Source organism: Ambystoma mexicanum, chromosome 6p (assembly GCF_040938575.1).
Source record: "Ambystoma mexicanum isolate Mex_15411 chromosome 6p, UKY_AmexF1_1, whole genome shotgun sequence".
NCBI lineage: Eukaryota > Metazoa > Chordata > Amphibia > Caudata > Ambystomatidae > Ambystoma > Ambystoma mexicanum.
Window position 1 is genome coordinate 576,930,919 of NC_090935.1, and position 1,153,433 is coordinate 578,084,351.

The following is a 1,153,433-nucleotide window of genomic DNA, read 5'->3' on the forward strand; positions in this document are numbered from 1 at the left end:
AGCTGCCAGCGACAGGTTTTTTGTCCCTTTTTCACACCAAATTGAATAACTTGAGTCTTTGTGATGTTAATACGAATGCAATTTTTACTGGCATAATTATCTAAAGCATTCAACGTGGTGCGTAGTCCAGCTGGTGTTTTGGATATAAGCACCATGTCATCGGCATAGAGTAACCAATTAATTTCTGTCCCATGTAATTTCGGAGGGTCGGTGATCATACCCCTGAAACTGGACCCAATGTCTAAGATAAATAAATTAAACAGGGGGGGGCTAGCAGACATCCCTGTTTCAGGCCCCGGGTGGTTTCTATAGGTTCAGACAGTAGGCCATCATTACTTAGTCGTATCTGGATCGAAGTATTTGAAATGTAATTCTAGGATCCATTTTAAAATATACCAAGGACATGCTAGATCCATTAATTTCCTGAACAATAGTTCTTTGGGAACAAGGTCAAAGGCTGACCTAAAGTCGACGAAGGCTGCATATATGTGCTGTTTACACCGTTTTCCTTGTTGAAGAATGCCATTCAGAGTGATGAGGTTGATGGCTGTACCTAATCCAGGTAAAAACCCTGTTTGAAAAGGATCTCTGTGGTTCAATTTTTCTAGCCATTTATTAAATTCACCCAGTATCATACAGGCGAAAATTTTCCCCGGACAATCTAAAGGTGCAATTGGTCTATAGGAGGTTGGATTTGTACAGTCTCTTTTCTTAAAGATTGGGAGAATTATAGAGGTTTTCCAGGTTAAAGGAATGTTCCCTGTCACCATAATGTTCTTAAATATAAGGTATAATATGTCAGCCCATAGATCTATGTTTTGTTTTAACATTACATTATGAAGCCCATCAGGCTTGGATATATAAAAATGAATATCATCCAAGTCGAATTCCACATCATGATCAGCAGCTGTTCTGTCCCAGTCCAAGTAAACATTCGAAAAAGGTGTAGCATACACATTGTCAAAAAAGATTCTCCATTGCTCTTCTCGAATGGGATTTATTTGCATTGTAGTCTGGTTTTTAGAACAACTATTATTTAGAAGAGCTCATATACCCCCAGACGACTTCATGACGATCTGTTTCATCATGATTTCTCCGTCATGTTGATATTGCAAGGCACGACGGCCTCTTTGCCATCTTTTATAGGCACTTTTTAGTTGCCTTATCTGTTCAAGACTATCCACAAGGGAAGTCTCAGATACATTAGACAGCATCTTTATATGTTTCCTTAATACACTTTTTTACATTTGACCTCTGCGTCAAAGGCATGGAGATGGCCATGGTTACCCTGTTTGGTATTCACCCCCACTGATGAAAATAGTTGCATAGCATGGACATAACATGCACTGACACAATCACTACCATCGCAATATAAATCACCCAAAACTTGTTTATAAGGACATACTTTCAATCTGGACCATTTTAATGCGATTGCCTGCATTATTGACCTGTAAATCAGACATGCTACAATTAACGGCCTTTATCTGTTTCATAGGCCATTCATATGTGAGACATAGTTGACTATGGTCATTCAAAATTGCTGGCTTTACAGTAAATGATGATATTTTTCTCAGAAATTGATTAACAAAGATATAATCCAGAGTTGCTTGACAACCATCAATATGCCATGTAGCATGTGGGGGAACATCTCCTTGTATGGAGCCATTCACCATAGTATAATTTCTATCAGCCATTATTGTAAACCAACGATATTCATCCAACATACAACCAGAAGTTTCCATAGACAGTAGATGTAAATTTAAATCGCCCATAATAAATGTATTGGTGATGGATTCATCTAATAAAAGCTGGTCCAGGATTGTGGTAAATTGTTCAAAAAATTCCTCAGAGGAGAGATGTTTCTTGCCCCAATAGATGTTAACAATGGCACTAAAACTGTCTCCATGCTGGATCTTTACAATTTGGAAACGGGGAGATGGAGATTTGTGCCATTTAATTTCCAGATTTTTATCTTTTCGAAGTGCCATCAATAGGCCTACCATTGGCCGCCCCTCAACGGCTCAATTGCAGGTACCACATAAATGTCATACTGATCCCAAACAGGCGACGTACGGAGCCACGTCTCCTGGAATGCTATAATATCATATTGGAGGAGCTCCTTTACTTTTGTTGTTAATAAAATGTTTATGTCCTCTCGTATGCCAGGAGAGTAGGCTAATGGATTCAGACAGCTAGAGTTGTTATGATCTCACATTACGGGTTTGGTTCATCCATGCATTTTGTGCACCTCTTACCACACTTGGAAGCAAAGCTGTCTTATCACCTTATATTCTTACCTTGGGGAGATCAGGTTTTATAATCTTTTTATCATGAGCAGTCAAATCTTGGCTCAATATAAAGCCGAGATTGTAGAGGGCAGTCCGAGCTAACCACAAGGTGTTTAAAACAACCCCTGACTGAATAATCAGTAGTGCTTCCGTCAGGTCTGCTTTATTAACAAACTCAACTAAACTAATATCAGCTGATGTCAGGACTTCTAGTGCAGTAATTTCCGTGCAGATATTCAATAGACTAGCATGGTTCAGATCATAAGTTGCAAACGGATAACCACGACATTCAATCAGTAGTCGATGATGGTTTTTGTATTGGACTCCCCCCATCTGTCTAGATGATTTCAACCTATTCTCATTCTGACATGTTGTAACTGATCTGCCACTTGCAAGCTCTGAGGTAACCAACACTGAGCCCCCACTAGCTGAGAGCTCATGCTTTACAGTTGATTGTAACAACCTTGGGCCTTTCAATAGTAAATCAGTATCGGGCATAACACTGTGGGATACTTGACTATTATTTGGCAACTCCTGATTAGATCTCCTTATGGTCTGCATAATAGCTTCATTTTCCTTGTTATCTTTTTCAAATGAAGCCTATATCTCGTCGCATAGATCCTGTATTATACCAACTGTATTTCTTGTATCACTTCCAAACACAGCTTTCACTTCAGGGAACACAACTACGCAAGTTACAATGGGGGTCTCACTAAAAGATGTTAACGATTGTGAATTGACAGGGGCCTTTGAATGCAAGTTCTTTGCTGATTTTAATGCCATTGTTTCCACAGAGTTTTCACTTCCACTTAGTAATGCAACTTGAATGGGGGGTGCCACAATAGCAACAAAATCATCAAGAGGTTTATATTTGAGAGAATCTATCGATTGTTGGTGAATTTCTAACTTGGAATTCAGTTTTCTTTTTTTGTTGGCTGAGATAACAAGCTTTGCTGCTTTTTTACCTTTATTCACGGTACTCCCAATATTGGTTGCTTTGCGTATCTGGCTGTGTTTATCTTGTTCATTAACTTGCGATATAGCTAAAGAGTGGGTTTTTGGATTAGTGAACATGGATGCAAAAGGGGTGCCTTGGGCCTTCGGGGTTATATCTACCAATAGGGAGGTACCCGGCCCAGAACTTCCGTTTATATATTTTTGTGTACCTTCTATAATAACTACTTTTGCAGATGTTATGTTATTTAAAATCTCTTTGGACACATCTTGGGATACATGCGGTCATGTACTAAGTTTGTCTGGGTGCACTTACTTACGAGGTTGGATGTGGAATTACTGTTGACTAAACCATATGTAGATCGATCTTTGTTAATGATAGAATGTAGCAAGTGAATTTGATCAGTCTGCTTTGTTATTTTGTCACCGAGCATTTCATACAACTTAGCTAGAGATAGGAGTGCCGTGTTTATGGCACTCAAGGTATTATTTAAGGCCAGAGCTCCAGGAAAGGAAACCTGTTATCTTTATAGGGTACCTGGCAATCACTATAAAATACGGGTGATTGCTATTGGGTTCATTAAATCTTGTTCACCTGGGGGTGAGGGCTACAAATGAAAGAGATCGATTTGAGGCACTAGATGGTGATTTGTCAAACAATATTGGTGACTTATATAAATCCTGTTTACCTTTCTCCACCGATGGATTGTTCTCAAATATCTGTCTGCTCACTCTGTTAGCTGAAGTATGCCTGTCTGATCCATCATCGAATTGAATCAAGTCACCTGAATTGGAACAAATATACAACACCTCCGGCATATCCAATTCATGATGACTTGATGTATTCATGAAGGCCAATGTTTCTTCATCAATTTCGCCAGCTACTGTTAACTTTTCATACTCTTCTCTCAGTGGGTACTGTGCCTGAACTGTGCACTGCGGGATATTTTTGGGCGATATGTTAGTCTGGGCAAGAGGCAATTTCTCGTCAACATCACATACTTGGGTAGTACATATTTTCCCCATTTTGCAGGCTAAGGCGATAGAGGCATCCGCCACTTCTCTCCCAGCTTGTTCTATTTGCACAGTATTCACGGTTTCAGCTGACGTATTAGTAACAGCCATCTTCAGCACAATGCCAGTAGGTGTAGTGCATGGCGGTTGTATATTTGAGTCCCCTTTCAAAGAAGCGGGATTTTATTTTTCATTATCACAGAGTCTGTTTTACAGAAAGTGTGAATATCAATATTGAGAGAGGTTGCAAGCTTTATTTCTTTGTTATCTTCAAGCCTTTTCGCTATGAAGGCTTTCTTAGATTGCAGGGGCAAAAGATTGTATATTTCAGCCCCGTTTTTTGGCATGCCCGATTTCAGCGATAAGATTTGTCTTGACATGACGTGTTTGTAATGTAAAGCCTAAAAGGACTTGCAACAGAGTAAAGTCCTACTGAAGGTATTTATAAATCAACAAACGGACAGGGAACCAAAGCCTGAAAATAAAAAATGATAAATTAGGTTCCACTCACACATAAAATCCGACGCCCTCGCTCCCGCTGTCCAGCGAGACAGCCAATACACTTAAGCCAAGCACTTCCGCCAACCCGCTCGCACGCACGCTCGTGCAAGAGTATTTTGTAATGCAGAAGGCGGGCTTGGGGGCGGGATTACACTCTAGGCAGAAACAAAAACAGGAATGGGAGTTAGCACCAGTCCTTAAAGTACAATTGACTTTGCAAAAAGTCCAGTTCCAGTCCTTATCCCAAGAGGCAGCCTACCAATGTAGCCAATTGCAGAATGTTTCTCAACATCCACATTCGTATCGCGGCAGGGAAGGAGGCTCTGACTCAGCAGGAGAAGGAAACAGGTCCCGAACAGCGAGACAGCCAATACACTTAAACCAAGCACTTCCGCCAAGGCTCATGCGCGTGCAAGAGTATTTTGTAATGCGGAAGGCGGGCTTGGGGGTGGGATTCCACTCAATGTAGCCAATTGCAGAATGTTTCTCAACATCCACATTCGTATCGCGGCAGGGAAGGAGGCTCCAAGTCAGCAGGAGAGGGAAACAGGTCCCGGACAGCGAGACAGCCAATACACTTAAGCCAAGCACTTCCGCCAACGCGGGAACTGTTTTTAATTGACTTACACATACGGGTCTTTGCCAAAGAGGATACAGTTAGCTTAATAAAAGTACCATCCCGATTACTTCTGGTTTTCAATTGTTTGAAAAAGAAGCCAAATATTGGCTTGCACTCCCACACATGCCCTTGGCACTTTAGAGTGAAGGAGATTATTACTATTGCACTCAATCTCCATTTAAACTTGCAGAGGGTGGCTAGAGCCTTGAGAGCCAAAGAGGAATTCAGTGTGAGCAGTGATTTCATAAAAGCTAACTTTGCTACACAAGTGTCCATTTAATTAGCAAACCTACAGAATTGCATAGCAAATTGCTATGCGACACTGCTTATTTTATGCCTTGCACGGGGTGTCTGACAAGTGGGCAAACACAGGCAGGGACAAGAGATGGAAAGGGGGAGGGGAGGACGTTCTCAGGAAGAGATGAAAGGGCCAGCCAGAGGCTGCAGATTACACACATTAAAGCGGGCAGCTGTTGCCTGGGCTGGGAACAGGTTTAGTTCTCAGGGGGTTGGCCCGGCCTTGGAGGGAATGGAGTCCCATTGTCTGAGGAGAAGCATGGTTGGAGTACCACCCTCCTTACACATACCCATACTTATAAACACAGTACAGGGGACACAGAGTGGAAGAACATAAGAACTCAACACAGGTACACACCCCAGGCTTCAATTTTGGTCAACTACTCATCTTCTCACCTAATTAGAGGAACCAGAAAAGGATGCCCTCTATAATCCGTCCTCTATATCCTAGCACTTGAACCCCTGTTGGAGTCCATTAAGAGTGACAAGAGTAACCCTGTGATCCAAATTCAAAACCGTCAGTTGAATTTAGTGGCCTATGCCGACAATGTCTTTTTTTTCTCTTATCCTAGCAACACAGTGCGTTGTGTGATGGTCCATCTCAAGAACTTTGCGACAGTCTCTGGATATAAACTGAATAAAGAAAAAACTGAACTCATACCGCTATCAATGACAGGTATCAAGGGCGGCATTGCTGACTTGAACCTATGCTGGAAAAGAGAACACATTAAATAATTGACAGGCGACTATGACACGGACTCTGCTACCCTCAACAACATCTACAACACAATTCAAATGTGGATGGCTATCAACGGCCTCTGCCTTAACTCCGACAAAACTGAGCTCCTACTCGTAGGCTCCCCTGACACCATCAAGAAACTTGACGCTCAGTTCAGCCATTTCACCATTGACTCAATCACGATCCCAGTACTTGACACGGTAAAAACACTAGGCGTCTACTTAGACTCCAATCTATCCATGACCAGACAAGTAAACGCCATTGCCTCCTCGGCCGCTTACCATGCAAAACTCCTTAACGCAATCAGACCTTATCTGTCAAAAGACACCTGCACTAACATAGCCAGGGCCATAACCGGCTCGCGACTTGATTACTGCAATATTCTTTTCCTTGGGACCTCCAAAAAAAATCTTGAGAAGCTCCAAGTAATACAGAACAGTGCCCTACGCGCTGCACAAGGCATTGCCAAGAGAGAGCACATCACCGCTGCCAGAAAAGCTTCCCACTGGCTCCCCATAAAGGAGAGGATCCTATTCAAGTCTCTAAGCATCACCCACAAATGTGTCCATCTTGCCGCCCCAATGTACCTTTCGCAGAGGATCCACCTGGTCTCCTCCACAAGACCCACTAGATCACCCTATGCCAGCATGCTCTCAGTACCCAGGGTAAAAAGGACCAGAGCAGGGGGCTCCAGTTTCCCATACCTCGCTGCCGTACACTGGAACACCCTCCCTAGCTCCCTGCGCTCTGAACCTTCACTGACCGCCTTTCGGAAAACCCTGAAAACGACCCTGTTCATCGAACAATTACATGGCCTAGCCCTCATAATTGTATTGTATGATGTATTATGCGATATATCTGATCACAGGTCACTGCCTTACTGTAACCCAAGGCACAACCTGCTCACATTGTAACTAAGTCTTCCTTGCAAGTAACAGTGCCACAATGCCCCTGGGCTGCCTGCGCGCTATATAAATTTAATAAATAAAAAAAAAAAAAAATTGGGAATTTAATGTACTCCAAACATTGACTCAACCATTTTGAAAACTCAATCTTCCATAATGCAGAAAATAAAAGGAAAAGAGAAATCCACCCGTCCCTTCATCTGACCTGGTGGGGCAGACTTTATACAATCAAAGTGATGATTTCACCAATAATAATAATACCCCCCAGCAATGACCCTATACCCTTTAACAACACATTCTACAAGGAAATAGCATTTGTTCCCATGAAATTTCTAAGGAAAGGGGAACCCTCAAAAATCTCATTTACTAAACTCCACGTGGACAAAGCTCAAGGAGGGGTCAAATTCTCCATCTTCCTAGCATATCACCACACCATTATTCTAGCCCAAATCAATCAAGTCACATATCAACCCTCATTAGATCATGGAGAAAGAACAAGATGAGTAGAGCTGGAGAAGCCCTTTCACCCCGGTTTCCATTAGACTGCAGACTCTATGAGAAACCAGCAGAATTACACTGGTCATGCGACACTTGTGGCCTCCTCCAAAATATTCAACCAGTTCATAAAATGTCCTGGTCAAAATATACTCTATAATACTCAATCTGGCTCACCCACAGGATAACTATCAAAAAGGAAAAACATTACAATGTACTCCTTGGATAGGGAGGAAAATGTTCTATATACACCGACATTTGAAACAGAATATCCCCTTACTTTTGTTGAATTACAACTCATATTTGGACTACCTTCCTATGAGTTTGGGAACTACCTGAAATTAGCTAATGTAATTACAGATTGAGGTTAAATAAATAACATACATAAAAGAATCAAGAGATACCATCTTGAAAAGAAAACTGTACAAGGCCTGCACACTCTACAAAAAAGGATCTTCAAGGATAAACCACAAAAAAACTTCTCAACAACAAAGTTGAAATGGGAGCAAAATCTATTCATCAACTTAAACCCCCTCTGATGGGAACAGATATACGAAAAAGCATGCTGGCGGAGGAGCAAAGATCCTAGGTTGGTAGACTCATTAGAGCATATGCTGTTGTTCTGCCCAGCCTTGTCAGGATTCTGGACGAAGGTTGCACATTCTATCACGGACACAACCTATCACCTTCCAATGGAAAAACCAAGACACTCTATCCCATAGGGATTAGTGGAATTCTGTCAGACCCACAAATTGGAAAAAACAGTGTGCCAGGAACCACTCTCGTTTGTCAAATGTAACTATATATGGAGTTCTGTGGAAACGTATTTAACCACACACACAGCCGAACAACCCAAACAAATGTCACAATTTTGAGGTTCGTAAACCAACTTAAGCACTAACGTTACGTTATTACTTCATTACCCTTATGCCGCTTGACTGTTCCAAGCAATGGACACAAGTATAACATGATATATAAAAATACAGATGGACTGGGCAGTTATTGGACAACCCCCTGCCCCGCCACTCCGAAGGGGACTGTCATTGTTTGTCCTTCTGGGCAGGCAAACATTGAAAATGCTGTGGTATTTATTCCTATGTAAAGAATTGCTGGTGCAATTCACCTGCCTACGTTAAAAGCTATATCTATTGGCATAGGCGTCGAGTACATAGGGGCAAATTGGGAACTTGCCCCCCGTTCTTCTTGTACAACATGCGCAAGAGTGCCGTTTTGCCCCCCTTCGCTCCCCGGTGTAGATTCTGAACCAATAGAAAAAAATCTGGTTTCAGTGACATGCTCTTTTAAATGACGCCAGGCTTGCGGGACTTCGGGCTCCTCTTCTTGCAATTAAGTGTTAGCATGCATCTTGCAAAATTAACAAGTGGTGCTAATTTCAAAGTAGGAAGGCCGCCTCATTGCCACCTCAACCTTGACTGGAAGGCGGGTGGGGGACAGGCCAAAGCTGGGCGAGCGTGAGAAGTGGGGCATCCTAAAGCAGAATGCTGCAAAGACAGCTCAGCAGATTAGGCGAATATTGCTGCAATGTTATGTTTAGACCTGCCTGTAAATGCTGTGGCTTTTTTCCAGTGTCTGCTGCTAAATGTGCTGTCAAACGTGCTATTTAGTCCTGTGGATGTACACGGCAGCCTCACGTCTCTCCTTGTGGAAATGTCTGCACCGGTAGAGGAAAAGAAATGTGGTTTTGCCCGCAGCCAAAATCAAAAGTTGGCACCCAAATTCGTGTTTCTTTAATGCTTTGTTTGTGCTGGATTGCTTCTGGTATCTGCTTCCTTGTTATTCAAGCTTCAATTAGTATCATCTATCGTCTAATGCTGCGTATTCTGCCAACATGGACAAGAATGCGGCCAGTAAGCGAGGCCCCTTGATACTAAGAGAGGGGGACCTCTCGGCAACGATGTAACTGAGGCAGTCTGGCTGAAACAGCATCTGCGTTGCCAACGAAACGGCAGGATGCAGCTGTTGCCATAGAAAGGAACGCGTGGAGCTTTTAACTGAAGTCAGCCTACGCTTGCGCATTAGGCAGCCTCGTTAAAGACAAAGAAAACAGACTAGGATAACCGACCCGTCTTTTGCGGCGTCCCACGGAGTTTCTTGCTCGGGCCTTATTCGCTTTGAGTATTCGAATTTTGAATTGCTGCGCAGAATGTGCGGCAGCAGTCCCGTGCCCCTACACACCCACGTTTTCCTTTTTCCTATGACCCGGAAGCAACAGTAATCGTGTGTGGACGCCGGGCAGGAAGTTGCTGTGCGCGTGCTGTTGCTACACTGTCTGCGAGCAGCTGATTTGAAGGTGGAGATCTGTGGGCTATGGATGCTAGATCGCGAGCCCGGCGTTATGAAAAGTTGGACTTCCTTGGAGAGGGTCAGGTGAGACCAGGGATTTTAACTTTGCAGAGCCGATGGGGGGCACAGGCGTCTCGGCAAATAGAAGCTTGTGTAGTTATCGAGGGTGGTGGTGGTCATATCACAAACATTACTGATTATTGCACGTACAGGGGAGGGAGGCGATTGGTTTGCAATGAAGTAGGTGGCAATTCAGTATTTTAATTTTTTTTGCGTGGGAGCCCAGGATGAACATTTTTTAAATGTCAATATTTATTTGCAAATAATACGTTTTTCACCCTAGTGGGGATGTTGGCGTTCATGCATCAGTAGAACTTTGTGATCTGTGCACACGGCATTTTATCATATCAGCACATTCACTTAAAGTTGTATGATAATGTCGATTTTCTTAGCAAGCTGTGTAGGAAAATCATAATTTTAACAAAGACAACGGAGGCATAGATTGTGCATTAAGCCCCTTTACTGTCCTGCCAGCAAAAAAGAATACGTATTAATGAAAACGAGAAAAAAACACAAGTTAGACAAACTGTAACGTCACCCAGGGGAATCTGCTCCACATTAGCAGTCTATAAATAAGAGCATGTGCAGAAAGTCCACTAATTTGCCAGAATACATGCTCTGAATAAACCGCAAGACGTAAAAACAGTGGTTTCATGTAGTCCTCATTAATCTTGGACTGTGAAACATGCAGGACAGGCTCAAAATAAAACGCTGTGAAAGTGGAATCGCTCGACCAATCAATCAATCAACCGACCGTAAAATCTCACGAAGGCAACTCCCTGCCAGGTTAGTCTTTGATGCCAGGGCCCCTATGAAGGAATGGGCCCTAAATATAGAAACATCAATTCTGGCTAAAGATCTGACCAGTCTGCCAAGGGTAGGAGAGGACACTGGTGCAAGCGGTTTCTTAAAAGATATGAATAATTTGTGTGCGACCTTAAGACCGACTGTTGCTCGTTCATGCTATTTTAAATGCAAGTTCATCTTGATTAGGAAAAGCAGGGTATGTAATAATATAAGAACCACACTTGATGTGTGTGTAATAACATGAAGAAATACTGTAAATGTCGTGAAAGACCTATTATTAATATCTACAGCTTTAACATCAGAAACCCTCTTAAAGAGAGAAAGCAAAGCAACATTGTCAGTTTTGCAGATAGCTGTTTTAGTGACAGGAATTGGTTAGACAAAAAGAAGCTAAAAATAAGATTAACATCCTGCAAAACTCTGTATTTGGGCCGCAGGCTTCAGTAATTTTGCACCTTTTAGAAAGCAACCTGCAAGAGGATGAATACCTACTGGTAACTTGTCGGTGTATGACCTGCTGAGATGGTTGACCTATATAAATTGATGGTTCGGAAAGCTTTGTCCTGATCAAACAATCCAGACAAAAAGTTTACTATCTCTACTGAAGGTGCCGTAAGGGGATCCAAGTCCCTCCCCACACACCAGTGAACCCAAGAACCCCAAGCTGTTCGATAACCCTTGAAAGTTCTGGGAGCCCAGGAAGTCCAGAGAAGCATCCACTGGTACCCTGTTCTCAAGCTACAGTTCCCAACGGACTCCCTGGAATCACAGCAGTTTTACATAATAACATTCTACACAGCCAACACTCCATACTCAACACTCTAAGCTCAGACACACATATCAGATACAACCAGATAAGGTAAAACCCAACACATCTTTTCCCCTCCTTAAATAACAATATAAACACTACGAAAGAGACAGAAGGAACAGTTACCACTAAAAGACCACAGACTATCCTTCTAAATTCACCTATCCAGCAAACCGCTCCGAACAATACAGCTATTCCCCTCCAGAGACCCTTAAAGTAGCTACCAAATAGCCATACCATTTCCAGAACTATCAAGAGTACCATACCAGGCCTATTATGGAACCTGCACAAGGGAACCAGCCCACCATCCAGCGCAAAACCAACACCAACTAAACATCATACCTATATCCTTACTTCATAGTCTGCCAACAGCTAGTTGTGCCCATAATACAAAACAGAGTTCCAAACCCCACTGACCGCCTGAAGCAAACCACAACTCGCACCACCCAAACTGTCGGCATCCACGTACCACCAATAAGCACACAACACCAGGAATCCACATCCCACAACAATTTGCACCACTAATTCGGGCATCTGAATCCCACTCACTATGTGGCACCACAATAGCCGGGCATAGAGCTCCCGCACGCCATTGCACCACCAGAGTCGGGCAAACAGAACCCACACACCAATTGTCACAACAAAAAACCAGGCATCCAAACCCGCACCACAATTGGCACCTGACCTGAGCAACCTACCACATGCTCCACACTCGCTTGCGCCACCAGGCATCCAAACTCGCACCACAATTGGCACCAGACCTGAGCAATCGCATGCTCCACACACACTTGCACCATCACCCACCCACATTCCCCCACCACAAACCAAATTGAGCATTAAAACATGGTAAACGAAAATTAAGCAGCACCACACTAGAGTCCCAAAATGTTAAGCTTGCAGAGTCCATCCTGGTATGTACCTGTGGAAGAAATGTAAGGTTGAGTTCAAGGTTGAACATAACTGAAAATGTTCTTCAAATCCAGTAGGTCATAACAAAAATCATCAGACCATCCACAAAATACAATTTTGGCACCACACAACTCACCACACTCTTTTGGCACATCACATGCCTTTTAAATTGCCACCACACATGGCATCACTAACACTAAGACATACCACATGTCTCAAACACATGCCAACTCTTTTTGCCACCACCAATACTGGAAACATACTTCATTAGGAAAGCCAGCACAATTCCTAACTTAGCCTTAACATGCTGACTGAGGCCACGGGATGTATGCACCCTCTCAATAAGGACACCCTGACATCCTAAATACCAAGCATCCTGTCACAGGATCACCCATGTCCCACACTCTGCCACCAGAGACATCCATAGCCCACACACATGGTTCATCAAAAATTCACAGGCCTCACATGATGCCTAAAACTAAACAGCGCACCACCACTTCAACCACATGAAATAGGTGACACATCTTTAACCACACAAAATAAGCGAGATGAACATTGCTGTCAAATTACTTTTACAGTTGGTACCAGAACCAACCACCCTTTGATATTGCGCCGCCACAAACTCCTGGCGCACCAGGCAAACAGCAACAGTACCTGAAAAAATCCTAGCACAGGCGGCGGAGCCATTAACTTAAACACAAACATGACAGACGTTTCCCACTCTGCAAACCAAGCCTAACGGCAGCCGCTGATCACGGTAAAGCTGCAGCACCTTGGAGGAAGCCGCAGTCCAAAGCGCCAGCACACCAGATATACTCCACGTCGCATTCTTCCTGCGCTGGATGTACGCTCATGTAACGGTGTTCCCCCAGCTAGAGACAATAAAAAAGTGGACGCATGGGGTAGCAAGGTTTTTACCTCGGGCAGAGTATGGCCCTGAAGTCCACTTACGTTACCTGTACCCTTGCTAGGTTTACTTACACCCTGTGGGACTGCTAGTTTGGCGTCTGATCATATTCCAGAAGGCGAGGAAAGGGATGGCTTTCTGAACTTAGTTAAGGATTGCTAGGAGGCGATGGAAAGTGTCTCTGATCGGAACTGGATACTGCTGACCGCATTGGCAGATCAATTGCTGCAAGCACTGTACTTTGCAGATTTGCGTGGTTGAGAAAGTCAGAGTTTGCACCGTGTAGGCCAGGCTGCTCAACTTGCCCTTCGACGGCTCGAGGTTGTTCAGCAGCAAGGCAGATGAGTATGGAGAAGCTGCAGACCACCAAGGCGGTGGCTAAGTCAATTAGCGCCTCCATTCGGCAACCTCAGCAACCTTATTCAGGCTCATCTTCCTGGAGAGGTCGTTCTTTTTGCTTCTATTCCTCAGTTGGTAGAGCAAGAGGACATGCTGTACAAAGGGGGCAAAGAAGATTCCCTCGCGGTGGACGAGCAAGGGGTGCTAAATCAGCAGCTGCATCTTTACTCTCAGCTGCTGCTGCAGCCGCGTCTAAGCCACTCTTGAGGCCTTGAGCCACAAGACCCCGGTGGGAGGCAGAATCTCTCAGCATCTGAACGAATGGCAGGGCATTACTTCAGATGCTTGGGCACTGGAAACAGTAGCTCAAGGTTACTGCTTTCTTTTCCTAAAACCTCGGGATCATCCACCGGGAACCAGCTCTGTCAAAATTCCAGATCTGCTCCTTGTGCAGGAAATTTTAACCCTGCTAAAGAGGGGTGCAATAGAACAGGTACCTGTAGCGGAAAGGAACAATGGTTGGTATTCCCCTTATTTTCTGATTCCCAAGAAGGACCCATCTTGGACTTAAGAAACTTGAACAAGTCCCTCAGGAAGGACAAGTTCAAGATGGTCACCCTTTCTGAAATCCTTCAGGCTCTCCAACTGGATTGGTTGGTATCATTGGACTGTCAGGATGCTTACTTTCATGTGCCAATCCATCTCAAGCACAGAAAGTACCTGAGGTTTGCGGTTGGCAGTTTTCATTATCAGTTTCGAGTTCTGCCATTCAGGCTGACATCCGCCCAAGGGTTTACACCAAGTTGATGGGGGTAGTGGCAGAAAGTCTCAGGAGAGGGGGGATTAACGTCTACCCCTACCTGGTTGAATGGTTGATCAGGGCTTGTTCATCCGAGCAAGCTCCGGAACATCTCAGTACGACCTGCCACTCCCTCCACAGACTGGGCTTCTCCCTCAATTTCAAGAAGTCCCATATGATAACATTCCAGAGACTCCAGTTCATCGGAGCAGTCTTGGATGCTTCCTCGGGGAACGCCTTGCCTCCCGAGGTGAGTGCTCACACATTCAGCAGATGGTAGTAAAATTCCAGAATGCCCAACATCCTCCGGCCTTCAATTATATATATTTTTTTGAGGTTGCTCGGGTCTCATGGCGTCCTGCATTTTCCTGGTGCCACAGGCCCGATTAGAATGAGATCCCTTCAATGGGCTCTCAGAACTCAGAGGTCCCAATTTTCAGGGAACATGTTGGATGTTCTGCAAGTTCGAGCAGAGTTGCTCAAGACCTAATTTGGTGGGCTTGCGAGAACATCATTCTCAAGGGACGATCTTTTTGGCAACCATGGCCGGATATAACTGTAGTGACGGATGCCTCACTCTCAGCGTGGGGAGCCCACCCCAACAAACTGACAATCGGCGGTCATTGGTCTCCATCGGAGTCCAAACTACACATCAACCTTTTAGAGCTGAGGGCGATCAGACTAGCACTGAACGCCTTTCTGCCCTCTGTACGGGGAAAGAATGTCCTGATAATGACGGACAACACAGTGACCATGTACTACTTCAACAAGAGAGGAGGCGTAGGGTCCACTACCACTGTGCGGAGAAGCAATGCAGCTCTGGTTCTGGGCAATACAAGAAGGAATCTCTCTGTCAGGAGTTCACCTAGCCGTAGAGCAAAACACAACGGCGGACGCTCTGAGCAGGCAGAGCACAGTCTCCCATGAGTGAAAACTAGCTCAGGAAGTCCTTCAAGAGATCTTCACCATTTGGGAAACCCTGCAAGTGGATTTGTTCACGACCAGTGTCAACCAGAAGTGCGAACTATACTGCTCCATGGAATTTTCTGCAAGAGAAGCTCTAGGAGATGCGTTTGTGGTGGACTGGGAATATCTAAGCGTTTCCTGCAGTCCTCGTCGTTCCTCGTGTGATCAGGAGGTTGAGAAAGTTTGGGAAACACATAATCCTAATTGCCCCGGATAGAGCCAGGAGGACGTGGTACCCAGACCATCGGCACATGTTCATCTGCCCTCCAATGCGTCCACAAAGAGATGACCTTCTCTCGCGTGAGGAGAGTTGGGCTCTCCATCCAGAGGTCAAGACACTCGGCCTTCACACACGGTTTATGAGAGGCTGAGATACAAGTATTGTGACCTCCTGGATGACGTAATGTAGATTTTGCTTTTGGCCAGAAGACCAGCAACAAAGTCCTTGTACCGTTGCCGTTGGAACAAATTCTGCAGCTGGTGCAAGGACAAGCATATAGACCCTTTACTATGCAAAACACCAGAAGTGTTACCTTTTCTACTATACCTAGCCAATCTGGGGCTCCAGGTTGGAACAATTCAGGGCTATTTGGCCGCAATAGCCCTTATCTGTCTTTAAGCGCTCATCAGAGCAATCTTCATATTTCAAGATCCCACTGGTAACACAATTTCTAAAGGGACTCGCCAATGTGTTCCCCCATCTCCTTTTCAGGTTCCAGGTTGGCCCTTAATCTGCTATTAAAAAGTCTTATGTGTGCACCCTTTGAACCTCTGCATTCATATAGGTTAAGTTTGCCAATATTTAAAACCATTCTCTTGGTAGCATTAATTTACGCCCGTGGAGTGAGTGAATTGTAGACACTATCATCCAAGCCACCCTTTACTATTTTCCATGAGGATAGGCTGGTTCTGAGGATTAAACCTTCATCATTTAATATTTTATTTAGGACAGAAAATTGTATTGCCCACTTTCTGTCCTCCACCGCATCCTGGCAAAGAGGAGGAGAGATTACACAGATTGGATCCACGTAGAGCTCCAAGCGTCTAGATTATCCAAACTTCGTATTGATGATCAGCTTTTTATAGGTTATACAGGTCACAAACTGGGTCAGGCTATGACAAAGCAGACCTTATCTAGATGGATCATTCTGGCAATTTCAGAATGCTACAAGCTGGCGGGCAAGGATCCCCAAGAAGGCTTGAGGGCCCATTCCACCAGGGGCCTGACTACTTCTGCGGCTCTGCAAAGGGGTGTCCCAATCAAAAATATTTGTGAGGCATCTACGTGGTCTACCATACACACGTTCATGAAGCATAACTGCTTTGAGTCTTCCCTTGGTCAGGATGGAAGCTTTGGAAAGGATGTCCTCCATTCGGTTAATGGAAACCATTAATAGCTAAATTCTTACACCCCCCCCACCTCACCTATACAAACACTGCTTTGGGAGTCTATCAAAGATGAGGAATATGTGGGAGGACACAATCCATTCGAAGAACAAGTTACTTACCCCATGTAATGTTCTTTCTACTGGATAATCCTCCCACATATTCCTCATCGCCCTCCCAGCCTACCTCGCAGTAGAAATTCCCATGCGATTACAGCTTTTGCTCATTCAAAGCTTATTACAGTCAAACCTGTGGTTATGCGGTAGTTTCTACTGTAAGAAAAACAGAACTGATGCCAACGGGCTTTGCGAGTGCTATTTATGCTTTCGATGACATCATCCTTGAGACGTAGGCCCTCTGGGGACATTGAGTCGACTGCATCGATGCATGGCGCCCTCTGACGAAAAATAGTTTCCGAAGCAGCTGACGCTGGAACATATTGCATCAAAGATGAGGAATGCGTGGGAGGAACATCCAGTCGAAAGAACGTTACCAGGGGTAAGTAACTTGTTCTTCTGTTTAATATTCTTCACATATGACCATTTGCTAGTCGTCAACTCTAATCAGAACAGTAACTCTAGGTGGAGAAGAAGTACAATTCCTTGCCCTATCCGTCTTGGTTCTGTCATTCAACGAACATAACCCCACCAATATTATATCTATTTGTGCTTGGCATTCAGTCATCTACAAATTAAGGTCTCTGAGGTACCTAACCATGGGTTTTAACTCATTTATTTGAATTCAGGTAATGTTCAATTTTTATCTATATCTTGTAATGCAAGGTTAAAAGTCCTATGGCGAGAGGCTCCTACATGTTTGCATTTTGTCCTCATTGGTTAGCTGGCATTACCCTAGTGATTCCTCATTCAAGCCCGCATCAGGGATGGGAATCCTGTATGCACCCCTGAACGACCCACTATTCTCATGGTTTCGGATGCACCAAAGATACCCTGTTTGAGGTTTGATAGCTAAATGGTGTCTGAATTAATTCCTGTTATTCAAATCGGAGTGGAAGCTTGTGAAGATACCTGGGTGTGCTTGAATGTGGAGCCTCCCCAGTGATTGGTAGTCAGCTAACAAGATTGCTATTTATTCCGGAGGTCTGCAACCATATACTCTGTCAATTGGAGTGAAAATTGGGGACGATCCCATAGCAGGCAAAGAACCCAAAACTAACTGTGAGGAAGCTCTTTCATCTGCCAAAGACTTCCTTTTCAGGCAAAGCATTGCCAGTGTGCGTGAAGGGCATACCATAGTTGCCAGCGGGATGCTCTTTTCCCTTGAACTGGTAGTATCAGCCATGTCACAAGCTCTCCATATGCTTTGACCCGAGCTTCTTGGCTGTGACCCCTTCGCCGATCCAGACAACTGAACCCTGACAGAAAATGCCAGATGGCATTGTCTGTGACATATGAATGATCAGTATCGTTAGATTGACTGCCAGGATAGTGTTTGCCCTGGAGGGTGCAGTTTCCTGCCCTCCGATATCCATTTGGCCCATGGCAGCATCCAGTCAAGTCTACCTGCGGGTCTGAGAACCACTACACCAGCCCCAGAGACATCCAGTGAATGCTTCAAACTGTGAAAACTGAAGCAACACAGTGATCAATAAAGCAAACATGTTTGGTTTGATTGAACACTCAGGTTTGCTGAATAGAACTGAGGTTTTCTATGCTTTCTGTGAGACTGGTATGGTATCAAGAGAGACAGAGACTGAAAGATTTAAGTTTCAAAACCTTTTTTTTACTAAAGTTCCTGGGTTGGTGTAATGCCTAACTGGCCCTAACACTAATAAAATGATGGTTCCCTTAAATGATGTTTGGCAGGGCTGTCAAATTCTTGAAGTCCAAAGTAAAAATTGTGTCTAAACCTATGCTTGCCCTCACTATTTGACAAAATGTGTTAGGAAGTCTCTTTAAAGAAAAAGATAGTGTTTCAACAGAAAATGGGAAACCAAGGTTGGCTTCAGGTGGTCATCTCACAAGGTGTAGGTTGGTCAGTTTCGCAAAAATGTGTTCATTCAAAACAGAGCTGTTCATAAAACCTTCTCCACAAAGCCCTTGCCGTACACTCAAATACCTTGATTGTCTTTGGGTTTCTTGAGGTTCCCTTCCCCCAACCTTCAACGTGTTCAAGTTCCAACACCACAAAATAAATATAACACAATTCCAGGGCTCGACATTAGGATTGGATAAGCTGGAGATTCAAGCAGCTCCTGGGTATCCAACGGGAACCAGCCACCAGGAGCTACCACTAGAGAACAAGGGCTAGTACATAGTGTTATGCAAATCTAACTTCCACATAAAATGCAAATGCATAATTGTATCCATTAATTGTGACCCCTTATGCTTTAAATGTCGTACAGATGTGTCCTAAAGTTTCATTTTAGATTGTCCCAAATGCAGAGAGTTATATTCAAATAGTTGTTTGCTCGGTATCAGTTGGCCTGGGGAGCCAAAGGTAGCTCCTGGTAATTGTTAGTTTAAAGCAAACCAGGCTCTTCTAGGCTATAGGCAGGAGCTAAATAGCTCCCAGCTCCCCTCAATTTCAAACCTTGCAGTTTGTTTTGAAGTTCCTCTCGGTTCCCTTCTCCAAGCTTCAATCCTTTCAATGCTACAAAACATACATCTCCAACTTGGTTAGGCCTCTCGGGGTTCCCTTCCCAAGCTCTGGCCCCTTTCTTTTTTAAATTGTTTTTATTATTGTGACATAGTCAAAATTTGACTTTTCCACAAACGACAAAACGCACATTACAAATTAATACCATAAACCATTAATCTCAATTGTGGGATATTTTGACCCACTCAGCTTTGCTATACTGCATCACATTGCTGCATTGGCGCAAGAAACAGCACAAATGGCCGCGCTGACACCTGTGCGTGACAAGACCCCTAAAGCTGCGTCTTTTCAACAAACACAAAATGGCTGCACCGCCCTGCCCCACACATTTCAGGTGGGGTGGAACAGAGTACTCGCTGCAGGAGTATGCCAGTGTGCTCTGCAACATGTAACATGGAGTGAAAGGAAAGAGGCAGCATTACATTTCTGAAAACCCAAAATGATGTTTGAAATGTCACTTTTTCAACCTTCAAAGTGCTATTTGGCGCTAACTCCATTCATTTCTTATGAACCACTGTGATTAAAATGGACCCTTCAATGCCCAGGATCATCAATGTGTCTCAGAGCAACCAGGTCTTGTTTGAATGACAGCTCCTGTCAAAAGTATCTTTGGAAAAGCAACAGGGACTGTGTTTTCATTTTACATGGGGAAACGCGGCTCTTTCTTTGCAACAGTATCAAGCATCCGCTGTCCAGAGAAAGACTCTAACAGAGGCCTGATACATGTATCCATGCTGCAAAGAACTCCAGCACTCAAGGAAAGAGCTAGAGCTGCACAAAGTGTATGTTTATTGCAGATGAAAACCGAATTTAAAGAACTAAGTTAAATGTGCTTTTTCCTGACTGAAACGGGAAAATCGCCTATTTGAAAGTATATTGTTTTGTAAAGGCTTGATTACTTAGAAATGTAAAAGGATTTGTTACTGTTAGAAATACACCTATAAACTGTTTTAATTCTATAGTTTTAAAGTCAAGATTTAAAAGGTGAAAATCCAAGCTAAAACCCAAGCTGAGTTGCTAAACTATATTAAAAAAAACGTGCTCTGCCAGTGCTAGCCCTGAGAAAGGGTTACACCTCATAAAACTGCTGGCACAGGAAAGGCTAATTGCTAGCTTGGAGGCTTTGAATACTCAGGACAAAGGGACTTCCCAAGTCGCATCAGACATTCGTCTTTGCTCCAGACTCTAGAGTTGATCCACGGAACCAACCCCAGCACCTCTGTGCCCGCCCTGGCGGACTTAGTCCGGTTACCGAGGGAGGATTAAGGGTTTATCTGTTATTGTCACCACATTGGTTATTGCTGCTCCCTATTAAAAAATGTTTGATTTGAATTTTAAATAAATACATATTACCTTTTACTAACCAGACCGATTCCTGGTCCATTGTGACCCAGTGTCATGAGTAACCGGATTCGACCCTTCTGGACTTCGTGGTCCATGATGCACCGCGGCATAAACACTGCAACTCATCCAAGATGGCCGACAAGTCTGAACTGTTGCAGTCTAGCCTTTGCGTGCAGTCGCCAGCTTCCTAGAAAACTGGCACGCCACCGCGGCTCCGCGCGTCTCAACTCTACCCCTATGAGTTACTAGACGTTGTTCGAGTTCGCTCTCTGCGTTGTCGTATATTCTATCTTCCTTCTTTGTTCCTGGAACCCTCACCCTTCCAATCCTTACCTTCCTTCCTGGATTCATTGACACTTGTTCCTGGAAATCAAACGATACCGGCTTGGCAGCCGGCTTCCACGCTGGAACCCGAGGACTTGCGTTCCAGCCTGTACAAGTCACGGTCGACGAAAAAGAAAGAAACCTCATCCCGGAAGAACACAAGCAAGGAGAAAAAGGTGAGAAAGAAAGAGGCTTTTGACACCCGGGGTATTTGCATGAGGGATGTGATATGAGTGGTATATCACTCAGAATATTGAACCTATAATCATAATAAAATAAGCATTTCAGCTGTGTGCTGCATACTTGGCTGAGACCAGGGTGTATCCCCTGATTGAAATACTTAACGCAGTACATCCATAAAAAATGAAATGGATAAAAGCAAAGAGATAAAGAAAAGAGAAAAAAAGAATCGCCCAAGTTGCTTTTCTCATTCTATCAACCGCTCCAAAACAAATTTGTTCAGTTACCGTTATAAGAGTCTCTGTATCTCATAATCAAAACCCCCACCAAGCATTGAGACTCAATGACCATTCAGGTTTTATTCAGCAATTGCATCTCTTTTAAAAGTCTCAGCACTTCCAGTGACAAAAGTCTCATTCCCAAAGACGTAACCAGAATTTGTCAGATGACAACCAAAGGGTATTATGGACAAAATGAGAGAAGTACTTGATTTTCAAATCGATGGTGCCAAGGCAGATCATCAACAGGTTTCTGACGTTTTATTTTAACCAAAGATCGCACTGATCACAGAAGCCGTCACTTTTCGTGCCTTTGTTTCTAATCCTAAGCGTATCTTTGGTCACCACCAAGTTCATTCTGAATCTCAAAAAGTTAGTCCGCCAGCGGTTGTTCGGAAGCCTTACCAAGTACAGAGGAAGATGACCCAAAGGTCTATCAAGAGGCAACATACAGTCAAAACATTTCTTGTCCACAAACAACGGTCTTGTGGCAACCCAGTTTTGCTCAACCACCTTTTTACTAACTTTTACAGGATTATTGATTAGTTCCCTTTCTGATGAATTACAAATTGTGAGTTGGGTCAAAACCTTGTGTTTTAATTCATATAGGAAGGAGTTAATATTTGATTCCAACTGACTCTTTACATCTTCATATAAAGATTTTATTTTTTGGGACTGAGATAAGCCTGTATAAAGCAAATATTTTCCATTCAGCCGGAGAGCCTAGGGATTGGATGCCCAATTCCTAACGTAACCTTGACATGTAGGTTAAGAACTTGTTTCCACAATCCACCCTCAAGTCGAGTCCAATTGAATTTTTTTTTTTTTTATTTTTTTTTTTTTTTTACAATTTATGGATACCAATTCAATCCCGTACATTAGAACTGGGACAACCTTACCTTGATAAAATTTTAGCAACGGAGCAAGAGAGAATTTACAATATTTATGCATTATTTCATTTGACTTGCCAATTGTCTAATTTTTTCACTAAGATAGATCCCGGTCGCTAGGATTGATGGTTTAGATCTAATTTGGAAACCCAGATATTTTGTTTCCTTCACTATTGGCAGTTTGTCATCGAGGCTCCCCCTGAATTATTTTCGAGACACCTCCCTTGGCTGATTTTAGAGCCATAACAACCGATTAATCCCACTAAAACAGGTCATTTTCTGTGGCATAATTGGCAAATGTGATAATCTCTGCAAGCCGGTTCCGTACAATCCAACAGTACAACGTCATCCGCATAGCCCAATCCACAGATCTGTTGATCACCCATCAGTGGAGGTACAAATGCTATGCTGATCAGATAATTCCACAGGTCGCGCATAAACGTGCTGAAAAGACATGGAGCAACTATGAACCCCTGTCTTACACCTTTCTTTGTCAGAATTTTAGTGCAAAGATCTCCCTCTAAATTCAACCGCACTTGAATATAGGTTGATTCGTGTAGATGTATAGGTATGGCTAATAGTCCCTCTAGGGTATGCTCCAGTTTCTCAGTTTACACCATAACCTGTCCCTATTGATGGTATCAAATGCACAAGCGGGATCCATCCACGCCCCATACAGACATTTATGTTTAGAATTGCTACTTGGTAGAATCTTCAGTACTGTGCCATTTAAGAATGTGGAAAGACCCTTGCGGGAGCCTGTGTGATAATTTGGTATTATATTGGCTTGATCCACCCAATACTCTAGATCTTTAAGGACCAGCCTAGTAAATATTTTGCTTTCCACATCCATCAATGCTATTGGTCTGTAATTGGCGGGGCTGGACCTCTCGCCCTTTTTAAAAAAATTGGGATAATCAATTCTGTGCTACAAGATGGAGGAATCTTACGAGTACTTAAGATATTATTGAAAAGAGAAAACCGAATTGAAGACCATAGACCACCTGATTTACGTAGGATTTAATTTGTCAGACCATTTGGTCCAGGTGCTCTTGATTTAGAAGAGCTACAAATGAAGTCCTCGATCTGCTGTTTGTCCATCGTTCGCTCCCACCTCTGACTTCTTTCCAATTGAAGGATGATTGGATTTGTTTCTTAAAATGTAGTTTCAAAATGTTGAATCCAAACCGATTCATTGATGCAATTGGATTGAGAGCTTGTTATAGTACGTGTAGATCTATTAATTAAATTCCAGAAATTTCTAGAATTGGACTCGGTGACTGCCCTCAGCATGCCTTGGGCATCTACATCGAGTCTCTCAGCCCTTTCGAAATTTAGACCAATTTCGATACTTGTTTTTCAGAGTGAATTTTTATTTCTCCAACTATCACCTCATACGCGCCACATTCTCATTGTAATTTGCGTATCTCTTGAATACATTTTTCTTTTTCGTATCTATGCTGATGTTTAGGAGGTTCCCAAACCTGTTTGTTCATGAGTTTATCAATGTCCCAAAGAGATTTCACAAATGAGCTTGGAGAAATTGATGATTGGGTCAGATTATTCTCAAAAGCTTTTCATTTGAATATCCAGTTTGTTATTTAGGGGAACAACTTGTTGCCTAAATCTGAGAACCTGATTTCTACTATGATTTACTAATAATGAGGTCTCGTATGTCCCTTGCTCATGATGTGTTTATTTTTTTTAATCTCAAATGTTAACGAGAGAGGGATATGGTCACTAGACCCTCTGTCCACAATTTTAAGATCTTTACAATTAGCATATAGCATTATAAAGTAGTCGGTAGTGGACGATTTCCCACTACTCCTCCAGGTTTTGGCAGTCGGGATATCTCCCTCAATTGAACGTTTGCTATCTTAAGAATCCAATCATCCAAAACATTTGACCACCGCCGACCATTTCTAGGGGAAATGCCCCTCAGGATTTCACAGGGACCCATCCTCAAACAATGGGACCCATCCTCAATCAGCATTTAAGTCACCCGCCAACAAAATATTATCTTCAGGATGATTTATGGAGAGGTATAACAAGAGATCGGACAAGTCGTCTAGAAAATCAGGCAAGTTGGAATGGGCGGGGCTCCAGTTTAAACTTACTATGACCCATGGGGTCTTCAAAAAAGAGTTGAACTCTGGTAGAAGGGTCCCCCTTGTTGCAAGAATCCCCTGCCTACTTGTTGGCAGTTGTTATATGAGAAATGTGCATGAGTTCCGTATCATTGTCCACATTCCACCTGACGGTCTTCCCATGGACAGTTTCTGTGGCCCCTTTTAGAATGATGTAAAGCCTCTAGTTGCAACGGTGTCGGGAGCCATGTCTCTTGTAAGAGAATGACGTCATGTTCCCCAAAGATGTAAGTCATCATATTTTTCCCCCCTGAATGAACTCGAGCCATGTGTATTCCAACTGACCACCCCTAAGTCATTAGCCACAGACAGCTTCTGAAAAACCTCTGTGATAATGCCTGGAAGAAGATCCCTTATTTTTTGGGTCCTTCACCGCCTTCTTTCATTCACAGATATTCTGCCCCTCTGTGAGACTCCTGCTTGAATAGGGCCCACCACCCCAGGTGAAATGAAACCCTGATCTAACGCCAGCTCGCCGTCCATCGTCAGCATTGTGGGGCAGACGTCGAGGCCAACTTTAGTTAGTTCCGCTGCTGCATTCATTAGGGCTTTAACTTCCCAATTGAGACTTCATAACCACCTCCACCACCCGTGCAGCTTGATTATAAGGGAGACTAATTTCATCGATGTCCTGTGTTGGGATAAGCTATAGATCAGGTATTTGTTTAGTTGAGGACAAAATAGATCTGAACTTAAATAGGGAGTGCTCTTTTGAGCCAGAGTCTTGGGATTGCGAATGGATTCAGAGATGTTTCCACAGAGACTTGGGCCACTTGTTGTGCTTCAGTCCCTTCCTTTGTATCTCCCTTGGGATTAGTAGGTTTGAGATTAGTAGGTATGGATTGAGGAACAAGTGAGGAGTGGGAATTCCCTGGGTTATTGTTGGGAACCTGAATTTGACCATTCTGGTTGGGTATAGGGGCAGTTTCTTTGTTTAGTAGCCCTCATTGGTTAACCTTCTCTCCTTTAGGGGCACCAGACAGTTTTGGTTGTTTTAAAAAAAAAAAAAAAAAAAAAAATATAGGAGAAGCTCTGAGTGGTTTCTTGGGCTGTTCTTTAAAATCGTCTGTTTGTAATCCCACACTAACCTTGTTGGTTCTTTGGGTCATGGACAGAGACCGGAGTTCCTGTAGCATCTTCTGTTTCTCTAATGGAATTCTTTGCTTTTCCATTTCCCTGGTTCTGATTATTGTTCTCGGTGGTTGCATTATCCACAATTTTATCCAAAGCCTTAAAGAATTGTTTTTTCCCAACTGCCTTTGATTTCCTTGTTTCATGTTCTTGGTTTCTTGGGGCTGAGTCATCGACATCGATATGTCCAAATCTGGGACATTCTTTTGCGTTGCTTTTTCTGTTTTATCCTTTTTTTCCTGCTGTTTCTTCATGTTGCCACTCTTAACCGGTACCTCGTTTTATGGTATTGAATGGGGAATTGATTTGTCAAAGGATTCTCCCTCCTCAATCAATTGGGCCTCTTCTTCTGTGTACTTTTCTTTGACATTTATTGGCTCATTGGCCTCTCCTTGAATCTGCCCTTGGTTCATTCATAGATTTATGCTTGGGATTTGGTCGGAACAACATCACCCAATTGCACCAATCTAATTCTTCCAATGTTGATTGAGAGAGTGGAGTGTCATCTAATGGAATGAATTCAGTAGACCACTCCCGATTTGGCTTCTATCAATTCCGTCAGTGCATTCCCCATACAGTTGGCTTCCGATTTTAATGAGACCAGGTCCAAGTCAAATTTAACTAAATGTGCCTTAATATCCTTCCCCATTGATATATATTGCTTAGACTCATCCCTCAAATGCAATATATTTTTCACGACGCAGGCGTCTATAAGACCATTTAGACTTATGATTGCTGACTGCCACCTCCTTGGTTAATTCCAGTAGCGTCACAGAATGGGATTGAACCTCTGACTTGAGTTCAAACACACGCACTAGAGCATTTAATACAAAACTCAGTGCCGAAAGTGTGGATTCTGAAGGAGTCTCGGGCCGTTCCGTTGATGTTTAGTTGCTCATTTATTGCTTCTTTCTCATTCAGTTCACAGATAGGAGAAATGAATTCCTGGGCTACAGATCGAATAATTGCGGCCTCTGGAACGTCCCTTTCATTCCTCTTCTCCAGGGAGGATGCCATTGTCTCCCCGTCCTCAGCCCCACTCGCTATCTCAGTGTTCATGGGCTCCCAACCAAGCCTGTCACATATTGCACTGTCACTGTCTCTTTTAGTTATTATACCTTTCAATATCATTTTTTTTGATGGAAGAGGTTGAAAGGGTCTAATCAAGGCTATACCACACTATATTACTCATTAAGGTAGTCGAGGGACGAGGACTGGATGTTACCAGATGCGATGCATGATTTGTCTCCCAGTCTACTGACCCCTCATTCTGAGCATGAGTTTGTGGATAACATGTAGACATACTGGGATCCTGGGCCCCTTGGCCTTGCGTATTGTGGATCTCTGGCGCCCTCAAATCGCGCTTCTAAATGGCACTGGGTCCCCCACTACCACTCCTTAGGTTATAGGACATTTACAGCTGACCCAAATGTGGGCTTTTTGGGATATATTGACCCACTCAATGCATTGCCCCACAGCACTGAGCTGCATTTGCGCAAGAAAAATGCAACCTGGCTGCGCAGGCTCCTGTGCGCGCCATGACCTCAAAATTGCGTTTTTACCAAAACAAAATGGCTGGATCACCCTGCCACACAAATTTCAGGTGGGGTGAAACAAGGGGACACACTGCAGGAGCGTGCCAGTGTGCCTCTGAAACGTATACATGGAATTAAGTAAATGGGCAGCATTGCTTTGCTGAAAACCCCAAAATTTCCTTTCAAAATGAAACCCTTTACACTCTTTGTAAAAGCTGCTTTGATGCTAAATCCATCCATTTACTATGAAACTGCTATGATTGAAAAGGTCCTGCCAGGCCCAGGAGAAGTCATTGTGTTTTAGCAAAACCGGGTCTAATTCTGAATGACGGCCCCTGTCAAAAGTAACTTTGGAAAAAATAACCAAGAACTTTTTACTCGCATGGGAAAGCGCGTGTATTTCTCTACAATGTATCAAACACCAGCTGTCTTCAAAAGAACTTCAATTATCTGAGACAGGTCAGTTTCATGTATCAGTGTTCAGATAAAACTCATGCTTCCAGGAAAATGACTTTGGCTGCAAGGAAGTATTGCAAAGGCAGATGGGGCTGCCAAACCGAATTTCAAGAAAGAATGCTAGCAGTTTTTAACACATGTGGAAAAATGGGCTGTGCTGACTGACGAGAAAAAAATGGCCTGTTTAAAACTCAATTGTTAATGAAAGCCTGTTTACTTAGCAATATAAAGAGATTATGTTAATGGTGATAATACACACATACATAGGCTATCTTCTGTCACAGGTTTGTTTAATTCCAGACTGAAAGTAAGAAATTAAACCGTTTAAAACACATAGGCTGGAGTTGCAAGATCGCAGAAAAACCTGTGATTCCAGTTGCCAGCCATGTAACTTCCCAAAGGAAGGGAGATACACCCTAAATCCAGGACACGTAGGTGCAAAGTGCCAGCTTGAAAAACTTTGTATGGGACAGGACAATGAGAGTTCACAAGCTCGTCCGACATTCGTCTGTGCTCCAGGCTGGGACAATAGCAGTCCTAGGACACTCGCCTGTCAAGTGTGAACGGGCAATAAAACCTTCAATTAAGACTGGAAACCACCTTTTCCTAGAAGGAAATGACAACTGCTTGCAGTTGAAGGAAGAAAAAACACCCAGGATCAAGTAACAAAGGGACTGCCTTTTGGTGCCAGAGACTGTTATAAAGAAACTTTTAAAGACAAGAATGAGCAAACATTTTTAAAGTGCGCAGTTTTGAATCTAATTTTGTGGGCCATCTTTCAAAACTTGGTACAACTCGTTGCCGCATGGGGAAGAGAAGTTATGAAATGTGGCAGATTCCCAGGAAAGTATTAATGTGGCAAACATAAGATTTTGTACATACATCCCTGGGGACAATTCGCATTTGTGTATAAAATTGTGTTATTTTAGGCCAAATCTTTAATGTGTAAAATTACCAAAATGTGTCAAAGGCGAAACGAGGTCGCACAGACTGGAGGTTTGGACTAATCTGTGCTGCACATCATATGTAACCTGTGTGTATAATTTGCCAAGAGATTGCAAGTAAAGAAACGTAGGTTTTAGGCAAAATCGCATTTTAAGTAAAGTAAATGTGGGAGTGTTGGGACATTGTAAACTTCCCCTCATAAACCTGACATCATCCCCTTAGAAATCCAACCAGCAGAGAGCAATGCAGAGATGACTACCCTTGCCCAATCGTATTGTTAGGGGCGTGTGTAGTAAAGCCTTCCCCTGTCATATACTGAGATGTCACCTGGCATCATAAATCGGAGCCCCTGACAACACACAGGGACACACTGATTCCTGACCGATTCCTGATTTCCTGCCCGGCGTCCTGTCTTCATCTTACATTTATTCATCTAAACTCCAGATCCCAACCACAAGGCCAAGCATTGCTGATTCTGCTTCAGCTAGGCCTCAAATTCTAAAAATCCCAATAACCAAGGGAAGCTGTGGTGTTTTGGGAAGCATCCTGAATTAACCTGGCTTGCTGCTCACTAATAATAATAATTTTTAATGTGACATAGTTTAAATAATAAACTTTACACACATTAATCTATACAATAAAACCATACATTGAATAAAGTTCCAATACAATATATATACATTAAAAAAAACAAATTCAAACAATGCAGAGTTATGATTCGTTCACTGTCTCTATAATTCATCATCGACCATATAAACCAAAGGTAGTAATCATTTTTTGCCTCATAGTCATGGGCATAATCACCTACATTATGATTCACTTAGCAATATCACAATTTCATATAGGAGCACAACCTGGCCGACTCCCAGCAAGCATTATATAGATATACCCAACTTAACTTCTACCCTTAACCAGATAGAATAGAGTGCTTTTAACAAGCTTATGCTATTGGTGTTGATACAATGATTCCAGAAAAGCATGTCCCCTATGGTTTCCCTATTATGTAATGCTTTCCCAGATGAGTAGTTCTATCATCTATCATTGCCAAACATTCCGTGAGTACATGCTTAGCTGTCTCAAGATATTCCAGATTCTTACAGAGACGGCAATAGCGTTGATCTTTGGGTAGCTTATCTATCGCCCCTGTAGTCATCTTTATGGGAAGATATTCAATTCCTAGTAGCAGTATAAATCTCCTGAGCCTAAGGGATGGGCATAGCGACAGATATGTCTGCGGCTTCTTAAATGTGCATAATCTATTTTGCACAAAGCTATATCTTTTTATCTTGCGTAGATGGTCAACATTTTCAAGCCAGTCCCACAACTCTAACCGTCTCCCCATGAGAGATTGCATCGCTTCAGTATATAGCCCTTCACGATGTCTCCAACAGATGTCTTTGAGTAATTGTTCCATTTGATCTTTAAATTCTCTAATGGGACCCTCATTGTTACTTTTCAGAGAGAATGACATTAGTAGGGCATTGCCCTTGCCGTTCACCATTTTTAGGTAAAATCCCATCCTCTTTTTCAATACCTGCGCTTTTAACGATATAAGCCCCAGCTCCAATCTTAGTAGCGACATGGGTATACAAGCCGGAAGTCCCAGGATCCTTCGCCAAAATTTTCCCTCCACAATTTGTAGCCAATCCAGATCCATTTTAATCAAGGATTCAAGGCCATAGACTATCATGGGGGAAAAAACCTGGATATAAAGAGGACGGGTTCCCCATAGAGTAAAGCCTCCCTGTTTAGTTGTAAAGCTTTTGAAAAGGGCAGTAATTTGTGCTGCTCTTGTTTTTCGGTGGCGTTTACATGTAGAATAGTCTCCTTTGGGTTCTAGCTCTATCCCTATTTATTTTTATACCGGGGCATATGAGATTACAACACTATCAATGCGAAGTAGTACACGTGAAGATCTTTTACTTGTGTATCTCATCACTTGTGTCTTCTCCGCATTAATAGTGAGCCCGTTATGTGCAGAATATTCCCAGAGGGCTATTGCCGAACGTCGTAATCCACTGATAGTATGATCAAATATAACTATATCATCCGCATATGCGAGAACCAAACAAGGGGTTTTACCTATGCTGGGAGGGCAATTTTTTGCAGTAGCTATTTTCAAAGGGATGTCGTGAACATATAGATTATATACAAGTGGAGCAGTCACGCATCCCTGTTTAACCCCTCTATTCTGTAGTACTTCCTCCTACACATGACCGTCCTGGTCTAATTTTAATTTCACCTTAGTGTTCTGATGTAGCAGCCTAAGGTAATACAAAAGATCAATTGGACATCCTAATTTTCGTAGCTTCGTCCAGAGTTTTTCTCGTGGGATAGAGTCGAATGTGGCTTTGAAATCTACAAAGAGAGCGTAGAGGGGGGGGTTGCCCACCTTGTAGGGCCCTGCTACGCATATAATCCACAACCAAAAGGTTGTGGGTAGTGGAATACCCCGTTCTAAAGCCGCATTGGAATTTACACAATATATTGGCCTGATCAACCCATTGCTGGAGTTTTCCCAATAGAAGTGAGGCGAATATTTTGCTTGTACTGTCTAACATAGAAAGTAATCTATAGTTGTTGGGATCCAATCTGTTTCCTTTTTTAAATATAGGAATTAGAATGGCCGATTGCCAAGAGCTTGGAATTTTTCCTGTGCTCAGAATTTTTGTGAACAGAATGTTCATTAATACAGACCAAAACTCCGGGTTGCTCTTTATTACAATATTGGCCAGTCCATTTGGGCCAGGTGCTCTGGAGGATTTCAGTGATTTAATCCTAGACAAGATGGATTCATAGGAGATGTCTATAGAAGGGTCAGATGGAATTTTACCTATCTCAGTCACCTCATCATATTTGGATTCTACACGCTTTTCCAGAAACCTGGTCCACTCTGCACTAGATATTGGGATTGCTAACTGCCGAGCCTTGTTCCCCCTGGCTTCATTAAGGAGTGACCATATGCTACTGGTTTTCCGAGAGCAAATAGTCTGCACCGGACTTTGCCAGGACCTGTTTCTATCAAGGCTTCTCTTTGCCTTAATGGCTGCCCTATATTTATTCCTTAATTTCTTAGATATTAAAGTATATATCTCCCAAGTTAAACTGGTTTTCTGCTCACTAAATGCATGCCTGGTGGAAACATGCCATCCAGCTGATTCTTAGTATCCAGTGACCAGAGGTGCCAGTCCAGTGCCCTCCGTTGACCGAACTGCCCACGTGTTTTGCCAGGCACTTTGTCGCGTAGTGACCAGAACCCTTGACGGTCCAATATCCTAAAATAAAGTGGACTGTATGTATCATCCCTACCCCATAGAAATCCATAGTCTACATATCCTGCTTTGTCTCTATCCCATCTCTAAGTCCTCCTATATTTATCCTGATAACTTGTAATATCGTCAATCATTCTTGCCACCCTGTCATTGATTTATTGTGATAGCGCCAACATCTTTGATAATTTTGTCTTGTAAAATCCTAAGCTAGTCATCCTGTTTTGAGTGATAGGACTGGGACTGGGTCCGCCAGGTCTGGCACCGGGGAACTAGGGTTGATTTCGCGGATCAACCCTGGAACTTACTGTCTCTCAATCTGGTAGTCTAGCCTGAATGCTCTCGCGTAGAATAAAACTATCCTTGTCAAAATTTCTTGGCCTTTTACGCACCTTCATTTTCTCAAAAACGCACCTCACTAGATCTTGCATAACTCGCTCAATTTACCAGCTAGAGACCTAATTTCAATTCCATATTGTACCTAGGATCCATAACTACCGTTTTGGCCAACCCGTTTTGGTAAATTCAGGCGAGAATTGCAAAAGTGTGTTAAATTTCCAACATGTCATTTTGATTATAAACAGTTTTAAATATTCCATTGAACTTCAAATTGTATGCTTTTGATCAATCCATTGTTTGTGATTGGTAGTATCTTTCCAGTGTTGCTCCAGTGAAGAATTGTTTTTGTTTCAAGCGTTTTAGACTCATTCATTCATTTATTCATCCATTTCCGAGTGTCATTTTAGCATTGCCAGGGAATAAAATCTGTTTTTCTCTCTTGTTTGGGGAGGGAAATTCTGTTTTCCATTTGTCATTTTTGGATACCTGCTGCTTCTGTTTATCCACTTAGAATTGATTATTTGTGGGTTGAGGGAACCTTGCAGGGGGAAATTCTAATTCAAGTGCTATCTTACCTAAAATCAAAAAAAGTGCCCCTATTCCCTGGTGTTTTGTAGATGGGTTAATAGAAGGTTAAACTAAGTGCATTGCTTAGATTCCTGTTGTTCTTATCACCCCATTGGTGATTGCTGCCCCATATTAAACATTTTATGATTTTCTTTGAATTTTAAAATAAATAAAATCAGCCTGGTTTATCAGTGTGACCCGGGGTATTTGAAAAGGGTGTGTGATATGAGTGGTACATCATCTCAATATTGAATCTAATTTATACCATAAGCATTTCAATTGCACGCTGCATTCTGGGCCGAGACTAAGGTGTGCGTCGCCTGATTGAAATCCTTAACAGCTTGTTTCCACTTATTTGCGCTCCCGTATTTTCTTCAATTCGATTCACTCAAAGAATTTCACTACCTGTTGGTATGAGCTTTGCTGTGTATCACAATTGGAAGGGAGCCTGGCAATGGGCGTACAATTGAGTACTATGCCGTGTGTACTGCACTGCACTGTACTGTGCCACAGCTGCTTCAGTCACTTCAAAAAATATTGCCAAGAATGCTCATAGGTAATAAGGCGTACTCAGTATCTACGGCATACAATACACTCGCAATTTCACCTATTTCAGACAATACGACCCGATTGGGGCCTGAGTGGATGGAGTCCACTAGAGATATTCAGGGCTCAGATTTACCAAAGGGTGATCCGATCTAAATTGACACTGAGCCTAGCAACTTCATAGACTGTATTGCTGCCGGGATCAAATGGCGAAGCCCCAGAGTCTCCCAGAGGCTTGCAGCTTTAGCAAAGCACAAGGCCACAAGTGTTTATGGCTGAAACAACCAAGTGCCCCCTCGAGGGGCTGAGCCGATAGGGTCTCTCCGCCCCACACAATACTTACAGATGACTTTTGATGAGTAGAACTTCCGATAATTTCCCCAGTGGTCAGTGTTTGTTGCCTACGGGGAGCGGTCGATACCTGCCGTTGCCACTGCCGCTCCCGGCTAACGGCTAACTGCCACTGCCACTTAACACCACTTCCTGCCACTTTGCACGTGAAGGTGGATTTTAACTGTTTAGAGGAGGGGGGTGGAGCACTTCCGCCTGCCCAGTGTCCTTATTACACTTCCCACAAGCTGTAGTACAATGAAATCCAATAACGTTCAGGCACAAACAGGAAACAAAACGAGCAGCAAGGCAGAGCAGAGTGGATTGCTGCCAACTGCCGCTTATCACCACTTCGCCCTTTTCAGTTTCCAACACAAATTCAGTTTTTTCAGGATGCACTTTGCTTTCTTTGTTAGGCCTCTTGGAGTTCCCTTCCCCAAGCTTAGGCCCCTTTTTGGTTTCAAATATAAGATCAACCTATTAGGCTGCACCTTTCCTTTTAAACAGTTCTTTCATACACTTTTCACTATGGGACGCTATTGGAGACTTTCGAAACCGCCTGGTTCTTCACTCCTCCTTGGGGTGACCACAACAATCTGTAACCCCAATCTTTATTCCTTGCTCTTCCTTTTAAGCCTTTCACCTTCAGGTACTTCCCACACCACTTGTTCTCCATTTTGTTTCTTTTGCTTTTTCTTGTGTACACTTGAACCTTCCTTACTTTCTTGTACATGCTTGTACCCTTCTTGATTTCTCATGCGCACTCTTGCTTGCTTTCACCTTTTCCGTGCCCCTGCCACTTTCGTTTACCTTTTTGTGCCTCTTGCATGCTTCTCTTGTCCTTTCGGTGTTCACTTGCATCCTCCTTTTCATTGCAATATTACTTGCACCCCTTTCCCACACCTTTCTGTCCGCCTGGTGCTCATTTTCTTTCCACATGCTCAGCACTTCTTTATACACTTTCCACTTTTCAAATTCATGTCTTTTTTCACTGTTTCAATCACTTTCAACTTCAAAACCTTTTTACCTTCTGTTGCTTGCTTTTTGCTCTGTGCCACTTTATATTTTGTGTCTTTCTCCCGCTGCGCTAGTCACACACGCGCTCCCGAGTTTCTTTCTCACTGCTTTCACAAAACTCACCGGGCAGCGTCGCGTGGATCGGTGGTCCCTTCAGAATACACTGGGTTGAGGTCGGGGTCTTGCCACCTGCCCTTGAGACACCCTTTGTGCTGGCACAGGTAACAAAGGAACACGCACTTTCCTGGATGCCACCAGCAGGGTGCGGGCAGCCTCGCTGCGGTTGCTTGGAGACACAGCTCCCTTGCAATGCTTCAGCCCCTCACAGACACCGGCCAGTGTATCGGCACACCATTCTCCTCCAGCCCTCGGCTCCTCTTAGTCTCTGGTCCAGACAGGATCCCGCTCACTCTTGAAAAAGACCACACCTTGTTATAGTTGTGAAAACAGTCAAGTGGAGTCAGGTGTGAGTGATAATTAGGAAATGCCTGACTCTGACAGTGGGGCAGTTTTGTGTTGTTTCTATAGTCCTTCTTTCTCTGTTGTTTCTATGGGTAATCTTTACTGCTCTTAGTTGCCCCTCTTCGTCTCAGTATTTGTTGGGAATGGGTAGATGGGGTGAGATTGAAAATACCCCATGAAGGCCGAGGGAGAGTGAGTTGGGGTGTTACTGGGACTGGGGGAATACCATGTCTCACCCTTGGGCATTCTCCACCCAATCTCTCGTGGCCCTCCACTGAGGTCATCCTCCCTCACTTGTCCAACCCTAGGATCGGGATTCAAAAGAGATGGCCCTTCCCTGGCCACCTAAATGGGAGCTCCTGAGGGAGTAGGTGGGAGAATACCATCAGGATTCTCACATTTCCTTGGCATTGTGTTGCTGGTTAACCTGTGTTAGCAAGTTTTGTTGGAAGGACTGTTTCAACATGTATGTTTATTCATCATTGATTTGTTTTATCATAATTTATATCTGTTTTACAAAATAAATCTTTGGCCATTGATAGTCGCGTGAATGGGTGAAATACCTAAATACTTTTGGAACCTAATGCACTGGATAATATCATTTTATATTACAATGTGTTGTTACAGTTGATTTATCTGTGGATATTGGCAATTTTTCACCTTTCTTTTGAATCATGAATTGAGATTTGAATCATGAATTGAGATTTGAAGGCAATTACATATAAAGGGGTACATTAACTTTCCCACCATCGTTTTTTTTTTTAACATATCTTCATTTTGCACAAGGAGATGGCATACAAAAGAAAAAGATTATTCAGTTGATCAGTTAACGCATAGTTGCAGGTAAAATATATGGCATAGTACAAGGACACATGGTCCCTCCAACCTTCCCCCCCCCACACTTCTACCTCTCATTCCACCCCACAAGTGGTTTCAAGAGCTTTGCAGAAACAGTCTTGCCGATTTAGGTGTGTATGTCACTGCTAGAAAATCCTGATCGTAGTCCAAGATGGGAGCCAAATGTCCATAAATTGGTGTAGACGACCTACTTTGGCCGCCTTGACTTTCTCTCCGACCAAAATATCCCACACCGTCACCTGCAAAGGGGCAATGCTGGTCCTTCAGGAGATTTCCAACATTGAGCTCTTGTAATCCTGGCTGCCAACAAAAGCTGGAATATAAGTTTAACCATTCTACCAGTCTTTGGATAGACCACAACCACTGTTGCTACCAAGAGGAGAACCTCCGGGCTCATAGGGATTTTGGAGTGGGTGATTGCTTCTATTATGGCCAGTATTTCTTCACGAAAGGAGCGACCAGCGCCACCCCCATATGCAGATATGAGCCTTGAGCTCTGCATTTCCGCTAGCATAAGGGCTCCTGAGCTGCTTAAAAGTGGTGTAACTGGACTGGTGAGTAATACCAATGGAGCATGAGTTTCAGGGCACATTCGTTATTGGTGACACATCTGGAGGACGTATAATTCCTAGCCTTAAATCTTCCTTCCTCTCACATGTGTGTATATATGGGGGTCGATTCGCCAGCATGTCCCCCAGAAGGAGTTTATATATCCTTGAGACCCCTTTTACTTTGGGAGCCCTCCTGGACCGTTGGCTCAATGGCACTTAGGTTGTGAATGGCTCCCTGCCTCACTGAAGGCTATGTTATCCAGTGCTGCCCGTAAGAAAACCTATCCAATTCTTAAAGGCCTCTTTGTGCTTTTCAAAGGTGTGTGGTTGACCCTCTAAGAGTTGAGAAAGTATGTAAGCCCCCACTGCTCCACCTCTTAAATCCCCCAGGATGCATCCCTGTTGCAGAAGGCTGGGTTATAAAGGATCGGGGAATTGGGATTTAAACCTCTAGGGACCTTTTTTAACCCGAGTGCCCACTCCTATGCCTTCGCTATCACTCTGGTAGAGGTTAGGAGCTCCGGGAACTAATGTATCAGCGTTGGGTGGAAATAAATGGGAGGTATTGAAGAGGGAGTGGGAGTCTAATCTGATCGATGGTAGCCCATTTAGGGAGGGGGCGGGGTATGAGCCACAAGATAATGTTTATGGCGATCCAGCAGCCCTAGCCCACCCCATTGAGAGCCCCCCAGCATCAACCTTCTAGGGATTCTAGCTCTCTTGCCCCGCCAAACAAACCCCAGCACCTTGCGCTGCAGGTATTTCGAGGGACGTCAATTGGTAGAGCGGTACACATACATAGGAACTGAGGGAGCAAGTTCATCTTAACTGTCGTAATTCGTCCCAATAACGAGATTCCCTGTTTTGCCCATCTTTCCAGATCCACCGCCAACCTTTAAAAAGTGGCGAGAAGTTAACGCCAAACAAGTCGGGTGGAGAGGCGGTAATCTGAACTCCCAAGTAGCCTTGGAACGTAAGTTCATCTTGTGTGTGCGCCCTGCCACCATGATCTGCTGTTTGGTGGTGAAGAAGTGCACCCGAGTTATGACGTCTGGTGGGGCATTCGATGACGGGCCACCTTGGGAGCGTAATCTGTATGTTCGGTCCAGGAGGAGTAGGGATTTGTCAAGATCGGGCAGGCGCGTCTGAAAAAAGTTACCAATGTACTTCGAGGGCCTGGTCAGGAATTGAGGGGGGCACACCCCTGATGCACAGGTTATTGCTACGTGCCCCTTTCTCTAAATCCTATTGCTTCGCCTCCACCGTCTCACTTTTCCTCTCCAGCGACAGGACTCTGTTGTAGCTCGGTCATTACAGATGAGTGATCCAGGACCCGATCTTCTGTTTCCCGCAAGGCTCTGTTCCGCTTCCACGACCCTCTGGTCGAGCCTGTCCAGTTTAGATGAGATTTCGGACATGAAATGGGGAAATTCATTTTTAATGTCCACAATGAAGCCTTGGATGTCTTCCTTGGTGGCCAGCTGCTCACTGGGGCGATCCGGCAATTGGGGTGAAGACGTCGTAACCCCTGCTTTCTTCCCCTTGTCTGCTGGAAGCAGCATGGTGGCAATGTCTGTGGTTTTATGGGCCTTGAAGAGTCTGGACATGGTGACAGGAGAACAGGGAATCTGGTTATGCGCTCCTTCCTGTATGGCTGATTCAAGCCCCACTCAGTTGTTGTCCTGGGGCACGGGGGACCATCCATGTTGTGTGGCATGCATATCTAGCTTTGGGCCCTAGCGTGATGAAGCCCTGCCCCTGTCAAGCTATGTGGGCCCTCCGGAAAAGGGGGGTATCTTTCACGGGCTCGCTCCGATTATATCTACTGCTTGCAGCCCCTTTCCACTGGACCTCCACTCCAGGTACCCCAACACCAATCTAAGCTTTGTGCCGCTTCCAGGCGCACTCTGTTCTCCCTCTCACTTTCCTTTTCCGTTCTCTGGACTGGCTCGGCTGCACGAATGCCTTCCCCTCCCTCACTGGCATGCTGCTTCAGGCGGGATGCCTTTGCAGAGAAGCATAGGCTCGCTTGGGATGCTGCCTCACTTCCAGTGCTTCGCTTGCGGCACCTGGGTGACTGTTATTCAGCTTGTACTGGTTCCAGGAGGGGCGATATGAACCCTGACCTCCACATTGCCAGTGCTTCCTAGTTTCGGGGGAGTTGCGCCCACCATATTGAAAGCGCTTTTTCGTCCTCGGGCGATACAGGTCCCCAGCAGTTAAACTATTTCATAGAGGTTACAGGCTCCATAACTTCAGCCGCTTCTTCACTGTCGCCTGCCACATATGTCTCCTTCTCCGATCCCGGATTAAAGCATGGAAGCAATATAACATGCTTCGAAAGTGCACCTCATGCAGAGGCCATTAGCAATGTATCCGCATCGTCGGCGCTGCCGGCCACGCCTCCACCTTTGTTTTAAGGTCATCTAATGATGACCATAGCCATCTAGAGAGCTTCTCTGGTTTGCTAGAAACACTCTGGTATCTAATGGAGGAGTAGTTCTGTACCTTGAGACCACAAATGTCTCCAGGCATCTCCTGATATGGGGGATGCACGGTTTTGTCTAAACAGACAGGCTTAGGGATCAACTGCATAGGGAGAGATGTGAGAATTGTCAGCCTATCAATAAGTAGTTGTAAACTACAGTGGACCACTGCTGCAACTCTCAAAGGGCTTCTCTGCCTAGAAGGCTGTGAGGACTACAGGGACTTTGTTCTCGTTCCTACATAACATCGTTCCCAATCTATGTGAACTTTTCTGGGTTAGTCAACCCTGGACTAATTCAACTTGCTTTTTAACTTTTGAGGGATATCCTGAAGGAGAGAAGGTGGGTTTGCAAAGAGTCTCCCTATAATCTTATTGTCTAGCAGGATGTAAAATGTGCACTCACCAGTAGCTATTGGCTAGTGATGATTGACTCTTGGCGAGTAAGAAATGGTGTTCTGTTTGTATTTATAAAATTTAGGTGATAATTAACTTAGTCTAGTAGGTTTTTACCCGTGGTGGGGAACTGAGGGTGGTATGATGCAGTGTTGCAGATGTTCATGGGGTTTGAGGAGAACTGGGAATTTAACGCCTCTCGTAGGCAGGAAGTGTCCATGAATTTAACAATGCTTTATGCTTTGCAAGGAGTTCAGCATATTCCTTGAAAATTTGACAGTCGGGCTCTTTAGCCTGGACCTTACTGTTGACAGTGCTATTTATGTTGGCAATAATTGTGTCCACTGTTGGTGCCAACAGAGGTTCAACATGACTGTATCAATCCACAAAGAAAACTGGTCTACGTAACTGCAGACAAGGACTAGAGCAGTTCAATAATAGTTGTTCTTACTTCACGAAACAGTACCTTATGTATCAACCTCTGAAGGATAAAATGCTGAGTAAGCCCTGCCATGGTATTCAAACTTGCAAAGTACAGAATTGCTGAATATCGGCTGCAAACACTTTGCTCGTAAGCTATCTACTGAAGCAACAGACCATTAGATTTAATGGTGCAGATTACCCATTTCAAAAGTCGGCATGGGCTGTTGCCATTTGCCTTAACTCCAAGCAGTATCCTCTTAACCAAGAATCTTAGTTTCCTCATTGGCATTGACCCAAAATTATTTTAGTTCGATTCCAGTTGGCTCAAGCTCTTTGTCACCTCTCCACCTTGTCAAAGTCATGTTAAGTGTGCCAGTTTTCCCCCAAGAGATGCACTTTGCTTTAAAAAATTAATTGACTCGCACAATACTGTCACCCCCTGTCTAATGACCCCGGTTCTCTACTTCCCCCTCCAAATCCAACATTTTTGAGACGTTATCCGAGGGGTTCAGAAGTCTATATCTGTCGATGTCTGTAAAGGAATACTTGTTTAAACCCCCTGTAACCATTAATTCAGTGCCCATCATACAGTCTAGAGACTTGCCTTAGAAAGTATGGTAAAGAAATAAGGGAGATGACACCAGTCCACTTAGGTGAGAGTTAAGCAGGATAGTATCTCTTTCTTGAGAAGGCATTGTGGACAGACGAGTGAATCAAATCTCGGGGGAGTAAGAGTTTGTTGGAAAAATGTATCTTAATGGTTTGGATTTCACTCACCACGAGAAAGGAGCGTTCTTTCCATTGCTGATCAACTTGTGTTGCTTGAACTGGATGCTTGTGGGTGCGATTTCTCGCCGTCGCCATAACCAGTACAAGAGGGACCCTATAAAAACTCAAACAGAAAAGAGTTGAGTAAACATTGCTTTATTAACACACAAGCATTCGCGAATGGGCCACAAGTTCAACCGTCTCGCAAAGCAAGTCGTCAAAGTGCCGCCCTTTCCCCTGCACATCGTGGTCCTTTTATACCCATCTGTTTTACATTGTCATACATTGCTGCACATAGATTATGTCCACCACAAGGCGGTTCCTCCCAGTCATGACTTTGCATCAACGGTCAACATCTGCTATTGTGGTTTCCTGTTATCTGTTATTCGCTCTCTCTCGTGCCCCTCTGTGTCCTTATCTCTGTGCACGAGGCTGTGCTTACTCATTCCTTCCCCCACCCACATCCTGCAGACAGTTTCAGTTAGACTCAGCTCATTTCGACACACATGGACCAAGCACAATCCTTCTGCAAAACAAGCTCTTGTCAGGTTAAACAGGCCTCTGTCTAATTTACAATTACTATCCCTATATGGACATTCTCAACAACTCATGCTAGTCTCGGCATCTGCAAGTATCGCCATCAAAAGGAAAGCCTCTTTTCTTTTATAAACGCACATTCATTTAGCGCACATAGTGAAAAATACAAAACTCCAAGTGTGAGCACAATATTACACATGCGGGCTCACCTTCAATCCACCCTTTTGCTCACACTTGAGCATCAATGTAGGCATTTCTAATCATCACATAATGCGTATACCATAATCTTCTCCAGGCCTCCCATGTCCAGGCATTCCTGTTGTACATGGCTTTTGTTTGTTGCATTTAGGCGTGTTACGGTGGAGGAACACATGGAAACACAGCACGACACACATACCGGGAAACATTGGATGCAGAGACAAATTCCTACAACTATTGCCGCTAGAACCAGTATAGGCGTAAGAAGTTGCCATCCAATTTCTTTCAGGAGCTTCATCCACCAGCTATCTCCTGACCCTTCCTCCTGGTGGATGCTATCCGCCACTTTATGCAGTTTGTTTACTCCATCCAGGATTCCTGTACTCCCTTCTGGTATGTAAACACAGCATTGGGATCCCACCAAAAAACAGACTACGCCCCTTTCTGCAGTGAGTATGTCTAAGACATACCTATTTTGGAGAGCCACTAGCCGAATTGCTTTCATTTCATAAGTGATGTTTTCCATTAGGTTTGCAGATTCTTCGATTACGAACTCAAGGGCCCTGTTTAGCTTTTGGATTTCTTGACTGTTCATAAAGATGCCCGCTGGAGGAACCAGGACCCCCATCAGATCTATAAACGTTTCCCATCCTGTAGGTTGATACGTAGGAATTTTTGGGTTTACTGCTTGTTTATTTCTGCTGTGTATTTCTTTATGCAGAGTAGACGGGGCATATACCATCACAGCCGGCATTATTCTGGCTATGTAACATACCCCAACAAAATCTTTGGCTAACCACAAATAAGCCCTCTTGTTACAGACGTAGGCATGTCCTTCAATCTGTAACAATCCCTTCGTGTAGTTATTTAGATTCACCATTTGACTGCACCCCGAGATCATTCTTTGATTACCTCTTGCGCTCCTCTTAAAACATATATTCTTTGGCCTAAACTCTTGTGTGATGGTGATAGGGGGAGGAGGTTCTCTTACTATCTGTACCATAGCAGGTGCAAGCCCGATTCCCTCAGTTTTGATTTTATAGCGTATCTTTTCCTTTAGAAGGGTTTTGTTCTCTCCTCTAACATAACAAGCGGTATTCGGTATCATGTATTGCTGTGCTGACACTATTCTCATGTAAATTAATGTACACCCGGCATCCTCAGTAACTGGCGATGCGTACACTGGGATGCCTTCACTGCTATGTCGGGGCATGTGGGTGCAGATCCAGCAATCAGTTTTATTCACTACCCCATATGTTGTGTTTATTATCTTCACGTATTCATTTTTAGCATAGTCTTCCGGGTCGTGTTGGTCATAGGCATCTCGATTCCTGCTCTTGACCCAATCTGTTCTCCCTGTTTCATTTGACTCGGGCAACAGGTTCTTTAATTCATATCTAGATGGATGTTCCAGATACCAGAATATTATGGCAAATGCTATTAGTACTACTATCGTGCATACAGAAAACAAAATTTTGCCTCTTGTGGTACAAACTGGTATTTTCCTCTTACCTTCTGTGTTTGAGGAGCATACACTTATCCGTTCAGGGACTAAACCAGCATACACGGGTGTAGACATAGTTCAGTATGTGGCTCAATTATAGGTACCTATGCGTATCAGATGCAACCTAGCGATATAGCTGTATCCCCTATTTAAAGCACCAGTGTCCTTATTACTCTAATAGTGGTAGGTCTCACTGAAAACCTTCATCCGATCTGTCCCACGTCTCGTAGTGCCTGTCCCAGGAGGGGAATGCCGAAGGCCCTTCAGGCTACAAGCCCGTCGTCTTCAGTAAGGCACAATTCTGCTAAAACCAACAAGAGAGTCCAAATGTTCATCTCCCTAATGATCAAAGTTCAAAACAGTGTCCTTACACGTTGCTTGGCACATACACGTCACGGGATCGGAGGCGATGGGCACACCTGTCACTGGCATCTGGCAGTACACTTGCAACCTGCGGTTTGTCGGTTCCTTTTTCTGGAGGAATCAATAGTGGCAGCGTCTTCTTAATATGATTTGCGTGGTACCAGTGCGGTTTGCCATCAACTTTTACCGCAGTTTGTGTCGTGAGGAGCACCTGAAACGGGCCCCTCCATCTGGGTTGCAGTCCACTGGTGCGATCGAAGGCTTTTATAACAACCCAGTCACCGGGCTGCACGTCGTGACCTTCTCCTATCAGAGGAGATGGAGCGACTGCGTTCACCTGTGCATTAATAGAAATCAGTCTATTAGTTAACCCAATACAGTACTGTTGTAATGCAGGCCATGCTTGCTCAGACAATCTCTTAGGTGATATGGGGGTCCCAATACTTGGTGGGCGCCCCATAACAATTTCGAAAGGAGATAAACCATGTGTACGCTTAGGCATAGTACGCATACTCAATAATGCAATAGGCAATGCATCCGGCCATTTCAGTCACATTGTTTTGCCCATTGACGACAATACATTCCCAATCTTTTGTTGTACCACACAGCACTCAAAACCTCTTCCATAGTCCTTGCGTTAACGTGAGTTTGACCATGAGCCACACTCACTATCACAGGTAAGTATGCATCAGGTAGTACCCAAGTATTCGTATTGGTATGTGCCCATAGCCCATCTACCGTCTCCTCGTATTGATCATCCTTGTGCCAAGATAGTCTTTCTTCAATGGTTGCATCTGCTTGGATTTCCTTTACGCGCTCCTTCGTCCCTTCCATAGTCACATCCCTCCCCACTATGAGCCGTCGGGCTTCCCACCGAGTGTCCCTTGTGGCAGCTAGTTTAGCCATCTGGTCAGCCAAAGAATTTCCCTGCGTGACATAATCCAGTGTTTTTTTATGCGCTGAGCACTTCACTACGGCCACCATTTTGGGCAGCGTAAAGGCTTGCAATAATTCAGCAATCAATCGGGCATGTTTAATAGTATCACCTTGGGAGGTTAAAAACCCACGCTCTCCCCAGAGTTTACCAAAACTGGAAACCACCCCGTGCGCGTAGGCTGAATCAGTATAAATTGTCACTTTCATACCGCTGCTTAACACTAATGCTCTCGTTAGCGCAATCAATTCTGCTGCCTGGGCCGATTTTTCACACACTTTCCCACTCTCAATCAACCGTTCCCCTGTAGTTACTGCATACCCTGCTGTTGTTTCCCCATTTGGCAGTTTGAAACAGGAACCATCACAGAATAATATACCCTCATTATCAACCAGCGGGGTGTCTTGCAGGTCTGCTCTACCCTTAGTGTGTTCTTCCATTTGGATCACACAATCATGCCTAATGTCATTAGGTGAGGTGGGCAAAGGAAGCAGTGTCGCTGGATTCAAAGTGTTACACCGTTCAATTTTTACATTACTGGCAAACAGGACCATCTCATACTTTGTGAGTCTAGCTGTAGTCAAATGCTGTGTATGCACTCTATTCAGAAGAACATCTACCGTATGTGGAACCTTTACTGTTACTTCACTCCCTAGGATGATACCTGCACTTTGTTTTAAGGCTGTCGCTGCTGCAGCTACTGCTCTCATGCATGGGGGTAGGCCTCGAGCTACTGAGTCCAGAGTGCTAGAAAAATATGCACATGGTCTCTGTTTACCCCCTTGTTCCTGTGTCAAGACTGACACAGCGCAACCTTCCTGTTCATCAACATAAAGGCAAAATCTCTTAGTATAATCAGGTGTGCCTAAGGCCGGTGCGTGGCATAGAACATCTTTCATAGCTGTCAGGGCTTTTTCCATCTCCGGTGTCCATTCTAATGTGCCGTTTTCTTGTACTTCTTTTAAGGCTTTTAGCATGGGCTGGATCAATACAGAGAATTCAGGAATCCAGTGCCTACAGTAGGATAAAACACCAATTATCCTTCGGAGACCCTTTGCCGTGTCTGGACCTTTTATGGACTGTATCAAAGCAATGCGATCAGTAGACAGGGTTCGCCCCTCTTCGGACAGCTCAAAGCCTAAATAATGGACCTTTTGTTTTACATACTGCATTTTGGCTAGGGCTACCTTGTGCTTATTCTCTGCTAAGTGCATTAGCACCAATCTGGTCACATAATGGCATTCCTCTTCGGTGGCTGCACATAATAGCAAATCATCAACATATTGTATCAGAGCAGTGTTAGCGGGTAGGGCTAGGTTATCCATCTGTGTTTTTAGTGCTTGGCTGAATATGGCGGGACTTTCTGTATATCCCTGCGGGGCTCTAGTAAATCGATACTGTCTATCTCGAAGAGTGAAACTAAACAGGTACCTGCTTTCTTCGGCAATAGGAATGCTGAAGAAGGCATTTTTCAAATCAATTACCGTAAACCATTTAGCTGTTTTGGGAATTAAAGTGAGTACACTTGAAATATTAGGGACAACTGGATATCTGGGTTCTACTATTTTGTTTATTTCTCTCAAATCAATAATAAAACGATAGGGTACGGCTTCATCACCTTTCTTGTGTACTGGAAGGATCGGAGAGTTACAAGGGCTATCATTTGTTGGCTCTACCACCCCTAACCGTATCATGTCCTGTACTATTTGATATAGTGCCTGCTCTCCCTCGTGTGATATGCGATATTGTTTTATCCTGGGCAACCTGGCACCGGGCTTTAGTTTGATTACTACTGGGGAAACATCCAACACTCCTACATCATTCCCATGAGTGGCCCATAGTTCATTCGGGATGTCTTGGAGTTCCGGGGGCAGGGTTTGCGTTACTCCTATCATACCCATAGGTTTGCTTATAGTCATTCTCACTCCCTGGGGGGAGCAATATATTGTGGCCCCTAGCGTTTTTAATGCATCAATACCTAAAAAGTGTTCTGGGCAGTGATTGGTCAATAGCCACCCATTCTCCCATTTTACCCCATGAAGTTCCGCTTCTACTATTTCACTTACAGGAGTCTTTATTGGATTTCCCCCAAATCCAACTGATACCTTGCTTTTATCCGATAATGGGACAGCGGGGACGGCTCTGATATTCACGGAACTGTTTCCAGCTCCCGTGTCTACCAGACATCTCAAGTTTCGGTGGGGGCCGATCCTAATAGAGGCATAAGGCCCCCTTTGGTCTATAGGAACCTGCACCACTCCCGCTATCTCATTCCGGCATCCTCAGGACATATCGCTTGTGTTATCCTGAAAGTCGTCATTATAGTATACCCCTTCCCCACATCCTTCGCCCTGGCATACACCGTGTACTTGTCTTGTTTGTCGTGGCTGATACAGTAGATTGGGGGGAGGCGGGGCCGGCCAGGGAACATCCCCTCTTGCTTGTCCGTCAAAGGCATTGGGTTGAGGGGGTTTAAACATTCTATTGTCCTGATTGCCGTACCCACTAGTCCTATTTCCTGGGGCAAATGTTGTCTGTAAAGGGGGCCGTACGCCCCTTCCTCTCCCACCACTCTGGGGACACTGGGATTTCCAGTGTCCGGGTCTCTTGCAGAAGGCACATACATCTTGGGGTAGCCCATCCCTCCTCCCATATAGCGCACCTCCTTGCACTGTACCTCTTCCTGTCCCTTGGCCCCCTATCATGTTGCTACTATAGCCCTGTGATGGGCCGTTATAATTGTAGTTATACCTGCCTTGGGGCCCTTGATGCAACTGTTGCATCAACACTTTGGTTTTTAAATCCTTCTCTTGTCGTGCCTTTTGTTGTCCCTTCACTCTTTCCCCTCTTTCGTAATACCTAGCCATTTCAAGGAGATCCCGGGGGTTTCTAGTCATCCATGTACTTTCTGCCCTCCTAATGTTCTCCTGAATTGGCCCGTGGAGCCCCTCTACAAAGTTTGTGGCAAAGTACCGTTGGCCCGTTTCAGACCCTATCGCTAGCCCACTGTGCACTTTGAATGCTGCTTCATAACGCAGAAAGTACTGTGCTACTTCCTCACTTGCACCCTGTATCACAGCGGACAGTTTCTCCACATTCACATCAAATGGGGGTAACACCTTTTCTAGAGCCCTCAGGACTGCCATGCCATGCCCCCTTAGGGGTTCAGGATATTCCTCATGCAGTTTTCTATTTTTGCTTGCATCCATTACATCTTTTCATTTTATTGTTTCATTGTCTTTGGCACGAAAGGGGGTCCATATTTCTTCTGGGACAATGGCTAACAATATGTTATCTACATCCTCTACGGTAAATAACCCTGGTCTGAATAACTTTCCTACTTCTTTGTAGAATCCTGCCGGGTCTATACGGGGGTCGGGGATGGACTTGGTGATATGCATTAATTCAATTCGGGATAAAGGGACATACACATAGGTGCGCATCATGTTACCAGTGGTTGCCTCTATGGTAGGTTGGCACTCTCTCATTGGCGTTAATAGTAACTTTTCCGTATTTGTTTGTTCACTCACAGGGGCCTGCGCTGGTGGCGAAACAGAGGATTGATGACTAAGAGCTTTCTCTTTTATTTTTTTATAATCTTTTAATAGTTTCTCCACCTTAGCCATCCTCCATTCTTCCGCCCCTGAATCATCCACTCTTATATTAGATAGCAGTTTCTTATCCAATTCCGTCCTAATCCTATTCCACTGGGACACATATCTAGGCTTCTTTTCCTCTTCTATATCATCCACCCTAATAAGAAGATATTTAATTACGTTTACTTGTATAGGCCAGCCAAGGCCCTTCTTCAGACTCACCAGGGTGGACATGGACTGCGAGTGTATGGATGCTATCATACGATTAGCTACGTTTTGGCCCGCCTGGTCTGCATCTTTGAGTTTAGCCTCTCTTTCCCTCACCTCTCTTTCCCATGCCCTCTTTTCCTTCTCCCATTCAACACCGCCCCTTATGACTTCCGCTATTATGCCGGACATACATCCCCATAACTGAACACTGGACGCAGTCACTGGTAGTAACGCGACAGCGTCCTGATATGCTGAGGGCAGATCCGCAGTACTCTGTCCTCTCAATTTACAGTTACCCTCATGAAAGGTATATAGTTTAGTGGCCACTGTCCTAAATTCCAAAGGTGTCAAACGCCCCAATTGGTCCCGTAGGCTGTCATTGAGGGGTATGCCATACAGCCCGGTCATAAGGATTTGCAAGTCTCCATCTCTATCCTTTTCTACAGTAGTCGTTCTCCTATGGTCTATCAACCTATCTGGGTCTCCATACTTCATTGGGAATTCCACCCTTTCACCCTCACTGTCTGCCGGTGGAGCTGTAGCTCCTGGAAACAATAATTCAGTCGTTGTTTGTTCTGCTTCTAGCCCTATCACATCTTCATATCGAGGCACCGGCACGGCAGGATACATACCCCCACTGTTCTTAATCATCATATGTCTATCCAACTGATCTAGCCTCTCACCCTTCTCTTTTATCTCTAGATCATGTAATTTTTGATTTACCGTTCTCTTCTGCTCCTTTGCTTTTTGTTTATTCTGAGCATTGCGCTTGCGCATTGCTTCTACCCTCCATAGTCGTATAGCCTCAAACTGTGCGGGTCTAACCCGTCTTTTTACTAACTCTATTTCTATTTTGGATATGCGGTCTATGTCAAAGGACCCGGTATCTGGCCAATTATGTTCAATCGAATCTTTTGTATATTCAGACCACTCCCTTAAAAACAATGTCGAGTTCAATCCATGTTTAATCAACATATCAAATGCAGGGGTTCCTTCAAGGGGGGCATAGTGTCTCTTGCCTATACCTCCCTTGTGGGAAGCCGTTTGACCCATCTTGGCGGTATACCGCAATTGCCTAAAACACTCACCTTTCCCAAATATGCACCTATTGGCTAACAATAATAATACATCCTCCTGGCGTATCTAACATATCATATCATCATTTCAACATTACTTCTTCATAGACGGACTTACCACCGTCCTCTTCACAAACCCTGAATCATTATTTCCTTATTCCATCATGCATCCGTCCATACCACTTATCTTAAGGGTCCCGCCAGAGTGTTCCGGACCCGAAGGGCGACAGCCTGCTGTTCCACCGCCGACGGAGCCGGAAAAACAAGGATGACGCGTTGGTTGCAATCAAAGGTGCGGATTCAGTTGTTGGGGCCCCGTGATCAATTCCTTCTCCGGTTCCGCCGCGGCGTTCCTCACCCAGTGACGGACTGTCGCTCCTTTGCGTCCCACTTCTGACACCAAAATTGTGGGTGCGATTTCTCGCCGTCACCATAACCAGTACAAGAGGGACCCTATAAAAACTCAAACAGAAAAGAGTTGAGTAAACATTGCTTTATTAACACACAAGCATTCGCGAATGGGCCACAAGTTCAACCGTCTCACAAAGCAAGTCGACAAAGTGCCGCCCTTTCCCCTGCACATCGTGGTCCTTTTATACCCATCTGTTTTACATTGTCATACATTGCTGCACATAGATTATGTCCACCACAAGGCGGTTCCTCCCAGTCATGACTTTGCATCAACGGTCAACATCTGCTATTGTGGTTTCCTGTTATCTGTTATTCGCTCTCTCTCGTGCCCCTCTGTGTCCTTATCTCTGTGCACGAGGCTGTGCTTACTCATTCCTTCCCCCCACCCGCGTCCTGCAGACAGTTTCAGTTAGACTCAGCTCATTTCGACACACATGGACCAAGCACAATCCTTCTGCAAAACAAGCTCTTGTCAGGTTAAACAGGCCTCTGTCTAATTTACAATTACTATCCCTATATGGACATTCTCAACAACTCATGCTAGTCTCGGCATCTGCAAGTATCGCCATCAAAAGGAAAGCCTCTTTTCTTTTATAAACGCACATTCATTTAGCGCCCATAGTGAAAAATACAAAACTCCAAGTGTGAGCACAATATTACACATGCGGGCTCACCTTCATGCTTTTATGGAGCAATAGTGCAATATCACTGGAAATGTGTTTCTTTGAACAGACCTACTGCGAAAGACCCATGATAAATAATTGTACTTGACTCCCAATTTTCCTACACCGTTCCAGAAAAAAAAGGATCAGTCCATTCCCCATAAGACCCACTCCATCAATACCTATACCCCACTCGCAGTTAATTTGGAAGTCAAAACGTGTAGAGCCAGGCAGGTTAAAACTCTGATATGTGGTAATGGCTGCAGGAAAATATAACTTAAACAACAACCAACCATAAACCATATGTACTACATGCGCTTGGTGAAACGGAGTAGAAAAACATAGCGCTGAGCAGAAGATATGGTCGATAATAGTCATTGAGGGCATAGCATGGTGCGCTATATAAAATATGCTGTTGGCCTTTGCAATTGTTTCAATTTTGTAAGTGTGTGGAGCCAGAATAAGTAATTTAAACCACAAGATGACAGATCCTCATTGAATTTGAAGGATCTTGTGACTGGGTTTTAAACTAGTATGACAAGTATTGTTTACAAAGTCAAGTTCTCCCGGCTCAGCAAGTTTTTAGAGAATATTGTTTTTTTTAAAACCCTTTTTCTTTTGGGTATGATTTTTGGTTTACTGGGAAAAGTAAAGTTAGTAATCTCTGTCCTTCACAAGCTTCCTGACCTCTAATAAAGGACAAGCCCTGATTGGCTGTAGTTGGATGTTTTAACCTATTGGTATTGATGGTCTTTAATGGTTCTCTATCGCTGAAGTAACAAGCCCCTGTTCGCGATAGTTAAAGATTTGGACTATAACTGGTCTGGGAGGGCAGAGGGAAGTGTCAAGGTGATTGTCGAGGATGCAAAGATCTGTGCACAGTCTACCTGAAAGTACTGTGAGAAAGTAGCCAAGTAAATTGATATATTTGGGCCCTAATAAAAATCTTCATGACCAAATATGCAGAACCCAAATATACTAATCATATGACTTTCTATGACGCATCTTGTCAACTAGGAAACATTTGAGTCTCGACTATCATTGGCACACCGCCATCAGTAGGTAAAACTGGATCTCATAGACAGTTATTTGTTTACAACATGTTAGTCCGTAAATCCCTAGTGTACTTGGGGCAGTTTGTCCAGGCATTCAAAAAGAACAGTTAAGGAAACCTGTTGGGGGAAGTGGAGAATGCTACTATACAATGCTTCGTCCAAAATGACCAAAAGGATAGTGCCGGAAAGGAGTACTGTTTTCCATCAGATATATTGTGTATGTTGAATAGAACTCCTGAAAACCTCTGCATTATGAGTTGTAAGTTTCCTATACCCCTCAATACACTCTCTATTGCTCCACGCTTAAAGAGTAGGTCCGTGACCTTGATTGTACAGGGGGGAAAACATAATTCCCAAACCATTTGGAACCAACCAAACCACTGGAACGCTACACAATGAAGTGGATATGGTTTTGAAATTCTTTCCAGAAATAAAAAGCAAATAGCCTAGCTCCATGACGTTAAAGCACTCTGCCTAGTTGCATGTTACAGGGTTCGGAATTGAGGTTGGTATATTTAAGCATTGCATTCAGCCAAAACCGGCTCCTGGGTGTCGGCATCACCATGTAGGCAGGAGCTACCACAGGAGCAGCAGGAACTACCATAGATGCTCCTTTAACCTTTTGCCCATTATGTATGAACCATTTTGTTTAAATGTGTATTAGATGTGTTCTGATTCTTCTTTATTGACATTCTCAAATACTCCAAGTTAATGTCATATTTACATGTTTGTAAGGCCCCAGTTGGCCCTAGGAGCCAAAAGTAGCTCCTGGTAGCTGTTGGTTTAGAGCTCACCAGGCTCTACTATGCTAGAGGCAGGAGCTAAATAGCTCGCAGCAATTTCCCTGCAGCAATGCCCTACAGTACCTCATCAGATTATGCATGTCCAAGTATTGCCTCCACGAATGTGCAGTGGTACAAATCACACTGACTTTACACGTATGCTGCAAGAACAAAGATACAAATAAGCTTGGAACACAATGGCACATTTTGAACAATGTAACTTTCATAGGTGCAGAATATTAGCAATAGGCAATGCAATTTTCCATTTGGGCATGAGCCTGTCTGAATGGTACAGCTGTGGGAGGTTGGAATGGAATGAGTTTTGGATGGATGGATGTTTGTTTGTGGAAAGAATGCTACTGGGGTTTGAAGAGGACAGCTGCTCTATGGTGATAATATATATTTTGTAAACACACATATACTTGCAGAACTCAAAACATTTTATTTTTGCATTTTTAGTTTGCTACCGTTTACAAAGCAAGAGATAAGAACACCAATCAAATTGTCGCAATTAAAAAGGTAAGTTGTCTGTCTAATGTTGTTTAATTCGCTGCTTGAAATGGCTTATTCACTTGACTGGTCTGTACATTCTTCTGTGGTACTTATTTAAGTTGTGGAAGATGTTATTTTTAAGTTTATGCAAATAAAATGTGTATTACCCAATAGCCATCCTCACTTTGTTACTATCACGCTGACATTCAGCGGAGTAAAGAAACTGACACCCTTCTTACACACCATAAACCCTCTCTGGCTGTGATACATTGATTGCTTCCTCCTTAATCATTGACTGACCTGACATTAATTGATGAGTGGCATGCTGCACTTAATGCAATGCAGTAAACAGCTGGGAATGTGCGTAGTGTGACTTGAGGGTTTGTTTAAATCTCTCCACACAACTGCAAATGACAGATGATGAAAGGCATGTAATTGCCTCAGTCAGGTAGAACCAACTCACTTTGTGTTGACTGCTCATGGACTAAATGGTCAAGACAATGTGAAAAAATGGTTGTGATTCCCAAAGCCCCTGCTTATTCTTGTCTGGTTTACTTCTCTTCTCTATCTACACATCCCCCTCCTGCCTACACATCCACCACCCCTCCTGCCTACACGCCCCCACCCCTCTACCCACACACACACCCCTCTACCTACCTAATCACACACACACACACACACCCCCCTCTACCTACCTACCCACACACTCCTCTACCTACCTACACACACCCCTACACACACCCACAGCCCTACAAACACACACACCCCTACAAACACACACACCCCTACACACACACACACACGCACACCCCTACCTACACACACACACTATCTACTGTGGTGGATTGGAAGGAGACGTCGGACACATTAAGGACATTCTAACTTGCGTTCAATGAACTTCTAGGAAGAAGGCCCATCTCTCCCTATTGCTCAAGGGGTTTTCCTGCCTAGCTAAAGGTGGTAGCCTGTCATCAGGAAGTCGCAGATGAAGGCATTTCCTCAGTCCAAACCTAATTGCACCTGACCCTACCACTAATATCAACTTAAATGAGGCCAGGAGAATGGCTTAATTCACCTGGGATTCTGTTATCTTTTGATAGTCTCTTTATCTCATTGTCTATCTTTTTTGTTTGGTTCCTAACACAATCTTCAATAATAGTCTCTGGATATCACCTTGATTAATTTTTGTAGCTCTTCCACAATATCCTTGGGTATTGTACTCTTTAGTGATCGATCTAACAACTTTCCTGTGATACTTCTCACATTCTTGTCTAAACGTGTAGACCTCTCATAGTCTGTAAATCCAGACTTTCTAGGCTTGTATGTGGTTTAATCCAATTTGGTATTTTCCCCTCTCCTGGGTTCTCTCTCTTGAACTGTCTTGTTTACTTGATAGTCTTATCTCCTATCTGTTATTACAGGATTTAACTTGAACTTGTGGGGTAATTTATTTTCTTTCACTGGCCTTTTTTTCACAGTCTATACCTCCCACTCAGGGTTAATCTGTTTCTTTTCCCACTCCCCTTTTTCAACTTGTACAGCTGAAGTGCTCGGATCTCTCACCATACAGCTTTTGTTTAGCATTGGCTTTTTGCCCAAATAATTTAGCCTGGGTAGGTTGTACGTCGGATGAAGGACGCAGACTTTGATAATGCATTTAACTGAATTATTTATTTAAAGGAAACGGGTAATCCCCCCCTATGTTTCCTTATGCTATGAGACATCCCTACCTAACAAAACTAACAAAGGTGCTTGTCCATCCGTCGTCGGTGAATGACTTAACAGAATCAGTCCACCGTCCAAACGTACACTTTCTGACCCTACCATAACTAAAGACATGAGAATGACTCCCTTCTCCTGGTGTAGTTGCTTCTTGCAAACTTCAGTTCAATAATTTAGCTTCAAATTGTCTCTGGTTACTGTTTCCTTCAACACTTTGTTGTACTTTGAATATTGCTTTCTTTGGTAATGCATTTCTGTTTTTGTTTTTTTTCCATTTGGCTTTCTTTCTTATTTATCATTATTCTCTTTTTACCATGGTAAAATGATCCAATATTTATGATTCTCTACTTTGCGACTGTTTTTCCTCTTTATACAGTTCAGTCTCTGGTCTCTCTTTCAGACTTGTCCTTGGACCGATTCTCTGTTCCAAGCTTATCGTCAGACTTTTATATCTGGGCTTTCTTCTTTAACTAGACTTCCTTTTCTTGACTTATATTAATATTATCCTTCCAACAATGATTCTCATTAATTCTTCTGTGAATTGCTTTGATATGCTTTTCTCCTTGACTGGGATGAGTGAGGACTTCCTGTTAGTTTGAGATTGTCTCTTCGTTCGTCAGCTTGGCTTCTTGTGATCGTTCAATCTCTCTCTCAATTTGTGCCGTTGTATAAAATGGCTCTTCTGTACTTTGGATAGCAACTCGTTCCGCTTTGGCAGTTGCAGAGTGGTATCAGTGTTGTTTCCGGGACATGGGGTCCACCACAGCATATTGTGGTTGCACCACCACTCTCTCTTCAGGTGTTGGGGATGCTGCACCTCCAGCTTTGTTTCTTTCCTCTGTGTTACCAGATGCAGTGCATCTGTCAGCTTCTTACTTTCTTGCACCAGCAGGACACTGCATGTCCAGTCTCTCCTCTTTAATCAGCGTGTGAGCCAATTCGTAAATCGCAGGCTTCTCGATCATCTCCAGTCTCCCCTTTCATATATTTCGTGGCCGTGGAACTTCCCAAGCACAATGCTGTGTTCCATTTTTCTATGTTCTCTGCGGCTTTTCTTCGTCTCTGCATGTCATCCTCCTCATCTCAGTTAAGGGGGAGCTTTCATTTAAAGGAATATTCAGTCTCCTGCTGACAATAACATATGCTGGTATTTTCGTCATACACATCTTTGAGAGAGTTTTACAGAGGTACTGTTGTAATGTTCTCTAGGGAGTTCCTCCAAGGAACGGGAGTCCTTTCCCCAAAGGCGAAGTTTCTCCTGGTGAGGTCCCACTTGCCTCGACCCCTAGGCAGGGTGTTGCAGAACGGACTCAGCTCCCTAACCTCAAGGTGGGCTGGCTCCCCCTTGGGGACAAGGGACGAATTGTTTTATGTATATACAGGAGGAACAATGCACTTTTGATTGCAAAAGAACGTACAATAGATAAGAAATTAGATTTGACGGCAAGCAGTGAGCTTCTTAAAATCGGGTGAGTTTAAGGGACATTCTGACCAGGTTGCAGGGAGGAGTAAATGGAACAGTCATCTGGGACAATACATACAACCAACATTGGACATTTTTAAGTACAGGTAGGCGGTACGGTCAGCAGTGTTCAGGATGTGACCATGATGGGTGAAGTGCTAGAATGGAGGCCGAGAAAGTGAGGGACAGAGGCAGTTGGAGGCAAGAATTATTTTTTTAGCTATTAGGCAGATGAGAGGTAGGTTAAGAGGGTAACTCGGAGGTGAGCAGGTAGGCTTTTTGGTTTTGAACAAATCCGTGTGGACTGTTTCTCGGCTGTCCAGTGGAAGAGAATTCTATGCAAGAAGAGAAAAAGAGTGGAAGCACAGGGAGGGCAAGGAACAACAAGGGTAGTCGAGGAGGCAGAATGGAGATTATTAGAAGGCTTAAAGAGTTGGATAGAGGAGGATAGATACAATGGTGCCTTAACGTGGATAGATTTGTGAGAAGACATTTAAATCTGACCCTCTTTTGCATCTTCAGCCATCCAGCCTGGTGACAGTACGAGGAAGCAGGTGTGAAATGAGGGAGTTCATGCGATTTAGTCACAGTGATGACCGTTCAATCACAGTAGGGCTAAACATGTATTTAGCTTATTTAATGTTCATTATTTGGAATCTCTGAAACTATTCAAATTAATAGCATTGGCTGAATTTACAGTTTCCATGTTGTCAGGGTGTATTCCTTGAGAAACCTATGACAATGTGGTCATTGTTTTGTATGTCGCTGTACTCCCTTATGGGTTTCTTTTAAACAGGAACTGTGATACAGTGCAACATTCTTTTAACATCATTTGAAACACTCTAAAACATAATTTTGTCTTTAATGACCCAAGGATACCAGCCACTATGGACTACTTGCCCGAGTAATTCTCGTCATTGGCACCCTGCAAAATATCTGGTTTGCAAACATCTTTTTTTTGTGGCTTTCTTTGATAAAAAGGCGAGTGTTTTCCCATTAAAGAAAACAAGACAAAAATAAGTTAACTGCTGCCACCGTGATCAAAAGAAAAGTCCCTCAAGAAATGTCCTCCGCCTTTCTCTAAATGTTGAAGGGGCCACAGTGTATGAAATGAGGAAGAGGGAGAATGAACAGGGGTGAATTTATTTAAAACTGACCACCTTAGAATTAGGTAAAGGACAGTGAGAGGCGAGGGGAAAGTGCAAGCCCTAAGATTTCTCTGAATGCTGACAACACCGATGGATGGATTGAACTGCGATATGGCAAGCACACCTTAATTCTAAAAGATTCTTTTGTGACACAAAGTTAGATAATAGTCAAGAAAAATGTTGTCAGTTAAGGGTGCATGGGAGAACGTGACTCTGGCATAGAAAGTCATACAACAATAGCAACAAGTGCCCAAGACTCTGGGACACGCCCGTCCCATTTACACCTTTCAAACTGCAGACAACCTCAGGCAAGTTTTTTGGATAAGATAATCTGGTTACAAGTTGCAATGATTAGGGTAAGTACAGATAATGTTTCTTGATTATACTGAGCTAGGCCACTATTATATTTAATGACAATATATTCATGACAGAATACATTATTCAACAATTAGTGAACAAATAAATGAAAAAGGTAACTCAAAGGGTGAGCTCTACGCGTTTCGAGATATCTGTTTTGCTGTGCCAGAGTGCTTGGGGACGTTCAAACGATAAGAGATGGGTGAAAAACTGTATTTGTTCAGGCGGTAGGTGTTAATGATGTATTCCCTATGCCCGCCTTGTTCGGGATGTTTGTAAGTACAGAAAGTGAGGGGTCTCATAAGGGTAGTATTTCAGTCCGTGCTGTGCGCAGGCAACTTGAAACTGTTCTAAGGACATGTGGTGTTAGCGAACATTGAAATTGAGTACATGCCGTAATAAAATAATTGTTTTCCTATGGGTGTGCTATTGATTTGTACGCCGCCGTGGGTGTGACATGCTGCGATGGTTGTGGGGAGGGCCTGCACTTTTGGGTGCATGGCCAAAGGCCATGCACCCAAGAACAAAGTTATAACCTCTGAAGTTATAAGCCAACATGGGTTTTATATAGTGTGGTGGTTGTGGGAAGGACATAGACTTTTGGGTGCATGGCTGCAGGCTGTATGACATACACCCAAGCGTGTAGACCCTGCCCACAACCCTTGCAGCATATCACATTCATACTTCAAACCCATACAATCGATTATGTATCTGGTAGGTGTGGGCAGGGCCTGGAGTCCTGGGTACAAATTGAGTACATGCTACAGTTATAATGTTTCATGCTATGGGTGTGCTACTGATTTATAAGCGACCATGGGTGTAATATGCTGCAGTGGTTGTGGCCAGGGCCTAGAAGCGACCATGGGTGTAATATGCTGCAGTGGTTGTGGCCAGGGCCTAGAGTCTTGGGTGCATGGCGGTAGGCCGTAGGCCATACTTCCAAGACTGTAGGCCCTAGCCACAACCACCGCAGCATGTCGCAGCAATGGATACACCTGTAGTATTCATTATCGATAAGATGGCTGTGGGGAGTGTGTAGAATCTTGGGTGCATGCACCCAAGAACAAAGTTATAAGCACTGGAGTTATAAGCCCCTTCACACCCATACATTGAAATATGTATGGACATACACCTAAGACTTTAGGCCCTGGCCACAACCACTGCAGCATATCACAGCTATAGATACACCTGTAGTATTGAACATCTCTCAGGTGGCTGTGGGGAGGGCCTGCAGTGGAAGGCCATGCACCCAACAGCACATTTATACGTAGTGTAGTTACAAGCCACAATGGGTGTGATATGGTGTGGTAGTTGTGGGCAGGACGTAGGGTCTTTGGTGCATGGCCAAAGGCCATGCACCCAAGAACAAAGTTATAAGCACTGCAGTTATAAGCCACTATGGATTTTATATACTACATACCCATACATTGAAAAATCTATGGCCTTACACCCAAAACTGTAGCCTGTGGCCACAACTATTGCAGCGTATTACAGGTATAGGTACACTCGTACTATCAAACATCATTCAGGTGGTTGTGGGGAGGGCGTAGCGTTTTGGGTGCATGGCCAAAGGCCATGCGCCAAACCCAACTTTATACGTAGTGAAGTTAGAAGCCTCAATGGGTGCAATATGCTGTGGTGGTTCTTGGCAGGACCCAGAGTCTTGGGTGCATGGGCAAAGGCCATGCACCCAAGACTGAAGGCATAAGCAGTGAGGTTATAAGTGAACATGGGTGTGCTGTGGTCCGGTGGTTGTGTGCACGACCTAGCGTCTTGGGTGCATGGCTGCAGAACATGCACCCAAGAGTAAACTTAGAAGTAGTGAAATTACAAGCACCATGGTTTTGATATGCTGGGATGGTTGTGGGTAGGACATCTAGTCTTGGTTGCTTGGCCGTAGGGTGTAGGTGGTAGGTTATACATCCAAGACGCTAGGCCCAGCCTACAGCCACTGCACCATATTACTGCCATAGATTAGACGTGTAGATTCGAATATGTATGACATGACTGTAATTATACTTACTGTTTACTTTGTTGAGAATCCATATATGTCTTGCATGACTTTAGTACTTGGCGGAAATATCCTTTTTTAATTTCTGTGATAAAAGAAAAAAGCATGTTAGTGTTTGTATTTTGTGAAGACAGTTTAGCTTTTTTTTGGACCCTCATATTTGATTTACAAACCAGTGTACTGTGCATTTTGCTCAGTTTCTGTGTTTGTTTTTCAAATCCTTGGGTCTGGGGGAAAATATCCTTTTCGGATTAAAAAAACACCCTTTTATTTGCTATGCTGCAAACTATTTCTTTCTTTAATGTTATGTCTGTTGCCTTGTTGCAGATTTTTAACAACAGTTAGATACCTGTTGGCGTATTCTAACTGTGCATTTGTTATGGATCTGTGGTATTCATTTATCTGTGCGGTTGTTATACACTCTTGGGCAGTTGGATACCTGTTGGCGTATTCTGTTCATAGTGTTTTACTTCATTTTTTGGTAATGTTGAAGTACACATTAGTTATTAAATTTTGGCTTTAAGAAGATTAAATATGCATTTGTAAGATTAGCTGGCAATCTCTGCTTTAGAGTAATGGTGCTATCATTGCATTCAAACCATCCACATTTCTTTTTAATGTATGCAGTGTAGCGACCTGCATTGGTTGTAGCTCCTGCGTTGTAGATTATACCTATTGTTGTAAATGTTTTCTTTCGAAGTGACACTTGACCGTGTGTGAATCCAGTCAGCTTGCAGTTGTTTTTGGTACCATCTGCATTATAACGTAGAAGCATAAGTATTATGTAGTTACTATGTGTTTGTATCAGTAAGGTGGAGCGATTGTCTGAATTGCACATGGTACATAATCTGCCATGGTTTGCATTCTGTACAAGTTGCTGAAATGGAATGGATTCACAATTAGGTATGGATACATACACAAATCACTCATTTAGGGTTTGTTCCTGTATCACATTGTTACAGAGAGTGCATGTATGTTTCCACATGTATGAAATATGGAAGAATTCATTTATAGGTATGTTTTTGTTTTCCAGTATTTGTAGTAAGTAAATTAGACGTTCTTGTGGATCTTCTTGTGAGTTTAAAGTGAATCTCACCATTCCAGCGCAGTAGTCCAATTCTTGTCTTATTCCGTGAACACTGTACGTGTTGTCAGGATTGTTTGTTGCGTTTCTATGAAGGACTAACATTTGCAAACACAATTGGTCTGTACTATGTAAGTAAATATTGTTAACAATTGGTGGCAATTGAAATAGAATATTCATTGCCACATTTGCATAGCAACTTACACCAGTTTCATTTGAAAATTTGAATGGACCAGCTAGTTCTGTCTGAGGGCTTTTTTCGGAGTTTCTGTTCCTTCTTTGAAGAAGTACCTGATTTACTTTCCCTAATAGGTTCTTCTTTGCTTGTGGTAATTGATGAAGTTTTAGCTTTTTTTGTTTTCTTTGAAGGATTTGCTGTCAGATTCTGTTACATTTCTGCTTGAATTAGTTTTCTTTTACCATGTTTTCCTTTTTCTGGAACAGGATATTGTTCAAGATGGGGGGGGGGTGTACAGTGAACGCAGTCTATTGTATTCTAAAATTCAAGGAATATCAAGAATATTTGCTTGCATCAAAGTTGATTAGAAATAGGCCGTCAAGTGTACGTAACCGTGATAATGCTACGTAGCTCATGCCTTCGTTAAAGACCGTATTTCCTATATCTATCAATGCTTTGTCTCGGTAAGACCTTGGATTTATGAATGGTGACTGCATATGCAAGAGTTAGAGAAAATTGTTCTCTACGTACATAAATGTCTTTGAAGAGAAGGAATCGAGCAGTTGAGCGCCCTATCCTTTTCACTTCTGAAAGTTTGTCAAAGCGAATAACAAACTGAATGTTGTTGTCACGTGGGTATTTTTGAAAGCCAACAACTGTACCCAGTGCCCCATTAACTAGCCCTTGCTCCACATCAAGGTTACATTTAAGCATTACTCTACAATTTAAGGATCATTTTAATATTTTTTTCCAACCCAGCTGTGTTGGAGATTGAATTTTCTATGGTATTTAGTCTTGTTGTGGCTTGCTCACACATGGATAGTGTCATACCATGTACGTCTAATTTGTCTGTGGCGCAAATTTCCATTATTGGTTTCATTTCTTTATTTAACATTATTTCATTGAATTTGAAACACCTTGCAAGAGTTGGCATTAAGGCCATACAATTTGACATTGGTGTGCGCTAATTGTTCTATAACATCAGTAGCACATGCATTATCGCCATAAAGTGCATGAATGTGCTGGTTTTTCAATATTGCTTGTGCTTCTTGAGATAGTACACCAACTCTAATACTTTTTAAGATGTTGGCATAAGTGAGATCTGCAGATTGCCGCATGTTTTCTGTTAATTCTCTGTATTGGAAATGTTGCCAAAGGTTGACGTTTCCTATGCTGCCAACAGTTTTACGGCAGAGTTTGTGTCTTAAGTTTTTAAAAATAGGTTCACCTTTCACTGGTGTCAATTGTAGAAGATCTCCGAAAACGATAATGTGTTTCCCTGCAAAGAGTTCTTCGTAGTTTGTTTTAAGTACTTCTTGCATTCTGAGGTGAATCAAAGCCAACATTAGGTTGAAGACCATACTCCCTTCATCTATTAGTAGCATTTTCATTTGTTTTAATACTCTGCGTAGTTCCATTGCAGCTTCTGCAGAAAGTTTGTGAGTCTAATTTGTTTTGGGTTTCTACTGGAAGGAGTAGTAATCTGTGTAAAGTGACACCGCCTATGTTGTAGGCAGCTAAGCCTGTGGGGGCAGTTACAACAGCTGACAGTTTGTTTGTCAATTGTTGAAGGAACTTGCTGATGATTTTGTTTAAGAAGGTTTTTCCTGACCCAGCTTCACCACTGACGTACAGCAGTATAGGTTTGTAATTTTGGCAGGTAAATTCTTTATTTCCGTGTTGTACACCATGTGCAATTTGTTTTGTTACGTCTTCAAAAATGGTGCGCTGATCTTTAAGTTTTGCTTGTTGTACAGTTAAGTCTTCTATATCTTCTTGATAGTGACACATGGGGGCTGATTCATGGAACAAATGTGCGCCGAAAATCTCAGCGCAAGCTGGCGCAAGCGTGAAAAAGCACGCGCACGCATGCGATTCAAGGACGGGCCTGTGCGTGTTTCCCCCTGGATGTACACCAAATCTGTGCCTGGCAGACATGGGCGCACACGTCATTGCAACATCCCGTGCGCGACGAGCACAGGGAAAGCGCACAACATTGGCGCGCACACCAATAAGGGGGCGGGGCATGGGGCATAACCAGCGGAATGGGGGAACAACACGTGAAAAATTAGGCGTAACTGGGGAAGTAGTGCTGGGGAAATAGACGGAACGCCCACACGCACGTGAACACCACGTATTTATGGAATCGAATACAGGAAACACACACATGCTAAAATACGTGCATCGGCGTTAACACTTCCGCCACAGGAAGGCAGGCGCAAGCGTCCCCGCGCACAGTATAAAAGTGCATGCAAACAACAAACACGTATATACAGCTACGATGAATGCCCCATTTGTCGCAGCACTGATCGTGGGACACCGCAGGAGGAGGAGAATAGCCAGGGCCCGCATTTTTCCCCACGTACTAGCCTTTTTGGGATGCCTGACGACCAGGTCTATGGCAGGCATAGGTTTCCACCTCGTATCATCCTAGACCTGGTCGGGGAGTGGGAAGATGACCTTACATCCCCCACCCTGTGCTCCCAAGCATTGAGCCCCTTGGAGAAGGTGCTCAATGTCCTGCAGTTTTTGGCCGCTGGGTCACTTCAGCGGACTACTGCCATAGTGGGCGGGGGGTCTCGCAGGCCACGCAATCACGCTGCCTACACCAGGTGTTGGCAATCATGCCTGCGCGCCCCTCAGTCCGCAGGCACATATACATGCCCAGAACACCCGCAGAAAGGCAGGCCGTGGTCCAGGACCTTTACAGGGTGGCACACTTCCCGAAAGTGCTTGGTGCCATAGATCGCACCCATGTGGCCCTACGTCCACCTAGGGCCACTATGCACATCTATCGAAACCGCAAGCACTGGCATTCCATGAATGTGCAGGTCGTATGCGATGCAAAGGGAATCATCACCTCTGTCTACGCAAACTACCCTGGCTCCACCCATGACAGTTTCATATACAGAATGTCCGCCCTGAGCCTGCCACTGGAAGCTGGGCATCATGGCGACACATTGCTCCTAGGTGAGTACAAATGCCCGTGCACATGCATGGATGTCACACACAGACAAATACACAAACCCTAATAATCACAACCCTCATCACCTCCCTAGGGGACAGTGCCTACCCTCTGAGCAACCACATGATGACGCCAATCCGGAACCCCACCACACCACCCCAGGTAAGATACAGCGCTGCCCATATTGCAACCAGGGGCATAGTGGAGCGCACATTCGGAGTGCTCAAGTCACGCTTCCGCTCCCTTGACCGCTCTGGCGGACAGCTACTATATGCCCCTCTTCCCCCAGTAGTGTGCAGGATCATTGTGGCAGCATGTGTCCTGCACAATGTTGCAACACGGCAGGGCGTACCGGTGGACATGGTGGTGCCCCCACATCCCCAACCACAGGCGCTGCCCATGGGAGGGGATCCGGTACGTGGCGAGGCAGCCCGGACCCAGCTTGTGGCCACATTTTTCACCTAAACTCCCACCCCTGCAGAGTGCACACAGGCCTGGCACATACCAGGTGACAATAGATGATGACAAAGAGACAGTCAACTGTCTCAACCTTACCACCCTGAGAATGTTGCCATGGAAGTGCTACATTGTGTGCATCCCTAGCTACTTAAACCTAACCAATCCTGTGTGACCAAAAGGAACACATGCAAGGTGTGTATCACACATGTCTGCAAAACGGCCCATGACAATCCCTGGTATGTCACCCAAACCCTCCCAACCCCCATCACCGCCACACCATGACATGGCAAGCAATACCAAAAGACCAACACATGACCAATAAGATCCGAAGTGACGTGATAAATGGAAAGTGGCTCCAGACAATGACGCCTAACATGGAATCACATGAAATGACTGACCAACAACCTCCCACACATACCAAGTCATACACAAATGCATTCCACCAGTCGTAGCATGAACATAACACTGAGTGCCTGTTCACATGCACATTGGGCAAAATCCCTACTCCGGAACCCGTGTGCTGTGTCTCCTGCAACACACTGCTCAGCACACAGCAAGTGAGCAGCCATTGTGTTGGAGATACACCTTGAGCATCACATGAAAAGGACTAATTAAAAAAAATAACCAATTGACACATGTACAGGATCCCCAAATGGTCATAGATCATGTGCTGTAGGGACACAGTGGGCCCCAGAAAGCAATCTGTGTGCACCTGTGGCCATGGAAGGGTGGTGGTAAATGTGGTGGATTGTGCAACTGTGTGTGTCAGTAGGTACATGCACTCAATACACGCATGTGAAATCAAGTGACCCTCAGTGTCCTGTACACATCACATGTGAACATTGCCCATGTGTACACCCCAGTATGTCAAACCACACAAATCCCTTCACACCTGCAAAGTAAAGACAACACAGGAACAGGCATTGACCAGCAGAACACATCATGTACATAGTACCCCACAATTACAATTTCAGAGTGCTCAAAACACTGTAGCCGAAGCCAACTGTCCCAACAATAAAAGGCCCTCCCTCCTTCACACATCACCATGACCTACTGAACAACTGCGTCTGGGGTATGTAGCCTTCTTCCTAAGTATACCTGGCCACAGCATCACCCTACCCCTTAGTCTCCATGTTCCACCTTGTGTGTAAATAAGGTCCAGCACCCTCAGAGGCCACCTTGACTGGCAAAATAAAACAAATCGCAGAGAACTCCCAAGGAGCCAAACCATGGAAAAATCCTGTAGGCAACCAAAAACCCTGGAAGATTCTCCAGTAGATGACTTGAAGTAGCAGAAAATGTCCAAGCACAATGATACAACAACCAAGGTAGCACAGTTCATCAATGCCACAACAGGATGGGAACCATGTTCGGTACAAAATATACCATGATGATGCACCAACTGATGGGTAGCGTGTCAGCTCTGGTGTCCAGGCGCAGGAGTGGCTTGAACCAACCACCCCCTCCGTGGTCTTGGCGCCTGCAAGGTCAAACTTACACAGGCCACTGAGACCCCGGTGGGGAAGGAGGGTCAGGGATATGTAGTTTGGACAGGCATTGGTATTCAGGATAACCGGAAAGAGGGGCAGGAGAGGGGAGTAGGATTGTCAAGGGAAAGTGGGGAAAATACAAAAAACAACTATTCACAATAACACATACTCAATCAGACGAAACATGTTCATCATGCACATTGTACCAAATGAGTCAAATGCAAGCCAAAGAGAGACTTATCTCTGGGGTGAGTACTGGCCTCCTGCCTGCACACTCTCAGGTCTGGTAACGGGAGCAGTTCAGTGCTGCAAAGAGTGTGAGTTTCTAATCTGTGTGTTCCTACAACACACACGCAACACCATAAATGCCCCAAAGTAAGTGACTCCTCCACAAACAAGCACTCTTGTCTGCTGCTTTGTACCCATACGTTAGCTTGCCCCTGTGATGGTTCATACACTGTCAATGCAGTAAAGCAGGTGCACGTGGGAGCGCGGCAAATGGAAGACCAATGCATCAACAATCACACAATGGCCCCTGGGTGAGCATCTAGACGCGTATAGTGGGGTGCGACTTCAGTACAAGTTGTGTTCTGGCATCCGCAGATTAAAATAGGTAGTGCACGTGTCAATTTGCTCATGTAAATGATATGCACTGCACACAAGTCTGTGCCTCTCTGGGTGTCCCTGTGCGCTGCTTCATTTTCTGGGTAGGAACGCTACTGTGCTAATGACTCTGCTTCTATGGAGCAGGGTGGACCGGAGGATATGTGCGACAGCCCCTGCGTGTGCCTCTGACAACTTGGTAAGCAACTTGCCATTTGTCTCCCAGCGTATCTTGGCTATACTTTGCGCTTCATCAACCATACCTGTCCAAGCTCCCCATCCGTGGCGCCACTTAGCATGCATGTGCAAGTGGCCTGGTGGAAGCTTGGCTGCGGTGTGGCCCCCTTGTGCTGCTCACCTTGCCTGGAGCTCCTGGTAACATGTCTGCTTCTCTTGGACGTCTGAGCACAAGCGCTGTGGCACTGCTTGCGCACACCTGTGCATGTCGGAACGTGGCCAGCTGTATGTCCTACAGGGGCCCATATCTGCTGGCAAAGGTGGTCTGAAGGCTCATTCTCCTGCAGAAAGGGCACAAAACATAATTAACGCAGGAAAGTTCCCTGTGTGTGTCTCTTCATGCTGGTTGTGACTGGGCCATGTCAGACCCCTACATAAAAATTCCTTTCACCATCAGTGTGACTTTGGCAGGCAAAGGGTGCCGGCCACTGTCTACAGCATGAAGTGCATCAAGCACATGTACAGGAAAGAAAATAAACATACAGCACAGTGTATATCAATTGATGGACACATCAATCATGAGCCCACCCAAATCTAATGTAGACATGCCGTGGATAAAAACCCCACAATCCCCACTAGGGGTGTTAACACAAGTAGTACAGCAGCAGACAGGCCACAGATATGACAGTCCAAAGCCCTTGTGTAAATGACTCACACCGAACCATCCTTGTGAGCCCATGGATAAGGGAAGCAGGAGTGGCCTATGTGAGTCAGGACCCCAAGCTGCAAACACCTACACGAGACAAGCTTGAAGGGCCCAGCTGGAACAGACAGTGGATGCTTTCAAAAGCCACAAAGCACCGTCGCATGAATGCACAACAGACAAGCAATTTTAAACTATATTAACCAATTAAATGAACTATAAAAGACCTACATTACCTAATTAAACTAACTATCAAAAATAATGTTAACTAACTAAACTAAAATGAAAAATAAAAAATGGCCACATACGACCCCGGGGTGGGGGTGGGGAAGTACCCAGGAGGGGGGAGGTACAGGGTGCAGCTCAACACCCACATGCGATGATGAGTTAAAAAAAAAAAACCTCATGGGCTCACGCCTGCGCAACCCGACCTGTGTGGGAGATATCTCGTCGTCCAAGTCAGCCTCTTCCTGAAAAGGTAGACGTGGTACAGGAGCATGACCACGCCTAGGCGCAGCTTGCCCCTCGTCGGCAGTAAGTCTGCTGGATGGGTGAGCCTGGTTCTGTACGGCAATGACACGTAGGTCAGCATGCAGAACCTCTCGTGATACGCGTGCTTCCTCTTGCGAGATAGCACGTGTAACACAGAGTTCTTCCTGCGTGGCCTGGCTGGACAACTGATGTACTTCCCGGAAAGCACATAGCTCAGCCGAGATGGTACGCTCAAGCTGCGCAAACCTCTCCTGTGACTGCTCCCTCTGGGACATCAAGAGGACACCCAGAGTGGATCTGAGGGATTCATACTCAGCCCTCAGGCCTCCATGTGTGCCTCTGCATGAGCAGCAATTGCTTGACGCAAAGACAACAGTTTAGCCTGGCGTGCCCTGTCTGAGGCCACCATTCCCAGCCTGAGCGAGCGGGCCGTGGACTGTGCCGCCCACTGCTGGAGAAGCATCTGCCTAGCAGGGGGGAGCACGGATTGGGCCACACGCTCCATGCTCACAGCGATGTTTTCAATTGTTGCACCCTGGCGTTCTGAATTGGCAGTCATGTTTTGCTCCCACTCAGTATACCTCGGTGGCACACGGCTACCGCTTTGCTGGGCTTGACACCTGCGGGTCCAAAGGATCGGAAGTCCTTGTCGGGTTTCCACCGCCCGTGGCTGCAGGACTACATTCCCCCGTCGACATGATGTCCCAGGCACATCAGCGACTAGTGTGGAGGGTGACCCTGCGTCCCGATCCACCACAGCCTCAGTGCAGGTGTCGCGGACAGAGGAGCGTCCACATCAGAATCACTCACCCCAGACGAATGGACCCGATGCACATCCAACTTGACATTGCCGTCTGAGTGATCGTCCGGTTTTGACTCATTGCCAGCCACAGACAAGATGGTCTGTAACACATGTGGGTTTTCCTGGTCTATCACCCCACAACCCCCATTTGTGCCAGGTTGCTGGTGTGATAGCAAACCTGTGTCTGACATGACAGCACCATCCTCTGGCTCCATTGCGTCATCATCTGGAAAGTGGAGAAAATTTACATTGGTACACATGTCAGAAGCACATAACACACACACACACACACATAGACATCACACAGACTGACCACACATGAAGCACACATGTCACACACAAATGTGAACCTGGCATGCATGCAAGGTCACGTTGACATAGCATCAAGGACTAGGCATGTAGAATGGTGTAACCTGGCTCAGAAGTGGGTTGATTCAGTGCAGGACATGTGTACGTTATCCACTATCTACATGAACAAGTACATCATGATGTGTATCAATTGACCTGAAGGCAGTGCAAGGGCAAGTCCAGGCATCACATGCAATGTGCATGCAATGTGTTGCATGGCTACAAGCAACCCCCCCCCTCGTCCCCTAAGTGAAAATTTAGGGATGCATTGCATGGCAGCGAATGGGCCACCAGAGACCTGTGCATTGGCAGACAGTGCTGGCTAGCATCAATTGCATCATCTGAGTCAACTGACAACACAGCAGATGATGATGGGACAGAAAGCAGGACATATGATGACCCCTCAGTAGTACAGCCATGTGTGCAGAAGCCCCTACACCAGTTGAACAGAGTCAGTGGGCCTGAAACCGGGGGAGGCCTGTGCCCTGCACCAACTGTGACACCCTAAACATGTGTGTGGTGCAGGACTGAGCCAGAGTGGCCATGGAATGGATGATCAAAAGCAAATAAATGTAGGTCATCCTGGAAATGTACTACAATGATGATCCAGTCAAGGACACATAAGGGCATGCATGGAATACACATGGAGAATGAATGGGAACTCATGTCCCAGCGGAGCATCTGCCATCTGCACAGTCCAAGTGAGACACCCTGCATTAAGTGCAGAGGATGTACACCACTGCATGTGTCTGGCAGGAAGTTTGGTGGAAGTCTGGCTGGTGGAAGTTTGCATGTACACAGGAGTCTTGAACAGGCCATTGCAGTACGCCAACGTGATGCACACCTGTGCAATGTTGAAATTGGGGCGCAGGGTTGGTGGAGGAACAAGGGAGCATGCCTACATGGAGTACCTGCATGCATGCAGAGGACACATGCACGTCAGTCATGCAATGACACCGTCCCAGTGCTGAGAGGAAACGCATCCCAGGCTACATGCAGAAGGGCCATTGATCTGGAACATGACCTGTAGGGGAGCTGGTTGACTAGCATGTGATTTAGGGTGCAAGTGTGGTGGTGAGGACAGTCCCCGTCTGCTCTACATGTCCACTATCCTGCACAGCAGGCACGTATCATAGAATCATTGCATTACTTGCACATGAGAAACATTTACACATGACATGCTGTGGCAGTCCAGCACAACACATCACACAAGCAAAACACATGTCGTCGACCAACAGGCAACAACACTCACTGGACGGGGCATCAAAGTCCGTCATCTCTCCCACTTCTTGGACCGATTCTGTTGGTATGAACTCCGCAACGAGTGCCTCGTGCGGAGTGAGGTCTTCCTCCTCAGGTGCTGGCCCACTAGCCAGTCACCAGAGTCATGTTGTAATTAGAGGCATGTTTGCCTTAGTGCTGCGTTTGAGGTCATTCCAGCACTTTTTGCACTCTAGTGCTGTGCGCACCTCATGGCCGAATGCACTCACATGATCCGCAACTTGCGTCCAGTGGGTATTACGATGGGCAGCCGTAGTTTGACAATTTGGCCCCACTAGCATGTCACGGTTGTGTTCCCTCACGTAGTCCACGAGGAAGTCCAGTTCCTGCTTGCAGAAAGGCTTCTTCCTCGATGTGCCGAAGGCCGTAGCTGTGTCTGGGGTCCTAGCCTCTACTGCTGGTGCAACCATCCTCGTCTTGGACGCTGGTCCGGACCCTGGCTGGCAAATGCCGGCCTGATCAGTTTGGGCAGTGGCACTGGTGGAATGAGCCGAGGGAGTGGCAGGTGGAACATGGAGTGAACCCCTGACTTGCGTCAGTAGCTGCTGGGTGCCCTGGAATGGATCCTTAGCAGCAACATCCGCTGTGCCAGGGTCATTGACCGGGACTGTCCTGGTTGGTAGACTCACAACCGGGGTGGTGTCGGCTGCATCTGCCCCTGCACTTGCACTTGCCAACACCCGGCTGGTCGGGGCAGCAGATGACATTACTGCCCCAGGGACACGTGCCTCGGTCAGGGCAGCCCTGCGTGCACCTACGGTGTGGCTCCTGACCACCTGGAAATCTTCCATGGACTCTTCAATTGCCAAAGCAGCCTGCGCCGGCAGACGCAGGTCATGCAACGCTCAGGCACCCCAAAACTTCTGTAAAACCGTGCATGCAACCCCTGGTAGCCCACGTGTGTGGAATTCACCTCCCGCAGTACGCGGTGGCACCCAGGGACACGAAAAACACGTATGTGTGGGACACGCAGGCTACTATGACCTCAAACGGGTACGCGATACACAGGGGCACCCGTAGTGGGAAAAATAGTGTGCGCGACTCACCGTCAGACTAGCGTGATAATGAACGCGTAGCCAATACCCCAGCCAAAAGAAGAGATCCGTCCTTGATCCGCTGTGAAGTTGTGATGGCGCGCGAAACACGAAGTAGCAACACACACGTCGGTCTCCACGAAAGGCACGTACCGCGAACTGCCGGGACCAGCTCACCTTTAACCCGTGCTGAGAGATACGCACGCGCGTCACTTCTCTTGCGCGCTTAGACCCTTTCCTCAGATTACACACATTCACGCGCGGACTTGTATTTTTTTCACGTGCTGATTCACTACGCACCTGTCATGAGGGGAACGTCCGCGCGCGTAACGTCACAGACCTGCTTACGCGCTAAGGGCCTGTCCTCGAATTACACGCTGATGTGCAGTTTTTTCACAAGCCAAATCACTCTGTATCAAGCTGGCCACGCGACAACACACGGAAGACCACACTCCTGCCCAGAAAGCCATTTTCCTGCCCCCCAGATCCCCGAGCAGCCTCCCACGAGCCATCTGCTACTGCTACCGTGCCCTGCCATTTGGTGCCTGCACATCTGCCATCTGCAGGGATCCAGTTGCAGTGACCACCCCTGCTGGAACAGAAGACTCCCGACTGGTGTTCCATCACTCCACAGCCCAGCCCCAGGACCCAGTTGCCCACCCACACCTGCCTCGGGGGGGGGGGGGGGGGGTTGCCGTGTCCGACACAACAACTTCCGGCACCAGTGGCCACCCCCAGCCAGAGAGGCAGAGGGCTGCCAGCTTCACTTCCGAAGAAGTTGGCATCCTGGTGGAGCAAGTCCTGAGGCAGTATGATGCCCTCTTTACACCTTCGGGCGCCGACAAGGAAGGACGGAGGAGGGTCTGAACAGACATAGTGGGTGCCATCAACGCGGAGGGGGTGGCACGCTGCAACATGAAACATGTCCAGAAGCGCTGGGAAGACTACAAGTCCAGGACCCTCAAGAAGGCCCAGCGCCTCTTAGAGGCAGAGGATGCAGTGGGGCGCCGGGGCCAGCTTACCAGCCAGCAGATGAGGGTCCTGGAGCGCATTCACCCAGTGCTTTGCCACCAGATCCTCAGGATGCAGGCCCGTCTGGAGTCGAGCGGTAAGTGGCCATGCATTGCTGTGTGAAACAGGGCATGTTGCAGTGTGCTGGTAGTCAGCTACTTGCCTGTATGTGTGACATTGGCCATGTATGGATGTGTGTGTTGCAGGGACATCATGGTGCTGCATATGAGACCAGTCATGCCTTAACCACATGGATGGTGCATGTGTTACAATGCAACATGCGGAATGCACTTATGAATGCATGCCTGTCTCTGTTGTTGGACATGGATGGGGTGTGAGGGATGGGTGCTGCTGTCAAGGACATGTATGGTGTACATATCTATGTGTCTGAGTATCGTGTGTGTGACTTGTAAACGCCATGGTTGCATGACACATGTCCGTGACAATGGTCCGATTCACTGATGCAGCCTAGTCATCCTTGTCTCCACTGTGTCTGCGGCGTGCGAGGGCAGATGGATGAGACTATGGTGATGTGTGTGCATGTGATCAGTATGAGCCATGATGCATGTGAGTTTCGAACCACCATCGTATGTTTCAACAGTTACTTGGACATGTATGCAAATGTTCTTTGCCTGCGCCATGGCTGTTTCTGCATGTGTGTTGCCTGCACTGACCCATGTGTTGTGCAGGTACATGAAGGAAGTGACGTTTGCCACTCATGTGCTATTTCTTTCTGTCTAGGGGACTATTGTACAGTACCCTGATGCTTGTGTTCTATGTCTCCCTCTACACAGCGGCGAGTGAAGAAGAGGGCGGAGATGGCGCTGTGAAGCAAAGCGGCGGGGATGCCCCCACCAGCCGGCGACGCAAGGCCGAGTCACCCTCCCAGGAATTACCATCATCCGGGAGCGAGGGGACTGGTGCCGCATCTGCCACTACGGCTGCAGCGGAAGGGGTGGGTGAGCCACCACAGGGGCTTGCGAAGGCGGAAGACGGTGTGGAGCCATCCCGGTTGGTGGTTTCCACAGAGGAGGAGGAGGCCGCTACTGAGCTGCACATGGGGCCTGGTGGGGGTGGTACCACTGGTGCAGTCCAGGGGCAGGGGCAGGAGGCAGCACAGGTTGCCGTGTAGGGGCCTGTGCTTGTCACTGTCCCTAACACTGTGACTGCACCACCATGCACCAGCAGGGATGCCCCATCCCAGGGCCGTCCGCAGGTAGGGGGGAGGTCCACATCATCTGACACTCCTCTACCTGCGGACGAGGGGACCTTTGACCGTATGGGGACCGTCCTGATTGGTGTCGCGTTTCACACGCCTGACATTCGTGATGAAGTGCGTGCTTCCTGGGGGGAGCACGCACGTCATCACGAAGAGCTGCGTGCTAACGTGGCCCAGTTGGGAGGGGCCTTGGTCGGGGGTTTCGTACATGTGTCGGGCACTCTGGCAGCCCTCTCCTCCTCTGTGGAGACTATGCGCCAGTCGTTCTCCATGCCGTCATCCGGCCCAGATGCCACCAGGGCCCCCTGTGGACCTGCCCTGACCAATGCAGCCAGCTCGGCGGAGATCACATCCCTGCCACAGTCGGGAGTCGGAGGTCCAGCAGGGGTGGACACTCCAGCAACTGGACCCCAACAGTTGGAGGATGTGCCGGCAGCATCGGGCAGGGCACATGCACCACGGCGCAGGTGGATTCCATCAGCCTGGATGCCGTCATGCTGGCAGAGGCAGTTGCGTCGGAGGCAGCGGCAGGCTCAACGTGGGAGGCATCATGGCTCGGGGCCATCAACATCAGAGGGGCAGGCATCGGCAGGAGGACCCTGGAATGGGAGTGTCTTCCATGTGGCAGCGGTTGGGCCAGCGGCTCACAATGGTCAGGGTGGAGAACTCTATGCGCAGGGCGCTGAGGCGGGCTCTGTACCTTGAGGGAATTCGCAGGGAGTTGGAGGTGGACATGGCGTTATCCCTGCAAGACTTCAGGCCAGGGAACAGGCCCGCCTCCAGGACGTTGAACAGGAGTTCGATGATGCCCTGGCTGGGAAATCAACTAGTGAGTCGTAGCACTTGCCCGCCGCCATTGTATATAGTTAGTTATTGTTAGGTTTCATTTATGTTTTCTTTCATTTGGGGCGCTTGGATTATGCCCCACCTTTTTGAAGATAGTTTTTCTTAGATAGGGTTTTTTGTAGGTTTCCTTTCGAGGGGATTGGGTCCTCCGACGTATTCCATATCTATGACAGGTAATCACCACAGCTGTGCTGCTTCGGAAACTTTTCCGGCGTCTGCGTCGATGTCGTTGATGCGCCGACGTCGAGGACCTCCTCCGACGTCATCCGATGTGATAAGTAGGACGCACGACGCCTGTAGCCTCAGTTCCGTTTTTTCCGCGAACGTGTTGCTTCGTGTTTCTCGGTTCTAAGCCTCAACTCTTTGGAGTTCTGTTCTTTCTGGTTCTTCGAACCTGTTTGTTTGTGTATTTCTTCGACGATGTCTTCCACTTCGTCGTCAACCCCGCGTCCGGGCTTTAAGAAGTGCGGGGAGTGCGGGTCCAAGATGTCGGTGACTGACTCGCACGACGCCTGTCTCTGGTGCCTCAGGGAGGCCCACGACACGGATGACTGTATCGACTGCCAGTCGCTCACGTCCAAGGCCTTACGCGAGCGTAAGAAGAAATTGTCGGTAGGTCGGGTGTCCAAGCCCCGGAAGTCGAAGTCGGCGGGGCTTTCGACGGATGATTCGAGGGGTGACTCTCCGCGTCATCGTCGGAAGTCTCGTCGGTCTTCTTCTAGGAGTCGGTCTCGCCACTCCTCCGCCTCTTCGAGGCATTCTCGGAAGCGCCGACACCGGTCGCCTTCCAGGTCCTCTTCGGAGGACTTTGCCCGGCCCGTCGGTTACCCCTCTAGCCGTGCGTCGCCGGAGGAATAGGCTTCCTTCGGGAAGAAGATGTTGGCGATTCTTGAGTCGCAGGGTGCTCAACCGTCCGCGCCCCCGAGTGGGGTCGGCCGTGTGAGGTCGAGAGCCACCGCTCGCAAGAGTGGTCGGCGCGAGTCACGGGAGAGGTCCCGTTCGGACAAGGAGGCTCGTTCTCGCCGTACCCGTTCCAGGTCCCGGTCCTCAACGCGATCGAGACCGTGTGCACCTGTGATGTCTTCGAGGAAGACATCGACGCCTGTGGCGTCAAGGGCGTCGACAGGCTTTCTCGAGGCTCCGGCTCCGAGGAAGTCGTCGAAGCCGTCGACGATCAGGCCGTCGAGGGACACGCTCGGGGCTCCGGCTTCGAGGGCTGTGTCGACGCCACCGATACTGGAGGCGCTGCATCTGACGTCGACGCCGATTTCCTCGACGTCGACGCCGATCCTCTCGGCGCCGTTGCCGGTTTTCTCGACGGCGGCGCCGATTTCCTCGACGTCGACGCCGATTTCCTCGACGTCGACGCCGATCCTCTCGGCGCCGTTGCCGGTTTTCTCGACGGCGGCGCCGATTCGCTCGACGCCATCGACGCCTTTTGTGTCGGAGGTGCCCCGTGTCTCGGGTGTACCCCCTGGGAAGGCTCTGGCTAAGAGCAAGCACTCTCGGGTGCCTTCTTTTCGCCACCTGGAATATATTTCAGAGGCGGATGAGGATTCTGATGGCCTGGTTCCTCGTCAGGTGCCAGATGACATTGTCTTGGGCCATAGTCAGTTTGACGATTTGAGGCAGTCTCTGCATGATGCCAGTGGACTGGACACCTCTCCGGAGGTGGAATTTTGTCGGCCTGAGCCTGGCTCCTATGCCGATTCCTCTTACCGGCGCCTTATGGCTAGGGTTTCTGAGTATCTGGGATGGTCTGCTCCCCCAGGGGAGTTTGTGCAGGATGACCTGACGGACATCCTTGATGTTGGTCCCCCAACTGACCCGGTACTGCCGTTCCATATGGCTTTACAGAGAAGGGTGGCGGCGGCTTGGACTGCTCTGGAGAGTCTCCCGGCGGTGGGCAAGTCCTTGTCGCGTAAATACCGTCCAGCCAGTAGCGACCCCTGCTACTTGACCAGGCACCCCACTCCTGAAAGTTTGGTGGTGCAGGCGGCCACGGCCCCGGCAAAGCAGGCGTCGTACCCTACCATCCCTCCTGATAGGGACGACAAGCGTTTTGATGGCTGGGCGAAGAAAGTGTTTTCTTCAGGTGGTATGGCGCTTCAGGCGGCCAACTCCATTTGTGCCTTGTCACGTTTCGCGCACACTCTGTGGAACTGTGTTGCGTTGGCGGCTGAACATGTTCCCGAAGGGGATGAATGGGATGGTTTCCTTGCTATGGTCCAGGATGGTAAGGATGCCATGTGTGAGTCCGTTCAGTCGGGTCTGGACTTGGCTGATTGCGTCAGTAGGTCCATGGCGGCGAGCACCGTGATACGCAGGTTTGCGTGGTTGCGGAAGTCGGGGTTTGCTCCTGATGTGCAATCCCGGCTCCTCAACATGCCCTTTGACGGCGAACACCTTTTTGGCAGCAAGGCTGACGAGAGCCTTGAGAGGTTGCAGACCTCAAAAGCTGCAGCGAAGTCGTTGGGCGCTGCAGTTCGCCAACCTCCGCCGTTTCGTCCTAGGGGACAGCAGTGGAGGGGTGGTTCCTTTCGCTATTACTCGTCCTTCAGTAAAGCGAGAGGGGCTGGCAGTCAAAGAGGCCAGCGCAGGGGTACCAGAGGTGGACGACAGGGTACCCGTGGTGCCAAGGCCGCTCGGCCAGTTGCCTCTTTGCCCTCAGGTAACGCCGCAGCCGCTCCTACTCAGTCATGAGGCCATGTCCCATGGTTCGCCGGTTGGGGGAAGGCTGGCGCAGCATCTTGTAGAGTGGCAAGCCATTACTTCAGATGTGTGGGTTCTGGAGATCATAGCCCACGGCTACTGTCTTCCCTTTCGGCACAGGCCTCGCGACAATCCACCGGGGAACCTCTCTTTGAAGTGTCCGGATCCGCTCCTTGCGCAGGAAATTCAAGCCCTGCTGGTGAAAGGCGCTATAGAACTGGTGCCTGTAGCGGAGAGGAACAAGGGATGGTATTCCCCTTATTTTTTGAGTTCCAAGAAAGACTGGGGATTGAGACCCATCATGGACTTGCGCGGTTTGAACAAACTCCTCAGGAAGGACAAGTTCAAGATGGTTACTATCTCTCAAGTCCTCCAGGCCCTTCAGCTTCAGGACTGGTTGGTGTCACTCGACCTCAAGGATGCTTACTTCCATGTGCCGATCCATCCCAAGCACAAGAAGTACCTGAGGTTCGCGGTTGGCGACTCGCACTTTCAGTTTCGGGTCCTGCCGTTCGGATTGACCTCCGCCCGAGGGTTTTCACCAAGCTCATGGTGGTGGTGGCAGCGCATCTCGGGCAAGGGGGGATTCACGTCTACCCCTACCTGGACGATTGGTTGATCAGGGGGAGCTCTCCCGAGCAAGTCCTGGATCATCTGTCCGTCACCTGCCACTCCCTTCACAGGCTGGGCTTCTCCCTCAATTTAAAGAAGTCCCATTTGACGCCAACGCAGAGGCTCCAGTACATCGGAGCAGTGCTCAACACTTCCCTGGGGCAGTGTTTTCCTCCCCAGGTGAGGGCTCTTCACATTCAGCAGATGGTGCACAAGTTTCAGCATGCCCAGACGCTCCCAGCGTTCGAGTTCTTGAGGTTGCTCGGCCTCATGGCATCCTGCATTCTTCTGGTGCCAGAGGCTCGCCTGCGCATGAGATCTTTGCAGTGGGCACTCAAGCTGCAATGGTCGCAGTCCTCCGGCAGGATGTCGGACCCTATTCAGGTGCCGCCCTCGGTCGCCCAGGACCTTCTGTGGTGGGCCGTCGAAGGCAACTTGATGAAGGGGGCTCCGTTTTGGCTTCCCTGGCCGGAGGTGACGATCGTGACGGATGCATCCCTCACGGGATGGGGAGCTCATGCCAGCGGGCTGACAGTCAGCGGTCGTTGGTCTCCGTCGGAGTCCAGACTCCATATCAATATGTTGGAGCTGAGGGCCGTCAGGCTAGCCCTGAAGGCTTTTCTGCCGACTGTGCGAGGGAGGAATGTCCTGATCCTGACGGACAACACGGTGGCCATGCACTACCTCAACAAAAAAGGGGGGGCAGGGTCACTTCCTCTGTGCAGGGAGGCGATGCAGCTCGAGTTCTGGGCCATCCAGCAGGAAGTTTCGGTCTCGGCAGTTCATCTGGCCGGAGTCGAAAACGTGACGGCGGACGCTCTGAGCAGGCAGAGCACGATCTCTCACGAGTGGGAGTTGGCTCAGGAGATTCTCCTGGAGATCTTCGCCCTTTGGGGGTCCCCTCAAGTGGATCTCTTCGCCTCCAGTGTCAACCGGAAGTGCGAGAGGTTCTGCTCGCGGGAATTTCCTCCAAAAGGAGCCTTAGGAGACGCGTTCATGGTGGATTGGTCGTTCCCGCTGCTGTACGCGTTTCCTCCAGTCCCCGTCATCCCGCAACTGCTGCGGAGGTTACGGAAGTTCGGTTCCCGGATGATCCTCATTGCTCCGGCGTGGGCTCGGAGGACGTGGTACCCGGACCTTCTCGACTTGTCCATCTGCCCTCCACGTCGTCTTCCCTACCGAGACGGTCTGCTCTCACGGGAGGGGGGTCTGGTTCTCCATCCAGAGGTCAGATCCCTCAACCTTCACGCTTGGCTTCTGAAAGGTTGAGGTATAGGGATTGGGACCTCCCTGAAGACGTGATGGAGGTGTTGCTTTCGGCCCGAAGGCCAGCAACTAAGTCTCTGTACCGTTGCCGTTGGCGTAAGTTCTGCGACTGGTGCAGAGTTCGGAATGTGGATCCTTTTGCATGTGACATCCCCATGGTTCTGTCCTTTTTGCTTTCTTTGGCCCACAGGGGCTTGCAAGTGGGTACCATTAAAGGTTACCTGGCGGCGCTGTCCATCTTTAAGCGCTCGTCTGATGAGTGTTCTTACTTTAAGATCCCTTTAATTTCACAGTTTCTGAAAGGGCTCACTAATGTGTTCCCTCCGTCACCTTTCCTGGTGCCTGGTTGGGATTTAAACCTTGTTCTTAGGTTTCTTATGGGTGCTCCGTTTGAGCCTTTACATTCTTGCCCTTTGAGGCTGTTAACTCTGAAAACTGTGTTTTTAGTTGCGGTTACTTCCGCTCGCAGAGTGAGTGAGTTACAGGCACTTTCAGTTAAGCCACCCTTCACTGTTTTCCACAAGGACAGGGTTGTCCTTCGTGTTCGTCCTTCTTTTCTTCCGAAGGTAGTGACGGAATTTCATTTGGCCCAGAAGGTTGTTCTTCCGGCATTCTATCCTCCTCCCCATCCTGGTAAGGAAGAGGAGAGGCTCCATAGGCTTGATCCTAGGAGAGCTTTCAGCTTTTATGTTTCACGCATGTCCCGGGTCAGAGTGGACGATCAACTCTTTATTGGTTACGCTGGTAAGCGTTTGGGGCAAGCTGTGACGAAACAGACTTTGTCCCGCTGGATTATTTTGGCCATCTCGGAGTGTTACCGCTTGGCGGGTAAGGACCCACCGGCTGGCTTGCGGGCCCATTCTACCAGGGGTATGGCTGCGTCTACTGCCCTGCAGAGGGGTGTTCCTATTCGCAACATCTGTGATGCAGCCACCTGGGCTTCAGTACAAACATTTGTACGGCATTATTCCCTCGATTCCATCAGAGGGCAGGATCTGGCCTTTGGCAAGGCGGTCCTTTGCTCTGCTATTTGATTGGCTATTATAAATTTTGTTTATAAATTCTTTCCCTCCTCCTTGCTCTGGTACTGCTTTGGGAGTCTGTCAGATATGGAATACGTCAGAGGACCCAATGCCCTCGAAGAACAAGTTACTTTCTTACCTGGTAACGTTCTTTCGATGGGATGGTCCGACGACGTATTCCATATCGCTCCCGCCCTGCCTTCCCCGCTGCAGAATTTCTTTTGCGATTGCAGCTTCCGTTCCGCAAGGCTTTGTGTCTGACTGGCAGTTGACTTATGTCACACGTTCTGGGGGAAAAAACTACAACTGAGGCTACAGGCGTCGTGCGTCCTACTTATCACATCGGATGACGTCGGAGGAGGTCCTCGACGTCGGTGCATCGACGACATCGACGCAGGACGCAGACGCCGGAAAAGTTTCCGAAGCAGCACAGCTGTGGTGATTACTTGTCATAGATATGGAATACGTCGTCGGACCATCCCATCGAAAGAACGTTACCAGGTAAGAAAGTAACTTGTTCTTCTATAGTTTATGGACCCTGGATTTGATCTTTGTACATAGTTGGAGACTGCATTTCTCATCATTTTATTTATTTATTTTGGTTCACCATGGAGCAATGGATTATTCTTACATATATTTTTTTTTATTTGGTTTGCTGGACGGACACTTTGGACCCATTTTCATTTGGATTGTGTTTTTTTTTGGGACATGCTGCTTTTTCTTATTTCCATTGTTGTGATTTCATTTAATCTTCTTGCTTTTGTGTCCAATACATATTTTTTTCTTACTTCAATGCATGGTTTTCTGTCATTGGTTTCATGCATGTCACGATGTGTGTTTTCTCATTCACTTGCACCCATTGTGTGTGTGTGTGTGACGGACATGTGTTGCTGTGCATACTTGCCATTTGGGTTGTATCATGTAATTGGCATTTCTATGTGGGGTGGATGGAATACTTGGTTGGGTGTTTGGACAGGGGTGGCGTGGGGTATGATTTGGGTGGCCATAAGGCCCATGATTGTGGATCGTGACATGTTGGGGGGGGCATGAGTCTGGGCCTGCTGGCAGGTGCCTGTCAATGCTGGGGTGGTGGGCAGGGGTGCAGGGTAGTCCCCTGTGGTGTGGGCTGCCTGCAGGGCCTGGGGAGGGAGGAGAGGGCACACCTGGGAGGACCCACACTGCCAATTTGCGTGTGGTACTCCCCGTGCACCCCTTGGAATACATGTACCCCTCTTGCGCTAGCGGATTTGAGTGTAAAAATCCATGCGCACCCCTCGGAATACATGCATGCAGCCCATCCACCCTCAACATTCACCACAGGCAGCCCATCACCCCAGTGCATGGCCCACAGGCTGCCCACACCACAGGGTGATTTCGCTAGGGTGAGCGGGGTACATGTATTCCTGAGGTGCGCGGGGAGTTTTACACGCGTATTGGCTAGCACGAGAGGGGTACGTGTACTCGGAGGGGTGCGCGGGTGTCATGATGCCTACCTCCAAGGAGCCAGGTCCGACCCAGCAACCCCAGAGGCAGGCATCATTCCCCCAGGGAAGTGCCAGCAGGCCCAAGCTGGGGCCCTTTGGCCACAGCGCCTTAGGCGCCAGGCTCATGTTGGACCTCTGTCCTGGCGCCTTAGGCGCCAGGCTCATAAAGCTAGACATGTGTTCAAGTGTTTTAATGTGCACTTACCTGATGCAGACCATGCTGCTACATCCAGGCCCTCTTGAGGCCTGAATGGAACTACTTTACCTGTGGGACTACTTTCCACCTGGGTGTGGTCGGGGAAGGATACGTACTTGATCAGTGGAAGGATACATGCCTGGAACTTCTTCCAAAGCTATTTAAACCACGCCCGATCAGCAACTCGCGCTTCGCGTTGTTCTGCTTCTCGCAGCTGGACGCTCACTGTGTCAGCTCCTGCATCTGGACTTCAGCCACGCCTGTCAGCATCCTGGGTTGCCTGCAAAGGGAGATAAGAGAGAATTGGAGAGAAAGAAGACCTTACCTGCTAAAGCTGCATCACGGGGACATCACACCGACGATCCTGAAAGGGAAGACATCATTTTAAAAGCATTTCGCTTTGATCGCTGCAGCGCTGCATTTCACTCACCTTTCCTGGGCGCCTCCATCTTCAGCAGCGATCATCCGGATCCGCACCCACTTCCCAGAGCCTAGAGAGAAAAGACAAGAAAACAAGATGAGAGAAGGAAGGGAAATAGGAGAAGCTCAGTTTCCTTCTAAGACTTACCTGTTGGGTCATTCCCATTTCATTTCGGGTCCTGCCGCTTCCTGGCATTCCGGACCCCGGCCCCAATGGGGAAAAAAGACAGACATTGAATGAGCGAATGCAAAGACATTACCTGAATGCTCATCCAGAACTTACACTTCGGGTCGGCGCCATATCTCCGGCATTCCGAACCCCGGCCCCTAAGGGGAAAAAGACATAAGCATTAGCGCTTGCTGCAATAAGACAATGAACATTATTATTAAGCTTGAACTTTTGAACTTGCAACAGAACTCTTACAGCGTCTCACCTGAATAGTCAAGCTTATTTTGAACTCCCATCAAACCTCAATCCAGTGAAGTAACTGGGTTTCAACGCGCCCCTGCATCAGAAGCAGGATGGAGAACTCATCCTTCCAGACCCTAAGGTGAGACTTCACGGGGAATCGTGGAAGGGTATCGAGGAGGGTTGGAAGGGAGTGGGAGGCTTGAGCATTATTCCATCAGTAGGTAATACTCCCTTTTCATACACAGGGGAATATTCCTGCGAGCCAGAAAAGCCAGAGTAGAGGGGCCCTTCCTGTCCATCATCAGAGTCCTGCGCTTCACCATTGAAGAAGCATCAGCACTCGAAGCCAGACCTGTGCCTCCGTGGGAATCAGGTGAGCGTGACAGCAGGGAGTTTTACACACGTTTTCGTGGTTGGGGGGACGAGGGGGCTGTATGCTGGTCCACTGGCCAGTGTGCCATGTACGGGATGTGTGCTCTGTTCATGGCACACAGGGCGGAGTTGTGGACGTAACTGGCGCTACTGCAGGGTCGCAGCGCCATGGCTGGTTCTGGATGTTGAAATCCATGAATACGCTGTGCGCTGAAATGGGTTTTGGCGCACGCGGCTGGCGCAGACTGCTGCACGCGCTCAATGTGCGCCAGACGCGTGCGCCACTTGTGCGCTGATTTCTATGAATTACCCCCATGGTGTTTTCCACTTCTGTCATAGCTAATTCTGCCTCATTTGCTGTTAGTGGCTGTCCTAGTGGTTCTTGGCTTCTTGTTACAGAAGGTTGACTACTGTCGGAAGTGTCCTTATCTAGTTGGGCCTAAAGTTCTTCTTCGTGTTGCTGTTCATTGTGCAACATTGTTTTGTACTGCGTAAAGTTCACATCGGTGATAGCGCTTTCATTTGCTTTGAAAGCATCTTCATAGTAGTCATAGTTATCTAGTATCTCTCCCTCTTTTCTCCATGGTTTAAAAAGTTGTAGTAGAGACATGTAATATAGTTCTTTCTGTTGAGGAGTTTTTAATGACCATTTGACATGATTGATTAAGCTTCGTTTGGTAAGTTTCACTAAGCTGCCTTCACAATCTGTCACTCTATATCTACCTTTGCTTTCATCGGGTTTTATATTATTTTTGTATGCAAAGTTTTGAGCTATGTGGTATAGACGCATGCTTTCCAAAGTGCTACTCCTGTTCGGATAGTATGTGTCCAGTAAATTGTTTTTTAAAATGTCTTGGCTGTTGGGATAATTTCTGGCAATTGTTTCTATGTCCTCATATGATTTCAGAACTCTTTTTCTAGATTTAGCAGGACCAAGACTTAGCCATACTATATTGTCTGATTTTCCATGCAAAGCAGTACCGGTTAAACTATCTGCCGCTTCATAGGCGCCACATTCTCTGAGAGAGCATTTTTATGCCTAAGCTGTACAATTCCTGAGATAGTGTTTCATCTGATGATGGGTCATCCCAGAGGTCTTGAAGCTCTGTTATTTCTGCTTTTGTTAAGTAGGCTGTAACATATCGTGTAACAGCAGTGGAATCGTCTGCAATGTACTGCACATCTATGTTTGCATTCCATAAGAGGGCAATGATTGCATTGTAATCATTGATATATTTTGATTCTTCTGTTCTTTTTATGTGATACGTGTTCTTAGGTGATTTACCTTTTAACACTATGTCGAACTGAAGACATGAAGTTGTTCACTTCACCTGTTTCTGGAACTGGTCTAGAGAAACCAAAGCGGCATTTGGTGTAGTATTTCCCTTTGCTTTTGTATTTGCAATGACAATATTTGCCACATTTGTGTCTTTGAAATTGTAAAATCTGCCCATGCAGGTCACTGTGTGTTACGCTCACCTGGCTCCCACAGAGGCGTTGATCTGAACTGGACAGCTGCGGTCTCCTGGCAAGACACCGTAAGAATGTAGTTCGTAAGAGTTCAAATGCCTGACTTTCACGCTTGTCCGATTCCTTGCAGGTTGCAGCTTGACCCTAGTGAAGAGTTCCTCGTGGCAACCGGTAATATTCTGGTAAGGATTTGTATTATCCAACACAGTTCGATAAAATGTCAATATGTAACATGTTGCTTTCTCCCTTATTCAGTAGCTGAGAAAAAGTATGAAGTCTCGGGGAATAATGCCTCCGGCGGTAAAATCAGGTAAGTCTATTGTGGTGAGGAGGGTTCCCCTTGTTAGTCCCTTTGTTTCACCTTGCTGTCCTTTTGTTTCCCCTTAGGGGCCCGGGGTTCGGCGAAGATGCAGTGGAAGCTGCGCTGACCCGTGAAGAGGAATAGTACCCCCGGTGGTAAAATCAGGTAAGTCTATGGGGGGTAACTAATATTCCTCTTTGTATTCCCTTGGCTCACCTTGCTGTTCTTGTCTTCTCCTTAGGTGCCGGAGTGCGGCGGGAACATGCAGGAGGATGCGGTGGAATGTGAAGATGCTGCGAAGGCCGCTGAGTTCAGCGCGGCGCTGCAGCAGGCGAGGCAACGCGCATATATTAGCTTCTTTCTTCCAGCTCGGAGGCACAATGGATCGGGAATTCAGGTAAGGATCAGAGGTATTGCTCTTGTTCTAACCTTTTCTCCTTCTTTCTCCCTTTTTCTAGGAGCTCCAAACTCGAGGCGGGCGTGGTAGAAGACTGGATGCAGACTTGCAGGCACGGTGAGCGTTGCGCTCCTGGATGCAGAATAACGCGAAGTGTGTGCTGCTCTTCGGGCGTGGTTTAAATAGCCTCCAAAGTAGTCCCAGGTAAGTATTTCTCCCCAGCCCCACCCAAGTAAAAAAAATAGTCCCTAAGTAAAGTAGTCCCTTCTAAGCCTCTTTTGGCTTGGAGCTCTTGCAGCATGGTCTGCATCAGGTAAGTTTGCAGCATGGTCTGCATCAGGTAAGTTTTAATCTATGAGCCAGGACTGACTATCCATATGAGCCTGACGCCATAGGCTCCAGGACTGCACCCAAATAGCCCCTAGCAGGAGTTGTTGGGCTTGCTTGGGATAACTTGATGCCTGCTTCCGGGGTTTCTGGACTTGGTCTGGGTCCCCGGGGGTAGGCATCATGACACTGTGTCCATTGTGAAGGGATTTCACAAGTAACATATTTTTGGATGAACTGCAAAACAGTGGCATCACTGTCGTGACCAAATTTAGGTGCACCTTTTGATCCATAAAAGCATGTGAATATGTGGTGCTCCTCTCGCTTGGTATTCTTTTCTCCAAAAGAAGTGTTGCACTTCTCTGAGGGGAGGAACAGTTTTATTGCAAATAAAGTGTAGCATAGCAATGAAACGATGATGGAAATAGCTTGACACATTAACTGGATCTAGAGAGCAAAGTTCTCCAGGTGTTAATATATCTATGTTGGTTTTGTTGTTGTTTGATATAGGTAGGAACTCATGTAAATCTTCCCATGCATATTCTTCACAACTTGGTGTAACAAACCAAGTTGGTGGTCCAAGGTTTCTGATCATACAACGTACATCTCTGTGCCGTTGGAACCAGTATTCTTTTGTACCACGCATGTTAACAAACAGATTTGTTATACTTGATTGTAAAACCTCATCTTTTTCTTGTACTTTTTGTTTTAATTGTGTAGCTGACATATTTTGAAAGTGGGTTCCAGATTTCAAAATGTGTGCAACTCACTTTCAAAGAGTAGGGGGAATATATATTCCCAGATTTAGACAAAATGTGTATCTTCGTATGAGCCGTAATCTGAGTGGGTCTATCATTGGATCTTCCCCCTTTGCCAGTAGGAAATAGCAGTGGGAAAGCACGTGCTTCTATACTTTTTTCCCATATGCTCATTGGTGACCCTTTGGTTTGTCGCATTTGTTAAGTTTCTAGTGCAACATCTGTTTTCATTGGAATGCAATGGATGAATTGTGCAATGGTCTAAAGAGTGGATACTGCAGCAGGATCCAGAAGTTCAAATTGTCCAGTTTCTGATGACTCTTGAATTATTTCAGCTGTTTCCCTTAAGCTTTCTTCAATATTTATTTCCTTGTAGTATTCGTTATTGTCTTTTAGATATTGCAAGGCTTGTCTAACTTTATGTAAGTCCACCAGTTGTTGCCAAATTCTTTTGTCTTTTGTTGGTACACCATTTACCACGTTGCACGCCTAGAGTGTGTACGTTTTCTGTTAGATCTAATGGCAAACTACTTTGCCACAAATGCCTTTCACCAATTCGGAGGGAGGTAATTTTGCTGTTTTTGGTTGAAGGCGTATACTTGCTTGAAATGGGTGAACTGTTTGAATTATGATGCTCTCATACACATTGAGTTGTTGCAGGGGTTTTGGTAGTGGGAACAATTCCAAATTATTTGTGATAGCACGTGAAGGAGTTTGGTTGTTGTCCAGGTTTGTAGTGCAGTAACTGCAACACATTAGGGGTTCACTTATTTGGTATTATTTTCTGCTAAAAGGTAGAGGGCTAATTCAAACCATTTGGAATCTTCATTGTCCTCTATTTTGTATGCTATGTCTACATTTTTTTGTGTACCTTTTGTAAAACGTTCTGCGGCAACACACACGCACATGGTTTGGTACTTCAGCCGATGCACTTTTAAATTTTAGTATTTATTTTTTGTATGTGTGTAATAGAAGGTTGCTATGTGTAGAATTGTTACTAATCTGTTCTAAAACTATTGCATTTTGTAAGTGGCTTTCACTTCCAAAATAATTTCTCTGGATTCGGTCGATTTCTTCTTGTAGGTATTTGGGTGTACCATGCAGAAGAGTGTTATTTAAATTGGCTAATTCTAAAGCTGGACTTTTAGCATAGTTTATTTTATACACTAGATTTCTTACATTTGAATGATGTATTGATATCCTTTTGCTATCATGGGAGGTGCTTTTGCAAATAGGTTCTGAAATGCAGGCTAATGAATGTCCTTGTAGTCCTGTGTATTTGCGCACTGGACAGATATCCATATTTTGCAGCACTTTCATTTTAATTTTGTCTTTACCTTTCACATTCTGATTGAGGAACTGACTGTAAAGATTTGATAGATTTGTTAGGAATGGCACACATTGACGTGCACGGCCATTTGTATACTGGACGGTCTGGTTCAGTCGAATCCAGAGGTAATTCTGAGTTTTCAGGGGATACTTTTTGAAGCAGTGTTTCTTGTTCCATGATATTGATATTTTTCATACCCTCGTCCACTGCTATGGATGGCAATAGTGTTTGTTTGATTTTGTTTGTATGCTTCTTCATTAAAATATGGTTCTGTGGTTGTTGTGTGTCACCTCCACAAATATGTAAGAAGTTATTTTTGTTGACATTCCGTTTATTAAGTTTCTTTTGTAGTTTAGTACTTAGCTTTGTTAGCGGTTTCATCCTATTTAACACTAATATAAACAACTTCCTTTTGAGAAGTATTGCACTGTCCACGAGAGCTTGTAGGATTAATTTTCTACGGTTGGTTCTAAGGGTTGAGGATGATTTTGGTCCTCTTCTTATTAGATTCTGAAGGATTCTGTGGTGAAACATTTTTGCTAAAATACTTTTTTTACTATGGATTCTTGTTACTATATCAGGATTAATAGGAGAATTGTTATCAGTACTGGTAGACGATTTTTTTTTTTTTTTTGTGAAGCGTTTTGTGTTTCGTGCCACATTTTGATGGAGGAGGTAAAGTTTCGGTAGTTGAAGCTTCCTTTGTTTCGCTAAACGACTGTATTAGCTGTTTTGTTCCAACGTTTTCTACAAACTCTGCTACAGATGGATGCTTACTTTGGACACTTTTATTTTCATTGGCTCTATTTCTGCATTCCTTTCTACGGAATTGCTTTTTGGTAGGCATTCTTTGGGGTCTGTTGAAAAAAAGAAGGCATGGTTTGGTCTGTTGTACAATGTATGTGTGCTGTGTGCGTGCATGAGTTTGATGGGGAAGCTCTTTGTGGTGGTGTGTGAATGTGCATTGGGCTGTTACAATGATTTGGGAAGGCTATTTTTCTGTTTGTATACTACTACAATGTGCTTCAGATGAGAGTACAAAGTGAGCTAGTTGTGAGGAGAAGCATTAATAGTAAACGTAATGGTATAAAATTGAAACGGCGATTTGTTTTCTAGTACTAACATTCTAAGGCTTCTGTATGTTATTTGAGTTCCAAAACCACAAGGATTTGTGAGCCATTCTGCCTTTTTATTCTTTGTTTATTAAATGGGGATTTGTGGGTAGAATGGTTCAGAAATCATTGTTTGATTTGGTGCGCAAATTAAATCAATAACCCACACAGTCTCTTTGAGGAACAGTAAGAATATAAAGGTAGTACTTTACTTATTTTTTTGCGGAATGACCAGGTTTCTTCGGATATGTCGTTTGCAGTGTAGGTGCTGTTGATTTTAAGGAGAGTAGTCTTCACTGCGATTGTAAAAAGAAAAAGTTAGTAACTTTGTGTGTTTAAAGCAGTGATGTTACTGTACACGTTAATGTTGCATCTATCGTTGGAGTATTCTCCTTTGATATCTCAACACAGTGCATGTGTGCATTTCACTTCACTATGTGCTGCCTTTCTATGCTATTTGCAGTATGTTAGTTGCCCGTGATTCAGAAATGAGTACAATATTTAGGTTATGGAAATGCCTTGTTTTTTTTAAGCTGTGTTATCCATAGCAGAGAGGTCTGTAAGTGATAGGTCATTATAGTAGATGGGAAAAATTTCACTACTTTCATATTATAAGTAAGAATCTGAAAAATCGGGAGACCCTCAGAGGGAGATGTCACCACAGCAATCGGGAGCGTTTATTTTTCTCATACAATCGCATTGGAAGTAGCATTAATGTAGGCGTTATACAGTAAAAAATTGTGACATTTTCTAATGGAAAATCGAGTTTTGTGCTAAATAGGGTTGCAACGTATGTATAGGTTATGCGGGAGACAGTAAGAAGTAGTGCGGTTTGTCAATGAAAAATCGGACATCTTGTACTTAAAGGGCGTCCGTTGGTATGTATTTGCTATGCAGATTTAGTGGCATTAATTTGTTTAAATGAATTCATAAGGGTTGCACATGTTCTCTGATTAAAATATGCATACCTGTACTTTATACTCGTGCATGTGCGCATGCATGGAGCTGTACGTAGAAATCCGCAACACTTGCACAGTAGTTTTTGAAAGAGGTGCTTTGCAATGATATGCGACTTGCATTCAGAGTGATCAATAGTACATTTGAAGTGCGAAATTCTGATGACGGAGTTAGATGTAGAGATGTAGAGATGTAGAGATGTTGAATGTGATTGGTGGATGGTTGTGTGACTGCTTAGCTGTGTCCAATGATGGAATAGATTCGCGAGTGATGTGGAAGGGGTAGAAGGACTGGCTAAGAGTTACGTGCTGCACGTAGACAACGTTTGTCCGCGGGTAGGGCGTGTCACATACGGGGTTCTACAGCAAATCCAGCATGGAAAGGGGACTGTAGGCATCAGCCAATCAGATGCTCACATTGCTCTTTTGTGTCGAAAGACTGTGCGCATACTGAAGATGGCAGAGGCGGAGAGGGTCAGGGTTTTGGTGCTTGGAGATTTGTCCATGGTTTACAGCACTATGCCGAAAGTAGGCATGTGGCACACAATTTCGATGTGAGAGGAGTGGAGGTGGTGTGGAGCGCAGAGACTGATCGCAATGTTGCGGTAATTCTCCAAGTTTGCAGAGACATGCATAGGATGACCAACTCCCCATGTGGTACTTTTGCACTACAGTGCTTGCCATTTGGGCTGCGTGAGTTCATGTACTTTGTTGGAAGATTTGGAACAGTTGGTTCAAGCAGTCATGAACATCTTTCCAATTGCGAAAGTCATTTTTTCTGGGTTACTCGCTAGAGGAAAATGGGACAACAGTTCTGTTTTCTGTCCTGATCAAAGTATTGGGAGGTGTAACATCAATCGCGGCATGCGTGCTTTCATGTTACGAGCTGTTATGTTTTTCTGCAGCCACGAGAACATTGTTCCCAGTAATGTGGCTTATTCTGAAGCAGATGGTGTTGCGTTATCTTCTTTGGGAAATGCCATGTTCTTTTGGAATGTAAGGCTTGCTTTAGAGAAGGTTCTGTAATGGTTGTAGGAGTAAATAAGAAGAAAAAATATTTTTTTAAAAAACAAAAAATAACAGGTGTCGGTAAGGCATCTGCCCAAAAAAAACCAGCTCTTTTCAGAGCCCACCTTTAAAGGGGAAAAGGGGGAATAATATTTAAATGTACAGTCATCACGCTCTGATCCTCTACGTGTCTGCAGACATGGCGGTAGTTTGCAGGCAGCGTGTATTACCAGCGGGGATTCTGGGGTGGAGACGCATGCAAATGAGAATGTGCAAAGGTAGGGATTGGTCAGTAAATTTCAGTGGGTGTGTTCTGAACATAGAAATTTAGTGAGAAGGTATTTTCCCTGACGGGAGACCAGACAGCCATGGCTCTGTGTGCTCGAAAGCAGATTATCTGGATTTTGGGAGAATCATGGATACATTGGTTGGAGGTGCATGCAGAAAATTGCGGTTTATCTGCAGATCTTGGATTTCCTCATTTGGAAGTGCACTGGCATGGCGTGCGTGGAATGAGGTGGCTGGACTTGGTACCTCTCTGTGCTAATTTACAGACAGAGCGTCATCCTGATATACTTATCATTCATTGCGGAGGAAACAGTTTAGGCCATGACTCTGAATTTCTTTGCGATGTGCAATGAAGGAAGGACTTGCGAAGGTCATGGATTTGGATAGTTTTTTCCCGTATTGCACAAAAACAAATATGGCTGCGTTCTTCTGCATTTGGTCCACAAATGGAGAAAGCGAGGCGCAATGTCAATAAGACTGTTTGTGCCTTTCTAAGAGATGTTGGCATGTCATCATTCCACAATGAAAACATTTTGTTTCGCAAGCACTTTCATTTTTCGCAGAGATGGAGTCCATCTCACATATGCTGGTAATCAGATTTTTCTTCGCAATGTACAAAATGCATAGCAATCTTTTTTGGATTCATAGTCATCTATTTGACAATCCGTTTTTCCAATCTACAGTTTTTGAAACACAGAAAACACCACCGAAAGGCTCTTTTCAGAGCCACCACTTACTCCCAGCGAAAAGTGCAGTTTTGCACTGCTTGCACCCTCCATTTTTGTGCGTCCCACGACTGTCCGCTGACTTTTTGAAAAATGCGCAGGGGCCTACAACGGTCACTTGATAGTTCTATTGTTAAACTGAGAAAGGCGGCTCTGAAAAGAGCCTTTTTTGTAATTTTTGTTGTTTTCTAGTTTACTGCTTTTGAGCACACGACACACTAGGAGAGGAGGGCAAAGGAGGGTAAGGAAGGGACACCAACCACAGGGATAAGAAAGGGCAGGTGGAGAGAGAAAGATGTAGGGTGGGCTTTACTTAGGTAGGGGGCAGTTCTTCTGGTGCTCTGTGATCGTAGCCTCAAAAGCACTTCGAAGACTCTCCCCCCTGCAGTACTGCGTCGCAGTACATACATAATATTGTGACCCTCGAAAGGTAAGGGTCAACAGCATCGCGAATGGCTTGTGAGGCAGCTGGAGGGATGCTCTTCCCCCACAGGAGTGTCTCTTGTGGCGAGAGGATCAGACACAGAGGATGCTGTGGAGGAACTCAATCTACTAAGTTCTTCACATGGCACCACCTTGCGAATGTCCGCACTGTGGAACGAAGTTAGGTGTCGCTTCATGGTTGTCTTACCAAAGCTGTACACAACAGGTCTCCCGTGACCCAGCACCAACTGGCACTGGTTACCCCTGACCAGGTTCGCACGTGCTTTTGGTACGTTCCCAAAAACGGAAAACAACCGCCACACCCACGACTCCCGGCGAGTGCTTGTAGTGCAGAGTTCCTCCACCTCATTCTCTTCTTCCTCTTCTTCCTCGATCTCTACATCCTCACCCGTATTTCCCTCTGCAGGCCCTTTGGGAGGTGCTGGCGGTGGAGGGTTTGGGGGTGATGCTGAGGCTAATGAAGCAACAGTAGCCCTGGATGCCATAAGGATTAGTCGGCTAATCGTCGCTACAGCAGTAAAGGCAGCACAACTCGATCTGCTATAGCCAGAAGCACAATGAAGATGATCTCGGGGGGTGTGGCCATTTATAGGGATGGAGGGGTGCGGCTCGTGACCATATTGATCACTCAAAAGCGTTGCAAAAATTCTAAACAATACGTTCAAAGGTAGGGCCATTGTATGGGACATGTGAAATGGTGATTTTCTACTGTAAAATAATTTCCCATGTTTGTATAAGTTCTTTTGAAATGTTGCAGAAGCAGACAAACTGCGCAAATTAGTCCACGTGCTCAGCGTGGGTGCAGTCACATGATGACATCCTCAACACATCCACGAGGGAAATGGGTGCCCGCTGGACAGCAATTGCAGAGTAAAGGACTTGCGCATGCGCGCGGGTGTTCTACTGACAGTGTTCGGGTCCTGAAACTAATTAAAAGTGCGACACAGGTGACATGGACAGGCGCGATCTTCGCAGTACTTATGGGTGTAGTGCGCATGTGCGTACATGATCTGCTGACTGTACGGCCAGGTAAAGTGTCCTTAGGACCCCTCCATTTTGTTTGACTATGGTCATGCCGGCCACCGTGCCTGTTCTACGGACAGTTCCATCTTGGCTGCGGACGGTACGGACAGGTAGTGTCCTTCGACACTCCCATTTTGCTCATTTACAGACATCCCGGACAACTGGTGTGTTCTAAGAACATATTTTATCTCGTTTGTGAGCGGTACGGAGAGGTATAATGTCCTTAGGATGCCCAATTCTGTTCATTTACGCACAACTTGAACAGATGGTGCATTCTAAGATCAGTTCCATCTTGGTTGCCATTGGTACGGGTAGGTGTATTGCTGTTAGAAGATCCATATTCTATTGCTTACGGCTAGCAGGCACGCTGTCCACGGACATTTTAACTCTTTTAAAAATGTTTTTTTGCCTCAAACCCTTCCACTACCACACACACACTCTCTCACTCACTCACTCACTCACTCACTCACTCACTCACTCACTCACTCACTCACTCACTCACTCACTCACTCACTCACTCACTCACTCACTCACTCACTCCCTCCCTCCCTCCCTCCCTCCCTCCCTCCCTCACTCCCTCACTCCCTCACTCGGGAAGCAGATACTCAAACGAATATCGGGGAATTGGGTTTAATACAGGCTGGTTGTGAGGGGATGAAGGGATGGATGTTTCATCAAAACGTTTATTTTCTTCTTGAAGGTTTGGGGATGGTTCACTAGGAAATGGAGAAGGGGGGCAGGTACAGGTGGGACAGTGATATCGTATTTTTCCTGTCACATATTCCTCCACAAATTGCCTTAAACTGTTAAAATTGTCATTTAGTATGTCCATATACTTATATAAATGCAAATTTGCACAAACTTATTGCACTTTATTAAAATGCAATTTTGCACGGTTTCATGCATAGATAATTGAACATGCATGAACAAAGTGTTTAACTGTCAGAAATACATATACATATGTGTATTCCACTTAATGTTGGAATCAATTATTGCATAAGCATGAGCACTAGCATTCCAATTATGGCTAAAAGAACCAATTCGGAAGCAATTCAAGAACTTAGTATAATTTGGTAGTGCAGGATATTTACATATCAGTGCCACTAGGTGAATGATAGTATGTGGAAAGGTAACTTAGACTGCATTCCTTTGTTTCTGCATGTAACGGTAATCACCGGGGAGCAGTATAGGCGAGAGAGCGGAAATTGTAAATCTGTTCTCTCGAGCCTATCATAATGATAGATATCACACTAGTGGAATATTCCTGCGAAATTTTATCTATATCATAACTAAGTGGGTATTAACTGCGTGAGTGCGAGAGGTCCTTTCCAAATATATAGGCACCAGCCTTAATTATTGGGAGATCACGTAAACTTAGACCTTCAAGATGGCGGATATTATTCTGCGTGGAACTTCATGAGCTTTAGAGATATCTAGATCAAAGCTCATTTAGAGTCACATGACTATGATGTGGTTAGTCAGAAAGGCAGTAGTGGTCACATGATCAATTGTAGAGAGTGAGACGGAACACTTGCGTAACGCGTTAAGGCCCACTTGGTTACCTTTTTAAAAACAATAGCGGGAGTGCAAGCAAATGGATCACAAATAGCCTGACGAAGCTCTTGGAATAGAGCGGAACGCGTGGTGAACTCCACCCGGTGAGGTAGTCATCATGCTTTTTACCTGGTCTGCATAGAATTGAATAAGAATTTTTTAACACTGATGCTCATTATTGCAATGAAGAAATAAAATATATATGTTTTCACCAAAGTGGTCTCGAGTGCTTGGGCATTATTGCGCTATGATATTCTCAGCCTTAAACATCTCTCTGGCTGGAGTTTGTAGTTTGATACATTTTTGAAATGTCAGCTTAGCCAAGCTGTAGCCCGGTAGCACCAGCTATTTGTTGGCGGTAGAGCGCAGAGATCTTTGGCTAAACGTGGATTAAACTTTTAAAGGAACGTTATGGTTCAAAGTAAAACCGAAAAACCCTCGACATTCGCTAGTTATGGTAAGCTAAGCAACCATAGCTCGCTCGCTCCACCTACGTGCATTGCTAAGACTAACACCAGGACATCAAAGATGATATCACAAATGTCACTGATGACATCACATGTGCATGTACTTTTCATGAAAAGTCGGCAGACGGGAGTCTTATTATAATGTTGATTAAAAAAAAAACTGTCAAGGATCATTGGAATAGATGACATAAGCTATGTGGTGCATTAAGCAATGCATTGATATAAATAGCATTCTATTATGAAGTTCTTTACAGTATAAAAATGTACTCATGTATAAACATAAGCATTGTGTGCAGCATACATAATGGAGGTGCAATATTCATAATCTTCCCATGTTAAATAGTGAAATGGTACATGCTTGCTTCTTAGTTTTGTGTACTGTGTAACATGTTATAAGTAGCTAATGAAACCCACTTCCTATATAATTGTATTATTACACACAAAACACAAAGACATAACAAATAGAAATGAGTATATACAGTGAAAGTGAAGTATGCAAAAAAACAGCAGTAGAACCAGAAATTAATAACCTACTGATTATTTTTATGCACAGAAATGATTGTTCTGCTTCAAATCTACTACTACCCTATGAATAACTATCACATGATGTGCCTGCATCCTAAGGAGAGTAATGTCAATACAAATCTGAGCATATCCACAGAAAGTACAGTAAAAAAAAAGCTGACCAATAAGAAAGTGTTGATAACCTTACTGATTGTCCTCATATACAGAAAGCATTGGTATCTTTCAAGTGTGTATTCTCCCTATGTATATGTTTCGTATGCTATGAGTGAACCCCAAATGAATTAATGTAAAAACATATTTGAAGTGTAAGTCTACAAATATAGTACTTTTCAATTTTCTTTTTTTGTTCCCAAGTATTACTGGCTAAGATATATCACTAAAGGAAAAAAAGAGGGAGCCAGACATGTGATGTTATCAATGACATTTGTGATGTGATCTTTGATGTACTGGGTGTTAATCTTAGCAATGCACGTACGTGGCGCGAGTTATGGTTTCTTAGCTTACCATAATTGGCGAATGCCAAGTTTTCCGGTTTTACTGTGCACCATAACGTCCCTTTAACAAAGTTTTTGTTAATGTGTGTGACCATCATCTACATGACAGATGTATATGATTCACTAGATTATACTTGTGTATACATTCTAAGCACAAAGTCAAATAAATAAAATGGTCCCTTGCCGGGGAAATATAAAAACAATAAATTGTTATCTATAACTATGACTAATGGTATAGTCTAACATAAGACAATTTAGAGTGTGCCAGAGTACAGCGTGTTAATATGGTATACAATACAGTACATATTTGTTAGCAATCGATCAATCTTACAACACATTACATCAATAACGTACTTTGTCTTCAACTTTTTTTGAAAAAACAGTGATGCAAGTTGTTTCTCTATTTATACATCAAGGGTATACAGGATCAGTTCAAGGCAGATTCAGAAATTCGCTGATTTTGAATATTTACAAACAAATGAATGTTGTAATTGCAAGGTGGCAACTAATTTATCAACCATGGGGATTTTAATCTAGATCTAATTCATCACTTCTAAGATCTAGTTGTAGATGTTTGAAAACAATTGACAGGTGGAATCTCCATCTGTATAGGCATAAGGACGGTGGGTCACAGGAGATGCAAAAAAAGATTCATGTAATGTGTATTCTAATCAACAGGTGTGGATAAGTTCAGAGAAATGATGTTAGGAAGAATTCTTCATTCATAACAGACGGTTGTAGTGAATCAAGTTTGTGGATCCAGAACATTTCTCTACCTGTGATTAACTCAAGAATATTGCCTCCTCGCAGAGGTTTGGTGATAGTTTCTAACATTACAAATTTGAGTTGAGCTATAGTATGTTTGTGAAATTCATCTTGACAAATATACCATTGTGAATTCTAAAACTGTAACTTTTTTTAAATGCTAACTGATAAAGTTCTTGGTTATCACCGACAGTTGTGGATATTGCAATTCTTTTGAACTGTGGCAAATCATTGTGGGTGGGATTACCATTAGTGCTATTTGGTGGAAGTGGAAAGTGGATATTTCACCAAGGAGATGAGATTTGCTATCATTCATCAAACCTTACTTTGAAACATCAATAACTAATTTGAGACATTTCTATCTTTGGTTGAACTTTAGCAGAGTTGACCTTGAATCATGGGGAAGGTAATGAACCCAGGACATCAGGTTATTCAGAACTAAGTCGGGCCAACTACAGTCCGTTACATGAAACGGAAGGCTTTGATGCTTGTTTCTAAAAGTGATAGCTCTTTTGAAATAAGCAAATTCTACATGTCTGCTGTTTCACAGGCCTTGTGTTTCCTGGCTCTTGTGCCCCTGCATACTGATATAGCGCCCCTGCATACTGATATAGCACCCTATCTACAAGTTCTCCTTTATTTGAATTATCTGAGATGAAGCATGTCTTCTAGGCATCCAAGGTCGACCCTTCAGAGACCTTTTGGCATGTGTTGAGGCATGCTTACCTGCTCACAATATTATTCATATGCCAGAAGCCCATACCTGATTTAGTAAATCGCTGTTAAGGTGTGTAGACCACCCTGTAGGGTCTTTGTTGGAACATGACCTTTTCAGAGTTGAAATGGTGACCTCCCCATTACCAGCATCAGATGCCAAGAAATGCAGATCCAGAAGCTGGGCCTTATCGGTTCTGGCTTCCAGAATGTCAGGAGGCCACCGAAGTGTGGAAAGTAGCCCATGAATCTAATACAAACTGCACATAGCCTTTCAGGGCAAAGTGTGAGCATGGGATTACCAGTACACTCTGTGAAAGGGGGATATTTGTGTACAGATGCTTCACCTGCCACTCCTGCTGTCAAATTTGATTCCAATGAAATATTCCTCCAATGATTCTGCTTGCTTAGAAGGGATGGAGAGGTACGATGAATGGGGCAGTTTGACAGTCTTTGATATACCTGCTGTCTCAGTTTAGGATCTTAGAAAACAGTTTGTGAGGTTATATAATGGTATTTCAAGGGCACGCTTTTGCAATGCCATTTTCGGAGATACACTTGTGAAAATGCAGCGTTTTATCTGATAAACTTTGTTCTTCCCACCCTCTCACCATGTTTTTATTGTTTAAAGTGTGGGCCTAGCTCAAGAGTAGCCCAGCGCTGCACAGAGTGTTTGTAGCCGGTGTTTGGGCTGGTATCTTTTACAGTAGCGCTGTACTGTGAGGTCTGCATGTGCGTCCATTGGAATTCGTCGTTAGTCAAATATTGTTTAAAGAGCCATGTTTTGAGAAACTGTGCGAAAAAGGAGAATTGTGGGGGCATGCCGAGCTGAGACTGAGGTCGAGTTGCAGAGGATGGGTGCATGACGAGAAGGATTATTTGCGGGTCCTTTCTTTGCGGACAAGTTGTGATTCAAGCCAGTTGGTCAAATTGCTGCGCGAGGAGCGTGTGCCACCAGATATGTGGTGCTTAGCCGCCAGGTACGCTGGTTTGCTACTCGTGACTGCTATGCAGATGATGCATGCAGTCTTGAACAGTATACTGGCTAGGAGAGGAAGCCAATGTAGTTCGTGTAGGATGGAGGTAATTCGGTCATATTTCCGTGCTCACTTAATAAGATGTGCTGCAGCATGGTGGACCGCTTTTAGGAGAGCCAAGTCAGCAGCTAGGAGCCCTGTCAGGGGAGCATTTCACTGATTGATGTGCAAGACCACAAGGGCCTGTACTACAGTCCGGAAGTCCTGCGACTTAATCTGCCTCTTAACCCCAAACTCCCCACTCCATTTCTTCACCTTAGAAGTGTCTGCTTTATTGCTCCTGCCTTTCCTACTTCCTCTATTTTTCTTGCAGGTCCTCCCCCGCCACCCCTTAATCCCAGCTTCTCTGCCTTCCTGCTGCCCCCACTTACATCTTGGCCCCAGCCCCCCCCCCCCCCCCCCAACATTGCTCCTTAATGAGCCTCCAGGCTCCTCAATCATGCTAGCATGTCTTTCCTTCATACAACTTACTCTTTAAATAATTAAGGACACAGAGTTTTGTCTTGCAGGGCATTCACTAAAAATCTGTTGTAAGTCAGGGCCAAACAATGGGTGATTGCAACTTTAAAAACATTGAAGTAAGGAGAGCTTTTATTAGGTTATGAGCAAGTTTTTTTTCACTGAACCATCCAATTCTTGCAAGATTACATTGAGGTGATTGTTAACTAATATTTGTAGGACACATACAGAGTTTACAGATGTTGAGGGATCACCAAGTCAATCCTTGCCTATTGTGCCGTAATATATTTTCTGATGTTGGATGTAGTTAAGGTTGTGCTTCAACTTCTTTGTTCCCATACCGTGCCACAGTTGTGGGATAGCATGGTGCACCATTCTCCAGTGGAAATGGTAACCGATTCAGACTCTGACCAATCACCATGGTTTGCCTCTCCAGCAGTGGCATATATTGCATCTAGGCTCTGACAGGTAGGTTTTTGCCCTCGGCCCTACAGGTTTTCTGCAGCTTCCTCCTTTCTTCCCCAGAGTGGGCTGGTCTCCAAGTGTCGGGGGTTACTCGGCTCTGCTGCTTTCGGTGCCCCAAAGCACCTGGGCCTTTAGCGACTCTTCAAGGTCGTCTTCAAGTTCGTGCCGTGACCACGCTTCAGTGGAAGCTCCTTTTCCTCGCAGTTTCAGGACCTTATGCACGCCAGTCTTTGAGGCAATATTTTAAAAGCTTTAGGCGTGACATGCTCTTGCCAGTTACGTCCCAGCCCTCTGCTGCTACTGGGCCCTCTGGTGAGCTTCAAGCCTCTGTGTCTCTGGCATCAGGAGTGGCCCTGGTTGTCCGTCCTGCTTTCAGACTCTGTGGTGCCTTTAGCACTGCCTCCTCCAATGTTACATCCTATACCACCGCTTTTACCCCCAACCTCTCCATTAATGGCTTTATATCCTCCTCTGCTGAAGGATCCTCCTCCCTGTTGATGCCTGGACTGCCAGGAGATGAACAAGGAGACATTGATGTTTCCACTGATGATCTGGAGGAGGTGCCCATGTCTGAGAAGGCCTTTCATGATAGAATTCAATTATTTGGATATTCTGATGCCTGAAGTGCCTGAGACAGAGCTTGGTGCTTTTCTACATGCTGTCACTCAACTCTACAAAGAAATAATCTGGTATTTGAACCAGATGTGCTAACTGAAGCAATGAAACTATGTCAAAGCCAGGGTCAGTTCCGCTTGTAGCCAAGAAGGTGGAAATTTGCTGCTGTTCTCTCCCGGGATAGAAACTCGACTTCATGGGTCAGCCTCTATCACATTCCACAAATGTAGCTGTAGCCGCAGCCACAGTACTTTGAAAGGGCCAAGCTTCCTTATCCTCCCATTTTGCTCAAAGCATGCTAAGTAAGGACAATAGTAGTTAGATTCTGCAGGCAAGAAATTCTACCAAAACGTGTGCTTCAGTCTGTGGCAAGGGAACCCAGAAGCAGTTATGGTAGCTGCAAACTTAAAATTGTGGATAGAGTTGGATGATTTAGAATCTTTAATACCTGTAGAATATTAGGCTGTTTTCTATTTAGGATTGGTGGAGGCTCGCAAGTTGCTCGGGGCATCTTGCCATCACCTCAAAACTGCAGCTTGCGGTATGGCAGTTGGTGTTGCTCTGTGACTCCCGTTAGATGCAACTCAATTTCAGGCTGATGTACAGAATGCCATTCGGAACCTCCCTTTAACAGGGTCGACCTTTTCATCCTGATGGTGAGGTAAATAAAAAAAGAAAACAAGTGTGCAGACCGCAAAATCCTTAACATGCCCTTACAACAGCTTCAGCCAAGGGGCCACAGGGTCAACAGAAGAAGCCCTTTTCTCGTCCAAGTAGATATGTTTTAGAGGTTTTCATGACTGAAGGTATCATAGGGTGATCAAAGACTGATATGCAAATGGCTAATCCTTATGTGAAAAGTACAGTGAGCAAAAAGCGACGGCTGCGGACTCTGAACGTAGGTAAAAACCACTGAACAGGTTATCATGCCATATTCTTTCTAGAGAGGGGCGCCTGCTACCTTTTTTGTATTCTTGATTAATATAGTCTTGATATTTACCTCATGAAGGACTTCTTACAGACAGTCTAATCCTCTGATGTGATCTAGTGTCTATTGAGAGCGAGAGGCCACCATAGAGGCAGCAAATCTGTCGTCTACTAAAAATAATTGCCTCTAGAACTTCATGTTCTTCAGTCCTCAAGCTGTCTCTTAATGACAGTGTCCCTATTTTACTCCACGTGACAGACCTCTGTTTTGTGACTGGCATCAAGTGGGGGTGACCAGGGCATACATCCAATACCAACCTGAACCGATCGTCCTCTAGCTTGGGGAGGTACCCAGCCCTATTGATCACCTGGCTAGTTGACCCCTAGATAGGGGACTCTTATCACCCCACTCCCCCAATAGTACATGTATTTAACCTCAAGACGTTTATTCTGTCAGGATTGGTCTCTGCGTTCATATATGCCGCCATATACATACAAAGAGAAGATCAACAAAGAGGACCAGAACTCCTCAAATGTAAGTGCCCCTACCTATGTCTTCAACCTGAATGTAAGGCAAGCTTTGTCTCCCTTTTAGGCATACATCTTTTTCACAGGTACATCTTTTTCAAACTTTTAATATCTGGATGTTTGCTTTCTTCACCTGGAAAGGCATTTGAGCCCAATTACCAGGAAGAGACATATTTTTCTTGCATCCTCATCACACCTCCCAAATGCAAGGTACTTCCTTTTGAGGTTTGCACCAGATGGGTTTCTGTCCTGGGCCCAGCTGACATGGTATGCAGTCGATGGAAGGCCAGGGCTAGCCACTGGTGGTAGGCCCTATGGAAAAAAGACTACCCTTCTTCCTGACTCACTCATGGGTCCTTGTGTTTTCGCGGCTGCCCTAGAAATAAAAAAAATATGTTGGAAATACAGGGAGCTCCCCCTCCTCCCTTAGCCCTTGATCTGTCTATTTTACCTACGTTGTTTCAGGTAGGTTGTTTCCTATTTTACAGACTGTTTGCCTACAGAGCAAACCTACGGGTAGAGGCAGGGGTGGAGCTTATTGATCTGTCGTGTTTAACATATTTGTCTCTAATCGCATTGATTTTATCTGACAAGCTACTTTTCTGCAACCAATTGGTTTCATTTTTGTATAATTTTGTGTCTCGCTTTAAGGTCCTACCACTTCATAAGTACACAGCATTTAGACCAAGCAAAATAGCATTTTCACTGGAAAATAGACATGCGTAAAATATACCTTTTTTGTATGTGTTTCAGATTAAACTGGGGCACCGGTCGGAAGCTAAAGATGGTAAGTATGCTGCAGTCATTGACTACCTTTGCTGATAGTCGCTGTTTTAGAAATAACTGAAGTCTTGTATTCCAATTAAATCTATTCCCACTAATGACAATAACCATTCCTAATATTTATCTCTGCAAAGTAATGATCTTGACATGCCAATGCCCTTGACTGTTACATTTGTATGTAACATCCATTATATTTTTGCCTGCAAAACAATATTTGGTACGATTCTTAGTTGAAGTAGCATGTGTGCTTTGGTTAACATTGTTCACAGTTACTGACTGCTTCTGTGCTAAATATAAGTATTTGTCCGTTAGGAAGCCAAATCCATGTACCTATTACTTTTTACATATATGAAACCAATAATTCAGATTGGGCAGAGGACCTCCCAGGCTTTTCTTTTTACTGATGTTGCTTTAGTAAGAAACCTAAATGACCTATCCTTGATCTCAGCCTCTGACTTGAACCCCAGAGTGAAGTGACCAAATCATGCAGATGTAGAATTTTCCTTGGAGCTCTTTATTTATGCAGGACTGCTGTCTTTGTAGCATTGATGTCTTCTGAACATCTAGCACTCTGCCTAAAGACATCAATTCAGAGTTCTGTATGACTCTGGAAATTGCACACATTTCTGGATCAGACTCGAGCTGTGGTTTTCAATTCTTTTGAAGGGGCTTCAGGCAGAATGGTAAAGATGAATCACTATGAAGAACCCCCTGCACCCCATGATCTGCAAACATGTTCTGGAAAGTGGAATTACATACAAGAGTGCAGATTCTACCCATCATCCACCAGTTCCAAAGCATCAGTATTGGCTTTTATATCATTTCTTTCCTTTCAGGAACCTCCAAGGAGTCGGTCATGCCCACCAAACCCAGATTAGAATTTTTGCGGTGTCACAGCAGAAAAGAAAAGGCAGCAATCACACAAGGGACACAAGAACAGTACATAGAAGAGCCCTTTGTCAGCTGCCCTGCTCCGAACTCTAGTCTCGCCAACACTCCATGGTTGCCAGGACACACAAGTTACCTTCTACACCATTACTTTTAGAACGAGTCCTATAACACACAAAGCTATCTGAGATGGAAGCAGATACCACATCACCTTCCCCTTCACAGCATAACTCTGCTACATGCTCTCCTCCATTCTTTTCTTGTTCCAGCATATCTGCTTGAGCTGTTCTTCCAAGTATGCACAACTTGTCGGTATTTGGACCTTTCCAACATGCCTTGGTAGGCATAATTTCACAAGATCAGCAACTTCTACATCTCCATCTTTGCCACTTTTCATATTTTGAAACCGGGCCTTAGACTTTCATGATTGTAAAATCATTATTTCTCTTACTCAATAGTCCTTTATCTCGGGAAATTCTCACTCCTTTGAAGCCAACCAGGGTATAGACTGGAATTAGGCTTGAGTCACTGTCGAAGTTCAAAAGGGAACATCACGGTGGTACAGTGGGGTTTTAAGTGATATTGGGAATCTTGCTCCATGATTGCTCGAACCCAGTCACCTCTGGAGCCAAAGTCTTTCCTTATGGTATCCATGAATTTGCAATTAATGATGATCCCATAAGACTTGGGTTGGTACAAGGTGGAACACACATGATTTAAACAATTTTCCTTAAAGAACTCTCAATTCCTGAGAGGCAATTTGCTTTCTATATCGATAAGAAGACTTCCCTTCAAAACATGGGACTGTTGAAGTTGTATTATGGCCTTTGAGTTTACTTAGTTTACAATGCAAACGTCTGGCCGCTTGGAGTATAAGACTGCAAGTACTAGTAGAAATGATGCATGTCACCTTTCAACATTCATGGGCACAAGGATGTCAAAGGCAGCTTTTTTCCAAGGGAGTTTGGTTGGGTTAGGAACCATCATGGTGGGACATGCACGGCTTAAGTAGCTAGGCACTCTCACAGCACTAAAAGCAGCTCTGTATCATATGCTCAACTAAGTCATCTATGACTGGCCACTTGAAGTCTCAAATCTGAGCTGCTTTTGACATCGCAAGGTGTCCTTCATAAACCACATTTACTATTTTCTCTTGATTTCCCCCGTAGAGTTTGCTATTTGAGATTGGCCCCTTATCCTTGACTCTTCTGAAAGATTTTAATTCTGCTGTGACCCTGTCACCTGGCCATCTGTTGTCCATGTGCCTTTTCACTTTCATATAGGAAGCGTCCTCCTTTACCCCTTCTTTCCTGTTCACTGGTAGAGAAGGCTGCTGTCACTAGCAATACCTCTTCAACTTAACACTCAGTGGCACCATCATTCATAACCTGCACCCCAGAAGATCACCTTGACAGGGCGTCAGCAAAGGTGTTCAATTTCTCTGAGACGTGTTCCATTTTGAAGAGTCCCTGCAAACTAGTCACCCACCTAGTGATCTGCCTACGTACGTTGTCCAGACCCCCACATTTTTTGCGATTGCTACTACAATCCTTTGGTTAGTTCTTTACACTGAATTCTTCCCGATAATAGTCTTTTTGCCACTATAAAAGTATCTTTTCAAATGGATTGTGTCCTCCCGCGTATTCCTCATCTTTGATATACGTATTGTCAGCTTTACTGCTTCAGAATCAGAATTTGTTTTTCACCAGAGGGCGCTGTGCTCCATGTCCCTTGATGGTCGCCGTAGAATGTGGAGGTCCTCAGCAGTACAAATAGCTCGAGCCATTTCGTTGGTTTCAGTTCCGTTTTTCCAAAAGCTTTTGCTTTGAGTGTTGAACGGTGCGTTCAGTTTCGTCAGAGATGTCTTCATCTTCAAATCCTTCGACACCAAAGTCTGGGTTTAAAAAATGCCATGACTGGGACGAAGATGTCCATTACCGATCCCCACCGCGTCTGCTTGTGGTGCCTGGGTTCCAACACCTGGCCGACGATTTCGGCTCTTGTCAGGCAATGACAGGAAAATCTCTCAGGGATTGCCGAGGTAAATTGGCAGTGGGAAGGGAGGCTTTGAAGGCCTCTTCGAAAAAAGGATAGAACGTCTGGGGAGTCTAGAGACTCGTCCCGGCACAAAAAGTCGAAGTCTCAGTCGAAGAGTCGGTCGAGACAATCTTCATTGAAGAAGAGATGCTATAGGTAGTCTTCTTCCTCTGCAGAGGTTATCAGATGCCCAACCAAGAATGATTCCCACAGACAAAGGGAGGCTTTCAAAAGCTCTATGATGTGTATCTTTGAGAATGCGGCCCCAACCCCCCTCGAAGGAATCATGCAAAGACAATGCCTCTATCGATTCTTCAGATGACAGAGGGAGGTCAAATACTACCAAGGCAAAGCAGAGTGTAAAATCGGCCAGTCGATCCAAGTCGGGCGAAAAATCGTCGAGGGTATCATCTAGAGAACATAGTCCTTCTCCAATACCTCCAAAAAGTCGAGTTATCGGTGCATAAATCGAAGGCAACGCTGGGCAAACCTTCGACACCATTGTCGAAGGCCCCATCAACGCCTTTGTCGAAGCCAGTGTCTACGCCTTTTGAAGGTAACTTCGACCATTCCGAAATCTGTACCTAATCCGGAGAAGGTTTATAAACCCATGCCAAAGAGACTTTCAAGTCTATGGCCTCAATTTATGAGGAGCAAGACTCTGAGGAGGATTCTCCCACCTTTTGGTTTGCGTTATGGTACGCAAAATGCCCCTGAGGAGCTTATTGATCAGGAATCTAAGATAACTGTATAATTGCCTACAATCAGCTAGTGGCATAGACACTTCGCCAGAGTTAGAATTTGGTAGACCTGATCTGGCTGAGCATGTGTATTCAGCATACAGGAGTATCATGAATAGAGTCATTGAGTTAATGGACTGGAGCAGGAATTCTCCTACTTATGACAGATATGACAGATATCCTGAGTCGGGGCCCACAGAAGGACCCAGTATTACCATTTCATGCAGCCCTTCAAAGGAAGGTAGCAAGGCAGTTGAGAGTCTGGAGAAGTTGCAGACCTCCAAGGCGGCGGCTAAATCACTTAGCGCCTCCATATGTCAACCTCACCAACAACCCTATTCAGGCTCATCTTCCTGGAGGGATCGTCCTTTTCATTTCTATTCCTCATTTCGAAGGGGATGAGGACAGGCTGGACAAAAGGGACAAAAAGATTCCCCCATGGTGGACGAGGAAGGGGTGATCGAACACTCCCAGCAGCGGCAACTGTACCCTCGGCTGCTGCAGCCGCCTTTAAGCCACTCTGAGGCCTTGATCCACAAAACCCCGGTGGGTGGCAGAATCTCTCCGCATCTGAACGAATGGCGGGGCCTTACTTCAGATGCTTGGGCACTGGAAACAGTAGTCCAAGGTTACTGCCTTCCCTTTCAGAAAAGGCCTTGTGATCATCCACCGGGATATAACTCTACCAAAATTCCAGATCTGCTCCTTGTGCAGGAAATGTTGACCCTGCTAGAGAAAGGTGCAATATAACATGTACCTGTAGTGGAGAGGAACCAGGTTTGGTATTCCCCCCCTACTCTCATCCCAAAGAAGGATGGGGGAGTGAGATCCATCTTGGGCTTAAGAAATTTGAACAAATTCCTCAGGAAGGACAAGTTCAAGATGATAACCCTTTCTCAGATCCTTCAGGCTCTCCAACTCCAAGATTGGTTGGTATCATTGGACCTTCAGGATGCTTACTTTCATGTGCCAATCCATCTCGAGCACAAGAAATACCTGAGGTTCGCGGTTGGCGGTTCTCACTCTCAGTTTCGAGTTCTGTCATTTGGGCTGACCTCTGCCCGAGGGTTTTCACCAAACTGATGGCGGTAGTGGCAGCAAGTCTCAGGAGAGGGAGGGGGATTCATGTCTACCCCTACCTGGATGACTGGTTGAACAGGGCTTGTTCACCTGAGCAAGCCCAGGAACATCTCAGTATCACTGGCCACTTCCTACACAGACTGGGCTGCTCTCTCAATTACAGGAAGTCCCATATGATACCATTCCAAAGACTCCTGTTCATTGGAGCGGTCTTGGGTAATTCCTCGGGGAAAGCATTGCCTCCTGAGGTGAGAGCTCAACACATTCAGCAGATGGTAACAATATTCCAGAATGCCCAACATCTTCTGACCTTTGATTTTTTGAGGTTGCTCGGTCTCCTGCATTTTTCTGGTGCCAGAGGCCCGATTGAGAATGAGATCCCTTCAATGTGCTCTCAGAACTCAGTGGTCCCAATTTTCAGGAAATATGTTAGATCTTCTGCAAGTTCTGAGCAGAGTTGCTCAAGACCTAATTTGGTGGGCTTGCAAGAAGAACATTCTGAAGGGAGAATCTTTTTGGCAACCATGGTCGCAGAGAACAGTAGTGACGGACGCCTCACTCACTGTGTGGGGAGCCCACACCAATGAACTGACTGACAATCAGCAGTCTCCATTGGAGTCCAAACTACACATCTACCTTTTGGAGCTGAGGGCAATCAAACTAGCGCTGAAGGCTTTCCTCCCCTCTGTAGGTGGAAAGAATGTCCTGATAAGGATGGACAACACAGTGGCCATGTACTACTTCAACAAGAGAGGAGGCGTAGGGTCATTACCACTGTACAGAGATGCAATGCAGCTCTGGTTTTGGGCAATAAAAGAAGGAATCTCTCTGTCTGCAGTTCACCTAGCTGGAGAGCATAACACGGCGGTGGACGCTGTGAGCAAGCGGAGCACAGTCTCCCACGAGTGGGAGCTAGCTCAGGAAGTCCTTCAAGGAATCTTCACCCTTTGGGGAACCCCTCAACTAGATCTGTTCGAGGTCATTCGGAAGTGCGATCAGTATTGCTCCACGGAATTTCCTCCAAGAGGAGCTCTAGGAGACTCGTTCTTAGTGGACTCGGAATTAATTCCACTCCTGTATGCGTTTCCTCCAGTCCCTGTGATTCCTCACGTAATCAGTAGGTTGAGAATGTTCAGGAAAACCATGATCCTAATTGTTCTATATTGGGCCAGAAGGACGTGGTACCCGGACACTCAGGACATGTCCATCTGCCCTCCAATACGACTTCCACAAAGAGAGGATCTTCTCTCGCAAGAGGAAGGTCTGGTTCTCCATCCAGAGGTCAAGACACTCAGCCTTCACGCATGGTTTCTGAGAGGCTGAGATATAAGGATTGGGACTTCCTGGAAGACGTAATGGAGATTTAGCTTTCGGCCAGCAACCAAATCCTTGTACCAGTGTCGTTGGAATAAGTTCAGTGATTGGTGCAAGGATAAGAATGTGGATACATTCCTATGTGGCACACCTATGGTTCTTTCTTTTCTGTTGCATTTAGCCAATCTGGGGCTCCAGATTGGAACGATAAAAGGATACCTGGCTGCGCTTTCCATTTTTAAGCGTTCCTCCGAAGAGGTCTTTTATTTCAAGATACCATTGATTGTGAAATTTCTAAAGGGTCTCACTAAAGGGTCTCACTAACATGTACCCCCAGTCCCATTTCATGTGCTGGTCTGAGACTTCAATTGGCATTAACATTTCTCACATGTATTCTATTCGAGCCATTACATTCATGTCCTCTAAGGCTTCTTACATTGAAAACAGTCCTACTAGTGGCTCTAACATCAGTCCACAGGGTGAGTGAGTTACAGGCTCTCTTGTAAACCTCCTTACACTGTCTTTCATAAAGAGTCATCCTTAAAGTCAAACCATCATTCCTGCGTAAGGTAGTCTCTGATTTTGATTTCCATTTGTCTCAAAATATAACACTGCTAACGTTTTATCCTCCCCCTCATGCGGGTAAGGAGGAGGAAAGACTTCACAGGCTAGACCCAAAAAGGGCTCTAAGCTTTTATGTCAAGACTTGCTAAATTTCGACAACATGACCAACTCTTCGTTGGGTATAATGGCCACAAATTGGGCCTGGCAGTAACCAAACAGACTATATTCAGATGGATAATTTTAGCAATTGGAGAATGTTATAGACTGGCGGGTAAAGAACCTCCAGATGGGCTAAGGGCTCATTCCACTAGGGAAATAGCAACTTCTGCGGCTCTGCAAAGGGGTGTCACGGTAAATGATATCTGCAACAGCCACCTGGTCGTCTATGCGTACATTTGTAAAGCATTACGGTTTGGATTCAACCTCGTCTCAAGGAGGTCTTTTGGCAAAGGCTGTTCATATGGTCCATGACTAATTTAATTGGTACTCCATACTCCAAATTGTCACTGCTTTGCACGCCTATCAAAGATGAGGAATAACTGGGAGGACACAATCCATTTGAAGAACAAGTTACTTATCCCTGGTAATGTTCTTTTGACTGGATGTTCCTCCCACGTATTCCTCATCGCCCCTCCCAGCCTACCCGCTGTACAATTTACGTGCTTTACACTCCGTGCTTTCTGTGAGCTTGCTCATTCCCATCAATCCCTCGATTAATGGGAACAAAATACCAGAACTGAAGCCAACCGGCGTGGCTCGAGCTATTTGTACTGCTGATGACGTCGACACTCTACGGCGACCATCGAGGGACATGGACGCCACGACATCGAGCACAGCGCCGGCTGGTGAATTTCTTTTTCTCTGAAACTGCCAAGCTGACGATACGTATAATCAAAGGTGAGGAATAAGTGGTAGGAACATCCAGTCGAAAGAACGTTACTATGGGTAAAAGTAACTACTTCTTCTCCAGCATCTGAGAGGCGTAAAGCAAACACTATTGTATATTCCTGGTCTCCTTCTGCCTGTACCGGCCCCATATCTAGTATGGCTGGCATCGCTGTAGGCTCTGGTGGCACGCTCTTAGAAATTGTTGTGGACAGAACCAGGGTGTAGCCCCTTATTGTGAATGTCGACATTTGTAACTCTATCTGGGCGGGGTGGCTAGGGCAAGATTGGTATCAGGAGAAGATGGCTAATGGGAGAAGAAGGGAGAGGATAAGAAGGACAGAAACTGAAAGGTGTGGGTTATTCAGGTGAAATACAAGGAGGAGATGGAAGAACAGGAGAAAGGACTGTGCACTGGCATGTGGAGGCGTCTGGTAGAAGTTAGTTATTAATTGAGAGCAAGTGGTATTGTGTGCTGAGTGTGCATGCAAGGTGAAGGACTGAGAGTAGTAGATTAACTGTAGTGAGTAAGTGGAAGGTGATTGAGAGAGTGAAAGGAGGGTGACTGAGAAAAAGGTGGTGAGGAGTAGTAGCAGTTTTGAGATTAGAGAGTAGTAGTGTGGGTAGTGGTATGGGGAAGGGAGAGTAGTAGTACTAGCATATCAGACATGTGGGGGAGGAGGCGGAGGAGTAGTAGTACTGTTGGTAGGAGAGAGTAGCAGAAGTAAAATTGGAGGGTGGACGTGGGTGATGGAAGGAAAGAGACATCGGACGTACAGAGAAGGAAGACCCAGGAGAGAAGTTAGCTACAGTTGGAGAGAGGAGTGAAGCAGAAGGAAGCGAGAGAGCCAAAGAGATGCAGAGCAACATTATGAAGTGACTGGAAGGAGACAGAGTAGGGCATGAGTTTCTGAGAGGCACAATGTAAGGAAGGCATGGGATCAACTGTAAGACGAACACGAGTGACCACAGTTCAAGGGTGTTTATTTTATCTAATCCTAAATCTACAGATGGGAGCAAGCTACGACCATCAAATAATAATGCAGTCCTAGTAGTGTCTTGTCAAAATAAAAGGGCCTAAACTAATAAACCTATTGCCAATACTTACCTCTAAATACAAATAGTGTGGGAAACAATGCTATGAAAAAGAAAGAAGTGTTCACAAAATGATATGTCAGGGTGTTAGGCCGTTGGCCTCCCTTCCCCACGTATTCAGCACAGGACAAGGCAGTACACTGGAACTTTGCACAGGGCCTCATTACGAGTCAGCCGGTCCGGAAGGCGGTGATTCCGTGACGACGGTGATACAGTTTCTGCGTCCGCAAGGTTGCGGAAAGAGCGGCCGATTACGGCCTGTCGGTCGCGCGCAGCACACCAACGCGGAAACCGTGTCACTGTCACATAAACACCCACGGAAATGGACATGCCGCCCCCAAAAACAGTGCAAAAAACGTGTCCTCCACTGTCCTCACGAATACGGAAATACCATGACCGCGAAAACCGTAAAGAGAGGCGGCCATTATATAAACCACAATCCAGTGCCATCCAGAGTCAGCACAGGCCAAATCACCACTCTGAGGAGGCAAAATGGACCACCACCATGGCAGCCAGGATCCCTGCACAAAGACAGCGGAAACAGAGCTTCAGCGAGACAGAGGCGACTTTACTAGTGGACCACATTGTGCAGCATGCAGAAATGCTGTTCAGCGCTGACCAGCGCTGTGCAACTCAGCAGCGTAGAAAGGAGGTGTGGGCAGAAGCCTCACGCAAGTGCACAGCAGTCTGTGTCCCAACACGCAGTGTGAAGGACTGCCACAAGAGGTGGGAAAACCTCAGACTGAGGGTGCGAAACCTCATTGCTGCACACTGCAGCACAGCAGTGGCACAGCTGGAGAGCCTGCTTCATTGCTAAGACTGCAGACATGGGAGGAGCGCTGCAGCAGTGTCCTCCACCTTGAGGCAATACATGGCAGTCCGGGCAGTAGTGCCCCAAAGGACCCATTCAAACCCCCCCCCCATCCCCCTAGTCCACGCAGTAGTGCCCCAAAGGACCCATACACCCTCCCCCTTGCCCCCCCCCCAAAGTCAGGGCAGCAGTACTCTAAAGGACCCATTCACGACCCCCCTCCCCCCCATATCCCCCCAGTCAGGGCAGGAGTGCCCAAAGGACCCACTCATTAGCCAGATGAGAAACAACACCCCCACAATCCATGGCCATTGGACATGCTCACAGTGCGTGACTGGTTACAAGCAGAGACACATACACCTGAGTGCATCCACTGTCATATGCGTATAAATGCAAGTGCTCCCTGATCAACCTGTCTGTTGCATGTGATGGACCCATCAGGTGTGTCCCCACAGCCATTTCAAGTGACAGCGACAACGCCCAACCGGCGAGGCAACGTGCACCTGCACGTGGACAACGCAGCACCCCTGCCTAGGAGGACGATGCTATGCAACTCAGCCACCATCCCCCTGCTGCCACACAAGTGCCACACCCACCCATCTTGCCCCCAGATCCCAATTCTGAGAACCTCTGCACTGCGCAGGAGGCTGCAGGCAGTGATAACGGGGCCCCAGCCTTGCAGCCTGAAGTAGGGCCACAGGGGGAGGGGCCCAACTTTGATGACCTTTCATTCCTCCACGACCTCCAGTTCTGCACCCATCATTGCATAGTCCCATAAGGTCGCCAACCCCCTCCATGGCTGAGCTGAATGCCCGCATGCAGCGGATGGAGGAACAGCAGGCCACCCTTACGCAGCTTGTTGAAAGGCAGCTGGAGGAGGCCAGGCTGCAGAGGGACAGTTATTCAACATCTGTGCGTCAGATCTCCAGGGCCATTGGACGTTTTGCAACCACCATCGTGACCGTGGCACGCCATGTCCGGGAGGGCAACAATAACACATCCTCCATAGCAGAGTCCATGTTGCTTGCCCAGCAGGTCTATCTAGGACGTATGCCAACACTCGCACCAACCGTACCGTCCACCAGCACCACCCCATCTAGCTCCACCACTGCCAGCCCACGGAGGCGCTCAAGTCATCTGATACGGCCCTCTGGCAAGGACGCCCATGCGCAGAAGTGCACACGCAAATAATACCATGTGTGTTTGGCTGTGCAGGAGACAATCGGGGACACAATGGGTGTAAGAGGGTGGGTACGTTTGGGTGGTGGGGGAGGTACATTAGGGGGTTTGATTTTTGGGGACTGGTTGGGGGTGGGTACATTTGGGTGGTGGGTGGGCATGGGTGTACAGCTTCCCTACACAATGTACCTTCTTTCCTGTTTTGTTTAAATATATCACCTTTGAAAACTATGAGTGGACATCCATCATTTCATTTGCAGTAAATCCATTTATTAACTGGCCTCGTCATATCCAGGCAATGCTGTAATTGTGCAGTCTCTCAGAAGTAAATGTGTATGAGTGTATCCCATGTTTGTTGGCCATCTTGTGCACCCCTGGGAGGGAGTGGAGCCTCCCCATCTTCAACTCCATCATCATACTCTGTGTCTGGGGGCAGCGGAATGTTCCTGGGCATGCACAGATTGTGCAGCATGGCACACACAAGCACAATTTTACCCGTCTTCCACTGGGCTGTAGAGTAGTGATCCGCCGGATCTGCTCAAGCAGCGAACTTGACCTTCAGTAGGCCAAATGTCCTCTCAATCATGCCACATGTGCGGACGTGCCCTGTTGGCCTCCTCATGCCTGTTCCTTGGCCTCCGTACAGGTGTCATCAGCCATGGCATGGCGTAAGTGCATATCCAGCATCACCTACATGGGATGTAAATGTGGGGAATGTGTCAGTGTCTGTGCTATCATTTCTTCATCAGATGCTGTGCAATCTTGTGGCATCATTCATTCATCCAAATGGGCCAAGCAGTGCTGGGACCGGTGGGTGATTCCCCTTCCTGGGTCATTGTTGTTGGCATTTGCACATTGCCCAAAGACTTGCTGTGCATATGTAGTTCCCATTGCGGACAATAGTGGTTGGTAAGTATGGCATTGTGCAGTGATATTGACTCATGGAGGAGTCAATCAATGGACTGTGAAGATGTGGTCGATGCAGGATGACCCATGTGCAGGCATCATGTGCATTGGGGGGCAGTGGTGCATAGTGTGGGTGGATGTATGGAGTGGCTGGAGTTGTACAGGCTTGTGGCAGTATGGGTTGTGTCTCTCATTTGGCAGGGTGTGTACGGGCACACTGTGGCAATCTATCATGTGTAGCTTTGTGATGTGTGGGGTGTGCTGACTGTCCATTACATGGGCCGGGGTATGATGCATGTGCAGTTGTAGCAGGCCACTCGCACAGGTTATTGCCCTGGACACACCCCCCTTCCACTGGGCCTGTGCATTGGCAGTTGTACTCACCCAATAGCCATGTGCTTTGTCCTGCGTAGCGTTCCATGTAACGTGGCAATGTCGAATTACGCAGGACCATTGAGTCATGTGTTGACCCGGGGAAACGTGCGGAGCAATGTGTTATCACTTGTCCGGCATCACATCCCATCTGTACATTCAGTGAGTCGTACAGTTTCCTATTGCGGTACACCATCTTCATTGCACGTGGTACTGTCAGCTCTATGTGGGTGCAGTCCACTGCACCTATGCAATTTGGCATTGCCGCAATGGCATGGAAGGCCAACTTGATTGCAATGACCTGGTCAAGGGTACGGGGTAGGGCGATGTGTTCCGACACATGGCGCAGCAGGGCATCCAGTACCTGTCCCAATATTTTAGAAAAACAGGGTTGTGAGAGCCCGTGAAGTTCACCAACTGTGTGCTGATAAGTTCCCGTGCCAAGAAAATGCAGTACCGACACCACCTTCAGGAGGGGGTGGGGGATTGCGGTCGGAATGCCATTGTGGATGCTGATGTCGTGCTCAATCATGGTGGTGCTGTACATGATTTTTGGACGGTCCAGCCGGTATAATGTATGGATATGTCCTGGGGTCAGGTTCCAGGGTGAGGCCCTGATGCGGGGTATTGCAGACTGCCTGCGGGGTCGTGCCAGTTGCACAGTTGGGTTGGGCATGGGTGCATGTGCATGGTTTGCTAACTGCCACCTGCGCCGCCGCCTCCGCCGCCTCCTCCTCTGCACCATTACTGCCACCATGTGCAGTGCTGCCGGTAGGTTCAATAGCCCCAGTCCCAATGCTGCTACAGCAGCTGCCTGCATAGTTGTGTTTGGAGTTGGCCTGGGTGTGGGTGTGGCCCTTTTGTAGACTCCCAGTGGCCTGCTTGGTCCAGCTAGGCTCATTTAGTGCACCTGTGGCCTGATTGAGCTCACCAGGCACTGTTTAACGTCATGTTCGCGGTGGTGCCCATAGCGCCACCGTGTCCACGGTTTTTCCGCCATTTTCATGGCAGTGTTTCCATGTCCGTGATACTCTTAATGCACACGGTGTTAGGTGTTGCCGGTAACTGGGGGGGTTTCCATGGCAACGCAGTTTATGGGTGACTTAACTCCGTGGTGGCGGTTTGTGGTGGTGGTATTTCTGGGATTGTGGGTCGTAATTTTTCGATTGCGGAAATGGTGCCGGTATGGTTATACCGGTGGCGTTAACTCTGGACCGGCGGACTTGTAATGAGGCCTTTAGTCTCTGGCTTCTCATTTTTTTTATTTGAATTTATAAAGCGCACTGGCAGTCCAGGTTATGACAGTTACAGCATTGCTTACTGGTTACACGAGGTGTAGCAATGTTGGAGCTAGTTACATGGATGGCATCTTAGCATGACAATGTTACTTAAGTGGTGCATACATGCAAGTTACGTGCATAGAGTGCCCTATAGGAAAATCCTATGGGCTTTCAGATAAAGTTGTATTTTGATTTCTTTGCGCAAAGCTAAATGGGAAGAGATTCCCATTTAGCCTTCTGTAGCACGAGTATACCATTCAATCATTGGCATCGGGGTTCAATCATTAGCATCGGGGGCCTTCTGTGCCCAAGTCTCTTTGCCTTTCAAAGTTTCTTCATTCAGAGGGCCTGATGCAACAAACAAACGTTAAGTTCTTTTCCTCTTGCAGATTTTCAAATATCAATTTCTTAGGTGATTCACTATTCACCTGAGACCCCCCTCAGCCAGGCTCAGATCCTCTCAACGCAATGTTCATAAATTATTTATACATCCAATTTCTCGTAGGATATTATTTCTCAGGTGACTCAGGGTTCACCCCGGATCCCCCTCATTCGGGCTCAGATAACTTTTAATGCAATGTTAAATTAGTCTCACTCGGCAGGGCTCGGACTAATTCTAATTTCCAATACAACTTTACACAAACTTGCTTTAACCAAAAGCTTTTAGCTGATCTCCCTCTGCTGGGCTCGGACCAACTTCATACACTTTTTCTTCAACTATCAAAGACTTTCTAATGTGCACAGGGTTTGGCTTGACCCGTTGCAGGACCACCTCGATTTCACAATTCTTTATCACTCTTCACATTTGCCACCTTTCAGCTGGATACCCAAGACTTTCGAATGAGCACCCACATGGTGTCTGACCACTCCGTCTACGGTATTGTATCTTGGCTTCAAAGTTCAATCAGTCATCTGCTGTTGAATTGTGTTTGCGTCGCTTGCGACATAGGCTTCATACACTGTTCTCTTCAGTTTTCACTATACAATGTTGTTGCTTGCCACCTTGGCTTCAACACAGACTGGTCTAGTACCAGTCTCTGCAATTCACCAGCTGTGCTGACTTTACTGGCGCTGCTTTGTTGTAGGAGCCAAGGACAGTACCACAGCGGCAAACGTTTCTCCTGCCTTGACTATCGACATGGGAGAGCCCCGGGTACCTCCGACACACAATGCAGGATTCTTCAGCCTTGATTCCTGGTCTCATGTTTCCTATTCACAAAGGTTCATGAAAGTAACGGTCTTAGATTGAAAAGGTGAAGGGCACTTCCCTCCTTGCAATTCTCTTCAGTTTTGCCGTCTTTCGCCCTCTATTAAACTGCCATCTTGGAACTGCTGCTTCCTCGTGTGCTTTGCCTTGTTCAGAGTGTGTTTTCGTGCTCCACCTTGAATCTGTGTGCAGGAGTGTGATGGAAGTCAGGTGTGTGTAATGGGCAGTAATTGCCTGACCATTGTATTGGGACATCTCAGGTATACGGCTCAGGTGTTAGTCCGTTTTTTCTCACAGTGAGCTGTCCGTGAGAACGTGTTCATGTTGGGAAAGGGGGGGAGGGGGGTGGTAGAGTTCCTAAGTATCCTACCTGGTGGGATGGGGTAAAGGTAGTACAGGAAAGGGGATACCGCGTCTCGCCATCTGGTGTCCCACTTCCACTCCCTGAAGACCCCTCCCCCAGGTGATCCTCCCCCACTGGCCCACCCCCAGGAACTGGATCCAAAAGCGATGTCCGTGTCCTGGCCACCTGGATGACAGATCCCCAGGGACTAGCGGGTGTGACACCTTCAGCCTTCAGGTTTCTCACACACAACTCTACAAATGCTTAGAACTAACCTGCAAGGTAGAGCTTTGATAAGTGTCCGTAAGCTCTGCAGTCTAGCCTGGGAGTTAGGGTTAGGGTAGAAGCAGCTTTATTTCGATGACCGAGCAAGTGATGTCCCTTAGCGCCCTGACAACACTTGGATTTAAAAACAGTTAAACCATCTATTGGAATGTGTTCTTTAGGCCATCTGTAACAAAAAACACCCAAAACCAATTACCACTTTTTCCCTTCTACAAATACCCCATCTTGCACACTCCTTTAGCAATTCTCCTCCACAATCCTCGGCACCCTCCTTCCTCCCATTGGTCCTCCATCTCCTCCTTTGGGCTCGCCCAAATAACCCACAGTTCCTGTTTCCTATGTCCACTTTTATGCTCTCCCTTACCCTCTCCATTGGCTTTTTCCATCAAATGTTTCCAGTTGGGGATCGGTGATGCAGGTTTCTAACCTCTAAGGATCGCTCAATAGCAAACGCAAAAAAGTCCCTACTGAGGTTAAACCCCAAACTGTCCGGACGACACTTGTAATTGCAAAATCAAAACATGTGTTATGTCACCGATAGATACAAGTATCATTAATAATTAGCTTCGGACCTTGATTCCCATTAGCTTGAAATTGTTATGGGTCACTCTGCTTCTAAAGAAGCCTTCCTTAGATCATAACAACCTTTCTAACTATAGGCCCATTTCCACTGCTCCCTTTCTCCTGAAAATGTTAAACAAAGCTGCCAAACTGCACCTTCAGGAGCATTTGGGGAAACAGTACTGCTTTGAGTGAATAGGTTGTCTGGTTTTTGGCCTCAAAGGAAGCACCAAATTGGCTCTGATGGATGTCAAGGAGACTCTTTTGAAGATTTCGGATGAGGGCCACATTGGTGTGCTGATGGTTTTTGGTCTATCAGCAGTGTTCAGTACCCTTGATAATCTTCTTACCCAACATAGGGGTAATACTGTGGTTTGTTATGCAGTGGTTACTTGGTTTGAGTGGTTTATCACCAGTAGAATATGTAAGGTAAATGTCAAGGGTTCTATGTTGGTAACAGAGGTTTTGACATGTGTGACGCTTCATGGGATTTCGTCCCTTCTTCACAGAGGGGAACCTTTCCATGTGAGGCTAGGGAGGTGAGGTTACTACCCAATAGTCTCCTTAGTGGTGGTGGAATGTGGGACCTCACGGGGAGATGCACCTCTCCTGGGGATAAGGACTCCCGTCCTGTGAAGGACCTCCTTATACCAGTTTCCCCGGATGACATGACCCTGGTAACACCCAACCTGACAGTGCTACTATTTTCTGTTCTATAGTATCTTGTATCTCACTTACAAAATCTGCATTGACTGAGATGAGAAAGAGCCAAGGAAACGTGCAGAGAACCACAGACTGCATTACCAAGAGACGAGGTGGCCCCAAGGAGACATGAAGATTGCATCAAGAACACCAAAGAAAGATGTTGATGTAACGCGGGGGCGGGCCCAGCTTTATAACATAGAGAATGAGTAAGGACTAAGGTTGTGGTGAAGCAGGAATAGCAGCGAGGGAAGCCAGCATCTGTCCTGCGCAGCCTGGGAAGTTCCAACCCGGGGATCTGAAGTCCCGAAAGACAGTCTCTCTTCGTGCAAGAATCAGAGAGGAGCTACGCCAGCTGGTGAGAGACAGACTCGCTCCTGAAGCGGGAAGAATCTGGTGGTGGTGTGACCTCTAATAGGTGGACCGTGCAGTCCATTAATAATGCTGAGACTGATGTCGAAACTGTTCTCCGCAGCTACATCGACCGAAGAGAAACAGCAGAAGAACATGCAGGGGACGTGTGCAGAAGCAACACTGACCTGAGACCCTGGGAAGAAACGGTCACACTCCCCAGTCAAGGTAACGGGGGTTGTGGGCAAGCCAGTTGCGGTCCGGGGAGGTACAAGAATCGAGCATTCCTCGGGAGTGCACTCCCTCGTCACAGTAGTGATACCCAGATAAACAAGAGTCCAGTCTTCTTAAGGAGTAATTTCCCTTTTCACATTAGTGACACCCAGAGAACCAATAGTCAAGGAAGTCACAGGAGCAATCTCCCTTTTTACAATCTTAATCTAAAAATCAGCCAAACTGCAGAGTGCCTTGGGAGGGAACTCCCTTGTCACAGTGGAATAAACCTGGAAAATAATCTATTGAGTTAAGAACTGCCTGGGAGCAAACTCCCGAATGATCATGATTAGACAAGGGGCACAGGAAGCCCTGACCATAGAAGGGATATAAGAAGAATTTATAAAACCTTGTGATTTGTTATTCAAGAACCCCAGGGAGGAAGTCGAGAGACTTTTGAAGAATTGTGCAAAAGACTTTAATGGAACAGCCTTCAAGACTCCTCTGGATAGACCAGGAGAAGGGAGTCATTCTCCTGGTCAGATGGGTAAATCAGACCCTATTGCAAAAGACTGAATTCTTATACCAGGAGAAGGGAGTAATCCTCCTGGTATCCTTGCCAAGAGCTTACTGAATACTTTTGTATATTAGTGGCAGGGATAGAGTAGTTGGCTTGGACAGAGGACAATGTTTTGATTTTGACATGAATCCGGACGACGAGCACCCTAGCTATTTGTTTAGGTAGGGATAACCTTATAGAAATAGGGAAAGATAGGTTATTTTTCCTTTTGCTGATAAGTTAACAGCCAAAATGCAATCCCATTGTCCACCTTCTCACTCCACCACGACGCAGTGATGTTGTATCCCATCTTTGGTTTTTAACATTTATGTAAATTCTTTCCATAATCTCTTGGCTAATATTTGAGTTCGTTTCTGGAACTACGCAAACAACACTAAAATTATGTTTATTTGAAGTGCAATGTCGGTGATAATGTTGCCTTCATTCAGTCTGCTTTTCTGTAAAACTTGAAATGGATGCCATATAACTGTTGGGACTTAAATCGGGCCAAAACGGAAATGGTGTTTGTGCCTCCTTCTCGGACATGATGGAAAGAACTGCCCAGGATTCTAGATCTCCCCTTTCTAACCTTTCTCCCTGGTTGTTCAACCAATACGTGGCACCTCTCGCCCACTGCATTGCTGCTCTCTGCTCCAACTTCCAGTGCTATGCCTCGTTATTGCATCTGGGGGGGCGGGGAGGGGAGTCTGATTCCACCCGACGCCAAGGATGCAGCCTCTGGGTGTGGTCCAGGATGAGCTGAATTTTATCAAGATGCAGGAGCAATGACTGGAAAAAGGCACACACATATTCGGCCAGGATCGTGGAGGGGACTCCCCGAATCTGCAGATTGTTGCGTCGAGTCCGGTTTTCGAGATCCTCCTGTTTAAATTTGAGAATCTCGCTTCTATCAAGAAGAGTCTGGATTGAGCGTTGAACCTCTGAGGGCCACAGTGTGCTCATGGGTTAAGTATTCCATCTCTCCAAGTCTGTACTCCGCATCTGTGACCCTCTGGTCCGTCTGCTCCAGTTTAGTGGTGAGCTCTGACATGCACGGTCTGAATTCAGCCTTGATATCAGACTGAAAGTCTGGAGCTCCTCTTTAGTTGCGAGCACTACTGTCTTCCAAGGGCTTTTGAGGTGTGAGTTTTGGGGGGGGGGGGGGGGTCAGATTTTTTCCCCTTTTCTGCTGAAAATAGCATGGTGGCGATATTTGAGTTCTCAGTGGGCTTGAGGTGCTTAGCCATCTCTTCGGGCCACAGTCGGAGGGCTCCTGTGCAAAGGTAAAGCCTTAAGGGTGGGGGGGCACCCAGAGATGATTGTTGCTCCAGTCAGATGGGAGAGAACCACCAAGCCCTACCCTGCGCTCTCAAGGGGGAGAGCGACCAGGAGCGGGAGTTTGGAGTCAGGGCAGAGAATTGTGGGTGAGATGGAGCACTCACAAGGCTCCATGGCAACTCCTCCTCCCACTGTATGTGCGCCTTCTTGTTAGATGTTTGAGGGGCGGCAGAGGAGGGTGGTGGACGTTTCGGCCCAACCAGTCCTGTATGAGGCAATCAGAGTATCTGGAATGATGAGGCTTTTAGGTGCAGAACCTCTAATTGTGCTTTTCTGGGGTCCTTTTTTTATTTATATGGATGTCCTTAAAATATTCCATCTTTCAAGCTGGATGATATTTCTCAGGTCCCCTCTCTGTTTCTGGCACGTTACCCAACGCTCTCCCTCCAGGGCCCCCAGTGGCCGATGAACCCCTCCATGTTAGGGCTCCAGCAGTACCTTGCTGCTCCCAGCCGGTCCAGCTCCCTCCTTCGCCCACTACCTGCCTGATTTGGAGCCTGGTGGGCTCACCTTTGCGTGCAGTCTTCGCCTTGCTTAGAATCCGGCCTCGGCTGTCCTCTAACACATCCGGACCCCGCAGCAGAGCCGGCGTAGTGTGGTTGGCGGATCTCAGGTGCGTCAGGAATGATTGTATGGGCTCGCATCATCGGAGGCTCCTTCTGCCTCACAGCGGTCTGTGGGTCCTCTTCCGCACCTCTGTGCCACAGGCAGGTCGGGGCCAAAGCTGCGCTGGAGTGTCATGCGGGAACCTCTACCCCCACAGTGTGTGTGGTCGAATGGGCCCCCAGGGCGTCCCCCGCCACCACAGTCAGGCCGGGTGAGCCCTACTCTTCAATCCGAGGCAGAGCTCGACCGCACGTTGCCCGAACTCAGTCAGCTGGGTTCCATGCCACTGCAGCCCGAGCCTCTGGCTGGTCCGCCATCTTGGGTCACGTCCGTGACGAGATCGCAAACGGTTCTAAGTCATTTGGTCGAATCTAAATGGTCGACAGGGCAATTGGTCGACACCAAAAGGTCGACAGGTCAAATGGTCGAATTTTTTTTTTCTTCACATTTTCTCTGTTTTGGGGGGTCCCCCCAAACTCCCTTTTTGCTAAAAAAACCCCCTTTTTTTCCCTAAACGAAAACCTAAAAAAAAAAAAAAAAAAATATATATATATATTTAAAAAAAAAAATTCGACCTTTTGGTGTCGACCAATTGTCCTGTCGACTGTTTGACTAGATACCATCGCAAACTGTTAATTTGCTTTGCCCTCGGGCCAGAAAGAGTGTTAGGAGCTTATTTTACGTCCAAATGTAGCGCTGAGCTTCCGATTCCAGAGGCCACCAGTCTGAACGACGCCTGTAACTAATGTTTTGCACGCTTACAGTGCGGGCCTCATACAGAGGCTTTCAGAGGAGCCGCTGCATCGATGGCGCTCCAAGCCACGCCTCAATGTGAACCATTTAACGAGGACTAAGCATGAACTTTAACACTGTGAATACCAACCTCTCCAGGATCAGAGGATATTTCCTAGGAGAAGGGATACACCTAGGATTGTTTTGAACACTGCTCAGGACTTTGAGACAACCCTAAAAGGAAGACTGGGAGACATGTTTGTGTTTTTTGCATAAGGAGAACTTTGGTGGGGGTCAGAAAACCAGCCTACACTAAATTACTGAAGTTGGGGGAATACTCCTACCCTAAACACAAGCTTGGATCTGTCCTAACACTATAAAAGAGAGAAAAGTAAGAGTAGATTTGGACAGAAAACAGTGGTTATTTTGTGAGACGTCCACATGAGCACAGGTTGCTTTTCTAGAATAGGGACGCCTACACAGATCTCGGGCTTAGAGAAGGTTTTCTTTTCTTTATAATAAAGAGCATTGTTATCATGTTCTCTTGTCAGTCTCCTATGTCCTACTTACCACAGTTGTCTATTCACCAAGAGAAGCATCTGTGGGTGTCATGATTCCTGCCCCTCATGTCCCCAGCCCTCCAAGATGTCAGGCTGGAGCCAGGCCACGATCACCTAAATGGCCCTCAAGGGCCTCTCCATCCCTCCAAAGACCCACTTGGAGTCAGACTTGGCGCTTGTGGCACCAGACTCACTCACTCCCATAGGATAACATTGGGGATTGGACTTGTAGTGCATTTGATGGGGACAAGATGGATGCCCCCACATATTTCGGTTCCCAGAACTGCATGTGCAGTCTAGTCTTTTGGGTGTGGTTAAGCCCAGAGACACCTGGGATACCCAGAGACTATTTAAGCCACGCCCAGGCTGAGAAACATGCTTTGTTTTCTGCACCTGCAGCGTGACACTCGCCGTGTTCGGATCGGTCTCCAGTAGGCCTGCATCTTTCTTCTGCGCTCAGCTCCTGCAAAAACACCATTTGGAACAGCCTTAACTTGCGGCGCTTCTGCCCATCATTCATCGCTCCTTCTGTTCTGCGGGCATCTTCGGCGGTGTCATTCCCATCCCGGCACGCCGCTTCCTAAGGAAAAGTGAAAAGAACAGAAAAAAGGCATTAGTAAGCATTCAGCAAATCTTCGCTTATTTTTTAAAGACTGTACGAGCTTCAAACGCTTACCTGAATCCCGGCCGCTCTGGGGGAACTCTGTCTCCGGAACTTCTCATCCATCTGCAAGAGGGAAAAGACTCTCCAGGTTAGTGTGGAAACATCTAGAGGCGCCGCATGCCGCGCTTACTCACCGCATTTCTTCTTCATAACCGACATCCACGCTGAAAACGTCGCGGCACCTAAGACACAGAAAAAGAACTCGGTTCAATACAAATACCAAAGGGTCGCATCGCGCATCGCACTCTCACTCACCTTCAGCGCTACTCATCTCATCAGCACGTCGCCATCCCCGGACGCCGACCATCATCTAAGGAAGGAAAGGAACGAAGTTAGAGAACTGTTCAAAAGACTCATTATACTTACCTGTCGGACTCTTGCCAGTGAAGTAACTAGGCAGCAACGAGCCTGCATCAATCAATGTGCCCCTGCGCTGATAGCAGGACGGAGAGCACACTTTCCAAGAAAATAAGGTGAGCTGTGGATCAAAGGGAGGGGTTGGACCCCGGGGAAGAAGGGGTTCAAGCACACAGAGACAATAGGGAGTTAAACTCTACCAATCCTGTGTTTCAGGCCGATTCTCCAGTCGAGTAGACTCCAGGGAAGGGTTCAAGGTCGTAAGAGGTCAGAACAGGCTGAGTGACATCCCAGTGGATACCAGGTGAGCGTTACAGTGGGCGGTTGTCCTGGGAAGTGACCTCAGTACAAAATGTTTTTGTAGGCTATGGGATGCAACCTTTTTGAAATACTGGGTAGTCTCAGAAGAAAGGCAACTGGATTGACCTTATCAATTATTGAACTATCGTGGAGAAAGCTTGGATGGTGCTAAATGTGACAGCATGAATTTAGATGCTAGCTAAACCCAGTTTCTCCATAAAGAGGTTTGAGGTTGCATTGGCCTTTTCTTGGTTCGGGATGACTGAGTGCGAAACGGTCTAAAGGTGGCCATTCATTGAAGAGACTGGAGTAATTGTACAGGATATGGCTTAATGAAAGGTGTTATTGTAGGACAATTCAGCAGTGGTTAATAGATGCTACTAGAGTGACATAGGAAAAGCAGGACATATTTGTTAAGGGTCTGATTGAGAGGCCTAGGTCTGATTAAGAGGCCTGACTTGCTCTTTGGATTGGGGATGGTTTTCATGGGTGTTGCCAGAACTCCGAAAATATACTGTGGTCCTCCGTCAAAGATTATCTTAACTGGAAGCCCATGTATTTGGAATGTCTGTTTCAGCAACCCTGAAGCCAGTTCTTGGGCTGACAGTTGTTTGTATAATACTCTAAAATGTACCATTATTTTTCAGTCCACAGCTACTGTAGTGGTAGAAAAGTTTGATAGCTGTAACTCCTCTCTGAAGTCTGTCTTGGTGTAGTTGGTGTCTCTAGTTGGACAGGTTTTTCTTTTAAAGTTTTTGACTGGGCTCAAATAGAACATGAAGTGGCCTAGTTCTGAAAGGCTGTACCTGCAGCAAACGTGAACAGCTGGATCTGGGAGGAAACATTAGATATCTTCCTTGTTCCATCCATTGTAGTGCCAGTCTCTAGCACAATGACTTTGCCGAGCTGTCACTACCACACTGTTAAGGACAGCACAGGGATGGAGATATCTTCGTTTTGGGAGCTGGCGCTGAGTGGACTAGGAGGGGCGGGAAAGGGTTTTAAAGGGGTGCGGTGGTCGGTTGAAGTGACGAGAATGAATGAGTGGACCAGCACTACCAGCGAGAATAGGGGGCAGGGTGAGCGTACACTACAAATGAGTGTGGTGGGATGCAGCAGACAGAAGGTTGAGGGGGAGGGGGCGGTGATGCTTCGATCTGTGCGCGACCAGAGCCCCAATGAGGTAGACACAGTGCGCTAGGGAGGAGCTCTAAAGCCTGGTCTGCAAAGACCTGCTTAAAAGACATAGAACTCTATGCAGTCAATTGTACACACACAATGAGGTGATCTTTTTCTGTGTGTTCATAACAGAATAGATTGAATACTTAGGTATGGAAGCTACATTAAAGACTACAGACCCAGAAATTATTTGCTGTGGCAAAAAGCTGATGTTTGCCAATATTCGATGCATCTTCTGAAAGTCTGTGCTGTATGCAATATTCCTACCACAAGAACATGGTCTTGGCCTCCCAATTGGTGCAAGTTAGCGTTTCTGCAGCCAGGGGAGTCTTGGTAGGATGCGGACATGTGCAGACTTAATCTAATAAATTCAGAAAGTTTGGCCAGTCTTGATGAACGGATGGCGTTTGTTGCTACCATTCATGATTCGGTTTTCTATGTCCAAAATCTAATGCAGTAAGCACATGTTTAGACCAGCATGTGTCGCATCTCTTTTGCATGAGATTGCAAGCATCCGCAGACCAGTTTCAGCCTCATTGGGCATCTTCGGGATTAGCTTTGATCTCTAGGCCCAGCAGGCTCTAGACCCACGTCTAGGCATGCCAGTCCATCTCGTGGGCACTAAAGCAAAGCAAAAGAGGCCAAAACATGCCTTGGTTGCTTGTGGTCTTTTGCAGAAGGGATGTGACCTAGCAGTTCAGACTGTACAGCCTCTTTTGGGGTGGCGCCAAGCCTGATTTGCATGTGGTCTTTCCTCTTACTGTAATGGCTTGGCAAACGAAGAACAATGGTCTAGAGAGTTGCCCAGAGCCATGGCAGAAGTTCAGATTAATTCAAAACCTTCCAGACTTGTATCCTTTTTTTCTTTTGCTTTGGTTCGGCATGCAGACAAAGTTGAACATGATTTGATTTTCTATGTCCACATTCTAATGCAGTAAGCACATATTTACAGCAGGAGGTCACCATTCATCAAAACCCTATATAGGATTTACTTTTCTTGATCGATATTAAGTGTCTCTTAAATAGTTTTGTTATGTTGACTTGTACCATGCACCGCTGCCATTTGCATGGTCTCCGGGTGTTCACGTGCCTCTGTGAGAAAGTGGGTGGGGTTGTTAGTGAGGGAAGAGGTAGTAGTAAGTTGTGCTCTTCTGTTGATGCTTGCAGAACCAGGAGAAACTGTCAAATGTGCGTGTCTGCTTTCTGAGTGTGTTTTGTTGTGTGCACTGGACTTGTGTGCGGAAGGTTAACGTCCATTGTCTGGGCTGTTCCTTTGCTACTGTTTGTTCTTGTGGCGTTGTTCGCGGTGGTGTGTTGTTTGTGTGGTATAGCTGGCTCTCTTTGGGCATGTCTATGTACGTGGGAGGTATGCAGTAGAAGAGCAGCAGCAGAGGGTGTGGTTAGTAGGTTTTGGTTTTAGTTCAGGGTGTGTGACTGTTTTATTGTCGATTCTTCGATCTGTATTGTCCATTGTTTGCTTTGGGTCCAGAGTATGATTTTATGGGGTTTCCATTTATATGCTTGTATCAGTGAGTTGAATAGCCAGGTTTTCAGTTGCTTTCTAAAAGTTAGGTCATCTTCCGTCATTCTTAATTACATTGGTAGCAAGTTCCATAGTTTTGCTATCAAACGGGAGAATGCGGTTCCACTGTCCTTTTTTCGTGGCATTTCGATCTGGTCAACGTTGCTCGATTTTTATTCATTTATTTATTTTTCCTGGTTGGTAGGAGTTTATTTTGGCTTGGAGAAATGTGGCTTCTTGTCTGTGTAGTGATTTTTGGGCAGTGCAGAGGGATTTAAAGTGTTTTTTTTTTTCAAATTTTTTAACTAGTGGCCAGTGTAGGCTTCTCGGGGCTGGTGTGGTCTCAGGCGTAGTCTTGCAGCAGTATTTTGGATGTGTTGGAGTTTTTTCTGTGAGGTGTACTGGCATTCCAAGGTAGAGGCTGTTTGCATAGTCTAGTCTCGATAATTCCAAGTAGATGATTGTGATGGTGCTTTGTGGGAAGGTGAGGTAGGGGAGTATCTATCGAATTAGTCACAGGAGGTAGACTCATTTCTTTGCTATTGTGTTTTGTGGTCCTAGTGAGAGTCAGCTTATGTCTAGTAGTATGAGGGGCGATCGGGTGCTACTGTCAGTTTATTTTTAGGCTGTCCCATATGGATAGAAGTGCCGATTCTGTTCCTCTCATGGGTCTGAAGCCGACTTGGGCGTGGTTGAGTATTACGTTGCTTTCCACACGATTGTGTAGTATTTTGTAGATGTGGTTCTCAAATATTTTCCACGGATGGTGTATATTCGATATGGGTCTGTAGTTGGCGGGGTCTTCCGTATTTCCTGTTTGTTATTTGGGAGGTGCTTCATGTATGCTTATTTGAGCATTTTAGGTACTATTATTGCCGTGTTTAGGCATAGGTTAAGAAGTCGTAAGTATGAGGCTGGCTTTCTGTGGTTGAGCATTTTTTTGAAGATGCACGGTGGGCATGGGTCACTGGGGGATCCGCCGAGGTTGGTGTCTATTTGTTTGGTTTCTTTGCTTATAGGTTCAAAACGATCAAGTGTTGCAGTGGTTGGTGGCGTACTGGTTTTGGGAGTTTTGAGTGGTTTTATGCAGTGCTGCTTGTGTTGATGGTCTGAATTGCTTTTGTTTTTGTTCTTAGGTGGGTTGTGATGTCAAATAGGTATTTTGATGGTACGACGCATTTGTTGCACAAGGTTGGTTTTTGCTTTCCTGGATGATTTTGAATAGTTATTTTTGTGGGTTTGTTGCCGATTGGATTCTTGTAGTTTAGTAAGCTTTTATTTTTTTTATTTTCTTTTTGCTTTCTGGACTGCTGAGAGTCCGATCTCTCGTCGGTATTTGTTTTTGTCAGATATGTCGTAATGATTTCTCCATTCATTTTCCAGTTTGCGCTTTTTTTTTTTTGAGTCCCTTCAGTTCTTCTGTGAACCATCTTGCTGTAGTTTTCTTATTTTAATATTTGTAGTCGTGTGTGAAGCAGAGCAACTTTAATATAGTGAAGACCAAATGATACATTCGCCACATGGCACCTGAAAGTTGTGCTTACTTTTGGTGTGCAAAATGAAAAAAAAATAAAATGAAAGTAAAAATAAAGTAAATGGGAGTTTTAAGTGACTATACACTCTCCAAACTCTGTGTCTGTGTCCCTTCTGCTATCATCTTCACTAATTTGTGTTTATGTGCATCTCCTCCTTTTATTTATCCTATGGACATTTCAAAATGTCTTTATTGCGGTTTAAATCGCCATCAACCAATATTGGATCAAAATCTAATCGTACATTTATTTTTTATTTTATGTTCGGGTTTACATGTTGGCTGAATAGTTGCATGGTCATCACTTGCAGTTTCTCTCCTTTTTGCAAAATTCATCTTGTCCATTTTCAGTTCTCGCTCCATACTCCTTTTATTAGTAGATCCTTTGCTATCAAACTGCCCGGCCTCCCCTGTTAGCACCCCGCTCCCTTGTTTCTCTGTTTCCTTCACCATGTTTCTGTCCCTATGATTGTAAAGTGCTCTGTTGCTTCCTGAAGCTAGGTCCATGCTCAATAAATACCCTAATAATAATAGTTTAAAAGACCACCAAATAAACCCTGTACTGTTACAGGTACAGTAAACCTAGGAAAGGGTTTCACCCATTTGTAATTCCGGTGGCTAGGTTGCATGTTTGTACTTTTTAAATAGACTGCAACCTGCGGAGTAAACTGGAATCTGCCTTCACAACCACATCTGCATGTCCTTGACCATGCTCGTAGCAATTGTACTCCTGCTTAACATGACATGATTTGCGCATTTGTCATTTTGTACTCGCCACATCTCAGCTTCTGGGCCTCTATATTTTTCGCTATCTATGCTCGGAAATGTCTTAATTTTGAGTCTAAAACAAAAGGATACATGATGTTAAACTTAATTATAACTCTAATATCAATGGATCATGACACATCAAGGATCACCACATGGCATAAATCCACAATAAAATCAATTCACAAATATGATTGTTGAAGGCAACTACTGTGGCTAGATATTGCCTAGATCATTCATTATGGCAATCATTCTTAAACGCTGGTTTCAGATAAAATAATTCAAAGGGCCAAACACTCCAGCTGCAAAGTGTTACTCGGGTCACTGCATATAGTAGCACTTCACTAACCTTGGATCCCAATTCAGGCAAGCCAGTCATTCAGGGTCCAACCATGCCAGCTGCTCATAAAGACCTAGTTTGTAAGAGTGTAGACATCCAAAGTTGTTTCTTTCTGTGGCTTTGGACCATTTATAAGGATGTGTAACATCTCAAACCCATCACTTTATCTGGACATGGTCGTTTGCAAGAAAATACTAGATTAAAGGAGCCCCTGTTTTCTTATTTTTGATACGCACGCGATGTTCAAGTATTCTAATCCTCACCTTAATCCTCTGCACTGGCTCCCAGTGGCTGCGAGGATTAAGTTCAAAACCCTCTGCATCGTCCACAAGGCCTTCTGGAGCCTGGGGCCTCAATACCTTCAACTCTCTCTTCCTAAATATCTTCCCTCTCGAACTCTTCGCTCGTCCGCCTCCAACTCCCTCAGGGTAGGTCGCTTCTCGAAGCAACGAGTTGGTGGTAGATCGCTCTCTTCGGCTGGGGAACAGCCTCCCCACCTCCCTGAAACTTGAGGAGAACAGTCTTCAGTTCCGGAAGCACCTAAAAAACTTCCTCTTTGCTTCTGCTTTCTATCCCCCTCTCCCCTGCTGAAGTCCTGGCTGATACTGAGACTGCATTGGTTACCTGGCCACCCATCTGATCTCGGGCCCAAGCCCTGCCAGTTGCACGCTTGTGCTGCCTCCCTTGCAACCCATTGCACCTGGGGTCTGTTTTCTGTATCCCTCCATCCCCCAAACCAGCAATTATCTCTGCACTCACCCTGCACTTGCCACCAGTTGGCCTTTCTTTATTTATTTTATGTTTTATTATTCCATGTAGTGCAGTTTCCCCTCCCCCACCCCCGCACTTTTCTTTTTCCCCCCCTTCCCTTGCACTTGCTCGATCTGAATGACACCTGGCCTAGTAAGATCGTTGTCTGTCTTCCCTCTGTTTCCCCTCCCTTGCCTCGCCGTGCCTTGAAACACTTGTGTATAGGCGTGTTATAAATGTCATATCATATATACCAAAGGGACATTTTATACAGTAAATTATCGCTTTGGTGTAACTGTTCTAAGAAAAGAAAGTCTTATTTTCCATGTCCATCCTGGAGATTCCAAGTTGGATTTTTTTTTCTCTATTTGCACACCGAACCTTTAACCAGAGGGAGGTTCTGCAATTTGTTTTTTGTGCATTAGTCCTTTGGGTCCACAAATATTTAGCATGAAATAAAAAAAAATCTCACATCTTTTGCACTTTTACCATGTACTGTTGCCACCTACATGTGTGAAATGTGCCACACTACAGTTCCTTCTTTTGGCAGGGAACTGCCCATTGGAAGTTTCTTGCATAATGTTCTAGGATGATAACTTGTGTAGTGCATTAGGGTATTCCTATCTGTTTCCTTACAGTAAAGGATACAGGCCAGACATGCCAGATTACCTCCCTTGTCAAATATTAAAACTGTTAGTCGATATGATCATTAATGTGGCTCATTGTGAACTGTATATTAGAAATGCGTGTGTTTAACCAGTCACAGAACCGATTGATGTTCTTTACACCCCCCTACCATACCATTATGACATCAATATTTATTTGACAGTAATGTGTTGTAGAAATGGGTTGATTTCATTGAGTAGATGTTTGTTCTCGTAGTCTGCCATATAAAAGATGGCCGGACTAAAGCAAAGGTAACCTCTGTAGACGTGCCCTCAATCTGGAGAAAGAGCTCTTCCTAGGATCGGAATTAATTGTTTCATGGTAATCTTCATTAGATCTAAAATAAATTGGATAGGAACATCTTTACCCCATTCCTCTCAGTAAAGCCATTCTTTAATACACTTCAGGGATTTCTGCTGTGGTATGTGGTCTATAAGGGACACCTGTTTTAGTAACCAAATGCTGATCTTGCCTATCAAATGACACCTTTTCTAAACTCTTGTTTGTTTGTGAAGTCTTAGATCTGTTTCTTATTCTCCGACTGGTCGGTTTTAAGAACGTATCAGTGTTTTGACTCAAGTTGCAGAATCGAGTTGCAGCCTGAAATAATGAGCCTTCCTGCTGGGGTTTTCGCTATCTTTGTGATGTTTCTGGTAAGGCATAAAGTGCCAGTAAGTAGGTGCATACTGAGTAACAAACACACATTCCTGTTTCTTTATAGGCTGATGACAAAATACGATCTTGCATTTACTTAAAGTGGGCTTTTCCGAGTCTGCTGTAGTTCTCTTGCCATAGCCTCCTACTTTATTTGATGCAACACCTCAATGGAACCACCTTTTGTCCACAGGTCTAATAACTCATTTTGAATTGTGTTTTTAATTCCTGAAGGGCAAGGGTTTCTATTACTCTGTAGATGCTTGGATTTCCCAACTATTGTCTAAATCTTTAAGTGCTGCCTGTTGAAAAGTTAGTACCTCAGCTGAAGCCATTTCATCAGCGGGACAAAAGGTCTATATGAATTTCATACCAGAGACCGACACCTCTGCAATGAACAAATGATTAGAGAAATACTCCTTTTAATCTGTGTTTTTGAAAAAAATTCCTGAATGTCCTATTCTGTTTATAGCAAATCTGTATATGTTGTGGGGACAAACAAAAGACCGTTACCCAGAACTAAAATCTGATCTAATGTTAAGATGAGTTGATACATTTTAAAAATGTTCTTTTCATTTGCTAATTCCTCTTCTTTATTCGTGACTAGTGTTCATAGTGCCTCCTCTGTGTTGGTTCGGGAAATGTTGATGGTAATGATCCAGTCTTTACTCTTGTCCCGAACATCGACCGTAAAAAGGTCTCCTACATGATGGCCATTTCTATTGTTTTCTGGATGCTGTTCCTCTAGGGATGAATCTCGGCCTGAGAATTCTGAGAAGGTTACACATTTGTGGCCTGGATGACGTTCCTTGGTTCCAATTAGTCCAGCCATGGACGGACTGGTCCAACTGTGGGATTGGGTAATCTTCACATTAAAAGGGAAGTAATTTTATCAATTTTTAACTTAATTCCTGAATGTCTTCATATCGATTTTTAGTTTATTTGTGGTAGAAGATTTGAAATCATTTAACTGTTAAGTTCTAACTTGTCTTTGGTGTTACTCCAAGAGGGATTATCAAGGAATTTTCATTCATCTAGATAAAATTCTTTCTGCATTTTGATTCAGCAAGGGAATCGGGGGTTCTTGTCCACTTTTATTCAGTTGGTGAACAGTGTTTGTGCTCAGATCTGCTTATTCCTAGGTTCTTGGATGAGTATAAATAACCCAGTTTCGGAAGGTTGCCTTGATGGCATCCTACAGAAACAATTTATCAGATATTTCTATAATTTGTAGAATTAAACTCCAATTTCTTCGGTCACCTGTTTGCAGAATATCAGAGTTCAACAGTTCTTGACCAAAACTTCAATTATGTACTGGCCTGTGCTGCATTATTGTGATTAGACTTATGACGAATGGAGAGTATTCACCCCCTCTCCCAGGGGGAGCTGCATGCTTTGAGGCTAGGGAGGTGAGCCTGCCCTGCAAACTCTCCCTATGGGTCTGGCCAAGTGGGACCTCATTGGGAGTGACTCCCCGCTAGGGGACAAGGACTCTCATTCCCACAAGGAACTCCCTAAGCAAACCAACTCTACCTATATGGGATTGCCTTCAACAAAAAATAATGTATCCACCTTTTGTTTGGCTTCAGGTAATGCTGTATCAAATAAAACACCTGCAGGACAATGGAACACCCCTTTTGAATGCATATGTAACTGAGATGAGACGATCAAGAGAGGAGAGAGTGATACGCAGGGGACGCCCACTGACAGTGACGTTTTAGAGGGGCAGATCAGTGTGGCGCTGCAGGGCTAGCTGCAGCCCACAAAGGAGAGAATGCCACAGACAGACACTGGATGCCCGGCGCAACAGTCAGTGGGGAAACCACTGCCAGGACGGAAGAGTGGAGACCATTTTAAGCAGTGGCGTGACCATGGAGAAGCCGTGGCGGGAGTGGGGCACGATGAACAGTGCCAAAATCGGAGAAAGCAGGAGAAAACTAACCCTATGCCGACCACAGAGAGAGATGCAGAGAGCGGGTCCACACGGGAGAACAGAGAAAAGAGAACTAGAGGAACCACTGACCGATGTCTATGCCAAGCCCTGAGAATCTGCACCATAGAAGCAAAGGTACCGGGGTGGAATAGAGAAGTGGGTGACAATCAGGTCTACATTTATTAAGTGAAAAGAACTTCAAGGAGAACTATAGATAAACCATGGAAGCCATTAGTAAGACTTGCTCTTGAGTTCAAATATTAATCTCCATAATCAAAGCAAGGAAAAGGGGATCCCGTGGGGAGGCGCCAGGACTGGTGGTCCCACACCCTCGTCCCCAATGTGGACTATGAATCATTAAGAAAGCACGGATATGGGTATGGGGGAAATGACGCGAAAGTTACCAAGTAAACGACCAGAAAGTCACCAAATATTGTGGAGAAATCATGGTAGCCATTTATAAGAGACTTTAAATACTGCTCTGTATTAAGTAGAAGTAATACTCTCCAAAGACAAAGGGGGAGTCCAGTAAAGGCCCCGGGATCGCTCGTGCCACACTACCATGAAGGGTATAACAAACACCAAAGGACTAAAAATAAGCGAAAAGAATACATAAGATTATATTCAAGAGGATACCCAGAAGGACATTGATGGGTCTCGCGCACTCTGGGTGAGCCAACCTATGGACGTATCGTGGAAACTGTATAAACTCATGAAAAAGACACTGGGAATCAGAATCCATATTTGCTACCAACTTGTCAGCACGTGACAGTCAAACTTGTTGAAAATTGGAAAGCTTCAAGAGACGGCTAAGAGGAAGGTGCCAGAAGATGTATCTTTTGGACATATTTTTGTTATTAATGTGGTAGGGTCAGTTGGAGGTTTTGGACTGAGGGCATTTTGCTTGTTTTTTTTATTTGAAAGAATCTTCAGTTTGAACTCAAGATTCAAACTTTTGTTTCAAAAGCAAGACAAAACAAAGGAAAGGAAAAAAAGAAAACTCAACAAGCCCTCTAGAAAACCAGCATGAAAACTAATCAAAAGTATTAAGCATCTGCTTTCAAAATCACGTCAATATAATTCACAATTGTGCACACAAGTTTTATATTATTTCCAGAGATGATCCTAGCCCACCACCCATCCACATCTTCAGCCAAGGGGGCAAGCTTTACAAGGTGCAGTGAGCGTTGGCTAACTATCTGTTTGTATTCGATTATCAGATGTTTAGATGTTTCGGTAGCCAGTCCACAGAAGCGGCAAAGGTTATCTTTTATAGATTTATCGTTTCTTTGCCAAAGAATTTCTCTGGTTTTTAGGATATTCGCCCAAAACCTAAGAAATTACTCTTGATGATGACAAAATGGACACTGTAGTAAGTAGCGTGCTGGTTCATTTAGTTTCCTGTGATCGCCTCTCACGAGTTTTGTTGATTTCAGCTTTTGTCGTGATTCATTGTTGACAATCCAGGCCCAATTTTCGAATTTCTTTTTAGCAAGCTGCGGGCGATTTTAGAAGATCTTGATTATTTATGTCTGCAGCCGTTAAGAATGCCAGCAACTTGTGAAACCATGTATTCAGTAAGTTTTGGTTATTTGGAAAATATTCATTGGCAAAGATTTTATATGCCGGTGCCGGTGATTTTAGGGCCATTTTACGCATTGTGGCAATTGAATTCCACACCACTCTGGTGTGCAGTGAGTTTATGGCTAGATCATGTCTCGGGATAGTCATCGATGTTGATTGTGGCAACCTCAGTACTTTTCGCCAGAAGCAACCTTCCAGTACATGCCATGTTTGCTCACTTATATTCCACCCGGCCTCGGCCCCGAAGGTTATTATTGGTACCACGTTTTGTAGGTAGAATTTAAGGACAGGTTCCAGAGAAAACTTTCCATAGTTCCTGTTGATTTTTGCTCCTTGCAGAGCGAGCTTCATCATTTTTTATGTTAATTCGTAAACCCATTGCTGTTCACGGATGGAATTGTTGAATTGGATCCCTAGGTATCTTATGGAATCGACAGAAGAGATGTTGGAATCGGGGATTTTCCACCTAAACGCTTTCTTTCTTGCTTTTTACATTTCCAATTGACACAATTTTTGTTTTTGAAGTCTTTATTGTCAATTCGTTTAGGACCATGTACTTTTGTAGACCCATTAGAAGGCGCTGAAGCCCAATTTGGGGTCTGTCCATCAGCACCAAATCATCTGCATAGATGATACATTTAATTGGGATTTGGTTTATCGTGGGTGAAAGGCAAGGAACCTGATCGAGATAGTTTGGGAGATCAGCCAGAAATAGTTTGAATAGCTCCGCAGCAAGCGGGCATCCTTGTTTGACACCTTTATGTGTCAAGATGGTGTTGGATAGCAGACCACTGTTGTATAAGCAGACTTTTATTGATGTATGGTCGTGAAGTGCATTGATCGGTTGAAGGATGGATGCCGGACAACACCATTTTGACAGTTTAGCCCATAGTAGGCTGCAGTTCACAACATCGAAAGCCTGTTTCACGTCAATAAATGCAAAGTGGATTTTTCCATTTTTCTTTAGAGTTTCTAGTTTTAAGATCGTCAAGATTAACCGGTTTACATCGACTCCAACACCCTTCGTGAAGCCCGTTTGCCGTATGTCAGTAATCTGAGAAATTTCTACCCACTTTGCAAGTTTAGCACGCAAACTAGACCCAAAGATTTTTCCAGTCGTGTCCAAAAGGGCAATTGGGCGATAGTTATTCGGATCATCCCAACTGCCTCTTTTGTGAATTGGCACCACTATGGCGGTCCTCCACGATTCAGGCAATTTTTTAGACAGACTAATTTTCATGAACAAGTTTTCAATAAAATCTGCCCACTGACTTGGATGTTTTTTTAGATCTACATTTGAAATCAGATCTGGACCGGCTATGCGCGAGATCTTTAGAGCATTAATAGCTCGTATAGTATCATCGTGCGCCATCTGAACGTCTCGCTGAGTGTCAACGGCACTGACCGTTGACGGAGCCGTTGTTTCAGATTTCTGAAAAATCAAGGAAAAGTGCGTGTCCCATACGTCTCCTGGAATGGTGTTTATAATATTCGGAGTACATTTAAAGAGGTCTATATTCAAGATCTTCCAAATATCACATGTATTCCTTGTCATAAGTAGGCGTAACATATGCTCCGCACGATCTTGATCGATGATAATGGCATGAGACTTTGCACATCTTGCTTTTACGGCTTCATGAACTTCCACTCTTGGGAGGCGTTTTCTTATTTCTCTCAGGTCTTTACGCATGGCCTTTTTAGCTTCATATAACACTTTGCTGTATATGTGTCTGTGGGAACACCCAAGGTGCCTTGAGGAGTTTCCATCAGTGGTGAAGTCTGTCAACAGTGGAATATAATCGGTACCTTGAGAGGCTGGCGTGTACATTAGCTTGATCCCAAGGCCTTGGATCTGATTTCCATTTATACAAAGACGATTTCCTCTAGAGATTTCCTCTAGAGTTTGCTTCCAAAGCGACCTTAGTAGGGCTACTGGGAGGATTCATGACCATCATGAAACAAAGTTGTAAAAGACTGTGATTGCTGTATTTCATTTTCTTTATCTGTAAGTCAACAATTTTTGTTTCAAGGTTACTAGATACCCATATGTAGTCAAGAATACTATGTGTTATATCACGATGCCAAGTTGGCTTAGCGGGAACGTCTCCTTTTGTTGTACCGTTTAGCATGGATAAGTCACGCAAGCTCATGGCAGTCTGCCATCTTTGACCTCTTTCTTCGATCACGTCATTCGGCAGACGCTGATACGTTTGCAAGGAATGGTCAAACTGGAACCAGGTGCAATTCAGGTCTCCACAGCAAATAACTGACAAGTTATGAGCTAGCATGGCATTGTCTATTAGCTGTGCGATTGCAGTTATAAAGACATCTGTGCTGATCCTTGCTGGGTTCCAGTAGCTGTTTATTATCAGTAAGCGCTTCCTGGCTAATAGACTTTTTTCCATTGTGTGCATGAGGGTACCCTGCACATAAGGGTTAGGATTTATTAACACAGGAACTGACCATGTTTGTGTTATTCTCACCATTGTTATTAGGCCTGAGCTTGGACGACCTTTAGCATTGTTTTCCGCAGTATTTTTTATAGGATGGTAAATCCGTCACACGGAGGTGGTTTGCAAAGCCATGTTTCCTGTAGACATATGATGAATACACTTTTCAAAGGGATTTCAAAGACATTGAATAAGTGTTTTAAAACCGCGTGTGTTCCATGATAAGAATAGAAGTGGATATTCAGTATTGGTCAGTCATGGCTAATGCTGATTCCGAAGCTGATTTTTTGGCCAGTACGTTTTTTTTCAAAGTTTGTTCATATCTTGGGTTCTTGGTGACACTCATCGCCTGCCTTAATGCGGCATAATTGACAGGTTTCGTACGTCGCTTGTTTCCTTCTTTTGGTTTTTCTGTTTGAGAAGGTTCATCCTGCTCAGGTTCAGACGTGATTTCAAAACCAAAGAACAGCTCATTGCTGGCCCTTAAGAGAGTGCTACGTACACTAGCTCGAAGATTTTTCTGTAGCATATTCAACAATCCGTATGTCGTCCGATTCAATTTTTCGTAGCGATGGCACGCATTTGAATCATTTCATGATGTTGGCTCGGTTGAGCTTTACTTCAGCGTCATCACTTTGGATGTTTTGTAAACGTAGTTTGCGGTGACCAAGTACTCCTTTAATGAGTTTATTTTCATTCACCCTCGTTTTGAAGTGAATACGCTGATTTCGTTGATTTGTGGTAAGTTTCAGGTTCAACTGCGGTTCAACCTCAGACACTGCGTTTGCCTTTACAAAGTTTGCACTGGTGGTTTGGTGGTTCTCAGCCAAGGGTTTCATTGCATTTGCTGACCCTTTGTTTGGCTTCTGAGCATGGGCTTGAATAGGATCCACTAAATTGCGACTTGAGGCACTAGAGGTATCTTGATCGTCCTGGATCGAGTATGTGGATAGATCGCATAGGTTGATTGAAGTGGATGCAGTTGTGGTGATACTTGTCTCAGAATCAGAAATTCTTCTTCGTTTTCGGGTCGGTTTTTGTTTCTCTTGAATAGAGTGAACCTGAGTGGTCTTGTTTGATGCAGGATCTGGCTGTCTCTTTTTATGGCCGTCATTGCGTTTAAATAAACTTAGTTTTGGCGGAGTGGATAGATTTCTTATAAATGTCTTGGTCTTTGAAGGTCCAGCCAGTTTGGGTTTCTTTATCGATTTTACCACTTGCATTTTTTCCAGATGTTTTAATTGCATCTGTGTGTAAGGTGATTGAGGTTGTTTTTGCCGTACCAGTGAAGATGCCGAAGGATGAAAACTGGATTCCGGGTACAGCTATTTGTGGTTGGGTATCATCCTGAGAGCTTTCAGTACTAACCATGGTGATTCCATCATCATGAAAATGGTTTCTTGGTACAGTCTGGCATTTTGCCTTTTCGTTGGTGTGTTCCAGGTCCAAGGAGTTTTGCGATGGATTTGCTCCTGCTACTGTGGTGGTTTTTTTAGTTTTGTGTTGAGAGTCCACCATATCCACATTTGTCCCACTGGCAGTATCCGTCAAGGAAAGAGTCTGATCCGACGAGGTCCGAGCAGTCTGCTTGTTAGGAACTGTTGTGTCGATTTGCGCAGTGCATGTGCCGTCGCAACCACGGGAGATGGAACAGTGGCACTTTCTCATAAGCTTGAAAGCTTCTAGCAAGCCGACGACCAATTTATCGTGTTGGCAACTGTTTCGAGTGGCCACATCGCATTGCTTTAGTTGCCATGCTGCAGTGCGCTCGGCCTCTGCAAGTATTTTCTCTTTTAGGAACGTATTGGATCTTTCAGTTCGATCCATTTTCTGGGTTAAATTCAATAGCATTGCACCTTGGTCCTGAATCCGTTTACTTAGGGCTTCATAAAGTTTCACAAAAGGTATCATCGCCAAGGAAGAAGCCGCCAAAACATTGTTATGGATTTGCATGGCCGCTGCTGAGGAAAGACTGGACTTAGATGGTGTATGTCCGGTGTTTTCTGCACCACTTGCCAAGAGACTCGAAGAGTCATCAATTTGTGCGTGGGCTTCAACTGTATGGCCGTTTTTTCGTGCCGACAAGTCATTTAGCACTATTACTTTTCCTCGTGGGCGCCAGCGGCGTGCTTGTGTTTGACTTGGCGAGCTCGAGAATTTGGTGCGTCAGAGTAGTTTTAAAGAATGTGATGACAAGCACCCTTTGTTAGTTTGATTAGGTAGTGAACATTGCCATAGCAATAGGGCGAGATGGGCATTTTTTTTTTAATTTAAATAAAATAGTTTAAAATGTCCAATTTGAGTCTGACTCCTTCTCCCATTCGGCCACATACTCCACCTAATCCATGCTGGTGCATTGTCGCTTATGCAGTCCCATTGTAATGCGCTCCTGTGAGTTGTGGGGCTTCTGACGATACATAGCTAAAATATTTACAGGAAAATTGCTTAAGTGCTGATAAAGGGTCGGCAGTCTCTATTTTGTTAAATGTTTGTTGAACACTTAAAACGCTGGCACACTGACTGTTTTGAAAAATGAAACCTTGCTGTATTGCAAATAAACATCCAATGCGCAAATAGTTATCTTGTATTTAGCATGTATCAAACGGGAAAGGGAAAATAATAGAACATGAATTTTGTAGCACTGACCTCTTTCCTCCGTTTTTGTTGTGGAGCATGCACGTGTGCACAAGGCAGTGAATAGCTGGGTGAGCGTGCATGAGTGTCTGAAGGGAATTCGGAAATGGAGTCAACACAGATGTGTTTGGGTGCATTTCTGCGGTGCACATGTGAGGGGTATCGGAATGGGATCGGGATGTGCTAGGGACATTGCTGAGAGATCAGCACTGGTAGGGGAGAAACGTTGGGGGTGAAATGCTGTTCCATTCCCAGTGAGTACAGGTTGCCAAGGGGTTTCACTTGGTGGGGAGGGGCTATCCGGGCATCGAGGTTTGAAGATGGGAGGAGGAAAGGAGAGGTTATGAGTGGGGAGGGGTGTCCCTCAGAATGGTATTTCAGGGACACTAGTAGAATGATGAAGTGCAATGAAACAAAGTTACAATGTGTTTTTTTTCCAAAAAGCTTACAGTGCAATATCGGCAACCGGCATATTGGGTTCACATTGCGCATCCCTTGCTAACGTGACGATCTGTAATAGGCACTGTACAAAAACATTGTAAAAATGGATACGTTTTGAATGGAGCAGATGGGACTATTCTCAAGTGTTCCCTCCCTCACTTAAGGGGTTCTACGTGATTTCATCGCCGCACTCTTCATCGCGGGGTCTTTTGCCGCGATTTTTCTTTTCGAAGAAAACATCGAATTTTTTTTCTTTTTTTTTGGGGCGGGGGGTTACACCCCAAACCCCCCATTCTTTTTTTTTTTTTTTAACATCCCGAACACCCAAACGCATTTTTTAAAAAAATTTACCCCCCCAAAAAATTCGATGTTTTTTTTCGAGAAAAAAAATCGCGGCAAAAACCCCGCGATGAAAAGTGCGGCGATGAAATGACGGTATACCTCGGCCTGCTTTAAACAATAAATGTGAGGGCCCAGATGGTTTTGCCAGAATACCCTCTTGAAGCGAAGAGCCACAAGAGCATGGGTTAAGGTCGTCTCCCTTCCCTAACCACCCTGTCCCCAACCAGTTTGACATTAGGATTTTGCACAATATCAACAATGTCCCTTTTTGGCCTTACCAGGGGTGGTTGCAAAGCTGGAATTGCACATGGTCGACGGTGCTGGGTTCTTTTTACAACGGACCCAAAACAAGCAATGGCAACAATTATCCAGAGAACACACGACATCGGTGTCTAGTCAGGTGCACAATAAATGCTTGGAAAAACTAGGCTTTGGGGTAGAATATAACTAATTCTGCTGGACAGATGGTTAGACGTGCCATTGGAAGAGCCTCCTAGTATTGGAATAATATCAGAAGGCTAACTAGGGAAGATGGAAAACCCCCAAATTACTATGATTGGCAGACATGTTTCTTAGAGGGCTAATTCCTGTGTCGCTGTGCTCACTGTCCGTTCGCTTGTCAAAGAAACCGCCAAGAGGAGTAGGCACATGAGGCTCAAGGGACCTCTTTTGCAGACGTTCAGAAATAAAACGGAGCCACCGTGATGGCCAGAACGCTGTTGGTCCACTAAGTAAAGGATTGGCCCCATCCTCCAATAAGGTCATAAGGCTTTTTTCGCTTTTTTTTTTTATTAGCTCAACTACAGAACAAGTCGGTGCATACAGTCGAGTTGAGCTGCTCAGCCTCCACTAATATGCCCACGTGTGGTCAACGGTTTTAAAACTTCGAGATCCTTAAGACACATCTTATTAATATGTTGAATAAGGGTTCTCTCCTAAACATTTTTTCAGATCCTACACTGCTATGTAAATGCTAGGTGAGTAACATGCAAGTCATCCTCTGTGTGTTTTTGATTTCATCAGTTTGAAACGCCCCCATGCACCGTATTCTTTTAGGTTTTTCCAGCTCAAGAGTTTTTTCACCGAGGGATGTGTCCGATATCGTGAGGTCTTGGAAAGCCTTGAGCCGGTGATTTAGAAGTATGGGCACCATGGCCTTATACTACCAACAGTGTTTACATTTCAGGAACCCTTGTGGTCTTTTCTTTCCTTATCCACACCCTCCCGTTTTCTCGGCAATTCCGGCTGAAGCATTGTCATTGCAACTCACACATCATACATTTTTGCCAATCCTATCTTTCTAATAATGCATTGTATGTTTAAAAAAAGTACATCTGGATAGCTCTGCCTCTTGTGTAACATCACAGATGAAGCCTATAATGAAAGACAAAAGCCTTATGAAAGCAATCTTTGTACCTGTGTAGCCACGTTCGTTTTTAATGCTTACTTTAGAAACTCATTTTTATGTAGTATATATTGTCCTTTTCTGCTTTTAGGGTTTGTTTTTCTGAGAATAAACCTGTGGTTTTTCATTTTTCTTTAAACCTTTAGGAATACAAGTGATTTCAATGACTTGCAGACTAAAAGGGTCGCAACTTTGAGACGTTTGTTGTTTTCTTTAATCACTGACAATTCTGCTCTTGTGACAGGAATAAATCGAACGGCACTCCGAGAAATCAAATTGTTGCAGGAGCTAAGTCACCCGAATATTATTGGTGTAAGTATGCAAAACAATTCTACTTGACTGCTATGTATTCTGCTTGCTTTACAGTTTGAAACGGAAAGCCCTGTCGGAGTCCCCGCCCCCACCGCTCCCCTCTGCATGAAACACAAACAGCACAGTGAAGCGTCAGACTTCCACATTTGATACACTATCGCTCAGATTTTTTGGGGCTTTGTTTCTTGCCTCCCTAATGCATTTTGTATTTACGGGTCCATTGGCTTTTTTTTTAAAAAAAAATGAAACGCGTAAGATGAAAAGTAAGAAGTACATAGAAACGTGTTTTGGATAGCTTCTGGGAAGATTGACCTTTAAATTGCAAACCTCCGAATCTTGTGATGGAATCTTGAACGCCATGCCTATTTTGCAGGGCACCACATGTATTTGTAAGCATTTGTTGTGTGCATGCTCCCTATATCATTGCATCTGTTTGGCTGTAGACTGGTAGATAACTGAAACTGTACATTTATTGGTGAATAAATAGAGGGCCTAGCACAGATCTAACCAGAATGTTAGGCATTACATATTGTGATGGAATAGATGTTAGACTGCCATGCTCCTAAAAACACTAGGTAAATGTATCCAACTGCGTGGTATTCACCTTAATCACCTCATGTTTTTTAGATCTGTTTTTGAGCTGTGTTCCAAAGTGTCTGCATATATGCCCGCAAGCACTATGGCTGCAAGATATAATAATAATAATCACATTGTGTATGATTTCAATCGCTTATAGACACGCACGCATCAAGGATGTGTAGCCCATGTTTCTCCAGCATGGGGTCTGGCATGGATTCACATGCTCATGAGTATTCCCCGTCGTCAGGCCGGGAATCCTCGGTATAGAAAAAAATCAGTATCAGTTTCGTTTCTGATCTGTCTTTCTTGGTAGTAACCAATCACTGGTCTCTGGGTCATACTGCCCCCAGCCAATGACTGCCCTCTCCCTAAGCCCCGCCTCTGGCAGCCATCCTCAGATTTTTACTGCACGTTCAAGAGTTGGGAGTCCTCGTGCTGTAGCTCTCGAGCTTTTGCTGCGTTTTCGCGGGGGCCTCCAAGGGATCCGGCAGTGGCTCCTCCACGTACCGCCAAGCGGCAAGATCTTCGTCCCAGGAAAGGTCCTGTCACAAGTCGCCCTGTTTCTGGGAGCCAATCTCGACACAGTGGCGCGGCTGGCCTCACCGTCGGAGGAAAGGACCAGGACCATTCTGGGCAAGGTGCAGCGTCTGCTGGCCACGGATGGCCAGGGTAAGATCTATCAAGTCCCTCCTCGGGATGATGTCCTCCTGCATTTATCTGGTGCGCTTTTGCAGGCTTCGGATGCGCCCCTTACAGGAGTTCCTCGACGCCCGCTGGGTCCAGTCGACGGGCAGCTTCGAGGACAGGATTCCTCTCAAAGAGACGTTCCGTCAGGCGATCCGGTGGTGGGGTACCCGCTCATCTGTCGGCGGGCACAGACTTTCAGACCCCAGCTCACCAGGTGACTGTGATGACGGACGCCTCCCTGGAAGGTTGGGGAGCGCACTCCGGAGATCTTCACGCGAGAGGCCTTTGGCTCCCGGAGGAGAAGTCACTCCACATCAACATCTTGGAGCTCCGCGCAGTGTTCTGGGCCCTCAGGTCTTGTCTTCCGCCCCTCAAGGGCAAGGTGGTGAGGATCTTCACCGACATTACCACCACGATGTTCTACATCCGGAAGCAGGGTGGAACCAGATCCCCTGCCCTATCCAAGGAAGCCCAGGATCTGTGGCATTGGGCCTTCGCCCAAGGGATGTTTCTGGTGCCTCTTCATCTGGCAGGAATAAAAAACATGATCGCCGACTCCCTCAGCAGAGAGCTGCGCTCGTGCCACGAGTGGGAACTACGCCAGGATCAAGTGATCTACTCTTCCGACGATGGGGTGAACCCCAATCGATCTCTTTGTGACAGCGATGAATTCCAAGTGCTGGAGGTTCGCCAGCAGGTTCCCCCCAGCCGAGGAGCATGGGCGACGCTTTCTCGGTCCCCTGGGACGGCCTATTTCTTTATACGTTCCCTCCGCTGCCGTTGCTGCTCCGGTTCATCAACCAGCTCAAGAGGTCCCGGTGCAGGAAGATCCTTGTCGCACCGGCGTGGCCGAGACAGATCTGGTTCCCGGTCCTTCTGGACTTGTCAACATCCACACCAGTCAAGCTGCCGACGGACGCAGGTCTTCTCTCCAGAGAAGGAGGCGCCATTCTTCACCACAACCCGGAGTCGCTGAACTTGCAGGCCTGGCTCCTGCAGCACTAGAATTTGGAGGGTACGACATCCCGGCCGACTGCAGAGGGGTTCTTGCAAAGGCCAGGGCGTCCTCAACTCTCAAGTTCTAGGAACATAAATGGAAGAGGTTCTCTGTCTGGTGCCATGCACAGAAGATTAACCCTCTGCGGATTACGGCCCCACAAGTACTGCTGTACCTACTGTCATTGGCCAAGGCTGGACTAGCTCACGCTTCCATCAAGATACATCTGGCCGCCATCTCACGATACACCAGAACTACGGGACGGGCGTCCTTGTGGTCTCATCGGCTGGTGAATGAATTTATGAAAGGATTGTTCCGATCATTCCCGCCGGTGAAGGCCCCTGCCCCGGCGTGGGAGCTCAACGTGGTGCTGACCAGGCTCATGGGGCCCCCATTTGAGCCTATGCATTCGGCACCGTTGAAGTTTCTGTCGTGGAAGACAGCATTTCTCGTGGCCATCACCACCGCACGACGAGTGGGAGAGATCCAGGCCCTATCTTGCAAGCCGCCATATTTGACGTTTCACGACACGAGGGTGGTGCTGAGGACGCACCCCTCCTTCATGCCCAAGGTGCCGTCGGACTTCCACCTCAACGAACCCTTGGTGTTGCCAGTTTTCTTCCCGTCTCCTTCGTCGCCGGGTGAAAGGGCTCTGCACCCGCTGGACGTAGCTAGAGCGCTGAAGTTCTACGTGGACCGCACGAACAGTTTTCGGAAGACATCACAGCTGTTTGTGAACTTTGGGACTGTGAATCAAGGGAAGGCTCTCTCGAAGACTTCCATTTCCAGATGGCTCTCCGGCTGCATCTTGCACTGTCACCGGTTGGCAAACCGACCGCTGCCCGGCCGTCCGAGAGCCCATTCAACCAGAGCGATGCTGCTACCACGGCGTTCCTGTCTGGTGTGCCCCTGCTGGACATCTGCAGGGCTGCGACGTGGAGGTCGACGCACACCTTCGCAAGATTTTATTGTGTCGATCGGGACTCCAGGGAGGAGTCCAGGGTCGGCCAAGCAGTGCTGCGCAACCTGTTCGCTTAAGGTGAGCCTGGTGAGGAGGCAAGAGATGCTTAATGTTGAATTTTTGTATTGCTTAATGTTGAGCCTGTTGCCGCCTCCCGTGGTTGTGCATGTGTGTACTGCTATTTATTCTCTTATTCATGAGCTGTTGTTCTCCAGCATGGGTCTGGCATGGATTCACATGCGAACCCTCCCGCCTACCCCTCTGCGGCTCTTCACTTGGTCATACTGCCACTTTACGTGCTACCAAATCTGAGGATGGCTGCCAGAGGCGGGGCTTAGGGAGAGGGCAGTCATTGGCTGGGGGCAGTATGACCCAGAGACCAGTGATTGGTTACTACTAAGAAAGACGGATCAGAAACGAAACTGATACTGATTTTTTTTTTTCTATACCGGCCTGACGACGGGGAATATTCATGAGCATGTGAATCCATGCCAGACCCATGCTGGAGAACAACAGTTACAGGTAAGTAACTTGTTCCAACACTTATTTGAGCTATTTTACTGTAGAATGTCATAGCACCAAAATGAAAGCATGTCCTATTGAACCCCTATGCAACAGAACCCATTGCAGCTGTGACAGGAATCCACAGCACATAACTACTGCACATGGTGAGCTTCCTCAAGCCATTTACGACAGTAACCTCAATAAATCTGGACATTGACTGGGGAGGGGGGGGGGTCATGCATACTGAATATGCAAACGGATTCCAGTTGACAAAGGTTTGTTTACAATAGACCCACCTTACATATTTTGTGAGTCTCTATTTAAAACTTAAGAAACTATCAGATCAAAGGATTACAATGTTTGGCTTCCACTCTGCATTTTGCCAATGTCACATGCATCTCTTTGCCATATGAAGTCATGGTGGAGTAGTTTTCAACTTCATAATATTCACAGAATCCATCACCTTCTTAACCTTTCCACAGCTAAATTACTTTTGCAAAGTGTTTAATTATTACTTTCTCTTTGTTGAGTTACCCCATTATGGCAGTATGCACTTGCACTAGGCCATAGTCAGCTGTTTGTATCCTTTTTTGTCAATGCTTTTTATCTTCTATACTTCTTTATCTAGCTTATCCTTGGTTGGTTTTCTATTCCTGCTTGATATTAGTTTCAATTTGTATGTATGTTCTTTAAATGCATTAATGCTTTCACACCTCCTTATCTTTTTGCCCTTATCTTTATCAGCCTACTCATCCTCTTCATTCTGCTTCATAATGTCTTTTCTTCTCAGCATCCCCAAATAAGCTGGGGTTTAATATTCTTGGCTATGTTACAGTTTATGAATGCACTTGTGACCTCTTTTTCCAATGGTTATATGCTTATAGTTTTTAATTGTTTTCTATTATTATTGTACTGTCTTTTTGTATTTGGAAAGTGCTTTAGATGAAGTCTCTATAAAAGAAACCTTTAACGAATACTAATGACCTTTAGCCTTTTAATGTATGTGGCCCAATATGGGGTTGGGCAGATGCTTTCCTGGTCTGAACATGGCAAACCCTCTCCCATGTCTGTGTATTCTCACTTTCCACCCTCTACATCCTATCATGTCACTCTCCCTGTTCCAACTATAACCAGTTCCGTAGAGGGTTTTGATGCAATTAAATTGGGGCTTGTAACTATTCCTAAACTGGACCAGGAAAGTCCTAGACAGCCTGGGATGGTTGGATCAAACCTTTTTAAGATCTCTTGCCATATATGTACGGTGAGTTATAGTTGTTGATGGTGGCTTATGTGCGGAAGTCACAACTAAGAGGTTGGAGGATGAGGACTGGGAGACCCTGGGGATGGGGTCCGCCAGACGCTCTACCATTCTGGCACTGCAGGTGGTACATGTGGAAATGTGTAGTTTTCTCCAGTCACGGTTAATCAAAGTGCCTGCTCCCGAATAGTGCAATGTGGCATCAAGTTTCCGGATCATAAGCCACATTCCAACCCCAAGACTAGTATAAAAGGAGGGATACCCACAGGGGACTGTTGGAGTTGGAAGACTGTAGGGGAACACAGAGGAAGGTGGAGGATTGAGGGGGCAGAGTATGGAGGAAAATGCACGCAGGGGGAATAGAAAATGGAGAGGAAAGGAGGTAAGGTGGTGAACCATCAAAGGAGTGGGGGAGGTAAAAAATCAAAGGAAGGAAGGAGGGAGGGAGGGAGTGAGCGAGTGAGTGAGTGAGTGAGTGATGGAGGGAGAGAGGAGGAAAAGGAATTAAGTGGGGAGTGGGGAAGCCAGAAGAAGATGGAAAATGAAGAACGTTGATGGGAGGAGGGGGAGACTGTTGATGGGAGGAGGGGGAGCAAGTACTTTAAGGGAAGGAGACTTGTCCTTGGCCTCAAGCTCAGGGATCGTAGATCTCCAGGACTGAAATCTCTGCACTGGCTCCCAGTGGCTGCGAGGCTCAAGTTCAAAACCCTCTGCATTGTCCACAAGGCCTTCTAGGGCCTCAATACCTTCAACTCTCTTCCTAAATATTTTTCTTCTCAAGCTCTTCGCTCATCCGCCTCCAACTCTCTCAGGGTCAGTCGCTTCTCCAAGCAACGAGTTGGTGGTAGATCGCTTTCTTTGGCTGGGGCCTGCCTCTGGAACAGCCTCTCTGAAAATTGAGGAGAACCATGTCCGGTTCCGGAAGCACCTCAAGACCTTCCTCTTTGCTTCTGCTTTCTCTCCTACTCTCCCCTGCGGAACTCCTGGCTGAAATTGAAACTGCACTGGTCACCTGGCTAACCTCTGTTCTCGGGCCCAGGTCCCTCCCCACCAGTTGCACACCTGCACTGCCCCCCCTGGCAACGTATGCACTCTGGGACTGTTTCTGTATCCCTAGAGCCCCCTACCAGCACTTGACATCAGAAGTCTGAACTTCCCCCTGACACTAGCTGGCCGCACTTCTTATTTATATTTTCTTATTGTTTTATTTATTTTCTTATTTATTTTCTGTTATCCGATGTACTGTACTTCCGCTCCCCCTTTCTACTTCCCCCCTCGCCTGCACTTGTGCAATCTCAATGTCACCCGGCCTATTAAGATCGTTGTCTTCCCTCTGTTCGCCTCCCTTGTCTCGTTGCACCTTGAAACACTTGTGTATAGGCACGTTATTCCATATCATAACTCTTTCGGAGCTAGAACTCCATAGCCATGGCCACCACCCTTATACACCTTAAATAACTGCCACAGTGGATGAAACCCACCCAATGTTTTTCTCAAAGAAGGGGGTTGTGATGCTGGAAATGCATCAGAGGGACAGGGCCTCCATATCATTGTCCTTTATTGCTTTATCATGTATGTTCTGTCCTGTTTGTTGTTGAGGAGTTCATGTGGGACTCCTGGCAGTGCGGCTCTTCCTCTTTTTGGTTTGGTGAATAGACCCTTGGGCTACCCTTATGGCACCCATGGGTAGGAGTACGAACCTGTACTCCTGTTTGTTTTTGGGCACCTGTGTGTGTCCCACAGGGTAGGGTACGGGCTGGTGGCAGCTCTGTGCTTAATTGATAGGTGCCCTGCGCATCCGCAGTTTTGGGATGCCCAGGCACCGTCATTGGCATCCGTGATTTCCTGATGGGAAACCAGATGGCCCCTGTGGCCTCTTGCTTTCTATTGCCAGTTACCTTACCTTTCACGAAGTCCCGGGAAGCCCTGACTCTGTCTCTTCCCCCTGAGTGTCTGTTTGGTGGAAGTTCCATATATGGTGTTGTGGGGAAGTCCAGGCCAGACTGGCTGGAGCATTCCCAATGACTATATGTTGTGGGTACCCCCGTGGGGTGGGACCTGGGTGAATGGGGTGTGTGACGAATACGCATTCTGTGTTATGGGTGCCTAGTATCTGGTGTTTGACACAATGGGCCTCATTACAAGTCCACCGGTCCAGACTTAACGTTGCCGGTATATCCATACCGGCACCGTTTACCGGATCAGCGAATTCCGACCTTTGATCCCAGAAACAGCCACTGCGGAGTCAACACACCTGTTAACTGCGTTGGCAGAGAAACCCCCAGTTACCGGCCGTACGTAACACTGTGCGCATTAAGAGTATCACAGACCTGAAATGGCGGAAAAACCGTGGACATGGTGGCCACCGCAGAGATGACGTTAAACAGTGCCTGGTTAGCTGAAGCAGGCCACAGGTGCACCAAATGAGCCCAGCTGGACCCATCAGGCCGCTGGGAGCCTACAAAAGGGCCACACCCAGGCCAACTCCAAATACAACTATGCAGGCAGCTGCTGTAGCCGCATTGGGACTGGGGCTATTGAACCTACAGGCAGCAGTGCACATGGTGGCAGCAATGGTGCAGATGAGGAGGCGCAGGCGGCAGTTAACAAACCCTGCACCCATGCCAAACCCATTGTGCAGCCTGCACGACCCCGCAGGTGGCCTGCAATACCCCGCATCAGGGCCTCGCCCTGGAACCTGACCCCAGGACAGATCCACACATTATACCGGCTGGACCATCCAACAATCATGTACATCACCACCGTTATTGAGGATGACATCAGCAGCAGCATTGGCATTTTGACCGCAATCACCACCCCCTTCTGAAGGTGGTCTCGGTACTGCATTTTCTTGGCACTGGAACATATCAGCACACTGTTGGTGAGCTGCACAGGCTCTCGCAACCCTGTTTTTCAAGAATACTGGGCCAGGTACTGGATGCCCTGCTGTGCCATGTGTTGGAACACATCGCCCTACCCCGTACCCTTGCCCAGGTCATTGCCATCAATTTGGCCTTCTTTGCCATTGCTGCCATGCCAAATTGCATTGGTGCAGTAGACTGCACCCACATAGAGCTGACAGTACCACGTGTAATCGAGATGGTGTAACGCAATAGGAAACTATACCACTCACTGAATGTACAGATGGTATGTGACGCTGGACAAGTGATAACAAGTTGCTGCGCACGTTTCCCGGGGTCAGCGCATGACTCAATGGTCCTGCGGAATTCGACATTGACACGGTACATGGAACGCTATGCTGGACAAAGCACATGGCTATTGGATGAGTACAACTGCAAATGCACGGGCCCTGTGAAAGGGGGGGACTGTCCATGGCAATGACCTGTGTGACTGGCCTGTTCCAACTGCAAATGCATCACCCCCTGGCCCATGTAATGAACAGTCACCACAACCCACACATCACAAAGCTGCAAATCACAGGTGGGCACAGTGTGCTCGTACACACCCTGCCAAAGGAGATGCACAGCCAAGACATGTTCTGCTAGTACAAGCTCATACAACTTGAGCCACTTAATACAGCCACCCATACTATGCACCACTGCCCCCCAATGCACATGTGTGCACATGAGACCTTCTGCATTGACCACATCATCAGTGTCTATGGACTGACTCCTCTGTGTGTGCATCACTGCAGAATGCCATACTCGCCAACCACTACTGGCCGCAAGGGCACCTTCATATGCACAGCAAGTCGTTGGGCAATGTCCAAACGCCAATGTGGACAACAATGACCCAGGAATGGTAATCACCCACTGGACCACTGCATGCCCCATATGGATGATTGACTAATGACACATGATTGCACTGCATCTGATCAAGACATGCATACCACAAACAGACATGTCCCCTCCATTTACATCCCATGTAGGTGATACAGGATATGCACTCACGCCATGGCTGATGACGCCCGTACAAAGGCCAAGGAACAAGCATGAGGAGGCGTACAACAGGGCACACGTTCGCACACGTGGCATGATCAAGAGGACATTTGGCCTACTGAAGGCCAGGTCCCGCTGCTTGAGCAGATCTGGCGGATCACTGCTTTACAACCCAGTGAAGACTGGTAAAATAGTGCTCGTGTGTGCCATGCTGCACAATCTGTGCATGCGCAGGAACGTTTCACTGCCCCCAGACAGAGGATGATGATGATGGAGTTGATGATGATGAAGAAGATGGGGATGAGATGGCTCCACTCCCTCGTAGGGGGGCAAAAGATGGTCAACAAGCACGGGATACACTCATTTTCATTTGCTTTTGGGAGACTGCACATGAACAGCATTGCATGAATATGATGATGCACATTAATAAATGGATTGATTGCAAATGAAATTACGGATGTCCACTTGTGAAAGAGTTTTCAAAGGGGATTTATTGTAAACCAAGCAGGAAAGAAGGTGTATTGGATAGGAAAGCTGTACACCCGTGCCCACCCCCAACCAGGTCCCAAACCACTAACCCCATAATAGACCTGATGGGGTCGTAGCCTTATCTCTGCGCTACTATTGAATAAACACTGTTAAGGTCACTGTTTCTCTGCAAACCTTTTGGAATCATCCATTTACCTTTGTAAGTACCTAAGTACCAGAGTCGGCTGCAGAGTCTTCTGGAGTTTCCTGGAGAAGGTTCTCTTCGATTTTGCTGCGGATTTCTATTCATTTGAGAACTGTTACCAGTCCTATTTCTATTATCACTAGCAGCCACCTTAAAATAACCAGCATCCTGCGGAGTCGGCTGCAGTGTCATTTGGTATTTGGGCTGTGGGCTCCGCGGCACCGCTCCCCTATCCCTCTCGCTTGCTGATCCTCATCCTGCTAAGTGCGCTCTCAAGCGCCTCTGACTGCACCACCTCAGCGTCAACTACCTTCGACAACTTGACATCCCACCGAGCCTGAGACCAGCCAGTGCCGCGCACTCAACCACCTCCCCACCCGCGGCACACCCCAGCTGGATCATCGAGTGGCCTGCTTTTCTGCCGCCCACCTACCCTTTTTGACCACAGCCATAAAAGACCCCGCTCACTTGACCCCACCTCCTCTCTTCTCATACCTGCTCCCGCGGCGACACCGCCGAAGACCAAATTCCCGCTGGCCTCCTGCTGACCAGCAACGACCCAGCTCGCCTCTCCTTTCTGTCCATGCGCAGCGGGAATCCTTTGTGCTACAACAGCCGCTCCTCCCAGTGACGGTGGAGGATCCCCCGCCTGCATCCCGCCGATCCACACACTCGACACCCAAAGCGAGTCTGTAACTCCCGGAAGCCTGCACTGCACTCCTCTCTCGATCCATCACGAGACAGAAACGGAGACCGAAAGGCTGAAACACTGTGTTACGCTCAACTGGACAGCTGCAGTCTCCACCAATGTGACGCGTAGGGCCGAGATGACGGACTGGATTGGCCCATCTAGCTTTGTTTGCTTGGCCCGTAGGAATATTCTTCTGTAAATGGAGAAAGGGAATTAACCACCCGTGGGGTTGAGCGTAAAACCCCCCACCCCCGGTGTTCTCCCCACAGATCACCTTTGATGTCCCCTCTTATAGTCTCACCTAATGGTTTGAAAAGATGAGCTCTCCATCCTGCATAGAGCGCAGGGGCTCGTTGAAAACCAGTTGCTTCACTGGTTCAAAGGAATTGGTGAGTTCCAGAGCTCTGCAGCAAGGTCTGCATCAGGTAAGTTCAACTCTGAGCCTGGCGCCTATGGCGCCAATGGCGCCAGGACTGACTCTTCATATGAGCCTGGCACCATAGGCGCCAGGACCGCACCCAAACAGCCCCTAGCAGGGGTTTTTGGGCTTGCTCAAAATAACTTGATGCCTGCTTCCGGGGGTTGCTGGACCTGGTCTGGTTCCCCGGGGGTAGGCATCATGACACACCGGGCGCTCGCCAATAATTCCAACAAAGAGCATTGCCCCTCAAGCTTCCCCATCGGCCTGGGACCATCTAGCAGGGGACTGAAAGGACATTGCCTCGGATCCGCCCAATCATTCTTTCCCCGCCCCCTTGCTAGATGTGATACAATCCTCTACAAGACGGAAAAGGCTTCACTTCGGGCACTTGCCAGCTCCACCACCTAAAAGCAGCGCCCAACAAGAACCACTCCATTACCTTGGAACGATTGGCAGGAGACCGAAAGGGCACGCCCCTTGGATCCTCCTAGTCATCTTAATTCCATACAATCGTGCAGAACATTAGCAAAAGGCTGAAAGGGTACAACCCTCATGCTTACTCTAAATCTACATCAACGTAGACCTGCACAATACTCTCTGACTCTACCTTCGAAAGATTGGCAGGAGACCAAAAGGGCTCGACCCTTGGATCCTGCCAATCGCCTCATGTTGTGGAATCGCCACACATCTTGGCAGGAGACCGAAAGGGTTTTACCCTTGGATCCAGCCAACAACGGAGATCCCTCAATAGATACCGAAGCCGTACTCAAAGGACCGGCTGGAGACAAAGGGTCTGACCCTTGGATCCAGCCAACCCTCCGGCAGTGTACATACCTTCGCTCCAACCAAAGGAAAAACCCAAAGTACCCGAACCTCAGCACAGTGTACACTCAAATTAGAGCTTCCCTAAACCAAATCCAGGGCAAACCATTTCTTTGAACCTAGCCAAAAGCAACAAGTGACGTCTGCAATCTCACCACCATAAGAAAAGGTGACCAAACCGGAAATCAAGCAGAGGTCTCTGCGATTCCACCTTCGAACCATTGAGGGAAAACCCAGCCTACTATCCTCGCCCTATATTCCAAGAAGAGACCATGTCATATCAATCTACCCCAAACCCACCACAATGTCCACAAGTCGCCCCACCAAACACGCCACCCTTGGTGGCCCAAAGACAAGATTACGGTGCAAACTAGGCGCCACTGCCATATCACAAGTGGACTCCTCACAACTAAAATTGGAATAGTCCCTATTGAGACCCACCAAACCCAAAGGTGCTTCTGAAAATCTCCCAGACAAGCTGGAGTCTACCTTACCCAAATCCCAACCCCCCCCCCGACTCATCTTTCCCCCACCCCCAGCACAGATGACCCACCAACCAGAGTTTGACCAATCAATCTCCTCTGACCGTTATCGGTCCATTCCTGACGTGATATGCACCAAACGTATCCAAACGCATGCTCAGATTCATATCCCCGCAGATTTAAACCAACGCCTAGAGCCTTATCCACAGAGAACTAAACAAATTCTCAACAATGAACCATCACCTGCAACAAACGGCGCACAACCTGCTCCTAACCTGGACCCTCCGGAACTGGTCCAACAGATCTTCCGACCTGTAGAAAACACAGCCAAACCACAAGCACGCATCACCACGCAGGAACTGCCCCTACCCGTTTCAAGCGATTCCAACATGCAAACAGTGGAAGGAGCCTTTCCAAGATCGTCTTGAAATCAACAGAAAGAAACCAAATTTAACAACCGTTCCCACCAGACACCAGCTGCAGGAACCTCAACAGCAAAGAAAGAAAAGGCCAAGCTAGCAAAACTATCCTGGTTACAAACCCACAACTTCCCCAAAACCTCACAAACATTGGCAACTGAACCAACCGCAGAAGCAGTAAAGGTTGCAAGACGCTCTATGGACATCACTGAAATTGAATCAATAATGATAAATGTGGAAAAAAGTAAGGAACTATTTGGCACTTTAATTGGCAAGCAACAACCGAATTTATCCTCTACTCCATGCATAAAGTCATTAACCAAAAAAATTCTTTCAAACCCGCACGTCAAAACTGAGCCACGAAAGCCCACTCCTGCGACACATCCAACGATGACATAAGAGTCAGAGGAATCCGACCACACTCCGGATATAACCACGATAAACCAACTACTTCCACAGCCGACCAAAAAGACACAAACACAATACCGGAAGATTTCTGCAGCGACGACCACAATAATCCGAGGATACCCACAACAATGCAGGACCTGCAAAACATGCTAATCTCAGTACTGTCGCAATCAATGATACCCTTTCTTAAACTCCAAGAAAACATGAAAGACAATATCCGCGACCAAGCCACTCTATTAGCCATGATCCATGCCAAACAAACCTACACAGAAAATTTCATCACCACTATTGAAAAACACCTAAATATAGAAGCAGAACAATCAAACCGCTGGCAGCAAAGACTGTCTGAAATTCCAAGAAGTGACCGACAAGAAAAAGCTCAGCTAACATCAGAAGTACTCTCTCTCCTAAAGGCACATCAACAACAAACACTTTATGAGAATCCCTCAAAACTACTGACTAACTCATACCAACTCCCTTGATTCCACATCTCGCACAAGTACTGGCAACCCCGATGCTACCCATTTGACGCTGCCCACCAAAAGAAGCCATTGAAAACTTTTCCATTGTTCAACCTAAAACCTCTATTCCCTTCAGCAAGACCTCTACAGATTCGTCCCAGATCTTCTTGCAATCGAAGAAAACATCTGAAAGCAAACCGCAAACTTCGAAAAAAAAGAACAAAAAGCAAATGCGATCTAGAGCCTTTCTACGCACTGTGAAAAAGCCTGAGGGTCAAAAGGTTCCCCCAAAAGGAAACCCACAAAACTTGCCGGCCTCAGCCTGCGCCCAAAACCATCAAATGCAAGTGGAATCAATCCCTGGAAACAGAGAAGTGAATACCCTCCCTCATGATATTATTCCGATCGACGAAGATCTACTCAACTTAACCATCCATGAAGACCCACAAATGGCAGACATAATCATCCCCCAAAATCCCACAACCGCCTCAAGTTTCATAATCGTAGACTAATACTGCTCTGAACCTACTCCGCGCCACTAAACAGCTACAAAGATATCGCAGACGTATCCTTGAGCGACGAAACAACGGATCAAACATCATCCGTAACTTATGATCAAATTTCAAACACACTCGAGTCGTCAGCCTACAGTTACATGGAAGATACCTGTACCCTTCCGTCTTTCATTAATCCTCTACAACAAAAACAACTTCACACAATTTACATCAAAAACAACTTCAATAGACCAGTCCCACTTATTCGAAAAAGAACAAACGTTCTACGCTGTTTCCGAGTGATTCCACAATTAGCCCGGATCTCTACAGCAGACATCAAATTGGTAACCTTCAAAGACGACCTCCACCTAGACCAAATCTACATGGAGCTAGTGGATCCCACAAACCTAGAACTGATACTTGCAATGCGCACCCAACTCAGAAAGCTGTGCTTCAACTGCTGGTCAACTACTGAAAGCAACATAACCAATACACCATGAGGGGTCATCCAGATCCAACCCCAACAACTGGAACAGTCCACCAGATGCAACCGTCCTTTCAGAAGAACCTATGACACAGAAATGTCATATGCAGAAAATTCTCCTACCACTGGCTCATAACCATTAACCAACCCTGAACCCACATGGTCTCTGTGCTCGTGGAACACTAGAGGACATTCTCATCCCTTCAATAACCCCTCGCATGAATTTCACAACCACCAAATCCTATGTTTACAAGAAACGTGGCTCAGTGCAACACCCGCCTGTGAGGGATTTGTTACTTTCCTGAACCCAGCAATACTAAAAAACCAAGGGAGACCGGCATCTGGTCTTGTTACTCTGATCAAGATCAATCCACACTGGACTGTACTGAACACTGAAAATATCAACTCTTGGATACAAATCACAACAATAATAACCACAGGAATACATATAACGACTCAAGTGAACCTACCTCACAAAAGAGATGAAACCGTAACCACAATACTGAACCTTTACTGGAACCCAGTGGCCATCGCGAATGAAACTTTCATTGATGGGGGTATTCTTATCAATCGATGGACTCACCGCCACCCATCACTCAATTGAAGTCCTAATCTGCGGCGATCTAAACATCCACCTATACGATCAAGAAGGCATCTCCTTAAGTCAGAAGATGGATGAAAGAAATTACTACTTGCAATCTCATACTACTCGACCACGCCACTGATAATTCAAACTAATTGATTCCAACATGGACCAGAGGAAATTCAAGTGCGATAATTGACTACATATTCATGTCACAACACCTTCATGGTTTAGTATCAAAAGTGCAAATGGTGCTCTCTGACAAAAGTGATCACAATGGGATGACCTTAAAAACACAGCAGTCTCTGCAGGGTGCGCCGCACCAATCCTTCTTGACCTATCCGCCGCCTTAGACACAGTCACTCAATCCTCCTTGACCGCCTCCACTCCTTAGGAATTCGTGGAACCTCTCTCAAATGGATAGCATCCTTCCTCAAAAATAGGAACCAAATTACCCTACTCTCCACCTATTCCTCCCAAGTCCAACCATTCGACATGGGAGTTCCACAAGGAGCATGCCTATCAGCCCTCCTGTTCAATCTCTACATGTCCACCCTCCCACGAATAATTCGTTCACACAACATCCTGTGTTACCACTACGCTGATGACACTCAACTAATTTGAAAACTCGTGAACTCAAATCCCAACTGCACCTGATCTTGCTTCCTGCCTCCTCGACATAGAACTCTGGATGACCACAAACCACCTCTTGCTAAACCCCCCCAAAATCGAAATCATGGTATGTGGCAACTCCGAACTTCTTCCACACCCACTACCTTGGCCATCTGCCATGGGCAACTCACCGACTCCCTCTAATTCAGTAAAAAACCTTGGACACCCTTGACTCTGACCTAACACTCTCGCGCCAAGTCAACGTCTCAAAGTCCTGCCACTACCACCTTAAAACTCTTAGGTGCATTTTTCCATACCTCTCCTTTCCCAACAGACTCTCCGCGGTCCAATCAATTGTTATATCAAGACTGGACTACGCTAACCCCCTCTACCTCAGAGTCCACGCTTACCAACAGTCTGAACTACAAAGAGCACAAAACGCTGCAGCCAAACTTCTACTAGCGCTTGGCCCGAGAGACCACATCTCCACAGCCCTCAAAACTCTGCCCTGGCTTCCGGTTGCCCGAAGGGTGACCTTCAAAACCTTATGCATTTCTCACCGAGCACTGCATAAAACTGGACCTCAATATCTTCAAGAAAAATTAAAACCCTATCACCCTCCGCATACTCGAAGATCAAGCGCAGCCGGCCTCCTAGTCGTACCTAAAACAAACTCGGTCAGGTTAGGCGGATCATCATTCTCAGCCATGGCCCCCACGTTGTGGAATGCACTCCCACCCCACATCCGACTCACTGAAGACCTCATGTCTTTCCGTAAACTACTGAAAACTTGGCTCTTCTCCTAAAACCGACTCCAAACTCAATCGAATTCAAACTGGATAACAACATCTCAATGACTTTACCAACGGCTAGATCATATAATAGAAATGCAGCGTCATGATCCAAGCGAGAAATCGAAAACGAATACTCTTGGCTAGCTAAAAAAGGATTAACAAAATAGATTCAGTAAAAAGGATCAAACTTGCAAAGGAGATCAAATGAATACGTTGTGCAAGTGCAGTAAAGTCGCTGAAATTAAGGAAATGGAAAAAATAAATGTAATGGAAAGAGGATCAATGTGGACGTGAGAAATAAAATGGATACCAATTCAACTAACCCAAGCTACTAGACCTTAAACAACAATAAAACAAAAAGAGCACTACAACAGCAAGGCAGCAAGATCCAGGCGAGAAATCGACAACTAATAACCTCTAATGTAAACTAAAAGGTCAAACAGAATAGAATGAGTAAAGTGGATCCAAGCTGTGAAGTGGAAAAGGGGAAAAAAAAAGAAAAATATTTAAAATATTATAAAAAAATAATTTAAATAATTTTGTACGAAAGCTGTAAAACGGTTGAAATTAATGAAATTGATGTAATGATTGCAATGGACGAAAGGAACAAAATGGATGAAATGAATAAAGTGAAGAGGTTGGAAAGATGAATACAAGAGACGGATGAGTACACAGATGGCACGGAATGAATGAGTACATGGTATAAACGGAAAGTACAGAATATACGATTTGAGTACATGAGACGGATGTAGTGCATGGGACAGACGGAGAGCACGGAACGGATCAAGTGCGTATGACAAGTGCCATGGGCTGAATCCGATGAATAAACGGATGAAGACGGTGGAGTTGATGAAGCGCGTAGAGCGGCTGAGTGTGCAGAGCGGCTGAGTGCGAGAAACGGATGGAGGTTGTAGTGCGGTTGTAGGTTCTGTGAGTGGATAGTGGAGTGGAGCAGATGTGGTGTTGAGCAGATTGTAGAGCATAATGGTGTTGAGCGGATGTAGGGTGTTGAGCGGATGTAGGGTATGGTGCGGTTGCAGAGCAGTTGTAGAGTGCCGAGCGAGTGTAGAGTGCGGAGCCGATGTGGAATGTGAAGTGGCTGTAGAATGTGGAGCAAGCAGCGGGGGTAGAGTGCGGATCGGGGTAGTGTGCAGAGCGGGTTTAGAATGCAGATTTAGGGTGTTAAACGGATGTAGAGCGTGATGGTGTTGAGTGGATCTAGGGTGTTGAGCGGATGTAGGGTGTTGAGCGGATGTAGAGTATGGCGTCGAGTATAGAGCAAACGGGTGATGTAGATTGAAGGAACGGATGTAGTAAAGGGAAGAAGCGGGTGAAGTGGGTGGTTGGAACGGAGGATGGATCTGGAAGAATGGGTGATGTATATAAATGAGACGGGTAAAGTATGGGAAAGAACGGGCAAAGTATATGGACAAAATGGGTCAAATATTTTGAATAGAACGATTGAAGTATGTGGATGGAACGGGGAAGTGGATCGATCGAGTGAAAAATGTGGTGGAAAAGAGGAAGTATGGGGTTGGAATGGGTGAAGTATGTGTGGGGATTGGATGAACTGGGGTAGATTGGATGGATTGGATGAACTGGGGTGGAACGGGTGAACTGGGTGGACGGCAAGGGTGAATTATGTAGATGGAACGCGAGAAGTATGTGGATGGAGCGGGTGAAGTATGTGGATGGAGCGGGTGAAGTATGTGGATGGAGCGGGTGAAGTATGTGGATGGAGCGGGTGAAGTACGTGGATGGAACGGACTCAAGTGCAATGAAGGGACTCCAGTGCATGGAACTGATTGGAGTGCATGGAGCGGTGTGACTTACATGGAATGGTATGGAGCACATGGAACATTTGAAAGAGCAGAGAAAGGAACGCCTGATTGCCTGAAACGATCGTAATGCATGGAACAGGCACAGTACATGGAACTATTGGAGTGGGCCTGATCTCAAACACCCAAGGTAAACCACCATATCACATCTCCACGCTTACTCTCCTGCTTACACCACCACTCAACTAGAACTCAGCGATACTATGACACCATTCAGTATAGCATTTCCCATACCATCATTTACCGCATTCTCCCCATCAATCTATCTAAACGCTGCTGGCTACACACCCTCCAGCCTAGGTGTTCTCCTCGGGCTTAACGCAGCCAGAATCGGTCTGGATAAAATCTGCCAGAACAAACACATAAGCTTGATCTCCTAACCACCGCACCTACCACTAAGAAGCAGCTATCACACGAATGCCACATCAGCTGCACACACATTTGGTGCTCGCATGCACCTTTGACTCTCTCTACTCTCTCTACTGACTTGAACCTCGGTTCCCGAGGGCGTTCAACCTACCAGTGCCTTGAGACCATACCAGTGGTACATAAGGCGCTATATAAATGCAAAGGGCTGCGGCTTACTACGACAACCCAAACCCTTTCCACAACGTGCCCTTGAACTGACTAGTACATCAACGATACTACGCATTTCACACCAAGAGATGTCTACATTACCAACTACCTTTCAGAATGCTACTCTGGAAGCCGAGGACAAACTTAACTATCAATGGATATTATTACCCTTCCGACAACTGGGCCAGCCTCGACCCTTGAAACATCAGCATGCATATACCCAAAAAACAGCTGAAAGGAAAAAGCTCCTAACGAAATCACTCCGTCAACTGAACAAAAACAAAACCGAAGAGAACATAGCAAAAGAACTTAAGCAAAAATACTCGAACTGGAGAAAATCCCAAAAGAAAATCCAACAACTAGATGCAGAACTCATCCTGAAGACCTACAAGTCCCACAATACAAGAGAATTATGGAATATACTCAACTCTTAGAATCAACTTAAACTGACGGTCAATGTATCTCAGGAAACCTGGATTCTTCACTTCTCAAACATTTACAAAGCCCCACCAACACAAGAAACCTGCAGATCTACTTCCAACAAAATAAAATGGCAAGTAAACACACACTATGATGACTTCCTCCTGATGATGAAGAATCTAAACGCCTCGAGCACCAGGACCAGATGGCACTTCCAATGCCATCATCAAAGAAGATCCCCCCCACATCCACCGCATGGGCGAAGCTAATATGCAAACTCATAACCTTGATCAATGACCTTAACCAAATTCCAAACTCATGGAGGACTGCCACTATTGTTCCAATCCACAAGCAAGGATCACGGGATGACCCAGTGAATTTTCGCCCTAGCGCCCTCCTCGATCCTCTTGGAAAATTGTTTGCGTCCATCCTTCTAAAACAACTAACTACTTGGGCAACAGACAGAGGCAGATTCTGTGCCAGACAAACTGGCTTTACTAGAAACGTTGGAACCAACATCAACCTCATATTGATAAATCTAATCAAATATGAAGCCATAAAAAATCACACCACCGTACATACTGCCTTCATAGATATACACATGGCTTTTGATGCCATATCCAGAGACAAACTTTGGTCAAAATTGAAAGAATGGAAATGCCCAACAAACATTCTGGAGCCAATCAAACTCCTATACTCCAAAACATTATTCAAGATCAGCCTATCGAAAGAAGGTGCAACCACAAATTCCATTGCAACAAAAAATTGCCTAAAACAAGGATGCCCACTTGCCGCAACCTTATACAACCTGTTTACTGCCGACATTGAAAAGCACATAATGAGCAACCTAACGAATCCACCAAAGATAAATTCCATCCCAGTTCCGATTATGCCATATGCCGATGACATCATCCTCCTTGATAAGACCGCATCAGGACTGCAAATGGCTCTGACATCACTGAGCAGATACATGACCACAAATGAACTGGCTATTAACACCGCAAAAACCAAGACAATGACGCTAGCCAAGATTCCATTCAAGAAAGGAAAACGAGCCACATTTATCCTCGATGGGATCCAACTAGACAATGTTACCTCCTTCAAATACCTTGGTGTTCAGATAAACCAGTCCAAATCAGAAGAACAATGGCTAGACAAAATTGAACAGAAATCGCAATAGCACGTCAAGGTTGTGTGATATACCACAAATATGGACAATTTTCTTTTAAGCCAATCATAGCTTACTACAGGCAAACATTCAACCCCATTTTCACTTACGGCACAGAAGCTATGCTCAATGCAAAGTCAATAAATTGGATGAAGTACGAGGCAATTTTCTGGCGCAAAATTCTACATCTGCCACCATCATTCCCGATGCCAAGAATAAGATATGAGATGGCAACTCAATCACTCACCTCTATTGTACTGTGGAAGCAACTGGACATTTTTCGTAAATTGCTCACTGACAAGATAACGCCAGCCATAAAGATCCTGAGGCATCACCCAAACACCTTCAACAACACAGTCCTCCAAGAATGGAAACAGAATCTCCAACAAGAGATGGCCAATGAGGACATATCAGAGGAACTCTTAACGCTGCGTCCTCAACATGCCAAAATCAAACTCTTACGCAACAACTGTATAAAAACCACACAAATCAAAAACACTTACCAACAGAACCTCCAGTGTGCAATAGACAGTAGAAAAATGCTCAAACTACCCAAATACCTTGTACTGTTTCCAGACCCGTCCATCAGGACAACTTTCCTCAGAATACGTCTGAATACGTTACCTACAATATCAAATCTCTCCACTGCTAGACAGATATCCTTCGAGGAACAACATTGCCGATTTTGCAATGTTCAAACAACACCTGTAACCTTATTCCACCTTGTAATGGAATGCCCGCTACTCTCGGCTCAATGGAAACAATTTGGTGCCTTCTTCGAACTCTCAGTGCAGCAAATGGACACAGACGAAAGATGGTCTACCTTTCTTGGTGGACAAAACAACAAATACACTTATGCAATTACCTTATTTCTTCGAACCATCTTGGAACTCAACAAAAGAACTGATTGAGACTTTTTAGCTATAATTTCTCAAGTATCCTCTCATATAATGAAAAAGTTTATAAATAAGCTACATTTAAAATAAAAAAAAAGATGGGGTAGTGCTGGTGGACGGCACTGGTGGTGTGACTGGTGGCACACGTCCAAGAAACGCCTGTTGGGCAACCAACATGGACTCAGCAATGGTGGATGTCGCACTGTTGCGCTCCCGGACATGGCGGGCCAAGGTGACATGGTCGTGGCAAAACATCCAATGGCCCTGGAGAGCCGACGCACCGATGTGGCATTGCTCTCTTGCTGCAGCCTCGCCTCCTCCTGCTGCAGCCTAGCCTCCTCCAGCTGCCTTTCCACAAGCTGCGTTAGGGTGGCCTGCTGTTCCTCCATCCGCTGCATGCGGGCACTTAACTCTGCCATGGAGGGCATTGGTGACCTCATGGGGCTGTGCGTTGAGTGGGGGGGCTGAACTGTAAGTTGTGGAGGGATGACGGGTCATCCATGTTGTCCCACCTCCCCCTGTCCTCCGACTTCAGCCTGCATGGCTGGGGCACTGTCGTCACTGGATGTATGCATGCCTCCGCAGTGCGGATAGCCTGCAGGATGGAATCTGTGGCCATGGTGGGTGTGTGCCACTTGTGTGGCGGCAGCCTGCATGGGGGAGGGAGACGTCAGCTGGTGCATCCGTGCCAGATGCAGGTGGTGCTGGTGCCTGTGTCCCGGAGCAGCTTGCCTCGTCCTCCTGGGCAGGAGGGCTGCGTTGGCCACGTGCAGGTGGACGTTGCGTCGCCTGTTGGGCATTGTCGCTGTCACTTGACATGGCTGTGGGGATACAGGGGGCATGCTGTTAATTGTGTGGTGGTACTTGATGGGTCCATCACATGAATCAAACTGAATGATCTGTGACCACTTGTACACACATATGACTGTTGATGCACTCAGGTGTGTGTGTGTCTGCTTGTACTCAGTCACGCACTGTGTGCATGTCCAGGGGCCATGTATTGTGGGGGTGTTCCTTGTCATCTGGGTGTTTGGTGGGTCCATTGTGTCAATTCTGCCCTGGCTTTATCAGTGGGTCTTTGGGTCACTCCTGCCCTGGCTTTGGGGGGGGAGGGTTTATCAGTGGGTCCTTTGGGTCACTCCTGCCCTGGCCGGGGGGGGAGGGGTTATCAGTGGGTCTATTGGGTCACTCCTGGGGTCCATTCACACACATGGCTTTGTACTTTGTGCACTTACCGGCATCAACAGGTGGGCTCATTCCTGTCTCTGCCTCGCCAACGCCATGTATGCCCTCAAGGTGCAGGACACTGCTGCACCGCTCCTTCCACGACTGCAGTTTCAGTGGGGATGCAGGGCCTCCACCGGTTCCAGTGCTGTGCTGGTGGTGTGCAGCGATGGGGTTGCGCACTCTGAGCCTGAGGTCATCCCACCTCTTGTGGCAGTCATTTACGGTGCGTGTGGTCACCCCTACTGCTGTGCACTTGCCTGCTGCTTCACCACCTTACGGCGTTGCTGGGTGGAGCGCCGCTGGTCTGCGCCGAAAAGCATTTCCGCATGGTCCACTATATGCTCCATAAGCTCTGTCTCACGGAACCTCTGCTTGCGCTGTCTTCGTGCTGGAATCCTGGATGCCATAGTGGTTAATGGTTTTTGCAGCTCAGGGAGGTGATCTGGTCTGTGGTGTCTGAGGATGGCAGTGGATTGTGGTTTAAATAATGGTCGCCTCTCTATTTCCGATTTTCACAATCACAGTATTTCCGCTTCTGGTGATTCTGTGACGGCGGTGGCGGTCACAGGTTTTGCACTGCTTTTTGCAGTGGTATGTGTGTGTGCGTGGGAATTTGTATGCCGGCGGTGACACCATTTCCTTGTTGTGGTGCGCGTGACCGACAAGCCGTAATCGCCTGTTCACTCTGCAACCTTGCGGTCGCGGAAACTGTGTCACCATCGTCACAGAATCACTGCATTCCAGACCGGCGGACTCGTAATGAGGCCCAATGACTGAGACAGCCCTGCCCGAAACTGGTATGAATGAAGTGTGAGTGCTTGTCCGAATCCACATTCTGAGTTGAGTGTCTGGATGGAGAAGAATGGCCTGAATGCAATGTGAGCCGATTTGGCTGCCTGACAGCGTGAATGGCCATCTGAATGATTGGTTGCCTGAGTGTGACCCAACAGAGTGAATGGGAGATCAACAGTTTATCTGGGGGCTTGTCACTGCTAGAAATCGTTCAGAAGCTGAAGTCAAAATTGATGCTTGATCTCGACTGCCAAGCCCGAAGAAGGTTGACTGCTGTTACCTTCGCTGCAATCGGAAAGCCACTGTGACGTCGAGACTGATCTTCCAGAGCTGCAAGGGACTATCATGCACCTCTAACCTTTGCCGAAGCTCTCTGGAAGTCGGACCTTCAACAGGCTGCCGACCGAAGACTGGGACTGCCCAGGAGAATGAAGAGAAGCACCGGACATTCCGTCCACCGTTGTCGACCAGGGTTCGCAGGTTTGCTATAACCGCTAGAGGCCCGTCGAAGCCGTGTTGCCCAGAAGCAGGGACCATTTGACGCCGTGCCACCGATGACCGGAGCCGCAACGCTCCACCTGATTAAGACACTTTGAATCCAAGGATGCTATCGCCTGCACCGTCGACCGCTTTATCCCGCCAGAGAAAGTTGAGGCTGCCGCGCCGAGGAGCATCTGCATGTGGGTTTCCTGCCACCCGAAGACTGCAGAGGCACTGGACGACTCAACGTCCTTGCTGGGCCAAAGTTCTTCATAGACTCTTTGCGGTAACAAACTATTGTCGTAGAGGTGACGCGCATGCTGCATCTTCGCAGGACGTCCGCGACCAATCGTTGATGAGCACCGCCAGGACCGAAGCTGCTGCTTCGGCGCCGTTGTTCACCACTTCTCTGAGGGATCTCGACTATGCGTGGCTCCTGCCTTTTAAAGGAGGCCGCTCAAGAAGGATCCGTCAACGACCCGACGTCGAAACCTACTATTCCATGTACTTTGGAGTGCTAGAACTATTTTAGAAGGAAATAAGACTCATATTGAACAATATATGGACTGGGCTTGTTTTATATCTTTATTTACTTGTTGCCCAGCTGGTGGGGATCCTCGCACAGAACTGTCTAGGTAAACAGGGCCAGTATTCTGCCTATTTTTCTAACCAACTACTTTCCTCCTATGTCCATTGTTGGTTCTCTTTTATTAATTGATTTGTGTGACATTTGACCAAAGTACAGTTGATGCACTTTAATAAAATCTAATAGTAATTGTGGTACCACGTAGAACTATTTATGGATTTGCCATTGTAGATTAACTGGGCACAAAGTGAGTTATTGTGTATGTGTATAAAACCTTGAACCTTAATTATTTAAAGACTGTGTTTTCACAAATACAGTGTGTGTGCATTCCTTGTGGGTGCTTGGGGACTACACTGTACTTAAGAACCAGCCTGCATCACCCCGTGAGAGCTAGGCCTTGATTGCTGGCCCACGTTTTACCAAATAGAGAATCTTGGCTGGGGTCCTATGTGCCTCTCCTCTGCCACATAGAGAGCAGGAGTAAAGACACCCCCATCCAGCCTTTACGTGTGTCACATATGCATGCAGGTTTAATGAGAAGGCTGTGTCGAGTAAGGTGGAAGGTTAAACCTCCCAGAGGGCTGAGAGCCAACCACCTCGGACAGTCGCAGGGTAAGCAGCACTAGGGTGTGATCAGAGAGGGTGCATGCTATGATCGTGCAGTGTTCCACAGTGTTAATTTGTCAGATATTAGGCATGCATCGATTTGTGAATGCATATCATGAACTGACGTGTAGAACCTGTACCCCCTGCTCGTAGCATAGTGTTCTCCATACATCCAGCCGCCACAGTGTTGGTCAATGATCTAGTGGAGGAACCGGTGCGGTCTAGTGTAGTGTCTAATATGATATTTAGCTCCCCGACCACAACAAATGTCTGCCAGTTGGAATGAGGCACAGATCTGGAACACTTTGTTGTTTAAGGCCGGGTCATCCAAATTGGGCGCATACACATTGCCCAAGAGAACCTCCCTTCTATGTAATATGCTATGCACCAGTACAAATTGTTACTCAGCATTTGCCTTAGTCTCCAAGTGTGGAACCTGCAAGGACCGGTGTAATTATATGAAAACCCCCCTTGCTTTTGTAGAATAAGAGGTGTAATGGCCATGCGGCCCCCAACTCTACACAAGGCCAACTGCCTACTGTCCCTGGGTGTGAGTCTCCTGTAAAAACAATATCTTTCTCCCTGTCGGTTAGCATATGCCACAATTTTGCAGGCTTTCATCGGGTTAGCTAGCCCCTGGACATTTCAGCTAAGGAACGTGACCATCTGTTTCAACTGCACAGTCTGTGCCATACATGGATGAGTATGAAATACCTCCAAAAGTTGCCTGTTCCCCATTCCCCACTCCACCAAGTGTATTTTATTTATGCCCCACCCCTTACAAACTCCTCCTTACCCACCCTCACTGCTCCCTAGACACCAGCAGTGTTGCTTTCCACCCAACAAAACAACATCACAGCAAACTGTTGCTCTTGCATGGGGGACCACTGGTGCTGTACAGAGCATTCATCCCGCTAGTGTCATATCAGAACTCTATTTATCTATGCTGAACTTGTAAACAACATCATTGCAATGATCACATGCCAACTAGCACATGACAGAAAATAATTCAACGTTCAGGGAGGATGCCAGCCACGAGAGCGCAGCGTATTCAATGTAATCTGGGCTTCAATTAAGGATATAGCTTTGGACGGAACTGTAAAGAAATAGGCTGTTGTTATGCTGGATCTTAAGTCTGGCCGAGAACAGCATCAAGCACAGCACATTTCTTTCTCTCAGCAGTTTCTTAACTCCAGCAAAGGTGCACCTTTCTTGCTGTACTGTGACAGTAATTCTGGGTATATGTGGACACAGTGTGTGATTCGAATCGCAGCTCCTTCAGCTCTCTAGCTCAGCGCAGACTCCGGTCTCTGTCTCTGATTTAGGGTGCGTGCAATGATGGGTTGCGGGCAGTCTCCTGGTTTGGGCCTGGACGCCAGCACCCTATGGGCACGCTCCACCATAAAAGTGTGGTGACCGCTCCGGTAGTCCAATAATGTCCGCGGCAATACCACTACCGCCAGTTCCATGCTGCCTTGCAGCACATCCTCAGGAAACCTGATGATGCACAGGTTGTTTCTGCGGGACCTGGATTCTAGGTCCTCACTTTTGGCTTTCACGAATTTCATGTTTTTCGAGAGAGCAGTCAGTGTTCTGCAATGCCACTGTCATCCTCCACTGTGCTTATTCTGCTTTCCACCGCTGTGATTCTCTGGGTTTCCTTTTCTAACTGGGCTCGGATTGGCGCGACACTGGCCGTGAGATCATCAGGTTTGTCATTAACCAAATAAAAGCCTTTCTGCACCGTATCCATTAGTTGTTGGATGCTTAGGAGCTCCATGATGGGTGGGGATGAAGAACAACTCGATGCCAGCAGAGATGGCGCAGCCATGTCTGTGGGCCTGGGAGTAGCTTTGGCCAATCGGTCCATACTCCCACCTTCCTTACCACCACTGCCTTTCGTCATGTCAGGTCAGGTGTCTTCTCTATATGTGGCTGGCGGGATTTAGGTGGTAATCTACGCTGACTCCACAGCACGGCTGGGTCAGACCAACAGTGTCCAGCCAGATGTAGCTTTCTTCACAGGTTGCAGGAAATGTGGCAAATTAGCTTTACCCCCAGTGACTCCAAGCATGGGGCAGGGCTGGCACATGTGCCTCACCCACTAGTCCAGGGCCCAGGCCAGCACCGGGCCAGCAGCTCACCCCGTGGCCCCAGCCTCAGTGCACCAATCCTGTGAAATGCGGGGGCTAAGTCTGTGTCCAGGGGCAGCCCCGCTCAAACACCCCAGGGAGCCACAGCAGCCCAGCAAGTGTCACAAATGCCTCTTGTCTTCTCACTCCGTCTCGCAGGGAATCCCCCTTGCAGCGGTACAGCAGTCCCCAATCAGGCCATGTCCCCAGGAGAGCAGAGCACGACACGCTGCCTTAAGTGCTCAAGTGCCGCCAGATTCACTGCTGTGGGCCGGGCCAGTGTTATCATCAGACCGCTGTGCTCTCATGTGGCCTGTGGCTGCCGCTGCCTATGTGAGTATGCGAGCGGGCAACCCTCCAGGCCTCCCACTCTGCCAGTGGACGGAGCACTGCGCAAACTCACACAGAGAGGCACCAAGGCAGCAGCAGGACTGACGCTGAGGCGGGCAGCCGCCCAGCTTCATGGGCTCTGCCGGTCTTCCACACCATTATTCAGGCCATGCTTAATCATGCCATGGAGCTCTGCCTCTATCTAGGCTGCATCGCAGCAGCCGCCATTTTCACTGCCCTGATGTCTAGGCGCATATCACTGACCCCCTCTCCCCCTCCCCAGGCAGCTCAGGGACCCTAACTCTGCCCACGTGACCAGTTTTACTTCTGTCATTAGCTGGACGTGTAATTGCATTTCAGCACAGTGTCTGGTTAAGCTAAAGCTGCATTTTCTGCTCGCTCCGTACGGTGCTCAGGGAAGCTACCATCTTATCAGGCTGCTCCAGAGCTCCTCCTGGGAGTTCTCTTTCGCCTTTTTCAGAATTGCATCTCCCCAAATTCACAACCAAGTTAACCTGGACTGGAACCAGAGGAATGTAATCAAGACCAGAAATGGAATGGACTGGGGTGCTTGATCACTTTTGGCCAGGGGAAAATCATCCACCCAACCCACCAACTTTAGACGCACCCCAGGGGAATAATGGGACAACAGAAAATAAACTGCGAGTTAGGAGGGCTGCAGGTTACACGCACAAACTCACTAGCACGTGGGGTAAGCCACAAGGAAAACGAGCAGTGCGGGCACATAGCTGCTACCCTGCAAATGGAGATCGAAAGGGAGCAGGGCTAAAATCCTTCTTAAAGCCTTCTAGGGGGAATCCCAACCTCTAGTGGGATAACCTGGCCAGAGATTTGCCAATGGGAGCATGTGACCAGAGGCACCAATGGGAATGAGTAGGATTGTAGGAGGACGGCGATAGGCTGGCCTTTAAAAGACCAGCTAGCATAGATGAGATAGATAGGTGTTTGGGATGAGATCAGGTGGCGGAGTGGTGAGTCAAAAGACCGAGTGGAGTGGAGTGGAGTGGAGTGGAGTGCTGTTTGTGATGGAGTGGTACCAGTTGTGTGTAGTGCAGTGGGTGAAAGGTGAGTGTGAAAGATGGAGAGAGGGGGAGAAGTGTTGGGGGATTTTGAAAGGATACAAGAGTGAGAACACGTGACTGAAAGTGTGTGCAGGAGAATGGGGAAGAGAGTGAAACATGGTTGTAGTAGTAGTGGGGCATGTCTGAGAATGAAGAAGGTAAGTGATGGGTGGAGATGGTGTCAGATGAGGAGAGCGAGGCGCAGATATGTTACTGAGGGAAAAAGTGAAGTAGAGAGGGGTGCAGGTAGTGGGAGAGGGAAGGCAGAGAGAGATAGAAGTAATGCAAGGGTGTGGGAAGAGACGGCGAGGAGGGAGGGAGGGAGGGAAGGAGGGAGAGAATTGAAGTGAGAGGAGACAGAAAGGGGTTCAGGTAGAGTGAGAGGGACAAGGAAGATACCGGAGAGAAGCAATAGAGGCCGAGCTAGATGGAGAGATAGCAAGAGAGTGAGTGAGAAGGGTACAGACTGGTAGAGAAAACCTGGTGACATCATTGGACAGTCAAAACCTACCATAATTATCACTTAGAAAGTGCCGGATGGAAATAGATGGAAAAAGCCATGGCCTTTAGGTTTCCCAGTCAAGATTAGAAATAAGTAGGGGTTACTGTGCTTTGCAATATGGTTTGAAATTTTGTTAAACCTATTTTTATTAACATTTTTAATCCAAGCACATGGCAACATTCAACGGCTCCTCTTGCCATACTGTATACGTGTCGACAACTCAAGAACTAATAACCTATCTTGCCTCACTACCTACAGCCCATGTGACCATTTCCCCTGTACTCTGGGAGTTCCCATAATTGTCCACCTGACCGAATTCCATAGTGCCAGGACCCATTGAGCATAACTCCGCTACTCAGATCCCTGGGTGTACCCAATAACCAATGATATTCAACCTGCATTTTAGTGGTATTGTGAATCCCCAGTGAGGTACCCCCCACTTTCCACTACCCATCAGCCCCCCCCACATATCCTCTGCCAGCCAGCAAACCCAACCTCTGTACCATTGTCCCCATCCTGAAAATCAGCAATCCCCCAACCACCTGGCTTAGGAGGACAGAGGTCCGAGCAGGCCTGCAAAAAGTCCCACATCCATGGCAGGCGCTCTACCTGTAGGCGTCGTACTCCGCAATGCCGGAGGTCGTAATTAAATCCATTTCCCCCCTCACCCGCTTCCTCGTTTAGTCCATACATTTGGTCCCGTTCTGTTCTTTCCACGCCATTGCTATACCTTCCACGCCATTGCTATAGCACGCTTGGACAAAATCAGTCCCAGTAATACAGCCCTAATCAGCATCTTACTGCCCTACTGTTCCTACTCGGGAGGAGACCCAGCAAGCATTGTTCTACTGTCCAGTGCACTCTGATCCCAGTCAGATCAAGCAAATCCTCCATTACCTTAGCCAAAAGTTTCACTGATTCACAGCCCTACCCTACCACACATGCAGGTAGGGTCCAATCTCCTTCTTACACCTCCAACAGGATGGATCAGAGCCCGGCCCAGTGCCATCTTGGTCACTATCACTGGTGTAACATAAGCATGCATTTCCAGCTTATACTGAATCCATTGAAACCTCGCATTCCTGGACACTTGTGTTGCACGCAGCAGCACTCTACTCCACTTCCCGTCAGACATCTGCTCTCCCATGTCACCCACCCACTTTTGTTTCAAGTTCACTGTCGCCTCATTCCTCACTGATCTATCAGCTGTATAGATCTCAGAGATGCGTCTGACACCATCTGCCAACTGTATCAATGCTACAGTAAACCCGTGCGCCTGAACTCTCTCTGGGAAGCCTTCCCACACCTGTCATTGGCTAAAAGTTTCAAATTTATGATAGGATGCTCTGTATGAAATTCCTGGTAGGTAATGGCTCTGTCATCTCCATAGCCTTTACCCAGTGATTACCCCATGCACCACTCACCTTCCACTCCCCCTGCCTTTCCCTGCAAACGCATAAACCAGCCTGCCGCTAGTGAGGTGCATCTCCATCAGGAAGGGAAGCCGCTGCTCTGGGAGTCCTGTAGCCTGCCACTAGACACATATAATTGTGCTTACTGATGATGGCAGCGTCTTGGGTTCTCTCGCCTTACCCCCAATCAGTTCCAGCAACCTTTGAAGAGCACTCCACCGCTAGTCATTCAGTAATTGCCTCTTCATGTGGGTGGACAAACCAGTCCACCATGTGCTGAAGCATAGACGCCCAGTAATACAACCTGAAATCCGGCACCTCTATACCTCCACCACCTGCTGGTCTCTGCAAGGTGGCAAAGGCAACCTTCAGAGAAACCCCCTGGCACCTTCCAAAGCAACCTAGACAATATCATATATTCGCCGGTATGAGCATAGGCATCATCTGGAAGACCTACAGCAGCCTTGGTAAAGCGATCATCTTGTCCAGTGCCATCCGCCCCATCACCGATATCTGGAGCCTCTCCAGAATTCAATTTTGCCAAATATAATAGCCCGATTATATTCCTCTGGTGTACCTATTCCCAGTCAGCACTTAAACGCCCAGATACCAGAACCCTCCCCCTCAGGGAATTCCATCCGTAAATGCACCAGGTCAGCCCCCTCTTTCCGGAACAGTTTAGAACAATGATTTAGCATGATTCACGACCAGACCTGATATTGCCCCAAATTCTTCCACTGATGCAAAGACCTGCTCCAGGTTGATCACATGGTCCCGCACATACAGGAGCACATCATCTGGTTATAGGGATATGCAGTGCCTCACCCCACCCATCGTAATCCCAACCATCTCATGTTTCCTATGAATCACTTGTGCTAGGGGTTTTATAACCAACGCAAAATTCAACGGCTGACACCCGGTCTCAGCCCTCGATGCAACGCCAAGGCCTGGAAATGGCGCTGTTAATCTGCACACTAGAAGTCGAGCCCTCATACAGGAGTTTCACTCAGTCAATAAACTGTGATCGCATCCCATCGTTTCCAACACCATCCACTGGAACTCCCACATAACAGAGTCAAAGGTCTTGTAGGAATCAAGTCTAACCACTGCCAACACTTCCCCGGGGTTTCTATATTTGTCCAAAATGAAAAACAACCTCCTCAGTTTGTCCGTGACGCTTCTGCCAAGGATAAAGCCAGTCTGATCCGGGTGTACCAGTGTCCGCATCACCAGACTGAACAGGCCGGCTAATATGATAAACAGAATTGTGACATCCACATTGATCATGGACAGAGGCACAATCCTTGCTGTCCTTACCCTCTTTCAGGAGAGCTACCAATGCCTCCAACATGGAGCTTGGTAGTGCGCCCTGTTCCCTAGCCTCTAGAAATAACTCCAGTAGCTTAGGTGTAAGTATGTTTCTCCAGCATGGGGTCTGGCATGGACTCACATGCTCATGAATATTCCCCGTCGTCGGGCTGGGAATCCTCGGTAAGGAAAAATCAGTATCAGTTTCGTTTCTGATCTGTCTTTTGTAGTAGTAACCAATCACTGATCCCTGCGTCATACTGACCACAGCCGATGATGGGTGGCCTACCGCTCCTCCGCCCTATACCCAGGAGCAGCTGCGCATTGTCTGAAGGTTTTCTGTCCAGAAACTCTGCTGTCTCTATGAAGTGCAGCTCCTTCTCCCTCACAGTCATAGTCCATATGTGAATATGAGCCATGCACCAGAGAATAGTACGAGTAGCTATGTTTCTTCTTGTGTTTCAACTGCCACACATCACTCAGGCTCAAATTCATTGTTTTTCTATGTAGAGTCCTAGATGCATTTCCCCTTCACATACATTTGCACTCCAAGTATCATCTCCTTATTGAGCCCACAATTGAAATCCCCCACCCACATCATCCAATCAGACTGTTGAAATATCGTATCCTGCATTTTCTCCAAAAAATCAGCCTGCTCTACAGTGGGTGCAAACGTATCCAGCAACAGTATGGATCGCCCCAGCAAACGTCCTACGACAAACATACGTCCCCTCCACATCCACCAGTGTATGCTCAATTGTAAGCCTGGAAGAATCCCTAACCCATATCGAGAGCCCCCTGGCATAGGTGGAGAAGGAAGTGCCAATCACCCTTGCCCCTCGACCCCCAACTTCCCCAGCCCTTGAGCATCTAGGGTTTCCTGTAGGACCGGCAGGCCCACCCTATGCCTGACTAAATATGAATGTATTTTACTCCTCTTTGACACATTGTTGAGTCCCTGTACATTCCAGCTAAGTACCTTCAAGGACACCATGAGGTAAATACCACGTAACACAATCACTTTGCTCCCAGGGGGTGTCACCATACCCATGGGCCGGATACAAAAACAAAACACCCCCCCCCCCCCTATAGGCAAACCCATTTTGCCTGCATCCAAAACCCCAACCCATTTTGCCCCTTCCCAGAAGAGTTGTGTTCACCTTGGGACCCCCTCCAATGGAGATTCCCACCCCTGTATCCAAGAAGGAGCCCATGCGTGCCAGCAGACGGGGCCAGCAACGGATTACTAGGGTAAACGAGACTCTGCTGTTAGTCTAGAGGAATCCAGAACCACATGCTCCTACAACATTAACACCCCCGCCCCCGAGGCAGACTCAACATGCCCCTCCACCCCCATTACCAATAATCCATCCCCCATATATTCGGAATAGCATCCCCACTTCAGTTCGAGAGCCTTATACACAGTCACAGACCCACTCCCTTGCAAAACCCGTTAAAATTATTCCAGCCTCCCCATGTCCCTCCTGGTTCTGCTCCTATGGCCCATCAGCCGGATCGTTCTGCTTTCACCACTGTACATTCCCTCTTCCAGGATCAGAGAGGCATCTGCGTCCACACACATCTTTGCAGTCAACCCAACAGGGGGCATATGTAGTCCTGGTTGTGCTTTGTTGATTCCGGGCAGCCCTTCACCGTCCCTGCCACCATGTCCACCCACTGCTCTTCCAGTTGACCTAGCCAATTCAAAACCTCACTTGGGTTGTGAAAAAAGGACCATCAGCACTTTGAGTTTAGCTGAATAGAACATATCTATGGCAGAGCTCGCTCCGCTTCCTTCGCACAGCATTGTATATTTTACAGCTTCAGTGAAATCCGAGAAGACCATGATTCTCGAGCTTCCCACCCTGTAGGCCATGCACCGCCTGGCATCCTGCAGTATTGCATCCCTGTCCTGGAAGTTGAGTAACTTTGCAACAATGGCCTGCGGTGGTGCACACACCGGCATATTTCTACCAGGTACCCTTTGTGCCCTCTCAATCGCAAACCTTTGATCTTTATTGCGTCCAGAATAAATCTCTCTAAAAACAGCTCGACACAAGGGCCCTCCTCGTCCTCCGGCATACTGAGGATTCTCACATTACTTCCCGATCGACCCGCCACGTCCTCTGCCTTCTCTTCCATTGAACTGGTTGCTAGAGCACCCAGCCTGGCCTTCAACGCTGCAACCTTTTCCTCCACTTCCCCAACTCTCTTAACTTCCGTCGCTCTCACTTGCTTAAGGTCCGCCCTGACCAGGGGGACCTCAACACGCAAAATCTGCACCTTATGCTCTAGAGAAGACCCGAATTCCTAGATCGCCTCAAGGAGCTTCTCCATGGTAATGCCACCATCCACCGCCTCTGCTCACCCAATCTCCTGCGGGCTGCTGGGCCTGTTTGGCTGCCAGCCTTTACCTTCCATGCCCTGTTCGATCCCGTGTTGCTGCTGTTGTCCTTTAACCATTATGATGGCCATCCCAGGTCACAATTCCCGTATGAGCCCTCTGTATGTCTGGTCCAGTGTGATGAATAGAATTCCGGGGTACCAGTGGTCCAGTAGTGAATAACTGTTTCTAAACCATAAATTAGCCCCACACCTCACACCAGAATGGATCTGAACAGATTGGCATAAACAGGCATGCAATTAAAATGATAAACAGCCTTGTCCAGCTAAACAGCCTTTTGGTAACACGGATGGAACGGCAGGCTTATCTCCTCTAAAGGCTGTGGATGTTGGTTATTTGCAACACACTGAATATACTATTAATAGCCAATGATAAAAGAAGTGTCCAGTCAAGGTTGTATAAAAATGTCTACTTTATTATTACACAACAATCTAATAACACTACGAAATGCAACCCACCCTGTAAAGGAATGCAGAGGACAGACAGTTCTAAGAAGGAAAAGGGATGCACACTGGATACTGACTGGAAGGTGGTTGGTATGGTTAATAACCACAATAGTTGGTAAGGGTTTCTTGGCTTTAGCATAAAAGGGAAAGGACTTAACATGTCTCTAGGGGCCTTCTGGGAAGGACCAGGGGGACAGAACCACAATGTAACTTTTGCTGTTGCTGTTCTTCGTGCTTGACAGGGTCGAGTCTGCTTCAGGGCCCTTTGCAAGCTTCTTTGACAGCAGAGTTCTTTATGGGTCAGCTACAGGTATCGGGTGGCAAGACGGTTCTGCGAACGGAGTTGGACGAATGGCTGCAGACTGGCCTACACGGCGGCTCAGGGTCTGGTATCGTCTGTGCTGTTCAGTAGTTCTGAAGAACAGATCAAGACATCTCTGATGTTTTTAAGCGACTGCGGCTTGACAACTGTCAGCATTGCAGTCGGTTGCAGATCGAGGAACTAGACTAGCTCAAAAATGTCCTTTACAGCAAACTGCAGTAGATGCTCGTCTGGGCACTTCTCTCAGCTTCTTCAATGGGCTCATGTCGTCCTTTGAGGCGGACGGCCCAAAGCTTGGGAATGTGTTGCAGGCAGCTGCCTTGTCCTTGGTTGTAGGTTCAGAGACCTGCTGGTACTCCCTATCCAGGAAGCTTGCTGCAGAGCCTAACTGGGCACACTGGCTGGGTACGGGTTCTGGAGGGTCCTCGGAGTTCTTTTCTCCCTCTGTTCCCTCTTTGGATATCCTGGCCTTCCTTCACTGGCAGAAGATGTAAGGCAGACTGTACCTTGAGCCGGTGTCCAAGATTGAGTTCTTCTTTCTTAATTCTTGTGAAGTCTTCAGGTGATCTGCTTGAAGAGTGTCTCCAGCCCTCTTTTAAAGCCAAGTGGGAAACAGTTATCAGTGTAGGCTGAGCCTACCTTTGTGAACCAATCCTGGGATCCCTACCAACTATCTTCTGTATGCGTGAGGTTATAACTAGAGTGCTTTGCAACATGCAAGGTAAAGTGGTGAAAACAGGAACAAGGTGTGCCCCAGAACTAATATGGCGGAACCGATCTCTCAACAGAAAGCGCTCTAGGTTCACTCCCTCTGCTACTAAGTCCCACCCATCTTCCTGTCTGTTGTGTTCAAAGAGTCTCTCTGGTTAATGGTCTTCTCTGTGTGGTTCCTGTTAAATTGGTAAGTCTGCCTTGAAGATGCTGAGAGACCAGACTCTTTGGCTACTGCAAACCACATTCTCTCGCCTTTATAAATGGGGTGCCCCTAGCGGCGGTGGCCTACTGCAACAAAATACCCAGACATGACGCAAAGGGTTTCTCATAATCTTAAATATAACAGCATAGTGACCAGTGTTCAGGAGCCTTGCCTCTTGAGTTCCTCCGACTGAATTAACTCACCACCCTGTACTAAATCCCCCAGCGAATGGATCCCTAATTTCTCGAAATGTGTTGTAAAAATCTCCTCCTGAATGAGTGGGAGCCCATGAACCGCATACAGAGCATAGTCAACATGGAAAACTCTTCCTGTGTTGGTACCAGAGGTGGCCTAATCCCATGCCCAGCGGGTAACGTCAATAGGCTCAATCTCTACCCTCAGGATGCGTCTAGGGATTCCCCACAGCATGCCCTTCAAGACGTCTGGTTGGGTGGTAGCTCTCAAGTTTAATAGTAGATCCTCCGAAGGGTGCCACCACCATATAGCGTATTGTATCTGGGAGGCGAGATCGTAACCATATAGGTCCGGGTAGTCCAGACCTCCAGCAGCGTATGGTAGGGTCAGTGTATCTAGTGTGACCCTCGCCTGTCCCCCTGCCCATACTAATCCAGACTGCAATGACCGGGTGCGTTTCCAGAACTAGGTAGGTGGGACCAATGGGACATTATTAAAAATGTATTATATCTTGGGGACCACAATCATTTTGGTCATCGCTAGTCATGCGGTTTGTGATTGGGGGAGGGGGGTGGATCCAAATAGCGACCCTGTGCTCCCAATGTTTGAGGGCTGTGAGATAGTTGTGTTTAAAGAGTTTAGATGGGGAGGTGGAAACTCCTATGTCTAAGTATCTCATTCCCCCAGGGCACCACCGAAAATCTGTACCAACGTCTATCGGGAGTGCTGTAGATATTATGGATGGGATTGCTGATTTGGACCAATTGATTCGTAACCCTGAAAATCCGCCAAATAACTTCAAATTTTGTTTTGGGTTTTTGATATACAACAGGATGTCATCCGTATAGAGGAAGATAGTTGAAGTATGCGAGAAAATCTGAACCCCTCTATGTGAATGGAACTCCCTGATGGCGCATGCAAGGGGTTCGACCGTCAGTGCAAACAGGATGGAAGAGAACGGACAACCCTGTCTTGTACCTCGAGTTGGAAAAATGCTATCTGAAATCAACTGATTCGACAATATCACGGCTTGAGGGGCCGAATAAATCAGTCAAATCCATTGTATATACTGAAGCTCCTAACTGGTTCTAGTGGTGATTTCAAATGGAAAAGGCCACTCGACCAAGTCAAGACCTTTTTCTGCGTCCAGGGCTGTGATTACTATGGGTACGTTGTGCATAAGTGAGAACAACCGCCTCAGGTTTTGTGTAGAGCTGCCCGGGATAAACCCTGCCTGAACAGGGAGGACTAGGGCGCTCATGTGAGGGAGGAGTCTATCAGCTAGTAGTTTTGCCTGAATTTTATTATCAGTATTTATAAGTGACAGGGGCCCATAGGACGTGCAGTTAGTAGGATCTTTATGGTTTTAGCAGGAGAGTAACCCCTGCCGTCCTGGTGGATTCAGGGAGAAGGCCCGCAGACAGAGGCCTCATACATTCGGCTAAGGTGTGGGGCAAGGATGATGGCGTATTCTTTGTAGAATTCGGCAGAGATGCCGTCCTGGCCGGGGGCTTTACCACTAGGGAGATCACGGATGACCCTACAGATCTCAACCGTTTGGGGTTGTATTCATCAGGTCTGCATGTGCGGGATCTCACCAACGTAGGGCGTCCCGGTCCACATATTACCTAATTTGTTCTGGAGAAACCTTCAATTGTGATGAATATCGTTTATTATAATAATCCCGAAAACCTTATTGATCTCGCTGGTGTCACAAACTAAGCTTCTGTTAGCCTCAGAGACCTCCACTATTCCCTCCCGGTCTCCGTCTTTGCGGATCGCCCAAGCAAGGGTGTGACTGGTCCTACCTCCCTCCTTTATATTTTGTAGCCAGAATCAAGTCCCCCAGAATCCCATCCTCCCTGCTTGCCATCTCTAGGTTTTCAGGTCTCTTACAGGATAACAATTTCTCGGCCTGTGGATCCCTCCCCTGGCTCTGCCTATGTTCCAGGTCCTGAATATATTTCCCAAAGCTGCAGAGGGACCCTCTCAAGGATTTAAGAACCCCTCCTTGCCTGGAAATGCAGCAGCCCCTAATGAAGACCTTTGAGGACCCACACCATTCTGAAGTCTGGAACTGAGTCTGCGTTAATTTGGAAATATTCCAGGAAGTCTTCCCGGATCTCAGCCCGGAATACCTCGTCTTCCAGAGTTCGAGGGTGGAAGTGCCAATGCGGACGGTGTAACTCTGTATCAGGGATGGAAATGGAGGCAACTATCGGCGAATGGTCGGAGAGCATCCTTGGCTACTTCCTAGCAAATTGTATAGTCCAACCAAAGATGCAGTTAACATTATGTAGTTTATCCTAGATACACTTCCATGGGCCCCTGAATAGAACGAAAACTCCCTTGTGTTGGGGTGTAAGTGTTTCCGTTCATCCACCAGCCAAAATGGTTTGGCTTTATCTCCCCAAACAATGGCAGCTTTATATAAAGTAATTTGCGTTGTTGATCGGACTAGGTCCAGGGACATAGCAAAATTAAAATCACCCACCTATATTACTTCATATGCAGAAAATGCATGTATCATTGCAGCACAATTCTGAAGAAATTTGGGAGTGTCTAAATTAGGAGCATAAACATTAATGAAAAGAATTCTAAACCCTGCACATTTTCCCGGTCACATATTTTGTCATGAAATCAATACCTCAATGACTGGTGTATATATATTGCAACCCCTTTGGATTGTGAAGAGTATGAGGATCTGTATCTGTGTATCCCCCAACCCCTGGCAAGTGGGAGTGGGCCGTCGAAGGGAGGTGTCTCTTGTAAGAAGAGTCCATTAACCGCCTGCAATTTAGCATGGTTGATCGCCATTCAAAATGTTTTGTTGTTGGTGACCCCTCTAATGTTCCAGGACATTACTTTTAGTAATTCACCCACCATGGTCACTCGCATTAGGGATTGGCAATGAAGCAATGCGACATGACCTGTGTATCCCAGATAGATAACCCCCGCCCCCCCCCCCCAAGCAAAACGCATGTCTATAACACTTATGAATCTGCAAACAGTCTTCTATTGTGTAGGCACCGCAAACATGAAGCAACAACCCTTACCGCTTCACACCCACGCCAGCCCCACCAGCATACCGGCTTACCATCCCCCCAACCCCTTAATTTCCCCAACTCCCACACCCACCCACGCTAGAAACCACAGCAAACCAGCTTGAGTCCCATTAACAACACAGCTTAAACTACAGCTGAAACACAACATCTTCAGTGTCTGCGGGATCGGGGCGCTACAGGCAGCCAACAGACTCCTGTGGCGTTGGGCTCACCAAGTTCAAGTAGATTTATCCCTGGGGATCTAGGATCCTCCAGGTCAGAGATCATAACATGCAGGACTGCTATCCTCGGAGAGGCTGTCAGGATGGTCGAAAAAACGGAGAGCTGAATCTCGTGTCATCGGGGAGAGTGTCCAGGGGAGCCGTGGGTGCTGGGTTGTTCGGTTGCAAACCGCTCTGCTGCTTCAGTGGTGGTGAAGATGGTTTTCCCGTTGCGTACTACGCAAAGTTTGGCAGGAAACCGCATTGCATAGTGGACGCCTTTGCGTCTCAGGACATTCTTTGCAGTTTGAAAAGTCTTCCTTTTGATCCTGCACCTGTGGGCTAAAGTCAGGAAATAGGGTCGATTGCTGCTGATCCCCAACAAAGTTCACCCCGCTCCCAGGCTGCTTTGAGAAAGTCATCCCTATCCCTATGGTTGCCAAGGAGTGGTGTGCACGCTCCACTAAGAACATTTTCGAGATTGTGGGATCCCCCAGAATGTCCATTAGCAGCTTCTCCACAAATTGCTCCATTTGCTCTATGGGGATGGATTCTGGTACCCCTAGGATGCGCATATTGTTGCATCGAGAACGACCTTCAAGGTAATGATTTTTAGCCGCTATTTTCTTTGCGGTCTGTTGTAGGTGGGTAACTTCTCGTTGCAAGATGGATATTTTGTCCTCGTCACCAATTCTGGTCTCCGCCTCGGTCATGGGGCTACACAATGTATCTGTACCGCAGATATGACGACACTCCAGTTAATCGTGTCGATTGTCGTGCCTAGTGTATCAGTGCTGTTCTTCAGTGCCACCAGTGTCTGGTTCAGAGCAGCAACATCGAGTTGAAAGGGGACAGAGAAGGAGGCGGATTGAGGGTCAGACCTCGCAAAGTGGTCAATTTTAGCCTGTTTTTTATTTATTTTTTATTTGGTTTCACCATGGTGTTAGCTGCGAGTTGATCCTACTCCATCTCTGCGTGTTGTAGGATGTCTCAAAATGGTGCTAAGCCCAGATCAATCCGGAGCGGTAATCGCACCTGTGCCCTGCTGCATGGAGGGGGCGCTCTGCCTGTTGTACACCTGGTGGGGATGGAGCAGATGGGGTGTGGATATCTGGGTCGGTATCTTGACTTGCGTCCCTCCTAGGGGTTCCCAGCCAGTACTAATGTGCCTCGCTTGCTGGGTAACTTGTTCGTCCCTCCAGCTCCCGAGCCTAATCCCACGGGGTAATGTCACCAGGTCGTGTGCCCAGCAGGCCTAATGTTGCAGCCAGTGAGTGACCCCTGCCCAGGAGAGGGCGCAAGGGTCTGGGGCGGGATGGCGGGGTCCGCCTGCCGAGTTTCTCTGTGGGACTCGAGGGATTTAGGCCCATGCCGGTCCGCGATCAGGAGGTGACTAAGCAGGCTGTTGGTCTGGGTGGTCGGCAAAAAACGCAGCACTCACCGCCCCGCAGCTCCGTCACTTGTTCTCCCCGCCATTGTAGCCCAGGGCGCCCGCCCTCTGGTTTTGTGTAGTAGGGATTTCATCCCCAGGAAGCAGGATATATTTCAAGGATATGTGAACCGGTGATGGAGCTCTTTCAGGCTGCAGCCATTTCTGTTGTTGCGCTAGCTCTGTCGCATCTTTTGACACACTCCTGGCTACGAGATCCTTTCGGCCTAACCAGTCCGGAGGCGTAATGGCCTTGATCTTCCCTGACTGGATCCTTGCCACTATCATTCCCACTCAGTCCTATTCCTCCTTTAAATGCCTCGTCTGCAGGCATGGAATCTTTCCATCCCTTTCATTGACACTTGCCACCATCTACAGGTCCCCTGGCCCGGTCGCCCTCTTCCTCTGAGTGGTCTGACTTAAATTCTTCCCTTCTTGCCTCTACCTCCAAACGTCTCCTCCTTGGCAACTTCAAAATTCATCTGGACACCTCTGAGGTGGCCACTAGTCACTTTTGCAGCCTCTGCAATGTTCTCACCCTGACCATGCATCCCTTGGGTCCGGCTTATTCTGGCAGATATACCTTGGGTGCTCTAATCGCCTCTGACATTCCTGTCTCCAACCTTTGCACTACTCCTCTCTCCTGGTGTAACCACTTCCTCCTGTCTTCTCATCTGGATCTCTTGGGTCCCCCTACTATGCATTTTCCAGCCCTGCCTGTCTCCTCCGTCATTCGACCGATGAAGTGAGTGTCAGTTTCTGCCTCTAGCACCTTCATTCCCCCCTCCCTCTCCTGACTTGGATGCCCTCGCTGACTCAGTCCTTGCTAATATTCACCTTTCACTAACACCCTGGATATCCTTGCCCCTGTCATGAGGATCCGAATGAAACCTGCCTCTAAGCGTAACTATTGGTATGTCTATGAGCTAGCCGCCTTCACTTCTCCCATTCCATCCCTGACCATTTGTACTTCTCTGGTCTCCCACTTCCTATCCAAAACCCAGGACAGTCTGTCCTCTCTCCTCTACCCCCTCCGTCCCTATCCTGTGATTATGCCTTCCCTCTTATCTCCCCTACCTCTCTCCTCCTTCTCTCCCTTAGCACCGGTTTAGGTATCTAGAGTAGTCTTCTCTATGAAAGTCTCCTCCAAACAGGTGCCCCCCGTTCCTCTAGAACAATCAAGGACAACATTGCCTCCCTTGCGCTTTCCCAAACAGACTTCTGTTTCCACTCCTTTGACACTGGCTCTTTCCCTCAACACCTCCAGCACTCTGTTGTGCTTCCCCTCCTTAAAAAGCCCTCTTCTGACCCTTCCTGCTAACTATCGCCATATCGCCATCCCCTTCCAGGGCAAACTCCTTGAGAAGCTTGCCATCTCCCAACTGACTCAGCATTCCAACTCGGTTGGCTGTCTCCATGACCTTCAGTCTGGCTTCAGAGCTGCCGGAGGCACGGTAACTGCTCTACTGAACACCTGTGATGCACTGCTCTCTAATCTTGTCTCGATCTCTCCTTCTGTTCTTATCCTCCTTGATCTTTCCTCCACCTTTCACACCGTCAACCATGCCACCCTGATAAATTGGTTTTGTGACACCCTTGGTATCACAGGTCTGGCTCTGGATTGGCTTATCTCGTTCCTCTCCAACAGACCCTCCTAGGTTCAACTGGGCCCCTTTCTTTCCCCCATCTTGCACTCCACCTGCGGCGTACCTTAAGGATCAATCGTCTCACCATGGCTTTTCAATATCTACCTTGGCCCATCTGATCTCATTCTTTCCTCACTTCCAGTGTTATTCAGACGACACGCAGCTTTTTCAAGCTTCCCTTTCCTTCCTCCGCTCTCATCCCTGACTGCCATTCAGTCATGGTGCGTTGCCAATGATCTCTGCCTTAATGCCATTAATACAGAGATCCTTTCCGTTGGGACCCCAGCTCCTAGCTTCCCACCCTCCCTTTGGCTGCCCTCCATGGGCCTCATTCCCTCACCCTCTTGAGGCATCTTTGATTTCTCTCTCTTCTTCTCTCCTCACGTTGCAGACCTTGCAGACCTTGCAAAGAAGGCCCACTATCAACTGCACCTCCTCACCTTCCCCCAGAAACTCAGTCTCCGGAGCTCTGGTCCTTTCTAGGCTTGACAACAGCCTCTTCCTTAATCTTCCTTCGTCCCCTTTAACTAATTCAGAATAGGACTGCAAGCCTTATTCTTGGCCTCAAGCCCAGGGAATGCATCTCCCCAGCCGTAACATCTCTCCACTGGCTCCTGGTTGCTGCTGGGATCACATTTAAGGAAGCCCTTTGCAACATCTAAAGGGCTTTTTGGGGCCTGGGACCCCCGCTACATCCTTCTCCCGCTCCCCAAATACCTCCCTGCTAGAGCCCTTCGGTCTGCTAGCGCTAACTCCCTGCAAATACAATCCTTCTCTAAGCAAAGATTGGGGGGTGAGGGGTAGACATCTCTCCTCTCCAGGAGCCGCCCTCTGGAATGTTCTTCCTGCCCCTCTCAGGCTTGAGCCGGATCGCCTTAAGTTCTGGAAGCTCCTCAAGACCTTACTTTTCTCCGCCTCCTTCTCTCTCCCTCTCCCCTGCTGAAACTTTCCCTCTCCCTCTGACTGGCTTCCTGGTTCCCACTGATTATTACAGGGTCCCAGGCCCTCTTTCGCCAAGTCCTCCCATGCCCACTTCCCTCATTATTTCCCTGTGCTTACCTTCTCTCCATGGCACTGGCCCTTGGGCCTCCCCGTAACACCTGCACTTCCTCCTTCGCCTTCCCTCCCACCTTAGCTCTTACCGCTCAGACCTGCACTTCCCCTTCTTGTTCAGCAGTTGCACAATCCTAATGTCACAAGGTCTAGTAGGACCGTTATTGTATCTTTCTCCCTTGTCTCCCCCTCCCCATTTGTCTAGTGGCGCCTTGAAACACCTTGTTGTATAGGCACCTTACAAATGTCCAATACATAAAATAAAATCATCACTGTGCTACACAAGCTGACAGAGCTCCTACTGCTTATTTCAACTGTATGTTTTTAATTTTGTCATCTGGAAAAGATCGTTAAATTTCCTGCATTGAAAAGTGCTTGTGATATGTTAAGTTTTATTTTTATTTTTTAAAGTTGGTTGACACTTATGAAGTAACAACTTACAAATTTGTAAAGAGAAAATACGTACTTCTTAAAAAATATTAAGTAAAGATACTTTGAGCGAGTTTCCTGAAGGGTTGAAAAACTAGGAGGCACAATTGGTTTTCCAAAAACCTCTGGACAACGATGCCCATCATTTAAGGGTATGGTCCATCACCTTGAAGGTAGCCAGTTTTGTGCTGCTTCTGAAGCCAGATTGGTAGGACAGAAGGACTTTGTTGGCTTCAATGTGTTGAAGGAGTTGAGTGGCTACTGCTTTCTCAAGGATGTTACCTAGGAATGTAAGATGGGTGATTGGGCAGTAGTTGCTGAGGTAGTCGGTGACTAGTGTTGGCTTCTTCATAAACGGGAGGATTTGTCTGGTCTTGAGCGTGGTTTAAGGTGCCTTGAGTTGGAGAGCTATTGATGGTTGTCAGGTAAGTGGGGAGTGCTTCAGTCAGAAGGTTCTTGAGTACGGAGGTAGGATGCCATCCTCATACGATGTGGCCTTGAGGAATGCTAGTGGGGCAGTGAGGTCTTCCATAATGAGTATCTTGAAAGTTGTTCAGGTAGTTGTGGTTTTGCAAGATGGGATGTTTAATGTGCTGTCAGTTGTGGTGTTTGAGTTTATGGGTTGGAGGATCATGCTGATCTTGTTGATGAAGAAATAATTGATGACCGTGGATTCTCTGATGGAGTGCGGTACGTGTGGGTTGGGCAGAAGGTTGATACACTGCTTGATGGCTTTGAAAAGGGCTCTGCTTTCACTCTTGGGCTTGAATATGGTGTTTTGGTAGTAGTTGGATTTGGCAGTGATCAGTCATCTGCATGTTTCATATAGTTCTTTGGGCAGTTCATAGTCTGATGCACGGCACGATTTTAACCAAGTCTTTTCTTGTTTTCCGATGGTTCATTTGTTGAAGTTGTGTTCTTGAGTGTACCAGGGTGCGGAAGGTTTAGACTTGAGGGTGCGTTGTTTCACTGGGGCATGGCGGTTGAAGATGGTTGTGAGTGTTGCTGAGTTCTTGGAGAAAGAGAGTTGCACTCCTGGTTCATCTCTGGAAAACCGGCCCATCTGAGGTGGAGATTTGTGACGTTTTCTGTGTGACCCTCCACTGAGAAGATCTTGAATAATCTGAAGGCTTGTTTGATGGGTTATTCAATGATGTGCTTTATTGGGGTGTTGTGACTAATGTCAAAGAGGATTGCTAGGTGGAGGGTGGGCAGGGGAGTGATGAGGTTGAGGATATTACCTTTCATGTGCTGTGAGGTTGAGTGTTGAATATGAAGGGGAGCTCTTCCGTCTTTAGCTTGGTTGCTGGGTTGCCATGTATGTTGAATCCGCTGAGGAAGATGTTGGCGTGTGTGTGAGACCTGTTTCTGACCAAGTCCGTGAAGTCTTCGATGAAGGAGGTGTTGGGCTTGGGTAGTCTGTAGATGAGGTGGAAAGTGACTACTCCCATTGGGGAGAGTGGGAAGTGGCAGGAAAGGTTTTCAAAAGAGTCAATGTTGGCAACAACCAGTTAGGCGCATGATCGTGAGATTTTGTGAATGATGGCGAGGCCTCCACTCATCTTGTTTGAAAGGTCTCGTCGATTTCTATGGTTGTTGGGGTTGAAGATGGAGGTCTAGAATGTTGGTGGAGGTGGATTTCCGCTGGTGGAGGAAGAAAAGAACCAGTTGACAGCCTTCTGTTTCTGCATCCAGACTTTGGAACTGCCTACCTGTTAACACAACTCGCCCCCTTGCTTTGACATTTCAGGAATGAGCTCAAGACCCTCCTCTTCAAGGAATGGCTCATCCCTAACACTTAGGTCCACACTCTCCCCCCACAACCTGGGACTGGGTGATCAGTTCCCCCTGTTTCCTCCCCTGGTTTCTTGTACAATGCTTGCTGCCAAATTGCCCACCTACCCAGTTAGTTCCCCACCGCCTTGTACGTCTGCTTCCCTCGCGTGTGTCCCTGCCCCCACTATGACTTGTAAAGCGCTATGTTGCTTCCCAAAACTAGGTCCATGCAGGAGCCTCGTGCCAGCGTGGCTAGATACAATCTAGAACCTGCTATAACCAATACTCTTACAATTACCCTATTCAAGATTCGCACAGTGTAAAGGTGCCGGCTTATATGGTGTGTTGCATGTGGTGATAAAATCTTAATCTGCATTGAAACAAGTGTTTATTTATTTTTACATTTGTGTAGCGTGCTAAGCCCTGAAGCATCAAGGCTCCGTTTACATGACCAGTTACTCAGATGACCGTGCAGGCATTATAATACGTACATTTTCAAAGTTCAAACTGGATGCATGGCCTTCAGTAAAATAAGTATTTTTAAGGGTCTCTGGAATGTCCAATAGGAGTGTTCAGCACGTAGAGTGGGCAGGAGGAGGTTCCAATGTTTGGCTGCAATGGCTGGGAAGATAGAGCCTCAGGCTTTAGCCCGTTTTTAAATTTAGGCTGGGTGATGTGTGAGGATAGGCTGTTCTGGTAGGTCTGGCGGAGGATGCCATGGAGATTTATTGCGATAGGTAGGGTACATCATCCTTATATAGGCGTCTTATCGTGATGAAGACGTTTTTGAATAGAATCGGTTCACAAATAGGGAGACTTTGGATTGGGAATACATAGAATCCATTGAGTGGAACACAGCCTGTTAACATGTGTTTGCTTATGTTAAAGGCATACTTTTTATATTGTACTTGGCCCACCAAAGTCTCATAAATATCCCAAATCCAATATGTGGTGTAGGATGGTGGTGGCAAGGTGTGGCCGTCCAGATGTTTTGGTCTACAACTCCCATCAGCACGAGTCAGAATAGTGAATGGCAATTAGCGATCAGGTAAGTCAAAGGCCAAAACCAACTTGATGGATGCAGGTTGCTGTCTTGGGAAGATTTCTATACTTGTTAAGCAACACTGAGAACAAACTTGTAGAAAGCAACTGCAGTAACATGGTGGTTTTACATTTAATTGCAACATTTTTGTAAGGCTCGTTTTATCTTTAGTTTGTGTTTTACAGATGCTTGTTTTTACATTTTTTTTACAGCTCCTTGATGCATTTGGACATAAATCCAACATTAGTCTTGTGTTTGATTTCATGGAAACTGATCTAGAGGTAAGATTAACACTTGCGTTCAGACTCTAAACTGTCTCCTGAATCTAGTGACTGGTAAAGGCACATACACAGAGGGCTTCTTTTACCTTTTTATATAAAATACACTCCAGTATGTGCACAGTCAAAAATAGGATTGAAGGGCGAAAAACAATTGGCCCTCTGAAGCAGGGGCATTCTGTCATGAAGCTTTATTTAAATGGAGAGGAATAAATTATTTCAAATTTAAATGTGTGCTTTGTTTTAATTGATTGTCGGTATGGGATGGAAATGTATGTTTTATCTAAATGTTCTAAAAATGATTGTTCCCTTTTTGTTTTTTGTTTTGGGAAAGTTTTTTTTTTGTAAGTAGTCTAAAAGTGTGACTGGTAAGTGGTGCACCCCACCTAGCACTAAAACCTGCGTAGCCGCACAGCATTGAAATACCGATCAACTTCTGCGCAAATTCTAAACAACAAAGCTGAGCATCCCCCATTGTACCTCCCCTTTGTCTCCATAATATCTTATGTAGCCCCTATTCTAGCTATCACACACTACAGAAAGCCTAGAACAAAGAAAACTCAACCTTCTCCATTAGTTGTTACTTTATACAGAAACAGCTTTATATGGCACCAAATGCTATATCAACTGGCACTTCTATTGCTTGCAATAGTAACAGTTCTGGTTAAGGAAATGCTGGATAACAAAGTTTCAGAGCTGCATAACAGAGCAAACAAGCCAGAGAGCTTGGTTGTATGTCCTGTTTGCTTTATTCGATTTGGACAACAGACATTTGGCTAACCAGTATTTTAATTTATCCGGCACAATTGAGCTCTTACTGTATTTTGCAACTCTTATACAAATGAGTTGGAAGTATCCAGAATGTAGACCTGTTTTTCAGTGCAGGTTCTGAGTGAACATTGTGTACATATTTGCTAGCCCATGCGTAATGGGAGAAGGAACGGCTACTCTCTTGTATAGGGAGCAAAACGTTCAAGGACAACAACATGTGACCTTCTTATGCAGTCACTTATGTTTTGCTGGAAATATTTACGATTCATTTTGGTATGAACGTGAAAATGTCCTTCTCAGTACCCATTTCAGTTAGGAATGAAATAAACCAGTCCAGAATGTTCCCTGCTGTTACTAAACGGGACAGCGGTATGGAGTGGTCGACCGTGTCGAATGCAGCTGACAGATCCAACAGGATGAAGGATCCGACTCCACCGTGGTCCAACAACATGGTCAGATCGTCGACCACCGACACCAGGACACTCTGTGCCTCACCCCGGCCAAAAAACACACTGAAACGGGTCAAAGACTAGAGACATTTCCAAGAAAGAAGAGGAGCAACTAAGGATTCAAGAAGTTTCATGAAGAACGGAAAAAGTGAAATGGACTGGAAATTAGCCAACACCAAAGGATCTAGGGAGGGTTTTTTCAGGAGTGGGATAACAATTGCCTGCTTCAATTCGGCTGCAATCGAGCCCATCAGGCAAGACCCATTCACAGCTTTGGTGACCCAAGCGATAATGCTAGGCATAATTGCTTTAATGGTGGTCAGCGGAATAGGGTATGAGGGAGCCGCAGACTTTAGCCGGCCAAATGCCTGCAGGACCTTACATTCAGAAAATGCAGGAAATCCCATCAAGTAATTGTGGGGGGGAGTTCTATAGCTCCTGTGCAATAGAGGTAATGGAGTCTCTTGTACCTCCCATTACCTTCTGAGGTATTGCGGTATGCCACGGGGACTTTCTAGGACTGGTGTGCCTCTCTGATTCTTCGGACTCCTCTCTCTGGCTTCCACAGCACCGCGGTGGCTTCTGCCCACTGTTGTGCTGCTTGGCTCTTCTCTCCTGCTTCGTGTTCAGGTCTGCTCCATCTGGACCCCTGGAGAACTCACTCAGAGCTTCGCCGACATCCTTCGTTCTTCTGCAACTCCCGTCTGCCGACAGCGTTTAAAACTCTGGCTAGTTTCCATGCCTGTTGCCTCTCCCACCTGGGCTTAACAGGTTTGTTAGTCCATCGTCTCTTCTTATACAATGTTGCAAGTCCGGCCCTGGTGGATTCTCAAAGTCCTTTTGTTTCTGTTGATACCTTGGTCTGCATGCCTCCTCTTGGTCAACTCATACCAGTATTAGCACAGTCAGTGATCTTCATGTCTTCTGTGCTCTTCATCCTAGTACTTTCTGCTTTAGCTATAGTCCATGTGTTACAAGCCTACATGGGTTTACTCTCAATGAAATGGCTGTGAATGGAAGGGGGTCTAGGGAATGTTGCTAAGTGGCATTGGTCAATGGGCTGTATCTAGGTGTGTACCTTCCAACAAGCTCCTTGCGCATTAAACCACCCTTAGGGGGGGACTGCTGGGTAGTGGCCACACCTCCCTAGCCTCATGGAAAAGGGCTCCCCATTGGGGAGAAGTGACGACACCTTATGAATCATCACAACTGGCACCAAAAGTTTGGAAAGATCTTCCCTTTGCCCACTATCTTTATTTTCTCTTTCACTCTTTCCTATTCCATCAAGTTGATGATGTCCTTTTTTCTGATTGATTTGCACTGCGTTTTATTGATGTAAATTGCCTTGGCTTCAAGCCCTATATACATTCAATAAAATACAATTCACATTTCAAGATCAGTTAACACGGATGTTCCTAAACTGCTGCTTCTTTCCTTGACTGAACTCTAAACACTGAATTCTCAGCGAAAGAAGTGATAATTACTATGGGCACATTAAACTTGCTTGAGATGCAAAACTGAAAATCTTGCAGTGAGATGTGCTGATGAAACTTATGTCCTGGGAGATGACATCAACCTGGTTTCTGCAGCTGCTTATGCATTATTAATACTGGATCATAAATCAGGAAGTCATTGCTTATAAATCAATTGCTCAATTCATTAAGAGATTTCTATTACACCAAGAGCTGATTTTCAGCTGCAATTAAGCCATTACCTTTCAGAAGACTGCTTACAAATATCAATGGCACCCCCATGCCAGCCCATGGTTTGTTATATTGCTGCCTTATACAGCTAACTGAGAGATCTGAATTGGATGTTTTGGGTGGGTTGGTTGCTGTGGTGGGTGGGAGTGGCCAAAAAGATTAACCTTACCCTGTGCAGTCAAAGGGAAGTGTCAAGAAGCCGAGTGAGATCAAACAAAAGAAAATCAATAGTCTTCACACTTGGGTAATCAAAGCCAAATCAACTCCCTCAAGACCAAGAATATGCACAAAATAACGTAATGTGTGTCGGGCTAGTCCTTCATCAGGATGTGGTCAGATCGTGGAGTAAACTCAGAAGTATGTGTCTTGTAGAAGTTCAAAAGAGTTCAAAGGAAGCGCTCTTCAGTTCTTGTAAAGCCCCGCTGTTGCCCCCACACCCCGGCAGCTTAACATAACAAAACAATTGGGGTGAAGGATAATGAATTACAAATAACATGTCTAGAGGCTTCTCAGGGTCCCTAACCATCAGTCCCAGTCTATTAGCAAAGTTCCCGTTTTTATAATTCTTAGCGTCCTTGACATGATGTTCGTGTGCAGCTAGGGGACCGTGAAGAGGCCTTGTACTCCCGGGGTCTGAATTCTGCACTGGCCATAAATGCAGACCTGTAGCCGTATGAAGATGGGAGCACCCCTGGACACCTTATGGGGTTCCTTTTAGTGCTCTCGAACTCCCTCTCTCAGGGTCTTTGACTTCTGGCCCTCAAACTGCCTGTCCTCCTTGCTTTGTTTCTAGCTCATACCTAGGAATCTCTTACTCGCCTTTGAGTTGTTACATCTCCTGACGTGCCTTTTTATTGTTTTGTCACATGCTCGTTCCTCCAGCCAACACACCCCGTAAGCTTAGTTTCCCTATCCTTCGCTTCATCACCTCCTGCTCAAATATCTGTTGGGCACGCCCAATGCCTGCCTCTTTGCTGCCACCTCCTTCAATCCCATCACCACTACCTCTTAAGCTTCTATTGTACTCGCATGTCCTGTCCCCTTTCCTCCATCCTTGTGGGCGTCCCCCAACATGGGGACAGTACTGGAACCTTTGGCAGCAGAACATTGAGCTTCCCCTTTAAATTTAGTACAGACGCGAGGGCACCGCCACGGACGAGGGAACGCTGCGCTGAGGCCCCATCCTCCAGTGCCTTACCTAAAGCCCTTTTTCCGCACGGACGGTGTCAGACCTGGCAGCCATTGCGTAGAATATTTAAACTCCACTTGCTCCCCTTCTTTGCTTTTCAATCTTATTTAACCTTTCTTTGGTGCTACGCCTCACCAGCCGCATGTCGGCTGCAGGAGAATTCAGGATGTGCTTCGTGCGACTGCTCGTTCTCGGCCATGGACCCTCATGCTCTCGGTCTTGAGTGCCTTGGCCCCGACCACCACTAGGACGCATGCACGGCTTGCAGCGCTCTCGGTCATAGGGCATTGAAGAATCGCTTATTGATTTGGAGTGAAATATTCCACACTTCCCCTCCGGCACACCTTCAGGACTTTGGTTCCAGAACCTCTCGTCAAGACAAGGTAGGCCCTCTGTTCAGCACGGATCCTCAGCGCAGTGACTCATTCCCGCGGGTCCTCACAGGCAAAGGTTTCTTGTATTCAGGTTCTGGCAGGTCCGAGGCCTCTAAGGCTAACGGCTCTAAAGCGGAGGGGCTCAGGAGCCCTACTGGGCTGTCCTCTGAAGGGCGATCAAGTTTTTCCTCCTATTCGACCCCAAGTGGTAAAGCTTCATCGGGTGCCACCTCCAATCGTCGGTCCTCGTCACGATCCAGCAAAATGACCGACGCAGGTGCCAAGGGCGAGCAGCCTACTGGAGCTCGCTCTAAGGTTGTGAGTCGGGGTATTATGTCTACCGGCCGAGGGTTCAAGGCTCCCAGAGTGATCTCGTTGGTCGCTTCTGCTTTGGGTGCAAGACCCAAGCTGTATCCTGCCATGTCTAAGCCCTCTTGTGGCCTTCGCGCCCTCTCGCCCAGGGTGTGGCACAGGTTTCCAAGATGGTAGCTAGGCACATGGTGGAACCTGCTAGGCTGGCAGCCATTTTGGATTTGACTCGGGGCTAGCCCGTACTCTTGCCCATTGAATGGGCCTTGCAAGAAGATTTCAATCCCCTTTCCTCTGGAAGCATCAGAGGACTGTATGGTAGAGGCATCTGGTCTCACGGGTACATCTACCCCTCGTAGCCTTATGGCTACACGCCTCAAGCGCCTCAGCGATTTGACCAGTAACAGAGACCCAGTGCCTCGGAGGGCCGAGCCCCTAGGGATCCGGGCGACTAGTGAGGACTGCTTTTTCAAGTGCCTCCTCCTCATGTGTTAACCTCAGATGGGGCTCCTAAAGGATATAGTGAAGGTGATCCCGCAGGTGGTGCCTCCACCTGTCCCACCAGCAGTGCCGGTACCTCTGTGGTCCAGGCCCTACTGGTTAAGAATCCTCCACCTCCTCCTGTGCTCCAACGCCTCCCCCTCAACAGCTGTTTGACCTGTCTTCAGCTGTGGTCCTAGGGGATGACCCCGCTGGCACCTATCCCAGGGCCCGGACTCCCATCGCTCTGTAAAAGAGTGCAGGTGGGGACAACGATGATGCCCAGGGCTATTAACCCTCTGTATCCATTAAAGCATTTCATGACCACCTTCAGGACCTGGCAGAATTATTGGGGATCTCTCTGCCCGAGGAAGCCCCCCAGGAGTGTTAGCAAAGGTTTTGGGCAAGCGCACCACGATCTGGTTTGGCATCCCTCTGCAGAAGGATGACCTGCAGGTGGCGAGAAAGGTTTGGGAGAAGCCAAGGGCCAAAGCCCAGATGAACAAGCAGTTGGACAGCAGGTTCAGGCTGACTGATGTGGAGCCAATCTTCCTGGCCTCCCACCCGCAGCTGCATTACTCGGAGGTGGCTGCGGCCTCACTATATTGTAAACCATCACCTTCAACATCTCCCTCCACGGGAGCCACGTTTTGATTGTCTTTCCAAGGAGGATGAGGTCCTTCAGTATTTGGACAAACGCTGTTATGCCATTTCAGGACAGCATCTGCGGCATGCCAACGCTGACGCCCTTTTAGGCACAGCTAACCAGAAGCTGTAGCAGGAGCTCGGGGAGTCTTCGATCTCGCACATCGACACATCCAGCAAAGGCCTGTGTCTGGGTGTCAGTTCATCTGGCTTGCACAAGCTGATCCTAGATCTTCCCTTTGAGGGCATGGACCTCTTTCATTAGTCAACCAATGACGAGTTGACAAAGAAGGCGGCCTCCACTCAAACCACCAAGTCCTTGGCCATCCTGACAAAGCCAGGGCAGAAGTGCTTCTCTCAGGCTCAGGGCAGGACTGAATTCAAACCCTGCACTTTCACCGACTTCAAGGGCTTCCGGGGCCATGGTACGCGGAAGCCTGACTGGTCGCCCAGCGACATTAGGAGGAAGCAGCAGAGGACTTAGCGTGGGGTTTTTCTGCTCACACTTCTGACGTCAAGAAATAGTGACGTCAAGGTCAGGGGAACACAGCTCCCTAGTGGGGGGGCAGACTGGCTCTTTTCCAGGACAGCTGGTAGCATCTTTTTAAGAACCCTTTGAGCCTCTCCATAGTCTCCAGACTTCAGTCTTCCTCTGCCTTTTCCTCTACCATCCTCTCCTCCGCTTCATCAGATCGGATCCCCAGCTCTTGTACAGGAGGTCCTTTCACTCTTAGAGATGCAGGCGGTAGAACCGGTTTCTCAATCAGGCAGGGGCTCCAGTTTCTACTCCAGGATTTTTGCGATACTCAAGAACAACCAGGCTGACCTAAGGGTTGCCCTGGACCTGTCATTTCTCAATCCTTACTGCTAGAACGCTTCAAGATGATTACGTATGCACACATAATCTCTATGCGCAGGGGACTGGGTTTGTTCCCTAGACCTCAAGGATGCGGAACTCCATGTCCCCATCTACCAGCTACATCAGAGGTTTCTGCAGTTCACCATTATTTCCTACCACTTCCGGTACAAGGTGTTGCCTTTCGGCTGAAACTCAGCCCCTCGTTGCTTCACAAAGTTGGTAAATGCTGTGGCCGGTATCCTTCACTTGGAGGGCCATCACCCATACCCCTATCGGACGACTGGCTGGTGAGGATTGGGTCACCCAAAGGGATGATGCACTCTTGCCAGACATTGGCAGATATTCATCAGTTGTAACCATCCCACTATCTGGTCTTTCTATGTGTGTGTTGGAACACAGCTGTTCAGCAGGTGTTTCTCATGCCCAAGAGGCTCCTCGCTCTCTGCAACGCAGTGGGGCACTTTCTGGCCAACTCAATCACCTTGGCCTGCATGCTCACTGTGCAGCATGGGTGCCTCAAGATGAGGCACCTCTAGCTCCACCTGGCAGCCAATTTAGATCAGGAGACGGCGGAGGGGGTCTCAGTTGGAAAGGAACCCAATACCCCAGCTCCTCCTGCCCAATCTTCGCTGGTGGTTGATGGACGGCAATGTCTCAGTGGGAGCCCCATTCACCCGACCGGATCCTACCCTAGTGTTGACGACTCTCTTGGGCTAGGGGGCTACTCTGGAGGGCTTTGCGATTCATGGTGCATGGTCCAGGGCGGATGCCCTCCTGCCTACCAATCTGCTTGAGCTAAGGGCAGTGGGCCTGACCTTCAAGGCATTTCTGCCTCTCATCAGGGACAGGTCGGTTCTGGTCAGACAATTCTACTACAATGTTTTATCTGAGCAAGCATGGTGGCACCCATTTCCTACCTCCTCTGCATGGTGGTGGTATCGATCTGGGAATGGGCCTAGACGCAGGTGGTTTGGATTTCAGCAGTCCACCTCCCGGGACAACAATGCAGAAGCAGACCAGCTGAGCCGCTTGGGTTTCAACACCTACGAGTGGGAGTTGCACACGGACACCTTGTTACCCCAGTTTCATCATTGGGGGTTTGCAGACCTAAAGTTGTTTGCTTTGCTTCCAAATGCCCCCAGTTTGGTTTGTGGGCAGGACGGGAGTCTCTAGAAGACTCCTTCCATTTCTGTTGGCATGGTCGCAGGCTTTGTGTTCTGGCCCTCCCCCCACACCTCTCTGCTCCAGCAGACCCTCTGCAAGTTACAGGCATCAGTGGGCTACAGCCTCATCCTGATTGCCCCCCACTGGCCCTCGAGAGCCTGGTTTTCGGATCTGCTGCAGTTGTGCTCCCAGAGTCCCGTCCACCTTCCGATCTTCGGCAGGGGCTTCCTGACGCAGCATGGTGGGGATAGTGGAACATCCGGACCCGGCTGGCGCTGGAGGCCTGATTCCTGACCAGCTGAGGCTTCAGCATGCTCAATTTTCGAATGACAACTGGGACATCATTCAACCGGCCAGGAGGCCCTCTACTTGTTCCCAGTATAAGAGCAAATGGACTAGGTTCTGCCATTAGGCTTGTGACAAGGGTCTGGATCATGTCACCTGTCCCCTGGATGACGTACTGGCCTTTTCAGCACACCTGGCTCCTTCTGGAGTTCAGGTGGATACTTGCCGTCCTTATTTGGTGGCCATTGGTGCTTACAAGAATTCCCTGGAGCCCGTTTTGTTCTTCCAACCTAAGGCCCACCTCAAACGGTTGTCTAGGCTTTTCCTCCGGTGCATAGGCCGCATCAGGTCTGGGACATCAATGTGGTTCTTGCAGCTTTGCACCGCAAGCCTTTCGAGCCTATGGTCTCTGTAGACATCTGTTTGGTAACACTAAACTGTTTTACTGGTAGATCTCAACTCTGGGCGCAGTCAGTGAGCTGCGGGGGTTGTCATTGTGCAACAACAAGGTCATCTTGCGCACTCATCCAAACTTCTTACCCAAGGTGGTCTCTCCATTTATTATGAACCAAGAGATATGCCAGCGGTGTTCCTCCCGAAACCGCAGTCAGAGGCAGAGAGGGCCCTACATTCCTTGGACCTTAAGAGGGTCCTCAGGTTTTACCTTTCTCTGACGAAATCCGTCAGGAAGTCCAAAGCTTCGTTGGTCACTTTTGGGAGCTCCTCCCCCGGCTCTCAGGCTTGCAACGCTTCCATCGCCCATTAGATGGTGCAGGCCATTTCAGAGGCGTATATGGCCATGGGCAAGCCGGTCCTGGAGGGGATTCATGCCCTTGCGGTTGGGGCTAAGGCCACGTTTGTTGGATTTCAGAGACCCGCTTCTTGCGATTGTCATCAGCAAGGCAGCTACTTGGGGCCACTCCGTCTGCTTTCTGCAAGCACTGTTCGTGGGACACCAGCTCCAGGCGCGATCCTCTGCTTGGTCAAGCGATTTTAAAGAACCTTTTTGCTTCATCCTAGATATGAGGCAGGTTGTCAAGGCTCCACACTATGGTCTTGTTCAGTGGAATCACCCACAAGGATTGAGGAAAGGGGATGGGACGTATGACTCACCGTAGTGACTACAGTACTCTTAGTGCCTTTTCCTCCATACGTCCCACCCACCTTCCCCCGCTTGTATGGCAGGAGCTATTTTGTAAAAAGTGTAGCAAGGTATCTAAGTGTCCAATGTGTTCAAAGGGGTGAGGTGAGGTGCCGGAGGACAGGGCCTTGGCACGGCTTTCCCACACCTGATGCCGTGCACCCATGCGCTGTACTAAATTTAGAGGGGAAGCTCAATTTTCGTTGCCAAAGGCTCCGGTACCGTCCGCATGTTGGGGGACACCCACAAGGATGGAGGGAAAGGGGAGTAATGGCTGAGTACTTTAGAATCTATGGTGAGTAACTTCTTTCTTCTTAATCTCTATGCCTGCCCTCCTTCTGGACTCTCTTCCCCAGTTTATCTGTTGACCCCTCCTTCACTCCTCTTACCACCTCCCTTTATTCCTCTGTATTCCGCGTACCGCTACCTGATGAGGCACATATGCAGTGTCTCTGACTCCCCGCCTTCTGGATCTCTCTCCTTCTTTGTCTCCTGGGAATCTTTTCCAGGGATCTTTCTTCTCCTCTTCCCTCGCCTCTGGGGCTCTTTCCCCTCCCTTTGGGGCTCTCCCTACCTGCATCACTGCCTCTGGGGGAGGCTCTTTCCCTCTCCTATAGGGGCTCTCTCCCACCCCCTTGCCTCCGGAGCTTGCCCCCCTCTCCTAACTTTGAAGAAAGCACCGTAGAGGGAGGAAGTTTTTTCCAACGCTCCTCAGCTAACATTCTACGTTATTTCGTCGACCACTTTTTCATCGTGGGACTTTTCATCGCCGACCCTTTCATCGCCAACATTTTTCTTTTTTTTTATTTATGGGGGAGCTGTGCCCCCCCCCCCCAAACTCCCCTTACTTAAATAATCATACCCCAACCCGCACAAACACCCCCCCCCTACAAAATTATTAAAAGAAAAATGTCGATGAAAGGGTCGGCGATGAAAAGTCCGACGAAATGCGTGTATACCAAGGAGCCGTGGCCTCAAGTTAAAATCTCTGCAGAGAAACGCAAATATTTGATTTTGAGTCATTTATTATGCGCACCAGACGGAATAAACCGTATTCGGGCGCAGGTGGTAACTAGGGAATAGAGGATTTCATAAGAGAAGAGAAAGGAATAGGTACCATTCTGACTTGATTAACTGTTTACACTTAATTACACTTATCTAAACAAGAATGTTTTCAGTCTCTTTCTAAAAAGATCCAGACTTTCACACTTTGATTTCAAGTGGAAGTTGATTCCAAACTGTAGGGCCATAGACACCAAAGCTTCCATCTCTTGAAGTACATTTTGTTCGTGGAATGTAGAGTAAGAGTTTATCCTCTGAACGTAGACTCCTTTTCGTCTGATATAATACAATTCTATCAGCTAAATATGCGGGGGCAAGCCCTTTAATACATTTAAACACTAGGCATGCCATCTTAAATTTAATCCTATCTTACACCATCAACCAGTGGAGTGATCGCTGCATGGAGAGATCATTCAGGTTTCTAATTGCTCTCACTGCTGCATTTTGTGATTTTTGAAGTCTCATCATTTGTTTCTGGGGAATCCCTGCCAGCAAACTATTACAGTAATCCAGGTGGGGATTAGTCATTGCCCCCCCACAACTGTTCTATCTTCCATCGGAATATAGGGTAGTATTTTCCGTAGTGACCGAAGTGCAAAATGAACTGTTTTTACTTTAGCTTCTACTTGGGTCTCACTATTCAGATTCTCCTGCCACCAGCAGCCTAGGTTTTTTACTTTTTTTTGCATATAGCAGTTGTTCCCCTAGGATCAAAGGGGGAGAACTTTGAATTCCCGATGCTTTTTTATTCTTTGAGCTGAACAGTATGATTTCTGTTTTGCTGCATTTAATTGTAAATGGTTGTTGTTCATCCATTCATGAAGTTCTTTCATACATTGGTTGATTCTCTGAAAGTCCTCTTCCCTATTTTGTAACTCAATATATAGTTGTGTATCATCCGCATACAAGTGGAATAACAAACCATATTTCCTGAATATCCTGAAAACAGGACGAAAATAAAGATTAAAAATAAATGGGGACAGAGAGGAGCCCTGTGGCACCACGCAGTCAAGTTCCACCACTTACGAGGTAAAGCCATCGAGTGTGACCCTTTGGGTTCTATCTTTGAGAAATGACTCAAACCATTTCACATCTCGTTCAGAGGCTTTCCCCACCTGCTCGATCCTTTCTGCCATTACCTGGTGATTTACAGTATCGAAGGCCACAGAGAAATCCATCAATATGATTGAAAAAGAATAGAAATTGTAATGAAAAGCTTACATTTCAGAGAAAGTTACGAAAACCTATGCTGAAGACGCTTCTCAGCAGCTAAAGATATCCATCGGACATTCCACAAGCTGACTGCACTAGAACTTCTAAGCAAAATACAGACAAGCCTTACAAACAGGAAGCCAGATGCAAAGGAAAGCCTTTGTTTAAATTCTAGGATAAGAACTTCCAAAGATTGCAAACGAAACATATTGAAACTATGAAAACTGAAGCAAAGATTTAAATGAAAAAGGTGCCTTCTTCAACCAACAAAACAAAGGACGCCTAACTGACCCTACGAAGTTGTGAAAGGGCAACCGTTGAGAAAGCGGACACTGCAGAAACCAAAAGCAGCACACAAGTCCTCAAGCAAAACACTATCAAAAATAATCCAGAGATGCTGTTTGCATACTTTGCAACACCTGGAGAGTAACCGCAAAACCACTTTTTTCGTACTGAGCATCATGAGGCCTAGATGTAAGCATCCTGTGACATGTTCAATAATCGCAGAAAGGATGGAAATGAGGATCGGGTGATGGGGTACGATGACTGGGTGACAGAACAAACCATTTATATCATATCTGCAGACTGAACGACAGCGATATTCAGGAGATCAGGAAAGCTTTGACTGCTTTTGGAAACAAGTTTGCAACATTACAATCCAAAACAGCAGTAATAAGGCATTGGTGAAACACTCCATACCAACTTGCGAGGATGAAGCTACAAACCGAAGCGAAGGACACGTTATTGAATATAGACCACCAGAGAACCTGCATAATTGAGACTTGCAGCATCACCAACAGGAAATAATATCCGGTGATCAAGGACCACATGGCACTGCTGGGAAGTGCATTTGTGCAAGTGTTAACACAAAGCTGGAAAACCTTCAAGATCAACTGATAACATCAAAAAAATGAAAAATGGCTGCAATTGAGATGTGTGAACCTAGACCAATGACTCCTGACTAGAAAATAAACATAGATGAGGTAAATGGAACAAGAAAAAAATGGAAATACATCAACACGTTATGTAGTAGAATTACAGAAGGCAGCATGACCGTGGTAGATTTAATTTAAAATGTTTTTATTGGCATTTCAATAAACATGGGTGCAGTGATTGTTTTATTGGTAAATGCCAATTGTTAACTATGTTGCTATTTACATAACTTAAACAAACCGTGGTCTTCGTCGCTTCAGCCATCTTTCAATTCTTTGTAGGGCGTTGGTATCTTCCCGGGGGCGGGGTGGGAGTATGGGTCCTTGTTGAGGGGGTGATGGGGCTGCTAGTTAGGGGTAGGCAAGTTCAACGCTGAGGATTAGTTCCAATCGTATGTCAAGGTTCTGACAGCCAGTTTTCGTTTCTCGCAGGGGTTTGTCATCGGACGGGTGAAACATGTCCCATATCAGGGATTTCCAGGCCTCGTAAGTCATGCTCGTGTCGCCCCCAGTCTTGGCTACTCCCTCTCCCCAGATTCTCGTTTCCACCTCCGACCAGTGTTCATCTTGGCAGCATGACCGTGATGAGCATTAAATATTGCCTTGGTCAGAAACTATCAACATTCGTAACATCCCTATCCAAGAGAAAGGAGAGGCTCTGGAAATATGTCACATAAACAACAATTCGGAACCCGAATGAAGGCACACATAAACATTTGTTGCTACAACTGGGGCAAAAAAACTCCACAGCACATACAAGACTACCTTACCAAAGAATAGAGAAGTATCAGGGCCTGCACACAGGCAAGCCATCCACTATTCCTCGATTCATTCAGGTCAGAGGATATGAAAAGACAAGTTGGAGGCCGATGGGGGAGAAGAGGCAAGAATGCCATACACACCCTGGGATAGTGGTCTTCTGATGGTCTCAAACAGTGGAAAACATAATTAGAATGAGCTATTCTCAAGATATCATTAATCGCTCGAACATAAAAACCTAGGAATGTAGTGTATTTAATGGTTTAGAAGGAAAAGCCAACCTGTGTTTCGACCATCAGAGGTCTTCAGGGTCAGGTGACTAGTGTTTGTGGGCTTCCACACATGAGCGTATAGCATAGCCGACTGATTCTAATCTGCAGGTATACCTCGGTTGAATTGGAAAACCATCTGTAAGCAATTAACCAGTTTTTCAGTGTCTCTAGTGAATGGCACAATCACATTCATAAATAGAACTCTAAATCAGCCCAAAGTACACATGTGGATTAGGACCTGTGTTCCCAGGGGAAAAAGCAGCGTTCCGCACTGCAAAAAGGGTTATTTACATATTGATGGTGCCCTGAAGAAGACCTCTGACGGTCGAAACACGTGCTGACTTGTGGCTTTTACTTCACAACCATTAAATACACTGAAATCTGATGTTTTGCTGTTTGAGCGATGATTAATACTGAGATGTGTTGAGCCCTACTACGGATGTTATTCTTGGTGCCAGCTTATCTCAACCTCAGGGTTGCAGCGCAGATTAAGCAGGATCCCCTTCTTACCTTTGCTATCTGTTTGGTGACCCTGGCCCAGGTCCCCACAAGCCCTGATCCTTGCTGCTCACCCACTGCTGAACACACATCTGCTAGCTAAATGCTTGGAAGGGTCTCTCCACCCCCTGCTGTTTTTCTAGTGTTATTCTCAAGACAAAGCACCAAGAAAATCCAATGCCTGTCAATTGAATCCACAAAGCAGGCAGTAGAAAACCCAATTTTTATGTGACCTGCAGTATCTGGTGTTTTGCAAAGGAAGCAAAGATCTGCAAAAATAAGTGTGGGAGCAATGGAAAAACCTATTAAACTCGGTTTATAGTGATAGCCACGAATGCAAAAGCATTGAATGCAAAAGCCTCAAACAAATGCATTGGAAAAATGCATTTTTTTGTCTTTTTTTAATGGGGGGGTTCCCGGGGGGTCCCCTCCCCGAACCCATTATAATTTTAAAAAGAAATACGTTGCCTATGAAAAAAATGAATTTTTTTCAAGGCTTTTGCATTCAATGCTTTGTATTCGAGGGAATCCCTGGATACCATTAAACTCACTTTGGTGTGCTTTCCATCAACAAAGATACTTTCCAGTCTGCTTCCAAGATTGGATCAAGACCCTAACCAGATAAGCAATGTTAACCAAGAGATGGCAAAAGCTTGCTCAGGAAAAACAGTTGTGCACATCGCACACTATCATGAAATCAACGAGAGGCAGCATCTATAGGACTACATGTCTCTAAATGCAAGAGTAATGAAAGTATTTGCCAGGCTCCTGAAAGACAATCCTGTATCGAGATGCCTAGAGACAAAACTCCCCAACAAGGCACACCAACCAATTGGCAAGAGGACTGACCCCTGTACTGCAGCCCCAAAGGAACACAGTGGCACCCCCCCACTCTAGCAGCGTACATTTTCCGGACCACAAGACCATAAAAGGAACAACATGCAACAGAGTCCCACCTGAGCCCATCTACAGAGTGGAATCAACAAACCACATGGATCCATGCACCCGCAGCCACAGAAAAGTAATGACCTTCTACAAAGACTTGCACCAGGAGAGAGACCAAATGAAAATGGCACCTATTTGGGGGCCTGCCGCAGTCGATGCTATCAACTGAATGCAACTACAGTAACACTCTTGAAAACATACATGTGGGGAATTGAAAGGCATCCATGTGCATACTAAACATGGAACCGACTTCCTTGAGTGGAGGAGTATTGAGTACCACAATGAAACCAGCACTGAAAACCTAACTAGAGACAGCGGGAGTATTGATTTTTAAATTCCAAGGTACTAGCCAGCCATAACAACTCACTTGCCACCTGCATGCTATATAGACACTGCACAACCTTTTTTACTTGCTAAGAGTCAGTTATCATTAGCCAGTGTGGGTAGTGGGGAGTTTGTATTTTGAGAACTGATAGAAATTTGTGTGAAAGCAAACCATTACAGCTTCGTTGTGAAAATCTCCACCGCCTCCATGCATTGAACCTACAGACATGTGTAAGAGACAATAGCCACAATAATAAGCTATGCATATTTGGGAAGTGCAATTGTATGTGTGTATACATACGATATATATGCATCTTTTTCCGCTTTCCTTTGGCTTCCCCCTTCACATGGGATCAATTTGGGCAAAACACAAGTTGGAAGCAATTTTATAATCTCTATAGCTCTTTTTTTTTTAAATTTATTTAAAGGCCATGGGCAGGTCATTGGATAGGCCATGTTCATTGCTCATCTCTAGCAAACATGTCCCACTAATGAGTACAATACCTCTCTTTTGACATTGTTTGGGATGTTTTTCCACAGCTTCCTGTTGAGGTGTGGAGAGAACTATCCTCAGTGGGAAGACAGGGTGTCCACCTAGTTAGACCAAAACACTCTCAGTAGTTAACGTAGCAGTCCTGTCTGGCTTCACTTTTAGAAGGGCAGTGTGTGGTACCAAAGTTCAATTTAGTCCCATGCACAAGCACTATATGAATACATCACACATGATATACTGTGAAAAAAACCTATGTTTATTTAGCATGCAGAAGTAAAGGATGGGCTATGTGCCAAAAAGACACTGTTCACAATAAAATGGACTACTCTAACAGGGGAGTACAAGGCCTATATAAGTGCTATTAAGGAGAGAGGATGGGTTCTGAAGGAGCAACACGTAAGTAAAATTAGATTTGCAGTACTGGACCTGAAATGGGTTCCATTTCACTGCTAGAATCCGATGTAACCATCAGTGGTTACTAGAACACAATTTATTCCTATGGCATAGAGGGATTGTCCAGTGATTTTAATATACTAAAATCTATAATACATTACGTATATCTTCTACAATTGCAATGTTGTCCTAAAACCTTCAGGGCAACATGAGCAGTCTATTACAAATGTCTGTTAAAGCTAAGAACCTCAATTTTAATGTGTTTAAGAAGCTTCCAAAAGTCTGCTCTGCTACGGTTGTGGGGAGAAGTTGGGTAACTTCTCCTTTTAACCCACAGGTGTAGCAATGGAGGCAACCAGCCAGGAGGGAGAGCCCAAGGGACCCGGAAAGAAGAGTTTCAGCCCATTGTTTCAGAACCAGCATGCCAGGAAAAGCTGGCTGCATAGGGCTCAATGCCCCTTTCAGACAACGAACATCAACAATAGGGGGCAGCAGTCTTCAAGACACTACTCCTCTCGGACCTAGGTAAGCCCCTGCAAACCGAGTTAACTATTGTGACCCCAGGACCCGAGTAACAGGTATTCACAGAGCTGGTTGTTGTGAATTCAGCCCAGGAATGGCAGGTGCACAGATGAGTTTAGGTGTTTGGTTTAGGTAAGACTAGCAGCTGTTGGCTGCTCGGAGTGAAGTGACTCAAACCTATAACCCTTTAAGGACACCAGACGAAGGCCAAACGAAATCACCAGGAAAGATCCCCACACGGCAAGCCAGACGTCATCAACAAAGGCAGTCGCAGAATCTCGGAAGAACCCTGTAAGGGTCACAGGTCAGCCCAGTTGAGCAGCAGAGTGAAGCTAGCCATCGAATAAACAGTCTCATCACAGAGGCCATGGCTGGAGGCAACCCAGGATGTCCCATGACCACAAGCTGAGGCTAAGCAACAGCAAGTCTCTTCAGATTTGCAATACAGAAAGACTAAGGCAGATACCCTACCTTAGGCACTCGGGCCAGAAAAATGTAACCAGAGGTTCTAGCAACTGTATGTAAAGTAAAGTTCAGCAAGGATGGACATTCTATCCTGGTAGGGTAATAGCAAGAAGCAATGTTATGGTCCAAGATGGGATTCCACCATCTTCCCGCAATGTTCGTCTTAGAATCGGGACGGGATATGAGGAAGGTACACTGGTAAACCAGTCACTCTGGTGCTGGCCTAAGCCAGGCCATCCATGACACTCCATGCAGAAGACAATGGTTCTGGCATTATCCAGTCAGTCTGACCTTAGAAACTGCCAAACACTCAGAAATTCGAAGACTGGATGTATATTGGTAAGTTTTGAAAGTGCCTTTGTGGGCCTTTGCAAGCTTAATAAATGATCACCCCAAAAGCTACCATATAGGTTAATTGGACAACTAATGCGGTAAGTGTCAACAACCCTGGCATGCCTACTCCACTTACATAGTGATAGAATCACCCTGAGACTAAAATGGGGTGCTTAAAAAACACTACTGCCCTGGTAATCATATGGGGTAGTAAGAGCAGAACACCGGAGAAAGGGTTGCAGTAACAGTAAATAAAAGTAAAGAAACTCATGGAAGCCAGCTAAATATTTAGGGTACCCATTAAGCTCGGGAGCCGGAACCCCTCAAATGAAATTCTACCCTTAGCGAGAGAGCTACAAAACAGTACACAAAATGTAACTTCGTACTTCATTGACAAAAGCCTTTCAATACATGATAGCTAGGCTCATTGGCTTTGCTGGTTGTTGTTGCTGGTGTGCTGGTAGTTTTTCTGTACTCCTGCATCCCATAACCATTCCTTCATACTTGCTTATGTGCATCCCATGGGGTCGAGAGCACAGCCCTTTACAAATGGCCCTCAAATTTAAATCTCCAGACAGCCAGTGTGTGCGTGGGGCATGCACTCCCTGCACTGTCTCCTATTCCGGGCAACCCCCAACAGTCCCTTTTACGTACTGACAGAATTGGATACCTAGGCAAAATCGGCTGTTAATTTTATTTGTTATTCCTTCTGCTTGTCCTATGTTTATTGTACCTCTTATTCCGTTTCTTCAGGCATCTTCAGTTTTTCTGGCAAACTGGCTCCTCAGGATGTTGGACTGCATGATCAGTTCTCAGCATTATCCCCAATGGTTCTGTTTGGAGTGCTGTATGACCTGTAAATCACTTTCCTACCGGGACCCTGAGAAGTGACTCTAGAGGAGGGAAAGAGATCTTCACCACACCGCCATCCGATTGCTTGCTGTGGTTCATTATATCCAAAAAAGATAAGCAGCCCTCTTGCTCTTTTGCCCTTTGGCACGCCCCTGCATGGTGACTCCTTTTCTGGAGGGATGCTAGTAGTCCTTTTGTAGCTAACCGCTGTAGAATCGGGGATAACCCAGAGTCTCACTGCATGCATTTGCACTGGTGATGACACTGATGGTCCTGCAGGTTACCAGTAGAAAGAGGCACCTTTGGTGACTTGATCTAGGTCTTCACCTGAGGTAATGCTTGAGCCACTGTTACCAGAACTTTTCGTCCCGGGACCTCACTCATGATACAGAAGTTCACTCCAAGGATTCTGACAGATTACTGGACACGGGCCGAGAGTTTGCAAGGGGAAGGCAACAAAAATATCCTAATTGAGGCAAAATGGCAGGGTGTACTGAGTGATATGAGATTTGCTGCAGAGCCAGTTGAAACCTACTCTCAAGAGGGCAAGTGTTCTCTGGGGTCCAGAAGGGGTTCTTTCTCGGTCACGCTGCCTCCCACGTGTTAGTCACACATGACTTTTAATACTTTAGTAGATGTCAAATCCCCTGCCTGTGGGGTGCTTTGCATTTCTCTGATCCCTGGACCACTCTGCACAGTCAACCCACATGGTACCCTCTGCCTGAATGCCCTTTTCCATCTTGGGTTTGCAAGCAATGATGTTTTTCAAGCATTTCTAGTGGCTCATGCACTCCTTCCATGAACATGTACTTCAAGGGACTGATCAAGAATGTTTTACCTTATGCTTTTACACCACCACATCCTCATCCATCACACAACTCCACCGCCAGCTATGCTGACTGCTCCAGTATCTGGATCTTCACCTGCTCCCTCTGATCTCCAGCTGCACCTACAGAGCCAGCACCAGATCAGAATAGGGTGCAATCTTTTCAGCAACCAGATCAAGAATAATTTTCTGGTCCAGTTGAGTCTTTAACTACTCCTTGAGTCAATCCCTCCCACATCAGACATCACCACCTACTTGGCTGGTTACTGGCTACTCCTTCGTCTATGTGGAGCCTGAAACTGATAATGTCGATGAGGACCTGGCCTCCTCAAGGTCTTTTAATTATAGGATGGGAGGGGTAGCTGAATTTGTGGATGTTGCAACCCAGGATAATTCACATGATTCACAGGATTCCCATCTCTTTGATTACATAGCTCAGGAATGCCACCCATATTCCCATGAATTTCCCTTTCCTATTGTACCACATGGTTATTTTTTCCATGGCTTACAATATGCTAGACATCCATGCTGAGATGGCAGGTGCACCTTCTCCAGCATGCACATTCTCACGATTAATTGATATGTGCGAGCAGACTCAGTGTCAGGTAGCAGCAGTATATTATTTTAAGCGTGGTTTCAGCTAGGTCTGAACTGGGTGAGTGGTGATAGGCCCTCCTCCCCCATGTAGCTCCTGCCACCGTTCTTCCTCCAACTCCTGTCTCGGCTCCTTATGTCAGCTGTCTTTAAATCTCCAATCTCAGCCTGGTGTGGTTGCAAGGGTGGTGTACATTTTTTATATTAGCCCCTTACGGGAGTCTTTTCTTGCAGGAGTTTTCCATGGGAATTGGGGGCCTGGTGAGGAGTGGTTTGGTTGCGGGGTGGATTGGTCAGTGTCTTATTTGCCAGTCTTTAAACCTTTTCTCCTCTTTAATCTTGAAATCCTGTTTGAATTCTTCAAAGGTTTTTATCTATCTCCTTCCCCTCTGACCCCCCCAACAATCCCGACATGAAATCGCTCATTTGATTTTTGTAGCGACCTCCAGCATTACAGGTTTCATATGCTCCCTCCCGGAGACTGTATGAAATATGGATTCCCTTTGATTGATGAAAAGGACAGGAAATGGGTAAATCCCATCCACTACCTGCCCCACACCAGGTCCCACGGTTTTAATGTTGATCTTTTTTTATATTATTTACATAAAGATTCGGCACACAGTACTTTCCGGGAAGCCTGGCTTGGGAGCAGATGCACCTCCCTGGAACACTGATCTACTGAAAAGCCACTTTTTCTATAACACTTCCTGCCTCTATTCGAGCAAGATGCTCAATTGCTCAATTGCACCCCTGGCTTCATTTTGATTTGGAGGCTACCAAAAGTGTATTCATTTATTCTTGAGCCACCTTACCCTTCTAGATAAAACAGTATCTGCTCCTGTCGTCATTTTTTAAATTCTTGTTTTGGGTCTTCATGCAGTATTGGAAAGAGATATAGGATCCTTGGAAGGATATTCATTTTTTAAATTGCTATTCTTCACAGCTATGAGGACCACAACATATCTCCCCAGGTCTCCCTTGACCATACGAAAACGTTCTGGGGAGTTGGCCTTGGATGATTCTGAAAAATGGGTGGTTATGTTAATACCCAGGCATTGTATCGATTTTCTTTTTTACTTTTTTTTTTTAATCTTAAGGGAGTTCTTTCAGGGCCTCCAATGGGGCATCCTTCCTATTTAAATTTAGTATCTATGATTTTTTTCATTTAGTTTAAATCCTGACAATTTTCTGAAAGCTTTAAGTTCTTTGAGAAGGTGTGGGATAGAGGCAATGGGATCTTGTATTGAGAGAATCATAGCATCTGCGAATAGTGATTTTGTGTTTTACCAACATTTATTTGGATTTGTAAAGCGCATTACAGCCCGTGGGCATCGAGGTACTGTTGCAAGAAGTCTTAGTTACAGGCAATAGGCTTAGCTCATGGTTAGTGAGCGAAGGGCATCATGATTCCTTTTAATTTCCAGGTGTCATCTTATTTCTGCTAGGGACACCATCATCTGGGCAAAGAGCAGGGGGGAGTCTGGTCCATCTGCCCTCGGTTATTACCCCTGACAACCTCCAATTGACCATCACTTTTCCTCACATGGCTTTGTAGTATGCCAGAATAATCCCCAATGCATTAGGGCCAAAAGTATACTTCTTACAGTCTCTTCGAGGAAACCCCAATCCACCCTATCATACGCTTTCTCTGCGTCTAAAATTATCAGAATTGATGCGACTGGCGATCTCTGTGCTTTTTCCCTTAGATGTTGCATCTTTCTAATATTGTCAAAGGTGTTGCCTTGGGCTATGAATCTTGATTGGTCTACCTCTCTCAGGGTGGGCAGTAGCTATGCAAGAGCTCATGAATAATGAATACCAAAATCGAGAAGGGCCAATAAGAGTGACATAGTTTAGGACCATTTCCCCACTTGGCGATCAGGATGTTTCTGGCCTCCCTCATAGGGTGTGGAACTTGCTCTCCACTCCTAAATGCATTGAAGAGCTTGGTAAGTGGGCGTATTGGTTAAGGGGCCATAGTAAAATACTGTGAAGCAGTCTGGGCTCAAGCTCTTTTTTTTTTTTTCTCCTCTTCACTATTCACTTCCAATTCACTAATAAGCTTTATTAGTGAATTGGCATAGATAGAACTAAAAGAGTACATGTTCTCATACACATTACAAGATTCACCATACACATTTTTAATTTCCCCCCCTCCCCAACAGCAACATTTTCTTTTTTTTCTTTGACTTTTTAATTTAAATTCTACCCCAACTCCCCCCCCACTACTTCAACCCCTGAACCCCCGCCTCCTCCATTCTAAACCTGGCCCCAGGGTGACCACTGTGGCTGTGTCATTGGAGCCTGCTTTTACCAGATTCCTGCCATCGTTTTCCTCACTTACAAATTCGAGTCTTTCTTCCGCATTCACTGGTAGCTTATACCACATCTCTCTGGGGCCTGAGTTGAGGTCTGCCGGTTTTGTCTTTTTCCCCTTCCCCCTACCTCCAGCCGCTTCTCCTCTTCTTTCCACTCTGTTCTTGCTTCCTGCATTGGTTCATACTCCCCTCTCACACCCTCACCCCCCACCCCCACGGGGTCCTCCATAGGCTCTGGACTCCTGTTTCTAGCCACTAGCTGAGGCCTCTCTGGCTCTCTGGGTCATATTTCTCAAGGAAGCCTGCCGACTCCATTTCTCTTAATATGGTCTGGTCATGCAATTGTTTGGTGAGCTGTTCCATTCTATATATGTCCAGAGCTTTTGAGACCCATTGTCTTTCACTGGGGAGTTCCTCCCTCTTCTATCCCTGTGCCAGGCAAACCCTGGCTGCTAACAGCAAATAGTGTGGCATATGCGGGTGTGTGACCCAGTCCCCTTCCACTACCTCCACCCCAAACATCCTGTTTTTTAATCTCTTAATTGCTTTCCTCACATCCCCCTCTTGTATGGGAGCTTCTAATAGTTCTTTTGAGTTTCCGATAGTGGATCAGTGGGGATATTACTGATGGGTCCCCTTATCCTCCTGGAGCCCCTTCTTCACTTAACATAGGTGCTTACAAAATGTCTTCAATGGCTCCAATTTATGACTTTATTATCTTCCCTCCCCTGTTGGTCTGTAATAGTATCAATACACACTTTCCCATGATGGTTCTTTAATCTGAGGGGCAGCATTTTCCTTGCCCTGTTTCCATGTTCAAAGAATGACTGCTTTAAGTGCAGTAACTGTCATTCCGCCATATTAGTACAAAGAAGATTCCGTTGATTCCTTGCCGCTGTGATGAATCTGATGGTGTCATCAATGCTTACCCTGGAGCAGCTTCCTCCCATGTGGCCAGGGGACGGCAGCCGCTACCTGATCCAGACCCTCGGGTGGTTGTATGAGGGAGAGTCAAATTGGGGGAGTGTAACTCACAGGGTGATCTCATGACACTATCGGATGAGTTATTTATTTATTTATTTACCTGTATAAAGCGCACAACAGCCCTTAGGCATCGTGGCGCTGTTACAGGAAGACTTGCTGGTTACAGGAAAGAGGGGTACATAGCGGTTACAGGCAGCAGCTTTGCTTGGTGGTTACAAAGTAGCAGCTTAGCTTAGTGGTTGCCAGGATATAACCTGCATAGTGGTTACAGTGGATACAATAAAGTAAATTACATGCTTAGCGGTTACATGGGAAGCAGAGGGGGAGTGTTACAGATTCTGCTTGGTGAGACTGAGGATTTAGTTGAACAGAGTGGTTTTGAGGGTTATGCGAAAGATGAGAAGGGACGGTTCTGCTCGGAGCTCACTGGGGAGTGTGTTCCAGAGTTTGGGCGCTATGTGGGGGAAGCCAGACCCCCGTCATTAACTCTTTTGATGGGTGGGACTTGCAGTTGGTTTTCATGGTGACTTCTTATAGGACGGGTAGAGGTGACTCTGTTCATGGTATTAGCTAGATAGGGTGGTGCTGTGTGACTCAAGCATTTGTGCGTGATGGTTAGGATTTTGAAATTGACACGATCCTTGATGGGTAGCCAGTGAGTGTCTCGCCTGGCTTGAGTGATGTGTACTCTTTTGGGAATGCCGAGTGCTGCGTGGAGCACGTTGTCCTGCACGATTTGGAGCCTGTTGAGGTTTTTGGATGAGGTGCCTGCAAGGATGGCATTACAGTAGTCCAACTTGGCTCCGATCGTGGCGCGGGTTGATAGAGAGGCAGTTTTGGGGGGTTAATAAAGGTTTAATGGCATTTCTGAGTAGGGGTGGTGTGGGCTGAGGCTGAAGCAATGATGCTAACCTGTCGCGTCATTGAGAGGGTCGAGTCAAGGTAGACACCAAGGGTTTTTACAGAGGTGGAGACGGGAATGTTGGTGGTGTTAATAGTGAAGTTATCATATTTTTTGATGAGTTTAGGCAAAATTTCTCTGGGGCCAAGGAGTATGATCTCGGTTTTGTCCCTGTTCAGGCAGAGACCATTGATTGCCATCCAAGTTTGGATGGAGGTGTAGATTTGGTGGAGGGCTACTGCGTCTTGGTCGTAATCGCCAGAGAGGGGAAGTAGTACTTGTGCATCGTCGGCATAGTTTGTGTATGCTATGCTGAGTGAGTCCAGTAAGTCCAACAAAGGCTTAGTTGGGTTGTAGAGGGTGGGTGCCGTACAAGATCCTTGGGGCACTCCGCAGTGAATGGTGTTGGGAGCTGCATTGGCCAGGTCGGAATAGACCTTCATGGCTCTACCTTCTAAGAAGGTTATCCAGGATGTTGCTTCTTAAGAAAAGTGGACTGCGTTGGAGAGGTGGGAGGTCAGGATGTTGTGATCTACCAGAACAAACGCGGCTGAGAGATCAAGAAGAAGTAGGAGGGCTGGTTTGCCCTTATCCATGATGTTGGTGATTTGGGTTTTGAGATCAAGTAGGGCAGTTTCAGTGCTGTGACCTTTGCGGAAGCCTGATTGTCTAATACCCAGGATGGTGTTGGCTTCCAGGTAATTTGTGTGTGGGCAGCTTTATCAAGAATTTTGAGGAGGAATGAGACTGTTGTGATGGGGCGGTAGTTGTTGGGGCAAGTGGGATCGAGGGAGGGAGGGAGGGAGGGAGGGTTTCGTTATGAGGGGGCGGACCCATGCCTTTTTTAGGCTTGGAGGTACTCTAGACATGGTATTCTACTCCCTTCCTTTTGAGGATGTCCCTTCTATTCCTCATGCTCTGATGGCATGCTGTTAGTTTTCCTCACGCTCTCCTTAAATCTGTTGACGGCATCTCCTCAAACGCTGCCTGTAAAATAACACAAGTTGACTTTCCTATTTCTAATGCAGGAACTACTGCCATGGGGAAGATGCACCGAGTAATGATGATCACGAAAGGCAAGTAACGCACACTGCATTCTAGTTGTTGTGAACACCTGATTGCAAACAGGACAGTTAAACTGAGTAGGGGAAGAGAGAAGGCCAAGTTCGTCAAGCTGCGGGAACGCCGAAGTGAGAAGGATGGCGTCCGAGGTGCAGCTGTGCCGGAGAGCAATATGTGCACTGCTGGAGTCCAGGAAGGCGTACAGCAGGCGAACGAGAAACGTGAGAAGGGGGAACCGTGCAGCAGAAGCAGCAAGTCCCAGAGAGGAGACCGGGACACTTGCACGCCATTGGCAGTTTACCACGGGAGAAGTATCTCCATTGAAACAATCCGGTGAGTCTGCCCAAGGGAAGAGGGGACACCGGAGCATGCAAACGGTGGTCCCGAAAGTCAACTGAAGTGAATGTAATGAAAAAAAACGGACAGAGAGGTGCCGTATTTAAAGAAACCAAACTATATAAGAACAAGAGACTGTTCAAGTTTCAAATGTGTGTATTTATTTAAACACTGGTGCTGAAAAGAATCACAGCAAAGGAGCTGAATGAGACTGGACTCAAGGTGCTAAATGATTTGAAGAAACCGCGTAGTGACATAACAAGAGACTGTCAAACTTGCAAGTGCATGCAGTGCGAATATAGAAAGTCCTGGCAAAAAAGTATACCAGGCAGCCCTACGTTACAGAAATGTGCATTTGAGAGAAAGCTCTGGCAGGAGAGTTTATCAGGCATTACACGTTGCACGTGATGACGTACCCGGAAGGCTTAGTGAGGGTTGCCTTTCATCCGAATACCACGTTTTTTTCAAACCACACGTTATGCGGTTGTTGGATTGTCCAGTGGAAGCCTTTCAAATGGAGTTGTTTGGACATCACGGGAAAGGGGAAGCCTCGCAATTGGAATCACAACTGTTTGGATTTTGACTGCAGCACCTTTAGGTGAGGTGGCTAATGAAGCTCATGGAAGATATGAGGACAGCGCTGTTAGCGACAGGTGGTGCATTTATTACAGAGCGCAGTGCTGTTCTGCAGTGTTACTTCTGGATTAATACCGGCATCTAAAAGCATTTATATTTGTACTGTGGCACTACGTTTATGGAGCACGCTATGCTCAATGCCACTTTGATTGAATTTGCATCATACAAAGTGTATACGGCAGTTAGATGAAAGGAACACTTTGAAGTGATCTGCCGGTTTTTGGAGTTAGTCATTCTAGAGAATGACGAGCATTTATATTAACATGGTTGTGAGGACACATCGGTAGTTCTATTAGGTGGAGTGATTCCAAATATTGCAGAATTGTTTTTCGAATTATATTATGCTTACGTAAATAACAAGGGGGGGTCCTGGGAGTCTCTGTGCCAGACATTAGTCCTGGTTACAAGAGCCTTACCCAGAGTCTTAGCTCACCCTCTTTCACAGAGGAGAAATATCCAAAACATATCAGTCTTTGTCCTGCCCTGGGGCAGTCCAGCTCCAAAATGCTAGGCAATTCTCCTCTGAACAAGACTGTGAAAAATAGTGAGCTAAAGAATCTGGGTAAGGCTCTCGTAACCAGGACTAATGTCTGGCAGAGAGACTCCCAGGACCCCCTTGTTTTTTTGTGTGCATAATTTAAGTAACTCTGGGTCTCACCCTAAGTTACTACGGGAATCCAGGCGTCGACCTCTTGCTCACTATTCTTAGAAAGGGACAGCTCCACCCTACTGTTCTAATCAGCCCAGCTCAATTCTCTACTTAGTTCATCTTTTTCCTTATTTCTGGTTGTCCTGAGAAAGGAAGCCACATATATTAACTCTTCTCACTGTAGCTTTCAGAGCTTTCCCTTTTGTTCCTTCACCTAATCCCTGATCTTTGTTGATTTGGAGGTACTCTTTTATGGTCTCATCCAAAAAAGTAAACTCTCGTCCAAAGTCAAATCTTGCTGTTTTTGCTTTTGGTTTAAGGGTCAAATCTTGCTGTATTTTGCTAACTTGCTCTGCGCTTTGCTTGTAATTGTTGCTTCTCTGTAACTTGCTGGGCCAGTGACTTCACTGATCTTTTTATTTTTTTCCTGCCACTCTTACACCCCCAAACCCTTCCTTTCTCCCTCTTTCTCACACTACCACTCCTATGGCACTTTCCGTTTTTCCTACCTTTTTCAACTGCTTCTCCATGGACTATCCTTCCCATGTCACGAAGTCTGGTAGGAAGAAGTTCAAAAAGGATATCTTTGCCTCCAACCCTGGTCTCCCTATTGCTGACACTATTCCAGTATTCCAGCGCTTCCGCCAGATAGACACTCACCGACATTCTCTTTGTCATTCCTTCGCCAGATCTATGGACTCTTCATATGATCCCTGGGCGCTGTCCCGTTTCCTCCTCTCCCATTAATGGTGGGAGCTCTCATGGCTCCCTTTGACGACTCTGATCATTAATGTCTACCTTAATGGCACTGTCATGGTCTAAGGCCCTCAGGCCAATCTCCTCCTGTTTGACGGGCGTTTCCCTCGCCTCATCAATTTTCTTTCATCTCCTTTTGGTCCCCCACACCTCCCTGGGCTCCTTCCTCACCTTCGCAGGGCATACCTCTGATCTGTACCCCTCCCCAGAAGGTCTTGAGGCTAGCAACCGCCTTCATCTAGCCACTCTCAACTCTCGCTCTGCTGTTAAACACTCCTTTGACATCTGCCACCTCCTGGAAGAACTTGACCTTGATGTCCTCGGTCGCACCGAGACATGGCTCACAGACAGCTCTGTCACCAGCGTTGACACTCTCCTCCCTGATGGCTACAAGAGCCTCACTGCACCATATCCACCCGGTCCGGAGGGGGTGTAGCCCTGATCTTTCCTGAGTGGATTCCTGCCTCTATCATTCCCACGCAGACATACTCCTCTTTTCAATGCCTTGTCTGCAGGCTCTTTCTCTCTCTCTCCTAGCCACTCTTACCATGGCCACCATCTACCGACCACCTGGTCAGATCACCTCTTTTCACTCTGAGTGAGCAGACCTCTCCTCCTCCATCCTGGCCTCAACCACTCAACTCCTCCTTCTTGGTGACCTCAGTATCCATCTTGACACTCCTTGTTCCTCCTCTGTACTCTTCCGTGACCTCTGTGACTCCCTCTCCCTTTCTACCCTCCACTCTCGCCCGACTCACTCTGCAGGGCACACACTTGATCTCTGACCTCCCCCTCTCCATCCCTCTGACCACTCCTCTTTCCTGGAGCGATCACTCCCTCCTGTCCACTCATCTCTCCCTCTCTGCCCCCCAGGCCAGGTCTACCCCAAGACTGCAACCTACCTTCTCGGACATCCAGGCCATGAAGCATGTCTCATTGGAGGCTTTTGCCGCCACCTTCTCTCCCCCACCTCTGGCTGACTCGCATCTTGACACAACCCTGTTACTTCTCTACTCTTCTATTTCTGATAATCTTGCCCCTGTCATGAGGATCCGTCTGAAGCCCAAAGCCAACTGCAATTCTTGGTGTGACTCTAACCTAGCTACACTTAAACGTAAGTGTAGGGCGTCTGAGAGGAAATGGAGGGCTTCTTGTTCATCCTCTGACAAATTGGCCTGTCGCCTGCTCCAAAGGCAATGCCGACTCTGTTCACACTAAGAAGAGAGGCCACATCCAAGCCCGTGTCTCTTCGGTGTCTAACAACTCGGCTGAACTCTTTAAAATCTGCAAGGAGCTGGCCAACCCTGCTGCAGTCTGTACACCTACTGTCGCCTCTCGGGGCTCTTTGTCTTTCACTTCATCTAAAAAACCAAGGAGATCCTGCCGACCCTCTCCTCCCCACTTCTCTCCTCCCTCCTTCTGTGAAATCAGACCCTCCTTCAGCCACCCCCCAACCCTCTTTCTCCTCCTTTCCTCTTTTCTCCCCTGACGAGGTCGCTAGACAGGTCCGATTTATGAAAGTCTTGTCCAAACAGGTTCATCCCTGTTCTTCTAAAACCATAAAGGACCACATTGACACCCTCGCTCCTGCCCTGACCAACCTCTGCTTTGCCTCAGGAGCCTTCCCCTCCCCTCTAAAGCGCACTCTTGTGCATCCTCGTCTCATGAAACCCACAGCTGATCCTTCCTGCCCGGCTAAGTATCGGCCAATTTCCATTACTCCTTTTTCTGGGAAAACTCCTGGAAAAGCTGGCCATCTCTCAGGTTAACCTCCACTCTGATTCTGTTGGCTGTCTCCACGACCATCAGTCTGGCTTTAGAGCTGCCAGAAGCACGGAAACTGCTCTCCTGAACATCCGTGAAGATTTGCTCTCCAACCTTGACTCTAAAATTATCTCTGTCCTCCTCCTACTCGATCTCTCTTCTGCTTCGACATGGTCAACCATACCATCCTGCTGTAACGCTCACCTGCTATCAGCGGGATGTCACTCAGCCTGTTCTGACCTCTTACGGCCTCAAACCCTTCCCTGGAGGCTATTCGACTGGAGACTGGGCCTTGATTTTTTAGAAAGTGTGCTCTTCGTCCTGCCTTCAGCGCAGGGGTGCGTTGATTGATGCGGGCTTGTTGCTGCCTAGTTACTTCACTGGCAAGAGTCTGACAGGTAAGTATAATGAGTCTTTTGAACAGTTCTCTAACTTCGTTCCTTTCCTTCCTTAGATGATGGCCGGCGTCTGGGAATGGCGGCGTGCTGCTGAGATGAGTAGCGCTGAAGGTGAGTCAGAGCGCGATGCACCCCTTTCGTATTTGCATTGAACTGAGTTCTTTTTCTATGTCTTTTAGGTGCTGCAATGTTTTCAGCGTGGATGCCGGTTATGAAGAACAAATGCTGTGGGTAAGCGCGGTATGCGGCACCTCTAGATGTTTCCACGCTAACCTGGAGTCTTTTCCCTCTTGCAGATGGATGAGAAGTTCCAGAGACAGAGTTCCCCCAGAGCGTCTGGGATTCAGGTAAGCGTTTGAAGCTCGTACAGTATTTAAAAATGAGCGAAGATTTGCAGAATGCTTACTAATGCCTTTTTTCTGTTCTCTTCCCTTTTTCTTAGGAAGCGGCATGCCAACCATGAATCGGCCATTCATGATTGGTGGGCCGCAAACGATCTCTGCCTGAATGCTAGCAAGACGGAGACCTCCTCAGAGGTACTCTGCCTTTCCTCTCCTTCCCCGCAGAAGCTGTCTCACGAGCCCTGGTTCTCTAAAGGTTGAACTATTGCAACAGTGTCTTTCTAAATCTACCTGCTTCTACTCTCCGCCCATTGCAACTTATCCAGAACAGACTGCGAGACTTGTCCTTGGTCTCAAGCCTTGGGATCGTTGCTCTCCAGCCCTGAAATCTCTTCACTGGCTCCCAATGGATGCAAGGATTAATTACAAGACCCTTTGCATTGTCCACAAGGCTTTTTGGGGTCTGGGTCCAAGATACCTTCAGCTGTTCCTCCGTAAATACCTTCCCTCCCAAGCTCTTCGCTCCTCTACCTCCATCTCCCTCAGGGTCAGTTGTGTTCTAAGAAACATGCTGGGGCTAGATCTGTCTTCGGCTGGGGCCTCCCTCTGGAACAGCCTCCCTGCCACTCTGAAACTTGAGGAGAACCATCTCTGGTTCCTGATGCACCTCAAAACGTTCCTCTTTGCTCCTGCCTTCTCTCCTCCTCTCCCCTGTTGATCTGCTCTGCCTCGACATTGTGCAACTGGTCTCCCTCTGTCTTTAGGGCCCAAATACCTGTTCACCCTGCCACCCACCCGCTCTGCCGCTACCTTCAGGCAATGCCTTGCACTGGGGTCTGTTTCTGTAACCCAGCACTTATTCAGACACACCCTGTCTGTTGCCTTATTCTTAGCACTTGCCACTTGCTGGCTGCACTACCATCTTTTTGCTTTTTGTTATTTATATATTCATGTTTTATTTACTTACTCTTCTTACTCACTTTCCACCACTCCCCCCTGCCGTGCACTTGCCCCTCTCCCTCTCCCATGCACTTGCGCTTTCTCCATGTCGCTGAGCCTAGTAAGATCGTTTTTGATCTCCCTTGTTCCCCTCCCTTGCCTTGCCGTGCTCTGAAACACTTGTGTACGAGCGCGATACAAATAAAATATCAATATCCATTTGTTTTTTTACAGATGGGACTTTTAGAACTTCCTTCTTCAATATCAAGCCTTCTCTTTTCCTTAGCGTGGCATATGGATTAAGATTTTTTTTCCACTGCTCTGTGATCGTATTGTGTGCATAGAGCAAGGTCCCATTTATCTATCACCTCTAGGAATTCTCGACACCACGATGTGGCCAATTCTTGAATAGGAATGGTTAACGTGCAAATAGTGTGTGAAATCCTTCATGTTGCAATGGGTACTTCTCCAACTGTCTGCTAGTTCGAGTATTTTAAATTGTATTTTTAAGGAGTGCCGATGCTGTGCCTGTATTTGTTGTCCACCGTTCTGGTAGTTTATCATGGGATGGGCATATCGCCAGTACCCACAGACCGTCCCCAAATCTTTTAAGCTCTTTTAGAAGTTAGAGAATGAATTGGTTTTGATTAGAGTTGGGAGCTTAGATGGTAGTAAAGGTGCAAATCTGGGAGCCTATTTGATCTTGACCATTGTATGCTATCCCTTTTTAATTTGTCACACTGGAAGTGTGTTCTTGTGTGAAAATGTAGGGCCACCCAGCCCTTTTGGACGACTAATAGAACTGGTACTGTGTCTGAGCCTGCTCTTATCTTAGTTACTACATGTTTCTCCTGTAGTGCTAGGATTTCTACCTCCCAACTGTGGAGGGCGTTGGATCTTTTATCCAGGGTGCTGAGGCCCCTCACTTTCAATGATCACATTTTATGGCTCCTCCTTATTGGGGTATTGGCCATCATGGGATGCTTGTTCCCATCGCAGCATGGATTAAAACTCTTAATAGAACTCATAAAAGTAAACTCCCCGTCCCCTCCCTCTCACCCCCTCTTTCCCAGCTTTTCCCTCATTGTAATCTGGACAACCTCCTCCCTCCCTTCACAATACCTAACTTTATTTATCACTGTCTTCTGAGATGTCGCTCCCCTTCTCACCCTCCCCCACCCCACCCTTTCACCTGTTGCTGATTCTGCGTGCATGCATCCTTGACACACCTTTGGTCTGATATGGCCTGGTCCTTGGCTCTCTCTCAAGTGGAGCTTTTGGTAGCTCTTGGTCCGGGGTTCGGAACCACAAAAACCCCAGTCTTTATGCTGCTTTTCTGAATGAATGTTCTATCAGTTTGGAGATGACCTGTTCTTCTTTCCTCTCTTTCTCCTCCCTTTCACTTGCCAGGCATCTGCTCAGTTCCTTCTTTTTTCCCTTGAGTACTTGTTGGGTGGCTTCTGCCTGCTCTGGGAGTGTTATTCACAGAAGTTTAGTGCCTTCATCCAGATTAATGACTGTGTTGATAGTGCGATCGAGACGCAATTGCAAGCCAAAAGGATATGTCCATTTATATGGGATATATTTTATTCCCTTCTTGTTTGATTGGCCTCAATGTGTATTTCATCTCCAACATCCCTGGCGTAGGTCCTGGAAAACCTGTACTGAGCGAGTCAATTTTCTTGCTTTGTGAGCTGCTACCAGGCTTGCCTCCTTAGTTTGAAAGTTATGGAATTTCACCTGTCCTGCGGTGGATCATTTTTGATTTGCCTTAGGTTTTCCATTCTGTGTGCCATGTCTCTAGGCTCTTCGGGGAACAGAATCTGACCGAACAATGTTTTCGTATAGCGCATGATGTCTGATAGTTCTGATCCGTTTTACAGAAATCTCACCATGAGGTTCTCGCTCCTCATTCTGGTCTCAATGTCTTCCATTTTCAATTGCAAGGCGGTTGTTGTGTCTCGAAGTTCCTCCACTTCTCAGTCTTGAGCAGGAATTGTTGCATCAAGGGTAAGGGTTCAGTTTGATTCACACTCTCCCCTAGGGAGGATAACTCTGGTATTTTCAACTGCCGCAGCCTTCAGTGTTGTATGCAGAGAGGAAATCTCAGACTTCAACAGTTCCTTGATTTCTTCTTTGAAGGCACTGAACGTCGGAATCAGGATCTCAGTTAGTGGGGGACTGTTTATTTTTTTTTTTTAGTTACTGTGTGGTTATCTCGTCTTTTTGTGCCGTGTGGATTCTCTCCATGTTTCCTTTCCCTTGCTTCTGTTGCCTCAACATTTTAGTTGTCGTCTGCAAGCTTTGTTATATCTTGATAGTTCTCTCAGGGGTCCCAGCACTCTCTTCCAAGCCCCTTCTTGCCCCCACTGTAGTCCTGGCCTCTTCTGGGGATCAGATGATTCAACGATCCTTGTTTATATCCCCTATTCAGATTTCATCCCCGCCTTGTTACGTTACTATAGTTGGGGAGGTGCCCGTTCGTCAGGGCTTCTGCATGCCTTTACAATCCCCCTCTCCGCAATACCTCCGGGTGGTATATGCTGCTCGCTGTAGCACCTCCTGCCAACTCTCTGGTGTCCTACGAGAACAGGGTCTACTGTGAAGGCATCATGAGGAAGGACACAGACAACAGACTTAAAGTTTAAACAAAAGATATTTATTACCTGAAATGTCAGGATGGTTGAAGGCCTAACTTGCCCTATGCTAAGGTGGGATTTCCCTACCTGAATGAAACTAAGGAAAGTAAGAGTAAGAGTTCAACTTTTATAACTCTGTCCTTGTGAGGGCCAGGAAAGGTTTTGAAAAACTACAATTAACAAATGTGTAGGGATGTCAATGTTAAGGAAATGGTGTTCAACTTAGTTCTGAGCTTCTTCCGGCTCACAGCTTACTTTCAGCTCCCCCTTCACCAAGCACAAGAAAGCTCCATGAAAAAGTCTTAGGATCACCTTTCTTACATACAAGATGTTAGGGTTCAAAATCACTCCTCAGGGGTTCCCTTCCCCAAGTTTAAAACAAAAGGGGTCTCGAGTCTCTGGTCTTCCTCTCTCCCCTCCTCTGCCCCCTCTTACCCCCTCTCTCCCCCCTTCCTTTCTATACCCCTCTCTCCTTCCCCCCTTTTCTCCCCGCTCTCCTCCCCCCTTTATCTCACTCTGTCCCCCTCTCCTTCCCCCTTCCTCTCCTTCTCGCTCTCCCTCTCCCCCCTTTTCTCTCCCCCCCCCTTTCTCTCTGCCTCTCTCTCTGTCCTCCCCTCTCTCTCTGTCCTAGTCTAGCAGACGGCTTATGCCAGTTAGCATCTGCCTATTCAAGCTTTGATTTCTGCAAGGTAGTTCCGTTATCCATTGGGGTGTTTGCAAAAGAAATAAGGGTCTTCCTTGCATCGTAGGCCCTTCCACAAATCATTGTAAAGTGCACAAGTGCTATCTTTAGTTAAAATCTCCAAGATTAGGCTGGTCATTTATATCTTTGCTTTATGGCGACCAGCCAACAGAGCCTCATTAAATTGACTGTGGGGCTACCAGCACCAAGTGCATCCATGCGTGCACACTCCAAGATGGTGCCCTAGTAAACAGGGTCCTCGGACCTGCTGCACCTTACCATGCGCAGCCTTGCAAGTTTATTATTATAAACATGTGGCACAGCAAGCATGCTGTCTCCATGGTTACAGGCCTGCCGATACAATCGCTCAGCTCCGTGCACACACTCCGGGTAAGTTGGCTGCCAATTTTCACAGATGTTTTGGGAATATCGGTACAGGCCACTAGGGTTGAGTTTCTCAGATATTTCCGTTTTTTTGCAGTGGTGCGATTCGAAGCGTGAATTTGTTCCAGCTGCACACAAACACACGTAGCTAAATTGCCTTCACGCTGCTAACTGCCGAACGCTACAGTGACGAGACCTCTTGCAGGTAAGAGAAGGGGCTTGTCTTTGCCATCTTAGAGGCTTGAAGAATAAGCTTTCCTCTCCCTAAATCACGGCCCGCATTTCAGTTTTTTGTCTTGTGTGCATCAAATATCAGATATGCAGACAGTTTCCTTCAGTATTAACTCAGGCTGAGGTTCGGCAACAAGGGAACCCTGTTGCACTTCCACCATGCTGGTGACACCACACTGTAGGTGCTCAGAGGTAATTTTGCCCGCGCACATCCTTTTCTAAGATCCATTTTATTCAATCTGTTAGTCATGGGACCGAGACGATGTTTCCTTCTATTTTTTGGTCATCTCCGAGCTGGAGACTGCCCTGCTCCATGATCAACCACAGCACAGATCGACATTTTGAGAGAGGGGACCTCCCTCGATTCGTATACCTCTCGAGAGGTCCATGCACCTCACCTGAGAGGGTAAGTCTGCCCACATGACCCTCAGAGAAGTAAATCACACCAGTTTGCTTTAAGCTGTCCTATTTTAGTTGTCGGTGAAGGTAACACCAGGGTGTTCCTTTTTACTTTTAAATTGATTTTAATCGCATTCCATGGGGGTATATTGACTCGGGCTAGTCACATGTTGTAAGCTGGTGATGGTGAGCCCAATTTCTTCCCTTAGTGTTTTATTATTTTTTGTTCCAAAGGGGTCGCCCAAACATCCTGCTGGTCCTGAGTAAGGTGGCACTACTTGGTCATCTCCGCCAAAACGTATAGCCCCATGTGTTGTCAATAACAAAAATACACCGTAGAGTGGCTGTATAGTCCTAGTGAATAGTACTGAGCCTTACATATACCCCGGAGGCCATGACTTGGTCCCTGTGGCAGTTTTTTAAGTGATGTATATTCTGTGTCTAGCCAGGCATCTCTAAACCTAACCCAGGTTTTGGTGGCTGGGCTAATGAACAGGACTTTTTCCTGTGATTTCTAGCATTCAACTGTGGGATGTTAAGGCCTTTTTTCTCCAGCATGGGGTCTGGCATGGATTCACATGCTCATGAATATTCCCCGTCGTCAGGCTGGGAATCCTCGGTAAAGAAAAAATCAGTATCCGTTTCATTTCTGATCTGTCTTTCGTAGTAGTAACCAATCGCTGATCTCTGCGTCATACTGACCACAGCCAATGACTGCCATCTCCCTAAGCCCCGCCTCTGGCAGCCATCTTCAGATTTTTACCGCACGTTCAAGTGTTGGGAGTCCTCGTGCTTAGCTCTCAAGCTTTTGCTGCGTGTTTTGCGCTTTTCAGGTGAATTTTCACATTTTTCGGTTAAAATGAGCCTCAAGCTCCACCGTTTCTTCTTCCGTTAACGGTTACCCGTTGCAGGATTTTTCTACGCCCCTCAAGGGTGAAGATTTAGTCGAATCAACCTTTTGGAGGATTCCAGAAGATTTGCGGCCTACTTCGAGTTGGCCCAGGACGCGAGTTCGTCACCCGGACCCAAGCTGTTTCGCAGCTGCCCTGGATGCGGGCTGCAGAATGTGTTTAAGGAGGATGAACATTTGCGATGCCTCTGTCTTCATGGGGACAAGACTCATGTCGAGAAGGACTGCCAGTTCTGCAAGAACTTGTCGGAGCGGACCATGAGGGACCGTCGATCCCGTCTCGCCAGCTGGTTGGAGAAGGGCTCAACGGGTGAGAAGAAGAAAGGGTCCGAGCGGGCTTCTAAGTCCTGTGCGGGCGCCCCGGCGATGGGGGCCCAACACCAGGCCAAGCGCTGCGAGTCCCCTGGCTCCGGGAGCACCGAAAGGTCGGGCTCTTCGGTCGCCAGGCAGGGCGCACCTTCGCCAGCACTGTCAATCACGAGCCAGCGCTCCGGTTCGGGGAAGAGGAAGTCCGAGACCCCGGGTAAGCTTCGGGAGAAGCCCTGTCCGGTCTCGGGAGAGGGGGAGCGAGGCGTCGCCCCTCCCCCTAAGGAGAAGGCCCAGGACGCACCTAAGGTGGTGAAGGCCCATACCCAGCAGGCAAAGGCCTCTATCGAGGCGATCGCGGCGACTCTGGCCAAGCCGGCAGAGACCCTGCCAGCGGAGACTGCCTCCGGGACTAGAGTTTCCCTGCCGCCAAGGAGGGAATCCTCTTTTCAGCCCATCGTCATGGCCACCATGATGGAAGAAGCGAGGGGGGGGCACGGTAGCCTCCTCGAGCTCGAAGTCAGCCTAGGAGGAGGAACTGACCGAGGCCGTGAGGAATCTCAAAGTCCAATTCGAGAAGGTTCGATCCCGCAAGGAAGATCCTCGGGAGATAACCGAGGAAGACGACGATGGCGAGGAAGAGCAGCCTTCCCTTCCGGCGCAGCCAGAACCTAGGCCTCAAGATAGCTCGGCGGCCATTTTGTCTGCGATCCAGTCCTTATGCTCTGAGATAAGGACGAGATTACCACGGCCCAGGCCGGAGGACCCGCAACCTGGCCTGTCGGGAAGTCCTCAGAACAAACGACGGAGGACCCAACCCTCTCCTCCACTCGCCCCCGTAAGGCCTGCAGTTCCCTCCTCATCCTCCCACGAGTCGGGAGATGACGGTGCGGTGGGCTCGACGACGGGCGATTCAGCACGCCATGATCGCCAGGACGTCCGAATTGTTCCAGCTCTGCCCGGAGGAGCAGAAAAAGGAAGGTTTCCTCTATCAGCGCCGGGAGGCCAAGAGGAAGACTGTCATTGCGGTGCCTCTAATCGATGACATCTGGGAGGAGGGCCTGTCGGTACTCAAGAACCCCTCCACAGCACCAGCCAAACGGGACCGGTACGAGAAGAAGTACCGGATCCCCGAGACTGCTCCCCTGTGTCTCAGGGCCCAGCCAACGCCAGACTCGGTTGTCTCGGCGGCGGCGAAGAAGAAAGCGGCGGGGTCAGGAGCTTCGTCGAATTCCCCTCCGGACGGCGAGGGAAGGAAGTTGGACGCCATGGGGCGACGGGTCATTTCGTCGGCGGCGACGATGATCAAAGCGACCAAAGCCCTGGCGATCGTGGCCCGTTACGACAGAGAGCTTTGGTTTAAGCTGGCCCCCATATTGGACTTCCTACCGGACAAGAGGTCCGAGGCCCTGGAAATACTTCAAGAAGGCGAGGTGGCGTTGGACCACGCCATAACGGTGGCAACAGATATTGCCGATACCGGGTCCCGCCAGCTGGGCAACGGAGTTTGCCTACGACGACGGGGTTGGCTCCGGGCGACCGACTTCCATCAGGACGTCCAGACCAGGGTGTTGGACATGCCGTTCGACGGCAGCAACTTGTTCGGGAAGGCGGTGGACGAATCCCTCCAAGCCATAAAGACAGACACGGAGACGGCCGGCGCCCTAGGAGCCCTTCAGCAACGACGGCCCTTTCGGAGCTCCGGAGGCAGACAAGAGGCCTCCAAGGGATCCAGCGGTGGCTCATCGTCCTACCACCAGGCGGCACGCTCCTCGTCTCAGGAGGCCTACAGGGGTTGCGGCAAGCAGGGAGCGCCTCGTCGGCAAGGTGGCCAGGGCGGCAAGACCACCACCTCCAAGCAGGACTGAACCGGCCGTGGCCTCGGGCCCCACCGAAGCACCCCAGTGGGAGGCCGGCTGACGAATTTCGTCGGCGTGTGGAAGTCCATCTCCACCGACCGTTGGGTGCTGGATATCCTGGCAAGAGGACACTCTATCGAATTCCTGAAGAAGTGCCCTCACGTTCCACCTGTGGCCAGGAAGGAAAATCACGTCCCGCAACTGCTGTTGGAAGTACGGGCAATGCTCAGGAAAGGCGCCATCGTGCTCGTCGCGAAGAGGATCCGGGGCTCCGGGGTGTACTCAAGGTACTTCCTCATCAGGAAGAAGACGGGCGGCTGGCGCCCCATCCTGGACCTTCGTCGTTTGAACAAATACATCAGGTCACAAAAGTTCAGGATGGTCACCCTCCAGCACGTGCTGGGACAGCTGGAGGAAGGCGACTTTCTATCGTCGTTGGACCTGGAGGATGCATACTTCCACGTTCCCATCCTCAAAAGTCACCGAAAGTTCCTCAGGTTCGTCGTCCAGGGACGCCACTACCAATTCAGAGCACTGCCGTTCGGATTAAAGTCGGCCCCCAGGGTCTTTACCAAGTGCCTAGCACCTGTGGCGGCGCGGCTGCGCCTGCAGGGGATTCACGTCTACCCCTACCTGGACGACTGGCTCATCCGCGCAAGGACGAGGGAACCCGCCGTCGAACACACTGCGAGGACCGTCCAGCTACTCACAGACCTGGGATTCGCAATAAATTACCCAAGGTCCCACCTGGTGCCGTCGCAGGTGGCCCTGTTTCTGGGAGCGAAGCTCGATACAGTGAGGCGCCTGGCGGCACTGTCGGAAGAACTGACGAAGACCATTCTGGGCAAAGTGCAGCGCCTGCTAGCCACGGACGTGGCCAGGGTGAGGTCCATCAAGTCCCTTCTGGGGATGATGTCCTCTTGCATCTACCTGGTGCGCCTCTGCAGACTACGGATGCGCCCTCTTCAAAAATTTCTCGACGCTCGTTGGATTCAGGCGACGGGCACCTTCGAAGACAGGGTCCCCCTCAACGAGGTGTTTCGGCGGGCGATTCAGTGGTGGGGCGTTTGAACGCACCTCACGGCGGGAAAGGACTTTCAGACTCCGGCGTACCAGGAGACGGTGACGACGGACGCTTCCCTGGAAGGTTGGGGCGCCCACACCGGAGATCTCCACGTAAGAGGCCTCTGGCTCCCAGAGGAGAAGCTCCTGCACATCACATCCTGGAACTCCGAGCCGTGTTCTGGGCTCTCGAATCGTTCCTCCCGTCGCTCAAGGGCAAGGTGGTGCGGATCTTCACGGACAACACCACGACAATGTTTTACATAAGGAAGCAGGGAGGCTTCAGATCCCCAGCCCTATCCAAGGAGGCACAGGATCTGTGGCACTGGGCGGTCGCCCAGGGGATGTTCCTGGTTCCCTTCCACCTGGCAGGAGAAAGAAACACCATCGCCGACTCGCTCAGCAGGGAGCTGCGCGCGTGTCACGAGTGGGAGCTGCACCAGGATCAGGTGGATCAACTCTTCCGACGATGGAGCAAACCCCAAATCGACCTGTTCGCAACAGCGACGAACTCGAAGTGCCAGAGGTTCGCCAGGAGGTTTCCCCAGCCGAGAAGCATGGGCGATGCGTTCTCGTTCCCCTGGGCCTATACCTGTATGCGTTCCCTCCGTTGCCGTTGCTGCTTCGACTCATCAACCAGCTCAAGAGGTCCCAGTGCAGGATGATCCTCGTCGCACCGGCGTGGCTGAGGCAGATCTGGTTCCCGGACCTTCTGGACTTGTCAACGTCCCCATCCATCAAGCTGTCGGCGGACGCGGATCTTCTCTCCAGAGAAGGAGGCGCCATCTTCCACCACAACCCGGCGTCGCTGAACCTGCAGGCTTGGCTCCTGCAGCGCTAGAGTTTGGAGGGTACGATATACCGGCCGACTGCAGAGAGGTTCTTGCAAAGGCCAGGGCGTCCTCGACTCTCAAATGCTACGGTCACAAGTGGAAGAGGTTCTCTATCTGGTGCCGAGCACAGAAGATCAACCCCCTACGGATTACGGCCCCTCAAGTGCTGCCGTACCTGCTATCTCTGGCGAAGGCTGGGCTAGCCCATGCCTCCATTAAGATTCATCTGGCGGCGATCTCCAGATATACCAGAACCACAGGACGGACGTCCCTGTGGTCCCATCGACTGGTGAAAGAGTTTATGAAAGGACTGTTCCGCTCGTTCCCGCCGGTGAAGGCCCCGGCCCCAGCTTGGGAACTTAACGTGGTGCCGACTAGGCTCATGGGGCCCCCATTCGAGCCGATGCACTCCGCACCGATGAAGTTTGTGTCGTGGAAGACTGCATTCCTGGTGGCCATTACCTCCGCACGACGAGTGGGAGAGATCCAGGCCCTATCCTGCAAAGCACCATACTTGAATTTCTATTCCTCGAGGGTGGTGCTTAGGACGCACCCCTCCTTTATGCTCAAGGTGCCGTCGGACTTCCATCTTAACGAGCCCTTGGTGTTACCTATTTTCTTCCCGTCTCCTTCGTCGCCGGCCGAGAGGACTTTGCACTCGCTGGATGTGGCTAGAGCGCTGAAGTTCTACGTGGACCGCACAAAGGGTTTTCGGAGGATATCACACCTGTTTGTGAACTTTGGACCTGTGAATCAAGGGAAGACTCTCTGTCTTCTATTTCCAGATGGCTCTCCGGCTGCATCATGCACTGCCACCGGTTGGCTAACCGACCGCTGCCAGGCCGTCCGAGAGCCCATTCGACCAGAGCGATCGCTGCTACTACGGCGTTCCTATCTGATGTTCCCCTGCTGGACATCTGCAGGGCTGCTACGTGGAGGTCGACGCACACCTGCACGAGATTCTACTGCATTGATCGGGATTCCAGGGAGGAGTCCAGGGTCGGTCAAGCAGTGCTGCACAACCTGTTCGGTTAAGGTGAGCCTGGTGAGGAGGTAAGAGACGCTTAATGTTGAGTTGTTGTATTGCTTAATGTTGAGCCTTTGCCACCTCCCGTGGTTGTGCATGTGTGTAATGCTATGTATTCTTATATTCATGAGCATGTGAATCCATGCCAGACCCCATGCTGGAGAAGGAACACGTTACTTACCTGTAACTGTTGTTCTCCAGCATGGGTCTGGCATGGATTCACATGCGAACCCTCCCGCCTACCCCTCTGCGGCTCTTCACTTGGTCATACTGCCAATTCACGTGCTACCAAATCTGAAGATGGCTGCCAGAGGCGGGGCTTAGGGAGATGGCAGTCATTGGCTGTGGTCAGTATGACGCAGATATCAGTGATTGGTTACTACTACGAAAGACAGATCAGAAACGAAACTGATACTGATTTTTTCTTTACCGAGGATTCCCAGCCTGACGACGGGGAATATTCATGAGCATGTGAATCCATGCCAGACCCATGCTGGAGAACAACAGTTACAGGTAAGTAACTTGTTCCATATATGACTCTCGCTGGTTTCATGTACGTTAGTGAGAATTTTCTCTGCATATTGCTTTAAAAATTCTGTTGTGCATGGAGAGCAATCCATTTTTGTATGTCTTCATTTTATGAATACAGGTATCGACCTTACGAGAATAAAATGCAGATGAAATAATGTTTGCAATTTGCAAATTGACAAATATTAACACGTCTCTATATGTGGTTCTTTTTTCATGATTACATCTTCCCTAGACATTGATTCAAACTATTAGGAAGATTTGTATCCCGTAGAGCACGCTTAACTGCCAGAGTAAGCACAAGGAACTTGGCTCCTTTTAGAAGTTACTTCCCTGTCAGGACAATTTTCTATACTTTGCTTTCTGTCTAGAGCCATAATAGAATCATATTGGGGAGTATGTTCGCAGATATTGCTCTTCTTAAGCCTTCTATTCGCTTTAACAATGGCTTGTCAGTTTGCAGTTTACCGGCATGGACAATGCGTTCGCTGATACTGTTGCATTAAGGTATCGCGCTCGCGTGCAGAGCTGCTCAATGATTCCTGTGTCTCTGAAACTCAGACTCTTGAGCTCTTGGATGCACATGTGGCGCAACTGAAAGGATTCCTCTGCTTCCACTGCTACCACAATGGTTAGGGCTGTTCAGTCAAGAGACTCCGGTCTGGCTCTCAGTGCCCAGAGTCAACAAGCACCAGTCTTCAGGAATACGGGATCGGCCCACCTCTGCACTGCTTCCCGCTGCGCAGACTCTGCTTACATGGTTCAGAGTTTTAAAGCCAGTCTCCAGACACTTTGTTTCGGCATGCTCTTCTCCCCACAGTTCGCCACAGCTCCTGCTGGTCCTCTCGTTCTGCTGCACCTTAGACATGTCTCCCTGTTTACCCTTTACTGGCTGTGTTGCTCTCCTTTTTATACATCTTGGCGCCTTGACAGGCTGCCGGTGTGGATCACTAACCAGCATTGCCTGACTGCAATTAAAGGGACATGCCTGACCTTCATTGCTCTTGGCTGCCATCTTCCTCCTCCCAGTACCAGAGGGGTGAAAGTGTTTAGTCTTCATTACATTTGGTCACCATGTTATTTCGACTGTAATTTCGATATTGCTTCCTGCAATAATTAACAAAAATGTGAATAATCTCACCTTGACAGATTGAGTAGACCGCCAGAGAACAACCAAGTGCAGCCGTGAAAGTTACCCTAGGACAGCCCTGTCCTCTCCGACCCGGAGTGGGATTAACCAGGGGAAAGAACAGGGTCACCAGGGAAACCCTCGATGGGGAAGAAAACCCTGGTAGAATATGGAAGTGTCGTGGATCCGGATGGCTGATGAATGTCTTCTGAGTGGCTGTGGAAGGTAGGCAGGAAGGCTTTGTCTGGATGAATAAAGGAAAATGGTCAGAGTAGTTTCGTAAAGAAGGGAATGGGGAGTGGAAATTAAACGACACAGTAAAGGTGTCTCACCAGCAGAGGCAGGAGTGAAGGAGAGGATGATTGATTTAGGGCTTCGAGGGAGAAGAGATTGGGAGACGAGAGCTCTAAAAGAAATAATACTTGGATCAGAATCGGGAGAGACGGAACGGAATTCTGATATTATGGCACTTACAGCTATCGGGTGTCTCAGCAGAGATGAAATCAGGGTTGGCGTAATTGTGACGCCGATGGATATCTGGGCTCGGCGAGAAATCCCGAGAGAGTGGAAGACCGGAATGGAAGGGGGAGTCTGGAGACGAGAGCTTGAGAGACAAAAAGGTTACAGGGTTAGTCGGAGAAGTCAATTAGTAGAGGCAGAGATATTGAAATCCCTAGAAGCGAACTCACGGAGCGTCTGTTGAAACAGAAGCGACGCAAGGAGTTGTCGGCTTCCGTGTTTGATAAAGGATCACGTGAGCAGGCCAGAACGTCTCGGAGAAACGTGAAAAGACTAGACCGCTTCCTTCAGCACGCAAGTCATCTTGAGAAGGATTCTCGGGAGTCACGTAGAGAAGAGTACCACACAACCGATTGCGAGCCCATAGAGACCACCTCCCACAATGTCTAACACACCTCTTCTTTGTCCCAGTACTGTCAAGTGCCAATTATGGAGAAATTAAGAGAGCTGGCTCACAAAAGCCCATAAAGGTTGGGGAAGGGCTGGGTTGGTCATCCCTAGGGGATGGGGGATACCATGTCTCGCCCAAGGGCACCCCACTCATAGTTCCCAAGGACCCTTCACCCAGGTGATCCTCCCTCTCTTCTCCACCCCCAGGGTCAGGATCCAATAGGAATGGCCTTTCCCTGGCCACCTGCACAGACGATCCAAGGGGTCCAGGATTGAGAATACCTTCAGGTTTCTCACACTACCCAGTCTTTATTTAGAGCTCCTCCTGTCCTTTTGCTCATTTTTAAGATGGATTTCTAGAATATGGCCTGGTGGACAGATTTTAGGAGGCCACCCTAGTTCTAGTGTACAGGCAACTCCGAGATGTTGGCCAAAACCCAGTCATGATAAATGTGGAGAGCAGTCAAGGGTATCCTCCAGGAGAGTGTGAGTGGGGTCAGGGGCCTTCAACGAGTCCACACAATATAATACAATATCGACAGCTAAGTATAAAAATACATTTATTTATTCTAGGCCTTTTGCACACACTGGAAAATGAAACGAACAGGTGATATTATCGCACTATACTCCGTAATAAACATATACACATTCACCATAGGTTCATAAATGCATTAAAATACTTATTCAACAAGTAGATTAAATGCAGTAATGATGCAACCAAGTCACAAGAATTTCCCCAACTTCAGCAATCCAATCCTGAAGAAGAATGCAGCCTTGTGCCCAAATGTCACAGGAGCTCCAATGCTTTTCACCAGAATGAGCTTTTGCAGTTAAGTTCGAATTTACTTGTGTTGGTGAGTAATCAAAATACGTTTCAACAATTCTAGTAGTTAAGTGTTCCTTTGTATTACAGGAGTTACTACCCAGGTTCGATGACCAAAGGGCAGTGGAATGAAAGGTTTAGGAAACAAAGGGACTTATTCACAATGTTATCCCATCGAGTACATGGGGGGGGCGGGGTGATGCTTCACGTTTACTTACCCCCTGACTACGATCTCCCAGATGACTTGATGGGTCTGCTCGGGGATCTCTGGAGGTTGGATTTTCGGCAGTTTGTTTCCAGTGAGAGGTGCCCAGGAGCTGCAGGTGCATGGATTCTTCTGGTCAGGCCAAGATGCAGCCGTTGGCGAGGAAGAAATGCAAGATTCACCGATGCAGGCCTCTTCAGGACACATCCCAGGATGGGGCAAGGTGAGTTCCAGGGACGGTCTCTGCGCACAGGAGGTGACGGCGTCCTTCGTGTCGCGGTCACAGACGTTCCTGTAGGATCGTATTCCTTGATGTTGGGACCCTGAAATTTGGATGGTAGGGGACTTATACCACAAGCTGGTGACTACCAAAGTTCTGGGGGCAACCCCGGAACAGCGACGTCTGGGTGCAACAGCAGAACAGTGATGGTTTTGACAAGGCAGCCCACAAGAGAGCTGATTAGTACACAGGGTGGACACGTCCGAATGCTCAGGATGGCTACATCTTACATTGTTTTGGAAAGAATCCGTTTCCAATCCGTTGTGTATATTTCTTCCTGCTGCCACTGTAGCACTTGCAGTAAGAGCTGCAAAAGTGATTGAATCCATGGCAGTATTTTACATGAGTTGGACTGTTCTTTTCATAATGGTAAGTACTTTCACACAGTCGTCGTCCTTCAGGTTTGTGTAAATTGTTTGCAAGTCCTTTTAAAATTGACCGCTCTTGGTACACTGTCTATATACATCCCAGATCTCAAGTAGATATTGGAACCTGCTTAGATCTTCTTTCGGGTAGTATCTCTGACATGTGTGGCGGCCATATCCTCTGCAGCTATGTATTCTTTGCCCATCAGGTTGGGGATTATGGTGTCCTTCGTGACATTCTCTCCCAGGTACATGTCATCTTGCATATGATACCCCTTGAATATAAATGTAATCAACATGACCTTCTCAGGATCAGCCCATTCTCTTTCCAGTAATTTCTGACTAGTGTGTAATACTGAGACTGTTTTGCTTATTAGTAATTCATATTTGCTCAGGAAGTTGTGGCTGTCCTCTGCTTTAGATGATTGGATAGAGTCCCAAGCTACTCTTCACTGATCCAAAACATGTCTGGGGATGCTTGTGGTCCTGTGCAGAAGTGATGTGGCCTAGCAGTTTGGGCTGGACGGCCCCTTTTGGGCTTGGATCTAGCCTTATTTGCATATGATCTTTCCCCTTCTGTAATGGTTTGGCAGGCTGAAAAACTATGGTCTGGAGGGTTGCCCAGAGCTGTACCCGTGGTTGTGATGAATTCAAAACCGTACAGCTCCCATATTTTTGTTTTTCTTAGATGACTGGGTAGAGCAATTCCAAATGTTCATTGTACAGTCCATCTATTTTCTCCTGTGGGCCGAACCCTGCCTGTTCCCACTTTTGAGCAGACATCCTTTAGACAGCATGGAGCCCCATTGCAGACTCTTCATTTGGAGTATGTCTGGGGACAGCAGAAAACCAGGAGTTGTCCGTGCAATGTGCTGCAATATACTCCAAGGTAAGACTGGGAGGAGCCAGATCACCTGAGAAGAGGAAAAGATATAATTTGGCAAGCAGCAAGCCTCATGCAGTGAGGAATGCAGCGATGGAGGAGGTCCTGAGGTAATTGTGTTGCTGTAGTTGATTATTTTAAAGTGTGTTTGAGACCCCTTTGGTGGAGTTTTAATGTGTTGATAACCAATGCTTGTCTGATCAATCAGGACTTTGTGGCTTTAGCTCACCATACGGACACTGCTTCTATGAATGTGCTCTTGGGCGCCAATGAGTGTAGCATGGCTGACTTCATTCAACAAAGTTTACCCAAGTCGTGCACAACAAAATCTTGGATCTCCTTTTTGAGGGTGCCAAGTACTTCCTGAGCGGCACTAACAAGGTCTTGGTGAAGAAAAAGACCTTGACTTAAACTCTAAGGTCCCTCCCCCACCCCCCCATTTTTCTTCTTTTTCTGCACTTATCAGACTTACCCAGTCTGCTACCTTAAACACAGCACTTGCTGGCTGCGCTACCACTGTTTATTGCCCCCATTTTCTATTTAATTTGTATTTATTATTATTTATCTGCTCTCCTGCTCTGCACTTTCCACTCTCCCTTTCCCATTCCCATGCACTTGCCCGTTCTCAATGTCACTGGGTCTAGTAAGATCATCATCATCGTTGTTGTTGTGTTCTCCCCTGTTCCCCTCCATTGCCTAGTCGTGCTCTGACACACTTGTGTACGAGCGCGATACAAATAAAATATCAATTTCTGATGTTTGTTAATCTGCTTAGAATCACATGCTGTGCATAGGTCCAACATCCAGTGGTCACTGCGGAGTATTGCATTTTGTTTTTCGTAGTCGAAAAGGGACGTCGACAAGGCGTGTCTGAAATACTATCCCTATAGTGACGTGCGTTGTACCCACAATCCCTCACGCGTCGAGGTCCCTCAGATTGTTTTTTTCCGCCCAGCTACTGGGCGCCTTTACGCAGAGCTCCTCGAGAGACATTGCAGATTTCATCTCCTCGACCTTTGGTCGTTTTCCTATTTAATATATAACACATCGATCCCTCCCAGTTGTGAAGCTGTCTCCGCCGAGCAAGATCTTCGACGGAGGGGACGAGTGTTGCCGAACACGTGGCCTGGCATCGCAGGCCAAATACAGTAGGGAGAGTGGGTTCGTGGGACATCTCTGGTTCTTTTCTGAGAATGCCTTTCCTTTTCCCCTTCCTTTCCCTTGGGGTCGTTATCATGATTTATTGCCTCGGCTATGGAGAGGACACCCTTTAGGTTTTGCCCGCTTTGCAAGGGCAAGTTTACTTGGAAGGACAAGCATTCATGGTGTAACCGCTGCTTGCCCCTCGATCACAAAGAGGAGGGTTGCACGGCTTGTCGGCTTCTTAAGCCAAAGACTCTAAAAGACCGTAGGGTCAAGAGGTGGGCGGCCTATGCTATGTCGAAGGCCGATTCTTCACCCGCCGCTGCTACCACCGACAGTGACGAGGAACGTGATAACACGGCCTCCACTACGGAAGTCATAGACCCCTCTAAAGAGCGCTCGCGCTCTTCGTCGTCTGTCCCCGGTCCCGACGGGCTCGGCTCACGCCCTGCTTATGGGGATGAACACCCCGGCGACACTGACGCACACGATACCACACATTAGCACACAACCCATGGCTCTTCTTCGTCAAAGACGAAGAAAGCATCAGCGCCCAAGGAGACGCAGGTTCCACCGGCGGCCTCCTCGGACCGTTCAGGTTCGAAGCCCCTCTCGCAACTGCAGCCGCGACCAGCGACTGGGCTTTCGGCAAATAAGGGCGCCGCCCGCAAACCATCGGCCGGCGCGCACCAGCAGAGAGCGCACGTCACAGTAGAACGATCGACACCCGTAACGTCGAAACCACAGCCCTCCGCTGACAAACGAGTCACAGAGAGCTTGGCGAGGATCGTTGTAGCCGACGCCCAGAAGCGTACGCCGAAAGACATGTCGAGCGCTACGCAAAGGTCGAAAGACACGCCGAAAAAGCCCGAAGAAAGACAGGGACTACCCCCTTCAGTCGGGGGGACCCCCAGCACACCGGAAGGCTTTTCGGAAGGCGACGGGACACTTTCCTCGACGTTGTGGGAGAGGTCGAGCCGTTTTCAGCTAGATGACACTAATTTTCCCCCGCTAGACCGCTCAGGGTACCCCATGGAACCATGGAAAGGCTCCATCTCTGCATGGAGAGAATGGAGAGGTTTATGAAGACCCAGAACACTCCTACTCCCAAGAGAACAAGAGAAGGGCCTCAGGAGGACCCCAGGGCCAAATATCCGAGACTATTCAATCCCCAGCAGGACACAGCCTCAGATTTCCATAATGTGTATGCCATCACTGGTGAGGAACAATACTTGGAGGAGGAGGATGAATTTGTGGACGATGAAGAGGGACAGAACCAGGAGGAAGGTCTGGAAGACAGCCCAGACATGGTAGGAGAAGGCTTTGGAGAAAATCCAGAAGAAGGATCTTCTCATCCCTGGCAATCCCCATCAGTATATTCGGACACTGATGTCCTGAACCTAAATCCTCCTGACAATATACCTGTTAGAAACATGTCTCCCATTGACAATCAGCCAACATTCAATGCCCTGTTGCGCAGAGCAGCAGCACATTTCGAACTGGACACTGGGGAGATCTCTCCTGAAATAGACTTTGTGGAAAGAGTAATTAAGGAGAAACCCCCGGTCAGCCAGACCATTCCCCTCCTCGCTTCAGTGAAGAGAAGAATCACCCCTTCGCTATCCACACCCGTACTAATCAGAGGAGTTAATCCAAGAATTGAAAAACTTTTCACTCCTTCACCCTCAGACCCGCTGTACATCAGGGGACATTCCATTCCGGATTCCCTTGTAGTAACTAATACAAGGAAGAGGGCAGGGGTGCCGCTGTCCACCAGCGAGGCACCACCTGACAAGGAGGGCAAGAGGTTATATGCCCTTGCAAAGAGAGTCACATCCTCGGCTGCCTTTTCGGCAAGAATTGCGAACAACAATTCTTTGCTTGCTAGCTACGCGGACGCGCAGTGGGCCAAACTGCGCAAAGACGCCGAAGAAGCGCCGGAACCACTACGTACACGCCTGCTATCAACTATTGGCGAAGGAACCCAGGTCAACCAGAGTATTGTAAAGAACTCTCTGGATGCTGCAGAGACAGCGGGACGTTCCCTGGTTCAGGGAATACTCCTAAAACGCCATGTATGGCTGAGCAACTCAGGGTTCAAACCGGAGACACACGCGTCTTTAATAAATAAACCTGTTGAAGACTCAAACCTCTTCGGGAAAGCGGTGGATGAGGCTCTGGAGATGGCTAAAAAAGAGTTCGATACTATCAAAACTCTTGACCAGATCTCTAAGCCCACTACCAGACGCGGCTATGGCAACAAACGCTTTTTTCGTGGCCAACGCCAACAGCAGAATCAGCAGCAACAGTACCCTGCCACCAATTACCAGACCAATAGTGGGCAGTACAGCCAAAGAGGCCAGCGCCGTGGCAAAGGGAGAGGTCGGGGGTCCACCCCCAGAGGCTCCCAAGCCCCCAACAACACCAAGTGACGCGAAGATTCGCGTCCCCTCCCATGCAACACCGGTCGGGGGCCGGATAACATCCTTTCTTCCAGCATGGGAGGGAATAACGTCAGACCGCTGGGTACTTTCCACCGTAGCCCACGGATACTGCATCGAATTCAACGGTTCCCCAACATACAGACCCCCGAGGGGATGACGCATGACACCGGAACACCTTGCCATCCTTCTCCAAGAAGTACAACAACTGCTGGAAAAAGGAGCCATAGAGGTCGTGCCTCTATCTCAGGTAACGGAAGGTATTTATTCAGTGTACTTCCTTGTACCCAAAAAGGATCTAACCATGCGCCCTGTATTAGAACTGCGCCCAGCGAACAAGTTTATCAAACCCCAGAAGTTTCGTATGGTGACCTTACAGGAAGTGATCCCACTGCTATCGCAGGGAGATTACATGACAACATTGGACATGAAAGATGCATACTTTCATATTTTAATGTTGCCAGCGCACAGAAGATACCTCAGGTTCATGATAGAGGGCAAACACTACCAGTTCAGAGTGCTACCCTTCGGCATAGCATCGGCACCAAGGGTATTCACGAAGGTACTGACAGTGGCAGCGGCCCACCTGCGCATGTTGTCCATCCCAGTTTACCCTTACCTCGACGACTGGCTCATAACAGGGGATTCTTACGAAACATGCTTCTCCAATACCCAAAAGACTGTAGACCTTTTGTTCCAGTTGGGCTTCTCCATCAACGAAAAGAAGTCCAGCCTAGACCCCAGCCAAATCAAACAATTCCTAGGGGCTCTAATTCAAACAAAGGACGGCCTCGTCTTCCCCTCCAACGAGAGGGTCCAAAACATGCTGTTTCAGATCCCTCAATATGTGACAGGTCGAGAGGTGACGGTACGCCAAGCAATGCGCTTGCTAGGCATGATGGCGTTGTGTATTTATTTGGTACCCCACGCGCGCCTGCGCATGCGCCCTATGCAAGAGTGGCTCAACAGCCAGTGGTGTCAGGCCAGCGGACTATGGGACGATCTAGTGGTGGTCTCGCAGGCCTTGGTTCTCTCGCTACGGTGGTGGACAAAGGGAAACCCTTTGCCACACCCGCGGCGGAAGCCACTCTAACCACAGACGCATCCCTCACAGGATGGGGGGCTCACCTATCCCATCAGACTGCTCACGGAGTGTGGACTCCGAACGTAGCATCCAAACACATAAATCTACTGGAGCTACTAGCTGTGTTCAAGGCGCTAAAAGCCTTCCAGAAACACCTACAAGGCAAGACTGTGTTGGTCCTTACAGACAGCACCACAGCCATGTACTACATCAACAAGCAGGGGGGCACCCACTCTCCAGGACTGTCCAAACTGGCCCAAAATATATGGAAGTGGGCTCTCAAACAAAACATGTTCCTACTGTCACAACATGTACCAGGTGAACTCGATCTGCTGGCAGACAAACTCAGCAGAGATTTCCCCCTGCCCGAAGAGTACGAATGGCGACTGCACGAAGACATCGTCTTCACACAATGGGGATTCCCAGAAATAGACCTGTTTGCAACCCTGGAGAACTCACAATGCCAAAGTTACGCCTCCAGGTACCCCCAGAACCAATCCAAGGGGAACGGTCTGTTGATGCAATGGTCAGGGAAATTTGTTTACGCTTTTCCCCCCCGACTCCCCTTCTCAACAAGGTGGTGCACAAGATGCACCAGGAGCAAGTGACCATGATACTGGTGGCCCCAATGTGGGCCCGACAGCTATGGTTCGCTCACTTGATGGAGATGTCTCTATCTCCCCCAGTGAAACTCCCCAGCCCGTACAACATGCAGTCACAAGACAAGGGCAGGACTCTACATCCGTTCCCCCAGAACATGAACTTAGCAGCTTGGCTCCTGAGATCATAGAATTCGGACATCTACAGCTCCCGCAGAGATGCATGGACATCCTCAGGGAAGCCAGAAAACCTAACACTAGCCACTGCTATTCTAGCAAGTGGAAGAGATTTGTCATCTGGTGCAGAGGAAAAAGCATCAACCCGATTGACTGCTCTCCCACACATATTGTTCTATACCTGACCCACTTATTGGATTCAGGTCTAGTGTTCAATTCCATTATAGTCCACCTAGCGGCACTTTCTGCATACCCCACTTCCCAACTCAGTGTTGTGGTGGAAGATCCCTGTTATAAAGGCCTTCATGGAGGGAGTAAAGAGAATACACCCCCCGATAGCTGACCCAGCTCCAGGATGGGACCTTAACGTGGTACTTGCCGGACTCATGGGCTCACCATTCGAACCCATGCACAAAGCATCTCTTAAACACCTCACTCTTCAGACTGCTTTTCTAATAGCTATCACCTCCATCAGGAGAGTAAGTGAACTACAGGCTCTTTCTGTTCTAGACCCCTTCGTTACAGTTCAGAGATAAGGTGGTTTTACGCACGCACCCAAGGTTTGCTCCGAAATTCATCTCGAAATTCCACGTAAACCAGTCTATAGAACTGCCAACGTTCTTTCAAAATCCTTCCAACTTGGGAGAAAAAACTCTGCACACACTAGATGTGCGCAGAGCGGTCATGTTCTACATGGAAAGAACCAGACCACTGAGGAAGACTAATCAGTTCTTTGTCTCGGTGGCAGCAGGAAGAGAAGGGGATGCAGTTTCAAAGTCCACTATTTCTAGATGGATTGTTCAATGCATCACTCTCTGCTATACTCTTGCTAAGAGAGAACTGCCCTTTAAGCCAAGAGCAGACTCTACTCGAGGCACGGGGGCGTCCATAGCATTCATTGCAAATGTTCCCCTTGAGTCCATCTGCAAAGCGGCTACCTGGAGTTCTGTGCACACCTTTACAAAACACTACTGTCTAGATGCACACTCGAGATCTGACTCCCAGGTGGGACAGGCAGTATTAAGACATCTTTTCTCTACTGTTCCTTCTCATAACCCACTGCTAACTCCGGGCACTGCTCGCTAGTCTATGCACAGCATGTGATTCTAAGCAGATTAACAAACATCAGAATACAATGCATTACTTACCGTAAAAGCATTTCTGATGGTTGTATCTGCTTAGATTCACATGCGCCCACCCTTCCACCCCGCTCGGATTACATCTCTCTTTTCTGTACTCACTCACGTCTAGAAGGCTCCCTCAGGGCAGAAAAATACAAACAGAGGGACCTCGACGCGTGAGGGATTGTGGGTACAACGCACGTCACTATAGGGATAGTATTTCAGACACGCCTTGTCGACGTCCCTTTTCGACTACGAAAAACAAAATGCAATACTCCGCAGTGACCACTGGATGTCGGACCTATGCACAGCATGTGAATCTAAGCAGATACAACCATCAGAAATGCTTTTACGGTAAGTAATGCATTGTCATCTATATGGGGTTCTGATGGGACTTGCCTTCCAGGTCCTCTGGTTGCTTCTTGATTGCAGAAATGGACAGTCTGACCGCTCCCGGAGTATGGCAAGAAAAAGAACATCACTTGTGATTTTCTGCCATCCTCTCTCTTCCTCCATAATCAATGACAAAATGATGTGCGTCTCTGTCCCAGAGTCTCCTGTATGTGGGAGCAGGGTGGATGTCGGAGTTCCATGCTGGGCTGACCCTTGGTTTTTGTACGTTTTCTCGAGGGGCACAAGCTTTCCCTATCTTTGGCACTCCTTTCTCTGCCCCTCCTTTTCTGTGGGCTTCAGGCTCTCTGCTTCAGAAGGTGCAAGGCCTACTTCAGATGAGCGTTAAGGAGGTCTGTTTCTGGGAGGGAGGGAGGTCTAGGGTTTTATTCCAGCCTGTTCACTTTCTCAAAAAAGAACCAGGCATGCCAGAGTACAGTTTGGAGCCCAACACCCCCTTCACCTCCTCAAACATTTACTACCAGATGCCCACACTTCTCCAGATTCAGTCCGCACATGTGGAGGGGATTGGTTTTGTTCAGTGGAACTGAAGGATACTGACCTATGTGTTCTGTTTGGCCTTCTCACTAGAAATGTCTTTGTCTGTTGTTAAGCTGGATTTCAAAAATCAGCCTAGGGGGATTTTTTGAGGCTGCCCTATGATGGTGAACCGGGAAGATACTGAGTTCAGCCAAACCCAATCCAGGTAAGGTAGGAGAGCGGCATGGCTTAGCCTCAGTGGAACAGTGTGAGAGTGGTCTAGGGCTGCAATGAGTTCACACAGAGCAGCGCCAATAATTCTAGTTAGACAGGTACCTATAAAATATACTGTTTATTAAGCCTTTAAAATACAAGCAAGTAAAACATTTAGTCCAATATTGTCACACCAACACTAATAAAACAGTTCTCCAGCATGGGGTCTGGCATGGATTTACATGCTCATGAATATTCCCCATCGTCGAGGTGGGAATCCTCTGTAAAAGAAAAAACAGTTTCACTTTAAAAAGGGTATTTCTCCTCTAAACCAATCAATGTCCTCTCGGTGATATTGCCCCGATCCAATGACAGTCCTCTCCCTAAACTCCGCCTCTGGCAGCCATCTTCAGATTTGTAACGCATGCTTCAGTTTTGCAAGTTCTCTAGTTGCTCTTGGAGCTATTTTGTACTGTTTCCACTTTTTAGTGAAAAAGTTCTATTTTTGTTCCATTGGAGGCCTTGTGCTCCTATCTTTATCGGCCGGCAACGGGGATCCGTTATCAGTGAAGTTTCTGGAAGACCATTTTGGGCCTACTACGTGCCCTCTGACCATGACGGAGAAGAAAGTGGAGGGGAGGAACCTTTTTCAGGCCCTGCACCCACTGTGGGATAAGGAACGTCTTGGTGGATGAATAACATCAAAAGTGTCTGTACTGCCTGCACCCGGACCACAACGAGGATGGGAGCGAGATCTGCCTGGGCTTCTCGAAAAAACGAAGAATGACAGGTATAGCATGCTGGCAGCATGGCTCATGTCGAGCAACGCCCCTGACCCTTCCTCCGAGCAAGGTCATGCCTCAACCAGACCGGTTGGTCCGAGGAGCGGTCTGCCTCCGGGAGGAGGTTGGTGTTCTTTCAGGATGCCCCATCCGTGGGGGTCCAAGATCAGGCCAAGACCCGCAAGGCAGAGTCCCCCAGGTTCACTGATGATGCGGGTCTGTGGTCGGTGTTGGGGAGAATTCTCATTCTATGGCTAATTTCCCTTACCTATAGAGTCCCCCAGCAGCTTTGCTGGATTTGAAGGGTTTGTTTCTTTTTACCTGCTAAGAGTGAGACTCTTTTTCTCACTCTTAGGCATTGTTGCTATGTGTGTTCTAGGGTATTTTTGTGTTTAATGCCTATGGGATCTTTCTCAACCCCATAGGAACCATCTTTACTCCCATGTGTTACACAGCACCCTCAGTGCAGTGACACAGGGGTGTCGTAGCGACCCCCAAACATAGACTCCATACCCTGGGGCTGACTACTGTCTCCCAGGGCATGTAAAGTCCCCATTGACTTTACTAGTCAAATCCTATGAACTAAACCAGTACAACCCATCTTACTATGGAGGTACTGGAAGGGGTTAATAGTTTTTCCCCTATGTTCATTTTCGAGAGGGTACCGTACAGTCCCTCTCTCAAAAGTTTCTGGCTGGTGGCAGTGGTTACTACCATAAATATTCGACTGCGAATATACCCTATGGGATTTTCCCATTGTTCGAGGCTACCACTTTTTCTGACCGCTTCTAACATACCACCGGTGCATTTTAATATTAACTTGACTCCGGTAGGTTTTATTTGCCAGAACTTTAATATAACTTCTTTCGCGTGTCTTTCTCTAAACTCCTATCCCAGGTCGGGGATCCTTTGTTCGTCCTTTTGGCGGGCTTCTACCGAGAAGCCCTCCTTTCTGCGCCACTGAGTCTGGGGTGGGTCCATTGTGTGGGAGGGGGAGTAGGACCCCTGGACAGGGTTGCACTCTATCATGGTAGACTGGAGGGTCTCCCGCCAAGATGACCACTCCACTGTGTGAGTGACAGCTAGGCTGTATGAATTGGGATCTTTTTGCATAAAAGCAGGGTCCTGAGGACTGGAAGAGCAAGATGTCGCCCCTGGAACTAGGAAGCCGAAGAGGAGAGAAGCCAAAGACATCTGCAACGACTGAACCACCGGTGAATCCCTGCTGCAGCGTCTCACCACTTTTCTCCACACGACGAGAGAAGATCTTCACCTGCAAGAGCCTTCTTCTCTTGAGCTGGTGGGGCCAACCAATTTGCCAATCGCCTTCCCGGACTTGCCTTGGTCGAATCTCCCGTACCTAGTACTCGGGGGGGCCGGTTAGCCAGGCACTAGTCCACCCGGACTTCAATTTAAAGGAGCGTACCTTTTATTCGTCGGGCAGCACTGCGGCTGGTTTCATCCCTGGGTAGTGCAGTAACTCGAACCTTCCTCCACGCCGAGAGCCTCTCTTCCTCTGCTGGATCACCCGAACTGCAGGAACTACCAGGAACAACCTCCTCCGCAGGAGCCACTTCTTCAAGGTACATTGTTCCGCCAGGCCGCCCTTTCTCCACGGTTGCACTAAAGGTGTTTTAAATCCTTTACCTACCTGTTGGGTTGGTTGCCCCTCTCTCTTAACATTGTCTTTTCAACTTCTGCAGCCACCTTTTCAAAATCGTTAACCAAAGACTTGACTGCAGCTACAAGAACATTTTTCTCCTGGGCCCTTGCCCTGTACCACTGACTCTGGCACAGGCCTACTGACTCTGGCTACATTTGTTAAATCTCCCTTCTGTAGATTGATTCTAAACTAGAACTGTGTTGGTGCACCTACTTCTTATAACTACCCTTTTCTTCCCCTTTCTAAACCTTGTGAAATGGCATTTTGATCAGTTTTCATTTAAGTATTGCCTATACTCATGCACTGTCTTGCTTAAACTGGTTCACAAACATATGGGAAGTGTTGCTAGGGTGTGTAAGAAACTATTTCTATATAACTTGTGCTTTCCCTCCCTTGTGAGAAATTGATGGAGGATCCCTGGTGTGTGGTTTTCTCTGTGCCGTTTTGCTCAGTTTTCACTCTGGTTCACTCGGTCTGCAATTTAACTTAGGAGTGTGTATTTTTCCTTTTGACTTAATTTAACTTGCTTGATAACTGTGATACATGTGTTTTATTAGTGTATAAAATAAATATATAACTACTTTTTAATACAAAGCTTTGGTCAGTGTTTCTTTGTGCCATAGTACTGTAGGTCTATTGTGTAAACCCTGAATACTGCTCTTCTCCCTCTTGAGATAAGTCTGACTGCTCAGCCATGGCTACCAACTAAATCTTTGTGGTACAGACTGATAGCAAAGGGGATTTATCGCTCTCACCTGTAGTATTAATCTTCTGTAGTGCTCCCTAGGGAAACTGCACGGGATTCTGCCTAACAGTCGGATAGACCACCATCTGCCTCCTCAGCCAGCCTACCATTGAGTTCAACCTCAGAGAGGAAGTCCTCCACCCCAACCAAGTAATGGGGCAAATCAGAGAAACAAAGGCCAGTGGAAGAGAAGGCGGCCTCACAGTAAGTTTGTCTACATCTTCTGGGACGACCATTACGGCGGGTGGTACAGACCCGATGAGGGTGGTCTCTACAACAGAGTATCCCAGCCTCCCAGGCGTGACATGGCTTCCAAGGCCGTAGTGAAGGTTGCAGCCACCCCTCGGGTGGGCTGAGGGAGGGGCGGGGGTGCAGGCACTAGTTCACATCCTGGTACACGGCCATCAGGAGGGAAAAACAGTGGGGGTGAGTAGGTACCAAAGCAACCCTCCAATGGACCTCTACTCCACGGACGACGACCAAGGGTCCGTCCATACAGTCCATGAGGGCCTAGTGCTCCATAAGTCCCTCCGAGGGACATACCCATGGACATCTTGTCAACTCTCCACACCCTAGTGATGGAGATCCAGCAAAGGTTGCCTTCAACACAGGCACATGTTGTACCGCAGGCCGCTGACGAGCCTCCACGTAAAAAGAGGATTGTGGCATCTGACGACGTCAAATCAGCCTCCTCCACCACATCGGGACCCGACTCCACAAGTGGACCCAGATACACCCACAGACACAGGTACGGACATGGCCACGGGTACCAACTAAGAGGAGGACTTTGTCCTGGCGTGCAACAAATCACTGCACCTAGATGCCCCTTGTAGAGGCTCTCCACCAGATGAGGTGGGATCATTCTACTGGATCTCCAGGGCCTCCAAGCTCTTCCAGCTGGTGCCTGAGGAAACCAAAAAGGAGGACTTCCTATAGCAGCGACCGGAGCCCAAGAGGAATACAATCATGTTGGTACCCTTTTTGGATGACATTTGGGAGGAAGACCTGGCTCTCATGAAAAACAGGGTGCCGGACTCCGCACCCAAGTGCTTGAGGTCCCAACCATCGCCGGATTCGGGAGTGTCGACCGCCACAAGAAAACGTTCTGCCAACCTGGCCTTTGCATCATCAGTCCCCCGGACAATGAGGGGAAGAAGATGGACGCCATGGGGAAGAGAGTCATCTACATGGCGGGATCCATGATCAATGTGGCTAATGCTCTGGCTATCTTGTTCCGATACGACCGGGTTTTATTTGTACAAGCTGGACCCTATCTTGGAATTCCTTCCCGACGATAGGAAAACTGTAGCCCTCACCCTCTTCCAGGAAGGGGAGGTGGTGTCGGACAATGCATTATAGTGGCAGTGGACCTCACCGACACGGGCTTCCGACAGATGGGGAATGGTGTTTGCCTTCGTCGGCAGGGATGGTTGAAGGCCACCACCTTTCAGTTGGACGTCCATGCAAAGGTACTGAATATGCCTTTCGACGTTGAAAATGTGTTCGGGAAGGTGGTGGACGAATCCCTTCAAGCCATAAAGACAGACATGGAGACTGCACTTTCCCTTGGCACGCTGCAGCAGAATCGCTTGTCTTTTTGCTCCTCCAGGGGAAAATCAAGCAGATCATCCAAGGCATACTCCACATCATACAGGCATCTTCCCCAATCCTCCACGCAGGAAGCCTACAGGGGCAGTTCCCAGGCCTACGGTAGCAGAGGACAGCACCGCTCTTGCCCAAGCAAACCTGAACCAGCTAAGACGGCAGGCCCACACTCGTGCACCTCGGTGGGAGGCCGGCTGACTAGGTTTGTCAGCAAGTGAAAGAAGATCACCACTGGACGCTCTCGACAGGGACACACCTTGGCGTTCCAATGCATGAGTTTTTGTATTCCACTGGTTCCTCATCACGAGCAGCACATCCCTCAGCTCCTAGAAGTACGAGGCATGCTACGGAAAAGGGCGATGGAGCTCATTCCCCAATGGCTCTGCGGTTTATTCCAGATGCTTTCCGGTCAGAAAGAAGATTTGGGTGGGGGGGGTTTGGGGGCTTGGAGACCCATCCTAGACCTATGCCGTCTGGACAAGTACCTGAAGTCCCAGAAATTCAGGATGGTCCCGTTGCAACACGTGCTCTGCCAACTGGAGGAAGGTGATTTCTTCACGTCATTGGACCTAGAGGATGGCACAAGAGGATGATACAAGGCCAACACTACCAGTTCAAGGCCCTACCGTTCGGCTTAAAGTCGGCCCCAAGGGTGTTCACAAAATGCCTGGCCCTGGTGGCAACCCACCTGCGTCTGCAGAGCATACACGTATACTCATACCTGGAGGATTGCCGGCTACACGCCCGCTCCTCGGAACTGGCCGACGAGCACACAAAGGAGACCGTCTGGCTACTGACGGAGCTGGGGGTTTTCTGTAAACTATTCAAAGTCCTGCTTAACGCCATCGCAGAACGTGCTGCTCCTCGGCACCAGACTCAACACAGTGCTTTGTCTGGCATCCCCCTCGGAGGAGAGACTAGTGGCCATTCAATGGAAGGTGCAGTGACTGTGCTGCGACTGTCATCGGCGAACACTGCCATGGTTCGGGCCATCAAGTCGTTTATGGCCATGTCTTCCTGCATCTACCTTGTCCATCTCTGCAGGTTGCAAAAGCGACCCCTACAGAAATTCCTAAATGCACGTTCGATACAATTGTCTGATAGTTTTGTGGACAAGAACCCTTCAACGAGTTCCGGTGGCAATAGTGGAATGGGTCATGTTCCCAAATCGCCCAGGTGATGGGATTTCAAACCCTGCCATACCAGGAGACGGTCGCAACAGACGGCTCCCTGGAAGGTTGGGGAGCTCACACCGGACGTCTGCACACCAGAGGTCTGTGGCTTCCAGAGGAAAAGGATCAGCACATCAACATCCTGGAGTTAAGGGGAGTGTTCTGAGCCCTCCAGTCTTTTCTACCATCTCTGAGAGGCAAGGTGGTGAGGATCTACCATGTTCTACATCAGGAAACAAGGGGGCACTTGATCTCCAGCACTCTCTGAGGAAGCTCAGGGCTTGTGGCATTTTGCCATCGGACAGGGGATGTTACTCATCCTGTTCCACCTGGCAGGCGCCAAGAACACCATTGCTGACTCCCTCAGCAGGGAGCTGCACTCCTGCCTTGAGTGGGAACTTCGTCAGGATCAGATGGACTGTCTGTCAAATGGGGGATCTTTTTGCCACAGCGGCGAACTCAAAATGCCAGAAGTTTGTCAGATTCCACCAACCAAAGAGCATGGGGGACGTGCTTTCATTCCCTCGTGACGGTCTGTTTCTGTAGGATTTTCCTGTTTCCTCTCCTGCTACATGTGATCAACACACTCTGTGTCAGTGCAAGATGATACTCATCTCCCTGGTGTGGCCGAGACAGAGTTGGTATCCAGACCTTCGCAGCCTGTCAGTCTCGCCTCCTGTCAAGTTGCCGGTACTTCTGGATCCGCTCACCAGAGAGCGAGTGAGAGAGGCATAATCCTTGATCACGACCCAGGATCTCTGAACCTGAAGGCTTGGCTCCTGCAGCCTTTAGAGTTTGGCGGTCGTGAGCTGCCTGCGGACTGCAGCGAGGTCCTCGCCAAAGCCAGGGCCTCGTCGACACTCAAGTGCTATGGTCATAAACAAAAGCATTTTTCTACATGGTGCCGGTCGCTTAAGATTAACCCTCTGAGGGCCACAGCCCCACAGATTCTTCCATAATTTCTTTCTTTAGCAAATGCTGGTCTGGCTCACGTGTCCATCAAGGTACACCTGGCGGCCATCTCATGCTACACCAGATCTCCAGGAAGATCCTTGTGGTCCCACAGACTAGTCAAGGAGTTTCTCAAGGGGCTTTTTTCGATCTTTACCGTCGGTGAATTCACCTGCCCCCAGCATGGGAAATCAACATAGTCCTGACAACTCATGGGGACGTTCCTTGTGGCCATCACCTCAGCCAGACGAGTGGGTGAGATCCAGGCCTTGTACTGCAAGCAGCCATATCTGACTTTCCACTAATTGATGGTGGTGCTGCGTACGTACCCCACTTTCATGCCGAAGGTCCAGTTGGAATGCCAACTCAACGAGTCTTTGGTGTTGCCTGGTTTCTTCCCAAACCCTTTGTCGCCGGCGGAGAGGAACTTGCATTTGCTGGACGTTGCTCGTGCCTTGAAGTTCCATGTGGCACACACGAAGAGTTTTCGGAACATTTCTCAATTGTTTGTGAACTTTAAAGCTGTGAATCATGGGAATGCCTTGTCCGAGGCTTCCATCTCAAGATGGCTGTCTGGCTGCATCATGCACGGTCATCGGCTGGCTATCCGGCCTCTGTCGGGCCGTCCGATAGCCCACTCCACCAGCGCGATCGCTGCGACAAGGGAATTCCTCTCTGGTATGCCACTGCTCAACCACTGCAGGGCTGCAACGTGGAGGACCACGCATACCTTCACAAAGTTTTACTGCGTCGACAGGGATTCCAGGGAGGAGTCCAGAGTCGGGCAGGCAATGCTACACAACCTGTTCGCTTGAGGTGAGTCTGTTCCAGGGGTAAGCGTTGATTGCTTCTGTTGAGCCTTGCTACCTCCCGTGGTTGTGTAATGTGTACTATGTATTTGTTATGGGGGGTGCAGAAACAGCTATGTAAATGTACTCGCACTGACTCGGATTTCTCCAGAGACCAATGTTGGGGTTCAGGATTCCGTTGGGGACACTCCTCTGTGCTTGGTTGCATTGAGGAAGGCCCAGTGGTTGCAGGTACAGACCTCCCTTTCGGATGCAGGATTTAGTTTGTCAGTCGCTGTGCTTAGGAATCACTTGCAGACAGCTGCCAATAGAGCACCCAAACGAGGAAAGATTACCACCTCAGAACATCTTTAGGGATTGACAGTGTTGCAACGCGAGTCAAAACTGTCAGGCGGCGAATGGCGATCTTCAATGGATGAAAAAAGGAGCCGGACACTTCAAAGGCTCAGTAGGCGTAGATCCTCAAGCAGGGGTTGAGACTAGTTGTTCCCACCAGTCAAAACACCAGCAAGGGTCTTCTAGAGATCCGGCAGAGGAACAGGGCATCATCAGGACAGGACTGGCCCTTACCAGGACAGGACTGGAGTTTATGCGGGTCAGCTTCAGGGGTCATCCTCTGGTCATCAGCATGCTACGCTTCTTCATAGAGGTCTTGGCTTCAACAATGATCTGTTGAACAGCTGCAGAAGCCCTCCTTGTATACTTGATTTGGGCTGGGAGCATGCACACCATTGGAAAGGGTCTGCACCATTCACAACATGTGTCCAGCAAGGACAAGGCAGTCCGAGCCCGCTCCTCTGGCCACACAGACAAACCGCTCCTTAGCCTGCAAAAGCTTCCACTTTCCCCGGGAAAGGGCATTCCATATAAGGCATTTCCTTACCAGAGAAGGCCAAAGAACAAGCAAAATGCCTTGTGGCACGGCCCTCTGTGTGCTAGCCACCTTTTTGTAGCATTTCATGGTAAATGGAAACGTACACTAGCTGAAAATGGTACTAGTATCATTGCTACCACCAGTTTGTTTTAGACACATTGTAAATGTAACCAAAAAGCAATTTTTTTAAATGATCGAAGGATGCAAACTATCTTAACTGCACAGTAATGTGTGCAGTTGAAATAATACAAGAAATTCACAAAGAAAGAGATGGCCTCTAGTATTAAGACAAATCAGTTTTCCCATAAGAGTGGGCAACCAGGCAAGGGAAGTGAAGCAGAAAGCTTTACCTAACTCCAAAAAGTAAGGGCCGGGACCAAAACAAGCAAAAAGAAAGTCTCACAGAAGTCTGAGAGGAAAGCAGCAAAAATAAAATCTTTCCTAACACCTGTCCCTGGTGGAAAGGCACTACCATTCTCCAGCATGGTGTCTGGCATTGATTCACATGCTCATGAATATTCCCTGTCATCAGGCTGGGAATCCTCTGTAAAAGAAAGTTTCAGTTTTGTTTCTAAATTGTCTTTCTCCTGTAAACCAATCGCTAAGCTCTGTGTCACACTGCCCTCAGCCAATGACTGCCCTCTACCTAAGCCCCTCCCCAGGCAGCCATCTTCAGGTTTTTACTGCATGTTCAATTGTTAGGAGTCCTCGCGTTTCGCTCTTTGAGCTTTCTGGGTTTATTGGTAGGGAAACTGTTTTCGGTTCAATCGAGCCGGTGTGCTCCATCGCTTATCCTTTTAACGGGGACCTGTCTTTCGGCATCTTTCATCGCCCCCTCAAGGGCAGAAATTGTTGAGTCTTCTTTTTCGAAGCTTCCAGAAGTTCTTCAGGCCTACACCGCACCAGATCATGTTGGAGGAGGACGGAGCTTCCCTCTTCAAGCTGTGCACCAGCTGCAGTTTGCGGAATGTCTTCAAGAACGACCAGCATTCCTAGTTCATGTATTGTCTACACCCGATGCATAAAGAAGATTGCGAGATCTGTCATGGCTGCACCATGCGCATGATGAAGGATCGACATGTCTGGTTGGCGGCATGGATCAAAGCTAGGGCCTCTACCCCGGGTGATTCACAGGGGCATGCCTCTTCCGAATCCAGCCAACCTGAGCGGGATTCTAAGTCCTTTGAGGGTGCTCTATCCGTGGGGGCCCAACACAAGGCCAAGCACTGCAAGTCTGCTTCCGTCTGGGTTACTGCGTCAGCGGGTCTCGCGACGGTCAGGGCTTGTTAATTCTCAGTCTGCCTCGATCTCCAGCCACCGCTCTAGCTCTTAGTCCAAGAGAAAGTCAGCTAACCTGGGGAAGAGGCGGGAGAAACCGAAGGAGGCCAAGCAGGACAAGGTGTCCGTCCTTTCAACGAAGGCCCAGGCGGTCCTGACCAAGACATCTTCGATCAAGATGGTTGCTACCACCCTCTCGAAGGCAAGGGGGGGCTGACCTGGTCCAGAGTGGACCTTCCTCCCGGGCGGGAGGCTTCGGCCAAGTCGGTGGAGAAGACTCTGAAGAAGAGGATGCCGGGGCTTAGTCCAGGACCGACCCCTCAGAACCCCAAGAAGAAGGGGGGGGCGGGAGAAGAACTCCAAGGCACAGACATTTTTGTCTGACGAGGAGGAGATGTTGTCCGTCTGCACCATCCGGGGGTGGGGGTGACGATGGAAACATCGGGGGGGGGGCTCCCACCAGAGGGGGGGTATGACTTCAACGGGGACGACAACATGGGCACTGGGCCCAGTGACCCTATCCCCCAGGTCCCTCAGAGATTTCACAGGACATTCTCTAGACCCTCACACGCTGGTGTCGGAGATTCAAATGCTGAAGGCGCCACCAGCGGTGACCCCATTGACACCAGGCAACCACCGGCCAAGAAGAGGAGGAGGCATCCTACACTTCCATCCAACCGTCACCACCGGACGAAGTGGGATCCTTTCGTTCCATGATGCCCCTGCATCAGAGCTTTTCCAGCTCAAGTAGGGGGCGAAGAGAAAGACTATCCTGTCCATCCTGCTCCTGGACGACGTCTGGGGTGAAGGGCTGGCTCTGCTGAGGAACCCCGCCTCAGCCCCAGCGAAGAGAGAAGGCTTGAGAAGTACCGGGAGCCAGAGTCTGCACCCTAGTGTCCACGGTCTCACCCGTTGCCGGACTCGGTGGTCTCGGCAGCCGCCAGGAAGAAGTTGTTGAGTTAGTTGTCTTCATCTGCCCTTCCGGACAACGAGGGGAAGAAATTGGATTCCATGGGTAGAAAGGTCATCTACACGGCGGTGACGACGATCAAGGTGGCCAATGCCTTAGCAATCATGGCCAGATGCGACCAGGAGCTTTGGTACAAGATGGCTCCACTCCTGGATTTCCTCCCCGATGACAAACTGGTCGAGGCTTTGGAGATCCTCCAGGAAGGCGATGTGGCTATGGACATTGCAGAAACGGGCTTCTGCCAAATGGGAAATGGAGTTTGCCTTCACTGCCGTGGCTGGCTCAAGGCCACCAACTTTAGAAAGGATGTCCAAACGAGGGTTTTGGACATGCCGTTCGACAGAGACAACCTGTTCGGAAAGGCCATGATGAATCCCTCCATGCCATCAAGACCGACACAGATGGGTTTCGGCGGGGGCTCATCCTATTACCGCCAACCCTCAAGTTCCTCGACCCAGGAAGCCAACCCGGTTCGCTCCGAGGCCTTCAGATGGGGCCGCCGTCATCGTCGAGGCTCCCAGGGCGGCACGCCGACCGCCAAGCAGGACTGAACCGGCCAAGACGTCTGATCCCCAAGGTAAGAAAGACCACCGGGGGCTGGAGGCCCATTCTCGACCTACGACGACTGAAGTACATAAAGTGCCAGAAGTTCAGGATGGTCACGCTGTAGCACGTGCTCGGCCAGCTGGAGGAGGGAGACTTTGTCGTTGTTGGATCTAGAGGACGCCTATTTCCACGTCCCCATACACAAAGGACATTGCACGTTTCTGCGCTTCGTCGTTCAAGGGAAGCATTACCAGTTCAAGGCTCTCCCCTTTGGACTGAAGTCAGCGCCCAGTCTTCCCCAAGTGCCTGGCCCTGGTGGTGGCCCATCTACGACTGCAAGGGATCCATGTGTATCCTAACCTGGACGACTGGCTCATCCGGGCCAAGTCAAGGGACATCGCCGTCGAACACACGGCGATGACCGCCCGACTGCTGATGGACCTGGGGTTCTCGGGGAATTATGCAAAGTCCTGCTTGGCTTCATCACAGGACGCGCTGTTCATGGGTTCCAGGTTCGACACTGTGTCCTGCCTGGCATCACCGTCAGAGGAGAGGATAGTGGCCATCTTGAGCAAAGTGCAACAGCTGTTATCACTGAGGGTCGCCACAGTGAGGACCATCAAGTCGCTGCTCGGCGTGATGTAGTCATGCATATACCTGATTCGCCTCTGCAGATTGTGGATGCGCCCACTGCAGGAATTCCTCGACGCCTGTTGGGTCCAGGTGTCTGGAGGCTTCCAGGACAAAATAACGTTTGACAAGGAGTTCCGTCGAGCGATAAGGTGGTGGGGCGTGTGCTCCAACATTGCCGGAGACACAGACTTCCAGAGCCACCCGTACCAGGAGATTGTCACAACGGACGCTTCCCTTGAAGGATGGGGAGCCCATACCAGATTTCTACATGCCAGAGGTCTATGGCTGCCGGAAGAGAAGACGCTGCACATCAACGTCCTGGAGCTATGGGCGGTGTTTTGGGGCCTCGGGTCGTTCCTGCCATCCCTCTAGGGCAAGGTGGTGAGGGTCTTCACGGACAATACAACCACAATGTTTTACATCCGGAAGCAGTGGGGCATCAGATATCCAGCACTCAGAAGAGGCGAAGGACTTGTGGCACTGGGCCGTCACCCAGGGGATGTTCTTCATCCCGTTTCACCTGGCAGGAGTAAAGAACCATCGCTGATTCTCTCATCAGGGAACTGCTCTCTTGCCGCGAGTGGGAGCTTCGGCAGGATCAAGTGGACAGCCTTTCATCAAATGGGCCAGTCCCCAGAACGATCTGTTTGCAAAGGCGACAAACACCAAGTGCCGGAGGTTCGCCAGCAGGTTCCCCCAGCTGGGGAGCATGGGGACGGGTTCTCATTCCCTTGGGAAGGCCCGTGCCTGTATGCGTTTCCTCTGTTGCCGCTACTACTTGGAATCATCAGTCAACTCAGACGGTACCGTACCGGAGCAGGATGATCCTCGTCGCACCTGTGTGGCCGAGGCAGAACTGGTACCTGGACCATCTCTGCATGTCAGCTGCCAGTGGTCGCGGGTCTTCTGGCCGAGGAAGGAGGTGCAATTCTGCACCACGACCCAGGGTCTCTGAACCTTAAGGCCTGGCTCACGTAGCATTAGAGTTCGGTGGCTACGATCTTCCGGCGGACTGCAGGGAGGTACTAGTCAAGGCCAGGGCGTCTACTTTGAAGTACTACCGACACAAATGGAAGCATTTCTGTCAGCAGTTTGCAGAAGATCATCCCTCTGAGGGTCACGGCCCCTCAGGTACCTCTGTATTTACTGTCATTGGCTAAATCTGGGGCTGGTGCACGCTTCCATCAAGGTACATCTGGCAGATATCTCCCGCTACACCAGATCTCTGGGACGGTCTTCACTGTGGTTGCCCCGTCTGGTTAAAGAATTCATCAAGGCACTGTCGCGCTTGTTTCCGCCGGTGAAGGCTCTGGCCCTGTCCCTGGCGTGGGAACTCAACATGGTGCTGACGAGGCTCATGGGGTCCCCATTCGAACCTATGCCTTCAGCTCTGCTCAAGTGTCTTTTGTGGAAGACAGCTTTCCTCATGGCCGTCACCTCTGCAAGAAGAGTAGGTGAGAACCAGGCCCTGTACTGCAAGCCGCCTTACTTGACTTTACACGAGACGAGGGTGGTGCTGCGGACGCGCCCCTCCTTCATGCCCAAGGATCAGTCGGAATTTCATCTCAACAAGCCCTTGGTGTTATCTGTGTTTTTTCTGACACCTTCGTCGCTGGCTAAAAGGACATTGCACTTGCTGGAAGTGGCTTGAGCGCTGAAGTTTTATGTGGCCGGCATGAAGAGTTTACAGAAAACTGCTCAGCTTTTTGTGAACTTTGTGAACCATGGGAAGGCCCTGGTCAAGGCTTTCATTTACAAGGGGCTCTCCGCCTGCATCACTCATTGTCACCGGTTGGCAAACCGATCGCTGCCTGGCCGTCCGAGAGCCCATTCTACCGGAGCGTTTGCTGCCACAATGGCCAATCTGTCTGGTGTGCCCCTGCTGGCCTTTTGCAGCGATGCGATGTGGAGGTCGACGCACGTCGACAGGGATTCCAGTCCAGAGTCGGCCAAGCAGTGCCGCACAACCTGTTCGCTTGAAGGTGAGCCTGGTGAGGAGGCAAGATATTGCTTCTGTTGAGCCTTGCCACATCCCGTGGTTGTGCATTCATGTATGTACTGCTGTGTATTCTTTATTCATGAGCATGTGAATCCATGCCAGACCCCATGCAGGAAAAGGAACAATTTAGTAACTGTTGTTCTGGCTTGGATTCACATGCAAACCCTCCCACCTACCCGTCTGCGGCTCTTCTCTTCGCTCTACTGCCACTTTATGTGCTACCACATCTGAAGATGGCTGCCTAGGGAGGGGCCTAGGTAGAGGGCGGTCATTGGCTGGCGGCAGTGTAACCCAGAGCTCAGTGATTGGTTTATAGGAGAAAGACATTTTAGAAACGAAACTGAAACTGTTTTTTCTTTTACCGAGTATTCCCAGCCTGACGACAGGGAATATTCTTGAGCATGTGAATCCATGCCAGACCCATGCTGGAGAACAACAGTTACAGGTAAGTAACTTGCACCTTACAAGACACTTCTGTGCTGTCTTGGTGCAGCCTGAGGGTATTTCCCAAATTGATGGTGGCTGTTGCATCTCACTCATGTCTGAATGGGATCCACATTCATCAAAACTTAAACCATTGGTTGGCTATTGTTCTGTCTGTAGAAGCAGCTCATATTTCTACATGGACCTTCCTTTCTCTCCTCTACAACCGAGACATCGCCAGCCAGAAAGTCTGATCTCTCTCCCAAACTGAACATAGTTTATAGGTTTTGTGCGGTACACTCTGCATGCTACTGTGTTCTAAACTAAGGAGAGTGTAAATGATCTGAAGGCTGTACATTGCTTCCTCTTGAGACATCGGACTTTGACTTGGTGGTTTCAGAGGCTTCTCCCCCAAAAGTAGGATTCAGGAACACATGGCCTGATCTTGGAATACACTTCCAGAGCACCAGTTGACCGACATCCACATTTGTGCTTCCCTGTGAGGCAGTCTGTTGTCTATGGATTCCAGTCCTCTGCTGCGGACTTTGTTCTCTTAAGCTTTGCATGCAGTAGTGATCACTACAGTTTAGCCACTTTATGGTTTGGAGGAGACACTTCAGGATTTGTTTTAGTTTCTGTTTCCACAAGAAGGGGGCAATGCTTCTTCTTCCCTCCCCCCAATTGATTAGTTTGATTGCATCAATCCTCAGAGGTTGACCCTGGGTTACCTAGGGCTGTCATAGGAAAACATGGACATCACTCAAGTGGGCCAGCGAAAAGTATGAGAATACCAGTACAGGCATAAGCTGCTCGATTTGACTAATTGGTCCTTAGACATGGGTCTCATCTGTCTAGCTCCGATATCAAGGTTGATGTGTGTTGCACATGTTTGGTGGTTATAGACACCGAGGAACTCTGTCACACTTTTTACTTCCTCTATCATGTTTAAATGTTATTTTCATCTCTTGACAATGAGTTTTGCCCTTTTGTGATAGCAGCTAACCCAGTGTGATACTGTAGGATGGTTCGGTCCACTTTATTGCATTTACCATTTGAACACACGGCAACAATTGATATCAAACTGGTAGTTTTGTTGACTGCCTTTTTATGGCAGTGACTTTTAGCAGTTGCACCAACTAAATGCAAGCTCTCTGCACCTGAACCATACACAGTGTTCCATAGAGGCAAGCTTCTTCCCAGGGAGATGACTCCCCCCATTACCCAGGGATTCTCTCCCCACCGTCTTTCTTTCTCAGTTGGAAGCCAAGTGGATACCTCATAACATATTCAGGGCTAAGAGCTTTACAAAAAACGATTGTATATTTGTTACATTTGGCGGTTCCCAGTCAGGCACGAAGGCTTGGCAGATGGATCCTATCTGTTTTATCTGAATCCTGTTAGCACCTCCTAAGGGGCTTTAAGCTATTGTGTTAAAAGTAAAGTCCACAGATGTGGCCTTTTAAAGAAGCACTCTGCAAATCAACTATGTGGACCCTCTGCCTTTTCCTTTTGCAAACATTACTGCATAGACTCTAGCACTTGTTTGGATGCTTGATTTGTTCAGACCGGGGGTGGACTGGGAACCAAAAGAGGCCCTGGAAATAATTTTCAAAGTGGCCTCATTTTACACATTTTCACCAAGTCCAACCCTTTTCCTATGGGAGCATTGTAAATGCAACACATAAGAGGCCTAGGGTGCCGAGGCTTACCGGGAAATCTTCGGAGTTCCTTATAGGCCAGTCCAGCCTTGGTTCAGGTGGTCATTTTGAAACTCTATACCTAGAGCACTTCCACCTCCGAGAGGGAGTTCTGCTTGGTATTTTCTAACCAGTATGGTGGTAAGAGGCTGGGTCATAGCAGTAAGAAATGTACCCACTGTTGGGGGAAAAGGCACTGATGGGCATTGCCAAGAGGTGGATCCAGTAAGCACAGGAGCCTCGGTCCACATGTGTATGTTGGCTCGGTGCTGAACTGTATATTTGAGGGACATTTTCTGTGCAAAAGGCTCTGGTTCTATCCTCCTGTATTGGACAGCCTACAGTATGATACCCTCCAGTATGGAGGAAAGTAGAGTATAAGTACAGTCCAATCTATTCTTTTATAAAGTGCAGTTATAATGTATGGCATATACCATGTAGATTGACTTTTAATTCTTGGAAAATAGTGCAGATTCAGTATGTGAATGCACCAATGGCGCACATTTTGCGGATAGTGATGCTCTACAACAGACTGTTTGTTTCAACTACGTATTCTACACTTTTCAGCCAGTGCAGGGTTTAATCCCTTCGAGCTGGATTGTGCACGCACTCTGGCATTATACGACAATGTGAGGAGGAAGGTGAGGTGGCACTTCAGCAGGGCCATGTCAACAGGTTTCCATCACACGGACAAAGTGCGAAAGGCAAGATGGCATTGATGTCTTTGCAGCACTTAAGTGCAGACGCTCACTCAGACATGCATTTCCCGGTCCGTGTTCATCAAACAATACATACTACAGTGACCAAAGTGACACTGTGCATATCGTCACTAATCTAGAAATGGAAACTTATCTTTCTCCAATAAATACCATAAGAGGACTGCAGGTTACAGTATCTGATCAATTTCCACCACTACCTCCACCAAATTTAGCATCATTAGAAAATGAAATGGCGAGGACAGTGGAAGCAGTAGAAATCAGTATTGCATGATTTTTATTGGATTTCAATTAATTGAAAAATATTGCCACTCTGTTAGGAAATTGGCTAATTGTTTTTGGCTAGATGGGCGACACCCTCATTACCTTTTGCCCAAATTTAAATCACATAACTGACAATTGCACTGGAGTGCAATCTACTTTCCTCAAATGTTTTTTTAAATCTTAAATTGGGACATGTTTAGGATGCAGATGGAAGGTCTCTGTTGCTGCCACACTATGTCCTTTCATGATGGAGTACTTGTGTGGTAACCTCCCAGAGACTCCTCACATTACAAGCACCGCAAGTGCGTTGATCTACGTTGCATAGTTGCACCAGGAAAAGCAGTTTTAGGCTCACAGTTGTTCCTCTCCTTCCACAGTTCAGAGTCCCATTGGGAATAGGACCATAGGTGTCATTTCTTCCCCATTGTCTTCAGAAAGGGGGATACTAAAAATATTCCGAATATTCTCCACATGCCATTTTGATGCCCCGACATATTAATGTGTAAATGTTGTAGGTTATTATGGCCTATACAGTTCCAATATTGTCCGTCTGTGTGTTACGTCCTGTTGCTGAACAGGCTTTGTATGAAGAGGGAGAGCCAAGAATTTCCAATTCGATTTTTCTCTGTGCTATACATGCAGTTTACTATTCACTAGTGGATACACCTCCACAGTATACTACTTTTTGGTGCAGGTAGAATAGTTGCAATGCATAGTTTTACTGTCAATAATCTAGTTGACAGCAAGCCTGATCCTTTGATACTTTCTTTTACCTTGCCCTTTCACTCTTCAGAAATTCTTGGCAGAAAAAATTAAACAGGCAGCCATGGATGCCTGAAAAAGGACAAGGGCTAAAGTCTGAATAACTTCCTCATTAGATGATATCGAAGTTTGCCTGAAGGATAGTTCAACCTTTGAATCCACTTTAAGTGCTTATGAAAAACATTATGGAGACAGATGATTGTTCCTCGTGGCCCCAGGTTACTCGGAGGAGTAATACGCAAGCTCCACAGTGGTATTCTAAAGCAAGCAAGCCAAGGTAGCCCTTTGGCTTCTTTTCAACAGGTAGCCAGAAAGCTCCTGCCTTGTCTAAGGAAGGCATGGTATCAAACAGTAAAACAGACAGAAATGACCACATTACAAGGGTGTTTATTGAACTTCTATTGGGTTTGAAAAACACCTATCTAATCCTAAATCTAAAGATGGGAGAAAGGTACGACAATCAAATGATAACGCAGTCCTAGTGGTGCCTTGTCAAAATAAAAAGGCCTATACTAATAAACCTGTTGCTAATCCTTCTAAATACAAATAGCGTGGGAAACAATGTGATGCAAAAGAAGTGTTCAAGAAATGATATGTCAGGATATTCAAGCCGATGGCTTCCCTTACTCATGTTTTCAGCATGGGACAAGGCGGTGCACTCGAGCTTAGCACAGTCTCTGGCTTCTCTAGCATAAGGAAGCGGTTCAGATCTCAGTATCAGGGCCTTCTGTATGAAAGTCTCTGCCATTCAAAGTCTCTTACTACAGAGGGCCTGACGCAGCAAACAAACATTCAAAAGTTCCTTTCTCCTCAGGATTCTCATGTACAACTACTTGGGTGATCTTAGATTCACACCGGATCCCCATCTGCCGTGCTCAGACCCACTTTAACACAAAATCCTCAATTGGTCTCCCTCTTCTGGGTTTGGACCAGATCCGTGTATTTTCCCAAACTTTCGCTATTTATTTCAAAATCGAAGACTTTCGACTGTGCATGTGCTTTGCTTGACCTATCGCAGGACCACTTTAATTCACATTTATTCATTCACTTTTAAATGATCTCCCTCCGCTGGGCTCAGTCAAATGTATCTACTTTCGTTACTCCTCAGCTGGATACCTTACAGAGACCTTGGATTGAGCCGGACCACTCTGTCAAATGTACTGTAGCTTGCTTTAAAGTTCAATCATTCATCAGCAGTTTAACTTCACTCGCATCTTTTATCACACGCGTTTTAACAATGTTTGTTCCAGCACTCGCCATACAATGTTGCTGCTTGCAACCTTGGCTTCAACACAGACCGGTCTCGTATCCGTCTCCCCAACTCACTGGCTGTGTTGTTTTCACTGAAGTGACTTGTTGGAGCCAAGGACCGAACCACGGTGGAACCACAGTTGCTGGTTATTCTCCCCGCCTTGATTTTTGACGTGGGAGGGCGGCAGGTATCTGTTGACTGATTTTTATTTATTATTTTTTTATACTCTGGCCTGGTGGACAGATGTATAGAAGGCCAACTTATATTGTGACGGGGACAACTCTGGGGAGCTGTAGCCAAACCAGTTTGGGTAGCAGTGACAGGCGGTCTACGCTTAGATCTTCAGAGGTGGTGAGCTTGTAAAGGGTCCACAATGAGGTCGCACAATGGGTATCACAAATGATACTTAGACAGGATGTATAAAAATTCAATTATTTATTGACCAAAACACACTATAGAAAAAGGACTACTGGCAAGTGGAGTTATCACACAACACTTATAAAAAATAGATACATATATACATTCACTTCTTATAGGGCATACTACATATTACAACTCCTGCAAAGGAAAGGCAAGATTAGTATTATGCACTCAAGGTCCACAGAGAATTATGTCTAACTAAAATGGTCCAGCCCTAAGTTTCCTGAGGCCTTTTCCCCAATAGTTCAGATGGAAGGTTCCACAGAATCTTTGAAGCATGAAAAAATGCAGTTAGGGTCTCTCGAGTCCAGTGAAGGGTTCTTGGGGTTAGAGTACCAGTTCAACTAGCTAACAGAAGTAGCCCCAACCTTCAGAAGTCTTGAGCTAGCAAGCAATGGCAAAGTCAAAAATGTTAGAATAAAGGTTTATTATAAGCCTATTGACTTATAATGGGAGTATAGGGGTAGGCAAGAAGCTCAGTAACTTACCCCATACTCTGATTTTTCACAGACTTGACAGGACAAAGGAAGGGGGTCCAAGGTTGCTTTTCCTGCCGAAAGTCAAGTCCTTGATTTGTAGGGATGCAGGTTCTAGCTGATCTCCGGTTGGTGTCTTTCACTGTTGCAAGGTCTCTAGATTGAAGAATGCAGCAGAACTCTATGCAGGGACCCCCCCCCCCCACCTGCGAAGGACTGGACTCAGGTCAGGTAAGCGTTTTCATATGGCGGTCACCGCAGCACGGCGATACAAAGGGACTCAACAGCTGTGATAAGACTTTCCCTCCTATCTCGGGTCCTCTTGGTGCTCAGACGCTGACTTTTCACAGAGGTTAGTCTCATAGAGCCAATTGAGGACGCCCCCCCACCCCCAAGAGTTCCAAGTCGAAACTCGGAATGGTGACGCCAGCAGCACGGTAGCCCAAATTCAGAGCAGGTCAGCCACAGGACAATCCCGGGGCACTTCCGAAGGCTCTTCGTTGCAGGGTACCGAGCAGACGTCAGGAATGGATGGTCCCTCCACTACAAGGGTCGCGGTTTCTTCGCAGGACTTCTAAAGATCGTTAGCAATACAGAGCTCCTCCAGGACAGCAGCAGAGGTTGGCTGCCAGGCCTCTTTCAGTCGGGTCTCGGGTTTCTTTGCAGGTCTCGCAGGATACTTGGCTCCTTCCAGTTTCTCCAGGATCTCTGAAGAATGGGTGCATGGATCCTCTTCTTATCCTAAAAGCCAGGGAAGAGCAGCTGCCCTCACTAGCCAGTGACAGGACTAGCCCCCTCCACCCCCCCTCCCCCACACCCCTCAGCAGTGGTCCAATCAGGACCACTGGCGGGAATATTCATGCATAGCACTCAGACACACTGACACCAGTTAGTGAATTGGGACCAGCCAGTCCCAGCCCACAACCGGCCAGCAAAAAAACAAAACGCTCCAGTAGACTGTCAAAAGCTTCTGCTTTCCCGGTCATTGGAAGTCCTTATAAGGATGTTCCTGGCCTCTCAGGCCAGGAAGATGGCTAAAGAACAAGATGTCAAAAGGACAAGTGAAAGATCTAGTGGCACAGCCATGTTTGACCAGTAGCCACAATTAGTAGCCAAACGCGGTAAGGCTAAAACAATAAGCCCCCAAAAGTGGGAAAAAGTCACTGCTGCCAGCAGCTTATCCTTTTGGCACACCCAGAGTAACCAAACATCCTCTGAGTGTTAGTCAGGGCAAAACAAAAATTGACCCCATTGTACTGCAGTGTAAGCTGCATTGCGCAATGATAAAGTTACCACAAGTGATACAAAAGTAACCAAAAGAAGTAACATAGAACCACCACAAAGGGAAACAAGGTTTCCCAGTACTGACAGCCTGAAGGACATGTCAGTTTCCCAATGACATGTGAGCAAAAGTCAGTGTAGTGAAGCTTAAGGCTTTACTGCACTGCAAAAAGGGCAGGTCAGAATAAAAAATCAAAGCAACAAATTTGGGGGTTCCATAAAGATGGGAGTAAAGGTGCAGTCGAGAGAAATCTTTTCTAACAGTATCTCCGACACACAATGCAGGAGTCTTCAGCCCGTTTTCGTGGTTTTATATTTTCCAATCTCGAGCGTTAATGAAAGTAACGGTTCCTTGACAAACTGATTAAGGGAACTTCCTCCTTGCAATCCCCTTCTGTCTCTGTCTTTCTCCTCTTTTTAAACTGCCATCTTGTAACTGCTGTTTCCTTCTGTGCTTTACCTCGCTTAGTGGGCTCTCGTGCTCCACCTTTTATTTGTGTGAGGAAGTGTAATGGAAGTAGGGTGTGAGTGATTAATTGCCTGAGCTTGCCTGACCATTTTATTGGGACACGACAGGTATAATCTGTTTTCTCTTAGAGTTGGCTGTCAGTGAGAAAGTGTTTGTGTTGTAAAGGGGTGTGGGGAGGTTTTGAGTGCCTAAATATCCTACCAGGTAAGATGAGGGTAAAGGTGTCACAAGGAAGGGGATATCGCGTCTCGCCATCCGGAGTCCCACTCCCCGAAGACCTCTCACCCAGATGATCGTCCCGCACTGGTCCACCCCTACGAACTGGATCCAAAAGTGATGGCCGTGTCCTGGCCACCAGGATGTCCGATCCCCGCAGACTAGTGGCTGAGACGCCTTCTGGTTTCTTACACTTGGTTAACAGTGAGCAAGTAATCTAGGTTCCTGTGTCTACCAGAATATCCAATATAGGTTTATGGCATGTTGCTTCACAGTGGAAAAGAGCTACTATTGTTATGATTTTCAATAGGGACAGGCTGATCTTCATACTTGATTTTCCTGCAACATGCTTTTGGCAGAATGATATACAGTGGGGTTATAGAACGGCTTAACACCTTCCTTCTTCAAACCTTATTTTTTTTTTTTAACTCTTTATGCGTTTTAACATAAACATCCCTCATTAATTGGGATAAAACACGATAAGCAATTCGTAAGTCACCTTGCCAACATACAGAACTATAATTTCCCTCAACATGTTATAAATACCTTTCAATACACGCACACACACCCCTCCCCCAAACCAAGTTTCAACACAATGCAGAGTCTCATCATTAGCCATATAAATCGTTAAAGGGTGCCCACGTTTCTAGATAAGTCCTCTCGATTTTGTTTTAGAAACATAAACTTCTCATAACTTGATAAAACCTGTAATTCGGCCAGCCAGTCCTCCACTCGCAGCTTTTTCCTAGTCTTGCATACTTTTAATACTTTCTTGGTCATTACTAAGGTTTTGTCGATCCAATGTTCATATCTCCAGGCAATCGCACATCTCTTTCTATACGATAATACAATTACATGAGGTGGTGTGCTAGGGAATGTCATTGTTTAATATTGCAGCTAATCTGTCCTTATTCAAAAGTTTTATTGACATTTTGAATAAATACAAAATATATAGACATACAAAAATAGGTTTGAGGTTTGATTGTCTCTTAGACAGTAAAGCTAAAAATGTGTGAATCAATCATAGAACTAAATAGGACCCACGTCGCCCTTCCTGCCACACAATTTGGTTTTTGATAAGATATAGGCACAGTTCAGACAGAAAGCTACAGATTAATCCTTGACAAATAGGTACTGGGGTCATAGGAGCATAATTTGTCTGGGCCTCATGGACTTAACTGCTGACTTTTGATTGTGCCAATTAGCACAACTTATAGGCGGCAATATCAACTATGGGGATTCCCAGCTCACTGTTGTCTGTTTTGGTCAAGCTGCAGAGGTTTCTTTTGACCAGTTGACTGATCTTGCACCCGAGTTATCATAAACAGATGGTGTTGGTCATGGGTGCCCTTTTCCACCCACTGTTTTAACTTTAATTCTTTAGCCCTGGATTTAAGCTAAGTTCTTTGGATACATGAAAGAAAGGTGGTTGGAACATCTGTGCCCTAGCTTGCACAGATGAGTTTGGTGCATGCTTTGTTGCGTTTGCAGGCACACGTCAAAGGCTATGTGAATTATATTGTTATCAAGGACTTGAAATTGAATGCCAGAAAATTGCACGTTATGCAATGTTTTACACTAATAAATGTAGTTGGGCTAGACTGGAATGGATCAATCAATTATATTCCCTGGGAGTCTCTCAGGCAACTTAAGTAAACATTGTCTGCCAGTGTCTTCAGCCTCCAGTATGGCTCGGGTGGACAAAGCCTTTTTTAGATTTTGGAGGAAAATGGGTGCTTTACATTGGAATGCATGCTATCAATTTAAAACGCAAACTCTTTGTCAGTAGCCAAATAGGGCGCATAAGTTTGGAATTGTGTATGCTCAGACCATCCAGTTAAGAGAGCCAATTTTATGGTCATTTTCTGTTCTTTCACAAGGTGCCCTGGTGGGTCCTAAAATCTGGTTTGTGCTATTTTGTGGACACTAATTAAAGAGCATAATGTTTTGGATAGGGGTGTGAAAAGAGACTGTGGTCTCACACTTGCCATTCATTATAAAGGATGAACTGCTTTTGCACATTAGCATGCTTGATATCTGGTTGAGCTAGTGTATTTTATGTATAATCTGGGCATTTCACAAGTTTTCTTAGATATTTCTGCTGTCTGAGGTAAATATTAAAAACCCTGGTCCAGATTTGTATGTGCCCTAAGAATGAAATCTGAGAAAACAGAGCAAGGAAAGTACTTGGTTAGACATTATCTGTTTAACTTGGGGTTGCCTTGTGAAAACTACCTTAGATGGATTGTAGAACCCCTCCAATAGCCATCCCGCTCCATCTGAGGACTAAGCCTTTCCCTTTGGCTAGTGCAGCAAAATAAATGGTTGTCTTTCTGTCACTGAAAACTATTTGCGATAGTATATCCACAAAGGATCTGATGTAGTGTTTCTGCCCAGCATTTACATTCATTAGGAGGCAAGATATTATTATAATTCTAAGTAGCACAGATTCATGTTGCTCCACCTTATTTAAATAAAAGCTTTATTTAAAAACACTTGGCGAGTATCATGAAATTGTACATAATAATTTGTGTGTTCCTGCTCCATTGGAGTGAATTGTGCAACATCTGCATCCGAGTACTCGGCAAAGACCCTCCACACCCACTCATTCATGTTCTTGCTGACCCCTGAGGTATGGACGGAAGTAAGACCAAAGGTCCTTGGGTCTACTACTGGAATGCACCAATGTCATGTAAACCTTCTGTATCGTTCGCCCATACAACATCATTCAGCCATTCATTGACCGTCGGTGGGTGGTGCGATGTCCATTTCAACAGAATGCGTCTTCTTGCTAGCAATAGACCTAAGTTTAAAAAACCTTTGTTTCTCCTCAGTCATTTTACAAATGTATCCTAATGCACACACTTGCAGAGAGAATTCTATCCGTTGACTATTAACCTCAAGTAAAATATGGGTCACCCCCCCTTCCAATAATTGCACAGCTTGGGGCAAGAGTACAACATATGTAGCAAACTCTCTTCTTCTCCAGCACATGTAGGGCATTGGCCCTCACAATCTGCATTGAACAGTCGGATTTTAGACAGTGGGTAATCCAACCTATTAACGTTAAATTGTATAAACCGAAACCAAGAATTATACAAGATTTTCTTACTTAAATTGCAAATCCCTAAAGATTGTTTTTCCGTAAGCTGTATATGGAAATCTCGTTCCCATTTTCTTTTATGCTCCGGGCCTTTAAATCATCCATTATACGCTTATACAAAACCGATACACTTTTAGTCCTTGCTCCGGATACGGCCTCATGTATATACGACACCACTGGATTAATTTTAGGTTCTCCAGGAAAAGATGATCATCAGGCTTTGAAAGCGGACCTCATTTGGCAATACATTAATTGAAGAGGAATATCCCCTATGTTGACCTTAATCTCTTCCCAAGTGACCAACCTCTCCTGGGTATACATATATCCCAACATGTGTATGCCTACTGCCTTCCAGCTCTTTTCTATCGATAAGTCTAAGGTTGGCGCCAATGCTGGTATTTTCCAAAGTGGTGCACTCCTATCGTATGGTAACTCTACACCATGTACGCAGAGAAATCCTTTCCAAGGTATTCTCGCCTCCACTGGGTCTAACGGTCCCCCTAATGTGTATTTGCCCACATATAAGAGAGACCGCAACAGTCTCCCTCGCGGCACTATTTTCCAAATGTATATGTGGTTGAGCATCCACTTGCCCCTCCCAGTACATTGCATATAGACCCTGTGCCTCTAGACAATATACCTCAGCATGGAGCCATGATTCCACCTTCCTCCCAAGGGCGCGCTAAGGATGACCAACCTTTCCTGGCTGTTCAATTGCCCCCTTACGAAGGAAGTACTCATTGACAATAATTTTGAGCAAAGATAGCCTGCCCATCAATGACATTGTTATCTTAACCCATTTATTGATCTTGGACTGCAATTGTGTTTTGTATGTGGTGTAATTCAAATGTTCTGACTCTGCCAATGATCTTGTTATGATTATCCCCAAGTATTTCATGCAAGCCGCTGCCACTTTCAACCCATGTGAGTACCTAAACTCCTTGAATGTATGAAAAGCATTGATGGATTTAAGCGGTTATGATTTCATACTAACTACAATTGCCATTAATCCATTGGGGAAAAAACTTGTTCGACTTAAACTATAGATGTTTCTTTTTGAGCTTACAAAAACAGAGGACAACGGAATGAAATACATTTCCATAGCAGGTTAAACTGAAATATTTCAAGTACATGCTCACTAATGTAGACCAATTTGTAATCCTGTTTTGTTTTACAGGTTATAATAAAGGATACCAGTCTTGTGCTGACTCCCGCTCATATTAAAGCATACATGCTGATGACACTCCAAGGCTTAGAATATTTGCACCATCTTTGGATTTTGCACAGAGTAAGTGCGTCTTTGTAAAATAAATACACTATCTCAACTGAAATTGACGGTTCTTTTATAGATTAGTAAACTGGTTGTAACAAATCAGTATGTCCACCACTAGAAAATAAATCTGCAAAGCTCATGTGTGTTAACTGAGTAAATAGAACTTCAAAATCCAACTCAATATTAAAATGTAACTTGCCCATGTATTGAAATATAGATTTAATGAGCAAGGCGATAAAAGCAGCTCCTGGGTAGTGACCCACAACAGTGAATTGGGCTTCAGCATTTGTACTTGTATTTGTATTTATTTGAATAGCGGGCATCTCAATTTTGATCCGAAATTACTTACAGTAGCACATGTATAGATGGCCGTCACATTTCTTGGAAGGGTGCCTTCCTAAAGAACAAGTGACTTTCAGAGAGAACATTAACCTTGGCTGGAGGGAGTGCAGGTGTTGTAAATCGGAGTAGTACTGAACAAATATGCAAAATGACATTATTGTGCAGCATTGGAGGAGAGTGGTGGTGTCATATAGGGAGGAAAACGGAGGGCGTGAGGCAAGTTTAATTTTTTCGCCAATACCTGTAGCTTAAGCCGACCTTTAAAGAGATCCACAATTAGGGTGGATTTAATTGTGATGGGTTCCAATGGAGCAGGGCGAGTACGGAGCAAGATGGAAAGCAAGAGGCACAGAGAGCCGTGAGACGGTGAATTTTAGTGTAGAAGAGGCGCAAAGGATGAGTAGACCGTAATGCACCACATTCTGAGGAGTAAGACTGTTGCTATCTTTGTAGACTAGGAGAAGGAATCTGAAAAGGAGAGTAGTAGTGCATGGAGAGCCATACAATGTGGTGTTGATGGGTAGGATTGGTGGGAATATGGGTAGGTTGTAAAGTGTGGGTAGCAAAGTTCAGTACAAGGGTGGTGATTAGAGCTTTGATAGAGCTGTGAATAAGAAATGAGCAAATGCTCGGAATGTTGAAAAGGTTAATATAAATAGCAGAGGAGGTGATATGAGATATGATATGGCATTTATAATGCGCCTATAGACAAGTGTTTCAAGGCGCGATGAGGCAAGGGCGGGGGAACAGAGGGAAGACAGACAACGATCCTACTAGGCCAGGTGTCATTCAGATCGCGCAAGTGCATAGGAAGGGGAAAGTGCAGTACAAGGGAATAATAGAATAAATAACAATAACAAAAGTACAGACAGCAGCTGGCAAGTGCAGGGGTGAAGGGTAAGTGCAGGCATCAAATGTCAAGTTTTGGTAAGGGACTGTAGGGACACAGAAAAACAGTCCCGAAATGCGGGGCTGCAAGGATGGCAGTGCAGGTGTGCAACTGGCGGGGGAGGGGACATGGGCCCCGAGATCAGAGGGTGGCCAGGTAACCAGTGCAGTGTCAGTTTCAGCCAGGAAATCCACAGGGGAGAGGATGAGAGAAAGCGGAAGCAAAGAGAAAGGTTTTGAGGTGCTTCCCGAACCTGAGATGGTTCTCCTCCAGTTTCAGGAAGGCTGTTGCAGAGGGAGGCACCAGCCGAAGAAAGAGATCTACCACCGACTCGTTGCTTGGAGAAGCGACTGACCCTGAGGGAGTTGGAGGCGGAAGAGCGAAGAGCTCGAGAAGGAAGAAATTTAGGGAGAGAGAGTTGAAGGTATTGAGGCCCCAGACCCCAGAAGTCTTTGTGGACAATGCAAAGGGTTTTGAACTTAATCCTTGCAGCCACTGGGAGCCAGTGCAGAGATTTCAGTCCTGGAGTGATACGATCCCTGTGCTTGGGGCCAAACACAAGTCTCAAAGTCCCGGTCTGGATGAGTTGCAGAGGGCGGAGGGTGGGAGCAGGAAGATTTAGAAAAAGGCTGTTGCAATAGTCCAGCCTAGTGAGAACTAGGACTCTGGAGACAGTGAGTTTCTGGGGGAAGGAGAGGAAAGGAAGAATATCTCTGAGGAGGTGCAGCTGGTAGTGTGACTTCTTAGCGACGTCAGAGATGTGAGGAGAGGAGTGTGTGGAGTCGAAGATGACCCCAAGGTTTTTTGCCTCACAGGTGGGTGGAGGAAGAGGGCCAAGAGAGGCTGGCCAGAGAGTGACAGGAAAAGAGGGTGTGGGTGAGCCGATGAGGGTTTTACTGGCATTAAGGCAGCGATCATTGGCAGCACACCACTCCTGGATGGTGGACAGACAGTCGGAAATTAGAGAGTGAGAATAGGTGGCTGAGGGTAGCCTGAAAACGAGCTGAGTGTCATCCGCATAGCACTGGAAGTTGGGCAGAGCAGGGCAATGCAGTAGGCAAGAAGTGCCAGGTATTGGCTGAACAGCCAGGGAGAGAGGTTAGACCCCTGGGGACACCACAGGTAGAGATGGAGATAGAGGAGAGGAAGGACCCAAGTTGAACCTGGGAGGGTCGATCAGAGAGAATAGAAGTCAGCCATGCCAGTGAGGAACTGTTTCATTCTGAGGTTGCCATCAAAGAGGAGAACCCCAAGATTGCGAGGGAGCAAGAAGGTTGGGTAGGGAGGAAGTTAACTTACATTTTTCAGAATGAGGCAGGGGAGAGCCGTCCAGCTAGGGATAGCAGTGAGAAAGTTGGTAATTGGCCCCAAGATGGCTGTGGTAAAGGAGAAAAATAGGGAGTCAAAGAGCAGAGGTCCACTGACTGATCCTTGGCAGATGTAGACGTGGAGAGGGGTGGGGCCTTGTGTGTGAGTTCTAGGAGATTTTAAAGTATTACCCTTCCAGGTAGGTGACAATCAAAGTTTGACAAATGTACTACTGCTTTGGTTAAGTACAGGGATGAGAAGTGTCTAAAAGGCATACTTGGCCCATACTACTATTAAGCCAGTGTTAAAAGGTGAAAAACGCAGCCGAACAGGGATACCTCGACTCTTTTGGTAATGAAGGCCTATGGCAGGCTATAGTCCTCAAGAGGGATGTGAGCTGATAAGTTGCAACACGAAGAACAATAGTCTGATGGTACTGAAATAAAAGAACAAAATAGAAATTTAAATAAAAACTAAAATTACAGAAAACTAATTAAAAACACTGAAGACCTACCCCTGTAAAGTATATTGAGAATGCTGACATTGAGAATTAAGGGCTCTCTGGGTTGCTAGCAAGGATGCACAGTCAAAATATGTCAGCAGCAATGTCAATGTTGAAGGATATGTCATTAAAAAGCAAAGTAGGTGGGCTTAAGGGTGACTAAATTCCTTTAAGGGGGATCAGGGGAACAGGGCCTCTTCAAATACTCTGTTTCTTGTCTTTGGGGCTCAACAGTGCTGAGCCATGGTTTTAGGCATTGTACTGCAGTCTAATGCATGTTGAGACGGTCAAGTTGTTCTTTCCCTGGTGAATTGCAACAGCGTTTGAGACTGGCTGAATCAATGTTTTCCAGTGGTTTGAGGTTGAGATGATGCTTCTGGTGGTTCGAGTCAATGTTTGAGATGGGAGAGTCAGTGGCTTCCAGCAGGTTGAGTCAGTGTCGCAGTCTGTTGCTTCTACTGAGTTGAGCCAGTGATGATGTCAAGGTAACCTTCTTCAATGTGTTGTGCAGGCATCTGGACGGGTTGAAGAGCCAGTAAGTGGTTTGATGCTGTTAGAGCGTTGCAGGAGCTGCGATGCTGCCTTTGGCACTTGAGTGTGCACAGTCAAGCTGGCTCAAATATGTCCTGTGGCGGTTAACAGGGTTCTGAGTTGGAATTGCTGAAAGGAGTATTTTTTCCACACTTTCACTCCAGGAAGATTGTCTGGCACCTCCCTAGGGTCCTCCACCTCCGGTGAGCATGGTCCAGTTTCCAGTGCACAGGCAGCAAAGGTGTCTTGGTCCACAGCAGTGTCAAACCAAATGTGGCGGTAAGGTGGGTAGGGAGAGAAGTATTCCTCTTTCTTGGGAGTTTGTCCTCTGCTGTGACAGAATGCTACCTGGAGTGGTTAGGATAGTCTGAGCTTTTTTGTAATTAATTGAAATGATGTAGGTAATTCTGTTTCTGAAAGGATCTCTGCTAACCAGACCTCCCTTTTATCAAGCTCCCTGCTAAAAGCATAGTGCTTTCATGTGCTGTTGGTGAGCCAGTCTCCTGACACCTACAGCAACTGCTCTTTAATGGCAGCAGGGCAGGTTCATAGTCACATGTCTGTTCTTGACATTTGCTGGAGCTTCTGGTACACACCTGGTGGCACCTAAAATTGCTTTAATAAGCCATGCTTGGTTGTGGCATGGTGGCTACAAGGGGGTCACACAATTATGCAACAGCAGCAATTTGATATGATACTGGTTATCCGCTTGGTAAGCATTGCTCAGTTATAATGGCCTTTAAAATCTATATGTGGCAGACTTAAGCAATGCATTAGAAAAGTGTAACCACTATCCTCCCAAATTAGCAGGAGTGCCCCTCCAGACGACACTATTAATTGATCAAAGCCCAGTCGGATCAATTGATAGTTTAAATGCATATGCGAAAGAAAACGGGTTACGGATTAATGGAGATAAGACAAAGATTATGACCATAGGAACACATAAACATTGTTCTCTTTCCCTACTAATAGCAGATGGAAGAGGTTAGATTGGAGGTGGTAAAATCTTATGCCCATCTGGGAGAATAATTTGTACTCACCCGGTAACATCTCTGTATAAAGAGTCCACATATGGAAGAGCTATGGGGCGTTAGCAAGAAATTACATCAGACAGAAATGTGGTGATTCTGTGGAAGCCATGCGTGAAGTATACATTAAAGGTATGATTCCCTGCATAACGTATGCTTTATATTTACAGAAAGCTTCAGTTATCCATCCTATTGCGCTGCTTATAGGGCGTCCCTCTGGGATGTCGAGAACGTCCTTGTGGACCTTAGGCAAAAAGTAGATAGTGGGCATCTTGGGATGTTTGGGTTGGAGGTACTTATGTTCTTCATTGGTCAGGAGTCCTCGTGTGTGCTATTCCTTTAGTAGTTCATTTGCTTAAGGGAAATTTCATTAGTGGGGTTGTTGGTTAGAATTTTGTAGCATCCTGGTGTTGCCAGATGTGTCTTGGCCATGGTGATATAGTTTGTTCTGTCCCTAATCATGATGTTGCTGCCCTTGTCAGCTTCTTTGATTATAATCTCCTTGTCTCGCAGTGCATTGAGCACCTGGCGTTCCCGGCTCGTGATGTTGCCATATCTTGTCTGTTGTTTTGCTCTCGTGTTATCTTCCAGAAGGTGTAGATCTCGGGTTACGGCTTGCTGGAAGATATCAATGGCCTTGTTGCCTTGTAATTTCGGAGTGAACCTGGATTTGATCTTCATTTCTGGTATCTTCAGGTTGCTTTCCTCAATGTTGAGTTTGTTCATAATGTCTCGTTTTGTATGAATGGTTGTTCCTTCTTCATTTTCCAAGTTCACTAGAAGGTGGGTGAGGTCTAGATGTTTCATGTCTACCTGACTGATGGTCGCTCTGGGTGTTTGTTCTACGGTGCGTCAGTTGACATGCTTGGCAAACATTTTTTTCAGCTTTAGAATCTTGTGTATTTGTATAGATCTATGTGGGCTTCGATGGGGTAAGCTTAGGTTGTGGGGGCAAAGGAACGTCTTTTGATGAGCATGCGGATGTCCATGTTAGATGGTTTGGCTTGAAAGGTTCATGACTAAGTCTGGGGTCTCCATTCCATCTGCTGTAGCTGCTGCTGCGTCTGCGATCTTGTCAGTCTGATAGCGCTTTCGTGTTCTTCCATTGCGTTTCTTAGTCTCAGCGCTCGCACCTCTCTTATGTCCCTTCTTGGGGTGATGTTGTCTAATGGAGGTTGTTGGAAGCGCACACATTTGTGATTCGGAAACACGCGTTCCTTTTTTTTTCTAAAATATTATAACGCAAGCTTCTGTAGTGGGTTTGTTGGTTTCAACTAGACTTGATCTAAGTTCTGATGTCCCGGCCCTGTTTCAGCTGAGATGAGATCTGAGTCGCTTTCTGCATCGGAGCTAGCCGGGAAGCTATTATGTATACTCTCCTTTGAATTGCTGCTTGGTGGGTTGTCAAATCGCGGTTTGAATGTGAACACAGTTTTCCCGGTAGCCTTTATGATCCCTTGCAAATTTTCTGCATTTCCTAATCTTCACCTCACCTTGGTGTGATTTTAGGATCTGGTACATTATTTTGTAGTTCCTTTCTTTGGTGGCTGCAGGGGAATTAGTTGCTTCTATCTCTTGTTTGAGGTAGTCTATTACGATCAATCTTTTGTGCTCCCCGTCAGCATGTTTGATCAAGAGTTCCATCATAACCTTTGAGCCCATGATAAGGTTCTCTTCCCACCACGAACAATGTATATACTGTTGACTGATGTATGATCCAAACATGTTGCGCCGAAATGCACTATTCCTGTCACACACACACAATTCACTGCGCATGCACAGCGTTGACAAAGACTTCGGTCGAAACACGTGTTGGCTTTTCTCACATGCACCTAGCACTCTGTGCCAGGACAATGGTTACTCTTATCCACAAATAAAAATTGAAGGCGTTGAACATGAACAAGGTGTCCTTGGCATCCTTCAACTAGCAATTGCAACCATGGTCGTTGCTATATTCCAGAGACACTACTACCAAGGTTTGCCTACCCACCAGTGGACATTTGATACTCCTCAAGGAAGAGCAACACCTTCTTCCCAGGGCACATGAACCTTCTCAAGAAGGTCTCCAACAATCAGTGCCCCAAGCCAACATTGATTTGGCAAAGACATTCTCGTACAAGTGTGCTGACCACTGGGGTCCTTGGGAAGGGCACAGATTTAGAGTATCCAGAGAGGTAGCTCCCCATCCCTCCCATTTCCTGCAGGCCAAGCATACTTGATATGTCAGAAGGCAAGGGACACTTATTCCAACAGCCTGGATATGACCCCTTACAGCAGGCTTGCTTTGGACCAATCACAGTGACATTTTGTTTCATAATGGGAAGAAGTTCTCTCCATAGTTGATTCATCTTTGAACTCGCACAAGACAGATTCACTTGACCTCTGTTGGGAATACAGCCCATTCTTCTTACATAGAGGTGAAGATAGAAGGCTTCTAAGTCAGAGGCAAGCTCTGCTACCTAACCATCCCCAGGGAACAATGGGGGAGTCACACCGCTGTGGATATAAAGGTCTCTCTGCTATCTATGCACTAAAACCAGGATCCTGCTCACTGTTGATAAAGGAACCTTAGACAACTTCCTGGACCGGACATGCGAAACTAAGGAATCTCCTTGTACCAGGAGATCCTGGACTGAGCCACCAAGAAGTTCAGGCGCAGCTTGGAATTCGGTTTACGGCCTCAAGACATCACTGAGCCGGCTCAACCATGCTCTACTCACTTTAAGCTGCTACAGGACTGGTGGTGCTGCTTTTGGCACTCTTAAGAACTTCGGATTGCTTACATGCTTTTTTGAGCTGGCTTAACATCGGTTCGACCCTGTGACTTGCATCACTGCTTTCACTCAACCGCTGACTTGCCGCAATGGAAGCATTGCCTTACTGCATCCCGAGTTCCGACTTGAAGCAACACATTGACCGGACTCAAAAGCCAACTAGACTGCTGGGAGAAATCGACTCACCTGTCTAATATGCAGACTTGACCCAGCGGATGCATAGTTTTGATCCAACCGTACACGTGAGCTGTGTGGACCCATCGAGTCAAACAGTCTCACCCGAAAAGAGACCAGTTTTTTAAAGCCATGTTGTTGCAGTTTTACCACTGTATCAACGCTACTCGAGCGTCGCAACACTGGCTCGACTGCAGTAAAGTGCCCAAAAGCCTGTCTCAATGCTGCCAAACACCCAAGAAATAGACATAGGTATTTAAAGAGGCCCTGTCCCTCCTGGTCCATTTAAACAACTACAGTGACTTTTAAGCCCCCTTTCTATGCCTCTTAAAGAAAAGACATGTAAAAACTGACGTTGGTTCTGAAATCTTGTTAGCCGAACACCATTGATTATCAAGCCAGCGTGTCCTTTATCAACGGTCTGCTTTGCCTGTGTTCCTCCTACATGGGTGAGTCTTTTAGTTTATTGCATTGATCGTTTGTATTAAAGACCTTATTTTTGTAGAACCTTGGTAGGACATTTTTATTTTGGTACCACTGTGCTATTGTTTGTGCTGCAACTAGCACTGCTCAAACCCTACCTGAAGATAGTCTGCCCACGGCTTGTGCTTTCAAAAGAGGTGAAGGAGTTTTACCTTTATGATTGGGTTCACTGCTGGTGTATTAGTAGTGTGGGGCTGAGGAGGTGGTTTATCCACTACTCATCCCTGTACTCCTGCAGAGTAGTCATTTTGTCACATCCCCTCTATGGTAGAGGACAGACTGTATCCTCAACAGAGTTCTAGGCAAATTCAACTTTTCTTTAAGTCCAAAGATTAATCTACTAAGGGCAGAGTTCTACAGCTACCGTGGATTGGTTCAAAGAAAGCCTGCTGTCAGGGGTCTAATTTAGGCTGCTGTAACAAGTGTCCTTTGCCTTCTGATGTCATACTGAGTGATTGGTCTCCAGGAAGGCTGAGTGGCACGAGCTTTATGGAACGCTAGCAAATTCGAAATGGTAGAGCCACTTTCTTGGCCTAGATCTCCCCTCTGGCTTCTCTAACTTCACCACCTTCCTAGGTCTGTCTGCTTAGAAAGAACTTAAGCGATCAGCACCCAGGAAGCTATACACACACCGGCCCTGTCATAACTGGAGCACTGCTCACCAAGCTGAACACAAGGACTTCCAAATGCTGTGGCTGAATAAATGTGTGATCCCAATAACCAGACATTACTTATATTTACAGTTCTACGTGTCGCCAGTCCAGCTAGGGTACACATGTATTACCTTTTGGATAAGAGGTGCAGATGACTTAAAAGCCATACCTCCCTGTTGCAACTTTGTGTTCCACCAACTGACTATAATTCACATGTGACCTTTTGAACATGCCTTCCTGGCAGTTGCTGGAAATGCCAGGAAATGTTCCCAGCAGATGCACAATATTTTGGCATGGAGCATTATGAAAGAGGAGTGTGATTAACACTTTCAGAAACAAAATTACATGCAATGTATTTAAAAGTTCACACTATCCCGGATGCCATTCCCTATGGCCCGAAGTTGCTACTGTTGAGGTTTGGGGTAAAATCCCCTATAACTGATTCAAAGAAATATTCTTGTCCACCGCAATCATGCTGATAAAACAAACCATTGCCAAGATGTGGGGAAAACCCCAAATTTAACAAATGATCTTCAGATGAGAACATATGTATGCCACTCACTTGAAAAGAAAATATACAACACACACAGCTGCCTCTAGAAATTCCAGAAAATTTGGAACTAATGGATTGAGACCAGTTAAGAGATTACCTATATACTTTATGCTGACATGTTGAGGGCGATCAAATTGGTTTTAATATTTAACAAATCTGTTGCTTTGCTGGCTCATGTTTACTGATATTTGGTGTTAATCTGATCTGTTTTTAAAAGCAATAAAATGTGTTCTAAAAAGAACAAGGTTCACGCTATCCTACCCTCACCAGATAGCATTTCATTACACCAGGCTATGGGAGATTTGCAAAACCCATGATTCTGGAGAGTGAAGAGAACAGAGAAATGGTTGACATTGTTGAATGCAGCAGAGAGGACCATACGCATTAGTATATTTGGAATGGCGAGCTTCAGATAGAGAGCGAGAGATAATTGGTGACATGCATGTTTGAGTCTCTAGAGTGCTTACTAACGAAGCCCTATTTTTGTTGGATCTCCAAGGTCATTAGCCTCAAGGTACTAGGTGATCTGATTGAAGACCACCTGTTCAAGGACCATTGCATAATCAAGTAGGAAGGAAACCTGCTAATAGTTAGCCGGGAGGTTTGGATCAGCAAAGGGTTCCTTAGAAAGGAGTAGGACGGTTGCAGATTTGAAGGAAGCGGGGACGAGTCCAGAGAGAGGTTAATCCGCTCAGAAATATGATAGCTGAGGATTGTGATGAAGCATTTAACCTTTTGGACTGCAAATGGGTAGACTGAGCACAAGATGGTTCAGCCCTACAAAGGATTGGTTCTCGTTTGTCGGGAGAGATAGGGCAGAAGTAGTGGAGTCCAGAAGTAGTGCCAGACAGGAGGAGGGCAAGGGAGGGAGAAAGAGGGCTGTGAGAGTGCCATGAATTTTAGGGATTGTAGAGGAAAAGTAGTGAACAACGTCATTAGCAGAGATGGAGGAGGTAATAGATAGTGCAAGTCATAAAATAAGCAGTGTTGCATAGCAATGTGCTATACAATATTGTAGATTTGCTAATTAAATTGACACTTGATATTTAAATGACCTGTTCAATGAAAGCACAGCTCACCCTGCATTTCTCTCTTGCCCTCGGGGGTCTCCACCCTCTTTTCCTCTTCACTGTAAATTCAAAGGGGCTAATGGAGAGCGAGTGTTACAGTAATAATCTCCTCCACTCCAAGTTCTGAGTGGCTGCCGGGGTTCTGGGATGGCGAGGAGTAGTAACTTTGAGTGTCCCTCTCCACCCGTATGGGGCAATAAAGATCTCCATGAAATTCGCAAGTTGAGATTTGCTATGAGATGGACACTCGCACATTTGTTTGCTGACCGATGTGAGTTTTGAGAAACACTTAATGTTTTTTTATTTTTATTTATTTATACAGCCTGCCACACACTTGGAGTATCTGGGCGCTATGCAAGACAGCTTAAGATGTATACATACATAAATACATATGAGAAGACATTTATTTATTTATTTATTAATTAAATTTATATAGCGCGCAGGCAGCCCAGGGGCATTGTGGCACTGTTACTTGCAAGGAAGACTTGGCACAGAGTAGTATATAGACAGGTAATACAAGCAATATAAGCAACATAGCAGTACAATACAATGGCTACAGGAGCAAGAAAACTAAGCGTGCATAGATACATATGTCAGTGAGGGAGGTTGTACATAAAGGCCGGTAAGGGGCCTGGGACATCTGGTTTATAAACATCTGGTTTATAAACTCAAGCATTGTATGCATTGGCCTTGGTGAGGAGCCATTTTTTGGTATTAGACCTAAAGCTGTGTAGGTTGAGGTCAGTACATAGGTAAAGGGAGAGGGCATTCCATGCCAGGGCTGCTTGTACTGGGAAGCTGGGGCCTCTGGCTCTTTTTAGGTTGAAGCGCGATGAGATAATGCAGAAGGAGTTAGCTGATCTCATGGGTCTGGATGATGTCTTTAGAGCGATTTTGTCTAAAAGGTATTTAGGGGCAGCGTTGTGAAGACATTTATGGGAAATGGAGACAAGTTTAAAGTAGATTCAATCCTGAACAGAAAGTCACTTGTGACTACCTTTTTGTTTCGGAGATGTGGTCCTTACTTGGGATGCCCAATGCAGTTCTTGGTTCATTATTTTGCAGTTTTTGGAGTTTGTTTAGTACTTGTTTATTTGCACCTGCATAAAGAGCATTGCAGTAATCTAGTTTGGACAAGATTAGTGCTTGTGCCAAGATCATGCGGCTGTAACTAGAGAGTTTTTACATGCATGAATCAGTTTGCAGGTATAGGCGGTAGCTGTCGCAGTGGCGTTAGCTTGTTTCTTAAGGTTTAAGGCCGGGTTGAGATGGAAGCCTAATGTTTTAGTTTCCTTAGCAGTAATGATCAGGTTGCCGTCTATATTGAACGAGGTGTATTTGAGGATGTTTATTTAGGTAACTAGGGGCACCTAGTAAGAGAATTTCAGTCTTGTCATTCAGGCACAGGCTATGGGTGGCCACCCATGCCTGAATGACGAGGTAGATTTTATTTAGTAAGTCATTGTCTGAGTCGTAGTTGCCAGATAGTGGGATTAGTATCTCGGTGTCATCTGCATAGTAGGTGTAGATGACACCCAAACGGTCCAGGATGTCAAACGGGTTTGGTAAACACATTGTGTAGTGTAGGGGAGACACAGGAGCCTTGAGAAACTCCACAGGTGATAGGGATGGGGTTGGCTGCATCTGAAGGGAGAATACTCTCATCATTCTGTTATTTAGGAAGGATTTAATCCAGGTTGTAGCCTCAGAGGAGAAGTTCTCTGCCGATGATAAATGCTTGCAAAGTATGTTATGGTCGACCAGATCGAAGGCAGCGGAGAGGTCTAGTAGTAAAAGTAGTGTGCATTGTCTGTTATCTTTTATTAGGTCTATTTGCGTTTTTAGATCTAGTAACACTGTTTCCATCCCATGGAGGGGGTCTAAATCTGGATTGTTTTAGGACTAGGAGATTGTTGATCTCTAGGTAGGACTGGATTTGGGGGCAGTCGCCTTATCAATAATTTTGAGAAGGAAAGGGACTGTCGTTATGGGCCTGGAATTAGTTGGAATGGTAGGTCAAGGGAAGCTTTTTTTAACCTATGCTTCTTTCAGGTTGGTAGGAACCTGGCATGATTTAAAGGAGGCGTTTATTAGCCTAGTGATGAAAGGGGTGAGACCTCTAACTGCGTCTTTTATAATTTGGGCAGGGCAAATATCACCTTGGCAGCGTGAGGGTTTCTGAGAGTTAATGATTTTTGCGACCTCTGTGGTAGTGACTTGGTCAAATTTGAATTCAGGTATAGTATTAGTAGGGATAGTAGTGTCCTGGTTTTGGGCTGTGTAAGTGCCTTTTATGTTGAGTCTCTTTGAGGCGATTTTCTTTCGGAGGATGGTGATTTTATTCGTCTGGGCTTTTTGGATGCTGGTACACCAGTCTTTGTTTTTTGGGTGAGAGTCATCCGGAGCTACAGGTGACTCCAATTCCCTTAGGATTCCAAATAGTTCCTTGATGCTGGAGCTGGCATTTTGGATCATGTCATTGTAAGTTTCCTGTTTAGTTTTAATGATCTCTGCTTTGTAGCGAGCAGAGATTTCTGTGACTGTCTTTATTCTCCTTGGAAGGTGGGTTTTTCGATGTGGCCTCGCATTTCCTTTTTTCAGACCTCAAGGCTTTCAATTGTGGTGTATACCAGGTATTGAGGTGATCTTTAGGTTTGCTCTTATGGAGTTTCAGAGGAGTGATGGCATCTAGGGCCATGGTCATGGTATTGTTGAAGAGCTCTATTAATTCCTCAGGGTCTTCATAATTGTTAGCGTTTAGTATTGGGATCAGCAGGGGGGCTAGTTATTCAGCTGTAATGTTACGCTTGTTTCTAGTAAGAAGTGGCGTTGCCATGGCCTTAGTTTTTGGGGCTGGACAGTTAACATTGATGGTGAAAGAGATGAGGGAGTGGTCAGTCCAGGATTGTGGTTCGATGGCGGTAATTGCAGTATCACAGTTATGGTCTGCCAACCAATCCAGTGTTCGTCCTTTTGTGTGGGTAGGTTGGTTAATTCTCTGTGTGACGTTCAGTTCACTATGGGATTCTTGCAGGGATTTAGCAGACTTCGCGTTTGGGTCAGATAGGCCTAAGTTAAAATTGCCAAGTATTAAGATTCATGACTTTGGTTTGATATCAGAAAGCAGTGTGATAATGTCCTCCTCGAAGTCTCCTAGAGGTCCAGGAGGCCTGTATATGAGGTGGATGGTGAGGGTGCTGGTGTGGGTGTGAGAGGTTATTTTAGCTGTGAGCAGTTTGCATGATTTGAGAGACGAGGTGGTTGAAGGTCTAAGTGCCAAGTTGGATCGAGCTATGAAGGCAACCCCTCCGTCTTTACCGTTTTCTCTGTCTGCTCCGGTAATGGTGTAAGAGTCTGGGATGGCTAGCATGAGAGATGGGCCTGCGGCGGCATGTAGCCAGGTCTCTGATACTGCTAGGAAATCAAGGTTGTTGACCTTGATTAAGTCAGCTATGTCAGATGCGTGTGCGACTACAGATATTGCATTTATAAGCGCACCTTTGATCAGCACGGGTCTGGTCTGTGCTGGAGGGTAAGGTAGGTTCGATTGGGCCATAGGCGCCAATGTTTTGTTAAGCTTCGGTTTCGTTTTTTTGGTAGCGAACAGGTGGTAGTAGAGCATGGTAAGCGCTGTGAGGAGCTAGAGGGCATGTTCAGGATGGGTAGATTCACCTGGTAGATGTTGACTAGAGGTGCCACTATGGTGAACCTTGAGGCATGTCTTATATTTCTATGGATGCCACAGCAAGGTTGATTAGGAGTCGGCTTAGTAGCAAACCACTCAATCCATTACACAGGGGTGAGTGTGGATGGACTGTTATGGCTGTTTAGCTGTTTGGATGTTTGGTAATTTTCCAGGTTTGGAGTTAATTTAGGAAGGAATGGGGTAGGACTGATAGTCTGAGAACGTGGTTACTTGTAAAGGGGGGAGGAAGGGTGTGGGTTTGGCATTACAGTGGACAGACATTTTCTTAGTGAGTAGAGGAGCCGTAAGTACAGCTAGCAAATATTGTCCCAATAAGGGGAGGCTAAATAGTACATCAATGATAAGCTTAAGGAGAATCATAATGGGGTCACTTGCTGGTTGGTCTAGCGCAGGATATCTGTTGCCAAAGGTATCGCAGGTAGAGGCAGGCTCGGCTTAACAGGATGAGGCAGCTGATATTTGGGAAATGGCAATGGGGTGTTGAATATAATTTGTCAGCATAGGTTATACAAAAATAGTGTGAGCATCAGTAGCCTCTAGGGGCTGGTCCCTGCTGGAAGCATCATATATTAATGTCACAGTGCTAGTTAGGAGCGAGAGGTGCAGCCCAGTAGGCTTGGCACAGATTGTCCAATAAGGTTAAAGGCATGGCTAAGAGACACTTGTCAAATGGGGTACAATATATGCTGTCTGCAATACATCTAAAGTTTGTAGTGTAGATAAGGACAGTTATTAGTTCAATTCCAACATTGGGCGCTAATGTAGCGAAATTGTCTGCCCCAGAACGATACAATATGTAAACAATACATGCACTTTGAACTGTTCCAACAATGGTTTTCACATATCATTTTTTTTATACACAGTTCAAACATGCTATGGTCATGCAATTCTGGGGTGGGTATGATTTCCAGGCACAGTCCCCGATAGAGGCCAACATCAAAAATGAGCTGATCCCTAGACGGGCTATCTCATCACCATCAGGTTGTCCTCAACTTCAAGCCTCGTTCCTTCTTAAAACTGAAGCAAAAATGGGAAGATGATTTGGGTACACTGGAACTGAAAGATGATCAGGAAGCTTTGATGTCCCTGGATGAGCTAGCCATCCCAGCTTGACTTAGCTAGTCCAATTGAACATTCTTCATAGGGTTTACTATGCAAAATGATTTTATTTTTCTTGGAATGTGGTCGCGCTGTGACGCTGGACTGTTTACGCACTCGAGCCTCCAAGAATAGTTTTTATCATACACTTTTGCAGTGCCCGTTAATACATATCATCGTAAGTGCTGTTTTTAATCATTTGTCAATGATATTCAGGCAGGAACTGGACCTTGATCTGAAAAGGTCTCTGTAGGGTATTTGGAGAGATTCTGATCACTCTCGTTACGACAAACTAGTCCCATCTACTGCACTAGCCCTGGGAAAGTGCAGTATTGCAATTTTATGGGGAGCATGTACACCCCCATACTAACCAAATGGTAAAGAGATATGGGTAACTACATGCTAATGGAGGAGCAGGGATATAGATCCTGGGGTTGTCTCAAGAAATATGGGAGCGTATGGGACAAGTGGGTTGCTAACGGTTGAATAGTGAAAGCTTCTAGATTGGGTCTTGTGCCTCAGTTTATTCTTTAGGAATTGGGCGCAATTATGTTTAGGATGTAGGCTACTAATCGCTATTCTGTTTTGTATTGAAATTCAATACAATTTTTATAAAAGTGCCAAAGCCATAACAAAAGTATCAGTATCACAGATGGTGGCTCCGAGTACTAATGCTGATAAATATTGAGGGCTGTAGGTAGTGATGCGCTTTGTCCTGCCTTGCTTGGATAGTGGTATTTAATGCTACTTTTAAAATCATATCAATGACAGGCAAGGTCCATCTTGTCTACCTGAAATTGACAATTGCCCTGCCTGCCACAACACCATACTAAATACTTGGCCTCAGACTATGGCTTTCCTTTCAAATTGTGACCTTTTTGATTTATGAAACATCTGAACTTCTTCTTGCAGAGCAAATGATGGGTCAATCATACAATACATATGGGACACTGCCCTGTGGAACACTGATTGGACTCAGCTGCACAGTGCCTTGCACTGAAACCCTGTTTTCAGACCCTTTCCATCATATCTATTTATTTGGGTCCAATCATGCAGCTAATCTTTACATTTTACAGACACTCATCTCACTAATGTCTCACTTCAGCAGTCCACAAAAATGCTGTATTTTTGCTCTTTTTATGTCTTGTGCATCTAACAGAGTCTAAAGTACATAGAAAGTCAGAAAAAGCATGGTCTATGGAAGAGGCATGAGGAGAGACTGTAGAGCGGGCTTCACATCAAGGTAAGGGAGTTCTGCTTGAATTTCTTCTTGGTCATTAAAGAGTGGAGGAGTAGAGGGACTAAATGTTAAAATGAAAAATAGTGATCAAAGAGTGAGGAATTAATGAAGAGGTCTGAGGAGGAGAGCAGAGTAGAAATAAAGACTAGGTCAAACGTTTCCACCAGTGTGTGCATGCTAGGCATGGAGGGAGAAGAGACTGGTCAGATAGTGTTGAGTTTGAAGCAGGCGACTGCACAGAGCTTGGGAAGATGAAAATCGTCCAGCATGACAATAGGGATGTTTGTGGGATGTGACTCGAGGGATAGGTTTCATGTCAGGGGACACATCAGTGGAGGGTACCAGGAACTTGATAGCTACAACACCTAGAAGCCGGAGGAATGATTTGAATAGTGGCATATTCAAAAGGGAAGGAGGGGATGTCAAAAGGTGTCAGATGGGGCATTGTTAAGGATTGCCATTCCTCAGCTCTTCCCAACAGGTTGGGGTGAGCAGGGGAAGGTAGTGGAGTCAGTGTGGAGAGCCACCAGCATAGTCATGAGGAGAGATCCAGGTTTCCATGATGGCAAAAAGTGAGAGTTGAAGTGGTCAGTGATGCAGGAAGACTTGTTGCAGATGGGTTGTGCATTCTTGTGGCCAGGTGGCAGTCATAGAAATGTGAAAGAGGAACAGGCGTTGTCTAGTACGTGAGGGGGATATATCAGTTTGGAGATACTTGTCACGACCCTCGCCCAAAATCTCCTCTGGCAAACCCATTGGCCAGGTGGAGTCAGGACTCTGGCCTCTAGAGCCTGGCATCCTCTTCAAAAGCCCTCGGCGCCAGGCTCATGCACCATGAACAACAATCTGCTTGGGAACTACTTTATTGTATTGTCAGCCAACATGGAGGCATCCACATAGCTTGGTTTCTAGAAACCAAGCTATGCGGTCTAGTGTTTTGGGTGTGGCAGGCCTGGAACTACTTTCCCTGGTACTACTTTACCTAGGCTATATAAACCACACCCTGACTGCAGAACATGCTTCGTGTTACTTTGCAGCTTGCAACGTGATGCTCACTGTGTCCAGCTATTCCCTCGAACCTCGGAGAAGCAGAGCCTGCAAGTAGATAAAAGGAACATCATTAGCAGCAGCATTTTACCTGCAGTCTTCATCTTTAAACACTTGCAGCTACTGAGAACAGCTTCCTCGAATCTGTACGCCTCCTGGACAGAACGGCCTGAAAGAGGAAGATGGAGGTAACATTAAAGAAAGCTGTAGAGACATTTACAAATTACGAACTGCTAAAAAAGGCTTACCTGGCTGGTCGCCTCTCGGCTGGCACCAATCCGGATATTCCACTCGCGCTGAAGAACACTGCGGCCTACAAGGAAGGAAAACACAGGTTAGCAAAGGCAAGACTTCGCAGCGCTGCGCATAGCTCTTACTTACCGCATCATAGCGCTCTTAATGCTCCATCATTTACCAGCGCGGCTCAACCAAGCCAGTTCGCCGCGCTGAAGCTCCACATACCTAAGGGAGAAAAAAGAGACATTTTAAACAAAGAAAGGCATGCAAGATAGCAACAAAACTAAAGAACAGCAATAAGACCTACCTGAACAATATCAAACGGGCCGGCGTCAGTGAAGTAACTGGACCGCACTCGCCCATGAAAGACAACGTGCCCCTGCAAAGAAGGCAGGACGGAGAGCACGCCTAATTCTACCACAAGGTGAGGGGAGGGCGCCAGACGGACTGAAAGCATATGGGGGTGGAGGGAGGATACTTACTCCAGTCGGTCAGTCTTGAACACATTCCTCCTGTATTTTCAGGCAGAACCTTCCCCGCAGACCACATCAGGGCAAAGCTGAGAAGCTTACCAGCGAGTAACCCAGCTGGGTGGCGTCCCTGTGGATACCAGTTGAGCGTGACAATACTTGGGGTCCTCCCCCTCCTTAAAAAGCAAACCCTGGACTCCGCCTTCCCGTCTAACTACAGGCCAATCACTAGAGTCCCATTTCTGCTAAAAATCCTAGACAGAGTGGCCTACCTACAGATCCAAAAATATCTGGAGATGCACCAACTATTAGGTACCAGACAATCAGGCTTCAGGCCTCAACATGGTACCGAAACTGCACTTATCGATCTCAAAACACAACTCGATGAACTGAGAGATCTTGGAAAAACTGCCCTACTCTTCCTATTGGACTTCTCAGCGGCATTTGACTTGGTGGATCATGATGTACTCTGTACCCATTTGGAAACAGCAGCTCACTTCTCCACACATGCCATTGCATGGATCAGGTCATTCCTAAGCGGCAGAACCATGAGGGTTTTCTCCACCTCTGCAGCGGCTGACCCAGTAACCATCACATGTGGCGTCCCCCAGGGATCCTGTGTCTCTCCGACTATGCATAACATCTTCACGAAGCCCCTGTTCGATGATCTGGACCTTCTGGGTGTCACCTACACAAACTATGCAGATGACACTCACTCATCCGGGGGATTATGAACAGGATTTGGCCTTGGTGAACAGGATATACCTCATCATCCAGGCATGGATGGCCCATCATGGTCTATGCCTGAATGATGACAAAACGGAACTCATCATACTAGGGAACACACAAAATATCAAAAGACTGAACTATGACTACTCATCATTTGTCATAGATGGCAACACCATTAAAGTAGCGAAAGAAGTAAAAACACTAGGTTTTTACCTCGACTCTTGCCTCTCCCTAACAAAGCAGGTGAATGCGATGGCCTCTAGCACCGCTTACACCTGCAAGCTGATTAGAGCAGCTAAACCATGTCTATCCACCGCCAGCTGCCTCACCCTATCAAGAGCCCTGGTATTATCCAAATTGGACTATTCCAATGCACTATACATAGGGTCCAATAAACACACACTGCACAAAATCCAAACCCTGCATAACAATGCCCTTAGAGCTGCCCTAGGAATCCCAAGAAGAGAGCATATCTCGGACGTCAGAAGACAATCTAACTGGCTCTCTACAGTTGATAAAATTAAACTCAAAACAGCATCATTGACTTTCAAAAGTATTAATGACCTAGCCCCCAAATACCTAACAGAAGAATTCAAAAAAAGAACCTCTAACAGACCTACCAGAGAAGCATACACCAACCAACTAGCTGTGCCCCCATTCAAGCTGAGCACAGTCGGAGGCACCAGCTTCCCTGTCAAAGCGGCCCAGCTGTGGAACTCCCTCCCTTCTTCCTTAAGGTCTGAACAATCTTATCCACACTTCAGACTTAATTGCATTAAATGGCTCAAAGAAAATGACCTATAACTGACTACGCTAGGACTACTCACGCCTGACCCACCTGTTAATCTACAGCGAAACGCTTACTTCTTGCTCATCACCCCCGCTTAATCCACGTTTGCTCCTCGACTCTCAATGTATACTGTGTATACACCCCTGTGTACAATCACCTGTGTACAATCACCCGTGTATGTAAAAACAAACTGTAATACTCTGCAGCTTCCACTAGATGTCGGCCTATGCACAGCATGTGATCTAAGCAGATACAAGCATCAGAAATACGATTACGGTGAGTAATGTATCCCATATTGTCATCACTTACTGTCAAATGCACCCTGTAACTTTCCTGAAATGTGTAACCGTAATATGTAAGCTTAAAGTATTCTTGAACACGCGCCCGGATACCCTTGGGTCTGGCGCGCTCTATAAATAAACAAACAAACAAACAAACTTGCAGAACAGGAGCCTCTGATTGGAGGGCTGCAGGGGTAGAGGAGGGAGCTGAGAAAGGGGATAATGAGGTAGAAATTAGGCAGAGTTGTGACTGATGGCTAAAAGAGAAGGGGTGGAGAAGAACGGATGAGGAGGAAGGGAGCAAAGTCGAGGTGCAAGATGGGGAGGGTAATATGATATGATAGGTTATTTATAACACGCTTAATACCCAGGGTTATCTAAGTGCGGACCGGGTGTTCGAACCTGTGGTACTTTGTGTTGGCTTGCTTCCAAGGCGAGTACATTGCCCCTGAGCCATCCTCCTGAAGAGGAAAAGAGCAAGGTGCATGACGACGACGGAAGGGGTCAGTCCAAGAGGAAGAGGCTAAGTGTGACAGTGTGGTATAAAGGGGTGTGAAGTTATAGGGAGAGAGTGCGGAGCCATGGGGACATCCCCATAAATTAAAAGAAAATTAGCAAAATGTAACAATAAAATGTAATAAAATGTAATACTTTCAAATTTGTGTTGATGAAACAACATAGAGCCCACTGTGGCATACATTATCATTGTAGCAAATTCAATGGCATTTACAGGTATATATGACCGAGAGAAATGTGCGGGGGGGTTTTGCCTGGTTTCATTAAGCAGAAGACATAGGGACACAAGCTTAGGCTGCCATTCAGGAGTTTAAAGCCGAAAATAATCTACCTGTACCTAGTGGCAACCCTACTGGAAATACGAACTACAGTGAGGCTCCAGTATACACCCAATAGTCTGAGAGGGCCCAGGAGGTGGGTTACCTTCTCCAACACGAGTAGTGATTCACCCATGGAAGACCCATATTATTACAGTTATGAGCAATATCAGTGGACCAAGGCATAGCAGGAGGACATTCAACAGGTAGATAATAGGGACAGGACATTACATGAGAATGAGTACCCATATTCAATCTCTCTGGTATAGCTTTGACACCAGCAACTACAAGTTCTATCCAAGGCTTTGTCCTTTGTCCCAAGGAACCAAACAAACTGTTTGACGTCTAAAATAGAATTTACAATGATTTTTAGTAAACTTAGACTGAAATGTTTCTTCCAAGATCAGGAACCAAGGGACCAAGTGGAGGACACTGGTCTTACGCGTACCATCTTTTTACTCCCACGGACAAACAAATCCCTAAGGAGATAATTCTCTTTGAGAATGGTCTCTGGTAACCTAAAACGGTTGAGACTCAAAAGAACAACAAATCTGGCATCATTTATAGAATGGCAAAAGAGAAGCGCTTCAAACACTGGCAGACTAGAGACTAACTATACTAACAACCCAATTCGGTGTAGATGGGGGGGGGGGAGGGGCTAGATCCCGAAAGATGAATTTGAATTCTTGAACCATTCAGAACAAAGAACTCCCACATTCTATGTGTCATGACCACTGCTTCCAAAGAGTCAGGACCTACCCAACATCCTTGGAAGCAGGCTCATAACATATACTATCGGCACCAGCAAGTCCCAATAGAGACCTTTTGGACCTTGTCCTCGCACCGGTGGTGCCAGGCTCATAGCATGGACCCGTCCCGGCACAGGAAGCGCCGGGCTCATAACAAGTGTGAGAGTGCTTGGGTGGACCTACCTGCAGCAGACCATGCTGCTTACTTACCAGCAAGATGATGTTTCACTCTCTTCTGGCAGGGACTACTTTTCCTTCTGGTTGGGGCAGGCACCACTCCCTGGATCATTGATGCTGGACCCCATCTGGAAGCAGGAACTCTTTTGTCTGGGCGAGGCTGTGGAAGAAGACACCTAAGCACTCCTATGGACTATTTAAACCACACCCGATTGATGCAAGGTGCTTCGCGTTATTCTGCATCTGCAGCAGGACGCTCACCGTGTCGGCTCCAGTGAATCTTCAGTTCCGGATCCTGTGAATACGAAAATTACCTGCTGGGAACCAATCCTCAGTCTTCAGCAGCTCCTGCAAAACAAAAGGCACAGGTTAGGCAAAGGCAAAGTTAGCGGTTCAACTTACCCGATCCATCGGCAGCATTCAAGGCGTTTTTTCTGCATATCTCGTACGGCATCGGGCCTGCAAAGACAAAGAACATTGGTTAGTAACGCTTAGTTACAAAACTGCTTACCTGTGTTACGCTCGCTCCAACTCTGCTCGCGCTGCATTCCGGCACCTGTAGAGACAAAAGAGACATTAAGGTGCATTCTACAGCCCTAGAGCAGCCTTTCTACTTACGTGCCTTCGTATGCACCATCTTCTTGTTACTCTCTCTGGCACGAACCTGGGGGGGCATCTGCTTCGGCACCGACAGCATCTGAAAGGGAAAAGACAGACATTAAGGAGATAAGACATTTGAAGAGAGCAATCTAAAGGGAACTTTTATACTTACAAGTCACGCTCGTGCAGCACACGGCGGCATCGCTCTCAACTTACCCTCTGCAATTAAGAGGCTGAACTCATATCCAGTGAAGTAACTGGACCCAGCGCCCCTGCATGAGACGCAGGATGGAGAGCCCAGCATTCACCTATTTAAGGTGAGCACAACCATCGACCGAGTACCACTGGGAGAGAGGGGCTTGGAACTTCTCCCAATCTTCCAGGCACTAATACCTTGATTTTCCACTTGCAGACACCTCACCCTTCAGGTCAAACTTTTGGTGAGAAAGGGGCCAAATCCGGGAGCCCAACGAATCCTACGCCTGACATTGAAGACGGTTTCACCGCCCAGTGAAGACCCGCGCCTCCGAGGGAACCAGGTGAGCGTTACACTATGCCGTCCCCAAAACACATATGGATGCATCCAAACCACTGCGTAGAGCAATAGTGTCCAGCTGTTCCATTTTGTAGCCACTATGCACATTTGTGGACGTTTTCCTACAACCTGTTAGCAAGGAAACCCTGACTTACATCAAGGACACAATGACAACAATTAAACTTTTTGAGAGCCATGAATTTAATTTCAACTAGTTTTTTGGTCACCATGAACATTAAATCGCTTTATACAAATCTACGGTACCAAGCAATAGACAAAATTAGGAAGCACCTAGTCCATGAAGGCACACAACAAAGAGTGGCAGTTCATCATTTATCTTAGGAGCATAGCATTAAGAGAACTTTTTTAAATGTGTTGATCTGTTCTATCTTCAAGCAAGAGGGATGGCTATGGGCGCAGCCTTTGCGCCAAGCCTTGCAATACTAGTTAAGAGAATAATTTGAACAAGAATTCGTCCTCTCTGATAACCCGTTCATGTCCCAAATCATGAACTGGTTTCGTTATAGATGACACTATCTTCATTTGGGCAGGAAGTGAGGACTCCCACTCCAACTGGTTAAACGTATGCCATCAAACTATTAACTTTACAATGGAATTTTATCACCAAATACATTTTTTGGACTTGATCATAAAGACCGGAGGAGACCATCTGTCCTGCTTGTTGTACAAAAAACAGACCAGAATACCACGCTCCACTTCTCCAGCTTTCGTCCTAGGACTCTCAAGGAAAACCTTCCCTTAAGCCAGTTATTGTGTCTTAGATGCAATTGTACCTCACTACAGGCCTATTATGAATATGATATGCAAACAACCTTATCGCCAATGTAAAACAAAGGAGGTAACCCAAAAAAATGGACCTCCCACTCTATGAAAAGAGCACGTTTCGTACCTAGGGAAACCCTACTGGAAGCTAAAGATCGGAGAGACACCAAGAACAGATTGACTTGTAACTTGTGTAACATACAACACAAATTCCTTTCAGATAAAAAAGAAAATCACTAGGAAATACTGGCCAGTGGTAGGCAAATATGTCTAACATGCCGACACCCCTTTTCACCTTTCAGAGATCTCATAATCTGACAAATTGGTCCACTCAAGGGCCGAACAGGTAGGGCAACTAGCTCTAACTGGGAGCTACTTCTCAAAAGGGGGAACTACCGCAATGGCAATTGCAAGGTGTGCAGGTACACCAAGAAGATGGAATCTTTTAAAATTGAGGCACGCTAGTGTCTCACTTCTTGGAGTATCAGCATTCTGCAGATCTACTTTGGTGGGTGCAGGGCATTAAATATGTAACACATCTACAAAGAATCCTCTTGAATAAGGAAACAAGGTGGATAAACCGCCTTGACACCTTAGAATCGGGCCTCAGCGAAGAAATGCCAAACCATTGGTAGTCCTTAACCTTTGCAATACACAGACCAAATGTCTGCTCATATTTCCCTTCCAGATGTATGCAATGTAGTTTATGCATCTACATGTGTACCAGTAACCTGTTAATTGCTGTAATATGTTAATTCTGTATACTACCCAATTGGGCATCTTTGTCCTTCATTCATGATACAAACCCTCATTAAGCACCTGGTTCAGGCTGATGTTTGACGAGTGTGCACATTGGCATGTGTATGCATTCATTATCATCAATATTTGGTTTATTACTAATAATGCTGCTCCTGATGCTGCCTAAATCAGTTTGGTAACCGCTACTGCTGTAGACCCCGGAAAGTTCTACCTTCCAAGTTGCCTGCATTATCTGCCACACTATCCCTGTGTAGGTCGTAAACTCCCCCACGTGATTAGGACACTGCCATGTGAGAATATACGTGTCTTAGATTCTTCGCAGTCTCACCGTCACCCGGACACCACTGAAACTCGACGGAAAGCTGCTCAGTTACCCGAGAGGGTACTTCCTCTACTTGGTGGGTCGAACCTACATTCAGCGGCTGCTCGTAGCCACTAATAGGCTACTATTATCCGATTAAGACAACAATCTATTTTCTCTTCTCTCCTCTCTCTAATGTGAACATACAGGAAGCATTCCTTGGAGCGCGGATACATCTGACGCCAGAGGAACCAGCACAACTTTGGCTTGATTTGTCCCCCACTAGATATACCTCTAGCGTTAATAGGTCAGTATGTTCAAAACTCCACCTAACTCAGGATGTCTGTTTCGTACCTCCACAGTTGTCTGATTAATCAGTCCCTTTAATGAATCGGCTCACTCTGTAGGAATGCAGATATGGGATCCGCATCTGTTGTACCATAACAGTTGACTTGAGCCTTAGAAGAGTCTTCTGTTTCCCTCTTTGTAATGACTCTGAAAGAACTTTCCCTGAAAAATTAAGAGTGAGTTTACTGGCGAAGGTTGGCACCCCACTTCCCTGATAGAGAAACCCATCAGAAGACCTTGTTTTTACTTATAATGGTGTCCTACACTTTGATTGGTGGAGGTGTCACTTAGGGTGTTCCCGTGGTGTTACATTCAAGTTATGAAGTTGCAACCACCACAGTGTTTTTACTTAGCTAATCTTAGTATAGTGTTTTTTTTTTTTTTACATAGCAAGGCTGCACATTCATGATGTTTGGAACTTTATGTATGTAGACCCCTGAGCCTGTGATTGGGTCGATGTGGCTTCTTTCTGTTGTTGGTATGTTTAGTTAGACAGTGAAATCTCAAACTATTTGTTCCTTTTTCTGCCGCGTGACTGACGAATATATTTTTATTTATTGTATTATAGCCGCGAATTAAGATTACATACATGTATTAAAAATATTGATGACATAAGTGTGTGAATCAGTTCATTTTGTTCACTAAATCGTTAAACGATCAAATTTGTACTATTAAAATGCTTTTGTGGATTCAATTCTTTTTCTTCTTTTGTTGGACCAGATTTGGCTCCTTGAGGATTTTAGAAAATGTCCATTGTTAGTTCTGATTCGTTGCCAGAAACTAGTCTTTCCCAAATTGGTGTTGTAGATATCCACCAATCATTGTCTACAAATCTTGGCAGTTTTTTCACTCTTAAGTTTCTCTGTTCCTGCACACTCTAGCATTAGATGTTTTAGAGATTGTGTCAGTTTGTCAGGACATAAGTCACACTTGCTGTCTGGATGGGTCTCCTAGTATCCTGAGTGTAATTCTCCATTGTTGGTAATAGATTGAGGCGGAATCTTAGAAATTCTGTACTCCATTGTGAATTCAGGAAACATCTCGGATACCTAAGGCACCATCCTCTAAGCTTGTCACATGTTGAAAATGATTGAAACAGTCGTGATCCCCCGCATCGCAGAGATTGTATTCATTCAATCTGCCCTCTTTACAGATTCTTTGACCTTCATCGGATTATGTAGGAGATTTTGGTTTTTTTTGTCCCTCTCGCGTTTTAACAGAATTTCAGATACATGTGTTTTGAGATCTTCTAACGAGGGATTATCATTTTTCCCTAGCATGTCCTTTGTGTTCATATAATGAATTCTTGTGTGGATCTATGATCTTTCGATATGAGGAAAGCACCCTCCATTTGATCTGTGATTTTAAGGATTCTAATCCTAACTTGTACCTTAATGACGTTATCGGTAAGGACTGAGGCAATTGCAGAACATATTTCCTTAGTTTGCCTTCAATCTTATGCCTTTTGTCGTTGGGTTATGTCCAAACCATAGATAAGAGATGGGACTATCTTTCCTGTATAGAATTTTACCAACGGAAGCAGAGAAAACTTGCAGTAGGTGTGCAAGATTATTTTCATTTGTGTGCCCAATTGCCTTAATTTGCACCCTAAATCTTGCGGAAACACTTATTGTTGGATGGCTATGTAGGCAAAAACCAAGGTAAATATCCTTGTTCGCTACTGATATGGTCTGTCCCCTCATTTGACAAGGGAATTGTGGAACATGATTTTGTGACCGTCTGAATGTTCCAATTTTTGATTTGCTTGGATTGATGTTTAAAATCGTTTAATACTGAGTTTTCTCCCATGGGTTTTAATAGGCGTTGGAGTCCTATGGGAGTGTAGTCCAAGAGAACAATGTCATCTGCGTATGCGATCCATGTACATTTTGCCTTACTAACCCTAGGACTCGCCAACCCAGCATTTTCCAGACTTTTGGACAGATCTAACAAATAAAGATTGCACAGGTATGAGGCCAATCTGCATCCTTATTTGACCCCTCTTTCAGATGTTATTGGATCACTCAGGTTGCCTGTCCTGTCCAATCTGATCTTCAATTTTGTGTCTATGAAGTTCCACAATAATTACTAGCACTGGTTGTGGTAGTCCCCCTTTTTGCAACTTACTCCACAACAGGCTTCTGTTGACAGTATCAAAAGCCTGTGAGAGATCAATCCATGCCCCATATAATCTCTCTCTCTCTCTCTCTCTCTCTCTCTCTCTCTCTCTCTCTCTCTCTCTCTCTCTCTCTCTCTCTCTCTCTCTCTCTCTCTCTCTCTCTCTCTCTCGTAAACAAGTTATTTGTTTTTATGCATGTTCATTTACAGGGTAATTCATGGAAATTCGCACAAAAGTGTCGCACGCGGCTGGCGCAAAGCGTGCCCGTGCTAATGTCGGCGCCAGCCGCATGCGATAAAACCAATTTCCGCGCACAGCGTATTCATGGATTCTCGCCTCCAAAAGCAGATGTGGCGCAGCGACCCTGCAGCAGCGCCAGTTACGCCCCCAAGAATGCCCTCGTGCAAGGAAAAGCCATCAAGATCGCAAAACCATCGCAAAGGGCTGCGCCAACCCTGGACCAGTTTCCCGGACTGGCAAACAGCAAACGCAAAGCGGGGAACGTGTATTACGGGATTCGGGAACACGCGTGCGCGAGAAGTTTCACACGCAATCGTGCCTGGGGGAGCGTGTGCGTGTATTTCAGGGGTGTGTGAGAAGTTTTACACGCGATTGTGCTGGGTGCGTGTCTTTCAGGGGTGCGCGGGAAGTTTTACACGCGATTGTGCTGTGTGCGTGTATTTCAGGGGTGCGTGGGAAGTTTTACACGCGATTGTGCTGTGTGAGTGTATTTCAGGGGTGCGTGGGAAGTTTTACACGCGATTGGGCTGGGTGCGTGGGAAGTTTTACACACGATTGGGCTGGGTGCGTGTATTTCAGGGGTGCGCGAGAAGTTTTACATGCGATTGGGCTGGGTACGTGTATTCCAGGGGTGCCGGGGAGTCCTACATGTGATTTGGCTGTGTGGGTCCTCCCAGGTGTTCCCTGTACACCCTCCACGGCCCCTGCAGGCAGCCCACACCACAGGGGACTACCCTGCATCCCTGGTCATGTCCCGCAGGCAGCCCACCCAACATGGGCATGCCCCCCAGCAAAGGCACATGTCTCCTTGCACTACTGATCACCAACTCATGTCCCCTTGCACCCCCACCCCCCAGCATTGCGGGGCACCTGCCAGCAGGCCCTCACTCATGTCCCACTCATGTCCCCCTACACCCCCACCCCCCAGCATTGCGGGGCACCTACCAGCAGGCCCCCACTCATTTCCCACTCATGTCCCCCTGCACCCCCACCCCCCAGCATTGCGGGGCACCCTCCACCAAGCCCCCACACATGTCCCCCAGCCAACATGTCATCACAATCTAGATCCCTGGCCCTTATGGTCAGCCTCCAAATGCCAAACACCCACCCGAGTATTGCATCCACCCACTTAGAAATGGCAATAACATGATAGAACCTCAATTGCAAGTTTGGAAATGAACACATGTCCCTCACATACACCCAATGGGTGTCAGTGAATCTCAAAACCCATATCATGATATGCATGATACCAATGAGATGATACTACACATTGAAGTTTTTTTTAAAAAAATTATTAAAAGCAGCATACATGGAATTAAAAATAAACAAATGACAATAGGAACCAAAAACCAAAAGCAGCATGTCCGTAAAATAAAGAAAAACCACAAATCATAATCCAAAGGAAAGGTGTCCAAAGTCACAGTTCAAGAAAGTAAATCCAAGGTAAAAACAAAACCGAAAACCATTGCTCCATGGGTAAATCCAAAAAAACCCCTAAAATCCAACAGTCAACTATATACAGATAAACAATCCAGGGTCCATGATCCCAACTGAAGAAATGAAACCTATATAAAAATACTACCTAATAAAAAAACTATACAAAAATGTGGTCCATTGTCCAAAAGGTCCAAAATAAATAAAAAAGCAAAGGAAACCTAACACTAACTACATAACTATTTACAAGGGCAGCGGGCTAGTCCGACGGATCACTGGTTGTTGTCATGGGCCAGGGCATCATCGAACTCCTGTTCAATGGCTTGGAGGCGGGCATGTTCCCTGGCCCCGGGGTCTCGCAGGGATAATGCAGTGTCCAGCTCCAACTCCCTGCGAAGACCCTCGAGGCACTCAGCCCGCCTCAGCGCCCTCCGCATGGAGTTTTCCGCCCTGACCATTGTGAGCCGTTCCTCCTCTGCCCGCTGCCGCTCCGCACCTATCTGCTGGCCCAACCGCTCCCACATGGAAGCCACTCCCATTCCAGGGTTCACCTGCCCTCCGGCCGATGCCTGCACCCCTGATGTTGATGGCCCCGAGCCCTGATGCCTCCCACGTCGAGCCTGCCGCTGCCTCCGACGCAACTGCCTGTGCCAGCATGACGGCATCCAGGCTGATGGAATCCACCGACGCCGTCGTGCACGTGCCCTACCCGATGATGCAGTCACATCCTCCATCTGCTGGGGTCCAGTTGCTGGTGTGTCCACTCCTGCTGGACCTCCAACTCCCGACTGTGGCAGGGATGGGATCCCCACCGAGGTGGCTGCATTGGTCGGGGCAGGTCCACAGGGGGCCCTGGTGGCATATGGGCCGGAAGACGGCATGGAGTACGACTGGCGCATAGCCTCCACAGAGGAGGAGAGGGTCGCCAGAGTGCCCGACACATGTACAAGACCCCCGACCATGACAGCTCCCAACTGGGCCACGTTGTCACGGTGCTCTTCGTGATGACGTGCGTGCTCCCCCCGGGAAGCACGCACCTCATCACGAATGACAGCCGTGCGCAACGCGACACCAATCAGGACCTTCTCCATATGGCCAGGGGTCCCCTCGTCCTCAGGTGGAGGGGAGTCAGATGACATGGACATCCCCCCTACCTGCGGACGGGCCTGGGATGGGGCATCCCTGCTGGTGCATAGTGGTGCAGTCAAGGTGTCAGGGACAGCGACATGCACAGGCACCTCCACGGCGACCTGTGCTGCCTCCTGCCCCTGCCCCTGGACTGCACCACTTGCACCAGCAGGGATGCCCCCACCAGGCCCCACGTGCGGCTCAGTAGCGGCCTCCTCCTCCTCTGTGGAAACCACCAACCTGGATGGCTCCACACCGTCTTCCGCCATTGCAAGCCCCTGTGGGGGCTCACCCACCCCTTCCGCTGCAGCCGTGGGGGCATCCCCACCGCTTAGCCCCACAGCGCCGTCTCCGCCCTCTTCTTCACTTTGCGCTGTGTAGAGGGAGACATAGAACACACGCATCAGGGTACTGTATAATGGTCCCCTAGACAGGAAGCAATAGCAGATGAGTGGCACTGTCAAAGATCACTTCCATCATGTCCCTCCACAACACATGGGTCAGTGCAGGCAATACACATGCAGTAACAGGCATGGCGCATGCTATGGACATAAGCAAACATGTCCAAGGGACTCTTGAAGCATGCAATGTTGTTTTTGGACTCACATGCATCATGGGTCATGCCTATCACATGCACACACTTCAATGTACTTTCATCCATCTGGACTTGTACACCCCAGACACAGTGGATGCAAGGATAACTAGGCTGCATCAGTGATTCTGAACATTGTCACAGACATGTGTCATGCACCCATGGCATTCACAAGTCAGACACGCAGGTCAGAAACACAGACATGGACACCATATATGTACATGGCATCAGCACCCATCCCTCACCCCCACCCATGTCCAGGAACAGAGACTGGCATGCTCTCATGTGTCCATTCCGCAAAGGGCTCCCCATGTTGCATTTAAACACATACACCAACCGTGTGCTTCACACATTACTGGTCTCACATGCATGACCATGATGTCCCTGCACACACACACGTGTACATGGCCTATGTCACACATACAGGCAAGTATCAGACAACCAGCACACTGCAACATGCCCTGTCTCGCACAGCAATGCTTGGCCACTTACCGCTCGACTCCAGACGGGTCTGCTTCTCAAGGATCTGGGCATGGAGCGCTGGGAGTACGCGTTCCAGGACCCTCAGCTGGATGGTACTCATGCTGCCCCGGCCCCCCTCCAGGAGGCGCCGGGCCTTTATGAGGGTCCTGGACCTCAAGTCCTCCCTGCGCTTCTTGACTTGCTTGATGTTGCGGGTTGCCACCCCCTCCGCATTGATGGCAACCACAAAGTCGTCCCAGATCCTGTCCCGTCCTTCCTTGTCGGCGCGTGGTGATCCGAAGAGGGCATCATAATGCCCCAGGACAAGCTCCACCAGGACACCAACTTCCTTCTGACTGAAGCTGGTGGCCCTCTGCCCCTCTGGCTGGGGGTCGCCAGTGGTCTCGGATGGTGTTTGCCCCGACATGGCGACCCCCGAGGCAGGCGTGGGTGGGCAACTGGGTCCTGGGGCTGGGCTGTGGAGCGATGGTATCCCAGTCGGGAGTGTTCTGTTCCAGCAGGGGTGGACACAGCAACTGGACCCCTGCAGATGGCTGATGTGCAAGCACCAAATGGCAGGGCACGGTGGCAGCAGGCAGGCAGCAGCAGATGGCTCGTGGGAGGCTGCTCGGGGCACTGGGGGGCAGTAATTCGGCCTTTTGGGCAGGAGCGTGGTCTTTCGTGTGCTTACACGTGGCCAGCTTGATACGGAGTGATTTGGCACGTGAAAATTCTGCACGTCAGCGTGTAATTCGAGGAAAGGCCCTTAGCGCGTCAGCACGCATACGCGATTCCATTGGACCAAAGGCCCTTAGCGCGTATGCGCGTCTGAGACGTATCGCGCACAGGCGTTGCTTTTCGTGGGGTGGGGTGCGGTGCGTGTGTTTTGCAGGCATTGGGGTTCACACGCTGCTACTTCACAGCGGGTGGGTGTTGGCTACGCATTCTTCTACATGCAAGGCAGACGGTGAGTGGTACCCTGCTCCCCCAGGCCCGATCGCGTGTAAAACCACCCGCGAGCCCCTGAAATACACGTACCCCGCTCCCCCAGGCCCGATCGCGTGTAAAACCACCCGCGAGCCCCTTTAATACAAGTACCCCGCTCCCCCAGGCCCGATCGCATGTAAAACCACCCGCGAGCCCCTGAAATACACGTACCCCGCTCCCCCAGGCCCGATCGCGTGTGAAACTTCTCGCGCACCCCTGAAATACACGCGCCCAGGCCAATCGCGTGTGGAACTTCTCGCGCACCCCTGAAATACACGCACCCAGGCCATTCGCGTGTAAAACCACCCGCGAGCCCCTGAAATACACGTACCCCGCTCCCCCAGGCCCGATCGCGTGTAAAACCACATGTGAGCCCCTGAAATACACGTACCCCACTCCCCCAGGACAATCGCGTGTGAAACTTCTCGCGCACCTCTGAAATACACGCACACGCTCCCCCAGGCCCGATCGCGTGTGGAACTTCTCGCGCACCCTTGAAATACACACGCCCAGGCCTATCGCATGTGAAACTTCTCGCGCTCCTCTGAAATACACGCGCCCAGGCCTATCGCGTGTGGAACTTCTCGCGCACCCCTGAAATACACGCACCCAGGCCAATCGCGTGTGAAACTTCTCGCGCACCTCTGAAATACACGCGCCCAGGCCAATCGCGTGTGGAACTTCTCGCGCACCCCTGAAATACACGCACCCAGGCCATTCGTGTGTAAAACTTCGCGCACACCTCTGAAATACACGCACACGCTCCCCCAGGCCCGATCGCGTGTGGAACTTCTCGCGCACACCTGAAATACACACACCCAGCACAATCGCGTGTAGAACTTTGGCGCACATTTATTTCCTGTGCAGGGACGCTACCGCCTGCTTTCGTGTGGCGGACATGTATGGGCCAGTGCACGTCTTTGGCCGTGCGCTGTTTTTCCCTATTCCATTCCATGAATACGTGTTGTAGGCGAGCGTGTGGGCGTTCCGCGCACTTGCCTCCTGTACTTCCCCCGTGACGCCCACATTTTCACAAGTTGTTCCCCATTCTGCGTTTAACGCCCCGTGTTACGCCTACTTTTGTTATGTGCGCCGCGCTATGTGCGAATTCGCTGTGGCCTTATCGCACGGCGTTCGATGACCTGTGCGCCAGCGTGCGCCGCGCACTTTTTCAGCGCACATCCCACATTTTGCGCATGCACGGACTTCCATGAATAGATGTGCGCTGTTTTCTATGCGATAATCTCACTTGCAGTGCGATTTTCGCTATTTCACTGCGAATCGCACGTTTTCGCACGCGTGCGCCGTTTTTTCAGCGCACATTCATTCCATGAATCGGCCTGTTAATGTCTAGCATGTTCATTGTGTTACACCTAACACTTGATACTCCAGTGTTTCTTTTGTCTATTTGAAGATACAGTATATTAATTGAATACTTGTTAAATAAATAACTTGCAATTATGCAAGGCATAAAGCAATGAGCTGCCTTCTTGAATTCTGCAAGGTTGCCACGTTTCCTGTCTTTGATTCAGATTGCCAGGAATTGGTATAATTTACCAAGCACTTCACAACCATTTACACAATCATCCTTTGAGAATTTATTTCTATATATAAATTATTTCCTAGCGTGATGCCTTGCTGGTTTTGATTTGTATTTCCCTAATCCTGTCCAGAGTTGGGCAACGCCCTTAAGTTCATAACTATCCTATTCCAGCACAGCGTATTTGGCACTGGTGCATCAAGAGGACTATCTCAAGTGGGAACGGAACACAAGTACTCTGTGACGAATCCAAGGGTATCGTCACTACTTACATATTGGGAGTTCCTTCCCATGAGGCTAGGGAGGTTAGGCTGCTACCTGATAGTCCTTGTTGGGGTGGTACTCGGCGGGTGGACCTTATGGCAGGGGAAACCCCCTTTGGGACCAGTGGCGACCATATCGGGAGAACGCGGCATCCTAAATAACCCCCCCCCAACCTCTCCTTCACCACCCCTACCCCCCTATGCCATGTATCCCTGTGAAACAGAACTAAAGTACAGAGACTAGGAGGATCTCTAGTGAGTTAAAAGATCACAACCCGATCAGTACTGGGACGAGGAGGAGGAAATGCTGAGCAATACAGAGTACCTAAGAGAACCATGTTGCCCATTCTAGTGGTTCTCAACAGCCAATTAGAAGAAGCTGCGTTAAAAACAAAGAAGGACTTGGCTAAGTGTCAAGCCGGCCCTGCAGGAACTGTGAGACAGAGTTCGATTTGGGAAGAAGGAAGGTAGACAGAGGAGCCGAGCAAGGAGGAGGTTGCTGTCAAGCTGGTCCGGGTTGCAGGGACAGCGCGGTTAGGTACAGAAGATGCTCGCGTGTAGGAGTAGTGCCAGGCCGACAAGGAGGACGCAGGCATGGCAGAGTTGCCAGCTGACCGAAGGAAACCGAGGAAGCCCCACCACAGATGGCAGGCGCACGAACCATCCTGGGAACATTGCAGACCACAAAATAAGGTACACTGATGAGTGGGGTAGTGCTGTGGGCCCTGTAAAGTGCCAGAGACAGTGGGAACGGGCAGATAAGCCTAAAGAGCCACATTAATGGGCCTGGTACCCGGGGGGGAATACTGCTGGAAACCCGCAGTACGAGCCTGGAATCCGCACCATTGTAAAGCGAATACTACTTTGAAGATCTATGAACCAAGTTTGGGCGGATACTGCTGGAAACCCTCTGTGCGAGTCTGGGACCTGCATCCATATAAAGTGAACTGTGAGAAATGCAGTGCTTGGCAGGCAAATAAACCAATCTGATTGTGACACCACCGCTTGGGGAGTGCATCCCAAGCTATTCTTCCTCGTTGCAATACTTGGTGGGAGGTGCCAGGGTTGGGGACCCACCACAGCTTGGCGAGTGGATCCCAAGCTTATCCTTCTTCGTTGAAGAATCTGGTGGGAGGCATAAGGTCTGCCAACCAGGGTCATGGGCCCAGAGACATAAAGGAAGCCTGGGTAAGGCACAACAAGGGAACCGAGTTTTCCCCAACAATTGTTTGAACTTTGCAAAGAACCTGAACAAGGCTGGGGAAGGAAGATAATCCCCAATAATTCGGGATTAGAACTGTCTTTTGCCCAGGGGAAGGGAGCCATTGCCTTTGAGTTAGAAAGACCCTCTTTTCATTGTAGTTTAAACTTGGAATGTGAGGGACAGTGTTGGGGTTCTGACATTGGACATTGGGACATTTGCTTTGGTCATTCTGACAATAGTTATTTCAGTTGAGGCAGGGAAACCATTCTTAGAGTTGGGGCGATATAGGGTTTTCTTTTCCTTTTTGCACTTGAATAAACGTTTCTAATAATCACCATGACCCCTCTGCACCCTTACACCTCCCAAGAATTATTTGGAAGCAATACAAATGCAAAAGGTCAAACCAGAACAGAACTCCTGAGAACATGACTCTTGAGTAAAAGCCTTGTGTGTAGGACATGGCTACTGGCGATTGCATGGTGCAAAATCTGCAACACAATATCATGTCTCTAACCCCTTCTCGCACCAGCGTGGGCAAGAAAACTATGGTATCCCCATCTATTGTGCATGGCAGTGCAACCACGAATAAAGCTTGTTCCAATCCCAAACCTGCTAACACAGCAGCACCAACGGATTACACGGCCAAATCCACACTTGATGAATTTAGTGAGTTGGCACTTTCATAGAGTATCAATCTGGCCATTTAAGATTGCTCCAATGATGCAAGACCATCCCAAAGGACGCATGAAACGAAAACGCACACAGACATTCTATTTCAATGTGATCTGTTACAAAGAGCATACAATCCAACAATCCAATACAATGTACTGAGTCTGATGTCAATTATTTTGCGCATCTTGACAGTGGCCTAAAGGTCCACTTGAGTGTGTTGGCAGCATAGACCATATTGCAATGTAAAATTACCAGGTAGAGGGTTCCAGTGGTCGAAGCACTTATGGAAAGGGTAAAAGTAATGCACACACCAGTGACTATCCCATCACCGTCTTGGGATTGCAACATTATTCTTCTGACTTGCGCTACATTTTGAATCTCTTCACAAATGTTTACCCAAGTACCTCAACTACAATGTAAGCTTCTTAATTGCGATCACTACAAACACTGTCGGTAGATGTCTGCGATGGCTACGAAACAAAACCCTTCTTTCAAAATTAATGTAAACAATGCCAAGTAAATCAACACATTGAATTACATCCTTTTATTCTACATGGATCAGTCGCAAACTTCACAAAAGGCTTTTACTGCCTGGTAATTGTTGCCTTCTGGGGTTTGTGAATCTGTTTTAGATGAACATGCTATACATAGACGAGCAAGTAGCACTGGCCCCTGGTGGGGGTGTGGGATTGTTTCGGGTCGGTACAGTTGAAAATCAATGTTTTAGTACTGATTGGCGGACTTGCAAGCATTGTGTGAATGCACATACTGAACTCCAGGGTGCAGCTTTGCAAAATGTATCTAGGGGACCATTGCTAGGAATGTGAGCATTGCTCCGGTGGCGTCTATTGAGTTCGATCTTGGTATAGTGGGCAATTCCTTGTGTGCAAGAGCAGATCCATATCCATTGTGCAATACTTGCTTTGCTTATGGCATAGTTCTGGAGCATGAATTCGTTTGTCATATGTACCCACCACTCCTCCCCTTTATTGGGGGCTCAGGAATATATATAGAAATACACAAACTATGGTGGTAAATTAATAATTCTAGAGAAAAATAGATGAAAGCACATTTTATCTCATGGCTGCATGCAGTCAGAAAACAAAAACAAATGTAAGAGGGTGTCGACTGGGTGGGTGGGGGATAATTGTGGCTGCCTGTGCACATAAGATAGGACTAGCGCAACAGGAATGCCACAGTCGATGCCTGTACATTAACTTTGCAGTAAATAATTTGTAATGCTCCGGATCAACGACTAGATGGTGAACTATGCATAGTAGAAGACTAAAAAAATAAAAAATAAAAAAACAGAAGCTCCAGTAAGAGTATTACTGATTAGTGTTGTCCGATGTATGTGAATACCACACTTTTTTAATTTGTTCGGCTTCATGCATAAACCTTACACAAAAATAGAAAAAAGGACGCAATGAAAAAGATCATAAAATATCAAATAACTTTATTCCAATATACATTTTTTCCTAACTTTTTTTCGCTTACATTCTAATGCCTCCATACACCCCAACGAACAATACAAATAGCAATACAAAATAAATGTTTCATAAACGTACATACCATCTCTACTTAGCTTTTATAAGTTGTAAAGTGCAACTGGACTGTGCAGATGAATTGTCTTGTGTCCAGCCCATCTTTTGCATATCAGTTCCTTATCTTTCATAGCACCGTCCTCAAGATTATTCTCAGTACAGTCAAGTTTTCGTTCCATGGGCAATCGTATCATGCTGCATATTTCCCAGAGTAGTTAGAATTTCTTTAATAGACCCCACCGCTGCCATAGTCAAAGATAACTACACCCCAACCTTTTCCTAGCCCAAAAGGATGATGGGATGTATACATTCATATCCTGTACAAATATCTTATGTCTATGATGATATTCATAGGTTTTTGGACATTCAGTGAACAGATGTTTTAGGGATTCTATAGAGCTATTGGACTTAAACAGACAAGTACTCTCATCTCTTACTAAGTGTGCTCTAGCCCAGAGGCGAGGACGTTAAGTATTGATCTCAGAAAGGTATTCCTCCATTTATAGCAGGGGGATTTTTTTTACATAGGAATTTGTGTTGGAGCGTCCTTCTTCCCCCATAAAGATCATCAAAAAGGGCATATTTACTTAGCATTACGTGTGCACCAGTCAAAATTCCAAAAGCATTTTTTACCTATAGGGGCGGAGGGGTGTTCAATAATTATTTATCTGTGTTGATCCTAATCAATATACTTTTACACTCATTCACCCATATATTGAGGTGCGCACACCAGTTCCCTATCCTTTCCAAATTCAAATTGAGAAATAAGGCATTTATGGGGGGATTCAAGCTCTTTCTATTAAAAGATGGCGTTTTCCGTGTAATCCAGCTAGACAGGGACAGTAGTCCCCAGTTCATATCTCACTACCACTACTGGAACCAAATTAGGGAGGGGAGAGTACCTTTCTCCAGATCAACCACTCAAACTTTTGCCATGCTTCATCATTAGTCGTAAAATGTATTTCTGAATCATATAAAAAGGACAGGTGTCGCCATCGTGTTTATAGTATAGAAGTATGGGCAACAATGAGAAACGACCAAACCTACTAACTATTTTTTTCATTTGTGCAATTCATACCTGGAATTTAATTGTAAGTTCATCAAAGTGGGCACCCATCCCTGTTCTATTATACATCGTAAATCCAAGTTACGTGTGATAGCCAATAATGTTCCAATAAACCATGTTTATTGGAACACATTATTTCTGACTTGATTAAATTCACCTCTAGTTCATGTTTCTTCATATAAGACGCTATAGCGTCCAAACTATGCTGCAAGCCTATCGAAGTTGAGTACAGCACTACCAGATTGTCGGCATACGTTAGATATTGAAGTGTGAGCGTAACCATACGGGGCATCAATGCTCACGCTTTCCACAAATGTTTACCTATGTCCGACAAGTATACGTTAAGAGGCTGGCGCTAGGACACAGCCTTGTCAGAGTCCCCATTTGGTAATAATAGCCTTGAACATACAACCCTTTCCATCCAATCTTACTTTTACCTTAGGGTCGTGACGATTTCCAGCAGAGTGTCGGATAGCTTCCACTCTGCCAGTTTCCCCCACAATTTGACTCTGTTCATCTTGTCAAATGCAGAGGGCAGAACTTTAAAGGAAACGTACAAAGGCACTTTCTTTAGATGACTTCCCTTGGCATCAACATCAGAATAAACCCATTCAGTGGGGTGCCCTGCCCTTTAAGAAATCCAGACAGTTTTTTTTCTAGGTGATTGGCATCTGCAGCGAAAGCACCAAGATCCCTTAAGTTTGAGAGACGATCTTGCTCCCCATGTCCAGAAGGGCGATCAGTTAGTACTGGTAGTTAACAGGGTGAGACCATCTCCCTTCTTGAAAATGGGGATCAGATGAGAAATTTTCCATAACACAGGAATTAGCTTGGTATAAATCACATTTCTATATAACACAATTCGAATAGCGGCCCATAAGCAGGGATGCCCCTTTAGCACACAGTTGGATAGACCATGCAGGGCCACTCTTCGGGAAGGATTAGCTTTCATAATTAAATTCATCACACCCTCCATGTCAAAGGACATATTCCATATTTTATGTCCTTTCCCGCCCCCTGGTAGGATGTTCTCCTGCCTCGCCATGGTGATCATACAGGTTCTTTAAGTTTCCCAACTTCCTCCTGGGATCGGATTTATCTGCTTGCGTTCTTGATATGAAGGGTCCTTATATATCAGGGACCAAAAGCAGCGTGTTTAGTTCATGGCCAAGATCCTCTGCATATTCCCCACATCTGACTGCCACAATTCTGTGTATGCCTTGAGTCCGTTTTAAAACTGTTGCTTAAGGGCCTTTGCTTTAGGAGTATTTTCTGGATTTGATTTTAACTTAAGACTCCTCAGTTTACACCTTAATTTACTCTTTTCATCTTGAACCCTGTAATTGAATACATGCCTTTTCACGTCCCTTCTCGTGCACCCATGAGTTTTTTTGGCTTCCCATAGATTCGTTCAGAGGACTTCAAGTTGGAGAAAGAGGTGGCAGAAAACCGAGCCAATTTATCTTTCCCAGCTAGATTGATATGCAAATCGGAGACCTTGCTGTGAAACCTTTGAACAATGTTTGGATGCCAGATGATCCGATTCCCTGCGTTATTAATCAGCCGGTCACTCATGCATATCAGGGACAGTAGGACCCCGAAACAAAGTAACTGAATAGACATTGGTTGCTCCAATTAATATTTCTCACTGAAAAACTCATACATTTATCTGTCATGATCGGGAAATTAACATAGTCTATTGTAGAACGAGAGTTGCCTCTTTATTTTTATTTCTCCAGGATGGGGTCTGGCATGGATTCACATGCTCATGAATATTCCCCGTCGTCAGGCTGGGAATCCTCGGTATGGAAAAATCAGTATCAGTTTCGTTTCTGATCTGTCTTTCGTAGTAGTAACCAATCACTGATCTCTGCGTCATACTGACCACAGCCAATGACTGCCCTCTCCCTAAGCCCCGCCTCTGGCAGCCATCTTCAGATTTTTACCGCACGTTCAAGTGTTGGGAGTCCTTGTGCTTAGCTCTCGAGCTTTTACTGCGTGTTTCGCGCTTTTTCAGGTGAATTTTCACATTTTTTCAGTTAATCGAGCCTCAAGCTCCACCGTTTCTACTCCCGTTAACGGCTACCCGTTGCAGGATTTTCCTACGCCCCTCAAGGGTGAAGATTTCGTCGAATCAACTTCTTGGAGGATTCCAGAAGATTTGCGGCCTACTTCGAGATGGCCCAGGACGCGAGTTCGTCACCCGGACCCAAGCTGTTTCGCAGCTGCCCTGGATGCGGGCTGCAGAATGTGTTTAAGGAGGACGAACATTCGCGATGCCTCTACTGTCTTCATGGGGACAAGACTCATGTAGAGAAGGACTGCCAGTTCTGCAAGAACTTGTCGGAGTGGACCATGAGGGACCGTCGATCCCGTCTCGCCAGCTGGCTGGAGAAGGGCTCAACGGGTGAGAAGAAGAAGAAAGGGTCCGAGCGGGCTTCTAAGTCCTGTGCGGGCGCCCCAGCGACGGGTGCCCAACACCAGACCAAGCGCCGCGAGTCCGCTGGCTCCGGGAGCGCCGAAAGGTCGGGTTCTTCGGTCGCCAGGCAGGGTGCGCCTTCCCCGGCACCGTCAACCACGAGCCAGCGGTTCGGGGAAGAGGAAGTCCGAGACCCCGGGTAAGCTTCGGGAGAAGCCCCGTCCGATCTCAGAAGAGGGGGAGCAAGGCGTCGCCCCTCCCCCTAAGGAGAAGGGCCAGGACGCACCTAAGGTGGGGAAGGCCCCTACCCAGCAGGCAAAGGCCTCTATCGAGGTGATCGCGGCGACTCTGGCCAAGCCGGCAGAGACCCCGCCAGTGGAGACTGCCTCCGGGACTAGAGTTTCCCTGCCGCCAAGGAGGAAATCCTCTTTTCAGCCCATCGTCCTGGCCACCATGATGGAAGAAGCGAGGGGGGGGCACGGTAGCCTCCTCGAGCTCGGAGTCAGCCTCGGAGGAGGAACTTACCGAGGCCGTGAGGAATCTCGAAGTCCAATTCGAGAAGGTTCGATCCCGTAAGGAAGATCCTCGGGAGATAACCGAGGAAGACGACGATGGCAAGGAAGAGCAGCCTTCCCTTCTGGCGTAGCCGGAACCTAGACCTCAGGATAGCTCGGCGGCCATTTTGTCTGCGATCCAGTCCTTATGCTCTGAGATAAGGACGAGATTACCACGGCCCAGGCCGGAGGACCCGCAACTTGGCCCGTCGGGAAGTCCTCAGAACAAACGACGGAGGACCCAACCCTCTCCTCCACTCGCCCCCGTAAGGCCTACAGTTCCCTCCTCATCCTCCCACGAGTCGGGAGATGACGGTGCGATGGGCTTGACGACGGGTTCTGAGGGCGACGACAACGGAACGGGTCTGCCGTCTCCCGTCGCACGGGCCTCGCCGCCCGACGAGATATGCTCATTCCACACCATGATCGCCGTGTCGTCCAAATTGTTCCAGCTCTGCCCGGAGGAGCAGAAAAAGGAAGGTTTCCTCAATCGGCGCCGGGAGGCCAAGAGGAAGACTGTCATCGCAGTGCCTCTAATCGATGACATCTGGGAGGAGGGCCTGTCGGTTCTCAAGAACCCCTCCGCGGCACCAGCCAAACTGGATCGGTACGAGCAGAAGTACCGGGTCGCCGAAACCGCTTCCCTGTGCCCCAGGGCCCAGCCAACGCCAGACTCGGTCGTCTCGGCGGCGAAGAAGAAAGCGGCGGGGTCAGGAGCCTCGACATCGAATTCCCCGCCGGACGGCGAGGGAAAGAAGTTGGACGCCATGGGGTGGCGGGTCATTTCGTCGGCGGCGACGGCGATCAAAGCGGCCAACGCCCTGGCGATCGTGGCCCGTTATGACAGGGAGCTCTGGTTTAAGATGGCCCCCATATTGGACTTCCTACCGGACAACAAGAGGTCCGAGGAGGCCCTGGAAATACTTCAAGAAGGCGAGGTGGCGTCGGACCACGCCATAACGGTGGCAACCGATATTGCCGATACCGGGTTCCGCCAGCTGGGCAACAGAGTTTGCCTATGACGACGGGGTTGGCTCTGGGCGACCGACTTCCGTCAGGACGTCCAGACCAGGGTGTTGGATATGCCGTTCGACGGCAGCAACTTGTTTGGGAAGGCGGTGGACGAATCCCTCCAAGCCATAAAGACAGACAAGGAGACGGCTCGCGCCCTAGGAACCCTTCAGCAACGACGGCCCTTTCGGAGCTCCGGAGGCAGACAGGGTGCCTCCAAGGGATCCAGCTTTTGCTCGTCGTCCTACCGCCAGGTGGCACGCTCCTCGTCTCAGGAGGCCTACAGAGGTCGTGGCAAGCAGGGAGCGCCTCGCCGCCGTCGGAAAGGTGGCCAGGGCGGCAAGGCCACCACCTCCAAGCAGGACTGAACCGGCCGTGGCCTCGGGCCCCCACCGAAGCACCCCGGTGGGAGGCCGGCTGACGAAGTTCGTCAGCGTGTGGAAGTCCATCTCCACCGACCGTTGGGTGCTGGATACCGTGGCAAGAGGACACTCTATCGAATTCCTGAAGAAGTGCCCTCACGTTCCACCTGTGGCCAGGAAGGAAAATCACGTCCCGCAACTGCTGTTGGAAGTACGGGCGATGCTCAGGAAAGGCGCCATCGTGCTCGTCCCGAAGAGGCTCCGGGGCTCTGGGGGTGTACTCAAGGTACTTCCTCGTCAGGAAGAAGACGGGCGGCTGGCGCCACATCCTGGACCTTCGTTGTTTGAACAAATACATCAGGTCACAAAAGTTCAGGATGGTCACCCTCCAGCACGTGCTGGGACAGCTGGAGGAAGGCGACTTTCTATCGTCGTTGGACCTGGAGGATGCATACTTCCACGTTCCCATCCTCAAAAGTCACCGAAAGTTCCTCAGGTTCGTCATCCAGGGACGCCACTACCAATTCAGAGCACTACCGTTCGGATTGAAGTCGGCCCCCAGGGTCTTTACCAAGTGCCTAGCACCTGTGGCGGCGCGGCTGCGCCTGCAGGGGGATTCACGTCTACCCCTACCTGGACGACTGGCTCATCCGCTCAAGGACGAGGGAACTCGCCGTCGAACACACTGCAAGGACCGTCCAGCTACTCACAGACCTGGGATTCGCCATAAATTACCCAAAGTCCCACCTGGTGCCGTCGCAGGTGGCCCTGTTTCTGGGAGCGAAGCTCGATACAGTGAGGCGCCTGGCGGCACCGTCGGAAGAACGGACGAAGACCATTCTGGGCAAAGTGCAGCGCCTGCTAGCCACAGACGTGGCCAGGGTGAGGTCCATCAAGTCCCTCCTGGGGATGATGTCCTCTTGCATCTACCTGGTGCGCCTCTGCAGACTACGGATGCACCCTCTTCAAGAATTTCTCGACGCCCGTTGGATGCAGGCGACGGGCACCTTCGAAGACAGGGTCCCCTCAACGAGGTGTTCCGGCGGGCGATTCAGTGGTGGGGCGTTCGAGCGCACCTCACGGCGGGCAAGGACTTTCAGATGCCGGCGTACCAGGAGACTGTGACGACGGACGCCTCCCTGGAAGGTTGGGGCGCCCACACCGGAGATCTCCACGCAAGAGGCCTCTGGCTCCCAGAGGAGAGGCTCCTGCACATCAAAGTCCTGGAACTCCGAGCCGTGTTCTGGGCTCTCAAATCGTTCCTCCCGTCGCTCAAGGGCAAGGTGTGCAGATCTTCACGGACAACACCACGACAATGTTTTACATATGGAAGCAGGGAGGCACCAGATCCCCAGCCCTATCCAAGGAGGCACAGGATCTGTGGCACTGGGCGGTCGCCCAGGGGATGTTCATGGTTCCCTTCCACCTGGCGGGAGAAAAACACCATTGCCGACTCGCTCAGCAGGGAGCTGCGCGCGTGCCACGAGTGGGAACTGCGCCAGGATCAGGTGGATCAACTCTTCCGACGATGGGGCAAACCCCAAATCGACCTGTTCGCAACAGCGACGAACTCGAAGTGCAAGAGGTTCGCCAGCAGGTTTCCCCAGCCGAGAAGCATGGGCGATGCGTTCTCGTTCCCCTGGGACGGCCTATACCTGTATGCGTTCCCTCCGTTGCCATTGCTGCTTCGACTCATCAACCAGCTCAAGAGGTCCCGGTGCAGGATGATCCTCGTCGCACCGGCGTGGCCGAGGCAGATCTGGTTCCCGGAACTTCTGGACTTGTCAACGTCCCCTCCCATCAAGCTGTCGGCGGACGCGGACCTTCTCTCCAGAGAAGGAGGCACCATCTTCCACCACGACCCGGCGTCGCTGAACCTGCAGGCTTGGCTCCTGCAGCGCTAGAGTTTGGAGGCTACGATATACCGGCCGACTGCAGAGAGGTTCTTGCAAAGGCCAGGGCGTCCCCGACTCTCAAATGCTACGGTCATAAGTGGAAGAGGTTCTCTATCTGGTGCCGAGCACAGAAGATCAACCCCCTACGGATTACGGCCCCTCAAGTGCTGCCGTACCTGCTATCGCTGGCAAAGGCTGGGCTAGCCCATGCCTCCATTAAGATTCATCTGGCAGCGATCTCCAGATATACCAGAACCACAGGACGGACGTCCCTCTGGTCCCATCGACTGGTAAGAGTTTATGAAAGGACTGTTCCGGTCGTTCCCGCCGGTGAAGGCCCCGGCGTGGGAACTTAACGTGGTGCTGACCAGGCTCATGGGGCCCCCATTCGAGCCGATGCACTCCGCACCGATGAAGTTTGTGTCGTGGAAGACTGCATTCCTGGTGGCCATTACCTCCGCACGACGAGTGGGAGAGATCCAGGCCCTATCCTGCAAAGCACCGTACTTGACTTTCCATGCCTCGAGGGTGGTGCTTAGGACGCACCCCTCCTTTATGCCCAAGGTGCCGTCGGACTTCAATCTTAACAAGCCCCTGGTGTTACCTGTTTTCTTCCCGTCTCCTTCGTCGCCAGCCGAGAGGACTTTGCACTCGCTGGATGTGGCTAGAGCGCTGAAGTTCTACGTGGACCGCACAAAGAGTTTTCGGAGGGCATCACAGCTATTCGTGAACTTTGGACCTGTGAATCAAGGGAAGGCTCTCTCGAAGTCTTCTATTTCCAGATGGCTCTCCGGCTGCATCATGCACTGCCACCGGTTGGCTAACCGACTGCTGCCAGGCCGTCCGAGAGCCCATTCGACCAGAGCGATCGCTGCTACTACGGCATTCTTATCTGGTGTGCCCCTGCTGGACATCTGCAAGGCTGCTACGTGGAGGTCGACGCACACCTTCACGAGATTCTACTGCGTCGATCGGGATTCCAGGGAGGAGTCCAGGGTCGGCCAAGCAGTGCTGCGCAACCTGTTCGCTTAAGGTGAACCTGGTGAGGAGGTAAGAGATGCTTAATGTTGAGTTTTTTGTATTGCTTAATGTTGAGCCTTTTGCCACCCCCCGTGGTTGTGCATGTGTGTACTATGTATTCTTATATTCATGAGCATGTGAATCCATGCCAGACCCCATGCTGGAGAAGGAACAAGTTACTTACCTGTAACTGTTGTTCTCCTGCATGGGTCTGGCATGGATTCACATGCGAACCCTCCCGCCTACCCCTCTGCGGCTCTTCACTTGGTCATACTGCCACTTCACGTGCTACCAAATCTGAAGATGGCTGCCAGAGGCGGGGCTTAGGGAGAGGGCAGTCATTGGCTGTGGTCAGTATGACACAGAGATCAGTGATTGGTTACTACTACGAAAGACAGATCAGAAACGAAACTGATACTGATTTATCCTTACCGAGGATTCCCAGCCTGACGACGGGGAATATTCATGAGCATGTGAATCCATGCCAGACCCATGCTGGAGAACAACAGTTACAGGTAAGTAACTTGTTCCTTATTTGCATTAATAAAGTGCACAAGCAGCCCAGAGGCATCGTGCCGCTGTTCCATGGAATCGGCTTAGTTACAGATAGTTGAGCATACTTGGGTACATGATGTTACATGGGTAGCAATATGGTTACACAGGGGTTAGATAGTGTAGAGCATATTGCAGCATAGCATATTACATTATGCTGTTAGAATTGGGTTAGTTACATGAAGGTAAACATACTTGGGTAAATGAGTTGCATGGATAGTGATATGGTTACACAGGGTTACATAGTGTAGAACATATTGCGACATAGCACATTACATATAGCTGTTATTGCTTGTGTGCACATCAGGACGTAGCCTGGGACACTGCAGGCATTGCTAGAGAATTTAAGGGAATAGCCATGTTTTGATAACTTTGCGGAAGGCAAGTTGTGAGGTTCGGATCCAAGTGCGAGTGGGAGGGAGTTCCATTGCCTGACAGCAATGAAAGCAAAGCTTACCACCACCCCCTCTAGCACGCTTCACCATGGGTACAGGAAGCAGATTGCAGTAGGGTGTTCTGGTAGGTCTGGAGGAGAGGGGTATATGTTCTCTCTCTGTGATAGGTGAGGTGGGGCTTTGTGGTGGATGCACTTGTGGGTAAGGGCAAGTGTTTTAAAAAGGATACGTTCGCGGACGGGCAGCCAGTGGGCTTGTCTGGCTGAGGAGATGGGTTCCCGTTTAGGGATGCCAATGGCAACGCGAAGGACTTGAGGTGGCCAGGTAGTCTATTATCTTATCCTTGGCAAATTCATATTCAGGCAGCACAGGCCCCATTCATACCTCAGATATTCGTATAACGCCACGAATATTTGTCGCTATTTCAGGCCTCCTCCCTACCCAAGGAATTTGTATTTACTACCTTATTAAATCACAATTTAGGTCCCCCATTAGCAGGACTTCATCCGAGTACCCATGACAATGCCAATCCATCAAAATCCCTGCAACATATTTATTATTTAATTATCAGATGCAGATGAGCAGTTCCTGTGTAGATTTATAATCCGCCCATTCTTATCAGTTAGGAAACTTAGGTTTTTATCATAAGCTCCACCACCAGTATAGTAGAATGCTGTATATTCCAGCTTTTGCAATCTGCCCCAATATCATTACGAATGGGAGCAATGAGGCCTCCAAACATTCGCCCATGCGGAACCTGTTGGGCAGGTTGCAAGAAAGTGAAATATCCATCCAAAAAAGGGGGTACTTTTAACTAGACCTCCTGAAGGGAGATAATCTGGAATTCTAACAAATGAATGCAACCCCCGTCCCTTCTTAAATAGTTGGTCGTTACCTCTCATGTTCTATGATACTGCCTTGATTGTTATTCTATGCTTTATATTTAATCTCCTCTGACGCAAAATATTTGGTACCAACGACCAATCCTCGACTTCCCTTCTTTTACTTCTAGGCTTGTACCCATAGCAAACCTCTATTTTCTGCACAATCACATCACTTCTAGAGACACTTATAATTATTTGCTTTTTTGGATGGAATCCCTATTCCATTTTCTGTCAGACTTATTACTAGCAGCATACTCTCCATCCAAAGGTCTAAACAAATCATAGCCCATTGATAACATCACCACTTTTTCTGATCACAGCAAATCAAAAACAAATTTGGAACATACACGCAGTATAAATCTATCGTTTCTAGCCTGGTTGACGAATTCAATCTGATCAAAGTCTCACGAGTATATATTTCATAGACTTTGGATGTTTTGAAAGCTCGAGAATGTTGGACGGGTTTAATGGTGTTTTATTATCCATCCCTAGGACAAATTCCAACCCCAGACGGCCGAACAATCCTGCCCTCTCAGGACATTAACAGATCTAACATCAAGCATCTGATTATTTATTCTCATATGCTGCTGTAAACTGACCCCAGCTTGCTGGACAATATCAGCACAATTCTTTTTGTGCATTAACATTTCTGCCATCTTTAAGTTAAAAAAGACCATCCTAATTTGTGGCTTCTTCCACCACCAACAGGTTTCCGAAAATGTGGTACTTGTTCCATGTGCAGATATGCACTTACCAACACGATGATATTCAAATATTCATATGGCATAAGTGAAAGAATTCTAGACTCAACTGTAAAATGAAGTTTGTGGTCTATGCGATTGTTTGTGACTGTCAGAAAATCTATATAGGGAGTACAATTAGGGAACTCCAGACCAGAGTAAGAGAACATCTTTCAACTATAGGAAGTCAGGACATTAATTTACCATTGGCACAACACTGGTAAAGCAATCACCAATTAACAGACAAACAAAAATTAAAATTCCTAGGCCTTAAGAAAGTAACTTTGGGCCCAAGAGGAGGTGATCTTGAAGCATAACTCAGACAAGAGGAAGCAAAATTGATATGTAAATTTCGGACAGTAGACCATGAAATGGCCTCTTTCTTATGAAATTGACTGTTTCAAAAAACAGGACCTTTTGAAGGATTCTCTTAATGTAATTGATAATTTTTATACATTGGTGCTGTCACATATTTTGAAAGAACTTAAATGTTCTCTTTCCCTGTAAAGGCAAGACCAGCACGTTTCTAATTTTTTATTTATTTTGTCTCAGCTCTAATTAAAACAACAACACACTTCAGAGTGTCAATAAATAATGACCATTGTCACCAATTTGGCGTTTTTCTGTGCATTTTTGACCAAAAGATGGCCGCGACAAAGAAAACAAAAAAAGGACCAATTGTAAACAAGCAAGGAACACATATATGTTACTATGATTATAATTAGACACGTAATCATTTACCCGCATAGAATTCCATTATGGATAAGAACACATAAGGTCAGAAACAACTTCTTAGCAACACGTAGTATCTATTGGTGCGTAACTACGAGATTAACAAATATTTTCTTTTAATTAATCTCGCATTGTTTCAAATATACGTACATATAAAAGTTATTTTTTCATGCTAATATGTAAAAAGAACGTTGTTAAGTGGTCCTTAGCCTCCCGTAAGTGAGACAAGGAAACCAACATGGAGAGCACAGTAAACACAATGATAGGACTAGTTAACATCATGCTGAAAGTAAATAGGAAGACGACAAAGAACAGCGAGGACCGTTTGAAACAGTATTCGCGTCTAAAGGTAAGCGTCCAGGCGGGTCCCCTTAGGGGGCTGCATTAGGAACTAGCGCAAACATGTGATTCCATATGCAAATGGAAAAAAGGTTTTTTTAAAAAAAATTATCAGGACGTCAGCACAGCGTTGAGGCTTAAAGATTACCCCATTTGACATTTGCTATTTTAATCAACAGAACGTTAGAATGGTAAAACCAACACAAGCATTTGAATTAAGCCGAGGCCATTTTTTGAGGACCTAAAGTCCATAGACTAATACTAAAAATTAGCACCTTAATGTACCAGTAGTGTGTACAGGAACATTGACGCAATTAGAAAATAAGCAGAAGTATCTAAGTATTAAAGGGGAAATCAACCTGTAAAGCTTAACATTACCTTTTGTGTGAATTTACAGGGATTTAACCCATGACTTATTCGAGTCCACAGTAATGACCGTTTCAAGTATTATGAATATCCAAATTAAAACATTAGGTAAGAAATTTGATGAAACCAAATTTCAATGAAATTTAAATGAATATTTGAATTGCCTACAAATACAATGTACTTTAAAACTTTTTTGTTAATCTTTATTTTTTATAAATTTCTTTCTTTGTTGTTTTGTTTTTCATCCCTTACCAATCCGTCCTTTCACCCCTCCCCAATGGCCACCCAACCAAATGTTTTTATATTGTTTTGAACCATTTAATTATTGCATGAATATAACAAAAATGTTTTCATTTCTCATGTACTTTAATGTTTCAACAACCTGATCCATGATTGTCAATTTATGTTTTCAAAAAATCACTATCTATTTTGATTTACTAACTAGCCCTGATTTGAAAAAGGTGATGGTTTCGCCGAAACACGTGTTATCATAGAGGGCAATTCAACAAACATAACAATATGTTTGAATAAAAGATATCTATTTATTACAAAATCAAGTAATAAGTTTGGTATACATATTTTTTCTTTCTATAAGGGCGCAGACGAAAAACAGTAACCCAAAACACTTTATTATATTCCGAAATGCTTTGGCACTAGAACCCTCATATGTATCTTTATTTATGCTGAAGTCACCCCTAAGATAGTTCACTGGGTCGTATCCTTAAATAGGTCTCATAGATCCTGCAAAGAATTTGAGGTGTTGAGATCAGGTGCCATATTTTGCAGAGTTGTTTCTTGCAGGGTTGGAGATAAGCGTGCTACGGTACCGCCCCAGTTAAGAGAACTTGGTCTCCCATACTGCTAGCCTCCATACTGCTAGAGCAGAGAAGGTGGGTATGGTTTGGAGACATTTTCTCAACAACACCCTTAAATACTAAGGTGACTGGAGTCCGTGGAATCACTGGTTCAATTGACCTAGGTAAAATATTTGTAAATATTTGTCCCCTTAATGGTATCAATGGTTGAGCGGGACTGACTCAATTCAAACCTACCGAAAGACTGTGGTTGAGATGTGGAGACAACTTGCAGAGAGGGGATTTAGAGGATGCAGGAGTACTCATCACTTCCTGCCTACAGGAATTCTGCTCCAACAATCCCATCTTCTGACCATCTTCCTTCTAAGGCAGTAAATCTAGGTCACTATAGTGTCAATGAATAGGTTTACTCGCCGTATCGCTACTCCTCTGCATCAACTGCACTTTGCTGTGCACATCGTGCGCTCTGATGTTTATAGTTGCCTCCTTTTCTATAGTTTTCTCCTCTTCTTCCCAGGGCTGATGGTGTATGTAGAGATGAAAGACTGACATTGGGTAGTCCATTCCAACACAAGCTCCAGTACGAGATACCCGGGTGTTCTAGAAGGTTTACTAGCAGAGCCTTACACAGATCGCTGTTCACTGACCCAAAACTGTCGTAACTGCACTTTGCTCTGCACTTGTGTATAGCACAGAATCGAGGAGACTGCACTTATGGTAAAGTAAAACTCCCCATAGGAGGAACACTTTTTCATATGCTTATTACTTTGACAACATTCAAACTGCACAGTACCACCCCCAAAACAACATAGACAGATTGAATGTTTTGGGAAAGTGTAGTGAAGTTCCATTTGGGTGTAGTGACCCTAAGAAGGATGAGAGGCACACCCTAAATTTATATTGACCCCAAAAATAACTCACCCAAAACACTCATTTGGGGATTTCAGAGAGGAGCTCTACATTGGCAGCTGTAGAGATTGTGACTCCCTCCTGGATTGGCAAGATCCACAGCCAAAAAGAACAGAGCAAAGGCCCCAACTTGAGTCAAGGGACCACAAAGAAGAGATCCAGTTGATGGAAACACCCTACATTAGGGGCCCAGACTCAGAGATTGTAGTGTGGAGTGGTTGTGGTTATTTCCTGAATTATTTCCTGACTGGGCACAGGCATCAACAATCGGCCATGCCATATACTTCAGTTGGAAGGACCCCAATGGGGAAGACGAGCAGTAGTAAATGTGTTGGTACCACGCTGTTTGATAGACTGCCATGTTGTTTCCTAGCACAGGGGCTGGAGAGGTTGCAGTTGTCCCGTGGTTGGCTGAGGTCAGCAACTAAAGATCCAGCCTCCACAAAGCTGGTTGATGACCTCTGGTGAAGTCAGTGTGGTGTGGGTTAAAGACTGAGGAAGACGAGATGAGGAACTGGTGGCAAGATGTGTCCGGGGAGCACAAAATGCCTTAAGAGGAACAGATTCTGCTGGTCTCATTGGATCAAAGTGAAGGGTCATCTTAAGAGATGCTAGTGCTTGAGCTTCTGTCACAGTCGTTGGACAAAGTCGTCCTTCTTGGTGATCCAGGGTCAAATCCCTGCAGTTGACAAGGTACTGATGCAGAGTGTCCGCTTATAGCCCTAAACCGGAGGCAAGTCTGACGAACCTCGAATCAAGTACTTAAGTGCCATTCAAAGTTTTGTTAGCCAACTAACTGTGCTGGTCCCATGACATTGTGCCTAACAAACATGGGGGATTCCAAAAGAACCCCAGACACCCTTCTGCCCCCCACTCCCAGGAAAACCCAAGTAAGTCCTTTTCATAGCGCCTGGCTGGTGCATATATGTATGGAACGCATGTCAGACATTACCCCACGGTAATTCCCAGGAGCAGCCAATCGCTAAAGGGCAATGGTTAAATTGCCTGATTAATGGATTTCCAATCGTCTAGAGCAGTGGTATTCAATGATGGGGGCTCCCCGCAGAAGCCATATGTACTTCTATTGTCTATTAAAAGCAGTACTCCCTTTTGAAATAGCCTTGCATCCCCCGTGGAAAACCGTTGGGCCCCCTTAGGGGGGTTAGCCACATATGTCTGAAGGCCACTGCTCTAGAGACTCAATGTTCTGGGCACCACAAAGTAAAAAAGCATTTCTGTGGGACAAAATGGCCACGGCTCATGCAGCCACCAATTAAAGGTACACTGTAACCAACCAGAACATCTCCCTGTCACTTGCCCACACACTGGGCCACACATAGAGAAGATTTTTGTCCTTTGAGATGTGGATGAAACTCGCACTGGAAAAATGGGGAGGGCATCACAAAAATGAAGGACTGTTAATACTTCCCCCAGAAGTTCACTGTCTCCAGAGCTCTGGTCTTCTCTGGGCTTGACTATTGCAACAGCCTCTTTCTAAATCTTCCTGCCTCTACTCTTCGACCTTTACAACTTATACAGAACAGGACTGCAAGACTTGTCCTTGGCCTCAAGCCCAGGGATCATATCTCTCCAGCTTGGAAATTTCTTCACTGGCTCCTGGTGGCTGCAAGGATCAACTTCAAGATCCTTTGCATTGTCCACAAGGCTTTCAATTCCAAAACATCTTCCTTCTTGAGCTCTCCGCTGAGACGCTCTCCAAGCAGAGAGTTGGGGGCAGATCTATCTCCTCGCCTGGGACCTCCCTCAGGAACAGCCTCCCTGCCTCTCTCAAACTTGGGCAGAACCACCTCCGGTTCTGGAAGCAACTCAAGACCTTCCTCTTCGCTTCCGCTTTCTCTCTTCCTCTCCCCTGCTGATGCACCTGACTGCTCGGCACACTGGTCACCTGGTCACCCTCTGAACTCGTGCCCAGGCTCCTCTATGTCCAGTTGCCCTTGAACTGCCTCTGGGCTCCCCAGCACTTAAGGGTCTGTATCTGCAACACTACCGTCCCTTCTATCAGCACTTATGTGCCACCTCCTGGCTGCACTTAAGAGGTAAATGCACTTCCCCTGTTCCCTCCCCCCTGGCACTTCGCACCTTCGCTCTTCCCCGCACTTGCGCAATCTGAATCACGCAAGGCCTAGTAAGATCGTTATTTTGTCCTCCCTTGCTTCCCCCTCCTTGTCTTGTTGTGCCTAGAAACACTTGTGTAAAGGCGCATTATAAATGCCACATCATATCATATACTTTATACCTTTACATGGTGCAATCTAAACCCATCTGTCAGCTTACTCTCTACAGTAGTGGATTGCTTAAAAATCCTAAGAAGTTCTGTTGTGTCTCTGGGATAATCTAATGTTATGACGGGCATCTCCTTTCTGAGCTTATCTGCAAAGTGTTTAAGCGTCCTCAAAGGCTATGGCTTCACACATCAACCCTGTGAAATTCTGGTAACTGGACATGGTATTTTCAGTCCTTTGAGAAATTAGTGTGTGGTTATTCTGGCACAACAAAAAGAATTTACATCGAGAAAGAAAAGGGAGAGTAGTATATTTTGCTTTCTCACCAGATGCAGAGCAATTAGGAAATGGCCGGCTGCACAACATCTAATGGAAAAAGAAATTGCAAATAATTGTCTTGATCAGCAGCTGCATTCAAACCACCTGTTAACGGGAGCTTCACGAAACTGTTGTGGGCAACACATTTAATGTATTGGACCACTTGCACCGCTTTGTAGGTGTAAGTCTATTCAGGATACCCATAATGCAGGTATGGCATGGGTTTGGAATTAATGAACTTTTAGTACGTTATGAAAGAAAACCAATGATACTTTTAAAATGTTTTTATGACTTAAACATTTCTTATAGATTTATGGCCCTTGTGGACTAATTTGATTATTGAATTATCTGTGCTGAACCTAATTTGAACACTGAATTAATTATACCATTGCCATTAATTTCCTACGTTGTTGTCAAACGTATCTTTAGTTGTTAATTGTTTAATTTATACTAATGCCACTTCTCATATTATTTGTTACTATGTTATTGCTATGTTTTTGTTGTTTCCGTCTGTCTTGCTCTGTTTTGTTTTTATTGACTTGTATTGATCTTCCCTTCAATTGTGTAAGGTTCTAAATTAACTAAATCACACACAAAGTATGTAACTTTTCTGAACATTTTTACTAATCTACCAGCTGATTTAATAGTGCAGTTGATTGAGTGCCTAATGCAGCGAATTTTACATATTCTACAGGTCACTGGTTCATGTATTTTCATGACTTCTACTACTGCTCGGTGGGGTTACCAAATAACTTGTTCTTGTTTATCCCATTATAGGATTTGAAACCCAATAACCTGTTACTAGATGAGAATGGAGTGTTGAAATTGGCCGATTTTGGTTTGGCAAAGTCTTTTGGTAGTCCGAACAGAGCTTATACACATCAGGTAGTAACAAGGTAAAAAAGGTTTTTCATAATTGTTTGTGGCACTTGTATGTGTATATACGTAGAGTATATATTTGTTAGTCTGCAATAGTGACATTGAAGTTCTGGTTAATTAGTACACCCCTTAGGTAGAGCACTTTTTGAAAAGCAGAAAATGTAGTAGTGTTCAACGAAATTGCACAAATATATACACCCACATTTGAACTTTTTGAAGGTATTGTGTTATTAGTCTAGGCCATGGGTATGCAACCTTTGGCTTTCTACCTGTTTTGCACTATGACACCCATGATCTCTCCTTGACTGTTAGCTAAAGCTGATGTGAGTTGTGGTCCAAAATATCTGGAGAGCAAAGATTGCAAATGTTATAGATGGAGTCTCAAAATGTACATTTGCCTTTCTGAGTGCTTTTCCTTATAACAAATACTGCTGGACATCTTAACACCAAACCTCGATTAATACTGTGCATCCTCACATGTTTTGGTAAAAATCCATCCATTTTCTATTTTCGATTTTTTTCATTTTTTTTTTTTTTAAAGGATGGCCAAAACTATATAATATTTTGGGTTAACTAAAACAAATTGAAAACTGAATCATGGAATGTGGGCTCTTTTGATGCAGGACTCAAAGGTTGTGGTCCTGCTGCCATGTTGAATCTTTGGCTCGTGCACTGCAAACATTTTGAAGGGGGACATATAGCAGCCCCTATCACATGTCTTGACACTAGGGAGGCCTTTTTAGTGTTTGAAAAAGGCAGATATGTCTCCAGATACTGTTCCATTGACCAGAGGGGAGAGATGTGCAAATACATGCTTGTTCTGACAAACCGTGATTTTCAGAGGTTTACAACTCTAACTCAAAGATATCAACTGATGTTGGAAGTAAAGAAATCCATGTCTTCTGGCCAGCTTCTCCTCCACTCCCAACCCTGCTACTCACTCAATTATTTTTTTGCAGGAAGAATAAGCATACACAGCCATACAGTGCACCTAATTAAATATTAGAAAAAAAAAAGTTTAATGAAATGCCTCCTTTGGAGCCCCACACTGGGTGTCCTTCAAGCTCCTGTATTTCCTTTTCCGCACCCTGTGCTCTACTGCAGTCAGTTATGCACTACATTCAAACCAGTACATTCTGATGCTTGTTAATCTGCTTAGAATCACATGCTGTGCATATGGTCTGACATCCAGTGGTAACCGTGGAGTATTGCATCTTGTCTTTCGAGGATCGAAAGGGAACATCGACATGGGTGTATCTGTAACACTATCCCTAAGTGACGTGTAGTGTACCCAAAAAACGCCTGACACACCGAGGTCCCTCAGATTTTATTTTTCCGCCCAGATTACTGGCCGTCCTAATGCGGAGCTCTTACATAGAGATAGCGTTATTTTCATTATTGTCGACTTTGTCGTTATTCCCGTTAAGTCACTTCGACTGTTGAATCCTGTGAAACAACGTTGAAGACTGCTGCAGACTTTCGATGCCTGTTGATCCCGGCGACGCTGCTGTCCATGTGGCTGGGACTTCTGGCCGGCTAACACAGTAGGGAGAGTGGGGTTGGTGTGGACATATCCTTTACAAGTATGCCTTTCCTCTTTCACCCTCTCTGCTCCCTGGGTTTCGTCATCGCTCTAATTGTCTTTCGATATGGAAAAGACGCCATTTAGATTTTGCCCCTTGTGCAGGGCCAAATATCCTTGGAAGGACGAGCGCGCTCTGCAACAATTGTCTGCCCCTCGACCACAAAGAAGCGAGTTGTGTGGCCTATAGACTCCTGCGCCCTAAAATGCTTAAGGAGCGCCGTTTAAAGCAGTGGGTGGCCTACGGCATGTTGCAGGCTGAATTTTCTTCCCCCGCTGTTGCAACCGCCGAAAGTGACGGGGGAACTAGCATTGACCAGGCCTCCGTGTCAGAAGCCATTGACCTAACTGCGGACCGCTCTCTGTCCACGACGCCCATCCCCGACCCCACCAGGCCTGCATCGAGTCACGCTACGGGGAAAACACCCAGCGACAGGGGTGCACACGATCATAACACCAAACACACAGCCCAGGGTTCTGCTTCGGCGGCTATGTCAAAGCGTACCAAAGTACCAACAGAAACGTCTAAATCTTCGATGCAATCCTCTGATCGGCATCCTTCCCCGCAACCACAGTCGCAGCATGCGACTGGGCAATCCAAAGTAAAGGGCGCTAACACTAAGACACGTGGATGATGAGGTGCTCCAGGAGGACACGCAGATGCCGCTTAAGCCCCAGGTAGCGGCAAAATCCACCACTCAGCCCCCGGTTCACCCCCCGGTTAATCTGGTGGCGTCGAAATCCACCGCTTAGCCTCCGGTTATCCCGGTGGCGGCGAAATCCACTGCTCAGCCTTAGGTTCAGCCGGTCGACTGCCCGGATTCTCCTAACATTGCTGAGAGCATCGCAAGGATTACTTCAGAGTTAGACTGAAGGAGCGGTCGATTGAGGCGGCAAAGAACGGACAAGAGACATGTCGAAGGACACGCCACAGCGCCCTGAACCCCACCAGGTCTATGTTGAGTCCTGTGCCTTTGTAAGGCACATTAGGGGAAAAATCTCCACCACATGGAAGAAAATTAACCCTTCCCTCCCCTGGTCCCCTCTGTTTCATCCTCATGGACCAGGGAGAAATTTGAGGGATCTATGAACAGTCCCTTGCTCCCAAGAGACCTTGAGAAGACTTTCCTTCTACTCCTGTATCTAAGTTTCAAAGGCCCTTGGAGGATCCGCATAAGGAGTTTACTTGTGTCCTCACAGATGAGGATGTTATGGACACTTTGATCACGATGAAGATGGCACCTTTCTGGAAAACTACAATGTGAATGATCAGTCCGGTCTTATGGACAATTAGGAGGACAGCCGTTGGGTTGACGTCCCCTACTCCCACCCAGGACCCCGATGTCCTGTGATTAGACCCCCCCCCACCACTCCGGATCGGCAAGCCTCCCCAGTGGATGACCAGCTGGAGTTCAAAGCCATCTTGAAGAAGGCGGCTGACCATTTTCAGATAGCCACTCAAGAGACCTTACCAGATTCTGATTTCGTGGAGGATATACTCAAAGAAAAACCACCGGCCAGCCAGCTAGCCCATCCCCTTGTTGAACTCCATCAAGAGAAGGTTGGCACATTCTTTGACGCCGGTCCAGACCAGGGCGGTGAACCCTAGGGTGGAGAAACAGTTTCGTCCTTCTCCGACAGACCCTGTCTATATCAAGGGCCATGCCATTCTGGATTCGTTAGTGGTTACCACCACTAGAAAATGGGCTGGTGTTCCCATGTCTACAGGAGAGGCAGCACCCGATAAGGAATTCAAGAGACATTAAGCACTGGGCAAATGAATAACGGCTGCTGCGTTTACCATCCATATAACTAATAACACCACGCTATTGGCCAGCCATGCGGACGTCCAGTGAAACCTTCTACAAGAAGACCTTCAGGAAGTGCCAGAACCTACAAGGACTAAGTTGCTTGCCATAGTTTCAGAAGGCAAGCAGGTGAACCAGAATGTGCTCAAAAACACTCTGGACGATGCCGAGACAGCGGGAAGAACCCTGGAACAAGGTACTTGCTCAAGAGACCAGCATGGCTGAGGAACTCTGGTTTCATGCCAGAGACCCAAGCAGCACTGATTAACAAACCCGTTGAGGAGACCAACCTGTTTGGCAAGGCAGTAGACGATACTCATGAAACCGCCAAGAAAGAGCATGAGATACTCAAGTCCCTTCAACAGATTACCCAAAAGCCCTCTCCTCAGAGAGGGAGCAGCTCCCGCCAGTCCTTTCGTGGGCAATCTCGTTTTTCACAGACCCAGTATAATGCAGGAAACAAATGGAATTCGGGACAAGGGTCTAATACCTCTGCCACTTATCCACCCAGAAGACGGTAGCGTGGGAAAGGTAGAGGGCGAGTTTCCAACCTCAGAGGCGCCCCGGCCTCTGGTCAGAAATGACCTACAGATCCAGGTCCCCTACCATGCAACCCCGGTTGGGGGGGGGCGTATAACCTCTTTCCTCACTGCATGAGAGGGGATAACAGACCAGTGGGTACTGAAGACTGTCACCCACGGGTACTGTATATAATTTGCCCGACCACCCCAATTCAGAACACCAAGATCAAGACGCCTGGTGGCGGACCACATGCAAATCTTCTGCAAGAGGTGCAGACCCTTCTAGGAAAGGACGCCATAGAAGCCGTTCCTATTCTACAAGTAAAAGAGGGTATTTATTAATTGTACTTCCTTGTACGCAAAAAGGATCTCACCATGCGCCCTGTACTAGACTTGCGCCCGCGAACAAGTTTGTCAAACCTCAAAAGTTTTGTATGGTCACTTGAAACAGGGGGATTACATGGCAACACTAGACATGAAAGATGCATACTTTCATATTTCAATGTTGCCAGCGCACAGAAAATACCTAAGGTTCAGGATGGAGGACAAGCAATTTCAGTTCAAGGTACTCCCCTTCGGCATTGCCTCGGCACTGAGGGTGTTTACAAAGTTACTGGCAGTAGCGGCAGCACACCTGCGCAAACTATCCATCCCGGTTTACCCTTACCTTGACGACTAGCTCATAACAGGGGAGTCCTACGAAACATGCCTATTGAACACTCAGAAGACAAAAGACGCCTTATTCATTCTGGGATTCTTCAACAAGAAGAAATCCAACCTAGATCCCAGTCAACTCAAACAGTTTATAGGCCTCTAATTCGGACGAAAGACTGGACTCGTATTCCCCTCCGAGAGGGTTCAAAACCTGCTGTTTCAGATCCCTCAATATGTAGCCAGTGGGGAAGTGACGGTACGCAAAGCCATGTGACTGTTAGAGATGATGGCATCCTGCATTTATTAGTTCCCCACGCGTGTCTGCGCATGCGTCCCATGCAAGAGTGGCTCAACAGCCAGTGGTGTCAGGCCAGCGGACAATGGGAAGATCTGGTAGTTGTCTCGCCAGCCCTCGTTCTCCCTCCGCAGTGGTGGTCGAGGGAAAACTTCTTAAGGGGAAAACCTTCACCACCCCGCAGTAGAAGCCACTCTCACGACCGACGCATCGCTCGCGGGGTAGGGGGCTCATCTGCTTCAGCAGATGGCGCACGGCGTGTGGTCTCCACAAGTAGCATCCAACCACATAAATCTGTTGGCGCTATTAGCGGTATTCAAAGCACTGAAAGCCTTTTAGACTGTTACAGGGGAAGACGGTCTTGATCTTGACAACAGACAGCACCTTGAACAAACAAGGGGGCACACACTCTCCAGGGCTATCCAATCTGTCCCAAAACATTTTGAACTCTCAAACACAGGATGTTCCAGTTGTCCCAGCACGTTCCAGGGGAACTCAATCTTCTGCCAGACGTGCTCAGCAGAGATTTCCCACTGCCCGTAGAGTACGAATGGCGACTACACGAAGACATCGTCTCCAATGTTTTTGCAGAATGGGGTTTCCCAGAGATCGACTTGTTCGCCACTCTGCAGTATGCTCAATGCCAAGATTACGCCTCCAGGTACCCACAGAAATGCCCCAAGGGGAACGGGCTTTGGATAGCCTCCCCCACACGCCCACCGACTCCCTTACTCAAAGATTGTACACAAGATGCACGAGGACCCATTCACCATGATATTGGTGGTCCCCATGTGGGCCCGCCAACCCTGGTTCTCATCTGATGGAGGTGTCCCTCTCCCCTCCTATGAAACTGCCTTGCCTGTACAACAGGTTATCTCAGGACTGGGAAGAAACACTGCACCCATGTCCGCAAACTCTGAACTTAGCGGCTTGGCTCCCGAGATCATACAGTTTGGACACCTTCAACTCCCTCAAATGTATGGACATACTCGGGGAAGTGAGAAAACCCAACACCCGGTATTGCTATTCCAGTAAATGGAAACGCTTTATCTGGTGTAATGCCAGGGGCGTCAATCCCATTGACTGCTCTCCTACTCACATTGTATTGTACCTGACCTACTTACTGGATTCAGGACTGGTTTTTAATTCACTAAAGTTAACTTAGCTGCTCTCTCAGCCTCCACTATGTCACAACAAAAGGTGTCATGGTGGAAAATACCCGTTAAGGCTTTCATGGAAGGGGTTAAGAGGATTCATCCCCCCCATTTCTAATCCTGTTCTCGGATGGCACTTAAATGTGGTTCTGACTAGACTCTCATTGGGTTCCCCTTTGAGCCTATGCCCAAGGCAAGTCTAAAAGACCTTACCTATAAAACAGCCTTCCTAGTGGCTATCGCTTCTATTAGAATGGTTAGTGAACTACAGGCCCTTTCAGTACTAGACCCTTTCGTTACTGTCCAGAGATAAGGTGGTTCTGCGCACTCACCCTCGATTTGCGCCTACATTTATTTCCAAGTTCCACATGAACCAGTCAATAGAACTGCCCACTTTCTTCCAGAACCCCACTAACATGGCCGAAAGAAGTCTACACACGTTAGGTGTGCGCAGAGCAGTCATGTTTTACCTGGAAAGAACAATACCACTGATAAAAACAAACCAATTTTTCGTTTCAGTGGCAGCTGGCAGAGAAGGGGATCCTGTCTGTCAGCTATCTCAAGGTGGATAGTCGAATGCATCACACTTTGTTACTCTTGCTAAGAGAGAACTGCCCTTCAAGCCTAGAGCATATTCTACTCTAGGCACTGGGGCTTCCATAGCATTCATTGCAAATGTTCTCCTAGAGTCCATTTGCAAAGCGGTAATTTGGAGTTCTGTACACACCTTTACAAAACACTATTGCCTGGACACTCACTCATGGTCTGATTCTCAGGTGGAACAAGCAGTACTAAGACATATTTTTACTATTGTTCCTTCTCACAACCCCCCTCCAACTCCGGGTACTGTTCGATAGTCTATGCACAGTATGTGTTTCTAAGCAGATTAACAAGCATCAGAAGACATGCATTACTCACCGTAATAGCATTTCTGATGATTGTATCTGCTTAGATTCACATGCGCCCACCCTTCCTCCCTGCTTGGGTGGAAGGAACATAGACGTCTTTCTACTTTCTCTCTTTTATGTACTCACGATATGCCTTGGGCTCCCTCATGGCAGGGATAGTGTTACAGGCACGCCCATGTCGACGTCCCCTTCCGATTCGCGAAAGACAAGATGCAATACTCTGCAGTTACCACTGGATGCCGGACCATATGCACAGCATGTGAATCTAAGCAGATACAATAATCAGAAATGCTATTACGGTGAGTAATGCATGTCGCATTCATCCCTATGAATTTGTCTGTGTAATATTTCTCCAATTCTTCCAATGGCCACAGCTCTGAACTGGGCCCTTTCTATTTACTTTTCTGGAATAAACATCACTGCCTTTTGGATTTGACTGTGACCTCCAGTCTGACTAAACCTAAACCCAAATGTAAGTCAGTCCCTTACCTCACTTTTCACACCTCGACGCTTTTTAAGCAATCCTAAATGGTGCGAGTAACCAGGAATGAGACGCGGACACAGAGAATTGGCATACACTATCCCTAATCTAGGAGGTATTTCTCTACCTCAACCAAAACTAAGTGCCTGTCATGTGTCACAATCCAAAGCAAACATTTCCTGTGTCCGAAATCCTATCCTAGCCTTCTCATTCCAAAAACGAACTCCAAGGTGTTAAGGGTATTGTCTTTGGCTTTGAAAATGCGCAAATGTTCAAGTTTAAAAAAAAGTATAACTCCAGCAAAAGTTCCAAATGGAAAACGTTCACAGTTCCATGGGAACGACTCCCACCCCCAGGTTTCTCTCCAGCAAAAACTAAACTAAAGTTCAACAGAATAACCAAGTTCTTTATAGCCCAGGAGGATAACTCCTTCCTCTTGGTGTTGAAATCAGCTCCAGGGGAAATGATTCCCTTGCCCAGGCCTTTTTCCACATTCAATAGAATTCATATCCTAAGGGCATATGTCTTCCTTTGGATTCCCTTTCCAAGAAGACACAACTTGTGGATCCCCTACTCTCAAAACACCTGGTATACTCTCCTTCCAGGTTCTGTTGTACAGTTCCTTATGGGTGTGAATCCCAGAGCCGCAATTCGCCTGGTATACTCTCCTCCCAGGAATTTAAGTTTTAATCTTATTCATTGCAAGGGGGTGTGGGTCTTTCCCAAGCTACTTCACGGCAAAGTACTGTAGCTATGAAAATGAGTGATTCCAATGAGGATTACTCTCCCCCCACCCCCTTTCGGCAATCAATTGATTCTTTCAGGGTATTATCGCCTTAATTAACTAAGCTACTGTGTTCTACTTAATTTAAACCGACGAAAATAAATAATCTCCAAAATGGCCACAGCACATTTGTTTCTGCGAGCAGCCCTCCAGCTTCAAGCTGCCCCACATTGATTGGCTCCACATTGCTACATATAGCCAACCAGACTACCGGTAGGCAGAAGCTGGCCCCTCATACTGAGGCCTCACTCCTAAGGCTCCTGTCTGAGCCTGTCCGGGGCTGGTCAGGCATTGTTAGCCCCTCTACTTATCTCCACCATCATTATGCACCTGGAGACTGGGTACCTCATCCAGGCGCCCTTGGGCTACATGATAGCCCCCGCCCCGTCAGCTATCACGTAAGTGTGGGCTGTTGATATACTCGCCTGCATCATCTTCCTGGCTTTGTAACTCTCCTGACAATCTCCATTTACTATATCAGAAGGCACCTCTTTCCTTTTGTCCTCAAGCACCAGGCCATAACACCTCCTTCCTGGACTTAACTTCCACTGACTACACCCCTGTACTGTTGTGCTGCATACCTGTTGGAGCAGAAAAAAAAATATCTAATTTAGCTGTGTGCTCCCTCCTTGCTTACCTCCTCCCACGTACTCCAGTTGCTCTGCCTGGTTATTGTACCCCACATTGTGCTCTTCCCGATCTACTCTAACTGCTTCTCCATCTCCCATCTGTCACCCCTCACTAAATCTGGCAGGAAGCAACTCAAGAAGGACATACCGGCCTCCAACTCAGGCCTGCCTATCGCTGATGCCTACGTCAGTGCTTCCGCCAGATATCCTCTTTGTCGTTCCTTCTCCCGGCCTATGGACTCCCCCTATGGCTGGTCTGCTCTCTCCTTAATCTTCTTCACACATAAATGGTGACACCTGCTGGGAGGCCATTCTTGCCTCCAGGGCCATCATAAATGTGTATCGAAATGGTACCATCCTGGTAAAAGGGCATTAAGCCAACCTCTTACTTTTTGATAGGCTCCTTCCTCACCTTATCAACTTTCCTATTCCCACCCAATCCCCCCGCACCACCACTGGCTCCCTTGCCACCTACGTGTACAGCCGCCCTGGCTCCCTTTTCAACTATGTCCATCATGGCTTCCTTACTCCCTACCAACCTCACCACCTCCCTCACAACTCCCTCCGTCTTGCTTTCAACTGCACATGCTGCCTAATCTCACCACACTGACAACCTCGTCATGCCTCCACCACGTGCTGCCCTGGCCACCCACTGCCGCTGCATCAGGAGCTCCCTTGCCTCCTGCGGCCCCTTACAATCTTCCACTATCCTGGCTCCCTTGCCTGCATCCTCCTCACTGACACCCTTGTTATTCTGTCCTCCACTGCCGCCTTCTACCTCTCAGGCACTCCTACCACCTAAGGGGGGACCTGTGTCCCCTGCACACACACCCACTACTGTAAGACTTAGTGTCAAAAGTGGCAACTTGCTCCATGTTGCCACACTAAACTCTTGCTGTGCTGTCAAGCACTCCTCTGACATCTGCCACCTCCTTAAACGCCTGGACCTTGATGTTCTTGCTCTTACTGAGACATGGTTTAAGGACTGCTCTATCACGAGTTTTGACACGCTTCTCCCCGAAGGCTACAAGATCCTCGTCGTGCCCAGACCCAACAGGCCAGGGGCTGGAGTAGCCTTGATCTTTCCTGAGTGGATCCCTGTTTCCACTCAGGTCTACTCCCCTTTTGAATGCATGGTCTGCAGGTTCGCTCTCTCTCTCTCACTCCCCTGTCGCCTCTTACTCTGCCCAACTTCTATGGGCCACCATGCCAGTCCACCCTCTTCCTCTCGAAATGGGCTGACCTGCCCTCTTCTCTCCTCGCCTCCTCTTCCAAACTCCTCCTTCTGGGGGATCTTTCCATCCATCTTGACTTTCTGGGCTCTCATGGACTGATCATTCTCTTCTCTCTTCTCACTTGAAACTCTCTTCTCCTTTTAACAATGGCACACTCTACACCACCTCCCGCCTTCAAGGTCATCACATCCATGAAGAGTGTCATTGGTTGCCTTTTGCCTCCACCTACTCTCCGCCTTCTACTCCTGCGGCTGACACCCACCCTGACACATCCCTTGCTAATTTCTCCAACACTCTTGAGATTCTTGCCCCTCTCATGAGGGTCTGACTGAAGCCTGCCAAAAAGTGAAACTCCTGGTACGACTCCGATCTGGCTGCCGTTAAACGTAAAAGCAGAGCAGCGGAATGGAAATTAGGATCTTCAGGTATACCCTCTGACAAACTGGCCTGCCGCCTACTTCAAAGGCAATATAGACTCTGCATCTGCTCAAAAGAAAAGAGTCTACATTCAAACCTGCATCTCCAACAACACTGCCGAACTATCTGCAAGGAGCTGGCCAACCCTACTGCAGCCGCATCCTCTACTACACCCACACAGGCCCTTTGCTCGGCTCTGGCCACACATTTCACCACCAAAACACAGGACATCCTGTCCTCTCTCTACTGCTCTCTCATTTGCACCAATCACTCTTGAGCCCTCCTGGGCCTCTCTCACTCCTTCCCCTCTTCATCTTCTCCCCCCTCCCCTGTCACACCTGATGAGGTCTCTAGACTAGTCTGGTCTATGAAAGCATCCTCCAAACAGTTGTACCCCTGCCCCTCCAAAACCATCAAGGAAAATATTGACACTCTCGCTCCAGCCTTTGCCGACAACTGCAACCGCTTATTTGCTACTGGAGTTTTCCCCTCTCCTCTCAAGCACTCTTGTGTACCCTCTGCTCAAAAAACCTTCCACTGACCTGTCTATTCTGGCAAACTATCACCCGATCTCCATCATCCCTTTCCTGTGAAAACTCCTGGAGAAGCTGGCTATCACCCAACTTACCCTCCACACTGAATCTGTTGGTTGTCTTCATGACCATCAGTCTGGCTTTAGAGCATCCAGAGGCAATGGGAACTGCTCTTCTGAACACCTGTGAAGACCTGCTCTTGACTCTCTCTCCCTCTGCCCTCATTCTTCTTGACTTCTCTTCTGCCTTCGATACAGTAAACCACAACATCCTGATCACCCTTCTCTGTGATACCCTGGGCATCACAGATCAGGCATGGCTCTCCTCACTTCTCTCTGACAGGCCCTTACAGGAAGGAACCTGGGTCCTTTCTCTCCTCTATCACTCTCTACTTGTGGTGTCCCCCAGGGATCTAACCTGTCCCGCTGGTTCTACAATATCTACATGGCCCTGCCTGGCCCATGGGAGCCCTACCTTTACCTCTAACTTTCAGTGTTATACGGATGACGCAACGCTCTTTCAGGCTACCCTCAGCCTCCGCCTCCTCCTCCCTCATCCCTTACTCTATCCGCAATTCAATCCTGGTGTGCTGCAAACGATCTCTGCCTGAATGCCAGTAAGACGAGATCCTCCTCTTTGGGACCACTGCTCCCGCTTTCCCACTTTCAGAATGGTTGGCCTCCCTTGGCCCTGTGCCCTAACCTACCAATGTGGCAAAAAACTTAGGGTCGTCTTCGACTCTCCTCTTTCTCTTCTCACATCTCGGACCTCTCCAAAAAGTCCCACTACCAACTGCACTTCCTCAGAGGTATTCTACCTTTTCTCACTTTTTCCCAGAGGCTCACCACCTCAAGGGCCTGGTTCTCTCTATGCTGGACTATTGCAACAGCCTCTTTCTCAATCTTCCTACTTCTACTCTCCATCCTCTACAACGCAACCAGAACAGAACCGCAAGACATATCCTTGGCCTCAAGCCCAGGGACCCCATCTCTCTGGCGCTGAAATCCCCCCACTGGCTCCCCATGGTTGCAATGATCAAGTTTAAGACCCTCTGCATAATCCACAAGGCTTTTTTTCTGGGGCTGGATACACGCACTATCCACAACGCTTTCTTCCTAAAAACTCTCCCTCTAGAGTCCTCCGCTCGCCCTCCTCCAACTCTCTGTGGGTAAGCCGCTTTTTTATAAACAGAGATTTGGGGTAGATCTTTATCCTCTGCAAGTGCCCCCCTCTGGAACAGCCTCCCTGCCTCTCTCTTGAGCCGGAGCACCTTAAGTTCCGGGAACTCCTCAAGAACTTTATCTTCTCTTCCTCCTTCTCTCTCCCTCGCCCCTGCTAACCTCTGTTCTTTTTTCTCTCCACCCTCCTTCTACTCCCTAACTTTGTTCAGTTTTTTCCGACTGGTTGCCTGGTTCACCTCCAGAGCCTTACAGGTCCCAGGCCCCCCGCCAGTCTTTGCACTTGCATCCGGGCACCTGCACCAGGTTCAGCATTACTGTACTTTCAGCTCACGCTCCATGAGTGAGGCAACCTCTCTGCACTTAACCCAGGGCCCTGTTAAACTGGATGCGTTTGTTCCCCCTAACCCCCTCTTCTTCACACCTCCGTCGATACGCATGCATGACCTAAATGTACTAGGACTAGTAATGTTTGCCTGTCCTATTCCCCCCCCCTTTATTTTCTTCTGCCTCCCCCCTGTCCCTAGCTTGGTTGCAACTGTAACACTTCATGCACTTGCACTGGGAGAAATGCTGTCGGGTCTAGTGTGCTTTTTTTCTGTTTAGATTCATTTGGAGACTTCAAGGCATAAGAATTATTATTGTATTCCCTTGTTCCCCTCCCACTTTGAAGCACTCCACCTGTGTATACGCGCTATATAAATAAACAATTGCAATTCATTTCGGTGTCTCATACTAATCTCATGGTTCACTGGTAACACATACGTTCTTTCACTCCACTTGTACATATTCGGGTGCTCTCCTCAGTATTTGTTAGCCTCGAGCAGCTTTCCCCAGTCATCTGCATGGAGCGTTCTCGCTCCTTGCGTCGTAATGAAGCCGGTCCTGGCTTCTAGTTCCCTCTGCAACTTCCTTCTTCGGCTGCCGATTCTGGTGCCAACTGGCACTGTTTCTCTATGCTGCGGGCCTGGAGCTCACTTCTACACTTCTCCTTTCGCTGACAGTGCTCTGCAGCGACGCTCTTGGTCCCCTCTGCTTTCTGGTGTGCCCGACTGTCCAAGAGTGCTTGGGCCGGCTCCCTCTCTCGCCACCTCTACTTGACTGGCTTCAGGCTTCCCTTCCCGGATTGAGACGCCAATTGTTTCGCACTCCAGGCTGGGAAATGTCTTGGACCAATCACATTCTTCACCCTAGACTGCACATTATGGTTCACACTCTTTCTCATGGCAGTCCTATTCCTAGTCTCCGTACATGTTGTTTTACTAGGTGAAAAATGTTCATAAATTCTGTCCGTAGCTTTTGCAGGTTTTTGAAGGGGATTATCACAATATGCCATCAAGGCATGGGTAATGGAGCGGGTATCCTTAAAAGGAAAGGAGAATGCCATGTCTCATTTGATGCCCGTCCATCATTTTGTGGGTTGGCTCCCCTCACGTGATCCTCCCTCGCATAGCCAACCCTGGGTCGGGATCAGGTAGTGGCTGCTGTCTCCTGGCCACAAGAGGAGAGGCTACATCTGGGAAAGGAGTAATGACATCAGATTCATCACAGTGGCCACCCAAGCCTCCTGCTCAAACCAGCAAAGACGAACCCCACATATTTTCCCCCTTCAACTGTGCGGAGGTCCATCCTTTTCCCCCAACAGTTCTCTATAAGTGCTCCTTTCCCTGCAAACATTGACATCCTCTTTGACCTCAAACTCCAACTCCCTTCATTATCAAACTGCTACCCCGTTTTGGTGCAAACTACTTATATTCTCAAAGACACTTCTTCCTCTTCTGTGTATTCTGGTACTCAGTAAAATAGATTGTTATAACATCCGTTGCCTTGGACAGCCTCTCCACTTGTTCCGGTGTCTCAAAGTCCTCAATCATACCTTCTCGGATCAACTATCACCTCCCCTATACTGATATCAGACTGCTTGGCTAACTACCACCAATCCCTATCCCTAGTCTATTCCTATATTAAATAAATCTATACATTACTGATGACTATGACACCGCTTTCCTCCCCCCAGATACCTACTCTTGACGGTCAATCTCTTCACCCCAAATATGCACCAAGAAATTGTTCCAAATCTCTTGTGGCACCGCCTTGATTCAGCTCCTCATTGCATTAGCTCCACACCAACATTTTCACTTACACCAACTTGCAGTTGGATACTAAAAACCTTGGGTACAAACTTTGCTTTCCTATTGTAAATTATGACTAAGGTAAGTCTTAAGGTTCCCAGTCAAGTGATTGATCACAGATAGCAACATAGAGATCCTTCATGTGACTTGTTTGCTGCTATGCACCTTACACTTGTGTTTTAGTCTTCAAATGGTAACAGCAACCATTTCTTATGTGCCTTTTTGCCTCCAAGGTTATGGTGCCAATGAGCTGTAACATTTCTGAAGATCTTCTTCTGGAGAGGGGCACAAGAAAGATCTGCCCTGTGCCCCCATCCTTTGTAACCTTACCTTAGATCCTCTGCTTCCGAGTCTTCACCCAACTATTTCTGCGATACATGTGTAAGGGCAGGACTGTAACGCTCACCTGATTCTCGCAGAGGCGCCGGTCTTGACTGGGCGACTACCGTATCTTCAAAGGTGATGTGTAGCACCCGGTTGGCTCTTTGGGCTGGACCTCTGTGCACTGTATGCCTGACGTGTAGAGTAAGATGTCTGCAGATAGAAAATATGGGGTTAATGAACTGGGGTTATTGGGGTGTCCCTATCTCTTTCCTCTTCTCCTCTCCTGTAGACCCCCAAAGGTTAACGCTCTCACCTTAGGTAAGTGAATGCCGAGCTCTCCATCTGCCTCGGGGCAGGGTGCTGTAACCAGTTTCTTCACTGGATAGGTAGCGCAGGCCTCTTGACTTCAGAGGACTGCTGTCCGTCGTTTACTGCACGAACGGTAAGTTTCGAGTCATTCAAATGTCTTTAAAGTCTTTAGTAATGTCTCTTGTTTTGCAGGGTTCCGGCGATGGCGGATGACGGGCTGAAGTGAGTTGAAGATGGAGCCCGTGTGATGAATAGAAGCGCCTGGAAGCACGTAAGTAAGCGCTTGTTGCCTGCTTCACTATGCGCTCTAACTGTCTTTTTATTTTGCAGGTACGAGTTCGGAGCGGCTGCAGGGTGCCGGAATACCCACTGGATTAGATGTGGAAAGGAGTAATGGCACGTGAGTATTAAAGTTCCCCAATGTCTTTAAACGCACCTTGTTTTGTCTTTCAGATGCCGGAATGCAGTGTGAAGACCTCCGGAGCGCACGAAGAGTAGGTAAGCCTTTGCCTTTCAGATGCCGGAATGCTAGCCTGTTCTTTCTTGTCTTTATAGGTGTTGCTGAAGACTGGATTCAGGATGGTAAGCCTTTGCCTTTCAGATGCCGGAATGCTAACCTGTTCTTTCTTGTCTTTATAGGTGTTGCTGAAGACTGGATTCAGGATGGTAAGCCTTTTTCCTTAGGCCCAGGACCGGATGCAGAAGACACGATGAGCGTTCTGCTGCAGAGGTTGCAGAATAACGCAAAGCAAGATTCATCCACCGGGTGTGGTTTAAATAGCCTCCTGTAGTGCTTAGGTGTCTCCTTCCACAGCCACGCCTAAGTAAGAAAAGAGTTCCTGGTAAGAAAAGAGTTCCTGCCTTCCAGAAGAGTTCCAGTGTTCTGAATCTAGGGAGTGGCTCCAGCCCCACCCAACAGGAAAAGTAGTTCCAAACAGAAGAGGATCAGAGGCTCAACTGGCAGGCAAGTAAGCAGCATGGTCTGCTGAAGGTAAGTCCACCCAAGCATTATGAGCCCGGCGCTTCCAGCGCTGGGACTGGGCATATTTATGAGCCTGGTGCCACTGGCGCCAGGACTGGGTCCAAAAGGTCCCAATTGGGACTGGTTGGCACTCGGAACCTGGGTTATGGATCTGCTTCCAAGGGAGTTGGGAAAACCCTGACCTTTTGGAAGCAGAGATCATGACAGTCAGTAGGTACTGGCATACACAAACAGTCTCTCCCTTTTCATTTCTTTAGAGTTGACAGTTCCTGCATACCTGATTCAGAGTTACAGAGCAGTGTCTGGCTATAAGCTCAAGCTGACCAAAGCTATGCCCAGTGTAGTGATCTGCATCTAATGCTTTTGTGAGCAATAGCTTTTTGAATGTTGAGTGAGTGAGTGGAATGTGGAGCTGCCAGGGACCTTGGGGTTCCAGGAGGTGCAGTTACGGACAGCAGCATGGGGGCCTGACCTGAGAGGATGTGCCTGCCTATCTCTCTTGCTTCTATCGTCTTTCCTTGAACTGCAACTAATAAAGAAATTTCATTTTGCACCTGCTGGTGTCCTGAGCCTTTCCGAAGTCCTGCCTGCATTCCTACTGTCTCCCAAGACACATTTGCATACAACATACTCATCTGAAGTGCTCTCACCCACTCATTACTACACCTAATCTCACTCTCATCACTAACATTCATCAAAACACCAATAAATAATCGTACTACCATACTGCCTTCAAAATGCCATATGCATATGTTGAAGAGTACACTAAAATGCATTCTGAAGGTTATTACTGGCAGTGGTGATAAGACATGGTCACATACAGAATAATTTCTTTATGACATATGACATAAGCATTAAAGGCAAATGAAGGTGTAGTAACATGCTAAACTGTAAGTGCATATTTGCCTCAAACATATCCTGCATCGTTCTGCACTAAAGCACTTGCTACTCCCAAACATTGGAACACCCTCCAGTTCAACATCAAAAATGAAGACCCCTTGCAGTGCTTTAAAAAAACTACTAAAAACAGGTTATTTAACCAATATTAGTTCATGGATACCCATTTACCACCTCGGCTCTAGACAATGCTAATGACACAGTCTGCCACCAAATTAAGCAAATAGGTAAAGAGGATTATGTCACAATAACTAATGTACCATAACATATATGCAGTGTTTCTACTGTATGTAATTGCAACTATTGTGAATGATGTTTGAATTTTAATTAAGATGTCTAAATACACTGTGATACCTGAGAGTTTGGCCGTATAACAAATACAATAAATAAACATTTCAACCTGCAACCTGAATCTCTTTGAATAAAAGCAGCCCAGCCTGCTATTAAAGCAAAAGAAGTTCGAAGTTCAAAGTTCAATCAACTTCAGCAATCTCTCACTTGTAATGTGCTGCAGGGAAAAATAAAACTGAAACGGCTGATATTCAAGTTGGGCATCTTGCATCCTGACCGCTGAAAAGTCATGGAAGCGTCTGGATTTCACTCTGACTCGGCCGGATTACAAAACAGCACTTCTATCCTCCAAAGTTGCCTGAAATAAACAATAAAACAACACACATCAATATAGTTTACAATACATTCAAAAGGCCACTACTTAGTTGGTCGTTGCTGAACATGCACAGTTGTTGCAGGAGTTTGACAGGTAATAACGCACAACCACGAAGTAATACAGTAATTGCATTTAGTCAGCATACATATTTAAGATTGTGATTTTTAGGAAGGAAAACTGTTGGTTAATCTTATCCTAGCAGAGAATCACTTTCTAGAGGCAGTTTACCTGCACAGCAAGTCTTTAAAGGGCAAAACGCAATCGTATCTAAAAAACGGTTTGGAGAGGCTTAAAGTCTTGAAAAGCAGCAGAAGTCAGAATTTCCTGTAGATGCTTTCTAGTATCTAGGAAACAAGACTTAACCAATGTTGGAGACCTTATTAAAGGACTTGCTAAAGGGACACAAGCAGCGGCTTGAGTCGGAGGCAAGAGGGGGTTGCCCTGGACCCCTCTATGTTCAATCCAAGGCTCTGGAGCAACTTTCTGGAATAAGGTAAGCAAGACCATTTTCCCCACAGTACCTTAGGTTTTGAAAAAACAATTAGTGGGGGATGTCACCTGAGGTGACTCCAATTACTAGGACAGTCTTGGCATTTATAAAGCACTTTCTGCACTTAATACAGTTCTGAGGTTGTGGAAAAGGTTAGGGAAGGAAAGAGGTTAACAGGTTCTCAGAGCATTTGAATACTTTTCAATCTCCCAATGAAGCCTAGATTAGATCTCTCCCAGCAATACAAGTTAACCATATGCACCACCTATGAGGGACAGTTAGACTCAAAGTCAATGGGTCTGATGGGTCTACAGCGAGCCAGGACAGGCAAAGTCAACTTGAACAAAGTCTATGGAGCTGAGGCACTTCTTCAGATAGCACAAAGGTCTTGCACAAAGTTTAGAGCGTTTGTAATAAAATCACTGTTGGGCCACAGGCTGTGGGGCGTGTCGAGGGCAGAGCTGGAATCAACGCTGCAAAAAAGCAGCTACTGCAAGCCTCCAGTGAGAAAAAGCAAGCTAAAGATTAGAAGTAAGTACCCCTTAGTCAAGACAGTATGTTAGGTTTAAGAAGATGATCCAGCTGGCTTCTGTTCTGGTTGCAGTCTTGCAGATCCTGGGTTCCTGGTCCTCCGTCGTGGGGACAAGAGGGAGGGCATCTGGAGGACTCCTGCACTGGTTGGCGGCAGCTACAGGCTCTTTTCAGTTCAGCACTTCGCAGTTTCAGCTACCGGTAAATAGCACCACTGCGGATCTTGGACAGTTGATGTTCCCTTGCTTCTGGAGTCCAGCACTCTGGTGGTGACTCTGGCTTGGATCATCGGTTTTCGGGAGGGTCCTCTGGAGTTCTGGTCCGGCTTAAAGGCGATGCACTCGACTACAGATTTCTCGACCCCTGGCACTCGGTTCCAGCAGCAGCAAAGAAGTACAGCCAGTTGGGAAAGGTCCTCCAGCAAAGTTCGTCTTGGGGTTAGTTGGTCACACCAACCCAAGGGAAGAAGTTGTACATTCGGGGATTCTCTAGTCGATTCTGAGTTGGAGCTTCAGCACTGCAGCAGGGCTTCACCGGGCAGTTAACGGCCCAGTAGGGTGCAGAAAGCTTCTCTTCCAGTTTCCTTCGTCGGATGTTTCGTCCAGTGGTCGACTGTCTTCAGTTCAAGACGCCTCGCCTCATATGCAGGTTTCTCTTATTCATGCACAGCTTGGTATTGCTCACACAGCAAGGACAGCCGGCCAGCCGGCCAGCCAATCATCACTGGGTGCATTCAGGTAACCAAGGAGAAGTACAGGGAATTTTGGGCACCTCCCTTACTTCCTGCCCTGCCAGACCCCCTGAAGCCCACCAGAGGCAAAATGAACAAAAGGGTTAAACCTGGTTTGGGGCACAGAGTAAAACTCAAGAAAGACCTCACAAACGAGAAATGGCGCAAAAAGAAGACTGTGCCATTTTGACAAAATGGGCACCCAGGGGTGCACTACTGTAGCTGAGGATTCAGACTGCGGTACAAACACACAATGGTAAGAAAATTAAACCACTGCCACCAGCCATTTAAAGTAGTGAGGGTAACATCAAAAATGTTAGATCAGTAAGTAGGAAAAGGGGCTACTAAGTAACTCCCCAGCACTTACACGTAAAATGGGGTGTGCTGGACCTACATAAGGAAAAACAGGTAAATAGTCGATTTCACTTTACTACTCTTGAGAACAGTAGTTTACCCAAGCGAAGATATTTAAACCTTATGCGAAATCCAAGGGACTTCTCTGTGACACTGCACTGAAGGTGCTGTGTGTCACAATACAAAAGTAGATGCCTATGGAGTTTGTCAGACTCCATAAACGAAAACAGAGAGTCCAACTCAGATCAAAAATACATGAGGGAGTGAGAAAAAGCTCTCACTCCAGGATGAAATTAAAAGTCCTAAAGTCCAGCAAAAGAACTGCGGGTCTCTAAGGTTGAAGGGAATTGACGCAGAAATGAGAATTCTCCCCAACACTGAGCAGTTTACAGAAAGGGGTGTATGTATACCTGCCTAGTCTCCGGGTTTATCCTGGAGACTCAGGGTTTTTATGCTCTTCTCCGGGTCTCTGGTGAAGAGCATGAAGTCTCCGGGTTTTTTGTCAATCCGAAAAATTCCACCCATGCTGCCCTGTGATTGGATGCCATAGTTCTCTCTGTAGCCAATCACATGGAGGCATGGGCAGAGACTTGGCACTGAACGAATAATCTCAGACTTTCGTCCCCACGAAATAAAAGGAAAGACATCTTTTGGAGCTGCTTTTACAAATGGTTTTCAATTCAAAGGGACTGGACTTATTTCTGTACATTAAAGGGCAATGTATTTGACTGAAGTGTCTGTCAGGTAAAAGGAATTGATTTTTGAGACTGGAATTATTGGCTGCATGTCATTTTGCATTTGGTCAGGTAGCAATGTCAAAATGACTACTGCTCATCACACACGGGTGAGATAAATAAACTGCTTTACAGGTGCGTGTTTTATTTGCTGAAAAGGGCGATCGTACTATAAGCTGTAAGCCATATTCCCCATGCCATTAATTTGGCCTGGGTTTTTGGACCTTGGAATGTACATTTTCCCAAAGGTGAAATGGGTTGTAAAGCTCTGGGCTGTTGGACTGGCTAGTGGCCATGAGTTCATAGCGTGAACTGCTATTGTTAGTATACGTACCTTAACAGATCCTCTCCCCTTGTGTGTCTGATGTGTCTGAAAACTATAAATAGAGTGTTTCTTGATAGTCGTGTTTTTTTTTTAAAGTGGGCAGGGCTTGGGTGACATAATTCTCCAGGTTTTTTTGTTTCTTTAATGTAGACAGGTATGGGTGTATGGGTCTGGCTGTCCAAACAGGACAGCCAGACCCCCAGTGGGAGCTGGTCCCATTCAGGCACTCTGGCAGACAAAGGACAGGGGGGTGGAAAATTCCTCCCCCACTTCCTGCCTGCCCAGACACTCTGGAGCCTAGGCAGGGACACCCAAGGGTTCCCGCCAAAGGCAACACACGCAGGCCTTCTCCTCCCAGAATTGTAGAACGGCTTATAAAGATCAACCACGCTAGTAATGGCGAAAAAAGAAGGGAAGCCCCACCTTCGTACTTGGGTGCTCCTATTGTGCGCTACTAGGGCTATGGACACTATTTGGTAGAACACGTCCACTGCCACCCGCCATAACTAGGAGATTGTCTGTCACTAAAAAGTCACAGAAGCAGAGAGAAGGGGGGATACTAGGTATCCCTTTGGTACTCCACAGAAGGTGGTGTGTGCCAATCTCTGACTATACATTTTTAGGAGAGATACTATCCTTAAGAGCTGTAGTTACTCTAGCATAAAGAAAACAATCTCAAAGGAGGGCCCAAAAGGTCCCCAGTAACACTGTACACAAGCATCTGCATGCTGCAATAGTAAACTACCGATGCCTTTAAGAGTTAAGGAATAAAATAGACTCCATAGGACAGGTAAAATACAAAGAATAGAGTTCCAAAAGACAGAGCCCATAAGAATGAATGAGTGGAAAAAGGCCCCACTCATTCAGGATTAAAGACAAAAAAGGTCCATAAGTCTAGCAAAAGGTGCTGGGGGTCTCACTATGAAAGGGGATGAAGCATAAAAATAATCACCCTAACAATTTACACTTGCATAAAACTTTGAAATTCAGTGAAAAACGTTGTTAGAGATGTTCTGGTTAAGTAGCACTAACTAAAAACATGAAATTCAGTGGAAAAGCATACGTTAAAGGGATGTTATGGTTACAAAGTAAAATCTGAAACCCCAAGAAATACACCAGTTATGGTTTGCTATGCAAACACAACTAGCGCCACTGCCATGTGTTGCTAAGACTAACGACCATGACATCAAAGATGTCCACAAGGCGAACACGCAGACACTCCGACAAAGGATGTGCACAAACAATGCTCGACGGCTGAGGCGGACATGCTGAAACAGCTGCCAAAAAAGCAAAAATAACATTTTCACCCAGAAAAACAACACAAAGAGCATTCTGATCTGGACAAACGGATCTCTCGTTGTGAGGAGTCGTCCTCACCTCGGTCTTCTGCCCTCCACAAGAGGCGTCCTCGGGAGTTTGAGGACACCCCTGGAGCGGATTGTATTTTATTTGTTTTTATATAGCGCTTTAATCCAATGCGATTTACAGTTTAACAACAAGAATACATAGAACATGAAACAGTAGAAGCAATGACAATATATATGAATCAAACCAGTACAACAGCATGTATAACAATTTGCATATGAGGATGAAGAAGGGAGGAGACGGTGGGGAAGGAGAGGAAGAGGGTGAAGGGAGTAGAGTGAGTCAGTAGGAAAAGGGGAGGATTTAGGAGAGAAGGGGGAGGTAAAGAGAATTAAGACAGGTGTACAAGAGGGGAGAGAGAAAGGGGAAATGGTGTCAGGGTGGGCAATGAAGGAATGATTTTAAGGAGGAGCGGAAGGCGGAATGTTGATTAGACTGGAGGGTTGGATAATTGGGGGGTAGATGATAAGATGATGATGAGGAAGGGAAGACAACGAAGAGGGTATAAGTGGGAGGGGGTTGAGCAAGGGAATAGACATGAAGACTAATGGAAGGACAAGGAGAAGAGGTAGGGGGCAAAGGGGAGGACGGGGAGAGGGGGTGAGGAATAAGGTGGGAGAGAAGGGAGAAATCTGGCAATGCGCATGACGAGGAGGAGAGAGTGCAGTAGGTAAGAGTGTAGCTGCGAGGTGTGACACAGGTGGTGGTAGGTGGTCTGTGGGGGAGTAGACCGGGCAGTGGTTGTGGGTTGGGAGATGGGGACCTGGTTGAAGCAGGAGGAGTGCAGAACAGAGGGGGCCCCAGTGGTAAAAGGCGGCGGTGGCAAGGAGGAGGGCCACAATAGGATAGATGGGTCATGGATAGTAGCTGCCCAAATTAGGAAAATGGGAGGAAACCGCTGCAGGGTGTCCATGATATAGTCATCACTCTCCGGGGGCTTGGATGTTAGGAATCGGAGCAGACAAAGAGGGCCGGCGAGACAAGAATACACTGGAGGCGGGCCAGTCATCAAGGAGCGAGAAGCGATGAAAGGTGGGGTGGGAGCTGAAGCCACTCTCCGGGGCCGTCAAGAGCCGGAGCAACCGCGAACAAATGGTTCAAGGGGGCAAAGTAGGGCCAGCGAGCCAGGAAAGTCCACTGGAGGCGAGGCAGTCCAATAAGGAAGAGAGAAGTGGTGGACGCCCGAGATCCCCTCCAGAGCTGATAGGAGCCGGAGCAGTTGCAGCCACAGAGCCAGAAAGTAAAAGAAGCGGCCAATTAGTCAGAACAGTCCACCGGAGGCGGGCGATCAGCCAGAAGGAGAGAGAGCAGGCCAAGCAACCAAGAGCGCTTGGCGGAGGGGACAGAGCGCTCACCCAGCAGGAATAGGACTGTCTGATGCAGAGAAGATCTTGTAGCAACGGCGATAGATCCACAATGCTCCCGCAGCAGATGTCTAGGCAAGAGCAGTAGCAGCAGTCCCGTTGAAGTGGAGGAGGCGCGGAAGCCCCCCAATGAAGGGCCAAGATTCAGGCGTCTGGGCGGGAGCTGTCACGGTGGGCTCCCAGGCTGCAGAAGGGCTGGAACCCAGAGATCACTCTGGAGGAGGGGCAGCCAGCCAATGGGATAGAGGGAGGAAGCGGACGAGAGCAGAGCCCCGAGTAGACCTCACCAGCAAGAGGGCTGATAGCCTATGGGAGAGAGGCAGGGAGCAGACGAGAGCAGCAGGCAAAGGCCCTGCACACCCGCCCAGGATCAGAGCGGAAGGTCCCAACGATGACAACAGTCCGATAGCTGCAAGGGGCAGACGCGGTAGAGAGGTCCACAGTGCTCACGGAGCAGTGGCTCGAAGGAGGTGGCCACAGCGTCCAATGAGTATGAAGCGGACTTCGAGAGGAAAACACCATCAGGCAGTCCGATGAAGGAGCTCCGGAGCAGCCAGCAGAGGCCCAGGACGCCTGCCCTGGGATGGAAGCGGGAAGGCCTGACAACGAAGAGGTAGTCACAGAACTGGATGGGGGTCTGAATCGTGGCGAAACTTGATCTAGAGGTGCTCTGAAGGTAAATGTGCAGGATCGGTAAGTGAGACAGCAGGAAAATTGTTTTAAATACTGAATTATGAGGTTTGATTAGGGAGATGTTGGTTCAGGTAGCTGAGCTTCTGCGCCCCCTGGTGATTGTCTTGTAGAAGCAACTCCTGTGCTCCCGAAGATCACTCCAGTGCAACCTTCTAATAACCCACCTGCTTCTATTAGTACTGCTCGCTAATCTTTGCAAAGCATGTGATTCTAAGCAGATCCACAAGCCTCAGAAGGGATACATTACTCACCGTAATCATATTTCTGATGCTGGTATCAGAAATAGATTCACGTGTGACCACCCTTCCTCCCCTCTTGCAGTAGAAGGTGCTTGGGGGAGGGGGAGACACCTCATGGCCTCTTTCGCTTCACTCTTACAACTTACACTCTCACTTGTCAGAAACAAATAATCTGAGAGACCTTTACGCGTGAGGGATCATGGGTACAGGGTACGTCACACTAGGTATAGTATTAGTCGTGCCCTGTCAACCTCCCTTTCGAACTTTGAAAACATCATGTGCGATACTCTGCAACTTCCACTAGATGTTGGCCTATGCAAGCATGTGAATGTAAGCGGATACAAGCATCAGAAATAAGATTACGGTGAGTAATTTATCCCATATATATCTGTATCATAATCCTAATGAATGTAATAAATGAAAGAAGTTCTTGGTCAAGACCTGCAATTAAATATGTGCCTACTGCTAGGAGTTTCCTGCTTTACATTTTGGCTTTCTCCTGCTCTTTTTGAGTACTTGGTTTCCTCAAACCAACTTGCATTAGGGAGGGAATTTTACGCTACCACTGCATTGGTTTCATTCCCATGGCAGTCACTTTCGGTTGGGCTATGCTGTGGAGTCTTGTATCTGTAGTCAAGTCCATTTACTTTTGCTGGTGTATAAATGTTTTGGTAAATGGCTATTGCCTTGGCATAATGTTTCGCTTGCTTTTTAGGTGGTATCGTTCGCCTGAGCTACTGTTTGGAGCGAAAATGTATGGTGTGGGTGTGGACATGTGGGCAGTTGGTTGTATATTGGCAGAATTACTTCTAAGGGTAAGTCCTTAATAGAAATGTGTATTGTTTTAGATGTATAGTTTAACTTGCTGCCCCCACCAGTGGTTCAAGTTTTCTGTTTAGCTGCCAAATGTTCAAGTGGCCCATTGATTTTTGTAAAAGTAATACAAATGCAGCTTTTCTACTGCAAGATAAGATGACAATCCAACAAGCTGTGTGTCTTCTTTAGAAAATATTTACATTTTTTTCATTCTCGTTGAGCACGAATGAGAAACGCACATTTCTGATGCTTGTTAATCTGCTTAGAATTGCATGCTGTGCATATAGTCTGACATCCAGTGGTAACTGCAGAGTATTGCATCTCGTCTTTCGAGAATAGAAGGGGGACGTCGACATGGGCGTGCCTGTAACACTATCCCTAACTTGAGGTGTAGTGTACCCAAAATCCCTCACGCGTCGAGGTCCCTCAAATTGTTTTTTTCCGCACAGCTGTCTGGTCGCCCTAATGCAGTGCTTTTCATAAGACTTGCATTATTGTTCAATTTATTGACCTTTGGTCGTTTATTCTCATTGTCACTCCCTTCGACGGCTGATACCTGTGCCACCGCCGAAGACTGTTGACTACGTTGATCCGGTCGGCGCTGTCCACCACGTTGCCGGCCTTCTGGCCTACCTGTACAGTAGGGAGAGTGGGGTTGGGGTGGTCATTCTTTTCAAGAATGCCTTTCCTTTTCCCCTCTTTGTTCCCTTGGATTTGTCATCGCTATCTCAATCCTGCACTATGGACAGGACTCCATTTAGATTTTGTCCTTCTTGTAAGGCGAAATATCCGTGGAAAGACTAGCACAGTCGGTGCAATAATTGTCTTCCCCTCGACCACAACAAGGCATCCTGTAAACTCCTACAGCCTAAGACTATTAAGGAGCGCTGTTTGAAGCGGTGGGCGGCCTACAGTATGTCGCAGGCCGAAAGTAATTCTCCCGCCACCACAGCCGCAGAGTGTGATGAAGGGATTGGCGATGACCAAGGCTCCAGGAAGCCATTGACCTGACCGCAGAGAGTTCTCGATCTGCAGCGTCCGTCCCCGGCCCCGATGGGCACGGCGTGAGTCCTGCAATGGGGACGATATCCCGGCGACAACCCGATTCCCACACTAAGCACACAACCCATGGTTCTGCTTCTGCAGTACAGTCGAAGCGCTCCAAAGCGCCAGCGGGCATGTCACATATTTCGGCGTTGACCGGCAGCCCTCCCCGCAACTTCGACAGCGACATCCGGGCAGTCCAAAGTAAAGGTGCTAACACCAAATCACACGCGGCTGTCGAGAGGCTTCAGAAGAAGGCTTCGACACAGCTTAACGCCCCAGTGGCGCTGAGATCTACTGTGCAGCCACCAGCTCAACTGTCGCACCTCCCTCTAACCCCAAGCATCAGCGATAGTATTGCAAGAATCGCCTCAGCGGTTAAACAAAAGGAACAGTCGAAATAGACATTGAAACAAAGAATGGCCTAAAGACACGTCACAATGGCTGGAGCCTTGAAGAGTCCTCTGAGAGCCCTTTGTCTTTATCCAGGACTTTGGAAGAAAAATCTCGACGTTCTGCAGCGGAAAATCATCAAGAAGATCCCTTTCCTCCCCTAGACTCCTGGTTAATCATCATGGACCAGGGAGAAGTTTGAGGGGTGCATGAACAGACTGGAGAAGTTTGAGTTCTCAGAGGTTTGCTCCCAAGAGGCCTTGCAAGGAACTTCCTTATACGCCTATGGCTAAGTTTCAGAGGACTTTGAGGATCCTCATGAAGAGAATGTTTGTGACCTTATTGATGACAAGGTGTCTATCAATACCTACATACAGGATGATGATTCCTTTGGGCACCCTACTGATGATCCTGCTTATCCCATGGATAAATGGGAAGACAGCCATCCGGTTGATGATCAACCTTGGGCGTCCCCTACTTCTAATCCTACCCCGGACGCTCTGTGTATGGATTCCCCTCCTACCACTCCAGTCCATCAGGCCTCACCTGTGGATGATCAGATGGCGTTCAACGCAATCTTAAAGAAGGCTGCTGAACATTTTCAAATCGCCACACAGGAGGCTGTGCAGGATTCTGATTTTGTAGAGGACATGCTGAAGGAAAAGCCTCTTGCCAGTCAGGCCATTCCCTTACTGAACTCTAAGAGACGTCTGATGCCCTCATTGTTAACACCAGCCCAAACCAGGGCAGTTAATCCTAGGGTAGAGAAGTTGTTTCGCCCTCCTCATACCGACCCCCTTGTTAGGCAGAAACCTGTGCAGTTCCCTCTGGGACCACTGCAAAAGATTTAAGACTACAGGTGTTTGGCAGTAAACCCACTTGGTAGCAGTCTGTACCACACAGATTCACTTGGTAGCTGTGGCTGAGCAGTCAGACTTCCCTCAAGAAGAGTTAGGCAGTATACAGAGTATTCACAATAGGTCAAGAGCACACAATAGAACAAGTAAACACTGACCAGTGCTTGGTGTAAAAGAGATATAATTATTTATTTAAAACCACATCTAGAAAAACACACAGGCACTAATGGTAAGCAATTCAGAAACATGGTCACTAAAAGATATACACTCCCTTAAAAGAATATTAGACAAGTCTTAAGTAAAGCCCCACTTATTTTCAGACAGCGGTGAGCGCTTAACGTAGATGGCACTCTAATAGTTCGTTTTAAAAAGGGAGAGAAAAGCAGAGAACAAATTGAAACAGATCCCAACACTTTTACAAGAACAGAACAAGAGAGAAAGGCAAAGTAAAACCGTGAATTCAGAGTCAGTAGGCCGGATCCGCTTTAAGAGGATCGAAACGAAATGTGTCCAAGGTCACACGGTTGCAGTGCACAAAAGTCTTGTAAGGGTTCAAAAAGGAGTTGGATCGAAGAAAGGGACCAGTTAGAGGGTCAAGGCGGCCAGCCCAGTCCAGAAGGTTAAGGAGTTATTATTACCTTGTAGCAATCTTTAGAAAGGGAGGCCTGGCGGACACGGTACCTTAAAGTGGTGAGAACACTCCAGCGGCGGTAGTTGTTCCTGGCAGCGGATGCAAGTCGGTACTTCGTCCGGGGAAGAGAGGATCTCATCGTGGGGGAAGACAGGAGTCTGTTGCACTGCCAGGGAAGAAACCAGCTGCTGAGTTTCTCAGGTACAAGGAGCGGTCCGTTGATTCGCGGTTCAGTGGTGAGTGGCTATCCGGCCGCCGGGGTGCTTGGCACGGGCAGTTCGACCACAAACCGGTCTGAGGTGCGAAGAAAGAAAGGTAAACTGGTTGTGCCCACCAGTCAGGGGAAGAAGCCTCTCCAGCCGGGAGATCTTCTGTCATCGAGAAGTGGTGAGTCGGTTCCGCAGGGCTCCACCGGTGGTGTCGTCGTGGTAGGTCTGCTCAGCTTCTCCCTCATCGGATTCTCAGGTCCTGTGGCGACTTCTGAAGTTCCAGTCCCCAAAGCCCTGCTTTTATGCAGCACACCCCCATTCATTCAGCCTAGCTGTCAATCAAACATGCTAAGTGGTGAGCCGCCCGGCTCACCACTTGGGCCAATCACGCAAGAGTGCGACTTGAGTTACCAAGGTAACTCAGTCCAGGGTGCCTAAACCCCCTCCCACACCCCCTGTGGTACCCAGACAGAGTGGCACCACTTATGGAGGCTTCTGTGGAGAAGCCCGCCAAAAAGTGGAACAAAGGGCTCGACTTGGGTTGGAGTCACAGAAGAGAACACAAATGCCATTTTATAATCTGGTCTTGGCAAAAAATACCAACTGGCGAATAAATATTAAATAAATAAACCAGCGGTATGTTCGAGGCTATGAGAATTAAATAATTAAAGTTGGTAGCCTCGAACAATGGGAAAATCCCATAGGGAAATATTCGCGGTCGAATATAAAAAGTAGTTTCCACTGCCACCAGCCAAAATTCAATCAGGGGGGACGGAGACGTGCCCCCTCGGCTAACAGACCCCGGGGCAATCGAATTGCCCTGACCAGTACGTTCACAATATGATGGTTTGTACTGGTTTCTGTTAATAATTGGGACTAGTAAAGCCAATGGTGACTTTACATGCCCTGGGAGACTGTAGTCCGTCCCAGGGTATGGAGTCTATGGTGGGTTGTCACTATGACACCCCTGTGTTACTGCACGGAGGGTGCTGTGTAACACACATATTAAAAACACATGAGACCCTATGGAGTAAAGGACCCCATAGCCCATAAAACACATTACCAGTCAAAGGAATACCATAAATCATGTCCAACAGTGGGAGAAAAAGAGTCTCACTCTTGGCAGGAGGAAAAAAACAAACTCCAGAAATCCAGCAAAGCTGCTGGGGGACTCACTAGGTTAGGAAATTCAGCCTAAAGAGAGAATTCTCCCTAACACCCCTTTACATTAAGGGGCATGCCACGCCAGATTCCCTGGTAGTTAGGACTACGAGAAAGAGGGCTGGTGTCTCCCTGTCTACAGGTGAGGCACCACCTGATAAAGAAGGCAAAAAGTTGTATGCACTGGGGGGAAAAAGGGTTATGACTGCTGCTGCATTCTCAGCCCGAATAGCCAACAACACCACTCTGTTGGCTAGCTACTCAGATGCACAGTGTAACCTGCTGCAAGAGGGCCTTCAAGAGGTCCCTGAACCAATGCGGGTTAAACTGCTTGCGATTCTATCTGAAAGCAAGCAAGTCAACCACAACATTCTTAAGAACACCTTGGACGCTGCTGAAACAGTGGGAAGGACCTTGGCCCAGGGTACACTACTTAAACGGCACACCTGGTTGAGGAACTCTGGTTTTAAGCCTGAAACCCAAGCAGCCTTGATAAACAAGCCAGTTAAGGAAACCAACTTGTTTGGCAAAGCCGGGGTAGAAGCACTTGAGACAGCTAAGAATGAACATGAGACTCTCTACCTTTAAACCAGATTACCCAATGGCCTTCATAACAGAGAGGGGGCAGCTCTTTCCTTTCGTGGGCAATCTTGCTCCCCTCGGAACCAGTATGGTTCAGGAAACAACTGGTCATCAGGACAAGGATCCAACAACACCACCACCACGTAGCTACCTAGAGGACGGCGGCGTGGAAAGGGTAGAGGCCGGATTTCCACCCCCAGAGGCTCCCCGGCCTCAGGTCAGATCCCATGCCATGTTGGGGGGTGCTTAACATCATTCCTTCATGCATGGGAGGGGATAACAGACCAGTGGGTGCTCAAGACCGTCACCCACGGGTACTGCATAGAATTTTGCCGACCACCTCAAGTCAGACTGCCAAAATCAAGACGCCTGATGCCTGAACACCTACGCATCCTGCTACAAGAGGTCGAGATCCTGCAGGAAAAGGGCGCCATAGAGGTTGTCCCTCTTCTACAGGTAAACAAGGGTATTTATTCTGTGGACTTCCTTGTACCCAAAAAGGATCTCACCATGCGCCCCGTGCTAGTCTTGCACCAAGCGAACAAGTTCGTCAAACCTCAAAAGTTTTGTATGGGCACGTTGCAGGAAGTAATCCCTCTGCTGAAACGGGGATTACATGGCAACACTGGATATGAAAGATGCATACTTTCAAATTTCAATGTTTCCGGCACCCAGAAAATACCTAAGGTTCATGATAGATGACGAGCACTATCGATTCAAAGTACTCCCCTTTGACATTGCCTCAGCACCAAGGGTGTTTACGACGGTAGTGGCAGCAGCATACATGCGCAGAGAATCCTTTTCGGTTTACCTCGACGACTAGCTCATAACAGGGTATTCCTATGGAACATGCCTGTTGAACACCCAAAAGACGATGGACGTCTTATTTAGCCTGGGATTCAATGAGAGGAAATCCAGCCTAGACCCCAGTCAAGTTCCTAGGGGCTCTGATTCGAACAGCCTTGTCTTCCTCTCCAACGAGAGGATTCAAAACATGCTGGTTCAGATCCCTCAATATGTAGCCGGTCGAGAAGTGACGGTACGCAAAGCCATTTGACTGTTAGGAATGATGGCGTCCTGCATTTACTTAGTTCCTCACTCGCATCTGCGTACCATGCAAGAGTGGCTCAACAGCCAGTGGTGTCAGGCCAGCGGACAATGGGAAGATCTGGTAGTTGTCTTGCCAGCCCTCGTTCTCTCTCTGCAGTGGTGGTCGAGGGAAAACCTCTTGAAGGGAAAGACCTTCACCACCCCCTCAGTAGAAGCCACTCACCACAGACTCGTCTCTCACGGGGTGGGGGGGGCTCACCTGCTTCAGCAGACGGAGCACGGCATGTGGTCCCCAGAAGTAGCATCAAACCACATAAATTTGTTGGAACTGTTAGCTGTATTCAAAGCACTGAAAGCCTTTCAGACGCAGTTACAGGGGAAGACAGCCCTGATTCTCACAGATGGCCATGTACTACTTGAACAAGCAAGGGGGCGTACACTCTCCAGAGCTATCCAAGCTGTCCCAGAATATTTGGAAATGGGTTCTCAAACATAGGATGGTTGGAATGCAATATTTATTTATTTAAGAATTCACACAAACGTTTATATTGGGCAGCAATCACCAATGGGGTGATAATTACAATGAAAACCACTGAAATACACTTGGTTAACCTTCTAGAAGAACATAGGCAAGGCACTTTTTCAATTAGGATAGATGGCACGCGAGTTAAGGTTTCCGCCTGCAATGTTCCCTCAACCCAGAATTAATCGAATTCTGTGAATATAAAGAAGCAGCAGGTAGTCCGGGATATGAGGCAGCAAACCGAATCAAAACCCTTTGCAGTGGCCTAAAATGACACTTGGAAATTGACAAATAATTCATTAATGTGCGGTTGAATCAATGAGGCAAATATGATTTCTCACAACAGCAGGAATGCATAAACACTAGCAATCACAACGCAAGATGTCAACCAAAGGTATACAATTCAAAAGCAAGTTGAAAGTAGGAACACGATGCAGCCGGAATCACACGTTGGAAAGTTACATTTTTTTTCTCAATTGCAGTTTTAAATGTCAGGCGGTTTTTATGAAAAACGGGTGAAATACTCTGATTTGGAATGCGGTTTTTGGGCAGGTCACAGGGACAATATAGAGGTAATAGGATGGCTATAGCTAAAGAACTGGATGAGATTTGCAAGATAAAAGGAGGTTCGGTTTTGATAAAATGAAGCTGTGAAAGAGAAGAAATTGGTTTGGAAAGAAAGACGCGATTTACTTACAAACTAGATTATCAAGGCTGATTGTTGAAGAAAGACACGGTACGATCCAAGGTTCATTTGCGACGTCAACCTTGTCACCCCACGTTCAACTTTATGTGGGAATTAGTTTAAATTATTCCAAATATTGCTGAGGAGTTACAAGATGGGATGAATGAAAGAATTGCGCTAACACTAGAAAAACGAGGACAGGGTGCACAGGGAATTCTAACAGTTTTAAACAAGTTACCAGGGTATGCATAGGGTTACTGCGAGAGTGGAACAAGACAAAGGATCAAGATGGGTAGGCTGTGTTTCTATGGGATGGGGATATACTCACAGTCCAGCTTGAGCTTGGGATTTTTGAACAGTCAACCGAGTTCTGGTCACCGCACGACGGGCGCTGGATAGCGGCTGACTCTCCTGGCAGAACCACAGCTAGGCCTGTCTAGTCACTGGATGGCAAAGTGTTCAAGAGAATTCTCTCCCAAGTGCTAAATTCCCTCTACCTTGGAGCCCTCCAGCTTTTCATTTTTCAGTGTGTTTTACTTTTGTATCCTTTGGATATGGAGTTCTAAAACAACTCCATAGGTGGCATCTTTTTCTGTCACACCGCACCCTCGGTGCATTGGCACAGGGATGTCTTTCAGACTTCACAAGGTTTAAATACCTTCTCTGGGTCTGACTACTGTCTCCCAGAGCATGTAAAATTAAAATGACTTTACTGTCTCTTTAAAATTACAGACCCAGTACACCCTATCTTCCCACAGAGTGCTGGAGGGGTTGCCTAGCATCAAAACACTCATGTAACAGTCAAATGTTACCCTTTACTACTGGAAATGGCTGATGGCAGTGGTTAAGATCAAACTACAATGATTTTTCCCGATCGCGAACAACGGTAGCTAAAAATCTGGTCAGCCATGTTTTCCAATATGGCGCCCAGGACACATCTGTAAAAACAGGCTCCGGTCAACATTTTTGGCCATTTCTTTTCGGAAAGGTACTTCTTGTGTTTAACTCGGCACGCCAAACCAGGTTTGGTCCCTTTGTTCGTTGGCCTTTGGCGGGCTTCAGTGCTGAAGCCCTCTGGCACCTGAGTGTGTGGGGTGGACAGGATGTGAGGGAGGTGCCCGAAACTCCCTGTGCTTAGTCTCCTAGGAGACCTGAATGCACTCTAGCGTGATTGGCCGGCTGGCTGTCCGGCAAGGACAGCCACCCTGCTGTGTCAGTGACAGCCAGGCTGGAATTAATGGGGAAAACTGTTAAGACAGGTCTCTGGGACTTGGAAAGCAGAGTCGACCACTGGAATGAAAGAACCGAAGATGAGCTGAAGGAAGAGGACTGCTGCAACTCCTGTACGACCGGTGAAGCCCTGCTGCAGGTCAGAATTGCCTGAAACTCCATCGACAGAGAAGCCCTTCAAGGTTAACTTCTTCCCTTGAGTTTGGTAGGAACAACCAACTCGTAAGTTGCCTGGAAACCAACCCCTCCTAGTCGAATTTTCTGCAGAGTGCTGCGGAAAACCGGATAGCCAGTGGGAAGGATACCAGTTTGTGGTGTTTAAGGCACTTGCACCTTAAACCGACATTTTGCTACGCTTGTGGCCTCATCCCTGGGTAGTGCAGGAACCTCCCAACATCCTCCTTCTTGTCCCCATGACTGAAGCTCAGGCACAGCAAAATCTGCTCGAACTGTCAAGAACTGCCTCAGCTACAGCTCTTCTTCACTTACAAGATACTGTGCAAACGCGGTCTGGAAATCTTTTCGACCATCGCAAAAGTTTGTGGAACTTTCCCAACTTCGAAGGCTTGTCCTTCCCTAAACATTTGTCTAACTTTTCGCCTAGCCAAATTCTTCTGAACTCTGTGGCAAAGACTTAATCGTTTACTGTGCTATCTTATACAAAGACTCTGAACCATTGACTTTGGCCCAGGCCTATGAATTGAATCGCTGGTTGTAGTTCACTGAAACCCTTTGCTCTGCCTGTGCAAGTATTTGTGCCATTGACTCTTATAACCTTGTCTTTTTACCCCTTTTGAAAGTATCTGAAGTGCCAGTTTGCTCCCACTTCAGGGGAGCTGAACTTGTTCAGTAACTTATTGGTTGTGTATTTGTAGTATATTGGTGCGTGATATTGAGCTGCTCTTGCTAGTGTAATGTTTTCAAACTGACTGTGTAAATATATGTATATTATTTTACCAAGAAACCTTGAGTAAGTGTATATTTGAATCACTGTATTTGTTGGTCCTTTGTGTAACTTGTTCTACTGCTCACTCAACTCTTGCAAAGTCTGGCTGCTCAGCCACTGCTACCACATAACTGTGTAGTACAGGCTTGTACCAAAGGTCAAATTGTATTGACACTTGTAGTCTTAATTGCATGTAGTGTTCCCAAAAGGTTACTGCATGTGATTTTGCCTAACACAAAGGTACAGCTGGTTGCAGGTAGTGGTACAGCTGGATGGCAGAGGTTCAGCGGGCATGCAGCTAGCGGGCAAAAAGTTGGCTGGACTCAGGATGCTCCCCAAAAAGGGTACCACAGCTTTCCCTTTTTTTTCCTTTTTTTTTGTTGATTTTTAGTTCAAGCCCTTGCTGGGATAGTCAGCTATGCTTTGGCCTTGGAGTGGAATCTGGAATCTGGCAATGTAGAATATCAGGAATGTAGGCACTGGAAATTCAGGAGAGAGTCCCTGTGAGCTCCTACCCTTTATATAAAAAGCAGGTGACATCATAGAAATATATGGTAGGACAAGCTTAGGCTGGGTACGCCCCTAACAACTGGATTGGTCAGGGGTGATTGTTATTGCCTTTCCATAAACTGATTGGACTTTTAGAGACCTTAGATCAGCTTTATGATGTGGGTTTACTATGTCCAGAACCTCCCACAGTTAATTTTGCCACAACCCAGTTTTGACATAAATGGCACATTTATACCATTGTGGCGCCTTTGAAACGTACATAGGCAGATTACATATTTTACGCAGAGGGTGCCTGTCCAACTCTCCAGTTTGTAAGACTTTGTTTCCTCCGCTTAACAATTTTTAATCATTTTCAGTAAGACATATTCGGCCTAAAATGTTATAACTTTATACATGTGTATAGATTATTATTAGGCATATCAGTATTGAATTTCAAAGTAGCATCATGTACAATTTCCTTTAGAATATGCAATTCTCTGCCATTTTTGTTCCCAATATGGCAGTAAAGGCTAAAACGTCTTAAATTAAAAACCCCAAAATTACATTTACACTGTTAACTTTTCACGTTCCTGCGAAGTCCTGTTGCAAAGATAAGTCTTTAAAGTGTCTTAATCAAAATAGTCTTTTGAAGGAAATGGGGCTGGCCTTTGTACTTCACTTGGCCCATTTTTTTCAAGCTACACCCTCAAATATCATTTTAGCCCATGGTGACCATGGGGGGTTCCCTGTTTGATTGAATGTTTATTGCCACTTCCTCACTTCACAGGTTGGTGTCCCAGAATCTATTGATTCAGCCTGGAACACAGACTAAAGTCTGATTAGTATGTGATCTACAGCCTTATGGTCCTATTCAAAGTTTTCCAAGCTAGCAATTATCACTTGTGTCCCGGAAGTTTATGGTGGCTCCTTTTGGGGGAAGGCCTCAGTTTAGCCAGCAGAAAGACCTGTTCTGGGGCTTGCAAAATCCAGAAAATGCATTTTAATTCCTTTATTTTCTTTTATTTTGTTCTGAATCAAAAACAAGCCTGGTGAGTAAAACATCCCATATATGTTCCCCAGCAAAACCCCCTTTACATTGCTAGGCAGGGACAAGTTTTTATTCAACATTGTACTTTTAAAACAGGCATTTTCTTTTGGTTTGCAAAAGCCCATTTTGACACATGGTGAAAGCTGCTAGGATTTCTTTTAAATTCGGTTCTTACATCTGACTTCCCAATATTGTTTTACATCCCTATTCAGTTTTTATACAACAGTTTGTACAAGGTAAAGGTCTCCTGAAATTGACATGTGCACAGAGAACTAAGGCTTCTTTTTGCAGGGTTATTTTTGACACTTTGTAGCAAAAGTTAAGCGTTTCCCGCACGGCTGAAAGTGAAGTTTTTGATTTTCCTAGATTTGGCTTGACACCGTCTTGTCATGCAGGGATCATGCTTACTTCTGCTGAAGCACAATGTGGATATGGATGGGCATGGCAGGGCATTATTGATAAAAGCAATGTGATATGGAATAGACGAAAATAGTGTCAGGGCAGCAGCCTTTTAAATGTAAAATATTCCCTTTTCAATGGGAACTTTTGCAAACAGAGCAGCGCTGTTTTTTTCTTTTCAATTTTCTTCTTTTGGTGCACACAAAAACACCCACTGGCACGTTTCTCGGGCTACTCCCTGTTCAAACTCGCCCAATAGGTGTTTGGCAAGATGGTGCAGCCATCCTTTTGTCGCTGCAAAACGCAGTTTTGATGCAATGGTGCTCCAAGGAGCCAGCGCAGCCATTTTGCTGTTGACTGCAGAAGCGCAGCTTGGTTATGGATGGGAATTCTGCTGAGTGGGTCAATGTAGCCCACAGACTACACAAAGACATGGTCTCCAATGTTTTCGCACTATGGGGTTTCCCCAGAGATCGACTTGTTTTCAACTCTAGAGAATGCTCAATGCCAGGATTACGCCTCCAGGTACTCCCAGAACCGATCCAAGGGGGAACAGTCTCTGGATAACATGGTCAGGGAAATTTGTTTATGCTTTTCCACCGACTACTCTACTCAACAAGATTGTGCACAAGATGCACCAGGAACCAGTCAGCATGATATTGGTGGCCCCCCATGAAGGCCCGCCAACCTTGGTTCTCTCATCTGATGGCGATGTACCTATCTCCTCCAATGAAACTGCCTTGCCCGTACAACATGTTATCTGAGGACAAGGGGGAAGACTCTTCACCCATGCCTGAAAACCCTGAACTTGGCGGCTTGGCTCCTGAGGTCATAGAGTTCGGGCACCTAGAACTCCCTCAGAGATGCATGGACATACTTAGAGAGGCGAGAAAACCTAAAACCCGATACTGCTACTCCAGTAAATGAAAAAGCTTTATCTGGTGCAATTCCATGGGCATCAATCCTGTTGACTGCTCTCCTACTCATATTGTAGTGTACCTTACTCACCTACTGGACTCGGGCCTGGTTTTTAATTCCCTAAAGGTTCACTTAGCTGCTCTCTGACCTACACTACATCACAACAGAAGGTGTTGTGGTGGAAAATACCAGTTATTAAGGCTTTCATGGAATGGGTTAAAAGGATTCATTCCCCCCATTTCTAACTCGGCTCCCGGATGGGACCTAAATGTGGTTTTGACTAGACTTCTGGGGTATCCTTTTGAGCCTATGCGTAAGGCAAGTCTCAAAGATCTTACCTATAAAACAGCCTTCCTAGTGGTAAGGAGAGTTGGTGAACTACAGGCCCTTTCAGTTGTAGACCCTTTCGTTACAGTTCAGAGATAAGGTGGTTCTGCACACTCACCATCGATTTACGCCTACATTTATTTCCAGGTTCCACGTGATCCAATCAATAGAACTGCCTACTTTCTTCCGGAACCCCAGTAACGTGGCCGAAAGAAGCCTACACACATTAGATGTGCGCAGGGCGGTCATGTTTTACCTGGAAAGAACTAGACCACTGAGAAAAACGAACCAATTGTTTGTTTCAGTGCCAGCTGGTAGAGGAGGAGATCCTGTCTCTAAATCAACCATCTCAAGGTGGATTGTCAACTGCATCACACTGTTTCTCTCTTGCTAAAGAGGACTCCCCTTCAAGCCTAGAGCACATTCTACTCGAGGCACTGAGGTTTCCATAGCTTTCATTGCAAATGTTCTCCTAGAGTCCATTTGCAAAGTGGCAACCTGGAGTTCTGTACACACGTTTACAAAACCCTATTGCTTAGACACTCATTCTAGGTCTGATTCTCAGGTGTGACTAGCAGTATTAAGACATCTTTTCACTACTGTTCGTTCTCACGACTCACCTCCAACCCTGGGTACTGCTTGCTAGTCTGTGCACAGCATGTGATTCTAGGCTGACGAACAAGCATCAGAAACATGCATTTCTCACCGTAATAGCATTTCTGATGATTGTATCTGCTTAGATTCACATGCGCCCACCCTTCCTCCCCGCTCGGGTGGAAGGAACATAGACGTCTTACTACTTTCTCTCTTTTATGTACTCACTCGCGATAGTCATTGGGCTCCCTCATTGCAGAAAAAATACAATCGGAGGGACCTCGACGCGTGGGGAACTTTGGGTACACTACACGTCACGTTAGGGATAGTGTTACAGGCACGCCCATGATGACGTCCCCTTCCGATTCGCGAAAGACAAGATGCAATACTCTGCAGTTACCACTGGATGTCGGACTATATGCCGAGCATGTGAATCTAAGCAGATACAATCATCAGAAATGCTATTGCGGTGAGTAATGCATGTCATACTATTACCAGAAGTGGGGTGTGCAGGTGGCATAATGGTAGCCTCATGTGCAAAGATGATTTTCATCCCACTTAATTGTGGAAAAGTGCATTTTGTGGCAATCTACAGAAGCAAACGGTATGTAATTTCAAAGCCTTGCAATCTCATTGTTCCCTGAAACTTTTGGTTTAAAGTAGATTGTTTTTGAAAATGGAACGAACGATTGGGCATGTCTACCTTTGGATGTGTTCCAGTTGTTCGCCTCCTCTCCTCCATGCACCATATATGCTTTAGATGTCCTTACCTGTTAGGAATGATTTTCTATTTGTAAATTTCCCCTAATAGTTTCCTATGCAACCCCATTCTTTTTGCTCTACTTTTGATTCTCGCCTGACTTTTTGAAGGGAAGTCCCTTCCTTCACATGTTATGGGGAAACTGATCAGTCCTTCAGACTATCAGACTGGGAATCTTTGTTTCCCTTTTCAGTTACTGTATTTTTAACATTTCACTCAGCATCTTACAATGCAGTGCAAGGGGATAATTTTGTGTCATCCTAGCTTTTTATACAGAGCATTTTTGTTACTTTTTTTTTCAAATAAGTTTTTATTAAGTTTTAACAAGCTTACATGAACATAATGCCCACCCCCCATTGTCCGTCCCAAACGCCCCAACCCCCTTCCCTTATCCAAGAGCACACCATGCTTGTGACCATAGATTGTAGTACCGACGTAACTGATATATATATTTCTGAGGCTTGTGGAATCTGCTTAGATCACATGCTGTGCATAGGCCGACATCTAGTGGAAGCTGCGGAGTATTACAGTTTGTTTTTCGAAACTCGAAGCTGGGCGTCGACACAGGGCGTGCCAGTAATACTATCCCTAGTGTGACGTCCACTGTACCCAAGATCCCTCACGCGTCTAGGATCCTCAGATTGTTTTTTTCCGCCATACTGGTCGGAAGCATCTTGCAGAGTCCCCTGGCCTTAGCCATACTTTTGCTAAAATTCTAAAATATTTCTGATGCTTGTATCTGCTTAGATTCACATGCGACCCACCCTTCCTCCCCTCCGAGAGAAGGCGCATGATTGCTTGTAGTCTTACCTTTCTGTCTATCTGCTTGGATTATCTGTACTCACGCTACTCCTCATGCTACCTCATGTCAGAAAAAATACAATCTGAGGATCCTAGACGCGTGAGGGATCTTGGGTACAGTGGACGTCACACTAGGGATAGTATTAGTGGCACGCCCTGTGTCGACGCCCATTTTCGAGTTTCGAAAACCAAACTGTAATACTCCGCAGCTTCCACTAGATGTCGGCCTATGCACAGCATGTGAATCTAAGCAGATACAAGCATCAGAAATATGATCACCTTGAGGCAGCGGGCTGGTAAGTGTAGGAAATATATAAGTTGTACCTATACGGTGTACCTATATACCAAGAGTGAAGAGTATGTACCACCCCCCACTCTCCCTACTTGCAGGGCCGAGGCCAGCGGCCTACTAGGCCCGGGCCGAGGCCAGCGGCCTTCCGAGGCCCAGATCAGTCGTGCAGCAGCCGACGGTCGATGTCTTCTCCAGCCGTCGTCGAGTGTCGACGTTGGGGTGGGGAAGGATGTTAATAAATAATTTTAAACTTCAATAATAAGCAAAAGTACAGCATGTGATCTAAGCAGATTCCACAAGCCTCAGAAGGGATACATTACTCACCGTAATCGTATTTCTGATGCTTGTATCTGCTTAGATTCACATGCGACCCACCCTTTCTCCCCTCCGAGAGAAGGCGCATGATTGCTTGTAGTCTTACCTTTCTGTCTATCTGCTTGGATTATCTGTACTCACGCTACTCCTCATGCTTCCTCATGTCAGAAAAAATACAATCTGAGGATCCTAGACGCGTGAGGGATCTTGGGTACAGTGGACGTCACACTAGGGATAGTATTACTGACACCCCTGTGTCGACGCCCATTTTCGAGTTTCGAAAAACAAACTGTAATACTCCGCAGCTTCCACTAGATGTCGGCCTATGCACAGCATGTGAATCTAAGCAGATACAAGCATCAGAAATACGATTACGGTGAGTAATGTATCATATATATATATATATATTGACCTGCTCCCCCGGGCCGACTGCCCAGTAGGACCCACTATGTCCATCCTTCATAAATCGTACTAGTCTTGCGGCTGAATTACTCCGAGAAGTTCCATGGCCTTGGGGCACCAGGCTCTACGAGCTCCCGCTTTTAGATATGTCAACAAGTTGAACCGCAAGTGATCGCCTTGGATAGAGTAGGTGAGCCATTCCAAGGCTACAAATGACCAGATTTTAGCTATCCATTCATGCTCTTGTGGAGGTTCTTTCGATTTCCATTTACGAGCCAAAACCAAATCTGCTGACATCATCACGTACAACTTGCAGTCTGCCCTTGTTGCACCTGTTTCCAAGTCCCCATTTAGACCTATGAAGTCCAGGCATCTGTTCCGGCCTTCCCTGACCCCCAGGACATGGGTAACTGCCCGCTGTACTTGATCCCAGAACTGGTCAATTTTTGGACATTCCAACCAGATATGAGCCCAGGAGCCCACTCCCCTACAATCCCTCCAACATAGCCGTGAAGTATTAGGGAATATTTTATTAAGCCTGATCGGGGTTAGGTGCCACTGGAGCATCAGTTTCAACCACATCTCATGAATTTGGATCGAACTTGTAAGTTTGGGGATCAGTGCCCACAGCTTTTCCCAGACAGGTTCCCCCATCTCTGACCCGGTGTCCTCTTCCCATTTCTTCATATAGTTTCTGCTCAGCAGGACTTCACCCTGCTTGATATGTTTATAAATGAAGGCCAGAACGCCCCTGTCCCCCGAGTCTGTGTCTAGGTACTTCTCGAAAGTGGTGAGGGAATGGGACCCCGCCTGCTTAACCATCGGATGAGAAAGCCAGTGCCTCAACTGGAGATGGGAAAACCGCTGCCTCTCCCCTATACCAAATTCTATTTTACACTGCTCGAATTGTTTGACCTTATCTCCGACAAACATGTCTCGTACCATCCTGCAACCCCCTTGGTGCCAGGGGTTAAAAGCCGAAGCTTGAGTGTACGCTGGGGTAAACTGCGGGTTGCCAAGCAGGGGCGTGTAGGGGGAAGGCTAGGAAGTGATGTGCACCCTTTGTACTGCCTGGTCCCATGCATCTCCCGTTGTCGCAGTTATTGCCCTGCAGTACATTTGGATAGTTCTGTCCGGCACCGATAACCGCAACATCCCATCTAAGTTCCCTCCCACCACCGCTCTGTCCATCGACTTCCAAATTGTCCCCCTGTCATCCCTTTGCCAATCCATGATGACTCGAATTTGCGCCGCCATGTAATATACCCTGAAATCCGGCTCCCCCATGCCTCCCCGGGCTGGCAGTGTTCATTAGCTTTGCTGCTACTCTCAGGTGTTTCTGGTTCCAAACATAACGGTTGGTTATTTTCTGGATGGCTTTGAAGGACGCTGGTACGGGTGTGGGGAGGGCCGTAAAGCAGTAAAGCAGCTGAGGTAGAATCGCCATCTTTAGGGCATTGATGCGTCCCAACCAAGATACTGCCAGTGGCCCCCAATCAACCATTTTGGTTTTGAGATTCTGTAGGAGTGGGGGATAGTTTGCCATATATAGGTCCTTGACCGTTTTGGTTAGGTAAATTCCCAGGTACTTTAAGGATTTGTCAATCCATCTGTATTCATAAGCCCTTCTAAGGTCTTGTTCAACACAGTCTGACAGTGAGAGGGGGAGAACTTGGGATTTGTGCATGTTAATTTTTAGCACCGCCACTTGGCCAAACCGGTCTAGTTCCCTACGCACTGCACTCAAAACTAGCTTATAGAAGTCTATTGATTTCGGGGGCTATTTCCTGTTGGCCGATCCTCTCGTACATGCGTCTGGTGCCTTCGGAATTTTCAGCCAGTTGTGTACTTGTACGTTGCACCATGATACTCGTGTCCAATCCCTGAACAGACACCTCTTCATGCCCCAGATTAGCCTGATACTTGAAGGCTCCAGAAACGGAACCAAGGTTAGCAGGATCGTCAAAGGTATGTGCACCAGAGTATAAGTCTGTGGGTACAGGGGTGCAGGACTCACCCACAGATTTGAGACATTCATGCTACCACTCCAAGGCAACTCAATTTGAGGGTACTTGTTGGCAGAAGAACAAAAGTACTTCCTGGTAGAAAACCGTTGGCACCGCCTATTGGAAAATCCCTGGTTACTTTGGCACTGGATGAATTGTTCATACAGGACATTGTGACTTTGATACGCAAGAATCATTCTGCAACCTCAGTATCAATTTAAGTATGCACTCAAGACTCAAGGGGTCTATCAGGCAGCTGCCAAATCCTCTCCTAATGCATGGTTGGTACCATCCAATAAGTGCATCCTAGTGTCTCATCTTGTATTGCCAGTGACTGATGAGGATACCAAGAAACTGAAAATTCAACAGGATTAGACTCGGTTATTGAGCCTGGTACTGAGGACTTTGCAACATAAAAAGTCTGATCAGCAAAATAGAAGGTGGCGAACACCCACACCCCCGTCCCCTTCCTTTCCAAAGGAATAAGCGATTCATATATCGTTAACCTCTGCTTAATAGAGGTTTGATCCATCTTGAGATGTTTTGATGCTTCTGGACAACATATTTAGAACACCGGCAAGATCTATGACATCATTTTGTTTCTTGCTGGATTCTTATCCTGAGGCAACTAGGTTTGCATTCCACTCAGGAACCTTCCTCTCAGCCACCTCCTTGACGTTTCTTGTCTAATGTACAGGTGCCCAGGCCTGTAGTGCAAACGGAGAACTGATCAAGCAGCTCCAATGGATGTGCCTCAAAGCATGCACACATACACTTCACCTATGATTGTGGTTTCTCCAGCTCTGCATTTGGAACCCTTACAACATTGCTAAAGCAATAGTTAATTATACCGGAGACAGTGTTAGAAACTTTTCTAGAGGTTCTACTGCAGAAAATCAAGGTAATGTCCCCTTCATATGAGAGGTGCCTTCTATTCCCAAAGACGTTTAGGGTCGTTTTAGGGTGCAGAAGTACGAGACTGACGCACAGGTGGCATTCTTTTGGCTATAGACTTTATTTAAAAATGTGTTTCCAAAATAATGACAAAATCCTGAATGTCCCCATTTTCTAAGAGGTTTCCCTGCCTCAAACAAAACACTGAGGAGACTGTCAGTATGTTCAGGAAAATAAAAGTCCACCGTCATGTGTCAGAAATCCATTTCCTTCCCTAACACTCATAACTAAACTAAAGGATTGGTGAATCTTATTGGTGCAGATGAATGGTTCCCTTCTTGTGGAGAGAGGACTCCGATTCCAATAAAACACTGTTCCCAGCCGGAATGACTCCGTTCCATATGCCCCAATTCTTTTCCAAGGTGAAGACAAAGTTCTATGCAAAACTCTTAAAGGGGACTACAAGTTATTGTTTGACTCAAAGTTCCAAAACCTAAGCATCACTTTATTGACGATGATTACTGTCTTTACTGTTGGATCCCTGGAGAGTGTCTCCCCTCTCCAGGTGTTCTTCCTCCTGTCTGTTGTCTATTACATAACACCAGATGTGATGTATTTACAGCACTAGGCAGTATGCCCTTATTCTCCTGGTTCTTTTTCAGGCTGCTTACAATGGCAGAGGAAATGACTCCCTTTTCCATGGCTTTATTTCAGCTTTTTGTGATACCAGTGGGAATGACTCCCTTCCCCTGGTCTTTCTCCTGTATCTCAGTGTCGGAGGAAATTACTCCCTTTCCTCTGGCTCTACTCCAGCTGATTGTGTGACAGACCTGGTTTACTATCCTGCCAGGTATTGCTATTCTCCCTATACTACTTGTAACTCTTTTTCTGCACTTGGGGTTCCAGACCCTTACTTCAGGTGTAATTACGTATTTAATTTCTCTTTCCCAGGCAATCTTCTCAGCCCTGTTCTACCCTTCTTTGGGGCCCCAGGCCCTTCTTCTGTCCCCACCAACAAGCCCCGGCAAGCCCCTACCTTCAGGGAACTACTGTTTGGGATCCGGCCATTCAAGGACTCTACCTCTTCCGTCCTGCGCTTTCTGCGTGGTTCGCTGCAGCTACGGCATCTCTGTAGCTGCTGCTGTTCGCTGGTCTGCTTTTCCGACGTGGACCGCTTCACCTTCTCACCTCGGTATCCTGGGTTTCCCATTTGGCGCATGGCCGATCTACTTGCGGCTCCTCGAGGGAGGGCTGAAGGGCATCATCAGTCCTCCTTCCCTTTTTTTGTTCCAGTTACTCACTTATTGTCCATATTGACTAGACTGTTGTTGGTTCCGTGAAGCGTTCATTACTCTGCGCCTCTTAATCGTCTTGGTATTGATTTTATACCTCTGAACTCGGTTATTTGGATTTTTCTTTCTCCCAGTCTTTCTGCATGACTCACAGGTAGTCCCTACTCTTCCTCGTCTCAGTACTTTTTAAGGATGTTGCATGGTCTACCCTAGATAAGTACATGGACGTGTGTGGTACTAAAGGGGTATATACAGTATTGGAGAGTGAGAGGAAGTCTGTTGGAATTCGTGAATACCCTGTTCTCTCTGGATAGTCTTCACTGGTCCCATAGGGGTTTTCCCTCCCCATGAGATCCTCCCACTGAGTACCAACCCAGGGGGACTTTCAAGGTAGCGGCCTCACCTGCCTGACCTCATAGAAAGGGGTTTGGGGTGTCGCGCAATGGTTCATTGTTCAATCCACTGTGCCAGCTCTTGCTGCTAATAGCAGGTTTATTCATCGAGTTAGTCTAGCCAACGTGTTCAGCCAATCCAAGGCCCGCCAAGAATCTGTTTTGCTGTGAGACCAGTACTGTGTTTAAAACAATCCATCTGGCGTGGAGCGGCGAAAGCAGAGTGCAGTTGTTGGCAGTTGGTAGCAGGGGTTGGCAGTTGGTAGCAGGGGTGGGCGGGCGGCGCTTGAACCAGCTCTTTGAATTGAGGTAAGACTGGATCGATTGTTATATTACCTACTGCTCTGGTGATGTATAATTTGCATAGTAAGCTCCTCATTTGTCATAGTTTATTCTTGTCCGGACTGTCTCACGCACAAATGGAAAACTCAACAGTAGCTATGATGAGCAAACATCAGTCTAACCACTTGCTGCCTTTACCAATTTCCGAGCTTACAATCCCCACTGCAATTGCAAACACTCTGTTTCTGAATGGGAAAAATTACTAGATTTTCCCCACAAAAAACTCTATGGCTGGAGTTATTTCAAAATAATCAATGGTACAGCATCTCTTGGATGAAAGGGAGAAGCAGCTGTCAGGATTCCATGGTACATTTCTAGAGTTTCAAAGGTCCACAACCTCAAAAGACATACTGTTATCATTCCAAGATAATTTTCATTAAATTCAATTGCTCACATTAAATAAGAAATCATCATTTAGCTACAACACCTTTTGGATGTAGTTTTACTTAGAAGTGTTATGTTTGAATTAGAAAAAGAACTTGTACAAAAACTCCTTAATGTACATTCAGGAATCACTTGCTTCCCCAAGGCAAGATGGAGGTTCTTTCCTGCAGCAGTGATTGGTGTAAATGGATTGTGAGGTAGTTTGGAATGCTACTCTAGGTTCTAAACTGCCTTTCATTTTAGCTGTCTTTGTGGCAGGTCGCAGTCTACTTCGCTCTAGAGTATATTTTTAAAAATATTAATAGTTAGCTGATACTAGATAAGTTTTAAAAAGATTTCCAAAAGTTTCAGAAGAAAAAGTCATTGAACTCAAGACTTTACAAGGAGCAGAGAAAGCAGTGAAGATACAGATGAAGCAAGCTAAGTGATTCACTCCTTCAAAACTTATGAAATCGAGTGAAGTTTTTATTTGCCTTATTTTTTGAAGAAAGGCATTGTTTTTAAGAAATACTGAAAAGACTGAATTTTTCATTATCCGAATTGAATTCGTTTATTATCTGATATCTGTTTATTGCGTGTATATATTTTTGTATTCTTTAAGTTTTCACTTGTGCGACGTAACTACTAACCCTTGCGCGGTTATTTAAAAAGAAAATATATTTTTCTTTACTTGTACAGTTATTTTCGCGCTGTACTGGTATTTAAGCTATTTACTAGTTCCGTGCGCGAGCGTATCTCAATCTCGCTTTTTGCCGTTATTGGTAAGGTTAGAGTAAAGAACCTTACGTTCATTACGTGCGGTCGCTTGCACGTCTTTTCTTTCAGAAGCTGTGCGTGGTTCGTTTTTGTCTACAAGCAAGTGCCGGATGATGCGCGGTTCATCGATCAAGAAAATAGAGCGACGGTGAAAGCGCTGTTCACTGTAAACAAGCATGAATCGGATAAACGCGCGGTAGGTCATTTTTCTACGTCGGTAAGAAGCGCGGTTCGTGTGACTAGAAGAGGAGCATCAAACTCAAGCACAGATTTATACAGTACAACAGTTTTTCGTATTGAGTGCACACAAGTCTACAGATTTTCAGCAGAGTTGTTTTTTTTTAAAAGGAGAGTGCACAGACTTTTCAGCTTGAAGCATTGTAAGTTAGTTTTAGTCAAAGACAATTCAGTTCAGGATATTATTTAATTTTTTCTTAAAAAAAGAAAACATAGACATTTCAGCTGACCTTTTAGAAGTCATTCAAGTTCTATAAAAGTATCAGCTCAACATCATCTGTAAAGAAAGCCTATCAGCATAAAAGCATAGGCAACAGGTATTTTAGGAAAATAGAAAGTAAATTATAGTAAAAGTAAACATATTTATCAGATATACATCAACATATATGTTATTGTTTTTCCTAGATTTCAGACACTGAGGCGAGCAATCCATAATCCAGTACCAGAGGGCATCAGTGCAGTTCCGTGAAGATCTGTCTTTGTTTTGTTCTCCAATTCCCCTTTCCCCTTGGGTTTGCCAGCTTGTTAGTTTTATCTGCTGAGAGACTGTTAGGCGGGCAGACGTGGGGGGGGGGGATCTGGTGGGCCAGCATCACTCCTGCAGGAAGATTCAAGATTGGACCTGACAGCAGCTCATTGCAGTGTCAGACAGCAAAACTCTCGAAGGCTGCTTCACCATTTATTAAAAAGCCTCCTAGTGATGTGGATATAATGTCAGATATAAACAAGACTGATACTGATATTGTATCCCAAAATCACTGTTTGTCAGTTTCGCCCGTCACTTTCCATGATTCTGCTTTGATTCCTCCTGAGAGCCTGGTCATTGCGGATGTTGAGGATTCCTTATGTGAGATGCTAGAATCCATAAAAGAATCAATGAATCAGCACCTGTCCACACTCACAGCACTTCACTTTGTGTTGAATGCTGTGGTAAAGCTGCGTGAAAGCATTTTAGCTGGTCAAAAACGTCATGTTATTTTGGATGAAACGCGACTACGTTTTAGTAAGGATATTTCCAATCCGCCGATGGATACCAGCAAAGACCTTGTGATAAAAGTGAAACACATGGTCAATGTAGTGAGCCCTTCTATGGACTCTCCAGGAGGTCTGTGCGAAATATTGGAAAATAATGTTCAAACTGCAGCTATTGAATGGGATGGATCCCAAATAAAGAATAAAAAGCTAGTTGGGGGGGGGGGGGGGAGGGGGGGAAGCTAAAATCCCTACCAAAAGGATATGGGCGAGGGACCTGTTTTGCTCACCAGATAACTCCCTTCATGGACCTAGACAATTGTGTGACTAGGTGCTGTGAGGAACCAGGAATGAGACTGACACAGAAGACTCATGGTGATTGGCATACACTTTTATTAAATAATACAGGTGTTGGAAAATGCCTCACTGTCCAAAGCAAAAATGTCCTGTGTCCAAAATCCTATCCTAGACCTCACATTTTAAAAGTAACTGTTAAGATGGTAAGGGTATTGTATTTGGCTTGAAAAGTGCACAAATATTAAAGTTCAAAAAAAGGGTATAAATCCCACAAATGTTCCAAATGGACAATGTTCAATGTTCCAGGGAATGACTCCCTTCGCCAGGTTTATCTCCACCAAAACAAGAGTTCAACTCTCCTGCCAGGTCTTTCTTTTCTTCTGTTTAGCACAATTGGGTGCAAGTCCCAGACCCTCTTGCCTGGTATACTTTCCTGCCAGGACTTTCTCTTATTACTTGACTCAGATTTTCCCACGTACTGGGGCTATGAAGATTATAAGGAATGCACATAGTTTTCTCTCCGTTAATATTCTCTTATAAAGAATACCTGGTTCACTATCCGGTCAGATTATTTTTAAGGCTGCTTCCTTGGAGTTCCAGCCTTTTGGTAACTAAAAGGATTGTCTTCTGGTTTTAAAGCAACCTCAGTTCCTGGTTGTAATGGGTACTGCCTCTTTTAATGGTTTGTCTGCTTTTATTGTGCCCTTCCACGGCAGTGTGAATCCCTCGCTCTGGCTTCCCGACTCGCTACAGCAGCTTTGGGGCTCTCAGGGTGCCTGCCTTCGGCCCGGACACTGTCTCCTCTGTCTGCTCTCAGCCTTGCTCTGCACGGCAGCCACTGAACTCCTGATCGGCTCCAGGAGGAAGTCTCTCTCCAACAGTCTACCTTCGCTTCACCAGCTGTAGCCAATTTAAATGTCATAACATCATGCAGCTCTTCCCAACAACTAGAGCGGCATGCTGGTTTAAAGGGGGTTCAAATATGCCATGTAGGCACGGGATGTGACGGGGGTGGGGGTTTTATTGGTTCTTGGGTTAGAAGGGCAATACCATGTCTCATCTGATGATGCCTGTCCATCCCCCTCAGGGTCGCCTCACCTCATGTGTTCCTTCCTTACATAGTCACCCCCAGGGCCAGGATCCGGTAGCGGCTGCAGTCCCCTGGCCACATGAGAGGCTACCTCTAGGAAAGGAGTGATGACCTCAGATTCATCAGAGTGCACAGTCACCAAAGAATAAATGCATTACTGATTCTTTCTGCACTGACGCATTGCCCAGAAAACACCATGGTGAAGTGATAAATGCGAATACAGAAACTATATTTAATAACATTGTTGAAGAGGAAGTCTATTGGGAAGTGGCTTCAGTTATGGTTTTAGACACACATTGTCAATTATCCTTAACACAGGAGGAAAAAGGGGGGAAAGTAACCAATCAAAACGTTCTTGTTCACATTTTAGAGAAACTTTCCTCTATAGAATCAGCGATCAACAATTGGAGGAAAAGAAACCAAGAGGCTCTCACCGGGGAGCAAGGTGTAAGTATGAATTTCTGACAAATTAAGAGCACGAGTTTCCTCTTGATGACCAGGTTACAGGTGAACTATTAGTCTGGCTCCCAGACAAAATTAACAAGGCAATTAGGCCGATATATGTACAAAAGGAAAATGCAAAGTTTAAAGAAAACCAAAAATCAGAAGCATCCGATGGGACCTTGGAATTAGAGGCTCAAGGAGGTTCTTACAACAAATCTTGCAGCTAACTCAAACAAACGGTGTGAGTCAGACTCTTTGTACAAGGGGAATCCTGTGGCACTCCAGAATGAGCAGATTCCAGAGTCAGAAAAGAAGGTCAGAGAATTTAAGATTTAATCTAAAAAGCTGTCTTAACAATCTTTAATGGAGGGGTCTATTGTCCCCTTTTTCAAAACATCATCTAAAATAGGAAATCTGGACAAAGAAAGTGTAACTCAAGAGGAAAGTGAGACTTATCATGCTGCTGCTATAGACAAAATACAAGCACCCTTATTTCGGATGTTGAACTTCACATTAATCTGGGTGATTCTATATCGGATGAAGAGGTGGAATGTTCTCTTGTTCTGTGATGAATGCAATTTGAAGATTGTAAGTCTTGTGAAACCCTTGTGTCCGCTAGTAAGCCAAATAACCAAATGTTCCAAATTTTTAGTCCTTCAGTCTGTATTTAAGGACCATGATGCACAAGTTATCTTAAATCGTCTAAATATTCATAATGTTCCCGTATTAAGAACTAGTTAATCACAGGATAATAATTACTTGTTATTTATATAGCGCTTACGCCTAACCATCCTTGTCTGGATTCGAACCTGCGACCTGCAGATCACACACATCGCAGCTGAGCTATCTTATCGGATATTGATTTAGTCGAATGTATTGATGATTGTAGAACAGATGTGGTTCTTTAACATCTCGATTCGACTATAATATTTGACTTAATGATATTGGGAGCAGCCAAACTCTTGTGTAGGTTGTGAGTTCTCTGCAAAATTATATAACACAGATGCAAAAGAATCTGCATGTTTTCATAGCGAGTACAGACAAGATGCTGAATCCAAATTCAGGGATAAATATGGGCAGGTGGACCTCATTTCAGGTGTTCTAGATCAAAAAGGGGATAGAAAGGTAAATTATTCGGCATCCATTGAAACTAAGTTGGCAGTCGACTGGTCTTGGTTGGCGATGGGTGTTGGGGAGAGAATTCTCAAAAATGTGCCAATTCCTCCCACCTTAGAGCCCTCCAGCTCTTTTGCTAAACTTTGGGACTTTGAAATTTTCAATTCAATGTGTTTTCTGTTTCTTTTGGTTATGGAGTCTAACAAACTCCATAGTCGTCATCTTTTACAATTGTCACAAAGCACCTTTAGTGCAGTGCCACAGGGAAGTCTTCCAGATTTCCCAAGGTTTAAATACCTTCTCTGGGATAAACTACTGTTTCTCAGAGCAGTAGAGTGAAATTGACTCTACTTAGCATTGTACTTGCTAGACCCAGCACACCCTATCTTACATTTGAGTGCTGGAGGGGTTATTTGGTATCCCCTGTGTCTAAATGCACTGTAACATCTTAGGTTACCTTTTCCTCTCAGAATGGCTGTTGGCAGTGGTTTTGCAATGAACTACCATGATTTAACCTGACCCCGAACTGTTCGCAGCTCCGGTAACGTTAAATCGCGGGAGCCATGTTTTTCAAAATGGCGCTGAGCCTCATTTGTTAAAATGGTCTCCGGTCTTCTTCTTTTGCCATTTCTTTGTGGAAAGGTCCTTCTCGAGTTTTTCTCTGTGCGCCAAATTTGGTCTCTTTGTTCATTCGACTTTGGCTGGCTTCAGGAGTGAAACGCACTTCTGGTTCTAGAGTGTCTGGGGTAGGCAGGAAGTGAGGGAGGTGCCCGAAACTCCCTGTGCTTAGTCTACTAGGAGACCCAAATGCACTCTGTGACGATTGGCTGGCTGACTGTCCGGCAAGGACAGCCACCCTGCTGGGTGAGTGGCAGCTAAGCTGGAATGAATGAGGGAGAACTGAATAAAAGGCGAGTCTTTTGGCTTGGAAGGCAGTCGATCACTGAACGAAGGTACCGAAGAAGAGCTTGAAGAGGGCGGCTGCTGCAACTACTGGACTGTTTGTTTGCCCGTGAAGCCCTGCTGCAGGTCCAAATCACCAAGTTTGCATTGACAGAGAATACCTGCAAGGACGACTTCTCCCTGTTAGGGAGAATTCTCTAAAGGCTAATTTCCCAAACCTAGTGAGTCCCCCAGCGTTTTTGCTGGATTTATGGGGTTTATTTTTTCTCCTGCTAAGAGTAAGACTCTTACTCCCACTCTTAGACATGATTTGAGGTGTTCCTTTATCTTTCCATGTGTTTTATGGGCTATGGAGTCTTTTACTCCATAGGTTCTCATGTGTTTTTGATGTGGGTTACACAGCACCCTCCGTGCCGTAACCCAGGGATGTCGTAGCGACCCCCCAACATAGACTCCATACCGTGGGACTGACTACTGTCTCCCAGGGCATGTAAAGTCACCATTGGCTTTACTAGTCCCAAATTATGAACAGAACCAGTACAAACCATCATATTGTGGACGTACTGGTCGGGGCAATTCGATTGCCCCGGGGTCTTTTGTTCGAGGGGGCACGTCTCCGTCCCCCCTGATCAAGTTTTGGCTGGTGGTAGTGGATACTACTTTTTATATACGACCGCATATATATCTCTATGGGATTTTCCCATTGTTCGAGGCTACCAACTTTAATTATTTAATTCCTATAGCCTCGAACATACCGCCGGCTTGTTTATTTAATAATTCACCAGTTGGTATTTTTTGCCAGAACTCGATTCTAAAATGGCATTTGTGTTCTCTTCTGTGACTCCAACCCAAGTCGAGCCCTTTGTTCCACTTTTTGGCGGGCTTCTCCACCGAAGCCTCCAAAGTGGTGCCACTCTGTCTGGGTACCACAGGGGGTATGGGAGGGGGTTTAGGCACCCTGGACTGAGTTGCCTTGGCAACTCAAGTCGCACTCTTGTGTGATTGGCCCAAGTGGTGAGCCGGCCGGAGTTGCTGCAGGAAACCATAGTGCCAGGGAGAGGGACACCAAATTGTGTGCGTTGCTTGTCAGCTGGCCTCAAGCTTTTGGAAGATCCTCCGGACTCCCACGAAGCAGGACTGACCAAGCATTACCCCCCCTCAGTTGATTGTGGGACCTCAGATGTGAGGAAAGTCCACCTTTATCAGCCAGGAACAGCGCTCATTGCTATTTACTGTACCGCAAGGAGCTGAAACGCGAAACAGCCACTGAAAGTAAAGATTGCCGGTTGCCAGCTTTGATGGTGCCAATACAGGGCAGAAGTCCCCTGGCGTCCTCCCTCCTTGTCCCCACGGCTGAGGCCCAGGAACAGCGAGATCTGCAGAGCTGTACAGGAACAGAAGTCTTCAGCTGCATCTTTCTCTTCTTTACTAAGGTACTGTAAAACTAGTCTAAGAGAAGTTACCTCTTACTGTGGAAGTGCATGTAACTTCTGCAACTCACAAGTCTAATCATCATGTGGCCCTACATTTGATTCTTCTTTTCCTCAAAGACTTCTAAGAGCTTGTGCAAAGACTTTTCCATTTACTTATCTGAAGTGCTGCATCCTATACAAAGACTTTGGCCTATTGACCTTGGCTTAGCCTATTGAATTGATTTACTCTTCTAAGTGCTATATTAAAGTATTTGCCTTGCTTATGAATATTTGAAAATTCTTGTGTTCTAATGACCTTTGCCTTTTGCTTACTTTTTAAAGAGTATTCTGAATGGCAACAGTAAGGTATTAATGTCCCCAGCACCCTTGTTACTGAAGTCACCTGTGGGTGTAGGTTGTGTCTGTGGGCCATCCCAAAACGGCCTTGTCTGATTCAGAAACTCAGTGTACAGTATTGAAGTGTATTTGTGCGTTACTATTCGATTTCTCCCTTCTGAAGAAGGCTTTATAACTGACTGATAAATTAATAATTCATTGTTTATGCAAGAAACCTTGAGTGTAAAAGTTTTTTTTGAATACATGTAACTGTGAATCTTTGTGTAACTCCACTACAGCTCACATTTCCCCTCTTGAGATAAGCCTGGCTGCTCAACACGCTACCAAAACTGTGTAGTACAGGCTTATACCAAAGGTTGGGTTGCCTATACCTGTAGTCACAGTTGTTTGTAGTGTTCCCAGAGGGTACTGCATACAACCTTTGCCTAACAGGTATTGCTGGTAAACCTAAGTTGGAAAGAAAATGTGCACCCCAGTGTCATGATTGGAAAGTCATATCTTTAGAAATTAAACATTCACCTTGCTTTCATGGAATACTCAGGGTTTTACGCACGTATACCGCTTCAAATTTAGAGACCCTAACACCCAAAACCAAACATTCCTTTAAAATAAGTGTGGTTATGTGAAACTCCTTAATTGAAGGCTATGTAGTACGTTAGCAAAAAGTGGAAAAGGGCCTGCATGGTCGCACCTATGGTGGTTTGTTGATCGCAGTTGGAAACAATGAGGGTTTATGAACCTGTGGTTAGAGATTTTATGGGGAACTTTGGAGTTGTGCTGACAGGTTCACAAAACGAAATTGAGGGCATATCTGTAGTGTAACAAACAGATGTCCCACGTGAACTTAATCCTTTCTCCCCATGAACCAGCCCGAGAGACTAAACACACTCCCTGGCAGGCATATGAGGCAGAAGGTGAAACAGGAATAACTCCACCAGGCACTCAGCAGCTGTAGAAAGAATATTGAAGTTAAGGGCAATCAATACACAAACACAGAATCATTGCAGTAACCCCACCCTTAGTACAATGTGCATACCTTAAATGCAAATTAGCAAGAGGGGGTCCTGGGAGTCCCTCTGCCAGACATTAGTCCTGGTTACAAAAGACTTACCCAGAGTCTTTAGCTCACTATCTTTCACAGAGAAGAAATATCCCAAACGTATCAGTCTTTGTCCTGCCCTGGGGCAGTCCAGCACCGAAATGCTAGGCAATTCTCCTCTGAACAAGAGTACCAACAGAAACCACAGACACGTGTTTCGGTCTGGTTGGACCTCATCAGTAGGGTGGATCTGTGCCTCTCTAAGAATAGTGAGCAAGGGGTCCACGTCTGGATTCCCCTAGTAACTTAGGGTGAGACCCAAAGTTACTTAAATATGCAAATTAACAAGGGGGGTCCTGGGAGTCCCTCTGCCAGACATTAGTCCTGGTTACAAGAGACTTACCCAGAGTCTTTAGCCTTAAATGGGCATAGGCAAGAGAGGAAGGAAGGAACTATGTCCCAACAGCACTAGGATGCCAAAAGTGGCAGGCAGGTCTATCCCGAATGGCATGAGGATGCAAATTAAGACTGGTAGTGGTAGCATTGGAGGTGGGCTGGCGCTGTTCCACAAGAGTTCCAAGATGATGTAAGGTAAGGGTCCAGAGGTCCAAGTCGCCAACAAAAACAATGGGGTAATTCACAAGATTTCTAGGGGTAAACAGTCCAAGTCCTAGAGGCAGCAACCCAGAGAACTGGGTATAGAAGCGGTGCAGTGTTCAGGGGGCCGTCGAGTGTTGTCGCCGGGACGAGATATCCGGTAAGTGCGTAACATGAAGAGACACTGCCGATAAATGCATATTGAAATCCGGCCTCCCAGAATGCAGAGTGCTTTTTGATGACTTTAAACACAGTGCTTGAGATTTGGTTTGTAGCCATGCTTCAGTTATATTGGGTGGGAACTTGAATGCACATTGTATAAACCCTTGTGTTTCTTTGAGAAAATGCTTGACAAGTAGGAAAATAGCTGAATTCTAGTTCAAGAGCAAATCGAATAACCAACCTACTTCAGAGTTGGGGTCTACAAATGGTAAATGGAACATGATTGGCACCTCTACAGCAGTTCTACAATACATTTTTCTCTCCCAATCCTTGATGCAGCTTTGTCAGAACTTTAGTGTTGTACGCAATGATTTGAGTGACATTTGATGCTCATATGTACTTTTAGGAACATGTTCAAGGTGATTCCTAGAAAAAATAAAACAGATGTCCAGTTGGTCAGTAACAGTACCCGGATAAAATGGAATCCACACTTTGCGCCACCTTTTTAATAAAAACATGTTAACCTATGCAAGAATGTATCCGAAAGCCAAGTGAAACATTTAATTTCCCAGACCCTTCTTATACGAAAACACATGTTATGTTATTGGGCTAAGCAAAAACAAAGAGGTGATGGCTGGAAGGTTTAGAATGAATCTTAACCACTGGCATTGCTCTGGGCAGCCCTCCAGACGATGACGCCCAACAAGACTGAAACATGTCTGGGGATGCTTGTGGTCTCGTGCGGAAGGGATGTGACCTAGCAGTTTGGACTGGACTGCCCCTTTTGGGGTAGGACCAAGCCTGATTGGCATATGGTTTTTCCCTTCTGTAATGGCTCGCCAGGCTGAAAAACGATGGTCTGGAGGGTTGCCCAGAGCTGTGCCCGTGGTTATGATTAATTCAAAACCTTCCAACCATCACCTTTTCGTTTTACTCATGTTATTGGGCTAGCCAGTAATATTGGGGGTAACTGAATCCAGAATAGGTTTCACTTGTTTGAGAAATAAGTCCAATTAAAAAAAGGGCCGTAAGGAAAGCTTTATGCTCCATATCTCAGGCTACTGAACGAGGAGTATTTAATAATGAAACAGAAAGCCATCCACTATAATTTTTGGGATTAGAAAAACGAACTATCGCCTAGAGGAGGCAATAAGGAATTGCTCTTACGTCAAAAAGAGGCCAAATAGATGAGCATTATGGACTCTTGCCAACGTGGTCTAAATCAGGACAATACATTCTATACTTTTCTTTGACATGCAGGTGAGCTCGTTTTGGGTCCTGTTTGAAGCCCCCAGCGCCTCTGTGCAGCCCACCTTCTCCCCCTTCCCCGGCATCCATTTACCTTGCAAGCCTTCCTTCCCTCCCTCCCGCCTGCCTTGCCCGCCCACCAACCCTGATTGGTGCTTTCCAGGCCAGATTTACGTGTTTGTAAGGAGCTAGCACTGTGCTGGTGCCCCCACTGCATCCTTAGCAGGTGAGCTCAGCAGCCCCGTTGACCTCACCTGCTACAACTACGCTGACGATACACAATCTTCAAAATACAAGACAACCTAGAAATAAACTGAACGCTAGAAAACTGCCCCTGCAATGTATTCAACTGGATGAACTCCAACTACCTCAAAACCAACCCAGGCAAAACAGAAATAATGATTGTCACATAAAATGGAGGAGAAAACCACTTTATCCCTTGGCCAAGGGAACTCGGGACAACCCCAGCACCTTCACCAATTGTAAAAAACCTGGGGGTCCTGATGGACAATAATCTCACCCTAGACCCACAAGTAAACACTCTACTCATGAAATGCTTCTTTCTCCTGCGAGCAGCAAAAAGGTTCCTACAGTTCTGATAGTTCGCCAACGAAACAACCCCCATCACCGCTCTCGTCATGTCCAGAGTTGACTACGCCAACAGCCTATACTTAGGTATGCCGGAACGAATTCTAAATAAACTACACACATACAAAATGTGGCAGCCAGACTGCTTTTGAAACTACCCCGAAGAGAACACACCACACCTGCGCTAAAAACACTACATTGGCTACCAATAAAACAACAAATAAAATTCAAAACAGTACAGGTCACAATCAAGGTGCTGAGTTCCTGAGAGACAAACTCCGCCTACATCAACCAACAAGAACGCTGAGATCAAGCAACGACAGCCGCCTGGAACCGAAACCCTACAATAATATAAAACTTGGAGGATCTTCTTTCTCTCACCAGGCACCGAAAAACTGGAACGACCTTCCAAAGTACATACGTAACACAAGAAACCACCTACTACTCATGAAACTACTCAAAACCTGGCTCTTCGCGTCATAACTAGAAGACCGACCACAGGGACCCACACACAACTAAAACATCGACGAACGAAGAGACAGATCCTGATCCACACCAACCAATCAACTGGGAAAAGATTCTAAGGGAAATACTCCATGACATACTGAACAACTGACTGAGAGACAGCCATAATAGGACCCAAAAGACTGAATACATAGCAAGACCAAGACGCAAGCATCAGGACGACTCATCAATAGCACTGTGTCCCTAAAGCCATGCCCAACAGACCTAGTCATGACAATAGGGAATTCCCATCCCTCAGCTCCGAACCAGAGGGTGAGATACAGACATAACATTCACATTATACAATGCTCATTAAGATGCAACGGGGAGCATGCTGTGCCATCACACACAAGCAACAACCAAACAATAGCTCTTAAGGAAGACGCTCCACGAAAAAACCGAATGACTAAGAGATAGTCATGATAGGAGGAAACTAACGACTAAATACATAGGCTGACCAAGACGGAAGTACTAAAACGTCTCATTAACAGCACCCTGACACTAAACCATTCCAAGCTCCCACAGACCAATGTCACAATAGATAACAAGAGAATAGGTAGCACCTGCCTCAGTTCCCACACCCGAAGGAAAGGTTCAGACATACCTATCACACCATACAATGCTCACTAGGTGTTAGGCAGAAACCTGTGCAGTTCCCTTGGGGAACACTGCAAAAGATTTAAGACTACAGGTATAGCAGTAAACCCACTTGGTAGCAGTCTGCACCACCCAGATTTACTTGGTAGCTGTGGCTGAGCAGTCAGACTTCCCTCAAGAAGAGTTAGGCAGTATGTAAAGTATACACCATAGGTACTTAAATACAATAGCACAAGCAAACACTGACCAGAGCTTGGTTTCAAAAGTATATAGTTATTTATTTATTAAACACACATAAGTTGAAATCACTCTAGCAAAAATATAGTAAAAAAAACACTTCAAACACAGTTATAATGAAAGCAGTTTCAACCCTTACTCCTATCTAGACCACTCTAGGTTAACACCACATAATTCGAACAGAGGTGAGTGCTTAACGTTAGATGACACTCTAGTAGGTTCGAGAAAGGGGATAAAAGAAACAGAAATAGGTTAAACACACCACTCTAAGGTCCAGAACACTTGCAATAGGCTCAAAGAAGTACAAAGTCACAGGTGAGCAAAAGTCACTAGGCAGGGCCCACTCTTAGAGTAGCCGGAGCGAAAATGTGCCCAAGATCACACCGTTAGTAGGGATTCAAAGTCTTGCAAAGAGTTAGAAAGGGTTTAGAGTGGCTTAGAAAGTTTAGCCAGGGTGTCCCAGGCACTCCCAGGTTCGAAAGCCGGGGGCTAAATCTACCCCGTACAGTCGGTGGCAAGGGAAGCCAGGCGGAACACGGTACCTTAAGCGGAAAGGATCCTCCAGCGGTGGCAGTTGTTCCAGGCAGTGGCAGCAAGGCTCGACGTCGGTCAGGGGAGAAGAAGTTCTCGCTGAAGAGCAGAAGAAGAAGGTCGTTGCACTGCCCGGGAAGAAACCAGCCGCGGAGTCCTCCGGTTAAAGGGTTGTACCGACTTTCGCGGTTAGGGGTAAAAGTGTGGTATTCCGGTTGCCGGGGTGCTTGGCACGGGCAAGGCGGCCACGAGATACCTCGAGAAGCGGAAAGAAGGTGAAAACTGGTTGTCCCCACCAGTCAAGGGAAGGAGCCACTCCGTTAAGAGTTCTCCTCGGTCGTCGGAAAAAGTGGTGAGACGGTTCAGCAGGGCTCCACCGGGTGGTGTCGTCGAAGCAGGTCGGCTCAGCTCTTCCCTCGTCGGAATCTTGGTCCTGTGGCGACTTCTGAAGTTCCAGTCCCCAAAGCCCTGCTTTTATGCAGTAAACCCCCATTCACCCAGCCTAGCTGTCACTCAAACATGCTAAGTGGTGAGCCGGCCGGCTCACCACTTGGGCCAATCAGGACGGAGTGCGACTTGAGTTACCAAGGTAACTCAGTCCAGGGTGCCTAAATCCCCCTCCACCCCTTCTAAGTACCCCAGACAGAGTGGCACCACTTTGGAGGGCTTCTGTGGAGAAGCCCGCCAAAAGTGGAACAAAGGGCTCCACTTTGGGTCAGAGTTACAGAGGCGAACGCCAACGCCATTTTAGAATCAAGTTTTGGCAAAAAGTCCCAACCGGATTTATAATAATAAATATATAAACCGGCGGTATGTTTAAGGCTACCGTAAATAAATAATTAAATGTGTTAGCCTAAAACAATGGGAAATCCCATAGGGAAATATTCGCGGTCGAATATAAAAAGTAGTTTCCACTGCCACCAGCCAAAACTCGATCAGGGGGGACGGAGACGTGCCCCCTCGACTAACAGACCCTGGGGCAATCGAATTGCCCCAGCCAGTACGTCCACAATATGATGGTTTGTACTGGTTCTGTTCAGGATTCAAGACTAGCAAAGTCTTTGGTGACTTTACATGCCCTGGGAGACAGTAGTCAGTCCCAGGGTATGGAGTCTATGTTGGGGAGTCCCTAGGACACCCCTGGGTCACGGCACAGAGGGTGCTGTGTAACCCACATCACAAAAATACATGAGGCCCTATGGAGTAAAAGACCCCATAGCCCATTCAACACAAGGTTTAACCAAGAAAACACACTTCAACATGTCCAAGAGTGAGGGTAAAAGAGTCTCACTCTTGGCAGGAGAAAAAAAGAAACCCCAGAAATCCAGCAAAGCTGCTGGGGGACTCACTAGGTAGGGAAATTCAGCCTAAACAGAGAATTCTCCCTAACACTAGGCTACAGCTGGGTCCGTGCCGCACCATCACACACAAGAGTGAGACGACCTATAAGGAATTGGCAACCACTCCACCCACAGGAATACAGCTCAAATGGAACAAAGAGCATCAGAACCAGGATACAGACCCCACAATCCCAACTTTCAAATCTCAACCCACCTAAAATTCACACAAGCATCGCTCTCCCAGCAATTGTACGCACTTTACCACACTGCCCCAACAACACACAAACAAAACATTAGCAGCACCTACAGCACACGAGAGCTCGCCCGATCCGATACTTGCACCAAAGCTCAGCAGACCCTCCTTGTTTACAAATCCGCCTGGGGGCCAATTCCATTGGTGACGGTGCGCTATATAAGTACCTTTAACTTTACGTAACTGTATTGTCGAATATCTGATTCTTTCTTTCCATTTAACTTTATATTTTGGAGCATTACACAACCATATAATGTAAGAAGAGTCTGCTAATTGGTCACAAACACATCACCAAGTGATTACACCTTCTCCAGCATGGGGTCTGGCATGGATTCACATGCTCATGAATATTCCCCGTCGTCAGGCTGGGAATCCTCGGTAAAGAAAAAATCAGTATCAGTTTCGTTTCTGATCTGTCTTTCTTAGTAGTAACCAATCACTGGTCTCTGGGTCATACTGCCCCCAGCCAATGACTGCCCTCTCCCTAAGCCCCGCCCCTGGCAGCCATCCTCAGATTTTTACCGCACGTTCAAGTGTTGGGAGTCCTCGTGCTATAGCTCTAGAGCTTTTACTGCGTTTTGCGTTTTTTTCAAGGAGGTTTCTCTTTTTTTCAGTCAATCGAGCCTCAAGCTCCACCATTTCTGTTTCTGATCACCGGGGACCCGTTTCGGAATTTTCTGCACCCCTCAAGGGCGAAGTTTTTGTCGAGTTACGCTTCTTGGAAGATTCCAGAAGATCTGAGGCCTACCTCGTGGACATGGCCCACGACAAGGGAAGCTCGACACCTGGATCCAAGCTGTTCAGGAATTGCCCTGGATGCGGATTACAGAATGTTTTCAAGGAGGATGAGCATTCGAGATGGCTCTACTGCCTTCACGAAGACAAAACGCACGTGGAGAAGGACACTACGTTTTGCAAGAACTTGTCGGAACGGACTATGAGGGATTGTCGGATCCGCCTCGCCAGCTGGATGGAGAAGGGCCCAGCAGGTGAGAAGAAGTAGTCCGAGCGGTCTTCTAAGTCCTGTGAGGGCGCCCCAGCGACGGTGGCCCAACAGAAGGCAAAGGACTGTGAGTCCGTGGGCACCGGGAGCGCCGAAGATCAGGCTCTTCGGCTGCCAGGCAGGGCGCACTTTCACCGACGCCATCAACCACGAGCCAACGCTCTGGCTCGGGAAAGAGAAAATCTGAGAACCCGGCTAAGCTTCTGGAGAGGCCCCAGTCGATCTCAAAGGGATCAGCTGAGGGGGAGTGAGGCAGTGACCCCTCCCCCAAGGTGAAGGCCTCAAGCGCGCCCAAGGTGGTGAAGGTCTTGATTCACCAGGAGAAGGCCTCTATCGAGGGAGTTGCAGTGGCCCTGGCGAAGCCTGTGGAGGCCAACCCGGTGGAGGTGTCCTCGGGGCCCAGAGTTTCTCTGCCGCCATGGAGAGAATCCTCTTTTCAGCGCATCGATAAGACCCCCGTGAAGAAAAAGAGGGGGGGGGTCGTAACGGACACGGAAACAGCCTCTGAGGAGGAGCTGGTTGAAGTTGTGCAGGGCCTCAACAAGAGGTTCGAGGAGGTCCGGTCCCACGGGGGGAACCCAGAGGAGGTGGACGAAGAGAGCGACGGCGGCGCCGACGAGACTCCCGTGGAGGAGGAGCAACTATTGCGCCCGTCGCAGCCGGGGCCCGAGCTTCAGGTCAATTCGGTGGCCATTTTGATGGCAATCTAAACCTTATGCACGGAGATAAGGACGAGATTGCCCCTCACCCCAACGGATGACCCAACAGAGCCGGGCCCGTCGGGAAGCCCTCCGAACAAGCGGAGGAGAGTTCATCACCCCCCTAACCCCCTGCCTTTCCAGCCCTCGCGGCCCGCTCAGCCTTCATCTCCTTCCCCTGTCCCGGGGGATGACACGGGAACGGAGACGGCCACGATGGGGACGGATGACGACGGTGGTGACGACGGGACGGGCCTTCCATCACCACTCCCTCGGGCCTCCCCGCACCCCCCACCTGACAAAATTGACTCCTTCCACACCATGATTGCCAGGGCATCCGAGCTTTTTCAGCTCTGCGCTGAGGAACAGAAGAAGGAAGGTTTCCTCTATCAGCGGCTCGAGGCCAAGAGGAAGACGGTCCTCACGGTACCATTGATTGATTGATTGATGACATCTGGGAGGAGGGACTTGCTCTCCTAAAGAACCCGTCCAAGCCTGCCAAGAGGGATCGGTACGAGAAGAAGTACCGGATCCCGATTGTGCCCCTTTGTGCCTTAGGGCACAGCCGACCACGGATTTGGTCATCTCGGCGGCGGCCAAGAAGAAAGCGGCGGGGGCGTCATCCTCAACTTCGACCTCCCCACCTGACGGCGAGGGAAAGAAGCTAGACGCCATGGGACGACGTCATCTCGTCTGCGGCGACGACAATTAAGCGATTGTGGCCCGCTACGACAGGGAGCTGTGGTACAAGATCGCTCCCCTGCTGGACTTCCTACCGGATGACAAGAGGTCGGAGGCCCTCGAGATCCTGCAGGAAGGTGAGGTGGCGTCGGACCACACCATAACGGTGGCCACGGATATCGTTGACATCGGATTCCGCCAGTTAGGCAACAGTGTTTGCCTTCGACGGCGGGGATGGCTCAAGGCAACTGATTTCCGCCAGGACGTGCAAACCAGAGTTTTGGACATGCCCTTCGACGGGAACAACCTGTTTGGAAATACAGTGGATGAGTCACTTCAGGCCAACAAAACCGACACGGAGACGGCTCGGGCCTTGGCAGTGTTCAAGCAACGACAGCCGCCCTTTCGGAACGCCGGAGACGGACAGGGTGCCTCCAAGGGATCCGGCGGCGGCTCCTCGACGGACCACCAGGCGGCCCGCTCCTCGTCGCAGGAGGCCTACAGAGGACGCGGCAAGTTGGGAGGATCTTGTCGTCGCCACCAAGGTGACCAAGGTGGCAAGGCCGCCTTCAAGCAGGACTGAACCGGCCGTAGCGTCGGGCCCCCACCTGAGCACCCCAGTGGGAGGCCGGCTGGCGAAGTTCGTCAGCGTGTGGGAGTCCATCTCCACCAACCGTTGGGTGCTGGATGCCCTGGCCCACGGGCACACTCTCGAATTTCTAAAGAAGTGCCCTTGCATTCCTCCCGTGGCCAGGAAAGAAAATCACATTTCTCAACTGCTGTTGGAAGTAAGGGCAATGCTCAAGAAAGGTGACATCGAGCTCGTCCCCAAGAGGCTCCGGTCTCCGGAGTATACTCGAGGTACTTCCTCGTCAGAAAGAAGACAGGCGGTTGGCGCCCCATCCTGGACCTGCGGTGGTTAAACAAGTACATCAAGGCGCAAAAGTTCAGGATGGTCACCCTCCAGCATGTGCTGGTACAGCTGGAGGAGTGCGACTTCCTATCGTCGCTGGACTTGGAGGATGCTTACTTCCACATCCCCATTCTAAAAGGACACCGAAAGTTTCTGAGATTCATAGTCCAGGGGCGGCACTACCAATTCAAGGCCCTGCCGTTCGGACTGAAGTCGGCACCCAGGGTGTTTACTAAGTGCCTCGCACCAGTGGCGGTGTGGCTGCGTCTTCAGGGGATCCACATCTACCCCTACCTGGACGATTGGCTCATCCGTGCAAGGACAAGAGAACTCGACGTCGAACACACAGCGGAGACCGTCCAACTTCTCACGAACCTGGGATTCTCCAACTACTCGAAATCCCACCTGGTCCCGTTGCAGGTCGCACTGTTTCTGGGAGCCAAGCTTGAGTGGTGCGATTGGCCTCGCCGTCAGAGGAAAGGACGAAGGCCATCTTGGGCAAGGTGCAGCACCTGCTGGCCGCAGATGTGGCCAGGGTGAGATCAATCGAGTCCCTGCTCGGAATGATGTCCTCATGCATCAACCTGGAGCGCCTTTGCTGGCTACGGATGCGGCCTCTACAAGAGTTCCTCGACGTCCGTTGGATACAAGCGACAGGCAGCTTCGAAGACTAGGCTTTCCGCCAAGCGATCCGATTGTGGGGCACCTGCGCGCATCTCGCAGCAGGCAAAGACTTTCAGACCCCGGTACATCAGGAGACTGTGACGACGGACACCTCCCTGGAGGGATGGGGAGCGCACATCGGAGATCTGCACGCAAGAGGCCTTTGGCTCCCGGAGGAGAGGTCACTCCACATCAACATCCTGGAGTTCCGAGCAGTGTTCTGGGCCCTGAGGTCGTTTCTCCCGTCCCTCAAGGGGAAGGTGGTGAGGATCTCCACCGACAACACCACCACAATGTTCTACATCCGGAAGCAGGGAGGCACCAGATCCCCAGCCCTATCCAAGGAAGCCCAGGACCTGTGGCACTGGGGTGTCGCCCAGGGGATGTTTCTGGTACCCTTCCATCTGGCAGGAATAAAGAACGTCATCGCCGACTCACTCAGCAGGGAGCTGCGCTCGTGCCACGAGTGGGAGTTGTCAGGATCAGGTGGATCGACTCTTCCAACGATGGGCAAACCCCAGATCGACCTGTTTGCGACGGCAATGAACTCCAAGTGCCAGAGGTTCGCCAGCAGGTTTCCCCAGCCGAGGAGCATGGGCGATGCTTTCTCGTTCCCATGGGACAGCCTGTTCCTGTATGCATTCCCGCCGTTGCTGCTCCGACTCGTCAACCAACACAAGAGGTCCTGGTGCAGGATGATCCTCGTCGCACCGGCGTGGCCGAGACAGATCTGGTTCCCGGACATTCTGGACTTGTCAGCGTCCCCATCAGTCAAGCTGCCGACGGACGCAGATCTTCTCTCCAGAGAAGGAGGCGCCATCCTCCATCACTACCCGGAGTCGCTGAACTTGCAGGCCTGGCTCCTGCGGCACTAGAGTTTGGAGGGTACGATATCCCGGCGGACTGCAAGGAGGTGCTTGCAAAGGCCAGGGCGTCCTCAACTCTAAAGTGCTATGGATACAAGTGGAAGAGGTTCTCTGTCTGGTGCTGTGCACAGAAGATTAACCCTCTGCGAAATACGGCTCCTCAAGTGCTGCCGTACCTGTTGTCGCTGGTCAAGGCGGGGCTAGCTCACGCTTCTATCAAGATCCATCTTGCAGTGATTTCCCGTTACACCAGAACTACGGGACGGTCATCCCTGTGGTCTCATCGCCTGGTGAGGGAATTTATGAAGGGACTGTTCTGATCGTTCCCGCCGGTGAAGGCTCCGGCCCCGGCGTGGGAGCTCAACGTGGTGCTGACCAGGCTCATGGGGCTGCCATTCTAGCCTCTACATTCGGCACCGTTGAAATCCAGGCCCTATCCTGCAAGCCCCCATACTTGACTTTCCACGAGACGAGGGTGGTGCTGCCTTCGTCGCCGGCCGTGAGGACTTTGCACTCGCTGTATGTAGCTAGAGCGCTGAAGTTCTACGTGGACTGCACGAAGGGTTTTCGGAAGACATCACAGCTTTTTGTGAACTTTGGACCTGTGAATCAAGGGAAGGCCCTCTCGAAGGCTTCCATTTCCAGATGGCTCTCCGGCTGCATCATGCACTGTCATCGGTTAGCGAACCGACCGTTGCCCGGCCATCCGAGAGCCCATTGGACCATAGAGATTGCTGCTACTACAGCGTTCTTGTCTGGTGTACCCCTGCTGGACATCTGCAGGGATGCTTCATGGAGGTCGACTCACACCTTCAAGAAGTTCTACTTCGTCGACTGGTATTCCATGGAGGAGTCCAGAGTCGGCCAAGCAGTGCTGCGCAACCTGTTTGCCTGAAGGTGGGCCTGGTGAGGAGGTACGTTTTGCTTAATGTTGAGTTTATGTAATGCTTAATGTTGAGCCTTGCCACCTCCTGTGGTTGTGCATGTGTATACTGCTATGTATTCTTATATTCATGAGCATGTGAATCAATGCCAGACCCCATGCTGGAGAAGGAACAAGTTACTTACCTGTAACTGTTGTTCTCCAGCATGGGTCTGGCATGGATTCACATGCGAACCCTCCCTCCTACCCCTCTGCAGGTCTTCACTTGGTCATACTCCCACTTTATGTGCTACCAAATCTGAGGATGGCTGCCTGGGGCGGGGCTTAGGGAGAGGGCAGTCATTGGCTGGGGGCAGTATGACCCAGAGACCAGTGATTGGTTACTACTAAGAAAGACAGATCAGAAACAAAACTGATACTGATTTTTTCTTTACCGAGGATTCGCAGCCTGACTGGGAATATTCATGAGCATGTGATTCAATGAGCATGTGAATCCATGTCAGACCCATGCTGGAGAACAACAGTTACAGGTAAGTAACTTGTTCCATCTCTCTCATTAGGAATAAGGGACTTGAAATAAGCAACTTCAGAGATAGCGCCCCCTTAAAATAAATGCAACCGCACACCAAAATGTTGTCAATATATTTATTGAAGACATAGGGGCACTTAGTAACGGAACCACAATCTTTCCAAAATGGCTGCGATCGTGGATCAAGGTAGTGACATCACATTACAACATGCACGGGATGACATCACACAGATGATTAAATTGGATCTTTTAGTCACACAACATTGAGGCACTATATACGAATAGTCCAGAGTTGGCCAGTTTGAAAGAAGTCTAGACACATCTCAACTCTGATTGATTGCCATACCACTCCTACTGCTTTCATTGTGGCGTGTGCACGGCTTGCATTGACTGAAAACTCCATATTCAAGAAACCACTTTATAAACACATTCAGGGCACCAGCATGGGATCTTCTTTGGATCCTGACATAGGCAATTTATACATGGCCTATTATGAAGAGCAACACATTTGACACCAATGCAAATCCATTTGGATCTCTAGTGACATTACATTGATAACATTTTTTTGCTGTGGAAAGGGAATGAATTGGCAATAAAATCCTGTCTCAATGAGGGACTCTAACATTAGATTTACCATCAACATATGATCAAATCCAGGTGGCTTTCCTTGATCTATTGATTAAAAAAGAGGGACTAAATTAATCTCTGAGCTATACCGCAAATCAACGGATCGAAACGGCCTTCTGCATAAGTTTCCGTCCTATGAGTCTAAAAGAAAACTTGCCTTATGAATTTCTCCACATTCGACATAATTGCAATTGCACAGGATAGACGGATGTGTATACACATGCTGGTGATTTATGAGCTTGAATTAAAAAAAGACCATTAAACAGGCATATAAAAGAGCTGCAAACAGTGATGTATAGGTTGGCATTTCTAAACGAGTGAAGAAAACCAGTGCTAGGTTGGTTTGTGTTAGCCCGGTCAGCACCTTGATCAGGAAAAGGTTCCTGAAAAATTGGCATATAATCAAACAACCTGGAACTATCAAAAGCCTCTTTGCCTTGAAGTGTAGTGAACACCTATGACAGAAACTGGTTCATACATACAGACCAGTGGGTGGATCAATCACAATCCCCCAGTGCAGGGCCTCTACAGATGCAGTAACCGCAAATTCTGTCCACTCACTTATAACACCAAAACTTTTGAACACAATGATTTCAAATGGACACTTAACGGCTTAATTAATTACAACAATAGTCATGTGATCTATGCGACCTTATTATACATAGGAAATAGAAAGAGGCCGGTCAAACAGCGCATCTCTGAACATAGGTCATGTGTTCGGAATTGCGTATCTGATAAACCTCACAAGACATAGACACATAGATAAAGATCTCACATGGGTGGTGATGCAGCAGGTCATACTAAACCCAAGAGGGGTGGGCTGAACGGGTGACTCGCGCAGTTGAACGAACTGCTGGTACAAATGTATTTTCCATCATTCTCATTAATAAAACAGTGATTGCCACAGCATGTGAGGACCAAGGGGCACACTTCCCCCCTGGAGGGGAACGGGGGGGGGGGCCTTTGTGAGGCACTTAATGATGTGTAACTACATAGGTGAACAGAATGTCACTGTGCAAAACATTAAAAATGACCTCATTCAAATTTTTGTTTTTTGATATGGTCACCACTGAGCATTAGGACTAAGAAAGCATACCTGTCTAGATAGACCTATAGATGATGAAAATCACATTGGTGTTTACAAAATGCTGCTGTTATTTGTTATGTTTCCACCAATGTTATATGCAAACATATGATGAACTGAAGCTTACAATGGCTCTGGAACACAATTCGGATAAGTCATTTAATGACTATTCAAATATTGGATGGAGTGTATAAATTGTTTCCGGATGGCCCAGACACCGATTAATCTCATATGTCTGACGTATGTCCTTAAATGCCAAAATATCGATGGTAAAAATAAGCTGGGATTGAGGATGCACAGTTTTGGAATTGACTATACAAATGATATTTGTTGAAATATTTGACTCTTGGACCAGCCATGACTGCTATGCCCACTGATGGCTCTGAAATAATTGAGAAGATGAACTTACTGCTGTATAGCCGAAGTAGTGTACTAGTCGAGCATGTATGAGATTCAAGGGAGGTTCGAATCTGTGCTGTATTTTGGTGGGCATTAAGATCAATCTAGCTGCAACAGGCACCATGGGTTTTCTCCTACGAATACAATAGATGGGGCCTGCCAGTTTAAAAATGGTGCCCGTTTTTCGACGGTTTCCCGGCACCGAATTCAACAAGTCTAGTTGTTTATACCCCATAGTGCTAATTGGTCCGATGGGTATCGCGGTTGGAGACAAAACCACAATGGGAGCTTCACTTGGCCAGCATTCTGTACTTGTTCGTAGTTACGAGGTAAGCCCTGGTATATTGACTAAGGAATGTGGGATTGCGAACAGAGCACTGGGTGACTGACATTTACTGAGCTGTTCCACCAGATTTGATTACACTTTCCTGGTGGCCGGTTCAATTGATGTTTTCTCCACTCCCAGTTACTAGATTAGCCTCCATACGCACATTAAAGGACAAGGGATTCTGAACATGGCACAAGATGATTAACATTTACTGAGCTACTCCACCTACCCCGGTTCCTTTCAGCCTGTGTTTTTTCAAATGTTTTTTCACTTTTGGGGACATAACACAATCATACTGACTTGAGCTGCCTTTTGGACCAGCGGTCCATATAACTCAGTGATTGTATATACTTTTTTGTGGTATTTCTCTCACAGTATGAACTACTTCCCAAATACTTGCATCAAGGAAACATGGATATCGGTGATTTGGATTGCTGTTAACACAGCTTGCCTTGCCAAACGATGCACGATAGCACGTATGGCGAATTATATGCTAACTTTGAGAATTCCCCATAACAATATATAATAAAATGGAACCTTGAACAATTACATTTGCACAATTTCATTTTTTTAGGTATGGTCATGGAAACCCAAAGTACAGTTGATGGGTAGATCCACTGTGTCTTGGATCGAAACCAGGTGCTCACCAAGGTACGGCACTGAATCTGTATGTATTTGTTAAAATTATGACAGACTCTAAGGGAATATCATTTAAATACACCTAACAGTTTTCTGTTATTCTTTTGCGGGAATCTGTGGTACAATTCTTCCATGTGACCTTATGGGTGGATCCATTAAAAGGCCTTTATAATTGTTTGTCCTGATGAAGGCCATTATGGACACGAGAGCCGAATTGACTCTACAAGGGCTGAAAAACAATTTATCGATATTTCGCTTAGTTTAATGTGGTGTTGATGGTTTCCTTCACGTTCTAGATTGATGTATGTCTTGTGAATACACTGTCTAAAGGTGACAGTTGTTGATGTATATTTTGCACAATATGGAATTATGGAAAAGATGGGTCTCTGTGCTTGAATTATGCACACCCTTTGTGCTTTGTGACAAATGTGTATATAATAGTGGCAGTGTTTCCTGTCCTAACTTTTGTAAACATTAAAGATGTAATTTTGTGACCAGCAAATAGATCCCTGAAGAGTATTTCATTGTATAAGCTCTAAATTATTTTGACCTAAATCTTGAAGGCTTTTTGCCTCTTTTTGAATAATCCGGCCCCTAGCATTAGTTTGTGCTTTATAATATGAGTTCAAAAATAAGGATGTACATTCAATAGACATAGCTAAATGGTCACTGGACATCACCAGGGAGATTGTAATGGAACATATGAGTAAGCTTACTAAGTCTGTAGCAGAAGGTCCTGATGTATTTTCACATTTGACTATAAAAACATTCCTTTATGGAAGAATATAATGTTCAAATTGTTTACTGAAGTGTAAAGACAAAGGTAAATACTGTTGTCGTGCAAGTCATCCTACATCATACCCATATATAAAAAGGGCGATAGACTTGCCGTAAAATTATAGACCCATCGCGCTATTGGACATCACAGACAGCATTTTTGCTTCCATACCTTTAGAAAAGAAACCTGGGCCTACAGTGCAAAGAGGATAGTTAAGGTGCAATCACGCTTTCTCAAGAATGTAGGACAATCCTTCAAATGCTTAGTTATACAAATATTTCCACAAGAAGCCTGGGTGAAGAAACCCAAACTATATTTGGTTTTTATAGACTTCACTGCAGCGTTCGATAAGGCCAGTAGGGGAAAACTGTGGCCAAAACTGAAGACCTGAGGACTGCCGCTGTTGATTCTGGGCCCCATTAGGGACCGACATAAATATATGTCCCTGTATGTTCGGTTACATTTTGAGGGATCACTCTTGAGTAGAGTTCTTCCAATGGCTTGCGACAAGGCTGTATTTTGGCCCCATTATTATTTTGCCTGTATATTTCTGACACAGGTGACAACTTAAAACTATAAGAGCATTTCCTCCCAAGTTGGGTGATACCAGAGTTCACTGACTACTATATGCTGATGGAGGGATTCGATAAGGTCCATAGGGGAAAACTGCGGCTAAAACTGAAGACTGCCGCTGTCAATTCTGGGCCCCATTAGGGACAGACATATGAATATGCCTCTGTATGTTCGGTACAATTCTAAGGGATTGCTCTCGGGTATAGTTCTAACTTCCAATGGCCTGAGACAAGGCTGTATTTTGTCCCCATTATTTGTTTCCTGTATATTTCTGACATACGGGACAACTTAAAACTAGAAGCGCATTTCCTCCCAATTGGGGTAATACCCAAATTCACTGGCAACTGTATGCTGATGACTTAGTCTTGTTTGATTGCACTCTAATTTGGTCTGTCGTTCACCCAATGCCATAAAGGATTATATGATATAAAATGGTCTAGAAATCAATGAGGACAAATGCAAAATTGTTTTTCTCAAATAGGAGAAATGATGGTAAGCATTGTGTAGAAAGTGTATCAACATAATAGGCATAGGGTTAATTCATTCAAGTACTTGGGTTTCCCGGTTTTGGGGAAACCAATTTCTACCTCTATTCAGCGCACATTGAGTTTGAGGATAATTGTCAAAACCAAATTGTGGTTGAACACGCTTGAAGGTTTGCCATCGGGAGGGTATTGGGGCTACCTTCTATAACAATTTCTTTAATTTGATACGAACTTCGGCTATCTTTATTAGCAGCAATTATCAATTGGAAGATATTGATGACTTATTTAAAGGTTTATGAGACCCCCGACAGGTACTATTTATACAAGGACATAAATCGAGAACTAAATAATTAATCATCTAACGTTCTATTTATGTTGTCTAAACATATTGAGGGAAGCGGACATAACAATTGATTTATGTTTGTTATCCTAGTCTGGCAAAGACAAGGTTTTTCCTAGCAGGCTTGGTGAATGCACAAACTAACATTGCTGGACTCAGAATGATAGCTCAATATTATTATTAGGATTAGTACTTTACCAGGATATCTCAAACTTCCCAGATTGTAGTTGGAGAAGAAATGTTATGAAATTGTTTTTCAATCTATACCCATCTTTCAATATTTTGGGAGCTAGATTAGGGGTTCAGAGATTAAATAAAACATCCCTGTCCCAGAGCTAGCTGGCAGCACCCAAGGGCAAAGAATCTGGGCTGGGGGACCACCAAGCATGGGAGGATTTATTCCACATTTCCTAAGGGCAACCCTGCTCTAAATTGAATTCCTGGAGAACAGAGGCTATTACCTGTGGATACTTTTCCTGCAACACGCAGGCACTGGCGCATAAGGCATACTGCTTAATAGAAGAAGTGGTCTATTCAGGACCCCACTATTGGTCTGGCAACTAAATGCAGACAAACACATTTGGTTGCATCCAAGAATTGGTTACGTCCTGATGAAGGCCGCAATGGATAAGAGCAGCAGTTTGTTCTAGAGACGGCCGAAACACACTGTCGACTTTTCCAGCAGTAACTACTACACTACAAACAAAGGGCAGGTCATAACAAAAGGACTAGCAATTTTTGAAAGCTCGCTGAATAAGTCAGAGGCGTGCTTGTATCATACACATGTATATGTTAGATCTAGGTTTTGTTTGGGTCTTATGTTGAGAAAAGGGTGTTTTGTGCCTGAATATACTGAGAATGATGTTAGAGAAATATGTTGAAATGTCGAAGTGTTGTCTGTAAAATGTATACATAAGATTCTTTTACCTTTTGATATATGAATACAAATGATATTTTTGTAAGTTGATTTGTCCATCCAAACTAAATCTTGTGGGGACCTGCTAGAGTTCATACCTTGCCCTTAATTAGTGGGTGGGGGGCAGGCAGTAGACCCTAAACAATGTGATACAACAAAATCAATTAATTCCCATGTAGCCGAATTACAGAGAGTAAACTGTCTGAAGGTTGAAATCTACAATCTTGCTTCCATTGTGAATTTAAAAAAATATAGCCTTCTTTTTGCCAACCCCAAATTTCCCTAAAAGAAGGGGTGCATACAAATTAAATTCACGACTGCTCCTCATTCCACAGAACGTGCTTAAAGGTAGAGGGGTCCCAAATAATCAACTGAGTAACCGGTTTGTGTTGGGGCAGAACAGGGTCTTCCCAAAATTAAACGGAGGGAAGTCACTGATTTAAAAGTGTGAACGTGGGAAAGCAGAACGTGGGAATTGCTTCCTTAGAGAAGGGACATTTTGCATTGCAGTGTGGTGATTAAAAAGGTTCTCCAAAATAAAGGAAGTGTTTGCTTTGAAAAGTGTGTTGTGCGCCAACATTGCTAGATTTGTCAAGCACGCAGGGAGATAAAAATCAAAAGCGCTGCGTGTGGTTATTTTGAAAATCAAACAGTATTGCATTTTATTTAAATTCAACTTCATTTAAAGTCCCGTTTTAAATGCTGCATCCTTTTGGCATTCAGGGATTTGAAGTGCAAGTGTAGAACTGTGTTGTGAATTGTACTTTTCATATTTAACAGCCTTTTTGACAGCAAGTAAGTTACTGCCCCAGTCTCCCAATCACTGGTGTGCATGGTGTTAGGTGTTTGTTGAAGAGATAGGGGTGATTGCAGTAATGAGACACCCTGTTAGTGCAGCCTTGAATAACAGCTCAACTTATAAAGGAAGCATGACCGCAATGTCCAAGAGGGAAAGACAAAACACTTTGCAGCTCAAGAGCGTTGGCAAGGAGGAGCTGTTCTCTTTGCAGGAGAGGCAACCAATGTGAGGAGTAGCTAAAAGCTTGCTGCAGACCAAGACGAAGCAAGGTAAGGCTGGACCAGAAGAGGAAGAAATGGAGCATGAAGTGAGAATACATGGAGGTGAGAGAAGAAGGCTCAGAATAACCAGAAGCATCAACAGGAACAGTACCAGAATTGGCTCCAGTCGGCTGCATTTATCTACCGTGTTTGGGTGTGGTGCACAACGCCAACTTTGTGGAACTACTAGACCACATTATATAGAGTGGTCTAGGGCGTGTTGGACCCATGCTCTGTCGCAGACACAAGTGCTTCCAAAGGCACCAGGATTTCCCCTGCAAGATTCTAACAATTGTGAGGGACCAGGAATGAGACACGGACACAGAGAACTCATGATTGTGGTTGCAAACCTTTATTAAATGATAAAGAAGTTGGAGAATGCCTCTCTATTCCCTACTCTGAGGTATTCCCCTACCTCAACCAAAACTAAGGGTCTGTCCTGTGTCCTTAATACTATCCTTGCCATCACATTTTAAAAGTAACTCTAAGGGGCTAAGGGTAATGCCTCTGGCTTGAAAGTGCATACATTTTCAAGTTCAAAAGAAAGGTGTAACTTCAGTACAAAGGTTCCCAATGGATAGTGTTCACAGTTCCAGGGAATGGCTCCCTTCCCCAAGTTTCTCTTCACCAGTACAACAGATCAATAAGACAACAAATGTTCTTTATAGCCCAAGAGGATAACTCCAAGGGAATTGTCTCCCTTCCCAAGGCCTGTTCAAACAAATCAAAATCATAAGAGCAGGAGTTCAACAAAACAACTTGGATACAGGTCTCAGCCTCGCAGTACACCTGATATACTTGCCTGCAAGGTTCTTCTTCACATTCAATGCAATTTAACTCGTAAGCTTGCGTTTGCCTGGTATACTTTCTCATACAGTTCACTCTACAAACGTGTCTTCTGTTATTATTCCTATTAACATAATGTTTCAAATCCCTTTCATTCACTTCCCTGGCTCTTATCTGTCCTTGATGGCATTGTCGAAGCACCCTGCTTTCCCAGCTTGCCTTCTCAGGATCACCGACTTTCTGTGGCATTCTCCAGTTCTCTCATGGTAAACGCGAACAAGCGCTCCAGCTTCTCGTCTGCACTTTGTGGGCTCACTGGTTTCGCCAAGGGACTCTCGCGTCCTTTGCAGCTCCCGCTCTGTTGCGGAGTCCTTTTCCGTGTTTGGGCGGTGCTGGCACTGCTTCTCTGCTCCTGTGGCCGCCAGGAAGACTTTCGTTCTCTTCCTGCTACGGTCCCAGCATGGCAAACCCGCTCTAGTTGTCCTTTTCCTTCTGTCTACCCGAGCCTCAAGGCTCCACGGTCTTCTCTATGGCTCGGCAGTCCCTCCTTCATCACTAAGAGGATGAAGCTTCTCCAGACAATATCTCCCTCCCCCATGGTGGTCAGGGTTTTTAAATGTCCCGGCACCCATCATACGCTCGCAACCACTAGAGCACATCGTTGGCTTCACCGATCCTCATTGCTCCATTCAGTCTCCTTATCGCAGTGTTTCTATTTACATGGGAATGATAGGTAGTCCTTGGCATTCTATTCAGAGAATATTGAAAGATGCCATCAGTATGTTTTATGGGTGGTTGAATGTGACAGTTGCAGTATGCCATAAATGCATGAGAAACGGAGGAGATATTCCTTAAAGGAAAAGGGCATATGTGTTTTCATCTGATGATGCCGGGTCATCTCCCTGTGGGTCGCCTCCCCCAATGTGGGTCCTCCCTCATATAGTCGTCCCCAGGGTCAGGATCAGATAGCGGCCACCATCCCAGGGCCACATGGGAAGAGGCAACCTCTGGGAAAGGAGTGACATCGGATTCATCACACAGTATTTGTATGAATACATGTTGAAATCCTGAAGTCGGACAGCTTAGGTTGGTGTGTACTTGAAGTTAGTGTATGCTTTGAGTGGTGGTGCGAGGGTATATGGTGAGTATTGCTGGCTGTGTGCATTGTGTAATCTAGGCATCAGTCTTTACTTATTGGGTTGTTTAAATGTTTTGTACTTTTCGTAGAGATGGAGTAATGGGGCAAGTGAAGTGGAGGTGGTGCGATGTGGTAAATGACCAAACTTTGGAGAAAAAGTCTTGCAGGGGAGAAATGGGTAATGTAAATCGAATAAGTCGGCCAACATGCATTATAACTCTCCAGTGAGAAAAAGGAACCTTCCCCCCCTAATGGCCTCTTCTATATTTTGTTTTCCTCTATTGAACAGCAGCGTGGCCTTGTTGGCGCTGTACAAAATCAAATATTGTAGTTTGAATGCTAAACAAAATTGCTCTGCCAGAAGTATTTCTTTTTATTTTCAACCGGCTTCTGCAGAGCATTGATCCAGACAGAATTAGATTGTAGTAATCACGGGTGGGCTTGCTCTGTTTAAAGCACAGTTTGCACCATAAAAACGAGTACACACTATATTCTAAGCAAATACCCTTTTCTTTTGTTTACCACAGGTTCCATTTTTACCAGGAGATTCAGATCTGGATCAACTCACGCGAATATTTGAAACTTTGGGTACTCCAGTAGAAGAGCAGTGGCCTGTAAGTTTCCTTCAGTTTGCATTGTCCTTGGAACCATTTTGTTGTATATGCTGGTTTCCATTCATTCCCACTGACATGACTTCACCTGAGGTATTTATATTTTAAAAAACACTTTTCACCATTTCACCCTTTGACCGCCTTGACTTGTTCAAGGGCTGCAATGCAAGCAATGCATTTCCAGTGGTACCCTTTGCCTCAGGTTTTTCTTTAGGAAAGTAGCGAGGCATGAGGAAAGCAGGATTGCTTCCACAGCACAACTAGCATTGACTGCTCCCCCCACTAGCTCCTTTGAGTATTTGTGTTTGTGCTGACTGGAGTATAGCTAGGGAGTGAGTTTTGGATAAGGGACACAGAATGGGCCTTAACTTATTCCCCAATAAAATAGTAAGTAATACATGCATGATTTCGACTCATTAAATGGTTAAAAGAATGTCATGGCTACTCTGTTCACTATTCACCATGTGCACTCGTGAACGAGCAACCGTGCAGTTGGTTAAGGTATCCACAATTGTTTACCAACCTTACAAACCCTGGGCTGTGAGCCTCCCTGTATAGCAATGCAATGTTTAAATGTAGACCATGGTGGTCTGGGGCTGAGAGGGTGTAAGTTGTTTTCCTGCCAAGTTTCTTGCTCCATAGAACATGAAAAAGAGTTATGCTTTGCCATAGAATATGTTGTGGTTAATTACCACTAGGGCAAGAAGATCAGGTTCTACCTCCTCACTTTTTATTTTTTTTAATACCTTCATTGGGGTATGCAGGTTAGTTTGTATCTTGATTCCTGTGTGGCAGTGTACAGGTCTCTGCAGAATCCATGCGAAATCCACAATTTACTGGCCTCAGTTCTGGTCTTCCTGTACTCCTTGATTGATCGAATACCACGTGCTTCATTTTTACTTAGAGTTTATCAAGTATGCCCAAATCCAGAAATGGTTGCTAAACATGTGAAGGTCAACCGTTTCACGCCTCCACTTTTGCCAAGTGCAAAATCATTTGGCATGGCCATATGCTGTGACCTCTCATTTAAAACAAATCGCCACAATAGACCCAAACACCATGGTACCAGCTTGAAATCCTCTGCAAAGTGTGAACAGTTGTCCAAGCTAACCAGTCATCTCACACCTGGATGATGGCAACACCCTACTTGGATGAGTCACAGATCCCAGCTTGGCCCCTCTGAAAGACATCCAGAATGCTTAGTTTTGGACTAAACCAATTCTGCCACATCACCCTCCTCAAGGAGTTGCACTAGCTCTCCCTTCAAAGCGGCATCTTGTTCAGGACAGCCTGCATAATCTATAAAGTGGTCACAATCAAAGCATCACTCTACCTGTCCGAGAAACTCCAAGACCAAGGCGTTACGGGAAGCCATAACATTGCTAGACTGGAAACAAAGGACCCCAAGAGGAAAACGCACGGAAACTGGCCTTTTCCTGCTACACACCCTGTCTCATGAACAATTTGCCAATAAATATAATGTGGTGGTCCTCCAGCCTACACTTCAAGAAGAACCTTAAGACCCTATTATTCAAGGAACCAACTACTACTTACCCCTCCAGAGCTGCTTCCCCATCTCCTTTGGCACTACCCATCCTGGCTCCTCTGCGACTCTCTGCCCCCTTCCCACTCTACTCAGTGTAACCCCTTACATGCATTCCTTACATGGAGCACTCTTTTTCTTCTTGTCTAGGATTTCACCTTATAAATCCAATACATACAACATTCAGTTCTTAACATTCCTTATTGGGTGTTGGTTTTCATCTACATTTTCTGCATCGTTTTTGTCAAAACTCTATTTGAACCCGAGTGCCTGTTGGCATGGCATTGGTGGTATTACCACCTTTGAGTCTGCATATGTTTCTTGAAGACCTGCGAGGAAAAGGGCAAAACTCATGTAAAACCTGGAAATTGCATTTACATCAGAAAGCGGGGGCAGGGTTATTGGGGTGTGTATAGATGATCCAGGGCATTGTGTATAGTGGAAGTACATGGGGATCCCCCATAAAGGGCCAAAGAAGGGACAAGACAATAACAAAAGTGTAAATAATTGAAAATAATTGAATCAAGTTTCAGCATGCATGCTTATGGACTAAATAACGGATGTCTCATTTGGATGTATGTGGTACAGCCTGTGGAACACCAATTCACTTTATACTCTGGTCTTGTCTTGTTGGATTGCTCTGTTCATGCCCCCACACTCTGACAGCCTTGGTTCCTACACTGTAGTCTCTTTTGCAGCCAAATTTGTTTTGAAATATTTTTAAAACGTTGTGTGGGTTCCCCCCAGACTTCCTAGTTTCCCCCCACTTCCTCCCACACTAGCCATCATTAACCTCTCTCTACCTTGGTTTGGACCCAGACTACTACGATGCCAGCGTCTTCCTTCCTGCATGCTAACCCTGTATGCCCCCTGTTTTTATTAATCAGCAAGTCATATATTTTGTATCGATATTGTTTTTCCATACACTATGAAGGATTGGGATTTGGTAATAAAATATTACTTTGGAGCTTGCTTCTGCCGAACAATGCCGGAAGGGATAGCTCAGGGCAAAACGCGTTTGTCTTGGAAGCAAGACGGCACACAGCAGCACAGGTTTAAATCCTGGTCCCACGGTTAGACTCTTAAAGTGCAATATGAAAGCTTAATTATTTTTACTTTCGTAGATGGATATAATTGACCAAAAGATACAGGAGATATGTTTCAGTATGTATTTTTCAATGTACTGTTTTTTATAAAAAGTGTAATCCATCCTCTGCTCTGCCTTTTTTGAAAACATATGCACCCTGCTCCTGCAGCATACCTAGCTAGAAAACTGCTTGTTCCCCAGTAACAGCTGCATATTTAGAATCAAACCACCATCCGCAGGTGGTATCGATCTGTTTAGTTAATTTTAAATCTAGTCATTTTAGTTAATATTTATATGCTTTTTTTTGAGTCCATATTTCTTCAATATAGTTTAACCTTTTTAATGGGAGGCTGTTGAGAAAGATTTCTCTTTTGGCAACTTTCCCTCAATAGTTTCTACGGACCCCCGCCTGTTCTGACTCTTTGAGGTTAAGTAAAGCATTCAATAAGTCATTAAATCCCTTATAGGTTAATGCGCTTGCCCAGAAAAGCTGCTGCTTTTGCAGACTAGTGCTGCCTTTGTGTGTGCCTGTGGCCCAGGCAGTGGATGTGACTGTCTAGTCCCACTCCACTTCTGTGGTGCCAGAAAGTCTAGAGGTTCGGCAGATGTGAAACTATTAGTTGTCCCTGATTGGACACCTACCGGCTGTTTGACTAATCCAGATACTTACCATTGGTGGGCTTGGACTGTCTCCCAGCTTGGATCTTGGTTAAGAGGACCTCTGCAGCCATTTCTTCAGATTATAATTGCGCCCAGGAATCCCTCGAAGAAGAGCAGTCTGATGAAGATAGGAAGACTACTCCTGAAGTGGCCCAGCATCTCTTCCAATAGCCAGCTCGGTGAAGCCCTGCTCCTCTGCCTGATCTCCAAAGACCCAGAGCAGTGCTTCAGTCCTTGGACTAGTGGGACCAACTAGTCCCGACCTCTACTCAAGGATCCTGCCCTTCTGAGACTTTAGATTTTTCCCTGGACTGCACAGAGGACTGACCAGCTGTATCGTGGGCTACTTCGCCAGAAGCGTTGCTGTTCTGTCTTAGAGTATGGAAATTCAGTGGTCGCCAGCTTGGCCCATGAGTGGCATTCTCCCTGAATTTCAGCATCCCAGCAACAAGGGATCCTGTCCTGAAGCAGCTTCTGTGACCACGACTGGAAGGATGTCAGTCGTTGCCTGTGTGCAGAGACCGTCGCTGTAACGCTCCTTTCTTCAAGTTGTGATGTGTCCTGTGGGTGTCTGCATCAGTGTTTCCTGCATTTCTTCATCAACAGTGGTTGCATCTTGCACCTGCACCAGGCCGGAATAATATTCAAACCCACACTTCTTGGGCACCTCTTACCGAAACCAACGGCGGAAGATCAAGCCCCCAGCGACGGAACATCACGCCTCTAGTGATATGGGAAAATCTGAGTCAGGGGGTAAGTAAATGCAGTCTTTCTGTCCCGCCTGTACTCCATAGGATAACATTAGGAATAAATCCCTTTGCCTCTTAAATCCCATTTCACCCACCTTTTGGCCGTCCATTCTGGGTAGTGTGTCCTGAAATAGAGGGTAACATTTACTTAGTAAAATTTTTGAACAATCACCAACACAAGTAAATCTGTCCACCATGCCAGATTCTAGAAGTCCAACTCAACAGTCCCTACCACCGCTCTTTTGTGTATACATGTCACTGGAGTCTGGGGCTCGAGAGGGGCTGCACCCAGGTTACCTATTCCTGACTTTGGAGTGCCACACTGTTGGTAATCCTGCCCTCCCCACTGAGGGCAATCATTGAATAACAGAGTTGATCCTGGCTGGCTCTAAACTTCAAGAACCAGAATTCCTTGCTGTTACATCCTGGTACTTCCCAGTAGGATGCAACCTTGCACACCTGAATCAGATCTGCCTATATAAGGATTGCTGTTGTATGACAGTGCACTTGGATGAGAACATCACTGGACTGTGGAGCCGATTGCAGCTGGGACCCAGAGTTGCGCCCATAGCACACCTCATTGTCTAGCAAATCGCTGCATCCAACATTTATGAAGCTGTATTAACCATATCCTTTACTTTCTCTAAAAGTCCTTACAGGTTAAAACAATGAATACATAAAGATTTGTTCTGAGCTTCATTAAGTCTTTTATCTCAACCGAACTATAACAACATTTTATGCAAAATATCTCTTAACCATTTGTCTCTTTAATAATTTAGTACAGAGTACCTTGAGTTGCTGAATTCATACTAAGAGCTGCACAATCTTCACATTTGTGCAGAATGTATTATCCTGTTCCACGCACCCTACCTTATCTAACATGTTTGTTTGGATCCCAACATACAATAAGATTTAACTTTGGGATTTTCACAACTGTATAACAATATAACAGTACTGGTTACCGACTTCACTTGTGAATTTCTAGCAAGAACACAGTCATTTTCATCTGGTTTGATTGAAACTGAACTTTAAAGTGATTAATGAACTAATTTATGTTAATGCTCAGTTTTATTTCATATTTTTCTTTCATGCACCATTCTCTGTTTTTATTGTGTAAAGGACTCCACACTCAATATTTGTATGTGCCAATTATATTATTGATTATATATGTCTTCACGTGTCAGATTTGACCATGTGTACTACCTTTTTGATATAAAAGTTTCATTTCCATTCTAATAATTCTTCATGTTTAATTTGAAGGAGTGTCTGAACACACATTAACGCATGCAACATTTATACCTTGAATAGTTAAACAGGATTGGACCTTGTGAATGATTCTAATTCATTTACACTTCACATGGGCCAACCTTTGATGTACCAGGACCTTTGTTTTGTTGTGAATACAGGTTTCCTTGGCCCCCCTGGTACATCATCCCTGGGGCAGACCACTGCCGCTAGATTGTGTCCTTTCTTTTTTGTATATATAGTATTTGGCTGTTCCGACATCTGTGGATATACCAAAAGATATTGGGTGAATATTAAATTAATATTATTGTAATATCTCCTCCGTGTAAGATCATATTAATCCAACATTCCAGTTAGATACATTGGGCCTCATTACGACCCAGGCGGAAAACCATGGTGCTAATAGCACAATGGTCCATGGCGGTAATTCCCCCTTCCTCCATGGCCCTTCCCCATTCTTGCCCCATCGGGCATAATGGGAATGGGGAAGGCGGTAATTACGGTACCGCAAAATTCAGTACCGTAATTGGCACCAAGGTCCCTTTGCGGGTCCATTCCTTAACGGCTGTTAAAACCAGCCGTTAAGGTGGGAACCCGCAAAGGGACCTCGTAATCGGGCGCTTAGGGATTACGGGTACGGGTACCCTTACTGGTACCGATAATCCCTTAGCGCCAGGGTCGTAATGAGGCCCATTGATTTTAATGAACATTTTCAATCTGAATAATGGATTATCATTTTTCTTGGGAAATCCTTTCTTGCAATTTGTTTACAATGCACACTCTTTACCCTTTATTTTCCCTGTTTAACTTGTCTCATTGCCTCCTATAATGTTAATGCAGATTCAATTTCCTATTCCTTCAATAGAAACTGATTTACTCAGTTCGAGCATCTTTGGATTTCACTTTCAATCTGACTTACCACTGCATCCCTTCCCAACAGAAGGCCGCCATACCATAAATTAAGATTGAAAATATTTTAATTTCATATAATTTAATAAGCATGTTCCATTATTTAGAGCCATTGACCTTGTCATTATTTTATTTCAAATTATAGGGGTTTGGATTTAACTATGTGAGTTATGTGATAGCATAGTTCTGTGTTCCTTGACTTGGGAGAGTGACAGATTCTGAGAGATCCTCTGGCCAGTATGGCATCCCTACCCTCAAATTCCCCCTAACTTCTGCAAGTGGCACCTCCAATTTTACTCTGTAACAGGGTGCATGTAGGTGTTGAAAGGAGAGGGGTGATGCAAAGCACCAGGGCACCACACAGTCTCAAATGAGATGAAATCACCCAGTTTGGGTTGTTACAATCTTTGGCCCAGGAAGCAGCTGATCCAGTCAGTGTGATGATCAATGGTGTAGAATGCTGCAGAAGGCCAAGGATTGGGAGGCATCTAGTTATTCCAAGATGTGTTCCTGGCATCAAGCAGCTATGATTCTTTTCCAAGGGCTAGCCTGCAACCTGATTGATGGGAGTCATGAAGGGAGTTTTGCCTAAAGTCGTTTTCTTTTGCCAGGTGAGGCAAGTTGGAAATTGGCCAGTTGTTCTCGAAATGGACAGTTGCATAGTCTGAGCACTCGTTGCTGAGATCTGTGTGTGATCCGCAGGTCACAGGTTTGATTCGCGACAAAGCCTACTCAGCCTTTCATCCACCTGAAGGTCAGTTAATGAGTACCACTTCAGTTGGGTAATACTAATTCTATATAAAATGTTCGGTGTGCAGCGCCTTTGTGAATGCACTATATAAATTAAAACTTTTTTTTTTTAATTGCAATTGGACTTGTGTAAAATGATTTTGTCTTAGAATTGTTAAGTAGTTCTGCAGGAGATGTTGTTCCAGTTTGACGTTGATATGTGTATCATAGGTCATTGTGGGATCCAGGTGAGCCTGCATCTTTTTATAACTATAAGGGTATCGGAAACAGAAGAAGGGTTAAAATAGTTGAGATGGGTGAACAGGCAACATGGCAATGGGGAATGGGGTCATAGAGGAATTTGCTACAGATGTGCAACTGCACACTTGAATCCACATAATAGCTAACCACATAAAATCCTGCCATAGGCTTGCCAAGGATTGCTTTGTGTTCGTCCATCAGTGTGCTTTTTTTTGCAGTTACAAGGTACTTTGCGGTGGTTGGGGGAGTAGAGGATCCAAAGCAAGATGGCTGCACTTTTCTAAGGCTCTCTGACCTTTGCAGTACACAGGACCTATCCATCACCTTCCTGAGGGAAAATAACTGGCCTCATGACATCTAAAATGCTGCTACCAGTGGGGAGCATGATGGTGCAGTGTCTTGAGCAGGCATACTGTTCAATCTGTTCTGGTTGACTGTGCTGAGATGCTGCTGAAGCAAGCTGGTGACCAGGACTGTCGGTGGGCTTGGGGCAGCTTGGTCAGCACTGGTGCATGCCCATTAATCCCCTGCCCCTGTGTGGTGGAGAGGCTTTGGGTGAGCGGTCAAGGTCCTCAGCTCTGTGATTGTTCTGGCCACCCTTCTGGTCGTCTCCAGCATTGCTGGTTTCCAGTCCTGCTGCTGCCTCAAACTTGTGGGGAAGCACCACAGCTGTCCATGTACGGGTGACGTTGGGCTGGGTGCTGGCCCAATGGGGGTCATTTCATTTGGAGACGTATAGTGGTGAAGTTGGCGGGATTACAGGGGAAGATGAGCCTCTAGTCTGCCTCTGATAAAAGAAACCAAGCAGGCGAAAAGACCATCATAGCTTCTAAGTGGCAATGACTGCCCGTTGGATTCTGGCTAAATCATTCTCCTTGTTCGTTGGGCTGGCATTGCCTTCTAGAGCTATCTGTGCTGTTCGAGATGTCTGTGACTGTAGCAGTACTTTGATCATCTGGGTGCTGTGGGAAATAGATATTACGGCCTGCAGCTCTGCCACAGGCCGTAAGTGACCTCCCACTGATTTGATGTTCTGCTGCCGCTGATGGTCTTGGATATAATTTGTAAAGTGCTGTGTGTACCCTGATGGACATGGAACAAACCGTGCTGTCTTTCAATAGAGGGAACAGGAAGCAAGGAGAAAAACCCATTTGAATACCCAGATGTCCTCTGGAGGGAGCCCCACCCAACAGACTGGGGACGCATGCTGCCAAACTAATGAAGAGGTTGCTGGGCTTATCTGGGAGATGTTTGGCGACCTAAAGGCCTGCATTCATAATATTGATACACAGTTGGACCGATTGGCCTGCAAGGTGGACTTTTGCAGACTCATCTGGAGCACCATGGTAACTGAATTGAAGAAATGGAGAACAGGGTCTCCATGCTGTATAGAGCACCTCGAAGGATGATCTTAGGAGAATGGTTTATCTGTCAAAGGTTATTGAAGCAAAGAATGAAGACCTTGAAGGGGCATCTAAACTGAATAATATTTGCATCCTTGGTGTATCTGAGTTATCAAAGATCACATACGGAGTGATTTGTATAGGCAATTGACGAATTGCGGGATTCCGTCACTTCTCCCCAGGGGGGAACCTTTCCATGTGAAGCTAGGGAGGTGAGCCCACTACGCAATACCCTCTCTAGCGGTAGAGGCAAGCGGGACCTCTCCGGGAGAGACCCCACCTCTGGAGACGAGGACTCCCGTTCCTGTGAGGAACTCCCTAAACAAATTATCACTACCCTATCATCAACATCCTGCAAAGGAAGACATGAAGAACAAATAAACATTTGTTATTGTCAATCAAATACATCATTGGTAACTATGAAGGAAAACTTGAAGAAAACGGGGATGAAGATCATCATTGGGAACATATCGAGGATGAGTCCAAAAGAAAAGAACTCCAATACGGTACGGGGAAGCCCCATTAGAACATCATAAAACTGAGAGGCGGGGCCCTGGGACGGGAGAGAGCCCGGGAGTTTGAAATCAGCTGGCCGAGACCCGCTGAAGGAGGGACCTAGAGCATCTTATGTGAGAAAGACAGCTGAGTGAGGCCGCCAACATGACACATAATGCAGAATGCTGAGGTGAAGGGAGGACGCACTAAGAGGCATCCAGAGTCAGTGAAGGACAAGTGGTGGCGTGACCACTAGCAGTACGAGGTGGACCAGTAGGTCCATGATGACGCCCATGCCACATTTGCAGAGCAAAGCGAGCACAGTTAGAGCGGAGACGCAGTTCATACCAGTGCTGAAGAAGCAAGAAGTCATTCTGACACAAGGAAAAGATCCCAGTCTATTAAGGACCCCAGTGAAATAATCCAGACAGAATCCAGGTAACGAGGAAAACAGGAGACCTGGAGGAAGCCCGAAGTGAGCGAGTATCCTTACTGGAATGCTCATATTTATCAGTCAAGATAAAGCATTGAAGGTAGAAGAGAATAAAGAGTGAATAAAGAGCGAAAGAAGAGAAAGCAAGTGAAGGAAACCATTGAGACCTGGAAGAATCGAGTTTCTGAACTGTATGATTTGATGAGTGGTTGCTAAAAGCTACTTACGAATCCTACATTTTATTTATTAATTGTGCATTTGTTAGGCGCTTTTACAACAAGTAAATTGTTTCAAAGCTCCCACATGGCAACATGGAGGGAACATGGAAAACAATGTATACACTGAAAGAAAAAAGACTAACCTACTATGCCTTGTGGGTATTCAGAACGTGCAAGTGCAGAGAGAGAAGGGGGGGGGAAGAGGGAGTGCGGGGTAAGTGCTTGAGTGTCCGTGCTCGTGGGTGAGCAGCTGATGTAAGTGTGAGGGAGCGTTGAGCTGCAAAGTGGGTAAGTGCAGGCCTACGGAGGCGTAGGTCAGTGGGTGCCGAGGCAAGTGCTCTGTGTAAGCAGAAGCTGTGGTCGATTGGGTATGTGAGGCCAGTGGCCCAAGGACACCTAAGGGCCCTGGTCAGCATCACAGCGACTGAGGTTAGCAGTGAAGGGAAGGAGGAAGTGAAAAGGAAGGTCTTGAGGAGCTTCTGGAATTTGAGGAAGTCTGGCTGAAGAGGAAGGGGGAGGTTGTTCAGCAAGATTGCCAGCAAGACTGAGATTCTCCTCATCGTTACACCCACACCCTCCTTTCCTGTCACGCTCTGGCCGGCCTCTTGGCCCTCTCCCTGCTCCCAACTGTGAGGCTAAAATTCTCGGGGTAATCTTCGACTCCACACTCTCCTTCTCTCCTCATATCTGTCTCCAAGAGGTCACACTACCAGCTGCACCTCCTTCCTTTCCTCTCCTTCCCCCAGAAGCTCACTGTCTCCAGAGCTCTGGTTCTTTCTAGGCTGGACTATTGCAACAGCCTCTTTCTAAATCTGCCTGCTTCTACTCTCCACCCTCTGCAGCTCATCCAGAACCGGACTGCAAGACTTGTCCTTGGCCTCAAGCCCAGGGATCGTATCTCTCCAGGACTGAAATCTCTGCACTGGCTGCGAGAATCAAGTTCAAAACCCTCTGCATCGTCCAGAAGGCCTTCTGGGGCCAGGGGCCTCAATACCTTCAACTCTCTTCCTAAATATCTTCCTTTTCAAGCTCTTTGCTCATCCACCGCCAGCTCCCACAGGGTCAGTCGCTTCTCCAAGCAACGAGTTGGTGGTAGATCACTTTCTTCGGCTGGGGCCTCCCTCTGGAACAGCCTCCCTGCCCCCCTGAAACTTGAGAACCATCTCCGGTTCCGGAAGCACCTCAAAACCTTTCTCTTTGCTTCTGCTTTTTCTCCTCCTCTCCCTTGCTGATTTCCTGGCTTATACTGAAACTGCACTGGTTTACCTGGCCACCCTCTCATCTCGAGCCCAGGTCACCCTCTCCTCCAGTCACACACCTGTACTGCCCTCCTGGATACACCTGCACTTGGGGACTGTTCTCTGTATCCCTACAGTCCTACCACGAGCCCTTGACACCTGATGCCTGCACTTACCCTTTTCCCTTGCACTTGCCACCTGCTGGCCATACTTCTTTCTTATTTATTCTATTATCCCATGTATTGCACTGTCCCCTACCCACCCCCCTGCACTTTCACCTTTCCTCTTCCCCCTTCCCAAGCACTTGCGTGATCTGAATGATACCTGGCCTAGTAGGATCATTGTCTGTCTTCCCTCTGTTCCCCCTTCCTTGCCTCGTCGTGCCTTGAAACCCTTGTGTATAGGCGCGTCATAAATGCCATATCATATATATATTTTTTTTAAACACTATTGGTTTTTGTGATAACATTACAAAAACAAACAAAACATATAACATGACTGGCTGCTTGGCACTATGTGTGGGTATCCTTCCACATCTTCACCTCAGAGTGGGTAGGTGATCTTGTCGTATGAGCTGCCTCTGTCCTTGTAGCAGTTTCAAAGTTTTTCAGTTTTCACCTTCTTGTTCTGGGTGACACCTCAAGTGTCTTTCCTCTACTGTTCCTCCTCCCTTCTCGGATCGTCCTCTTCACTTTCCTCTTTGTTCAAATAAGTCCTGCATCAGGCAGTTCCATGCCATTATTTTTTGTCCGGTTTCCCCTACTCCTTTCTGCGCCGCCCTTATCCACATCGCCGTTTCTGTCATTGCCCACTTCTTGAAATCCGCCCACCATGAGTCTATTCTTGGGCCCTCCTTTGAGTTCCACGCCATTGCTATCCGCCGTTTAGCTAATATGCATAGTAGGTCTTTCATTTTTGCAAGATGCGACCTATGTCTACCTCCTCTTGGGAAGAGGCCTAGCAGGTACAGCTCAGGATTTTCTTCTTGTATTTGGTGTCCACTTCCGGCCACCTTGTCTGATTTCGTCCCAAAAGACCTGTACCACTGGGCAGGTCCAAAACATGTGTATCATGTCTGCTTGTTCCTCTGGGCAACGGGGGCATGTGCGGGGCTCTCCCAGCTTCATTGTATTCATCCTCTTGGGCGTGAGGTACGCCCTATGCGTGACATATAATAGTGCTTGCCTGAACCTTGCGTTCCTTGATACTTTTTTGGGATACCTCAACGCCCTGGTCCATTCCTGATCGCTAAGGGGTTTTCCGAGTTCTTCTTCCCAGCTTCCTCTTGCATGTAACACTTGCAAATTATTAGATCTTAACAATTGTTCATATAGCCTTGAGGTTGTGTGTCCCCCTTCTGCTATATCGTACCATGCATCTAGTTCGCCTTCTATGTCCTCTTGTTCTGGCCACCTCTTCTTAATTGTCAATATTATCCTGTTATATAGGATGAATTGGCCTTCATGTATGTCAAATCCTTCCACCATGTCTTGGAACTCTGCCCATTGTTCGTCTTTCCTTAAATCTCCTATTTGTGCTACTCCTTTGGCTTCCCATTGGGATCTGTATATTGCGCGTGTTTGAGTCTGTGCTTAGTAGTCCCGCTAATGGGATCTGTGTCGAACAAGGGCCTCTAGCCTTCTGGAGTCTCCACGCCCTCGCCCACAGTTCTGTCGCGAGCTTGAGCATGTTTGGTAGGGTCTTGAATAGGGATTTGTCAAGCCATGGGATTTCTCGTAGATAGTATGATTTCAGTGCTGGTTGGAAGTGTTTTATCTATTGATTCATCTTCCCCCCAGCCATTTGACCACAAATTACAGTTGCCCTGCTAAGTAGTATTTTTTAAAATCTGGCAGCCTAATGCCCCCTTCTTCGTACTCACCCCCTCCACAGGAACCTCTGCGTTATTGTGTTCAACTTTTTGAAGAAGGCTCTGGGTATGGCGTGCGGTATGTTTGTGAAATAATATAACAGTCTTGGGAGTACCACCATCTTCAAGATGGCTGCTCTTCCCTTCATCCCCAGTGGGAGTGTCTCCCAGAAACTCATGGCCTTTTGTATTTTGTCTAGGGCTGCTTGTGTGTTGCATTTGTGTGACTCTGCTGTGTTATGGTGTATCTCTAATCCCAAATATCGGAAGGAGCTTGGTGCCCATGCTAGACCCATGTCTGGGAGTTTGTCTCGGGGGACCTGTTTTAGGTCGGCCAGGGGGAAGAGGACAGACTTCTCTTTATTGATGGCTATCCCTGAGAGTCTAGTGTATGTGTCCGCTGCTTCTAGGAGACAGGGTAGGTTAGCGCGTGGGTTTTCTACGAAGAGGAGGATATCATCTGCATATAGCGAGATCTGATGTACTACTCCATCTATGTCTATTCCTGTGTCCCCATATTCTTCCCTGAGAAAGACCGCCCACGGCTCCAAAGCCATTATATATAACTTTGGTGACAGTGGGCAGCCCTGTTTGGTACCCCTGTATATTCTCCAGGCTTTTGAAATGTGTCTTCCTGTTTTCACTCTTGCTCTAGGGTCTTTGTATAGTAGCCTGATCCATCTAAGGAACCCTTCCCCTATGCCAAAGTGGGCCAAGACACTCAGCAGCCACTTCCAGCTAACCGAATCGAATGCTTTGACGGCGTCTAATGACACTACTGCGCATTCGTCCTGTCTCTGATTCGTCTAGTCTATAATGTGATGTCGTCTGCGGAGGTTCCATGACGTGTTGCGCCCTGGGACATAGCACGTTTGGTCTGGGTGGATCAGTGTGGGTATCACTAATTTCAGGCAGTTCGCTAAGACTGCTGTGAGTATTTTAGTGTCTTGGTTGATAAGGGAGATCGGTCTATACGAGGCACATTCCACTGGGGATTTCCCGGGTTTAAGGATCGGTACAATTGTCGTTTCCAACATGCGGTTTGGTAGTTGTGTTTTCTCATATGCCTCGTGGCATGTTTCTAGCAATTTCAGGGCAATGGTGTTCTTATTTGTCTTATAAAACTCTCCCGGGAGTCCATCAGGGCCCGGGGATTTACCTAGGGGGAGCTCAGAGTTCACTGTCTTGATTTCATCTAGTGTAATAGGGGCATCTAATAGTTGGGCCTGTTCCGCTGTTAGTTTCAGTAATCTTATCTCTGCTAGGGCGTCCAGAATGCCTTCCGGTTCCACCTCCGGATTAGGGGCATAAAGCCTCTCGTAAAAACCGCTGAATAAATTTATATTTTCTTGGTTCCTGACCTTTGTCCTTGTTTCATCTTTCAGTACCGCTATGGGGTCCCTCTTGTTTTCTTGTTTAGTGAGCCATGCTAAGAGTCTGCTAGGTTTATCCCCTTCTGCGTGCAGTCTCTGTAGGTATTTCCCATAATTTAGCTTCCCTAGTTTCTCCCAGAGTTCCATACATCTCGTTCTAAGCATTAGTAGTTCCCTGGGTTCCTCGCCTGCCTTTTCTGCCCTTATTTCCTCCGTTTTTATTTCTCTTTCTAGTTTGTCCAGTTCCTCCATGATTGCTCTTTTCAACCCTCCTGTTTTCCCAATCGCCGCCCCTCTTATCACTACCGTGAATGCGTCCCAGAGCGTGGCGTTACTTTCTACGCTCCTCTCGTTGTGTTCAAAATAATCTATCACCTCTTGCAAATGTTCTTCCAATTCGCTCTCCCCTAGCGCTTCCTCTCAGAGCCGCCATGTTGGTATTGGGGTTTTTCTATGGGTGTGTGCCCATGTGTCATGATGCCTACCTCCAAGGAGCCAGGCCCAGCCCAGCAATCCCAGAGGCAGACATCATTTTCCCCAAGGACGTCTCAGCAGGCCCAAGTTGGGGCCTTTTGGACGCAGTCCTGGCGCCTTTGGCGCCAGGCTCATTCTGGACCCCAGTACTGGCGCCTTAGGCGCCAGGCTCATAAGGCAAGACATGTGTGTAAGTGTTTTAATGTGCACTTACCTGAAGCAGACCGTGCTGCTACATCCAGGCCCTCTTGAGGACTGAATGGGACTACTTTATCTTTTGGACTACTTTATCACTCGGGTGTGGTCTGAGGAAGAATACATATCTGAGTGGAAGGATACATACCTGGAACTACTTTACAGGCTATTTAAACCACACCCGAAGAGCAGCACATGCTTCGCGTTGTTCTGCATCCAGCAGCTGGACGCTCACCGTGTTTGCTCCTGCATTCGGACTTCTGCCACGCCTGCCAGCATCCTGATCACCTACAAAGGAAGAGAAAGAGCGAATAGGAGAAGGAAAAGACTTTACCTGCAAGATCCGCATTGCGGAGTCAGCTCGCCGACGATCCTGCAAAGGAAGACACTTAATTTAAAAGCACATCGCATCGACCGCCGCAGCGCCGCATTCCACTCACCTTCACAGGGCGCCTCCATGTTCAGCAGCGATCACCCGGATTCGCAGCCACGCTTCCACGCCTAGGGAGAAAAAGACAAGAGCAAAGGTGAGAGAGAGAAGGGAATGAGGAAACCTAAACCTCCTCCATGTTAAGACTTACCTGTTGGGTCATTCCCTTTTCATTTCGGGTCCGCGCCGCATCCAGGCGTTTCCGGACCCCGGCCCCTATGGGGAAAAAGACATTAGCGTCAATGAGCGAATGAAAAGACATTACCCAAAAACGCTCATCAAGACTTACCTGATTTCTACAGGGATTGCACCTCGCATCTCGGGTCGGTGCCTTTTCCCCGGCATTCCGTACCCCGGCCCCTATGGGGAAAAAGACATTGACATTAGCATATTGATGCAAGGACAAAAGGGGAACCTTTCAAGGAACTTACCTGGAAGCCAAGCAAGTTTGGTTCTCATAAAACCAAGAATCCAGTGAAGTAACTGGATACCAACGCGCCCCTGCATCAGAAGCAGGAAGGAGAGCTCGCCCTTCAAGACCCTAAGGTGAGACGCCACGGGAAGCACAGAAGGGTTTCGAGGAGGGTGAGAGGGGAAAGGGGGAGGCTGGTAGCATTCCCCGCAGACAGTTAATCCCTTATTCTCGCCTACAGAAGGATACTTTTGCAAGCCGGACAAGCAGGAGTTGGGAGTCCGGTCCAGTCCATCTTCTGAGCCCCGCGCAACACCTTAGAAGAGGTCACAGCAGCACGATCCTGGCCAGCGCCTCCGTGGGAGTCAGGTGAGCGTAACAGAACGCGAAGCCTACCCACAATTTCCCACCCGGGCGCTATGGAGACTTCTGAGACAGACCAGCTGGCCCAGCTGTTGGGGGAATTAATGGCAGAGGTACACTCAGCTCGCCAAGAGACTAATGCCCTCAAAAGAGAACTCATTCTCTCCAAGGAACAAACTGATGACCTGGCCAAACGATTGCTACAGAGTCAGGCTGGACAAATTCCTTTACCTAGTCCCGGGGGAATTTCCACTTCGTTGGGTTTGAGTAACCCTGTTCAGATCAATCTGCCGGGATCCATGCCTTTAGCACCGCCTGAACGTTTTGCGGGGGACCCAAAGAAATATGCCATTTTTATGAACCAATGTCGCTTACATTTTATATGCAGACCAGGAGCCTTCCCTGATGATAGGACCAAAGTGGCCTTCGTGTTATCGTACCTAAGTGGCTGTGCTGCCGATTGGTCTGTTCCCTTGGTGAACCAGAACGATCCAATTCTCCAGGATTTTCAGGGCTTTCAGGCCAGCATGGAAAGTTTGTTCGCTCGACACTCGCAGGGACAGGCCCTTGACAACGAACTGCTATCTCTACGACAAGGTAGTCAAGATCTTTTGTCTTATATAGCCTCCTTTAACAGACTGGTGGTGGAAACCGGATGGCCTGAAAATAAAAGGATCACTTTATTTCACCGGGGTCTGCGCGGAGAGCTAAAAGACATTCTGGCCCAAGTAGTGAATCCACCCCAGGGCTGCGCAGAATATATTGACTTTGTGGTACAACTGGATCACAGACTTCAGAATAGGAAAGCAGATCGGTCCAAGTTTGAAACCCGAGTACCGATCAGAACCCTCGTAAACCCCAGGAATACCGAAGCTTCAGAACCTATGCAAATAGGGGGAGTTAAGGGGCCGTTAACTCAGAAGGAACGCGAGAGAAGGCGACAAAAGCAACTATGCCTCTATTGCGGCGCTTCCGGTCACTTTCTTCGTGATTGTCCGGTAAAACCACCTAGGAAGGTGGTTGGTGCTTCTGACAACTTAATGGAACCTGTTTCGGGAAACGACCTGGCTCGACAAGCGTAGAGGTCCGCTTGCCGAGCTTGAAAACGAACTCTCTGACCTCGCATTTTGTCTTGCCAATGGTGCTCGTGGATCCAAAAAAGCCCCAACGGTTGCAGGCCATCAAAGCATACGTCGACAGCGGAGCTATCGGAAACTACGTGGACCGCGAATTGGCCTCCAGGATGAACCTTCCTCTGCATCTAAAAATAAACCAGGATGTCATTACTACGGTTGATAGTACCGAAATAGCCTCTGGGCCGGTAACGCATTCCACCACAGAAGTGACACTTGTGAGTCAGGATGGACATCGGGAAGCAATAGTGTTTGATATAATCAAGGCTCCACAATTTCAAGTAATCCTCGGAATTCCTTGGTTGGAAACACACAATCCTCGAATAGACTGGCGAGCAAAGAGAATAACTTTTCCAGATTGTGGTCCCACTTGTTATCCTAGAAATCCAGCTATTAGTTTAGCCACAGTAACCCCCGCCACTGTTCAACTACCGGCAGAATACCAGGACGTTTTTCAGAAAGAACAGGCTAACACGCTACCCCCTCATCGTTCTTACGATTGCCAGATCGATCTAGTTCCCAATGCTCAACCGCCGTGTAGTAGGATTTATGCTCTCACTGAACCTGAAAACCAGCATTTGCGTCAGTATTTGGATCAGTACCTTGCAAATGGCTTTATTCGCCCATCAAAGTCCCCGGTCTCTTCCGCTTTGTTCTTCGTGCCTAAAAAAGGAGACCTTAGAACTTGTATTGACTACCGCGCTTTAAATCAGATAACGATAAAGAATCGTTATCCCCTGCCTCTGGTCCCTGAACTTCTTGATCAAGTAAAAGATGCTCGTATATACACCAAGTTAGATCTCCGGGGAGCTTATCACCTACTGCGAATAAAAGAAGGTGACGAGTGGAAGACAGCTTTCCGCACCAAATACTGGCTCTTCGAATATCAGGTTATGCCCTTTGGTCTGTGCAACGCGCCTGCAGCTTTTCAATTCTTCATGAACGATGTTCTGCGAGAACTTATCGATGTTTGTGTCATCGTATACATCAAAGACATCCTGGTGTACTCATCTTCTGAGTCAGATCATCGAAAACATGTTTGAGCAGTTCTAGAGAAATTGCGCCAGCACAAACTATTTGCCAAGCTGGAAAAGTGTGTCTTTGATACCACTGAGGTTGAATTCCTCGGATTTGTTCTGACTCCTAAAGGAATTCGAATGGATTCACGAAAGGTGGACGCCATCCTCAAATGGCCATCTCCCGGTTCAGTGAAAGGGGTTCAGAGTATGCTTGGCTTTGCCAACTTCTATCGAAGATTCATCCCGGAGTTTTCACGAATAGTCCAACCCATTACTGCTCTTTTACGTAAGAATAAACATTTTGAATGGACTCCAGAGGCCGAACAAGCCTTTCAAGACCTAAAGACCAAATTCACTTCTGCACCTGTGTTGAAGCACCCGCGTCCTGATCTCCCGTATATTGTTGAAACTGACGCATCCAGTTTAGCCATGGGAGCTGTCCTGTCGCAAAGGGATCCGAAAACTAACCAGCTACACCCTGTAGCCTTTTGGTCCAGGAAATTCTCAGCTCCTGAAATTAATAACGCAATTACCGACAAAGAGTTACTGGCCATTAAATCTGCTTTTAAGGCTTGGCGTCATTACCTCCTCGGTGCAAGACACACCATCACTGTAATTACGGATCACAGACATTTGCAGTATTTAAAGACGGCCAAAGCCCAATCTTCACGACAACTCCGATGGGCTTTATTCTTTGCAGAATTTGATTTTATAATTACCTATCGCCCTGGCTGCAAGAATGGCAAAGCGGACGCCTTATCCCGGATTGGCATGGAAGAACCCAATTCGTGTTTAGAACCTGTGCCGATAATACCTGAACAAAGAATCTTAGGTTTGACTTCATTGCAAACCATCGAGGACGTTGAAACTCAAGTCAAACTACTTTTTGACCCTTCAGCCTTACTGGAATGGACTCAAAAGGGTCCCCACTTCACCGTTAAGGATAACTTACCGTATTTCCAAGAGCGGTTATTTCTGCCAAGTAAGGAATTGCAAGAACCAGTTATTGCTCATTATCATGAATCGTTAATGGAAGGACACCCTGGTATCGCTAAAACGGAAGAAAAGATCAAACGCCAATTCTGGTGGCCTTCTTGGAGAAAAGACATTAAGTCTTTTGTGATGTCTTGCGGAGTTTGCGCCCCAAAATAAAGGTCAAAGGAACAGGCCAGCCGGCCTACTTCAACCTTTGGACATTCCACCGGCACCTTGGCACACCTTGTCTATGGACTTCATTATGGACCTGCCTCCGTGTGGTGGTTACAACACTATCCTAGTAATCGTGGATCTGTTCTCCAAAATGGCCCACTTTATCCCTCTAAAAGGATTGCCTTCAGCTTCCATCCTGGCCAAGGAATTCCTGGAGAATATAGTTCGAATACATGGTTTCCCTTCCGTACTAGTCTCAGATCGTGGAAGTCAATTCATTTCCCATTTTTGGAGGAAGTGTTGCCAACTAGCACAAATAGATGTGCGATTATCCACCAGCCACCACCCCCAGACCGACGGACAAACCGAGAGGACAAATCAGACTCTCGAGCAATATCTTCGGTGCATGTTGCACCAATCCGAGTACAATTGGAAAGACATTCTTTGGATCGCAGAATATGCATACAACAATTCTATGCATTCCGGAACTGGTCAAACTCCTTTTTATACTTTGTATGGTCACCATCCTCGAACCTCTGACCTCGATCCACCTCTGACCCTGGAAATGCCCACAGTAAATCATCTGCATTCCACAATAACCCGAGCCTTCAAAGAAGCTACAACTCATTTACAGCAAGCCAAGAAAAAGTACAAAGAAAACGCTGATTTGCACCGAAGTAAAACACCTCCTTACCAAGTAGACCAGGTTTGGCTAGCAACTAGACATTTATCTCTCAAGGGCCCACAGACTTTCAATCCCAGATTCATTGGGCCTTACCCCATCCAAGCCATAATCAACCCAGTGACCTTTAAACTGGATTTGCCTTCCAACATGCGTATTCATCCCGTTTTTCACGCATCACTTTTGAAACCGGTACAACCAGGAACCCGACTGTCCAAGCCTCCAGATCCTATTCAAATTGATGGGGAATTAGAATTCGAAGTGAAAGACATTTTAGACTCCAAAATCAAAACTCTTCTATCTTGTTGACTGGAAGGGTTATGGACCTCATGAGAGATCGTGGGAGCCTAGTAACCATATTCACGCACCTCGATTAATACGAAGGTTCCACCGTAGATTCCCGAACAAGCCAAAACCCCCGGAGGAAACAACCTTGGGAGGGGCCTTGTGGGGGGGTACTGTCATGATGCCTACCTCCAAGGATCCAGGCCCAGCCCAGCAACCCCAGAGGCAGACATCATTTTCCCCAAGGACGTCTCAGCAGGCCCAAGTTGGGGCCTTTTGGACGCAATCCTGGCGCCTTTGGCGCCAGGCTCATTTTGCACCCCAGTCCTGGCGCCTTAGGCGCCAGGCTCATAAAGCAAGACATGTGTGTAAGTGTTTTAATGTGCACTTACCTGAAGCAGACCGTGCTGCTACATCCAGGCCCTCTTGAGGACTGAATGGGACTACTTTATCTTTTGGACTACTTTATCACTCGGGTGTGGTCTGAGGAAGAATACATATCTGAGTGGAAGGATACATACCTGGAACTACTTTACATGCTATTTAAACCACACCCGAAGAGCAGCACATGCTTCGCGTTGTTCTGCATCTAGCAGCTGGACGCTCACCGTGTTTGCTCCTGCATTCGGACTTCTGCCACGCCTGCCAGCATCCTGATCACCTACAAAGGAAGAGAAAGAGAGAATAGGAAGGAGGAAAAGACTTAACCTGCAAGATCCGCATTCCGGAGTCAGCTCGCCGACGATCCTGCAAAGGAAGACACTTAATTTAAAAGCACATCGCATCGACCGCCGCAGCGCCGCATTCCACTTACCTTCACAGGGTGCCTCCATGTTCAGCAGCGATCACCCGGATTCGCAGCCACGCTTCCACGCCTAGGGAGAAAAAGACAAGAGCAAAGGTGGGAGAGAGAAGGGAATGAGGAAACCTAAACCTCCTCCATGTTAAGACTTACCTGTTGGGTCATTCCCTTTTCATTTCGGGTCCGCACCGCATCCAGGCGTTTCCGGACCCCGGCCCCTATGGGGAAAAAGACATTAGCGTCAATGAGCGAATGAAAAGACATTACCCAAAAACGCCCATCAAGACTTACCTGATTTCTACAGGGATTGCACCTTGCATCTCGGGTCGGTGCCTTTTCCCCGGCATTCCGTACCCCGGCCCCTATGGGGAAAAAGACATTGACATTAGCATATTGATGCAAGGACAAAAGGGGAACCTTTCAAATAACTTACCTGGAAGCCAAGCAAGTTTGGTTCTCATAAAACCAAGAATCCAGTGAAGTAACTGGATACCAACGCGCCCCTGCATCAGAAGCAGGAAGGAGAGCTCGCCCTTCAAGACCCTAAGGTGAGACGCCACGGGAAGCACAGAAGGGTTTCGAGGAGGGTGAGAGGGGAAGGGGGAGGCTGGTAGCATTCCCCGCAGACAGTTAATCCCTTATTCTCGCCTACAGAAGGATACTTTTGCAAGCCGGACAAGCAGGAGTTGGGAGTCCGGTCCAGTCCATCTTCTGAGCCCCGCGCAACACCTTAGAAGAGGTCACAGCAGCACGATCCTGGCCAGCGCCTCTGTGGGAGTCAGGTGAGCGTAACACCATGTTGCTAGTATCGGGGCGTGGTCTGATAGTGTGCATGCTTTGATGTTAATTCCCGTAAATTCTATTAGAGATTCATTGCCCGTAAATAAGTAATCTATTTGTGTGAATATTCCGTGGGGTGTGCTATAGTGTGTACCCTCTCCTGCTCCCGTGTACCTGCCTCCAGACATCCACCAGCTGCAGTCGTGCGAGAGTCCTTTGGAGCTCATTGGCAGGGGGTGCTGGTCTCCTGTGCTTGTCGTACAACCTGTCGAGTGGGTCCAAGGTACAATTAAAATCTCCTGCCCAGATGAGTGTAGCTTCCCTGTATTGAGCCAATTTGGGCGCTACGTTCCTGAAGAATTCTGTTGCATTGTGGTTTGGAGCGTAGGTGTTGATCAGGCATATTTCCTTGTTTTCTAGCATTCCATGCACTAACACTAGCCTTCCCTTTGGGTCGCTTTCTTGCTTTATTAGCTGGAACGGTACTCCCATTGCAATCCATATTAACGCTCCCCTTGTATAGTTCGAGTATGTAGTACTGTATACTTGTCCTCCCCATTTCTTGCTCACCTTGGCCTGTTTTTTTGATGTCAGGTGAGTCTCTTGAAGCATTGCTACTTTGACTTTCATTCTGTTTAGCCAGACATACACTCTGTCTTTCCCCGCACATTCCAGGTTGCTATTGTTATCTCATCAGGGTCCATGTATGTGTTGTTCACTTCGGCCCTGTTGTGCCATAGCCTTCTTTGTGTTTATCACCCTGCTTCTTCTCCTTTCTTCCAGTTCTCGGGGCCTTCCTCTTTCTTCCAGGTTTTCCCCGCCTTTGCGTCTGGGGTGAGTTCCCTTGATTTGTTGCTGTGTATCTTCCCGATCTCTGCCCACTCAGGCCATTCTGTGGTCGCATGAGTTGTCCTTTCCATCAATAGTGCCATGTGCCAGCCGGCCATACCTGTTGCTAACCAACACATAAACCATAACTTCATTAACCCAAACTTCAACGAATAAACTCCCAGCCACCCTCCCCCTGCTCGGGCCTCGCCGCTTTTCTTGTCGTGCTCCTTTGGGCGAAGCAGACTCGCCGCAGCATGATGCCTTAAAACTGGCATCCGAACTTGCATCGCGCTCTTCTTTGGGGGCTTGGTTCTTCCCGGCCGGCGCGTCTGAGTAGAGCTGGTCGCTCCTTTATATTGTCTTTATTCTTAGATGCTTGGTGTCATCGTTCCTAGCTAGCTATGGATCTTTTCACCAGGGCTGGTCCCCTCCGTTATTGGCGTTCCTCTGCCCCAGCTGGGGGATTCCTTGTGAATCCATCCATGTTTGGGCCTCCTCCGTGGATTCGAAAAAGCATGATTTCCCTTTGTGTATCACCTTCAGATTGGCCGGAAATAGGAGCATGTATCGTATCTCCGCTCTTCTAAGATGTTCTTTTGTGGGGCCAAACTGTGCTCTTTGTTTCTGGACCGTGGCTGTATAGTCCGGATACATGGTGATCCTGGAGGAGTTCCTAGTGATTTCTCCCCCTCCCTTTGGGAATGCCCGTATCCTCTATCTATCTTTAAAGTTCATAATCTTAGCGATCATTGCCCTTGGCGGGGCACCCGGCCGAGGTCTCCTAGGTAGAGCTCTGTGCGCTCGTTCCACCACAAAGCCCTGGGACAATGTCCCTGCTCCGATCTCCTGTAGAGGCATATTTTCAACGTATTCTGTGGGATCATTTCCCTCCTCACCTTCCGGAACTCAGATTATGCGGATGTTGTTCCGCCTTGCCCTGCCCACCGCGTCTTCTACTCTCCGCTCTAGGAACTTGACTTTCTGCAGCACTTCTGACATTTGTGTTCACGTAACCGTGAAAACTGTGGTGTTTTGCTGTACCTGCTGCTCCGTTGTTGTTACTCTGTCCGTCAGGTTCCTAGCATCCTGGCGAAGGAGGCCCACATCCACCATGACTGTGTCTAATTTTTGTTCTAAGGATGCTTTCAGGGCACCTATAGCAGTGTCCATTTTGTTTTCAAGACACGTCTTTAGGGAGGCAATCGCCTCTAGGATCTCTCTTTTCCGTTATCTGGTTGGCGTGGGGTGCTCGCCTCCGCCGTTGCCATGTCCGGTGGGTTTGGTTGCTTGTTCCCAGATGCCTTGGTGAAAGTGTCCATACTGGCTTGTTTGGTTTTCACTTATGCTTTCTTATGGGCATTGTTAGTATGTGGGCGTGAGGTACGACTCCGCTCCTGTTCCTTCCACGTGTGGCCTATTGTCAGGATCTGTGTGGGGTCTTGCTTGGATATGGGCTACTGGTGCCTGTACTACTTATGTTTTGCTGCAGTCTTTTAGGCTTATGTGTCAGGCACTCGCCCTTTTTTCCCCCCCATCTGAGAGGAGTCCCGCTTATTCAGCCGGGTTTTGGGTGGTTTCCGCTCCCAGTTCCGCTCCACCAGGCGGTGGTTCTCCCCTGGGGGTTCCTTTTTATTTCTCAATGTTTCTGTATGTGTTAGGGTGGAGCGGGCTCTTTCTAGCAATCTGTCCGCCTCCTTGCTGCTGAGTTGATCGCCCACCCAGGGCAGAGGGCCTCAGCTTGGTTTGCCGCTTTTCCTTTTTTATTTTTTCCCCCCTGTGGTGGGACTCTCCACTCATCCCAGTCCGCCGGTCACCGGTGCACCCCTGGGGACTTCTCTTGTTACTGGATCTGGTCTTAATGTGCTCCAAGGTGAAGCGGGGCCTCTCCCGGCGATCTCCTTGTATTGATGGTGTCCGCTCTCTGTATGCTTTTCTCCTCCGATCCTCGGTGCCCCCCCCTGGGGGTTTTTCTTGTATCTAAATATGTCTGTGTTCCTTGGGATGGGGTGGGCGCTTCTCAGCTTCCACTCCCCCTAGCGCTGCTGGTGTGGAGGGCCCTGGCCTGGTTTGCTACGTTGTAGTACTTCTCTTTCTGTTCGTTCTGCACCTCCGGGCCACAGAGTTCCCCCGGGATTCCCTTTGTCTCTGGACGGGTCTGCCTCAGGGTAGGGCGGTCACTCCCCAGCAGTCTCCTCAACTCCCGCACTGCCAGCAGCGATGTTCCTCTGGAGCGCTCCGCCTCCGCCACCTCCCTCCGTGTCTCGCCTTCTCCGCCTCTGTGGGCCCGCTTTGCCTGCCGGGCCGCGGCTCCTCGAGGGCAGTGAAAGAGCGCCGGGCACTCCAGCCCCCTCCCGCCGACTCCTGTCTTGACACGGAGGGGTGCCCGGGTCCTCCTTGGCAGTCCGCGATGCTGGTCAGGGGCGTCTTGCCTTTGTGCGAGCGGGCTCCACGCAGGGCTACCTGAATTCCACCTGTGCCGTGGATCCCACGGCGATCGTCCATGTCTCGGCCTCGCCGTCACGTTCCTTCCTCTGTGATCGCTCACCCGCAGCAGGTGTCCTCTGCTATTCTCTATGTGCTCGGTTCGTAGCACCTTCCGGCGGCTCCCTTATTCTCCCCTCATTTCAGCCACCGCACAGCAGGGTCGTATCAGCGGGCCGCCATCTTGGATTTCTCGATCTGCATATTCTAAGATCGTTTTCGCCTCGATCCATGGTCCGATTTCTCCCCAGAGTCAGGTCGAGTGGTCCGTGGATGTTCTGATGGCTTCATGCAAAAATTCAGTAAATTAGGTCAGGTTTTGAGGATCATATACAAGATCATGTAGGAGCTCCTTGTGAACACGTCCTAACGCATGACCGCCTAGCCACGCCCCCCCATATCATATATCATATCAAGGAGCCAGCTGAAGCAAGAGATCGGGCTCCGGCTCTCTCTTTAGTGAAACACTTCACACACAGAGAGCTGGTTCCAGAAGAACGTAGAGGTCTAGAGGGAAAATATTTGGTAATGGCAAGTTGCAGATAGCATGGTCCCCGGCCCCAGACAGCCTTGTGGATGATGCAGAGGGATTTGAATTTAATCCATGCAGCAACTGGGCGTCGGTGAAGAGTGTTTAGGGCAGGAGAGATGCAGTCCCTGGGGTTGAGGCCAAGGATAAGTCTTGCTGCCCTATTCTGGATTAGCTGGAGGGGTCGTAGGGAAGAGGCAGGAAGATTCAAGAGAAGGCTATTGCAGTAGTCGAGCCTAGAGAGCATTGAGCTACTGGGGTAAAGTGAGAAAAGGGAGAATTCCTTTGAGAAGGAAGAGTTGAAAGTGGACTTCTTGTCAATATCCTGGATGTGAGGTAGGAAGGAGAGGGTGGGGTCGAAGATGTAGCCAAGATTTCTGGCCTCAGATGGAGGAGAGACTACAGAGGATGGCCTGAGTGAAGGGGGGGGAAACGAGGCAGCAGGGGTCCCAATAGGAAGAATCTCAGCCCTGCTGGCATTGAGGCAGAGATCATTGGAAGTGCACCAGTACTGGATGGCAGATGATTAGTCCGAGATGATGGAAGAAGCAAGAGAGTCAGCAGGAAATTTGAAGAACAGTTGAGGGTCGCCTGCGTAGTGAAATGAACTGTAATGAACTTTGGGAACTCCCAGCATACAGGAGTAGGGAGTCATTCTAATCGTTCTGGTAGTGGTAGGGTCAGGATCGGTTAGTTTTGGACAGTGGACTGAATCTGTTTTGGGACTTTCACCAATGTCTGACCAGCCCCTTAGTTTGGTAGGTAGGGAACACCCATTGTATAGGGAAAGTTGAGTTTTCACCTTTCTTTTAATAAACCACTACTGTAAAATGGCAAATCAGAGTCTGTGTTCTTTAGGCCCACCACACAATGCTTACATAGGAAAACCTGTCTCAATTTCCTCACATATTTGTGATTGAGAGGGCACACCTGTCGATAACCCTGAAGCTTGCCTGCGGTAGGCCCCCGTACTCCATCATTGCTGGGATCGTCAATTATCAGGATATGGGATGCCATCCTGAGGCAAGCCTATGAGAAAGGTGTGCCCTGTAAAGGGCGGGGGAATAGCTCCTTTTTTCAGCTTCACTAACTTTGGACAAGTACACGTTGAAGGTGAAGAAATAATTGAGACACCAACAGATCCAAATGTCCATGTTTTTCCTGGCAAAACTCAGGGTGACGTGTAATGGGAAGACCCATTTCTTTTCCACATCAGAAGTAGCCAATGAATTTCTGGATGGGGGAACCCTACCCATGCAGTCCAGTGACTATTTGGTGGGGCTTAATGGTTTGTCACCGTGACACAGAAAATGAATATCTTTGAGTCTTAATATAATGATGTTTTGGGAGGAACCCTCTTGAATTGGGTAACATGTGTTTGAATATGCTGTGGTTGATGTTGGCACTGACTGGCATCTCGGGTTGAGGGCTGGTGGGGGAGGGTAAAGGAGATATAATCACAATGTTAATTAAGCTTGGGGGATGGTAGTGGCTCTCCTTATGTTCGTTCTGTGGTTTGAGGTGTGTCGGATGTCAGTTGGAATGTTATTTCTGAGTATTGGGTGCAGGTACATGTAATGTGAGATTGTCCTGCAACCTGCTGCGCTCAATTAGCATGCATCCTAACTGTGTTTGAACACCACCCCATCCGTGCCCCCTTGTGACTGTCTTTTTTTAATATAATGGTTTTGTAGCTGTGGAAGGTGTTGACATATATGGAGCGTCATAAGAATTATATCGCTGTGCTCCAGGAAACAAATTTGGGTCCTGGAGGCCACAACGTTGTGGCAAAGTAATGGGGATGTCATAGGTTCTTTCCCTATTTTTGTTGACCAATGCACAGGAAATGCCACCCCCATGTTGATTGATCTTAGTTCATGGTGCATAGTGAGTGGTCCAGAATGTACAGAAAGGGCTTTTTTGGTAGTGGTTGCTCTGACAAAATGTTACACTGCTTATTTTATACTCTCAACATGGATAGCTCAGATTATTTTGACTGGGCCGTTGCACAATTGTTGATTACTCTGAATCAACCATCATCTGGTGGGGGTGGGATTGATCTGAATAGATCTGGATGTAAATCTGGGACAGTGTATCCCGGTCAGCTAGTGATTTCTCAGATGCTGGAGCAGTGAGGCTTGATATACGTATCGAGAGTCCAACCTCCGGGAGAGGGAATTTACCTGCTACTCATCCTTGCATTATAGTGCTTCTAGGATTGACTATTTCCTGGTTTCTGCACGGGCCTCACACTAGGTGACTGAATGTACTTTGCTCCTCCAATGATTTTCCAGTCACTCACCGTTGCTTTTTGCTCTATTGATGCTGGAGTCTCCTTTTGAACAGAGGGGTTGGAGGTGTAAGGCAGACACACTGACCGATTTGGCATTCCTTACTATGCTCCAGAAAGAGATTGTTTTTTATATAGGAATCCTGGGTTTATATCACCCACGGCATACTATGTTATCCTGTATTTCCGTAGCGCAGCAGTCTGCAACAGTTGCCTCTCAAGATGTTTTGGATTACAGCCCCATGATCCCTACCCATTGATTATGCTGGCTAGTGCTGCTGGAAACTGTGGTAACACATGTGGAGAACCAAAGGTTCCAGATCCTTTCTAAAGCACCTACTGCCACACGGTATGACCTGGAAGCACTTTGGGTATTGTGGATGGGAAAGTTTCAAAATATACATTTTGTGTAGTGTGAATCTGCTGTGGGGCTTGTGGGGCTAAATCCCTAAGAAACCATTTCAGTGGCCTGGAGGATATTCTAGGGAATCCAAGGGTTGAATTCTAGATGACTGATGACAAGGCCATCTTTTGAGGCTACAGGCTACAGGCTTCATTGAAGGAAGGTTGCGGATACTGAGCATAAGTATCTTGGTAGAGGTGCATGTGCGTAGAGCTATGGGGAAGGTGAGTGCCCGGAGAGGAAATTGGCATGGTTGATCCGAGGTCAGACGGGTACACAAAATATATGGTTGCCCCTTAGTGTCAGTGTGGATTCGGGGCAATCTACAATTCTGAACAAGAGAGGGGAACCCACACTAAAAACAACACAATTCTTTGTCATTGTTCATTAGAAGATAGAGATCAAACAATACAAATGTAAATGCCAATACAAAAAAACAAATAAACAAGAAGATTTTTATGGTTTTGGAGGCATTGAAAACACAAACAAGAAGATCATCAGTGTTCATATATAGTAGACTTCCTTACTACTACATGTTTATAATCTGCCAACGTGCATGTTTGTGAATCTACACATTATAAATCAGTGCTCATATGCGTTTGTTCAAGAAAATGAGCAGTAAAGACACGTTTCGGCTTGCCAATTTTAGCGGCCTCTATGTTGAGCCTTCCTCAGGGCGAATGGACCTCATAGTCCTAGAAGGGAGGGAAGCAGAAGAAGAGTGGGGGGGTGGGTGGGGAGAGGGAAGGGGAAACTACTTGGTGTATATCACTATTTCATTGAAGACCCCATAAAAGGTTTCCTTACAAAGAACATTCTTGACAGAGAGATTGCTACTGAATTAAAAAAACAAGTGTCCACGCAATACTCTCCTTGTACCACTGACAGGGGTATGAGGAATGTGTAACCTTGTTTCCAGGGACGAAAACATCCTATGGAGTGGGTCGACTGACCCATGCCGTCAATAAAGATAAGTAAAATTAATGGTTCTGCCAATGTGAGGGCAAAAAAATGTGTTTAAAAGACAGGTCTATTATTTTTTTAGAGCAAGTTGTCTTGCTGGCATATGACAGTCTAATAAGTAGGAACGGAAGTACTGCCTGCGTTAATACCTTCACTCAAATTCCTAGTGGTTGTTGACAGAGCTACAACAAATCTCTTCTATTGGAATTTCTTCTTCATACTCTTAATCATTTATTTCTCTCCTATCTCGACCCTGGTATCTTAGGTGGGAAGGAGGACTAATTTCGAGTCCCAGGTTTCTAAAGATACAGATAAAAGTTAAGAAACAAAGGGCCTGGGTCAGGTGTATTTTGGAACAGACCCAGGAAGCGTTTTACTTCTAAAGCATGTCTGCGCAAGGTCAGGACACAAGAGTTATAGTAGTGTTAAGGTCACATAGTTTATTGCATTTGTGCGGGCATTTAAAAAGAACTAGTCTAGGTGCCCCTACAGCTGGAAGATGCATTTTATCTAGAAATTGCAAAGGTAAAAATTAAATTTTATAGATTTGGTGAGCGGCTATGGCTTGGTCTGATACTATGATAATAAATTAGAGAGGGTGGTGTATGAGCCACATACCTGTATTAGTGTTCCTGGGTCCCTGTGTTAGCAGTAGAAGACGTTTCTCAAAGTTGGTATGTTTTCAATGGCACCACCTCCAAGAATGAGGCGCTCAGGTTTCTCAGGTCCTCATATTATCACTTTGCCACAATGTGCACACAAAGCTGCGAATGCATATATGAAAGATATGCGTGAGTCAAATAACGTTGTCTGCATGTGTGCAAACATTTGAAATGGATTAGGCTAGAAGTCCCTATTGCTGGAAGACGCATATTGCTTTGTAATTGCTATGGGGAAATAGACATATTGTTGATACAGCCAGAGGCTGTGGCTTAGGCTGACACCGTTTATAGTCAAAATAAGAAAAATAGTGTATTCACTGCGTACCTGTATATGTATTCTTGGGTGCCTGCGTAGGCATTAAACAGACTTTTGCATGGGCGGACGGGGGCACTGATATTCATGAGGTAAGAATACCTGATGACACAAGTTTTCACATAAGGATATCAATGAGACATTCTGGCATTTGATATGCCTCCTTTAATCATCCAAGCTTCAGGTTGAAAAGAGTCTCTCAAGCAATTTAGATCAATTACACTGAAGAGGGTGGAGGGCAAATCCCGGAGGAAAATCATGAATGTACTGCTTTCAAAATTAGTTTAGTTTGTTTATTTGTATAGCACGGCCATACCCTAAGGTAACTGGGCGCTTTAATCTTAAGGAGCTACATGGGTTACAGATAGTTGCACATGCAAGAGACAGCAGAGAATGTTACAGTTCAATAAATAGCATGCAGGTTACAAAATGGTCTGTGATAAAAGGGCATATTGGAGTTTTAGAGGGACCAGGTTACAAATTGGTCCGTGGCAGTACATATTGGATGCAAGATTGCAAAGATGCAGGAATTGACTAATTGCAGTTAACAGTCTATTGCTTAGAGGTCACCCGTGCAGTTGGCGACCTTGGCTGGAGGTCAGGCTCCTGGGTTGGATTGTCTATCGATTGATTTTTGAGGCCTTTGCTAATGTGCTAATCCATTATTTCATGGCAATGCACATAGACTATCGGCTTGCTGCCTGATTCCGACCCCAAGACTGATCATATTTTGTATTTGTGATATGGCTTGTAAACCTAACCATTTGCATAAATATAGAGACTTGATAAACGAATAATTAAAAATAAAATAGTAAAATGTGTGTGCTGCTGGACGCGGATATCTGCGTTCTGCAGTGTCTGACCCCCGAGTTCCTATGGGTGGTCCCTGTAGTCCTCCCACAGAGGTTCACATTGTGACTCTCCTTACCATTTTGCTAATGTCGGAGACACCAACCACTGATGGACTAGGCAATCAGGTGACAAGAGCTTGTGTCATCCCTTCTGAACTTCCCAGGTGCTTCCAGCCCGGGGCATTCCAGCTAAGGACCATTGACTATCCTCTTTGCCTATGAGCCTTTAGTTTTTGCCTTTCTCCCTTTTGCACCTGTGAGTACCCCCAAGCTTCCTAATTACTGTACTGTCTCTCAACACTGCTCCTCGCCTATAATGCATTCACTCCTGCTACTCCTCACCTCTCCCTACACTTTCTCCAGTCACGCTACAACTTCCTCTTCCTCCTTTCCTATCCCTTGCACCTTCTTCCAACAAATGCAGCAACGAGCTAACCATACCTTCTCTAACAGCTATCCACCTTGCCTCCTCCGCAGACTCAACTTCTCTCCTCTTCCTTGCCTTATCAACTGAACATTGCACTCTGGAATGCTCAGTCTATATACAACAAAACATCCTTTATCACAGACTACTTTCACTCCAGCTCTCCTCCTCTAGACATTCTTGCTATCACTGAAACCTGGATTTCTCCATGTGCACATTTCCACTCTGACAGCCCTACACAGCTCCAAACTATCCTTCATTCACTATCCTCGATTGACTGGGGAAGGTGGAGGCGTTGGCCACCCGCTCTCTTCCCACTACAATGCCTCATAAATCTCTGTCACATCCTGTCCTACCTCTTTTGAATTCACCATCTACTATTGCTCTGCCTCACTCGGGTCACATTATCTCATCTATTGCCCTGCTTGTCCCATTGGACAGTTCCTTGATGATCTTGGCCAACTCCTTGATTCTCTTTCCACTAACCATCACCTCATTCTCTTATGTGACTTTAACCTTCCCTCTCCAACCACTTCTCGGAAATCTGAACTTCAGTCTTTTCTTAGTGACTCTATAACCTACCTACGCAGCAGGTAATCTCTGACCACTAATATCTCCACCTCTCTCTCTCTCTCAGCCACTAATACTACTGTCACACCATCCATATCTGATCACTCCATTCTTTCTACCACCATCTTCTTTCCACCCTCTGACCTTTCCTCACCACTCGCTTCACCTATTACTTAAGCGAAATGTAAACCTTTTGCCATCCTCCCTTTCTGTCCAACCTACAATTCTCAATCTCCTCCTTCATACCCAATGCCTCTTCCACCAACACTGCCTTCTCCATCTTCCAATCCCTATGCCTCATTCGTCTCACTTCTGAAAGGTTATGGAAGTAGGAAACTTGCATGAGAGTGGCCTTGTTTTGGCTATAGACTAATTTTCAGTGAAACAAAGAAAAAATTCTATCTTGACCTATTCCTAAGAGGGGGTTCTCTGCCTCAACTTAAACTACGAATGTGTCAGGATGTCCGAAATCAATGTCGTGCGTGAAACCTATTTCCTTACATTTCCTACCAAACGAAACGGTTCTGTTGAGTCTTCTTAATGCAGACGATTGGTTCCCTTCTTGAGTAGCGGAGTACTATGCCATTAGTCTCTCAGGACTATTTCTTGGAGGGACTCCTTTCCCCAGGTCCAGACCCTTCTTCGTGGCTTCGCTTGAGCCTTTAACTTGGGCTGCCGGGAATTATGATATTTTATTTATAGCGCGCCTATACACAAGTGCGTTACCCCCCTATATAGCCCATGGAACGGGTTACTAACACATTATTGTCCCTTCTTTCGTGATCAAAAGAGCAATTTTCTGCCTGTATATAAATCAATATTGGGGTAATCTCCCACAGAGATCGCGGTTTCCATTCAACCAAACCTCCCTTCCACCTGTTGTCTCTTTTAGAAAATGTTGCTAGCATATAGGCATCTTCTGTTCAGCATGGCTAAGAAGTTACATGTATGTAATATTAGTTTTAGGTTGACACCCTCGTGCTTCATACTTCATTTTTGTACATGATCTCTGTTTGCTTGACAATCTAGAAGACTTAAGTGCTCTCCTTAAAGGTACAGGATGTTCGTTTAGGTCTGTTTTCCCAGTATGCTCTTCTCAAACCAAGGGAAACCCATGACAACTCAAAATAAACTTAAAGGACAACAGGAAGTGTGTAAATAGTATCCAAATATATTTTGCCCACAGTAGATTGTTATAATGTACATACAGATGAGTATTTATGCAAATTAAAATTAGTTTAGAGTGAATTGATGATTAATTGTTTTGCACTCATCACTGCACTGAGCGCTATACATCAGTTAACCAAATACATGGGAGAGTTGCCCTTATTGCTCATAGTGGGCCCTTGTCCATTCTATGGGACAATTAAAGGCACTGGAGCACTTGCAATGCCATGTGATGTATTTATAATATGATCTGCACTTGGCTAGCGCACAAGGAGCAACCAGGTATGTTGGCTACTCAACCGGGCCTGAACAACCCTTCTTCACTTCCTTTACGCAGGTAGTGCCTGGTGTTGTCTTTAACAGGTATACATGTACACAATCTAAATCTTTGTAATTGGGTAGAAAATACTAGTCTGAATTTGAATCCTCTTTTTAGTGACTTTGTCTTCCGAACTTCAAAATGTATATTTTAGCAACTGTTGGTGCAGGGTATACCCATCTGCCTTGTTTATTCTCCAAGACCTCTCTGTGACCAGCATCACTTCTTTGAAAGGGCATTGGAATCCGATCTACCAGCTGCAAGCATCCAATCATAACTGGCGTTTACTGCTTCTGGTGCCATTGCGTCTGAAATACAAATAAGTTGCTCTATGATTTATATGACATTGACATTCACCAAATGATGAGTCCCCTCATCCCAGCACGCTATGGTCCGGACAGAAGTTAGTGGCCATTGGCCCAACCGGTGCTTCATTTTGCACAACTCTGTCTTATAGGAAGTCTTGTTACCTAGTGCATGGCAGCCGTGGCGGCAGTTGGCAGTAATTCTGGTGCTGAAACTTAAATGATAGAGAATCCTGGTTAGTTTTGAATCTTTAACCAGCGGCATGATTCTGTGGTGTCCATGATCTGAGTTGTGCATATTTAGGATTCTCCTACAGTTTGCCAACTCGTCCAACGGATAGTCACATCAGCAAACTTTAATTCACGTACAAAGGACAGGGGAGTAGCATTTAGCAGTACTACTACAGATGAGTTGTGCACATACATTTTACGACATTCTCAGAGGGAGGGGTCTGTGTTTTAGTTCTTTCAGGGTCAAGCCTGAAAAGATGTTAGTTGATGTACATCAGATACCCAAGTCTGACTAGAGTACCTTCATGCAAAGTACACAGCACACAGAGTTGCAGAGTTCTACTCTCGTACCAACCACTTTTTGTGGTGCTCGATGACTAGCCTTTCGTACACTACTCACAGGAGCTCACAAACTAGACTGTGTGTTCAGAGCAGACTATGGAGTCATTAGTTTGGGTGAAGTAAGCCAAGGCCAACGGGGAAGGTTGTTCTTCATAGGGCTTGCAAGAGAAGCAACTTGTAGCACAATTCACTAGCCAATTTGAAAAGCAATGCCTGGTCAATCAGGTTGCTTTTTGATACAGAAGAGCATATTATCACTACAATAAAAATGTTTGTATCGGATTTAAAACGGTGTACAAATGCTGGGAATAGGGGTCGAAGTTTACATAAATAATAAAAAGGAACAAGGTTCCCTCTGCCCCGCCCCCTTTCCAAGACACACCAACCAGACCTCATACTGGCTGTCACTCCTCCCTGCCACCCCAATTCAAACCCCATACCCTGTGTCCTTCCTTTCCTCCATAACGCTGTTTTACAATGGTAGCTTTTAAAAGAAATATATTAATATTACCGCTTACATTGGCACTTTTCACACTGATATAAAACACATATTAAAAAGACAATTCAATAGAGTTCAATATGAATACAGAGAATTCCATAGACGCGACAAGTTCATAAAATACCTCAATCTACAAGCACTCGACTCTGTCAATGAGACAAGAGAGAAAAAGAAGAAATAGTCTAAAATACACTGCATTACAATTACCAAACATAGGCCATCATTGTACTACTTATAAATCCCATACCAAGCTCCGGGCTGTTCACCCTGTTGCGCCACCTTACACAAAATATTTTTATCAGAGGTTTTGCCAAGGCTAAAATTGAGGGCAGGCAGAGTAGTTGATGTAAGTCTGCACTATAGGCTTTAGTCAGTACCTAAGCAGTAGAATGTATAAAAGGGACTAGGTTTCCAATCCTGTAATTAATCAGAGTGGGACATTATAATACCAAGTGGTGTAGAATCTCCATGGGCTCCATACCACACAACCGGCAACCACAAAGTTCCCTAGGAAGGTTTAACTTCGGTCCAATTACCTCTAATGTTGGTAAACATTTGAGCCGGAATTTTAAATACCAGTCCTGATAGATTTGCGATGGAAATTGAATGCGATACATTCTTTGTTTATCTGACGGGTGATACAATGCCTTTATCCTTATGAAGATGTAATCTCCCCAAATCCTGAATATCAATTATCTTGCCCCAACGTATAATTTTCTTTTTGATCACATCCAATTCAAAGCCATTCATATCTGTGATTGTGTAGAATGATTGATATCTCTTCCAAAATATTCATAAAAAAGGATTGGAATAGGATTTCTTTACTAAAAGATTTATTAGATAAAAACCCAAAATTAATTTGTCAGATTGTAATAGCTTTTTCAATAGATATAAGCTTTTCTTAATATATTGGGCCCACCAGGATGTCAATCCAAGTCTGATTACGCTGATTGGGACCGATATTGGAATACCAAGTGTCTGCTTACATATTTTCCCTTCCAGGGTCTCAAAAAATGTCCTGTTAAAATTCATCAATTCACATCCATATAAAACTATTGCAGTTACTTTTAATTGATAAAATTTCGATTAAAGGTGCAAAAGAGTAAGTACATAGTTTGCTTCTCACCGATTTCTTCAGAGAGATGCACGAGGAAACCTTTTCCTTCATATTTTTTATTTTCTTTCCTTTGATCATAATTACATAAGACATTTGTCTCACATCGATGAAAAGAATTGATCCTAAATGGGGAAAAGAGTTGAAAAAATAGATGAAGCAGATTGTGAGGTGGAGCCTAGGGCAAGATAGAGAGGAAAGTTGCAAACGGGGAGATTAAAAAGAAAAGTCGAAAAATAGGAATTTCCGTCAATTAGTCCATTCAGTGTTACTGATTCCTTTAGAGCCTGTGTTTAGCCATATAGCACGGGCCAGTGCAACAAGGAATGGTATCTGCTTTTGGGATGGCAAATATCGTCAATGATTCACGAGTTGGTACACTGTTCAAGCAGGATTTCAAAAGAATACTCTGGTGTTGCATGGTCTGGAATTTCATTCGTTATTTTGGGGGGGAGGTTAAATTGTCTTTGTTCAAGCCATAGATTGTGCTGCAGCTTATGCTTTCGTCTTGCTTTTTCTGTTTTGAATCCAGTCCTCTTGCATCAGCTTTCGTTTTGCTAGATTCGGCTTGGCAATCCGAGTGTCTTCCGTGATTCCTGCATTCTCCATAATATATATGCACCCCCTTTTCCAGGCCCTTAATGGGAAATCTTCGGAAGATGTTTGCTCCTTTTAGTATCAGGTTCGGGTCTGGGGTTTCAGGCATGATGCATTTTCTGTATAAGGCCAAAGTTTTCCATACTACCATTCCATTGATAGAATCAAAGCAATCTCATGCCTTATAGCTGCAATTGAAGTTCTTCTTGGGAGCTTTAAAGCCCATCTCCAGAATAAGCCTTCCAGAGTATTACACATTTTCCAAGGGAATGACAAAGTGCTTCTGTTCTTTATGTGAGTATTGGCACGACTTTCATCTTGAACAAATCCAGAATCATCCGGAACGTGAATTTGCCATACCTTTACTCTTATGTCTCGTCCCCTTTCCTCCATACTGTATGGGCGTCCCTTCCTAGGGACGGGAGAGGGAACCTTTTTCACCAGAAAAAACATTTTCCCCTTTAAATTTAGAGGTGCGACCCTGGGAGCATGCGCTCCCCTGAATCCTCCCACTGGTGCCACTCCTCAGTCCCCTTTTCTGCATCGATGGGAATGGGCCGATTTCACCAGCGCTCCTGGGTTTGGCCTTGCCATGTAATTCCACGCGCTCTTCCCCGGATTATTCTATTATTGTTTTGTCTTTCTTTCTCATCTAGGTACTTGGTCCTCCGGCGTCATGCTCCTCCCCGGCACATGTCGACTTCAGCGGGCTTCAGCAGGTGTCCAGCCTGAGAGGTGCTCTTTCCCACGTCTGACCCTCATGCTCTTTGCCTCCGCTGTCTTGGCCCGGACCACAGCTGGGAAGGTTACACAGCATGCAACGCTCTGACTCCGTGTGCACTGAAGAACAGGCTAGCTAGGTGGAGGGAGCTCTTCAAAGGATTGCCTTCAGAGGACTTTGTCAAGCAGAGATTGAGGCACAAGGGAGGCGCATTATTTTCCATCGCACCCTGTAAGGGCAATTCCTTCCTGATGAAACGCCCAAGTGGGAGGAACCTCTCGGGTTCTGCTACCAGCACACGTACCAAGGCTAACACAGCTACTGGCCTTATGGCCGAGGGGTCTTTGGACCCTACTGGTATCAGTGCTGAGGGACTGCAAGGTTCTTCTACAGGGGCTACGCCCTATAACCGGCTCCATGGCCGAGGGGGCACCTTCACGCAGCACTACCGAAGACAATGCCGAGGGCGGTTCGCCTTCAGGTCTAGAGCTGAGGTGCGCGATAGGCCTCATGATCCAACACCAAGAGTCTTGGGTGAGGCTGTACCCAGAGGGCCATGCACCACGACTTTGGCACACAGCCCGACAAAATGGCCACCACTCCAGACAACATGGCCGCTCGTCCGATGCCACTACGAGGAACAGAGCAGGCGGGTGAACGAGTTTCATGGTGGGACTGGTGTCAACCAGGTATGTGGCCTAAAGTGTATCCATCAGTAGGGCAGGCCGGTTCCCCTTGCAGCCCAGACTGAGTGTCACTGTCAATCAATCAACCAATATCTCCTGCCTCCTCTTCAGCCTCCGAAGACAGGTTCTTCGAGAGGTTCTTGGGACTGATGCGAACCCCCCGATGGGGGCCATCCTAACGGATGCAGTCAGGGACTTGTTCTTTCCGGTCCCTCCACCGGCGCCCATAGTCATTCCCCCCACATGGCTCCGGCACCACAGGCCCCAGCGCAGCCCCTGCTGCCCCTGCCGGCTCCTCCGATTCCGGCTCCAACAGTACACGCAGTTCCACACCAGCCTCTGGCGTCTGGTCTCCACACCGCAGCCCACAGCGCCCAGCCCTCCACCACCTGCTTCGGACCAGCCCAACACCCTGGTGGACACAGATGAGGACCACCAACCTGACACGCTGTCATCAGTGAAGGCCTTCCACGACAGACTTGCCTGTTTGTCAGAATATTTGAACCTTCCTCATTCTGAGGTCGAGCAGCCCGAGGAGGGGGTCCTGGCAGAAGTCCTCACCCTACGAACCCATACCAAGTCTGGTATCCCGATGCAGAAGGATGTCTGGCTCTGGCCAAGAAGGGGTGGCTCAAGCCTCACTCGGCCCAACCTGTCAATCGGTGCCTCAATGCCAAGTATAGATGGACAGAGGGGGATACACGCTTGTTATCAACGCACTCCCAGCCTCATTCTTCTGTGATAGCTGCAGCGTCACTCCACTCTAAGCCTCAGTCGTCCTCGGCCACTTCGTTTTCAGCACTGCTATGCAAGGAGCCTGTGTCAGGCCAACGCTGATGCCATGCTGGCAGCCGCTAACCAAAGGTTGTGACGGGAAATAGCAGACTTTCTTCTGGAACCTCTGGTGCAGAGCCACGCACGCTTCAAGGCGGGTCTAGGAGAATCCAGGCTGGTAGTGCAGGACATCATGGAGTCCACAGTGGCCCACATCGATACCTCGTGCCGGGCCATCTGCATCGTCACGGACATGAGAAGGACGGCCTGGCTTCGGGCTACCAAGTTTAACCCCGACGTCTAGGATTGCATATTGGACCTTCCATTCAAGGGTAGTGACCTCTTCCACTCTACCACCGACGAGGAATTAGATAAGAACAGCTTGCAAACTGCAAAGTCCTTCTCTATCCTGCCGAAGGCTACGTCCAAGGCGTGTATGCCCAGTCGCATCAATGCTCCAGGGGGCGGGCGTTTGGCGGGTTCCGGGGATTCCAGGAACAGAGGACGAGACAACCTGACTGTTCGCCGAGTCAGCACCGGCGCAATCAACAAAAATAGGGGGGGGGCAAAGGATGCTTCTAGTCCCCCCTCCTCAGCAGCACCCTCAGAGAATAAAGACATGATGCGTCCCTCCGGGTCCACGTGTCTCCAGTGGGGGGAAGTGGAGGGCAGGCTTACCTCTTGCATGCATTTCTTGCACCAGAACACTGCGGACCCTTGGATCCTCTGAGTAGTATCCACGGGGTACCGCCTGCCTATACCTCCCTCTCCTCCTTCCTCCCCTCCATTCTCACAGATTGGGACAGCAACTCTGTTGGCGGAAATCCGGTCGCTCGTCGAGAGCCAGGCATTGGAAGTACCACCAGCCTCCGAGAGGGGCTTAGGCTTCTATTCCAGGATTTTTGCCATACAAAAGAAGAACAAGGCTGCCTGAGAGTTGTCTTGGACCTATCCACCCTCAACCTCTCCTCCTTCAAAGGTTCAAGATGGTTATGCCAGCACTCATTGCAGAGACAATAGACAGTGGAGATTGGATGTGCTCCCTGGATCTGAAGGACGTTTGCCTATAGGTCCCGATTTTGGCAGCCCCACCGCTCCTTCCTACGCTTCAGGATCATGGGCTGTCATTTCTAGTACACAGTGCTACCCTTTGGCCTCAAATCAGCCACCAGGGTATTTACCAGACTCATGAATGCAGTGGCAACCTTAGTTGGGGCCCAGGGCCACCATATCTACCCATACCTGGACGACTAGCTCGGCAGGGCGAGATCCCCGGAGGGGGTGGTCCTCACTTCCTCTGCACTTATTAGTACACACTCCACAACCTGGGGTTTACCATCAACCTCAACAAGTCTCATCTGCAGCCCATGCAGTTCCTCACCTTCCTGGGCCTTATCTGAGATTCCAGTGCAGAGAGAGTTTTTCCCCTCGGAGGACAAGATTACAGCCATCAAGAGGGCCTCTACGCACTTCCTTACCAGACCAGTGATTTCGGCTTGGTGGTACCAGCACCTACTGGGTCTCATGGTGCTCCTCTTGGCCGCGCCGCACACCAGGCTCAGGATGAGGAGAGTGCAGCTGCACTTCGCAGCCACATGGAATCAGGAGAAGGGCTCCCAAGATGAAGTGGTCAGCATACCGCCTTCTCTCCACTCGGACCTCACGTGGTGGTCCAAGGACTGCAATCTGCGGACCGGAAGGCCATTCCAGCAGCCAGCTTCGCAGGTCACAATTACTATGGACTCCTCCCTAGACGGATGGGGAGCCACTCTGGACAGCCACAGTGTCCATGGAGTCTGGATGCGGCAGGTGTCGCTTATCAAATGGCTGGAGCTCAAAGCCACCTGACTAGCCCTCGGGGCCTTACTTCCACTCATCAGGGGCAGGACTGTCCTGATCCAGACCGACAACTCCACTAGCATGTACTATATCAACAAGCAGGGGCGTACCAGGTCCCCTCCACTGTGCGACCTAGCGGTCAGCATGTGGGAATGGGCCCTGGAAAAAATCTACCTCAGGGCCATCCAACTCCCGGGGGGGATGCCAACTTGGAAGCGGACAGGCTCAGCAGGCTGGGAGCGGACAATTACGAGTGGCAGAGGGGGGGGGGAGGCTCTGTTGAGCAGCCTGTAAAATGGCTGCATAGCCTTTGAGATCCGTGCCCAGCCGTTGACTATCCGCCACCATCAGCGGTTTACAGCACTATCCGGTACCTGTACCTTTCACCCTGTGTAGCTGACGCCTGGGGCTACAATCGTACAAAGTTTGGAGGAAAACCGGAGCCCCGCGGCCACACTGCGACCGGTTTCCTGTTCCTCCGTGTGTGACCTGTTCCTTGCCCGCTTCGCGCCGGGCCGCGTGGGGATGCCCGGCGCCCAACGGGGTGTCGCTGCCTGGAGCCGCACTTCGCTATCTGTGGCTGAGAGCTACCTGGGGCGATGTCCATCTGTGCTTGGCTGATACGCCCCGTGGGGCTTGCCCGCCTCTGCCCGCCCTTGACCGCACTGCTCTGTGGAGCCGGGCCCGCCTGTGCTGCGGCGGCCGCAGGGGCTGCCTGGCGTTGAGGGGGGGACCCGGCTTCGCGGGCCCACCAACTGACTGTCCTGCCGGACGTGTGGGCGGCCCGTGTCTAGCCTGCAACTCACGGCGGGACCCCAGCGGCCCTCCTCTCCACCCCGCATCAAAACCCGGACTGTCTGTGTCGCAGGTGAGTAGCTGGGGGGGCTTTCTGCTGTGCTCTCTACACCCCCCCCACCTCCGACGCCTGGCCTAACTGTCTCCTACCTCACGTGAGCTGGCCGCTCCTCTCCACTGCGCGCACCTCGCTCCCTGTACCTGGGGCCGGGACTGCACTGTGTGGCCCGGGGGGGGCGTTGATCTGCTGATCTTTTCTCTCGCTGGATTCCCATTCCCATCCGAGCCTGCATTGTAGCCCTTGCTCCCTTAAAGGCCTCCAGGATTTGCACGGCGGCTGTGGGGTGAGAGCGCCGGCGCTCAACTTTGGCCCTCCCTCTGGGTGCTATGGCCTCGGCCACCCAACACTTCCGCTATAACCACGATTTTGAGGGAGCAAACTGCCCGTGCACGCAAATGGACAGACATTGGCTGTGGGATTGAGTCAGGGGCTGCCTACACTTATGTTGATTATCTTTGTGGAGACCTGTGGTGAGCTTTGTACCTTCTCTTGGCTCTACACCCGGGGTCCCTGAGGTGGGGCACACCCCCTGTTCGCCCGGCTGGTCGGTGCTGCGCTGGCCCCCAATGGTCGGCATCACAAGAACCTCAACACCCCAACCTGGATTCGCCCTTGCATAAGTTCTACACCCATCTCATCCCTGTACCCTTTTCTTGCACCTGGTATTCAGCAGATCTCCCAAAGCTCCACATTGGATTATTGAGCCCGGGTGCTGCTCCCCGAATCCCAAACTGTGACCCAATTGGATCACCCCCTGCCCGGGCCCCAGTGCCTGACTCTATCACCCGGAGCACCACTACCCTTCAACGATACAACCCGCACCCACTTCTTCTTATCGCTCCATGACCTGCCTGTCTCCATGGCCTCACTCCCCCAGTGGGTGCCCCAGGTGTTGTGGAGGGGTTCTCTCCCCCCGTTGATTGTGCACGGGCGACGCCGTGAGAACTTGCTCCCTCCAACTACACGGCCAAATCTGCCTGCTCCAGTCTACACCATAAACCACCCATAACATGTCGAACAGATCACTTGTGGCCACCAAGACTGGTCATATGGACAAGTTCACCAAGTCGACACCCAGGCCCGAGCAGGGAGGCTCCTCCTCAAACCAGGACGACAGAGATCCACCGCCAGACCCCCCCTCCGCCCGACCTCACGTTGATGATAGAGTCCATGGCAAAGAACTTCGCCTCATTTCATGAGAAACTGGACGACATTAAGACCAATGTGGCCTCCCTGAGAACCAAGCTGGACCAGCACGGGACCAGGATAACTGAAGCGGAGACCAGGATTTGGGCCAATGAAGAATGGGTGCTCGCCCTACAGACCACAGTCACGGAACTAGTGCAGGATATGAAACAGGTTAAGGCCAAGTGTGACGGCTTAGAGTCTAGATCTCGCAGGAACAACATCCGCATCATGGGTGTTCAGGAGTCCGCCCTGAAGGGCAAGATGGAACTGGCTGTCGAAAATCTCCTCAAGGACCGCCTAGATACCCCTCAGCTCTCCCCATTCTTCACAGTTGAACGTGCACACCGGGTGCTGGCCCCCTTCCCTAAACCTGGCAACTTTCCCAGGCCAATAATTGCTAAAATCCTCAGCTACAGAGATAGGGATCACATACTTCGGTTAGCACGAGAGAAAGGAGAATTGAGATTAGATTCGCAAATCATCAGAATCTTCCCAGACTTCTCCGTGGGGGTCCAGATGGAGCGCAGGCAGTTCAATGATGTGAAAAAGATGCTTAAGGAGAGGAAAATCGCAATGCTCTTCCCGGGAAGCTCAAAGTTTACCTATCGTAATAAACTCTACCTTTTTACGGTTCCAGATGAAGCAGTGAAATTCATCGAATCACAGATCCCGCTTGGGGATCCGGTAGATGACCTAATGGACAACGACTAAGGCAATGGATACCTGGTACCAGTGATGGGACCAATCGGGCGAAACCATGATCACTGTCAAAAGGCCCTTCTACCCCCCCACCCCCGATCCGCCACCATGGTCAACCAACCGAGCCCAATGTACTATAGACTGGCGCCATCCCGGCCTGAGGCGGGTGTCACCCCACTCCTCATTGCAACAATTATGTTAACGTGTGGAGTGCCCGGGCCTTCCATCCCCCCTGCAGGCCCCTAACTACCATCCATGTTGTAATCATCATGGCTTCATCCTTCGCCTGTTACAATGCATTAAATGTTTCTATTGCAATCTAGATATAAATGGCCGTTTAATGTATTGTGGTGCTTTCTGCACCAAGTTATAAGCTAAGTTGGGTACACGGCAACGGCGACCCCCACTGCAGCTGCAATGCCTATTCTGGCGGTCTGTTATTTGTTGTGCCCCTGTTGGGCATGTGGGCACGCGTTGCCTAGTTAGGTCCGGCACGCTGTTGCTCGTTACTTGGGTGGGTGCCACTACACTGCTGGTTGGGGGAGGGCAGTTAAGGTGGGGGGGTGGTAAAGTTGGGGGTTGTAACATTGAAAATGGCTGTGGCTTTAATGTGGTGTCAAAGTGTGGTAGCGGTACGGGTGGCACTGAAAGGTGACGGATTCCTTTGTTGGGATGTTCCATAATGCTATACCATGACTGTTGAATTAATGACATGGAATGTCCGGGGGTTAAGCAACTTCAGAAAAGCCTGCAGGATAACTGCATACGCCAAGACACGGTATCAAAATACTTCTCCTTCAGGAAACACATGCCCTTGGGCACCTCGCAGCATGCCTGGCGGCGTCCTGGGGCTCCAACAGGTTCTACACAAAGTTTTCCACCCAGTCTAGAGGAGTGCTAACCCTGGTCCCCAAATCAGTTGAATTCTCACTGTGTACTAGCTACATAGACTCGGGAGGCAGATATATAATCCTGCATTGTCTCTTAGCCAATACAGAGTGTCTACTGGTGAATACATATGCCCCGAACATCGATGCTCCCGAATTCTTTGATGAAGTAACTCCCTTACTCATGAAATACATCGACATCCCAATTGTATGGGGGGAGGGGGGTTGGGACATAAACCTGATCCTAGATAACAACCTAGAAAGATCGGGCGCAACCTGCAGGGCTGCATCCCGGGCTTCCGACCGCTTATGCACACACATGGACACACTTGGTCTGTGTGATGTGTGGAGAGCACTCTACCTAAACACGAGACATTATACTTTTTACTCGTCTGTACACGCTAGTTCTTCTAAGATAGACTTGCTCATCATATCGACTGAGCTTGTGGGAAAGACTATAGACATACAGATACTGCCACGCACACTCTCAGACCACTCCCCAGTGACGCTGCGGATCAGATTGGGGCCTGTGCCGCCTACCCACTCCGCCTGGCGCTCCAAATCAGAGGCACTGCGGGACATAATTTTCAAGGCCGAGATCCTTTCCGACATTAACACCTTTTTCGACTGCAACAAACGTCGCAACACACCACATGGGATCCGATGGGAGGCATTCAAAGTATTTATCAGAGGTATGTGTATCTCCAGGGAATCCGGGGTACTCAAGGACATAGAAAATAGCCTACAACGTTCTGAAACCAAACTCAAAGAACTCGAGCAGGTATATACCTCCGCACCTACCCCAGCCAATCTAGCACAGATAAGATCGGAACTGGAAACCTTTGAATCCCACGCCCTTAGAGATGTCCAATACAATGCCCGACCTGCGTGGAGGTACAGCGAGGGGGACAGACCGGGGGCAAACCCTGGCCAGTTTGGCCCGCGTGGAGGAGGGTTAGAACCGTATTGACAACATCAAGGATGCAAATGGTGTCCAACATTGGTCAGACCAAAACATCCTGGAGACCTTTGCGGAATTCTACGCAGCCCTCTATGCCCCCCAGCGGGAGCACAACGCCCGCGACCTAGACCTCCTACTTGACCAGATTCCCATGACCTATATCTCCCGAGTCACTAGAGAGCAACTGGACGCCCCGATCTCCCTCGAGGAGATTACTGAGGCTATTTCCTGCCTCCCAAAGAGCAGGGCTTCTGGCCCGGATGGGCTCACCTTAGAATTTGATCAGGAACATGTTGCCCTCTTGGCCCCAAGATTACACGAAGTCTGGTCTGAATCGCTTCGTCTGGCTACCCTGCCCCAATCCCTGTGAGAATCCCTTATAACGATGCTCCCCAAGCCAGGTAAGCCCCTGGATGACTGTGGATCCTACAGGCCCCTATCGCTTATAAATACAGATACCAAAACTCCCTAACGTCATCACCCTTCTCACTCCATAGGGGCACACGCCAAGGCTGCCCAGTTCTCCCCTATTCTATTTGCGCTAGCTATTGAGCCCATGGCTGACAGCATCAGAGATAAACGCACCGCAACGACACTGCGCGACACACCGTAAATAATATCACTATATGCGGATGACGTACTCCTCTACATCAGGGACCCTTCTGTACACTTAGACCCAATCCTCTGCGATATAATAAAAATTGGCAAATTCTCGGGCTTTACCATAAATTACTCTAAATCTAAGATATTCCCACTCACTACCGCAACCCACTAACCAACATGCCCAGAGGGCATCGGATATCTCGGGGTTTAGGTATCCCTACTTCGATCCTTGCTACTAGCCGACAATCATACTTCTACTGCACAACTCGTGGAGGCCACTCTCCTGATCGGGCAAGCTCTCCCTAATCAAAATGATAGTAGTCCCCAAGCTTCTCTATATCTTTGCAACTGTTCCGATCTGGCCGGGGAAACAGTACTTCACGAACTTGCACTCTGTATGTGCCTAATTCCTATGGCACTCCGGTGCGGACCGCAAGAAGTGGCAACATATGACTCTACCTTATGAGAGAGGGGGCTTCAATGCTCTCGACCTCACCCGTTATTGGATTGCCGTACAAACCTAGCATGCCACACACTGGTATAAACACCTCGATTTCTCCCCCCCCCCCCCCCCCGAGTGAAACTTGAGAAACTTGCAAGTGAGGAGGTAAATGTCATGTCCCTAATCCTCTATCGCACATACCACACCGATGCCCCGGCGGATCCCGTTGCCACCACGATCATGGCATGGAGACTACTGCAATCCCACCCTGAACATCATCCATACTATAAGTGGCTACCCGTATGGGACTTTCCGGGCCTCACCCCCACACATGACAAACTCCTCATGTGACACTGGGTTGACCTGGGATATCTGGCACTATCTGACCTATACCCCGAAGGAAAATTCATCACTCCACAGACATGGCGCCCTGGTCACTCTGGATCGGCGCTGGAGCTGTTACAATATTTTAGACTTAGAGCGGCAGTTCGAGCCATGTGGCCCTCTTACACTGGTGAGCCTCCTGACTCACCCGAAATCTGCTACATATCCAATTCGGTCGGTGGTAGGGGTATAATGTCCTCCCTGCACAAAATGCTGATCGCAAAGTTGGCAGTTGCACCTCAGAAACAGTGATACATATGCAGCAATGAACTGGGATTGGAAATCACAGATGCCACGTGGGGGAAAATGTGCTTGCACACACGCATGGTCTCGCTTAATTCCAGATGCATGCATTACAAGCTCCTCAACCAACTATATGACACACCTCACAGGGTGGGGAAATTTGCACAGAACCATTCCCACGCTTGCCCGAGATGCAGATGTGCTGAGGCCGACCATACCCACATGTTTTGGTCCTGTAGTGCGATAGTCCCGTTTTGGGAAGCAGTGACTGAAGCCCTTTCAGAGATAGTGGGGATTCATATCGTCCCTGATCCACTTGCTATACTATTCGGGGTGTGGGACGGGGTTGGGGCAAAGAAAATGTCTAAGTTCCTGAATGTTGGGGCCATGGTTGCCAAACAATGTATACTACAGCGCTGAAAGCGCCGATTCCCCTCCCCCCCCACTCACCTCCCTCCTTTGAGATGTGGTTGAAGGCCCTTACTTGGACTCAAATATGTGAGGAAGACTATATTAACTCACTCCCCATGAGCTCCCTCCCGAAAAATGTGTGGACGGATTTTTGTAGCTACCTGAACAGTAAGGATAATATAGAACTGCTCTCTTCTCCCCTACCTGATGTATAGATTGAATTACGAACTCGATTGTGAAATGACCAACGTGCTGCAAACCCATCCCCCTGCGTAAACCCCCTATACATACTGCTTAACCTGAACGTGTAATACCTATTGCTGATGTACTGTGTTGTGTGCCTGCTGCTATTCCTTGCCAATAAAGAAAGTTTGAAAACATTTTTACGAGTGGCAACTGAACGACTAGGTCCTTCAGGCGATCTTCAACGCATGGGGCCATCCTCCAGTGGATCTATTCACCTCCTGGAAGAACAGGAAGTGCCAGCAGTTTGCGTCTTGGCAGGGACGAGGCCCCAGCTACCTGGGCGACGCCATGCAGATTCAACGAGAGGGCATGACCGCCTATGCCTTTCCTCCCACACCCCTCATCCCCAGGGTATTCCTCAGGATAAAGGAAGCTTGTCATCTCGGCATCATACTTATAGTGCCTTGGTGGCCAGCGAGGCCGTGGTTCTCTGAACTGCTCAGCCTCTCGGACAGACCACCCATTCACCTTCTGCTGGGCCCAGCAGCTCTCCTGTCCTAGCAGGGGGGCAACGTTCTCCACCCCGCTCCTCAGATGGTAGCCCTCGCTGCTTGGTTCCTGAGCAAGTCACCCTCAAGAAGCTCAGCCTGTCTCGGGCTAACCTGGAAATCGAGGGAGCTAGGAGAAAGGCCACTAGGAGCCAATACAAGAGTAAATGGAGCAGGTTCTGTCACTGCGCAGAGTCTTAAGGAGATCAACCCCCCTGACGTACACACTGGACGATGTGCTTTCGTTCTCGGCGCACCTTGCCCACTCAGGCGTACGGGTGGACACTGTCGCCCCTATCTAGCAGCCATAGGGGCCTACAGGAATTCTGAGGAGGAGGACTTCTCCTCTTCCCACCCAATAGTCAAACATCTGACAGGCTTGTCCAAGCTCTACCCTCCCATCAAGAGGCCAGACTGTGTTGGACCTCAATGTGGTGTTGGGAGCCTTGGTGCACAAACCCTTCAAGCCAATGGTGTCCGCCGACATCAGGCTGGTCACCATCAAGACAGCTCTGTTAGTAGGACTCGCCTCGGTTTGCAGAGTCCGCGAGATCTAGGCTTTTGTTGCTTTTGAGCCCTATACCACTTTCCACAGGGACAAGGTGGTCCTACGGATGCACCCAGCGTTCCTACCTAAGGTACCATCCGCTTTGCATCAGAACGAGGAAATAGTATTGCCTACTTTCTTCGCTGACCGCAAGGACGAGGCCCAGAGAGTCTTACACTGTTTGGATGTCAGACGCGCTCTGAAATTCTATCTGGCTAGGACCAAGGGCTTCCGCAAATTGGACGCACTCGGTCACCTTTGGGGGCTCCAGACCTGGTTATCAGGCATCCAAGTGGATGGTTGCGGCCATCAAGGAGGTCTATGAGGGGCAGCGCAAGCCGCAGCCAGCCAACATGCACGCTCACGCGGTCAGAGCCAAGGCCACTGCCATCGCCTTCCAGCGACAGGTTCCATGGCAGGTCATAAGCAGGGAAGCCACCTGGGCAACCCCTTCAGCTTTCTGTAAGCATTACTGTTCGGACGCCGGCCCGAAATCAGACGCGGCCTTCGGACAGGCGGTTCTAAGGAACCTGTTTGCTTAAGGAGGGTCTCCTCTCCACCCTGGGGCTACATTCAGTTGTAATCGCCCATACAGTATGGAGGAAAAGGGAGAGGATTTAAGAGTAATTACAAGTTACTCACCGTAGTGACTAGTCCCCTTTCCTCCATACGTCCCACCATCCTCCACCCTAATACAGGTCATTCGGCAATGGCAAATCTGTTGACGCATCAATGGGGACTGAGGAGTGGCGCTGGTGGGCGGAGTCAGGGGAGCTCATGCTCCCAGGGCTGCACCCCAGCACGCTTCTAAATTTAAAGGGGAAGAAGGTTTTTCTGGTGAAAAAGGTTCTGTCTCCCATCCCTAGGAAGGGACTCCCATACATGATGGAGGAAAGGGGACTAAAGAGTATGTTAGTCACTACGGTGAGTAACTTGTAATTATGAATGATAGCTGCCTGGGATGCCAAAACTTTGACACAAGTCCTTAATTCCAATTGCCTGGGCTTGGCTTCAGCACTCCAGCTTATAGATACACCCAGGTAAATCATTTATTTTACCGAGGGTAGTTCCGCTTAGTTCTGAGACCATCTAAATGTCTTCTTGATTCTGTCCTTCATTTTTCTCAGGACTATGATTTTTGTTTTTCGCTTGTTGATTTGCAGGCCATTTTTATGAACACATTTCTGCAAGCTGACAAATCTGCTCTGTAGATCTATCTGAGTCCTTTCCATGAGGACTAGGTCATCAGCATAGAGGGGCCATGCTAGGGGAAGTCTGTTAATTGTAGTTGGAAATGCCCTGGCTTTATCAAGGTTCTTGTGCAGATCCGAAAGGAAAAGGTTGAACAGTGATGGTACTAAAGGGCAACCCTGCTTTAGCCCTCTCTGGGTAGGGATTTCTGTTGATAACAGTCCGTCTGCGTTCAATCTTACCTGGACTCCAGTGTTTGTGTACAGGGTCTTGATTGCTCCTAATAAGTGAGGAGGGCAATTCCAGTTTGCTATCTTTTCCCATAGTAGTTTTCTCTCTACACTGTCAAATGCCTTTTTTGAATCTATGAAGGCCACATATATTTCGGTTCCATTTTTTAAGGCCTTTTGTGTTTAAAAGATTGATCAGGAAGAGGTTAAGATCTGTTCCTACTCACTTGCTGAAGCCAACATGTTGGGGAACTCTTTTTACCCCCTTGGTGATCCATGCATGCAGATGTTTCAGTAATATAGCTGCAGAATGTTTTCCCAGCACGTCCAATAAAGGGATCAGACGATAGTTGTTTGGATCTGTTCTGTTCCCTTTCTTGTAGATGGGTAAGATAATCGCTTTTTCCAGGATTTTGGCATCATTCCCCCCCCCCCTTTCAGACGTCTCTGAAAAGTCTAGTAATAAACGGCGACCATGTCACAGAATTAGACTTAATTGTTCTGTAGGTGAAACCGTCTGGGCCCAAAGCAGTTGCTCAGTTAGCTTTTTTTATTAATTCGTCAAGGTCATCCTCATCGAAGGGGATAGTCTTCTAACATATGCAGTCTTTTTTTCATTGGATCCTTGTGTCCAAATAAGTTCTGATAGAATGTTACCCAGTTTTCTTCTGTCACTGCATTTGACAGCATTGCATCTAGGGGTGCTGTTTTTTGTTAATTGCTGATGTTTTTTTGTCATTTCTTTTAACATTGTCTCTGCATCTGCCTTATTGTGTTCTTCTTTATGGCCAATCAGCCAATTGTTACACCTTTTTGTTTTCTTTTTTTCAAGGCTTCCGTGTTCAGGTCCAGATTTAAAGATCTGATTTTCCGCAAATCCGATCTTAGTGGCTTTTTTTTTTGTTGGTTTTATGGCATCATCCTGTACGTGTTTGTGGATGAATCTGGTTTTACCAGGGGAATTGGCTGATCACTTTAAATTCAAGTAAAAGTGGGAGGTAATTTACTCCTCCTACCCGATCGCTCTGAGACTTGTAGGCAGAGTTAATTCCATCGTCTAATGAGGATTCGATTTCTGCCTTCCGAAATCCTTATTTCTGGAGCTTGTGGCTCTGCTTAGATCACATGCTCTGCATAGTCCAACATCTAGTGGAAGTCATGGAATATGAAAAGATTTTTTTTGCGAAACTCAAACGTACGTAGACAGGGCGTGGTTAGTAATACTATCTCTAGTGTGACGTGTACTCTACCCATAGTCCTTCACGCGTCGAGGTCCCTCATAGTTTTTTTTCCGCCATTGAAGTCAGTCGCAAATGTGGAGTGCTCTTAGTTATATTGGTAGAATGTCTTTCTTTCCTTTGTTCGCCTCGCGACTGCTCATCCTCTGGATGGCTCCATAAATGAAATGATATTTTATTTATATCGTGTTCGCACACAAGTGTTTCAGAGTGCGACCAAGCAAAGGGAGAGGAACAGGGGAGAACAAAAACAAACGATCTTACTAGGCCAAGTGACATTGATAACGCGCATGTGCATGGGAAAGGGAAAAGGGGGAAAGTGCATGGAAGGGGTAGAAGTAGAAAGTGTGGAACAAAGGAGAGAACAGAATAAATAATAAGTTAAATAAACGTGATAAACCGTGGTAGTGCAGCCAACAAGTGATAGGTTAGTCAGAGAGGGTATATCTGATAAGTGCAGAAGGAAAGTGGGTGGGGGACTGTATGCGTACAGATACAGACCCCAGTCCAAGGGGTGGGCCGGAGGCAGTGCAGGAGGATGGCTGTATGAGCAGGTACCTGGGCCCGAAGGACAGAGGGTGTCCTCGTGCACGGTGCCGAGAGAGAAAAACAGATTTGCAGGGGAGAAGAGGGGCAAAGGCAGAAACAAAGAGGAAGGTATTGAGGTGCTTCCAGAACTGGAGATGGTTCTCCTCAAGTTTCAAGGTGACAGGGAGGCTGTTGCAAAGGGAGGCCCTAGCCGAAGACTGAGATCTACCCCCAGCATGTTTCTTTGAAAAACGACTGACCCTGAGGGAGTTAGAAATAGAGGAGCGAAGGGCTCGAGAGGGGAGGCACAGCGAACAACCACAGCCTCGATGACTGATGGATCGATGCCTGGACGTGGCCTAACAGGCCACTTCGGGCCTCGCCCCAGTACAGTGGGTAGAGAGGAGGGGAGGGGGGAGTCCTCTATACTGAGTCCTTTTAGAGAATATTTATCTTATTAGCCCCTTTCTTCTCTTTTCGCCCAACTGCCCTGTTTATACATAATGGACAAAACCTCATTTAAAGTTTGTCCCTCCTGCCGTCGTAAACTTCCGTGGAAGACACGAACCGTGTGTGCAACCACCGTCTCCCGAGAGATCATGCCAAAAAGCACTGTAAATCTTAGCAGCTTTTCTGGCTGAAAACCGTAAAAGATCGGCAGACAAAACGCTGGGCCACTCACGCTATGCAGGGTGAGGCTTCCATAGACGTGATGGAAGACTCCAGCGAGGGCAGTTACAGAGTCCTGAGTGACACCGAGGGTGACCGCAACAGCTCCCGAAAACCGAAAGAAAGTCGGTTTGGACACCGCATATAAAAAGTCCCTCCTTTCGTATGCTGAAAAACGGGCATCGAAAGGCCTCTCAGCATCTCTTAAGAAGGCGCCGAAAACACAAGCGCTAATTCAAAAACCTGTTGGCCCCACTCTTCTAAAGGCAAGGTAGCAGAAAAAATTCAAGATTTCCACGCCATTAAGACAGTTTTCCGAGGCCACCAGGGGGCGCGCAGGCAATGGCTGCCTGAGTGTGTCGCTCCCGCCGTAGCTGGGCCGTATCAGGGAATTGAGCCCCCCCCGGAGCCCCCTAGGCGGATGAGACAGGGCGGAAAGGTGTGGTGAACCCCCCGGGCGTCTAGCGAGCGAAAGAGCGACGCTCGGAGCCCCCGGGATCGAGGAGAACGAGACCCGTGGTTTCGGGCAGATACGGGGCGGTGCTAGGCCTCGGTGGCCTCACGCCGGACAAGCGCGGGGACCGGAGGAACCTCCAGGGTGGAGCCGCGTCCCCCCCCCCCCTCGGATTCCGCGCCCCCGTGGTCCGGGAACCAGCGGGATAGCCTGCCCTGCACCAAGACGGGCGGAGCTCGGACAAGGCTTGGTCCGGAGCAGGAGGACAAACGCTCCACACGTGCGGAACTCGGAACTACGCCACCCTCCCGTGAGCTACTTCGGCGACGACGGGCAGTCCCCGGGTGCGAGGCCCCCGCCGGTCCTCGGTGGGGCGAGTGCCCGCCCGGGAAGACAGAGTTACCCCCCCTCGTTGGGGGCCGCGGAGGCCCGAGGGGGGCGGCCCAGGCATTTTGGCCCACAAAGATCGACGGACGGACGGGGGGGAAGGCCCAACGGACTGGCGGCTGACCCTACAGGGATTTCGATTTAAGGAAATGGCGTCCAGCAGTAGAAGCCAGAGTCCCCTCCAGAGACCTGAACAGGCAGAACAGGCCTCAGGTCCCCCTGTAACTGCCATGGAGAGAGGCTTCGCCTCTGTATTACAGGAGATCAGGGATATGCGCTCGGACATCGCCCAAAAATTTGAAAAAATAGACCAGAGGGTGGACAAGGTCGAGGACAGATTATTGCAAGTGGAGGCCAACCAAACATCAGCGACGACCCTGGAGATGGACCTGGGAATGAGAATAACGGCCCTGGAAAAGAGAGAAGAGGAAAGGTCCAGGCAAATGGATGACTTTGAAAATAGGGAGAGGAGGAACAATCTTAGATTCTTCGGGATTCCAGAACAGGAAGGGGAAACGGAGAGAGACATCACGCACACGGTGAGGGACATTATCACCCTCCTCTTTGCCGGTGAGATGACCACGGAACCCACGTTCGATAGAGTGCACAGAGCGGGGGGCAGGGCGGGGGGCCCCCGCTCTGTATTGGTCCGGTTCCACTACTACACTGAAAAAACCAAGGTACTGGAAGAAGCCAGGAAGGCCCGGGAGATCACTTATAACAATGCCCAGATCACGATTTACCAGGATCTCTCGGCCTATACCCTGGCCAAACGCAGGATGTGTCGTCCACTAACGATCCTGCTGAAAGATAAGGGGGTACGCTACCGCTGGGGATACCCCTTCTCATTGTCCTTTGAATATATGGGCCAGCGGTCGACCCTGACCACGGAGGACGACATACGGATGGCCATACAGGACTATGTGGGGGACCCGGACCCCAGGAGGGCCCCTTCGGGGCCCGGGAGAGGAGCCTCCCATCCAGGGACAGGAGACGCAAAACCGGAGCGAGAAAATTCAGAAAAATGAATACCCCCTCGCCGTCCAAGGAGGGAGAGCGGAACGACCCTGAAAGCTGAGACCCAGGGGAGGCTTGCAAAGTCACGGGGGATGTTGGGAATAACCAGCGGATTCACCGCTACCAGCCCCCATACGAACAGCAAGTATGATGGAACCAGGGAGGGGGACAGCAAAGCGGGGGGGGGGGGCTCATAGGGACTAGCTTCAGAATGTATGCCCGGCTGCGGCGGGTAAGCTGGTGGTTCGGCCAGTAGCCAGGGATGGCGGATCTACTTGGCCGGACGCCGGGGAAGGGGGAGGGGGGTCACGTAGTTGGGGTTGTTCAGTTTGGGGAAGGGGGGCAGTTAGGGTTTTGTTTTGGGCTCGCCCGGGGGGAAGGGGAGGGGGGAGACGGGGGACAAAATACTGATTTAAGAGAGCACGCCAGGAAGAACGAGATAGGTGCGTTGGCCGAGAGTGAGGAGGTACTAGATCATGGCTGACAGTCTGCCCTCTCTGGGCGTGGGTTCCCTAAACGTACGGGGCTTAAACGCCCCCGCAAAGAGGTCCCTGGTCTGCAGGGAGTTCAGGAGGTCCAAACTTGACTTCCTCCTTGTGCAGGAGACGCACTGGCTGCGGGGTAAGGAGCCCAAAATGCGGGGGGGAGGTCTTCAGTGCCTCTCAGAGGCAAAAAGAGGGGAGTTGCCATCCTGGTATCGAGGAATATAGGGTTTGCGAATGAGGCCATGTTGAAAGACCCGGAGGGTCGCTACCTGATGTTACGGGGGTCCCTAGCGGTGATTTATGCTCCAAATGAAGGCCAGTCCCTATTCTGGGCAAAGGTAGGGGACAAACTCAAACAATTCTCCCATGGCTCTGTGGTGGTGGGCGGGGACTTTAATATGGTCTTAGACCCTAACCGGGATAGAAAACGAATAGGCCCGCAGCACGCTAGGGCGGCGGACGAGATCATGGCACGTAACTTCCAGGGGGTCAATCACGACCTGGGACTGTTGGATACGATCCCGACCCCCAGAACGGACATCCCCCACTTCACCTTCTATTCGGCCCCTCATGCATCGTTCTCTAGGATCGATTACATTTTGGTGGACGAGATCCTGCACCCTTTCAACTCGGGCCATAGGGTTGACCCTGTTCCCTGGTCTGACCATGACCTGGTCCGTATTACGATTGCGAGGGGAGGTCTAAACGAACGAAGGGGGAGGTGGAAATGTAACGACTCTTTGTTGAAAGACGAGGTACGTGCCCAGGAAATACTCGAGGCCATTAAAGATTTCTTTGACATGAACGACAACGGGGAGGTGGGGGTGCACACCCTGTGGGATGCCTTTAAAGCCACCTTACGAGGAGTCCTGATTAAAATGGGTGCCCAGAAAAAGAGGGAAAGGGAGGTTCACGAGAGACGACTGAGGGACAAAATAGCCCGGCTTCAACCGGGGGGGCTCCCCTCAGCCCCCTTGGAGCGTGGCCAGATAACCGCCTTGGAGGACTGTAGGCTCCAGCTGAGGGATCTCCTCCTCCACCAGACAGAGAGGAACCTCCAATTAGTAAAGCAAAAGTATTATGAGAAAGGGGATAAGGCAGACAGAATTTTAGCCTGGAAGCTGAGGGAGGAACAGAGGAGCAGACTGGTGAAAGCGGTTAGGAGTGAAGAGGGGGTGATAGGGTATGACTCAACCCACATTGGAGAGGCCTTCCGCCAATACTACGAGAAATTATACTCGTCCGAATTTAAGGGGAGGGAGGCGGAGATAGAGGGGTTCTTGGACTCAATGCGGGTTCCGGCCTTGTCAGAAGAAATGGCGGAAGGGTTGGCGGGCCCAGTCACGCAGGAGGAGGTGGAGCGGGCGATTAGGGGTATGAAAGGGGGCACATCACCCGGGGAGGATGGTTACACAACCTATTTCTATAAGAGGTTCTGCTCCGCTCTGTCCCCCTATTTGGCCAGGGTATTCAACGCAGTGCTGGGGGGAGGTACCCTCCCGGACTCCATGATGGAGGCGATAATAGTGGTGCTTCCCAAGGACGGTAGAGACCCCTTGGAGTGCTCCTCCTACCGCCCAATTTCCTTATTGAACACTGATGTAAAGATCTTGGCGAAGGTGATCGGGGGACGAGTGGAAGGGGTCCTCCCGAAGCTGGTTCACGGAGATCAGGTGGGGTTCATCAGGGGGAGACAGGGCTCGGACAACATCCGAAAAACCATAGACCTGTTCCATTACGCCCAGGAGTCAGATCTCGGCGCGTGCGTCTTATCACTGGATTCGGAAAAGGCGTTTGACAGAGTGGAGTGGAGGTTTATGGACCTCACCCTCAGGAAAATGGGCTTTGGGGCACACATAATGAGCTGGATATCGGCCCTGTATAGGGCCCCGAGGGCCAGGGTCCAAGTGAACGGCAGGCTGACGGAGTCCTTCCCCCTTACGCGGGGAACACGGCAGGGTTGCCCGCTCTCCCCCCTCATCTATGTCCTTGCAATGGAACCCCTGGCCATAGCGGTCAGAACACACCCGGATATCAGGGGGATCCAGAGAGGGGAGGTAGAATTTAAACTCTCCCTGTTCGCCGATGATATTCTGGCCTATCTGGTGGACCCGAGAACCTCGCTCCCCCCCCCTTATGTCCTTGATGGCGGTATATGGGCGCCTCTCGGGGCTTAAGATAAATGCCTCAAAATCAGTCCTGCTCCCCATGAGAACGGTAGACTCGGTTTTGGACCCTGTGTCCAGCTTGGAGGGGATTAGGGTGGGCAAATCCTCCATCCGGTACCTGGGCGTCCTCATCACTCGGAACCTGTCCAACCTCACCCCAGCGAACTACGATCCTGTCATGGCAAGGGTCACCGCGGACTTGAGGAGATGGGGGACGATGATCCTGTCCTGGTACGGCCGAATGACGGCCGTGAAGATGAACGTACTTCCACGCTTACTATACCTCTTCACCGCCCTCCCAACTAACGTACCCGAACACACTTTCAGGGTCCTCCAGAACGCAGTGAGGGAGTTCATATGGCAAGGTAGGACCCCGAGGACAGCAAGAGCGGTCCTGACACTTCCGAGGGAGGAGGGAGGGTTCGGGCTACCGGACTTTCGACTTTACTTTCGTGCGGCCCAGCTGCGAGTGTTTCTTGAACACATGAAGGAGGGGCTAGGCACGTACTGGACGTACCTGGAGGATATGGACGCTCACCCACTCAAAGTTAGGGACCTCCTATGGGCCCCTAGTAAATTCATTCCCAACAGACTAAGATCACACCCAACGCTGGATGTCCTCTGGGCGATCTGGCGGGAAGGCTCTCAGACAGCACACCTAACGACTTGGCCGTCCCCGTTATCATCACTATGGGGACATCCCTTCAGACTGGGAAGCAGGGGGTTCCGTAACGCACAGGCCTGGTCGGACTCGGGGATGGAATGGGCGGGACAAATGTTCAAGGAGGGGGAAATTCGCCCATACGAGGAAGTGAAAGAAGCCCTGGGTCGGAGATCCCTCTCCATCTTTGATTATCTCCGCTTGAAGGGGATCTTGTGTGACCAAGCCTGGGGACAGAACCTGAATAGGCAGCTGACTCCCTTTGAAAAATTTGTGGACGCAGCAACCTCTAGGAAGGGGGCGGTATCAGGGATGTATAAAATACTAAACACTGTCAACCTAGGGGAGAGGAGGAGGTTTCGTATTTTCTGGGACGATCTGGCGGGGGAGGAGATTTCGGAGGACGCTTGGGCAAGGATATTTAAGATTGCCTTCCATGGGAATTTGTTCACGGCGGACATGGAGCATAACTTTAAGATCCTGCAGGGATGGCATAGAGACCCTGCGAAATTAGCGAAAATGTTCACGGGAGTGTCCCCCGCGTGCCCGAGAGGGTGTGATCAGGTTGGCACGAGAGCTCACATGTGGTGGCACTGCCCGAAAGTCCAGGCATATTGGGCGGAGGTACGGGGCTGGATCGCTGAAATCACTGAAGACATGCTCCCCCAGAACCCTCTGACAATGCTGCTGGGCCTCCCCCCGGAGAATACTGAGATACTTAGATACCCAAGGATGTGGGAGACCATGCTGAGGGCGGGGAGGGTGACCCTGGCACAAAAGTGGAAGAGCCCAGAAACCCCAACGAAGGAGGTCTGGTTGAAAAAGGTCAAACACATGTTTCTAATGGACAAACTGACTGCAATGATGAACAATAAACTGGGTACTTTCCAGGCGAATTGGTTTGGTGTACAGCAGTCCTGGGGATGGGTTGTGCATTGAGCAAGGAGGAGAGAAAGGATGGGACCGGAAGCCCACGGCCCGGGAACAGGCGGATGAGTTGCAGCCACAAAGACAGCCAACGTACCACTTTTCTTGCGTGCTATAGACAAATAAAATGGCGTCAGAGTCCCCCCAACGAAGGGGATCTATCCGGGCGAAGCTACGGGGGGAGGGGGGTGGGGGGGGGGTGCGGGAGGGGGGTTGGGTCGTTGGGCCAGCAATCTGTATTTCCTTGTGATTCAGTTTTGTTTGAGCCTGTTTGTTGTATTATTAAAAATGCCAATAAAACAAAGTTTAAAAAAAAAAAAGACAGTTTTCCACTCCCTTGGACACCCCCTCTGGGGCTATGTGCCATAAAGACAGCCTTCCTTCAAAAACCACCCCTACTAAAGATGTCACCCCTTCCCAGGGCCCTGTCATCTTGGGCTTTCCACCAGAGTGTCGTTTTACACCAGAACAATTTAACAAGATTTTAGGGCTAATGATCTTAGAGCCAACCCCTGCCAAGAAATCCCACCTTGAGCCACAGCCCAGCACCTCTGCTCTAGGCACCCCGGCCTCGGCACCTCAAGACAGCTCTCAATATCGAGACCCATCCCAAGACCCATATTGTTCTGATCAAACCAGGTCTCGGGGGTGGGGGGGGATCTCTTTAGCCAGGATCAAGACCAGTACTATGACAGCAATTACAGTATAATGAATTGTTAATGAAGGTGGTGCAACATTTCAACATTGACACGGAAGAGACACAAGTAGATAAGGCTTTTGTAGAAAACATACTGTGGTACACAAAGGCAGCCACACAATTCATACCTCTTGCAATCAGAACAGAAACATATTCAACCATCTCTCTTAACACCCAGTCTTACAAGACCGGTCAACCCAAGAATAGAAAAGGTGTTCAGGCCTGCACCCACTGACCCTCTGTAGATTAGGGGCCAGCTCAAACTGGATTCTCTGGTACCACCAGAAAGAGGCAAGGCACTCTCCTGGCAGAGGCCCCGTCAGACAAGAGAGTAAAAAGATGTATACATTTGGGAGTAAGATAACTTTGTTTGCAGCATACCAAACAAGAATTGCTAACAATACAACCGAGCTTGAACAACTACAGGCTGTCCCAGAACCACTGAAGGCCCAGCTACTTAAAACTGTTTCAGAAGGCAAGCGAGTCTCAAGCTGCATCCTTGATGCGGCAGACAATGCAGTATGCATTATAGCCAAAGGGACCCTAATTAAACAGCATGCCTGGCTTAGGCAGTCGGGGTTTACTCTGGAGACCCAAGCGACCCTCCTGTACATGCCAGTAGAACCAAACGTCCTATTCGGTAAGCCGTAGTGGATGCCCTAAAGAGTGCCAAGAACGAGTACGACACTCTTAAGTCCTTTGGGCAACTGACCAACAGACATTATTCACAACAAGGTTCCCAAAATTCAAAAAGATTTCGGGAATAGAGCGGTCAACGTTCATCGGGCTACTCTGAGGGAAGAAGGTCATTGTCTTGGAACCAGTCTCAAGGCCCTGACCAGCTTTCAAAGAGGGAATTAAAGAGGCAGAGGCAGAGGCAGAACCTAACCTCCCAAACAATGACACGCTGTTTCAGGTCCCCTCCCATGCAACTCCATTAGGAGGCCGAATCTTTCAATTCACCCACACATGGGAAGAGATAACATCGGACAAATGGGTGTTGCCGATCGTAGCAGGCGGGTACTGCATCAAGTTGATTCAGAAACCACCTTACCGCCCGCCAAAAAAGAAGAAACTAACAGCAGACGAAACAGCCATACTGCTGGAGTAAAAGGACACAATAGAGATCGTCCCGGCGAACAAGGTAAACAAGGGTATCTGTGCAATGTACTTCCGTGTGCCAAAAAAAGACCTTACCATGCACCCACTACTAGACCTGCGCCCGGTAAACAAATTTCTGATGCTTGTTAATCTGCTTAGAATCACATGCTGTGCATATGGTCCGACATCCAGTGGTAACCGCGGAGTATTGCATCTCGTCTTTCGGGGACCGAAAGGGGACGTCGGCATAGGCATGTCGGTAACACTATCCTTCTCGTGACGTGTAGTGTACCCAAAATCCCTCACGCGCCAAGGTCCCTCAGATTGTTTTTTCCGCCCAGATAACTGGTCGCCCTATTGCAGAGCTCTTGCTAGAGACATTGCTTATCTCACCGAATTGTCGGTTATTCCCCGTTAAGTCACTTCATCTACAAGAACATCTTCGAAGTCTATGGGGGATTCATCTACGGCTGTCGATTTTGGCGCCTAAGATCCGGTGGCTGGATTTTCCACGTGGTTGGGCCTTCTGGCCGACCTATACAGTAGGGAGAGTGGGGTCGGGGTGGCCATATTGTCGATATGTCTTTCCTCCTTTTCCCTCTTTTCCCTCTTGGTCTGGTCATCCTTCCCTTTAGCTATGGAAAGGACTCCTTTTAGATTCTGCCCTAAGTGTAGGTTTAGATATTCTTGGAAGGACGAAAACAGGACGTGTAACGCCGGTCTCCCCCTAGAGCACGACGAAAAGCGGTGTGCGGCCTGCAAACTCCTTCGGCCTAAAACCCTTAAGGAGCGCCATGTAAAGTGGTGGGCTGCGTACGGTATGTCGCGTGTGGATCTCCCTTCCCCCACCACCACACCCGCTGAGAGTGACGGGAGTACTTCGGATGACCAAACATCCATTGCGGATGTTATATACCTTGAGGCGGACACTTCTAGGTCCGCCACGCCCGCCCCCGACTCTTTAAGGCCTGTCTCTGGTCTTGCTACAGGGACAACACCCGGCAACAGGGGCGTACAAGCGCATCGCACTAAGCACACAACCACTATACCGATTTTGACATCTTCATCGAAAAAGGTGAAGGCGCCAACAGGGCCGACGAAAACTTCGCCGGTTTCCTCGGATCGTTCTGATCCAAAGACTTCCCCGCATCCACAGCTGCGTCTTGCAACTGGGCAGTCCAAATCAAACAAGGGCGCTACGCCAAAAACTGCAAATGTTGAAGCGCGTAAGTCCGACGCTTCGACGGTCTCAAAGGCCGTGGTAGGCCCCAAAACTACGGCTAGGCCTCTACCTGAAAAACCCTCTAGCATGAATGTGGGATATGAATGTGGTTTTGACCCGGCTCATGGGAGCTCCCTTTGAGCCTATGCATAAAGCATGTCTAAAGCAAGTCTGAAAGACCTGACTTATAAAACAGCCTTCCTAGTGGCTATCACTTCTATCAGAAGGGTTAGCGAACTACAGGCTCTTTCTGTTCTAGACCCCTTTGTTACAGTCAACAACGATAAGGTAGTTCTGCGCACACATCCCAGATTTGCGCCTAAATTCATCTCAAAGTTCCAAGTGAACCAATCAATCGAACTACCCACTTTCTTCCAGAACCCTACTAACATTGCCGAAAGAAGCCTACACACACTGGATGTGCTCAGGGGGCAGTCCTGTTCTACCTGGAAAGAACTAAACCACTGAGGAAGACTAAACAGTTCTTCGTTTCAGTGGCAGCTGGTAGAGAAGGGGATCCTGTCTCTAAATCAGCTATCTCAAGGTGGATTGTCAAATGCATCACACTATGTTACACTCTTGGTAAGAGAGAACTGCCCTTCAAGTCTAGAGCACATTCTACTGGAAGCACTGGGGCAGCCATAGCATTCATTGCAAATGTTCCCCTCGAGTCCATTTGCAAAGCAGCAACCTGGTGTTCTGTACACACCTTTACAAAACACTATTGCCTAGACACTCATTCTAGGTATGATTCTCAGGTGGGACAAGCAGTACTAAGACATCTTTTCTCTACTGTTCCTTCTCACAACCCACCTCCAACTCTGGGTACTGCTTGCTGGTCTATGCACAGCATGTGATTCTAAGCAGATTAACAAGCATCAGAAGACATGCATTACTCACTGTAATAGCATTTCTGATGATTGTATCTGCTTGGATTCACATGCGCCCTCCCTACCGGTCCGCGCGGGGTGGAAGGAACATAGACGTTTTACTACTTTCTCTCTTTATGTACTCATTCACTATAGCCTTGGGCTCCCTCATGGCAGAAAAAATACAATCGGAGGGACCTCGGCACATGAGGGATTTTGGGTACACTACACGTCACGATAGGGATCGTGTTACGGACACGCCTATGCCGATGTCACCTTTCGGTCCCCGAAAGGCAAGATGTAATACTCCACGGTTACCTCTGGTTGTCAGACCATATGCACCGCATGTGACTCTAAGCAGATACAATCCTCAGAAATGCTATTACGGTGAGTAATGCATGTCATGTCAAACCGCAGACATTTTGCATGACCACATTTCAGGCGGTGATTCCACTCATGAAATGGGGGACCACATGGCGACATTGGACATGAAAGATGCATACTTTCATATTTCAATGCACCCTGCGCACAGAAAATACCTGCGTTTCTAGATGGTGGGATTACACTACCAGTTCAAAGTACTCCAATTCGACATTGCCTCAGCACCAAGAGGGTTCACCAAGTTGCTTGCAGTAGTGGCAGCACACCTGCGCAGAAAGTCCATTCCGGTATACCCTCATCTGGACGACTGGCTGATCACCGGGTAATATCCTCAAATTTGCAGGTTACATATGCAAAAAACTATAGACATTCTTTTCAATCTGGGTTTCTCCATCGAGAAAAAATGAAGTCTAGTCCCCAGCCAAACAAAACAATTTCTGGGGGATATCTTAGACTCAAAACCGGAGCTGGCATTCCCCTCAATCAAGCGAGAGAGTACGACATATGCTGCTGCAGGTACCTCAATACAAGGTTGGTAACGGTACGGAAAGCAATGCACTTGCTAGGGATGTTGGCCTCTTGCATTTATTTAGTTCCACATGTTGTGCGCCTGTGTATGCGTCCAATGCAGGAATGGTTAGCGAAACAGTGGTCTCAGGCAAGTGGACAGTGGGACGATCTAGTGGTTGTTTCGCCAACCCTGGTTCAGGCTCTTCGCTGGTGGTACAAGGTCAACCTGTTGAAAGGAAAACCTTTTTGCGCTCCACCATCCCAAGCGATCCTAACTATAGACGCCTCACTCACCGGTTGGGGGGCACACTACCTCCACCACATGGCTTACGGACAGTGTACAACCGCCACTGCCTAAAGATGAAACAACTTCTTGGAGCTCTTGGCAGACCTCAAATCACTTCAAGCTTTTCAGCAATATCTCCACTCCAGGGTCAGTGTAGTTCCTGACAAACAGCACCACGGCCATGTTCTATCTGAACAAGCAGGGCGGCACACATATATGGAGTTGGGCACTCAAGCGGAACATGTTTCTAACATCCCAACATATTCCAGTGGAACTCAATTCTCTGGCAGATACGTTAAGCAGACACCCTCTACCAGAAGAGCACGAGTGGCAACTCGACAGAGATATCCTAGACGGAATATTCTCATTATGGGGTCACCTCCCACTAGACTTGTTCGCCACAAGGCTAAATGCTCAATGCCCAGACTTCGGTCCAGGTTTCCCCAGCCAGGGTCCCAGAGGAACGCCTTGTGGATAAACTGGTCAGGGGAATTTGCTTACACTCCCTCCTCCCCCCCGCCCACCCCCAAACACCACTCCTGAGTAGGATAAGGGCACAAGATGCACCAGGAACAAGTAACCCTAATCCTGGTTGCTCCCATGTGGGCGAGACGGCCTTGGTTTCCACATCTGCCCAAACTGGCGATGTGCGACCCGATCAATGAACTTGGCAGCTTGGCTTCTGAAGTCATAGTGTTCGGCCCCTTAATCCTTCCACAAAGGTATACGGATAGCCTCAAGGAGGCACGACAACACAACACCAGGCACTGTTATTTTAATAAGTGGAAAAGATTTGTTATATGGTGCACATCACAATCACTAAACCCATTAGAATGTTCTCCAGCTAACATTATACACCACATGCTTAACTTACTAGACTCCGGCCAAGTATTCAATTCCTTAAAGGTACATCTGGCCGCCCTATCGGCTTACACCACTGCACAGAACAAGGTATCCTGGTGGAAAGTCCCTGTCATCAAGGCATTCATGGAAAGGGTAAAGAGTCTACACCCCTTGCCCCCCATTTTCAACCTTCCCCCGGGTTGGGATCTGAATGTTGTGCTCTCCAAGCTCATGGGGCCACCCTTCTGGCCTATGCACAAGGCCAGCCTAAAGCATCTTAGTTATAAAACTGCATTTCTGGTAGCTATCAACTACATTAGCCAAGTCAGTGAGCTACAGGCTTTATCAGTACAAGAACCCTCTTACATCATACACAAGGACACGGTTGTCCTCCGAATACATCCTAGGTTTTCACCCAAATTCATTTCGAAGTTCCATGTAAACCAGTCCATAGAACATCCCACTTTCTTTCAGAATCCTTCAAACTCAGCAGAAAGAAGCCTCCATACGCTTGATGTACGGAAGGCGGTCTTGTACTACGTGAACAAAACAAAACCCCTAAGGAAAACAGACCAACTCTTTGTTTCCATAGCGCCTGCTAGAGAAGGTGATCACATATCAAAGGGCGCCATCTCCAAATGCCTAGTCGGATGCATACAACTCTCCTATTCCTTATCCAAAAAGGTTCTACCTTTTACACCAAGGGCACACTATACCAGTGGTACAGGGGCTACCTTAGCTTTCATTGCAAACATCCCTCTAGACGCCATATGCAAAGCTGCTACTTGAAGTTCAATCCATACGTTACACAACATTTGTGCATTGACACACATTCTAAAGCAGATTCACAGGTTGGACAAGCGGTCCTAAAACATCTTTGCCACTGTACCTTCTAACTTCCCACCTCCTTCTCCAGATACTGCGTGCTAATCTATGCAGAGCATATGATCTAAGCAGATCCACAAGCTCCAGGAGGGATGTATTATTCACCGTAATCGTATTTCTGCTGCTTGTATCTGCTTAGATTCACATGCGCCCACCCTTCTTCCCCTACTGGACTAGAAGGTGCATAGATGTTTTCCTGGTTCTGTTTCTGCTTTACAACATCTGTACTCATGCTATACTTCATGCAACCGCATGTCAGAAACAAACAATCTGAGGAACCTCGACGTGTGAAGGACCATGAGTAAAGTGCACGTCACACTAGGCATATTCTTAGTAATCACGCCCTGTCGATGTCTGTTTTTGAGTTTCGAAAACAAATCTTGTAATACTCTGCGACTTCCTTATAAATATTGGACTATGCAGAGCATGTGAATCTAAGCAGATACAAGCACCAGAAATCGAATTTCGGTGAGTAATGTATCCCATCTCTTTGTTCGCAGTCTTTTATGGTCCTGGTCGAGTGTGTGTGCATTTAGTCTCAAAGAGGAGTGGTCACTTTTTTCTAGTTTTTATCCCTTCCAGATGTCTTGCCTGATTTCTAATATTCTGACAAGCAAAAATATAGTCTGGGGTCTTGAAGTGCATCCCGTTTGACCAAGTGGCTCTTCCTGGGTTATGTCCTTTTGTTCGGCTGTTTAACATTTCAAGATTTCAGGTTTCCATGGCCATTGTCCATATAGAAGCCCTGGCTTTGGCTTTATTGTACATGCTTTCAAAGCAAGTTTTAATATTACCCTTTTCGTCCAAACATGCAATGTTAAGATCTCCACAAATTAATACTTGTGGAGGGTTTGGAAGGGTCATGTACTTAACTCGAATATCAGTGATGGTTTCCTATGAAGGTCATTGTGTTGATGACATCCGGATTCCAGTACAAATTAAATATTAATGTGCTTTGCCCTGGCTTTTTGGAATTTACTGGACTTGATGATAGTCACTTGCGTAAAAGGATTTGGGTTCCAAGATTATTATTTATTATTATTATTATTATTATTACTATTATTATTATTATTAAGATAACATTTTCCCATTCCCTTTCCAGATTTAATGAGGGTAAGGAGACCTGATGATGATCGTCCTTTATCGCACCTGTATTGAGGATTTAAGTGGACGCTGTAGCCATCCACAATCGGGCGAGTTGTTAGCCAAGTCTCCTGGAAGCAAAGGATTTGGCACTTTTTAAAGTCCATATTGGGGCTATTCATATATAAGTGGCTGAATCCTCATGTATTCCATGAAGTTAGTATTAGATGGTTTCTCTCATTTAAGGTAGTAAGCTATTTATAACTTCCTTTAAGTTGCTTCACTAGTCGTCCACATCCATTCATCTAGGACTTGCCTGGTTACCTTTTCATATGCTTTTTCTTGAATAATCTCATCGGTGTAATTGAGCGTTATTGTTGACGGTTGATAAGGTCTCTTATCGTTGCTCCTTTCCTCTTTTGCCCAGCTGTATCCTAAGTGACTTGTTTCACTCAGGTTCTGGGTTCCCCACTCTTCTTTGGTGGAGTATAGCCCACTGTATTCCTTCCGGATTCCTTTCGTACTGTTATACTCACTTTCTGTCGGTGGGCTCAAAGCTGCTGAGCATGTTTGTATTTCCTCTGACTGCTCGAATCCCAAGGGAAGGAGGAGATTAGCCTTTTCCAGTAAATAGCTTTTAACTTCATTTGAGTTTAGATGTATAATTACAATGTCTGAGTACTGGAAACTCTTATTCTGATGTCTGTTTTCAAGAATGTGTACACCGGAATGTGGTGGAACCGTCGAAGTATGTTGTGACGATTTAGGATCAGGCCGTTGTCTGCTGGTAGAAGCCGATTTAGAATGAGACAATAGCTTCTTACTTCAACCACCTTTTTCCTGCCACCCTGCTTTGGGTTGTTATATCTAAGAAATAATGAATTTTTGATCTGTTTTTTGGGGTGCGGCTTTCCTGGATCTTGGCAATTTTTTAGACCCCTTTCTTTTATTTGTAAGTACATGTCATCTTTGGATGGATTGCACCCTTGATATTCCCTTTTTCCATTTAGGAGTTTGTTCAATCAGATTTGTATCCTTCATTTCGAGGGGATTGGGTCCTCCGACATATTCCATATCTATGACCGTAATCACCACAGCTGTGCTGCTTCGGAAAATCTTCAGCGTCTGCGTCCTGCGTCGATGACGTTGATACGCCGCCCTCGAGTACCTCCTCTGACGGCCGACGTCACTGGATGTTATAAGTAGAACGCACGACGCCCGTAGCCTCAGTTCCGTTTTTTCCGCAAACGTTTTCGCTTCGGGAATCTCAGCGAGCCTCGACTCTTTGGAGTTTCTGTTGCCTTCTCGGTTCTTCAAACCAGTTTGTGAAATATTTCTTCGTGAAGATGTCTACCTCGTCTTCCACACCGTGTCCAGGCTTTAAGAAGTGCGGGGACTGTGGGTCCAAGATGTCGGTCACTGACTCGCACAACGCCTGCCTCTGGTGCCTCGGGAGGCCCATGACACGGATGACTGTCGACTGCCAGTCGCTCACGTCGAAAGCCTTGCGGGAGCACAAGAAGAAGTTATCGGTAGGTAATGTGTCCAAGACCCGGAAGTCTGCAGAGCTTTCGACGGACGACTTGAGGGGCGACTCTCCTCGTCGGACGTCCAGTGGGTCTCGGTCCCGGAGTCGGTCTCGCCACTCCTCTGCCTCTTTGAGGCACTCCCGGAAGCACCGCCATCGGTCGCCTTCCCCGTCCTCATCCGAGGACTCCGCCTGTCGGCGGGTCGCTTACCCCACCAAGCATACGACACCGGAGGAATGGGCTTCCTTCGGGAAGAAAATGTTGGCGATTCTCAAATCGCAGGGCACTGGTCCGTCCACGCCTCCGAGTGGGGTCGGTCGTGATCAACCGAGAGACACTGCTCGCATGCCTTCGGGCTCGGGTGGTCGTCACGATTCGCGGGAAAGGTCCCGCTCGGACAAGGGAAATTGTTCTCGGCATGCCCAGTCCAGGTCCCGGTCCTCGACGCGCTCGAGACCGAGTGAGCCTGTGAAGTCTTCGAGGAAGACATCGACGCCTGTGGCGCCGAGGTCGTCGACAGACTCTCTTAAGGCTCTGCCTCTGAGGAAGTCGTCGACGCCATCGGCGCCCAGGATGTCGAGGGACACGCTCGGGGCTCCGCCCTCGAGGCCTGTGTCGACGCCGTCGGTGCTGTCGGCGCTGCGTCTGTCGTCGACGCCGATTCTCTCGGCGCCTTTCGGGGCTGTGTCGACGGGGGTACCCCGTGGCTCGGGGGAACCACCTAGAAAGGCTCTGGCCAAGGTCAAACATGGCTTTGGTTCCAGTTCTGTGCCTTCTTACCGCCATCTGGAATTAATTTGAGAGGTGGATGAGGGCTCTGATGATGGCATGGTGCCAGACACGGTGCCTGACGAGATTCTCTTGGGCCATAGCCAGTTTGAGGACCCGAGGCCATCCCTGCATGATGCTAGTGGGCTGGACACCTCTCCGGAGGTGGAGTTTTGTAGGCCTGAGCCTGGCTCTCATGCCGATTCTTCGTATCAGCGCCTTATGTCACGGGTCACCGAGTACTTAGGGTGGTCTGCTCCCCCAGGGGAGTTTGTTCAGGATGACCTTACGGATATCCTCGACATTGGTCCACCAACTGACCCGGTACTGCCGTTTCATATGGCGCCACAGGGGAGGGTGGCGGCGGCTTGGACTGCTCCGGAGAGTCTCCCGGCAGTGAGCAAGTCTTTGCCGTGAAAATACCGCCCAGCCAGTAGTGACCCCTGCTACTTGTCCAAGCACCCTACTCCGGAGAGTTTGGTGGTGCAGGCGGCTACGGCCCCGGCAAAGCAGGCATCGTACCCTACCATCCCTCCTGATGGGGACGACAAGCGTTTTGACGGCTGGGCGAAGAAAGTGTTTTCTGCAGGGGGTATGGCGCTTCAGGCGGCCAACTCCATTTGTGCCTTGTCTCGTTTCACGCACACTCTGTGGAACTGTATTTCCTTGGCGGCTGAACATATTCCCGAAGGGGATGAATGGGATGGTTTCCTTTCCATGGTTCAGGATGGCAAGGATGCTATGTGTGAGGCCGTTCAGTCGGGTTTGGACATGGCAGATTGTGTCAGCTGGTCCATGGCGGCGAGCACCGTGATACGCAGGTTTATGTGGTTATGGAAGTCGGGGGTTTGCTCCTGATTTGCAGGCCCGGCTCCTCAACATGCCCTTTGACGGGGAACATCTTTGTGGCAGCAAGGCTGACGAGAGCCTTGAGAGGTTGCAGACCTCAAAAGCTGCAGCGAAGTCATTGGGCGCTGCAGTTCGACAACCTCTGCCTTTTCGTCTTAGGGGACAGCAATGGAGGGGAGGTTCCTTTCATTATTACTCGTCCTTTGGTAAAGCGAGAGGAGCTGCCAGTCAAAGGGGCCACTGTAGGAGTGCCAGAGGTGGTAAACAAGGTACTGGAGGTGCCAAAGCCGCTCGGGCTGTTGCCTCTTTGCCCTCAGGCAACGCCGCAGCCACTTCAGCTCAGTCATGAGGCCATGTCCCATGGTTCGCCGGTTGGGGGAAGGCTGGCGCAGCATCTTGCAGAGTGGTGCGCCATTACTTCAGATGTGTGGGTTCTGGAGATCATAACCCACGGCTACTGTCTTCCTTTCCAGCAGAGGCCTCAAGACAATCCACCGGGGAATCTCTCTTTGAAGAGTCCGGATGCGCTCCTTGTTAGGCAGAAACCTGTGCAGTTCCCTCTTGGACCACTGCAAAAGATTTAAGACTACAGGTGTTTGGCAGTAAACCCACTTGGTAGCAGTCTGTACCACACAGATTCACTTGGTAGCTGTGGCTGAGCAGTCAGATGTCCCTCAAGAAGAGTTAGGCAGTATACAGAGTATTGCCAATAGGTCAGAAGAACACAGTAGAACAAGCAAACACTGACCAGAGCTTGGTGTAAAAGAGATATAAGTATTCAATTAAAACCACATCTAATAAAACACACAGGCACTAATATTAAGCAGTTCAAAAACACGGTCACTAAAAGATATACACTCCCTTAAAAGAATATTAGACCAGTCTTAAGTAAAGCCCCACTTATTTTCAGACAGCGGTGAGCGCTTAACGCAGATGGCACTCTAATAATTCGTTTTAAAAGAGAGAGAGAAGCAGAGTATAAATTGAAACAGATCCCAACACTTTCACAAGAACACAGCAAGAGAGGAAGGCAGAGTCAAACCGTGAAGTAGAGTTCAGAAGGCTGGATCCACTTTAAGAGGATCAGAATGAAATGTGTCCAAGGTCACATGGTTGAAAAGTGCACAAAAGTCTCGAAGGTTCAGAAAGAGTTGGACCAAAAGAAAGGGACCAGTTGGATGGTCAAGGCGGCCAGCCCAGTCCAGAAGGTTAAGGGGTTATTACCTTGTAGCAATCTTTAGAAAGGGAGGCCTGGCGGACACGGTACCTGAAAGTCGTGAGAATACTCCAGCGGGGGCAGTTGTTCCTGGCAGCAGATGCAAGTTGGTGCTTTGTCGGGGAGGAAGACAGGAGTCCGTTGCACTGCCAGGGAAGAAACCAGCCGCAGAGTTCTCAGTTAAAAGGAGCGGTCCTTTGGTTCGCAGTCCAGTGGTAAGTGGCTATCCGGTTGCCGGGGTGCTTGGCACGGGCAATTCGACCACAAGACGTCCTGGGATGCGAGGAAAAGAAGGTAAACTGGTTGTGCCCACCAGTCGGGGGAAGAAGACTCTCCAGCAGGGAGATCTTCTCTGTCGTCGGGAAGTGGTGAGTCGGTTCCGCAGGGCTCCACCGCTGGTGTCGTCGTTGCAGGTCGGCTCAGCTTCTCCCTCATCGGATTCTCAGGTCCAGTGGCGACTTCTGAAGTTCCAGTCCCCAAAGCCCTGCTTTTATGCAGCACACCCCCATTCACTCAGCCTAGCTGTCAATCAAACATGCTAAGTGGTGAGCGGGCTGGCTCACCACTTGGGCCAATCACACAAGAGTGCGACTTGAGTTACCAAGGTAACTCAGTCCAGGGTGCCTAAACCCCCTCCCACACCCCCTGCGGTAGCCAGACAGAGTGGCACCACTTTTGGAGGCTTCTGTGGAGAAGCCCACCAAAAGTGGAACAAAGGGCTTGACTTGGGTTGGAGTCACAGAAGAGAACACAAACGCCATTTTAGAATCGAGTCCTGGCAAAAAATACCAACCGGCGAATTAATATTAAATAAATAAACCGGCGGTATGGTCGAGGCTATGAGAATTAAATTAAAGTTGGTAGCCTCGAACAATGGGACAATCCCATAGGGATATATTTGCGGTCGAATATAAAAAGTAGTATCCACTGCCACCAGCCAAAACTCGATCAGGGGGGACGGAGACGTGCCCCCTCGACTAACAGACCCCGACCGAATTGCCCCGACCAGTACGTCCACAATATGATGGTTTGTACTGGTTTCTGTTCATAATTTGGGACTAGTAAAGCCAATGGTGACTTTACATGCCCTAGGAGACAGTAGTCAGTCCTAGGGTATGGAGTCTATGGTGGGGTGTCACTATGACACCCCTGTGTCACTGCACGGAGGGTGCTGTGTAACACACATAGTAAAAACACATGAGACCCTATGGAGTAAAGGACCCCATAGCCCATAAAACACATTAACAGTCAAAGGAACACCATAAATCATGTCCAAGAGTGGGAGAAAAAGAGTCTCACTCTTGGCAGGAGAAAAAAAACAAACTCCAGAAATCCAGCAAAGCTGCTGGGGGACTCACTAGGTTAGGAAATTCAGCCTAAACAGAGAATTCTCCCTAACACTCCTTGCGCAGGAAATTCAATCCCTGCTGGAGAAAGGCGCCATAGAACTGGTGCCTGTAGCGGAGAGGAACAAGGGATAGTATTCCCCTTATTTTTTGATTTCCAAGAAAGACGGGGGATTGAGACCCATCATGGACTTGCGGGGTTTGAATAAACTCCTCAGGAAGGACAAGTTCAAGATGGTTATTCTTTCTCAAGTCCTCCAGGCCCTTCAACTTCAGGACTGGCTGGTGTCTCTCAACCTCAAGGACGCTTATTTTCATGTGCCGATCCATCCGAAGCACAAGAAGTACCTGAGGTTTGCGGTTGGCGACTCGCACTTTCAGTTTCGGGTCCTGCCGTTCGGATTCACCTCCGCCCCGAGGGTCTTCACCAAGCTCATCGTGGTGGTGGCAGCGCACCTCAGGAAAGGGGGGATTTACATCTACCCCTACCTGGACGATTGGTTGATCAGTCACCTGCCACTGCCTTCACAAGCTGGGCTTCTCCCTCAACGTAAAAAAGTCCCATTTGACACCAACTCAGAGGCTTCAGTACATCGGAGCGGTGCTCGACACGTCCCTGGGGCAGTGTTTTCCTCCCCAGGTGCGGGCTCATCATTCAGCTGATGGTGCACAAGTTTCAGCTTGCCCGGACTCTCCCTGCATTCGAGTTCTTGAGACTGCTTGGCCTCATGGCATCCTGCATTCTTCTGGTGCCAGAGGCCAGGTTGTGGATGAGATCTTTGCAATGGGCACTCAAGCTCCAGTGGTCTCAGTCCTCCGGCAGGATGTCGGACCCTGTTCAGGTGCTGTCTTCGCCTGGGACCTTCTGTGGTGGGCTGACGAAGGCAATCTGATGAGGGGGGCTCCATTTTGGCTGCCCTGGCCGGAGGTGACGATCGTGACGGACGCATCCCTCACGGGATGGGGAGCTCATGCCAACAAGTTGACAGTCAGCGGTCGTTGGTCTCTGTCGGAGTCCAGACTCCATATCAATCTGTTGGAGCGGAGGGTCGTCAGGCTAGCCCCGAAGGCTTTTCTGCCGACTGTGCGAGGAAAGAATGTGCTGATCCTGACGGACAACACGGTGGCCATGCACTACCTCAACAAAAAGGGGGGGGGGCAGGGTCACTTCCTCTGTGCAGGGAGGGTGCAGCTCTGGTTCTGGGCAATCCAGCAGGAAGTTTCGATCTCGGCAGTTCATCTGGCAGGAGATGAAAACGAGACGGTGGACGCTCTGAGCAGGCAGAGCGCGATCTCTCACGAGTCTGAGTTGGCTCAGGAGATTCTCCTGGAGATCTTTGCCCTTTGGGGGACCCCTCAAGTGGATCCCTTTGCCTCCAGTGTCAATCGGAAGTGCGAGAGGTTCTGCTTGTGGGAATTTCCTCCAAACGGAGCCTTAGGAGACGCGTTCGTGGTGGAGTGGTCATTCCCACTGCTGTACGCGTTTCCTCCAGTCCCCGTCATCCCGCAAGTACTGCGGAGGTTACGGAGGTTCGGTTCCCGGATGATCCTCAATGCTCCGGTGTGGGCCCAGAGGACGTGGTACCCGGACCTTCTCGACTTGTCCATCTGCCCTCCACATCGTCTTCCCTACCGAGACGATCTGCTCTCACGGGAGGGGGGGGGGTCAGGTTCTCCATCCAGAGATCAGATCCCTCAACCTTCACGCTTGGTTTCTGAAAGGTTGAGGTATAAGGATTGGGACCTCACTGAAGACGTGATGGAGGTGTTGCTTTCGACCAGAAGGCCCGCAACAAAGTTCCTGTACCGTTGCCGTTGGAGGAAGTTCTGCGACTGGTGCAGGGTTAAGAATGTGGATCCTTTTGCATGTGAAAGTCCCATGGTTCTGTATTTTTTTCTTTCTTTGGCCCACAGGGGCCTTCAAGTGGGTACCATTAAAGGTTACCTGGCGGCGCTGTCCATCTTTAAGCGCTCGTCTGAAGAGTTTTCCTATTTTAAATTCCTTTAATTTCTCAGTTTGCTCATTAATGTGTTCCCTCCTTCACCTTTCCAGGTGCCCGGTTGGGATTTGAATCTTGTTCTCAAGTTTCTGATGGGTGCTCCGTTTGAGCCTTTGCATTCATGCCCTTTGAGACTGTTGACTCTGAAAACTGTATTTTCAGTTGCGGTCAATTCCGCTCGCAGAGTGAGTGAGTTAGAGGCACTTTCAGTTAAGCCACCCTTCACTGTGTTTCATAAGAACAGGGTTGTCTTTGGAGTTCGTCCTCCTTTTCTTCCGAAGGTGGTGTCGGAATTTCATTTAGGCCAGAAGGTTGTTCTTCCGGCATTTTATCCTCCTCCACATCCTGGTAAGGAAGAGGAGAGGCTCAATAGGCTTGATCCTAGGAGAGCGTTAAGCTTTTATATTTCACGCATGTCCCGGCTCAGAGTGGACGATCAGCTCTTTATTGGTTACGCTGGAAAGCATTTGGGACAGACTGTGACGAAACAGACTTTGTCTAGCTGGATTATTTTGGCTATCTCTCAGTGTTACCACGGGTAAGGACCCACCGGTCGGTTTACGGGCCCATTCTACCAGGGGAATGGCTGCCTCTACTGCCCTGCAGAGGGGTGTTCCTATTCGCAACATCTGTGATCCAGCCACCTGGGCTTTGGTACATACTTTTGTACGTCACTATTCCCTCGATTGCATCCGGTGGCAGGATCTGGCCTTTGGCAAGGCGGTCCTTTACTCCGCAATTTGATTGGGCATGCTAAATTTCTGTTTTCTAAAATTCTTTTTCCCACCTCCTTGCATTGGTACTGCTTTGGGAGTCTGTCATAGATATGGAATACGTTGGAAGACCCAATCCCCTCGAAGAACAAGTTACTCTCTTACCTGGTAACGTTCTTTCGATGGGATGATCCGACGACGTATTCCATATCAGCTGTTGTGATTACTGTCATAGATATGGAATACGTCGTCGGACCATCCCATCGAAAGAACGTTACCAGGTAAGAGAGTAACTTGTTCTTCTCCTTTCCTCCTCCACCTTCTTTTACTTTGTATTTTCAATGTTATCTTGAGGACATTTACATGATTCATCCAAATTCCACTTGTGTCTTTGTTCTGCCAAAATTCGTTTTTCATCCAGATTCAGAAAAGGTGTTGGTGGGTCCAATGACCCACCCCCCTCTTCATGACATTTTTTCCCTGTTTTCAGATATTTCTCCTCTAGGGCTGCTTTCCTCCAGGCTTTGGTCTTCTATCGAGTAGGTCGATAGGTTGGTCAAATCTACTTCACTATCGTGTGGGGTCTCCTGTGTTTCCCTTCTCGTTATATTCTCAATAATAGGGCAACCTGCTTCCAAAGGTTACTGAATTTCTGCTTTGTTGAAATTTATTTTATTTGCTGATCTTAGCTCAGACCTTAAATACTTTATTTGATATGAAATGTTCTGAAGAAAGTTTGTGCCCCATTGGATATAGGCTTCCCAGTAGGTGGAGGTTTGGCACTTTTCTTTTTCTCTTTGGTCTCCTTTTTGGGTTCATTAGGCTTCTTCTCGTTCTTTTGAAAGACTGGATAAGGAGTTTGTTTTTTAATTTCTGTTTTGTCACTATCTCAGATTGTTGTAATACTTTTTCGTATGTGTTTTGGTGTGCTGTCCGAGGTGTGTCTGGGTCAATGCAACTGTCGTAATTGTGTCTTCACAAGTGGGAGGGGCTTGTAAAAGTGGACTTCTTGATTGTGGTCAGTCCTTTTCATTATAACATGTTTTCTTTTGGTGTTTTGCAGTATTTTACGGTGTCTGCAATTGCTGAAATTGTCTGATGTTGATTTTCTTTGTTAATTTGCAGATCTGAATTTCGACAGTCTTAATATTTTCATCAAAGTTCCTATTTGGAGGCTTTTTCTGATCTCTCAACATTGCGAGAGTCTTAAAGGTTTTTTTGTAGTTTGGCTGCGCTGACTGCTTCTTGATCCACTCTTGATTGCAGTGATATGTATGTTTCCACAAATATCAGCTTTGTATTAATCATTGCCAAAAGAGTTGCCTGATGCTTGTAGTTCTCATTTATCACCTCGTATAACTTTAAAAAATGGGCCCAACGAAATGTTCAAGACCGCCATCATATTGCAGTGCGTTTGAAATGTTGAGTTCAATAGGTTTCGAGTATGATTGAAGTTTAGAGGAGTTCATGGGGAGAAGACTGAATCGTTCAGTGAAGTGGTCGACGAAATGAGCACTGCGTTTTTATTGTGCTTGTTTTTACATGTTTTGGAGCATTTGTATGTTGGCACTTGGGGCCGTTGTTTGTCCAAACTGGAAATTCGTTTTTCTTTTTTCTCTTTAGGTCCTTCGTTCCTAAGCTCTTGGTTTCATCACTTTGCCTTTGTTCTTCCATATGATTGTGGACTATTTTCCTATATAATTGTTCTTTGATACAGTTCTTGCTTGAGTTGAACTTGTATTGGCTGTTATTGCTGGTGGCACTTAAAGATTTTTTTCTGGAACTAGTCTTCTTTTCTGGTGCTGCCTTCAGGTTTTCAACTCTTTTCACAAATGCAAGTTTCTCTTTGTGTCTTGATGTACAGGTCGTGCATTGCTCTCCCCACTTGCAGGCTTCTCCTGCATAAAATCTTGTACGGCAGTCTTATTATTCTGAGATTGCGGTGGGTGCACCTGTGCTAAAGGGCGACCTTCAGTGTTGCACTCATTATTATTTTTTCCCCCCCATTGTGAGGTGAAAGTTTGTTAATCTGAATGTCCACAGCTTTCTGCAGGGTGATCGACGGGGCTTCTTTCTTGTTTGGATTTGCAGCCTTGTTTTGATCTCTTTTCTCTGTGCTCTCTAAGGTTTCGCATGCCAAGATCTCTGCATCCTTTAGATCATAAGGGTTATTAGTCGTTTCTTCCACGGGTGCACTCCTTCATTGAGGATTGATCAGAGGCCTGTCCGATCCCAATTTGTTTCGTTGCTTGAAAATATAAAGATATGAGTTGGGAGTCAGCGGATGAGATGTAATCGCTGGTGTATTAGTGGGATAGCTTTTTTGGCTTTGAGGATATTTAGTACATTTTCGTATTCCGTGCCTTTTCCAGTCACTCTGCCAGCTGGCTGCATCCTTTAGTAGTAGGTCTCTTTCTTGTGGGGGTGGGGGTGTTGTGTTAAACTGAAATGGGCTCATGTAGCATAGCTGCCATTAAGCAGGTTTGACTCCTCGTACAAGGATTAGTACACTTTAGTTCCATGTGCATATGTGAGCCGTGTATTGCTTACTAAAGTATTCCCTTCCCAGTTGCTTTGTTGCAAAAAGAAAAGATAATGGTTATTTGTCAATTGCAGTTCTACTAACTGTGGATTCCTCTTTTTCGTTTTGGAATCAATGGCATGTTCCTTTCCCTGATGGATGTACCCACAGTCGAGGGAATATCTTGTAGCCTTCGTTTCCGATGAGGCAGTTATCTGCCGGTCGTGTAAGGATGCAGCTGAAAAGTGAAGGGGCAGGGTGAGGGGCGGTAGAGGCCCCGAACCCCGAGCCACGGCTCACCCACTGACCACCACAGACCACTCTGCTGCTACTCCACGCGGCACTGCTGTGCTTATATAAATGCTTTATGGGCTGCAGGAGAGTTCATGCTGGGTCTCCTCCTCCTCAATAGACAAGGAAAAAACACTGTCATTCCACAGGCCACTCAGCTGCCGCGCCACGCCGCGCGGCACTACTGCGCTTGTATAGATGCTTTATGGGCTGCAGGAGAGTTCATGCTGGGTCTCCTCCTTCACGATAGACTAGGAATGTCAGTCCACAAACCACAGACCACTCTGCTGCCACTCCACGCCACAAACCTTTTCCTTTAACCTAAGTTTATATCTCTGAAACTGCATTTTAGCTGAAACGACAAATCCCAGCTAGCACAACGAGTCTACTTTTGTAATTACATAATCTTTCAGCTTCAAACTGTAAGATTTGATATTTTTCTGGTGCTACAAATCATAAGATATGATTTCACCTTATTAATGACTACGTGGTTTTTAGTAAAGTAAGACTCCATCCCTTTTAGAAGGCGTTGCAGAACGGCTGGAGTGTAATCGATCAATATAAGATTGTCTTCATAGGCAATGCAGTTCGCAGTTGGATCAGACCATTTAGTTGAGTAGCCGGTCCAGGTCATGCTCTCCTCCGACAGATCCACTAGATATAGATTAAATAGGGTGGGAGCAAGAATGCATGCCTGATTAACTCCTTTCTCTAGATGGATACTCCTTGACAGATCTCCTATTGAATTAAATCTCACCTTTGCTTGGTTACCGGTGTACAATAGATGTATCATACTTAAGAAGCCCAGATCGATCCACCAGCTGGTTAGTTTCCTCCATAATAATGCTATAATTACACTATCAAAGGCAGATAGTAAATCTATCGCTACTACATATGATCGTCCAAGGTTACCACCATTGTCGTAGATATAGGCGGAGGGCCAGGACAGAGGTAACTGTTCCCACACCTTTCCTAAAACCTGTTTGTAACGGGCTAAATCTTTGAGTATTCTCAGCCCAAATTGTAAGCTCCCTTAGGAGCATAGTTGCAAAGATTTTAGCTGATGAATCAGAGAGATGGGTTGATAGCTCTACGGGTCCTCTTGCCCTTTTGAAAATAGGGACCAAGATAGTTAATGTCCAGGATCTGGTGCAATACTCTCCAGCAGTGAAATGCAAGAACAATTTGTGAAGAATCTCAGCCCACCGCACTGGGTTATTCTTAAAGATTCCATTAACTAGCCCATCAGGGCAGTTGGCTTTGGATTTATTCAACTTTCTGATTACAGATTCAATATCCGCGCTCTCAAACGGAAAGGCCCAGGTGGAAGTGCTATTTTCTCTGAGACACAGATCAGTATTACCCTTACATTTATTTATAAAGTCCTCTACCCTGGCCTCTTCAGAGACACAGCACGATTGAGCTTTTGATTGATACTCACTTTTATTATTTAGTATCAACCAAATTGAGCGAGTATCTTTCCTGACAATCTTTTCGAACAAGTCTCGATTCTTAACAATATATTTTTGGATTCCATGATTCTTAATCCAATTTGAAATGTTTGTTTTGGAATCATCTTTGCTTTTCCCCTTTCTTCCAACACTAGGTCAGCAGATTTGTTTGGCATCTTAATAGCTTTGTGCAGTTCACATTTCCTTGCTTTAATTTCTTTGTCAAAATGATTTCTGGAGTTCTGACGAAAAAGCCCTTTTTGGGCCATCAACTTTTTTAATGCAAGACCCTCCCAATCTAGACAATAGAGCTAGAAACTCAGAGTACCAACTTTTACCCTTGAAAGAAGGCTTTTCCCACCTATTCTTCAATCTATGATTTAGCCCTTTTAAAACTCCACCCAAACTGGGAGAGCCTATTACTATTCTCTGTTAACACCAGAGACCGGGGGCCCGGATTTTCCCTACCTTTATTGCCACCCTTCCCATACAAGGTCTGTACCTCCTCGGTCCCCATATATTCTATAACAAAATATGTTCAATTGTTGATGAAGCTAGCATATTGGACCAAGTTGGTATAGTGTTTAAACTTTCATCAAACAGAAAATGTGTTTGTACTTACCCCCATTTAAATAGGAACTGTGACAATAGCCACCCATAATTATTATTCTTCACGCTTGGATTGTGGCTTTAAATCAATTGTGGCTTTGCAGACCTCGAATGCATCAACATTAGATTTCATCACACAACATCCACAGTTAAAATCACCACCAAAGATTATTAGACTACTGTAATATTCCCTCTGCCAGACAATATATTTTCAAGCTCATTTAGTAAACTGGCAATATCAAATTGGATTGGATTAAAGTAAATATTGAGTAATAGAATACTAGATGGGATGCTTTCACTGAGGTCATTAACCATTGTGGCAAGCACAGCGTCTGATGAACAATTCCAGTAAGTATGCGAGCATTGCTGTTTAATTTTTACTGCTGTTAGGATCCCTCCCATAGGTCTTCCCTCGTAGTCCTTTTTTTTCATTCTTATCATTCAGCATATAGCTGTCGATCACTGGGAGGTCTCTTAGCCAGGTTTCTTAGATAAAAATGTATTCAAAGTCATCGAATATTTTCTTAATTTCAATGTTCCAAAAATAATTGTGTCCTCACAAATTATATTAGCTCCTCTTAAATACTGGTCAGATGCCAGATGTTGGGAGGGCGGAACTCGATGACTCTGACTCTTGGATCCGACTCTTGAATAATTTGCCTCCGCTGGTCATTATCAAAATAGTCTTTACAGTGATATTCCCATAAACATGCCATTTTGGCTTATCTGAAACCTGAAGCTAGTAACTTTCAAAACCTTTCAATAAAATGTCTTCTTGTCAATCGTTCACCAATTTTTCAATTAACTTTGAATGGAAGTGCACAACACATTTCCCCATACGCAACATGAACACATTTTATGTCTGATTATGAAATTGACTGTAATTCTGATACGGAGGAAAGGATGGCCAATATTCTAGCTCTGAGTGGGGTATTGTGATCTTCCTCAAACACTTACTCAAAGATTATGGGTTATGGGTTGCAGTGGTCCCAATTGACTTTATCATCCAAGAACCCACTCCTGTGTCCATACCGTGAAGGGTTTTTTCCTTCCCCTTTACGGTCTCCTTGTAACTGGTCACTTTACCCATTATATTAGTTGCCATATTGTTCACTTGAGGACTTTTTATCTCTAGCATTCTCATGAATTACCTTGGTTTTTTTTCTACGCTTTTTCTGCTTCTTTCGGAACTAGTGCACAATCAATATTGATGGTACAAGATTTTCTCGGATGCACTACTTTTTCCCTCATTACAGTCGGGTTCCTCCATTTCTTTTTTTATTATTGTTCACGCCTCTCAAGGATTTGATAGTTATTTTTGTAGTAGAATTCCGTATAGCATTATTGCTTCCCTCATCTGCCCTAGGAGTAATCGTACCTCTCCATCATCACGTCCCATTAACTCTGTGGTTGGTTGCATGTTGTATTTTCCTTAGAAATGTATGCGAGCCTATGTTTTTAATCTTAGGAGCTCCTTTAATATTTTTAGGTTTCTTCTTACTTGTAGTGTCTGATAAATTCTTTTTTCGATTGTAGTATTCTTCTTTGTCATTATCGACAACTTTTCTGCCTTAGTAATATTTCACTTTCATTACTACTATCATGAAGGAGAGATTGATTCTGCACTCCACCTGCATTGAGTTTTCCTATAAGGTGAAACTTGATTTTATTTTTTGGCTAAAAAAACAAATTTTAACCTTAGAAATCCATCAAGCACAAGTTATCAAAGCTTACAGTACAGGAAAATGTCCTTTACACAGTATAAAAGAAGGATCATAATAATAATTCATGTTAACAAACAGTAAACATTAAGGTAAGATCTCCACCATTTCATTGGTGAGACCCAATGAGTTAAGAAATCCCAAAACAGCGATTGCTAACTATAAATCGAAGAGCCTGTCAGACAAGATTTCCAAAAGACTTAACTTATCAAAGTACTGGACTTTTTTCCTATATTTTGAGATACAAAAATCTCTTTTGCATCAATTGTGTACAGTTCTTCACCAGATGTTCCAAAATTTGCATCGTTTGTGTGTCCTGGCAAAATCGACAGGGGAAGCCCCTAGAGCTAGTCATTTTAGATTTCTCCAGTTTTAAACAAATTTCTGCGAAAGCTGATAAAATCTCACTGCTATCTTTGACAAGGGAAGAGTCAAGTGCTGTGCTATTTTCCCCTTGCACTTATGTTCATGAATCAAATGACTAAGACTCTTCTGCAGGTTAAATGTTTATCAGGTCACACCAATCGAATACGTTCAGAACTTTCTTCACCCTAGAGGGATTGCTCATACGTTCCAGACTTGTCAGATCCAAACCGTAAAGTATCCCTTCACATAAAATTCAGAAATCAGACGTGTGCTAATTTTTTTTGCATTACTAGCCCAAGTACTGAATATAGCGAGTTTTCACGAGACTCTAAAAGTTTACGATAAAAGGTCAGTTTTTTTCCATCTTGCTACAGATGTTATCCCATTCAAGCCCAAATCAAACAAAATAGCAGTCGTGGGGACAGAGTTTGGTATTCCCATAACCCTTCTCCAAATCCTGCATTCCACTTTGGCCACACGCATATGGGTATATTTCAATAACAAAAGCCAATTTCAATAGTGCTACTCCTATGTAAAATGTAACAAGCGGGATAACTGAAAATCTACAGAATCTGTTTTTTACAGTTAACATCTGGGAAATAATTAGATCGATTTTCTGTTTTAAGAACTCCATTACGTCGCTCTTATTAGGGAAACCTAAAATATAGAACCCCAAGTAAATAATTTTGGTAACATTTTCCAAGTGTACTCCTACGTTCCATCCCCTTTCCTCCATACTGTATGGGTGTCCCTCGCTAGGGACAGGAGACTGAACCTTTTTTACCAGAAATAATCTTCTTCCCCTTTAAATTTAGAGGCACGCGCCTCTCGGAGCATGCGCTCCCCTGACTCTGCCCACAGGCGCCACTCCTCAGTCCTCTTTTCCGCGTTGATGGGAGCGGATCGATTTCACCTGCACTCCTGGGTTTGGCTCCGACCTTGTAATTCCACGCACTCTTCCCCAGATACTATCTTCTGTCTTTTGTGTTCTGTTATTTTTTGTCTTAATCAGGTACTCGGCCCTCTGGCACTAGTCTCCTCCCCAGCGCATGTCGACGTCATCGAGCTTCAGCAGTTGTCCAGCCTGCGAAGGGCTCTTTACTATGTCCGAACCCCATGCTCTTTGCCTCTGCTGCCTTGCCCCAAACACGGCTGGGAGGGTTGTACCGCTTGCAACGCGCTTACAACGCGCGCTCTTAAGAACAGGTTAGCTCGTTGGAGGGAGCTCTTCGATAAGTCTCCTCCAGAGGACTTGAAGAACTTCATCAGACACAAGTCAAGGCCCAATGTAGGGCTGCTTTTTTCCATCGCATCCCGCAAGGGTAACTCCTTCCCAAGGAAACGTCTGAGCGGGAGGTTCTCACACCAGCACTTGTACCGAGCTTGCTACAGCTACTGGCAACCAGGCCGTGGGGTCACTAGATCCTTCCGGAGACAGTAGGTTCTTTTACCGGTTGTCCACACGAGGGGCTATGCCCTACCACCAGACAAATGTCAGAGGGGGCGCCTGTTTCCAGCACTACCGGCGACACAGCCGAGGGCACTACACCTACCAGGCCTCGTCCTGAGGTGCAGGGTAGACCTCAATCCCCACTGCACGCTACTCCGTCAATACACCTACCACCCCACCACCTGCGAGGACATGTTTTTAGAAGTTCCTCACGTTTGAGGTCCCCTCAGATGAGTGCCATCCTTTGAGGATGTGATCAGGGACATGCTGTCTCCAGTCCCGCCTACAGCACCTATAGTGATTCTTCCTATGGCTCCAGTGCCTCACGCCCCCGTGCAGCCCTAGCTGCCCACGCAGAGTCCTTAGACTCAGGCTTCCCTGCCTCCTACAGTTCAGGCGGTTCCACACCAGCCTCTGGCTACAGTCTCCACACCTCATCCTTCGGCTCCCAGCACTCCTCCACCTACTCCGGGTCAGCCGGACACCATAGTGGGCACGGATGAAGACGACGACCCTGACACTCCATCTTCAGCCAATGCCTTTCATGAACGTCTCACAGGCTTGGCTGAATACTTGTAGCTTCCACAACCCGAGGTTGAACAACTGGATGCGGGGGTCCTGGACGAGGTCCTCACTCTACGCCCTGCAGCAAGAACAGGGTTTCCGATGGAGAAGGACGTTGTTGCCTTGGCCAAAAAAGGGTTGCTTAAACCCCATTCGGTCCAGCCTACCAGTCGGCGCCTCAACGGCATCACTCTACTCCAAGCCTCAGTCATCCTCGGCCACCTAGTCTCTGGCTCTTCTAGGCAAGGAGAAGATCTTGGAGGCCTATGGAAAGAAGGTCTATTCCAACGCCTCGCTGCACCTTCGTCAGTCTAATACAGACTTCATGCTCGCAGCCGTTAATACGTGGCTTTGGCGGGAACTTCCGGTGCAGTCGGACGTGCTTCAAGGCGGGGCTGGCAGAAGCAAAAATGGTGGCCCAGGGCCTCATGTATTCCACTGTGGTACACATTGACCCCTCAGGCCGTGCCATCTGCATTGCCACAGACATGAGAAGGACGGCCTGGCTACGGGCTACGAAGTTCAACCTGGGCATCCAGGAACGCATATTGGACCTTCCATTCAAGGGTGGCGATCTTTTTCATTCCAGCACTGATGAGGAACTTGATAAGAAGAACAATTCCCAGACACAAAGGCCACGCCCAAAACGCACAGCCAGACACATGGTTCCGACAAGGGGCGTTCCTTCGGCTGGTTCGGGGTTTCCAGCACAGAGGGCAAGACAGCAAGACAGCTGGACCGTTCTCCAAGCCAGCACCGGCGCAAACAGCATAAGGCGGGGAGCAAGGGTTTCTTTCAGTCCACCTCCTCTGACCCAGCCTCAGAGGGAAAGAAGGCATGACATCCCCCTCCGGGTCCACGTGTCTCTGGTGGGGGGCAAGTTTGCCCTTCATGCACCTTATTGGTGCGTGAGGTTTGCAGACCCCTAGATACTCTCTGATCTAGACGGGCTGCCGCCTACCGGTTCCTCCCTCCCTACTCTCCTCCCCTCCACTCCCACTTGGCAGAGATTCGGTCGCTCGTAGATTCAAGCAGTGGAAGAAGTCCGGCCTCCCAGTGAGGTATGGGCTTCTACTCCAGGATTTTCGCCATACACAAGAACCAGGCTTGCCTGAGAGTTGTGTTGGACTTTTCCACCTTTGAACCTTTCCCTTCCTCTTCAGAAGTCCAAGATGGTTACACCAGCGCTTATTGCGGAGACACTGTACAGGGGAGACTGGATGTGCTCCCTGGATCTGAAGGACGCAAACACGTGCCGATTTGGCTGCCTCACCGGTCCTTTGAGGTTCAGGATCATGGACTTCGATTTCCAATGCAAGTTTCTACCCTTTGGCCTCCGTTCAGCCCCCAGGGTCTTTACCAGACACATGAATGTGGTGGCACCCTTTCTCAGGGCCTAGGGGCATCATGTTTATCCATACCTATACTGGCTCGTCAGGGCGAGATCCACGGAGGCGGTCCATCGCACCTCCTCCGCCCTCATGAATACACTACACGAGTTGAGATTTACCATCAATCTCAAGAAGTCACAGCTGGAGCCTACTCGGAATCTAACTTCCCTAGGCGTCATCTGGGATACTAGCTCAGAGGGAATTTTTCCCTCGGAGGACAAGATCGCAGCCATCAAGAGGGCCAGGAGTCATTTTCTCAGCAGAGCGGAGACATCAGCACGGTGGTATCAGCACCTCTTGGGTAACATGGCGGCTGTCTACTGGCAGTGCCATACACGAGGCTCAGAATGAAACAATTGCAGCTACACTTAAAAGCCTCATTGAGTCAGGAACGTGGTTCCCAGGCGGAATCGTCGGCATTCCTCCTTCTCCACCAGGACCTTGTCTGGTGGTGCACGGACTGCAACTTAAGGATAGGCAGACCCTTCAGGCAATCTGCACTGCAGGTTACCATCACCACAGACTCTTCCTTGGAGGGATGGAGAACCACCCTGCACAACCACAGTGTCCATGGAGTCTGGTCTCTTCAGGAGCAGGAGGCCCATATCAACTGTCTAGAGCTGAAGGCTATCTGGCTTGCCATCAAAGCCTTCCTGCCGATGATCAGTGGAAAGATGATACTCATCCAGACGGACAACTCCACCAGCATGTATTACATCAACAAGCAGGGTGGCACTAGGGCCTCTTCCCGATGCACCTTGACAGTCAGCATTTGGGAGTGGGCTCTGAAGAAGAACATAGACCTCCTGGCTATACACCTCCCGGGGAATCGAACCTGGAGGCAGACAGGCTCAGTAGGCTGGAATCGGACAACTACGAATGGCAGTTAAATGATCAGGTCCTTCAGAGGATCTTCGACAGATGGGGTCATCCCCATGTAGACCTCTTTGGTCCAACAGGAGGTGCCCCCAGTTTGCGCGCTGACAGGGACAGGGCTCAGGCTCTCTGAGGGGCGCGATGCAGATTGAGTGGAACAACATGAACGCGTATGCCTTCCCGCCCACTCCCCTGGTCCACAGGGTAATCTGCAAGATATGGGAAGCTCAGCACCTCTGTATCATCCTGATATCTCCATGGTGGCCCGCGAGGCCATAGTTCTCTGAGCTTCTCAGCCACAGTGCACCTTCTGCTGGGTCCAGCTCACCTACTCTCACAGCAGGAAGGCACGGCCATCCACCCCACCGCCCTTGCAGCGTGGTTCCTGAACAGGTCACCTTAACCTGCGTGTCGCCGGCTAACCTAGACATCATACAGGTCGCTAGAAGCAACGCTACTAGGAGCCAGTACAAGAGCAGGTGGACTAGGTTTTGTCACTGGGCAGAATCAAAGGAAGTTGATCCCTTGACTTGCACATTGGATGGCGTGCTGTCCTTCTCCGCACACTTAGTGGACACATGCTGCACATATCTGGCGGCCATCGGAGCCTACGGCAATACAGAGGAGGTCTATTCATCCTTCAACCCTATAGTTAAGAGATTTGGCGAACCTCGCCAGGCTCTACACACCTATCTAGAAGCCCCTCCTTGTGCGGGACCTCAATGTAGTATAGGGCGTAAAGGCACATAAACCATTTGAGCCAATGGCGTGCCCGGACATCAGGCTGGTCACCATTAAAACAGCCTTCTCGGTGGGTTTTATGTCTGCACGCAGGGTCAGTGAAATCCAGGCACTGGTGGCTTCATAGCCCTATGCTACCTTTCATAATGACAAGGCGGTCCTGGTCCTTAGAACTCATCCTGCATTCTTACCTAAGGTAGTCTCCTCGTTTCACCTCCATAAGGAGGTGGTGCTACCTAACTTTATTCACAGACACCATGGACGAAGCGCAGAGGGTACTGAACTGTATGTCAGGCAGGCTCTAAAATACTACCTGTACAGACCAAAGGGCTTCCGCAAATCGGAAGCGCAATTTGTTACCTTTGGTTGGTCAAGGCCAGGCTATCAAGCTTCCAAGGCCTCCATAGCAAGATGGATGGTTGCGGCCATCAAGGAGGCTTATATGGGGTAGCAGAAACCACTCCCGGCAAATATGCCCATGCTATCAGAGCCAAGGCCACGGCTGTGGCTTTCCAGAGACACGTTCTGTGGCAGGTCATCAGTAGGGCGGCTACATGGGCCATGCCTTCGGCCTTCTGCAAACACTACTGCTTGGATGGCAGCTCCAGGTCACAGGCAGCATTTGGTCTGGCAGTCTTAAGGAACTTGTTTGCTTAGGAGGGTCACCTCTCCACCCTGGGGCTAAATTCAGTCGTAATCACCAATACAGTGTGGAGGAAAGGGGGACGGGACGTAGGAGTAATTAGAAGTTACTCACCATAGTGACTAACATACTCCTAGTCCATAGTACCCTTTCCACCAAACCTCCCACCATCCTCCCCCCTTCATAAAACTGGTGTCATTAGGCAATGGTAATATTGTAGACTCATCAAAGGGGACTGAGTAGTGGCGCCGGTGGGCGGAGTCAGGGGAGTGCATGCTCCCAGGACCGTGACCCAGCGCATCTCGAAATCCAAAGGGAAAGAAGATTTTTTTCTGGTGAAAAGGTCTTCTCCCGTCCCTAGCGAGGGGCGCCCATACAGTATGGAGGAAAGGGCACTATGGACTAGGAGTAAGTTAGTCACTATGCTGAGTAACTTATAATTTCTCCACCCATCTCCCATTTCCCCTTGGACACCATTTTACTTTTCAAGGCATTCAACAAACTCTGCAAGCCCACTATGGTGGTATCAACAAGGAGAAAATAGTCAGCGTATGCTAATCATGAGACTCGAGTCTTCCCTATTTTAGGTGGAATAAAAGAAAAGGACTCCATGGTTTCCCATACGTCTGAAACAGAGAGGTTGAAAAGGCAGGAATCAAGATGCACCCCTGTCTTAAACCATTCCATGCTGGGATTTCTTTCGTCAAAGTCCCAGATTTGGTCAACTTGAACTGAAGAACTGTGTTATCATGAAGCCTAATGATTAGTTTTAATAATCCTTGCGGAACCCTCCATCTGGACAGTTTGGCCCAGAGCAAATTACGGTTAACTAAATTAAAAGCCGCACTAAGATCGATAGTAGCTACACAAATAGTTTTGTAACAGCCTTCAAGGACAGAGTCCTGACAGATTTTAATGATGAACCTGTTCAGCAAGGTCCCATAGGACTTTCTAAAGCCTGTTTGCCACTCGCTCAGACGACCAATACTTATTCGCCCAATGCTCCAGATGTTTAAGGAGAACAGCAGCAAAGATCTTACTATCTGCATCGAGAATTGAAATTGAGCGATAATTATTTGGGTCTGAGGGCAGGCCATGTTTGTATACCGGAATGATATAAGCTATCTTCCAGGTTACTGGAAAACTTTCCTTAACACAGGTGTCTGAGAAGAGAAGTCACAGAATAGTTGCCCAACAAAGCGGATCTTCCTTAAATAGCTTATTTGAAAGCTTGTTGGGCCCCGGTGCTGTAGAATCATTGGAATTTTTTGATATCCAGGATTCTACTGGTGAAAAGCCTATTCTAAACTGACGATCTTCCTTGGGCTTGTCAATTTCAATCATGGTTCCCATCTTATCGTTCGCATGTAATAGTTCAAAGTGGGAAACCGAAGCACTTTCCGGCACTGCGTTTACTTGGACCACTTTTTGAAAGTTAATGGATGAATTAACCCTAGACCAAAACTGGTTACCTTGTTTATTCCTCAGACAATCGAGCATCTGAGTCGTCCTGATGTTGAAGCCTCACTCTCTGACCTTTGGTCCAATTCCTATACTGAAGGGCAATGTTTTTAATGGTGTTGAGTTGCTCTGTCCGAGGGAGATTTGATTTTGTTACAAGCTTAATGGCTGCTCTCATTTTCCCCTTTTTCTAAGCTATTTGCTCATCGTAGGAATGGGAATTGGCTTTCTCACGTTTAATAGTAAAAGTCTTGCGCCCGCCTCCTCCCAGTGTATCTGCCAAATTAGACAGTCATTTCATCAATATTGTTGTCAACTGTGAACAAGCCCAACTTGTATTGGATATCAGTAGTTTCCATCATATGCTCCATTTTATTAAACTTTTTGATGGGTTTCTTAGTGCATACTACTCTATTGCCTCCCATGTTAACAAGTATTTGAGGTGTAGATATTACTAGGGGTAGCCACTTGAAAATTCAGGACACAACTCCAAGTGCAATGATCGCGCCAGAAAGTTTCTGAAATGCTCAAATCGGAGCAGTCATCAAATAGAAAGAGATCCATAAAAATGTGAACTAAAGTAGATCTAGAATTAGCCCTAAACCAAATATACTTTCCCACCTCATCGCCCTCTATTGACCCAGTAAGTTTCATTTGGCCAAGAGAGTGCACAAAAATTGACCACTTATTTCTGTTTCCTAACTTCTTTGTGGAGTGGTCAAAGGACTCTGAGAGGTTATTGCAATCAGCAATCGACATACAGGCGCAGTTCAGGTCTCCGAGGATAATTGCATTTACATTCTTGGAATAACCAAACATTTTTCCAAGGGCCTCACTCGTGTGTGCCAATAGATCAATACTTTTATAGTATCAACAGAACCCTTTGTTCATTCAAATGAAATTTGATTAATGGTGCTCCTGCAATTGACCCCACCTGTTGCCATGACCCATTTTCAATAAAGTAATGAGCCCCCCCCTTGGTATTCCCTGCTCCCTTTTTGTGGCTGCTTGAAAAAATAAACAATAACCGTCAATGTTCCCCTAGCCACACAATATGATTCCTCAAAATGGACATCAACTCAGGGTTTTTGACAAGCATTCCATGACCCTGAGAATTCCATTAAAGTAGGCCTATTACAGATTTTACCTCTATAGAGGGACATTTCTAGACTCTTAATTCCTGTTGATGTTAATAGGTTTAGAGGCCCAGGACCAGTCTCTCTCATCCCCTTCTCTATTCTTAAAACTCTGTGAGGTTCACTCTACTTTAGGGCCCCCGGCCTATTTTCCACTAAATCATTACATTTATGTGGCAAATTCTGAAATACAGAATCTCCCCCTTTCGTTGAAGTTTGGGTACTTGATTCCCTAATTTCAAAACCCAGTTTTCTTAACTGGATTGATTCTTGGAGGATAGCCTCTACCACCAAATTAGAAAAGGCATGCAGAGTCACGATATTCGTGCGAAGCGGATGGCAGAACTCCACTTTATCCATATCCCTTCTGCTGAAGCAATTTATACCATCAATATGGCTGATCTATTCAAAGTTAAACTGGGATCATTCTGAAAAATACATTCCATTTCAATTGTGCAGTTTCTCAGACGATTTACTTTGCTTATATCTGCCGGATTGCCCGTCGTCTGTGGGTAGAGTCCCAATCCGTCTTGGACTTAACACCACCACAAGCGCCCCCCAGGATACTAAATACTCATGGGGCTTGCCTAACTTCAGGATTATAGCATGCCTGTGTCAGTAGTTTGGGCTGAGCGCACCATTTATTATACAATGAGTCTGCAGCCCCGTAAAGTCCCTGATCTGCATTCTGGAAAGCATCCTTTATGTTCTCGCGCTCTAAAACACCTGTGTATAAAAGCGATATAAATAAAATATATCATAGCATGATAGTAGTCTGACATGGTGTGATGAGGTCCCATTTGTTGGAACCTCGGAACCCTCATCAAGACAGTTTGGTTGACCATAGGCGGGGAACTTCGCATTTCGCCCAAATTTGATTGAGGAACTCTTAGGAGGGTACCTTTCCTCAAGGTTTAAAGAAGCAACCTCTACTTAGGCTGCATTACTTTGGCTAAAGACTGGAACTGTCAAATCGCACTGTGTTCCAATAGTACTGAGTTTTAAATCTGGTAGCCCCCGAGCATTGTGAATATCCAAAACTTTTACATTATTTGTTTGAGGGGGTTGAAGGTACCACATTGGTACAACCCCATCTCTGCCTTGCTGACCGTGGTTGCCCTCCACCTCCTGCCCCGGCCTGCATGTTTCCGTTTGTTGTTGCATTCTGATGGACCTCATAGCCATATGTGAGGCCACCAAAGCCTTATTCATAGAGGGAGGTTCTTCTGACCATTGAGTATGACGACTTACCGCCATGGAGGTCTGGTTATTTCCTACACCTGATAAGTTTTGGGGATTACCCCCTGGTGCTTGGACAATCCGTGACCTGAGAATCCTCTATTTAGTAGGGAATAGTTTACCAAGTCATGCTTGTCCGTTTAAGCTGACGCGGGTTGTTAACCCTTTATGCGTAGCTATTAAAGCGGAGGGGGTTGAACCAAAGTTTAGCCAAACTACAATAATTTGGGTCCTCGCCCCACTGCTATTTTGAGCCAGATCTTTTCCTGCTTTGCTGTATGAGGCCCTTCAACTGGTTTTAATAAACCACCCTCTACAGGGTAATGTGACCACCTTTGCTGCTTGTCAAGGCGATCATAACTTGTCAGGTTGGCTGTTTGTCTGTACCGACATAGCAATTTTCTCTTTTCTCCGATCTCCAAAAGAGAAATTTTGATTTGGCATTTCCCCCTCACTCATGGACTTGGGTCTTTTTTTTCCTGCCATAGTTGTCCTGGTCAGAATCAGCTCCTGGTGAGGGCAAATTGGTGAGTCAAACTCTATAAGCCCTTCTTCCGAAAAACTATCTTAATGGTTTTAGGGGGGAGGGGTGGTTCCTTTAGTCCGACCCGGCCCTTGCTGAAGAGATTTTGCCTTTGCAAAGGCATCTTTGATCGTTATTGGGTGGTTCTTAGGCTTTTTTTACACCTGCGTCTCATGTGGTTTTGCTTACATGGAGCTTTCTTATGCTGCATCGGTACTGGAATGCTGGAGGGCATATAGCAATGGAAACTTTGCTCACTTCGCACGGCTCCCGAAGTACCCAAGTCCTGTTCTACTTGTAATATTACCTCCCAGGATTTGTAACATTTGTATGGCCTTAGACAAATACGACAATCCTTTTTTTTGCAGGAGGACTCTCGGCATGACAAAACAGAGTCAAGGGCAATTGTATGGATTTGTAACTCCTTTTGATACTTTCGTACAAGGTAACAAGAAGAAAGAAGTAATTTAAAGCGTATAACAATTTTTTTTTCTGCATCCGTGGCCGGTTCCTCTATTGGGTTGGTCAAGTTTGTTGCTACACACTCTGGTGTTTTACGCCGAGCGGGTATGCGCATAGGATGCGTCAGTGGTATCAGTCACATAGCCAATATCCTCCTGGTTGAATAAATAGGGGAATTCAAGTTTGAGGTATTGTGCACATCAGAAGGTGATTCCAAGTTAATGCGACCATCAATAATATTCACTAGTTCTTCCGTTAGCTCCAATGTATTTTAGGCTGCTTTAATAGTTTATAACGTTCCCCTATTCGACTACACATCAGAGGATAGAATCTCAGCCTCTACGGACAATGTGCCTCTTTTTTGATTCATGGCGTGTAAAGCATTCTAGGTCAAATAACCTTTTTAAGAAAACGGATTAAAAAAAAAACGATTTAGAAAGACCGCTCTGTGTGGCCTTTCTAAATCGCAACGGTCACGCCCCTGCTGCACACGAGATGGGCAGGGGAAGACGGGTTACAGGCAAGTGTAACCCCCGATTTCAAAGGGTGGACGAAGAGGTATTCAAGTGCTTAGAATATTAAGCCTTTCATATTGGAGATGGAAACTGTGGAAAGTCGCAGACTTCTTTGGGGGAGAGATCTGAGTATTCCTCGCCATCTCAAACATTAGTTTGGCGATGGTGGCATCTGAGTGTTTGGCAAGGCTTCTGAGCGAGTACATGCTAAGCATAATATGAAATTTTCCCGGTTCCAAGCTGGGCTGATTATTCAGAAGGGGAGATAGATCCCAGAACTTCACTCTTTCCAAATCCCGGCTCCCGACTCCTCCAGGCTGCTTGTCCAAATACACGAAACACACAGTGTGCGCTCTGCGTCGGAGATGGAGGTTTTGTTGATTTGGCTCCTCCTTACTCAATGGAGATGAAAACTAGACTGCTGGCTCCAACACCGTGTTTACGCAAAGATTGCTGCCACCAATGCCACGAAACACACCGCTTGCACACCGCCGTAGAGCAATTGTTCTGTGCCACTGGAGCTAAGTTCAAAACAGAAGTTGACTTTCGCCTCGTGGGCTACGGTATCGTATAGTCCAATGATGGATTGTAGAATGTTTAGTGCAGCCAGTTTACTCATTCCTGACTCCGAAATATCTTTGCAGATGGGTCGTCATTCCCATTTCAAGAAGATTATTCTATCTGCTATCACAGGGGTGTCGGAGCATATGTCTGGGCTAATTTTATCTGGAATTACTTCAAAATGTTGTGTTAAATAACTCGGGAGACCTACTAAGTCTTGCAGTAGATCTCTCAAAAGCATCAGTTTAATTCTCCAGACTGATGCATTCATTTAACAACGTGGCACTCACTCAATGTTCAACTTCTCTAAGAAAAGGACCAGATATTTCGCAGTCTGTATACATTAAACCAGTGTGGAATTGGAAATTAAGCAGCCTGCTTGAACAGCCTGATTGTAGGTTTTAACGTGCTGTTGGGCAAGAAGTTGTCATTTTCCCTTGCTCCAAACAGTGGGGTGGTTTCACATGCTGGGTCAAAGTGTTCACCATGTTCTCATCTAGTGGCGTTGAGTCAGCACTTCTGAGATTATAATGTTTATTTGTGCCTGTCATTTAGTCTAAGGGAGAGCTTTCACGCACTAGTGAGTCGCTCAAGGGTTAAACCCGACAGTCGCCATCCACACTTATAGAGCAATGATCGCTCACTCTTCCATTTGGGGTAAACAGCTGACCGTTTTAGTGTTCACAAAAAGAAACATATGGCGTTGATACCAAACTACCAGAGAGCCAGCCTGACTGGAACCTTCTTGAGGGTGTTTTCTGGAAGACTTTGCTACCAATTCCCAGATATTTTCTGATTCAAGTGGTTTATGAACTAGGTCTGATCTCATTGAAGGCAATCGTAGATTGGAACGCATTAATGCTATATACTAAATGCATATCAAAAGATAGCCAGCCTCCTTACTGCCAGCTATAGAGTCGGGCATGAGTCCAAACAAACCATTGGAGGCATGGAAAAGCGCATGCTGTGTGTTAATGAACAGAGCGGATATAGACCTAGATGTGTTAGTCTCTAACCCAGTTCAAGCCAAACTAAAACTATGGTACACGGAGTGGAACAAGTATAAGATATTTACAGCAGGAGTATTGACTAAAAAAATAAACTAAATACAATACCACGCTACCTGATGAAATTCCCTGACTAGCAGTACAGAGCTGACATCATGAGGCTCGGTTTGACCTGTGGCCAACAAAAGCACTCTTAGCTATAAAAGTGAAAACAACTATTAGACGCCACATCCCGTTTCTGTAAGATATCTGAACAATGAGACATCTTGTGATTCAATGAGTTTACTTAAAAGCACGGTTACTTTTTTTAAATTCTTTGGCGATTTTCGAATATTATCCCAGCAACATATGTGGAAATTGATTTTAAATGCGCATCAGATATCTTTAAATGTAGGAACAGTAAGGTTTTTTAAACAACCAGACATTGAAGTGTGACAGTAAAGGGAAAACAAAACTGTGAAAGGGTACGAACTAACACTTTTCTGTCTTTACGTTTTTATATAAGATGGTATTAGTTTTTTTTTTTTTTTTTCTTCTTTATGAAGAAACACATTATCAAGATTGCTTTTTGAACTTAGGGGTATGTATAATTCGAGGGGATTGGGTCCTCCAACGTATTCCATATCTATGACGGGTAATATCCACAGCTGTGCTGCTTCGGAAAATCTTCGGCTCCTGTGTCAATGACGTCGATGCGCCGTCCCCGAGGACCTCCTCCGATGGCCGACGTCACCCGATGTGGTAAGTAGGACGCACGACGCCCATAGCCTCAGTTCCATTTTTTCCGCGAACGTGCTCGCTTCGTGAATCTCGGTATGCCTCGACTCTTTGGAGTTTGCTGTTTTCTTCTCGGTTCATTGAACCTGTTCGGTTTTTTGTGAAGACCTGTTCGTGGCATGTCTACTTCGTCTTCAACCCCGCGTCCGGGCTTCAAGAAATGCGGGGACTGTGGGTCCAAGATGTCGGTCACAGACTCGCACGACGCCTGCCCTCTGGTGCCTCGGGGAGGCCCACGATACGGACGACTTTCTCGACTGCCAGTCGCTCACGGCAAAGGCCTTGCGGGAACGCAAGAAGAAGCTGTCAGTAGGTCGGGTGTCTAAGCCCCGGAAGTCGAGGTCTGCGGGGCTTTCGACGGATGACTCGAGAGGCGACTCTCCGCGTCATCGTCAGAAGTCCAGTGGGTCTCCTTCCAGGAGTTGGTCTCGCCACTCCTCTGCCTCTTCGAGGCATTCCCGGAAGCGCCGGCATCTGTCTCCTCCCCCGTCCTCTTCCGAGGACTCCGTCCGTCGGTGGGTCGTTTATCCCTCCATGCAAGCGACACCGGAGGAATGGGCTTCCTTCGGGAAGCAGATGATAGCGATTCTTGAATCGCATGGCACTGGTCCGTCCGCGCCTCCGAGTGGGGTCGGTCGGCACTGGTCGAGAAACGCCGCTTGTACGCCTTCGGGCTCGGGTGGTCGGCACGGCTTGCGGGAGAGGTCCCGCTCGGACAAGGGTAGCCATTCTCGCAATGCCCGTTCCAGGTCCCCGGTCCTCGACGCGCTCGAGACCGCGTGATCCTGTGCCGTCTTCGAAGAAGACGTCGACGCCTGTAGCGCCGAGGTTGTCAACGATTTCTCTCGAGGCTCTGCCTCCGAGGGTGTCGTCGGCACTGTCGGCACCTAGGTCGTCGAGAGGCACGCTCGGAGGTCCGGCTTCAAGGCCTGTGTCGACGCCGTCGATGCTGGCGGCGCTGCAGCTGACGTCGACGCCGATTCGCTCAACGCCGTTTCTGTCGATGCCGACTCCTTCGGCGCCCTCAACGCCTTTCGAGGCGGTGGTGTCAGAGGGGCCCCGTGGCACGGGGTTAGCCCCTAGAAAGGCTCTGGCTAAGGTCAAGCACAGCTTTGGTCCCCAGATTTCTTCCTCTCACCGCTTGGAGTACATTTCAGAGGGTGATGAAGGCTCTGATGAAGGCTTGGTTCCGGTTACGGTACCAGATGAGTTTATCTCGGGTCATAGCCAGTTTGATGACCTCTGCATGATGCCAGTGGACTGGACACCTCTCCGGAGGTGGAGTTTTGTAGGCCGGAGCCTGGCACTCATGCCGATTCTTTATATCGGCGGCTTATGTCTCGGGTCACCGAGTATTTGGGTTGGTCGGCTTCCCAGGGTAGTTAGTTCAGGATGATCTCACGGACATCCTTGATCTTGGTCCCCCCCACTGACCCGGTATTGCCGTTTCATATGGCTCTGCAGAGAAGGGTGGCGGCGGCTTGGACTGCTCCGGAGAGTCTCCCAGCAGTGGGCAAGTCTTTGTCGCGAAAATAACGTCCAGCCAGTAGCGACCCCTGCTACTTGTCCAGGCACCCCACTCCGGAGAGTTTGGTGGTGCAGGCGGCTACGGCCCCGGCAAAGCAGGCGTCGTATCCTACCATCCCTCCGGATAGCGACGACAAACGTTTTGACGGCTGGGTGAAGAAAGTGTTTTCTTCAGGGGGTATGGCGCTTCAGGCAGCCAACTCCATATTGCCTTGTCTCATTTCACACACACACTCTGTGGAACTGTGTTGCATTAGCGGCTGAACATTTTCCCGAAGGGGACCAACGGGATGGTTTCCTTGCAATGGTTCAGGATGGCAAGGATGCCATGTGTGAGGCCGTTCAGTCGGGTTTGGACATGGCAGATTGTGTCAGCCGGTCCATGGGGGCCCGCACCATAATATGCAGGTTTGCGTGGTTGCGGAAGTCTGGGTTCACTCCTGATGTGCAGTCCCGGCTCTTCAACATGCCCTTTGACGGCGAACATCTTTTTGGCAGCAAGGCTGACGAGAGCCTTGAGAGGTTGCAGACCTCCAAAGCTGCAGCAAAGTCGTTGGGTGCTGCAGTTCGACAACCTCCGCCTTTTCGTCCTAGGGGACAGCAATGGAGGGGAGGTTCCTTTCGCTATTACTCGTCCTTCAGTAAAGCAAGAGGAGCTAGCAGTCAAAGAGGCCACCGTAAGAGTGCCAGAGGCGGAAACAAGGGTACTCGAGGTGCCAAGGCCACTCGGGCAGTTGCCTCTTTGCCCTCAGGCAACGCCGCAGCCGCTACCACTCAGTCATTAGGCCAGGTCCCATGGTTTGCCGGTTGGGGGAAGGCTGGCGCAGCATCTTGTAGAGTGGCGAGCCATTACTTCAGATCTGTGGGTTCTGGAGATCATAACCCACGGCTACTGTCTTCCCTTTCGGCAGAGGCCTCACGACAATCCACCTGGGAACCTCTTTGAAGAGTCCGGATCGGCTCCTTGCGCAGGAAATTCCAGCCCTGCTGGAGAAAGGCGCCATAGAACTGGTGCCTGTAGCGGAGAGGAACAAAGGATGGTATTCCCCTTATTTTTTGATTTCAAAGAAAGGCTGGGGATTGAGACCCATCATGGACTTGCACGGTTTGAACAAACTCCTCAGGAAGGACAAGTTCAAGATGGTTACTCTTTCTCAAGTCCTCCAGGCCCTTCAACTTCAGGACTGGTTGGTGTCTCTCGACCTCAAGGACGCTTACTTCCATGTGCCGATCCATCCCAAGCACAAGAAGTATCTGAGGTTTGTGGTTGGCGACTCGCACTTTCAGTTTCGGGTCCTGCCGTTCGGATTGACCTCCGCCCCAAGGGTTTTCACCAAGCTCATGGTGCTGGTGGCAGCGCATCTCAGGAAAGGGGGGATTCACGTCTACCCCTACCTGGACGATTGGTTGATCAGGGGGAGCTCTCCCGAGCAAGTCCTGGATCATCTGTCTGTCACCTGCCACCCCCTTCACAAGCTGGGCTTCTCCCTCAATTTAAAGAAGTCCCATTTGACACCAACGCAGCGGCTCCAGTACATTGGAGCAGTGCTCGACACATCCCTGGGGCAGTGTTTTCCTCCCCAGGTGAGGGCAAATGGTGCACAAGTTTCAACTTGCCCAGAATCTCCCAGCGTCCGAGTTCTTGAGACTGCTCGGCCTCATGGCATCCTGCATTCTTCTGGTGCCAGAGGCTTGTCTGCAGATGAGATCTTTGCAGTGGGCATTCAAGCTCCAGGGGTCTCAGTCCTCCGGCAGGCTGTCGGACCCTGTTCAGGTGCCGCCCTCGGTCACGCAGGACCGTCGAAGGCAATATGATGAAGGGGGCCCCATTTTGGCTGCCCTGGCCGGAGGTGACGATCATGACGGACGCATCCCTCACGGGATGGGGAGCTCATGCCAACGAGTTGACAGTCAGCGGTCGTTGGTCTCCGTCGGAGTCCAGACTCCATATCAATCTGTTGGAGCTGAGGGCCGTCAGGCTTGCCTTGAAGGCTTTTCTGCCGACTGTGCGAGGAAAGAGTGTCCTGATTCTAAGGGACAACACGGTGGCCATGCACTACCTCACCATAAAGGAGGGGGCAGGGTCACTTCCTCTGTGCAGGGAGGCCATGCAGCTCGAGTTCTGGGCCATCCAGCAGGAGGTTTCGATCTCGGCTGTTCATCTGGCTGGAGACGACAACGAGACGGCGGACGCTCTTAGCAGGCAGAGCACGATCTCTCATGAGTGGGAGCTGTCTCAGGAGATTCTCCTGGAGATCTTTTCCCTTTGGGGGACCCCGCAAGTGGATCTCTTCGCCTCCAGTGTCAACCGGAAGTGCGAAAGGTTCTGCTCGCGGGAATTTCCTCCAAAAGGAGCCTTAGGAGACACGTTCGTGGTGGAGTGGTCATTCCCACTGCTGTACGCGTTTCCTCCAGACCCCGTCATCCCGCAAGTACTGCAGAGGTTACGGAGGTTCGGTTCCCGGATGATCCTCATTGCTCCGGCGTGGGCCCGTAGGACGTGGTACCCGGACCTTCTCGACTTGTCCATCTGCCCTCCACGTCGTCTTCCCTACCGAGACGATCTGCTCTCACGGGAGGGGGGGGGACAGGTTCTCCATCCAGAGGTCAGATCCCTCAACCTTCACGCTTGGCTTCTGAAAGGTTGAGGTATAAGGATTGGGACCTCCCTGAAGACGTGATGGAGGTGTTGCTCTCGGCCAGGGGGCCGGCAACAAAGTCTCTGTCCTGTTGCCGTTGGAGAAAGTTCTGCGATTGGTGCAGAGTTAAGAATGTGGATCCTTTTGAATGTGACATTCCCATGGTTCTGTCTTTTTTGCTTTCCTTGGCCCACAGGGGCTTGCAAGTGGGGACCATTAAAGGTTACCTATCGGCGCTGTCCATATTTAAGCGCTTGTCTGAAGAATGTTCCTATTTTAAGATTCCTTTAATTTCTCAGTTTTTGAAAGGGCTCACTAATGTGTTCCCTCCGTCACCTTTTCCGGTGCCCGGTTGGGATTTGAACCTTGTTCTTAAGTTTCTTATGGGTGCTCAGTTTGAGCCTTTGCATTCTTGCCCTTTGAGACTGTTGACTCTGAAAACTGTGTTTTTGCTTGCGGTTACTTCCGCTCGCAGAGTGAGTGAGTTACAGGCACTTTCAGTTAAGCCACCCTTCACTGTGTTTCATAAGGACAGGGTTGTCCTTAGAGTTCGTCCTTCTTTTCTTCCGAAGGTGGTTTCGGAATTTCATTTGAGCCAGAAGGTTGTTCTTCCGGCGTTCTATCCTCCTCCACATCCTGGTAAGGAAGAGGAGAGGCTCCATAGGCTTGATCCGAGGAGAGCGTTGAGCTTTTATATTTTGCGCATGTCCCGGGTCAGAGTGGACTATCAACTTTTCATTGTTTACGCTGGAAAGCGTTTAGGACAAGCTGTGACAAAACAGACTGTGTCTCGTTGGATTATTTTAGCTATCTCCGAGTGTTACCGCTTGGTGGGTAAGGACCCTCCGGCTGGCTTGCGGGCCCATTCTACCAGGGGAGTGGCTGTGTCTACTGCCCTGCAGAGGGGTGTTCCTATTCGTCACATCTGTGATGCAGCCACCTGGGCTTCGGTACATACTTTTGTACGTCACTACTCCCTCGATTCCATCAGAGGGCAGGATCTGGCCTTTGGCAAGGCAGTCCTTTATTCCGCAATTTGATTGGGAATGCTAAATTTGTGTTCTAAATTATTTTCCCACCTCCTTTCTTGGTACTGCTTTGGGAGTCAGTCATAGATATGGAATAAATAAATTGGGAAGGACCCAATCCCCTCGAAGAACAAGTTACTTTCTTACCTGGTAATGTTCTTTCGATGGGATGGTCCGACGACGTATTCCATATCGCTCCCGCCCTACCTTCCCCGCTGCAGAATTTCTTTTGCGAATGCAGCTTGCGTTCCGCAAGGCCTTGTGTGTCTGACTGGCAGAAAACTGGTGGCACACGTTCTGGGGGAAAAAACTACAACTGAGGCTATGGGCGTCGTGCGTCCTACTTATCACATTGGGTGACGGCGGCCGTCGGAGGAGGTCCTCGGGAACGGCTCATCGATGCAGGACGCAGATGCCGAAGATTTTCCAAAGCAGCACAGATGCGGACATTACCATTATAGATATGGAATACGTCGTCGGACCATTCCATCGAAAGAACGTTACCAGGTAAGAAAGTAACTTGTTCTTTTGTGCTAAACTAAAATGTGGTGCTTGTATTACAATGAATGAAGTAAAAATATTTGAAAAAGTTTCACAACTAAAACATTTTTTTAAAAAAGAAAAAACGTTTTGTGTTGTCGGAGGTACCAGAGGAGAGGATTCTGAAATAGGCCTGTAAGTGTTTTAGTGCGGGGAAGCGGAGCAGGTAAGTGACGGGATGAAATAATGAAGGTACTATAATCATGAGACACAGACGGCCAGGTAAGGTGGGAAAACTTTGGCCGCAAGCTTCTTTGTATAATGAGCTATGCGTAAAGAAAACCAACCTACAAAAACATAATGGTAAAACAACCAATTTTGGGCAACATGGGATCAGGTGAGCAGGGATCCTACTCCACCGTAGGGCCAACTTCCCTGCTGCCCTTTGTACTAAAGCTTGCTACTTTCTAATGACCCGGCGTTGAGCCGTGTCTGGTTTCCCCACTTCATTTCTCCTTTTTATGTGGCATATTTCCCTCTTTTCCATTGCCTCTTGCAAAGTGTTAGCTCTTCTCTGGGTTTATCCTTTTTCCATTCTGTGTTTAGTTACAAGTTGACTTCCTTAGCCACCGGCTTTCCTATTTTTGACCAGCTCGTTTTATTTTTATATTGCTTCTTTGTGAGTCGTACACTTTTTTAGGCATTTTATGCATTTCCCATATTTAAGCTTTATAAGGCCATCATAATTCACTTTTTTTTAGCCTCTTGCGAGGCGTTTTTAGTTTCCTTCCTTTTAATTTCAGTGATGTAGACTTTTTAGTGATGCTTGTTCTACCTCTTTCCCCTTACCCAAGCGGTAACTGTCGCCTTGTGTTAATTGCTGGTGCTACCTAAGCCTAGCATTACTTATGGGAGGGAGGGAGGTTTTTTATTCTGTTTTGCTTCCCGGTACCGGCCTTGGCTGCAAGAAGCTCCAGTGCCAGTGGCGAGGGAGGGAGTACTGAAGGGGCTGCCTTGCCCTCCTCAGATATAGGCCACAAAGGGCCTGGGGGCAGGTAGCCCCCTTTGTTACATCAAAGGTCCTGTATCCTCGCATCTGTCAGGATGGGAGAATGGGCCCTTTGATGTATCTGTCCAGGGCAGGGACCACCTTTTTGACAGGTGATTGTCACTTGTCACTGCCACCTTCCGGCCTGCTGGGGGCCCAGAAGTTTGGGTCCCTTTTTGCCTGGGAGGTCTGGTGACCTTCCCTGCGCACCTGGGTGCAACTAGACAGTCACCTGTTAGGTGTTGCCCATATCCCCTGGGGAGGGTCGCTTCCTCCTGCAATCCCACCTCATGCTCTGGGCCTTCCACCTGCGGGGGTGGGGAGGGCATGTGAAGTGGGTTCAGTCGAAGAAGAGGGGTGGGGAGCGTTCACAGGTAACAAGTTGCACTCAGCGGTATGACCCACAGTAGTCCGCTTACCCCTGTTAACCAGGACCAATCTCCTGAGCAGTCACTGTCGCAGCTCTTAGACTGCCGGCTGCCTTCACTCGGCCTCCACTTCGCGGGACCCGCTGGGTTTCAGCAATTTGGCGGCGGATCCTTCAGAGCTTTCCGCTTTCCTCCCAAAGCAGAACCCGACAGACTGCCAGCTGCCTGCACTTACCCCCCACTTCCACAATAGTGCTATGAAGGACTAAGAAAGTAAGAAAATGCATTTAAATGGCCACCTTTACCCACAGAACATGTGGCAGACTTTCTATTCACCCATCCATTCGCTCCTCTTACAGGACATGCCCATGACAATAGAGTTAGACATGGGCCGCCGGCCGGGCCCCTTTGCTTATAGTAATTGAAAGGCACATCGTTGCCGAGCTGGGCTTTTTATCGCCTTGAGAATGCCATTTCTTTTGGGGAAATGTCCTTGAGGTGTATGGGTAATGTATACCTAATTATTTGGTCTACTAGGTCTCAAGACAAAGAGTGAGCCATGTTGGTATAATAGCTCACAAGTTCAATTATCTGATGCTTTGTTAGCCATTAGCAATGCTTAAGTGTTTAATTATGTTTAGGCTCTTTGTTCTGTGTTCTATTTTTCTTTTTCTTTCTTCTCCTCCTTTATTTCTTATCCTTTGCAAATGACCTTGGTACTGGTTTGATTTGATATTTTACTGTGCGTGTTAACATGTTTCAGATGCTTGTAGGATTCTTGTTATTATCTATTCAATTGTTGTGGTATTTTGTTTATTTGAAAATAAAAACTTTGAATCCATGAAAAAAAAGAGAATGCCGTTTCTTTCAAATAAACAGAGCGAACCCAGCAGCTGCAAGATGGCGCAGTGCGATGCAACGCAACAGTCGCCCGTTGTCGCCTGGCGGTGGCTCAGGTTTGATTCCCCAGGAGGGGAATTGTTTTAAAAAAAAAAAAAAACCTACAAAGGTGGCCTGCTGCCCTGGAACGGTGCACCAGGTCACAAAGTTAGCGAACGATAAAGGATATCAAAGAAAAGTAAGGGAACGTCGTACCTTTGGTTACCACCCAATCTGACCTTTGGCTGGAAGTAACAGAGGACTGTACAGAGTGAATGGAGTGCGGGGGGGCGGCTTGGGGTTAAAATAACACTAGGCAGTGTCTGAGGTTAGAGTTACCAGATTGCACAGTTGTACACCAAATCCCATTATACTGCATTTCATACGCACACTACAAAAAACCATTGCAGCCATTCCAAGGATTAAATGTGAGAAAGTAGCAGTCCATTACACAGCATGTGATCAAAAATACACCGGAACAAAAATAATTCAATTAAATAAAATTTCGCAGACGAAAGAATTCCACTGTTGCAAAGATTCCGAATTCACATGCAACAGTCCATCACATAAAGTTAGGACAGAAAGTCTCACAAGAGAAAACTAACGTTTGCAACTTGACTCTGTTTCAGATGTAAATATTATCCACGCAGGCCATCTAGTGTTTCGGTGTGAATAGTAGATTTTCCTCAATAAGCGTAGTACGAGCTCCCACGACGCGCTTGCGAAATGTTAGTTAATTCATTTCCACCAGAGTTTGCTTGTGTGCTGGCAAGATCCAAGCAAGAACAGAACAATCATGACTTTGTAGATGGTAAGTAACTCCGAGGGCTGCACCCTGCTTCAAGCGTTCTCATGGCTAGGGAGAGGGAGGGGGGAGCGCAATCTCTGGAACAATCGTATATCTCATCATTAGGGATGTTCTCCTCGGCAAAGCAATTCACACTTTATAACTGCAATCACCACGGTTTCCGTTGCTGATATTATTAATACACTCGTGCCCCAAAGTGAGGATTTCTGGGGAACACCTTTGGAGCGGGAGTAGGACGAATGGGTGGGTTAAAACCTTCAAGTATTCAACCCTTGCTTTCCTGTACCCCATATGTCTATAGTGCTTTGGGGTGGACGTGGTATGCAGATGAAAAATTCCATTTACCCATAAAGATGTGTCAAACCAGTTCGATAATGCAACTGATCCTTTTATTTTCATATAGAAAGAAAATGATCTCCAGTATTGGTTCATTTATAAGTGAACAGAGCGTGGCATCCAGTTTACGTGACACACTGAGGATCTAGGGATATTATTATTCCACTTCAAAACGTGGTGACGTTTTCCTGGGGCCGCCTTAGGTTGCTCTCTTTGGAGGGCTGTTCACTCTGGAAGTCGACCAGAGTATGTTCAGGGAATATAGCATAATTGTTTACTCTTCTTGTTTTTTTTTCTTATTTGATGGGGTTTAAGGGGAGGTCATTCCAGTGTGCTATGGTTTGTCTGTTTAGCATGGCCAGCCATGATTCTCCTGTCTGAAGCTGACTCTAGCAGTCTGCTTGATTAATGGGGCCTGATATTGTTGATCAGATGTATGGGGCTTTTTTTTAGTATTTCTTATGAATCTGAGTGTTTTCAAGTGTGTCTTGTTGATGGGGAGCCAGTAGTGGTTTTTGAGTCCTCCTGAGACATGGACTTAGGAAAAACCCCTGGAGAGATGCAATGCAATGCAATAAACATGTTCTACAGGGACAACATTGACAACATTAATCGCAAGATTAATGACATCCTACCCAACTTTGACACCCCTGCCATTCCACCAGGGGAAGTCCCCAGATGGTCAGAATTCAAGACCCTCTCACTGGAAGAACAAAATTGCTACAAGGAATGTCATCCTAGCCACCATCCTGAAAAGCATCACAGAAAAAAGTTCTGACTCCTTTCCTCCACACTATCAGCACCACACTCATGCAAGGCATCTTCACTGATGCATGGAAAACTGGCCAGATCGTACCCCTGTTGAAGAAGCCTGCACTTGAACTCGACGACCTATCAAAGTGCAGTGCCATCACGCATCTACCCATCATTGGCAAGGTCAGGAAGTCTCTCATGCCCCAACTGTGCAAAAAGAGTGTACCACAAAAGCTATTTCAAGATAATCAGTCTGGCTCTCAACCAAGGTGCAGCCCCAAGACCACCCCCATCAAGGTCAACGACTAGCCACTCCTAATCATGGGCAAGGGCAACTATGCCTCCCAGTCTTGTTCACTCTCCCTGTAACATTTGACATAGTTGACCACTAAGTGCTACTTGGCACCCTGTCCACCGGCATAGGATTTGGTGCCACTGTCCTTGGATGGTTTGACTCCTCCATCACCAAGAGAGATCAGCTCGTCCAGGTGGGCACCTGCAGATCACAACTATGCCTACTGACCTTGTGGCGTCCCATACTCTCCCCTGTCTGTTTAAACCGCTAAATGAAGCCACCGTAGGCACCCTTGGCCATATTCAACATCATAATCCCTCAGTGTCCCAAGTTATCCCTGAAGTTAAACTGCCTCAACAACATTCACCAATTGAAACACTGCCTCTCCACCATTCAAGCCTGGATATCGGGCGCTTATCTGAAATTCAACCCTACCAAAACCGACCAACTCGGGAGGGTTGGGAGGGGGTTGCCACCAAATGCACCCAAGTTTAAAACTTGCTGACACTGATGGATCTCTATGGCTTCTCCCCTATCTCACCCTCTCTGCAAACTCTCCCGGCTTTACCATTGATTGTGACCTCTCCTTCAAAGCACACATTGCCAATAAAATACAAACAGCATGGTACCAGCTGTAACTTCTGCATCAAATCAAACCCTTCAGCCCCGCCCCAGACTTCAGATCCATTATCCAGGACTTGTATTCTCCCTCCTGGATGGCGGCAACACCCTCCTGGAAGATGGCCCAACCACTGCTCTACCCCGTCTACAAGCTGTACAATACGCAGCAGCAGCCTTTTTGCAGGATTGAAGAAATTAAACCACATTGCTCTAACTCTCAGAACTAAAGTAGTTATACCTCCAAGACCGCCTGCTTCGCCTTGAACGCTCTGTCAAAAATGCCATCATACATAGCGGAAAAGATAGTTCTCTCAGGAGGTCAACACAACACCAGGAGCAAAGGTATCACCAGACTGGCATCCAAGAAGTACAAGACAAGTATTCACCTACTATCCCACACTCTGGTACAACCTTTGTGGGAACATCAGGCTTGCTCCATGTATGCTGTGTTTCAGGGAAGATCTTAACACCCAGCTCTTCAAGGACTACTTCCCCGACAAATGAGGCGTCCTCTCCCCCTTCTGTGTTTTTCTCCCTTTTATTGTAGTGTGCCAATGCTTCTAGCTAGAATCCTGCTATAAAAATCGCCTGCATACATAGCAATATTTCATGATGCCAAATGTTAGTTGCACTTATAAATATAAAACAAGTTGATGTTTGTTTTGGAATGCTTACTTGGAGGCTATTGCAGTAGTCCATTTAGTTTAGCACTGTTTGGGGCACTTTCACGTTGTGTTTCCTGGTCAAATAAGGGGCGGGGGATTTCCTTTGAGGTGTAGTTTGAGGTGGGCCGTTTTGGTTGGTTGTTGATTTGTGGGTGAAAGATTTCCGAATCCAAAAGATACAGAACATTTTTCCCTTCTCAGGAGTGGGAGGTGCACCCACTCCTTTTCTCTCCACTCCTTTCCTTTCCTCTCCTTTTCTCAGAAGCTTACTGTCTCCCAAGCTCTGATTCTCTCTAGGTTGGACTACTGTAACAGCCTCTTTCTAAATCTACCTGCCTCCACTCTCCGCCCTTTACAACTAATCCAGAACAGAACTGCGAGACTTGTCCTTGGCCTCAAGCCCTGGGATCGTATCTCTCCAGCTCTGAAGTCCCTTCATTGGCTCCCAGTGGTTGTAAGGATCACATTTAAAACCTTTTGCATTGTCCACAAGGCTTACTGGGGCCTCAGTCCAAAATACCTTTAACTATCCCTCCGTGAGTACCGCCCCTCACGAGCCCTTCGCTCCTCTACTTCTAACTCCCTCAGGGTCAGTCGTTTTTCAAAGGAACTGGCTGGGGGTAGATCTTTTTTCGGCTGGTGCCTCCCTTTGGAACTGCCTCCCTGCCACCTTGAAACTTGAGGAGAACCATCTACGGTTCCGGAAGCTCCTCAAGACCTTCCTCTTCGCCTCTGCCCCTCTTCTCCCCCTGCTGATGCTGCTTTCTCTCTTGGCGCTGTTGAACCTGGCCACCCTCTGTCCTTCGGGCCCAGGTACCTGCTCATCATGCCACCCTCCTGCACTGCCTCCTGGCAACCCTTGCACTGGGGCCTTTATCTGCACCCATACAGCCCCCCCATTCTAATGCACTTATCAGCACTGGCGTCGCTAGGAGGAGGGTCTGGGGGGGGGCCAGGCCCCCCGTGAAGCCCTGTGTCCCCCATTGTGCCCCCCCTACCTAAGACGAGCAGTGACCATGTTCTCCCCCTACTTTTGTCTCTGTCCCCCTACTTTTGTCTTTGGCCCCCTCTGTGCCCCTCCGAAATTTGATTCCTGGCGACGCCACTGCTTATCAGATACACCCTATCTGACTAACCTTGCCCTTTGCACTCACAGGCTGCACTACCAATGTCCTTGATAACCCTATTTATTTATTAATTAATCTTGTTCTCTCCTATGCTCTGCACTTTCCAATTTCTCCCCCCTGCACTTCCCCCTTTTTCCCCTCCCCCATGCACTTGCGCGTTCTCAATGCCACTGGGCCTAGTAAGATCGCCGTTTTGTTCTCCCCTGTTCCCCTCCCTTTTGCTGGTCGCTCTCTGAAAGGCCTGTGTACGACCGTGATATAAATAAAATATCATATATCTGCCAGATTTGGCTAGCTACTGGAATGTAATATTTTGTCTAGACTTCTTTTTTTTTTGTAATAAACCTTTTTTTTTCTTTTTTGTTGTTGCTTCAACTCCAACATAAATAGCAGCCACCACAGCGTCAACAGCAGGACAAATAGATGAGTGCAATAAAGACTTTGGCATTCCTGTCCGGTACACATTCAATAATTTTGTATACATTTTATGCTATCATCATACATATATCTGCAATGACACATAATGTTTGTTTGCACTTTCCTAAGCTTTAACCAGGGCCAGTAACCCCAATTTACACTTCAAGGGCAGATGTGCTGTCCCCATTGTCCTCTGTTTCATTGCAAGTGCTTTCTCAATTCTTCCCATATTTCTTTAGGTTGACCTATTTTGGGCAGTAGCATGCTGTGGACTTCCTCTTGCGTATTATAATATGCCCACTAGCAACCAGTTTAGTGTGGGTGGTGGCTCTCTACTCTGACTGCAATCCTACGTCCTCCGAAGAGAGATGCAACCGATACAAATGCCCATTTCACCCTGGAGCTTTCTTTAAACAAGCCTACTAGCCATGGTTGAGGTTTCAGTGATATCACAGATGCCTGTCCCCGGAATCAATATATAGTAGCTCCAGGCTAAATGTAAAAAGTCAGCCTGTTTTTGACCATATTTTTGGCATTCATCTCAGACTTCTGGAAACAATTTGTGAGGACTTTGCATTGTGTGATCTAATTGGTGTAACAATTTAAAGTGAATCTACTTGTGTTTATAATTGGGAAAAACCGGTTTAGTTTGAGCACAAGCTCTATCACAGGGGTATGCAACCTGTAGCTTTCCAGAGGTTTTGGACTACGTCTCCCAGGATCCCTGGCTATTTACTATGCTGGCTGAAGCTGAGCAGAGTTGTAGATTTTAGGAGGATAGGGCAATCTGTGGCATCTACATGGGGCTTACACGATATGTATTGTTTTGAGGAGGCTGTGTAGGTGCTGCAGGTATGCACATTACAGGTAACGTGGAAGCATGAGTAGATGAGAGCAGATGACCTGTGCCTAATTCTGCCCATGCCGCAATGTTTTACTTGAAAACAGTCTTCCTTAATAACGTTTTATTTTAACTGTTAAACATTCAGACCGTTAATAATATATAAAATACTCTCTATATTGTATCCTCCACATAATAGATCTACTGAACAGTGTGCCCCGCCACTCTTGGCAATACTTTATTATTAACATGCAGCCTTTACTAGACAATGTCCCTGCCAACGTGGCATTCTCGGGCATTGTAACTAAAGCAATAATGCATCCCTATGGTGTATACATCACATTCGTACGCCTTAGATACGATCATTTGACTCTCCAAAAATCTCTGGCTGGTATTTTTGTCCTTATTGTTTTCTATTAAGCGTGCAGATCTATTATTGCCCGGAACCTGCCTGTATTCTTTGCTTACAGTCTTTGCTTACTCTAATGGACCCTTTTCCAAAGGATACATGCACTGAAATGTTCACCTTCTACGGCCGTCTTGATTGTTTGAATTTTGGTTACTCTTTTCTTTTGTGGTGTTCATGGCGCCTGTTTGTCAACTTCTGGTGAATCCGATAAAAAGACCTTCGCCGCTTAGGGAGATTATACTGATGACCAAGTTTTAAGAGGTCAGCGTGTTATGGGAAAGTGTCGCGTGGGAAAGAACCCTACAGCATTTTCCACTGCAGCATATGAACATTTTAAATCTGCTTGCAGGAAGGCCCTCTGAAATATAATGGTCTGTTTCTATGAGAAGTATTTTTAATTGTGGTAATAAAGCAGGGCGATATGTCCAAAGCCTTGCTTTCTTTGCTGTTCGAGTGCAGCTACACCAGCAGAGAAATCGTGCCAGCCCCTTCATTGTGGCTTCCAGTTATACATAGTTTGAGTGCCTTCAGAACACAACTTGCTGCTGATAAATTGTGAGGCAAATGTTCTCTTGATCTTGAGTCTTCCTTTTATGTTACAATGATATTAATAATATCTTTTCTCATTTTTACATGAGTCCATTATCCTTCTACCTAGAGCCTTACAAAGTTAACAATCTTTCCATTTACCAGCTTTCTTTCCCACACAGTAACTAGCATAGCCTATTTTTTACATGCTTGCCAACATAACACCAGATGCCATGGTTCCATATCACTTTCACTTCAATTTTTTGTTGTTGTTTTATTTGGCCCTCCCATACCCCTCGATCCCCTTCGCTACTATCCCCCTTTCAGTCCCTTTTTTTTACCCCTTATCCCACAACTACATGTATTTCCCGAAGTATTTTCAAAGTAATTACTTTGAAGTAATTACTGTTGTGGAAACAGGAGGCTGATTCCAGTAAGTGGGGAAACACATGAAAAGGAGGTGCGCCCACAAGGTGTCCGCAAATATCATGGCCTGGTTGAGGAGGAAAGGACCCAGATAGCCCCTGCCATTATTGAGGAACCTGGATACCCAAAAAAGTATAGAAGAAGGAAGAAGGCAGATCGTCTGTGTGTTGGGACAGTGTACTTGCTTGTGTTAACGGGGAAAGTATCTGAAGTAGACAAGAGCAGGGCCGAGTGGGTTAGCATAGACTCTGATAGAGATTAGACTTAAAGGAGAGATTTGCAGAAAGGGCCCTATAACCCAGACGCTGCCAAACAACGGAGACCACCAAGTAGGGGCAGCATGGGTAGCCTGCTCTGGGTTGTAGATGCGGATGTTGGATCTAAAACCACCATAGTTTAAAGAGAAGCACCACTAGCATGCTGGGCAAGGAGCCTGGCAGGCTCAAGCCTAAGAGGAGCAGCTTTTGAGTGGGAGTGTAATCATCACTGCAGTCTGAAAGCACCTAGCTAGGGTGAGTGGGGTTAATGTCTGCTTGTGCCTTCTGGAGGTGTTATCCCAGGTAAAGGATCCCCTGCTCTTGCAGCGGTAGGAGTGTGCTGTGACCACAGCTACAGTTCCCAGGGCTTGTCTTCCAGAGAAACAGTCAGGGCCAAGAATGAAATCTTCTGGGGTGCTTTATTTAACTTTTCCCGTATGGACAACTCTTAGATGACTGTGCCTAAAATTTGGAATGGAACATTTCACTGAGGCCATTGGGCCATTTTAGATTAGATGCTTGCACTAAGTGTATTTTGAATGGATTGTGTTCTCCCACGTATTCCTCATCTTATGATAAATCGTTATCCTGCCAGCTTCGAAATTATTTTTCGGCAGAGGATGCTGTGCACTAGGTTGTGACGTGGATGTCCATCGATGGGCTCCAAACCGTGTCGACGTCACCATCAGTATAAACGCTGCACCCGTTGGCTTCAGTTCTGTTTTCCCGATTGCTTTGCTCTCGAACGGCGTGCTTTGAAAACTTCTTCTGAAAATGTCGTCTTCAACTCCCAAGACGGGGTTGAAAAAGTGTATCGACTGCAGATCGAAGATGTCGATCACAGATCCTCACCGTGTTTGTCTCTGGTGCCTCGGTTCAAGCCATCGAACCGGCGACTGTGGCTCCTGTCCGTCAATGACGGAGAAGGCCCTTCATGAGAGGAAAGGTAAACTGGCGGTGGGGCGGGAAGCTTCTAAAGCCTTGAAGGCTTCGTCTAAAAGACATAAAAAAAAATCGAGCGATTCGAAAGAATTGGATCATCATAGACGCTCTAAGAGATCTCGATCTCGTAGTAGATTGAGGCGCTCTTCATCTTCCTCTTCTAAGAGAGTGAAAAGGAGACGTAGATCTCCTTTGTCATCTTCCGATTCATCGACCGAATTGGTATGATGCCCGACTAAGTCGAATTCCCCTAGAAAATGGGAAGAATTTCGAAGGAAGATGATGGAGGTCTTTGAGAATGTGGCCTCGACCCCCTCAATGAAACCTCAGAAGAGCTGGACCCCTGTCGCTCCTTCGGACGACATAGGGAAGTCAGGAACTACTGTGGTAAAACCCAGTAGTATGGACGAAACTCGAAAAACTCGAGTCGACGCCAAGTCGTCGAAGACTCATCGAGAGTCCAGTAATTCTCCGACACCACATAAAAGACAGAACTCGTCGAAAACATCCACGACTTCGTCGACGCCATCAGCGCTGGCAGCTTTGACATCGAAGCCAAAAGCGTCTTCGACCCCTGTGTCGAAGACTGCATCAGTGTCCTCGAAGATTCCTTCGATACCATTGAAGGTTACGTCGATTCCTTCGACGAAACCTCATGAACAAGACAGGCGATTTACTCCTTTACCAAAATCTGACTTTTTAAAATCTGTCTTCAATTTTTGAAGAAAGTGGCTCTGAAGGAGAGGATGTTTCTCCTTTTGGAGTACAATAGGGTACTAGAGAGGTCCCAGAAGAACTCATCGATTCCGAATCGAAATTGAGACCTGTGTGATACCCTTCACTCTGCTAATGGCATTGATGGGTCACCTGAGCTAGAGTTTGCAAAACCTGACCCTGCAGAACATGCAGATTCCGGGTACAGGAGTTCAATTAATAGAGTGGTGGAATACATGGGTTGGGGTAGAACCTCACCCACTTTTGAACAGGACGATATGACGGATATAAATGTTCGGGGCCCCAGAAGGATCCAGTTCTCCCCTTCCATAGGGCACTTCAGAGAACAGTGGAAAAGAACTGGGAAGCTCCTGCTAATATTGCTGCTGTAAACAGTAATTTTCCTAAAAAATATAGACCGTCTAGTTCTGATCCTGAACATTTAAACAGACATCCCACTCCAGAAAGTCTGGTTATTCAAGCTGCAACTACCTCAAGACAGACTGCATATCCTACTATCCCCCCGGATAGAGATAAGAAGGTGGATGCTTGGGCCCGTAAAGTTTTTACTTTGGGTAGTATGGCTCTTAAGCCAACCAATGTCACCTGTACCCTGGCCAGGTTCACCCATACCCTGTGGGACTGCATTTCGGCAGCGGCTGATCATATTCCGGAAGGCGAGGAAAGGGAAGGCTTCCTGAATATTGTCAAAGACGGAAAGGAGGCAATGGGGGAATGTCTCCAGTCTGGACTGGATACTGCTGATAGTATCAGCAGATCCATGGCTGCAAGCACTGTGCTACGCAGATTTGCGTGGTTGAGGAAGTCGGGATTTGAACCAGATGTGCAGGCCAGACTTCTCAACATGCCTTTTGATGGCTTCAGACTGTTTGGTAGTAAGGCTGATGAAAGCCTAGAAAATCTAGAGACCTCAAAAGCAGCAGCTAAATCTCTTAGCGCCTACATGCGACTGCTTCAGAAACCCTATTCGGGCTCATCTTCCTGGAGGGGTCGTTCTTTTTGATACTACTCCTCTTTTGGTAGAGGAAGAGGACAGGCTTTTCAAAGAGGCAAGAGAAATGGCACTCATGGTGCACGAGGGAAGACTGCAAAGCCAACCTCAGGAACGGTATCTTTGCCCTCAGCCGCTGCTGCAGCGGCCTCCAAATCACTCTGAGACCTTGTTACACAAAACCCCATTGGAAGGCAGGATCTCTCAGCATCTGAAGGAATGGCGGGGCATTACCTCAGATGCTTAGGCACTGGAAACAGAAGCTCAAGGTTACTGTCTCCCCTTCCTAAAAAGGCCTCGGAACCATCCACTGGGAATCATCTGTGTCAAAATTCCAGATCCGCTCCTGTTGCACGAAATTTTAACCCTGCTAGAGAAAGGTGCTGTAGAACAAGTACTTGTAGCGGAGAGGAACAAAGGTTGGTACTCACCTTACTTCATCCCAAAGAAGGACGGAGGATTGAGACCCATTTTGGACTTAAGAAACTTTAACCAGTTCCTCAGGAAGGACAAGTTCAAGATGGTAACCCTTTCTCAGATCCTTCAGGATCTCCAACTCCAAGACTGGTTGGTCTCATTGGACCTTCAGGATGCTTACTTTCATTTGCCAATCCATCTCAAGCACAGAAAGTACCTGAGGTTTGCGATTGGCAATTCTCACTATCCGTTTCGAGTTCTGCCATTCAGGTTGACCTCCGCCCCGAGGGTTTTCACCAAATTGATGGCAGTGGTGGCAGCGAGTCTCAGGAGAGGGGGGATTCTTGTCTACCCCTACCTGGATGATTGGTTGATCAGAGCACGTTCTGCCGAACAAGCTCAGGAACATCTTTCGATCACCTGTCACTTCCTCCACAAACTGGGCTTCACCCTCAATTTCAAGAAGTCCCACATGATACCATCCCAAAAGCTCCCGTTTATTGGAGCAGTCTTGGATACTTCCTCGGGCAAAGCCTCGCCTCCCGAGGTGAGAGCTCTCCACATTCTGCAGATGGTAACAAAGTTCCAAAATGCCCAGCATCTACCGGCCTTCGGTTTTCTGAGGTTGCTTGGCCTCATGGCATCCTGCATTTTCCTAGTGCCAGAGGCCAGATTGAGAATGAGATCCCTTCAATGGGCACTCAGAACTCAGTGGTCCCAGTTCTCAGGGAATATGTCGGATCTTCTGCAAGTCCCAAGCGCAGTCGCTCGGGATCTACTATGGTGGGCTTGCAAAGACAACATCCTCAAAGGAGAATCTTTTTGGCAACCATGGCCGGAGATAACAGTAGTAACGGATGCCTCACTCACAGGGTGGGGAGCCCACACCAACGATCTGACAATCAGTGGTCATTGGGCTCCATCAGAGTCTAAACTACACATCAACCTATTGGAGCTGAGGGCAATCGGACTAGCCCTGAAGGCCTTCCTACCATCTGTACAGGGAAATAATATCCTGATAATGATGGACAACACGGTGGCCATGTTCTACATCAACAAGAGAGGAGGCCTAGGGTCACTATCACTGTGCAGAGAGGCAATGCAGCTCTGGTTCACCTAGCCGGAGAGCAGAAAACTACAGTGGAAGCTCTGAGCAGGCAGAGCACAGTCTCTCATGAGTGGGAGCTAGCTCAGGAAGTCCTTCAGTAGATCTCCGCCCTTTGGGGGCAACCCCTCAAGTGGATCTGTTCGCAACCACGGTAAACCGGAAGTGCGAACAGTACTGCTCAAGGAAATTTCCTGCAAGAGGAGCTCTAGGAGATGCGTTCGTGGTGGACTGGAAGTTTCCTCTACTGTAAGTGTTTCCTCCAGTCCCCGTGATTCCTCGAGTAATCAGGAGGTTGAGAAAGTTCAGGAAAACCATGATCCTAATTGCCCCGGATTGGGCTAGGAGGACGTGGTACCCGGACCTTCTGGACATGTCCATCTGCCCTCCAATACGTCTTCTACAAAGAGAGGATCTTCTCTCGCAAGAGGAAGGTCTGGTTCTCCATCCAGAGGTCAAGATACTCAACCTTCACACATGGTTTCTGAGAGGTTGAGATACAAGGATTGGGATCTTACGGATGACGTAATGGAAATTTTGCTTTCGGCCAGAAGGCCAGCACCAAAATCCTTGTACCGGTGTCGTTGGAACAAGTTCAGTAACTGGTGCAGAGATAAGGATGTGGACCCTTTTCAATGTGGCTCTCCAATGGTGCTTTCTTTCCTATTAAATCTAGCCAATCTGGGGCTCCAAATTGGAACAATTAAAGGATATCTGGCTGCGCTATCCATTTTTAAGCGCTCCTCGGAAGAGGTTTCCTATTTCAAGATTCCATTGATGATTCAATTCCTGAAAGGGCTTACTAATGTATACCCTCCAGTCCCTTTTCATGTCCCAACTTGGGATTTAAATCTAGTACTTAAGTTTCTAACTTGTATACCTTTTGAGCCTCTGTACTCTTGTCCCTTGAGGCTTCTAACATTAAAAATTGTCTTTCTTGTGGCCTTGGCATCAGCCCACAGGGTTAGTGAATGCAGGCTCTCTCATGTAAACCTCCATATACTACTTTTTACAAGGACAAGGTAGTTCTTAAAGTTAAACCTTCCGTTTTACCAAAAGTAGTTTCTGACTTCCATTTGTCACAAAAAATCATATTACCAACATTCTATCCTCCTCCTCATTTGGGAAAAGAGGAGGAGAGACTGCATAGACTGGACCCCAAAAGGGCTCTCAGTTTTTACTTTTCAAGAATGTCAAAATTATGTCAAGATGACAAACTCTTTGTAGGTTATACAGGTCATAAATTGGGATTATCGGTGACAAAACCAACCATATCCCGCTGGATCATTCTGGCTATAATTGAATGCTACAGATTGGCGGGAAAGGACCCCCCAGATGGGCTTCGAGCCCATTCCACTAGGGGGATGGCTACTTCTACGGCTCTGAAGAGGGGAGTCCCTGCAGCAGATATTTGTTCAGCTGCAACATGGGCATCAATGCATACTTTCATCAAGCATTATTGCTTTGATGCTTCCTCCTCCAATGAGGGTTTATTTGCCAAGGCGGTACTTCATTCCGTCCATGAAAACAGTAACTAGTACTCCCACCTCCAAAATTGCCACTGCTATGGGAGTCCATCATAAGATGAGGAATACGTGGGAGGACACAATCCATTTCGAAGAACAAGTTACTTACCAACTGTAACGTTCTTTCGACTGGATGTTCCTCCCATGTATTCCTCATTGCCCCTCCCAATCCTACCCCACAGTACAGTTTGCGTTTCTTACACTTTCCTCAAACGAAGAGTTTATCAGTCATGAGGCACGCCTGAGTGTTCCTCCAATATTTCCTCAAAAAAAACAGAACTGAAGCCAACGGGCGCAGCACAAGCTATTTATACTGATGGGGGGGGCGTCAACGTGGTACGGAGCCCGTCGAGGGACATCGACGCCACGACCTCGTGCACAGCACCTTCTGCCGAATTTATTTTTCCGAAGCAGCTAAGCTGGTAGGATAACAATTTATCATAAAATGAGGAATACGTGGGAGGAACATCTAGTCGAAAGAACGCTACAGTTGGTAAGTAACTTGTTCTTCTCCATCCTGACCCTGAAACTCTACAGCCTCCCCTTTGGATTTCAGGTTGTATCCCCAAGATCCTGTAGGATTTTCTCCAACCCTCCCACAAGAAAATGCAAAGGTGTTGACCTGTTCCTTGTGCCAGCAATTGCATGCACATCATAAATGCACCTTTCTCAAGAGAGAAGCTAGTCATTCTGCAGACACTGCAGCTTGAATTTAGATTCTGGTTTACCTGCCAGTGGTCAAGCACTGTTGGGCAATCTGTTTAGATTCTTTCTTTACCTCTGTCCACCTTCTGTAAGGGATAGGCTCCTCAAGCCAAAGCTTCCAATTAATTAATGCAGTTTGGTATTTGTTCGAGATTAACGTGACTCTACCAAATTCTCAGTGAGACACAGGTTGCAGGACAAAAGTGTGTTGTTCTACAGCGATGGTTTTGCAAAAACATCTGACGGTTACTTATTAGGGAACACGCTGGGTTTCCTGGTATTAATCAGGCACTCGCTAAAGACGTTTCTCTGCGGACACCCACAATAATATTTTAAAAATCATTTCATATCAGAATGTGTATTCGCCATCATGGTTCACATGTGGCTCACCCAGCTTTCCAAAAATTGATAATTTGTTGTATTATTTATATAAGGTGCTACGCACCCTGAGACGTCACAGCGCCGAAGATGAGTATGTTATTTAGCTGTGGTCTGTGCAAATGGGGGAGGGGGAATCCTGCTTCTCCATTGGATAACCTCTCCCCTAAATCATTCCTGCTAGAGGGAGATGCAAAGGCTTGGCCCAGGGGAAGTGATTTGCAATTGAAGTCCATCTGAAATGTAAATCCGTGAGCATATCCCAGCAGTTGCATCCACTTCCACTTAGACTTCAATGAATCCCCCAACATTGTAATGTTTCTCGTAGCAGAATAGTTACTGTATCTGTACCATGTAACTGTACACAATCTTAAAATTGCTACCTATTTAATGTCTTTCTTAGGGCATGTCCAGTCTTCCAGACTATGTTACTTTTAAAACCTTCCCGGGAACTCCACTTCAAAATATTTTCAGTGCTGCTGGTGATGATTTGCTTGACCTTCTACAGGGTTTATTCACTTTCAACCCCTGCTCTCGACTTACTGCAGCACAGGTATCGTATGACGCTACTCGTTTTATAATTTACTGTGGTTTAAATAACATTTCAAACGTTTTAGTTGTTGACACTTGTTGCTATAGACTAGACTGGAGTAGGCCAACCCGTGGAGTCAGCGTACCTATTAGTGTGAGGATGAAGCACTCATCTAGCAAGCCCTGTCACCCCATCTGCTGCCCACCCCTTTTGAGCTAGGTGGCTGATGTCGTAGTTTCTCCTGAATATGGTCAACACCCACTGGAGTGTGACACACCACATCAGTATGAGTGTGGAGGCAATTGAAGTCCTGAGAGCCATGGGGCGAGGGGGGGGATTGTGATCTGCGCAGCAAGTCCTTGCTATTCTTGTTGAGGGTGGGCCCCAGTTAGAGGGACTTGTGAATAAAGAGCGAGAGATGGACATGCATTGCACCCTTGCCTCTGAATGAAGTCTGCACACCAAAGCCAGAATAAAGTGTTAATTGTAATGAGAAGTGCGGTTGGGTGAGTGTTATTTCCTTGAGGAAAATTAAGTGAATGTGGTGGCATCTAGATGACGACGAAACAAAATATCTGATCTAAAGTAATATCTCAAGTCTTAACTATATAGCCTGAAATGCCCTGCCGGTGATTGGCACTATGAATATTTCAAAACAAAATAAGTAAAGTTTTCTTCTGAGAAGTTTTCCATGATATCCTTTGCTTGGTGAAGGTTTGGGCATACCCTGAATGGGTGATTGAGGGCTTAGTTTTCAGCGGTGCCCCTTTGCACAACACTACCCAGCTTGTACTTTTATAACTTAAGAGGAGATTGCAGCCCAATGTTTGCAGTTGGCGTAGGTTCTGCTACTCTACTGCTTTGGATGCTGCCAGATCTAGCAACTATACTAAACCTACCTTACTCTGCTGTGCAGATCATGATGCCCTCCAGCCCCACCATGCCCCATCTCCTATCCTCTCTCTCTGCTGAAGGAGTTGCACTCTACCTTAACTATCCTGCTTGACATCTCTCCTCCGACATTCTCCTTCTGACCACCCCTTGTACCCTGCCTCATCCTCTTGACTTATTTTCCCCAACCACACTGGATGAGCTATGTGACAGATGGCCTTGATGAATCACAATCTTGTTCCTACTTCAAGGGTTTGTATCAAGATTAACAGTAAAGATATGGTTTGGTTCTTTAAAGCTTCAGTAGGATTGTGGAACAAAAAGGCATTGGTTGTAACACAAGAGGGGTACCTGCTGGAAAAGGGGTTTGGGAAGGTGGTGCTAGGACTGTCAATCTCTCAACTCCCCTAGCCCAGGCCTCTGCAACCCCGGTTAGTTTCTGCAGCATGTTAACTCCTACTTTCTGTTCGCTAACTTGCACTAAGGGGAAGTCCCTGAGATGCTGGATTTCCATCTGCCTCATGGACATTCTACCTACATCTATACTACCATACATGTTAGTTATAGAGGGTGGTATATGTGTGCCCCCTGATCTTATCACCCCCATTTGTCTTTATTGTACTCCTCCCCTCCTCAGTCCTACCTACTCCACCCACCTTCTCTTCTTTTCACAAATCTTAGATATTAGTACTCTTTCTCCCCATCACTCTCTCCTCTTCACTTTACCTTCTCCGGTATTACCCAAATTGACCTTTTACAATTGACCTTTTGCACAATTGACCTAATTATACTAGTCCTAATTGACCTTCTGCACAATTGACCTTTATATTATTTGTTATTTTATATATGTATTGGGTTGGTTTTGGATTATAAATAATATAAGGGGATTGGGTGGGGGGTTGCAGAGGGTTTTGGATTGGATGTGGGAGTTGCGGGGGGTTTCCCCCCGCATATATGTCCTAATTGACCTTCTAAATTAGGTCAATTCTCCCGAGGTCAATTGTGAAAAGGTCAATTAATTTACAACCCCTTCTCCACACTACTATGATTCTTCCTGCTCTACTCGTACTTCCTTTATTATTATTATTGCTACCACTGCTTCTCTACTACTATGCGCTATATACTACTATTGATGTCGCTCTTCTACTACTATGCTCTCTATTCTACTAGTAGTAGATGGGGAGCAGGTGCAAGTGGATCTAGGTCACCTGGCCTAAGCCCCGCCCACCTGTTGCCTTCCTGGTTGCCGCTCTTTTCCCAATTTAAGGAGCCTCCAGCCTATTTTCCTTTGCAGATAGGGAGCAGGTGCAAGTGGATCTAGGTCACCTGGCCTAAACACCACCCACCTTCTTAGCCCTGACACTTCCTTCCTGGTCTTCACTCTTAGATCAAGGGTGTCTTTCGCCCGAGCATCCGAAGTGAAGAGCAGATGAAGAAAAGGGCAATTCCTGTTTGAACCAGGAGGACCCACGTCCTGAGCCCCTGATCAGACAGCAGGTAAGCATGCACTAACATGTGTTTACTCCCTCTGTCTTCACAGGCCACCCCCTCTGATATTCCGTGTGCCCCCCCCTTTGCGCTCACAGGTGTTGCCTGTTTTGCTTGATTCTTCTACCCTGCTACCCTTCTATCCTACATCTGCAGGAGTCTGTCCTGATACATTCTGGTTTCACCATCACCGTCTTGTGGCCAATGCTGGATTTGACCTTTATGGACTTCATTGATTCACAGTGCGCTACCCTTTCTCAACTCTCGTGCTGAACTTCCTTTGTATCTTGTACTCATGTTGGCCCTGAATCATGTTGTTCCCATCTTCATATTCTATCCTGGCTTGCAACATTGTGTTGTTACTGATGTTTGCAATTGTATTTGCTCTCCCTTTTGCTTCTCCACTCTTTTTGACTGCTTACTCTCTGTTCTCTCCTCATCTCCCTTTCTCCCTTTTCCTATCTCCTCCCCTCATCCCCTTGCTTTCTTCTATGCACTTACTCTATCAGAATCGTCCCTGGACCTACTATGATAACCTAGTCTGTCTCCTCCCCACTCCCCTTACTTGTTTTTTTCCCCTCCCTCCGACAGCAGTATCTGAAATGTCGTCAGGCCTAGTATGATAGTAGCTTGTTTTGTTCCACCCCTCTCTCTCACCTTCTGTTTTTGTCCGGCTCTACCAGAAATGTCATCAGGCCTAGTACGGTAGTCGCCTGTCCGTTTCCATTTCCTTCCCACTCTCCCCTCTCCCTTCCTTATCCATGTCTTAGCTCTTGAACTATCTGAAATGTCATCAGGCCGAGTACAATAGTTAATTTCACATCCTTACTGTTCATGGCCTGTAAGAATGTCATTGTATTTTCCCTTGTTCCCTCCCTTGCCTTGAAGCGCTTTGAAACACTGTGTATAGGTGCTATAAAAATAAACTATCATAACATACCATCTCTACTAATTCTACATTTTCTTTACTATTAAAGTATTTTGTTCTACGCCCTCTACTACTACGCTCTCTACTGCCATTAGCCCACAAGACCCCGGTGGGAGGCAGAATCTCTCAGCATCTGAACGAATGGCAGGGCGTTACTTCAGATGCCTGGGTGCTGGAAACCGTATACCAAGGTTACTGACTTCTTTTCTAAAGAGGCCTCGGGATCATACAGCGGGAGCCATCTGTCAAAATTCCAGATCCGCTCCTTGTGCCGGAGATCTTAACCCTGCTAAAGAAAGGTGCAATATAACATGTACCTGTAGCGGAGAGGAACAAGGGTTGGTATTCCCCTTATTTTCTCATCCCCAAGAAGGACGGAGGATTGAGACCCATCTTGGACTTAAGAAACTTGAACAAGTTCCTCAGGAAGGACAAGTTCAAGATGGTCACACTGTCTCAGATCCGTCGGGCTCCCCAACTCCAAGACTGGTTGGTATCATTTGGACCTTCAGGATGCTTACCAATCCATCTCAAGCACAGAAAGTACCTGAAGTTCGCGGATGGCGGCTCTCATTATCAGTTTCGAGTTCTGCCATTTGTGCTGACCTCCGCCCGGAGGGTTTTCACCAAACTGATGGCGGTGGTTGCATCGAGTCTCAGGGTGGATTCATGTCTACCCCTACCTGGACAATTAGTTAATCAGGGCTCATTCACCCGAACATCTGAAGATCAATTGCCACTTCCTTCACCAACTGGGCTTCTCCCTCAATTACAAGAAGTCCATTATAATACCACTCCAAAAGCTACAGTTCATTGGAGCGGTCTTGGCTACTTCCTCGGGGAAAGCTTCGCCTCCTGAGGTGAGAGCTCAACACATTCTGCAGATGGTCGCAAAATTCCAAAATGCCTAGTGTCTACCGGCCTACGATTTTGAGGTTACTCAGCCTCATGACATCCTGCATTTATCTGGTGCCAGAGGCCAGATTGAGAATGAGATCCCTTCAATAGACCCTCAGGATTCCGTGGTCCCAGTTTTCAGGGAATATGTCAGATCTTCTGCAGGTTCCAAGCAGAGGTGCTCAAGACGTTCTATGGTGGGCTTGTAAGGACAATATTTTCAAGGAAGAATCTTTTTGGCAGCCACGGTCAGAGATAACTGGTGACGGACGCCTCAGTCACAGGATGGGGAGCCCACACGAACGATCTGACAGCCAGCGGTTGCGTGTCTCCATCGGAGTCCAAACTACACATCAACCATTTGGAGCGGAGGGTGATCAGATTAGCGCTGAAGGCCTTCCTGCATTCTGTATGAGGAACGAATGTCCTGATGATGGACAACACAGTGGCCATGTACTACCTCAACAAGAGAGGGTCACTACCACTGTGCAGAGAGGCAATGCAGCTCTGGTTCTGGGCAATACAAGAAGGAATCTCTGTTAGTGGTTCACCTAGCCGGAGAGCAGAACACAGCGGCGGACGCTCTGAGCAGGCAGAGCACAGTCTCCCACTAGCTCAGGAAGTCTTTCAAGAGATCTTCACCCTTTGGAGAACCCCTCAAGTGTATCTGATCGCGACCAAGGTGAATCAGAAGTGCGAACAGTATTGCTCAATTAAATTTCCTCATGTTTCACGCACACTCTGTGGAACTGTATTTCCTTAGCAGCTGAACATATTCCCGAAGGGGACGAACGGGATGGTTTTCTTGCTATTATTCGGGATGGCAAGGATGCTATGTGCGAGTCCGTTCAGTCGGGTTTGGACATGGCAGACTGTGTCAGCTGGTCCATGGCGGTGAGCACCATGATAGGCAGGTTTGCGTGGTTGAGGAAGTCGGGGTTTTCTCCTGATGTGCAAGCTAGGCTCTTCAACATGCCCTTTGATGGTGAACATCTTTTTGGCAGCAAGGCTGACGAGAGCCTTGAGGGGTTGCAGACCTCCAAAGCTGCAGCGAAGTCGTTGGGCGCTGCAGTCCTCCATCCCCTGCCTTTTCGTCCTAGGGAACAGCAGTGGAGGGGAGGTTCCTTTCGTTATTACTCATCCTTCAGTAAAGCGAGAGGAGCTGCAAGTTAGAGGGACAACCGTAGGAGTGCCAGAGGTGGAAAACAAGGTACTCGAGGTGCCAAGGCCGCGTGAGCAGTTGCCTCGTTGCCCTCCGGCAACGCCGCAGCCGCTTCTGCTCAGTCATGAGGCCCATGCTTCGCCGATTGTAGAATGGCGTGCCATTACTTCAGATCTGTGGGTTCTGGAGATCATAGCCCACGGCTACTGTCTTCCTTTCCGGCAGAGGCCTCACGACAATCCACCAGGGAATCTCTCTTTGAAGAGTCCGGATCCGCTCCTTGCGCAGGAAATTCAATCCCTGCTGGAGAAAGGCGCCATAGAACTGGTGCCTGTAGCAGAGAGGAACAAGGGATGGTATTCCCCTTATTTTTTGATTTAGGAGAAAGATGGGGGATTGAGACCCATCATGGACTTGCGAGGTTTGAACAAACTCCTCAGGAAGGACAAGTTCAACATGGTTACTCTCAAGTCCTCCAGGCCCTTCAACTTCAGGACATGTTGGTGTCTCTCGACCTCAAGGGCGCTTATTTCCATGTGCCGATCCATCCCAAGCACAAGAAGTACCTGAGGCTAGCGACTCGCACTTTCAGTTTCGGGTCCTGCCGTTTGGATTGACCTCCTCCCCAAGGGTTTTCACCAAGCTCATGGTGGTGGTGGCAGCGTATCTTAGGAAAGGGGGGATTCACGTCTACCCCTACCTGGACGATTGGTTGATCAGGGCGCGCTCTTCCGAGCAAGTCCTGGATCATCTGTCCATCACCTGCCACTCCCTTCACGGGCTGGGCTTCTCCCTCAACTTAAAGAAGTCCCACTTGACGCCAACTCGGCGGCTCCAGTACATCAGAGCAGTGCTTAACACGTCCCTGGGGCAGTGTTGTCCTCCCCAGGTGAGGGCTCATCACATTCAGCAGATGGTGCACAAGTTCCAACATGCTCTGAGTCTCCCTGCGTTCGAGTTCTTGAGATTGTTCGGCCTCATGGCATCCTGCATTCTTCTGGTGCCAGAGGCCAGGTTGCGGATGAGATCTTTGCAATGGGCACTCAAGCTCCAGTGGTCTCTGTCCTCCGGCAGGATGTCGGACCCTGTTCAGGTGCCGCCCTCGGCTGCCCAGGACCTTCTCTGGTGGGCCATCGAAGGCAATCTGATGAAGGGGGCTCCATTTTGGCTACCCTGGGCGGAGTTGACGATCGTGACGGACGCATCCTTCACGGAATGGGGAGCTTATGCCAATGAGTTGACAGTCAGCGGTCGTTGGTCTCGGTCAGAGTCCAGACTCCATATCAATCTGTTGGAGCTGAGGGCCGTCAGGCTTGCCCTGAAGGCTTTTCTGCCGACTGTGCAAGGAAAGAATGTCCTGATTCTGACGGACAACCCAGTGGCCATGCACTACCTCAACAAAAAGGGGGGGTCAGGGTCACTTCCTCTGTGCAGGGATGCAATGCAGCTCTGGTTCTGGGCCTTCCATCAGGAAATTTCGATCTCGGCAGTTCATCTGGCAGGAGACACGAGACGGCGGACGCTCTGAGCAGGCAAAGCACGATCTCTCACGAATGGGAGCTGGCTCAGGAGATTCTCCTGGAGATCATTGCCCTTTGTGGGACCCCTCAAGTGGATCTCTTCGTCTCGAGTGTCAACAGGAAGTGCGAAAGGTTCTACTCGCGGGAATTTCCTCCAAGAGGAGCCTTAGGAGACGCGTTTGTAGTGGAGTGGTCCTTCCCACTGCTGTACGTGTTTCCTCCAGTCCCCGTCATTTCGCAAGTGCTGCGGAGGTTACGGAGGTTCGGTTCCCGGATGATCCTCATTGCTCCGGCATGGGCCAGGAGGACGTGGTACCCGGACCTTCTCGACTTGTCCATCTGCCCTCCACGTCGTCTTCCCTAACGAGACGATCTGCTCTCACGGGAGGGGGGGGTCAGGTTCTCCATCTAGAGGTCAGATCCCTCAACCTTCATGCTTGGCTTCTGAAAGGTTTAGGTATAAGGATTGGGACCTCCCTGAAGACGTGATGGAGGTGTTCCTTTCGGCCAGACTTCCGGCAACAAAGTCCCTGTACCGATGCCGTTGGGGAAAGTTCTGAGACTGGTGCAGGGTTCAGAATGTGGATCCTTTTTCATGTAACATTCCTATCGTTCTGTCTTTTTTGCTTTCTTTGGCCCACAAAGGCCTGCAAGTGGGTCCTGTTAAAGGTTACCTGGCTGCGCTGGCTATATTTAAGCGCTCGTCTGAGGAGTGCTCTTATTTTAAAATCCCTTTAATTTCTCAGTTTCTGAAAGGGTTCACTAATGTGTTCCCTCCGTCACCTTTCCAGGTGCCCGGTTGGGATCTGAACCTTGTTCTCAAGTTTCTAATGGGTGCTCCCTTTGAGCCTTTGCGTTCTTGTCCTTTGAGACTGTTAACCCTTAAAACTGTGTTTTTAGTTGCGGTCACTTCCGCTCACAGAGTGAGTGAGTTACAGGCACTTTCAGTTAAGCCACCCTTCACTGTGTTTCATAAGGATAGGGTTGTCCTTAGAGTTCGTCCTTCCTTTCTTCCGAAGGTGGTGTCGGAATTCCATTTAAGCCAGAAGGTTATTCTTCCGGCATTTTATCCTCCTCCACATCTTGGTAAGGAAGAGGAGAGGCTCCATAGGCTGGATCCTAGGAAAGCTTTAAGCTTCTACATTTCACGCATGTCCCGGGTCAGAGTGGATGATCAACTCTTTATTGGTTACGCTGGAAGGCGTTTGGGACAAGCTGTTACTAAGCAGACTTTGTCTCGATGGATCATCTTGGCAATTGCCAAATGTTACCGCTTGACGGGTAAGGACCCTCCGGTAGGCTTACGGGCCCATTCTACCAGGGGTATGGCTGCCTCTACTGCCCTGCAGTGTTGCTATTATTAACATCTGTGATGCAGCCACCTGCGCTTCGGTCCATACTTTTGTACATCACTACTCCCTCGAATCTATCCGGGGGCAGGATCTGGCCTTTGGCAAGACGGTCCTTTACTCTGCAATTTGATTGGGCACTCTAAATTTGTATATTCTAAATTCCTTTCCCACCTCCTTACGTTGGTACTGCTTTGGGAGTCTGTCATAGATATGGAATACGTCGGAGGACCCAATCCCCTCGAAGAACAAGTTACTCTCTTACCTGGTAACGTTCTGTCGATGGGATGGTCCGACGACTTATTCCATATCGCTTCCTCCCTGCCTACCCCGCTACAGAGTTTCTTATGCGATTGCAGCTTACGTTTCCGCAAGGCTTTCTGTGGTCATACTGGCAGAAGATTGGTGCCACACGTTCTGGGAAAAAACTACAACTGAGCCTGCGGGCGTTGTGCGTCCTACTTATAACATCTGGTGACTTCGGCCGTCGGCGGAGGTCCTCGCGGACGGTGTATCGACATCATCGACGCAGGACGCAAACGCCGAAAGATTTTCCAAAGCAGCACAGCTGTGGTGATTACTGTCATAGATATGGAATACGTCGTCGGTCCATCCCATCGAAAGAACGTTACCAGGTAAGAGTAACTTGTTCTAGGTCAAAATCTTGTTTAGGATTACTTGAGCGTATTGTCGTTCCCATCAGTGATTTATCTAGTTCCAATATGAATTATTTGAAATGGTCTGGGTCGCAGCCACTACTTACCTGTACTTCAGTTAGCGGCCTGACTATTCTTTTTAGTATACTATTCAATTTTCGTCCACTCCCTTTAACCCTTACCAGTCTATTCCCATTCTGATTCACCTCTAAACTGCAGGAATATACAGGCCTGGACTCCTCCCCAGGGAACATTCGTTCTAGAGTTTCCATATTATGATCACTTTTATTTGTTGTTTTCACAACCATTTTGCCACATTTCTCAAAGACATCTCTAGATACAATTAATCAATAATCTAACATTGATCCCCATTCTTCCACATAACCACTGGTAATAAATCCCCCTTTACACTACCATTGCAAAGGAGAAGGTCCCAGTCTGTCATAAATTGTAACCACTTATTCCCATTCTCATGTGCAAGGGAGTTTTTAATTACCAACCTTGATGTAGGCAGACGGTTTGAATTTAGTTCTCCAGCTATTAATATATGTGCGGTTTCTTCATTAGTTAAACCTCCGTCAAGCACATGGAGATCTGTCTCAAAAACTCTTGCAGCTCATGGTGTTTGGGATTGTAATACACGTTTACCACCACCAGGCATCTGGGTACCCCTTCTGAATACAAAATAATGTAGCTGTTAAAATACCATACTGGTCACAATTTAGGCCAGTCGCTTTTTTTAATTTTAGCTTTTTTAGTGGCCATGATAAGGCCCCCAGAGGGCTGACCCATCACATTGCCACTTTCCAATTGTTCTAATATATTGAAACCAAACAGTCATATCTCTTGTACGAAAACTATATAAAAAGTGTCTAAGATGTCTGTCTTAGTGGTTTCATTTGTAAAACCGCTGAATCCTCTGGGGTTCCAACTAAGAACGTTTATATTATTATTTGCTAAAGTGACACATTATTGGTCTCTAACTTCTGAAAGATTTAATTCCGGATCTCTGGAAGCATTGACCATGCATTGCTACTAGTTTTCCCGGAGTTCTTTTGAGCTTTGTGCTCTCCAACTTCAAACCTTTCCAAATCTGTCTTTGCGGAAATAGCTCTGTTACTTTCTTTCACCACGCTGCCCCCACTTCTAATGTTATCAATTCGTCTGAACATTGTTTTTTTGCAGACACTTTATAACCTTTATCTAAAAGATATGTGCGGATCGGAATGCCATCACCCCTAGACTCAATTGTAAAGCTATTTCCACTATCTTTGTGCAACGTTCATTAGGTAAATAAATAAACTCTAGATTGTGAGAAGATAACAGATATGGCTATGGTATGTCTTTTACTAGCTTCAGGATGGGGTTTCTATTTAAAGTGCATGGTTTGATTTCTAGATCAATCTGTTCCAACCAGATGTGTGAAAAAAGAGTTGGAAAATTCGTCATCGACTGGAATCTCTCCTGATTGTTTTGGAACGCTAGCATCAGGGACTCTCTCAGTTGCTGAGACCTGCTCATTTCCAACATGATCTCCCTGTTGCGATGTCAATGTATTCACTGATAAGTGGACCGGGTCCTCGGATGCGCGTGATATTTGTAAAGGGTTAGTTATTTCTTGGGGAACTTTTTCTGTACACGGCTTACTTTTGTTTTTTCCCATTTGAAAGATTGGGGCCCATCTAACCACTGTTTTTATTTCATGTTGTTGAGTCTTCATATTCATAGAAGATTGTCCCGACTGGGTTTCAGCGTTGGCCCTCCCAATCTCTACTTGAGAGTGCATTATTTTGTGGTTCACTGTCCGTTTGTTGCCCTGCGTTCCTTGTCCTTCGCCATTTATCTGTTTTTATATTCTTATTTTCTGATTTTCTTTTGCACTCGATGGTGTATCTATATTTAGTCTCAGTGGAGGAGATGCTGTACAGGTATCCGCTTCCGCAATGTTTTCTTTCATAACTATGCCATTATTTTCCAGTAGATCTTCCACTTCATTTATGGCCGTTGAATGGTCCAAAAATCTCATATTTTCTGGAGCCTTTGCCATTTCTCAGATGCTTCTGTGTCTTTTTGTAGCTGAAGGCTTCACTTCCTTGTAAAACATCAGGACAGGTTCAAAAACAAATGATAAGTGTGGGGGGAAGTCGCCTTTCCTAACCGTGGGTGTGAAAAAGGCACGTGTAATGTGAAAGCGAGGAAACTGACATGGTTAAAAACGCATACAACCGCTTCTACCTTTAACCTTTTACCAATGAGTTCCCTGCTTGATTCAAAGTAGCTACTGTATTTCCCATTCTAAAAAAGCTCACTGCCAACCCCAGTACACTGCCAACTAGCTGCCTCTCTTCTCTCAAACAAACTACTCCCAGGTTCTCAAACCTATGGCATTCCAGTGGATCACCAACTTCTCCAGCATGGGGTCTGGCATGGATTCACATGCTCATGAATATTCCCCGTCGTCAGGCTGAGAATCCTCGGTAAAGAAAAATCTATCAGTTTCGTTTCTGATCTGTCTTTCGTAGTAGTAACCAATCACTGATCTCTGCGTCATACTGACCACAGCCAATGACTGCCCTCTCCCTAAGCCCCGCCTCTGGCAGCCATCTTCAGATTTTTACCGCACGTTCAAGTGTTGGGAGTCCTCGTGCTTAGCTCTCGAGCTTTTACTGCGTGTTTCGCGCTTTTTTTAGGTGAATTTTCACATTTTTTTTGGTTAATCGAGCCTCAAGCTCCACCGATTCTACTCCCGTTAACGGCTACCCGTTGCGGGATTTTTCTACGCCCCTCAAGGGTGAAGATTTCGTCGAATCAACTTCTTGGAGGATTCCAGAAGATTCGCGGCCTACTTCGAGATGGCCCAGGACGCGAGTTTGTCACCCGGACCCAAGCTGTTTCGCAGCTGCCCTGGATGCGGGCTGCAGAATGTGTTTGAGGACGAACATTCGCGATGCCTCTACTGTCTTCATGGGGACAAGACTAATGTAGAGAAGGACTGCCAGTTCTGCAAGAACTTGTCGGAGCGGACCATGAGGGACCGTCGATCCCGTCTCGCCAGCTGGCTGGAGAAGGGCTCAACGGGTGAGAAGAAGAAGAAAGGGTCCGAGCGGGCTTCTAAGTCCTGTGCGGGCGCCCCGGCGTTGGGGGCCCAACACCAGGCCAAGCGCCGCGAGTCCGCTGGCTCCGGGAGCGCCGAAAGGTCGGGCTCTTCGGTCGCCAGGCAGGGCGCGCCTTCCCCGGCACCGTCAACCACGAGCCAGCGCTCCGGTTCGGGGAAGAGGAAGTCTGAGACCCCGGGTAAGCTTCGGGAGAAGCCCCGTCTGATCTCGGAAGAGGGGGAGCGAGGCGTCGCCCCTCCCCCTAAGGAGAAGGCCCGGGACGCACCTAAGGTGGTGAAGGCCCCTACCCAGCAGGCAAAAGCCTCTATCGAGGCGATCGCGGTGACTCTGGCCAAGCCGTCAGAGACCCCGCCAGCAGAGACTGCCTCCGGGACTAGAATTTCCCTGCCGCCAAGGAGGGAATCCTCTTTTCAGCCCATCGTCATGGCCACCGTGATGGAAGAAGTGAGGGGGGGCACGGTAGCCTCCTCGAGCTCGGAGTCAGCCTCGGAGGAGGAACTGACCGAGGCTGTGAGGAATCTCGAAGTCCAATTCGAGAAGGTTTGATCCCGTAAGGAAGATCCTCGGGAGATAACCGAGGAAGATGACGATGGCGAGGAAGAGCAGCCTTCCCTTCCGGCGCAGCCGGAACCTAGGCCTCAAGATAGCTCGGCGGCCATTTTGTCTGCAATCCAGTCCTTATGCTCTGAGATAAGGACAAGATTACCACGGCCCAGGCCGGAGGACCCGCAACCTGGCCCGTCGGGAATCCTCATAACAAACGACGGAGGACCCAACCCTCTCCTCCACTCGCCCCCGTAAGGCCTACAGTTCCCCCCTCATCCTCCCACGAGTCGGGAGATGACGGTGCGATGGGCTCGACGACAGGTTCTGAGGGCGACGACGATGGAACGGGTCTCCCGTCGCACGGGCCTCGCCGCCCAACGAGATTGGCTCATTCCATGCCATGATCGCCAGGGCGTCCGAATTGTTCCAGCTCTGCCCGGAGGAGCAGAAAAAGGAAGGTTTCCTCTATCAGCGCCGGGAGGCCAAGAGGAAGACTGTCATCGCAGTGCCTCTAATCGATGACATCTGGGAGGAGGGCCTGTCGGTTCTCAAGAACCCCTCCACGGCACCAGCCAAACGGGACCGGTACGAGAAGAAGTACCGGGTCCCCGAAACCGCTCCCATGTGCCTCAGGGCCTAGCCAACGCCAGACTCGGTCGTCTCGGCGGCAGCGAAGAACTAAGCGGCGGGGTCAGGAGCCTCGACGCCGGACGGCGAGGGAAAGAAGTTGGACGCCATGGGGATGGAGATCATGGCCCGTTACGACAGTGAGCTCTGGTTTAAGCTGGCCCCCGTATTGGACTTCCTACCGGACGACAAGAGGTCCGAGGCCCTGGAAATACTTCAAGAAGGCGAGGTGGCGTCGGACCACGCCATAACGGTGGCAACCGATATTGCCGATACCGGGTTCCGCCAGCTGGGCAACGGAGTTTGCCTACGACGACGGGTTTGGCTCCGGGCGACCGACTTCCATCAGGACGTCCAGACCAGGGTGTTGGGCATGCCGTTCGACGGCAGCAACTTGTTCGGGACTTCCGTCAGGACGTCCAGACCAGGGTGTTGGGCATGCCGTTCGACGGCAGCAACTTGTTCGGGAAGGCGGTGGACGAATCCCTCCAAGCCATAAAGACGGACACGGAGACGGCCCGCGCCCTAGGAGCCCTTCAGCAACGACGACCCTTTCAGAGCTCCGGAGGCAGACAGGGTGCCTCCAAGGGATCCAGCGGTGGCTCGTCGTCCTACCGCCAGGCGGAACGCTCCTCGTCTCAGGAGGCCTACAGGGGTCGCGGCAAGCAGCGAGCGCCTCGCTGCCGTCAGCAAGGTGGCCAGGGCGGCAAGGCCACCATCTCCAAGCAGGACTGAACCGGCCGTGGCCTCGGGCCCCCACCGAAGCACCCCGGTGGGAGGCCGGCTGACGAAGTTCGTCGGCATGTGGAAGTCCATCTCCACCACCGTTGGGTGCTGGATACCCTGGCAAGAGGACACTCTATCGAATTCCTGAAGAAATGCCCTCACGTTCCACCTGTGGCCAGGAAGGAAAATCCCGTCCCGCAACTGCTGTTGCAAGTACGGGCGATGCTCAGGAAAGGCGCCATCAAGCTTGTCCCGAAGAGGCTCCGGGGTGTACTCAAGGTACTTCCTCGTCAGTAAGAAGACGGGCGGCTGGCGCCCCATCCTGGACCTTCGTCGTTTGAACAAATACATCAGGTCACAAAAGTTCAGGATGGTCACCCTCCAGCACGTGCTGGGACAGCTGGAGGAAGGCGACTTTCTATCGTCGTTGGACCTGGAGGATGCATACTTCCAGGTTCCCATCCTCAAAAGTCACTGAAAGTTCCTCAGGTTCGTCGTCCCGGGACGCCACTACCAATTCAGAGCACTGCCGTTCGGATTGAAGTCGGCCCCCAGGGGTCTTTACCAAGTGCCTAGCGCCTGTGGCGGCGCAGCTGCGCCTGCAGGGGATGCACGTCTACCCCTACCTGGACGACTGGCTCATCCGCTCAAGGACGAGGGAACTCGCTGTCGAACACACAGCGAGGACCGTCCATCTACTCACAGACCTGGGATTCGCCATAAATTACCCAAAGTCCCACCTGGTGCTGTCACTGGTGGCCCTGTTTCTGGGAGCGAAGCTCGATACAGTGAGGCGCCTGGCGGCACCGTCGGAAGAACGGACGAAGACCATTCTGGGCAAAGTGCAGCGCCTGCTAGCCACGGACGTGGCCAGGGTGAGGTCCATCAAGTCCCTCCTGGGGATGATGTCCTCTTGCATCTACCTGGTGCGCCTCTGCATACTACGGATGCGCCCTCTCCAAGAATTTCTCGACGCCTGTTTGATGCAGGTGACGGGCACCTTCGAAGACAGGGTCCCCCTCAACGAGGTGTTCCGGGGGCGATTCAGTGGTGGGGCGTTCGAGCGCACCTCACGGCGGGCAAGGACTTTCAGACGCCGGCGTACCAGGAGACGGTGACGACGGACACCTCCCTGGAAGGTTGGGGCGCCCACACCGGAGATCTCCACGCAAGAGGCCTCTGGCTCCCGGAGGAGAGGCTCCTGCACATCAACGTCCTGGAACTCCGAGCCGTGTTCTGGGCTCTCAAATCGTTCCTCCCGTCGCTCAAGGGCAAGGTGGTGCGGATCTTCACGGACAACACCACGACAATGTTTTACATACGGAAGCAGGGAGGCACCAGATCCCCAGCCCTATCCAAGGAGGCACAGGATCTGTGGCACTGGGCGGTCGCCCAGGGGATGTTCCTGGTTCCCTTCCACCTGGCAGGAGAAAGAAACACCATTGCCGACTCGCTCAGCAGGGAGCTGTGCGCCTGTCACGAGTGGGAACTGCGCCAGGATCAGGTGGATCAACTCTTCCGACGATGGGGCAGACCCCAAATCGACCTGTTCGCAACAGTGACGAACTCGAAGTGCAAGAGGTTCGCCAGCAGGTTTCCCCAGCTGAGAAGCATGGGCGATGCGTTCTCGTTCCCCTGGGACGGCCTATACCTGTATGCGTTCCCTCCGTTGCCGTTGCTGCTTCGACTCATCAACCAGCTCAAGAGGCCCCGGTGCAGGATGATCCTTGTCGCACCGGCGTGGCCGAGGCAGATCTGGTTCCCGGACCTTCTGGACTTGTCAATGTCCCCTCCCATCAAGCTGTCGGCGGACGCGGACCTTCTCTCCAGAGAAGGAGGCGCCATCTTCCACCACGACCCGGCGTCGCTGAACCTGCAGGCTTGGCTCCTGCAGCGCTAGAGTTTGGAGGCTACGATATACCGGCCAATTGCAGAGAGGTTCTTGCAAAGGCCAGGGCGTCCTCGACTCTCAAATGCTACGGTCATAAGTGGAAGAGGTTCTCTATCTGGTGCCGAGCACAGAAGATCAACCCCCTACGGATTACGGCCCCTCAAGTGCTGCCGTACCTGCTATCGCTGGCAAAGGCTGGTCTAGCCCATGCCTCCATTAAGATTCATCTGGCAACGATCTCCAGATATACCAGAACCACAGGACGGACGTCCCTGTGGTCCCATCGACTAGTAAAAGTTTATGAAAGGCTGTTCCGGTCGATCCCGCCAGTGAAGGCCCCGGCCCCGGCGTGGGAACTTAATGTGGTGCTGACCAGGCTCATGGGGGCCCCCATTCGAGCCAATGCACTCCGCACCGATGAAGTTTGTGTCGTGGAAGACTGCATTCCTGGTGGCCATTACCTCCGCACGACGAGTGGGAGAGATCCAGGCCCTATCCTGCAAAGCACCGTACTTGACTTTCCATGCCTCGAGGGTGGTGCTTAGGACGCACCCCTCCTTTATGCCCAAGGTGCTGTCTGACTTTCATCTTAACGAGCCGCTGGTGTTACCTGTTTTCTTCCCGTCTCCTTCGTCACCGGCCGAGAGGACTTTGCACTCGCTGGATGTGGCTAGAGCGCTGAAGTTCTACGTGGACCGCACGAAGAGTTTTCGGAGGACATCACAGCTATTCGTGAACTTTGGACCTGTGAATCAAGGGACGGCTCTCTCGAAGTCTTCTATTTCCAGATGGCTCTCCGGCTGCATCATGCACTGCCACCGGTTGGCTAACCGACCGCTGCCAGGCCGTCCGAGAGCCCATTCGACCAGAGCGATCGCTGCTACTACGGTGTTCTTATCTGGTGTGCCCCTGCTGGAAAATCGGAGCAGTCTTCTAAGACCTTTTGAGGGCGCTCTGGCGACGGGGGCCCAACATAAGGCAAAGCACTGCGAGTCCGCGGGCACCGGGAGCACCGTTGGTATGGGCTCCTCGGTTGCCAGGCCGGGCGCAACATCAGACGTCGTCAATCACGAGCCAACGCTCCAGCTCGATGAAAAGGAAATCGGACAACCCGGGTAAGTTTCTGGAGAAGGCCCGGTCGGTTCCGACGGAGAAAGCTAAGGGGCAGCAAGGAAGTGGCCCTCCCCCTCTCAGTGAAGGCCTCTGGCTCGCCGAAGGTCGCTAAGGCCTAGATTCACCAGGCTAAGGTTTCCATTGAGGGAGTGTTGGTGTCCCTGGCGAAGACGGCGGAGGCGGCCCCAGTGGAAACGACCCTCAAGCCTAGAGTTTCCCTGCTCAGCCGATGGGAATAGTCTTTCACGCCCATCAATGAGACTCCCTGTAAAGCCCCTGGGAGAGAAGGGGGGGGGCTCGGTAGTCCTATTGGACTCGGATATCTCCTCCGAGGATGAGCTTTCAGGACTCGAGATGGTTCTTGACAAGTGATTTGCCGAGGTCAGGGCCTATGGGAAGGACCCCGACGAGGCGGACGAGGAAAGCGACGGGGGAGGTGGCGAGGAACAGCAGATCAACGAAGAGCCTGAAGACATTACACCGCTACCGTCGCAACCGCTGCCTCCACCAGCGGACAGGTCGAAAGAGGTCTTGTTATCCTTGCACATGCTGTGCACAGAAATAAGGACAAGCAAAGGTGGATCCATCCTCCCCGCCCTTCCATCCTTCACCTCCATCCCCTCCGCCGAGGGATGAGACTGGGACAGACTGGGACGGACAACGGCGGTGATGACTGAACAGATCTCCCATCGCCCCCTCCCCGGGCTTCCCCTCCTGACGTAATTGTCTTGTTTCACGCAATGATCGCCAGGGCCTCGGAGGTCTTCCAGCTATGCCCCGAAGAGCAGAAGGAGGGATTCCTTTATCAAAGACGAGAGGCCAAGAGGAAGACCATACTCTCAGTCCCACTGTTGGATGACATCTGGAACGAGGGACTGTCCCTTCTGAAGAACCCGTCCACGGCCCCTGTGAAGAGAGACGGGTACCAGAAGTAGTACAGAGTCCCAGATTCCGCTCCTATGTGCCTCAGGGCCCAGCCGTCCCCAGACTCGTAGTCTCTGCGGCGGCCAAAAAGAAATCGGCAGGGGCGACGGCATCGACTTCCACTTCCCCGCCGGACGGCGAGGGGAAGAAGCTGCATGCCATGGGACATCGGGTCATCTCGTCGGCAGCAACGACCATTAAGGCAGCCAACGCTCTTGCTATCGTGGCCCGCTACGATAGGGAGCTGTGGTTTAAAATCACCCCGTTCCTGGACTTCCGGACGACAAGAGAGCAGAGGCCCTCAAAATCCTGCAGGAGGGCGAGGTGGCTTCTGACCACGCCATCACGGTAGCCACAGACTTTGCCGACACTGGTTTTCGCCAGATGGGCAACAGCGTTTGCCTTCGCCAGTGCGGTTGGCTCAGGGCCACCGATTTCCGTCAGGACGTACAGACCAGGGTACTGGACATGCCCTTCAACGGGAACAACCTGTTCGGCAAGGCAGTGGACGAGTCACTGGAGGCCATCAAGGTGGACACCGAGACGGCCTGTGCCTTGGGCACGCTCCATCAGCGACGGCCGTCCTTTCGGACCTCCGGAGGCAAGTCTCAAGGTGCCTCCAAGGATTTGGCGGCAGCTCTTCGTCGTACCGTCAGGCGGCCCATTCTTCTTCGCAGGAAGCCTACAGGGGCCGCAGCAAGGCTGGTGGACATTGTCTCATCGCCAGGGGGCCCAAGGTGGCAAGGCCTCGGCGGAGCAGGACTGAACCGGCTGTGATGTCGGGCCCCCACCCGAGCAACCTGGTGGGAGGCTGGCTGGCAAACTTCGTTGGCGTGTGGAAATCCATCTTCACCGACCGTTGGGTGCTGGATGCCCTTGCCCACGGGCACACTCTGGAGTTCCAAAGGAGGTGTTGCCACTTTCCACAGCTGGCCAGGAAAGAACCACATTCCACAGCTACTGCTGGAGGTACGAGTGATGCTGGAAAAGGGCGCAATAGAGCTTGTCCCGAAGAGGCTCTGGAGTATACTCACGGTACTTCCTCGTCCGAAAGAAGACCGGCGGCTGGCAGCCCTTCCTAGATCACCGCCGCCTCAACAAATATAAAATCCCAGAAATTCCAGATGGTCACCCTTCAGCACGTGCTAGGACAGCTGGAAGAAGGGGACTTCCTGTCATCACTGGACCTGAAGGATAGCTACTTCCACCCCCCTTACGCGAGGGACATCGAAAATGTCTGCGCTTCGTGGTCCAAGTGCGGCACTATCAGTTCAAGGCACTGCCCTTCGGTTTGAAGTCTGCGCCAAGGGTCTTCACCAAGTGCCGGGCGCCGGTGCGGCTGCAGGGGATCCACGACTACCATATCTGGACGATTGGCTTATCCGAGGGAAGTCCAGGGAACTCGCTGTCGACCACACAGCGAGGACCGTCCGCCTGCTCATGGAACTGGAGTTCTCGATAAACTATGCAAAGTCCTGCTTGGTGCCATCACAGGATGTGCTGTTCCTGCGAGCCAGGCTCAACATGGTGGCGCGACTGGCTTCACCGTCGGAGAGGATAAAGGCCGTCCTGGGCAAGGTACAGCGGCTGTTGACCACCGAAGTTGCCAGGGTGAGGTCATCCAGTCCCTGCTCGGCATGATGTTGTCATGCATCTACCTCGTGCGGCTGTGCAGGCTGCGGATGCGGCCGCTGCAGCAGTTCCTCGACGCCCGTTGGATACAAGTGGCGGCAAGCTTTGAGGACAAGATCGCCCTCAACAAGACTTTCCGACAAGCGATCCGGTGGTGGGGCACCCATGCGCATCTCGCGGCGGGCATGGACTTCCAGACCCCAGCGCATCAGGAAACGGTGATGACGGACGCATCCCTGGAGGGATGGGGCACGCACACCGGAGATCTCCATGCAAGAGGCCTTTGGCTCCCGGAGGAAAGGGAGCTGGACATCAATGCTCTGGAGCTCCGGGCCGTATTATGAGCTCTCAGGTCCTTCCTTCCATCCCTCAAGGGCAAGGTGGTACGGGTCTTCACTGACAACACCACCACGAAGTTCTACATCTGGAAGCAGGGGGGCACCAGATCCCGGGCTCTCTCCAAGGAAGCGCAAGCTCTGTGGCACTGGGCCGTCGCCCAAGGGATGGTCCTGGTGCCATTGCTTCTGTGACTCATCAGTCAACTCAGACGGTCCCGGTGCAGGATGATCCTCGTTGCACCGGCGTGGCCGAGACAGATATGGTTCCCGGACCTTCTGGACATGTCGGTGTCCCCTCCAGTCAAGCTGTCGACGGACGCGGATCTTCGCGCTAGGGAAGGAGGCGCGATCCTGCATCACGATCCAGGATCCCTGAACCTGCAGGCATGGCTCCTGCAGCACTAGAGTTTGGAGGCTACGATATCCCGGCGAACTGCAAGGAAGTACTTGCCAAGGCCACGGCGTCCTCGACTTTTAAGGGCTATGGACATAAATGGAAGAGGTTCTCGGTCTGGTGCCGTGCACAGAAGATCAACCCTCTACGGATTACAGCCCCGCAAGTGCTGCCGTACTTGCTGTCGCTGGCCAAGGCGCGGCTGGCACATGCCTCCATCAAAATTCATCTGGCGGCTATCTCCCGCTCCACCAGAACTCTGGGGCAGTCGCCGCTGTGGTCCCACCGCCTGGTGAAGGAGTTCATGAAAGGATTGTTGGGCTCGTTCCCGCCGGTGAGGGCTCTAACCCCGGTGTGGGAGCTCAACGTGGTGCTGACCAGGCTCATGGGTCTGCCATTCAAGCCTTTGCATTCAGCGCCGCTGAAATTTCCATCGTGGAAGACGACGTTTCTTGTGGCCATCACCTCTGCACGACGAGTGGGAGAGATCCAGGACCTCTCCTGTAAGCCCCTTTACCTGACATTCCACGAGACGAGGGTAGTGCTGAGGATGCACCCCTCCTTCATGCCCAAGGTGCCGTCGGACTGCCATCTCAACAAGCCCTTGGTGTTGCCTGTTTTCTTCCAGTCGCCTTCGTCGCTAGCTGAGAGGACTTTGCACTCGCTGGATGTGGCTAGAGCGCTGAAGTTCTACATGGACCGCACGAAGCGCTTTCGGAATACATCACAGCTGTTGTTGAACTTTGGCCCTGTGAACCAAGGGAAGGCCCTCTCCAAGGCCTCCATTTCCAGATGGCTCTCCGGCTGCATCATGCACTGTCACCGGTTGGCAAACCGACTGTTGCCTGGCCGCCCGAGAGCCCATTCGACCAGAGCATTCGCTGCTAATACGGCGTTCCTGTCTGGTGTGCCCCTGCTGGACATCTGCAGGGCTTCTACGTGGAGGTCGATGCACACCTTCACGAAATTCCACTGCGTCGACTGGGATTCCAGGGAGGAATTCAGAGTCGGCCTAGCAGTGCTGCGAGACCTGTACGATTGAAGGTGAGCCTGGTGAGGAGGTAAGAGATGCTTAATGTTGAGTTGTTGAAATGCTTAATGTTGAGCCTTGCCACCTCCCATGGTTGTGCATGTGTGTACTGCTATGTATTCTTGTATTCATGAGCATGTGAATCCATGCCAGACCCCATGCTGGAGAAGGAACAAGTTACTTACCTCTAACTGTTGTTCTCCAGCGAGGATCTGGCATGGATTCACATGCAAACCCTCCCGCCTACCCCTCTGCAGCTCTTCTCTTGGTCCTACTGCCACTTTACGTGCTACCGAATCTGAAGATGGCTGCCAGAGGAGGGGCTTGGGTAGAGGGCAGTCATTGGCTGGGGGCAGTATGACCCAGAGACAGTGATTGGTTATTAGTAGAAATACAGTTAAGAAACGAAACTGAAACTGATCTTTTTTCTTTACCGAGGATTCCCAGCCTGACGACAGGGAATATTCATGAGCATGTGACTCCATGCCAGACCCATGCTGGAGAACAACAGTTACAGGTAAGTAACTTGTTCCTTCCATCGCCTTTGGTGGGCTTCAGGACTGAAGACTGCCTCTGGCGCCCGAGTGTCTCGGGTGGGCAGGAAGTGAGGGAGGTGCCGAAACTCCCCGTGCTTAGTTTCCTAGGAGACCCAAATGCACTCTGCCGTGATTGGCTGGCTGACTGTCCGGCAAGGACAGCCACCCTGCTGGGTGAGTGGCAGCTAGGCTGGAATGAATGGGAGGAAACTGGATAAAAGGCGAGTCGACCACTGGAACGAAAGAACCTTAGACGAGCTTGAAGAGGACGGCTGCTGCAACTCCTGGAGCGTTGGTTTGTCTGGGATGCCCTGCTGCAGGTCTGAATCGCTAAGTTCATCTCGACAGAGAAGCCCTGCAAGGACGACTTCTCCCTTTGAGTTGGTGGTGTTAGGGAGAATTCTCTTTTTGGGCTGAATTTCCTAACCTAGTGAGTCCCCCAGCAGCTTTGCTGGATTTCTGGAGTTTGGTTTTTTTTTTCCAGCCAAGAGTGAGACTCTTTTTCTCCCACTCTTGGACATGATTTATGGTGTTCCTTTGACTGTTAATGTGTTTTATGGGCTATGGGGTCCTTTACTCCATAGGGTCTCATGTGTTTTTACTATGTGTGTTACACAGCACCCTCCGTGCAGTGACACAGGGGTGTCATAGTGACACCCCACCATAGACTCCATACCCTGGGACTGACTACTGTCTCCCAGGGCATGTAAAGTCACCATTGGCTTTACTAGTCCCAAATTATGAACAGAAACCAGTACAAACCATCATATTGTGGACGTACTGGTCGGGCAATTCGATTGCCCCGGGGTCTGTTAGTCGAGGGGCACGTCTCCGCCCCCCCTGATCGAGTTTTGGCTGGTGGCAGTGGATACTACTTTTTATATTCGACCGCGAATATATCCCTATGGGATTTTCCCATTGTTCGAGGCTACCAACTTTAATTATTTAATTCTCATAGCCTCGAACATACCGCTGGTTTATTTATTTAATATTAATTCGCCGGTTGGTATTTTTTTGCCAGGACTCGATTCTAAAATGGCGTTTGTGTTCTCTTCTGTGACTCCAACCCAAGTCGAGCCCTTTGTTCCACTTTTGGTGGGCTTCTCCACAGAAGCCTCCAAAAGTGGTGCCACTCTGTCTGGGTACCACAGGGGGTGTGGGAGGGGGTTTAGGCACCCTGGACGGAGTTACCTTGGTAACTCAAGTCGCACTCTTGTGTGATTGGCCCAAGTGGTGAGCCGGCCGGCTCACCACTTAGCATGTTTGAATTACAGCTAGGCTGAGTGAATGGGGGTGTGCTGTGAGTGGTGAGCCGACCTGCTACGACGACACCACCGGTGGAGCCCTGCGGAACCGACTTGCCACTTCCCGACGACAGAGAAGATCTCCCTGCTGGAGAGTCTTCTTCCCCTGACTGGTGGGCACAACCAGTTTACCTTCTTTTCCTCGCATCCCAGGACGTCTTGTGGTTGAATTGCCCGTGCCAAGCACCCCGGCAACCGGATAGCCGCTTACCACTGGACCGCGAACCAAAGGACCGCTTCTTTTAACTGAACTCCGCGGCTGGTTTCTTCCCTGGCAGTGCAACGGACTCCGGTCTTCCTCCCCGACGAGATCCTCTCTTCCACTTGCATCCGCTGCCAGGAACAACTGCCCCCGCTGGTGTATTCTCACCACTTTAGGGTACTGTGTCCGCTAGGCCTCCCTTTCTAAAGATTGCTACAAGGTAATAAAAATCCCTTAACCTTCTGGACTGGGCTGGCCGCCTTGACCATCTAACTGGTCCCCTTTCTTTTGGTCCAACTCTTTCTGAACCGTTTAGAGACTTTGGTGCACTTTTTAACAATGTGACCTTGGACACATTTCGTTCTGATCCTCTTAAAGTGGATCCGGCTTTCTGAACTCTAACTTCACGGTTTGACTCTGCCTTCCTCTCTCTTGCTGTGTACTTGTGAAAGTGTTGGATCTGTTTCAATTTATATCGTGCTTTTCTCTCCCTTTTAAAACAAATTATTAGAGTGACATCTGCATTAAGCGCTCACCGCTGTCTGAACATAAGTGGAGCTTTACTTAAGACTTGTCTAATATTCTTTTAACAGATTGTATATCTTTTAGTGACCGTGTTTTTGAACTGCTTAATATTAGTGCCTGTGTGTTTTATTAGATGTGGTTTTAAATAAATAATTATATCTCTTTTACACCAAGCTCTGGTCAGTGTTTGCTTGTTCTACTGTGTTCTTTTGACCTATTGTGAATACTTTGTATACTGCCTAACTCTTCTTGAGGGAAGTCTGACTGCTCAGCCACAGCTACCAAGTGAATCTGTGTGGCACAGACTGCTACCAAGTGGGTTTACTGCCAAACACATGTAGTCTTAAATCTTTTGCCGTGGTCCCAGAGGGAACTGCACAGGTTTCTGCCTAATAGGTGGGACTAATCAACTCGACCCGTAAGCCACCTGGATAGCATTCTCAGAGCTGGTTGGATTTTGCTGCAGGAAACCGAATAACCAGGGAGAGCGACACCAGTTTGTGTGCTTTACTACAGCTACCGGAATTGAAGATTTGCCAGGTGCCAGCATTTCAACCAGTCCCAGTGAAGTGCAGGTGTCCCCCGTCTTCCTCCCTCTTGTCCCCACGACTGGGACTCAGGAACAGGGAGATCTGCAGGAACTGCCAGGAACAGAGGTCTTCAGCTGCAGCTTTTTCTTCATTTGAAAGGTACTGTGAAACAAGACTGAGAGTACTTGACCTCTCGTGGTGAAAGTGCTTGAAACGTTTGCAACTAGCAGGCCTAATCAGCTTGTGACCCAACATATAATTCTTCTGCTTACAAACTACTTCTAAGAACTTCTACAGAGACTTTACCATTTACTTGCCAGAACCGTTTCTACCAATCCAACACTTTAGCCCACTGACTTTGGCCTATCCTATTGAATTGAATTGACTCTTCTGGTGAACTCCAAGTATCTGCACTGTCTAAGAAATTGTAATTCTTTTATGTTCTGAACCTATTCCTTTTTGATCCTTCTTCAAAGTATTCTGAATGCCATTTTGCTCCTCCTTCAAAGTAGTTTCAATGCCTCAGAAACTTAACGAGTATAGTATTGAAGTGTATTGATGTATATTTAACTGCCTCCTTCTAGTGAATGTTTTATAACTGACTGTTAGTGTTTAACCAAGAAATCTTGAGTTGTAAGAGTTTATTTGAATACCTGTGATTGTAGACCTCTGTGTAACATCCTTACAGCTCACATTCCCTCTTGAGATGAGCCTGGCTGCTCAGCTCTGCTAACAAAAACTGTGTAGTACAGACTTATACCAAAAGTTGGTTTTGCTTACACCTGTAGACATAGTTGTGTGTAGTGGTCCCAAAGGGTATTGCATACAAACTCTGCCTAACACAAGGTTATCCCTTTTGTATCATAAAACACACAGCCAAGTGTGGGACAACAGTTGAGACGCCTTAATCACACGAGCAAAGCTTTGTCTACTCAATCCCTCAGCGCATGCAACATAACCGAACGTGTATTTGTGAGTACACTTTCACCCCCCCCGAGGGTCAAGGATCGCGCCTTGAAACACATTTGTATAGGCACGTTATAAATGCTAGATCATATCATATTGGCGCTGTTGACAGATAATAGATGTTTGTTACATAACGTAATAGTACTAATTTTATAGACCTCGGAAGGATGAAAGACTGAGTGAACCTGCCAGGATTTTAACCTGTAACCATGCGGTCAAAGACGGGCCCCTTTAGTGGATGCATTAGGCTACTGAGTCACATATGTATAACTACATATTCCAGATTCATTCCAAAACTCTGAAAATTAATATGCCACTACTAAACCAGCTTATCTTTGGCCACATTCACAGGCGCTAAGCTTATTTTTGCCTTGAAACACGATTCTAGCAGCAAGGATAAACTGGTACATGCCGCAAACAAAAAACATCTTCTATTCAAAGACGATTGAACAGACTCGGAGTACACCATGGCCAACAGGACACTTTCCGTGAGGACACTGTGCCGCCTGTCGCTTTACTGTCAGGACCACGAAGTTTACCCATGACAGTCGAAAGGCCCTGCAATCATTTGACTAAGTGCCAAACTAAAAATGTCATTTACATCATCTCATGCAAGTTGCTTTATGTTGGCAAGTCCACTCGGACTGCTTCCACCAGAATTCTTGAACACTTGTCTCAGATTAAAACTGCCCGCTTACAGGCACCCCTTGTCAAACATTTCTGTGACTAACACCACAGGGAAGATGACATAGAGTGGTTTATTATTCATTGTCTCCAAACAGACATTAATGACTTCTGCATTTTTAATTGACTGTTAAAACTTGAACAAAATGGATTTACAGCCTCCATACACACTTGGACGGGCACAAGAATCATATTCAACAGACTGCTTTATTTTAATTAAGCCTGACTTCGCCCTCGGTTTCATCACCCGTGCTCCTTTTGAGTAGCATCTTGTTTTTTCCAAACAACGTTGCAAGCCTGGGAATGCTCTCATACATTAACTACCTCATCTCAGATCAATGCATATCAGACGGCTCTCTCGATATCTCTCTCTCAGTATGTGTGTGTATGTATTTCTGAGGCTTGTGGATCTGCTTAGATCCCATGCTATGCATAGGCCAACATCTAGTTGTAGTCAGAGTATTACATGATTTGTTTTCGAAAACGGACGCCGACTGGGCGTGTAAGTAATACTATCCCTAGTGACATCCATTTTATCCATGGTCCTTCACGAGTCGAGGTCCCTCAGATTGTTTTTCCACCATATTAGTCGGACGCTAGTTTTCTAAGTTCTTCCAGCTGCTGCCTTTTATTAGAAAAGGTTTATCTTAGACTTCATTACTATTCTTTCAATAACTGCCCAGTTGTGTGCTGCAAGATATTCAGCAGCGGAGCTCGACGGTCGGAGCCATCATCAACAACGACCGAACAATCACCTAGACACACTGACCACAGCCTACACATGCCTCACCGGGCCTCGCCCCTTCACAGTAGGGAGCGTGGGGGGAGCCCATACTACTTCTCTTAATTTCTAATTACTTCCCCTCATTCCCTTCTCTTCGCTGTGCTGCCATTTCCATTAACCATGGAAAAAAGCACCTTTTAAGTTTTGCCCGTTCTTAATAGGAAGTACCCCTGTTAGACACACACAGGGTGTGTGGCCATTGTCTCCCACGGGATCACCTGAAAAGAATATTGATTGAGTAATCTCACCCGCCTCCTGCTGCATGTAGCCTTCCAGTGTGGTTAAATCCACAACACCCCCACCAGGATTGTCTGGGTGCTGACACACTCTACGTCTAGACACTGGGTTAGCAGTAACAGTCTTCCCATTCTGTTTCAGCGTAGATTCTGCCTTCACTTCAGGACTGCAAACTGACTCACTTGAATCCCATATATTATCATTCCAGTCCCAATTTGCGCCAGCAGTGGCAATCACCGCTGCCACCTTATGTTTACCTTGCCCCTACGCTTCCTATACCTTTATTTGGGAACTCTGATATCTGCTTTCTCAGCAATCCCCTGATATGTAGAGGCCTTGTCATGCCACACTTTAACTGCAACTGTTGCATTAGTGAAATGTGTTTCTCAGCAGCCAATTCCTTCTCTAAACGTAATAACTCTGCTTCTAATTCTATATTACTCTGATGCATTCTCCTGTAAGTATGTAGTAAGACATAGTCCTGCCTGCCTAGCGCAGCAAATTCATTACCTTTCTGCACTGGAACTTGATGTTAACACGGCAGAACCTCTACGTGGCCCGCACTGTTCAAGGTTTCAATCCTCAGTGCATTTAAACCAGCAGCACAAGCCCATTGTCTAGCCAATATATCGTACAGACCCTTTTTCCAACCAGGAATTGTAATATCATAAGAATTTCTGCCAGCGGAAGAACCCTTATCTCGCTTCTTAAACAAGGAATGCATAAATACAGCAATTTACAATGATCAATGTACAATGTTTAATTCACTGCTGTCTCAATGAAGTCACTCAAAACAATTGCGCTTATCAACACAGCCTCCCTTCAAAGTAAGAGAAGAAAAACATGCAACATAAATCTTGCGTTTTCAAGGTACAAGCACAGATTTTTGGAAGCCTGGAATTTAACAGCACAAAGCACTCAAAGGTTTCTGAAGCCAACATGTTTTGCTTTTCCAAAAAGTTCAGATATATTACCTATTTTCTCCCCAGCACACTAAATGAAAAAACATTGTGCACTTGAAAAAAAAAAACACACACACACACACACACCCCCCCCCCCCCCACACAACCACACCCCCCCCCCCCCGACATACTTTGTATTTGCTACATTTGTAGAAGCCTCTGTCTGATTGGGCCGAGTAGCCAGGTTGTCGGGGTCTTGAAGTCAATTAGACACTGCTCTTCAAAAGTGATCCTAAATCTGGAACAGATTTCTATATTTGCCTATATGAGAGCAAAATGTTTCTTATGCCTGAGGATTGTTTGTTGTATGTGGTAATAAATCTTAGTTGCTTCTGTTATCCTTGTGAAGATTGTTTTTTCGTAAGAAGATCTTCTCTGGCTTTTCGATATGCTTTCTTGGAGACCCCGTTCTTGACGTCCCCATGCTGTGATATTGGCATGTTTGTTAAATTCAGTTGAGCAGTTGCTCGATTTCTTATCATATATATACATACATATATTTTTTAGGCTTGTGGTTCTGCTTAGAATTACATGTTTTGCATAGGCTGCCATCTAGTGTTCTGTGCAGAGTATTGCATTAATTGTTTTAAAAAGTTGAATAGGGACGTCGACTGGACGTGCTTGTAATGCTATCCCTAGTGTGACGTCCGTAGTACCAATGGTCCTTCATGCGTCTAAGTCCCTCAGATTGTTTTTTTCTGCCATGAAGGAGCATGGCGTTTGTATGAGTACAAGCAGATGAAGAAAGGTGCAAGATGTCCATATACCTTCAACACCAAAGCGGGGCGGAAGGGTGAGCGCATGTGAATGTACGCAGATACGAGCATCAGAAAGACTATTACAGGTATGTAATTTCTTATACTAACTGGTTTAGTTCATGAAGGGGGCTCTTCCACTCTTTTTGTGCCCAGATCCTACTGTTTAACAAGCTTCTGTAGAGGAGCGGAGAGACTCATATACCCTAACTCCCACCCCCTCACCACCGTCATACTGGAGCAGCAGGTGAAGAGCTGCATGTGGAACCCCTGTGTTGTCCCTATACCACATTGAGTGTATGAGAGACGTTATGCACTCAGACAAACATACTGAATGTGCCCTCACGTTGAGGGAGTGGATGGATGTCTGCACGCACCATTTGACATCATGAAGCGCTGAGTGACATCTGACCAGGGCAGAGTGATGTCAAGAAAAGGATATATGATAATATGCTGAGGCGTTATGAAAATACTTGAATGATGATCTAACTGAAGCGACAAGAGAAACCTGTACGAAATTGTAAAGTAATCTTGTATGTAAAAAGAAGATAAAGTAACTTGTGGGTCAATAAGTGTAAATACGCAGCAATGCAAGGTAGAGGAGACGTATAGAAGCTTGCTATTGAGGAATAATAATGTGGCTAGGACGGTCACGATTGGAAAATGGGTGCCGGCTTGTGCAAAGATTCATTCTAACTAACTCAGAAACAGATCAGGGCTGAAGAGTCGGGAGATGCCGGAAAACGGTTTCATGTGCAAACAAAGTGTCTATGTTGGCCTACGATCAAGGATGCTAGTTCAAGAAATAACTACAGAGTACAAGGGGAGGCAGACGGATAACGTTCTGAGCGTGAGACACGTTGCTCTTAGATTAACGAAGATGAAAGCACATGCAAGAGCCGAGTATTGGACAATTAACAGTGAATAATGCGCATACAAGATGGAGTGAGCAAGTCTCTAGGATCCAAGTGAGAAATAACACCCAGCTAAATTGAATCAAATAGCAGTAAAAAGGAGGTTGAAATGGGCAAATTTGCGGCCTCCTCACACATGATGCAGAAGATAAAAACAAGGGCTTTTCATTAGGTTGCGATTGAAGATAAATGATGTGCTCGTACTCCATTGAATGTCCTAGAACAGAGAGCGACGGCAAGGTCAACTACAGACTGGAAACTTTGGCTTATGGTCAAACCTATGGAAGAAAATGGCTTAGTTGGGAAAGTGGGGAGTAATCTAACGTGACTGAAGCACCTGGGTTTAGATTTCCTAACATGCTGCTAGCGAGCCGAAAGTCCAAGTTTGGGTGGGATGCCAACCAATCGGTGGGTCTATGGGGCAACCTGCTATACAATGTTGCATAGACCAATCTGTTAGGGAGAATTCTCTGTTAAGGCTAATTTTCCAAACCTAGTGAGTCCCCCAGCAGCTTTGCTGGATTTTTGGGGTTTATTTTTTTCTCCTGCTAAGAGTGAGACTCTTTTTCTCCCACTCTTAGACATGATGTGAGATATCCTTTGGCTTCGTAATGTGTTTAATGGGCTATGGGGTCTTTTACTCCATAGGGTTTCATGTATTTTTGGTAAGTGTGTTACACAGCACCTTCAGTGCAGTAACACAGGGGTGTCATAGTGACCCCCAAACACAGACTCCATACCCTGGGACGGACTACTGTCTCCCAGGGCATGTAAAGTCACTATTGACTTTACTAGTCTTAAATTGGGAACAGAACCAGTACAAACCATCATATTGTGGAAGTACTGGTAGGGGTTATTAGATTGCCCCTGGGTCTGTTTTTCGAGGGGGCACTGTGCAGTCCCCCTCATCGAGTTTCTGGCTAGTAGCAGTGGTTACCACACAACATATTCCACCGGAATATTTCCTATGGGATTTTCCCATTCATTTTAAACGCACCACTTTTTGGTGCAATGTTAAAGATACCGCCGGTTTATTTATTTAATATTTATTCCCCGGTTGGGTCTTTTTGCCAGGACTCTGTTTTAAAATGGCGTTTGTGTTCGCCTCTGTAACTCCAACCCAAGTCGAGCCCTTTGTTCCACTTTTTGGCGGGCTTCTCCACAGAAGCCTCCAAAAGTGGTGCCACTCTGTCTGGGTCTACAGGATGTGTGGGAGGGAGGGGTTTAGGCACCCTGGACTGAGTTGCCTCGGCAACTCAAGTCGCACTCTTGTGTGATTGGCCCAGTGGTGAGCCGTCCTGCTCACCACTTAGGATGTTTGAGTGACAGCTAGGACTGATGAATGGGGGTTTTCTGCATAAAAGCAGCGCTTTGGGGTCTGGAACTTCAGAAGTCGCCACAGGACCAAAGAATCCGAAGAGGGAGAAGCTGAGCCGACCTGCAACGACAACACCACCGGTGGAGCCCTGCTGAACCGTCTCACCACTTCCCAACGACAGGTAAGATCTTCATCCCGGAGAGTCTTCTTCCTCTGAGCTGGTGGGGATAACCAGTTCGCCCTCTTTTTCGCCTTCCTGGATCGTCTCGTGGTGGAATCGCCCGTGCAAAGCACCCCGGCGTCCGGATAGCCACGCTTCACCACTACTGCAAATAAAAGGGTAGTACCTTTTAACCGGAGAACTCCGCGGCTGGTTTCTTCCCTGGCAGTGCAATGACCTCCAGCATTCCTCCACGTCGAGATCTCCTCTTCCCCTGGACGAAGCACCAACTTGCACCCGCTGCCAGGAACTGCCGCCCCCGCTGGAGCTTCCTCACCATTTCAGGTACTGAGTCCCGCCTGGTCTCCCTTGCAACAGACTGTTCAAGGTGTCCCGTAAATCCTTGACTTTCTATCCTGGGGTGACTCGGGACCTACTAACTAACTTTTCTTGACTTAAGCCAACCCTTTTTGAACTCTTTGCAACGACTCTTTAAAAGCACTATTCAACTCTGTGATCTTGGACACATTCCACCTTGCTCTCATCAAGAGTGGGCCTGGCCTATGACTTTCTTGCTCCTCAGTAGATTCTGCCTTTTCTGACTTGTTCTGGTTCTCCTAAAGTGTTGGTATTGTGTATGTTCCTAATTCTGCCTTTTTCCCTCCCTTTTTAATTAACTTATTGGAGTGGCATTTTAGGTTAAGCGCTCACCTCTGTCTGAAAATAAGTGGTGTTTTAACTAAGACTTGTTCAATAAGTGATCAGGGATGTACATATATTAATAGTGACTGTGTTTGAACTTGGTTGCCATATTAGTGTTAGTGTATTTTACAAAGTGTGTTTTTAAATAAATAATTATATACTTTTATACCCAAGCTCTGGTCAGTGTTTGCTTGTGCTACTGTATTTTGGTACCTATCTTGTATACTCTGTATACATACTGTATAACTCTTCTTGAGAGAGGTCTGGCTGCTCAGCCACAGTTACCAGGTAAATCTGGGTGGTACAGACTGCTACCAATTGGGTTTACTGCCAACACATGTAGTCTTAAGCCTTTTGCAGTGGTCACTAAGGGAACTACACAGGTTTCTGCCTAACACAATCCACGGCCATTTTGGCCGCTATAATCAGTTTTACAAGTATTTAGAGTTAGTTTGAGGTGTGCTTACAACTAAGAGACCACCAATGAAGTACCAACCTGTGTCATTTCTATAGGGAGACATGTTCCCCTAACATGAAATAAAAAATAACCAATCCCTCCCGCCAGTAGGTTTCACAGTTTGCCACGTAGGATGTCATAAATGACACATACTTGGGGTATAAGACCTCTGTTTAATCGTCTGATGTTTGTCAGTGTACCCTGCATTATTAAAAAATGAATAAAGTAGTACTTGCCATATTCTTTGATTCTGTCCAGTTTTTGGTCTGAGATCTTTATTGGTAATTCCATTTAGCACAAGCTGTGGTAGCTGTGCAGATCGTTCAAGGTCTAATCGACCTAGGCCCAGATCCAGGCTCATGGACTGTTTATTGCTCACGCCATTAGCTAGAAGACTGCAGAGCTTCCTGTGGAGATCAGCACACAAAAATCATGTGAAAGAAGCTGCGCTTCACAGGTCCCCCTTTGATGAAATTCCTGTCTGGTTTCTAAATGTACCCCGTGGATGGAAAATGTATTGGTCGACTGGTGGAGAAACGATCCCGTGGGACTCGAGCTGAGACACGGAATCAAGTGGAACATCAAAGGTGGAAAAAATGTGTAGTGGGATTTTGGGGGATTATAAAGAAGAGAAGTAGATGCCACGATTCCTTGTTCCAAGGGGACTGGAAGGTGTGCACTAAAGACTCCATATAGGATGTTAAGGATACCTGAAGCAAAGCCAACAAGAAGAGTGCGCATCACTCCAAGATGGAGTAAAAGTGAGGTGAGATACATTTACTAAAGCTAGTAAAAGAAGGTGTACGGTGGGGAAATAATTGAAGTGGACATGTGTGGGGTTATAAATGTCAGTGTGAAGATTTTATTGTTTAAATCGCTAGATCTAAAACATAAGTATTTTTTTATCAAAAGATTGATGTCATTCAGGAGGATACAAATTAAAGGAAACTAATAAAAAGGTTGTTAAAATATCAATGATATACCAAAAATTGATAGAAAGTGTAAACTAAAGTAACAAAAAGAACATTGTTGCATAGAATTTTAAAAGCGAATAAAATATTTTGATTTTTGGATAATTAAGCAGCAATTGATGGTGCCTCTCAAATTGATCAGTGTGGTATATTTGACAAAATAACTAAACGAATAAAGGTCTGGTAAGTATATACAGTTTAAATAGACTTGTCACCACGGGAGACACTCCACTTCTACACCTATGCAGGACATTGCCGAGATACACAGAGAAGATAAGGAAATATCATTCTGAATGGGTTACACGACTAATAAAAGACTTATGCTGTGGCCTCAGGAGGGTTTGTTGTCAAAAGTAGTATTGCGACATTTGATGACATATTTGCATGCCACATATAAGGGAAAGAAGCTGCAGAAAAGGTTGGCTATTTTAGAGTTATGCAAAATGTATTGGAGCGAGAAAGAAGCAGCATCTGAGGAGGAGTGGATGCTTAATTAGCATAAAGGGGAGGATAAAATGCCTTTGGCTGCCCTTTGCCCTTCTAAAGACAGCGCAAAGACCGAGGAGAAGGGATTTGACCCCTTAAAGGAATTGAAAGCAGAGGTGGGGTACGTTCATCCGACATATGTGCCCCCCCGCCTATAGCAGTGAGGAAAATGTGGAAGAGAGCAAAGACAGAGAATGCAAGTATATATTGAAACGCGATGAAAGTAAACTGAGTGAGGAGAGGAAATACAGACAGGATGGATGGAAATAGAGGGAGAAGCGAGGGAAGAGGAGGAAATAAAGGACAAGGCTAAGGGAATAGCGATAGTACAGAATGAGTGGATGGGAGACAAATATTACTTAAACTGTACGATAAGAGCATTAATGAGGTTCGAGAAACGAGAGAGAAGAGCAGGAAAAGGAGGAAGGGAGCATATTATGAAGAGAAAGAAAGAATGCAAGCGAAGGGAATAAGATATGACGCAAAGAATGAAAAAAGGCTAGAAGAATGCGCAAATGAAGGTTGAAAAGAAGGCGAGAGGAAGATGAATTAAGGAAGATGAGGAAAATGGAAGAATAAATTAACAGATGTAGGGCACTAAAAGACAACGAGAAGATCTGTCATAAAAGCATAGTGCCAATCGAAACATAAAAGCGACTTGAGGAAGAGAGAGGGTCACAACAGCCCTGCAGGGAGCTGCAAGGACTACCGAGAGTACCAACATGGGCTGATGAACAGGATTCAGAGGGTATAGAGAAAAGACTTGGGGAATTTTTATAGGCAAATGAGGGATAAAAAAAGATGTAAAACCCAAAAGAACGTAGATGGGTCGAGGGAAACGGGAGAAGGATCAGAAGTCGTCATAACAGACGAGCACAGAGCACCGTCTTTAAGTAGACTAGATCTTCATGATTCAAGAAGGCTAACAGTCATACAAGCTGGAGCATAATGATGTCCGACAGAGAAAGGGAAGAAACAAGAGCACATGCAGATTTTCAAATGAATCAAGTATAGAGAAGGGGGTAAAATGGTCAGATTTACAGGAACCCAAAGAGAGCACAAGCATTGACACTGTATACTGAGTGACCACAAGAACAATTGCACAGTACAAGGGATGTATCCCTGCCTTGCGTGAGTATGGTAAGGGCATTACCAGGATGCAGACAAACAGGCGAGACTAGCCCTGCCTGGAAAACAAGGAGTGTAGGCAGGTATGATTATGGATCAGGATTTTCACAATTCCCATTATTAGAGAGAAAGGTGGGGGGACCACAATATGTACCATTGCCGCACATGGATAAAAATAATTTTTTTAAACCTTTATTTTTGCTGTCAAACACAATACATCTCACAAGCAAACAATGTTTACATTGGCAAATCTTAATGTATACAGTCAGGTGAAACGCAGTGTGATCTGAACCGGGTGTTTGGCCCTTTCTGCAGTTGTTGGTACTGTACATGGTTAATTCTGTATCTTCATCTGACTCCCCACCATTGGTGTTCAGATATCGTCTTAGGGGGCCTCATATGTCTTTTTGGTCTACAGGAGGTTACTATCCCTCTTATATAGGTTTCTTCGTAGTCCTGTATACATATAAGGTCCTTCAGCCATTAATGTACTGTAGGGGCTGTTCTAGCTTTCCATGCCCTACAAATGTTTCTCTTGGCCACTGCGTTGGATATCGCGAAGAATCTTCAGGATTTGATTGCTATTTTCCCAATATCTCCCAGCAAGTATTTCAGTGGGGTAGCCGGTAAATGTGTATCTAGTATCGCACCGACTGTTTCAGCTACCTTTTACTGGAAGCGTTTAACCGGTGGACACTCCCAGTACATGTGCATGGAGTAATCCCCAGGTGAATTGGATTTAGGGCAGAGCATTTGTCTGGACGTATCGAATTAGGCCATTTCGCTGGGAGTGATGTGGAGTTGATTTAGAATTTAGAATTGGATTAGCCTAAGATTTGAAGTTATTGAGATGGATTTGATGTATTGACAGTATTTGCGCCAATGTGATTCATCTATATTAATACCTAGGTCTCGTTCCCACTTCTCCTTCATCTTATTCGTGGATGGAGTGTGTGCTTGTACCGCTTTGTACAATGTGGAAATGCCTCCAGGAAAACCCTCCGGCAACATGATTGTGGTCAGGAACAGATGTGAGATCGGCTCAGCAGGGAACATTGGCCATCTCTTTTTCATTGCTGCTTTTAGTCGGTGGTATTGTAGTGAGGCCCGGGCCCACCTTTTCTTGGACCATTTCCAACAGCGCAAACTTCTTGTCTGGGTATAGGTCTTCCAATGTCATTTCGATGCCTGGATCCCACTTTTTTCGTATCGTTGTGGGTATACGGTCTAGATAATGCCACACGGATGCGTGTGGCCAGTATGGGTCTGTGCATCCTACTCTTCGGAACAGATATGCCTATGCCCTCACCGTGGAGTTTAATGGATCCACTTCCCTCATGTCTTTTTTGCCTTTGGCGAATATCATGGATTGGAGTTTGATCGGGCAGGCTGCGAATTTCTCCGCTTGTATGTGTGCATATCCTTCAGTGTTTTCGGACCAGTACTTCGCAAAGTGTGCCTGTGCGGAGTAGTAGTACAGCAGAAAATCTGGAGCCATAAGCCCCCCTGTTTCATACCTTTTGCACAACTTAGACCATCAGAGTCTCACGGCGCCCCCTCCCCATACGAATGTAGAGGCCAGTTTTTGTAGTAAATTAAAGAATTGTCTACCAGGCCAGATTGGTATATTGCTGAATAAGTACAGTGTTTTCGGCACTACCACCATTTTAAGAAGCGTGATCCGGCCATATGTATCGATATTTGGAGTTTGTCCCAGATTTTGAATTTCTGCTCCAGTGTAGTTGGGAAAGGTTCGTAGTCGTTTAAGTAGAGTGTGTGTCTGTCTGTGGAAATGATGATGCCCAGGTAGCGTGCTGTTTGGCGACCAGCGGAACTGAGCGGTGGCTGGGGATTGAACAGTGGCTCATGTGAGGGGGATCATTTCTGATTTTAATCTATCTATTTTGTATCCAGAGTATTCTGCGAATTGCGTTATTTCTTCAATTACTGGCGCTAGGTTTTGTTTTCGGGTTTATCAGATATAGCATCATAGCATCTGCATACAATGAAATAAATTGCTGGGGACCCCTAATGCGTATTCTTCGCCATGCATGGTTATGTCAGAGTTTCGCCGCCATACCCTCTATTGCGAGTGCAAATATGAGGGGCGGGGGAGTGGACAACCCTGCCTTGTGCCTCTTTGTAGTATACAATCTGTCGATGGATTATTAGTCCTGACCTTTGCTCTGGGGTCTTTGTATAGTGTTTGTATATATTTCCGGAAACCAGGGCCGAACCCCATTTTTCGGAGATGAAATACATGTATTTCCATGAGACAGAATCAAATGTTTTTTCAGCATCGAGGGCCACAGCCACTATTTTCGCTTCCGGATCCAATTTGGATGCTATTGCGAAGAACCTACCGAGGTTTAAAGAGGTGGAGCGGGTGGGGATGAAGCCGGACTGGTCCGGATGTATTAATTTATTCATATGGGGCAGCAGACGATTCGCTATTGTTTTGGCAAATATCTTAGTGTCCACGTTAATCAAGGACAGGGGGCGGTAGGGATGGAGTCTTGCAGGGATTTGTGTGGTTTCAGGAAGACCGTTATTATAGCTTCTTTCATTGTGGACGGCAGAGCTCCCCTTCCCAGGGCTTCCTCCCATACCTCCATTAGGTTGGGGGCGAGTTCTTCTCTGTAAATTTTATAAAAGTCTGCTGGGATCCCATCTGAACCCAGTGCTTTGCCCGATTGAAGCTCCTCGATAGCCTGAGTGATTTCTTCTATGGTTAGTGGAAGGTCCAGTGCCTCTCTGTCTATCAGGCTAAATTCTGGCAGGGGAAACTAATCCATATAGTTCTGAAGCTCTTCATCCAATACTTGATCAGTGTTCGAGTATAACTTGGTGTAGAAGTCAAGGAACACCTTGTTTACTTCTTGGGCGTCTCTGTGGACTATTCCCTCCGAGTCCACTATACTAAAGAGAGTCGAAGCTGATACAATACAAAAGTTGACAGAGTATCTGGGGAAGGGATTCATTCCGCCTGGCTGATGCTATTTTGTCAAGAGAACTCTGAGAACATTCTGAGTGTACTAGGAGAAGGGAGACATTCTCTTGGTTGAATATCTTTGTGTTGTGTACTGTGCCAGGAGAAGGGAAGCATTCTCTTTGTGGAAGACTTTACTTTATTTAGCATAGTTGGGTTTAAGTGTAAGGGATGGAATTAGGGTTTTTGACCAGGACAGTGGACATTTGACGGACATTCTGACACTTCCTTAGTTTTAGGTTGAGGCAGGGAAACCCCTCATAGAGATAAGGATAGTTTGGATTTTTTGTGATATACATAATGAAAGTTTATAACGAAAATTATGCCCTCTCTAGGTCTGTCTCATACTTCTACACCCTTACAACACATTCCTTCCAGTCTCATTCATTCCTCACGTCGGCAGAAGGTTGAGTAAGTTCGGGAAGTCCATGATTCTGATTGCTCGAGATTGGGCCAGGAGGGCGTGGTACCCAGATCTTCTAGACATGTCTATCTGCTCTCCCAAGAGGGAGGCTGTCTTCTTCACCCAGAAATCAGAACTCTGCACCTTCACGCCTGGTTTCTGAGAGGTTAAGATACAAAGATTGGGACCTTCCGGAAGACATTATGCAGGTGTTGTTTTCGGCAAGAAGACCAGCAACAAAACCACTATACGGCTGCCGTTGAAATAGGTTTTGCAGCAGGTGTAGAGCTAAATATATTGACCCTATGCTTGTGATGCTCCTATCATGTTTTTTCTGTTACCTGCAACCCCTGATGAGTCAGGTGTGTCCACTGCCAAGGGTTATCTGGCGGCGTTATTTTTTTTTTAAGCGCATGCCATAGCAAGGATTTTATTTTAAAATGCATATTGTTATACAGTTTCTTAAGGGGCTGGCTAATATCTTTCCAGCAGTCCCTTTTTATAGTCCTGCCTTGGGATCTAAATCTGGTGTTATGGGAGCTCCATTTGAACCTCTCCATTTCTGTCCACTCAGATTGTTGACTTAACTATTTTCCTGATAGCTATAACCTCTGCTCACAGAGTGAGTTTGCTGCAGGCCTTATGAAGTAAACCTTGTTTCACCACATTTTCCAGATAAAAGGTTGTTTTGAGGGTTCGTCCCTGCTTCCTTCCCAAAGTGGTGTCCGACTTTCATCTGACACAAAAGATTACCTTGCTAGCATTTTATCCCCCCACCTCATCTTTCTAAGGCGGAAGAGAGACTACATAGACTGCATCCCAAAAGGGCTCTAAGCTTTTATATTACCAGGTTAGACAAGACTATCAGCTCTTTGTTAGTTATGCCCGACACAGACTGGGTAAGGCTTTGGCTAAGCAGACCCTGTCGCGATGGATTATTGTGTGTTTCAGAATGCTACTCTTTGACTGCTAAGGATGGCCCTGAAAATATAAGCGCACATTCAATCAGAGGTGTGTCAACCACTTCAGCTCTCCAAAGAGGTGTACCAGTGCAGGACATCTGTAATGCTGCAACCTGGTCTTTGATACACACCTTCTTCTCAAAATACTACTCCCTAGATTCTTTGTCTGGTCAGGAAGCGAGGTTTGGGATAGCTGTCTTACAGTTTAAATCTGTAGAACAAAATTCAATCGTCCCAGCTCCATTTACAAAACTGCTATGGGAGTCTATCGAAGATTAGGAATCCGTGGGAGGACAAAATCCATTAGAAGAACAAATGAATTACCGCTGGTAATGTTCATTCTTTTGGATGTTCCTCCCACGCATTCCTCATTTCCCTCCAAGCCTTGCCCTTTGACTAGGGTCGCATTTTTATTAAATTAAACTGTTAGGAAAGATGCATCTTTTATCAACTTTCCCTCCATAGTTTCACTGGACCCTTAATCATTTTGCTTTGTTTTTGGACTTGTTCTGACTTTTTAAGAGGAAGTAAAGCCTTCAGCTTCATTTACCCTGCCTTTTGCTCATTTGTTTCCCTTTTAGCTTTTAAAGTTTTGTAACTTTGTAAAAATACACCCAGCGTCTTACATTGCAGTGCAATGGGGGGATAAGTTTGGTTATTTGTATGTGTGCCTACAGAAAAGCTTGTAGCAGCAGATACATTCTTAAAATTGCTTTATTTCTAGTGAGCACATTCGCGTTTACTGCTGCTGCTGACTGCTAAGCGTGACTAGTGCCTTAAAATGGCAGTGCCACGAGAGTTCATTTTTCTATATTGTACTTTGGCCTTCTTTTTTTATTTTTTTTATTTTATTTGAATTTAATTGCACTGCAATTTTTACAAAAAAGACAAACATTAAGATAAAGGTATTCCTTCTCCACTTTTCACGTTTCCCGGCACCTATTTCGTTCGAAAACTCACAGATCCAACCATGAGGTAGATTTCTAATCTGCGATTGAGTTGTTTGGGCTTCTTCCTGCCTTGCCATGCCAGGAGTCCCATATAAGATCATGCACTTAACTGGGAAAGCTGCTGCTTTCGCAGGCTAGTGCTGCCTTGTATGTGTGTGGCACAGGAAGTGGGTGGGATGTCTAGTCCCAGTACATGTCTATGGTGCCATTGAGCGTAGGTGTGGGGCATAAGTGACATCAATACTTGTTCCTGTTTAGTCAACTACTGGCTGTTTGAATGGTGCAGATCCTTACTATTGGTGGGTTTGGACTTGCTTCCAAGCTGGAATTTGGATAAGAGGACTTCTGCAGCCATTTCTTCAGATAAGCGTTGGAGCAAAGAATCCCTCGCAGACAAAACAGCTGACAGAAGATCCAAAGAAGACTTCTAAAGAAACCTGGCATCTCTTCCTGTGTCTGGCCCTGTGAAGCCCTGTTAAACTACCTGATCTCCAAAGACCCTGAGCGGTGCATCATCCCTTGGACTGGTGGGACCAACCAGTCTCAAAGTGTTCTCGAGGATCTAGCCCTCCTGAACTTTCGGAGGTGTCCTTGGACCACCTGGTGCTCTGACCAGCTCTCGTGGGCTACCTCGCCAGAAACACCACCAGTCCACGTTTACAACCAGAGCTTTGGTTTTCGCCAGCTTGTAGTTCAAGTCGTCTTCCCTCCTGAATTTCTTCCCTCTGAATTTCACTGTCCCACCATTAAGGCATCCTGTCCTAGAGATGCATCTTCAATGCTACTGAAAGGACACCTCCAGTCATCTGTGTGTGGAGACCATAGCTGGAACTTGCCTTCCACCATCCTGTGATGTGTCCTGAAGAGACCTGCATCAGTGACATTTGCATTTCTTCATGACCAGGGGTTGCATCTTGCATCTGGACCTGACTGGAGTAATCCTTGCACCTGCAGCTTCTGGGCATCTCTTACCGGAACCAACAGCAGGAAATCCAAACTCCAGTGACCCTCCCGCAACCCCCACTTTCTCCATCCCCTCACACACTGTCGACCCATCAAGTCACCTGGGAAAATCTGAGTGGGGGCTAGGGGGGAAGCAGAGTAAACACAAAACATTTGTCTCCCTCCGCTTTCCATGTGATAACATTGACAGCAAGTCTTTGTATCCTACCATTCCATCCCAATGCCTAGTTAGGGAAAATCACTTATGACTGCATTAATTTACTTCTTGTATTGTTTGTCATTTGAATGCATATGCACATGCGGTTAATGCATATATGTTTTATTATTGAGTATTGTGCGGTATCTCCTGCTAGTTCCATTTCTTAGTGTGTCCCCTAGAATATATATTGTATTATTATACTTAAATGAATGATTTTGTGCTTCACTGTGCTGTGTGGACCCCTGACCCCACACTTTCTCCTGAGAATAACCTTGACTGTTCTTCACGTTTACCTTGAATGGCTTTTGCCTAACCTCTCAGGGTTACCCTGTTCACTATAACTAGGCTGGCCTCCTAAAATCTGTCCACTAGGCTAGATTTTAGAAATATATCTTAACCTATTGCAGTGCCTCTGCCGTGGACGGAAGGGGGGGAAAGGGGTAAAACTGACATAATGGGACAGAGCAAGGGTTGTATAAACCACGCATAATTTTGTATCCTGGCAGTGGGTGCCAACAACGCTGAGCCGCAGTTTACCCCCCACGGCCCCTTCTGGCGGAATAAAAGCAAGGACTTTAACCCTTCATTAAGAACATGCATGTATCTATGGCACAAATTAAACTTTTCCTTACAGTAGTATCACAGCGGGGAATGATGTGAAGATTGCCAGAGCAATTGCTAGTGCAAGAGACTAGTTCAAAGTTTTTCATGTATCTCTCTTGTGGCACACACTAAAGGCTTATTTGTAGGTGTTAGAGGGTAGGTTCTCAATTCGTTATTTCGAAGCTGTGTAAGATTAGGTCTGGCACAGAATTCTTTACAATTGTTTGTAAAAAGTGAATTAAATCGCAGACCAGATAGTTCAGGACAATTGGAAGGGGGTGATAAGATTATTCTTACTATCCCAGTCCATCAAACATAGTATTAATATTATAACCCCATCCCAGACTGGAGACCAAACATATTATACTTTAATAAAAGTCAGACAAATAAGACCCGGACACAAATTAAATTTGGTTAAATTAGACATACTATAAGGAATCTGGGGTGGGGGCAAAGCAAAACTAAAAATACGCATCTCATTAGAAGGCATCATTACCTTCACGTCTTTCTCCATTCACAATGTATTTTCTCACGTTTTGATAGCACTCCTGAACTTTTTGAACACCTTTCTATTAAAGAGCACACACAATGAATCAGGCTTGTAATTGAAATGTGTTTTATAACAGTAGGAATTTGTTTTACACAACATGTTCATAGTTTGCACCATTTTTTAATCCATGAAAATGTTTAATGTTTTGGGTTTAATGTGTTTTTTTTTTCTTCAGTCTGTGAATTAGTCAGTATTATGAACATCATTCCATCAACTTGTATATTGCAATTGTCAAAACCATTGCAAGATGTACAGTAGCTTGCAGGTTTTGTCCGTGAGACCAATGCCTTTTTCCCTAATTGTAAAATTGGCAATATTTGCTTGAAACTGGTAATTAGATTTTGACATCTCTCATAATTTTTCCTGTATAGGCACTGAGGAAAAGGTATTTTAGTAACCGGCCAGCACCAACACCAGGAACGCTTCTGCCAAGGCCTAACTGTTCTGTGGAAGCATTGAAGGAGCAACAGAACATTGCCCTGGGGATCAAAAGGAAAGTGAATGAGGGATCAGAGCAAGGTACTTTGAAAGGAGCCCCATCCACGTGTGTTTACAGTTTTGCATTACTTGTGGTTTATAGTAGATCAACCAATATCTTAACTAGTTTATTTACTTTTAGGTTTCACAATGCATCAACTCGCATGTATGCAGCTTCAAAGGGCCTGGGATATATGGCTTTCCAGCCACTGTGCCTAATGGAAGGCACAGGGGCTGGAACGACAAATCCAAAAGTGGCCGGCTTCTAAATTGGCTGCACAGGGCCAAAGGACAGCAAAATGTGTACCCAATGCTGGGATCTTCAGCTCAGCTAAAGCTCCATCAGGGAGCGAGCAGGGGTTATTGCTGCTGGCTGCTGGATTCAAGAGAGTAATGGGCATCCCTCTCCTCCTTTGGGCAAGGCTAGTAAAAACCAGATCTGCAGTCCTAATCACATGATCTGGTGGTACCAATCGGGGAGTTGCCTGCTTCTAATATGGTCCCACGGACAAAGGGCAGTCAAAATGGTGGACCAAATGCAGGATGTTCTCCTTCAGGGAGTGAGCAGGGGTTGGTTGCTTCTGATTTCAAGGGAACAGAGTTGCAGTGAAAAATCTTTGTTTCAATGTAATGCTAGTATATTTATTGGGATTCTCCCTCTGCCATGTAATAGTTTGCTCTTTCGTGCTCCCTTCGAACTATAGCCCCCTTTCTGCAAAATAACCTTGTTGATGGTGAATGTCACTGTTTGTCTATTTCACAACCTTGCTTTTTGGGGCACACTTTCCCATTGGTCAGGCATATTTGGTTTTACATTTTGAAGATGAACTGGAGACCTCCAGCCCTTTAAGATGAGTAGCAATACCCTGGAGATGGATGGGAATGCAGATTTTAATCAAACATCAATAATTCAGACAACACAAATATCTTGGCAAAAGTTTCTGTTTTTAATGTAACTAACTAAAACGGGGAGTACAACGAACATCAGCAATCACTCGATACTGAACTCTCAATCAGTTCATAAAAAAGCTGGCTTCTTAAAGCCAAAATTAGTCACAGCTGATGTGTTGACCTGCGTCATTACCAATGTCATCCTACGTGGCAAACTTCTAAAACCTATCGGGAAGCGGGAAGTGAATAACTTGGCATAAGTGTTATATCTGTATAGAGTAATGAAGAAAAATAATTGGATACTTAACATCAGGTGGGGTAACTCAGCCCTCCCTTCAAAATGGCCACTGTGAACGTCACTAAATGTGCAACATCCCATTGGCTACACAAACTAGAAGACCCCCAACTACGTGGTCCTCTACAATTGGTTGGCTACTAACCCCCGTCAGTAACCTTCCACCTACGTTAGCAGCATACAGACTGAACAACCAGGTGCGGGTGAGCTTGTCTTGATAATAGCATACCACCAATTAAAAGTACACTCCCATCACCACCTCAATTGTTCAGTGTCAATTCGTTTTTGAAGTTGGCCTTGAGTCTGTAGTATTCTCTGGGATTTTCTAAGGAGTATGGGTACTATCTGGCTTCCGTGCGTAGGTGTTAACTCCTCCTGCGTCCAACTTTCTTCCATCACATGACTGGACACCACGATTTGAGCCTTTTCTTGTATTTGATTTTATTCCCCAATAGTCCTCTGACGTCTCTTGTTTTCACTTGACCTTCTTGAACAGGAGTTTGTTCTTTCACGTTAATTGTATCTAATGTCAGCCAATTCTATTTCTGATAAGACATTAGCTCTCTTGGCTCATCCAACTCCTTAGCTGAAATATATTCTTTATAATTCAATTGCTTTTGTAACTACAACACTGATTTGAGGCCTTGCTCGTTGCTGAAGACCGCTATATACGTAGTGGAAACATTCATTCTTTATTTAATCCATATGTATCTGAGGTATATATGTATATGTTGGTGCTTGCTGAAATCTATTCACTATAAGCATTTGGCTAGCTTCATGATTGCTTTGCTGCTTGCGTTTCATTGCATCTGTACACGTTTAAACTAAGTATCAACTCTTATGGCATAAATCTCTTCATTTTGATCCCAAGATGTCAATTATCCTTAGTACTTATTTGTTCTTCATAAATCGTCTGCCTCTCTGGTCTGCCTCTCTGGTCTGTTTATCTTCCATATGGAGTCGATTCAGTTTCGTATGACGTCACCATTCATCTTGATCATTCAGTTTTTTTTTCTTTCATCAGGAATCGCATTCAAATGGCCATCGTATTGTCTTGAATGTAGGTATGGTTTCCTTAATGGGTACTTCACTTCCCATATTCTCTTGGGTATAGATATTCTTATGGGTACTGCAGTGTCGTTGCTCTTGTTATGTTATTGTGCTTGTACCGCGCCAAAGCCCATAGGCATCCAGGTGCATAAGAGAACAAAATACAGTGAGCAAAAGATTACCGTAGAAGTTTACACTAACACTAATTGAAAAGATACGTTTTTAGTTGTTTTCGGAAGGCGAGAAGGTCTTCTGTCTTACGCAGGGATGCAGGCAGTGCATTCCATGCTTTGGCTCCCTGAGTGTGGAAAGCCCTTCCAGAACCTCGGGACCGTTTCACCCGGTGCTGTACCAGTAAATAGCCTTCAGCCGACCTAAGATTCCTTTTAGGCTGGTAGATGCCAATGACATCCTTTAGGTAAGCAGGAGCATTTCCAAAGATGCATTTATGACATATTGTTATCAGTTTAAATTGAATTCTGCTTTCCACGGGAAGCCAGCGCAATTTCTTTCTGGCTGCAGTAGTGGGTTCAGAACGCCTCATTTGAAAAATGATACAGATAGCTTTGTTTTGGATTTTTTGTAGATCCTGAATTTGGGCTTTAACTGCACCGCCTAGAAGTGCATTACAGTAGTCTACCCGTGGCAAGATGACGGCTCTCACGAGTTTAATACGGTTTTCGACCGAGACTAATGGTGCAAACTTCCTGAGCACTTTAAGATGATAGTTAGTGCTAATTGCTGCAACATGGGCTTCACAGTCTAAACTGGTTTCAATGAAGGTGCCCAAGGTTTTAACTTTCTGCGCAACGTTAATAAAACTACCATCAATCCTGAAGACGGTATACTCCTGGCTCAACTTGATTTATGCCTGACGTGGGCCAAAAATCATGAGCTCTGTCTTTGTGGCATTCAGGCACAGCCAATTGGTGGACATCCACTGTTTTATCAATTGATAAACTGCATTTACTGTGATTTGATCGGTATCATAATCGCCATTGATGTTGAGGACCAACTGGAAGTCGTCAGCATAGTTACAAACGAAGGTCTGAAAAAGATCTAATTTGTAGCAGAGTGGATAAATGTAGATATTGAATAACAATGGGGACAGGCATGCCCCCTGGGGCACTCCACACGTTATAATTAGTGACCCAGAGGCACTGTCCCCCCAATGCACCTGTGACCGACGCCCCTCCAAAAATGCTCTCAACCAGACTATAGCATGATCGGAGAGGCCCCCAACAGTCTGCATTCTTTCAAGTAGGATTTTATGATCTAGCAAGTCAAAGGCTGCTGATAAATCCAACAACATCAGCAGCCCTGACTTGCTATCTTCCAGCCTAGAGAACATAGAAGTCTATAGGTCCAGAAGAGCACTCTGTTCCATGATAACTTCTGGACCCCGACTGCTTGGCATGCAAAATGCCTGCCATCTGGACATGGACCTGAAGCTGGATAGTTGCTATCTTATCTATGAGCTTGAGGAAGAACAAGGTGTTGGTGATTGGTCTAAGGTTTGCTGCATCAGTGGGATCAAGGCCCACTTTTTTTAGTAGCGGTGAAACTGCTACATTCTTTATTGATTGAGGAATGGCACCTGTTCGAAAGGAAGCATTGGCAAATCTACAAAGAAAAGGCGCAAAGAGTTCCTTATGTTCCAAAATAAGTTTGGATGGAAGCAGTTCGCCCGGACAATTGGTAGGATGCATAGACTTGAGAATTTTCAAAATGTCTGATTGGTGTAGTATATGTCAGATACTTTGGTTCATGCTTTTCAGGTAATGAAGGCGGGGTAGGTGGCGTGGGGTTATGTGGCTCCTCCTCTACAAAGACCACCAGTTTACACACCCATTTACTATCCTCCAGTTTACACCCATGTGATAGTCACAGGTGAAATCACTGTACTTCAAGGGCATCAGTGTTCCATAACCAGCTGGGGCGCAATAAGTTGAAGTTCTTTTAACTAGACTCAAGAGATGCCCATTGTAATGAATAGGAGTCCTAAATCCTAGACTGCACTTTTTTTGCGTGAGGCCACTGTATTTTTTTATTTTTTCCTGACCTTTTCTCTGAGTTCTCATCAGGACGTGACCCCCGAATATGATCCTAAGAGACCCTAAACGTCCATTTCGAGGATAGGGTGCAACAAAGGCACCTGCTCCTCTGAGCCCCTTTGCACAGCTGGCTTTGTTGGATTCACGGGTTGGCAACAGTTCTTGTGAATCCATTCTGTAAATCTGGTAGTGTCCAACACATAGACATTTCAAGCTACCAAATAATGAGGGATAAAATGTTTTGCCATGTATGGCCATAGTCGCTTCCAGTCGCGGAAAAGCCTTAGCTACAGTTATCAAAACTATATATGATGTATTTTTTGATCGGTGTCTAGATTGAGACTTAAATCCGCTCCTTGAGAGAGCCTGGGAAGATGCCTGAGAATTGTGTTTGTCTGCAACCCATACCCCAGAATTGGGTGACCGCCAAATGTTTTGTATGGCAACTTAGTTTACAATTAACCACCAAAGTTCCTTAAAGAAAGGTTCTAATGGATTGCTTATCCTCATCTGATATTTGTATCCCAGTGTAGCTGGCCTTTGGAAACCTTTGCACCACCAGGGGGTGCAGCGCGGCTCCTCATTGCTCCCCCGGCATCTCTGTGCATCGCACAGTACATGACATCAGAGGCCAGTATATATATTGAGGCAGCACACCCTGTGAACTCAGTCGATATTTTCAGAGCACTCTGTTCGCTTCAGGAACACATCTGCTTTGTTTTTGCAGTAATAATGCCTAATCCCGCAAGTGCCTCAGGCTTCAAGCCCTGCATTGATTGCGGCCAGCAGATGTCGGTCTCGGACCCCCACAGGATTTGTCTCTACTACCTGAGGTAGCAACATGACCTCCCTGGCTGAGGCTCATGCCAATCCATGCACCTGAAGGCCCTCCGGCAGCAGGGCGCTAAACTCACAAGGGAAAGGGCCAAGAGAAGAGATCTCTGTGGAAGGGCTTGAAGCAGAGGTCAGAAGGCAGGTGTTTGGTAAGAATTAGTACAGTCCGACTGGTGTGGGACTACACAAGACTAATCTGCTTGGTATTAGGTAACCCACCTTTTCATATAGGCCTGTACTACACAAGTTGGTAGTGTGACTGACCAGCCAGGCTTCTCTTAAGAGGGGGTAATGTGAGGTGTAGAACTGTACAATTGAAATCAGTAAGTACTAGTATCCAAGTAGCACTTACACACTTGAAGTTAAAAATCATTTACAGTGGATTAGCCTTAGAAACTTTGCAATTTAACGTCACTAGTGTCTGCTAAGACATAGAAATTTTCCATTTGACATAATTTGTATATATGGCAGGTCTATTTGCACAGCATTATTTGCACAGCCTTTTTGCGCAGCAACATTTGCACAGCACATTTTCAAGAATTGGGTGACCCCCAAACTAGACAGAACTTTAGGCATGTGGCTTACCTTTCCATGTAATGGCCTACATAGTGCCATTATGTGACATTCCAAAATGGCCACACTATTGATGTCTCGCGCATCGGTAGTCTTTAGATTGAATTCCACATACTTTTTTTCGAGTTACATAGTCAAACTAAGAAACAGATATAGGACTATCTTTACCGCAGGTGTGCGCACACCTTTCTCTTAAGCTTTCTCAACCACGTAAATTATTTAATGGGTGGAAACAGACAGGCAGATCATGTGACAAAGCAACAAGTTGTTGCGAAACGTGTCATTTTTTGCTGCCGCCTCCTTCTGCGATTCTGAGGCGCTGCATTGATATTTTTAATACAAATTTTCCTCTTGGTGCCCACAAAGATTTGGCCGGATTCAGACTTCACAAGACGATGCACTCGTCAATGGTCACAGGACCCCTGGTATTGGGCTTCTCCAGCTCTGGTGTGGTACAGCAAGTTGGGGGGTGCACCAAATGGAAGCTTTTTTTGAGGCTTGTGCAGGTTTTCCCAGTCGATTTGAAAACGGGGTCAGTACAGCTGCAGGGCTTGACCAGGCACTTGGCGGTCCTGCAGGGTGCTGCTGGCATCTCTTCATGTCTTCTGGATGTTCCTCTCCAGTGGTCGACTCAGCCTCTAGTCCCAAAAACCTTGCCTTTTATGCAATTTTGCATTCATTCACAGCCTTGGCTGTCAATTACACAGCAGGGTGGCTGTCCTATCCGCCGGCCAATCAGGACTGTTTTCACTCAGGCACACCTAGAGACAAAGGACAGGGAAGTTTCGAGAGCCTTCCTCAGTTTCTGCATTTCCAGGCACATTGGAGTCTGGGCGGGCATCAGGGCTGAGGCTCGCAAAGGACTCAAACCTGTTTCAACTAACAGAGGAAAAGCCAAGAAGGAACTAACAAACAGAAAATTGAGAAAAAAGAAGACAGCAGCCATTGTGGGAAAATGGTCACCCATGGGTGCTATAGCTGAGGATTCAACCTGCATTTGGTAGTAAAAAGTAAACCATTGCCACCAGCCATTTAAAGTATGTAAGTGTAACAAAAATTGTCACATAAGAAGTGGGATAGGGAATTACTAAGTAAACCGCCAGCACTCCACATAGGGTGGTGTGTGCTGGCCCCACAAAGGAAAAGGTAAGTGCAACAGGGATCATCTTACTATTCTTGGGAATGGTAGTTCAACCAAAAAAATGTAATTTAAACATTAAGAGAAGTCCAAGGGACTTCTTAGTGGCACTGCACCGAAAGTTCTGTGTGTCACCATGCAAAAAGCAGATGCCTTTGGAGTTTGTCAGGCTCCATAAAACAGTGAAACACAAAAATCCTAGTCAGGAAAAATACATGAGGGAGTGAGAAAACTGTCCTACTCATTCAGGAGAAAAAAATCCCAAGTCCAGAAAAATTGATGCGGGTCTCTAAAGTTGAAAGGATTTGGCACAGAAATGAAAATTCTCCCTAACAGCAGGTCCCCGGCCTGAAATAAGCACTGCAAGTGCTCCCGCTCACTGAGCGGTTCCTTGTGCCACCACTCTTCTTCCTCTTCAAAAAGGATTTCTCACTCCAAGGACTACAAAGGGGCTCCAAAGGTAAAGGTTCCAACTCAATCCCCTACCTCAAAGGGATTGAGGAGCCTTTTGGTTAAAGATGCTCAACATCTTTCCACTGTGCCTGTGCCTGAGCATGCAGTCGCATTCCTATACTGTTTACGGAAGGGTTCGGTCCCAACTCCTCCTGATCGAAGATCCATTCTGGATCCGACACGCTCCGGCCTCTGCAGCATCGGCTTACTCTACTTTGACGGTGCCGATGATGCCGGAGCTCCTCTCAAATTTGTCCCACCTCCTATATGGACATTTGAGATGGAACTAATGCGCTTAGAGTACATTGTCACAGTAGTCTATATACTGTGCATAAAAAGCCTCGCTAAGAGGGATAATAGACCTACCTTAATCTCTGAACCTGTGGCGAGACAGGCAGATCAAGATGGTCAAGCTTATAAAGTAAGCAACCCTCCTAGTGACGTGACCACTAAAGAGAGAAAGGAATATAAAAAGGTGGTCGCTGAAAAGTCAGAAGTGGGAGTAGAGGTAAATGTTATGGCTCCTGATGGTTATTGGCAGTGGTTGTCCATGGCGTATAAAGCCCATTTCGCTGCTGCACGAGAATGACATGGTAATTTAGAGACAACGTACTCCTGGAACACGAGGTAATTCGCATTTTTTTGAAGAAGATGGGTTGATAGCATACTTTGATGGGATGACGATTGTAGCCTTACAAGAAACATGGCTAACTGCTGAAGTTTTCTTTGATGGCCGTTGTACTGTTCATCAATTGGCATCCAAGGGACTTAAAGGAAGACCAAAAGGTGGCCTGTTGGAACAAGCCCAGTGGAACATCTAGAAACGTCCCCAGTCAAATCAGAATGTCCTCATGACTAAGATCAAGTATCAAAGTATAGTAGTAATACTACTAAATGTCTATGATCCCTTGAAAATGGCTGAGACAAAAGCGAATGTGAAGGCGGTAGAACAGCTATTAAAAATGTACAATCACCGCTACCCGTTATGGTTAGTGGGGGATTTTAATGCGAAGATTAGAGCATTACCACAAAATGAAAATGTTATCAATGCATGTTCATCACTGGAGGATAGAAATACTAGAAATAATAGACAAGGGCAGGCATGGTACAATCTGTTAGCTGCTTATGAGATAATAAAATTAAATGGCCTTACTCAGTGATAAAAGTGCTGCCTTTACTAGAATTGAGGGCAAATCTGCGGCTACCCTCGATTTATTTTTTTCAAATATAAGTGGTTTGGAATTTATCAAAGATATGGGCATTGTGGGGCGAGAAGAAAGCGACCATCTTCTGCTATGCTCTCGTTTGGCATTTCACAACATATTGATTGATAAAGCCGAGTATGATAGCAATGGTGAACTATATTTAAATTAAGGAAATAATCTAATTCACTGGCACCCGCAGAACTTACAAACTGCAAATAGGGCTGCAAAGGAGCTATTACCAGGTTTTATATTAGAAGGCAGACCAGAGAGAATACTGATCCAATGATGAGTAATTTCACTTTGTTGTTGCTAAACATTCAATCAAGTTTAGCAGCAAAGCGTATATACAAATCGACTATTGAAAAAACAAACATAAATAGACCACCCCGTAAAGGTTATGACAAGAAAATTAATGCAGCCAAAAAGCACATGCGCAAAGAAATTGCAAGAATCGTCACAAATAAGGATAAACAAGAACCCACAGTGATAACAGTAGTAAAATCGATTAAAAAGGGTTACAGAAGTTGGTTGAAAGCATATAATCATGTGATGGAGGAAAGCAAATGGAAACAAATTGCGAATATGGCACTTAATAACAACTCATTAGGTATATGGTAGATACTACGGAATGGGGAAAAAACATGAACTAACGATCAATTGTATTACAGAAGCCAAATGGGGGGAGCACATATAGATTACTCTCGGTCGAACTGAACACATCAACAATATATTCCCACTTCCTGAGGAAACATGGGAGTGTAAGGCAACAATATTAGACATTATTCTAATAATCAAGCAATTAAACAATTCCCGGGTGGCGGGACCCGATGGTTCTTGTAATGCTCTATTAAAATTGAGTCCAGACCTATGGGCGGCAGCACTTCACATTTTATTTGTTCAGATAGGAAAACTAGGTCAAATACCCAAGACATGGAAAATAAGTCATATATTGACAGTATTTAAAAAAGGTTTGTGGGATATCCCTGCCAATTTCCGTATGCTGGCAATGTTGGACATTCCGTCCAAAATCTTTACACGCATATTGTTGCGGGAACTAAACACATGGATCGAGGAGGAAAATATCCTTCCCTGTAATCGGATAGGTTTTCGAGCAAAATCAAGTAGTGCACACAATCTAATCATGGTAAAATCAGCTATCGAACATGCATGGAGGCGGAGACATCTGAATGTATACTGTGCATTCATTGATTTCTCTGCCGCATTCGATACAGTGATGAGGAATCGGTTGTGGTGAAAACTGAATGCGTGGAATATTCCATGAGGGTTTGTTGATGTATTCCGATACATACGTTCGCCTGCGGTTAAATAAAAAAGGAAAATTATCGACTCTGTTCACCACGAGTAGTGGTGTTTAACAAGGTTGTATTGTGGCAGCCACACTTTAATTTATATTTGGCTGATTTGAAAGAGGAGTTCGCCAATACAGATGCCAATCCAGTACAAATTAGCACAGTGTTGCTTGGATGGCTAGCCTATGCAGATGATCTGTTAGTTTTGGATTACACTCCCATAGGACTACAGCGCATGTTAGATACATTGGTTGCGTATTCAACCATAAATGGCCTAACCATAAACATTGAAAAGAGTAAAATAATGCTGTTCCCAGAGACCACAAAACCCAAGAAATGTGTGTGGAAGTTACATAATCAACCATTAGAACAAGTCTCGTCATACAAATATCTGGCTTGGGTGATAGATGAAAAGTTAAACTGGGAATCACACTGGCTAGCATTAAAATCGAGATGTATGGTATCTGTCAATGCTCTGTGTGTACATTGGGAGAAATGGAGGTTATTCTGCGACTGGCATATTAACAATATATACAGCAAAGATTAGAACTATATTGTTATATGCTGTGGCTATATGGAGACATAAATATAGGCAGCGCTTGGTGGCATTCGAAGCAAAGATGTTGCAAAAACTTGATATTGCCACAGAATATATCTGTAAAATACCTATATCTCGAATTTGATTTACAAGCTGTAATATCTGTGTTTCGAGGGGATTGGGTCCTCGGACGTATTCCATATCTATGATATGTAATCACCACAGCTGTGCTGATTACATGTCATAGATATGGAATACGTCGTCGGACCATCCCATCGAAAGAACGTTACCAGGTAAGAAAGTAACTTGTTCTTATAAGCCAATGTGTTAAGTTATGGGAAAATCTATGTAAACAGCCTATTAATACAATCATAACCCCCTTTGTTCAGGTATATCTGAGTTTAGAAGGTGGCACTGTCATTGGCACAGTGGGAACATTGAAGGAATTGCATGCAAAATGGCTAGATGGTCTCACTAATGTGATGGGTAAGATGTGTTTGATAAGATGGTTAAATATCAAATTAAAAGAATACAGCAATGAGCAGCACATGAATGATTTAGCAACAAAAGCACATAGTGGCTCATATTGCCAAGTCAGGGCTGTAAGAACCACTATACCCACATATGTTATAGCTTATCCTAATGCAAATACATTCCGCACATATTTGTTGAAGTTCAACAACTCAGAGGCTCTGGAAACAAGGGGAGTTATATATGGATTGAAATATGATGAAAGGCAATGTAGACTGTGCGGATGTGAGGTAATTAAATCTCTTAGTCACCTAATAGTGGACTGTGAAAATTTGGGGAACCTTCGGGCAAAATATTTAAAGTCAGATAGTAACAGGATAGATCTGAATGCCATAACTGATATATGATGAAATTGTTTGTTAGGAGATGATACTAGTTTAATCCATTAAATTGTATCCTTTTATCATAAGATTGTGGAAATTTTAAGATGTCTTATATAGGCTTTTAACGTTTTAGTATAATGAGAGACTTTAGTCTGGGTTTTAATTGAGGAAAAGAATGTTTTTAATAAGTGTTTTTAATTGTCATGTATATACAGAGCCATTTGGCTATAAGTATATTATATATAAATAAATATATGGACATTTATGTCAATGATGGACCAAATCGTTCACTAGGAAGGTGACCCCATTCCCTTTGGGATGTAGCCACTATGCCCAAGATTGGGCACTTGCCTGAGGAGTTCTATGATGAAGGTGAGGACACGTTGGAACCGGCTTCAGGGCTACAAGAAGCAAGTGTCCTTGACACTTCCCATTAGTTGGATATTCTACCGGTGCACCTTCCATCACATTAGCTGGAAGGTGCATGAGCAATAAGGCACATGAGGCGCTGGAGAAGGACCCCAGGCCTCTTTACAACACCTCATGGCCAAAGGGGTTGACAGCCTAGGGTTAACAGCCCTCAAGTTCAATTTGAACTGATGGACATCATGAAAGATGGCCCCAAAAGGGGAAACCTTACTGCCCTTCAATATGCAATTGACGCCTCAGTGTTGGAGGCCTGACAGACAACAGCCTCTGTACCAACAGTGGATCAGGAATTGGTGAGCCTTCGGACCCGGCCTTCCTATCCACCCATGCCACCCCTCAGGGCTTGGCTGTGCAGGCTGGTACTGCCAACCAGTGGACATCCACTTTCCACACTCTACCTCTGGACAGGGAAAGCAAGAGATTGGACACATGAGGGAAGAAAGTTTTTGCTTCAGGCAGCCTGGCCCTCAGATCGATAAACGCCTCCTCTGCCCTTACAAAATCTTCTTTTGGGCACTGATCAGAAGTGTGTGGAGTAGCCAAATCCCTTCCCGTGGTGAGGTGAGAGGGCTTTGAAGCCATTTTACCCGATGGCAGGAAAGTGTCCTGGTGTATTTTGCAATCAGGACTGGATATGGGTGACTGATGTGCTGTTCTATGGCTACTGGCACAGTAGTCAGGTGACGTACTTGGATGAAGACTTTGGGATTTGCACAGGATGTACAGACAAAGCTCCTGGATATGCCCTTTGATGGACATATATAACCTCTTTGGTGCCAAAGCTGCTACTTGCAGAGGTTCCAATCCACTAAAGTGACTAACACATCTTCGGGTTGTCTACGCATTCTATGCAACAACCCTCCATTCTATCCAGCACCCCTCCACCCCATCTAGCAGATGTTGTGAATTCAATCCTCCACCCCCTTGCCCAGTGTGAGAGAGGTCCGCTCACCCTATGTAGGCAGCAAACTTGCCTTTTCCACAAAGGAGTTCAGAGGGGCAGAATTGCTGCATCCTCGGTGCCCCTCAGCCACCCCAGGTCCAAACCCCTTTGAGGGACTATGTCCCACAAGTCCGCAGTGGAAGGGAGAATTTCCCACTTCAGCACAGAATGGTCCTGCATCCAATCTAATTCTTAGGACATGCAGGCCGTTATTCAAGGATGTCGCCCTTTCATTTAACGTCCACCAGACCATCCTGCTGCCAACATTCCTGCTTCCAGAACCCCTCCTTTTTGGAGGAAGTCTGTCGGCTACTGACAAAGAGTGAGGTCTTGGGTGAGGTCTTTCTGATACCCTCTTGGAATGAGGTAAAAGATGGTACTCCATTTACTTTCTGGTTCCAAAGAAGGACCAGGGCTTTACTTCCCATCATTGAGTTGAGGCTACTGAATCTGTACTTAAGGAAGGACTAACTTAAGATGGAAATTCTGGCCCAAATGCTTACAGCCCTCCATCTGCAGGACTAGTTGATGTCACTGGACATTCAGGATGTCTACTTCCAGGTGCTTGTCCATGTGAAGCACAGGACGTACCTGAGATTTGTTGTGGGCCAACATCATTACCAGTTCAGAGTCTTGCCGTTCAGTGTTTCTTCTACACCCAGGGTTTTCACCGAGCTACTGGTGGTGGTGGTGGTAACTTGCCTCGGGAGGTAGGGCATGTAGTTACCAACCTGGACGACTGGCTTGTCGAAGCTTGCTCCACAGACCAGGTGTTGGATCAGTTTGTTACATATCGTGTGCTTTTCCCTGAACTTCAAAATGTTTAAGCTTTTGCCGTCCCAGTCACTCAGATTTCTCAGGGTGTTCTTGGACACACTCCTGGTCGGGAGGAAATATTCTGAAGACAGAGTGGTGAACATCACTGATGGTATGCAATCCCAGGGTCAAGCTTGCGCATTGGCCTTCCTGCGCTTGCTGGGTCTCAGGGCCTCCAGCATTCTGATGGTCCTGCAGGCCTGATTTCACATGAGGTCGCTTCAGTGGCTCCTCCGGTGCCAGTGGTCTCAATTTCAGGTGCACATACCTGACCTTCTGCAAGTCTGATGTTGAGGTTCTTGAGATCTTGCATGGTGGTCTATTGCGAGACAACTTTTTGACAGGTATGTTTTGGCAGCCATGGCCTCAAATAGCAGTGGTTACTGACGCATCCCTGAAAGTTTGGAGCATTCACCTGAAGTGAACGGACTGTCATCTCCTTCATAGTCTCAGGAACACGTTAATTTGCTGGAGTTGAGAGCAATTAGGCTGGCCCTGGTTGCTTTCCTTCTTTCTGTACAAGGCAAACTGTGTTGGTCCTGACGGACAAAACCATAGCATTGCACTACTTCGACAACCGAGGCGTTGTAAGGTCAATGCAGCTGTGATTCTGGGCCCTGGAGAACGATGTGAGACTGATGGTGGCTCACCTTGTTGGAAAGGAGAATGTCACAACGGATGCCTTGAGTAGACACTTTGGCCTCCCATGAGTGTGAGCTTTGCCAGGAAGTTCTGATGCGAGGATTAGGATGAATGGAGTTTTTAGCTATACACTGAAGGTCTGCACCCTCAGTGCTGTACTTTAAAGGTTTCAGGTGGCAGTTACTCCTGTGATATCTATTTAAGTTGATCACATTTATCCAATAAATGCGTAGTGAGTGCCAAGATCTCATCTTGAAAATTGGGACTATCACTGGATAATTCAGTAACCGCTTCCTCTGTGACATCCACCCTTTTACCTATTGAAATCATAGGTAGGCATATCACTGTACATAAACTAATATATACACATTCACTTCTGGGGTGCTCTGACGACCATGCATGAACACTTTACTTTTAAACACAGTAAGAGCAGTAATAAAACACTGTAGTGTAGCAAAGTAAGAGAAGAAAGACAAGTTATGTAATGAACCAATTTTTGAACGTATAGGTAGGAGTTTAAACTGAATACTCAGCCTTATAAGTATAATGCTCTACACTTAATTTATTCCCTTGCTAGACGAGAGGGGCCTAGTGCCCTAAAATGTACAAGTCATCACAAGTTCACAACCCATCTGTCCCCCCTTGCCTCAACTGACCACTCGCCTTCCTCCTTTTCCTCCCTCTGGAAGAAGTCACCACAGATGTTAACTCCATGAAGGTCTCTTCCAAACAGTTTGCCCCTTGCTCATCCAGAACCATCAAGGACAACATGTCCTCCCGCCCCTGCTCTCGCTGATCTTTGTAACCACTCCTTTGCTAATGGTTCTCGCCCATTCTCCCTCAAGGACTCCCTTGTGCGCCCTTTCATTAAAAAAACAGTCCGCAGACACTTCCCGCCCAGCCAACTATCGTCTCTTTGGAAACTGCTTGGGAAGTTGGCCCTCCCCAACTTCACTCCCACACTGAACTTTATTGCGATCTTCATGACTATCAGACTGGATTCCGAGCAGCCAGAGGCACAGAAACTGCTCTTCTGATCACCAGTGAAGAACTGCTTGCATCCCTTAATTCCAACTCCCCCGATGTACTCGTCCTCCTCGATCTCTCCTCTGCATTTCAAGTGAACCACTCCATCCTCATAAAAAGGCTCCATGACACCCTTGGTATCTCAGAGCGGGCACTCGACTGACTTACCTCCTTCTTAACTGAGCGCTCTTGCAAAGTCATACTGGGCACCTTCTCCTCCCCTACTTCCTCCTCCACCTGTGGCGTTCCCCCAGGGCTCCATTCTTTCCCCTTGGTTCTTTAACTTCTCCAGCATTGGATCTTTCATGGATTCACATGCTTAGAATATTCCCCGTCGTCAGACTGGGACCCCTCGGTACACATATATAGCCTTTTCCTATAGGAAAACTTCCGACACTTTTGTGTCCTATCTACGTCCTTTTAGGACCCGCCTACACATGCTCCGTAGGCCGTCCCAGTATAAGAGGCCCGCTCCCGCGGCTCCCCTTCAGATTTCAACCGTCTCCAAAGTAGTGGGATCTCCTCGCGTTGTCTTACTATTTTGTACAAGGTTGTATTCCTGGAGTTTGAGCGAAAATGTCCTCTGTCAGGAAAAGCGATATTCCGTCCATGCGCGACGTGTGGCTTGAAAAAAGTTTACGAGGGGGACGGACATATGGATTGTATATATTGCCTCCACCCTCATCATTCGGCGGATAACTGCAACATATGCAAAGGGTTTTCTCAAAAAACCCTCAAAGACCGGAGTCGACGACTGGTGGCATGGCTGAATGATGGAGCGGGGGCATACCCCCCTTCGGAGGTAGGCTCCACACAATCGGCGAAAACATCACGCCGCGCTACCTCGTCGGAACCACCGGCTAAGAAATCTCAACCGACGGAAAAAGAGTCGTCTGGAAGTCACTCAACTAGAGACTCCTCGTCAAAGAAATCATCTTCATCAAAAAAGTATGAAAAGGAAAGGAAATCCTCCTCGGGCGATCATCATAGATCGACCACGAGTCGAGAGTCGAGTAAAAGCAAGCCAAGTGTGGAAAAGGCGGGACCGCCTAAACCACCTGCTAAGTCACCGTCGTTGACGGCGGTCCAGTCATCGGCCTCCACCCTGCAACTTACGCAGGTGGCATCCACCGTCCCACCGACAACGGCGGCGACGATGGCCTCGTCGACGGGGGTTCTACAGGAGGCCTGGAGGCCTGAAGTTTTTGATCCGATCCCCCCGGATACTTTACTGCAAGAACAGGCTGTGTCACTGTCCTCGGAGGACGAGAACGAGAGAATAGCTGGCCCAGCAGACCTAGGGCTACGAGTGGCTGACAAGTCGTCGACGAGAGGATCCGTTATACCGGTATCTGCCCCTCTTCTCAATCCTCAATCTGTTTTGTCATTGGAAAATCTGTCCACGCTTCAGTCTTTGCTACAGTCGTTGGACCAGAGACTACCTCAGGCAAACCTGCCACAGTCACCCGTCGACGAGCCGGGCCGTCCCGTCCACCGACGCACCTACGCACGCCAATCTCAGCACTGGCACAAGAGGAAGGTGAGCTGCCAGATTCGGAGTCTGACAGGGGAGCCATGACGGATATCTCATCATCCCCCTCCAGGGATCCAACCTGGGAGTCAGAGGTGGAGTTGGAAACCCCTAGAAGCCCAGCTCACCCGTCCCCTCCGGACGACATTGCATCATTCCATTCTATGATGGAGAAGGCATGCTAAGAATTTGGTTTGTCCCAGGAAGAACAGAAAAAGGACTGTTTTTTGTTCGACCACATGGGTAAGAGAAGGAGGTCTGTGTTCTCTATACCAATACTAGACCACGTGTGGAAGGAGGGGTTGCAAACAATGCAGCACCCTTTTTCAGAGCCGGCAGTGAAAGGACGCCTCGAGAAAAAGTTTAAGGCTCCAGAGTCTACCCCCAAGTGTTTATCCTCCCAACCAACGCCAGACTCGGTGGTGTCGGCGGCAGCGGCGAGGAAGGCGAAGGCCCAGCACAAGTGCACGACTCCGCCTGAAAACGAAGCGAGACACCAGGATGCCTTTGGCAAAAAAGTGCTATCTGTGGGAGCGACCACAGAAAAGGCCGCAAACTCTCTGGCGATTGTAGCCAGATACGATAGGGAGATGTGGCACAGGCTAGCTCTGTTGCTTGATCATCTTCCGGAAGAGCATAGGAAGGCAGCGATGTTACTTGTCCGAGAGGGTGAGGAAGCCTCAAATCACGCAATAAACATTGCGGTGGACCTCGCTGAGTCAGGCTTCAAGCAAGTCAATAATGGGGTCGTATTACGACAACAGTCATGGCTTAAGTGTACCTACTTCAGGCCAGAAGTACAATACAAAGTTTTAGATATGCCCTTTGAGGGAGACCTTCTTTTCGGTGAGAAGGTGGACGAAGCCCTAAAGGGAATGAAAGAGGACTCGGACACGGCACGTTCATTAGGTGCCCTCCAGAGTGGCCAAAGCTACATGTCTTTTCGTCCCTTTAGAGGGGCTTCAGGTAATTGAAGATTCTCTGTGTCGGTAGACAGATCCTTTGGCAGATCGGCTTACCCCTCCCAGGGATACAGACGTGCTTCCCAAACGGCAAACTGTCGCCGGAACTTCCAGACTTCCAGGAAAAGACCATCATATCCGTCGTCGTCGAGAGACAAGCAAAATAAAGATCAGCAGTGACATACAACACACCGTTCTGGGGGGAAGAGTGTCAGCATATGTCGAGAATGGGAACGAATAAAGACGGATCAATGGGTGCTGGATACTATAAGAAACGGACACTCTCTACAATTCAAACACAGCCCTCCGCACATTCCACCTGCGTTCACCGCTCCTTCCCATCTGAAGATACTGCAACAAGAGGTAACACTAATGTTAGCAAAGGGCGTGATAGAATTAGTTCCAACATCACAGAGAGGTCAAGGAGTCTACTCAAGATATTTCGTCGTAAAAAAGCCGAATGGCAAATGGCGTCCCATTTCTCAACAAGTCTTTAAAGAGCCTAAAATTCAAGATGCTCACTCTGCAGGAAGTGATCCGCACCGTTCAAGAAGGGGATTTTCTAGCGTCCCTGGATTTACAGGACGCGTATTTCCATATTCCAATGTGTCTGAAACACAAGAAATTCCTGAGATTTGTAATAGGGCGGACTCACTACCAGTTAACGGTTCTTCCCTGTGGGCTCAAGACCTCCCCCAGAACGTTCACGAAATGCCTGGCTCCAGTAGCGGCCTGGCTAAGGAAGCAAGGCCACCATGTATACCCATACCTCGACAACTGGCTGGCAAGGGGATCCTCCCCAGCGTCGACCAACACAAGTTTACAAGCCACCATGCAGCTTCTACAACAGCTGGGATTCGCCGTAAACTTCAAAAAATCCTCTCTGCGGCCATCGAGAACGCTGGTATTCCTGGGGGCACAGTTCGAGACCCAGTTAGGGCTAGTGAAACCTTCTCTCGACAGAACCTCAAGACTCAATCAGCAAGCGTGCCGACTACGGCGAAACACCAGGCTCTCAGTGAGAAAATACGTTTCGGTCCTAGGGGCCATGGCATCCTGCATCCATCTGGTGGAAAACCTCCACCTATTCATGAGGCCAGTCCAGGATTTCCTCGCGGACCGATGGACGCAGGCTCAAGGATCGGGGTCAGACAAGATAACCTTCGACGACGACAAGCTGCTTCGGACCCTTCAGTGGTGGCAGAGTTTCCACAATCTGAACAACGGTGTACCCCTACAGGAGCCGGAGTTTCAGCGAACCATAGTCATGGATGCGTTCCAAACCGGATGGGGAGCTCACATGGGTGCTCTCCAAACGCAAGGTCGCTGGTCTCCAACGGAGTCACTCCTACACATAAACGTGTTAGAGCTCAGAGCAGTACGATGGGCCTTGAAGGCATTCCTACCACATATCAAGGGTTCGCGAGTACGAGTACTGACCGACAATACAACGGCCATGTTTTATCTGAGGAAACAAGGAGGGACGCGATCAAGAACTCTTTCCATAGAAGCCCAGAAAACATGGCATTGGGCATTAAAGCACGAAATTTCCATCGTGGCTCATCACCTCCCAGGAGTGAGGAACTCCCAGGCAGACTCCCTCAGCAGAAGCATGGCCCAGATACACGAGTGGGAAATGGACACAGTTCACCTGATGAAAGTGTTCGAGAAATGGGGTCACCCCCCTCTGGACGCCTTTGCGACCAAAGACAACAAGAAATGCGAGCAATTCGCAAGCAGATGGCCTCAAGAGGGTTCCAGGGGGGAGGCATTCTCCTTCCCATGGACGGACATGTTCCTTTATGCTTTTCCCCCGTTCCCCCTCATATGGAGGACAATACAGTGGATACGCAGATACAATTGCCGGGTAATTCTAGTGACACCATACTGGCCAAGGCAACCGTGGTTCTCCGACCTGCTTCACCTGTCGCTGGAACATCCCATAGCGTTTCCGAGAGTCCCGAACCTACTATCCCGGGACAAATGCACGGTGTGGCATCACGACCCGGACAGTCTCAGCCTTACAGCCTGGCTCCTGACTTTTCGGAGTTCGGTGCTTTAGACGAATCTTACTCCTATAAGTGGCGGAGGTTCTGTGAATGGTGTAGAGGACAACAAGGCCTACAACCGTTGTTGGTGACGCCGGAACAAGTTCTACCTTACCTGCTCCTCTTGGCAGAGAGGGGATTATCCTTCACATCGATAAAGGTGCACCTGGCGGCCATCTCGAGGTTCACAAGGAAGAGGCAGTCGTCTCCTCTATTTAGTGACAGACTTGTGAAACACTTCATGAGGGGTTTATTTCGAGTTTTTCCCCCGGTAAAACGTTTCCCCCCAACTTGGAGTCTAAACACAGTGTTGGCAGGCTTAATGAAACCACCTTTTGAGCCTATGGCCACGTCCGACATAACATTCATTTCGTGGAAGTTGGCATTCTTGATTGCCATCACATCAGCTAGGAGAATCTCGGAACTGCAAGCGCTGGTCGTAGACCCGCCATACCTAAGATTCTTTAAGGACAAAGTGGTCCTGGCAACTAATCCTACGTTCGTCCCAAAAGTTCCGACAGTGTATCACAAACACTCGTCCATTGTTCTCCCTACTTTCTTTGCCACACCATCATCGGCAGCAGAAAAAGCTCTTCATACCCTGGACGTTAAGAGGGCTCTGAAATTTTACCTACATCGTACACAGGAACTCGGGTCCACTCGACAACTGTTCATCGCATATGGTCCGTCGACGAGAGGAAAAGCAATCTCTAAACAAGGATTGGCTCGATGGGTCTCATCGACGATTGCGTTTTGTCACTCTAAGGCCGGAAGGCCACTGCAAGGACATCCTAGAGCCCATTCTACAAGATCGATGTCCTCCTCAACAGCTTTATGGGCAGGAATTCCGCTGACGGACATATGCCAAGCTGCGGCATGGTCAGTGCCCCACACGTTTACCCGCCATTACTGCCTTGCCAGACAGCGTGCGGACGAGGTGCAGATGGGAAGAGCTGTCCTGCGCCATCTGTTTCAGTAAGGTAAGCAAGCTCCACGCTGTGGAGAATCTGTTTTCTACCCTTTTGATAACCGTATACTTTATGTGGGTAAGGTTATATGAGTTAACTTATTCCTACTGTACATATGCATTGTGTAGTATGGTGAGGGCATATTGCATTACATTCTCACCGCCGTCTCAAGTGTTACTGCTATACAATCTATTCTAAGCATGTGATTCCATGAAAGATCCAATGCTGGAGAAGGGAATAGTTTCTTACCTGTTACTCCATTTCTCCAGCATTGGTATCTTTCATGTATTCACATGCGCCCGCCAACCTCCCCGGAATGCGATGTATTTGATTGATAAGTTTTAACCCTTCCTACTTTGGAGGGGCCGAAATCTGAAGGGGAGCCGCTGGGACGGCCTACGGAGCATGCGTAGGCGGATCCAAAAAGGACGTAGCTAGGACACAAAAGTGTCGGAAGTTTTCCTATACGAAAAGGCTATATATGTGTACCGAGGGGTCACAGTCTGACGACGGGGAATATTCTAAGCATGTGAATCCATGAAAGATACCAATGCTGGAGAAATGGAGTTACAGGTAAGAAACTATTCCCATCTACCTTATTCTGCTGGCACGCCTCCTTTCCTCCTTCTCCCCCAACTTCCAGTGGTATGCTGACGACACACAACTCTTCTTTAAAATTCCTACAGACGCCCTTGCACCCTCCTTCATTCCTGACTGCCTCGCTCAGCCATCCAGGCCTGGTGTACTTCCAGTTATCTTTGCCGCAATGCCAGTAAAACAGAGATCCTCCCTATTGGGACCCCCCAGCACCCGACTTCTTCCCTTCACTCTGGCCTTCTTCCATGGGCTCTCCCCCCTGCTCCCTCTTCGGAAGACAGAAACCTCAGCGTCATCTTCGATTCCTCTCTCCTTCCTCCCTCATACTCAGGACATTACCAAGAAGTCCTACTTTCAGCTTTTCCTTCTGAAAGGAATTCTACCTTTCCTCACCTTCCCCCAGAGACTCAATGTTACCCGGGCTCTGGTTCTCTCTAGGCTTGCCAATTACAATAGTCTCCTTCTTAATCTACCTTCATCCACTCTGGGACCTCTCCAGCTAATCCAGAATAGGGCAGCAAGACTTATCCTTGGCCTCAAGCCCAGGGACTTCATCTCTCCCGCCCTACGAAGTCTTCACTGGCCCCCGATCACAGCACAGATTAAATTCAAATCCCCCTGCATCATCCACAAGGCTGTCTCGGGCCGGGGACCACCCTATCTGCAACTCTTTCTGACCAAATACTCCCCCTCTAGACACCTGCGTTCCTCTGGCACGAACTCCTTGCATGTAAAGCGGTTTGCTAAACCGAGAGCAGGTGGTCAATCCATTTTCCTCAGAAGGCTCCCTTCTTTGGAACAGCCTCCCTCTTCGACTTGAGCAGGACCTCCTTAAGTTCTGGAAAAGCCTCAAGAGACTCCTCTTTACTTCTTCATTCACTCCTTCTCTCCCCTGCTAATCCCACAGTAGCTTGACTGGTGTGCAGGGCCCTTATGCATCCTCAGACCCCAGGCCTCCCACATCTTATCCCAGGTGGTGTCTATCCTCTGCACTTGCTTCGGCTCACCCTTCACCACTGGAGGTTGCACTTACCTTTCTTCATAGCACTTCACCTGCTGCTCTCAATGAGCACCACAGCACCTATCCCATACCCCTCTCCCCTCTGCATTTGCTCGTTCTGAACACTCGCAAGGCATAGTAGGTTCGTCCTCCCCTCCCCATTGTCTCTTCTTACTTTGTTGTATTTAGTGTTTAAAGCATACTCAACTAGTATTGGCAAAGTCAACAGGCAGTTTGTAAGTGTTTTTAAAAGTTAAGAATTGTAGATGTTAGCCAAATTGGTTTCCCTTTCTTAGTTCTTCTCGCCTTGCCATGACTTGATGTGTTTTTGCTGAGTTACGTAGCAGCTGTGACACTCCACCTTCTAGTTGGTTTCTTGTTCCCAAACATTCTCTGTATGGTAGGTTGTATGAGGTCCATGTCCTGGCCCGCTCTGTAATTATGTGCACTTTGTATATGCCTTCAATTTAAGGTCATGAGCATTATTGACCTGACTGAGATGTGAATCTGAAAACATTGTTTCAGGTACACTTTACAAATGCCAAACTCCTTTAAACAGTAGTGCTCCTGAAGAATTCTTTAGATTTGCAGAATGAAGAATGTATAAATACATGTAAAAACCTCTCTCTGTTCAGGTGCACATCCTGTGGAGCAAAGGGGGTGTCTAGTAAAATGCAAAGAGACTATGATTTTGGTTTTTATTAGACACCGCAGGCAAGTTTACCACCAAAGGCGGGTCTCTGTGATTGCCTCAAGACCTAAGAATTAGATGGGTACTAAGGTTCTCAAAGGGCACTGTTACTGGTGTAACATCCACACAAGTCAAATATGTTTTAGAAACTGGTTCTGATGAATCCCTACAGATTAGAGTGCTGAAGGGGAGACCGCTCCAAGGTGCCTGCTTGGTAGGATGTTTCTCTGCGACCTTCCACCCGGCCAGATAACAGAACACTGTATACTGCATCTTATTTCTCTCAAATTAAATGTGACTGAATTGATAGTCTCTAAGGGACGGCATGACTGTCCTGAAAGATAATAGCAGCACATTTACATCGAAGGCAGCATAGTTACCTCAGCTCCACCTGAGTAGGATTGTGCCCAGGAGAGATAGTCAATCGAACGGCCACTTTTGGTGTTGTACAAAGCCATGGACCGCCCATTATGCGCCTATGGGCTAATCAGTGAGTGTGGGACTCCACACTGTTTGGCAGCCCACTCCTGGGAAGGAGCTGTCGCTGGCGGGCTGAACCATAGCACTTTATGTGCTGGATAACTCGTTACCACAGACCCAGAGGCTTGAGTGTGGGCGATTGCGAGGCAGGAAGACTGGTAATGCTGGATGTTGTGGGGGTATTTAAGTGTCTTTATTATAAACAGCTTTCCTTTATGCAGTTATACAACAGAAACTACACATGGAAAAGAAAGAGTCGTTAAGACAAAGACCCTGGGCATTAAAGGTAATACAACCATTATTGCGTAAATGGGAGTCCTGTGCACTCCTGTCTCCATCCTAAATCAGTCCTCACCTGAGACCACAATCAACCTTCATAGAGAGCCCTGTTATCACCAGCAAATAAATCCCGGTCTACCTTGGACCATCAAGTATTGTACTTCTACACAGGGAAGACGCTTTCATTGTCAGTAATGATGTTCGAGTTGCCCCCAATCCATCATGAAACCCCCAGAGTCTGGCACCCTATGCCTCTGGAGAATGGCCACTTCTGCTAGCGCTCATCTTTTAACTTCCTGTACCTATTGTCATAAAAGTGGGCCTTTAGAGCAGTTCCATTGAATGGCCAATCTGCACTTAACCAGCCGTAGTAAAAAATCAAGACGGTTTAATACTATTTCTCACTTTCCTAGCCCCTGAAACGTTCCCCCAATGAGCATATACACAGATCACAATCATAAGAACAGCGTAGGAGGCCCTTCATTCTGTCCACTATCCCCCTCTACTATCCCTGTATCACTGGGCATTCCCATACCATGTACCAGAAGCCAGCCCCACTCTGATGACCTCTAGGACATTCATCTGACAATGCCGGATTAAGCACATGGAGCCTTGTCGCAGTCAGGTACAGCCAGTGCAAAGTTGAATCAACTTAAACCAAGCATTTCTGGAAATTGTTTTAGTAGGCTCACAAATATTCAGCCATTCAGGCTGGATGTTATGTTAATAGACTTTAATACTGCTTTTAATTTTGGTAAGTAGATGGACACTGCCGTGGGGAGATCACAAACTTCTGGCATCCACAGCCTAGAAGAATGCACTTTTTTTAACATCAGGGCAATATTCATTCTTTTCTTCAAGGAAAGTTGGTACTGTACTGTGCCCCGGTAGCCAGGGGACCAGGAAAGTTGTATACTTCTGTCAAACGTGGATAATTAGCTGTGAGCTGCCTCTAGCATTGCTTCCTCTGAAGCAAGGGCATCACTTAGCAGTGCAGTCACACCTAAGGTGGGATGGGGCTGCAAGAAGGTATATTAAGGAACAATTGAATGAGGGCAGCCACTCATTAACCCTACAATTCTAGCAGAGGAACTGATCCCATTCACCAGGGAGGGCTTTACAGCGTGCCTACAGGACCTAAGGGAAAACCTGGTGCTCAAAGAGGAGATTATGAAATAGGGGGTTTGCATAAGGAGACCCATTCGATGAATTAAAGGGTGGATGTCAGAGGAAGCGGTTACAGACTTATCCAATGAGATTCCCAATTTTCAAGGCGAGATCTCGGCACTACACACAATCACTAACCATTTATTGTATAAATGTGATGAACATGAAAATAGATCTCACAAGAGTAACTGCTGCCTGACATTTTTAAAGTAGGGTGCTGGGGGTGCAGAACGTCCTAGTATGCTGAGCTCTCTATTCATTCTAATATTCCCAGTGGATCAAGGTGTGATTAAGTCATTTGAATCGGCACACAAAGCCAGACCGAAGTCACACAATAAGACCAGCCTATGGATGTTCTGGTGAAACTGCACTTCTATATGGTGAACGAAAAAATACATCAGCGATAAGGGTCAAAGTGCACATCGGCTTTAAAGGCAGTTCGATCCAGCTTACTCAAATCTCGTCCTGAACCTTTTGAAAATAAAGGAATTTAAACAGTGGTTGAGTACCTGCAAAGTCATTATCTCTTGTTCCACTAATCATTTTCACAGGGACTTCGTTTTCTGTTCAATGGCATTCAAAATCAAATAACATTTGGCTGAAGTTTGTGATTTAATTGGATAGACATAAAAAGCCCTTACTTGTGCAGAATGGGAAGAGACAATCTAGTTTAGTATAAAATGGGCGAGAGAAACAGAGGCAATTGCTAATTGTGCACATCCTCATTGCCATTTCAACAATCTGATCAAAGCCTACATTATGTATGTAATGGAACATCCACCATCTCAAGCTGATCTACTTTTGTTAAACATAAAAATTATACACCTTCTTACTTTCATTGGGCTTGCTTCTTTCAAGAAGTCTGAATGTTGAATTTCCATAGGGTGGAGTTGATGGTGACTGAGTTTACCATGGGTTGTGTCCATTTCATGATGCTTTCTTTTGAAGCGGGAGAAGATTTAGGGTTGAAGTGAGGTGCGAGGAATGGCCTTAGGTGAAAGGCATACATTTTTGATCAGGCTGTTATCACAATATTAAGCTTGCTTGTTTATCAATGCTTAATTTTGTGTTTGTTACTGTAAGGGACCTAAGATCTGCGTTGTTTTAACATCTTAAGAGACAGAGGTTGTATTTATTCAGGAGACGCATTTAATCTGGTCATATCAAGGCAGACCATAGGAATATTCCAGGTTTTTGCACCAACTAAACGTGTGGGAATAGCTAGTCTCATCCCTTCCATTTACAGACACCCCATTTGCGATAGAGAAAGAAGGTTTGTAATATTCTTTGGATCACCATTAATGTTTGCCTCAGCCTATGCATCCAACCAAGGGCAAGAGCACATCCAATAGGATGTCAGTCTAACTTGCCCACCACAGCAGTATTAGGCGTTATAAGACTTAAATACGTTACACTCAGTCACTTTAGACCTCTCATGGGGGAATGGATTTGGAAGTAATGTGGCATCAGAAGATCTTTTAATGATGTTATATACATAGTTCTGTAAAATGTGTAGTTATAAGCATCAATGCACTAGACAATGTTTGTTTCCCACACAGTATTAAAAAAGTGTTTCTTTATGAGCGCCAAACTTGTTACGTTTGATCAAAAAAGCCAACTATAACACCACAGGCATTGTCTGACCACAGTTCACTGGGATTCTCATGGCGAGAGTCAAGGTCATGTAGTGATGGGGGTCTGTGGTCTATCCCACACTACATTCTAAAAGGTAAGGTTATGATGAAAGATTGCACGGCACATAATTTAATTCTTCATTTTAAAGTCCCCATTACAAAGATCTAATACTGTAACATGGGATTCCTTCAAATATCCATTAGGGGCTTAGTACTGGCTGCAGCCTCAACGTTGGCTGTGATTACAGATGAACCAGCGATACTTTAAATTCTGCTTATAGGGTATTTGAGGTTGAACAGATTGTGTTCTGCCTTTTGAATTTTCTGTAATCTATAGAAAGCTTCCCTGGAGTCTGATTCGTTAAATTCTCCTCAAATGCCTGTTCTATGAAAAAAGGAACAAGCCCAATAAATTATTAGCAAATATGATTAAAGCAAAGCAAAACAAATGAGCATTCATTGCTGTGATTGGAGATAGTAATGGTATTTGACATCTGGACCAGTCACACAAGATAAAGGAGTTTGTTAAATATTACTCAGATGAATACTATAAAAACGATTATTATGAATCGCTGTAAGTGGTGTATGTACAAAAAGAGACTGTACAATAAAGGCTAATGAAATTAATGCCCTAAGAAGACCATTAAGAGGATAGGGGTGAGTTTTAAAAGAACTGAAAGAGCCCAAGGCAGAAGACCGGCTAGGGAGAGGTAGAGCGTTCCGATTTTTGGTGAGCACAGGGAGAATGAGTGAAAACTGGAAGAGGTGAAAGGGATTTGGGGACTGCAAGAAGGAAATGAGATTAAGAATGAAGTGACTGAGCAGGAACATGAAAAGAGAAAATTAAAGGGGAACAAGACCATATGTGCATTTAAGAACAATGCACAAGAAGTGAAAGCAGATGCAAGTGATTGGGAAGCCAAGAAATGGCACTTGACATGAATGTGCAGGGGAGAGGGCAAGAAGAGGGTGCGAATGGCAGAGTTGAAGACCGAACGTAGCAGTGCCAGAAGGTAATGGGGAGACCAAACAATAGAGTAGAGCAGTAATCAAGACCAGGAAGGATCAGAAGAGTGATGCAGAGTTTAGTGGCTTGAAACAAGTTATGCAAGTTCATTTATTTCCATGTCCAAGGGTTTTCCAACATAATAATTGGAATCCATTTTACTGTAGGGGTGATATAGATCTGTAAGTGATCAAATGATGATCACAAGATAAACCTTCTGATAATGACACTGGAAGTCAAGTTATTTGCTTTCACAATATGACCATCTCCAAAGAGGGAATTGTATGGGTAGTTTGTTGTTGTGAATTAGTGTTAGTGAACTTCCAAGCTATCCCATGACAAAACTATCAGAAATTAACTAAGTAATGGGTTGTAATTTATTGGGTAAATGTGATCAACTTGAAAATAGATCTCAAAGGAGTAACTGCTGCTTGACATTTTTAAAGTAGGGTGCTGGGGGTGCAGAACGTCCTAGTATGCTGAGCTCTCTATTCATTCTTATCCTCCCAGAAGATCATGGTGCGATTTAAGCTATTTGAATCGGCACACAAAGCCAGACCGAAGTCGCACAATAAGACAAGCCTATGCATGTTCTGGTGAAACTGCACTCCTATATAGTGAAAGAAAAAATTACATCAGCGATAAGGGTCAAAGTGCACATCGGCATATTGCCTTTATGCCAACAGTTAGTAATTTTTAGGTCATAAATTGAGGTTTTTTTGCATTGGAAACTAGTTCATTTATGTCCATGTCTCAATGGTTTTGAATAGAGCTGAAAAAATATAGATTATATGAGTATGATCATAATTTACTATAACTGGGTGTGATGACTGTTCGACGTCGACAATTGTGGTGCAATTAAATGCTTTCATATCATGACCACCAACAAGGGCATTTTTCAGGCAGTTTTTTGTTGTGGATTAGTGTTTGTATCATTGGGATAGAATGAATGTCCTTCAGTAGAGCAGTCCTTAATCGGATGCCAGTTTAAATGGATATGACATCCAAGTCAAGAACAGGAGTTATATTTTTCATGATTTAAAGATTCATCCCAAAACAAGGAACCTATACAAATGAATCAAATGAAATATAAACACTGTTACGGAATGCCCTGTTATTTGCATTTTACCTTTGAACATTGAGAAATGAACGCGTTTAATCCGCGTTCATTGTTAATTTTTGGTAATATACTGCGTGACGTCACAGTGTATTTAAATGATATTTTACAAAATGGCAGCCGCTTTGACCTTGCGGAACGCCACAGGAGTCGAACGAGGTGCTGGGCTTAAACGACACACTCCATTGTAAGTATTTACTTCAGATGCACTTAGGGATAGAGCCCACTTTGCGTGTTAAAGGCTTTTTGTATTCTTCTTGATTTTTATTTATAAAGGGATCCATAGCTAGCATTGAACAACATAAAGGTATCGACCGCCTTTATGTCAGAGATCTTCTCGTTTGAGGAGAATTGAAGCATAATAGATACACCAGTTATGTGTGAATAATGATTCCATGAGCAATCTGGTCTGAGATTAACCGGAAATGGTTTGTAAAGATTATTAGGCAATTTAAGGGAACAATCTGTTGCGACTTAATGGCTTGGTACATTTATTGTCTTGAATACAGTGAACAATTTCATTAGGCTATTAACCATCAGGTTGTAATGATATCGACATTGATGCAAAAACAAATGAAGGAAGTCGTGAATTATTTTGCCTGCATAGTAGAGTACACCAAATATTTCACTTCTTACTAGTAATTACTAGGGACACATACTCCAAGTGAGGTGTTGTCATAAGTGGTTTGGTGGTGGTCACAAGGATTGCATTCTCGTTTAATGGATTTTGGGACAACGGGTGTTGCACACCTCCAAAAACAAATATAGGTAGTGGTAAATATAATTGGTTACATAGGTAATTACATTTAACCATTCAGCCCAAATTAGATAGTACGAAGGACACAGTCACCATATGAGTTGTTGCCATACATGGTTTGGTGGAGGCCATGATGATTGCATTTTAGTTTATTGGTTTTTGGGATAAGAGGTATTGCACACCCAAAAACACCAAATGTAAAATGTAAAACAATATGTATGAGATGAGGCATTGCAACTCACAATTTGCCCTTTTCTTTTCCTCCATTCCCCTTTTCTCCCCATTCTACCTTGGTTTCATGTACGTTTTCTGTTTATTCAATCAAATCACAGAAATTCATGTTTGTTGACTGTCCATTACATATAATGGCATATGTATGCGTTTGGCCTTTGTTTACATATACCAAAGCCCTCTGGAAGATCTTTCAAAAGTCAAAACTTGTGTTGGCTGTACAATAAAATATCAAGTGTTTAATTGGGAGCAGTAGTCTTGTGACTATCAGATTAAATAGAATGGTATTGAGTTGTGGGTCAGGGAGCCTGTTTTTTTCATTATACAATTAACTTTCTGTAAGGCTGTGGGTCGGAGAGTCTTAATTCAACCTAGCCCTTTGCTTGTCTGCCTTTTGTTTAGCAATTTAAACATGTGTCTTCAGAAATAGAAGAATCCTATGTACAAAACTACGCTCAACCAGGTTTCAGCCCCTTTTCAGTATAAGAGGGTTATATACATAGGTCTGTAATACGCATCAAAGTAATAAAAATCAAAGCACTGGAGAATATATATTAATTTAACAGAGTATTTACAAAAATGGTTCTTTATAAGCTCAAAACTTTTTAACTTTGATCAAAGAAGCAACTAGAACACCATGACCACAGTTCACCAAGGTCATGTAGTGATGGGAATCTGTGATCTATCCCACACCACATTTTCAAAGATAATGTTATGGTAAACGATTGCATGGCACCTTGTAAAAAGAAGTTGGATGAACTCATACAGCTAAGTCTGGCGCTCTCCGTTAGAGCTCTTTTGGAGCTCAGTAGTCGGATTATCTATGTTTCAATATGAAGCATAATTGGAGTTCTTCTCTTGTAAATGTCCAAGAAAGTATTTAAAGCAGCTTGTAAAAGATTTTCAAAAGAATGATTCTGAATCTCTGGAGCATCAACACCTAGGTATTATGTTAAACAAGAAACAGACTTGTTTAATTTTGTGTATGGTTATTTTAATGCCAATGCATTTCGGAGCGAATCTCCTTCTTCAGGGCGTTAACCACACTACTTATTGTAAATTCTTTCCTTGTTATAATACAAGAATAAATCAAAAATGTTTCAACACACACCATGTGTAAGTTTCAAGTCAAAACAAGATCACAATTCCAATCAACAGTTCGAGAGTAGATAACAAACATGACCATGGTTCACCATAATTAAATACATAAATCAACAAATATATAATATGTAAATGAAAAGCATACATACCCAATAAAGGTAATTCGTTAAAGGTGGAAGATTGGGTTGTGAGGGGGAAACAACAATGACATAGAACCCTTGTTAGGTAAATATAGGTATATGTTTGCACACATTTACTTGCAAATCCAAAATAAATCCCATACATGACTGAGATGTTTTCAAATTACCTTTGTGGTTTCCTGTGGTGCCTATCACCTTTCTGAAATGAACAACTCTCTACATACAACACTCCAGCCGTCTGTATTCTAAATCAAAAAAATATGATAATAGCAATGATGTATATTTTAACCATCGCTCTATGCGCTTTCAAATATTATGCCGAGTTCCTCTTAAATGTGGGGTCCGGACTCACCAGTTGTATTAGTTTAGCGTCTGGATTAACTCCTGACAAACGTTTTTCTCGTGCTCTGCCTGTGTAGCGTGTAAGCTGGTCCACGGTGAGCCGTGTTCGATTGCATGGTACCTTATTGAATTCTTCATTTTCAAGTCCCCATTACAAACATCTAACACCGTCACATGGGATGCCTTTCAAATTTCCATTAGGGGCTTGGTACTGGCTGCAGCCTCATCCGTGGCCGCGATTTGCAGATGAACCAGATATACTTCCAATTCTGCTTATAGGGTATTTGAGGTTTAACAGATTGTATTCTGCCTTGTTAATTTTCCTGTAATCTATAAAAAGCTTTCCTGGAGTTTGATTCGCTAAAATTCTCCTCAAATGTCTGTTCTATGAAAAGGAACAAGCCCAATAAATTATTAACAAATATGATTAAAGCAAAGCAAAACAAATGAGCATTCATCGCTGTGATTGGAGATAGCAATGGGATTTGACATCTGGACGAGGCACATAAGATAAAGCAATTTGTTCAATATTACTCAGATTAATACTCTTAAAACTATTATTAATCACTGCAAGTGGAGTATGTACAAAAAGAGACAGTACAATAAAGGCTAATGAAATTATTGCATTTACAAGACCATTAAGAGGATAGATGCTGAGTTTTTAGAAACGGAAAGAGGCCAAGGAAGTAGAAGAGCAGATAAGGGAGAGTTGAGTGCTCCAATGTTCTGTGAGAGTGAGTGAAAACTGGAAGAGGTGAAAGGGGTTTGGGGACTGCAAAAGGAAATGCGATAAAGAACAAAGTGGCCAAACAGGAACAAAAAGAATGGTAAAGGGGAGCAAGATCATGTGTGCATTTAAATATAATGCAAAAGAAGGGAAAGTAGACTCAAGGGAAAGGGATGCCAAGTAATGGCTAAAAAAAAAGTAATGAAAGAAAGGGAACTTGAAATGAATGTGTAAGGGGAGGGCAAGACGAGGGTGCGAATGACAGAGTTGAAGACTGAGCGTAGCAGTGCCACATGGTAAGTGGGGAGGCCAAACAAGAGAGCAGAGCAGTAATCAAGACCAGAAAAGATCAGAAGAGTGATGTAGAGTTTAGTGGCTTCAAAAGACAAGACTGGGGGGTTTGCAAATGTTAAAAAGCTGAAAAAGGCAAAAATTAGCAATATTGGAAATGTCATTGGGGATTAAGAGGGAAGAGTCAAAGATGGCGCCAAGGTTTTGAGCCTGATGTGAAAACAAAATAAGGGAAGGGGTAAGAGAGAGGGAGAAGAGTGGGAGGAGTGGAAGAAATGGAGGAAGAAGGAAGCAATAGGATTTCAGTTTTTTAGCAGTTAAGATGTAGAAAGTGGGAGTACAAGATTGAATGGAGAGTAAACAAGCAATGATCTTAGCGTAAATACCATCAGTATGAAGAGAAAGCTGAGCATCCTCAGCATAGAAATGACAGGACAGTTAAAAAGCGTTATAATGTCAGCAAGTGAGGAAGTATTTAGTGAGAAGAGGGTCAAGCACCAAGCCCTGAGTTAACCCCCTGGAGTAGTGGGAGGGAGAAATGGTAAAAGAGTGATTGGTGAGAAAGGATTGAAACTAGCCGAGAGCAAAACCAGTGATACCCAAGGAAGATGGAGATTATAGAAGAAGAGTAATCCTCTGTGTCAAAAGCAGCAGACGATCAAGGAGGATCCAAATGGAAGATTTCTTAGTTACGTTCCAATAGCAAGGAGTTGGGCACACTAATAAGAGCAGCTTCAGTGCAGTGGAAAGGCCGGAATCAAGATTGAAAGGGAGAAAAGAGGGAGTTATGATCCAGGTAGGTAGAAATCGGAGAGTAGACAGTACGTTCAAGAATTTTAAAGAGGTAGAGAAGGAGAGCGATATAATGGAAATTCGCAGAAGAGGAAGGATCAAGGGGAAGGCCTTTTACAAATAGGAAGACTTATTGCATGTTTAAAGGTCAAAGGGAAAAGCGAGGGGGATAGAGAAAGATTGAAGACGGTTGTTGAAAAGGGGAGAAGTGAGGGAAAATTTCGGTAATAAAAGGAGGAGGAATTGGGTCTAAAGGAAAGACTGAGGGTTGAGCACGAGCAATAAAAGAGCCAGTGTCAGAATCTGAGAGCAGTGTGGAGAGGAGAAGGTCGAGGGAGTAAGAGAAGGGGAAAGCAGCAGAGGGGAAAGTGATGCAAAGAGGATTGGATTCGCTCAGACCAGTCTGGTTTCATCGCTGGCTGCCATACATTTGACAATGTTCACAAAATGGCAAACTTGGTAGATAAAATAATCTGAGTCTCAGGAAGGTGGTCCATCCACTTCATTCCAGATGCTTCAAAGGCTTATGAGAGGATGATCTGGAACTTTTCTGGAAGATCGATTGTGAGATAATTGTATTAAGTGCATTTTAGCAGGCTGTGTTAACCCAGTGGCCTGGAAAAGGGTTCAATTGGAGTGTCTTTCTATCTTTGGAGAGGGGGAAGTCAAACATGGTGGCCCTTTGACCCCACCCTTGCCTATCTTGTCAATGGATCCCTTAGTCCGGATGGTAAGAGCCAGCCCTTCCATCAAGGAAATATGATTTGGGGACCGCAGGTATAAGCTTTCTCCCTTAGTTGGTGATTTCTTTGTTCACGCGCTGAGCTCCTGGTTCACTGCCAATATTTAAAAAAGAAATTGCCAACTTCCATGGCATCTCCGGATTTATAGATAATCTTTCCAAATCTGAATTGCTAAGGCTGGCAGTCACTAGGGTGGAGACGAGGCTAGGAAACTATAAATAAGGAAGTTAGAGGGAGAGCTTAGTCATCAGAGATGATTCCCCCTGTGGCCAGGGAAAAGCAGACGCTTCCTGATTATGACCCTGGGGGTGGTGGTCTGCGGGAGGATCAGATGTGGGGGGAGGGGAGCAGGTCAGGAAGAATGGGAAACCCCCTTGTATAACTTCTACCATCCTATTGGTTTATTGTACAATTGAAGCTGTGGGAAAAGATCATTTGAACATTGTCGACTTGAAGTCCCACAATGCCTAAAGTACTGAGACGAAGAAGGGGGCTGCAGAGGCACGAGACTGCAAGTTGAACCCTAAATGGGTTAATGACCCACACCTGAGGGAGATTGGGAGGCAGAAACGTCCCCCTTAGGTGCAGGCCATAGAAAGCAGTAGTAGGAGGTGGAGTGATCGGTGTGGCTCCACATTGCAGCAGAAGCTGGAGGAGATCAAAGACGCCGGGCCCACCGTCGTGTGTCGAAAGGATGCGGATCCTGAGGGTCGCTCCCTTCAGGGTCCTTGATTGCACAGGTTGCGCAGTGGTTAGCATTTGGATTTGGAAGCCTTCCTTCTGAAGAACATAGCTGCAGAGGTCACTTGGCGGGAAGCATAAAGATGAAAAGCTTCCCCCATAGTAAGTTGGACTCTGGTGGTAGGTGAGCACCAGAGTCTCTTTGGTGTGAGGAGCGCTCCTTTTCCGATGTGGGCGGGCTGCAGAGAACTGAGAGAGGCAGGTTGCCGAGGCACGCAGAGCAGCAGAAGACCCAGAAGCAGGGGAGCGAACGGACCCGCACGCCAGACCCAGTGAGTTCACTAGTGTGTTGTGACCCCAGAGCACTCCGTGATCGCCTGCGGGCCAAGTCTGGGTGCATGAAATGCAGAACTGATCTAACAAAAGTAAAGTGGCAAAACTTTGAATACTGAAGTAATGTAGACGGAAGAATAATCTTTTTGAAAACCAAGCTGATGCAAAGAGGAGAAAGTGGCAGAATAACAACTTGACAAACAGATCAGAAAGGTGTCATTGTATTTGTGTGGGTCAGAATAATTGTCAGCACCATGAAAGGGCAATATTACGAGTAGTCAATGCGAACAATTATTGCCAAAGCCAAAAGGGAGTAATATCAAGGCAAAAGAGAGAGAACCAAAATTGTCAAAGCCAAGAGGGAGTAATTAAGAATCAGAGTGTTTGTGAATCTCATTGCCAGAGTGTGGAAGACTCAGTAAGTGGAAGTATAAGAGTAAGAGAAAACCATTATCGGCATTTGGTTAATACAGTAGTGCGGAAGCAAGAGTGGCGAGTAAGCAGCCCTTTTGACAGAAGATATTCAGGAGGAGAGAAGCATAACCTGCATTGTATGTGACAATTCCAAGAGTCTAACAAACAGCACCAATGTGGTTCTTGTCTTCCCAAAAGAAGTAATCAAACTTGTGGAAAAGCAGAGTAAATTGCTAAATTGTTTTATTGCTGGATTGTTAGAAGTATACTTTTACCACAGAAGTACTTGTAGTAGTAGTTAGTAGTTTCATTAGTCCTGGCAGGAGAGTACACTAGGACAGTGGGACCTCGTAGCGGTAGGCCTGGCAATTGAGTGGACCAGGTGGAAATCATTGAAGTACTGTGGTGTAATTAAAAGTATTACAAAAATGTGGCAGAACCACTTAAGTATTTTTTTGGTGAACTGTTGCACAGTCGTCCTGACAAATTTGTGTTGATCCTAATGAACTATGGAAGTATTATTGGATTATGAATTGAACTCTATCCCAAGTGGCAAGGTCAAAACTTATTCAACATTTTGAACTGTTGGTTGAGTTGAAGTTGGAACAAAAAGAACTGTGTTGGGACTTTGTTGCAAGATGGGATTTCCTTATACCTTTGAAACTGTTTATTTGAGATCCTGTTTGAATCTTGAAAAGGGACCTCACCCAGGTTATAAGGAGAAAGTTACCAAGTTTTGAGCATAAGTTATTTTTGTTATAGTTGAACTGCCATATATTACCTTGTTAAGCTGTTGTATGTACAAGTGTGATAGAAACCTTTTGTTAGTGTTTCCTTTAGTTTATTTTGATAGGCAGGGAAGTCCTAATCAGGGTAGGGCTAGTGAGGCGTTTATCCAAACTTTTTAGTTAATAAAATGGCATCTTTTGAAATACCTTCACAAAGTTGTCCGACTCACATTTCTGACCCTCACACTAACCAAATGGATGAATCTTGCAATATCCTGGTTTGGAGGATTGAATATATTAAGATGTAATCTGCTTCCCAGTCTACTATACTTTTAACAGGCTCTACCAACACAATTCCTCAGGTAATAGCTAATCGCACCGGAAGGATCTGGGTTAATTTCATCTGGAAGGAGAGCAATCCTAGGGTTGATTGGAGAATCGATGCAGCTAGTTCGGGCCACAGTGGTATGGGCTGTCCTAGCATCATTCACTATTATATGGCGGCTCAACTAAGGATATTTTGTGTTTGAATGGGAGTGGTGAGACTGCTAAACAATGGTGGACCATAGACTGTGTGGTGTGCAGCATTGTTCTCTGAATCCTCATTTGGCTCCTTAAGCACCAGAGGCCACCATGTTTTACCAGTCATAAAGTCTTTCCTTAATATTTGGGACAGGATAGCAACTACGTTATCTATCAACATTAATCTTCCCTTTCACTCCTTTGTCTGGAACCCCAGTTTCTGAAGCTTGTGAATCTGCTGAATCGCATACTGTGTATATAGTCTGACAACTAGTGGCAATCGCGGAGTACTGCATCTTTTTCTCGAAGATCAAAAATGGGGACGTAGACATGGGCATGGCTGTAACAATATCCCTAACATGACGTGTAGTACCAAAGATCCTTCACGTGTCCCCCAAGATAGTTTATCTGCCGTTCTGTTCGCTCGCTTTATGCGAAGCTCGTGTTACAAGAAATGATTGCTGTTAGTGAGTCTTTGAGGCGTTCATTGACAGACCTCTTCGACAGTTCCTGTTTTGCCTTCCTGTAAACTTTGACTACTCGATGGCTGTTGTCAGCCTTTGCCTTCAGACTTTGCTTTATAGTAGGGAGAGTGGGGACCCGTTTTTTCTAGACACTTCTCTGAAGATGTTATTTTGGAGTCAGCTGACTCCTGCGTGCCCGTCCCCAGCTCTGGGGAAATCACACCCCGACGACCAGGGGCCACATTCTCTTCCAAAGGCCAAGCACACAACCAACCCCTCGGCCTCCATCAGATTCATCGAAAAAGCCGACTGCACCCGTAGGCCCCCCCATCAAACTTTTCGGCGGGGCCTACTGAACCCGAGGGTTCAGGGCCTGCTGCGCCTCCACCGCCATGGTTGGTGCATGGTACCAAGATACCTCTTTCGAAGGGTGCCACCTCTAAAATCTCAACGCATGTTTCGGATGCATTGAAAGACGCGTCGAAACATGCTTCTTTGGTGAAAACTCACCCCAAACTCAGGGCGAAGCATTCCACTGCCCCTCATGCTTCTGGGCTCCAATAAAACATTTGTTTACCTTCAGGGTATTCCCAGGCCTCCTCTCCTTTGTCCCAGGTCCTGCAACAGCCTGCAGACCTTTCTTCTAACTCAGCTTTCCCTCTTCCAGAACTGCCTCTTACTCTGCCTGGACTAGAGAAAGGTTTGAACTCTGTATGAATCGGGTATCTGAATGTATTGACTTCTCAAATAAATGTCCTTCTGAGATCTTGTCTGCTTGATGAAGGTGCTAGACCCCCACATTCTCCTACCCTTCACTCTCCTGGGACTAACCCTTTTCCTAGGCAGAGATTACCTGATCCCTCTGCAGACATTTTCCAAGATGATCAGTATGATCAGGACAATGAAGTCCACTACATCCCAGATCAGGACGATGGCTCCCAAGACCCGGTCTCTCACGACCCAGATGCTTGGGACCCCGCAGATGACCAGGAACATAGGGCCACTACACTGCTCATGAAGCTGAGCCAGATGATTTTTTTTGGATGCACCTCCTGTATCTCAACCCAAGGAGGCTTCCCCCATTGCTGATCAGATGTTGTTTAAGACTAGTTTTAAGAAATCAGCAGATCATTCTCAAATTGTCACCCAGGAGGTAGCACCTGATTCGCACTTCATAGAAGATATCCTCAAAGAAAAAAATCCTGTCAGCCAAGCTATCCTGCTTCTTAAGTCTATTAAAAAGCACATTGCCCCATCCTTGCTTGCACCCTTTTACTCGGGCGGTTTATCGGGGGGAGACAATGTTTCACCCCACCCCTACTGATCCACAATATTTATCCTGGTGGCTCCCAGACTCTGTAGTCATTACTACAACTAGATACTCATACATCCCTTCCCCTTTCGTCCATCCATGTGGGCGTGTCCCAACATGGGGACAGTACCGGAACCTTTGGCAGCGAAAACTTGAGCTTCCCCTATACATTTTGGATAGCGTGCGGGGGCGCTGCCACAGGCATGGGAACGCCCCATGAGGCCCTGCACTCCGGTGCCCCACCCCAGTCCCTTTTTCCACACAGACCGTGTCAGACCTGGCAGCTAGGAGCAGAGACTTTAACTTTCTGCTTACGCCCCGTTTTTTGTTTTTCCTTCCCTGGTGCATGTCTGCTGCAGGCGGCTTCACGAGACGTGTGGACGTGTGCGCAGTTTTCAGTGCTTTCGGTCACCGGGCCATGAAGAATTGCCTTTCTCGCTGGAAGGAGATCTTCACTGCTTCTCCTGCAGGTCATCTTAAAGAGTTTGTCTCCAGGACCCCACGCCAAGAAAAGGTAGGCCTTTGGCACCTCAGTGGGGAGACTCCTTCCCAGGGTTTTCCTCGGGAAAGGGTTCCTTTTGGTTCTGGTTCTGTTAGACCTGAGGCCTAGCAAGGCTACCTGCTCCCAAGCCGTGGGGCTCAGGAGCTCTTCCAGGCGGTCCACGAAGGGGTGATCAAGGTTGTGGTCCTCTTCGGCCCCAGTGGGCAAAGGATCGTTGTGTTGTACCCCCAAGAGTCAGGCCTTGGCACGAACAACCGCGATTACCAGCTCTGTAACTGAGGTCACGCTGCCGGTACGACGTCCTTTCATCACGGGATTTTTTTTTGCAGGGTTTTTGCCGCAAATTATTTTTCGTAAAAAACCCATCACATCTTTTAGGGGGGTTTAGTACATTATATATATGCGGTGTGGGTGTTTGGGAATAAATACAAATTAAATAAAATGGGGGCGTTGGGAGGAACCCCCCCCAAAATAATGTAAAAAAAAATTGATGGGTTTTTTCTTTAAAAAAAATTGCAGTAAAAAACCCCTGCGAAAAAACATCCCGCGATGAAATGCCATGGAGCCACCCAGACTACCAGAGCCATCCCCGAGGTCGCTGAGCGCAGGGCAATTCAGCTACCAGCCCTTAGGCCTGCGGGCTCTGAGCCTACTGGAGCCATCTCTGAGGTCGACGCTCCTGATTTGGGTTCCAGCACCAAGGAGTTCTCTTCCATGTCTGAGCCAGCACATGGTATGGGTCATAGCGCAAGGCCCCAAGATGGTGGACAAGCACGTGGCAGAGCGTGCCAGGCAGACGGCCATCTTGGATTTGGATTCAGGTCTCCCCGGCCCTTTGCCCATGTAGTGGGCCATGCAAGAAGGTTCCAGTTCCCTGGGAAGCAGCAGTGGACTTTATGGTACAGGTGGTTGGTCGCAGCAGGGTTACATCTGCCCCTCGCAGCCTTACGGCTACACGCCACAGGCTCCCTGGCATTTTTATCTAGAAAGGAGACCCAGCGCTACTGAGGGCCGTGACCCATGTGATCCGTCTGCTTGCAAGGACTGCTTCTTCGAGGGCTTCCTCCTTCTCATGCACTCCCTGCATATGACTGGAACCCATTGAGGAAACCATACCTGCATACAAAACAATATAATGGCCATTTGAACCAGATTCCTGAAGATGCAGAGAAACTAAATGGCAAAGATGAATGGTGACGTCCTACAAAGCTGAATCGACACCCATATAGAAAGATAACCGGACCAGAGAGGCACACGATTTAGAGGTACCAAGGATAAGTGACATCCTGGGATCAAGATGAAGACTTCTGCCACAAACCTGATGAAGATACTTAGTTTAAACGTGTACGGATGCAATGAAACTCAAGCAGCAAAGCAATCATGAAGCTAGCCATATGCTTTTAAATAGATTAGACATATATATATATGAGATCAAGCAGCAAGGAAGCTGTGAAACGCATTGTACCGTGTGGTTTCTACCTTGGCTAATGCCGTAATAAAACTGGATATTTTTTAAGGACAATATATTGCTTTTTGTCTTCAATAACGGATGAAGCATTTCTCTGTTGAGTATTTCAATGTTTGGAGTGCCATCCCCTCTGGGGGAAAAAGAAGAAATCATTTTTCTCTTCTTTTGGTATATATATATCTATCTATCTCACACACACCGTTGTCAAAGGGACGTTATTATTACAAGTAAAATCTAGAAAAAAAACTGAAATTCGCCAGTTATGGCAAGCTAAACAACCATAACTCGCACCCGCCTCCACCGTGCACTGCTAAGACTAACACCCAGGACATCAAAGATGACATCACAAATATCATTGATGACATAGCCCACACTTGACAAAATCCATTCAGTCTTTACACAAACATAGAAGGTTGGGACTATAATCTTTCTCAAAACATGTGTCCACATTCGTCAAATAGCAACAAAGTCATAAGCCATCTAAAAATGTTAAACCCCCCCCTCTAATTTCGGCCCCTTTTGAGAAAATCCCACCAAACTTTATAAAACCATTTATATCAAATGACACCACATTTATATGCCTTTACAATATTTTGGGACCCCCCTCTAATGTTGCCCCCTCTTGACAGAATCCCACAAAACTTTGCAAAACCAGTCAGGATTAGTTCTAGAATAAGATTGCAAAATTACATGCAGTTACATTGGATGGCGGAAAAGTTATAAGCCATCCAAAAACTGCTTTCCCCCAACCCTGTAATGCAGAAATAAGTACAGATGTCCTAGGACACCACAGCACTGCCCCAGGACATCTGGAGTGTTCGCAGACTTTCAGGGGGGTGGGAAAACATTTTTTGGCTTCTTATGGCCATATCCAATCCAATCCCCCCCCACATCCCCAGAGATTCTTTGTTGAGTTTGACAAGTGAAATGCTGCTTTTTTAAAAATGTTTTCACCGTGCTGTCTGCGGACTCCAAAAAAGTCTGTGAATCCAAGATGACGGGCGCTTTAGGCAAAGCAACACATTTCACGTTTTCTCACCAGCCAATCGGCAGCTGCGTCCCGATGTCAGCGGACCTTGGTTAAGGGGGTTGGGGGGGGACACCTAATGAAAACACCTACAGCCCAAACCGCTGGACGGATTTTCACGCAAAAAAGTTGGTCCCAAAAGCGTGCTTTTGTGAATTTGGTGTAAATCCGTCCAGTATTATTATTTTTTTTTTTTAAATGACCAAAACTTAAGGCAAAAAAATGTGTGATATCCTTGTCCACTGCGCGGACAGTTCCCTGTTGCTCCGCGGACAGCACACCGATTGGCTAACAGACTTTCCGTCATGTCCACGGACACACAACATGTTCGCTGATTGGTTGGAGTGAAGCGTGAGGTGCGTCAGATTTTTGGAAACGCAGTAAAAACATATTAAAAACACAACATTGCACTTATCAAATAATCTCTGGGGAGGTGAGGGGTGTTGAGGATGGGATGGAATATGGCTGCAAGAAGCAAAAAACAAGGGGTTTTGCTGCGAAAGTCCGCAAACAGTTCAGATGTTCGCGACCAGTCCGTGAAGTTCGTAGACGCCTCTGCATTACGGTTTTGGTGAAAAGCAGTTATTGGATGGCTTATAACTTTGGCGCCACTTAATGAAACTGCATGAGATTCTGCATTTATATTTCTGACCTGGTCCCGAATGAGTTTGTAAGGTTTGGTGGGATTTTGTCAAGGGGGCAAAATTAGAGGGGGGGGGGGATCCCAAAATAATGTAAAGGCTTATAAATGAGGTGCCATTTGATGAATCTACACTTAATTTGGCAAACTGATAATAGATCTAGATATAAATGTTTTTGGGAAGTGTGAATGGATTTCATCAAGTGGGGGCTAGGTTATATGACGATTGTATGAGCATACATTTAACATTTTTGAAAAAATAAAGCATGGGTGGATTTCCAGCAAACTTGTGTAATGAGCATTGAGAAGGACCTGAAAGCATGGTTTTGCAAATGTGCCCGTGTTTTATTTTTTGACAAGTGTTATAATGTAGGTACAAATAATAGTGATAAACCTTTTGGTGATGGAGGTGTAGCCTGTGGCCATGGGCACCTGGGACTGGATGATCACGAGGGACAAAACATGTGGTTAAAGTGGCCATGTCCACCTGGGACTGGATTTGTGGTAAAGTTATTTAAAATTGGGATAGATTTGAAAAGGAAGAAAAATTTGCTCGTGGTAATATGGTCATAGAGTTCTCTTTTTGCCTTCTGCAGTCTGCCATGGACAGTGAAGAGGGGCCATGTATGGAACCCCACCTTCCCTTTCCATGGTGGCCATCTTGGAAAGGGATTTTCCTTCCTACACGGCCTCCCGGTGTAGGAAGAAAAATCCTTTATTTTTTAGCACCCCGGTTTCCCGCTTTGACAACCTATGGTGCTAATGGCCTTCATCCCCCATTACAAGGGCTGGAATGGGGGGGGGGGTAATGGCCCAGAGACCTCGTTATCCACCCTCGCTTCGCTTGGGCTGCCAAGCCGGTATTCACTGTTCCAGTCCCTGGAACGGAGGATGAACGTCACAATATTCCCATTGGCATAACAGAAAATGCAAATGGAAATGTTGGAAAATCTTATTGAGTCTATGTACTTTACTGAGAAATATAAAGTAGATGGAGTCTATATGTTATTTTTTTTTGTTCGATTTTTTAAACGTGGAAGGTGGTTCCTAAAGGAACATTTCTTTTGTTGTTTTAAGATGTATTTTGTTTTTGGCAGGAGGGGAGGGAAAGGAGACACTTCAATGGAGGGGTAGATGGACAGGGGGAAATGTTGAGCGTGTGTTGGTAGGGGGCAGCGTTTTTCATGCTTCTTAATTACAGCAGCAGTGGTGGTGGCTCTTGGGGAGGAGGGATGGCATTAACTGATGCCATTTTAAGATAAATAACAGTGTTGTAAAAAAAAGTATGTACTGTATACTAAATTGTTAATGGATGATGAGTAGGAATAGGTGTTGGAGCTATGCAATGGAAATTGTGAAGTGGAAAGTTCCTAGATCAGTAGAAAATGCATTTCCGAACTGTCCGCGTAGTACGGCTCTTATCGTGAAGTGCGGACGGGTTCTCGCACACGTCATCATGCCGCGCGCCAGCGTATAGTCATGTGGCACTGTCCGGAAGGTCCGCAATGAAGTCAGATGTTCGTAGACGTCTACGGATGCAAAACTAGTTGAAATAGTTGCAAAAAGTGTATAGCAGTGTTAAAAATTATTCTAGAAGGTGAGAAATGGCAGAGTTTTAAGGTGACACTTTGTAAATTGGACACAAATATTGCTATATTGATTGCTATATTGGGTAAGTATGATATTAGTAAGTTGTAGGAAAATAGCATGCACTGGTAAAAACACATGAAATTCACTGAAGAAAGGGATATTATGGTTAAGTTGGACTAATAAAAACCTATGAAATTCAATGAAAAAACGTTAAGGGGACATTATGGTTACAAGTAAAACCAAAAAAACCTGAAATTCGCCAGTTCGGGTAAGCTAAGCAACCATAACTCGCGCCACCACCGTGTACTACGAAAACTAACACCAAGGACATCAAAGATGACATCACAAATATCATTGATGACATCACAAGTGAAATATATGTTTACGAAAAGTCCCTACAAGGAGTTGTTTATATTGTTGGTAACAAGATGTCAGGGGTGATCGGGAGACCTGTCATGAACTACTTAATCTATTAAAGAATGTGCTCATCTAAAATCATAGTATTGGAGCGTTGTTGTGAATACAGAAACCTAATCATATATAAACATAGACAATGACTGCAGCATGCACCATAGAAGTACACTATTTATAATCTTGTAATTTTGGATAGTAAAATAATGAATTCCACCTTATCAGAGTTTTGAGTAATGTTAAACATGTAAGAACTAGCTAACAATTCAAGACTTAAAACACTTGTGCTGGTACAAACAATACATATGAGGAACCACAATGCATATAAATAAGAGGCACATACAGGGAAACTAAAGTAAGGAAGAAAGAAACGGCATCATCAGAAAATGTTAATGACATTAAAGTTTATCTTCATGTATACAAATGAATTGTGTGTTTGAGGCCTGCTCTTTTCCCCATGTATGTGCACCATGAGCTGAGACTAAACCCTAAGGAAAGTACTTAAAGAACATATCACAAAGTTTACGTCTGGATACATAGCATCTTTTTCAATTTTAATATTCTGACTGTCCGTGAACAAAACCACCTGGCCTATATATGTCAGTGAACAAAAACAAGTGGCCAAGATATGTGATGTCATCAGTGATGTCATCAATGACATTTGTGATGTCATCTTTGATGTCCTGGGTGTTGGTCTTAGCAGTGCACGGTGGTGGCGCGAGTTATGGTTGTTTAGCTTACCACAACTGGCGAATTTCTGGGGTTTTTTGGTTTTACTTGTAACCATAACGTCCCTTTAACAAAGGTTTTTCATTGAATTTCATAGGTTTTTATCAGTGCAACTTAACCATAATGTCCCATTAACAAAGTTTTTTCATTGAATATACATATATCTTTATAGAAACATATGGACAAGTAAAGGATGGAAGTTTCCACTTCGTATATAAGCAGTACTGAACAAAGCAAGAAGGCCTAATTTCAGTGTTGCAGTTAAGAAAAGCAATTGAATTAAACCGAATAAAAGTTCAGCTAAGGAGTTCACTGAGCCAAGAAAGCCAAGGTCTCATCAAACTGGAATTGGCTGACATTGGATACAATTAACGTGAAAGAACAGAAGCTCCTGTTCAGAGAGGTCAAGCAAAAACAAAAGACGCCAGAGGACTATTGAAGAATAAAATCAATTTCATGGTGTCCAGTCATGTGATAGAAGGAATTAGGACGAACGAGATGATCACACCTACGCACGGAGGCCGGCTGGTGCCCATACGCCTTAGAAATTCTCATAGAACAGTACAACATTAAGGCCTATTACAAATCACTAATTGACACTGGACCATTGAGGTGATGATGGCTGATATGCTAATTGGTGGGAAGCTGGTGCTAAGACGAGCTCACCCACACCTGGTTGTTCAGTCTGCGTGCTGCTAACGTAAATGGAAAAGAACTGACAGGGGTTAGAAGCCAACCAATTGTAGGGGACCACGTAGTTGGGGTCGGGTTCTATAGCTTGTGTAGCCAATGGGACGTCATACATTTAGTGATGTTTATAGTGGCCATTTTGAAGAGGGCTTAGTTGCCACACCTGATAACTATCCAATTACCTCTCTCCGTTACCCTATACAGATATGGAACATATGCTTAGTTATTCACTTAGAACCAATCCTACCTCCCGTTAGGTGTTTGTAGTTTGCCAAGTAGGATGACGTTGGTAATGACACAGGTCAAAATGTCAGTGATAACCAATTTTGGATACAAATGTCCACATTTTTTATGTAGTAAGTAGTCAGAGTATCGAGCCATTGCTGATGTTCGTTCTACTCCCTGTTTTAGATACTTGACATTAAAACAGACAAACTTTGCCAAACTATTTGTGTCGTCTTGATTATTGATGTATGAATAAAATCTGCATCCCCATCCATCTCCATTGTATTGCTACTCATCTTAAAGGGCTGTTTGGGAACACCCAGCTCAAGAGGTTTTGGCCAGGCGTGCCACAAGCCGCCCGGCCATGCCACTCGAGAAGGATGTTCTACAGGTGGCGAGAACGGTCTGGGAGATGCCCAGGCACAATTACCAGATGAAAAAGACAGCCGGTTCAGACTTTTTGATGGGGAGCCAGTCCTCCTGGTCTCCCACCCCTACCCACATTCTTTGGTGGTGGCATAGTCTTAATCCTCCTCTGCAGGGGCTGCCTCCCATCCTCTTTCCAAAGAGGACAAAGCCCTCGAGTCTTTCAGAAAGTGCTGCTACCTCAACTCTGGGCTACATTTGCGGCAGGCCAATGCACTCCTAGCCGCAGCTAACCAGAAACTGTGGCGGGAGATCTGGGATTTTCTATCCGGCCTCTCTGGATAGGCAACCCTCCTTTAAAGCCGGCCTGGCAGAGGCACATGACCTCATGGAGTTTTCAGTCTCCCACAGCGATATAGCCAGCGGAGAGCTGTGCTTGGGGGTCGAGATGATGGCGTGGATGCATGCGACTAAATTCTCCTGAATCTTCCTTTTGAGTGGTCAGATCTTTTTCATTTGTCCACTGATGACGAGCTGACGGAAAAGACCTCTATGCAGACCGCCAAATCCCTGGTCATCCTGACTAAACCAAGGCTAAAGTCCTTTCCTCAATACCAGGGCAGAACCCAGCGACCACAGGAGGAAACGGCAGAGGAATGTGTGCTGTTTTTTTATCTCCACTCCGCCTCAGACTCTAAGAAGCAATGACGTAATGGTCTGGGAATACAGCTTGCAGGCTGGTTCTTTCAGGACAGCTGGAAGCATTATTTTGAGTCATTGGATCCTTTCTATAGTCTCCACAGGCTTCAGTCTTCCTCTTCCTTTCCCTCTACCTTCCTCTCCTCCTCTGATTCAGATCAGGTCCCTGGCCCTTTTACGGGAGATCCTCTCTTCTGGCGGTGATGCAGGCGGTGGAGCCGGTTCCTCAGACAGGAGCTCCGGCTACTACTCCAGGATTTGTGTGGTTCCCAAGAACAACCAGGCTGGCCTGAGGGTAGTCCTGGACCTGTCATTTTTTAACCTATCTTTGCCGCTAGAACGCTTCAAGATGATTACTCCCGCGCACATAGCTGAGTCGCTATGTGCAGGGGACTGGATGCATTCCCTAGACCTCAAGGATGTGTACCTGCATGTCCCCTTCTACCAGCTGCTTGCATCTTCACAAAGGTGATGAATGCGGTGGCGGGGTGTCCTCTGTCTGGAGGGCCATCACTTATAACCTTATCTGGATGACTGGCTGGTGAGGGCCAGCTCGCCCGAGGGGGCTTTGCACTCCGCCAAAGACTGATAGACATTCTTCACCAGCTGGGGTTCTCCCTCAACCAGAGGAAGTCGCAGTTGACTCCCTCCCAGGATCTGGTGTTCCTTGAAGTGCAATGGGACATGGCCGTTCAGTGGGTGATCCTCCCAGCCGCGAGGCTCCTCTCCCTCCACAAGGCGATTCAGCACTTTCTGGCCAACTCAACCACCTTGTCATGGTGGTTCCATCATCTTCTGGGACTCATGGCGTCTTGCTTACGGTGCGGCATGGCCGCCGAAAGATGAGGCGCATCCAGCTCTATCTGGTGGCCAATTGGGACCAGGAATCGGGCTCTCAGTCGGACAGGGTCTCAATTCCCCTCAATGTGGCAGTGGAAGCCCCCTATACCGTGCCGGAGCCCACTCTGGTGGTGACAATGGATTCCTCACTTTCGAGCTGGGGGGGCTACTCGATTCATGGCGCATGGTCCAGGGCGGAAGCCCTCCTTCATATCAATCTGCTCGAGCTCAGGGCTGTGGGCCTGGAGCTCAAGACTTTTTTTCCCCCTCCTCAGGGGCAAGGCGGTTCTGGTCAGGATAGACAGCTCCAAAACAATGTTTTACCTGAACAAGCAGCATGGCACCTGTCGCCGCCCCCTTCCAGTGCATGGAGGGCGTGTTGATCTGGGAATGGGCCATTAGGGAGGGGATATGGATTTCTTCGGTCCATATCCCAGGGGACAGCAAAGCAGAAGCAGACCAGCTGAGCCGCTTTGGGTTAAACATGTACGAGAAGGAGTTGCACATCAACACCTTGTTGCCCCTGTTCCAGCGCTGGGAGTTTCCGGATCTGGACTTATTTGCTTTTTTTCCGAATTCCAAGTGCCCCAGGTTTGCTTTGTGGGCAGGTCAGGGGTCTCTGGGAGACACCTTCCAGATCTTCTGGCACAGCCGCTTGTGTTATGTGAGGCCTCCTCCTCCGTTGCCCCAACAGACTCTCTGCAAATTCGGGGCTTCAGTGGGCTGCAGCCTCATCCTGATAGCACCCCACTGGCCATCAAGTGCTTGCAGGGGATCGGCTGCAGTTGTGCTCCCAGGGGCCTCTCGATTTTCCGGTTCACAGCAGGGGCTTCCTGACGCAGCAGGACGGGGCATTGGAGCACCCAGACCCAAATAGGCTGGCCCCAGGGGGCTGGTTCCTGATCCGCTGAGAATACAGCAAGCTCAATTTTTGGATGGCAACTGGGTCATTTTACAGGAGGCCAGGAGGCTGTCTTCTGCATCCCACTATAAGTGCAAGTAAACTAGGCTTAGCCACAGGGCTCGCAACAAGGGGCTAGATCCCATCACCTGTGCCCTGGATGACGTGCTGGTGTTGTCTGCGCATCTAGCTCATTCTAGTGTTCAGGTGGATACCTGCTGCACCTATTTGGCGGCCATTGAGACCCACAAGCAATTTCCCAAAGCATGTTTTTTCAGCAGCTAACCCGTTGGATAAGGTCCACCTCAACGGGTTGTCCAGGCTTTTTCCTCTGGTCTGGGACCTCAATGTGGTTCTGGCAGCCTTGAGCGCAAGCCTTTTGAGCCGATGGCCTCGGTGGACATCTGGCTGGTGACACTAAAGACAGTCTTTTGATGGCCCTTACTTCTGCATGCAGGGTCAGCGAGCTGCAGGCGTTATCATGCGAGCCTTTCACCACTTTTCATAACAAGGTCCTCTTGTGCACCCATTCAATTTTTTGCCCAAGGTGGTCTTTCCATTCCAATCATGAAGTCTGCCTGCCGGTGTTCTTCCCAAACCCACAGTCGGATGCAGAACGGGCTTTGCATTCCTTGGACCGCAAGAGAGTCCAAGTTCTCTCTCTTGGACAAAATCCTTCAGGCATTGTTATCTCTTTCGGTGGCACGTCTGGCGGCACCCAGGTTTCCAATGCTTCTATTGCCCGGTGGATGGTCCTGGCCATTTCAGAGGCGTATACGGCAAAGCATTTCCTGAGGGTATTCATGCCCATGCGTTCAGAGCTAAGGCCACGGCTGTCGCGTTTCAGAAGCATGCTTCTTGGGCCACTCCATCTGCCTTCTGTAAGCACTATTCCCAGGATACTAGCTCAAGGCACAATGCAGAGTCAGGCGGGTGGTTAACCTTTTAGCTTCATTCTAGATATGAGGCAGGTTGTCACAGCTCCACCCTATGGTCTTGTTCGGTGGAATCACCCTTAAGGATTGAGGAAAGGGGATGGGACATATGAGTAATTAAAGTTACTCACTGTAGTGACTGTAGTATGCTTAGTCCATCATCCTGTTTCCTCCATTGAGATGCTGGAGGGTGGGGCCTCAGGGGGGTAGGAGGGGTAGCTTCCACGGCTGGGGCAGAGTCCCACACGCAATACTAAATTTAAAGGGGAAGCTTAATTTTTCGCTGCAAAAGGTTCTGTTGCTGTCCCCATGTTGGAGGGGGTGCCCACAAGGATGGAGGAAAGGGGACTATGGACCATTGAGTACTCTAGTCACTACAGTGTGTAACTTTAATAAACCTGTGGAGGTTCCCCTGTCTTGGTCTGAATCGCCCTCCGACAAAGACTGCAAGAAACTTTACGCCCTGGGAAAACACAACTTCTGCTTCCTACAACACCTGCATCGCTAGCAATACTACTCTTCTTACTAGCTTTATCAATGTCAATGGTGACTGGTGCAAGAGGGTCTGCAGAATGTACCAGAGTCTATAAAGTCTCAGCTACTTGCATTGGTGCACGAGGGACGTCAATTTACACAGAATATATTTATCATGCTCGACTCCACGGAAACCTCAGTCAGTGTGTTGGCCGAAGGCACTATTATGAGGTGCCATGCATGGCTTAAGAATTCTGGGTTTAAGCCTGAAACCCAGGCCTCGCTCATTAATAAACCTATCGAGGACTGAGCCATTTTCGGCAAGGCAGTGGATGATGCCCTTGAGACCGTGAAGGAGCACGAGACGTTAGTCTCGTAATCAGATCTCAGCAAAGCCTTATGTACAGCACTGGGTCTTTAATACCCACCGGTCCTTTCGAGGGCAGTCTTTTACCCGCTCAGCTCAGGGTGCCTAGGGTAAAGGGGATCTTCCCGGTATTCCGGCCATGTAACATCCAGCACCTTCCAGGACACTCAACAAAAAGGGTATTTCGGTGTGGCAAAGGTAGGAAAAGCAATGCAACAGCCAGAGGCTCCCTCTGCCAACAGATTAATGAATAATTCTGGTCCCCTCTCATGCTTCTACAGTAGGAGGAGGTTTAACATGCTTCACCCACGCATTGGAGGGACTAACATCAGACAGTGGGTGCTCAAGACTGTAAGCAGCAGCTATTGTATTGAGTTTCTCTAATCCGCCAAAGAGCAGAAGACTGTCTACAGAACATCTTCACATCCTCCTGGAGGAAGTACAAGTACTGCTGCAAATGGGAGTAATCGGGCACGTCCCAGATCTTTAGGTAAACCAAGATATTTATTAAATCTACTTCTTTTTACTGTGAAAGCATCATGAAGGGGACACAGACAACAGGTTCAAGTTTGGTACACAAAATGGTTTATTAACTTAAAGGCAGGATGGGGATGGAGTAAGGCCAAATTGCTGTATGCTAAGGTGGATTACCCTACCTAAAGAAAACTACGTACAGTCTGTGTCAGGAAGTTCAAATAAAATGTCTGTCTGTATCCAAAACCTATACTTGCCCTCACATCCAACTGTATACAATGTGTAGGGATGTCAGCATCAAAATGAATAGTGTCAAAATAAAGTTCAGAGCTTCTTCCAGCTCTTGGCTTGTGATCAGCTTCCCCTCCCAAGTACAGAACAGTCCACAATGCGTCAGGGCTCCCTTCCCCCAGAGTTCAAATCTTGCAACAACAGAAAACACTTTCTTGGTACACTTTCCAGCTCTTTGGCACTGTTCATTAATTCACATATACAATTTTGAAGTCAAGAAAAAGAAATGCCTAAGAGATTTGTTGAAAACAACACAACCTCCTTTATGGCGACTTGTTGTGGCTTTTCAATACATGGCCCTTGGTCTAGGCGCCACCCATTACAGGTCACGCAACCGATATCCCTTCTTGACTGCTTTCCATCAACTATGTGCCACTGCTTCCATTTGTCAGTGATGCTTGCTTTATTCACCTGTTTCACCCTCTCTTGACACTGTACAGTGTACATGAGCAGTAAGAGGGACTGTACCGAGAGGAAGGGAAGAGAATCCTACAGGTGTCTCCAAGCGGAGATTGCTGAGCTGCTGCAGACCTGGCTGGGACTCTGAAGGCTGCTGGTGCCCTGCAGAAGGACAAAGCTGCCGGGAACTGCAGCAACCTGTTGGAAGGAAGGAAATTGTTGCGCAGGGTATCCGTGAGGTGCAAGAGGTCAGGTGAAGTGATATAAAGCTATAAAGCAGTTCTTCGCGGTACAGCCTTGGTTTACTCTCCTGCCAAGTGTACAACTCACTCAGGGTTCCAGAACCTCTTGTTTTAACTAGAGGTTCTGGAACCCCGAGTGAGTTGTACACTTGGCAGGAGAGTAAACCAAGGGTGTACACCGAAGAAGTGCGTTTCTGGGACCTGCACCCAAACAAGAGAATAAGAAGCAGATGGCCTGCTACCCTGAATGGGTTGCATACTTGGCAGGAGATTGAACCAAGTGAAGGCAATGCAGCTGTGCAAGTCTGGGACCCACACTCAAACCAGAGATTGAGAATAAGAGTCTGGGACCCTGAATACAAGTAAAGAGAAGCCGGAAAAGTTATATGTTTGGCAGGCGGGTGAACCAAGCGGATATAACGCACAAATACGAGTCTGGGACCCACACCCATATGCGAGAAAGGGGATTGGGGACCCTGTGCGAGAGAGACACAGTTCATGAGGAAACACTGGCTTGGCAGGATAGCGAGCCAAGCTGTATAAAGGTTTGCGAGTCTGGGAATCGCACCAATATGAGAGGTTGAAAGCAAGAGGGTAAAGAACCCTGGAGCTGACCAAAGTAATCCTGCGCTTGATAGCAAACTATACCAAGTGGATAGGCTAAAGAAATACAAAACTCCAGACGCATTGTTTATTTATTTATAGCACGCACCAGACCCAAAGGTATCCGGGCGCGAGGACAGGAATACTTTAAGCATTATCTTGTGAATTGCACAGTAACATTTTATCGAAGAGAAAAGGGCCCCAAGAGCCTAAAAGGAATGAACATTTGGCAAGTCCTCTAGGGAAAAGGAACATAACCCTAGCATTGAGGTCGTATATTTTTGGAAAATTGTTTTTGACAAGAAGTAGTCTAGGGAAAAGGAGCATAACCATAGCATTGGAATCCTACATTAATTTGCATCACTTTACTAACAGAGAGACTGGGAACTTTTCTGTTGGTTGAAAATACAAAGAACGTTTTTTACTTTGAGAAGAGATCCTCCTTTCACAGTTGTCTTAGATTATTGTTGGGGACAGGAGTAGGTTTTTGGGACACGACAGTGACAGGCTTTTTAGTTTCGGACGACCTGTCAATTTCACTGGTTTAATTTCAGGTAGCAAAACTCTTCTTAGCTTTAGTGATAGAGAGGCATTCTTCCACCCTTTTATTAATTGATACGCCTAAATCCAGAAACATATCAGCATTGTGTCTGAGCCTTACTTCTGCACCCTTACATGGCCCAGCCATTCTTACCATGTACTCCTTTATTCTGCATTCAAGGGTTTATTTCAGAATGATTTAAAGTTGTCCACTGGAGCCAATAACTGGACATACAAAGCTGTATTAATGTGGGAAGCCACAACTTGAGGATTGGATTCAAAGTATGTTACTATTGTCAGCCAGAGAAAGAGTGTCATAAGGATTTGCTTGAAGACTACCAATTGATTTGGTATACTTTCAACAATTTAAATGCTTGGGACCACTCATTTTGTTTTTCTTACAGCATGTTTCTCATCTGGAACGTGACAGTTTGGCTCTTCCCTATTTCTTATCCATACCCCACCCGCTTGGTAGGTTTTCCCTTGAAATCCGCTTCAGTGGGAGAGTGGGAAGATTTTAGGCTGAAAATGATGGCGGTTTTTTCAAAGTCACCACCCTCTGCTTCTAAAAGGATTGCTAAAGAAACCGAACCCACCTGTGCGCCCAAGTGCAAGAGTCTGAAGGCTACAGAAAAAGCTGCTTTAGCAGCTCTGGCTTTGTTGACTGCCAGTGCTTCTTCGATGCCCAAGCGGCATCGACTGCCTCCTCGAAAGAGGCTTCGAAGTCGAAAGGACCTTGAACTTCGTCCTCGAAAGAGGCTTTGATGTCGAAAGGACCTTGAACTTCGACGTCGAGGTATGCACCTCAATCACATTTGAACTTAACGTTTTTTGGGTCCATTTATGAGAACGATGATGGTGGGAATGCCCCCTTTGGTTTTGAGTGTTATAGGGCATCAGAAATCCCAGAGGAATTCATCTCGGAGGAGACTTGAATGGAAAACTTGGTTTCTAACCTTCCAGACACCAGTGGACTTGCTATCTCCTCAGAGGTAGAATTGAGAAACCCGATATTCATTCCCATCCGAATGCTGCCCTCAGGAAGTTAATGAACAAGGTCATTGGTTGCTTAGGGTGAGGTTGTCCTGCTAAGGGCAATGCCCAAGATGACCTTAATGACATTTTTGACAAAGTTCATCCAAAGGAACCTGTCTTACTCTTCCACACAGCTCTAAGCAATCCTCACCTATAGTTCATCAGCAGTCCACAAAGACCTGGTTATTATATACAGGCCATCCTCTATGGGTTCAAATTTTATGTTGAGATGGTTCACTCCAGAAAGTCTAGTGGTGCAGGCAGCCACTTTTACATCTAAGGCTTCAGCTTACCCGTCCTTGCCTTCGGATATGGACGATACAAAATATGATGCCTTAGTGAAGGTTGTTTTGGTTGGGAGCATGGCATCGAAAGCAATCAATGCCGCTTGCACTCATACACACTTTGGACCATTTAATTGTATTTCTTTTAGTTCGGCACATTATATTACATAATTCTTTTTTTAATAGATGCGGGAGTGAGGAGAGGGAGACTGGCTCTGGCAGCTCTCTGAGCTGCCAAGGGGTGCCTCGATCCACATGGGATTTTAAGTGAAATTTCAGATTGTGTGGGCGCTGTTGAGCAGCCAACAAGTATGGCCGCCTAGCTTTGAGCTCTGCGCCATGGTGGAACACTTGCCTAAACAGTGGCGTTGTTTGAAACATAATCTGCTAATATATGCATGCATCTGACCATGAAGTGCTGAGGAATACTCTGTCGGAGTTTCATCTGCAGGAGAGCCTGCTCTGCGAGACCCTGATTGCTCGTTTGGCAGATGTCCTCCACCAGGGGAGGAAGAATGCTAAAGCCTGCTCCAACTTTGCAGTGGCGCGCACACACGCCTGCCACCTTAGGAACCAACCCTGACCTGAAACAATACCACTCTCCAGCCTCCCCCCTCCTACAGGCCATCCGGTGTGGGGAGGCAGGCTGGGGGCTCACGGGGCGTCCCCCGGGCACCCTGTGGGCTGTAACCGAGGCGCTCTGGACTGCAGCCTCCACTGCAAGCCTCTCTCCTGCTCTGGAGCGCACTCCCTGCCATCGGAACCTATGATAAAAACCTAAGCCATGAGGGAAACCAACAACCAGCCCTTCGCTGAGCAACACCATCCAAGCTCTCCCGAGCTATCTTCACAGGCAACCAGGGTGAGTACACCACCCCCTCCACAACGAGACATAAGCGCCTGAGACAACTACCTATTGGCAGGCTCGCTGAGTGGTCAGCTGGCTGGGACCACTCCAGCGGCTCATCTCTCCCCCCGAGCACCGCTACACTAAACATTCCAGCTGTGCAGCGGCCGAATAATGGGAGGCCTCACACTGCCCCACGGGGCTCCATTAATGGCTTGGCCTCTGCATCCGAGATCCACTTTCTGGCCCTGCTCGGGGCGCTGGGGATACCGCTGCAGCTCCTCCCAGCCCCGGTTACCCAGGTGCTGCGCCTTGCATCACAACCTTCTGTCACCTGCCGAGGGGGAGGGGCTGAAGCACAACACAACACACCACGCCAAACCAAGCTGACTCTTAACACGGGGACATGAAGGCAGCATCCCCATCACGAGACGGACCGATCACTAAGCTCTATACTGAGCTTCAGCCCTCACATGAACCCCAGAAGGTGCAGACCCTCGCCGGCACACCGCTACCATCCCTGTGCAGCCCAACATATTGCTGGCCGCCCACCACTGAGCAGCCACACAAGGTAAGCCCATATTTCCTCAGCAAGTTGCACAAGCTACTCCCTTAGTTCCTGAGGCCACTCGCGCTGTATGGGCTTGTGCTCCTCGCACCTCTCAGGCAAGGGGTGGTGACACGCGCTACATTATTCAGCACCCCCCAGTGCCTGTCCACCCCCAACCATACTAACCTGCCTGTGCAACAAGGGAATACTAGATACCAACCCACATCCCAGCCCACGGGCACGCAACTGTAACACAGGCTTCACCGTCAGCCCCGACCCACGCTGCTACTCCCCGTGCTAACAAACCCACTTCACACAAAGCCTGCACAAGGAACAGACTGGCGCATCCCAAACGACCTATCCACTGGAGGGGGGGCCTTCCGCTCACCCCTGCGTCCGCTGCACTGCAACCAGCAGAATTAACATTCAGACACACTTCTTCCTGCTACAATCCCTTGTAAGGCTACCAAAACGGAAGCACCAATAAGGGAGCCGGAAGGGGAGAAGGCATGACCCTTCAACGGGGTTCCCCCGTGGTCCTCCCCTACACAAAGGAGGCTTTTGGACATCCCAGACTCAAACCAACCCCCTGAACCATCCCAGAATGCGCTCCATTCCTGGAGTAATATACCGTAGGCCCCTCTGTACTGCTTCGCCCTGTGCGACACTGGGCCTGCCCAAGACCACCACAAGAGATTATCGCACAACCCAATTTTGGGAGGCACGCTGAGAGCCTGAGACCGCCGCCACGTGGGGCACGGACTGGATACCAAATCCAACGACAAACCTTTCTTGGTTCTGAAACCTCAGTTGTTCACCTACGAGCTTCCACAGGTATCGGGTAATATTATCGCCACCAAAAATATCGCCGTACAAATGGTCGTCGGGAACGGCCATAGGTGATATTTTTGGTGGGGATAATTTATGGGGTAAATGGATGGGGGGGTTGCGGGGGTGTCCCCCGCTCCCTTTTAAAATATATGGGGGTTGCAGAGGTGTCCCCCGCAGGTTCCATGGGGTAATATTGCCGCAAAAATATGGCGAACTTTTTGTATGGCAATATTTTTGCGGCGATATTATCGCATGGAACCCTTCCACAGCGGTGACCCCACACCAAACACTCAGCTCTCATCTCCTTAAAGCTGATATGACAAAGGGGGCCAGAGCAGGGAAAAAGGCGGGCGCGATGGACAAAATCGCGATAGCAACCCCTCGTGATGACCTGCCACAACAACCGCAGCCCTTGACGAAACCCTCACCCACATCTGCTAACCCTTCACATGTGCCAGACCTTTTGGGCATGATGCAGGCAATGGCTAAGGGATTTGCAGCAGTACACGAAAAACTGGATGATATTACAGCTAGCGTAGCCTCTATACGCTCCCAACTGACCCACGAGGGTGCCCGGATAACCGAAGCGGAAGAAAGAATCGGAACCAACGAGGACAACATCCATACTCTACAAGACACAGTAGGCACTCTCTCCAAAGACATGAAATCAGTTAAAAGCAAGTGTGACGACCTTGAATCGTACTCCCTCACGGATAACATACGGACAGTGGGGGTCCCAGAGGACGCTCTAACTGGGAACATGGAGCGGGCTGTTGAAAATCTACTGAAAGACCTGCTGGATCAACCATCCCTTTCCCCATTTTTGGCTGTGGAGCAAGCACACTGTGCCCTTTCTCCCAGGCCAAAGCTAGGAGACTAGCCCAGGCCTATAATTACGAAGATTCTAAGCTACCGCGACAGAGACTCACTCCTTTGCCTGTACCCCGACAAGAAGGAACTAATGCTGGGATCCCAAATAATCTGAATATTCCCCGACATATCCATCCCTGTACAGTTGGAACGTTGCCAATTTATCTGAGTTAAAAAGATGCTTTGTCAGAGGACTATACAATATGATATGCTGTTCCTGGCTCGGCTGAACAACTTTGAGGCAAATCATATTTCTTCACGGTCCCTACCCAAGCTGTAAAATTCATTGAGACGCAAATTCCAATACCAGATCCCCTTGAGGACCCTGCTGAGTGAGCTAAACAACCCTATGTATATATTGTACTTGAAAATTATCCTAGGCCCTTCGCTGTGAAATGAGCAGATAGCAACTACTGTAAGTTAAAGCCACCTTGACATTCTTTACTACTGGATGAAATATCCCCTCTGGATATACGCTGTGCGGCAACAGCACTCCTATTTGCAGTTGCTTGTGTGTAACATATTGTGTTTTCCCTTTAAGCCCTGTTGGCATGAGGGGACGTTTTTGGGGATGAGAGGGCGGTATGTACACACTTCAGGGTTGGGGGTGGGGGTGGAAAAAAAGGTACTGGGTCCAAGTTTGGCCCAGGATACTACCACAGCGCCGGTTGCGCTAGTTTAATGGTAAACTGGGTAGAAACATTTGAAAACCTGCGACTGGGCTCAGAGGTACACAGGAAGCAGACTGCGAAAGCAGTGACACTGAAACTACACATGGGAGCAATCACGATCCATTAAAAAGGGAACGGCACAACCAGTGAAGATTTTAAGCTGGAATTTTCGGGGACTGGGGAACTTCACTAAATCATGTAAAATAACATCATATGCCCATAGGCAAAAGGCTAATCTACTATTCCCCCCAAGAAACTCATGCCAAAGAAAACACCACAATATAAAATTCAGGGGGTCATGATAATTGTCCACAAATCCCTGAAATTTGTTGCGAAGCATACCCACGTTGATCCAGAGGGGAGATTTATCGTAGTGCATGGCGTCCTGGAAGGCCTGGACCTTATACGCGTAAATACCTACTGCCCCAATACTGACTCACTGGAATTCTTCGAACGTTTAAATGACACCCTTGCCGGCTACTTCGGCCTACCTCTAATATGGGGGGGGGAGTGGATATGAACCTAATTCTTGATTGCACTCTGTAGACAGGTCCAACAAAGCCCCCCGTCCCCAAACTCGTGCAGCTCGCCAGCTATTATCAGTCATGCAAGCACTCACTCGGACGCATGGCGTACCACACACCCGTTATCAAGAGAATACCCTTTCTACTCTTCGGCACATGACATGTCGTCCTGGTCCCAGAATATCTCTTCCTTATCTCCGCCTCACTAATGGGGAAGGTGCTGGAGGTAGAGATCAGACCACGCACCCTATCTGACCACTCCTCGTTTCGCTAACCTGAAGCCAAAGGCGGGCCTGTCCAATTGCTCTTGGAGGTTGAAGTCCATGGTATTGCGGGATGTGGTGTTCAGAGCGGACATCAAATCCGACATTTACATGTCGAGAGAGGCGGGAGTACTTACCTTGACGTCTCCGAAAGGACACTCAAAAATCTCAAACAAGAACACTCTCGGACCTCCGACCCAGCGTTGCTGACTGAAATCCACTCAGAACTAGAGCGGTTTGAAGCCCACGCTTTGAGGGAAACCCAATACTACTCCCACCCTGTCGCGGCCAAGAAGTAAGGTGAAGACGATAGACCGGGGAGGACTCTGGTGAGGGTGATCCGCACCGAGCGTGGTAAAGACCAGGTGGACTGTATCCTAGATATGGATGGCAACAATTAGTGGTCCGATGCAGATGTAGCGCTATTCCGCAGCTTTTATCATATGCTGTACACTGCACCAAAATCAAGTGATAAACACGCCATTCACATACTCCTCCAGAACATCATAAGTGCTCAGACCAGGGATGACCTGGAATCTCCCGACTGCCTAGAGGAAATTGTAGCAGTTATCTCCTTCCTGCCCAAAAGCAAGGCCCAGGGCCCTGACGGCCGAGTTCTACCAGGAATACGCTGCTACAGTATGTCCGATTCTGCTGCTGGTTTGGGAGGAATCCCTCCACCTCTGCATCCTACCAGAGTTGCTGAGGGAGGCCCTAATTACAGTAATGCTAAAACCAGACAAACCCAGCAACGAATGTGGCTTGTACAGACTCCCGTCCCTCATTAACGGTGATACCAAAATCTACGCGAAAGATTTGGCTAACCGTCTCCTCCCGCTGATGCCTCACCTGGTACACCCCGATCAGGCCGTGTTCATCCCCGGCAGGTCTACCAGTCTCAACATCAGATGGCTATTTAATATAATGGGCCAAATAGACCCCAGAGCATAAGCAGTGGCGGTTACTGTAGATGCCCAAAAGGCATTCGACATGGTTGCCTGGGAATACCTTTTCGCAACACTGGTAAGGATGGGGTTTGGCCCCAACATGCTGAGCTATATTAAACTTTTATACGCACAACTACTAGCCATGGTCCTTGTTAATGCTTTCACGTCCACAACTTTTCAGCTTGAGCGGGGCACCAGACAGGGTTGCCCTTTCTCCCCCATCCTCTTTGCCCTGGCCTTCGAGGTAATGGCGGAATACATCAGAGAAATTGACACTGGGGAATCCGGGTGGCCGGCCCCCCTGAGATAATTTCCCTGTACGCTGATGATGTAATATTATAAGTCACAGACCCCTCGACCAACTTGACACCAATACTTGAAGGCATCACACGTATAGGGGAACTCTTGGGCTTCATGATCAACTTCACGAAATCCGGGATATTCCACCTCACAGATGCTACCTTGGACTGCAACGGAATTACCTCCCTACAGTGTTTCCCATGCCACATCAAATACCTTGGGGTGCTGGTGTCACGCTCCCACCCAGCCCTCCTAAAAGACAATTACGCCTCACTTAGAGTATATACAGAGACCAAAAAGAATAAATGTAAGACCCTCCCGCTCTCTCCAGCTGCAAAACTATTGCTAATCAAAACGACAATACTCCCCAAGATGCTAAATACCTTTTCTAATGTCCCAATTTGGCCTGTAAAACAATACTTCGCCAAAATGCATGGACTACTCGCGCAGTTCCTAAGGCATTCCGGAGCGGTCTGCGAAAAATGGGTTGAGATGACTTACCCCTTATGACAAGGGGGTTTCACTGCTCTGAACCTAGAACTATACTGGATAGCTGCCCAAGCGCAGTTCGCTACATTCTAGTACCCCATGACATCACCACCCCACACTCCCCTGCATGTAAAATTAGAGACACTGGCCACAGCAGACTCCGACCTAAAAACACTTGTACTAGACCAACACTACAAAGACGACTGCCCCTTTGACCCGGACTCTTCCACATTGCGCGCGTGGGGCTCCTTTTTCACTTATACAGGAACGGATAAGCCTTCCTATCGGTGGCTTCCCCTATGGAAATTCCCTGACCTACTTTCCACATGGGACAAGGCAATACAGACGAAGTGGGAACGACTGGGATACAGGACCATGGCAGATCTCTCTCCTGAGAGCAAATTCGTCACCCGCTCCACTTGGAAACCGGGTCACGAAAGTACGGGGGTGGACCACCTTCAATACTACAGGTTACGTGCAGCCATATCAGCCAAAAGGCCCTCGTACCCATCTGATCCCCCCCTGAAACCGCATGTCTGGCCTACATTGCAAATTCGGGACACATTCTCACCACACTGTATAAGACACTGCTGGACACTACCTCACCCCCCACATCGCGTCCCGTGAACTGGGCGCCGAAATCACGGATGACCAATGGGCCTGCATGTGTAGGCACACCAAGAAGGTCTCGCTAAACTTTCGATTCAAATTCATACAATTCAAATTACTGAATAGGCTCTATTACACACCTGCCAGGCTATCCAAAATGACCCACACCCCCAGGGCTGCCCTAGATACCACCACACTCCTTCTGCCCACCTAAACATGTTCTGGTCATGCCCTCAGTTGAGAGATTACTGGAACCAAATCACGGACACAGTATCCGTAGTATTGTCCATCCCACTTGAACGGAACCCCCTTGGAATACTCTTTGGCATCTGGCCGACTATTCATAGAAAAACTCACCATGCATTTGTGTAGATAGCATGCATTATTGCCAAGAGAGCTATCCTACTCAAATGAAATAACCCCATCCCCCCTGTGAAAGAATGGCTGGTCGCACTCACATTGGCCCAGGAATGCGAAGACCTATAGATCTCCACCCTCCTATCCAGACCCTGAGATGTATGGGTGGCCTTCCGATCTCATCTTTGTGAGTTTGGGGACCCGAACTGATCTGAAGAGTACCATCTCCACCAAATATGTCATGTAATATTTGTGTGTGGTTTATGCAATGTATCAACCCTTGTTGAAGGAACTATGTAAACTAAAATGTATACTACTGTTCGATATTCCCGTTGCTCTGTACCTGTTTTGCCAGCAATAAATAAAGATTTTTAAAAAGCAAGATACAGATTGCATTAATCGTTTTTTATGGACTTTCAGACTTTCTTTTACTTCAATTTGCTGTCACAAGAGAATTCGAGTTGTTAAAAGACAGAGTGACCACAGTCCATTAGCCCTGCAATTGTCATCCATATTTATGGGGGCCTCGAGGGAAATGGTGGATCCACCAGCTGTTGGGTTGGCTATTGGTGGGCATGCAAGGCGTCTAATAAAATGGCTCAAAAAATGGATTTGGAGGTGACCATCCCAGCGATATATAATTCCATAGTCCCGATTTTTACAAATGTATTTGCTTCCCAGGATGTGGATGGTGAAGATACCATCGATACCCACACCGATTTAATGAATATGGTGACAGAGTTCTTTTTCAAACCATCAAAGAGCAACGCTATCCGTAAAAATCTCTATGATGGCCATTCCCATAGTGCAAAAACCATTCTTATAAGGCATGCAAAATTGGTGAGCATAGAAGGGGTGTGACCCTTACGTGAAGCACATAAGAATTATGCCCGGGTCGTAAAATCTAGGAAATCCAATTTCCGGAATTAACTTTGGGACTCGTTTCTTATTGCAATAATAAATTGAGATACAAAAGCGTTCTGGGAGTTGGTGAGTAAGGGGCGCCCCGCAGAGCAGAACTTAATTCAGGGGGGGAGCAATACTCAGGGAGACCTGCCAGCTCACTTTGAAAGCCTGTACAAGGAGAATAGAGACTTGGAGGCAACCCACCAGGTTGCCTCAAGCCTTGATCAAGATGATCCCTACTTAACCCTCAGAGAGGCTTAGGTCAAACTGGCACTGGAGATTCAAAAGAAAGGAAAAGCACCAGGTACGGACATCACTCCAGTTGACTTTTTTGCCAACTAACCATTAATCTGAATACCATATTTGACCAGACTTTTTAATGCAGTCTTGCTGCTCAGGCGAGCCCCAACCTCATGGATCCAGGCTGTCATTGTGCACGTCTTCAAGAAGGGGGGATAGAACCCATCTGGCCAACTACAGGCCGATCTCCCTTCTTGATGCCTGGGGTAAGATCTTTGCTAAAGCCGTATTGGGCCACTTGGAAGCTTGGGTCGGTGAGGTCGGTCCCTCGAATCATCTCCAGGTAGGTTTCCAAAAGGGTATCGGAACAATGTACCAGTGCCTGAGGCTACGATTGTCTGATAATGTTTCCTTGGGTAAATATTCCTATTTATACCATCTGTATAAACCTTAAGACGGCATTTAACATGGTTCCTAGGGCAAGACTATGGTCAATTCTGTTGCCTCTGTGTATACCCATTAACTTATTAAACACCGTTATTTAGGTTTTATTTATTTCATTTATAAAGTGCACAATGAGCCCAGGGGCATTGTGGCGCTCTTAAAGTTATTCCTTACAGGCAGACAGTCAAATTGCAATACGTCGGTAGTGTGGGTGTAAAGCAATATACCTTGTGATACCCATCACTGTTGCTTAGATTGGTTACATACGTTTGTTCAATCGTATTGCGATGTTCAGCTAGTGCAAGAGTACAACATGAATGTTCATAAAGGCCTTCCGTAAAGATCATTGCGGTCCATTGTATTCGAACAGCCATGTTTTGGGGGCTTTGCAGAATATCCAGTAGGAACGTTCGGCTCTCAGGGTGAGTGGCAGGGAGTTCTACTGTTTGGCTGCATGGAAAGAGAAGCTGGCACCTCCTGCTTTGGCGCAACTGATTTTAGGTTGTTTGAGTCGGTTAATATGTAGGGTTCTTGTGAGTCTGGTGGAGCGGGCTCTTAAAATGTTCTGGGAGAGATAGGGGTGCTGTGTTGGAGAGGCATTTATGGGTAATGGCCAGGGTTTTAAATGGCACATGCTCCTTGATGGACAGCCAGTGAGCGGCTTTCTTGGCAGTCGAGATGTGATCCCTTTTTGGGATGTTTAGGGCTGCTTGTAGCACATTATTTTGAGTAATTCGCAGCTTCTGGGTGTTTTTATTGGAGCTGCCAGCGAAAAGGGCATTGCAGTAGTCTAACCTTGGGCCTATAACTGCTCTGGCGATGGTGAGGCAACTGTCAGTGGACAGGAAGGGTTTGGCCGCGTTCAGTAGCTTGGTCACACAGGCTGCGGAGGTAGCAATGGCGTTAACCTGACGAGACAATGAGAGGGTGGCATCCTGGTACATCCCTAGGGTCTTGACTGAGGGCGAGATGGGGATCCGGATGTCATCAAGCTCTTTTAGTACTGCGGGGGGGGCCCAACCAGTAGGATTTACTTTTTATCTCTGTTTAGACAGAGGCAGTTATTGGATGGCAGCTAAGCCGCTTTCAGGGTCTGAGTCTATTGCATAATTGCCTGTGAGTGGGTGTCATCGGCATAGTTGGTGTAGGCTATGCCAATTGAGTCCAAGATGTCAGAGAAGTTTAGTGAATATGTTGTGTAGAGTAGGGGAGATGCAGGAGCTTCCGGAACCCCAAAGGAGATGGGGGGGGGGTTGGGGAAGCACTTGCATGCTCTGAGAACAATCTCATGACCCTTTATTCTAGGAAGGAGACAATCCATTTGGTTGCTTTTTGCGAGAAGGAGGCAGCGGAGGTGAGGTGGTGACACAGAATTGTATGGTCTATCAAGTCAAAGGCGGCTGACGGGCCCAGAAGGAGCAGGGCCGGCTTTTCGTTCTCCCTGATCTCAACCATCTGGTTTTTCAAGTCCAGCAGGACGGATTTGGTGCAGGGGCGGAATCTGGATTGGCGAAGGCTCAGTATGTGGTAGGTTTCTAGGAATTGTTGAACCTGTAGGTAGGAGGTGGGGGCGGGGGCTATGGGGTCCAGTGAGGTTTTCTTTGTGGTGGGGGAAGTACCCATGCTTCCTTGAGGTGGGTACCAGGCCTGTGCTGAAGGAGGTGTTTGTATAGGCAGTGAAGAAAGGTATAAGGACTTCTGAGCAGTCCTTGATGATCGTGGCGGCACAGACCTCCCCTTTGCATTTATAGGGTTTTTTAGGTTTTTCACGATAGAGAGTACTTCTGATTCCGTGACCTCCTTGGAATGGAACCGTAGGTCATCAGAGGTTATAGGGTTAGTGGCATCGGCTGAGGTTGTATCATGAAGGGGCGAGATCAGTCTGCTTTGATTTGAGAGAATTTTTTCAGTTAGCATTTCTATTTTGTCCAGCATTGTGGTGTGGATGTTGGAGCACCAGCCTTCATCCTTAGTAATGAGGGGGGGTCACCGGGGTCTCAAGTTCTCTAAAGATGGAGAAGGTCTCCCTGGTGTCGGATTTCGCATTGGAAATACTCAGGTAGAAGGCGGAGGGTTTGGCCGCAATACTTGCCTGTTTGGACTTGTTGGATGTCTTAGTCAGTTCCAATCTCGGAGTGTCGGAGGGGGTTCTTTGCCAGGTAGATTTTGCCAACCGGTTTTTGTTCCGCAGTTCGAGTGGGTCTGTGGCATGTGTGACAGATTTGGCTTGTGATATTACATCAGGCAATGGGGCAAGGGTACGATGTGGCATGGGTGGGGCTTTGTCAGGAAGATTAAATATTGATATGGGGGTTCGCAAGTGCTGTGTCCTGGCCCCATACTTTTTAAAAAAAAAATGAATTTGTTTAACGGTATAATTGCCGATCTCCTGACTCCCCCATTGATGCCCCCGTACTGGCGCAAGATAGGACTCCAGTTTTGATGTTTGCTGATGACAGTGCCTTTATCGCTGACACCTGGGGGACTACGCTGCCAGCTGGAAATGTTTTCAGGATTTTGTACTAAAAATGGCCTGAAAATTAATATCCAAAAGACCGACGCCATGGTCCTTGGAGGAATTGAGGGGGTGGGGGAAGAAGCACTACAAACTTGACCTAACATCGGACATAGCACAAATTGTGCAGGTCAAGACCTATGATTATTTAGGCATAAGAGTAAGTAAATGAAAACTGTATGGGGGGAGCAGACTATTGAAGGAGGGATTGACTTTGACTAGATATAGTAGCGTAATAGCCAGCTTTGCTAAGGAATATGGGGGTGGGGCAGCTTGTGTGGCATTGTAGGCTTATAAGGGCCAGGCACAGCAAGCTGCTGTTTATGGTGCAGAGCTATGGGGGTGGTGTAATGTTACCCATGTCTATGTAATTGAAAACCGCTTTCTGAAAAACGTATTGGGTTTATTCACCAGCACTCAAAATATTCAGATCTTACTTGAGCTGGATTTGCAATCCATTGAAAAAGCCTGTAGGGTAAAACCGGTTTTATACTGGTTAAGGTTGTGGAACAGGGTGAACTTACCCAAATACTGGGAGACAGTGCAGGATGTAATGGCACAGGAAGGAGGATTGGGCCTCCCATGGCTATTATACTTAAGAAAGGAATTTCAATTTCTTGGCCTTTCTGTATCTCTGGGCTCACCCAGCAACCATTAATGTAAATTCAAAGGTTTGTGTACACCGTGCCCTTGGGGAAGAAAGAATATTAGAAATTGAAAGGAGGCTGTTTGTATCATCCCAAATCAGCACTTACTGTGCTATGAAGAAGAAGCGAAGAAGATTACTTGGACTCCATGTATCCCAAGGCGATCGGATCCCTTTTTCGTTAAGGTACGCATGGGTATACTACCTTTTGGCATTTGTGAAGTCGAGTTGGAACATCAAATTTAGCCCTCACAGCCCCTTATGCTCAGGGCTTGGGGAAGACATAGTTAATTTATTACCCCTCTGCCCTATTAATGCTGACATTAGAAAAATATCATTAAAACCTCTTTTCATACAAAACCAGGTCACTACCATTGCTGGTGCTATAATGTGTTGCCTTGCCACTTTTACCAGAGGGTAGTTCTTGATTAGGGCCCAGCGAAGCAATACAAAAGTGTGTGAGCTAGTTGCATAATGTAAGCAATGCCTCGCCCTTTTTATCATGTATCTATAAGAATCTAAATGTTTAATTTTGATCAAATTGGCTTTACTTATAGAATATTAATTTTAAAAAAATGTGTTGCTTAGAATTTTGGTTGGTCTGTGAATGAGCCTTACTAACTGTTAGGTGGATTCCTATAATAAGAATGGATAATCATCCCTTGATTCTCCTGGTTTTATTAGGGCTGTACAAAGGTTCTCTAGGAGAGGAGCAGTTGGCTCCTTCAGTTAAACGAAGTGTATCTTTTTTTTTTAAATTCATGTTTTAGCAACAAGGTTAAAATTACCAACTTAACATCTACCCAAACCCGCTCCCAAACCCACAACAACAGGTGCTGATACATGCGCAGGTGTTGTGCATTCGTAGACCGAATAACGGGTACATGAAACTTGGTTGTGCATGTGAAAGCTGGTTAGATCACATTTGCTATGCAGGTTACAATTCAATAAGAAACAGAGATGAGGTAAATAATGAGAAGGGGAAAGCATCGCCTCAGTGGGGTAGCAATACAATAACTGTGAACAGTGTCCCATGATCACCCAGTAGCTGGCCATTCATGGTAGCACCTCAGGGACCCCTCATGGTGCGGCTGGGTCGGGGTTACTGAGAGTGTATGCCCTAAATGGTCCCCAGTAATCGATTGGCCTAGTCCCGGGTATGAGATAAGCAGAATATGATAATTCCCAGCTTTCACAAACTTCCAACGTATGGAACCATTCCTTCACCACAGGGGGTCTTGCCCTCCAGGTTTTAGCTATTACCGCTCTGGCCACCACTGATGCCATAGCCAAATGTTTCCTTTCCATTTGAACAAGAATATCAAAAAGTGCAAGTAACAAAGCTACCGGGGAGTCCTGTGGACAATCTGGAACCATTTTGCCCATAGTTTCATACACTACCTCCCAGAAGGATTGTAGACACCTGCAGTTCCAAACCATATGCATATAATCTGCGGGGTCGTAGTTACAGCGTGGGCATGAAGCCAGTCTCTCAGGATAATAATTATGTAGTTGTGCAGGGGAGTGATAGGATTAAAGTAGGAACTTAAACTGTATAAGCCAAAACTTGGAGTTCAGAGATATCTTCTGTGTCATTCTACAAATCATCTACCATTGGGACTCCAACAGAGGTATAGACAACACTCTGTCCCATCGAGCCCTATACAATGTTTGGGGGGGTAGGGCTAAGTACTGTTTCGAGAGGATGCAAGGTCGTCCTCAAAGATTTAAGAACGCCACCCTCCCTGGAAATGCAACATCCCCTTATGAAGACTTTGAAGGCCTCCAAGACCGTTCTATAATCGGGGGCGAGCCAGTATTTATCCAAAAATATTCTAAAATATCGCACTGGATTCCTACTCGGAACACTGTCCTTGGGCAAAACTGCAACTGTGGGGTGTTTCTTATTTGGAATAGAGATAACTGCCCGTATCAGGGAGTGATCAGAGAGTGTATGTGGCAGAATACTAGTACACAGGGTAGTGCCGGCCAGGGGTACAGTCAACATAATGTAGTTTATCCTGGAGGCACTACCATGAACACCAGAATAAAACTCTAACTCCTTCATAGTAGGGTGCATGTGTCTCCATATATCTGCAAGCCCTAACGATACGGCTATATCACCCCAGCCAGTAACCACTCTAGGTAGTGTTTGTGTTTTTGATGACCGATTCAGGTCTAAGGACATCGCTAAATTAAAGTCCCCAGCCCACACAACTTTGTGTGCAGGGAATGTATGAATCATAGCTGCACAGTCCTGAACGAATTCAGGTGAGTCAACATTAGGAGCATATACGTTAATAAAAAGAATCATCACCCCAAAGCACTCACCAGCAAGGAAGATGTAATGGCCCTCCAAATCACATATTTTGTCATGCAACCGAAAGTTCAGGGACTGATGTATATATGTCGCAACTCCGCTAACTTGCGATGAGTAGGGGGACCCGTATCTTCACCCCCCAGCCCTTAGCCATAGGGAGTGGTCCGTCCCGGGAAGGTGTCTCTTGTAAACACTGAAAGTTAACGTCTTGTTTTACTGTTGGTGACCCCCTGGATGTTCCAGGACATTAACTTAAGGGATTTGCCTGCCATAGTCGTGTAGATATAGAAACATTAATAAGGTACACCGGCAGGGCCAGTGCATCCTGTGGTATTACCTTCTGAGAGAGGTGGCACGCCCATACGCCATATATTACTGCAGCACAAGACGATGTTTATGTAAGCACCTTAACCCCAAATCAACACCCTTCCCCACCATCCACCCACGCCAGAAACACCAACATACTGGCAAACTGCCCACCTCAAGTAAACTAAAACCCATAAAGAACTAGACGCAGTGACTGTGCCAATGGGGTACTAGCAGTGGCTGTTCAGCTTGGGGGGGCCAGCAACAGAACACAGTGGGCCTCATTACGAGGTAGGCGGCCACGGAATGAACGGTGCCTGTAAGGTACCGGCACCGTTCATTCCGGGCCGCCCTATTATGAGGTCTGCATTGGGTTCCGCTCTGGAACGCCTTGTCAGTCCAGGTGTCCTTAGCGGGACCCGCTAGCAGACCAGGATGCTAACAACGGGCCCGTCATTAACTGGCTCGTTGTTAGCATCCTCCCCATTCCCATTGAGCCCCATGGGGGCTCAAATGGGAATGGGGATGTACCGGGTCAGAGTCCCGTGAAAGGGATTTACCGGGCCCTCCAATGTCGGAATGGCCTGGTAAGTCCCCTTTTGCGGGACCCTGACCCTGTACACGGTATGGGGGTAGCCATGCCGCTAAAAGCTAAATGGCTACCTCCATACTCGTAATGAGGCCCAATGTGTCTCTCACGGATCAGAGGAACCCTTGTCAGGGTCTAAAGTGTAGGCAGAAGGCCTGGAGCACTGTGCAGGATAACGGCGCGGATCCGTAACCATCTGAAAACAGGGGAAACCATCAGACCTGAACATAGGTCTCGTACGGGGACACGTTTGAGTCAGCAGTTAGGGTCCATCTGTGGTTCGGCAGGCTCTGCCCAGTATATGCAGGGTTGGTGGAAAACCAAGTCTTGTCATTGTGGACCACACAGAGCTGAGCTTAGGGAATAGCATGGCATATCGCAATTTTATTTTTCCTGAGCTTGGTTTTAACGGCCTGGAACGACTTCCTGCACCTGTGGGCTGAAGTCCGGAACAATCTTACCTTCGAGCCAAACCGCAATTCACCCTTGCCCCTTGCAGCCCTGAGAAGGGTGTCCCTGTAATTGAGTATTCTTGCAATGATAGTTCCATCAGACGCACCAGGGGGCGGCCTTGGGGACGAGGGAGCAGTGTGCCCTCTCAACTAGAAACCTATTCGACATCAGAGGGTGCTCGAGTATGTCCAAGAGTTTTTCCACAAACACTTCCATGTTTTTGGTGTGCATGGTTTTAGGAGCCCCCACAATGCGGATGTTGTTTCTATGCGACTTCCTTTCCAGGTCGTAATTTCTGGCCTCGACTTGCCTCACAGATTGCTGTAGGGTCATCACCTCTCTCTGCAGGGATGCCACTCTGTCTTCGATATCACCAATGCGCTGCTCTCCCCCCGTCACGCGGCTACACAGCTGGTCTATTTGAATGTCTGAGGTTTCAACCTTTCACGTTAGCATATCAATCTTGGAGCCTAGACTGTCTGTGCTGTTTTTCAAGGTGAGCAAAGTTTAATTCAGGGTGGTCACCTCAATGGCGGTGGAAGTGGATGCTGGAGGGCATTTTGGGGGGGGGTGTGCTGATCTTGGCAGGCAAATTGGTCCATCTTTGCCTGACTTTTATTATTCCCCATCTCAGAGTAGGCGGTAGTCAGCAGGGGAAGCCTGGGAGCAGGGGGGTCAGCTAGGAGGACCCCCGCCTGGGTGTCAGTGATCTGGTCAGGCTGGGGGGAGCAGCCACTTCCCAGCACCACCCGCAACAGTACACAACACTGCCATCTCTGAAGCAGGCACAAGAATGAACAGGTGGGAGCCGGGGGCCTGGGCTGCTAAGGATGATGTAGATTAGGGAGAGTATACTGGGTACTGTCCCAGCACCTTACAGTATGTATCCAGGGCATAGCTAGATGGTGCAAAACACTATGGGCAAATGTCCACTTGTGCCCCCACACGGAGCATCACCGAGGGTCGCAGGCAGCCTAAAGGGAGTTACTCTCACACAAGGTCAGGGGGAAGCTGCGGAGTACAATGTGGGGGAGGCTGTGGTACAGGTAAGGACTTCTGGAGCACAGCTAGGACAGGAGCAGGCCCCGCAACAGTAAGCAGGCAGTGGGACGAGAGCGTCATATCCCTAACACCTCCACTAGGCCAGGCAGAGCAGCCGCAGGAAGCTGGGAACTTCCAATGGGCGGCCTGATGTGGGGGGAGGGGTGGACGACACCCCCAGGGCACTCGAGCCACAAAAAAATACTCATGCGCTTCGGGGGGTCGACAGATGATTCTCCCTCTGCTGGTGCGAGTCTCCATCCCCGTGGTGGATCAGATACCCCTATGGAGGCGCAGAGCCGAGGTGGGGGCTGCAGGCATTTAAATTGTTTCAACGTCACTGAAATAAGCTCTAAAAGGGTTCAGGCAGTGCAGCTCGTTTAAGCGGTCCCGATACTGTTGTTCCCTTTGATCACGGCTGTGATAGAGAAGGATGATGGAGGATATATATGGTTGCCGGTCCGAGCCTTCTCAGGCAGCAGCAATCTTACAGCTGTGCAACTGCGCCCCACTCTCGGCTCCTTCAGTTAAATTATTATTCACCTTAAGCACATTGGCTCTTTCTGAGGTTTGTTGTTTAATAATTCCCTTGCGGGGAATGGGAAATTGTGTTCATTTTTTTCTTATTTCTGTAAATCCATGTGACTGGTTTTGATTTGATTACTCCTTGTGTTTTTATGTTTGTTTTGAGATGTTATCCTGCTTTTATGTTGTGCTGGCTTTTATGGTAGATATATCAAAATAAAACGGAAATGATGATGATGGCTTTTGACCATTGTGATGGAGGCAGCAGATAACATCCCTGAGGGTGAGTTAAGTTAAGGTTTCTTTAACCTGATCAATGACGGGAAGGAAGCTTCATGTCAATCCCTACAATCGGGTATGGACACAGCTGACTGGGTGGGTAGATGCATGTAATCCAGCAAAGTGGCTAGGCGTTTTGCATGGCTAGGAAATTCAGGATTTGCACCGGATGTTCAGGCCAGGCTGCTAGACCTGCCTTTTGACGGGTCAAATTTATTTGGCCCTAAAGAGGATGACCGTATGGAAAAGCTACAAGCGTACAAGTCTGCAGCAAAATTGCTGGCTGCGGCAATACAGCAACAGTAGGCACCAGCCCTCTAAATAATGTGCGCATGGGGCCTTTTTACGAACAAACAACTTGGCAATCAAGCCCTTTAAATGATATCTTGCGTACAACTTACGCAGGCTATTTATGGCCGCACCATCATAAATCATGGAGTTCACTGGTGACAGCCTGACCAGCAGCTTGCAAATCCACTCTTAACTTTAGCAATACACACAGTTCCTTGAAAGAAGCAACTGGGATGAATCCCTGTCTGTTTATTTTAACACACTCCTCTGTTAATAATTCCAAAAAAGTACTTTGAGTAATCTAAAGGGGAATTTGTGTTTGGTTCACTTTGCTCAACTGCCTGCATTTTGTAGGTTACAGTGTTATCATGAACATGCTTTTCACACTGCTTTAGAACCCATGTAATATTGTGTAAAATGAAAATTGTCTTAAACTAGCGCCGCATTATTGGGTCATTTTCCTCTGCTTTAATCCACTTTATTGAGGCAGTGCAGTTGCAGCAGCATGGGCATTTCATACGTTGTTTTATTTTCATCACAGAAGCACATCAATTGCATTTAATGGCTTGGGGTTCTTGATGTCTTGAGAGCCTCCCAGCAAGTAGTTGTTTGGCATTTGTGAGAAGGAAAAGCTTTTGGTGTTCTATACCAAGATGGGTTTTATTTTTAGTCTTAAGATTGCATGTGTTCAGTTGTTGTCTTGGAGAGCACGGACTAGCTGGGCATGTGATCTGAACTTTACTTTGGAGGGGATTGGGTCCTCAGACGTATTCCATATCTATGACAGGCAATGTCCACAGCTGTGCTGCTTCGGAAAATCTTTGGCGTCTGCGTCCTGCGTCGATGACATCGATGCGCTGTCCCCGAGGACCTCCTCCAACGGCCGACGTCACCCGATGTGATAAGTAGGACGCACGACGCCCATAGCCTCAGTTCCGTTTTTTCCGCGAACGTGTTTGCTTCGTGAATCTCGGCACGCCTCGACTCGGAGTTTGCTGTTTTCAATTCTCGGTTCGTTGAAACTGTTCGGTTTTTTGTGAAGACCTGTTCATGGCGATGTCTACTTCATCTTCGACCCCGCGTCTGGGCTTCAAGAAATGCGGGGACTGTGGGTCCAAGATGTCGGTCACGGACTCGCACGACGCCTGCCTCTGGTGCCTCGGGGAGGCCCACGATACGGACGACTGTGTCGACTGCCAGTCGCTCACGGCAAAGGCCTTGCGGGAACGCAAGAAGAAGGTGTCGGTAGGCCGGGTGTCTAAGCCCCGGAAGTCGAGGTCTGCGGGGCTTTCGCCGGATGACTCGAGGGGCGACTCTCCGCGTCATCGACGGAAGTCCAGTGGGTCTCCTTCCAGGAGTCGGTCTCGCCACTCCTCTGCCTCTTCGAGGCATTCCCGGAAGCGCTGGCATCGGTCGCCTTCCCTGTCCTCTTCCGAGGACTCCGCCCGTCGGCGGGTCGCTTATCCCTCCATGCAAGCGACACCGGAGGAATGGGCTTCCTTCGGGAAGCAGATGCTAGTGATTCTTGAATCGCAGGGCACCGGTCTGTCCGCGCCTCCGAGTGGGGTCGGCCGGCACCGGTCGAGAGACACCGCTCGTACGCCTTCGGGCTCGGTGGTCGGCACGGCTCGCGGGATAGATCCTATTACGGTTCCAGGTGAGCTTATCTCGGGCCATAGCCAGTTTGATGACCTTAGGCAGTCACTGCATGATGCCAGTGGACTGGACACCTCTCCGGAGGTGGAGTTTTGTAGGCCGGAGCCTGGCACGCATGCCGATTCTTCGTATCGGCGCCTTATGTCTCGGGTCACCGAATACTTGGGTTGGTCAGCTCCCCCAGGGGAGTTCGTTCAGGATGATCTCACAGACATCCTTGATCTCGGTTCCCCCACTGACCTGGTTTTGCCGTTTCATATGGCTCTGCAGAGAAGGGTGGCGGCGGCTTGGACTGCTCCGGAGAGTCTCCCGGCAGTGGGCAAGTCTTTGTCGCGAAAATACTTTCCAGCCAGTAGCGACCCCTGCTACTTGTCCAGGCACCCCACTCCGGAGAGTTTGGTGGTGCAGGCGGCTACGGCCCCGGCAAAGCAGGCGTCGTATCCTACCATCCCTCCAGATAGGGACGACAAATGTTTTGACGGCTCAGCGAAGAAAGTGTTTTCTTCAGGGGGTATGGCGCTTCAGGCGGCCAACTCCATATGTGCCTTGTCCCGTTTCACACACACTCTGTGGAACTGTGTTGCATTAGCGGCTGAACATATTCCTGAAGGGGACGAACGGGATGGTTTCCTTGCTATGGTTCAGGATGGCAAGGATGCCATGTGTAAGGCCGTTCAGTCGGGTTTGGACATGGCAGATTGTGTCAGCCAGTCCATGGCGGTGAGCACCGTAATGCGCAGGTTTGCGTGGTTGCGGTAGTCTGAGTTCGCTCCTGATGTGCAGTCCCGGCTCCTCAACATGCCCTTTGACGGTGAACACCTTTTTGGCAGCAAGGCTGACGAGAGCCTTGAGAGGCTTCAGACCTCCAAAGCTGCAGCAAAGTCGTTGGGTGCTGCAGTTCGCCAACCTCCGCCTTTTCGTCCTAAGGGACAGCAATGGAGGGGAGGTTCCTTTCGCTATTACTCGTCCTTCAGTAAAGCGAGGGCAGCTAGCAGTCAAAGAGGCCATCGTAAGAGTGCCAGAGGTGGAAACAAACATACTCGAGGTGCCAAGGCCGCTCGGGCAGTTGCCTCTTTGCCCTCAGGCAACGCCGCAGCCGCTACCACTCAGTCATGAGGCCAGGTCCCATGGTTCGCCAGTTGGGGGAAGGCTGGCGCAGCATCTTGTAGAGCGGCAAGCCATTACTTTGGATGTGTGGGTTCTGGAGATCATAACCCACGGCTACTGTCTTCCTTTTCGACAGAGGCCTCACGACAATCCCCCAGGAACCTCTCTTTGAAGAGTCCGGATCCGCTCCTTGCACAGGAAATTCAAGCCCTGCTGGAGAAAGGCGCCATAGAACTGGTGCATGTAGCGGAGAGGAACAAGGGATGGTATTGCCCTTATTTTTTGATTTCAAAGAAAGGCTGGGGATTGAGACCCATCATGGACTTGCACGGTTTGAACAAACTCCTCAGGAAGGACAAGTTCAAGATGGTGACTCTTTCTCAAGTCCTCCAGGCCCTTCAACTTCAGGACTGGTTGGTGTCTCTCGACCTCAAAGATGCTTACTTCCATGTGCCCATCCATCCCAAGCACAAGAAGTACCTGAGGTTCGCGGTTGGCGACTCGCACTTTCAGTTTCGGGTCCTGCCGTTCGGATTGATCTCCGCCCCGAGGGTTTTCACCAAGCTCATGGTGGTGGTGGCAGCGCATCTCAGGAAAGGGGGGATTCACGTCTACCCCTACCTGGACGATTGGTTGATTAGGGGGAGCTCTCCCGAGCAAGTCCTGGATCATCTGTCCGTCACCTGCCACTCCCTTCACAGGCTGGGCTTCTCCCTCAATTTAAAGAAGTCCCATTTGACACCAATGCAGCGGCTCCAGTACATCGGAGCAGTGCTCGACATGTCCCTGGGGCAGTGTTTTCCTCCTCAGGTGAGGGCTCTAAACATTCAGCAGATGGTGAACAAGTTTCAATTTGCCCAGGATCTCCCAGCGTCCGAGTTCTTGAGACTGCTCGGCCTCATGGCATCCTGCATTCTTCTGGTGCCAGAGGCTCGTCTGCGGATGAGATCTTTGCAGTGGGCACTCAAGCTCCAGTGGTCTGTTCTCCGGCAGGCTGTCGGACCCTGTTCAGGTGCTGTCCTCGGTAGCTCGGGACCTTCTGTGGTGGGCCGTCGAAGGAAATCTGATGAAGGGGGCCCCATTTTGGCTGCCCTGGCCGGAGGTGACGATCGTGACGGACGCGTCCCTCACGGGATGGGGAGCTCATGCCAACGGGTTGAGAGTCAGCGGTCGTTGGTCTCCGTCGGAGTCCAGACTCCATATCCATCTGTTGGAGCTGAGGGCCGTCAGGCTAGCCCTGAAGGCTTTTCTACCGACTGTGCGTGGAAAGAGTGTCCTGATTCTAACGGACAACACGGTGGCCATGCACTACCTCAACAAAAAGGGGGGGCAGGGTCACTTCCGCTGTGCATGGAGGCGATGCAGCTCGAGTTCTGGGCCATCCAGCAGGAAGTTTCGATCTCGGCTGTACATCTGGCCGGAGACGACAACGAGACGGCGGATGCTCTGAGCAGGCAGAGCACGATCTCTCACGAGTGGGAGCTGGCTCAGGAGATTCTCCTGGAGATCTTCGCCCTTTGGGGGATCCCTCAAGTAGATCTCTTCACCTCCAGTGTCAACCGGAAGTGCGAGAGGTTTTGCTTGCGGGACTTTCCTCCAAGAGGAGCCTTAGGAGACGCGTTCGTGGTGGAGTGGTCATTCCCACTGCTGTACGCATTTCCTCCAGTCCCCGTCATCCCGCAAGTACTCCGGAGGTTATGGAGGTTCGGTTCCTGGATGATCCTCATTGCTCCGGCGTGGGCCCGGAGGACGTGGTATCCGGACCTTCTAGACTTGTCCATCTGCCCTCCACGTCGTCTTCCCTACCGAGACGATCTGCTCTCACGGGAGGGGGGGTCAGGTTCTCCATCCAGAGGTCAGATCCCTCAATCTTCACGCTTGGCTTCTGAAAGGTTGAGGTATAAGGATTGGGACCTCCCTGAAGACGTGATGGAGGTGTTGCTCTTGGCCAGGCAGCCGGCAACAAAGTCTCTGTACCGTTGCTGTTGGAGAAAGTTCTGCGACTGGTGCAGAGTTCAGAATGTGTGGATCCTTTTGAATGTGACATTCCAATGGTTCTGTCTTTTTTGCTTTCTTTGGCCCACATGGGCTTGCAAGTGGGGTCCATTAAAGGTTACCTGGCTGCGCTGTCCATATTTAAGCGCTCGTCTGAAGAGTGTTCCTATTTTAGGATTCCTTTAATTTCGCAGTTTTTGAAAGGGCTCACTAATGTGTTCCCTCCGTCACCTTTTCTGGTGCCAGGTTGGGATTTGAACCTTGTTAAGTTTCTTATGGGTGCTCCATTTGAGCCTTTACATTCTTGCCCTTTGAGGCTGTTGACTTTGAAAACTGTGTTTTTGGTTGCGGTTACCTCCGCTCGCAGAATGAGTGAGTTACAGGCACTTTCAGTTAAGCCACCCTTCACTGTGTTTAATAAGGACAGGGTTGTCCTTAGAGTTCGTCCTTCTTTTCTTCCGAAGGTGGTTTCGGAATTTAATTTGAGCCAGAAGGTGGTTGTTCCAGCGTTCTATCCTCCTCCACAGCCTGGTAAGGAAGAGGAGAGGCTCCATAGGCTTGATCCTAGGAGAGCGTTGAGCTTTTATATTTCGCGCATGTCCCGGGTCCGAGTGGACGATCAACTTTTCATTGGTTACGCTGGAAAGCGTTTGGGCCAAGCTGTGACGAAACGGACTTTGTCTCGTTGGATTATTTTAGCTATCTCCGAGTGTTACCGCTTGGCGGGTAAGGATCCTCCGGCTGGCTTACGGGCCCATTCTACCAGGGGAGTGGCTGCGTCTACTGCCCTGCAGAGAGGAGTTCCTATTCGTCACATCTGTGATGCAGCCACCTGGGCTTCAGTACATACTTTTGTATGTCACTACTCCCTCGATTCCTTCAGAGGGCAAGATCTGGCCTTTGGCAAGGCAGTTCTCTATTCCGCAATTTGATTGGGCATGGTAAATTTGTATTCTAAATTCTTTCCCACCTCCTTGCTTGGTACTGCTTTGGGAGTCTGTCATAGATATGGAATACATCGGAGGACCCAATCCCCTCGAAGAACAAGTTACTTTCTTACCTGGTAACGTTCTTTCGATGGGATGGTCAAATTCAATATGGCCACTCTTTTGCAGGTCCTCTAGCCCTTCAGATCCTTGATTGCATGGTGTCACTCGATCTTCAGGACATTTAATTTCACGTGCCTATACATCCAAGCACAGAAGGTACTGCGATTCATGATTGGCAGTACTCATTATGAGTTTTGATTGGTACCTTTTGGGCTTACCTCCGCACTGATGTTGTTCACCAAGTTGATTGATGGTGGTGGTGTCAGCAAGTCGGAGGAGAGAGGGGATTCCCTTACCTAGATGATTGGCAGATCAGGGCACATTCTATGGGACAGGCTCTGGAACATCTCAGCAGCACCTACCAGTTCTTCAAAAACTGGGATTCTCCCTCAACTTGAAGTCTCAAATGCCTCAGTTTATTGTGGCGGTCCTGGACTCCTCTTCGGGGTAGGGCTTTTCCTCCCGAGTTAATGGCTCAACATATCCCACCGATGGTTATGAGATTTCAGAATGCCCAATATCTGCCGACCTTCAACTTTCTAAGGTTTCTGGGTTTCATGGCATTCTACATTTCCTGGTGCCGGAGACCCAACAAAGGATGAGATCACTTCAGTGGGCTCTCAGACCCGAATGGTCTCAGTACTCAGGCAGGGTGATGGACCTTGTTCAAGTCTCAAGCAGGGTAGCACAGGACCTTCTTTGGTGGCCATAAAGAGAACTTGATGGCTGGAGAACCTTTTTGGCAACCATGACCATAGATCATTGTAGTCCCGGATACCCACCTCATGGGCTGGGCCACACACAAGAGAGATTGGACAATGAGCGGACTATGTTCCCCAGTGGAATGAAGACTGCATATAAACCTGTTACAGCTGAGGTCGATCAGACTGCCGCTGATGGACATCCTGCCTTCCATTCAAGGGAAGACCATCCTGATAATGACTGTGAACACAGTGGGCATGCGTTACTTCAACACGAGGTGGTGTAGGGTCACTACCACTGTGCAAGGAGGCAATACAGCTCTGGTTATGGGCGTTACAAAACGGGATCTCCTTGTCAGCAATTCATTTAGCCGGAGTGGAGAATAAGATGCGGACACTCCGAGCAGGCAGGGCTTGATCTCCCATGAGTGGGAGCTGGCTAAGGCGGATCGGTTTGTGTCCAGTTCCAACAGGAAATGCAATCTGTTCTGCTCCAGGGAATTTCCCCAGAGAGGAGCGCTGGAGGATGTGATCGCAGTGGGTTGGGATTTTGCTCTCCTATGTGCTTGCCCACCATTTCCCATCATCCCTCCAATCCTAAGGAGGTTGAGGACGTTTGGGAAATCCATTATCCTAATTGCACCAGATTGGGCCAGGAGAACATGGTACCCGGACCTCTGAACATGTCAATCTGCCCTATATTTCACCTTCCTCAGAGTGGATCTACTCTCACAAAAGGGTGGGGCGGTCTTCTCCACCCAGGCATCAGGAAACTGAACCTGCACACCTCATTTCTGAAAGGCTAAGGTACAGAGATTGGGATTTCCCAGGTGACGTTATGGGGGTGTTGCTTTCGGCTGGAAGATCAGCAACAAAGGCCCTATACCACTGCTGTAGAGCATAGGATATAGACCCTTGTACATGTCATACAACAATGGTCCTTTCTTTCATGCTCTACCTGGCCCACACAGGGTTTACAGGGTGGCTAATGTCAAAGGAGACTTACCTGCGCTCTCAATCTTCAGGCGCATGTCAGATCGAGGTCCATACTTAAATTTGCCATTTGTGATTCTGTTTTTGAAAGGTTTAAGTAACACTTTTGCACCCAGCTCTTTTCTGGTTCCAGCCTGGGACTTGCATCTAGTTCATATTCCTGTTGGGGTCTCCCTTTAATCCACTTCATTCCTGTCCACTAAGACTTCTGATTGGAAGACAATATTTTTTGTGTCACTTCCACTCGTAGGCTTAGCGAACTGCAAACCCTGTCCTGTAAACCACCATTTGCAGCCAGGAGAAGGTAGTCCTGAGGGTTCGCCCTTCCTTCTTCCCAAAGTGGTATCTGAATTGCACTTCTCTCGAAGGATTACATTACCAGAATACTACCCTGCAACCAACCCTTTGAAAGGAGAGGAGAGATTGCACATACTGGAGCCAAAAAGGGCGATCAGTTTTTACATTGAAAGAGCAAATAATTTCAGACAAGACGATAAATTGTTCATTGGTACACTGGCCACAAACATGGTAGAGCAGTAGCCAGACAAACATTATCAAGATGGATAATACTATGCATTTCAGAATGCTAGTCCTCCACGGTAAAGGAAGCCCCCTGAAAGATTAAGAGCCAATTCCACCAGGGGAGTGGCCACCACACCGGCACTGCAAAGAGGAATACCAGTGGAGGACATTGGCAAGCTGCAACTTGGTTGTCCCTTCATACATTTTCAAAGCATTACTGCCTAGTCACACTGTCGGTTCAGGGTGCTCATTTTGGAAGCGTGGTCCTTCAGAACATCACAGGATAGAAATTCATGAGTCTGCTTTCCTGACACCATCATAAGCACTCCTTTGGGAGTCTACATAATGAGGAATTTGTGGGAGGACACAATCAATTAGAAGAACAAATTACTTATCACAGATAATGATAATGTTCTTTCTGAAGGATGTCCTCCCTGTACCTCTCTGACTAGACCAATCTCATTTTTTCTCTTTCGATGTCTGCAAAACATTTGCGTTGCTTTCACCAAAGCAGCTGAGCACAGGGGAAAAAGAAAAACTAGAAACTGAGGCAATGTTTAGCGGTTCAAGCAGACGCAGCTATAGAGAGCATCGAGGGATCTCAGTGCTGAAGTCGCCCAACATCCCCTGCTGTCAACTTTATTTTCAGACATGCTAAAGCAGGAAGCAATATCTAAGATGAGGAATCTGTGGGAGGAACATCCCTCAGAAAGAACATTTAACAGGGATAAGTAATTTGTTCTTTTACCTTTACAATACTGCTTCAGATTATCATGTCCATTTCCTACTTTATGTTGGGAATATTTGGCTTTTTTAAGAGAGTAAATGTAGCTGTTGCCCTGCATATATGTAGAACTGCCCATTGGTGCACAAAGTTAGCCTTTTTCATTTAGATGGAATATGACCAAGTGCCCGTCGGGGTGTTGGGATACACTTAAAGAATAGCCTATTGTATCTTGGTGTCTCTTTTTGCTGCCCCTTGCACACATCCTCCAACTGTCGAGACAATTGTTGTACTTTACCTACACTGGTTGACTTTTGGTTCTCAATGGGTAATATTTAGTAAACCGTTATTATGTTTCCTAATTATGGGGATATTTAATGCAGTGTATGTGAAACTTTATCTGTGCCGGAGAGGTTATATTGCAACTGCCTCAAACTGTTTTTTCTCCTTAATTTACACTATACCCGAATACTAAATGGATAATTCTTTTCTCTTTTTAGGAGGACCATCCAAAAAATTAATATTTTGACCAGTTTGTTGACTCTAAGAACAATTTACCTTTGCTGCTGCTTGCTGGACTGTGTGACCAGGAAGAAACTATGATGTAATGCAATTATTTAATGTCAATTGAATTTTGATAACCCGAGTATCCTTGTAATATATTATGCATCATATATATTTATATATATATATGTAAAACTTAAATTAATCCTTGAGTTTTTGTATCAGATTCTTTTTAAATAAAAATACGTCTTTATTTCTTACATTTTTTATTTCAACATTTTGTCCTATTCATTAAAAGTAGTCTATTGTTTTGTACATCACAGGTATTTTTCTGCATAAACAAAACAAGCATTTAACATCTGTTTTTCCAAAGTCCTGGAAGGTAATGTACCTTGGTAGGGCATGAAGAGCCCCCATGTATTGCAACAAAGAGCTACATAAACGTGATACATGGAAAGCGTAAACGGAAGCCACCGTCGGGTAGGAATGGGCTCCAGGGTATTTGACAGAATTGAAACCTCTGCAACCTAATCCTCATCAGTCTGCCAATGGTATTTTTAGTGTTCATGGGGTTGTAAATATCAATTGACGATAGAAAAAAATTGCTTACGGTAGAACATTAACGTGGCTTGTACGGATGAGCATCCTTATGTCAGAATGTTCTCTTCAAAGCCACTCTGCACACGTATGCTTTCTTCCATTTGCGCCATAAACTCGTCTATTAATCGATTTTATGTGGTTTCATCCACCTCATTCACCTCGACTACCTTTAGTAGACTGCTGCAGGTTGTATAGGTTTTACACACTTTTTTAAAATCTATTTGGTTTCATACCCACCTCTCTATCGCACCCCGCCTCTAACCTCACGCGCTCCATAATCATGCACGGCCATGTATATTTTTTTGAGAGGATTGACATACTTTGAATAGACTGCCATCTAGTGGTTAGTACAGAGTATTGCATCTCGAAATGCAAAAAAGGGGCATCGACAGTGGCATACCTTAGCACTATCCTAATCTACGGGTACACATGATCGCTCACGCCACGGCTCATTTTCATTCATTTGTATGGCAGAGAGGAGAGGCAGAACACAACTTTAGTTTCCTCCCTTCCTTTCCGCCATACAAATGCGTCAGGATTTGCACCGGCATGTCGAACGCTTTCTGAGAATATCGGAAATATTCAAGACTTTGGATTTTATTTTTGCAAACTGCTGAACACCTATTTCTTTTCTTTGTATCTGTGTTCGATTGTTATTTTTGAAGTAATTCCGTCTTTAGGCACAGTCGCCACCATGGACTCTACATTAGAAGAGATGTACTTGCGCGATATCAATGTCACCTGGCCTAGTAGGACCGTTGTCTTTGTCTCCCTCCGTTTCCCCTCCCATGCCCCGTCACGCCTTGAAAACATATCATATCTTGCCTCTAAAAAAGAAAAAGGAAAAAAAGGCCCCAAGCATGTGCCAGAAAATAAAAAAATAAAGGCCTTCCATCTGGGGGCCTCTGATCGACCAACAAAATAAAATTAACTTGCACTACCCTTCAGAAGAGGATAATGGCGACCAAACCCTGGCATATACCTGTGCTGCTCTTTGGAACGACTCTACAACTCCCTCTTTAAAGTCAGAGAAATTATTGGAAAACCTGACTTTTAAAACCAGCTTACACTGAATTGGTGAGGGCCCCCTCCCTCCCCTGGCTTGATATGGCTGAACCCTTTACAGCCCTCTTCACCCTAGGCACTTACTGACTTCGCTGCCCAAGCGGGCACCCCCTGCCACCTCAGAGGGAAAGAAAACCTTAAGAACACTGTTCTCCCTTGAACCTATTGAGTCTTAAAAGCATTTCCATGCATCCTTAAAATACTGAATTCTTAATGATGTAATGTAACTAGAATGCTGTGATTTTCTCCCCTATAAATACCCTCAGCAATTGTCAGATCTAGCATGTGCCAAGGATCACAAACTATCTGCCTTGTTCCCTTATGCCCCCCCTCCCTCGTCACTTGTGGTGCCAAGAAGCAAACTGTTACAGTGGGCAACTGACAAATGAACAATCTATACATATATAAACAAATAAGGTCAAGCTCTTGCAACCTGGCCTAGAAAGGAGGCCAACTATCAAGTTTTCCTTACTTGACTACCAATGCATAAATAGGAATTTGACCATATCTCCAGGAATAGTTCTCCCCTGCCTTTCTTCATCATGGCTGCTCTTGTAATAATGGAGGACACAGATTGCTGATTTCCACTGCTGCAAAATAGTTTTTGCTGTTGCAAGACTGTTCAATAGCTACAACCGATCAGTGAGTGACAGTGTTCAGAGAGGAGTACTCCCCTAAAACTAGTAAGGAAGAAACTAAACAGGGTTTCTATCTAGCACCTCACAGTACACCGCATATGGTCCAAAGTCCCACTCATGTGCACCCTCAACACTCTTATCAGTCATTCCCATTTTGAGGTAACGTTTTGGTGTCCAGTATACTATACTTTTTGATTTGGCTGGGTGTCAACATCCAGTTAAATTTTAGTTAGCAACTCCTCTGACATGCCTTTTCAAGGTCAAGACATAGTGCACTTGACCAAGCTGACAATATTCTCCTGTTGGTGTTGGCTTCCAAGGAAGCTTCCAGGGAGTCCTTTATCCCAGATGCCTGGTGTCATGAAATGACCACTGCTCTGCAGGAGTACAGGGATAAGTAGTGGCTAAAGTGCATACTCCGCTCTACAGAGCTACTAAACCTGCAGGGATACCAATCGTAAATATGAACAGGCATAACGCGACGGGTATACTTGGCCTTTAGGGTAGCATAGGCGGAGGGCAGGCTATAATCTTCAGGGCTGGTGGGACCTGGTACAGAAGCAGTCCAAACATTAACACAGTGTTACCAAAATAAACGAATGTTCAATCAACTTTCTGTAATTATAGATCTAAAGTAAACTAACATAAATGCAGTCAGTTCACACTACTTGCCCACCCCGGAAGGAAAAACAAAGAGCATTGTAAGGGTGCAGAAGGAAGAGACTGACACACATGAAGAGAGGGTCCCTGGAATGGCCTTCATGTCTGCTATGCGAATGTCAGCCCGCAGAATAAAAGGTGTAACTCGTTCTTCGGCCAGCCACCAAGTGCACCAATGTATCAATGATATGACACGTGATATTCTCTCAGACAGCCATTTAAACCGTAACTAGTGGATGGGTTCGAGGAGACCGGAGTCTCATCAATGGACCAGATCAACTGACAGCAAAACCAAGCAGTTATGTCGTCACTAGAGACATAACGACATAGCAGCTTTAGTCATGAATCAAATCTGCATTCATGCATGAAGTAACACAGACATACACTAGTTTCTATTACACGTAGACTTCAAAAACATGCTCATGACTCCCGTAGGTAGGGGGCGGATACCCTTGCATAATGCTAACGACTGTTCTTTCGTTCGACAAAGCAGAAACGCAAGACAGCAAAGTATACGTAGACCAAGCTTGCATATGCTTTATTGCAACCAACCTTAGGGATCTATAGAAATGTATAGGGAGCCACCTGTATGGTGACTGAAGTGAATGAGGCTGGAAACACAGGCCTCAGATCCATGTAAAGCGAGAAACGGGTCCTGCAGCACAAGGCACAAAGCTAGTGTTTGCAGCCAAGGACAAGGGCGGGTGGAAAATTCCTGGTTCCCGAGGAAGCAAGCCACCTGCAAGAATTCAGAGCAGAAGCCTCATAATTGCAGACAGAAGAGCTTGGTTTTGCGGTCTTTTCACATGTGACCCAGCAGAGCAAAACAATACCCATTTACTCATGGTGAGAAGAGAAGCTGTTCCCCATGAAGCAGAGTGAAATGATACATGTGTTGCCCACCAAAACTGCAACCTGCAGACACTCTTAGGCTAGGTGATTAGATCATTAGCAATCTGGAACCCGCAGCGCTCCATAGCCATTCCCATTACCTTGAAAAGGTACACTGAGCTCTGTGAACAGAAAAGGGTCCCAGGCTCGGTGGACCCACTCTAGCCAATTCAGAAGCTCTAGGCCTGGAGGACCCGCTCTAGCCAATTCAGAAGCTCTATTTGTAAGATGGTACAACATTTTGCATGGGCCAATGGTCTTCCTGTGACCCTGCAACAATGTAGTGGCCACCTTTTGAGGGAATGCTCAGGCGGAGCCACCTGACATGGTGAACCAATGGGATAGATTACTATATGGCACCTCTATAGGTGATTAGTACAAACTAACCAATGGTGATACCTCCTAGTCGTTTTGGGTGGACCTGGGTTTTGTGACATCATTAGGACATAAAACCTTGTGACACAGGTCCGGGAGCTGAAATTTCTGGAGAATTGTTTTCCTGTTTAATCCCTGTCTATTGGAGAAATAAAGACAGTAAACCTTTCACTCCATTTTTGCATCAGGGAGTCTTGATGGGCCTATGTTACTCTGCTGATATTCAAATGTTTTATTGCGAACCCCCGAATCCTCTGGCATACTTCATTTGGTAGCAGAGGATGGTTCGCTATGATTCCTCGGAAAGAGGCCATCTCATCCCACAGCACTCCTGGAAGGCTGTGAGGTGACCCACAGAAGTCGAGAGTTACACAGAGAGCGCACACCCCGAAGAGGTCCTCAAGAACCGCCTTGCTGAAATTCCTGCCTGCTTTCCGTGGGACACCCAGCAGACCGGAAAGGCAGTATAGCAGGTTGGGGGAAGAGTTGGTGTCCGAACAACATCAGTGGATCACAGAGTGCAAGTATAGACTCAGCTATACGGAAAACTGGGGAGGGTTGGACTGGTGTTGATTGGTGTTCGTGTAGTATTGGGGGTGATAAGGACTGTTGTTGGCTGACTTTTGTTAGTGGTTAAGGGAATATTTGGTCTTGGGGCGATCGGTTTTGGCAGTCCGCTTAGACGATTGACTTGAGGGTACAAAAGACAGAAGTTATTTAAATATCGGATTTCCTGTGGATTGGGAGCTGTAGCTTGGGTCATGGATGAAGGTATCCCCATGTAATAAAGCTTAGCATGTGATGCTAGCTTGTATTGCGGAAGTAGTTCTCCTGGTTAAGTCTTGCTGAGGCGTTTTATCTACAAGGCGATGCTGTAGGTACAGGCACATCATGTGAATTATTGGTATTCCCTGTTAGGGAGGGCAGAGTGATGGCTGTGTGTGTTTTTTGTTCTGTGAAGTTTGTCGTTGTGGTTGTGGAGTGTTTAAGTGAACATATTGGAGGGTCAGACATTGGATATGTCTTTCACTTCCTTACTGTAGAGGTGATGTCACCAGGCAGGTCGTTGTATAGGACTTAAAGTGCATGAGAGGTGCGGAGCGTTTTTTGGTGGTCTGTGAACAATAATGGAGCTTTGAAACAGTGGTCGCGCCTTTGGGGTGGTGCGTGGACAGCGCATGAGCAGAGTTGTCAGTTGAGCCTTTGGGGCGGAGAGCTGCAGGAGGGCAGTGCGCAAAGCATACCCCTGGTACTGCTCGAGAGCTGGAGAGGCTGAGATTAATGTGGCGATTTTATGGTCAATAAAGAGATATTTGTTAACTGCATATTTGATCTGTGGATGTGTTGAAACTCTGATTTAGGGTCAAGTAAATATTGACATATAATGTACTCGGGTAAATTCATGAGGGACACCCCTGCAGCACATGTGCAAGTCCCTCTCGCGATATAAGGACAAGATCTATCCGTATAGCGCAGAATGGACTCGCGGCACAGAGGGCAAATTGCAAAAGCCCTGGCCAAAAGAAGGGAGCTTCTCCAAATGTGTGCAGCAACAATTACACGTTTATGTACTTGAGGCTTACAAGGGGAATGGCCATATTAGAGTTATGTAAGTTGTTTCAGGAGGAGGAAAGGGACCTGGCGCGGCAACAGTGGATGCTGAGCCAACAAGAGGCAGAGAGTGAATCGCCCTCGGCTCCCCCTCCTCCTCCTAAAATACAGAGTGAAGAAGCAGCAGCGGGGGCCCAGGAAATAAATGCAGCAAGGGAAAGTGCAGAGGCAGGTTACACCAATCCCACTTTTGCACCTCCGGGGTATATTAAGAGGGATGGGCAAAGTGAGGCGGAGCAGGCAACTAGGGGAACGCAAAGCGCAGGCGGCAGGGAGAAAGAGCACAGCGAGATCTAGGCGAGGTTAAAGGAAAATGACTTTGGGGTGAAGCCTTGAGGGGCAATAGTCCATAGTCCCCAACAAATGGGTAGGCCGTCGGATATTGCTTAAACTGGATGGGAAGGTTCCACGAGAAACAGGCGAAAGCAAAGAAGTTACAGGTAACAAAGACACAGAGGAGGTGAGAGAATGGGCAGTGATAATGGAAGAAGTAGCAAGATGGGGAAGAGAAGGAAAAGATCGAAAGGGTGGGCAGAGAGCGACAGAAGACTGAAGCACGAGCGGAGCGGGAGGTGAAAAAACAGAGTTTAAGGACATATCGAGGAGAAGGGTGGAAGAAGAGCGGGAATGGCACGTGCAGATAAAGAAGAGGAAGTTAGAAGTAGAGTAGCTCCTGCGACGTCGCAAGGAGGAGGAGGGACATGCTCGAAGGGAAGCGCAAGTAAAGATGGGTTTAGCATGTTTTAGTGACGATGAGGAAAGGGAGACACAAGGGAGACGGGAACGAGAAAGAAGCGGGAAGAGCCACAGGGTTACGTTGTGGATACACAAAGATGAGATCCATCTCCCCATAAGGGGGGGGGTTTGGAAGTATGGATCAATCGGGGGGGGCAGCAGGGAAGCACAATATTGAGGAGGCTTAGCTTCCAGGAATATATTGACGGTACCGATGGGGACACAGGTTTTGATGACTATTTATTGAGGAGCGAGGACGGCAAAGGGGAGAGGCTCTCACACTGCTCCTGAGAAATAAGTCCAGATAGGGGCACAGTGTGAGGAGACGATAAAACAATGGACGGATTACGGGGAGAGGAGGGGGACATTCTAAGGACACATCGATTAGCGCAGGCAATATTACCCCATATACGCAGAGGGGTGGGACTGACTTAGTGCCCATTATTGGAGAAAGGACGAGGGCGACCTCAGTACATACCAAAGCAGCAGATGGATAAAGACAACTTAAGGTGTAAGCTATCGTCATTGACTGGGAAGTGGATATATGAGCTAGAGAGACTGACCTCAGTGACGACATTAGCGGTGGGTGACATAAAGAGCTTGCCTTCAGCAATTTTTGGGGAGGTTCAAGACGATGTATGGGAAAGAGCAGGTTACCCCGGAGTAACCGTACAGAACACCACGCGCAATGGTTCGCCATTGAATCATTGTCAAACGGCCGTGTGGCACGCTCTGAGGGTACAATACTTAGATACCTCGGAAATTAGCATGATTATGGCACCCAAAATTGGGGAGGACGAGGATTCGATTCAAGTTATTCAAGAGAAATGAAGCCTGGCGACACGTGAACTATGGGACAAAACAGTACGATTATTTTATCATATATTATGTCAGCGGTTACCTGAACCAGTGCAAAGGCGTGAAAATGTCATGACTCCCCGCAGAGACCCTGAGTCCCAGACACTTAGCGCAGGCGCTGCCTGACCACAGAAAGTAGCTGGTTGGCGCAGGAACAGGCTGCAGCCTGTTTATGTACCCAAGTGCCACTTCCAAGATGGCCCTCGGGATAAGGCACCATGTAGAACCCAAAATGGCCCCCAGCTATTCTGCTCTCATATATCCTTGGTGGTCTAGTGGTGCGGCTAAAGCCCAGGGCTATACAAGCCCCACCCAGAGCTTAGCATTTCCTCCTGCTGTATGTCAGACAGCATTACGCTTGCTGTCCCAAGATTTCCACATGCCGTATTGCCTCAGCATTCCTACACTGTTCCGGGGTCCAGAGCAGCCACAACGTGCTCGCCGGTAAGCTCTTTCAGCAGTCCGGCAACTCGCATTCCGGCACCTGGCAACTACAGAAAAGACGCGCGATAACTCCACAAGTGTTCCAAGCCCCCGGCACCACCCCAAGCCCCCCACCCCCTGAATTCTGACTCACCTGACTGCGGAGATCCCCGTTCTTTCATTTACATCAGTTGTTTCTTCCTCCGTCCGGCCGCAGCTCTGGGAAAAGAAGGAGAGCATATGTTGTCACGGAACGGATTCACACAGCAATAAAGGACACAGCAATCAAAGGACACATGTGCTTACCTCCACAAAAGACACACATGCTAAACAGTTGAAACCCTCGCCTACTGGACACTTGAGCAACTGACACAGACATTGTTCTACGAACTGCAACCAGAATGTTATTTGGATATTGTGGAAGACGCAGCAGGTCTGGTTTTTCCCTAGTGAAGTAACTAGGATGTAGAAGTCCACCGGAAGTTCAACGTTCACTTAACTCATATAAAGGTGAGCTTCATCTCTACACAGTGTCACCAGTTACTCAGTTCGCTTTAGGGGAGAAGCGGGAGGTGGGAAGACAACTATTAGCCCAACACTGCTCTTCTTGTTTATCCATTGTAGATGCCAATACCAGAGGGGACCCGACCCGTATCCATACTTACCTGACTTCCAAGCCACTCCCCACTTACTTGCTCGCTGGGCAGTCTGCCTTGGCAGCCAACTTGTGGTTTAGGAGTGGTTTGGGCATTCAGCACGTCCCAGCTCTTCAGTAAACCACGCAGAGGGGAATCCGTATCAGGCACTCCTGCAGGGCACCAGAGGTACGCCTTGCAGAAAAGAATTAGTGGGGGTGGAGGCCAAACCGTGGTCAGAAATTCAGCTCAATATAGTACGCCGGTATAGTACACAGGTATAGTACACAGGAGGTGTCTGGAGATTTCGGGAAAGTCGGACGAGTTGGTGTTCACCGTGAGTAAAGGGATTCAACGCTCTTTCTTCTTGTACATTTGCAATGTTTGGTTCCCTTGTGTCCAGAGTGCATGGGACACAGAGCAGCACCAAAGTAATCCTGCTCATTTCCCACAGGCGGGCCATGCCTATGGTGCTGGAAACCATCCTTTGTTTGCTTTCTCCAGCATGGGGTCTGGCATGGATTCACATGCTCATGAATATTCCCCGTCGTCAGGCTGGGAATCTTCGGTAAAGAAAAAATCAATTTCAATTCAGTTTCTGAACTGTCTTTCTCCTAATAACCAATCACTGGTCTCTGGGTCATACTGCCCCCAGCCAAAGACTGCCCTCTACCTAAGCCCCTCCTCTGGCAGCCATCTGCAGATTTATACCTCACATTCAAGTGTTGGGAGTCCTCGTGCTATAGCTCTCAAGCTTTTACTGAGTTTTGCGATTTTTCAAAGAGTTAACACTCATTTTTTCAGTCAATCAAGCCTCAAGCTCCACCGTTTCTACTTCCAATCAACGTGGACCCGTTTCGGAATTTTCTGCACCCCTCAAGGGCGAGGTTTTCGTTGAGTTTCGCTTCTTGGAGGATTCTGGAAGATCTTTGAGGCCTACCCCGCGTGGACATGGCCCAGGACAAAGGAAACACAACGCCCGGATCCAAGCTGTTCAGGAGCGGCCCTTTGCAAGAACCTGTCAGAACAGACTATGAAGGATCGTCGTATCCGCCTCACCAACTGGCTGGAAGGGCAGAGCCCAGCAGCAGGCGAGAAGAAGTAGTCCGAGCGGTCTTCTAAGACCTTTGAGGATGCAACGGGGGCCCAACAAAAGGCAAAGCACCGCAAGTCTGCGGGCACTGGGAGCGTAGATTGGTCAGGTTCCTCGGCTGCCAGGCAGGGTGCATTATCACCGACGCCATCAACCACGAGCCAACGTTCTGGCTCGGTAAAGAGGAAGTCGGAGAACCCGGGTAAGCTTTGGGAGAAGCCCCGGTCGATCCTGACAGAGACAACCGAGGGGGAGCGAGGCGGTGACCCTCTCCCCAAGGTGAAGGCCTCAGGCGCGCCCAAGGTCACAAAGGCCCTGAATCACCCGGTTAAGGCCTCTATCGAGGGAGTCGTGGCGGCCCTGGTGAAGCCTGCGGAGGCTACCCCAGTATAGGTGACCTTGGGGCCTAGAGTTTCCCTGCCACTGTGGAGGGAATCCTCTTTTCAGCCCACTGATGAGACCCCCGTGAAACCCCTGGTGGAAAAAGAGGGGGAGCCTGGTGGCCATTACGGACTCAGATTCAGCCTCGGAAGAGGAGCTGGCTGGTGTTGCAAAGATCCTGAACAAGAAGTTCGAGGAGGTCCGGTCCTACAGGAGGAATCCCGACGAGGCGGACGAAGAAAGCGACAGCGGTGCCGACGAGGAACCACGAGCTGTGGAGGGGATGGAGGATCCTACTCCACAACCGTCACTCCTGTTGCAGCTGGTGCCGATGCCACAAGACAACTCAGGAGCAATCTTGATGGCGATTCAGGCCTTGTGTACGGAGATAAGGACAAGATTGCCCTTACCCCCATCAGACGATCCAGCGGAGCCTGGACCGTCGGGAAGTCCACCAAGCAAGAGGAGGAGAACTCATCCTCCCCTCCCTTCCAGCCTTCATGGCCTTCACTGCCCTCCTCTCCTTCCCCTGATCCGAGGGATGAGACGGGAACAGAGACAGCGATGACGGGGACGGATGACTGTGGTGACGACGGAATGGACCTTCCATCACCACCCGCTCGGGCCTCCCCGCCTGAAGAACTTGGCTCCTTCCACACCATGATCGCCAGGGCATCTGAGCTATTCCAGCTCTGCCCCGAAGAACAGAAGGAAGGTTTCCTCTACCAATGGTGTGAGGCCAAGAGGAAGACAGTCCTCTCAGTTCCACTACTGGAAGACATCTGGGACGAGGGGCTAACGCTCCTAAAGAACCCGTCCATGGCTCCTGCTAAGAGGGACTGGTATGAGAAGAAGTACCAGTCCCCATGTGCCTTAGGGCGCAGCCGTCGCCGGATTCGGTCGTCTCCGCGACGGCCAAGAAGAAAGCGGCGGGGGCGACTGCTTCAACTTCGACTTCCCCGCCGGGCGGCGAGGGGAAGAAACTGGACGCCATAGGACGGCGGGTCATCTTGTCTGCGGCGACACCGATTAAAGCGGCCAACGCCCTCGCAATTGTGGCACGCTACGACAGGGAGCTGTGGTTTAAGATCGCTCCCCTGCTGAACTTCCTCCTGGACAACAAGAGGGCTGAGGCCCTGGAGATCCTACAGAAGGCGAGGTGGCTTCAGACGACGCCATCACAGTGGCCACAGACATTGCTGGGTGACACTGGGTTTCGCCAGATGGGCAACAGCGTTTGCCTTCGTCGGCGTGGCTGGCTCAAGGCAACCGATTTCCACCAGGACGTTCAGACCAGGGTTCTGGACATGCCCTTCAACGGGAACAACCTGTTCGGCAAGACAGTGGACGAGTCACTGCAGGCCATCAAGGCAGACGCGGAGACGGCTCGGGCCTTGGGTGTTCAACAGCGACAGGTGTCCTTTCGGAACACCGGAGGCAAGCAAGGTGCCTCCAAAGGATTTGGTGGCGGCTCCTCGTCGTACTGCCAGGCGGCCCACTCCTCGTCGCAGGAGGCCTACAGAGGATGCGTCAAGACGGATCTGGTCACCAAGGAGGCCAAGGCGGTAAGGCCGTGGCCAAGCAGGACTAAACCGGCCGTAGCGTCGGGCCCCCACCTCAGCACCCCGGTGGGAGGCCGGCTGGCGAAATTTGTCAGCGTGTGGGAATCCATCTCCACCCACCGTTGGGTGCTGGATGCCCTGGCCCGCGGGCACACTCTGGAATTTCTAAAGAAGTGTCCCCGTATTCCACCTGTGGCCAGGAAGGAAAACCACGTCCCTCAACTGCTATTGGAGGTACGGGCGATGCTAAAGAAGGGAACCATCAAACTCGTCCCAGAAGAGGCTCTGGAGTGTACTTGCGATACTTCCTCGAAAGGAAAAAGACCGGCGGCTGGCGACCCATCCTGGACCTTTGTCGTCTAAACAAGTACATCAAGTCCCAGAAATTCTGTATGGTCACCCTCCAGCACGTGCTGGGACAGCTGGAGGAAGACGAACTTGGAGGATGTCTACTTTCACATCCCCATTCTAAAAGGACATCGAAAGTTCCTGCGATTCGTGGTCCAAGGGTGGCACTATCGGTTCAAGGCCCTTCCCTTTGGATTGAAGTCGGTGCCCAGGGTGTTCACCAAGTGCCTAGCACCAGTGGTGGCGTGGCTGCGCCTGCAGGGGATCCATGTCTACCCCTATCTGGACGATTGGCTCATCCGGGCAAAGTCAAGAGAACTCGCCGTCGATCACGCAGCAAAGACCGTTCAACTGCTCACGGATCTGGGATTCTCAATCAATTTCACGTGACCTCCTGGAGTTTCTGCCTGTAAGGCATCCCCTGCTCTGCTCTGGTGTGGTGTGTGTGGCCAGATTGTAAAACCATTGTAGGCACTCCATCCTACAAGACTACTGCTGTTATCAAAATGGTGACTAGTTTTGTGACCCACTCTTCACTTTGTTCCCAGTGAAACTGGTATTCAATGTGACATCAACATGCAGTCGGGCATGTTTCACGCTGTGCTATCCCTGTGCCCTCTTACTTATGTAATGCCTTTTGGAGGTATTTTAAAAGCAAGCCTCCAGTGATCTTTGTCTCATAAGCCCCTGGATGGCACATGTCTCAGCCAACATCCCGCTTTGTGTGTTTTCTTGTGGCAGCAGCACTGGTAATAATTTGGTTGTCCTTTAAACCCCCCTCCCTAGCAAGAGCTAGGATAGTTATGTCTACATGAGTTGGGTTAAGTTTTCCCACAAAAGGAGCCGTGTAGACCACGTCCATTGCGCCACAAATTGGCAACATATACTGCCCTTTCCCCAATCCCACTTCTTACATGAGTATGTACGACCATGCAGCAAGATGTCTTTTGAAAATGAGTGCTGGGACATGTTGTGATATGCTACATCTCTGGACTTCCTACTCACGGCCATGTGTGCCTGGTAGTAGTTACCACACAGGTTCTCTTTGGGTGGTGTTTGTAAGGCTATTGTCTCTGTCAATTAAACTTTCACTGTAAGTGCATCTGCATTCAAAGCAAATCTTTAAGCAGCAGCATGCCCCAAGATATTTCTGTATTTCTTGTCTAATTGCTGAGGTGTTGGGTAACTGTCTCCTTGCATTATCCCATAATAGCGTGCTCGCAGCTGTGGGAATTCCTGTTTCAGTTAAAATTGTTGATTTTTCCTAGTCTTTTTAATCTGGTCAGCTTTTTTTCTGCTCGCTTCAATTGGGCTTTCTAAATATATGCACGGATTTGTGAAACATCTGTCCTCCGCCAATGCTCCACGCAATGCTCCACGCTGCTGTACTGATTGTGTTCATTTGCAGAACCTATCTGACTACCTCGCCAACCAACCAGTTCCTCTAGTGGAGCGTAAAAGTACAAGGTGTGCTACAACAAAACTAAAATATCAAATTCGTGGTGTGCCTCAGTTAACTATTCATGCCAGTATTTATAATTGAGCTGTGGGTGTTGCTGCTGCTTCGAGAGTTGAAAATCACCAAATATGATCACCTCTCATGTTTAGGCTATATTTGTTGTGGGTGCCTGTGAAAGCTTGAGATGGACATTTAGGTGTGTGCATTTGAAATACTACCATACATATAATAAAGAAAAGGGAAGGTGTTTTTCTTCCTTCTTCCTAGGTGAAGAAATCTCAAAGAAATTGGATCAGATTTTGTTTTTAATGAAAAAAAATAAATAAAAATAAAATGGAAAACCTAGTGTATCTGGCCGTGGAAGACGGCTCAGGTTTTTTTTGTTGCAGCCGCTTTGAGTCCAACATTGATCTTGCAGTGAAGTAAATCAAGTGAGCATGCTTTTGCCCGTCTGCCCCCGGCATTCTTCCACCGGACGGCGCATTGTCACTGCTGAACTGTACCGGCTGTTTGACAGTGCAGCCTGTGTCGTGGGGATAAGCAGTTACTGGGCTTCACAAGCCAGATTTACGTCTCCTGTGTACCCCCTCCCACCTTTCCCCGTCCTTTAACTCACCAGTTGATGATTCGTTCGGCCTATAGGAGACCGACTCGCAAGACCAGCAGAGTCGAGCGATCTTCAGGTAAGGTATACTGTGTCTGGGATTTGAATGCATGTTGCTTGGAATCTCGGGGCTGTGATGGGGGAGGTCATCGCTTTGCATCAGCAGCTAGCTGTTGCTAATGCCATCTTTGTGTTAACACTTTTGCGTCACATTGCGGTAGCTTATTTTGAGTTGTTAACCTGGTGAATGATTGGGTTTCTTTCGTTTCCTAGCACTTGCAGACTTGTGTGGCTGGGGGATGCAAAAGAGTGCTTTTTTGATGGCCCTCATGGAATATCTCTTTTGTGGTGACGCAGATGGAGACATTTCAAAAGAAATGCAAATTGCTTGCCGTGGACCACCAATGTTAGCTTATAATAATAATAATAATTTAGTATTTATATAGCGCTACGAACCCTCAGGTATCTGAGTGCTGCTTATTACCCACGGTGTGTGGTGCTCATTTATCGACCTCGGAAGGATGACAGAGTTTTGCCCTGCCAGGTTATGCGTGCTGTTGAATGACTTCAACTTTTGCAAGGCAGAGTAGCAAACTGAGTACAAGCAGGCAAAATGTCCTCTACTCTTTACTTTTATTCTCAGTTTGGGGGGGTTGGGCGGGGAACTAAATATTGCCTGAGAATTTCATCTTGTAGATATTTCTCACCAGTAGCTTTCTGTGGACTGTATGGCAGGCGCTAAATGGAGGTCTAGTTCACTGGAATCTATTTGTTCTACACTTGCATGAAAATCTCATGTGGGTGCTCATTCGAAATGCACTTCAAAGATGGAAGAGGACAGCACTGTGGAGATTAAATCTGCTTGCCGTCCCATCTCCACCTTGGAAGCACATGCAGATAGGATTGGGCGGGAAATGGAGGCATACAAGTGTGGCTTTAACGTCTCACTTTTCCTGCATCACCACTGATCTGTAAGTGTGTGAAGTAGAAGCTTCTTAAAGCACATCCACATATGTGGACCTATCCGCCGCCTTCGACACAATCAACCACTCAATCCTCCTTGACCGCCTCCACTCCCGAGGAATTCGTGGAACCGCTCTCAAATGGATAGCATCCTTCCTCAATAATAGGAACCAAATAACCCTACTTTTCACCTATTCCTCCCAAGCCAGACCAGTCGACACTGTAGTTCCACAAGGAGCATGTCTATTAGCCCTCCTGTTTAACCTTTACATGGCCACCCTCCCACGAATAATTTGTTCACACAACATCCTATGCTGCAACTATGCCGATGACACTCAACTAATTCTAAAACTCCTGAACTCAAAACCCAACTGCCTACCTGACCTTGCTTCCTACCTCCTTGACATAGATCTCTAGATGACCACAAACCACCTCTTGCTTAACCCCTCCAAAACTGAAATCATTGTATGTGGCAACACCGAACTTCTTCCACACCCACTACCCTGGCCATCTGCCATGGGCAACTCACCAACACCCTCTAATTCAGTAAAAAAACCTTGGATGCACCCTAGACTCTGGCCTAACCCTCTCGCGCCAAGTCAACGTCTCAAAGTCCTGCCACTACCACCTTAAAAATTAAGCGCATTTTTACATACCTCTCCTTTCCCAACAGACTCTCTGCGGTCCAATCAATTGTTTTATCAAGACTTGACTACGCTAACCCCCTCTACCTCTGAGTCCACACATACCGCCTGACTAAACTACAAAAAGTACAAAACGCTGCAGCCAAACTGCTACTAGCGCTTGGCCCTAGAGACCACATCTCCCCAGCCCTCAAAACTCTGCACTGGCTTCCGGTTGCCCAAAGGGTGACCTTCAAAACCTTATGCATTTCTAACCGAGCACTGCATAAAACTAATATCTTCAAGACAAACTAAAACCCTATGACCTTGCACGTACTCTAAGATCAAGCTCAGCCGGCCTTCTAGTCATACCAAAAACAAACTCGGTCAGGTTAGGTGGATCATCATTCTCAGCCTTGGCCGCCATGCTGTGGAACGCACTCCCACTCCACATCCGACTCACCGAAGACCTCATCTCTTTCCGCAAATTACTGAAAACATGGCTCTTACCCTAAAACCGACCCCTAACTCAAACTGGATAACAGCAACTCAATGACATTTGCCCAAAATGCTAGATCATAAATAGCAATCCAGCATCATGATCTGAGCGAGAAATCGAAAACTATTAATCTCTGAGGTTAGTTAAAAAGGACAAACGAAATAGAATGAGTAAAAAGGATCAAAGCTGTGAAGTCGATAAAAAGAATACATTGTATGAAAGCAGTAAAGTGATTGAAATTAATGAAATGATTGCAATGGACGAGGGAATAAAATGGAAAGGATGAATACAGGTACGGATGAGTGCATGGAACAACTAGAGTGCATGAAACGGATAGATGGCATGGAATGTAAGAGTGCACGGTATAAAACGAATGAATAGAATAGACGATTCGAGTGCATGAGACGGGTGTAGTGTATGGGACAGATGGAGAACAAGGAACGGATCGAGTGCTTGCGACATGTGACTTGGGTTGAACCGATAATGCAGGGTGAGTGGAGCAGATGAAGTTGGTGGAGCGGATGAGGTTGGTGGAGTGGATAAAGTGCGTAGAGCGGATGAGAGCGCAGAATGAATGAGGGCATGGAGCGGATGAGAATGTGGAGCAGATGAGCATGGAGCGGATGTAGGGTGGGGTGCGGATTTAGGGTGTGGTGCAGATGTAGGGTGTGGAGGGAGTAGATGATATCGTGGTGTGGATGTAGGGCGTTGAGCAGATTTAGGGTGTTGAGCAGATGTAGGGTGTGGTGGAGTTGAACAGCTGTAGGGAGTGGGTGTAGAGTGTGGAGCGGGTGAAGTGGGTGAAGTTGGTGGTAGGAACGGGTGAAGTGGGTGGTAGGAACGGGTGAAGTGGGTGGTAGGAACGGGTGAAGTGGGTGGAAGGAACGGGTGAAGTATGTGGATGGAGCGGGTGAAGTATGTGAATGGAAGTGGGTGGAACGGGTGGAGTGGGTGAATGGGTAAAGTGGATAGAACGGGTAAAGTGGGTGGAACAGGTGAAGTGGGTAAAAAAAAAGTGTGTGGACAAAACGGGTGAAGTGCGTAGAACGGATGAAGTATGGACGGAACGGGTGATTTGGTTGGAACAGGTGGAACGGGTGAAGTGGGTGAAACTAAAGAATGGTGTGGACGAAACGAGTGAAGTAGGTAGAACGGATGAAGTATGTGGATGAACGGATGAAGTATGTGGATGGAACAGATGAAGTGGGTGGAACCAATGAAGTGGATGAAACGGGTGAAGTGGATCGAATTGATGAAGTAGGTAGATGAACGGATAATGTATGTGGATGAACGGATGACGTATGGATGGAACGGGTGAAACGGGGTGTATGGAACGTGGCAAGTATGTGGATGATGCATGGTGAACGGATAACGTGGGTAGAACGAATGAAATGAGCAGACCGGATGATGAAGGGATAACATGCATAGATCGGACGAAGTGCATTGATCAGATGAATCCATAGAACTGATCGAACTAATAGTGCGCTTAGAACTGAGCGAGTACATGCAACGGATGCAATGCACGGAATGGACACTACAAAAAAAAAAAAATATTAGAGTGCATGGAATGATATGAAGTACATATAAAACGGTTGAGTGCATAAAATGGTTGGAGTGCATAAAACGGAGTGAATAGAATGGTTCTGGAGTGCATGGAACGGTATGGAGTGCATGGAACTTTTGAGAGAACATGGAACGGTTTAGAGTACTTGAAACGGTCGTAATGCATGGAACAGTCGGAGTGCATAGAACTATTGGAGTGTGCTTGATCTCAAGCACCTAAGGTAAACACCCATATCACATCTCCACGCTTACTCTCTACTTTACACCACCACTCAACTAGAACACGGCGATACTATGACACCGTTCGGTATAGCTGTTCTCGTACCATCATTTGCCTCATACTCCCCATCATCATAAGTATACACAGCTGGTTACACACCCTCCAGCTTAGGCGTTCTCCTCAGGCCTAACACAGCCAGAATCGGACTGGATAATAACCTGCCACAATGAACACATACTCTTGATCTCTCAACCACCACACCTACCGCTAAGAAGCAGCTATCACTCGAATGCCACACCACGCATATCCGGTGCTCACTCGCACGTTATGACTCTCTTCTCTCTACTGACCTGAACTTCGGTTCCTGAGTGCGTTCAACCTACCAGCGCCTTGAGACCATACCAATGGTACATAAGACGCTATATAAATGCAAAGTAACGTAACATAACTATTCTAGGCTAATGCAAGATAATGCAAGAAAGAAGCATGAGGACAGAAAACAGGTGGAAGCAAAGCTAGTGCAGATGAAATTATCCAAGTATACAATGAAAGGGACACTGTTGACCAGAGCAGAAGGAGGAGGTACGCCGCATGCACAGTACAGTCCGTCAGCCGTGGGAATACGTTTTACTGGGTGGGGAGACAGGCACCAAGGATTTAGAGGGAGAGGAGGAGCACCAAGGGGATATAAAATGCAACAATGGCCAGAGGGGATACCAGAGGGCTATCCGAAACCAATTGGAGGTTACCACAGTGTTGGGTGTGTGGACAGATTGGGCACATCTCTCGAGTGTGCAGAAGCAGGCGGGATGCAACAGAATGGGGGAATGCCATACCAACCCACATACCAGCCAGAACAGACAGACTATTATGCCCAAGACCACACACCGCAACAAGCACAGACCTGATACGCGTATATACAAGCATATCAACCTATGACGCAGGCATCACACATGCAGGGACCCATACAGCCATACCCACGGGAACCATCCGCACAGCAGATGCAAAGACCCATATATACACCACAAACAGCACAGCAGGATGCTGGCACAGTGACACTTGCCTACTCAGAAGGATCGACTCCTATTCAGAAGCTGGGGGGGTGACTGTAGTGGGGGCAACCGTTCACAGGAATTGGGTTGTCATTATAGCCACAATAGGACAGCCCACAGATGGACCTGAAGTTTTCAATCCTATCGATTACACCCAACCCGGCAGAGGAACCATGTATTGGGGTGACAAGACTTTTTCCTTTCTCGTGGACACAGAAGCAACTAGATTCTGTATCGGGGAGTGAAGATACCCAATGTCGGGCAACGCCATGAATGCAGAGGAATTCTCTGGACTGACGGATTTGGTTCCTTTTACAGACAAACTCACTCTCTATAGGGGAGCATGACTTAGCCTTGCCACTGTTATTTTCCCGACTGACACCAGTGAACATAATGTGGAGAGATATCACGAGTAAGCTCAATATGACAATCTCATTCACAGACAAAGGCATAGTGTGTTCAACACCAGGAATGCATTACATGAACGTGCAAGAGATTATTCAGGCATATTGTGGGCACATGGTACAGAGGGGGGGTTGCCAGCAGACATTGACTTATATATAGAATAGAAGAATTGAGAGACCGCTTTGGCGATTAGCCAATGAGTATATATTTAGGCCAGGTGAGCCCTAGGGGAAAGTAGTTCCAATAGAACTCGAGGCAGTAATAGTGAGGGACGATAGGATAACATTACATGGGACAGATGAGACAGGACAATCCTGGAGGACAGTTATTGCAGTAGGGGAAGGGCACAGGGTGACTGACGAAGAGCTGTTCCAGGGCGATCGATCAGATCATGAGGTGGTGTTTGACATCAGCATCACGTATTGGGTGAGAATCCACTACAGGCAAGTACCACAGAGAATGGCAAAAAGCACCACCACCGTTTTTTGAGGAAGATTTGGCAGGGGTACCCAGTGTTTTATGGACCACAAGTCCCTATGACGTGGGGGTACTGAGAGGGATAGAGGCAGTGAAGATAAAGCTTAAACCAGGAGCAATTTTACCAAGTGCAAAACAATATCCCTTGTCGAGGGAAGTGAATGAGGGCATTTATGAGATGATTGCAGCATTCGTGAAATGGCATTCTAGTACCATCAGAATCACAATGCAATACTGCAGGGTACCCTGGGAAAAAGGCAACGGGGGGATTGTGGCATTTTAGACAAGATTTGCACCCTTTGCTGAGCTGATACACAAGGGAAAGGGTGGCCAGCGATTATAGCCTGGAGACAGAGAGCCGCCTGGCCCGGCACAGGAGGCCTGGCTAATGACCAAAGCACAGGGTGGCTTGATGAATCAATGGAAACCAAGGTGCCTGACTCTCTATACCCATGTCTAAGAATAGGGGGGCGAGTATAATCACCTGGAATGTGCGTGCCTTAACAATTATGTGAAAAGACTATGCATAGATACCTGGTGAGAAGGAGCATACAGGTGGCAATGCTGCAAGAAATGCATTTAACTGCTGCTAGTCAAGCTACCGTGGCCAGAAAATGGGGAGGCAGGCCATATGGATCACCTTTCTCTGCGTATGCCAGGGGTGTCCTCACCTGGATTGCTCCAGCTATCCCCTTCCAATTGCTTGAATTTAAGAGTGATGAGGGTAGATTAGTGGTGGTGCATGGGCTGTGGGGCAATAGCAAAGTCTGTTTTGTGAACACATGCCCCAAACCATGACACCAAAGTGTTATTTAGGTAATTGTATTTGTGACTATCTACATATAGAGAGGGATGCTTGGGCCTGGGGTGGAGACTTCAATTGTACCCTTAATCTTGGAATGAATAGGTCTGACATGAATTTTGCTTAACCTGCACCGCCGGCTTGAGCTCTCCCTTGCAGGATCTGACGCTTGTGGACGTATGGAGGGAGACATGGTGAAACACGAGGTTATTCATTCTTTTCAGTACCACATGACGTAAACACGAGGATCAAGTACATTTTTATGGGGAGGGAAAGCCTGGGAGAATGTGTGCACATACAATATAGGGCCAGGGTTCTTTCTGACCACTGACCACTTAGGGCAATATGGCAAAATGCCACCTTGAGACCTAGTATACCCATGTGGTGGCTGCGGTCGGAAACCCTACAAGATGAGGCCTTTAAAGAATACCTAAGGGAGAAGATAGGGGAGTACTTTGACAAGAACACAGATAGCGTGGAAAAGACAAATACACTATGGGATGCATTCAAGGTTGTCATCAGAGGGGTGGTGATGGGGAAAGCGGGGGGCCTTAAGAAGGAGATATTGAGGGCCCTTGAGGACATTGAAAACAAAATAGAATGCGTTGAAAGCATGGATAATCGAGAGAACTGCTGGGGTTGCAGCACAAATGCATGGCAGAATAGGATAGGCTGGGAAGGCTGGACTTTGCAACGTACACCAAAAGGTTGAATGATGAGGTTGATCAACCGCGTAGACTGCTAGCATGGCTGTGCAGGCGTGAGGAGCGAAGGGACACGATTAGTGTTGTTGCTGATTCAAATAGGGAGTTAGTCAGCATCAAACACAAGATCAATGAGGTTCTCAAGTTTGTATGAATCCCTATACTCTGCAGACATTGGTGAAGGGGATGACACAGTTGTAGACGTCATATCCCAAATTGATTTACCAAGGCTGACAGCGGAACAGGCGGACATGCTTAACGCACCACTGATGGTGGAGGAAATCAAAGGAGTGATAAGGGAACTTCCGACCGCTAAGGCCCCGTGACTGGGTGGGCTCCGAGGGGAGTTCTATAAAGCTTATGCTAAAATATTGGTCTTTGCAGAAGCATACCACCTGGGGAAATTGCCTGCTTGTGGGAAGCAGCCATAATATCCATTCTTGAGCCAGGTAAGCCTCCACAGAATTGCGGGTCGTACAGACCCCTCTCAATGGTAAACCAGGATTGCAAAATATTAACACCGGTGCTAGCCTGTAGGCTCAAGAGGATCATTGGAGAATTGGTCCACACAGACCATACTGACTATGTCCCGGGGCGCAACACTGACTGGAACCTACAGAGGCTGCATCACGTCATAGATAGCACCAACTTGTTAGAGGGAGACTGTGAGGTGGCCTCACTGGACGCAGTGAAGGCCTTCGACTCGGTCCGATGGGATGGGCTGCTTGTGACCCTTATTTCCGACCGGCAGACTTTTCAAGAGGCCCTTAGTGTCTGTGAAAGCTCATTTCTGTGCCGGGTAAATGGCCTAGCCAGTGCATGACTGGAATGTATGGAGTAGTTGTGAAAATGGGCTGCAATCAAGGCTGAACTCTAAAAAAAAAAAGAATACAAGAAAATAGCTTTTCAGGTCGAAATGGTGGTCCCCTTCAGATGACAGGATGCAAGATGTCTGCAGGGCCTTGTGACATCACAGGGCTTGAGTAGCTCATTATCTGCAGTGGGGGTATCTTTGTTAGCCGGTGCATCCCAAGTATTTACGACTTGCAGCCTACCAACTTTAAACAACAAGGAGGCTAATACAAAAATCTCTGGTCACAGGCTGGTCAAGAGGGGCAAATGGCCTGGGGACAGGAGAGCTCCAATTGTCAGAACCTGAAGATGTCCTATTAATTTTAAAGGACTATTATAACTTATACATTTTTCACAGCAAACCTAAGTTGTACTGCCTTCGTTTCTGTGTCCTTTTTTGATAATTTCCAGGGGATTTTGTTGAAATACAATTCATCCACCTGCGATTTAGAGGATTGTAATGGCTAGTTAGAAAGGGGGTCCTGGCTGCTCTGAACATTTTCCAAATTTACGAGTTGGCGGACAGGTGGAGGGGAAAATTAGGACGGTGGGGAGTAAATTGCATGGTTCGAACTGTTCTGCTTTTTGTGTAAATGGCAGGAAATTGCCATACACCCTTGCAACACAGTGTGGACCCGGCTGTCGTTTTATTAAATTCCCCATGATTAGCTGAAGGGTATTATGTATATATACACACATACATATATAATGGAAGTTACTAGTAACCGATGAAGTTATGCCATATAACTACTTTTTGCCAAAATGTTAACATGGAAACAAAAGGGGATTTCAAATGGCAGTTGCCATGTCTGTTTCAGACTCCTAAACCAATCCATAAAGAGAGGCTAGACTTGGGAGGAGAGAGAAGGGTAACTGTCCAATCCTGGTTTGCGAGACCTCTTGCATGGCACTGCCCAATATTGAGATCTTGATGGTGTCATCACTGGTTTATAAAGTGGATGTATTATGAGAGAAGGGAGAGCTGCTAAAAATGGCCACACAGGCCTTTAAGGGTAGGGGGGTCCGAAATGCAAAATTACTATAAAATAAGCCCAATCTTTCTGTCCAGCTTCCCCAACATGGGCCTTTAAATGGAGGGGGTCTGCAATACAAAATTCCCAAAAACCATCCCAATGTTTCTGTCCACCTTCCCCCACACCGGCCTTTAAGTGGAGGGGCGGCTGAAATCCCAAATTACTTAAAACCATCAGATTCTTTCTATCCAGCTTCCTCAACACAGAACATTAACTGAGGGGGGGGGTGGGTGGGGTGGATCTGAAAAACAAACTGCAAAATCACTGTGTATTTGAAAGCAAAAGTGTGGGTGAAATAATAATTGCCATATGTATTTGTACAGATCTGTAAACCAAACCGTTAGCCTTTTAAGCGTGCAGGAAAATCGTACATGAGTAAATTGATTTGATTCATTGACCAGTGTTGATTTTAATTTGAATTGAAACCAGGATAAAGTATGGTGATTTGTGTTTTTTGAAGCCAACTTGTGTGATTTATTTATGCACCAAGAAGTTTCATTGTGAGCCACAAAGAAGGAGGCATGTGTAGTTTTCGTGTGATCTCCATTCAAGGGGCATAAAATTAATCTGAAATATGGCAGAACAAAAAACTGACATTAAACAGTTTGTTGTGTGACACCCGGAATTTGGCTTACTATTTTTGGCTCGTGAGAAAGAAATGGTGACAGCCTATTCATTCAGATGTAATTGCATTAAGGTGGAGGGAAAATCATCTTTGTGGTGTTAAAGTGCTGTGAGCACTTGAACCCTGAGTTCCAGGCTGATGCATAGGTGAAAAATTAAGATTGAGTAAGAATTGATTTTCATCTGGCATTGTGAGCGAAAATTAAGCAGGAACAGGGTGATTATTGCCCCAGCGCAAAGGAAATTCTACAAAAATTGCAAAAAGGCAATTTTTAAAAACAAATACAATTAGATGATGCCAGGAGACACTTTCTTACTAAGCTGTTAATTCGAGGTGAGTTGACAAAGGCTGATGAAGGGAGCTGGAAAGCTAAACTGATGCAAGATGTTACATCGAAAGGAATTTACATTTGAAGTGAAGGTGTGATATGGCACAAAGCATTAAAGGCATTTTATATGACCGTAAATGCTCAAGAAGAACAGAGTCAAATGGCTCAGCTCACAGCTTATCTATACTTCCACTTGCAGTTGGTGGAAGAGCGAAGGCAGAAGAGTAAACCGTTAGAAGATAAAGCATTGCATAACCATATTTTCAAGTTAAAACCAGAAAGGCTCATGGAACAAAACATAACTGAGGTAACAACCAAGCAGCAAGAGTGCAGAGCATGAAAGTTTTCTGTACTGCAAGAGGCACACAGTGTGTGGAAAACTTGAGCACACTGCAACATAAGGTAAATGATCAGACTATTCAGAATAGAGGGCTGTTAGATGACATTATAGCCTTTCAATTACAAATAAAAAAAAGTCAGTTATAAAAGGGGTTGTTCCCAAAATGACTTTGCTTAGATATATCAGCAGGTGCATACTTTAAAACAGAAAATGCAACTGGTGAAGGAAAAAGACCTCTTGAACCAGGAGGTGCATCAGTTGAAAATGGAGTCAGTCAGGTTCTCTGGAACTTACTGGAAATAGGCAAGAAAATGTAGAACTCATGGAGCGTGTGAGGCAACCAGAAGCTGACCTGTTGCAGGCAGCGCAGTGTAGAAACGCGCAAGAGTAAGAGATTGGTCTTTTGAAAGCCAACCACTATGAATATGCACGCACAATGCAGGCCGCACAAAACGAAAATGAGTCTAGTTATAATGAAATGAGGGAATTGAAAGATCGATTAAGTGCCCAGAGTAAAGTGATCGAGACCAATCAGGCCCTGGTGTCAAAGTTTAAAAGCCAGTTCTCTGAACACCATTAGGAAACGACAGAGAGAAGCAGGTGTGAGTTTGACACATGAAACTGAAAATTAAGAAAAGGCATTGAGGCACTCTGACCAGGAAGGTCATAGGAAACTGGCCTGTGATCCACTAGCGATGCCCTCCCCATCAGGAACCTCATGGCAGTTAACCACAACTTCCTATGGACAGACTACGACTGACCTCATGCTTTCCACATACAATGCTCAAGGAAACATGAGGCACCTAGACATGCCCAGGCCTAGCCAAACTGATCCAGAAGGCCAGTCCTAATCTGAGATTGATGAGTGCTCGCCTCTACCACACAGAAGGAAAGGTGGCTGGACCATTGTGTCCTGGGAAGTCAAGAATTATCTTGTGAGTACTTCAGACCATGAAAACTCCCTTGATGAGAAAATGAGCGAGTTGGACTTAAAGAAAAGGAAATTGCAGAGAGACCACCTAGCCCGCTTCACTGGAGAAGACCATTCAAAGTTTCAGCCCAGGAGGTGCATTTTAAAAACCTCCTTACATTCAGGGGAATGGGTGAATTTCTGTAGAATTTCTGGAAGGAGGGAGTCTACAGAGTTGAGTCAGTCTGAGGAAGTGATTGAGTATTATCCTGTGTCATAAGGTGACTACAGGGGAAATTACCCTTAGAATTCACAGTGGCACAGGCAAGAGGAGTCCAGACCATGTGATTCCGGGCGGTATTCCCTGTCTCATAGAGATGGGGAGTACCCAGAAGAGAGGGAATGGAGTACCAATAGCAGCTGTGAGTCAGAAGGTGAATGGACTCGGGTGCAGAGAAAAAAGAAGACGCAGAAACAAAGCGTTTTGTCAAAGACCCAATTAGACAAATAAGGGCCATAAAGAGCTTCATGACCACATACCATAAAAACACTAAGCATTTGTTGCGGGAACATCTAGAATTGTATGAACAAATGATATCCTCATTTGGAATAAAAAATGATCTGAATTGTATGGAGTTGGTGAAATGGATGTTCTCTCCTGAGTACTTCAGTTTCTTATCGGGACTGGAGGACCAGAATCCTCAAATGGTCCACCTATAAGGCAGCCATTTGAAAAAAATTCCACACACAGGAACCCACAAGAGGCCCGTAAGGCTGCATATAATTTGCAATGTTGGGAGAATTGGGCGCCCAGGGAGGTTGTGCATGAGTTAAAACTGGCATTTGCTCAGACTTCCCAGCAGGTGAACACAAATAGTAGGGAGTTCATAACTACATATTTCCATGCGCTCCCCGAATACATAATGACTCAGATGGTTCGTGATTTTCACAAGCAAAAGACCTTGGATTGGGTGATTGAACAGGCCACCAGGATATACGAGGTCCAGAAGCCCACAGAGTAAAAACACCCCCAAAACCATCCAACACCCATGCTGCTGCGAAGGTGGAGGAGGTAAAAACGACCACCCGCATTTCATCTGGAGAACGCGGGCCTAAAAATAACACTCCTGCCAACAAGCAAGAAGGGACCCGCAACCCGGCTCAATCGAATGGTAGTCAGGCAGGATCTCAGACCTATGACCCCTCTTATCCTGCCACCTATGTAAGCCCTAAGAACAAGAGTACCAAACCAATCCTGGGGTATGTAAACACTCCTCCAGCCCAAGGGGAGAACCAATCTGGTAAGTACTGCCCCAGGAAACATCCCCCACAAACTTCCATCCGGTGAGAAGTATCACTCCACCTCCCAACCTGAACTTTTTCCCCAGATATCCCACGAACCAGAACTTCTCTCGGCCGGATTCCAGGACAACAGATCCCTGAACCTGGGAGAAGGGAGACTCAGGATGGGAAAATATGGACAGAATTTCCTCTACCCGAGCTACTCCGGAAGAAGGGACAGTTACCCTTTATGGGAGTGGGAGAGGTATGACCTCCCTACAACCCAGAAAAGTTCTTGCAGCTGGAGCGACAGGTCAAGCAACTGACCAATGACCTGAGGCGCATCCTGAGGGCCCAGTCCAACCCTCAACCTAATCCTGCTTCCCATATTTCCCAAACACCCAGGGCTGATGCCCTGGGGGGAAATGATTGGAGGAATCATCTGACCAACCACAGGTTCCTAAAGGATGGGACCCGGGTGATATGTCATTTATAACATGCCTCTACACAAGTGTTTCTATGTGCAACAAGACAAAGGAGGGAAGACAGAGGGAGGACAAGTCAAACGATCTTACTAGGCCTTCTGTCATTATGATCGTGCAAGTGTGAGAAATGCAAGGGGAAAGGGAGGAGCGGAGTGTATGGGAGGAGGGGAAGAGAAAACAGGCCAAAAATGCTCTGAGTAAGTGCAGCCAGGGCAGCATGGCTCTGGATGGTGCAAGGAGAACAAGGGACTAGGGTTACAGTGACAGCCCCTAAGTGTATGGTAGGCCCGGAGGCAGTGAAAGGGTTACTGATCAAGAAAGAGCCTGGTACCCAGTGAGACTGAGAGTAGCTAAGGAACCAGTCAGTACAGCAGACAGGTAGGTCATGTAGGTCAGCAGGGAAGGGAGAGAGAGCAAGCAGAGGAGAAGAGAAAAATGTTTTTAGCTGCTTCCGAAGCTTCAGGTGGTCCGGCTCAAGTTTGAGAGGGGCAGCGAGGCCATTCCAGAGGGATGCAGCTGCAGAGGAGAGAGATCTACCCCCCACTCTCTGCCTGGAGAAGCATCTTACCCATATAGAGTTGGAGATAGCTGAGAGAAGAGCTCAAGAAGGAAGGTATTTTGGAAGAGAGTGTTGGATGAAGTGCGGGCCCCGGCCCCAGAAAGCCTTGTGAACAATGCAAAGGGTCGGTCTTGATCTTGATCCTTGCAGCCACCGGGAGCCAGTGGAGAGATGTCAGGGATGGAGAGATGCGCTTCTTGCGCTTGAGGCCAAGGATAAGTCTTTTTTTTTAATTTTATTTTTTTGATCTTTATTTAAATTTTCAAACCATTAATAACCTCAACACATATTGGTGAGAGTCATAGAAATAACAGTATACATAACATTTTCTGCACCAAAATACAATTATCAGTAAACTATAACTTCCAATACAAAGACCCCTCACATATCAAGTAAACCATTACCACACAAACACAATCAAGACCAAAACACGACACACAAACCCCCCACACCCAAATCCCATATTTCACCAAATATATAATGTCTATACCTTAGTCAAACAAATCATCAAAAGAATCCCAATGATCACAATATTCAGTCTCTCGATGAAGTTGAGATGCCCCGCATCTCTCATACCTCGAAAGTGTGCGCATGTCCATCATCCAACTATCAGTGTGTGGTTTCTTACGCAATTTCCACACTCTCATAATATGCTTTATTGCCATTAATAACACCATATCAATCCAATCAGAAGCACCACAGATATCCAGACCCCTGCTTTCCTTTGAGAGAAAAATTGTAGACATGAAAGTTCGAGGAAACGGTTTACCAATCACTCGGTCAATTACCTCTTTCCAAAAAGTCAAAACCCTATCACATTCCCATAACATATGCAGATAAGACCCTTTTGAGTGAGAGCCCCCCAAACACAAATCTGATTCAATCAATCCCTGTTCAAACATCTTAACTGGTGTCCAATAAATACGGCCCAAAATACGCTGATGAATATATCTCAAATTCAAATCCATTTTAGCCCTCACTGTTGCCCTCCACGCATTATCCCATACAACCTCAGATGTATCGCTACCCAGCTCAATGACCCATTTAATCTGCAATTTCTCCCAAGAATCCTGCATACACACCTGTACAGGCATAAGTTTAGTAAACGTAGAGACTACATTTGGAGCAGTGTCATACAATATGAATACTTGGTTTATCACTTAACGGTTCACTCAACATTTGTTTGTTTGTTTGTTTGTTTATTTATTTGTATGGCGCACCTTACCCAAGGGCAACAGGGCGCAGGCAAAAAGATAATTCGAAGCTTACAATGTTACAGAAATATACAGTTGAAGTAAAGAATATTCAAGGATTACAGGAATAGGAAATATACAAATCTTCATACATAAAAAATCAATATCTATACAGGAGAGTACAGGGCTGTTAGAGGCGAGGGCAAGGCCGCAAACAAGGGTATCAATATCTATACATGGGTGTAGAAAGTGCAACTAAGTACAGGGGTTATTGGAATTCAGGTGACTGATGAGGTGCCTTCTAAAGTGCAAATATGGTTGATCAGCTCTTAGGTTGTGTGGCAAGGAGTTCCAGAATGTGGCAGCTTTCACCGGGAAACTGTTGCCACCAATGGTGGAGAGTTTGAATCTGGGAATTATCAGGCAGTTTGAATTGATAGATCTTGTTTGTCTGATGGACGACTTTCTCTTTACCGTGTCCATCAGATAACTGGGGGTGGCATTGTTGAGGGCTTTATGGGTTAGGGAGGCCAACTTTAGTTTGATTTTGTTGTCTGTGGAGAGCCATTTGTGTTGGCGTCTGGTGGTGGAGATATGATCTCTCTTATTAATGCCGAGGGCAGCTCTCAAAGCATTATTTTGTAGGATTTGTAACCTGTGGATAATGGCTTTGTTAGCACCGCTATAAAGGGCATTACAATAATCGAGCCTAGATAGTATGAGTGCTCTTGCCAGGATCATACAGCTGTCATTGGATAGGAATGGTCTGCCTGCTCTTATTAATTTGCACGTATATGCAGTGGTGGATGCTAGTGAGTTGACCTGTTTAGTGAATGACATAGTGGCATCCAAATAAAAGCCGAGGGTTTTTACTTCCCTGGATACTTTGATAGAATTACCATCTATGTTAAATTCGGCATAATCAAGGCCTAGTTTGTTGATATTAGCAGGGGTACCCAAAATGATGAGCTCTGTCTTGTCATCATTCAGGCATAGACCATGAGATGCCATCCATGCCTGAATGATGAGATATACCCTATTCACCAGCTCTCTGTCCTTACTGTGATCCCCTGAAAGTGGGAGGAGAATCTGGGTGTCATCTGCATAGTTAGTGTAGGTGACACCCAGATAGTCCAGATCGTCGAACAGGTGTTTGGTGAAGATGTTGTATAGTGTGGGGGAGACGCATGAGCCCTGCGGGACTCCGCAGGTGATAGGAGAGGGGTTTGCTGCTGCTGAAGGGGAGAAAACTCTCATTGTTCTCTCACTCAGAAAGGATTCAATCCATCTGATAGCTTCTGGGGAGAAATGAGCAGCTGAATCAAGGTGTCTGCAGAGGACCTTGTGGTCGACGAGGTCGAATGCCGCGGAGAGGTCGAGTAGGAGGAGAAGTGCTGTCTTACCCTTGTCCCTCAGATCATCAATTTGGGTTTTCAGATCAATGAGGGCTGTTTCCATGCCGTGTAATGGGCGGAAACCTGATTGTCTAGAGCCTAGTAATTTGTGTAGTTCTAGGTATTTTTGAATCTGGACATAGGCCACTTTGTCCAAGATTTTCAGTAGGAAGGGTACCGTGGTGATGGGTCGGTAGTTGGTGGGGATGAGAGGATCAAGCGTCTGCTTTTTGAGGAGGGGGAGCACCCAGGATTGTTTTAAGTTGGAAGGAATACTGCCTGAGGAAAAAGAGGCGTTTGAGTTTAGTGATAAAGGGCGACAGGTCTCTGGCTGCGTCCTTGATTATGTGTGCAGGGCAGATGTCGCCTTTACAGTTTGAGGGTTTGAGAGAGAATAATTTTCTCAACCTCCAGGGTGGTGGTTTTGGAGAAGGTGAATGAGTTAGTGTGTGTACTTGGTAAGGCGTTGGGCTGAGATGTGGGAGAGTTAGTGAGGTTTAAGGAGTCTTTTTTTAGTTGAATTTTGTTTTGTAGGGTGTTTATTTTATTTGCTAGTGCCTGTTGGATGTCTGTGCACCAAGTCTGGTCCTTGGTACAGGTGTCAGGTGTGGCAATGGGTGACTCAAGTTCCTTCAGTATGGAGAATAGCTCCTTCATACTTGAGTTGGAGTTGGCAATGCGGTTGTTATAGGAGTTCCGTTTAGCTAAGCAGATTTCAGCTTTGTAATGACGAGAAATCGTGTCAAGGATGGCTTTCTTTTCACTGGAGGGGCATAGTTTCCAATCAGCTTCACATTTTTGCTTTTTTAGGCGGAGGGCTTTGAGTTCAGGTGTGTACCATTTATTTAAATGGGTTTTTGGCTTGCTGGTGCGAAGTTTGAGTGGGGCAATTTTGTCCATGGTAGTTAACATGATTTTATTATATTCGTGAACTAGTGTGTTGGGATCTAGATTGTCTGACAATGCGTTTAGGGTTGGAAGGATGGCTGGGATGATTTTTTCTACTGAAATATTTTTCTTATTTCTTGTGAGGCAGGGTGGTGCCAGTGGCACGGTTGTGGTAGGTGGTCTAGAGGTCAGTAGATTAAATGAGACCAGCGAGTGGTCAGTCCAAGGTAGTGGTGTGGTGGAGGAGATGACCGCTGAGCAGTTAGCGTCAGAAACCCAGTCTAGGGTTCTTCCCTTCAGGTGGGTGGGTAGGTTAACTTTTTGTGAGAGTCCGAGTGATGAGATCGTGTTGGCTATGGTAGAGGCATGTATGTCTGCTGGGTCGTTAAACCCTAGGTTAAGGTCACCTAGTAGCAGTAGTTGTGAGGTGGTTTTCGCATTGTTGGAAATTAGGTTATGCAAATCTTCCTCGAAAGTCCCGAGTGGACCTGGTGGTCTGTAGATCAGGTGGATAGTGAGGGATTGGGTGTTGTTTATAGGGAGTTTGGCAGTGAGGGATTCGCACGATTGCAGAGTTTGGGTCGGGGCTAGTCTGAGAGCTAAACTTTCTTTGGATATGATGGCGATGCCACCGCCCCGGTTGCCCACCCGGTCCTTCCTGGATATGGTATAGCCATCTGGGATGGCCAGCATTAGAGACGGGCCTGCTGCATTGTGGAGCCAGGTTTCGGTTAGAGCAATAAAATCTAATTTATCTTTAATGATTAGGTCTGCTATATCAAGGGCATGTGCGACTAATGATCTAGTATTGAGGAGAGCTCCTTTGTAGGAGTGTACATCCGTTTTTATCGAGATGTTTGTATGAGCGATAGATTTGGACTTGGTTGTGGGGATAGCAGGGCCTTTGGTGGAGCTTTTGGCTTTGCATTTGGATTCAGACAGGAGTCTTCGGGGCGGCTCATATAGTTTAGAGAGTCTAGCACGAAGTTTGTTGTTTCTTTTGGTGGTAGGGCAGGGGTGGGAGGCAGGGGTTATAGGTCCTGACTTGCGATGATACCTTGGGCAGGAAGGGTCAGAATAGTAACTAGTTATGTAGGAATCGTTGGTGAGACTGGTGCCTGGCTGGGATGGGGGGGGCTCCTGAGTCGGTATCCTGAATGGGAATGTCTGAGGATGCAGGCGTGGCCATCGCACAGAAGATGACTAATATAGTCAGCATTTTCTGCAGTACTGCGCTGGCGTTGTGTGAGCAGAGTGGGAGTGGCAATGTGGGTGCTATCTAGGAGAAGGTGTATAGGCAGGAAAGATAGGGTAGGGTGACAGTCTGAAGGTCCGGCTACAGGTCAGTGGAATTCAGGGTAATGGCTAAGTTCAGTGTGCCGTAGCGTGGCGCAGTATAGTAATAGAGCAGGGGATAATGTGATTCGGTGGTATGGCAGTTAGGACACAGGGAATGTACAGTGGGGAGACAATTCAGACCAGGGGAAAATGCAATATAGTGATATGACGATTCAATGCCGTGGCTGTACAAAGCAGGGCGTGAAGCAATACAACACGTACAATTCAATTCAGGGCAGGGCAGTACAGATGCAGTATGCAGATAGGGCAGTGGTACCTAGGTTCAACATTGGGCATATGGCACTAATACAGTATGCGGGTCACTAGCATTAAGGAACAGCTCTGGTGCTCGCAGGTTGGTGGGTAGGTGAGTAAGTTCAACGATGAGGAGTCACATGAGCAATAAGGGTGCCATGGGAGTGCTGGAGAATTGCTTACCAGGTAGTGGCCTCGAAGCGAGGTCGCTTTGCGCTTTCACCGTGTGGCTTGCCTGCCTGTGAGGGCCAGGGGGACTGGCAGACGGCAGCTCCGGCAAGCAACAGGCAAGAAACAGGAAATGGCCTTGCAGTCGTGGGCCTTGGATGGAGTGGGCCGGCTCCGCCTGCCGGCTACCAATCAGGGGGTTAAGGGTATTGCCAGCCAATCAGCTGCAGCATGTGGCTGATGTGGGCCTGGTTAGGCTCTCTGGTGAGCAACAAAGGGACGGGCGGCCATCTTTGAATGTGGTGGGCCGTGATGTACCTGGGTGGGGGACAGGTGCAAAAATAGCGATTCCCGCTATTTCAGGCACGGCAGCCTGTTTCCATCTCTGAGCGTCGGTGCAGCTTCATTTATGGAGGCTCCGGCGCTCGTGGGATGGATTCGCCGTGTGTGGGCGCTCAGGCCAGAGCGTTGCTGTGGAAATTCGGCGCAGGTCGAGCGGCCTGCAGGAAAAGTGCCCCCTGCTCTCTCTATCCTCTCTATCATCAAGCATTTTAATGATCTATACCTCCCCATTTCCCTATTGTCCAAACCAAAATGATCCATTAGAACTTCAAATGAAACCATCTCACCATCTTTCCACACATTTCCAATCTTCAAAATACTCTTATTAACCCAGCTCCTCCAGTGCAATACTTTGTCCTCAATCTGTAAACCAGGATTCGTCCAGAGAGAGGCAGAACTGTAAAAAAAAGAAAATGTTTCCACACCTTTGAATCAATGAAACCAAAGCAGCCTTTGCAGCAGTCAGTCTCCATCTTAACCCTAGATTTTGGCAGTCTACCATAAGAGTATAAACAGTCCACCAAAAACGGACTCAATCTTCCCCTCTCCATCTGAAGCGAAAAAGGATCAAAGCCCTCATCATTCTTAAAATAATAAGCCTTTTTCAAAAGAAACCCTTTGTAATAATTTTCCAGCACTGGATAACTAAAACCCCCCTCTTTAACACTACATATTAATATAAATCACAGGATTCTTGGCTTCTTGCCCACTCCCCACAAGAAATCCATAAAATCCATCAATACGTTTCAATGCCTGCTTTGTGAATTTGAAGGGAAGGGATTGAATATAATACAAAACCTTCGGAAGCAATACCATTTTGATAGCATTCACTTTAGCCCAGAGCGTTAGTCAACCTGTCCCACCTACGTATGTCTCTCAATAAGATTTCTTTCAATTTATCTATATTAAAATCCACAGTCCTTCGAATATCTCGCACTAAATATACACCCGAGTGCTTCACTGAGATATCTGCCCACTGACAATCCCAATCTAATAGCCTCCTACTTAGTGGATTAATTTTCACCGGAAAGACCACTGTTTTTCCCCAGTTCACTTTATAGCCCGATAGCCGTCCCACTTCCTGCATCATCTCCCAAAGTAGAGTAACATCTTCAGCTGGATTCGTCAAGACCACTGTTAGATCATCAGCATATGCCAACACTTGTATTTCACTATCTTTCAATTTCCACCCACAAATCCTTCTTTCCTGTCTAATATATGCCAGTAATGGCTAAAGATCCAGATTAGCTTGAAAGAGCCAGACAGAACCTCATTTACCCATATTTTAGTCAAAATATCATATTGTAAAGCGCCAATCACATTCAAAAATTGTGGACCAAAACCCATTTTAATTAAAGTATAATTTAAAAAGGACCAACTAACACAAATGCTTTCTCATACAAAAAAAAAACAAACAAAACCATCCACTTCAGCATCTGACAAACCAATTATATTGGATAAGTCTTGCAGTCCTGTTCTGGATTAGTTGCAGCGGGCGGAGAGCACAGAAAGGCAGATTGAGAAAGAGGCTTTGGCAGTAGTCCAGCCTAGAGAGAACCAGGGTTCTGGAGACAGTGAGCTTCTGGGAGAACGTGCGAAAGGGAAGAGTCTTTGAGGCGGTGCAGCTGGTAGTGTGACTTCTTGGCGACGTGTAAGATGATCGGAAAGAAGAAAGTGGAGTCGAAGATGACATCAATGTTTTTTGCCTCGCAGGAAGGCAAAGGAAGAGGGCCCAAGGTGGGTGACCAAAGTGAGAGGGAAACCAGGGGCTGGGGTCCCAATGAGAAGGATCTCTATCTTACTGGCATTATGGCAGAGATCGTTGAAGGTGCACCAATCCTGAATCGCGGATAGGCAGTCAGGGATGAGCGAGAGAGGAGGCTGATGGGAGCCTGAAGGAAAGCGGAGTGTTATCCGCATAACACTGAAAGTTCGAGATGGTAGAGATCAGATGGGCCAAAGGGGCCAAGCAGAGGTTGAAAAACCAGGGTGAGCGGCTAGAGCCCTGGGGAACACTATAGGTAGAGAGAGAGGTGGCGGAGAGAAAGGGACCAAGTTGAACCTGGGAGGGGTGGTCCAAGAGGAAGGAGATCAGCCACTCCAGAGCCTGATCCGTGATGTCCAGGTTCTGAGTGTAAAGTGCTCAGTATGGCGTGGTTGACCATGTCGAAAGCAGAGGAAAGACCAAGGAGGATGAGGACCGAAGGAATGCTGGAATCAAGGTTAGAGAGCAGATTGCAACTCAGTGACCTATGGAGGGTACAGCATCCTGAGCAACATGATTATTCCTTCTACTCCCCACCTCACGCTGTACACACCAGGCTGGACTACATCTTTCTCAGCCTAACGCAACAGTCCATATTTGTTGATGCACGCTACCTGCCTAGGGTGCTGTCGGATCACTCTCCCTTCTGGTAACCTGGGAGGTGTTCCCGCCCACACCCCCTATACCCACATGGAGGCTGAGGCCCTACTTGACTCTGCATTCAAGGAACGCATAAAAGATAGCACTGAGGAATATTGGCAAAATAATCTGCATAGTGTTAGACACTTGAGCACAACCTGGGAAGCATATAAGGTGGTCATGAGAGGCGAGATGATTGCAGCAGTTGGGGGAGCTCAGAGATCTATTACATCCTTGCTTGAGCGTGCAGAAAGGGACCTGAGTACGCTCGAAGGTAGGGCTGACCCATCCCCTGACCACTTACAAAAAATGGCCGAACTTAGACAAACCTGCCTAACTCATTGGGAATCCCTTGGTAAACTGAGTTACGCCAAGCACACAGAGAGAAGCCATGCTCTGGGAGACAAGCCCGGGAAGCTCTTAGCTTGGCTCTATAAAAGGGAGACCCCCAGGCCACCCATCTGCCACATACTCCCGACGGCATGGCCGTACATACCCAACAAGAAATCAATTCGGTCTTTACCGACTTCTATCGTAACCTGTACTCCAAAGCCCAGCCCCCCTCTGACACCAGGATCGAAGACGCCATTGACGTCATCGGCCTACCTAAACTAGACTTGCAATTGGCTGAGACCCTTGACGAGCCTGTCACCCCCGACGAGGTCAGGGTGGTAATTAGATCGCTACCAGCTGGGAAAACCCCGGGTTCGGATGGGCTCCCGGGGAATTTTACAAGACCTACGAGGAAACTCTTGCCCCAATATTGGCCCAGGTCTTTAATGAGGCATTTGAGCGTGGTACCCTCCCGGACTCCATGAATGGGGCCGTGATTATACCCTTGCTTAAACCGGGGAGGGACGGAGCAGATTGTGGTTCATACAGGCCCCTCTCTATGCTTAATGTTGACTGTAAAATCCTTACTGCCCTGCTTGCAAATAGACTGCGCAGAGTTATCCCTCTGTTGATCCATCAAGACCAAACGGGATACGTCCCGGGGCGCACCATCACCGAGAACCTGCGCAGGCTACATCATGTCATCTATAGCACTGAGGGAAGGTCGCATAAACTTGCAGTGGCGTCACTTGACGCCACCAAAGCTTTTGATTCTGTGAGGTGGGACTGGCTGTATGCCACCATGGGCAAAATGGGGATAGGCCCTGTATTCCTAAAGTGGACCCAGCTAGTTTACGCCAGCCCCACTGCGAGAGTATGCACCAACAAAACCTATTCTGTTAAATGGTCCCTACACAGGGGCACCCGCCAGGAGTGCCCTCTGTCCCCCATGTTATACATCCTTGCCGCTGAACCAGTGACGGCCTACCTGAGACAGGAATATGGGGAGGGAGGCATTAAGATAGACTGGGTGACCAACCTCATCTTTATGTACGCTGACGACACCCTATTGTACCTACGGGACCCTGAGCACCTACATCCTGGAAACCCTGGACTGCTTCCACAAGCTCACCGGAATCCAGATCAATAGGAGCAAGTCTTGCCTTTATCACCTCGCATCACTTTACACCGATGAATACAGATCCCTCCCCCCTCTAGATCTCGAATGGCAGGCTACTTCTTTCAAATACTTGGGGATAACTATACACCGCAACCCAGCCACAGAACACATCCTTAATACCAAAAGGGCCAAAGACTCTCTCACGAAATCCATGGAGTTCGGGGGCCGGCTCGCTCCCGCTTTCGATGGCGGGGAGGGCTGGTCTCCTTAAAATGGTCGCCCTTCCCCGCCTACTACATAACTTCACTAACGTCCCCTTCAACATCCCCCCCTAATTTTTCAAAGAATTCAACAAACTCTGTAGGGGCTTCCTTTGGCAGGGAGGTATGCACAGGGTGGCGTTGGAGACTCTCCAAAGACCATACGAGAGGGGCGGACTTAAGATTCCCCAACTTTGAGCTGTACTTCCTCGCCAGCCAGCTGAGACATGTCACGCAATGGATGGCTGATGAGAGCACGACAGACACTCGCCTCCTTCAGCCGGCCCTCCACCGGTTGTTACTCAGAGACATACTGTGGGCTGGGGAGGGTGCTACGAGACACTGCCCTTACCTCGCCAAGCTCGGGATCCGACTTTGGAAAAGGGCCTGCAAACTGGTCGGGTCGGACGACCCGTTCTCCCCACAGATCCCTATCGCTGCACTCATGGTTAATCACTCTTGGGGGCATGTTGAAACACGTACACAATGGGAGCCCCTCGGGGTGGCCACGGTTGGGGACTTGATTCAAAAACAGGAAATCCTAACTTTTTCGGAACTCTGTGAGACCACTGGCTTCCCGGTAGGACAGTTCCTGTTGCACAGGGTGGTTGTACAGGCCTTGTGCAGGAGATGGCCGGTCGCTGCTGACCTGACTGAGGAGAATGAATGCATCAAAATGATACTGAACTCCGCTGAGGGGGGGCCACAAAACCTCACGAATCTACGAAGCCCTGTTGTGGGGTACGACCAGCAGAGACCTCAAATGCAGGAGTAAGTGGGAAATTGAACTGGGCCTTGTTTTTAAAGACAAAGATTGGGGTGATATAACCCACTATCATAAGAAGGTTTCCAGGAACGCCCCTTGCAGCTTATTCAACTGTATATCACCAATAGAGCGTACCTCACACCTGAAGCCATATCAAGATTCACAGGTGCTGGAACCCAATCATGCCCCAAATGCAGTGAACCCAGAGCGGGAATGACTCGCATGTTCTGGGGCTGCCCAGTAATCAGGGAGTTCTGGTCACAAGTGAAGGACAGAGTGGCTAGTGCAGACATTGTAGTTGAGGTGGATGAGCCTATGGCCTGCATCCTTGGCAGATATAGGCGAAACAGGAAGAACAAACCCCTATCCAAACTCACTGACATTATATACATTACAGCCAAAAGACGTATTGCCATGGGGTGAAAAAGCCCCAGAGGTCCACACATGCCCCTATGGTGGGGAGACCTCACGAAGTGGATCATAGCTGAAACCGTGGCATGGGAAACGGCTATCCATGTGCAAAGACTGCATTCCAGCGAGGAACTGCACCGTTTGGTGGCCCTGACGGTGCCCTTGCTCCACCCTGAGGCGGATGATACGGAGCGGAGTGGAGAGAGTTGCCCAGATACGGGCACGTACTAGAGAGGAACAGTGAACTAACCGTGGTCTTGGGGAAGAGGGTGAGGGAGAGGGGGGGGATTTGGGTTGTTTTCTTAATAAGCTTAACCATTCGCCAATGATGTTTTTCTTTACTCTTTGTATATCTCATGTTATTAAAACAATGAACACATTTTTTTAAAAAAAGGTTAGAGAGCAGATCTTCACAGGTGTTCGGGGACGTGGTTTCCGTACTTCTGGCAGCTCTGAAGCCAGACTTATGGTCATGGAGACAACCAACAGATTCAGTGTGTAGAGTAAGCTGGGAGTTGGCCTGCCTTTGCAAGAGTTTGCCCAGGAAAGGGGTGATACAGATTGTGTGATAGTTTGCCAGGCAGGTAGGATCGGCAGACGGGTTCGTGAGGAGGGGATGCACAAGGGAGAGGGGGAAGTTTCAGTGGTGAAAGAGTGATTACAGAAATCAGCCAAGCCTGGAGTGAAGGTGTCAATATGGTCCTTGATGGTTCGGGAGGAGCAGGGGAGCACCTGTTTGGACGACACTTTCATAGATCCGACTTATCTAGAAACCTTGTCAGGTGTTGTCAGAGAGAAAGATGGGAAAGGAGGAGAGGGAGAGATGGCCAAAGCGGGGCCGAGAGAGGGAGAGGAAGACGGAATAGAGGACAGGATGTCCTGTGTTTTAGCAGAGAAGTGAGAGGCCAGAGCCATACAGAGGGCCTGGGAGGGAACAGGAGAGGTAGAGACTGCAGGATTGGCCAGTTCCTTGCCGGTTTTAAAGAGTCCAGCCGTGCTGTTAGAGGCCGCAAAGACGCAGGCTTTAATGTGTGCTCTCTTCTTGAGAGGTGTAAGGAAGGCATGGTATCAAACAGACACAAGTGATCACAGTTCAAACGTGTTTATTGAACTTCAAATGGGTTGGTTGAACGCCTATCTAAAGATGGGAGCGAGCTACAACCATCAAATAATAACACAGTCCTAGTGCAGTCTGTCATAATGAAAGGGCCTATACTAATAAACCTATTGCCAATCACTACCTCTAAATACAGAATGGTGTGGGATAACAATGTATGCAAAAGAAAAGTGTTCAAGAAATTATATGTCAGAATAGTGGAGCAGTTGGCTTCCCTTCCCCACGTTTTCAGCACGGGGCAAGGTGGCACGTGTGGGCTTCACACACACTCGGGCTTCTTGGCCACGAGGTAACAGTTCAACACATAGGCATCAGGGCCTTCCGCCAAAGTCTCTCTTGCAATGAAAGTCTCTTATTGCAGAGGGCCTGAAGTAACAAACAAAACACAAAAGTAGCTTTCCTTTCTCAGGGTTTCGATATTCACAAGTACAAGACTGGTCTCCCTCCTTTGGGCTTGGACAATGGGTCCCCCTCGTCTGGGCTCAGACCCCTTTACTACAATGTTCGCAAGTCACAATTCGGTCTCCCTCATCTGGGATCGGACCACAGATCCCCCTCGTCTGGGCTCAGATCCTCTTGATACCAGAATCAAAAACTTTTCAATGTGCGATGGCATTTGCTTAGACTGTCGCAGGACCACTTCGGTTCACTTCACACAATTATGCTTCACATCAATCTTCTACTTTAGTTTCTTTTGTCAGGATACCACACAGAGACATACGATTAAACACATTCATGGTGCCAGGCCACTCTGTCAACAGTATCGTATCTTTCCTTCTTATGTTCAAACATTCACCAGCAATTTAGCTTTACTTGAGTCTCATCACATGCGTTTAACAATGGTCGTTCGGTTTACAGTGTTACGGCTTATCCTGATGAAAAGGACAAGGGTGTTGCCCTTCTCTTCGCACCAATCTCTCATGACTTGCCGTCTTTCTCCTCTCGTTCAGATGCCAACTCGAAACTGCTGTACCTTTGTGTGCTTTGCCTCGCTCGGTGTGCTCTCGTGCTCCGCCTTTTATCTGTGTGGGAAAGTGCAATGGAAGTAGTTGGTGATTGTCGATAATTGCCCGACCTCGCCTGATCATAGTATTGGGACATGTCAGGTGTACAGTTCGGGTGTGAGTCTTTCTCCCAGAGCGGACTGTCCATGTAAAAGTGTTTGTGTAGGAAAAGGGGGGGGAGTGGTGGATTGAGTTTCTAAATATCCTATCGGGTAGGATTGGGTAAAGGTGTTACAGGTAAGCGAGGGATACTGTGTCGCACCATCCAGTGTCACAATCCCCAAAGATCCCTCACCCAGGTGATCCTCCCACACTGGTCCATCCCCAGGGTCTGGATCCAAAGACGATGGCCTTGCCCTGGCGACCTGGGAGAGATCCACTGGGAATAGCAGGTGAGACACCCTTCTGGTTTCTCACAGAGGGGAGATGCCAAGCCCTAGAGGAAGCTTCCTTTCTCACCCAGACAGAACCCCTAGAAACCTCTCAGCCTGGAAATGACTTTTCTATCCCTGAATTGTTAGAACCCAGGTAACAAAGGGTAAGTAGGAGAGGCCAAAGAACCACCCACTTTGTGGAGGAGCTTAAGATCATCCCCTTTGAAAAGGAAGAGTGCTTGGAATACGCGGGTAAGAAGACCTTCTCTTTCAGAAACAGGGGGATCCCTCCCAAAGATAAATGGGTCCCAGAAGACCCTGAGTGGGAAAGCATACGTATGGAGACCAACCCAAAACAGAAAATGTTCAACCCCAGAAATGTGAGCCAGATAGAACAAAAACAGACGTGTCCTTCTCCCAAACAGGTTCTGAGAACTGCCCCCAGGGACAGGGGGACAGCAAAGAATCGGAGGAAAAAGTGGATTTCCAAAATCCGCCCATTGATAGTTATAAAATGTTCTTTATTTATTTTATTAATGTCTAGCGCTCAAAAGAGCTTTATCATAACTAAAAGAATTACATTTCAGACATATTTAATTACACATAATTAGGTAAATCGATAGGCACATATAATTATTCGACCAAATACTACAATATGTGCATATTCATTTCAATTAATTTCATTTGCATGTTAGAGTACAAATATATCTCAAGTGCCAATTAATCACATTAAAACTGGAGGATAGGCAGAGTCCCTGTTGGGATCTAGTGTATTGTGCAAAGGTGCAGTATTAAATGTGCAATTGTAAACATTTTAGACAGTGTTTAGACGTAGCAGCAGACATCACAAAAGCTACTTTGAGTTCTGGACATTATTCCCAACTTTCCCCATCCATAGGATGACCTTCCGGGTGTTAAATAAGGCTATGTGCATGGTTTTATGCCCAGAGTTTAGACATTAAAGCCATAATGAGTCGGTCTTTATGTTGTTGCAATCTAACACAAAGGGCCGAAGCATCTTTATATAGGGGCTGTGCTTCCTACATTCGGTAAGAATGTGTTGTGTAGTCTCAAATTTACCCATAACACCACATGATGGCAGATTCTCTTTTCTTTCAGTATGCCTAATTCTGGACCAACGGTGGTTAGTAGGGGAAGTTTGCTGATAGGCAGCAGGAGGACAAAAGTGCGCAGCTCAGGAGAGGGGGATAGTTTAATATAACCTTGAGCGGTCCTAAAACTATAAGACAGCAAGTTAATAACAGGATGGAAGCTGCTGAGTGCAGAGAGGTGAGTATAGCTGGCACACCAATCCCATTGGGCCATCTTGAGACATGATTTCCAGGTCAGAACCTGCAAATTATCTTCCCAGTGCGGAATTCATCCTATAGTGTAAAAACTTGCTAGGCTCAACGCTGTCATGGAGTCAGGAGACTTGCCAGATGGTAGTTGTCCCAATAAGGTAAGGAGAGGACAGGTTGGTGATGTATGAGCCTTTAGGAATAGGAAGTTTATTCTTTTCCGTGCCATAGATGCCAAGGACATAAAGCCTAGTTCTAGGCAGATGATTTCAACCGGTACTTTAGGGCCATGTCAAAGCATTTTACTCCAGAAACTACTCTCTAGAACATTAAGCCAGGAAAGGTCCTTCATGCCGATAGCATCCAGCCCATACAATAAAGATGTGGAAAAGCATTGCTTATATAGGGTTACTATCCCATGAAACATAAAGCCTGATGACGTCTTCACAAATCTATACAGCATGTTCAGTTTTGTTGTAGCCTTCCTTGTTCTGGCCTCCACCAATCCAGCCTAATCGGACTTGGTGGTAAATTCAACACCCAGGTATTTAAAACTGTCAACTTTCTCTATGACATTCCCGTTGATGACCAAAGTGGGTGCCTTAACACGATTGTAAGAGAAGAACATGACCTTGGTTCTCATAGTTAAGTTTTAGGTCATGTTCATTAGAGAAGCTTAACGATGCCTCCATGGATCTTTTGAGGCCAGCAAATGTATGGTCGAACAAGAATAGGTTGTCTGCATATGAAAGACAATTGACCTTTCACCCCAATATCGTTGGCAGGCAATTGAGCACCTTCTCAAGTGTGCATTGCAGTTCAGCTAGGTACATGTTGAAAAGTAGGGGAGCCAAAGAACACCCCTGTTTTACACCATGGTTCGTTTTTATTGGTGCCGTTACCATGCCCCTACTATCGAGCTTCACCTGAACCAAGGTGTTTTCATGTAAGCCTATTATAGTTGCCAACAAAAGATCCTGCGGGCTGCCCAAGTGATTAATTTTATCACATAACTTTCTCCTATTTACTGTATCAATGGCTGTCCGGAAATCTATCATAGCAACATATAGACCGGGCTGCCCCTTAGTCTTTGCCCTTCTGGTCAAGAAGTCAAGTAGCCATAGGCAATGGGATGTTCCCGAACCTGCTCTGAATCCCATTTGGAAATCACTCAGATGGCCTGTCATCTGCACCCCATGAGATGGTTTGTCAAGTAATAGAGGAGTCTGAAGTTCTTGGGACAAGTTCTAGGCCCTTTCTTATGTTTGGGGACTGTTAGGCAGAAACCTGTGCAGTTCCCTTGGGGAACACTGCAAAAGATTTAAGACTACAGGTAGAGCAGTAAACCCCTTTGGTAGCAGTCTGTACCACCCAGATTTACCTGGTAGCTGTGGCTGAGCAGTCAGACTTCTCTCAAGAAGAGTTAGGCAGTATGCAAAGTATACACAATATGTACCAAAACACAATAGCACAAGCAAACACTGACCAGAGCTTGGTTTCAAAAGAATATAGTTATTTATTTAAAAACACACATAAGTAAAAACACTCTAGCAACGAATATGGAAAAAACACTTCAACACAGTTATAATGAAAGTAGATTCAATCCTTTCTCCTATCTAGACAACTCTAGGTTAACACCACTTAATTAAAACAGAGGTGAGTGCTTAACGTTAGATGACACTCTAGTAGTTTCCAAGAAAGGGAGAGAAAAAACAGAAATAGGTTAGACACACCACTCTAAGGTCCAGAACACTTGCAATAGGCTTAAAGAAGACTAAAGTCACAGGTGAGCAAAAGTCACTAGGCAGGGCCCACTCTTAGAGTAGCCGGAGCGAAAATGTGCCCAAGATCACACTGTTAGTTAGAGATTCAAAGTCTTGCAAAGAGTCAAAAAGTGTTTAGAGTGGCTCAGAAAGTTTAGCCAAAGTGTCCCAGGCACTCCCAGGTTCGAAAGCCGGGGACTAAATCTACCCCGTACAGTCGGTAGCAAGGGAAGCCAGGCGGAACACAGTACCTTAAGCGGAAAGGATCCTCCAGCGGGGGCAGTTGTTCCAGGCAGCGACAGCAAGGCTCGACGTCGGTCAGGGGAGAAGAATATCTCGCTGAAGAGCAGAAGAGAAAGGTCGTAGCACTGCCCGGGAAGAAACCAGCCGCGGAGTCCTCCGGTTAAAGGGTTGGTACCGACTTTCGCGGTATGGGGGTAAAGTGTGGTATTCCGGATGCCGGGGTGCTTGGCACAGGCAAGGCGGCCACGAGATACCTCAAAAGAACGGAAAGAAGGCGAAAACTGGTTGTCCCCACCAGTCAAGGGAAGGAGCCACTCCGTTAAGAGTTCTCCTCGGTCGTCGGGAAAAAGTGGTGAGACGGTTCAGCAGGGCTCCACCGGGTGGTGTCGTCGAAGCAGGTCGGCTCAGCTCTTCCCTCGTCGGATTCTTGGTCCTGTGGCGACTTCTGAAGTCCCAGTCCCCAAAGCCCTGCTTTTATGCAGCAAACCCCCATTCACCCAGCCTAGCTGTCACTCAAACATGCTAAGTGGTGAGCCGGGCGGCTCACCACTTGGGCCAATCAGGACGGAGTGCGACTTGAGTTACCAAGGTAACTCAGTCCAGGGTGCCTAAATCCCCCTCCACCCCTCCTAAGTACCCCAGACAGAGTGGCACCACTTTGGAGGGCTTCTGTGGAGAAGCCCGCCAAAAGTGGAACAAAGGGCTCCACTTTGGGTCAGAGTTACAGAGGCGAACACCAACGCCATTTTAGAATCAAGTTTTGGCAAAAAGTCCCAACCGGAGTTATAAAAATAAATATATAAACCGGCGGTATGTTTAAGGCTACCGTAAATAAATAATTAAATGTGTTAGCCTAAAACAATGGGAAATCCCATAGGGAAATATTCGCGGTCGAATATAAAAAGTAGTTTCCACTGCCACCAGCCAAAACTCGATCAGGGGGGACGGAGACGTGCCCCCTCGACTAACAGACCCTGGGGCAATCGAATTGCCCCAGCCAGTACGTCCACAATATGATGGTTTGTACTGGTTCTGTTCAGGATTCAAGACTAGCAAAGTCTTTGGTGACTTTACATGCCCTGGGAGACAGTAGTCAGTCCCAGGGTATGGAGTCTATGTTGGGGAGTCCCTAGGACACCCCTGGGTCACGGCACAGAGGGTGCTGTGTAACCCACATCACAAAAATACATGAGGCCCTATGGAGTAAAAGACCCCATAGCCCATTCAACACAAGGTTTGACCAAGAAAACACACTTCAACATGTCCAAGAGTGAGGGTAAAAGAGTCTCACTCTTGGCAGGAGAAAAAAATTAAACCCCAGAAATCCAGCAAAGCTGCTGGGGGACTCACTAGGTAGGGAAATTCAGCCTAAACAGAGAATTCTCCCTAACACTCGCCCCCCCCAGACTAAGGGACAGGAGGATTTAATCCACTCCTGGATGAACCTCATACCTCTAGTCGATGATATACATCCTAGAGAGTCCATCAGCATTTTGATGGTGACACCCTGACCTGTGCTCAATGGTGAAATCAAACCCTTGCAGGCAGATTGACCATCTCAATAGTTTTGGATTTTCCCCCTTCATTTGCATTAACCATCTCAAGGGTTGGTGGTCAGTCTGAATAACAAAAGTAGAACCATACAAGTATGGCCTAAACTTCTTCAGTGCCCACACAATAGCAAAGCATTCTCTTTCGATAGTTGCCCACCTTGTCTCAGGATCCTTCAGTTTCCTACTGATGAAGCAAATGGGGTGCTCCCTACCCTTCTCATCCAGTTGGCTTAGAACTGCACCTATACCTACATTGGAAGCATCAGTTTGTACAATGAAAGGTTGGTGGTAGTCAGGAGCTCTCAATACTGGAGCCTGGCAAAGAGCTCTCTTCAGTTTTTCAAAGGCCTGATTGCACTCCTCATTCCATTTTACCTTCTTAGGGAATTTGGGAGAGGAGATTACATTCAGTGGAGAAGCTATGGTCCCATAGTTCTCAATGAAATTCCTGTAATACCCAGTGAGGCCTAGAAAAGCTCTCACTTGGGTTTGAGTAGTTGGTGTTGTCCAATTTTGCACAGCTTCAATCTTGCTGGGCAAAGGCCTTATTTCTCCACCTCCTACCTCATGTCCAAGGTAGACCACTTTACTTTGACCAATCTGGCACTTACTGGCTTTGATTGTCAAATGGGCCTGTTTCAGAGCCTGCAACACATGTCCTAGGTGGTTCACATGTTCTTCCCAGGAGTGGCTGAAGACTGCAATGTCATCCAAGTATGCCATGCAGAAATCTTCCATCCCAGCCAGAACCTGGTTCACCATCCTTTGGAATGTGGCAGGTGCATTTTTTAGTCCAAAAGGCATGACCTTAAACTGGTACAAGCCAACTGGGGTCGAAAATGCAGTTTTCTCCTTGGCATGGTCTGTCAGGGCTATTTGCCAATAGCCTGACGTCAGGTCAAATGTGCTGAGGTACTTGGCTGCACCAAGTTTATCCACCAACTCATCTGTCCTGGGCAAAGGGTGGGCATCAGTCTTGGTGACTGCATTTAGAGCTCTATAGTCCACACAGAATCTCAAGTCTTTGGATCCTGCCTTTGGTACTAACACAACTGGGCTAGACCATGGACTAGTAGAGGGCTCTATTACCCCGAGATCAAGCATCTTCTTGACCTCTCCTTTGATGTGGGCTCTGATATGTTCTGACATTCTGTATCCTCTGCTTTTGACTGGCAGACAGTCACCAGTGAGTATCTCGTGCTGGCCCCAAGGGGTCAAGCCTGGTGACAGTGAGAACAGGGAGGCAAACTGATTTAACATAGATTTGCACTCCTCTTGTTGCTCAGGTGTCAGGTCTGAAGAGAGATTGACTCCTTCAACTTTTTCATCTAAAGGTACACCTCTGAGGAGATCAGGGAGAGATTCACTCTCTTCCTCCTCTGCAGCTGAAGCTAGAAGCAAGGCTCCTACATCAGGTCTGGAGATGTATGCTTTTAGTCGGTTGGTGTGGAAGACTCTAGGAGCTTCCCTGGGTCTGCCCAGATCCACCAGATAGTTGACCTCTCCAAGTTTTCCCACAACCTTGAAGGGTCCCATCCATTTGTCTTGCAAGGCCCTCTGCCTTGTTGGGAGCATAACTAGAACTAGCTGGTCTTGAGTAAACTCAACCATGTTAGCCTTCTGGTCGTGCCAATGTTTGACCAGGGCTTGACCAGCTTTCAAGTTGTCACTTGCTTCTGCCATCATGTGTGACATTCTCCTCCGGAGACCTATCACATAGTCAGTCACTCTGACTGGCTTGAGGGGAGGAGCACCTTCCAACCCCTCCTTAATCAGGGCCAATGGACCTCTGACTGGATGGCCATAGAGAAGCTCAAAGGGAGAATAACCTACTCCCTCCTGAGGGACTTCTCTATAAGCAAAGAGAAGGCATGGCAGTAGAAGGTCCCACTTTTTCTTAAGGGGTTCTTCTAAAGCACCTATCATGCTCTTCATGGTTCTGTTAAACCTTTCAACCAACCCGTTTGTCTGAGGGTGGTAGGCGGTTGAGAACTTGTAGGTAACTCCACAGGTTTTCCACATGGCCTTCATGTAGTGGGACATAAAGTTTGACCCCCTGTCAGAGATTACCTCCTTAGGAAACCCAACCCTGGTAAAAATACCAAGGAGGGCCTTAGCCACAGCCGGAGCTGTAACAGTCCTCATAGGAATGGCCTCAGGGTATCTAGTAGCATGGTCTACTACAACAAGGATAAACCTGTTGCCTGAGGAGGTTGGAGGATCAAGGGGACCAACAATGTCAATCCCTACCCTCTCAAATGGGACTCCCACAACTGGGAGAGGCACTAAAGGTGCCACATTCTTGGAACCAACCTTACCAGAAGTCTGGCAGGTATGGCAGCTCTTACAATATCTATCTACTTCAGCCCCCATCTTTGGCCAATAAAAGTAGAGTGAGAGCCTTTCCTTGGTCTTCTTGAAACTCAAGTGGCCAGCCAAAGGTATCTCATGGGCTAGTTGTAAGAACTGTTGTCTGTTTTCTTGTGGGACTACAAGGCGTTTGTAGTCTCCAGGTTCAGACTCAGTGGGCTCACTGTAGAAGAGGCCATCTTCCCAGTGCAACCTATACTTCCCAGGCTCTTGCCCATCAGCTTGAGAAGCTGCCTGGTGGCGGAGACCTTCCAGAGTTGGACATTCTCTTTGCCCCTTACGAAAAGCTGCCCTGCTAGGCCCACCTTCTGCCAGTAAAGACTGCAGCTCAGGATGGTCCTCAGGGTCCAAATCTCCAATAAGGTTGGGGCCTCCTTCTAGCTCTTCCTCAGAGTCTAGCTCAACCACACAGGGTTGTACCTCCCTCTCAGCCTCAGCTGGAGGGGGAGTTACAGGTGTAACTTTGGACAACCTCGGGGAAGTCCTTGTTGGAAGCACTGGAGTGCTTGCTGCTGGCTTTTTCCTAGGAGTCTTGGGTTGCCCCTTTGCTCCTGATCTGGTAGTTACTGCAGTAAGTTGCTCCAGTGGTAGAGGAGTGATTTCTGTCATCATCTCCTGAGATAACCCTCTCAGGGTTTTCTCCCTTGCAGGTTTTGTGAGTTCCTGAAACCTTTTGCTAGGAGGTCTGGGGGTATGAGATACAACTCCAAGAGCTTTGAGGTCATTACCCAACAGAACCCTACCTGGCACTTCACATTGTACACTGACAGGTATTTTTACAGCCATATCATTACATTGGATGAGAACTGGTAACTGGGGACACATCTGCACAGGCCCACCAGCTAACTTGGTGAGGCATTTGGGTGCCTTAGCAACATCCTCTGCCTTGAAAAATGATTCATCCACCACAGTTATGCTGGCTCCAGTGTCCCTAATGGCAGGAGTCTCCTGACCATTCACCTGGACACTGTCCTTATAATACTCTTTAGTATTATCTGGGATAGAGTTATAGACATCTAAATTCTGTTGCTCCCACAACCCCAGAGAGACTAAAGAAACACTAGCTGAGACTCCAGTGGGTTCATCAGCTAGTAATAGAAAGTTTCCACTTGCCATATGTACTTCCTCTTCTGGAGCGAAGGCTAAGGAGGCAAGCTGGACCCCTGAAGGTTTACCCTTACATCTGGGATCTCCTTTCACATGGTCAGTAGCCTTACAAACAAAGCATGAGCCAAAGGCTCGCTGGAATGGAGGCTTGTTCTGACCTCCTTCTGGTCTGGGACCAGAAGGTACACTAGCCTGATTTGGTTTCCCTTGTGGCTTACCCTTATAGTTTTGTTTGGGGCCCTCTTTGGAATTTGTAGTATTAGAATTCTCTTTGGAGTCCTTCTTAGACTGTTTTTCCCCATCCTTCTTCTGAGTTACCCCAGAATCCTTGTGAGTGGCCCTGTTGGCAACCCACAAGTCAGCAGCCTTAGCTAGTTTCCGGGAATCTAATTCCCTGGAATCAGCCAAGTGTTGTCTGAGCTCAGGAGAGCAGGCATCATAAATAGTCTCCAACATAAACAAATTCTTCATACCTTCATAAGTGTTCACCTTGTAACCCTTAATCCATCCCTCTAAGTTTTTCAAACATTCATTCACCCAGGTAGCCCAAGGGGTACCATCATGCTTTTTGAGGCTCCTAAACCTCTTAAGATACTGGGAAGGGGTCTTCCCAAACCTAGCTATTAAAGCTAGTTTCACACATTCATAGTCCTTCCTATCCTCCTCCCCCATCTCCATTACCACATCAGTTGCAACAGGGGGAAGCCTAGAGAACAACCAGGTGAGTAAGTCATTTCCTGTGATGTTCTGGAGCCCATGATTATATTCAAACAGAGACAACCAATCCAACACATCCAACTTAGGCTCATACATACCAACCAATTCTTTAGGCATCCGGGGTCTTTTAGGACTGGAACTTCTAGAGGAGCCAGAGAGAGAAACATTCTCAACAGATAATTTCTTCATTTCTAAGTCATACTTGAGCTCCATTTCCCTTAGCCTTAGTTCTTTGTCAGTTTGAGCATTAAGTTTCTTATACTCCAATTCTAGCTTCATTTTCTCCAGTTCAAAGTACTGAGGACTAAATGTGGGACCTGGTAAAGGTCCAGTAGGTACAGCAGGTAGAGCAGGCAGAGGCCTAGGGGGGACAGTTACAACAGCCTCACCCTCCTCTTCTGACTCTTCCTCAGAAACATCAACATTTTGCTCCATGTTAACTTCAACACTGTCATCTACAGTTGCTGGAGTGGTAGGTTCCTCTGAACCATCACCCAGACTTTGGTTAGCTAACAATCTTTCAATCAGCTCCATTTTCTTGCCCTTAGTCAGGAGATCCTTATGTTTACAGAGCTCTCTTAAACAATCAGCAGTTTTGGCTGCAAGGGACTCTTGACTATAGCTTTCTATAACTGACATGTTAGAGGTTTTACTTTTTCAGTGCTAAGCTTTGTGGTTAGTTGCACTAAGGTATCTAAAGCACAATAAAATGTATACTCAATACAAATCCCACCGCTGTACACCAGTGTTAGGCAGAAACCTGTGCAGTTCCCTTGGGGAACACTGCAAAAGATTTAAGACTACAGGTAGAGCAGTAAACCCCTTTGGTAGCAGTCTGTACCACCCAGATTTACCTGGTAGCTGTGGCTGAGCAGTCAGACTTCTCTCAAGAAGAGTTAGGCAGTATGCAAAGTATACACAATATGTACCAAAACACAATAGCACAAGCAAACACTGACCAGAGCTTGGTTTCAAAAGAATATAGTTATTTATTTAAAAACACACATAAGTAAAAACACTCTAGCAACGAATATGGAAAAAACACTTCAACACAGTTATAATGAAAGTAGATTCAATCCTTTCTCCTATCTAGACAACTCTAGGTTAACACCACTTAATTAAAACAGAGGTGAGTGCTTAACGTTAGATGACACTCTAGTAGTTTCCAAGAAAGGGAGAGAAAAAACAGAAATAGGTTAGACACACCACTCTAAGGTCCAGAACACTTGCAATAGGCTTAAAGAAGACTAAAGTCACAGGTGAGCAAAAGTCACTAGGCAGGGCCCACTCTTAGAGTAGCCGGAGCGAAAATGTGCCCAAGATCACACTGTTAGTTAGAGATTCAAAGTCTTGCAAAGAGTCAAAAAGTGTTTAGAGTGGCTCAGAAAGTTTAGCCAAAGTGTCCCAGGCACTCCCAGGTTCGAAAGCCGGGGACTAAATCTACCCCGTACAGTCGGTAGCAAGGGAAGCCAGGCGGAACACAGTACCTTAAGCGGAAAGGATCCTCCAGCGGGGGCAGTTGTTCCAGGCAGCGACAGCAAGGCTCGACGTCGGTCAGGGGAGAAGAATATCTCGCTGAAGAGCAGAAGAGAAAGGTCGTAGCACTGCCCGGGAAGAAACCAGCCGCGGAGTCCTCCGGTTAAAGGGTTGGTACCGACTTTCGCGGTATGGGGGTAAAGTGTGGTATTCCGGATGCCGGGGTGCTTGGCACAGGCAAGGCGGCCACGAGATACCTCAAAAGAACGGAAAGAAGGCGAAAACTGGTTGTCCCCACCAGTCAAGGGAAGGAGCCACTCCGTTAAGAGTTCTCCTCGGTCGTCGGGAAAAAGTGGTGAGACGGTTCAGCAGGGCTCCACCGGGTGGTGTCGTCGAAGCAGGTCGGCTCAGCTCTTCCCTCGTCGGATTCTTGGTCCTGTGGCGACTTCTGAAGTCCCAGTCCCCAAAGCCCTGCTTTTATGCAGCAAACCCCCATTCACCCAGCCTAGCTGTCACTCAAACATGCTAAGTGGTGAGCCGGGCGGCTCACCACTTGGGCCAATCAGGACGGAGTGCGACTTGAGTTACCAAGGTAACTCAGTCCAGGGTGCCTAAATCCCCCTCCACCCCTCCTAAGTACCCCAGACAGAGTGGCACCACTTTGGAGGGCTTCTGTGGAGAAGCCCGCCAAAAGTGGAACAAAGGGCTCCACTTTGGGTCAGAGTTACAGAGGCGAACACCAACGCCATTTTAGAATCAAGTTTTGGCAAAAAGTCCCAACCGGAGTTATAAAAATAAATATATAAACCGGCGGTATGTTTAAGGCTACCGTAAATAAATAATTAAATGTGTTAGCCTAAAACAATGGGAAATCCGATAGGGAAATATTCGCGGTCGAATATAAAAAGTAGTTTCCACTGCCACCAGCCAAAACTCGATCAGGGGGGACGGAGACGTGCCCCCTCGACTAACAGACCCTGGGGCAATCGAATTGCCCCAGCCAGTACGTCCACAATATGATGGTTTGTACTGGTTCTGTTCAGGATTCAAGACTAGCAAAGTCTTTGGTGACTTTACATGCCCTGGGAGACAGTAGTCAGTCCCAGGGTATGGAGTCTATGTTGGGGAGTCCCTAGGACACCCCTGGGTCACGGCACAGAGGGTGCTGTGTAACCCACATCACAAAAATACATGAGGCCCTATGGAGTAAAAGACCCCATAGCCCATTCAACACAAGGTTTGACCAAGAAAACACACTTCAACATGTCCAAGAGTGAGGGTAAAAGAGTCTCACTCTTGGCAGGAGAAAAAAATTAAACCCCAGAAATCCAGCAAAGCTGCTGGGGGACTCACTAGGTAGGGAAATTCAGCCTAAACAGAGAATTCTCCCTAACAGGGACCAGGATCGATGGGCGCCAAGAGTCCGGGATCTATCCCTCCTCGGACACTCTCTTGAATAGGAGATATATAAGGTCTCCCCAGTATACCATGTTCTCTTTTATAATTACATTAGGGAGTCCATTTGGGCCGGGAGCTCTGGAATTTTTTTAATACAGATATTTTTAGCATTATCTTGGCATGTGTAAAGTTCAAAACTAACTTCTCCTTGGACCAAGGTGAACCTCCCACAGGGTGGCGTGGGTCATACAAAACCTCAAACATGTGTCTAGTCAATTCCTGCCAACCGATAGTGCAGATCTCACGGGTAGTAAAATGTGAGTTGAAGAAGCTCAGCCGTTTCCACAATTTTCTAGAGTCTTTGGTCTTAGATACGCTTACCAAATATTGCCATTGGGCGGTTTTACCTGAGGTAACCCACTTGCGGCTAACACCTCCTCTATGGTACTGCAAGTCTTGCCAATCATGCGCAGTTGCCTTCTGAGAACCCTCTTAGATTCACAAATGGTTTTGTCATACCAGTATTTTTTAATGGTTTGATTTACAAAGTTTTGGTGTCCTTTTTGGACTGCCATTTGTGAAGTGCAATCTTTAATCCACTGCTCAATCTCAGCTGCTGTGTCTCTATCTCCCATTAGTGGTAAATTATCTGCTTGTTTTGAGAAGAAGATAACAGCCTTATTTATACTCTCTCCATCCAGCGAATCATATTGCCCCCTTGGTTAATATCTAATTCTCCGACCCCCCGCATCCCTGAAATGGTGAGTTTCGATGGAGCACTGGGCCTTCAAGGTAAGGATGGTGTGGTCGCTGTAAATAGTTTCCATTAGTGGTAAATTATCTGCTTGTTTTGAGAAGAAGATAACAGCCTTATTTATACTCTCTCCATCCAGCGAATCATATTGCCCCCTTGGTTACTATCTAATTCTCCGACCCCCCGCATCCCTGAAATGGTGAGTTTCGATGGAGCACTGGGCCTTCAAGGTAAGGATGGTGTGGTCGCTGTAAATAGTTTCCAAAATTTCAAGCTTCCTAACCATCGGGACTGCCACAGAATTACAAAAGAAGTAATCAAGCAGTGAGCACTTTGTCCCGGATTTCCTAGTTGTTTGCCTGGGACATCCCCCTCTGTCCTTCCATTCAACAACAGTCCCTATCTAATAGAGTATCAACCCAGGCAGCTCCCTTTAAAGAGATGTTTTGCCAGTTAATCAAATAGAGACCTGCTCTTTACATTGTTGGTTTCCAATAATTCATTATGGCACCGGCATGGAGCATTGACATCCTTTCCCACATAAATCTGGTCATGTTCATTGGCATTGTTTGTCTACAATCAAGCTCCTTATACATTCGATAACAGTTTTTTAATTTTATTTATTTGTATTTGTAGAGCGCACTAACAGCCCACAGGCATCAAGGCACTTTTGCATGAAGATGTGAGAAGGCTTAATTGTTGTTACAGTAAAGTACAGTCTTGGTTACAGGCATGTTACAGAGAACAATGATTACATTAAACACAGGTTTGACAATTCAGAAAAATAGCCTGGTTTTTATGGTTTTGCGGCATGCCAAATGGGAGTCCATCATCCCGAGGTGCTCAGGAAGGGCATTCCAGAGTGAAGCGGCCATGGTGGGGAAGCTAGTGCCACCTGCCCACACCTTCCTGCTCTTGGTAGCAGAGATCAGGTTAGTGTAGGCTATCCTCGTAGGCCTTAGAGAGGAGAGTTTCTCAATTTGTATGGCAAGGTAGGGGGATGCTAGATCATGGAGGCAATTATGCACGAGGGAGAGAGTTTTGAAAATGATCCTTTCTTTAACGGGCAGCCAGTGCACCTGCCGCCTTGTTGAGGAGATATGATCCTTCCTGGAAATCCCAGTAGCAACCCTGAGGGCATTGTTCTGGACCACCTGTAGTCTGGCAATGTTTTTGATGGATGTCCCTACCAGGAGTGCATTGCAATAGTTCAGCTTGGAGAAGTAGGCTGATGAGGAGACAATGGCGCTGATTTGTCTATTCATAGTCGGGTCCGAGTCAAGGTAGACGCAGAGTGTTTTGATCATTTGGGAGACAGCGATGGGGATGTTATCGATGGTGAAGCAGCAATATTGATTGTCCAGTTCGCGGAGGATGGAGGTGGACCCAATCAACAGGAGTTCAGTTTTTTCACTGTTGAGGCATAACCAGTTTTCAACCATCTGTGATTGGATCTTGAAGTAAATTAAGTTGAGGGTGATTCTGTCGGCCTCATAGTCACCCGAGAGGGGGATAAGCATGTGTGTCATCTGCATAATTGGTATATGAGATGCCCAGGGCATCCAGTATATTGAACAGGGGCCTGGTGAACAGGTTGTACAGGGTTGGTGCAATGCAGGACCCCTGTGGGACTCCGTATTTAATGTGACTAGGGTTGGCACAGGCTGAGTCAGAGAAGACTTTCATGATATTAATAGCGTTGCCGAAGTTGGCTGTGCTTACTCTGACGGCTGTTACATATGGGAGGTCATTGATGATCTTAATTCTTACTGCATTCGGGTGATTTTTAATGCCAATTATGAGTCCTCCACAAGGGCGGCCTCTAGGCCCTTTTTCGGCTAGTGTTTGAATAATTTGGTAGCCATCAAATAGAATATCTGTGAGCAAACAGACTTCTGTAGCAAAAAGATGTCACTTTGAGTGATCAAATCCGCCGATCCCCCTGGCTCAGTCAAGTGAGAGAAACCCTGTGTATTCCAGAAAGAAATGGCTACATCTCAATTTCTGCTTTGCTGTGTAATATCATTATTTAGTGCCCGCCAGTTCAAAGTATCCAGAATATTGGTTTATAGGGCACAGTAGGGGTTTGCGCCCATATCCTTATTTCTTAGTGATTTGATTTCATCCTTTAGGTAATTGAGGTACTGGTTTTGTGGGGGGCGGGGGGAATAAGACAACACTCCTCAGCAGCATCAAGTTCGGAGCTGAAGTCAGTGTATCGATTTTTATGTGCCCTGATCAAATGCATAGTCTCGCTTGTACTGCAATGAATTCTGCTAAACTGAGACTTTGAATCCCTGATTGGTTCAATGAAGTAAATCTCTCGAGAATCTAAGATCCTAAATGGAAGAATTTTCCGGGTCAGCAATAAGAAATCAGATCGATTAATATGGGAATTGGCCTTAAATTTACCATGATTTTTGTTTTTGATGGTAATTGTTAAAATAGGAAGCGAGGTAAGGAGGGTGGGCGGGAGGGCTCCTGCGATGCAGCCTCTAGTGCGTCATCAGAGCCAATGTTGTGACCTTGTTCTCTTTCTAAGGGCCCATTCAAGACTACCAAGGGGCCCCTTATCTCACGCTGGGGTTCGCAGCTATTATCAACGATATTGGACAGCACTGGTGGTGTCACATTAGTGCCCTCAAACAGAGGGGAGGGGCTGGGGTATTTTGTTTAGAGCCCAGCTAGTAAGGGTACCTTTGGTGCCTTTTTTCAGTCCCCATTTGCTTTCCTGTTATTATTGCCACGGCACTCATGTGCCATGTTCTCTTCTTGGCATTTGGCACCCTTAGATCCCCCATTATTAGGGTCTGTATGCCTGTTCGTTCTCTTCTTCTTTCCTAGTAAGAAAAATAGTGAAGGTGTTGCTGATAGATTCAGCTGCTTTGTCTACCACCAGATCAGCATCAATGATGCTAGTCTCCTCAGGGACAGTGTTATCATTGTGCTGATCTAAGTAATCTGAAGTGAACGGGACAGCTGCCTCAATGGGCTTGTCAAGCTCTTCATCAGGTTTGGGAGTAATGTTGTTGGAGAGGGTAGAGACCTCCAAGATTTTGCCACACATTTTTAGTACTACCTTTATGGCAAACCGGAGGACTGACAGTTGTTTGGTAGTCGCTATGCTGAGCAGAATCCTCAATGCTAAGCTTATCAAGAGTTGTTACTTCCTCCAGGGGGTTCATATTGGGGGATGCAGAAAGCCTAGGGCCTAGATGATTTTCTTTGTTGGAATCAAGAGTGGCCCCTGGGGGCCTTCCTCCATCCAAGTTATTAGGTCTGCCAGATAGTATGTTGTTATCACCGTCCTGAGACCCCCCTGTACCTTTGCTATGGGCTCCGGCACCAATGAGTCTCTCAATGAGTAGCACAGGGCCAGGAGGGAATGGTTGTTGTCAATTGCAGAAAAGGATATATTGGAGTGCACCGTATTGTTACTAGGTTCTCAAGATACTGTGTCCCCTGTTGTGCAATTCACAATCCTGGCAGTTGGCGGTATCAGGCTAGGGGCAGATCCAGGGATGAAATAAGAATCTATGGTCCCCGTCCCATACACCTGATCTGGGAGGGTTGCCCAAGTTACCCTTTGCCCGTTCTGTTACCAGCCAGTATTTATGGGGCAGGTGCTTTTTTAAACTTATTTTTTGATTATTGGACCTCATACAATGTTTCCCAGGCATTGTAGGTTATGGTAGAAGAGGCTTTTCTTAGCACAGCGGTATTGAGCACAAAACCACAGTCTGTAGGAAATACTAGTGGGGTTGCAGCAAAAATCCAAAATGCAGCTGCATACTTGAGCGGCAATGTTATGCTCACAGTAGGTAGCAGCCTTGTAGTTGATTCCAAATGACACAATCAATATAGCACTCTACCTACAATCAATACTAGAGAGTTTGGGGGATATGTCTTTCACTTAAACGCAAATAAAATCTTAGTAATAAAAAGTAAAAACCTCAGAAGTTAAAGCATTCAAAATGTCATGAATAATTTTAACTCCAATACATAAAATCGGGAAAAGTAATTCCCCTGTGTGTAGTTGGTAAATTGTCAAGCATCAGGGGCCTTGCATATTCTCGTCAAACATAAACGCGGGCCCTCGGCATGGGGTACAGTGATAGTTAAAAAAAAAAGCGAGGGTACAAATACAAATAGCAACGATACACTTGAACTCCGAACAGAAAGAACAGGGGTCACGTGTTAAGAGTATCACAAGAGGATAGTAGAAGCGGGAACATCACACTCTTGCATGCACTCCCAGCCCGGTCAAAAGCAGGGGGCCACGAGTGCAGTCTACTGTAGTTTGTTGTTAATTCAGCACCGCTGATTAGGTCGGGGTACAGGGGAATCCGGGCAGGCTGTGGAAGACCCCGTAAGGACATGGGCACCACACTCCTGCACACCTTCCTAATACAGACACAAAAACAACTCCTGGCAGAAAGTCACAAAAGCTTACAGCACTCGTTTGATCCAAAAGGCAGACGTAAAAGGAGGAGCACTTTAAGTACGCAACTGTAGACATGCGGCTGCGGGCAAAGGCCGTGGATGCTGTCTGCAATAGGTTGTTGATAACTTCAATAGTGCTGACTAAGTCGGACTGTAGGGGGTCCAGGACAGGCTGCGCCAGGCTATGGAAGTCCATGTAAAGAGGGACACCACACTTCTGCATGCACTCCTAGTCTGGTCGCAAACTAAGCACACAAGAAAAGGCCACAGAATCTGGCAACCTTAGATTGTTCAGTGAAGGGTCAAACGCAGTGGAAAGAATTGAACACGTGCATACAATTGAAATATGGCTGTGTGCAAAGAAACAGCACACCTCCAAAAAGAACCTTAGGCCTTCACGGACCACAACTCACTTGTCCTCACTCCGCTCTGCAATAAACTGAGGAAAATATAGGAACTGCAGCTCCTGCAACAGTAGGTCTGCCTCGAGAACAATGAATATGGAAACAATAGTCAACCGCAGCAGACCACAACTCACTCGTCCTCAATCCAAATTTTATTTACAGATTCCAGAACTCTGACATGAAAAATTGCCCAAGACCACACAGTGTCGGAGTTCAATATTAAGAAAATGGCCACCGGCTGGCAAATAACTGACACTTTCTTTGCATCCTGGAGGAGAAAGAAGGCTTATTCTATGCACGAGTAAGGTTGCAGGGTCAGTGTGAATTATCAGCTCGGTAGATACTTGATGCCAAGCCACCCTCCTGTGCAAAAAGGTCTTTCAGCAACTAAACTCAGGACGTGGGAGGGCCACCGTATTCGCCTCACACCACTTGCTGGGCAACTCCAAAATTTCAACGGGAATGCCATTTCTGTTGAAGGGACTGCAGATCTGGAAAAAGAAATTGAGTGAAATCGACTGAAACATCCGGTGATAGTCGTGACTCCAGAGGGGACACCTTGTTTACTGGGGAATGATCTCCTGAGGAGGTTATCACCTCTGATCGACTGTGTAAACAAGGTCCTCTGGACCTAGACTAACAGGCCTATAAAATAAAAAATGAGTGCCATTTATGTAAGCATGAATGGTACCTGTCATTTAATTGATGGACTTTCTGAGAATATAGAATTTCCATTTCAAGAATAACCAAGTCCCAGACATCACTGTCATCTCTGTGGGAGAACAAACTGGTGATGGGAATCCTTCTCCATTCTTGAAAATCAACCTTTCCTCCAGTTTTAAGTGGCAATCCACACTGGAAGGGAACACCGGCCTAAACATTTACACCAGTCCAAAATCAGAAGAAACCTTGAATCCCGTGAAACCAGTCAAGGAAGAACCCGCTCAAAGTCTGACAGGCATTCAGTTAAATGAGGGGGAGGAGCCGGTGCTCACCAGAGTATGCCTGAATAATGGAAGGAGCTTCATCAGGAAAGGATTATTCAGGAAATTCCCAAATGAACAGACCATTCCTACATTTAAATTGATTGGAGTTTCCAGATCTACTTCCCATTTGTCAAACATCTCCTGCCTAGCAGGTGTATGCTAAATGTGTCCATTCCCAATAAAAGCATAATGCATCATTTTTGAGGTCGTGCAAGATGTCTCTTCCACCTTTTATCGAGGAAGTGACATTATCAACGGATTCGCAATCAATTTGGACCGAATTAATAAAGCATGGTCCCAACTGCAGGATACCCCCATGGACTTTGACAGCACTGAAAAAGCATTCCGGTCAGCTCAATTGCTGCCTTATGCGGTTGAGGTTTAAGTGCAAGAAGAGGTTACCATCCCGGGACAGGTGTGACAATTCACTATTCCCCCTCAAAATTAAGCAAGGACAGAACCTCAATTTAAATTCCCATCTCCAACAACAAGCTTTGTATTTAAATCTGACACCTGTAGTAGACCTAGAACACAACACTATTCGAATATTGGTGGATAACAGTGACCGTTGGAGTATCACTTTGGGCTCAGTCACCTGTATTGGAATGGCCGTTGATGCCCAACAATATTCTATTGATTTAGATAATGAAATCATGGGACCAATCCCAAACGACTGTTTCGACATCAGCTGTGGTATTCCGCCAGAAAAGTTTTTTACTAGGTATGGGGGGAATTTCTTAGTGTACTCTCCCTGCCCCCACAGGGGGGGAGAGATGACCTGTGACATCAGGAGGGAGGAGGTAGTGTTCTGTGTCAAGGACCACTTTGTCGAAACCCTGGAACCTGCTGTCCAGGTCCACACCATCAAAAGAGGTCTCTCCACCCATCTGGAGGACACTGCTGAAATTGCCACGCCTGAGGTCTTTCCAGGTTACAAGCAGATGTCTGAGGAAAGGCTCAATCTTGCTGATGTCTGTGAGACCGAAGAGCAAAGACAAAAGCTGAAACAAGTCTTCCTGGAATTCCAAGATATCTTTGCAGTGGACTCATATGATTGTGGACGCACAACGGATACTATGTGCAGACCTGAGGGAGAAGAACAAATGGGTCCACATGTCAAGATGACCACTTCCCTACATTGATCAGGGATTGGCACAGATCAAAGAGTCAAAAATGTACACTGCCATTGACCTGACCAATGGTTACTGGACAGTACCCGTGAGTAGAGAAGACCAGTACAAGCTTGTCATTAACTTTGGGGGGCAGCAGTACACGTGGACCTGAACCCCCTTTGGATACATTCAACATCTTCCTACATAACGACATGCCCGACGTGGGTGAAAGGGGAAACCTGGCCAATGTGGATGATCTGATCAAGAGCTCAACTTGGAGGAATGTATAGCAGAAATCCTCTATGTTCTGACCCAGTTGCAGAAACCCGGAGCAAAACTGTCCCTTCAGAAGGCACAGTGGTGGAAGACCCGAGTGAACATCTTAGGGCACGAGATCACCCCTGGGGGCTTTAATCTCCAGCCAAAGAAGGTGGAAGACTTCTTGAGATTAAAAGACCCTACTACTCTGCGAGAATTGAGAAGCCTTCTTGGACTCACTAATTATAGTTGGAAGTTCATTGAAGACTATGCAGAGGTCAATCAACCCTTGGCCCATTTATTAAAGGCCAGAGTAAAGTGGGAGTGTGGTCCTGAACAAGCCGAGGCAGTTAAACAACTGAAAAGAAGCCTTTCCTGGCTCCTTGTTTGGCATACCCCATAGAGAACAAGGAGTTCTTCTTGGAGACAGGGTTCTCAGATACTTGCCTAACAGCAGTGTTATATCAAAAGCATGACACGGTCAACAAAGTAATCTCGTACGCAAGCAAGAATTTGTTCTCTGTGGAGGAAAAATTCAATGGCTGCGAGAAGGCACTCCCGGCAATGTTGTAGGTGTTGAAAAATTACTGCCTATTCATCCAGGTGGAGCACATCATTGTCGAGACTCCTCGCCAACCCTTGCAATATTTACAAAGTAAGAGAATTCGGGCAGGGAATGTTAGGAATTCCAGAATTACTTTCTGGATTCTGTCCATGTAAGGCTTTCCTGTGGAGGGCAGATATGGCCAAAACAAGAAGAGTCCCCTAGGTTTGGCGGGCTTGCATGATTGTGCTCAAGAAAACAATTTGGAAGATGAAAGTCTAATGACAAATAATAAAATTGCGGTGTACTTAACTTCCCCATACAAGGTCTATGAAGAAGACACATGTTGAGGATACCTACAGTTTATGTGGATGAGTGCTCCTGCAATGTTGATAACAACGGGGAAAATTACTAGTCGCTGACATTGGGAATGCCTGGGTGATTGAAACCCTGGAACCCTCTACTGGTTGCAAAATAGGACCACAAAGTAGCCAGGTTGCAGAGTTGATGGCCGTTCATCAAGCCATTCTCACTGCAGTGCACCACTAACTCAAGGAACTGGTCATAATCACCGACCCTGATTATGTCAGGAATGGGTTCATGGAACACCTGATTAACTGGATAAATCGAGGCATGCTTTGTGCCAACCATAAACCATTAAATCATGTCAAACTGATCCAATCAATGATCGGGTCGCCTCCAATGAGATGAGAATCTATTTGAAGAAAATAAGTGGTCATTCCAAAATAGAAGGACCAGATAAGACTCTGAATGACCTGGCTGACCAGCTGGCTAAAACCAGAGCTTTACAGGGAGATTTCATATAAATGGAACCCCTGATGAGAGAAATCCAAGTTGCTGCTGTCACCAGGTCACAAACTCATGCAAATAGTGAACTCTCGACTGCCCAGTGGAGTAAAGATACCCCAGATGCAGATTTGATCACTTCACAGAAAGAGGACCGATCACTGAGAAATGTTATCGACACATTGAAGACCCCACGAGTTTTCCTATGACGGAGTCTGATTGTACTGGTAAAGAGGATCTCCAATTGTTGATGAAGTTTTCCAAGATGTTCCAGATCCAAGACGGTTTGTTGGTAAGGCGAGCTCTCTATAGCTGTGACCAGTGGGTGGTACAAACCTCATATTGAAGCCTGATGTTGAACAACGGTGCCGGTCATGGGAGGGGGTATCACATGACACTTTAAATACTGTGCGAGGTTGCCTAGTGGCCACATATGGGCCAGGACCTCGACACTTACCTAAAAGAGTGTCTTGTGTGTGCTCAATTTCAACACAGTTCACTCACACACAGTGCTCTCCTAGAGAAAAGGGGAATGAAACTGCATTGGTCAGGTTTGCACGTCGATTTCATCGGCCCAGTGATTCGCTCCTCTAGAGGAAACAAGTACATGTTGACTGTGACATGCTTGTTCACAAAGTGGGTAGAATGTCTTCCAGCCCTGAATTATAAGGTGGAGACAGCTGCTGTACTAATGATCAATCACATCTTCTCTCATTTCGGCCTCCCGCAAAGGATTGAGTCGACGGAGGAAGTCATTTTACCATTGAGGTGATAGCGAAGATGTGGGAAATTCTGGGGGTAAAAAGAAAACTGCACATTGTCTACCACCCTGCCTCAAGCATGGGGGTAGAGAGATACAACAAAACAATTTTGAGTATCTTAAAGAAGTTCGTGGCAGACCCTGGACCCATTTGCGGCATCCGATTAGTGCTTGTTCTGATGGCTATTAAGTCTACACCAACTTCTGCAACAAAGATGTCTTCATTTGAGCTCATGACCGGACGGAAAATGGTGTTACCTTAGCATCTGCTCTACAGGACTCGGGAGCAGACACTGATAAATACGTCCACCACTCATGAGTACATTGAAAATGTAAGGAAAACCTCCAACATGCGTTTGCTTCTGATCAGCATAATTTAGAAAAGTCAGCTGAAGGAATGAAGTCCATTTATGATCTAAAGACCACCAAGAACAAGTATGAAGTAGGTGACAAGGTTTACCTGTACAATTTTCAAAGGAATCAGGCCCAGGAGCGGAAATGTCTTCCGTCTTGGCGTGGTGCCTTTAAAATTGTAGACAAAATATCACCTGTTGCCTACAAGATCTACATCCCAAGAGGAGAACAGACAGAAGAAAAATGGGTCCACATCAATCTGCTGAAAAGCTATCATCGCAGACATGCTTTGCGACTGATTGAGGAGCCAAATGAAAGTTGAGCAGAGGAACCATGCGAAGAGTGAAAACTCTGGATGGTGAATTATAACAGGTGAGTAGTTTAATATTCTTTGGAAATGTAAATAAAATGCATTTAATTGATTTTCTCAAATGTTGTGTCTAGTTTAATGTAATGTCCTCTTTCGAATGGAGGTGTTGAAATGTTATGTCTATTTCTATATAAAAATGTTCTCTCAAATGCAATGTCCATCTTCAGGGGAAATATGTCGTATAAAAAGTACTGAACCTCTTTTCTATTGATAGACAATTAACTACATTCACTTCCAGCCTGAAGGCAAGAGGGGAGTCCGGGGAGGACCCCAGGACCCTGGAAAGAAGGATGAAAGTGGGTGATGTGCTACCCCCCCCCAACCAAGACACAGAAGGGGAGACTGGAGTGCCCATTCCCTAATAAAGGAAGTTTCGCCGGACGGGCTCCAACAGAATGAAAAATATAAGGAAAAAAAAAGGGAATACAGATAAAACCCCACTCGGACCCGCTCTACCCCATGAGAAAATCATGGAGGAACCAGGGGGGGGGTTATGTGGGGTTTAATCAAAGGCCCCAAGCCAACAGAACTAAAGGGCCCACTCGAAATATGACCTGCCAGCCTTCCTAAAAAAAGAACAAAACCTCCACACTGAAAATGGGCCTATTATGGCAGACTGTGGGCCTCTTTACGAGTGTAGCGGTCTGCAAACAAGGGTGCTGGTAAGGTTACCAGCACCCTTGTTTCTGGACCGCCACACTACGAGTCTGCCTGCCAGGGCTGCTGCACCCGACACGTCTGACCCTGCTGGGCGCAGCAGCCCCGATAGGCAGAATCTTCACACAAGCACTGGCACAGTTGGCAACGGTGCCAGCGCTTCCATCTCCCCACTCCCATAGAGTCTATTGGGACTCTATGGGAGTGGGGGGTTAAAGAATCGGGCACCTGACTTCCCCCACCGCCGGGACTTGTAATGTCCCAGTGGCACCGGGAAATCCGGTGCCGGTTTTGGTCTTCCAGGGTTGGCGGCAAATCGCTGGTCACAAACCGCCAACCTCGTAATGAGGCCTTGTGTGCTTTCTGCAATTAACGAAAGAAAGGGCCCTGTGAAAAAGGCCTACCTGTCAATTACAAAAGGAAAAGCAGCATTTTAATTCACAGAAGAAATTCAAAGGCCCCTTTCACATTGAAAGCTGTTTTTTCAAACACTGCAATCGCCCATGCAAAGTCATTTTGGTGCCAGTTTTAAAGCAAGACATGAGAAAAATGTTGCCCTGTTAACATAAAGATGTCAGGAAAAATACATGGGCTTCATTACAAATCTGGCGGTAATACTTAAAAGTGGCGGTAATGGAATTATCACCACCAATACTGCTCTGTCTGATCATGAGCTGGCGCAAACACCGCTGACTGGAAAATCTCCCGGTGCAATTACAGCCAGCGCTATTACAGCCATCCACATGAGGCGCAAACACAGCGGCATCACAAATCCATGTCCAGTGGTTTTAGTGCCGAAAACCACTGCTAATGCCGCCAAAAACCCAGGGCACTTACTAAACTGGAGGTAAATGAAAACGGATACCTGATATGAAGTCACAGGTGATCCCAATTCACCCAGGAGCGCTAGATAATGCACACCCCTACCCCAAACACTGTTTCCAACACCATGCTGCCACTAGCCACTGTTAGCTGGGACAAGCATCTGCTCATGTTGTGCATGGAAGTATAGAGGCAGGACAACCAGGCCAGGGTCCAGGAAGAACAGGGGTTTGGGGGTTGGGGAAGGAGGAGGAGAGCCCAGGCAAGGCGTGCACCGATAACTAACCCTTGCCTGAAGGCACCTTCCTGCTGCCACAAACGTACCGGTGGAGCCCTGATCTATGCTCCAGAGAAAGTGGCTAAAATTGTGCTTGTGTGTGACATGCTGCACAACAGTTGCCTGAAGAGGAATGTCCCGTTACCTCCTGACGTGGACATGCCACCCTGAGGGGATGAGGATGCAGTGCCTGTGGCAGAGGCAAATGCATGCATTGCCAGAGATGATGTGAGGGATGGGAGATTGGCCCGCCAGGGACGGATGGACAATTTATTCAGACACTTTTTTATTTTTTTAAACATGGTTTTATTGGATTTCTCTATACCACAATACAGGGACATGTTCTCCTGTCCATAGACTTGTCGGTGTCACGTTGGAGGCTATGTTAACATGTCCAAGATTCTTATTTTGTGCGGGCACCATTGTTCCATATAGTCACTCTGAAGGTATTCCAGGGCCGTTCACCAATCCGTTCTAAATTTCTGACGGTCTGCTTGGATGTTATACATGATGTGTTCCATCGCAATGTGGGACCAGACCCTTTGTAGCCATTCGAATATTGTGGGAGATGTTTTCTGTTTCCATTTTTTGAGCTATGGCTAGCCAGGCCACCGTTAATAGCCCCATGAAGTTCCTCTTCTGTGTCATTGTCCATGTTTTATCTCAGGGTTTCCACTGGCCGCACATCCAGACCTCCTCTCCTAGGTTTTCTGTTCCTTTGAACATTTGTTGCATTTGTTTATTTTTTTTATTCTGACACTTTAACATGTCACAAGCCATGCACAACTGTGTGACACTCGCCTCTATCAATAAATATGACAATGACACATTCAGGAATGTCCTTGCATTGATCAAGTTTAACGGTTTTAATGTGATGAAGTGCCCCAGCAATCCGCCCTCTTCCTTCCCCCACCAACTCCTCAGCACACTATTCCCCCTACTGCCACTCCCCAGCACACTATCCCACCTCCCACCTTCCCCCACCAACTCCCAGCATGGCCACTCATGGAAATGAGTATCTCGGAGTCCATTACAACCGTGTCCTCGTCACCACCCCACGTCAGCCCCCGGTGATCTTGCGTGCTGAAGGCGCTGTGACTGATGCCTTGGAGTGCCCTGCTGTGACTCCTCTGTGGGAGTGGTAGAAGAGGACGGGATGGAGCCTGGCCCCCAGACCTGTTGGCGTGTCAACTCATTGCTCTGGCAGATGGCCTCTGCCAGTGCAGAGACTCCATCAGCCATCTCCCTGACCCTCTGGGCGTATAGTGTCAGGGTGGCCATACTGGCAGTTGTTTCGGCCCAGTTCTTTGCGATGGCCCGCACAATCCTGTGGGTGGCCCCATGTATGCTGCCCCATATGGCCTGCAGGTGTTCTGAGTGCATGTGCCCTATCGCCTCCATCTCCCTCTATCTACGCTCCATCTCTTCCAGCCTCTGCAGCACATTGCTGCTTGGTGGTGTGTGGCGTATGGGAAAGGGGCTGTGCACTGGCCCTGGGCTGCAATCAGGGGAGCCATAAGTGTGTCAACAACCGGCTCAGAGGTCTGAGCAATGCCGGCGGCGTGGAGGGTTGCCTTGGATCTGTGGATGCCAGCTGCATGGAGGGCTCTCCGGGGTCTGTGGCCCTTCTGTAGGCAGTGACACTGTGCTGGTGTCCCCCCCTGTGACTTCTCAGTTGCCCTGCCAGTGGGTGTGGCCTCAGTGTTTGAGCATCCAGCTGCTGGAGCGGGTGCAGTGTGCCTTCCGCTGGTCCTGGTGCACTGTGGGCTGGATGTTGGCTTGGCACTGCTGTGTTGCAGTGTCTCAAAGCAGGTCATCTGCCCCGGCATAGCCTGACTGGGCCTTTGCAGGTTGGTGCTGGTGGCAGACCTTGAGGGCCTGGATGCGCCACTGACTATGCGCAAGTGCCTGTAGGGGACATAGGAAATGTTGTCAGGTATGGTTCCCCCACGTGTGTTGGCATGTGAAACACATTTGCTATGGTACAGAGTGGGACCCCACACATATTGGCAAATGGGCATGGTTGGTCAGGGGAGATTGCATGTGAGCCAGCAACATGGGGATGCTTGTAGCAGTGAGTGTGTGAAACATGGCCAGTTTCTCTTCGGCCTGTGTGTGGGGAGGGCAGGGTGACCATGCTGGGGCAGATGATAAATCGCATGCATGCTTGTGGTCCTTCATGCCCCCATTAGCTCCCTGAGTGAGGATGGGGGTGGTGGCTTACTCCATGGCCCTGGCATACCCTTATGGGGCACTCTAGGGGAACGAGTACTTCCCTGTGGCTTGTCTGCAACATGCTGGTGTGACTGCTGTACAGTGTTGTGGTCGCTCATGCACAACAATCCCTCTGGCACAGGGGGCACCAGCAGGGGTGTGGTGTGCATGGAATTTTGTGAGGTCACTTGCCACCTCTTCCCGCTGTTGTGACGCTCAGGGGTGCCCTTGGTGCCCTGCCCCATGGCTGCTGTGGAGGGTGGCTGATGTGCCACCCCATCACTCCACCCTGTTGGCATGCCCAGCGTCTGGGTCTGCTGACATGTGCCCCTGCCCACTGGGGCATCTTATGCTGGACTGTCATTTGTGCATGCACTTGTGTTTGGGGGGTTGACCTCTGCCTCCAGGCTGCCGGCACCCGCCTATGCACCGCCAACTCCCTCTATTCCTTCTGTGTCCAGCACTGTGCTGCACTTTTCCTCCCAGGCAGTGAGGAACAGTGGCTCCATGGTGCCTCCTCCAGTCGCCAGGGACTCTTGGCAGTGTTGGGACAGAAGTCGCAGCACCCTGACCCTCATGTTGTTCCACTGCTTGCGGCAGTCCTTTCCGTCACTGGGTACACTTGCTACTGCAGTCACATTGTGGCTGATGGGATGCCAGATGGCTGTCCTGCGCTGTCCAGTGGTCTTACTCTGCCGACTGCCATATAGTTTGTCACAGTGAGCAATTATCAAATCTTTGAGGACCACCAGCTCCCCCCCCCACTGAATTTGGGGTTCCCCAGATAATGTTCTGCCACCTTGCCTCTGATCCTCTCCTTAGACATTCTGGCTTCTTCACTGAAGAAATGGAACTAGAGAGAAATCTAGTCCGAAATATCCTCTCACTGTGCTCTTATAAGAAGCTGCTATTGATGTTCACATTTATTTGGCTCTTCTGCTTCAAATATCAAAACAAGAATTATAGAAAATGTTCAGTTTCTTAATTGCATGAAAAGGCAAAAGTGTATCCAGAGGTCAAGTGTCACTATTATTTTATGCCAATGCATTTCGGATCGAATCCGTCTTCCGGGCTAGGACACTGAGTTAAGTAACAGTCAATGGTAACAGTATAACAGTATGTGCATCAATCAAACAGTGAAACAGAAAAAAGTATATTTACATACCATGTTGGGATCGAACAAAAAAAAAACACAATACGACAAAAGATTAGTGCATGCGCGTTGGAAATCAATCATGATGCGAGTGTATTCCCTTGATTGGCGCATGATAATTACCTGGCTAGAAGGCTGTTTGGTCTAACTGAAATTAATAAGGCATAGCCTTCTATCTGTAATAAATGCATGAACACTGTTTAGATTACTGGCATTGTGAAGAGTGATGTGGAATCTTGGATCTTGACATTGTGAAGAGTGACGTGGAAGCTGGAATCCGGGAGACAGTGCCGTGACCTTGAGGAAGTGGACCAAGTGGTCCTGCAACTACGCCGATACCACCTGCCCGGAACTCCCAAAGAGTCACAGCGGGAGCGTGGAGAGAGAGAAGAGCGAAGCCGAATAAGTGTTGGCTGTGAACCCCAGGAAGAACACAGTGACATGCTCCAACCAAAGTAAAGTTAATGGGATCTAGGGAGATCTGGTAGGGGAGTTGGGCATGTGAAGAAAGCCTTGGGATTGATCTTTCTCGTCTCATTAATCACATTAAAAATAAGAATTGTGGAGAAAGCCTCAGGAGTGATCTCCCTCGTCTAAGTAATCACATTGAGAATAATAATTGTGAAGCATGCCTCAGGAGTAACCTCCCTCACACCAGTAATTGCATTAAGGATAAAAGCAGTTGGGAAGAAAGCCTCAGAAGGAATCTTTCATTTCAGTAACTGTCCCAACTGTAACCAAAGTGAACAGATCCTCTGGAGCAGTATCCCTCGTATCAGTAAGTGGGACAAGATTGTCAAAGTCTGAGATATAGAGAGTGGTACATTCAAAAGAGCCTTCAGAGAAGCCTGTGAGACGCTAGGAGGTCTCAGAAGAACTATGGGGAAAACCAGATAGAAGAGTACTTTGAGCCACAGAACCAGGAATAGGGATTCATTCTCCTGAATTTCCTTTGTTAAAACAGAAGCTAAAGCCAAAGGTTGTAAAAGACTGTCAAGAGAAGGTTGAACTTGTGGAGCCAAGAGAAGGGAGTCATTCTCCTGGCCTATTCTCGACTAGAATAATTGAATTCTAACAAGAACTCGTGAACATTGCCTCTAGGACTGACCCTGCAGAACCAGGAGATGGGAGTCATTCTCCTGGTACAATTTCAGTTTCTTTCTGTTGTTTTGTAGTATGGTTGGAGGAGATTTTTGGACAGAGGACGGATATTCATTTGGACTTCTACCCTGGCGATGAACACCCCAGTTATTCCTTTGTTAGGTAGCAATTACCTTTAGAACTAGGGAAAGGTAGGTGTTTTAGTCTTTCTTTTAATAAAATCACATTGAAATGCCACCTCTTTCTCCGCCTCACTCCGGCATGCCGCAATATGCAGAAAATGTACAGGAACAGAGAAGGGCAGCACAATTCATAGGGATCAGGCCCATCTTCAGGGATCCTGATCCCCCCGCATGGGCTTGGGTTTCCCTCCACAGAGCAGGAAACCCTATAGTGAAATTCTGTGTCGGATCTTCACCAAAAGGCTCTCCCACACTGCAGGGAATTGTTAGTAAATTGGATGTTTATGGATAAACCTGCAAAGGCAGTGTTTCTGTCACTATATAAAGGTGGGCACCTGCAGGATTCTTTATGGTATTTGCCTTCTTACGTTAATACCTTCACTTTCTGTCTTCACGCCACCCAATTCCTTGAAACCAGACACAGCGATGACAGTCATAACTTTTTCCTCCCATAGCTGCAACCCTAGTGGAGATGACAAGGTATCTCTTTTGGCTAGACAAGGCTTCTGATGCTCAGGGGCGAGGCTGTGGATCCACCCCTTCAGGTCTTCCCAGTGCTTCTTGAAATTGTCTAAGCTACGGAGGAAGGGTGGTCGACACCTTTGACCAAAAGGGGCTGTGATGCTCCCACATATTGCTGTCCCTCAGAACTCAAAGCTAGTCTTCAATGAATTTTTTTACTTCTAAACTTGGAAAGCACTGTCCTGGTAAATTTCCCGAGGAGGTGGGGTGGTAAAGGAGCACAACATGTATGGGAAAGTGTAGGCCACAGGTTTTTGCAGAACGAGTAGAGGGCTGGTTTGGGAGGGCAGCTGCACAGTAGGGATTACCGGATGCTATACTGCCTCGGAGCAGGCAGTGGGGAAGTGAAAACGTGGCACAGCATTCTGGTGATGTTTGGGGATCAAAAGCCCTCTTGGGCTGCAGTGCCCACTCAGATTATCTGCGTGCTACATCTTTCTGGGGTAAATTTTTTATTTTATCGCATCAATGGGCATTCTCCATGCAACATCTGGCTCATGCAGTGAACAGCAGAAGAATCCGCTAGAAATAGTTCATGCACCGCATCCAGAAATGTGTGCACTGTATGCTGCTCATCAGCACTCTTTGCACTTGTATGTCATGTTATGTGTTAGTATGACCCATTCCATTTGTAAAATGCTGGTCCAGTCCTGTTTTTATTTCTGTGCAGCCTAGGACTGATCTAATCTGCTTTGTGCTCCTTTCCACAGCCGTAATTCGCATGTTTGCAGATTACATTTGCTCAGCCTGTTTTCTTTCTTCTGGCCTGAAAGGCACACCACGTGAATCAATGGGCCATCACTGTTAAAAGCTGGCTTTCTACATGCTGGGCACACTATTGTTTTCCAAATGAGCGCCTTCCACTTTCATAGAAAAAAAGTAATTTCCAAACTCAAAAATGCTGGTTAATGTGAGAAATCTGAAGGTGTCTCCCTAGCTAGTCCCCGGGGATCTGTCATCCAGGTGGCCAGGACATAGCCATCGCTATTGGATCCAGTTCCTGGGGGTGGACTAGTGAGGGAGGATCTCCTGGATGGGAGTCCTCGGGGAGTGGAACACCGAAGGGTGAGATGCGATATCCCCCTTCCTTTTACACCCTTTCCCCAACCTCTCATAGAGCACATTCCAAACCACTACCCTGCCCCACCTTTCTATCTCTAAAACGTGTGCACAACACAAAGGACAACGGAATAACACCAGAGCTGTTTACCTGACAGGTCCCAATACAAGGGTCAGACCAAGTCAAGCAATTGATCAGAATCACACACACACCTGACAGCCCTTTCCCTTCCACACAGGGATAAAAGGTTCCATGTGATAATATCGCTGCAAAAATATCGCCATACAAAAATTTTGCCATATTTTTGCGGCAATATTACCCCATGGAACCTGCGGGGGATACCCCCGCAACCCCCATATATTTTAAAAGGGAGCGGGGGATACCCCCGCAAACCCCCCACCCATTTACCCCATAAATGATCCCCACCAAAAATATCGCCTATGGCCGTTCCCGACGACCCTATGTACGGCGATATTTCTGGTGGGGATAATATTACCTGATACCGGATAAAAGGTGGAGCCAAAGAGCACAGTAAGAGGAAGGCGAGCACAGAAGACAGCACAACGATACGGCTAACACGCGGCAGTTCAAGTGAAGGAGAAGGGCGGTAGGAATTGAGAGGGTGGCGAGGAGAGAAGTGACCTTGCCCTTTTTGTCCCAGACCCACATAGCCTTCGTGGAAGAGAGCCTAAAACCGTGAACAATAGCACAAGTGTCCTGCAGCAGATGTCAGCGGTACACGGGGCAAACCTATGCCGATAAGCAGGAGTGAGGGAAGCTCTGGCACCTGTGGTACCGGCCTTGACGCCAGAAAGGCAACAGCCAAGCGGTTCGACACAGCCGGTGAGTCGAGGGGAAAACCGATAAGAACCGGGCTGTGATGAGTGCATCGCAAAGTGAAATGTTTAAACACAAGCTGATGAACTTTTAATGAACTGATAAAAGTGTGAAGGAGAGACCAGCTACAGAGGGAAAGCGGCACCACATGGGTGCTAACTCAAGAGACTCTGGTCGAGCCCCATATGAGAGAAACTACTAGTACCAGAAGGCAGTAAGAGGGCCAGCGTAATAGGTGAAAGTGGTCATACAGAGGGTAATGTAAAATCCCTGTACATTCGAAAGACTTTGTTCTACAAGCGCTGTGAAAGAAAGAGAAGTCAATCCCACAAACAGTAAACTGTGTAAAAGAGAACATTTGAAGCAAGAGGGGTCCGGGTCCGACCGAGGGAGATCCAAGGGTGAAGCCATCACCGAAGAAGATAAAAAGGCAAGAGGGGTCTGTTAGGGAGAATTCCCATTTGATGGCTAATTTCCCTTACCTTTAGAGTCCCCCAGAAGCTTTGCTGGATTTGAAGGGTTTGTTTCTTTTTACCTGCTAAGAGTGAGACTCTTTTTCCCACTCTTAGGCATTTTTGCTATGTGTGTTCTAGGCTATTTTTTGTGATTAATGCCTATGGGATTTTCTCTCACCCATAGGAACCATCTTTATACACATGTGTTACACAGCACCCTCCGTGCAGTGACACAGGGGTGTCATAGCAACCCCCAAACATAGACTCCATACCCTGGGACTGACTACTGTCTCCCAGAGCATGTAAAGTCTCCATTGACTTTACTAGTCAAATCTTACGAACGTAACCAGTACAACCCATCTTACTATGGAGGTACTGGAAAGGGTTATAGTTTTTCCCTTGGGTTCATTTTCGAGGGGGTACCTTAAAGTCCCGCTCTCTAAAGTTTCTGGCTGGTGGCAGTGGTTACTACCAAAAATATTAAACCGCGAATATTTCCCTATGGGATTTTCCCATTGTTGGAGGCTAATACTTTTACTGACAGCCTCTAACATACCGCCGGTTTATTTTATTATTAACTTTACTCCAGTAGGTTTTATTTGCCAGAACTTTAATATAACTTCTTTCTCGAGTCTTACTCTATACACCTAGCCCAGGTCGGGGATCCTTTGTTCGCTCTTTTGGCGGGCTTCTGCCAAGAAGCCCTCCTTTCGGTGCCTCTGAGTCTGGGGTGGGTCTGTTGTTTGGGAGGGGGAGTAGAACCCCTGGACAGAGTTGCCAAAGCAACTCAGGTCTCACTCTAACCTGATAGGCTGGAGGGTCTCCCGCCAAGAAGACCACTCCACTCTGTGAGTGACAGCTAGGCTGTATGAATGGGTCTCTTTCTGCATAAAAGCAGGGTCCTGAGGACTGGAAGAGCAAGACGTTGCCACTGGAACTACAGAACCAAAGGGGAGAGAAGCCACAGAGATCTTCAGCATCTACACCACCGGTGAAGCCCTGCCGGATCGTCTCACCACTTTTCTTCCACACGACGAGAGGAGATCTTCATCGAAAGAGCCTTCTTCCCTTGAGCTGGTGGGAACAACCAGTTCACCCATCGCTTCTCCGGACCTGCCTTAGTCGAATCGACAGTGCCCAGCACTTGGAGACCGGATAGCCAGGCAGCTATCGTCCCAGACCAGGCGATTAAAAGGAGCGTACCTTTTAAACTTGGTTTGGCAGCACCGCGGCTGGTTTCATCCCTGAGTAGTGCAGTGACTCAAACCTTCCTCCATGATGAGAGCCTCTCTTCCTCTGCTGGACCCCTCGAACTGCAGGAACTACCAGGAACAACCACCACCGCAGGAGCCACTTGTCACGTTTAAGGTACATTGTTCCACCAGGCCTCCCTTTCCCCGTGGTAGCCCTAAAGGTGTTTTAAATCCTTTATCTACTTGTTGGGTTGGCCGCCCACTCTCTTAACATTGTCTTTCACCTCGCATCTACCTTTTCAATATTCGTTTACCAAATACTTGACTGCAGCTACAAGAACATTTTTGCTCCTAAGCTCTTGGTCCTGTACCACTGACTCTGGCTCAGGCCTATTGACTCTGGCTGATTTGTTAGATCTGCTCTCACTAGATTGATTTTTAATAAGAAATGTGTTGATGCTCCAAAATCTTCTAAACCCCCTTCCTACTGTTTTAACTTGTGGAGTGCCATTTTGCTCAGTTTTCATTCACTTATCTTACTGCTAAAGTGTCACTGTGCATTACTTGTTCACAAAACTTCAGGGAAGTGTTGCTAGGAGGTGTCTGAAGATATTTTGGTTTAACTTGTGCTTTCCCTTCCTTTCGGTTAATTGTTAGAGGGCCATTTGTACTTGGTTTTCACTGTGCCGTTTTGCTCAGTTTTCACTCTACCGCAAACTTGTCTACAATTGAATAGGGAGTTGTATATACTTTTCCTTGACTAAACTTAACTTACTTTATCAACTGTGATTAATGTGTTGAACTAGATGTGTATAGAATAACTATATTCTCTTTTTGATACAAAGCTTTGGTCAGTGTTTCCTTGTTCCATAGTACTGTGATACCTATTGTGTAAACCCTGAATACCGCTCATCTCCCTCTTGAGATAGGTCTGACTGCTCAGCCACCGCTACCAACTAAATTTTCATGGTACAGACTGATACCAAAGGGGATTTATTGCTCTCACCTATAGTCCTAATCTGGTGTAGTGCTCCCTAAGGGAACGTCACTGGATTCTGCCTAACAGGGTCCAAGCCCGACTGAGGGAGAACCCGGGGTGAAGCTATTAACCAAAGTTGTTTGATAAAGATACTGTGGAATAATTTGGAAGGGAGATACGAGAAGGGTCAGCACCCAGAAGAAGGGGACCCAGGAGTGAACCCATCACCCAGCGAACATTGGGACGAACTTTCATTTGTTAAAGGAACTTTCATTTTTTTGTTCTTTGAGCGCCACAGGCCGCAAAGGCAAGATACTTTCTAAAGAAAGGAGACTTGGCCATCAACGATCCTGAGCACTGCCATTGAAACTGTCGTCTCATGGTGGAACAGCCCTATACTGTACCGTGCTCCAAGCTCCCATCTTAACCTGTGTCCAAAACGTGGGGAAGGGAGATGTTACGCTCACCTGGTCTCTGGGGAGGCGTTGGGGCACGGTAGCAGCCCTCCCTGAACTTGAATCACCCCCTTCAGGCCTCTCCATCAGTAGAAAAGCTGTGAGCGGTGGTATGTGGTGATACTGCTCCTGTGTGGAGATAAGAGTGTGTGAATCCGCCAATCTGTGATTGTTGTACCACTCGAACCCTTCACCCCCAAAGTACAGTTTCTGTGAGCATACGCCAGCCCGTAAAGCTCACCTGTGAATTATGGAAGAAAAGCTCTCCGTCCTGCTACTTCTGGCCGGGGCGCATCGAATGGGATCTAGTTCCTTTACTGATCCCTGAAAAGGATTAGTCCAGTCCAGCTTCGACTACGTTTCTCCTTATGATTGGTACGTCTTTCTTGAGCTCTTGTGATACTGTTCATTCTTTTGTTTAATGTCTTTATATGTTGCTCCTATTTATGCCCGCAATAATGTCTCTCTTCTGTTTTCTTCCCTTAGATGGAAATGCGGCCTCAATGTAGCTGTGAGACACGAGACGCGGCCGGATGGAAGATGGATGCTACCACAATGTTCGACGGCAGGTAAGTGATGGTTTAAAGTGATGTCTTAGCATAGTTTTCTATTATTGTTCGGAGTGGAACTCTGGTGAGTGATGCTATGACATGATGCTATGACATGTAAGTTCTGGAGCATTTCTTACAGAATGTTATTGCTTGACTAACCAGTCAGTTGATGTTACACTGTGGAGATGGTTGGGGGTCTCTACTACCCAGTCTTCCTTATAAGCAATAAACCATTTGTCTAACTCATGTTGCTTGGTTCTTTGCTTCTACATTTGGCGACGAGGATGGGATGGCTGTGGTAATGTCCATCAACGGAGCGACGACTGCAGCAGATTTTTATTTGAGGATTTGAGACCCCCAACCGTGAGGCCTGCTGAGGAGAAGCTGCCCCACTCCTCGCACCACCCGTATGAAGAGAGTCGCTCCTGCACTCATTTGTGTCTACCTGGTGGTATTCGGAGTGTGGATTCGGGCTGGCGTCTCTCTTTTCTGGCAGTGGCTTGGCGAGATTCACTGATCGCCCCGAATCCCTTTCATCGCAGCATCCCCACACGCAATCCGCATGTGAGTGGGGTGAGTGCCAGTTCTTCTGCTTCATTGGAGTCATTTTCGGGAAGAAGCTGTGCGGCGAGCACGAAGGAAGGACCCCCTTGTTGAGTCTGTGAGGAATCACGTGCCACATCACGTGTGCGGAAGGAAGGCCAGGAAGTTGAATTACATCGCTTGTGTCCGCCCAGGGCCACTTGTGGAAGGCGACGACGTGGGATAGCCGTCGTGTATCAAATTATTGTTGTCCAAACTAATTCTGGACTTGCCTATGGAGTTATAACTGAGGTGAGCATCAAGTACAGAGACTTCATTGCTCTGTGGATTTGTGCGTGGCATTTGGAAGTTTTGCAGACAGGATGGCTTTGTCTGGAATTCCGGGACCCCAAATGTTCCTACCATCTCCTGGCCCTCCAAGAATTAAATGGGGGCCCTGGAAGAGAGGTTTCCTACATTATGTGAAAGCCACCTGTGGCAATGGTATGTCAGTAGAAAGGAAGGTATCTATGCTCATGCATCTTCTGGGTTATGAGGGGCAGCACATTTTTGAAACATTGCCTAATTTGAGTGAATTGGATGTTGAAGAAGGTATGAATGAGTTTGATGCAGCATTGGCAAAACTAGACAAACATTTCGAAGCAAAAATAAGTACTGTGTTTGAATGCTATCATTTCGGCATAAGAACGCAGCATGAGGGTGAGACGGTGGAAGAATACATTACTGCCCTGAGACATTTATCATTGAACTGCAAATTTGGTGAAAGTTTAGATGAACATATTAGAGATCAGTTCATGCTGCACTGTTCTAATGACAAGAATCGGGAAGAAGTGTGGCTAAAAGATGACCCTTGCCTTGATGAAGTTGTCGCTATTGCAAAAAGAATTGAACATACTTTGCAGTGTGTGGCGAAGTTAGCCACAAAAGAATCCAAAGTTGTTCAACAGGTTGAAGTTCTAAAAGTGGGTGACAAAAAGAGGGATGCTGCCAAAGACCAAAGAAAACAGAAACGCAAAATGTCCAAACATGATGACACGTACCTAGGGAAGGGTGGAAACGCAGCCCAGACAGCAAATAAGTTTACCCAAAGAGAAAATATTCCAGGGGGAAAAAGGAGAGAGGAACGACTGTGTTTTCGTTGTGGGAATGCCCGTCACCTATCTACCTCTCCGATCTGTCCTGCGAGAAGGGCGAACTGCAACATTTGTAAAAGATGGGGCATTTTGAGAATTGCTGTACTAATTACAATATTGGCGCTGGTAGGAGTATTATGTTTGTTGAGGAGGCTGATGATCCATCGTCAGAGGATTGTGAGTGTTCAGAAAACAAAATTGTTACTGTGAACATGGTTAAATGTTCTGAAGTTGATGAGTGTGATCACCCTTCTGCCTGGATTGAAGTGAATGGATGTCAGGTCAAAATGCTTGCAGACTCTTGCTCCAAAATCACTTTGATGTCTAAGGCTGTTTTTGAGAATGTTCTGGGTGGTAGGATGGATGATTTAAGCCCATCGGACAAGACACCTGGGGGCTATAATGGTGGGAAAATCGATGTATTAGGATGTTGTTTTGCAACTTTCAAATTTAAGGATAGAGTTACGTATGGAAAATTGTATATCACCAAGAAGGGTGAGACATTATTAGGATGGAAGGAGCAAAGGGGATTATGTATTAAGCTAGATCCAAATAGCAAGGAACAGGTGTTAAATGTGGAGAAAGTGACGGTGAGTAGCAGTTTAGATGACAGTTCCATGGGTTTAATTGCCAAATATCCTGATGTTTTCAACAAGGGTGTCGGTTGCCTCAAAGGGATGGTCCATAAAATTGTCTTGAAGGATGGTTGCACGCCCGTGGCGGCAAAACTCAGACCGTTGCCGGTGTCAATGCGTAATGCTGTGAGAATGGAGTTGGAGAAATTGGAGAAAGCTGGTATTATTGAACCAGCCAAGGCTGTTGAATGGATTTCTCCTGTCATTGTGGTTAAAAAGCCTGGTGGGGATTTGAGAGTATGTATTGACTTGAGAGAATTGAACCGTTGTGTGGTAGCCGAACGTCATCCACTCCCCAACATGGGAGAACTTTTAAGCAGAAACGGGAATGCCAAATACTTTGCCAAATTAGATATGGCCAGTGCCTATCATCAAATTAACTTAGATGCGGAGTCACGCAAGCTGACGGCCTTTATTACATATGAAGGTATCTATCAGTTTAGGCGCATGCCATTTGGATTAATATCGGCTTCCTCTGTTTTCCAAAAAGTCATGGATGGATTATTCAGGGGTGTCACAAATGTCTGGTGTTTCCAAGATGATGTGTTAATTTGTGGAAGAACTGAAGAGGAATTAAGAAGGAAAGTGGAGATGGTTTTAGAAATTTTCAGAGTACGCGGTATTACTTTGCGAAGTGAGAAATGTGTTTTTTCCACTCAGGTGGTGGAGTATTTAGGGCATGAAATATCTGAGGAAGGGCTGAAGCCGAAGAGAGAGCTAGTGGATGGAATAAAGAGAATGAGGTCTCCAAAGAATAAGGCAGAACTTCGATCATTTATGGGGACAATAGAATTCTACCACCGTTTCATAGAAAATTATGCTGACAGTGTTACCGCATTGAGGGCATTATTGAGGAAAGGGGTGGAATTTGTTTGGGACAGAGAGTGCGAAAGAGAATTTAATGAGATTAAGTTCAAAATCGACATGGCCAAACCCCTAGCCATGTGCGACACTAGAAAAAAGACGATATTGTCAGTGGATGCGAGTGAAACCGGCATTGGTGTGGTGATGTCGCAAGTGGGAATTGATGGAGCAGAATCAGTGGTGTTACATGCTTCCCGAATGCTGAGGGGTCCCAAACTAAATTACTCTGCTTTAGAAAAAGAGGCATTGGCGTGTCATTGGGGGATAGAAAAACTAAACAACTTTGTGTGGGGTCAGGATTTTGTATTGAGAACAGATCATAAGCCACTGAAAGCCATTTTTGAAAGTAAAGGTCTGGATAAGGTTTCTAGAAGAGCTGCTTGTTGGGTGACCAGATTACAATGCCCCAAGCTCAGTATTGTGGTCGTGGCGGGTAAAAACAATGTGCAGGCAGATCATGCGTCGAGAATAAGAGTTGAAGATGAGGCTGATGGAAGGCCGTCTGCAGAATTCGAGAATATGGTGTTTGCCACCGTGGAAGGTGTAATTCACAAAGAAGAGTGGGTTAGAGCATTGACATCAGATGAAATGTGGAGCCGCATAATACATTCCATTAGAGAAGGTTGGCCCAAGAAGAAGTTATTATCCGGGGAAGAAAGGGCTTTGTGGGAGGTGAGATTCGAACTTTCGGTGAAGGACGGTTTGATATATCGGTTGGACAGACTTATGGTCCCTGCTTGTCTAAGGAGAAGTCTCATTGCCATTGCGCATCAGGGTCATATTGGGACATATAAAACCAAAGAAGTAATTTTTCTGTTGATTATTGGTGGCCGGGTTTAGACCGTGAGGTTGAGAAGACAGTTGGTGGATGTGTAGATTGTGTAAAGTCTGGGAAGAACATATCTGCGGTGGTGCAGCCGTTGAGAGGAGTCGAAAGTCCAAAGGGTGTCTGGCAGGATCTGGCCATGGATGCCTTAGGCCCGGTAGATATGGGTAGTGGTCGTGGTAGATTTGTGCTGGCTTTGGTGGATATGTTCTCACGATGGACAGAGTTCATAATAATGAGGGATGTCACAGGACAGTCTATAGTGGCATTTCTCGAAGAAATATTTGAGAGGGAGGGGTTACCTAGGAGCATGTTGACAGATAATGGTCCACAGTTCACTGGGGGCATCTTTCAAGAGTACATGTACAAGTGTGGTATTAAACATAAAAAGACGGCACTATATTACCCTCAATCCAATGGTATGATTGAGAGGGTTAACCGCTGTATAATGGAGGGTATTAGGGGGGCAAGTGCATGTGGTTTGGACAGGAAGGTTGCGGTCAAGGACCGAATGTATACTTTGTGGATGGCTCCTAATGCTGAAACAGGGGTTAACCCATTTGAGTTAATGAGAGGCCGGAGGGGCAACACTTTATTGTCTCCAGCTTGGTTAGGTCGGGCGAGAGAAACTGATAAGGTGGTAGATGAAGTAAAAAGAAGAATGGATGAGCAAAAGAGAAAATGGGCCAAGAAATTTAACAAGAAGTTTCCAAGAAGAAGGATAGTTGTTGAAGTTGGTGATCTGGTCAGAATAAGAAAAGCTGTTATCGCAAAGAAAGGTTATCCTCTGTATTCAGATCCAGTTAGGGTTGCTCAAGATTTTGAGGGTGCTGTTAAATTGGAAAGTGGACAGGTGTGGAAGTTATCAAGAATAGCCAAGGTGAGGAGATGAAATGCATATATATTATCTTTCAAGTTTTTAATTGATCTTTTGTGTATCACTTAAAATATATCTGTAAATATTTTTTTTTATTTCGATAAGGGAGGGGTGTGTGTTAAGGTGATGTTTTAGCATAGTTTTCTATTATTGTTCTGAGTGGAACTCTGGTGAGTGATGCTATGGCATGATGCTATGACATGTAAGTTCTGGAGCATTGCTTACAGAATGTTATTGCTTGACTAACCAGTCAGTTGATGTTACACTGTGGAGATGGTTGGGGGTCTCTACTACCCAGTCTTCCTTATAAGCAATAAACCATCTGTCTAACTCATGTTGCTTGGTTCTTTGCTTCTACACCCTTGACCCCCAAAGTACGGTTTCTGTGAGCATATGCCAGCCCGTAAAGCTCACCTGTGAATTATGGAAGAAAAGCTCTCCGTCCTGCTACTTCTGGCTGGGGCGCATCGAATGGGATCTAGTTCCTTTACTGATCCCTGAAAAAGATTAGTCCAGTCCAGCTTCGACTATGTTTCTCCTTATGATTGGTACGTCTTTCTTGAGCTCTTGTGATACTGTTCATTCTGTTTAATGTCTTTATATGTTGCTCCTATTTATGCCCGCAATAAGGTCTATTTCTATTTTCTTCCCTCAGATGGAAATGCGGCCTCAATGTAGCTGTGAGACACCAGACGCGGCCGCATGGAAGATGGATGCTACCGCAATGTTCGACAGCAGGTAAGTGATGGTTTAACGGAAACGTGAGAAGTATGGCAAAGAGTATTCTAAAATGACTGCTTTTCGATATCTAACCTTGTCTTCTGTTTTTCCTTGCATGCGCTGCTGTCAACAATGAAGCGTGTCGTACTGCGGTGCCAAGATGAAGATTTCGGGCATTCCGGAAAGTGTAAAGATGAATACTTGGTTCGCCGAAGAGATGTACAGGTAAGAACAGCTTCCCCCAGTTGGTAAGTATGCTGGCAGGCAGCAGGATGTCCAGGAAGCAGGATCTTCAAAGGTAAGTCTGACCTCAGGCGACAGAGAGCCTTTACGCTGCTTGCAAGTGCAGAATAATTGAAAGCGTCTGCCTTGAGGATCGGGGCAGCTTATATAGCTGAGATCGTGGACACGCCCATTAGGGCCGGCTTACCAGCCACACCCTGCCACTCCTATAGAGTGAGCACACGTGAAGGCAATCCATTAGTAGCCACACCCAAGAATACATTGGGGCTGCTTAATGGATGGAATGTTCAAGGTTAATGCATACTGCTTAATGGATGGAATGTTCAAGGTTAATGCATCTGAAGTGCTATGTCCATAATAAAAGCTTTTTGGTGTTAAATGGATGTTCTTGGTTACTTTTGTTCATGTGGCTGGTGCCAAAGGCGCCAGGACAGTGTCCACCCAGGTCTCCTGTGCATGAGACCCCTGCATGCCTGTGTCCCTGACTTCATGACCATGATAGGAGACCCAAACTACTGCATCCTGACATATTATTTGCAAACACTTCTTTCTTTTCTTGAGAACTATCCCAGACCCTTTTTTGTATTAGTTGTGAGGGTTTGGCAGTAGGTTTCTTAGTATAGACCCTTTTTATTTTTGACACAACCCAACTAGGACTGCCTTATTTTTCATTTGATGGCCGACACTGGCTCCCATTTAAGATTTAGGTTTAGATTAGGTGTTTTTCCAACCTGCACACAGCATTAATTGTTCAATATAAACCCTTGAACTGTGATAACTTGTGTCTGTCTTACTTGTTGTCACCATGAGTTCCTCACATTAAACATTCACTAGTTTTCTTGAAATGTGTATTTTTTTTTATGGACTACCACACAAATACCCTTGTCATTTTGGTACCCCTTCCTTTGTGGTTTATCACAGGTTATATTTATAAAGATGTTGGGCCTCATTTCGAGTCTGGCATTAAAAATCCAGTGTTACCGTGATGACGGTCCTACCGGGTCCACCACCGTGTGGTGCTGGAAACAAGGTAGGATTATGACTTGTCGCTGCACGCATCCCTTATCCGCAGAACCGGTGACACCGTCATCATGGTAACACTGGTGTAGACGGATGTACCGTCACCAATGTTGGCGGTGCATCCGCCTCCGCCGCGTGCATGCCGGACATAGCAGCACCCCATAGGTGGAGCCGGAAACACTGGAACCAGGAATAACGTGATCGCTGGAAACGGAAAGAGGCCGGCAGCCATTACAAAAATAACAATCCACTGCAATCTTCCTGTACCAGAAGCCATCCAGCCTTAGTGAGTGGCCCAACACATCCAGGGACATGACATCAAGGATTCCCCAAACCCGACAGCGGAAGCCACGCTTCAGCGAGGCAGAGCTCACCATGCTGGTGGAGCACATAGTGGCCAATGCAGGGGAGCTTTTCTCTGCAGACCAGCGGCGCAGGACGCAGCTCCGGTGCAAGGCTATATGGGCAAAGGCAGCCCAGAAAGTGACAGCTGTGGGTGTGACAGCACAGAGTTTAAAAGAGTGCCACAAGCGGTGGAATGACCCTCGGCTAAGGGTGCAGAAACATCTGGCTGCAAACTGGCCCAAATGCACATCCACAGGTGACGGACCACCCTCACCCCTGAAGCTGCTTCCAAGGTGCAGCAGTGTGCTCCATCTGGGGCATTGAGGGAGTCGGTGCAGTAGAGGCAGGAGCTGGGACACCTGCGGAGTACAGAAAGTGCACAAATATCAAGCACAATCAAGCAAATCCTGCCCCCCTCTACCATCAATGCACGTAAATGCCCATATCACTGTCCACATCACCCCGACCACACCCAGTACTCCCATGCCGCTCCGTCACTGAATACAGTGCAAAGCAAGTCACATGCCCGGCCCCAAAGTATGACCAATACACAACCACGTGCCAATGCAGCACACATTACTTCGTGTGAACTGACACTATGGTTCGTGTAAGCAGACTGCCACACGTGTGACAGGTCCAGCAAAAACATGAGGATGGCTCATTACAGTGGCTGCCAGGGCTTCACGGCCAATATGGCTGTCTGTGGCGGGTGCTGTGATCCTGGCATGCTGAATTGCCATGTAATCATTGCCACTTTCAACAACGTTGACACTGTACATGCCTACCCACCCAAATGGGACTGTATGGGACTCAATGGGAATGTGAATCAAGAACATCCTGCCGCCTGACTTCCTGGTCCCTGGACTTATATCATCCCAGTTGCACTGTTAAGTCAGCATATGTGCATTGGTAATGGCTCCAGTAGCAAGGTGCCGGTAGCACTGGCATGGTCAATACAGGACCCACAATGAGGCACAGTGTCACCTGCACATTGCAGCACACACACACCCATGCTGGTACACCCATATACAGATACATGTACAGCATGGTTACGGCAAAGGCCATGCACCCAGGCCCCCCTCTAACCCGCACATGCGAACACAGAAGATCAACTTTTCAGCAGGCACATATGACAATTATATCAGAAAACATAACCCACGAAGACCACAATGTGCATCCTGGTCACGAGTATTGCATGTGTGTCTGCCGTGCTGCCACTGCCAGCACATCACAACACTGGTACGTTCTCAACTGCACAGACATATGGGCACACACTGATTGTGGAGTGCATGTTACTATATGAACTTGGCAGCCCTGCCATGAAGGCACCACACACATCCTGCCCAGGCAACCAGGTCACACATCGACTCCAGGCAGCCCCTCCCCACCAAACCCTTTGCAACACATCCCAAATCTCTGCACACAGCCAGACATGCATGGCACTACCCAAAGCCCAATGTGGGTGTACATGTGAGCATACCCAGCACAGCTGTGTCACGTGTGCCATCTGTTTTCTTTTGTCTTGATCATAATACACTGGGTTGTGCATCTGAATGACGAGTGGACATTCTTCTTATGTGTGTGTATTAATAATTTAATGAAAGTGTTACAAATTACGTGTGTGAAAATGTGCTCCATGTGCTTGTGAGGATTGCTAAAAAAATAATTGTGAATCATTGCTTCCCGTGCATGGGGTGCATCCATGGCATCTCGCTGGGGTCGCACTCCCATCATCGTCGTCATTCCCATCCTCCTCATCTGCTGGGTCCATGTCCGGGGGCAGTGCAATGTTCCGTCGAATACACATATTGTGCAGCATGGCACAATCCAGGACAATTTTGCCAACCTTTATGGGGCTATACATTAGTTTCCTGAGGCAGCAGAACCTGGCCTTGAGCAGTCCAAAGGTATGTTCCATGATGCCCCATGTACGTATGTGTGTCTGGTTATAGGCCTCCTCATGCCTGTTCTGTGGTCGTCTAACGGGTGTTAATGTTAAAGGATGTTTGTACCGCACACTATCACCACCGGAGTGGTCCCCTGGCGCTCTGGTGGTTCTGAAAAGGGAAGAGGGGGGTGAGTTAGTGGGAACGGGCGGAAAAAGTGAATGCGAGCAGTGATGTGCCGTTGACAGCCTCAGACCGGTTAACACCGCTTGCTGGGCTTGGGGTGCTTTCCGTTCAGTAGCCGTTGTGTGCTGTTGTGTGAGTCTATGTGTGGTTTGTTTTGTTGTTGCAATGTAGTGAGGTTTGTGTGGTTTGTTGTGCTATAGGGTTGTGGTTCTGTTTATTTAGAGTTTGAGAGGTGTACGCAAAGAGGTGAAATTGTTAATGGGTTGGTTATCAGCCATGGCGTGAGGGGATGTCCGGCATCACTTGCATGGGAGTGATAGAAATGTGATTGGGTGTTTGTGGTGGAAATTCATTGTCGGTGATGATAGCATGTACACATGCTCAGGATTTTGTCAGCACACAACATAGTACATGCCACAGACGACCCAAGGCATTTGCTAAATTTGATTGTCACAACTTTTCTATATTCCAAACTTTGGCCACTCATTCCTACTGAGACTGTTTGGCCTGCTCAATGTCTGCAGTCATGATATGGCCTTCTATGCTACATGTCTTATTACTTTCAATGTACACAATGGTGCGTGTCTGCCTACTTGGAGCCTCATGTCTTGTATGGTGCTAACAATCTGCGTTATGCATCCGCAGCGTACAAGAGTCAAGACACTGCTGTGCACCGCGGGACCAATCGGCATTGTGCACATGGGAGCCCCTGCTACTTTCTCACTGGTGCCAATACTCCCATGTACATGTCACCATTGCATAGTGTGCCACTCCATGGTGAGGGCATATTTCCATTAGCCAGTACATGGATTACTGTGACATGGAAAAGTGTCATGGACCTCATTTAGCGGTAAGCATTGGTCATTCTCTCACCCAACAGCCAGGTGCCCTCTGGTGAGTGCCTATTTACCCCCCATCCCACTAAACATGGGTGAAGCATTGGCCATTCTACTCACCCAACAGCCAGGTGCACTCTAGTGAGTGCCTATTTTCCCCCCACTACACAGGGGTCAAGCATTGGTCATTCTACCCACCCAACAGCCAAGTGCTTTCTCCGATGTGACGGACCATGTACCCTAGCAATGTGAAGTTTCGCAAGACCATTATGTCGTGTCGATCCTGGAAAACGTGCACAGCAATGGGTGATGAGGTGGTCAGCATCACAAAGCATCTGCATGTTGAGGGAGTGGAATTGTTTGCAATTTCTATACACTGCCTCAGTGGCATGTCTGGTAACCAACTCTACATGGGTGCAATCTAACGCACCAATGCAATTAGGCACGCCTGCAAGGGCATGGAATGCCACTTTGGTGGCATTAACCTGGGCAGGGGTTCGGGGTAGGACAATGTGGTCTGCCACATGGTGCAGCAGAACCTCAAACAAAATCCTTGAAAAACAGGGTTGTGCCAGCCCGTGCAGCTCACCCACGGTGTGCTGGTATGTGTTGGTTGCAAGGAAGTGCAGTACCAACACTACCTTCAGCAAGGGTGGAATTGCAGTGGGTATGTTTATCATGTTTCTGATGTCATTGATGAGGGTGACTATTGATATTATGGTCTCCCTGTCAAGCCAGTACAAGGTGTGGATTTGGCTTGGGGTCAAGTTCCAGGGCTAAGCCCTGAATGTGGGGTATTGGTGGCTGCCTGCGGGGTGCTACCTGCTGCATATTGGCATGGCTAACTGGTTCCTCATCCGCCTCCTACACCTACGCCACCTCCTCTGCCTCTCTGCTGCTTTCATCCTCAATAGCTCCTTGCAAGTTTCCCAGCCCAACTGCTGCTACAGCGACTACCAGCATGGTTGTGTTGGGAGGTGGGTTGGGTGTGGTACTTTTGTACATTCCCAATGGTAAATGGTGTGCAGCTGGGCTAATTCACTAAACCTGGGCCATGTTGCTGCTCCCCTGGTACTAGTTAACGCCTGGTCCGCGTTGCCGGTATTATAGGTGCAGTGGTCACGGTGACACCGCCATTTTTATGGTGGTGTTTCGGTCTAGGCGGAACTCCGAATGTGCCGTACTACTGCTGTGCCAGTAATTCAGGGACGTCCAGCGGCTCGTTCTGCTATTTACAGGCACAGTGCTACCGGGTGTGATAGCACCGTGAGGGTCAATTTGCGGTCACAGTGTTTCCGCACTTGTGACTCGGATTGTGCCGGTCCGGAAAGCTAACGGCACCGCTATTTCCAGACCAGCATACTTGTAATGAAGTCTGTTATATGGTTGTCAAACTGCTTAATCACAAATAAAGGCTTCTGTTGTGCCGACAGCAGTTATTGGGAAATTAAGCTGTGGGTTCATGGGTGCCAACTTTTGATTTTCACTACAGGGCCAGAAATACCCACAACTCCACCGTGAAAATAAACAAGCAACCAGCCCAACCCGTGCCCTTGCCAAGCATATTTTATAGCACTTGTTTTTTTTTAATAAGGAATTGCAAAAAGTCATATGATTAACAACCAGTTTTTAATGTATAACATCTCAGCAATGGTCTCTCAACCTGCTGAGCTACCCGGGTAGCCTTCTACTGTAGACTGTGTCTGTGGATACCTTAATGTACTAAAAACCACTGCATTACTAACAGTATTTTGGGTGCACCACTGCCATGGAATTGATGTACAGTGTAGAGTTAGGAAACAAGCAGCATGAAAGAAATTGCACCCTTTTAAAACTATTATTTTGAACATTTCCTTTGACTGTACTTGAACTGCCAGCTCTGCCCCGACATCCAAACTCTTCCCCCGCCCCAGCCCTTGCAGGATCCCCCTTTAAATGTGTTCCATTTCCTCCACTGGCCAGTGCAAAGATATTCCAGTGGGCTTAGCACACCATTGTTTGGTGGAAATAACCAGCCATGTTTAATCCTTGAACATTACCAACGCAATTCAATCAATGCATTACTGACATAAACACAACCCTATATCTTTACACAGTAAATTTTAAAGCATAAATCATAACAAACAATTTACAATACTTTCCTGTGACAGGCTGTTACCGGTGGAACTGTTAACTCCGCCCCCTGGCGTTTGTACAGCAGCGAGGTCCCCCATACGCCATTGTGGACCTCCCCGCCATACCGTGTGTTGAGGGGTGATCCCAGGAGGCACCCTTCTCTTGTCTGACAGCTTCCGCCTCCTGGACCCACCCCCCTTTTCACGTCCACCCTCCCATCAGTTCCCCCTTGCCGGGCCAAAGCCATCCCAGTGGGAGGCAGACCGTGCCCTAACCACTGCACCTAACTGGCCTCAGGGTCCCCCTGGGTGGGGCAAATCACTGAGCACATGGTCCCCAACCTGCCACAAGACCTTTGATCACTCGGTCAGGGGTACCCCCCCACTCCTGTGCCATGTTCATCATGCCCAGAAAGTTCTCAAACAATAAGTCAGTTCTGTGGTCCTGCTAGGCCGTAAAGACCCCTGCATATGGAAACTAAGGCACAATCACCATATACTAGTGACACGACAGACACGAGGTTCGATTTTCCAAGTAATAAGATTTATTTCAAAGTATTCTCAGTCGGCCAACTGGGGTCTAACGTCTCGCAACATGTGTCACACAGACCTTGTGAGACACAAGAGAGTGAGCATCGCTCAAGCGGCAATATATATACAAACATGGAATCTTTGAAGGCAAATCATACCGCCCATAATGTATCTTCTAGGGCTAGGGTTCGGTGATTGACAATCATGACAAGTATGACACATATGACAAGTTTCTTATTCAATCTAATTATACTTATTCTACCAACAGTTTGCAGAGACAGTTCTTTGTTATGGAGAACATAAAGCACTTGTTCAGCAAGGATATCATGTTCGTAAGAGAGACACATTCCTTCGTATGTTATCTACCAGTTTCTATTTGTGAACTAGAGGTCAGACTGTTCTGAGACAGATCCGCGAAGGAGGACCACGAAAAGAATATAATTCATGTTTTAACTGCCTATTTCTACAGCTTTGGTAAGACAGGCCGGCACCTGGGCTGCTAATTAAATGCTGTTTCTGCATGCCTCCAAGGACTTTGTGAGGGAGGAAAACAATGTATTTCTGTACTGTTTTGTATTCCTGTCTGGGTTGATCTTTCAACATGCAAGCTGTGGCCTCCAAGCAAGAGCTTGAATCATAGAATACATTTGCAAAGCAGTTTAGATAGAAAGGAAAATAGCAAATGGCAAATACTTTCACAAAATGGACGCCCTTTGGTTCCGTTGACGGTTCTTTATTTGCGATGTTTGTTACATTGGTTTCACATGATGCGATTGGTTTTCGGCCGATATAATATATATATATGCTATACAATCTATAGGGCCTTTTCTGGACTAACAAAACCCTCCTTTTGGCCGTAAACATCCATATATCGCATCTTCATCTGACCATGTGTCTAATTCTGAGCTTTGCATGCTACTATAATCATCATCTGCAACATTAATGGCCATGAATCCTTTGATTGCTTCATTCTGATTGTGTGTACCTTCATTCAATATTTGAGGGTGTCTTGTTTTAATGGCCTGTGCACATTAATTTGTAATCTGAGAGCAAAGGATTGGCAGGTATTGTATGCAACAACAACAGAACATGAGGATTCCTAATATCATGACCAGAATTGCAATTAGTTTCCATCCCCATGTTCGTAATAGTTCCCAAAACCATGAACTTATATCCAGACTCCAACCACCTGTGGGAACGCGAAGATCAGTACTTAGGACATGCATTTTTTTTATTGCTTCGAATATCGTGGGGGAGGAGTCACTTGCGAATATACAGCACGCGGACTCCACGATTTTGCACACTCCCCCACGGTCAGCCAAAATGATATCAAGGAACATTCTATTCTGAAGTGTCATTAACCTAACTGCTTTCTCTTCTAGTGTCATATTATATAGTATATCTGTGGTTCCATTTATCATTTTTTCTAACACTCTGGATAATCTCCTTATATTCCATTAATTTATCGCTTGTCCCCAAAATGGTATAAATGACTTTGCTATATCTTCTGCAACCAGTCCTGTAGTATCATCTCGTTGTGGCCTAGATTAGATAGTTTTGATATTTCCGATGTTTTGGAGAGAAATACACCAGGAAAAAGTATTCCTAAATAACAGGTCCCTCCCCAGTTTCTAGGTAGCCATGGATATGCCTGATCTCCACATATAAAATGGTCTTTCTTCTTGTCCAAGTATGGCAGTAGTCATACATCTAGTAAATGTTCCTACTGGATAGGAGCCCTTTTTCCATAAAGAAAATGGGACAGAACGTGGACTGCAATTAATAGAATAAGAGAGGGGCACAGCATCTTTGTTTCCTACTGGGGCCATATTAAAAGTGATTAGGGATTCAGAGGGCATAGAGAGCCTGTCTACTGGATGTATTGGTACTTTGTTTATTTTATTTACACTTGCTCTTTCAAATATGGAACAACCCACTGGCCTTAATACTACCCTTTCAAACTCGTCTATGTTTGTATCTTCAAATTGACCAGTATCACTGTCGTTCCATCTTCCATAAAATAACGCTTTCAATGATGCATAACATGCAGTATTCAATGGCAAAGGCTGTACATACCAACCTATTCCTTTTCCACCATGCTGGGGTAAATGGGAGCAGACCCAGCAATTGGATCTATTCAAGATAGCATGTGTCATATTCATAATCAGAAGTAAGGTGTTATTATCATATCCTTTTCTATGTCTCACTTCTTGTGAGGGGAGAGTATAAGAAAGCATGTGTACTGGGCTGTTTGTGGTAAGCGCATTGGTAGCGGGCAAAAGAACATTCAGAGGATGCATAGTTTCCAGATACCACAATATAGGGACCAGTATGATCAGAATGCAAAGCAGTATTGTAATTATTAGTATCTTCTTTCCAAACCAGAATTTCCTACAATTATGTTTAATCTCCATTTCTATCATTTCAACAGCGTTGGTGCACGAGGAGGAGGAGGCAGGGGCGAGTGTAGGCATTTTTTTTGTAATTTTCATTTTAGGAAGAGTTCTCAATGTTCGTTGCGGAAGTGTTCACCATAGCAACACACGTGAAAAAGCAAAGCGTTCAAGTAGCAGCAAAGCGTTCAAGCCAGTTCATGTTAGCCTGCTTAATAAATGACAGCAAGCTTATACGCTTTTTTTTTCACAGTGCTCCAAAAAGGCAGGAGCAAGCATCAATTGTGTCGGTACCATATGCCTCCCCGCTTGTCCGGGCTCGCACTGGCCATTCACTTTCCAAAGATAGCACCGGGAAATCGTGTTTCAGAGCTTTCAATTTGATGCGGATTGATATAGCTCGTACGCTGCACTTCCCTAGGCCTTTGTTTCCCATTTCATCTGTGCTGGGAACAGAGGCAAAACAAACAAAACAAACACGCAGATAATTTCTGACTTTGAGAACATAGGTTGTACCTTATGGCTCCAGGTACTATATGATCAATGAACAATGCACTCTAATTTCCAGATGCAGGATCAGTGCCAGCCTGCGATGCAATGAGTGATGATGCAGCAGCAGTCGGACAAAATTGAGGCACCTTTGGACTTTCAAACTTTGTTGCAATCTCCCCAGGCCCTTTCTCGGGCTTAGGAAGCACTCCTGGCAGAGAACTGGTGATGGTATCTTTGTGATCAAATGCAAATGTTTGTCTTTCGGCGTTAGGATCAGGCAGATCTTTCAAAGGGAACGGAATTCTTTTCGTATGCGTGGCATGTATCCATGACTTGCGGCCATCCACTCGGTGTGCAGTCTGTGTTGCCAGGAGGTCTGTTACGCTCACCTGGCTCCCACAGAGGCGTCTGTCTAAACTGGACAGCTGCGGTCTCTACCAATGTGACGCGTAGAGCCGAGATGACGGATTGGACTGGCCCACCTAGCTTTGTTTGCTTGGCCCGTAGGAATATTCTTCTGTAAATGGAGAAAGGGAATTAACCACCTGTGGGGTTGAGTGTAAATCCCCCCCACACCTCCTGCTGTTCACCCCACAGATCACCTTTGATGTCCCCTCTTATAGTCTCACCTGATGGTTTGAAAAGAAAGATGAGCTCTCCATCCTGCATTGAGCGCAGGCGCGCGTTGATAACCAGTTGCTTCACTGGCTCGAAGGAATTGGTGAGTTCCAGAACAATATTGACTCCAAAAAGTATGTAGTTCATAAGAGTTCACAAGTCTGACTTTCACTCTTGTCCGATTCCTTGCAGTTTGCAGCTTGACCCCAGCAAAGAGTTCCTCGTGGTAGCTGTCGAAGTTCAGGTAAGGATTTGGCTTATCCTACACAGTTCAATAAAATAAGGCCAGAATGTAACCTGTGGCTTGCTCCCTTATTCAGGTGTGGAGAGAAAATATGAAGTTCGGGGAATAATGCCTCCGGTGGTAAAATTAGGTAAGTCTATTGTGGTGAGAAGAGTTCCCCTTGTTTGTCCCTTCGTCTCACCTTGTTGTCCTTTTGTTCCCCTTAGGGGCCGCGGTACGGCGAGGATGCAATGGAGACTGCGCCGACCCGTGAAGAGGAAAAGTACCCCCGGCGGTAATCAGGTAAGTCTGTGGGGGTAGTTACTATTGCCTCTGTTTATTCCCTTGGCTCACCTTTGCTGTTCTTGTGTTCCCCTTAGGTGCCAGAGTGCGGCGGGAACGTGCAGAAGGATGCGGTGGATCTTGAGGATGCTGCGAAGGCCGGTGAGTTCAGCGCGGCGCTGCAGCAGGCGAGGCGGCGCGCATAAAATGCTTCTTTCTTCCAGCTCGAAGGCGCGGTGGATCAGGGATTCAGGTAAGGATTGAAGGTTTTGCTCTTATTCTAACCTCTTCTCCTTATGTTCCTCCCTTTTTCTAGGAGTTGCAGACTCGAGGCAGGCGTGGCAGAAGACTGGATGCAGGCTTGCAGACACGGTGAGCGTTACGCTGCTGGATGTAGAATAATGCGAAGTGTGTGCTGCTCATCGGCAGTGGTTTAAATAGCCTCCAAAGTAGTCCCAGGTAAGTATTCCTCCCCAGCCCCACCCGAGTAAAATATAGTCCCTAGGTAAAATAGTCCCTTCCAAGCCTCATTTGGCTTGGAGCTCTGCAGCATGGTCTGCATCAGGTAAGCTTGCAGCATGGTCTGCATCAGGTAAGTTCTACTCTATGAGCCTGGCGCCTATGGCGCCAGAACTGACTCTCCATATGAGCCTGGCGCCATAGGTGCCAGGACCGCACCCAAACAGCCCCTAGCAGGGGTTTTTGGGCTTGCTCAAAATAACTTGATGCCTGCCGGGGTTGCTGGACCTGGTCTGGTTCCCCGGGGGTAGGCATCATGACAGGACCTGATGAGGCCCCTTCCACCATGATGCAAGTGAAGACTTTCTCTCAAAGTTCTTGACGAGGATACAGTCTCCAGGCTGTAGACAATGCCCTGGCCGGTATATCTGATAGGAAGAGCCTCCTGCACCTGCTGATGAATTAAACGCAAGTTCTGAGTTAACAGTTTACCGTATGTAATGAGCAAAGGGTATTCAATGTCTTTCAGTCTCTTAGGCTGTGGGGCACTCCAAACATTTGCTGGTCTCCCCATGACAATTTCATATGGGGACAGTCCAGTCTTGGCCTGCACAGAGGTTCGCATGCACAACAAAGCTAGTGGCAATGCATCAGGCCAACTCAACTTACTCCTTGTGCATATTTTACTGAGCTTATTCTTTAAAATACGTTTTGACGTTCCACAAGACCGGCACTCATCTGGTGCCTGGCCGAGTGGAATCTTTTATCAATCTGGTGGTCCGCACAAATCTGTAGTATCACGGCTGCAATAAAATGCAGACCGTTATCTGACCATATGACACGTGGCAAGCCAAAGCGGGAAAAGTATTCTTTTAGCATCAGAGTCCACCAGCAGCTTTTCTAATGTGTGGATTCTGCCATACTGTGTCTAGGTGTTCAATCATTTTCTTTTTTTTATTCTTTTTGTCCACCTAGCAACCTTCTATGTCCAATTCTGCTGGACCCTCAGACCATGCTTTTATTTCATCTGCAGTTGGTTCTGTTTGCATTTTTTTAACTGTGGCAATTCCCTTCTCTACCATGTAAGGTACCTCTTTCAACTTCTCAATATACATTTTTGTGTGTAAATGTGTGGTAGTTTGTTTCGCAATTCTGTCTGAAAATGCGTTTCCCTTTCCAACGTTACATGTTACCTTTTTATGCGCTTTGCATTTCATTATTGCTAATCATTTGGGAAGCGCAAGTGCAGACAACAGTCTTACTATCAAAGTGCCATGTTGGATCTTAGTTCCATGTGATGTCAGGAAACCCCTCTCAGCCCATAGTCGGCTAAAATTGTGTACCACCCCAAATGCGTACTGACTGTCAGTATATATGTTCACTTTTAAGTTTTCAGAAATTTCACATGCTCTGGTTAACACTATTATCTCTGCAGCCTGTGCTGAGTTGTATGGTATTCTTTTGCTTTCTACAATACTCTCTAATGTAGTGATGGCATATCCAACAGTTGATGTACCCTCAGGTAATTTAAAACAAGAACCGTCACAAAACAGTTCTCCATTTGGCTCTTTCTGTGGGGTATCTGTTAGATCAATTCTTCCTTTTGTTTCTTGCTCAGTAACCATTAAAGAATCATGGGGGAATTATTTTTCACCCGCTCTTTCATTGGGAGGAGGCATTTACTCAGCCGGATTCAAAGCGCAACTCCTCATAATTTGAATATGCGGTGCAAATAGAACTATTTCATACCTTGTCAGCCTGGCTGATGTAAAGTGTTGCGTCTGCGTTCTATTTAAAAGAACGTCTACTGCGTGGGGCACCATGACGGTAAAAGTTTGACCTTAAACCATACCCTCCGTTTGTTTTACTGACGCAGCAGCTGCAGCAACAGCTCGCAAACGGCGCAGCAAAGCGCATGCAACAGGATCCAACGTAGAAGAAAAATAACCGCATGGTCTATTTCTCCCTCCTTGTTCCTGTGTCAAAACAGCCAAAGCACAACCATTGTTTTCATGCACAAATAACTTGAAACTCTTGTCATAATTTGGTGTGCCCAAAACTGGAGCTGAGCATAATGCAGCTTTGAGCAGGTCAAATGCTTCTTAACATTCCATGCTCCATGGCAAAGGCAGGGCAACATCCTTCCTTGTCAATGCCACTATTGGTTTCACGATCATGGAGAGGTTTGCGATCCACTGCCTACAATATAAAGCCATGCAAATTAAAGCCCTGACTTCTTTCTGTGTTTTTGGAATAGGCATACCAGAGATGCTTTCTATTCTTTCTGGTGTCAATCTCCTTCCCTCCTTCGAAAGGAGGTAGCCCAGGTAGGCCACTTCCTTTCGACAATACTGGATTTTTTTCAATGAGGCTTTGTGTCAATAGTGCAAGTGTACTTTCTTTACAAATGTCTTCTGTGTCTGCTGCTATCAATAAATCGTCTATATATTGTAACAAAACACAACCTGCCGGTAGCTCTAGCATGTCTAGTTGTTCTTTTTTTATTTTTATAACTCTGTTTATTGTTTTACAGAACAACAATACATAACAAGTACGATTTATGCATGATACAGTTAAAATACAATTTAGGATTCCTGCTGGTCTGAAAGCGCGCCTTCCAGGCGTAAGTGTAGAGAGTGCGTGGTGGAATGTACCAGTTCTTAATGTTCCGGCGTAGCGCCCAGTTAGGCCTTGTCTTCCCATTTCCCCCATATCTTCGTGAATTTCCGGGGGCTACCCCTTGCTCTATATATCCTCCTTTCCAGACCCATGCAGCGGTCCATGTCCGCCTCCCATTGGCTTAGTTTGGGTCGTTCCGCTGAACCCCATGCTGTTGCTATCAGTCTCTTGATCAGCCCAACGGCCACAGCCAGGAAGATTTTCTCATGGCTATTAAAGTCAGTGCTTTCCCAAATTCCCAGCAGTGCTAGTTTGGGGTCCAAGGGGATCGGGGCCCCCAGTACAAGGGATAGTTTCCGGGTACATTTGGCCCAAAAGATTCTAATTTGTGGGCATTCCCAGAGTGTGTAATAGAATGTGCCACCCTCCATTCCGCATCTGAGACAGTTGTCATTATCAATTCTCCCCCACTTGTTTAGCATTGTGCGAGAGTAATATACTCTGTGGAGGATTTTGAATTGAATCAATCGTAGCCGTGCCGCTATCCCTATTTCTCTTGGGAACATCAGGGCCTTTACCCATTCTTCAGGTTCAATCCCACCCAGATCCTGCTCCCATTTACGTTGCAAACTGGCTAGGTCTCCTGTCCCGAACGCCGTTAGTACTTGATATAAGGTGGATGTAACCTTAGTGGGAATGCTTGTTTCAAATAAATTGGCTTCCAGCGGGGAGTTGCAAGGGATGTTGCTCGGGGGTGGGTACTGGGCCGAGATGGCGTGGGATATTTGTATGTATCTAAATCCCTCTGCTGTGGACAGTCCATATTGCATTTGTAATTCCCGGAACGGCCTAGGTTTGTCGTCCTTTATAACGTCTGCCAGGGTGTCTATCCCTTTCTCTGCCCAGCTTTCCAGGTATCCTACTTTCAAGAGTTCCCTGAGGAGTGCATTGTGCCAAATGGGTTGTGCAAGAGTTGGTTTTTGGCCCCATCCTATATCCTTGTGAGCCTCAGCCCAACTCCGACACGTGTGCTTCATTGTCCCGGGTAGGGTTCCCTGGTATCTTTTCCCCCCATACAGGGCTTGTCTGGGTGTCCTCATTCCCAGCCGTCCTCTTTCGGCCGCAATGTGTGGAAGGGATTGGTGCCCGTGCAACCAGTCATTTACCGACCCCAGCTGGGCTGCCCAGTAATACCTGCGCAGATTGGGTAGGCCTATCCCTCCCTCCCATACCGACCTTTGCAGTGTTTGAAGAGCCACCTGGGGTTGTTTCCCACCCCACAGGAGCCTTCTCAGGGATGTCTCAATGTGGGTGAAAGTCTTTTTGGGAATTGGGAGCGGGGCATTTTCCAGGACATATAAAAATGTGGGCAGGGCCAACATTTTGAACAAGGCCGACTTTCCCAGAAGGGTCAGTGGGAGGGATTGCCAATGAGCGACATCAGCAGCAAATCTGTTCATCACCGGGGTTAGATTGAGTTGAGTGAATTCTCCCAGTTGGGGGCTGAACTGGATTCCAAGGTATTTAAAGGCTGTTGTAGACACCGTGTATGGGCATTCACGAGGAAGCTCAGTCATTTCACCCCGCATTGGGAAGAGGACCGCTTTTTGCCAGTTAATTTTGAGCCCAGAAAATGTCTGATATTCCTCAAGTATTCCGGTCACTATAGGGCAAGAAATCATGGGGTTGTTCGTGTAAATTAAAAGGTCATCCGCGTAAAGTGATACTTTGTTTTCTCCCCCCATGGCCACTTGAATCCTTCCCAGTCTGAGCTTTCCCTAAGCCATATTGCAAGTGGTTCGATCGCAGGGATAAAGAGTAGCAGCGAGAAGGGGCAGCCCTGCCTTGTGCCTCTTTCCAGTGCAAAGGTTCGGGATGTGGTCCCATTTACCCTTACTGCGGCTGAGGGGGAGGTGTATAATAGTCGGACCCAGGTCAGGAAGTTTTCGCCGAAACCCATTCTGTACATTATCTCCCATAGGGACTCCCACCTCACCGAGTCGAACGCCTTCTCAAAGTCAATGGAGAGCAGCGCCAACTCCTCCGGTATCGTAGTGGCTAAATCAATGGCCATTTGCGCCCTGCGGAGATTAATTCTGGTGGATTTAGAGGGCATAAAGCCGCACTGGTCCGGGTGTATTAGTGAGCCTATCACTGGCATTAAGTGGTTGGCAAGAGATCGGGCTAGGACCTTGGCTTCCCCGTTTATTAAAGAGATTGGCCAGTATGATGCACAGTATTCTGGGGGCTTGCCTGGTTTTGGTAGGACAACTATGCATGCCTGTTTGAGGTTGGGTGGGAGGTCCCCATCTGTTTTACACTGCAGGAAGAGGCGATGTAAGTGGCCAGTAATCTTATTCCCCAGTCGTTTCCATACCTCTATGGGAAACCCATTGGGTCCAGGTGTCTTCCCAGTCTGGGCTGGGCAATTGCTTCGGAGACCTCCTCTTCCGATATGTCCGTCTCCAGTCTGGAAGCCTGTTGAGCTAATAATTTCATGATAGGCACATGTTCGAGAGCTGCCGGATCCCAGTCTTGTCGGTCTCTGCTACCCACACTATGTAGCGCTTCATAATATTGAGCGAAGGCTTCGGCTGTTTCTGCGTCCCCAGTGATTTCTTCCCCTTGGTTATTCCTTAGGGCTCTGATATGCCTCGACCCTTCATCCCTCCTTTCCAGCCAGGCCAGTGTCTTGCCCCCCTTATCCCCAAACTCATGGATTCGACTCCGACAGATCTGGTGGGCTTCTTTCGCGTTGTCCAGCGCAATGTTGCGTAGCGTCTCCTGTGCTGTGACAAGCGCTCGCTTGGCCCTCTGCGCCCCGGAGGAGAGGAACTCTGCCTCCGTTTGTTGAACCACCCCCTCAGCCTCCTCCACCTTCTCCCTATGTTGTCTCCTTTTGGCCATGACCATTGACAGGGCCTCTCCTCGCAATGTAGCCTTAAACCCTTCCCATAGAGTAATTGGGCTGTCTATCGACCCCGTGTTTAGCTCAAAGTATTCATCGGTCTTGGCTGCGAGACCGTCAGTGAATGCGGGGTCCCCCAGGTAATAAGTGTTGAGGCGCCAGGGTCCTTGGGGTTTTACCCTCCCATTTTTAAGTTCGATGATCAGGCGGGAGTGATCTGAAATACCCCTTGCCAGGAATTTGGCGGCGAGCAACTGGTGTGTCATATTGGCGGCGACGAACAGGTAGTCAATGCGAGACATCGAGGCGTGGGCCCCTGAGAGAAAGGAGTACCCCCTCTCGGTGGGATGTAGCCACCTCCATGTAGCCACCCCAAGGCCTCAGTGAAGGTTCGTAATTTAGTGGAGGTCGACAGGCTTCTAGAGCCTATGTAGGATCTGTCGATACCACGATCCATCACTTCCTTAAAGTCCCTGCCTAATACCCCGGTGTCAGTCTGGCCTTGGGTCGTGAGTTCCTGCAATTCCGTCAGGAGATCTATAGAAAGTGGGGGGGGGCATACACCGCCACCATTCCCAGGGTGTTCCCTCCCAGTTCTCCCCTGGCCAGGACATATCGCCCCCTTAGGTCAGCCCTCACCTCCCTCAGTTGGAATGGGACCCTTTTGTGCAGGAGTATGAGTACCCCCTGGAGCCCCGGGAGAAGCCAGCGTGGAAGGCTACTTTGTAGTTGGTTCTAAGGAATAATCTGCATTCCGTCCCTGCCAGGTGAGTTTCTGTAAGGAACACAATGTCGGGGGAGTACCTGTTGAGGTATTGCAAGACCAGTCTCCTTTTTATATCAGAACATAGCCCATTTACGTTCCAGGTCATCACTGTGAGTTTCCCTTAATGAGCCATCATCCCATGGGAGTCCCATTTCTGCCTGTGCGGTGCCACCTCCTCCCGTTGTGATCTGGTAATCCACCCACTCTCTTCTATGTGTGCCGGTTCCCAGAGGGATGCCAGTGCCTGCAGCGTACAATCGAAACCTTAATAAAAACATAATCAACCCAACTGTGATTCCTATTCTGCCCCTTAACCCCTGCCCTGTAGTACCCCCCCCCCAACTGGAAGCACCTGTGTCCCTAACTTCGCTCCAACTGGGTGTGAAAAACTGAATCAACCAATTGCGGGGTGGTCGCTGCAGTGGAATGTGAGAGCCATTGCCTCCTATCCCGAGGCCGCCAGGTTCTCCTGCTCCCGTAGCCCTGTAAGAGTGCTGTTAGGGTCTGAGGCCCCGGATCATCTGTTGCTCTCTATCTCAGGTTCGGACTCGGTAGGCGGCGCCGGTGCCGGAAGCCGCGCCTCATTTGTCGCTGGAGAGCAGCCTCGGTGTTGTCCTCTGTTGGGATGTCCACTGGGTGTACGGTGTTCTGGCTGCGATAAGATGTGCGTTTCAAGCCATAGCCAAGCTTCCTTTGGATTGTGGAAGAGGTGCACTGTGCCTTCATACTGAACTTTGAGTTGTGCAGGTTAAAAGAGTGCATACTTAATACCTAATGAATGCAACTTTTTCTTAACGGATTCAAAGGATTGGCGGGCTTTTTGAACTTCTTTGGTATAGTCCGGAAAGAATCCAATTCTGCTGCCGTTGAATGTAATGGGGCCTGCGGCGCGTGCCCTTTGTAGCAGGGAGTCTCGGTCCCGGTAGTTTAGCAAGCACGCCATTATGGTGCGGGGGTGCCCGGGGGACGGGTCGGCCCGTTGGCATCCTGTGCGCTCTTTCAACTGAAAAGAATTTGGAGAGTTTTTTGGGGGCAAAGAGTTCGGTCAGCCATTGTTCTAGAAAGAGCTCCGTGTTGGGTCCCTCCTCTTTTTCCGGTACCCAGAGAATGCGGATATTGTTCCGCCTCGCTGTCTTCTGCTCGGTTTTCTAGTTGCATGAGTTTCTGGGTGACCACTGCTAATTGTTTTTCCATTTTCTTTATGGCGTCTTCTGAGTCTGATATGCGTTGTTCTGCTTCCCCCACTCTTGAGCTCATGTTCCTCATGTCTTGTCTGATGAGGTTCACCTCCGACGAGAGTCCTTCAAATTTCTCTTCCATCGAGGATCTGGATTCGCCTATGGCCTTCATTATGTCGGATAATGAGATTTGAGAATCAGTCAGCACTACTTGCATTTCCGCTGTTCCACTAGTATTTGCCCCTGTTGTTTGAGAGGTGCCAACTGTGTATTGATCCATTTTGCTTTGGAGTCCGGCTTTCTTCACTTTATCTTTCCCCATTGCATTGTGATGGTGGACCACAGCCCTACGGGCTACAGCTTGATGTATTGTGGCGGCAGGGGCTGGGGTCTCGTGTGGGTGGGGTACTTGCTCCGTGTAACGTTTGGTCAGTCACAGAGCTTCCTCCTGCTCCTTTGTGTACTGCCTTGTCTGGATGGGGGCTATGTTTTTGCAACTCGTGGTGCCGGGCATCCAGAGCATCGGCGCTGTGGTCTTTTGTTCGGTCTCCCCTTATGCCTTGCTCCCAGTTTATGTTCTTGACTGGGGGGTTGTTGAGGGGGCCTTTTCCAGTGGGCCCTTGTCTGCCCTGGTGGATTTTGCAGCGCAGTGGCCAGGGGGGCCCTCCAGGACCAAGTGTTGGGGTGATTGATCAGACACCCTGTGATAGCCGGGTGCCCGGATTTAGAGGCTTGATTTTTGGGGGCTTGCTTTCCCCAGAATGTGTCCGAGAGTAAAGTTTGTTACCCAGCCCCGGGTTCCACCACGTGGGGCTGGGGGGCCCGGATCTGCCTCCCACTCCTCGATGCGGGGTTCCGACCCCCGTTACAGGCAAGGGCTGCCCCGGTCTTGTCCCAGTGGGGGAGCGTGGGTGCGCCGCCGTGCTTCTTCCCTCCCGTGGGACCCAGCAGGGGAGTCTGATATGCCTTGGGGCACTTTGTATGCCTCGGTGGGAGAGCGCAGCGCCGCTTCCCCTTCTCCCCACCTGCTCTGAGCTGCAGGGATGCCCCACCGTCCGCCGTACTTCGCCCTCCTGTGAGACCCGGCAGGGGAGACTGCTGCTTGTGCCTTGGGCACTCTGTGTGTCTCGGTGGGGGAGCCCAGCGTCGCCTCCCCTCCTCCTCACCTGATTTGTGCTGCGGGATGTTCCGCTGGTCCCGGGGAGCCTCGAGGGATCTCTGTGCCTCGGCGGAGGAGCGCCATGCTACCTTCCCTCCCCCTCGCCCGCACTGCACTGCAGGATGCCTTGCCGGCGTGGGGGCTGGGCGCTGGTCCCCGGATCTTCGGTAGGCCTTCGGTGTGCTCCACAAAAGTCGGGGTCTGTAGGCACGACCCACGACACCCTGTGCGCGGGGGGGTCCGTCTCGGTTTCTTGGCAGTTGCGTGGGGTCCCGGACCTCGATGCGGGCCGGCCCGAAAAGATGGCCTCTGTCACCCGACAGGGTTTCAAGCGGTCCGTTAGGGTGTATCCCGGCTCCGATTTTATTCGGGATTGCAGCCATCGACAGCCCGGCACCTCCGCCATCCGGGGCTGCCCACTGCCAGTGCTTTCTCGGCCAGGGGTCGGGACGAAACTTCAGGATGTTTGCGGCAGCTCGGGAGCTATGGCCGCTCACGTCTGCATGGATCCACTGCGCAACAGCGCCCCTCTAGTTCTTTTAATGCTCTACTGTAAATTCGTGGACTGTCAGTGTAACCCTGCGGAATTCGTTTGAATGTAAATGAACGTCCTCCGAGAGTAAAAGCAAATAAATATCTGCTGTCTGGATGTACTGGAATGCTGAAAAACGCATTCTTCAGATCTATAACACGAAAATATGATGCGTAAACTGGAATCATAGTCAAAATTGTAGTCACATCCGGGACTAATGGAAATTGTGGGTAAACAACTTTATTCAATCCGCGCAGATCAATTATGAAACGGTACGGTATGTCATTACCTCCTTTCTTGTAAACCGGAAGAATCGGACTATTGCAAATACTACCAGAAATGTCTTCAATTACGTTTCTTTTAATCAAATCTGACATAATGCATTTCAATGCTTTCTCCTCTTCTGCTGAGATTTTATATTGCGGAATACGCGGCAATGTAATTCCTTCTTTCAGAACAATTTCTACTGGCTCTACCTTCAAACAACCAACATCGTTATCATTCACTGCCCATATACAAGTTGGTACTTTACTCAATTCAGTTGGTAATGGTTTGGATTGTGATACTGGAGTCTTTTGTGGTGATATTGTCAAATATACTCCATCAGGAGAACAATAAATAACCACATTCAATTTCTTCAATAAGTTTAAACCCAATACATTTTCAACGCAATTTTTTGTCAAAAGAAATGGGTAAGACTCTGTGAATGGACCCAGTGTTATGGGTGCTGCTTGTGACACTGGACTAATTACTGGTGTACCTGAGAACCCTACTGAGACATTATTGTGCCCTGACAGTGGTATTTCTGGAACCTGCTGATGGTCATTTGAACATTTCTGTGCACCTGTGTCCACTAGAAAAATGTGTTCCCTATTCCCAACCTTCATTTCCACATAGGGCCCTTTCTGGTCTACGGGAATAGATGATGGTTCCAACCCCTGTCTTGGGCTGTCCTAGTAAAACAATACATCATCAGATGTAAAGTCGCCAGAGTAATATGCCATGGACTGATTATCAAAAACATTTCCATCTCCCGTGCTATTCTGCTGTTGCTGCTTATGGTTCTGATTCTGTTTGCGATTCTCCTGATTGTTCTGACATTGTGGCGCTCTTTGGTTTCTATTCTGTCCTTGTGCTCCCGGGCAACCTCTATTCTGCCTTCTCGGGAAAGTCCCATTCTGATTCTGTATCTGCGAGCACTGTGCTCGCCAATGGCCTTCTTGTTTACAATAGGCACATTGATTAATCCCTATTGGACCACCTTGCATGTTGGAGAATTGTGCTCTGGCTTGTGCGTTCCCGCTACCTCTATTATTGTTTGCTACCTGCTGCATTACTACCCTTGTTTTCAAATTCCCTTTGTCCCTTAATTCTTTTTCCTTCTCTGCATTTATTCTGTTCTCATAATACTGGGCCATGTGTAATACTTCACTTTGTGATTTCGGTTGCCATGCACTTTCAGATGTCATTATTAGATTTTGGATTTTCGGTAACAACCCTCGCACAAACTTATCAACAAACAACCTCTTCCCAGGTTCAGTACTCAGGTTTTGGCCACTGAAATCTGCAAATACTTCCTCAAATCAATTAAAATAATCCATCTCACCTTCATCTTTGCCCTGTAAACAAGCAGCCAATTTGTCACATACTATTCTCTTCTCATGTATCAAGGCTTTCAATTTTTGTACTATTCTATTTTTTATTTATTTGTTTTATTTATTACATTTGTTACTCGCCCAGACCCGAGGGTATCACGGCGAAATTTCAGGTGAATTGTAGCATTTTTATACAGTGTTACAGTTACAATCATATAAAGTATATTTTATACTGAATGACAATAAGTCATGTGATCAAATTTCTTATACTAAGTTACAATCGGTCAAAGTAGCAGGTCGCAATTTGTTTAAACACTAGTTGCAGATCTAGAGGTGACCCCTGGAGATACATGAGGCCATGGGGACTACATTTAGTGTTTTGGTTCAAAGAAAGGCGGTAAACCAGAAGAATTCTAATACTAAGGTAGAGTAGAACTAGTTGAGGTTAATATTTGTCGAATAACCAAATTTTCAGTGCTTTTTTAAATCTTAGTAGGGAGTCCTCATTTTTGATGCTAAGTGCGTTCCAGTGCGATGGGGCTAGGACTTTGAAGCTACTTCCTCCTGCTCTACTGTATTTGTATTGAGGAACTTCCAAGAGGGCCAGTTTATTAGATCTCAGTGACCGACAGGAGATTTTTTTCTTGATAGTGTTATTGAGGTAGCTAGGCGCTTTGTTGGTGATGCATTTATAGACAATGCTGAGTGTTTTGAAGATGATTCTTGCTTCAATTGGCAACCAGTGGTTTTCTCTTCTGATGCTAGATATATGTTCGGATTTCTTTATACCTAGAGCCGCTCTAAGGGCTTTGTTTTGTAATAATTGGATTTTATTTAAATTGGTTTTGGAGGTTCCTAGGAAGAGGATGTTACAGTAATCCAATTTCGTTAAGATCAGCGCTCTTGCCAAAGTAATGCAATTTGTAGGGGTAAGAAATTGGCGGCTGAGTGCAATACGTTTTGCTGTGTAGGCTGTGGACGAGGAGAGGGCGGCTATTTGTTTGTGCATAGTGAGGTTGGCACCTATATATACACCAAGAGTTTTAACTTGTTTGAGTACTGGGTTCTTTGTACCGTCAATGTTTTTTTGATTAAACATTTTTATTGATTTTATTGCATAATACACAAAAAAGAACAATGACCCTGAAGGGGTCCAGCAACCAAGAACATCACAAAAGAAAATAAGGTCCATCTTTCAACAACGTAAGGTTATGTTAACAATTACTTGTACACTCTTGCATTTCAGTTACGTTCTGGCCACAGGCCTGTGTCGTACAAAAGTCTTATTGTGCGTTCTCCCACTTTTCCCAGATTTTCCCCGCTTTCCCAGGACATCCTCTGGCCGCATATACTCTTCGCTCCATCGCAATGCATGCATCTACATCATCTATCCATTGTGCATGGTCAGGGGTTACATCCGAACCTCATAGCTTGGCAATGTTGCGCTTGATCAGTGCCGTGGTGGTTGCAAACAGTAGCTTATTAGTGCGAGACATCTCACCCTCGTCCTCGACACCCAGCAACATCAATTTTGGATCTCTGGGCACGGTCCGACCCAGTACCTTAGTAAGTGTGTCGCAGCAGCGTTGCAAGTATAGCGTGATGCGCGGACAGCCCCATATAATGTGGAAAAAGGTGCCCTCTTCCTGGTGGCAGCGCAGGCAATTCGGGTCTGTGGTTTTACCCCATTGGTACAATGCGACCCTTGGATAGTAAACTCTATGCACGATTTTGAGCTGGACAAGGCGTAATCTGGCTGAAATGGCGGTTTCTCTCGGGTACATTAGGATTGTTATCCAGTCTTCAGGCAGTATTTCTCCCACATCCCTTTCCCATTTAGACTTTAGACTCGATAGCTCCGGTGTGGCAAACGAGGTGAGAACATTATACATCACCGAGGTGATTTTGGCGTCTATGCTATCTAGGACCAGGTTCCTCTCTATGGGGGTGCAGTCTGCCATGTCACGCAGGTCAGGCAAGTACCGCTGTAGGGCATGACTTAATTGCATATGCCGGTATCGGTCAGTGACAGGGAGGTTGAACTCCTCCACCAACCCCTCAACTGGCCCAATTCCCCCGTCCCGAATCACATCCCCCACTTTTGTTATTCCCGCAGTTATCCAGTTCCGCCATTTTGGGAGCCTGTCCAGCTCAGGGATGTGTTTATTTACCCACAGTGGCTGTACCGGTGTGGTTTTCCCTTCCCAGTTTATATGTTTATGCGCCTCTGCCCAGATTAATGCCTGGTGAGCAGCCATTGTTTTGGTAGTGTTGATATTAGTTTTCTGGTATAGGGACTCTAGTGGGGTTATGCTCGCTCCATCCAGGGTATCAGATTTAATGTGAGGTAGCGAGGGGTTGCCGTGTAATAGGTCGTTTATTACTGCCATCTGACTCGCCCAATAGTACGTCTGTATACGCGGCAATCCTATGCCTCACTCCCAGATGGAACGCTGCAGGATGTGGAGCGCTATTCTCGGGTGTCCATTGTTCCACAGGAGTTTCCGGAGGATTCTGTCGATTTTGTGAAACTCCCGTCTGGGGATGTGTAACGGGGCATTTTGGAGTATGTACAGGAATCTAGGTAGTGCCATCATCTTAAATAGTGCTGCTCTCCCCAGTAGGGTCAGTGGAAGGGCGTTCCAGTGTTTGACGTCCTCTGCAAAGCGGTTTATGATTGGGTCGAGGTTTTTTCCTACGTAATCGTTTAAGTTCGTTGTTATCTGAACCCCCAGGTAGCGAAACTGGTCAACTTCTATACGAAAGGGGCAATTCTGTATCCCTACGCTACCCATCTCTCTCAATGGAAACAATGTGGATTTCGACCAGTTTACCTTCAAACCACTAAAGGATTCGTATTCCTTCAGTAAGCGTATCACTGCAGGACAAGAGGTTATGGGGTCTGATAGATACAGGAGCAGGTCGTCCGCATATAGTGAGACCTTATCCTCCCAATCATCTGTCCACCGGAAGCCCTTCCACGTTTGTGATTCTCTTAACAGAATCGCCAACGGCTCTATGGCAAGCGCAAAAAGCATTGCAGACAAGGGACAGCCCTGTCGTGTCCCCTTGCCCAATCTAAATGGCTGCGAGAGCCACCCATTTACTCTGGTCATGGCCTCTGGGGGCTTGTATAGCAACTGCACCCATCCCAGGAATTGGTCACCGAAACCCATTCGACGCATTATTTCCCACAATGCTGGCCAGTGCACCGAGTCGAAGGCTTTCTCAAAGTCTATTGCTAATAGCGCCAAGGGACCCCGCAGGAGGGAGGATTTTTCGAGTGCAGCGTGCAGTCTGTGTATATTCATACGCGTAGACCTCTGGGGCATGAAGCCGCATTGGTCTGGATGTATCAGTGACGGGATAGCTTTCTGCAGTCGATTTGCTAATGCTTTCGCCAGGATTTTGGTTTCAGTGTTGATTAGCGAAATCGGCCTGTACGAACTACATTTCTCTGGGGGCCTATCTGGTTAGGGGATCACTATTATAGTTGCCCTCCTTAGGTCTGGGGGGAGCTGTCCTTGCTCCCTCGAGTGTGTGTACATCTGCAGGAGATGTGGGAGTATCGCACTTGGTTCTATCCTTTTCCATGTCTCCACCGGGAAGCCGTTCGGCCCCGGTGTTTTCCCAGGGTGTAATTGTGACATGGCCAACCCTAGTTCCTCTTCAGTAATGGTTGCCTCCAGTAGATCTCTCCGTGTGCCCGTTAGGCTAGGAAGGGTGATCCCATTTAACACGGAGAGGTTAGTGGGGGCTTCCGGTGACCCATAGAGCGTTGCATAGTAAGCTGCGAAGCCTTCTGCAATATCCTGATCTGTCCACAGCGGTTCCGAATTGTCGGGTTTGATCATCCTGACCTGTTTGTGCCCTTCATCCCTGCGCTCCAGCCAGGCTAACATTTTACCCGCCTTATCTCCAGTCTCATATAATCTGGCGCGCATCGTGGTGTGCGCCTCTTTATCGTTGTCTAGGGCTACATTGTGCATTTTTTTTTGGGCAAGGACCAGTGCTCGGTTCGTTTCAGGCAGGTCTCGCGCCAGATGTGCGCGCTCTGTACGTTCCACCTGTTCTTCAGCCTCTTTTACTTTTTGCATTTGAGCTTTTTTGTGCGCCGTTGTCCAGGAGATAATCTCTCCCCGCAATACCGGCTTATACGCTTCCCATAACAATCCTGTGTTATCAATTGACCCTGCGTTTAGTTCAAAGTAATTGGTTGTGGTTTCTTGAATACGTTCTACAAGCTCCGGGAAGCCTAAGTAATAGTTGTTAAGGCGCCATGAAGGTGGAGGGATTGGCCTTGACGTTGATAGTTCTATTAGTAGGGGCGAGTGGTCAGAGATGCCACGCGGGAGTAGGGTAGCGTTAAGTACTCTATGCACCTCTGTGGTTGAAACGAAAAAATAGTCCAGTCTAGAGAGGGATGCATGGACGCCCGAGTGGAATGACTATTCTCGATTCTCGGGGTGAAGGTCACGCCATACATCCCTCAGTCCCAGTGCTGATGTGAAGGTGGCTAGCCTTGTGTGAGTGTCGGGATTCCTGCCCCTTAGGTGTGTACGGTCCATACCCAGGTTCATAACATCATTAAAATCGCCATCAAGAATTAGTGTGTCTGAGGAGTCCTGTACTATCAGGGGAGTTATCTCTTCTATGAGATTTGGCAACAGTGCGGGTGGTGCGTAAACAGCTAGTATTGTTATGGTTTGATTCCATAGGGAAATCGGGGAAGAAGGCTATTTTGGATCCGTTGAATGTGACCGTGCCCTTCGATCTTGCCAGTTGGAGTACCGTGTCCCTATCTCTATAGCTCAAAAATTTGGCAATTACTGTGCGTGGTGGAGCTCCTGGTGTCACTTTGCCAGCTGGGATGCGGTGGGCCCGCTCGATAGAGAAAAATTTAGAGAATGCCTCTCCGTCATAGATATTCGTCAACCAGTCCTCAAGGAAGAGTTCCATACATTCCCCTTCGGCTTTTTCCGGCAGGCCGACTATGCGGATATTATTGCGCCGGGATCTACCCTCGCTATCGTCCACTCTTGCTTCCAGGGTCTTTATCCGTGCTAGCATACTCGCCACTTGCCGATTTACACCTCGCAGGCCATCCTCGGTTTCAGAGATTCGTGTCTCTGCCTCTCCCGTACGGGAGGTCAGCTTTTGCAGATCATGGCGTAGCAGGGACACGTCTGCACCAATACTGTCCATCTTTTTTTCCATCGAGGTCCTGGAGTTGGTGATGGCGCTCATGATATCTCTTAGAGAAATATTGTCCACATGATCCGGGTCGACCGACGGTGGCCTCTCTGGTGAACGGGGTGCTGGCATAGCTGCATACTGCTCGATCCTGGTCTGTGTGGATGTTTTCCTGGGCTTCTCCTTACCCATTCTCTGCTTGTTGTGGTACTGTTGCAGTATGCTGATGTCTGGTCCCGGAGGAGGGGGGGTCCGGCAGGTGCTGGGGGTAGGCACTATTGGTAAGTTATTGATGGTGGTGCCAGGCACGTTGCGACCGGCGGGTATTTCTGCTTGTGCTACCTTTACAGTTCCCTTGTCCAAACAATGTCTATTAGCCACACTTTCAGCAGCTCTGGGGGCCAAGACGGTGTGGGTGCGTGATATGCGAATCGGTCACCGCTTTATAGCACCCACCGGGGCCCTGTGGTTCTGTCCCCTGGTAGCGGCCACACGCACTGGGCTGCACGCCGCTGTGGGGCCGCCTGTTGTGTCCCAGAAATGGAAGGGGGTTCACAGCCCAAGTTGTCAGCAGGCGCCGGTAGGGATCGCAGCTCCGTCTGGAGGTCCTTCGCCCGTGGGGGGAGGGGAGGCGGTTCGCTAGCGGTCTCTATCCCACCTTCCCCACTCCTTACCACATCGCCGGATGTTCCAGGCCTCGAGTGGCGGGTCCACGTCTCTGGTTGTAGGGGGCGCACTAGTCGGATCACCCGCCAGTGCGCCGTGTGTTTTCTTCCGCGCCAACACTGACACGCCAAGCGTCCCGCTCCGGGCCCTCTTCAGGCCCCCGGTTCGAAGGGGTTCTCGCGCAGGCAGAGGCGTTCACCAGGCGGGCTGGACCTGCGATCGCTGCACCGCCCCGCCGCCGCGGTCAGGATATTGACTGCAGAGCCCGGTGGAGCTGTTCCCGCCGGCCGACAGTTAGTGCGCGATCGCAGTTATGGCGGCCATCTTGGGCTCCGCGCTTGTCACGGTTCCTGCAACTTCCACTCGATCTGGACGGCGATTCCTTTTACGGATTTGCGTCGGAGCACCGCGATTCGGTGCAGGAGAGTCTCACACACTGCTGGAATATTTCAGGGTTCAGCTCGGATATATATTTTAGCAGGATTTCGGCAGGATAAGGCCAGTGGCGCGGGAGCAGCACAGGCTCACATCCTCATCGGATGGCTTGTACCGTCAATGTTGATGTGAGAGTAGTTAGAGTGGAGGGTGCTTATTTTTTTTGGGAGCCCACGATGAGGACCTCCGTTTTCTCATCGTTAAGGCAGAGACTGTTTAGGGCCATCCAATTTTGAATTATAGAGTAAACTTTATTGATGGTGTAGGCGTCTTGGGTGTAGTCACCTGTAATGGGGATGAGAATCTGGGTGTCATCTGCACAGTTGGTGTAGATGACACCCATATTGTCAAGAGCCGAGAATAGGAGTTTAGTATATGCATTGTAGAGGGTGGGAGAGAGGCAGGATCCCTGGCGGACTCCTATGGGTACTACTACAGGGTCTGCTGCATAGTTTCCGATGGCAACTCTGGATGTGCGGTCCGTTAAAAAGGACTTGATCCACTGACTAGCGTTAATGGAAAAATTTAAATCTTTTTTTTAGGGTGTAGCATAGTTTGTCGTGGTCTACCAGGTCGAATGCAGCTGATAGGTCCAGTAGCAGTAGGGTGGCTAATTTGCCTGAGTCTCTGATAGAATCCAGTTGGATTTTCAAGTCCAAGAGGGCTGTCTCCGTACTGTGGTTGGGCCTAAAGCCAGGATTGTCTGGCTCCTAGTAAGTTATTTTGTTTGAGGTGGGTTTGTATTTGGTTGTAGGCTATTTTGTCGTTAATTTTAAGTAGGAAGGAGACAGTCGTTATGGGCCGGTAGTTCGTGGGCACTAATGGATCTAATGTGGGCTTTTTTATTAGAGGGGTGACCCATGCCGCTTTAATGCTAGCTGGGACCTAATTGGTATGGAAGGAGGCATTCACAAAATTGGTAATTATGGGTGTGAGTAGGGGCACATAATTTGATTAGGTGTGCTGGAAAATTGTCTCCTTTGCAGTTTGAAGCTTTAAGTTTGGATATAGTATTAAGTACTACATCATGGGAGACTGGTGTGAAGTTGAAGAGAGGGGTGGTATCTTCTATGTTCATGGAGATTTGGTTAGACGTGGAATGCTTATCAGATAGGAGATTTCTTTTGGAGATGATTTTATTTTGTAATAGTTTGATTTTTGATGCCAGGGCATCTTGGATGGTGGTGAACCAATCTTTACTTGGTTGGACTGGGTTGATTATGGGGATCGGATTCTCCAATTCCTTGAGTATGGTGAACCATAGAGGCAAAATGTCCACCCTAATAGGAGTGGGCAGAGGGGGCCGGGATCCTGCCGCCCTATTCACTCTTTTTGTATTCCCTGTCTTCCCCCTGCTTGTTGCACCTGTGTTCTGGGTGCTGCGGCAACCCGCAGCCGAAGCATGTGTGCTTGAACCTGCACACTGTTCTGGTGCATGTCTTTGTGTTAAATGATCAGCATGTCCCTTTCTTGTTTCCCCCTTGCGGGGGAGTGTTCAGAAAGGGTGGTCCCTGTGTCGGTGTCCAAGTCCCTTGCACTGAATTTCCCAGGGACCTCCAGTCCTGTTGTCATATTATGATGCAGCTGACCCATAGGTCCATCAACCGTGTCCCCCAGCCCAAATGCCCATTCCCTGCTTTGGAAGATCTGACTCTCTCATCATAATTTAGCCACGCCCCAAAGGTGCACTCTCTGTACATTGAAAATATCAGGTGCACGTATGTCATTAATTTCTGATTCAGTTTGGGATGCCTCTGACCCATTATTGCCACAAATATTGAAAACCCTGTCGTCCAGTTCAAAATTGACAGTTCCACCTGGACTTCTTTGTCCTTCCCTTCCCCTCTGGCCTCCCTCACCTCCTCCGGAATATTATAGTTCCACAGAGAGAGTATGTCTTTATGTATACGCCCACATGTTTTCCTTGATTTCCATTGAACTGTGCCAACTGTGCATAGCTGCAGGGTTATTGGAGGGTGCCGCTGGCGCCAAACCAGGGAGATTACTGACGGGGGCTGCTGGTGCCCTTACATCCCCTGATGTGGCCGCTGACCCCCCTGTCGCCCCTTTTGCCATCGGCACCCCTCTAGCCTGTGCCACCCCTCCAATGTTATTTGTCACTGGATGCTGAGCCCCTATTGAGTTCCCTGGCCCAGGCCCTACTGATCCGAGAGCCGGCGTACTCTGTGCCAGGCCCATGGCCACCCTGTGGCCCTTGCTGGTTCCTGTTGGCTTGTCCCTTGGGTACCCCTCTGTCCTATACTTGCGGGCCCCACCCATCGCAAATCCCCCTGGTGCTGGCGTGCTCTGCCCTGGCCCAATGCCTGCAGGACCTCATGTTAAATAACCCCCAGGTTTGGGTGGGCCCTGAGGCGGGCCCATGAGTGTCCCCAGGGCCCTTAATGGTTCTTGCTGGGTCCTCTATTGCCCAGCTACCAGCTCCCAGGCCCCATGTCCCATAACCTGCCTTGGGCCATCCCACACCACTGTCCCTATCTGGCCCTCTTGGCACACCCGCTGTTGGTCCAGTCCCCTTTTGCCTTGTAGGCAGGGTCCTCCCCCATGTTCCCAAGTTAGCCCTTCCTGGTTCCACGGCCATTGCATTGGCCTATCCGCCGTGTTGCAGTCTTGGCCCTTCCTCCCTGAGAGGGGTGCCCCAACCAATCCGTTTACTGCCCCAGACCCTACTATTCTGCTGTTTAACTGGGTAATTACTGACCCCCATTGCCCCAGATGCCTCTCTGGCCCCTCCTCCCCCAGTTCCTGCGGGGCCCTCAGGGGTCGGGTTGCCCACTACTTGCCCCACAATTTCAGCCAAGCCGTCTGTCCCTGCTATTGGGCTTGCCCCTGCTCCTGACCCCTCCATATTAGCCGCCTTTCTGCCGAGGGAATGCTGCTTGTGAGGCCACATTTTTCCTGCAAGGTCTACTCTCCTTGTTGCCCTCGCCGCTACCCTCATAACGTGTTAGGCCCCCCCCCCTCAGCAAGCTTTTCCATCACTGTGTCTATACCCTGGTTCTGGAGCAGGGCAAACAGTGCTGCTACCTTGCTCGGGTCCATCCCCGTTACCCTCGGTCGTCCCTTAACAGAAGGGAAAAAAGAAAGAACTCTTCCCACCCCCCCCCTGCTGTTTCCTCATGCGGTCGGCCTTGTTTATATAGCCCGAGTGATTGCGTCCCCTCTCCCCCCAGGCAGCCTGCTCCGGTAACATTTGCTTTCGCTTTCACCCACGCAGCCCGATCTAATCCTGATATTGCCCACACAATTGTATCTTTTTAAACAATCCTCAGTTTCCTTTCTACTACGACATTGGTCATTTCATTTTGTTCCGTGCTGTGCCCCCAGCGCTGCCCCGCAGTCTCCCTGCTCGCCTCAGTCACTCCTAGCGCACACCGCCTCTTCCCCAACAACCACCCCCAGGCAGTTCCCCCACTCCCTAGACCAGTCAGCAAGTGCAAAGCCCCACAAAACACACCCTGACACTGCCAAACGGAGAGAGCCCTCCCCCACCCACCGCCTGATCCTCCTTACCTGTACTTCCGCAAGTCCCACAAGCCTGGGGTTGGTGGTAAAGAAAATCCACAGCACGACTGACTAGCTTGCCACCCCACAGGTCACAACTAAATGTCGGCCATCTCCAGGCAACGCGTCCCACGGTGGTCCCAAGAAACCTGGCAGCAGCAAACTTGGTAGCGGAGAGTCCTGTCTGGTCGGGAGAGGGAGGCAGGTGCGTTGAGCTGTTTTCCCCAGAGTGAGATCCATGAGGCGGCGTCTGGCAGGGTCCATGAAGGCGAGGTAGAGGAGCTGCTGCCCTCACTTGGCTCTTCTTTTTCTTGCCGATAGATTTGTATCCAGCAGCAGTGATTTTTGGATACAGAGGCTTGAGCCTCATTACTCCATCTTCTCGGGTTGAGTGTATAGTCGTGGGTTAGGATTCTTCTTGGTCTGTGTGGACTTGTCACAGTAGGGCTGGTTTCACAGGGTCTTCGCCATGATGGGCCGTGGGTGGCAGTCAAAGGGGTTTGCAGTGGTGGCAGTGAGTCTTCTGAACAGAGGGTTTGGATTCTGATCCAGTCCTTGGCAGAAGTTTTTCAATGTCCAGTTTTCGGTTAAGGTCTGCTATCCTTGTGAAGATTGGAGCTCCAGACGATATCCGCAGGGCCTTGTTCTGGACTATCTGAAGACTCTTCTGGTGTCGCTCCTGGCAGGTCATCCATACTGGGAGGTATACGCGGGGTAGGTCTGATGATTGCCTTGTAGATGTTGATCTTTGTCCAGAGGGGCATGGACTTGGTCTTCAGGAGTGGGTACAGTGCTGCCATCTTTCCTGTTGCTTTCTGCTGAGTATTCTCGATATGGCTTCCCCAGTTGAGTTTGCTGTCCAGGGTCACACTGAGGAAGCGGCTGCTGCTCTCCGACTTGATGGTCTCTAAGTTGAGGCTGATGTGCGGGCGCTCCTTGATCTTCTTTCTGGTGAACAGCGTTGCAGTGGTGTTGCTGGTGTTGAGTTCTGTCCTACAGTCGCTGTACCAGGTTCAGATGGTATCCAATGAAACTTCCAGGTTCTTTGCCACTTCCTTTTCACTGAATGACTGAGAGATGACTGCAACATCGTCCGCATACGGTGCCAGGTCAGTCTTGTGGAGATCTGTTGGGATGTTGTTGGTGAAGATGTTGAAAAGGAAGGGTGAGAGGTTTGATCCCTGTGGCACGCCTGCTTGGATGGGGTGTGATTAGAACATCTCAGAGCGGATGGTGACATGGAAGGTGCTGCCCTCACTCCATTCGCTGCCCCCTTATAACGGCACCATTTGGCGCTGTTGCCAGCACCCCTTTAGCTCGCCCCATTGATTCTGACGAGGGTGTGCCCCGGCCCCGGTTAACTCCCAGCGGCTTCACCTGCAGCCGCTCCTCCTTTTCCGCCTCGCCGGTCCCTCCCGTCCTGCCCACTCTTGCAGCCCCTGCACTGGGGGAAGGGACCCGCTCTCAAAGGCTGCGTGGTGGGTTGGCATGCCCGTGGTGAGTGGAATAACATGGATGATCAATGGGTGGGTGAAAAATTCCAATCAACACACTGAAGCTGTACACTCTTACTGAGCACGGTCGTATCCCATCTCCTTCCAAGCTGTAGTCTAATGCAAATGTTGGCGTACAGGTGGCGCTAAAGCGCAACCAGTAGCCAAAACTAAAAAAGTGCCCTGCGCCCTCCCAAATGAACGGGTACTATTGGCATGCATGCTTTATATGTACACAAAATGTGTCTATCGTTGAAAGCCACTGCAATCCACACATTCTCTAGGCACTGGTATAAACGCTAGTAAGACCCTAGCGCCTATCCCTTCTGTGCTGGACGTCACCGGCTTTAGCAGTGCCGTACTATGTAGATAGCTACCTCGCAATAATAATCTTATAGACAAGAAACAGAAACACGCATACGTGCTCAGCATAAATAAACTGGTAGCCAGTAAAACTAAGCATAAAAGCCAGGCTTTGTTGACGCTTGTTTTGCTTTGTAAAATTCCACAGTGCGCGAAACGTTTGACTTCAGGGGACGCCTGCTGAGGTTTTTTGCCCACATGTCCCAGGTTTGAAGCTGGCCTGTGTTATTGGAACCTGTCACTTTGTTGCAAAGTGCGTGTTCTTCTTTTGACCGTCCGGGTGGTGCTGCAGTGCTGCGTTCCCTAATAAATGCAGCGTGGGCTGCAGGTGGAGAGCGGCCAGCTCTCCTGCCACCGAGGAGGGGAAGGGGGGAGGCCATACTGGGAGTGTGACAGGAGACGCCTGGGTGCCCAGCGAAAGGAGGGGCTCCTCAGGGAAACACCACCGGAAAGCGTTAAATCCCCAGAACAAACTGACGACAACGGAAGTGCGAGCCTGGCTGGGAGTTTCGCGCATCAGCCCGAGTGTTTGTTTGTCTCCCTGCTGCCTGGACTGGAGCGGTGGTGGCCACCGCGGCTGGGCTGAGACGAGCGCCGGCGCCAGCAGCAGCAGCAGCAGCGGAGGGGCGGGAAGGGAGCCGCGTGGCCGGTGGTGACAGCGGGAGGCATGCTGTGCAGCACCGGGGGGGATCTGCGCTGAGCTGCCGGGGGTCGCTGGCTCTCCTGCTGGCCGCAGAGGGCTCTGCCCCGGGCAGACGCGCTGCTGCACCGCGGCTGCTTCAGTGAAGGGGGACTGCGGGCTCTCCAGGCATGTCTGTGCCGTGCTGCGTGGGGCAGGTAAGGACAACAGCAGCAGAGGGGATGGTGTGTAATCCAGACGAGGCGCTGCTTGAGGAATGGCTGCACACAGCCTGTCACCAGTGCGTGGTGCGCGAGCCATGGAAGAGGGGCCCGGTGTCGGGTTTGAGTTCTCGCCCATACTGTTGTGTATTTTTCTTTGCATTGTGGGACATGTAGTCGCAGCATTTTCAAGGGAATGGCACATCTATTAAATTAAAACCAAAGGCTTTCTGTGGCATCTGGCAGACCTGTAGGTCGAGGGTGGCTGTGCTAGGGTGATGTCCGTGCGGGAAGAGAGTGACACTGCACTGTGTGCCCAATCAATGGTTGCACTGGCCAGTGTGGGTCGCGTCCCTTCCGGGATCCACGCGGTGCCATGTCTATACGGATTGGGGGGCACAATGGGAGGAATTTTATTAATGATGTGACGTCATCTGGCTTTAGTGTGTAGTGCACCATGTCGGTAAGCATGTTTACGCCTAAACGGGATCTTGCTTGAGATCCATGTAACCCGAGTTAGAGCGAGCCGCCGAGAGCACTTATGAATTGCCATCACTTCACCATATTCCTGGTTCCTGTCTAAATGTGTTGTCGTTTTGTTTGCAAACACCCACGCATTGCTGTGTTCTTTCAGGGTGTCCCTTGTGCGTGTTGGCATTTCTGTTTGGGTCTTGTTTTAATTCAGAGCCGCTCGCGTTGAACCCTTCCCACGCCTCTCCTTAACCTCTGGCGTGCAGGGGAATCGGTAGTGCCCTTTCCACAATTGAGGGCTAGTCGGTGCCCTGCAAGGGGCAGGTGTCGGATCAGCACCCTGGGAGCGCAGGCGTGTACACTGCCCACCTCAGACCCCGCAGGGCACAGTACAGCTCCCACGACAATAAAGCTGCCGCCCTGGAGGCTCGCCTCACGCGTTAAGAGAAGCTGAGACCTACGAGCAGCCAGGGCTCCTGCCAGGGGGGCGCCGGGGGGGGGGAAGGGCAAGGGCAGGCCACCCTTGCCCCCCCACCCCCAAGCAAGGAGGCCATGCCCTTGGCTTCAAACACCACTAGGACCCGAGGGAGTGGGGTGTGGATTTCACTCGCATCCTAAGAGAGAACTGCAGGAGGCCCGGCCAGGATTTGTATGCTTGCCCCAGGTAACGTTGTATGCACCACAGTCATGACAGCACACAGGAGCAGGGGGATGAGGGCCGTCCACACTGCTTCAGAGGTAGTGCACTTATTCACGATGGGCGGCTGCAACCCAACTATTTTTCAAATGTAAAATCACAATTTTGGGTTCTGTAATGTTAAAGTATGCTTATTTTTTGTGTAACTATAACAGGCTTTTACGTCCTGCCACCTGCTGGCCGCATTACTTGATCTGTTTTTGATCCGGTGTCTGGCCCTTTTCCCCCCTCCCCCTCTCCCCTGCACTTTCGGGATCTCAATGTCACCAGGCCTAGTAAGATCGTTGTCTTTGTCTTCCCTCAGTCCCCCCCTTACCTCATTGCCTCTTGAAACACTTGTGTATAGGTGTGTTATACATTTTTTATATATCATATCATATCATGCTTAATAAAATGGTTAACTATATCAAACAATACAGGCGATGTTGCTTGAACACAGATTTCTGCAGAAGGTGCATCAACAGACTGGTGGCTCTTACAAATCATTTTTTATGTTATTGTTCATTTGTAAGTAACATCAATTTAATTGTGGAGGGGAGAGTGTAGTCAAAAAGTGATAGATGCAAGGCTTTGAATTAAACATTACCACTACCATTGCTCTGCGCAACATTCCATAATTCTGTAGTATCGGCCATTACAAAAGGGGACAAGCCAAATGACTCTTGGTGCTGCCACCAAAAGGTGCACTTCAGTCTCCATTGCCAGTCCATGTCCTCTCTGCACTGGAAGACAAGCAACCGCATGCATTTTACGCCTTGTTGTCTAGCAGCTTGGGAAGGGCTGCTCACATTAGTGAAAGGGCCAAGGCTGATTTGAAAACAATGGTATGGAGGCTGGCCACATCAATGCTGGTGGCTATAATTGATTCCCAGACGTTTGCCTATTGGATACAAGCAAGAACATGTCAGTGGTGAACAGATGGGATGGAGATAAAATGTGAGGAGAAACGCACATCCTATGGGTATGTTTGGTAATTTACCACTGAAGGACTAGCCATAGCTAAATGCTTATGGAATTACTACCTGCCCTTCGCCACCAAAACCTAACCTTTCTGGAACTCTTTGAGCAAGTTCTAGTACAAAGTAACACTAAACACCTGCCAGTGCTGGCTATAGGCCTTGTTTTCAGTGTTTAATTACTTAATTGCCTCTGTAAATGAGCTCCTGATATAATAAACATCGCTTGTGTGTGTTCAGCCAGTTTTTTTTATAAGCAATATCTTTGTCAATGCCTCTGTTGTTTGTTTGCATTGAAGTCCTTAAACTAGCAATCGCAAAGCCAACAGTTTTGGCTTGTATATGGATGTTAGACAGACATTTGGCAGGCAATGCCATCACATGCACAGTTTTTCAGCCGTTTTCCATCTTATGGCCAGGTGATACCCTTATGGCAGTGCCTGACAAATGCCTCTCTATGCATAATGAAAAGCCCAAGCTGTTGGCTTTGCCAATGCATCTTGGCTTCAGTTTGTCTTCCTAGTGAACGTGCGTATGCCCAGATGTCGGTGCATTGCTTGCTATGCCTAGAGAACCAAGCTGCGCCTCACTGAATTGGTCCTACCTGAACATCTCAAGGCCAGTGGTGTCGCCAGGGTGGGGCCCGTAGGGGCCCTGGACCCTCCTCTGAAATCTTGCCCCCCTGCCTCAGCTGGGCTACTCTTTCTGCAGCGCTGCGGCCGCCCAGGGATCTCACGAACGCTCTCCAGTGTGATGTCAATCTAAGCAAGATCAGCCTGGGGATCGGATCCCGTTTTGATCAGATTTAATATTTTTGAATACACATTCGCACAATTTGGTTAGTGCTGAAAAAACCCTCCACCACGCTGGCGGCTTAAACCGCAAATGGTTAAATTCAGTAGTGGCACGAGAAGATCAGTCAAGAATGTAACATTTATTCACTGGAGGAAAATAAGCATGAAGGTAAGTGAGTGAGCCATTTGAATGGCTAAAAAGTGTAAACGCTGCGTGTCACTGCTCATATTTGCGTGAAGTATGCATTGTTTGGTGAGAGGGCATTGGAGGATGCAAGAGTGCAGGGTAGGATAAAAAATAGTTTCTCGATGACAACTGCACCTGTCCAGTGGTACCCTCGGGCCTGGTGCGCTTTATAAATAAATACAAATACCATAGTGTGTGCGACACCTTCGATATAGAGTGCTTTTTAGCCAATTGCAGTTTGCATTACGGGACTTTTAGGTGCTTACCTTACTAAGTGAAAGGTTAAACTACAAATCCCAGAATGCAAATTGGAATAAAATATCGGGCTGGTTAAAGGTGTCAACATGACGGCATCAGCCAAAGGGAGGCTAGTTACTGCATGCGACAGCCACCTAGCAAAATTAGGTGGTGATAAAAGCATGAAATATATGTACAACAATGCAAGATGGTACCGGTATGTGTGCCTTCATTGGAATGTATGTGGAGTATACCGCCAAGTACGCCCGCTGCAGGTTGTTGGGATGAACCGTTCCTGTGTCTATTCAATCGCGAACGGGTGCGTTTGGGGTAGACTGGATAAGTATGTGGTGCGTTGCAGAGGCTACTGGCGCTGCATAAAGATTTCCCTGCAATTGGGCTAAGGAATTGTTGGGAATAGTAAGTGAGCCCAAACCAACTCAGGGGAGGGCAAAGGAGGTGCAGTGGGGTAGGGTAGTTGGTGTGCACAGAAGCTTCTCTGCAGGAGTGCTTGTGATGTTACACATTGCCCTTTCATAGCGCCCCCCCCCCTAAAGTTGTGATTCCTGGCGACGCCACTGATCAAGGCTAGGATGGCAAGTATGGACTAGTTTCAGATCTTCTCATGCATGCTTACCTGTGGGGTTCTGACCTCAATCGAATGTATCTTTGTGCGGAAGCCTAGTGTACGTTGCCAGAACGTTTTGTTAGCAATATGTGTTAAAATTGTAGGCTTTTTAACATGGGTTCTCCTAACAGATAACTGCGAGCATGTTCTTTTTAAAGAAGCCCTTAGCCTGCAAAAATGTCTAGGAGCAGCTGCGTGAAGTAAGGTGAAACCACGCCAGGAGTTCAATTTTAACTCTGTCAATGGCCTGGTATAATACTATATAAGTTGTAAATGTATAAATATGTGCCTCTTGTCAATGGGGAGGGGGAGGGAGAGGGAAAGGGATCAGATGGTCGTTTGTAAACCATGCTGGGCACGCTGCAGCGGTAACGGGCAGTGACCATTGCTATGGCAATTTCTACTTTAAATTATGTAGGGTTTTATCACTCTAGATGTGATTGTTGGATGATTAGAAAGGAAGGAGACACAGACCACCGAGCAGTGTGAAACAATGACCTTGTCAAGCATTTCACTTTGTGTCTGTATGAGACTTTTTGTAAGTTCTCATGGATGCTGGTACTGCATAGCAGGAAGAGGGCCTGCAGCTGCAGGGCCCTCTACCAGGACCGTGCCTTTGCTGGGCAACAATGTCCCTGATATCCCACACTGTCTGAGCAGAGCCCCTGCTGGGCAACTCTGGCTGCGTATGCCGTGACGGCCGGGGTGCCCCCAGGCAATGAGGATCCTGTGTGACCACAGGCTGACGGGCTTCTCCGGTCATTGTGTGCCAACTGGGTGCCCCCAGCAACCATGAGCCTGGACCCCCTATACCCTGGGGTTCCATCAAAACATTAACCGAGCCCTAGCCATGATGCATTTCGGCCACCACGCACATCACAAAACCATGCCCATGACCCATGATCAACTAAATTGGATCAGAGTTATTACCAACGTGTTACATTTGCTCCTTACTGAGTTTACAGCTCAGGGAATGTATTAAGAGCTAAAGGGGGCGGAGGCTAAGGGCGCCTGTTCTGCTGTTGGAAGGCACTGTTTCGCTTCGCCTCCTCAAACGAGTGTTGTGATGTGCTGCCCTCGCCCACTCTCCTCTCCTTAGCAAGTTGCCCACATTTGCTTCGGTCTGTGAGGGACGACGACCCCCACGCACCCTCTTCTTCTTTTTTTAAATGACCATTGTTTGAGCAAGTGATAAGTGTATCAGAAAAGTAGCTAATTACCACATGTATTCTTGGGCATTTGTGTTTTGCACAGCTGTTCTTTTATTGTCGGAGGCTATCAGTTGGAGCGCACATCTTTACGCTGTGTCTTTAGAGTACGTTTTACATGTGTTTCCCCATCTTGTCACCTGACTCTGAACTGAAAGGCTGTTGAGTGCAGCTTAGCCTTCATAGCTGTTCATGGAGTAGTCACACGTGTGCTTTGATACTAACGTGGTGCGAACACGGTTTCTCTATAAGAATGACTGGTGCCTTTCCACTGGGACCTTTCACACTGGTAAGAGGTTAGACTTCACTGGTACATGGTGTAAGAAAATGCACCTCGGCCACCTCATTAGGGAACTATCGAGGCACCCATTGCAGGGCTGGCCAAATCTACTAGCCCGCTCGCATTGACGAGTAGATTTTATGTAGGGCAAGTACTATTTGCATGTAACTCTTTTTGAGTATAGGGATGTTTCAAACTTTTATTTGCCATTTACTACAAATAAACTTTTTTTTTTCAGTAAATTGTAAACCTATTCGACCAGTGGTCGTGTAAGTTAAGTATGTTCCCTACTGGCCTTCCCATGCTCCCCACAAACCCCATCGGCCCGCCCCCTCCCACGCGCAATACAAACCCTAAAACACATGCGCTGTCATGATGCCTACCTCCAAGGAGCCAGGTCCGACCCAGCAACCCCAGAGGCAGGCATCATTTCCCCCAGGGGAGTGCCAGCGGGCCCAAGCTGGGGCCCTTTGGACGCAGTCCTGGCGCCTTAGGCGCCAGGCTCATGTTGGACCCCTGTCCTGGCGCCTTAGGCGCCAGGCTCATAAAGCTAGACATGTGTTCAAGTGTTTTAATGTGCACTTACCTGATGCAGACCATGCTGCCACATCCAGGCCCTCTTGAGGCCTGAATGGAACTACTTTACCTGTGGGATTACTTTCCACCCGGGTGTGGTCGGGGAAGGATACATACCTGATCGGAGGAAGGATACACACTTGGAACTTCTTCCAAAGCTATTTAAACCACACCCGATCAGCAACTCACGCTTTGCGTTGTTCTGCTCCTCGCAGCTGGACGCTCACCGTGTCAGCTCCTGCATCTGGACCTCAGCCACGCCTGTCAGTATCCTGAGTCACCTGCAAAGGGAGACAAAAGACCTTCCCTGCTAAATCAGCACCACAGAGGCATCACACCGACGATCCTGAAAAGGAAGACATCATTTTAAAAGCATTTCGCTACGATCGCTGCAGCGCTGCATTTCACTCACCTTTCCTGGACGCCACCATCTTCAGCAGCGATCATCCGGATCCACAGCCACTTCCCAGAACCTAGAGAGAAAGACAAGAACAAGGTGAGAGAAGGAAGGGAATAGGAAAAGCTCAGTTTCCTTCCAAGTCTTACCTGTTGGGTCATTCACATTTCATTTCGGGTCTTGCCGCTTCCAGGCATCCGGACCCCGGCCCTTATGGGGGAAAAAAAGACAGACATTGAATGAGCGAATGCAAAGACATTACCCGAGCGCTCATCCAGAACTTACCTGTCATTTACTGGAACTGCACGTATCACTTCGGGTCGGCGCCATATCTCCGGCATTCCGAACCCCGGCCCCTAAGGGGAAAAAGATAATGAACATTATTATTAAGCTTGGACTTTTGAACTTGCAACAGAACTTTTACAGAGCCTTACCTGAATAGTCAAGCTTACCTGAACTCCCATAATCCTCAATCCAGTGAAGAAACTGGGTTTCAACGCGCCCCGGCATCAGAAGCAGGATGGAGAGCTCATCCTTCCTGACCCTAAGGTGAGACTTCACGGGGAATTGTGGAAGGGTATCGTGGAGGGTTGGAAGGGAGTGGGAGGCTTGAGCATAACTCAGTCAGTAGGTAATACTCCCTTTTCACGCACAGGGGAATATTCCTGCGAGCCGGAGAAGCCAGAGTAGAGGGGCCTTTCCTGTCCATCTTCAGAGTCCTGCGCTTCACCATTGAAGAAGCATCAGCACTCGAAGCCAGACCTGCGCCTCCGTGGGAATCAGGTGAGCGTTACATGCGCCTGCTGATTAGGGGAACGTTCCGTGAAGTGCACTGAAGCTTCAACTGCTTCTTCCACTTTTATTTTAAAAACAAAATCATTCCGGAACGTTTTTTTTTTTTCAAAATAAAAGTATAGGGAAAGTTCTGCTTAATTTGAAAAAGTAGAGGAGCACCGCTCCCTTCCATTGCATTTCACTGTGCGTGGCTGGCCGCGTTGCACCAAGCATGAAGTGTGCTTATGGGGACGTGCACCATTTTACAGAAAGCAGTTGTAAATATCTTGTTACCCATCACTGCGGGGTGAGTGCATTTCTCTTAGGTCAAGTATGTAAACTACTCGACCTCTCGAGGCTTGCTTCAGCGCTCTGCAACCTCTATGGTGGCAATAGTGCCATGCACCCTGAAGCGAGCAGTGCCACTGCTCAGGGCAGCAAGCGTAACATCCTGATGTGGAAGCCCGCTACAGGAAAGCCCTTCAGTGCCACTTGATGGATGTACTGCTGGTTTAACTAGGTCACCCTTATGTGCCTGGCTTTTGCAACTATTGACTTACATAGATTGCTATAATGTGACTACTATTGAATTGTATTTTAACTGATTATTCACACAAGTCACTGGAGGTGAAGGATTTGCACACATGGCACTATGTACTCGTGAGTTTCTGTATAATGGGATACAGAAAATGCAAACCTTGACAGGAATCCCATCTCTTTTCTTGTATACTTTGCTTTCTAAACTTAAGAAAACAAATAGAATAAGACCACTAATAAACACTGGTCTGTACTTGAAAAGAAATTGTTGTGTTATATGTCTGAGCATTATTGGTAATCAGGTGTATGGTGCACTGACATCATTTAACTGTGTACCCCTCATGACAAAGACATTGGTCTGATTGCCATAGTAAAAGGCAACCAGTAAATCAACAAGGGAAGGACGCCCCCCCCCCCCTGTTTACGGTGTAATAGTAAAACCTTGTTGCGCCGTCTGCAGTGTTTGCGCAGTGTTTGCGGTTGGTGAGTGGGCCTGCAGCATTGATGGCTTGGTCCACCTGCACGGGACGGAATTGGACCGTGACTGCCACGCCTAGGGGTGTGCATTGAGCTCCTGCGCTGCCGGATCACTGCTGTACTGCGCCACAGGGCCTGGTATCGAACATGGTTGAAAACATGGCGGAAGAGAATGATTTTGTTTGGTGCAGACAAGGTTTCTTACAAGAAGGATGATGTTACCTGACTTAGCTCTGCCTTCCTTGCACTGGATGCTCCCAGAGTGGAAAGGTGCCTGTGTGACCTCATAGGGGTTTGTGTGACGGAGAAGGTGCCCCTCTCATTTAGAAATGTGTACATTTGTCAATATTCACAATGTGCACAACCCAAGGCCTCCAGTCAATGTCCCTCGTGTGGGACACAGGGGGCTGTTCCGGGGAGCAGGTGGTGGGTCCCCACCGCTTAATACCTGAACTCGTTAAGAAAACCTTGGCCACGCCTCATAGTTTCCCCTCCTGTTCTCTAACTCTGAGATGTGAAGGATTGCATACGCTTCTCACCGTATCATGGGTTTGTGTTCAGCGACATCATTTAGGGGTCTGTTGAATTCAGGGTCTGGCCATAAATGACTCTCTTACCTGAGAGAGGATCACTGCCTCTATGTTTAGGTACACCAAATACAGTTCTTAGAGTCAGGTAAGTAAAAGGGGACATAGGACACCCACCGGCATCCTCTCTCAGGGCTTACATCCTTGCAACTAACAAACCTGGAACTCACTCATAGATAAACATTCTAAGCCCTGCATTCCATCTCAAGATTCTAGTCACTTGCACCAGATGAATGCAAAGTTAATCACAACACATCTTTCCCCTATAGGGACAACAACAAGAACAGTAAAGTATCGGTGGCAAGATCAATATTTCATCAAAAGATTTGTCCAGTAAAGTCCCACCTGAAAAACAAAAGATTATTCAAAGCATTTCATATATAACCACAACCAACTCCAAAAGGTTTAGACCCTGTCACCACTTCAAAATCTATTAACATTAACATCAATGTCCATCTGTGGATTCAAATTAAAAGTCCACCTGTGGAGAGAACATATTAATCTGCCTACATAGAACAGTTAATGATGAACACTGTTATCAACTTAATAACTCTAATGAAGATTTAATAAACACTCAAAACCTTAATATCTTATCTCACTCACACATCGCTGCACACATGTCTACCAACATATGCCAAAACAATGGCACCAAATCCTAGGAACAACATTTCCCTTGTAAACTGTTATCTCAACACCTTTGGCACCACACCCTAGGAACCACCCGTTCCCTTACAAACTGTGCCCACACTATTCATGCAACATATGAACACTATAACGTTGACCTTATACCTGAGTCAACAACCACACCATTCCCCACACACATACCATATAGTACAACTGAGCATTGAACATGGTAACCAAATAAAAGAAATGCCCCATCAATGCCCAAAATTCAAGCCTGCAGGGCCCATACCGATAATGTGTCTGTGGGAAAATGTATGGTTAAAGAACCATTTCCCAAAAACACTTGCTTTGACACTCATCCAAACATCACACGTGTGTCAAAGCAAAAACTAAACAGTGTGCACCAACTTTTAAGCCTTAATATCCACATGTTGAAAGAATTTTTTTTTTTTTTAAACATTCTTGTTAGACATTCTATATCCTTAACACCATAGTAGTTTTCACTACTCATTCACTTCACTAAAGTGCCTTATCCAACAGAGGCCTGACATTCAGCCATGGTAAGCTGTGTAGCAGTTCAGTGCACATTAAAACTAAATGCAGGATTGCTTTCTAACATCGTTTGCAAAAATCTATTAACATCAAAAGTCCATCCATGCATAAAAATGTCAAAAGTCCTCCTGTGGAGAGAAATATGTTAAACTACATAACTCAATTAAAGAGAGAGACATGTACCTACAACATCACTCTAACAAACTAATATATATCAGATCTAGTATCTCAACTCTAATCGCCAGCACCTCTGCATTCTCTCCTACTTCACCATTGCATAGAGAGTAACGGAGGAACACAGAGCTCCCATCCCCATCAAACTTCATAACTGAGTCAGGCCTCCCGCTGCAGCACTCATGCCGAACTCCAGGACTCCACTCAAGCCAACCGCAGCAACCTTCGGTTCCAGTCAAAGGTAAGCGCTGACATCGGATAACTTTGTCAGTGATCTCAGCTGCCTTCACTATGACCAATAGCTTGTAGCCTTGGCGCAACAGATGTTTGCACAGTCCATGGGCCCCAGGCCCCTCCTAGATCCATTAACAACTTCAACTCTTCTGAATGTTTGTACAGTCTCAATTCTCTTAAATGCTTTATGAGAGACTGCCACCTTGAACTTCACCATGCCAATGAATGAATGAACCTTGCTGCTCCAATGAACTTCACAGCTCCTTCTAATAACCATAAGTCTCACAGAGCCCACTGCACTTTACAGCAGACCGTTGTACCTTTCAACACAAGAACTTCTTGTCCCCACTGCCCTTTGCAGCACACCCTTGTCACTGAAGTGCCTCTTCACTCCCTATGCAGTGCCTCTTCACTGCCCCGTGCAGCACTTCACTGCCCTTGCAGCGCCTCACCTCTTCACTGCACCATGCAGCACTTCACAGCCTCTGCAGCGACCACTCACTGCCTCTTGCAGCGCCTCTTAACTGCATCTTGCAGTGCCTCACTGCCCTTGCAGAACCTCTTCACTGCCTCACGCAGCACCTCTTCACTGCCTCACGCAGCACCTCTTCACTGCCTAACGCAGCACCTCACTGCCCCTGCAGCGCGTCTTCACTGCCTGTTGCAGCACCTCACTGCCCTTGCAGCACTTCTTCATGCAGCACCTCACTGCCTCTGTAGCATCTCACTGCCCCTAGCAGCGCTTCACTGTCTCTGCAGCGCCTCTTCACTGCCTGTTGCAGCGCCTAACTGCCCTCGCAGCACCTCTTCATGCAGCGCCTCACTGCCTCTGCAACATCTCATTGCCCATTGTAGCGCCTCACTGCCCTGGCAGAACCTCTCCACTGCCTCATGCAGCACCTTTACATCCATAGCTGCTCTGTTATTCCAATGCCTTCGTAGCGCCTCTGTCTGGGCCTTTCTTGCCCCCTCTGCCTCTGTAGCACCTCTGTCTGGGCCTCAATTGCCCTCACTGCACTTGCAGTGCCTCACAGCCATCCAGCGCTCTTACCTGAGAGAGAATCACTTCTCTTAGGGGGGCGGTGGGTGTCTCTCTTTGGTGCTGTCCCCCCAGCACAGCCAGCTTCATCCTCGTCGCCAGTGTTGAATTCAGGGTCTGGCCATAAATGACTCTCTTACCTGAGAGAGGATCACTGCCTCTATAAGTTTAGGTACACCAAATACAGTTCTTGGAGTCAGGTAAGTAAAAGGGGACATAGGACACCCACCGGCATCCTCTCTCAGGGCTTACATCCTTGCAACTAACAAACCTGGAACTCACTCATAGATAAACATTCTAAGCCCTGCATTCCATCTCAAGATTCTAGTCACTTGCACCAGATGAATGCAAAGTTAATCACAACAGGGTCGCGAGTGTAACCCCTGAGGTCTCCCTTGCTACTCCAAAAAAAAACGTTGTGGTGGGGTGCAAGCTCCCGGCCTGTGGCCAGTGCCATGTGGCTCTTTGTTCCTGGAGTGGCTGGGTTTCTTTTTCAGGCTTTTATTTTTTATTTTTTTAAAACGGGGATTACACAAGCCAAACACTTTCAGCAGTGGCCCAAAATATAAGAAGGAATAGGAATACCAAATATTGGGTCTTTCTGGAATTCTATACAATAATTGCTAGACCCATTAAAGGTTTATTTCAGGTACACTTCAGGGGTGTCACCGACTTAAACACCTCAACTCACCCTTTCTTCGTTCTGAGGTCAATAAATGAGTACCAACACAGGTTGGGTGATATTGTATGTATATTTGTTCTGTATAAAGCGCACACATCATAATCATTTGCCCATGGACGTATGCTTGCATTCACTCATTTGGTAATATGGGCCCTTGCACACTGATTTTAGCGATACATATGGCGATCCATTCTTGTATGAAATGTACATCACATTATAGTGATATAACCATATTTTTCGTAGTGTACTTAGGAACAATGCTATGTGATGCCACTTCCTGTTTTGCCAAGGGCGAAGTTCCATCACTTTCCGTGGTATCACTTCGCGGTGGGGTCAAATGACACCACTTCCTATGATGTCATCAGAGGCCAAGGGTCCTGTGATGTCACGTCCGCTACCCCTGGCATTTTGGTGAAATGACATCCCTGCCTTTCTCTTGCGCTGATGCGCGCATGGAGTCGCACTGATGGGAAATCTATGCTCATGAAAGGCTTTCTCTTAAGAGTGGGAAACATTTTCCATTTAACCCAAATTGCTCTTGGTTCTTAGTAATAAGTAAACCTTTTGTTTTTCTTAAATGAGCCGGCAGACTGCACCGCTATGACGTATAGAAGTAGGATCGGGGCTCCCCCTGGTAGGCTATAGAGCTCGGCCACCTGCTTTGAGGAGTATATTGTCTGCTTCCTACTTTGCAGTCCCTAGAAGCCAGTCCTGCAGCTTCAGTGCACTATTCTGCGCACTGTCACAGGGAAGGAGTCCACAGAAGACTGGACCCAAAATAAACCTGGGTACTTTTAATGCTTTCTCCTTATAACTCATGGAAAGGCCCACTGCAGGCTCTGCCACCTGGGACTTCCCAGATGTTTTGGATCACGAATCCTCACTGTTGACTGTCAGCTCCGTCCTTCCTGGCAGCGCTACCTCACCGGGGCAACCTGTCTGCCCAGTGCCCCACAGACCTGCAAGCACAGGGTGTTGATCGGAATATGCCCATTTCCCCGTCGCAGGCGGAACACCTGATGCCCGGGCGAGGCAGCCTGTCCCCACCACCCTCGCCACCCAGCCAATGACTAACAGGCTCTCGCTGTCTGCCTCCGCTGAGCTCCGCAGTCTTGCAGAGGAAAAATGGCTCTTTTCGGACAGCAACCCCTCCGCCAACCTCCCAGGCACGATGTACTCCCAGGGCTGGACTGGGAACTAAAAGGGGCCCTGGAAATAATGACTGGTGGCCAAAAGAGGCCCTGGAAATGATGTCCACAGTGGCACCATATGACACATTTTTAACAAGTCCAATGCTTTTCCTATGAGAACATTTGGAAATGCCACACAAAAGAGGCCCAGGGTGCAGAGGCCCACCGGGAAAATCTCCAGAGTTCACTATAGGCCAGTCCACCCCTGTGTACGCCCCCCCCCCCCTCGCAGGAGAAGCCTTCCACCGAGTCCTGGGACAGGCCATGCTCTTCTGTTCTCAGACTAACCATCCACGGGGGGAGTCTGAGCTCTGTACCTCGGCGAGAAAGGGCAACACAAGGACATGCCCGCCCCGTCCATTAGCACAGTGTTACCTGCACCTGACCCTGCCCTATATGCTGGGCGAGGAGGGCAGGGCTCCGACATCAAACAAGCCAGGGGCCTCCCTATCTGTATAGTTGTGCACCGAGGGCAAGCCATTGTTATGGGACCTTTGCAGGAGTCGGCCCCAGCGTGGGATTCTAGGGCAAGGCACGTTTTCTCGCCTTGTGTGAGCGACTCTGTTTATTTAGTGCCTAATCGCTGGTTTTCTTGGCGCACACGGTCTGGAAGGAGCGGCCGTTTTGAGGGTCTTGCCCCCCCAAGTGCCGATGATTGTGCGTTCCTCTCCCAGGGCAACCGCTGACCCTGCGATTACGCGGGGAACAGTCGCTATTCTCGCGTTCACACGGCGGGGTTTGTGGAGACTTGTGGCGTTAATGTCTCCTCTGCTATTGTTCTTGTTGGGGGAGGCCTGGTGGCGTCCACGGGGCCGCATTCTTTCTTTAGTGAGAGGAGTTCGCTGGGGCAGCGGTTTGTTTTGGGATGGGCGGGAGACCAATGGAGGAACAAAGTGGATTACTGCTGCCGTGCCATGACAGGGTTGCTGCCGCCGCTCCAGCGCGACCCCCATGTCTTCACCAGCCTGTTTCACCCAGGAATGCAACGTTCCTCGGTTCTGCGGTTCTGTCCACTCGCGCTCTGCTCGTGCTGGCAGGCTTTCTCGTAGCGCCACTGCTGCACTGACCCTTCAAGTCTTCCCTTGCTTGCGCAGAGGGGTTTGCCTGAGCTGGCCTGCCACGTGCTATGTCGTCGCCCGTCTTCCCAGATTTCCAACTGGCTCCCGGTGAAGGCCGGGCGGGTGCCTGTGGCTACCTGGGTCTTTCCTTGTCTGCTTCATGGTCCTGTAATGATGGGAAGTCAGACAGGCGTTGCCAAAGTGGGTGGATTGATCACTGCATGAACTTGATCAGTAGCCATTGTGTGCGTGTGTGTGTTCGTTCCTTCGTGTGCATCAGCGATGCATCTCACGACTTGTGGGGGGGCTTAGGTTCTTTACACCGTACCCCTACTGTGTTGTACCACAGATGGACTGAGTTGATGGCCTCTTGTACCCGAATGTAACCTCCATGCTATATGTGGTGGAATTGATTTATGCTTGGTCTAAATGACTGAGGGGAAGGACGGCACCTGTTGCCATTTTTTGCGTTCATGGCACGTACCCACCCACGATTCTAGCCAGCGCCTTGCAGGGGGAATCCCGCAGCTCCAAGGCGGGGGCCTGTAACCCCACTCCCCCTTTCCTCTCCTTTCATGCTCTTGTTGGTTGCTAAGACGCCTGGAGCCAGGCAGGAGGAAGAGCAAGGTGGAAACAACACCTTGGCCTCTTCACCAAAGAGGTGCTAAGCACCAGGGCAGGGCAGGCAGGAATCTGGTAGGGAATAACAAAAGAAGCACCTCAGGGTGCAGCATGACGTCTGCACCAGCCGGCCAGGGGCTGGACAACCCAGCCCCCACACAGGCAGAACAAAGTCTAGGGCCTGTGGCCCCTGTGACAGATCTAAGGAGCTGCATTTGCAGCGGGAAAGTAGAATCCAGTTTGGCACCCTGCCATGGGCGTAATTTTAGGGGGGGCAGGGGTGTTTCTCCCCCCCCCCCCCCAACTTTGATGGCACACCATTTTGTCCCCATTCATTTGGCTGGGGCACCTTTTCTTCAGATGTCATGTCCTCCCCCCAACTTTTTCAGCAAAGTTACTCCACTGCACCCTGCAGGGGGACCCAGGCAAAGAGTACCTTGCTTACGCAGAGTACTTTTTCTTTTCCCAAAACCCTCCCATCCAAGAAAAAGGGAGCGAAGAAGGAAGACTGGGCTCCGTACAGGGCCCACAATGTCGTGGGACAAGGAAGGCGGAATGGGCCAGAGGGCGCAACCTGTGGACCCTGTGCGCAAAAGTACACATTATGTTATGGTTATTAAGATTATTTTTGTTTATTATCACATAATGACGTGCAATAAAAACCCACGTCCTTTTTATTGCCAACACTCACCCAATGGTTTGTGTGGTACTTGGAGGGGGGGGATTATTTGTTGTTACCAGTCTACCTCTGCGTCCACCGATGACAGCATATTGTGCCATGAAAGTATGATCGAGGCAAATGCTCAGTGTGCGCCTGTTTCAGATCTGTGCCCATTAAATGAAGGCCGCTTTGTTGGGAATCTGCCTGTTTGCGCGCACACACACAAAGTATTGATGAGCGCATGGCTGAAGCAAATTCATTAGAAGTTCCTGCACAGGGTATATCTAATGCCGGCACGTGCCATATGTGAAGCGTGACTGCCCTGGGGGCGCTTGTGCTGGGGGTTCCTTTGGACACATGGTCTGGGAGTGTCGAGGAGTTCTGGGGTAAGGTGGTTGATAAATATCTCTCCGATATCGCGGGTGGGATGCTCACTTCTCCGGATTACTTTGCCTGCTTGGTAAGGTTCTTGTGAGGAGGGAGAAGGCAGAGCCATTCCCAAATGTATTGCGCCAGGCCTGGTGCTGACTAAGAGGCGATTGGCACGGCACTGGAAGAGTCCCCTGGCCCCCTCCTTCCAACTATGGGTTAAGGAACTCCTAAGGTGGGCAATTGCAGCAGCTAATATCTGGTCACACCGGCCCATAGACTGAGGTGGTGCGCACAGAATCAATGAAAGGGACACTTAAAAAAAATATATATGTATTATCGCTCAACTACCCCTCTGACTTCATGCATCCTTGAGCAAGTGATGGTTTTTGCTTTTTATGTATACTTCTGTCCCATGATGTATGATTTTATTCCTTAGACTGTCTCCGTTGGCGGGCTGGTTGTGTATATTATTATGCAATGTGTCGTTTTGCTGATGTTGTGGATGTAGGGTAGTTGGTTAAATTCAGGTGATATTTTTGAGCTAACCATATCCTGTCTGGCAAAGACCAGTATGTGTACACTTTTTTGGGGAGAGAAAGGCAGTCCTGAAATTCCCTTCCCAAAAATTAAGTGTTCATAATGCACAATTACATTATTGCTACTACAAAACACTGCATTGTCTCCCTGTTGTTCAGTAAAGTTTAAGTTGGTGTATCTAAATCTTATAGTGTAAACTAGATTTCATTTTGTTGGGGGAAGTGAATCATTTTGACGAGTGAACACTTTGTACATGATCAAACAGCCAAATGCTTTTGATGACAAACCTGGTTCTGTGATTGGATGGTTGCATACATCTGTGAAACTGGTGCTCAAGCGATGAGCTGATCCCAAACTCCTTGACATTCTATCTTCTCGCCATGTTGCTTCATACTAGCTACCCTGAAAGTGAGATGGCTGTAAAATAATATCCCAGCTAGTTTGCCCAGTTCTCTGCCTGCTACGCCATCCACTCAGCTTAGTCTTTCTTTCTTCTAGCTAACAAGATGTTTACGCAACGTAGTGCTGAATAGTTCCATCCAGAGCCAGTGCATCTACAGATCACTGCAATACCATAAACCCACTTTTCGTCCTTGGACATGGTGCCTCGGGGAGAGTCTCCACTGCAGTGCCACACCTCAGCGACCTGCCCACTCACCTGCACACCACCTTGTTCACATTCAGGTCCTGGAAATATTTCTTTTCAATCACTGACATATGGGTAATTTCCTTTTAAGGGAAGGATGGATTGTGCAAAGCCTGGTTCCCTTACAAACCAACAAAAAGTGTATTGGCAACCCCGACGTGCTAGTAGCGATAAATAGTGCTTTCATGGACATGCATGGTTGGAATGCTGCACTTATGCTTACCTGACTCTGGTTTGTGGACCGTTAGCGGCTCTGCCCTCCCCCGAAAGTGCTAATTAACACTAAATTGAAAAGAGTTGAGGCAAAGGCCATATTGTCCAACTTAAATTGACAATTGTCCTACCTGCTGCAAATCTATGATACGTTCTTCGTCTCGGGCTATAACTTTCCATTGTGAACTGTTGGACTTTTTTGAAACTTCTGAACTTCACCTTACACAGCAAATGATGGGTAACATACAATATACAGGACACTGCCCTGTGCAACACTGACTGCACCCTAGTGCACAGAAAAATGATTTCAGAACCTTTTTATCCTGCCTATTTATATAGGTTTGTATCCATTCATGCAGCTAACATTTTACAGATATACTTCAGCAGTACACAGAAAATGCTGCATTCAAGCTAATTTTATGTGTTGGGCACAAATAACGCCTACCAACATCTATGTATATAAAACGCTTAGGTATGTTTCTGTACTCGGCTGATGCAATTTATGAGTGTTAGGTTGTCCTCTGCTGTCAAATGGCAAAGTGCACCCACTTCCACATAAGCTATCATTTCAACATACAGAATGAGCACAGTTCTACGTGGTCACCTACACGTTCGACTATTGCAAACATTCGGAAGCTACTTCTTTCCACCCCCACTTCTCTTCACACAGGGGATGGGGTTCCAGTGTCAAAACTTAATTGACCGACTCAACGTTTCAGTCTCTAAAGAGCGAAACGCTGTGGGATGAATGCCTCCTCACGAGCTAAAACTGAAAGTAGGTGCTGTAATTCTGCTACCAGGCAATCTTATGTCATCATGGGGTCTCTGCAGTGGAACAAGGTTGACAATAATTATGCGTCTACAAACAATATCATATGGGCCCGTGTGAGTGATGTTACTTAGATACTGTTCTTATACCACACGTATCTCCTTACATCCGATACGTTCAGCCTTTTCAATGACCATTAATAAGTCACAGGGACATACGCCCCCTTCCTGGTAGCGATTGGTGGTAATTCTGCTATTTAGGAAGGAGGACAGAAGTGACCCAATGAATTACTGATCGATATTTACCTTGTAAGATATGCTAGAACGGCGTATCTTAGGCCGGGAACAGCTAGTTTTAAATATTAGTACAAAATTGTTAGTCAAATAAGTTTGCTTATCAAAAAGTTTCTTTAGCAGAATTTGCTAATCAATTTTTGAAAATGAATGTATGCCTTGCACTTAAATCACTGGATAGCATCATCCCTGCCAAATAAACCTAATTTACCAGAGGCGTGAAGATAGTTTTGTTTTTGCCATAAACCATGGTGGCAACCCTATTTTATTGGGTATTAAATACAGTCTTTTGAATTCGTAGTTTCAGGGACTGGAGGCTGGTTCAACTTCTACTACTCCACGAGAACAGCCTCCTCCCTCACGAGCCATCAAAACCTTGCTTGAAGTGCTTTTCGAAAGGTCTGTTTTATTTTTTTTTTTGTATTCATAAAAGCTACGTGAGATAAGGATGGTCAATGCCAGTATTTCTTGTTGCTCTTTGGAACACAGTGAGGTGTGCGTGCCCGCGCCTTGTGACCCACATGTTCCGAACAAATGGGCCCTTTGTTTACACCTTGGCCTGTTGGCATGTGGGCGGGGCTCGCTGGAGTTTCTTTTGAAACTGCAGCCGGTTCCCAGGTGGAGCAGATGCAGGAACCTGCGTGAGATCGGGCTGACCATGCCCGGTTTCATGCCCTCCGAACCCTTCATCGGTGCAGGGTGTGGCTCCAATGCCACCCCAGCTTCCTGACCATGCCCTCCGAACCCTTCATTGGTGCAGGGCGGGGCTCCTCGAGAGTCGGAATGCAGGGCTCCTCCCAGGGCGGGGGTAGTTGGGCAAGAATGCGCGCAAATCGCAATTTGTGAAGATTAGCCATTTCCTCTAAATTTGATTATGAAAACACAATGCCAATGTCAGAGTAATGTGTTTCGTCAAAATGGGCACACTTTTGCCATATTTTCCTGTGGTGATAACGTTACCCGTCGGTCCGGGTTATGCCTGTGTAGGCAACAGATTGTAGCAAATATGCCGATGGGTTAAATCGGTGGCACGGCGCCCCCCCTCCAAGTTTTTTCAAGTGACCCCCCCTCCCGGCTGTCTTGTGGTTCCCCATTGGGGTGACACCTGTATGCAGTTCTCGGGGACTCGCACCCAAGCCCTTACCTTGATCTCTTCCACCCCCGAAATGTAATCTTCGAAATCCCAAAAGTGGAGGATGAAAGTTAGGACTGGATTGCTCCTTTGGTCGGATTTGTATATGTCGCCTCTCCCCCTCGGGATGTATGCGTATACGGTATCGATTGTGAACCATATGTACATTACATAATTAAAAAAAAATCCTTTTGTGTAGCATATGCTGTCAAGGACTTACATTTTCAATGCACTATAAATCACAGGCAATGTACCACGTTACCCGATTGGCTCTAGCTCGTCGTGAAACTGCTACCTGTAGCTTGGTCGCAAATCGTTGCTGCAGGCACATTGTCCCACTGAGCAACCCAACCTTAATCTTTGAGAGCAACATATGTTTTACTAAGCTCAACGCTGTGCATTTTATTTATTTTTAAGTTGCAGCACGGCCATTTGTTCCTCATCGGCAACTTGCCGCTTTCTCGGTATGGTGCACAGAAAGACCCCTTGCCTTCCTGTTTATGAAGTGTGTTGCTGCGGCGTCTCGCATACAGACCGCAGAGAACGTCAGCAAGGCCGCCGATTCTGCAGCAGGCAGGCAGACTAATGACATGTTTACGCCGCCCGATGTCTCTGCCAGCCTCCACCAGGAGCCCGCACTCGGCTCCTCTGGAAACCAGGGAGTCTTCGGTGCATCAGTGTAGGCAGCTTTTAGACTTCCGTTTTTGTATTCAGATCTCTTTGTTACTTCTGAAGCTATTTGTGTACTTTGAATTGTAACTGTCTTCAGATATCAATTTCAAATTTTTTTTTATATCGCTCTTCATGGCGTATTTTCTTGTAAGGCTGTGATAGTGAGTAGTGTTACCATCCAGCCCGAGGGCACAGGGCACTCAATGTGTCGACCTCCGGAGTAGTGGGCTCCGCAGGCAGGCAGCAACACGCAGCAGAAGAAACTACTTTGGAGGCACTGCCATATTTATTTTTAACATGTCAAAAATCATCATAACGCAAACAAATGTAAACATGACCCTAAAATGAAAAACCTAATTATCACAAACCCATATCAAACGGTATGTATACATTATCAGTGGGTTGGTTCCCCCATTCAGGTGGAGCCACTAACTCTGCTCTCAGGGGCGCTGTACAGCAGTGACCCCCCCCCCCCCCATTGTCTACGCGGATCTCCCTGCCAGACCCAATGTTGGGGGGGTGATCCCAGGAGGCACCCTTTTCTTGTCTGCCTCATGGCCCCGCCCCCCCCTGCACTCCGGTGCCTTCCCTGTTGGATCCCCACTGGTCTGAAGCCGCCCAGTGAGAGGCAGACAGTGCCCTCGCCACTGCACCATGCCGGCATTACGGTCCCCAGGAAGGGCAAATGAATGACCATAGTCCCCCCCCCCCTCCCCGCCCCGCCTGCCTGCTCCAAAGGGATGGTGGGCTGGTAAACTGCAATAGAGTGCAGCAGGCGTGTCCCTTGGCGACCGGAGCAGCGCGGTCCAGGCGATCCGCAGCATCGGAGGATCAGCGAGAGGGGTGGATGAGCTGATGCTCACGCCGCTTCTTCTTGCTGATAGATCTTTATCCATCAGCTGTGATTTTTTTGGGTACCGAGGCTTGAGCCTCATTACTCCATCTTCTCGGGTTGAGTGTAGTCGTGGGTTAGAGTTCCTCTTGGCCTGTTTGCACTCGTCACAGTAGGGCTGGTTACAGGGTCTTCGCAGTGATGGGCCGCGGGTAGATGTTGAAGGGGTTTGCAGTGGTGGCAGTTCGGGGTCTGATCCAGTCCTTGGCAGAAGTTCTTACTTGGCTTCGCTAGATGTTCGTCCAACATCTCGATGTTCATGTCTCTGTGATGGTCTGCTATCCTTGTGAAGATGGGAGCTCCAGACGATTTGCTGTCCAGGGTAGAGCTGCTGCTCACTTGTGCTCCTCTGCCCTTTAAACCCTCATTTTGATGCTGCAGGCTGCCCGTTGCCGCCCCCACCCTTGCTGCACCTCCATTGTTGTGCTGGGTGGGCACTTGCACACCCCAGCCAGTTCTAGGCGGCTGCTTACCCCACCGCTCTGGTGCCTCCCTCCCTCCCAGTGGCCCCTCCACCAGGGGAGGGGGATCTGTCTTCAGAAGTGATGAGTTCTGCAGCTTTAGGACGATTTTCCCAAAAACAAATGGTCGCAATGACCATTTGTTATAAAAATGCTACCACCAAAGGTTCGAATACCAAAAGTTCGAACCTTTGGTGGTAGCATTGTTTAAAAAAAAAAAAAAAACGGGGTCTGCGGGGGTATCCCCCGCAACCTTCCGTTAAAAAAAAAAAAAGAGAAGGACTCTGCAGTGCTGGTTCCCGATCACAGAAGTGAAAGGGAACTGGCGCTGCAGGGAACCAGCATGAAGATGAAGGTAACTGGGGTTTGTTTATGTTGGGGGTGTGCTGGGGGGGCTGTGTTATGGGTGTGTTGTGGGTGTGAGAATGTATGTGTTCGCATGAGCAAGGTGTGAACTTTTGGTAGTTTTCACCTTTCTCATGCCAAAGATTTGCCCGCGGTACTTTCATCTGTGGGCAAATCCCTTGGATTCGTTCTGCAGGCTGAACGGGGCTAGTGCATAACTCAGTGTGCTCAGAGCTGGGAATAAAAATAATTTACTGGACAATCCCATCAGCGACTGAGCACAGCAAGGGAACTCGCACCAATCCAAACGGGATCGGAGGGTCCTCTGCTCCCACCAACGAGAGAACGTTTTATATATATATTTTTTTTTTTTGTGTGCAAAAAAATGGGGTAAAATGCTATACAATTTTTAAAATCTGTTCTAAAGGGTAATAGATAATCAAATGGATGCCAGGTCGCAAATAGTACAGTATTTTACAGCACCTTTTGATGATACCCTTTCCCACAATATATGCCAGCAGTGCTACTGTAAAACTGATGTTTGTGATCCCTGTGCCCACAGTGTCCTTGCCACTGTAAACCATTTTAATGGTGCTGATGGTTCCACTCATCAGCCCACTGTATTTTTGTCAGTGGTCCCCACAGTATGCCTCCATTTCCACTTTAAGCCGCGTTCATGATGCTGGTGCTGCCAATAGAGCTCTTTGCCACCTGTTCCTGATGATGATCCTACCACTAATGGTGCTGTCGCCACTGCAGAGCGTTTAGTGATACTGGTGCCCCCAATACGCCACTTACATTTATGACTGCTTCTGTGGTTTACATCTCTACAGATGGGGTCCAATGGATGGTGAATCTCTAAGGACCTGCTACTTTGTTATAAGTAACACATTTTTCTACACGTTTTACTCCTGAAGAATGTTCAACATAGAACAGAAACATGATGATGTGGGCATGATTTATAGATGCACTTAAATGGAGAAGCTGAGCTAATGCCAGCATACCTTTTTCTATGTAAAACAATTCGAAAGAATGCACCAATTGTATCTCAACAAATCCGAGTTGAGATATCGAATCTGTGGAGGTTCCTTATGTAAGTCCGACCTACACCCATTATGCCCTGTTATAAAACCCATGAAACTACGGAGTTTGTAAATGGCCCGTAAGCTGACCAGGGCGCTCTTATGGACCTGCATTCGGCCCCAGGCCTCTGCTGCCTGCTTCCAGCAAGGATTGCACCACACTGCTGCCAGGGATCAGGAATTCATGTGCCCCACCCCTGAGCGTGCAGGCGTGCCACAGAGCCGAACATTGGGCGTGCTATCTTTCTGGCTACTTTCAGGCGTCGGGCTTGCGGCAGCTCCAGTCAGTCTGCGGGGCTGCCCTGTATTTCTGTGAAAGCGCAAGCGCGCTGGCACCGTGAGATGGATGATGCCCCGCCCCTTGCCTTACATTGGCGACGAGTGAATGCCCATACACAAGAGTGGTGCCGGCAGCACAGTGGGTGACCCTACACCGGATTGGGCAGTTCACGGGGAGTCCCAGACCTCTGCGCCCCCACTCCCCCGCCCCCCAATCTCGCCACCAAATATCTCAAAAATAAATACATCAGAAAATAGATGACATTGGGTCACTTTATGGCACCATTTCAGAAAAATATTTGCCCAAAACCATACAGTTTGCGATCTGTTCTGTTGGGAAAACCTGGAAAAACGGCAGTAGAAGGCAGGTGTTACACAGGGCATTTTCCAACACTTGAATGTTGCCTGCAACAACGAGGTCTTGCTGTCCTGTAAAATACCTACTCGTGATGCCAGTTTGCCCAGACGTTAGCTTTTGGGAGCACGTTTGCGTCCTGGTTGTTGTGCCCAATGTAAGCCAATATTACCCTTTAAAGCACCTTTCATGGTGCCAATGTTTTTACTATCCTCTTTTTCACATGACCCTATGTGAGCTTGCTCAAGCAGTGCCGCGGGTGGCGATGGGTATTAGCAAGAGCACGAAAGGCTCTTTTTTTTTTTTAACACTTAATTGGGGCACCCTGGCACATTGGTGATGGCCTCCTTGTCTCTCTAAGGCGGGGGGGGGGGGGGAGGGTGTCTGAGGGGGTTCGGGCGTTTGACATGCTGGTGGACAGGCTGGGCCTGAGGCAGCTGAATTGTAAATGTGTACTGCCCACTTCAGAATTGTGTGCCCCCTTCCTTTTGTCTTTATTTGGATAAACTCGCCTCCATATTTCAGCTACAAAAATGCATTGATGTCTAATTTAAGGTGATAAAGGGCAGTGTTAAAACAAATGATTGCATTTTTAATTGCAATTTTGTATCGTCCGCGCCATGGGCGTACTTTTAGGGGGGGCTGGAGTGTTTGCCCCCCCCAACTTTGCATGGCGCACCATTGTGGCCCCATTCATTTGGCAGGGGCCCCTTTTCTTCATATGTCTTGCCCCCCCCAACTTTTTCAGCAAAGTTATCCACCGGCCTCCGCATTTATCACACACTCGGCCAGGATCGAGGACAGCGCAGTGCATTGTGGGTATTCAGATTCAGTGAAAAGCTTTCGTTTTTAGTTCCATGTGGGATGATCGTCATTTTTTTAAGGGCATCACTCGTTTATAGATGAGTTTGCGAGTCCGAGACCGCCAGCTCTCAAGGATGCAACGTCCAACTGCATAAGAGTGTGGCAATGTTTCAGCGAGAGAGTGTAACCCACCATAACAGCGATGGGGTTTGACAATGCATTCAATGTAAGGCGTGGGTAGCATGGTTTTGGTTTTCTGTCTTAATGTCTTGTCTACGTCTCCTAGATGAGCATATTGGTAGGAATTTGGCTTTAAAAAAATGTCTGCATTGTACATGGCCTCCCTCCTCTTATGTTTTGAAATGGTATATGAACCACTGCTGGGGGCATGGGGCATGGGGCATACAGATCGTGAAGGGCATGTTTAATGTTCTCTGCAAAGATCAGAGAGTCAGTCGGTAGGGTAACTGAAACCCTTAATTGCTGCATAAGAGCAGCTGCACTTTGTCAGAATCACGGGGTTCCTCAACCGGTGTGGGGCTCATTGCAGTTAAAAAAAAAAAAAGAACAAACAAAGTTGAAAGGCCCCGATACCGACTCTGGGCAGGGACCCCCTTCAGACCTGTCGCCTTTCTTCAGAATCCGTCTGAAGGGGCGTGGTGGGGGGGGGCATTCAGCTTTCTGGCTCAGCCCTCGACTGCAACAGGCAAGCAGGGGGAGCGGTGGGGGTAGCAGCCTGACTCCATCATCCCCTGTCCGCAACTGGCAGGGAGAGGGCGGGGATCAGCGTTCTGAACCAATGTCTGGCTACACCTAGCAAGAGGCCACAGATGTTGCACGTTCGAAATTGCAGGATTCTTGTTGCACCCACTTTAGGCCAATAAAGAGTGCACCCAGCTTTGTGGGGCTGTTTGAGGATTCCCGATTCCCAATGGGGTTCTTTCTTGTGCCCCAGATCAGAGTTTGAAATTAAGATTTAATGAGCAGGAGCTAAAACCAGCTGCTGGGTGTTGAGCATCCCCCTGTAGGAAGGAGCAACAGCTGGGGAACCGGGAGCGCGTATCCAGCACCCTCAAATCTCCCTGTCACATGAAATGCACACTTTAACTTTTTGTCCGTTTTGTAGGATTCATTATGTTTAAATGTGTACTAGATGTGCCCTAATTCCTCTTTATAAGCATTCTTAAATACTAAGTTAATGCCACATATGCATGTTTGAAAGCACCAATTGGCCTGTGGAGCTAAAAGTAGCTGTTGGTTTTAAGCTAACCAGCCTCTCCTACGCTAGAAGCAGGTGCTAAATCGCTCCCAGCTCCCCTCATTTCCGAACCCTAAAGCACCCCTGCAGGATTCCAGCATCATGCTCAAATCAGAGCTATGGAACTGCTGCAGGACCAGGTGAGTGGGGGCAGGGGATAATTTAATTTTGGTCAGTGGCTGTGCTCACTTATTTAGAAGGGTTTGACACTGGGATAGACATCTGGAAGAAAGGCCATGGATTCTGGTCGCCATTTCCTGACCGATCTGGGCACAAGCCCCAGCTATTCGCTGAGCACAGCACCTGAGCAAGTTAGAGTGAGGTTTAAGATGGCGCTCAGCCTATCGAATATAATAGTAAGGCAGGTCTAGGGTCTTGATATCTCAGCAGATGTTTCTTTGAACCAAATGGTCTTGTCTCCGATGACCCTAAACACTTAACTTATGGGTGGACTACTCTCGAGAATGTCCTATTTCCTCATCTGCCAATTCCCAGATCCTTGTTGCACACTGCGGACAATGTATCAGAGAGAGGGAGAGCGGGAAAAAGAAACGCTGCACCGCGCAGTTGCCATATGAGCAAGATGAACCTTTTGGCCAGAGGCCAGATATAGGACTATAAGGAGGACACAGGGTTGGTTTGCCTTGTAAGGCCTTTTCATGTGTTGATATGACTTCTAATGCTTTATCATGACTTGCATGCCACGTTAATGCCTTGCTGTACCATGTTGATTTGCTATGTAGTTTCAGAATCGCCTGCCCCTCACCCCCCACCCCACCACACCCTATCAGGATCTCCCTTTACTAACCCACACTAATTCTATGTCAGAGCAGGCGGTATGTTTACAAGCAAAGCCACCCACACGTGGCAATCTAACACCACTTCCAACAGAACACTACACCTCTACAATCAACTTGCATACTATAACCCGGGGTACCACATCCTAGCACCACGGGCACGCATGGCACAATCAACTTGCATACTATAACCCGGGGTACCACATCCTAGCACCACGGGCACGCATGGCTCTTCTTCGGACACGTCTCTATGCTCTCGACACAACACTTAGAAGCTGACTCTTGCATGCAGCTTTCTGGTTAATCCCGGTCTGCATGCATCTTCCACTGCAGTGAGGCTATCTTGCATTTTGTTTCCTCCCTTCCTACTACCCTAACCAACCCCCCCCACCCCACCCCTGATTTTTGGATCTTTTGGATCCGCTAGAGTGCCTGGGGATCCATGCAATTGGTAGCTAGGCACTGTAGAACAATACATGCCTCCATTTCCCCATGCAACTTGGACCACATAGGATTGGTTCCATCTTGGCAAATAATTATTTGCCAAATGGTCTTCAGAGACAAATGGTAGATACTGGCACGTTGGCAGGGTTGTAGAGGGGCTTTGTACCCCCCCTAGCTTTTCCCACAGCATTGAGCCTTTCGCCATTCTTCTTCACTTGTGCTGGATGTGGGAGTAGCAGGCCACACCGGGGTGCAGTGACGTTGATGTTCAGCTGGAAGCCATCCACAGGAACTACTACGGTTGCCGCCAGTACTGCCCCCCCCCCCTCTTGCTCTCACCCCGCTTCTGCCTCAGTTGGGGAAAGTCCACAAAGCACAACAAAAACTCACTTCTGCAGGGGGGTACGCTCTCCTCCAGCCCTCTGGGAAGGTGGCTGCTGCTCGCTCCCACCTCGGCCTACCCTGGCAGTATTTCTTAAAAAGCGTGTGCAAGGTTTACCCCCAAACCCTCCCAGTCCCCTCGAACCCCCCCCCACCACAGACACTCGCGCAAACACACTGGCATTTAAAAGCTCCCTTCCCTGGCACAAACATTTCCTCTCCTCCCAGACAAACCCGCGCATACCTTACCTGAGGCGCCAGCAACTGCCCCCTTTCCTGCCCGGCTGCGCTCTACTGTGCATCGATGGGCATGACAGTTCGATTTTAGAAAGACTTCGTAATCAATCTTTTTTTGTATTCGTATTTTTTGAAGACCTTTTCGTTAGTAGCGCTATAACCAGGGCAAGCAAGCCATTAAAAGCTCCCGAGATACCCTTGGTTGGCCTACAGGTAGCAAAGTCGAAGCTCCAGTCTTTGTGCCCCCTTCAAGTGTGTGTGTATCTGGAAAGGGCGCAATGCTGGAGGCTAGAAAAAGGTGAGAGGAGGCCTGGATTTCTTCCAAGGGATCACGAATGCTGGGATACCGGTATCTGGGTGGACAGAATGTGGAGTAGGGCGCATAACCTTGACGTCGGGAAGAAATCCTGCCGTTTAAGCTGCTTCACTGTAACTTGTGTCCCTCGATTTAAGACTCGGTGGCATTCACGAAGAACCACTAGCTAAACTTTGCTCAAACTCTCTTCAAGAGATAACCACAGCGTGGGAGCTTCCGCGGGTGCAGTACAAAACAAGTACTTTCCGCAGGTCCGCTATGCGATGGGTCTTTGTTGATTTTGTGGCGAGGGTTGGAGATCCGATGCATAAAGGTGTCTTGCGGCGTTCTTTTCCCACAGACTTAGCCCTCTGTGTAATCTCTTTTCCTCCGTCTCTGACCGTTCCCTCGCACGACCACCCAGGGAAACTTGCCTAGCATCAACCACAGTGACGACCCACTGTCCACTTCCTACCGAGCTCTCTGCATAGTGCCTTGATTCCAAGTATTGCTCTGTGCCCCAATCCCCCGGATCCCACACCTGTCCTTCTGATTCATCCTGGCCACTCTGGTTTTGAGGGAGTGGGTACAACCTTACTCGAATCTGCTTCTTGGAGCTCTGAGGGGGGCAGATTCAAGTGTACTTTGTGTTTTTAACACTGTATCTGGCTATGCCTGCAGGCTGCATCAGGGTATTGGCTGGCCCCAATCTGGAAACAATTCTTCATCCTGGTAGGGTACAGCAAGCATCTGAGGATGGTGAACCACCAAATGCCAAAATGTTGGCCCTGAAACATGGCATTCGATCAGCTAAACCTCCCGCAGCTGTTTAAAAAAAAATATACATATATACATATATATTTTTCTTCACCTAGTCTCCTTTGCTGGTCAATCGTGTACTAGTTGCCACCCATTGTAGATGACAGTGTGGCATCAGCGACCGGAGGGTTGACTGGTGGCACCGGACCCCTCCTGCAGGAGTCCATGTCTTCCCAAAATGGTGGCACCTCAGGAGGGTGGGTGGGGGTCACAGGGTAGCAGAGAGTTCCCAAAGATAAACTTCTCCAGTGCAGTCAGCAGTGGCGAGTGGTGAGTTTATTAAATGGAAGGACATAACTATTCCCCCAAATTTGAGTGAGGGGCTTTCCCCCGAGAGAATATTTTGAATAATGGGTCAAAATCGTGCATTCTAGAGCACACTTTAAGTGAACAATTGGTTTAATAGCCAGTTTGTGGGTTTACTCTTGAAAAATTCAATAGATGCAAGTTACCAACAGTGCCCAGGAGCACTTCCCAATGCATTTTCATGATGCCTTTGCCCACAATACATGCTAGTATAAACATTTTCACACTGGTTGCAACAATATTTGCCAGTATTCCCATATAAGAACACACCCATGTTTGCTCATAATGCCAGTAACTATACTATAAGAAAACATGTCCCCACTGGTTCTGCCCACCTAAGAACACACTCCAGTTAGCTTTGCAATAAAAAATGCCATGCCACATTAGAAAAAAAGCATCCAAACTGTCTCATGCTTGCTTTATCGTAGATGCTGTCCCGGGTTTATAACGCAGCACACTCCAGCCAGGGACTCCTTCCCCAACAATGAATGTGGTGCACAATAAAAACGCTTTTTTTCTCTTTATTATACTATGGATTCTTTCTGAGTAGGCCTCCAACCCGTCTCGCACCCAACCTTCACAAACATGTCACAGTGGTCTGGGAACCGGGCCATTGTTTATCAATACAATATATTTATTAAAGGTTTAATGAAAGAAAAAAAATCAAACAATTTTACAACAGCCACCAAGGTTTGGCAACACAAATGCAATGATTCCTACAGAAAAATTGGTTCAGAAATCCTATCACAGTTCACACGAATCTTAAATGGCAAAACAGGAAAAAGAACAGTTTTTAATCCAGTGATGGCACCAAGGTTTAGCACTACTCCCTGCAACACTCGACCCCCCAAACATCAGCTAGCTGAATTTCTTTGAATGGAAGGCAGTGGCAAGGAGTAGGGATAGAGGGAGAAAATCAGATTTTAAGGAAAGCCCAACACCCTAAGCTGGGAAGCCAGAAAAGAAAGTGAAAACCAGTTTTTGGCGCAAAACTGCAAAATCAGATTTTGATTATTACTCACACGGCTACTAACAACTGCTGTGGGATGGAATAAAAGGACATTTGTGTTGCTACACTTGAGCTAGGGAAGCATATAGGACACTAATCTGAACACCAGGGCAACTTGGAAAGAAAAGGAACAATCGATTTTGGGAGAAAGGAAATACAAACGGCAAATGGAAATTTGTTTTACACAGGATTTGCAATGACCGGCAGCTAGGGAAAGGGTTTAGCTTTAAAAATCAGAAATTGGTTTTCAAGGACAAGGACAGAAGCACATAGCAGGTAGGATTCTAGCAAAAGGGATTGCTCTCAATGGGACTATGGTTTGGGGTTTTCAATAGGACAGATGCAATTTAAGAGTTTGTGGGGTAATGCACACAATACACTGGTAAATTCAGTTTTCTGTTACACAGACTAATTCTTTTGCAGCAATACTTTAATGACTATACTCGACAAGATTGTTTATTTTGACTGGTAACAATTTTGAATGTGAATTTCAATGGGAATTAATTGATTTTACTTCAAAATAATGCTAAGGATTTATACAGACAACAGAGATTTATCAAGGGAATACGCTAACATACACAGGCTAATACAGATTCTTCTATGGACAGGTGAATGAATTATACTGGCAATTTGGGGCTTTCAATGGGGTTATCTGCTACTTACAAAGTAAGCCTTGGTTTGGGATTCTGGAAAGCCAGCTGGATCTCGGGACACCCTGGACAGCTAGGCAAGGGGTCTGGTCTCTGCACTCAACTTGGTATGGTTCAACTGCCTCCTCTCCGTTCTCCTGTCTCCCGAGATTCTTGTGTGGGTCTGTGTGTCCTCAACCTAGTACAGTCCCCCCTTATATAGCCCAAATTACATCACTCACTTTACAATCTAGTACTCTAGAATTACTCCTACCCTGGGATAGGACAGCCTACCATTCCCCTCCCCACCCCCTGGCATCATTGGTTCAAGGGGAGGGAGCACTATCTGTCTGTTTGGCATTTATTACAGTTTTGTTTCTCAGGTCAACTTTTTAGCAAAACTGAGTTATGTTTCCTAACTTCATATTTATACTTGCCATCGCCATAAGAAATAGATATGCAGTTTCAGTTAGTCATAGGAAATTAGGTAATCCGGTCGCCAACTCCGTGCGAGATACCATGGTCCTTTGGCACATTTCTATCATTTTCACAAAATGGATAACGGTTATAACTCTGCAAATGATTAAGCATGTTCATAATCTCCTTTTCCATCTTTCAATCAAATCTCATGCTTGTCACACTTTTAAATCTGCCAGAAACTAGTCCTTACTGGCCATTTCAGTGCACAAAGTCCTAGGAATGGGCATTTTGTCTCTAAACAGCCTGAAAATCACAGGGGAATATAAAAAACAAAATTACTTCTTATTCTGAGTGCTGCAAAAAATGCCTAAAATGAATCGATACTTTAATGTCAATTTGGAGGATCTGTCACATATGGGAGAGCGGTGCTTCATCCCCCACAGCCAACTGTCATCCCCTGGTTCTGCTGGTGACCAGAGGTTTTTATTGCACCCTTTGAAGTTTGTCAGTTTGTCCTTGGTAGTAGGTGCAGGAGGAACTCTCACTTCCTGGTCGGACTCTAGCCACACTTGCTTTCTTTGTCCTCCCTGAACCCCCTGCCTTTAAGTCTGGCAGAGCAGGGAATTATAACGGCCTCAGTCACATCATATGTCATTGTGGAATAGTTCACTTTTTTACTTCCAGTGGTATTCTGAGCCTCTTCCAGGTGATTAAAGTCTTGTGGGGCAAAACATAATGTACATGGCTTTAGTCAACACCCCACCCACAACATATTTCACTGACATTTCTGTGCGAGCAAAGCTATCATTTCACAGTGGCTTTTTAAAAGTCCCTTTTCTTTATTTCACACCTGTGCAAGCCGTTTTTCATCTAGCGTTTGAAATGCTGTTCTGTAGGTCATGGGATACTTTAATTTTGTCCTTTTTGAGTGAGTTTGCATCTGCTGTTGGTCCATTGACACAGAGTGGTAGCCCCCCTGTACAGGGTTCTTTGATTTCACTCAGAATTAAAAGAAAAGGCCCAGCTGTTTATTTATTTTTTTCTCCATTTGCAGTGCTTTATAGCACTGCTGTTCCCATGAAAGGGAAATCAAAAGCTGTGTCTGGTTGCAATGTTGAAATCTTTGCCCCTCATGTGAATAAAAAGTAAGACGAGGCCGTTTTTGGAAGTAGTGCATAACTTATTGGTCATTCAGAGGAAACGCCAGCAACGCAGGGCCGTTTTTGAATGCAGTGCATAACTTCTTGTTATTCAGATGAAAGAAAAACAAACGCAGAACCGTTCTTGGTGAAATGTTCAAATTCTTGCCACACATGTGCCCGGGAAAGCAAAGCACAGCCGATTTTGGTGGCCATGTTTAATGCAGCTCTTCAGGTGACGGGGATTTCTGTTTAGGGCCTGTAAATGCACCCCACAATGCTCAGTAAAAATGCCATGCCACAGTAAGAAATTGCTAGATTGGTTGCCCCATTGGCTGTCTAGCCACATAATAAAAATGATTTCTCTTGCTAGCATTTATTTACTGGGCCAAAAATGCAGTTATTGCCACGTACCTTCACCCACTCCTCATCCCCGCACAAACGCATGCGTGCACACACATTCACATGACATTCACTACTCATTCACACGTACACCCATACATCATATGCTCACTCACTCATTCATAGAATCATTATAATAAATACAAATCGTACTTGCATGCAGCCCTGGTCCACACTCCATTCTGCGCAGCCTCCACAGAGCCTTCCGGCGTATCATGAACAGGAAGCAAAGAGTACTTACTGGACCCTGGACATGAATGCTTGGGAGCCGGAGCGCTCCATTGAGAGCACCCTGGTCTGTTTGTATGTGCGGGGAGGTGCAGGAGCACGACCTTGCCTATACCAACTCCTACCCATATCCCTAATGAGCCATGCTAGACTGGGGAAGCGAAACTCCCCTGGCCTTGGATAACTCATAGAAACCGTTTCCCTTCTACAGTTCAAGCCTGCCTAGGGGCACTCCGTCATCTGCAACAAGCAGCTGAAGGAGCACTTAGGGGCTGGCACAGCTCCTCCATGATGGACGGCGGGTTGGTGCTCCCTTGCCCATTATAGACAAGCCTCCCCTGGCAGTCAACTAATTGGTGGTATCAAGGGCGCTTTACATTGAATAATCCATTTTCTCCCATGTCACTGGTGTGCTGATTCTAGTGAACCTGTTGAGCCAGGAATATCCATAACGCACCCAAAGAAAAACTGTATCCCCTTGCAGCAGGCTATTTCCAAGACTCCGGATATTTTCCTGAGCCCAAATTCTTGGAAGGCTCTTTCCAGGCAGCGCAGATACGCAGCTTTAAGCTGGGGACTGGAATGGTGCTGAATCATGCATACTTGGGCTAATAATTTGACGCTAGTGCCATATGAAAATCCAGTCATAATTAACTGTTTGAGAAGACCACTTTTGCTCTGAATTTGCTACCGTAATTGCTGTCATCAATATTGCTCTGCAAGATTTAGGCATCCTTTATTCTTTTGCTGCAGTTCACTGCTCCAGACATGTTCAATAAGAAATGGTTTGCAATGTCTTTGTCTGTGAAAGATTGGGGGGCGAGTTTGGAGTTGGGGAACGTATCTATTTGTTTGTAACATTTGTGTAACTCCCAGACCCGGAGGTATTGTAGCGTTTGTACAGAAGCCATAAAAGCAGCACGTCTGATAGAAAGCACAACAAACGTTGGCATTAGTCATATTTGTTAAATATCCATGTTTTCCCCAGTTTACTGATGGCAAGGTAAGAGCGCTCATTTTTGATGTTGGGCGCTAGAGCGTTCCAAAGAAAGGGTGCCATAACACAAAAGCTGACGCGTCTGGCCCACTTACTTTTGACTCTTAGTGTGAACTGGGTCAGGCTGGCTGCAGAACGTTGTTGACGAACATGGAATTTAGGGGCAACGCTGTTGTGAAGATAAAGCAGTGCCTCTTTGTACAGGCATCTGTGCATGATGGATACAGTTTTACACTCCATACAGGCCTTGATGGGGAGCCAGTGGACGCTGCGCCTGGTTTGATGATGGCCATCACAAGCGTCAAGCAATTGTCCGGAGTGAGGAATTGCCTACTCACGGCAGAATAGGCCCTGGATTAGGAAAGATCGTTTGTGTTTGGTCATGGAGAGGTCAGCGTCCATGGAAATGCCTATAGTTTTGACAGGTTTCAGGACTGGTATAGATGTGCCATCAATAGCGAAATTGGACAATGCAGAGTCCAGATTTTTAAGCCGGAAGGGGAACCCACAATCAGCAGTTATGTTTTGACATTGTTAAGACAGTGATTGTGAGTGGCCACCCAATTTTGCATAATGCTGTGGACCTCATTTATAGCCGTAGTATCATCATGGTAGATGCCAGTGATGGGAATGAGGATCTGAGAGACGTCTGCAAAGTTGTTGTAGGTAATGCCAAACAAATCAAGGTCAAATAAGGGATTGGTGTAGCTATTAGTAGAGGGCGGACAACAGGCGGGAGCCCTGAGGTACTCCCAAGGGAATAGTGATCGGGGTCTGCAGCGTAGTCTCTTATGAAGGCCCTAGAGGTGTGATCACCGAGGAAGGATTTGACGCAGGTGGTAGACTCAGCAGAGAAGTGGAAATTGGAGATGAGATGGCGGCAGAGCATGTCGTGGTTGACCAGGTCGAAGGCAGCGGAAAGGTCGAGTACAAGGAGGATGGCCAGGTTACCTAAATGGCAGAGGTTGTGTAGCCGGATCTTGAGATCTACCAGAGCCGTTTTCAGTACTATGTTTGGGCCTGAAGCCTGATTGTCTTGTTCCTAACAGGTGGTGGTTTTCCAGAAAAAGTTGGATTTGGACTCCCGATCCAATATTTTGAGGAGGAAGGGGACAGTAGTAATAGGACCAAGCCAGTTTAAGGCTGGTAGGGACAGAGTTGGTCTGGAAGGAGGCCTTAATGAAATCAGTGATTGTGGTTGTGTGGTTTTAATGTTTTGGATTTGCGAGGGCCATGCTCATCCATAGTTTGGAGAAAGCCCTGACCGTGACAGTCGGCTAAGATTTGAGGGTCATTACTTGTTGGTGGGATGAGAAGCGTCATGAGTGGGCACAATTCTTCTGTGAGTTTACGGGTATTGAGAACCACGGTAGTGTTAAGAGGGATTATGGGTTTGAACAAGGGGAGGGAGTGTGACCGGACACACTCAATTAGGGAGTGGAAAGACCAAAGCATTGGTTTGATGGCTGAAATGGTGATGGAGGCATTTTAAGGAGAGGATCCAGTCCAGAATGCAACCTTTGGTGTGAGTGGGGGGAAGAGACCTGCTGCGTGAAGTTCATCTCGGTTAGATTGTTGGCTAGGGTAGTAGATTTAGCGTCAGCAGGATCGGTGAAGCCCAGATTGAAATCACCCAGTAGGATGACTTTGGTGGTAGGCTTGATGAGAGGGGTCAGCAGCAGCGGAATGTCTAGTTGCTGGGTATTTGGAGAGTTCATTCACCGGTTGTGTAGTACTAGGTTGTGCGTGGTCTGGGGGTTGATGGTCAGTTTGGTGAACAGTATTTCGTAGCTTCCTACAGCTGGGGTGGGGATCTGCCTAATTTGAAGGGGTGATTTTGCAGTGAGGGCAATGTCACCACCAAGAGTGCCAGTGTGATCAGCCCTAAAGATGGAAAAGTTGGGGTTGGGGGGTGGGGGATGGTTAATGAAAGTAGTGATCCTGAGGCCCTGTGGAGCCAGGATTCAGTGATAGCGAGAATATCCAAATGGTAGTCAGTGATGAGATCATGAACTTCAGTGGCATGGGTGCAAAGAGAGCAAACATTCAGAAGTGCACAGGTGAAGGTTGCAGTCTGAGTGGCTGAGGGGGGTATGGCATATACACTAGGTGACAACAAAGGGTGGGTGATGAGAGAGTGGGGAGGCGGATAGGAGATGTGGTTCATGAGGCATAGGTAGGGTGAAATCTGAGGGAGATGTGGCGGTTCCGACGAAGCAGTCCAGAGCATGGGCAGGAGAGGGTAGGAGGAAAGGGTAGGAGTCAAGCTATTTGGTAGTGTGGTGGCATTGTAGATGGGGAAAGTGGTTGGACAGGAGGGTAGTTGGCGGGGCTATAGGGATGTCTGGTATGACCAGACGAGAGGGTTGGAGGGAGGTGGGTTAGGAGGGGGTCTGTTGGATTATGGGTGGATGAGATCCTCAGCAGAGCGTGGGTGCTCTACGTTGGGTGGCACAGAACTGCAGTGGGAGCTCCAAATGGTATGCAATCCAGAGTAGTTAGAGTGGACAGTGGGGCAGGAATGGAGTCAGGGGGAATATAGTGGTGTGATGGATCGCCATCGCAAAACATTGTAGGTGCAAAGGAGGTCACTGCCGTAGACTGGGAGTTGCGGTGTTGCCGGGATGGGCGCACCAGGGTGGTGTCCAGTGGCAGAAATATGGTGGCAGAAATGTGGTGGCAAGAGGGGATGAAGGGGGGGGGGGAAACCGGCGCAACAGAGGGTTAACTCTGCTCTGTGGGGCTGGCTTAGGCAGGGTATATTGGGAGTGTCAAGTGAGCCGTTGGCATACTCTGCTTTTGGAAGGCCATGTATTTGGTCGGGTAGCAGTGTACCAGAGACTTTTGTTTGTTGGCAATGGGGGTGAGGCATGCGCTTCTGTTGTTTGGAGCACCCAGGCACCCTCTCTGGGAAATCTATAAATTGTGGATGGCGCGGGACCCACAATTATTTGAATTTTATTTTAGTTTGTTGCTCGTTCCCGCCCCCTTAGTGATACCCGCATTTGTTGTACGTGTCCTTTTTCTCTCGACTTGATTTGTCTCAAGCGCTGTGTTCTGTCTGTCGCACAGCTGGAGGATGTTGTGGTCTTTCCTGTTTTTTGTGATAATTTGTTTGAAAAATGCACACTGGATGTCCCTGTTGAGTCGGCGAGGTTTCTCAGACGTCCACAGGCATGACGTGTGAATGTCTGGCGTACATTGCTTTATGTACTAACTGCAGCCAAATTGTCTCAGATGGACGGGTCTTCATGTTTTTTAAAAAAACATATTACTTGCTACAGTTTGTCATGTTCCTCTATTTCTAGTTTCTAGGTACTAATTCACAGGTCCCAACTATCTCCAACTTCGAAGGTAAGGTGTTATGTACACCCGAGAAACTTGGACAGTACCATCCCTATACTTGAAAGGTGGCGAACTATTTGGCCTTACCTCTGATCGTTTGGAGTGATTTGTATGGCCAAAACCTTAGGACGACCCACTAGCTAACCACTTGTGTTATGGGCCTATAATAGAACAGCAGCGATGTCTCGTCTGTGAGGAACTTATATATAGCACTCGAAGCGGCTTATTGGTACATTTGCACAGCCAGCATGGAAAAAATAGTTTTACAGCAGCAATACGCACGTTGCACATGATTGTGTTTTTACAGTGGCAATACTGGTACACCTCTTCTGTCACCATGACTCCCCTTAACTAAAAGGTCTTCACCCCTCCCAGGGAGACATTTGTGACCAAACCCTGAGAAAACGTAAAGCCTACAACATACTGGTTAAATGTTCACCCCACACACTGTTCTCCAGCAAATCGTCACCGTATACCCGACACTTTTTTTTTTGTTTTGTTTTGTTTTTACATTGTATTTTTCATCCACCCCTCTGACTCCACAAAAATGCCAAATACCCCAGACCTCGGGTGGGCTTACTCAATACCTGATCGCTTGCCAATAAATCCATACTTACTACCATTTATTAGCCCTTCTAGTTGTAGCCACAAAACCCAGGACTCGTTTCACCAGATCCCCTCCAAACGTCTCATCAGTCCACTACCTGACTAATAATCTGGCCTGATCTACAGGCCTGCCAGAAGAATGGCACCCTTCATCACTGATCTCTAGAAGAAATGGCTCTAGAAATAGTCTCGGGAGAATAGCCTAGGGGCAACGCGCTCGTCTTGGAAGCAAGACGACACGGAGCAACCCAGGTTCGATCCCGGGTCCACAGAAACCTCGCAACATGCTCGCCTTGGAAGCAAGATGACACGGAGCAACAAAGGTTCGAACCCCGGGTCCACGCTTAGAAACCTCTGGGTATTAATGGCGTTATAAATGACCTATAATATCATCCATGCCATGGTGATTTTGTTTGTTGCATGTTAAGGTACTCTGTGTTTTTAATTGTGCTAAATCTCCACTGTAGTAGATTGAAAGCACCGACTCTTGTACCCCCGCCTGGGCTCACCAGAACTTGGACCACTAGGAAAAGTATCGGGAGCGAGCGAGGGAGGGAAAGTGGGGAAACAGTTTGCATACACAGGGAGTCGGGCAGGGTTGAATGTTTGTATTAGTCTGGATGTGTCACTGTCCATTATATATGGATAATCTATAGAGCGTGGTGACGGAGAAGGGTATGTGTGGTACTAATCTGTGCCTTGACTCCAAGGCATTTTTGGAGTATTCTAAGCTGGATATTGAGTAGTGTTGGGGGCATGATTGGTGCGAGAACATGCTCTTTCAATCCTGATAAATATTTAGGCTTAAAATACTTTGCATGTCCGTTTATGTTGCTACATGTAAATTCCCAAATCATAATTCTGGGGATACCAAGCCGACTAGGACGGAGCCTAATTTAAGAGTAGGATGTAAGGGAGGTGAATGTTGTTGGTTAAAAAAGGCAAGGGAATGCAACGGAGAGCGTCATGTTATGTCTGCCCCTAGATGAAGTAGGGGAGGTTTTGGGTTCTGTGTAGTGTGAAAAGACACAGATTGTATGATATGAAAAGTAATTTATAACACGCCTGTACACAAGTGTTTCTAGTTGCGACAAGGGACGGGGGGATGGAGGGGTAGTGCCAGGGAGCGGGAAGGGGAAACAGGACAGCATTGTAGAGCAAACCCACTCTCTCTTCCGACTTCCTTGAGTCCTTCAACAACCCTAACTGCATATATCACACATTTGGTTCTACTCCCATTTTAGTTGACTCCTTAGATCTACTTTTTTTTCTCATGAACTCCATGATCTCTCCAGTACTCCCATCTCCTGTTCTGCTCACCCTTTGACCCCCTTGGCACCACCCATCTATAATCAAAGGCATTTGCCCCTATCTTTTCCTGTTTTTGTCTTGTCTCTTCATCTAAAATCAGAATAATTACTAGACAAATTTTCAAAGCCTCATTCCACCCTTATCCAAATACTGGAAGAGCCGTTGACACACTCTCCAAGAACCGATGGTTCTTAAGTTCTTTATTTTTTAAAAAAACTTTAATTTATTGAGCTTGACATAACAATAGAAGAGCGAGCAATAAATTAGAATTGGCACTAATTTGTACAAAACCTGAACTGCGTATTGCTATGCAGTAAGCCCAGATGCACTCCTAATGAACCTAAGTTCAATGATTCAATTATTGCCACATAATCAGATTTTTGCCACCAAGGGCTTGAATTGATGCAGATAACTTCAGAAAATCTTTTTCAGAATTTGTGATGTTTATCTTAAACAAATTTCAGTGGTACCTGCAATGAAAGCGTGTATTTCAATAGACCAAAGGTGTAAAACATTTCCAACAATATTTAGAGATATGGTTCATGTTTAATTGACCAATCACCGTTTTTTTTCAAAATGAAATTTCTAACAAAGTCAACTAATTAAACAACAAAAAAAGCATGACGCAGGCATTACAATAATCATACAATTTTTCCAGTGTTCATGTCAATTATTAGAGACGACTGTCTCGTAGGGTGATCAGCTCCCTCTAGGGAGACCCTTTATGGGTTTTACAAATGACCAACGCGTTTCGGATCTAATGATCCATCTTCAGGGTGGGGGCTTAACTGTTCCTATATACGATTACGATGGGTAATTGACAATGGATACATTCTTTTCCTGTGGGAAATTCAAAGGGACAAGTATTTTAGACTTATTAATAAGAAGTGGCTGAGAAATCAAAGAGAGGCTAATGTCACTAACCTCTCCCGGGGGATAGATGTATTCCAAATTGTGAGTGCGAGCACACATACGATTCCAGCATTGATTTGTCATATCGATCTCCAGGTCCTCCGCCCAAGAGCGCTTGAGGAAGGCGTGGCTCTGGACTGTAGTAAAGCATATAATCTGGATACCTTTCCTCAGGAAGCATTCGCATTCATGATTTCAGCAAGTATAGGATCGTCAGGGGATATAGAGGGAAAATTTGAAAACCTCCCCTTGAGAACTCTGCGAAGGCCCGAGTATTGAAGCCAAATGGATGGTTTCCTGCCGTAAAGCCTCAGGTAGGTCCGGCCATTCTAGGAAGTTACCTTGGTTGAAGACATCATTAATGGTTTCGAAACCTGCAGCAGCCCACCGGTGTACTACAGACGAGGGAATACAGGGGGCTCCCGGGAGGAAATTCCAACTGTTATGAAAAGGACGAAGCGCTGGGCACCTTCCATATTTTTAGACCGAGCTAGGAGCGTGGTGCCTACCGGATCCAGTGGGTCATATTAAGACTTGGGGAAGAAAGAACCAAGGAACGAATATCCTGACCCTCAACCGCCTGCCGCTCAAGACTAATATGAGGGGGAGGATTTGTAGTGGTAAACCAGTGCGACGCAAACTGGGCCTGCGCAACCAACCAATATCTTCGAAGTTCGGGGCTCCAAAGCCGCCGCCGTCCATGGGAGCAGACAATGTGTCGAGTTTGAGGCGATTGCTCCGGAGTGCCATAGGAATGTATTGATTGTAAGGTTCAGTGATTGAAAAAATGCTCTACCTGGCCACAGGGGTAGGTTAAGGAAACTGTTAAAATACTAACCTTGTCAGCGAGAGAGATGGGGAGTTTTGCCCAGCCCGTACACTTCCTGGTAAGCGTAGTTAAATAACTCTGATTGTAAGCCTTGAATACTAAATTGGATTGGCGAGCGACCACCACCCTGAGATAGATGATTTCAGTTTGTGACCAGGTGAACCCCATGGGATCGGGGGGGGAGGGGCGAAGCGTGGCGTCGGTAAGTGGAAATAGTGTTGATTTAGAACAGTTTACCTTGAATCCTGATATTTGTCAGAAGTTAATAACATCTTCGAGGATCGGGGCAAGGTTGTGTGCCAGTGAGCGAATGAAGAGTAGGGCATTGTTGGCATAAAGGGAAATAATATCCGGTGTTCCTGACAATCTCAGACCCTGGTGTGAACGGATATGTCGTCCGTTAGAGGTCCTATGGCTATGGCAAAAATCAAAGGGGAAAGGGGACAGCCCTGTCTCGTGCCTCTGGCTATTCGAAAGGGAGAAGAACACCTGTCCTCGGTACGGACCCTGGCCATGGGATCCGAGTATAGCAATTTGACCCAGGACTGAAAACGGAGCCCAAAAATCACATTTCTCAAGGTCTCGCCAGAGGTAGCTGCATGAAACAGAGTAAAAAGCCTTCTGCACTCATTGCCTGAGTGTTTGGGTCAATTCGGCTGATGATATTGATGGGTCAATTCGGCTGATGATATTGAACAGACGACGTAGGTTGAGGGAGGTGGATATTCCAGGGATAAATCTCGACTGGTCGGCGTGAATAATGTACGACTTGTACGGGGACAATCACAGGGCTAAAATGTAAGCATAAATCTTAACATCACAGTTAATAAGGGAAAGGGGTTGGTTTGATCCGCATAGAGTGGGAGGGTTACCCGGTTTAAAATAGAACAGGTATAATAGCCTCGCAAAGGGAGGGGGGTGGGGAAGTGTACCCACCTCACATGACTCATCCCGTAGTGCCAGCAATTGGGGGGGGGGGAAATCAGTCGGGATTTATACCGTTTATAAAATTCACCCGGGAGGCCATCGGAGCCAGGGGCATTACCTGAAGCTAGGGAATCGATGGCTTTTGATATTTCTTCGGCTCTGATTGGTACATCGAAACAGCAGCTAGTCTCGTCAGAGAGGACAGAGAGAGGTAGGCAGTCCAAGTACGCGTCAACTTCAGTTGTGGGAACGGTATCTACATTCGAATATAGGGATTCGTAGAAAGAGGAATTCCGCATTTATATCTTGCAGAAGAAGAGCCAAGGTGCCATTAGATTTCTCTATAGCCGGGATGTTAGGAGAATTTCCTGGCAGAGGAGCCTAGCCAGAACACGGCCAGGTCGCTCCCACTCTCCATATCTCCGAGCATTGCATGGGTTCTTAATACATTTCCTTTCCTGTTCTGCATGTGTGCAGAATGTATTCAGTTCTATACCGATATTTGAAAGGGTTTCGGGGGTCTGTGAGAGGGCGTACTGGGTTTCTAGGGAGGAGAGTGCAGTTCCACTCTTAGAGATGTTTCTTCGGATCACTTTGAGAATCCCAGATTCTTTAGATATGGCTATACCCCTAATGTAAGCTTAAACGATTCCCATGTGTGTGTAGGACTCGGGGTCATTAATGTTGGGCCCGTGGACGTTGAGTAGCACAACTTCTCTATTCAGCAGAGTGCCGTAGAGCAGGACATATCGCCCTAAGTGGTCCACATGAGACACCGTGGGTTGAAACATAATACTCCTGTGAATCAAAATCATGACACCCGTATTCTGCTTGGAGTAATCGGTACAGTACCTTTGGGGGCCCCACCCCTTTACAAACCTTTCACACCCCTCGGCACGAGCATGCGTCGCCTGTAAAAGTTTTTTTTTTTTTTAAAAAAAAGTATTTTCACCCCATGCCGTTTTACATATAACTGTATATTCTGCATCTTCCTGTAATTACTTAGTCCCCTTACATTTCAGCTCATGCAAATTAGGTTGTTATCAGCCATTGAGATAATCAAGAAACATGAGTATTACAAGTTGTCGGATCAGTATTCGGGTGGGGGCGGGGTTCCCAGCCTAAGAAACCGTAATTGTCTTAATGACGTGCATGCATCTTGGCATAATCTCATACTCTACTTCTTCCTTGCGTGGCAAGCATTTTCCAACAGAACTCCCAAAACCTCCCACAGCCATCTCCCAATCAGAGGAGTGAAAACCCTACTCCCAACTAACAGAACAAAAAACGGCGGCATCAACGCCTGGAGGCCTGTGCACTGGCCTGGGCGGTGATGCTTCTGGAGCTGGTAACAACTTAAGAATTGTCATAGTACTTATTGCAAACAGTAGACTAGACAGGCGGCCAAAGCACAACAGTGGGGTCCCATTATGATGAGAGAAAAATAAACATTCAGTGCAAAGTTAGAATGACAGGACATCCAGCAATGGGATTCAGGAACCTCTTGGACCATGCCTACCATTTCCGTATACGTATGTAACATAGACGTAATTGCTAGGAAAAATATGGTCAGCCTGGGAAATGCTCATCGATTAATTTGGAGGCCTCTTCAGGGATGGTAAAGAAGACTTGATTTGAGTGTTCAATCCTGAGCCTGGCTGGATATAGAATTGCGTATTTGACCCCCCAGTTCACGGAATCTTTTCTTGGCTGCTAGAAAGGTTTTACGTTCCTGTTGGACAGATACCGAGAATTCAGTATTCAGGTGGATCCGAGGAAGAGTTCTCCCTTATCCCTCGCAGCTCTGAGTAGAGTATCTCGATCACGGTAGTTCAAAACCCTTGCAAAGATGGGGTGCGGAGGTGCACCTGGTTTTGGGTTCGCCGTCCGAGCGCGGTGGGCCCTTTCTATTGCAAATTGTGGGCAGAGTTTCGGGGGGGGCCAGTAGCAAGTATAAGGTGCATTCAACATATTCCTCCATGGTGCCTTCAATTCTATCCTCAGGGACCCCAATGATGCGGAGATTGTTACGCCTTGATTGAGATTCCAAGATCTTCATTCTTTTTGGCAACTTCTAGCATCTGTCTGGACAGTGTGGAGTCCTCCGCTCGAAGGGCAGCTATGTCATCCTCCGCAGTGCCCACCCTGGCCTCAACCTCCGTGACCCATCGGTTTTTTCCATGTGGGTCTTGATGGAACATATGGTTCAGTTTATATCATCGAGCTTGGAGTGAAGGGCAGTAAACCCTTCTCGCATGAATTCCATCATCTGTGCGACTCTGCAGATTCAGGAGGTGCTGATGTGGTAGGCTCAGACTCTGAAGCGGCTTCGGTCGGCTTGGACGGCGCATTCTCATACATGTTGATGGAGCTTTGTATTTTGACAGTCCCTTTTGTAATGGTCCCAGCTGGGTCCTTGGACAGTGATCAAGCAGTACTGGGGGAGCAAGGGTGGCCACACAGAGCGTACGTCTCGCTCCCGTTGAGGGACAAGTCTAGAACTGGTGTTCTGTGGTGAACCGACAGGGCTCTCTAGTATCTGGGTAGTGTATTAAATCACCAGAAGGATTGCAGTAGGCGGACGTCGGGTTGGTATCTCAATGTGCGTCAGAGCGGGCCCTCGGCCAGGGGTTTGAAGGGACCGAGCGACTAGAGTGTAGGTCCTGTACCAGTGTTCAGAGAGCGGCACCCTAAAAGGGGTTATGTGAAGCCCATCCCACGGCCTGCAGATATTCCTAAAATCTAATCCAGGATGGCTTTGTACTCAAGTAGTGAGGAGGAGATGAACCGGCCTGACAGTGGTTGTTTGATTGCAGAGAAACCAATAGTCTAGCACAAACCTTCACTCAGCGGCATAGGCAGGTGCAGTTTCACAAATGTTGGGTCAGCCCCACCTCGGCCAGGTGCCCGATAGGGCAGGGGCCAAGGGGTCTGAATGATTAGCGTGCTGATCTTGTGTGAGGACTCAGAAAGCGGGATCCTGACAGGGGCGTGGGTGGGTATGTGCAGCATTTCACAAGATGTGTATGTTTACTCGAGGTCCGAGTCAGGTTGGTTATGAACCCCTTAAGTGGTGGGGAAGAGGCGAACCAGCTTGTATACAGTTGTTAGGGTGTTGAAACGGAGATAGAGTAGTCTACACACTAACGGGTATCTGCAGGATTTGCAAACTGGTATATCCAGAGCTGCAAGAAAGAGTGATGGTGTGGGACCAACCGTTGCCGGGCGAGATAAGCAAGTACAGTTCCTTGTTTGCAGATATAGCCCCACCCTGGGGAGGTTGCACGAAATGGGACCAATGTATACTAGAAGAGGCCCAAGGGATCCGAGCAGATCAATGAACCTCCTATGCAATTCTTAGGTATAGAGTCGCCAGAGATAATCCAGGGTCAACTGTCGATTTTAACACTGATGGTAGTAACAGAGCAAGCATTATTTGTCACTGCAGCTGGACTCGGCTGTGTCCAACTGGACTGTCTTTCCCCCCCCCCCCCCACGTATTACAGGAGGAGCTACGATTCTCCTGCACCCAAGGTAGCAGTGAGCTGGTGGAAATAGGGCACGAGCTATGGCTGGTACTAGTAGATAGTTGCAGGTTATACGGCAGAGTCCCGACTAAGGTCTGGATATGGGAGCCCAACAGTCACGGCGCCGAGGATAGAAGCAGGATCACAGTCGCGCACCCGCGGCAGTAGTAGCAGGAGGAAGGTATTAGGGTGATCTGACAAATTGATTAAATCGTCCCTGGCCGCTATGTAAGGCAATTCAGAATTGGGCTGCTGTGTACCAACACCGCCCACAGCAGCAAAGACGAGCATCGGGCTCACCGCAAGAAATGAAGAGACATCGTCCCCCATGTGCGCGCCCAGCGGGGCCACACTCGTCATGTCTCGCAGGGGGGTGTGGGCTTGATTTTCCCCCCCCCACCCCCGTCATCAGGACAGGTAAGCGGTCCACAAAGGGAGCCTGCCCCTGAAGCTGCAATCGTAGGGATGGCTAAGGCACTGGGCATCCCAGTACGTCCTGCCACCAGCCTGGATCTTCGCCATGTCGGGGCAACAAATGGATAGCAGGGGTGAGGGGGGCAGCGGGTCCTGGGGCTGATGGATTGGGTGCTGCGCTCCAGCCCCTCTCAAGGGTGGGGTGTGGGTCGTTTTCCCTCTCCGGAGCCAGACGATCGTAGGCGAACAGCCGCCTGCCCCTCCCCCACAGCAGGCCCAGCAGCCGCGTCTCCTCCGCACGCGGGAGGCGGACCCCACCGGAGGTGAGAGGCGAATCGAGGGAATGCGCCTCCCGGTCCCACAAGAACAGCAATATCTTCGGAACAGTGTCAAATTGCGACCCAGAATTCAGATGGTAGTTGGAGAGGATCTCTAGCAATGACCACCAGTCATTTCCATCTCAGAATTCGAAGTACAGCCAATATTATCAAGGATGTAGTAACCCAGCACAGAGCTCCTTCTCAGGCTGCCATACGCCGTCGAGCGCAACAGCGCCCCCCAATGGTTCTTAATTTAACTGAGATCTGTACAGAATTCCATTCACTAGAGCTTTCATTGTTGGACAAAAACAGGTTCTGTGGCTGACAAAATCCTTTGCCACATTCACCAAAGAGACCTTAAATGAGCCATTATTGGAGTGAAAAGGCTGCCTTCTAAAAAGCTATCAACCATGGCAAGGACAAGGACAATACTGCTGCCCTGTTAATCTACCTCTGCCTTATAAAACCTTATTCAGTTAGGTATGCTCTTCCACTATCTCTACCAACTCAAAGATTTCTTAACTTCAAATAACCAGTATCTCTGGAAAGGATCCCTTTTACAGCCGATTTTGCCAGCTTCTGCCCTTTCCACACCGAAAACCTTTTTGAAGCGATCAAGCCCGCTGGCCACTTGGTTGCCCGTTTGAACCATGTCCTCCTTCCATCTCAGTTCTTCTAGCCTACCACCTTTTATAGTAATTGGTTATTTGTAACATGCTTAATACCCAGAGGTTTCCAGGTACGGACCCAGGGATCGAAGCTGTGTTGCTCTTCGTTGCCTTGCTCCCAAGGCGAGCCCAGCCCATGCACTCCTGTTCACCTGCTAACTATTGCCCCTTTTCCAACCTCCACACAATCTGCACAGTAATGCAGAAACTAGCCATCAACCAGTTAAAACGCGGGTTTGGAAAAGGGCTAATTAGCGTACTCTTACTGGACACTCTCCAGTTAGGCCAGGCCTCAACCCCTTCCACAGAACAAACAGCCCCTCTAGACATTAGAGAACACCCCCTATTTGGAACTTGACTCTAACCATTCAGACATCCTGCTCCTACTTAACCAATTGGCTTAGACCCTGGGGAAAACTCTCTCTCCCTCTTCCCCACCCCTCTAATGGTCTAAAGTCCTAAAAATGTTATTTGATATTGTCTGTAGAGACACAGAGATTCCTAGTGTAAGTGATTTCAATCCAGCACTCCAACTAAGTCCGTGCCTAGTATGGGATGCCTAATGGAATCCCTTATTTATATATTTTTATGTCAAAAATTTGTTTAATTCTGGATGATGTACCCTTATATAACACCCCTCTCTTTGAATCCCCCCTACCTCACTGAGCCAAGAAGTGGGATAACTTGCAAATTAAAAGATTTATTATATATATTATTTATATATTATATTAAATATATAGATTATACTTCTATGAATAATATCTGAATATCACACGTATGAATATGAACAATGATCAGCAATGGGTAATATTACAATATCAACAATCTCTTTAATCGGGAGTAGGGAGAGGAAGAATAATGTAGCAGAGAATACTTGGTGCGGTTCAAGAAAATGCAGTGATATGAAAGAATGCAACACAGAAATAAACTTGATATGAATTTAACCAAAGATAATGCAATCACTCTTTCCCCCTGTTATTACTCGCTCGTCCCAGTATGCAATATGGAGATATGGAATGAGGGCACACAGTTATCAGGAATAACACTCAAAAATTGCAGTTTCATTTCCCTCCCCTCCAGACCCCCCCCCCCCTTCCCCCCACAAGCTTAGAGAGAACAGGGATGCTTTAAAAACAGGCCAAAATGCTTTTGCAATGGAATGGGAAAAATGCTAAAAATTATTTGAATTCGCTAAATGGATTCAGAACTAGTGAGAGTTGCTTTGGATTGGGTCAGGTCAACACTAGCAATGATTATTGAATGGTTGGCAGATTGAAAACAAAATTCAGCAGTTGAAAGCAAGAAATAGCTATTTTTACATGTGGTGAAATTTAGCCAGATGTGTAATCGCGGCAACTTTTCCGCATGCGTGAAACGCGGTTACAGCCAAACTATAAGGAATTGGAATTTCTTTCTGGGTTTGTTTGAAAGCTGAGGATGTTCGCTTCAAAATGACATTTAAATTACATTTCTATGGCTCAAAAGTTAGAGGTTTTTGCGAAGGTAGATTTTTAAAAAAAGTCAAGATTACAAAAATGAAAGATTGCGCTTTAGAGATTAGGAACCAAGATGGACTTATACTAAGGAGCTATGAAAGTACAAGATACCCAATGGGACAACCACCAGAACAGGGCGCCTTCCACTCTTGATTGTTGTGCGCCAGGACACTTGACTTTCTTCAGAAAATATCAGCGCACAGAGGATTATCGCTACAATTATCACAGACAATATAATGAGAAGAATTCAGGATGGACACAAGATTCTATAATGCAGTTCTGGATAGGTTGATATGGATTGAATAGGATTACTTTAAACTAAGAGATGACTATAGACAGTTCTAGAATAAATACTCACTCCTATGGCTTTGGAATGGAATGGACCTGTCAAAGATCTGGTCAAGGGTTTGGCTGGGATTCTCTCGCCGCCGGACAGGTCTCGGGCACTGGGTTCCGCTCTCAGCAAGGCCCTCTGGTCTGCGCGGCCTCTTGGACTGGATCTGACGGGTTGGTTCTGGGTACCGCTCTGCCCTATGGGTCTGGATCTTGGTTCTAGCACGAGGTTCTTAGCTAGAATAGCCAAACAGCTCAGCCAGGCTGTTGGAGTTTGTGGTGCCCCTTGGATGTTTAGGGGTTAGAATCAGGTTGCAAAAGATTCTGAAAGCCAGCTGAGAAGAGTGAAGCAGGAAGGCCCAATCCCAAAAGCTGAAAAGTTCTAAAGTCTGGATTCTGGGTCTGGTTCTAAAGTCTGTAGCCTGGATCTTCCTGCAGGGTGCTTTGCCAAGAAATCAGTTGATGAGTGGAAAGTGTGCGTCTTGTCTGTCCTCAGCAGTCCCTATTTATCCATTTCTAAAGTGGGTGGGGAGGCCGATTATCTATACCCAACCCACTATGGATCTGATAGGTCAGAGAATTCCCTCTCCCCTGATTTGAGAAAGGGGCAGTGTGTCATCAGGAGTCAGAGTGATGCTTTATGGTCCAAAAGAAATCCCTCTCCTTTGCTTTTACATAGAAAATCTATTTTTCTCAAAAACATATTTCCAAGATACACAAGTTGTTCATAATACATAATCACATGACAGATTGCTTAAGATATATTGCTGTGCAACTCTCATCTTCTGCAAGCTTTAGTTCATAAATTACAACTTTTTCGCACTTTTGGTGGGTTTCTCAATGTTAGTTCTGCACGAATTTGTATACATGCATGCACATCCCATCCGTGCACATTACTGTAATTGTTCATGTTCCTAACATAAACACCATGGCTACACTATGAATAATTTCCGGGGTTCAGTCTCAGAACATCGCACAGACTCCAGATTAGTCATAAACTGTGAGCAAATTTTCCATTTTAACAATCTAAGTTTCAGATTTTTGTCAGTTCAGTACACTTTACTATAAGCATTTTTCTAAAACGTACATTTACTTCAATCTTCAATCCACATTTCCAGTCTGGCCCACCTCCAAAGCTGGGCTGAGTCAGAGGGTCACATGGCTTGCCTTCCTGCCAGAGCAGTTGTGGTCATTCACACCAGAATTAGCATTTTCTATTCAGTTCAAGGAACCCATTGTTTCTGGCTCAGGGCAGCAGAGGAAACCTCCCCTTCTGATTAACATCCCAATGCAAAATCCTCTCCTTTTGGCGGGAATGAACAAGGTGTGAGATTCTCGGGGAAAGAAAGCCTTTTGGAAGTTTTAGCTAAATCAGGTTACCTTATGGTCAATTGTAACATAGTTCCTTGTGAAAACATTACATTTTATAAATTTAAAATAAGCAAACCTATCTTTACTTCCAGTCTTTTTAGAATATAGTTTTGAATTGTATCCACCTCTTAGGCTTCTGATAGCAAGTCTTTCTTTGGCATAGTTTGAGTCCACGCCAAGTATCTTTAAAAGAGGATTTTGTTCTGATAACATATGATTCTTGCTGACATTGTATTTATGTGGATTCTTGCAGTAACATAATGTGGAACACCCAACAAGGAGGTTGGATCTTTTAGGTGGTTTGTGAGCCATGATTTTTGCACATTTTTGACAATCAAGAAAACTGATTTACAAACGGCTCTGTTTCTTTTTGGCAATCAGCATTGCTTTTTCAAGTGATCTCAGGCTACTTTGTGGGTAGCCAAATGGTGGGTTATGGCAGTGGTCTCCTATGTTACCACTGACGTAGGCAAAAGTGGATGGCGGCCTATTTTTCAGATTTTTACTGCGCAATTTTGGGCGATTTTTTAGCAAGCAGCATGCTTTCCAGTGGCCATTCTTGATGTTTCTGCTGCCAGCAATGCACAGTAATGTTGCAGGGCCTGGACTAGTGGGTTGAGACATCCCACACTGTATCTTGGCAACAAACAATATTACTCCCCGTCTATTAGAAAGGAGACCGGGAATCACCAGAAAACTACAGGCTTTCCTTAATAGATGTGACGGGTACATTATTTGCCTCTTGTTTTGGCTGCTCTACAGAAATGGGTGGCTGAGAATGACACCTTGGATCCATTGTAGACAGGTTTTTCGACCAGTATCTGCCACTACCCACAATATCAGGCTACTAGACAGACTGATTAAGGAGGCAGTGGTCAGGAGCAATTCAGTATTTACCTGATCTACGTCGACTGTAGTGTGGCGTATGATACTGTCAATCGCCGACTGGTTGTTTACTATTCTGGTTGGCCTACAATCGGATATGGGTGCACAGGTGCGGCTTGATGATGCAGGTTCACTATCTGATTCTGTGTGGATAAACGGGGGAGTTGAGCAAGGGTGTGTGCTGGCTCCCCTATATCTAGTGAACTGCTGCCTACTCTGAATAAGATTGGCCACCCAGTGAGACTGGGATCCAGCTTCGTATCGAGTATTATGCGGACGATCTGGTCCTTATGGAGAAGACCGTCAGGGGGATTCGAACCAAGTGCCAAGCCTTTTTAGAGTATGCTAAGAGAAATGACCTTTGTGTAAACCTGGGTAAAACCAAAGATGTGGTGATGACTGGCCATAAAATTAATCTGGTTGCATTGGGCTCCCAAATTGGAAAGATCGAGTACATGGAACAATATCCATATCTGGGTTTGGCGCTTATGGAAATGGGGGGGGGGGGGGATTACTCCTGTATTAAAGGGAGCAAAGCCTGCCAATTAACGCAAATGATAAAAACTTTTGCAAGGCAAACTGCATGATGCTCTATTAGTGGAATCCTCAGGATTTATGAGCAATGCTTCTGCCCAGCCATATTGTACGGCTTGGAGGCATTGGCTATTAGGGACTTAAAATGGCTGAATGTGTTGGAAGGTTATTTTTGGAGAAGGATATTGAATTTGGGCCACAACAACCTCTATGGGGAACATATGTTTGGAGCTGGGTTTGGGCTCACTCTGTAGCCAGGCATGAATACATAAAGGGCTATTAAGTGCCAAGGAGTATGTAGGTCCTTTTTGCATAGACTTGATTAAAGCTCAGCGGTTAAGGGGCTAAACCTAGAACAAAACCTGTGTGTCCTTTGCTTGGCATGTTAGCTAGGAGCCCAGAGTTGGAGGCCTCGGTCAACGACAGAAACATTGATTTTTGCGAAGCTCAATCCAGAATGTTTCTCTAATAGTGAGTGGTATCCAGACTTTGATTGCGGTATTAGGTTTGTCACCATAAGGATCATTTTCAAGATCAAAGTAGAAAAAAGGGATTGGTCTCAGAATTACGAACACCTATATACTTTACACAATTACAAGTGTGTGTCTGGTGTTATCCACCTCTACTTAAAGACGCAGCCATATATGTTGCGTAATCCCAGCATTGCGGTGCGAAATCGAATACTTCGACTACATACAAATGAATTTCCATTATTGGCATTGCAACAGGCTTTTGTTAAGATGCCTAGGAGGATGGAACTTGCCATGTTTGCAGACTTCACAATGAACAAGAGACTGCATGGCATGTTTTCACTGATTGCATACAATTGGGACCAACGTATAGGAGTATGCTGGGGCCATACGTGAGCCCCTACGGTTCCATTAAGACAGCACAATTCTGGCATTACTGTTTGAATTCTGATTCTGGCTCTGGTCACATAACAAAATATCTTAAAGATTGTTGGAATTTTTCCAAAGAGAAGATTTGTCTTTTTTTTTTAAATTGCCAATTGTTTGCTTGTTCTGTTAGACTGTAAGATGATCAATGGTGCATATTTTAGGTTTGTGTTTTATTTTATGTAGGGTGAATTTTAGTAATGCAGTATACATTGTTCCTTCTTAGGAGTACATTTGTAAAAGTTCTTTTGAACTAAATACAAATAAATTAAATAGCAAATGCAAGGTTGCCTTCACATTTTTCGGGGCAAGCAGCAGAATTAGTGGCTCTCATAATGCCATTAGTAGCGGACAGGGACCAGGAAATTAGTGTATTTATATTCGGCCTACGTGACGTCTACAGTACACTCTGGGCTGTCGCAATGGCAAAGGAGGGGCGTCAGACGTGCGGATGGCACACCAGTGTAGCACACACCCCTATTGGGCAGGCCAATGGACACGTTTCAATTCCCAGGATCAATAGTGGCTGTAAAGTGACAGGCCCACATGAGGGGGGAGGGATGCAGACTCCCGGGGCAACGAGCAGCAGATGTGGAAGCAAAGCCTGCAGCATATTATTCAGCAATAATAGACTTTGATATCCCATCGAGCACATGTATCTGTGTGTAAAATATGATTTTAAAGGAATGTTAGAATATGCTACCAGCCACGCAGATGATGGAGTTTCAGGGAAGGACTCAGATGGAGGAGATCGAATTATGGTTGAGCAGGGGATATTTAATATCCCCTACAGATGCCGTGTGGCGACAGGAAAGCACAGGCAAGCTAGTACACCCAACAACATTATTGCAGCTTGCACTTGCGCAACTGCATTATCCTAGTCACATTGGTGAATGGGTGCTTGCTGCTCACATTGGGGAAGATTGGTTCTGTCTGAATATAGCCGCGTTTATGGAAAACTGTTTTACCTGTAAAAGGTTCACTACAGGACATACTTTGTTTGGGTAGGGTATGGCTCCCCTCATTAATCGGGGACTTTCCAAAATCTCCACATCGACTGTCGATATGATCCATGTGTGCCATGGCTACCGCTACATGATAGTGGTTGTATGTCCATTCTCCCAATGGATCGAAGCTGGTCCCTGTTCCCAACCCGATGCCCTCAGGCAGCAAAATTCCTCGTTGGCGAGGTATTCCCATGATGGGGACAGGGGGTTTGTGAGGTCCTGCAGTCGGACAATTTGCCTCATTTCGTGAATTAGACTTTTGAGTAGATCACAATCCTACTGGGGATACAGCACACATTCTCCTGTGCCTATCACCCACAAGCAAACAGGATTTGTGCGTGCCCCAACGGCCTGCTTGAAGAAAAGATTGCAAAGGTAAACACCACCTTAAAGGGATGGCTTCACTGTTTGCCCTTAGCACTGTTCGCATTGCGCAATCAGCCCGGATCCGACCACCACTTAGCGCCCCATGAGGTGGTAACAGGACGGCGCATGGAACTAGTCCTGGCTCCTCCCACTAGGGAATTGACGCATGCAAATGCAACCTCTGATGTTCTTGGAAATGAAAAGTATGAGTATGTAGCTTCCTTGATGGCTAGTGCGTCTTTTATTTCTTGCCAACTGCAGGCGCATGGGTAGAGGTTGAAGAACAGCAAGAAAGATATCATCCCAGCCGCAAGTGAAGGACTACTCAAACAACCACTATTTTATCTGGGGGACACTGTCTTACTTACTGTAAGGTCCTGGTTCAAGCCCATTTTCGAGGGGGGCCTTGCATGGTGGAAAAAGCCACAGATCGGGCAGTTAAATTGAGTGGGGAAAAAGTATGGCGGTTCAGCCCTGCTGAGGCGAGACCTCTTCCTGTCTAAAAGATGATTTGATGCAAAGAAGAACTGTGGATAGCACAATCCAGAGCCAGAGATTTGGTGATGAACAATACGCACACCTAGAGTAAGCACACATTCTTTCTGTTACATTAGGTATTTATTGGGAAATTAAAGACTGTCCAAGATTCCAATAATGTTTTATTAGGTTCATGATACGGACGGAGATTGAACGAATGATTCCTCCAAGGATATTTTTCCATGCTTTTCTGTTATGTTGCCCACAGCTGACAATCCTTGGTGTGGGAGCGATTGCTCTTCGCAGCACTCTCCCAATACTATAGGCGTAGAGCTCAACTTAACACATACTAACATAATATAATGCATTTCTCAGGCTTTTCAGGTGAGTTGCACAAACCTTCTAACCAACACAAAGAAACAGTCAAGAATAACAACATGGGAAATGTAATTCATAATATGGTGATAATGGTCTGTGCCTTCTGCTGTCTCTACCTCTTTACATGCCTTGTTCTACAAAGATTGTTGTTTTCCCAAGCACAAACCTTGACCCGTTATAACCTAAAAACAAAAGAAGGTAAAGTTATTGTAAGTTATTCCTGTAGCTAGATCCCTAGCCAACAACTAAATCTCCCTATCTGTGAATAATCTCTGGCCATTAAGTAGGGTCCCTAGTTAGTGCTGTTGGGCCGACTACAAAAGGTGTCGAGATCTTCTCCCTGTACTCTCTAAAAACACTTTCCTGGTGTCTGGTATGTGCACACAGGTTGGAGGTCGATTCTTGAATTTTAATATTTCGCCCCCAATTCGTGTGTCTTATCGTTAAAAAAATCCCAGAGTATCTGGATGAATGGCCAGATAACAATGGGGAAAAAAAATTTCGTTTAAAAGCTGTGTGGAAAGTGAAGATATTAATTCTTCATAACTCCCAAAGGTTTCAGATTTGAACCGCAAATTGTGTGGATAACAAATTAAGTTTCCTTGAGACAATCCCTTTGTTTTTCTTTGGAAAGGGAGTGTGGGTCTGGGTTACCCTCCAGGCCTCTTGTATGGTCAACCGGTTTCAGCGGGATTCTTGAGTTGCCGCTTTCTTCAGGACGAATACTTCAAGTTGAGGTATCCTGAACAGTGTCTTCAACACTGTTAGATGGTAGAGGGTGTCCAAGGTTTGATAGGGTAATTACTTCCTAGTCCTGTATGGACAACAAAACAAGAAAAAATGGGGACTATAATCAGTCTCATGTACCAACAGTTTCTACTTTAAAAACAGAGAATTCTAAGGTACTTCTATCAGTACCACCTCTGTATGGGGAATCATACCTCTGTGTTGTAGTTCAAGGGTAGCGGCTTGATTTTTCGGTGGTGTCCAATTTATAGCCAAAATGCTAGCAAGGTTGGTCTTATTTCATCCTTTCTTCTGGATATTATCCCTATGATTTGAAAGAAAAAGGTGTTTGTAAGAGCCTGCTATCATCTATATTGCATCTATACAAATATTTTTCATGGGTCCATCGCTTTTTAAGAGTGAGGTAGGCTTTTGTTTAAGTTGTTGTTCTCCTTAATTGTTTTAGTTATTTTCAAATTGGGTTTTAGCAATGACCTCTGCTCTTATGTCAGAGATTAGAGGTCCTGCAAGGATGCCGTTTCCCGAATCTGGCTTTTCTGCATTGGTGTTGGCGCATCTTACCTCCATTCATCGGTTTGTTCCTTCCCGGATCGAATCGTATCCACTACTGCGTTGCCCTGTGTCTGTTGTTCTTTTATGGTCATGTGCACGGTCACGCGGCCGAGATATCCGCTCACGTGATCGCGTGCACGTGAGATATCTGATCACGTGATCACGTGCACGCAATCGCGTCCAGTGCGCGAGATCGAATAGACATGCCCGATGCGAAGCCGTCACTCTTGGCGGGGACGTAATCACATCGGGAACGCGGGATCGGTTCACCATCGTGTATGCTTTGACGCCGTATCTCCAAAATGGGGTCATATGGATCATGTCGTCCTCTGTTTCTCCTATAGAGAAGGAACATGACCATTGTAGATATCTATCACACTCTCTTTGTCTCTGAGTGCAACACCTATGAAAGTTTTTGCATTAAGGACAAAAGTTAGCACAAAAACATTGTGGGAACCTGTCAAAGACTGATTATTCGTAGTTGAGGCTTAGGTGCAAAAATGGGGGGGGACCATGATCGCTAAAGGCGAGTTCTCTATTAATCGCCTGGCCTATAGGTCTTATTGACTGCTAGGTCTCTGAAATTCATTGTGGCCATGGAGTCTCTGTTTGATGTCTCTAAAGGAGATGGGACTTGGCAGAGGGGCGGCAGGGCCTTGTGGGGTATGGTCCCACAGATGATATTCTAGGCAATAATCTATGCCCTATAAAGAGTCATAGTTGGCTAACCCTGTTCATCCAAGGGTCGCCAGAGCCTGCCAGCAGATCTCATCATTGAGGCCAATCAAGTGGCTGCGTGTTCTGTATATCCACTGTTGTTCTCTTTTTAATAGGAGTGCTGTGATGTTTCCACCTCTTGTCGGTGCTTTTACTTTTTCTATTATGGTCCACATAATATCCTCTGCGGTGTGATGGTTTTCAATGAAATGCTCCACTAAGGGAGCCGTCCTTTTTCGTGTCCTAATGTTGGAACGGTGTTCTCCTATTCGTAGTTTTATTGTCCGGGTCGTCATCCCAATATATTTCTTGTTGCAGGGACATTGTATAAGGTACACAACATTAGTGGAGTTGCAGTTAGTCAGAGTTCTTTGTTCCCAGGGATATTTCCAGCCCACGTCTATGACCGTAGTACGTTTTGTATATTTGCAAATGGTACAAGTTCCACATGGTGTATGGCCCTGAGCTTTCGGTGTATCCCATAGTGTGTTTGTGTCCGTGGCAGGCAGTGGTTCTTTATAAGTGTGCACTAAAGAGTCTCTTAAGTTTTTTCTCCTCCTTATGGCGAACAGTGGTTCCGGCAATTGTTTCTCATCCACATTGAGTATGTGCCATGCTTTTCGGATTTCCTTTTTCAGGCGGTTGATTATAGGGGAATGGCTGAACACTGCAGTGATGGTCGTGTCATTCCTTGATCTTTTCCCATGTTGGTTAAGAGTTGTTTCTCTTTGTATATTCCTTGCTCGTTTTCTTGCCTGTTTGACAATCCTATACGGATAATTCCTCTCTAGTAGGTTGTTCGAGAGCCTAGTTGCTTGGATGTCATATTCGGCTCCAGAGGTACAATTCCTCCTAAATCGGAGGAACTGTCCAAAGGGTAGGTTTTCTTTCAAAGATCTCTGATGGAAACTGTTATAATCCAGCAGGGAATTTCTATCTGTTGGTTTTTGAAAAACCGTTGTTTCCAGTATGTTGCCTCTCCTGGTGATCAACAAGTCGAGAAACGTTGCATTCGTTTTACTTGCCTCATGGGTGAATTTGAGAAAAGGATTCAGTCCGTTGAGCCATTCCATGAAATTATTTACAGTTATTTCGTCCCCATTGAACAATAGAAAAACATCATCGATGTATCGTCGCCAGCTGATTATATTGGCGGAAAAAGGATTGGTTTCTGTATAAATGTGGGTATCTTCAAAATTGGCCACATACAGGTTAGCCAAAGTTGGGGCGAATGTCGCTCCCATGGCAGTTCCTGCTATCTGTTCATAAAAGTTGTCTCCGATAATGAAAATTTTTTTTGTTAAAGCTATTTCCGCCAGTTGCATGATTAGCGCAATAGGCATGTCGAGAGGTTTAACTCGTAGTATGCTTTCAATAACCCTTAATGTTTCTTCTTGTGGGATTTTGGAATATAATGACTCAATGTCCATAGTTATCATGTAAGTGTCTTCATTGGTTAGGACAAGATTGTTTAAGTATACTAGAATGGCCGTGGTGTCCTTCACATACGAGCGCATTTTGCTGACCTCTTCTTTTAGAAAGAAGTCAGCAAATTGTGAGAGGGGTTCTAAGATTGAACCAATCCCTGACACGGTAGGGCGACCAGGAGTTGGGAGGACGCCTTTGTGTATTTTTGGTAGTGCGTAAAAGGCCGGGCATCTCGGAAATTTAGGCGCTAGGAAGGCTGCTTCTTTGCTGCTTATGTGTCCCTCTGCTTCAGCCTCTTCAATGATCGGATTAATGAGGCTCCTAAGTCTGTTAGTCGGATCACTGCCAAGTCTTCTATACGTGGTTCGGTCATTTATTAATGTATTCACCATCCTGTCATAGTCAGTTCTATCCATGATAACAATCGCACCCCCCTTGTCAGCCGGTTTAATGATTATGTCTTCGTTCTTCTTTAGTTCTTTTAGGGCTATGTCTTCCTGTCTGGTCATGTTATGGTAAGTGCCCAAATTGTCTTCTGCTTCTATTTCGTCAAGTTTCTTGAGAATGAGTTTTTCAAAGGTCTGAGACTCTACACTTATGCTGTGTGAGGGTGGATAATATGTGGATTTGTTGTGTAATCCAGTCACGTCTCGGGGTCCATTGTTTGTATCCTCCGCAAAAAACTGTTTGAGTCTAATCTTCCTCATCAGTTGTGTGATCTCTATTCTGGTCTGGAATGGATCATGGGGAGTAGTTGGAACGAATGAGAGCCCCTTCTGTAATACATCTAGTTGGATTTGTGTGGGAGTGAAACTGGAAAGATTGACTACCAGGGATTGACTAACAGATCTTAAGGGTTGTACTGTGGGGTGCTGTTCTGCTGGTACCAGCCTTTCCCTCTGTTCCTGGTGACCCTGGGTGATTGATCCGGCCACCATCCTCTGGCCCTGCCTCGCCCTCTCTGGGCCTGAAAACCCCGGGCGTTGCCACCTCTATTTTGTTGGTTACCAAAGGTGACATTGCCTCCTGTTTTGTTGGCATCTTCGTCTGAGCTTCCGCTTGAGAAATTCCAGTTACCCGGTCTTGGTCTATTCCTCTGTTGTCTGCCTCTCATAGGGCCCATATTTGAGACATTGATATTCTTTTCTTGCTCTTCATAATATGTGTCTGTCGTGTATGGGTATTTTTTCTCATGCGAAAAGGCTGCAATATCTTTTTTAAGTTTGGTAACCTTTTTGGTAAGGTTAAGGTCCTTGAACTCTTTAATTGTGGCGTCCAAGGCTGCCATATTCTTTTGATAGTCACCTATAATCATTTTGGTTGTTATAGCATCTTGCTTGGTGATGATTTCGTTCATTAGTCTTTCAGATACCGTTTTGGCTGTATTGATTATTAATATAATCCAGTCTCTGGTGCATTTGTTAGAGATGTAACTCCAGTCTTTCCTGAATTTGAGTTCTTCAAGGAAAATTCTGGGTTCTATCCTAATAATGAGGCCATTGGGCGCTATATGTGCCCGAAGATATTCCGTCATAATGGCCCCATGTAACTCGGTTCTGATCAGCTTCTTCCGTAGTGCTTCCAATTCGTTCCAGTCATCTCCTTTGGTGGCTATTGCAGCCTGTTGTTCTGCACCTAGTATCGAGGGGTTCGCTAGGATCCCTTCTATTAGTTCCTCCGCGAATGCCAGGTATGTTGCTTCTGCCATTTTTTGTCAATGTCTTGTCAGATTTAAAATTTAGTACTTGAAACTGTATGCCACATTTTTTTCTTGTCCGCAATTTATATTTTAAAGTGACCTACTGGTGCACTAACTCGCGGTTTGTGACGCCGCCAGAAGAATAAGTAACAACAAAGAGGAGTTATAGGGCGGTTCCCTCCTGTTTATGCCAATCGTTTATAACACTCAAAACAACAGAAGGTAAAGTTATTGTAAGTTAACTTTGCTCGTTTTCTTGCCTGTTTGACAAGTGCAAGGCTGAAGCAGAGGGACACATAAGCAGCAAAGAAGCAGCCCTCCTAGCGCCTAAATTTCCGAGATGCCCGGCCTTTTACGCACTACCAAAAATACACAAAGGCGTCCTCCCAACTCCTGGTCGCCCTATCGTGTCAGGGATTGGTTCAATCTTAGAACCCCTCTCACAATTTGCTGACTCCTTTCTAAAAGAAGAGGTCAGCAAAATGCGCTCGTATGTGAAGGACACCACGGCCATTCTAGTATACTTAAACAATCTTGTCCTAACCAATGAAGACACTTACATGATAACTATGGACATTGAGTCATTATATTCCAAAATCCCACAAGAAGAAACATTAAGGGTTATTGAAAGCATACTACGAGTTAAACCTCTCGACATGCCTATTGCGCTAATCATGCAACTGGCGGAAATAGCTTTAACAAAAAATGTTTTCATTATCGGAGACAACTTTTATGAACAGATAGCAGGAAAAGCGACATTCGCCCCAACTTTGGCTAACCTGTATGTGGCCAATTTTGAAGATACCCACATTTATACAGAAACCAATCCTTTTTCCGCCAATTTAATCAGCTGGCGACGATACATCGATGATGTTTTTCTATTGTTCAATGGGGACGAAATAACTGTAAATAATTTCATGGAATGGCTCAACGGACTGAATCCTTTTCTCAAATTCACCCATGAGGCAAGTAAAACGAATGCAACGTTTCTCGACTTGTTGATCACCAGGAGAGGCAACATACTGGAAACAACGGTTTTTCAAAAACCAACAGATAGAAATTCCCTGCTGGATTATAACAGTTTCCATCAGAGATCTTTGAAAGAAAACCTACCCTTTGGACAGTTCCTCCGATTTAGGAGGAATTGTACCTCTGGAGCCGAATATGACATCCAAGCAACTAGGCTCTCGAACAACCTACTAGAGAGGAATTATCCGTATAGGATTGTCAAACAGGCAAGAAAACGAGCAAGGAATATACAAAGAGAAACAACTCTTAACCAACATGGGAAAAGATCAAGGAATGACACGACCATCACTGCAGTGTTCAGCCATTCCCCTATAATCAACCGCCTGAAAAAGGAAATCCGAAAAGCATGGCACATACTCAATGTGGATGAGAAACAATTGCCGGAACCACTGTTCGCCATAAGGAGGAGAAAAAACTTAAGAGACTCTTTAGTGCACACTTATAAAGAACCACTGCCTGCCACGGACACAAACACACTATGGGATACACCGAAAGCTCAGGGCCATACACCATGTGGAACTTGTACCATTTGCAAATATACAAAACGTACTACGGTCATAGACGTGGGCTGGAAATATCCCTGGGAACAAAGAACTCTGACTAACTGCAACTCCACTAATGTTGTGTACCTTATACAATGTCCCTGCAACAAGAAATATATTGGGATGACGACCCGGACAATAAAACTACGAATAGGAGAACACCGTTCCAACATTAGGACACGAAAAAGGACGGCTCCCTTAGTGGAGCATTTCATTGAAAACCATCACACCGCAGAGGATATTATGTGGACCATAATAGAAAAAGTAAAAGCACCGACAAGAGGTGGAAACATCACAGCACTCCTATTAAAAAGAGAACAACAGTGGATATACAGAACACGCAGCCACTTGATTGGCCTCAATGATGAGATCTGCTGGCAGGCTCTGGCGACCCTTGGATGAACAGGGTTAGCCAACTATGACTCTTTATAGGGCATAGATTATTGCCTAGAATATCATCTGTGGGACCATACCCCACAAGGCCCTGCCGCCCCTCTGCCAAGTCCCATCTCCTTTAGAGACATCAAACAGAGACTCCATGGCCACAATGAATTTCAGAGACCTAGCAGTCAATAAGACCTATAGGCCAGGCGATTAATAGAGAACTCGCCTTTAGCGATCATGGTCCCCCCCCATTTTTGCACCTAAGCCTCAACTACGAATAATCAGTCTTTGACAGGTTCCCACAATGTTTTTGTGCTAACTTTTGTCCTTAATGCAAAAACTTTCATAGGTGTTGCACTCAGAGACAAAGAGAGTGTGATAGATATCTACAATGGTCATGTTCCTTCTCTATAGGAGAAACAGAGGACGACATGATCCATATGACCCCATTTTGGAGATACGGCGTCAAAGCATACACGATGGTGAACCGATCCCGCGTTCCCGATGTGATTACGTCCCCGCCAAGAGTGACGGCTTCGCATCGGGCATGTCTATTCGATCTCGCGCACTGGACGCGATTGCGTGCACGTGATCACGTGATCAGATATCTCACGTGCACGCGATCACGTGAGCGGATATCTCGGCCGCGTGACCGTGCACATGACCATAAAAGAACAACAGACACAGGGCAACGCAGTAGTGGATACGATTCGATCCGGGAAGGAACAAACCGATGAATGGAGGTAAGATGCGCCAACACCAATGCAGAAAAGCCAGATTCGGGAAACGGCATCCTTGCAGGACCTCTAATCTCTGACATAAGAGCAGAGGTCATTGCTAAAACCCAATTTGAAAATAACTAAAACAATTAAGGAGAACAACAACTTAAACAAAAGCCTACCTCACTCTTAAAAAGCGATGGACCCATGAAAAATATTTGTATAGATGCAATATAGATGATAGCAGGCTCTTACAAACACCTTTTTCTTTCAAATCATAGGGATAATATCCAGAAGAAAGGATGAAATAAGACCAACCTTGCTAGCATTTTGGCTATAAATTGGACACCACCGAAAAATCAAGCCGCTACCCTTGAACTACAACACAGAGGTATGATTCCCCATACAGAGGTGGTACTGATAGAAGTACCTTAGAATTCTCTGTTTTTAAAGTAGAAACTGTTGGTACATGAGACTGATTATAGTCCCCATTTTTTCTTGTTTTGTTGTCCATACAGGACTAGGAAGTAATTACCCTATCAAACCTTGGACACCCTCTACCATCTAACAGTGTTGAAGACACTGTTCAGGATACCTCAACTTGAAGTATTCGTCCTGAAGAAAGCGGCAACTCAAGAATCCCGCTGAAACCGGTTGACCATACAAGAGGCCTGGAGGGTAACCCAGACCCACACTCCCTTTCCAAAGAAAAACAAAGGGATTGTCTCAAGGAAACTTAATTTGTTATCCACACAATTTGCGGTTCAAATCTGAAACCTTTGGGAGTTATGAAGAATTAATATCTTCACTTTCCACACAGCTTTTAAACGAAATTTTTTTTCCCCATTGTTATCTGGCCATTCATCCAGATACTCTGGGATTTTTTTAACGATAAGACACACGAATTGGGGGCGAAATATTAAAATTCAAGAATCGACCTCCAACCTGTGTGCACATACCAGACACCAGGAAAGTGTTTTTAGAGAGTACAGGGAGAAGATCTCGACACCTTTTGTAGTCGGCCCAACAGCACTAACTAGGGACCCTACTTAATGGCCAGAGATTATTCACAGATAGGGAGATTTAGTTGTTGGCTAGGGATCTAGCTACAGGAATAACTTACAATAACTTTACCTTCTGTTGTTTTGAGTGTTATAAACGATTGGCATAAACAGGAGGGAACCGCCCTATAACTCCTCTTTGTGGTTACCGTTATAACCTAACCCTGGTCCATGCTGATAGAGACGCCATATCTGGCCAGGCAATAAGCACTGCTAAGGAAGTAAAGTGAGTAAGGCGCAGTGCAGAAGTAGATTTTAACAAAGATTCCTCATGGTGGTCCTGAATCATGCTATTCCCATCTTCATCTTGTATCCTGGCTTGCAACATTATTTGTTACTACTGACTTCTGCAATTGTATTCGCTCTCCCCTCTTGCTTCTACACTCTTTGACTGCTTACTCTCCTCCTCTCCCTTTTCCTATCTCCTATGCACTTACTCTATCAGAATTGTCCCTGGATCTAGTATTATAGCAACTTAATTTGTCTCCTCTTCCCCCCCTCCCCTTGCTTGTTTTCCACCACTGTCCCCCTGTCTTGATATGGGCCAAATCTTCCTCGGGACCAGCCCTTGGGAGCAATAATTACCCAATTCAGCCCAAAATACAGGTTCTATTGTGCCGAGCAGTGAACTCATGCTAGTGACAAATGACACCTTCAATAAGTTTTAGTATTTATTCTAAACAGTGAATTTCATTTACATTTTGGGATTCAAGTTAGAGAAGATTACAAAGCACAAAACTTAGAGAAATGCAAAATATAGAGAAACATAGAACTTAGAAAAACATAGAGAAACACAGTCTTACGCCCCTTCAATCAGCACTGGGAGACCCTGGCCCTCATAAGCTAGCTGTAACAAGCCCCGCTCAGAGGACAGCGCTGTAGGGTACCGTCAGAGCTCCAAATTCCGGGCACTTGATCTTGCTCGAACCAAGTCCACAGGTCGATCTCCCACCTGAGTCATGTGAGCATGCATGTTTTATAATCTCGTGCTGTCCGTCCATGATGCACAGTTCCAGAACTTTCCCTGTGCAAAATATAGGCTTGCTCATGGAAAAACCCAACTCTGTGAATTTCCACTGTGCTCCTTTCCTGTGCCCCTCCCTACTTGGAGCCCATCTGCGCGAAAGCTCAGGAATGTCTTATCAGTGCCTTCCCAGAGAAAGGAAGATTAGCTTACAAGGCTACCGTTAGAGAGGCAGAATATTCTAAGGGAAGCCGGGATGTATTAACCCTATTTGAGCAAGCTCTAAAAGGCATGCACTCATAGTTTAGTGTTCATAGCGCTTAAGACTGGCTATCTAAGCGCTATATAGGTGCCATAATGTTCCAAACACTCCAATATTGTCTATTAGCTACAGAGCTGGGGCCTTCGCCCTGCCTCTCTATCAACAATGCATAATGTGACCTATCACTCATACTAGGCCTGCATATTCCTTGTAGCTCACTACTGCATAATGGAAGTGCTACAACAGACTACTGTCAGCATTTTTGGCACATACTTTGAATACACTATTGGCTTTCAGCGGCTAATGCTGTCATCTAAAGCCCTGATTGGCAAATTTGCAATTTTGTGTATCACTACACCCCCTTCCAGCACCATCTGAAATGTCGTCTGGCCTAGTACGATGGTCTCTTGTTTTGTTCCTCCCCTCCCTTTCTGCACCCCTCTCCCTCACCTTTTTGTTTTTCTCTGGCTCTAACTGAAATGTCGTCAGGCCTAGTATAGTAGTCGCCTGTTTGTTTCCATTTCCTTCCCACTCTCCCCCTCCCTTCATTATCTATGTCTTGGCTCTTGCACTATCTCAAATGTCGTCAGACCGAGTACGATAGTTAATTTCACATCCTTACTGTTCATGGCTTGCAAGAATGTGGTGTTTTCCGTTGTTCCCCTCCCTTGCCTTGAAGCGCTTTGAAACACATTATGTATAGGTGCTATATAAACAAACTATCATATATAACTCATTCTGTCGTATATCAAACATGTGGTACAGCCACATGGCCAAAGTGGGGGGGGATGACAAAAGACAGCTGTTATGTCTGCGCTCTCATCCCCTATGCCATGACTGCATCCAGAACATTCATAGCAACTGAAATTCCAGAGGCAAGAGCACAGTGCTTCATGCATTTATCGCTCTGCACCACAAGAGGACGATTTCAAGGGAAGCGTGATATATTAAGGTGAATGTCCGTCCAAGAAGAGGTTCCTGTACGAAGATAACTACATAAAGACTTAGGAAATGTTGGACGATTACTGGAATACAGATGAAACTACACACTCTATCACAGGGGCAGTGTAAGGGGGGGTACAGACAGTGACACAGAAGGAGTTAGTGTCCCAAGACCAGACCCAGAGAAATAGGAGGAATGCTAAGATGCTGGGAAAGACCACAGATTCTGGTGTATGGACAAGTATACACCATATACGGACGGATGGAAAGGAGTGGTTGGGAGCAAAGCACATGCTCATCTAATGGTTCCAGTGGAAGTAGTACAGCAAGAAAATGACAAGGGCCTCAAGGAATGGGAAGCGAGTGCCAAGCTGCTCACATGGGTAGAAAACGAAGCAGGGCTAATGCCCATCGCACCGCTCGAGTGAACTGCTTTATTTTTCCAGAATGATGGTGAAGTAGAGGTTGGGGAAAATCAAGGATGTCAGCAGATTTCAAAGATACCAGGCATGAAGGTTAGAACATCAGTGCTCATGGACCACTACTGGGCCTGCAGATGTCAACCAACTGGGGAGGAATATGTTCACCTGTACATCTGAACACCCCAGCATTGTTAGTGCCTCGGAAAGATCTATGTAGAAGGGTTCCCTAAAATGGATATGAACAAAAGAAATGAGAGATCTGTAGGAATAACCAGAGTGAAGAGGGGGAACTGTGTGTCATCAGATATGGAAAATGCATTGGATGCTATACCACCAGTGCAGGCTGTTCAGCAGGACTGAAATGTTTTTTGCATCTATCGTTCCATCAGTACAAGCAAGTGCAAATGCCAAATGCTCCAGATTACGCATTGGGAGCTGATGCAGATAAACTCATCCGTCAAGGGTTTCAACGTCCTCAAGGAAGAGCTGAGAGCAGATATGTTCTAGATCGCCTCACAGTCATGGAGGGAGACGTTTGTGCCAAGATCTGATCTTCTTGCCGTACATTCGTTCCTGCCAATGACTAAGGCAATGGGAAGCTGACAGAAACCATCATCCGTCTCTCTGAACTGTACGTGAAGATGAAGTCCAAAACGAAAACTGCAGGAAATAACAAACGTTGCCTGTCTTGTATATTATCATGGATGCCAATGGACTGAAAGCACTGGCAGGAGCTTTGATATTAGTGTTACTGAAATTTTGTGCCATGCGGATAATCAGTAGAAAGACAACTAATAAGACTTTAGGGATGAAAGTACTGATGGAGATAGAGACTGAAGAAGATGAGGAAACCAAAACACGGAAAGCGCTGAAAGCACAGCTGACAGTGTCGTCTGTTCCCGACGGGAACTGTGTTCCAGTACCCATACAACAACCGTGAATTTTGGGGAAAATGGGTTTGGTGCAACCATGATGGGGACTGCAGTTATGTGACATGGAGCCTGGATGATCATGCAAAATACCCTGGACCTATCAGAGCATTAACAAAGGTTTGGTGCACGAAGTTACAGATGAATGGAGAGAGTGATGTAGGTAGTGTGGTTGACCGGTCACCCAGCAGGGGGGGGATTGTAGACAAGGGGGCCAAATCTGACCCTTATGCCCCCCCCATGCAACACAACGCCAGAGAAACGATAGATGCGCCTCACTCTTGGGCCCATCACCGCAATCATCGATGCATTGCAGCTGTAAGCAGCGTCACTTTTTTAGACCGCTGTTCAGACCCTACCCAATTGTTGGTTTGGATGATATGGAAATGACATCTATCGAGCAAGTTGACTGACTGCAAAGTGAAAAATCAATGACATCACAATGTAGCCGCACTATTACATGAAGTACATGTGCATCCATAAATGAAGTTACACAAACACGCACTAGTTTATTGCATATGGGCATGGGGCAAAGGCTTGTAATCCACACAGGCAGAGGATGGATACACACACATACCTCTATAATCCTATCTTTTGCCAAAGCTGGAACTGCAGGAAGCCAAGTATTCATATCTTTAGCTTATACATGCCTGACTGCCACTAACATGGAGAAGCCATGAGGAACAATGTGGAAGTTATAGGCCTCAGAAATTAGTGATCAAGGAGAGACAGGCTTTGGGTACATGGAAAGGCTGACCTGATCGCCACAGCCAGAGGCGTGCAGAAACAAGGCACCCAGCCAAGGACAAGTGGAGACAGAAAGTTCACTTACCAAGGCAATGAGCCACCTGCAGAAAATCAGGCGCAAATCCTCATAATTGCAAGCAAGACCGCTTCATTTAGTGGTCTCAACACACGTGACCCCGCCAATCAGGGCAGATGGAGAGGGCTGTTCCCATCAAACCAGATGAGAAAGGTTGATCATGCTCTCCTGTCCTCTCACCTGGACCTCCTGGGTCCCCCGTCTAAGCCCCTCCCAACCGCCCCGAGCTGCCAGCCTCCCTCTGTCATTGGACCAATGTAGCGACTGTCAGTTGCCACTAACTTGATTCCACCACCACACCCCCTGCTTCTGACTCCCTCTGACACAGCCCTTACTAACCATCAACTCTCTATCTCCTGGTATGACTCTGACCTGGCCGCTTTGAAATGCATTGCAGAGCAGATGAGCGGAAGTGGCATGCTTCGAGCACATTGTCTGACAAACTGGCCTGCCGCCTACTCCAAAGGCAATACAGACGCCATCGAGCAGAAGGCATATATCCAAGCCTGCATCTCTGTGCCCACTAGCACAGCTGAACGTTTCAAAGCTTCAAGGAACTTGCCAACCCTAGTAAAGTCTCCACTTCTCCTTTGCATTCCCTGTCTCCCTGCACTTTTCTGGCCTTTCACTTAATTTCTAAAATTCAGGACATCTTGTCCACACTCTCCTCTGCTCCACACCATTCAGCCTCACCCGCTTTCAGGCCTCCATTGAACCCCCCTCTTCCCATCCTTCTATTCTTTCTCCCCATAACACCTGATGAGGTTTCTAGACAAGTGCTGAACACCTGTGAAGACTTGCTGTCTAATCTCGATTCAAGCTCTCCTTCCGTTCTCATCCTTCTTGACCTTTCCTCTGCCTTGATACTGTCAATCATGCCACCCTGATAAATTGGCTCTGTGATACCCTTGGCATCACAGACCTGACTCTGGACTGGTTGACCTCCTTCCTTTCGGACCAAACCTTCCACGTTAAACTGAGCCCTTTTCTCACCACCATCTCACTCTCCACCTGCAGTGTCCCTCAGGGCTCCATCCGCTTGCTCTGGCTTTTCAACATCTACCTGGCCCCTCTAGCCCATTTGAGTTCCACCCTTTCTCCCAACTTCGAGTGTTATGTGGATGACGCGCAGCCCTCCTTCAAGCTTCCCTCCTCTGCCTCCTTCTCTTCCTCTCTCATTCCTGATTGCTTGTCTGCTATTCAGGCATGGTGCACAGCTAACAATCTCTGCCTTAATGCTAGTAAGACGGAGATCCTCCTCATTGGGACCCCTGCTCCCGCTTTCCCTCCCACACTCTGGACGCTCTCTAAGGGCCCTCTTCCCTCAGCCCCCTGTGAGGCAAAAAAACATGGTGTCCTCTTCGACTCCTCTTGCTCTGGGGCCTGGGACACCGCTACATCCAACTCTCTCTCCCTAAATACCTCCCTGCTAGAGCCCTTCAGTCATCAAGCGCTTAACTGTCTGCAGATCAAACACTTTTCCAAGCAGAGAGTGGTGGGGAGGGGTGGATCTCTCCCCTCCAGCACTCTGCCCGCAATAATCGTACCCCTCCTGCATGGGGGGCCTGGACATGGTGCGGACCAAGCCATGGTGCACGGCCCCTCCTCACTGTAGGGGAGGCATGGTAACACAAGTATGACCCAATTTGTAAAACCTTTATTGAAGATGTTGGCGCTGGAGAAACTCCTCCTTTGGCATGCAACTCCTGTACCAGCACCTCCTTCTCTGTGGCATGACTGGGCAATGCTGATTGCTGGCTCTCCTGCTGATTGCTGGCTCTCCTCGAAGCTGGGCGGAACAAGGCTTGAGCCGTGCCACTCGCCAGCACCCACAGGTGGAAGGATGGGGCTGGCTGCACCATGTTGAGGATATCTCCAATTGACGCGGCAGCTTCTTATCCCCTTTAGCCCCCAGCAGAGCTGACAGTAGTTGACCGGAGTGGCCACGACGATGCTGTCATCTTGGCCACCGGGAGCAGCAGCTGGACTCCGCAGCAGCTTCTGCAGCACCGTGAAGCTGGTGATGGCTGAGACCATGGCTCCTCTCCCCCAGGTCAGGAGTATTTTAGCAAGGTGGACGTCCAGAGGAGAGATGATTCCTCCTCCCGCACCCCCCCTTGTCGACAGGAGCCCGCATAGACGGCAGTGCGGGCCGCGCACCTGGCCCCTCTAGCCCATTTGAGTTCCACCCTTTCTCCCAACTTCGAGTGTTATGTGGATGACGCGCAGCCCTCCTTCAAGCTTCCCTCCTCTGCCTCCTTCTCTTCCTCTCTCATTCCTGATTGCTTGTCTGCTATTCAGGCATGGTGCACAGCTAACAATCTCTGCCTTAATGCTAGTAAGACGGAGATCCTCCTCATTGGGACCCCTGCTCCCTCTTTCCCTCCCACACTCTGGACGCTCTCTAAGGGCCCTCTTACAGGCGGCTGCGGGGGTGCCGTGCCAACCATCGTGGCCACCATTTCGGCCTTCAATGGCTCCCTTGTGGGAGCAGATCACTTATGCGTGTCTGGGAGGCTGGTGTCTGGGAGGGCTTATGCGCCCTGGGTGCCGCTCTAGCTGGTGTGGGAGCAAGCATCCAGGCAGAGTGCAAGGCTGCGTCCCCTTGGCTTTACGCGAACTCCCCCTTTGGGGAGCAAGCTTTGCCATGCCGGCAGCATGGCGGGGCAGGCCGAGCCCATTGATGTGCCGGATTGGTGGGCCGCTGCATCCCATCCTCGTCGCCAGTTGTTAAGGGGCCTGCCAGTCTGGTCCTGAGCGAATCCAGGCAGCAGACATACAAAACAAAACGACCATACGCCAGGCCATTACCGGTGGATTAACTGGCAAGCGGGAATCCGCTCCTCTTTTATTCGAAGTATCACGTGGGGTCTGTCGCGTGTATCAAACATGTGACTTAGCACGAGACCAGGGGGGCGTAAGTCACAACGCCTAGAAAGCTCTGTGGTCGGCAGAAAGACCTGGTAAGTGCTTGTGTCGTGGATGGGGTGTTCTCACCACGTGCGCCCTTCTACCTAGATTGAACCTTCTTTCAACTTCTAAATTACTCGGCATGCGGTTCCTAGGGAAATGAACAATAGCAAAAATGTGCCAATTACTTGAATATTCCTTTTTAGGGGTGTAGCATTAAGCAAACCTGCCCAGCTACCTCTATTGGCTGGTCTCACTGAGAGATGAGAAGTCACTAGAACGGCGCGTTTCCAAGCCAAGACTTTCTTTTCACAAATCTTTGGCAATCCCGAAGAGTTGGGTTGCCTTTAACCTAGACTACATCTCCCGGGATACAACCGTGTGCTGAAGTGAAGCAGTTTATAGGGAGGGTGTTCTGGTCACCCTAGGTCAGAGGTCTTCAATCTGTGGGGCGCGCCCCCCTTGGGGGGGCGCGCCACCATGCCTGGGGTGGCGCGTGATGCCTTCCAAAAGAAAAGAAAACGAGTAACGCTTTTTTTTTTTGGCCGCACTGAACTGAGCATGTGCAATGGGGAGCCACTGGCTCCCATGCACATGCTCAGCCAGTGCGATGTGGTGGGGGCGTGGCCATGGAAACAGGAAATAAACGCAGCCTGGACGCGCGCTTTCCTGCATTTGGATCGCGCGTCCAGGCTGCGTTGTGGTGTCCTGTGTTCCCTGTTGTTGTTGCTGCTGCTGCCGCCGCCGCCGCCGACGAGTCCGAGGTAAGTGACTCGTTCCGCTTTATGTTTAACACGGCTCCCCCGTGGCAATCTGCCATGGGGGAGCCACGTTATTATTGCAGCACCGGTCCCCCTGCGCCCCTCTCTCCCTGCATCCCCCACATTGGGGGGCATGCATGGGGGAGAGGAGGCGAGCGGGGGACCGGAACTGCTCTGTTGGTGTTTTTTTTTTTTTTTTACAACGCGGCTCCCCCATGGCAGATTGCTGGAGCCCAGCAATCTGCCATGGGGGGGAGCCGCGTTGTTAATGCAGCACCGGTCCTGCTTCATGCTGTGTTTCAAGTCATCCATTGGATCCCTAGCTTGCGCAATGCTCCTCGTTCTGGAAAAAATGTGTTGGTTAAACCAGGGCTCTCAACCTTCACCCGCCAATAGTGAGTGATCATGAGGAGTATATATATGGTGTGCATTTGGCGAATTGAAGTGGTGAGTGACTTCTCATGCCTGGTAGTAACTTGCAGCTTGAAATTTATTTCTCTGGATATGAAGTCAGGTTCGTTTTCAGTGTTGGTCCTGTTTGACAGATGATTTACTGACTTTTGGAAAATGTTTTTCAACTTTTGGTGGTACCTTTTTTCTTTCCCAATTCTGAGGTTGATACTCCTTTCGGCAAAGCCTCTCCTACAAACTGATGGCACTTGGCCATAACTAAGGTTCTTGGCTCTAGGGAAAATCCCCAAATGGTATGTAATACCAGATCTGTCACTACTGCAAATTCAACTACTACACTAAGCTCATTTCCTTTCTCCTCCCCTAAACTCAAGCTATGTATGGACCCCTAGTCAATGCTTGCCCTCCTCGTTCCTGCTCAGATTGCGCTACCGTTCCATTTTTCCCAAAACTGAGAGCTCCGCCATCCACCACCACCACCCCTTGCCGGTATGGATTTCACAAGGCCCCATTTTCTTCATGCTGTATGCCACCTCTCACTGCAAACCCATCTCCTTTGGATTCTCATATCCTGTATTTGTGGGTAAAGCTCCAATCTGCTTTTAGTTGCCTGACCTCCCCACAAAGCTGTCCTCTTGCACTACTAACTGCCCATCTGATTTCTATCACTGTATGGCGCTGCATTGCTTGATGCCACATCACGGGTGACCGGGGGGACGGGACATACGCATCATCAAGGGCAACCCAGGGGGGGGCACATATCACCTGCAACCTAGTCCGGGGCCACACTGCAAAAAGAAATTAGAACTGGGCCTGCATGATCTGAATAGTAATTCTTCTGAGACATGTACCAATGTATTTTATCCAGCCAGTGTTTCGGACCCATTTTTTTGTGGGGTTTCCCTCCCCCACTCCCAAGCTTTTCAGAACGCTTTTTGTTGAATTTTTGCTTTTTTAAAATCTCCCCTCCTTTTTTCCCCACCCCATATTTCTGACCCTTTTTTGCATGGGGTGTTTCCCACCAACCCCAACATTTTCACATGGCTCAGTTCAACTCTTTGCAAGTGGTGTTTGCCATGTTTATGCTTTTTTTGGGGTGCATTTCTACTTTTTTAAAACCGTTTGAAATGTTTCGACAGGTTCAGGCTCCTTTTCTCGATGGATCGTTTTCTAGTGCCCAAAGATGGTAGGGATCTGAAACGTAAAGCGGAAGGAGAGGTGGGAACATACACAAGAAATGCAAAAACACGGAAATATGATCACTCTTATTTGGACTTTGGGTTCACATGCATCACAGTCGCTGGGGAAGTGAAGCCGCAGTGTGTGATTTGTGGTGCTACATTAGCAAATGACAGCCTGAAGCCAACAAAATTAAGGCGGCATTTGGAAACCAAACATGCAAATGTTACTACAGGACAGCAATATTGGGTGTTTTCGTTTGTGTGAAATAAATACCCAACACTATTTTTAGTCGAGTCTTCTGTATTATAGCAAAATAATCGGAATGCTTTGTTCACAAATATTTGTCCTCATCTGATTTGAATCATTGCAAGCAATGATTTTGAAACAACGTGGTGTGTGGCATGCACTACTTCGTTGGGGGCACCATTATACTCCAGCGCGCGATAACCGTTCGCAACCGAGTAACATTTTGGAGTACATGTGTATAGGGGGGCCTGGGCCGGAGAAATTTTTCTTAGGGGGGGCTCGGGGTCAAAAAGTTTGAAGACCACTGCCCTAGGTTGTGTCGGCCATTCAGTGGTTGGGTTCTTTTGGAGTGGAAATATTTAAGTCCTGTGCAAATTGTGCAGTCCTTTTGTTCATTTTTCTAGGCAGTACTGGTTTCTGGACCGATCTGACTTTGGCATCCCCCCTTATGTACTGCAGATGTCTTCGCCCTCTCCCTTTCTTTGTGTATTTTTATCCCTGGTTTTTTAGCACGCGCTGACCATGGAATCTCGCTGTGATAATGTGTAATGCTTTGCACGTGACTTTGGGATAATACAGGAAAGGTCGTGGGAAATGATGCGTGCGCTTCTGCACAGCGTTTGTCCACCCAGAGGGCCCAAGATGTTTGCCTGGAGGGATTTCACACACACTTTGATGCATGGACTTGGCTGGCGTGATGAGGGGCCATCATTTCCATTTGATCTTTCGCTCAAAGACTACAGTGTGAGACCCGCTTCCTGGCTTTCTTTCATCTCTCAGACAGTTGTACTTCTTAGGCTGGGGGTCGAAGGGGGGCTGGAGAATATTTGCGCGCTAAGTGGCTGTGCGAGCTCTGCCACATTATTCCTGTGCCTGAAATGCTGTTGCTCTCGTGGCGCTACAGTAATCTGTAAGGGTTATTATCACTACACCTCTGGAATTTTGGAGGTGTAAAAGAATTTGTACGTTAATTATGTGAATGTAAGCGTTCAGTTTGTCAGCTGCCGCTCACGACTGGTGTTTTCCTGTTTCTACGTGCTTCTCATTTTGTTGCTTTCAGAGGACTGGGGCAGTGAGAAAGTTACTTGCCCAGGCTTTCACTTGGACACTGTGAGGAATTGCCATCCGGCAAGGGTGTAAAGCACTGGCTTTTTTGATTTGTTTTATAAAATGATAGTTAATTCCATCCCTGTTAGGGAGAATTCTCTTATAAAGCTAATTCCCCAAACCTAGTGAGTCCCCCAGCAGCTTTGCTGGATTTTTGTTTTTTTTTCTCCTGCTGAGTGACTCTTTTCCTCCCACTCTTAGGCATGATTTGAGGTATGTCTTTGACTCTTTGTGTGCTTATGGGCTATGGGGTTTTCTTTTTACTCTATAGGGTATCATCTATTTTTTCGGTGTGTGTTACACAGCACCCTCAGTGCAGTAACACAGGGGTGTCATAGTGACCCCCAAACATAGACTCCATACCCTGGGACTGACTACTGTCTCCCAGGGCATGTAAAGTCACCATTGACTTTACTAGTCCTAAATTGTGAACAGAACCAGTACAAACCATCATATTGTGGAAGTACTGGAAGGGGTTAATTATATTGCCTCTGGGTCTGTTTTCAAGGGGGCACTTTCCAGTCCCCCCTTGTCGAGTTTCTGGCTGGTGGCAGTGGTTACCACGCAAAATATTCCACGGGAATATTCTCTGTGGGATTTTCCCATTGATTTTAAACGCACCACTTTTTGGTGCAATGTTAAAGATACCGCCGGTTTATTTATTTAATATTAAATTAACGGTTGGGTCTTTTAGCCAGAACTCTTTTCTAAAATGGCGTTTGTGTCCGTCTCTGTAACTCTGACCAAGGTTGAGCCCTTTGTTCCACTTTTTGGCGGGCTTCTCCACAGAAGCCCTCCAAATGGTGCCACTCTGTCTGGGTTCCAGAGGATGTGTGGGGAGGGGAATTGGCACCCTGGACTGCGTTGCCTTAGCAACTCAAGTCGCACTCTATTCTGATTGGCCCAGTGGTGAGCCGCGCGGCTCACCACTTGGCATGTTTGAGTGACAGCTAGGCTGTTGAATGGGTGTTTTTCTGCATAAAAGCAGGGCCTTTGGGACTGGAACTTCAGAAGTCGCCACAGGACCTAAGAATCCGAAGACGGAAGAAGCTGAGCCATCTGCAACGATGACACCACCGGTGAAGCCCTGCTGCAACAAACTCACCACTTTCCCAACGACAAGAGAAGATCTTCTGCTGGACGAGTCTTCTTCCTCTGAGCTGGTGGGACCAACCAGTTTGCCCCTTTCACCTTCCAAAGACGTCTCTTCATCGAATCGCCCGTGCCAAGCACCCCGGCGGCCGGATAGCCAAGCTTCACCACTTTGACCGCGAATAAAAGGAACGCACCTTTTTCCGACGAACTCCGCGGCTGGTTTCATCCCTGTGCAGTGCATCGACTCCACGTTTCTTCCTCGACGAGATCCTCTCTTCCCCTGGTCGAAACAACAAACTGCAACCACTGCCAGGAACAACTGCCACCGCTGGAGCTTCCTCTCTATTTAAGGTACTGTGTCCTGCCTGGCCTCCCTTTCTTCGGTTTGCCCAAGGTGACCCTTAAATCCTTGGCTTTCCAACTGGGCTGGCCCCAGACCTTCTAACTTTACCTTCTTGAATCGCCCCAACCTCTTTTGAACATTCTGCAAAGACTTTTAGTGCATTTTAAACCGTGTGATCCTGGGCACATTTTGCTTTGCTCCATTTAAAGTGGGCCTGGCCTATGAACTTTGGCTCTACAGTGTATACTGCCTTTATTCCCTTGCTGAGAACTCCTAAAAGTGTTTGGACTTGTTTTATTTCTATGCTCTTCCTTTTTCTCTCCCTTTGACTGAACTATTGAAGTGCCATCAGGTTACACGCTCACATCTGTTTTAACAAATTGTGGTGTTTTAACTCTTGACTTGTCTAATAGTTATCAAGGGAGGTGTGTATATTTTACTTGACTGTGTTTTAACTTGCTTTTGATTTAGAGTGCTAGTATATTGCCTAAAGTGTGTTTTATATAAATAATTATATACTTTTTATACAAATCTCTGGTCAGTGTGTGTTTGCTCTACTGTGTTTTTGGCCCTATTGTGTATACTCTATATACTGCCCTATTATTCTTGAGGGAAGTCTGACTGCTCAGCCACAGCTACCAGGTAAATCTGGGTGGTGCAGACTGCTACCAATTGGGTTTACCGCTTGCTCCTGTAGTCTTGATCTTTTTCAGTGTTCCCTAAGGGAACTGCACAGGTTTCTGCCTAACAATCTCTGAAAGAGTTATCTGCTGATTAGGTTCCCCTTTCATACACACTATGCTTTTGGCATAGAGTTTATCTGTGTTCTGCTGCATCAGTATCCTGATTTTCAGCACCTGCTCTAATAATAATAATTAATAATAATTTTGCATTTATATAGTGCTACGAACCCTCAGCTATCTGAGCGCTACTTATTAGCCATGGTGTGTGGTGCTCATTTATCGACCTCGGAAGGATGAAAGGCTGTGTTTGGCCCTGCCGAGATTCACATCCTGCGTTTGCAAGCTCTGTACGGATGTCAAAGCGAGCGCTTTACTCGCTGTGCCACTTGACCGGCTCTACTAGTGGCATAGGCACATTTCATATCAATGCGGCTGCAATGACCGCCAAGTCTCCATGTAAGATATGGTCATCAGGGTTTTAGTACAGGGAGCATACGTTACCCATGATGATGACCGGATACAGTTTTAATAAAGCTATGCCTGGGTTAAAGCATGGTGCATGGCACTACTTTTGAACATTGCAGCCACATCCTATTTTGATATCACACCTGTCGGCTCTTGTGAGGCAGTGGAAGGTGGGTGTATTCTGGCCGGAAAGGCTGAGCTTGCCAAATGATAGGACATGAACCTGAATGGCAATGTCTTTTCTTTGATCTCTTTGTGAGGGTAGGTAATGCCCTGTGCCAGAGACAGCTGCCACTAGGCAGCTGCCCTGGGCCCAGGTATCAAAGGAGCACACCCATTCAAGGGGAGTAGGCTCACACTAGGGTACTGCATTTCTAAAGTCTTTTGATCCCAGTGTGAAGAGAAGAGGGTGGCGTTAGAATAGTCAGGAGGGCTCTTTACAATGGAGGAAGACTTCTGCCTCGCTCTGCATCTCTCTCTCTCTCTCCTGTATGTCCCCTCCACTTCCTCTACAGTAAAGCACTTTGAAAGAAGTGGACTTTACCCTTCTGACATTACACCCAAGGACAGGGATGGACCACTAAGGCAGGTTATCACTGGTGGAGTTTAACCTTTCAAAGAAGTGGTCGTGAGGGAGCCCTTTTTTTTTAATTCACTCTGGAACAGCACCTGAGGATTCACTAGACCTCTTTTTGAAGAGTTGTACTTTCCAAAGCCCTCAATCACTGAGGTGAAGGAATACTTCCAAGGCAGAGGAAAGCTCTGCCCCCTAAACACTCCCAGGGTACATTGGGGGGGTGACGATTGCTGTGGACCAGGACCTGCCATTCTGCACCAGAACCTCCCAGGACTGGAGAGCAGAACCTGAAAGGACTCGCCCTGTCCTTAAGCTCCTCAATTGGGTCTAACAGCACCTGGAGAACCAGATCTGTTAAGGCTCCCTGTTTCAGCCACCTCAAAACCGTTTGGACGGCTGTTAAAGTGAACGCCACACCATTGAAGCAGAACTACGCGGGATCTTGCCAGTGCTACTTACTGGCACTCCTCAACCTTTCGGTAATTTCTTGCACATTGAGCCACTGGATGCTGCATCGTGCCCTTGCTGAGTCAGTCACCTGCTAGGCTCAAATCGACTGCTTGACACTGGGACCCAACTCAAACTGCTGCAGTATAACTTGCTGACTCAAACCAGGGGTTACGCTATGACTTGATCCGCCCGCCCCTTGAAACTGCTGCCACACCTAACCACACCTTGGAGGAACAGGATCACCATTTTGACCACCATTGCCCAACGACTTGAACCGCTGGAGCATCACGCATCGACCCGACTCGAACTCTAAGAGATCCTGGTGAACGCTTTGACTTGCATGGGCGAAAGCCACCTTTTGAGCTGCACAGAAATACATCATTTGATCCAAGTCTGAGTTTTTGGCTGTTACAGAGTTTCCCAGCCCATGGTGATCCTTCTAATCACCAATATCAATGCTAAGCCTAACACTTTACCCAGATCTGTTTTCCCTGGATTTTTGGGATCGGGTGCCTAACAAGTATGCCTTGGGAGTTAGTGTAATGTTCTCCATTTCGAGAAAGGTCAACTGGTTGCAAACACTCCCAAAACTGTACGATTTTATGGCAACTTCACAGCACATGAAGTAAGTCCGCTTTCAGTAGCTGGCATTTAGGGCAGCAGTCAGCGGTTGAAGGGAACATCTGTGACAATCTCTGAGGTCGGGGGGAATCTGGTAGCATGTTAAATTTTATTAATTTGAACCATGGATTTCTAGATACTGATTTTGGGTAAGGATGGATCGTTTCCCATTCTGCATCGTCAAAGGTGTAACCAAGGTCCCTCTCCCACGCCCCTTCGACGCTCGAATTGAGTTGTTTTGTCTATCAAGGCCTTGTATATCAGCAATATTTTTTTCCTTCCTTCTCTGTAGCTGCATGGTGTGCAAGTATTTCATGGTGATTAAGTTCTTTCGGTCAATCAGGCCAATCGGTCTGTGCTTTCTGCACCATTGTTATATAGGTCAGGATTTGTATGCAGTTACATCGTGGGTAGCTTGCAGCTCTTCAAATGTCAGTATCTGGCCCTCTTCAAACATATCCCCCCACAGTGCAATCCCATTCACTTCCCACTTTTTTTGTATGTGGTGTAGGATAGTTTGTGTCATTGAGGGGCCAGTACCGAATGGCATGTTTGGTGAATATGGCTTGTTCAATCTCCGTCTAGTGCAGGCTTGGTGCCACACTTGCAATCTCGCTCTAATCAATAATGCTGCCCCTGCCTTATTCGCGTCCATCCACAATGCTTATTTCATTGTGTTATGGAGTGATCCCGCTTCTCAAAAGTCTTGCCTCTGGGGTGTTGTCATCCGAGAGGCACATACTACAGCTGTGAGGCTAAGTAAACGTTTTCAGCATCTGGCACTCACCCTAGCTGTGCTTTTACATAAGGTTTGTAGTGCAATTCTGTATCTGTTCTGTCCCCACATAAAGCTCTTGAGTTTAGTGTTTAGTGCAAAATAGACACTGAGGAAGGACTATCACCTCAATTATTGTTACCTTTCCCATCCGTGATAGCGGAAGTTTGTTCCAAAACTTCAGGGAGCTTTGCTGGACTGTGAGGGCCCTTACTTATTGTTATGGGCGTCATGGTAAATATTGATCCCTAAATATCTGAAGATCTCTGGGTACAATTTCAGTTTCCCATCTAGTGCCTTTAGGCCGTGTGAGCGATTTATAGTGATCTAATGGAAAGATGCAAGATTTACCACAGTATATTCGTAGACCCGAAATGATCAAATATCTCCAGTATACATGGGAAGGAGGTACCAGGGTCATCCAAGTACAGCAAGACTTTGTCCACGTATAAGCAGATCAGATGGCATTCTCGTCTCATTATCCCCAAGTTATCGTCCTGTTCCCTAAGTAGGCTAGCCAGTGGTTCAATTGCTAAAGCAAATATTGTGGAGAGAGGGCATCCCTGTCTCATGCCTCTTTTCTGGAGAGAGGGTGGTAACCCTGTCTCGTGTCTCGTTGGATCTCCAAGCTCTTGAGCTGGTCTTGCCTGTATGGACGGTAGCCTTCTGATTTGTGATACATTTTTATAAATGTGTGTCCCCATACCATAGCATCTAAGCGAGAACTATTCCCATCCCAACGTATCCATACCATAGCGTCTAAGCGAGAAGAACAACTATTCCCACCCCAACGTATCCATACCATAGCGTCTAAGCGAGAAGAACAACTATTCCCACCCCAACGTATCCAATTATTTGACTGCCTCTAGGGACACAATTGCACACTTTGCTTTTGAATGTCTGTGATTCGGCTATAATATGGTGCATTGTATGTAGGTTCAATGAAATGTTTCTCTCTGGAATGAAGCACGCCTGGTCCGAGTGTAGGAGTTTGGCTAGAAGGGGCGTAAGTCTGTTGGCAATCAAGGTGCAGAGTATTTTAGTATCCGCATTAAGCAAAGAAAGCGGTCTATATGATCCGTATCTTGTGGGCTTTTTCTGGGTTTCAGAATAGGGATTATTGCTACCCGCATACTAGGTGTCAGAGCACCCTTTTCGAATGCATGAGATATCTATCCAGGAGAGGTTGGCACAAGTGTTCTCCAAATTATTTGTAAAGCTCAGGGTCCTATGCCATCAGTTACTAGTTTTTTTACCCGTAGACAGGAATGTCATGGCTTCTCGCGCATCCTGAATATTAAATGGTGCATCCAGGGCTTGGACTTGTTTTCGCGTGTAAGGGTGGTTAGTGTGATAAGCTGCAGAGTATCCATTATTTCAAGTTCTGTTTAGTCTACTTGTCGTGTGTATAGTTAATCGTAGTATTGTTTAAATGTCTTGTTTATCTCACTTTTCAAATAACACACCTCGCCGGCCTGCAATTTAATGGAGTCTATCATAGTCTTGTGCTTATCGCTGTTTAAGAGCCACAACAGTAATTTCCTGGTTTTGTCTCTCGCTTTATGCAGTTTTTTGACATCTATCATGTGTGTCCAGTTTTTGCCAAGTGTATATATTTGGCGAGCTTTCCAGTGGGCCTATATGTTCTATTTGTGCAAGCTGTCTAGTCAATACCTTATGGACTTCTATCGAGGTGGAGATGAACGTCCCCAGTATATGGACGTTATGCGCATCCCATAGAATCTCTGCGACTGAGGCTGTTGTCAAGTTATCCAGAAGAAAATTAACCATGCTTTCTGAGTGAGGAGCGCAAAGCTATATCGGACAATTTCATGGGATTAAGCTTCCACGTCCAGCTGGCAGAACTAGTGTAATGTAGGTTAAAGTTTACCACTAGCGGAGAGTGGTCCGAGATTGTTAATCCTAAATATTGAGCCTCTTCAAACAGGTGTACCTGATCTTGCCCTGTGAATATATTATCTAAGCAGGAATGAATGCCATGAGGGTGTGTGGGATGTTTTTACCCATGCATCCAAGCCCTACCATAAAACTGTGCAGTACTGGCATGGAAAACATCATGATGGCCAGAACTCCCCAGAGAGTGCACAGGGAAAACATGAAGAATAGGCTGCCACCCATTTTTGCCTATGTTGTGAGCACAGGAGGGCACTGCCTAAAACCACCATTGGGCTACACACACAGTAGCCTGAAACCATTGGGAACGGCAATGCTGATTGCCAAAAAAGCAACTCAGGTACTGTGGGGAATTCATTTTCTTAATCCCAAAAATGGTTGCATTACCAGTACTCACCACTATCAGAAAGCCGGCGTTTTAAAACCACCAGACTTTTGTGTAAAACTGAACAAATGAAACAAAACCAGACCAAGGAAAGACTTGCTAAGAGGTGGATACAATGTAAAACTATATTCTGAAATGACTTGAAGGAAGTAATTATTTAATGTATATGCAAAAATTGTCAGTTTGATTTGAATGTAGAAAACTGGGAACAAAAAGTGACATTTAGCTGAAACCTGGCTTAATGAAACTGAATTCTGCCTGACAACTACCCCCGACAGGAGTTGAAACTGGATGCTCAGCCTCTCTGCCCCTGGCCAAAAGGAGTTAACACCTCTCTGATTAGATTAGGGGTGGAGCAGCTGGGGACTACAGGGAGTTGAACAAAGGACTGTCCTGGACTCAGGCAAATGTTATATAGGGGGCGTCGTAAAATAGCTTCCTCTTGGGAGAAACTGGGGGGCAGCTGTGCCTCTGTGAACAAGCTGGCTTGGGGGAAGTGGATAAACCAGTTATTCCACCCTGTGATGTGGGAAGCCACACCCCTTTTTGACCAGAGCATCATTTTAAAAAGATAGATAACTCAATGTGCGGACTTGTCAGAATTATATAAGTAATATCATCATTATTTTTGTGATTTTTCTGTGAACATTTTAAGAGGCGTTAGGACCCTGTGGTGTATTCTGGGGGGTTGCTAGCGGAAAATAGGGTCTCACTCCAAATGTATGCATGTTAAAAATCTGACACTTTATCATCTGTAACCCATATCCCTGGTGCACATTTGTGTAAAACCTGGAAAGGTTTAGAGGTCGTTATCTGGATGAAAAGGGGAGAATTCTGTCATCAGTGGACACGACATCGTACAAAGACAGGGATCGGATGGTTTGGTGCTACAGAAAATGTTAACTGGACCTATAATATTAGAAAAATGGTACATAGATAATTATGTATTTGGGTCAGAAATAGATTTGTTTGCAAATTGACCAGGGGAGGATCCTCTGACCCATAAACAGACCTCATCATGATGACAATCCATTTCCTTCCCCAAATCATGGGAGAGGAGAGAATTGGGCAAATGACAAGTAGAGGGGGGCAGGCTTAGCTAGGCCCAGGCACACACCCACTTTCCAAAACATATAAAAAGAGACTGCTGGGACAGGTAGAGACATTCAATTCCATTTGCTGCTTAGCATGCTGACCGACGACTTCACATCCAGAGATCCAGACTTCAAATACATCAATCTCCAGAACCTGTAGCAGAAATTAACTCCAGAATTTGTAACAGAGAGGCCAGAATCCACCAGCTGAATCCTCTTCAGCAGGCCTCAAAACTAACCAAACTATTCAACAGCCGGGCGAGCTGTTTGAAGTTTTGCCGAGAATTTTTACAAGAACCTGTAGCAGTACCCAGAAATCAGTGTTACATCCAGAATCCAGAGAGGCTAGACCAGCAGAGCAGAGCTGACCCAGATCGCTGTGAGCAGAACCGATGCCTGATTGACCCGCCGAGCAGACAGAACCGCAGCCGGCGTGTTGACCAGATCCGTGACGAGGCCTAGTTCAAATTTATATTGTGAGTACCTAGCAGAACTGTGCAGAACCAATCTCTTAGTTAAAATAATCTAATCCAAACTATTTTAACCTAAGTAGAACTGACTCCTAGAAATCGTGTCATCTGTCATTTTTAAAGCTGCACAACTGTCACCTGTCAATTCTGCAGCTGCAAGCTGTCACCTGTCATTTTGAGTTTACTTTAAATCCGAAAAACTACCTTTATTTAATCGTCCGTATCTCTGGAATAAACTTTAACTTTCCTCTGAAAGCTTAGAATCTAAGCTTTCCAACAAGCCTAGAACCGACTTCCTACTCCTTATACTTTTTCCGCAATCACGATTTACGCACTCGCGAAATTTACCGCGATTTTGCCTCAATTTCTCCACTTGTCAAAATAGCAGCTCCATTCTTTCTTTTGTTAAAATCCGTTGCAACTTGGTAATAACTCATAGAGCATTGCTAAAGTGAGCCTGAACTAATACCAACACGCATCTCCCACTCACCCTGAATCTCTAGAGGGAATTAAAATCAGTTGGCACATTTTCCCATCCATTGCCATCACATTTAAAAAGCATTTTGGGCCTGTGTTTCAAACTCCTACCTGTTTCCTCTAAGCTTGCTGGGGGGGGGAACTGAATTTCGTATTGAATTTGATTGCATTCCTGAGAACTGTGTGCTCCTCTTTCCATCTCCTTCCATTTCTTACATTGCATAGGGGAGGGGGGTGAATTGCCAGAGAAAACGTGATTATCTTATCTTTTGCTAAAATCATATCAAGTATTTCTGTACTGCATTTTATTCCTCATTGCTTTTCCCTTGAAATCATAAAAGTGTTTTTGCTACTTTATCCATCCTATACTAACTCCTCATTGATTGTAAAGAAGTGTGCTAGTGCCAGATTACCCATTGTTGATCAACATCATATGTCTAAGTGTACTATCAGATATTAATTTATTATAAAGTGTGATATATATTTAAATTCTCAAATAAACCTTTTAATTTGCAAAACAAACCTACTTCTTGGCTCAGTGGGGTCAGGGGGATTCTAAGAGGGGGGTGTTATACAAGGGTGGTCATCCAGAGTACTGAACTAGACATAAAAATACATTAATAAGGGTTTTCCTCAGCATCCCAGACTAGGCATTGACTTGGCTGTAGTGTTGATTGAATATCGCTTACAGGTGGGAGTAGGAGTACATCTACCTTTGAGGGTGCGTTCTTCACCACACGTCTACCAGGTCTATGTTGAACAGGATGTGGTGCAGTGCTGCAGTCGCCTTGATGGGCATTGACTGCTCAACACGGATCGGTCTAGCTGAGGATCGATGACATAATTGTGGTCCCCACCCCATATCCAGATCGCCTCTCTATGCAGTCCATAGTCGCCTATCAAATGGGTCATGAAGGGGGCAATATTGGTGTTTGAAGCATAATTGTTAATCAGGGATATCCGAATATTTTCCAAGCTCCATGTCACTATTACTACTCTTCATCCCTGTCCGTCTGTATCTTTTCTGCCGAGAATGGAACCCCATTCGGTATCCAAACCAGGACCCTGTGGATGTACGTGGAGTTTGCAGACACAAATCCCAGTGTCCCCCCGCCCCTCTTGAGTAATTTGTTGTCTCGTGAGGTCCAAACACATTTCTTGTAGCATGACCACCGAAAGCTGTGTCCACGAAATATACTGATTCACTATGCAGGATTTTACAAAACCATTCAGCCCCCATACATTCCACGTTGCTATTCTAACAGACATCCTCCCAATGCCATAATGGGTGTTTGTCAACAGCCATTCAACATTGCGTTTATTTGGTCAAGATGAAATGTAGGAATCCGTCTCTGTGTCCAGTCCCCGTGTATTCTGCTCAGCAAGCACCCAACTTTGTAAACGTGTCCACCAACTTTCATAACGCAACACCCATAACAAACACACAGTGGTTCAAGACATTAGTGAGGCTCGCTTTTTGCTGCTCTCCCTTGCGTTCAGGCACAGTCGCTATTCAGCAACTGTCGACGAAGCGAGCAGCCACTTGAGGCATGCTGCAGCAATGCCAAAGGTTGCAGTTGGTGAGAAGGGGGTGTTGAGTGTTCAACCGACAAACCTTAGAGTACAAATTGCAGGCAAAATGAGTAGTCCCCACCATTTCTCTAGGTGTCGCACATCATGATCGGGGAACGATTTAGTGACCTCCTGTGGTTCCTCTGTGCCCTCAAAGAGCCCTTTATGGGGATTTGCTTATGTGCTCCAGAGTCCAAGGTAGCTTCCCCTTCCTCCAACAGTGGTTTGCTTATCTCTGCCCCCCCCCCGCTTCTTGGGGTAGTTCCCTCCGCATCCTCTACTCTTCTCCAGTAATTTGCTGCAGTCGTACAAGGCAGAAATTGTCTTCTGCAGCAAAGCTACCTCCTGCTTTGCCTCTGCTAATTTGCTCTCAAGAGGTGCCTACTCAGTCTGCCAAATTATAGAGGTCTCCACCGCCTCCCACCCACCTTGACTTCAGCAATCTTGGTCTCCAGCGAAGACCTTGATGCTGTAATCGCTGCCAGGGTTCAATTGTCCATGTTTGCCCAACCAGCTTCCCTTGCTGATGCAATCATTCTGATTATCCAAAAACAAGAAGCCACATTAAAAAAGAGACACCCCAATGCAAATTAAAATTCCCCAGAGTACTCACCATGGTAGAATTCTGGGAGTAAAGTGTTGCAGCAAAAGCGAATGCTAAAGTGACCATGGTAGATGGGCAGTCTTAAATATGGTGCGCTGTCTCTCCCATTTAAATGTGGGTATAAGTGAGAAGTAATTTCCTTAAAACCCGATGCATTTTTGTGTACAGAGACACCATTTAAAACCAATAGTATTTTGATGCAACTTGAATGCAGCTCACTTTTGTAAAGTTTAAGCACCAATAAACATAATTCTTGCCTCATGCTGACAAAGAATCACACAGCCCTGGTGTATCAGCGACTCAAGATCGTCTCTTGATAGTATGCAATAAGCAGCTGATATGAGTCTAGTCCATAAATCCTATGTCTGTACAACCAAAATGAACAGAGAATTCCTTATATTGATAGAGAATTGGGCGAACTGTTAAATCCCTGTAGTCTTTTTGTAATGTGCAGGAAGACCCATGTGTGTAATGTGACAACGAAAGGATGTTTTAAAATTGTATATTTTACTGCTGAAGCTTACATCTCCAGCCCTAAGAGGGATAACTCGGGGGCAACGCGTTTGTTTTAGAAGCAAGACAACGCAGCACAACATAGGTTGGAATCCCGATCCTGCCCTTACAATTCAATCTCGGGTTTTAAGTTTTAAGCGCATTATAAGAGAACAATTGTAATATAACTTGTAGAACTGAAGACAGGTGAATAGAAATATACTTGAAACTACACAGAGGCACATTAAAAGCTGTGCACGCAAACCTAGACGGATGCACACACCTATATAGATGGAAAGCAGCACTCCTGCATGCTTATTGACAATTGTTCACACATGCTTATTGGGAACTGCACATACATAATCTGAGGAGACCGTACACATGTTCAGAGGAGAGTGCAGAAGCCATGCATTATTTTCTGAATTCAAACCTGTGCATGTCCTATGTAAGCTTGTCATTGTCTGCATTCAAATGACCTGCATCTATAAGGGAACCAAGAGGGATAAAAGTGTATCTAAAAAAAAATAACATATTCAAGTATTTATTTCAGCTCTACGTTGAAAAACCGAATCCCAAAAGCTTGAGTTACAAAATTGAGAAGCCCACTTGTTTGCATTTTATAACTCCAGCTTTTGGGATTTTGGTTGTTTGTCCCCAACTGTGCATTTAATGAATGTAGTATTATGGGCTGCAGGGGTGTCTCCCGAACTCGGGGATCAGGGGTCACCCCCGCAACCCACGTGTTCGGTATTCTGGGCTTTGGTCTTTTTTACCATGCTGAATGCACACCAAATGTCCATTTGGCTTTTTCTCTGACCTTTTCGACCGAAATGATTTTTTTCACCAATTCCATACTTGTTTTGTTACTGGAGAAAATCAAATGCTTTGAGAAAAAGGGATACGACTGCTGAAAAGCAGGACTCTTATCATAAAGCAAAATTGTGTGATCTAGATGCAAGTAAATATAGTATGTTTAAAATGCCTGATATATATTTGAGACTGGAAATGAATGCTTGTGTGTGGGTAGGTAAAATATGTTTTGTTGCCAAATTGTTCATAAATTCATAACATTATAGTGATTTCCTTGGTAAAGCTGGAAACCGCTTTGGTTGGCGTTGACTCTTTTGAGTTTTGAGAAACCCACTGTTTCCTTGTCCGGGGGTATACATCACTTATGTCCCCCTAACTGAACCTATAAATCACCCTATGCCTTTATCACATTCAGTCCAACTTTGTTTTATGTAGAAATATTTAATGTAGAGAGGCATGACTGATTTGCTCTCCCTCCATAGTTGAATATGTGCTTTGTATTTGTGATCTACCATCATAAAATACGTTTTTATTTGTATTATAGGATGCTGTAGCTGTCTGTTTCTTGAGGAATTTTCCCCTATGCCCAATAGCGAAGCAAAGTGTTTCAGCTGTTCATTTGTGTCGCAAGCGAGGATGTGTGTTTTTAAAATGTTTGTTAGAATTGTGAAATAAAATGGATTGATTGTTGACGAAATTGAATATCTGAACCTATGGTTTCTCAAAAGTGGTTTTGGTCACATACAGAAGGTGGTGGGGTGGCTCCCCAAAAAGACTGTCCCTGTTAAATGCGGTGCACCATGCTACATCACAATTGATCTCTAGCATGCCCTGCTTTGATCCTCTCACCCCATTTCTGTTCCCACTGCCTCATTTTCCAGAAGGACCAGAACATCTTGCTTGGTCCATTTCCTTCTTAGTGGAGACTAATGGGCCCCATCCCTTACTCTCTGCGACTTAAAATGCTGGCATGCGCCCTCCCTCAAGGCACCATTGCTCGCTCCCTTCTTCGCTTTTAGCCCACCTGCCTTGTATGACACTGACTGACTGACTGCTGGGCTAGAATGCAAGACTGAACTCCTCCCACCCACGACATGAGATATTCCACGCTAGCCCCGTCCCTCACACTTTACCACCCTTTCTCTTTGGCTGGCTAGTGAACTGATATGCTGCCATTGAAGGCTGTTTGTTCCAGTGTTCATTTCTTTTTCTCCAGGGTATTTCAGACTTCTGCAACATCCATTATTGGCTTAAGTCAACTTGAATGCTAAGTATGTTTTTCATTCAATTATGTGAACTTCGTGTGATACCATTGTGGGTGCCATTTGCACTCTACAAAATCAGTGCTTTTATTTGTATGGTTGCTCATAAGTGCAGTGCTTGCACGGAGCAAGCCGGCCAGTTAGTAGTTTTCATGTCTTTCTTGTGCCTTGACCTTTGTACGACACCAGGAACTAGATAACTGACTCTAGATCGCACCTCCCTCAGAACCTTTGCCTGACCTTTTTAGATGCTCCTATTTTAATGTCTTTGTGTGTATATATGTATATGTTTGTGTGTATATCACTGCCATGAAACCGGTTTCATTGGTAATGCTGTCTGCGCTTATTAAATGGCCTTTACTAGTGACCAGAGGAAACCTGCAGTTGGCAATGGGACAAACGTTTTCCTAGTACGAAAAACATATAAACGCATTTTTGCAACAGGGCAATGTGTGCCCTAGTGTTCAACTTAATTTGCTTTGTTGCAAAAAATGCATTAAAAGAATGGTTTTACTAGTGCTAATTCCACGCCAATTGATGTAGAGCTTTTTTTGTTGGTACTACTTCCCCATATAAAATGAAGGTATTACCCAAATTGTTAGTTTACAATTGTTCGAATGAACAATTGACCGAAATTTAAAGGGTCACAATTGAGGTTTTGGGGGGTTTGGCGTTGGGTGGGGGGGCTCTGGGGGGTTTCCCCCCACATATATGTTACAATTGACCTTCACAATTCGGTCAATTGTGAAAAGGTCAATTGTAATTCGAACAGTTGTAAAACGAACAATTCGTATACAACCCTTGAGGCAATGCTGCTTCATTTTGGTTGTATAAGAATTGTTCATTTTACAACTGTTCGAATTACAATTGACCGTTTCACAATTGACCGAATTGTGAAGGTCAATTATACAAAACCACTGGCACTTGGTAAATTTGAAAATAATGTGCTGGGGTGTGAGGAAAAGATTTCGGTGACCGTGGAAAAGGAGGACTGTGCTACAAGTGCATTTTTCTGGGACGCAGTATGCATTGCCTCAAGTTGACACGGGGTATGCTGCCTGGAAAAATACATTGCATCATGGAAAACCCAAAGGACATTGCAACCGTTCGTCAGCGACTCTAATTTGAAAGGCCAACCTCTCATTTACCTGCACTTGCTTTCTTTTACTGACCTATGCTTCTTGTTGTTATCCCCACAAATAGCCATCCGGTGGTCCAGTGCAATTCCGAATTGCGCTGGAGCCAGGCCCACATGCGTATCTGAGGACCCTTCAATACAAATGACTTCTTGTGCCCACTTAAACATGTTGTACTTGCTGATTTGAGGGGCTGCACATTTTATGATTGTTGTCGATGCTACTCCAGTTATCCACCTCAGAAAAAATAAAGGGCGGGACTGTGTGGATGCAAACGCGTGGGCCCCAGGCTCCCAATGATGCTGTCACCCCTTGAGTTATATGAAGAATTGGGGATTTAAATCTGTGCTTTATCGAGAAGCTGACATATCCTGAACAGTGAAGTGCAGTATAATGTAGACTGCACACAGGATGTATAAGCTGCACTGAGGTTTATTGTGCAGAGAACTATATACACGGAACAGTTGCTTCACTGCTCGTAGAGTTCTTGGCAGTCTCGTAATTGGAGTGTTTTACTCAAGTCCTGAATAGTCTGTAGCTGATGAGTGTTGGCGAGCCCTCCTGCTCTGGCTCAGCTCTCTCCTGTCGCCCCCCCCCCCCCCCTGCGTGCACTTTTCTTTTTCCCCTCGTGCTTCTTTTACTGATTCTGACAAGCCCCCATTGATGCATGCTCTCGCGAGACTCACGCGACACCCACCTCCTTTTGCTGAGCAGCATTGTCCCACTCATGTAGTTTTCATACTTGGCTGGTCTAAGTTTTTCTTGGTGAGCGCAACCCTCATGAACCTCTCTGACCATGGACCCTGCTGTTGATGTTCTTCTGTTCACGCTCTGCGCCGCCACATTGCTCTGATCACCTTGATCCTCGCCCTCTCCTTCCATGCTGACTCTGTGCTCTTCCACTTCTTGGGTATGTTCTCTTGCATGTTCATTGCCACTGGGGTCTGGTGCAAGGGGATTGTTACTCTCCTATGTGCTGGATTCTCTGTCAGGGTTCTCTTGACCCCTCAGATGTCCTTTGGTACATGGCAACCCTTTCCAGGTTCCATCGGTTGCCATCTTGGCTGCATGCGTGATTAGATCCTTTCTGCATCACTTGAATCGGTCTGCTGAATCTTGAAGTGGTGCTTTGTTTCTTGTGGGGCAGCTGAATTTTGTCTGTCTCCCACCTACACTTTCATTCTTTGGACAGCTCTCCTCTCATCACTTCTGCTCGTCATGGTTGCCTTACTCTTCTTAATTCGCCATGTGACCTCTTCCATGTCCACTATCTCACCTTGCCTTGCTCTGTGAAATCATGAAGGTACCAGGGTGGACGCCGCTCTCCTACCCTGCAACATGTGGAACAAGGACACATTGGTGGTCCTGTTGGGAGTAAGGCGATGGGCCTCAATGGCCTCCTTGACCATTCTGTACTGGCCCATTCCTGGGGCCCTGGCCAGCTCAAGTGCACCTTTGATGATAAATCTGTAGGTCCTCTTGACCAACCCATTGGCTTGTGGATGATGTAGAGAGGCTTTGATGTTGTTTCCCATCAGGATTTCTCAATTTCCTTGAATACCAACTGGACCACATTGGTTACTGACATACTTTCAGGCACTTGTCACTATTTAAGCATTCATGGCACCACTCCTTTGTCATTTGGGTGTCGTGATCCATGCATGCCATCAATATGCATCCCTGACACAGCGTCGCGTCATGCTGCTTCCAAGGTGTCTGGGACGAGCTCTGCATAGGATTATTTTCCTCATTCCCGCTGGTGGTATGACTTGATCTTCTCGCAGTAGTAAGCCATCCGCTTCGTATATCTCCTCTGCTATCTTCCAGAATGGTCTAAGCCCCTCTGGGACATTTCTCTCATCAGGCCACCCTTTCCTGACCCAGTCGGTCATTTTTTGTATCGAGAATCTTTATCAGACTCCTCTCTCCAGTGGTTCTCACACATTTCATGTGTGTTGCTGTTCAGGTCTCCAGTGGATGCCACCACACACTCGTCTCTTAAGAACGTTGACCTTGATCTGCTTGATTGTGACAGCCTGGACATGCAGTTGGCCTGTGCATTTCTCAATCCTGTTAAATGTCTAATGTCGTACGTGTATTCCTGTAGCTTAGCAGCTACGCGTGCTTATCTGGGAGTGGATGTTTTTGTACCACCTGGGCTCAGCATATATATAAGTGGTTTGTGATCTGGGAGGAGCATGGACCTGGTGCACCACACACATGTTCGGAAGTATTTAACGACCCAGGCACATGCCAACATTTCTTTTTTCAATTGTTGAATAATTCTTTTCTGCATCTGACAATGTTTTTGACGCAAAGGCTACCACAAGTTCAGCATCGCTCTGCTTCTGGGTTAGTGTAGCACCCAGCCTGGTTTATAGTCATTTTTTCGAATACAAAAATGTAGAAAGTAATTTTTTTGAAAAAATATCAACAAAAAAAATTGCATTTTTTTTTTAATTACGTTTTTTATTCTAAATGGGGGGTGGGGGTTTCCTCCCCAGCCCCCCTTTTTTAATTTTTAGTTTTTATTTTACCCATTTTTATTTATTCCCGGACCCCAAAATAAATATATAATTAAAGAAAAAAAGAATTTGACTTTTTTTTTTTATATTATTTTATCAACATTTATTTTTTATAAATTATGACCAACCACCACCCAGCCCATATGCGCTAGCATCTGTCGTGATGAACCTATTCCAGTGGGGTTTGAAAGGACATAGGAACTCTGCACCTATTATTCTGGGCACAAACTTGGCATAGTATTCTGCTAGGCCCAGGAAGGACCTCAAATCCTCCTTGTTGGTTGCTGCTGGAGCCTTCACTATGGCTTGCAGTAGGTTTCACTTTGAACTGACGCCCTCCCTGGATATGGTATACCATAGTTACTCCAGTCTTGCCCATGATAATGCACTTCTCGTACTGAAACTGCACTTGAGCATCTTATAGCTTGCGGAGCACTTTCTGCAAAACTCTGATGTGTTTTTTTATATCATCTGTGTATATCAGAACGGCATCCTGAAAATGGGGTACGTTTCCGATGTTCCGTAATAAAGAGTCCATCATTCGATGGAACGCTGACGCAGTAGAGGACAAACCAAACCGCATTCTGGTGTACTGAAATGTGATAAAAACAATCGGCGGTCTTGGATCTTTATGTAACGTAATCTGCTGGTACTCATCCCGCATGCCCAATTTAGAAATAAACCTTTGCCTCTCATTGATGCTGGGAAGTGGGTAACTGTTGGTGATGACTTCCAGGTTGAAACTGTGTAAGCCTATTCATACTCATCATTTGAGCCTTGCTTCTTTATCATCACCACTGGGCTCAGCCACTCTGACGACTCTACAGTCTCTATGCTGCCTTCTTTAACCATTTTCTCCAACCATGCTTGTAGCGCTTGCAGTGCTGTGGCTGGAACAGGCCTAACTTTGTTTGACTGTGATGGCATTCTGACGTAGCCTGATTTTGTGCACAAAGTTTTTAATTCTGCCCAATCCACTGGAAAATAACCTTGGAAAGTCTTCTCTCGATACTGATGCTCATCCGACTGTCACTGAGATAATTTGATCTTCTGTGCTCTCGTCGAGCATTATGTCCAATTTTTCCTGGTCTTCCCACCCTAGCACTGCAGGACTTTCTTTGGCATAGTATACTTTTGTATATATCTTTCTCTTTGAACTTCACCTTACTGTTGAAGCATCCCAACAGATGACCAGATGCGCCGCTGAACACAGTGGGCCTGTGTTTCAAGTTTTAAGATCTTAACTTTGTTCTGGCCCACCATTTCTTTGTATGTGTGGATCGGTATTTATTTATATAGCGTACCGAGCCCTGGGGCATCTGGGCCCATTCTTACAGGTACATATGGATGGTTAAATCTGAACCAGAGTCAGTTATGACTCTGGTTTCGTTTCCGTCGGCACTGATCACAGTGTGGCTTCTCTCTCCTAGCTGTGGAACTGTTGACCATGATGATGGTTGGCTTGTCTTCTTCTGAAGAATCGTCACTTCTTGCATCACTGCTCAACTCCACAGATGTGACCTTTTTTGCCTCTCCACTTGCAGGCAACCGCTATATGGCCAAACCCATTTCAATTTGAGCATTCCTTTTTCCTGGCCAGACTTTCCCTATCATTAGCTAGTTGCTGGGTGCTGGTGCACCGGTGATACTTCAACGGTTCTCTTCTACCAGTCCTCTCATCCTTGCCATCCCACCTTGGTTTCTCCTCGTCTCCCCGATACTGCATGGTATGCACCTCAGGGCCAGGCGTACTTCCTGACAATGCCTTGTGCCTGCTCAAGTTTTCTTCCACAGCTCTGGCAGTCTGAATTGCCTTGTCAAGTACCAGCTCCTTTTCCACAGTAAACTTATCCTGTCCTGTACCTTCCTCGAGTTGGTGTGAACCACCAGCATATCACAGATAATGCTCTCTGTGTTATTGCCAAAGTCACAGAAGGCCACTAGCTCTCTCATCCGTGTGACATAATCGTTCACAGACTCCGAAGCCTCCAGCTATAACATTTTATCCGATGTAGTACGGTTTCCTTTGCTGGAAAATCTCTTTACAATGTGCCTGGTCGCCTCCTTGAACACATCGTCGGTGTCATCTTAAACCAATTCAGGATTTCAGCCTGCAAAAATTCTCTGCCCCTCCCCTCCCATGGCATTCAGCTGCATAGCTCTCTTCCTGGCAGGGGTGTAGTCTGTGCCTTCAACGGCATCCAGGTAAGTGGTGAAAATCTCCCTTTGAGGCCATGGGATGGCAGGCCCACCTGATGACTGAAGAAAAGCAGGGGGGTGGTGTTGCAACATGTATCATGAAAATGTGGAAATCGTCTTGGTCCTTGTCGCCAAATATGTAGTACAATGAAGACTGCACACAGGATATTTAAGCTGCACCGAGGTTTATTGTGCAGAGAGCTATATACAAGGAACAATTGCTTCACTTGGCAGTCTCTTAATTGGAATCTTTTACTTGACTGGTCAAGTCCTGGAATAGTCTGTAGCTGAGGAGCCCTCCTGCTTTGGTTCAGCTCTTTCTCCCGTCTGCCTCCCCTGCGTGTATACCCCCCCCCCCCCACACTGCGCTTCTCGCAAAGCGCCATTAATGTGGCCACTTGCGATTCTCGCGGCACATAAAGCCTGTGCGCATGACAAATGGCAAGGGACCCTCGCTCGTCTACGAATGCAAATGTCGAATTACTCCATTTAATTTCCTAGAATATTGAAATTTGTGGAAAATTACACTATCATTTCAAAAATTCCAATATCCAATAAGAGTTTGCAATATCTGCACACATGCTTAAGGTCCTCTCCTGACCACTTGCAGTATTTTTGACACATTTTGGGAAGGTGTTTGTTTTTTTTTTTCCACAGTTCTTTGATGCTATATTGGCTTCATGCGGAAAAGCCAACAAGTTGAAGAGCAGCTAGCAGTTTAGAAATGTATTTGCAACAGAGTCCTCAAGGTTCACTTTCTGTGCATTTAAAAACAAATCGCAGTTTGTCTGATATAATTCACAAAGTTAGGTTCAGAATTGGGGTCTTCTGGTATCGGTAGTTTCAACAATAGGAGAATCAACCAGAGTCTGTTGCGTGGGCACCCAAGTGGTGCCAGACCCCTCCACAACTGGTTTTCCCCTTACTTTGCCATTCACAACTTTTGTTCAACACAGTGCGGTTTCTTATCGGTCCTCCCTTCGACTCATCGGCTGTGATGAACCGCTGGGATTTTCTTGTTTCTGGAGTTAAGGCCGGTACCACGGTAGCAAGCGTCTCTCCCTGCCCTGATATCAGTGTAGGAGGGCTCTGTGCCCCGTTGACATCTGCTGCAACACACACTGGCTATTGTTCACAGTCTTCGTACTCCTTTCACAGAGGGTTTGTGGGTCTGGGTCAAAAAGGGCAAGGTTGCTTCTGTCCTTGTTGCTCCTTCGGTTCTCGCTGCTTTTCTCCTCCTTGTGAACTGGCGCTCTGTGATAGCTGTCTCGTCTTGCTGTTTGCCTTGCTCGTTGTGTGCTCTCGTGCTCCACCTTTTTATCCCTGTGGCGAAGGGAAAGGGCTGTCAGGTGTGTGTGGTTCTGGTCAGTTGCCTGACTTTGCCTGACCCTTGTGCTAGCATATGCCAGGTAAACACTTCAATTGTTAGTCCGTTGTTTTTCACAGTATGGGAAAATGTTTGTGTTGGAAAAGGAAGGTGGTAGAGTTTCTCAATATCCTGCTGGGCAGGATGGGGAAAAAGTGTCATAAGAAACTATATTTCTCGTCCTAGGGTTTGTGGTGAGCTCGGAAGGGTGGGTTTTGTAGGTTTTGTGAAATGAGTAGGAGGGATTGTGGGAACTAGTTTTTCTTTGTCACAGTCGACTCCTTCGGAAAATGATAATCGGAGGGATGGGGAGAAGAATGACTGGGAGTACTCGGGTAGGTAGCTGGAAAATAGGGACTGTGGGAGATGTAGTTACCCAGAGTAATGTTGTTCAGGTTCCTAATTGGTTTCACAGACAAGGAGGGGTTGTTGGAGTTGAATAAGGGAGAATGATGGTGGGGAAAAGGGGTTTAATTTGGAATAGCCTATAAAAGCCTCAAGAACTTAATCCTCCTCCCTGACGTAATACTGCGTCTCACCTGGGGCTTTTCCCAGAGCATAATCCCAGGTTACTCTACCCAGGTGATCCTCCCTCGTCTGCCCCCAGGGTTGGGGATCTACCCTTTCCTGGTCACCTGAATAAGGAATTCCTGAGGTCTGCTTGGGAGAATACCCTCGGGTATGATATATTTTATTTAGTTTCTCACACTTTCCTCGCATGCACATTATGAAAACTCCTTGTTTCCCGGTTTCTAGGCATTTCATAGCACACCATGTCTGGATTGTGTTTTACATTACATTTGACGGTTTTGGCAAAGCTAATATTTATCAACTTGAACACAAAGTAACACTTAAAGTAAGACATCCCATTCACATTTAAGTACACGGGATGCATGTCAAAAAATTGCAACTTCACGCTAACTTTGCCGCATCCACAGTCACAAATATGGCACACGCAACATGAACCTCTCTTCCTCATTTGGACTTTGCCTGAAACTCCCAACACTCTTTACCAGGTTTTAAGAGAAGTTCTGGAAAGTCCTATGAACTGTAGGAGATGTCCCTTTCACCAGGGTAAACAATTGCCGCGCCCCTAGCAACTCCATCTCCTCAGGACTCTAGCCATTGCAACAGCATTCGTGAAAACCTTGGCAGTTGGGTTGGAGATTTATCAATATTTGGGACCAAATTCATTATTTGTAATACTTCTCCTGCTATGAAAACAACAGCAGTGGGGATAAACTGCTCAGGAAACTCTCTTTGGGGTCCACAAATGGATATTAGTCACAGAATGATAAACCTGAGTACCCATAACTATTCAGCATCTCCATTCAGGGTCACCAAACACATTGTTTTACAGACGTGCTATCATTAGAAATGTGAATGACTATACACAGTTTCTTTTCCACATTACTGAGAAACCCGTATCACAGGTTTGTTTCAAGCTGGCTTCATCCAGCGAGTATTTGTCTTTTAAAGGATTGAGACCCTTTTATCTAGAACCTGCAAGAGGGCCTTCCTTTTAACCAGTGGATTAAGGCTCTAGGCATTCAGGGTGAGTTGGCCATTCGGTTTGGGCAGATACAGCTGCGTTCAGTTGCCTCCCTAGAACAGCACCCTTTAAACAGTTTTATCTGTTGTGTGTCATTGGATGCTTCATATCACTATGTAGCTCAAGTCTTTAAGTAACACCCCTCTAGCCTTCCAATAAAATTTCCCAAATCTTGGGGCAGTCCCACGAGTCAAGTAACATCCATAGGTTGTGAAGGCGTATCTACCCAAGCTTGTGCCCTAGGACCCAGCCTCACCAAACAAACCACCTGTAAATAGTAATTCAAGAGAAATCTCGCTGTCCACCACAGAACTCCTCGGAAGGCAACAAAGGAGTAGTCCCTACTCGTCCTGCCACCTCCCCTACCCCACCCCAAAGAATTTGCACTGAACATAAATGAGAACATTATAATGCAAGGCTGCCTGCTGGTATGGAATACAACTGAACCCCAGCCACTTTTCAGCCAGGTTGAAAGATAAACATCATTGGGAACAATGGTTCAAAACAAACAAGACATTTCAGTCCTTGTGCAATTCGTCTTGTGGATGGATGGCTATTTGAGAGTCTGCATGCACATTTTATATCAAGGTAACCTATGCAAGAACAGATCTATTCCTAATTTAGCTTCCAGTCGCAGCACCTTGCTGAAGAGCCGTCTGTAGGCATCCCCTTAATCAAATATCAGTCCCTTAGCAAGCTGCTGCTAAGTCATCTTTCTTAACTTGGTAGAAGTGCATTCTGGTTCGGATCTTCTGCCGCAACTTTGGCAGGTCCCTGAGAGGAAGAGCACTTGGTGGGTTCGTTCTTGGCACTCGGGGCTCCCACGTTCTGTGATATTGGTAGTTTTCAGAAATGGACAGCAAATCGTGTGGCAGGCCTGCCGAAAGCCGTGTCTCGGTGGCACCTGCAGAAGGCACCACTCAGATGGTGTCCTGCTAGGCCATGCCCCAATCGCTCTGCATCCTTTCGCACTCAGTGCAGGATTAGATGGTAAATTAGCTCTCGATTTCTGGGTTGTGCTCTCAGCCTTACCTGCCTGCTTAAGTAAACGTCTCGGGGGCTCATTACCAGTTCTTTGGAGGTGGCTCTCTTACCGGACCTTTTTTGGCACAAATGGAATTATTGCCATGTTGGCCACAACGCCGAACTTCGAGTTGGCATTAAAGCAGAGGAGTTACCTGCAGCTAAGTGCTGGAGACACTCCTCCACTTTAATAGCAATATCTGGTGGACTTGCTGGAATTTGCTCCTGTTGGAAATCCTCTATTGATATCACGAATGGGGACTAACGCCACTTAATCCAGAGTCCATTCCGCCGGACCAAGTGACTGCATCTATAATCGAGTTTGGCAGGAATTCCGACAGAATCCTGGCCAATTTCTTAGAGGTCCAACGAATTTGGATGGACCAGAGCCCTTCAGTGAGACTCTTTGCGTGCCGGGAACTGACTAGAATTGACTGTGAAAGCGGTTGCGATTATTCTCTCTTGCCTAAGGGACAAAAAAGTTCCAGTTTAGCAAAGATATGCAAATTCTGATTCATGTAGCCTTCTAATGTATGCAACCTGTTTGGGTGTATTGAAATAGAGACTAGGTGTGCCTGTAACTTGCTGTTTTGTTTTCTTCTAACAGGTTTTCCCTGGAACACTAGTTCATACCACTTCTAACCTTGGGCTTAAAAAAAAAAAAAGTTTTTATATACTACAGGAAATAATCGTTGAAGTAGATTCTTAGCCATGCCAACAGTTATTGCGTGTGCCTCATCAAGTGCACAAGGTGAGGATGTTTGACCTTGTTAGAGGTTTCACATTTCAATACATGGGGAATGTGAGTTGTTTTAAATGTGAATAGTTTCGAGCAACAGCGGGGTGATGTTGGCTTTCCAACAGCAATTTATTTATTCGTATTTGTATAGCACACTTGCAGCCCGGAGGCTTCGAGGCGCTGCAAGCTCCAATGAAGCATGCAATGGAAAGGTTTTATGCCAAATGAATGGGGCTGTGAGCCTGATTTAAGCCATTAACTATCATTGGGTGGCAATACTGGGCTCCTTCATTCACAGAACCTGTTTTCGAGAATGCCACCCCATCTCTTTGATGTTGCTGTGCATATTGATAGCCCCTCAGAATTCAGCACCTACCGTGGGCCTTGTAATAATTTCCCACATGGTATAGATTTCCGCTCTTATTTCCAGGGAGCAAGTGTATGAACGCCTTGTGCAGTATATGTCTCCTGCCCCCCAACCTGCATTTCAGTTTGATGGGCAAATGGTATGGGCCTCATTATGAGTTTGGTGGTGATTCAGTGATAAATATGCCGAATGATCACCAAATTTGATAACTGTTACCGCCACTTGGTGTTTAAGTTTAACACAGGATTACAAGTGGTGGTGGGCTGGTGAAGTTCCCCATTTTTGGAGTCCCTAGCAGTAATTCTGCCAGTTTCGTTTTGTTTTGGTTTTGTTGCTTTGTTATGGTGGAAGATTTGCCTCCAGATTTTTGCTGGTTGTTCATCTCCCACAAAACCACTAAACTTGTAGTATGGCAGCGCATTAATGCGGCAATGAGATTTGCCGCCATGTTTAACCGCACGGCTATACATTATGCCTGCTGGGTGGGGGGGTGGTAATGGGCCTCATTAGGACCCAGGCGGATTTCGCGGTGCTAAATGCACCGCGAAGCATGGCGGAAAGCCGCCGATAGCGCCATGGGGGTTGGCGGATTTACCGCCCCATTCCGACCTTGGCGGGGCGGTAAATCCCCAATCCCCATTCTGCCCTTCCCCATTCCCATTTTTGCCCCATAGGGTATAATGGGAGTGGGGAAGGAGTTAATTACGCCACCGTAAAATACGGTGGCGTAATTAACAACGAGGTCCCGTAGCGCCATGGTTTTCTCCGCCTGGTAAAACCAGGCGGAAAAGGCCGCCATGGCGCTACGGGAACTCGTAGTATGGCGGAGAGGTACGCCATGCACTACGCTGGCGTAAAACCCTCTCCGCCAGGGTCCTAATGAGGCCCAATATGTACTGTGGTCCTTTTTGTGTCACTAAAGTTTACTTTACTTGCTATTTTTATGCAAGGTGTTCGACAATTCATGAGTCTTCCAGTCATACTGCAAAGATCAAATCACACTAACCAAATATGATTAATATCGCTGTATCCGAGTCTCTGCAGAGTCAGTCATTGCAGCCTGAACCTTGAGTCTGCTTCACTTGCTACTGTTACCGGCGTGGAGGAGGAGACTTGAAACCCATGATGGTGCGCGGAGCGCACAGCGGAGTTGCTGCAGAGTCAAGCCGTCATTGCAGTCTGTGCAGGCCGGAGCGGCAGAGGTGATTGTTGGAGAATTCGAATCAGGACCTCGAAACGAGTTAAGATCTGCTCGTATAATCACCTGTCCTTCAATCTCAGTTCTTCTAACACGCCCCATTGTTACTTGACTCTGCTAGAATTTAATATTGTATCACCGGGGCAATGATGAACGTCTGTTCCACACTATAGCAAATTAAGAGACGTGAGGAGGCAGCATCAGCACAGACCGCAGAGATTTTACTGGAAATAAAGGCAAACCGATCCCCCCCTGATTATTGAAACATCAAACGGCCTGGAATTATCAAGGCAAATTCAGTCAGGGGTTTCCTGTTATTCAGATTTTCTGGATTGCTATAAAGAGCAAGACCCCAGAAATTGATTATTCTCACCAGGAATAGGCGTCACCTATTGGGAAGATGTCTTTCCTAGACCGGACTCTCCAGAATCTATAATGTCTTTACAACAAGAACGCTTTACATCGTCTAAACCTCATAAAGCCTCTCGGGCAGTGCATGAACAACCATCTACATTCAATATTCTGGAAGATGAACATTCTGTCATAGTGACCCGGCTTTCTCACAACATTGTGGACATGAGATCCACAATTGAATGGCAAAGAAGACTGAGTGGCTCATTGCTAAAGAAATGCCCATCGCGTCCGGGGCTCCTGCCAATCTCGGTGGATACAACTTCTCAGGCGGAAAGGACGATCTGCAAATATTGTCAAATGCAGAGCAACCGAGCCACCTGCCTTGGGCTTGTTAGATGATAACCATGATCAAAAAGCAATAGGTTCCAACAATCTACAGACCTCCCATTCATCAACATCAGAGCAGTCCATATTTCTACAAAGAAGACGGTCATCTTCCGCTTTGAGGGAATTGAAGGATCCCCACATTTCACTGCCTACTCTATCTTAAATACAAAATGCCATAATGCCAGGTCTCGCTGTACCTCTGAACCCATACATTAAATTTTATGAAACTATGAACAACGCTTTAAAGGATCAAACAACACTTCCTGCAACAATCAAAATTAATATATTTGGAGTTGTTTTTAGAAGTAACACAAAAAGAAGTGACACTACAGTGGCAAAATCGGTTATTTGAACGTACACGAGGCGGGGATGCAGATAAATCTATTTTGATGTCCTCGGTCCTCAAAACTTTGAAATGGTCATGGGCTCACCATCAAAGCGAGTCCTTGTTGAATGATCGAGTTATGAAAGCACAGAACCCAAATCTAAGAGATGGCTTGGGACTCGTAGACGATCTGGTGAAATCCCCCCTGGGTACAAGTCCAATAAAAGGACAGAATAGGGCAAACCCACCCACTTTTTAATAACTGTACAGACAAAGGAGTATGAGATGTCCGAATCCAGGAACCTGAATCTGGAGTCCAATGTTTCAATGGTGGCAACAAACTCACCTCTCCATTCCAATCCTAATAATTCCAGCTCTATCACGGTTGACCTGACGAAGGAACCTATCCCTCTCTTGAAACTGACGAATGGGAAATCTTTCCCCATTTTAGGGAAATCTGCTGATCCAGATAGGTGGGGAAATTAGGAAAAATGTGTCTGTAGCGTTCAAAACCAAATCTAATGGATCCCGAGCATTCCTGCGTAATGTAACAATGCCCCAGTCCATCAAAAAGGCAGCAACACCTCAGGCTGAAAAAAAACAAGGGAATCTTTCAACAGTGATTAGGATTCTGATGACCCTCCCTCCAGCTGCTCAAGACACTCGGCAGCAACAGGATTTGGAAGATAGAGACTTACTCCAGCTACTGGACCTCTCAACCTATTCTGAGGGCTTCGAAGAAGGGACTACCGCCCTGGAAAATCAAACCTACTTGAGAACACCTCTCTACCTTTATGCTTGGACAAGCGAAAGTGTCGAGGGCCATTATGGGTAACACAGGTCCAATTAAAACGACACATGCCTTCCAAACAATGGAAGAAAAAAAGACGTATTCTAGCTCAGAAACCCCAGCCTGCTAACAACAATTCAGAAAGCAGAGATGGAAACAAAGTCGCTCTACCTCTTGCTCTAAAGAAAGAGTTAAAATGGCGACCAGTCATGGAGACAACCCAGGATCTGAAATCCAAGTTCAAGGCTTTAGTGATAATCGAGAGAATACTCCCCTCCAAGGATGGTCTAATCGTAAATCGAAACATCCTAAAGCTCCTGCACTGGGCTGCAAAATTGCATAACATCAATTCAGAGGATAATAAGGTTGTTCAATCTGTGAATGAAACTAGATTGGCCTGAGTGATCCTCCATCTATCCTCAATGCTGATCAAAATACTCTGACTCCTCATTGGACGTTTTGCTGCTAGGGTTTGAGATCATAAACCATCATCCTGATCCTCCTAATATGCAGCAAAACAAACAAGTCTGCAGTGCGCAAATGCTGCAGGAAGCTCAAAATGTATCAGCTGCTGAAAAGGAGCAGTGGTCTATCCCTACGAGGAACCCAGAAGCTGCCACTACTAAGGAAGTTCAATTACCATTATTGAAAATCACAGTTAGGCAAACCGATGATAACCCGAGAAAGATCAATCATAAAAAAACATGGAAACATGGCCCTAATAAACTCAAATCGGGATTGGTCTTGGCTAGCAGGATCTTTGGGCCATGCTTATATATGTAGTAACAGCCAAACAAAGTTGATGACCATTTCTTTCGGATCAGATCAAGGAACACAAGGTTTTTTGCACCTTTTTAATGAAGACTTATTGTCACTTAAGCAAACATGCTTTGCCTCCAAGAGACATGGCGCACCACTGATCCAATATGTGATGGATATGAAGGCTACAGTAACCATGCAATTAAAGGAAAACTCATATATTCATTTATACAAATGACTGTCCTGGAGAAGGTTATGGCAGGTGATCCCCTCCTAGACACAATTTTGGAGCATAATGTATATTTGAACCCTGCTAGGATTAGAGTTGAGCAATTTTTAAATATGTTTTTGAAGCAAATTGATGAGCTTTATATTGAAATAAAGGATCCAAGAATTATCATCTGTGGGGATCTTAAATTCATTTGTTTAAAAAGAGGTTTCCACTAATTCATGATGCCTTCGCTAAGAAAACAAAGATTTGGGTGACAGAATTACATGACCGAGGTATAAATATGATGAGTGGCCAGGTTGAGGGGGGATATCCCAGCCACCCCGATTTGGGCTAGAGGGGAGCAGAAAGCGTAATTGGACTATTTATGTCAGAGAATGTGTCCACATCATGTTCTCGTCTGACGATAACAGCCATGGCAAATGTTGATCATCATCGTTTGACTGTATCTTGGTTGGAGGAGGTCATCCGGATAGAGAATACAATGAAACGGGTGGAGGTAAATCAAGTGGGCACCTGAAAGAAGAATTACTTCCAGTTCGGTAGCTAAGATGTAAACTTCTTTAAACCGGATCTGGAAACTGACAATTTGGGTTGGGAGTATTGTGGGCTATTAATGAGGCAAAAGCACTGCACTGTTATGATTAAAGAATTGAAACGCATGAAGAGGGTATATCGAGCAGACTTAAGAAAACATAATCATCTATTGTCGGATGATAGACACCTCCTCATGAAAAGAAAGGAGACGACAATATAAAAACATGCTCCTCTCAACCAGGGCTGAGAGACAACAGTCAGAGGCTGGACTTCTGCTAAAAACAATGGCCAAAAGAAATATGAGAGATCTAGTTACTTGTAAATGTAATTTGTAAATGAAATTTATAAATGTAATTTTACCATGTTGCCTATGTCTAACTATCTTACATGCATTTTAATGCACCCAGATAACTCAGGATCAGGTGTGCTATTAAAAAAAAAAAAAACTAACTATGGGGGCTGCTTAATAACAACTCTACATATCAACCTGCGAGCATGACATCAATGGGGGACCCATTTTGCCTCATCGTTTACAGAAGCGGAGAGTGCTTTTAAGACAAACCCTCTGCATGAATCCATAAAATGGTCGATTGATTTCAACAGGGATGATATTGTAATGCTGATCAAAAAGCTGAATGTATCGCGAGTAGCTGGCCCGGACAGTCTTAACAATAACCTACTGAAACAAAATCCAGAAGATTGGCCATATTACTGCTACGTCTTATTCAACCGTATCTTGGCGGCCAGTGAAATTCCAGCTTAATGGAAGACAGCTTTAATTGTACCGATATTCAATCCAAGTAATTACCGTCCGATCGCCCTTCTTGACTCACTGGGGAAAGGTTTTGCCTCAATTCTACTGCGACATCTTAATCATTGGGCTAAAAAAGCTGGCCATATTGATGATAGGCAAGCTGGCTTCATTAAAGGAGTGGGTACCAATCTGAATCTCTTCTTATTAAACATATTGAAAGTAAGGACAATGAAGAACAAAACCAAAATATATCTTGCATTCATAGACCTGGAAGAGGCCTTTGATAGTGTCTCCAGAGACCGTCTCTGGGCTCAATTAGCATCATGGGATTGCCCAGGAGATATTCTGGAGGCTATCAAGGTGTTGTATACCAAGACCACAGTGCAGGTGAGATTGCCAATGGCAGGTACCCTGTCAGAAATAATTCAAATTTCTAGAGGTCTTAAACAGGGATGCTCTCTGGCTCCTGTATTTGCGGCCTACCAAACTGGGATTAAAACCCCCCCTCTTCCCCCAAGATATACGACCAACAGCTGCCGTGGATAATGTATGCGGATGATTTGGTCTTGATTGACCAAACTCCAATTGGCCTACAACGTCGGCTAAATCAGTTATCGTATTTGGAGGAAAATGGTCGCAAGATAAATGTTAAGAAAACCAAGATGGCGATCTTACCCAATTCTGCTGGGAAAAGAAGACATAAGCACAGATGGTGTGTGGGTGAGGAAAGATTAGAATGTGTAGACTCCATGATTTATCTGGGAGTCTCGCTCAATCCTAGTACAATTGGAAAACACTGACTTGAAGTGATAAAACTGAAGTGTAAAAGATGCACAGGTGCACATTTTTCTCAAGAGATATGGGAAATACTTGCTAACACCAACTATCGCCTTCTACTAGCAGACAGTGATTCCTATCCTCACATATGGAGTAGAAGCTGTTACAGCTCTCGCTCCCAGTTTCTTGGAGAGGATATAAGGATTCTACTGGAAAAGGATACTTCAACCTCCGTGTAGTGTGCCGATCCCGTTCGAGATATGAATTGGGACTGCAATCATCGAGTCAATCATTAGATGGAATCATTGGCACTCTATCGGAAATGTATAGAACCAGACAATATCTCACCATGGGAGACCTTAAAGAATAGACGTTCAAACAACAGAAATCCCCTTCTGGATAGATGGAAACCAGAACGTAGAGAAGTGCTGAATAGTCTAGACCCGACCAGTGACATTTTGATGAAAAACCCAGAAAAAGTTAAAAACCAGATTAGGAGGTTGGACTGGATTGGGACGCAAGCACGAAGGTTAACATCTAAAACAGTGCTCCAGCTAGAGTTGGACACTAGAGCTGTTAATCGAGCTCTGAGGTACCTTTTGAAATTTCTCAGCCCAAAGTACTGTGATTTATTCTTGAGATTGCAGGTACATATTTTACCAGCAAGAAGGACAATGTGATGCGATGGGACCAATATGTAGATATTGTACGCTGGATGGGCTAGTCGAATCAATAAAACATCTAATGATAGAATGTCCTGAACTGACCACTATGAGAACCAAGTATCTGGCCAACTTTAACAGCGGAAGAGTGGTGTAACTTATTTTTCATTGGGGAAAATCCGTCAATGATGCTTGCGATTTTGAAATTCATGGAAACTGTGTTAATGATGTAGATAACTTTGTAATTATTTACTTACAGCCTTTATTGAATTGGGCGGATATTAGCTGTTTCTTTTCAGTTTTATGAAAGATTTGTAATAAACGAATCCATAATAAAAAAAATTATCACTTTATACATATTATTTAGTTCAGAAATCCACCCATTTCTGCGCACGATGTTTGTAAATATTCGATAACGGCCCAGCTCGGTGGTGCTCATACGGTATACCTGTCGGTTGGGTTGGCCGTGTGAGATTTGAACCACTGACCGCTGTTTGCAATCAGATCTCTTTAGCTAGCTAGTTGGCTGAACGCTTTTCGGAAAGCCACAGGTGGTTTCTTGTTCCCTCCTTTTTTTAAGGAATTTTTGTGGGGTTTTTAAAAGCAGCATTTGCACATGTTCTTCATATGAAACGTACGTTTTGTTTGAATACATTTTCTATCTTAAAGTATACATTCCATACACTTTGACCTTTCCTTGTCTACTTTTTTAAGATAATTGATTTTGTCAGGACTGGGGCAGACTTGAGCTATTGGTCCAGGATTGCTCGAGTACCCCTCATTTGTCGCTTGCCCATTTATTCTTGTTCACCCTCATAGACACACGCCTTAATGCTCCAATTCCCCCACCCCTCCTCACCACCTTCAGTCAGCATCTCCAAGTGTTGCAACAACCCTCCCACAGCTCTTGCATTTCCTCATCACCCTCAAAGTCCAACCGCCAAGCTGAGGCCTGCTGCCTTCTCATATTTTCAACACCATCTGTTCACACACGATCACACATTTGTGTCTTCTCAAACAAATATGAACCCTAAGGAGGCTCCGCCCACACCCTCCCTCTGAACTGCCATGTCCTTTTAGCTTCCCTAGTTTTACAGTCGAGGGGAGAAGTCTAGCTGGCACCTTATCATAGCTTGCCTCATGAATGCCCTTCATGAACGTTCCCGGGCCTCTTACCTTATTTACCTTTTAATTCAATGTTGCACTTAACCCCTATCTTGCCCCTTTTTGCCTTTTTGGCCATGAACCCAACTTCAAAGAGCCAATATCGCAACATGTATTCAAAGCCGCGTCTTGCACCAACGATGCTGTAGGTGTGTCCTACCCAGCAGCCCACACCCTTTTTATTTATTTTTTATTTTTACTCCAGTCGTCTCCTTTTTTTTCATTCTCATTTCATCCTTTTACTACTCCCCACTAACCTTCAGTACCTTGGCTCCCCACAAATTCCCATCCCCCCTAAATGATTCAGATATGAACACTCCTTTTTCCCCATCCCAATATGAACGATCGGAAACGATTCTTTTAGTTCCTTTTCATATTTATACAGTAACATATCTAGCTTTTCATTGTTTTGGGGAGAAACAAAGTGCAAGAAGCACATCTCCTGCATGAGTGATTCATAGCATGTATTTTGATATGTTATGGTATGTTCTGCTTCTTCCGGGGAACCGCTCCTTGCCCGATGCTCTGCCTATTGCCTGTACCAAGGTGGGGCTTAAATCCGCTGCTTCACCTTACCTTACGCAGCTCCATCCCCCCTTTTACTCCTTATGCCTTCTCCAGTAGTTCTTCTACATAAGTAACACGTATATACTGGACTTGGTTATCCTCGGTTTTACCAGTCTGTATCTCTTGACTATCAAAGTGATGACCGGTCAGTCATGCCTGCACCATACGTAGGATAGTCCGAGCACATCTTGTCTCATTCATCCAGACTGTATATTTAGAATTCATTAATTTTCAAGCTACCGTCCATTCTTGCCATCCTCCTTTTCTTATCTTGCCTGTATGGAACTATTTTCATTTTCCTCCATGAACTAAGGTCTGGCGATCCTTGGGCAGGCGCCCACTATGACCAAAATAAGCAGATGAGGAGGTATGGTTTGAGACCCCTACGGTGGTGATTTGATGGAGCATAAACGCCCAATAATTCTTTGATTTTCCCATTCCTGATTTCATTGACGCTTTGCTCAATAATAGCGTGTAGTCCATTCTCCCAAGCCATGGGTCTTACTTAGGCAGATGTTTTATGTGGAGCAAAGCAGAACTGCTCGCTCCTGAGCCCCCCCACTGCCTGTTGCTTTTTTTGCGTTGGGACCTTTGCTAAGCCATACTTTTTCTCCTCTGCCCACTCCCAACTATGAGCTTCTGCAAGCTCTTTCCTCCCACCCTCCCCGCCCCCAATCGCCTCAATCGGGACACTAGTTGTCTTTACGTAAGGCATCACCACCAATTTTACGAATAAGTGTGCTCGTGTGGATAGAACAAGAGCTCCTGCGCCCACCCACCCACCTCCACAGCATGAATACAGTTTCCCTGTGGGTGGGCTCTGATGCTGCAAGAGATCGCTGCCTTCCACACTGCTATCGATTGTGTTTTTTGCTGGGCTTCTAGTATTTGTTTCTGTGCATAATGCTTCTGGGCAGTAATGCCCAACGTGGGCTTGGTTCTTTAAATTTGCCTTCTGACTAGTATGTATTTCTATTTGTTTCGACCGAAATGAACGGCAGGATTTTCTTGGCTGGTATTCTGAGTCTTAAATGATCTAATATAATATTTATCAACCGGTATGTTTGTAGCCTGGTGCTATAGTACACATCCTGGCTGTGAGAATGGGGCACAACCTGCCTGGTAAGGCTTCGGAGCTCAGGAAGGACACTCTTATGCCCTGAAAAAGTGAGGCCAGCCAGCGGCTGTCAACTCGTGAGCACTATACACAAGGGAGTGTTTCCACCCGAGGGAGGTGAAAACAGACAAGCCTACACCTTTCTATTTACTACTTGGTGCACTCATTAACCATTAACGTTTGGTACTGTGAAGACATGCAGACGGGGTTACCCCCAAAATATTGGGGGAAAAAAAGACAATGCACAATTAGCGTTTGGCCTGGTACAAAAGATTGAATTCCATAATACTGAACAAGTGGAGCAGGGGTTTCAGGAGTGTCTCCTGTATGCATGATATGCCCATTGGGGGACAAACAGCGGACACCTGTATTAGACTTCCTGTTTTACCTCTCAGGGTGTGTATGCAAGGATTTGATAACTGGGCCAATACATAAAGTGGGCAAATACAGAATTCCTGAATTCAGTGATGAATATAGAAATGTTTGTTAGGAGGTACTCCTTCTACAAGACACCTCCCTTGACACCAGGAAGACTCTGTAAATACTTTCCCAGAAATGTGTTCTGAACCAATACATGTGTTCCTGGCCATAGGGTAACTGTAAAATAGTGCTCATTTACAAAGGACATTTATAAAATTCCTAGGCAATTGATACGGGGAAAGTGGGGTAATGTGGTACGCAGACCCTAGTCTGTGAGAGAATGGGAACGGGCATACGAGGGGAGGGTATAGGGGTGACGGAGGGGGAATAGGGGAGGGTATAGGGATGACGGAGGGGGAATAGGGGAGGGTATAGGGATGACGGAGGGGGAATAGGGGAGGGTATAGGGGTGTCGGAGCGGGAATAGAGGAGGGTATAGGGGTATCAGAGGGGGAATAGAGGAGGGTATAGGGGTGACGGAGGGGGAATAAGGGAGGTTATAGGGGTGACGGAGGGGGAATAAAAGAATGAGATATGCAAAGGTCGGAGTGTGTTTTCTTGTTTACTTATAACCCAGGTGGACCGCTTCTAATACTGAAATAGTAAGTGGTTGCATGATTGGCTCGAGAGGTACACCTGCGTACCCATGAAGTAACAGGGCCTGTTGGTTAGCTGTTACCTTAACCTGACAGACCCCAGACGGTTAATATTCTAACCAGTTTTCAGCAGTAACAGGCCCCAGAGCAGACTGTGTGCAAGGTGAATGAGGTGGGCACCGATGGGGAAGAGAAATGCCATGTGTAGACTGCCCCTCCGCGTGCCATAGCTGCATTCCCGTCTGCTGGGGTCCTGGTGGATTGGGAAGGAATGGCGAGGTTTACCAAAGGCTTCGAGCAATGTGGCAAAATGCCTCTGGATCTCTCAGTAACGCCTGTTGGGGAGCCATAGAATGCAGGGGATCCCGGCCTGAGAGCATATATAAAGAGAACTCCATCTAAACGTGAAACATTGACTGAAGGGTATGGGAGGAAAAGATTTAGCAGGATAGACAACTTTGCTAATGATTCTTTTAAAGAAAAGGCACTCGCCGTCCATGACTTAATTCGAATGCCTTACATTTTTCGAGGTTCTTTGATGAGGAGCCTACATTGAAGGACTGAATGGTTCCTAAGGTGAAGCCGCCATACTTCCTAGAGACGAGGGAGACTGAAAATTAGGTAGAGGGAGATCCCTTAGACAAAAAGCGCGTGTAGTCTGTGATGATGAGAGCAGGGTTTATCTACAACGCATGCAAAATATACAGCACAATTCTATACGTGACCGTTAATATATGCAGGTTATGTTGCATATATCCTGACTGATCCTGTACACCTGATAACACCAGGCAAAACAGTAGTTTGGTATAATTAAAGGTTGCACACACCTTTTTGTTTCAGCCTGCGGTATCACAATGGGGGTGGGGGCTGCTCGGTGCTGACCCAGATCTCGAGGGCATGGACGTCAAGGAGAAAGGCTTGCATGGGAAATAAAATGGTGTTATGCAGCTAAGGTGTTCTGGTGGCTTTCAGGAAACTGCTGCAGTTTATGCCTTTTTTTTTTTGTTGTTTTTTTTTTTTAACAAAAAGATGCACAAGTTGTGGCAGTTCTAATGTGCTTGTGACGTTTTAGCATGGCTAGGGATGAGAAATGGGCAGTATGGCGATAGAATTGTGGGAGGCCTACCAGGGGAGCTGATTTATGAATTTCTCAGGCAGGTGGGGGGGGGGGGCAATATAGGAATAGACATCACTGGCAGTTATAGGACCGCAAATTTGCATGTAGTTGCCAACTTGGTGCAATGGCGCGCGGGGGGGGGGGGGGGGGGTGGAGGCGCGCGCAGTGCAGAACAGTGGAAACATTGGCTAGCATGTACTGCATATACTTAAGTCAAGTAAGGAGGAGATTTAAACCTTCGAGTTACATTCCAGTAGGCCAACACTGCCCCTACTCTACCCCTCTATAATCATCCAGGTTGTAGTAGCCCTCAAAAGGCAGAGCAACACAACTAGGATGGGAGAACGAAATGCCGTCCCATCCTGTGAGTGTGTCAAACGTCAGAGCAAAGACTGCGTGTGCCTCCTACCTTGGAGCACAATCTCACTCATTTGGCGCAAATCTCGCAAGTGGGAGCATGGGAATCCCCGACGTGTGTGTGGGCTGCAGACCCTGGATCACATGCTCACTTCTTCAGTGTGTTACTCTGGTAGGGGAGGTTTCAAAGAGACCCCCTCTGCCCCCTTTTTACCTAACGGCGGTACAAATACAGAGGATCTCACCAAGTGAGGCTGAACAGCTAAAACAATGGACATCTTCCCTAATGCCAGTGTTCCAGCGGGCCGTGCACCTAAGTAAAGGGCGAGCTGTTTAGCGTCTTTATGCGGCCATTGCTTTCTGTGTGCAGGGTTTCAAGTAAGCCAATCCAGGCCAGATGACTTGTGTTGAAACACCCGCCCCCCCCACGCAACACTATGATGTAAATGTAGGAATTTGTGGGAGCGTTCTGTTTACAGGCCTTGCATGGGGAGAGTTGCTAAGTAACTGTTTCTTTGATTGAATTGTGAGTCGTATTGGTAACAATTTTGAAAGCCCTCTGCACGATCGCCAGTGTACTATTTTAATGTTTGTTTTAAAGCAAACCGTTCACAGGGACCATAGCCCGTCATGAAGCCGGCATCCTGTATTTTGATGCAGGCCGTGCACTGAAAGTTGTCCGAGCTGCAGGGTCCACAGGAAAGGCCATTCTACTGGATCCTTGAGCCACATACAAAACCATTCTACAGCTGCTGCCTGTCCAAACCCGGTTACTCACCCCGCAATGCCGCCTGCTGACGCAGCCCAATGCTGTTCCCGTCCTTTTGACTCTGCGCCACCTTTTTTTCTTTTTATATAACGCTTGTCACTTGGTTGGTTCTCAAAGGCAGGGACATGAGTGGCAAGAGTTAGTTCACGCCCCACCCCCTTTCATTGATTACTATTTCTGAAACCACACACAGACTTGATCCTACCAGGAAAGACCCGCTCCATAACTGGGGACAATTCCTCAAGCCCCAATATACTGCCAAACGTGCCACATTCCATTAAGGAGATACTTCTCCGGGCCCGCTATCCCGTTGAATTGTGGGACTTGGGAGTCATAGATTTATAATGGGGACTTCCAGAAAAAAACAAATAATCAGGACTAGGGAAGTATCTTGCAATATTATCGTCGCATGTTGGCATGCATTCCACCACTCGCACCCTGCATAGTCTGTGTCAAAGCTTAACTTATTGGCTAAGCCTCTTTGCATAGTTATCTGCAGAAATTATCGAATTAGAAAATGGCTACTGCAAAATGACTGGCTTTGCTCGAATTTGTTAGGGATTTGTGTACATTTTTAGTAAAAAATAGATGGGGGCGAGGCTAAGGGTATAGGTTAAGGTAAGGTAAGGGGAAGTAGGGGGTGGGGTGCATGGGGTCTGCCCCTGCAATATACCAACAAAAAAAAAAATGTGACCAAAACAAATTTGCAGTAGGTATTTTATTTTCAATCATTTCACGGTTATCCAGCTTTCACAGGAGTGGTGAATTTTTACACAGGCCTTTTCAGGTTAATTATCCTAAATGATCGATTGAACCAATACTGCCTTGTAAAGTTGTTAGCTGTTCAAGTGAGTACAGTTCCCTGTCTGGCGGTTTCAAAGTGGTAATTACACTTAACTCCTGCACTACACGCAATACTAGACCTGTCGTATACATGTATTGAGTAGGACTAACGTTCTTAATAGTAGGAGTGTGCTGGAATGAAGATAGTGCTGCGCTATTCCCTAGAGATGCTAAGTCTTCTCTTGTTTGACATTTTCTGGCCAAGGGCCATTTGCTTCAAAGTGTCACCCCCTTTCCCTGAGGTGGTCATATTGAAAGTAAACTCCTCCATTGGGAGGCTTTTTGGATGAAGACCCTTGAACAGTTAGAACACATCTGCTTGCTGCGATTATTTTATTATATTGTTAAATTTCCTTTTCTTATGGTATCTCCAAATTATTTTTTGTAGTGTGTGTGTGTGTGTGTATATATGTTTTTAGGTCTATATATTTTTCTTGGTCTTCTGTTTGCATGGTTTCCTTTAGCGCTTTTTAGTTTTTAATGCCTTGTCTGTGTTTTTGTTTGGTTCGTGTTTCTGTATATGTTGTGTGGAGGCATCATGAAGTAGACAGACAAATGAGTAGAGTTTTGGGATACAATCATTTATTAATCAAAGATTGGGGTTGAAAAAAGGCTTAACTTGTCCTATGCAAAGATGGGTTTTCCTGACCTAAATGAAACCGATAGTCTGTGTCAGGAAGTCCAAAGCAAATGTCGGTCTTTGTCAAAACCTATACTTGCCCTTACATCTAACTGTATATAATATGTAGGCATGTCGACATCAAATGAAGTGTTCCAATAAAACATTAGAGCTTCTTCCAGCTGTTGGATGGAAATGGGGTTTCCCTTCTCAAAGGTACAAATAGTTCCCGTTATCAAATAGGGGTTCCCTTCCCAATGCTTTCAAGTCTCTCAAAGTTCTCAAATGAAACAATCTTCCAGAAATCTCAATGTTCCAAACAACACAAATCCCTGAGATGTTGAGTCACCTTTTACAAAGTTATTGAGTTCAGTTCCTTAACTTCAGTTCACATATATCATCTTTGATTCAATCACAAAGGTGACTTCTCATTAGGTGGATGTACTCAGTCTAGGCACAGTTATTGGACCACAGGGTCCACCCATTACAGGTCACGCAACCGATACACTTACTTAAATTGGCTTCATATACTTTATGCCACAGTTTCAACTTTTCAATGAGGCTTAACTTAATGTTCAGTCACATATTCTTGATACTTTGTAAGCAAGAGCTACAAGTGAATGGTGTTTAAGCAAGATATGACGAAGACCAGTATAAGCTTCCCAGTATACTCTCCTGCTAGGAAACTTATCAAGTAATGCTTGACTCTTGGTATTGCTTGTTTGCTTCTGGACCATGTTCGTAATTCTTTGTTCACTTCAATAATAACTTGCTTCTTTGAAAAATGCTCATGTGTATTGTCAATGCCTCTTTGCCTTTTTACATCTTGAAAATGTTCATTATAACCATTCATTCCATTCATTGATAACTGTGTTTGAAATAATGCCCTCTTAGTTTTTGGTCCTCTGGTCTCTGACCTTTACTTGTTATGCACTTTTCCAGCTTCTGCTGTTGATTCGGCACGACCCGGGGGTCCTTGTGCCTTCTGGGCAGATTTGCCTGTTTTCAGTCATGTGTCGGTCGGCTTTTGATTGGTGCTGGAGAACCTCCATTGGGTCTCTCTACCTTGTGCCAACTTTTCATGGCCTCGGGCATATCCTCGTAACCTACAAAGGCCTGCGGGGACATTGGGTTCATTGGAAAAGGGAAATGCGGGATACCAAGTCTCACCCAAGGTTGCCTCATCTCCTCTCCCTAAGTTTCTTCCACACAGGTGATCCTCCCTCACATATCCACCCCTAGGGTCAGGCTCCAAATGCAACGGCCTTCCACTGGCCACCTGGGAGGAGGATATATTGGGGAAAGAAGCAAGGACACCCTGCGATTCCTCACAGTTGCCACACTTATTTTTTTTATTTTTGGTTTTTTGCTTGTAATGTGTTGGCTTTTGTAGTATTTTTGTCTATTTCTATTTAGTTGAGCAAGTTGGTCCATCGTTTGTTGTATCTGCTCATTTTGTATTTAGAGCTTACTTTGTCTTGATTTGATTGGTTCCTTGACCATTCGTGCATTGTTGTGTGGGTGTATAAGTGAGGTGCTCATTGTTTTTAAAACATGTTTTATTTATGAACATGATAATGGTGACTTGCATGCTACTCGGTGTAAGGGTGCAGAAGGAAGGCTGTAACACAACAGTGGCATGTTTTTGGCTATAAACATTTATTACCCAATAAAAGGGTGAGAAAAATACCTTTATCGCTAATTTCTAGGAAGGTTCCCCTGCCTCAAAGGAATTAAGGGAATATGCCAGGATGTCAAAACAAAATGTCTGTTACCATTGTGTCCCAAAACCCTACTTCTGTCCCTAAAACTAACAATCGGAAACAACTGTGTAGGGTTGGTTTCTTCCAAAGTAAAGTGTTTATAATAACTCTTGCCAACATAAGTTCCCAATGTCTTGGGGGATCCAAAAGAAATGTTCTACCAGATGAGACGTCCCAGGTTTCTAGTGGTTTGCTCCTTTTCCCTGGATTTCTTCTGCTTCTACTTTCCTTTTCTTGGATCCTAAATACCCTGTATCCTCTCAGCTAAATGTCACTGTATTGTAGATCTTTATAAACGGTGCAAGCCTCAGACTCGTAATTCTTTGTAATACCGGCTTGGTGTATTTCTCTGCTAAGCATGGGTTTTTCATCAAAACGGTCTCTCTTGTCTTCATGGTCCTTGCGCTCTGAAACACTTGTGTACAAGCGCAATATAAATAAAATATAATTTAATTTCAACCCTCTTATTCCCAAACACACTTTTGGGTGCGAGTCCCAGACTCTCCATGCATAAACATAACTTAGTTCACTCTCCTGCCAAGCGTTTGACTCATGGATTCTCTGTGTATCTCTCAGGTTCCCAGACCCCCTTATTCTTTGGCTTCATACAGGTGCGGGTCCCAGACTAGCAATGTTCCGTTGGAATGATTTGGTTTACTCTCTTGCCAAGCATGTACTCATTTCTGTAGCGTATATGCTTTATTCAGGGTCCCAGACCTTCTTTCTCTCTTATTCTTACATGGGTGCGGGTCGCAGACTCGCAGTGTCCTGTTACAATAAATTGGTTTACTCTCCTACCAAGCATATGCTCCGTTCTGCACATTCCCATCTTATCTAAGAGGTCCCAGACCCTCTCACTCTCATCTTTATATGGGTGCAGGTCCCAGACTCTCATCGTATGGGTGCAATAGCTTGGTAATACTTACCCGACAAGCGTATGCTCCCTTCTGCACACTCTCGACTTCTCCTGTGGTCCCAGTCTCTCTCGCTCCCCGACTCCTCCTGTACCTTCAGCTCTGCCCACGTACCTGTTCCTCTGGGGCGAGATTTCCAGGCAGCAGTGCTTCCTTCTGGGGTTTTCGGAGAGCGTGGTTGCTTGCTTTGGTCGGCACAGTCCCCGGTGATCAGTGTCTTTATGACCAGTCCCTTCTACCTTTGCGGATCAGGGCTTCACTTCCCGGCAGCTTCATAGGATTTGGGACGCCTAGAGTTCATTTGGGCAGCGCAGAAAGGATCTCCTCCTCCTTCTCCTGCTCCTCTTCCTCTGCTTCCTCTCTCGCTTCCTCCCTACTCTGTACACAGTCTCCTGCTTCAGTTATTGGTATGTCGGGTCTACGTCTGCCAGTCTTCCTCGCCCGAGGACGGCTCTCTCCAACTTGCTTTCCCTCTGTGTTTTTTGTTTTTCGGTGGGCCAATCGAATACGGTGAGACTTGGACCATTTGTTCCAGTTCTTTGGAGTAATCATCGTACTCCTATTCCTCTTCTTCCTCACAGTAGTGATGGTAGAGCTAGATGGCAAGCATTTGGTCTTTCCATGGTTATTAGTCAGCTCTATCATAGTGGTTTAGCCTTACCGTAACAGATATTAACATTGCTTGGAGAAAGTGAGGGAGAACTAAATTTGGGTAAGGAGGGTCGGTCTACTAAAGCGGTGGGATACGGCGATCTCTGAGAATGGTCATCCCTACAAAAGTTCCTCTCCCATGTGATCCTCCCCCGAGTCACCATTCCCAGGGGGACTATTATACTGTGGACACGCTGCCCGGGCCCCATGGGAAAGGTCACCCCATAGGGGAGAACAGACCAGCTTCTCAGAGTCGTCCCACCAGTGTCTTGTTTCAATGTCTACCAGCATCAGACTGCAGTTCATTTTGATTTGCAGGCTTTTTCTTTTCTTACTTTTCTTTCTCTGGCACAGAGGGATGGACCTTCCGGTGTACTCCGTTTGATTAGGTAGGCAGTTTTGTTATGTTAGAGGAGTGATCTGCTGTTTAATCCTGCTTCACGTTTTTTAACCTGTAGTTATGCGTTTTCAGGTTGGTTATTTTAATGTTGCGTGCTTCAGACATGACTGGGAGTGAGTTTTTCTGGTTGCATTCCGATATATTGATTTGATATGAATGGTAATGTCTTTTTTTCCACTTGGAAGTAGTTTACCGTAGGGCTTCTTTACAATGTGGTCTGGTTGTCACCAATTTAATCTTGTTCATTGCTTATTATTTACATTTCCGTTCCCTGCAGGTCTTTGTTCCTTCATGTATGGTCTAAAATGTGACCATGTGCCTTGAGACTGTCATTATCTGCTTTTCTGGATCGACCCTGCTTAGATTTGAGTCATGGGTGATGTGTATATATGTAAATGAGTCTGTTTCTAGATATTTGCTCCTGGCGATGGTCTGTGACAGAAATGTGTTGAACATATTTAATTTACATTGCTCTACTGTGAATGAGAACTTTAATAAACACACTTGGAGAAATAAAACAATAAAGGCAACCGTGGGAAACCTTTATTGGCTTTTTATTGTTCGGAAAAAGCCATCCAATGTTTTTAGCAATATAATTGTGCAGCCCTATAATATATTCATATATTATAGGGCAGTATATTTTATATATAGTTTGAGTTGCCAAAAATGTAGGATTTGTGGGCTGCAACTCAAACAACAAGGCTTCAATCTTAGTAACAGAAAATGATGAGGGGGAGAGTTTGAAGGCAAATTATACAAACTATTTAAATTTACAAAAAAGCAAAGGTATTATTCTTCAAAAGTACTTAGCTTCATCTTGGATCTGGGTGACTAAGCACCTGGAAGATTAACAGAACGGGCTCGTTGAAGGGATTTAACTCCAAAAGAATGTAATTTACGGTACAAAAAAAATCTGTGTGGTAATTGGGCTTTGCAGCGCAACATGTCCTAATCTTGGACTTGGCTAACTTCTGGAGTCTGCTTGGCACTCCCATAATTATTCAGGTATTAACTTTAAGTAATATATATATATATTAATTGCAGGTATTTTAAACCTACTTATCTGCCAGGATAGTCTGAGCACACTCTCGGGCCCTTCATGCACCCAGCTCTACTTGATCTTGAACATGTCATTCTTTCAGAACTGTCTTGGAATTCCAATGCGTTGATCATCCAATGCTTACTATTTGTGTCTTGGCTCTCTAAAAGATGGTACATAGAGGCAAACGTGAATCCCCCACCAATACACAGCATTTTCCTCCATGCCGGATTCCCTTCCTGCGTCAAGAACTCCATTCCCTGCCCTCCCTGCCTCACATTTGCTGTCCTTACCAGCAGAGGAAAGTCTTTCTTCCTCAGGTGGGGAATGATATGCCACAGACCAGGAGCGACCATTTGACTCTACTAGGGTGGTGATTTGCAGCAGTAAAAAACATAGTAACCAAAACTCTGTGTTTGAGGATCCATGCACATTATGGCACATCTTGAAGAGATGTAAAGCATAATGGTTCTATATGTAAAGCATAATGGTTCTATACAATGGACAACACGTTAGTTTGCATCACATGAAGCACTTAAATGTGTGGCATGCTGTGTAATGGCATCTTGTTCCCCAGATGTAGCTCCAGCTTACTGGGTGGGGCCCGATACCCAGGAACTGCTTTTATCTCCCGCTCAACAAATCCTTATTTCTTTCCTTGCAAGCCAATAATGGCAGAATTTGGCCCTACATATACCCACACTTTGTTTGCTCTTCTAATACTTGGCACGTTCATGCCTAGCTTCCTAGGGTATTGCTATTTGATTGCCACCCTTCAATCCCTGTATTTATAACCCCAAATACCAAAATGGTCTATTTCAATAACCTTTCATTCATCTGGAAAACAAAATATTTTACGAACAAGGCAGGAGAGTGAAACGAGCACTATTTTCTGATGGAATGTTTATATATTGGTATTAAAGTCACCATATTAGGCTACTACTTTTGAATACATTTATATATAAACATTAGGTGCATTTTGACATTTAGTACACTTCTATTTGTATTGTTTTTGTACTAGCTTATTCTTGCTTTACCAGCACCTCTCAGTTAGTGCACTCCTCCTGTGAAGTGCAAGAGACCATTTGTTATCTGCTTAAACGGCTGTCCCTTTACCTTGTGAATTTCATGTCCTAGACTTCATATATTTTCATGTAAATTGGTGCCGAAGCATACCAAACCATACAGCAATAGATGTTGCAAGCTCCAGTGGTCTAAACTAAAAGTTGAAACAGAATCTGGACTGCTTTATCAACCTGAAAATTGGTCTGTCGTGTTTGTTTCTGCTCACTAAATTGGATCTTGAGGATTGCTGACATTGTACGAAGCCCACAAGACACACCGCCTCCACATGAGTTTATAAAATACTTTCATAGTCCTAAATATATAATTATGATAGTCTTTCCACAAACTGCAGGTTTCATTGATTAGAATCAGAATACTGCCCCTCCGCCCGCTCTCTTCAATTAGATTTTGAGGAGTAATGATATTGGAGATGAAGGCTCCAATCCTATAGATGTTTTGTTTTGGGAGTAGTTTTTTTAATGGAAGTATTCTAACACATCAATTGTTCAAAATTCTTTGCGGGATCTTATCTTCCATTTTCAAATCATATAAGATTGAAGTCTAAGAGTATATGTTCTGATGAAGGCGTCTACATTTTTCTCTACGCTGAACGTCTCAAGCCAATTTTAGCTAAGAGAGCTCTATAGTATCTTCATTATTTACAGGACACCTCCTACATACAGGCAGTGGCGTATTTGGGGTGTCTGCTGCCCGAATATTTACATGCACCCCTCCAGCCTCAACCTCTGCCAGACACTGTCCCATCACCAGATTCCGCCCCTTCAACAAAGTCTGACTGTGCTTCCCAAACTACGCCCCTTCACCCCCATTTTGTACCCCCATTTTGGCTCCATAACATTATAAGCAAGTTTTTAAGGTTGTAGGTATTAGAACGTTCCTGCTTCCCCTCTGTTAATTGAAGCCTGTCATCTTCTTTGTTATAATAGTTGGAGTGTTTTCAAATCTCTTCTGACCAAGATTTGGAGAAAACAGTGTGTTCTGCAGTTTAATGTACTGGAGGTCATTATTATGGCTAATTCTCTACTTTTGGTTCAATCTGAAAACCATCTTTTAGAGGAAGTGATGAAGAACATAAGCTGTCTGCCAACTGGATACATGTGGGCGAAGGTTGGAATGAGGAATTATGTTTTCAATGCTAATATCTGGTTTCTCTCACAAATTGCCTGCTGTCACTCTGAAAAGCCCCTAGACTGATCTGTAATATTAACACAACTACATTTCTACATTGGGGCTTGTCAAATGGTAAAGTTTACATATGAAATATATGCAAGTGGTGCAGACACAACCTATAAACATGTGGAATACAAATAACTTCACTCCCTTCTCGTTGTTACAGCTCTGCTGTTAGCAGGGGCCAAAATGGAAATAAGGCAAGTTACCTATGTTCGTCCAATCCCTCGGGCTGGAATGCCATTTAAATATAGCAAAGATCACAAGTGACATTAGTAAATTCTACCTGGGCATAAACGCCTCAGTAGAGTAAAGACAGTTGGAGAAGGTTCTTGGAATCTTTGGTTGTGCATTCTCACAGTGGAGTAATGGATAAGAGCAACCCTGAACATTCATGCTTGGAAAACCACAGCGTTCCTCGTAGCTGCAGAATGCAGGCACCTTTTATAACGATGAAGTGGTACATACTGTTACATCATTGCTGTTTGTGCAATTGTTCAAAATAGGCAACAATCCAACAGTAACATTGAGCAATGGATCGGCCGTTCCAGCACAATATTACCTTTTCTGGGTGTGGTTTAGGCTATGGGTCTTGCCAGCTTGCTTTTAAGGCAATGTAAAATGTGTATTAACTCCGTAGAGTGGTTGGACTGTACAATACATAGGATCATTTTGAGATGTGTGGATATGGAGATATATATATATATATATATATATATATAGTCCTACTTTGTATTTAAAATCTAATTAATGTAAAGATTACTTAATGCCATCAAATACCTATGATAAACCCAGCAGGGATGCCATTTTCCTGTTTAGCACGGAGCATCTTCTGTAAAGATGGCTGAATGGATATCTTTACGGAACACCTTTACAGCTGTGAAACAGTGTGTACCTTTGGTAGACAGTTTCTTGTTCTCACCCTTCTATGGCTTGGGTTTTTCACAGGTTTCTTGGTGTATTAGTCTCAATGAACTAGTCTAGGGAGGATACATAAGCATAGCCATGCGTTTAATATTGTAAAATGATGCATCGTTTTTAACCTTTACTTTTCTGAAGGGATAACGCTATATTTGAATATAAAAGTGATTGCCTAACTGTGTATGTGTGCATTGATTCAAAAGAACTCAAAATATAATGTGTAGTGGCACCAATAAAACTAATGGTGGTTTGGCTGTTTTGCATATTAAACAGCATTTTGGGAAGATGAGAATGACCAAAGAGCTTTATATTCGTCATATATGTTGGTGAGAGTTGTATTACTCAATCACTAAATAACTAAAGCATGCTGGGTTTGGTACATGTTTCCTTTTTTTAAATTAATAAAAGTCACCCTTTGCAACTATCAAACATATATACAAAATTACTCTGTATTGTGGATAGGATAGGCCAGACTCTGAGAAACAAAATTGACATATATATCTCCAGTAAATTGAAAATAAACTAAAAGGTAACGCTGCTCCTCTGGCAAACTGCTGCCCTATGCCTGGGCCTAGTTGGCCTTGTAAATAAGTCTATGCATACAGGGGTATTTTTTTTTAAAATGCATTAGTTTATGTTCATTTGTATTTCAGGTATTCTTAATGACTTCTGTCATTAAGGTTTCTTTGTTTTCTAACATAGTTCTTAGGAAGGAATGTTTCTATTGCTGAGTGAGATTAAAGGCATGGTCTAGTAAAATTTTTTATTGTCCCTACGGGTCGGCCATGTTTTTTTAAGCCTAAGTGGCTCGATTTTAGAAAACTTTCCTATGGACCTTACCCGAGTTTTCGTCCATTAAACGCACGTGAAAACAAGCACCAGGGAGCTGCCATTTTCTGATAATCCTATCTTTTCCCCGATCGCCCTGGCTGACCTGCTTTTGCGGCACTAAATCAATTCCCCCGCCCCTGAGCCTGACATTATCAAAACATTCATATTCCCCGCCTCTCCCCGTGACGTTACTGTGCTGGGTAGGCAAACGCGCCCAGTCGTCTTCTGCGCGACTCCACACAGAACCCGGAAACCAACACAGACCATCTCACACCACAGTGCGCCACAATTCGGAATATGAAACTGTACTTTAAAATGAAACGGCAACACGGTACATTTGGTAAAGTACATTTATTTGACATTAAATGTTTAGAGAATATTCAGCAATTGCCATATGAACTCCGGACGCCATTTATTTTCTTTTATCTGTATCCGCAATAACTGTACCGTTTCATCTTGAGTCACGCGCTGTTCCTTTATGGTACACAGGGTGTTCATTTTCGTAAAAAGAATCACTTTGGAAGCACGGTGAACCGCAAGGCTGTTCCATCAACTAGGCACTAGTCCAGCCTAAAGGTTGATATGTTGCTTCTAGCCACTAGTACAGCGTAAGGGCATGTGGGCCCTTGGCGATCGTCCCATAATATGGTGATCGTGCTCCAGTTGTTGACACGAAGCTGCAGGTGTCTGCTGAAGATTCCATCCGCCGGTGTCTCAAACAGATGGCAGTGGCAGAAAGGGATCAAATACCTGTTATGAAAACAAAAATAATTAGTCTCGCTAGCCGAACTTCATTAATATTACTCATTTTATTTATTACGGCCGATCAGAAACTATTTGCTTGCAAGGATAGTTCAATGGAGTACGTTCGTCTCTAAAATCAATGCGAAAAGTAACGAGATAAATCGAGGCCAACACACAATGATAAACGACAGTCTACATGCGTGAGGAATGATATGATATGGCATTTGTAACGCGCCTATACTCAAGTGTTTTTAGGCGTGACAAGGCAGGTGGGGAACAAGGGCAGACAGACAACGATTCTACTAGGCCAGGTGTCTTTCTGATCGCGCATGGGGAAGGGCTGTACATGGTTAGTTGAATACAAATTAAATAATAGGGCCAGCTGGTGGCAAGTGCAAGGTAAATGCCGGGAGAAGGGGCTGAAGGATACAGAGACAGTCCCGTAGTGCAGGTAGGCAGTGCAGGGAAAAGTGGCTGGGCCAAGGACCGAGATCGGTGAGACCAGTGGACCTGCATGCCCATGTGCCCACTACGAACAGTTTTACTTGCTTTTCCTAGCTCTTCATTCATTCATTTATTCATGCATCCATTCATTAAATCTTCATTCCGGTATAAAAGCGTGTAAAGATTTACTTACATTATATTTGAAATCTCCATTGTGTCTCTTCGTAATGCAGTCTGTAAAACGGACCGTGCTCTTGACCATGATTTTTCGTATACTGACCTAAAACTGAAACTCGGTCTAGTTTCTGAATTTTCTGCCTTATCGTCTCTTACGTTATTGCGCTCTCCCTTCAAATGTAGTTCTTTCGGCATGGTCCCTGTCTCAAGGTAAAAAAACAATAGACCCTTATACTTCCAGTGCGACTTGTGGGCCTCATCTGGGCGCTGTCCTTCGCATTCTTTATTTGCAACATCACGTAGTATAGGCATCTGTGCGAACTTGAAGTTTAGAATCCGTCTATGTAGTGCGCCTCAATGTGCAAATGCGAACTGGCTTCTCTCCCAAATGCCACGGCCCGCTTGGCTGGCGCGTTCTAAGTGCCCCAATTTTGTCCCCATTGTCTGCGAGCTTTGCAGCCCAAATTGAGACATTTAATTTTTGGCGGAAGGTCAGGGAAAGTATAAAGTACCATAGGAGTTGAGTTAAAAGTGAGATTTATTGTTTGTTTTATTATTTGCAATACGCAAGCCTCCCCTCCGTTAACAGTGCGCAGCATTTACATTTACATGAGATGAGACCTGAGAAAAATATATACATACACATATGTGAGGTGAATAGAGAGAATTCAAAGATGACACCCAGCTTGTTCGCCACCCATGATGGTGAAAGTAGGGGTTAGGTTTACAGGTACACTGTACAATAACATTTATTTACAAAAAGACAATTGTATTGCAATTATTTAAACCGGGATTTGTACTTCACAATCAGCTGTGCTTCGGGTGGGCATGGCACAGTCGCAATGTTCGGTGGCAATGGATCACTGCTCTGCACAGAAACGTCCAAAATTCCATATCTGTGCTTCTCTAACACAGCAACAATAAGGCCTTTCACAAAGTCGAACTGCATTTCATCATAGACTGGTTTGATCAACCATTGCTTACTTCGTTTTGAAAACACCTTAGTGTAGCGAGGCATCCTTACTTTGCCCCTAGTCCTAGATTGTTCACGTCCGACATTGCTGTTATGGGCCAAGACCGCTAGTAGAGTGCGATGTTTCATGCCCCGAAAGCTAAAATGCAAGCGCTTTGGCCTGTACTTTAGGCACATATTGTGGAACACCTCCAAATCTCCTGTGTGACAGAATTCTGTCAGTCCTCTCAAATCTCTTGATAGAGTTTTGTCGAAAACAATCTACTCAATGGCTTTGTGTGTCGGTGAAGATGGAATCAACCACTTCTTCTTCCGTGCCTCCTCTGGGGACAAAGGGCCATGTTCGCATTGGTGGAAATGTTCATTTGCTGTCCAGCGGTCAACGTTGGTACAGTGGTGCATCAGTGACCGCCATTTTTCAAGTAGTATTTCCACTGACTCCTCACAAGTTTTTGAGCTCCACCAAAGATGGTTGGTGATAGAATGTGACCACTGCAAAATACTTTCAAAGCCTTTTTTTTCCCTGCAGCCGAGATTTTCTTATTGATTGATTTAGCAAGATGCCATACATCAAATTGATGTTTAATATGTGGGAACTGCTCTCTCATTGTCTTGGCAATTGAAACGTGTCTATCCGTGGCTATGAGGTCGATGTGCATTCCCCTCGATTGTAGATATTCCACTGATTTTATGAAACGTAGTTTCTCCATGGCCACTGAGGATGTACATTGTGTTACCTGCACGACCACCAAACTCACAATTTTCTTACTATCCATGTCCTGAAAGTGGTAGGTGCAGTACTTGGCAGAAAATCCAGGGCTGTCGCACTGTCCATCGCCGGCTAGCCTGAATCGTTTGCCTTCGAATGTACTTGCTAGAGACAATTGTTCAATTTTCCAAGCATCACTAATGGCTGGAAACAGATAATCACGTTGGTATATGTAGTACAGCGCTTTAGAAATGAAATGGAGTCCCACAAACTGAAAGAAAGCCTCTAACTTTCTAAAACTGGAGCCACTAAAAAGTGATGCAGCTGCACACAGTAGATTGCCTGCTGGCAGTTTCCCCAGCATCGGTTGTGCAGACCATGAGAACCTATGATTAATCTACAGGCGGCATTTATTTTGACGTTACTGCCTTTTATTTGACGAGTCACATTAATCAATGGCTTCCCACATACTTTCCCTCTAATGGAATGCACACATTTCAGCATACTTATAATTTCCATCAAACAACTGTCAAATACAATGTATTTGCTCTCTTTCATTAGACTGTCATCCTGCGTCAGCGTTGTTTCGGCCTTTGACGTTGTGGAGATTTCAACACATTGGAAAGTAATATCGCTGATATCAAGTTCTGATGCGTCTATGGATGCTGCGGCTGGTTCATTCTGTCATTTCAACATCTATTACTTCAACATTGATGGGAGAACACAACAATGTCGACAGGTTTTTTGGTGGCAAATATTTGGCGGGTGTAGATTGTGTAAATTAATCTGCAACCACTTCAGAGCTATCTTCAATACATTCAATAACATCTTCTTGTGGTGGTGCGGTCGCACTGTAGCTATGGTCCAATGCAACTTTTCTGTAGTCTCCAAACACAGTTAATTCATGTTCTGGCCATTGGACATGAGCATCTCGAGCCTGAACACGCCTCGCCTCAATTAATAGTTCCTCCATAGTGTACACTGTCTGGCAAGCCACATCTCTCATTCGCTTCACTGTCTGTGTGTGTATAGTTCTGACACCCACGGGTAACTGGAGGAGAGATTGGAAAAGGGATGTTCAGTTTAAACACAAGATGGAGTGTAGTAGAATTGACTGGAAAAAAACATAAAATAGTCCCCAGCACAAACATTTTTTTAAAGTTATGAACTGTTTGTAAATAACCTTTATTTGTTTTTTTTTTCTTTGCAACTTTTTTGACTCGACCTTCAACATCTGCACGCTGTAGCTCTGATTCGTTTCCGCATGTCCTCCCTTCCTCTTGCGCTGCAACGACTATATTTTCTGTATCCGCATAGACAGCACGGAATGAAGCTCCATCGTCTCCCTGAAAAATAGTACTTTCATCACTATGTATCAAAATATTGTTAGCATAAAACACACGTGAGGACGAACACACAGGTACATCTCAATAGCCAAACACGATTTAAACATTGTGTGCAACAATCAAACGACAAGTATTCGACCAGTGATGATCTATTTCGATGGAACTGTCAGTATCCATACCTCTGGCTCTGCATGGACTGCCATGAATGGTTGTATTGGAGAGGAGGCATCGGCATCTCCCTGAAACACAGTACCTGCATTAGTATGCTTTTCAATATTGGAAACACAACACACACTTGGGGTCGACGGCACAGGTAGATATAAAGAGATAACCACAAATGATGCATTGTCCAAAAGAATCAAGGAAAATCCAAATATGATCACATTTCATCGACTTATTTCAACAATTCCTTTACATCTGCATCATCTAAATGAGATGTTGTGATTGTGGTGGAAGCTCCGTCGTCTCCCTGAAACACAGTACTTGGATTAGTATGGTTTTCAATATTGGAAACATAACACACACTTGGGGTCGAACGCACAGGTACATATAAAGAGATAACCGCAAATGATGCATTGTCCAAAAGAATCACGGAAAATCTAAATATGATCACATTTCATCGACTTTTTTCAACGATTCCTTTACATCTAAATGAGATGTTGTGATTGTGGTGGAAGCTTCGTCGTCTCCCTGAAACACAGCACTTGCGTGAATAGGGAAGAAAGTATAGCAAATGGAATCACGTTATATGATCACGCATGATGGAGCTGTCATTATCCATACCTCGTGCTGCTGAAGAATATCTATGAATGTTGCAAATGTAGTGCGCACTTCCGAAAGCTGTTGCGCCGATTCGTATACTTGAATGTCAGGCTCTGCATCATCTGCAGGGGTTGACGCTCCATCAACTGCCTGAAACATAGTACTTGCATTAGTGAGGATTACAATTGTGAAAACATAACACACACCTGGGGTCGTCAGCACAGGTACATATCAACGGCTAACCACAAATGAAACATTGTGTAGAACAATCAAACGACAAGAATTCCAGCTCTGATGATGACGCTCGATGGAGCTGTCAGTATCCATATCTCCTGCTGTTGAAGAACATCTAGAAATGTTGTAGATGTGGCGGACGCTTCAGCATCTCCCTGAAAGACAGTATTTGCATTAGTATGGATAACACTAATTTAGAACTGAAAACAAACACCAGTGGACGATAACTAAGGTGTATATCAATTGGAAAGCAGTAACCAAACATTTGGTAAAGTAATTACACGATAGAATAAAACTATTACTTGACATGCATAAAACAAGTATGTAGCGGATTAGCCTAGTAAGATTTCCTGATACGCGCTAGAAGTGGTTGATAACTGCGACCACGTCAAGGATGTAGAATGTTCTTGCTTCAGATTGAAGGGATAGTCAAGAAGTTGTAAAGGTCAATTAATGATTGATAATGAAATGCCAATATTAAAAATAGCCATGTAAGCCGACAGAATACTTGGAAAATGCTCAATACAGCACAGTTCCCTGTCCCCATATATATATACATTGCGTTTGTGGGTAATGAAATCGAAAAAGAATATATTGATAAATGTCATTATTCAAAAAACTATACACTCATATCAATATCGAAATTATTACAAGGGATAGAACACCTACAATATCAATTAATCCATTCGGCTACCTACACACTACCGCAAGGCCTAAAGCTAAATCCGGACACTTGACTCACCGGTGGCGGAATGTGGACGAATAGAGTGGGAATAGCGTTTTCGCGCACTTTCCGTGTCGTTCGCCGTTTATTCTTCTTTGTTACCCAAGAAGTTGTGTACATGTCCAAGGAAAAGTGCCGGCTGCAGATGCGGTATCGATCACCCCTCTTGTCCTGTAAGACTTGTTGGACTCTACTTTCCAGCTCATCCAGTGGATATCCGCAATGTCTGACCCATTCTCTTATTCGATCAACAGTTTTCAGGAATACATGCATTGTAGTTCCTTCAGATTTCGCATGGGTCTTCGAAGGGCAACCGCTAATTGAACAGGCAGGCATTATTGATAAATCTGAAAAGTAAATATCGACATTATTATACAATCTTCAAGAATAAAGATTTGATACAGAAGTAAATGAATCATACAATGATCAATGCAAGGTTTGTTTTGGTCGCAGGAACTATACCAGTTCATTATGTGCGGCTTAGTATTTGCATAAGTTGCAGAAATGTATAATTGATGTGACTGAAATCTGAACATGTGACTCGTCCCTTGGATGTTCTGTCTTGCACGAGAAGGAAACATGCTTACATTATAGACTGGACCCCCGAAGGATGCAATTCAATGACAATAGACAAAGATGAAAATAAATAGATCTATTGATAGCATAGCAATGGAAATTCAATTCAATAGCAATGAGACCAATGAACATAGCACTATTGGGTACTCTATTCGCAAATAGATAGAAATTTAAAAATCTGCGAAATATGACCAGGATACATGGCTTTACCTTGACCAACAAACAGTTGGATTCAGCAAGCAGAGCAGTATGTTGCGGGAGAATAGGTGGATGGCCACAGGTAGCGCACTGATGGGTATGCTCGAAGCGGTCACAGAATTTCACGGATAGCACGACGACGAGCAGATTAGCATAGATCTCAGTGGTTCCCAGGTAGCACGTTCAGGAGTTGACTTGCAAGGCACAAAGATGTTCTCATGAGACATATCAAGTGGTCTTTAAAGTATTAGAAACTGGGGTGTGTTTGTGAATGAATGACGTATGTATGTCGTGGTATTAGGGGGGCGGCCTGCTTCAAGGGGAGGCCTGGCTGGAGACACGGGGACTGAGGAGGCCATGTGACCGATGGCCCCTTGGAGTGGGACACCTTTTGAAGTGTACATGTAGTTTGGCACCTTGGCCTTTCGCGCCCCTGACAGCCCCCCATGCCAGCGCGCATCCACCGGCGCGAACCGCCTTTGATACAGGGGGGTGGGATGGATGGCCCTGGGGCGTGCAGATAAGGCACAGGAAGACTGCTGAATGGAGACACACTTATGTGGATTGCAGGGGGGCGGCCTGCCTCAGGGGAGGCCTGGCTGGAGACACAGGGTCTGAGGAGGCCATGTGACCGATGGCCCCTTGGCGTGGGACACCTTTTGAAGTGTACATGTAGTTTGGCACCTTGGCCTTTCGCGCCCCTGACAGCCCCTCATGCCAGCGCTCATCCACTGGCGCAAACCGCCTTTATATCAATATACAGTATATCGCCTCTATATCAATGATAGTATATCGTTGCTTATCTATAACAAATGCCACATACCGGAGATTCTTGTGAGCACAGACCCACACTTCAACCGGTGTATTATAGTGGTCAAGACCCTAAGGCCTGTATAATCCAATGGTAATTGTTAGTATAGATATATGTGTGACTTTTATAGAAACATAACCTACTGAAAGACTTTGAACAAGTGTTATTTAGTGCATGCATTATCGAGAATATGTTATGTTAGCTAAGATAGATAGTGACCACCCTGCTTCACAGCGACCAGACCTTCACCCATTCGGAGCACAGATGTTTGACGTCCATCCTTGAATGGAGACACACTTGATTCATTTAAAAAATCGAGACAACCGTTGTTAAAATATATGTGGTGTTTTATTTTGTATCTTATTTTCATGACACAAAAATACAAGACTTTAAAGATTATACAGGTCAGGTTGCAGCACAGCGAGAGAAAATCCCCTGTACTGACCGCTGTCACTCGGGAACGTTTCTCTAATGGCACGAACGGCACAGGCGGGTATCACTCTTCGAACGCGGTGTCCAAGCCTCCCGTGAAGCCACCATGTAAAGGAACGATAGGCCACCAGCCTTTACCACCTGTGAAAAGGAATGAAACAAACTGTTTTTAAATGACCAAGATAAGTTTCATAAACGTTTGTTGTCAATGACAATTCTTGTAACTAATGGCATTTTACACGGACAAATGCTATCTAGACAATGCACACTATTGAACGACTTACATGCGTTACAATGATATGTAGATGTAATTTTGGATATAGTAGAAGAACATGAAATAGGAGTGGCATGACAAGCAGAGTATACTTACTCGTTACTCGGATTACGAGGACGAACAGTTGCTCGAAGTTCATACATAAGCACCATCATTATTCTCAACACGGCCCGTGTGAGGCAGGCTGCCCTGAAGTCTGGCAGCTCGGTGATGCATTGCGGTCGTGGCTCGCCTTCCGAAATGTAGGCCAGGCATCCCGAGTTTTCTCGGCAGCAGCAGTTCTCGTCCTCAGTTGGCATTAGCTCGCACCGATTGTATGTGCACCAGGTGGAGACGCTGTCCATTCGACTAGGCCCAGGCTCTTCATCTGTTGATTCGTCCTGCCAACTGCCGTCCGAATCCCCATCGTTTTCGCGTGCTTCCCTTTCCAGTAGTTCCTCCTCGGTATACTCGGGCTCGTACATGTAGGGCATTATTGTAGCCATTGTGTGTTAAACAAACTAAAATAATTTATAGCGGTGGTACTGGTATCTGTTCACACGGGCTACAAGCGGCGAAGGTAGCTGACCAGAGCACTGAAACGAGTCACAGAATACTCAAAGTAACACAGAGAGAGGAATGGAATCGAAAATCTGCTGCTGTGTGTTGTGAAACGGTCTGTTTATACTTATTGAGGAGAGAGGCGTTCTGCCATTTCCATGGCGACACGTCATTAGCTGAAGCGCTGCGAATGTTGACACGAGACGTGCTTTGGCGTTGGGAAATGGGCGGTACGAGTCTGTTGATGACAGGCTCAGGGGCGGGGGAATTGATTTAGTGCCGCAAAAGCAGGTCAGCCAGGGCGATCGTGGAAAAGATAGGATTATCAGAAAATGGCGGCTCCCTGGTGCTTGTTTTCGCGTGCGTTTAATGGACGAAAACTCGGGTAAGGTCCATAGGAAAGTTTTCTAAAATCGAGCCACTTAGGCTTAAAAAAACATGTCTGACCCGTAGGGACAATAACATTTTGTACTAGACCATGCCTTTAACTATTATTTTTTTGTAAACGTCGTCTGATAGCCTTCTTAATGTTGCATAATGATGTTCTTTGTAAATATGTGATGAATTTGTGTCTATTCACTCTGCGCGTTCCCGTTGATGTCCCCCATAATACCATTTTGTATGTTATGACGAAGCGCAAGGCATTGTCAACTTCTCAAAAGAGGGAGGCTACTGCTTATATGGTTAGGACGACCAATTGGAGAGAACGTGGTATCCCTGCCAATTACCTGAACCTAGACCCCCCCTTTTTATGACCTCAATAACAGTCCCTTCTCTCATAGTCCCTATGTTGCTACACTAGTATTACCCTAGTACGTACTGGAACGAGGAAGATTACGAGTTAACCCAAATGAAGATCCACTTCCTAGTACTGTGACGAGGAGGCACTCCATTGGTCAACAAGGAAGCTGAAAGTTCAGTACTTTGACGAGGGAGAAGCGCAGCAGCATGAGGATCACCTTTGAGAATCACAAGGAGCAGTCTAGTGGTTGCTGGTTTCCGATTGGCACATCAAGAGTAGAAATAGAGGAGGGAAACAAGGAAGTGTTGTCAAGCCTTCACTGGAGGAGCAGGGATTGGGAATCCTGTGCTGGTAAAGGAGGGTCTGTTCTACCAAGAGAGTGGGAACCCTTGATCCCCCAACAGCCTCTGAGGGAAGCTGAAGTCTCCCTCACTGGGGGAACCATGAAGACCAGCATGCCTCCCAAAAAGGTGTCTGGCGGTTGGAGGGGGGGGGGGTTTCGGTGGTGGTGGGGGGGGGTGGGCGGAAGGGGATTTGAGTGCCGGCAGTGTGCAAGGGGAGAAGGGTAACGGGAGACTCCCTCACTGGAAGTGATCAGCTAGGCAGCCGCCGAGAGAAGACTGTGATAGCCTAGGGGAAGCAGCAGAAGCTTACCAGTGTTGCCGAGAACTGGAACCCTAGCGGACCAAGTGCAAGGTATGCGGCGTGGACCGGGAAGGCACATGGAGACCCCAGAGGCTGTGGTACGGAGGGGGTGAAGGAGCCCCCCAAAGAGATAGAGGCCTGGCAGGCTAGTAAACGGCACTAGTCAAGAGACATTACACTATTGTAAGAGGGTCCAGGGACCCTAACTTTAAGAAACAAAGAGAATTATGTACATGAGAGAATTCCTGGCAGGCTAGTGAACCGGCTTAAAAGAAGCACACTACAAACCTGCAAAAAGGGTCTGGGACCCATATGTGAAGAGCCAAAGTACAAGACTCTGGGACCCAATGCAGTCTCTGACAAGAGTTTACTAGGGCTGCAAGCTGAACTGTGCGACAGTCTTCCAAGACACAGTACCCCGGTGAAGAGTGAACCAGGTTGGCTGGTCCAGGAAGAGAAAATAAGGGGAAGAGAAAACATTGCCCATGACCAAGTTGGAGGAAGAAAGAATGGCATAGCACCTGACAGGAGAGTATACCAGGCAGGCTGGGGGTGATAAGAAGCTAGTGAGCTGTATATTGTGAATAATGTGAACCTTGTAACTAGGGGAAGGGAGTCATTTGCCCCTAGTGTTTGTGAGAATGTGTAGAAGCCAAGGGAGAAAATGTTTCCTCTTGGCACTGTGTGGAGAACCAGGAGAGGAGAAACCTCTTGGCATTGCAAATCCTGTGACCAGGGGAAGGCAGTCATTCCCCCCCCTGGCATTGCCTAGAGATCTTTTTGTTGAAACTTTTACTTTGATTGAACCTGGAAATTTATGTTGGATTTTTTTAGGCGAACTGAAACCTGGAGAAGGGAGCCATTTTCGCAGACGACATTCCCACGTACAAATACACATTGCCCACAGGAAGGGTATCCTTCCTCTGGACCAGGAAGTCCATTTATCCCTTTGTCATTAGTGACAAGTGTGCAGGGTCGGATTGGCCTCTCAGCCCGTGGCCGGGCCGAAATCGTCCCTGGGGAGTAGGGGCCAGTTTCTGCCCACTCCTGGGCCGGTTTGGAAAAAAAAAGAATAATGTTGAATTTTTTTATTTTATTTTTTACATTTTTTAAAGAAAAAAAATACCTACAACCGCATAATTCATCAAAGCAAGGTAACATATGTTACCTTGCTTTGATGATTGATTTGCATGCATGATGTGTGCATCATAAATCATGATGCATGCACCATTCACATGCTGCTGCCGCATGCAAAGTTAAGGGGCCGGGGCCGCCGCCTGGCCGGTGGCTGTCTCTGTGCCGCCACTGCAGGGGGCACGATGCCCCCTGGATTGGCTGTGCTGTTGTATTGGTGATAAATATGTAAAAGTGATATTAGTGATAAACTACCAATTTTAGAGTAGAATAAGCATCCATTTCGGACTATGTATTTTGCCTTTCGCAAGTTGCAGTAATGGCATGTTTTTTTTTTCTTTTTCTGCCGTCTGTTACGATCATCACAAGACATTCCATCTTGGTGTCCTCAGTCACTTGACAAAATCATTGTGCCTAAAAGCTTCTGTACAGTGTAGACCTATTTGACCATAGCACATCAATTGGCCATTGACTTCATTGTGTCGCAATGAATGCTTTGTTGTAATGTGGCATGCTGTTCAGGATGTTTGTTTGCATGTATAAGGTAACGAGTGCTCAGAGTATGGGATGTCCTGTGAGTGTGCTGCTTTCTCTATTTTGCCAACCTCTGAAGCCTGAAAGTAGATGCATGCAGGGTTGATATGTGGCAAACTTTGCACCAGACCTGCAGATGAACCTAACTGGTCTGCTGTTAAATCTCAGTTACCAGTTTAATGATATCCACTACAGAATAATTGCTCATTTTACTATAGCCGATATGATAGCTCAGTGGGTTGAGTGCTTGCTGCTGCAATGTGTGTGTGATCTGCAGGCTCGAATCCCAGCAAGGCCATCTCAGCCTTTCATCCTTCTTAAGTCGATAAATGAGTACCAATACAGGTTGGGTGATATTATATGCATATTTGTTCTATAAAAAGAGCTTAAGCGGAAGTGCTATACAATAACATATTATCATTTGGCCTTGTATGTCTGCTTGCATTCACAGTAATTTGACAATATGGATCTATACACACAGATATTAATGATACAGATCCATTCTTGTATGACATGTATATCACATTAGTGAAATCATAACCATATTGTTTGTAGTGTACTTAGGAACAATGCTATTTGATGCCACTTCCTGTTTTGTCAAGGGGTGAAAGGTGTTTCATCGCTTCCCTAGATGTCACTTTGGGGCGGGGTCAAATGACATCACTTCCGGTGATGTCATCAGAGGTCAAGGGTCGTGAGCCGAGGGGTGGGCCACTTTTTTTATGGGTGTCCGGGCCTATTTCTTGTCCCAGTCCGACCCTGCAAGTGTGAGGGTTGGAAATAGGCGTTTTGACACAGGACGGTGTACTATTGATTTCAACTGGACATCCTGAAAGAGTTCTTTAGTCTTTTTTTTTTTTTTAAAGGTAGGACAATCTCTATGACATAGGGACAAGCAGGGTTTTTCTTCATTTTCTTCATAATGAAAGTCTTTATAAACCAAAACGCCACCACTGTTTCAGCATCCTAATTCTGCACCCTTATAGTGTCATTGTGAATAAAGATTTTCCATAATGTCTTACTAGAAAGTCTTGATTCTATTAAAGACACGGAGGCGAGCATTATGCTTCTCTTTCTTTTATTAAATTATTAAAGGAAGCTCAGCAGCAAGAAATATTTCTTCAGAATGCTGAAAAATATGTATGTAACAAGAAAAAACAAGTCAAACACTCTAAAATCTTGAGAGTTGAGAAACACAAGAAAACTCCATTTCCCAGGAGGACTGTGAAAAGTTCAACATGAGGTCACCAACATGTGACTCGAAACGTCCAATGACAAGGAAGGTCCCTGCATAAACAGTCCTGAAAATGATGCCACTTCCTCTTTCGAAGCTGCAAATGTGTCCAAGATAGCTTTGAGCCAAGGTAATCATGTGGTGTAATACGGGTCTCTTGTATTAAGCCGATTTGTCTGTTGACCCTGTCAGGAATATAGAACAAAACATAGTTAGCTTGCGTATATTATAACCCTAGTTCCCGTAAAGGGGTGGGAGAGAAATACATTGTTACCCAGACAACAGTACTTTTAAAACAAAACCATTATTTGCAATATATTAATATACAACAATGTGTAAGCATATTTAAATTTCTCGCCGGGTGGGATAATGCTCGCCTCCGTGTCTTTAATAGAATCAAGACTTTCTAGTAAGACATTATGGAAAATCTTTATTCTATGTCAAGACCGGAGGCTCCCATTATGCTAGTTTAAAGCTTACCTACCACAATAGCCGCCGGCTGTTCTACTGGTTTCAGATAAAATTCCTTGAATACTGATTCACTTGCCCAGTCTGCCATCCTCATGATGTCATCCAGGCGAATCCCTACTTGAAACGCTTTGGAGGCCATGGCTCCTCTGACAGAGTGCGCTCCAAAGTGTAAGGTATCAATCCCTGCTTGATTTAGGGTCCACCTCACCCAGCGCGCTAAAGTTGGGGAGGAAACTGCTTTATGTGGTTTACGTAAGGCTATCAACAGCTGCCCGTCTGGCGGGTTCCTAAGAGGTGCCGTAATCTCCTCGTAAGCCTTTAGACATCTGACTAAGCAGAGCTTTGGTTGATCCGTAAAGGCCGGATATGAGATCACTCTAGAATTGCACTTTGTCCTTCTATGTAGGTGGAATACAATGCCATCTGGAGAGAAGGTTCTGCCTGCTATGTCTAGGGCTTTAACATCGGAAACTCTCCTGCAGGAGACTAGACAGAGCAGGGTAACTAGTTTGCCGGACAGGGCGGTGCGAGATAGTTCCTTGTTATCTGGCCAGGAAAGAAACAGATTAAGTACTATGTTAACGTCCCAAAGCTTATTATAGCGGGACGCAGGAGGTATTGTAAGTCTGATGCCCTTGAGTAGTCTGCAAACTAAATGATGTTCCCCTGCCGGAACTCCTTCTATAGGGTCGTGGCCTGCTGAAATTGCAGAACGGTATGCGTTAACTGACCTATATGCTAAGCCTCTTTCCACTAAGGATGCGAGGAAATTGAGGATCTCCTCTACAGGTGCCGAAACTGGATGCAATCCTTTCTGTTGACACCAGTTTCTCCAGGCGTTCCAAGAGTTAGAATATCTTTTGAGAGTGGCAGGGGCCCAACTCTCTTCGATGAGGCTAACTGCCTTGAAGGACATGCCTGGAACTCTCCACCTTGCCCTGAAATCCTCCAGGCTGCTAAGGACAGAGAGCCGTGGAGGAGTAGGGGGTGGCAATTGCCCGCTGGATCTAGTAGAAGATCCGGAAATCGGGGTAGAAGGATTGGAAAATCCGAGGAAAGTTCCAGAAGAACTGGATACCAGGTCTGAGAGGTCCAGACCGGTGTTATCAGAACCAATTCTGATTGCTCCTGACGTGCCTTCGCCAGGGTCCTCGCAATCATGTTGAAGGGGGGAAAGGCATAGTGAACCCCTTCTGACCAAGGTTGGAGGAAAGCATCTGTCGCCATCGCTGCTGGATCGGGGTTCCAGCTGAAGAACACTGGAAGTTGAGCGTTCAGGCGCGAGGCAAACAGGTCCTTGGACATGGGACCCCAAACTCGTTGAATTCTGAGGAAGACTTCTCTGTCCAGTTTCCAATCGCTGTAATCGGTCGTGTTCCGGGAATACCAGTCTGCTACTACATTCGTGAGACCAGGTAGGTATTCCGCTGTGACAGAAATCTGGTGCTGCAGACAGAAATGCCAAAAATCTTTGGCTAATTCCGCTAGGGGTGGAGATCTGGTGCCTCCCAGATGATTGATATATCTCACCGCCGAGACGTTGTCCATTTTTAACAAGATACAACAACTCACTCTGTCTTTGGCGAATGAGCGTACTGCGAAGGAACCCGCTAGGAGTTCTAGGCAGTTTATGTGCATCTCGAGTTCCAAAGGAGACCAAGTTCCTCCTGTGGCTACTGAACCGCATCTCGCTCCCCAGCCGGAACGGCTGGCATCTGACTCTATCACGAGATCTGGTGCTGAACCGAAGATTGCTCGGCCGTTCCATGCTTCCATGTGGGTGAGCCACCAGTTGAGCTCTGTCCTTGCTTCCAGCGACAGAGTTAGCCGCTGCGAGTAAGAGAGACTGCGTCTTAGGTGTTGCCCTTTGAGTCTCTGTAACTCCCGGTAATGTAAAGGTCTGGGAAAGATCGCTTGAATAGAGGAGGAGAGAAGCCCTATCACTCTCGCTAGGTCCCGAAGAGAGAACTCCTCCCTCTGAAGGAGTCTGCGGATCTCCCGTTTGGTAGAATGAACCTTGGCTATGGGGAGACGGAGCTGAGTTAACTCGGTGTCTACGATGAACCCTAGAAATTCTAAGTTTCTGGAAGGGAGAAGAATTGATTTTTCCCAATTTATGAGGAAACCGAGACTGTGGAGTAGGTCTATGGCTAGCTTGGTCTGATGCTCCGCTAGAGCTTGCGACTGAGCCAAGAAGATCATATCGTCTAAGTATATGATTAGGCGAACACCCTGTTCTCTGAGATGTGCTACTACCGGCCGGAGGAGTTTGGAGAAAACCCAAGGAGCGGAAGAGAGACCGAAAGGTAAGCTCGTGAACTCCCAGCTGTGAAGATTCCAAGCATGTGCAAAATAAGCCAACCTCCCCCCTACAGGGATATGGGGCGCAGGCGCTGTGAAGGGCAGACTGACCTGTGGTTTGCAGTTGCTGTGCTGGGTACCGGGCGGCTCTCCTCCAGCCGCGACCTCTGCCTCTCCCTCTCGAAGGGAAGAAGGTCTCTGAGCGATCGTGCCAGGCGTGTTGCTCTCTAGACTGCTGAGATCTTCTATCAAAGGAATATCGGCCGGAAGAGCGACCTCTGCCTCGTCCGGCCCTGGCAAAAATTCTTGAAGAAAACACTCTTTTAATGGATGCTTGCGCTTTGTCCAGCGCGGTAAAGGTGCCTACGAATTTGGACATCTCCTTCATGAAGGAGTCTCCGAAGAGTAGGCCTTGGGCCGTTGCACCAAATTCCGTGTCTGCTAATTCGCATAGTTTAGCGTCTATCTTGTGCAGGATACCTTTGCGGCGTTCCGCTGAAATGGTACAGTTGGCATTGCCCAGCAGACAAATGGCTCTTTGAGCCCAACTTGAAAGTGTCACAGGGTCTATTGGTTCTCCTGTGTCAATAGCCGCCTCTGCTAGATCCATTATCTTGGCTAGAGGGCCTGTAATGTCCAGTACCCGGTCTTGGCACGACCTCCAGGCACGATCTATACCTTTTCGTGGATCTTTAATATTCTTTCCTAGGAAAGTAATCATCCTGGAGTCTAACTCGGGCGTTAGGGCCACTTTATCTGGTATTTCGGGGCGTGGACATTCCGCTCTAAGTTTTGCTCGGACCTCTTTGTCCAATGGCTTACGAAGCCTGTTCTTGATGTAATCCGTTGTCCTAGAAGATGACTCCCAATGTGAAGATCTGGGGTGTACCAGATCCTCCGGCACAAACATCCCTTTAGGAGGAAGGGAATCTGTGCTTAACTTCTTCTTAGGGATGGGGGCTGCCACAATCCCTGAGGTAGAGGGTCGCGACGCAATTGAGTGCGTATCTTCTTCAGAGGAGACTGGAGACTGACTGTGAAAGTCGAGCTCCTCTTGATCCTGGCCCTGTTGATATTCTTCTGGGCTTAGAGATGTGATATCCCTGAATTCTTCCTCCGGGTAGGAGGGTTCATCTGTGGAAGGGGGTCCCTTCCTGTCCAAAAAAGCTTTTTTAAGCCTGGAGAAGGCGTCTGATAGGGCAGCAGTGGCTGGTTCTGTCTGGCTCGGGGGGGTCGTAGAGTTCTTACTCAGGCGAGCCGGTGTACATCCCCCTTCTGAAAGGTGCTTCCTTTTCTGAGTCTTTTTCTTTGGTAGGGATTTGTCTTGCAAATGCTCCTCCATGTCATCCAGGCGCTGCTGAATAGGCATAAGCATTTGTGTCACCGCTTTTTTTATGCTGGTCTCCACTGTGGAACCCAGTACTTTCTTTAGGCTGGAAGCCATAGCCACTTCATTAAAATCATAAATCTCTTCCTCCTGACCAGACCAATCCTGGCTCTCTTGAGGGAAGTATTGTGCTGCCATTACTTTAAGCACCTTTCAATTCACCCTACCTCTTCTTTTTTTTTTTTTTTTTTTTAAATTGTGTGTGGGCAGACCGCCTTCTCTCAATGCCCAATGAAGGAGCTGAGGAGAGTTATGAAAGCCCTAACCAGAAGGGCACGGAGCAGTGATCAGCTGTCCTTCAAATTCCTCTCTTTTTTTTTTTTTTTTTTTTAAAATCAAATTCGGCACAGTTCGTTGAGATCAGCTCCTGGCACTCGCGATCGCTAATCCGCTGTGAAATTACAACGGAAAGCGATCGCGAGCGCCAGAAAGCTGAGGAGCGGACCTGCGACGGCAGGAGCTCCCTCTGGTGGCCGCTCGAGGCACCGCGGTCACTTCGCGGTTTCCTTTAAGCTCTGCGAACACGGGTCGCAGTAAAATGAAAGAAAAAGATCCGCGGGCTTTACGCTCGCAATATTAACAAGATAAACAGCCGAACGAAGGCTGAGAAAGGCGAAGTACTCTCCGGCGCCGGCCGGAAGCGGTCGGCGTCGGAGAGAAAACACTGACACACTCGAAGTGCGGTCGACGAACGAAGTCGAGAGATTATTTCTCACTATTACGCGCGACGAACGTAGCGCAAATCATGAAACAATCATTTCAAAATACATAATAAACATGACAAACAGATCCAGAAAATGATGTACTTATCTCTTGCTGTGAGCAGCAAAGAAAGAGGAAGTGGCATCATTTTCAGGACTGTTTATGCAGGGACCTTCCTTGTCATTGGACGTTTCGAGTCACATGTTGGTGACCTCATGTTGAACTTTTCACAGTCCTCCTGGGAAATGGAGTTTTCTTGTGTTTCTCAACTCTCAAGATTTTAGAGTGTTTGACTTGTTTTTTCTTGTTACATACATATTTTTCAGCATTCTGAAGAAATATTTCTTGCTGCTGAGCTTCCTTTAATAATTTAATAAAAGAAAGAGAAGCATAATGGGAGCCTCCGGTCTTGACATAGAATCCCTTCTCTTATAATATGTATGTGCTCATGGGCTTTGCAACGGGAACGCAACGAGTTAAGCTGTCATGACTTCCCACATCCTCTGTGTAACTTAACTGGACCGTAAGTAAGGTTTTTTTTTCCCAGTGAATTTCAAGGGTTTTGTTACACTGTTTTTTTACGGGCCACAGCCAAAGGCCTTTTTCACTGTAGGTGTTGCCCCAATATGCCTCATTCGGGCCCAAAAGGTGGACATGGCCTCCAGCTGTGGCCACTATATATGTCTTTCTGGCCCACTAGAACAGGGCCTTCTGCCCTGGTCAGAGAGCACAGCCTTTGACCAAGCCCATTGTATATTTTTAAAACACTACCAGGGTGATGGTTATGGCCACTGTACATGTTCCCCCCAATATGTTTCTTTTGGATTCACTAGTTGGCCCCAGCCAAAGGTCTTTTGGGCCCCTGTTGAGTGAGCTGGGCCTCGGTGCTCACTGGCCAGGGCCATATTGCAACCCTTGGCAATTTGCCCCAATAGGTTACCCCATGCCTCACTTTAAAATACCACTTTTTTTGAATTGATCTCATTTTTGTAAACTATTTTTTCCCATATCCGCTGTTATATCAGCAATGAACTACAAATAACCCAAAATATTCATGGTCATTTTACATGTGAAGAGCCCTTTAAAAATAACCCTGAATATGAAATGATTAACCCCCGAATATGGAAAAAACCTTGAATATGCAAAAATGTTTATGCTCTGAACTTAGTTCCCAGTCCCCCCCCCCCCCCCAAACTCTCACTTTTCACATGGTGTCCTCTTCCCCCAACCTCCCTCTAGCCTGATACCATTTCATCTTTTTTTCTCCTTCAAATGGCATTTTTTCAACTTTTCATTTTCGGATAACCTCGAATATTTGCGAATATCTCTTGCATCGGACACAAAAAGGTGGCTTTTTCAGTTCTGAAAAGCCTTCCTGCTGCAATGCACCATGGAAGGCATATCTATATATTTTGGGAGAAGGGGGGCAACCCCTTTTCCATCAAATATTTCACCCCAGGGCCCCTGGAGTCAATGCTTCACACCCAAGTTGTTTCGTACCTGGGCCAATTCCTTCCAGTGGTTTTTGCTTTTTTTGACTATGGGGAAAATTTAATTGGGACTAGGCCGAACTTTTTTTTTTCTTCTTAATACTGTCTCTTTATTTCTTAACGGATTTTCCCCAAAATGTGTTGTTGGTGGGTGGGAGGGGGTTCGGGTGTCCTGGTTGTTGGGGTCCACTCACGGAAAAAAAAGGTTGTCTGCAAAAATTCAGCTAAATTCATCATACCATTAAAAAGTGTTAAAAATGCATTTTTCCGAATTCCTATGTATCTCACTACTCAAACTTAATTATAGTGCGGCGACAGCAGCATCTAACATTTATTTATTGATGATTATTTGTGACTTTTTGTTATTTAATTTATTTTAAAATTTGTGAAGTGCAGGAATTCGTCCCTTATCCCCAATGGGGAGCACCCATCTGTGAGGCTAGGGAGGTGAGCCCGCTCTGCAACACCCTCCCTAGGGGTCGAGGCAATTGGGACCTCATCAAGAGAGGGGGGGGTAATAACGTTGATATTGGTCAAGTCCAAGGAAGTCTAGTTAAAGAAGGGAGGCCAGATATAAAGGAAAAGTCTGAAGACCAGGTTGGAACAGAGAATAGATTCAAGGAAAGTCTAAGAGGGAGACCAGAGACTGCGAACTGCAGAAAGAGGAAAAGAGTGGTATTGGATAATGTTACTGTGGGAAAAGAGAAGAACCTCTAAAAGGAATGGAAATCCATTACCAAAGAAAGCATGAATCAAAGTACAAAAGTGTATTGAAAGCATGGGCGTAATTTTAGGGGGGGACAGGGGTGTTTGTCCCCCCCAACTTTCATGGCACACCATTTTGTCCCCATTCATTTAGCTGGGGCACCTTTTTTTCATATGTCATGTCCCCCCCCAATATTTTCAGAAAAGTTACTCCACTGATTGAAAGAAATGCACGAATTGATAAACAAAAGTATTGAACTGAAGTGTGCGAAGCCAAAACCCCAGGAGAAGTCATTCTCCTTCCTTTAGTTATTAAATTAGTGGTAGGATCAGAAAGTATTAGTTCGGACGGTGGACCTATAATTATGTTAAGACACTCACTGATGAGCACCTTCGTTTTGTTAGGTAGGGATGCCTCATAGAATAGGAAAAGATAGGCGCTCACTTTTTTCTTTAAATAAATACTTCAGTGAAATGGATTATCACAGTCTGTGTCCTTCTGACCCACCAGTGATTGTATATTTAATGTCACTTTGAATGTGTGTGATACCTTTCAAACATTATCTATGGCATTAGAGCTCCAGTATTGATTGCACATTTCTTATTATGCATTTGTGCTAGTTAGCTGTTTAATTTTTTAAAATTTAGACCATAGGAGATTGCAATGTGTTGTTGTTTTGTATATTTATGCACTGACTTATGTTACATTATAGAAAGTCTATGACGCAAAATAGTCTGCAATATTAACCCAACAGGAACAACATTTTGGTTTTTGTAGTTCCTGGTTGAAGTGTAGGGTTTCCCTCGTGTGTATATGTCCTTTCTAACCTCGGTAGTGAATAGTACACCTCGTATCCCAGATCTTCTGCCAGTGAGCCACATCACTGCAGCAGACGCTGAACCCTTTGAGGGAGGCACTTGTCTGTGACAGTACTCTTTGAAGGTTTCTAGAGCTGGGACATAGCACTGGCAGGTCCCTATTGTTTCTCAGCTGCTTTCAGATTATGCCGTTTGACGCCCCCAGCATTTTCTGGCAAACTGCACCCATCTACCAGAAGACCCTAGTAGATGAGGCAGTCTACTAGTTTAGCAGAGCTCTGTGGCCATACAGTAATGTTCTAAAGTTGGGGCTTAGTGGCTCATGCTCTAAAATGAGAACATAGTGATTTTGCTACTGTTCTTTCTCACCCCCGCTCTCGGTTCCTTCTGTCACTCTGACCCCCTGAAATTCTTTAGCGACGCAAACCAGGATAGAAGTTTTTATACAGCGAGCTTCTACGATGGACGCAAACCTGTAACAGCAAAACTTCTTTACAACGTCTAACAATTAATTGTACAAAAAAGTCAAACATGTTGTTAGGGACCTATATCAGACTTCAGAGGAATGCTGTCGGTCTTATTGTGCCAGCGCTTTTCTAAATTTACTGCAGGACTGGAATATGGAACTGTGTTGTCTTGTACTTTGAGTTGTGATACTGATAATGTCCACATTAATGCTATGCTGTAATGAAGCGCCATTATGTAATACAGCTTCTATGATATTCATGGTGCATTGGCACAGAGCTCTGCAATTTGGACCTCCATATTTTTTGGACTATGATTCCCATGATCCCACACCATTAGCTATGTTGGCTAGGGCTGATGGCTGCTGTAATCCAAAATATCGTGTGAGCCGAAGATCGCAGACCTCTGCTGACTAGCACTTTGCTGCTGAGCAGCAGCCAATCAGAAAGCTTAGAATGCAGGCGCTACTTGCTTGTAAAGGCCATCGCTCTAAGATCCTAAACCTCCAATGCTTCAGCTACAGTGAAGGCAAAGCTTCCATATGTGGGTGTGCTCCAGAGTTCACGGCTCTGTTCAGCAATTGAGACAATGCAATCCCTTGTGCACTGCAGTGCTGGGAGTCCTATAGAAACCAGCCCTATCACATTGCGCTCCAGAAGCGCAACCCCAGTGGCCTTGCAGTTTGGTGTCCACAACTTCCCAGCGTACTATGAGGCACTTCACTCACCCTACAAGTAGGGTGACCAGATATTAAAAATGAACAACCAGGACCAGCCATCAACATACAAGTAGGACTAACGCCTCCAGCCCACCCAAACCCTCACCTGCCCCCCACAACCCTCTACACACACATCGCTGGCTGGGGGGGGAGATCCACATTAAAATGAAAAGCAGTTCCAGCACTGCTCCTGCATATAAACCACAAATGTGGCTCTGACGGTAAAGCATGGAAAAAGAGATTTTGCTCTGGCTGAGGCATTTCTATAGCGGTTTCCTAGCCAGTCTCCATGGTGTACTCAGTAAATGCTTGTGGCTCAGAACAAGAAGGTTGGGGGTTCGAGCCTACTCTGTGATAATGGAGATCTGATGAAGTGATCATGCAAATTGTTCTAATGTTTATTATGCATACATATGATATTGATTTGTCGCATCTCTTCCAAAACCAGGACAGAGAGTTTTTAAACAAAAAAAACTCTGGCCCAGTTCCGTGACAGTCCCAGCAAAACCGGGACCTCTGGTCACCCGACCTACAAGTGCATCAGCCAACTGGTCAGATTCAAAGATTTCTGCTGCAGAGCACCCTGCTCCATACGTGGTCTCCCTTTTTAGTTTGCAGTGGCTATATGGTGCCTATGCTGGTGGCCACCCAAGGTGGCAACTTGGTCTTGACCTACCATAAGCACAAACCCTGTTGGTTTGGAGTTTGTCCCACTGCAGCTACTGGAGCGAAGTCAAAACACCCGCACTGTGAAGTAAACTGCACGGGGCATCCGAGGGGTAAACCGAATGGACAAGCCGCTGCTTGTAATGCAGATCGCTATCCTAGCACACGCCGACTCCAGGACGAGTGAGGTGGGTGTCATGGTATGTGCGCAAAACCCTAGCACACTTGGATGCCAAAGATGTCTCCTCTGGCAGGCTGGAGTTTCATTTAAGCTCACTGCGCACGCATGTTTGCTAGATGTTCAGCAGAGTCTTGGAATAGAAACCAGATCCTGCCAAAAGTTGGGCTTGTTCCATTCAGAACAGTAGGTCATCATTAGCCATTAGTCCTCCCAAACACGCCAACACTTGACTATCTTCAGATGCAGGTCTAAAATCAATCTCCAGGCTTAATCCGTTTCAGTGAGACAGTGCTGTGTGTTCGATCCAAGTTTCTTTTAGCGCCTATCATTTGAAGAGCAGGATCTAATCATTTTCAGGCCTGTTCGATTGGGGATTGGAGTGCACTGCTTAGAATAGCCGTTTACATCTGCAGGAAACCGGCCTCAACGTTTGGTGTTTGTTCTGTTTCCTCTCATGAGACAAAGCCCGCTCATTCTAAAGAGAAAAAAAAACATCTGTTATGGAAAAAATTAGTTACAGTTGAACGTCTTCCAGGGTATCCGCAGCACAGTGGTTTATTTTATTGATCCTTCTCAAATTTCCGCCTAAAATCTGCATTCATGTTTTTCAGTTGCGGCGGATGTGTCTGATGTTTGTGCGTGGGCCCATTTTGTCCAATGTCGTAACGCAATCCGTCCATCATTGCTAAAGGGGTTAACTAGAATGCAAGCGCCAGGAAACGGAAGACCAGTGGCCCTTCTCAGAAGTGCGGCCGGGCGCCCGACCAAAGCCAAGCTTGATGACACACGGAACTGATCCGAATAGCTGACTCTTCAATCTGGAAAATTTGACTGCCTTCTTGTGTATGAACACCGGCCATTTCAAAATATTTCTGTGTATAGAAAAGATTGCATATAGTACATATTTTTGTTGTGAGATTTCCTGCCTTTGTGCAGTTGTCTTTGTAGTATTCTTTTTTATTTTTGTTGTTTTGATTGTTTAATACAACCGCTTGGAAAAGCTGCACATAGCTGGGGCAGGTGTGCTCATATTGGGTTGTTTCTTTCTCTTCGCATGGACCAGAAATAGTTCTGCATGATCTATGGGTACTGGGGGTGACGTGACGCGAGAACTTTCTGCATGCGCGCCAATCCATAGAGAAAAGATGGCACAGGCCATTCAAGAATAAGCTACCCAGTCTCCTCTGCCTATATGCTGTTAAACCATGGCTTGCAGCGGTAAAAGAAGACCCGGGGTACGTAGCTTCTGCTGGCAGGGGAGTGCAGAATTGTCTGCTCTGTCATTTGTTTACCCTCCTGTTGGCATGCTATCAATTCCTAGACTCCAGTTGTGGCCCTGTTCTGGTATGAATGTCCTCCCAAAAGCCGTAGGTCTTTCTCCTGATGTTTATGGTGAAAATGGGTCAAGTTGCAAATTGTGACGTCCCCTCTTATAGGAGGGTAGCCACCCCTATACTTGCAATAGAAACCAGGGAAAATTGAGTTATGTATGGAAGTGCACCCTTCCCTCTGCTTGACTCCATCTATCCTGTAAAGAAAATGTAAGCCTGACGCCATGGCCCCTTACCTCGAATCAAGCTCTGACCTCTCCGGGGTTTCTCTTGCTCTCACTATCGAACCGGCCTTGCTTGCGTTCAATACAGATCTAGCTGTCCCCTAGCCAGCCTGCTCCTTCACACACGCCTCCCCCCTACACTCAACCATGGCTATCCTCAGCCAGCCAGCCAGCAGGTCAGGACAAACCTGTTCTCCATTTATACCACTGGCATACAACTCGCTCGTCTTGCCATCTGTGCTCTTCTCGATGTTGCCAAATTCTCCTACTATGTGGATGTTGTATTCTCGCTCCACTGTCGCCCTTGTAGCCTGTTCATGACGCGCTGGGATATGCTTCCCTCCTCCCCCTCATCATGCCGGTCCATATCGTCTTTGCTTTCTGTAAGTTACTTTTGCCTCCTACTTTTTCTGAAAGCTTACAAAAACGTGACGGTCTACCCTCCTATTCCTCCTCCCTCTTTATCTTGCATTGCTCCCACCCCTCCAGCCGAACTGAAAGCCATTGTGTTAGGAAAGATTTTCTTGTTTGCTGCTCTCTTGGCTATAGACGTCAATTCGATGCCATGTTTTTTTTATTGGCTGCTTCCTGACCTAACCTGTTGCTCGCTTCTGTGGTAAATCTGGTCAGTAGTGGGAGACCATGTCTTTGTGGAATTTTTTATTTTTAAACTGCACACATTACCTTTTAAGTATATCCTTACAACCTTTTTCTTTTGCAACTTTGTTGTTGCAGTCGCAATGTGTCCAGGATGAGCAGTGGATGCTTTTGGTGCCCCCCCTTTTCTTTTCTTTTGTACTTTTTACTCAATTTATTTTTATTTTCAAATTTGTTTATTGGCATTTTTAATAATATCAAACAAGTTGTGTGCGATAGTGCCTTTCTCAAATAGCAATAGTCCTATGTTTAACTTAACGTCAAGAAATACAAATACAAAACAACCATAACTGTCTCCATATTCGTTCCGTTTCATGTATCGTCATCTCCTACGGAGGAGGGTGGGAGCGAAGGGGAACCCTCTGGCAACTTCAAAAGGGGGAGGGCTTCCGAAAGGTCTCTATCGTCTGTGGCACTCCCGCTGCTGCTGGCTTTATGATAGGTCCCACATGGACCTAGTTTGAGTTCCAATTCAAGGGGGTTTGTCATCCGAAGGGTGGAACATGTGTCTGGCGAGTTCCTTCCATGCCTCGAGTGTCATACTAGAGTCATCCGTGGATCTGGTCACACAGTCCTCCCATGCCACAGTCTCGGCTAGCACCCATCGTTCAGTCTCTTTGTGCCATAGTTTAAACTGAGGGCCCATGGGTTTTTTCCAAGCCATTGCGATAGTTCTTTTGGCCAGTATGCACGATATGTCCATGAGTCTTGTCGCATGCTTGAGTTTGGTTGGTCTGGGGTAGGTTCTCAGGAGGCACTCGGGTGTCCAGTTATATTTGCTCAGGCCTGCTTTTTCGCAGGTTTGTTGGACTTTCTCCCACAGGGCCCTTGTTCTGGGGCATTCCCATAACATGTGGATCAGATCCACTTTTTCCCCCTTGCACCAGATGCAGGTCGGTTGCGTCTGGGGATTGAAGGTGGCTAGCCGGCACGGGGTCAGGTAAGTTCTATGTAGAATCTTTAGCTGAATCTGTCTGAATCTATGATTTCTGGACACCGTTTTGGGGAATGTAAGAGCTCTGTTCCATTCCCCTTCAGACATTTCCCGGCCTATGTCCACCTCCCATTTGCTTTTCATTTCCATGCTCCGAGGATTTGGTATGTCGATCAGGTGGCCATATATTTGCGAAATGGGTCTACCGCCCTCTCCTAAATTGTACATCAGAATGAGGAGTGGGTCTGTAGCTGGTTCTTCCGGCCATTTGCGTCGGGCCACTGCACGGGTTCTTTGGTACCATAGAAATTGGCCGGTATGTATGCCCTCTGTCTCCTGTAGAGAGATGAACTCCCTCAAAGTGCCCTCATCATACAGATCTCCCCAGGTGTAGACCCCTTCCCTCTCCCAGAGCCTGATGTGTTTCAAGTCAGAAAGTGTTGTGCATAAGTCTGCGATCAGGGGAACTTCTGGGGCAAAGGGGTTCCGTGAGTAAGTGAGCGTTTTCGCCCTTCGCCAAATTTTTCTCCCTTGATCAGCCAGAAAGGGTAAAGTTTCCAGCAGTTTGGACGGCGCCCAGACCAGTTCCTTCAGGTGGAATTGGGGTAGCATGGCCTGTAGCAATGGTGTTTCAGATGTGGGTTCATCATCTAGACATTTGGTCACAAAACTAAGCTGTGCTGCTAGGTAATATCTTTCCAGATTCGGAAGTTGAATACCGCCTTGACTATATGGTAGGGTTAGCAACTGCAACGCTATACTGTGCCTTCCTTTCCCCCATAAGAACTCTCGCAGTATGGTCTCGAGCAGTCGGAAGAAGGGTTTGTGTATATAGTAGTGTACATTTTGAAACCCATAAAGGAATCGTGGGAAAACGATCATTTTGATTATCGAAGCTCTGCCCATCATCGAAAGGGGGAGTTTCGCCCAAAACGTCATTGATTTGCGTAGATCTGGGAGTGCTGCCTTTGTGTTGAGTTTGTGCATTAACTCAGGGGGTGGGAGGGTATGCATTATGTGTACTCCAAGGTAGCGGAGTATTCTGCCACTGGATCCCCACCTCAGGGAGTGTCTCCAAATTCACTTCTTTTAGGGCTGCCAGGGGGAACATACAAGACTTTGACTTGCTAAAGCTTATCCCAGAAACCCTGGACTAATTGTCCAATACTTCTAGCATGGTTGGTACGTTGAGATGTGGGTCCCTGATGTATATGAGAACATCATCCGCATAGAGTGAGATGATGTGGTCCACGTTTCCCAGCCTTATGCCTGCATCGAAAAACTGCTTTCTAAAGTAGACTGCAATGGGTTCTAGTCCCAGTATATAAAGCATTGGGGATAGTGGACAGCTCTGTCTAGTCCCCCTGCATATATCCTAGGCCTTCGACACATGCTTCCCAGATTTCACCCTTGCCTTAGGTTTAGCATACAAGATGTTAATCCACCTGATAAACCCGGGGCCAAAGCCAAACTCCCTGAGCACTGCTTCAAGCCACTCCCAATAGATGGAGTCAAACGCTTTAACTGCATCCAGAGACAGCAGTGCGTATGAGTCCTTGTCTTTATCGGTTTGCGCTATAATATGTTGTAGCCTGCGTAGGTTCATGGATGTATTGCGGCCCGGCACGAAGCCGCACTGGTCTGGGTGAACTATATCCCCTATTATTCTAGACAGCCGCTTTGCTAAAATCGTTGTCGGGATTTTAACATCATAATTTAACATTGCAATCGGGCGATATGAGTCACATTGGTCTGCCGGCTTGTTGGGCTTGAGGATCGGAATCACGAGCGTCTCCCTCATGCTTTCGGGTAGTATTCCTTCTGCGTATGCCTCCTGGTACACTGCGTGTAATAGGGGGGTCAGGGAGGACTCATACGTTTTAAAAAACCCATCAGTACCAGGTGCCTTGCCTGTGGCCAGGGATCTAATTGCATCGGTAGTGTCTTCGGGCGTGATTTCTGTTTCAAGGGAGTCGGCTTGTTCAGGGGACAGCCTAGGGAGCCCTATCTCCTCTGTTTCTACCAACCGTTCATGGGGGACCAGCTCCTCATGTGAGTACAGGTGGGTGTAAAAGCGAGTGAAAGTGTCATTTATACCCTGTTGTGTGTGGTGTGTGTTTCCATCCTCATCTTGTAGTGAGGTGGTGGGGTGTTTGGGGTGTTCTTTTCGGCAGAGCCAGGCGAGTAATCTGCGCGGTTTGTCCGCCTCAACATGTGCTCTGTTTGTTCTGACCGTATAGTCGAACCTTTCCAGCCTGTTCCACGCGGTTATGTTCCTCTTAGTTTTACAAGCTCCTCTTCTCTCTGTTGGGTATCTACAGGGGTCGTTTCGAGTCGCTCAACTTGCTGCTCCACTAGATCTAGTTCTTTGCTGAGCAGCTTCTTGATACCTCCTGCCTTTGCAATGATTTCTCCCCTGATTACCACCTTTAGAGCCTCCCACACTGTGCTATTTTGAGCTACACTATCGGTGTTAACCTCTAGGTAGGCATCAATAGAATCGGTTCTACGTTATTTCGCTGCGGTATTTTTCATCGCAGGTTTTTTCATCGCCGTTTTTTTTTCATCGTTTAAAATGTTTTATTTTTTATTTTTTATTCCCTTACACCCACAGCCATATATTTAATTTTTTAACCCCCCAAAAAAAACCGATGAGTTTTTTCAAAATAAAAACGGCGATGAAAAAACATGCGATGAAAAATACTGCAGTGAAATTCGTGTATACCATAGAATCACGTAATTCCTCATGGAAGGCTGGGTCCTTCAGGGCGTCTGTAGGCATTTTCCACATGGGATTGGGGAGTCTGGGCCCTTTGTGATTCCATGTCATCAGGAGCGGGGAGTGATCCGAGATAGTCCTCCCCAGGTATTGTGCTCCCTCCACCCGGGTTAAGTGTTCCCTGTCTATGAGTATATAATCTAGTCTTGTGTGTAGCTTATGCGGAGATGAGTAGAATGAGTATTCGCGTGCTTCAGGATGCTTTTCCCGCCACACATCCGTCATGTCCAGCCTCCCCAACATGGCGGACCGTGCTGCCATAGCGGTCGATGGGCCTCCCAACTGTGGTGTGGACCTGTCTAGCCTTGGGTCGTGCACACAGTTAAAATCTCCTCCCCAAATAAAGAGATCGTTCCTATACTGTGCCACTCTGTGGTACAGTGTGTTCAGGTAGGACGGTATGTTATTATTAGGGAGATAGGAGTTCATGATGCATACTGCTTCCTGTTCAATGAATCCCCAAATTATGACGAACCTACCCTCCGGGTCAATCTCTGTTTTGTCCACCCAGAATGAGAGCTGTGGGTGGATCCAGGTGTAGACCCCTCTTGCGTATTTGGAGTAAGTGGTGCCAAATCCCTGTCCTCCCCAATGTGTTTGTAGCTTGGTCACAGAGTCCGCCGTGCAGTGGGTCTCCTATAGTAATGCTATCATTACCCCTTTTCTGTGCAGGTAGGTTTTAATCCTGTTTCTTCGGAGATAAGTCCTCCGACCCCTTACATTCCATGTCATTATTTTTATGTGGTCGCAGCCATAGGGGTTCAGTAAAGGATCCGTTGTCCCCCCCCCTTTCCCCACCCCTGCCGCCCCTGGGCTTGGACCTGCTATCCAGGGGTCAGTCTGTGTTGGGGTTGGGGTTGGGGCACGAGCCACCTCCTTTCCTCCTTCCCTTCCTCCTCCCCTGTCAGTGTCACTTGGAGACTTATTAACATTAACAATCCTCATTCTAGTGAATGAGGGCAACAAACCTTTCAACTCAGAACTGCCCCCAGCAGTTGCCTCAAACTTGCAGCGCTCGGGGGCACCGGGTCCTTCCAGGCCTTTCCGGGCCTTCTGGTGTGTTGGTAGTCAGCCTTCACGTGTTTCAGGGGGGTGCGTCGGCTTCGTTGTTATACGCATGGGTCGGTGCGCTCCTGCCCGTCGTAGCGTTCGTAGAGTTGTAAATCTCAAGCGGTCCAGTGTTCATTCGGCAGTTGTGCGAACCTTTATTCTTTCCTGTTGCTTGGAGCATTCAATGCCCTGTGACTTCTTGCGCAGTGCTTTCCTTTTCATCTGCAAGGTTGTTGTCCTCAAGCCACATATTTGCCGCTGCCGGGGTCTCAAGGAAGATAGCTTTCCCTTTGTATAGTACCTTAAGGCGGGACGGGTACATTAGCATGTACTTAAGGTTTAGCTTGCGTAGCCTAGCTTTCACCGGCACAAATGAGTTCTGTGCCCTCTGTACCGCGGGGGTATAGTCTGGATAAATTACTATTTAGGCGCCATGTTTCTCGATTTCCCCTTCTTCTCTTGAGATTCTCAATATAGTGTCTCTGTCGCGGAAGTTCAAGACTTTTGCAATTATTGGGCACGGTTGGGAGCCCAGGGGGATGGGGGGTCCTTTTCTGTAGTGACCTGTGGGCCCGTTCTATCGAGAAGCCCTGGGTCAGCTTGCCGGCCCCAATTTCTTGCAATAGCATCGTTTCTACGAATTCAGTCGGGTCTGGGCCCTCCGTGTCTTCCGGTACCCCTAGGATTCGAATGTTGCCGCGGCGGGCGCGTCCTTCTGCGTCTTCTGATCGCGCTTCTAGCCGCGCTACTTGCAATTCAAGGTCTTGGACCTTAGATTTAAGTTCTGTGGTGTTGTTAACATTGTCTTGCAGCGTTGTCTCCGCTGTAGTCACCCTTTCAGTAAGGTTACGGGCATCCTGTCTCATCAGCTGCATGTCCAACTTGATTTCATCAATCCTGGTTTTGATGGACGTTCGTAGCGCTGCTATAGCTTGTAGCACTTGCATATTTGTTGGATCATCCTCCTTGGCCGTCGGGTAGTCTGCTGCTTCTGTTCCCTGTTGTTGTTTAGCCCTGACCGTGGTGAAGGAGTCCATGGTCACGGTTTTTAGTTTGCTTTTGGGGGCCGATATCACTTGTCTTTGGGTGTATTCTGCGGCCTTTTCACGTTCTGCGGGGATGTTTATGTAGAGTCGATTGTGAGGGTGGCCGCCGCAAACGGGGAGTCGTCAGCTCGTGGTTGTTCCGGAGGGAACCGCCTGTCGTCTTCCTCCTTCTCCGTGTCTCTCGCGGCCTCCCGCCAGCCGGCACCGTTCGGGGCCCCTCTTCCACACTGCGTGCGCGGGGTCTCGGGAGACGGCGCACCCAGCGGTCTCACACGGAGGGTCCTCTCCTCCGTCTCCTCCTCTCGGCTCACGGTCCCGGAGGCAGAGACCCAGGCCTCAGCTAGCAGCGGGGGTCAGTCTTCCCCGGGGTGTCGCCGGATCGTCGGATCGGATGCAGCGGGCTCCACTCTCTCCCCTCCGGAGGCTGCCCGCTCTCCAACAGTGTGCCTCAGAAGGGAACCGCGCACGCCGTCATTTTGTTGGGCGCGGGCCTCCTCTCTGTTCGCCTCGAATAACCGTTATCCTGGTCTGATTTTCATGCAGAAACTTCGTCGAGGGTAGGAAAACGGTTCTTCTTCCCGTAGCTATTTCAAGTGTGCTTGTTCGGCTTAAGTTGGACGAACGATTCGGTCCGAGGTAGGATCTCGGGCAGGAGCGCGAGGAAAGCACGTCCTCACTCCATGTGCGCTGGCCACGCTCCCCTTGTACTTTTTACTCAAGAACCTATGCATTTCAAAACAGTGCTATTTAGGACAGAACATACTCAAAAATGGTACATTGACACAAGATTTTCTCATGTCCTTTGGTCATTTTGTAAATTAACAAGGGGGTTCCTGGGAGTCCCTCTGCCAGACATTAGTCCTGGTTACGAGAGACTTACCCAGAGTCTTTAGCTCACTATCTTTCACAGTGAAGAAATATCCCAAACATATCAGTCTTTGTCCTGCCCTGGGGCAGTCCAGCACCGAAAGGCTAGGCAATTCTCCTCTGAACAAGAGTACCAACAGAAACCCCAGACACGTGTTTCGGTCTGGTTGGACCTCATCAGTAGGGTGGATCTGTGCCTCTCTAAGAATAGTGAGCAAGGGGTCCACGTCTGGATTCCCCTAGTAACTTAGGGTGAGACCCAAGTTCTCTGTGAAAGATAGTGAGCTAAAGACTCTGGGTAAGTCTCAATACCAGGACTAATGTCTGGTAGAGGGACTCCCAGGACCCCCCTTGTTAATTTGCTTTGGTCATTTTGTGCCTTGTCCTCTCGGTTCTGGAATTGCCATATATTGAAAGACCTTTCACAAGCAAAGTGTGTGTGTCTTCCCAGTCCACCTGTTGCTCAGGCGATGTGTTGGCCAGAGGTTGCCCATGATTGGACAGCCCCTGCAAGTTTGAATGGTGCAGATCCTTAACATTAGTGGGCTTCACTAGCTCAAATCCTGGATAAAGGGAGGACTCCTGCAGCCTTTCGAGATCTCAAAGAGGAGCAGCACACTGATGACTTGAGGTCCACTGTTGCAGCTGACCAAATAACCCCATTACCCTATGCTTTAAACCCACCCCAAACCCATCCCCACCCATTTTAACCTTTACCCCACCCCATATACTTTTTAAACAAAAAATCAATATTTTTATTATAACATTTTCGTTATTACAGCATTCTCTGTAATTAAGTTAAAATTACTGCCTACCGTGGGAACAACCTGTTAAGGGCCTTGGTTGATCTTAATCATTGGGTTGTACGGGTGGGGTGGCTGGTGGAGTTGGAGAAAGACCAACAGACCAGTTGGAGGAAGGACCGCAGAGCAGAGTGTTGGAGAGGCAGATTGAAAAGGAGGGATACGATTGGTACTGGAGGCAAATGGTTCTTGGTGCCTGTTCTGCAGCTGGCCTCTGTCTTTTTAAGTCTAATTAACTTTAAACGTTATCAGCCCAATTCAATTGAAGCAATTATCTGAAAGTTATGTCGGTCTGTCTGCAGTAACACTGCTGGCGATTTAATTTTGCTACAGCCACTTACTTTGGTATCGTTTGGCGAGGAAATGGCTGTGTGAAGGGAAACGCTTCCTTGAGGACTGGCGGCAAAGCAAAAGCTGTATTCTATTGCAACTTTGACGAAGGTAGCGCTGTCCCCGCTGTTCCTGCCGTTTCTGAAAAGGGTGGTTACATTTGGAGAAATCCTATCTGTCAGGACTTACTGAAACCGAGATAGAGTAGCGAGGAGTACCGAGGAGTAATGCGTAGGAATTGAGAAAGAACTGGAGGCTGGAGTGCCGGAGTGGAGTCGAACTAAGGCAGTCTCTCAAACCAGTCGGGCGTGCCCAGTGCGCTCTGGCCTGTGTGTGTGGGCGCGTTTTTATTTTTTTTTACTTTTCTTTGGCACCTTGCATATAAGACCATTGTGATATTTTTGACATTTTATGGAAGGATCCCGCGGCTAAAAGAGTTGCAACGATACATTGAGCCCATAGATTCTCACTCTTATAATTCAGCATTCGCACACTTGCGTGCTGTTTTGCACTTGCTTTTTCCTCTCTTGCACCTGCATTGTTTGCATTGTTTGCGCGTGGCTCTGACCCAGAATAAGGGTCTTGAACAGTGATTTTATTTTGAGCAGTGAATTGATTTTTATATTCGACGCAAGTGTGTTTTTTTTTTTTTTTGCACGAAATTAAGCTGTGGGTGGACTGTTTTATAGCTTTTTTGCCTCATCAAATCTGTTTGGTTTAGTGAACTTTTATATTGTGGTAATCACTGTGGACATTTATTGGATATTCACTGTAGATTTGTAAATGTATTTTTAGCATTTGTCAGCAGCTGTGAGGTTTTAGGGTTCTGGTTTAGTTATTCATTTCTTGTGAGTCTGACCTACATCTCTGGAGGCTGTTCTTTATCACCTGAATATAGCGACTGCCCTTGAGATTGTGCGCAGGTATAAAATGGTAAAGCATAAGGTCCAAAGATAGCGAGCCCACTGAAAGGGAGATTAAAAAGAGCAAGACTGTTCGGAACAACAAGAAAAGTGAGGGGGCTACCAAATACGATAGGCTCCCAAACAACAATGAATGCCTACCTAAAACAGATGGCAGGCAAGGTAGAGGAGGGCAATAGAAGTGGTTGCTCACAGTGGGGCAGGCCTTGATTGCTGTATCCCAGAAGCGGTGATGGTCCCGCAAGTGGCTCTCCCTTTGACTAATGGTGAGCAACAGGCATTATCAGAGAGGGGACAGTCGCCGAGTGTGGATAAACGGGGGAGTCCATTATGGTCCCACAGGGCCTATCCACTACATTGAATGGCCAGCATGAGACGGGAACTATAGAGATGGAAGAAGACTGCACGTTGTTGCAAGGCACATTTGTGGATCTTAGCGCTATGTCAGCTTCCAGTGATGTAAAGCAACTGGAGGATGTTCTAGATAGGAAACTGAGTCCCCTAACTGGTGGTATTTAAAATATTATTTAATACCTCCTTTACTGTTTTAGATGATATTGTGAGGGGGATATAGAAGGACAAGAGCTAAAACAGGCCATCCTAGGCTCTAGCCTTACTATGGTGGGTATCCCCGGAGGGTTAGAGCATAAAAAGAGCCACACAGCTCAAAACGGCGCAGAACGGGGTGGAACCCCACATGCTGACTGTAAAGGTGTCATGTGGGGAAGTGGATACGCGTCTACTTAGAGTTATGGCTAAGTCCATTGATCGAAATATAAGAAAGACGGTAGGAGACAGTAGTCGGACCGTTATTTACCTCTGCAGCCCCATTGGTTGGTGATGTCCCGCCCTTGTTGGGCAGATTAGAAGAAACATTTATTTCATTAATTAATAAGGTGAGCCATTGGATAAATACACACCGGGCTGGGCCTAAAATCCATCCCTGGTCTATTTTAATGGCCAGACGTGTTGCATAGGTTGGCCAAACAGAAAAAAACAGTCAAGGGCGACTGTCTAATAGTGTCACTTTCAAATCTGGCTGCCTTAATTTACTTGCTAAATTCTTTGAAACCCAGCTGTAACTGGGGGGATAACCTTAACCGGGAGAGCCAATTTGTCCCACTTGCATTCTTTTACCCATATAAGCAGGGTGAGGTCAGCATAATGTACCCTTGAAGAGAACCGATGAGGGAATCAAGACCCTGAATAGCATCAGGGAATGGGACAAGAGACAATTTAAGGGATGGCACTATTGCACAGGAAGTATTCAAGAGGATGGGATTGGTTATAACATCAAACCGGTTTTAAGTGCTATCAGCCATTGAGGAAATACATTGACTGACTCAAGACTGTCGCTATAGAAACGGGCATGGAAGCGGCAGTGGAAGTGGATCAGGAGGTAAATTACCCTAGAACTGCAGACACGGTCCCTATTGTAGATCAATCTATGGCCATCCTTAGCTGGAATATAGCAGGTGCAAGTATAACATTTAGAGACCCAGATACGCTGGCATTTTTGAAAACGGGACGTCATTTTATTACAGGAAACATGGGCTACTGAGGAGGTGCTTATGATGGATTTGTGTATTTTTCAGTGATTGCTAAAAAAAACAAACGTAGACGCTGCTCTGGGGGAGTGTCAGTCTTCATTGGGGCATCTTTGACCTATGATATCAATATGATAAATATCCGCACTGTGCCTACAGTACATTAGAATGGCCCCCCAAGTCAGGTGACCACCTATTGATTGTGAACTTTTGACAGTCCACACATCTCTGTATCCGATGGGTTAGGTATGCTGAAAGCTTTGGTGTAATACTTGAAAAACTAGCTTGTCAATCAGTGTTAGTAATGGGAGGAGACTGCAATATCAAATTGGGTAATGGGACTCTGGGGGGGTTTATATGATCATTACGAGGTTGCGGTTTATGGCATCCCGGAGGCAAGCATTCTGGATGCACTGGATAACGCGCCTTGAAACACTTGTGTCTAGGCGCGTTATAAATGTCATAACATATATATCAAAAGAGGTCTACAAGTTGGGCTATGGTTGCTAGAGTGGGATTGCGATCTTTAAAATAGACAAGTGGCGCCTGATGTTCCAGGGTTAGCAACCTTTAGAAACACCCAGGGGTCATCTACAATTGATTACCTCCTTATGGATGTTGATCACTGACACTTAATTAAGGAATGTGAGTTGACTAAGGAAGTGACAGTGATCACTTCCCGCTCAGGCTAAATTTACAGTGGGAACACACTCCGCCAACTACATCTGCCTTCCCTCACTTAGACCTGTGTGAGATTAACCCACACTGTAAAAGAACAATGAAATGGGCTAAGTATGATTGGCCCCCTGTGCCTCCAAAAGAAAGTGGTGTCTACTAACTTGCACTTGATCCTGCCCATGTTGGATGATACTAAACCCTCAGAGGCGGGGGTGGAATTATTTAAGGAACTGATAATCCGACATCCTGCAATCTTACTTTTTTTTTAAACTTTATTTATACTTTTTAAAGTTACCATTACAAACAAAAACTGGACTACCCAACCGCGGGACGGTCAACTTGCGCCTGTGAAGTCCCCCATGCTACCACCCCACCCCCTCTCTTCCGCCCTCGTACTGTGCATAGTCTTTTTCCATCGGACTAGTATTTCGATATCTGAGCCCCGATTTAGCACAGTTTTGTTTTCCTTCTTAGTCTTCTGATTGTCTTGGGGTTGAGGAGGATGAGTCGCCGCCTTTGTTAGAGAGGTATGCTACGTATGGGCCCCAAATGTCTGGGGGGCGCGCGTGTAGTGGCAAAGTCTTAATGAATTCAGATTCCACGTCTTGGTAGTAAAGTATGTCTTTTTGCCATATTGTTCTCCTCTGGGCTGGGCCCCAACCCCATGACATGGCAAGTCTCCTGCGTGCCAATATGAGCAGCACATTCGCTAGTTTCCTAACCGCGTGGGCATTAGAGGTTTTGTCATTCCGAGTAGTGCTACAGTAGGGATGGGTTTCAGTTCTTCTCCAATTATTGCTTCTGTCTCCTGGAGTACTTGGTTCCAAAACGGAACTATTGCCGAGCAGCTCCAGGCCAGGTGGAGAAAGTCGGCTGATGGTGTTCCGCATCTATCACATTTTGCCGCCGACTCTGGTCCGCGCTTGCTTCTTTTGGCTGGGGTGTAGCATGTTTGATGCAAATAGTTAAAGTGGATTAACTTAAAGCGTGAGTTCAAGGCTACTTTTTGAGTCTGTCGCAGTGTGTACTCCCATTCTTCTTCTGGGATGGGTGTCTGTAGAGCTTTTTCCCCATCTCTCTTTTGTTCGTGTGTCTCTCAGAACTGTGTCGGTTAAAAGTGATTTATATATTGACGAGACCAGTCTTCCCTCCCCTTGCGTTTGTATCACGCCATGGAGCAGCTGCCACGTTGGTGGCTGTTGTGGGAATGAAGGGAGAAAGGCTTGTATGGGATGATGCAATCTGAAGTATATAAACGTGTCTAGAGAGGTGGTGCTGCCTCGCTCCTTGGCCTGTTGTGGTGATATAAATGTCCCTTCTACGAATAGATTGCTTAGTGTGTGAATGCGTGTTTTGTCGGCCCACTGGTGGAACATTTGTTCTGCTGTAAGGGGAATCCCAGGGAGGAATCTAATGGGTAGCAGGGGTAGGGGGGGAGAGTATCTGGTTTGCACCCCGTATCTGTGGACTATTTTTTCCAGATTGCGTATGTGGATAGCACCACATTCAGTGTAGTGTGGGGCACTGATTGTTGACTGATGACTGCCCTTAGTAAGTTTGGAGATGCCAGGGCTCTTTCTAATTGCACATGCAATCTTACTTTAAACAAACTAAAGTTAGGGAGAAAAGTTGGTTTAATGAAGAATGCAGCGCAGCAAAGAAGAATTTACTGGCGGTATTAAAGGCACTGGAGAGTTGTAGGGTGGAATATTGTTAGTGCTAGGGCATGGTACAGACTGGTGTTAAATGCAAGGATAGAGCTTTTGGAAAATCAAACTTGGGAAGCCCTGCTTGTAGCTGTCTCTGCAAATGACTCTTAAAAGGTTTTGGGAGTTTGTTGTAAGTGGGCCGTCACATAGAAGTAAGCAATTTGAAGGAGACGTATGTGGAAGCAAGAGAATGGATGGGCAATTTATCTTCTGTATAAGGGCAGTGGTAGTATGATTATTTCGGGGGCATCGAGTCCAACGGTGCACTTTGCTTTGAAAGAAGTGGAGGCTGTGATTAATGCACAAGCAAGAAATCGCGCCCGAACCCAGATGCAGTTCCTGTGGACCTGTATAATGTGGCGTTGGAACTATGGTCACCTACTATTGACTGTCTGTTTTAATGCATTATTGCAAAAAAGAGATTTTCCGCAGTCTTGGAAGAGTCCTATTCTCTGCCTGATGAATCCTTTGGCATATAGATCCATGTCCCTTCTGGATACGTCATTCAAGATCTTTGGACGTGCTTTATTGGACCGCATTGAGGAGTGGCTCTCTTTACACTCTGTGCTTACAGATTTCCAATATGGGTTTAGGCCTGGCATGGGAAGGCTTGATCAGGCACTGAATTTATATTTGGTGTGGGGCGCAGTCTGCTTTTGTGAAGGGTGAACCGATTTACATTGCGTTAATGGACTCGAGCACTGCCTTTGAGAAGGTGAATAGAGACAAGCTCTTGGCGGTGCTTGGGTCCATTGGATGTCCAGCGGGGATAGTGTGGGCCTTGCAATTGATACTCGAGGGCACCAGGGCGTGTGCTCGATTGGGGAACAGGCAGGGTTGGATTGGCCTTTCGGCCTGTGGCTGGGCTAAAATCGCCCCTGGGGAGTGCGGACCGGTTTCTGGCCATGCCTGGGCTGGTTTGGAGAAGAACAGAAAAGTGTAAAATTATATATATATATATATATATATATATATATATATATATATATATATATATATATATATATATATATATACATATACATATTCAGCATGCAAAGTTGAGGGGTCGGAGCTGCTGCCGGCATCTGTCAACTCCACTGGGCACAGTGCCTCCTGGAGTTGCTGTGCTGTTGTATTAGTGATAAATATGTATTAGTGATATTGGTGATAAACTACCAATTTTAGAGTAGAATAAGCATCCATTTCGGACTATATATTTTGCCTTTTCGCAAGTTGCAGTAATAGCATGTTATTCTGCCATTGTCTCTGTTATGATCATCACAAGACATTCCATCTCAGTGCCATCGGTCACTTGACAAAATCCTTGTGCCTAAAAGCTTCTGCACAGTGTACAAATATTTGACCATAGCACATCAAGTGGCCATTGACTTCATTGTGCCACAATGAATGCTTTGTTGTAATGTGTCCATCTTTCCCATCTCACTGGCATGCTGTTCAGGATGTTTGTTGCATGTATGAGGTAATGAGTGCTCAGAGTATGGGATGTCAAGTGATTTCCCTATTTTGCCAAACTCTGAAGCCTGAAAGTAGATGCATGCAGGCTTGACATGCGGCGAACTTTGCACCAGACCTGCAGATGAACCTAACTGGTCTGCTGTTAAATCTATGTTACCTGTTTAATGTTATCCACTACAGAATAATTGCTCATTTTACTATAACTGATATGATAGCTCAGTGGGTTGAGCACTTGCTGCTGCGATGTGTCTGATCTGCAGGTTTGGGTCTCAGCAAGGCCATCTCAGCCTTTCATCCTTCTTAGGTCGATAAATGAGTAACAACACAGGTTGGGTGATTTGTATGCATATTTGTTCTATAAAAAAGCTTAAGCGTAAGTGCTATACAATAACATCATTTGGCATGGACGTCTGCCTGCATTCACAGTAATTTGACAATATGGATCTATACACACAGATATTAATGATGCATATGGTGATCCATTCTTGTATGAAATGCATATCACATTAGTGAAATCATAACCATATTTTTTGCAGTGTACTTAGGAACAATGCTGTTTGATGCCACTCCTGTTTTGTCAAGGGGTGAAAGGTTGGGTTTCATCGCTTCCCCGGATGTCACTTTGGGGTGGGGTCAAATAACATCACTTACGTTGATGTCATCAGAGGTCAAGGGTTGTGAGGTCAAGGGTTGTGAGGGGAGGGGTGGGCCACTTTTTTGAGGCGAGGGGTGGGCCACTTTATTTTGGGTGTCCGGGCCTATTTCTTGTCCCAGTCTGACCCTGGGAACAAGGCCAGTGCACAGAATATTTCAAAGTCAACACAGGGGTGCGACAGGGCTGCGTCCTGGCACCGGTCCTGTTTACTCTGTTATTAATGGTTTGTATAGGGCCCTTGTGGTCACTAAAGCCGATTATCCCTGTGTTGGTAATAAACCATTCCCGTTGTTAGCATACACGGATAATAGTTATTAATCACATGTACACCGAAAGCCCTGCAAAAACGAATTGATGTCTACACAGATTTCATGAACTCTTTGGACCTGAAAATGAATGCGTCGAAGTCTGCTGTAATGGTTTGTGCGGATGGGAGGAACAGAAATGTAGGAATGAAGAAGTTGTATAGCAATGGGCCTGTAATCCCACAGGTTAAAGAATTTGACTATATAGGAATTCGATTTGCATAAAATTGGAGGGGGGCAGCACACATTGACAAACTGAGAAACAGACTGAGCCAGGCTCGGGAGGGGGGGAATGGGGTACATCGCTTTATGCAAGTATGCCAAGGTAAACCATTGGCTTTGGCAATGAAAATGCACAAACTAGGGCAGCAACTAACTATGGGGCGAACGCAAATGTTACCTCATTACAGAGCCTAGAAAATAGGTTTCTTAAACTATTGAGTTTACTGTGCTCAGCTCTGATTTTTGCCATGAAAGTTGAATTGGGAGCAAAACATCTGGCATCAGGCTCCCTTGTTCCATTGGCTGAGCATTTGGTCTAACCCAAGAGCATCTGTAACACAAGGAGTTATTCAAGCCCTGCGGTGTAGTGATGTCTGGAGAAGGATACCATGGTTAAAGTTTATTTCTCGCTGTGACTGAAATTAATGCCCCTAATCTCTACCGACAAAGCAATCTGCTAAATCGGAGAGAGGGGATTGCCTATTAGAGGAGTTTCTGTGCCCTGAATCAGAAGGGACGGGAAACTATGGGGCTTTCCCTGGCCTTGAACCACAAACATGCGATGGTGACCAGAGTGAACTCCTTACAACCCTATCTGATTCCTAGCAACAGCCCAACAATATATTGTTTGGCTGTGACTAGAGCCAGTTTTGATATATTGTTGCTAAGAGCCAACACAGCAACATGGCAAGATCGTGGGCAGGATGTAGAATGCCCTTGTTGTGGATAGGCTGTTGAAAATCTTGTGCACTTTGTACCGCATTACAGGGAATTGAGAAGGCAAACGATTCTCTTGATATTAAGAAGAGAGAAATGTACCCAGTATGGCCCAGCTCTAACTTTTCTATTACAGGAAGAGCCAGTCTTTGTTGCCTGGGCAGTTTTACAGTATCTTAGAAGGGCGTGGGGTGCCAGGAAACGATGTGGAGGGGAGAGTGGGGGAGTTCGGTGGGGGGGGTGTCGGGCAATTGGTGCTAACGGTATGAATAGGATGGTTTTAGCTATTGTATTAATTATGATGGAACTGTTTTAATTGCAAAGAAAATTGGTTGTTGGAATGTAGCTGCTTTTTTAATCTGTACGATGTTTAATGGATTTTATCCAAATAAATTTATTTTTGTTATTGTTATTGTTATTTTGCATTTATATAGCGCCTTATATACCATTGATATGGTCTGAAGGCGCTGGTAGGTTGAACGCCCTTGGGAACCGAAGTTCATATCAGTAGAGAGAGAGAAGAGAGAGTCAAAAAGGTGCGTGTGAGCACCAGGTATGTGTACAGCTCGTGCAGTATCAGTGTAATAGCTGCTTTCTAGCGGTAGGTGTGGTGGTTGAGAGGTCAGGAGTATGTGTTTGTTCTGGCAGGATTAATCCAGATCGGATGTGGCTGCGTTAGGCCTGAGGAGAACGCCTTGCTGGGGGGTGTGTAACCAGCAGTGATTATTTAGAATGATGTGGAGTGAGCAGCGAATGTTGATATGAGAACAGTTATACCGAATGGTGTCATAGTATCTCTGTGTTCTAGTTGAGTGGTGATGTAAGGAGAGAGTCAGCGTGTTGGTGAGATATGATGGGTTTCATGCCCTTTCAGAGACTTCTAATTCACAGGGAGGCTATTGGGGACACTTCTAAATTCAACTTCATAGAGAGGCTATTGGGCACATTTCTAAAATCAACTTTTCATAGAGAGGCTCTTGAGCACAATTCTAAATGCAACATTTCACAGCTATTGGGTACACTTCTAAATGTAACTTTCCAAATGTACTTCTAGATTCAACTATCCACAGAGAGGCTATTGGGCGCACTTCTAAATAGTACTTTTCACAGGGAGGCTATTGGGTACACTTCTAAATTCAACTTTTCACAGAGAGGCTATTGAGCACAATTCTAAATGCAACATTTCACAGCTATTGGGTACACTTCTAAATGTAACTTTCCAAATGTACTTCTAGATTCAACTATCCATAGAGAGGCTATTGGGCGCACTTCTAAATGCAACATTTCACAGGGAGGCTATTGGGTACACTTCTGAATGCAACTTTCTAAATGTACTTCTATATTCTACTTTCACAGAGAGGCTATTAGCTTATGCCACACTTAGATGGCTTCTCTAACAATCACGTTTTGCTGATGATCTTAATGTCCTAAGCCTATCCCACTCCCTTACCTAAAGTGGTTGTCTGGTCCATCCCCCCCTGGGTTTCTGCTAGAATGGTGGTTATGTGAGAGAAATGAGGGAACTTCACCTACCTTTTTACTCTCCTTCTGAAACATTTACCTGCAAGCATTGGCTTTGGCAACTCTTGTTCCCGAATCATAGTAAACCCTCTTGCAACAGTGATATTTGGGCACTAGGCCCCAATTCCTAGCTGGGGTGGATTTATGAGAAGTAGGAACCTTATCTTATGTTTTCTTGTGGGTGTGCTACCTGTTTTCTACTTGTGTACCTACCTGTTAACTGGTTCTACATTGCTATTTACTGCTTCTCACTTGCTATACCATACACAGTTAATGTTTTGCTCCTAACATTGCTTCCTATTGCATAATTGTTTTTAAGGTAAAGTGTTTGTGTTCTGTTAGAAGAACCCCAATAGTGAATGTATAGATGTATGACTGTAGTTGTCTGATGCTTATCTGAGATTTTTTTATTTTTCAGAATGTATTCAATGGTATAATTGTATATTTTTGTACATCTATTAATTAACTTGAATTATTGGAGTGCTCTGTGTCCTGTGTCTCACTCTCGCACCCTCCTGAAACCAAGCCTTACTGCTCATCTACCCTACCTTGACGACTGGGTTTGGCTAGACATCCGTGTCTGTCCTGGTCGCCATAATAGGGTGGCATCTCAGAATCCACCCCAAGGGTAGATTCTGAAAAACGCATCCCCCTGCACCTATTAGTCCCTTTGCATGCCAGGTTATCCAAGAGCTTTCTCCTGTCGCCTGCTTTTCCATCTCACGCCTCCATTCCTCTCTATTGGCTTCTTCCCTGTCGCACCTTACCTGCATGCTACAAGATGGACACAGTCCAGCAATCTCCACAACAAAAAACCTCCTGACTTTGAATATCCCTCTTTCTACCGTCTGGGCTCATGTGCCCCAGCACTCAAATCTATGGGCCTCATTACACGTTATGCGGTAAACCATGGTGCTATTGGCACCATGGTTGCCGCCGGTACCATACCGGTACCACCATGGAGAAAAGGGGAGTTACCACCCCATTCCAAGGTTGACGGGCGGCAATTCCCCCTTTCTCCATGGCCCTTCCCCATTCCCATTTTTGCCCCATAGGGCTCAATGGGAATGGGGAAGGCGCTAAGTACGGTGCCGCAAATTGCGATACCGTACTTAGCACCAAGGTCCCTTTGCGGGTCCCAACTTTAACGGCTGGTCTACACCAGCCGTTAAGGTCGGGTCCCGCAAAGGGACCTCGTAGTAAGGCGGTAAGGGTTTACCGGTGCCCTTATCGGTACTGGTAAACCCTTAGCGCCTACCGTGTAATGAGGCCCAATGAGAGTTGTCTCAAGGAACACGCACAATCTATCCTCCCGTTTAATCCTAATGTCACAGTATACATTCCACCGAAATTGCTCTCACCCATGCCTCCATCTTTCTGACCACACCTATCTCGCCTGCATGCTCATTCCTCGTGACCTATGAACCTTGTGGGCCATTCCTCCCTCCTCCAAACTCCTATCTGTAGGCTTTAAGCACACCACACGCAACCCCATGGCCCTTTATCTCTTTGATCACTCCTTCCCCCATCTCCTGGTAATCCTTGTGCCCCCCTCTCCTACACACCCTTACAGTAGCTGTCCCTCAAGCCTGTCCTGGGCCCACTCTTTCACCCTCTAGAGCTCATCCCTGTGTAAAGTAGCCTCCTAATTTGGTTGCCAATGCCTGCCTCTTTCCTTATGACACCCACATCTTCTCTTTTCCCTCCTGCACCACGACATCTCTGAACGCATCTCTTATCTGCCTTTCTGCCACCTGTCACTGGATGGCTCTATGCTACCTGACGCTAAACTCCTCCACGAGGGACAACCCTTTCTCCTGGCATCCAAAGTGAGACCTACTCTCCTATCCCCGATTTTCCTTTCCTCCTCATTCCACTCCTCAACCTAGGGAAGGCCTTCTTTGATCTTGACCTTCAGCCCAAATAACTTCCATCACTGCCATTGCACTGCGGCCAGGACTAACCACATCAGTCAGATCTGCCTGCACCTCACCCACTACTGTGGCAAACCCCTAATCGCCACTGTGTTTCTCGACAAACTATTACTAATCCCGTCTGTTCCTGGGCCGCTTTCTTCTCTACTGGTTTGCTCCCCTCAACAAAGTCCTTAACTTTGACACACGCACCGCACCCTGTATGATCGATGTGGCTCCTCGCCCACTTGGGTATCCCGCATCATGCTTGGGGGCTATCAATGAAAAATTGCTCCCGCCTTTTCTACTCCTATTTAAATCTGTGCATGGTTCGGCCCTCACTAGCAGATGGCATCTCTTGCTCTAGTCTCCCACTGGGGATCAGCACACTGGTACTCAACAGCCTATCTCTGCCCCAGCCTCCATGTGCCACCCACTGCCCCTCCCCCCCTCCTTATTACAGGCTCCCTATCGCTGGGTGCTTCCCCCACCTCCCCTGCTTCAAAAGTAATCCCTCCCACTGTACTTCAAGACCAACGTCACCCGGTATCCCGCAAAGGGGCACTATTAAGTGCTGGTGCCCGGCATCCTCGAATGCCCTGCGTGCACTCCTAGGGGGTGGGGGGGATGAAAAGCACATATGTAAAGGGCATTCATGTAAAACAAAATGGCTCACTACCTAAATGTATCCTGTATTTATGCCCCCCCTCCTCTGCCCCCTGAGATGTATCTAATCCATGCATTACCCCTTCCTCCTCTGGCTGGCTATCGCCACAAACATCACTGATTTTAATGTAAACGCATCCTGACTAGTGATTGGCATCGTTATTTGTAATATTGTTTGATGCATGGCAGAAGTGTCTGCCAATACACTGAATAGAAATGCTGGAATTCTGGAAAAAGGCCCGTCGTATGCAAACCAGGCTGTCTGAACTCACGGGCCAAACTGCTACACACTGGGCTTACAATGGCATGGCGCAGTGGCCACGAGAACCCTGCCTGGACTCCCTCACTCTCGCTTAGACTAGCTGAGAAACGAAATACTGATGGCTCGATTTTCTTTGAGCAGATTGATGTGGATTATGAACCAAGCAGCCCCCTTCCTCACACCCCTAAACACTCGTTCAGTAGGAACGTCTGTGCGGAGAGGCCCGTCCAGAAAAATCATGTCAACGCGACATTGTTCAGCGCCCGTCGTGTCTTGGTTTGACAGCACATACCGCAGCAGTGCTGTGTTGCGAGTCCCCGCAGTGGAGACATGTTTCCCATTCCGTATGGTGCACTGGGGGCCAGCTTCTTGTGGCAACATTTGCCCCCTTAGCTGTGATGCCACCAGTGTATCCTGGTCACACAAGCATGTGTCTCCCTGCATGTGTGCACGTCTGTCTTGCTTCCACCTTGATCTGTTTTGACTTTATTTATTTTTTGGCTGCTTTCTGTACTCTGTGCCAGCTACGGAGTTGCCCTTCAACCTCCTTTTCTCCCTCGTCCCTTGCCTGATCTCTTTCCCCACTCAATATGTGATCCTTCCCCTTCCGGAACGCCGCTCTGTCTCGGATCCTTGACCTGCTCCCCATCACCCGCTCTGTTCCCTGCTCCACACGGATCTTTTACACCGCGCACCCAGCTCTGTCCTTTCCCGTTATGCTTCCTGTTCTTCCTGTTCTTCCTGATCTGCCCCATGTCCTGGCAGATGTGTCTCTGATGCTTTTCTTTTTCTTGTTCTCTTTCTTTTTCAAACATCTTTTTTGGATCCGTCACCTCTGTCTCCTCAGACGTGTATCGGAGTCTCTTTGCGATCCCTCTATCTTGTCTGCCTTTTTGTTCCCTCTCGTTAGTTTCTCTGAGATCTTCCTCTGGTCATTTATCTCGGAGAGAGATATTGCGTACCGTCTCTGTGGTCACTTTCGCTCCCCATCTCTTGTTCCCTATTGCTCTATCATGCGCTCTCACTTGCTTTTCCTCAGCCGCATCCACCCTCCCTGTGCTCCACCCATGAAAGGGGAGAATTGATTGGTAGGCACTGAAGGTCAAAGCCAAGGACCACGTCTGTCATAGGGTTTGGTGAGGTCTGGGGGCCGAACATTTGGTGGGGAGCCATTTTTCTTTCTTCACTGCCCTAGCAACAGCGCATCACTGTTATTTATTTGTATGGTGCCGGAGCCTGCAGGCATCAGGACTCCGGAGACATTCACACGCAAGGACAACCATCAAATAACAGGACAGATTAAAGAGAGCAGCAATCGGAGTGGGAGAGTCACTCAAAAAGATACATTTTTAGGGCTTTTCTGGAAGCTCCCAGAACGTCTTCCGTTCTCAGAGTGATGGGTAATGAATTCCAGAAAGTAGCTCCCTTTACTGGAAAGGATCTTCCAAGTCCATTTGTGCGTTTGTGGTCAGGGCAGCTGATCTGCCTTTTTGTTAATTGAGCGAAGAGATCTTGGCGGGCAGTATAGTGGAATAAATGTTTTGAGAAGCGGGAGCTTGTCCAAAAATACATTTGTGGGACAAAGTTCTTGTCTTGAACCTAATTCTTTCCTTGATGGGGAGCCAGTTAAGGTTTTGTCTGTACTTTGAGATATTAACACGCCCTGAAATTCTTTTTACGATGCATACAGCATCGTTTGTAATACTTGCCATCTTTTTAAGCTGGTGCTTGGTGCTTCAATAGATAGGGAATTACAGTAATGGAGCCTGGAGATAATAGCTGCTTGGGCTATGCTGGCACTATTCTTTTCAAAGATGTATGGGCAGATATTTCTAAGGAGATGCAGAAGATAATTGCAATTTTGGCTCAGCTGATTGACAGTATGCGTCAGAGTTCAGTGAGGCCTCCAACTGGGCACCCGGTGTTTTAATCTTGGATTGAACTGGGGTGATGTCTCTGATTCTAAAGCTCGTAAAGGCAGGGCTCAATTTTGCCCGACCTTGTCTTGAGCCAAAGATAAGAATATCTGTTTTGTTGCCATTCAAACAGAGCCAGTTGGACGACATCCAGCGTTCTATCTGCTGGTAAATGTTGGTGCGAGTCCCGATGTTAGTTAGGTGGTCCCCGGTAGATTCTAGGACTAGATGGGTGTTGTCAGCATAGTTGGTGAAAAATAGAAAAATACACCAGGATCATCTAGAAGATGGCCTAGTGAATAGGTTAAACAAAATAGAGAAAATGGCCCCTTGAGGGACTCCACACCAAATGGGGGCCGATGGAGAAAGGGCCAATCCCCATTGAATTTTGGATTCACGTTCAGATGGAAAAGACTGGAGCCAGTAATCCGCCCCCTAGAGCAAAGTCCTAGATGGCATACGGAGTGTAGGGGGAGTTGATGGTCCACCAAATCGAACGCCTCTGACAGATAACCAACAGACCCGCTTTGCCCTTTTCGGTGATTCCCAGCAGGTGTGATTGCAAATCTAGTACTGCTGTTGAGGATGTTGTGGGTTTCCACGAAGGCTTGAAATTGCCCACAGGCAAGTTTATCCAGCATCTTGAGGAATTGACGATTTGTTATAGGCCTGAGGTTGCACGGATCATTTGGGTTTAAATTAGGCTTTTTCAGGAGTGGAATAACCAAGACTGTTTTAATTGACCTAGGGAATCCTACCGTCTCTAAAGGATGCATTAACAAATCTAGTCAGAAAAGGGGTGAATAGGTACTTGTGTTCTAAGATTAACTTGGGGGGGGCTGGGGGGGATGGAGGGGAATATTTTCGGAACATGAGGTGGAATGCATGGTGGATGGGACTTTCTGCATGTCAGGAACAGTTATTGGAGAGAAGGCAAAATGATCAGAACTTTCTTTATTAAAATCGTGGTTCTGTTCCATAGTTGGATTGGCGTCATTGGGTAGTGACTCTTTGATTTTCTATTTGGCCTTCATTATTTTACCTTGAAAGGCTGTTTGTTCAGCTATTGAGTCCTGTGTGGAAGGGGTGAATGGAATTTGGAGAGCCTTTGGTGTTTTTTTTTTTTTTGTTTGAATAATTTTATTTTTGTAGGTTTTATCCTCTTCCTTACAGGCCTTTTTGTTTTCTTCACTTTGATGTTTTAACAACCGTATTTCCAGTTTACATTTTTCCTTTTTATCATTGCGAGGTGAAAGGTAAACCATTTTTTTTTTTTTGCGCCCAGGGTTATTTATCTCTTATGAGCATTTTCAGAAAGGTGCCTGAGAATGAGGCCAGGAGCTCAATGGAATCCCCACTCGAGGTCTCACTCATAATAGTTGTTAGACATAAGGATAGGTCCTGGACCTGGATCCTATCAAAGTTGCGGTTGATGATAACTTTTAGGGGGTTTTGGGGTTAACGAACAGCCTCTGGTAGCTGGAGGTGAAAATCAATGATCCGACCAAATACAAGGACAGGTATGATCAATGGTGGTTAAAATGTGTTTGGTGACCACCCAGTCTAACATGTGCTTTTTGTCCTTGGTGGGGTTCATGTTTACAACTTGAAAGTTAAGGTTATTTAAGGATCTCTCCAGTTCAATAGCTACCTTGTCAGCCTTTGCCCCCTCCAGTAGTTCAGGTCACCCAAAAAGAGGCTCTATTTTGGCCCTTGAGGAAACGTAAGATCAGAGATATTTCATCTGTAAAATTCTGCATGGACGATGGAGGACGATATATGGAAACAAAATGTATGCATGTATTAGGGGCCCTTTTTATGTGTAGAACCTCACTGTAATGACAGGAGATGGGAGACGTGAAAAGCCCCAGTTTGGATTTAGCAATAAATGCCCCCCCCCTTCTCCATATCCCCGTTCTCTGTTACAAAAAATTGAGAAATCTGGTGGAACTGCGAAGTTAATGGATGGTCGACTGGTGTCTCTAATCCAGGTCTCGGTAAGAAACAGAATGTCAAGTTGACTGTCCAGAACCAGGTTGTGGAGATCTTGGGCATGACTGATCAACGATCTGGTGTTCAAAAGAGCCGCTTTAATATGTATCCCTTTACCTCCTATGTGAAGTGGGGTTTGATCATTGGCGGGCGCTTGTTGTAGGGTCTTTAGGTCTCTATGAGAAGGGTTGTGTAACTGAGCTCAAGGGCAGTAGACCAGTCTTTTATTTGACTGTGCTTTGCAGTGGGCATGTTGGCTCGATGTTATGCTCTGTTAACAATGTATCTATCTCCTTGGTAGTATCGGCGGGTGCTGTATGGCACTCTTTGGGACTTATAACAGTAGGACAGCCGTCACAGAATGTATCGCTGTAGTTGGCGTTTAGCTGATGGTTGTCTGTCGTCTAGTTTTGATTGCGTGAGTCCGTTTATCAAAGCGATCCGGTTTGAACGCAAGAAGGCAAGTGATCGTGGTTCTCCAGTGGGGAAGCCCATGATCTAGTGTCATCGCAGTGTGTTCAATACAGCAGGGTACGTAGCCAATGGGGTACCTGCTAAACTGCTGCTCGAGCAGAGTAAGACGCCTGAACGCTGAATACGTCGATGACCGACGAAGATCTGCTATTCTCAGAAGCGCCAGAACGATCAATATCCGTAGCCCAAGGTGATGTGGGAAATGTAGTTCTGCTGACTGCCGTAGGGGCAAAGTATGTTGGAAAGAGTTACCGAAGAGTTACAAAAGTGAGAGTGATGTTCTCTCTGCTCGGGCTGTGTCACAAATCAAGGTCTTCAATTACACAGTCTTCAGTTTAACACTATGCAATGAGGCAAAGTACCTGCGTGCTCACTGTGCTAACAAAGGTTAGACCCGAGTCTAACTAACAAGCGTAGACCCGAGAACATCCCTTTGAGTTTATGGATGGAGGAACCTGATTTTGGTTTGTTATTAAGACTACAAATAAAAGAATATAAAGCCATGTCCAAGCCAGTAATCAAGGGGCATCAGCTTGTTGCATATAAAAATCTATTAATCCATTCAGCATCAACAAACAGATACTAGGTGGGGTTTGAATCAACTGTCTCAATGCTAGGTCAGGAGCTGTCAAAGACGCACATGCCACTAATTGGATCCAGCAAAACCCATTTCTCGCTACTCGCTCGAGAAATGAACACAACTGGGAATGAATACCTCGCAAGTTAATGCAGGGAAATTGGTGCTTTAAAACCATTGAAAAACATCTGCGCTAAATCTACAAAGTGCAATGTGATGGTAACGATCGGACCTCGGGTATGGCATGGAGGGTACTGTTTCTAAATATGAATAATTCTCATATGAACACCCTTTTTCTGGTGGTGTGTGTGTGTGTGTGTGTGTGCAATACCCCGCAGACAAGGTAGAAATGGATCTACTGACTGCACCCTCCACTCATCAGTTTATGGAAGCAGCTGACACCAGAGGGAGCAGAGGGACCAAGGCAGTTGTAATAGTGGGAAGGTTGGGTGCAAATGGAAGGAGAGCTTAACATAGAACGGAAAACTTGCTATATTGAGGTTGACTAAAGTTCCCATAATTCCAGGGAGTCACTGATGGTCTGTCAATCTCTGTAATCATCGTTTGTAGCAAAGCTTCTCTGAAGCCAGCTGAGTACAGTTGCTCTTAAACGGTCCCCGTGTTTGATACAAACTTGGTGGCTATTTCTCCGGTGACCATTACTGGCAAGGACTGTGCCACACCTTCATGAAAGTGATTTACAGTGGCAATACTGGCATAGCTTGTGGGCAAAGCTGCATGAGTGACTTACAATGACAATGGACACAGGCATTCTGAAAATTATGTGGAATTGAGTCCTTCCAAAAATTCAAGGAGTTCAAGTTCTGTCCCCACAAGATACCACGAAAATGTTGTAAAAGGCTCTTGGTTACTGTTGGTGACACAATATCTGCCGATTTATTTCCATGTGTTACCCTAGAGATAGAATTCTCTCTCCCCCGACCCATTGTTCTGAAATTGTGTTGGCACATGCACCATTTTAACACATATTAAAAATGTTATCTGGAGCGGGAATCCCTGAAGCCCGCCCAATAACTCCTTCATTGCGATTGGTCACTCATACAAATTTGTGGGGGATATGAAGGCCCCTTCGCTAAAAATATGAATCTTCCAAAACTGACCTTGAATCATTTACAATGCAAATACATACTCAGCAGTTGCCCTTTCCCATGGCATCAGAATCTGCCTCCACTTCTAGCATGCATATTGTCATTTTAATGTCCGTGCACAGTGGTGGCTGGTATGCTTGAGCGCCAGCAGTCGCCCACTTGTTTCTATACTGGGTGAAAGATGTAAGGTTTCATTAAAACAAATGTGCTTCTATCTTTCACCCATTGTGATGTGCCACTGCAGCAACATGACCATCATGTGCATTGCGCATGTGTGGTGGCCCAGGCCGGCCTGTGAGTCTGGCATGACCTGAGCTTCAAATAAATTGGGTGGGGTTTCCACATTTTGTTGGGCCAATGTCTCTTATGGGGCTCATTGGGAAGCTGCAGGGCCTCACAGGGTGAGCGTGGTGGAGTGGGGGCAAGGATGAGGGCGTGGAAGGAGTTCTTTGTGGTGGGATGCAGCCCCTTCACAGTCTGCACTTGGAGACTTCAAAAATAGTTCTTCTGAGGCAGTGCTGTCTGCTGGGCCTGTTGTGTATATGTGTGCTTTATCATGGTAGATTCAGTGTGCCCTATTGGTGTGTCTGATGGTGTGTGTCTGATGGTGTTGATCTACCTTTTATAGAATGTGGCCTCTAAAAACAGTAATTTCGGTGTTATCGAAGTGCAGCCCTGTGATAGAGGGTGGGGCAATTATTTGTGTTGTGTGACCAGCAACCTTAGCTTGCTTGGTGCCTTGAGGTCCCTTTTGGTGTTCCTCTTGCAATCTTGGGTGGTCTGCCGTTTCAATTTAGGTTATGGCTCATTGTTCAGGTTCTTGCTCCGTTCTTTTTTTTTTCTGACCTTGAACCTTCTCGCTTTGATTGAACTGAGTGCAGGGCCTGGGTGTGGCTGTAGGAATGTTGCTCATGAAGGACCTGTGAAATATTCCAATGGTCTTGAAACGTATTCTTTAATCCACTGGGAGCCCGCAGGTTTTGATTTTTGAGTTGAAGGCATAGACTTGAAGACTTATTCTTGAGCTTTTAAAGTTTGAGGTCGATTCCCCTGGGGAGCCCAATGCACACCGCGTCATGGAGTAGGTACTATTTATTGCAATGCTGACGGCTGACTTACATTGGGCAAAGCGTCTCTTTAATTTCTTGTGTGTACATATGAGGAAACTTGAAAAGGACTTGTGTATAAAACCTAGTAAGGCAGGCAACTTCAAACCAGCAATTCATGCCCAAGGCGGGCCTTTGTAAATGTGTACATAGAGCGGCCTGGCGAGTCCGCAATGTACACTCTACGTTACTGAAAAAGCAAAGGTGCGTCACTGCGGCCATGGGCCGGGTGGCGGACTCAAAGCAACTTCTGTTTATTTGTTGACATTGCAAAGGAGTCGATCATGGCACCTAAAAGTAACTCCCATTCAATCCGCCTTTGAGACGAGTAGCCTTTTTACATTAAATTGGCTTCAAGTAAAATCTTGTTAAATTTAATCGCAAGGCTTGCGGGTCAAGTCATGACGCCCATTTCGCCCGCCCCAAGATTCGGAAATAAACTGAATCTTGGGGCGGGCGAAATGGGCGTCTTCCCAGGGCACAGGTACAGTGTGAGAGTTAACGACTTAATTCCAAAATCGGGCAGCAAGTTCTCTGTTGTAGTTTGTGTATTTTTTCTGTGCATTTCAAGTACGACGACTGATATAACACGATCTATTGAGTGCAAAGGCCCATCAAATATATGCTTAGCAAGTCTTTGTTTCATCAGAGCATTTAAAATGAGAAGATATTTGCGGTAGATGGCCGCAGACACAGCAGTGAGTGGGTAATTGGGAAAGGCTAGCTAGTGGGATGTTCCATAAGCAGTGCACTTGGGGGCGATTTAGAAATGGTAAGGGTCCATGAGAAGCGCAATGCTGAGTGAAGGGGAGACTACGAGCTTACTATGCCTTTTCCTACGCTTTAAGTCTCTATATAGTATATGATCTGTACCAGCTGGTGAGCTAGGAGCTGGTTAGTCGGCAAAAGTGCACACTGGTGAAACCGTGAAGCTAGAATTTTAGGCCAAAGTTTGATCCTGTGCAATTCCTAAAATTACTGTCTTCTTTGACAACATTAGGCGTCCCTGGAAGTGATCCAGTTTGCCTCATACTCAAATGTTTTACTCTAGCATTGACACAGTGAAACATTAGGACTTGAGCATAATTCTATAAAGAAAATAATAAAGGGTGGATCAACACAAACGGTACTCTGTCCAAAAGTATAACCAAAGTATAATCTACACTGAATCCAGTCCCTACCACAAACAAAAAGGATAACACAAACTCAACTAAACAGGTCTGATCGGGGCATTCTGTAGGACGTGGAGGCTGGGTTCTGACCCCCACCAAAATGTCTCTGTAGTTTCTCCCAGGCCACTTGCCCAGTAAGATAGTTAAAAGTTCAGCTTTGCCCAATGTTGCTTTATTCTTCCTCTCCTCCTGGATTTACTGTCCATCTTTTTGGGTCCGGTCGAAATTACTTGGTCCTCAAATAGTTTCTTGGGGTGTTTGTTTCGTCTTCCTGTCTGGGTGGTTTGTTGCTCACACCTTGCCTCTTGGCCCCTCATATGACGTGGCCTCCCGGTACAGATGAGTCGAGAGCCTCAGGTGAGTGAAAATACTCTTTACTAGGTTGTAGGTTATAAGTAGTAAGTTGAAGGGACACTAGGGACACGGGTAGGACACCTACATCAGGAGACATCCGTCGGCACCCTCTGTCTGAATCAGGCCTGTTTCAACGGACACTCTTGTAGCACACTGCCATAACATTCTCTCAGCAGTCTGCATCTAAGCACTCCTAACATTCCAAGCCCACATAGCAACTGGAGGGAAGAGAATTGCAAGTCACAGCACATCTCTCTCCTTTAATCAAACAAGACAAACAGTCGGAAGAGACATACATACCAGTAAAACCGAAAACATGTAGACCCTCACACCATTCCATTCCAACGAGGTAGACTCTCACCACAGCAAAACCTACGCTGTCCTCACAGCAGTGGGACAAAACTGCACAACTCTTCTCCCCTCACCGTCCTCATAATAGTGGGATAACACTGCACTAACAATGCCCCTCCCCTTTTTTACTGGGTAGAGGAAAGGCGCCCAACGACTGAAAAAAGGATACCACTGTTTCGAGTCTCTCCAGGCTCAACCCCCCAACCCCTGAAAAACTCCACAACCAGGCTCAAATGCAGGCATCCAGCCCCGAACAACTTCACTACATGAACTCTAGCCACAACGACCCAACAAGAAACCAGTGCAGCTCCCCTTAGCACAAAAGACACACCATAAACTTAAACTCCAAAAGGATTAGCCGAATGTCATTATTATCCTCACTGTGGCACCAACTTAAACCAAACACAATGCCGAATGCCAAACCATAACGCGATAAGATTCCAACAAAACACCAGACAATTCTCGCCGGTCCAATGCCAGGCTACCAAATGAAACCACACACAACCAAAACCACCAGGGCAATTGCACCACTGACCAAGCTTCATGGCGTCCAACACCCCAACAACCAATTGGGTGTCCAACACTCCACCTCAACATAGGTGTCCTACACCAAGCCCAAAACTCAGGCGACAAACACGTACCTCCAACCTGAGTGTCCAACACTTGGAGACAGCACGTAGGTAGGCTAAAGTTCAGAACAGTTGACTCAGCAACAACACACAGTTTCATTGACTGCCTCAACTGGACCTGCGGTTCCCTACGCCATGACCCCAGTTTACAAATGCATAACCAACACATGCACACCCTCATCAACACAACAAGCAGTAAGTAAGCGCACAATGATCATGGTAATTGAGTTTTCCCTTGCCTTGACAAGTCCATGCCCCGGGTTTAAAGTCTGCATGTGTTTGAATCTGTAGAGGTAAAAACATAAAAATCACAATTGCTGTTTACATTGCTTAGCCAACGGAGGCCACGTCATGCATAGATCCACCACTCCTGAGTACCCACTCCACTCTCAACCATGTGTACACCTGATGTAATCCAATACGGGCCTCACATCATGCACCTACTCATCACATCCAAATTTCTACCAGCTCATAAGAACCTGGCATTTTAAAATGTGTAGACACTCGTCCAAAGCTCACTGTTTTTATTTTTTTTCTCCTAACATTCCATCCACTGAATGCTAGGCACAGCCCTCCGGTTAACAGGGAAAATGTCATCTCAGTTCTCACTCCGCCAGCCACGTGGTCCCCAAACACCTCTGGGCGACCGCCTTTGCTGTAATAGAAAAAGAGCATAGTCGCCTTCTCCCCCACGCTCAGAGGAAAGGACCACATCAGAGCATAATGGCAGAACGCCCCGCTGAGCCGTTGAAGATTTCAGTGGCGTCATCATTATACAAGAGCTCTCACAAGCTACGGGCCCGTTTTCAACAACATTCCGCCAGGGACCACGACTCACTGGTAAGGGCCATTACCATCCACTGTCTCGAGCAGCCACGCTTAGCACTGCAACTGTTCCTTATGGTCCGGTCCACCACTTCGCCGCTAACGCTTCCTTCTAAACCGCTGTGGACTTGCTCCGACCCGCAGCCCTGTCAACACTCTGGCACTCCTCTTTGCTATGGCACTGCTCGTGGCGACCTCGGCCCCCAGCTCCTCGTAGCAAAGGACCACTCATCTGCCCCTCACAGATCCGGCGGAAACGTATTGGCCCCAACACCTCTGTGCAGCTGTCAATTTGCTCTGTCGACGCCTTGGAGAAACGATCAGTCTGCCCATGCAGACCCAAAAGGCCGCTCACCCAAAACACTGCAGCTTGCTGCCACACCACTGACACTTCTGACACCAAACTGCTCTCTGCAGCCCCATCTGATCCACTGCCTCACTGGCCCTTACTTTAGTTCGAGAGACGGTCATCTCTTTTGGGGGGCTGCTGGTGGATGTCACTTTTTCCTTGTGACCGTCAACTTTCCTGTTCCCTAATCCCCCAGAACAGCCACACGTACCTTCTTTAAACCTCGTTGCCAATAATATGAAGTGGTCTCCTGGCACAGATGAGTCAGGTGCCTCAGCTGAGTGAAGATTCTCTTTACTAGGTTGTAGGTTGCAAGTAGTAAGTAAAAGGTATCCGGAGCCATCCACTGACACCCTCTCTCTGTCAGGCCCATGTCAACTGACTCTTCGAACACACTGTACATAACATTCTCTCAGCATTCTGCATCGAAGCAATCATAACATTCGAAGCTCACATAGCAACAGGAGGGAAAGAACTTACAAGTCACAGCACCAGCCTAGGGGTTTCCGGTCTCTCACCCCACCTTGGGCTGTCTTTCCTTGCACCCTGTCTGTGGATATCTTGTCTCTTACCCATCTTGGGCTATCGGGTTTCTCGATCCTTTTTGGGATATCTATTTTCTCGCCCCATCTTGGTCTATGGGCTGGCCTCTTCGCCCTCCTCACAGTTCCTTGGATGCACCACATAACATGTTCTCTGTGGCAGCATTCCTTAAGGGAGGCGGTCTCCTCGCCCTGTGCAGAACCGCGACTCCTGTTTCCCTCCGGTCATTGATGAGTTGCTTGTGTCCATTCCTCCCGTGTGGGCTCCAGAGGACTTCTAGGCGAACTCCAGCAGGTGCTGTTTGACCGCTTCTTGGGTGGTCGCGTCTCTTCGTTCGGAGGGCTCGAACTCTTCTGGCTCCCGGCCTTGTAGAAGGCAGCCGCGCTCTGCAGGCTTTCTCACTCCTCCGCTCTCCACACCGTCAGCCTAGTGTTGCTTCCTGGCTCTGTCTCAAAGGGGGACGTTCCATCCTCTGTTACTCTGCAGGTCCCTCTCTGTCCCAATGGATTGGCCCATCTGACTGGGGAGAGAAAGGATGGCAACAATAAAGGGTCAGATACCACCCCAGCCACTTCTCTAGTAATATTTACACAGTTGTCTCTTGCAATCTCCATGTTTCGGCAAAGATGTTGGCCTCCGGAGACAAGGGAGGGTAACACATATCCCTGTTCAGAGATTGCCTTTACACTAAGAGGGCACTGACACCGCCTCTACACCTGTAGGATCCCACTTGCCATGTCTCCCAGTGGTCATCTCCCTAGTCCCATGTCTCGCAGTGGTCATCCCCCTAGTCCGAAAGGGGGTTGCTCCCCGTGCGGAGAGAGGACAAATTGCCAGGATTTAGGATTCGTCACATTACACAATCATGTGCACCCCTTATGGCCATTGGACAACCACCCTCCCCCACCCCCTCCACTTCCTACCCCTCCCTGCCCAAAACACCAACTCCGGGATCTTTTTGAGCAAGGTCTGGGCTTTCTAACCAGCCTTCTGAAAGGCAATCCCTTAATGGTAGCTGTAAGCCAGCAGCTGGTGTGATATAAATGTCTTAACCAGTGTGACTTTAGACACGATCTATAAGCAGTGTGTGTCAGTCTCTATATGCACCTTACTTTGAATCCCATTAAAGCAAGGATTGGCAAAGCCAACAGTTTGGGCTCTTGTATAGGACTTGGAAAACTATTTTCCAGGCACTGCCAATATATACTCTGGTACTCGGACCATTTGGCAGCTCTGAACGGCTTTGTCAGTGCCTAGAAAATGTCAACCCCATGTCTACACAAAAGGCAAAACTGTTGTTTTTGTCAATGCTTATTATTAGGGCCGCAGTGCCCTGGCAGCAAAATGAAAAGGGGCACCTTATGTCATGGGGGCGTCAGGGGGGTGGTTGCCATATTTTTCAATAGGCGCCACAGCGTCCTATTGTTAAATGTGCTTCGCTCCAAGAGTGAGGTGCATTTAATTGTAATAGGGCGCCTGCCGCGCCTTCTCCCACCATGCCAGTTTGAGGGGGGCGGGGGGGGGGCTGGGAGGGGACCTTGAACGACTCTACCAAGCTGCCGTGGCAGGGGGTTAATGGCGCCCTGGGCGGCCCTGCCCTAATGCCGGCCCTGCTTATTATCTAAAGCCACGGTGCACATGGTCAGCCGATTTTCTGGGCCCTCCTAATTTTTTAACAACTAAAGAAAATTAGGAATAAATAGGTACCATAAATTGCACAATATAGACAAGTGGCGAGCTGGCATTTGAGCCTAGGCCTCCCACTATCACTGACCACAGGCGTTTCTAGATTTTTAGAGCCACGTGCAATGCCTTGTGCAGATTTGTCTGTTTTTCTCCGTTCCATGAGGTGACCTGCAAAGTGAATAAATTGCTTGATAAAACGCCTTGCCCTTTTTTGAAGTCATCTTGTTAAAATGCATTTTAGGCATAACGGCTATTTATTCATACTGAAGAGAAGTAGTGTTTGCAAGAGGATAATGCAGTTTGAGTCAGTGTACTTTGCATAGCTGAGTAATGCATTTGCGTTGTTCCATTGTAATGTGAAATGAAACACAAGCCAAAGCCTTTCTGTGCCTGGGGCAGCGCTAACCAATTCAGTTGAATAGGAGCTGGGCTTTGCTTTCACATATTATGTGGGCAAAAGATCACCAGCCATGCACCACCTGCCTGTCGGGTCAAAAGTTGTACACGTGAACGCAGCGCATCCATATAAATAAGTGTGAACACACGAGGCCAGCACAAACACGTGCAGCTTCTCGCACTTTCTGAGAGCCAGGACCTAAATAAACGATCGTTGAATAATTCGAAATGAGTCCTTTTCCACAAGGGGCGATGGGGGGGGTAGGTTGGGGGGGGGGTGCTGTCTTGTAAACCCAGGCTCATTTCATTCATGTTTTCAACATATAACAGTTTGAAAAAACAGGCACAGTTCGAATGGATGTCACACACCAGTCCATGCTGTGCTTGCAGATCTGACCCTCCAGTATACACTTCTAGCCTATTAGAAATGTGGCTGTGGAGGGAGGCACGTGGGGAACTGACATCCTGCGAGGGCAGACTCGCGCCCAGACAAGAATTGCACAACTTCAATTACGCAAATTGAGTTGCGTTGTTTTTAGAACACTTTTAGTTAGACCGTCTGTGAGAGTTAGATTTCATTTGACTCGCGTCCTGCGACTCACCGCACGCGGGTGTCTGTTATTCGGTTGTCGCAATCTGTTATTCTTTTGATACTGTCCATTAGTATGTGATTGTGTTTATTTTTATAAAACGATATGATCAGAAATTACTCATTTGATTAAGTCGAAAGTTGAAACTTTAATGAAATGATGACTGCTGTTTAACTTGACAACTTAGGTTGGATCTATACTTTAGGGACAGATCCGGCCAAATCATTTAAGAATTTAGGATTTGTTGTTCTGGTGGCAGCCCCCTTTGTTTCCTCCATTCTTTGAGTGACACCCAGTGATCAGCTTCTAATAGAGCAAATGAAAAGCACTGAACCAATTCCACTGTCGTGCAAACACTCATACTCGCCGGGTACTAGCTGAACACAAAAAGCGGACTAGACACAAAGGAAAAGCTTGCCCCTGATGAAACGCTCTGTAAAGTTTCTTTATGCAGGGCTCATGAGTCTGCCTTGCCTCCTCCAGCCGTATAAATTAAACAATAAGCACTTCGTCTCAAGTATCCTAGATTTTCACTGCTTCCTGTCTCTTGGAACCCACGGTTTGGTTTCTTCTGGACCTGGTTATGTCGCCCACCAGGATTCATACTATAACCTAATGGTCCCTTGACATCGGATGTAACTAAACCTAGGATGGATTCCGTATGGGGTGCTATTGTATCTTTCTTTCTTTGTCTGCTTCTGACACTGGTTCAGTTCACTCCGTCCTGGGGCTTGGGACCTCAATACCTTCAGCTCTCTCTTCTTAAATACCTTCCTTCTTGAGATCTTTGCTCATCCGCCTCCAAATCCCTCAGGGTCAGTCGCTTCTCCAAGCAACAAGTTGGTGGTAGATCACTTTCTTCGGCTGGGGCCTCCTTCTGGAACAGCCTCCCTGCCTCCCTTAAACTTGAGGGGAACCATCGCCGGTTCCGGAAGCACCTGAAAACCTTTCTCTTTGCTTCTGCTTTTTCTCCTCCTCTCCTCTACTGACCCCCCTAACTGGAACTAGAACTGCACTTGCTACCTTGACACCCTCTGATCTCGGCACCACCTGCACTGCCCACCTGGCAACTCCCGCGCTTGGCCTGTTTCTGTATCCCTACAGTCCCCCTCCCAGCCCTTGACACCTGTTGTCTGCACTTGTCCATGCACTTGCCACATGCTGTCTGCTACTTACTTATTGTTATTATCTTTGCCATGTACTGCACTGCCCCAGCCCCCTTCCCACACACTTGTGTGATCTGAATGACACCTGGCCTTGTAAGATCGTTGTCTGTCATCCCTTTGTTCCCCTCCCTTGCCTCGTCACGCCTTGAAACACTTGTATATAGGCGCGTTATAAATGCCATATCATATCATTATTTAATACACTTCTGTGGAATCTGTGAGAAACCGGAGGGCATTCTCACTCCTGACCCTGGGGCGGAGAAGCGAAGGAGGATCACCTGGGTGGAGGGTCCTTGGGGACTGGGGAGCCCTTGGGCGAGACAAGCATCCCCTTTTCCCTGCTGACGAACAACCCTTCCCCTACCTTTATGGGTTATTGTAAGTCGGCTTCACTTGTTTCCCCACATGTAAACCCTGACAGTACTGAAACCAAGTAGAGGCAACTAAGAGTAATGAAGACTAAACTCTTTTACCACTCTGGGACGAGAAAGATGCCTGCTAAGAGCAGTGAAGGTCAGGCATGTCCCTTTAATTTTGGTCAGGCAGGGCTGATTGGGCATCCACACCTGCAGACTGCCAAGACACTGCAGGTGTATAAAGAGACAAGCACACCAGCAAAGAGCAGCAGGAAGACCTGTGTAAGCAGTAGGGAACTTTAATTGGAAACCACGCAAAAACGCGGAGGTCTGCAGAGAGGCAGTCTGTGGCAGCGTGGCACAGTAGCTGGAGCTTCGTGGAACAGACCGAATATTGTGAAGGGAGCCTTGTCGAGAGGCTGTCCGTTTTCCCTGTGGTCACGATGCTAGTTCCTCTGTGTCAGGACGTCGCTATAGGAGTGCCTAAGGGACAGGAGTTGGGCCCCTGATTTGAAGAGCAGAAGGACGTATCAGCAATGCTGCTGGGAAGACTGCAAACTCGACAAGTGAGTTTCTAGCCATGGAGACCCGGTGCACAAGCATTTAAACTTTGCATCAGAGTGGTCCCGTGTTTGAAGAAAAATGTTCTCGAAAGTCTCCAAATGTTGGGCATTTTGTTGGAAATGAATTAAAGAAATATTACACAGTGGGTTGAATGGAAAGTGTGTTCTGAGCACAGCTGTACCTATTGAGTATCGAACTGAATGAAAACCTTAACAAGTACAACCAATACCTATTGAATGCCGAACTGAGTGAAAACTTTACAAAAGAGAAGAACTGTTACCTATTAAGTTCAGAAGTAAAACAGAATTTTAAATTTGAGTAAATCCACTAGATGCTGTATTCTAAATGAAACTTTAAATCCAAGTGACACCAGTGTATGCTGTATTCTAAAATGAATAACGTGAAAATTCCATATAATAGAACATTACATTGAAATCAGAATTTATTGAAACTCCACAATTTATACTTGGAAAAAAAACCAACCCTAAAAATAAGGCACACGAGTGACAAACTTTAAAAAGACAAAGGATAATTTTTGTGCTGCTGAGACTTGGGGAAGGGAACCCTGAGACTTGAACCGGAGTCTCAAGGTTATTTTGTGCTTGGAACTGTGTAACTTGGTGAAGGGAACCCCGCCTACTGGTTAAAACGCTATCACCCTGAACTCAAGAGAGGTAATTTGACTTTTGCTGGAACTGTTTTATACTTGGGTAGGGGGGATCAGGGAGTTGAAAGGAAGCTGCGATCTGGAAGAGGCTCAGAACTTTGCTGCACACTGTTTCCATTGGTTGCTGACATCCCTACACATTGTATAGATTAGTTGGGAGGCCAAGTATAGGTTTTGGACACAGACCAATTCTTCAGTTGAACTCTTTGACTCTTGAAATCCCACCCTAGCATAGGGCAAGTCAGGTATTCTTCCATCCTGACATTTAAGTTAATACAAGTGTTTGTTTAGCATTTTGTCTCTGTTGTTTGTGTCTTGCTTCATGATGCCTTCACAAGTCCTGAAGACTAACTTTGGTCTTTGCCGTATTTGTAGTGAGATTTCTGTAAAGGGAATCTTCTACTACACAAGTATTTCAATGATTTTGTATTTAAATAGGTGAGCCCTTTTTTACACTTTACCCATGGCACTTTCAATGACTTTGAGTCTGACAATAGTGTTTCATACATTACGATTATTTTTAATAAGTTTGTCTTGTATAATTACGTTCTTCACAGACTTTTTGATAAACCGTTTCAGTGACTCTTGGATGTAGTCAACTACACCCTTCACATACTTTGTACTGAATAGGAATTATTCTTTTCCTTGAACAACCACACACATTATATAGTCAGTGTTGACCAACCTTCATGACTCGTAGGCTTTGAAAATTGGGCATTCTCTCATCACCATTTATTTTACACATTGATCTTTTCTTCTCACATTGTTTTCCTGACTTTGTCTGATCTTTTCTTGCATGCACAATGATCAAATCCTTGTCTAGCTGGACATGGGTCTTATGTCCCAGTATGCATTAGCATTTCTCGCTATGATTTTTAGAACCACAGCTTTTTAGAATCAAGTCTTTTTGAGGAACTTTGAACTATAGTTTGCAACCTGCATTAATAATCCTCTTTCCCTCTTTCAAAGAGTTCTTGTACTTGGCATGGCTTTTGCCAAAATGTTCATGTTTACTGTTGGGACCTGGGACTACCAGTCCCAACATGCCCTTACTCCAAAGGGTGCGACGACTTGACTTGGCCCTTGCTATTGTGTTGTAGTTCCAGTTCCTCTGGCTGGACCTCCGTCTCCTGACCCCAACATAGGTTGTTCTTTATAGTTTTTCTAAAGGATTCTCAATCCTGACCTAGTTCTTGCAAGCATTTTACAGGGTCAAGTCTTTCAGACGTGACTCGGAACTCCCAGTTCCCAACATGCATTAGTCTTCCTCAGTCTTCTGTTTCTACCCCACCCTCTCAGAGTAGCGGTGTCGCTCTTAGCTCCTCTCTGTTGGGCTGCTTTTGTTTAATTGAACTTGCTGTTTATTCAGTGCACCTTTTTATACCTTTGCTCTTTTGCATTCCTTTGTGCTTCGTCCCAAGCACTGCTCTACATGGTCTCTTCTAGGCTTCACCTCTATTATTAGTCACTCCTGCCTTATCCCCACCTCAACGACTGACAGTACGTGGCGGGCTGCCTGGCACTGGGCTTGGGGGGTCCCCTCTTCTGTTCATTTAGGTGCCACGCTTGCGTCTGCTTTAGTATAGATTCTGGAATTCTTAGCCAGCATCACTAATGCCGTTCGGTGTGTCGGTCAAAGGCCGATTGCCACCGGGCCTTCCACTCTATTATTCTTTTCAGCTTTCTTTGGGCTAGAACAGTTTCTTCATTGCTTGGAGTGAACAGTTGCATCCAACTGAATGCCACCTCCCGCACTCATGTTTGCTGTTTCCATAACTCATCCAGTTTCAGAGGCCCTGGTTCTGTGGGTCTGATCACCCGCATATTGCAAAGGACAGCAGACGTCTGATGACCATACTGAGTCTGCTGCGATTCCAATCTGCCACACGCCATACCAACGAATCTAAATTGGTGTGTGCTAGTCTAGTGATCCCCTGCTTGTATCGTTCAGCCTTTCTAGCTTGACTATAAGGAGGCACTTTTTACTCCTTAGGCCAACCAGTGCTCTACAAACACACCTATGCAGGAATGTTAATTAAGAAACTTTAAGACCCATAAACATTGAAGGCATTCTGGATCGTAAAATATATATTCAGAGAAAACGCGGTTAAAGGGCCGTTATGATTAATTTGTTCCAATTAAAACCTTTGAAACTGTGAGAAAAAGGTAAAATGACTTTCCGGATGCAGGGCAAAATCAAAAAACTAAAGAAACCCACCAGTTATCATAAGCTAATAAGATGAGCAACCATAAATCCTGCCCATGCCATGCCATGCACTGCTCAGACCCAGCACATCAAAGATGGCATTGTAACTGACCTCGCATATCCTGGAAAGTACTTTTTGATTGGCGACAGTAAGCAGTCCAAGCACAGAACGGGACCTGCGTTGAAAATATGCCAACCCTACTTTGAAGATTCTATTTATTATGTAGGCCTTGAATGTTCTTGTTCGTTTCCTTAGGGTTTGGCCTGAGCTCATGGTGCACACACATGGAACAATAAGCAAGCCCCGGGACAGATGATACAATTTGTATATATATATATATATATATATATATATATATATATATATGATGATGAACTGTAACCTTAATTTCATTCTCTGGTCACAGTATTTGTTTCTCCCTTACTAGATGTCACGTGTCTGCCTCAGATTTGCATGCATTGATGCTTTAAGTATTCTCTATATATCCACACTTGTCACATATTTCTTGTATATTTAGCTTTTAGCTTCATCTTTATCATTACCCAAGGTCCCGATAGGCTTGGGTGTATATTTCGACTGGCAGTCCACCATATTATCAAACGTTCCAAAATCATTAGGAGTATGGTCTACATACCCAACAGTTGCATCTTGAAATCTTTATTTCAATCTCTGCAACACACTTTAAACTCTTGTACCTCTATGCTGTATTATTGTTTTCTCTTGCATTTCTAATGTGGTCCTTGATAAAAAAAAAAAATGAATAGTTGTGTTTAGTTGCCTGCTTCTGCATGTTTGATAAGCTGTTACATGCGTTTTATTTTTGGGAGATCAGGGCAGAGCAGATCAGAAAATGTTTGCATGTTCCAGTTGAGAGTTCACAAATGTATTCTATGTCGTCTAATTCACACACACATATTGTGGGAGCAAGTTATTGTCTTCTATATGGTTGGCCGTTCGCCCTTTTGTTTATTGAACTTTGAAAAACGTCTGTTTTGGTTTCCTGGCTCTTAACCGAACCAAATAAATGGGTGCTAAATCATCCTGTGGGCGAGCCTGAGAACTCTTGAACCTGGAAAGCTGTTAACAGAAGAGCGTAGCATGGATTTGGATGGAGGTCGCTATTTTGCATTTGCCAGCTGGATTTTGTTAGCATGATGCGTCTGGTGGGAGGTGAACTTGCACGTGTAGATCAAGAGTTGTGCTTTGGTTTAGCTTATGCAGTGATGGTATATAATAGTTTATTTATATAGCGCCTATACACCATGTGTTTCAAAGCACTTCCCAGCAAGGGAGGGAACAGGGAAAAATACAACGACATTCTTATATGGCCATGAACAAGCATGTGAAAGAACAAAAATGGTAGTGGTGCTAAGGATGGTATAGGAGGACCTGGTGACTCCTTTTGATCAATGGGACACAAGTTGTCAGTGCATAGGGTAGTGTTCTTATCTTTAAATGTGTTTGTGCCCCCCTTCAAGCTAAAGACAAAACACCATTAGCAGGAGCGTAGTTTTTTGGGTGGAGATGTTATGCCCCACGTATACTTAGTTGTCGGATTTGGAGAGCCCGGTTGGGTCTGAAGGTGTGTTGGGAACAGAGCTGTCATGGCTGGGCTTTCTAACTGGCGATCAGTTTGTTTCATTCTTGGGAGAGATGATGGGACATGGAAAGGGGGGGGGGAGGCACATTCATCTTTGGTAAAACTTTCATATGCAAAATTCCAATTCTTAAGGAAAAGTGCTAATGTTGGGTTTAACTGTGTTGGGCCAAATGCATTCAATAGCCAAGTCCCCCTCCTCCAAGCTCAGAGTGATTGTAAAAGTATTCAATTGACATTTTCTTTCAAACATTAACCAAAGAGCTGGTCTTTTTGATCCACATAATGCAGAATATGTTGGTGTCACATGTGAGCAGAACTGATGCCCCCCATGCCACCCTCCTGAATTCTGCCACTTGCAGATACACATCAGAGGATGCACCACTCACACCTGACTTAAGGGATTGTTGGATCTCTGCATTAGTTCTACAGGTGTAGAGCGATTGCTCCCTACAGCACTTCGCAAATCAATTGAATTAAATCAAACTCCTGCACAAACCATTAATTGTGTCCCCGCCTCGTTGTGCAAATAGTACAGACAATTTAACTGCCATGGGTCCACCCCCCCCCCCCCTTAGTCACAGCCTTTTTTTGAAATTTTGGGATTTCATCATTCAATGGCTTCTAACGTTTTCTGTTTCATTAGGCCCTTAGGTGCCAAGGACGAGGTATCTCGTCCTTGGCACTTAAGGGGTTGAGTTATCCAATGTCGCATGCAGGTAGTCCATCCTGTCCAGGACTTTGTCTTTCATTGTCGTGAACACTAGCTGGATGGACCTGGTAGACACTTTTCATGGGGCCGCTGATCAGTACCTAAATTGATGGAGTGTTGCGTCGATTTCCCTCTGCACATTTCATGCCTCTCAACTTATGAGACTCCAACGTGGGTGAACCGCATTTGGACTGAGAGCCCATTGAGGTATTAGAGCCACTGTAATAGTGCCACAAATGGGCAGAAAGTGGAGAGTTTTACCTCCAGTAAAAAGGTGGAGGTAAACCTCATACTTTACGCCAAAACTCCAGATTGGGCGTAGCGGTAATGCAGTAGTAATATCGTTGCTGGTGAATTTTTGCCACTCGGTCCAACCCCTGATGATGCCCACAGTCTTTATTTTCTCTGCAAGCCACTAATCGGTGCTCTGATTACTTAACAGTTGCTTTGTTGACCTCAGGAAAGGGTGACTCACTAGGCCTTTCCTTCCAAGATTCAAATATATATTTCAGGAATCGCTCAGACGCTCTCACTCTTACACACACTCTCTGCAGCAGCCTTCAACACAATGAGTTATGCTGTCATCCAAGTCTTTCATTGAAGTTTTGTACTGTTGTATGCATCTGAATAAACCACACTACTTAATAGTCAAATGATATGTAGACAGATGGCTTTTTTCACCAGGTTTGTCAACTTCTCAAATCATTACTCATGGTAAATCGGTGTAGATCGATGATTTTGTAATACTTAGTTTCCTGCCCTTGCATTGCACTGTGGAGGCAGATGCAGTTTTAATCCAGCTACTTTAATTGCCTTATTTTGTGGATACGCTTTCTCTGCCGTGCCCTTTTGTACTTTCTCTGCTGTATCCTTTCCCCTTTCAGAGAGAACTCGACTTTTCTGTTGTCTGGTGAGGTTGATTTACCAGGCGGTTTGGTGCTTTGAGTGTTCTTTATTGAACACATAGTACCAGTGTAGATTTCAAAGCAACTGTGCAGAAAAAATGAACGTTGATGTAAAACCTAAAGATGGGAGGAGATAGTGGAGGTTAATACGAGTATGGCACTATTTACCACAGAAATGCCAACATACTAGTTTAGTGTTATGGTCACTTGTATCAGCGATAATGTCAATTGATTACAAGTGGGGCTAACATGGCCTTGGTCCACATTAACAAAGCCCCATAGCACTCCATTGGGGTTTTGGAGGAATTGACGAAAAAGTACTGATGTATTTTGTTTTTTATTTTTTTTATCTCTGAAGAGTTAATCTACTTGGTGCTGTCCTTACCTGGGGTATCAAACGTTGTTATCACACTCATTGATGTTTACACAGAGGCAGGGGTGTTAGGTCTCGTAAAGATTGGGGCTACACTAATGTCGCCACTCTAGGCTAGCTAGCCTTTTGGTTGTAGCCACTGAGCTGCTATCTGGGGCTACAACCAAAAGATCCGCAGCTATAGTTCCCCCACCCCCGCCAGTTGACCCCTTATTGACGCCTCTGCACAGAGGTCTGCTGGATGCCCGCAATACAAAACCCTCTGTCACAGGACTATATATCCTTTGACCCTGCCCTGCATCATTTTACAACCTTACCTACAATCGTATCCTCTCATTCTACATTCCAGTGCTTTATTTACCACTTCACTCCACACAAGAGTGACGCTCATCTGTTCTGCAATCGAGGCTAATCTGGTATGGCTTGTACTGGAGAGAGAATTGTTGTCAAACTACTTGTGTCCTGCAGCAGACATTGTCCACAGAGCCAATTACTGTCTCGAACCCCTCATTCAGCGGCCTTGGGTTTACAAGAACCCACTAGCTATCAGGAGGGGATCCAATGTGATGATCTGGTTAGCGGCCCCTGAAACTCTTAGGAACTCTTGAGCACATCTCAAGGCCATCGGGCATCCACTACACGACTTAGTGCGACCACCGCACTAGTAATGGTTTCCATGAAAGTTCTGCCAGCCAAAAAAGGGAAGCGCTCACCTCTTCTTTGATTACATTTCCTTCTGGTTTGAACCTGTACCTTGAACCCAAGGATCACTGTCACTCACACATATGTTTCAATTTCACTACATGTAGTGAGTTAAGCCTGTCTGTTTGTGTCTCTGTGACTTCCTGGCTTTTGTTTGGCTAGTATCCTTTTCACCTCAGAGAACCCGGTCTCGGTGCCACCCTTGGCTCGGGTGCCACAAACAAGGCTTGGTGCTTTAAGACCACTATGGTGATGATGTGCGCACGATGGAAGGCAACAGAGGCGTTGCTAGGGGGTGTCTGAGGGGGCTATAGCCCTGGGTTTTTTGGCTGTAGCCCCGGATAGAAGCTCGGGGGCTACAACCAAAAAGCTATAGCTAGCCCCGAGTCCCGCCAATCCTGACTTTAGCTTAGCCCCTGATCTTTTCCAGACCTAACAACGCCCCTGGAAGGCAACATAAAATGGAAAATGCTCACAGGAGCTCTTCACCTTTCTTTGCTTCACTCTAAATTGAGTTTTGAGTTCAATTTCCTCCTTTTGCTTAAACTATTGGAATGTAGTGCTTCATTCTGTGGTTAAAACTAGCAAATGTTTTGACATTGTTCAGAGTTAAGGTTCCCAGGTTTTGCCCAGATGTTGTAAACTCCTGTTTTTGCATGGAGGAAGTGGTTTTATCGGCGCTCTCCCCATCATGACTCTGCTGTGTCTTGGGCGTGATTTCAACCAGTAACTGCTACTTACCGGGTAAACATTTGGTGGGCGAATTCCTGTCAATTCGCCCCATGAAAATTTCATTTGAATTGGCTATTTGTGCCTTTTTATTTCAGTGCTTGGATGTAGGAGGAATCCAACATGAATCAAATAAAGAAGGGCTACTATTCCATTGATTCACTGCCATCCCGTTGTTGGTGGAACTGCATGAAAACCTGAGCTTAAAGGTTCCTGAAACCCACATAGGCTTAGATGTGTCCGGGAAATGCATTGAACCCACAAACGCAGCGCATGTAGGGATCACCTCCAGCGTCCGTTCAAGAGTGTATTGACACACAGCTGCTACACGCCGCCGTTTGTGTGAATGCATTTGTGAAAATCTTGCTCTAATAAATCCATGCACCAGTCCCGAAAGTTGTACATTTGAGATACAATATATAAATATGTAGTAATATTCAGACCCGTGTTGGACAACATAAACATTCCTTGGTGGATTCCAACGTCTTATTTATTGTTTGTATGTTTTCATTTTCAAGAATGTTCTCCCTGAAAAGGTTATTCTGAACAATACATGCAAGTGCAGTGATTGAAGACACTGCCTGGGATTAGGGTTGCCACTTTGAAAACTGGGCCATATTCCATGTCTGCCACAGTGCAGGTTATCACCGGAGGGAGGGCCACTGGGCATTGACACAAATGATAAGCAAGCATCCGATGTACGCAATCATGCAGACAGTGCCCTCTGGCCACACGCCCCAGACCAAGCAAAGGTAGCCATGGAGGCCGGTTTCCAATGCCTGCAGCCATCACATTTGGCCAATTCGCCAGAAGCATACAGAGAGGTCATGCCTAGGGCCCCAGCATGCTTCCAGATGTCGCCACTGGTCATGGCCTGTGCTCATGGCCAGTCCCCACTTTACTCCGTGAGGTGGCGATTGAACTTCATTGGGATCACCTTCCCAAGCATTTGCCTTCAACCTCGGAGAGGCATCCATTGAAGTTATGCACCAAACATACATAATGCAGATAAGCTTACATGTCCCCTCCGTTATTGTATTACTTAAAATTGTGAGAGCAGGTTTCTGTGACGATCCACAGATTTTCGTCACTTCTTTCTCGATGGAAGCCCTGAGGCTAGGGAGGGGAGGCTGCTACTCAATAGCCCACTTAGGGGTGGTAATAAGCGGGAGGAGCTCCTAGGCAGAGACTCCCCTCTGCGGGATAAGGACTCCCTTTAATTTGGGGAATTCCCTGATAACCTCCTAGAGGACATTCCTAACACCCTGGTAGCGGCCCCTTAAGTCTGTTTATTACTGTAATGCTGCACCATTCACACATACACTCTTTAAAATTATTGAGAAGAGGAAGAATGGAACATCAATAGAGTGTTTATTGGTTGGCAGCCAACCATACTGACAAAGAAGCTGGAAAGAGATGTGGAGGTCAGTTCACAAAGACAAAAGGAAGACTATGTATTTACTCTGAGGAGGGAAACGCTGTACACAAATAAGAGAAAGGACTAACCTTCAGAATTTGGGAAGCCGGGAGATTCAAACACAGAGCAAGAGTGAGGCCAGACAGGAGAACCACGGCCAGGGCCGGCAAGTGGCCCATCCCGACCATAGAAGAAAAGGGGAGGCACACCACCGACCCAACTGTAGAGTAACTGCAGGCAGTGGTGCGGCCCAAGGAGGGTGGGCCGGTCCATAAACTGCGCTGAGGCTGCCAGTGCCTCTAGGGAAGAGGCTCATCAGCAGGAGGAAGCGGACCGGTCCGTGCAAGCCGCGCGAATGAGGGAATCTGCCGAAAGAGTTGGTGATGCTCGCCCTTCAAAAAAAAGGTAACGGTGGAGACCCGGAATGAGGGCAGGACCTAACCTCAAGGCTGCTAATACTCGTCAGTGATTTCCAGAGAACCAAGAGTCAAGTGTTACTCGGGAGTGTTCTCCCTCGTCACTGTGATACCCATAGAACCAAGATTAAGGTATTGCTCAGGAGTGCTCTCCCTTGTTACAGTGGTGACATCCAGAAAAGCCAGAGACCAGAAACACTCGGGGGTAGTGTCCCTCTTCAGCATGATGACTCCTGAAGAAACAAAAGCCAAGAACCGTTCAGGACTAATCTCCCTCGTTACAGAAGTAGTCCGCAAAAAGGCCAAAGGCAAGAGTGCACCCAGAGGGATCTTCCTCATCACAGTGGTGACAGTGGAATTAATAAAAGCCAAGATTGCATCGGGAGTACGCTCCCTCATCACAGTGGTGCGTGTAGCAAAGTTGGAAACTACATTCCAAGTCAAGAACTGTCTGGGAGTATTCTCCCCAACAACAAGAAACGGGTAAAGGGTCCAGGAAAACCTGACGGAAGAATAAACACAAGAAGGTTTGACAAAACCCTGGAGCAGATCCTCGAACTTGTGGGAGGCATTAAAGAGACTTGTAAATACTTTTGCCAGAGGTTATCGCAGCGGAGCCTTCAATGCAGGCCCATACTGACCAGGAGAAGGGAGTCCTTCGCCTGGTCATATTGAACTTTGATACTCCAGACCCTTTAGTAAGAAACTGCTGGTAAACAGCCTAAAAACTGCATCAGCTTTCACGGGAGAAGGAGTCCTTCTCCTGGCATCGTGGATCCGAGCCTGTTGAACCTTTTTGTTTATTTATTAGTGGCAGGGCTAGAGTAGTTGGTTTTGGAAAGCGGACAGTATTTTTCTTTTGACACATCCTGATGACGAGCACCCCAGTTATCTTTGCTTAGGTAGGGATAACCCATAAGAAATAGGGAAGGGAAGGGAAGGGAATGCAGCGACCTTTTAGTGTTGATGGATGCAGGTTATAAGTGTCCGTTAACTGTGTGATGATATGAAAATCTCTATATTGTTTGTGGTTGGTATCGACCCTGCAGTTTAGCCGTATAGGCAGTCCACAAGTCTGCATGGTTGTTAAGTACACTAGACCTAGAAGGTCTTCTGTAGGGAGTGGTGGTGGTGTGAAGATGCTTGCTCTTGGTGGTAGATTTCAGAGATTAAAGGTGCGGTCCAGTGTCACGTGGTAGAGGTTCCATGGGCCAGAATGGTTTCCTGCAGATGGTAGTGTGAAAGAGTTTAGGAAATTGTTTGTTGTAAATTAGCCCATGTTTCTGGTGCACAGTTTTTAGTTGGTTGCTATTATTTTCCATTTCTTTCAAAGTATTGCTTGAAAAGCCAAATCTTGAGCTGTGGCCTGAAGTCAGATGGTTCTCCTCCAGTCAGAGAGATTTGGGTAGGGTATTCCACATTTTGGTGGCCAGAACTGAAAGAGTATCCTCCTTGCCATTTCTTGTTGGGGTTGGTGACTAGTACTTGTGCCGCATTGCTGGACCCAAGTGTTCTGGAAGGAGTGTTGTGTTAAAGCTTAATTCTGAAGAAAGAGGGGCCCGTTTCATGGTATGAACGATTGGCGATGCATAAGGTTTTGAAGTGGATGATTTTTTGGATGGGAAGCCATTGAAGAGTATGTAATGCTGGCATGAAATGTTCAAATCACTTCATTCTGGGAATTAGTCTTGCCACTGCAATTTGTACTATATGACGTTTTCTCATTAGGCCATTTGCGAGTTTGAGATGGCGGCTGTGTGCATAGTCTGGTTTGGATAGTATCAGAGAAATTATGTCCATAGCCCTGTGGGTGAGGTTTCAAAGTAAGAGGCAGTATGGCATGCACAGCTGAATGAAACCGCTTCTGACGATCGCTTTGGCCTGTGGATCAAGAGTGAGGTTGTTGTACATTTTCATGACATGATTTTGGTATGGTTAACTGGATTAGGCAATGGACCTCTCGTCAGGCCAAGGGATTGTGGTGGCGTTAGAACATATAGGTTTGCAGAACATCAGCTCTGTATTGCTAGGGTTGAGTTGTATTGCTAGGGTTGAGTTGTATTGCTAGGGTTGAGTTGTAGTCTGCTGTAACCCATGTGTCCACCTGGGCCAGGCAGTTTTTAATATCAGGCCAACTTGGCTTTGGAGGAGTACATCTTTCTTCGCTATTTGGACAAGATTCTTGCAATTATAAAGTGTTTCAGGCCGGGCAACTGTAGCTTTTGAATAGCATTGTTGGTCCTGAGTTTGTGAGTGCCAACAATATGGCACCCATGCGTACATGCCATACATCTCGGAGGTTTTCGAGGTGGAGGGAGTGGCAGGGGGGGAGGGGAGGAGACTGTGAATCCAACTCTGCATAGTTGTCACTGCTTCCAGGGTTGTTGAACATTAGCATCGACCCACTCTGTGCTGCGAGATTTTAGAAGGACTTTCAGCTGCAGAGCTCTGTAAATGCTTAGTCATGTGTCTGCACCCTAATCTAGTTTCTGCAGCCTAGTACAGCCTCCGTGGTGTCGGTGCATGTACAGTGTATCATGCCGCTTGTGGGTCATTTTGCCAGACTGAGTGGAAATGATAGGTAATGGGACTTTGCTGTTTTTATAAGGCATCTTTGATACACATGCACTGCAGAACAGTTCAAAGCATGTTCAGTTCTAAATCGGTTCCATGTGTTGATATCCCTGCAAAAATATTGCGATACTTAAATATCGCCATATTTTTGCAGCGATATTGACGCATGGTCCCTGCGGGGGACACCCCCGCAACCCCTGCATTATTTTAAAATGTGCGGGGGACACCCCGCTCCCACAAATTATCCCCCCAAAAATATCGAGACAAACGGCCATATGTACGGCAATATTTTTGGTGGGGATATTTTGTAGGGATACCCCAAAGTATAAATGTCGCAGGCATAAGATCGACTTTGTGGAAGTTCATGGTTAACGCCCACCCCACACCCCCCCTCGCAGGAATGGTTTTGTGCCAGACTCTGGCTCCTCTCGTTCATACTCTCCTTCCTGCTGTGCCGCACAACGCCACACAAAACCTGCCTCCACCCCTTACCACTTTATATGACGATTAGGGTGCATGGGCAAACGGCTTTTTAATTTTGGTTTATTGTGGTCTCTCATAAAATACCTTTCACAAGAATGGTATTCCACAGCATTTGTTTCTCTTTGATGGCATTCATGGAGTAGCGTACTTTGTCTGATATTTTGCTCTACATTTTTGGTTTTGACGTGCAATTTTGTGTTGACTTTATTGTTTGTTAACACTTGTAATGGTGAAAATATTCCCCATATGCGCTCTTCAATCCCTCGAAGCACCCCACAGCTAGCGCGCACGCACCCCCAATTCTGCATCACAACTTAATCTCAAAAACCTCTTACCTGTTCAGTCACGTGCAGACTCACTAGATGTGTCATTCTGCCAACTCGCACTCCCTAGTCCCTGCCACACTCCCAGCCAGGCTCCCGACTCGCACCATACACTCTCTACAGTACTTCTTCTCGTCTCACTTCTTTCCTTCTTTCTCGGTATCCCTTTGCCCCACACTCCTCCTTTCCTCCTCTCACACCCTTGTCCTGCCCCCCATCCTTTCTCCCAATTTGCTTCTTCGCTCCCCCTGCTGCTCCCCTTTGGCCAACTGTTCCCCCTCTGCTTTATGCATTATTGCTCACTTCTCTGCTACGGCCCACCACTTCCCCTCTAACCCTCTGCCCCCTCTATCTTCTTGCCAACTGCTTCCGCTCATATTATGGCTTTGTTTCAATACAGATTTTTTAAATTTTTTTTTAAAGAATCTGTTCTTTCCCAAAAATTGGCTTTTCGCTGGCGCTTTTTCCCCCAAAAATATTTTTTTATTGAAAATATTGCTGTGTTTTTATGATCGAAGACTCGTTCTAGGTGTAGCTGGCTCTGTTACATTCGTTCCTGCCTGCGAAAATAGTTGTTTGAAAGGTCATGGATTAATTGCAGCCAATCAACGGATCTGAATTCAAGTCACATTTAGATTTTTTTTAAAGCCATGACTTGCTGGAAAAACATCGGTCTAAAAGGTAATTAGTTAATTGCAGCTGTCAATTCACTGTAGCTTTAATAGAACTTCTTAGTCAAGTGTGCCTTCAACCCCTTCGTTTCTAAGCAATACAGCCTCCTAGGATATAGTACTAAATTGAAGCACTTTGTTTCCTTGTTTTGTTTCTGTATAAAATGTAAAGACTTATGTTTTATTATTGTAAAGACTTACAGGAACCCCATGTTAGTTTCTGGAGAGAATTTGTGTAGAAAATTGTAACGTACATACAAGTTTGAATATTATAAAATATTTGAATAACGGAGCGGGTTGTCTATAGAGAAGCTACAACAGTTGCCTTTGCGAAATGTGATGAGGCAGATTAAACCGAACACTTGACATTCAGGTTTACAATTCTTTGTTAATGATTATTTGGCAAAAGTCAAACTCCCAGGTGTGGATTCCTAGAGTAAATGTGAGGATGGAAAGCGAGCTAAGTAGGTGCGTGGCGTGGCAACATTATACCAGGCTGATTGTCTTGGTTTACCATTCCTATAGTTCAAGCCGAAATTACAATTTCTATAGATCAAGCCAAAAGTCTCGAGTTTTAGAAGAACCAAATGTTTGGGTTACACAAGTCTCTGAAGAAGGCAGGGGAAGCTTCTCAGCAGTCATGCTGGGTCCCTACAGGTTTCCTGCCTTGCTAGGCATTTAATATATTCTGTAAAGTTTCCCATCAGGAACATACCACAGCCCTGCCTCAGGGGACACGCAAGTACTCCTGCTAGGTTGCTTGTTAGACTGAAGTTATTCTCACCGACCATCCAGGGGTTGCCATCTTTGTTTTGAGCCTGCCACACACATTTGCTCTCCTTCCAACAAGTCTCTTTCCTCGAAGTGATCCCAATGCAGAATCCGTTGAACTCATGTTCAATTCCTCTGGTTAACCCAGGTACTTTCTAGGAGTTTGGTTTATAGCCCCCAGCAGGCTATCCACAACTGATCTTTACTGACAATCTTTGGACTCTACAAGCCCTGTGGTTCTAGCCCCAGCAGGCTGGTTGCAGTGTTCACTCCAGCTACTGAATTATAGAACCAAGGAACCTTTTCTTACTCCTCCGAACCTACTCTCTTCTGTTGAGCCTCTGTACCAAACACCTGCAAGCCAAGTTATAACGTGATCCCACATTCTCAAATATGCCTCTTGGCCGGGGATGTCTGGGATCAATGCATTTAGAGTAACAATGCAGCAACAGAAAGTGAGGGTGACCTGACCAATCGATGTCCAGAAATACCCTACAAGCATGTGCACCCCCAGAGATGCTTTCTGAGGGATAGTCTACCCAAGATCTACAACTGTCGTTCTTAACTGTGTACCCCAGTATCTTTGTCCAGGTATCCTGTGAGACTGTAGAGGTCCTAGTGCAATTCTTGCACGCCTTCCAACTGATTTCCCTTTCCTGTCCTTAGTTCACCTCTGACTGGTGATGTAAAAAGAAAATAAAAATGTTGGGGCTTTCTGGGGCCCGTTTTTAAGGGCATGCGTACTTGGTGCTTTCCCCGCACACCCATCCTTTTACTTCTTCCTTTTTTGTCTTTTTTGGATCACTAATTTCTGTTGGCCAATGGGACTTCTGCCCGTTACACATCGTCCTTCTGCCATTTCAACCTTTTTTCCTTTACTTAAGGTGCATGGTCTCGTGTTGCCCAGGATCCCAGTCCTAGAGGTTTTTCTCAAGCACCCCATTTTTGCCCTAGTGTGTCAGCTGTGACTATTCTAGCAATGCTGTCGCTGCTTTTCTGGGGGACGTTTTTCCTCATGTGTCCAGGGAAAGGCCGAAGCTACCTGACGTCGACCCTGGGGGTGGCTATGTGTGTGAGGACCACATGGGGTAGAGCACCCTCGGGATAAGAGGGTGACTCAACAAAAGTGACATGGTATACCTCCCCATATCTAAGGAATAATGACATCCAATATTTCCATGTATGTATGGCATACTGTGAGATGGAACATCCCAGTGACGGTAACCAAATCACCCATTAATATCCTTGTGAGAAGACTGGGATGAGGAGGAGGGATCGAGTAATGAAGATTACTATTACTGCAAAGAACAATGTGCGTACGCGTTGTTGGGAACATGTGACCACTGTCAGCTGGAGATGCCATCTGGAGCAAACCTGAGGGAGGACCCTTCCCGCTGCAGCACCGTGACCAGAGAAGGCTGCTGGAAGGAGGCAGATGCGGAGGAGAAGCCCGGTGGCGGACGAAATGCCAGTCAGAGCTGACGGCGGGAGGCAGACAGAATCGGTGGATGTGAAGATGACAAGGCCGCCAAAGAAAGCCAATGAGCCAGCACAGAAGGGTTGGGAAGCCGGGGGCTTTGTCTGGTCTACCGCCTACCAGAAAGAGTACTAAATAGAAGCAGGGAAGCTCGAATTGGGTAGTAGGAAACCTGTAACCATGTGTGAAGGTATGGAAAAGAGACTGACAATCATTGTATGATTGGAAAGCAAGTTGAAGCTAAAGTCAATATACTTGGGAACGTGGATAGAAGTAAATATTATAATTTGGAAAGGCCTGGCAAGGAAGTGTACCGGGCACAGAAAGTAGCGGGTTTAGGACTCGTACCCTGGTTTGAACTGTGCAAGGAGAAGATATTGAAACTACAATTCAGGGCAAGGGAAAGTCCCTGAAAATAATGAACTGCGAATTTAAAGTGTTAGAGTCCTGGCAGGAGAGTATACCAGCAACAGACCAAGTGGAAGGAAATAAACTGTGTGTGAAGAAAAATAAAGGGAAGATCCACACCCGTTTATAAGTAGAGCACATTGTTGGGGTAGTTCTTCCAGTTATACCAGAGGTTGTCGGGGGTCCACCCGACTCTCAAAGGCCCTACACCCTTCCCCAGAATAAATGGAGAATTCGGCCAACGGCAAGTTAGAACTGTGGTTTATTCTAGAAAAACCAACCGGGATCATACAAGATGATCAGGCTTCTCCAGTACTTCTCAGCATTCCATGGTGTACTGGCCAGTTTTGTTCTGGTTTTTCGGAGAAACCTGGGCCCTTCCCAAAAAACCTATCATCATGACTGATTGGGTGCTGAGAGTGGTATCACGTATAGAAGATGCCTATAGAGGTTATTCTACTGGTCCTTGCATGTCGGGTGGCTGGCCTGTCCCCTCCCCAAGAAACTATCTATTACAATGTTGCAGAGTAGTGGTCTTACCATTGTTTCTTGCCCCTTGCCATCCACCCATGGTTTTCTATTCTGTGATTGGCTAGAGCTGAGCTCAGCAGGCCTGGGACTCGATTAGGTTCTCTGCTCTCTGTGCACCTCTTCAAGGTGATGTGAACATCTGTCTGTATTGTATCTGGTAGTGTACCACCTTTGCCTATGAGAGTGCATACCCACGTTCACAACACTTGTTTCATTCCTCGTCTGGTGTGCTGGGATTGACTCTTCTTTCCCACCACGGGTGAATGCTCATTGTCTGGCTCGGCTGCATCATGTGCTTGTAGACAACAAAATTGAGCTCTTGAGTCTGCATTTTAGAGGATTTATTGAATTTCTCTGCCACTGGTCCCTTGTCGTCTAACATTTGGAATGCAACCGTGTATCTCTGATCTTGGCTGTGAACCTGCTTTGCACTCCGTTCAGCCTGAATCAGCTCTTCTCGTCTCTTGCCCTGTGGCTTGAGGCCTTCTGTAATTTTCCTTTAGACTTATAATATGATTTCTAATGCTCATGTTATTCTAAGTAACCTATAAGTTAGTCGCACATGGTCCTACCAGGCTCATCATTTACTCCTGTAGTTCCATGGGCTTATTTCGCATAAGCATCTGCAAGCTTGCTCAGGATCTCTTGTTGCCTTGCGTTTCAATGTTACTGCATTTGGCTAGTGAGAAAAACAACTTTGACAGTATGTATATGTATCCGCCCTCCAACTATAGAACTGTGTAAGCATGTTCTTTGTGTATGGGAATGTGTGCTTGAGTAATGCGGTGCATGGCTGCTAGTGTGCTTCATGATTAATGCTGCTATGTCGTGGTGTCACTTATGACATCTGCATCGTGGCTTCTTGGTGTTTAATCGAGACTGTCCATTACGGTATTCCCATCTGCAATCTCCATTTTCTCCCGTATACCTGTAAGAGCATGCATTGGATTGGGTCTGTACGGCTGAGAAAGAGGATATCTTTCTCTGTACGTGTCAGCAAACGGTGCGCTTTGGGATAAGATGGGTGACTTCGAGAGTTCCTGGCTCTGCGTTTTGTCATGTTCCTGGGGGCGAGGAGAGGCATTCCTGGGACCCTCTCCAACATTGTTTTGTGGGGGGGGGGGAAGGATAAAACCCCCTGAAGTTCTTTTGAATGGAATTGGCAGCAAGTCCTGCCAGCAGACTATGCCTGGTGAAGAGTGGAAATTAATGTTGAACTGTATAAATGGAATAGAACTGAGAATGTGATCTGAATGAAAGGGAGAAAGCCTTTCCTGACGTGGATGGAACTTTGATTTATTTATTTGCACCTTTTGGAACTTTACTTTGAACTGCTGGTGAATAGCTGCAGGTGGCAGCTAAAAAGACTGCCCGTTTCACATTATGTTAGGTATAGCGTGCGAAGGTGAGATTAGGCTTTTGGACACAGGACTTGTTTTACTTTCGACATTCTGACAGTAACCTTCGCTTTGTTGAGGCTGGGAAACCCCTGATGGGATCAGGGAAAGCTAGGATTTCATCCAAACCGCTTTCTTTTTGTTTATAAAATAAGTCTATAGCAAATAATGCCAGTGTCCGATGCTTACCCTGGACTCCTCACACAGCCTACTTTGGTTTTAAGAGTAGTTTGGTGGCAGCTGTAATTTATTGTTCACATCACATTAATACCGAAACAATGGAGGACAGCACAGCTCCCCTGGCACGCCACAGGCATGTCTGGAGCTGTGGAAATAGTTACTGAGATACTCAAGGGATGACTGCTTAGTGGGAGTTTGCCGGTACTTGATTGGTTGCAGTTTGCGGTGTTATAATATAATCAAATCACTTTTGTTAGTGATTGTTTATTGTGCCTCTGCCGAGCGTTTGCGTATGTGTGTTCGTAACGTTTCTCTGTAGTTTGCATTGCTAATTCCATATTGTTTTTACCTGTAACGTCCCTGTAGAAGCCAGCTTTTATGAATTGCATTGGTGGGGACATAGCCACATCTGGTGGGCATCATGGCGTACATTAGTTTAGAGATGGTATGGCTTGGAGACAGTGGCAAAAGTGAGTGCTCTGGGAGGCTGCTATTTGCTGTGCTCTTTGTGGTCTGCCACCTGCGGCTCAACAGATGTTCTTGGCTAAAAGCCCCAGGCTTCTTACCATTGACTTTTCTGACTTAGAGGTGTTGTAGTCCTGACCATCTGGAGTTCTAAAGGTGGCAAAACTCTGGAGTAAACTATGTTCTCACCACAGAGCACTAAGAATCTTCTGAGGGTCTGAGACTTTGCAAGGCTGATTGTGTCTCTTTTGTGTCCACAGCTCGCCTGCTGCTGCGGAACAGCAGCATGCACGCTTTGCTGCAGTTGCTGCCCCAAGATCAAGCAATCCACCAGTACCCGCTTCATGTACGCGCTCTACTTCATCCTCGTCACCATCCTTTGCTGCGTCATGATGTCCCCAACCGTGTCGGATGCCATGAACAATAACGTAAGTGTGGGCCGGGTGAGTGGGTGGTGGGAAAAATGCAGCATGCAGGTGCTTTAGGTGTTGTATTTTTTTGACAGCACCCAGTAACGAACTATTGAATAGAGTAGAACCTTGTGGTTGTAGACACAAGGAATCGTCTAACAAGAATACGTGTTGTTAAAAGTGAGCAGCCCGCAATGTGGGAGCTCCCTCAATTGAGTATTTGATAGATGTGGTCATTACAAGTGTGAGCTGAATGATGCTGTTTTTTTGTTAGATAGCGGTTGTATGGCAGACTGATAGTGAGTTTGCACGTTTGCACTTTGTGAAACAGTAAGAGAATCTTTTTAGGCAGGAGTTTTCCTGCAATATGTTGTATTTTAACTATTGTGTATATGTTTTTTATATATATTAATATAATGTTTTGTAATACGTGTTTTCAGTTTTTATGAGTGATTGATATAATTCCTATGGGCACGTTTATATTCGTGTTCTACTCGCCTCAAAAGGGACATAGCATGGAGGCAACGAGATTCTTAAGTGGGGATGAATCTCGGGGCCGTTTAAGCTTTCCCCAATGTCTTTCTAGTATTTTTGCGGCTGATTGCAATCCCCATGATTATATGGAAACTGGTATCATCTAGGTGACTGTGTGGTCTGAGAGAGTATGGAAAGGTTCTGCGAAGCAGACGGGCCTCATACAGCATGTGGCACGCACACCAACTCATTGTGATGTTCAGAACCTGCTCAAAACTTTGAGGCGGAGAGGCGACACTAGGATTGCATGCATACGGTACAAATTGCATTATGAAGTTTCAGTTTTGCTACATCATCATGAAGGCAGACCCTGCAAGAGAGTGAAGAGCAAGTCTGCCAAGCTAGTCAAAAGGTAGAAGTCTGCCAGAAATAGGGAGAACAGACGTCCCGCTCTTGCCGGGCTGTCCTGGAATTGGGCTCCCTGTCCCCCTGAGCCGAGAGTTTTCTAAATTAAAAACCCTGTCCCGATTTTGGGCAAAGGTAGGGTGAGCTCCAACAATTTAACTTCCTATGTATAAAGCAAATACATTTTTTTCAGCCTTAGTAGACAATGATTTTTTTAACTTTCGTTTTTTAGTAAAGTTTTAAACCCGTGCATAACGAAACAATCACCAAATAAAACCCCCTCCCCCAATCCTATCCAACAAGAACTAGTGATTACTGGCAATTAAATCACAATGACTGGTTAAACGGGCCTTTGTAACTGAAGTCCTAATTCGAGCACATATCGGCATCAAGTCCAGGCCCATGATTCCAGAATGCATAGGTGTTATAGGTGTTATAAGATTTATAAGAACGCAATTCCACAGTAAGGTATTACATACCTCTCCCAACCCCCACCCACACCCCCACCCTCGGCTTCTCCTTTCACTTGCCCAACCTTTCCCACATATCCCCCTAGCCAACTCTCGCCTGGCCCGCTTCTTGAAGTGGGGGGGGGGCGGATGGGTGGGTAATGGATGTGTAGTGCGACTCTCAAACATACACACGTTTAGTGATTGTCCCATCCCCACTCTGCTTTGTCAGGCAGCCCAGAGCACTTCGTTTCTGAAGTCAACATGCAAATCAACCTGCAGAGGGAAGGTTATCTAATTGCCTTGGGCACTCTTGCATACTAGCACCAACTGAATAGAAATCCCCAAGGGCAGAGGAAATGCCCCTCAAGCAAAAGACAGACTTGGCGTTGCTCAATCTGGCTAACTATCTGCCGCATTAACTAAGCATAACCGTTTATCATCGCAAAAGGAAGAGATCACAAAGACGGTCTTACAAATTTAGAATGCATCTGTTATCCATAAAACCGATCTTCGTTTAAAGAGGATATGGGTCAACTAGGAGATAATGTGGCAGAGAATGAGGCACTCATTGGTTGCCAACACGTGCATCATCTGCTTAGTAGCTTCTAAATCTCCCGAGTATGAGACAAGGCCTGTAGGAGGTTCTCCATGAAGATTTGGAGAGCCACGTATGACGGGATAAGCTAATGAGTCAGTTCTTTATTGAACATACAGAAAAAGGTGATCTTCAGGAATGGATCATTCAGATGTTTTAATCATCCTTTTGTAAATTTCCCATGGAGAGATTGTCCTGAACTGTATTCGGAGAGTGGAACTATTGCACCTGAAACATGCATGAACGTCATTGACATTTTTCACGTTCACTGCAAAAGAGAATCTTTTTCGGGCTTCTCATGAAATGGACCTCGTTTCCTACCAAAGCCAAACTTTTCCGATCTTTCAAGACGTTTGATGCCCTGACTATTCAAAAATGACAAGCCTTCAGACTGGCGAGAGGCAAGGTCCTATAAGCCAAAGTAAAATAGAGAGGGATGTTCTCTTTTAGTTTGGTGTTCGCGTGGAAGTGCAACCATGTAGAGTGCACCATCCTGGATTATGCAGCAATTCATCGAAGTGAATTTGCAGATGGCAGTCGGTACCCACCCATTGGATAAGGGGATGGAGTGGAGAAGAGGAAGAACAAATTGATTTCTCGGGCGGTGATTCTTTTTTTCTTTGTAATGCTTCACTTGCAGCGGAGTTGCACTTGGTTCTTTTTTTTGGTTCCTTATATTCATTGTTTCCATTTGATCCTTAATGAGGGGTCTGACCCTTAGACTTATCTTGCTGTTAAGCCCGTTGAGGGGAGCCTGGAGAGGTAGTGTTGGGAGATGGGCTTGTGGGGCTGTGATATCCTTCATGGCTGTGCATTACCCTTTAATGCTCTGAATGCATTTTCAATGCTTATACTCTTGCATTTTGTTGCGTGTTGAGGTTGGCTGACGCATCTGAGCAGGACCTAGTGCTCTTGAGGATCGAGCTTTCACATCTGTTGAGTTTGTTGTCGTTGTCCTGGTTGATCGTGTTCTCTCAATAGGCCCTACATTAGGTGGAGATTTGTTTATAAACAGTTTTTTATCTTTCTTGTTTTATACCTTAGTTTAGAGGGAAATGGGAGGTTCGAGGGGAATAGGTGGGGTGGGGACTTGCATATTTAGTCTAAGCAGATTAGTTCACTTCTCCAGTGCCCAAAAGCCCCATCTGCCACTGTCCTTGAACAAGACGTACGTTAAGATTACTCACTTAACTCTAGGTGGCTAACCTCCTCCAGTAAAATAGTTTGGCTCCTGCCAATATAGTCCCTGGGCTCCCCCACCTGCTTCCATCACAGTCTCTGGGCTCCCTCATCCAACTCCTAGCCGAGTCTCTGGGCTCTCCCCACCACAGAACCTGGTCTCCCCCCTCCTCCTCTCCCCCCAACCCTGTTCCTAGCACAGTCCCCCACCAGGTGAATTTTTGAAGTGGAGGAGCATAAATATTTACACCACATATGCCCTAGCGATCAAGCGTAGCGAGGTAGCCCAAACCTATTAAGAGTTGTTCAGGGGGGTTCTTACCCCCGGAATCTTTTTAAAATAATGGGTTACAATGTTGCATTTTAGAGCATACTTTAAAATAAATTGGGTACAAAGCCAAACAGTTTGCAATTGATGCAAGGAGGACCAGGGGGCAGGCATGCTATTTTTTACTGGACATCTTTGATAGATGTCCAGTAAAAAGACACTATCCCTGGGCCCCACAGCACCTAACACACTCCCACAATCAACGTAATTATGTGTGTATGCGAAGTGCTGGGGGTCCGGCATGGTATTTTTTTACTGCACATCTATGATCGATGAGATATGCATATCTCATGTGCGGCTGTGGAACTGAACTGTCAAAGAGAAACCGTGTTTCCCTTTGGGGGATCCGCCCCACATCCCAATCGCTGCTCCACTGCACACACCCCTGCCCACCCCTACCCCACTTACCTGCTGCGCTCGAGTGCAGTCTTCCAGCTTCTATCTTTGCAGCGCCCTCTACAGACCTGCGTACAGGAGGGGGGCTTTTTTATGCAACCCTCCGTGGGTATGCCTCTAGGTGGCATGGCTTGGAGACAGGACACAGGGATAATACTTTGAGAAACAACTTTACGCGATTACTAAGCCCTTCTTGACTTAAAGGTAAGAGGCCAAAATTCGGTGATGCCACCATGTACAATAGTACTTCCATTTGCCATGCTCACCAAATATTTATTTTTTTAATACATTCTTTTTATTGGTTTACCACAGGAAAAGGACAGGCATACCTATCACACCAAACACATAACCAGCCGAGTGATGCACAGTAGATCGGCGAGTCAGTCCAAACAAAGGGCGTGCGTCTTAACACTCTTATTCTTCTCTCTTCTGTCCAGCCATGTTTCAGCCACAAGGTGATGCCTTGTGCCAAAACTATCAAGTGTTGGGTACCTAAATTTGATAATGTGCTAACTTGATAGAATTTTATTTCTTGCAGTATCTGTGCTTTGCTTTGAGCTTCTGCCGATTTTGTTTTGTTTTAATCCTCTGGCAGTGTCTAGCCTGTCCTGCAGTGAGCTAGAACCTTGGATACAGTCAGCCCTTTTCCGGTCCTTCACCTTGTGATGAATCCTACAGAATCCCAGCGTCCAGTCTCCTCCTAGGTGGCCAGGGGAAGGCAGCCGCTACTTGTCCTAACCCTGCGGGTGGTATTATCCGGTGGATCACCTGGGAGGAGAAGGCCACCAAGGGATTAGGATGACTGTTTGGAGCGATGCAGTATTCCTCTTGTTTGGCGGGTGAGGCTTCCGTAATACCAGAATACCTAATGGCTAGTTGTCATAGTAAGGCTTCCCTTCCCAACCCTTCTGGTCAACCTGGGAATGCTATATGCAAGGATCAAAGAATCAATACCAATACTTCTGAGAGTTATAATTCCACCTTTAGGTTGGAATTATAAAACCTAGAACTAACCATTAATTCCTTTGAAAGCCTCCCCTAAACGTACATTTTTATAAACCATTAAAACAAAGTGAATTAGATATGGTTAAAATGTGTGTAGAAATCAAGGGGGCGAGAAATATAACCTGCGTTACATGTGGCAAACATCAGTGGAACAGTGTCAATGTTTATTGTACCTTTTATGGAAGAAGTTGTGAACTCCAATGTTGGTGAAAGTTTTCTTTGATTACCTTTCCATATTGAGAATCTAAATGTGGAAAGTCTGTAGCAAGCCTCACCACAGAGTACTTGTAGTAGTGGTAGGAGTTTTCTCCTGGCTGGCAGGTATACCAGGAAAGGGACTTTTAGTGGTTAGTCCGGGCAGGTTAGTGGACCAAGAAGAAGAGAATTAAAGTATTGCAGTGTGACTGAAGGTTGTGGTAGAAAGAAAGTGACAAGACCACTAAAGTGTTATGATGAACTGGGATAAAACCATCCTGACCATAATGAAAGTGTTTTTGGTTTATCAAGCAAGAGCTTGTGTAAACTTTGAGAAGCATTTTGAAGAGTGATACATTCTGTTTAGCAATAAGACAATTCAAGTGTCAAGTGGAAGACTTGTGGAGTGAAAAGAACTGTTGTATTTTGAACAGAAATTGGCTATAAAAACATTTAAACATTTTCTTGATTTTAACTTGTGTTTAGAAAATCCTGAATTAATGCTGGGGAAAGGGATCCGACCCTGGTTACGAGGATACACGGTTACGTTTGTTTCAATATAACTGTTATTTTATTGAGTTTGAACATCCATATAATACCTGCATGATTTTGTTGTACGTCTAAGTGTGAGGGACGGATTCCTTTTGATATTCGTGTTTTCTTTGTCTTAGTTTGACAGGAAGGGAAATCCTTGTTCGGTTGGGGAAAGCAAGGCATTTATCTCTCCTTATTATTTGATAAAATGCCTACTTGTGAGAAGTTTATCTAGTTGTCCGTCTCGCATTTCTGACCCCTCACAACCTCCAAATGCCAAAGTTGTTTCAACATTCGGGAAACAAAACTGGGAGGAAACTCGATCCACTCTGCCGGGGCCACTGCTTGGCATGTCCACACACGGGCCCTGAGTGCAGAAGAAAACCATCTCGCTTTCAGCTAGAAACTGAAGACTTGCCTCCTGTACGAAAGAGGTTTCCCTCTCAACATTGTGTAACATTGCCTCAAGACTCCTGACTGCTTCCACCCTTTTTCAGCCTGTACTTGCCCTTGTCCCTCCCTGCTCGGCCCACCCCTCTTTTCTTCACTGGTGCAACATATTGCACTTTGTCCTGTAAGACTCCTGTGTAATAATGCCACACTGGATTCATTGCCCTTTACATCACTTGCTGGCTCTGAATGTCATCTTAAACTGCAGAGAGATCCGCTGTCGTTGTACCAGTCCCATGCTTGCTTCTGAGGAGCCATGAAGTGACTTGCTTAAAGGTGACCCTTAAAAATCCACAATAAAAGTCCTACAACATTCTTAGTGGTTGAGTGGGATGTTGGCAGGGCGGAATGTAGGGATACATAATCAAAAGTGTGCAGCACAGCATATCACGTCCATTTATTTCAAATGAACAGCAACCAACATGTTTCCTGCTCAAACTCGCATTGCCCATGCATGATGTGCTTTTGAACAGAAATGGCATTCCAGAGTGGTAGAGACTGGTATTTTATTGTGCATTTATATGGTACTTCTACGTCAAGAAATTGTGTTTCAAAGCGCCCACAGGGCAAAGGGGAGGGAACATGGGAACAAAGACAAAAAATCATAGGATGATCAGGGAAAAGGTGCAGTCCTAATAGGCCTTGTGATCATGTAGAACATGCAAGTAGTCCATTGTGTGCAACAGTAAGTGCCTGGCAGAGATTGCTTGGTACAGAGTGATCACCTGCCATTAATAAGTGCAGGCCTGTGAAAACACAGGCCAGTGGGTGCCAGAAGGCAAGTGCTGGGATGGTGCGGAAGGCTGATGATTGGGTGGAAGGCCGGCACACAGGAGGACACATAAGGACCCAGGCCACCAGTTTTGGCGACTCTGGGGTATTAGCATGGGAATGAGAGGTGGGAAGGAGGAGGTGAAGTGGAAAGTCTTGAGGAGCTTCTGGAATTTGATGAGATCCCGCTCAAGACGGAGAGGTGGGGGAGGCTGTTCCAGAGGAAGGAGCCAAGCAAGGAGAGAGATCTGCCACCCGCTCGCTGCTTAGAAAAGCGCTTGACATACAGAGAGTTTGAGCGTAAGGATCTAAAAAGAAAGTATTTGGTGAGAGCAAGTTGTAGGTAGATTGGTCCTCGGCCCCAGGCAGCCTTATGGATGATGCAGAGGGATTTAACTTTGATCCTTGCAGCCACCGGGAGCCAGTGGAGGGATTTTAGGGCTGGAGAGATGTGGTTCCTGGGCTTGAGGTACCAGAGTTTATTGCAAAAGAATCTTTAAAGATCAAAGTAAATCCATCCAAAATAACAGAGGAGGGAAGATAGACTCATCAAAACGAGAAGAGAGTATGGTCAAATGTGACGGGGTACAAAATCAACCCCGTCAACAGGGGTGGGTGGGAAAGTCTATAACAGTTGTGTAGCGAGGTGGACAACTAAGAGGGGGTGGGGTGGCTAAAGAGGTTGGGTCCTGGAGCCGATCATCCAATCATGGCAGGTATCTTCAATTGATCCAAAACGGAGCTTCCAGACTGGTGCATGGCCTGAAACCTCTTGAGTGCATCACTCAAGCTCTCGTCACCTTGCGCTGGGATTTCCCTCGCGCAGAACCACAGCGAAGATGTTTTCCATGCAAGGCTCACTTGCATCTAGCTGTCCATGCGACAGATCCTTGTTAGGAGGACTTTAGATGATCATCTGTACGAACTTGGATTTATTTTGGTGTGTCTTTTAATTATATACATTGAACATTATAGTGCGATTCCCAAATGATTCCCCAATGGCGAAGATCTAATGTGGATCCTGCGTTTCTCTGCGAGGTTACCAATGTCCCGCTGTCTTAGCCTCCGGCATCAAAACGTCCAGTTCACACATCTGTAATGTCTGCCAGACTCCATTGACGGGCTCTCTAATCTGATCGAGAGAAGTGCCAGTTCCCCCGGGGCCGCCTGCCTCTTTCAGGCAGCCCTTGTGCACTCTCCCCAAGGGGGGTTGTTGAAATTAAATCGCCATTATTTGAGACACATGACCCCAACCCCGCAGGGAATGGAGGGTCCTTTGCGGGATCTTCATTCATGCATTTGTGAATCACAGTATAGTAGCTTGGCGGTGTTCTGCCAGGCATGGATTGGCACAGAACCGCTGGGATGCTTGGATGTGTTGTAACCGCTGGGATGCTTGGATGTATTGTAACCGCTGGGATGCTTGGATGTGTTGTAACCGCTGGGATGCTTGGATGTGTTGTGCCAAAAACTCTTCGTTTCCAAGCAACGCTCAACACTTGTAAGACTAATGTTCGGAAGACAGTCATTGCTGACACCACTGTTGGATCAGAGGGAGGCTGTGTATTGGGCTACTACTGTGCAGCGCATCGAACACCGGTTTTTAAGACTGCACTTCCTATAAGCGTTCAGTTTTGGCGAGTTTGGTCAATGCGGATATGTAATTGCTAGTCTCGTTTTTGCTTTGTTGCATTAAATATTGGATAGCTGCGTTCAAGGTAAAATGGAATACATGTGTTATTTTGTCCCACCTGTTGCACTGGAGCAAGTGTGCTTGTGACCAGACGTCTCTATTCTGATGCCTTTTCCCTAGATTCCATATTTTAAAGATATCTGCACTGGTATCCAGGCGGGGGAGGCGTGCGACAAGCTGGTTGGCTACTCTGCGGTGTACCGCGTCTGCTTTGGGATGGCCTGCTTCTTCTTCATCTTCTGCCTCCTGACCATTCGTGTTCAGAACAGTAAAAGCTGCCGGGCATACATCCATAACGGGTAAGTGTGGGCTGCGCCGCCCTGACCACTCTCGCTACCATGCCAGCCATGGGAGGGCCAGTTTGGATCCCCCTTCCTAGAAGCAAATGATAGATTCATTGGATGGTACGGGTTTAAGCAGTCAGTTGATCTTAGGATTCCCTGGGTACAGAGCACACTAGCACCAAACAACGTCTTGCCTCTTAAGCAGTGTCATCTCACTTCTCATTGGCTCCGTTTCAAACCCTCCTGCATCTCACGCTAGCCAATGATTTGGCTTCACACGCATCCAATCCCACAGGTAGCTTCTCATGTAGCATGTTGCTAAAACTACTGGCCCGCCTGGGGGCCATCCCTTTAAAATTGTGATTCCTTGTTGTGGATGCTTTGTATGCTTTGCTTGGAGTGTGGTGTACCAGAAGCCAAGCGTAGTACTCTACCCAATGGCACTCCTTGCTACGAAGGCCCACCTTTGACAGATAAACATATTATAGATGCAAAATAACATGATCCGTGGGGGTTGTTGGCTATCCTTAATGGGATCAGGGTTTTTTGTGTTGTGTATGACTCTCGGAAGCAATGATACATATTTGATTGTTCTCTCAACTCACATTCGTAAGTTGATAACCAAGCTCAAGAGACCCCTAGAAACTCCTAGATGAAAGATGCATGCCGGTGCAGTTAGCCAGGTGGGCTTGCTGTATCCTGTCATCACGTAGTCACACACCAGAAGGCGCCCTATGGTCGGAATCCGGGGTTATCTGCCATTGCAGCGACAGGAAGGCACTGGAGTAACTGTCCCTTTCTCAGAGCGTAATTGCTGAAATGAAATGGGTTTATTTATAAGACCCAAGACATTGACCCCACTGCCTAGGCGCAGCCGCTCAGCAACGCGTTGTGATCACAGGAATACATGTGTGGGATTTATGAAGCATGAACCTAGCTGGGAAGCAACGGAGGAGCTTTGTGCTCACAGCCTTGGTGTTGCAGGTAGGTTGCCAGGGTAGCGGAGGTAATGGAGAATCCATCTGTGCGTAGCTGTACAGCACACACTGGATATCCCTCCTGGAGCTTTGTCCTGACCACTCCTCTTTACATATTGGTCACTTGCCTTTATTCCAGACCCATTGTCCGCTGCTGCCTTGAGCTCCTGGATAATGGCAGGATGGGTTTTGGAAATCTTCGGAAGGAAGAGTCTTCACAGACTGACCATGGCGGCCAAAATTGGGATGCATAATAGGGTGAGGTGGTGGGCATCCGAGAATCAAGTTCTTAGCAGATTGGGGGTAGAGCATACACTAGGTTGAAATACGGCACTCCGTCTTACAAGAAAGGCCCTGGGCGGAACCAGAGTCCACCTGATTTCAGAAAATCGATAGAAATCCAACACATTGGGGCACAATTATATTTTTTAGGCAACGTTGATAAACGTTTCTGCAGTTGGGTTGCTATTAGTGCATCGACCGAGTGCTGTTTCACGTAAGTGTTCGGAAAAACCATTTTATAGCAGCAGGGTCATTCGCAACAATAAACGTACAACTTGATACATGGAGACACGGTGACGCCAATGCCAGTAGAACTATTTGAGTCGCTGCTGTGTCTATTGATCCTCCTCGATGGACAATGCGGCTGTCCCCTTCAGCCAGGCTCTGTTACTTCCCCGAGCCTCTGGAGGACTTTCCTGACCACATTCATTGATTGGGCAGACACAGGCCACTATTTCAGGGGGCTACTCCTACAAGTCTCCACTTTTGCAGCTTTCAGTGTGCACACTTAATTGCTTTCACCCACAAATTGTTGTTTAGTTTGTAACTTCTTTGCTTTTATTGCACAATTTTGTTGCATTGCCGTTTACAAAAACATATTAATTGCAAATAATATCATCGGCGCAATACAAGGAGATTTACTGGAATGCTGGGAGACGCGAACGCTTCCAGTATTACTGGCGTGCGAGTCAAGGGGTTCCTGAAGGGAAACCGTGATGTGCGTCTAGCACCCAGGTGGGCCCAACTTCCCAATCGGTTGTTCTGATAGGCTGTCCGTAATTTAGGTTCAATGTGATCTTAATGTGTGGCATAAAGCAGTGCTGTACGACGCTGGTAATCGGTGTTGTAATTGATGGCTAAGCATGTAGCTCAAATGGCTAAACCAATAGACAAAAAGTGGTAAATGCATACAAAGTGACCCCACCCTATCATTTGGGTTTCTTCACTCTAAACCCTGTGCTCAATTGTAGCGCATGCATCCTTTGCACAAGCACACCACAGAGAAGAAACCACATTATCAACCCTCATAAGTGGGGATTTCCTCCTTCACGCTCCCTCAGTACCTCCAAAGAGATCTCTGCACAGGGGTGCTGCTAGGTCTGGAAATGATATGGGGCTAAGCTAATGTTGGGATGTGCGGGATTCGGGGCTAGCTATAGCATTTTGGTTGGAGTCCCTGCGCTTCTATCCGAGGCTAGCCTACAACCAAAAGACCCGGGGCTATAGCCCCCTCAGCCCCAAGCCTCCCACCCCTGTTTTAGCAACGCCTCTGTCTCTGCATCTTGTAATCTGGAAACTAGCCACTGTGCTAGCCCCTCCAGCTGTTGGAACACACAGCTGGGTTATGCTTTCCACAACCAGTCTCTGTCCGAGCTGATTTGCATTGTGTGCTCAGGAGTTACTTTCTATGGACTGAGGATTTGTGGAAGCGGGCATTTAAACAGCATTTTCACGGTATTGCCCGTAAAAAGTGAAAACAGAATGCCGAATGCGTGTTTAGTGCGCATTCAGCATGGGCACAGATCCCATAATGCCGAACAAGGGCAGCAGCTGTCCCCCAACCACCCCTCTTGTTCGGCATTTTGCCTTTGGGGGTGTCCAATGGGGCCAAATGTCAGTTGACTTGATATTCTGGATTTTCGTTATGCGAAGCTTTCAGCTTTGGCGTGTCATGACGCAGCATTATCTGCTTCGTTCTTTCAACGTAGAACCGTTTTCACTGCCCCCTTGGTCAACTCATGACATCTTTTTGCATGTGAGCGATTTGTCCCTCTTCCTGCACTTCTGGGCATGGATTTGGAGCAACCATTGACTGCTCCTAACAAAGGAGGCTGTGATCCTCCCATTCAGTCGTGGGACATAACTGAAACTTTTCTTTCGCCATTGATATGAGTCCCCCCCCCCCCCCCCACCTGAAAATGTTGTGTATGGCTCTGACGAAGGCAGCTTTCACGGGAATGGCGACACCGCGAGCCAAAACTCGAGTTGGCCAGGAAATGATGATCATGTTTTGTACATTAGTTTTTTCATAGGTTTTATGTGTGGGTTACGAGTTTTCTCCACTGCGAGCTTGTTTAGTTGTGGATTGGACACGGACATCTCGGTTCATTACATTGTGTTATGTGTGCCAACCCTTTGTTTCTTTTACTTGGTGTCTGTGGTTGTTTAGGTATGATAGGCGCATGGGTTATCTTTGGGTAGGGTTCTGTAGAACATGAATATTATTGGATGACGTGTTTCTTTTTTGTTCAACTGGACTTGTGCATCTTCCCAGTTTGTATCATTTTACATTTATTGCAGGCATTCTGTTTAATAAATTGCGTTTTGCTTTTGATTTTTTAAACTGTACGTACAGGATCTTCCTTTCTATGTTTTTATTCTTTAAAAGGAGGTGCAAGCGGTCCCCTCGCCAACCCCCCAGTCACAGTATGCAAGACTTTGGTGGTCATTGGCTCAGTGACTGCCATAGTGTTGAGTAATGCCACATACCACATAAATTGGGTATGTCCAAAAACACAATAAGCTTGACTTCTCTTAAGCCATTTTCTTAAAAGCGCGCCCACATCGTCTAGCACTTGGTTCCAGTAAGAATTCATAGCTGGATGCGACAATTTAACGTGTTGGGCAGGGGCGCAACACCACCTACATTTCGGGGGGGGTGCTAAGTGGTGATGGGAGGGGCCACTTCAGAAAATAGGCAGGGCAAACTTGGAGGCTCCGCCCCCACTGTACTGCTCCCACTGTTCTACTCCCCCACCCCATGGTCTGGTGTGGGGGCCAACTATCAAATAGTATATTTTAAACCGCAATGTGCAGAGAGGCGATGGAAGTCTTTCTTGAAAGTAGCAGCTTTAAAGTTTTACTGCGTTTGTTCAAGTACATTTTTTCGAAACAAACACAGTAAAACCTTAACACAGCTAGTTTCGGGGAAAGGCTTCCCTCACATTTCTAACAAAATGCAAGTGCGCACATCCAGGGGTGCACCTAGGCTAAGATTTAGGTGGGGGCTAAACCTTCAAATGTTGGGAGAGGTGCTAACTTCTGAGACGTGGAGGAGTGGCAAACTTACTTGTGTACGGGCATCTAACTTCTTTACTCATTGTAATGAGACTATTCTAGTGCAGCTTCAATGTTACACTCCGTTAACCCTCTCCTTTAAGTCTGAAAACACCCACTTCTTGCAGATCCTGAAGGTCCTACAAAGTGTGAAAATGGCAGATGGTGTGCAATGAAAGACTGAATATGATAGCATAACAGGACATAGCAGAGTGTGGGGCAGTACTCTGCATGGCCCCAGCAACTTCAGTGGCTGGAAGCAACAGGGGAGAAAATGTAATGTTGGTGCTACCACAGTTAGTCCGCTATACTAGAATCTCTGGTGCACTGACTTGCTGGTGAGACTATGTCTGCCTGCCAAATCCAGTGATACGAGACTGGATGAGGGCCAGTGCAGCAATAATGCATTTCTAGGTGACAGTATTGGAGCACTAGGAGAGGAGCACCAGGGTACACCGATTTGTCACTGCACTTATTAAAACTGTGCTATTGTAAGGGTATACACGTAATCCCTTTTAAGCACTCCAATTTGTGAAGTTGAAGACCGGGTGAGATTACATTATTTGCCCAGGATCACACAGTTGCGCTAAACAGCGAAGCAGGGATTTTAACCCACTCTTCAATTGGGGCAAGGCCACCTTCTTCCAACCTTTATTTGGATCAAATATTTAAGTTTTGGCTGTCGGGACCTACAATAATATTGTCCTGTAGCGTTTACTTGCAAAATACACAAATTGCATAGTAACGCATCATGACAACATGTACATCCTTTTAGCAGCATATTGTGCCAAAATAATATCAGTGTACCACATCCTGAATGGAAAACTGTAAGATGCAAATTATCTATTTGCCCACTTTATTTTCTGCGCTTTAAGACGCAGACTAAAATAAGGTGCGTCATAAACTCAATTAGGTTTGGAGATTCATCACAAACCTCCAGCGTGCTGTTTATGTATAGTTTTGAGAAAATTCAACTAAGGACATCAAAGCAAACTTTACTTTTTAGCATAACTAGCTATTAGACGTTATGGGTAACACATTTTCAAATGATGCTTTTATTGTGTTGCTCGCTGTAACTGTTACAGATTTGCAAGGTGACTGGTGGTCTTTCAGTTGGAAATTCACCATCATGCATAAGAAAGGCTATGCTGCTGATGTCAAAAAAATGTGTTGTCGATTTCTTTCTTGCACTGGCTGCAGAGCCTTGTGACTCAGGGAAACTGGCAGTGCTTGATCATCTGAGCCTTGGAAGAAACAAAATGCACACAGAAGCATGTTCTTGATCCTTTGAACTGTTAAAGGGCACGGAAGCCCCACCCTCAGCTAACATTTCAGGGGGGAGGGGCTTCAGCCCAGTCAGCTCAATGACGTTGCGTGCCTGGTGTACAGTATCCACTCTGGTGGTCCCGCTCCTCCAGCAATTTACTGTGTCTCATGCATGACCCATACCTACCTACATTTGGCATAGGAAAACCCGGAGGATGACATAATTGGATCCCTGCCCCCTTTTGAGACTCCGCCCACATGTTTGCAAGCTGGAGACTGGAAATCTATATTATTTCTTTTTAACTAGGCAGAATCTGCATGGCTGATTGAAATGCTTGTGGAGTTGAGACTAAGCAATTGAGGAAGCCGTACACAGGCAATATTGTTGTTTATAAGTAAAATAGCTGCAGTTTTCTTTTGAGTTGTTTGGTCTTTATTATTCTGCAGAGCTGTTCTCACATTTACGGCTCTCGCCTTCATTAACACCCTTTTAAGAGCCTAAACATTCCATTAGGGAGCCGGCCCCACCCTGAGGGCCGGGGGTGTCTTCATTCGTTGTTGCAATTAGACTGTAATCTGGCTGAATATTGCATAATTACCCCATTGGCAAGTCTGGAAATGGACCAGAAAGGAACCTGATCTGCAGCTTTCCTTCCCGTCAGCACAAAAGTTGCTTGCGGTGGGCGGTCTGTAGTCTCCTGAAAACCCGGAGACTCCACACTATTCCCCGAAGACCCAGAGAAGAGCGTAAAAACCCTGAGTCTCCGGGTTAGTCAGGTATGGCTTGACCTTTGAAGCTTCACTGGGCTCTAGCAGCAGTTGTGTAGAAGTTTAATTTGTGTGAATTTTGATCTGGTCTCCCGTATGCTTTCATGGCGCATCATGATTCATAAGTATTGCTGCTCTTGGCTCTGTGGAATCCTTTCCTGTTTGAGCTTGACTTTGAGCGCGTTTGCATTAAGCATGGGATGGTAGCATAGAACATTAAACTTGCCTTGTTCCGCCGTTTGCCACTGCCCTGGAGGGGTGGTGTTGTGGCAACTTTCTGAGAACATCACAAGGTGCGCTCCTCTAGATCACCCTAACACCGGAACTTAGCTGGAGCAATGATCTCCAAGTGATGGCTCCCCGCTGTGAGACTAGATTCAGTCGCGCAGACTAAGCGAAGGCTGCGGTGTGCAACCTGTATAACAAGGGGGGTGGTTACCGCCGTTTCAAAAGTTAAACCATTCTGAAAATGTGGAATGTAATATTTCGAAGGAACTGTAGTGATATTTGAAAGTAATCACCCTATTCCAAACCTGCAAGGACTAGAACATGAACTCGCATTTCTCTATAGATAACAAAGCAGATTAAATCCTTCTTTATGTACCCTTATTACTCAGGGAGCATGTGTTTATTTACATGTGATAAAAAAAGAAAAGAATCATATTCACATCTTTAGGCAGAACAGACTTTTTATGTTACAATTTGCCATAGTGTATAAAGCAACAAGATGCTAGACAATGTTAAACACTAGGATTGTCCATATGAAAGAAAAAACAGAGGTTCTATGTTTAAGCACTATAACCAACATTTACATTTTAGTTTCAGGTATAGCTCTTGTGCATGAACCTATCTGCAGAGGAGAGTTTGTTCCTAGTACAGCAAGCTAAACTTGTTTCTCCAACAAAAATCTATATATTGATATTACTCCTGTGATTTACTGACAGAGCTCCAATATTATCTAGTGCAATCCGACTATGTACTCATTGACCCATTTTTGAGAGAACTCATAAGTAAGATGCATTTGTGTTTTGTGGGCGCTGTAGTGCACAAAACATTAGGGTCAGGAAAAAAGAAATCAAACCAACAAATAAGCAAAATAAACAAAAGAGCAAAACAACCACACTTAACAAAAAGTGTGGCATTTATTTAGAAAGTATTCAAATCTGGCTTTGTGCAATTTAATTTAAGCCAGGCAAGTTTTGATGTTTTATATTGAGGTCTTTACACATCAATGTAATGGTAGCCAATCCTTGGTCAACGTCGGGAACAGAAAACAATCCCTGATGTTTAACTGGAGACAGGCCGAAGCCTGCTACAGTGACGTTTCGGCCTTAAAGGTAACGGCCTTCATCTGGGCCAGGAGGATGGTAGAGGCCTGCAATAATGTGTAGAGAAAGGGAATGGAATTTAGATATAGTACAAGCATGGGAAATGTAGCCGTAGCTAGTACAATCTGGGTAACAGTTAAAACATACGACCATAGAATGCACATATAAAGGTGCATTCTGGTCTAAAAAAGGGGGATTAAAACAACTGACCTTGGATGAGTCCGGGCTAAGGAGAGACTGGAGTGAAGGACAAAGCTTGAACTGGATCGTGTGGAAAAAAGGATCCAGTCTCGCAGTGTAAGATATCCCTTGTTAAGGTGTAGAGGATAGTCGTTATTTGTATCCTGTAATAACCAAAAGCAGGGCTAGATAAGTAGTGTGCCGTGAAGAGGGGCTCAACAGACAAAAAAAGTTTACACAGTGCTATTGCAGGGCAACTACCATGCAGGTGCACCCGGCATCAATGTTCGATAGTGTAGAGAAATTGCACATACCTACTGGGCACCAGCTCAGTTGGAGGTGAATAGGCGTGGGACATAGGCATGAAGGGGTCCGTGTATCTGAAGGGACGATCAAAGAGCCCGCATCACTTACAATGTGAGGTATATCTGGAAAAAAGGCGAAATGCTGTTTAAAGCATACTGCCAGCATACAGAGAGTAAAACACCGGTGTACTAGAGGGGCTGGCTAAAGTGAGGTCCCCCTAACGCGAAGCAACTTACTTGCAGCAGGCCGTGAGTCTGACTGCCTGTAAAGCTTCTCGCCGCCGCGGAAATGCGTCTAGCCGGTAAAGGCGCTGGGCTCGAAGGTGGAGAAGTGCGCCTGTACTGGAGAGTAGTGGGTCCGCTAACCAATGAAGCAAGGCTAGCGCTGCGCATGCGTGGGGGGTTAGTGGCTCCGAGACAGAGTGAGAGACGTTCCTATTGGGGAGCCACTACTCACCCCGCGCCTGCGCACAACGGAAGGCAACAAAGTTGCACATCCCTCATCACTGGAAGTGCCCGGCCTCAAGCAGGCGGCTCGGGCAGAGAAATGCAAACAGACGAAATTGGTATCCGAAACATTGTACAGGTTGACCAAGCTACATGTGTGTCCGAGCTTGATGTTACAGCAACTCAAATATGCATGGTCGATGCTGCGTGGGGTACTGTGAGACACAGTCAAAAAAGATAAAAAAAGTTGAAAGGAAAAACAGAAGCACGGGTTCTTGGCTGTGATACGCTCTGGGATATACCTAGTACCAGTGTCCAAAAAAGGCACTGTGAGCGCAATATAACCCTAATGTGGATAAAGGGAAAATGCGGGGGGGGAAGGGAAAGGGGGCAAAAGGGGGAAGGGGGGGAAAGGGGAGGAGAGAGAGGGGAAGGGGGGGGTTTGGAGGGTTTTTGGTGGGGTTTGGTTTAGTGATCGTTTTCTGATGCTGCGGCTTCATTCAGCCCATGTTCAATTGTATGTAATTTGAACATCCACCACGCTTCTTTGTAATTCAGGGCATTTCTGATGTTAGACGTATGTTGGATTTTGTCAAGAACCCACCATTTCAACTGTTCCTGGGTGTGTTTAAATTCCACATAGTGGGAGACCAGTGGTGCTGAGGTTGAGCGGCATCTTATTTTAGAACGATGTTCCCCAATGCGTTTGTGTACTGGTCTTGTTGTCTGGCCCACATATCGTAAGCCGCATGGGCATTCAATAGCATATACCACATTAGGTGTTTTACAATTGGTAAATTGCCTAAGCATCCAGTCCTTACCTTCAATTTTGAAGGATTTTATTTTACTTGTGTATTTGCAAGCTGTGCAGTTACCACAAGGGTGGTGACCTGTCGGTGTTCTGAGGTCCCACAATCCTGTTCTGGTAGATTTCTTAGGTAGGCGAGCATGTGTAAGCCACTCGCTGAGATTTTTAGACCTTTTCAATGCCATCCTGGGTATAGGTTCATCAGGAAGGTTTTGGTGTACCAAGGGCCAGAATTGTTTAATGATTTTTTTAATCTTGTTTGTGTCTGGTCCGAAGGTAGTCACACAGGTGATGCGGTCCTCTGATGTATCTTGAACCTTGGGTTGAAGCAATGTTTCTCGAGGGATGCAGAGTACTCTTTTGCGGGTGTTTTTAACCAATTTTCTGGGGTAACCTCGTTCCACAAGTTTGTTTTCAAGGTGAGATGCATGTTGGCGGTATTCTCGCGTTGCTGAGCAGTTTCTACGGACCCTGAGAAATTGTCCAAACGGTAGATTGGTTCTTAGACTTTGTGGGTGATTGCTATTGAAATGAAGCAATGTATTGCGGTCAGTTTCTTTTCGATATAGTGTACATTGGAGCCTATTATCATCTGAAGAGATTGTTAAGTCCAGAAAGTTGATAGTAGTCCGGCTGTGATTAAGAGTGAATTGAATTTCTGTTACTTGGGTGTTAAGCCATGTGAAAAATGTGATGAGATCTGGTGTGGTACCTCTCCAGACAAACAGGATGTCATCAATGTATCTGTGCCAATGAAAGATTTTCTCAAGGAATGGGTTTTGTTGATTAAGTACAAAGGAAGCTTCATATTCTGCCATAAAAATGATGGCAAGACTGGGAGCAAAAGCTGCTCCCATGGCGGTGCCACTAATCTGTAGGTAAAATGTTTCTTCAAAAGTAAAGAAATTTTTGGTTAAAGCGATTTCCAAAAGTTCCATAATAAAGTTAACCGGAACTCTGCTTTGCTCCATGTGATGAGTAAGGTGATGTCTTATGCAGTCCAGAGCTGCTGTTTGAGGAATGCTAGTATAGAGGGCTTTGATATCCAGAGTGACAAGAGTGTCATTGCTATTGTCAAACGGCAGGTCTTCAAAGATGTTAATAGTAGACATAGTGTCTTTAAGGTATGTCGGTGTGAGTTGGCACAAAGGCTTCAGGAAGAAATCAATGAATTTGCAAAGGGGTTCCAAAATGGAACCGCAGCCTGAAACGATAGGTCTGCCAGGTGGATTTGAGGCATTTTTATGGATTTTAGGAAGTGCATAAAAAGCTAGAATTCTTCCTTCAGAGGTGTTAAGAAATGTTTCTTCATCCTGTGTGATCCAATTTTGTTCTCTGGCGTATCTAGTACTGGTGGAGATTTCTCGTTGGATCGCTTGAGTTGGATCTTGTCGAAGTTTTCTGTAGTTGTTTTCATCCTCAAGGAGTGTGGCAACCATCCCTTTGTATTGACTTAGACTTTGTATTACTTTGTATTACAAACCTATTACAATACGGTGTGCAACCTGCCAGCGCCCCTTTGAGGAAGGGCAGCTAATGACCATTGGCAAATCCAACAGGCTTGGCTTTTGTGTAAGCATAGGGGTAGCCATTGCCAGGCCCTACCATAATGGTACTACCTGGCCAAACAATGGCAAAAGCAAGCACATGATGGCATTGTAAGGCAGATGCCTAGCTTAAGACTATAAAAGAGAAATCATTCCATTACGTTTGCCAATGCATATTTTGAACAGGAAATGAACGCAGGGAGCATATGCAAGGGCCCACATATTGCTTTAAAAGCAAGTGTTTATATTCCACTCAGAACTGATGTACAACTGCAGTGAAACCATTATCTTCCAGAAGAGTGCTTGGAAACGGCAGACCCATAAAAGCCCATAGTGTGAGGTGACTGCATGGTGAGCTTGCCAGGAGATCCCAGCTGTGTGTGTGTGTTTGGGCAGGGAGGGGCCAGCAGTTGATAATGGCCATAGAGATTAGCATGTCCATGAGTGGTGAATGGGCGGGTAAATAACCGAACACCCACAGACTGTTATTCCTTTCCTCGCATCCAGTCGCCCTCCTATCTGTAGGTCAATGCCATTAGTTTGGTGGTGCTGAGTAGGGCCACCTAATAGCCAAAACTGAGGAAATACCCACTTCTCCTACATGTGCTTTTTATTCTGTTGGTCCGGTAAATAGAAATAACAGAATAAAAGGTTGATGCAGGGGGACTTGATCTTATCGATGCTGTGCATTTTACTTTGAAAATTCGGTTGGAGCCCATGCACATTGTAATCGATTGACTAATGAATTTCAATTGGAATGTGTACGTTTTGGTGGTCACTCGAAAAAAATGGACTCTTCTCTCATCTATGTCTTTCTGTGTTTCTTTACCTTTCAGGTTCTGGTTTGTGAAGTTTGTCGTCTTGGCAGCAATGTGTTCGGGAGCTTTCTTCATTCCAGACCAGGAGACCTTCCTGAATGGTACGCGCGCCCTTTCCCCTGATTGCACTTTGCTGCCTGTGCGGGTGGCTGCCGGGTCTGTGGTCTGCTAGCCTATACTGTGCTCATGCAGTGCCTGCATCCAGTGGCGTTCAAGGTCTCTGACAGTTTCACGTTTCTTTCCATTTTTGTATCTTCTGTTTTAAGTATCCAATCTTGTACCAGAGATGTTCCAGTTTAATTAAATTTGGCAAGCCGTGTAGCTCCCTGGAGAAAGGGATGCCCACGCAGTGTGCAACAAGCGCAGTACTGTGGAGCAAATGAGCCATGTGTGATGAACAGATCCTTTCTTCTCCCGATGATTGGACAGCTGTCCTCCGAAGGCTGAAGAATGGCTCCCTCGCCGCCGGCGACAGCCGGGGAGAATTCCATAGAACTGCATAGAATTGAAAGCATGCTGGAACTAACTTCCCAACACTGTCGTCCAAATGATCCCGGGAGCTGTGACTGCAGACATTCAACCACCAGCACACTTGCACCAATCCACTTGTTCATAATGGTAGAGTGTGGTCGGATCCGCCTATTAAAGGCGAATAAAACGCTGTAAGGCCTCCAGTCCCTGACCAATTATCAATGATGGGTCTTTGAGGTTTGTCGCCATTTCTAAAAGATGCTGGTTCTGGCCCTATCAAACGCCCTGCCCCATAAAAAAGGGAACTTCTGAGCACTGCATTCTCGGGCCTTTTTGGATTTTCTATCTTCAAGTGAAAATTCTAAAAAGCACAAAGTATCTTAGAGACGCCTGGTGCCTGGAATCTAACTATATGTGTAGAGTTCTGCGAGACATAACCCCCTGTGTTTTGCTACAGTGGTTTCCCCCATGTAGGGGGATACACATCTGTTAGTTACAGTCCCACTCCTGCATTGTCAGTACTATAAGGGATACCAATGACCGAGAGGTGGTGTGGCCTTGAGCTCAAATGACCAAAGAGCACTTTTGTCCTGCATTAAAAACGGGGAAACCTTGTCACTTGCAGCACTCTGCCCCCTCTTTGCTTCTGCTGGCTTTCCTTCTCCGTCGCTTCTGTCTGAGCGGACACCGTCAAACATGCCGTTGCCTTGCAGCTGAGCGTTTTATTTTAGCTGTGCTTTTAGTCTTCTGCTTTGGAGACCCTTTATAGCATTATTAGTTCCTTGTCTGCCAGCTTCCTTAGGAACACCAGAGGTTACAGCCCAGAAACCAGTCACTAAATGGTTAATCCCCCAACTTTATTTCTTCAGAAATGAAAAATGAAGGCTTAAGAAAATATGGAGAGGAAATGACCTCCAGATGGACAAATTGGCCTACCATGGACTGCTTCTGTTCTACAGAGTGGAAACTATCAAAGCCAGAAAAAGCACAATTTGCACAAATAGGCCAGAACAAAGTCTTTAAAATGATGCACATGTTCAAAAGCCCTTCATTCTGTAGCACTGCACCAACACCTCAACAAAGCTGCAAATGCACTGCACCACACTTGAGCAACATCATTCTTCAAATGCATGACCACCTACACAGGAAAGAACCAACTCCACCATTCCCAACAAAGGAAACCACACTGAAGAAACCACCTATCCCCACACGGACTGCTTTTTCCACCCAGGGCATCCTCACCACTGTCAACTCCAGCCATCAGTAGACTTGCTGGACGACCACTCCCACCGTCAAGCGTACAAAGCAATCCCTACTAGCACCCACCTTTCTAGCTCTTCTCAATGCCCCATCGAGCAAAGAGGTTGTCCTTCATGCCTTCATCAAACCTCCGCTCAAAGACTCCGCAAACAACTCACCAACTTCCAACACACAATTCACTGCCAAAGTCCTTGAAAAAATGGGTCTACCAACCTCTACAGGAATGCATTGAAAAATCACCTTCTCCACAAGTCACAACATTGATTCCGACAGAAAGGACCAGAATCCACACTATACTCCATATGGAACCTTTCAATACAACGCCGTGGATGCCTAGTGCACTCACCCCGCTGGAGGTTTCCATCCGCTTTTGACACAATCTGCCACAAGATCCTGCTTACCTACTTAAATGACTAGAGGATATTGATTAAAATGAACCACTCTACGCTAAATCAATCATTCCTGACCTATCGTACTGAAACCACGCAACCACGTTCCCGTTATTGACCCACAAGAACGCATGCAAAATATTCCAAGCATCCGGACTCTTGTTTCCCCCGTTCCGCACGCACGTTGAGTTGAGAAAACGCCATTGACGAGCTAGCATAGTATTAAAAAACGTAATAATAATCATTTATGAATCCACTCCTGGAAAGGAACAACTCCGGCCTAGCATACGTTTAATTACACAGATGATGCCAACATTGTCTACAAGCTTACAAACTACTCTACATTGAATACATTGGATCTCGGCATCTGCCTTGCATAGGTGGACTCCTAGATGTCTACAAACTGGTTTGCCCCAATGCATTTATGCTTTCCACTGTATGTACCCCTCATTTCTTCCTACTCCCCAACTAACAACCTCTCTAAAAGCTCCTATTCATGTATTTACACTACACAAACAAATCCCCCCCCCGTACATGGTGTCCTCATGCCTCACGCACACACTCATATCAAACATATGCCTAAGTGTCACAACCAAACCGATATAACCAGAGCTGCCCTCCGGATTCCGGTAGTTCTGGCCTGCCCCCATCAACGTCCCAGGTTCTGAATCTGCCTCACAACCCACAGCCAGCCCTTTTCTTGGAGGGCCAGCCACTCAAATAGCAGAATGACGCTATGCAAGACCATTTTACTTCACGTACTGCTGGTGATGGCTGTCGATGTGTACCAAAACTGCTGCTAATGCTTTTCAACTTGTACACACAGCTTTGCATTTCTGTTGCATCACAATACTCTGAAAAATGGTGTTAGAAAGAAAATATTTTTTCACAAGCTTCATAGCTGGCTTGATGGGATCTCGTAATGTTTGGAACATGTATCCAGTCACCCCGCCCCCATCTGTGGTTTTGTGCCTACTTCCATCCCTGGTGAGCCAACATTGGGATGTCCCTTCAAGAATCCACTCTGGTGTGCCGAATCGGCCTAGGTTTCCTAAGTCTTTCTCTGAGATTCCACACCAACCTTGCACCACAGATGTTTCTGAGTCATCAACCAGATTTAAATCTACCAGAGGCTCCCCCAGTGTTTAGCAGTCCTAACCCCAAATATTTCTCCAGGGTATCTTTTTATATTTGTCTCAGGATACCAGGGGCTACCTGAAGTGCACCAAGGCACTACTACCAAGTGGCCGCCTTCTGAGCAGTGGCGTGACACAAAATGTGGCTCCCCCCCAACTCGGCAACAAATCAAGGGTCGCGCCACACTCTCTGCCGGCCTAGATTATCACACTTGCACAATTCGCCCAAACGTGCTGCTGAAGGGATATGCTGCACACTGCACTAGGAGAAAGATATAAATATGTGTTTTAATATAATATACAGCACACTTGCTGAGAAAAAATTACTAAAAACCAGGGCGTTTGCAATCGTTATGTAGGGTAACACCAAGCCAACCAACAGTGCACAGGAACATTAATGCTTTGCTTTTAAACATGCCATGCCACAATGAAAACGTGTCCAACTGGCTGCACAATGTAGACAGTGTAGACACGTAATAACAATATAGTCAATCTTGCCAGGCCACATTTAGACATATCTAGACTGGTTGCACCAACATGCCAGTCGAAGCAATAACACTCCTCAAGAAGAGAACACCCATTCAAGCCAGTGTCTTTGTGGCCTCTAACAACACGGCCAAACTCTTTAAAATCTGAAAGGAACTGGTCAATCCTGTTGCGGTCTTTACCTCTCCTGTTCCCTCCCAGGCCCTCTGAATGGCGCTGCCATCTCACTTCTCCTCTCAAACTCAGGACATCCTGTCCTCCATCTCCTCTTACTCTCCCTCTTCCTCTCTAGACCCCCCTTTGGCCAGGTTTCTAGACAAGTCAGATCAATTAAAGTGTCATCCAAACAAGTGCTCTCCTGCTCCATCAGAACCGTCAAGAACCATATTGACACCCTCCCTCCTACCTTGACCGATTTCTGTAATCTCTCTTTCACCACTGGAACATTGTCCTCTCCTGTTAAGCACTCCCTTATGCACCCACTCATCAAGAAGCTGTCTGCCGATCCTGCCTGCCCAGAAAACTATCGCCCAATCTCCATCACCCCTTTCCTGGGAAAACTGTTGGAAAAGCTGGCCGTCTCCCAGCTTACTCTCCACACAGAATCTGTTGGTTGTCTCCATGAACATCAGTCTGGCTTCAGAGCTGCCAGAGGCACGTAAACTGCTGTCCTGAACACCTGTGAAGATCTGCTCTCTAAACTTGATTCCAGCATTTCTAATGTGCTCATCCTCCTTGATCTTTCCTCTGCTTTCAACACGGTCAACCATGCCATCCTGATCAATTGACTCCATGAGAACCAGGGCATCACGGATCAGGCCCTTGAGTGGCTGATCTCCTTCCTCTTGGACTGCTCCTCCCAGGTCCAACTTGGTCCCTTTCTATCCGCTCCATCCTCTAACTCTGGTTTTTCAACCTCTACGTGGCCCATTTGGCCCACCTGATCCATACATTCTCCTCTAACTTTCAGTGTTATGCGGATTCCTTCAGGCTCCCCTCAGACTCCTCTCCTCTCTCGCTCATTCCCAAGTGTCTATCCGCGATTCAGGATTGGTGTGCCTCCAACAATCTCTGCCTTAGTGTCAGTAAGATGGAGATCCTTCTCGTTTGGACTCCTGCCACTGCTTTCCCTCCCTCTCTCTCTCTCTCTCTGGCTGCACGCCTTGGGCCCTCTTCCTTCGTCTTCCTATACGGCAAACAAACCTGGTGTCATCTTTGACTCCACTCTCTTTCTCTCCTCACATCTCGGATGTCACCAAGAAGTCCCACTACCAGCTGCTCCTCCTCAAAGGGACTGTTCCCTTTCTCACTTTCCCCAAGAAGCTCACTGTCTCCAGAGCCCTGGTTCTCTCTAGGCTGGACTACTGCAACAGCCTCTTTCTCAATCTGCCTTCCTCTACTCTCTAGCCTCTGCAACTAATCCAGAACAGGACTGTAAGACTTATCCTTGGCTCAAGCCCAGGGATCGTATCTCGTCAGCCCTGAAATCTCTCCACTGGTTCTCAGTTGCTGCAAGTTTCAAGTGCAAGACCCTTTGCGTTGTCCACGAGGCTTTGTGGGCCTGGGGGCCGCACTACATCCAACGCTCTCTACCAAAATATCTTCCTTCTCGAGCCTTCCTTCACTCAGCTACCTACATCTTTCTAAGGGATAGACACTTCTCCAGGCAGAGAATGGAGGGTAGATCTCTCTCTGCAGGTGCCTCTCTCTACGAATAGCCTCCCTGCCTCTCTCAAAGTTGAACCGGACCAGCCGACGATCCGGAACCAGCTCAAAACTTTCCTCTTCTCCTCTGCTTTCTCTCTCTCCCTCCCCTGCTGACCTACCTGACCTACCTGTCTCCTGTACCGACTGGTTGCTTTGCTACCCTCAGAGTCTCACCGAGTCCAGACTCTTTCTTGATTAGTCACCCTTGCACTGCCTCTGGGCCTACCATGCACTTAGGGGCTGTAACTGTAACCCTACAGTCCCTTGTTCTCCTTGCACTACCAGAGCCGCGCTGCCCTGGCTGCACTTACTAAGAGCATTGCTGCCCTGTTTTTCCCTTACCTCTCCCTTGCACTCCCCCCTTCCCTTTCCCCTTGCACTTCTCGTTCTCGCACTTGCACGATCTGAATGACACAAGGCCTAGTAAGATAATTTGTCTTGTCCTCCCTCTATCTTCCCTCCCTTGTCTTGTCGCACCTAGAAACACTAGTGTGCAGGCGCGTTAAAAAATGACTTGTATCATATCATTTGATCACAGATGCACAGAAAAATATACAATGCCGCAGTAAGAAACGGCTAGACTGGCAGCACCCAAATGACAGTCTAGCCAGGTAATTCACTTAGCAGGACTGCTTTATCAGAAATGGCCAGATAAAAAAAAAGTCATACCAAACTGAGGAATGACTAGACTGTCTGCACCAAAATGCCTCTCTAGCCACTAATACCACATATCATACCTGCTTAGCCTGGACATGGACAGCCATTATGATTTGTCGTGTAATCCTGCCCCCCACCCCACACATTCCCTCTCCCTCCCACCCCAACCTCAAAAATCAGCTCCTTGGCCTAAAATGACCTCCACGTCCCTCTTCCTTGCCCCAGAGCTTACAGTTGAGGCTCCTTGCCTCATATGGAAATACTGGGATGAGAAAGAATGGGACTAGGAGTAAAGAAGATTACAGGTAGCGAAGTCGAGCATTACCTCCATGTACCTCTAACTAATCCCAGTACTTGTGTATGAGGCAGAGTGCCTTATACACAAGTACTGTCTCATACACACTGGGACGTGGAAGAATAAGGATCGGAGTAATGAAGATTACCAATAAGTAATCCAGCCATTAAACACAAGTATTGGTGCAACACCATTGAGTTGACTGGGATTCAGGCCCCCAAACTCCCTGAAATGTTGGGCTATGTTGACTCGATCTGGCTGACCTTCAGAGCAGTTGCCAGACAGAACAGGACACAGATGTTAAACGGCACCTGGGTTTCACTGTTAACATGAACCCAGCAATGACTAACATAAAGCATTTAACTGTTAGTTTAACTGTTAGTACCTGTATTCAAATGCCAACTTTTTTAGGCAATTGAAATCGTGATGTGGGTTTAATACTTGCATGCCAGCAGAGTGATTGGAAGGGTAGAGAGGCAACAGGAGACAACTCATTCTCACAGCAGTCCATAAGTGGGTGCGTTCAACCCTAAAGCAGAGAGTTAACTGCTTGTAACATTGAAGCTGCACTAGAATAATCTCATTAAAATGTGTAAAGAAATGAGATGCCTATTAGGCAGAATTGCAGGCAGTACCCTCTGGGAACACCACACACAAATAGGACTACAGGTGTAAGCAAAAAACAACCTTTGGTATAAATCTGTACCACACACTTTTGGTAGCGAGCTGAGCAGCCAGGCTTAGCTCAAGAGGGAATGTGAGCAGTAGAAGAAGTTACACAGAAGTATTACAATCACAGTGGTTCAAGTAGACAATTACACTCAACGTTTCTTGGTAAAACATACTTAAACATTTATTTACACAGTCATTTAGAAAACTTTCACTAGTAGAAATCAGCTCAATATTAAACATCAATATACTACAGTAACAAACTCTAAGTTATAAAGACAGTTTTGTGCTCCCTGAAAAAGGAGCCACATAGCACTTCAGTACTTTTCAATGGGAATGAATAGAATAGGTTTGTTCAAAGGGTTAGAAAACACTTCTTTTAGATAATGCGAAGGTTCAATGTACCAGGAGGGTCGGTTCATTTCAATAGGCCAAGCCAAAGTTTCACTTACTTCCACCGCGAGAGTTGGGATCTCTCAACCATATGGCACAGTACCTTAAAGTGGAACAAAAAGATGCAGCTGAAGACGTTGGTTCCTGGCAGGTCCTGCAGGTCTCGCTGTTCCTGAGCCTCAGTCGTGGGGACAAAGAGGGAGGACGTCGGGGGACTCCTGCACTGCACAGGATTAGCGTCGGAGCAAACAAAATGGTGTCACTTCAGCTCAAGTAGCTGTGGCTTCTAAACACAAACTGGTGTCCTTCCCCCCTGGTTAACCTTAACCAGCTCAGAGAATGGTATCCAGGCGTTTGCTGAGTTGATTGGTCCCAAAGGGAGAAGCCGTCCTTGAAGGAGCTTCTCTGTCGATTGGAGATCTGTCGATTGGAGATCTGGCAATTTGGGGTTGCAGCAGGGCTTCACCGGGCAAACCAATGGTCCAGTGGTTGCAGCAGCCGTCCTCTTCCAACTAGTATTTGGTTCTTTCGTTCCAGTGGTTGACTCTGCCTTCCTGTTCTGGAGACTCGCCTTTTAAACAGTTTTCTCCTATTCATTCCAGCCTAGCTGCCACTCACCCAGCAGGGTGGCTGTCCTTGCCGGACAGTCAGCCAATCAATCATGTCAGAGTGAATTTGGGTCTCCTAGGAGACTAAGCACATGGAGTTTTGGGCACCTCCCTCACTTTCTGCCCACCTCAGACACTCAGCGCCATGGGCGGACTTCAGTCCTGAAACCCGCCAAAGGCTCACGAACAAAGGGACCAAACCTGGTTTGGCGCGCAGAGTTAAACACCAGAAGGCCCTTTCCACAAAGAAACGGCAAAAATAGATGACCGAAGTCTGTTTTTACAGAGGGGTCTTGGGCACCATATTGAAAAACATGGCAGCCCCGATTTTTAGCTACCGTTGTTTGCGGTCGGGAGAAATCATGGTAGTTCATTATAAAACCACTGCCACCAGCCATTTCAATGGAAAAGGGTGTCTTTTGACAGCTACTAGAGTGTTTAGACATAGGGGATACTAGGTAACCCCTCCAGCACTCTATAGGAAGATAGTTTGTGCTGGATCTACGAATTTAAAAAGACTAGTAAAGTCAATTTAACTTTACATTCTTTGAAGAACAGTAGTTCATCCCAGAGAAGGTATTTAAACCTTGGGGAGTCCAAGGGACACCCCTGTGCCACTGCACTAAAGGTGCTGTGTGACACAACAATAAAAGAAGATTACTTATGGGGTTATCTAAAACTCCATAACCAAAGAACACAAAAGTAAACACATCAAAATACCTGAGAGGGGGAAAAAGTCTCACCCGGTCTCCAGGGGAAAAAAACAAGCCCTCAAAATCCAGCAAAGTTGCTGAGGGTCTCTAAGGTGAAGGGAAATAAGCACATTTCTGAGAATTCTTCCTAACAATGCCCCAAACAAATAAGTTTGCCCCTCCCCCACTGCCCTTGAAGTTAGCGCCTCTCCTAATATTTTGAACGTTAGCCCCCGAAATGTAGGTTTTGTAGCACCCCTGAGCACAAGCACACGCACCATTCACCATATACACACTCGCAACACCCAGCCATCCATACATTTAAGTGTGCCCCCTTTCAGCATACACTCGCACACGCACATGCAATGGCGTCGAGGGAGACCTAAAACTTCAAAAAGAAATTGGGCCTCATTACAACTCTGCCGGACTGGAAACAACGGTGCCGGTAAGCTTACCAGCACCGTTGTTTCCAGGCTGGCATATTAAAGCTCTGCGGGCGGTTGCTTTATGGCACCCACCGGCATAGTTTTCACTGAAGCACTGGCACCCACCGGCATAGTTTTCACTGAAGCACTGGCACGGTTATTAATGGTGCTGGTGCTTCTGTGGTCCCCATTCCCATAGAGTCCGATAGGACTTTTTGGAAATGGGGACTTACCATTTGCCAGCGCTTGACTTCCCAGACTGCCGGGGTTGTAATCCCCTGATGTTACCGGGAAGTCGGGCGCCGGTAAGTCATTATGGGTCCGGTGGCAACCTGCTGGTAGCACTGCCACGGTTACCGCCAAACCCGTAATGAGGCCTATTGCTTCTTTTTGAAGTCACCCTGACTTCATAAAGAAATTATTTCTGTTAAGGACCGAACCATAACGGAATAATTTCTTTGTGAAGGCAGAGTGACTTCAAAAATAAACTTTCTTTTTGAAGTCATAGGGCCCTCCCACCCCATGACATGGAGACCTCCAGCCTAGCGTCTTCCATGCCATGTATTTCTATTACAGAAATAATTTCTTTATGAATGCAGAGTGAACTCAAAAAGAAAAAAAACATTTTTTTAGTGATTTTTTTTTTCTTTTTTTTCTACAAGTGGGCCACCCCTCCCAGGACATGTTCTGGCGCGCCCCCCGCACCGCGGGGTGGCCTGTTACGCCAGTGCTTCTGAGGTGCCAATCGCCTACGGTCCATCATGGGCAGCAGCACCACAGATCTTTCGTGAGGTGTGATACGTTGACCGTAGAAACCAGTTCAGTAATCCGGGGAAGATATAAGCACTCTGCTCGAACTCCATCATTCTGATCAGGATCTGATTGTCCAAGATTTGTCCTGGGCACTGATGCAACGTACGGAAGCTGATGGATTCTGTCTGCATCAGTGGTTGTAGGCCTTTTGGCTATTTCTGAAGCTATGGCAAGCAGTTCACCAGAGCATAATTTTGGTGTATTCGAGGTTGGAGGGGAGGGGTAAGATTAAGCCTCCATAAGAGATTGAACCGCCTGAGGGCATGGCATGATCAAGCCATTTTATAAAGTTTCCATTTCCCTTGAAGCCCAATGGTCCTCTATGATCGACCCACTTCTAAAATAGCGGCACAAAATATGAAAGCCCCGGGTATCTGTGATTTGATCTAACCTTAAAGTGGGATGATCCGTGATGCACAGTTCACTTGAGGTATCCTGCCCAATTCCAGCTGCTTGTTTGGACTCTGCCCTTGAAATAGTTTAGTCAAATCACAGTGTTCTGAAATGTAACCACAACTCTGCTAACATTACTGGTGCATCTGAGGTTCCTGGTTTCACAATACAAAATATCCCTTTTGAGTACCCTGCATTTTAATCCATTTTGTTTTTGGGGTTTCTTGCTCCATCAGTTAGTATTCCAATGAGTTCCAAGGCACCCACTTTGAGGTGCAGTTGATAAAGATGTTTTTTACTGACTCCTTCATTTTTTGAATAAGGGGTGTTTCAAATTAATGTTGAAAACCCGGAAAGTGGGAGTTTTTAAAACATGGAGACAACCATGGCTACAACATTTAGACGCGAGTGCTTCCATCAGTCCCAAACAACACCTGGGTGCAGGGTGAGCCTGGGTAACTGCTTTTTAACATTGTACACTACTTTACCAGAATTTCTGGTAAACTACAGTGCTAAAAGCAGTTAACACTCTTCCCCCAACCCCAAGTCTGAAACCACACTTGATTGCATTATACTTCAGCCAGGATTGCATTATACTTCAGCCAGGATTGCATTGTACTTCAGTAGCACATCTGATGTGTCCACTGAAAGGTTTAAGATTAAGCTACATCCCTAACTGTATCTGGTTACCCAGAGTTAACATCTGAGCAAATGTCACTTGAGGCTGGCCAATCTACAGCAGCACTATTGTAAGTTTGAATTGTTGATGTTTTACTAAATTATGGTACCACACACGTCTTGCTTGGTAGTTTTTAATCGGGAAACGTCTTTACTTCTCGTTTCCCTTGAATTGGGAACTTTTTTTTGGTGGTGGTGGTACTCCACCTTGCAGCTGTACCTTCTGTTTAGCAAGCATTTCATTCTCCCATCCTAGTTGTGTTGCTGGACGATTATAGAGCGGTGGAGTAGGGGCAGTGATGTCTTATTGGAATGCAACTCGAAGGCTTAAATCTCCTTCTTTCTTGACTTTAGTATATGCAGTGCATGCTAGCCAATGTTTCCACTGTTCTGCGCTGCGTGCGCCAACACCTGCCCCCCCCGCGTGCTGTTGCACCAAGTTGGCGACTACATGCAAATTTGCGGTCATATAACTGCCAGGGATGTTACTTCCTGTATTTGCCCCCCCCCCCCCCCCCGGAAATTCATAAATCGGCTCCCCTGGTATTAGGACTACGGGTAGTGCTATTACTGTGACTACTGATTGCCTAGTAATACCACTAGTGGTGCTCGTACCAGTACTGGTACTTATACGGTTGTTAGTAAAAATACTATAAATGATCGTTCTATTACTGCAACAGGAAGTAAATATACTACTACTGGTAATGGTGCTAGTACTACCACTGCATTAAGTGGGATTAGAAATCGAGGGGGGGCTCTCCTGAGGGGTGTGGCCTAACTTAGACCACGCCCCTTAAGGAGAGCGCCCCCCCCTAGCCTAGGGTTGGGGGGGTGCTGGTAATAGAAGTACACAGCTGGCATGCACTGGCATTATTACCTTTGATGCACCCAGCCCCCCCCCCTTTTAAACAAAAGAAGCGGCTGGGCTTACCAAAGGTGCGATACCAGTGTGCCCCCGCTCACACACAGCAGGCGGTCCTTTCATACAAGGAGCTGGTGGTGCAACGCTTTAGCCACCGGCTCCTTGAATGAAAGGTCACCCTGCTGCTGATGTCTCTGTACCCAGAAAGAGGGGGGCGGTCTGAACTGCCCAGCCCTCCTTTTGTTTTCGAGACAAGTCATCGTGCAGCATGAAGCCGCTAATGACCGTTTAAGGAGAGCTGGGCAGTCCAGACCTCCCCCTCTTTCCGAGTACAGAGACCTCAAGCAGCCTGTGCAGCCCAATCGCTGCACAGTTGCACAGGCTGCTTGCAGATATCGGTACTTCCCAAGTGCTGATACCTGCAGGCAGCCCGTGTAACTGCAGCTTCGGCTACACATGCTGCCTGACTGAGGTGTCGGCGTGGCTGGAGCTAGTCGGGGCGGGCCCCGGCAATGCCCCAGTTCGGGAGTCCTTTTTGGAGACCGCCAGCTAGCCCCAGCCCACTTAAAGCCCTGAGTACTACTGATTGCAGTAGCGCCACTCCTTGTTCTACTATTATTTGTCTAATAGGCGAGCAAACGCAACCTTTTACTTCCCCCTTTGCTGCAATGATGAATACAGACTGCACTCCCCCCATCCCCCTATTTTGATGTCGCTGCCCTTTTATGGATTTGAAAGTATGCAGCAGACAAAATGCACAACCACCGCCAGAAAGGTTCTTACAAAATGTTGAACATATGATGGAATGGAGCGTTTCTCTCTGCAAACGATGCAACAGATAAAAAAATTACATTTAGGAAGAAGAAACGCTATGCCTGTAAGCCTGCTTTAGGTTACTCCAGCTCCACAATGTTTCATCTCCGTTTTCTGCTACTCACTAACATTCTGTCCGCCGCACTCTGAGATGACATTGTCCTTGCTAATCTGTCTTCCAAAATGAGCGCCCACATTGACCCAAAGCCCCAGAAGGATAGTGTGCATTATGTCCTGCCAACAGTCCAGTCCCTGCAATGGAGAAGGCAAAACTGGTTCTGGAGACAGTCTTTTGAGTCCTTCATTGAATGAAGAGGCCGTGCCTTCAAACTAGAGGTCTTTTTCCATAGTCACACTGGCGTCTGCCTCGTGTGCGGTAGCAGGAATCTCCCCAGCGACGTAGGAGACGCATAAAACCGAAGGGGGGCTGGGGGGAAGGCTCATTGGACAGGGGTCTGGACGTCCATAAAAGTAAGTACTGCCACCGGGCCGGGTTCATGGAAGCTGACAAACTTATGAAAAACCTGTAAGTTCGTTCTACGGTCCAGGAGTTTTTAACTCATGGTTCTGGTGAGTGGCGACCTTTCAATCTATAAGGGTGCTACTGCTTTCTGGGCCCGAGGAGCCATGGGTCGTTTGCCACCCCAAAAGTGCCATTTTGAGACTCGGGGACTTCCCCCTCCCCCCTTCCCTAGGTGCGGCTTGGGCTAGGGGGCAAAGCTCCCACCCCCAGGCTAGCTGGGCTGTTTAGTGTTACTCCCTGGGCGGCGCCGCCCTGCACCTCAGACCAACTAAGCACTTTTCTAAGCAAGCCAGCATTGGTAACCTAAAACAGTGCGCGAAAGAACACATCCGAGAAAAATGCCTGTTGCCCACTCGACCGATCTACGGATGAAGGTAGAGGTGGAGCATGTGGAAATAGAGGTGAACTGCCAAGCCGGGAAAGCAGTTTTACGTTCTCATATGTAGAGTTCTTCTTTTTTTCTTTTCTTTTTCCTTTTTCTTTAGTTTAGTTTATTATTTGTAGGGCGTGCCAGGCCCTGGAGCATCAGGGCGCACAAGACAAGAATATGCTCAGCTTTGTTACAGGTACAATTACATAAACATAATACATTCTGCCATAAATAAAATATCTTTATTATGGGGCACGTGTACAACGTTTGCAGCAACGCCATAGAAAACTACAGGGGCTTTTTTCAGCTGATCAGCTATAGGGGATTTAGAAAGTGCTCTGATCTGTGTGTAAAGCAAGCAAGGTGCACCTTGCAAATAGAAGACGCATGCCTTTACACATTTGTGTACAAGTTATTCATAGTGGCAATTTCACACCGTCGCACGAATGTCTCGCTGTCAAAGTGAACATCTTAAAATGAAGCTGTTTGCAATGCTGACCAATGCATTTAACACATTTCCAAATAAATACTGAATGTTCCCAGCATTACCAAAAAAAAAAAAAAAATTCATAAAGAAAAAAATAAACAACGCGATTGGATTGTACTGAATCGCACCTCTCACCCCCTTGGAGTACTATCAAAAAGTTTGTCCCGTTCTCCTGTTTGGAAAAAACGTTCTGGGTGAAAGGTTCAATGGCAGAGCGGCAAGAACAAGGTTAATCTGATCCCCACACAGAACTATACTATCCACCATTTCCAGAGTGTGTGCGGAAAGTTACCCTTGCACTATGCCTGGGCCATGGCATCGGGGCACTATTTTCAAGGAACATAGTAGGTTCACATTAATCGGTTGGGTGGAGGATGCCTAGGTAAAATAACTTAATGTTTGCCGAGTGAGGACCCCTCCAGCTGCAATTGTTAAAAAAAAAGAAATGGCATATTTCAATGAAAAAAACAATACACCCCATCAGACATGATTCATTTCATACCAGGGAACTTAATGTTGGAAGCAGGAAGAGCCAATTAATAGCGCACCCTCCCCTCCCGGGCGGTTGCAGAGGTCACAGGGGCTGGTGTGCGGTAGTAGCAGTCATGTGAAACACATTGGGTGTGTTTCTGGCCACAGCATGTCCGTTTTTTCCAAACTGGCTGCCATGCATTTCCCACAGAAAGGCACAAGCCCTTGCTGGATTCTTGGGTAAATTGTTCTTGTAGGTTTGTTAATTGGAGAAAGGAGCTTGCCCTTTTTTACACAAATTGCTGCGAATGCGGCATGATGCCTCGTAACGCGAGCGCCGACGTGCATATTGGTGTGTAATGAATATTCCCGGATTCACTGACCTTGTGGCTCTCTTCTAGCTCAATAAGACCGTCTTTTCAAGCAGCGAGCACTGGCAGAGAATGTTGCTGTTGCTTGAGTGCCGATCTGACTGAGCATGCGCTGCTGCCTCATTGACACAGGGTTTGAAATGGAGGGGAGTTTAGAGCTATTGAGCTCCTGCTTCTAGCCTAGTAGAGCCTGGTTAGCTTGAAACCTACAGCTACGAGGAGCTACTTTGAGCTCCTAGGGCCAACTGATGCCTTCCAAACATGAAAATGTGGCATTAACTTTGAGTAGTTGAGAATGTAAATAAAGAAGAATTGGAACACTTTTAATATACATTTAAGCACAATGGTTCATACAAAAGTGACACAAAGTTAAAGGAGCATCTCTGGTAGCTCCTGGTTCCTCTGCGGTAGATCCTGCCTACTGGGTGATGCCCGACAGCTGGTTTTCGCTCCTGCTCATCGAATCTCAATTTCGAACCCTGCGACACATCAGTCCACTCTGCTCAGCAGCAGCAGACTCGGCACTGACTGGACCACCGGGCTGCGCTGCAGTGCAGTGTGCATCATGTGTGATGCGAGCAAGGGGAGCACAGAGGGCACTTGCCGTGCGGTTCGTTCCCCGAGCGATACCCCGAGTCAAATGCACGTGCAGAAAATAATTATGTGCGCGGTGCACCAGTCAGCCAACCACAGTGTGACTGATTGTGATGAGAGAGCCACCCATCAGGGCTGGACAGACTGTATGAGCAAACATCCATGCCAGTGTCATCCAGGCTGGCCTGGATATTCGCTCATACAGTCCAGGCCTGATTTTACTGAACACAGCCCTGCTGCTTCAGTACCACTTGGAAAACTAAAAAACCTGCTTTCCCTCGCCTCAGATTGTGGGGGGGGGATATATGGCATTAGATCTCCCCCTGCTTAAAATGTTCAGGCGTGGAGGATTTGTGCCCCCCCTCACCCTCCCTACGCCTTTGAATCTCCCTCATCTTGGATTGGGGTGAAAGTTTGAGAAAGTGACGCAAAATGCTTCTCTACAGCCATCGGTAGAGTTGCATAATGTGACATTTGCCTAGAGTAGTGCACTTGTAGCTGTAGAACTTACTAGCCCTGAAGCCAAAATGGTTGGCCAAAGCAAAACATCTATAGAAGTTTTTAATGTGGGAAATGTTCTTGTGCCTTTTTTTTTATTTGAATGACCACACAGCAACTAGTAAGAACTATGTACTATCTCCATGTAGTTCACTTCTTTGAATGTTGTTTATACCACCACGGCAGCATGTTTATTGTCTGAAATGATGCGTAAGTGGAATGCCATCTGGAAAAACAAAATGGTTGCTATTGCGTGAACTAACATGTGTCCTTTGTTTATTTTTTTCAGCGTGGCGTTATGTGGGCGTGACTGGAGGGTTCATTTTCTTGGTCATTCAGCTTATGCTGCTGGTGGAATTTGCTCACAAATGGAATAAAAACTGGTACACTCCTTTCCAATATTAGTTTGCTAATAATGTTTGTAAAGTCTAATATGTTGTGCCATCATATTGCCATCATATGTCCCCGGAGGATAGCTCAGCTGCAATGCGCTCGCCTTGGAAACGACACGAAGCAACACAGGTTCGATCCCCGGGTCCGTGCTTAGAAACCTCTGGGTATCAAGCGCGTTTATAAATACGCAACTAAGTCATATTCCTGTAACAGCGTCTCGATGCCCCCGGGCTTTGTGAGCGCTTTAAAAATGCAAATTAAAAAAAAATTGGATTACGGCATTCAACTACCTGCCCAAACGGGTCGTTTTTCGAATAAAGGAATTGCAGAAGGTTAATGACCACCCTCTGAATTACTAAAGTTCCAACACTCGAATACCCAGCGTGGTCATTGTACACAATCTTTTTAAAATATTGTCCATTGTCCTTCTAATCGCGTAGACGTTTTCTAAAAAAAAAAAACTTGGTGAAGTTTATCTGCTCTGGTTGTTTACTTTCTCATGGACGTGGTTTATTCTAATGATCGTGTAGGTAAGGCGGCGCTGGGGTGCCAAGGGGATTCCTTGCACCTCTGGCCGTGCAAGAATGTCTTTGTTGTATCTCCTTCTGAAGCCTACAGTCTGCGCCACTACGAATCCTAGAATTTGGATGTTGCTCTTGCAGGCTGGTCCTGACGAAGGATAGTGGCCTATCCAAAATGCATTGGCCACAATCATCTGTTTTGCTCTGTTTTTTGTATTTTTGTTCTTCACCAATGTACGTAATAACAACTGAAACTGATGGTGGTCCTGTGACTTTGAAATGATTTCGAACAATTGATGTACTACTCCCCCAAGCGCAGACCTTCTGTGAGCACACTGCTTTGTACCTAATGTGCGAAAATCCTCGTTATTCCCCTGATGGTGTATTACCAAGTCTCTGGGGTTGACGGCAAGCCTCAGCCACCCTCTGGGATGCACACCTGGTAGCGACCAGACCTCCCCAGTCCCTTGTGGCTCACTTACCTCACAAATAAGGATGGGGAGTTCAGATAACTCCCCATAGAATATTCAAAATCCATGAAGTTCATTTAGTGGGAACCTACAGAGACCAAGGCTTTTTACCAGGCTCTCAAAATTTCTGCAACAGCATGCAGAATTCTTAAGTATTAGAAACTGTTGTCTTCAGTCAGTGAAGTAATACAAGGAGCTGTGTAGATCTACTAGCTAAGGAAAATACGCAGGGCACGTTTGGGGCATATTGGCTTGGGAGACATGGGTCATCCCAAGGACAGATGCATTAAGTTACGTCCCCTCTAAGGCCCTGGATTCAAAGTCACTAGGGGGAGGGAAAAGATCTGTGAATTTTGAGGGGGAAAAGTATAAATGGCCAGGGTTTCCCTGCAAGCCACCGTTTGGGGCTTTTGTCCCATCAGCGATGATTGGTTGTGGTGCTGGGGGCTTTGTATGAGGCATGTGGTTGGGGCTGACGTATATGGGTAGGGATTGGCAGGGGGTATTAGCCGGTTGGCGTATGAATGTGCCATTGGTGTGAATGGCAACACACAGGTGACAGCAGTCGATATGATACAAACGTTGGAGTAGAAGGTGATGTTGAAGGGCAGTGTGTTGTCGATGGGGAATGGGATGTGGCAAGAAAGAGGCTGGATAACTGAAGTTGCTTGCCTTGGAATTTCCTGCTCCTATGCAGACCTGAAGATGAGCAAAAAATCCAAGTACCTTAAAACGTGAACAATGTTTTTAAAGAAAGTGAAATAAGAAATGGTACTATTGCAAGCTTGCCCTTCTGCTGCACTGTTACCGGTGGCAGAGAATTCCTCTGCTGGTTAATCTGTGTCTGCTCTGGGAAACCTCGTATTGTGCAAAGGCTACCCTAACTACTACAGATGTTTTCAATGACTCCAACATTTCGTCACCCATTCAGTATGCTGCCTCTGGTCTCTCTAAAAATGTCTAATCTAATTCTCAAACAGGACTGCTGGCACGGCACATAACAAGCTGTGGTACGGAGCGCTGGCCTTCGTCACCCTGTCCTTGTACTCCGTTGCTGTGGGGGCTCTCATCATGATGGCTGTCCTCTACACGCACCCTGATGGCTGCTTGCTGAACAAAGTCTTCCTTGGGGTCAACGGAGGCCTTTGCCTTTTTGTGTCTATGGTGGCCATCTCTCCGTGTGTTCAAAAGCGTAAGTAGAGAATAAGCTATATCTGCTCAAATAGATTTGTTGGGAATCGTTCTCTTTTCTGTTGTTTTGCTCTTTTCATTGTTTTCTTTTACGTTGTATCAATGTGTAACTCCTTCCTTTTTATCATTTACAATAATACTATCATTTAAATATTCCATTTGTATATTTATTTTAAATAAAACCACACCAAACATGTGCCAAAATGGTAATCTTTGATGATTTGTTCAGCACTTGTAAATGTATGTGCCAAAAGCCAGGACATGTTCTCAACCTTTGCTGAGACTCAGTTTTATGTAGATGTTTCTGATGGAGGGATGTGAGGAGACATTTTGGACATAGGTGACAGAGACTACATCTTCCAAGTTCCTCCTTGTTCATTGCCCCCAGATTCACACCGGCACTGGAATTGCAATGCCTGAAAGAAAGGCACATGGTCAAGTCCTCTAGAAGTGAGACGGAAATGTTGATTTGTGTTGCCATGGAACAAATGTCGGGAGCCAGGTTCTTTGAACTTGGGACATTTATTCAGCCATTACATGCTGCTCCACGACCAGGTGACCATCCTCCGGCAGCCTCCATTCACACGGCCCACAGCAGCCACCACCTGGAACATCATTTGAGTGGCATTCTCTCTTTGATCTGAGCATGACGCAGTAGCGCATAAACCAATATGAAAAGAAAAAAGGAGGGGAGTACATATAGCTTTATACAAGGGAGACATTATGGCAACTGACCATGCGGGCAAGACCACCACATTTCCCTCCCATATGCTAATGGAACTTTGAGAGCCTTTAACTGCTTTCATCGTTTTCATTTCCCCCTCTAACGTGTTTGAGCACTGCTGTCTGATCCTTGTTCCAATCCATACCATCCACTAATAACTCATAGAATTTTGGCAAACATTTTCGATGTGACGGGGGTAGTCTCACCTTAACTACACCAACAGGCACTCTGTCCTCTTTCACACAGTTCTTTGTCTCAATTCTTATTTTGTCATTTTCAGCATTCATCGGTTTTCTCTTTCACAAAGCTTCGGGTACCAAACGGGCCTGTCTGAGTTTGGCTTGCAAGGACTGAGCAATTCAAATGGAGAATTGTATGTGGTGAAATGGGGAGCAACCTAATATTGGTACACCCTTCCCATTCAGGCACAGTCCGTGCCTGAGCTGCACGCTATTATGATTACACCCTTTAAGGTGTTATTTGGTTTAGAGTGAACTTGGTTTTTTCTTCACCCAGGCAGCAAAGGTTAGTATCGTGCTATAACGACCCTCCTGGGCCTTGTTTGTGTCTATTTTGAAAATATTCTGTGCCCGCAAACTGTCCAGCTCCCTCCCAACCTTCTCCTTCCCATCCGCACCGTCGCCCCCTCCTCCCCTGATAGCCAGATCACTAGTCATAACTGACCTTCACAGGGCAGCCCTCTGCCCGTGCAGCCCCTGTGGCTAAGGGCCCCAAGCAAAGGGCGGCTCCACCAGAGGCGGCTCCAGGTTGTGTCTGCAGGTGTCAGCAGGGGAAGCAAGTGGCCAGCCATCAACCAGCAGCGATGAACAAGGTCAGAGTGGCCAGGGTGGGGGGAGTAGTGCAATCACTCTACTCTGGAAGCCCTGCCACATAGCAAACCTGCATACACTGGGATAGTACTTGGATTCTTCGCATGTTCCTTTCTAGGATAGTACTGGGATTCTTCGCATGTTCCTTTCTAGGATAGTACTGGGATTATTAGTTTATGCCACATAGGATAGTACTGTGACTATTACCTTGTGCCTTATAGGATAGTACTGTGATAATTAGACTGCGCCGCACCCTTAGAGATTAGCAAATATTGACCTGAATCACATCTAGAAAGCACCACAATGGAATAGTACTGTGATTATTGCCTTGTGCCTTTCTAGGATAGTACTATGAATCTTAGCCTGTGTCTTCCTAGGACAGTACCATAATTACTAGCTTGTACCTCTCTAGGATCGTACTCCGTTCATTGTACATCTCTAGTGTAGTACTGTGCTTATTAAACTGTGCCGCACCCTTAGAGATGGGCACATATTGACTTGAATCACATCTAGAAAGCACCACAATAAAATAGTATTGTGATGACCTGTGTGTGCCTTTCTAGGATAGTACCAGTATTATTAGCTTGTGCCTCCCTGGGATGGTACTGTGATTATTGGCCTCTGCAGCACCCGTACAGATTTGTGCATATTGATTTGAATCATATCTAGAAAACACCACCATAAGAACAGTACTGGGATTACTAGTCTCTGTCTCTCGAGGATAGCACAGTGATATCACCCTGTCCCGCACTGGGATAGTACCGTGACTATTAGCCTGCACTACACTGGGCTAGCTCTGTGAATATTGGCCTGCGTCGCACCATTAGGGAATTGTTAAGAAGGCCTTTAAACCACATCTAGAAAGTGCCGTATTGGGATAGCACTGTAAATATTAGTCCTGCCGCACTGAGATGGTACTGTGATCATTGGCCCTGACATTCTGAGATGGTGCTGTGGACAGTACCCTGCGTCACACACCAGAGATTTGTTTGTTTAAGTCTCATCCAGGGAGAGCCACATTAGGGACATCCACTGAAATACTCTTATCCATATAACCCGACTAGACCACCCCCAACAGAGCCCAAGCTTATATCGGACAATCCCCCGCACCCAGTCCAACTCCACCAGACAGCTGGACCAAAAGCACAAAAGACTGACTCTGCAACAACGAACAGAACCTAAAAACCAACCAGAAAAACGCGTGCAACTATACGATCATAACAAAACAAGCCAGCCAATAAAGCACTGCACGAGGGCTACCAACCCAGCAACCTCAACCCCAAGGAAACACAAACCAAACACATTACCAAGAACGCAAACGCCAAATATCCCAAAATGCAGCGAAAATGAATTGGACCAAAGGAAAGACAGAGCAGAAAGAACAAACCCAACTGAGCACCACCAAAGACTCACAACTACAGAACACACTCCCACTGACGAGAACGATAACAGAACCAGCGCTGAGGGAAGAGAGAAATCCCTATAACTAACACCATACCTCGTAAATAACCACTCACCGGAACAAACCGACCCAATGTACAAATCACGAACGACCAACACCCAAACACTACCACGCAGAAGTCGAACGGACAAAGCGAGAGGTAACAAACATAATCAATACCCTAACCACTTACATCACCAAAACAAGAGGACCCTCCACTCAAAATGTAGAAGAGGAACCTGATGAAAACAAAAACCCAAACTGAGCCTAGAAGAGCGTTTCGACGACATAGACCTAACTGTACCAACACCTCCAACTAGAGATCGACTTGGAAGGAAACTTAAACACCAGTCAGAAAACGCTGACAATAAAGCACAAACCAAACTATACCTTAAAAATCCACTGCAACTTAATAAATGCAAGATCCATGTCAAAACGCTGAACAGAGATCTTCGCCTTTCTCTGCGACAATGGTATCAACATCCTATTCATCTCAGAAACATGGCTGGACTAAAACTACAAAATCACACTACAAAGCTTCCTCCCCACCAACTTCAAATGCCTTCAGTTAAACAGAAAAAATAAGAAAGGAGGAGGCCTCGCAAAAGCATTCAAAGATCACCTGAAAGTAAAAACCGACAAATCTCTAAACATCATGAACTGTGAATCCATGGTCCTACACCTATCGGCGAATCCAAAAACAAACATTAAATTCATACTGGTTTACAGACCACCGACATACGATGCAACCTTCGTTGACAACTTCATAGAAGCCACCACCAACATAGCCATCCAACACGAGCATCTGATAATCCTGGGGGACTTCAACATGTGGTTAGAAGAAAAACACCAACTCTCAAAACTCACTAATTGGGCAGCCAACAACTATGAAACTACAACAGCTGGTCAAAGGGGCAACACACTCGGCAGGACACACCCTTGACGCAATCTTCGCCAAGAAAAAACTTATCACCACTGCACCACCGATACAAATACTTTGAGCGACCATCTCTTCATTCTATTCGTGATCACACTACCAACCAAAGTCAGTATACAGCCCCTCAAATTCTCAACCACCACAAAAAGAAACTGGAAAACCGTCAAAGCAAGCAACCTGATAGAACAACTGGAGATGACCAAACCCTCAACAGCAGAACTGGAGTAGGCAGACCTAGATGGGAAAATGGAGCTACTCCACAAATCGATTGCTGATACAATCGAAAACATCTCCTGGGAAACACCATTTACCACCTCAAGAAAAAGAGCAATGGCAAATGGTTCACCCCAGTACTACGCGTTAGGCAGAATTGCCTGCAGTACCCTCTGGGACCACCACATACAATTAGGACTACAGGTGTAAGCAAAAACCAACCTTTGGTATCAGTCTGTACTACACAGTTTGTGGTTGCGAGCTGAGCAGCCAGGCTTATCTCAAGAGGGAATTTGAGCAGTACAAGAGGTTACACAGAGGTCTTGCAATCACAGTTGTTCAAGTAGACGCACTCAAGGTTTCTTGGTAAAATACTTATTAATTTATTACACAATCATTTAGAAAACATTCACTAGAAGGAGGCAACTTAATATTATACACACACATACTTCAATACTAAACCAATAAGTTCCTGAACAAATTAGGCTCCCCTGAAATAGGAGCAAAAAGGCATTTCAGTTACTTTTAATGGGAGTAAAAAGGCACAAGTTAACAGAATAGATCACAAATACTTTCTTAGGCGGTGCAAATAGTTTTAGTTCGCTAGAGGACTCGATTCAGTTCAATAGGCCTAGGCCAAAGTCAATGGACTAGTGTCTTGGCTAGGAAAGAGCAGTTCTTGAAGTACACAGTAAAGTCTTTACCAAAGTTCTCAGAAGTAGTTTGTACGAAAAAGAATCATATGATGGGTCACAAGCTGATTAAGCCTGCAAGTTGGGAAAGTTCCACAAACTTTCACCGCGTGGCGTTCTCTCAATCGGGTTGGCACAGTACCTTAGTATGATGCAAAGGATGCAGCTGAAGACGTTGGTTCCTGGCAGCTCCTGTAGAGCTCACTGTTCCTGAGCCTCAGTCGTGGGGCAAGAGAGAGGACGTCGGAGGACTCCTGCACTACACGGGATCGTCGGAAAGCGCTAACAAAATGGAGTCACTTCAGTTCCAGTAGCTGTAATTCAAGCACACAAGCTGGTGTCCTTCCCCCTGGTTAATCCTAACCAGCTCCGAGAATGGTATCCAGGTGGCTTACGAGTTGATTGGTCCCACCAACTCAAAGGAAGAAGTCGTCCTTGAATGGGCTTCTCTGTCGAGATGAACTTGGCAATTCGGACCTGCAGCAGGTATTCACCGGGCAAACCAACGGTCCAGGAGTTACAGCATCCGCCCTCTTCCAGCTCGTTTTCGGTTCTTTTGTTCCAGTGGTCGACTCTGCTTTCCAGTCCAGGAGACTCGCCTTTTAAACTGTTTTCTCCCATTCATTCCAGCCTAGCTGCCACTCACCCAGCAGGGTGACTGTCCTTGCTGGACAGTTAGCCAGCCAATCACGCCAGAGTGCATTTGGGTTTCCTAGGAGACTACGCACAGGGAGTTTTAGGCACCTCCCTCCCTGCCCACCCCAGACACTCAGATGCCAGAGGCGGTCTTTAGTCCTGAAGCCCGCCAAAGGCATGGAAACAAAGGGACCAAACCTGGTTTGGCGCGCAGAGACAAACCCTACAAGGACCTTTCCAAAAAGAAATGGTGAAAAAAGAAGACCGGGACCTGTTTAAACAAAGGGGCTTAAGGCGCCATCTTGCAAAACATGGCTCCTGCGATTTTCAGCTATCGGTGTTAGCGGTCGGGAAAAATCATGGTAGTTCAATGTAAAACCACTGCCACCAGCCATTTCGATAGAAAAGGGTAGCATTTGACTGCTACATGATAGACACGGGGGATACTAGGTAACCCCTCCAGCACTCTACAAGAAGATAGTATGTGCTGGGTCTAGGAATTTAAAAAGACTAGTAAACTCAATTTAACCTTACATTCTCTGGGAAACAGTAGTTTATCCCAGAGAAGGTATTTAAACCTTGGGGAAGCCTAACAAGACATCCCTGTGTCACTGCACATAGCGTGCTGTGTAACACGCATGAAAAGATGCCTATGGAGTTATCTTAAAACTCCATAAGAACACAAGAGTAAAACCCACATCAAAATACATGAGTGGGAAAAAAGGCTCGCACTCTTGCCAGGTAAAAAAAATCAATACCTCAAAATCCAGCAAAGTTGCTGGGGGTCTCTAAGGTGAAGGGAATTAGCACATTTTTGGGAATTCTCCCTAACACTAAGCACCATGAAAAAGAACAAGCAGAAACTGGAATTAGAATGCAGGAAAGAATACGACCAAGATGAGAAAACCCAGTTCCAGAGACAAATCCGATCGTATAAGCAGGAAATTCAAAAGGCAAAGAAAATGGCATTAGGATGACAAAATCACCAATGCCACCAGCACACAAAAAGTAATGTTCAACATCATAAACGAAATGAGAAACCCACCAGGTTGTGACAACACTCCAATACCCTCACAAAAATGATGCAACAACTTGGCAGACCAATTCAAAAACAAAATCAACGACATCCGACAAATCATCCAAAACAGACCAGCCAACCCCAACACTCAACCAACCAGATCTGACAAGGACCCACAGCACAAACTCCAAAACGTCCAGGAAATATCAGCAAAGACATTAGTCAAGCTGATAAAACACAGCAAGAAAGCAGGATCACCCATGGATCCCTGCCCCCCTGACATCTACAAATCAATCCTCACACAAGGAACGCCATCAGAATATTACAGAAATCTCTTGATCAGTCGCTCAGAACAGGGACTGTACCACGATCCTTCAAATCAGCATATATTAAGCCATTTCTAAAAAACACAAGTGGCGACGTGGAAGACCTCCAACTACAGACCGATTTCAAACATTCCCTACCCGGCAAAACTCCTAGAACCATACGTATACAAACTAACCCAAGAACATGTAGAAAAACACAAGTTGCTAGACCAAGCACAAGTCTGCTTTAGACCCACAAGAGGAACAGAATCGGCACTACTATCCTTCTGGGATGACCTTAAAACAAATGCCGACTGCAACACAACCTCGGCTCTGATTCTGCTCAACCTCTCGGCAGCTTTCGACGCAGTAAGCCATGACATCCTAATCAAAAGATTAGAAGATATAGGTATAACGGACATGGCACTACTCTGGATTAAGCAAATAACAAAGAGGGGTCCTGGGAGACTCTCTGCCAGACATGAGTCCTGGTTACCAAGAGCCTTACCCAGAGTCTTTAGCTCACTATCTTTCACAGAGGAGAAATATCCTAAACATATCAGTCTTTGTCCTGCCCTGGGGCAGTCCAGCACCGAAATGCTAGGCAATTCTCCTCTGAACAAGAGTACCAACAGCAACCCCAGACACGTGTTTCGGTCTGATTGAACCTCATCAGTAGGGTGCAGCTGTGCCTCTCTAAGAATAGTGAGCAAGGGGTCCACGCCTGGGTTCCCCTGGTAATTTAGGGTGAGACCAAAAGCTACTTTAAATATGCAAATAACAATGGGGGGTCCTGGGAGACTCTCTGCCAGACACTCTGGATTAAATCATTCCTAGCAGACCGAATAGAAACTGTATGGATAAAACCCTTCAAATCTACTCCACGAGTTAACGACTGTGGAGTACCACAAGGATCCTCACTATCACCACTATGCGTCAACATCTACCATACGCCGTTAATCAGGATTTTCAAAAAATACAACATTACATGCTACAACTAGGCAGACGACACTCACATCTACAAAATCGAAGATACACAAGCTGATCACTCAACTCTAGTAGAATTTCTAAAAGAAATCTGACTGGTTGAACGCCAACAACTTAAAAATCAACCCGGGAAAGATTGGAATCATGATTATATCCAAAAACCAAGAGAACACCTTCATTCCCTGGCCGATGGAACTGGGAACCGTGCCCACACCATCTAAGGTCGTAAAAAAAACCTGGGAGTCCTAATGGACAACGCTCTAACTTTAGAACCACAAGTAAACGAGTTAATTAAGAAATGCTTTTTCCTCCTTCACTCAACAAGAAGAATCCTACCTTTCCTCTCCTTCACCCACAAAACACTGACAATCGTCACACTCATGTCAAGAGTCGACTATGCAAACCGCCTCTACTTCGGGATGCCGGAACCCCACCTGAAGAAATTACAACGCATCCAAATCCTCAAACTATCCAGAAGAGACCACATCACTCAAGCGCTAAAAATACTACATTGGCTCCCAATCAAGCATCGTATCACGTTCAAAACAATATGCATAACACACAGGGCAAACGGCAGACAGGGAGCATAATTCCTACAAAAGAAAATAACAATCTGCAAGCCCACGAGACTCCTCGGATCAAGCAATGAAATCCAACCGGAAACAAAACCATACGCTAGGAAAAAGCTAGGGGATTCCTCTTTCTCCCACCTAGACGCAAAAACCTGGAGCAACCTCCCGAAAGAAATAAGAAACACCAAAGACCACCTAAAATTTAGAAAACATTAAAAAACCTGGCTCTTCAACACCTCAGAACCAAATTGAAACAACTAAAAAAAAATCAAACTGGAAACACAAAGCAGACTGCCAGAAAATATGATGGCACAGACAACACCTACCACCGACTAAGGGGAAACTCCTACAAGAACAAGAGAGACGATGCTAGGTGGAACAGAACGCAAGCGACAATCCCATGAACAATAGCAAACATGCCTAACACTACCAACAACCTTACATACTCCGAAAGCGCATAGGGTACGGGCGTAGTTTGCAAGTAAATCGATCCGAAAGGACTAGCTTGCAGCAACGACAAACTGGGATAAAAGGGGTGGCCAAATACAAAGATGGAAACGCAAAGAGTAGCTGATTTAGCATGATGACAAACGGATGAGTCAGCCTTATCATGCTGAAACTTAATCACTGAAAGGAAACCACCTTCTCTAAATCATGGAGGAGACTCAATAGGAGTGTTCATTTCTCCTTACAACAAGGCTACTAACCAACCCCAAAAAACTACAAAATAAAACCTCACCACACCTCTTAAAACCGCAGCAACCCGCACGCACTTCACCACACCGCAACAACAAACACACCACACAGACCCCCACACAACAGCACATGACTGACTCAGAACCTGAATACCACACCAATATTCTCGGCGAACAAACTGAAGCTGCCAATAGTACTTCACAGCTCCCTTGCTCTTCTCCAAACTTTGTCCTACTAACACGCCTAACCTACGCCCCTTTTGTTTCAGATCCACCAGGGGACCACTCCGGTGGTGATCGTGCGCGGTACAAATATCCTTTAACATTAACCTCGGGCCGCTTAGAATAGGCCCCTTAAACATATGTGGAAGACGTTCTTATGTGGTGGTATGAGTGGAAGTCCAAATGCACATCAGGATTTCTTTTGTATCACTATGGAAGGCACCCAAGTAATTAGGATCCTTGTCACTGGCCTGACAATAATAACAATCTTGATTAGATTCCTCAGTAATGTGCATTCCAGGCCACCGGTAGTCACTTCTCAAAGCTTCAAAAATGCTGTTGTCTTCAAAACCCCTAAGTGACCCACATGAGCCAGGGATGCTGTCTTGTTGCTTAGCCTCACGGGTGGAATCCATCTGGCCCCTCTTTCTAGCCTCACATTATATATAGCTGCCAGCACTCACTTTCCTGAAACTCTTGGCCTCATTGCTTTCTCCAGAGCCATGCCTCTTGTGTTCAACTAATCTCCAAATGTTTTGATAGCATACATCTTCGTGTACACATTAGCCCCACTCTTGTGCTCCCACACATGCTCCCAACATTAAATACTTTCTCTGAAACACGTTCACTATTCTGCTTGACATTTAGCACAACAGTTCATTTTGATAGCAAATCAGCAATAAAATTTAATTTTCCATAAATAAGTTCCTCTGAAAAGTCGAAACCTTGCAGACTTGTCACTCATCTTAGTATTCTTCTCCATACTCCTTAATCTTTTCCGGCTAATCGTCTGACATAACATCACAAAGGGCTGAAGGCAAGAACTGAATGGAAAGTAATTAGTTGGGTTTTTATGTCCGGATTGGGATCTTAGATGTGGGAGCACGAAGGCTTGGTTTCTTTTGGTGACCAGAAATGGCCTGTTATATGGAGTGTTACATTGAGAGCTAATAGTTTATGGGTTTGCAAGGAAATAAGTAGAATGTATGCGGAAGGCTATGACTTGAAATGGTATTGGCAAATAAGATTACGTGCAAGTATACAGGAAAAGCGATATTGGACCCCTCGAGCATCTGGGACAATAAGGATGATTTTCTCTCCCTCTCCATGCCTTAGTGTTTATGGAAAGCCTTGCACAATCATCATTTGGGTTCAATGGGTTTCTGTCACATGGTCTGAATAATAAACCGAGTAAGTCATAAATGAAAAATGTATTGTGTGGAGTATGTCATGACTGACGAGGGAAGATCAGGGTTGTAATTTGTGAAAGTATCTAATGGGGTTTTAGAGTGAGGGGATTAAATTACTTTGTATTGGAGTTAGCCAATGGAGTTTTGGGTGGATGACATTGTAACAACATATTAATGATTATGTAAATTGTTTAACTGGTTATATAAACTGTAACCTTGTTGTCATTCAGGGAGAATGTTTAGTTGTCAGTTCAAAGGAACTGACTAGCCCATCCCGATCGTTGTCATGCAATAAACCTACTTTGCTGACAAAAATGCACTCCGTTCTTCTCAGAAGCTGCTCTTTCGCATTGGAATGCTTGAGTTCATTTCTTTCAAGGCTGCCCGGACTCCGGGGAACCACTTGCAAGGCAGGACACGCAGCCGAAAGAAGAAAGACGACGCTCGACGGACTGCAGATCTCACCGCTCTCCAGGAAGCTGCCAGCGCCTCAGTGAGCAACACGGAGACTGGAGAAACGCCGTTACCATTCAAGAAGATAACATGTACGCAGCTTTTCCCGAATTTTTTGGAGGTCTGGGGAAGCTCAAGAGTGAATTTGAGAACTGGAAGACTACGGTCTAGGACCCGAAAGAGAATGAAAGACAGTTAATCACTTGGCAGGAGAGTGAACCAAGTGTGAGTAACGCCACTGTGCAAGTCTGGGACTCGCACCCAAGAGAGCGGGTCTGCGGCCCAAAAGTGAATCAAAACCAGTTGCTCACTTGGCAGGAGAGTGAACCAAGGGGGTTGGGGGGTGGGAGTAAGACCGATGTGCGAGTCTTTGACCCGCATTCATATCAGAAACCAAGGTCTAAAGTCAAGAGGATCTGGGACCCTGTGAAAGACGTTTTGTTGAGAATCACCCAGTTTGGCAAGGGAAGACAACAAACCACCTTTGCAAGTCTGGGACTTGCACCCAAATAGAAGATTGGAAGCCAGGCGGACAAAGACCCTGGGAATAATAAAGTGAATCCTATACTTAGCGGAGAGGGATCCCGAGTGAGTATGATATAAATACAGGAAGTATAAGTGACTTTACTTTATCTGTGATCGAGTAGTCTAATAGACGAATAAGGCTGTGGGAAAGGAGCGCCATTTCTTTTCAACACTTTACTACCAGTGAACCTGTGACCTTTTTCTGTTTGTTTAGAACACCAAGAACAATGTTTCTTTTAGTAAAGTATACCCTTGCACAATTCTTAAATTGTAAGTGTTCGAGGCAGAAGTAGGTTTTTCACACAACAGTGATGGACATTTTGCTTTCGGACTTCCTGACGTTTTCATTAGTTTACTTTGAGGTATGGGAAACCCCTCATAGTATTTACGATTAGAGAGGCTCTTTTCCAACCTTTTTGTGTTAATAAGTCTTTGCCCCAAAAAATGCCACCACTCTGTCCGATTCATACTTCAGTCTCTCTTCATCATATTTGCAAATTGGTCTTGTTGGTCGGTGAACATCGGGTGCATTTTTGGGTCATCTGCATAGGAGTGGAAGCACCGTTCTGTTTTGTGTAGTAAGTCGAGCAGTGGTTTGAAATAAATGTTGAAAGTAGAAGGAGACCCGAGTCTGCTCCTCGTGGTTGGATTTGGATGGTCGGTTTCCAAGTTGTAGACCATGTTGCAACTGTCTGGAGATAAATCTGTGTTACACCTTGGTGTTGAGGTTATGTAATGAGAGGATTTGCCGCAGTATTATTATTTGGAAGCTTGTTCTGGACGGTGGTGTTTGTCTAAGGGGGAATACGCAATTGTAGTCCATCCAACTCTTCAGGTTGGGGGTGGTTGAATGGCAGGCTACCCCTACTTGTGTTCCACAGCACACAAACCCTGGTTTTGAATCTATTTTGATGTTGTTCTAGTCCTTCATACCCAAGAAAATATGCTATAGCTTACCCAGTAACTGTCTTATCAGTGGTTTCAAAGTTGGCCATTTTTGATTTTTGAGCATATTTTAAACGTTCATGTCATGATTTGCATATGAGCAGGCTGGGCATCCTCTTGTTCATGCACTATTGATTGTTGATGTGGTCCAACCTCAGTTGAGGCAGTCTGCTGGCCTGTTTCTTTTTTTTCTGGCGTTTGTTCCTTTTTAGTTTGCCCACACACAGATCTGAACTAATGCAAAGCGCAAGTCGACAAGTGCATTTGGCAGTCTAGTTTTTGCCGGATGTGTGCCCGTGGTGACTTCCTGTTCAGGAATTGAAATTGACCTGATAAGCACGGAGAGCACAAGGCACGAGGGGACGAGCGCAGTTGGCACAGTTTGTGCTGGAGAGAGCAAGGAGAGCGGGTGACTGGATCCTCATGCTTTGAGCTGAACTGTATGTGAGGTGAGACTTGCATCTGCATTGATGTGCTTGGCTCTATCATCCCGCTTGCTAGTGAAACTTAAGCGTGGGTGTCCTTCTACAGTATAAAGTTGGAGATGGGTCTGCAGCGAGTGCCAGTTTCTGCTTACGATCCTTGAATTGAAATTTTAAGCTGTGCTTCTGTGTGATCTCCTATTTAATCTCAGGAAATCCTATATATATATATATATATCTATATATATCTATATATATATATATATATATCCCTTGTGTAGGGATGTTGGTGCCTTTTTAATGTCTTTTAAAATTGGAAAGAAAGGCTACAAACTGCCCGACTCTAAAATGAAAGATATGGCTGAACTGAATAAAACGAGAGAAACGCTCATACCCAGAGAATGGGCTAAGCAAATCTTACAGCCCATATTGGAAGATAATGTTCTGAAGCCCATTAAGGGGAAAATAATAAGCTACTTCAAGGGCCCGAGTGAGGAAGCCGCTTATACTTCTAGTGAACTCAATGATTCTGAGAACACTGGAGTATCAACAGTCATTGATAATAACTCAGTAGAACCTCTGCTATTCATTACAAGTTGAAGCTCAACAAAAGCTAAAAATGGGGTTCTCGTGCCGCCGGAGCATTCGATAGCTTTGGATACACAAAGCTCCCCCTCCTGTAAGATTATCCAGCTCAACAAGACTGACGAGTTTCGTCCAAGAAGTAGATTACATGGAAAGTAGCCTTTTTGCTGATTCAGGAGATAATTCTACGCCCAACAAAGTTATTAACTTCACATCGAAAATTCTACTGAAATTGGGCAATCACATAAATGTTGAAGTTCAGAAACACTTGTGCGCGCTGGACGTTCTACAAAAAGAATTGTCAAATGGTATGAGGCCCCGGTGCCTAGCAAGCTGCTGTATGGAGAAACTGCTTGATGTAGGTCAGCAGGGGAATAATGGAGAGTTGTAACATGCTGTGGGAGTAATTGTGGAAATGTTGGAATCTACAAAGATGGATCCTCCGAAGATGCAAATTCTTGCCCAAAATGAGGCTATGTACGATTCATTATTATCCAGAAAAGAATGGTGCAGATTGAAGAAGGCAGAAAAACATAAGGTTCTTATGAGTTTATTGACTCGACCTCCAAAGGAAGACCTTCGTGATAGACAGGAAAAACAAGATATAGCCCTGGCTAAAACAAACAAAGCTTGCAAGAAGGCTTCTCGGCAGCTGAAGAGAGATGAATAAATTGGGGACTACTGAATACTGACATCTCAACTAAGAAAAAAGTTATTGGAAAGCTGCTTGTGAGAAACCTGAAGGTGTCTCACTAGTCCCCAGGGATCTATCATCCAGATGGTCAGGACATGGCCTTTGCTATTGGATCCAGTTCCTGGGGGTGGACCAGTGAGGGAGGATCACCTGAATGGGGGGGTCCTCGGGGAGTGGAAGTGGGACACTGATGGGTGAGACGCGGTAATCCCCTTCTTAGAACACCTTTTCCACAGCCTACCACGTAGGATACCCAAACACTCTATTACGCCCATTTTCCAACATGAACACTTTCACACACCACAAAAGACTGACAAACACCAAAGCTGTTTACCTGACATGTCCTGACGAACGGGTCAGGCAAAGTCGGGCAATTGACCAGAATCGCACACAGCTGACAGCCCTTTCCCTTCCCCCAAAGGGATGAAAGGTGGAGAACAAGAGCACAATACGAGCAAGGCAGATCGCACAACGAGAAAGCTAACCCAGCATGGCAGTTCAAGAGGAGGAGAAAGACAGCGAGAATAGAGGGGATGACAAGGAGAGAAGAGACCTTGCCCTTTCCAGCCCAGGTCTGTGAAGCCTCCGCAGAAGGCATCGTAAGGCCGCAAACAATAGCCAGTGTGTGTTGCAGCAGATGTCAACGGTACACAGAGCCGTCCTCTGCTGATAACCAAGCTGGGAAGAGACGCTTGCCTCTGTGGTACCGACCTTGAAGCCAGAGAGAAGAAAAGTCAAGCAGTTCATCACAGCCGGTGAGTGAAGGGGAGGGCCGATAAGAAACCGAACTGTGTTGAACGAAAGTAGCAAACAGCTAATTGTACTGTGAAAAACAAAACTGTTATGAGAGGGGCACGTGGTGCCAGCTACAGAGGAGTCTGGCACCACGTGGGTGCTCACTCGGGGAAACTCTGGGCGATCCCCGATTGTTCAAACTACCGTTTCCCAAAGGCCTTGGGAGAGGCACAAGAAAGGGGTCAAAGTGGTCATACAGGGGTCTAGTAAAATCCTCTGTACAGTCGAAAGTCTTTGGCCGACAGATCATTGAAAAGCTAAGGGAAGAAAAGGGGGCAAAGTCTGAAGTCCCAATAGTGGAATAGTGTGTTAACAAGAGCGAACCCGGCAGAGGGATGTCCACAGTGAACTGATTCAAAAAGCACTAAGATGTGAGAAGGCCAGAAGTGAAGTTGATTGAGGAAAGCCATAGTGAACCTGGCGGAGGGAGGCTAACTTTAAAGAAGGGTCTGAGCCCAGAAGAGGGGGACCCAGGGGTGAAAAACCATCACCAAACATGTGAATATGACAAATTAAATCTTGAAATGCAAGCCATAGCTTTTGAATACAAGGCATAGCGAACCCAACGGATTGGAAGTTATTCGAGAGGGGTCTGAGCCCGGAAGAGGGGGGCTCAGGGGTGAAGCATCTTCACTCTAAATGCTATCAGAAAGGAACTTTTGGTGGTAATTTTAAATATATCAGGCCCTCGAAAAAAACATATTTAAACGTCGAAAGCCTCGATATCGCAAAGAACTTTGTGTGGATCTGGGCCCAGAAGAGCGGGATCGAGAGGTGAGAAGTCCTCAACAAGCAAGCAAACGGAAAGGAACTCTTTTGTTTGTTCTGAATTGAGCCAGTCCTCGGAGGTCAAACTTTTTATAGAAAAGAGACAACTACCAGAGGTCCCGATACCTGAGAATGGAACTGTAAGCTTGTGCTGGGAAAAGCTAGACTGTGTGCTGTGCTCCATGAAAACGTGGGGAAGGGAGACTCCCATCTACCACATCCTGATGTATTATTTCTGTACACTTCTTTTGTTCTGGCAAACATTATCCTGCACTCTTCTGTATTTAGCGTTAGGATTGGCAATAGGTTTTCTCTTAGTATAGACCCCCCTTTTTTTTTCTTTTTTTTTTTTTGACAAGAAGCCATTAGGACTGCCTTCTTATTTGATGGTCGAAGCTTGCTCGCATCTTAGATTTAGGTTTAGATTAGGTGTTTTTCCAACCTACTTATACAGTTTAATAAACACCCTTGAACTGTGTCGGTCTTTACTGTTGCCACCAAGAGTTTGTTACACGCTAGACAAATTGTTCAGGATATTGCTAGTAGCTGTGATGGCCATTGTTATTGTATATACTGAGCACGGACCTATCTTTGAGAAGCAACGGAGCACTTTAAAAAGGTATACTACAATACATATACATTACAGAGGCGTCCAAGAGTACAGATGCATGACAGAGTGCTTTTCAAAGGTAACAACAGATCTACAGCGGGTGGTAGGATACAGAGGGACACAGAGGAGGGGTACAGTTGGTTGTGGGGAGGAGGGGAGCAGGCGGTGTCTAGCAAGTCGGGTGTCACAAGTGGCGACGTGATGGCATAGGTGTTGAGGAGGAGAGACTCCTTAAAGAGGTGGATCTTGAGTTTTTTGGGGGATTGTAGGAGCGATTCTAATGCCGACAGGGAGGCGGTGCATTGTCTTGGGATGTAGGCAGAGAAGGCATGTTTTCTGGTCCTTTCCTTTTCGTAGCAGCAGATTAGAAGTCTGCACATGTCCTGGCTTCTGGTGGTGCACTGTCCACCAGAGATTCTGAGTTTCATTGCGAGGTAGCTGGGTGACTTGAGGGCGACTGCCTTATAGATGATGCAGCAAGACTTGAAGGTGATATGTGCGTGCAGTAGGAGCCAGTGAAGGTCAATGAAGGCCTGGGTGATGTGGTCGTATCAGCGTACACCCTTCATAAAACGTACGGCCGCATGTAGGAAACCTCATGGGCACAAGGGAGGACGATGGGAGGCCTTCATTGAGTGCATTTCCCCAATCCAGGGGTGTGAAGAAAATGAATCTGTGGTCGAAATGTGTCCTATGACTGACCATGTGCCTGGCAAACAACAGAATATATCGAACAAGAAGGATCAAGTTGATATTGCAGAGCCAAGGGTTGAGCACAAGCTACTTCCACAGTCATCAATTACTATTACAAGTCTGTTCCTAATTGAAAAAATACCTGTGAACCGTAGTTGTGTGTTGCAACATTTTAACCATCTCCCTGCCCTGAGGGTGTTTAAGAGTTTGGCCTTTGAATATGTAGAACAACTGGCAGGTTATTGCTCCCCAGTGACAAGGGTTCATTGTCGCACTTCGGAAGTGGTAGCCTTGGTTTGCACCAATGCGTCCTCATTATTAAAATAGGGCTACGATATTGATCAACCACTGAAAGAAGCCAGCGGATTGGATGGCAGCATTACATCTGTGCGAATGCTTCCCTCAACGCAGGCAAGAGGTAGTTGGAAAGAGTGTTTGAACATTGCTATTGCCCCTAAAAGATATGGGGTGGATGTGGCAAGTAAAGTTCGTTGGGACTCCCTTTTGTCCTTTCTACCCCCGATGAGTGTAAAGAAGTTCTAATGATCGGTTCTGATTAAATCTTGGAATAGTTGGGGTCACAGCCACTGGTTTGCTCCAAGTGGCTCAGTGGAGCTACTTAGACCAGCAGAATAATACTGCTGCAAGAAACTTGGTTACTGGTGGAGGCAGTTTTTGAGAGATTTACTTGTCATCAAAGAAAGTCTGTGAAGGGTAAATTGGGGCAACCTTATGACGGCCTTCTTGTCTTATGTGCAAATCGTTATAGGTCATATGAAGTAGTAGGGGTGCAAATTAATGCCAACATGTTTGTAGTAGAAATTGTTTTGGTAGATCGGAGGAATATTCGGGTTAACATTTATGCTCCCCTTCCCTAAGTGTAGAGGGTACAGAATCCTCCCAGTTGTATATCTAGAACGGTCTTATCTTATGCATGTAGCAAAAATATAGAATGTATATTGATTGGTGGGGACTTGAGTGCCAGGTGTATTATACAACTGTCCGTGGTGAAGCCGTCCTTATGTCTCCGAGCATGGGTGCTGGTGGGAACTCTGTAAAGTCTGCTAGTGGTTGGGTTGAATTTTTTAATGATCTAGAATTCCATAGATTAAATGGTCAAGTGAAGGGTGTTTTGCCTGCTGCGACAGTTAAAACGGATTTTGCACATGGTAGACACATGGCTAATGTGGGAATAGTGCAAGTAAACATTGGCAAATATAGAATTGATTTAACTGACTGCAATTGGACAGCTATTACCAACTTTATGAGCAAGATTGAGGAAGAATATATGTATTTTGAAACTGCGGATTAGATGGTAGAGTGGATATCGACTATTTCATCTCGATATGCACCCATTAGGGGCTGTAAATTTGTAGAGCAAGGGGTAAAATTTGCTAGGCCATATGACAAAACTATTCAGGATATGAAAATCAACTTCGGCAGGATCTGAGAAGACTCGTGAGATTAAACTTGAAGGATTGGATAATTGTAAACCTAGTAAAATCCCGAAGAATAAATATAGAAATTGGGTAAAGTGTTATATATCTCATGATAACAATTGTTCGCAAAATATGAATGCGGACCTTAATTCTGTAAACTCTAAAAAGCTGTGTAGAATGTTTAATAATTGAAAATATGAGGAATGAGCTGCATTATTACACGCAATTAATAAGATGACCTGGTATAGTTTTCAAATAGAAAAATGTAGAAGGGATACACAGGAACAGCTACCTAATGGGTGCATTGAGATTAATTATCTCAATGATATCTTCTCTTGGTACGTAGAGGGTTAGAGCAGTTGAGCCCCAGGAAGATAGGCCACATCATCCAGGTTTTGCAGAAGAGGATGCGAGATGAGCCGGCAAGCTATGTTTGCTGTTGCTGCTGGATGGTACCAGCAACATTTTCTCTGCTCTCATACTATGAGGACGTGAGTGGATGGAAACGGACGAGATGCTTAGCTGTTATCAGACAGGATTTACAAAGGGTCAGGAGACGTCTTTTAACATTATGATCCTGAACTCATTAATTTCTCAGGCAAGAACTAGCCAGGCTCCCTCATTGTACATACCTTTTGTGGATTTTACATTCACCTTCGAACTGATTGATAGATTCAAACTGGGCTAAATTGATTAATTTGGGCATACCTAAGGGACTGTTTTCCTCCAATTGCTGTATCAAGATAATAAGGCTAGAGTGTGATTGAATGGAATGGGGGAGCTGTCTGCCCCGGTATCTATTATAAGTGGTGTCTAACAGGGGTGTTTGTTGCCCCCCGTCCCCCAACCCCTTCCTTTTAAGCACTTCCTTTCTGATCTGGATGATGTATTTGATGGTATTAAATCTTTCCCACCGAGATCGGGGCATTCTAAAATAGGCTGGCTTGCCTATGCCGACGATGTAATTTTTTATAGTACATTGGTTGGTATTGGGGGTGCCCAAGCCCTGTTGGAATACGTGAAGATCAATGGGTTGGTCGTTAACAATAAAAAGACCAAATTTATGAGGTTTGGGAAGACTAAGATAAATCAGAAGTGGATTTATATACCCGGTAAAGGGTGAATATCTAGGTCTACTTGGGGTATGAGAAAGGAGTCATTAATGGTGATGAGGAAATGCTGCATACGAGAAGGTCGAAGGAAATTGCAACTATGCTCTCAATTTAGCCCATTTCTACAGAGAACAGCCAGGTACAGCCTTATTGGCATCATTCGGGTCTACGGGCAAAGATGTGTGGCAGGCATCTTGTATGCATTGTAAACATTGTATATCAACCTTGACCCTTGGACTAAGAAGGGGTTCTCTAATGCAACCCTGATTGAGGTGATAAGGTTAGAGCTGGGACTGACTGCTCTGTCTTCCATTATGAAGATCAACAGAGGAAACCTTTATAATAAAATAAAGATGGCCAGGGAGGACTCTGTCCTAGCTCTACTACAAATAAAGTGATGGTAGCTGATTAATTATCGCTTGCTGCAGGAATTCAAAATTGCTAATGCAAGCTTCTTTGAGCTGATTGCTTGGACGCCGGAATGGCATCCAGGGGCTGGGCTTTTGCTCCATTCATTCAGAAAGTGTGCTGAAAATGGGTTTGTGTGTTAAACCATGATCATGTGGGAAAGTTGAAATCTTTCAGCACATTTGCTAAAATGTTTTTCTCGTACAAGAAACCACAACTAAATCTGTATCAATTTCTATCCCCATCGCCGAGAAGAACGTTCATGCTAATAAGGTTCAATAAAGTGAATGTATTGGCTGTTAGGGATGGAAATAGCAACAGTACAGCGTGTATGTAGATTGTGCAAGTATACTACAGAATTAGACAATCAAACACGTATTAACTTCTTGCTCTGATGTGTACCTACGTTTTATATTATGAGAAACGCGTAGAGGATATGATGGAGATAAAACAGGAGTCTTTTTGGTTGCGGTGCAGTGCTTTCCCCGGTGCTTATCCAGGTCTTTGTTGTTGGCAGTCTGGACTTGCGTTACCCCTTGTGTGGGGTAAATAATCTCAAATGATGTGGAGACTCGTAAGTAGGAAAACTCAAGGCAGGAGGTTGTATGAGTGTGCCTCTTGATGACCAATGAGTTCTTATAGAGAAATCAAGTTATGTGTATACAGAAGAGGGTGTATGAGCTATGGAATAACTAAATGTTGTATTTAGTATAGATATGTGATTTGGTTTTAATGTTTTGTAGTGAAATTATTATGTGCAATTTAAAGGCGTTTTATGTATTAAGTGTATTTTTTAGCTATGATTGATTTTTGTAATGATTTTGTAATTGGATTTTCACCGTATTTATCTATGAATTTTATGTGAAAAGTTATAAATTTAACTGAGGCACCCTCAACAAAAAGTGTAATTATAGTTAGACTCTTCCAGGCAGTGGTGAGTTCAATTTGGTGTTTTGTTCGTAGGAGTGTGGAGTGAGGGGGTTGGGAGAGTACTGTCTCTACATCACTTGGTAGGTAGTTAGTACTTTTCAGGACAGCTGCATTTAGGTGAGAGAAGGAAAGCTGTGTGGCAAAACACACCCTAGTTTCACTTTCTAAGCGGGTGAGTGGGTTGTTGCCAGTAGCACCGCCCAGGCGAGTGGTATTGAACTCTCGTTTGGGCTTCGTGTTAGCGTGGCTAACCCTGCATATGTTCTGCAAGCACTGGCCAATGTTGACAATATCTGGGAGTATGTCGGGTTAAGAAGGCCCCATTCAGAAATGTCTTAGATGGACCCATGCTTCCAATCGCAGCTGCAATATTCTTTGGGTATCCTTCTTTACAAATGTCACAGGTTGCGCCATGAAAATTAAGCGCCCTACTATATTTTATCATATTGATTAACATTGTTGGAACCCCTCTGAGAACGAACACTGCCAAAAAACCTATTCTCTCAGTGATGGTTCCCACTCTGAAGGATCTACAATAGCTTTTTAGCTTGCACTACAGAAATGACCATTTGCATATGGGTTTGGTCTCGCCCACAAGGAGGCTAGCACCGAAATGCTGGGTAATTCTCTTCTGAACAAGAGCAACAACAGTAGCCCCAGACACCCGTTTCTCCCCTAGTGGCCATCATCCGTGAGGTGATGTCGGAGAGCAATCGGTCCACTTCTGGGCTACCCTTCCAACTTCTACTTTACCTGTGTTTTGATATTTCTCCGTTTATTGGACCGAGCCCAGTGTCTTCAAATACATAATTCACAGAAATACTGTCATAATGCCTAGTTATTAATGCATAATACAATGGCATGAAATCGTTCCTGTAAATTCAGTGGCCATTTGGGCTCCTTATACACAAAGTAGGACAATCACGTTGTCAGCAAAGCACACAATGCAATAGTTTTTTTGTGCAATTTCACAGGTGGGCATGCCAGAGTTTCCTTTTCTTTAATCGGCGCGCGTCACTTGATATGTGCACAGGCTCCTAAACTTTGGTTTCCATTGGTATCAGCACTCTGAAGCTACTTAATTTGCATACGTTTGACCTCCGCTTTCACTTAAACGCACCTACTAACATAAATGCAATCTACTTTAGATCAGGTGTTCACTCCTGGCTATTTCTGGTCCGCTTTAAGAGCAGAATAATCAGAGTGTTTTTGTTTACTCTATGACTTGTTCTCCAAGAAACCAGCTCCTTTTTATTCGGAACGCAGGTATGTATGTATTTGCCAGGATTTCAAATGCCATTCATAATAGGAACATAGTTCACTTTGGTTTTTGCAAGCTTTGATGGGAATTGATTTCTCTTAAATGGGATTTTTTGTGTTTTTTGTGTAGGCCAGCCACACTCTGGGCTGCTGCAGTCGGGCGTGATCAGCTGTTACGTGATGTACCTGACGTTCTCCGCTCTGGCAAGCAAACCTGCAGAAACAAGTGGGTCCAAAGGGCTTCTCTCAAGATGTTCCTATGTTCAAATTGTTTTCAATGGCTTTGCCATACTAGGCGAGCCAGATGCCAGAGGCGTTGCTAGGGGGAGGAGGGGATGGAGTTAAGGGGCTATAGCCCCGGATCTTTTGGTTGTAGTCCCGTATAGGAGATCAGGTGCTACAACCAAAAGGCTAGCTAGCACCTAGCCCCAAGTCCCGCCAGTCCCGACTGGATTAGCGTTCCAGTGGGTTTCAATGGAGGTTGAAATAATGCAGTGTCTGGGGGAAAGACTTGTGCTGTTGTGTTTAGGGTGGTCTGTCTGATCCAATCTGTTAGTTGTATATAATAAACGTCATGCATCTACTGGTAAGGTAGTATGCATCCACTTGCAAAACCACCAACTTTGACATATGAGAAGAGCTCTTCATCTGAAGTGGAAGGTAAGACCTGTGCGCTAATCCTCCTTGATTTCTTTGTCATGTTACACGCCATTGATCACAATGTGCTGTGACAAAGTTACGGCCTTACTCCATCCCAAGGCATGGAGTGGACTCTGCAGACCTGGAACGCAGGACTGCCTTCACACCACAGCTGTGCGCCATGTGGAGGCAGTCAAGGGTGGGATTTGCATAGACCCCCTCAGCCCCGTCCCATCCCTAGTCCATGACCCATCTATGTGGCAGTAGAGTCCCTGGAAATGCTGTCTAGGAAGGCAAACATTATGTCCCCTCGAAGTCTGGTACCGCCACTGTTCATTAGGTCAGGAGCAGGGACCGCATGTTGTGAAAGGAAGGACCATGGTTTCCACTCTCTAGATTACTGTGACCACAGAGAATGTGTTGAAGCCCAGTTATCACTTGCCACTAGCCCTGCATGCCACCAGGAACCCTTGCAGAGATTCACTAAAACACAAGAAACCAAAATGCTGCTGAAAAAGGAAGCTGCTTGCCAAGCTTCACTGCAGGATCATATGCCAGATAGGATCCTCAAAGTGATTAAGCATAAACGGCTCAGGAAACCAGAATGCTGCCAAAAGGGAAAGTAACTTGCCAGTCTCTACCATGGATCCCATACACTGGTACCCGGAAGAAATTAAACAAGATGGCTAAACCATGAATGCAGCTTTCCCACCTTGACCGAGTTGTCCGTATCCTAGTGCGGGTCCTGTATCCTAGATGGGACACCTGCAGAAACTTTCCTGAATGGCAATTTTATTTTGCTGCGTCCTTTATGGTAGACTGAATCTTGGTAGAAACATGTGGGCCCTGTAGGTCAGGGGTTCTGGGGATGGCGAGCAACGAAGAGGAGCTGGTGCTGGAAAGCCATGAGAAGCTTATCCAAAGGCCAGAGTGAAAGGCTGGGCTCTGCCTGCTTTCCAGATTCCCACCAAAGCCTCAAGGTGCAGAGGAACCTGTGTTTGAGAGTCGAGAAGGGGGCTGAGGATTGGCTAAAAGCGCGCTGGGCGCGATATGTCCCAGGCTGTACAGAAGACCAAGATCTAGAGGGAGACCAGTATCCCTTTTAGGTGGGACACTTGAATGCCTTATAGCTTTCCCCACTCCTGCAAACATTTGCTTGGATTTTTCAAACACTCGAACACCATTTTCAATTTTTAGATTCAACCTTGTAGAACCCTATCCACACCCATCCTGACTAGAAAAACATCTGGGGGGGTTCTTGCTCATGCCTTGGCGCATTGAAGGGGGGATGAGATGGATATCAACAGTCCAGTGCCCCTGGTAAACAACAAAACCCTGGCTTTCTATAGTGTATGTTTATCCACATGCGTTTATCCCATACCCATCTTGACAACTGTAATTAAAGCATTTGAAATCGTATAACACTTCTGTGCTGCATGTTCTGTTCCAACATGTTGAGTGTGCAGAGAGTGGTGGCAGGACAGGCAACGGACATCATTTCCATGCAACCAGTCCCACTAGGTCATGGTCAGCAGCTTTTACTCTAAAATATCTGTCATCCTCTGCATCTTCACACAAGGCTCAGTCTACTCCCCGCCACATATCCTCTTCAATAGATTTGTGCCCACCTGCCACTTTCGTCAAATCTTTAAGCGTTGCCTGCTGCATGCGACCTTTACAGTCTAAACATTTCTCCAAAATGTGCCTCTGAAAGAAAAAAAAAAATGTGCCTCTGATCCAAGTAGAAAACATGTCCATTGCAATGTGCCTGCTCAGAGTTTATTCACCTATTAATCATAATTGGCACTCGGGCTGCCAATCACCTTCATTGAAATGCAGACAGTAATTGTTGATATTTGTCCTCCATTTCAAAGAAAGCAGTTGGTGTACAGAATTTTTCCCAGACACCAGGTGTGGTGGTCCGAGTAGAGCCTCCCATTGTAGGCCTGCGTTGGTTCCCAATGCAGGCCCTTGGCATCCTTTGGCCCACCTTTTGATTACAGTGCTTGAATCCAGGAATATCGCTCATGAGATAAGAGGTCAATGTTGTGCCCAAGAAGTACAGATTGTGTACAAGGTCGGGGTTCAGGGTTACTGCAGGGCTCTGGGGTAACCCAGTCCTTGCTGATAGGTCCCCCCCTTCACCCCAAACTTCCCTTGATGCAATATGCATCTCTGGAGCCCAGTTGGTTTAGAGGACCGCCATATTCAGAACTCTTCGGGTCTTTCCCAAAGAACGGTCCGAGGGCATCGGATTCCTCCAGAGAAGTTCAGGTAGTAGATAGTCGAGATGATTTCCCGCTTACTGTCTGAGGCTGGGCACGCCACTGGGATTACATTTTGGAACTGTAGTGGGTTTTAATCTGTGGTTCCTGATGCTCTTGTGGCTGTGCAGAGTCGGCTCCTGTTGATTTCCCCATGCTGGATGGACAGCTGAATGCCTAAGAGAACCTCCACTAAAGCTGGGGTGTTGCAGACCATCCTGGTCTAGCTGAGGAGCAGCACTCTGGCAGGAAGGAGCATGAGAACCCCAGTTGTCAAATTTACCTAAGGCTTCTATTGGTTTTAACTATTCGTCCTGCTGTATAACAGTCCTGTAACTGTTCTATTTCGTGTGGTTTCTCTAGGTGTTGTACTAGTTTATCTGGCTTGGTTAAGTCTTCGCTCTTCCCCCAGAAGTCCATGCCCAAGCAGTCCCCTTAAATACATTCAGGGTGCACCGACTAAACCAGCAGTCACAACACTACTCGCTGGTTTAATTCATAACAACGTACTTGATTTTGCTTCTAAACGCTTTGTGCTTAAGGATTCGGTTACCCTCAATGTAGGAATCTTGAGGACCTGTTTAGCACCTATTGGAGAATCTATGCAGGTTTAATGGTCTGAGATTACTTTACCCAAGTCCAGAGTCCTGCATGTTGCGAGCTGCCTTTTCACCTAGCGGAATAATCCCGGCATACATTTATACTGGACTTGGCGTGAGCAGCACTGTGAAAGCTCAGAGTGGTGGAGCTGAGACCATACAAGGCCACCTCCGTATCCAAGCCTTCTCTCATGGGGCCTGGATGCAGCACCTTACGGGACTAAGAACAGGGCTACTGGAATGCTTCTCTGGAGTACCTTGAGGCTGTAGTCTCTGAATTAAGGCCTGCAGAGGGGGGCCTCTATGTTGGCTCCCTCAATGAGCCGAATGCTTGGAGCTTGACAAAGAGGAAAAATATGAACCCATCAGGGGCAACAGTAAAAACTTGAGGGATGCTGCCTCCAATCCCGCACCTTAGTAATTCTGTTCACACGGCCACACTCAACAGCTTGCTCCAGCTCTCTGCCTACTCTCCTCTGCCCCTGCTGTTTCTAGCCATCCGTGCCCCTGTGAGACAATGGTCCTCATTCCGAGTCTGCCAGTAGCTGTGCTGGAAAAACCGGCAGGCTGCCGCCGGAGCCCTGGGGATTTACCGGCTCCGGACTTTCAGGAATTACCGGGGCATTACAGCCCCAGTGATCTGGTAAACCCAGAGCCAGCATTCTGTAAATCCCCATTCCCGTGGAGTCCCATAGGACTTCACGGGAATGGGCAAGTAGAAACACTGGCACCATGTTGCAATGGTGCCAGTGTTTCTGCGTCAGTCTGTGGCCGTGTGGCGTTACGCCCACCAGGTCAGACCTGGAGGGTGTACCACCACACAGCCACAGGACTCGTAGTTAGCCGGGCCGGTAAACGGTGCTGGTACGGTTTTACCGGCACTGTTCTATCCAGACCGGCTAACTTGTAATGAGGCCCAATGTGTCTCCTCCTGTCACTATGGGTCTCCGGTATTGCTAGCTCTGCTTGTACTGTGGGCCTGGTGAACCCTACTGGCCCCTTGCACCACAGTCACTTACAGCAGCTGCCTAAATGTGGGGTCTGCAACGTTGGTCTATCTATATGTTTTGGAGTAAATCTCCCACCATCCCTAACCAGACTAAGCAAGGGTGAGGTAGCAATGGGAGTCTGAGTCGAAATATCTGGAGAAGCCACAGTTTAGTACTTGAACTCACACACACACTCTCCCGATCCTGCTAGATTTCTGCCTGCTGTCGCCAGCCATCAGTGCCCCTGTCTCGGGACAATGTGTCTCATGTGGTCACTGTGATGCTCCTGTATTTCAAGCTGTGCCAGTGCTTGGGGGGCCTGGTGAGACCCTTTCCGGTTCCCTGCACCACAGTCCGCTACAGGAGCTCCCTAAAGAAGGGGGGTGGGGGGATCTGCTGCCTTTGGCGTAACAGATGTTATGGAGTAGATATCCCACCTGCCAAACCCATCCAATGGTGAGGACGTGGGGGGTCCTTGTCAATAGAATACCGTAAAGTGGTCTACATGAAGTTTTAGTGCACCGGGTTTTGTGTTCCCTCTCAATCTATTATGATTATCCTGGCACAAAATCTGTATTGGCGAAATCGTGCACTTTGCCCCGTTCTGTCAACAGACTGATTCTGATAAAAAGGCCTATGCCACAATATGAAATAGACCAATGGCAACTGCTGGATGCCAGATGTGCAGTTACTTCTGGCCTGCGCAGCCCATACACATAAGTGACGCAGTCGAGGATAAAACTCTGGCCAGCGCTCACCATTTTATTTATCTGCCGCAATGATGCCTCGTGCATCACCGGGGTTTACGGTGGCTTCTGAGGGACCACCACCCATCAGTGATGTTCTGCCTCGTGTTGCAGTTGGTGCGTGGGGGGGGGGGTTACCCTCTTCGTGGGTTAGGGGCATATTTGCTGCAGATAAATGAATCGTTCTCCAGTGAGGCCACCATTATGTGCTACATTGCAGTCACTGGTCTGTTCACTTCAGACCTTGGGGGTCAGTGCAGGGGAAAAGAGAATTTGTTTTTAGGGTGGTTAATCTGACCCATCGCTTAATATGCAAGATAATCGAGTTCAGGTGGTTGCTAAATGAGGGAAAGGAAAGAAAGATTTGTGAATTGTCCATATAAAAGTGGCAGCAGAGTCGAAAGGCAAGAACAATTGATGGAGGACAGTATAGAGAGAAAACCGTGAAGGACCGAGACGTGTGGCACGTCGTAATGAAGAGTTCTAGTAGTCGATTGCTTTCTAGCTGGATAAGAGCAGCTGGAAAGATGTGAACAAAACCACAAAAGAGGGAGTACCTCGCCTGCTCAGGGGTTGTGAACGTGTACAGCAGAAAATAACGTCATCTGGTGTGGAAAGCCACAGATAAATGCAAAAGCATAAGCTGAGATGACGGCTCAGAGTGGCTAGAGGAGGTGTTATGAGACTGTCCCCTTAAGAGATGGAGAGAGACCAGGTGTGGGATGACGTGGGGGAGGGGAGAAGCCAGGGGGGAGATGTCAGTATGCAGTTGATATTTGATTAAAGAAGACGTTACAATCCTCTCCGGTGTCGCGTCCTCATTCCACTAGGCCATCCAGCCTAACAACTGGTGACAAGGCGGTCTCCTGCGACCCGAAGGCTTCCCTCCAAGGTGGCGGGTGACCCCACTGCCCCAATCGCAGTTCCAGTGTCCTCCTCCAGTGTGCCTTCCACGCACGTTCCAGCGATGCTGTTGTGCACCAAAACACCCGATCCCGAGTTACGCAGAGTGAGCATTCCAGACGCTCCACGCTGTGTGTGTGTGCATCACACAGACCCCAGAACCACGCTGCGCGGGAGTCTGCCAGCGGCCGTCCTACTTTCCAAGTGCAGGAGCACAGAAACACACGCAGAACCTCCAGGTGGGTGCCTCCTCCTCCCTCCACTGCTGGTGTTCCCGCCAATACTACGCAGCGCATCCTCCTCACGCTGCTCCGACCTCCATAACAGACAGGCACCAGTGTTCTGCAGTCACCACCATACGCCCGCACAGGTCGCTCCGGCCCACATTATAAGGGGGCCACCTCCTCCACACGCCACAGGTGATCCCGCCACTACCACAGTGTACTTCCGCCTACAGCAAATATACTGCTGTGCAACTAACTCCAAGGAAGTGCGTGTGTCACCCTGCAAACACACACCACCCAGACAAGCCGCTGGATATAAACACAGAGCACAGGAGGCCATATTCCACAAGGCCCACAGGCCAGCAGGGACAACGCCTTCACAGAACTTTGCACACAGGCAGCATGTGTACCGACCAATCTATTATTACTAAGAGACTTGCACCAAACGGCATACACATACCTCAACTGCCACACCTGCCACAATGCGTGACCAGATGCCACCGCCCACCGAACCTCCTACCAGTTCCACATCTACCGTATGGCACATGCCGCTCCCCTTCACCATGATCCCACAAGTAGACAAAGGCCTGAGGTGGGTTGAATGGTTGGACGACTTCAACAATTTTATAAAAGCAGCAGGTGAAGAGAAGTCACAGAATCTACAAAACATGTTCATTAACATCGTCGGCAGTGAAGACGCTCGTCAAGACTATTCCCCCCCCCAGAAGAGCAACCGGATTGCACCTCGCTGATAGCTGCCCTCAACAAGAAACTTGTGATTGAACCCAATCGTGACTAGGAGCGCAACATGTTCAATCAGTGCACACAAAGAGGAGAAGAAACTGTCGATGAATTCATCACCCGCCAGAGAGTCAAAGGCGCATACTGTCAGTTCCACGCCTTCTCACTGGATGAAGCAATCAGGTTGCTGGTGATAGAGGGGTGTACATCCCAAACCCAAAAGCCACAACTACTGAAAAAGCCACTCTCAATAGACGAAGTAAGTGAGTTGGCAAGAACGGGAAGACGCACAAGCGGCATCGATAACGGGACCCCCTAACTCCAAACAAGACAAGAGCGAGCTCATAGCAGCAGTGCAACTGGCAACTGGCAAACCAATGCCCTAGTGACAGAAGAGCTGCACCATATGGAGGGGGCAACCAAACAGGTCGCAGACCACAAAGACAGTGCTACCACTGCGGGATGGCATTCCTGCACTTGGAGACATGCCCTGTGCTTTTCCAAAGATGCAGCACTTGTGGCAGAGAGGAACATTTTCAGTCCGTCTGCAGGGAAGGCAGACCATTTCCCACTCTGCAAATGTCTCTCCAACCGCAACACAGAATGTACGGTCAAACTCCTCAAAACCCATCATACCAGCCGCGACCCTACCAACAAGGACCGAGGCGCTACATAAGGGCTGTAGAGGAGTACCAACCTGAGGATTACTCCCAAGACTTTGGACCCCATGGCCAAAGCCCTCGGCTCATTGACGAATACGATGGACCCCGACAAAAATATCATGGACACAATTTACAACAACAATTTGGACCCCCTTACGGAAGAGATGGGGACTACCAATACCATCAAGATGAGTATGTCAATCTCATCCAGGATGACGGTGAGGGAGGTGCCCAGGATAGCCGTCAACATTGGCGAGAGTCAATTTTGTTTCTTAGTTGACTCTGGTGCCACCGTTAGCTTTATGGGTGAACAAGAGTTCCTGCAAATTCCCGACAGGTCGTTGCTAGCCAAATACAATTCTAAGATCTTCCATTGGAGCACAGACCTCCCCCTTTACTCCATAGACCGCTTTAAGCGCCAATTCATACACAATGGACTCACTACAGCCACGGTTATTCACGTAATCCAGAGCCGACAAAAGGGCAATGCCTGTTCAGCTACTATACTGCATCCTGCCTGGGACTCGCTGATATTCATTTCCAGGAAGGTGATGTATTCCACACTTTCGCACCATCAGGAGACATGAAGAATGTATGCTTGATGATCGACAAACCAATGTCAAAGACTCATCACAAAAGAGGCAATCCTGACAAATTTCCCACTCCTTTGCAAAGGGCTGGGGAAACTGAAAGACCTTCTGTCAAACTACACATCGACAACATGGTCCGACCCATTCCCCAACATCCCAGGAGACTGGGGTTCCGCCTGCAGGAGGCGGTCTCAAATGAGCTCAGTCAGATGCTCAACAATGGCATAATTGAACTGGCAACAGGCCCGACACCTTGGGTTTCACCCCTAGTCATTGTGCCCAAAGAGGGAGGACGCCTGAGACTATATGTAGACATGGGAATGGCTAACACCGCCATCCAAAGAGAATGGCAACCAGGGCCCCGAATTGAAGACCTGATTGTCCAGGTGCATAAATCCGTGTTGTTCTCCAAATTGGACCTCAATCAGGGGTACCAGCAGATGGAGCTGCACTGTGGCAAAACAGAAAGGTGATGGCTGGAAGGTTTTTAATTAATCATAACCACGGGTAAAGCTCTGGGCAACCCTCCAGACCATCGTTTTTCAGCCTGCCAAGCCATTACAGAAGGGGAAAAACCATATGCAAATCAGACTTGGTCCTACGTCAAAAGGGGCAGTCCAACCCGAACTGCTAGGTCACATCCCTCCTGCACGAGACCACAAGCATCTCCAGACATGTTTCAGCCTTGATGGGCGTCATCAGTGAGGAGTAGCTTGGGTCTCTAGGCCCGGCAGACTCGGGACCCACGTCTGGGCATACCCGTCCCACTCGGGGTGAGTCGAGTGGCATTACCACCCACAATGGCCCATTTCGATAGACACCTCAACTTTGGCATTTCATCGGTGGCTGAAATCTTTCAGGAGGCCATCCGACAAGTCATCAGGCCAGTACAGGGGGCTCTGAACTATAGTGACTACATCCTTGTCTTTGGCAAGACCAGAGAGTAGCATGACACTGCACTTCTAGCGACATGTACCCCTGTCCAAGAAGCAGGTCTGACACTTAACATCGAGAAGTGATGTTTCAGTAAGACAAAGTTAAAATTCTTTTGACACATCTTCTCTGCAGAAGACATGAAACCGGACCTCAACAAGGTCAGCACCATCTCGAACCTCTGAGAACCGATGCAAGTAGCAGACGTTTGCTCATTCCTGAGGATGGCAGGCTACTGGGCTCGTTATATTCCCCACTATGCGTCTATCACAGAACAATTACAACGCCTGTTGCAGAAAGACACTGTGGTCATCTGGTCGGCCGAAAGCCAAGAGGCATTTGACACCATCAAAACAGCCCTGGCGGAAGCCCATCGCTTTGCGTACTTCGACCCTGACTGGAACACAGAAATAATTGTGGATGCAAGCCCGGTGGGGTTCGGTGCAATACTTGCCCAGACAAGTGGTCCTGATGCACACCCTAGGCACATCGTTGCCTATGCAAGCAGAGCTCTGGCCCTGCCCGAATCTGATTATTCACAGCAGAAAAAGAGAGCCTGGCGGCAGAATGGGCCTAATCACAGACCATCAGGCTCTGCTGTCCTTCTTCGGAAATCCTTGTACCAAGATGCCCCCCAGGATAGAACGCTGGGGCATCAGGCTACAAGAATACAATTATGACATTATACATAGGCCCGGAGGTGACAACAACCCTGCGGACTACCTGTCATGCCACCCGACAGGCACACTTATCTCCAGAGCAGGCGATACAGAATATATAAACAACGTGGCCTCCAATGCACTCCCACCAGCTATTTCACTAGATGGTCGCAACAGCCTCCGCGGCAGACCTGTCCATGTGGTTGGCCATAAGCCTAACTGGAAACAAGTGGACGGACTACCAAAGTGCTGTTTTAAACCATACGGGGGTGCGCAGAGAAGAGATGTACAGGCTTGCAAGGATACATACAGAACTGGCCATGAAGGACCAGGCAATGCTACTGAGAGGAAGTCAGCTAGCATTCCCGTGACGCTCAGGGCAGAGGAGATGAAGACCGAACATGATGGACACAGGGGTGCTGACAACACGAAATGACAGCTGCGGTGTCACGTGTGGTTTCCCTTCTTGGACTCGATGGTTAACAGACAGGTGAAGAACTGCATAGCATGTCAATGCACAACTAGGGCAGATGCCCCAGTCCCACTACAACCAACGCACATCTCAGACAAACCATGGGACAGAGTAGCAGTTGACTTTTATGGACCCATGGAATCTGGAGGGTACCTCCTGCTATTCATTGACGAACATTCAAGGTTCCCAATTGTCAAGAAAGTAGCAACCACTTCATTTGCCCATGTAGCGGCAACATTCGATTAAGTACTGAGAGAATGGGGCATCCCTGGGACGATCAAACCGACAACTGGCACCCATTTAGTGGTCACGAGTTTGCATCCTTCCCGAAACATATAGGGTTCACCCAGCAGAAGATTAACCCCAGATGGCCACAAGCCAATGTACGGCCGAACGGTTTATGGCCTCCATTAAGAAAATGATGCAGAGAGCTTGCATCGAGTGCACTGACCCCCATCAAGTGCTATGCCTGTTACTTCGAATCTACCGGAACACTCCCCACGAAGCCACCAACAGGACGCCTGATGCAATATGAGGTCCACACCCGCATCGTGAGACATCAGATGACCCAGCAAGAGGGAGATCAAGAGGTCATAAACAGGGACACCGTGAGGAAATAGAAGACTCGGGCAGACACAAACCTGAGGAGAGGGGCAATGCCCAAGGAATTCCAAGTAGGCGAGGAAATTCTGGTGCAACAACCAACCACCAAGAAGACGGATGCCAGGTTTGCACTGAGGCCACTCAATATCACAGGCATCAAGGGCACCATGGTGACGGCCGACAATGCAGACAAAGAGGCCACAAGGAACAGTTCCCAATTTAAGCATTTTGTTAAGAGAGAAGATGAAATACCTCCCCTTCCTGATCCTGAACCTCGAGAACCCAGAGATGATCTCTGGGTTCCCCCAGATGAAGCCCGTCATCGAGTGGCGGAACTGGCGGATGCAACAGGGGCACTCATGGGTGACAAGAGTGAAAGGCCTTATCGGACCATCAGAAGACCACTTCGCCTAGTTGAAGAGTGCTAAGCAGATGTCAGGACATTTGTCCGGGGGTCAGGACATTTGTCCGGGGGTGATGTTACGAGACTCTGTCAACTTAAGAGATGGCGAGAGACCATGTGGGGGATGGGGTGGGATAGGGCAGGAGCCAGGTGTTTGAAGTCAGTACGCAGTTAATATTTGATTAGACGTTACAATCCTCTCCGGTGTTGCGTCCTCATTCCACTAGGCCATCTGGCCTAAATGGAGGTACAGGCACTGCTGGAAATGTAAAACCTGTATTGCAGGAAGGAGTGGCTGGGGCTAAGGGGCGTGACCCTCAGCCAGGTTGTGCAATAGTATATATAAAACTCAATCCTGGCAATTTGCTTAAAAGCAAAGAACATTATGGGAACAACATAATGGCCACAATTTTAAATTTTAAACATGTCTTAAAACTTTTAAAGTATTCCAAACTTTGCAAAAAAAGTATATGGCCCACTCTGAATTTTTTTGCAAAGTTTGCTGAGGTTTGGTCCAGGGAGGGCAAAGTTATGGGGGGGTCCCAAAACTTCTTTTTTTCTCCATAGACATAATGGGGAAAAAACTTTGCTCACACCTACAGCCCAAACCGCTGGACGGATTTACACCACATTTGCGGCGGGAGTGTCGGCTTGGTCCCGAAAGCGTGCTTTTTTTTATTTAGTGTAAATTCCGTCCAGTAGTTTTTTTAAAAAAATGACAAAAATGTGAGTGCAAAAAATTAGTGATATCTGTGTCCGCTTTGCGGACACACTTCCCTGTTCGCTCCGCGGACAATACGGGGATTGGGCAAGCGCTTGCGTGATGTCCGCAGACATTTGACGTGCGCTCTGATTGGCTGCTGTGAAGCGTGCAGTGTGTCTATTGTGGAGATGCCCGCCATCTTTGTTCATCGGTTCATGGAGCGTTTCACAGTAAGCTCCGTGTGTTCAACCTGTTCCCCCCACCCCCTGCTCATGTACCGTGTCTCCCTCGTGTTCCCCCATCCCCCGCTCATGCCCCGTGTTTCCCTCGTGTTACCCCCACCCCCCCGCTCATGCCCTGTGTTTCCCCTCATGTTGCCCCTCACCCCTGCTCATGTCCCGTGTCTCCCTCGTGTACCCCCCACCCCCGCTAATGCCCCGTGTCTCCTGTTGCCCCCCACCCCCGCTCATGCCCCATGTCTCTCGTTCCCCACCCCCGCTCATGCCCTGTGTCTCCCTCCTGTTCCCCCCACCCCCGCTCATGCCCAGTATCTGCCCTGTTCCACCCACCCCGACCCCCCTCATGCCCCGTGTGTCACCTGTTGCCCCCCACCCCCGCTCATGCCCCGTGTTTCCCTTGTGTTACCCCTCATACCCTTTGTCTCCCTCCTGTTCCCCCCACCCCCACTCATGCCCCGTGTCTCCCTCCTATACCCCTCACCCCCCGCTCATGCCCAATATCTGCCCTGTTCCCCCCACCCCCGCTCATGCCCCGTGTCTCCTGTTGCCCCCACCCCCCGCTCATGCCCCGTGTGTCTCCCTCGTGTTTCCCCCACCCCCCCTCATGCCCTGTTTCCCTCGTGTTACCCCACACCCCCCGCTCATGCCCGTGTCTCCCTCCTGTTCCCCATCCCCCGCTCATGCCCCGTGTCTCTCTTGTTGCCCCACCCCCCGCTCATGCCCCGTGTCTCCCTCCTGTACCCCCCAGCTCCCGCTCATGCCCCGTGTCTCCCTCCTGTACCCCCACCCCCCGCTCATGCCCCGTGTCTCCCTTGTGTTACCCCCCACCCCCCGGTCATGCCCTGTTTACTCTGGTCCCCCAACCCCCCGCTCATGCCCCGTGATTCCCCTGTTCCACCCCACCCCCTGGTCATGCCCCGTGTCTCCCTTCTGTACCCCCCCACCCCCGCACATGCCCCGTGTCTCCCTCCTGTACCCCCCAACCCCCCGCTCATGCCCAGTATCTGCCCTGTTCCCTCACCTCTCCACCCCCCGCACATACCCTGTCTCCCCTGTTGCCCCATCCCCCGCTCATGCCCCGTGTTTCCCTTGTGTTACCCCTCATGCCCGTGTCTCCCTCCTGTTCCCCCGCCCCCGCTCATGCCCCGTGTTTCCTGTGTTACCCTTCATGCCCCGTGTCTCCCTCCTGTTCCCCCCGATCATGCCCCGTGTCTCCCTCCTGTACCCCCCACCCCTCACTCATGCCCCGTGTCTCCCTCCTGTGCCCCCCACCCCGCTCATGCCCCGTGTCTCCCTCGTGTTCCCCCTCCCCCCGCTCATGCCCCGTGTTTCCCTCGTGTTACCCCCACCCCCCGCTCATGCCTCGTGTTACCCCCCACCCCGCTCATGCCCCGTGTCTCCCTCATGTTCCCCCCACTCCCTGCTCATGTCCCGTGTCTCCCTCCTGTACCCCCCACCCCCTGCTCATGCCCCGTGTCTCCCTCGTGTTCCCCCCACCCCCCGCTCATGCCCCGTGTCTCCCTCGTGTACCCCCACCCCCGCTCATGCCCCGTGTTTCCCTCGTGTACCCCCACCCACCGCTCATGCCCCGTGTGTCTCCTGTTGCCCCCATCCCCGCTCATGCCCCGTGTCTTCCTTGTGTACCCCCCACCCCTCCCGCTCATGCCCTGTGTCTCCCTCCTGTTCCCCCCACCCCTCGCTCATTCCCTGTGTCTCCCTCCTGTACCCCCTCATCCCCGCTCATGCCCCCTGTCTCTCTTGTTCCTCCCACCCCCCGCTCATGCCCTGTGTCTTCCCCTGTACCCCCCGCTCATGCCCCGTGTCTCACTCCTGTACCCCCCACCCCCGCTCATGTCCAGTATCTGCCCTGTTCCCCCACCCCCGCTCATGCCCAGTGTCTCCCTTGTTCCCCCCACCCCCCGCTCATGCCCCGTGATTCCCCTGTTCCACCCCACCCCCTGCTCTGCCCCGTGTCTCCCTCCTGTACCCCCTCACCCCTCGCTCATGCCCCGTGTCTCTCTTGTTCTCCCCACCCCCGCTCGCATGCCCCATGTCTCCCTCCTGTACCCCCACCCCGCTCATGCCCCGTGTCTCCCTCCTGTACCCCCCACCGCCCGCTCATGCCCAGTATCTGCCCTGTTCCCCCACCCCTGCTCATGCCCAATGTCTCCCCTGTTCCCCCCCACCCCCTGTTCATGCCCGTGTCTCCCTACTGTTCCCCCCCACCCCCCGCTCATGGTCCGTGCCTCCCTCCTGTACGCCCCCATGCCCCGCTCATGCCCCCTGTCTCCCTCCTGTACCCCCCACCTCCGCTCATGCCCCGTGTCTCCCCCCTGTACCCCCACCCCCGCTCATGCCCAGTATCTGCCCTGCTCCCCCACCCCCTGCTTATGCCCCGTGTTTCCTGTTGCCCCCACCCCCGCTCATGCCCCGTGTCTCCCTGGTGTTCCCCCCCACGCCCCGTGTGTGCCCTGTACCCCCACCCCTGCTCATGCCCCGTGTCTCCCTCCGTTCCCCCGACCCCCCGCTCATGCTCCGTGTCTCCCCTGTTCCCCCACCCCTGCTCATGCCCCGTGTGCCCTGTACCCCCACCCCCGCTCATGCCCTGTCTCCCCTGTTCCCTCCCACCCCCGCTCATGCCCCGTGTCTCCCTCCTTTCCCCCGCACCCCCCGCTCATGCTCCGTGTCTCCCATGTTCCCCCATCCCCCGCTCATGCCCCGTGTGTGTCCTGGTCCCCCCCCACCCCCCACTCATGCCCTGTGTGTGCCCTGTTGCCCCCACCCCCGGTCATGCCCGTGTCTCCCTCCCTTTTCCCCCACCCATGCCCCGTGTTTTCCCTGTTCCCCCCACCCCCGGTCATGCCCGTGTCTTCCTCCCTTTTCCCCCACCCATGCCCCGTGTGTGCCCTGTTCCCCCCACCCCCGCTCATGCCCACGTGTCTCCCCTGTTCCCCGCCCCCGCTCATGCCCTGTGTCCCCCTCCTTTTCCCCCACCGCCTGCGCATGGCCCTTGTGCGCCCTGTTCCCCCCACCCCCGCTCATGTCCACGTGTCTCCCTGTTCCCCCCTGCTCATGCCCTGTGTCTCCCTCCTTTTCCCCTCCACCTCCCGCTCATATCCGCGTGTCTCCCCTGTTCCCCCGCACTCCCCACTCATGCCCACGTGTCTCCCCTGTTCCCCCCACCCCCCGCTCATGTCCACGTGTCTCCCCTGTTCCCCCACCCCCTGCTCATGCTCCGTGTCTCCGCTGTTCCCCCCCACCCGCGCTCATGCCCCGTGTGTGCCCTGTTGCCCCCACCCCCGGTCATGCCCCGTGTCTCCCTCCCTTTTCCCCCACCCATGCCCCGTGTTTTCCCTGTTCCCCTCACCCCCGCTCATGCCCGTGTCTCCCTCCCTTTCCCCCACCCCCTGCTCATGCCCCGTGTGTGCCCTGTTCCCCCCCACCCCCGCTCATGTCCACGTCTCTCCTGTTCCCCCCACCCCCGCTCATGTCCACGTGTCTCCCCTGTTCCCCCGCACTCCCCACTCATGCCCACGTGTCTCCCTCCTTTTCCCCTCCACCCCCGCTCATGTCCACGTGTCTCCCCTGTTCCCCCGCACTCCCCGCTCATGCCCCGTGTTTCCCTTCTGTTCCCCCCACCCATGCCCCGTGTTTTTGCTGTTCCCCTCACCCCTGCTCATGCCAGTGTCTCCCTCCTTTTCCCCCCCACCCCTGCTCATGCCCCGTGTGCCCTGTTCCCCCACCCCTGCTCATGCCCACGTGTCCCCCTCCTTTTCCCCCCCCACCCGCCGCTCATGCCCCGTCTCCCTCCTGTTGCCCCCCCACCCCCGCTCATGCCCCGTGTTTCCCTCGTGTTACCCCGCACCCCCGCTCATGCCCTGTGTGTCTCTCTTGTTCCCCCCACCCACCGCTCATGCCCTGTCTCCTCATGTACCCCCCGCTCATGCCCCGTGTCTCCCTCCTGTACCCCCCACCCCCCGCTCATGTCCAGAATCTGCCCTGTTCCCCCCACCCCCGCTTATGCCCCGTGTCTCCCTCGTGTTTCTCCCCACACCCTGCTCATGCCCCGTGTGTGTCTCTTGTTCCCCCCCACCCCCCGCTCATGCCCTGTGTCTCCTCATGTACCCCCCGCTCATGCCCCGTGTCTCCCTCCTGTACCCCCCACCCCCGCTCATGCCCCGTGTCTCCCTTGTGTTACCCCCCACTCCCGCTCATGCCCTGTGTCTCCCTCATGTTCCCCCACCCCCCGCTCATGCCCCGTGTCTCCATCGTGTATCCCCCCACCCCCTGCTCATGCCCCGTGTTTCCTGTGTTACCCCCCACCCCCCCGCTCATGCCCGGTGTCTCCCTCCTGTACCCCCCACCTCCACTCATGCCCCGTGTCTCACTCCTGTACCCCACCCCTGCTCATGCCCAGTATCTGCCCTGTTCCCCCCCACCCCCGCTCATGCCCTGTCTCCCTCCTGTACTCCCCACCCCCGCTCATGTCCAGTATCTGCCCTGTTACCCCCCACCCCCGCTCATGCCCCGTGTCTTCCTTGTTACCCCCCACCCCCGCTCATGCCCTGTTTCCTGTTCCCCCCCACCCCCCGCTCATGCCCCGTGATTCCCCTGTTCCACCCCACCCCCTGCTCATGCCCTGTGTCTTCCTCGTGTTACCCCCACCCCCCGCTCATGCCCCGTGTCTCCCTCGTGTTACCCTCCCACCCCCCGCTCATGCCCTGGGTCTCCCTCATGTTCCCCCCACCCCCCGCTCATGCCCCGTGTCTCCCTCCTGTACCCCCCACCTCCACTCATGCCCCGTGTCTCCCTCCTGTACCCCCACCCCTGCTCATGCCCAGTATCTGCCCTGTTCCCACCACCCCCCGCTTATGCCCCGTGTCTCCCTCGTGTTTCTCCCCACCCCCGCTCATGTCCTGTTTCCCTCGTGTTACCCCCCACCCCCGCTCATGCCCTGTTTCCTGTTCCCCCCACCCCCCGCTCATGTCCCGTGATTCCCCTGTTCCACCCCACCCCCTGCTCATGCCCCGTGTCTTCCTCGTGTTACCCCCACCCCCCGCTCATGCCCCGTGTCTCCCTCGTGTTACCCTCCCACCCCCCGCTCATGCCCTGTGTCTCCCTCATGTTCCCCCCCACCCCCCGCTCATGCCCTGTGTCTCCCTCCTGTACCCCCACCTCCACTCATGCCCCGTGTCTCCCTCCTGTACCCCCACCCCTGCTCATGCCCAGTATCTGCCCTGTTCCCCCGACCCCCTGCTTATGCCCCGTGTCTCCCTCGTGTTTCTCCCCACACCCCCGCTCATGCCCCGTGTATATCTCCTGTTCCCCCACCCCCCCGCTCATGCCCAGTATCTGCCCTGTTCCCCCACCCCTGCTCATGCCCATTGTCTCCCCTGTTCCCCCCACCCCCCGCTCAAGCCCGGTGTCTCCACTGTTCCTCCCCACCCCCCGCTCATGGTCCGTGTCTCCCTCCTGTACCCCCCCACCCCCCGCTCATGCCCCGTGTCTCATCCTGTTTCCCCCACCCCCGCTCATACCCTGTGTTTCCCTCGTGTTACCCCCCACACCCCCGCTCATGCCCCGTGTATATCGCCTGTTCCCCCCACCCCTGCTCATGCCCAGTATCTGCCCTGTTCCCCCCACCCCTGCTCATGCCCAATGTCTCCCCTGTTCCCCCCCCGCTCATGCCCCGTGTCTCTCTACTGTTCCCCCCCACCCCCCGCTCATGGTCCGTGCCTCCCTCCTGTACCCCCCACCCCCCGCTCATGCCCCGTGTCTCCCTCCTGTACCCCCCACCTCCGCTCATGCCCCGTGTCTCCCTCCTGTACCCCCACCCCCGCTCATGCCCAGTATCTGCCCTGCTCCCCCACCCCCTGCTTATGCCCCGTGTTTCCCTCGTGTTTCCCCCCACGCCCCGTGTGTGCCCTGTACCCCCACCCCTGCTCATGCCCCATGTGTGCCCTGTTCCCCCCACCCCCCTGCTCATGCCCTGTCTCCCCTATTCCCTATTCCCTCCCACCCCCCGCTTAAGCCCCGTGTCTCCCTCCTTCCCCCCACCACCCGCTCATGCTCCGTGTCTCCCCTGTTCCCCCACCCCTGCTCATGCCCCGTGTGCCCTGTACCCCCACCCCCACCCCCGCTCATGCCCTGTCTCCCCTGTTCCGTCCCACCCCCGCTCATGCCCCGTGTCTCCCTCCTTTCCCCCGCACTCCCCGCTCATGCTCCGTGTCTCCCATGTTCCCCCACCCCCTACTCATGCCCCGTATGTGCCCTGTTCCCTCCCCACCCCTGCTCATGCCCTATTTGTGCCCTGTTTCCTCACCACCCCTGCTCATGCCCCTTGTGTGCCCTGTTCCCCCATCCCCCGTTCATGCCCCATGTGCGCCCTGGTCCCCCCCACCCCCCCCGCTCATGCCCCGTGTGTGCCCTGTTGCCCCCCACCCCCCGCTCATGCCCCGTGTCTCCTGTTGCCCCCCACGTCTCCCTACCGTTTCCCCCCACCCCCCGCTCATGCCCCGTGTCTCCCACCCCCCCCCCCCCCCTGCTCATGCCCTGTTGTGTTCTCTTTATACACCCTGCCTTCTCTTTCCATGGTGGCCACCTTGGTAAAAGATTTGTTTGGGAAGAAACATCTTTTTCTTACCACCCGGGGTTCCCACTTTGAGGACCTAAGATGCTAGAGGTCTTCATCTATTGAAAAGGATGTTATGGTGACGTTGCACTAATAAAAACCTATGAAATTCAGTAAAAAAAGTGTTACAGGGACATTATGGTTAAGTTGCACTAATAAAAAAACTATGAAATTCAATGAAAAAACTTTGTAAAAAGGGACGTTATGGTTAAGTTGCGCTACTTGAAACCTATGAAATTCAGTGAAAAAACTTTGTTAAAGGGACGTTATGGTTCCAAGTAAAACCGAAAAACCCTTGAAATTCACCAGTTATGATAAGGGAAGCAACCATAACTCGCGCCACCACCATGCACTGCTAAGACTGACACCCAAGACATCAAAGATGACATCACAAATGTCATTGATGACATCACTGATGACATCACATGTCTGGCTCACTCTTTATTCTTTTGCTGACATATCTAGGCCACATGGTTTTCTTCAGTAACAGTCAGAAACTAAACATTTTATTTTATTTGTAGACGTATCCTTCAAGTAGGTTCTTACAGTAATTCCCTTAGAGTCCAGTCACATCATATGAAACATATACATAGGGGAAGACAAAAGCTTGAAAGACAGCAATCCTTTTTTGTGCATAAAGATGATCAATAGACTTATCAGCACTTTCTGATAGTTCTGTTGTTTTTTTATGGCTGTACTTGCCATGTATATGGTCATTTTTGTATACATTCTACTCACACTACTTTCCTTAGGGTCCAATCACATCAAGTGATAAATATACATAGGGTAAATAGCAGCTTTGAAACGGAGCAATAATTTATTTGCATGAAAATAATCAGTTAGGTTATGAATTGTTTCTGCTACTACGTGTGCTTTTTTGCTAACTTCACTTTCTCTGTATATACCCATATTGGTATGTGTTCTTGTCCCTTTGTGTTTTGTCTATAGTAATGCAATTATGTAATACATCGGTTTTATTATCTACTTATTACATATTTCACAGTACAAAAAAATCTTTATAAGAAAACAATTATTTCATTATTCAACATATTAACATTACGAATAGTATACCTTCATCTTGTACGCTGCACGCAATGCTATGTCTCTGCATGAGTAGCTTAGTATACTAGATAGAACCCCATAATAGAATGCTATTTATATCAATGCATCGTTCAATGCACTAATTAGGGTATTATATTTATTGCAATGATCCTTGACACTTTTTTCGCAACATTATAATAAGAATCCCTTGTACACATATTTCATGAAAAGTACATACACATGTGATGTCATCAGTGATGTCATCAATGACATTTGTGATGTCATCTTTGATGTCCTGGGTGTTAGTCTTAGCAGTGCACGGTGGTGGCGCGAGTTATGGTTGGTTATCTTACCATAACTTATGAATTTCAAGGGTTTTTCGGTTTTACTTGGAACCATAACGTCCCTTTAACCAAGTTTTTTCACTGAATTTCATAGGTTTTTAGTAGCGCAACTTAACCATAACGTCCCTTTAACAAAGTTTTTTCATTGAATATATATATCAGTTTAGTTTGAACAGCAGCAGAGCTTTATGTGAGGCAAAGGCAGTTTCTGTAGGCAGGCTACAGTACTGCATGTTCTGATAGCTCGTTGAAGAATGTGGTGTTAAGCGGGAGCAGACTGCTTTCTGAATACTCAGCGCGATGGCCGAGCATTATGAAAGCGCTCTGCTCATTGTCTGGAGGACGGAGCGGGCTCACTCTAGACATTATTTCCCGGAGCGCAACTCCGTCTTGTTGCGTCCCATTTCCTGCACTGCACCGAACAGGCAGGCCGAAAAGCCATGTGTGCTGGCCGAGATCCAGACCGAGAGGAGAGCGAGTCAAGCTGAGCGTGAGCATGCACAAGATGTTTTAGAAGGAAAAGGAAGGTGTGATCTGCGCCCCGGCTTCTCTGCGGAGTCTCCCATTTTTGCGGCTCAGTCTATGTTCAAGTTCAGGTCATGAGCAGTTATTCCGAAGCTTTTGAATGCAGAGTGCATGCTTTCTTTACCTCTGCAGTGGAGCCGCCTCTCGTGTTTACGTTTTGTTGCAGCCAGGGCCGGTCTTTGCATCAGGCAGCCCAGGCGGCTGCCTGACGTCAGTCAGCCTCTAGGGGGCGCTGCAGCAGTAGTCCACAGTGCTAGAATACACGTGTAACACGTTTGTTTCCTAACATTATAAAAATGAATGTGCCTGTTCATTTTTATAATGTTAGGAAACTAACGTGTTACACATGTATTCTACCCCTGGCACTGATGCAAGATGCAGCCTCGGCCCTCAGACAGGGCAGTGCTAGAATGCACGTGTAACACGTTCATTTCCGAACATTATAAAAATGAATGTGCCCGTTCATTTTTATAATGTTAGTAAACAAACGTGTTACACGTGTATTCTATCACTAGAACTGCTGCAGGCTGTGGCTTCTGCCAGGGCAGTTTCTAGTCCATTTGGTGTCCAGGGCGAAACACTAGGAAAGCACCCCCTGCACACCATGTGCCACTCCCACTGCACCCCGCGCACCACTCCCACCGCACCCTGCGCGCCATTCCCAAACTACACCGTTCAGGAACTCCTACCCAAAGTCAAACAGTCTGTCACACAAGGAATGAATTGCCATTTGCAACGGTGGGCCACTTTTTCACCTGGTGCCCAAGACAATTTTATGCCCCAGTCCCACTTAGGCTTCAGATAATGCGGACTGGGCACACCAACCAAGAGACCATGAATATGGCACAGGATGCAATATATACAACCAACAAAGAACACAGGATGCTGAAGGGGGTTTGGAGGCAACCTAAGCCAAAAGGGCAATGACCGGGAGACCCCTGAACACAATAAACAATCACTTTAACATTCTTTGAATGGGAATCAAGGGTTATGCTTTGATACAGTGAAGTCTTGACTGTTCTAAGGATACATGGACCAGGATTATTTATTCATGCAATGTTTGTCGGGTACCTGCATATTTATTTATGCAATGTGTGTCGGATACAGGTACCCGACAAACATTGCATGAATAAATAAATAAACCGGTTCGTAGCTTAAAGAATATTTACTCAGCAACACTGGTCAAAACTATTACCGCATAGTGAAGTAACTCATCACCAGTGCCATGGAAGTGGTTTAAAGTGTAATTGATATATAGTTTGGAAAAGAAGCAGCATGAAAGAAATAGCGCTGCTTTGAACTATTATTTTGGCCATTTTCTGGGCTTGCAGGGATGCACCATGGGCCCAAACGGGTCAGGGCCCACGGTCCGTCCCTGCAAGGCACGCACACTCCCCACAGCCCACTGCACCTCCCCTCCCATCTCAATGCCAGCACAAAACCATTTAGTGACTAATGGGCCACCATTAGCAGTTTCCTGCCGGCATTTGTGATGGAAGGTCTTAGCTGCAGGAGGACCTAAAGTGTTTTTATTGGTGTGCTTCTGCCCCCACCCCAAGTGACGCAAAAGTGGTCAGAGGGAGCCTCTGACTTCTGTATTGTCACGTAGTACTTTTGTACTACGTGACATTACAGTCGGAAGGGGCAGCGCCAGCACCTGACCTGCGGAACTTTCCCCACGTCAATGCGCCGCCCCACAAACTAGGGAATTCCAACCCCTCCAGAGAACGGGGCAATTGCGTCCCCCGGGGCTATTGCGCCCCGGTCATTTGCCTGCCTCGTCCGGGCCAAGAAACAGGCCTGGCCTCGGCCCTCAGGCAGGGCAATTGGCAAATAAATTAGCAACATTTGTTGCTTTATTACCTTCCCCTGGCCCCGGGTGGTGCCGGCGCTGCTGGCGCCAGCCAGGCCCATGGGCGCACGTGCCGTGTGCCCTCCTCCAGGCTATGGGCGCGCACTGACACTGAAGTGTGGATCGGTTGGCGCTGGCTGGTGTTGTCGGCCCCGGCCATTACAGAAAAGAGGAGCGATTGGGTCACTAAATCCTGAAGTTGTTCCCATCACAAGTACACACTTCCAAGCAGCAGCAGAATCAGCAAATACAAACAGTTTCTGCATCAGTGGCTCCCCCAGATATTTTTCATAGGGGTGGCCTGATGAGGCCATAGCAAATCTTGGGGCGGCACACAGGGTGCCGCACAGGGGCAGATCCAGCCTCAACATTTTGGCGGTGCTGGATGACCGTTTTGAAAACTATTAGTGAGACGGGACATTAAACCTATTGTGCTACTGAACCCCCATCGTCCTAATGCCTCCTCCCCAAGCCCAGGAGGCTGAGTAGATATCACGCTTTCCTTTGGCCCATTAGATCCATCTTTCACCCCAACTCACCAGAGGCGTAGCCATTATTCTGTAACAAGTGGGGCATGGAGCTAATGTAGTAGGGCCCACATTAAGAAGAGCCTGTTGAAGGAAGGGCATTTGTTCTGCCCCCAGCCAAATGCATCGGAGTGACAGAGTAGTGAGACAGGGCGAACCAATCAAGAGGGATGTGTCCCCCTTGAGAAAAGGTTTTAAATAATGGGTTAATATTGTGAATTTTACAGTACACTTTGTAATAAATTAGGTAAAAAGCCACACAGTTTACAATCGGTTTTGTAGGGTAAGAAATAAAACGTACATTAGATGCCAAGCCACCAACAATGTACAGGAGCATTTTCAAACATATTTTCATAATGCCTTTGCTCCCTATATGCCAGTACTCTGCAAGTGTAAAAAAGCATTTTCCGGCCTTTTGATCTCCTGAGGAGAGTCCACCACCAGTCCAGACCTGGGCAGAGTGTCACCGTCAGCAGATCTTAGACAGTTGCACGTTCCAGCAGGGTTGGATTGGTCGGTCCGTTGGCTGGGCCAAAATCACTTTGAGAGCGAGGCCCTGGGGGCCGCTACCACGCTTGGGCCGGTTTGGGGGTTATTACGCCCCCCTAGTTCCTGCTCCCGAGCATATTGTTTGTCGTTCCCTCTTTCCTGGGCTTGCAGTGCTGACTTTATTTTAGTGCAAGAGTTTCCTACATTTCACTGTTCACTCAGACTTCTCTTATACTCTTTCTTTGTCGTTGTGCTCTTTTTGTTTGGAATAGCAATCACGCTAGTCTAACGAGATAAACAAACACCTACACGAACGCGCCTTGTGAATGATGATGTGAAGGATGGATGCAGGCACTGGACCAAAAGCTGAGCGAAGTCTGCACAGCAGCTGGCTTGGGAAAGTGACTCACCAACTACAGTAGAAACCGTCTCCGTGGACGGTTGGCCCGTCTTCCGTATAATACAAATACCCAGACTTGTAGGATGCATGCTTCACTTTCTTTGTTCCATTGGGGGCGACATGTTGTAGCATCAATTAATGGCCTTTAAAATACCCTGCACGGTGCAGCTTCCTATCTCCTTTAACACAAACGCTGGGATATGGCCATGACTAGCTAACGCCACATTTATCAAAGCCAGGTCTCTAAAAAATGGTTCAAGTGTTGGGGAATCACCTGCTCACACTTTCTGTCGTGTGACCAACCAGTGCACAAAAGATGTTTTAGAGCGTGGGGCTCTTGATGCCACCCATTTCTGCATTTGATACACCAGCAGCTAAACACACCCTGGGTAGGCAGCTCCTTCTTCATAGTCCATTTCTCTCCCAAGCTCGGGACAATGTTCTTTACCATAATGGAGAATGTGAAAAAGCGCAGGGCTGCAAAGATGGGGGGGTGAGGGTAGAGGGCAAAGCGCACTACGCTTGGGGTACACTGGAGATGCTTCCCCTGACACCCACAATACTCAAAGTCCCTTGAAATGAAATTCATCTATACACTGCACAATGTGCAAGGGCCACTGGTATTCAAGCAGCACGCGACTAGTAATTTGCAAAAAGTAAACTTAAGGAGTCCCAAGAAAAGGTCATCTTCCACCCTTTAAGAATTTTATTGTTTTTGTTTTTATGTTGGGATGGTAGATGTCGTTTTTCTTTGCGATTTTACAGTTTCATGGTGCTGTCGGGAGCTAAAATGAGTGATCACAAAGGAAACATTTAACAATTTGGAGTTCACAAGCATGAGCGAAACAAACCCCAATACCCGTACTGCCATTTCTCTGCCGTGGTAATGCACTGCAGTGTGTTTCAAAGTAAACTCCACATTGTAATGTCATAATTTTAGAACGCCACCTCTCCAACATTAACATTGGGAGCTATGTTGAATTGTACATGCATGTTAACTCTCTGCATATGTTTAAAGTAGACTTTACCACTCACATGGAGTAGTAATATTGTTTACGTGTGTCCCTCCTAAATATATTTAACTTCCCGTGAAATATTTGATGCAATACATATTGCATAAATGCATGTATTTTAATGCTGAGATAGACGGGCTTGTACAGCTATCGGTGGGTATGTTGCTGGTGCTTGTTCTTGGAGGTTTGAGTAACACTGTTCAAGACCAATTGATCACCTTTTAAGAGTGGCTAAATGTTTGAGGTCATACGAATGACATTAGTGTAGATCTGAAATTGTCGATTCTCTGACCCGAGTCACGGCAGCAAACTGGTCATTGTTACTAAAAATGAAGAGCAAAAGCAGACTAACATAACTAAGCCTGTTCGGGTTTGACCCTCTTATTACTGTTTCCTGAGGTTCATGAAATTCAGCAGATGCCAGCATTGACAATTTTTTTAACTCATAGTCCCCACTCCTCAGCCCATGACACATGCATGAGATCACAGGTCGGGGGACGGGGGGGGGAAACAACGATGCTTCCCGCCTGGGGTGCAATCTGTTGTAAGACCGGCCCTGGTTGCAGCTCTCGTGCAGATCCCGTGTATCCTTTTTCAAATGTGTTCTTAGAGGTGTATCGTATTTCCAGGTTGGCTTCCTACCGCTACATATACGCCATCCCCTCCCCACTCCCCAAATTGTTGGTTTTTTAGGTTCTTGGCAATGCTTATCTGGCCAGAATTTATTTTGCAGTGGCTTTTCTGCCCCGACATTCATCAGCGCCTCCTGTCTTCCTGCCAAAGTTGTGCAGTATATCTAGGCCGGGTCTGGATTTACAAGCCCCCCAGATCACCACCCCCGTTCAGCTTTTTTTTACTTTTAGTTGCACACTGGTATTTGTACGTTTCTGTTAATGTTTTTAGATGGTCTCTCAGTTTTGTGTGCCCCGCTACGTCGTGGGGGGCCGGCTCGGACTGGCCTATAGGGCAAAAGGGCAATGCCCGAACAAAAAATGCTACCTTGGGCCATTTTTTTTTTTAATCAAGTGGGGAACTTTTTTGACAATGTGGGCCCATTTGATAAATTACTTCCCTATGCGGCTAGTAGTTTTGACCAGTGTTACTGAATACATATTCTTTAAAATGCACAATTTGCATCACATTTTATCGAAAGCCTCCCCCTTACAAAAGGAATGACTTGCCATTTGCAACTGTGGGCCACTTTTTCATTGGTGCCCAAGATCATTTTATGCCCCAGTCTGACCCTGGCGGGGAGGGGGGGTTCTCTGTTTCACAGCGAAGGAGCGCAACCCTAGGCTTTGTGATGGTGTTGCAGACCCAGTGCACCCTGCTCCTAGAGGCCCAGTGGCGGGCTAGAAGTCTTTCCGTGTAGGTTTCCATTGTGCGCCTAAAGCACAGTTCATTTTACTGAAGAATTTACCAGCCTGCTCTACAGAAAAATGTAGTTTTGAAAGCAAAATGAATTACCAAGTTTTAACATTTTATTTATTGCTTTTTTTTTTAGTACTGGACGAAGCGAAAAAGAATGTCACAATCTGTATACCTAGCTTCACCCAAGGGTTGAACCAAGATGGGAATCTAGTGTCTGGTTTGGGCACCACGATCCTGTTTTGCTGCATTTTATACTCTTGGTAAGTAGGACAGTGCTTTAAGATCATGCTGATTGTAACCTCTAAACACCCACGCCATCTTTTAGATCCAGTGTTTTGGCATGAAACGCCCTTTGTGTTCTTTCAGTAGTTCTTCCGTTCTGCGGAGAGTTGCAGGTGAGTCATGGAGACCATGGACGGTAGGGCAGTTGGAGTCCATCCTCTCTTTTTCTCTCTCCCCCTTTTCTCTCCCCCCATCTCCTTCCCCTATCTCCCTCTCTCCCCCCCCCCCACCCCTCTGCTTGCAGAAGAACAATTAAAATGAATGGCAGAACCAACTTCACTCCTAATTGGCGGAAAGTCCAACCTGCCTCTGTTTTGTCAGGCAGATGCTCTTCTGCCAGTAATGTGGAATTCCTAATCGGCAACCTAGTGCATTGTTCTCTGGCTTCCAGTAAATATGGGGGACCTTGGTATGCCAATCCGACAGAAGCTGGGTCAGTTTGCTTGAAACCAACTTAAATAATGACACTAAGTTACTGATCTGGCCTCATCCGGCTAAAATGTGTGAAAGCCGGTGAAACCAGTAACCATCGTGCTGCTTAAGTGTTTTACTATGTGATCCCTTATTTAGAGGTCCTCCGGTGAAACCAATAACCATCGCGCTGCTTAGGTGTTTTACTATGTGATCCCTTATTTAGAGGTCCTCCTCGATACCCGGCATTCATTCCAACTAGTCCTAGAAATGGGAAAAATGTACTGAGGGAAACCTCTCACCGTTGGAGGGGCGGGGCCGTGGGGAGAAGGGGGGGTTTGATTTTGAGGGGCGTGGTTCCAGGTCGCAAAACAGTATCGCTTCATAGAACCCAATCCTGGCGATTTGCATAAAAGCAAAGAACATTATGGAGCATAAGTATGTCCAGAAATGTTAATTTACAACATGTGATTCAGTAAGAAGCCCTTTTGAGCGATTAATGGAAGTTGGGCTCTGCAGTTTTAATTGCTCACACTACTCGCCCTAAGAAAAACATGTCCCTACATTGCAGGGCATATATACCAGTCTGTACAGCTACAACAAGTAAATGAGGCTTTGGCTGTTTCTGCATTCAGTTGCTCATGCCGAGTCTATTGAAAGTGTCTGTCTGTTGAAACGTGGGATGCTCGAGCATGTGATCATTCAGCTTTAGGACAGATAGCCGAGTTGTCACATGCACAAGCAACCTGTGTGTCATTGAGCAGACGGCTTTCAGAAGACTCGGCAGTGCTGCAGAGTCTTCTGAAAGCCGCTTGTTGTAGCGTGGGTGTCGTGGGCAAGCCCCTTGGCCTGGGCACAGGGCGGCAAGAAATGTTTTGCCGCAGCCCCACTCCGTCATGTTCCGGCCCATTGCCTGTGCTGATTCCAACACTAAAACGTGGCGCACAGCATGCACCCAAGCTTAGATGGGGACCCTTCAACTATTGTCCCTACTGTGGGCTTTTTATGACCATTCTTGGAGTAGCAGATAAGAATGTCCCTTCGCCTCGCCCCCATGCTGATCTTGCTAAACTCTAGTGTTCCTCTTGTGGTGATCCCGGACTGTAGCTGAACTTCCTTCACTCTTGAGGGATATTTAAAAACATATTCGGTCAACTGAAAGTGTGCAGTATTTCATAAATGCAATGGTTTCCCCTTGCATTTCTAATATTCATATCGATTGTATTTGAAGCCTTTGGTTACTGTCTAGATGTGGTCAAGGATTCAAGCCTCCTGTGAAAGCCTGTGGTCCCCCAGCCTAAGGCGGACCTTTTTTCTAAGAAGCTTTGTGCATTCAGGTGGAGAGTCTTCATCTGCTGCTAAATTGTGTTACCCTTTCTTTGGTTTTTTCCTACATAGGGAACCACATACCAGAAGACTCAAATTCAAAGTGCTGTCAGACATGCCATAACTAAGGTCCAGCCTTAAAATAAGTCACATAAACACTCCACTAAGCTATCAAAAACAACGATTATGATACTTGTGGGTGACATTAATTCGAAATTGGGGGCAAACTCGGCGTCAGCAGAAAAAGCAATGAGTGATTTCCACTGGGAATTCTTTTTCCATGTATGATCTGGTGACAGTTCCTGAAATTCCAGACCTGGCAAATGGCCATATTCTGGTTGCAGTAGCAAACTCCCCCTGTTTCAGTGTAAGGAGAAGGGTAGACCAGTGTTGTAGACTAAGGCGAAGCAAAGCTTGGCAAGAAGAAGAGGGTAATCTGCACGCCACCCAACGCAACATTGATCTGATGTTGAGCCGCTTGAAATAAGCGCAACACTCAAATTGCGAACAGCCTTGGCTGAATGGGCACAGATCTTTCCAGAGCAGGACTTTACCATTGGGCTTTCAACAACCGAACTTTAGTGCTTGGTACTTAGTTTATGTATAGAAATCTGTGGATCTCCAACAGTGGGGAAGGAAAAGGTTGCAGGCCTACGACACTTTCTCTCAAAGGTTGCTGTCCTCTGTAGTGTGGCATGAGACCTGCCCCTCATTCCTTTCTGGGGCCTATGAAATGGCATTTGTAACGTGCCTATACACAAGTGTTTCAAGGCGCGACGAGGCAGGGAGGGGGGAACAAAGGGAAGACAGACAACGATCCTACTAGGCCAGGTGTCATTCAGATCGCGCAAGTGCATGGGCGGGGGGAAGGGAAAGTGCAAGGGGAAAGGGAGGGGGGAAAATTGCAGTACAGGGTAGAATAATAGATAAATAATAGGGCCAGCTGGTGGCAAGTGCAAGGTAAGTGCAGACAAGTGCTGGGAAGGGGGCTGTAGGGATACAGAGACAGTACCACAGTGCAGGGGTTGCCAGGGAGGCAGTGCAAGTGGAGAGTGGCTGGGCCAAGGACCGAGATCGGTGAGAGTGGCCCAGTTGCAGATTCAGTGCAGTTTCAGTCAAGAATTAGCAGGGGAGAGGGGGGGGAGAGAAAGCAAAAGCAAAGAGGAAGTTTCAGGAAGGCAGGAAGGCTGTTCCAGAGGGAGGCCCCTGCCGCGGAGAGAGATCTACCCCCAACTCGTTGCTTGGAGAAGCGGCTGACCCTCAGGGAGTTGGAGGCTGATGAGCGAAGAGCTCGAGAAGGAAGATATTTAGGAAGAGAGAGGTGAAGGTATTTAGGCCCCAGGCGGCCTTGTGGACAATGCAGAGGGTTTTGAACTTAATCCTCGCAGCCACTGGGAGCCAGTGTAGAGATTTCAGTCCTGGAGAGGTACGGTCCCTGGGCTTGAGGCCAAGGACAAGTCTTGCAGTCCTGTTCTGGATGAGTTGCAGAGGGTGGAGAGTAGAGGCAGGCAGATTTAGATGGTCTGTTACAGTAGTCCAGCTTCGAGAGAACCAGGGCTCGGCAGACTGTGAGCTTCTGGGGGAAGGAGAGGAAAGGAGAGGAGAGGAGAGGAGAGGAAGAATACCTCTGGTTCATGCTTCTCCAAACCTTTATATTAAAAAAAAATATATATATATTTTCCTATAATCTTGATGGCAAATGGGCTGGGATGGCATTCACTCTCTATACACTGAGGTGGGTTAAAATATATAGCTCTTTGGTGTAAAGCGCTATATAAATAAAAATAAATACAAAATAAATACAAATATATTTTGCAATGTGCTAGGATCCCTTCTCCTGATCGGGTGGGTAATGATTGTTTTTGGTGTTCAGTGATTGACAAGGGAATTGGCTAAGGAGCTTTGGTTCGATATTGGGGACGGCTGATCTTGAATAGTGTCTAGCTGTTTCAGGTTGTTTAAGTGGCCGAACTATAGGGGTCTGCTGGAAATGCCACTGCCTCTAGTGCTGTTGGGTGAAGAGTATATGGAGTACTCGGACTTTTCAGACGTCTGTATGACAAATACTCTGGAAAACACGTGATCACTTGGATTTCAGAGACATCCTTGATAATGACTTTGTAGCCTGACATGCAATCAATGGCAGTGAAGGGGTGCTACAGCAGAAAATGTCCTCCTCACCTCTCCATTACAGATCACACTCCTACCCCAGGCACTCAACCCCCAGAAAAAAAGTGTACAGTTCGCTCTACAATTATGGAATTCTTACAAGACCATAGAAAGCGGGTTGGAATCCCAGCAGGCTGACATCGAAGCTTGATCAAAATGAGTGCAGCCATGTTATTTTCAGCACCATGACCATTTATATCTTCCCAGTCACACGTTGAGTCTGGTATTGAGAGACATTAATGTTCTCTCGGTTGCACGTATTTCCCCGCCCCCTTTGGGGACTGGCCAGCTCAGCACTTTATTGCTGGCGGCCCTTTACAACCTGAGGCATTCCTCCTCTGTACTCTGGGCTACCACATGGAATGCGTGAGGCAGAACTTAATCTCTCACCTCCCCAGCCTGCTCTCTCGAATCTAGATCTGTTTTTTACATTGCATTTCGCACTGGGGGTTAACCTATCTCTAGGTCTAGCATGTGTGGCAAATACTTTATGCCCACCTAGTGTCACCTGTGTGTAGCAGAATAATAGGGTGTATGGTTACCAAACTTCCCAATGGTGTGCGTCTTTTAGCAAAGTGTCCTTCAGAAGCTCTGGATAGACTATCTTGGGCTACGATGTTTCCGGGGTACGGAGCTGAGCACCGAACAGAACACTTTGGAACTCACTGGCTCTGGTACCTCAGAAATAAACCAAGGTTGCAAAAACAAAATCTTGTGGCAAACCACCTATAACCATGTATGGTGTTGCCATAAGAGAAACCTATCAAACATAGCCATATGTCCTCCGATGCAAGTAAACGAGGAATTCTAACAATGCTGGTTGGATTTAAAGCACTAGCGTTTCCTCCCTGAGAGGACGCGCACTGCCCCTTCTGCCCTTTTAGGCCTGTTGCCAATCTTTACATTTTGGCGATTTCTGCTCCTGCTGAGACAGAAATCCTAGGCAAATGGGGGGGGGGGGGAGTTGTGGTTGTTGTGGTTGTTGTTTTGAGAGTTAAATGATCCAGAAAATGCCGCTTTCCAGATGTTACTGAGGTGCAAAGAGCCAAAATGCAGGAATGGCGCAGTCCATGGTCCGAGAGAGAGTGGTTTTGTCAATATCCAATATATTGTTAAAGGGTGTTGCATCGGTGGCTGTTAGTCCTCTGCACAGGAGGTGGCAATGCAGGCTCTGATACTGGAAGTTCAAACAGGATGGCCAATGGATAGTTGTGGAGTATTCCTTCCCAACTCCATGCACAAGTACCACACAGTACCTTGGCCGATATTAAAGCACAAAAAGGAAGGCTACTGATCCCAACAGAATCTTCCCCAGCTTCTGGATAAATATTTGTGCAAAGTCCTGAGGATTGCCAGAACAAGTCTCCAGTCTCTCACAAAATTATAGGTGAGAACTCAGCTGGGTTGCTCAAAAGGTCTTACTGGCTCCAGCTGGTAGCTAGATACACAGCTGTCCGGTGCAAGAACCCCCCTTGGTAAATCACCCGCAGTGTGGAGATTGAAGCATATCGGCATTCAACATCTGGGAGTGAATGCACTGGGCCCCCCTATTGGAGGGGAGAAGCATTCACCTGCTCCACCCGACCGCTGCTGGAGCATCTGGAGAGTGTCTGATGTAAAGGAAAATAATCTAGATCTTCTCTACCCCCACCATCTCCGCACCCACCACCGGAGCTTGTCTTAGCCCCCCTGCCCCTTCTGGGAATGTCCACCTCCAATTCCCCCAAAACCCAGGGATGTCTAAGTAAATCAAGTGTTTTGGCACTTACACTCTTTAAATAAGATCTCATATTCATCATCCGACTACGAATTGGCATTTTGGGTAATAGCTGTGAAAGGATGTATATTGGTTTCTTGAAGAGGTGAAGCTGGCTTTCTTTGATGGATGGCAGGTCATTGGCCTGCTTAGAAGAGGAACCGGATAATTTGCCCTGAGGAAAGTAGTATTTTTGTGTGCTACTTTAAAACCTCTTGGTCCAGTTTTCTGGTCACTAGGATGTTGTCTAACTTGTTGGGGGATCAGACCTGTCCCCTATCCTACTTTCCCCTTTGTTGACAAAACCTCTAAGAAACACTTATTCTCTGAACAGTGCCACCCTCTTTTGTTATACCAAACCATCTTCCTACTAGTATTTTCATCTAAAGCATTCATAGCAAATTCATGGACTCTTTTTCAACTTGCTGCATCAGGTATCTCCACATATATCTGGTATGTTTAAGGTCCACTTCCATTTTCTCTGGTGACTAGGCAGTCTTGTATGCCGCACACAAATCGGATGATGGGGAGCAAGACCTGTGGTGTCATTTCTTTTAGTTGTAAAAATTCCAACTCAATGTTGGATTTTGATGTAGCTTCAGTATTCAGTACGTGCATGTCCAGGAAAGTACTGTTGGAGCATTCCACCATTGCCTCACTCTGTAGGTGGTAGGGTTTGTTTAAGCTGTCTTCAGGCCTATCAAGTTCAACAGTTATTTAATCAGCCTACTCTGAAAGTCTCTATTGGCCGGGGCAATCGTGCTGTCCAGCCATAGTCCCTGAAGAATCTCTACGCGTGAACCATGGCAACTGTTATTGCTCTCTGATCTTGACATAGATAGGCCTGTGCATGATGGGTGAACTTGTCTGTAATGACAAGTATGTTTTCACTCCAGCTGCCTGTTAGTGCCAGGTCATTCATAACCGATCCATGGGCCCGTTGCCCTGGACATGGCGCGTTGCAGCTGCTGGCTTAAGAATGGTCTTCCTTGCGATGCAAGTACACATTAAGTAGTAGTTCTTTTGATATGTGGCGAATTGTAGTTGTAGAAGCCTTTTCCAGACCAATTCAAAGGTTTTGTCATTTCCTAGATTACGATGGTCCATCATGCAGTGGTAAGCTATGGGGATGGTGGGTTATGTGGCTGTTTGGTTAAAATGTCTACTTGCCCAACTAACACTTCCCATTCTCTGAGAGTAAAGCGAGTCTTACCGTGGCACAACTTACTGGTGTTGTTGGCTTGCCAAGCTTCTTGGCATACAACCCCAACAAGATGCTTGGATCACGCATCTGTTTCTGGGTGTCGTCACGGCCAAACCGTGGTAATGGCAGACACCCGTTTTTAATGTTGCAGTAGATGTGCTGTATTGCAACAGAGCTGAGGCCTAAATACGCAGTGCGGCGAGGGTTCACCGGTGCATAGAATCGTTTTTTATATGCATTGGCTTGCAACCCTCACACCTGCTGGGGACAGTTATGTCCGTTCTACTCACAAGTCGCAACAATAATATGTAAAGGATAGAGCACCTGCATTGGGTTCACCCTTCAGGACGCGTTGTAAGTTGTAGGTTGATAGCACCGCTTGCCATAGATCACGTCCAACTTGGCTGGCTTCAGGACATATGATAACTGGTTTGGTAACCAGTGCTTCTCTGTTCTCACTGTGCAACTGGCACCATTAAGTTAATAATGGCATTTGTTGCGTCACTGTCTATTTTAATGTGAGGTTTGTGTACTGAATAGTTCTTCTTGGACCCCACGGGTTTTTAGCTGGCATTTGCGACCGGTCTGGCAGCTCGGCCTCCTTTTTGGTGTGAGACTGCTCCTCGACTCTTAATACTGGCATCAATGTCATCTAATGGAGTCGGCAAATGCTACACCTGCTGCCATTGTAAGCTTGTCTACCAGGCTGTGAAATGTGTACTTGCAATATCTTGCCCACCTATGTCTGACAAAAGTGTCGGATCTGTCTTTCCCAACATTATGCAGCCCCACTGCAGCATGCTTGTCTGGCCGGGTCCACTAATTCCACTGAAACATAAATGTTCTCATTTCATCCCAGCATGCCTTCAATAACATCTAATACACACGTTTTTGCACACGCATATAGTAATTGCATTTCTGCATTAGGTTCTAGTCAATCATTTGATGTTTTTGACCTACCACTTCTCACCTTGGCTGGTGTAGACGCCCATTGATCATGACCAGGCTTCCACAAATCGACATTACCATAGCACATCACTGGGGAATCTTTCCTTCTACAGTACATCCGAGCTTTAGTCCTTATAAATTTGACACTTTCTCAGGCGGTTTCTGGCTTCGCTTGCTAGTACAGGTCTTTATCTGTCGTGTGGTCTTGCCATTATACCTCGTCTACGCAGACCAGTAATCGTGTAGATTACCATAGTGGTGTTACAATTCGTTAATGGTGTTTGTCGCTGTTTTGAAAATCCAATGTCTACTTTTATGCAGTGTTTTATGTGTTACTACATGTGTAGTGGCATGCGCTATGTTTGCTGCACTCCAAAACGTGCTCTGGGTGGGTTGAGTCAGGTTTTTATTTTATTGTGAACCAAAAGAGGGTGTTGCAATCCCCGAATATTTCAAGATTTTCGTTTTCAGTGATAGAGTGGAGACCATATTAACACACACGTGTCGTTCGTTGTCTTTCCTTCTAGAACCACCTCACTACTGTTGCTTTCTCTTAGACGTCCTAGTCAGTATTTCTGGATAACCCTTGCGTTAAAACCTCACCCTCAATGTGGCCATCTCCTCTTCATAGGGTTTTTTGTTTCTGTTCTATGCTTATTCATAGGCATTCAATTCCCAAATGAGAAATTGTTGTGTAGCCATTTCAGATTTTAAAATGCAATATTGCAATGGGAATGTAGGGCCGCTGGAACCTGTACAGTGAAGATGGGGATCTAGGCTGCTGATATTGTCAACAATTCTTCTCCATGTGATGTGTTGGTCTTCAGGAAAAAGCCCTTAAAGTTGGCAATGTGGGTGCCATCTTAGCCCCATGTTCTGTGCCATCGATAGGATGATATATAAATGGTTCTTGAACCTCAAGTTGCTCTTGGTCAGTGTCATCTTCATGATCCATACTATGAATGTGTTGATCTGTCGCTTCTTTTCTGTGTGGTGCCCATATAGGTGGGAGTGTTGGATATCGGTGGCCACTTTCTTTGGTATCCTAGTGTAAACCGAATTGGTAGCCAGTTAAATCAGTACATTATGGTTGGGGTTTCTATACAAGCTCTTGAACTGTTACTGACATGGGTGGTATCTTTAACAAACTATCTCAATTGGGAGCCCCATTTATTGAGACCGTGTACGCAGGGTTTTAAATTAGTTCAAGGATGGAATTTATCCTGGATTAGATGTGTCGTCATGGAGATTTTTGTGGATCTTCCACAATAGGATAGGGGGGTCCTGGTGCTCTGTATCAAAGTGTTTGCTTCTTGGGTGGACAGCCATCCTTCTGCCTTTTCTTCCATCTTGCTCAATCTTTAAGTGGGTCAGTCCTGACCCTTTCATAGTTGTGTGTGTCGTCCAGGTGCCCGAAGCATTCTGCTCCATAATCTACCCGGCTCATGATAACTAAGGCTGTGCCCTTGCCACATGTTTATCAGTTATTTGTCTGAAGACCGGGTGTTTATATGGCAAGCGTTTAGGCTGTTTAATATTTTGCTATGATGTTTTCGTATCCCCTTTTGCCTTTGCAATGTTTTTGAGTACCGTTGCCAGTCTGTAGCAGTGAATACTGCCGGGGTACACCTTACAGTGTCTATGGGACAAGGGAAATTGAGTTTGATGTTCTCCTTTAGGCTACTGGTGAGCATCAAATTGGCTGATCAGACTGTCCCCATCGCTAATCAGCCGGACAGCTGACCCACTCCCCCCAACTCATCACCCCCATTATACCATGTCTGCCTACCGAACAAAACACCTAAATAAATATTAATGACACACGTTATTAAATGCCACAATGCCTGGAGATTACCCAGACCACAGGGAGAACGAAAGAGGAAAGGTGGCTCCCTTACAACGCCATCTGATGAAACCCTTCTACAGGGGTCTCCCCGAGCAGGTTCCAAGGGCTCAGTGTTCCACCACGAGGGAAGCAAAAGTCTGTGGAAACCAGTGTTTATGCAAGCCAAACTGTAGCCCAGATGAGACCCGATGAGGAAAGGGAGGGTTGTCGCCATAACGTCCCAACTAATAACGATAACCAAGACTAACAATGATTAACATTGACTATTGACACATCCGTGGTATTGTGTATCAACGGATCTGTCCAGCGGTCCTTAACTTGAAAAAAGAAAGCACTTCATGATCTCAATCCTTGGACAGCTCACCCGTTTTGTCATCCTCTGGCCCGCCAGTAATATCGGCACCTATACTCCTGCCTATACTCCTACCCGTGCCAGGACGTAAAATGCTGACTGTGAAAAGGAAAATACCAACTGCAGCCCCACCATCCCAATCACATGCCGGAGAGATCAGACTAACTAAGCCTGTAAGGCCCCGGGGGAAGCCCACTCGCTTATTAGTGAAATGCACCAGTTCTTGGGCACATTAAGTTATCCACATAGTGTGGGTCCTTGGGGGCGAATGGAGGGGAGAGAATAAAAACAATGCACGTAATACTGAGGCCCCTGCCAAAACTGAAAAACCTGTATATTTACGGAAAGAAAATACAGGATCTGTGTGTCTTTTGGGACATGTAAAGGGGCCCAAGATTTGTTCTGATCATCCATGTCCGCGCAGCCTGCAGTCCAAAATCTCAGCTGGAGTCCAATCGGGTGTGGCCCCAGGGGAAGCTACTGACCATGATATCTGGTCCTCTACCTCCGCCGGCACTAAGGTGATCACCACGCCCCCTATCGTCTTATCCCCTAGCCAGCACTGGCTGGAGTCTCATCTTTTGGTCGCTAATGGAGCTGGTGTATCAAGTGTGGGGGGAGGGGATCAATGCCATAAATGACAGACTGCCATGATGAGTCCCTCCTGACTAGAAGGCCAACAACTTGTTCACAGGGCTTTCACAATGGGCCGTTACTGCATAGCGTACATTGCATGATTGAAAACGGGGGACATGTGGCTGAGTGGGCGCAGATCATGCCAATAGAAGTAACTAGTGGCAACCTGCTAACAGTGGAACACCTAGACAAGCACCTCCCTGTGAGCAAGGGGCAAAACACATCTCAAAACAGATTGACAAAGGGGGCCCAGAATTAAGGGTGTCAATGCAACACTGTGCTGGCTGAACTTCTGAAATTAAAAAATCTAGTCCTGTCCTTGGTTGAAGTGGTTGAGAAAGGAATGAGCAAGGGGGAACCACTGCATAGCCAATAGTGTGGAAAAGGGTCCCAGATAAATTGGTGGAAGCCAGAGTGCCCTTGTCTGAAATCAGGGAAAGTTGCTTCAGTGGGCAATGGAATATTGCCCAAAATTGATTTGTGGACATGCCCCCGGACCGGGAATCCCATATTTTGCTCCTTCTCCAACAACGCAGATCCCCTGCCACAATTAGTAGGCCAATAGCATCCTGGGAAGCGGCGGTCAGTATTCCTACATAGGGTCCCGCAATGAGCCCCAAATTGCCATGAACCCAGGGAAGCACTTTCAAACAAGTGCTTATATTAATCCGGGTAGTGAGGGGGATGTCTATTTGAAACCCGAGAGCAAATCGTAAACTGCACCAGAAATCAGCAGCAGGGGGGAAATACCCTCGACTCCATCAGAATTGACATCCGGATCCAGCTATGGCCGGGGGCATATTGAGTTTTAACCAGAGATGTCACCCATCGGCAAATAGTGCATTAGATCTTAGTGCGTAGCCTCTGGAAAGAATGTCCCAGTGACCTGTGCTCTCAGGAGTAAATGTTGTTCCACTCTTGTGGGCGGTGGGGGGGGGGGTCTGTCAGGTGACACCTTCTGGCCCAGACCTCCACGCGATACGTTATATTAATGTCACAGTGGACGGCTGCGACCCAAGTTGAAAATGTGCTGTTCTGGACCTATCTATCTAGGAGACATAAACTGTGCCTCAAAGATACTCCATTTAATTGAATTTAATTTTTAGAATGAAATGTGTTGTTAAGTCTATTTGTTTTAAAAAAAACTTTTATGGCTTACCGCCGAAATAAAGTTACTATGAAAATGCCAGAACTGAACATCACAATTAAAAACTAGAACCAAAGAATAAATTGTGATTTCAGAAAGTTATGGTGAATTCCCCAAAATCTTGCTGCTGTGAACTTCATGAGTTTCATGTGTTGACTGCCAACATGCATCTGACAGTATCTTGTACATTTCTGGTATTTATTGTGGGTATTAGGAGGACCATTTAGCCACTGCTGACGAGTTCTGTGGTAAGGTTGAGATGGTTTGTAGGGTGGGGGGGGGCAGTGTAGTGCAGCCGAACTGGATTGGAACACAAATCAAACCACTTGAAATCAAACCACTTTATTTTACAGCGATAACCACAGAGACTCCCTCCAGGACATTGCATTCAGTTTGCTATCTGTCTTGGTAGATACTAGCTTTTAAAAGCAAAATCTGGGGGACGTGGTCTGAAGAGCTTATTGAAAAGATGGCTCCCTGAGTGTTGGAACTAAAGAAGATCTTCTGCCTGCATAAGCGCGTAGCTCTGACTGAATTTTCTTTACCTAGAGCAGTTCTGTGAGCTTAGAGATCCCTGGAGGCTGGAAATGAACTTTCAGCTTACTCGGTAGCCCTGATTGGTTGGAGTGCCCATTTCACGGCCTATGGAACTTTGCTGAGTGGATCTTGCCCGCTCATGGGACCGAGTTCCTGATTGCCCTGCTAGCTGACTGCAGTGTGGTGAACTGACTGCAGCCTGCAGAGCCCTTGGAGTGAACCGGTCTGCCGTTGCAACATTTACTTGCTGCCCACCTCCCTCCAGGGCCGGCAGTGGTTTCCTGGGTTTACAGCTTCCTCGTACCCGCATGCGGGCCGGATGATCCGGTGCCCTGAGATGGCCGCCTCCACTTCTGGGTTGGGACATACTCTATCTAGCGGCTCCATAGCCTATGCTGATGCCTACTGTGGCTCTCTGGCCTGCAGCTTTCTCTGTGCCAGGCTCCTGTTCCAAGTGTCTGCCGGGTGGCCTGGTGACTCTCCTCTTCCGCCAGAGGTGTTCCTTCGGCATTCCCTGGTGCCTGGACATGCAGACTCTGCTGTGTTTGCCCTCTGTCCCGGTGGACATGGGGCACTTCCTCCTCGTGGAGGTGTGGGGGGTGGGGAACACATGTCTCTGCTATGCTCTTTGGCTAACTGATAGAGCGCAAACCTCTTCTGCAACCATATCTGGAGCCTTCCCCTCCTTGCATGTACTCAACCAGTATCGTCGGAGAGGACTCCTTCTTGGGGACATCCTACCATCAGAGTCCTGAGGCGGGGTCCAACTGGATACTATGCAAGGAAGAGTCCTTGGCAGGTACGCCCCAGAGAAGAAAGTATACTTGCACCGTAATGATCTACCCAGAGGGAACATATTTACTCTCCCCTCCTCCCAGCATAATCGTTTTCTGGCGAATAAACCCTAATGCCTAAGCTGTAGCTCCTCGCGCCTTCACCATTGGAAAAACTAACCAAAGGATATAAGATCTCTGATAATGCCACGCTGTTGCAGGCACAGGAAAAGGTGGAACAAAAAATGTGAAACCACAACAGCTTTGGACCATGCTGAGGACGCTGCCTCGCCGATACATCTATGTGGACCACCAAAACTGATCTCCAACACTGGCTCATGGAAATCGACGAAGAAATACAAAATAGTATGTCACTTGTTGCATAAAATCACAATTTTGGATTAACAAATGGAGGAATCGGATAAACATCTCGAAGAGGTAGATATACAACTCTCAGTGAACAATCCTATGAAACCAGTGAAGGGGCACACTGCATAGAGCCTTTGGAAGCTCAATGTGAACAACTGGAGCACAATCAGGAGGATGCAGAGAATCACTCCCGACAAAATAATATTCTTCTACACGGTATACCAACCCAAATCATGGATGCTGACTATGCAAACTTCGTCAAATACCTGTTTCGCTCGAATCTCAAGCATCCAAAAGATTGTGATTGAAATGGATTAGATAAATCAGATCCACACGCTCACTCTGCTTCGACAGGGGTGTACTCCAGATGTGCTTACCAGGGTCTGCTTTTATTGGGTCAAGGACCAAATAGTGAGTGTCCTGAAAACTCTATATGCTTTAGAGACGTGAAGATCTCCCTGTACCAGGACCATGCCTTCTCGACATTGGCTAAAAGGAGAAAACTGACCTATGATGGAAAGGTGGATTCCTTACAGATGTGGTTTCCCTACAGCCCTGTTTATCATCTCTGGGTGATAAAATCCATGAAGGAAGCTGAGCAACTCTTAGCACTTGATGAACAGGGTGGGCGGGGGTCCCACCCTGGGATAAACGCTCCGATTCCCCTCCCTAAGTTCTTCTCGGGTGGAACCCTGGTCTCATGTGTTAAGAAGTCAGAAATCTCAGTCGGAATCAAAAAAATCCCACATGAGCCATCGTACTGGGAAATCTTTCATGGTCCAAACATATAGGGCTAACACAGCCCGATCTTGTTGAATCTTGCTGGACGTACAACTGCTTGTTATGGAGTTATTTTCCATTGGGGACTCGTGTCTGAGGATGCATCTAGATTGTAGTAACCAGGCTCTCTTCCTCTCTTCCTCCAACGTCTGGCATCACCCATGTAAAATCCATAAAACCCCATTAAACTCTTATTTGTGTCCTTCACTTAAAATTTTTCTGAATGCATAAATTATGATATTAGCTTATTCAACTTTTGCTTAGTGATGCACAATATCATCACTCTGTTACAGTATAAGTCAAACACTGAATACTGATATTCATTTGCCAAAACGTGTTTTGCTTGGACTCAACACAATCTTCCTAGTTGAGTCTAGTGAGCTTCTTCAACGCTGTACCAGTATCCTCATTCTGTTATTTTATTCCAACATTTACTTCACAGTATACTTTTTCCAACCCTCCTAATCTGCAAACTACCAACAAAGTTATCAAAAACAGTTTCATCCTATTAACGATATTAGGATACAAAACCAACTTTAAAAAAAAGGAAAATCCCCATTTTAAGACATTTTTAACAATACTGCTCCATTTTATTTTTCTGACTATCAACCCTGAGCAAAACTCAGCCATATAACCTGTCACAATGAACATTCTGTATGCTCACCATTTTCATCACCCCTGTATTGTTTAAATTGTCATATCGGTGCAAATTTGCTTTTGAGTTGCACAATTTGGGGATAAGGAGGGTGGGTAGATCTTGGGAAACCTTTCTAAAGCAAATTGTGGTAGGACGGTCACATTAAGAATCAGGTCAATGTTGCTACTTAATATATACCTGAGGGACACCAATGTAGAACTGAAGCTTAGAAAGCAATATGCCAAGCCCCTCTGAGAGCATGCAGACTGATTAGCTCCTTGTGATCTCATGTAATGTCCAGGGTTTAAATTCACCCATGAAGAGAAAGTCTATCCTGCTGAAATTGTCATTTATCAGCTTGTGTGGTTTTTCGCCGGGAAACTTAGCCTGCTGGAGTCTGACGAGCATAGACTTTCCCATAAACCATTTCCTCGATGTTTCTATGCTTCGGGTGGGAAAAAGAAAAGGGGGGGGTTGCCATTCTAATCCCAAAGAACACCCCTTTTTGTAAAGACCAGGGTTCTACGTGATACACAAGGGAGGTACTTGGGGGTGGCGGGGCGGCGGGGAGAGTTGTGCCCTATATGCCACTAAGGACAAACAGGACCTGTTCTTAGCAAGCTTCTTACCTAAGGCTTTGACATTCGCTTTGACATTCGCTGAAGTGAGTGTTCTAATAGGGGCGACTTTAACCTTGTTACTAATCCTGAAATTGATATAAAAGTCTCGCCAACATGAGCGGATTACTAAAAGGAAATTCCATTCGCCAAGTTACTTTGGTAAATAGAGCTCATTGATGTCTGGAGGCTTCATAATGGAACCAATAAAGGCTTAACATACCTTTCCCATGCACATAAGAGCTTCTCTAGGATTGATGTATTATTAGTGAGATCCCGCCCTACTCCCCTGTATCTCAGATGCCTATATTGAACCTAGAATCCTCTTAGATCACGCTCCAGTGATGTTAGAACTCTATGCAACATCCTGATCCTCTCCAGCTAAACCGCTTTGGAGGTTGTATGACCCGGTTTTAAAAGATAGGGTAATTCAACATGAACTCGCTTTGACCATAACCACTTATTTTGAGACTATTCGAAGGGACAATATGCCCTTTTGCCTTGTTTCGGAAGCCATGAATCTATGCTCCTATAATGGCAGGAAACACGCTGAGTGCTGGGGACGAATTAGATTATCTGACGACCAGCATCCAGGCAGGATTTGGATCAACCATACGAGAGGATGAGGTTGAAAGGTCCATTAAATCACTTAAATATGAGAACCCTGATGGGTTCACTTTCCAATTCTATAAAACATTTCAATCACTACTGATTCCGCACTTTACTAAATTGTTTAATATGTCACCTGTGACTGGTAGGATCACTGCATCTATGCAAGAGTCCTCCACAATTCTGATCCTGAAGCCTAATGAATACTCTACTCTACGCATATCATCTAGGCCAATTACAAATCTGAATAACGACGCAAAGATATATTCCAAAGTTTTCGCTAACAGTCTGATGGTGACACGTCCGGACTTAATCCTTGCAGATCAGATGGGCTTTATAATTGATAAGAGTATCCATGATGATATAAGGAGGATCCTCAACATAATAGGAATAGGTGGGCGAATGGGACTAGAGATGGGTGTGCTTTACCTGGATGCCCAAAAGCCTCTTTACCAGTTAAATTGAACAATATCTGGACACTTTTACAGACTTGCGGATTTGGTCCAACTTTCCTGCATTTTCTTCGTGCTAATTCTGATGCCGTCTCCACCAGAATCTGGTTAAATGGCAAATCTACTTGAGTGCTGATACCAGTCACAAGAGGCACTACACAAGGATGCCCTATATCCCCTTTGATATTTGCATTATCCATGGAACCTCTCGCTAAAAGGGTTATAGGCGATAAGGGCATTGCAGGTAGAAAGGTGATGAATTAAAGCTCTCCCTCTATGCTGGACATTTTATGGCTCAATTTCCAGTCTCCGTTTAAGGGATTGACGGACTTGTTCGATCGCTGGACTGGCCAAGAATTGTCCATGGTCGTCTGCTGCACGGTGATAAAGATGAACCTAGTTCCCTAACATTTGTACCACTGCAATCCCTGTCAAAATCCCTGATGGGAGTTTTCATGCTCTTCAGGGAAGATAATCTCCTGTACCTCTAAAGAAAGTCCTTCTGAGAAGCGCAAGAGTTAGAACTGTGCGTATTTATGTAGCACTAATGGCCAAGTCATCAAAGCACTGCATCAGGAGAAAAAGTGCACGCACATTTGAAAGTTGGCAGAAGAAGAACGTTTTCCTGTTTCCTTTCATGTTGGTGGCCTTGGAGTTCAGGATACAAATAGGTATAACTTTATTTTTTTGATAATATCCTTTCAGCTTTGTATATACAACATACAAGGGCACATGACACAATAACATCACATAAAATTACATACATATAATCCAATTATACATTATTAACACAATGATCCAAAAAAGAAAAATTCCATCATACAATATTGCAACCTTTATGCCAAAGATTTAAAAATCTCAAATGTTCCAATAAAATTTCACCATATAAAATATAAGATTAATATCTTCACCATTCATAAAATTCTTCCGGAAATATGGAAGATTATTAAAATCAATCATATTATCATAAGACTTTAAATACTTATTGCCTAATACCAACAAACTCTCACATGTTACCATTAGGTGTTCAAGTGACTCTCAAACTTGACATCCACACAAGCAGCACATTCTCACAGTACTGCAAATGCCTAAGCGGGCTCCTTGGATCTCACAGGCCTCACAATAATTACACTTCATCATTAGGAAGTGTCTGAGTATCTGCGGGCTAGGGAATGCCATAATGTACTTAGGTTTAGCTATGCGCTCCATCCTGCATCTACGGAACGAGCCACTATGTGACTTTGTGGCTAATTCAACTGTTACATTCGTAGCCATAGATTGCTAGCTTCTTTTTAAACCACCTTTTTAAAGTGGAAGTGGTGGCGCATCGATAGCCCTGTTATGTACTCAGCAGCCCACTTATGGTCCCCATTTTACCACATCTATCGATTCTTAAATAAGCCTGAATATAGCTTACAATAATAGTGGTATTCTCCATAGACGTGAAATTCACACGGCTCATTACAGTGCGACTTATATACTCGTGAGAGATGCTTTTTTTATGTGAATACTCCAATGTAATGCTATTTGGTAGGCAAAGCAGTTTACGAAGCAACATAGCTTCAAACCTTTTCAACATACCCTGATATTTGTGTCCCCATATTTCAATGCCATATAGTAGTGTAGAGCGTATTTTGGCTGTGTGTAGCATCAATACTGCATGCATTGAGAATCCAGCATTTCTGCCAATGAAACTACTAACTACGTTTGGTGACATTGAGCCTTTAGCCTTAGTTTGCTCTCAATGCTTATTCCAATTCAGTTTATCGACTAGAACCCCAAGATATGTGTATTCTTTTACTTGTTCTAGAAAGATGTTTTTCAGTTTCCACACATTGCTTTGGAGATTTAGTCGCTGGAAAGACCATTACCTTGCTCGTTCCAATATTGATCTCTAGACCATTCAGCTTAGAGTATTCTGCTAACGCATCAAGCATGTTCTGGAGACAAGGTCCATCAACAGGTCATCTGCGTACGCTAGCCATCCCACAAAAATTGTACCAACCTTCACTAGAAATGATATCAGGTCAGCAAAGCACTGCTGCATATCAGCTAGATATAAATTGAAGAGTTGCTGCCACCATACAGCCCTGTTTGCCCCCACGACAGGTTGGAGTTGGTGCAGACAACTTCCCTCTAGCATCTAATCGTATGTGCACTGTAGTTTCAGAATAAAGCAGCATGAGCATTTTTAGGAGCCTCCCTGGGATGTTCCACTGGCGTAGCTTATTCCATAGCCTATTTCTAAATACAGAATCAAACACAGCGGAATAATCGATGAATGCACAATATACGTTGATTCCTCTACGATGCCATGCATATTCAATTGCTGACGTCAATATTACCAGGTTGTGTGTAGTACTGGATTTGGGCCGAAAGCCCAGTCTGATTGGCTGGAAGGATCTTGTTGGAAGTGATCCAGTCATTTAAGTCCGCTAGTAGAACCCTTGCAAAAATCTTTTCCGGGACATCTAGCATAGGTATAACGTAGCTGTGCAACTATCTCACATTGTTACATGGTTTCAAACTCATGCCAAAGCTAGATGGTTATGTATAGAGCATGACATGTCACCAGTCCCTCTCGCTCAGCTTCTCTTTCCAAACATTAGGAGAAGCCCCAATGATTTCTTGATTCCGTCATCCGCTCTTGTCTTAGTCTCTCATTGGAACAAAGCTGTGACAAGGAGGTGTTTCGCAGGGATTGGATCTGCTTTCCCCAGTTTTGGTTAGACCTGACTTTATACCAGGCTTACTTAAGGATCTCGACATGTGGGATAAGGCAGCTGTATGATTGGGGGGCAGGTGGGAGGGGGCGTAGAGGGTGCCCCACTGGCGTTAGTTGATTGAAAATCCAAATTGAGCTTGGATGAAAAAGAAAGATTTTGATATGCAGTTGCGACATTTGGCTCCTCACCCTGACGTAAAGCTGAGAGCAAAAAGGATCCTGAGTGCCCTCGAACTTGCCTATTTCTCAGGGTTACATGTCTTTATACCCAAGTAATTTATAAAGAATGCACATATATCTAATATATTATGAGAATTTTCTTTAGGGGGAAAGCCCTCAAAACCCCTGTTTACTACCCCAAAAAACGGCCCCCAACCGTTTTCCTAAAATATTGAACCCTTTACCAAATTTGATAAAAGTTAATTCTTTAAAAAATATTCCATATAAAGACTGCATACCCTTCTCGGATATGGCTAAAGCAGAGGCATTATCCTTTTTATAGGGTTTTAGATCTTTACAAACACCAGGAGCGCCTGCCTTATATGATCAAATGGGAACAAGACCTGGGTCAGCACATGGAGGAAGAATGTTGGAGGCCTATTTGGGCAGGGAATCCGCGTGCATCCAGATGCACCACTGATCGTGAATGCTTTTTAAAAGTTTGTTATTGTTGCTATTTACCCCCGTCAGGCATCATAAAATGAGCCCTTCCTAACTTAACACCTTTTTGGAGGGGATGTAGCAAGATTGGAACATTATTCTACATGTGGTGGCTGTGCGAGAGAGCGGTACCTTTGGAAAGAGGTGCTCTCGCATATCAAATTGATCACTGATATCCAGTTATCATTAGATCCCCTAATCATATTTCTGGGAGACCCTGGGGATGGGATCTATCCAGTTACAGCCAGCATAGCAACCCTCGTCACTCTCCTGCTAGTAGCGGTGAAGATCACAATAGCGAGTCCAAACACTCCAAAGTGGTGGAGTAAAATATGGGGGATTCTTGTAGCAGAGAAAATGACTGCTTCGTCATTGGGGATATAGATGAAATGTTAGTATCTGGCTGCTATTTATTGAATATGCCAATAATGCTCCTCTATATATAAGCCTAACCTATTTAAATGCTTTGCCTTGTTATGAATGCAAAGTGCAAGTAAGGATGCTCAGATATTGTTGTAATGCATTGGCGCAGGTTGCCATGCGGAGCGGAGCAAGTGCTGGCACTGTTGGATATTGGGGAGGTGCGATCACTCAGGTGGATTGGATCAACTGTCCAGATTATCTAGAGTTTGTAAACAAATTACTGTTGTGTGCCAGTCTTGCTATTCCTAATAAAAAAAAGGTTGCTTAAAAAAGAGGAACCTGACTCTTTAAAAACATATTGTGTTCGATATGAACATGGAGTTTGGTTGCAAACAAAAAGAATGCATTTATGTGCAGCTCACAAAATGTGTCCTCCACACTTGCCATTAGCGAGTGATACTTTATTGTTGGTAAATTAGAAATGGTGTTCTGTCTGCATGTGTAGAACTGGAAATCCTACAAAGTGGCAAGTCATTTTCGGTGTCTGGCTAGTAGCTTGAATATTGAAACTTTACAAGCTCTCACCTGTGTGAGCGCGATATAAATTAAATATCAACATCACCTCATGACGGGGTGGGGGGGTTGATTGATGTCTGCTTGCTCACTTGCTATTTCATGTAACATTTTCCAATGTAATGCAAGAAACTGGCATAGACCTCTACTTTTGTACGATGACCCATGTATCCACCTTGTTGGTAAAATGTAAAATTTGCTTTGTTTTAGCTTGACCTCCACAACACGCGCAAGCTCAGAAGCTTTGAAGGGTAACTCGCCCTCGCTTGAAACAGAGGTATGTGGTGATTTGGTCCATGCAGCCGGTTTCAGGGACTGCAGTGGTTCCAGTACATTCTCATTGTGCCCTTGCCAGAGAAGCCAGTGGCTACTAAAGCAAAAGTTCTCATTTTATATGTCCCAACCGAGGCAAATCTGTTCTCCTTTTTGTTGCCTCCTTTGTAGTCTGCACAGAGGACCGTAACTCACTAACCCCATCCTGTACTTCTCTCCTTGTTCTTCTCCCCACTTCTCAACCTACTCTCATATTCTACTTCTCTTATATCTCCCTTTTGCCATCACCTCTCAACACATTCTCATCCTCTTACCCACACTTCCTTTGCCTTATCAAACCCACTCCTCACTCGCCTTTGTACCGCACCCCTGTCGTACTCCCCATTCTCTTGACCAATCAGCCCCAGTTTACTTAGCCTATCACCATATACATTCTCCTTTGCATTGACCCAATGTTATTGTGTTCTCTCCTCTGTACACCCTGGTCGTCTCTGCACCTTTTTCTTCTCCTCGTGCATGCCCTCAACGTAATCCTCTGTTCCTCCCACCTTCTTTCCCCCTTTTACACCCTCTTTTCTAGCACCCTTTCACCTCCTCTGACATTTTCGATCCATTCGCTCAATCCAAACGTTTGCACCTTTTCACCAGTTCCTCTTAACCCTTCCTGTCCCATCCCCTCGCCAAGTTCTCCCACCAATCATCTCACTATCTCTGATCACCTCCCTTTGCCACATATTACCCCTCTTTGATTCACAATCCCCCTCCTCTCATTCCTGCAACCTCGCTCAACATATCAATCTTACTCTTTGGTCCGCTTTTCTCTCTCGGTGCTCTCTAACTTCTTCTATAGTCCTATCCCGTTCTTTGAGTCCTCACTTACTGTCACCTTTTCCTCTCTGCCACTGTGAGGTGAGCTGAAGACACCTCTGCGTCACAGCTTGGCAGGCAGGTTGCAGCCCTAGGAATTCATATGAATGAGGGTTGGCTGACTCGAACACTAGCTGCATGTGTGAGTGTGCTGGAGTGCTCGGAATCGGTTTCCTGGGGGGTGGGTATGCTGCAGTACTGCCTGCATCGCACCTTGTGTAGGCGGGCCAGAGCACAGAGTGATGCTGGCACTGATTGGTGTGACACACACGTGTAATCATACACATGTGAGCAAACTTCAAAGCACTGTATCCAGTAAACATGTACCCCAGCTGTCCTTCAATCTAAAAAACACACCCACACACACACACCCCCCGCCCCGCCCCCCTACCGCTCCACATTGGCCTGCAAAGACTTAAGTGCCAATGGAACAACAGTCTATGCTGGTTACATAGGTTTTGAAGCACCAACCATTGAAGTGCAGCTTGGACAATCGATTGTATGCCTTCAGGGTGCCACTTCCTTAAATGTCAGATTTCATTATTTTAACTCACTGGGGCAGCCTTTTTTGCCGCAATCTGGATCCCCGATGGGCACTATGAATTAAATCTGCCTTTATCGTCACAGTCCTTACTGCCCGAGGCACAGTCTGTATCTTCTAGAGATGTGGCCTCGTTTTCCCGAAAGCTAAATGGCAAATCTACTCCTTTTTTTTTTTAGGCCTATATTAATATCTGTTACTTACCCTGAACGTCCTGCACTCGTGTGTATAATCTTGTTCCTCCAGAATCATGGAATGCCCTGTCTGACAAGGCACTGATTGGAGGCATTGTATGCCCAGCAGGAAGAAATGGTGCAGAAATGAGACCGGTGTGTATGTCCCACCTCAGACTCCAGACGATGTCAAGTACCTGTCTGGCCATTGAAAAAAGGACTAAGGCACAGGGAGCAGTGCTTGAAGTTCCTTCCTTAGCCCTCAGGTCCACCACTATTTAATGTTTGTGCATTTTTATTTGTTTCCTCCCCTTACCCTACTTTACCTCACTTTTGCGCTTCGGTCTCTAGGCTTTGTCTTGAACCTCATCTATGACACGGAATCGTTGATTTAAGCTCATGTTGATGCCAGAGGCTGACCCACATTGACTGGCTTTGGTGCCTGAAATATGCATAGCCCCAGGCAGGTTTATCCACTTTGCGATCACTTGCCTTTTAAGTCCTCAGACATTAGGCTCCTGCAGGAGGCCTCTGCTTTGTGTTTGCTTGCAACAGGACATTATTTCATCACTAAGAAGCAGAAGAGAACTCTGCAGCCTCCAGTGACTACTTGTGTTTCTGCCTCCTTGCATCCCCTGAATACTGAATGATCTCTTGTTCCCAGACTAATCATTAATGCAACTAGTCAGTTGCTACTGAATCTACTCGCAATACAGCAACACCTAGAGGTGAGCCCTGAGGTGCTATCAACATGGAACTCATTTGGCACTCTTCAAGAGATGTAAGCGGAAACTAAAACCCCATGATTCCCAGCCGGTGTTTTCCCACCGGCTGGGAATCCTGGAGTGGGGCATGGGGCATGGCCAGAGGTGCACTCCAGATCAATTGATGAGGAACCTCCTGAGGAACTTAAAAGGGTGAGAACGCTGGTCGGTGGATCAAAGTTCATCTAGAAACACAAATGGCAATTGTCGATAGCAATTTTATTTTACTTCCCCCTTCACTCTAGGTGCTAGAAGCCCAATTACCGGTCTAATTCCCAACCGAGGAGCCTGGTCATAGAGGGTTCATTGCGCAGGACATTTCTCTGCTTGTGAAAATTGTGCACCCATATAGTCTGTTTTTCTTCCTCCGCAGATCAGTCTAAAAATGCTAGAAGCATTGGAGACCCCACTGTGGTAGCAGGTTTGTTGCACGACCAGATTGAACTGGGAACCAAACCAATTCATGTACGCTTCCATGGTTCAATCCATTCACGTCCCAGGAGTGGCAAAGGACCAAGACCTCAATAGTTCACAGCAAGGGACTTGGGGCCCCTTTTTGACAGTAATGAGTAAGCTTTTCTCTTACTCAGATACTGTTCCTGTGTGTCCTACTCACTTTGATGAAATATTAAGGCAAAGCGCCATTTGTGCAGCTATCACCAGTGAGACTTGTACATGTGCTATTTCAGTATTCACACCCTGGGAAGAGCCATCAGCCAATCAAGTGGTTGGAACAGCGGACGAGAATAGACATTCTCCACCCGCCGCTTCCAGCACCCGAGGCCCTTCCCTGGGTGGTGACATTTTATTTTCTATTTTATGTGGGTAGGCAACATGGAGCTTCTCACTTTTGACTCCCCACCTTCCCCCAAACAAACCCTTCCTCTTTTCACCCCCTCGGTCCCCACTTATCTGCCAGGGACCGGGCGTTGTGCTCCAGTACCCTGCTCTCCTCCTGAACCCAGCCGCCATAGAAATGGAAAAGGGACTGAGCCATCTTTTTTGTTTGTTTGTTTTTCCTGGACAAACCCCGGGGTGCGAATGGCTTTCACAATCCCAGCTGGTTCGGACATGGCCGGTAATGGCTGACAGCCTGAGCTGAGGCCGTTGCTTTGCTCTGGCATAACTCAGCTCGGGCTGGTGGGCTGTTACCACACCACCCCACCCCACCCCCACACACCACCAGCCGGGGTCATAAAAGCCGTAATCTCCTATTGACGCCTTGAGCCCATTGGCTCTGAGGTATCGTGGCAAGCTCCTCTGCTGGCTGCCATCTTGGAGGTTCAGCTCATGACAATTTAAACTAAGTTTGTGACTTATGAAGTTATCAACTATTTCTTTACAAACCATGTTAAGTTGATGTGACCTATGTGAGGAGTGGGAAACGAGAGCACGACACAAGGAGGTAATGTTTTAACAAGTAGCGATTCATTAAAAGAAAATGGGTTGGAAAAATACCACTCGCGCCATATGCTAAAGCGGGGTTTCCCTGCCTATGAACAAAAAGCTAAGACTCTGTCTGTGTCAGGAAGTCGATAATTAAAACTGTCCTTTTGTCCAAAACATCCTAGTCTGACCCTCACACTATAAACAAAACACAAAGGGTGCAAGGAAATGTCTGACTTGATGTTGGCAAAATGTGTTCAAAATCAAACATATAGGAATGATTCCAACAAAACATGTTCTCCAAGGTAATGATCCTTGGATCCCGAGGTTGCTCTCCTTCCCCTGGATTCTTGATAGAATGACAAAACGTGTCTCTTTAAATAACAGCTCCTTTGGGTCTTCACTTGACTCATAAAGTTCTTGTTTTAAACCATACGTTTTGTAACTGTCTTCCTGTAGTGTTTCTGATAACTTCCACATCACCTGGTATACTCCCCTGCCAGGATTATTTACAAAATGTCAGCTGCCTGGTGTACTTGCCTGCCAGGACTTTTCTTATGGGTTTTTGATATCACCTGGTATACTCCCCTGATAAGAATCCTCTATTACATTTAATCTACTCGCCTACCAGTACTTCACAGTTCTTTGGTTATACCACAGTAGCATATACCATGCAGTGCTTGGTATATCTATCTATGGTAACACTTGCTCATACTTCTCCCCCCAGATTGGTATCTCATACATCTGTACTTGATTGGGGTTTGCCCTTTGTCGTGTCCGCATTCAAACATTCTTCTTATTGAGTGTAAAGTTTCTACTTTGCCTTGACTGCATTCAAACTTACTTTTTTCTGTATCAGCAATCCCATAACAATTAAACACTTTTTGGTGCATTTGTTGGAATGCTCTGGGGTCCCCAGCTGCTTTGGGCAGACTCACCGGTTCCTTCCTGGGCCTCGGATCCTACTTTTGCTGCTTTGGGAGGATTTCCTCACCCGCTTTCCTCTTTGGCGTGTGCAGATGTTTTAGCAGCATCATCCATGACTCTGCGGTCACAATGCCAGCTTTCCTTTTCGCCCCGACAGAAGAACACTGCCTCTTGGAAAGGTTGCACTTCCAGGAGCTTCTGCGCGGCTCCCAGCTTCTCTACGACCCTTCTTGCTCATACGCTGCTTCTCACTTCACATCACAGCAGCCTTCTCTGCTCCAATAACCTGGTTGGAGTGCCCCACAATCATGAGCCTTGACACCAGGTTTAACATCTTCTCCTGCACTGTTCGCTTCACTGGTGTGGTTGCCATATTTAAATGTCCCGCGCACTGAAGGTTTGAATGAACAACTAGCCTGCATGTTGTACTTCAAGATCTGTCAGTTTACACAAACTCACTCCTCCTCGTCCTTGTCTTAGTACCTGAGCAGTTATGGGAGTTGGGAGTCCATGAATGACATTGGACTTTTAACTCTCGGATGGTTTTTCTCACAGGTTTTAAATGAAGGCACATTAGAAACAAAATGTGCTGTGTGTGATTTGTGGGTGTTTGAGTTAAAGGTGGGTACCTGACTAGAGTAGTGTAGAGAATAGATTGTTGTACTCCTTCTACGGGGGAACCGTTAGGTGACAAGCCATTAAAGTCTTGGGGGTTTTGAAGGTATCCCTTATGAGAAAGGGGGGGAATACCATGTCTCATCTGATGCAGTCATGACATCTCCCCGGTAGTTGTCTCCTCCCATGTGATCCTCCTGCATATAACCATCCCCAGGGTCAGGATCTGGTAGCAGCTCCCTTCCCCTGGCCACATAGGAGGAGGTTCCGACCGGGGAATATGTGATGACTCCATTGGATTCATCACACCTGGTAGAAAGATATTCCAGATTGGCTGCTATACCCTTTAAGGTAAGGGAATCCATTACAGCACACTTCAAGCTTACGTTTTGTAGAGAAAATTGCTAATCTTAACTTCAAATGTAAAACAATTGTCCCCTGATATCTTGTCTATTTGATCAGTTGAACAGATTTGGCATGTCATTCACTATACACAAGAAACAACTATAGCGTAAAGGCCCTGCCTTTGCCATTTTGATACCAGAAAGAAATTCACTGAGCTGCACTGCCCTGGGGTCACTGTTCACCTCACAGAAAAACGCAAAACTTGGGCAGGGGATGCCAAATAATTCTGTAGTTCCCAGGCACTTGAATATTCGCAGGTTACCCCAGATATTCAAAAGTAAGTCGGGCCATTACTTTTGGGTCTGCCCCACGGCCAAACAAAAATTTGCCAAGGCCTAGCATTTGCAACATCACACCTATGCATAAACAAATTCAATAGTCCTTCCATTCTAATTGTTAAGTTTAAACATTCACATTGCCATGCCAGCCAAAGTATTTTCCCTCCCAAAACCTTTGTGATAAATTCATGTCAGATAAGGTCTGTCGACTCCAGTCTGCCCATTGCATGTCTACTTATGAAACCGCCTCCACATGGTATCCAGTTTGACCTTAGCTGATTCCAAGACGGAAAGTGCAATGTACAGGAGGTTGCGAGGCATGGATTGGCCAGGCTCACCACTCTTTGCTGCTTTTTTCTATCCTCTGATACACTGTATCCAGCAGCAGAGGGGGTGGGGAGAGGACCATAGAAGCAGCAGGGAATGAGAACCGTCCTGTTTGAGTATGAATGAAATTTTAGAATTGTTGTACCTTCTGTATTTCTTATAGTCCAATAATTTTCTTTGTGCTTCTTGTAGGTTGCTCGCTGCTGTTTTTGCTGCACACCTGATGGAGATGGTAACATTCTTCTCTTTCTTAAGAAGGGTGGGCTGTAGCAATTGCAAATAACTAAGTGTTTCGAGGAAGGTTACTGACCTATTCTGTGCTTATTTCATTTGATGTAGCCGACGATGAGGATTGTAAACCAGGCCGGGGCGGGCAGCGTGTGGCCTACGATGAGAAGAAGGCCACAGTCTACAGCTACCCCTATTTCCACTTTGTGTTCTTCTTGGGCTCTTTGTATGTCATGATGACAGTGACCAACTGGTTCCAGTGAGTAACATGTAGATTCTGAGTGATCTGTTTGCTCTCTACCCACCAAGTGCTTAGAGTGGTCAGTAAAGCAATATTCAGTCTTCAGTGTCTCATTCATTACTATGGGCACTACGTGTATTCCTCTAAAGTGACAAGTTCACTACGGGTTACCAGTGTGCTACTATTACTTTTACATACTTTTACATACTATTTTATTATGGCACTTTTGGTCTTGTATTGCAAAGTTAGTGTACAGGGTTATTGTCATCCGGTGCCTATCTGTCTAACTCTCCTCTCACTACTCAGAACCCCTGATCTGTAGTGTTCAACCATATTACTTCCCATCTGTTCACCAAAGACCTCTGCGCCTCCCTCCAATATTGGTTCCGCAGCAGCCACTCCACGGAAACAGAAATCCTGTCTCCAACGTCCTTACCACTGCCCAATACTCCACTTACCTCGGTTCTCTTTTACTCACCGTCTAACTTTGCCATTTGTGATGGTGCTGTAAACTGGCTTGCTTCCTATCTGTATAATTGGTCCTTTTTCTCAGTTTTAGCATCTCAACTGCAAACTCCCTCACAATGGAGGTGCCCTGAGGGCCTGTTATTGGTGCACTTCTCTCCAAGTGCTACACCGCCACTCTTGGTAAAATAATCTCTCCCTGGGGCTTTACCGGCCACAGGTTTCTGGATCATTCCTACATGGTTTTCTCCTTCTGTCCCATCCTCCCAGGTCCTATTCTCTCTAACAATGACCACTGGTTGAAAAGTAGTTGTCGCAAGCTCAATAATTGCGACAAGTAACCCCCCCTATGCGCCAGTGCCCCAACACCCTTCCCTTGTCTTTTCTCCTTGTTCTACTTACCCCTGATACCAAGGCTAGCAACTTTGTGGTCCTCTTGGGCAGCAAACTAACACTGTGACAGCAGTCGGGCGAAACCTTCTGAGTATTCACATTCATAATAGCCTAACTTTCCACTCAACCAAAACCTTGACTTACACTCTGGTCCTCGGCTGCCTTGACTACTGCACTAGCATCCTCCTGGGTCTTGCAATCTACTTTTTTCTACCCTCAATACATTTGTGATAAACACTCTTTTCCTGCATCTTCACACTAACGTCATGTGGTCGAATTCTAGCCCATGTCCAATTAAATTTGGACTTAAAGCACATTCATGGAAGGTCCTATCCGTGCCGAGCTAACCCTGTCTCCCTTTTATTCCTAGCTTTCACCCTCTGATCTCAGGCACTAATTTGACAGCTCCTTGCTACAGTTAACCCACCCCACTTTCGTGCCCTGTCCTGCACTACTAGAGCTCCCTACTCATGAAAGTCACAATATAGGCTCTCTCCGAGCCTTCATACCCACCCTCAAATTATTCCTCTTAACTAGGGTTAGTGTCCTGTTGTACATCAGTACACGGACACTGATGAATATTTAGTTATATTATTTATTATGAAGTATAGATGGCAGGATAATAGTAACTAGCCCTGCTTTCTCCGTCCTCCTTTAACGGTCGTCCTCCCCTCTCATCCCTAAATTCTCTCTATGGTGGCATGATACCACGCATCCCCTTTCCTTCATCAGGACTCTTCTCCGGACCTCACACAATTGAGTGTAGTCTTCCAGATATTTCGGCCTTAAATAACTTCTTCCGAACCTCGAATTTGACTGTGACATATTGGTCTCATTTCACAAGGAACATCCACCACTATTTCTTTTATTCACACTTGCATCCTTCCTAACACCACCACTTCACCATGCTTTGAACTGTACTCCAAGTAATTGATATATGCATGTAAAGTACAGGATTGATATTTGTTGCATCCCAATTCCATGTTTCCATTGGTACCTTCACCCTTTTCTACCTGGTTCTCAACTTGCTCAACATTCACTTTTTCCTTTTGGAAAGCATCCTGTAACTGGATTTCATTGGCAACGTTTCTGATCGAAGCGATTGCCTTGTTCCTCAATAAATACAGCTACAAATTTGAAAAAGTAAAGCCAAAGATTGGAAAAGTGGCATCCCAGTGACCTAGGAAATCTTTCACTTTCTTAAATTTTAATCAGTCTTGGCTCTGCTACTTCATCAGTTGACAATCACTCGGTTAGGTTAATGTGGTGCAGCCCAGCATTCTCTGCCGTCTGTACTGCATTCTGTTAGTGGAATTAAAGATCAGCTGGCAGAATAATTTTAAATGGACAAGTTAACTTTGACACAATATGCAAAGACCCGACCTCCTTTGCTGGGCACAACCTTTTCTTAAAAATACTTTGTAGCAATCCTGGCAGCAACAGGGGAAAGGCTACATTTGGAGAGAGCAGTTGGTCTAGCTGCAAATTGCCACTTTTGAGGATTTATTTCATACCTTTATTCCGGGGTTTATATTTTTATTATGCATTTGTAAGGCACTTGTACATCAAGAAATTTTGTTTCAAAACATCCACAGAGCAGATGGGGAGGGAACATGGGAACAAAGGCAAATGGAATAAAACTGATGAAACAAGAAAATGATGGTCCTACTAGGCCTTGTGAGCATTCGGAATGTGCAAGTGCAGAGAGAGAGGGGGGACAAGGAGAGGGACTAAGTGCCAGGAGTTCCACAGTGGGGACTGGCAGGGAGTCTGTTGTGGGCAACTGTTAAGTGCCTGGTGGTGATCACATGGTAAACGGTGATCAACTGCCAATACAATAAGTGCAAGCCTGTGAGACAACACAGGCCAGCGGGTGCCCAAAAGCAAGTACTAGGAGAGGGCATAGGTTGAAGGCTATTGGGTGGAATGCCAGGGCCCAGAAGGACACATAATATCAGTGGCTGTGGAGTTTAGCACAGGAGGGAGAGGGGGAAGGAGGCGGTGAAGAGGAAAGTCTTGCAGAGCATCTGGTATTTAAGGATCTCCAGCTCAAAACAGAGAGGAGAGGGAGGGGCTGTTCCAGAAGAGGGAGTCAGCCAAGGAAAAAGATCGGCCACCAGCTCACTGCTTAGAAAAGCGCTTGACACACAGAGTTGGAGCCGGAGGAGCGTGAAGCTCTAGAGGGGGAGTATTTAGTTAAAGCAAGTTGTGGCTAGCGTGGTCCCCGGACCCAGACAGCCTTATGGATGATGCAGAGGGATTTTAGTTTGATCCTTGCAGTGACCAGGAGCCAGTGAAGAGCTTTTAAGGCTCGAGAGATATGGTCCCTGGGCTTGTGGCCAAGGATAAGTCTTGCAGCCCTATTTGGGATAAGCTGGAGGGGGCGGAGAGAAGAGGGTAGATTATGGAAGAGGCTGTTTCACAGTCCAGCCTAGAGATTACCAGAGCTGTAGAGACAGTAAGCTTCTGGGGAAAGGTGAGGAAAGAATGGATACCTCTGAGGGGGTGGAGTTGAAAATGGGCCTTCTTGGCAAGGTCCTGGAAAGAAAGAAAGGAAGGAAGGAAGGAAGGAAGGCAGATAAGCTGAGAGGAATGGTAGATTAATTAGGTAGAGGATTAGAGGGACGTTTGAAGAAGAGTTGGGCGTCATCTGCATAGCACTGGAATTGTGGGGAGAAAGTGGAAATGAGGTGAGCAAGCGGAGCAAGATAGACGTTAAAGAGCCAGGGTGAAAGGTTGGAGCATGGGGAATGCCACAGGTGGAGATAGAGTTAGGAGAGGAAAAAGAGCCCAGGATAACCTGGGAGGGGTGGTCACTGAGGAAGGTCAGCCAGTCCAGTGCCGGCTTAGAGATACCTGGGGTATCATGGAGCTGTTTTATGAGGATGGAGTGGTTGACCATTTCAAATTCAGAGGAGAGATCAAGTAGAATGAGAACAGCGGGAGAGTTAAGAGTCAAGAGATGCAAGCATTTCTTCACATGTGTTCAGAATAGCTGTTTCCGTGCCTCTGGATGCTTGGAATCCAGATTGATGGTCGTGTAGGCAACCAATGAGCTCAGTATGCTGGCTCAGTTGGGGGAAGACCAGCTTCTCCAGGAGTTTCACAAGGACGGGGGTGATGGAGATTGGCCGGTAGTTGGCCGGACATTAGGGGTCAGTGGAAGGCTTTTTCAGGAGGGGGCATACAAGAGTTTGCTTGAGGGACAAGGGGAAAGTCCCAGTAGCAAGAGAGTGATTACAGAAATCGGCAAGTGTAGGGGTAAGGGAGCCAATGTTGTCCTTAATAGTTCTGGAAGAACAGGGGGGAGACCTGTTTGGAGGAGACCTTCATAGAGCACACAGCCCTAGTGACCTCATCTGATGTGATGAGAGAGGAGGAGGAGGAGGAGGAGGAGGAGGAAGAGGAGGAGGAAGAGGAGGAGGATTTTAAAGAGTTCAGTCGTGTTCTTGGATGCTCCAGGGACGCAAGCCTGGATGTGGGTTCTCTTCTTGGAATGAACAGAGGCGATATTGCCTTTGGAGAAGGCTGTAGGCCAGTTTGTCAGGGGATGAGCTGAGCTCGAGGTCTGCCACTTTGAATCCACTGCTCTGCATTTGCGCTTCATGGATGCTAGATTGGAGTCGTACTAAGTATTACACTTTGTGGCATGTTTCAGGTGGATTCTCATGACTGGGGCAAGAATGTTGAGGGTGTTAGTGATGGCAAGATGGAGGTTGCTGAGAGCAGAGTCAGAGGTAGTCTGCAGTGGGAGGAGAGGGGGACGAAGGTGGATGTGAAGGCAGCGTTTGACACTAGCTTCATAAGGCGGATGTCCGTGAATGAGGTTGGCAGAGCTGGAGAGGTGCGGCCAGAGTGCTGAGCGGACTCGGGTGAGAAGAGGGAGTAGTTTGACCAGGAGAGTTGGGTGGCGAGAGGGGGGAGGGAGCAAAAGATCAGGGCGGATAAAGGCATCGAGAGTATGTCCAGGTAAGTGGGTAGGACTAGAAGGGAGAATGGAGAGGGAGAGGGAGGTGCAGAGATCGAGAGCGAGGTGCAGAGGTCACGAAAGATAGTGGATGCCGTGATTGAGGAGTCAAGGTGGATGTTGAAGTCACCCAGTGTAAGGAGGTAGGATATTTTAGCCCAATCTGAGAGGAACAGGCTGATAGATCCAGGTGCCCTGTAAATAGTGGTAGTGGTCAGGGAGGAGGTAGGAGAGATGTCCAGCTTGCAGACCAGGCTCTCGAAGGAGGAGTATGGCTTGGTTAGGTACGAGGGAAGAAGACCCACTCAGAGTAAATCAGGGCAACCCCACCACCAGCACAATAAGGGCGAGGCTTAGAAATGATCTTGTAGCCATCAGGCAGAAGGGAGTCAAAAGCTGCGACTGAGCTGGCATTGAACCACGTCTTGGTAAGAGCAAGGATATTGAGGTGAAGGTCTTCAAGGGGGAGGCAGATGTCAGCCAAGTGTTTGATAGTAGAGTGAGCATTAAGCGTGGCTAGATGAAGTGGGTCTCTGCCTTTTTAAAGGTTTTCCGATGAGGGGCACAGGGACATTGTACACCAGTCAGAAGAGGAGGGGAGGAGGGGAAGAGGGACAGAGAGAGAGGAAGGAGGATTAACAGGCGCAGTAAGGAAGTTGATGAGGGACGGCAAGCACTGGTCAAAGAGGAGGAACAGTTTGGGTTGAGGTCTCTGAGCCATGATAGTGCCATTGCCATAGGCATTAATGATGCACCTGGATGAGAAGCTCGCCAAGAGTACTTTCCACCTAGTGCCACCAGTAATGGGTAAGGATAAGAAAGGAGAGGAGTAGAGATGAGTCCAGAGATCTGGTGATGGGACAGAAAAGAGGATATTGGTAAAAATCTGTCTGGAAGTTGCCTTGACGTAGGTGTCTGCAATGGATAGTCCAGGTCTTTTTTTAAACTTCTTTTTTCCAGTCTTCGTGAGAGAAGGAGGCTAGTTAATAGTAAAGCAGTTAGAATAGATGGGCGAGATGGTGAGTGCCAGAGGGGTGGCAGAGAGATGAGGATGGAGGATAGGAGAGGCTGCAAAGCACAAGCACAGACTCACCAGGTGGCCTAGTAGCTGAAAAGGAGAGCAAACGGATGCAGTAGAAACACGTGGGTAAACAATTGGGTTGTAACATTGTTTTTTTAAAAAAAACCTCTAGGTTCGAGATTGCCAAAAAAGCACACAAATGCAATGCAAAATGGGGGTGTAGAGTTGTAGAAAACCCACCTAGGTTCGGAATTACCAGAAGGTAATATAGCGTATAGGCATCTGGTCGTCCAGAAGATGACTCGCAGATACTCTAGAATGGGAGTACAAAGCTCCAGATGAGGCACAGGTTTGTAAAGTGGTTGGCTGCATGCTGGGGAACTGTTCCATGAAGGCGAGAGGTGGTGGTGCATGAAGTGTTACGGGGAAGGGGGAGTTGAGAGGCCTTCTGAGCCCTCCCAAGGCCCACACAGGCACAGATGGGCCTTTGTGTGGGCTTTAGTGCTGGGAGGCGGCTTCCTCACCTGCCAGTTCCCGGTTAGACAGAACGGTGCAGGCAGCCAATCAGGCGCAACATGACTGCCTTTGCATGGCAACCTTCTGAGGCACTGCGGTGCTGAGGAAGAGGATGGCCAAAGTGAAGGTGAAAGACCCACAAAGCTGGTGCTTCCCGCACGTGGTGTAGGTGAAAAGCAGGTGAAATGAGTAGGGGAAACACTACTGCTGCTGCTGTGAATGTAATTACAGTGGTCTCAGCACCACGCTCACCTCAATGCCCAAGAAGGGCTTACCTTTCAGGGAAAAGGCTGCACACTTTAAAGGAAACAATAGGAGCCCAAAGTTTAAACCACCAAAATGATGCATAAATAAATGTTTTTAAAATCGGAATTTCATCAACAAATTGTGGTGCCCCTTTTTAATGTAAATATGTTTTAAATCTCTAAACACTAACTTCCCCTACACAATATTGTTAACTCTTTTAAAGAGTGTAAAAGCCCTCATCACACCATTGTGCACACTCTTCCACTGCCCCTATGCGCCCCCATATCCAGCAAGTCACGTCACCCTAAACTCCTGCTTTAATTTTTATAAAAATCCTGAACAAAATGGTCCTAAACCTGGTTTGAAACTAGTTTTTTATTTTTAGAAATTTCAGAAATCCCTTTTTTATTTGGGAGTGTATGCATGTATTTGATATTTTTACACTTTTTCAAATGTAGTATGGAAGTGTTGGGGAGAATTTTCATTTCTGTGCTAATTCCCTTCAACCTTAGAGATCCCCCAGCTCTTTTGTTGGACTTTAGGACTTTACATTTTTTATTCTGGAGTGAGCAAGATCTTTTTCTCACTCTCTGGTGTATTTTTGACCTGATTTGGACTCTGTGTTTCTTTTGGTTTTTGAATCTGACAAACTCCATAGGCATCTACCTTTTTGTATTGTGACACACAGCACCTTCAGTGCAGTGTCCCAGAGAAGTCCTTTGGATTTCTCTTAAGGTTTAAATACCTTCTCTTGGGTAAACTACTGTTCCCAAGAGTAGTGATGTGAAATTGACTTTACTTACCTTTTTTACCTATGTAGGTCCAGTACACCCCGTCTTATGTGGAAGTACTGGTGGAGTGTGGGGGGATTACTTAGTAGCCCCTTTTCCTACTTGCTTAGGCAACATTTGTTTACATTATATTATCCTCCTCACAATTAATGGATTGTTGGCATTGGTTTAATTTTCCTACCATTGTGGGTTTTTACCGCAGGCTGAATCCTTAGCTGCAGTATTGCACCCGTGGGTGCCCATTTTATCAGAATGTCCCCGGTCTTCTCTTTTCACCATTTCTTGCTTGTGAGGTCTTTCTTGGGTTTTACTCTGCGTGCCAAACCAGGTTTAACTCTTTTGTTCCGTTTGCTTTTGGGAGGGGGGCTTCAGTGCTGAAACTCACCTCTGGCTCCATTGTGTCTGACAAGGCAGGAAGCGAGGTAGGTGCCAGAAACTCCCTGTTCTTAGTCTCCTTGGTTACCTGAATGCACCCAGTTTTGATTGGCTGACTGTCCTTGTGAGCGACAGCTAGGCTGTGCATGAATGGGAGAAACCTGTCTCGTGAACAGAAGGCAGTCGACCACTGGATGAAACATCCGACGAAAGAAACTGGAAGAGAAGCTTGCTGTACCCTCCTGGACTATTGAACTGCCCGATGAAGCCCTGCTGCAGTGCTGAAGCTCCAATTTTGTATCAACTAGAGAAGCCCGGAATGGAAGACTTCTTCCCTTCGGTTGGTGGGACCTCAAGATGAACTTTGCTGGAGCCCCACTCGCATCGTCTTTAAGCCAGACCCGCTCTCCAGGAAGATCCTGAGGACCCTCCGGTTGCAGGACAACCCAAGCCTCAACAGAGTGCTGGACCCCAGAAGCAAGGGAAGCCCATCAAGTGTCCAAGAACCGCGGTGGTGCTATTGATCTGTAGCTGAAACCGGAAAGTGCTGTCGATTTGGAAGGAGCCCACAGGTGCCGCCGACCTTCGAACTGTAGTGTAGGAGTCCTCCTGACGTCATCCCTCTTGTCCTAACGACTGAGGCGTAGCAACCCAAGATCTGCAGGACTGCAACCAGAACAGAAGCCAGCTGGACCCTCTTCTTCCAAACTAAGGTACTGCCTTGATTAAAGGGGTTCTTAGCTCTTGTGTCTGTAGCTTGCTTGTTCTCACTGGAGACTTGCAGCAGCTGCTTTTTTGCAGAGCTGCTTGCAGCTTCGCCCTACACAAGCCTAACAGCTTGTGGCCCAAAAATGATTCTTTTTCTACAAACTTTCTTAAGACTCTGTGCAAGACCTTTGTGCTATCTTAAGAAGTGCCTCAGCTCCCTAGACATTGTACAAAGTGACGTTGGCTGTCCTGGCTTCCTGCAGACTCTTCTGACCCATTGACTTTGTAACTGTCCCTCATAGATGGTGCAGACGTTTAACTTGTATTGCTGGGACAGGTCTAACCTAGACATTATTGGGAGATTAGAAAGTATGCACATGCTCCGAGCACCTGTTAACCTTTTTTCCTTCCCTAACCTTTTCTTTTTTCCACAACCTCAGTACTGCATAAAGTGTAAAAAGTGGAATATCAATGTCCACAGTGTCCTAGTGATTGAAGTCCCCTCAGTGTGTAGGAGGTGTGCGTGACACGCTAAAAGGGTATCTACTTGTTTATCTTATATCTGAGGATGTGTTATGAAGTGTATTTTTATTGTTGCATATGACCTTTCTAAAGAAGGGTTATTTAAAACTGACCGGTAAATTAAATAAATAATTATTTTACTAGGAAACCTTGAGTATAAGTGTTATTTGGGTACTTGTAATGGTGAATCTCAGCCTTGCATCTCTACAGCTCACATTTACCCCTCTTGAGATAAGTCTGGCTGTTCAGTTACTCTAACAACTTGTGTAGTACAGACCTATACCAAAAGGTGGGTTACCTATTACCAAGAGGACAAGGCTGGTGTAGTCTCCCACAGGTTTACTACATACAATCTTGCCTAACACAAAGTGCTGTGAAACACAAGAATGCCATAAAAGCTGCCTGAAAACAATCAATTGTATTCATACTGTAACAAAATAATGCTCACCCTAATGAACATTTTAGAAATTGTAGGTCGTTTCTGACTATTAGACTTGGAACCATAACTAGTACGCACATATCATACTTTAAAAAAAATGTTTCTCCAATCCAGAGTTTTTACTAATTATAACCTATATAGTAATTATGATTCTAAAAGAAATCCCTTTTTAAACCCTGTAGTTTGTTGTACTACAGAAATAATGGCAAAACCTCATTTATTTCTCATGTTAAATCATTGTGCATTTCAGAGCCTGCGACTCGAGCAGAAAAGCCAGGAATGCCGCCTCCTGGTTCTAAAATGTCTCTATTTCCCCTGATTTTCCGTGCGGCTTCTCTCCCTTCTGGTCTTTAACGTATTGCCTCTGGTCTTGTTGTCCACCTCTCTTTGGCAAATGTGGCCTCTGTAACTGCCCGTGTCCCCTTCCCTCAGACCTCCGGGGTCTAGTGGGACACCTTTCTTTGCCGGCCTGCCATCTAATACTTCATTTCCTGTCTGCACCTTCTCTGTTCTTAGGCCATTGCAGCCTCTGCCTTCCTATTCCTGACGCCAGACCCCAGTGCCCCTTGCTGTCCCAATAGCCAATGTACCTTTGTTCCAGCTCAGAATCTCAATTATTGCACCTTGACTTGTGACAAGAGGCCGATTCACGACCCGCAGCCATCACCTCGCTTCCAATCTGGCAGTGAAGTAGGAGAGGATGACATTCGGTAGTAAGTAGCAGAGCTGCGGCGGGGCTATAAGTGCACCCATGCTTGGGTTGGAGGTCCCGGGAGCTCAGCAAAGAGTAGTCCCTTCAAAATGATAATCCAGCATAAGGAACCACTGCCAGCCTCCAGTCCAAGAGAGTAGGCGGGCTCCCACATTTGTTATTGGCCGACCCTACCGGTACCACCCACCTCTATCAATCGTTGGCATGTCTGACGTACATGGGGGAGGGGGAGAACTGTGGTTAAAAAATGAAGGTCTGGTGTCAAATCCTGCAATAACATTTTCATTTTTCTTTTTCTTTCAAGTTACGATGATGCTGTGATTGAAAAATTGTTTCAGGGCAACTGGTCTACCTTCTGGATTAAAATGGCTTCCTGCTGGGCTTGCATCCTGCTCTACTTGTGGACTCTTGTAGCGCCTCTCTGTTGTCCAAATCGAGAGTTTCTAGCATAAGAATCCTGCAATTTACTTCAACTGTTACAAATCTGTCGCTCTGAGGGACACTTTTGATAGAAACGTGATTACTCGGATTGTTTTGAATGGACTGGATTGTCCATTTTCTATTTAAATGTCAGTCAGCGGAAACTACAACGCACTGGTTCTTGGACCTGGGCAGCGATGATGGGCAACGAAAGCCCATCTGTATGAAGAATTGCAATCCCATGCTCCTTTTCCTGCACAAAATGGCGCCGGCTCCAAGAAGTTGAACTTTTTGTCCGACAGGAGCAAGAGTCTGTCTCAGCTTTATGTTGTTGTAATATTTAACACCTCTTTACATTTGTGGCCTAGTCTGGTACATTTCTAACCTGCTTCAGTCCCCTCTGGAAATGTGGTCCTGGCCCTGCTTTGTCCTCCAACGTTTTTACTTTTATCGATTTGTAATTTTCCTGCCACTGAATGGCACTTACGTGTGAATATTTCTTTATTTAGAGAGACATTTGCTCAAGTCATGTTTGCTGATAAAAAAAACATTTTATTTTTTGGTAGCAGTCCTTGGGTTGTATTGCAACACTTGAATTTGCAATAGAGGAGAGTTGCATTGCCCGTACGAAACATACCAGGCAGGTGGATTTACCGCTAGCTGGAGACCATCCACCTGCAGGAGCAGTGGCCTGGCAACGTTTTACACCTTACAACTATACAATCTTCCCTTTTCCATTACATCATAGAGGAAGGCTAACATGCTAGAGTGGTGCATTTAACAACCGCTTTAAATAGTTTCCCAGGGCAAGTTTCACACTTTGGGGTCAATTTTTTAAGAGATCCAACAGGGAGGAAATGTCAAATGTAATGATTATTGCGATACAACTCCATCTTTTATTTTCACTACAATATTTTTTAAACTTTTTATTGAATGCCCCAGATCATTATCTGAATGTGTTTGTTTTGAAATGTTAGTTATGCCATGGTCTTCAATTCCCAACCTAAACACTTGAATTTTCGTACATTTTAGTTTTTTAATCTCATCTTAAATGTTCAGTAGAATAACCTTTTATTTTACAATAATTAAAAAAAAAAATCTCCCCTTAAAAATACCATTCGACCTGCTGCAAGGATTTCTCCACAATGACGCAGAGTCAAAAATCATAACCAAATGTTTTATTTATTAATTTACCTTTGTGTAACTTTCAAACATTACTTCCCAGAGAGTACACCAGAAAAACGGAGCCCTTTCCCTGCCCTGATCAAAAGGAAGCTAAGCCAATGTTCTCCTAGTTTAATGGGCAAGCAAAGTGTGGGCAAGCTACTCATTGCAGAGGACTGTGTGTAGCCTGCAAGCTACGGCTCCACTTTGCCAGATCGATACAATTTGGTTTTGTTCACTGGCCTAGTAAGACCAACTACTGAAGGAGCATGAGACCACTCGGTTTATGATGCACCCATAATACAGTAGCGATTCACCTATGATTGCGCAAGCCGAGGCTGCTTTCTTTCAAATACAGTTGGCCATTGAGTGGGAAGACCTGTTCAGGATTAGTCCTCACAATGTGACGTGCATAGTTTGGAAAGTCGTCATTTCGTTTGTGAAATGTTACTGACTTGTGGTCCTGCAACTGACCTAGCTGCTCAAGTAGACTGGTCTGTTCATTGGCAGCATATGGAGTGAGTCTTAGACTTTCATGCTTCTGAGGTAAGTCCATTCGGTACAGTTTTGTTGTGGAATAATACTGGTATTTACATTCCTTCAAAGTGGCGGATACTCGGAAAACAAGTTCTTTTAAAAACAATATTTCCTACAAAAGGCTGAAATCTTTGGTGAATCATCCACAAGCATGTCAGCAATTGGTGTCAGGCGCCAGCTTAGCTCAGGTTTGCAGGAATGTCTGCTCTGATTTTTCTTAGCATTCTTGCTTCAGGACATGGCCTTCAGAGGGTCAGCAAATGCCTTCTCCTTTTAAGCTGGTGGATATGAAATGTGGGGGGCCCTTTGTTGAACTGAGCAAACCTGTGGATCTATGCGTAACCCTTGGCGAATGGTCCATTTTCTGTCAGTGGGTAGGGGGTGGGCGGTAGCCCTTTAAAAGGGATGGGTTCAATGTCTCCTTATTTATATCCCCACTAATTTCATGGCTGCAATACTCGTCCTCCCCCTGGGAGTTGGCCTACCGGCAAGATATTTGGGCTTCTGTTATTTCACTTTCATGCAGGCATTTCATACTTTTTGTTTCTACACTGCCAAATTTTGCAAGCGTCCTGCTCCCCCAGACAATGCATTTTTGGCCATTAGAATTGAACGCAATTATATGTAGTTCAATGGCATTTTGTGCTTCCTGCACAAAAGGCCTATGTATATTTTTCTGGTGTTTTTTGCACAGAAAGCAGATTCTTGAATTGCTCAGCAGGCTTCATTTATTGCACCTTAATTTAAATTCAATGACTTGAGCTACTTCATGTCAGCAAGACTGTGGGCCAAGCTGTTCTCAAACAGTACCTTCCCGGGGGATTCCTCGTTCCCGCCTGGAGTCTAGCGCACCCTGGGAATGATTCCTGCTGATTCCATGCTCCCACATCCTTCTGTGCCTTCCTGCTGTTGAATCCTGGGTGTTCGAGACTGGACACATAGCAGTCTGAGGTTTGTGCATATATTAACCTCAATGTAAATACACGGAAAAGAAATGTTTAATTGGAGGAAAAACCGGACACGCCTGCAAACAATGTCTACGCCCAAACTTTGGACTCTGCCTTGCTTCTACCGAGGAGTCCTGTGAAATGCCCTAAGGAATGTTTCTTTTATGACCTTTATGTATGTGTATAATATGCACACACTCAAATATTACACATTATGAGGTCCTGGATACCACGAAAATGTATCTGCAAATAATGACTGATAGTCTCTCCATGCAGTGAAGACACCATTGCGATCCCCATTTATATGCACTGGAGAGATTTGATCTGCTCATGGACGAATGATCGATCAGTGATTGATTGGGGGATTATTTAATGGTATCATTGCCACATGCTGTGTTCTTGTACCAATCTACTACCTTTGTATATAACATGGATTCGGAATCTAGTACTACACAACCCATAGGGTGGGGATGTATAGATGTATATTCACCCCACCATTTTACCCAGAATATGATTAGTTTTTATTATAGGTCATGTTATTGCACACTTTAAGAAAAAGTATCAATGTTTTTCAATCCTATATTCTCTAGTCTGCATAGGTCATCTGACATCTCGCGCCTCACTGATAAAGGGAAAACGATCCATGATACAGGGTTAGGAGCTTGCATCCTCTTTTCAGCCAATCTCGGCCTGCTGCCATTTCTATGAACGAAAGCAGGGAAGTACAGGCCATTAGTGGGGAGGATGGGGGGCACTGCTCTCACATAGACGCACACAATTCTAGTTCACCATTAACTACTGAAACTGCTCCGCCCATTCCACTAGTCTGCGGCATACACGACGCATGGACTGTGGGGGGATCATCCCATTGGAAAGGCACTTTATCCATCCTGCGTTATTTATTAAAATCATGCACTACATGCTCTGTACCCCACTCCGTCTCAAGATGAGAAGATCTGGCCCTCTGGTCCATTGGCTCTGTTCTTGCGCGATTGAACCTTGACTTCTAGAAAGAAGGGGAGGGGAGGGAGTGGCATCCAGAAAGCGTATGGTTTTTTTGGTAGATCTGCCAATCTTGGTTCCAGCCACGACTAACTTCTCACTCTACTTTTCGGGCAGGTTCAATGTCTGGTCTGTAGCGCAGCGGCAGTCCACCATACATGTTTCCACATACCTGTATACAACACCATTTATATCTAAGTTATTTCTAAAACAAAAACAAAAAACTGAATGAGTCCTGTTATGAGGCTACGATCTAAAGCCTTTTCCATCTTTGTAAGCCTTGGTCCATTTTTTTTTTCTTCAACGAACCTGGTGCTAGATGGACTCCTCGTTCACAATGCAAGTTTTGTTACACGTCCTATGTTTTGGTCAGTATGATAATGTCAGATTCCATTAATTTGTGTGGACATTGTAACCTGTTGTGTGTTACCAAAAGAATTCTTTAGCACCTGTTGATGTAAAAGAAAACCATGCCATGGACATTCTACTTGTGAACTTGTGGGGCTGTCAAATAGAATCTTGAATTTCTATCCTACTTTGAGCGCTGGATTTCTATGTTACATGTTCATGACAATACTGTGTGTCACGGATTGTACATGTCAGACGTGACATCGAATTGCAATGTAAATTGTTGACACATGAATAAACGCCTTTTCTAATCTTCAACTAATGCAATATTGGACTCCTTATTGTCGTCTGATGTTCCAGTGCTTGGTGTGCATTGTTACATGTTATCGTCTGATGTTCCAGTGCTTGGTGTGCATTGTTACATGTTATCGTCTGATGTTCCAGTGCTTGGTGTGCATTGTTACATGTTTTGCAGGGTCCGTGGCATTGTAAGCTTCCATGTGGTGCATGTGTGCGCTCACTTTCATACGATCGTGGGCTCTCTCTCGATCTGTGTATTTCTCCATGAATAGCAGGAGAACAAAGATTTGGGGTGTGGGGTCATGGTGGCAACCCTACTGCTGCAAACAGCACAGGTAAGCCGTCTAGGCTTTGGTGCCCTGGCTGTCGGCAGAGCAGATAATTCTGCAAAGTCCTTGGAGGGCAGGGCTGACAACCTACTACATTTTGAGTATCTGCCCGAGACAACAAAGGGAAACATCTAGGCATCCGAAGGCTCGAGAAAGCCTCTCCACTACCGTAGGCAACTGTTGTGGGCTCCGCCAGACGAATGCAGATGCATAGAAGAAAACTGGGTTCACCACATATTCCCCCATGGCTTCACCATTTTACTGAACACCCCAGACCACTTTATTTTCTCACCTATCTGAGACCCCCTCCCTTGCTCCCCTCAAACTCAGTTTGAGACTTCCAGAGTCATGCGTTTCTCCCTGGTGCATCCTGTCACTGCTTTCCCCTGCCCGACTGGACCTTAGAACCATGCTTTTCTTCACACCTTCAAAATGAGCCTCAAGACTCTCCTCCTGCTAGAAGGTCCACTTGGTCACCCTGGATGGTGCACCCTCGATTGCTTCTACCCGAGGTTGCACATCTTTCATCGCAAGGGCCCGTACCCTCTACACCAGGGTTGTCCAACTCAGCTTTGAGGACCGGAACCCTGACGAGTTTTCAGGATAGCCCTCATTATTATTCATGAGGAAAAATGTGCATGTATTTAGAATCATTGTATGCAAATGCATCTCATGAATATTAATGAGGGGTATCCTGAAAACTTGGCATGGATCTGGCCCTCGAGGCCGGAGCTGGACAACCCTGCTTCAAAATGGGTTCTTAACACAATCCGTGTAAATTAAATTCTTCTGCATCTCACTGCCTATTGTGGCCTGTGTGCAGCATTTCGTGTTGAAAGGCCACCATTTATGTGGTGTGAAGAAACCACAGATGATGCAGCAATAGACTAACCGGTTTGTTTCTTCACTCGCATCTCGGAGTAAATGGCTTACCAGCTGAGCATGCACTCGTTCATATGAATGCTTTTTTCAGATCACAAAGGGGGGTGCATTTGGTATCGTCGCGCACGGGTGGAGTCTACATGGCTTACGTGTGCGTTTGGTTTCTGTGATTTTCTGAAAACCCTCTCCACTGCATACTTGCAGAACCCGGCAGGTGCGGTTATGAAGGTGACGACGAAAAGCCAAAGGAAAATGGAGGAGGCACCCCGATAACCGGGGCAGGGGCCTTCCTCCTTCCGCTCTCTCTTCCCTCCCCCCCTCGGGGGCAGGGGAGAGGGCAGGAAGAGTCCAAAAGAAGCGCCAAGCGCGCCAAAAGCCCGCGAAGGGCCAACAATGGAAAGGGGAGGAGCAAGGGATTCATAAGCAGCAGGCGCCTGGCACAGGAGCACTTGCAGCTCTTCCAGCAACCGGGCGCCTGCTGACCAGGAGAGGATTTCGTTTGGGGATATCATTTTTCGTTCGTGATGCCGTGATCCTGTGATGCTGTGGCTGCTGAGGCTGCTGAGGTGTGTTTCCCGACCCAGAAAGATGAAGAGTTCCGGTGTCGTGACGATTTCAAGTGGAGGAGCGGATTGCGTTCCAGCAAGGAGTATGCGTCGGGTAAGGAGCCGGGTGGGGCTCGGCCTGAGTCATCCCTTTGGACTGCTCGGTCACAGCCCAGGTGCCGGTAGTGCTACGGGTCATATAGGCGGGGGTTTCCGTTTTCGAAGTAGCGGGGGTCGGCGGTCAAGGTTATAGGAGCTCCAGCAGGGGCATAAGGTTTTAAGAGCAGTTGAAGCGGTGGCGGGCGCATATGGAGTTAATGCCGTGGCTATCGGTCTGGGAGCGCCTCTGTAATTTAGTGCCATTAAGGAAGAGGCGTGTCGCATGAAAAACTGATCCACAGGAACAGAGGGATCTGGTTATAGCGTCAGTAATGGGCAGTTAGGAGCTAGTGTTGAACGACTGACATGGTTTGAAACCGAGCCTATAAATGCTTCTTACCAGTATGAGTTCATCGCGGATTCCTAGATATGCGAGGAAAGTTGGTTGATAAAAGGGACAGCAGCCTCCGCAGTTAAAACGTAGACGAACATTTATTATTCATGGCCTTAGATGTGCTGCTTGGGGAGGCGCTGCTTATTGAAAGGGTGTCATGCTCTCTGAGCACAATGCGCCCCCGCGCCGCGTGGTGCCCTTATCAGAGGAGTGCGGCGTAATGCCGCGAATTGCACGAAGTGGCGGGAGTATAGGGGTAACCAAGGGCAGGAGAGGTTAAGCGCAGCGAGGGCAAATTATTTATAAGTGGACTAGGCGTAATAGCAAAGAACATGTTGCACAGGGAACATCGACTCAGTCACAAACGCTTTATAAAACTGTCCTGTAGAACCACTGCTACTGGAAATGACAAGACGCTACAGTTTTATGTAATTCGCGGGTAATGGGATGGCTGGCTATAGGGGCTTTGCCGGCAAGATAAGGGATGGTGCAATCAGGAAAGTGAGGGATAACTTGTGCGGTATGTGTTTAAAACGGTATTATTGGGGGTAGAAGCAGTAGAATCTGGTATCGGGCCCCACATATCGACTGGCCTGATTATGTGACGGTGAGTCGGGCACCCTGCTCCGAAAGCGCTTCGCCCTCAAGCCACTTGCGAGCACAGAAGCAGCATGTTGGGGTGGCAGCAGGGTGTTCATGTTCAACATCCCAAGTGGGCGAAGCTGCGTTAGAGTAGCCGTTGTGGGAGCATTCTCGGTAAGGAAAATTGCTAGAAATGTCTGATTTAGTTGCAATAATATGAGCTGCAGCAGAGCGTGCGTTTTGTTTTACATATTGCACCTGGGGTTGTCGGGCTAGGTGTATGGATCGTATGCCCACCCAGGTCACACATGTGGGGAATGTTGCAGTTGGGTTCGGGGTGTACACAACACGCTGATCAGGCAGATGGTTTATGTTAACCTTTTGTCGGCTCCGATCGCTTAGGGTCTGCGAGGGCTTCAACAAGCACTGTTTACACATCCCAGAGAGAAATACCTATGTGTGCTAGAAAGCGATGCATCTATTCTTCAGTTGCGGTGGTGCCGATGGTAGTATGAGTGTCAACTGGTTTATGGTCGCATGAACGGTTATGGGCGTCACAAGTTTGACAATGCGATTCTGCTTTTAGGGAGTATGCGGTACAGGTCAGGGCGAGGGTTGCACTTCATTGCAGGGGCCTGGAGTGTTCACATTATTCAGGATAACCCAATAATGAGGTAAACGCGAGCGGGTTGCACGGCCATCCACCTTTAGCCAAAATTGCCCCTGGGGGGCACAGGCGAGGTAGAGGTCCCCCCCTTTTTGTAGGGTATGTCACTAATAAGGGGTTAGTTAGCTCATGGGGCATTAACGATGTGGTGGATGGGGTAAACTCAAGGGGCAAATCAGGCAAAGGTACAGTTGTATCAAGAGGCATCTGCAGTATAGTAGGACTTGTGTTTTCTTGGTCCTATTGTTCGACTATGGAATTTCTCTGGTCGGCCCAGCGTTTGGTTTTCTACTGCTATTTCTTGATTGCAGGGCGGAAAACTCCAGACAGGATGCCTTTGCTTAGGGAGTTATTGCTTGTGAAAGTACACGGTGTGGGGCGCTGTGAGTCAAGGGCCGGTTTTCGAAAGTGGATTAATTTACCACAGTTACAAGAGGGGAGGGGCGCGGCATGTGTCATCAAGGGAATATTCCAGGTTTACAGCCAGGTTCCAACTTGTTTTATGTGTCGCTTTTATTTTGGCCAGGCTGAGCGACCCACTAGCAGCGAGGTGATGGTGTGCGGCCAGGGAAAGTATGGAAGGCTTCAGCCGGGGGACTAACATGTGTAATTTCGGCGGCGGAAATACCACTAGATAGTGACTGTTTTTAAACCGCAGCACTTTCCCGTGCAGCTGCAAATGGGAGGGTTAAAGCTTTTGATTGGGCCACAGTGTACCTGGGCGGAGCATTCTGGAAGGATCATATCTCTGGTGCGGGCTATCGCAACTGCCACATGGGGCAGGGGTTGGTGGTACAGCTGCCGTTTCTGTAGAGGAGTGGGGTTTAAGGCTTTCATTGTAGGTGACAGCTGTACTCTTGGGAAAGATAGGGCTAGCCACCAGTAGAGCTCCAATAAAGCAGCTAGTGGTACGGGTTTGGGGCGGTTGGAAGGACAAGACGCCCCAATGGCGGTCAATGTAAAGTTAGCAAAAGTATCTGGAATTATGGCGAGGGTAAAAGCGCTCGGACACACAATGTGGGAAAAGGGGACAAACAAGTCCTTGGTGGGGACATGATATCACGTCGCGCTGTTATTTGGTACCGCAGGTGCTGCTCGGGTGGCTGGAGGTGAAAAACGATTAGGTAGTTTAGCTAATTGTAGTTATGTGCAGTAACAGTGGATTAGTTATCAGCCACGTGGGTGACGGCATTTGTTTGTGTTTTGTGGTAGCAGCCACAGAGGTGACACAGGGGCGACAGAGTGTTCAAATGGGTCAGCTGAAATCGCAAGTAACTGGTAGGGGTTTGCAGTGAGGGACTCTATTACGGAACTCACTTGGTGGCCCGTGAAGAGACGTTGCGGTAGACAACTTTGTAGTGCAGCAGGCGTTTAAGGGAATTTCCAGCACACAAAGGTGGTTGGTCGGGAGTGGCAAGGCATTGCAAATTTGGAGGACATAAGAGTGAGTGTACCTAAGTGAATAGGGCTAATCAGGGGATGTACAAAGCGTAGAGGTGAGGATAGCTCAGGAGGAGCAGGCTGGCCTTGGAAGCAAGACGACACAGAGCAACATAGGTTTGATCCCATGCTAGCGCTGGAAAACCTCGGGGTATTAAGCGCATTAGAAAAAACCTATCCTCCTACCAACGTTCCAAATGATATAAAGCAGGTTAGGAGAGGATGGGAGAATAGGCTGGGGAGGCAATAAGGGCACGGAGGTAGATGGATACCCTTGTAGGCAACCCTATCTGGGCAGATTCTAGTGGGCATGGGATGGGACATATCTGAATTGGCCAAGGGGTGAAGGTCGTTGGGGCACTCAGGTCAGTGGCTGATCCACCAAGGCCAATGCACAGGAGGGCATACCCTACAAAGCAGATTGTCCAGGTTGGGTCATGGTGGGGTACCTTATCACTGCAGGGCCTGGTAGTTGCAAGGGCATTGATGCGGGGGAGAGGGCTCAGGCTAACCATTGGGCTGCAGAAGTGGCCACGAAAGTTACTAATACACAACGCAATTTATGGGGGCTTGCGCACGTGGGTCAGTTCGGTGGAATCAATATAACACCAGTAGTATGTGGCAAAAGGTGGGATAAGTTTTGAGCCAAAAGACAAGTCAGTAGGTACAGTAGCTTCATGTATAGACTCCACTACTCGGGAGTCGGACCAGCGCCTCCTGGGAGCCTAAAAACGGCAGGGGCGTCTGGTGGTGGCAACGAGGGCTCCGCTTCCTCGAACAAAATGGCTTCCTCTCAGCCCGAAAACACCTGCAGGGGCAGGGAGGTATCAGGCGCAGAGGGTTGAGAAAGTGGTGTCTACGAAGGAGATGGTTGGACAAGGAACGGAGTCGGACCAGCGCCTCTTGGGAGCCTAAAACGGCAGGGGCGTCTGGTGGTGGCAACGAGGGCTCGCTTCCTCGAACAAAGGGCGCTCTCTCAGCCCAAAACACCTGCAGGGGCAGGTGGGTATCAGGCATGGAGTGTTGAGAGAGTTGTGTCCCCAAAGGAGATGGGGTACACAGAACTTCTAGAGCTACTAAAGAGGAAAAGGGGGAGCCACGGTGGGCGGTAACCCACCTTTGGCGTGGCGGTGTTGTGGCGACCAATGATAAGAGACAGACTCTGAATGAGCCATTGCTAAACCGGAAGGGGCTTCGCTCGTTCTGGACAGCGCCTCCTGGGAGCCTAAACGGCGGGGGTGTCTGGCAGTAGCAATGAGGGCTCAGCTTCCCCCCAGCAAACGGCGCTCCCCCAGTCCGCAAATACCTGCAGGGGCAGGCGGTTCTCAGACTCAAAGGTCTTGGGGGAGTTGAGCCTACGATGGACATGGAAAAAAGGGGGAAGCAGGATGGGGAGCAGTCGCCACACCTTTGGAGCTATTTTCAATATCCGTTTGCTGTGGTTGTATATATGTGAAAATAAATCTGCGGCCTTATTATGCCAAACAAAAGGAAAATGTCTCATGCAGCACCTTACTGGAGGGGAAGGAAAAAGGGGCTTGCAAGAATGAGATATTGGTGATGCATATGGCATAGCAAATGGACAAATGCCCAGGTTAAAGTGGTGAACTGTACTCTGGCATTAATCCATCACAAACGGGTCGTGGGAGGTGCGCGTAAGATGGCCGCTGGATGACGCTTTTGGTAGGCTAGGTTATTTATAACGCACTCAATAGCCAGAGGTTTCTAAGCGCGGACCCGGGGATCGAACCTGTGTTGCTCCTGTCGTCCTGCTTCCAAGGCGAGCACGTTGCCGCTGAGCTATCCTCCTGAGAGGAGCGTCATGGAGACTGCAGAACACCACCCTGTGCTAAAGCATACTAGCTTATTCCCCAGCACATTGGCGAAGCAGGTGAGCCTTTCCACGGACTGAGATCACGATAATTAGGACTCGAATGCAACATTAAGAGGAAGAGATGTTCACATTTACCAGATCGGTGATGTAACAACTTGCGCTTGTCATTTATTTGGGGTGGGGGGTTGCTGAGCTCTAAATGTTTAGTTGTGATTCATTGTGTGCATGGACAGCACTGGGGGGGGGGGGTGGTTCTCGCCGCTTCTTTCTGGAATTCCTTGCCTTGATGCATTCATTTTCGTCATCTGTATAGCGCCTTTCGCCATAAATATGATCCCAATGCGCTCGGTTGAACGCTCTCGGAGGGACCAAATTGGGAGGTGCTAATATGTGTGTGTGCATTTTGGCCATTAAAGTTATGAGAGGGTGGCCAAGACCCTGCTGGTCCCCCATGTCTGAATAGCACGTGGTTGGGTGGCAGGAGGTATGCATAAGGTAAGAGCATAGACAGTTGTGTGTAGCTACAATTCACATTTGGATGTCTCGGGAGGATAGCTCAGGGGCAACGTGCTCGCCTTGGAAGCAAGACGACACAGAGTAACACAGGTTTGATCCCTGGGTCTGTGCTTAGAAACCTCTGCGTTATAAATATCAGATCATATTTTTTGTCATTAAAGACATCTGCTTTCTTATGGCAGGGGTGTTGTGCAAAGTGTTTGAGTTAAATGTGAACGCAGATGTGTGTGGGAGTGAGGCCCTTCCTTCGGCTAATTTCCGAAGGTGTGGAGTGCGAAAGGAATAAATGAGTTGGCTATGCATTCCACCGTGTCTACCCCCTGGATTCCATCTAGCTACAAAGAGCAGTACATAATGATGACAAAAATCTTCTGATGAGCACTGCCCATCCTATTGCCAGTGAGTAATGCAGGCAACTGGAGACGAGTCCTGCCAGGCACCTGCAGTCAGCATCGCATTGTAGTTTGAATAGCCATGTATGCACAAAATATGTGCTTGGCGGGCATGTTCCGCTTCCTGGTAGGAAATCCAGCTGCATCCCTCTCCTTGGCGATAAGGTACAACATTCTCTATGGTCTGAGAAGCCTCCTGCTGCCTCGCTGTCCTGTGCACGCGCACAGTGGTGCGACTGGAGGAAATGGGTCCTGCTGGGTAGATGCCAAGTGACCTTCTGGAAACCGACTTTGAGCCAAGATTTCCTGTAGGGCATTCAGCCAGCGTACCAGGGCATGCCTGGCATAAAGAGGAAGTGATACATGTGCACTTCAATCCCTTTTTCCTATGAATTTGCACATTCACGTTTGTGTAATGGCAGCACAGGAGAATATTCCTGGTCCGACTTAAAAACATAATTTTGTCAATGACGTCTTGTAAAAAAATATCACAACTATAAAATAAGTATTTTTAATGTTTTCACTCACACCTGTTAGACCTACAACTTCTCTGAAGCAGTGCACTCAGTCTTTCTATTGGAGCCCTTATTTATTAAGTGAGTGACGTCAGAGGTAATCTAGCGCGCGTTATTCCTGGTTGAGTCTACGGTTTCCCATTTGAATGATCTCTGATCCACGTGTAGCAGGGCTGTATGGACAATGAACGATGATCCGCAATGCTGATGTAACCAAATTTACATCAAGCTACCCAATGTGTTCATGCTGTCCCATTTGTACCAGGCCTGCTGAAGGTAGGTACTTCCGTTGCAAACATTTAAGCTTTCTTGCAGAACAGTGCCATTTTTTGCTCAAATTCTGGCAGTCTTGCATCTTTTGCCCACGCTATTTTGGATGCATGCTCCCTTCTATGTCCCAACCTTAGTCCCAAAGCGACGTCTAAAGGAGGAAGTCCTTGCCCTGCACCGGTACAGCAGTCACTAGCTTTTGTTGGGCTACACACTGGTCAGTCTTCACGTGGGGCAGTGACGAGATGCTCTCAGAAGTAGAGATGACGCCGCCCCTCAACTTCACAGGCCTTTTCCCCTCCCACCATCTACACTAATTTGAAGAGGGGAAACGCCCTCAAAGTGGAAGTGTATGTATACACAGCACCTCCTGAACAGAATAAGCTTACCCGCCAGGACTCTAGAACCAGGCATTCAACTAAAACCAGGTTTCTGTTGGGAACCAAGAAGCAGTGAACAAGGCTTTCCAAAACGAAGTACTTCGCTTGATGGCCCATGGAGGTACTTCAAGTGTCTGGGACCAGCTTAAAAGCAAGGCCTCACAGTTGGTGCTAGCTCTGAAGAAGGCTGCTTGGTGTCCAAGACCAGCTTTAATTCAGTCCTCGTGCCTCGGCTGTATGGAATCTGGATCAACCAAGAGAGCATGAGTGGTAGAGGTAAATCTCTTCTGAATTGTGCTGACCATCTTGGGTTTGATGGGGGATGGCCTGTTGCTGCAGACGCATGGAATGTCTAGGTTGGTGACCATGGTTTATCAACAACCTAGGTTTGAGTTTTCTTTGGTACAAGGAGCCTGAGAGTTCGTCCATGGGGGTTCGGAACACTGCCCAGAAGAGGCAATGGTTCTGCTTAGGAGCCTTTGCCAGAATCATTGCTCTGGGACCATAAACCCACATCTTTCCTATCATACTGTGCACTCTGTGGCCAAAGCCTCCCTCCAGGAGGGAACATGGTAGGTTGCTGCTAGGGGGACCAGAAGGGTAATCCTGGCACACATATACTGTACACATGGTAACATTACCCACCAGAAGACACGGCTCTCCGGGGCAAAGAAGAAGCCGATCTCATTTGTAGCCACAGTTCATTCTTGGTTTCAGTGGTCTGAATAAATCCCTGAGATCACTGCTTACCAGATGAGCCGCACGCAGACCAGATCACAGGCCGTAGGCATGGAATGGGTTCACTTGGCTCGTCTCATGTTCAAACACTTACTGCAGGAGATTTCTCACCACCTGAAGGAATACAACTCCAGGACAGAAAAAACTGGAGGTTGTATAATTAGCACTGCTGAATGTCAGGGGTGGAGGGAGCACACCCTGAACGCCATCCCCAAGACATAGCTTTAATATTGTCAGAACTGGGGCCACAGACACAAAATAGTGGTACATTACTAGCCCCCTCTCCAATAATGAACCTGCATCATCCCAGCGCTTCAATTTTTACTAGGGCGAAATGGATATCATTGTCACATTATTTGTAAAGCACTGGCTTTAGGCTTGTCGTGTCACTATGAAAAACATATATGCCTTTGGTATTTAAGTAAGTCTGACCCTTGTGATGAATCCGATGGTGTCATCACTCTTTTCCCAGCGGTAGCCTCTCTCCATGTGGCCAGGGGAAGGCGGCTGCTCCCTGATCCTGACCCTGGGAGTGACTATATGAGGGAGGATCACATGGGAGGGGTGCAACCCTCAAGGGAGTGACACGACATAATCAGACGAGGCAGGGTATCCCCCTTTTCTTTCTAGGGATACCCCCTCCAATCCCCTTACCTTAATGGCATATTGTCATGACTCCCTTCATGCACCCCTGAACGCTACTGAAAATACTGTCCTGTATTCTGTGTACGAGACATCAAGAATGGACTTCTGTGATGAATCCTCACAAACGCCCTGCCTAAAGTCTCCTCCCAGGTGGCTAGGAGAAAGCAGCCACTACCTGACCCTAACCCTGGGGGTGGTACTAGCCAGGTGAATCGCCTAGGAGGAGAAGGCCCCCAAGGGAACGGGAGGATTCGGTTAGGGGTGACACAGGATTTGTCTTCAGCGAGGGATGTATCTATGGTGCCATAGTATTGAATGGATTGTTGTCAGGGTAAGCCTCCATTTACAAAGCTGCCCTCATTGAGTGTAGTGAAACCACATGTGATCAACAGGGAAATAAGATGTGGGAATCCGATTCTGGACACTCCGGCGTATTGTATTTTATTTGGTTATTTATATAGCGCTCTTTCCCCATTTGTATGGCCTCAATGCGTTTTGTGGTTCGACTGCCCTCGGTGACCGTAGTCAATGTGCTGGAGATTCTAAGAGTTTTAGATTAGGAGATGCATGTGTGCATTTTCGCTGGTCTAGGACTTAGGCTTGACTAAGCAGCCCAAAAAGGTCAGGCACGTGGGTGGGCGCAGTTGGTGGTTTGCGATAGAGCGCTTTTGTTGAGAGTCAATGTGTGGCCAGCTATACCACATTTCTTTTCGTTGGTAGTTGCTGTATGCTAGTGGCAGAGCTGTTGAGGTACGTCAAGTGTTTGTGTGAACGGCTATATGCACTGCTAGACCGGATGAGCATAGCCATAGCTGCATTCTACGGTGCATGGATATTTGGCTGTGCCTGCGGCCTGTGTCCAGACGTGGTGTAAGGTATACGTACCGTAGGCTTCGATGTTTTACTGCTTTACAGTCCTGTATAGTGGGAGGGGGCCTCACAGTATAATAGGAGAGCAGCCTAGGCTTCATAGTCTGTATAGTGGGAGAGAGGCCTAGGTTTCACAGTACAGTACGTTTAGCAATATAATAGGCAGATATGCGGGATACACCTAGAATTGAGAATCCTGTATAGTGGGAGAGAGGCCTAGGTTTCACAATATAGTAGGTTTCACAATATAATAGGAGAGAGTCCTAGGTTTCACAGTCCTGTACAGTGGGAGAGGGCCTAGGTTTCTCAATAGAGTAGATTTCACAATACAATAGGCAGATATGGGGGATGAACATAGAATTGAAGGTCCTGTATAGTGGGAGAGAGGCATAGGTTTTGTAGTCCTGTATAGTGGGGGAGGACCTAGGTTTCGCAATACAGTAGGTTTTGCAATACAATAGGCAGATATGGCCTAGGTTTCACAATACAATATTTCACTGGTGATGCTGCTGTGTGGTGGGATGAAATGTTGGGTGGTTAATAATATCTTAGAAAATTGATTGCTACCTTATCCGTTGATGCTGGTTGACGGCAGTCTGTTCCCTGTTTGGCACGTCCGGGCACTGCCGCCGGCTGCTACTTCTTGTTTGTGGGTGGGATTATGCCTTTGCAACCACCTCGTTGTTGAGGGGGTGGGGGGTGGTCGGAGTAGGACACTGCGCCCGGGGACTCGGGTGGGGGCACTGCTGGTCCTTCTCTTGAGCTCAGTGCGTTGAGGAATATAATTTTTCCTTAACTCTGAATCAACCATGAAATCCTCTAAAACCCTTCCCTAAGGATTTATTCAACAAACAATGTAATTGAAGTTTATAATGAGGAAGAAAATCAGAACATTGGGGACTTGTCCCACAATGCCCCAAGTACTGGGACGAGGAAGCGGGACTCGGAGGCACTAAACTGCAAGATGCAGTCTTGTGGTTCTGATGACCCACACCTGAGTGGGACTTTTGAATATATGAGGCCACATGTGCAGGCCATGAGAACCAGAAGGTGGGGTTTCAGAAACCACCTGTCACAGTTGAAGCAGCAGAGGAAGAAAGAAAAAGGAACCACTTCTACCTGTGATGCAGGTGTCAGTCCTGAGAGATTGAAGAATCTAAATGCAGAGGTTGTGCAGTGGGAAGTGGTGCTGCAGAAAGCTTTCCACCTGGAGAGAGAGGCGCTCCTGATTGCGTGAGGTGTCCCAGTGGCTGACGTGCGCCGATGGACACTAGGAGAAAGGAAAGCTCCTTTCTTGTCCGGTGCAGGCGATCAGAAGCAGCTTGCCATGCAGGAGGTGGCAGAGAAAGAAAGAGCCGTGGCAGTGGGTCGAACTGACGCGTATGCAGAGACCAGTGAGTTTACCATGGTTGGGTAATCCGGCTGCACTCCGTAATCCAACGCTGGCTACTGATATTTTGGTTTGGTATTCACAATTACTAAGGAAGTTACATTGGCGTAGTATGAAATGTGTGGAAATATCAGAAGAGAAAGGCTAGTGCTATCCAACCCAACACAATTGCCAAAGTAAAGAGGGGGCAATATTGCAGCACGCTACTTATAACCACCATTGCCAAAGTAAAGAGAGGGCAATACCTCACAAAGCATTTAAATTGGACGCAAACATTGCTGGGCTACCTATAGTAACCTTCACAAGATTACACCATCTGCTCTGGAACCTTTCATTTCTTCTGTTAAGAATCTGCCCAATGTGAACTCTGCTGAAGAGCCTGGAGTTGCCTTTCGAACTGCATTGGAAAAGGCTGTTAACAGCGTTGCCCCAGTGAAATCATGCCTGCAAGCAAAACATCCTGATAAGAAATGGTTAAAGTTCAAGTGAAAGACTTTTGGAGCAAGAAAAACCTTATGATCAGAACTTAGTTATAAAATAGAACTTTCTTATTTGAACTTTTGATCGAACATCCTGCTTTGAATCTGGGGCGGGGGATCCAACCGAGGTTACAAGGATACACCGTTATTAGGTTTATGTTGATTGTAACTGTTATTTCTGTTATATGTGAATTGCCACATATTTCCTTTGAGTTTGATGTATGCATACATGTGACGGACAGATTCCTTTTGTTAGTGTTTCCTTTAGTTTATTTTTATAGGCAGGGATATCTTCTTTAGGGTAGGAATAATGAGGTGTTTGTCAAACCCTTTTGAGTTAATAAAATGGCATCTTGTGAAAAACCTATAACAAGTTCTCCGCCTCACATTTCTGACCCCGCACACTTTTTTCTTTCCCTGGATGTAAAACTACTGTAACAAGGAAGGGGACTGGAGTAATGAAGATTGATAAGAGGCCAGAAGGTCAGGACATTTAAACCACAGGACCAGCTAACTGAAGGGAGACGTTGGCTGGGAGAATCTTATCCTCTCGGTAGTGACTGAGAGACTGTTGTGCTGTTGAGGCATCCGTGGTGCCAACTGGCTCACAGAGGAGTCTGAGGAGCGCAGATTGTAGAAGTTGGTCCACTGAGAGGGCGCTGGAAGAGGAGGGAAGACTTCTGGGCATAGGCGGGCACAGAGAAGCAGCCTCCATGCTGCTCGAGCGCCGATGGAACCCAGTCGGGTAAGCGGGAGCCACAAGGGACTTGGAAGCCGCAAAGCAGAGGCAGCAAACCCAGGTAGAAGGAACTGGATGCCTGAGAGCCGCTGCAGGCTTACCGCGGGAGAACCGACACACGACCACAGAACCAGTGAGTCCACCGAAGGGAAATGGAACACCGGAGCATTTCGGCAACCCTATGGAAGGCAAATCAAAGTAAATACACCAAATGAAAGAGAATGGGAGACTCGATATTCCCTACAAAAAAAGGGGATGAATACAAAATATTGTCAAGTGTGCAAGTAAAACATATGAGCAATCCCTGACGGGAGAGTAAACCAAACAGATCAAGTTGCAAGTGTGTTAAGTAAAGCACAGAGGAAAGTCCTGGAAGCAAATTGCACGAGGGATTCCTGATAAGGATACATTGGGCATAGCGAAAGACTGTGTTGAAAACATCATGCATAGCCAAAGACTGTTGAAATCCTACTAGAGGGGAGAAGAAACCTGGCAGGATTGTATACCAGATATCCTACCAAAATGAAGACTGTCCGCCAAGTTGTTTTGCTGACCAAAATAAACCATAGGAAAACTCATGTCCTTAAAAGTTTAAAGTGCAGTGAAGAGAAATCCAGCGGACGGGAATCATCCTCTGGAACTCTGAACTTTATCCATCTGGAACGTTTGTGTTTGAGTTATGTCTTTTCCATTTTCAACATTTCTACACTTTTCAAGGCCAAAGACGTTCCCTTTGTCACCTTGGAGTTCATTTGTGAGTGTGATGGGTAGGATAGTTTTTTGGACAGCAGTTTTTTGCTTTGGACATCTTGACATTGGACAGACCCTTAGCTTTTTTTAGGCAGGGAAACCTCTCCTAGAATAGTTTCAATAAATGTTTATGGCCAAAACCATGAGTTCAGTGACTGTGTCTCATTCATGGCTCCTCGCACCCTTGTATTGTCTGTGCACACTTTTGCCAGCCACACATATTATCTTGTTCCTTGCTGTTGACTTGAGTGGAACTATTGCATGCGACTCGTGTGGAATCAAGTTTGCTTTTCCAACACGTTAGTGCGCTGCACAGGTTTCAAGGTGGTGCTAAGTGATCCTGCCTAGTGGGAAGATCTATTGTCAAGTATCTGCCCTCTGCGGCGTGCAAGGGTATGTCAGCACCATGTTTCAGTGCACAGGAATGCAGAAGTGCCTACCGCCCTTCACACACATTACTCTGTTAAGATTTCACTATACTCCTGCTAGTAAATTAACCCAGTAGGTTGAGTACTCACTGTGGTGACTTTTAGACTGAAGGTGTAATTCTTCCTAGGTGGGTAAAGTAAGTCCCACTAGTGGCTATCACCAGCTATTTCGGCCCACAGGCAATTCTGTTTGCTGAGCTAGCAACCAGAGAAAGTCATTTAATGCTAGTAGGAGCAGTACGTCGGACAAAGCATTAGAAAATGTGAATTTGTAGTTTTGTCTTCATGAAGGTTAGAGGATTTGCTTCATTGCAGAATTCTATAGATATCCAGATACATGTATCCATAATGGAGCGAACGAGGACACAGGGATGAGCCTCTGCAGGCACTGGGGGATAAGAGATGGGGGGGAACTGCATGTCTAATCTCCCAGGGTAGGTCCTGGCTGGGTCCGAGAACGTTTCATTTTGCTGTCCTCACAGGATCTCTCTTCAACCTCACCTCTTCTGTTTCCCTCTTTCTCGCTCTTCTTTCTTCGCCCCTTCCTTCTCCCCTACCCTGCTTTGAGGTGACCTTAAGGCGAGCTGCACAAGAACACAGGAGATAATCTATCACTTACATAGGAAGCCCAGGCCCTAACGGCACAGCACAATGCTCTATTTGAGCGTATCGCTGGAGCTCGCTAAGTGTTTCATCCGAACAAGAAATGGGGTGCTCAGGGGTGCAGCTTTGTAGTTTGAAGCACTACACCAAAATAACTATTTTAACGGAGTAGCTTCTTCCCGGCAACTAACCTTGCAGCTGTATTTTGCAAAAGTTGAAATAGGAAATGTGATAATTGATCAAAGATGGCGATTGGATAGTCATGCAGATCGTGATTGTTCCCGTAATTATTGATGGAAACCCTGTGATGAGTGGGTAATGACGGGGAGCGTGCTTCTGAATGGGCGCATTTAGTGTGGTGGCTAGGCTAGAAAATCAATATGGCCATTGTTGTCTTTTTAGAGTCACCAATAACACTTAGGGCCTCATTACACGGTAGGCGGTGAGCCATGGCGCTATTAGCGCCATGGCTCATGCCGGTAAAATACCGGCACCGCCTTGGCGGAAAGGGGATTTACCGCCCCATTCCAAGGTTGGAGGGGCGGTAAATCCCCCTTCCACCATTGCCCTTCCCCATTCCCATTTCTGCCCCATAGGGCTCTATGGGAATGGGGAAGGCGCTAATTACGGCACCGCAATTTTGCGGTGCCGTAATTAGCTCCGAGGTCCCTTAGCGGGTTGGATTTTAACGCCTGCAAAAAGCAGGCGTTAAATCCCCCAACCCGCAAAGGGGCCTCGTAGTAAGGCGGTAAGGATTTACCGGTACAAGTATTTTACCGGTACCGGTAAATCCTTACCGCCATCCGTGTAATGAGGCCCTTAGTCTTTTCACTTTGAGGCAGGGGTGTAATGGGCTCACCCACATTGGGTGGTTGAGTTTGTGAAGGCCGGGTCAGCTATTGAAGCATTTTATGTCTGCTTTTCTTCCGTTGTGTTTCAGAAATCCTTGTGCCACCCATAAATCAATGGCACTCGCCCTTCAGCTTTCATGGGGTGGTACTTTGAAAGCAGTGTAGGGTACAATGTGAAGGCCTGGGGGGGGGCGGATTCCACTTCTGGTTCAAGGCTTTTGCAGCACTTGGAATCACCTAGATGTCTGGATTTGACCTGGGTCCCCAGTGGTGGTCTTCTTCTGGGCTTCACAGTGAACGAAGCATATTTCTAAAAGCGGTTTAGATGGATAATGTTGTTCCCTCTTTGTGGAGCCATACTGCTCCGTACAGGACCGTTCCATTTTAAACACAACACCTAAGCAGGCATCTGCTTCCTAACACAATGCTGTGCATCCTATGTGCACTGACCTCCGGACGCACTTCCAGTTATGAAGCCCTCTTTCCAAACAGCTCCTTTTACCAAAATGAATTACTCAAGCAGCCATGCCTCGGCGGGCTAGCTCGGGGGCAACGTGCTCGCCTTGGCGTTATAAATAACCTAACATATCATCAAAAAGGCCGTTTCTTGGAAGTTGTGTATATTGCTAAAGGAATACACATGTAGCTCCGAAGGCAACATGCAATTATGCCTTATTCACATACTTGTGTGGTTCATGGAGAGATTAACATGCCAGGATCTGAGCAGCAGTGATCTGAACGCTTTCATGTGGAGCTTAAATGCGATCCTTCCAATGAGTTAGTCAGCAGGTGTTCATACTGGGACTTTGGGTAGCGTTTCAAAATGTCTGCCTGTTCCATCTTATCTTTGTGTCACAGTTTTATGTCAGCAAAAGTTTTTAATGTGACATTATCTCCAGACTGTAGCTTGTATTGCAATACTACTTATATTGAAATCGGACTGAAAACTTGTATGTTCATTTAGTTGGTTGGTAGATCCGTCCTGTTTCAGTATGTTTCGCCAAGGCATTTGCCACCTTTGTCCAACCTTTTTTTTAGGTTTATTTTTGTTAATAATCTTTTTTTTTAGAACCAAAGAGGAACACTGGGGGTTAGAGGGGGAATGTATATCTTAAAGACCAATATAAATACATCTAAAAGGGTCAGGTGCAACCAATGCAATGATTCATGCTAGCAATATGTTTATTTAGTTTCAATAAAGTGCTAATGCTTCCAAGACCCCTGGACGATCCATGACATACATTAATGACATTGAAATTAAACTTTGCAAAATAAATACAGCAACAATGCAATAAGGAATACAATATATTGTGCAAAAAGACAAATGCAACCTCATGCAAAAATGATGCAAGCATTTTGTATTCCCTTTGGGTGCTTTTTGTGCCTTTTTTAGTCTGCTCTCTTTTTGTAAGTCAATGTCGTTTTTTAAAGGTGGTATGTCTTTATATGGTGCTGTGTATGGCTTTAGGAAACTTTTTCTCTTTTCAAAGTGGTGCTGCCTTAATGTCCAAAACATATTGCACTGGTTAACGCTTGGCCGATGCTTATCCTAATCTTGTCTTCTATTGGGACTGCTTGTGTTCATAGTATGGCGTTGATTGACTCGTTTTAGTAACTGTGTTGTAATACTGTTATATATTTTTGATATTTAATGGATTGTGATCCGAATAAACAAATTTACTTACAGGCTTTCTTGCACAACGCTACAACAAATTCAATGAATGTATACATTCTAGCAGATTGACTGGTTTTCGCCATGCAATAAAGCTGACGCTTCAGTATTGGTCTTGAATGTATGCAATTTGTTCCCGTGTTCCTCTTTGGATTTCTATGTATGAGTGTCGGGTAGAACAGGGAATTGAGATTATCCTGACGTTGTCCTTAAGATACATAATGATCTTTTTAACCTAATTTATTAAAATGTTCAATTGTGTTTTTCTGATTTAAAGCACACAAAGGACACAAACTAGTCTCAAGTGATTGGTAATTCACCAAATATTAGTAGATGCGTTGTGTGTTCTGACATTTGGTACGGTGATTAATCCAATGGAGTCATCACTTATTCCCCGGTGGTATCCTCCTCCAATGTGGCCAGGGAACGGCAGCCGCTACCTGATCCTGACCCTGGGTGCAACTACATGAGGGAGGATCACATGGGATGAGACGGCTTCCCGGGAGATGTCATGACTTCATTGGATGAGACATGGTATCCCCCATTTGCCCATCAAGATGACTCCTTTATGCCCAATACCCTTATGGCCTATTGCCATACATCTACACCCCCTGTTAGGGAAACTAGAGAAACTCTTTCTAAAGCTCTGTAGATCAGACTTCCATCCTTGGTCTAAAACATGGCAGATCCAAGACAACCCTTTCCAGTTCTAATTATTCACTGTGTAGAACTGGTAAATAATTTACTGTTGAAAGTGATTTTACAAGTAAGTTCATCACCTGACAATAATGCACTCCTTTTCCCACAATCACCCAATTACTGGGATGAGGAGGAGCGAAAGAGCAATGCCGAATGAAAGGAGCCCCAAGCTCAATGGGCATTCTAGTGTTTTCAAAGTGCACCTGGATGCAGGATTTTTAAAGACAAGAGAACAAGTCAATGCAGCTGCTGCTTGGAAGAGAATGTTTCCTTCATTTGCAAAGCTTGTGAGGCCTGGGAGCACAAACCAGTGTGGCAGAGCTGAGCGGCTCACCAGAAGGGAGTCGGGGGCAGAGAAACACTGCAGGTCACGCCAGAGACACGCCAGGAGGCAGTGGAAAACTCCTTGGTGTGCAGCAACCACAGAAAGCGACGTTTTACCTACCGGGACCTGGTGCGGGGCAGGCGTGCTGGGCCATAGCTGCCGGACACCAGAGCGAGGTGAGAGCAGTCCAGAGGTTAAAGCAGGCCGTACGCATTTTACATGCTTGGGTGCAAACGGGGTGGGGAACGCCAACAAATGCTGATGAGTCTGCCCAGACACTGTGGGGACCCCGGGACATTTTGGTGACTGCGCCAAATACGAAATGTAATAATTAAAGCACAAAAGGAGAGAAAGCAAAGAGGCAGAATGAGGACCAAGAAAGCATATTGCAATTAAGACCCCTAACAAGATATATTTGTATGGAATACAAATATGTGGGGAAACCGAATTGAATGATGTATCAAGGAGATTTAATATACCAAAGAGGGTCTGTACAACTCTGGAAGTAAAAGAGGAACAACGTGTAATGATAAATCCTGGCAGGAGAGTAAACCAGGAAATTACAATTGTGTGAGTACAAGAAGCCCTGGCAGGAGAGTACACCAGACAATGATCAGTGTGAATACAAGTAGACCTGGCAGGAGCTTACACCAGGCAATCAAAAGTGAATACATTGTCCTGGCAGCAGGCAGCTTCTACAAAGAAGACCTATAGAACTGTGTTTTCCAGACAAAAGTAACTTGTTGAAAGAAGTGGAACTACAAAGCTAAACCACTTTGCAAATAACTGCAGTGTTTGGGGCAAGAAAGAGCTGTGAGACCAAGAATCATTTGTAGTGAGGAGAATTCCAGTGGAATGGAGACACCCTCTGGATCCAAGGCTTTTCACCCTTGGAGAACATTTGTGTTGGAGCAGTTTATTCTTCCTTTACAAAACTCTTTTGCTATCGCCTAAGGTTAAACATATTTCTCTTTTCACCTTATAATTTAGTTTATAATGTGATGGTTAGAATAGAACTTCTGGGCACTTAACGGTTTGTCCTGCTCCCCACGATACCAGTACTCATCTAGCTCCCTCACACCGTCTCAGGCAATCGGACACAAATAATACACAAGGCCAGAAGTTGGGTAAAAAGCGCTGTATTGTTAACAGTGCTTAGGAGGGCTGCATTCATCTCTGACCCTCCCAGCCTGGCTCATACTTATGTACAATGCAGAAGATGCATATTATTCTCCTCCCATTAGCCGTATGTATCATAACAGGTCATTTTTTCCAAAGAGGGGGAATAAAGTACATTTTGTAACATCAGATTGTCTTTGCATGGCAGCCTCTTAGCAGCCTTGGGACTTGAGCAGGGAGGGCTGTTCTCATGCCCATCTGAGGCCTGCGGCATTCCACAGATGAGCTGCTGTTCTCTGCGACATCGCTTTATGGCTGTTAGTTGTTAGGCCAGTCCTTTGGCAGGGCCAGTCCATTCTTATTCAATGCATCTCAAAGAAACAGAGTGCAGAATCAGAAATATACCATGTAACATGTGCCCACTTTTTTTCCCTCTCTTCTCATTCCATCTATGAATCGCCTACCAAATCCTTGCACTACTTCTACATAATGCATACTGCAATAAAATTATTCCTACTCACTAAGGAAACAAGAAAATAAAAAACATTATCATACTAAGACCACTTATGTATGTTTTAACTAATCTAAAGCCATTCATTCAGTGCACTGTATTGCATGAACATCAACACCTATTAACATCAGCCATAATCTAGGGTGCATCTAAAACACCAAAAACAGTCATAGCTACATGTCCCTCCCTTTCTAGCTCTGAGCATCCCTGTCACTCTCACATTAAACACTGCCCCTTTCTGGGGTCTCTCATGTTTGTGTGCACTGTCCAAGTCAACGTCAATGTCGCCCTTACTTCCCAGTATATAGTAAGCCTTTAGTACCTCCCAGTCCCTAGGTGCACACGCAGTCAGTGTCAACAACAACTTGTCCGTGCTCGTCATATTTCTCCCAAGTAGCACCTTGCATGGTGAATACCTGGTCGCTGACTGCTCTTTCAGTAGTCCATGGACAACAAACGACAGCCAGTCTTCCCACTGTGTGCCTTTCACATCCATCGGCTTGAACTGCTCCTTCTTTTGCTCCTCTGTTTTTTATTCCAATGAGCCACACAAATGTCCATGTGCTCCTGCCAGCCTTCTTTTGCCATGGGCCACCAGGCCATCCCTGTCGGGCACTGAAACGCATTGTCATGCCCTTTCTGTGCATTGAAATGCTGCATAATTTCTTCATCTTCCCATTTCCAAATGGCCAGGAGCTACTCACATTTCCTTTTGATCCTCCTTCTTGCTATTCTGTAGGATAATCACCACCACTTCAAGCTGTCGGCCCTCCATCACATGACACTCCTTATCTTCTTTGGACGCCATTAGCTGTGGATCTGGGTCATTGTCAGGTGCCACAGGCCACTCTCGCTCAGAAAAATTATCTTCTTTCTTCCCCCTTCCAACACCACTGATTGTAATTCACCATACTGTGCTGTTCCCTCCCCCAAACACTATTAAATAACACTGGCACTGACCACCTTCTACTGGCATTTTGTTCACTACCTCATCTAAGGTGCACACTGCAGTCACCCATCCTTCTGAAATCCAGTTTATTTCTTGCCCTTTTGTCTTGGCATGTCTCGCCACATGCTGTCAGGACCCCGTTTGCCAAATCCGTCATTGCATCTCTTTTTTCCAAAATGTCCACCCTCCCCTTTGTTGCACACAGTTGCCTCTGCCAGCCCGTGTTTCCCCCCCTCACAGTCCCCATTCTCCGAAATACAAACAGCCACCCCCACAGCGTTGTGCGTCATCCACCCCAACCCCCACAGGCACCTCACATTCCTGCCCCTCTGTGTGTTCTCCTCCTCCCACTCCTTCACTGGTCTATCATGCGCCATCAGCTGCATACAGAATGTATGCCCACCCCGGGCGGATCTGGACTTTTCCTCCACATTCCCTTCCACGACCCTCCTCATCTCATCTGGCAACAGACGCCATAGTGTGGCCCTCATGAAAATTTGTGTAAGCATTACTGCAAAATCTGAGCGTATCGGATTACAGTCTACCTTCATCCCCTTTGTGATATCTTTTTGCTTTGCTTGTAATTCAGCACTATCTCCCTTGTCCCTTCCCTGTGGTACCCTTTGTAACTGATGTTCTTGGGCAGCCCCCACCTCCTTCTTCCTTTGTACCCACTGGGGGACCACTTCCCAACTGTCCACCATGCTCGTCAGCCTCTCCTGCACAGCCCTCACTCCGAATTATATGACAGATCTGCCCCACCTCTTTTCTGGTCACTGGACTGGAATCTGCCATTTTGTGACAATCTTTAATTTGTCTTATTCCACTTTAACTCAAGCTTTAGACCTCACACCTTGTGCCCTTTACAGCATCTACCCTACACCGCCTCTCCACGACTGTATCACAGGTGCCTAAGAATGCTCTGACCTTATTTCAGTCTTGTAGTTGCCCATGCGACCCTGTACTGTATCACTACAGCAGTCTGAGGCACTATCTCTGTATTATTCCTAGAGTCCTTGAAGACTCCAAATTCCAAATTCCACAGATTCCACTAGTCAAACGTCCAACAGGTACAATGAAAAACTTTTTTTTTTAAATGTTTTGTTTGATTTTACAAACTTTTCATTTCTTCATAACAGATCAATGAAGTATTACATTAAAAATAGAAGAATAGGAAGGAGAGAAAGAAAAAAGGGAGAAAAAGGAGAGTGAGAGTATCAAGAAAATCAATATTTATATTTCATTCATTCCTATTGACTTTCACTTGGTAATTGCCAACCAAAATTTGATTGTCAGAATTAGGTTTTTATCTTGTCCTCTTAACAAATTGTCCCATCTTTCTTCGGTTGTCAGTTGCTTCCTCGATAACCCGAAGTAGTCTCTGTACAAGGATCTTTGATCCTTCAGTGCCGGACAAATCATAATCAAATGGAATAGAGTTTCCTTGCAGTTTGTGTCTTTACAAAAGCGACAGTGAGGACTTGTTTTATTTGTTTTGTCCATCATAGAATGGTAATCCCGAGTTGGTAAATTGTTAAACCTAAATCGGAGAAATGGATCATGAATGTTACAATCTGGAAAGAGATTTAAATAAGCAGGCAACTCATGGAGACCTCTAGCTTCTGTTTGACATTTTAGATATATCTTGTATTTATTTTGGTCAGCTATGGTTTGGATCCAATCATTGGTCTGTATTCTTCTCTTTGCGTGCTGAGGTCTATTGATCAGCATTTCTTCAGAGATATCTTCGGTTTGCATCTTCATTTGGATTTCAGAAACCCATTTTGAAAGTGCTGTGATGTGGAGAGCTGTTTTTTTTTCTTTCAATATTTCCAGTGACGGGATCTTGTCTTTGGAGATTATTTTCCTGAGAAGGTCCATTTGTTTCCACAAAACTATTGATTTGATGGACTGAATAGCTAGTTCGTAACAGATTCTTGCCATTGGAAACGATTTTGGGAGAGAGAAAGTTTTTCTCCAGAACAGTGCTTCATACTTGGTCCAGTTTATGGTTTCTTGGTTGACCAAGGACTCAGTTGCATACGTCAGAATCAGGATTACTTTTTGTTTATACAAGGCTATTATGGGTTTTATAGAGTATGTTCCATACTTTCTATGAAAGAAACAGCCTTGTCTGGCCAGGGATCTGGCTTTTTCCTCGATATAATTCTTCCATTCTTGTTCATTAGCGGAAGAGTTGATCATCACACCCAGATATTTCATTGACGTTGTTACAGCGATCACGTTACTTTCTAAATATATTTTCAGAGTTGATTTATTATTTTTACGCGAGGCAAGTTTCATTGTCTTTGTTTTATTGCCGTTAATCACCAGGTCGTTCTCATGCATGTATTCTTGAGTTTTATCTAAAGATTTTTGTAGACCTGATATGGTTTTGTCCAAAATGATAATATCATCAGTGTATATTAATGTCTGAATAGATGCATTGTGGATTTTTGGCGGGTTTGCAGCTGAGTTTTGGATTTTCTCACTAAAGTCGTAGGTATACAAATTGTAGAGGCAGGCTGCCAATGGGCATCCTTGTTTTAAACCATTGGAGGTGTGAATGGGAGATGTTACCATTCTGTCATTGGCTAGCCGGACTCTAACCGAGGTATTTGAATATAGCTGTTTGATGGGATTCAAAATAGAGGCTGGACAACCCCAGGTCGTAAGTTTGGACCAAAGCTTTGACCTGTTCACTGAATCAAAAGCCATCTTTAAATCTATAAAGATGGCATATACTTGATGTTTCTTGATTATCGCTTCATGTTTAATCAGATTCAGTAGCAGTAGATTGACGTTTGTTCCAACTTTCTTGACAAAGCCAGTTTGCCTTTGTTATTGTTTTGCATTCTCCTCAGCCCAGTTGTTAAGTTTTTTAACAAGAAATCCTGCGAATAATTTACCCAGGGGATCCAGCAGGGCAATGGGTCGGTAGTTAGTCGGGCTTTTGCGATCACCAGCTTTGAAGATAGGAATGAAAACGGCCAAAGTCCAACTATGAGGGATTTGTTTCGTTTTTTCGATAAGTTGCAGAAGCAGAATGAAGAATGCTGCCCATTCGTTCGGATTTGCTTTTAGCATAGCATTTGATAACCCATCGGGTCCCGGAGCTCTGGACTCACGCGAGTCGGAGCAGGATGATACTTCCAGATCAGGTAAGCAGACAAGAGCCAGCAGGGTCAGCAAAGCCAGAAGTCCAGCCGCACAGCCAAAAACAGCCGCACCCTTTACACCACTGTGGGCTTCACGCCGCAAGGGCTGCGGCTTGCAGTTTTTATGTTAGTTTCCTGTGGGAGTGGCAGGAGCAGGTCATGTGGCTCAGGTCACGTGGGAAACCAGGAAGCAACAGGAAGTAATTCGCTCTCCAACTGCTGACGGCTCCAGCCGTCAGACTCACGAGAGTCGGAGCAGGATGATACTTCCAGATCAGGTAAGCAGACAAGAGCCAGCAGGGTCAGCAAAGCCAGAAGTCCAGCCGCACCCTTTACACCATTGCAGGCTTCAACCTTTTTCACTTACCCATTGTATTGCTGTAATCTCCAGTCATGCACTTCATGAAGGGGAGGTCCTAGGATCGGCACCACATGTTATGTTACAGGTTCGTCCTGCTCCCCATGATACCAGTACTCCTCTAGCTCCCTCACACCATCTCAGGCATTCCAGGCACTCGGCACTCAGACACAAATAATACACAAGGCCAGAAGTTGGGTGAAAAGCGCTGTAATATTAACACACACCAGTGCTTAGGAGGGCTGCATTCGTCTCTGACCCTCCCAGGCCTGGCTCATACTTATAGTACAGAAGGTACATAATATTCTCCTCCCATTAACCGTACGTATCATAATAGGTCATTTTCGCCGAAGAGGGGAAATGAAGTACCTTTCGTAACATCAGATTGTCTTTGCATGGCAGCCGCTTAGCGGCCTTGGGGCTTGAGCCAGCAGCTTTAGAACTGTGTACTTCCCGAAGGGAGGGCTGTCCTCATGCCTATCTCCGAGGCCTGCAGCATTCCACAGATGAGCTGCTGTTCTCTGTGACATTGCTTTCATGGCTGTTAGTTGTTAGGCCAGTCCTTTGGCAAGACTAGTCCATTTGTATCCGATGCATCTCAAAGAAACCAAAAGAGAGTGCAGAATCAGAAATGTACCATGTAACGGGCACAAGGACGGTTTTGATTTTGACATTGCAACCAATCCTTAGTTTTTGGTAGGAAGGTTCCTCTTACAGCATGGTCAGAGAAGCGTTATCCCAACCCTTTTGTTTTCAATAAAAGCCTTTAACCAAAAACATGACTAAGTTGTGTCTGAGTTTCATTCTTGACTCCTCACAGTACACAAGTCTACTTTTTCTGTTGGACAGGTTCGGTGTGGTACCTTATGTAGATAACATGACAAATAGATGTTATGTTTTTATACTGTGCACCGTTGGCATTTTCATGGTCTCCAGCTGCTCTGATGGATTTGAAAAGGAAGTAAGGGAGATGGGAGGGCTTGGTTAGGAATGGGATTGCGAGGGAAAAGCGCAAGAGAGCTTTGATTTGCTGTTGGTAGCTTCAGTTCGGAAAACCTGGTCACTGTGTGCTGGTTTGTTTTTAGTTTGTTCTGTGGCATTTGGTGCCTGAGTGTGTATGTAGTAATTTGTGTGTGATTGGTTTAGTTTCTTGTTGGGTGTTGTGGAGTGTCTGTAGTTTGCTGTTTTAATTTCTTTCCTTCTACATTGGAGGTACGTGGCTGATCGGTTCAGTGTTTCAGGGTGAGTGTGCAGAGTATTAGAGAGTTTTTAGTTTGGTTAGTGGGTAGTCATCCGAGTCCTTTTGTGTAGGTTTTGTTGGTCCAACAAGTTAGTATTATACTCTGGGGATTGGTGGTAGGATTCTTTATTTCTTTGGATGGGACCTGTTTCATGCAATCAGGTTTTTGTTGTTTTCGGTGTTTATATTATGCTGTGTTGGCAGTTTCCCTTTTTTATGATTTATGAGCACCACACACCGTGGGTAATAATAAGCAGCGCTTAGATTCCTGAGGGTTCGTAGTGCTATATAAATGCTAAAATATTATTATGATGTTCCCTATTTAGCTCAGTGAGTTAAAGAACCATTTGTCAATCAATCTTCTGAACTTTAGGTGATCTATTTGTATTTTCTTTGGGAGCATGTTCCAATGTTTTGCTGCTATGCAGGAGAATGCTGATCCCCAAATTCATACTTTGAGTATTGTTTTGGTTAGAGGCAAATGTCATTTTGAATTGTAGATTGATATTTTTTCCCTGTTTTGAATTCTGCTCCTTCCTCATGAATTGCTCTGTGTGTTATGCAGATCATTTTGAAGAAAATTCGTTTTTTGACAAGTGGCCAATGTAGTGGGCTTAGTGCTGATGTGATGTGTTCTCTCTGAGTGAGTCTGAGGAGCAGTCTTGTTGTTGCATTCTGTGTTTGAGAAAGATGATGTTGGTGTAGTCTATTCTTGATATTACGGGAGAAATAACGGGGAGTGTTCTGTGTGGGAAGTTGAAAAGGGGGAATATCCTCCTGATTGTTTATCGGTGGAAGAAGCATTTCTTTACTACTGCGTTGACTTGCAGTTCAAGTATAAGTTCATTGTCCGAATATTCTGAGATTTTTGACCACTTTGCATGGTTCTGGTGGGTTCCCCAGTTCGGAAGACCATGGAACGTGGTGATGGTTTCATGGGCCATTGACACAATCATGATTTCTGTTTCGCCCGGGTTGAGTTTAAGTCTGTTGGTGCTCATCCAATGGTTATTTTCTGTGAGGCAGTTGGAATGGTTTAGCTTTTGTTGTTAGCTAGTGTTGATTTTTATAGTTGATTTGTGTGTCGTCTGTGTAGTTGTAGCAGATGAGGCTGTTTCTTTTTATGAGGTTAATCAGGGGGGTAAAATAGTTTTTTAATAGTAGTAGAGAGAGTGATGACTTATGGGATTCCACATGTTGTTTACCGGGGTGTTGACTTGAATGATGTTATACAAGTAATTTCCGTTCTTTCTGTCATGAAGGATTTTAGCCAGAGTAGTGCTGATTCCTATATCTTCGAGACTTTTGATGAGTGTTTTGTGGCAGACTGTGTGGAAGGATGCTGATCTATGAAATAGTATTGGTGCCGATTTGATGCTGGAGTCTGCGTTGGATTTAAGATTGGCCCATATCAATAGTAATGCTGTTTCTGGCCCTTCCATGCCTCTGAAGCCTACTTGTTCCTGGTCTAGTATACAATTGTTCTCTACATGTTCCAGAATTTGTTCATAGACATAGCTTTCTAGTAGCTTAGATGTTTGAGATTGGTCAGTAGTTGGTTAGGTCTTCTGTGTTTTCCGATGGGTCTTTAAGGATTGACTTGTTTGCCGATTTGGAGGGTCCCGGCACAGCTCCTGTTGCTATTTAGTGGTTGAAGAGGTTAAGGAAATATTCTGCAGGTGTTTTCTGGATGAGAATAATCTTGCATATGTCTGGTGGACAGGGACCTGCTGTCGACTTTTTTGCTCACAAGGCTGTTGAATTCTTCTCTTAATATTGGTGTGAGGTGGTTTGGTCTAGTGGATGGTTCCGATATCGGCTTGTTAGGTGGGGTTTTTGGTGTTTTTTCAGGCATGCTCTTAATGACTTGCTGGATGTTTGTGATTTTGTTTTTGAAGTGGTCTGCATGGTCATTGCATAGTTGTTGTGATGGGGTTTGTGTACTGTTGCATGCTGTTGGGTGTATTAGTTCATTGATGATGTTGATTTTCTGGATTGTGATCTATTTGTTGTAGTATATATTTTTGAGTAGTTCACCTTTGTATAGTAGTATCTGTCATTGCTATGTGATTTTCCTTTTCCTATTGGTCGTACGTTTCCTCCATTCTTGTTCCAGTATCCTGTTCATTTATTTCAGTGCTTTGAGGTAGGGTGTGAGCCATCTCACTATTATTTACTTTAGGGAGGGAATTCATAGTTTTTATGGTACAATGTCATCTAGTGTTTTCGTGATCCATTTTTGGATTGTCTCAGTTCTTTCTTCTATGCTGTTTGAGTCCAAGACAGTGATTGACCATTTTGTGGCTTCCAATCTGATGTTTAGGTCTTCAATGTTTATGGATTTCCAGTTTCCTTTTTGAATTGGAGGGTTTTTTGGGAGGTTAGCTAGTATTCGCATTGGCAGGTGGATCATTAAGGGTAGTATGAGGTGGTTGGTCCAGAGGATTTGCATGGAGGGTGCAGTTGTGACTAGGTATCTGGTGCAAAAGATTGCAACTAGTGTGTGGCCTGTTGTATGTGGCACTTCTTTCACCAGTTATTGTAGATGCATCATTGCTAGCTGATTTGTTAGTTTTGGGTGAATCAATGTGTTTTTCTTTGAAGCAGATGTTGAAACCTCCCAGTATGATCGTGTTTAACCATGATGTTGGTGATGGCATCCACAAATATGTCCATGAAAGTAGAGTTGTGTGTCAGTGACCTGTAGACAAGTACGAACAATAGGTCGGTTTGGTAATCTAAGGCCAAGTTCAGGAGGAGTGATTCACAGTTTGGGATGTTTGATGGTGGTGCTGTTTTCTTTAGCTGGTCCTTTGTATGGAACAGCAAGTTTCAGTGAGGTATATCATGTCTGTCCCTCCATAGCTTAGCATTTTGTATATTTATGTTGTGTGTTTTGTCACTGATCTGGTGTAGGCCAGGTTTTTATGTATCTTTATTTACTGCTGTTTGTTTGTCCTTTGGTGGTGGAGTTGGTAGTTTGAATGGATATTGATCAATTTGTCCATCAGATTGTGCATTCAGTTTCTTTGTTGAGTAGGTCAGAAAAGTTACGTCTTTGGTTGATATTTTCTTCTGGATAGTCTGTCTGCTCACATTGATGATTCTTTGTATCATGCCAATTTTATGTGACAAATGGTGTTGAGGTGGTTTTTTTCAGTTGTGCTTCTGTGGGTTTCACATTGGTCGGTTAGGTTGCCTGCTATCCTCCTTATTTACTTATGGTTCTTAAGGTTGGATGGTTTTCCGAGTGGGTGATAAGTTGATTGGTAGAGAGTTAGGTAGGGCGATTTAGGTCTTATTCCAGCAAAGGGGCTCTTTTGCAGTGGACAGGTAGGTGTGTTATTTCGTGGTTTAGGTTGGTTCCCAGTGTGGTGTTTTGAGATGGGTGGGACTGTTCAATTTGGTTTATTCTGTTTTGCTATCTCTTTTGAGTCTGTCTTTCCTGGTACGGTTCATTTTGTGGTTTGGGCTTGTTGCTTGGGGTTGATTTTCTTGATTGTTTTCCTGATGGGTTGTCTGTTTGTCCTCTTGGTTTTTCTCTTCACTTGGGCTGTTTGTGCTATTCCAGAATGGGGCAGAGGTGTTGCAGGGTGTGGTTCGTAAAATATGTCTGTCCCTGTGTTCTAGCTGTCCTGTGGGGCTGGACTTGTTTCAGACGTCAAACTTTCTCTTGGGTAAGCCTATCCCGGGGTCAAACCTGATTCCAGGGATGGCTTTCTCTTGAGGGGGAGGGGGTAGCCTTCTCCTTGGTGTAAACCTTGTCCCTTGTTCAGAAACCTCTTCCCTGGAGTGGGGCCGAAGTCAAGAGTGGGCACTATCCCAGAGATGAACCTTATCCCAGGGGCGGGAGCTAGCCGCGGGAGGCAGATATAAAAAAGGGCTTGGATGTTTCTGGGCTGAGCTATCTCGGAATAGGGCTGTTCCTGGAGCAGAGGTATTCCAGGGCAGAACTATTCCCTGGCTGGACTATTCAACAGAGATGGATCTCCGAGCGGCAAGTCTTTTCTGTGTTAGGGTTCCTGGTAGTGAATCCACATAGCGATGGTGCCTTGTATTGGTGAATGACTTCATGTGGTTTTAGCCTCCCGATGGTTTGGGCTACCCTTTTCAGGTGCCCTGTAGAGATATCTGCTTTGCAGAGGCAGAAGCTTCTCTGTGGTGGTTGTATTTCAGCCTCAGAGTCTCATGGAGCTTGGGAACCCCTGGTTGTTAGGGTTTTGTAGTGGTATTGGGTTCATATATGTGAAAGCCTGCCTGTGGTGTTGTATCTTACCCTCCAGGCTTTGTGGTGCTGGGTAACTCCAGCTTTACAATGGTAGTATTCGAGACAGGAGGTTGAAGGTTTCCAGAATTAGTAGTGGGAGGTTCAGAGTGTTGAGTCCAGAAAGGTACTAACTCTATCGCAGCAATATCAGTTTGGAGCTTTAGCCAGGCAGGATACAAGTGTGGCAAACTACAGACATTGGCCAGAGTTACTGTGGGAGTTCAAACTGGAATATCAGCGCAGCAGATATCAACTGTGGCGAGACGTAAAGTGGTAATCAAGATTAGGAGCCCTAGTTATGCCAAGGGCAATCTAGATAAAGAGCCCTAGTTTTGCAGAACATAATCAGTGGGGATAATCACAGTAGCCATCTAGGCTGGCCGATTTTGTCGGGCAAAAGGCGACTGTGGTGAGAAGCAACCAGTGGCGAGATTCAGAGCAGTGATCTAAACTAGGGAACGTAGTCTGGAAAGGGTAAGGGGGTGATTCAGAGGTGCAGTCTAGCTGGAGAACCTAGCCCAGTAAAGCAATTGTGGCAGAATACAAACAGTGGGGAGATTCAAAGTTGCAAACAAACCCTACCTAGAAAGCACTGTGGGAATGAAAGTGCAATGTGGTGGAACACAGTAGCGAGATTCACAAATGCAAACTCAACCAAGGAATTGCTGTGAAAAGAAAATGCGCTGCGGTGGAACCCAACAATAGCAAGGGTCAAAAATGCCAAGAAAACCAACCTAGGAAGCACTGTGGGGATACAAATGCCATCAAATTGCTTCTTCCATACGAGTTGACTATCATGCCGTTAGGCTATTCATCCCCTTTGCTGACCCTGCTGTTGGTGCTCTGCATTAGGGTGTGATGTAAAATATATTCATTGGGATTGAGGTCTTTCCCTGGTCTGTGGATTTTTTTTTTAAACAGTGTTATTGGTATTTGAAGATTTTTGAACATTCACAATCCCCTTCCCACACCTCTTATCCGCTGAATTCCCCCCGCCCACCCCACCACCGGATCGCTGCCGTGAACATTGCGCGATGCTTCTCATAACAGGAGTTTTGGGTCTGAGTTTATATAATATCCAACAGTCAAATTCTTTGGGGGCACAACTGTTCACGGAAATCTTTATCCAAAAAGTCCAAGACAATGTCCCAATCTTCCTTGAATTTGGCGCAGTCCCCATGAATAGCATAGGTTACCCATCCCAGTGTGGTGTAGTACCAGATTTGCGCTATCCATTCGTATTCGGTGGGGATTGTGGCTTGTTTCCACTTTTACACTATTTAGGAAAGGGCCGCCACACTTAAGACCATTTATGCTTTCCTCTGGGGTTTAGTCGAGAGTATGTCCAGTACATCGCCTAATCCCAGCAATGCTTCCTCACACCCTCTCTATTTGGGAGCCAATGCACTGTTTACAGGGTCCCGGAACGGTTTCAGCAGCGGGCAGGTCCACCAAACGTATAGCCAAGAATCTACCTCGTTGCAACCCCGCCAGCACGACTGGGACGTCGCAGGGTATATTTTATACAGTTTCTCTGGGGTTAGATGCCATTGTACTAACATTCTAGTCCACATTTCCCTTATCTGCATCCCCCTCATAAGTTTAGGGATCCTTTGCCACACTTCCCACCATTGTTCCTCCGTGATTGGAAGGGGTTGTACGTCTGCACATTGTTTCATATAAATCGATTGGGTCTGGGCCTCTGGGGCGGAGAATAGTTATTACAATTTGCTTATCCTTTGGCGGTCTCCTGAGCTCGTCAGTGTGTATTTTTCCAGGGGGGTGAAGTCCTTCGTTATGGAGTGTTTCATACCAGGGGACAGTAGCCAGTGTCTCAGCTGAGCGTATCGAAACCTATCCTCCTCCCTTAGCCCCTGGTCTGTTTGTTTTGGTGAGAAGACCTCATCTTCTGGCCCTCCATGTCCCTTGCTTTGAGGCAGCCTGCCTCCTCCCATCTGACAAACACCCCTTTCTCCAGTACCGGGGTGAATTTTGGGTTTCTGAGTAAGGATGAGAATCGGTAGGATGTGATGTATCATTCTTTGACCATTGTGTCCCAGGTGTAGCCCACCAGGGTTGTTATCTGGCTTCTGTACATGTTGGGGTGTCTGTCCTCTTTGGGGCACCATGAGAATACATCAAGGGGTCTACCCATCACCGCCCTGTCCATCCTCTGCCATATCTTGTCAGGGTTCCCGTTAAACCATTCTCGAATAACTCTCAATTGGGCTGCTCGGTAATACATCAGGAAGTTCGGGACACCCATACTCCCTGCCCCTATCGGCGCCTTGTCTGTGGATTAGTTGATGGTCCTAATCTTGTAGTCTCATTCATCAACTTTCAATGCAGTGGGCATTTTAGTTTTGGAGTTTATGAACAAGGACAACAAGGCTTGGAGGTTAGTCACTAGCGTGAAGTGTCGCCCCATGGGAAGTGGTGGAAGTGTTTCTTTGCCCATGCTGCTGCTAGGCTCTTTTTCTTGTCTGGCAGTATGCCATTTACATGATGGAGAGTGCTCTGTTAGTATATGCAAACATTGTTGTGGCATGGGGTGTGGCAACGGCATACTGTGCAAGAATTTCTCCCAGGTTATACAGGCTATCATCCACTATTATCTATGTGTGCCATGTGGTGTCAACATATGAGATGTTGGGCATTGTTCAGTGTTTGTTTGATGGTGTCAAAAGCAGTTTGGCATTGGAGTCTATTGGAAGGGGATTTAGTGTTTCAGAAGATGGCCTAGTGTTCCATTGGTTGGGGCATAGTTGGGGATGTAGAAGGTGCAGTATCATGCCATGCCGAGAAAGGATCAAGTGGTTGTGACTTGTCATTGAGTAGTTAGGTGCTGGATGATGTTCAATTGTTCAAGATCTGGAACTAAACCCATCTCTGGAAAAGTGTCTGTGGAACTTTAAGTGGTCTTTGTTTACCTTACGCTTCTCAGAGTTGAGCGAGAATCTGGCAGAGAAGTGGGCATGGCAGAATCGGATGCGCTTGCAGAATGTTCCTCTTGTGTACATCTGAAAACAAGGAAATTATCTCTGTAGTTTAATGCACATTTGAAAGGGAGCAAGATCACTCTTCTGGCCTCCTGGAAGACCTCCGCGGCTGAGGATATGCCAAAATCCAGGCATTTGTAGCGGAACAAATCACAATGGTTTGAGGCCGTTTGGGCTGTGAGGTTGGGTGCAGTTCCAGTTGGTAGTACCCCTGGGTTGAGGTCAAGAGTTTTGAACTTGTTGATGTCTTCTATATTGTGGTCTGGGTTCCTTTACGTTTCGATGGCTGTATTGAGGATCTACATTTTGGTGAATAGCTCAATGAGGCCACCCCTTCCTTGGGGACAAATACCACTGGGAGCGCCCATGACATGGGGTCTGTGGCTTCTTCAATGATGCCTGCTAGGAAAAGCTGGTCTTTCAGACCTTTTGTTGCAAATGGCATGCCACCAACCTTGTGTTCTGGGGTGGGTTTGATCCATCTGTTGATGGAAAGTTGAATGGCTCTCCTATACAGCTCACAAGACCCTCAAAGAGGCATGGACATTTTACAAGAGGGGATGTGGCCAGCTCTCGCAGGTCAAGGTTGCTCTTTGCTAGCCATGTGGCATGTTTTTCGTGGTGCGCTACACTCCCGGTTATCTGGAACCAGAGGAGGCAACAGGCTGCTGAAGAGCTCCGTTGGATGTAGATAATGGAAGACACCTGGTGGTACAATGCGTAGGGCAAAGGCGAATAGATCTGTGCGCGGCAGTGGGCTTGAGGGACCCCATCTTAATGGTTGTTGCACAATTGTTCACTCATTACGCTCACAGTCCCATGTCTGATGAATGCTGTGTCTGGGTTTCCGATGCAGCGTCATTTTAGGAGAGGAGGAGAGAACTCTACCTTGTTGTCATATGTCATGTAATGGCGGATTCAATTAAAATGAAAGTTGTGGACATTCGAGCACCGCTGCCAACCTCAAGGACAGTACTATTACCATCTGCCTCGGGTGGGTCCCCTGGCAACTCAAACCTTTCCCAGACTACGACTGAAGAAAATCTGGAGAGTGCCGCTCTTGCGAGCGTTCCTTTGAGCCCTTCGGAAGGACTTAATGAAATGACGAGGCAGGCAGACCATGCATCAGTCCCTAAGGCTCTGCCTGACTGGTCACATGACAAGTCACCCATGAGACAGTTTCCTTTTAGGAGCCAAAACAATCCCTTGTGATCAGTAACCGCTACCACAGACGTTGTTAACAGATCACCTGGAGAGCCCCCAATGTCACTGAACCCAAGGAACAGCAAGGTTCCATGTTGTTGTATGGAAACAGCATCGTTTGGCTGGTCTCTTAAAGCCATGACGGCCATCGCTGAATCTCGTCCTGCTCCCTCTCCCTCCACTACCCAGGCACAATCATTTCTTAAATGTAAATGGAGGGGCCGTAAAGCCAAAAGGACACCGCACAGGCATGCAACACGATCTTCAAAAAAAACCTTTGGCCACCAAGAAGCTGAGTCGGCGTTGGGATGTAATTCCTTGGGGCACTCAACAGGGTATTTCAAGACCCAGGCTGGGAGCCCAAAAAATGAACTGACGGACGCAGAACTACTGGAAATCATAAGGGATGACTTAACGTTGGCAAATCCCCCACCGGCATCTTCACTACCGTGGGAGGTTAGTGAGAGTGTAGGTGCCTTGCCCAAAGAGATGTACATCATTACTCCTCCCCGAGGAAATGTCCAAGATCGTCCTCTATTTCACCAAGAGACCGCAAGGACCTGAACTTCAAGTCTATGGGTGTCATAAATCCACCAAGTATCTTATGAAAAGGATACGGTAACCAAAAAGGATACAATTGATAGGGGTCTTCCGGATCCTTGAATTCACACGATTTGATAGAAGTGATGTCAATTTAGACCTTCCAAATGATACAGCTCTCTGACTGGTAAAACATGCAGAGAGAAGGATCACTGGAAAGGGCGTGGGAGTGTAATAGGAAGGCAGCCTAGGAAAAATAAAGCATAATGAGAAACTATCCCAACTAACCTCTCTGATAGAATGGCAATAATGCAGATTCCAACACTAACCTGTAGGCTTAGAACTGGAGTATCCACCAAAATCAAAGAAGAAATCCAGGAAAGAAATCAACGACAAAGGAGGGAAGGTTAGTAAGGGAGGCTTATCCCGAACGGCACAAGGCTCTCGCTAGATACCGGGTTGGTGCACCACAGGATAGCGTCCAAAGTTCTGTGCACAGACACCTTCAAATAAAAGTTGTAGATACACCTTCCTTTCCCACCAGGAACAAAACAAATTGAAATGAGTCCACATGTTATTTCCTCACAGGTTCAAATCAACCGCGTGCTGGATACACGCAGACCAAGTGCACGTAGCCAGGACAGCTGTGCTTGAAGAGTTCCAGCATCCGTGTGTGATTTTACACGCGAACCAAGTGCACGCAGCCATGAAAGCCGCGCTTGTAGAGTTCCAGCGTCCGCGTGTGATTTTGCACGCGAACCAAGTACACGCAGCCAGGACAGCCGCGCTTGAAGAGTTCCCATGCCAGGACAGCCGCACTTGAAGAGTTCCAGCGTCTGCGTGGGATTGAAAGTGGAAACTTACACACAGACAGGAAAACAGCATACAAATGAAACAGGAACCCGTGTGTGAGAAGACACGTTCACAAAATCTGCTGAAGGCAGATACAGGAGATTGCGTGTGAAGGAACACGTCGATGAAGGCCAAGGAAGCAACTGACGGGATGCGAGGACGCAGAAGTTCAGCTACCAAGACGCCAAAATGTTCAATCAGAAGCAGCGAGCCACGTATCCACGCTGCTTATGAACGTTCTGCCGTAAAACATGTGACAATCCTGAATCACGTGAATTCAACGACATGAATAATGCAGACGTCGTTTTCCTGGTAATACATCAAACAACCTCCATCTCGAATAAAATGGTCTAGCAGTTCTATGAGCATAACCCGTTCTGCGTACAGACGGAGTTCCAGATCCAGAGGTAAAATGTCCAGCATGCATGACAATGGGATTAAATTGTAGGCATACTGAGCCCACCTTGAAGTCCTTATCTCGGATGATTGCAGCCCCTCATTCAATAACACGCCCCATACAGGGGCCCGCCGAAAGAGGCTTTTGTCAGAGCACTGGCTGAAAAAACGTCCGGAATGTGCAATCCTTAGGAGTCCAACAAAGGACAATGGGGCGCGGAGGTCTCAAAAGCCTGCAATAGGTCCACATGGATTAAGGATGATTCTGTTGGGAACGTTCTTTCTACCTCTCTGGAGGAACCGTATTTTGAAGAATGTAATGTCGACAAAAACTCTACCAGACCATTTGAAAATCAGCACTCTGTGGAGTCAGGCCAACCTATGGAGGCAGGCCAACCTATATTGCAGTAGCCTTCCGGCTTACATCTAATCATCCAACCGCTGCCTCCTTTAACCGATTCAGACTGTGCTAGCGATTTTGTACTGTGCTTTGCGGGCTGTTATGGATTGTTGTTCCTAATTGCAGACTGTTTTTCATCCTTACCTTGATTCTAACACTTAGGTGAACCTTCACTGCTATATTGTGCTTGCTTGTTACCATTTTACATACTTGTTGCACATCTGTAACCATTACAAGCTCTAGTGCTTAATTAGCATGCTAAGTCAGTAGACTGTGTGTTCCTACCGACCCTAAATTGGTGTATACTAACTCCCTTTTCTGCTATAAATCAGCGTTTCAGTATGCTCTCTCTCTCTGAAGTCCCAGTAGCGATAGCACCACCATCATGCTCTTTAGGACATTCTACGCCATCTATCACTACCTGGCCTCACTTACTCACCCGCAGCATGTGCTCCCTCCAATTTCCACTCCTTATCACCCCTACCACCTTTTCAGCCTTCTGATAGCACCATTGCACTCAGCCCTCACTACATACCACTGCCTAGATTCTTACCGGAGATGAGTTGCCTTGAGACCACTCCCAATGAACACCATCACAGCAACAACTCCCCTAACCAGTACCTCAATGACCCCACCCTATGGCCAGATCATTTTGCGAGGAAAGCCACACCAAATCAGCTTTGCTCCCTTCCACTCAGAAACAAGAGACTTGGCTCAAGATTCCAGCAGCCACACACACACCGTACAATAACCCTAAACACGCCATACCCAAAACGCAGCGTTCAGCTTCTCCTAACACTACTCCTAATATTTCCATCCCACCAGCCAAACTCCAACGGATCAAGGGCACCATTATTAACGCCAGATCTCTTCCAGCACACGCACTTGACATTGCAGACCTTATCACGACCCAACAACTCAACTTTATTGCAATATCCAAAACAAGGCTTCCTGCTGCATCAGGACCATCACTAGCCCTAGCCTTACCACCTGGCTATGGCATCACATGATGTGATCGCAATATGGCCCAAACTAAAGGGGGCAGAGTTGCTTTCATCCACAAAAACTCCCTTGGCCTAAGAGTGGTTAACAATTCCAAACTAGAGTCAGCTGAGCTACTCTCAGTCAAATTACCTCTAACACCAAACCAAACGACCACCTTACACCTTATTTATAGACCTCCAGGCTCAGCACCCTCCTTACTTTTGGACAAAACTAAAGCTAACTCACAAATCATCCTTCTAGGTGACCTTAATCTGGGACTCTGTGATCCCAATGCCGTAGACCTACAGAATGCACTTACTGACTTTGGCTTCACCATGCACATCCAAGAACCTACCCATAACAAAGGGAGGACTCTTGACTGGCTAGCTAGTTCCAACTGTATGATCAATGTCCTCTCCAATACCCCTTGCTTATGGTCTGATCACCACATCATTACTTTCAATATTGAAGCAGCACTGCACCCTCCTCCTCTGACTGCCACAGCCCTCCCCACTAGAAATAAAAGGGACATAACTAAAGAGAAACTCCTCCCTCTGCTACTCCCTGCTCTCACTGCAGTCACTCATTCCTGCACTGACCCTACAACCTTAGCAGACACCTACAATCGCACCATGCTCGCAGCTATAAACTCAATCGCCCCCATCAAACTCAGGAAGTCTAAACCTCGCGCTCATCTTAACTCTTTGTTTACACCTCAGTTAAGAGTGCTCCGCAAAGCTAAACGCTGCGCTGAAAATCGCTGGAAAACTCACCCCTCTGATGAACATAAAGACAGCTTCATCCTTGCTTCCGTCCTCTACAAAGATGCTATTATCACTGCTAAAAAGGAGTCATTAAATAACCGTTTCATGCAAACAGACTCGAATACAAAAGAGCTCTTCAAGATTCTCAAAGAACTTGAATCGCCAGCCACCCCCCCCTGACACTTGTACCAATGACAGTAAATTGTGTGCCAACATCCAGTCCGCCCTACTGAATAAAATATCTACTTTACAATCCAAAATCAAAGACAAACAAAACAGCCTGAAGCAGGACAATCGTCCCCCAATTCCGTTAAGGGACGCTCCTCCAACTCCCCTTAATACTAAACCTTTTGCCTTCTCTCCTCTTACCATTGCTGAAGTGGAAGACATCATTAAGAGAATAAAACCGTCAAACTGTCAAGGCGATCCCTGCCCTGCTCCTATCATTAAGGATTCTGCCTACGATCTGGCCCCATTCATCACGACCTTCATTAACTCATCCTTTAAAACAGGCATTGTCCCGGACAACCTTAAGGACGCTTGGGTGATCCCATTGCTAATAAAACCATCCCTAGACCCTAGTATACCTACCAATTTCAGACCCATAACCACAGTCCCTTTCTTTCTGAAGGTCTTAGATCACGCAGCATACCTGCAGATCCAAGACTACTTAGAATCTAATAACCTCCTAGGTCTGAGGCAATCAGGATTCCGTCCTAGACATGGGACCGAAACAGCTTTGATGGACCTGAAAACTCAAATTGAGGTCCTGAAAGACAATGGGAAACTAGCCGTGCTACTCCTATTGGACCTTTCTGCAGCCTTTGATCTGGTCAATCATCAAATCCTTTGCCAACACCTTCACTCTGCTGCCCACTTCTCTGACTCAGCCACAACTTGTATTAAATCCTTTCTGAGTAACAGATCTATGAGGGTCTTCTCCCCATCGGCAGCCGCTGACCCCGCTCCGATTCACTGCGGTGTCCCTCAAGGTTCCTGCGCGTCGCCTGCACTCTACAATGTCTTCACAAAACCTCTCTTTGATGTACTTGACTATCTGGGTCTGTCCTACACTAACTACGCCGGTGACACCCAGATACTCATTCCCATCACTGGTGATTACATGGCTGACACAAAGGCCTTGAACGACATCTATCTGGTCATCCAGGCCTGGATGGCCCAACACGAATTATGTCTTAACGACGACAAGACGGAGCTCCTCATCTTAGGCTCCTCGCAACGTCTCAATAAATTAGATCCTTCCTACCAATCATTCATCATAGACGGTAATACCATTATGGTCTCCAAAGACACAAACACTTTAGGATTCTATCTCGACACCACCCTGTCACTGACACGACAAAGTAATGCAGTCAGATCATCCGCTGCCTAGACCTGCAAACTGATTGCAGCCTCCAGACCATTTCTGACCACCCCCAACAGCATCACCTTAGCCAGAATGCTCATCATGCCTAAAATTGACTATTGCAGTGCCCTCTACCTAGGGACAAGTCAAAGGAACCTGAATAAATTACAAATCACCCAGAACAACACCATCAGGGCGGAGCTAAACATCCCCAGAAACCACCCTATCTCAGAAGCCAGAACAAATTTACATTGGTTACCTGTCAAGCAGAGAATTTCACTAAAACGTTGGCCCTTACTCACAAATGCTTGGCGAACAAGGCTCCCCCCTACTTGTGCAGCAGACTCTCCCTCCACACATCCATTCGGCCTCAAAGAATAGCCCAGACTCACTGCCTATCGGTCCCAAGGTTCAAACTTCAAAAAGCGGGGGGCCTGAGCTTCCCTGTCCTAGCATCCAAGCTCTGGAACACCCTCCCTGTTACCGTCAGGTCTGAGGTCTCATTCAACACCTTCAAGTTGAAATCGAAATCATGGCTCCTTGCTCCGAACTGAGACTTCCCACTACTGCCGTAGTTCGCAGTCGCCTGCTTTTACCTTGATTTGGTTGTATATACCTGTATGTATCTTGCTTGTAAATATCTGATGTAAATATCTAATGTAACTATGTCTTGTAACTTTTATGTAACCTTTGTATGTAATTATCTCTCAAGTTTTGCGCCCTGATGCCCTTGGGCCTGTTGGTGCGCGTTATAAATAAATAAACATAAACATAAACCATCAATTACACAGCCACCGGGAACCGGAGGTAAAGGACAAACAGCCAACGGAATATCATCTCCGCTCAAGTTATGCATCTAAACAAACGAAATCGCAAAAACCCAGATGTCCATTGTAACAATAGCTATGGCTCCCTATATGAAGCTATTCATGAGACATTAGCAGATCACACTATCATGTTAGCAATGCTGCACACACAAATATTTGTGGAGGGGTGCATTACGGCCAAGGAGTCGCCATCTACACAGGAAGAACCAAGGAGCCACACAGAGCCCCCATGTTACCAGTACCGAACGCTGGGCTAATAACAAAGAAACCTATGGCCACAACAAAGGCTCCAGTTAACAATCTGCCAACAATGGGGAGTGTGGCAATGAACCTTAAAGCTTGGCAAAATCCTACTAACTGTAACAGACTAAGGGATGGGGAGGTAGCGCCTCCCGCTTCTTCTTTGAGATTGGCAGAACCTTGTGATGAGACTAGGAATCCATTGAGCGTCTTGCAGAAAGGAGAGGCGGTGACGCCTATTATAAATCTTGACAAAAGTCCTGCAGATCAGATCTACCCACTTTTGGGGAAATCGGAGAAAGGAACCTTACTGGTAAAAGGGAGATCTAATTTACATCAAAGTTTGAGCCAACAAAACTGACCAACAAATCGCCTCAACCACCTAAAGTCTCTTCGATGGGAAAATTACCTGTGGCCTTTATGACTTAAGATACTATCCATGTTGAAACCTCTTTTAAGATGGCCTCTGGAACTTTACCCCAACCATCGGAACGTTCAAATTTAGACCTTTTGAGTCTATTGGTCTACTCAGTGGAAGCTGATGAAGCCGACATTCCACCTCCCGGACTGGGACCACATTAATCGTCAAGATCGCTGGGAGTGAGGAAGCAGAGATTTCCCAGTGAACCATCTTCACCGTTTCGGGTAAATCGGAAAATAGTACTCCCCTTCTGAAGGTTCGCAATTTTTAACTTTATCTGAAAAATGTTGAAGACTCTTCTCTAAATTCCAACAATCGTCAGATGGCAGTAATTCTAATAAAACACCTCGGTTTGGGAAACTCAACAGAGATTCTCTGCCATCATCATCATCATCATCATCACAGAGCCCCAATGCGTATAGGCGCCATCGAAATCAAAATGATAATACACCATCTAATAACACGTAAAATTACAAACCGGAACCACGGAATCCAACAACGGGTCTTATGAACAAAAAGAAGGCCTTATCTTCTTCCGATAAATACAAGGTCAATACGGAATCAAAGGCTGCAACATCTTCCTTGAAACAGCACCCTAACCTAAAGAAAGTCCATCATAGATGCCTCAGACTGGAGAGAGTCATCGATAAAGGGAACAGGCTTATTCTCAATCTTAAAAATGTAGTTGGTTTATGCCAGCTTGTTCCGCCTTTGAAAAATCTATCCCGAGCTGACCTTATCCACATCCATCTACACTCAGTGGGGATAAAAAAAAACGGATCTTCTAGGTGGCTCATAACTTCTTAGCCATCGGATTTGATAACACTGAACTATCAACGAATCCCCTTCCTTCGGAAAAACGAAAGAAGAGTAAAGGGGGCGAGGAAAAAAATAACTCAATCCAGTCCAGGGCATTGACTCCTACAGCTAATGGCACTAAGTCCGACCTACCAACAAAACACTTTCCTTTGGAAAAATGAAAGAAGTGTAAAGGGGGTGAGGACGAACTGAATTCAAACCAGTCCAGGGCCCTGCCTCCTATAGCCAAGAGCACGAAGACCAACAATAGCCAAGCTCTTAAACTGATGCGCAACGACAAAACCGGCAGGAGATAAGAGCAACCCTTAAAGAGGCCTAAAACTAATTTCACCTTGATTGCCAAGGAGGAAATACTGGCTCTGCCGACAACCACTCAGGATATTCTAGTGACAGTAAGAACTTCAGACACGGTGGACCCTGGGCTTGGCTTCCTGGGGCTCTAGCAGGTAAAAAAAGAACTAGCCAAGAAAGGACAAAACTAGAGCTTGCAATGCACACAACCTGGTGTTGTGTAATCAAATGGACATGGTCTGCCTACAGGGGACCTGGCTGTGTGAGGATCCAACTCTTGATCACAGTCCTGGTCAACCCTGCCATTAGAGAACTCGTGAGAAAACCTACAGCAGGGTTGATCACTTTAAGTGTACGGGAGGGTTATGAGATTGATGGAAGTGCCAACCTGTCCCCCTATATAAAACACACAATCTTACAAAAAGCCAACAACTCTGGCAATAAAGGGCTAGTTATGCAGAACCTATCCATACTCAACATATACTGGAATGATTCAGATATTGAGCCGACAGCTATGCTGGAAAAAATGGCGTATGCAATGAACGTGTGCCTTACATACGAAAACTCCTCCACCATCATCTGCAGGGACTTTAATATGCCCGCTCACGGTACGTGTCGCACTATGCCAGTGGAAAGAGATTTCAACTAGTATGAAGGCTAAAATTCAGCTCTGGCTCGACTTTGTGGAAATTCACTATCTTCACATGACCAACGGGCACTTTGAACAAGAAAACCTGTGTCATGCAACATGGAATAGAGGAGGCGTGTCCTCAGTAATAGATCTTCTTTGGTTCTCTGGGAGGCGTGTCCTCAATAATAGATTATATCTTTGTTTCTCGAAAGATGACCCTGCTAATAACCGCTCTGGAGGTGATGTTAACAGACAAAAGTGACCAAAACTGGTTGAAACTTACTTGACCTGCCACCCCTTCTGCTTGCGATGTAGAACTGATATCTCCAGTGACAGCAAATAGCCAAGGCAACCGCCTGAGGATGAATGTAAAGAAAATTGACCAAGTATCAAAGAACTTAGCTAAGGCTATAAGACGGTCTCAGATTGCCCACTCGGAAGGAATGGTGCACAATACACGACAGTTGATATGTTATAGGGCAAAGAAAAGGCAAGGCCCGGCTTATGAGAAGCGAGTACATCAGCATATTTCTCTTTTGACCCTTCTTCAAAAACGTAAAAAGATGAGAAAAGCCCTTCGATCAACAAGGGCACTGCCGAAAAAATCCAAGCCTTCTTATAGGATCTGATGCAGAAACCATAAAGCCACCCTGATGCAAAAGGATGTGGAAAGGATGTTGGCAGTTATCAAGGGGAAATCATCAGCCGAAATGTGGTCACTCTTAAGAGATCCCTTTAAAACACAGCATCATCTGCAAGCCATGGGAGCTATGAGGCCCCAAACAGGACTACTAAGGAAGAATTTCGAGTTCATGAGGATTGGACTTTATCATATGATTTAGAGACCTTAATATCAATGATAAAAAGATTGAATACCTGCAGGGCCCCTGGACCGGACGGGATCTCAAACCAAATGCTGAAATTACACCCGGACCAACGGGCCAGGCTGCTGAATTTGATACTCCAAGAAATCCTGGAAAAAAAGCAACTCCCAAATCGTGGAAGACTGCCGACATCATCCCAATCTTTAAAAATGGGGTAAGATTGGAGCCGACCAATTATAGGCCTATAGCTGCTCTCGACGTAACGGGGAAATGACATGCCTCCCTATTGTTGAAAAGATTGACGCAATGGTTACAATCTAACGCTCTCCGGGATGAATTTAAAGCCGGCTTTGTAAAGGGCCTGGGAACGATACCCCCAGCGTTTATCTACTTGTTGAAAGAAAACGTCTTGACATCTAACACCAAAATTCACCTGGCATTTGTGGATTTCTTCAAAGCTTTTGACAGTCTTGATAGATCCTTGCTTTGGCACAAATTGAGGGAGAAACATTGTCTGGGGGAACTATCAGATCAAATAATAGGTCTATACTCGAACACCACCATCAGAGTAAGGCTTACAACAGCGGGTCTACTGAGTGAAAACATCCAAACGCATAGAGGAGTAAAACAAGGGTGTACTTTAGCACCAGTGCTTTACAACTTTTACATCTCTGACTTTAATCAATATAAGGACACTTGATGCTTCCCTCCGAAATTGGGTCAGACAACTATAACCCATGTACTCTACGCTAATGACCTTGTCCTCCTAGACTTTACCTAAATGGAACTCCAACAACAACTGGACTGCCTACAGAACTACGCAATACAGAATCGTCTACAGATCAATACAAAAAAATGAAAATACTGTAGACGCCAGCGAGAGGAACAAAGCAGAATTTCAAATGGCACTTGAATAATGAAGCTATCTCAAGGTTCCAGTCATTTATCTATCTAGGAATAATTATCTAATGTAGCAGGGTGGAATCTGAAGCATTAGAATCACTAGCGATCAAGGTCAGAACTCTTACAACCAAGCTTTAATTCTAAAAAGAAAATATTGCAAATTCTCCCTGCTTCCAATAATTGAACTCTATCGAGCTAAGGTTGTTCCAACTCCAACCTATGGCCCTGAAGTACTCATCAATTTAACGACAAAATAGTGGGAGTGACTGCAGAGACTAAAAAGAACTAGGCCTAAATTCACTTTGGATGGCTGTCCAATGGAAGAAACTGACCTTGTATGCAAAATGCTCAACAGCCTCATCAGCCCGATGCTGAAAGCCCTCAGACAGGAACTAGTAAGGAGATCTAACCCACTAATCATTGTCTGGGAACACTACTGTATCACATTACTAGAGTCTTTGGATTCCCATATTGATGACTTGTCTACCTGAGATATCGGTCAAAAAGAAATTAAGAGCGAAGGACTGGTTAACGACCATCTACGAGCTATTCCAATCAAACCTTCATCAGGATCTGGCAGCGGAATCACAGAAAAGGGACTACCTCATCCGTATTTAATCAAATCCCCCGACCCAGAGGTTATGAGACCGTTTGAGGGTCTGCTTTAAATTGTGCCAAACTGTAGAAATTATTTCAGTTTGAGATCCAAATAACACAAAGATCGCTAAATGTCGATTTTGCCAGGAGTAAGGATCAAAAGAATCACTTAAACATCTATTTACTACGTGTTCTTATTTTACAACTCAATGGACGCTGATCTTTGGGCATTTTCTGACTAAATTCAGGACAATCGCACATGCTAAAAGGGGCCAAAATCTCTTTGACTGTAGCCACGGTGGCCTTTTACAGGACTATCTTGCTATGAAACTAATTGACAGCAAAGTGTACGCGGTAATAGCTGCCACTGGACAGGCTGAAAGAAAAGCTGTTTCCGTTTTGCTATCAATTTTATTTGTAAACTAAATAGCGTTAAATAAAAATAAAAAATAAAGTAATTGGAGATTGCCAGCAGCCATGCTACCCTTAGGCAGACGTTTGGTGCAGGGAACTATGAGTTGAGGTCTGTCCCCTCTGGATGCCACGTTGCCAACAGGTAATATAGAGAGCAAAAATCCAGAACCGAGGAAAACTCGGATGTGCAAAGAGATTTCTGAGTGTTCTTCCAGGTGGACTCTTTGGACTGGAGCTTGACTGGGGACTGTACCTTCTTCAGTGAAGATGTGGATCCAAGGAGATGACGGCCCCAACAGGGACTCTGGCAAAGAGTGAAAAAGGAATCGATCACGAAGACCAAGGAGAAGAGAAACACACACGCAAAGGTAACATCGCTGACGTGTGGAAAATCAGTGTGGAACAAACCCCAAGAACTGGAAAACACCTGCACTGCTGCCACACCTATGTTGATAGTGACTGCAACGGAACATTCTTTCTTTCACTGCTTCCTGACCTGACCCGGAACAGAATTGCTTCGGTGAGTGATCATCATCGCCATTTTTCAAAAATGCAGTTACATGATTCACAAGATTCTATTGAATTCCTTAATTGGAGCTCCCAATGCATTTACAGATCAGACATTTAATCTTGGTCTTGCATCCTTGATTTTGTCACTAATCGTGTCCACGTCTTATCCATGGCATGCAGTTACATCGAGGCACACCAATTTTTGGATTCCTGCCACCTAAAAAGCATTCACCGCATATTCTAGGACTGGGTTCATTTACAAATCCTGTTCTAGAATATTAGGGTACAGTGCTGGATAGTGGGCCAGGAAAAGTTAATCAATGTAATAGCATGAGCTGGAAACACATGTCGCACACTAATCAAATACATGTATTGAATCTTTCCTCCAAGCAGCAGAGAAATATTTATTTTGAGGTGATGCGAGCAAGTTCAGATAAATGGATTGTATTAGAGGGCAGTTGAAAGTGGCACCATTGTTAGAGAAAATTGTAAAGATTACAATGATGAAACTTTGAGATTGCTTTCTGATCAATCAGCCTATGAAACATTAGATATTGATCCATTAATATTGTGGTCTTGCAGATGTTGCTATATTCTGATAATATAGCACATTACTTGAATTAACCATTCCATGAAGCAATTAAATTAAACAATGAAACCAAGAAACTACCTATCCAGCATGTAACCAAGTAACCATTATTTGTATTGTAACCTGTTATGTATGTGTAAAGACTGGAGGCGGGGTCTGTACTTCTGCTCTCTATATGGTAGAGGAGAGGCACAGAGGACCCCAGCCAGGATTCTCTATTGTTGGTAGCAATGGAGGAGCAATCGGGGCCTAGCTTCTCAGGAGGTAATGCAGGCTGGTTCTTAAGTACAGTGCAGTCCCCAAGCCCCCACAAAGGAATATCCACTCACTGTTTTAGTTAAAACACAGTCTTTATATAATTAATATTCAAGGTTATGTACACTATCACAATAACTCACTTTGTGCTCAGAAAATCAACAATAGTAAATATATACAGTTCTACAGTGGTACTACAATTATTATCAGATCTCATTAAAGTGCATCAACTATACTCTGGTCAAATGTCTCACAGATCACTTAATAAAGGCAACCCACAATAGACATAGGAGGAAAGCAGTTGGTTAGAACAATTGGCAGAATACTGGCCTCTACCCCTAGACACAGTTCTGTGTGGCGATCCCCCTACCTAGGCAACCTGTAAAATAAAGATATAACACAAGCCCAGTCCATATATTGTTCTATAAGTCTTCTTTCCTTCTATAATGTTTCTACCCCCCCAATGTACCTGGTGGAGCAGAGTTCTTCGAAGAGGCGTTGATGGATCCTTCTTGAGTGACTCCCTTTAAAGCAGGAGCCACAGATCGTCGAGAGGCGTCGAAGAAGGCGTACTTGGCATTGATGAAAAGTTTGAGGGTGCCGAGACCACGGCGTCGATCTAGGCGGTGCTCGTTGGCGACGTCCTGCGAGGATGAGGTGTGCGGGGCACCTTGGCGATTGATAGTTCAGGACTGCAAAGAGTTTCTGAAGAACTATGGCCCGACAAGGGCATTGAGTCATCAAAGTCTTCGTGGTCTTTGGGTGGCGGGAAACCCAACCGGCAGATTCTCCTCAGCGCGTCGGCGTCCTAGACTTTCTCTGGCGGGATAAAGCGGTCGACTGTGCGGACAAGGGAGTCCTTCGATTCAACATTGTTAGGCAAAGGAGCGCGCAGCTCTGGTCATCAGTGGCACGGCGTCAAGCGGTCCCCTCTTCTGGGCGACATGGCTTCGACGGGCATCCAGCGGTTACGGCGATACTCAGAACCCTGGCTGACGGCAATGGACTTCGACAGCGTCGATGTCTGGGTGCTTCACTTCGTTCTCTTCGGCGGTCCCCCGTCTCCGGTCGGCAGCCTTTCGATGGTCTGACTTCCAGGGAGCTTTGACGAAGATTAGCGGTGCTCGGTGGTCCATCGGAGCACGGGAAGAGGCCGCCTAGCCAGGTCCTCTCTCGGATCAGTCCTCGACGAACTCAACAGCTTTCAGATCGGGATGAAGCAAATGCAGCAGCAGTTCTTCTTCCAGCTGGGTGTCGAGGATAAGCAGTTCCAGTTACTCTTCAAGTGTCAACTCAGCTTCTGAACAGTTTCCAGTGGTGAGAGGTCCCCAGATATATTATTCTGACTCTCATCCACACTGCTGGGTCACACTCAGCAGCCAATCATACAGAAGGGCATTCATGCAGTCAGTCAGCCAATCAGGCATTCAGTGCATTCAGGCCATAATCCTCCCTCTCAGACACTCTCAACAAGGAATGTGGATTGGGACAAGTACCCAGTACACACTGCATTCATGCCAGTTTTGGGCAGGGCTGTCTCAGTCTTTGTCTCTCATACCAGAAACCAGACATCCACAACAAGAAGTGCATATTGGTCACATACTCCATTCACCCAGGTCCCACCCACAGGGTGTACCCACAGGGTGTACCCACAGGGTGTACCCACAACATACAGTCACTGGGAAGGCTCCAGCCAGTCTGGCCTGGACTTCACAACACCACCATATATGGAACTTCCACCCAACAGCCAGTCAGGGGGAAGGGACAAAGTCTGGGCTTCCCAGGACTTTGGGAAAACAAGGTAACAGGCAATAGAAAGCAAGAGGCCACAGGGGCCATCTTGTTTCATATCAGGGATCAACTGATTCCAATGGCAGGGCCTGGGTATCCCAAAATGGAGGATACTCCGAGCACCTGTCAAATTTAGCATGGAGCTGCCACCAGCCCATACCCTGCTCTGTGGGCCACACACAGGTGCCCAAAAACATACACTAGGGGAACAGGGTTGCACCCCCACCCATGGGTGCCATAAGGGTATCCCATGGGTCTGTACACCAAACCAAAAATAGGAAGAGCTGCACTGCCAGGAGTCCCACATGGACTCCTGGGCAGAAAACAATACAGAACACAAATGAAAAAGGACTACAGGACAAGGACAGGGAGGCCCTGTCCCTCCAATGCATTTCCAGCATCACAGTATGTAAGTATTCTTGTAACATGTAAGAATGTAAATATCCTTGTAACCTACGCTGTGATACCTCAGGCTTTGGGTATATAACCAAATACAATAGATAAATAAACCTTTCCTGAAACAATCACATGTCACCTAAAATTCTCAAATATGTTACACAACCATTGGGAAAATCGATTAGGGGGCATTTTATAAAATGGGTCCTCTGCATGCACATTTCAACACTCTCAAGCCAGAGAGTAAACCTGAAGCGTAAATCAAGGCACACTCCATGTTTACTCTCCGCTTTGTGAGAAATAAAGTGCTGCCTGCAAATTAGTTTAGAATGGAATCTGCCAGGCATTTTACTAGATGTAATGTGAGGTATATTCCACTGGAATACATTTTATCTACGCAGGCATGAATGTTCATGCAGATGTAAAACCGGGTGCTCTTCCAAGACTGAGGAGGAAAGCAAAGCAGAGAAGCAAACTCTGCTTTTCCCCTCTTACACCTTAGAACCACACAAAAATGAGGCAGCACATTAAATGGAAGCATAAAAGCCTTACGCCTCACTTTTATGCCTCAATTTAATAGGGTGATATATACTGAGGTGTTGGGCCAGTGCAAAGCAACGGTCCCTTAACGGGGGTGGCCCAGCCGTTGCCGACTGGGTAGGACTGCCGAGGTGTATATCGCCATTAGAACCAATGTAGTTCCTTCCTGTGTGCTAATGGTGTTTATTAAAAAGAAACCGTAATTTGTTGCAGCACGGCGATGCTCTCTAGTTCCCGGTGTCTGTTGTCCATTTTCTATGTTGATGACCGTGGCATCATCAATGAGGAAAGTAACTTTGGAGACTACGGTGCTATGCAGTGCTGCATCAGAAGGTAATGTGATGAATCCTGCCGAGTTATCACTGATCCCCAGCCTAAATTCTCCTCACATGTGGCCAGGGGGGGAAGTCTGTCGCTACCTAATTTTGACCCTGAGATTGGTATTCTAAGGGTGGGTCACATGGGAGGAGATGGCTGTCAGGGGAGAGTTATGACTCCACAGCGAGAGAAGCAGTATAATTCTCTTTGTTGTAAAGAAAATCCCTCAATTCCAGAGTTCTTGATGGCTTTCTGCCATTACTCAAAACAATATGATTGTAAAACTCTGAATTTCAGAGGCATAAAGAAAGGCATTACAAAACAATATTCAAGATCGAACAAGATGATATACTAACAATTAAACTTTCGGCCCCAACAAAATATGTTCCAACTATTCAAAGTACATTTTCTCCCTTCCACTAGACCCTCCCCGGAACACTTTCTCCTCACTCATTTCCTGATGTACATATTCAAAAAGGACTCGAACGGTGCACAGTGAAACTTTTGTAGCAATTACACTAGGATTGGTCACCCCTGTGCGGCATCCTCAGGGCCATAAAATAGCTATTTTCCGGAATATTAATAGTTCAATATACTCTAATCGGGGAGTAAATGGAGCCATCTGTTCTGAAAACCACTTTTAAACAGATATAACACATCTGATGTTTTTGGCGATTGTATTTCAAACACAACTGATTAACAATGTTATCCAAAACCATTTGAAACTTATTGGAACTCCAAGTCCCAGAAAGCTCCAAGTACTGTGACGAGGAGGAGGCACAGGGAGTTCATGTGGAGGAAATGTGACTTTGAAAACAATGTGCAATCTAGTTGTCAACCCAGTCAATTACACGCAACATTTAAATCCCCCATTCAGCTGTGGCAAAGTGGACAACAAAGAGAACGTCAGGGACGAGTAGAACGTAGGAAGAGAGGGAAGGAAGACTGCAGAGTGCACGGAGCAGAAAGAGTGACCAGTGGCAGAGGAAGACACAGGGCCATGGGGCGAACGAGAGACGCCTGCCAGAAGCAGGCTGGCGTTGCTCCAGACCGAAGGAGAACGCCTGCAACCGGGCTGGAAGAGGAGACACGATTATGCAGAGCTATGCAGGACTTGGCAGCGAAGGCCAGAAGAGCCCACACAGAGATCCAGAGAGACTGTCCAGAAGGGAAAGCTGGCCCCTCGTGAACACATGTCAGTTGCCGCACAGTGAACCGGCGAGTCAGCCTAACATCAGAGGGGGCTCTGGGATGTGCGAACATGCAACACAGCATTGTGAAAGTACTTTTGAATACCAAACAAATTTAATTAAACGAAAAAGGCAAATATGGTGCAATTTTTCTGACCTGAGATGTCAGTTGTGGGAAACCTGTGACTAGCATTGTCTAATCCAAAAGACATTACCTAAAGAACAAAGGGGGCACATTTGGTGCAATTGTCCTGACGTAAGTGGTCAGTTGGGAGAAACCTGGAACCAGCATTGCCAAGAGCCAAAAGAGATTGTAAGAGAAATAAAGAGGCGGCATTTGTACAATTCTACTGACCTAAGATGTCAGTTGGGAGAGAAACCTGATGCAAGCGTTTCCAAGAGACATTATAAGAGAGGCTGACATAAGGAACTTTAATAACTCCTCATATAAGGGATGCCAGTGTGAAGGAGATTGGTGCAAGTGCTAACTGAAGTCAACAAGGGTTGTGCCACTGGAGAGGTGCAACTGTAAGAATATCTAAGAAGAGAGTGAATGCTGCAGAGAAGCCTGATAAGGGTATCGGGTAGTGAAAACATTTTGGAAGGAGATACCTTGTAGGAAAGTACACCAGGAGATCTAAGTGAAGCAAAAGGTGGATGGATATTCCTGGCAGGAGAATAACCCAGGATATCAAGAGTTTTTTTCCCATTGAAGTTGAGAAGTTTCCCTTGCAGGAGAGTGTACCGGGAAACTTAATTTGAATTGGCATTTTAAAAAGAAACTTGGTCATATTAAGTTCTTGTTTCAATTCAACATTTTGTCAACCAGAAGCTGAAAAAGACATGCCTTTTGCCATACTTGAATCACTCTTATGAAAAAGACATTTGTTTTGCCATCCTAAAAAGTATTAAAAACATTTCCTTGCCTTATCTGAAACAGTGTTCTGAAAGGAACCTTTGTTTTGTCATCCTGATGAGAGTATTAGGTGAAAGATATATATATTTTTTTTATTGAACTTTACTCAGTTACAACTAAGTTTTGTCAAGAGTTTTTTCATCGTCAATATGATTCTCCAGACAGCCGAACGAATGTGTCAAAGACCTCCCCCACAACCTGGCACCTGTAGTTCTACTTGTCAATTTAGCAATCCCTGGACGCTCCTTTCCCATTACGCTGCGCCCGAGTCCGGAGTTCAGGCACCTACAGTGCCAGGATGGTTAATCTGGCCGAACACAAGTTTGATAAGTTTGGCTAACGCTTGGGTCCATCTAGCGTTCTCTCCAGAGATTAATCTTGCCCATAGCTCGTCCGTTTGGAATATCCATAAATTCTCGGCCAGCGGGGGGAGGTAGAGATTTCTGTTTTCATTTGTGCTTGTGCATTCCATCACCAGGTGCTTCAGAGTTTCGATGGATAGTTCCTTTTTGCAGAGTCGGCACCGTTTCTCGGCTCCAGCTCCTCTGATAGATATGATCTCCCTTGTCGGTAACAGATTGAGTCTTGCTCTCATAATCGGGCTTCTCAGTTTTTTATCAGGGAATTTAGCACAGTAATTCAGTGGTTTTCTACCTTGTTGAATGTAGGGGGCAGATGATTTAGGAGTTTGTTCCGCACCTTTTGGTCTATTGTAGTGATCCAGTCCAGATCTTCCGTTTTTCTTTTATTTCGATCCGGGTTTTCTTTCAACTCTTTGTCAGAACATTCAATCTTAGCCAGCTCGTTTGATCTCATTTTAACCCAGTTTTTCAGGCCCACACAATTGCCGGTTTGAGTTTCTTCACGAAAGATGTTGAAGATGGGTAACGTGTCGGCCATGATGATTCTTCTATAGAGGCGCATGGCACCTTGGTCTACCATAGAAGCCAAAGACACCAGTCCTAGCTCTCTCCTAATGGCTGACATGGCGGTTGATTTAGGTAAGCCTAACACTGTCTTCCACACATGGCCTTCCAGCTTACTCCAGATGTTATGTGGGAGATAGAGCGAGGCCTCCGTTCCATAGGTTAGGGCCAGCACCACCTTGGCTTTGTAGAATGTTATTGCCGGAATTAAGGAAAATTTGCCGAACTTGCGATCTATCGCTCTTGTTTGGGCGGTGAGGCATTTCACTTTTCCCCATAGTTGGATTTGCAGACTCTTTTCAGTTTTGGACCTGTCCAGTTGTACACCCAGATATTTAAAGGTGTTTACTATTTCAATTTTGGTGTTGTCAAGGAACAGGGTTAGATTCTTCGTGGTTTTGCTGGGAACTTTCTCCAACACCATGATCTTTGTCTTGGTTTTGTTTATCTCCAACTGGTTTTTAGCAATATAGATTTCCAAGTTGTGTAATTTTCTTTGCAACCCCACCTTTGTTTAGTCAATGAGAATGACATCGTCAGCATACAAAAGGCGGGGGATCTCCATTTTCCCGATTTTTGGGGGTAAAGATCGGATGTTGGTTTCTGAATATTGGTAGTCGCCTAAGAAGGCTATAAACAGGGCTGGCGCCAAGGGGCACCCCTGCTTAACTCCTCGCGCCACCATGATTTCTTCTGACAGAGCACCCTGGTGGTTTAATTTGACTCTCATTTTTGTATGCGTGTGAAGTGCCATTATGGGATCCAAAATATTCGGTGGACATTTCCAACCTTGCAGCTTGGCCCATAAACTGGGCCGGATGATCTTATCAAACGCCTTGGACAGGTCCACAAAAGCCAGGTATACCATTGGCGCTCCCTCCTTGACTTTAGCTTTCAGAATATTCAGCGCCAATAGATTGAGGTGGATCTATTTTTTTGGAAGCCTGTTTGCAGTTGATCTTTAGACTGACTATTTTCCTCCCATGTTCGAAAATGTGCTAGGAGACGGGTTGCATATATTTTACCCATAATATCCAAAAGGGCGATCGGTCTATAGCTCGCCGGTTCTTGTCTCGGACCCTTTTTATAAATGGGGACTATCACTGCGTTTAGCCAGGATTCCGGAACCATCTTCGTTCAGCAACAGGCCTCGCAAATCTTGCTGATCATTTCTGCCCATTTTGTTGGTGACATTTTTAAATCCGTGTTGGTTAGGCCATCGGGGCCAGGTGCTCTGGATGTTTTCAATTTCCGTATAGCTGTCTTCAACATTAGATAGGTCGATCCAAGGTGTATCCGAGGGGTGTTTAGTTATTTCAGTGGCTCCCAAGGGGCTCTCAAATTCAGTCACGAAATATTGTATCCACCTTTCTTCGGCAACCGTATTGGATGGAGAGGCAGTCTGGGTGGAATTTGTGTCTTTTATCAGCGTCCAGAATTCACTAGATTTTTTTGATTGTAATTTGTGCATCATTTCTTCTGCGTCCCTTTGGTATTGAATGGCTCTGTGTTGTTTGAGCCAGTTTTTATTTGGCTTCCAGACGCCAGTTCTTCCAATCATCTGTTGTATTAGCTTTCTTTGCTATTTTTAGCAGTCTGCGGACCACTTTTCTTTCATTCACCACTTCTTTGTCATACGTATGGGTCGAGTGCACCAGTTCCTTAACTCTCTTTAATCCCTTTACTTGGAAGGCGAGTAGCAGGGGCAGGTAGTTTGGTCTTTCTGTGATGTCTATCTTGGTCTGGTTACTACCTTTCATTTCCCAGCTCTGCTTTATTTTGGCAATGTCTTGTTCTGTAAGCCGAAGTCGAGTCTGTTGTGTATTAGACTCGATAGCCCAATCATAAGCTCTTGGTTTTGAGTTCGTAATTTGCCACGATCATCTCAATAGGTTATGGTCGCTGTTGGTGGTTTTAAGGACATTAAAGCTGTTCAAACCCTGTGTAAAACCATTGGACACAAAGATATAGTCCAGTGTTGCTTTGGAGCCATTTTGTTCCCATGTCGGTATATTCATTTGATTGGGAAACAGGGAAGCAACGTTTTGAATGCTTCTCGAGCTCATAACCTCATTCCAGGCCTTTCCTCTCTTGATGGTGGAGTCCACTGCGCCCTGTTTGTATTTGGAGCGTTGTTGGTCCACCAGGGTCTCCGTACAATTGGCATTGAAATTGCCACAGATGATCAAGTCAATTTTATCAAATTCCACGTATAGCTGATCAATCATATCGATCATCTTGTCGCAGAAGGTTTTTATTGGCGTTCGCTGAGGATTCCAATAACAGTTTATGATGGCCACAGTGTTTTGGAAGGCATTTTCCGTCTTAGCCTTTCTCCTGAATTTGGGAGGTCAGGTTGATCAGTGTTTCATAGGACTGTTTCCACATTCTGGGTTCGCTAAAACCTGTACCGGAATTGACCGCGGTTAACAGACCTGAAGACGGTCTGCCGAGCAGGTCTTTGAATGCCGGTGAGATCAACACTGAGAACCCATCCAGTGATGGTTGTTTTAACAACCAGGTTTTCTACAGACATATTACGTCGAACTGGCTTAGGTAGACATCTCCCGGTGTAGTAAGGTGCATGTGACCTCTCGTGTTCCAAGAGCCGAGAGAGTATGAATCGTTGATGGGTCGCTTGCTACTTTGTTCATCGATGTTCTCGTCGGTGCAAGCTAACCCAGGTCGTTGCTATTTAGCGTATTTTTTATTCCAAGTCGGCGTTAGCCACTTCCATGGACCTATCGGTTGTTTTTCATATTCCCTTTTTTCTTTGGGACTTGCGTGGTTGTTCATTCTGACCTCTCGTTGTTCTCGCCCTGGATTGCCCGCCCGGGCATTTAGTCTCTGTTCCTGTCTGTCCGTTCTTGCCGGATACCGGGTCTGGTCCGGCTGTTCCTTTAAATTTCGGTAGGATCTTGAGTTTGTGTCACCTCTCTCCCTCAGTTCAGTTGGCCGTTTCGCACCCCTCTCTTGCTGATACGGTCGTCTGTATGTCTCTTGCCTCTCTTGTTGATTATATCTTCGATTTCGACGGTATTGATCTTCTGTTTTTGACCTATAGTGGTACTGCACTTTAGGCTGCTCCACTTTTTCTTGTTCAATATCTTGACTGCACCTCTGCCTTTTTAGTTCCGTCAAGCGAAGCCCCATTTATTCTAGTTCTAGATATACTGATTCATTGATGTGTATAATGGCAGCTGCTTTCAAGTGCAAGAATACTTTCGCCCTCTTTTCCCTATGGTAGGTTTCCACCAATACCAAATCCTCAGTTCTAATCCTCTTCAGGATTTTCACTTTCTTTGTAATTTGTAGTACGGTTGGTCTATTTAGGATTAGGACGTTGTTGTCTGCTTCCATTTGTTCCAGCTTGAACACTCGTAGCTCTTCTTTTGATTTTTTTCAGATTTCTGGCCCACCATTATCTGGGCAATACCTCCGTGGACTCTCTTGCTTGTCCGTCTCTTCTTGAGTTGATCGTTCTTTATACGGGCTCCTTCTTGATATAGATGTCAGACTGTGGGTCCTCTCCTCATCGGTCCTCGAATCCAATCTCTGGCTTACTGCTCTGTTAGCCCGCTTAGTCTGTCCAACCTTTTCATTTACGGTCTCGGCTGGGAGATTTTCGTCTCTTGTTATGGCTCCCTTTTTTTGACCCACTTCTGTGCGAGCTTCCATTGCCGCTTTTGAGACTTTATCTGAATATGTTGAGATATTCATTAGGTCTGTACATTCCAGGAACTCATCTACTGTTTTCGGCGAGCTTGGAGGACTAGTCGCCGCTGGCCATATCTTGTCCTCTTGTCGATTATTGTTCGGTATAATGTCTCCTCCATCAAATTCCCTCGTGGCCGAATGGGCCCTCCTTTCTAACTCCTTCTTAGGATTGGTTTTCCTTTCCGTCTGGTCATTTATCGATGGTTGGGGTTCGGCTGCTTAGCCCGTTGGACCCCTTCCGTATTTTCTTGGTTCAGGACCAGCACAGTTTTTCCTTTTCTTTTCGACTGAGCCGTGGCCTCGTCCATTGAGGAATCACTGGCCGAGGTCTTTATTAACGACATTCTATTCAGATTTTCGATCTTCGCGATCTTTTTTTCCAGCATTTCAATTTTCCTTTCCCAGTGTGTTTTCTGATTCAATGGATTCTGCAGCCCTTCTGGACATAGGGCTCTTCCTGGTGGTGTTTCGGCCTTGGTGTCCATAATCTCCACCTTTTTCTCCACTGCTTCGATTTTCTTTTTGCACTGGTTATTCAGTTTAAGCATTTTTTCAACAGTTGCTGGTAGGAGAGTTTACATCTGTGTCAGTTTCTCCATCATGTTAGATAGGATTGCTGTATTGTCTTGTACATTCTCCTTGATTGTTTCATACAGTTTACAAAACGGTGCCAGCACGATTGTCATTGCCGACATGATAGCAATCATGTCCGGTTTCTTGTTCGGGGATTCGTTTTGTAATGCAACTGCAATTTCGCTAAGTCGTCTCTTTTTTGGTGAAGCTGGAATTTTCTCTGATCTTCTCGACGGAGCTGGCGGTTCCAGACTTGAACCTTCTGTTAATCTTTGATTTCTGTCGACGTTTACCTCAGTTCTTGGGGATCCGCATTTCCTAGCGGGCTGACCTTTATCCAGTTTTGGCTGATCCCCTTTAGGCCTCGGCATAGTACTGGGCTGACCCTTGGACAGAAGTGGCTTAGTCCATGCCCAGCGATCTTCTCTGTTCTGATGTGCTAGCGGCGTTTGAGTGGGGTCCCAATCCGAAGGTCCCTCCTTTCCCATCTCTTCTTCTTGGACCTCGTCCAGGATCAGAATCTTCTCTATTGCTAATGGACACCCTTTAGAGGGGCTTTGTGTCCTGGGCCCTCTCGAGTTTCCTCATAGGGAGGCCCTTTGAGACCCTTTGTCGACTCGTTGGGCTCTTCGCTGCTTTAGGATTTTCAGTATCCTGATCTAGCTCATAAGTGGGTGTCGTGGTAGTTTGGGGCTGGATGCACTCCAACTGCCCTAGTTTGTCCCTTGGTACTGTTGGTAGCTCGGTTCTCCTCTGTTTTTGGGCGGGCTGTGGGTCAATTAGTATTTCCAGCATCTCTGCATCTGATATTTCTGTCTCGATGCTCTGTTTTCTTTTACGTTGTTGTGTAAAAAACGCTTTTAGGGGGCAAGACAGGAGGGGGTTGGGGAGCCCTTTTGGGATTTGTCTTTTAGGACCTTTTCTGGGTTTTTGTTCCGGCAGCATGTTGTTCTTAACAGGTCTCCTATTAACGGTCTTCTTTACTCCTTGGGGTCTGGCTTTAGCTGGTGTATTGACTTTATTTCTCTTTTTTCTTATAGCGCCTGCTCCCGTTAACAGTTGC

At 46.8% G+C, this 1,153,433-nt stretch overlaps 2 protein-coding genes across 4 annotated transcripts; both read left to right on the forward strand.

Annotated features, from left to right (window-relative positions):
• Positions 1-10,003: 10,003 nt before the first annotated feature.
• CDK7 (cyclin dependent kinase 7) lies at positions 10,004-643,479 on the forward strand. 3 transcript variants are annotated; one of them, XM_069627397.1, is made up of 12 exons: positions 10,004-10,200; positions 52,745-52,804; positions 102,108-102,141; positions 142,507-142,574; positions 189,294-189,362; positions 269,680-269,790; positions 324,348-324,466; positions 349,480-349,579; positions 401,142-401,228; positions 519,241-519,390; positions 562,209-562,356; positions 643,216-643,479. In XM_069627397.1, the coding sequence occupies exons 1-12, from the start codon at positions 10,141-10,143 to the stop codon at positions 643,242-643,244; spliced, it is 1,035 nt and encodes a 344-aa protein (XP_069483498.1). In that variant the 5' UTR covers positions 10,004-10,140; the 3' UTR covers positions 643,245-643,479. The 3 variants fall into 3 exon arrangements, with proteins under 3 accessions (XP_069483498.1, XP_069483500.1, XP_069483499.1); XM_069627399.1 differs by lacking the exon at positions 519,241-519,390; XM_069627398.1 differs by lacking the exon at positions 269,680-269,790.
• Positions 643,480-759,563: 116,084 nt separating this feature from the next.
• Positions 759,564-1,090,412, forward strand: SERINC5 (serine incorporator 5). The gene is made up of 12 exons (XM_069627400.1): positions 759,564-759,916; positions 963,480-963,647; positions 972,227-972,405; positions 984,192-984,274; positions 1,000,524-1,000,617; positions 1,002,599-1,002,810; positions 1,025,041-1,025,136; positions 1,051,606-1,051,732; positions 1,072,855-1,072,921; positions 1,079,393-1,079,432; positions 1,079,540-1,079,687; positions 1,090,129-1,090,412. Exons 1-12 carry the CDS (start codon positions 759,890-759,892, stop codon positions 1,090,274-1,090,276), a joined length of 1,389 nt encoding a protein of 462 aa, XP_069483501.1. The 5' UTR covers positions 759,564-759,889; the 3' UTR covers positions 1,090,277-1,090,412.
• The last annotated feature ends 63,021 nt before the right edge of the window (positions 1,090,413-1,153,433 follow it).

Coding starts and splice junctions, on each gene's coding strand:
- CDK7 (XM_069627397.1), top strand. CDS start 10,141: ATGGATGCTAGATCGCGAGCCCGGCGTTATGAAAAGTTGGACTTCCTT. Junction 10,201..52,744: donor ACTTCCTTGGAGAGGGTCAG/GTGAGACCAGGG, acceptor TTGCATTTTTAG/TTTGCTACCGTTTACAAAGC. Junction 102,142..142,506: donor CCGGTCGGAAGCTAAAGATG/GTAAGTATGCTG, acceptor CTCTTGTGACAG/GAATAAATCGAACGGCACTC.
- SERINC5 (XM_069627400.1), top strand. CDS start 759,890: ATGTCTGTGCCGTGCTGCGTGGGGCAG. Junction 759,917..963,479: donor TGCCGTGCTGCGTGGGGCAG/GTAAGGACAACA, acceptor TTGTGTCCACAG/CTCGCCTGCTGCTGCGGAAC. Junction 984,275..1,000,523: donor CCAGGAGACCTTCCTGAATG/GTACGCGCGCCC, acceptor TATTTTTTTCAG/CGTGGCGTTATGTGGGCGTG.